Source organism: Zonotrichia leucophrys, chromosome 1, assembly GCF_028769735.1.
Source record: "Zonotrichia leucophrys gambelii isolate GWCS_2022_RI chromosome 1, RI_Zleu_2.0, whole genome shotgun sequence".
NCBI lineage: Eukaryota > Metazoa > Chordata > Aves > Passeriformes > Passerellidae > Zonotrichia > Zonotrichia leucophrys.
In genome coordinates, this window is record NC_088169.1 from 43,070,494 (window position 1) to 44,223,926 (window position 1,153,433).

Below are 1,153,433 nucleotides of genomic sequence, written 5' to 3' on the forward strand. Positions count from 1 at the left end.
TCAGTCCTGAAGTGAGAAAGAATAAAGCATCAATGTAATATTCCTCCCTTTTAAGGGCCCCAGATGCTGCCCACCCAACATACCCCCTCTTCTGCAGTCTGAAATTGCCAGTTTTAAGACCCATATAAAGAGTGGAAGGCTGACTATAAAGTTATAAAAAAAGATAAAAACTATGTCATTTCCTCTTTCCCGTATATTTAGATTACTGAAATGCTGAAATGTATCAGCAGGTTACATAATTCACACTTTTTCCTAAGAGTCACAGAGGTAAAGGTTCACAGTATAAATCTTTATTTTCTAAATTAATTTTTTATTTGTTATGGTGTACATATAACCAGGAGAGAGCAGAGAAAAACAAATTGCTATTACCTGTAATTTTGTGATGCTTTTCTGAAAACAATCTTATTGCATTAAGTGTATCAATTCAATTTTGCATGTAGATAATACAAAGTTGGTTTACAGTTATATCCATGGAATTCAATAGCATTGCAAATGTCTAAAAGAAGGAGCTGGCCCGTGAACTAATTTCCACTCTGGTATTGTTCTGAAACTAAAAACAACATATTTTTTATAGCTTGCTAAAGATATACATGACAAGCAACCTTTATGTTCTAGGATGATGTTGCTTTTTACCTTTGTGAAAGCCTGGCATTCTTTTTTTTTTCATTTTTTGCTTTTTTTTTAGTTGATAAACTGTGTTTGTTGGTTTTTTGCAATGCAGAGGGTGAAATACATGGGTTTCATGAACACCTCTGTCTGCCAAAAAGCAGGGATGTAAACAGACATGAAAAATATTTTTAACAGCCATCACAAAGGTGTTAGCTATACTTATAAATAAGGTGAACTGAAAGTAAACAGGAAAGCACATTCTATACAATTCCAATCCCCTAAAGACAGATACAAAAAAGAGAAATGACTCATGGTGAGGCACACTGATGTATGTGTTGAGCAGTACGTTTTTGCCCATGAGCAAAAGAGATCTGTTATACACTTTCAAGTGTGGCATGAGTAAAATCAGACTTTACTATGATTTTTTTAATGGCCCTATCCTGCTTTAGAAACTGAATTATGAATCTTCACACATAACACAGTTATGAAAACAACTTTGTAGTATTTTTAAATGTTATTTAACTGGGGTTTTTTGTTCCTAATGGGTCCACCTGCTATAAATATGTGGCTAAAATTCCAGGAGCACTATGGCCACACCATCCATTGTACCAGCAGCATTGTCTTTGAAGATGCAAGGTGAAATAGATCAAGGAGATCCTTTGAGTCAGAAATACCCTGGCCAGTTTCACTGCGTGATCCTGTAAACTCTTGTACCAGCTCAAATGGGAAAGAGAGTGACATTGAGAGGAGCAGGAAAATCAGAAAATGCTACAGAGAAAGACCTCCGTGTGACTTACATTCAGGAGACTTAACAATTGATTTGGACTGCCTGACAAACCTGGGGAGACTTGGCTGTGACACCTAAATTAGGCATGCACAGCAGGTGATCCAGGCACAGCCCTGTGCGCTGTGAGGGGTGATGAGATGGCATCGACCGAGTCCTCCCAGCCACAGAAGCTCAGCATGAGCTTCCTCCTCAATGTGAACTGGAAAAGAGCCTCATGGGCTACCTGCTTACTGAATGTCTGCAGCATTTCACATTAAAAAGTAGTAAAATAAATTGAAGACAAAGTTTTTAACTGCCTGAAATGCAAATATTTTCTCCCAAAATTTGTTCATGTATGACCAGGAAGAAAGAATTAAGAATTAAAACTTAATTAATTTTGCTGAGAATTTCAAGAAGAAAATCTGGATTTTTCTAGAGTCAATAGCTTTTTTAGTGTAACATAGTTAAAAATAACTTTTATTTTAATTCCTATTATAATCAGTTGTGACCCAGAGCACATAGAAAAGCACACCATTTTCTAAATAAGATTAATGCTTACACAATTATTTCAGAGAAGAACTGAATATAAAAGAAAATAAATAGAGATGGCTTCAAATACATATTTTAATTCGTTATCCTGAGAAGATGATATGGAAATAATAAGGTTAATCTGAAATCTTCAATAGCTTAATATAAACCCTGTTATAATCTCAACAATATCATTATTTTAATAATATAAATATAAATATACAGGTACAGAGTAGTAAAGAAGTTATAAGCCTATCTATCTACAGAAAGAAATAAAAAGTAACCTTTTACATAGCTGTAATTATGCATCATCTTTTATTATTCATGAAAAGAACCATGATATTTGCTTTCTAAGGAAACAGGTGCTTCTTTTTCTCTTTCACCAGCTACACACAGGAAAGTTTTCACCTTGAAATGTTTATTTAAAGTGCTAGGACATTAGTTATGAGAATAAGTAGTCCAGTCAGTACCTTTTCCCCAGGAGATACAAGTACATTTAAAAACAGAGGTACATCTTCAGAAAATAGAAATGGGAAGACAAGAATTATAGAATCATTTAGCCTGGAAGAAAACCTTGAGATCCTGGAGTTAACCCAGCACTGCCAAGTCTATCACTAAACCATGTCCCTAAGTGTCACATCTACATGTCTTTTAAATATCTCTGGGGATAGTGATCCCACCACATCACTGGGCAGTCCATTCCAATGCGTAGCAACCCTTTCTATGAAGAAATTCCTCCTGATACACAATCTAAACCTCTCTTGGCACAGCTTGAGGCTCTGTCCCCTCATTCTGTCGCTGGTTTCCTGGGAGGAGAGGCTGACCCCCGCCTTTGTACAACCTCTTCTCTGGTATTTGTAGTGTGATAAGGTCTCCTCTGAGACTCCTTTCCTCGAGGCTAAACAACCCCAGCTCCCTCAGACACTCCAGACCTGCCACCAGCTCCCTTGCACTTTTCCAAGCACACTATGGCACCTCAGTCTTTTCGATTGACCTTGGGCTTCCTGGAAATCCAGTAACAGACAATGATCTGAGGGCTGTACCCGGGGAGGCAGCAGGCTTCCCTAAAAAATGGGTGTGCTACATGTAGGACCTCTCTTAATCTTAGGGTAGAAGAGGAATGTCTTAATTTTATCAAACAAAAATATTATGGATTTCTGAGTTGTTGTATTTCTTTAGAATTATTTCTTTCCTGGAATTTTATTGTAAGTAACTTTGTAATTTTATTGTAAGACTGTTCACCAAGAAATTATTTCTTATGAGGCTCTCTTGTTTTATGGTTGCTATTTAAATAAAAAATGTACCAAGGCCAGGTACACAACTCTAATATTGCAATTTTACTGTGATCAGTCTTTGAGTGAGTGTCTGTCTTAGAAATAGCACTTTGAGTAAAGTATTCCGGTTTTAGACCATAACAGTTGCAATACATGAAAAGATTATTCAAAAGAAGGCAAAATAAAGCCAAAAGCTTATCTGTTCTGGGAAATAGAGAGAAAAATCCAACTGTTAAAAATGTCCCAATACAAACAAATGAAAGGAAACAGAGGAAACAAGAGTTACATGTCATTTCTGAGGTCATCTGAGGAGCTCAGAGGCAGCCCTGTGCAGCCTGTGTGACCTCATGCTGGGAAAAGCTTCTGCATGCCCAGGCAATTGACCCAGATTGGCTCACATAAATACTTGTGATCAGTCCATCATTTTATGTGGATGGAACTGGTTTTATACTCCATCACCACAATCTCCAGCTTAACAGTTTTTTTTTACTATTTCTCATCTTGACTTCTGTAAAGCATTATTCATGTTTCTGTACAGTGCTATTCCTCTTTCCATTGTTTTAACATGACACAGCAGCATCAGACCTTTTTGGTCTTTTTTTTTCCCCCTGCCTTCCAAATGTGGAGTTATACAAAATTCTGCAGGTTTCCACATTTTCATGCAATGGTACCTCCATTGCAAGATGGCCTTGGAACAGATTGTCAAAGAGCCCTGGCTCCCTTCTCCTTGCTCTGACTTGTTTTGATGATTATACAATAGTTCTTTAAGAAACTGAAATATTTCTTCATAGCATGGTAGATTTAATGAAAAAATCTTGGTGCAGCCTGGCAGATGTATGACTCTGAGCAATGATGTGGAGTGTGCAGTGATGCCTAGAGATGGATGGAACAGGAGGGTGAATGAGGTCTCGTGGCAGAGTAGTGAGTGAGAAATCTCCAGACCTGACACTATTGTTCATATTGCTACTAGTTTGTTCATTTGTGTCTGGGAAGGAGAAACCTAATTTTCCACTCCAAAAGGAATCTTTGAAGATATTCTGTGTAGGTACAGGGTTGAAGGTAATGGGAATAGGCCAAGAAAACCAAAAGAAAGGAGTATTACAGACTAGTAATTCACATATACCTGAGGAGGTCTTAGGAATTATGACTATCAGTATTTGAAAATAAGGCTTGTGTTTCCTAGATTCTATATAAAAAACTACTATTCCTGGACTATCTGTCTTTGTAAGGTCTTGAACAACACACAAAACTTAGGAATGGAAACAAAGTGCTTCAGGACATAAATAAAATTCTGAGTAATGAGTAATTGTGGATTTCTTTTCTGCATTTCTGTTTCTCCTTTTCAAAGCCTTATTCCATTTTCACTGAAGTGACTGATACTGGCCACTGTACAAAAAAAAGTTGCTGAACTGGATTGATTACTAGTGTGAATTGACATTACAAAGGAAAAGAATGAATTCTCATTTTCTTTCCCTGAATTACCAATGTCATAATTTCAAGTAAACAAGACAAGTGATTTGAAAGATTGATTTGCAAAATCTGCAAAGGAAAAAAGAGGTCAACAAAATGTACACATGGGCACACATGCCTAATAATTATATTTATTTGGGAATAGAATTTTTCCTAGAAGTGTTCACTTACTTTTCTAACTTTTATATCAGTTTACCTCTTTGTACTGCATGTTATACTGTGTGTGTTAATGACTAACATATACATTTGGGAATAAAAATATTTATGTATGTTTCTTTATATTAGTCTCATATAAGAGTAATATTTTTTGTCTAGAAAGAGTTCTAGTTATCATATGAATACATACAATATGAACAGGTGGGTTTTTTTCCCCTTGCAAAATATTCTACAGGAGAAATAACTATGAAATATTTTTAAATATTTCCTAGTTAAAATTAAACAAGAATTAGTCATGGCAGAACAATCAAAATTTATAACAGAAATACATAATGTACCATTAGTACTGCAGCACACTTTTGCTTGCCTCTTCTTATGAAGCATAAGAACTTGAGCTGGGATTGTTGTGATTCAGGTTTACATTCATGTGTCACCACTCCAACCAGGTTTCTTAGCTACCAGTAATATTGTGGAGGTTAGGTGTATGATTCTTGGGCCCACATGTGAATGTCTGAGTTAAGGATGTCTCACCTAGCTGCCAGCTGCCACTCCCCAGGGCTCCCGGTTAAAGAAGCCTCTGGAGCATCTCAAAAGTCCTGCATCATATATGCCGGTCCCCTGAGGATGTCCTCAGATACTCCAAGAAATCTTAGGTGGTATCAGTCATTTATTTTTGGGCAACTGAGTTGCTTTTTCAGGTGTCTGTCATTGTATGAGCTGAAAAATGCACTGGGCTTCACTGACAGCGTTGACAAAGGGCTGTGGTCACTTGCCCAGAGAAAGACCTGAGGCCATTCAGGACAGTAGTGGACACCAGGTGAGGTTTTTTGGGCAGCACAACAGACACTCATTGGTATTTTAGCAATTGAATCCAAGGACTACAGTTACAGCTTGAAAAGCACATATGTAAATATCTGTATGTTGACATACATGTTAAGATACCTTAACCTAACACTGAATCTTAACCTTGCTGTTACCCCTAGGTAAAATCTGCTATCATATACATATATAGTATCTAACATATAGATTTTTCTGAACTATGAAAAAAATTCTGAATTCAGAGGGACCCGGACAGACGGAAGAATTGGCTTGATAGGAATCTCAGAAAGTTCAAGAGCAAGAAATGCCAAATCATCCTCCTGGGGAGGAATAAACCCATACACCTGTACAGGTTGGTGCCTGCTGGTTGAAAAGCAGTTTTGCAGAGTAGGTACCTTTTGGTCCTAAGGAATACCAAGCTGAAAAAGAGCTCACACTGTGCCCTTGCAGCAAAGACAACCAACAACCTTCTGGGCTGAATCAGGAAAATATCAGCAGGTCAAAGAAGGTGATTGATCCTTCCCCTCTGTTCTCCACTAATGGGACACATCTACAGTTTTAAGTTCAGGTCTGATCTCTCAGGGACCATGACAAGAGAGACATGGACACAGTGGATGGATTCTTGCAAAGGGCATGAAGATTTTTTAGGTATGGGAACAAAAATTGAGCAAGAAGTGGCTGAGATAGCTGGGTCTCTTTGGCCTGGAGAAGATGCAGAGAGGGACCTTTTGAAAATGTATAAATACCTGAGAAAGGGAGAAAAGAAGATGGAGCCAAACTCTTGTCCTTGGTGCCATGACAGGTCTCAGTGGGAAAAATGGGCAAGGGGCACAAACTGAAATACAGCAGCTAAAAAATATCTGCTAGGAGTGTTGAAGCACTGGTACAGTTAGCACAGGGAATCAGTAAAGTCTCCCTCCTTGGAGACATTCCAATGTCAACTGAACTTGGTCTTAGGAAACTTGCAAGAAGTGAGTCTAGTATGAGCACAGGGTTGGTCTAGATGATCTCCAGAGACCGTTTCAAACTTGGCAATACTCTTTTTTTACAAATTGCTTTTAAGAGAAAGATTATCACAGACAACTTATTTTCAACATAAAATATTAAAAAAGAAAACATGACTTTTTATGACTGTACAGGTGTTAAAAAAAACCACAGATAAAATAATACACAAACTCTTTGTTAATATTCAGGGCTAAGATCACTGGCTGATCTTATACAAGATATCATAAATATTGCTATATTCACCAGATCCCTTATTCCAGGCTTGTGAGTAGGGATAAAGAGATGACAATGAGATACATATATCAAGCCAGAAATAAGCAGTTACCAAAGAGTGAGAAGCAGTATTACCAAACTAATCAGCATAAATGTCACATAATAGGCCATTGCTGTACATCCTGCTCCAGTTGTGTCTAAAGTGCTGCCATCGTTGGTTTGATGGATTTGCTTTACGTCACTGAGGTTCGTCTTGTCTGGCATCCCTGCTGAGACAAATAAGAAAATTCAGTATGATGCATGCCTTCTCACTACTGGCAACATATTATAGCAAAAAAAATTTAAATATCCTCAGCGCACAGACTGTCTCAGTTTGGTTTCTAATTCTCATGTTACTGCCAAATTCAAATGCTTTATAATTGCATCTAGAAATAAGCACTATACTATAGGGCTATTCATCGCTGAAAGCATTTCTGAGCTCTGCCAACTCTGAACAAAGTTGTTCTTGTAGAAATACATCTCAACAAACATTTACAGACTGAAGTGAACAGTTTTGCAAGTCCCAGTAGTACCTGAAAGTCCACTGCTCACATCTTTCTTGGATTTGAAGAAAAAGGAAATAATTTAATGTGAAATTTCTTGTGTCTGGGTCTCAATATTATTGCAAAATAAAGTATAACTCATGGAAGTTATGCAGAAAAATATAGTTGTTGCTATATAAAACCTCCATTTTGGCACAATTTAAATAGACTTTACAATCATGTAAAGAAAAAGTTCTAAAGCTAATTTAACTGTGAAATTTCTGGTCTGGTCACAATATTTGCAAATAATTTAACTCTTTTTGAATTTATGCAGTAAAATATGTTATGTCTTATAAAAACCTCATATTTTGGCACTGTTAAAATGACTTTACAATCTGAAAGAAAGTTCTAATTAGCTAATTTAACAGGACCCTTTACTGATTTCCATAATATTGTACTTTTATTTGTTTTTTTTTACCAGAAATATTTCATCCACCTCAAACGTAAACTTCAAAAAGGATGTAATAGTTATATTTCCTTGCTGATAAACATGAACAGAAGGTCTTAGAGACACACTGAAATTTGGTAGCATTGTCAGCTGCTTGTATCTGCTATGCATGCTTATAGACTAACCGCCTTATCCCATATAATAACTTGTGGCATGCCACTATCAATCAAAATTAACAAGTCTAAATTCAGTGTTATTACATACAACAAATATTGACATTGTAATTACACAGAGACTGAAAAAGGCTTCAAATAAAGCAAAGTCAATATTTATGTAATTAGGTCAATACATATATAATTCAGAGGGAAACTACTGCTGAACAGCGCATTAGAGATCTCTCTATGAGTGTATATGATTCAGTTGAGTTTCCTCATATCATGTTTAGTGCCATTCCTCTGACATTAGAAGATGATAACTTGGAATCTTTTTTTTATTACTCAAAGTAACTATAACAAAGTATAAATATTTTAGTCATGGCGTTATCTTTGTTAAGCTGGTTTAGCAGAAGCTGCAGAGGACAGTCATTCTTAAAAAGAACATTTTTGTTTTTGTATTTGCGTTAGAAGTATTCTTTTCTCTAAAAGCAGCTTGAAAGCTGCTTTTTGTGAACTTCTGCTCTATGTACTCATATATCCTTCCTGCAGCCTTGAAAAAAAGCATTAAGGGAAGACTCAGCTGAAGTCAAATATGCTGTCTGAAAAAAACCTGCTGGATGCTTTCTGAAAAAAACTGCTAGAATGAATTAATATTCTTTGCTGCTGTACTAAGCAGTGTACCCTGATATTTTGTGTGGATTTATCAATTCCATTCTCTTGTTGGAATTTGTGAAAATTAGCTGTATCAGTACAAAGCAAGTGGACACACAAGAAGGAAGAGTGACAGAACAGATGTACAGAAGGAAGGAATACAACTTTTCCTCATCATGTACTTTCAGTAACCGGTGTAGAAAAACATCAGTCAACCAATGCTTCACTGAAAGTATTTTGGGTGAATAATCACTATCAAGGTATATCATGGGGTTTTCTTTGGGGAAGGTTTTTAAGCAGAAAAAATGAAAAGAGTTTTCATAATTTTTCAGAGTTTTACTGAGGTCTTCTCATATTTAAAAAGACCAATTTCAGTAAGTGAAAAATTCAACTCTCACCTATGCAGCAAAGCAGTTCAGCAAGTGCTATAGGTGGAACAAAGTAGATTTTTCCAAGATTAACAGATACACTATAAGAGTAATGAAAGATTGGGCCTTATGCAGGACATAAATTATAAAAGCTAAATCATATAAAGATGAAAAATATTCTTCGATCTTGCAGTTGAAGAAATAACCAGCTTCCACTGAATATGTTTTGAATCTGAAGACAATGTGACTAGATAATAATGAATGACAGTCAGGTGTAATTTCTAGTGAAAATTTAATTTACAGTATTTCAAAAATAGAGTTTTCTTTTGATGGGAATTTATTTTTTTCTTTCCAGCCTCAAATGAAAACTGCAGACTTTGGAAGTTCCCATGAAAGCAGTGTTATAAAAAAAAGTTCAAACCTATCTATATGTTTTCCTTTGATCCATCAATATGCCATAAATCATTATGTATAATCCCTGATCTTAAATAAATGCGCTGTTAGAACAGTAGTGTAATCATGCAGCAAACCTGTCACCTATTCAGCCCCATAAGTCTATGCCTCACTTTGACTTTATTGAAATAAGATGTCCAAAAAAAGTATAGATATTATCAGGTGAAAAAAATCACTGAAAAGAAAAACACTCCTTTAAAATAGCATATTTGAACAGAGCTGTGCTATGTTGCTGGGTTTTTTTTAGCTCTAATAAGTAAAACTATAGATTTAATTCCTAAACCTAGGCTATCTTTTTAATTTAAATTAATAGGTTTTGTTGTCCATTATGAATCAGGATTTAAACATATATGCCACCTTTCAAATATCATAATTTGTAAAAGTGATCCTTCCCTGTAAATGAATTTAATTTTCATGGTTCACAGCATACTTGCAATGAGAGATATCCAATCATTTTTAGCAGAACAGACCAGAAATTAAGCAAACTTGTTTGGTTTTAGTCTCCTCACATTTCTGAAGCTGGAATTATGTTACAGAAAAGGCATTTAAGTTTCTCAAGTATCTCAAATTATCTCTGATAAAGGCCTAGTTTAGTAATAAAATCATACTAGAACTAATATTTTCACTGGAAACATGGTGAAATTCAGAAGTCTCATCTGAGATTCAGGGGGATTTTTTTTTTCTGATGAATTTATAATTTTGGGAATCAAAATCCAAATACCATGTTTGCACAAGCCTACATAAAACAAAGCCAACAAGTATCACAGTTGTGTCCCCAGCATCAGCTCTGAAACTGTGTAAATAGCTGCAATTGAAAAGATTGTCCTGCTCTGGTTTAGAGAAAATCAGCAAAAGAATTTCCACAAACATTGTGATTAATATTACAGCATCAGAACACAAGTTCAATGTTTGGCAGAGAAAAAATTTCATCTGTTTGCTGTGTTGTTTAAACAGTTCAGTTTGTGTCAGAAATGTTAAATAAATGTGAGCACCACCCCAAATGCAGCATAAAGTGACATTATGCTGATGCTGAAGTGATGAGCTTTAGAAGATTGTAAGATTTGGAAAGAGCAAATAATTCCACTTAGTTATTGGTATCTGTAGAGTCTGCATTTACACATTGGTTAATTTGGTTAAACAGCTACCTACAAGCATTTTAGGTATAGGAAAGAGAGGTATCCCATTTGGCACACAGCCTGATTTTTATAAAACACTTTAAGGATGTCTTGGACATCTTAGAGCATCTCCAGTGACTTTTGACCCTTCTAGGCAGACAACTGAATCAAAGTTAGTTACAGCAGCTTGCATTACAGTGAACATAGAGAAATAAGGAAATGCAGAAGAAGATGGTGGAATACTCAGATGTACATATTTGGTCTGAATTTGAAGAGACAAACCCTACACTTAGTTACATCACAGGGTCAACACTGAGTGATCAGGGAGTGTTTCCCAATATATCCCCTACCATCAACCTTTATATCTTTGATGGAAAACTAAACTAAATATTGAATCAGGTAGCTGTGGCAAATAGATTACATTTTAGAATGCAATTTAAGTAGGGAAATAAATAATAAATAATAAATAATAAATAATAAATAATAAATAATAAATAATAAATAATAAATAAATTTTTAAAAGGTGAAATATTGATCAAGTTCGTATTCTTTCACCTGTAATAGTATACTTTCACTTTTATGCCTAAACCTTTGTTTTTAATCAATTTTATTTTTAGCACCTGGTGTTGAAGGGCAGGATCAAGGGCTTCATATTGCCATGAAAGTAGCCAATATCTGATGTGTGCAAACATTTATGAGAAGCCAGTACTTCATGAAAGTGTTTCCCGTTAAAGCACAGAAAGTGTCACTGCAGCTACATTTACATAGTTAAGTATGTGTCCCAGAAGGAGATCCTTCAGGCAAGGTAATGTTGAGTGGCTCATGCCTGCTGTGCTCAGGGACAGCAATACCTAGAAGAAACTGCTAAACAAACCTCCTCTAGAAGGTACAATGCCTTGGATGTCTTTTAAGCCACACACAGTGATCTCCCAGGCTCAGGGATCCAGTTATCATTTTGTTTGTTTGTTTTAGTTCAAAGTGTCCGAAATAAATATGAGGGCTCTGCTGCAACCCACCAGGTGGTGTTTTTATAACATGAAACTGAAAGATTACAAACTCTGGGATATGATATCCAGGCAAGGGAAAGTGTTTGAAAATAAAAAGCCTGCTGTTGAGGGACTCTGCAGCACAGAGAAACCCAAGCCTTCAGCTGTCTGGTTTGTGTTGCCTTTTGGAAGCAGTCCTTGGAATGAATTACCCACAGAACTTGGAGTTTACTTTGGAGTGACCAAGATAATTTTCCTTAATGCTCAGCCATGGAGTGTGATGCCTTATGAAGGCTGACCTGGAACAGAGACTAGACAGAGCTAAAGAATAAAGTAGGTATTTATTAGGAGGCCTCAATGGATCCACCTTGGGCAGCACAAGAGTACAGCCAGGGCTACAGCCCAGGTGAACCCATAAATGGTCACAAGATGGATGACTGGTCACGGGGGTCTCACACTTTTATAAGTTCTGGTCCATTAGCACAATGGAGTTAATTGTCTAATTACAGCTCCAGCCCATGAAGTCCCATCCCTCTTGTCCTTCTCTCTTCATTCTGCCGTTTTTTATGCTCTTGGGCTGAGATTTGGATCATTTGTCCTTGGTCCCCAGCTAGAGAAGGAATTGTTTTGTCTGCCTACTCCATGAAGAGAGCTTACTATCTCCTAAAATGAAGCTCAGAACTACACACTAAAGTACAGAATGTGAAAAACATAAAAGCTAAATCCTGAGACATCAAGTGAACAAACATCCATGCAATGTGGGTAAACAGAGGTGAAACCAGGAGACAGCTCACAAGCCAAGCTACTTGACAATGTAGACATAGACAATGAAATCACTTAAATTTGGAGTCATGCTTAGTATCATAGGAAGGTTTTATAATGTGATATAAAACCTAGCAGCAAATTTTCAATGTCTTTGTAGGTCTCACCTCTGCAATTGGCCAGTCATTTATTTCAGTGAAAAGCAGTCATTGTTGAGTTTTGATTGCTGCTCCTAAGTAGCCCATGCAACCTGTATCAACATCCCAAGGAGAACTCTGAGTACCAAAAAGCTAAACCTGAGCTGTATGCACAAAGTGATGTGGAACAGAGAGATCATGTTCACTTAGAAACGGACTAAACTGCATAAATACTCAAGAAATTTTCTGTAATATTTATTTGGAGGAAATAATTTTATCTAAAATCCTCCTTTTGTAACTTTGTAAATCCTAACAATCATTGTAATAATATGCAAACCAACATAAATAGCAATTTTAACTGTAGAGGGAATATCAAGATGGAAGTAATCTCACATACAAACAAAGGAATAGTATTACTGTTATTGTTAGAAACCAATTAAGAAACCTGCCTAATGGTATTAGCTAAGAAAATTCTGCATAGTTAACAATATATTAGGAAATGAATCCAACATATCATGTTTAACTGTGCATATTTCATGAAACCTGTATACGCAAGAAATAGAGTGTAACCAATGATCTTACCATGAGTCTGGCAAATAATTTTAACTAAAAGAGCAGCAGACGCTAAGTCTCTAGTCCAGTATTTGAAAGTTTTCTTTCAAAGTTGACAGTGGCATTTGTTTCACATTATACATTAATGAACTCAGTATTTCCATTGAGAAAACAAAGCTTTTATGAGTTAATGTAGCACAAACAAATGGTGTCATAGACCAAAACATTTCCATTTGTTTCACATTCTTAAGAGTAAAAAGCGATAAAATCATTTGTTGAAATAGCTAAAATGTACTTTTTTAACTTGTAGGTCAGTTTTAGCATAAATAACATATATGTTAAAACTATATTGCTAAAATAGCAAGTCTTAGGTGCCTAAAAGACTTGGGTTTATTTTCCAGACAGAGACCAAAAATAACTATGTCTGAAGTAGAAGGACCCACAGTAACCTTCATTAGATCCATTCCTATTGGTTTCTTGGGCCATAGTTTCTAAATCCATGTTCATTACAAGACATGTTCATTATAACTTCAAGGCTCTAGGGTGCTGGAATCAGCATTGCCAATAATGTCTGTTTTAAATGAAGAAATCCATCTTTTCAATCCTTTTCACTATTGAAGGAGTTATAACCTTTATCATCAACCTATGCAAAGGCTTTGTAATCAATACAAAATTAAAATAAGGCCAGAGTTCCATAAATCAGTCTGTGTAAAAGTAAGCAACTTCTTCATTCTCTGAATTTTCTTCTTATTAGTACTAGTTTCCTTCCTATGAGTCAGATATCCAGATGTCCTATATAAATTACTGTCCTTTGAAACAGTTTACCCATTATTCTTTGATTTCTTTTTTCATTTTTTTCTGCAGGAGATTTGTATTCAACAACTCTTGATTATATAAAACTCACCATCTAGAAGAAGGAGATGAATTTGAACTGAAACTCCTGAAATTAAGGTGTGAACTAGGTTTGAGGAAGAATGTTACCAGTTAGTGTCATTAAAAAAATGAAATATTTTTCAATTTAGTTTTTTTAATCATTCAGATTCCCCTGATTTATGGCCCAATTTCACTGCAGCAGTTCATTATTCTACTGTTTGTCTTGTTGCTATTTCTAAAATTAAAGTAGCAAAAAAAAAAAAAATCACTATTTTCTGGAAAATAAATCTGAACTAAACCAATTTCCATTATCAAGATGTTCAAGTAACTTGGTAGCTTTTTTCCGATCAGTCTACCTAGACTTCCAGTCATTCCAGTCACTCCACTCTCTGTTACAAAAAACATCATCTGTAGATTAACTCGATCCCCAAAACACTGATACATTAAGTAGTTCTTAGGTTTTTCCTGAAAAGCAGATTTAATAGTTTTCTAGAACTTAAGTTTTCTTAGAAAACTTCCTAAGTTTTCTAGAACTTAGAACTATTTAAGGGAGAAGTTTGTACAGTTGTTTCCTTATCATGCCTGCAGATGGGAGATACTAAACTCAGCTGTTGCCATGCAGTGGCACATTTAACATCCCCCTTGTGAACCTGTTCCCAAAGGTGAGTGGTCAGATCTGTGATTTTTCTTGATGAGTTGGTTTACTGCCTCTTGAGCTCACTTTTAGAACCACCCCACAGTGGGATCTAGTATGTGTTGGGAAGAGGAGGAAGAACCATGCTGTTATAATTTGGAAAAGAACTTAAGCTCTCAGCTAATCATAACATTGTCGCGCACCCAGAAGCAGACTAAGAAAATGTAAAATCTGCTGTTGATGTCTGACTCATCCCACATCAAAGACTGGATTACTGACTTAAAAAGGAAGTGTGGAGCAGTAAAGAAAGTAGATGTCCTTGTCTCCATTCCTTCACTGTAAACAAAAGCACAGCTTGTCTCCTTACAAATAAAAATGCAACACAGAGATTCTCTTCCATGCTTTCTCTTCCTCTCTAGGTTTACTTTCCATTCCACAAGTTTTATCTCAGCTACTATGTTGAAAATATGTCAAAATCATAGAATTGAAAATAATAAATTTTCCAGTATCATCTTAGAAATGCACTTCCTAATCAGATTAGGAAGTTTTAAAAACCATAGCTTTTCACAGAAATTTTTCCTCTCTGGTTTTCATTTCTGAGACAGTTCTTTCTGGCAGAGCATTTCAATTTCTTTCAGGCAAGATGAATATCGGTGATAAATTCTATGGTGCTTACTGATGAATATTGATCTGCATCCCTCAGTGTGTTTAGTGTTATGAAATGCCATAGGAAGTCTTGTGTCTCAGTGCATTCCACGAGTAGAAGATCTTTGATCTGAAGTCACTAAACATAAATAGTTAAACATCAAAATATGTGTCTTCTTTAAGTTAGAGATAACCACTGGGCAATTCAGAGAACCAACTTGATATCTGCAGCAGTTTAACCTCTCCCTAGGAAAGCTGCCCTTGCAGAATTCCCATAAATATGTAGGTTCACACAAATATACAGCTCCAATTCAGCAACAAATGAGTAGTGCTGCTTCTGTTTTGCTCCCAAGCATCCATCCCTGAGCAGAAAATGACTGCTGATCACCCTGGGCTCCCACGACTTAGCAAGGCTGACCAATGACTTGATTGGCTGCGGTTAACTCACTAGAAAAAAGTACTTACCAACAAAAGCAAGATATCAGTCTCCAGGCTAGCAGCAATGCAAGTAATGTAACACTCCTAAACATAACATGTCAGAAAGAGGAAAAGAAATACTGAGGGAAAAAGATTTGTTTCCCAGATTGGTAGTGTGGACATTTGGGAAGCCAAATAAAAAGAAAATCTATATGACTTCAAGAGTTTATTCTTGAAAATATGTCACTTTTGCCTGATTCTTTCTTCTAACTGAGTGCCCATCTATATTACCTCACTTAATTAGCCTAAATATAAACAACGAAACAGAACTGCTATTTCTGGTTAATTTGATCATTTTGACATCTTTTCTAAGCAGGATTTTAGTCACAACACAGCTCTTCAAAGAGAGCAGGAACACAGATGGATGAGAAACAGCTGAACTTTCACAGTTTAAGTTTTTAGCCTGAAGATATTGATCCAAGAGAGAAAGAATTGAGTAAATAATGGATGAGGGCTGAAAAGTGAAGAGAAGAGAGAAAGGTGACCTCTATTTAAAGCTGTTCTGTGTGGACTGTAAGTTAAGGACACTATAGGTTTGCACTTAAGTTGGGCTGCCATTTTCAGTGAAAAGGTACGTCAAAGTGCAAAAAACACTTTTTCCACGCATGGGTGAGTCATGGGAACAGAGGTGAAACCCTGCATCAACAGACCAAGACCACCTCCTCCACCTCCTCCACCTCCTGTTTCCTCTGAAGATTTAGCATGCAGCAAAAGAAGGGGAGATGGCAACAGTGACCTCGCCAGACATACTCACCTTTTTCTTCCTTTAGACGAAGAGAAGGAAGATTGGATTCGGATCCCACAGTCAGTGCAGCAGAGAAAGTTTTGCCAGAAGCCTCAACCCAAAAGTCTACAAATGTATGCCAGATTACCTGAGAACAATAAGTGGCATCCCAGAGTTTGTTTCCCAGAGGTTTTTTTAAGTTGATGTCCCTACCTTAGTAGAAGTGTCATTTCTTGGGAATTAGTAGAGAGGAGAATCATTCCAGTGGAGTAAAGCCTGGGTATGAGGCACTTTAAAGCACAATAGCTCTTTGTGCCCTGAAACTGCTTTTGGTTTTAAATAGTCTTCTTCCAAATAATGGCAGCTGAATAACGAAATGGCTGCTTTACAGACCACCACAGGTTTGCTTTTCAGTCTGAACCAAGGATTTGTAATTTCATGGAGAGATTAAAGGTCACGGCATAAGTTTGGGTGAATGTTCAAAACAGAGAAAAGACACCCTGGTTCAAATTATACCTATTTCTAGCAGTACAGACAGTTCTGAAGAAAGGTATCTTATCAGGGCAATTGGATTTTTCTCTGTTAAGGGGGTCCAAATAGCCCCTCTGAAGAAAATTAGCATATGTATAAGGTGAAGAATTGGAATGCCTGGCTCCTAAAGCAAAAAAAATATAAGCTCAGTCTACAGTGAAAAAAGCTTGCATCTTAAAAAAAGTGGATTAATTACCTAGATCTTCTCTTACCACTCAAGTGTTAAAATAATCCCATGTTTACTTTAAAGCATTTGATTTTGGGAAGTTAGGTTTAGGCAAGTTGGGTGATTTTGTTGGTTTTTTTTTAATTATATCAATTATATACATATGTATAAAAGCTTTTGGCAAATCTGGCCACAACTTAAGGTAAAGAAGCAATGGAAACATTAAAAAAAATAGGTTACTGAAGTACTATCATCAGCATCTACAACCAGTGTAAGACCAAGACTGAACTTACACAAACTAGATATTTGGCATAAAAACATGGAAATAATTACATGAGTAAAGAGGCAGATTTGGAACAGAATGAATGAACGTATATAAAAGCTAATGTGAGTTAAACAACAAAGGAAATTCTCCAAAAATAGTTCAGCAGAATAAGCAGATGAGTTAAACTGCTGAAAATGCCGACTGTAGGTTTTTAATAAGTCAATAAAACTACAAGTCTGGGAATGTCATGTAAGCTTAAGTGGTAATCATGACATTTCCTCCCTTGTGGTGTGCTCTCTTCCTAAGAGCCCCCTCTTTTTCCTTCAGCCTCACGGATGAGTTATATCATGTCATGCTTCTCCTCCACACAGGAGGAGTTCCAGGACGTGTTCAGCACACTCCAGTCATGCTCCAGCGGTTTCCACAGTCAGCAGGGAATTAGGGAGCAGCAGAGACTCTCAATGTTTACAGCAGGGAGAAAAGTATCAAATTGCAACACCCTCCCAGACATCAGATCAAGATGATGTCTCCTCACTTTGCCAGGCAAAATACCAATAAACAGCTCTGATTGTGGGAGCAGAGCTGCAGAAAGGAGAAAGATGGGATTAATTCTTCTAGGCTTTACTACTCTGTCTATTTGGGCTCTGAGGGTGACCCTAGCACAAGCCATGATGGTGCTTGTGGGGTGCAGTCCTTAGCACCTGAGGAGTCTTGAGTTGGTGACTGAGCAAGTTCTGAGCACTGCTCAGTCATACCAAGGCAAATTGAGGTGTTGATTGAGACCAAGGTCCATCAAGGAATACCAGTCAGAGGCTAGAGTAGGAAATTGGGCCAGAATCGGGTCTGGAGAAGAGTTTTCATTCAACATTGGCTTGGGGCCATTCAGGGGGCAGGAATAGGAATGATTGTATCTGCAGGACAGCTCAGGGAAGGTCTAAGTGCACAGGACAGAGCTGCCACGGGGCTCTTGGGCCAAGAAAGCAAGGCTGGGACCACAGGTGAGGCCAATCAGAACCATCAAGGGTGGGCATAGGGACCATGGTTAAACCTCAGTAGCAGCTGTCTGAAATTAATTCTTAATTAGTGTGATTTCCTCAGCACCCTCATCTTCCAAGTAATACCCGGAGACCTCGTCCACTTCCCATAGGGTCACTGGATGCTGCAAAAGGTTCTTGTTCCATTTGTGCCTCTGGATAGGGCACAGACAACACAGTTTGGATGAGCAGAAGTCTCCCTCCATTCCTCACGGTGCAGGCAGCCATCTCAGCCCTCTCCCTCTGCATTCTGGGTTTGAGAAGAGAGGCAGGTAGTTATAAAGCCAGACCCAGGGAATTCCTGCTGGCACTGGGAGTGCGTGCCAGTAGCTGGTAGGGCACTCTCTGAGGAGGAACTTACACAGTCTTACACTGACCTGATGATTCCACCAAATGGGCAAAAGAACACAATCCTATTGGAAAACGACGGTCCATTTGGGCAAAACTACTGTAATTCCTCACATTTATTCATAACAAAAGTTGATTTCAGTAGCCTGTTTAGTCAAATGCATGCTGATATTGTCACTGAACTGTGCACCTGCCACTCGATTCAGTCATCCCTTGCTGAAGTCTTTGCATTCCTCAAACTTCACCTTAAACAATTCAGTCTAGATCTGACTAGTTGTATGACACACCTTTCATTGAGATTAAAGACAGATTAATGTGTTGTAAATAATATAACGCCTCTTGCTTGATTACTCCCAGTATTTCCATGGGAACCTATTCCATAGTTCAAACCTTAAATTTCCTATTAAAAAGTAAAGGATTGTGATTAGATAATGCAAGCTTGTACAGGTAATGTTTTACCACACTAGTATCAAGCATAAAGTTATTGCAAACAAAATAAAACAAAGAAAAAAATTCTCAATTTTTAAAAAACATAATCAGGAATTACATCCCTTTTACAATTTTTGGTTGATGGAAAAATATCAACAATAACAATATTATTATATCTTTAAAGATTAGGTACTAAATGACTTTAAAAAGATTTTTCCTGGGAAAAACCCTGTCTGAAAGATTGGCTAATTTAGGGAAATTGTGTAAGCTTTCTGCATTCTCAGGGATGTTTTTTGCTTCCCATGACACATTGAATATTACAAATTTAGTAATAATGTAGTCAGTTTTCCAGAGGAAAAAAAAAAGGTGTGGCGTTCATAATGCTTAAAAATATTGAATGGTGTACACAGAGTGAACAAAATTGCTAAATGTTACTGAAAGCAGAGAAATATCTTGCTTTTTAAACCTTTTATTGTCACAGTGATCAGCTTACCAAATGCAAACTACTTTTAGTGGCTTTCTCTACATATGGAAGGTGGAAGCATAAATAAAGGAGATTTTCTCCACACAGGTGATCTGATTTATAAATCGACAGTGAATAACAAATATATTTAACACCATATATCAATAAAAATACAAAGGAAGTATGATTAGACATTGTTATAAAATTGTAATTTAAAGACTGATTTAATTCTAAATGTAAAAAAGCGCATTCTTTTACTACTATATTTAGTGAATTGCAACCTTGGTGTTCTTTTAAAACCCATCAGTAGAAAAGATTTTTTAATTTAATCAGGAATATAGAAACTTCAGGAATAAAGAATTAGAGATGCATTCTATTTTGACTGTTAAGTTATTTAAAATTGCATTTTGTTTTACGCTTAAACTGCATGACCCAAAATAGCATGTTAGAGACAGTGAGTCGGTCTTATTCTGATTTTTGTCTGACTTAAAAATGAGTTGTAAATGGGAAAATGGAGACACACAGACATAAATAATTATTCCTTCCCAAGCATATTTTCAGATGACACATCTGGGCTGTGTATGGATATCTTGATATATTAAAATTCAATGGCCTGCACTATGCACAAAATCAGACTAAATGATCAAAATGGAATCCTTTTAGCTGTAGACTTAATAAGCTATGTGCAGATTGAAATCCTCTTGAACTGGAATTAATACTTATTAGCTAGACTTCCACATTATCTCTTCAACTGAAAACTCTCTAATTATAGGGAATCAGATAAAAATGCTCACAAACAGGGTAGCCTTAACTGGTGAACTTGACTTGACCAGACTCATGGAGGTAGTTTTTAGTTCTTGGAATATTTGAAAATTGTTTTCTTTTTTTGAATTGAAAGTAATACCAACATTTTCAATATGTATTTCTACCATAAATTTCTTACATTTACATATTTTGCCATATTATGTTGAACTTTTATAATTTGTAAATGACAATCATCTTTCAAAGGTATATTTCTTATCACAAGAGACTCTTTGTCAGGAGCACTTTTGCATCAAAATGAATTCACCGCTTCTAAAGAGATAAATTTCTGAAAATAGGTCTTTACTAGCTGAATGCTGACAGACACTTACCTGAAGCACTACACTCAGCACAGTCCAAGTCCCCAAGCACCACCTAGGCACTAGAAATTCTGTACCTTGTCTCTTCCCCATGTTTTGTATTCAGATGACATTTTTCAAAGTCTTCCTGTATGCAAATACTTTCCCTGGAAAGATATTTTACCTCTGGGAGTGCAGGTGATTTTTTGCTGTTCTTTATTAGGGATAAGAACCTGAGAAACAGATGATTAAATATGAGAGGCCTTCCTCCATGGCTACTGTGCCAGTGCTTTAGACCTTTCTGTCTATTGTTAAAGGAGAATCTTAAAATAGTTCATGGTCTTAATGTTCAGTAACAATACTAAAATTACAGCTAGGCTGCGCTCAGCATTTTTGCCCTGTGGAGTGATTATGAAGGAAGAAAACACAGCTACCCAAATCTGCATCTCCTAAACCACATTTTCAACTTGTATAACAGAAGGTATGTAATTTATTATTACTTTTTAGGTATCCTTTCCAGTATGCCGTGGTCCCAGCGTAACCATGATTTATAACATATCCCAGATTTTCTGAAACATTTGGCTTACATTGAAGTGCAACTTGAGGTGGTCATTTGGCTTAAGGAGACTATTTATGCTAATATGTAATTAATTATTTTAGCATTTCCAGGCATATTTCCAGACATTTTGAAGGAGAGAGAAACCTTCTTTATTATAAAAAAAGAAGAAGAAAAAGGAAAAAAGACTATAAAATCAAGGTTTATATTAATGTTAAAGATGTTACATGTTGAGAAGGTGCAAGGTTAGCATGATAACAGTTTGATCATGTTCTCATTAATTGGTTTAATTAATGGCTACCCCCTACAACCCTCTCCCCATAGAGAAGCAGTACAGCTGTTTAGGCACATACTGCCCAAACATGTTTGCATGACCATCAGGAGACTGAAAACCCAGAAATCCTGGCCCAGTGGTCCCTCTGCATCCACAGAAAGACAAACAAAGCAAAGCAGGTCCCACAAAGTCTGCTATAAGATGGATTATATCCACTTTTGAGTCTACCAGTCATGGCAAGGCTGGATTTACAAGGTCAATGATACACTAGCTATGTCCAAGCATTAAGTGTGAAAATGCTGAAATTTTAGCAAAGCTTGCTTAGTGAAAACAACCCCAAACTTGTTTTTTTCAGGAGAGTTTAAAAAAAAATCTCTATATAATTTACTTTGTAGTTCCTTGCCAAATTTATTGTTTTTTTGCATAACCACTATAGCTGATATAGAAGAATTATTTACAGATGGATTTTTTATTTACTTATTTGGAGACTGAGTGTTTGCATTTTGTTTCATATTGAAATCTAAACAAGAGAATTTCTTGAGTCTACTATATCTGTTAAATGTAAAGAAAAGCTAGAAAGTTTCTTTAAGAAAGTTTTATTTATATGCACCATTTATGTTATTATTTATGAATGGACAATATTGAAAAAATGTGTATTAAAAAGAACCATTTCCCTGGATATCTTCTGCTCTTGAAATATTTCCAGTGTCATTAGAAAGCTGACTTCTCTCCAAGACTGGAATTCTTTTGTGATCTTTTAAAAACTGCGAAGTGTAGTAAAAGTCAGTAATGTTTGGAGATTTTCAGAAGCTACTTAATTATTCAGAGAACAATTGTTTCAAAAATATTTAGATTATATCAAGTCTGCACTAATAATATCTAGCTCGAGTCAGTACTTTGTCTATCTCTTACTAATGCTATCCAAACCACTAAAGCATCCCAAAGGGAGAAGAGCTGGAAGAATTCAAAACTGTCATGAAGCAATTATTGCTGGGCAGACTGCTTCATATCCATGTGTTCAGCACATCTATTTCAATTTGTTTCTGGCAAGAAGGAATATAAAATTAAGGATTCACACAGAGGAAGAAACAGGAATAATATTCAATGAATTCAAAGTAGGCAATAAACCAATTTATCCAACAGTACAACTACAGATACTTTCAACTGAATGTAATTATTTCAGAGCTTCTGGAGGAAAATTCTCGGGGCAAGAGGGATTTCTAATATTTAATACAGGTAATTGTTTAAATCTATGTGTACCTTGACTTCTGGGAGTACACATGTACATTAGGAAAATTATATATCTGTCTGATAAATTTATATATTTGGGTAAAGCTTTTTTACATTTGTTTCTATTTTGAATGAAGATGGATATAAAACCCCACTTCAACTAGAATCAAATATAGATTATCAGCTTTAAAAAATGCTATATTTTTGTTTGGTTTGAGGTTGGGTTTTTGGCTGGTTGGTTAGTTGGTTGTTTTGTTTATGGGGGTTTTCTGTTTGTTTTTTTCTTGAGGAAGACTGACTTTAAAATACTTATAGATGAAAACTGATAAGGTAAAAAAAAAAACAAAACTGTGTTCTTGCTGCTGAGCTGCTCTGTACAGATGCAATCAGAGAGGGTGCTGGGGGCTGGCTACCCAGTCAGAGCATGAATAGCCCCAGCCAAGCCTCCTGTCCGTGCCAGGTTTGTAGTGGGGACAGGAGTCCATCCACACTACAGAAATTGTACAGATAAGGGGAGACAGATGAACAATCATAATGTTCAGAGCTTCAGGACTTCAAAATTATCCTGAATGATGGTTCAATTTTGCCTGAGCATTGAAAGCACCTTTACAGGTAGTCTGAACAGTAAAGTTGCCTTGGAGCCTTGACTACAGGCCACTCTTTTCAAAGCAATTGCTGAATAAAATACAGGCATTGCAGGCTAAGGTGGACAGATTTCCAAAAGAAGGCACTGTAACAGAGCAAAAATAACAAATTTAAGATTTTCAGCTGGAAGATGTGTTCATCTACAAAAAAGCCCAGCACTATGTGCATAATTTCTAGACTCCAACATCCAAAGATCTCTCCCATGACACATGTAATTCCTGCATTTCCAGCACAGCACAGCCAACCCAATACCCTTGAATGCATTGAAAAAGTTTGGTACAGGCTAACTATATTTTAAGTACTGTTCAAACAATTTATCAATACTAATCTCTGAATTCCACTGCCCAGTAATGTTCCTGATTAATGTTGATTTGGCTGGTTGTCCAAGAATCTAGATGAGAAAACAGCTTCTTGAAGCATTTCTTCACAGTGCATGAGAGAGTTTTTAATTATCTCTCAGACTTATAGAGACATTTGGGAAAGATCATGATGGCCAGTAAATGTAATCATAAGAAATGAAGTGTCAGCATATGCAGAAGTAAAGCAAAGTCCCTCGATGAAAAGGAAATCCTCTTTCAATTAAACACATTTGTGTGAGCATATCTGGGGCCGAATAAAGTGAAATAATAGCTCAGAAAAAAAGGGAAATGATTGACAACTGAAATAGGTTTAGGTCAAAAATATTATTGATGAATAGAATCTTCAGAAATTATTTTAGATTTTTGCACCCAGTATGGCTGTTCTCATATCCTGATGCCAAAGGGTAGGATGTACTTTTCTGTCAGACCTCTCCAGCAACAGGAGCTTTCAGCTCTTGAAACTACTGAACAAGGATACTAGACTTAGTGCTTTTAAGGAATCCTCTTGGTGATTCATCCATTTGAGCCTGAACATGATACATGCTTTACATTTAGACATCTACTCCAGCTCTACTGTTTCCCTGCAATTCACTGCTAGGTGGTTTTGTGGTTGTTTTGGGTTTTTTTCTTTTTTTTTTTCCCCTGGTGCATGTGCTTGTACACTCTCTGCCATATCATGAGTGAGTACTAATTTTTCCAAGCAGCCTGTTGTGGTTAGAAAGAATAATGGTGGAGTTTGTGGGACATAGATTCTGAATGGAGCTCAGAACAGAACCAAACAGATTATGGATTTCCACACTACTTTTGCAACAGAGGCCTTGATGCACACACCAGTGAGCTACAGTGGGAGGCCTTTCTCGTAGTATTGTAGAAAATTCCTGGCATGTAGAATGACACTTCATGGGAGAAACTAGGGTAAGGGATGAATTCCCTTAGGGAATAAACAAGTTCCTAAGGCCTTTCTGTGTGTCTCAACTGTGGAACCACTTGTCTGGCAGCATAGCAAAAGCACTCATCTCCTGAATGTAGACCCTTAGGTAATTCAGTTGTCTGCCTACATTTAGTAAGGGCTGTTTTGGGCCCTGCCAGGTATCCTGCTTTCCTACTTACTGTCAGTCGAGAGGAATGGTGACTTGCTGTGACATCTGTGCTCTACCTATTGGCCTCCAATCTTGAATACTCTTGTATACCTTGGAAGATATTATGTACCTATCATAGAAGAATCCCACTGTTGTTGTCTTCCACTGTGGTATCAATCAAAATTGGTTTGGGTTGTCATCTTGACACGGCATGGTCCATCTCTGCTTACCAATATTTAGAGGTGTCATAGATATTCCTGTCCTTTGTTTATAATTAGGCTTGCTCTTTGCCTGTGGACAAATCAATTTCTTTGAATAACAACTTGAAATTGAAAGAAAGCCATGTCTCATCCAGATGAATGTCCAAATAAACATTTATCAGAAGCAAAACGTTTATAAATTTCTTCCAAGTCTATCAGATCCAGTATCTGTCAGGGAGAATGTGCAGTTCTGGTGATGGTCTGACAGCTGCTGTAGTTGGCTTTCATAAATGGGAGTATAATTGATGTTGATGAAGCCTTTGAAAAGTCACGAAAGAAAATAATATGCTGGTTGTCTGAAAGTACTAAGGTGGGTTCCTATTTTTCTTCATTTTTCAGATTGTTTCATAATTTGAAGATAGATACTTGCATTTATATGGGAGTGTGTACAAAAAACCTGACTATCTAATGTTTCATGCATAACAAAACCATTCTCTTTCATATCTTTTAAGCTCATATTTTTCTCATTCTTGGATTGCGATATATGTATATAATTTTTCCATGTCTATATTTTGTGATCAGTTGCTATAAATCACACACCACACAGTTACAGTTATTCACTGACATTACTTAGAGACTCGGGTTTTGTTGCCACTTCCTAAGTGGTGTCTGATGATGATAGAGTGAAAAATGACATTATGATGTACATTTGTTACTGACATCTGGGTTTTATCCCAATACCATTACCTGTTAAATATTTTTTTTCTATACAGCTATATTGTGTGCAGTTAACACAAAAGTACATGAAGACATGATTTTAGGCAGAAAAATCAGGGACTGATCATTCCATCTGTAACTGAAATTAATCCTTTCCAAAAAGTCTGAAAAAGAATGATATATTTGAAAAAAGTAATTTCATTTTAGTGTTAATCAAAATAAACTGATAATTAACAGAATTAGCACTGACTGTTTCTACCAGAAAAAATTCCAAGAACTGTAAAGACCTGCATTTTGGTCATAATGACCTTCAATCAAAGTGACTTTCAGTTGCAGAGAACTGGATAATGGATGCTAGTGCATCAGTCCAGCTCTACAATTCCTACAGCACATTAATGCTGCATTCATCTCCTTCTGCAGGTTGTACCTTTCAGAACATAAAAAGAACATTTCTTTTGCAGGTCTTTTCAATCTCCTTGTTTTCATGAGAACGTGTCTAGTTTTAAACCATCCTATTTCATGAAGTTCAGAACATATGTTGTAACGACAAGACTGTGCTCTTTAATCTACACTTCATTACACATTCTTTGATAGCTTTATTACTCTTTTGAATTTTATACCTGCACAAGGAACATCTGTTTCTCCTTCTCTTTTTTTTTAAAGTACATTGTGATACATCTATTACAGTAACCGATTTACTTCCTGCTTTCTTCCTCTATATTGCATGTAAAAATGTGCATCAAAAGCAGTGGCTAGTAGGACTATTAGGAGCAAAGTGAGCATCTTGTTTAATTTCTGCTCCAATTGCTTTTGCATACAGGTCAGACCTGTGTTTATAGTATTTTCTTCAATATTTCCTCTAAATTTAATCTCTGCAGGGGGTGAAATTTATTTCATTTTCCACTGTCTTGCTCACTATTTTACTATTTTATTTTATTTTTTAGAATCATGCTGATTTTAAGGGTATATGACATTTCAAGTTCAACGGAATGCCCTTATTGAGATATTAAAATTCACATATTTATTAAAACTGAGTAAAAGTTTATTTCTTGAATACTTATCAAATAAGATTGTGTATCCTGAATTATAATTCCAGGATAGAAATGCATATCGTGAAAGGAGCTTAATATTTTCTGCCCTCAGATACTCACTGGTGTTGGCACTGGTGTCATCTGTAATAAAGGCTTTCTGGACTCGTCATTAAAGGTGGCAAGACTCCTGCTTGCCAGAATTTTGTTATTTATACTCAAAAACTCAGAGTATTTACTGTAGAATGAAATAAAATTCAACTATTTATTTATAAATATTCAGAAAAAAACATTTGAATATGCGTGAAAGAGACACCTGTAAAAATACATGTTGATTCCCAAACATTTGCACCTTTTTACATTTACATCTTCTCTCATGGGATCATTAGTCATCTTTGGTTATGAAAGTGTTTCACTAGCTAGAGAAATGGACATTTAGTGACTTGCAATTATATTTTTTTAAATTTCCCCACTGCAAATCTGTAACTATGCCCAGTTACATAGTTTTGAGTACACTTATGTAGTAGAAAAGTAATTTTCTTCCTTAATATTTCTGAAGAAAGCACTTCTTTGGTTCTCCTTGTTATGATTAAACTCCTCCTGCATCATTACAGTCAGTTAACTGACATTGCTTCCTGTTTAACATGGGCACAAGTTCAAAACTTTCCTCTGTATTTTTTTCAAAATTGCTGCTCTTTGAGCACTGTCAAAGAAAATAAGGGTGGCCTTCCATCTGTGAAAGAGTGGCATCAGACAGCCTAAATTTGTGACAGAAACAAAATCTGGTTCAAATGCAACAAATATCTTGTGGAGAAGGGAATTCACTGGTTGAATTTGCTTATATCAAGACTATGAGACTAGGGAAGGGGAAGGAAGAGCTTAGAACAAGAAGAAAATATAGGGAAGACTGGAAACTTTGTCTGGAAAGGGCATTCAGTTCGAAAGAAGAAAGTGACAAAGGGGATGGTGAGACTGACAGGAAAATCAGATTTGTGAATGAAGAAAGTAGCTGAGCTGAGCAAACAATGATAGAGTGGAATCTGATGAAAAATAGATCAGATGGTGAGGCAAATTGACCTTGACTTGAAGCTAGAAAGGAAGAGGTGAAAGAATGAGAACAAGATGGAAACTAAAAAGTAGTACTTTAAAAAATAGTTAATTTCTTTAAAACTGCAAAAAACATTTGAAAAGAGAGATCAGTTACCCTTGAGTTAAATAACCTACAGTAGGAAGGAGACTTCTATTTTGGAACTGGAGACACAGTGGAATTGTATAACAGCTGCTTTAGAGAATTTGTTTATTCATTCTCATTCTGTCTTTTAGTTGAAGCAGCAGAGTTTTGGCAGACCCACTTCAAGACTCACTTCAAGACTCACTGATTGTCATTGTAACTATGTGTATGAAAAATGAGGGGAAAAAGTAAAAGGATTTTTTTTGTTCTGGAGTGCTTTCTTCAACTTACTTTTAAGACAAAAAAAAAAAAAAAAGAAAAAGAAAAAAGCAAAATGCATAAACCCAAAAATGTTAGAGCATTAATATCTCACTGAAAAGTCAACTAGTTTAAAAAATTAAAAGTAATAATCAAAGTCAATTCTATTGAATTGATTTGTACTGTTCATTACGTTTTTATTTATAATAAAGCACTGTGAAGGAGTGTTTTAGGTGACTGAAAGTAGAAGATTTGTAATTCTGAATTGTCAGAATGATCTTTGACTAATGGTGTCTCCAAACTCATTTCCAGTCACACGCTGTAAGGTATTATGAAGCAGAGACAGGTAAGCAAATAGTCACTTTGGGTCTAGTCACCCTGTCTTGGAGGGAAAGAGGGCTTAAATTTTTCTGTCCAGTTGGCTTTAGTGCTATTTAAGAGTCCCATGCACATTTAGTTTACAAGTATAGACAAATTCTTACTATCTAACCCAAGAGATTTTTAAGTTCTAATTCACATGCTGCTTTTTTCTCTCTGCACAAATTCAGTTACAATTGTCCATTGCAAGGATAAGTAATATTACCAATCCTAAGTAAGTAATCACTTGTATATACAACTCACCACAAAGGTGTTTCTAGAGTTTTCAATGCTAATAAATAATTCAAATTTATTTTTAATGATGAAACATGCTCAGAAATTAAGGAAAACTGTATTTACATTAGTACTGATCTGAGCAGTTTGTCAGATATGCATGCCAAGTATGAAAAATACTAAAGACTTAGATGTCAGATCAGATTTGAAATTTGGAAGTTCCTTTATAGCCCTAAAAATAAATCTCCTCCTCTGTTATGTGCCTTCTGTAACAGTTCCTTATGTGCCATTGTAAGGTGATAATTAATGACACTGATCTACCTGAAAAAAATGCACCCAGTTTGAATGCTTGTAATAGTGACAGAAAGCATGGATTAGACACTGTCTGCCAACAGCAGAAATTGGACAAGAGCCTTTTTCTAAACTCAGTGAGGAGGAATAATTGCTCATTGCTATCCAACTGAGTCTGTTACTTTAGGAGAAAAGAAATCTAAGAATAGGTTTATAAAATACGCAGTAACTCTCCCCTGCAGACACAACAGACTTGAGGCAACTAAACGTCTTTAAAAATCTGGCTAAACACTCAAGATGGACAAAAAAGTAAGTAGGGCAATCTGTCTACTACCAGAATATTATTTTGTTTAAAAAATTCAAGATTTATATTTTTTTCTTTACTGTGTTATGAAAAAATATAAAGGTTTTGGGTTCAAGGCCAGTTGTATGGGCCAAGGGCTGGGCCCTGCCTGAGTCACAACAACCCAATGCAATGCTGCAGGTTTTGGACAGAGAGACTGGGAAGCAGCCCAGCAGAAAAGGACCTGGGGGTGTTGGTTGACAGCCACCAAACAAGAGCCAGTGTGTGCCCAAGTGGCCAAGACGGCCAGTGGCATCCTGGCTTGGATGAGAAATAGTGTGGCCAAGAGGACCAGGGCAGTGATTCTTCCCCTGTACTGTGGCAATGGTGTGGCCACACCTCAAGTTCTGTGTCCAGTTTTGGATTCCCACTTCAAGAAGGACATTGAGAAGCTGGAGTGTGTCCAGAGAAGGACAACAGAACTGGTGACAGGTCTGGAGGGTAAGTCCTATAATAAGCACCTGAGGGAGTTGGGGTTGCTTAACATGAAGAAAGAGTCTCAGGAGAGACCCTATCACTCTCCAACTGCCTGAAAAGAGGTGGTAGCCAGACAAGGGTCATCCTCTTGTCCCAACTCATGACAGAACAAGGAGACATAAATGTTAAACTGGGTCAGGGGAGGTTCAGGTTGAGCATCAGAAGGAATTTCTTCACATTAAGGGTTGCTAAGCATTGGAATCAACTGCCCAGGGTGGGGTGGAATCGCCATCCCTGGAGCTGTCCAAGGATTAGTTGGCCATGGCACTTAATGCTGTGATGTCATTGACAAGGTGGTGATCAGGCAAAGGCTGGATTTGATGACTATAGAGGTCTTTTACAAATTAAATGATTCTGTGATTAGCTAAAAGGAAGTTATACTGAGAGGGATATCAGTCTCCCCTCCTCAGTTATAAGTGCTAGGACTAGAAAAAACAGCCTCCAGTTGTACCAGGTGGTTGAGATTGGATACAATAAAATATTTCTTCACAAAAAGAGTTGTCAAGCATTGGAAGAGGTTGCCCAGGGAAGTGGTTGAGTCAGCATCCCTGGGGGTATCCAATGGACGTGTAGAGGTGTTGCCCTGAGACATGGTTTAGTGGTGAACTGGGCGCTGCTGGGTTAACTGGACTCAATGAATTTAGTAGTCTTCTCCAACATAAATGATTCTATGATTCTTTGATTCTATGCTTTTGTTGTTGTTGTTTTTACCACAAAAATGCAGCAAGGCCATAAATGCCAGAACAAATATAAATAGGTAGATTATTTGAAAGGAGGTAAAGCCAAGTTCAATTATCTGCCCTAAGTACAACAGAGACTTGAATATTAGCATCCATCAGCCTCCACAGAGCCCTAATCTGTCAGATTTTGTTCCAATTTCTGTTCTTCTTCTAAACCATTATGAAAACTCCACTGGTACAGTTTCTATCATATTTCCAACTATAGCATTTACCATGGAAAATATCTTTATCACAACCAAGGCAATGTGGAAAATCTTAAAACACTCTTTTCAGAAAGCAATAGGGATGCTAAATTCAGATTTCCAAAAAAAATTATCTGAGGTGTCACCTTCCATAAATAAATCACCTAGTTTCTGATATTGATTACAGCCTGAGAGGTGCTTAATTTCTATAGTTAATTTAAATTAAAATAAAATGAAATGTTTGAACTATGTATTTCAGAATTTGAAAAATATGTTTCATGTCCATTTTAATTGGCTTATGGGTTTTACATTGCTCTTCAAAAGTAGTGGTATGAATCCTGCCTTAACACAGAAAAAAGTAAGTTCTCATATGTGAACTATCATTTCCCCTGTCACACTGAGTGATATTTTTCCAGAAAGAGAGGTAATAATTTTTCATCTTCCTAACTGGTCAGCCTTCCCTGTAAACAAATAATAGGCTGAAATATCAGCACATTTGGGAGAAACTAGATTATGATTTCATTTCTCTCAGGAACAGAGTGGAAAAACAGTCAACATGAGCAATTCTGTTGCAGTTTAACCTCACAGACAAACCGATTCCTATGGCCACAACACCTTAACATTCACGAAGAAATTACAGGGACTAGTTCTCATAGTCTTGCTATTTCTAAGCAGGTTCATAATTGGAAAAAATCCCAGTAAAAATTGATAAAATTTTAAAGAAAGCAGATATTAAATCTAAGTAATGGAATCAAAAACATTTTAATGCAGAGATTTAAAAAAACTACAACAACTACAAACTACAGAGGAGCAGTAGATAGGTGTGATGATATCCCCAAGACAAGACCCTTAACACAAAACTGAGAAGCAGGAAGGCATCTTTCATTACCAGCCACCAAGGTGAGATAATCAACATAGCATTCTTTTCCATGGCTTTAGAATGATGGAATCATACTTTGTCACATCTCTAATGCTACAGGAATGAGAAAAAGACAAAAATTATCCCAGGCGGAGAATTGGAAAAAAACAATGCTGCACAAATTTCCTTTTTCCTTACTTTAGTCCAACTTCATGGAACAGTAATAAGTGCTCAAAAATTTACTGTGATTTGATGTATTACTCTCAGTAATACAACTTCATCTCTTGTGAGAATGAAAAGTACACAGAACTTTCATGGAAGGAAACATGTTCACTTATAATGAAGGTTTCCCTAAGTTTGTGTTCATCAGAAGATGAAATAAAAGGCTATAAGATAAATAGGAGACTGGAAGAACTCCTAATTTAATCTTTTTACCTACATTGTGGCTTAAATACTTAGTATTTTGGAAAAGTACATTATTTTTTAAATCAGTCTTTTCTGTTCTTTTCTTTTCTGAAAGTCTAAAATACTTTTCAATCTGCCCCAGTCATATCCTTGAAGGGGGGAACTTCTACTATTTATCAAATATTTCAAGGTGTTGCTGCCAACTTTCTTTGCTCTTTTACTGAGGGTACTCTTCAAAAGTATGGCTAATCACAATTCTGTGACATTGATGACAAAAATATTCAAAATAGAACTGAAAGCAGGTTTTCATATACAGGGTTTTTTATATTTTGAAGCTGCACAGTGTCTACGATTTTCTGTTTTATAAATCTTGTTCCTAGGCATATGAAAATTACATTTACTCTCAATTTTACTCATCCAGAAAAATCAGATTTGCATGTGGAAATTTAAAGCAAAATATTTCCAGCTAAAGTGAACTACATTTTTCCAGGTAAATTCAGACATTTATATGAAAGAAAAGTGCTTATATTGATTTCAGTGCTAAAACAAGAGGTATATTAGGTGACAAATCTATTCAGCATTGGTCAAGAGAATATCTCATTTGAGACTAAAAGATTTATTCATTTCACTTTGTTGTACAATATTTTCTGGAATGTTTTAATTCAAATGCCAAGCAAGATCCATCTCTAAGGCTGTCTGCCTCTTCATGGGAGAGAGTACTTCTTGTGAAGGGCCCTTAGTATTCTTCAAATTTTTATTCAGCAGAGGAAGGTGAATGAAAAAAATACACAGATTTAATAAGAAGGATCCTCTTTGTCTCTCTTGGAAATTTTTTATACCTATCTAGCTACTTATCTATATGCACATAAATAGGTATGTATATATGTACATATGTGCATGTATATATGTACATATGTGCATGTATATGTAGCTATGTATGTGTATCTATGTATATTTCTATATACATATATATTTATATACATGGCATTTAATCTTTATGTTTAATTTTTTTTTTTTCACAAAGTTACACAATTTTATGAGGTATTATTCATTTGGAAAATACTTTATTCTTTTAATTTTTGATTTTTTTTTTTTTTAATCTAGGTACAAGAACATGAATGAAATGTCTCTGTGCTCATTGCAACATTTCAGATACTTAGAAAATATGTGCTCTGGCAGCCAAGATGGAAAGCAACCATCCTGGGGTGCATCAAACACAGCATGACCAGATGGCCAAAAGAAGTGATCATCCCTCTGTATTCAATATTGATGTGGTCTCACCTGGAGCGCCAGTGCGGGGCCCCACTCTTTAAAAAGAATGTGAAGGTCCTTGAAAGTGTCCAGAGGAAGTCAGCAAAACTGGTGAAAGGGCTGGAAAGAATGCCCTGTGAGAACTAGCTGAGAAGTTTGTGCTTGTACAGTTTGGACAGAAGGAGGCTGAGGAGTGACCTCATTGCTGTCTGCAGCTTCCTGAGGAGGGGAAGTGGAGGAAGAATTGATGATGACCCATGTAGGTCCCTTCCAACTGAAATGGTTTATTCTAAAAATATTTTTTTTGAGTTTGAGGTATGGGAATCCAAAGGACAGCATGAATTCCTACTAAATCTGTACAGAACTTGGCAGGAGTAATTTGCTGAATATTTAACCTTTCTTTTTCCTCTTCATAACAAGTTTTATGGTTTTAAAGTGCAAATTTTGCTTTGAGTTTTGTAACTACCTGAAAACAAATCTTCATGAGCATGATAAATGCTTTGCCTGAGTTAATTTCACTAAGTTTTGCTCTCCAGAATATATTTTTCCCCCAGGAAAATCAATCTCTTGTTTTCAAGATATATGCTTCTTTAATAGGAAGAACAAAACATTTTGCTTAATTTGAACTTCACCCAAAGATGCATGGTTTCCAAAATTTTGTTTAACCTATGCCCAATTTTGTAGTCAAAACTTAATTTTAATTGATTTTTAGTTTGATTTAAAATATGCTTCTATCTTGAACACTTGTGAATGTAATGAAGTTTTTATTGAAAAAAAATACAACAATAGACCAGAATTAGACAAAGAAAGCATGTTGGTTGAGAAGACTAGCAATTTGGGCATCATTTCAGAAAAGCACTTAAATGTGTGTTTAAAAGGAAAGTAGCTTCATTCGAGGCAGACAGTAGACAGTGCATGAGACAATGTAGAAGACTGTCTCAAAAAGTAAGAGATCCCAAGACACTTAGAGTTTGGCAAGACAAGAAAGCCTCAAAAATCAAGCAGCGGGAAATTGACCAAGACTGAATAAGCAGTGTTTGGACAACTAAGTTGTATGGAAAGTTTTAATTCAGCTTGCAAGATGTGCTTCAAAGTTTATTAAAAAAAAGTATCTGGGATGTACTAGATGTGGTTATCCTAGTGTAGCCCTACTAGCTGGCGAGATCACTAGACAATAAGGCAATCTAAAAAATTATTATCTATTGAATAGAAAACAAAGGTTCAATCTTCCTGCCGAAAAAAAGGTTTTAGATGCAAAACATAGTAAGAAGAAACAGAAACAAAACCAAAACCTAGCAAACAAACAAAACAACCACAAGAAAGGAAGTATGTCCTCTCACAAAACACACAAGCCATTGGATGCTGTGGACTTTCATGAATTATTTAAGTTCAAGAAGAAGTTGAATTATTCAAGTTCAAGAAGAGGTAAAACTACTCCAGTAAAGTCCAGCTGGAACAATTTTAAAGAAGCCTCAGTTTATTTGCTTTAACTTCAAAATTTAGTGTTGTTTCAGGCACCCTAGAAACTTGCAGGTATATGTTAAACCTGAAGACACCTTCCTTTTTTTTTGACCAGAGCTGGTGAGATAAACTTGGGTGCTTCAAGCAACACCAGGCATTCATGCTTATGCATCGGATGTTTACTTGAGCATGAACTGAATCTCCCTTGAGGTTCTATTGACTGTCTGGACTAGACAGTTCATTAACTATATTTCAGTGCATTACCTATAATTAAAGCTTAGACATGTAGCTCACAGCTAAGCAGTTGCATGGAGACATCCAAATGAAAGTGTATTAATGTTTTGCTAACTACTGGAAGCAACTGCCTCTGAATCAAGAAAGCCCTGAGTTGCAGACTGACAAGAACAGGGGAAATATTCCAGGAAATGATCAATGGCTTTTTAGTCTTGTTGTTTTTGTAAATCCTTTTCTTTAAGCAGCTACTATTAGTCAATGGGGACAGATGACAAGTAAAGTAGATGAGGTTGAGGGACCCTGAGCTGTCTCAGAACAGCAATATAAATGCCCTTGCGTTGTTCTCTGGGAACACAGTACATTGTGCACTGTTAGGAGTTAAGGGCAAGTCAGCTTAGCAAAAAAAAAAAAAAAAAAAAAAAGGATTATCAAGAAATCTAATGAAATCCAGGTGAGATAGTAGAGAAAAAAAGTTTTTCATGTCTGCTGTATGAAACAATCTTTTGCTCTGGAGGTTTGCTAAAATAAAGATCTTGCTGCTTCAAGTAGTACCTTGAATTGTGTAATCTGCTTTATATGAAGGCACTAACACATGCCAAATATCAGGGTACTACTAAGTCTAAATAGCTGAAACAGATGATTTTCTCCATTCTGTGGCATCAGTTACCCCTATACTGAAAACTTTTGCGTCTTTATCTCACTTCCCTTGCCTGATCTAGCAATCTTCCTTACTCTCTCACATTTCTTTGCATGACCACCCCAACTCTGTAGCAGCAATTTACAGAGACCAAAAGTGTGGTTCTGATCACTGACACAGCAATCTGTCCTCAGTAATGGCCAGCACACTCCACATTCAATCCACATTTCCAGAGGGAACCTAGGAGTCATTTGGATGAGACAATACAATGCAGGCTGTTTGCAATGCAAGGGATGATTAACACCTTTTTATTCTAGGAGTGAAAAGAAGGAGGGGTTTGCTCATCTGACTATACAATTCCTTAATATTTATCTTCTAATCATACCCGTCGAGTTTAATTTACTAATACAGATGTAACCGAGTGGGGTTATTTTGTTGTTTTTGTTTTTTTGTTTGGTTTTGGGGTTTTTTTTACCCCAGAAATTGTTTACAGCACTCCTGCAAAGCTCCAAGCCACCAGAATACTATCCTTTTTTACAGTTTTGTTATCCTCTTCTCTCTTACCTTTGTGCTTTCCTTGTGCTTATTTTCACATTTATATTTTAACTACCATTTTTGTCTGACCCCACCATGAGTTTCAGATGGTTAGTGTTCACATAAAACCTCACCATGTTTTCTGTGAAGCAGGTAGTTATGGCATTGATCCTACAGATTCTGTTACTGTAATCCTCCCCCTGTACAAACCTAGCCAGTTTTTAGGAGCAGCTGCATCACAGTGGAGTACAAAAACAAAATATTTCCTGTAAATAATGCATGGATTTTTAGAAAAGTGTGCACCAAGAAAAATTATAGCCTTATCTGCAAAAGTATAAAAACACCAAAAACTTTGGGGAAGCAACATGTTTTTATTCTTCTCTCATAAATTCCTTAATCCACTGATGTCCACTGGAATGAAGATGAAATAAATTCATGCAGTTATGTATTACAATGTCAAAATGTACACTGGGTTCTATGCACTAATATGTATGTTACAGCTATAAATCAGATAATTAATGTGTTAAACACACTGCCATTGTCTGTGAATGTTTACATTTTTGCAATCACCATTGCCCTATTTGATAGTAGCAAAGAAACCTTTACATGTTCAACAAGATTTAAAATGCATATCAAATGAGTTAAAGTCTTAAAAACCTGACAAATGGAAATAATTTCTGAATTTGCTACTAATAACACTCTCATAAGTCATAAGTTGTTCTCTCAAAAAACATAAATTTGTGACTGCGAGTTATAAGACAACTGTATTTAAATCCACACTAAGTAACCTAATGTATGTTCATTTGATTTTTTAACAAAGTTTCTTTCAAAAGTTCTCAAAAACATGCAATAATTTCTATGGCTTTCTGTACCCTAAAGGAGAGATGTTAACAGGATCAATCCTTTTTTCCTCTGCTTTTGCCAATAGTTATTTAAATTATGGTTAGATTTAAATTCAGCAACATCTGCAAGTCCATTATTAAAGTAAACCAAGCAAAGTAAAAATTGAAAGCAGACAAAACTGAAATTCTGAAAAAATGCAAGTGACTTGCAAGTTGAATTTCATTTACACTGCTGTAACAATTATTTTCCATGAGAAATTATGTGGCTGGATTAGTGAAGTACATTTTAAATCCGCAGGGAACATGTGTCACTTTAACAGAATCAAACATTTTCAGTGAGGCTTACTATTTCTTTGTGAAAATCATATTATGGAAAAGTAGATTTCAAAAAAAGTGTAGAAAAATAACAAAATGGTATTTGCTCTAGACAATATCAAGTCCCAAATAAAATAACAGGAATTTTAAAGGTAAGAAACATTGATCTGAATTTTTTTTATATTATTGGCAGAGCTGACGTGTAGGCAGTATACAATCTTTTTCTATCTACAAAGTCAACAGATGAACCGGACCTAAAATGAGCTGGAGATGATTTTTAAAGGAAATAGAAAGCTGTAATTTGTACCAAGGTTTAGAAGTTTTTCTTTTTTTTTACTGCAAAATATAAATAGGCAAAATAGAGAGAGTTACAGACGAAATTACATTAATTAATTTGTCATATAATAGTTAAAATAGAGATCTGGATGTTAATCAAAGAAAAAAGACTTTGGAGATTAAAGTAATCAGTGAAAACCGGTGGTATGTTTGCATGTGTCAAATTTACAGAGTGTGATAAACCTATTGTTTTTTGATGAGCAAAAGAAATATTTAAATATTATAAATATCCTAAATTTTAAAAGAATTTAAATAAATAAATAAATTTTTAAACTTTTTAACAGAGGAGAAACTTTATTTGTGAATATACAGCAAATTAATTTTTCTATGTGCTGTACTGGTGTCCCATGCAGTATGGGAAATAAGGACATTTTAGAAACAACAACAGTCTGAACCTTCAAAAAAACTGTCGAGAAATATATGGACACAATGGATAAAATATTTAGAAGAGATTAAAATTTAATTTCCCTTTGAAAGCTGCAGGAAATTAATACACCTAAAAAAAATTACACATAGAAAACATTGTATAATTATCATCTCATCATTAGAGGGGATGCATAGAGGGGACATCTTTCCTACAATTCCCATGTATGTGTCAATACTTCCTGCAGAATCCACAGAGGTACAGACATGCCACTAGAAGGAATTCTGGGCTGTACTGTTTCTGCCTCTGCACAAACTTCTTTTGGGGATATTGCTGAAGTAGCTATTGCTCAAGAGACCAAATGGATATTGATCTGCTGGTGGGAGGTGGTGAATGATTGCCCTTGCATCACTTGCTGTTTTTTGAGGTCCTCCTGACTCCCCTATTCATTTTAACTCCCTTATTAAACTCACAAGTTATTCTCAGTTTTACCCATCTGATTCTTTCCTCTATCCCACTGCAAGATGAGTAGGTGAGCAATTGTGTGAGGGCTTTAGTTTCCAGCCAAAGTCAACCCATAACAACTGGTTTTCATACCCTGCAGTGATAAAGTTGTACAACCTCACTAGCAATGTAGATTAAGGCTGCCTTTTTAGAAAGTTTTGGGATTTTTCCTGATGTTTAGTTTAATTCTTCCTGTTGTAACTTAAAGCCCATCAGTTCTTGCCCTATCCACAGTGAGCATAAATGCAACTTTATTATTACCTGTTGTAAAGATTTTTTGAAGAAATATCTGGAGGTTGTTATGAATGAAGTATGAGTAGAAATATGTGTTTGAAAAAGAAAGTGCACATCACAGAGTTGTAAGAGTGGTCTGTATTGATAATAGATGTCTCATCAGTGAGGAACCTGCATACAAGCTCCAGGAGGATGCCAACAAGATTACAGCACATCATGTATATCAGTCCTTTTCCTTCTAGCCCACCAGAAAATCTTGGTGTATCAACAAAGAAAAAATATACAATGGGCAGCAAAGTGGCCTAAGAATTAAGGAAGCTGAGTTAAGCAAGGTTCTGAGAAAAATGACCATCCAGCCGTTGGCTCCTACAGTGCATGAAAGGTCTGTCAAAAAAATGGTTTGTTGCCACCAGATAGAGAAAAACAAGGACAGGACAAGGACTTGTAGCCTCTTCTCTTTTGCACACAAGCAATCTTGAACAGACCACCTAGGGACTGACTGCATGTTGAATAAATGAAATTTAAGAAAGTAAAAGAGTGAGAAATAAATCTATTGATATACCTTGGGGGATGGGGTGGGGAGGAGGGAGGCAGGGGGTGGAAGGCACCTTTGTTTTCTAGAAGGCCTCTGAATTTGGTTACACTAATTTCATTACAGTTCCTCAGTGGGCAACCACAACGCGTGGAAAGTCTGTTATTACAGCAATTTCTAGGCTTTCCTTCTCTGACTCTGTGACCCAAATATTTGAAATTTTTGCCTTAGGTCCTGTTTTCTAGAGCTTGTTGGTTCCCAGTCTTCCCAAGTCCATCTGGCTCCTGTCCATTCCTAAAATTGCATCTCACTGGGTTCAGAATAGTGAAAATCCAGGTTGATAAAAAAGTGTCTGGATGACTGGACTAAAGGGGCACACCTTACCTGGAGGCTGGTAAGGCAGAGGCTCTGAGCAGAAGTTCAACTACAGCTTCCTTCCAATCTGAATTATTCTGTTTCTTTGGATCACTGCTCAAAGTAAATAATTGGAAGGGAAGTAAGGAAAGTGAAAGCTATTTTGTAAAAGTTTTTGAGGCTTTGTGGATTGTATGTCCCAACAGAGAAGCTATTTCTTCACAATACCACATTAAATGTTGGCAAGAGTTCATTTTGTATTCCATAAAAATCCTCAGGTCCTTTTCTGCAAAACACATTGTTTCCTGGTCTGCATTTGTATCACAAGTTTTCCCTGCCACCATGCAATCCTTTCCTCCAGCTGACTTGTATTTTACTTAAGCATATTACTAAAAGAGATTTTTTTTTTAATCTTATCTTCCAAAGTATTTTCACACCTAGAGCTTCATAGCATCTGAAAATTTAATAAAGGTATTATTTCTTCCACTATCACAAGTGAAAAATATTGCAGAGCTTAAGGCAGACTTTTGTAATACCACAACAAACATTTTTTCACTCTGACAAAGAGTCATAATTAATTTTTTCCTGAAATAGTTTTCCACTAATTTCATATCTATATTACAGTTGTTTATTCTGGACAATATTTCCATTGTTTGTTTATAAAACTATCATGTGATAACTTCTAAAATCCTTCTAAAACAAAGAGGTAGAGCAACACCACTCTCCCTCTATCCACAGAATGCATTAAAATGTAATAGATGTTTAATTGGAGAGTTCCAGTTTCTGTCCATATCTATATTGTTACCAATTACAGAGTGGCAGAGTTCAGTATTTCTGAAAATTCATGCTTTCTCAAGGTATTTAATTGAAGCCTAAATTTCACTATTATTAGCTATGGTAATGATCATTAGAAATTACTGCCTGTTTTTTCAAATTAAAAACAATTTAGTGGTAGAAACTTCTGACACCACTTTAATTCACTTTAACCATCTGAAATTAAACAAAGGCAAATGCAATGTCATACAACTGATAAGCTGTGCTTTTCTTAGAGTGAAAAATTTTTGGTATGCAGTGTGCTGAGACTAAAGACAACCAATAATTTCTACTGACACTGTGTTGATATCAGCACACAGAGACAAACTCCACTTATATTAAAGACACATGAAGAAAAGTAAAAATAAGGAAGATAGACTTCTCATAAAATCATTTAACTGCAGAATCTTTGACTAAAGGTCTGAAACTTCCTTGTAGTACACTAAATCTCAAATTATTTTCTCATAGAGTGCAATGTCATATGTTATTGGTGATGAGGCCCTATGTGTCATTTTCCCCAGCTACATTAATATTTCTGAAGATTCAAAGACATCATATGTCACAGCACTCTATGACCATTAGCTGCAATGCTTGTTAGTACTCAGAAGCAACTGGAAGAAAGAGCAGGGAGGAGAGTGCTTTAGGCTTTTGCTTAACTGTCTTTCCACCACTGGGAGTAGTGGCAGAGGAAGGAGAGCTGCTTTGCAATTCATTTTGCTTAAAAAATCCAAAAAAAGCATAATCTTTAAGGAGCACACAAAAGATGCTGTAAAGTTAGGTGGTGACTCTGAGCAGGGCCACAGGTAGTGAGTAGAACTACATCACAACTGGTGCAGCTATGCTTCTGAGAGACTGCTGGGGCTTTTTTTTTACTCCCTGCTCAAACTTTGGCACAGGAAAGGAACAAGGAAGCTATTTGCTGCTGGATTTAAATGAGGGGCAGAAAGAATGGAGCCTGATTAGTGCCTAGTGATTATTCCCTTGATTCCCTGGCCTTTTCCATCTCTCTTCCATAGGGATGGAAGGACATATGAATATATCCTGGCACTACATTCCCAGTTGCAGATGCTACAATGAGCTGACCCTCAGCAGTGCCAGTGGTGCATTTTCCCCTATCTCCAACCCTGCTCAAGTCACCTGCATCTTACCAGAGCTGCATCCTATTCTATTCTGATAATGTTTCAAATACTGTACAGGCAGGAAAAGGATATTGGCAGGTGAGGTAAAACTCCTTACCTACTGCCTAAGTATATCCAAATGAGAATTTAATGCTTTCAAAAAGCTTTCTGAGGAAACCTGCCACAAGAAGACAGGATGAAAATGTTGCAGTTTGCAACTGGCGATAACCTATCTTATCTGATAACACAGGATTTCCCATGCTTTTAATGGAGGCTAGGCTTGCCTCTACAGTAACGAAAAATGTGACATGCTGCACACTAAATGTAACCAACATTTTAGAAAGATATTGAGAGCTATGCTGGCAAAAATACCAAAATGAATGGTGCTTTTTTTTTTTGAAACTTGAAAAAAACATGTGAGAATATCAGTTTAATTTTTATTCTTGTTTTCAATCTGTTTCTATTTAAGATTTGGCAAATGCAGAAATATAGTTGTTATTTTGGTTAAAGAACAGAGATACTTCTCTGTCTAAGTAAAACTGTTCCCACAAGAAAGGAAAAATGCTCCTTTCACTTAATTTTCAATGAATGGCTTCCTGATGCTTTGCAAGGAATAGTTCAATGCCTGCCCCAGGAAGCCCAGTCTCACAGTGGAAGAAACATGAATCTGAACAAAGTGAGTAATAGGGGCAAAGGTACCTGAAAGAATGTATTTTTCTGTTGCTCATGGGATGCATTTTGCAGCTCAACATTCACACATCATAGGGGGCTGACTCCTATAGGCATTCATTTAATGATGTGGGGGTGTTTTTTAATCTTCTCACTGGTAGAGACAAATATATACTCAATAAAAAATGGAGAATTACTATAAAAAACCTGGTTTTGATTCAAGTAAAAAAAAAAGAATAAGAAAATAAAAATGAGCTAGAGATATAGATCTACTTTGTACTGTTCAGTTTCCCTATTAACAAGAAAATGGAGAATCCTCTCATTTAATCCTTGTTAGAATTTCACTGATCAGCTGCAACAGCTGCAAGCATTTGATAGTATAACTTGGAAATAATCATTGAGAATCACTTCAATTTTTTCTGAAAAGCTTTTTGAGAAGGTGAGGAGTTTTCCCTAGTGGTTTCTTCTCCCATCCAAGTCCTTGCTCTATTTCTGACACTTCAGAAACCGGAAACTCTCTGAAATCTGTGTAAAGATCTGAAACCAGATCCAGCCACTCAGTGGTTGGGTACTTCTGTGCATTCCTTCCACAGAAGCCTCACTCACCTCTAAGGATCATTGCCTTTTGCCTTCGTGCTCTGTAGTTCAGAGAAAACAAGTTCCACAGCAGAAAAACAATGAAGCTGTGCCACTATATAGCACCACATGGTGGTTTTGGCAGCAGTTTTTAAAACCAGACTTAAATTTTCAAAGCCAGATGGTGCAGTACAGTTGCGTCCGGATCATATTTCAAGACAGAGCATTAAACAGTCCACCCAATAATTCAATATCAATACCAAAATAGCTAATTGAGTCACACAAGGCACAGGCAGTGCAACTGAACCAAAAGTAATGTTTTTTTTTAAACTTCAATACTAACTGCATCCAGTCCTGGGCTCCCCAGTAGAAGAAAGCCATGGAGGCATTTGAATGATTTCCTAGGAGGGGCACACAAAGGAGCCAGAGAGCTGGAATACGTCTTCTGTGCAGACAGGCTGAGAGAGTTGGGGTTGCTCAGCCTCAGCTAGAGAAGCCTCCACAGAGACCTTAGAGCAGCCTTCCAATAGCTAAAAGAAACTAACAAGAAAGCAGGAAAGGGATTTTTTGTAAGGGTGTGAAGTGGTAGGACAAGAGGACATAGGTTTAAGCTTAAAGAGGGTAGTTTTAAATTACACATAAGGATGAGATTTTTTTAGGATGAGGATGGTAAAAAGCTGCAACAGTTTGCCCAGAGAAGTTCTGTGTGCTCTATTGTAGGAGTCCTAGTAAAATCTACGTATTGTATAAGTGGCCTTGCCCCAGTCCTAGTTGTTCTAAATGGGCTGCAGCTGTGCTGTCCTTAATCGGGTGGCAGCTGTGGCTAATGAAGATAACTGGGATAAAAGGGGGGTTATCTGGGCTGGCTGGTCAGAGAGAGCTTAGAAGCAGTGCTGATGAAGAGGCAGGAACAATGCTGCTGTGAAGAGCTGTGTGTGAGAAAACCACCCAGAAGGTATGGGACTCTAGAAATATGAAATACAACAGTGGTCCATCTCTGGAAGCATTCAAGGCCATGGTGGATGAGGCTTTGCATAACCTTATCTACTGAAAGATGTCCCTCTCCATGGCAAGGAAGGATTGGATTAGGTGATCTTCAGGCATTTATTTCAATTTTAACTACTTGATTCTATGATTCTATAAATAGGATGTTGTAGACGTGCTCCAAGAATGCAGTATGAAATAAGCGTTGTACCTCCAGAAGCTCCCAGTCTCTGAAGTTGTACTATTTTCACCCATATAAGTTTAAGCTTGCAGGAAATAAACTGTTTAGAAACAACATATCATAAGGAAGAAGAATAAAGTGAAGAGTTTGCAGATGATGATCAATGGGGAAAGATTGGAAAAAAATAATAGATTCTGTAATTGAACTTGTTAGCTTTGTCTACACACATCAACACTAAAGAATGCTACATAGCAAAGTAAACTTAAAGTGCAAGGACACTATTTTAATGGCAATGAGATGTCTTGATATCCAGATAGCATGGTAAAACTTCCTCTCTCAGAAAAAGGTGGGAATAACAGAACAATGGATATGATGTGTTCCATTTAAAAAGCACATTAATCTCCTTGTAGGTAGATGTGGCAGAAAGATGCCAGATGGATTGTCTCAAGTGTTGCCAGCAGTGAGGATGCTGCACAATTGAGGTGGGACTCCTGCTCCCAACTACACAGAAAAACCTCTCCAGAACAGTTCAGAGCTGCTGTTAGCTGAATTTACCTGAATCAAGTTTAATTTTCTGAGACTTGATCCATCATTGTTGCATTGCTATTTCCCCTACTCTACTAGAATTTTCTCAGCTTTTTTTCTTTTTTTACATGTGTCTCAAAATCACAGAAAATTTTTGAGATTACAGGTTAGCTCTGCAGGTTAGCACTGTCTAAGGAATTGATACTTCCTTCCATAAAATAAGGAATAAAACCTTCCAAAGATAGATTTTAGACTGACTTATAAGAAGAAATGTTTGCCCCTTTGAAATTATTTGTCACTTCTGTATTGATTTCTTTGGATTTATGTCCCAGAATATCCCTTCCTCACTAGCAGAACCTTTCAAAGAACTGTTTGGTCAGATTGTATAAAATTATTAATTTGATCTAGGACCATTAATGAAGGATATTGTAAAAGTGAGACCATAGATATATTTTAGAAGCTGTGACTTTCCTTCAGAGACATAGTGGTTTTGCTCCAGGAAATTGTTCACAGTGTAATGAGCTTTTCCCAAAGCTTCCAGGGAAGACTGCTTACATGCTTTTAAATAACAAATGAACTTTTGGAAAACTTGACACTTTGTATTTATCATTTAACAGTCAAATGGCATCTGAAACACCCAAGAAAGGGTTTTAACCTGTCTAGACAAATGTTTTATAAATTATAGATGTTCTGCTCAATCAAGATGAGCTATCTCTTTTTTTAAAGCTTTCATCTTTTACTTTTGTGTCTAATCTGATGAAAACTGTTTATTTTAAACTAAACCTTGAAGTGATTACTCAACATTCAGATCAATTACTTTTAGTTTTAAAATCAGTAAAAAGCTTTTTTTAGCATCATAAGAAAAAAATTCGTTTCTCTTTCTCCAACACAAAGCCAAATAAGCTTTTTTCTGCTCTTCTTGGGAACAAAGTCTGTGGCAGCAGTCCAGGTGTAGAGTTCAAATAAGTGGCCAAATAAGCAGTGAAGGGTGGCTGAAAGGAATCACACAGATTTTGAGAAGTGTTTGGCCAAGCTGGGAAGCTGATGTGAAGAGTAAGGATGTTCCTGGCAGTGACCGTAGGCACTGAGTCTTTGAGAACACCAAGCCATCCTTGGGACCTCTGTCCAGAGCCCAGGGGTTACCAGGGCTCAGTCTTGATCCCTGATTCTTGGGAGTCCAAGACACCCATGGAGACCGTTGTGTACTGCCCTTGGAAGCATCAACAGCAAAAGCAAAGGACTACCCCAATGGGAAATGGAGAACAGATTTTTAGGTGCAGTTCTACAGCATCTGATGTCTGAAACTTCCAGTAAAAGTGAAAATAATCTTGCTTGGGTGCAAGATTCCTGCTACTGACACTGCGTGTATCTTGGATTCAGCTGAATGAATACATTTAGCAGAAAATCAACTCTTCCAAAAGATTGCTTCCTATGCTCATATTTGAAATAGAGGATGGCAAACAGTGGACTCAGAACTTAAAAAAAAAATTAACAGGTTTAGTGGTGATTCATGTATTTGATTACAGAACACTTTTATGTATTCTGCTTGTTTTCCTGAGGATAATTCTCTAAAGGCAGAAGATTTAGACTAATGATCCATATAGAGTGTTCTCTTCATCAGTCTTTTGCTGGGAGTAAAGGTGAGGGAGTGTGGGTGATACCGGGAGGGGGAAAATATTGCCTGCTTTAATGCAAACAGCAAAATTTCTGAAAGCACAAAAAACAAATACCAATCCAATCAATACTAGGAAAATGAACCAAGAAATCATGCCCAAAGTCAGTGGAGGGAGTTAACTCTTCACAATCTCAAGGTGAATCCACTCAGAGTATCCTTAATTACACATTGTATCCTAGAGCTGGTAATTCAAAACAAATATATGATGAAGTAGGCATGTTATATTTCAAGTAATGTTTTTTGACTAATTGATTTACACAGTGTAGTATTCAAATTGTACTGATAAATCAAATATTTCTATAAGTATACCACTCATGTAGAAAGATGAATCCTGTGTATAATTTCCTGAGTGTGAGACTTGAAGAGCTGTCCTTGCTATTTACATTTCCTAACCACTAAGAACAGGGCTAAAAGGTTAGAGCTGAAAATACCTTGCCAGTCATTTCTAGCATCGTGAAGGTTCCCTTCATCTTCTTCCTGACTGAAGTTACAAAGGAGATCTTTCTGTTGCTGTATTGCTTCTGGTCTTCTCTCAGTGCAGAGTGTGTGTTCTCTCCAAATTGGTAACTTCTGCTGACTTTGTAATTAAGTGAAGTAAACATACTAAAGATTTCCTTGGATGCTCAGCCACATTCTGCAGCATTTTGATATTTACTTTTCTTTCTCACTTTTTAATGTCATTTCCACCATTTTAACACTTGCTCTGGCATTGAAGTTCTCACTGGATAAAATCACTCTTTTGATGCTTTCATCTTACCCCCTGGCCTCTCTCTTACTCGCAAGCACTTGCCAAAACCTTGTTTGACTGCATGGACTGAACTGCTTCCCTGTCTGCTTTTGAGATTCCCAAAAGTGATGTGAAAGTGCTCTCAGAACACACCTCCAGTTCCATGTACTTGACTGCTTTGATCTGATTCATTTCACCTATTTGTGGCACATAACATGAATCCCAAGGCAGGAATGTAGTCACCCATGGCTTCATTTATAGTTAATGGGAAGTGGCAAAGACTTCAACAGTGCAAATTAGGATGTCATAAAAGAGGTTTTTAGGCAACAGTGCCTTTTCTTTCTTCACTGCCTATCTAAGAACCTAATGCCACTACAGGCCTAAGTGAAATCCCTGTATGTAGTGGTTTGAATGCACTAGTTACTTCTTGATTTGTATTTTCTTCTGATTTATCTTCACACAATGAAGACAGACCTTTACGTCCCCAGCCCTAAGGTATATATTCATGGGGGATGATCATGCATGATTGTTAGGAGTTTACTTTCCACATGTCATCACATTACTTTTTCCTACTTACATGACTATTAGAACTTGTATCCTTATTTGTCTTACCATTAAAAATTAAAAAACCCACAAATAAAATAATGGGATTTTTATTTTGCTACAAAATGGGTAAAAAAATCCAAAACCATACACCATGGATTTATGTTTTATTTTTGTACCACAAATGTCTTTTAACAGAAGCTGGCTTAACCTAAACTATAACATTTTCAGGTACATTAATGCCAGATATTAAAGTCACAATAATTTATACACTATTATCTTGGAGAATTTACCTGAATATATATTTCCTGAAGCAATCTCACCATATTGCAATATTTTGACCATTCACTCAGATGCTTGTGTCTGAAATATATTTAATAATGTATAACGCTATTGTTTTTCAAAATTACAAGGCTGGACAAATGAAAAAGAAAAATAAGCTGCCTCGTTAATATGCCCAGTAAGACTTATTTTATGTAATCTACAAAAACCTAGGAAAAAATGTATATGTGTTCACACAGAGATACTCTTTGGTTCATTTCTTTTCTTTCAATTCCATTTATGAATTTATATTTTATTTTGCTAAAAGCCAGATAGCTACCTCAAACTGCCAGGCTAAAGGCAGAGTGTTGTCCAACATCTGACTGACAGTGAATGCTGGAGCCCATCCTCTTTTATCCAAAGCATTGATTTGTATTCAGGAAGTATATGAATCATCTTAGGCTGCTAGACTTAGGAACATAGCTCTTCTCTTCTAAATAGATGTGTTTAGCAATTTTCAAGCAGCCTAGAAATATCTTCCCAGTGAAAAATATTTGTCAAGGATAAGTTCAAATCCCCAGCCAGGATGTCATTAATGCTGTTCAGTGAGAGTGGCAGAGGCTCACAAAGAAATGAGGAGTCCAGCAAAATGTGCAGCCTCTTCAGTTCCTTTTGAATGAGGTGCAAGTTACTCAGCAGATCACTAGAAATATGCAGCGCATAACAGATGAAGCCCAAATGAAAGCATTTTCAGTGATCTGGTAACTCATTTTACTTGTGCTGAGATTGCTAGTTTCTTGGTGCCCTGCAAATGAGGTTCCAAAAAAGCAGACAACACTCCCAGGATAATTAGTAATCAGAACCACAAAGCTTTTTAGAAAATGTATAAAATGAGTACTTGTGATCCTTTTGCCAGTCTATTAATTCTCCAATTTAAAAATTAAAAAAAAAGGGAAAAAGATAAAAAAGGAAGGGGGATGCCTCATTAGAGCTTAAAAGAAGTGAAGAAAAAAACCCTTGCAGAACAAATAAATAAACAAAAAGCACCTTGCCTTGAAAATCAAAGACAAAACATTAAAGAACTTTTGTAAAATAACTTTAATGTTCATGAAATATGTTTAAAGTGGAAATTGCTTTGGGAAGTTGGGAAATGTTCACATAGCGCTGGATGTCACACAGAAGACGCAAGCACAACACGGTTGAAAAACGCTAAATGAGTCAAATGCAGAATTAAAATGAGCACAGTCTTAAGAGAGTGTGGAAAAAAAGGCCTAAAAAAGGTCCTGAAAATGATATATACATAATAACTACAAATATTTTTCCATTTTCAGTGTTTAGTTGCTAGATCCTTTGACCTTTCTCAAAACAAAAAATGAAGCATTTAAATCTCATATTACTCATATTTAACTTCTGTAATAGACAGATGATGTTTGTATGTCCAGATTCACTAGGATTCAGTGAAATTACTAGACCACACTGATTGAGGGTAACTTCTGTCTTCTGGATACTTTTCCTCAAGGGTAGCATCTGGCATAATAATAGATATTACCCCTACAATCTTTCTTGCATTTATGTTTATACTATGCCAGCTGAAACACTGCTATTAGGAAATATTATTATTCCAAGGAAGGTTTTCAGATCCTCCATGTTATATGCTCTTTAGCCAGCAGAAAGCAACAGCTCTGGCATAATTTCTTTCAGCGCTTGAGGCCAAAGGGTGCCTTAGCCTCCCCCAGTGAACACCTGCCCTGCCTGTCCCTAGCTGGCTGGATCAGCTCTGTGGTGGAGCTTTGGCCCATGACATTGGCAATTCATCAGGAATGACTAAGAGGAGGGAAAATTCAAGTTGCTGCTGACAGCAGCCTGGGTGCAGCTGTGTGATGAAAAGCTGTACGGGATGTGATGCACCATTGCACTTAGATATGATCTAGGTGTCATCCAGACACAGGCAAAGCAAGGATGAGTCTAACTAGGACTATGGCTGGATGAAGAGCCTCCAAGCTTCTGTAACAATAATAAGAATCCCCATGCTTCACACCAGGAAATCCAGGCTGAATTGATACATGCTGTTTTTAGAATAACAATCTCTCTCATGCGTACAGTACACAGTGCATTGTGAGAACAAGATCTGAAATGTATTTGTAGATGAATACACTGTGCCACCTGGAGTTTTAATAAACCAAACCAAATTATTTTCTCTCCGTCTCATATAACTTTATTCAGGAATAAAGTATTCAGAATTTGAGCAAGAGTTTACTTCCATGAATCAGGAATTAATGAATAGATTTGCAATTGCTCTGAGAAAGGCTCATTGGCTCATCATAAATCACTACTAACTGTGTAATTTGTCAGTATATTTTGGATACTGGAAAAAGGAGGGGAATAAAGACCTAGAGATAGGTGCAAGCGAACTACCCAAGTGGGTCTTTCAGAATATTTTCAAATGCCAGTATTGTGGGTAAGACTCATGAGAACTACCACTGCAGAGAAATCCATGACAATTGTCATTTGGGGATTTTTCACTCCTTCTCGTCCCTCTCACTTGTGCCTGCCCTAACAGCTACTCTGGCTGTTGTACAGCCTTATTGCATCTTTAGAATTCTGTCTGGATCAAGTAGATTTAAATAGATATGCCCAAGGTTGAGGCATTTCTATGTTGCTTCCAGCGCAATTGCCTTTCTTTAGAGAACACTTACTCCTTTTTTTACTGACTTTTTATCTGGAGAAACCACTAACTGACACAAGAAGAATTCAGCGGTGAAAGCATGTCTATAGGTTTTTATTTTATATAGAAAGAGCAAATGTCTACAGCTACAAAGTACTTGTACTTCAACAACAGAGAATGTAGCAAGTACAAAAAGGTGAGAATATAAATCACATTCCTTTCCTTATAACAAACAGAATATGTCCACTTTTGTCACCTGAAGAAAGATTCCTACTTTAGCAATATGAACAGCTCTTGAAATTGATAAAGGCTTTTCAAGATAAGAAAGTTTCCAGCTGAAACTGGAAGAAATTCATCTATTCAGAAAATAATATGGCTTTCAGCTTTGCCTGTCTAGTAAACAAAGAAAAAAAAGAAAAAAAGCACTACACAACTTCTGAGGATCTACAAGCATAAGGCAATATATTCTTGCTAAAGCTATAAGAAAAAAAAAAAATCTCACTTGAACTGTCAGTCTACATAATCTCTTCTTTTTTCTTCTTGTGAAAGCCAAATTACTGCTAGTGTCAGTAGACTCAGAAGAAACTTTAAAAACCCCCACTGGCTTGATTTTCATTTTTTTCCTATTAGAATAGTAGGTTAATTTATGCACAATTTTACTTACATGCACAAACAATTTGAAGAAGGGAACAAAATTTACCCCTGAATTGCTGTGTGTGAACAAGAGTTTTCAACAAGACCCCCTGCTTCCATTATGACCCAGTATTAAATGAGACCAGTTAGGCAGCTTTGCACGTTGCCAGATGGAGTCTCGTGTTTACTGATATGAATATACTGCATCCACTATCCAAAGCCTGGTCTCGGTTTTAATTTTTATTCAACATTATGTTAGTCCTTGGCCATGAGTCTGACTCATCTTTCTTGGTCTGTGGTTCTGAACTAATTGGTGTAGCAAGGCAAAAATATGGGGTAATTGTTTATCTCCTATGCCAAGTACAGAGGCCTGGAGTTTGGGATCTGAGTACCATTTCTTCTTACAAGGCAACCACAGTCGATTATCTTAACAGAATGCCTTTCAAGAGTGTCTAGAGAGATGACTTAGTAAAGTTTTCAAAAGAAATTAATTTTCAGTAAATGTAATTTTTCTAGGGTGTTTTGGAATTTCTTTTTTTTTTTTTTAAATTTGAATTGCAACTTAAATGAAGATCATTAACAGAAGAGTAGGCTGCAAGCAAGAAGAGTTAGACATAGGCTAGGAGAAATATCCCAAGGCTCCTACTGCTGCCTTTGTATATGATTATCTGGGAAATGTAAGAACAATATCTTCAGGTATTTAAAATTACCAAAGTGTACCTGGAAGCCTTGAAAGGATATGAAACATCACAGGTCATCAAAAGGTGCGCAAGGCTTCAAGATCACTCCATAGAGCAATGAAGAAGAGGTGCTGCTTTATTCCCAGCTGTACTGAAGTCTTGGTCTCTGATCATATTTTGGACAAATGCTCAGTAATATTACATAGCAGAGAAACTCTGGCTTACATGAACCTCAAAGAAAAAGTGTCATCTACAGGATATGAAGAGAATCCAGTGAGTAGCAAGGATACCAAGCTATCCTCCACAGGACACACACATCTGAAGCAAACCCTGAGGCAGCTAGCACATGCTGCTCCAATCCTAAAAAGATGAACAAGAAGCAAAGGAAGTCACAGCAAAAGTACCAGTCCTGAAATCTTACATCACTCCAATACAGTGTCAGGCAGCTTGAAGTGTTTAGAAAGCAGTGTACAAGTAATCCTGAAACAAAAAGCCTGTAGGCCTTAGCAATTATTTCAGCAATCTCCTGCACATGCTGGGGACGTTTTCACCAACTGAGGGCGTTGCACTCTGGGCTCACCTCTTCTAGGCACTGCATCACAAGGCAGACTGAGCAGAAGTCCTTGGAAAACACCAGGATGAAGCCATTGCTGAGGTCATGTGAGTTGATCCAGCTCTGGGACTGAAGACCTACAGTCTGAGGGACAGAGGCCAGGGAAGTCAGCAGTGGTGGCAAGTACACCGTGTGTGCCATTATTCTTCCAAGCATTAAACTGCTAACTCTGCAGAAAAAGCAGAACTCTGACAACAAGTTACAATGAATTCCCACCTTTGATATGTGGCCGGTAATCCAGCAAAGTGCCTCGAAAGCAGAAGTTCAAGGCTGGTCAAATGGCTGGGACCAAATGCCACAAGAGATGAGGGATGATGGATATGTATAGGATTGGACTTTGCTAAAAAGTTGCTGAGGATGAATCTCATTAGATTTAAGAGGAGACAGCTGCATTCCAGGTAGAAACCAGGCTGCTGCTAACAGGTAGCTGTGAAGGAGGTGACTTGGCATCTGCCAAGATGACATGCACACACGTTTGTTTCATTTTCATGTCCCTTTGAAAGGGACAAGGTGAGGAAGAAGGGATACCACATTGTGCCTACTTCAAGCACCTTCCAGTGGTCCAGAGCACACAGCATTTAGGAGCCCTACAGTCTGGGCTCCACCTTCTTATGGTTTATCCTCTCATTCTTTACTCCCTCATGTCCAGATCCTGCTGTGTCACCCAGAGCCAGTGGGAAGTGAGGGATCTCATTTGTGCTCACCTGGCACCACATGTGCAGCTCAAGGCTGCTCTCTCTGCTGAGATATGGCCCGTCAGCTTGGTGAATTTTTGCTGCTATTTTCTAACAGTACTCTGCAAAATAGCCTCTGTGTTTTCAAGAAAATATGTGCAATTTTAAAATTTTCACCTGTAGACAAAAATAGGTGGAGCAATCAATTTAATGGTTAGACATCATGGGTAGAATACCACTTTTCATCACTGTTATGCAAACTTCTATTTCCTCCTGTCACAAAGCAGCAATAATATTTTTTTTCATACAACGGACTTAAATTAACTTTTTCAGCTGAAAAGAAAGTATTGTTTTTGTCAGGTACATTTAACACAAAATAATGGTTTTGACAACTGGTTAAGCAAGACATCGTGGTTTTTTATTTTAAACACCATTTATTACTTGTAGACTTAGGTGGTTTCAAAAAGGAAATCAGAAATGCCATTTAAGTTCTCCTTGCCTGCTGCTATTCACTTCATGTTATTTTCTCTGGTGTAAGACTGACAAACCATTAAGCAATGAGTGGAAGGGCTTGTTTTATCACTTTAGAACTAAAAACAAGTTCATAGATGTGAAAATATGGGAAATCTCACCCATATTTTATTAAAGAACATGTTAATATGTCTTCTTCAGGGATTTTCTCAGTGTGAAAGTACGCAAATTCCATTACTTATAAAAGCACAAAGGGAATTTGATGCACACTGATAAAAAAAATAAAGCCTTTCAGAAAATAACAGGCAACTCACTGGGGCATAACTGACCTATTCCTTTCTCACTTATTAAATGAATCTGAGGACCGTTTCGGGATCGTATTGATCGTGTTTTCAAAATGACAGGTGACCTCCAAATCAGTTCATAGGCCAGTGTCTTTTAGTGAAGCACAGAGCTGCTTGTCAATGGTGCCCTCACAATTGAAATAGACATTGATGGACAAGACCTTCAGCTGGCTGTTTAGAGCATGCAGATTCCCCCGATTAGACTGGCCTTTTTGGTTGGGTTTTTGTTGTCATTTCTGTTGCTTGGAGTATTTAATGAGCTATTATTGATTACATGTTTAGCTTTACAGTGTTAAAGAATGTGTGCGATACAGTTGTTCAGAATTTGTATTCACCACCTATGTAATACAAAGGGTTTGCTGCAGCTTTATAAAAAGAATTATGCTTTTAGCTATAAATATGTGGTCTAGTAAAAATACTGAGTGTACAAGCTTGATGCTTATTTCTGTTTTGAAAAAGGGTATGTGAAATTTCTGTAAATTAAGCAGGCTGTTCTTCTAAAATGTAATGAGTATTTACTACTTATGATACAACTCAGTGAGATTAGTTTACAGATGTCAGTATACTTGTAGTACCTCAAAATTTGTGGCAGCTTTTTGGTGTTAGAAAGGTGAAAACAAATTATGATTTATCTTTTATTTAATATCTAAAATATTGTTACATATGCATGCATGCCTTATTTTAAATGCAACAACCATGTAAAAGAAATGTCTTTAGAAAAGGTGGCTGTTACATGTATTTTCTCAGAGCCTGATTTTGCTCTTGCAGTATCCATAGTTTACATAATACTTCATTATAAGGTGTTGTTTAAAAACATGAAGCTTTGGTCACAATTGTGACAATATGAGAGAAGGAAGAAAAAAAAAATTATGAATAATCATTCCTTCCTCCCTGACTTCCTCTGCAAAGTTTTCCTGGTTTTGATTTTCCTTTAAGAGAAGAGTGAATGTTATAAATTTGTAATTGAATCTAAGTTCCACCACATTAGCAATTCCTCCAGCTCACAAGACAATAATTTTATAAAGTTCTTTCATTAAAAGCATTTACCTCAAAAGTATTCGCAATTTCCTCTCCGACTTTTTCCTCTTTGAATTAGATTACTCTCCTCCGTGTTTCATCCTCCAAAAATGCTAATTAAAATGCTCCTGGACCAAAAGCAGACTACTCTGTGAGGTCATAGCATCACTTTCTATCTTGACAATTTCAGTGTAGCAATAATTCTCCATTTGACTGTGCCTTATGTAAGTTGCACATACCCTGGTTTTCACATTGTAAATAAATTTGAAATCTTTCAATAACTTTTCCTCCATTTTAAAGTTCAACTCTCATGATTTCTGAGTTAAATTATTCAAACTATTTGACATGAATCCCATTTATCCTTTCCCAAATACCATATTCTAAAAGTTTAAGTGAAGCCATGGATGGCATATATTACCTCCCAAAAAGGTAAGATTTAATCCCAAATCTCTAAAGGTGACATTAAGAGTATCATATTCTGCCCAAGTGTAGTGCAGGCAGAATTCAGACACATTTGTCTTGGTTAGGATGGACACAAGCCTCTCTCTCTGCAATTTGAGCTGAAGAACCATGGCCCAGCTCAGAAGTCATAGTTGCATTTATTCTGCCCCTGAGAAAATGCTTCCTGTCTCTCAGAAAAGAATATACACTCTGTTGCTGTCAGTATGTGTGGAGCACAAACCATACCCAGCTGAAGTTCAACCTGCTTGGAAAAATTTATGTTGCCTGAATAAATTCAGAGCTGCAGGATGCAATTTGAATGACTTATTTTTCAAGCATCACCATTAAATATCAGTTGTTAGAAGTATGCCAAGGCCAGTTGGTTCAGGTGAGCACCCTAGACACAAAATTGTGTTCTGCCCCACCTTCTCTCAGCTTGGGAGAATTTGTATTCATGGTCACTGAGAGTGCATTAAACTGCCTGTGCAGAGCCCAAATGCTTGCCTTTTCTTATTCCAGACAGGCATCATTTCAGTCTGGGAGGAGTGGGCAACCATAAATAAGAAGCCAGATTCTGTCACCTGATGATTAAGACATGCTATTTACAGGAGGACAACACCAGGTCCTGGCCTTTGTACCAGGTACTTTTATGCTTTTTCCTTTGCCATTAGCAGGCAAGAGAGATTTTGAGCAAGAATGGGAAACATGACATTCCTTATCCATATTCTACCAGAAAATATAACCATTTCTGGGTGATCTAAATGAATTATTTTTTTAAGTGAGAGAAAATCACAAGAGTATCAGAAAACATATGTTACTGTAAAGTCAATGATTCAACACCTCAGTAATATTTGCAATACATTGTTGCATCATTAGCAATCTGTATAAACCTTGCTAATCTTGTAATGAAAGCCTAGAAACAGATTTTGGAAGTTCGAGTGGCTCTGAAATCCAAATTGCCCACAAACTCAGCAGTATTGAAAAGGGAAAATATACAAGAAATCAGGCATCTCAAAATCTTTCAAGCAGTACTCAGAGTGTTGGAAAATAATTCTGTGTCATCAGAGTGTCAAAATGCTGGCCCAGCAAAAGTCGTCAGACAAATATCTTTAAAAGCCTGTGTTTTTTTAATTTTTCTAGTCATGAAAAATTGATATTTCAGAATTCTAAGAAAAGTGAATCCATTAATTGTCAGGTTTCCTTCTATTGTTTTCAGGACATGGAATAGTTGGAAAATAAATTGGGAAATTACTGGGAAAATATGTTTCAATTAAAAGAAAAATATAAACAAAACCAGCTTTTCATGACTATTTATTTTCACAATCTTTGCTATACAGGTTTTGAACTTATTCTTACACTTTTTTCTTGAGCAAAGAGTTTAATGCAAATTCTTGACAGTGGTTGAGAAATTTATGCTATGTTCTGTTCCATTCTAAGGCAGTGACCAAAGAGTAAAGGCACTTAATTTTTACATGTAAAGGGAAAGTCACAATGGAATTTTGTAAGTAAATTAATTTTAATGGCTACTCTATTACTACGTATTCCCACACCAGTTTTACATCTCTGATATTATGTACCTTGGAGTTTTGACTGTTTGGGGGGGAGAGGTTGTGTTTTAAATTAAATTCATGCAGTTATTCTCATGAGTGCAAAGTGTTAATCAAAGCTGCTGTTTCTAGTGACATAATGACTTCATTCTAACTAATATTTCCAAGTCAAGGGATGCTATCTATTGAAATGGTAAAATGCTCTGTAAAAGTACATATTCAGAAAAATTCCTATTAAAGTACAGAGGCTATGCAAACATATCTAAGATATATTTATGAGATCACAGTGAAATTAGGGGAAGAGACAAAGAGATTTCCTAGTTGCTTTTGTTGTGTGCCTGTGAATAAAATTTTAAAGGGCTTACTAGCCAGGAGTGCTATAAATAAAGCAGGACTTGGGGAAAAAGGCAATCCACAGCAAGAGCAAGTTTTGTGGTAGACGAATGTGGCTTCACAAGCTGACAGGACAAAGGATTGAATCATCTAAGGTGAAAATAATAACTATTCACACTTTAATTTTAGAAGAAAACCTATATAAATATACCATTCCTTAGGCTACAGTGCAGCATCTATGGAAAAACAATGCAAAGCTAAGGAGGCTGATCAAAATTTGTAGCTTCTGAGCTAGCATGCTCATACTCTTCACATAATAAAGTAACAGCATTGTTGCATGTGGTAGGGTTGTCCTCCTGGGTTGTCCTTCTCATTGTAGCACTCATATTTACTAATCTGAAGCATACTTGTAGTGAAAATGTATTTCATAAATAAATCAGGTAATTTCCCACAACTAAACCTTTGGGATGAAATCCTAAACCTATTTATTCGACAGGAAAATCTCAATTAATTATAAAGCAGGTAGCATTTTACCCTTTACCTTTCAAAGCTCTCATGTTATGAAAGCATAATGAGAAGCTGGTTTACTAGTGCCATTAGCAGTACAAGCCTCTATCAGAGGCTATTGCTATGCTAATACCAAGCTTCGTGTGGCTTCACTCTTGAGGTTTCCTCCCATTTCAATGAAGTAAAATAGTCTACCTATAATAATATAACATATTCTAATTAGGATGGTGGAAAATGAAACATGCTTCTGTTTTTTCAGGGATCCAAGTGCCTTTGAATTGCTCTATAAATATAGTGGGTGCATTGTTCAAATGGAGTCTGACTGTACTGAATGGTGCACAAAGCCTTTACATTCCACTTCCTGTCCTCAAAGCTTTGAGCTAACACTGACTGAGTACAATAGGTATGCTCATAAATTTTTTTTAAGTGAAGGAATGGCTTTTTGGTCAAGGACTATTGGAAGGAAAATTGTCATGGTAGTGTGAGCCTAAGGGTCAAAAGGAGGGTGTAAAAAGAAGGTGGAGAAGTTCACTGTAGAAGAGGAAAGAAAAAAATCCAGACAAGGCAGATTTTTAGATAGACCAAAAAATGAGTGAAAAAAATAAGCGTGAGAGTACTTTCAGCACATAGGAGAAAAAAAATACTGTTTAGACCTTCAACATTCCTGTTCATAACAAATCCTGTTAACAGATCTGAGTGCGTTAATGCAATTTTCTCACTTCTTCTACACTTCTAGCTAATAATGTGTGTTTGTTTACTTTGGTTATTTTTATTTGGTAAATGTTATGGCTCTCATCAGGAAAATCTTCCATCACAACTTTATTGCAGCTTCATATCGACAACCTCAAACATTCAAAAATAGACAATGTGGCACAAAAATCATAGCATTTTCTTTAAATAGTCAAGAAGTCACATTAATAAATATGAGGTCTCTGTGTAGGCTGCCATCTCATTTCTGAGTTGTTAAATTACACTTGCTTTATCATCAGTCTGTGTATTTGAAAAATTACAAAAAAATTCTTGCACTGATGTGCCAGCAACTGTGGTTTGATCAAAATTATTTAATTTTATTCACATATTAAAATTGTGAGTGTGGATAATATAGATTACTGAAAGAGTTAATCTTTCTCCTGGGTATTTCTTTAAGATATTGAAGATTTTTAAAGATCAAGAAATTCTAAAGACTTCAGCTAACAGGTGGATAATAATATTTGAAAGGACCAAAGTCAACATGTACTGCTAAAAGTGTCTCGTCCTGAAGTTTCTGTGTACCTATAAATAATTACATTCAGGTTATTACTGAATATTATATACTGAGATAAATTATTCTAGAATGGAATGCTACAACAACATCTATTATGTTTCACTTTTAAACTACCTCTTCCAGGATACAAAAGAATTGGAACAAGCTGTGCTAAGCGATTCAGTGATTTCCCCAACATCCCAGTGTGCTTTGTTTACAGCAAGGCATTGCAACTGTCAAAGATTTTGCTTTACTTTTTTTTTTTTTCTTGTAGAAAACCACTACAAATATTCAGCATTAAGACAAGATCAGAAGGCATCCTGCAGCCCAGATTTTAAATTTTTTTCATCCATTTATATTTCATGGAGTTCAATAAAATTGGTTACCAATTGTGAAATGTAAGTCCTGAATCTTCCTCTTGTGATGGAAATTGCACAGTTATGTGATGCATGGCATTTATCTACTAAGCATCTGCCCATCTATTTACTTATTTGTTTGTTAAAATAGCCATACACATGATTCAGGCAACTAGTTATGCAGCCTATGCTAGTTAAAATGTAGTACTTAATGGAAATCTACCTGGAATCTCAGGGTGGTGCATGCTGCAGCAGCCTGGCAGAATTCTGAAGGCCATGAACAACATTCACCAGACAGTGGTTTCCTGAGTGCAGCTGAAATGTTTGAGCGTGTTCTGTAAATCCGTAAGGGGCTGGCATTTGCCATTTCACAGCTTTCTCCTTTCTGCTGGGGAAAGTGCCAGAGACAGATTAAACAATCACAGGCAAGCTTGTTTATACTTGCTAGAAAAACATGTTCTGTAAAAAGGACTGGTTCATTTTGCATGTTACTTAGCACAGTCTGACTTTTTTTTCCACTCAAAATCAAAAATAAATTTTTAATTTCATTGACTGTGCAAGCAATCAAAATGGGGATTTTAGTTATGACTAGAACACAAATACCAGTTATTAACTATGTTCAAATTCTTGGAAGAAAGGCCAACAAAAGAGGAGTTCTCATCTCTTTTTTTGCACTCATCTCTTTTATGTTTTTCCTCCATTGGCTGAAAGTACCAAAAGTTTCTGGTAGTACTGTGGCAGCACATCTTGAACTTTATAAGCATTTTAAGAGTCTTTTGAATTTAAATATTTACTTTTATAATTTTTACATAGCTTCTTGTATCTTTTAATTTATATTTAATTAATGATAATAAGCATATCTCTAATTCTGAACAATATCACAAGTATTCACCCACTGTGAGACTTTCATTTTGATAGTACCTACACTGGAACATTCCTCTATAATATACTTCTATTTTCAGCCATTCTTTGAAATACTAGATGGTTATTTAATTTAGCGGCACAGAAGGCAAGTACTGTAAACACCACAATCTATTTATGGAAAGTAAAAATAATTCATGGAGCTTCTAATCCAAGAAAGCAAGCTATGAGTGACCAAATCGAACTGCAGACTTATCAACCACAGGTCAGGTTGTGTTAAAAATTTACTGTAAAAAAAAAGGGAAATTAAATAAAAAGATGGTTTAAATATTAGTTACTGGTCTCCTCAAACAATTTTTCTGCCAGGAAATTTGTCTGGGGAAGTTGAGCACTTTCCCAGTTAAGCGGTATGGGCATAATTCCTATCTTTTGAAATAAATCATCTATAGAAGTGTCTTTGCAGAAAAAAATCTTTACTGTGATTAAAATGTAATTGCTCACTGGGAACTTGTTGCATAATTCAGTATCTATCTCTATAATAGGAACAAACTGTATGGCTTGAGCAGGCTTTTAGATGCAGATTGAGCTCTTTTCTATCTCCAAGATGAAAAGAAGCCCTGGACTTCTCTGATAACTGCATTTGATTTTAGAATGAAAGAAGACAGACAAATTGGGAAAGTAAAATTTGAAGATCAAAGCCCCATCACAGAAACTTTTACAAGCCTGAGAAACAGAATACAATGGTTAGGGTGCTTTTATTCAAAGGTGTATCAAAAGTGGATGCTTGATTTTAGAGACTGTTTTTCTTTATTCTTGGACTAGCACAGAGTGGATGCAACCTAGAAGTCAGGAAAACTAGATTAGAGGAGAAAAATAGCTTCATTCTGGAAAACCTTTTGCTTACCCATTCCTGAGGTCACTGAAGTAAACTTCAAAGAAAGATATTCATACCCCTTATACTTTAATATAAGTAATAAAGTCCTGCCTTTATAATTTATCTGCCAAGGATTATGAAGAGGCAAAATCCAGCAGTGCTCAAAGTAATTTCATTAAAAATAAAAAACCCCCACAACCCTAGCATTTCAATTGGCTTGGTCTCAGTCCAACATCTCTATTTTCTATTACAAGGTAAAAAAAGTAAAGGGGAAAGGTAAGGGATCTCCAATCAACCTTTTTCATTTAGTTGATCCATGTCATGATTAAATCAGTGTTTAGATCACCTTAACCACTCACTTTTCCTGATATTATTTCCTTGTTAGGTAGTTCTAGTGAACATAAAATAATTTTTTTTTCATATAAAAATCAAATTTAGAAATAAAATTTCAGAGAAAGAAATAGTCAAGGTCCTCAGCATATACACACATCATATAAGTATCAGCCTCCTGGATCTAGTACCCTTGTAAAATTCCCAGAAATTTACCCTTGTTAACTTCTCAGAAATACTCTCAGACCACTGATATATAGACTAAACCCCATAACTTTGCATCTACAAAGATGATGTCGTCACCTTGGCACTATGCACGATCAGTCAGAGTGGGCTCTCAAAAAGCTAACTCACCAGGTGTAGTGTCTCTCCCAGAGCTCTGGGAATTCCTGACAGCATAACTCACCTCCGTCATATTTCAGTATTCTGGGAAAGCAGAGATACATGAGAGAACTGGGAGTGTTTGCAGTTGCTGATTTATTTGGCGACAGGACGTGCTATAAATTATGAAGCAGGTGGTGTTTCCTACAGGCTGATGGTTTGATAGCCAGGTATGTTGCATTGTCTTAGTCCAGATGGCAAAACACATATGTCTGAGAGCAGGACATAGCCTGCTAGGCTTTGAGCAACTGGATATAATGCATTCTTATGACTCTGAGGTCCCTCAGAGAGCAATCCAGCAGCCCTCCCCACCTAATTAATTGTGGCCATGAAGAACCTGGCTGTAGCTCCAAGAACATCCAAATATTTTCTGCACTTGTCAAATCTGCCCTTTTTACCTTCAGTATCAGCTGCTTGACTTCTTCATCTGGGAGCTGATAACTGTAAGGACTGGATTATTTTGATGGTGTTGGATTTTTGTTGTTTTTATTTTGTGAAAAACAGACAAGAGTGTCTGTGGTGGGTGAGGAATGCTAGCACTGGAATCCACAGTATTTCACAATACAAATTATGTTAGTTGTTACATTGATCCAGTGTCCAATGGTGCTGTCTCTGCTGCCATGATGTGTGTGTTCATGTTTCTGAATATAAACTTATGCATGTACAGTGACTCTTTCTGAAGATGAAGAATATATGCTGCACTTAATGCCTTTTGAACAGGAAAGATTTGAATTTCAGCTTCCAAAGGGAAGTCACTGAGACTGTGAAATAGGCCTGGAAGAAAGCAGGCAGGGAAATCAGTTCCCTTTACCTCCTTGATCATAGATGGGGATGTTTAGCTACAGAATATATAGCCTCAGCATAGGAAACATGATTCAAGCAAGCCAGAGGGAAAGGAAACATATGAAAAATGTGGAACCATAGTGATAGGCGTCTCCCAGAGGATTTATTTTTTCTGCTACATGCTTTCACAGCAATTGATGGCTAGTTGTTCAGGCCACCTACTGTCAATTTTTTACAGCTCTGAAAAACATTCTGATGTAATTATTCAGTGAATTTCCAAATGTCAGTGTTGTAAAGGAAATGCTGGGGCTAGGAGAGGTTCAGAGAAAAAAATCATAGCTAGTTTCTGGCTTAATAAACAATTTACTCAGTCAAACAGCACATGTTTTGCACAATGCAATGTGTGTGGCTAATGATACAAGAAATGAGAGGTGGTTTTTTTTCTAAAACAAAACTTTCATTACTTTTTGGCTAAATCTCAGTTTAAAGTGTACTCTTTACCCAAATATCTCCTCTTTTCTTAGTTTTGCTCCTTTCCATGTAATGGTTTGAGTCGCAGCTGCTTCACTGGAAAAACATCTTCCATTTCAATGCAAAGGAGTAAATCTGTTTAAAAAAGCTTCAGTGTTAGCTTAAACTAATCTATTTCACTTTGCACAAAAATGGACTGGAAATTAACATGATCAGTTATGGCGTCTCAGCTGCAAGGCTGGTAACAAGCAGCTGTGAAGGATAATTTCATAAACTATTTCATCCAGAAGCCTAAGAGCATTTCTATTTGTGCGCTTGAGAAAATTGAAAAGTCCTCTGAAGTCATAGAGCATAGGCTAAGTTACAGGGAATATGAGTCTGTTTATGTCTGCTTATAATTAATAAGCAAATCACCACAGACATGTTGTGAATGTGGATTGAACCTTGCAGATGGCTCTGGATATTTGGATATTTAGGGGGGTGCTAAATTGCACCTGGACTCAAAGCAAGTCAAGAAAGAAGAGTGTTACTGGCAGATTTTTTTTTCCTTTTTGGCGAAAATGCAAAAGCACTGTCAACAGAACAAAAACTGTCAGCATAGGCAGAGTGATAGTGTGAAGCAAGAAAAGCAAAACTCAGCGAGTGATTTTCTATCAGCTGTGGAAATCACCATTTGACTGTTGTTTGCCAACCTTGTGGTAAAATGAAGACCGAAAAGGGCATGTCTCAGGTATCGTGGGATAATTGATGTCTAACCACAAATGTCTGATGCTTTGAGATGCCTCAAGATATCTCCACTGACTTTTCAGCTGCTCCTTTCAAAGGGTGCAGAATCCCTGTGACTCATGAATTTTTTTCCCGGCTTGTGCCTTAGAAACACTGTAACATCTCAAGGGGTAGGTGACATACACATTTAGTCAAATGAATTTAGATATGGAACAGAATTCCACTCTATGTAAGGGAATACTAGAATGAAACTAGGGAAGAAATGCCAAGTAAAGTCTTCTGGATTTCTCATTCAAGTAAGGATTTCACTTTGGTAAACATATTATTGGGTGCCAACTCAGTCCTCACCAAAATTACTTGAAACAGATTTTGTATTGCCTTTTCTGTGGAAACAGTTCAGGAATCCACAGTCTATTACTGTGAGCAAATACTGCAAAACATGCAAAGCTAAAATAAGTCTATGAATTTCCAGCTGTGTGACAAAACACTTGTTTTTTGCTTAATACATGCACAGAACAAGATTTTCTAAAAGCTTGGTGTATGCAGTTTTAAACAAATGCTAAAAAATTAAACTTCAAAACAAATAGAAGGTCTGACAATTACAGATAAAAGAAGAAGCAGTGACATGCACATTGTCTCCTTTTAACAGGCTACATTGTTTATCTTAAGGTGATAAGTCTACTTTTAACATGAAAAGTAGAGCTTACTGAGGGGGTGACTAAAAGTTATGTTAGAATCAGAACAAAATGAGTTAGTAGGAAATGTAAGTAATCATATAGCCAAACTTCCCTCCATATGCTACACTCAGATATCCTTAAATCATTTTCCTGGGAGACTTGCCTAACGATGGAGGCTATACAACCTTCCCAGCCACCTATTCCAGTGTTTGTACAATTCAAAGATGTGTTTAATTGTTTTTCCTAAAATATATTCTTTTCTGTATTATTTGCAATTTATATGAAAACAGAATATTCCATTCCTCTTAGCTTGTTCCCTCTTCAATGAAATAATGAATTTTTCCCAGTACTGAGTTTATCAAGCACAGGTTACCATTCACTTTGAAGAGAAGTACACTGATTCTCTCTACTGAAATGCAGTCTTTTGTTGACTGCATTCTCTCTACTGAAATGCAGTCTTCTGATTAAACACGTTCCACCACTTCAGGTTATGAGATAAATAGTACAAGTCCAAAGAAATTAGTAGCAATATTCTCTTAGATGAATGATTAACAACACCTATTAATCATGTTCAGGAATTATTTTGTTAGTGAGTAAATCATAGCTTCAAAGAGTCTTGTATTCAGTACTTGCATCAGTGGATCTCTACCTTAAATGCCCTCTGCCATCCATCAAATTTGATGAGAAAATTTTGAAAAGAAATACCTATACTTAGATGATACCTGTATTATTTAAGAAAACATTAGGCTTGAAACTGTATGATTTAATACATATATTTTAAACCAGTTGAGACATAGTGGATTGAAGCCTTGAGTGCCTCATAATTATCAACTACTGTTGTCCAACATTTTACCTTGAGAACTGAAGGTTTAGATGTATTGAAATATTGCTGTAACAGCAGGACACTGCATAGAAAAAACAGCATTATCCCAGAATATAGGGTATTATAAAAATCCCAATGAAAACTATGTTTGAAGAGGGATAAGTCAACAAAGTTTTCCAGAAGGAGATCTTGCCTAAAGAATCATAGAAACAAATATTAGCATCATACATTTTAAATTTCAGGGTATCCTAGAAACGATAATAAAATCCCAAACAAAACAAAACAGAAAACCAAACCAAACAGAAAACCTCTAATTATATCAGTCACAGCAGATAAAAATTTGAAAAAAAACCCCATTAAATAAATAGTCTTTTTTCCAATAGAATATACTGAAATAAGATGCCTCTTTCTCCTAGTATGTGTCAATCATCGTACTCATTAATTATCTGAAAGACAAGGTAAATAGTGAGAATAAAATTTACTGATAATTTTAAATTATTCAGGATTATAAAAGTAAAAAAGTACTGTAAAGATATGCAATAGGGTGTCAAAATATTGACTGACTATGTAATAAAGTGGCAAATGAAATTCAGTGTTGATTAGTGCAAATTAGCACTTGTAGAAAAACAAACCAAACTATATACAATGACTGATTCTAACCAGCTACTGCCACAGAGGGCTGGGAGATGTGATTTACTAAAGATGGTAACATGAACATTTCGATTTCATGTTCATTGTTTAAAAAAATGGAAATTTTAAGAAATATTGGTAAAAACAGATGAAATCACCCTTATAAAATAACATGCTGAATCTTGACTATATGGACTTCTGATTCTGGCTTGTGAAAGGAGTACAGTAGAACTCAGAGACAGAGAAAATAAACAAGTTTATTGAAGCTTTATATCCAATAACTTCTGTGCTAAGAGGAATTAAATATACTAAACTCATTGAAAGAGGGAGCTAGGAATAATGTGAAATGAAATCACCTACATGAGAAATTTAGTTGGAAGTTCTTATTCAGAGGAGGAAGTGGGATCAACATGATTTTTGACATGATAGTGGACTTTTAAAAATACATATAAACCTTACTAAACCATTTCACCTGTCACTACAAAGAAGCTGTAAAGTAATTATAAAACTCATGAAAGAAAAATATATTATTGACAATGAAATAGTAAGAAACAACATTGGACTGCTTCAGATCATCAAAAGTGCAGGCTGTTTTGTGCAGACAAGCATGTCTGTACATTCTGGTCCTCCACAGTTGGCAAAACTTTGCATGGGGAACCTTTTTGAGAGATAGTTATTGGAGTAGATGGGCAAGGCTATGAACTGAGTGGTAGTCCTGTAGAAACTCTTGTATTCTCACATTTGCATTCAGAAAACAATTCAGTGATGGCCATGGTAGGATTGCACCAAATAACAGAACATCCAACAGAATATTCTTTCTTTGAGAAAGGAGTTTCAGGTGAGGGAAACTATTCTGATGATAGACTACTTTTGGTTCATTTATTTTGTCACAACTCTGGGTAGATCTAGCTCTCTGGAAGGCCTGGGAGGAGTGAAAGGCAGCTCTGTTCAGCGCAAATCTCAGCCTCCCTGTTTTATGCCTTTCCTTGCTGGATCACCATCCCTCTTTGATTTTAGGGCACAATTGATTTTAAGCTGCCTCCACATCCCAGTACCCAGTTCTGAAGGCATATCTAGCATATCTAGCACATCTGAGGCCAGCTATAGAGCATTAGGACATCCTCCAACATCCATGCCAGTGCTGAGACTCGGAGTGTTGCACAGCCTCATACTGCAGGCCACATGTAATGGGAGCAGAGCCCTCAATTAAAGGCTTTACTAGCACTCTTTATGAACACAGAGAAATACCAAAGTATTTTGTTTGCAGAAAGTTCTCCTTTTCTGAAAGACACCAGAATGCACGTTGGAGATTGGATGGATTTACTTCTTTGGTGGATGACAGGGTTTGCAGAAAGCAGACAATTAGAGCCTGCCCACTGGAAGCCTCCCAAATTATAGCAGCAATGGTTTTGCAGAAAACACAACAGAAAACAGGCTGCAAACATAGAGAGAAGCTTCTTGTATTTTCAGTGCTGGTTATTTCAACAAAAAGCTGGGTTTTTTTCAGAAAGAAGGAGTCCTCTCACATTGTTAACCAGAAGGTGGTACATAGAGGGGCACTGCAGTCCAGCAATGGGGAGAAAAATATCATCTTTCTTGCTTGGATCTTCCTTTATGCTTGAATTAAACTGGAAAAACACCTTAATTCCAAATTGCTTTCACTGTACTTATTACAGGCAGAAACCAGAACAGGAAGCTTTGTTTTTGCTTCTGTTTTAAATCTACCAATTAATTGCTCTGTTTCACTGACTCAATTCTGTTATGTTTATTATACAAACACTGTTTTACTTCAACATTAATAATGTTCCATTTCCCTACTTTTCCATTTTAGGGGTTTTTTTTCTACATATGTTTGATTGTATAAATATATACACGGATATGTAAAATGAAACATACGCAAATGAAACTCCACATAGTGAATCCATACTTGTATTTTATAAATGTTCTATTTTGGAATACTTCTTCAACAGAGCTGCTGTAGAGAATTGGCCTTGTATTGGATGAACTGAATTTAGAAGATAAATTCTATTACTTGTCTATTTCACAGATGAAAATTCCTAGGAAAGTACTTAAAAATCCCCCTTTTTAGGCAGAAACAACTTATAAAATATGCCCCTTTGGGACAAACAGTTCCTTAAGAACAATATCATATAAACTTAGAGTAATTTTGCACTGAGGCTTGATGTAACATTTTCATGTGATATTTCAATTTGGACCAGTCTGTTTATAGTCTTACTGGCAAATGTAGAGACAGACACCCTGGAGTGGAAATATAAAATCAGACTGTTGCTCTGTGAGCCAGTTTTCATTGAAATATAAGCTGTACATGCAACATACTCATCGACATGGTAGCAGGCTGGTGTAGTGCCCAGGTAATATTGGATTGAGTGTATTCACCAGGCAGGGTACAGCAACAGGCAGGTACAGCCAGCACACATTTTAGGTGCTTCTTGCTAAGTCTACCTTGTAACACCGAGCCTAACAAAGTCAACCAGGTCTGTGTTAGCTCAGCTGCTCTTACACTGCACTCTGCTATGCACTGTAAGCATGGATGATGGTTTTTTCCCAACAAACTAGAATTATGTGTTTTTAAAATAAAGGGCAATGTACTTTCACATTCCTGGGGTTTTTACACTATCTTGCATTTATGTTTATGTTCCAGCTTTATATCCTAGCATAAAACCTGTTTGTGTTATGAAACTTTTTTACACACCAAATTTCTTTTTTATACATCATTGTTGATGCTACTCTGATAGGAAAAGGTTTATTTTTTAAGCTCTTTTAAATGTTACAATGTGAAACTGGTTCAGGTATTCTATTCTTAATATGCTCTTAGTTCAGCTATGCATGCAATATTTCTGTAATTGAATCTCCTGTACCGATCGGGCAGTAGCAAACCACAAATACTATGTAAAGTGTAAGACAAGAATAATATCTCAAACAAATTGTCTGGAGAAATGTGAAAAAAAAAGAGGACTGAAATATTAAGAGGAAAATCAATATATCTTCAACACCAAAAGCCAATTATTTGAAGATGGTGGTAGTTTATGTGGGTAATCCTTTATCTCTACTGTTCTCTAATGCTACAACAGTTTTCATGACACAAAACAATTAAACCCAGGAAGGAGCATAAACTCTTATTCTTTTTGCCTCATATTTCACAAGTACTGTCACTCAGAACACAATCATATATATCCCTCTTCTAGGGATAACAAATCTATGCCCAAATATAAAGACCCCAATATTTGCTATCTCCTTAGTTCTCAAGGTTATATAATCATGATCATCTCACTTTTCAATACAATAAATACCTGACTTGCATGTGGCACAAAGTATCTTACAACAGAAGGATGTTTTAATGGGAATTTTTTCATGCTAAAGTTTCTGAGAGCCTAATCCATGGTTATTGTATACTATATTGTCAGGTTAAGAGTTCCTGTATGTTCCCTCTATTGTCTATTTAGTTTTTTAGTTTGTCTATGTCATTAGGAACTAAAGCTACTGCTGTAGCTTAATTTGAGTACAAGCCCCTGTGCTGATACAGTCTTTGGAAGTCAAACTTTGTCTCAGGAGAAATTTTACAGCTGAGTTGCTTGCAAAGCTCTACTTTACTTCTGATGAAGAAGCGTGGTACATGCATAGCAAAACTTGGAATGACTGAAAGAAAAAAGGATAATCTTGTAACGCTGATAATTTAATTAATAAAATGAAAACTCCCAGACCATAAACTACTGTTGCCACAAAATGGCAAGATATTCTAGTTATTTGGAAGCTCCTGAACAATCAGATAATTACTAATTCAAATCTAGCAAAAAGAAAAAGCGTAGCACACTCTTCATGTATATTCCCATCAGAAAGGAACTAAAATTCAGACAATGAGCTTAGTGCTGTTTTTTTAGCATTATTTTGAATACTCCTAAGGAGTAGATAGTTACATATATGACTTGTCAAATTCTCTATAAAAGCTTTTCAAAACTTAAAGAAAAAAGAGCCATCCCTTTTTCTCAGAATAAAGATAGCTGGAAAGTAGAATTTTTAGATAAAAATACCTCAAAAGACTGGCAGATTTCTTGACCAAGATGTAAATCTATACAGCTGTTTCATCTTTAAATACTTGGCAGCATGCAGTGGTGCTCTATACTTCTTATACACCAATAAAAGCACTGGAGTGTGAATAAAAACACCAATAAACTTTGTACTTAATCCTTTCTCAGAGTGGACTGTACCTACTTTTACAGCTCAACTAGTGAATTCCATATATTCATCTTTGGTATTTTCAATGCTATTGATTTACAAGGAACATCAATTTCTTGAGAAAAACTCTCTGTGACTATCTAACTCTAGCTGACTGTGAACTATTAAAATGTGCTTATCAGAGTTTTATGGGGAATAGCTCTGGAGGTTAACTTCATGTAATGCTCTGATAAGTCCTGAAATTTGGCTTTTCTTTCAACCAAGAATTAAGTAAGCTGGGATTAAAAAACAGGATTTACGCAGTTCTACGCCCAAGTCTGATTCATCATTGACCTTACATATAAATGAGCAGCAGAGGGTGAGTAAACAGTATATACACCACTCTCTTTGCTTGCTTGTGCAGCAAACATTTCAAATGGCAGTGTCTTAGTGCAAGGTATTATTGCTTGTTTGCTGAAAGAAAAGAAGATTCTATAAAAGAAGGTGAAAGGAAAAGGCAATTGGCTCATGATGCAGTATTTTCCCTTAGTCCACAGGAGAGATGCTAAAGGGCATCAGCCTTCCCAGTGCTCAAGGCATTCCAGCAGAGATCATGGCACACAGACCTGGAAGAACCTGTGCTTATAAACCGTATTCCTTCAATCACAGTGAGGTGGCTGACTGTTTTATGTACCATAAACTGTGACACAATTTCCTGCCTTTTCTTCCCAGTGTGATAAAAGGTTTTTCATAATGCACCACATAGAGTTGGTGCAGTCTCTACCACTGTGTTCTGTATTTTGCATCCTGGAATGGTCTCTGGGAAATGGAAGCAAAGCAAACAAACAAACAAAACCACTCTTTATCTTCTGCTTTTCTTCCTTTAATAGAACATAAATGCCACCTTTTATTCAAGCAAAACAAAACAGCACTGTCACTAAAGGATGCTGTCTGTCGTAAAGCTCATGGTGTTTTGAGCTGAGCAAAAGGACAATTAAACCTAATAAAGTAGTAAAGGAAACCATGGGGAAATTTAACATAAAAGTAAAAGGCAATTCAGAATCCTGAATATCAGATTTGTAATGTAGTTCTCTCTCTTCAGGGGAACAAAGTTAGTTATATAAAAAATTCTCACAATATTCTTAAGTTCCTCTCTGTTAAGATACATGAATTTCAAGTATTTCACTCAGTACAGAAATATTTGAGGCTATCAGAAGTCTCTAAAACTGTGCTTAGCTTTGGCAGCATAATTTCAGAGTTATCATCTATTAATGGACACAAAAATAGTCAACAAAAATTTATTATTGATTCCATGATCAGTGCAGCCTCCTCTAACAAAAACCCACAACTTCAGCAAAGATGGTCCTTGCTTGAAATCCCTACATGAATCTGTTCTCAGGAGTGCCAGGTACTGTATTTGTCATGAAGAATAAAATAGCAACATACAGTGTTCTTGTTGAAATAACCTGTGGATGTGATAATAGAAATATACAAGTAAGGTGAAGTTGCAGACAGAGTTACAGTAAATCAATTAAGCTTTAAAAAGTAAAGAAAAACGTCTAAATTTGCAAGATGTGGCTCAGATAGCAACTACTTAGTGGCAGATTGCACCTCAAAGCTCCAAGTTCATGGAGATAAATAAGCAAAAAGAAAGTGCTGTACCAACAGATTCAATTGCTTTGACTAACCAAAAATGCCTAGAGCTGTTTGGGCCAGCCTGGGCAATACTCTTAGACCTTGTCTGCAACACACCAGAAGGACATAGGCCAACCTTGTATCTTATCTGCCACCCATGTGTGGTGTCCAATATGCCTTAAGTTATGTCAAATAACACCAGATTCCTCTGTGTGGTCAATTGACACCTTCATTGTTCAGAATACAATTTAATACGTGCAGTTTCAGTTTGCATTTCTTAGTCTCTATACAATACCATAGAAATCTTGAATTTACTGCTTCTTGACTGGTTCTAAATTCTTCACCCCAGCCTCTCTTCCTTCCAACTGGTACTACATTAAATATTAAATAATAAAGGAACAGAAGCATGAAAAATGAACAAACCACTCAAGAAAAAACATTAATTACATAGGTCAGACCAAAGTTCATGTAGCATGTTACATGAACCAAAGTTTGTTATCATTCATCTGATAATGGTTTATAGATGAAGTTTAGGAAAAAAATTGAAAGTGTGATAGTTTTTTTCAGGCCATTTTCCCAGCTTTAAACAATCTGCACTACAGGGACTTCCTGAAGCATAAGTGATGTCTTTGTGTTGATACATTTGTCTTCCACAGCTATCAGAGGTCAACCAATCATTTATTCCAAGTGAGTGTCTTGATTGTTTGCAAGGAGTTTATTGACGAGAAAGTAAAAGTTGCTGTTGTGGTTGAGAAAGAAGTATTTGGCCAGTGCATGTGATTTAATCAGTTTCTGAATAGTTCCTTTAAAGAAAAAAATGAATGTATTTTCCTGTTTCTGATCATAATGAGCTCATACAATGTGACTTGGAACAGGCAATTTCAAATGTCAAGATGCAAGGGTAGCAGAATGTGCTTTATATTGGTTTCACAATCAAAAGCAGGATGAGTTGCATTGTATCAAAAGGAACACCAATGTCAGCAAGAAGAATGACCATATTTTTTCAAGTGTGGCCCAGCAGAGAGAAAACTCCAAAAAATAATTTGAAGGTGTTATAAAAAGTAGTTGAAAGACAAATTTGTAGTGAGATGTCTTTTATTCATTGTGTCAGAGCAAAGTTGCCTGTTTATTAAGGAAAGATATGTCAAAGGAGGATGTAAATCCAGGACCAATTCTGCCTCACAGAATACATAAATATCTTGAAACTCATACGGAGTGATAACATGTGATAAACTCTTTGTTTTACATATGATCTACAGAATCCTCTAGTAAAATCTCTCCTTTTATTTCATATATTATGTGGTTTACTAATTACACACATTTTTGACATTGAGAATCTTAAATCCTTAAGAAAACATATTATAAAAAGATCATGACTTCCATGTACGTCAGTGAATAAATTTGTTAGTTCTTTTTAATTGAATCCCCTTGTTCATGCATAAAATCTCACTTTTCCTCTTCTTTCCCCAGGAAGAAGCCTAATGCGTAGCTTTTACCAATGTAGCTGTTGTTAAAGCTGAAAGGAAGAATAAGAGGAAGAAAGTACACTGTGCCTTTCCATAATCATTGTTTCTTCCATATGGCTTACAGCCCTATCTCAGGCACATACACATTGAATGGACCTCTGGATGGTCTAAGATTAAACTGTTATAGGAAAAAAATAAGTAACAAGGGGCAGGTTAAAGCTAAGTGGGCTCCAGGCAGGGACATAGAGAGCCTGGCTGCACATGCAATCTAAATAAGCTGGCAGAATAAACCTTCTATGGAGAGAACTGGTGGCACCTTCCCCTCCTCTTGCAGCCAGCCACATAAACTTCCCATCACTCCTGCGGATGCTGCGCTCATAAGCAAAGGAGCTCTTGAAATGTTTCAGGCTTTTTACTGACAGAAATTTCTTAGAATATTTATCCAGAGAATATACACTGGGTTTTAAATGCTCTCCTGGAAAAGAGCACAAAAACATCTTGGGGTTCACTCCAGACCTTGCCAGCTTGCTTCCACTGATGAGTAAGACAGGACAAGTCCTTGAAAGCCTCACCAAAGAACAATGATTACATTTCAGGACTTCTGTGCTTGAAATATTTGTCTTAGAAAGAAAATGAACATGTTTTTACTGTTGGATTTTAGTTTCTAAAAATTTGTGTCCTAGCATGCTTTAGAGAACACAGAATGGTGTCTGAGCATCTAGATGCCCTTCAGAGTTATAGCTTAAGACAAATAAGAGACTATTCTTGTGGTCTGGGTTTTTATTTTTTCTTTAAAAATTTGGTTGTTTCAATGTCTGAATTATATCTTTACTTATATCTTCATTTTGAATATTTTCACCTTTTGACTTATTTTCTTCTCCTAGATTCCTACTCTTCTTTTTATTCTCTCTGTGCTCTTTTTCTACTCTTATGGATGCTCAAAAGGAATACTAATTGAAACTGGTAAAGAAAAACAGAAAAAGTATACTCTTGTTTCAAAAATAATTATCTTAATGTTTTATTTTTGGTAACTTTTATTCCTGGATTACAATGCACCTAATTTTTGTAGCAAGCTACAGTCACTGTTCCATTTATTTTCCATCTCATATGGTGTGGATTTTTGTTATGCCAGAATGTCTTTGGAAATAGATAAAGTTCTTAAGACTTTATCTTTCAAAACCCTGAAAGTATACAGGCATAATCTGAATTTATGACCACTGCATGAAATATTATCCTGTAGACTATAGTGGTTCAGGATCATCTTCCCCTTCTTTTATGAGAACAGCAATTTCTGGGAGATGGGACAGAGAGTAAAGGGAAATGTTGAGCCAACACTCTCTGAAACAGAGTGGATGTTGGATCTGTGAATGAAATGATGGTGCCATGGAAAAGAATGGCAAAACTCTCTCTGATTTCAGCAGAGTGGAATTTTGCCACCATTTTAATGAGACAAGTAAATAGAACTACGTGAAACATATCTTTTTTTTAACAAATGCAGGCTTCAGACTCAGTTTTACATATCAATATTTAACCTATCTTTGTTTTATCATCTTAGAATATGTTTCACTGATGTCAGTACTAAAAAGGAGCCTAAAATATTGTGTGGAGCATAAGATGTGAAAGAAAAGTAATATTTGAATTTGAAAAAACCCTAATTTTTAACAAAGTTCTATTCCCACCTTTTTTTCTTATATCTCTGATGATGATGACATCAAAGTGTTTATTTTGTGACAGCTTTCTAAGTGGCCATATACAGGCAAGAATGACAGTGAGTTTAAGGAATACTCTCCCATGCCACTTGATTTTCATATTACAGCAGCAAAGGGATGCTACCAACTCACACAAGACATTTTTCCTTTGTTCATTTTTTTAACAAACTTGCACAGTGTTGTCAGCCTTTGTGCTATTGTTATAAATTTTTTTAGTAGCTAATGTTTTACATAAGTATTTACCTCTTGAAAGTGATGATTGTGTAAATAATTTCAGATTTTATTAAAAAGCATGTCTTATGGTGTTATCTTGACAGCTCTGAAGACCTAAGTAGCCCCCACCTTACAAGGAAGCATTAGAGCGTTTTGCTACCTTTCAAACATGGTTTTTAGGTATTTGGGATCAGAAATGATGAACCTTTGGGCAGTCTTCCCCTATATCATAAACCTTCCCTGGTTGCAGTTAGACTCTGACTTAATTCTTCATTCCTGTATGCCTTTTGTTCTCAGCTTTTTTTTTTTTATTTATTTTTCTTCTTTTTCCTCCCTACAATATTTTCCTTCAGTATGAGTCCAAACATTTGATGAGGTGTCAGTATCTACTTCCACAGAATTATTCATCTTCCATTCATACTGGTGTTGGTAAGATGTGGATCATGTCACATGAGATGACCCTTCAGAGAGAATGGAAACATCCAAACTCCTCATCTCTCTCTGTCTTATCAGCATTTTGGTACTCCAGCCACATTGCTCAAAGGAGATATTTTTTCTAATTTTCAGGATGTCCTGTACTTCAAACATGATTAGAACTTCCCTAACCAATAAGTTAATAATCTTTTTTCTGTTCTTTTAAATTAATGATCACAGACTTTATTCCCTACAGAAACACAGTTAAAATAGCAAATATAGATTAATAGGTAAGCCGTTAAAATTTAGGGTTTAAAAAAGTTAATAATGTCATCTAAAAATTTTAAAAAATCTGTTGTACTATATGTTCAGTTGTCTGTGTGTATAAATCAACAAAAAGGAAAAAGCAATTCAGTAGGAGGGAATTTGCAATACACGGTATTACACCAGAATCATCTTACTGTAGATTTTATTGGCAATAAAAAGGAAATAAAACTCAATAAAAAGGAAAATCTGTTAAAAAAATAAAACCTTATGGGTTTTTTCTGTGTGCTATCTTATGCACAGCATAAGAATTTTCATTTCTAGACAATTAGAATGAGTAAAGAAAACTTCATTTTCTTATGGGTCAACAGTTTTTTTGCCATTATGTTGTTCTGGTTTTATATAATATCTCCTAGCCATTTTACGAGGTGGACTATTAGACTATTATGTAGAAAGGGCTTCTGTTTTGTAAATACACTTATGCAACCAAAGGAGCAAACTCTCATTCCTATTATAACTGCATGCATACATACATACATGCATACATACATACATAAATACATATATACATACATGTATACATGTATGCATATATATATATATACACACACAAATGAGTATAAACACTGATGGTTTTTTTTTTTTTTTTTCAATGGCATTTCAAGGCATTGTTCTGAGAAGACTGTTTTCTTTACCCTTGACTTGTGTTAAATATTCCACTCAGGTTATGGAAGATGGTTGTCTGATTGCTTGCCCTATTTTTCTTTGCCAGAACAGATAGACTATGCTTATCTATTAAAAGCACTCCCGAGCTACATTAAGCTTGGATACCTGTGGAGCTTGTCAGCACAGGTTCTCACACAGGTCACTGGTTGCTGGGGCAGCCTCAAGAACAGAATAACAAGCACTATTTGATATGGGAAACACACATCTGTGTCTTTTTCTTATCAGCATACTGATGAGAAATCCTTTGGATAATGAAATAGAAAAGCTCTCTAGGTAATTTTGGTGCTTTTTTCTTTCATTTTTCTAACTCTTGTTGTCTCTGGTGCAACTATTTTTAATTCTTGAATCACAGAAAGATTTAACACCTTTTTAGTGGTTGGGATACCTATGCATCACTTGCAGTTCTTGGAGAGATATCTCGGTTCAGAAAAGAGCTCACAAACTCAGATAAGTAGTTGACCACCTGAAAAAACAGGAGTGGAAATAAGATCCATCAGAGATGATCTGGCATAAAATGATACTATGACTATGATTTTAGGGACTGTATTCAGTTTTGCATAGATGTCCACCAGCTTGGGACATCTAAGGAAGCTGTTTATATATATATATTTATTTAATCCTGAGTTGGGCGCCGTAGGAGACCTACAGTTTTCTAGAGATGGAAACCAGTTGGGACAACTGTCAACACATGAAACTGCACAAGACACTTATATTTATGAAAATAACTTACACTCCAGTATGGTTTGATTTTTCTTATTGTGTTGTTATTTAACGTCTTAACCCTGGGCTCAATTCAGGTGCCCACACAGAGGTGATAGTTAAAGATGTGATTCACAGCAATAGCCTGCCCAGCTTTAGATGATCCTCTCATAGGTAGGTTCTCATGCAGATCCTGTGTCAGAGCTGATAAACCTGTGTCACCTTCCTTGGAGCACCTTAGGTTTTACCAGATACTCACGTATGGACAGCTGCTTCAAATCTTGGTGTGCTCCTATCAGATTCCTTTTTAACTAATGCTTTCATTACTCTTTTGTACAAAAAAAATCTACCAGGACAGCCAGAACTGCTGTATTATCATGTAAAGACCAATGTACATGATGTTTCTATTTTCAGGATATATGGAATACCATAATGTTTTCATTTCATATATGCCTGCTGTTTTAAAATTTTGACTTTTTAAAGAAAAAAAAAGCTATAAATTCACCCATTAATGTATTTTCTGGCACTTTCCTTTTAACATAGACACTTTCCTTTTAACATAGACTTCCACACTGTTCAAATTTCAGAACGTACCAGAATTTACTGTAGATAAATATTTATCTGTATAGTTGTAAACCGTAGTAGATGTGCTATCAGTTTATGCTGCAAAACCCTGGTCTTACATAATTGCCTAAAACAAATCCACTAACTTGCCAAAATACATCATGCAATGCCTGGTTATTGTCTAAATGACATTCCTTCCTTTCATGTGTCTGTTTGATTCATTAAAAAATCTTAAGGAAACATTGCACAAACTAGATTTCCATTAATCAGAGAAAAGTAGAAGCAAGCAAAATTTCATTATCATAATTTTGTATTTTTTATTTATTTTGTATAACTTTTTTTTTATTTTAAAGAACTATCCACTTTCACTCTTTTCATCTCTCCCTTGCAAACTGAGCATTGCTGAAACTCCAGCATGACTTCTAAATTTTGAGCATAAATATATACACTGTATGGTTATACCATATAATTGTTTTGGAATTAAGTTTTTTCTGTCTTGTTTTAGTCACTAAATTAGAGCTAGACAGCTTTTGACCTTAGATCTATCTTCATGCAAGATTCCTTGTGAGATGAAGAGGTGACTGACATTACCTAGCTTTCAGACTGCAGTTTTCAAGATGCAGCTGTGCTTCGGAATCTGGATAGGTTCTGTCTGTCCCACTAATTAGGATAGGGACCAGACATGAGTCCTTAAGCTTGGAGTCAAGCACAACAGGCTTGACACATCTACACTACTAACTTCTACCTAAACTACTTAGACCCACTGTCTTCTACAACATTTTTTTCTGAGATCTAGGTCAGAAACTAAATCTAGGTCCAAACTAAATATAGAGGTAGCTATCAGTTAAGAAGCAAGTTCAATTGAGCATCCAATCATCCAGTACTCAATTTCACTCCCTGGGTCTCTTTTGCCTAGCAGGGTAAGTGAATGCATCCATGAGGAAACTGAAAGAACCATACATTTGTGTCAATGCTTTAAGTGAAAAAAAAACAAAACAAAACCCCCCAAAAAGTTCTTTACATATAGTTCCCCTATTCAGGAATAGATGATTTTTGAACTTTTTGTGGAAGTGATGACTTCGGGAATGTCTTGGTTTCTTTCCTAATCCCAACTTGTGTGAAGATAATTTTTAAAATTTCAGCTTCACAAGAGTACCTCGCTATTTTGTATTAAGCAAATATCATGTGCAGGACATGGTATTTGGAAATGCTAAGGAAGAACTCTATCACGCTAACATTTACAATCAACTTTTTAATAAACTAATTTAGAATTGACAAATAGCTAGTAAGTAGTAGGAAAAAAGCTTCAGGGTGAGAGTAATGTGTAGAATGACACAGAGAGAACACAAGTGCTAGTGGGACAGTTCTACCTTCTTCTGGACTAAAGATTCTTCCTGTACTGCATAAAGTTGTTGCTATATCCTCCTTCTTCTCTACAGTTTTTCCTCCTAGCTGGCGGACTCATAGGTCAGCAGGAGTTTGGTCACTTTCCAAACAGTCTGTGAGGCAGCTTCTGTGGAGCAGGGTTTACTGTGGCGAATTAAGGACATCTGATGCTTTTCTTATACATTAATACTATACATCAACTAATATAAGTTAAAAAAAATTAAAATATGCTTAAGAAAGCAAGTTTCATAATCTTACTTCCGATAGGAAATTTCAAATTTCAGGTCATCAGGTCACTATAGGCTTTTCAAGTCATGGGATCTTTAAATTCCACTTTTCACACAGTAATTGGATTTTGGCAACAGTATCTTACTGTGTCTTTTCTTTTTCTCTTTTGTGCTGTAGTTGTTTTTTTAACTTTTCCTTCCATACCCACACCTAAATGATCAGTCCAGAAAGTAGGATTTGTGAGACCCAAGCTTATTCGGATAGGCAAAGGAGTGTATATGAATATACACTCCTTTATATATATATATAAAATGTGGAAGCTTATAGGGTAGTTACATGACAATAATGTTTTTTCCAAAAAGCATCTTCATTAATTGACACATTTAACTCTGGGTAAATATAGCTACTCTGAGAATGTACAGATATAAGAATCAGCACCCCAATTCACCATTCTCCCCCAAGACATGCATCTTCAGCAAAGTAGAGGCAAAACCCTACCAAACCAAGGCAGAGGGAACAATTGCTCTAGGAATACCCCCAGAAGCAAGTTACTCTAGTAATGGGCATATGGCAAACAGGCTCTGTACCTTAGCAATTGAAGAAACACAATTGAAGAAACTGTTGGGATAGTGGAGAGACATACATTAAGAAATTTCTAACATTATTTTTGAGAGCCTTAATTCTATGTGAGTGGATTTGATCTGAAACGTTATGCAAATATGTATATGACCCTATTAATAAAGTTAATATCTTTAGTAATAAGTTTGGGGGTTTTTTTCTCCTGAAGTATATGTTCTTGATTCTTTGGGACTTGTATTTTATAAAGATCAGGTCAGTTTCTGCTATTCTGTTATCAGAAAAGTGTTCACCTTCTATGATACTATTCAAAAGTGCTTCACACTCAGCTAGAACAGTCTACATATTGAATTGGAGGTGATGAATAATTCATATAATCTGATTTACCTTTTTTTCCTTGACATTAGATGATAATTTAGCATAGGGTGCAATCAATGATTTCTAAGATACTGACATTCAAGGTTGTGCTTGGTAACACCTAGAAAATGTACAAAAAACTTGCTTTCACAATTAATTTAACACAGTATCTGCTCTTTGTCACTATTATGATATACAAAATTGTATTGCATGTGTTTATGGCTTCCCTAGACATTTAGAATGCCCTCACTAATGCTGGCATGGAAATATAAGATGAAAGATTTCTTAATATCCCATCATCAGGTTTTGACAACCTTGATATTTCTACATTGGCTTTGGGAAGAATTCCAGACCTGTAATTCACTTTATGTCTGTGTACACTGGTTTTTCCTTTTCACATAATGATTTTTGATATTGTGTAATTCACAATCTAAAACCAAGACCCAAGACTGAACTGAGGAGATCTATTATGAAATACTAATATTAATGTTATTAAGGATGATTGATCTTTGCCACCGCTTAAAAATGTGTGAAGATTTCAATCTTTTCTCTAGATTCTGCCTTGGATTTTATACCCAACTTTGGGAAAGCAGCTTGAGGTCAATCTTTCCGTATTGGATCTGTAGGTATGTGTCTATTGTGCTTATTTCTCTTGAGTTTATAAAATGCTTATAATTCCTTGCACCTCAGAAGGCAAGAGACCTTGAATGTTTAACATTTGTGGATGTTAGACTGAACTGGGTAATCAGAAAGTATGATGGCTTGTGATGGTATCCCTTCTTTCCCTGGAAAGGCAGAAAAGCCTGAGGCAGGGACAAAACCTGATGCAAGTTTGTGTAGGCTGCTGTGAGATCACATTCCCATCTGCAGGTTGGCTGTCCCTGCTGCCAGGGCACACTAAGTGCATTTCTGTGAGTAGCTTGGGTGGTAACTCCTTTGTATGGCCCAGTGCTTTTATGACACCAAATATATGCCAGCCAGGCTGTGTGGCCACTTTTACCAAATATGAAATGACAAATTTTTTCCTTTTCTTTTTGTTGTTGCTATTTTGTTTTATTTTTGGGGTTTTGGTGTTGCTGTTGGGGTGAGGGGGAGAGTGTTTTGGTTTTGTTTTTCTGAATACTTAGCACAGACTTTGCAGCAGATACTTGGAAATAACAGATTAAAGTTCCTGCAGAATACTTATCGTCAGCAAGTTCCGACAACCTTGAGATTCAATGACAGCTTTACTCCCACAGTTTTAAACCCCTTGCAGTTATCTGATTTCCATGTTGCTGTTAATGAATCCCACTGGCAGAGCTAAGAATTGTGCCCTAAAATACACTTCATTATCATTCCCTGAAGCTTTCTGCTATGGGAGGTGGCAGTGGACAGTAAATTTGAAGTACAATGCCTGTTGTGTTGCATAGGTCAGAAAACCACATTGGTTTAGGGAGTGTCACTAATGCTCATTTTTATCTTTCTGAAGACTCATTTATCTTCCAGGAGTCAACAAGTTTCTGAGCTACAATCAACCCATTAGTGATTGTCATCAGAATGCTGCTGAGCTAGCACAGGTTGGATAACTTTTTGTTTTACAAAATATGATGAATGAAATGTACTTCATGACAGTAAGTCTAATGATTTAGAGCTGGAACTGCTCTGGAGGTTCCCAAAATAATGTCTTTGTAAATTGACCTACACTATTATAAACCATGAAATCCCAAAATTTATTTTGTGAAAAATCCTGCAGTCTTTATTCTACTCTTAAGCAAAATAGTGAAATATTACACTTCTTACTTCTCGGATAAGAACAAGTAAGAAGCTAATTAGAATAAAATAATTTGGCCCAAGATCAAATTAGAATAAAATAATCTAGACCAAGAATCTTGGGTTAATTAGAATAAAATAATTTATATTAGAACAGATTCCAAGAAGACAACAGTTTAAAAATATTGTTGCAGTTTAGATAATAAATGAAGTTATGTTATCTTAGGAATCATAGCTTCTAGCACTAAGGTTGATATAGAACCAGCTTCATTCAACACTTTCTTTTCTGAAGAAAATCTAAACATAAATGTCGACATAAAAAGAGGTTAGGTCAGATTTTACATTATTCATTAATGTTTTCTTTTCCTTAATTTTGAGAATGCCTTTATCCTATATTACCATTTGGAGTAATAATATATTTTAAATGTTGCATGATTTTTTAAAAATCAAACAAACATGAGGCTGGGTGGGAAAATTAACATTGAAAGACGCATATTTTGATTTTTTTTGGGGGGGGTGAAGATATTTGTATCCTATTATAAGAGGAAAATTATTTTTGCACTATAAACCTCTGTTTTGAGAAATATTGCTTGTGGTTAGACCTAAGACAGTAATTTTCAGTACTCAAAGTACTTATCTCCTTAATTTCCTATATTTATAAAGCTCATAACATGCCTAATTTATGACTTTATTTGCTTTAGCCTTCTCGCTCTTTTCTGAGTAGAGATACAGGTATTTTGAGTGATTTACAACTTATTTGGATTATTTCTCTCTATTGGCTGCAGAATGAAATATTATTACATCAAGTGAAAAGCTTAGTGCTTATATGCACTTTGCAGCTACATTAATACAGAGAACTACTTGTGGTGTAGTCAAATACATCTTTAGGTTGGTGTAGCTACAAACAAATACAATTTAGATGTTTCAAAAGACTGGACATCTGGATGAGAACTAGAATAATTTAGTTTATCTAGACTAACAAACCCTCCATGAGATATATTTGCTGTTTATAGATGTTTTGGAATTCAAACAAAGCAAAAACTTCAGAAAATATTTACTTTAGTTGAAGAACACAAGGAAAACTGGACTGTGCATAAAATATATTCAAAGAGAAAATCAGAAAAAATTAAAATAATTTAATTTTTAATTAAAATTAAATTAATTTAATTAAAAATTAAAACAGAAAGAATTAAAAAAATATTTTTAACCACTAGAGTACTGTGATTGTCTTACAACTTTTCCATAAACCTTCTATTTTCTTTCAGATGAGAAATACAGACTTATTCACAAAGTATATAATTAGGCCCCTCCTAAATTGCAGGTCAGAAATTCAGTCAGAGATAAACTTTTAAATCAGTGAGGTTTTGATCACATCATCCTATTTACTTCAATAGGATTTGCAGTGTCAACCCAAAAGACACTGCAGACAGTAGTAAGAGATGGGCTGCACAGAGAATTTCTCCTTTCTAACCTGCCTGCTTCCTGTATTTCAGCTGAAAGTTAAACAGAGTCACTAAAGTACCTCGGTGGGTATAATGAAGAATATATCACATGCTGGTGAGCATCATATATTCCAGAGCCTAATGGAAGGTATAAGAGAGGTGAAAATGTATTATAGATAAGGAAGTCTGATCAAAATAGAAGCTATGGGTTCATTTTTGTGAGGCATTCTCTGTGCCTACTGCAGAGAATATTTTGAGTTATTCTCTGCATTTAAAATTACAAAATGCTTTTACTGTTTTTTTCCCCATTCACCAGAGGTCTCAAAAAGCATTCTGTGTACCTACTCAGGAGGCTATTCTTGCTGTCCTGGCAACTTCTCAGTATAGCAGTTCTTTTTCCCAGTGGATGGGATAAAAAAGATGTAGGCACAAATGCAGCAAGACTTCTTGAAGGCATGTCTCATAACAGTATAGATTGACAGTGAGAATGGCAAATGACTGAAAAGAATTCCCTAGTTGATTAGAAGCCTTCCTAAGCAACCTGCTCTATCTGAATACAGCTCGTGAATGAAGTCTGCCTAAAATTAATTCTGATGTAACAACAGGAGAAGTGAATTGTAGAAATCTCAGGCTTTTCTCTAAGGAGAATGTGTCACCTGCACCATGACATTTAAGCTAAATATAGAGGCTGTCACTTTAAATGTCTCAGTTGATCTCAGCTACTGATATAAAGCATAGAAGACAGAGCAGGTCTTTAAGATACTTAGGAGTCAAAAGGTAAAAGGTTTTATGGGCAAAATACCAGACCTTGAACTGTGCTTAGAAAAAAAAATCAGAAGACATGGAAAATGTTACCGGACTGGTGCAGTAGTTCTCTGCACATAAAACACTACCAGTAGCAGAGCAGGCATGTTCTTTCATAAATGCACTTTCTGAGTGGTTTGCAGATGCAGATTTCACTTCAGTTGTATACATCTGTAAGTGGTCCACTGGTGACTCTGACAGCATTTGTAAACAGAAAATCTGCAACACATACTTGCATCAAGACTGTAAGTATTCTGATAGAATGTGATGCAAAGATAGGAGGTACTTCAAGTCATAAGGCAAACTGAGAAGAATTATTATTTCATATTCTTTTGTCATTAGATATATGACTTCTCTTTTTTTCTGGGACAGGACCAAGGTATTTTTATTACATCTATATAAATCTCATGTCTGTTTCACTTGTATTACTGCAGACATGTTATCATGCTGTAATAAGGAACCAGATGCATAAAAAACTCTGATGTCCAAATATTTAGATAACAGTGTATTCGTTCACCCCTCTAAAAATCCATGACAAATTTCACACAAAAAAAACCCAAAACACTTCAAATCCCATAGAACTATTTATTTAAGAAACCAAAGAGAACAAAAATATATAACTTGTACTTCAGAACCATTTATGTCTTAAATATCCTTATAATTACTGCTGATTAGCTGTAGAAATACCATGTTTAATTGTTTCAAATATCCACTTAACTGCTTAGTGTATATTTATCTGTTACAATTACTTTTTTCTAGAAACACATTTTGACAAAATGCTTAAATCTTAGAAAAAGCCCCTAAATAAAACTAGCTCTTATTTTGGTGATCAAATGCTGGTATCAGCTAGTGCACTACAAAGAAGGATCTTAGAGTTTTGGGATATCCTTCAAGTGCTTACCTTAAAAATTAAACTTTTTCTTCTAGAATTCCTTAGCATGATAAATAGTGCTCATTTTCCCACATATCACATTCTTCGTTAGTATGCGCTTAAAAAACCTGCTTGTGAGTGAACATCCTAATTTTTCAGGTGAGAAAATTAAAGCACAGAAAAAACCCATCAAATGTCCCATTTCATTGGCAGAAAAAGTAAAATAAAAATTCTCACATATATCTAGAATTCTGTTTTCTTAGCCCAAATCAAAACCAATATTTTTCTTATTTGCAAGTACCTCAGCGACTAATAAATGATAACCAAAATGAATAAGCAGATTTTTTTCAAACTTCAGTACACTGAAGTAGCAATTTTAAAAGAAATTAATGTGTAAGAATTATTTTAATTTTTTTTAAATTTCCTAATCTCTTAATGATTGTGTTCATGTTGTTGATTATCTCTGCTCATTTTACTGAAGTGACAAGAGGTCAGTGTAATGTTGCTTTCCTCAAAAAATAATGTTGTCTCCATAGAGTAATTCATGTTAATTCATGGTCATATGGCCTTTCAATCCATTAATTAAATTAATGAGACTTCACTCCTTTCACCGATGCACCCTTAATTAAAAAACCTGAGAATGAGAAACACAAAAAAGTAACATATGGCATTATCAGTGTTGTGCCCAAGAGAGCGATTTTATAACAGCTCAAGATAATTTATTGTTAATAAAACCTAGTCACTCTCTCAAAATGCATATGATAATGTGGAAAATCTGTGAATATTCCGACTTATAGAATCTATTCACTTTTCTCTGCATCAGTCTTGGTGACTAATGCTTCATATTTCCAGTAGTAGCAAGGTGGAATATTCAACTGCGAATCTGAATTTGATTGTATCAGAGCATATTTGATGAGAAGTTGTAACTGCTCTTCTGCTGATGAGATTTTTGGGTAGCTAAAACTCTGTGTCAGAGGAGTTTAGCATGTTTTCTTGACAGACCTGCCTGGAGTCTATTGAACAAAATATTTGCTCAGCATATGATTTACTTTGTTTTTTACTGGATCATTTTCCAAGGCTGTTGATGGAGCCTAGATGAAACAGTAAATCTTAGAAACTGAAGGAAAGAGCTAAAACTAAAAAAAATAGACAATTTTCATTGCCATGCAAACAATAAGGAAGTCAATGTGTTTGGAATAAAAAAAAATAGTGCGTGGAGACTCCAATAAAGTGAAATTACTCACTTCTCCTAAGTTAATGGCTTAATACACCCCAGTTTTTGTAGTCTTAAGAGGAATTAATTAGGGTTCTGCACAAGCTCTACTTTCTGATATGCACGTCACCATCCCGAATAACTCCTGCTGGGAATCTACCAGGCAGCTGGCATTGAAGCCCTGCCTGAGGGACCCTTCAAGGTGCCTTGAGCACAGCAGCAGGGAAAAGTCAGAAGGGGAGCAGCCCTGAAGTACTCAGATAACCAAAGGAATAGGGATGGAAAATGAACGGAGAGAAATGGCAAGCCTTTTGCTTACAAACATCTAAATTATCTGAGTTTGCCAGTGGTTCCCTGCATGCAACTGCAACTAAAGAAATATTCAAATTTTATTCACAAGAAAAACTTAATTCTTGTCATCTCAAAGATGTATAGTAGAGCTATAAGTCCTTCCTTTCAAGGACAGCACAATCAATCATTTCTCAGCTGCCCTCATTCACACAGAATCCTCTGACTCCCTCTTGGTAGGAGTTCCCAGGTTTCCCCTTTAGGAACTAAATTAATGCTCTGCAGATGGATTTTAGTGGCTCAATTCCAAGCTCTTTGTGTTCATTGGCAGTCCACTGTATCAGGATATATCCAGAATAACTTAATTCAACTCCATGACTAGTTTCCACTGAATGCTTTAAACACTCAATGTTGTATTACATTTCTACTAATAAGAAATGGGCACAAGCTGCTCACATAATATAAATATGTTAATGCACAGGACTGGGAAGACTTATTTTAATTAAACAAATCTCTAAATGAAAGCAAATGATACCAGCTATAATAATTAATAATCAATGCAATGGTCTCTGTAGTCTAGGATGTTTGTTAAGGATTTTTTCCATACTGTTTTATTTTTAAAATTTTCTTTATTAGTAACATAAAAATTATACTTAATGGCTGTTTTAGAACTAAATGATTCTTCCTAGTTTCAATTCCTCCACCAGTTTTGTAGTCGTGGGAAATACCTAAATCTTGCTTACTATTTTTCACCTTTTCTAATAAAAGTTAATGAAAATGATGAAAAAGCATGGTTATTTTTTCACAACTATATGGGATTTTTCTCCACATCATGTTTACATTTGCTCTTTAAAGTTTAATGTATCCTGCATGATGAGGCTTCCTAGAAACAGTATGTGTCAGTAATTAATCCTAGGTGTTTTAATAGAAGCAAACCATTATTTAATTAATTAGATTATTCCAAAATGATCTTCCTTCCCAACACCTTGTTTATCATTCTGGCCTTTCACAGTGTGTTCTTTTGCCGCCAGATATTGGCTTTCTTCTAGTTTAGTTCTCTGAAATAACCACAACTAAGGGCAAAAGAGTGTCAGAGACTGCAAAGCAGGGTCAGAAGTGCAAGAGCAAGTACAGGAGGGAAGAACCAATTGAAGCAGCACCTCTTTAAATCATCTTAAACTTTTATAGAACTATGCTTGCAGTTGTTACAAATAACTGTGTTATATGTATTTTATATGCATTTTTAATTGCTATCTGGAGAAGCTAGACACATAAAGCCATTTTAATTCTTTGCTCTGCATTTTTTTCTTTCAAATCCTTAACCAAGTTCCCCTTGAAATACCATTTCTCTTTTTTTCAGCAATCCCTGATTCCATTAGAAATAGTCACAATTATGGATTTTCCTTCACAGAAATTTACTACTACATATCCAACCCCTGGCTAATTTGCACAACATTTAAAACAGGTCTCCTCATCTCTTGTGTGGTAAATTCTTTGAAAAATATTAAGAAAGCAAGAGGGAGAAGGAGAACATTAATTGCATTTGGTCTCCACTACTTTGGATACAAAAAGAGAGTCATATTATGCCTGTATTACTCCCGAATTTTATCTTACCACTTTCCTGACAAAAGGATTTTAGTTGCACACAACATTTTAACATGGATTTTTTTTTTTGCCATCCCTATTCAAACATCTGTTTTGCAATAATATTATTACTTAATGAAAAACAAAATTAGTGAGAGCCCATGATCAAAGGTCTGGTGACACCATCTGCTTTGGACACCTAGTACAGTTGGTTTTGGAAGGAAGTCATGCTGCACTGGGAAAACCCAGAATAATCTTTCTGACAAATATACAAGTATCACGCTCTGCAATATGTGGGTAAGACAGCAGCCATTTCCAGCAAACATCTTGAGCAAATCAACTGGACAGTACCAGATTTACCTCCTGCTTTAACATGGAAGCAAGCCATGGTACTGAGCCACCTCCATTTCCTCTCTCTTTAAACATATGCACACACAGAGCCAGCAGCTCTCTGTCACCCCAACTTCCGCTAGCATAACTTATTTGCTAAATAAAATGGAAGATTCCACACAAATTCTGGTATCTTGAAACTCTTTCTTGACTTATTTGGTTTCATGCAGTATGCATAGAGGAAAGAAAAAGAGAAAGAGATTTTAATGCTTCACTGGCAAAGAGCCAAAATACAGGGAGCCATAATGAAAATAAAAACGAGAGTATTAAACACCAAAGTGGTCTCTTTTCTAGTGGTAGCAGTCACAGCTATGAGAAATGCTTGTTGTCTGTATAAGTAAGTAAAAGCATTTCAAACCAGTTTTCAGCATCTCCCTCAATGCACCCAGATGCTCTCCACAATACCTGCATTCCTCTGGCCTGACTAGTTCAGGTCACTAAGATGTTTTATCAGGTATTAAAGACCCATAATCAATGTGTCCCAGGAGGATAAGAAACAAAGTATAGCCACGTTTAGAGCTGATCTACAAGTGGCAAAACCTGTGCTCCAGGTGTTTCTTCTCTTAAGCAGGCTCAAGTACCCTACTCTTTGGTAGGAGGAAGATTCAAATGAGACTATTTTTAAACCTTTCACTTCAGATGAAAGACTGTACAAAAGTAAATGCCATATGCACAAATTCAGGGATATAATAAATAAGTGCAGATTTGCCTCTACATCCAAGTTGAAGAAAAAAATCTGTTTTCTATGTTCCACAAGTTTTGTTTTATTTGTTAAAGAATAATAAATTCACAAACAATATTTGCAGCACAGAACAGTATGTGAAGAATAAAAATATATTGTAAAGACAAATCAAAAGTTTAATGATGTCGATAAATCCTTTTTCCACTCTGTGTTTTCTGAGATTTTGAGCAAGACCCCACGAAAGGATTAATATTTTGAGATTTTTTAATCTCAGATGTTCCAAGCATTCATATCAAAATATGCTGCTGTATAGATAGATAAATTGACAATTTTTGGTGTTTAAATATATAAAGATAAGATTTTATGTCTTTTTTTCCCTTGTGCTGATCTTAAATTGAGTCATTTATGTAGTCATTCACTTACCTTTTATAAGGAACTCTTTGGTTTTCCGACAGTTTAGGTGTTAATTTTGCATTTAAAAGGTAATTATGATACCACAAATCCCTGATGCATTATTTTCCCTTACCTGAAGATCATAAAAAGGGGACAGTGGGGGACTGCAGAACTTAATTTTTTTTAATTAAAAACTTAGCGGGTCACCTTCTAATAGATTTACCTATGCAAAGGGATTTATATATATTCAGTAAAGACATAAAAGTATAGATGGCAATTAAGAACTGTCCTATGGGATATCAGCATATTCAGCCCTCTTTCCCCATCTGTATAAAGCTAAGTGTTTCCTATCAGATGTCAAACACCCTAAGAACCACAGCCAATAGGTATTGAAGCAAAAAGCAGTATTTAATGATGCACAGCTTCATGCAGGATTGACCCCCACATAAGATGAATAGTCTTAGATTTTTAAGTATAATTGGGATCATACAAAGAAAGAAAAGATGTAGATAATTTTATTGCTCTTCTACATGTGGGCAAAAGCCAGAACTGTCGGTAACCCCATGAAAATTCAGCCCTGGAACATTCCCATCCAGGAAGTTGATTAAAAGGAGAGAACTGATAACAAAATATATCTGATCTACGTAGTCCAGGATAAGCATTCAGCAAATGAAGATGCTCAAAACCACAAATAAATTTTCTTTCTCAAAATACAGATGGATAACTGTAAAGTACTAAATATGATGTCTAGGATAGGGCATGGGAATCCCACATCTTGTTAGGACTGTTGGCCGCCTTTCAAATTAGTGTAAAGGGGGCAAAATCTTCCTCAGAACAAGGCAGAATTAAAATCCTCTTTTATTTTATATTTAGTTTTTTGAAGCAGTACTTTGATTTGCCCTTTGCAGGTGTTTTGCATAATATATCAGAGAGGGAGGGACAAGCAGTGACTTTTCGAACAATGCTTGTTTCAAAAAACGTAAATGAAGATATCCAGTAAAGGAGTACTCCTAGGCTGAGAATTAGTCTGACCTTTGTGAAAATTGCAATGGTCAAGCCTTTGTGCCTGTAATTACAGGAACAGTTGAAGAATTAGCCCTTCTGACAAAAGTCATAATTTCTTTAACCACCAGTCTTCAAAATCAACAGTGCTCTTTAGAAATAAGAAGAAGAAAAAAAAAGTAATTATTGAAATACAGGCTTATTATTAAAATGCTAATGAACTCAAAGTGGTGACAATTACAGGTAATAAAAGTGATTTTGCAATATTATTTATCTCAATTCCCTAGTTTTAGAAGTTGTATTCATTATTCATTTAGGAACATTTAAATACTAGATTTGAATAATATTCATAACACTATGTTTGATGTGTTGGTTGACTCACTGTCTTTCTTTAAAGTGCCTTACACTTACATGACAAGTTTCTATGAGAATTTTTTCCTCTTTTCGCCAGAGCCAGGATTCTTTTATTCAGAAAGGCACCTGAAGTAATTCTGAACAGTAAATAGTTGTACAGGGAGTTAATAAAGAACTGTGAAGTGCAGCACAGATATAATAAAAGATTATATCACAATAGATAAAAGGCACAGTGGTGCTTTTCTCACAGGAATTTTGAAAAGGACTTGAGTTCAATTACAGTGTTAGGTACTTTAATCCTCATTCTCTGTTTGCTATAAATAAATCAGAACCATATTTATCAAGTCAAATGATGAATAGCATTCATTATTTTATACTACATTAACCCCCAAAGTTCTTCAGGGTAACAATGATTCACCTCAATAAGTCATGCCCAACTGAGGCCACTTCTAAGAGCTTCAGAGTATCATAAAAAGGCATCCATGTGCTTGTACATGGAATATTCTCTGTTTACTCCCATACACAGAGAATAAAGGACCCTTTCTTTGTTCCATATTTCTTTTTTAAAAAATTAATCTTTCTACATTGAATACAATGGATTTTTTTTATTCATATCTTTTCAGATTCACCCTAATTACTTTCAGTACTTAGCTAAGGGAATGAATTTTGGGGTCTAAAGTTGTCTTAGAGTGCTCTTATGGTTGCTGAGAGAGGTACCAACCTCTACAATGTCACTTTGAGCATCCTCCAGCATTTTCCTGTGGAGATACAGATATAGTAATGTCAGCGTCTAGTACGTAAAATAAAGTGAAGAGTTCTGGGAGTTCTCCACAGCACAAGGGAGACATGAAGTTCCTGGAGCAGGTCCAGCAGAGGGATAATATGTTGGCCCAGGGTCTGGAGAATGTCTCTTGCAAGGAAAGGCTGAAGGAGCTGGGCTGGTTTAGCTTTGCAAAGAGGGAACTCAGAGACTCTTTCTCTAAATACCTAAAGTAGAAATGTGAAGAGAATGGACCCAGGCTCTCTCGGTGGTACTGAGCAATACAAGAGGCAACAGGCAGAAACTGATGCATCTGAAGAAAAGGAAGAATTTCTTTACTTTGTGAGTGACCATGAACTGAAACAGACTCTGCAGAGAGGTTGTGGAGTCTTCCTCACTGGAATTACTCAAGTACTGTTTGTTTGCAAGCCTGTGTCACATGGATGACTCTGCTTGAGCAGGGAAGTTGGACCATTTGACCCAATGTGGTCACTTCCAACCTGATCCATTCTGTGTTTCTGTGATTCTGTGAGTCCATTTGACAATGCTTCACACGCAAATTTGTTTTGATTCTTCAAATGCACTTGGCCTTCCCTCCAGTCTCTTATGACTTGAAGCAGTGGATTCCACAGGTTCTTATTGCCCACAACAATGTCATGCTACCTGTGAGGGAAAAGAGGGCTTAACCCTTTTTTTAGACCAGTGAGAAAAGAACACTTCTCCAGGATTACTGAACATCAACAACCTGGCCTAAGCAGTAGCTTCAACTTTGATCAGTGGCCCAGTGTTTAAATGTTTTGAATAACAGACTGCTGAGCATATGCAATCAGTGCAGTGCATCCAGAACACGGAAAGCATACTGTGTGTGTTCTGGCCATCTGTGCAGCTCACAGGCAATTGCTCAAGTGAGTCCCAATGTGTCAGGATAACTGTGTGTGCCTCGTACACAACACAGTCCCAGGTTTCCTGAAAGAAGCATCCTAAAAGCAGAAACAGAAGAGATGCATGTCATAGAGCACCCGTGTTACAGTCCCCTTGCCTCAGTTGGATTGCTCCTTACCAGTTATTGATTTACCACAATCAGAAAGAGGCATACATCAAAGAATGCCATATGACCCAAAAAGTACCTTTGTGTAATACGTATATCTATCCAGTTTTTTTACTTCTCCTAAGTTAAATACTCAAAAATACTCAAATATTTTCTTCCTCAGAATCCTTTGTATCTTTCTAAATATTTTTATAGATTTTTTCTGAAAACTCACACTCCAAAGAGCTGCTGGAAGGTGAATTGTCATGAAATGAGATCTTGTTTTTCAGGACAGGCTACTGTCTCATTCTCAGCAGAGCCATTTGGCTGCAGACTCTGACTACTGGATTTACCCTTTTGGTGGTGTGGTTGTAAAAAGCCTGAGAATAGGAAGACAATACATCCCTAATGTATCTTGAGGGTTGCGTTAGTTTCTGGATCAATTCAGAATGAAGCCTTTGGGTGTGGTTGGAGTTGATTTGTGTTACAATTCTTCTTCTCCCCTCAGAGAGATTCCCTGCTAGATTCATTTCCAGATTAGGGCTGTAAATGTGATGCATACTTAAGGCTACCACAAGGCATGGGAGAGATGGGTAAATATTCTCTTGAGACCAAAATGTGGATACACATTGCAGGCACTGCAATCAGTGGTAAGGTGTTGGAAACATATATTCAAATGACAAAAAAATTATTGACAGATACCTGAAAACAAGCTTTTTAAAATAGTATGTCATACATGAAAGATTACTTATTTCTCAGGTCACAACTCTTCCCTCCTCTCTGACTGAAATATTTTTTTTCAGCTATCACCTTTTCTGGTCAGCATAATTTTATAAAATAAGGTAGCTTTACCCACAAATACTGCATAAGAAATTAAAGTAGCTTGCAAATTAAAATGACTCTAAAATTCCATGTTGCTTGCTTACTAGGACCTTACTGTCTTCAAGCTGCTTGTTCTCACCCTAGAGCATTGTTTCCAGTATTGTAGAAATGGAAATTAACACGTGTGGGACTCATGTGTCCATGCTGTTCATTTCTTTCTATTTTTAAAAAGAAAAAGAAAAAAGGAGACTACCTACCTGTGCCTTTAGTGTTTTGCTACTGCTCCTCACTGTCCATGAGTCTTCAGAAATAGAACCATAAAACCAAAGAATAGCCCTCTCTCTGAAGAGACCTTGGAAGACCATCTGGTCCAACATTCAATGGAAAAAGGAACTTAGTTGGGTTATTTAGCATCCTCTCTCGTCAAGTCATGAAAATCTCCTGTGATGAGGACTTCATCCCTAGGGAAGTTGTTCCAATGATCGATTGCTGTCACTGTAAAAAATGTCCATAATATATCTCTTAATGCATCTTGTACCCATGCTCCTTGTCTACTCCATATGGGTTCTTGTAAAGACAGAGCCTCTGTCATCTTTGTAACTGCCTTTTATGTACTTGAAACTGTGATAAGACCTTCCTGGATCTTTTCTTCTCTAGGCTGAAAAGACAACTGGTGTCACATTTAGTGACCATAGCAGAACATGCAGCCACGAGGCTCTTGATTGCCACTGACTTGCAGAGAGTAGGACACCATTTGTCCTTCACGGCTTTGAAAATCTCTTCTACCTTTTAAACAGAAATATTAATATCTTGGGCAGCACAGTATCTCAGCTGACTGACCTGCACATGTTCAACTTTACCTTTACAGGCAATTTTTCCTTGCTAATTACTCATTTTACTTCTTTTCTGAAGAAAATTTTCAAATAAAAATAACATGGCAGCATTTTCTACCATTTATTTAATTGCCTGCACTACTTTATTCTTCTAATAGGTCTACTTTCTCCTCAGTAATTCTTTCTCCACTGATGTATTTGTGCAAGACTGTCTCTTTCCCATTGACCTTTATGGTTAGCCTCAACATACTTTGATTTTTTGCTGCCTTTATCTTATCCTCGATACCAATAATACGCATATTATTACCCTTACATCCAGATAGCATTATTACCATTACAAGTCAATGAATACTTTCACCTTAGATAATAGTTTTTGCTGGGGAGTAAATTCAAAGTTAAGTGTGTTAAGAATGCATAAATTATTTTCCTTGAAGCCTCAGCAGGTACTGAGTCACAACCCATTAATCTTTTCATATACTTCTCAGCACGAGCAATTACTATCCCAATATAATGATATATAAAATAAGTCTAGTGATGTGAAATATTAAAATTTAAAACAAGCAGATAATCAGAATTTTAAAGACTATTCGGAGAATGTTAAGTATTGTTAGATAGAACTGAGATCAGTTCAATGCATATACACAGAATCTAACCATTAATAGTAGAGAATGCATTTTCAACTGTGAATACTATCCTATGAGATCTAAATTAAAAATGCAAATGCAATTCATGCTTGTGATAAACTAGATATATAATGATATAACTTCCTCTACAGAAACAAGGATATGTCTGCATAAACCTGGAATAATGCACTGTTTTGTTGTTCCTTTTACTAGCAATGGATGTACATATGTATACAGCCACTGTACAGTGGCAGAAAACAGAACAATGGAAAAATCTATCCAGAAAGATGATTTGATGTTACAAAGCATAATGAATAACTTGTAAAAGCTCATGACAGCCATTGCTGCACTTTTCATGAAATCAAAGTCTGGTGTGGGTCAACAGACCCTATTCTATAAGATAATTTGGGTTAGCTACTGTTGATGAAATAAATTTATATACTGTGAAGTATCTATGAATTTACAAACCTCAGTGAACACTTTCTTTAATTATATCTATAAAAAATCAACCTCTGTCACTATATCAAATTGGAACATAAATCTGTCTACAGTTGGTGTGCAGCAGCAGAACCATTGGAAAACACACTCTGGAATTAAAGGTTGCCAGTTACCCTTATGCTGTTGAAATATATTAAACTTTTGAAAAGCAGGAAATTGGATCTTGTCTTCTCTAATTTTGTCTCTTAATTGAACTCACAGTAAATAGATATTGCATCAACATGAGCAAGGAGTTCCAATTGCTTGGAGGCTGACTTGTAACAATTCAAAGATCACAGTTATTTCAACAACTGCAAGAAGCTCAGTAGTTACAGCACTCAGTTTTCAAAGACAACCAGAGATCCTTAATAAAAAAGCTCCATCCCTTTTCGATGAGAAAATGAGTCAATCACTTAAATTTATTTCTTAATGTTCAATAGTTTTTCAATTATAGTAGAGAAGGCTATAACAAATAAAACGAGAACTAAACACTAGTAAGGGAAAACAATGCTTTTGGTTAAGATAAATTTCTACTTGAGGCCTTTCATCTTCTTTGTAAGCTCTTGCTGTGCAGGAAAATAGAAGTGAGTTCCAGTTCAATTATGTCTGGATTGTCATTAAACTCATATTAAAAGATTCAATATAGCATCATAAGGCTTTAGATCAAGCTTACATTAAAGAGTGAAAAACTGCTTTTTTTCTCTCACATAATTTGCTGAAGTTATCTCTCTCCTATGATTCAGGGATGAATATATGTAGCCTTTGGAATATACATTTGTCCTCCCACGTGTCACTCCTGAATGACCCAGCTTCTCTTTAAGCTTTATGAAAGCCATGCTAGAGGAGCTTTATTTATTGGAGCAGTATGAAAACTGAACTTACATTTGAATATAGATGAACTCCCCTAAAAGAGTGTGCAAGGAAAATAAGTTCATCTTATCTATTGTGGGTTTAGGAAAAGAGAATCAGAGTCAAACATACCATTGATATTACTTATCCTACTCTTGCAACTTCAAATAACTGAGACCACATTAAGCCTTTCCACAGAACAGGGAGGAAAAGAATCTCATTAATTTCACAGGAATGCACTTAGACGGCATCTAAAAATCAAATTTAACTTAGGTGTAGAGAAAAGGACAAGGCAATCCAGGTCATCTTGAGAAGGATCCATAAGATAGGTTAAATACCTTGGATGCTTTGGAATTGCTCTTTCTGTTAGCTGTAGAAGCTTAGGCAATCTAGGCATCCAAAGTTAGGTGAAATGAATCATACAAAAATCAACAGTCTCTGGAAAATTGTCAAATTTGGCTCTTGAAAGCAAAATGTTCTTACAGAAAAAAAAATAGCAAGACATTGTATTAAAAGTGTATGGTTTGCTAAGTTTCCTTTTCCTAACAATGAAATTATTGTTTTAACAGTCTGTGAACATATGACTTTAATCAAATGGCATAATAAGTTAGCATAGATGAGTAACTCACAAAGCATACTCAGCAAGTGCCATTTTGCTACATGAATCACTTGCAACTTTTTAAAGATTTACATTATCAGAAATAATTACACACAAAAAATTAGAATATGATTCCTTCTATCATTTGTGGGAGTTTCAGCAAGTTTCTGAACTTCTGAACAACCTGTTTTGTAAAGGTTAGGTAGGTCTCATGGAATATTTCTGTTCTCTGATGAGATGAATCATGATGAGATCTGATGTGTTAAAATATCTGAATACAAATTGGAAATGCAATTCTTGCTTGATTTATATGAAAGAGGTAATTGACAGAAACATATCTAAAAGCGTTTGTTTAAATAGACATAAAATTCAAAGCACTCCTGCTATTTTCCCTTACATGCCTCACAAAAAAGTAGCAAAAATAGAAAAAAGCTCTGGTCTAGAATGGATATAATATCATAGGAAGACACACAGCTTGACCTATAAGTGCTGCAGAGTAAATAGTGTCTGACCACTGTTCTTATTGTCCCTTTTTGCCTCCACACTTTTAAAATACTTGACTGTCCACAGCTGGTTACTGACCAGCTAGTGTTTGCAGCATCCCTCTGGGAAACAAGGGCCCAGCTTCCTCTTCCCAAATCAGTGCTGCCACCACATCAGTTTGGCATCAGGAGAGGTTTGTGACTTCTGTCTCCATCAGAGAAGCCGAAGCCTGATCACCACCCCCATAGATGGGTGGCTGCAGGTGCGCTGAGGAGCCTGGGTCAGCCCCACGTCAGATGAGCTCCTGTTCTTACTCTGCTGTTGTTAGACCCATGGTGGCCACACAAAAGGGAACCACTTTTTGGAGGTGCCTTTTTCTCTGTGGTAATCATTTGACAAGAGCAGGTTTTTATCACTGTGTTCTGCTAGATCCTCCCATTACGGAGATTATGGTTCTTAACAAATCACTCCAGCAATCTGATTGCATAATCATAATTACAGATTATGATTATGATGACAGCTTCAGTGCTGAATTTTTTATTTCAGATCTACAATGGAATACCTTCCTTAGAAGTCGCATCATAAGAGTCTTCAATTTTAAAAAAAAGAAAGAAATAGTCATATACCAGCAAGACACAGAGAAGGGAGGTACAATACCAAGAATTTGGATGCTCCTCAGCAAAACTGTCTCTGCCTGGTATTATCTTTCCCTTACTTACAGAATGTCAGCCCTTCTTACTTGTAGCAGTCAATCAAAATGAAATTCAATAGAATATTTTTTGTACAGTAGAAGTGAGACTTTGAGTCATGTACTTTTATTTTCTTATAGCTTTTTCTTTGGCCAAAAAATCTGAATTCATTTTAAAGTGGAATTTAATTTTGAGATGAAAAAACCCAAAGATTTTGTGCTAATGTAAAATTGTGCATACTGAATTAAGTAGGACTGTAATGAATTAATTCTATATACCACATGGTTAAATTTTATAAGTTTATTAAGCACAGAATCTAACTGAAAATAGTAAATGTATTTTAAGAATTTTTTTATTCTCATTTAGCACGTGCCTATTCATCAATGTTTTAGCTATATTTTCAAGATTTGTTGCAAGATTTCTTCCATCTTCAAGCAAAACTAAAATCAATATTAGGAGTTACCTAATGACTGTATATATAGCATAAGCATCATGAAATAATATAAGGAGTGAATAAAAAAATCATTTAACAGGTACATACAAAAACCTTTTCTGCATTAAATCAGGCATTTCAGAAATATTTCAGATGTTTTAAATAACTACCAACAAAAATATCTTTAGTGTTTTGTCACTTTAAATTCTCTTATGAGCTGTAATTCACAGCAAGGGTACTCAAATAAAGGTTGTGATATCACACTGAGCACTTGGTAGAATTTGAATTGGCCTTTGAAAAAAATGAAATAAAACTTATGGTTAACAAAGATGCTTGTTTCAACATTTCTATGTTTTTACCTGTCATTCAACTGGTAGTCAAGCTGAAATAATCTGATTTTCTGAGGGAGCCTTACTTTTAAGGAAATGAGCACCAAGACGCAAAAACTTAACTTTGCCTTATACATAGTGACTTCTGTTAAGACAGAACATATTAGACTTCAATTTATGCTAACCAGGAAAGCCCTTTGCCCAGCAAAAAGGGAAACCTGGGGTTAGGCAGTGTTTTTTGTGATTTTTTTCAGATAATTTTTCTAGATCTTTCTCTAAGTCACTTCACAGTTTTCTCATGCAAAATATACATGATATCCATACGCAGGAATCTTTATGCAAATTCTGAAAATGCACAGCTGGAACAGGTATTATAGTCCTAACCAATGCTCTCTTCATGCATGTTGACAATGCTGGGTGGAGCAGAGATCATTGCTGAACTTCTAGAAAGCAGGCAAAGGCACAGGTAGAAAGAACATTAACAGGCCTGTTTGCTGCTGTCCAAAACATTTGTGACAGCAGCAGAGAAACCTGCCTCTGTGCTCAGACCAGTGCCTGAACAAGGAAGGAAGACAGCATGATGCTCCACCAGAATCAGACAGTCCTGAGGAAAAGAGAGGCAAAAATCCATGCAGAAAGCCCAGGCACCTCAATAAACACACTGAGCAAAATGGCTGTGATTAGTTGAGGTCATGAGGAAAGGCAGGAAAATGGTTAAGAAAGTGGAAATCTGTCAATCGTACTCACTTGGCTGGTTACAACAGTACTCAAACTTTCTGTTCATCACCTTACTCAGGATCCCTTGGACTTCCTCAAGACTACAAGCTGTCCTCCCAAACACTTTCTCAGGTACTGGCACAGCATCCCTAGCAATGCAGCCATGCTTCCCAATCTCCTCAGGTGCAGGATCAAGTCACAGGTGCTCTTTTGTTCCTGTGTTGGCTTGCCTTTTAGTCTATTCACATAGATCTTCCTCCAAATCTGAATGACATAAAAAAATTAGTATTTTTTCTTCAACCAGGTCTCCATAGCAGCAATAATAGAATTTTCAATCAGCTGGTGCTGCTCTGGATGCTGGTGGCCCTCATCTAAAACATGTAAATAAATTTATCCTGGGATTAATCCTGGGCAGGAAACCCACAGAAAAGGGAGAACAGAGGTGAGGCGCTGAAGAATCAAGAAAGAACAAGGGTTGTGGGCAAAATATTTAACCAGAAATATCTCCTGCTAACTTCAGAATGAGGATTCACAGCTCATGTGAACTTTTTTCTTTGATGAAATCTCAAAGCACTTTGTCAAAAAGGAGAGAAAATGCAGAGAGTTTAATTACTGTCTCCCAACACAATAGGTAGAAAAGTTAGGTCTTCTGAATTGCTTTTCACTGGTCAGAGTGGATTGCAGTAACAATGCAAAGAAAAGATATGTATATTAATCGGTGCTTTAAAGGAATTTATTCCCAGGAGATAATTTCACTACCTTTAAACTGAGGTAATAATAACTGCTGCTCAGTTCTGACATATGTAACAGCACTACACTTAAGAGAGATTCATTTGGCTGGTATTATCAGATTAAATGGCGTGTGGTCATTGGTAAACAGATGTAAAATTTCCAGCCTTTCAGCTGTAAAATGAAAATGGAGAAATAAAAGTGAAGTGAACAGGATATTTAACTCCTGTGCCCTTATTTCTGAAGTGATGTAAATGCAAGATATATTTAAAATTTTCAAATCAGGACATTCCATTAACTGGAAAAAACAATGACTGTGAGGAATCCATTATATACTAATATAAAAGTTAGTACCAGACAGCACTTACAGTACAGAAGAAAGAAAAAAAAAAAAACACTTAACATATGTTCTCAGTGTAAGCCATGTGACTAAAGGGAAAAAAAAAAAAGTGGGGACATATGGTAACTGCCTTCTGAATATGGTAAAAGTAAGTTGAAATAACTCAGGACTGAGATGGTGAGAAGTCCCATGAGGAACCAAGAGTTTTAATTCCTTGTTTCACCTCTTTCTTCTTGCCGCTGCTTTTAGCTCAAATGCACCATACATGCGAACTCTATCAGAGTTTCTTTAGTGGAGGTATAATTTAGTATAATGACTCTAAAGGATGTTTTATACTGTCAAAATAAGTCCAAAGAGGGAAATGCTGAAAACCTGAGGCTTCCATTGGAGGGAAGCTGCAATTTATAAATATCTTAGTTGAAAAAGTATCATGTTAGCTCAATAAACAAATTGCCCCAGAAATGCTCTGACTTTGTGGCATCTTCTTTTCCCCAACAGAAATACCCTCAGCAAAGAAGAAACAACTACATCCAGCATGTGGACTTCAGATGCTGGAATTTATATATGGACAATATTAGCTTGTTTTCATGACAGAAGATGAAAGCAGAACAAGCCATTGTACGTGGTGTTGTGAGAACAATTGAATGCAAGTGGCAGTGGGAGGCCTCTTTGAGGGCTCAGTGGGGTTTCACCAGCTGTACCTGCTTTCTAGTATTGCAAGAAACTCATGTGTGTGTGTTCCAGCACATGCAGAGGCATCCAAAGCATACCCTCTTACATATGGACCAACACACTAGGAAGAGCAGTTAGCCTTTGCCCTGGACGGAACTTTTATTTCCTCTTCTTCACTCCTTGGATGAACAGACATATTTTTAGATCATAATGCCAACTGCTTCCATTGAGGAAAGAAAATTATTAAATGAAAAACCAGTCAGCCTATCCATACTTAGCATTTTTTCTGTGTTAAGAAATATAGAAGCACTCTACCTTGTCAAGCAGAAGCAGTGAAGACAATATGGAAATAATGCATTCTTCATTATTCCCTCAGAAAGGTTTTGTGAGTAAAGTGAAAATAAGCTGTAAGAAAAGGAATACAGGTTTGTCTAAAAAAGTGCATGAGACCACAATGATGCCTTCTATGGAAAGTGTTGTACTTTTCTAACTGCTCTGGTCAGCAAAAAAACCAAACCCTCCTATTATTTGCCATTTATATGGTAGTAGATAAAATGTCAAAGTCATCTGAAGAGTCCATGTCCCAAAGCTCTTCCAAATCAAAATAACTTGTGACCTCATGAAACAAATACTAGAGAAAATGGGTTCTGCACTGTTGGCTTACACTTTAGGCAGTTACTTTTGAGTCTATGGACTGCACAGACTGTAATAGATATGGCATACATAGCTTATTCAGAAAAAAATTCAGCTTTTACTAGTCTCCATTAATGCGATATAAATAGAATCTGTAGTGAAAAAGCTGAGTGCTCACCCCCACATTTAAAAACACAATGTATTAGTGAAGCTACAAAATACTTTTTTTCAGTGTTTATGTTGATATTTTTAGAAAACGAGATTGACTATATAGTTTGCTGCAAAATTTCCTTATAACCAGATGCTCTTTTGAGACCAGAATCCTGCTGACTGGCACAAGAAGCATCTGGCCAGCTGTCAGCATTGATTTGGCTCAGTAGAAACTGGCAGCAATAATAGAGTGGAGGAAGGCAGCAATTACACTAGACAGTAACCCCTCCAATTCCAATAGTTGGGAGCATAACCAAATACCCTTGACATCTGGTAAAAAAAAGAGCAGATATAATGTTCGGTTTCTGCATTAGTGAAAAAAGATTTCATAGAGTTCCGCCAGCACTGCCTTGTCAGCACCCTAAAAAATTACTGCAGGAGTTACAAGTGGAAACCTGAGAAAAAGGATATTGAGAGAGAAAGAAAAACAACCTGTGCTTCCTCCCTAATCCTTTTTACTATCTCCTTCATGCATAAGCCTTCACATGTTTCATTCTGTGACTATTAATGACTCATATTTGCAATGTCTTTGAAAACATTTTTTGTAGCATTTTGGACTTTGCTTAAAGTACTTGAATCCTCACAGGACAGAAACCCCATCCTTTAAGGAGAAATAGGCTGGAAGGATTCTTTCTTCTGCCTTCAGTTAGAGCTGGCACCAGCTGCAGTCAGCTGGCACGCGGTGACTGCATGGCAGCAGGTATGTGTCATTTGTTTGTTGTCAGCTCACACTGACATTAACCAGACTGCAAGGTGAGAAGATGCAAGGGGAAAGAGGAAAGAAGAATAAATCCACAAAACCTGTCCCCCATCTTATTGAGTTTCTTCTGTTCATACTTGAAGGCCATTCTATTTTCTGGTATTGCGAACACTTGTATAAATATATGGTTATTTCATCTGTAAAACTGAAAGATGTCGAGAGGATTTTAAATAACAGAGCTCCTGAAGACAGCAGGAATGTAAAATACCACCATATTGTCTTTCAGAAATCTAGGCCCACCACACAAGCTAAAGTGAACTATTTCATACTTAACCAGGTTTCACTTTGTTGCAGAGCCAATAGCAGCATAATAACCTCACTGAGAGCAGGTACTAAAGTGCAAGAGACTGCAAACTTCTTCTTGTCTTACAGGAAGGGAGTACTACTCCTTCAGTGGAAATAGTACTTTTTTTTTTCTGAGAAATATAACGTGGATGTTGCTAAATTCCTTATAGAGCAAGCAAAATTTTAAAACTCACAGAAAACTTAGGTAAATATGAAACTTAGGTAAAGAACAAGATTTTCATCTCTAAAGAGCAAATTTACATATTTTAAAAGATAGATAGCTTACAAACCATAGATATTTTATGGTAGAACTATTCCCCTACTGCTGTGTATGTGAATTGTTTTACTTTAACAAATGTATCTCTGTTATGCAAACAGGCACACATCCCATCCATCTCCACTGAATCCATAAGTAGCACACTAGTATTTTTCTTGGCTGCTAATTTAATATTGCTTTTCACTAGAATAGCCTGAATGGTTCTAAACACTCTTTCTTTACACATAAGTAGCACACTAGTATTTTTCTTGGCTGCTAATTTAATATTGCTTTTCACTAGAATAGCCTGACTGGTTCCAAACACTCTTTCTTTACACATATAGATGCCTCATTCTTTGACAGTCATGCTGGAATAACTGCTTAAAAAGTCATCAAGAAAGGCAGTGAACCAGCCTGCATCCCTGAGGTCTTGTTAATGGAGACGGTGTGCTTTTCTAGTTCTACTGCCATTGTCATGAAGACTTGGTGTTTTCCATGGCTAAGCATGAAAGGGGTTAGATACTACTCAAAACCTCATTACTGTTATTTATTGGTACTAAAAAGTCAAAGAAAAATTACACCTGTCTTGTTTAATGTCATCTCTTACTATGCTTGTTTACTTTAGCTGCTAAAATGCTCATGGCAGGAAGCTATCATTGCATTTCTTTCCAGGGCAGAGCGCACTAAAAGTTTGGATTGACTCTGCTATGTATAATAACTCATGTGGAAACCACAAAGGCTTCTCCAGACTGATAAAAATTAGTGTTATCTTGAATTAATGGGATCTCTGAGCGTTCGCAAAAAAATTTTACGTGCTCAGATTACAAAAGACTGAATTTTCAGTTACCCTTTCACAGAATTAAAAAAGATTAAGGTTGGAAGGGACTAATGGAGGCCATCTGGACCAATCCTTTTCTCAAGCTGAGCTGCTAAGAGATTGTTGCCCAGGACCTGCTCAGGAGGCTTTCGAAGATCTCCAAAAATGGAGAATGCACAACCTATGTAGGCAAGCTGTGCAAGTGATTGATCAATCACCCTCATCATCAAAATTATTTCCTGGTGTTCAGAGGGAATCTCCTGAGTTTCTCTTTCTGCCCACTGACTCTGGTCCTGTCACTGGGCACCACTGAAGAAAGCCTGTCTCTGTTCTTTTCACACCCTCCCTTCAGGCTTTTGTACACATTGATGGCATTTCCACTGAGGGTTCTCTTCTCCAGGATGAGCAGTCTAGCTGTCTCTGACTTTCCTCACAAATGAGACACTTCTGACCTTTAATCACCTTTGTAGCCCTTCAGTGCAGACTCTCCAGTATGTCCATGGCTTGTGTTACATACAGCCTGTATGAAAAGTTCAGCAGGTATTTAGTATGCAGTCATATTTAAAAGCTGAATATTATTACAAAGATGTTATATATGAACTTTTAAAATCTGAATAAATTGCTTGGAGATTAACAGACAGAAAAACAAATGTCAACCAAAATACATAGCACCTAGATGTTCTGTAATCTGATTTTGGTCTCAGGTTTTAGAGAGAAAAAATGGTGTAGAAGAGGACAGAATACTATGTCTGATTTTTTTCTGGAATGGATTCTGTTAAGGCAAGAATAAAAGTGTCCATTCACACCCTCTTAATGGATTTAAACCATTGGATCAATAGTAAGGGATAAACTAAACCACTTAAGAAGGTATTGCATTAATAAAATCCTTTGCACCTGTCTCTGTAAAAGAGGATAAACAGAGCAGAGTTTCAGTGGGTGATTAAGAGAGCATCAGGTTGCAGAGAAAGGCTTAAAGGGGACAAATTAGCCTTTGCTGTACATGGAGATAAGGCACAGGGCTGCAAGACTGAGCTACACATTACAAGCTTTTACAGGCAGATTAAAAGGTTTCAGGTTTTTTAAAGATGCCAGGGGGATACCACATGACAAAATATCTTGAGGCTGTTTATATAACTAATAAAAAAGATGGTAAACTACTGTGCTGCAGCTACCCTTAGGGCTGCTCGTTGATCTTATTTATTGCAGCCAGAATTATACTTGATTCATAGCTGTTCTTGTATTCATTCTGTAGAAAGCCTTCTGGGACATGTGGGGAAAATGTGAGGATTCAGTATGTTTTTATTGCATTTTAATATTAAAACGTACTAGTTGTAATACTTTTATGAGCTTGTTAGTTTATAAATACAGTCTAGCCACAGAATCCCCTGTGTTCATGCTCTTCACATTCTTCTTCATTCTCAGATGGCAGCTGTCTTCACAGTTTCACTGAGCTGTGGACCAAGAAAGATATTTTATCACCTAGTCTCACTTCTTAGAGGTGAATATACACAGAATTTTACCCCTATGTTGTCTCAACTGACTGTATGGGGTTATAACAAGCAAGTGCTGAAAGAGATCTGTCTCACTATGTGTATCACAAAAGTTTATTAGGTAAGGTACAGACTAACAGATCTTGGTAAATATATAAAGGTGGTTCAAAAAGAGAATGAGAAAATGGCAGTAAATGGACAATTATCACTGTGGGACAAGAACAGCAATGATATGCCATAAGACTTTGTGTTGGGCCCCATATCATACAAAACATCCACAAATTTCCTGGAAAAGAGGTGAAAAGTAAAGTGAAAATATTGGTATTACTAAGACATTTGATATAGTGAAGACTGGGGTCAACTATGAAGGATCCAAGAAAGCATTTTAGGGGATTAGGGAAGAAAATAGCTAGCAAAATGCAGCCAGTGTAGGTAAATATAAGGTGATGTTTGTGGCAAAGAATCACTTTCCCTTTTTAATTTTGAGTAAATTTTTATCAGTCAAAGAAATGATCCTGAAGTTAGACCAGAGAAAATCATTAAGATATTAGGTGAATCTCAGTAGCGATAACTACTGAGTTTTTAGAAATGAAGCATAGAATTAAAAAATGGACAATGTTATTATAAAGCTGCATAAAGCATTTTGCCTACTGTCTGTACTCTAAGTACCCAGAAAACAAAATGATAGAGAGGAACTGGATAAGGTTAAAAGAAGGACAACAAAGAATATGAGAAGTATGTGACAGTGTCTTTACAAGGAATAAATAAGTAGTCAGGGACTCTTCTGCTTGAAGAAGAAATGACTGAGGGGGAAATGATAGAGCATGTAGAAAACTGATCTGTTGTTCACTGCCCCTTGACAGCAAAGGCAGTAGTAGGCATCAAATGAAGCTGTCAGCTGTCAGGTTCAAAACATGGTTACAGATAGACTGTGTATCACCTTGACACAAAGTATTGTGGATGATAAAAATGTAAATGGGCTTGTAGGAAGACTAGAAAAATTCATGTCAGAAAAATCCATACAAACCTTTTCTGCCTCAGGAAATCTTGTAGGCTTGAAGAAGTATTACCATATGCTGTTGGGTTTTTTTCTCTGGGCATTTACTTTTAGTACATGTCAGAAAAAACTCTTGTGCCAACTTAATCTTTGGTTAATCTTTTTTGATGTCCTAGTTTCAATTGCACTGTGATGCTAAAATCTCCAAAACCTAACAAGACAGCTATGAACAAAGAATTAAGACAATAGAGGCATTTATTGAAAACAAAATAATAAAACTCATTTTCTTCTCCCTTTTGAATTGTCTTGAGGGTACTGTTTCACCTAGAGTTGTCTTCAAATCACCTTATACCTATAGGATTGCTTTAGGGATAAAAATTTGTAGTCTAATACAGGTAATCACTCTTACTCAGCCAAATTTTCAGTCAAATGTATTTTAGGCATTTGAGAAATTAATGATAACCTCATATTTATGGGGCAAAGAAATCAAACATCTTCTGACTTCAACTCTAGGTGACATGAAAGAGTACAATCATAGGGAAATCACTCAGTGGTAAGCAGGGCATGAGATTCAACCTGCCCTACTATTAAGAGTCAGATGTTTACACCTGAGCTATATGTGTCTAAATTACCACCACATTCAACAGACTCAAGGAATACCTCCATGAGGTGTAAGGGAATGATTCAATGAGTGGGCTATTCAGATACATAGGCCAAAGGATATCATGCCATTTTAAGTACCCAGAGGCATTTTCTCAGACATGACAGACATTATGCTAGACCTACAACAGAGCTGTATTCTTCTGGACTCACAGCTGGAGGCTTGGCAGCACGTGGGAAAGCATCTCAAATGTTTAAGCAACTTAAACACATCCTGTGTGTTTCCCTGATGATGATGTGGTCAGTCTCTACACTTATCAGCAGTATCAGCTGTATTTTCATTCATTTATAGAGTAGCATAATAGATGAATGGAATAGTTCCAATTTGACAGGAAGTTACAACAACCCTTTAGTTCAACTACCTGAGCATTTCAAGGTTGACCAAGAATGCTGAGAAGGGCATCTCCTAATCAGTGGGGCATTGCCCAGGATTGTCTAGGATGCTTTTTCCAGGGTTTACCATTCCCACACATTCTATCATCTCATCCTAGGGAGGAGAGATCAGCTCCTCCCTCTCCACTGTGCCTCCCCAAGAAGGTAGGGGGAAGTATTGGCCCCTCAGCCTCCCTTCTCCAAACTAGACAAGCCCAAAGTCCTCAGCCACTCCTCACAGGACATGACTTCCAGTCCTTTCAGCAGAACTGCTGCCCTCTTCTCTACACATTGAAGGAGTTCAATATCCTTCTTAAATTGTGGGGCTCAGCACTCACACAGCACTCTGGGTGAGGCTGTACCAGTGCTGCATACAGAAGGCCTCAAGCCTCTGTTCTCCCAAATTTTACTTTTGCCCAGCCTTACTCTGTCCTAGGTACAGAATCCAGCATATGGATTTGTTAGATTTCATGCTGATGCTCCAATGTATGCAGATCACCCTTGCAAGACCTTTTGTCCCTCAAGGATGCCAACAGGAGCTCCCAGTTTGGTGTTGTCAGAAAACTTCCTAATGGCATATTCCATTGTCCTGCATCCAGATTGCTGATTGAAGAGGACTGGCCCCAGAACTGAGCTCTGAGGAATGCCACTGGCAGCTGGTCACCAGCCAGATGTAGCCCCTCTCACTACAGCCCTTTGGATTCTGCCCTTCAGCCAGTCCTCCACACATCAGTTACAGTACTAGTAACAGGTGTACATTTGCACATGGATAGAAAAATAGACAAACCCATAAAAACTATAATTCTAAACATCAAAAATGCACCTTTGTTTGACACAAAATCCCAATGTGATAACATAAAATGTATTTTCATATTTCAAAATTTATTGTAGATACTTTAAATATTCTTAGAAGCAATGTAATGAAGCAGTGTAATGAAAACATTTTCTGAAAATGAAGTAAGGATCATTGTGGTACTTGCTGTTAGGATACAATAAACCTTAACATGCTCAAAATGAAATAAAGAGATATAAAAGCCATCTCATAATTCAGTAAGGCATTTATAATGAAATATGCATCTTTTAAATAAAGAGAATGCATTAGCAGTAGTTAATATGTGAAAATTATTCCTTTCTAACCTGTTAACCTGTTGTAAGTTATGCATGCTTATAATGTACTAATTTTTCCTGAGTCATTGACAGACAAGCCTTTAATACACTTTGATATATCTGTTTCTGATTTAAGCCTTTCATCTTCTGCAGTTAAATCAAGACTTCGTCTTGTGTAACATTTTAAAATGGCAAAATTGTTTGAAATTGATACTCCTTGTTTTAAAAATATTAAATATGAAGCTTAGAACACATTTTTAAATTATTTGTAGCAGGAAGATAGTGCAGTTGTACTTTGAAAAGAAATTTTTGTCATCAGTTTCATAGTAAGAGTCCAATTTTCCATTTCTGAAGGATACATATCATGTTGTTAAATTTTGAGATTCTGATGTCAAGATGCTCTGGCATACTTCCTTCTGATTCCTTATGAAAACACATAATGTTTGCAATGTTCTTTATTTGAACATACAGTCTTCACTTGCCAAAGTAATAAAACCACATTTATAAAGCTGCCTTGAGAACATTGGAAAACTATATAGAAATCTGGAATATGTCACCTTTTATTAGGTGACTTTGCTGAATACACCCACAAGTTCGTGTCTCTTTTTATGAGACATCGTAATTTATGGCTTTTACACTTTGCTATAGATATTGCGTATTAGCAGGCCTGGAAAAGCCTTTTGTGGATTAAGGTGGATGCAGAATTTCAGGAACTGGATTTCAGGACTATATTTCTGTGATAGGATTGCCTGGCGTGGTGGAGAGACAGATCTTTGTTCTGCCCAAGCCCTTGAAGGGTTGAGATGCTCTTTGTGAGGCCTCTCTTAGAAGGATCTGTAGAGACATTTGTCTGCCAGGGCAGCTTTTGCCACTGCTTGACAAGAATGTGTCAGAATTAAGAGTGAGGAACTTGTAGGAGTACAGAGAGGGGCACATGCTATACAATATGTTACTATGTTTGTTGTATGCAAGATGTAACATTACTGAGTGAGTTGGGTTTTCATGTTATTTTTCATCTTATGCTTTTTGTCTAGAGCCTGCTTTATGTGTGTCTCTGGTACAGTGAGTTAAAAGGTGCAACAAGGCAAAGAGAAAAAGAAAGGCTTCATTGCTTTACATATAATTTGAGACTAAAAATCACAGATTTACTTATACAAAAGAGGTATTGCAAAAATTTATTATGTATTCTTTTTCATAGTGCTGATTTTTTCAGCCCTATTACTTATTAAACTATCCTAGACCTGATATATTACTGGTTTTATATATTTAAGTAATTTTTAATAGCGGGAGTTGCTTATACAAAGAGCACCCTTTGTGTTCTTCACTGCTGGTTTCCTTTTATAAATTGCACCTCTGATTTTGCTCATCATATATTAAGTTGAAATTATGTCTTCCTGATTTCATTCTTCCTGCCTCAAAGGCCACTGAAGAAAATGTAGGAATTTCATAGCTTTCCTGTTGCTGAAAAGTGCACAGGGACTAGTATTAGTATTTATCTTCTGTAATATATGGAATAATCAGGGAAGTAGCTTTCCTCTCAGCCTTCCCACAGTAGAAGACTTAAAATTAAATGACAGCAAGGGGATACCAAAACAATTTTGTTACCAGTTTCACCAGTACAATATTTGCATAAGAACTTAGAATTAATTTTCACTATGACAGGGATTTGGGAAAATAACTCCACAGATTTTTATCTCTTTTGACATCTTGGACTGGCTAGGTATCACTAAGTTATGAATAATGGGGTTTTTACCAACATTGCTCTTTCTAATGGAAAGATACAATAAATGCCAAAAATGCACATTTCTCTTATCTAAGTCAGTAGGTACTTGAATCCTAAAGAAGGAAGGGAATTAGTGTTATTTTGTGTGGTCATAATTATGGCATCATTTCATGCTGAACTGCCTTAACATCAGCAGTGCTTTAACAACATTACAGTTCTTTTATGGTATCTGTATGGTGAAAGGTGGTAAAAAGGATCAGATACTTCTTTTATTTCAAGTGATTCTGCTTTAGGGGTTGGAAAAATTTGAGAAGTACAGATTAACTGAACTGCCCTATAAGGCAGATGAACAAGAATTTTTTGAAGGATGTGAAGGGTGTTCATCTCTAACAATTTTATATATCATAATGAGAATAAAAGATTAAAAGAAGAAGCAAAGAAAACAGGGAAGGGTGGGATTAACCTTATCCACTCTCAAAATACATATTATGAGTCATTGACATCTACATACAGATTAATTGTTTTCATTCTACTATATTCTTTCAAAAAAAGACTCCTGGTTTCAGTTCAGTTATGCTAAGATAATAAAGTCACCTGGCAGGGAAGATAACGTGAGTCCCATCCAATCAATCTCATTAAAAATTTTAGTGGTCAGTGCATCTAGTTTGAGAAGAACAAAAATGAATATGGATAACAAGTACATAAAGCTGTAAATAAACAATCTAAATTACTCTCAGAAGCATTCTCTACATGTTTTGCCCCAGCATGTGTAGGAGTGTGCAAACATGAACCAAACCTGATGAGGAGCAATTAAATAATTAAGTTATATAGACAGTCACTGGACAGTGTTTGAGCCTGTTCACAGGCCCTGATACAGATATGTCTAAAGATCCCTCCAGACTAGAACTTGTCTCCAGAGTGTGTCCAAGTACAGTGACAAAAAAAGAGATTTTGAAGTTAACTGTAACTAACTGCACCTAATACTGATGTGGAGTAACCTGTACCCTGTTTTCAAGTTGTGAGTGGCTCCCTTAAGACCATACAAAAATTCTTTCAGAACATTCCATTACTTGAGTTTGTGTTGTGAAGGATGAGAATTTAACAGATTTCTATAAATTTCTATTACAGACAAATACCTCTTGATAATTTGGGGTACAGATCAGTGTGATCATAAACCAGCATAGGGGAAAACACAATTGCAACTTATAGGCCCAGTCAGGTCCTGTCTGCCCTGTCCCACAGGGTCTTATAAGGGATAACAAGCTGGGGAAATGTCATCTTTTTGCTTGACTCAGTAAAGCACACTGAATGGCTCTGTGCAACCTGGCTCAATATGTGCTAGAGATAAAAATAAGGGGGTTCATTTCATGATACATGTATATCAATCACTCCTTTTTGTCAAGATGGGTCTCATTGAAGAGGTTTTACCTTTTAGAAATGGACTCAGGCTAAATCTAGCTATTTGAATAAGAAGTTCTTAACCCATTCTTTTGGATGCCTCTGATACAAAGATATTCCATTCCATTTCATTGACCTTATTTTGCAATTAGCTTTCCTTACATATGCACTCTCATTAAAAAGAAACCAGATACGCATTTGGAAAATGCTAATAAGTAAATGATATTTCTATTTGCTCCATTCTGAAAAGTAGATAAGGAAGAAATAGAGCTAGAGATAATTACCAAATTTCAATATTTATAGAAACCAGGCACTTGTGTAGATAATAAGACAATTCTCAATGTGCTTTGATTATGATGAAGTGCCAGTTTTCTGTAAATATTGAAATAAGGTAATTATCACTTGAACTATTTATTATTTATCTGGTTTCAAATCACAATGAATACAGTCAAACTGCCATTTTTTCACAGGAATGTGAAGCTAAAAATAAGTATTGTGTTAACCTTTTATATACTTTCTTTTTTGAAGTAGTTTGAAAAGTGTTTTAAAAGATGTGATGACAGAGAATCTCTACATACATCAGGAAGGACAAATTTTTAAAGTTAGTTTTTAAGTTAAGACAGAAGGCTTCTTAAAAATGAACTATACAATGAGTATTAAATCTCTGATCTCACAAACACTTACAAAGATAAACCTATTTACCCTATATGTGGACAAATCTACTAAATAAAAGCAAAGGACATGTCCTGAATGGTTGAGTTCTGTACTTTATATGCCTGCAATTACATTAGTCAATCTGAAAAGCATTAAGACTCTTTTAAAACAAACTGCCTTTGTTGTTCTGCTAATTTTATGTGAAGGCTGTTTCAGAACCTACATTTTTGGAAAGACAAATTTTAATTTATCCTTAAAATAATCCAGAGTACTCGATAAATATTTATTCTCATGCAAGTATTACTAAACACATATGTAGACATTTGCAAGAATAAATCTTGGCTTGTACTGCACAAGGACTATATATTAACTTTGTTTTTTATACAGCTTTAATTACAAAAATAAATAAAGTGTAGTTTTCATAGATAAAAATACACTACAGCACTTTCTAAATGTATCTATTTTCAGAATTTTTTATAATGTATTGAGTGACACAGAACCACATGCAGATAATAATTTGGAAACATAGTAACAAGAGAAGTATTGAAATGCAAATTAACACACCAAACCAAAATTTCACTTATGATAAAATGATGCCTACAAAATATTAACCTTTATGTTATTTTAGTGTCTGACCATGCTGCACTGAGAATTATATTCTAGTAAGACAATACAGAGTACATTTATTTGGGTCCAGATCCAAAAATGTATTTTGCCCAAAGATTGGAGAAAATTAAATATTACCTCCTTCAAGAAAGGGCAGAAGGAGGACTCAAGGAACTCAGACTGGTAAGCCTCACCTTGTTCCCAGGGAAGATGATGTAGTAGATAATTCTGGAAACCATTTCCAGGCACATTAACAAAAGGAAAATCATCAAGAGTGGTCATTGTGGATTCTTCAAGTTTAAGTCATGCTTGACCAACTTGACAAACTTCTATGATGAAGTGATTGGCCTGGTAGATGAGGGGAAAGTGGTGGATACTACTTGGACTTCAGTTAGATCATTGACACTGTCCACCACGAGATGTGCATAAAGAGGCTGTTTATGTACTGGCTGGACAAGGAGACACTGAGACAGACTGAAAAGTGACCTCGTGGCTGGGTCTGAACACTGGTGATTGGCAGTACAAAGTCCATTTAGAGTGGTGTTCACCAGGGGACAATACTGGGTGCAGTCCTGTGTGACATCCTTAGTGATGCAGAAGATGGGTAAGAGTGAATGCTCAGCAAGTTTGCTAATGACATCAGACTAGTTGGAGGTGCCAGTTTATCAGAGACACACACTGCCAGCCAGAGGGACTTAGACAGGATGGAGAAATTGGAACAGGAACCTCATAGAGTTCAGCAAGGGAAAGCACTAAGTCCTGCACCTGGGGAGGAACAACTGGCACATGCTGGAACAACCAGAAAGCAGCTTGGCAGAAAAGGACCTCGGTGTCCTTCTGCCATTAGGCTAAACATGAACTAGGAATGCGTCCTTGTGGCAAAGAAGGCCAACGGTATGGTGGGCTGCCTTAGCATGAGTGATAAGGAAGCAGGTTAAGGAAGGTGATCCTGCCCTTATACTCAGCACTGTGCAGCCACACCTGAAGTCCTGTTTGCAGTTCTGGGGTTCCCAGTACAAGCCATGGACAAAACAAGGCAGTCCAGCAAAGGGCCATGAAGATGATGCCAAAGAGGCTGGAATATTCCTCTGTGAATAAAGGCTGAGAGATCTGAGACTGTATAGACTAGAGAATAGAAGGCCTGTAGCTGGATCTGATTAATTTTTTCAGTGGTGCCAGTGACAGGAGCAGAGGCAATGAAATCAGAAAATGTTTTTGGGTTGTGAGGGTGACTAATACCCGTCATAGACTTCCCAGAGAGGTTGTGAAGGTATTCAGAATCTGTCTGTACAGGGTCCTGGGCAAGCATCTTTAAATAGCCCTGCTTGAGCAGGTGGGTTGGTCCAAAAGATCTCCAGAGGTCCATTCCAACCTCAACCATTCTGTGATTATGTTTCTGTAATTTTTAAGCAAGTAAGGGAACCAGTATTATGTCATATCAGACAAAATAACAAAAAGTTTCCATCCATTGAAAATCAAATGTGTCTTTTTAAAAAAATATGATCATGATCTCTTAAGATATGCTTGTTCAAACTTAAACTTACAGCAGAAAGAAGGAATATCTGAAGGCTAGATGCCCAGGAATGCTCTCTCAGAAAGGCAATTAGCTGTCATGGGGTCTGGAGTCCTCAGAGTGCTGCCTGTGCAGGGATTGTGCATCATCAGACTGTGTGAACTCTTCTGCACTCAACAATGCTTCATTTTTCTCAACAATATGCTATCCCTCCTCAGCTTCTGAAGAGCAGCAGTGTGGGATTCTCATCTTACTATCAGTGGGTCCCTTGAAAGCACAGTCAGATTGGTTGTGGCTACATGAGGGTTGGACATCAAACAGCCTTGATCTAGCATTTAAAGCAAAGGTGTCAGTCTAATATGCATAAAGATAACTTGAAATATTTTTCCTGTTTGTTTTCCATGAAAACCACAAGACTTTATAAGAGAATCTTTCAGAAATAGAGCAAGACTAATTTGCCAGATAAAACCTTTCAAGTCAATAAGATATTTCATTGAAGAACACTTAAAAGTAAATATAATATGCCTACAAGCTCAGTGCCATAAGATCAATTCCCTTTGAAGAAAAACTGTGCTTTTGTTAAAATTAGGAAACTGGTAGACTCTATAGCTGATTCTTATGAGATTCTTTTGACACATGCTTTTTTAGTTTCTGGCTAAATAGGGCAAGTGTTTTGATGTCACAGGTGGGATTCATGCATCTAAACACAGGCAGATAACCCCAGGGTACTCAAAAGCAGCCCAAAGCTTGTTTTATGACGGGGACACTACTCACTCTTAAAAAAATGAATGAGTTTAAACAATGTACTGGAGAAAGAAATAAAATTCTGTGGTTATTATATGCAAGTGGTGGAAGCTTCCTTGAAAAAAAAAAAAAAAGAAGACCAAACAAAACAAGAATTAGAGTAAAAGAATACTCTGATACTCTGATTATTATTATCACATCTTCAGCAGTTAAAAACCTGAGAGTTTAAGTGATTTATCCTAACCATTGCAATAACATCTTAAAAACAATTAACAGATTTTTAATATATACTGTATATATATTGAAAAAATTATTAGGTAAGCAATCTGTGGGATGATGTGAAAAATTACATCTACAAAACAGCCTACACTTTTTTTTATCTCCTGTCTTATACAACAATTTTTCTAAGGCTATGTGGACTCAATAGCTTTTCCGTTTCTGCCTTGTAAATGCATGTGCCATGGCTCATAGGCACATGTTGGTGTGCATGTTGTTATGTACAGCTATTTAAATTTTCATGGGGGAAAAAAGACGTATAAATGTGTATATGTTCAGGGGGAGGTAGCATAACAGTGCTGCAAGGATGTGCACTTCAATTCCAGAAAAAAAGAATGCAGAAGAGGGGTGACTCAACACTGATGAAGATGTGAGCATAATCATGGGACAGACAGGTGTATATTAGCATTAGCTCTGCAATGCTACAAAAAGGAAGCAATTCTTACTCTTGTTTAAATGGTTAAAGTCCTGGTTCCACATGGGCTGCCTACAGCTGGTGTTTGTGTCAGACCTTACCAACTTCAGACAAGGATCATAGCTGTTCACTGCATGTTTCTAACACTACAGCTTACCACAGAATGTATATTATTAAAGCACACATAGAGCATACCATACATCAGCCAGAATCAGAATCATTATTTTTACAGCATGTTGCTTTTAAGTACAGTAAGGCAAACAGGACAGGTATGAGTAATGACATTAAAGCAGATAGGTAGTGTTCTGTTCATATGCTTCATGGCTAAGAAATTTTGATTAAATGCCTCTGCAATTATTTCAAGGCTTAGAGATGTCTATCTGATTTTCTTTTTTTTTTTTCCTATCTGCTTTTCTTTTCAGGTGTCTATCTGCTTAGAAAATGCAAAGCTTAAGAATCCGTAGAATAGTACTACACTGTGACTTGGGAGTTTCCATAACACTGAGGAGAAAGGATATTTTTTTAACAAAGTATCCCCAAGTTACAGATTATTTAGATGGATCCAAGCTGCTGAATTTACATTACTTCCATTTGCCAGATGTATACTTGACCTTTTGTGTTTGTTCATGTGCATATGTTACATCCAAAATATTAATTTTTCTAAGCATGCACATGAGGCAAGCGTAATAGGCAATATTTCTCTGGGTTCACTCATAGGCACCAGAGAAACTTTCTGGCTCAGTTCCCTCCTTTCTACATTAACAAATCTAGACACGATCATACATATTGGCCTAAGAAGTAAAAAGGCCTCTCTCTTTTCCCTGTTTGTAGGTGAGGAAGTGAGCAGGATAAGGCAGATTCAATGTGCACCATCTGATGGAGCTAACTGAGCAAGCAGTCTTGCTACAGACAGACTTCAGAAGATATGTGCATATGATCTGCAAATTAAATTGCTTTAAAATAGTGGTTGTGTCTCTATAGCAGCATCAACTTGAAAATTAAAGCAGAAATAGCTATTGATAAGCAAATCTTACATCAAAATTTTCTGCCTCTAATTTATTGCAACAGAAATGTTGTAGGTATTGTATCCTATATTTTTTAATATAAAATAAATTTTACTTATTGATTTTTCAAGGTTATGTTATAATTGTACGGGTTCTTTTTTGTAAGAATAAGTGTGTGGTAAGGAATCAGAAATTTTCTCATTGCTTTCTTCACTGAAGACACAGGAATTTTAATTACTTGTGCCTTGGCTTTGTATTTTTTCTGCATAATAATTCAGTGAATCAACGGACCTATGTATCTTTACTGAGAATTAAAAATTTCAGTCCCATTGAATCAGATGATTTCTTCCTTGCAACCTTCTCTTTAGCCTATGCACACTGTGACAGTTAGAGGCCTCACTAGCAATTTATCTATTCAGACCATGCTGTCTAAAAAGGGAGTAATACCTCCAAAAGGGAGTATAATTATTTCTGAAAAAGCCACACATATAGTCCAGAACACTTACAAAAATCTTTGAGCTGACTTTTAAAAATAGTTAGTAAAAGCAGAAAGGTAATTTGTGGATTCTTAGAGGTAATTATATGTACTCAAATACCTACTGAACAACAAAAATGCAGCTGTCGAGAAAGCTGAAGGAGGTAATAGTAATAATAACAAACTGAGTAAATTAAGGAAGGTACAGAAGAATGGCGTGGTAAAGAATTCAGAGAGCAAAACCATTTTTGCTGTTCCTCTTACATTCCTTCTAGGGAACCTTCATGCTTTCATTATCTGCCTGAAATGACTGCACACAAATGCAGGCTGCATGGGGAATAAACAAGAAGAACTACAAATCTGTGTGAGGCAGAATTGCAGAGACATGGGAGAGCTCAGGTGGCTGGGGGGCCATATACTTTCATCCATACTGCCATGGATGGCCATATACTTTCTAAAAAGAGCTTGTCATGAGGTGAAGTGGTAGAGCTGCTCTTTGTATCAGAGAACAACTGGAATGCTCTACCCAGGCACAGATGAAGGAGATAACAGCTTATAGGTAAGAATTAAAGGACGTCCTAAGAAATAAGGGTGACAACTTTTGTGGGTTTTCACTGCAGTCCAGCTGATCAGGAGGAGGAGGTTGATGAGGCTTTCTGTGGACAGCTGGAATTTGCTTTGTGTTCATGGGCCCTGGTTCTCCTGGGGGACATGAACCCCTCTCATATTTGTTGGAGGGACAACAAGGCTTGACACTCAGGAAATTCCTGCAGATTACTGAAGAAAACTTTTTGGTGCAAGTGGTAAAGGCACCAGTGAGGAGAGGTGTGTTGCTGGGTCTTATACCAACAAGCCAGGAGGGACTGGTTGAAGAGTGGTGATTGAGACAGTCCTGGCTATTGTGACCATGAGGTGGTGGAACTCAGGATCCTGCTTGGAGGAAGCCAAGCAATAGCTGGGACTAGATACCGACATTTACAGAGAGCTGGCTTGGTCTCTTCAAAGACCTACCCAGAGGGATCCCTTGTGCTAGGGCTCTAGAAGAGAAAGAGATCCAAGAGAGCTGGTTATTATTTAGGCACCATTTCCTCCAAGATCAGGACCAGTGTATCCCAATGATCAAGGAATGAAGCAAAGGGGGCAGGAGACCTTCATGGATGAATAGGGAACTTCTAGTCAATCTCAAACAGAAGAAAGAAATTTATGGGATGTGGGAAACAGGAGAGACCATGTGTGAGGAATATTGAGCACTGTCAGAATATGCAGGGATATGATGAGGAAGACCAAGGCCCACTTGGAATAGAGTCTGGCAGAGGACATCAAGGACAGGAAGAAGGACTTCTACAAGAACATCAGCAGCAAAAGGAAGATTGAGGAAAATGCCGGGCTGCTGCTGAATCATGCGGACGTCCTGGTAAGGGAGGATACAAGAAGGCAGAATTACTGAGTACCTTCTTTGCCGCAGTCTTAACTGCTGAGCTCAGTCCTCATGAATCCCAGATCTCAGAGGTAAGAGAAGAAGACTGGAGAAAGGAAGAATGCCCCCTGGTTGTAGGGTTTGTGTTATGGGTTGGCTAGGCAGACTAAACATCCATATATCCATGGGCCCTGATAGGATGCACCCATGGCTGCTGAAGGAGCTGGCAGATGTTTCTCTGCAGCTCACCAAATCTTTGAAAAATCATGGAGAATGGGAGAAGTACCCAATGAATAGAGGAAGGCCAATGTCATCTCCAAGAAGGGCAAGGAGGATACTGAGCAGTCGTTGTCACCCCCATCCCTGAAAAAGTGATTGAGCAGATCATTCTGAAGGTCATGACCAAGGATGAGGAAAAGAAGGTCATTGGAGTAGCCAGCATGCATTCAGGAAGGGGAAATCATGCTGACCAATCTCATAGCTTTTTATGGTAACATGGCAGGATGGGTCAACAAAGACAGAGCAGTGGATGTTGTCTGCCTTGATTTCAGCAAGGCTTATGACATTGTCTCCCACAACATCCTCATAAGTAAGCTCAGGAAGTTTGGGTTAGATGGACAGAGAGATGGACTGAGAACTGGCTAAATGGCAGAGCTCAGAGGGCTGTGATCAGTGGAGTAGGATTTTGTTGGAGTCTTGTAGTCACCTGCATTCCCCAGGGATAAATACTGGGCAAGGGTAGGATCCTGCACCTGGGGAGGGATAACCCCAAGTGCCAGTACAGGTTGGGGGTTGTCCTCCTAGAGAGCAGCTTTGCGGGGAAGGACCTGGGAGTCCTGGTGGATGACAAGTGAGCAATTAATTGGCAGTGTGGTCTTCTGGCCAGGAAGGCCAGAGGTATCCTGGGATACATTGGGAAGAGTGTGGTAGGCAGATCCAGGGAGATGATCCTGGCCCTCTACCCAGCCCTAGTGAGGCCGCATCTGGAGTGCTGTGTCCAGTTCTGGTGATCCTCAATACAAGAGAGAAAAAGAACTACTGGAGAGGGTCCATTGGAGACCACAAAGATGATGAGAGGTCTGGAGCCTCTCTTATGAGGAGAGACTGAAGGAGCTGGGCCTGTTTAGTCTATAGAAGAGAAAACTGAGAGAGGATCTCATCAATGCACATAAATATCTCAAATGGGTGTGCCAAGAGGATGGTGCCAGACTCTTTTCAGTGGCAACCAGCAACAGGATGAGGGACAATGGCCATGAACTAAAACAAAAGTCTAATTTCAAATGAGGAAAAAATTCTTTAGTTTGAGGGTGGAAGAACACTGGAATAGGCTGCCAAGCCTCTGTGGGTCACCGAGTCTTCCTCTCTGGAGATATTCAGAACCTCCCTGGATGCATTCCTGTGTCTCCTGCTCTGGGTGACCCTGCCTTGGCAGAGGTTTTGGACTGGATGATCTCCAGAGCTCTCTTCCAATCCTAACAATTATGTGATTCTGTGTTAATATATTAAAATGAAAAACAATAGAGTTCTGTGTGACTCGACAGCTTTAATTTTATTACAAGGTTAAAGGCAGCCAAAATCTCATTTGAAAATTTACATATGTGGCCAGGAGGTTGTAACCAAAACATTTCTCTTGGTTAACTCATGTATGTGAAGAAAGATCAATGGAGATGTATGGCTGATTTTCTGAGCTGGTGCTTGCTATGGTCTGTTTGACATCTCCTATAAAATTCTAATTGTAAATCAAATTAATCCAATAGTGAGTTCAGTTGCCTAAGAATAGGTTTTAAGTGAAATTTTAGAGATTCTAGGGTGTCCATATGGCTTCCATCTGTGTCCCTGGAGGAATATAAAAGAAAGTTCATAGTCACCACAGGGGAAAACTAAAATGGCAACTGACTATTTTCAAGCTTATTAAGACCTATTTAATATTTATGAAAAAGAAACCAAATACCAGGAGCTTCTTAGATACACATAGACATCTCTCATCCTATATTGTGTGGAGCATATTCTCTTTCTACATCCCTTACTTTGATTTACATAAATTTCTGGAAGTGTCATGCCCAAACTCTAGACCATGTCTAATAACTTGGGCATCTCCTAAACAGAATAGTCCTAGGCATCATAGCTGTATTGATAATATAGGTAAGTGGTTTGAAACATGGTATAAATAATAAACAGCTTCCTTGAAATTTAGCCTGCTAGTTCTAACAGTTGAACTAGCCAAAAGTGTAAATATAGTCCTGCTTCCCTCAAGGTAAAATAGGGTATATTATAAAATCTACTTATTCCCATGTGATTTGTATGAAAAAATTAAATTAAGTTTGTCAATGTCATAATGTTTTTTACATTTATAATTTGCATACATCTTGAGGACATTTCAGAGAGGTGAAAAAATATACGCAAATACCATTTCTAACAGTCAATAAGGAAAGACAGACAATTCTAGAGACTCAGAATAGAAAACTATTGTAGAAGTTATTAACTCTTTCTTCATTCATCTAAAGGGGAGCCTGAAGGATCAACTCCTTGAGACTAGCCCTGGCCCCTTTAGTCATGTCTGTACTCATATATAAAAGAGGAAGGAGGAACATCAAGCAGGGACTCTGAAAAAGTTCCTGGCTTAGTCCTGGTCCTTCTGATCATGCTTTGGGCAACACTTCAGGCACAGTTCAAGGGATTCTATTTGGCAGACATTAGCATCTATGGGCAGTTTTGGTCAAAGCTGGTATCCTGGCACCATTGCCAGTCTTCCAACACCATTATAGCATTCTTTGCAACTTCAGCTGTTCCAATGTCTCATGCCATGTCCAGAACACCCCTCACATGTCTACTCTGCCCTCAGTTTCATGTTGTGAAAAAATCTCACTGTGGCAAGCTACAGGAGAGTATTCATATTCCCTTATTAAAAACAGTACACACAAATGATAATTGTAATTTTTCGAGTCAGAGGCAGTCCAGGGCTAGATGCTATGAATGGAGATCACAAAAAATGTGATTTTCTTCCATCTTCAAGGAAAAAACTCATGTGCTGTATCCATCATGCTCAAATGCTGTTAATCCCCTCGTTTACCTTCCAGGCTACTCTATTCTTGATAAAGCAGACCATTTATATCACTCTTGTTCTCCTTGTTTATAATGTGCAAATTATAAGCACTTGTGCTACCCTGATTTCAGACCTTGTGAAGGTGTTTGCAAGGCTGTGTCCAAAATTACTGCTATCATTTCTTCCCAAAAAGCTCATTTGAAGCTGTACCTTCTACAGATGGTTTGATTTGGTCCCTGAACTATTTCAACAAAGCACATGTCTATTCATAATATCTCAGGTTTCTATTTGGAGAATAAATGTATACAGGTATCTATTAAAAATTAGTAACAGAAATACTGTATCTTATCATCAAAATTGTTTTTAAAATATAGACGTGCACTTCTTCCCCTTTTGCCTTCATAATATCTCTCTTCCTATTAATATATTTATTTCTTTAGGAAACATAACTTTTCTTGAAGTTTCATACATTTACTTCCAAAATATATCTATGTGGGGACAACACTGTCAACCTTTGTAATTGGATTTTTATGAAAGAATAAACATACTACACTGAAAGAGGCAAGACATAGATTGTACTCTGAAATTCTTCCAATACTCACCTTATTCCTTTAGTTTCCTCTGAAGTCTTCTCTTCAGAACATGAGCATATCAATATAAGTAATCCTGTTAAACTGAGTAGAGGGCATGCATGGCAATCACATCGTCTCACTTCGATTTGAGATTTCTTAATCTGAATTAAATCTGAAACTTAATTGAAAAGAATGTTCCCACTTTAATACTCTTCTAATATCAAATGCTACTTTTGTCTTTGATTTTTTTCCCACAAAAACCTTTCAATAAACAACAAAAAAAAGGGTTTTGGTTTGTTTGTTTGTTTCTTTTTAAGTGAAATGGATGGTGTTTGTTAAATTTTAAAGATGGAATTTTACTTACTTTATGCATACACTGTCAGATTTGACTGACAAAACATTATTTGAAAGAAGGTCGTAATATAATGAAATTATTACTGTTGGAGATTCAAATGGAGATGGGATGAAGAAGTATGCCAAACACTTTTATTTTGTTGATCAAAAATCAGATAAATATATATTTCTTTGGAATTTTTGTGCACTTTGAAGCACTGGAGTTGTTGCTATGTTCTTTTATTGTCACACTTTTGCAGTTTTACAAAACTTTACTAGAGATTCGACTGCTCCTTTGTTTTGCAAGACTTTTGGATAAGAGAATGGTTCTGCAGGGTAAGTAACAGCAGGAACTGGTTTTTTAGTATTTGTGAAGTTCCACTTCCTTGCCAGAACAGATTGAACTTCAAAGCCTGACTAAAACCACCATACACAGTTTATTTGTTTGCAAGATATAAAAAATAAAAGCCAGAGCTCGGGTTGCTACAGTGGTATTTCAAATAAATGATAGTGACAGCCAAGTATTTGTCAAAGGCTGAATATGCTTTTTATCAGCCAAACAATTTCTCAGTTCCTGAAGTTAGTAATTGATCGCTAACTTAACTGCTTTATTGATGCTCAAACTGTCACATTGTATCCAGAGCTCAAGAAAAAAAAGAATTCATATTTGTGGATCTATTCCCTCTTTTAATTTTTTTTTAATACTCAGTGTTTTTAATGGTTGCCTAATCATAAATTCTAGTCAGGTTCCTTTAATTGGTTTTTGACCTACATTCTATTATGGGCCTGATTAACAATTCCCTAATCAAAGTTGCAAAACATTCTTCTTTGTGTTCAATAATTTAGATATCCATGTGGGAGTTCTATTGTTGCTCTTAGTCTCACTGTGAATTTAGTTCATTCTGTGCATGTAGTCTTGATATTCACTTGAGCAAAAATAATTTCAAACTCAAAAACCCCTTAATACATCCAAGAATTCAGAGAGTCTCTAAACTGTACTTTTTCATTGTTAAAGACACCTACAAATTGAATCACTGTGTATTTTGCTAATTAGCAAAATGGCATATTTGTTCTACCAGAAGCTCCCAGGACCAAGTCTTAGGATGATTACTTTTAACCATGTGGCCAGAGTGCTTTTGGAGCTATCAAGATGTTAACAGGCAAGTTTAGGAAGGTTGTTCCCCTTCATGAACAAGGCAGAGAAGATGACATAAAATGCCTCCCTTTAGCACTGTCCTTCTCTAGTGCCAGGAAAACAGGAGCTAGATGTGGAAATATTTCCTGGCCACAAAATACTGTAGCATTGTGATTAAAGGTCTATAAGGCCAAATGTCTGCCCAAAACCCATTGACCTGTAAATTACATCATTCCTGTAGCCTCCAACAAACAAGAGAGTGATGTGAACATCTTCAAGACCAAACAGTCTTTTCCCAGAGGAACAAATGTCCTTTCAGAGAGGTAGAGATTAAAGTACAGGTGAGGACAAAGGAAGAGGTCTGAAAAGCAGCTCACTGGTCTTAACAGGCCTCAGTGACTTCTGCCCTATTTTGTACTTCTTGGTCATCCTAGTCTTCCTATATCAGGCATCCTACCATGGCAAGATTCCCCTTCTTACCCTCCAGCCTTTTTCCTTTGTCCTTTATCCACACAGAAAATTGCTGTCTTGTTTCACAAGTGTTTTATACTTAGGGAACTATTTCAAAACACATCTCAGTTGAGTTGCAGCTTATTCCCCGTTCAAATTAAACACAGACAAGAATTATATATCTGATCACCATCCTCTTGGTGATTCATTCAAACAGTTGGACAAAGACTTTCACAACTTAGTTGGAAAAAAAAAACCCAAAACCCATTGTGGCCACTTAGATTGTCCCTGAGTATAGTGAAAAATAGATTTTGGCTAAACATTTTATCAAAATATGCACAAGGCTAAACCCAGTGTATTTCAACTTGTTTGCTGATGACCTTAGTTAGCCACCTGGTGAATTAAAGTAATACTGAAATCTTGGAATTACCTAATGAGCATTCTAATACTAAAGATGAGGGAACAAGCTCCCTTGTTGATAAACCTGTGGCATATTCTTCACAGCCAGGGAATTTTATGTATCAGAGTAGACTTTTTAAGGAATAGAAAATCTACCTTACATGCACATTTAGTCTGATGCATGATGCTTTGCCAGGCAGTTTTTCCTCAGGGAACTGTGTTGAAATCCATTATAAATATTCAGTTTCTGACATGTCTGCAGATAAATTAATACAATCCAGTAGATAATTCCTTTTTTGCAAAAATCAGACAAAGTAGGTCCATCACCAAGAAGACACAGAAGTGTTTTTAAAATATATGCCTCCTTAATGGCACATGACCAACAGCAAAATGCAACTGAATCTCTTGTAAACAGATACTAGGAAAGAACATGAAAGTTGAAGAGATTTTGTGTGCTTAATTGCTTTATAGTCCTAATTTTCTGCAAAGTTTAAAAGTGTAATGAGTGTCTTCTCTTTGTGTACTTTTGTGCGCAAACATACATATCTACTATTATGAAAGTGCATTTGCTCCTTAATGCCATTTCTCTGCACTGTGAGAGAAGCAAAATTTGTAATATTATTAACAAAACTAAAACTCACATCTTGCTTGACTTCAAGGGTTATAATGCTATTTACAGATTCAACAGGGATATAAAATAAATACAATATGAAATTAAGCGTCAATCCTAAACTCAGCAGAAAGATATAAAATAATAAAATAATTTAATAAAATTTAGACCCTATCAGGTAGGCATTATCAACACAAAGCCTATCAGGAAGTTGTTTGAATGTTTATACTAAAGTCCCCAAATTGCATGCAAATGATAGAAACTGTTAGAGAATACAAGTGAAAAACCCAGCATGATATGTACTTTTATTTCAAGGTTATAAAATCTACCCATTTATGTACCATAATCACTGTGTCTAAAATAAATTAGATGCCATAAAATTTAAACTAAAGCACACATTATGGTTTCTGAAGCTAATGAAGGATCTGGGAAACTTCAGAGACCACACACAAAAATTGCCAAGAAATCACTGGGGGTCTTAAACTACAGGAGGAAGTGAACAGTAATTGCTTAAAATCTTTATCTAAATGTTTAGCTAAGATAAATGATCAAGACTACATGCTCAGAGGACATTTCTGCCTGTTGAGTTTAAAGGGAGTTTTAGATACCAACAGAGCAGGGCATGATCACTTCAGAATAGCAACAGTAATGATACATTCTATGAAATTACATACTGAAAAAACATTTCAATTTTATTTGTCAAGTTCCAGTTTTGCATATGAATGCTATTGAACTCTTCACAATGTAACCTTTCATGGAAGAAGGTTTCAATATTTTCAAACCCTAGAAACGCAAAAAAGGAACAAAAACCATTTACCAACAAGAAAGATGAGCATCTGAACTACACAGTGGAATGTGACTTTATGGAGTTAAATGTTAGATATTTTGGGAAAAAAACCGAAACACCTCCCCAAACCAAAACACCAGAAAAAGATACTTATTTCCTTACTTATGATTGTGCTAAAATAATGATTCTCCCATTTTTCTTATGCATTATTTTATGAGGAACTAAATTATAAAACATTCAGAGTTTGAAAAGATTTGTTGCTCTTTGAATGAATACAGAGAATATATATCTTCATCTGTATTACAATATATTCTTTATTCATCCTAAATTTCCAGTAAATATTGTAACAAAGTGATGGTAAATTTGTAAAGATGCAATGAGTTTTCATCTATTTCTGATTCTGTTTTGGAAGTATATTACTGTTTTTATAGATGGAGATATGACAGAAGAAAAAGATATAAGGTAGGTATAATATAGCACAGATCATCCTATCTTGAGCCACGATTGCCACTTCCAGCATTACCTTTGTGAGGGCAGATGGTATCGGTATTGATCATTGTTGAAATTATACATATATTTCATTGGGTTCTCCAAGAGCTCAATATCTAATATTATTCCTCTGTTTTACCTGAAAAATGATGGACTTAGTGGGTAATGGCATCCTTGGTAGTATTTATGTCAGAAATGGTACAAACTCATTTAAAGTTCAGACATGCTTCCAAACCTGGCCAGTTAGAGACATCATCCCCAGAGCTTCTGAAAAATGACAGCTGAGAATTCACCCCTTGTAAGTTAGCCAGTGCTGCCTGATATCCCTGTTTGAGACTGTAAGAGACAATCCAACTGCCATGTTACATCTGCTTCCAGCGTGTGGGCCATTTAACAATGGAAGTATGTCTAGATCACAAAATCATAGAATGATTTGGGCTGGAAGAGGGGCCTTAAGGACCATTTAGTTTCATCTCTCCTGTCACAGGCAGGCAAATCTTCCACTAGTTCAGGTTAATCAAGGGCAACCTGATCCCAAACACTTTCAGTGACAGGGCATTCACCTGTTCCAGGGTCCCACCAACCTTATCGTAAAATAGTCTTATGTTTGTCCATTCTAAACACGCTCTCATTCACTTTAAAACCATTGCCCATTCTCCTATCACTATGTTCCATGACACAGAGTCCTTCCCCCTCTTACCCATGGGCCTCAACTGGAAGGTTGCCATCAGGTCTCCTCAGCACTTTCTCTTCTCTAGGCTGAACAAACCTAATTCCCTCAGTCAGTCTTCATAGGGCAGATGTTCCAACCCCTGATGACCTTTCTTATCACCCTCTGGGCTCAGTTGAACAGGTCTTTGTCTTATCCTGAGGGCCCTGGGGCTGGATGCAGTGCTCCAGGTGGATGGTCACAAGAGCAGAGTAGAAGGGGAGAATCCCCTTCCTTGACCTGATGGCTGCTTTTCTTTTCATGCAGCCCAGGATTTGCTTTTTGGGATGTGAGCACACATTTCTGGCTTATACTTAGTTTTTAATGCCAAACCCTTCTCTTCAGGGTTGCTGTCAATTCTGGCATCACTCAACCTTTTTTCATGTTTGTGAATCTCTAAGGCAGGAGCAGGACTTTGCACTTGACTTTACTGAACCCCATGAGGTTTAAAAATGCCCACCTCTCAAGTCTGCCCAGGTCCGCCTCAATGGCATTTATTTTATGTATGATGTCTACTGTTGTGATAAAACTTTAATCTTTACTCTCTTTTAAAATTTTATTTTAGAGAGATAGAGTATTCTTTACATTTCCCTTCTGCTCCTCTTCAGGCATTCAGAACCTGCTTGGTAAATTCACTCTTTAAAAAGGATAATGTTGAAGTCTATTCTAAATGAGAAAAATCTAGGTTTATGAATTTGGGAAAGAGAAGTTCATTTAGTATTTATATTAAAACTAGGTGACTGGTATCTGAAAATCAGTGTGTGAAGAGTAACAACATGAAAATGTATTAGAACTAGTGCTTGGGGAAGCAAAAATGCTTTGTTGCTGTTTTGTTTTTAGAATCAATAACTGGCCTTTCACAAAAACTGAGGGAACAAAGTATTTACTGCTCAGTCCAGCTATTTCACTTCTGCCCTGGTACTGCAATTCCCATTGATTTAGCAAGAAAAGCTGTCAAATTTCATATAAGGACAGAAATGAAGAACAAAAATCTTCTAGCTTTCAGGAAGATTAAATCATAACTCTGCTTGGACTGGTTTTTAGTTCCACCTATTTGACACTAATGGCTATGATTTCTGAACTCCCAATAGTCCAGATGGGGTACCTCATACTGCTGGAATGAAATTGAAGATTAAGTCTATTTGCAGAAATTTTTACTTCTTGGGATTGGCAAGCACTACATTTTTCACAAATCACACACAGACCATATTGGGTTTTTTTTTCCTTTGCTTCAAATATTTTTCCATAAAATTTGCATCTCTTGAACTCTTAAAAGAAGACATCAGCATCATGGGTTTAAGTGAGATTAAAAAAAAGAGAGACCATCAAAATTCTGAACTAACCATCTAAAGGTCTGTTTATAGTTTGATGAAATCAATACTGGATTTATTACAATGGCACAATGAGAACATTTCCCACTGAAGTGTCACAGTTTACATCATAAACTGAGATCAGAGAGAGCAAATGGGAAAAGAATTATGAGAAATTTACCTTTTTTACCTTAATACCTTAACTAAGGTTTTATTTTTTCTTTTTTTGCAGATTGAACAGCTGTGAAAAAGCCATTTAAATTAAAAGAATTTGGATTCCCTGCATAAAGAAATTCATTTCCTTGTGATTAAAAGAAAATGTATTATATAACTGTTGCTCAGAATTACCAACACTAGTTCTGTGAGCAATTTTATGTATCAAATCTAGTATTTATGAGTGTATATCAGCACACTCTTCTTAATTTTGACAATTAAGTCACTTAAAGATATGCTTTCTTATATTGTTTCATAAAATGTTATCTTTTTTTATCTCAGTGTATACAAACTTTTTGACAATAAGGTATGAGTCCTCCATGCTAGATGCCCTATACAGGTAAGTGGGAAAATGTCCAAAGCAATGTCTTGCCTAATTAAAGTTTCTTGTAAGAAGTAATTTTGAAGTCTTGTGGGACTAGTGAAGAAGTATGGGTTATAAAGCTTAATTTTTTTAGACATTAAAAGAAAAGTTGTTCAATTTCAAATTTTATTGACATTTGATCATAAAGTACTTTAATAGCTGTACTGTTATATAAGTGGGAACATGTCTCACTGCAATATGCAGTACTATCTTCAGTAATATATTCCAAAACAGAAAGACCTCTGAATGTCAGAAAACTTCACAACCAGTGACTTTTTAATGGACAGATACAATTTACAGCAAATTTTTCCACTTATTGAGAGAACTGTCTATGTATTTTGGGCAGAAGCATGGAAACACAACTCACAGAAAGACATACATATATTTGCTTCAGAAAATGAAAAGGTCTTCAAAATTTTTTATACAGAAACAATCTCTCTTCTCCCCTTCCACCAAGGTAGGTTTCATAAATTTAGTCTAGTTAGCCTAACTGGTAGAATAAAGCAGTGTACCAACTCTTTTATATAGTAGAAGGAAGTAAAATGCAACAATCCATCTGTTCCAAACAACAGAATATTTGCTTTGTTAGTTCAATTAGATAGATAGCCATACTATAAAAGTTGATCATCACATGCAAACATGTCCTGGAGTGTCCAGAACAAGTAGACAACAGTGACAGCAAACTGGGAAAAGAATGCAATTTGATCTCATTTTGATCATCAATGAGATATTTTCTACCCAATCCTACAAATGAGGACACTCAAGAATACTCAGAGAAGCCAGAGGAAGAGATTCCAGCTGGGACACAGAAAAAGGAGATCATGAGAAACTCTGATGGGAATGCCTGATCCTGAAGCATGATTTGGGACCATGACTCCAGCACTCCAGACCTTGTGGCCCAGCCCCAGAAAGGCACATCCCATGGCTTTGATTGCTGCACTAACCTGCACAACTTCACAGCTGCATTGTCTCTCCCATGGAGCATAGGCATTGCGTAATTCATAAAGTTGCATATATCTCTGATTAAACTATTTTGGCATCCACAGCCATTTAGTATTCACTTTGTGATTTGGTCTTAAACCACAAGAATTAGGTTTCCGTTGCTCCTGGTGTTTTTTTCACATAGATGAGAAAATCAGGTGGGAGTTTTAATAAATAATGGTTCCAGAGAGCTGCTGCCCTTAAGACCTTCTTCAGAGGTTGAAGATGCAAGTCTGAGTAGGATCACAGTACGCAGAGCCACTCACTAGAGCACTTTGAATGGTTACAGCTCCTGCACCTCTTCCATGCTACAAGCAGTAGACAATACACAACCTTAACCTTGCAGAAGGCATCTTAGCATCCTTCTCAGGACTAGGTACTTCTCTATCATCCAGCACTTCTCCTGGGTCTCTTGCAGGCTTCAAATATAACAATAATATTTCTGTGTACTTCTCCAAGTGTTGCGCTGCTCTAGGAGCAGTGTGATGAAGCTTACCAAGATAGGTTTTACTGCATGAAACAGAGGACATGAAGGAAACACTGGAGACAAGGCATGAGGACATACCATGTATTTTGCAGGCCTAGAGGTATTTTTTGAAGGCCAGAGGACATCAGTCAGTGCTGTCTCAATCCTTCTTACTGTAAAAGATTCTCAGGAACAAAATATCCTCAAACTCTTTTGGTGCTTTGAATCAGTAAGAAAATTAGCAGTTCTACAGCAAAGCTTTTTCTAGGGACCTAGTTATGCAACACATCCAATTTTGCCAGAGCAGTCTGGAATTTAACAGTCATAATGGCAGTTTAGGTTAACCATAAATCCTAGAGATTGTGTCTGCAGGCATAGCACATAATTTCACTCTGCTAAAAAGCATGGACATCCCATTTCCACAGAACCATGTCCTAAACACATCTAACAGTATTAAAATCTGGTATGCCTGGTGTGCTCAGGCTATATCTTGCAGCAATCCTGCATGACTTCAAGGTTAATATGTTAAATAATCCTTTTTTTATTTGAGAGCAGTGTTAGGCATTCAAGGCCACACTAAACTGTCACTATCCATGCTGTTTTGTGGTGCTGTTTTTATATCTTCTTCAGATAAAAGAGATAAGTCATGTCCTACCTTATTGACAAATCCCTGTTTCCTTTTACAGTGGGCTAATTTTTTTTAAAGAAGTCCTCTAAAAGTTGAGGCAAATATATCCGTACAAAAAAAAAGAAAAAAAGCCAAACCAAAGAAAACAGGAAAACCCTATATTTTATATTAGCAGTTTGGTTATATTGAAAAAGATTTCTCCAACAGACATGACATTTAAAAATATTATTTAAATTTTATAAATATCCACAGGAAAGTAATTTGAATATGCCAGAATTATCCCTACTGCATTTGGCAGCACACTGAAGGAGCCAAAGTTACTAGAACTATCTATAATCAGATTTCTAGAGGAAACTTTTATTAAATAGATTGTAAAATAAAAGAAGGGATGAGTTTGGAATTATATTCCATAGATATATATTTTGCATCTACTCATGACCATATAATCGTTCAGTAGAAAATAAAACACTCACATTTGCCTTAGGTGTAATTTCACTGACATATGTAGCATTATGTCAAGGAATTTTGATTGATAGCTACAAAATATCAATGCTGGAGCACAATTATTTGGGATGCTGTAAGTTTTTCTACTTAACCATCCAACAAGATAAAAAATAAATTACCTTTATGAAAATACATAAAACACAGAAGGCTTCTATTTCATGGTCAGATCTGCCCTTAATTGCAAAATTATCTTAAAACAAAAGTCTCAGTTCTTTGAAAGCTAAAAATGAGTACTGTATGTATTTGTGAAAAACAGGTTTGTCTTTCTGAATTTCTTAAACAAGATACAAAACTTGTGTAAAATAGAAAACTTCAGCCTGAAGAAACTGCCTTCTCTGAGGACAGAGCTAAAGATCTTTTAACCACAATATTTTGACCTCATTAAACAGGTTGAAAAGCCATTAAAATTTATCTTTTTAAATTTGCAAGGGGTGCACTCACTATCAGTGAAGGTGACTTGATTTCTTATTTTTCCATCTGCCTCACATTTCTTACCTTCTACATAGTCAACAAAAAAAGGAAATTCAGAACAGGGACACTGTACAGTGGCCCAGTAAAAATGCAAACGAAAGCTTATGCCTACTGTGCAAAGACAGTGTCCTGACCTTTGAAGTGTTATGAGAAGTGGCTGTGTGAACTTGAGCTTGATACCAGGTGTCTGTTGCTATGATGTCGAGTTCAAGCATGGATAATAGCAAGTGCCTTGAAAATGTATTGGAAAACAGAGGACCTAGACCTGCAAACAATCCCCAGATGTCAATTAATTACTGGTCACTGGGGACCTACAACACTGACGATGGGGAAAAGACTCCTTTCAGCATACTAAAGAAAAGAAGCAGGTAAGCAGAAGAAAAATAGCTGAGCAACAGGATAAGGCACCTGCCTGTGAGAGTAACACCCTCAGTGCACATAGCAGTCTTGTCAGCAGTAGCTAAAAGCACACTGAAACTGCCAAGAAGCACAAACATTGTGTAAAATGACAGAATTAGAGTTGGAGTATAGAGGAAGAAGCATTTGTGACAAGAATTGTTTCAACAGAATTGGTGAGATCACTGGAGTAGTGAGAGACCTCCATCCTTTTGCTGCCTGCTCCTGATAGTATAGGGATAAAATATATAAATTCTAAAATCATAGGCTATTCAGGAGAGTTGGAAAGACAGATTGGGGCTGGTAGGCCCTGGGAAAATGTTAGGCTTTACTGGATCATGCAAAACTGCATCTGTATAATCATTTAATGACTATGATAAATTATATGATTGCTATATGATAAATGCTATGACTGATAAATGTGATGATTGTTTGGTAATTGGATATAATTATTGTTTAACTGTAACAAGAATCATGAGAAACTATGTTTGGGTGTTTTGATGGAAATTACAAAGATCCATGCTTGGATGAAATCAATGTATACAATAGAACGCTGTAAGTTTAAAAATTAATATGTGGTTATATAATGATACGGGTATAAAAACGTGTTCATCCTGAAACCATGTGGGAGTCAGATTTGGGTGTGTACCCCTGACACCCAGAGCTCTTCAATAAAAGCACCTGGATATAATCATTCTGTGATTATGTGTTTCTGAGTGCTAACACTCCAAGAGCAGCAGCTCTCATGCTCTCTGCCTGTTGCAGGAGCCCTTCGTTCTTTTGACCTGCTGTTGTCCAGGATTGTGTGTGGGAGGTTGTGCGTGTGTTTGCATGTGTGGGTGTGTCTGTCTTGCAATTTCTATGTATTTTTACCCTGTCACTCTCTAACTTGCTGGTTAAGCCTTCTTACAGATAAATGGTTCTGTTGTTTCCTCAGCTGCCCTTTACCTTAATCTGTTCTCTTCATGTAGCCTCATATAATATTGTTTAACAGTGCCTATACTATTTTACAACCCAGAATATATATTTTCTTGAATCCAAGAACTGGTCAAAATATTCTACATGCTGTGTGTGGGAACATGTTAGGAATGCGTGACTGCATGTATCTCAGATATTTTGGTATTTTCTAGCCAGTGGCCTTCTTAATGTGTGTAACTACTATCCTCATCCTTGCCCCTGATTCATTAATCTGAAAAAAGTCTTGATACACTTATTTGTCTTAAATCCATTTTCACTGTTTTTAATACATCAAACTTAAAGGAATTTGGTGGTTATGTGGCTATTTCAGCATTTCACTTTCAAGGGTAAGACAGTCTTAAAACACAAATAAGAAAATCAAAATGAGAGCTAAGTGATACAGCTAAAGGGAACAGGTGGGATTCACCTTTACCTAAGGAAAATGTGATTAAAAATACAGTGACAGGTTTCATATCACAGGAAATTAAAATAGAAGGAATGAGATTTTAAGAGATGCAACATCCCTGGTTTTTCAAGAGCTTTATTGCTACCTTCTAGCCAAAAATTATTTTTGCTTTTCCTATGTTTTTCCTCATTCCTGTTTCGGAGAAGGTGAAATATTTTACTGCAATTGAATAGGGTAAAGAATCCCAGTGGTGAAATATATTACATAGTGACACAGTCTCCAAAGGAAAGTAGTAGAAGCTTTATTGCTCAGTTCACTTAAGTCTAGATGAGACAAAGCCCTGGAAAATATTCTTTAGGGAACAATCTGGCAACTACATGAAACAGCAAAGCAAATAGCTGTTTTCAGCTCTAATTTCTACCATTAACATCCATGTTATAGTATGACTTGAAGGTTATTCAGAGATTAATGTGTTAAAGAGTTGCTAGATGAGATTAATAATGTAAAATCTGCATTTCACAACATTTTGCTCGTTACTATAGGTTCCAGGGCTAGTAATTTAACCACACTTAAAATAAAGCATAAATAGCATAATAACAAGGACTGAGCTGTAGCCAAAAATAGCCATCTGATTTTAAGTGATTGTTTTTCACATGGCAACTAGAAAATCTCACCTCTGATCTGGCTTTTCTTTATAATGATAGATGCTGCCTAGGAGTAACAATTCAAACAGCATGTCAGTGAATACACCTACTGGTGTCCAATGGGCTGAAATGGACAACCAAGACAGATATAAAATGCTTTTTAACAAAACATGCTGATTTATCAAGATAATTCTTTACTGATATAACTATAATGCTAGTCTGTATTCACTGCAGGGGTGGTGATAAAATGGTCTGGGAAGACCTCTCTCAGAAAATATATAGATCTCATCCAGCAGGAACAGTGTTTACAATTTACCTAACAATGGGAACTTTAACATTCTTAAATGTAAAGTTTTACCTTCCTTTTTTTCCCCCCTGTGATTTATACTTATATTTGAGACTGGGAATGAAGTTACTAAAATAATTAATCAGTACTTATAAACAATGCTATTTAAATGCTAAATAAATGGAAATGTGTGAGAGAACAAAATATTGGAAGTTTGCTAGCTTTAATATCCTGATAAATAGAAACATGTCAGATACTACCCCAGTACTCTCTCACTCCCACTCCTCAATGGGACAGCAGGAGAAAATATTATGTAAGATAAATAAATGAATATCACTTACCAATGACCAAAATAGATTTTCATGGACAAAGAGTCCATGAAAATTATCAGAAGGCTGCAACAATTCTGCTTTGAAGGAAGACTGAGAGAGTTGGGTTTGTTTAGGCTGGAGAAGAGAAGGCTCCATGGTGACCTTATAGCAATCTTCCAGCACTTAAAACAGGGTTTATAAGAAAGACAAAGGGCCTGTAGTGACAGGACAAAGCTCAGGGATTTTATATTAAAAGAGAGTAAACTTAGATTAGACACAAGGAAGACATTTTTGCAATTAGAGTGGTGGAACATTGGAACGGGTGGGTGCCCTAACAATGGATGTGTTCACAATCAGGTTGGAAGAGGATTTGACTAACCTGAACTGGTAGCAATTATCCTTGTCTATGGATGCTGGGTCAGACTACATGATCTTTAAAGGTCCTTTCCAACCCTAACTATTCTATGATCTAGGCACACCTGCTTTATGCCCACTCTCTGGAAAAAGATGGAGCACAGCAATATGAGATGCCTTATTACAGTCTCAAACAGACTTTTTGCATGGGACTGGCTATATTACCAAAGGTGAATTCTCAGCTTATTTTTGAAAATAATGTAATTTATTAGCAATTAGAATAGATTTGGATAGTGAGAAGTAAAGGAAAATTTTAAAATACTTTCCCACCATCTATTTCCCAGATCCAACTGCACTTGTTCAGTCCCAACTCCCATACCTACCCCTGCTTCATGTGGCACAGTGTGGTATTTTCGGGGTTCCCAGGATGAAGGAGGAATTGATGAATCTGACTCCATGTTCTTAGAAGGCTAATTTATTATTTATGTACTTATATTTGGTATAACATTCTATTAAAGAATGTTATACCAAACTATACTAAAGAATAGAGAAAGGATGCAGATAGAAGGTTGCAAAGAATGATAATTAAAACTTGTGACTGCTTCCAGAGTCCTGACATAGCTGGATGGTCAAAACAATTCACATTAAACCAATCAAACAACCACCGGTTGGATAAACAATCCCCAGACCACATTCCAAAGCAGCAAAACAGGGAGAAGCAATCAGATAATTATTGTTTTCATTTTTCTCTGAGGCTTCTCAGCTTCCCAGGAGAAGAAATCCTGTCAAAGGGATTTTTCCAGAAAATACGATATTGACAGCACAGAGAGATGAGGAATGGGGTATCATGATCAGTCAGCAGCACCTCTATGCACATCCCTCTTTCTCACACCATTTCTCCACTTATAAGGGGTATTTCCATGGCTTCAGGAAATGTCCATGTGTTCTGGCATAGGGCTGTACACCAGCCACACTGTGGATATCTGCTCCAGCACAGTTCTCCATGGGTTGAAGTAGGACACCCTTCTTCATTGTGTTCTGCCCCACTGTCTGTGGGGGAATCTCTTCTCTGGTGCCTGGAGCACCCTCTCCTCACCTCCTTCTCTGACCTTGATATTTTCACTGTTGTTTCTCCCTTTTCTTACCCCCATCACACTACTCTTTGTCTGACATTTTTTTCCCTTTCTTAAATGTGTTTATGGAGGCGCCACACACTTGGCTGATGGGCTCAGCTGTGTTCTGCAGTGGGTGTTTTGTGGAGCCAGCTGGACACAACTGTGTCTGGCACAGGGTAGCCCCTGGTCTCACAGAGATTACTCTGTAGCCCACTTGCTGCCAAAGCCTTGCCACCCACACCCAATGCAAAGCAGGGTACCCAGTCCAAACTTCTGACCTAGCATCTGCTTTAAAGCTCTCTTTAAACCAGTTTTATTGTCTTTAAGATTACCCTCTATTGGTCAGAGAAGTCACCTTGTGAAGTCCCTTACTTTAAAGGGATACCAGAGTGTTTCAAGGTCTATTGACTTCTGAGAGCTCTGTTTCTCAGAATACACATTCCTGATCCTGCCTGATGTACGGACAGACAGAGTTGCAAGGAATGCAAACACTGACATTTGTGGTGTTGCCAGCACTATTTGTTCAAATACTGGAAAGGCACATGTATGCACATTTTCCTGAAAAGGAAGGACTGAAAGACACCTACAGATAGAACTTTACCCCATATTTCTCAATGGCATAATGTACCAGGATCAAAGAACATTCCGGAACTCTTTATGATAAGTCCTCATCTTGAGATACCAGAAGGTGTCTCTATTCAATATTCCTACTAGGGATTTTGTGTCCTATTGGTTATTGGTATGAAGGAAAACCTGTATGAATAGAATTCAGCCAAAAGCTTGTAATATTCCTCATCAAGTGATAGTGAAAAGAAAGTTAATGCAAGTTTTATGTCTCTTTCCTGTCTAAATATTTTTTCTCTATTCATATATCCAAAGTTCTGTTGAATTCAGAAAATAACTGCAAATATGTTATCTCCCAAGACATTTACTGACCTAATGCCACAAAAAAAAAAAGAAAAAAAAAAAAAAGGTGGCTTTTAGCTCTCAAGAACAATGTAGGAAAGGAAGTAAAATTCATCATGCAAAAATTCCTAAGTTGATATCTGCATACATTATGATATCATTCTAAATCATATCTGCTATCATTTTGCTTCACCTTTCAGAGAATGAGATTGTATATTTGTTTTGGTGCTTGAAATATTAAGACAACCATTCATCTTTTTGGCACCATGAAAGATGAATGTTTAATGAAAAAAGTTAGGAAAATAGATGTTTCTTGGGAACATCTAGTTCTGCTATAGTAATTTGAACATGTACAGTCAAGTTTCTTTTCTACCTGTTAAGATTTATGTTGAAACTGATCTTTCTACAAGATAATGAAAGGATGAACTAAACCAATGAGTTATTATTTTAGGAAAGAAAATATCCTCTATCACTTTAGCAATACAATTATAAAATGAAATGCTCAGTTAGACTGCTTTCTCATTCTGTTCACTTCAGCTTTGCATGACCATGAGTTTTGTGTGACAAACTTTTAACTGGGTCTGATAGAATTTTTCATTTAGTTTTTGGGCTAGAGAGTCCAGACATTTTTGAATACATAATTTTTTCTTTGATACTGAGGGAAACTGCATAAAGGCAAGCCAAACCCAGAAAATATGGGTGTGGTTTTGTTTTGTTGTTGTTGCTGTTATTTTGCGAAAGCTATAAATCTAAATTTGTGCAAGCAAACTGGATAAAAATTGTTATTACCTTTAACATTATTCCTTCAGAAACACTTTGTTATAAATTTCTAGTACTAAATGGTAACTCATAGGACAGGAATCATGTCTGTTGCCTATTTTGTTGCTAAGTATTTCACAGTCCTTGGAATATTTGCGAATATACATTTAAATCTTTTTAGGAGTGATAGGAACTCTATGCTACAAATTCCTCTAATACTAGAGCTATGAATTCATTACCTAATGAAACATGCTTCTGCTTGTGTTTTACAGCTTGACCTGATTTAGCTCTTCTATGGAGTCAGATGTTACTTGTGAAAGACATTAGGCCTTTCCTTCCTGAACTCATGTATGCAGAGATATTACAGACAAATAAACAAAACTAATAATAAAAAGCTTTTAAACATGAGATCAGTCACTGCTAAAAGAGAGCTCATTTAAATTTAAAAAAGGACAGAATTAAATCAGAAATTAATGAGAAAAAATTCCTAAAGTAGGTGGAACAAAAGGAGAGGTGTGCAAGAAAAACATGTGGAAATCACACATTGGATATTTCCCAATTAAGTAATTTCTCAAATTCTGAGCAACCCAAAATTACCAAGTGAAATGTATGTACCACCATGCTTATAGTACCATAAGTGCAGGAAGAGTAAAGTACAGCACCACTAATAGCAGGCCATAACTTCCATGTGTGGAAAACATAAGACAGGATGTGCACAGGGCTTGCCTTGTTCTTTCCTCTTCCAGAAAACTACAGCATGTGCCTTTTACAGCTGGAACATCTATTTGAAATGTGATGTCTGATGGCCACAGACAAACCATTTCTCCGTGAACTTGTTGAAATAATTTTTGACTTTTTAGAAAATCTTGTGCTGAGTGGAAAAATTATTACAGTTGTTTATTTTAAACCTGCTACCTGAGAATTTTTTTAGATCCTTCCACATTCTCATATTGTATGATATAGTCCTTATTCACCTCTGTAATTTATAACTCTCTTATAAATCACCCAAGGTCATGTAGTGGTTTCTAAAGGATATATAGAAGAGAAACACAGTACAATAGTTGCAAAAGGGAGGCTTAAAATTCAATCAAATGAAGAAGGGAGGCTTGAAACTCAATTAAATGAAGAAGCTTCACTATATGTCTTTTTTAGACTCCCTATTTAAAGAGTTGCAGCAAGCAACACCTTGCCAACATTCTTTTCTATTTTGTAATTTTGCAACTGTAGAAATGTCCCTTTAAGAAAGAAACTTAATCACCAACCAACCAAAAAACCCAACCAAGCCAAAATCAAACAGCTGATTATCATGCAATCTCTACAAGTACTTGTAAATTCTTACACTTTCTATTTAGTGTCACTATGTGAATTTTCAGCTCCTGAGGCCATTTGCCGTCTCATACTCTCTTCAGTGTTAAACAATGCAGTTTGTGCTTAGAAATCATTCTGTATTTTCCTGATTTATTTGTTCTAGAATCTTTCCCTCATCCTCCAATATTTTCTCTTCCTCCTCTGTTGTCAGCTTAATAAGGGTAAATTGCTATCCACCTGCATTTGTCTTCACTGCAGTCACTCTCAAATTTTCATCATCACTCCCATGCATCTCAGACACATTCAGAGATCTGTGATTTTCCTCTTGGAACCTTTTCTTTATTTCCAATCAATTTCTTAATTTCTAGTCCCTGGAATTTCCATGTCCTCTGACATCATAATTTTGTATGATACTATCTCTCCTTTGTCAAGTACTTTGTTTATTTTCTTTAAGTAGAGAGTAATAATACACTCAGATATTTTGAAAACATAATTCCTATTTTATTCTCAAGCTTCAGCTAGAGAGGGTGTAAATATTATCCTGCAGTTCATCCTTTTAAAAGGCGTGTCAAGTGTCTTAACAAAAAGAAATGAACAAAGGTATCTTATTTCTTACGGCAGGTTTCAGTGTCACCCTTCAATTTCTAATACTAACTGAGTCACTTAATTTTATATATTCAATTTCTCATCATTTTATGTTGTGAGATGGAGCCAAAGTGTTATTATTCCCTTGTTACAAAAGTTAATTTAAAGTATGGAAGGAAAACATATAGTTGGAAAATCCAATAATAAATACTAAAATAGAAATTTAGGTTTAGTGGTGTGCCATACTTTGGGGCTTGCTTTGGAAGAATCTTTGAGAGATGCCACTACAACAGCCATAAAAAGCTTCTTAAAGTGATTTTTCTTTTCAAGCACGTCTCAATTCTTTGGAAGTGTAGGTAGACCATATTGCAAAGGCACTTTCTCACTTCTTTACAGCTCTGCACAGGGTGACAAATATTTTGTTTGATTGGTTTGGTTTTGTTTCTCGTCTCTAAAGAAAACTAGAATAAAGAGTTCTTGTTTTGCATATTAATAGCTCCTTGAAATACTTATATGACACACAGTAACAGTGCAAAAGTATTCCTTTCCCATCCCTCCCCCTTCTTAGCTACCTACTTAGTCTAAGGTCACAATTTTGAAAACAAGAATTGAATAATTTCTTCAGTTATCACCTATGGAGAAGCATAAAAATTGAAATTTATAACACCTGTGTGGCAAACTGCATCCATATTTCTCTGTGAAGAAGATAATGAAAGAATAGATGCTTTATGTGAATGGTAGAGAGAAAAATGCATTAGAAACATCACCTTGGAATTTTCCTTAAATGGAGACTTATTGAGAAAATAGGAATTTCTAATTAATCTACTTCTACTCTTTATATGTGTGGCCATAAGAAGAACATCTGGAGCCTTGTGGTTAAAGAATGCCATGCTTTTTAGCTATGCTTTGAAGTTGGAGATATTTAACTTACTTTTGGCTGGCAGAAAAATAGTTTGTGTAGGGCAGCTATCTTTCCCTGTCTTTAATGTACAGGCAAACACAGCAGAAGGAAGGACAAGAGTAATTACGTAGTCCAGAATAAAAAATCTTTCATGCAGCACAACAGAAAGGGAAGATAAAATTGTAAGTCATCTAAGAATACATTTTTAGTACTTCACCAACAGACATAAGTATTTTTGACAATTAGATCTTCTCTGCAATTATCCATATATAAAATTCATTAATTCCTGAAAGCAGGCAAGCTATCCTATATCAGCTTTCTATAAGGAATTTTTGCCAGACATTTTTCCAGACATTTATTGCTCTCTACCCCCACCCCAGTATTAATAAGACAGTACTTAGCAGAGAAGTTGTCTATGGTGGAAGAGGATAATTCTTCAAAGGATTGTCAGCAGAAACAAGATATTTGGAGCTTTCCATCAGCCAGGGACCAAATTAAGTCAAGCTGTGTATTGTAATGTGTGTATTGTACATCATTTATGGTAGGGATAGAAAAGAGTGTGTGGTTGTTTAACACGTCTTCCTCAAGAAGATTGGTGTGAACAAGGACTAAGAAGCATTCTAAAGGTCCTTGAAAACAAGCAAAAATCTCATTAGATGCCTCAGAGGAACTGTTTATAACACTCTTTAGCATAGAGATTGTATGTTTTTATTGATCAGTAAAGTAAAGAGTGAAAAAACAAGCCTAAAGACTCGAAATTAGAACTAAAAAAAAAAAAATACATTAAATCAGAAGGCAGATAAAACAAGCCTGTTATGAAAGTTTAGACAAAATAATCCTTAACATTTCCCAGCTGAAGCCCACCATAGCATGATGTGCTAAGTATATAGTAACCCTATGTTCCATTGAAAAAATCCCAAATTCTTAGGTATCTAGATGCAAAATAGTTACCTAGACACAAATTATTCATTAGAATAATTTATTATAAAAATAATAAATTTATTTTAAAAATAATATTTCTTATACTTTAAGGTCTCATTGTGACTTGATTAATATTGCAAAGAAAGCTGCATTCAATGTACAAGCTGAAAGCTTTTACCACTGTAATGAAAAAGACATTGTAAGCAAATTTACATTTTCCTATTTAATTTTTGCTATGACAATCACCTCTAAAATATGAGCCAGATAAGTGAGACTAAGCATGTAAAGAAGCCCCTCCTTGAATAGGAGCGTTACAAAAAGTAACAAAAAGTATGGCAAAAGTGTTACAAAAATTTTAAATCTATATTTTTGCTGAGTTGATTCAATATCCACAAGACACTATCAATTTACCAAGCTGTTTTAATGCCAAATAATTCCAAACTTATCATAGCACTTTTTGTCACGGGAACTGCTACTTATCTTTCAGTTTGACATAATTTAATAAAATTATATTTTCTTCTAAATGGTCTGAAATAGATAACTTAATAGAAATAAGCCATTGCCAATTAAATAGGTAATGCTAGACCAAAACATCAGGTATTTCTTGATAATGAGGACACCCAAGAGTTCTTCAGGTCATTTGTGGCACAAAGTAATTTTCTTATTGAACAAGCAGGGAATCTGTTTCACTCAAATTGATTGACACTGCTCAAAGGGAAGATATTGACTTTTATTAGCCTCTTTTTAGCTTTTTCTTTCACTCTCAAAGTCTTCAAATAAATTGTTTCAATTGACACACACACAAAGAAATAAAACTGCTCTGCCTTGTGATAGAGCCTGGGCTACAAAGAACATCATTCACTGTAGTCTTAGTTGGAAACTCCAACAGAGGACTAATTCAGATTGAATTATTCTTTTCAAAGTGCCCTGAAAATTAAAAAAAATACAAATGAGTAATATAGAAAGAAACAGAGAGAAAAGATGCAGTGGCCAAATGGAGCCCTTATTGGATATCTACAGAGTTTTCAATTTCTATTTTCCATTTCTATTTTCTTCCTAACACGGAAACAAAACAAAACACAACAAATTACTTTTTATTTTTCCCCCTAAAGCATGTAGTTTAGTGGAAATGTGTATAAAGGCTAAAGAAGTAAAGAGATGACTTTCAAATAGCTGCCTTTCCTAATCTGCAGCTGGCTCATATTTCTGTTATTTTTATGGCACAGTGTGCCTGTGATTGGCAACGACAGCCTGCTTTCTGACCATTTAGAATTACTTCCTTAAAAATGAAAAGTCTACAAAACAAGGTTAAAATTTAATCCTTTTTTTGGTGTTAATTAAGGATACCAAGTAGTTCAAGAACAACAGATGTGTAAGGACCATATTTTTATACTTACTGATAATGAAAGCCACCTTCAGTGATTTTTTCACTGATACCATTTACCAAGGGCAATGCTACTCAGTATGGAAGAGTGTTAAAAGTTGCTCAAATAAGTTTGTAAATGTTGCATAAAAAAAGTTTTTTTTCTAAGATATACACAATTATGAAGGATATTTGGAACAACACCTTTTCTTGGTTTGTTTCAAGTACATCTGTTTTTTTCCCATGCAGACTAAACTCCATGTCCTATGGTTTCATAGCAGTGAAACAAAACCCAGGTTTGGTTATCTTTTGTTAACTAAAGCAAGCCAAAAAGATCAGAAAGTGACAGGATGATACCTTGGGTAGATATGTGAGAAGAACAGTATGCTGATGTATTTTTTGCTGGCTTTTTGTATCAGTTTGACTGCTTTCCCTGTTGCTATAAGTGTCTAAAAAAAATCTGAGAATATGAATGGAGGCAGAAGAGGTGGCCCAGTGTAGCGAAGAGTCCTGGGCAGAGAGATTACATTCAGCTCTTGTTTCATAGCATCTCCAAAAATAAAAAGGTCCCAAATGAAATCTAAAAATATGCATTTCCAAACACAGTAAGTTTTTAGTCTAAGACTTGGGAAAAATCCCTTTTTTCCTCTCTCTTTTTTCTTGGCTGAAGAAATGGAAGACATAACACTGGAAATATGTATATTCTGTAACACGAGAAACAATACCTGCTGATATTCCTATGCTGTCCTTTCACAGATATCCTTTTGAAGAAGAATACTTTATTTCCTATAGTTGTGACTACTTTCTAATATTTAAATAAAGGTCAATTCCCCAAACATGCATCTTATATAAAATAATGGACATTACATGTGACACTTCACAGAAATCCTGTCTGAATTCTGCTATACTAGACTATGGAACATATGGTTCCATAGTCTAACAAGAGATTGAGGCATATATTAATAAGAACTCAAGAAATGAAACATTTTTGATGGATGGAAGTGTTCTTCCTTCTATCAAAATATTTCATGAAGTTGTCACAAGTCTGTTCTAACTCAATGTAAAAATGTCATGTGCTGCTTTGTTTCCTTTTCTGTACTTTTGCATTGAAAATCTCCCTTAATCAATTCTGAATATAGCAACTTCAGTTTTTCATGCCAATTTATGTATAGACTTTAAAGCTGTACAACAGGGTTTAAAATGTTTGCCAGATGCTGTCATAAATGATAAATTACCATTACTTCTACTTTCTAAATATTTTTTTCAGCATTGGGAAAAGTTAGGAATTTTTTTTTTTCATTAGATGTTAGAGTCTCCTTCTGGATAAATTCAGCCTGTCATAATCAGAGCAACATAAGGCTCCAAAAATATTGTTGTATGACTTCTTTTGAAACATAATAAATACTGTAAAAAGAGTATTTTTGAACTTTAAAAGAGATAAAAGTGTTTATGTCAGAATGAGTGACCAGTATCTCTCAGAGTGATCATAGGAGCCAGCAAAATGGCAGCAAAGGAAACTGTGCAGGCAGAACTTTGAAATTTCAATTAAGAGCATATGTATAGATAGACTAGGATTTCTCTTAAACAAATAAAATAGTTCCCACTAGAGGTTAGTTTTATTATGTATTTTTGTAAACATTTGCCTTGTTTCTTCTTTTCTTAGGTTACAGCTGTACTAGCCTCATCTTTCATCTTTCATGCAACTCCTCCTCTGAAATGTTGAAGGTCAGAATTGAGTTCACCTACTGTACTTGTGTAATTTTTCCTTTGTCCTGACTCTTCCCATGAGCTTTAAATCCAGTTCAGGACAAAACTCAATTTCACCAAAAATTTACCCCAGTGTTGATCATCATAAAGAAATATATATTTAAAAAATTAGTTAACTGACCAAGTCCAGGTACACAAAAAAGGATAAAAAATTAAAACAAAGAAATACAAATTTTTTGTGTTCCTGTACTGCAAAGAATAGTTTTGAATCAGGTTCTAGCCTATGAAATAACAAATTCAACAGACTTTTTTGGGTTTTGGGTTGTTGTTTCTTTTTTTTGTTTTTCCTTTTTTTTGGTTAAGATGATCTGCCCTTATCATTCCATAATTAGAAAAATCAATACTTCAATGAAAAGGAAGTCACAGCTATCATTTTAAAGCCAGCACTGTTCCTTGGTGACAGCCACAAAACTACAACAGAAGAAAGATTTTTTTCATTCAAACTTTTATTTTCTTCTTTTACAGTATTATTTTAAGACCATTTTAATTCAAAACTTTAAAACAAAACCCCCAAACTATGAGTTTCAAAATAAGAAGATAATATTATCAGAAAAATATGCTTAGTTTTACAGACTGTAAAGCTGTGTCTGTTCAAGAGATAATAGAGTTTCTTGTGGATGTATAGAGCAGTTGACACAACTGACCTCTTCCAGAGCTGTCACAGCTTGCAATGTAAATATGCATGAGATTCACATTTTTAAGCTGATAAAAGGCAAATTCAACATATTTGAAAAGTAAGGCTCAAAGGTAAGTGCTGAATCAATGAAAAGGCAAAGATCATCACAAAGCACAATGAGAACAGAAGAGGCCTAGAATTTGTTCAAGGACAAACTTTTAGGTAAAATGAAGGACATTACAGTGGCTGTGGCTAATTATCAAAAGCCATAAAGAGCACATGCTGCCTTCTAATTTTTTATATTCACAAAATATTCTTTCAGTTGCTCAAAGCCATACTAGCAGAGAGTCTGAAAACATGAACAAGTTATCCCAACACTGACAGCCCAACAAGAAAAGTACTGCAATCAGAGGAATAAACAGTATTAACCTAATTACTGCTGGTTCCTGCTGAATTTTATGCATTGTGACATTGCCTATTCTAAGTGCCATCTGAGTAGAATCTCAGTGGCATAACAGATGGAAGGGGCAGTACAAATGTGAGATTTGTATTACTGTGCTTTTTTCTTATACAGGAACTGCAATAAGGGAAGTAAATTCAGGAATGTTGTTATAAACATTAGCAGCATCAGTAAACAAAGAACATTCACAGTCCTAAAAACACTTGAGAGAGATAGAGAGATGAAGAATGAGGACAGCAAGAGACTTACAAAAACACAACAGCCCAAGAAAAAATAAAAATATTTTTCTGTGTCTTTGTATTTGTTTTCCTTTATTTGTGAAACAAAGCAGAGAAGAGGTAATGGAAGAAAGGGAAACTCCAAAATATGATCAGTTGGTAGAGAAAATGCAAGAAATAACAAAGAATGAGGAAAGGGATACAGTGGAAAAGGGACACCCTTAAGATGTTAAGAAATGCAATAGCTATAGATTTTGATTTTTGCTATGGAAAAATCAATGGTACAAAATTAATCATCATTAAAACAAATATAGATAACATAGCAATAAAGAACCATGATATTGAATCAGAGCAAAAATCATTCTTTGGTTAGTTGCAGATATGTAGATTAAAAAAATATATGACAGAGGGCAAGAATAAATTGAAATAACCCTAGCTGAATAACAAGTGTTCAGTAAAAGTTTCATGCAACAAACTATATGCCTGCTATCATTGTTGTGCAAGGTGCTTCTCTTTTGTGATGGCAAACAATTGGGGGAAATTGAGCAGAAAAAGGGGTCAATGCAAATCTTTTCCCCTAGCTTTCTTTTCTTCTATAATTTAATTCTAAATCATGAAGCACAACCAAAAACTGGCTGTGGGAGAACAATCAGAAGTGATGTGCAAGGTTTGCACTGGCACAGGTGGCCAATATATGAAAAGAAATCAATGGGATTGGGATCAATTGGTACATTGTACCCAGGAGCCTTTGGCCTATTTTTAATGAACCAGTTCTTCAGTCCTCTTGCTTAATGAAATATAAATTTTCCCATGTTACTTTTGACGTACATGATTACATAATTTTGCTGAATCTGTGACTATAGGATGATGTTTCGTGAATTTATGCCATAGTGAACAAAAATCAAAGCTGGCTTTTACAGAACCCACAAAATTAAAACTATTTCTATCCATATGATTTATGACGATTTTCCATGCTAAAATCTGTAAATTTTTTTCACTCATTTTTCATTTAGCAATTTAACCTTTTAGAAAGCTGCTTTCTAGTCTCAAAATACATGTCTTCTATTGTAAAGATAACATGCTCATGATATTTGCAGAACCAAAAAGATATGGTACATTTTAAGAAAATCCAGAAAAATCCCCATACCAGTGACAGAGCTCTAACACCTATGGCTTTGTAAGAGCATTTTCATAAGAGGAGTTGTAGCCTGAAGAGAAAACTGAAGACATAATAACTGCCCTAATTTATGTAAAATCTTCTGTTCTCCACGTCCATAGTAGAAAAGCCAAAAAGTATGAGACTTGAAATAAATCAGGAAAACTTTAGGCCAGACTTTGGGAAAGATTTTCTATCAGAAGGACTCCTAAGAACTAAACAGGTTACTGAACTAAATTGTAGAGACTCAAGATTGGCAACCCTTAAGACCAGATCTGACAAAATCTGTCAAGAATGACCTTCCTGGAGCTGATAAAGATTAACTCAATAAAGTGGAAGGATATCCCTGCAACTGCTGTAATTCCAGTTGTAGCTCATTATTTCACGTGGGAATAGATCTCACATGCCTATTAAGAAACAGGGAAAAATGGTGTTAAGAAAGGCTTGAAAGACATTAATGCTTAAATACTTTAATTCACCTTTCACAAAAGAGAATTAATCTATTTACATGGGGATAGGCTATTTATCTAGTGTGCATTTAAAAAATCCCAGTCTCTTTGAAAGGAAACTGCTATTTGTAAACAGGCTGATCCTCTAGCAAAATTTATGGAATGACAGTGATAATTGCAATATAAGAAAAATAACAAGAAAATTCAGTTACACTTGCAGACTACCAGTATGTCAGGTCTGTTCCTGTGCACATAAGCAGCACATTCAATCTGTTCCTGGAGTGGTCCAGAATGTCACATCTATTGTGAGCAATGAGACAAGGAACTGATGCGAGACAAAGTGGCTGACTGAGCTGCTATCTGGTTTCAAAGAATACATTCAACAAATTATCACAGAACCTCTTCAGGTGGGAATTTCAGACAGCCCTACCATCATATCCTTACTCTAGGAAGCTTTTTCTGGACCTGCACCAATTGATAGGCACTGTCTGTATGGATAGATGTATTGATAAACGCCCTGGGGACAATTACAGGAACTCTCTCAGACAGATCCTTCTGCTTGTCCCTAAGAGATTTCTATTGAGTCAGTAGAATCTTTTCTGGTAGGTATGGAATTGTTCTTTTCACAGAATCACAGAATGGGTGTGGCTGGAAGGAACCACAGTGGGGGTCCAACATCCATGCTAAAGCAGGCTCATCCTGGAGCACAGGGCACAGATCTGCGCTCATGTGGGTTTTGAATATCTCTGGTGAGGGACACTCCACAGCCTCCCTGGGCAGACTCTCCCAGGGCCTCACCACCCTTGCACTAAAGAATTTATTCCTGATATTTAAGCTGCCCTCTTTGGAGCTTTCTGGTGTGCAAATTCTACTTTACCTATTAAAGTGTCTTTGCCTCAATCCATGAGCCCCTCACTCTTAACCTTCAGATTCTCTCCTGCATTCCACAGTGGGGCAGTGAGCCCTGCTAAGCCTGTGCAGGGCTTAGCTGACTATGGGGTTAACCCACAAACAGTTTAATAATAAAAAAACAAGAATTAAAAGTAAAAAAAGGTTCACTTTTATGACAGGCATATGGATGGGTGTATTTCTGTATATATAACAACAAATCCTATTTTGACCAAAAGAATGTTGGAAAAATTCTTGAGTTCCTAGACTAACACCATATCTTCGTATTCATTCACTTAGCATATTTACACATACATCTGAACTTTTTATTTGATTTTTTAAATAGTGAAAACATGGCTTTTGCACTTCTAAAAAAATTAAATTATTTTAAAGTATTTCAAATATTTCAGTGACATATTTCACTAGGTTTCTTGTAATGTAGCTCTTGCAACTGTTCTGTTTTAAACTTTTTAATTTTTTTTTATTTAATTGTGTTAGGCTGTAGCAAATCACGGCCTTGTTCTTACATAAAATATTCATGTGCTTAACTTTGAGCACAAGTAACCTCATAAAAACCAATGACTTAAGCAGGTGTTTAAAATTAATCATGACAATAAATCTTCGGAGACTAGAGTCCTTTAAATTATATGTACTAAAAGTTGTGTAGTAACTTTCAAGGAATGAAAAGAATTTTCATCAAAAAAAAAAGTCATTCACATCAAATTACCACTTATGTATATATTACTGAGTAATAACTTTGGACATTACTTTTTCCCTTAAAAATTGAAATCCTAGGCCAAACAAAACTGAGTTTGTAATTTCTAGAAAGAAGAGCCCTAATTAAGAAGCATATGTGGTGTGGGGAGGAAAGCAAAAGGAAATTGTACTCAGAAGTCATAAATAACTTTAAAATAATTTCTGAGCACTATATTATTCAGAAGAATTGTAGGGCTATATTCAATATTGTGTTATGATCATGAAGTGCAACTTATGCAAAATTTAATACTAAAAATGTGATCCAGATACCTTCAACTACATTTTGGTTGAGTTTTTGCAGGTGCTTCAATATTTACTGTGTCAGATTACTTACACTGATTGCACAAAAGAGTCGCAAGATAAAATTCATAAATGGATTAAAAGAAACAGCCACAACACTGGACTTTTTCTTGTTGCTGGTATGCCCACAAGGCCTGTCTCCAGTAAAATATCTACTCCCTTCCCTTCCCTTCCCTTCCCTTCCCTTCCCTTCCCTTCCCTTCCCTTCCCTTCCCTTCCCTTCCCTTCCCTTCCCTTCCCTTCCCTTCCCTTCCCGGAACCTTCCCGGAACCTTCCCGGAACCTTCCCGGAACCTTCCCGGAACCTTCCCGGAACCTTCCCGGAACCTTCCCTTCCCGGAACCTTCCCTTCCCGGAACCTTCCTGGAACCTTTCCCTTCCCTCCCTTCCCTTCCCTTCCCTTCCCTTCCCTTCCCTTCCCTTCCCTTCCCTTCCCTTCCCTTCCCCTTCCCTTCCCGGAACCTTCCCTTCCCGACCTTCCCTTCCCTTCCCTTCCCTTCCCTTCCCTTCCCTTCCCTTCCCTTCCCTTCCCTTCCTTCCTTCCCTTCCCTTCCCTTCCCTTCCCTTCCCTTCCCTTCCTCCCTTCCCTTCCCTTCCCTTCCCTTCCTTCCCTTCCCTTCCCTTCCCTTCCCTTCCCTTCCCTTCCCGGAACCTTCCCTTCCCGGAACCTTCCCTTCCCGGAACCTTCCCTTCCCTTCCCTTCCCTTCCCTTCCCTTCCCTTCCCTTCCCGGAACCTTCCCGGAACCTTCCCGGAACCTTCCCGGAACCTTCCCTTCCCTTCCCGGAACCTTCCCTTCCCGGAACCTTCCCTTTCCCTTTCCCTTTCCCTTTCCTGTCCTTGTCCTTGCTGGTTCAGACTTTTGTGTTCTTACTGGCTGTGCAATATGGCAACATGGCCCAGCTTCAACCTGACGTGTGCATCCATGCCAGTTTGTGTTCTGGTTGGAGAAGTCGGATTTGCAGATTTGGGGCAAAGAAGGTAAGGGCCCTGACCTTTTGATCCTTCCTCTGTGTCCACACAGCGAATGTAGAGACCCATCTGTCAGCACCTGAAAGGATTATCCGCAGCACGTCAGCGTGAGCCAAGCTGAGTTAACATGACAGCAGCCCAAACTGGTGGAACACAAGTTATTTTCAGTCTGCCAATGCCTTGCAGCTGCACTCTTGCCAGTGATAGCCACAACAGTGACTTATTAAGGACAGTCTGATGGATCTACATGCACGCGTAGGCTTTACATGGTGTATATACCTATTTCTGGACTGGATCTATCTTATATCCAGTCTCTCCATAGTGTGAGTGAAGACCATGGGTCATAGCTCTGCCTCTCCGGGCCAACATGTCATGAGGCACCTGAGTTACCTAGTTCCAATGAATCTTGCTGGGCAAGGATTTTGAGAAAAATACCTGGTTTCATGGATCTCATTCCAGCTTCCTAAATACTGTATGTTAGTACAGTATTTCATTATAAATAAATTCCCGGGCTTCATCTTCTCATTACTTAATCAAAAGTATTTTTCCTGATCAGACATAATTAGGAATTTTCATTGAGGCCACATGTATAAGACCAAGCTTTTGCTTCTTCATACATTGAAAGTTTTTCTAAATAAACAGCCTTAGAGAAAACAAAATCGAAAATCTGTCTGTCAAAATTAGAGAAGTGAACAAGTAATGCATTCTTAATGGACTGCCAATCCTGGAAAGACAATTTTTGTTCTTTGAACTTGGACCACAAAAGCTATTATAGCAATGACTATAGTACCTTTCAGATTTTTTTTTTTTTTTGATATTGTGGGTGGCAAGTCTTTCCCCTCCCCTTCCAGCTCTTCCTTTTATGGCAAAAGTCATAGCAACATTGGCCTTAATCTCCCAAATAAATCAACAGGTCAGACTTTGCTATTAAGTAGTGTGGTGTTAATTCCTACACTCAGGATATAAACAGGTATGTTTGAAAAAGAACATTAGGAAAGCAATTTCAAATTCACAGAGTGCTATTTGTTCTTTTCCATTGTCAATGCAATCCTGATAAGTTGGAGATGTTTGCTATTGCCCTGCTAATCTGTTTTTATGAAGAGCTGTCCGTCCCCTAATCTTTCCCAATTTAGTGAAGACATTCTGCTTCTTCACTGCAAGAATTTCATTATATACAGAACTTTTAGGTCAAAACAAAATTCTTGGTACTTTCCTTCTACGTTTTCAGTGATTTCTGGTCATTATCATACCTACATGGTTATACTCAAGTCTAACACTGATTGATTGGGGCATTAGACTTTACTTGGCTAATTCATTTTCCATATAATTAATATCCAGTTTCCTTATTATATAAATATATCCCCTTACAGAGGCCATGCAAAACACCTTCCATAATGTGATGAAAATGAGAGAAATTTCTTGATATGCAAGTTCTCTGTGGCAGAACCCAGAGCTAAGATTAAGTCTGTCAAGTACTTTGAGTTCCCATCTCCATGATAAAAAATACTCAGGTATTCTTGGCTGTATTAGACATATTTATTTCTGAAATCTTACAAGAAGTTCATCTGGCATACTTATCCAAAGTTATTTTTCTATCTGGTCTGCCTAGGTGTGGTTACAGATCCAAAATTTCAGGATTGCATAGACAGAAACTTGTAGTGACCAGACATCACCCAAGACTAAAATAAAAAGATATTGAGTCTCTGATCTAGGGTAGCTAGGAAAGAATATAACCAAGAATTACTTCAGAGGATTGTTACAAAATCCATGGAAGTAAATATGTTAATAAGATGCAGGAATGAAAATATTTTGGGCTTAGCAAATAGATTTTTTGCTGAAAGCTGTCTCCAGCTGTCTCCAAGAAAATATCCAGTTAGCTCTGTTTGGCACATAACTCATCATGAAGCTCCATGCCTCCTAGTAATGGGATACAAAACAGATAAGTCTATATAAAAGTACATAATGCATGATATATGCATCAGACACATTTACTCTTTTATTACAATTTCATATAGGCTTTAATGTGAGAGAACCTGTCCCAGACATGGAACTCTCAGTCAGAGGAATAAACACACACATAAAGGTGAATATAGATAAATAATATGTTCAGTCATGAACAAAAATAACAAATAAATCAGAATTCTGAAACAAGCCTTGCATTTTCAGAAAAGGTAATGATGTTCCAATTGGTAAAAAGTATTTAAATGCTTAGCCCTGCTTGCTCATCATTAATCTATTCATACATGATCTTAGCCACAAAACAAGCCCTTTCTTATGCTGTTCATGATTCTAAAAGCAGCTGCTTATTTTCAGTATGAGATTTAAAGGCACAAAAAGGATCTCTGAAGTAAGAACATGTTCTAATGAAGTACTTTTAGGCATAGAAAATAAGCTGAAAATTAATTAAAAATATTATTTGCCTAAAAATCATTCTACTCAAATACCACTCTGGATGATCAGCTGAGAGAAAAATGGACTGATGTTTCTGACCCATCAGCTAATTATGGGCACAAGGTGAACAAAACTGGCACAGTGTGTAGGCTGCAATTGGCAGCCTACAAACAGAGCATATTCTGTTGACATTAAAAGCGATGTAGAGCACAAGAACAGTGTTCAAAATCACTCTGTGAAAGGCACAACATGAACCACAGAATTCCTGAGGGTTTCTGGAAGGGCACAGTGGGCACGGTCCTTGTCTTTTCCTGCAGGGTAGTATCTTGATCCAAGATTTAAATGATCATAGAATCATAGAATGGCTTGTGTTGGAAGGGACAGTAAATGCCATCTAGTTCATAGATCCACAGTGTTAGGCTGGAACAGACCCTTGAGATCATCGAGGTTCTCTCTTGAGATCATTGATATCATCAGTTGCCTCTCTGGGCAATCTGTTCCAGTACCTCTCCACCCTCACAGTAAGGAATGTCTTCCTAGTAAAGAATGTCTTACAATGATGATGTTGTTTAATTTCTAATCAATCAGGGCAGCAGTGAAGATGTATTTCCTGGAGGCCCCTAAACTTGACTTTCTGGGGATGGTGGAGGAAACAAGAACTCTGTAAGAAGCTGAAGAAAGCCAAATTAAAAACATATTAACTGAATTGTGAAATACCTACCTCAAAGTTTCCCTGCTGAAAAAAAGGTGTAAATGGTAGTGGGTCCTATAGCTTCAGAGACTAATCTTTCTGCCAATTGTTTAAAAGTAGCATACAAGAAACAGATCCATACTTTAAAAAAGTAAAAAAGGACAAAAAACCAGACTGTGATTAAAGCTAAAGTCTTAAATATTAATATTTGGTTTTGATGATATTACTAGCTCTCTGTCGGAAATACCTGTCACAGACTTCATTAAAGTAAACTAATTCAGTGACCTCCTTATTCAGTTTTAGAAGGGAAGACAAGTCTACTTAATAATGTATTCATTTTTTAAATTACCATCTGCAGTCAGTTATACCAGTTTATTGCTTGTGCATAGTGCTCTCTCGGAAATGTTTCAAGCAGAAATGTCATTCATTTATATGATTATTATTAGACTCTTCCTCTGTGCCTCTTTCAGGAAGGAAGTACAGGGAGTTTGCTCCCCATCTGTTTAGCAAAATGCAAAACACAGGTGAAATCTGCCAGCATTCAAGGGATTTTCAGTTGCTTGAGCCCCAGGACATAGACTGATAGACAGATCCAGAGCTGAAAGATATAAATTCTGGCATTCCCTATTAGTCCCCTTATACACCTATGAGGGCTTATAAAATATTTCTTTTAACTATGATATCAGCAAACTTGAACCAGCAGATCTCAACCAGCAAATCTCCTGATTAGCTATTTAAAATACGTAATGATAGAAAGCATAAAGGCATAGATTCCAAAATTAGTATAGACCACAACAATATTTTAAATTCATAACAACTATACACTTATAAGAATTTGTGATAGACCTTTATGTGTATAGAGTAGATAATCTCTAAACTGAGTCAATATAAGAAAGAAAAGCAGAAAATTCAGTTCAGATTTCAGATAAAATTCAGACTCATTCCTACTTTATACATGTAAGTTCAGCCAAGCATAATAAATCCTTCACAAACTGTAAGAGCATGTATAAGCTTACTTTAGTGGGAAGAATATTATTTCTACTTGTCATGAAAATAGAGGAACATCATAGATTTGTTTTCTTCTGGAAGCCTTTGTATATGCATTGCAACCAGCCCTCTGGGTGCTTAACGACAGGATGGACCTCTTAGACAAAGTTACAACGTCTGCAATGGCCAAAAATTTTTTAAAACAGTACGTATTTATTCCATTAAATAAATATCTCACATCAATTAAAATCTGTTCCACTTCTGTTAGCTAACTAGAAAATTGCCTAAATTAATTATAATAGATAGTTTTCTAGTCTCTCAGAATTAAGTTGCAAGCATTGCTCACAGCCTGAAAAATGTTTTTATTAAATTGTCATTTCCAAGATATTATGCAACCATCAGTCAACTGTTGTGTTGAGCCATAATACATAAAGTATCTAACAAAAACTTTTTTTCTGACTGTAACTTCTTTCTTTCAACTACAGAAATCACTTTTTCCCTCTAGAGTGATCTCCATGAATGACATTTGAGTCTTCACTGTTTGCTTATGTAAAGAGAAATAGTAACAGAATATGTTATTCCTCATTCAGTTCTTATGTCAAATAACTGTGATTTCTATGACTCCTCCAATATAGACATTATGAAGTCCACACTTTAATGTTCAAGCTGCAGGGTAACTTAGGAACTCTTAATACAACAATAAATGGAGTGTCAGTAGGTAGTACAAGTATAATGTTTAAACTGTCTATTTCTTATTCAAATGGTTATGAGGTGAACTGGTTCCACCATGACAGCAATGTAGCTTCCTTGTCAGGACATCCAAAGACCAAACTATTCTGTCCATGTGCACGTTATTCCCTGAAGTAGCTCTCATGTATCTCTAGAAACAGAAGCTTTGAAGCTTGGCTCTTAACCTGGCCACTAACCATGAAGCTAAAACTGTTATCAGGTAGGAAGATCAAGTTTAACTCTTCTCTCATTTTGATGCTCAGAATACAGAAGAATTTCATAACATCATAAATTTCCTGTGAATATTTATATGCCCCTTCTACACGCAGGGAAAAATTGATCCAATGAAGAATTTTTGGTCACCTGGAAAAATTCACAACTAGAGAAATGGAGCACAAATTTTAGGAAACCAGGGAAATAAATTGAGCGTATAAGTTTTCTGCTCAAATTTTATTAGGTTTATTAGTCAGACTAGTGTTACATATAGGTAAAACCTTATAAAATAAGGGCCTTGTTACCCTTGTAAAAGCCTGTTTCTTAAGCTAAGTAGAAGAGAACGATGGGAGAGTGACTCAGCTGGAATAGGGCAGGGTAGAGAGACATGAGACATGTGAGACAAGTGAGACAAGTGAGACACGTGAGACACGTGCTGCGTGACTGCTGTGTGTCCTCATCGTGGTGTGTGGTGGCTGGGCTTGTTGTGCCTTAAAACCATGTAAACTGGTAATGGTTAACTGCTTGAAAACGCCTGGGGTTTTTTTTGCAATAAAGGGGCTCTCCTTTGCACTGCCTGGCAGCTCTGTGTCACTCTGCACGATCACAGGCAAATGTGCAAAGATGAAATAGCAGTCTCACTATTCAAAGGGGTGTGCTGGGTAAGGATGTATCACACATGATCAAAGTCGTGAACAGATCTGTTGATTACAAACATCTGTAATTAGACATTTAGATTACAGTGCCTTCTGTTTTCTGTCTTTACTTTTCCTACCAACTGACACCTGTTCCCTGGTAGTATCTTTTTGCCAGCTGCACCCAGAGAAGTCTTACATTTGTTTTTCCAACTCTTTGTAAATAATGGAATATGTGATTGTAGAACCTTATTTTCCAGAGAAAAATTGCCTGCAAGACTTCTGAGAAAATTCATGATCAGGTTAAATACAGTACTCAGAATGTGTTTTATCTTCTGGAAAGATCTGCTTCTAGCCCCACTGCTAAATTCATGTACACTGAAGTACAGTTACAGCTAGAACTATACAAGCAGAGTTAAATAATTATTAAAAGAATCAGTATATTAATGGGAGATCAGAATAATTTAGAGCAAAGAAAGTGGCACAGTCAGTGTCTTCCAAATTACACTATGCAAATGCATGCATTCCTTAAGACAATCTACAGAATTGTCTTTAAACTTTTTCCTTATTGTGTGTTTCAAGAGAAGATCACAGAGTCTACAATGTGCCTAAAAGATTACTTTCTGCTTCCCTTCTCCAGAATATTTCTGAAATCTTTGTACACTTCTCCAGATTCTGATGTATCAACTACTACTTTTATATGCAGTTCTATGGAACAGCTGGTCTATACAACTTTTTGCTTCTGTTTTGATATTAGATTACGAGCACATCTGCAAAGCCTGTCTATAAACACCATGGTGTTAGAACAAAAGAAGATCTAGTCAAAATATATTAGTTCCTTTCTCTTAATTGTTCTTATCAAAAAGTACTGAAAGTGATTGATTGAATAAAGGTTTTTACTTTCATACAACTTTCAAGAATTTACAGGAAGCAAGTTCTCCAATAGCAACAGACTAGCAGTAGAAATTTAGCATGCAGAAGTTGTGAAAGCAGACTGTCAGGATTTTTATCCACAGATCTCTAATACGTTAATATATACTTTTTCTGCAGTTCCTTGGCTCTCTTCTACCTCCTCTCACTCACAACATCAGCCTCCTAACTCTTACCTTGACTTATAATTGCACACTGCCCTCTTTGTCTTCCAGTCTGTTTGCTGTCCAACAGTATGTGTTGGCATTTTGGGGCTTTTGAATAGGATTTGTGAAAATATTTGCAGATATTCCTGCATTAGTGTTGCATAACCAACTATGTGAAGAACTATTTGCATTTACAGGCAGAAAAATTATTTAACTTGTAACCTTTCCAGCTCGCCTATTCTACATATTAATTAAGACCATTAATCATTTCTCCCACCTCCCCTCTTTTTGTAAAGGTCACATTTGGTTTCAAATTGAAAAAGACCCTTTCTTAAATTTATATATGTGTGCATATATATAAAAATATATATATATTTGCATATATAAAATTTATCAAAATCTGAAAGTAACATGCTTTATGTCATAAACTTCACTAGCACAGACCAAGCAGTACTTATTTACCTTTCCCCTGTTACTCAGACCATAAACCTTTTGCAACCGATTTCACAGTCTGTGCGACCCTATTCACAGAGTAAAGAATGACTGGAAATTCAATAACACAAATTTTACAAATCAGATGAAGGATTAGGTACATATACAGATACCATTTCAAAAGTTTTGACAGCCTGAAGGATCACTAAAATATATGCATTATGCTTATATTAAGAATTTCTTTTCCACTAGGATGAAAAAGAATCCAGCTCATGTGTATATTTCCATACACAGTATTAATACCTTCTCTTACCTGTTATGTTTTATACTTTTTTTCTTTAAATCGCCTTAGCTTGCGTTAAATCTTCTTAACTGAAGTGTCTAATTCACAGTCTTAATTACCAAGGTTTTCCTCCCTAGTCAGTCACCCCTTAAGGGAATAATTTAATAGACCTAAAATCTCTGGAGTGGTTTATCACTTCCAATTAGCTATTGAGGCAGCTGAAAGAAGAAACCTTCCTAAATTACATGTGCTGTACAAGGAGTAGCACCAGTTCATGCCTTCACATTAAAAGGAAAACATGAATCTGTTCTGCTTGAAAGAGCTTTGTGGTACAATATTCACCTTAAGGTTTCCTTGCCAGATGGAGGTAGCAAGTTTTCTGTCGTCAATAATCTTTCTTTTTACTCTTACTATACTAACTGCTAAAACATTCCTCAGGAGAGTCAGAACAATTCAGGGCACTAAATCTAGACTTCTTCTGGTGTTTTTTTTTCTTTGCCCATTGACTGGAGCCTAAATTTGCACATCTTGTGACTGAGCATGAGCACAGGCATTCAACTTCTGACACTTAAATTTGAGAGTCTCAATATAGTCACTCAGTATATTCCCTGTCTTAAAAGAACATCAGCCTTACACATTGACGTTTGGGATGAGATCTGCCAGATTTCTAGATGTCAGAGGATGTCTGATATCTAGGTTTCTACTGGAAGCAAGTCAAGCAAGTTCCAAAGAAGTTCTCGTGAAAGGACATGGTGCAGAGATGGAGAAGGAATTTCATGCAATTCAGAGACACTGACATGTTAACTCACTGCAAGTATGACAGTCAGTTTTGCTATAGAGGTTTATTGTATTGTCATAGCATATCCTAAGCTGGAAGAGACAAACAAGAATCATTAAAGTCCAACTCTGGTCCCTGCACAGGACAGCCCCAAGAATCATACCATTGTGCCTGAGATCACTGTCCAAATATTTCTTGGACTCTGTCAGGCTGGTGCTGTGACCACTTCTCTAGGAAGCCTGTTCTAGTGCCCAACCACCCTCTTGGTGAAGAACTTTTTCTTGATATCCCACCTAAACCACCCCAGACACAACTCCAGGCCATTCCCTCAGTCTTGTCACTGGTCACTGCAGAGAAGAGATCAGTGTCTGCCCCTGCCCTTCCCTCATGAGGGAGTAGCAGGCTGCAATGGGGTCTCACCTCAGTTTCCTCTTTTCCAGGCTGAACAGACCAAGTGAGCAGCTCCTCACACAGCTTCCCCTCTAGACACCTCACCATCTTTGCTGCCCTTCTTTGGGTGCTCTCTAATAGCTTTATATCTTATATAAATTGTGGTTCCCAAAACTGCACTTGGGACACTACGCGAGAGCACAGCAGCATGGAGTATAGCAGGACAATCACGTCCCTTGACCAGTTTGTGATGCTTTTGCAGAGACTGAGTGCCAAAGATGCTGTAGATCTAACATATTTCCCTTCCCATTGTTGGAAGGACAGAGGTGAATGCTTGTTTGCACAACAAGGTATCCTTGTCTGTCTTAGACACATTGCTGAAATCTAGTTAATCATTAATGTGTTTTAGAAATTTTCACACTGAAAACCTGCCTAGCATTTGACATATTTTTAAACTTAGTAGTGTTGTTTCTGAAGAGTAAGATATGTTTTCAAAATTTTTTTATGCTTGTAAATTTCTTTTAAATTTAAAATAATAAATTGGAAATTGGGGTCTTACACAGTAATTTTTTCTGGGTTCTGTGCTGGGCTCAGTAAGATAGATAATGTGAGGTAAGAACATGTTTTATGGTTCTGGTCAATTCTAAATAGAACTGGAAGCAAGAATTTGCACTAGAAATTTTAGAAGCATGAAAGTTGTCATGAAGGTTTTAGGTCAACTGTAAAATTTCAAAAGATTGAATTTTCAAATGTGCTCAGCACCGTCAATGATGCAAAATCTCCAATGTCCCCCACCCCATAATTTACTTTGGGTATGATGTGCATGGAAGTCAAAGGAAAACCTTCCAGTCCCAATGAAAGGAATAAATGGGAAAAAAGGAGAGCTTCTATCTTGGAAAACACATCCAAAGAAGCTATTGTGTTTAAAGTCAGATATATGGGGGCTTTTGCAATTTTATGTTACACATGGTAAAGATAGAAGCTAGTTTTTTATATTGCTGGTAAGGGAAAATATTAAAAATTAAGTCAGTGTTAAGAACGTGGTTTTTAATGACAGAGCTGGCCATTATCACGTTTTTATCCTTGAGAAATGGTGCTAACCAGAGTCAATTACTACCCAGTATCTTGTGCTGACAGATAGCCATTCTGCTCTGGAGGGCACTTGCAGAGAGCAGAATTATTTTTAGTTGTAGATACTTGGGAGCTTCAAGTCATTCACTATGGATCATGCGACATTAAACACCTGCGGCAAGCTGCCACCTCTGACAAACTCTTTACTGTGACCCATGGGTACATGCACAATTAATATCAGACTGTACATCATTAAATTTTACTGTCTGACTGAGTTCTGCCCTACAGGCACAGAAAGAAGAAACAACAATGATCCCGCTTACCTGCCCAGAAACTGCTAACTTGCTTTTGATATGTCTTCCCCCATGACTCATAAAAAGACTGTTAATTACATTGGTGATATGTCATCATACTTTTATCCTAATAGGGATTTCAGTAAAAAAATTACAGCTATTTATATCAAATATTACTTCTTCCATCACTGACTTAAATTTATGTAATTTAATTAACTTATGCCTTAGTGATATTTTGAAAATGAAGTAGCTCTGAAGTAGCCATTGAATGGGATTCAATTGATATTCTACCAGAGTATACTGCACCAAAAATCTCATTCTCTCAATAAAATGACACTCTCAATATCAAAAAGGAGGAAAATTGGACCTTTCTACTTAGTATGGAAAAAACCATGCTGTTCAGATGTCCCAGCAAAGTAATTGTGCTGAAGAGGAAAGACTGATGAAAAACTAAAGTTTACTTAAGGGTAGGTGTCTTCCAGAGCAGGAGCTCTCATTGACAGTGGAAATGCTGCATATTTTGCATATTCAGTCTCTCTCAGAATTGATGGGTGCTACTATTAATTTTCATTATTTTGGGCCCATGTTCAACACAGCTGGTTTCCTTTTCATTCATCTACAGACAGCAGCCAAAATAATATTTTCAGTTTTCATATTTCTTTACAACTTGGACTTTACTTGTCTAAATGCAGACCTAGCTGTCTAGGCAGCATCTGCACTTTTTCTACTAGCTAGTGATCTAAACTTCCTTTATATTCACCTAGTCATACAGAGCTTTTCTCTGAATTTAAAAGTAACTGCATGAGTCTAGATAATGACTGCAAGATCAAACATTATGAAAATTAATGGACTAAAAGTTAACTTTTAAAATTTTATTTTGTTAGATAAAGTCATTCCTTATTTACATAAAAACATTTTCTGTTGTTTTAAACTGACATTTTTCAGAGAGCCTTTCAAATAAAATAGTGAAGTTTTTTTATAGCAGGGGAAGAAAATTACATTATCTTTTGCAAAGGCAATTAAATATTTCCCACATTAAAATATTTTTTAATAGTTTCAGAACATAATATGGGATCCTGAATAGACAGACACATAGACAAGCAAAGAAAATTATTTTTTTCCTCCAGTGAACATAAATATTTCAGGGAAGGAAAGTATTATTATCATTATAGTGAAAATTTGTGATTTGAATACAGTATGTAGTCTTTTCACTTTAAAAAAAAAGCCCTTAGCCAATACAGATTTCTCTGTTAATAATAATATTCAATATAAGTCTACTAATTCATGGAGAAATGGAACGTGTACATTACATGCAAATTAAAGCTCCCTTTTCTAGTCTCTTATCAGTAAACATCTCTAGAGTCCCATCTAAGTGATGTAAATTCCACTTAACTTAGTCTAGGATTTTAAATTATTCTTTTATTGTTTGCTTGGAAACAATACATATCCGTGCAGCATCAGCCATTTTGGGTGTTACTAGAATATATCAATTCTACTTGACCAACATCAATATGAAATATAAAATAGATAATTAATTTCCTTACAGACAGCATACAGTGTGGGCTAATGCAGCCAAAGCCTTCTGCTGCCATGATTCAGTCAGGCTGTTGCTCCTTCTCTACATTGAGAGGACGATATTGCATGGTCAAAAGAAAGCAATTGGGCTCCAATTTAAAAAAAAAATAAAGGGGTTTGTATTAGGCACTTTCTTGAATCAGGTCTCACAGTTTGTAACAGAAGCAGGGTGGTAAAAATGGTAGTTATGGTTATTATAACAACTGCAAGTACTGCTGTTTGTACCTCCAATGAGAATTTTTATGTGGCCTTTTCCATCAAAAAACTATGTAGAAAAAGTTGACACAAGGGAAATCTGTTTTTTGTCCCTTCCACACCAGGGAGAGAAAACATGGCTCCCTTTAAACTTTTTCACAGGAATCAAATGTATTTTTGTAAACACTAATGGTTGGATTTTCAGAACGTACAGAATACAGTCTATGAGTGTTTCTTAGAACCAGGCCTGGACTGGAGATGAGCTTTGTGTGGGCCAAGTGTGGGCCATATGCACTAGACAGAATATCACCTGGTATGAACAGTCCTCGATGCTCCTCTGCTTCTTGGCACCAACTTTATTCCCTGTTGAGGTCATTTCAGTCCATTTGATGAGCAGGAGAGGACAGCTTCCCTTTAGATCAGGAAGCAGAGTTAACGAAGTCTGTTGCAAAGGTATCGGAGCCAGCTTGGCCACGGGAGGAAATAAAACATTAAGTCATTTCTGATATGACCCAGTTTATGGGTAATTGGTAGTTACCCTCTAAACTACCTGGCACTCAAAAGATAACATATTCTAAATTTCTGGCAGCCATTAGAATGCTAATGTTTAAGGTTGGCATAAATTAGACTTACATGAGCCAATCTATTGCTCACTACTCTTACATACTTCAGCTGAATCGCTCATGTTTTTGTTACTGTGGATTGCCTCTTTTTCCTTTATTGCTGTGCTCAGATACAGATGCATTTTGTTTTAATTAAGTCATTACTGCTATCTTGCAGATCTGCTTAGCACTTTCAATGTTCAGCTGTTATCTACATCTGTAATCCTCATCTCTATAATTAATGTTATTTTTATGATATTTTAATGTGAAATCACTTTGAGAGAGACAGCCTTTCACTGCTAATATAAGCTTTAAAGAGATAAAGCTCCAAAGGCTGGAAGTGGCTGGGATCTTCAAGGCTTATTAATGACAGCAACACACTTACAGCTATGCTTACATATTCAAATATTTTCATATTTTTCAAACTGAGTATCATTGCTGTACAAATTTGTCCACATGGTTCAATGGACAAATTTGTCCACATTCAAATTTCCAAAAGCTCTCAAAAAACAGATAACCTTTTGGAATAATGTGGCTTAGAGTGGCACATGAGGGACAATGTTGAAGATTCAATAATTTCAAACGACCCTTGTTTTCTTGGTTCTTTTAACAAAAACCAAAAATGAAACAATAGAAAATAGAGGAGGGAAACAAATATGACACAGGATCTGAAAAAAAAATTGATTTTGAAGAGGAACTTTTGCCTCTATGACCAAAACTACCCTTCATTGTATAACCACCAAATAATTTATTCAGTTATTTCTGATTCACACTTACCTTTCAACTACGCAGCTGAAATTCACTGAAAAAGAAAATATGTACAAAATGGCACGAAATGGGATGCAAACTGTGCATATGTTCACTGTCACAAGTACAAATGAAGCAAAAACGTGGTTACCTTCTATAGTTAGTTTTTTTGACTCCTTCATGTTTCTTCACAAAAGTAATTTTCACTTTCATTTGCTTAGCCCCATATGCCTAAGGATCTTTTCCACTCCCTCTGAGCTGCTAAAGATTTTTTCTTAACATATTTCCTGGCTCAGATACCTTTTGATTCTATTAACTATAAACCAGATTGAGCATTAAAACTGGTATATAACATCAGAAGTCATTATGTATGTTGTGTGGAAATGTAATTTCAAGTGATTTTATACTGCAGGTGTTCTAGAAACTTTAATCAGATTTTCCCTTTGCATTTCTAATATCAAACTGTCTATTAATAAATAAAAGAAGACAAAAATACAGCAACTTAAGTTCACACAGAGAAACTCTTTGCAACCAGTCTATTATTTTTGAAACAATAGAAAGACACCTCATATTACCCCAGACTGCTTTTTCTTTCCTGCTGGCAGCTGTTTCAGTTTACATTAAATTGCATCCCCTGGTAAGAAAAAGCTCTTGAAGAGAGAAAAGTAGAGTATTTTTTTCTGAGATTAAAGGAGGTGTTTTCTAGGCTACTGCACAACTGACATTAATATACATTTATTTTAAAATGTTATACTTCTGTACAATTTTGCCATCATTCTTTATATGTAAATTTCACTTTGAATACTAAATATTAAGAATAAATAGACAACAGTTTATTAATATATCAGTGAAGGTGAAACTGTTTCAAGTTAAAACAGAAATGAAAGCTTTAAAAAATATGACTGCTGTCTTCCAAAAATTATCAATTGATAGAATTTACAATTTATTTCGAAATCAAATTTTAAATTTACTAGAAAATTATTCACTGAAAAAACATAGAAAACATTTTGAGTTCTATCTCAAGAAAAGTTTTCAACAGCTTATCTAAACAGCATTTTTTGATTTTTTTTTAATGACTGTATAAAGAAGGTTAACTGTCTCCTCAATGGAGCACCTTTGCTCCACTTAATTTCTCTATTAAGCTTTCAAAGGAACAGCTAAGGAATACAATAGCCTTTGCAATTGTTCTCTGTGAAATAAAAAAAAAAAAAAACATATTGTCATTTGTTACTCAAATAGGTTGTAAAAAAATATGTTCCTTCAGCAAACAAAGAAACCAAAATAACCTGCACTCCTTCATAAGAAATCAAACTGGAGTTGAAATTTTACTGAAATGCACTATTGAAAGGAACTATTTTTACTATCACAAAAGCAATTTCCCAGCATGAGTGTATTTCATTGTATTAATCAGTAATAATCATGTAACTGCTTTCTACTATTACTTAATGGTTTTCATTCTGAGTATTTATAGCAAAAAGTAGTGGGTGTTTTGAAAGTTAGGTGTCTCAGTGTGCCTGACAAACATTCAGATGGATAGACCTATTTTAGTCTATCTGAACAGGAAGCCAGGTCACTCAGTAAAGAATGGTCAATAAAAATGGTGAAATAGGTTTTCTCCCAAGGACTGATAGCTGGATAATTTGAGAAAACGATGGAGAAGGATCATGAAATACCTCTGGATCGATGGCTATTAATTTAAGAGCAGCACATTTCCTGGAATGAAACAGTTGATGTTGTTGTGTGGAACAATTACCATTTTCAATTAACTGACATTTCACATAGCTTTGAGACTAGAGGAAGACAATAACCCTCAGCACCTAATCTCAGCTCTGCTGTTAGGTGAGCCTTTTGTCAATAGTTCTGTGCTTTTATTTCAAAGGCAAACCCAATACACTGTGAGATGTTACTTTCTTTGTCCTCAAACAGTAAGAACTGCAGACGCAGTTCAGGCACAGTTCAGATGCAATGAGTATTGAGACAACTGCTGTACTAATGTATACCTATATGTGTACATAGCTTTTAATATAGATAAACAAATGTGTATGGGTTTGTTTATATTTATGGTTTTAAATAGCTGTATATGTGCACTTCTTTTACCATTTCATCAGTGTGAGCTTTTGTGGTTGTTATGGTCTGTCACAAAAAAAAGATGGTAAAAGAAATATCAGTGATACAGCAAGCTATCTCCATTGAATGAAATTAACTAGTCTGCTCATCAACACTATATTTTATATCCTGCTACATAAATCACCATTTAATTTCCTAGACTAAATTCTTACCACAGCTTGGGAGATTCAGATAAGCCTCTATAATGACAGTCTCTTTAAACTGACTTTAGATCCCCATAGAGTCAAAAATTCAAGGGGAGAAAAGAGCAAAGAGAAGAGCAACCAAGAGGAGCCAGATGCAGACTATGTGTCTATAGCTGCAGCTGTTGCAATTTTGCCCTAACCAAAATCACAAGTATGAATCAATACATCTTTTCTGGGACTAAAGTCAGTTTTCAGTTATCATTGGTTCCTTCTGAGACCCAAATTGTGGCTTTTTGTGTCACTGATACAAGACAGGTAAATGAAGGGTGCAACAACCCCCAAAGCCAGGTAAAGAAGGGAGGTGGAACACATGAATGAGAAATGCAGCAGAGAGGGACTACAACAGCCAGTGTTTACATCAGTTTAGGCTGATGTGGAAACACAGGATTAGTAACATATTATTTAAATAATACATCTAGGAAAAAAAACCCCACAGCATCGCGCTAAATTCTTTGTGCTTTCAATTATTTCTGCTTTCTGTCAACTGACTGTTTAGAATGAAAAGGATAAACAGTCCAAGGATCAAGCTGAGAACACAGAGTGGTTCTTTTTAGTTTCAGCCCTTTGAGAATCACTATATACTTCTATGTTTTTAAACTCAAAAAAAGTTAAAATACATCAGACATTTATTTGTAGTCACAAAAGGGGAAAAATCAAACCCACAACCAAATAATCATGTTACAAAATTATAAAAATCATAAACTGATTTGAAATATAATTAACTAGATTGTAACACTACAAAAGTGTGTGGTCTCATCCTTTTAGCTTCTGAATGGAGTCCTGAGGAATGGAGGTATCCACTGATACAAGGTTTTATGACCAAGAGAAAAGCAATTAGTTCTATGATGTAACAGAACAACTTATATGTCCTTTTAATATACTGGGCTGACCTATAACTTGTAAAGACATTGGCCCTTGGCCAGTGTAGAAACTGCAATTGGTAAAAAATTACATCAGAAAATGATTAAAATAAAAATATTAAAGAATAAAAAGGAATATAAATAAACATACTTCCCTAACAGATAGAAATGTTTTCAGTTTTGACATCCTTCATTGAGTAAAATTAAATCCTAATCATGGATGTTAGTTTCTTCTCAAAAAAAAAAAAAAGAAAGAAAGAAAAAAAACCCAAACCCTGAAAGTATTTTAATTTATTTGTATATGTAATAAATTTTATAAGTAAGGGTTGATACAGAATTGCCAGAAAGTATTGCAAGTATTTCTTTAGACTGCATCTAGTACTTGAAAGAAATTTTCCGAATATTAAATTGATTTTCATCTAAGGCCACTAAGCAGCATTATCCCAACCTTTAAACATGTGGACATTGATTTGAAAAAAATATTTATTGAGCAGTAATAATAAAAATTTTTCTTTTCTACACTGTATAAATTCTTATTTCATAATTCTTTATTTTTTTCATCAGTGTATGTCCAATAGCATTCTGAGTGACGGTACTAACACCTGTCACAAATGTCTTGTCCACAGTTGTGTTCTCTCATCCTCTCTTTAAGGAGAACACACATGCTGCTTTGTTTTGATTGTTTCCAGTTTTGTTTCTCTTCCAAATCAGCAAGACAAATTCGCTATTACATTGGAGAAGTTAAGCTGAGCTGCAAGGGACTTTCATTTACAGGAAGGAGTATCAGAATTTGTGATGATGTGTAGCTCCACCGGGATTTAGTACCAGAATGCCTGGAAATTTTATACCCAGAAGAAATGATTTTCTTTTTTGAAAGGTTTTTGAGTGTAAGAATTGTGCAAACATCAGCCTTGGTTTTCAGCCTGGAATTCTTAGATACCATTGGCTTGGTCCATTGAACAAATCTTGAATATCATTCAATACTTGCAACAGAAAATTGTTTCAATAAGTAAAAGATGTGCTAGACATCCTGAAATCCATGTAGGGTACACAAATCTTCATGATAAAGTCCTTGGCAGATATTTCTTACTGCAGTTATTGAAAAAGAATAATGATCTTAAGGTTATTGGCTTCCCTCACAATGGGTGTAGTGCTGTTCCTGAGAATTTGGTACAATTCATAGGCTTTCATAGCAAAATCAAGATGTCAATTGCCTGAGAATTGGGAGACCTCTCTTCAGAGTTCAAGACAGCATCTATACTGGGGTTTAATAAATATTGAGCGCTAAGCTGAATGACAATTTGTTCCTGCAAGTTAATCTTCAACCCAATATCTCCAAATCCTGTGTTTCATTTCTTCTCTGAATTTGAGAAAGAAAAATAAAGTCTGAAGCAAACTGCTAGAGGACCCTTTGCTTTCAAATGTTAAGCCAAATATCTCCTTGATGCCACTCTGTTTTCTTAGTAATTGCTGGCTTTCTGACCCTCCAGATTTGTTGTTATCCAGCCAGCCAATACAAAAGAAATAGAGGAATTTTCTTTGAGAACTCTTTGAGTTGTGTAGAAATTCTAATAGATAAAGTTACTTGAAAGTTATTTTTTAAGTAACCTTTACTGCAATTACTTGGTAAAATGTCGAAGAAGCATCACTGATAGATTTTTCAGATTCTTGAATTGGAAATGCTGTTATGTAATTGCAGTAAAATTATTCCTAATTAAAAGTAAATTAATATCACAAGTAAATAAAGATATTATCCACCACATTTAAAACACATCAGAATGTTACAAACATATATGAAAAGCACTTTGTTTCACCTTTATCCATCTGACTTTCTGCCAATATTCATGGCTTTGAGGCATTCTTTCTGCACTAACACTTTTTGAATTAACTATAGATTAGATTTTCTTGCTGAATTGTGGTAACCAATCTCACTTTTGAAATCCTCCAAGGGTCCAGACAAATTTAATCTTTCTACCTGAAACTTTTATTTCCTCCTTATTCAAGAGACAGTTTTCTTATTCTTCTTAATTAAAGTAAGCATCATTTTACTCGCTTAGGGATATCTCTTTGTTAGATTAGATAACATCTCCTGTAATTTAGTGACTAATTAATGTTTCCTCAATGAGTTACAAAAAAAATCTCATTTTTCCTTCTCCTTTGCCAATGAATACTAAGTTTCACAAAACAGGTTGAAAAAAGGCCCTGATTTCATGTGCATAAGATCTAGGTACATGTCTTATTGACGACAAAAATGGAAGTGCTGTTCCTTCTTTCTGAACCCAGATCCTTAGTTTTTGTCTAGTTTTTGTCCCTCTCTCTCTCCCATTCAGCTCCCTTCCTTCTTTTCCTTTTCCTTTTCCTTTTCCTTTTCCTTTTCCTTTTCCTTTTCCTTTTCCTTTTCCTTTTCCTTTTCCTTTTCCTTTTCCTTTTCCTTTTCCTTTTCCACTTCAGCCACCATATCTGACTTGTTTTGAACTCCTCTGTGCATTTTCTTAGCTCTCTAAATCAATTGAAAACAAAAGTGGAGAATCAAAACTGGAAATGTTTTTTTCAGCTGAATTATTATTTTTGGACAATCCCTGGCAGTGTCTGCACATACTTGGCATGGAGGAAAAGATGAAACCGCAAAAGCAGAAGAGAAAGTGGAAGGACACAGGTAGAAGGAAAGAGAGAGGAGGAACAAGAGCCTCAGCTGCTGATTGACCCATGGGAGCACAGCTTTATTTTTCCTGTTTCAGAAGTGACTTTCGCACTGAATACTGTTTTTTGTACCATCTGGACATTAATTATATACATCATATAAACATCTAAGTAGCATAAGCATTTGCAACACAGATGTCTCTTGCTTGAGATCACCCACCACCAATTTGGGGTGTTTGTTCTTCATTGTCAGTCTTCTAGGTTTTCTATAACTCTGGATATGGTTCGTCTAGCTTTAATTTATGTGTCCACACTGTGGGCACCTATGTAACAGTGAGCTTATTTCAGCCAGGTAATCATAGGTATCTAGTAGTTTGAAGTGATATACTTTGTCTGAGATATTCACAGGCAGCACAAAAGATGTAAGATCTACGGAAGTCATGCCCATACACCAAGACACTAAAAGTGGTACTAGTGACATACAAAAAGATAGTTAAATCTCACCTCCTACCCCATGATTTGAACACTTTCTTGAAGAGCATAAATTTAATCTTCATTTTAGAAATTTCAAGTCTTTAGGCCCATGTAAGTCTTCTATTCCTCATAAATAGGAGGGAATTAAATGGCGAAGATGAGAATCATGGCTCAATTGCCACGATTCTGTAATATGCTTTTTTTTTCAACTAGCTGGGAAAAATTTTAGCTCAGGACATTTATTTCTGAACATAAATATACCTACAATATATATCATATGTAACCATCTTGTGCCAAAACTAAACTAAAAAGTAGTCCCACTGCACTCATTCAAGTTTTTATCTGACATACACACATTGGTGTGTTTATACGCAGCATGAGTAGTTATATGCTTGAAGCTATCCATGTGTGAATTATCTTGCAAAATTGAGATCACAATAAGCACTACTGTTTCAGAAACTGTTTTGTTGAAATCTAAATTAGGATAAGGAATCTACTAGATTGAATATCTCTAAAAAGCAACATTTTATATAAATTTCATGTTCAGTAATGGGGTCAGAGTTCTTCATGATATACTAAAATTTATCTCCTCTTACCATTGAATGCAAGTGCAAATTCCATATGAGACAAAAATAGTCACCTATTCAAATTCTTGATATGAATTTCAATTTCATAGGTGCTTTAATTACATTAAGTAAGCTTAGAAGCCAAAGTATTTTCAAAGTTTCATATATTTTTAAAAGTCATGAATCAGTTCCTTAGCAAGCCAGACACCTACTGCTGACATCATTTGTCAGGAGGATCTGATGTTCTTTGTAAATCATCATTTCTGTGGAGATGCACAATGATCTTTCTTCCTGTTATGATATTTCAATTCTTCCTTGTTTCTCTAACTAAAAATTATAATTGTTTGGATGAATGTTACTTTGAAATATTTCCTCTTTATTGAGACTCACACTCAAAGTTTTTATGAAATTCCTGGTTAAAGACTATATATAATCACCATAATATTATGCCACAAAGGTCCTGATCCTTTCAGGAATTCCTCGGGGAGTTAACATAGTCACAAATGTTCTGTTATTTAATTGCCTTTTCTCAAATTTATTTTTACAGGAACAGATGTTATTTTTTCAAAGTATACACTTAGGGCTAAATCTTCCATTGGGGCCAAATCAACCAAAAGGTTACTACACAGTGTGAAAGAAAACATTTCCAAGGCACTAAATAACAGTATAGTTAATCTCAACATCAACAGAACTGAATTTTGTATACACAAATGGTTCCAATAAAAATGTGGATACATTTTTATTATCAGAAGCAGTTGCATTTAGCTGCATGAACTTCTCTAAGATGATGGATTTGTACTGTTGGAACAGAGCCATATCTAATGTTACAAATGCACTCCAGGTGTTAGAAGTAAAATTCTGCTCAGGAATTTACCCAGAACTACTAGAAACAAGAGGAGATGGATCATATCCTGTATTGCTTGGACAGATGTTTAGGTCTGGCTGTTTTGGAAGCTTGTGATTTTCATTTGTGTCACCACAAAGGCTATATCCTCAAGGGTACACAAGGAATTGCCAGTCAACATCTTGGAAAAATTAATTTATCAGGTCAGAGCTCCATACTGAGAATTAAGCAAAAAATGGGTGAATCTAATATCTAGCCCCCTTTATAGAAGATATCAGCTACTATAAAGAGCCTTCTCACTGCATTATTATTTGGAAAAAAATTTGCAATCATGAAATAAAAACAAGGGGAGTTCAATCTATTATTTTAATACACTTGAGAGTTGGGGAAATGGACTCTTTCTTCACTTTTGTAGGACAGTATTGGGCATTTTGGAAAACAAAATGCGCTACTTGCAGAACACGATTATGAAAGTCAAGACTTATTTTAGTATTCTGCAAGTAGGTTGGAGGTGGCAAAATATACAGGCAAGTAAATATTAATTGATCATCAGTTGCTCATATTGTCTTACAGGACAAACAGCCTCAAACCTACACTGCAGCTCCAGTTCATAAGGGTTATTAAAATACAATAGGCAGAGAAAATTCCTACAACTCAGCTTATTGTGCAAGCATACACATATAAAGCACACCATTATAGAAACAGACTGGCATGGCAACTGCAATTTATTTCAAGTCTTGGTACCCTTACAAGCAACTGAACTGAAAAGAAACCATCCAAAAGAACCTTATATATAAAAAGTCGGTGTCCTATCATCAAACTCCCAAGGAACTGCCAGAGGAAGCTGACATCCTCATTCATATTTTCTGAGGACAAAACACCCTACTTGATATGATAATAAAATTTATAGTTAAAGCTGTGCTTTATGTGAGCCTCCTGTTTTCACTTGTATGTAATAGTCTCATATTTTTTTCTTCAATGACTGAGACTTTTCATATCACTTTCCTTATATTGGAAATATAGCCAGTCAAGGACATCAATACGTAAAATCAAGATCTCATATTTTTGGCAGTCAGTCACCTAGAATCCTGCAGTAGTCAGTAAGCTCCTGCTGCATTGTATTGAGAGAGTAAGTCACAGCTAATATAAGCCTTAGTGAGAATTGAGTCCAAAGCTGTATCCAAAACAATTCTCACAAGAAAAACCCTCTATTTACTATTTCACTGAATTTCCTAAGAAACCTGGAATTATGTTATGAGCTGTCCCAGTTTAAAAATCTCCCTATTTTTTTCCCGTCTAAATGGATTCCATTAAGATGTAGCAAAGGGAGAGGAATATTGCCTAACTTGTACCTTGATTTTAGGGGCCTAAGACTGTTGAAGACAATTATTTATTCCTTGCACACTCAGTCTAATGGATTCCCTTTAATCCTTCCAGAAGTGGGATTTATTTCCCTGACTTAGATTTCTAATGTTAGATGAACTGGACTTATTTTGGGAATTACTTACCTACCACCATCTTTATATATATATACATATATATTATCAGTTGATGAACTATGCCTTAGATCAGTATATTTCCTCCTACTGACAGCAAAGACAACTTCAGGTAACTGACTTTGATGCAGATACCTGCTCTATAAATTTGGTCAATGAATATCACCTTAGATGTTATTCTTCCTCTGCCTCTTCAGAGTGCCTAATACACATCAGCAACAGTTTCCTGCAGCTGTGGACATTTTTTTTTTTTCAAAGGGAAAGGTAGAAGAGGTGTTTTACCCCGTCATAATTAGCAGTATAAATTGCCATATCTGGAATAACAGCCAGATGAGCTCCCTAATAGCAATATGGAATCTCTTTGGCTACCATAATGTTTCATTTTGTATTATATCCTAGAGTCGATAGATGGGGAGTGCACCAGGATTTGTTGGAGGTCAGGGCATAGTGGTAGGAATCAGGAGACCCAAATATCTACATACAGAAGGCCATGCTGAAGCAGAAAGCTTTCCTTTTATTTTTCCAACTTTATAAAAAAAGAAAAGCAGGAACTGCAACATTTTCTGGAACCTGATCCTGTCAATCTGCATTAGGCATCCTCAGCATAAGAAACGTGTAAGGCATTTGAACAGAAAACCTGATGATTCAGACCCTAAACCTATTTCTTGATGTATTCCTGTTCTATGTGAAAGGCTGATGTTTAAATATCGCAATATCTGAGATATCTGTGAACTTTCAAGATATCCACTTAAGGCTTAATTGCTGAGGATGTATGGGCCATTCTTTGACTTTCTTGAGGTGAAGATTGGAGGTTACTTAAGGTCACCCCAAGGTCTAATAAGCTACCCAGGATGTCTCAGATGCAATAAGATACCCCAACTGAGGCTACTTCATTAAATTGTAGACTTCCATTGATTTTGACACCTGTTGTACAAACATACACCTAAATCTGGGCATCTTAATCTGACATTTGGAAGCATAGAAAGGAATGGTGTTATTTTCAAATTCAGATAACATCCATACAAGCTTGCACTGAGTTGAATCCTAGATTCTTGTATCTCAAAGCTTTATGTATAATACAGATTCTGTATTGAGTAACATTTAGTGGTCTTTCTATTTAATTTGGTCTTTTTATTTAATTAGTCTTAGTACCACGCATGATGTGTAAAATCATTAAGGAAACAGTGCAAAAGAAGCTGGACAGTCACAGACTGTAATTCTAGGTGGAGAACTTCTCTTAAAATATATGGCCTCAGCACATTCTTAATCATGGCAACAAAGTATATCATCATATGGGCTTTCTATCAAATCAGTTAGGTTTCAATTTATCATACATATCCTAACTCAGCTTTTGTACTCACCTCTGAGAGAAGTTAATCCATCACGACCTATGCAAACACATTCCCTATCTTTTTCTCAGGGTTAACCCTGCTAAAATCTGGTGAGAACTGGGCTGTGACAATACATTGCCCAGTCCTTATTTTCATGGGAATTGACAAATTTTTATTTTCACTTTCTTCCTTTGTGAGGAATGGGCCTTAATGGTTTCTGAGAAGAAATAACTTTCCTGCTTTATGGTTTAACTCTTGTTCCCCTAGCAGAAAGAACAATATTAAAACTAAAAACAGAGTTAAACCACTTCAGTACAATGTTTAATGTGTTAGGCATGCCACTAACTCATTTTCTACTAAAATTAATTAGAATTTGGCAATGTGTGTTAGATTAGGAAAATGAAGAACACTTTTCACATCTCACTTTCAAACTCTGCTGTTATTCCTCTCCTTTATATTCTGCTTTAGTGCACCAAATCCTGGTTGTAGACTCAAGTACTTCCTCAAACCTTCCTTTGACAGTAATAAAACCTAACTGCATTTACCAGAGAGGATTTAAATATCAGGACTAGAGCCAAACCTGCAGAATTCTTATTTGTTATCCCAGATGTGTAGCTTCTCAGAGAGCTGATTCTTTATCTCCTTTTGTCCACAAGCATTTACACTTTTTTATCAGTAATAATTTGTAGAGTTTGAATACAATGAGAAGGAATGCTTGTATTTTATTTGATATAATTTTATTTCTCTACCTTCTTGAAAATTCCAGACAAATAAATAAATAAACAAATAAATGTCATAACAGAATAAATAATCCTTCTACAAAATTATGAACCAGCAGGAAATTTTTGACACATTAGTAGGTCTCTACACAAACATATGAGACTTCTATAGTTTCAACAATGTTAACAAGCACTTGCAAACACTCTATCCATCTTTCATGGAATTGCATTGCTTTAGCACTTGTCTTTCCCAGAAGTGTTTGCTACTATTTAACTGAGTATTTGATTTAGAAATCACAGCTGTTCTTGTAAATAGACAAATCTGCATCTAAGTAATAAATGTGAAATTGAGTAAATATCCACAATATGCTCTCCACCACTCCAGTCAATATCATAAGCATCTCTAATTTAAACATATTCAAGTGTTTCTTTAGTCATCTTTGTGATACAAAGCCTAAAATCAATTTCATCCATCAATGGGACAATGAAGAATTTCATTGAACAATTTCACAGTTGATGATTTTTTTGAATTTATTTTTTAGAATGAGTGTGAGTAAAATCTGTCTCTAGATTCAATACTTTCTGCAGGAACTTTCCCTGACACAGATAACTACATACCCACACTTTTCTCAATCAGTAAGTTACCAACATTTGCAAGGTCCATTGTACTCCATTTCTTTGTATTGCTCAGCTGTATGACCAGTTTTCTGGATGGAGCAATGTGAAGGTTTTTTGTTAGATCTATATGTGAAGTGGTTTACTCCCAAAATTCAAGAGTAGTAGAAAAAGGAAGGCAATTATTTGATCACAATGGTATACATTCTGGTTTCTTCATCCAGTTCTGAAGACTGGTGTCAAACAGAAGCTAGGTCCATGCAGTAATGCTCTGTATATGTGTACGTATGTAAAACCCTTGAGCTGTTCTCAGAAAATTTTTAATTCCAATCCCAGTGCCAATAAAAAATGTTGAAAGGGATTTGAAAAGGTATTGGTTTTGTGTTTCGTAAATGTAGGAAATGGAGAAAGGAGGAAGAGCCTCTCTGACAGAAAAGCTGAGGCATGCACAAATGCCTTCTACATGAAGGTTCATACTTTAGATGCATCTCAGTTAACCTCTGATGCACACTGGCACATAACCCTGGAGCCTTGTTCCCCTGCTCATGGGAGCTCTTTGGGATGCATAAGAAGATTTCATCTGTGTGGATGATAGTGTGAAGAAAGTATACAGCCCTGACAGAGGCAGATGATGAACCCAGGCCTGCAGCCTGAGGCCCTCTTGGCTGCTGAATCACATCCAGAGACACACTATAAATACTGCAGCCAACAATGGCAGTCAATCAACCACAAGATGCAGAATTGTAGGAAATAGGCTTCTGATCCTCACAGACAAGAAAATTGCCTGTATTTTCATTGTGGGAAATTTGGTATTTTTGCTTTTACAGAAACATGGGGTAATTTCTCTCAGGGTCATTCAGGCCTTTGCCATGTGAAAGGGACAACTTCACTTGAAATGCATAGCAAGGATCATTATGTTAGAAGTATGTCTTTGCTAATATATGGTTCAGTTGGACACTTTTTGCATAAAATATTTTCCCCTTCTAAAATGCTCAGTCCTTTACCTCTGTCCTTTACCTTAGTCCTTTACCTCACTGCCTTTTGTGGCAAAAAGCTTAAACAAGTATTCCCTGCAGTTTTATGTATAAAATATGCATAATGTGAAGAAACATTTTAATTCTGTTAAGGATCTTTTGCTTTTGGCTCTTTAAAGAGATACCAAGTTTCTATTCCTGTGCTAAAATAGTAAGATCAGTTAAGAAACTTGATTGTCAACATCACTGTTATACAAAACAAAGGCAGCTCTTTTTTCTGTAGTAGATAGAACAAAGGATCATAATAACTATAATCTGTGATAGCAATATAAAAACCAAATTAGGTCTGTCTATGCTGTCTATAGTCTTTAGACCACACACAAAACATTTTGAATTTTTTGCTTCCTGGTTTCATGTAGATATTTATTTTGATTAGAGCTGAATCATTTTCTAACAAACTGACATTCTATTTATTACTTTATATGACCACCATCAAAGCATTATTTTCATGTTTCCCAAACATTAGTCCATTTATTGTTACAAAATCCAATGGTGACAGAAAAATATTGTCTCCATTTCTACAGTTGTGGCCAAAGACCACACAGTTAAGGATACATCAGACCCTGGAACTGAACCAAAAACTCAAAGTCGCAGCCCAGCACCTTCCTGGTATGACTAACCTTATAAATTTCCTCACAGACTTTCCTTATGCTTGTCATTTCAAGCAACACTCTACAACATGAAGTGATAATTACGTAACCGTATTTACAGTCCATCAAGAGTTACCACAAGTTGAAACAGGGAGCAGTATTTTGTTTGGTATAAAGGAAACCCATGTCAGATGTTTTCATCTTCCTTAGAATTTGAGTAAAAATGCTTTCAGCATTGAGGTGCTATATTAATCCAATATAGCTGGCTATCTGGAGTGTGTGTATCATAATTTGACGTCTAATACGAAGAGAAGAGGGCATTTTCTTATGCATGGATGGGCCATTTGATATAGCCACAGTTACTCTTACTTCTCAAAGCTTTTTATACCTATCCTCTTGTGATTGCACTTTATCCAAAGATCTATGTTGTGAGACCATTAAGACAAGGTCTTTATCAGGAAAAGAAGTTAAGGAACCAATACAGCCTTTTGTTATTTTCTTTCCTACTTACAGTTTATATGGTTTTTACTGAAAGACTTAAATTTTTATCTATTAGGAATTTCCTAAAAATTAAATGTTAATAATATATATACTCATATATATATATATATATATATATATATATATATAAAATTATATATTAAAACTTATGCATTATTATATATCTAGTATATCTAGTCTGAATAAGTTGATAATGTCAAATTTTACAGTCAATGGAGAAGAATCTTCAGTTGATTATTCATTTGATCTCCCTTGGAATGAAATTTACTCTTGAAATAACTGTGTCTTTCTGTTGAGAAAATAAAAATACTTTTGAAGACTATAGTTTTGATACTTTAGGAGGCCTAAATAGTGGCAGATTAACTCTATCCATATCTGTAAAAATAGATATGTCTGATCCGTAAGAAATACCCTCATGTTTTTCCCCTTCACTGCTATTTTGCAGAATAATATGTATCTTGGTACTGAACAGAAATACCTTTTTTTGAACTGCACTACTAGGTTGCAGAAAAACACTTTATTTTAGAGAAAAAGCAAATACACTTTTTAGCTATTTAAAATTTTTATACAGTGTGTAAGATGCTTTAATTAATTCTTCTGTTTATAAGTCAAGAGTATGCCTTTCATTCAGTCCAAAAGATCATAGCACATCACAAGTTAGCTTTAACAAAGATTGTCCTCCAAATTTCATGTATCATATAATGTAGATAATGCCATAGTTATCTATTCCAACAAAACTAAAAAACAGAAACCCCTCAAAGAATGTCCTTTAGAGAGGCCATTACAGAGAAACACCAAGTTTAAATTTCATTATATTTATGTGAGAATAAGAAATATTTTGTAATTAATTACTTGAGCTCTTCTGTCAGGCAATACTGAAAGGCAGCTCACATTATGGGGACACTTCACTGTATTCAGATGCAAGTCATTCAAGGAGATATGATTTATACCTCAAAATTGGACTGGAACACCCTCAAACTTCACAGTAATTCTTGATAAAAAATGATTTTTAGAATATTATCAACAGGACTGGAGTTGTATTTGTAGTTTAGATAGTATATCTAAAATTATCAGAGCACTACCAAGGTTATTTAAATAAATGCATTTTATTTTCAAAGCAACAGACCAGTAAGAAACCCACACTTGGCAACTGTGCTTTCAGGAACATCAGGAATCAGGAGATGCAATTAAATTGTTTTAACAAACCGCAGTAACCTGCCCACAGCCTGAGGTAGGAGAGCATGTATGTTGAAATTCAAACTGGAAATTCAATCCTGTCTGGCATTTTTGGGGCATTGCCACAGGAATGACCAAATGTCTATGCCAATCCCTTGAGTAGTTTATTTTCATTGGTCTAGAGTACCCAGCACATTGAACCCCCAAAACAGAGAAACAGATGTGAAACATAAACAGGAGTTATCCATCAGCAGTCAGTACCACCTTTTTTTACCTTATTCTAGGCCTGTGCAGATACCAAAATGCTCCAGTGGGAGAAACAGGAGGTAAAAATATAAAGAAGATATTTTTCCTCTCTTGAAGGCAAATCTGAGCATAATTGTGACCATAAGAAACATGTCCAGTGTTCACAGGCATTATAAGAAGCTGTGGCACTTATTTTACCTTAACACCTTATATTGTAAAACTGATTTGGTTTTTGTCTACTACATGTGGCTACAGTATTGCCTTTCAGCCAATTTAAAAAAAAAACTCATTTGGGGGAAAAAGTTTGACCAAAATTTTGAATGGTCATCTAGGTGTTGAACACTTTCTTTACCAAGGTATTGCTCTTATACATATACTGTCAGTCATACATCTAGTGTTATGTTACATTAGTATTTAGATATACTTAGTTTACTTTTTGATCAACTTTCAGGATGCTGTTTTATAGAAAATGTGTGTTGTATTTTTAGGCTTTATGCATATTTTAAAAACTTATGCCAGATTTAAACACTTGGTGTCTGGGTTATTTATTATTAATAAAAAATAATATATATATATAACTATAAAGTGTAATTAATGTTGTTAATCACTTTGACTTCTTTTCTTTAACTCACCAGTTCTTAGAAGCCAGTAAATAAACTAGCTGCTTCTCAAATACACTTAAAAATCATATGGTGTGTGATAAAAGCCAGCTGTTTCCAGCTATCACCATATATACTATATGTGCCACGAATACACATCTTTAAACTAATTTTACAAATGGTATTTGTACTTGTGTTATGCTTTCTGAATATCATTGCCAAGTAAATTATGAAATGAGTTTGTTAAGTTTTGATCAACAGATTCCTAGCCTCTTGGATAAAGATTTATGAGTAAGTTTACCACTCATGTATTTTTTTTTCAAATTATATTAATGTTGCCTATAAAAGAACCCTGAAACAAAACCAACTAAATAAAAAGATTCCCAACTTAATTTACTGCAAATATTTTGAAATCTATGCTTTCAGCCCTAAATTTTGCATCTTCTAAGAGTTACTTTTCAGTTATCTAAATACTATCAAGCAATATACAGCATCTGCCTCGGTGTACCTGCAGCCTTAATTTTTTATGAAGAAGATGGTAATTCACCAGCTCTCTTAAGCCATTTATGTTAAGCAGCTTTATAGATCTGTTACATTTGGGAGCCACATAACTCTAAGGCAATTCAGCCTTATGTTAAAGTGTTTTATCTCTTTGCACTATCTGTCATAAGGTAGAACTCCATAAAGGAAGGTGACTGTGCAATTCCCAGGGATTTCAAGGGCACTTAGGGTTCTAAATAACTTAAGGCATTTGTGTCTTACTTGGTAAGGCATTTTGGGTTGTACTTTAGCACTCTGCTGAGTCAACACCTAATGTCTTCTCAATTTTTGCCACTTAATCTTCAAAAGAAACAATGAGTAAGGTAATTTCAGCTTTAAGCAAGCTTTTTGTCAAACAAGGATAACACAGAAGGAGACTGGCTCCTGCACCTTAAGTGTCGAAATTTAGGTAGGATAAAGTTTCATTAAGCAGTAGGGATCTGCTGAGTTTGTATCTTTAAGTAACCCCTTCATCAATAGAAATAGGCAATTTTGGTATGACAGAAGCAAGTAAACTACCCTGTACTTTTAAAATTTTTTTCATAAAGCTATCATTTTAAGTAAGGAAGCAAAGAAGCAGCAAAAAACACCATAATGAAAATTTTGAGTTAGCTAGTTAGTTAATTATTTTAGTTATTTTTTTCCGGAATAATTTGTCTTCAAGCAGGTTAATATTAGTGGATATTTGATTTGAATGCTTTTCTGCTAAATGATATTTTATTCAACACATTCATTTATCCTCCCCAATTTCATCAGCCTAAAGAGTAATAAATACCAGATTATTTTTCCTCTGCATAGCACACATGTAATTATTTTTCATCCACAGTTTGCTAACAGTATAGGTTTTTAATGCAGACTCCAAAGAACAGCTTTGGCAGTTTATATAGGAAAATCAGTATACATAGCTCATGCCAGTAATCCTAGTTATTTTAAAATTAGCCTTTCATTTAAAAGCTTAATTCCTGTAAACAACATGTATTAAGAACATTTTAGAATAATCTATGTTAATTTAAATGGTGGCAAGGCAAGGACTGCAGACACACTAAAATGCTATAAAATAAATATTAAGGGTTACTGTCTTCTGAGAATAAGAAATCAGAGAAGCTTTTATAAAAGATTAAAATGGTCATTATTTGGTTCAAAACCTAACATTATACTCAGCAAAGGTTTTATCTTCCAGTATCTGAACTGTGATGAAGTCATTGTGGTACTCAACATCAATATTTATTATGCTACAGATCTAATGAAATATATAAAAATTAATTGAAAGGGATAATTTTTCTATATGTTTATCATGATCATAGACTTTTAAAGGATCTCACAGGTTGCTGAATACAGTTCTTTTGTGTTACAGGTACACCCATCAAATATCTGCCAGACACTACATGGAAATTGGAATTAGAATTAGATTTCCAGTTGTTTCTGCTTCTACTGCAAGGATATATTTGAATTTTGCTTACAAATCCCTGAAAAACCATAAAAGCCTCCTAAAATTCCAGACTAAATTTATTCTTGAAAAGCGACAAATGCTTGTTCTCATTCAACATCACCCTCCAGCTTAACATCTTCCTCTCCTCCCAGTGCTTATTCCCCCAATGTCTCTGTAATGTAACTGCATTTCTTCTCCTAACTTCAATTTTGGTAGATTTGGTAAATTAAATTCATTTACTCTCCTTTCATAAAATAAAGCTGTCTTCATTCTCCTGATTTTGTTAAAAGCCATTTCTGCATCTCTTCCTTCAAAAATAAATTTTTTAAAATAAGAATGAGCAGGAGTACACACAGGACTCACTCGAGATGATATGAGTACAATGCCTTGTAATACAGTATTTAATAGAAATACAAAATTTTAATACAATTCTTTCCTCTAATAACCTTCAGATTGCACTTTGCTATTCATAATACTAATCTTCATACCAAATATTTCTCTGATTTTTTCATTTCCAGCTGAAAAAGTCTTCGTTTAGAGCAAAGTATCTTCCTTGTAGATATGTCTCAGTCCTGTGTTCAACATCATCAAGTTTCATGACTTTGTCACTGTGCCAGTCCTCAAGGAAAGTAATATTCCTATTGTCTTAGATATAAATGGTGCTTCCAACTTAGGCAGAAATTTCCTCAGAGTTTTCTCATACATTGTATTCAAATTCTTACTGTAAAAATTATGTAAGCTTAGTTTCAAGGGTAATCTTAAGAAACCCCACTGTTAATGCCATTTTTAATGTTTCAGCTCTGTATTTCTCCTGATGGACCAGTTGCTATCACTTTTATTTTCAATTCTTTACCAATTTCATAATATTTTAATTAATCCCCATTTTTCTACCTTGAGATATGAACTCTCATGTGGCATCAATACATCACATTGCTGAAATCCAGATGATAAAGTTTGCTGCATTTTCATATTTTAGAGTCTCAGATGAGATAGATATAGATAAATTAGCTATATATGAGATACCGAAAGGAATATGTATAAAATTAGATTGTTCTGGCATTTTTTATATTTGTAAATCAATGCAGTATTTTACTCTTTTATTTCTAATGTACTCTAAATCTTATGGATGATAGCCTAGTGAGGTTGCCTGGATTGTTTTTCCTGGCTTTTTTTCCATTCTTCAGACATAGGATAATACTCCAGATTTTAAAATTATTCTATTCAAACTTCTTTTGGTTTGAAATGTCACTTCTGTCAGAATAGTCAGTTTTCTGGAGAAAACTGAATTTAGTGCATTGCACTTCTTTAGTTTTATTTCTGTTTTAGCACTGGCATTTTTCATTTCTATACATTTATTCATCTTAACTTTATTGCCTTTGTTTCCATATCTAACATCAACTCCTTGGTGGAGAACTGGGAAATATTTCATGTTGGAATACATGGGCGCTGATTTCCAGATTACACAGCATATATCAGATGCAAGCCACACAAGTCATAAGATAAGGGAAATCTCATAAATGAGAAGTAGAGGATCCTGAAGCACATAGGGTACTGACCAAAGGAAGACCATGACAGAAGGAAGAAAGCAGCAGGAAAGAATGAATAAAGAAATACACATTTAGGAAAAATGAAAATTGGCTGATAGGAAGACCAACATAGACATTTGTTTGGCTTGCACAAGGAGGAGAGATTTTCAGACATTAAAAATAATCTTGCAAAAATCTATTTATAGATTTGATCTTGGGTACAGCACATAGCCTTATATTAATGAGTACTCACTTTAGATAAGACACTTTAAAAGCAAGGAGCTGAAATAGCATCAAACAAATTACTCTGAAAGAAAAGACAATGTCCCTGTTGTTAGCAACTGTCAAAAATAAGACACGTAAATCACTTTCAGATTTTACTTTCTTTAATTGCGTACAATGTTTGACTCGTTGCATTCCCTGAACAATAGTTTGAGAAATTATTTGTGTTTTAAAAATTTACCCTAAGGTGGCTTTATTTCAGAAATTGAATTGTTATCATACACTGCAGGTGTTTTGTTTGCTTGCTAGTTTTTTCTTTGCCTGATAATATTATTGTGCTTCAAGCATTAGCAAGGATATTTTGTACAGTATGTGCTTCCTTGTAGTTTACCAGTTATATGTCCTTTGGTCCAATTATCAAATCACAGCCATTTAGCTTTTTCTAGATTTTCAGAAAGGATGTTTGTACCTGAGCTAGTTCCCTACAGAGAATGCAAATTGCATTCTTGAGCTGCATTTTTCTGACACATAGCAGGTACCTTGTTCAGGATAAAACAGATTTTTGTTAAAAAAATACCTTCCATTGCCCATACAGCTAACAGGAGTAATTTGGTGCCATATTTTCACCTCCTGTGTTTAAGTATATATGTGCAAAGTTTTCATGTGAACTATCTCTAATCTTTTTTTAGGGTAATTGGATATTTATTCAGGAATACAGTCTCAGTGGTGTTGAGATGAAAAAAAACCAAGGTGTTCTCTTTAGAATAAACCAAATAACTTCTACTTTTGCTCATACCTTAGGATGCATTGCATAGATATTTATCATCTGGAGAAGAAACTAGCCCTAAATGTCTGTTGGTCATGTATATCCAATGAGGTGCCTTCACACAAAATTGCACAATTTTTTGTTTGGTATAATAGTATTGTTCAGTCATTTTCATATCAAATAATTGCAGCAAGAACATGATGGAAGAAAAAAAATGAAACATTATCAGCAGGGTAAACTGTGTGGAGTGCCCACAACAAACCCTTAGTGTCAGTGTCAAGTCTGAATTTAAAGGTTTGGTTTTTATTTTTATGTCCTGGATAAACCAATAGGAACTGTATACCTGTTTTGGCAGAACTAAAGCCTACGGAATCATGGAATCACAAAATGGTTGATGTTGGAAGGGGCCTCTGGAGGTCATCTGGTCCAGCTGCACTTCATGAACAAGTAATGGAAAAGGAAGAAGTCTTTGTAAGTTAAATAAACTTTTCTCTTTTTTTAAGACATGAAAAATAGGACCTCCTACTCGAAGCATTATCTCTTGCCCAACTTCTCCCTCAGCACTTAAGCAGGACACTATTTTAGCAATAGTGCTAAATAGAGCGAAAAATCAGCTGTTGATTTTTGTGGCAGTAGGAAAACGTGCTCTGGCAGCAGAAACCTGGGAGGGTGGTGGGATTCTGGGTTGCAGAGCTGATCTCCAACTGCTCAGACATCTAAAGCAGACAATCTTTATTTTAGTACTTTTCCTTCTACATTGCCATGGCCAGGCTCTGGGCACTGAGCACAAAAATCCCACATGCAAATCCAGGCTCAGAGTCTGGAATTACTTTCTATTGTTTTAGGTTTCTGCAGTTTAAAACAAATATGTTCTGTTCTTTCAATATCATTTTTAGAGTATAATCACCTCGTGCATTTGGCTCCCATTATCAATAATAAAAAGTAATTCAACAGCACTTGAATTTTATGTCTGATCGTCAGAGGGATCTACTAATTTGAGATTTATTAATTTGGAATCATTTATTCAAGAGCTCTCTTCCCACCTAGGATTCTCACTTCTGCTCTCCTCACTATGGATTTCCCATCTAAATCCCTATTTTTGTACATTTTAGCCTAATGTAATGTATTAGCTTTAAATCTTTGATTTTGTCTGGGGTCCAGAAAAAGACACTTTCAAGCGCTGGGTGCTTGGACATGAATCAGACTATCTTAGCATAAAGTTATGTGCATGTTTTTTAAAGACAAATAGAAGGTTACGGTCCATTGTACAAGTAAATAATACTGAAACCTTGGATGAACAACAGCCAAAGCAACATCAGAAGAGCAGAACTGAAGACCCCTGACTTGAAGATGTTTTGGGGTGTGAGGTGGTTGGTGGCTTGGGTGGTTACTTTGTTTTATTTTTGCAGAAGAGGAAGCATTCAGGTATGACAAAGTCATAAGAGTCAAACACAAATTCACTTCAAAAGCCGTGGAATTGTAATCCATATAGGGATTAAATAGGGATTGCCTTTGTACCTGTTTGGATCAGAAATTCTGAGATGTAAATGAATAGGAAAATAGATAGATGTTACACTGTATGATGCATGAGAGAAACTGAGTGTCTTGGAAGAAGATTAATGAAATATGTATTTAAGATTTAAAGTATATTATCCATTTAAAGAAAATTTATTTTCTATTCTTTAGATCTAATTATATTAATTATTATGAGATAGAGTATTTTTAAATAATCATGGAGCCTAACATGTTTACACTGAAAAAATTTCATTGTTATAGAAAAAAAAATAACTACAAAGTTTCTAGGATTATGACATAACATTTTGCCAGTTTCTTGGGAAGTGAGAAAAAAGGAGAAAACAATGAAATACTTTGTGGTATCAGAAGAGATATTCTAAAAGAGAAGTAAAATACACTTTGGATAAGTCTGAGGACTTCAAACAAATTGGCCCCTTTAAATCCCTAGCATAAAAGCAACTCCTGAATGTTCCTGTTTGGTGGTCTTTTAGGCCACAGCACATTTTAAGAATATATACATTGGGTTTTTTTCCAGAAGCACTAAGTTGTCAAAAGAACATGTATGAAGAACAGCTGAGTGTGCACAGTACCTAAATGACAGGAGGACAGCTCTGAAGCCTTTCAGACATCTGCAGAAGACTCTACTTGGAATAATAATAAAAGCACTTTACCAGCCTGTATAAAAATGTAAATAATATACAGATAAGGAAGCTTATAACAGCTAAAGTTCTGCAAGTCTCACATGGGCTATCAGGATGTTTCCCTATCAAGGAAAGCTATTGCTCCCCTCGGCTTTGTGTTTGGCTAATAGAAGTTTTTCCCTGTTAGGAAAAGAAAATTGTCTTCAATTTATTTTAGTAAATACAATTCCCTTGACCTCTAGTGTTTCAGGAGGGAGCAATTGTATCGATTTCAGAAACTGAATTAATGACAACAATTTATATGCATAACTATCCTTTAGTGCATTTCAGCACAACATTGCCATTTTTGTTCGATGTGTTTGCAGTGTCCCCTGTCCTTTGTGTTAAGCTTCAGCACAGAATACATGCAGCAAGGAATTGGCTGAAAAAATATTTCATGTTGCTTGGATAATATTTGCAGTCAAGTAGTTGGTTTATTTGGGAGCTCATTCTCAAGATGTTGATTACACAATAAAAACATGCATTGTTTCATCTGGAAATATATACCAAGCATGTATTCATATATTGATATAGATATTCTATAGATATACATTCTATATGTATTTTAAATATATATATGCAAAATATTTCTATATTTCTTTATGTAAACCAAACTCATATATATACAGAACAATATAAATCAAATTAACATCTTTCTGCATTTACAAGCATGTTTCTATAGTAAAAGACAGTCATGTGATAGGGATCGACAATGAGTGTTTCTTTCCACATCTGTATATTTTATGACTAAAAGAATATGAGGAAATTATTGACATAGCCAGGAGGTATTATGGAGAAAAACACAAGCTTGCACATTCTTTGAGTCATCCCATGTTTAAAGCTGAATAAAAAAATATTTCATTTTAGCTGACACAAACAATTGCTTTAATATTCAAATAATTGAGATTTTGGATTCCTTCCTTTTCATGTTTTTCTCTGACTGAAACAATCTTTAGCATTTTATGTAATGCACAGTTAGAAGTCAGCATAAATTACAGTATGTGGTAATGCAAATGGTCACATATTTTGTGAATGAGACAGGATTCTCCTCCAAATTTCAGTCTTTCTCATTCTCTCGTTTTGCTGGTTCATTGGGTACTAACTTGAATGTTCTAATGCTCTTCACCTGTTTTATAAACCTAATAATCTCATATATTTGTAAGTCTATGCCCATCAAAATCCCATCAGTATGTTCCTACTCTTTCCAAAACCTAAGGCCTTCTTATCAGTGTTTGTCTATTTTCCAAAAAGTTTGCAATATAATAGATGAGGTTTTTCTTCCCACAGACATTGCTAGCATCCTCTCTGAGTTCCTTAATCTGTGCCTTTTGACTTAGAAGTGTTGCTCAGGTGTTCAAATCCCTGAAGAAGATGTTATTTGCACCAGTGATTACTTTTCAAAAGAGACTCAATATTGGTCCCTAAAATCATATTACAATTTAGAGCTTTTTGGAGGGAAAGGAGTCAAAAAATCTCTCAGAACCATTAAGAATTCAGTGTTAAGCTAAGATGAAACTGTATTACAATGGTCATGAACAGATAGCCTTTCATACAACAGGCAGCTTTGGAAGAAGCGCAAATACTTTGAAATGCTCTCAAAACATTCACATATTTCAGCCTGGCACTGCATTCCACAGAATAAGGATTATATTTCCTTAGGTATCATATCCAGATTAATTCTTCCTAAATCTAGATAATTCTTTCTAAATCTAGATTTATGACTAAGTTGACTGTTTGAAGAGATAATTTAGCTGAACTATGGTTACTGAGGGATAGGCACTCTTTATTAAAATAAACAGCTTCCCAAAGGATTCAGAAGTACAAGGAATGGACAGATATGTATAGATTGTTTCCCAATAGTGCCTCAAGACAAAATGAGTCAGTACTCTAGGGATCACCATGCACAAACACTGGGTTTAAAATTCAGATTAATTTTTAACATAGTCTCCAAAAATTACTTTTGTGCTAAAGACAGTCAATTTAAAATAATGTGCAAATGTCAGCTACAATACTGTGAAGAAACCAAGTGCAACAGGAATTAGAATGTTGTATAAAAATACAAGATATTCCGAGTCTAAAATGAAGCATTTAAATAGATATTTAATCAGGGCAGTTAACCAGTAATGACACCAATTAATCAAGAAGTGGAAGCACATTCACCTTGCAACCCTTCCCCCACACCAAACCCATTACATTTTGAAAGAGATTGATTGTGTTTATTAAAAAAGTCAACAGTGTAATTTAATTATTATAAGACAATGTCAAACAGCTTGTGAATTCTGTGAGCACCAGAACTATGGCCCTTTCTCAGACAAAAGTCTTGTATAGTTTGTAGACATTTTAGTGTATAAGAAGTGCAGGATTGGGCACTGCATGAAAAGTAGGAGCTACATATTGGGGTAGAAAGTGATAGAAAAACAACAGCTTTCCTCCCACAAGGAAAATAGAAAATTTCTGAACTTAAATTGTCTTTTTCAAGTATTCTAAAAAACAGGTCTTACAAAACTTAAACTTCTGTACTTGCCCAGACAGTTCTCATCCTGAGACTCATTTTTATCCAGATAATCAAAAGAGGCTTTACAACAAAGAACAAATTTTCTGAGACAAATATGTTACGAGACTGAGAAAGCTAGAATTTAAAAAGAAAAAGTTTACTAATGCATCAGTTGAGAAAATAGACATACCTATAAAAATGCAGTAGCACCCAGTGCCTCTGACAGAAAACATGAAGCTATGTTAGTGGTAAGCATAATTTTTAAATTCCAGTTTACCACTCCAGTTGGCTGACATTTAATAATCCTTCTTCTCCTCTATACAAGTTAATTAAATCAGGATTACATATTTATTTGCTCATGTATTTCTTTGTCACGAAAACACTGTGATGACTGCTTAGCTCCTTCTGCACTTTTTAAAGTTTTTTTACAGCCACACACAGTGTACTCCTGCAACGCCAGAAAGAATAAGACTCATGCAGGACTCTGATAGATAGAAGTATTCAGGACCAAATAAGAAAGAGAAAATACGGTCAGATAACATGAACTTGGCATATTGCTATGAGAAAAAAAATCAGAGCTCAAAACCAGGACTGAATTATCCTCTTCTCTCTTTAGAAACTTTTTAATGCTTTATAGCTTGTAGCATTGCAGTTACAGAGACACCTGATTAGAAATGCATTTAGAAAGAGGAAGAAGGTAAGCAATCAATATTTACAGCAGAAGTGAAGACCTGCATGCTTTGTGAGAGGATCATTGGCTTGAATCTAAACTGTATTTAGCACCTCAAAAAAATCCCAGTAATTTCCTCCTTGGTCTGTATGGCTAAGCAATTACTGAGGAAGAAAGCCAGAAATGGATCTCAGAAAGGGCTGGTTGACTCCTGGGGTGCATCACACAGGGCATTGCCAGCCAGGCCAGGGAGAGGTTGTCCCACTCTGTACTGGTGTGGCTTCACTTTAAGTTCTGCGTGCAGTTCTGTGCGACACAAGGCAAGAAGGACAGCAAAGTATGTCCAGAGGAGGACAAACAACATGTGAGAGGTCTCCAGGGCAAAAGTTATGAGGACCAGCTGTTTTCATCATCTTGCAGAAGAAAAGGCTGAAGGATGAACTTTTTGCAGCCTATGATTTGCTGTTAGGAGGGCAGCAGAGCAGGAGGTGCTGAGCTCCTCTCTGGTGATCAGGGATAGCACACAGGGAAGCGGAATGAAGCTACATCAGGGAAAGTTCAAATTGGAGATTAGGAAAAGGTTTTTCACTGAGAGGGGGATTGGTGTCTTGAACAGGCTTCTCAGGGTAGTGGTCATGGCACCAAATCTGTCAAAGTTCAAGGAATATCTGGATGATGCCCTTAGTCATATGACTTAATTTTAGGTAGTCCTGCCAGAAGAAGGGAGTTGGATGCAATGGTCCTCATGGGACCCTTCCACCTTGAGATGTTCTATGATTCTCTGGCTTGATTTTGGATTCTAATTTTCCTCGGGAACAAAAGTTATTTCCTATCCCACATAGCTGGACAGGTGCTATTGCACACCACAAAACAAATGGATAATTTGTTTTGATAATAATTGATAATCATTTTTGTTCATTGATAATTAAGGATGCAGAAGGAGCCCTTTCAATACAGTGTGACATAGAGTAAGCTCTAAAAGAAAAAAATTGAGGAGAGACTGAGCAGGCTGAAAGGCTCTTTCAACCCTTTAAACAACTGGACTGCGGCTAAATTTAAGATCATTTGAAGTCTAATAGCTCTTGGCAAGAGGTTTGACATATTCTTCAGCAATTACTGTAATTTAATTGTAGTTATCTTATAGTATTAAAGTGTACTAGGCAATTTCCTGTAATAAGCTTGATTAAGATACCTCTCAAACATCTACCATCAGCTGTAAGTCTGCTTTAGAAGGTGAATCATGCCCCTTAGACCCTGTTTCTTTTTATTGCCTGTAAAGAGTGTCCAGATGGTCAGCTCAGAGGTAAAAGACTGCTTTGTACAGAGATATACTTGGCCCGTTGAAGATTCTTCTTTGTGTCTACAGTACTTGTTTGTAAAAGAATGGATCTCAGATTTCGAACTAATACTTTGCCTTTTTTCTATGTAAGAAAAATCAGTATTTCTATGTAAGAAAAATCAGAAATTACACTTCATTGTTTTCCTTAAGTAGGAACTTCTCCATTTACAAACATACCACTTAAAGCCTCAGAATCATAAGGTAAAAAAGTAGTTTTAAATCCCAAAGAAGGAAGCACAAAGTTGGGATGTGAGTCACACTTCAAGGGATGCTGACTCCACTAGTTTACTGGTATGTCTCTTCCAATGGTGTAGAACATTTCCTGTAAATAAATTTTTCTAATATTTAATATAAACATTCCCTGGTGAACCTGATGTCATTTTCTCTCATCCTTTCCCTTATTACTTGGGAACAGAGATTGATACCCACCTCACTACAACCTTTTACAGCAGACCTGTGAACTTTCCCCTCAGGCTTCTTTCCTCTAGGCTAAAAATTACCAGCTCTTTCATTGCTGCTCATAAGACTTGTCCTGTAGCCCTTTCATCAGATTTACTGCTCTTCTTTGGATTCTCTCTGGCATCTCAATATCTTATAGTGATGGGCACAAAACAAAACACAGTACCTGAGATGTGGAAAGTCAGTTTCTAACTTCTTTAATTATCAGCTGAACCACAGCAAAGTTCCAGTCTTGACAATACCAAGGATAATATTTCTCCTTACAAAAGCATTTATACAGAAATAAAACCAAGTTTCTATGTTCTTCTTACAAATCCCTTTCTCTGCCTATCAAACTAGAGTCTCTATAGTAAGCAGAATTTCTTTGTTGAGATCATCCTTGAATCTTGTATTGATGCTTTTTTTAGCTTTCTGAGTTGCAAATCATTAGACAACCTCATTTAGAAATGTCCAGGCTCTTTGTTGTTAAGGTCCTATGATCTTTAAGGTGCTCTTTTTTCATTGATTTAGAGTGAATGAAAAAGATGTATATTGAACCCTTGAAAAACATTTCCTGTATTAAACCAGCAGTGAGCACAGGAAAAAGATTGTTTTAAAGATTCTCTCAGGTTTTAATATCCTTGAGATGGAGGTGAAACTTGACTTTGTCAAAGGTCAGTTTCCTGTCCATCAACTCATGAAGTTAAACGGATATTCCTGAAATTCTATTTCTTGTGTTTCTCATGCTGTTACCCATTCTATCAGTTTTCTAAGTGTTGTGGGGTTTTTTTCACATTTTCTTTCTGGAGGGATGATCCTTTGACAAAAGTTTTGATATCCTTAATAAGTGTAGTGGCGATAAAGGCATAAGGCAAAGGCTGGCTTTGGTCGCTGGACCATTTGTACTTTACATTCATAATGACAAAGGCTGAACCACTGAAAAACTAGAAACACAAACTCTTGCTATAAGAGATATGCAGCATATTAGGAAAGATGACAGGAAATTATTGATAGGCACTTATAACCAGCAATTCAATAACTGATGTGGTTCATAAGTACCTATGACAAGTGGCATTGATCTAGTTAGCAATGCTAGTTGCTTTCTTTGTATGTTTAACAGATACGGAACAGTTTTTCTCTGATAATATTTCAGTCTTCTCTGGAAATAAAATGATAATATTTTATAACCCTGAAATCCTTGGGGCTCATCTGCTCCAGGATTATTCTGTTCCAGCATGAAACTGACATAAAATCATAAAAGAAAGAAAGAAAGAAACAAACAAAACATTTCAACAACAAACTAATCCTTTTTTTCTCTTTCAGGTATTAAAAGTAGCCCATCAGATCTTCGGATATTGGTGCAAATTTGGTCTACCAAGGCTTTGACAGCCTACGACTATGTGTTATTTGTGCAAACTGTAAGAGCTAGACTGAGACCTCTTTAAAGTTTACTACAAAATTATGAAAAATTATCTTTTACAAGTGACCTACTTTATTATCTAAAATTAATTTACTTCTTGCATAGCTATATTAGCAAGATTTTTATCTATTACTTGAGTTTTTAAACTGGTTTTTTATAGCATGTTTGCTTCATGGATAAAAACATGGATTACAAAAGAGCTGAGACAAGATATTTGAAAAGAAGCACAAAGAAATTAACTTTAAGGCAAGCAAGACATGTTTTTCCTCTGGGAAATGCTTTGTTTTACTATAGATCAGCCACATATTTCATTGAAGTGTATTTACTGATGGCATGTGAGGAAGACACACCATAGCTTTAATTGTCTAGCTGCCTTTATGAATCTTATATAGACATTTGCAATGGGAATATGTGGAGAAGTTCCATAACTACACTCATTCACTGGGTTTGCACAAGATCCTTAAGGACATTTCATGATTTTTACTCCACTCCATAAATATTGTCAGAACTTTATTTTGTTTCATGTTCATTCCTACTAAGCGCTGCTAGTTTCAAAAAGCTGCCTATAAAAATCTTAAGACCTAATTCCTGAGTAATATCACCAGTTATTTAGTACTGTGTGGTCATTTTTCAAATGTCAACCATGAGTATAATTTTTGTTATTAATAAATATATTAAATACGCTCTTCTTGAAACCTTTTATTAATACTATGAACAGCATATAATATCTATATCCAGATCCATAACAACCTCTTCGTCTAGATAAGCTAATTGTTTGCTTCCTATGTTTTTTGTTTTCTTCAAAACTTAATCCCTAAACTTTTTACAAGTCTTTAGTGGAGACTTGTCAACTTTTTTTTTTATATCCAAGAGCACTCTAATGGGTATTGGGAACCATGGGTTCATTTTACAAAAGGCATTTCAGCTGTTTCTCAATGTATCACGTTAGTCTGTCTGCTAGTTAACCCACTCCTCTAAACAGCCCCTACATCTTTCTTAACAAACTCATCAGGCCTTATTTTTCCCCTCAGGATTTCTTTTGAAGCACCCTTTAAAAATTGGCATTTGCCCCTTTTGTGGCAGTGCCTTGGCAACTTCCAGGATCATTTCAAGTAAAAGTGTCCATGCCTATTTTCCAATTAAATGTTTAAAAATGTTAGGTGATTAGCATGTGGTCCTGGTAATTTGCTGCAGTTCATTTGTCAGCCTGTTGTGCAGTGTCTTCCAGTGACATCTACCAATTTTAAACAAAATTGCTGTTGTTTTTCACATCTCATTAAGGACCCCCTCCAAGTTTCTCTGTGTGGATCAAGGAATAAAAACACCAACGTTTCATTTATGCTATGGCCATGGATTGAGTGTTCCCTCAGACTTGTATATTGATCTAAAAAAAACCCAGATGTATTTAGAATGGCCAGAAGTTATCTGCAAGTGAATTTTGTAATTCTTTGGTTTAGAAAAGACAAAAAATATATGTCGGATATTGGCATACTGTGATAACATAAATATTTCTATAAGGCATGTTTTGGTTTCACCATGAAAGTTAAAAATGGGCCGTTTTACACTAAAAGAGAAACTGTATCTGATACCTCACATTGGCAGTTAACATTGCAGTCCAGTACACACAAAGCAGCATTTTGTGATTCAAACCCTTTCGATGGAGAAGAAGAAAATGTGTATCTCTACATCTTACATCCATCCCTAAAGAACCTACCAACCAGAAATCGTTTGTCAAAAATGCATTAAAAGCACATTCCAGGAGATGAAAATTCAGCAGAGTATGCAAAGAAAATAAGATATCAGAGCAAGCCCTCTCCCTTTTTGACCCATCTTTCAGTCCCATCTCATGTAAACAAAACTTGATGTAGGTTAAAACATTGAAAATCCCATTCTGAGTAAACTTCACTTGGGTAAATAGGAGTCTTGCCTTGAATACTGCTGTTATTTTTCCCTTGTGTAGTGTACTCTCTCAGCATGTAAATATATATTGTTTGGGATTTTTTTAAAGTGATATGGATGTATTTATTTCAGCTAAAAAATGTTCTGGTGTTATTTGAATACTCAGGCTCTTCAAGGTAGTAGTAATATGAACTGTCTTTCTTACACTTATTATTGTAAAAATGGCTTTTCTAGTCATTCTTCCCCTTTCACAATGTGAGCAAAGCTGAGACTAGATTCTAGCAACAGATGTTTGAGCTCCTTTATAGTGCCAGGTAACATAAAATCTCTGTGCACAAATATGTCAAACATTGTATTTTCAATAATATAATAGGAAAAAAAGAACAAAGAGTCTCCAGTGAACTTGTGTATGCATAAGCCAATTTTCAGAAGTGCTAGTCCTAAGAATTGCTGTTTGACAGACCTACTTACCTGAATGAAGTAAATATTTATTTATCAAAGATAAATTGTAAATGTATGATTCCTGACAATAGATGTGCTACAGTTCAAAAACAATTTCCCACAGGATCTTTTTCACTGTGTTCAGACTAATAAGCTTCCTCACAGAAATGTTTCTTTCTACCTGTGGCAGTAGAAAAGAAGATGGTAAAAACAGAGCTTGCACTGTATTTGGAAAGTACTATTTGTGAGTGCATTGCAAGACCATATGTAGTTTACCTGTATATGACAAAGATACATGAGCTTTGAAATACATTACTGAAGTCAATTAATTTAAGGCAAATCTAATTAAAATTTGATTGGTTATGGCAAGCAAGTGGAAAGTAATTTTTTTATCTCCATGATTTTTCCTCAGAGACTGCAGCAATTCTACTCTAGATCATTGTAACTTTGAACACCACTGCTGTTTGATGAGATCAAACAGAATGACACAGGATAAACCAGAACACTATGAGATGCAATGTGGCTCAATAAATCAGCAAAATGTTTAAAATAATTTTCAAATTATTTTAAAAGTGAATGGGAAAACTATCAACCAGTGTTTCAAGTGGGCTTTTTTACAGCATTGACATATTATTCAAGGAAATAAACTTTTTCTTTTTTTGCGTATAGAACAAATAATTAAATGCTAAATATTTTTTCTAACATTCCATAGAAATATTGAATTCGTTTTTACCTTAGCAGATGAGTGTTTTTTAAGGAATTACCTGAATTTAAAGCAGAAACCTATTCTGGTAATAGTTTAAACCAATTGAGACAATATTTGAGGTTCATCTTGCCAAATCTTAGACAATTAACTAATTGGCCTACCTTTCTTTAGTGACTGTAGAGAGACCTGGACCTTCTGCATTCCTGGAATGTCAAGGATAAAGACCTGTCTATCTCAGTGTGACATTGGGTCTGGCAGATTGGACAGGAGAGCTCCTGAGGTTTTTCTAAACTGAACAATTCCATGATTCTGATTAAAGAAAGGCAATCCAAACCACATTATGTAAGGTTCCTTTTTACACAATGGTATTTATTATGTTTCTGTTTAGGTTTTTCACCCCGAAGATGGTCTTGTTGCACCACAGCCACATGAGCATCAGTATGAAAAGTAGATGCTTTAAAACTGGGGTGAAACAGCTTTTAAGCCATCACATACTGGGAGAATATTGAAAATTATTATAAACAGAGGCTTTGAGTGCTTTTTTCTCATCTACATACTGCACAGTTGTAATTGCCCTTTGGAAAAGTTTTGTTCCTTGGATTCTGAAAACAAGGTAAATATCCTAGAGATTGTTTATGAATTAATCAGAAACACCTAAAAATATGCAATTCAATGCTTAGTGATATGATAATCTGGTTTTAAAAAATGTGCAGCTATTTTGATGCTACCTACAAACATGTATCACTCTGGTTCTCAGAAGACACATTAAAATCTTATAATGTCTGTTTAAATGAATGCCTGTGTACAAAACAGTGTGGTGCACCATGTGACAAATTTTTTCCCTGCTAGGCAATAATTCATTGTGTCTATTTGTTTTAAACAACTACCTCTGAAGGAAATGAGTGATAAACAATTTATGTGAAGGGGACCTGATAGCTATCATGGTCCTCTGGAAAATATGCTTTAATCACAGGTTTGTTTAACAGTTGCAGTTTATAAGTTCATAAAATGAAAGTAAAGTATTCTAGACCAAAATAAAACACTGTTATACAAACCCATTATTCTTAAAATCTTCCACTGTGATTCATATCATATTCATACTCACATTTAGTTAACTTCCAAATATTACAATGTGATACCAGATTTTAACTGGTTTAGACCCACACAATTTTTTTTTATTTTTCAAAAGGTTTTTAACATGTAAAATAACATCATGTTTTTTCTTAAACATATTACTCATTATTTGTAATAATTCAGCCATTGTGTTAGTTTCCAGTACACAGGCTGGTTATGTCAGGAACTTACATCATGTACTTTATATTAATAAAAATTATGACATTACCATATTAAGCATTAAGTTTAAAGTTTGTGTCCCCTGTCTACGGCCTCCTTTCTGCTTTAGCAAAACAGAAACACTGAAATAAAGCTACACTATGTCAGAGACACTCTAAAGAAGTTTGAAGCAGAGGAGACAATCTCCCACAAAGCTGCATGAAGCATGATGGATTGGAGGTTCACTATAGTTAATGATAAAGGAATATTCAGAAAATTCCAAAATTTATATTTCTTGGCATCTGAAAATTCTCCAACTTTATCCCCAAAACTACAGCATAAGTTTAGGAGAAAAAGCTTTCTTTCCCCAGCTAAGCAGAGAAATACACATTCGAACTGTGACAAAGACAAACATAACAAATCTCTGGGTTTTCCCATTTCCCCCAAAATCTATCTCACACACAGCTGCTTTCCCAATTGTCACAGTGAGACTCTCAGATTGCTTCTCACTCAATCCTCCCTTGACAGAGCAGACACTTAAAATTTGTCTTCTTGCCATAAGACTGAGGAAAAAAAATCATCCTTTTTTTTTTTGAATGGGTGATGGAGAGAAGTTATTTATGAAGAAAAGAATTAAAATATCTCAAAAATAAAGAAACTTAAAGTTATAGCTTATGCTTAACCACTTTGATATCAGTCATGTCACAAACCACGAATGCCATCAGTGCCATAAATCACTATGACACACTTATCTGTACTTGATTTTTATGGCTGATTGCATTGATAATAGTTTGGATGATTAGCTGAAATGCTGGATGCTGGTACAAACAGAACTGTTCACTAGAAGTCCATTGAGCAGATTGTGGTTTCTACTTCTAAATAACTTGGTTTCTGAAACTCCTGTTCTCCACTTCCTCCAGATTTTTAAACAAACAAACAAATAAATCCTGCCTCTGAATTTTATACTGTCATACACAGGACTATCAAGAGGACGAGACAGAGCAGGGGATGACTATAGTGAAAATTTTACAGGTGTTACAGAAATGAGAGTCTATCATGCTAGTTCATTTAAGCTCCATTTATGCTCAAAGTACTTACCAAGAAACTAAAAGTGAACAAGCCCTGCAGGGCCTATTCAAAAGCATTCGCAATAAACCAGCCCCCACTGTGTCACTTAAAAGTTACAAGTTCTAATTTCATGTGGGAGTTATCTGGAAAGTTTGTCTCTACTATGATTATATCAGCCTGATTTTATTCCCCTTGTCACACAAAGTCTCAATTTTTTTTTTCATGCATAATTGGCACACATCGTGGCTCTGTCTCTAATCTGCGCAATTATCTACCTACACCGATTTTCAATTAAAGGATCACAGTGCACATGGTGATAGCATATTCTTGAAAGGCCACAGCCTCTACATGCAAGCTCAGAGTTTTGCTATCAGAAAAAGGCTATGCACTGGTTTTTACCTGACATTTTGCCTTTGGTGTAGCTCAGCAGGTACAAGAAATATGAAAAGCAATCCTCAGTCTCTTTCACTGACAAATATTTAACAGAACAGCAGGGGCTGAGAGTGTTGGTGGCCTTGGCTGTGAATTGAAATGTCAGTAGTAGCACCATAATGCAGTGTCTATCTGTTCACACACTTCAGAGAATGAAATCCGAGTGCTATCCTTATAGCAAGACACTTTAACATTTACCAGTGCACACACATGGACACAGCCAAGAAACAAATGGCACAAAAATGTTTGAATTATTGCAAGAGGTTTTGTGGTATATTCTGAGCTACATTTTCAAAGGTCAAAAAGCTCTGAGTACTGAATATGGAATTACAGACCATACAGTAAAACAAGTTAGCCAATTAAAGTGTTTTTAATAATACATATTTGTCCTTCCATAGATGAAGTCTTTTTTATAGAAATTCAGGTTTTGTATTTTGGAGGGAAAAGATAATGAATGCTGCTTAATTTTTCTTTTGGAAAAAACGCTGCTAAATCTTTAGCAAAAAGAAGGCATTCCAAACAAGCAGACATTGGTTTAGTGCCATCTTCTCTGTCTGCACATTTTTCTCTATGACATCCAGCTCAAGAGCTAATTTCTTTTGATGTTACTTGACTAAAAAGAAGTAAAGAAAGACAAAAGACAAGAAAACAGTGTCTTTCCTGCAATCAAGCCCATCAAAGTTCAGTTCCATGAACAGATTCAGTATGAATCCTCAGGGAAGATTGTCTGGAACCCCATCTATTTAGTCATTTAGATAATAACAGAGAAAGAAGCATTGTCTTCTGTGCTCTTGCCTCTGTTTTAACAACTCATTTACATGGTAATTTGCTTGCCTAATCCACTCTTGTGTACATGAAATTATTAACTTCCTAGGTTTTGATTTTCACTAAAGAAAACCCTTTTGTAATTTCAGTTTCCTGTATATTCTCCTCACAGTCATGTGCTTTGCAGCTTACATCTGTTTCTGTTGCCCAGTGTATCATAGTTTTTCACTTTTCATCTGAGCTTTAATGTTTTATTTGCTTCACATCACCCATAAAGATCTCTTCCTCCTTCTTCCTGAGTAATTTGAGTAAAAATCATATGCCTTTAAAAAAAATATATATATAATTTTTCATTTTATCTTCTTGGGGCTATTACTTAATGAATTACATACTCATACCTTAACTAGGTCTGAATACTTTTAGACCTCAGAAAGATAAAGGGACTCTGGGTTATAACTATAATATTACTCATGTACAGATTGGACTACTTGGTGAATAAAAATTCTAGGTTCCTACTGTCTCATCTCTATTGGGTTTACTTGTTATGCAAATATGAGTTAGTTCTGCCATGACCACACATACACACTTCTTTATTCAGCTGTGTTGTGGCGATCTTTTAATAATTTTGATTATTTTCTCTGCCTACTCCCTCACATTCTCTCACTAAATTTCCTGGTTTTATATTCTCCTACCTCTACATTTAGCATGGACTTTCTCTAGGAAAAAGAGAAGCAGTCCAGTAAATTTTACTTTCCCATTACAACCCCTTCACCTATTACCAATGTCAATGCTTCTCATCTGCCTTTTTAAAGAGATTTTATTTTGTTCATCTGAATTAAAGTAAAAGATTTCAATGCACTGTTAAACAAAGGGCAGATACTTTGAATAGTCTTCCATTATGAGTCTTAGCAGTAAATTCTAATGTATTAATTTAATATCACTCTGTGGCCCAGAGAACAGTCATAGATTATGTAGATAAAATATGCATAGTTATCATGTCATCCTTTGCAGGTTTTTTCTCTCAATTTATTATGCTGTATATATTGTCATATATCAGCACACAATGAAAAAGAATGCTATGAATTTCTCCTTGTAGAGGCCTTAGCTAAGTAGTTTTGAAACCTCATAGTTAATTCTAGACATTCTCTCCTTAAAACTAATATTAAATAATGAAAAGCAATCTAAAACCAGTTCTTGGTCTTAGATGAATGGTGAGTATGTACAAGGTTAGATTCAATTCTGTGCATTCAACATCTAAGTGCCTGGAGGTTGACTATACACTAATTATCTGTGCATCTATCACAGTCAAAGGGCATCTGGGGATCTATTCAATTTCCTTAATAGAGGCACACTGTGTAATTTGCCATGCTTGACTGTCACCACAGCTTCTTTTTCATATATGAGGTCTGGCACCGTACCGCAGCATCCAGGCTCATTGGCTCTAAGGGCCCCGAAGACTCCATGTTCAGGTGACCTACTTTAGGGATGAAGGAGTAGCTCTCTGAACTGTGCTGTGCACACCTGTCCATATTTTCTTAGGTTCCACCAAAAAAAAAAAAGCCCCATCATTATAGGAAGAGGGGGAATGGATAAGGAAAGCAGGATGTGATAGACAAACTCCTCTAGAAGTCATTCTTCTCTAGAAAAGTAGCAGGGTCCAGGTAAGATACTTTAGTGCACCTGGAATGGCAGGTTCAGGAAACTAAATCCCACCTTATATTGCTGATCTTCACCTCACCTGCTGATAGCAGGGTGGGGTGGGTTGACCCTGGCCAGCAGATTGTTCAGTCCTCTTGTCCTGAGCAGGATGGGGAAGAGAATTAGAAGAGCAAAAGCAAGAAAAACTAATAGATTGGCATAAGAATAGTTTAAAAGGAAGGAAGGAAGAGAAAGAAGGAAGGAAGGAAGGAAGGAAGGAAGGAAGGAAGGAAGGAAGGAAGGAAGGAAGGAAGGAAGAGAAGGAAGGAAGGAAGGAAGGAAGGAAGGAAGGAAGGAAGGAAGGAAGGAAGGCGAAGGAAGGAAGTGGGAAGGAAGGAAGGGAAGGAAGGAAGGAAGGAAGTGGCGGAAGGAAGGAAGTGCGGAAGGAAGGAAGGAAGGGGAAGGAAGGAAGGAGGAAGGAAGGAAGGAAGGAAGGAAGGAAGGAAGGAAGGAAGGAAGGAAGGAAGGAAGGAAGGAATGGAAGGAAGGAAGGAAGAAGGAAGGAAGGAAGGAAGGGGAAGGAAGGAAGGAAGGAAGAAGGAAGGGAAGGAAGTCGGAAGAAGGAAGGAAGGAAGGAAGGAGGAAGGAAGGAAGGAAGGAAGGAAGGAAGGAAGGAAGGAAGGAAGGAAAGGAAGGAAGGAAGGAAGGAAGGAAGGAAGGAAGGAAGGAAGGAAGGAAGGAAGGAAGGAAGGAAGGAAGGAAGGAAGGAAGGAAGGAAGGAAGTGCGGAAGGAAGGAAGGAAGGAAGTGGCAGGAAGGAAGTGCGGAAGGAATGGGGAAGGAAGTGGCGGAAGGAAGTGGCGGAAGGAAGGAAGGAAGGAAGGAAGTGGCGGAAGGAAGGAAAGGAAGGAAGTGGCGGAAGGAAGGAAGGAAGGAAGGAAGGAAGGAAGGAAGGAAGTGGCGGAAGGAAGGAAGGAAGGAAGGAAGGAAGGAAGGAAGGAAGGAAGGAAGGAAGGAAGGAAGGAAGGAAGGAAGGAAGGAAGGAAGGAAGGAAGGAAGGAAGGAAGGAAGGAAGGAAGGAAGGAAGGAAGGAAGGAAGGAAGGAAGGAAGGAAGGAAGGAAGGAAGGAAGGAAGGAAGGAAGGAAGGAAGGAAGGATGCATTATAGCTAGATTGACAAATGGTACCCAAGTATTCTGTTCTCCTGACAAAAAAGAAAAAAAGAAAAAAAGAAAAAACAAACAAGAGAAAAACCAAACCAAAAATAAAAAAAAAAAAGAAAAGAAAAAAGCCATTGGAATTAAAAATAAGAAAACCACAATATTTTTTTATTCCTTTTGGTTCTAATTCTCTGAGTACTATATTCAGAAAGAAGCACTGTAAAAAAAAAGACCTGTCACTAAAGAAAACCATCATAAGAATGAAAAATGTTAAGGAAACAACCAATTTATCTAGCAACATCTGTACTCTTGTCTCATGGTGCTCTTTTTGGCTCTGGACATGGGATTTTCATGATAATACTCCAAGTTATCTTGCTTTTTTGGTCTGGTTAAAGATGAATGACAAAAGCTTTTAGAGCAAATCTAGGCTGCTCCTTGTCATGGGGGGATGGGAGGAAAAAAATCAACACACACTTTGCAGAGTTTGAGATATTCTAGAGGATTTAAAAACTGAGTAAGAATAATGGGGGAAGGAAAAGTCATTATTTATGTAACTGAGTGATAGGTGAACACATTTACAGTTGTCTTTATCTTTAGAAAACCTCGTATGTTTCTTATATTTGATAGGACTTACTTCAGATAAATGTAGCTGTCAGAAAACTAAGTGATTATGCTACCATTTTCCTTAGGTTCCTGGTAAATACAGTGGGAAGAGTAGATGCTTCCAACTGAAGGAGATTATCCTTAACTCAGCAGGATCCCAGTACAAACAAGTCTGTCTGTAATATACGCTTGCCTATGTAATTCACACAATTACTGCTGTCAGAGCACAGCTCACATTTCTGTCCCTTACCTGTGCCATTTACATTTGATTCCTCAGTAAACACTGCCTCAAAACCCAGGAATTATTTTAAAATAAATAATCTTTATTCTTTGTTTTTACATGTCATGGCTTTGTACTTTAATTTCCTGGTGAAGGTTGCAGTGTGGTTCCAGGTCACCACCTATCTCACATCTTAGTTTTGGGACCAAGCTCTTGGATGAGCATCTATAGCAAATGTGATGAATGATTATTGACAAAACCATCCGGGTTAGAGAACATGACTTTTTTTCAAAATGTCACTTTTAAATATGATAAAAATATATTCAACATAACAATGTAACTATTTTAATAGTGTTTTTAAAATGTCTTTATATATTTCAAATTTCTCACTTCCACACAGAGAACTGTGGAGATACAAATATTCCTATATAAAGTTAAAAGTACAAAAATCTTGCAATTCACATGAGAAGTTGTCCCAAAAATGATGTGCACAAGAAAAAAAATACTCAAAGGTATACAAATGCAATAATGAAGAGGCCAGGATCATAAAGCTTGCTATTTTTTACATGCCTCAAGAAAATGGCTGACTATAAATTTTTAGAAGTGAGTATAAAACTGTTGTGAAAAGCTGAGAAGTTTGAAATCGAAAGGAATCAGACAGTATTGTTATAAGTATCTGATATAACAGAAATTGGAACTAAATATAATATTTTTTTTTTAAGTTTCTGCCTCTTAGAAAGGACTTTGTAATCAGTTCTTGAATGAAGGATGACTTCATCTTTTCACCTGATGATGCTGGAAAATCTATGTTTAAATTATGACTAGAACTCTAAAATTAACATTTATTGATAAGTATGAATTTTTTAAATTTATTAATAGGTATTAATTTTTTTAATATTTACATCTCTTTGCAGAGTATAGTCTGGAGGTTCATTTTGACTTCCATCTGACATGTGGTGGCCAAAGTAAACTTTCCATCTGCATGTAACAACAAGGTTGCAAACAGATTTTAGATATAATGACTCTTATCTGGGCTTATTTTACCTTTACCAGAATTGACCCCAAACATATTTAGCTGCTGAAATAATAACCTAATTTAAACTCATCAGAGGGCTTTTAAAATTTTATGAAAAGATAGACACACCTTCAGAGTGTGATTCATCCAATCTGAAGATAAATATCTAAAATAATTGGGAGGAATATTCACCCTCTGAAAGGGTCTATTTTGTCCCTATGACTGCAAAGCAAACCTACATGACTGTGAAGGGAATGAGACAGTGAAAGCAACTCTACTGACTGACATCCAAGAATAAGAGTACAACATAACTCAAGGAAGAACACACTGAAATAACTGAGCAGCACAGGATGGCATTTATGTCCAAATATAAATATCTGCTCTAAAATGAACATCTAGGTTTGCTCTGTAGACAAAGCCACTGGGAGTTTCCATGGCTTACTTCTACAGAGGTGTTTCATGATGTGAAAGTGTTTCATCTTGTGAAAGTGCTAAAACCAATGACTGTTTCCAAGTAATTTTGAAATATGGATATACAAAATCATGCTGCTATGGGCTTAACACCTAGGGGATTGCTCTGTCTTCCAGAGTGCACAGGTGATATTTAACCATGACCAGTGACAGGACTGGAGGAAACAGCATGGAGCTGAATCAAGGGAGGTTTAGGCTGGATATTAGAACAAGATTCTTCACCCAGAGGGTGGCTGGGCACTGGAAGAGGCTCCCCAGGGCACTGGTCACAGCATCAACCTGACAGAGGTAAAGAAGTGTTTGAACAGTGCTTTTGGACACATGGTGTGACTCTTGGGGATGTTCTATGCAGGGCTAAGAGTTGGACTTGATGGTCCTCGTGGGTCCCTTCAAACTCATGTTATTCTGTTTCTATGATTCAAAGTATCAACAGGAAAATGTTCTTGGGATAGATTGGTTCTCTTCATTAGTCAGTAACTACCCACGCTTTTCTCCTTTGTCTCTGAGAAAATGTAAGCAGCACCAGTGGTGCAGTACTCCAACAAACTTCCTTCAATTTGGACTGATGCTACATTTTAGTTACTAAAGGAAAATTAAATTTATTATTATAATTTAAATACACAAACCCATGCACTCAGTGTAAAGTCCCAGTTTAACAGTATTTTGAACTGTGACCTGAACATTAAGAGGTGCTCCATGTGAATACCCTGTGTACAAGATAATTTAGGACAATGATTGTCATTAAAGCACCTTTCATCACCACTCAGTCTCCAAGAAATTTTAACTAATTTCTTTTTGGTTCTTCAGAGTACAGCTAAGAAAACCAAAACCAAAGTACCCCAAAATAAAAGATTGTCCAGTAAGGTAACATAAGCAAGACTGATTCCTTATTTAAATCACATTAGCTAATCTAATTTCTTCAGATAGCCAGCTGAATGTAATGCAAAAAGAAATTCCAAAATTGTATATTTTTATATAAAGTATATTTTTTTATTCATGAGAAATAGTTCTAGTTAATGAAAGATTTGTTAACTCTTTATAATTCCAGTCACTAGAACAAAACATCAAGAGTAAACACTGCAGCAATTAAATATTAATCTACTTAGGGCTTATGTATGAAAAAAAATTGTTAAAGGAAAATTTGAGCTCTAAGAGAAAGGAATAACTACGATGAGTATGTGCAGCCCTTGAGCAGTTGCGACATTAATTGTTCATAACTAAAGAAGCCATGTTGTGTCAATAACACATAAAACATCAACAGTACTTCTAAGGAAATGCCTGTAAATTAAGCTTTATGGATTAATGTATATCCATGATACTTCACTGTCAGAGAAGTATCCAGCTTATCACACAGCAGATCCACCAGAGAAACAACAGAGAAAAATACTTATATTTGAAAAAAAAAAAAGGAACAAAACCTTTCATAACTTAGTTTGAGAAGGTATGTCTTAAGCAAATCTCACAGCAGCAGTACAACAGAAAGTTCTCATTTTCCTATGAGTTTCATGTGATCTTTTGAGCTGCATCACCAATTATCAATTTCCTACCCCCTGTGGCTCCTGGGTGAAGAGGCTGACACATTGATCAAAATGTTACTAAAGCATCAGTTGGCAAGAGATGTCTGGATGCTATTTAAACACTTTGCCCTTTCATCAGATTCAGAGGGAGGTGGAAAAAGAAAGGAGTTACCTACCAGACCATAACATTTCTGAAATAAACAAATGTATTCTTATTCAATCCTTCATATATAAGCCAAAAAGTAGAGCTTGCAAAGATAAAATCTATTAATTACTTGTAATGTAGAATCTTACAGGAGTTATACAAGAGAGCAAATAATTTAAACAGTGTTTTATACTATTTTGTACTTCAAAAAGTTAAGAACTGCTAGGCAGTTTTAAAGATATGAATTGCACGTGATTAAACAGCAGGGAAAATGTAATGCGACTTTTTCCATTGCTGTGACTTACAGTGTTAGAAGCCAAGCAGAAAATATGACACAGCCTTCTGATAATGTCAGACTCTGCAGCTTTACAGGGTTCAAATGGAGTCCTCTCATTTCTAGCAGCCTCCAAGACAATTAGAGCTGGCTATTGCCCAAATTCTTTCAGCTTTAGCTTAGATTGGTACATACACGTGGTACAATGGTTTTTGTTAGAATATTTTTGGTGTATTTCTGTAACAAACAAATTGTTAAAAGATAGCGTTTGTTCTTTGTACTTATAACACCATGAACTGCCAGAGTAGTATGCCAACAACCCCCATTTACAGCTGGGCAGATCTGACTTATGGGATCATACCTCCCATGACACTTTTCCACATGGATTGCATCTCGTTGTTGGAGGACAGAAAATAACATCAATTTCCTGTCCTGTTTTGATAGGGAACTTCCAAAGAGATTAGGAGGACTTTCAGTATCCACTGGGAATGAAGCAGTAACTACTCCCAGTTGTTTGTTAATACAATACAAATGCAACAACCACTACATTGTGGGGAAAAAAAAGGCTTAAAAACACAGGCTTTAGAGAATTCATTGTCTGGTTTAGAAAAACTGCTCTTAACAGCAATAAGTTCCAACAAATATTTAACTTTCAGGTAATAAAGCATGTCCTTGGTATGCATTTTCTCATTTAACAATATAGTTTTTAAAGCTACTGTAGATCACAGATTACCAAAGGACAGAATTTTGAAGCTGTTTCTGGTTTTGAAAATGTTATGTAAAATACACATGGAATCAAAATGCAGTTGTTATAAAATAATAGTGCTATTCTTTGGGGTTACAGTGTTTTCCTGAGAGATATAGAAATAATTTTGTGTGTCTTGATTTTATTATCTCACCTGCTTCTTCTTAATTTCATTCTATTTCTTTCCTCTTTTTTATTATGTATTAGAAAAAAAGTAATACTCTTTGTATTATGTGCCCAGAACATTAACAGATGCATTCAGAACTCTTTTTACAGCACCTTAAGGATTAGAGAGTATTTTATTCCTATTTTAAAAACAATTCTTTCAATATCTGGCAGATATTCTGTTGATCAGATTCCAACAAGATGAATAAAAATATTCCCTCTGTTGCAATGACTTACAAGTTTTATCTCCTAACTCAATAAACTCAGAATATATCCTATATGTTACTGAACATCAGTGAGTTGTATGCTATGAAATGTTTTCTCCCAGCTAGTTTTATATTATCCAGTTTAGAGACATGAAATGTTCAATTTTACCAACCTGTTGATTTTTACTTTATTTAAGGTAAACAGTGTACTTGAGAAGTATAATATTGGAAAATTTGGAGACCTACTTTTAAAGGCTAACAGTAACCTATAAGATTTATAAGTAAAATGGGAAAGAGGGCTGATATACTAAAAATGTTTTTCTAGCTGTCTATCTATCTATCTACCTATCCATGTTTGTGTTTATGTAAGTCCATATTGAGATCACTTTATGGTGATTTCTAAACCTAATCAGAGATACTATTTTAATTTAAAATTTAACCTCCCTTAAAAATCTGCTTAGGAAGTGATATTTTGTGATTACCCAATATGCTAAAATAGTTCACAAAATGATGGATTTTTCACATAGGGATGTTTTAATAATTGAATTGTTTCACTAGACATCTGCATAGGGTGATTAACTTGTTCAGCACTACCTTTGAAACACTTGTTTATATTCCTGAGAATAGTAGCACTTAAAAAAAAAGAATCTGGCAGTTATATAAGAGCCTGGAAATCTGGATGCCTCAACTTCAATTTCCAGCTATCACATCTCTAAGGCTGATTGCTGAGTTCTTGTCCATTGTGCAACAGAAAAAAAAAGTTCAATAAACTAATTTCAAATTTTAGAGAAATTATGTTAGTAAGAATTACAGGTTGGTACGGCCCACCTTAATATATGGGGAGGTAATCAAACAAGTAATCCTGGAAACCAATCTGATAACCTTCTAAGATGAAGTTATTGGCGGTTAAATGGGCACAAATTAAAACACAGAATGCTCTCTCTGAACATCAGGAAACTTTTTCACCATGGAGGTGATCAAGCACTGGCACATGTTTCCAGGGAGGTTGCGGAATCTTCATCCCTAGAGATATTCAAAAACTGTTTGGACATGGTCCTGGACAGTTGATTCCAGGTGTCTCTGCTTCTGCAGTGGGGTCAGTCCAAATTACCTCCATAGGTCCCCTCCAGCTTCAACTATTCTGTGACAAAATAGTTTAGTCTAACAGTGGAAAAAACCAAATCTGTTTATATTAATTTACTTCTCTCTACCCAGCTAATCTCCTTGTTACAGCCAGCCTTGTTTCAGTCCATCAAGATTTCTGTAAAAACAAGTGTGTCTAGAACACAGCGTTTGTGCCACAAAGTCCATTTGTAAGTCTTCCTTTCATTGAGGTCTGTCCACTTATACAATTAGATTTTGTCAGAAATTGGTCAGTTTTCCTAAACCTCACAGTTAAGGGTTAGCAGAAGAGTTCTGAGATCCAAAATATCTGACTAGTTTTTCCTTCTCACTATTTCACTGTGAGATGATATTCCAGATACCTGAAAGATAGATTACTATTAGCTTTGGGTTTTTTTCAATGACCTTTTATTTGACTTCAAGCCAGGATGGAACTGAACTGAAGGAGGAACTAGTGCTTTCCAACAGCTAATTACATAATAACAATAAAAACAATAATAATAATTACAATAACAACAACAACAATAATAATAATTACAATAATTGATGAGGATGATGATGATGATGATGATGATGACGATGATGATGATGATGATGAAGACGATGGTAAAAACTAGACTGGAGCTAGACTTCATTAAAAACCCTCATATATTTACAGTGCTGGTCCTGGAAAACAAGTGTTTTTCTCCACAAATCCCACCAAGCCACACTACTTGCTCCAATAAAAAGTAGCACTTCAAAAGGGTCAAAAGAGTGGTTGCTGTCAGGTGCAAAAGAATGTTTAGATGGCTCATGACTCTCAATCATGTGTGAATAAAAGGGCAAACTCTTCACTCATTTTGTAAGAGCTCCTAAAGAAGCACTTTTTATACTATAGTTCTAGAAATGAAGTTTAAAATACATTTTACCACTGCTGACCCAGACTGGATTTCATGAAGAGCCCTACAGATGGCAGAGGCATGTTCTCCCATCACTGGCCTCTTGGATCACCCAAGGAGTCTACTTCTTCCAAACCACAATATTCCAAAGATCTCCTAATCCAATTTTAGATATTCTGTAAATAAATAATCTTTTTTTCTATAGGAAACAGATGAGCAGATTATCATGCATCTGCTTATTTTCGTACGTGAAATTCTTAACTGTACCTAGTACTTGACCGCACACTTGAATTCATCTGTGAAAATATAGTGATGCTATTTACCCAAGAGAACCATTTACTCTTAACCATTTACTCTTTTAAGTCTCCTTAAAATAAACATTACAGGAAGATCCCTGGTGTTTTCTCACTGAGAAATGTACCTAATTTATAACATATGTAGTTTCTATATGATAAGGTACTGCATTCAAGATGGATCAAAACTGAAATGATAATGAATTATTTTGCACCTGAAGATTCAACAACTGCTCAAATGTAAAAAAGTAACTCCATGATTTGTAGATAAACTGTTTACTTCTTTGTTTTATTTAGGGGTGTTCAAGTTTACTATTTGACATTAATGTCATCTGTCAATCTATTCTATGACTATCAATGTAGAAATATACTGTTAATTTTCTGCTTTGTTCTAGAAAGAGGAGTTCCCTTCAAACTTGCAGTCTGGGGTTACTATGAATTCTGCTTAACTATTTCAGTTTAGAGTTAAAAATATATTGAGTATTTTTTTTTTCAAACATTTTGTCTCCTCCTATTTCATCGCTTTGATTCTGCAGATGGAATAGGACAATCTTGGTTGTGTGTATAGACCAGGGGATGGAGGCTGGAAAGCAGTGCTATGGAAAGGGGGTGGAGGTCCTGGTTGATGGCAAGACAAATGTGAGTCAGCAGTGCCCTGGCAGCCAGGAGGGACAGCCCTGCCCTGGGGGGCATCAGGGACAGCACTGAGAGCCGGGCAAGGGAGGGGATTGTCCTGCTCTGCTCCGCACTGAGGGCAGTTTTGGGCACCACAATATAAAACAAAGACATTAAGCTATAAAAAGTGTCCAAAGGAGGGCAATGAGGACAGTGAAGGGTCTCGAGGGGAAGCCAAATGAGGAGTGGCTGAGGTCACTTGGACTGTTCAGCCTGGAGGACACTGAGGAAAGACCTCACTGTGATCTTCAACATCTTCACAAGGGGAAGTGGAGGGGCAGGTAGTGATCAATTAATTCTCATGACCAAATAGATAAATAAATAAATAAATAAATAATCACTCTGAAGTTCATGTTCCAATGTACTGCCCTATTTCAGAAATTAGGTTTATGGATTTCAAAATACAGACTATATATAACCATTTAACAACCCTGCCCTCCCCCCCCCACACCCAATTCTTTCTAGTGGGTAATTAAATTGCACATAATATTCTTTTCATTTGACAGCAGATGCCTCTCTAGGAACAGTGTAACAAGTACTTGGTATCTATTCAGCCTCCTACACCTTGCTGTTATCTCATTCCTATTTTCCTCCACAGTCACAAGAAATAGAAGAGCAATGCATTCCAATTTTTGGAAAAAGAAGCATGATCTCAGCACTCTGTTAAATCCTCATCATTGTAAGAAGCTTGCTCATTCCACTGAAAGACAATGCACAACTTTGCAATTTTTCTTTTGTGTGCAAGGTGGGGAATGTGGCACACAGCAAATGCTTTTGCTAAATCTCAACAGAAGGTTCCAGAACTAGCTCCAACAAATTTACAAAAGAATACTACATAAAAAAATCACTCTGAATCTGCTTTTTTTCTTGTAGTTGTACTCCCTTGAACAAGGACTATTGGCAAAGACAGTTTCATTTTTGTGTGAAACTAGCTGTAAAGGTTCACCCACATCTTGCTGTGCAGTGTTATCATCTCAGTGATCCTTTTCCCAGTCTTTTTGAGTAGCCCTGCATACCTGAGATAAATGCCATTTTTCATGAAGCTTAATAGTGCAGGTTACAAAATATATTTATTTTTATTCTCCTTCCACAGGCACTGAAAAGTAATCCATGTATGTCAATATTTTATATTATATCAAAGAGTGCCCAAAATATCTGACTGCAGAGAATGGTACGGTTTGATCAACTCCTGTTAACAAAAAATTCCCCAAACCCACCCCCAGGAACCCTGAAAAAAGGCTTTGGACTGGATTTAGCAGCGGTAATGTGCTTCATGCTGATAGGAAGGAAGCCCAGTTGGGAAGGATTTGTCAGGGGCTGGCAGAAGTCCTGTTTCCAGTTCCAGAGAGAGGTTAATGGGAGCAGTGAGCTGCACTCTCCTAAAGACTGAGCTGTACTTAGCCTCACGATTGGTCTTAGGAATGTAGGAGTTTCAATGGTTGAACTTGATTATCCTGGAGGTCTTTTACAACATTGGCCATTGTATGGTGGCATGACCTGTGAGAAGTCAGCAGGACACTCAGGAGCAGAGGGCATCAAGCACTGTCAGCCAATGAAATGGTTGTTATTAGTGGGCAAATGCAATGTGCACGATGGCTGCCTAGCAGAGTTTTCAGTGTTGCTTCTACTGGGGGTGCCTGTAACAGGGACACCAAAGAACCAGGGGATCTGCTACAGGACCAAAGATGAAAGAGATAAAGAGACCTGAAGTCTCCCACTCTTTCTTGTCATGTTTAGGATTATTAACAGGAGATTGCTGCAAAGCTTTCCATCACCTTTGTGGCTACATTCAGCCAGTGCTGTCCATTAGGTATTTCCACAATAAAAGAAGATAAATTATTTTTTTCCCTGTACAGTTTCACAATCTCAAAATAAATATTTTCTATTAAATTCAAAATCTCCATTTTAAAAAACAACATATGGATTTCATGGGTCCTTTTTAGCCCAAAATTTTTCTAAATATTCATTGAGGCATAAGTCAAAAGACCCTGCAGTTACCACCAATAAGAAAGAATGACAGAGCAAAGAGAATTCTTCAGAACGATACTTTCTGCATGTTTACATGTTTCCCTAGGCATTATATTTTGGCTGTTAGGACAAGCTGTAGAAGTAAAGTAAGAAGTGTAATTTTGCAAGCTATCTCTAATTTTAAAGCTTAGAAAATTACTTATTACCTGTCTCTTTGCACTATTTTTAACTTGTTAACTCTTTCTTGCTGTTTTTGATAATATATCACATGTATTTATCCCTTCTGGAGCTCATTTTAAGATTGTACTACATTGTTGAGCCTAGTAATATGCAGAAGTGTACTGGATATTAATGAGTTATCATTCATTCAGACAGAGCTTATGTTATTGCAATATCTAAATTGTTCTATTTTTGCACTATGCTCTTTTTATTTCCATTAAAATTCTATTAATATATGATTATCCAAAAATGTTAAACTGAGATCGTGGCCATAAACTAACAACTCTGAATGATTTTAGAGGTTTATAAACTAATATCTTCTTTAACATTTAAATTATATAAAATGCACAAAAGAATAGTGGTGAAAACATGAGGTCTTTTAGAGCATAGCTAGAAGTCCTAATTCCAAGCTGCAGAAATGTGTTGTCTCATGAAGCTTTCTCCAGAATGTTGTGATCTGAACTTCCTGTATGCAAAGAAGTTTGGCCTCAGCAGGAAATAAAGAGGCAACTCCCATCACTCCACCCTATCCTAAAGCAGGAGTTTCCAACTGATTTAGGCTCTTGAAAAACTGATGTATCCACAGCTACTACACAACATTTTGGCAATGTAAGGACCAAAAGACTGCCTTTTCAATGAAAAAGAGAAGAGTCAGGGAACATAGCTATCTGAATATAGGAGTGAGTTTCAGAGACTTCCAATTGAAAATTCAGAGCACAAATCCCAGTGAGCCTCCTTTTCAAGAAAACTCCTCTCTACTGCCTCTTGTGTATCCTCTGTATCATGAGGGCTCTGATGACAGTCCTTGGAACTCCATTTTCCCAGTTACAAGGCAGTATGTTGAATGTAAGATTGAAATTTCATTTAACATTTTTCACAATCAGCATCTTACATGGACTGTGATGTTATAAAAGGAAGAGAATCAGAAGGAGCAGAAAAGGAACTAATGGTCTTGTGAAACAGCTCTAGACATGTGAGGTCTGATTCTCTCAGATATTGAAATGGGGTATATGGGACTTCAATGAAGCAGAGAATTAAGACACATGAAAAAAAAATTGTGAACACTGCTCAGTTTTAGAAACTATTTTGAGGCTCTTCCAACCAATAAATATCAAAATTATTTTGAAGACATAATGATTTCTGACCCAAGAGTCATACTGTGTGTTTCACTGATTACTTGATATTATAATTAGTTATTATAACCAGTTATAATAACAGGTTAGACCTCTTAGACTACTTAACATCTATCTGGCTTGAAGTTTTCTATTATCACACACAGGAAAAAAGTTGGAAGCAGAAGACAAACTGTGGTGATTAGGCCAGTCTTGGCCAGAAAAGAGCATCAATCAGCAGTTTGTTTCATGCATGTGGATATCTTTATCCCATCTCCTCCCATATTCATTGTCCTCAGTCTAGCTAAACCTCCCCTTTACTTTGCCTTTGGCCTTTCCCATAAGCATTCCACTGTAAAGTTTTCTTCAGTCTAACAAACTCCTTCCCATATGCCAGGGCAGGTTTTTATGAAACTGCTTTTCACCAGTTAAAAAGTAATGGCTGGACATCCTCAAGGCTTTGGTTGGCTCCTTCCAAGGCCTATCAGTCAGTGATCTCAGAGCTCTGGACTTTCCCAGTGACTCTGTTTCATCCTGATACTTAGTTTGTGCATCTGGCTGCTTAATTTATTACTTCACATGGTTCTTTATAACGTGAGTTAAAAAATTCACAAGCTGCCTTGCAAACCAGGTGTCCTTACATTGCCCTTACATTCCCTCACACTCTGAGCATGCACGTCTCTCCATCCAGCTGCACAGACTTGATTGTAACTCAAATCACTTAACATGGAACAGGGTTCAAAGAGAATTCCAATTTAAATAAAACAGAGCCAAGAGAGTTAGTGAAATAAGCAACACTTTTCACAGGCCCAATATCCATACAACATGAGAAACCAACCACAGAAGGGTTCCCAGGAGTGAGTACCAATTAATTTCTTAATATCTAAAAGACTTACACTTTTGGAAAGAAAAGCATTGACTTTTTTTGACCATTTGGCCAGCAAATCTATGTAACAGGTCACCAATGAACTTTTCCATTTGATCAATAAAGAATTATTATTTTATTTACCTATCTTTTTTTATTGCACATTCATTTTTAGTATGTATCACTTTCATGTAGAACTTTAACAGCAGTGGAAAAAATACTTTTTTTTTCCATTTAGGAAAAGAAAAAAAGAAAATATCTTTTAAAGAAATAACACCTTTCATGAAAGGTACTCATTCTATGAGAGTCTGAAGTTTAAATATCTATTTTACAATGTAAGAAGATAATTAACCATAAAGGCACTGCAAAAGACAAAAATAGGGTATTAAAACCTTAAGACAAAGGTTTATATAATATGTGTTAAACTTTCAAAACATAATCTGTCTTTAAACATGTTGATCCTGTGGAATGTGCTCTTTGGTTTCAGCAGCAGTGGTCAGGATTTTCCACTAAAGTTGTTGATTCTGTCTGCAATCCAGGTGTAATCAAGTTCATTTACTCTCTGAAGCCTTGCCTTGGAGAAATACTTTTCTGATGAAGAGTGCAGCTAATTACATTAGAATTAAAGTGCAATATTTCTACCTACTAAAGAATTGTAACTCAAACTGAAGTGAGAAAAATTTCCAGATTAAGTAAAATAAACCTGGTGTGGTTCTGTGGGCTGGGCAGAAGAATATTGATGGGCAGCTTGGATCACTTTTTATACATGATAATTCATCTTAGAAAGGGTAATCCTTAACATCCCATTTTTTTTAACTAGACATGTTCTGAACATATGATAGTCATTATTTTAAGGCCAAACAAGCACTATAGATTTATATGTGTTTCTGAGACTTCAAAAACATGGAAAAACAATCACAAAGTTTAATAGCTGCATTCGGGACACTGATAATTGCTATGACATCTATAAAGATGTGGCAAGAAGGGTACATGAAAAGAGAAACTCATTTGTTTACAATGAAAATTCTGCAGAACCATTAATGGTTATATTGCAGTTTCATCTGAGGAAATGAGGCCTTTGATTTATTTAGTATGTATTTGGTGTTAACTCACATGGGAACTGCATCTCGTGCAAAGGAAATTGCAATGTAAGAAGTTTGGACATACTGCACTTAATGTGCTATTTCATTATTTGGAACATAAAGTAAAAGTCAATTAGACACTAAAAAAGGAGGAAGGACTTTGAGAAGAAATATTTATCAGCCATTTAGATGGCAAGCTGAAAATACTTAGAGTTCAGACTGAATGGGAATTTATGTTCAAAAATATTTTAACATCATATATTGAGGAAACCCTATACTTCAACTTCTATATGTTTCCTTTATAGGAACTTTTATAGGAAAGAAAATAAAACTGTTTATAAATGTATCACTACTTCAGGTTTTAATATTTTATTTTGATTCCCTTTAAACTGGTTTATTTGTACAAACATTATTTAGCTCAGTATGCTCTGTTTATCTCATATAAACACATCTTTTTTTTTCTTTGTGTTTGATATTTTCTGTCTTTAAGCTAACAAATGAGAAATGTTCTTTTCTTCCTTGTTCTTTCACAACTGTTTCGTATGCAGTTTCTATTTCATCAATGTCCAAAATCTGAGGATTTTTGGTAGAATTTCTGGGGCAGCATTACGAACTTATTTTTGCTCTTTCAGGAAAGATAAAGTTATCTGGAAGTAGAAGCAAACAGGTTATGAATGTCATAAGTTGCTAAATTAAGCGTTCTGATGAGGAAAGAAAACTATAATAAGGTTGAACAGGTTAAAACAATGGTTAAAAATACTGTCTCAATATAAGAAGAGAATGAAGACACTTAAGCTCTTACAATTTTCAAAGTTAGAACAAGTATTGAAGAAAAACCCCATGAAGTGTAGTAATATATGAGAAGATACAATATATAGGAATGAAAAATAATACATCAATTAGCTATATGGTGTTTCAGCAATTGGTTATATTGTGTGAAGTATTAAAACCCAGATAGATGGAATTGATTGATCAAAAGGCAAAATTGAACCACTACCAAATTTTCACTGCTAAATTAAAGATTGCCATTTGTCTTCCCTCTATTACTTTTGCAGTCTAAAAGCACACAGAGGGAGTCAGAATCTAGGTTTAAAACACTCAAAATAAGACATCATAATCAAATATTTTTCAATATCTTCTTCATGTGCTGAAAAACTATGAAGTTTGGTGAGCAAAGCTTAAAGGAAAAAGTCTGCCTAACTAAATTGCTGCAAACCATTTATTATTACTGCAGTAACTAAGAAAAAGAAACACCAGTGGTAAAAGTATTAAGAAGTTATTAAATCATGTCCCTTCACACTTAATAAGCTCTAAGTATAATGTGAAAATCGAGGTTTTATGAAACATTTCCAACTTCTACTCTTGATAGTAGTGCACTGCTATTTGTTACAGAAAATTAGACAGTGGTCAGTGTAAGAAGCATTGCAATAATGAACAGGCTGGGAATATCTGGGAACCTTACTTCTAGTTGGAAAATGCCATGTTTCTTAGTCCTGGGAGCAAAGTCTAGTTAAAACTACTGAAGACAGAATAGGAATGGCAAAAGAGTGAGGCTAGAACACTCTCCTGAGTGTTGGAAGAGGCAGCTTTTGGACTTTTGATATCACATCTCCAGCACATGCCAAGCAAGCAAGAGTGCTTCCAGTGCCCTTTGTCTCACCTACCCTTTTGAGGCAATTTTAAAATAAAATATTACTCTGCTGCTCTGAAAAGGCTCAAATGCTTACACTCAGGCAAGAAATAAGGGTTATATGTTATCTGCTGAATCAGGTCCCTGGAGAGATGCTGCAAACACTCCTGTCACTGTCCTCACCATTTCTAATAAACTCATTTCTACAGCTCACTGCTCTGTGTTGGATATTGTTAATATTATTCTAACAACTTCCAAAGGCACAGGCAACTCTGCAGCTGCTGCACCCTTCTCGTTTGCATGTGGGAGTGAAAGCAATCTTCCGCTGTTTGACCTTGGTGCAGAGCAGGCACATACCACTGAAAAACAGAGATGTGAGGCCCAGATACAGAGTGAATGACTCTTTCTAAGGCAATTGTTGATGGCTATTTCCCCGAAGTTCCTGTGGTGGTGATAAAGTATTACTAAACTGTGGGAAGGACTTGCTTGGTTAAAACATAGGTATTTTAAATTACCTACTAAAGAATATTCTTAAAGACTAACTGCTCAATAGCATAAGAAATTAAATAAAGCTCTTAACAGTCTTAAACCAAGGTACTCTAAAATGCTTTGGAAGTTATGGGGGGAAAAAAGATTTTACCTTACAGAATTCTACAGCAAGAGAACAAGTTTTATTTGAAAACTTTGTTTTCTCTTGCAACACACTTTTCAATAATCTTCTCATCCACTAGGCAGTATCAGTTGCCCATTAACAAGCATTTTATGGTAAACAGCTGTACATGAAAACTGAGCTGGATTTGAAACCAGAGAAGTGGGATAACTGCATTCAGTCTGCAGAAAATAGAAATTAATATTGCCATGTTTTCCGTGGAAAGATGTTAAGACAACATAAAATTTTTTGCCTAAATCCAGTAAATGAACACAACTGGCTCAACTCATCTCAGCAAGGACAAATCAGATATTTCACCTTTCTCAAACCATTTTACATATGCTTGCATATGTCCTGGAACACTGGATCATGATTAATTATGATTAGTTCAAAACAAGAAATTTAAACAATAATGGTCATTTTTTTATAGAAGCTTGTAGGAAATTTTATTTAAAGGCTGCCAGCCAAAGGCAACACTGTTGTTATATTCAAGCTTGAAGTTTGTTTCTACCTTTTTGGATTAATTTAATTTGGATTAATTGTGATATGGATTCATAAAGGTACTTGAAAAATTAAATTACAAAACATATCACAAAAGCCTGCTGTCATAGTCCTTTTCCTTCTTCTATCATTTAGATTACATCAGACCTAGGGAGAGTCAAACTGTGGTGAACCTTGCCTTTTGAAACCTTGAATGCATTTGACTTGCAATCAGTCTGAAGGCCTAATAAACATTTTACTCCTGAAACTGTTCCAAAAGGTTAAGAATTTGTAATTACATTTGTCTGGAAGTATTATTATATTGCCAACTGAATAATGTTGACCCAAGTTAGATTTCAGACCCCTTTTACTTTGGGAAAATCTAGAGATACTAAATATAATTGTTAAAGAATATAATTAAATAAGCACATCATTAGATCTCTCCATAGACTTATTTAATTGAATTGAAAAATTCCACATTGAAAAAATATGTAAAAGTATCAGTCACTACAGAAAATTTTAAAAACTTGCCTCACTATATTGCTGAAAGCTTTATTAATTTTACCAGTTTAAACTTCTAAGCCAAGAACACACAAAATTTTGTTATAAATTCTCAAACGTGCTCAATGTTTATATAATGATTCCTCTTCAAAGATGAAAGAATGAATGGAGAATAAATAAATTGTGACCTTCCTGAAAAACAACTTTACCTTTAAAGATGGATCATGTAGGGTGATGCTTCACTGCATCCAATATATTAATAGTTATTAAGCTGACAGAAAGTCAATTTCACCATAGCTTGTTCTTTACCAGAAAGCAACAGTAAAATGAAAAAAAAATAAAAGGAGGACATTCAATCCATGCTTCCTGTAAATGTCATTGTACATTTTAATAGAAAAAAACCTCTTCATAGACATTAATGAATAAGCTGTACATAAAATTTATAAAACCCAAACCCTATATATATTCCTATCATGTACTGCTCAGGCATTGACTGATTTTGTAGTGCAGTGATCCTTTGAAGTCATGCAGGACAAGTGTCTCCAATAGCCAACAGTTCCTGATAGGAGTAGGATTTCTGCCACTCCTAAAGCAGTCCTGGCAGAACATGAAATCATATAGTCATCACTACTATACAGCTATTTAGAAATAAATTATTATAAAGGACAGCTAATATAATTTTCTATGGCAGTTAGTTATTGCATACTAATAAGGATATATGAATAAATAACGTTTGACAGAAAACAAAAGCTTAAGCCTTAAAGACAGCAAAAAATTCCAAATTAATATGCTAAAAAGATACACCATAAATGTAAAAAATGAGGCATTTTGGATTCTGGAAATGAAAAATACCAGACAGATTTACACAAGGATTGATTTATCTTATTTTTACTGTACTTATTGTGAGTAAATACCAAATATATTTTCTGCCGCTCAGTTATTTTAACTGACTGAACGTATGCAGTGCAACAAGAAACTGTTACATGACGTGGTCACGCAATTATCTAGTGTATTTTATTAAACTGCAGTTGCACATTAAGAAGCCACTACAATTAAAAAAGTGATAGCAGGAATCAGGCACTGAAATTCTGATCCCCCTTCAACTCTGCCTAAAATGATAATCTGAAATGAATCCTCTGTGCCTGATAGTGAAATACCAGTGTTTTCACAACTCAGCCATCTCTGAGTTGTCTGCTTCTAATGAGATGAGTAACACAAGCTGTTCACAGAGATTGTAAGAGCTGAGCTTTTCCATATGGAAACTTTAATGTGCAATCTAAATGCACCTTGGTGAACATTGGTGTTGCAGGGGGTCCAGAAATGCCTTACAGAGAAGGGATAGAGAACTATTTCTCAATTCAGTATGATTAAGCGCTCCATAAATCTTTTTTTTGTTCACAGAGCACAGGCATTTCTAGAGTTGGAGCCAAAGTGATAAACACTGTCCTAAATGTTATTTCATAAGTGTTACTTGAAAATTTACTCTTTCAAGACTGCTTTTTTGTGCAGACTTTAAACTGCTTATATTGGAGAAATATCCTTATTTGGCAACTTGCATTAAACACAGATTTATAATTTTTTTAGTCTAAAAATACAGTGCAATGGAGTGACTTGCAAACAGAATAAGACAGAACATAATAAAGAAGATAAATAACAAGAAGTTCACTGAGACTAATGGCACTTAAAACCCTGCAAAGACTATGGAAACTGAAAAATCCTCTGGTCTTTATATGACAAAAGGGCCAAGCAATTATTTTAAACAATCAAACAAACAGCTTGTTTTCTGTCAAGAGTTATTTATTTCATATACCCTTGTAAATATGCAGCAACCTTCTGTAGAGGACCATACTTCAGAATTATTTGTCTCAAACATTTTGAGCATTGCTACAGGAGAGGTGATCCAAAGTGAAGGGTCCCATGGAGGTGGGGCAGAGCTGCTCTGATCCAGCTTCCTTCTGTGCTTTGATACTGGTGCTCATTCCCATCATCCCAAGTAATTTCCTGGAGAAGGGCTGGCTGTGCAAGATACAAGATAACACCTGAAAAGTCAAATTTATGTAAGATGCCTGCACCAGGTTAACTATAAAAAGACAGATTAGAAAGATGTTTCCTTGCTGTTTAGTGTCTCAGGCATCTCTTTTTTCCTCTCTTCTCTGCTCTTTTCCCTTTTTCATCTCATTGTTTGCCCCAGCACTGGATCATCCAGGTCCGGATCATCCAGGAAGCAGCACCAATGTAGGATCTAAGGACTGGTGCTATTGTTTGGTTTTTTCCTTGCTTTGCCCAAGTAAAGCACAACCATCATATTCCATTCCATATTCCATGCCAAACTCTGCTGTGGGAGTGGGGAGTACACTGCTTGTGTGAGGGTGTGTTGTGGCTTGGGAGCCTGACCTGTGAGGAGCTTCTGGTGGGAGCTGAAAATTTATTGAAGTGTACTGGGCAAAACAAAGGGCTTGCTGCTATCTGTCACCTGTGGAAGTCTACTGCATGAATTTACGGGCTTGTTAGCCAGCACCTTCTCAGTCTAAATAGAGGGCTGGTTGCCAAAGTTTTGGTGACTGTAAAATAAAATAAGGTTTCCCAGACACATTTCTCTGTTCAGCCTCATGAGAATTTACAAGGAACACCACAGCCCCTACCTGTGGGTCATGACACTCACCGGTAGGACAAACGATAGTAGCTGCTTTTTATAAGAGCTTAATTGTTGATATAATTTTATAGCACTGTATTAGGTACAAGGTGTGCAATAAGATGAAAGCCTGTAAAGAGACTAGGAAAAAGACCTGTTCTAATAGAGTTTTCAGGAAAATGCCACAAAAGTGAAGTTAATCTAGGAATTTCAGTAAGAGATACAATCATCTTACTTAAGGGAACACTTTGGTATGGGGTCTATAATGAATCAAAAAGTTTTTAAAGCATTGCTAGCATGTAGATTTGAATTCAAACTTGTTTGATGAGAACCCTGGAAAAAGACAATAAATTATTTTCACATTGAAATGAGTGTAGCTAATATTTCCCCTACAAAAGCACAACATATTTGAGATAGCAATTAAATACTGTGTATCTGATCTGGTTCTCCATTGCGCTTGAGCAGCACAGGTAGAAACCTGTAGAGCACATACAGCCCTCAGGATTTCTCTGTGATTTCACCTAATTTCTGCTACACAATGAACTTATGATGCTGAAAATTTTTCTTTAAAGGATAATTTAACTACAGCCTCAAATTTTCATTCTATAGTGAGAGTTAATTAAAAATCTATTATTGCTGATTTATTAGAAATATGAGTACTACCAGCTTTCTTCTTCCTTTCATTTGATCTGTCTAAACAGGTAGATTACACGTCAAGAAGACACCTGGGTGCTATAGGTACGCAAACCTTTCCCTACAGGGAATTGTTTCGTTAAGTTTCCCAGCAATCATTCTTATGATTGAAGACATTTAACATTTTTTGATTACATAACCTTGGCACAAAGACCAGAACCATATTCATGAGGACTGCTGGTGACATTCTCATCACTATGGAGAAGAACTGGAACTTCTCACAGGAATAACTGGATCTTTCTGACATATGAATAACAGTAATTGGATGAAAATCATCAATGGTATAGACTGACTGAAATAATTAGGGACTGAAGAGAAACAAAAAGAACTGTTTCTTGGGTTGGTTAACTACAATAACTACGAACCATCAAATAAGGCAATGGTGGAGAGCAGCATTGGGCTGGTTGCATCACACAAAGTATTTTTACCATATTTCTGCAGGCTTTCTGTAAAACCGCATTTTGAAACATACAAATTATTACCTCAGATTGGGCTTGATACAAAGATAAATTTAAAAAAAGCTGGTACTACCAGTCTACCTGTATAGGTAGTGAATAGATTTTCACTACAAAACCAATGCATTGCGAATGGAATATAAGGTAGCCTTTGACTGCCCCTAGTGTCCCAGCTGATTCCCTACTCATCAGGAAGCCTGTTTTCCTGAACATTTTAAGGGTGTTGTTGGGAAAAATGTATTTTTATACATACAGTTAATTCAGATCAGCAAAGACTTTCGGGTAGGTAGAAAATATAGGCTTTTAAAAATAGAGATCAATTAAATAAAATACATGCTATTCTGCACAATAATGGTATTTTCTATTTTTTTGCTCATGGAATAAAATATTATTACCAAGAAGAATATTACCTGTGGTAGGGAAAGTAATATTATTAAGCTGACTTTCATAAAAGTGAATACTAATTATAGCTGCTAATCCAATGAGACACATTTCAGAGGTGTGCATAATCACTACAAATTTCACCTTTCTGTGAATATATAATGAAGCATCAGAGACTTATTTCTAAGCATATCAACTTCTGTCAAGAGATTTTCATTACATCAAACATTGATTAAGCTAAACTTAGGTCTACCATGCAAGAGATGGCTTTGAAGTGCTGGTAGGCATCATTTAAAATGTATCTTTGCAGAGACCTCTATTACAGTGTGTGAAAAAGAAAGAAGGGAATATTGTCAACTTGCATAATGTACTTGAAAATTAAAAAGTAGAAACTTTTGTAATTTTTGTTAATTTGAAATCTGGAGACTGTGGGGAAGCAAGGATAAGCGATGGAGGTAATTATAATTAGTGCCTTTGATGGTTGTTGTTCTAAATCATAGAAAGCTTCTGTTAACAAACTGTGATAAACTTGTCATGCTATTAGGATCCATGTGGGATCTTGTGTGGGAACAAGAGCTAACACATGTACATACCCTGTATATACCGAAGAACATATACACAATGTACATATACATACTCTGATACAGGGTAATTCTTCCCTGTAAAGAGAAATTCTTCAGTAGTTTATGCAAGTTTTATATTACAGACTTAGACAAATGCTATCCTGGTAATCTGGTCTCATCTGTGCCACAGTGTGTGCATTTCTGTCACAGCAAGTTCTGTTTATTCATTTGCTGAATAAAATACATAAACAAGTGTATTCCAACATGCTGCAGTGCATCTTTATCTGGTCCTGCCAAAATGAACTGCAGCACATTCTCAGAACTGCGCTATGCTATATTTGAAATATTATCTTTCTGTTTTACATAGGCTGGTTTTGAGTGGGACAGAGCTAATTTTCTCCATAGTAACTGATATGGGGCTGCTTTTGATTTGTGTTGCAAACAGTGTTGATAACTCAGGGATGTTTCAGCTGTTGCTGAGCAGTGCTTGCACAGGCAGGGCCTTTTCTGCTCCTCACCCTAACTCCATCAGTGAGCCATCTGTGGCTGTGTGGGGACACTAGGAGGGGACAGAGCTGGGGCATCTTATCCCAGCTTATGAAAGGAATATCTGACACCATATAGTGCCATGTTTAGCATATAATGATGGGGTAAAAAGAAAAAAGGAAGTGATAGTTTTGAGTGATATTGTTTTTTTTCTAATTCACGTGTGATGAAGCTAGGCTTTCCTGGGGACGGCTGAATGCCTGCCTGCCCACTGTGAGTAGAGACTGAAATATTCAGTCTACAGTAAATTCTACTGTTGTGGTCAGTATAAGTACCCAAAGAATACAAAAATGGTACTCAATATTTCATTAATGCCCAGAGAGCCTTCTGTCTCCACAAGCAATAAATCTTTTGAAAGAAAACAGAATAATTCTTCAGTCTGTAGGAGGATCCTGTGTAAGTTAAGCTCATTACTCACAGCACTGAGACACCATCTTCTTTCACTATTTCTAATAGCAGTTTAGAACACTATATCTTCCAGGAGCCATTGCTCCAAATTTTATTAAAAGCCTTTTTAACACAGTACTGTGCTTTGAGGAGTCTGATAGTTCTCAGTACAGTCAAGGGAAAACTGAGGTGTTCAAAATAAAGCCTATAAAGCAGTTACTATCAGGGTGTGGCCTCATGTATTATTATTCACATTGAATTAGATTACAATTTTCTAGCCCTTTACTGTCACTATCCCTCTGAACCATCACATCACCCCTTCATAAAACTCCATGCACAAGTTTTCAAGTACTTGGTCCTGTTTGGGCTCCTGTTGTAGTCCAGCCCCTGATGCTCTTATAGTCCTGATCAGCTGTCAGGGAGAAATGCAAAGGTAACTCTGAGGGATACAAACAGTGTAACTGAGAAGTTGCATACTCCAGGTAAACTCTAAGGCCAGTAGTGTTAAGGAGGGTCATTTTGCAGCTTCCAAGGAAGATTCATGGGATGAAATACACATCCAAGCTCACTCCAAAGGCTCCTTCCTCAGACAATGGAGAGAAGTGTTTTCAACTAGGAAATTATGCACTTCAGCTCCAAGGACTCAGTCAAATTGCCTAAACAAGTCTGCTGAAATTTGAGCTAGGATATCCCACATGGTCTTCCACTGATGTGCCAGAAGGGAAAAATTCTGTCACAGAACCTATAATATTGGGGTTGGAGGTCTTTTGGAAGCATCAGGAGAGCAGTTTCAAACATCTGCCAAACGCTAAGTTTTGGATTCCTTAAAGCATCTTAGATGCCTTTAAAGCCCTCAAATTAGCCCTAGATGTCTACACGAGAATAAGATATGCCGTAGCAATGCTTATTCCTTTCCTTAGCAAAGATGTTCAAGGGTAATGAGATCAGATACAGATGACTGGAGTCAAGTGAGATGAATACCACTCTCAGTGGTAATTAGGTACTGCTTTGAAAAACATCAACCACAAAATATATAGGAGTGCTTCTATTACTCCTCTCCTACCTGCCTGCAGCTATGCTGTAGCAACCAAAACTGCAGAACTTCCAGGTTATATACTGGGGAAATCATGGGGTCTCTGAATACTCTGGCTTGGGGGTAATTTGCCTCTGATATGGTGCATTTCATAATAGTCATCCTGTAAGTGGCATAAATACCACCCATACTTCTTTCTTAGGGAAAGGTTCTATTAAACAAACTGTATTTGCAGACATGCAAGAATGGTGTAGACATTTACTAGCAATAGCAAGGTTATAAAAAAATCCAGTCAGAACTTCCCTTTTTCTTTTTCACTCTATCCTTACCTTTTAAAATTAAACCTTATATCAGTAATAAATACAATGCTCTTCACTGCTGCTTTGAATAAGTATTGTAGTTTATTGCAACTGCACTGATCTAACAAGATTGTCTGGCCAGCTGTCAACAAACAACATAGACAGGAGAAAGAAAGGAAATTGAAATAAGGTCAAACAGACACAGTTGAAAACTGCTAATTAGATGTTTATAGATAATGCTGTAATTTTTGGTTTTCCACTATTTTTAAGACCATATTAAAACATGTAAAAGGCATTTGGTCTAAGGACACATTAAAGGGTGACCTGGAGTGGTACAATTATCAGGTCTGTTTGCGCACCTCTGTGAGACAGGAAAATCTGCAGGAACTGAAGTGTGCCAACTAAACACTGTAATGGAGTTCCACGACCTGTATTATGTTTTGGGGATGCAGTTTCAGTTTATGAAGTCTGAATGGAAGACCAGATTACTGGGAGAGGTCATGTCTGCTCCATGAAGTGGTGCCAGAGCTGAAAGAGCGTTGTTCAAAGTAGCTTTACATAAGAAAGGCTCCTGTTTGGCAGGATAGTTTCCAGCACTCTAGAACTGCTGCACATGTTCTGCAAAGGCAAAATCAAGAGACTTTCAAAAGAAATTTACAAACAATCTTCATTTCATTGGATTTTTAGAACTGGCATATCTATATAAAGTACTGTATCTCTAAATTCTTTTTTTAATTATGTTGCTAATGTGGGGAGATTGCAGTTGTGGCCTTACATGCTAGTATTTGCTCATGAAAGTTTTGCTGAAGAATTGCTTGCTTATTTCTGTCTTCAGTCCTGCCAATCACAGTCTGGAATAAACATGTACATATTTTTTATTGAAATCTAAAAACTTAGCGTAAAATGAAAATTAATCACAAAATTTCCTTCAGTATATCAATAATACACTGTTTTACTAGGATTCAAAGTACAATTAAACTGCTGAAGAAGCTACTGAACAGTAAAACACATTTTTTTTCTTTAACTGAGAGCCAATACCTTAGAGGATAATATCCCTGTTAACAAAAAAAAAAAAAAAAAAGGGAGATAATTAAAATCTTTATAAAGCATCTGTCATCCAGCTATACTCATTAGGGATTGAAAAACCACACAGATTATAAAACACAAAAAAAAGAGTAAATCTGAATTTCTCTCCAAAATAAAACAGAAATATTAAAGAAAAATAGATAATGGTCAAACCTTTGCATAAAAGCACAGATATATTAAACCAAAAAACCCCAAACCCCAAGCCTATAACTTTGAGTACGGTTCTGATGTGTAAACAAAACAATCACCATGTAACATTTCCTGAGAAAAAACCAGAATGATGAGCTACAGTGTGGATCACAGATTATTGCACTTTAATTTCTAAATGAGCTTAGACATCTGTGAAATTAAAACCCCAGGGCGGACAATTTATGTGACACTATGTTCAGAAAGGAACAAAGCTTTGAGATGCAAATTCCATCTTTCCATTGCGTCAGATCAGGTAACCTTGCAAACAACCTTCACACAGACCAGTCTTCTCCACTCTGACTGATGTCTCCCATATGTATCTATTTCTCCTCTCCGTTTTCCAATCAAGTTGACAGCAATTCCCAGTTCGTTTTCTAAGGAGACTGATAAAAGCCAGGCTGGACCTGTACCTGTTATTAACCTCTCTTGTACCATTATTACTTATTTTTCTCCTTTGAGATAAGCAGTTACATTGCACTTGCTGATCTTTGCATGTGATGTGTTATTGCATAAAAACGGTACTGCAAATGTCAGCCTGTTACTGGGTCATTAAAGTCAGGTCATGATATTTGAAAATTTGATGTTCTTAACCTTTTCGGGAATTAACCAACATATATTACAGGATTATTTATCTTTGTTTGTTGTTTTTGTCATGGTTGTTGTTGCTTACATCAATTATTCATGAACACAAGGGCATATATTATGCTATAAAAAGCCATGAAGTCTAATTGATTTATTCATATTATTGAAACGATGATTTAATCATTAATAGTGTTTACATATTTATTTTCACTGGCCAGTTTGGGTCTCCTTCATCATTGTGAAGAAATAATTTTGAGCTTTGTATATGGACAGTTACTTGAATGTCTTCTATACATATACCCAATAGCATGAGGTTGGATAAGATGGAAAATGGCCCCAAGCTGCAGCAGGGGAGGTTTACTTAAACAGGAGGAAAAATTTCTACAGCAAAATGTTGGATCATTTCTGGCTGCCCAGAGAAGTGGTGGAGTCACCTTCCCTCGAGGTATTTAAAAAATGGGTAGATGTGGGCCCTTGTGGGCATGGTTTGGTGGTAGACTTGGCAATGTTGGGTTAATGATTGAATTTGATCTTGAATCTATTTTCCAGCTTAAATGATTCTTTAAATCTATTATTCTGTGATATCTTATTTTTCTAAGTGAAAATAAGGCTTTTTGGCCTATCATTAGCATTTCTGAATCTTCTTCACTTACGTACACCTTCATGTTTGTTAAAAAAGCAAGACTAAATGACAGATATTTCTCATTTTCAATTGTAAACTAAAATATTTGATAAAATATGTGTTTGAAAATGGGACAATATTTTGTCCTGATATTTTGCAGATATGAATGAACTGCAAATCTCAGGTAATGTTTGAAATACATCATATGATAGGCATTCTAAGATGCCAGAAATTATGACACTTTCTTATATAACTGCAGCTCCCAAAACCAAAAATCTATGAAGTTCATTAGTTTTTGCAGGCCCATTATTATTTTGTGCCAACAGCTGAGGAAAAAATACCAAAAAAGATAGTGTTCAAATACTTGCCATGTTTGTTTTGAATTGGAACCCAAATTCTTCAGAGAAGCCTTTCAGAGCAGCAGGTATGAACCCAGACTCCATCTTCTACTCACATAGTTTAATTTCTAAATAAATCAATTCAAGATTTTTTTTCTTGACTTCTCTGCATACCACATGGTTTCTCCAGACTTTTGTCTTCCTTTCGGGTATTACATTAAAATTATTCTTCCATAAAGAGCATACAAAGAATATTTTTTGCTAAGTGTATACCTAAAAGTTTACTATAAAAATTTTACTATATATAAATATATTTTAATTCATTTATTCAATATACTTGATGAAAAGATGTCATGTAGAAAGTCTTCTATGAGAACCTTCTTTGATTGCTAGTATAATTTGAGTAAAGTTGCTAAACAGCTCTGTGTAGGTATCTTTTGCTAGATTTAATACATGCATTTATAAAGCAATAATGCTAACAGCATACTGGCCATCTGTCATAGACATGTTTTATGGAAAATCCTTCCCTTAGGATTTTTCCTCCTGAGAAGCTGAGAGGCCTCAGGAACAAAATGTAAACATTGATGATCTGCTGCTGTGGAATGCAACAGATGGATCTGTGATTGGTTTCATAGAGTTGTTTCTAATTAATGGCCAATCACAGTCAGCTGGCTTGGACTCTCTGTCAGAGACAGAAGCTTTTGTTATCATTCCTTCTTTTTCTATTCTTAGCTAGCCTTCTGATGAAATCCTTTCTTCTATTCCTTTTAGTATAGTTTTAATGTAATATATATAATAAAATAATAAATCAAGCCTTCTGAAACATGGAGTCAGATCCTCATCTCTTCCCTCATCCAAAAACCCCTGTGAACACTGTCACATCCATCTACTGTCCAGCTTTAAGAAATGAATTGCCATTCTTCAAAACCAAGAAAATATCTTTTTTTTCCTGATATCTTGTTCGTAGATAAATACTCTTGAAAATTTAAGACAACTACCAAAGGAACAAATCACTTTTTACAGTGACAATAATTAAATTCATTTAAATCAGGCGGTTTACAATACAATACTAGAGAAGATGATTTGTGTGTCTTTTTCACACTCCTGAGAACCACCACTGAAACAGGGCCATTTTATAAAACATCATTAAAACAATCAGTAGTTTTAAAACTCAAAATATGAACTGTAAGAATGCATCCTGTCATTAAAGCAATCACTCTTGTTTAGGAGAAAAACAGCACAAAACTGTCAAAACTTGTAAGCAAAATAAGCTGCTAAAAAAAATAAAATCACAGATTAATGATTCTAGCAGTCATGAAGATGTAAGCTCCACAAGTGATTTATTACCTTTCCTGGGAGGTGAATGGGCAAAGTGTGATAAACTAATTGCAAGTATGGGTATTTGTATGGAAAGCTTTTGCTTTATGTCAGCTCAATATGCTATTGCCTCAGTTGCTGATATGACACAACAAACCAGCAACAGTGAGAGATGCATCCAAAAGCCATTCACAGAGGGAAATATACTATTCTTCCTGGTAGTCCTGGGGTGGAGAAGCTGACTCCAAAATGCTAGCAGTATGGCTCTTCAGACAAAGCAGAATATGTCTTCACTCTTTCTTCTGGGTCATTTTCTACAGTAAACTTCTTTTGTCATTTGCTATTGTGTGATTACTACCAATTCAATCCAAAATCAGTGGAATGCTCATTACAGATATTTTTTTTTTCCTTAAGAAACCCTCATTCTTTCATGTTTTTCTCAGACCTATGGACCAAGGCTATATATCTCATGGGTGGCTTGATCCCATCTATCAACAAAATCTTTTAAAACTTTGAATTTCTTTTTAAGACAGTGTGTATCTTCACCATATTAGGACACGGCTGCCTAATCTACCTTTACTTTTGAAATAAACATTTCTCAGGAGTTTTGACCATTTCTTCAGGGAAATATTCCCCAGACACACTTGAGAGATAAATTGTCTAAATGAACTTTTTAATAACTTTTTACACAGTATCTAATTGTGGACTAGCCTAGCAGGCAGCCTCAGCAGGTGCATTTCTATCAAAATAATTTCACTGCATTTTCTATATAATTGAATTGACTGAGTTCTGCTGCATCATGATGTTTTCTCTCATTATAATGACAGCTGTGATATATTACAAGTTAGTTCTTGAGGAGGAGAAAAAAGTGAGAAGAAAAAAATATACATTTCAACCATAATTTTTCAAACAAAGCATCCAAGGGAGAAAAAAAAATCAAGCAACAAATCATTTCCCCAAGATAGGAAGCAAATAATCTTGAAAGGCAAATATTTTTGTTCCAGATGTACCTAGACTTTTTTGGAACATTTAGCATATTTAGAGTAAAAAATAAATTCCTTTAACATTAGTATGTGCCCTCAAAATATTATTCCTTGTGGTAGAAGAAAAAAAAAATTACTACCCTAGAGAAACTCATGGTGTTCTTTGGTTTCCTAGCAATGAAATTAGACCTGAAGTTCTTCCTGGTGGTGTAAATAGGGCTTTCTTTCACTTTTTTCACCAGGAACACACATTCCAAAACATTTGATAAATATAAGCATAAAATATATTGATCATCTGAGTGCCATACAGTAACTGTAATTTGCAGCCTTTAAGAAAGTGCCCTAAGAATAACTAACTCTTTAAAAAGCGGAGCTTATTTACTGAAAGAAAAAAAAAAGAGTAAAATTATTCTGTATGTACATCTGTTTTCAAAAAAGTACAAGGAGTAATTTGCTGTCTTTGAGAATGGTGATCTCAGACTTAAAAGTAGCTTTTATACTCCACTGTATTGAAGGAGCGTGCTCAACTGTCTAATAGTCAGAAATAATATTCCTCAAACAGGACTTATTTTACTACCATAACTGTGACTTCTAAGTCTATTACTTTCTCTTTGTGTTTGTAAGCATATGTGGCACAACACATAATGAATTAATAACATTATTGGGCTATTGAGTAACTAATTACTTTCTCATTAATAGTTCTCAAAGATTTCACCCATTTCATCTGAACTGAGAAATTGTTGTTGTTACAAGCAGCTTTTTCATGCTTATTGGAAGAAATATTTATATTATCACTTTATACCCCCTCAAAACATGTTGCCTTTGTCAAGACCTTTTAGATTAATTGAACTGCTACTTTTCACTACTCAGTGCAGTACTTTTGAAAACAGAAAAAATGATGGAATGAGATGCCAAAGGGAAAAATTCAGTTGTGGCAGAAAGGCAGGCCCAAGGAAGAAAAATGTAAATTAGTTGTGTTCATCTTAGGCAATGCCTTCCACTCCTCATAGCTGAGTGTATGTGCTTCTTTCATAGTCCTTCATCTGAATGACACGCAGACCATATGCACTTCTCAGCGGTCAACAGCCTATTTCCAGCTCTAAAGTGCTCCTCTTTGCCTCTAGTGCCAGCTAAAGGTTCAGGCATGAGATGGTGGAATGCAAGAGGAAGCTCTCAGGAAATAGAAAATGCATTCTTGTAGGGAGACTGTTGCCCCAAGGGGCAACAGTGGTTTGTTCACTGCACAGACTGAACTTTTTTCAGGAAAGCTGAAAGCAGGAATGGACTTCAACATTTGGCCTATAATACTGCCTTTAGTGGCAAAGCCCATTCCAGTCTGGAGAGTGGACTAAGCCCTTGATCTCCATTGATTCAGATAAAAGTTTATAAACCTGCCATGTACCTAGACAAAAAACCTTCTGAGAAGTCAGGAGTATCCAAAACCTCCATTTGGGTTGGCATATATTGCAGAAGTCCTGTGAGAGGCCTATGTACTTCTGACCCGCAGAAGGAGAAAAAAACTGAATCAGAACACATTAAACACCATAATTACAACTGGACCATGACATAAGTGTCTGTAGGCGAGTTAGGTCAGGGGATCCCCAGAATTCAGTTCAGCTGCTCAGACGCAGACATTATATGTGGGCACTACCTGATTAGCTTGGGACAAATGAATAAAGAACGTACGTTTGGTTACTTTATTGCAAATGCCTACAATCTGGAGCTTTACTTGGGGCACAGCTCAATCAATCACTTGACCAATCACTGATCTTTCTTTCATAGCACATGAATTCTGGCTAATCTCTCTTAGAATTTGTTTAAAAGAAAATCGGAATACCTTAGAAAAGAGGAAGGGAGGTACAATAAAGGAAGTATATTAAGAACAGCATTTTCAAAAAATTTAGGAATTAATTCTTCAAGAAATTATCCATTTATTTCCAAGCATTTATGAAATGTTTTCACAGATTTGGACAAGGACATTGTATAGAAAGCAGGGCAAATTTTACAGTCATCATTGTTCATTTTTTACAGACATAAATAAGTTACAAAAGCTGCCTATCAGTGTTTTCTCTAGCAGAATTTTAGTGCACATATGAAGCAGAAAAATGCATTTAAGTGATAACACAAATCTGATTTAATAAAGTTTTGGCGCAAACTTAATATGATACCTAACATTGACTAAAGTCACCTAAAATATAGACTATCTCTATTATTTACTATTGGACAGTTTATTGATGTAGCAGCTAATTAGCTATGAGAATCTATAGTTTTTCTGCTATGCACTAGTATTGCTGAATTTTGTAAAAGAAACTATTTTTCTTTCATTTTTGTCCTTGTCAATAGCACTCTTGCTTCTCTAATTCTATCTAAGGCCACAAGGGAATTTTTATAATCTCAGTGAATGATCAGAAAAAATTTGTGTTAATTCATATCAATTTCTTAGCACTTCATGTTGAATAATCTCATTTAAAAAGAAATATTTATTTAAAGGTAGGGAATTTTTATTTCTAGTATCTGAGCACCTAATTTTGACTCTTCCATAATAAAGATATTGTCATAAATTATCTGCTTGTACCAAATCACCTTGGAGGATATTATCTCAAAACCTGCTTTGTCATTTACCACTTTTCCCCAAAGAATTTACATAGTATTCCAGATAGGTCTTTACCTACATTTCATGCATTTTCCAGTTTCATATATTATCAGGACTTCCAGACATGAAAAATCACTGTAAAATAGCAATTCCTTTGTACATGAAAAGCTGATTTCACTTAAAATTGTTTTACCTGTCCTGAAAACAACGATAGATCTAAGGAAGTGAAGGATTAAGGGAATTGGTATGGTTTTAGGGGACCTACTTATCATGACCTTAAATTGGACAGGGGCTTAAACTACATGTAAAATTACAGGGACTAGGGTCAAAGATGGCCTCTCTCAGACAAGTATATGGTTCATCTGATCTACAACAAAAGTGTCTAACACATGCTTTTATGCACTGCATTCAGGAGCTTTTGGATGAACAAGACTGTATTGGGTTTGCATGGCCAGGTTTTGGTAGGGGAGGGACTCCAGGGGTGGTTTCTGTGAGAAGCTCCAGCAGCTTCCCCCATGTCTGACAGAGCCAATGGCAGCCGGCTCCAGGACAGCTCTGCAGGCCAAGGCTGGGCCAGTCAGAAATGACAGTAAAGTCTCTGTGATAACATTGTTAAGAAGGGGAAAAAAGTCATTGTGGGGTGAGAACACGTGAGAGGAGCAGCCCTGCAGACACCAAGGTCAGTGCAGATGAGGAGCAGGAGGTGCTGCAGGTGCCAGAGCTGAGATTCCCCTGCAGCCCCTGGTGCAGCCAGCCCATGGTGAGGAAGCTGAGACCCTGCAGCCCATGGAGGTCCCTGGGGACACAGAGACCCACCCCCAGCCCATGGAGGGCCCTGGGGACACAGAGATAAGATCCAGCCCCAGCCCATGGAGGTCCCTGGGGACACAGAGATCCACCCCCAGCCCATGGAGGTCCCTGGGGATACAGAGATCCACCCCAGCCCATGGGGGATGCCCACACCAGGGCAGGGGGTGCCTGGCAGGAGGCTGTGGCCCCGTGGGAGGCCTGTGCTGGGGCCTGCGCTGGGGCCTGTGCTGGGGCAGGGCCCTGCAGATCTGTGCAGAGAGGAGCCCACCCTGGAGCAGGTTTGCTGGCAGGACTTGGGAGCCTGTGAAGGACCCACATGGAACAGGCTGTGTCTGAAGGACTGCACCCATGGAAGAGGGACCCATGCTGCAGCAGTTTTGGGAGGACTCATGGGATGAACTCACATTGCAGCAATTTACAGAGAGCTGTTGCTCATGGCAGGGACCCCACGGTGAAGCAGGGGAAGGACTCCTCTCCCTGAGCTGCAGGAGAAGCCTCAGGTCATGAACCAGAACCCCCATTGCCTCTCTTTCTCTGCCACTGGGGAAGGAGGTTGAGCTAGGAAGAAGAAAGGGGGAGAGTGTTTTTAACGTATATTTTACTACTCATTTTCATGCTCTGATTTTGTTAGTAATAAATTTAATTAATATCTCTAAGTTTAGCCCGGTTTGCCCATGATAGTATTTGGTGAGTGAGCTCTCTCTGTCCTTATGTCAGCTGATGAACTCTTCATTATGTTTTATCTGCCCTGTCCAGCTGCTTAGGGGAGTGATAGAGTGGCTCTGGTGAGTGCCTGGCCTCCAGCCAGGGTCAACAGACTAAAAAGTCATCATGGGAACAGAAACAAAACCCCAGCTTTTCCATCACCCCAGGAAGAGTTATATTATCCAGCAGAACTACCAGGACTTCTGTTCCTTGATTTCAGTTCTGCCCCTTGCACCTCACATTGCTGGCTGTGCAGTGGCACAGCTTTACCAGAAGGACATCATGCCTGTGTGCTCTGTCTGTGCTTGAGAACTCTCAGACTCTCATGAGGATACAAGTTTAAAGCCCCTGGGGACAGGAATGAAAAGCTCCAGATATTCCAGTCCTGAAGCTCTACTTCACCACTCAGATAACAACTTTTTGTTGAGAAAATTTTGGCATGTCAGCATACACTATAGTGTCTCCTAAAATGCAAACTATGTCATAAAAAGTGAGATGCTGATGAAACTCCCTGAGAAGAGATAGGAACAAGCTGATCTATGTGACCCTATCAATGTATCTTAAAAGCTGATGTGCCATTTCTTTTCACATTTTGCCACAGACCAGATGTGCTTTGATATGCAACATGTTTGAACAGCTAATTAATATTTAAAAGTGTCATTCTGGCATAATCTGTATAAACGTACATTTGGAATTCACAACATCCTGTCAAATACAATTTTTAAAAAATTGTATTCAGTAAAATGGTTATGAATGCCTATATGGGTTGCAAATATTTCTGACTTTATTGAAGAAAATGCAGGGTTTTTTTCTGTCATTTTTGCTATTTCTTCCTTCAGAAAATGAGATTCACCTTCAAGTATATAAACGCAGGAAAAAAATATTTCCAATTAACAGCCTTTTGAAAAAAATCCATTACATCTATTTTCTTAAAAGTAGTAGGTTTCTCCTTCAAAGTCAGAAGTCATTAACAAAAACTTCCTAGAATAATTTCATTTCAATTTAAGTACAAATTTTAAGATTAAACCATCTCTCATTGGAGAAAAGGGATGCAGTAATTTTATAGTTTTGTAGAAAAGAGAAACAAAATTATATCTTCACTTCCAAAAGTACAACTAGTTTGCATATATATTTAATATTTATATAATCATATTTAGAGTTAACTATAGCTAAATAAAGAATTTACACATTTAAAATCCCAGTGGTACTATTTCCTTAAGAAGAGTTTCTGAGCTTTTCTGCAACACTGGGTGGGGTACAGCTACAGTCAAAGAAGACCAATCACAACATTTCCTTTTTAGCCAAATAGTTAACACTAAATATAAGCCACTTGTGGCCTTGTAACTTTTCTCAAACAGCTATATTCACCATTTCGCAAAACATAATAAATGTGTCTATGAGTATAAATGTAATCACAAATAGCTTTCCTAGCAGAAATTGAGTACATTTTTAATCTAAATGTACCAATAAGTAATAACAGTAAATTAAAAAATCAGTAAGATAATGCACCTACTAACTTTTCAATAAGTCAGGACAGTTTGTGGAACTTAATAAGTTATCTTAAAAAAAAATCATGCTTTGCTAGAGTATTTAATTCAGTGGTGATAATACAGAGCACATTTTACAAAAATACTACACAGCAAGCAGTGGTGCTTTGCATGATAACAATGAAGGGTACAAGTAATCTGCCCCACATCATATATATAGATATTTTAAATCTTTTTTCCCAAGAACTGGTTTAAAACTTTGTCTTTTTCACAAGATGTTAAATATGTCAGATGAATAATTCTCTAAAATACTTATTTATGCTTATAGGTTACAAAATAATGTATTTTATTTAAAATATAGGTGTTCTGTATTGCAGACTATAGGGTAGATAAAAAATTATAATCAATTTTCTCAGATACTGAGTCTTAGATAGTCAAAGCTTTCCATTTTAATATTGTTGGAGTTAGCTTTGCAATCAGATATTGCCTAAGATCTTGAAATGAAACATGTCCCTTCCTCAGCATGACTTCATACTTTCCAAAGCTCTACTTTAAGAAGGTCTACTGGTTTATAGTTCTGTGAAGCCACTGAAAGCTATGCTGTTGTGTGCCCTTTTCCAAGTGTATTTTAAAATCAATTTTTCCTACACAAAATATAATGCATCTAATCAAGTTTGGGTGACTTCTATATTTAATAAAGAAGTAGTTATTTATGGCACACAATGGTTAACAGCAACATGTTGATTCATTAGAAATCAAGTTATATTATCTATATGATAAACTATCAACAGCAGATATTTAATTATTGATATAGCCACAGTTTAAAAGATTTTTTTAGGATGCAGTAATTACTACATACCAGTTTTTAATTTAAATTTTTTTTTGTCTTTTAAAACTCACAGATTACTTTTGTAAAAAGCTTCATATCCCAGGCTACCAAGGGCTTGTTCATATGAGCTTCATGTTCTGAATTTGAATATTTTATGTGTTTTTCAGTGAAAAGGAAAGGAAGGGAAGAAAGAGCTGACATAGCTCAGTCTATGGGGCTTTTTCATACAATACATCAGTTGGAAAACTTCCAACAAAAAAAATGAGGACATTTTTCTCCAGGGAGAGAGGAAAAAAATAGCTATATTTTTGATATATACATGCATGGACACATGTAGCCTGAATTATAAATATATAGTTTTATAGATATGTGAGTGAAGTAAACAGCACCAGGTAAAAAAATTCTTTTCAGTGCCATAACTCTATTTTTGTACTGGCTCTAGGAGCTCCAGGTATGATTAGACTCTAAACTATAAATAAATAAATATATAAAGTGCAATCACATCCTTTGAAGGAAAAAAGCATGATAAAGGAAGAGACATTGACATTCAGGAGACCTTTTTCTCTCTGAATCTGTTGTTACAGCAATGTAAATTACAGCATTAGCTCATGAACTGTTTCAAAAGCAGACTTTCAAAGGTGATCACTTGAGTTTATTAAGGACATTTCCACTGTTCTCAAAATATGTCATTGAAACAACTTTGTGTTTTCTGTAGCAAACAATTATGTATTGTTGGATTGCTGTGTTGAAAAGTTTAAACCTTTCATCTTTGATGCTCTTGCATTTCAGAGAAACATGAACTCTATTTATTGTATGAAGTTTCTAAAGCCTTTCCCTGTGGAAGACAGACTGTACATAAACATAAGATACTGCATCACAAAACTGGAGAAATCTTCCTTTATTCATATTCTGTTCATATTTCTGTTCATACTGACTCTTAATGAAGTAAATGGGAATGTTGCCGCTGACTTTGTTAGATCTGGAATTTGACTCCTCAAATTTGTTTCCTCTTACCTTCAAGAATCCCAAAGCATTCTTATCCCTTTTTCTCAGACTCCTCCTTTACTTATAGATCCTTCCCTCACTAATTCCCTCTCAGGTAGAAAGAAGACAATGTATCTGCAAACTCATTTTTTGTTTCCATTAAGGTCTAGACCACAAAGCACTTGGTAGTGTCTCTGCTTGTCTGTAACACATATAACTCTCAGGTTCCTTCCCTAAGTGACTTACAGCCCTCAGCTAGCATTTGAGTTAAAGCCTTTTTCCTTGATTTTATGTCTAAATTGGTCCTTTTGCTCTCTCAATTATGATTAAAAGCTTCCTTAAGTGAAAGAGCATTCTAATTTTTTTTAATGTCATCACTTTCAAAATGCTTAATCTGAGCAACTGTGGCCATATTACATTATCTCTGTGATATATCACATATCTCTGTGATAGTTCTCTGTACAGCACATGGACAGGAACATAGATTCCTGGAGTCCAGTTCATTCTTTAATAGATGGGTTATATGAGTTAAGGAGTCTGTACCAGACTAGGTAAGGTAAAGGTGAGGAATTGTAGAATACACCAAAGAGTGGAGTGGGGATGTGGTTTGCTTCAGAGTAAGCTACAGACCTGCAAGTAACTGCTACAGGAGCTCTAATGTAACAGGACTGAACAGTCTTCACTATGGTTGTGTAAACATGGAGAGGATTCTAAAAACACCTGGAATGTGTCACACTAACATGACAGCATTACTCTACACTTTACCAAGAGATGTGCAATAGGTAGGCACGGGGCAAAGCCCAGCTCTCTTTTGCATCCTCATTTATCCAATATCACTGGAGCTACATGAAGTATGAAGTCATGATTCATATGAAATTTTAGTTAAGTTGTTGGCCTCTAAGTTCATATTAAAAAAGAAAGATTAAGATCCAGGAAATGTTAGAACTGACAATTTGCTATATATATCTGGTAACTTGGAAAAGCCTGTGAGTGATAGGGGCTGCACTGAAATTTGTGTTCCCACTGGACTCCTGCTGAATGCCTGGCTTTGGTAGCTGGATACTGTGAAGCTGAATTGACAATTAATTTGATGAACTTCAGCTCCAAAGAACACAAATCACTTCAGCCTCTTCCAGTATAAAAGAGATTACTTCTGTTGTAAAGCAAAGAAGAAATATCTTTTTAATTTCTTGCAGTCAACGGATTCTATCTTTGCCTTTTGGTTTTGGAGCAAGTACTCCAAATAAACTCCCATACAAGTTGCTGTAATGAAATCCCCGTTAAAAGAAGTTATAGACAAACTGACATAGATAAAATGCATTTTTAAAGAAGATCATGGATAAAATATATGCTTGATATTGCTCCTTCTATTATGCCCTTTACTACATTTTGCAATATCAATAACCTAATAATAACTCTCTTCAGTGCACTATTCAATTACTACAATAGGAAAACTTGAATTTGTTTTTAAAATATTATAAACCAGACCTGTGACTATTATAAATAAATTAATTAGAATAATCCTTAAAATAGTTATGTTTTTAAAACAAAGCTAATTTTTGGAGAATAGATTGTTTTTAAATTCTACCCATTACCAATTTATTTTAACCCCTTTTTTCACTGCCACTTTTCCTTTCTAATAATTCTGTATTTTTTCCATATTTTTATCCTAAATACATAAACCTTTAAATACAGATTGCAATCCTGAAATTAAACTAGCCTACCTTATTCATCTGGCCTGCTCCTATGGGTCTAAATATCCACTGGCATCTGGTAACAAGGCTGCCTGCAGCACTGGAACAGGAAATGCTATGAAATCATAGTAGTGAAGATATCATTTAATGGGGCCATATGTACAATCCACTATGCAAGTTTGCTTGTTCTTTAAACAAAATCATCGCCGTGTCACAGGTGGACGGAAATATGCACCAAGATTTTTGAAGCATTTAGTCTCAGCAGCCTCTTCTTTTCCAGCTTTTGCTTATTTATGGTCTATTTTCCAGTGTTCAAATCCTAATACATCTCACTAATTTAACTGTTATGTGCAAAAAGATTTTGTGCTATGGAAAATAAATTATTAGTTCAACTTGCATATCATATCTGTTTTATTAATAGGTGAGTGGTTATTAGAAGATACATACTGATCATTTATTCAGGAACATATAAATGTATATGAATCATGAAGAGAGGAAGGGAAATTGTTCCCATTTCCACATTTTTAATAGAAATAATATTTTATCAGATTTTATAAATCAAAGCTGCTCCGTGTTTTATTTCCTCTCAAGTGTTCATATTTTCCTTGAATTAAGTTTTTATTTATATATGAACTTCATAGTAAGTTTTGCTATCTTACAAAAATAAAGGTTGCCATATGCTTTCATAAACAGAACATTTATTTGCTGTTATTAGCTTGCTGCATCAACACAGAGCAGATTGGTTTTGAAAGATGCAGTTTCAGACTGCCAAAGAAGATCCAGAAAAGAATGCACCATATTAAAACTAAAGTCCATTTCATGAGGATCTCTTCTTTGAATGAGGTTTGATTATATAGGGCCTACTGCAATGTCAAGACTGCAATCTAAAAAAGGCTGGGGCTCCATCCTGCTTTTTTCATATTTTTTTCAAATTTCAGTATAACTGGAAAAACATGAAATCATTATAGTAATAAGCATATTGGAAATTATAGTAACAAACATACTGACCTACCTTCTCTTTACTTGTTTCTTTTTCTGTTGTTCTACACCTTTATTTGCAATGTTTTAAATAGTGCTTTCTTTATACTCTAGAAGTTATATAAAGTTGTTCAACACAGCATCAAAATAGATACAAGGACATGCATTTGAAATGGATATTTCTAACAACTAGATTAGATTTTCAATGATCTGACTGACATTAATCTCTTCAGAATGCAACAATTCATAAAAAAACCCCAGCTTCAATTCTGTCTGGATTCATAAATATTCTAATCTCATTCTCACAGGTAAATAGTGATAAACTGTTAATGTAATTTAGCATTCTGAACTGATAATTTCAATTTATTTTCCATTATACAGGGCAATATTTTCTTCATTATTTTTGTTTCTTTGTACAGTGTCATTTTGGTTAATAACAGCAAGGTAATTCAAACTTGAATGAGGAAGGTAAGATACATCTTATTATCATTTCTCATAATACCTTATTTTTGACATAAATTTCTATGTTGCTTAAAAATCATTGAAATGCTATTCTTTTTTTTTTTTAAGTAGTCATAAAATTAGAGTGCAGGAATTAGAATGCTGAAAGCTCAGGGGTAATTATATTTGTTATGCTGGCTGCATTGGTACAAAAGTTCCATGAAAAGTCACAAGCAGTTAGTTTTAAAGATTCTCAATGCATGTGAAATAAATGGAAGGAAGAGAATTTGACAGACTATTCAGTAAAACATTCTCACAGAAAAGGGATCTTCACATCACATCATTATCATGGCAAATAAACTATACACCACACACTGAAAATTTTAGAGATGCTATTTAATGAAAAGATAAGAATTAGTGTACCAAATCTTCTTTAATTAAGATAAATTAATTTAGAAATCAATTATGAAAAATAATGTAATAAACTTGAAATGTAGTGGAAAATAGATTCTTCTAACCAGAGATTTTATAAATTAGCATTTTCTGAGCATTTAACAGAAGAGGGTTTAGGGAGTTTAGAAATGTATATGTAATAAACAAAATGCTGATCTTAGTTTAAGAAAACACTATTTTTTGACTACTGAAATTAAGCATTAGGCATTAGACCATGTTCAAAGTTAGTGAATAATTCAGAATTTCTGTATGGAAAAATATCTATTTTTACTGAGCCTCTAGAAGTAACATCAAGATCATTTAAGTATATAATAAATTAGTGCTAATAACAAACAACACATTATTGGCACATTTTGACTTTACAAAGTTAGGAAATCAGAATTCACTAGCTATGCACCAGGTGCCCCCAGTGGTAATTTAAGTAACTGCCCCTTACTCTTGTCTGCTGAGCTGGGTGCAGTGCCCTGCGTTCACCTGGAATAGCTGTGTGATTGCACAGAAGAAAAAATTATATGAATGGCTGTAATTTCAGAGAAGTCAGTTTCCCAGCCTTTATTTCTACACAGCTGCACAAGTGCCCATGCCAGAGCAGAAGTGATGCAGGGGCAGGAAGAGGTAACTGGGATGGAACAGAGATTCACAGGAGGAAAGAGACACCAAAGAAAGTCAATAATGTGTTACAGCTGGAATCACATGAAGGCCTCATAAACACTTCAATAAATTAGGGTTGCTAATTTAGATATCTGAGGGAAATACATAAAGACATGTAGTGACAGCATTCTTGCCCTTTCTTTCCCAAAGCATATATTTAATGTTGGTAAATAAGGTGAAAGTCAAGAAAAAATAGAGAATTCTCACCATTTGTACAAAATAAGAATTTTACTTTTAAGAAGCACTCAAAAGAAATTAAAGGAATGTTTTCAGGTATATTTACTAGCAGGACTTAAACAAAAATTTCTTTTTTTTTAAATACCATTTTTAGCAGTGATGCTTTTTCTCCTCTCGTTTTCAGCCTAACAGTGAACCTTATTTTCCCATTTCTCTCTAGAAAGCAGCAAATAAGAACACAATAACATTTTTAACAGTTTACTGCAATGTTTCTTGGGACATTAACCATGAACCTTGTACTATCCTCATAGTTCTAGTGTGAAAGTTTTCTGTGTTTTGCATGGAAATTCTCTATTACTGAGATGTCATTTTCTCCATGATGTTTTGAGCTTCTTCTAAAATGCAAACCATTAAATTGCCAACATTTTTCCCTAGTCCCTGTACTAATAGAAAAAGGTGCCTGTATGGCAAACACTGCCAAATACTGCCAAATACATAATTTAGGGATTCAATCTGTATTTCCAATCAAACAATAGTAGCTATGCCTATTAAACTAGAAACTCAAAGGGAGAGTAGCAAGGTATAGAAGGAGCAATTGCTCTTTCCAAATGCCATAAGTCACAGTTAGTTTGTATCCAGATTTTGGGAAGGTAGAGATCATTTAAATCTCAGGTCGGAAAAAAAGAAACGTAGGACAAATTGAAACCTTTTTCTGACCATCTTTCTTTGGTTTCTAGGATAGTCCTTTGGCTCAGATACTTAGATGGCTGATGGAATATTGCTGTTATATATGGGAAAGCAATGCAGTCTATAGGGCAAGAAGACTCGTAAATTACACACAGGAAATGTTTACTGTTTTCCTGAAGGAGCAAATGTTAAGAAATTGCCCTGAAATTCAACATTATAAAAGCTTGTGGTACAGGGCAGTAAGTTCCTACCTTATGAGCATTTCCACAGGATCTTAGTACATTCAAGCTCATTCAAGCACATAGGACAAAAATTAAGGCCCACCTCTATTTTTTCCTAACTTCCATGTATTTGACTTTGAAAATCTCAATTAAATTATTTTAATTTGTTTCTGAATACAATACAGTACAAAGGATATAACTGGATCAGGAAGGAGGTAATAACTACAATGAAACATGTTTGCTTCTGGGCACTCTTTTCATGTAAAAATGGAAATAGTTTAATTTAATTTTCTTCTCATTATGGCATGAGGGACAGCTCACCCTATTGCTGAATGAATCCCACTATTAATGAACAATTCAATTTATGAGGTAATCATGCAAGCATTAATTTTTTTTTACAAATCTTATATTTCTAATATACAAATAATGATTATTTATTTATCTTACTTAGCTCCTCCCAATAACACTTAGAAGTTTTACTTATCTCCCCTTTACTTCAAACAAAACAAGATTTTCTTATGTATCCTCAGCAGAGGGAGCCAGAAAATTCCCAATCCATGTGAAATCTGAAATTGAATAAACAACAGCAGTGACTGGCCTAGTCCTCTGACATGAAGTGTAATATTCACATGACTTCTGAGAGATGCTGGTCCAGCATTAAGTGAAATTAATTCTTCATTGGACTCACATGTTCAGCACAATGACCTCAGTTTGCTCTTTTAAGGTGAGTCCAAGACTGGCACTCACAGACACTCCAGACAAAACAAATTCTCCACTAGTATTAGGATGGACTCCATTTTACCACAGATATTTGAAGAAGGAATTTTCTGTCCTCACCAAGCAAGACAGTGCCAATGTCTGGCCACGTATTGGCTTCTACAAATCTGAAACTGCTACGCTGGAAACACAGGAGGTCAGAAGTCAGTAGGTTTTATATCAGCCACATGTAACGTAATTCAAAATGTACAAAATAGATCTAATTAATTTACATCTACCTACAATTCTGTCTTTCTTACACCCTTAGGTCATTCATTATTTCTTGAAACAAAAGTACACTCCAGAGGTAAGTTTTGATTGAACTAAGTCTGGATGACAGCAGTGAAGCAGGTTATTTTCTGGGCCCAAGATAAGTAATCCAGAAACACTTTTTTTTCCTTTTAATTTAATCCAGTTTGATCAACAGACAAATGGGCTAGTTTTATGTCTCCCTGTGTTTGGGGGTAGGTTGCAAGATCCAACTGAATTCTGGATTTCCTGGGAGAGAAAGTAGGACTAGGAAATAATCAATCTATGGCCAATGCCAGTTACTCCTTTAAAATATGGGCCACAAGTAATTAATATTTTAAACCATGTATAATTAAATAAATTTCCTCAAAAGAAGACACATTATTTAATTTAAAATTGATTTGATTTAATTAAGTGAAAAGCTATTTTGAAGGCCCTATGGCTGAAAAATGATGAAATGGAAAAATACAGTTCATAATAATGAAAAAGAAAGGTAAAGCCAGCATTTCTGTGCTTTAGCACTCTTTCAGAATAAAAGCACAGGACCACTTTTAACTAGTTCTGCAGCTAAAAGGTCTTGCCAAGCTTTCTTAATTTTGCGGAATGAGAAGGCCAGATTCCAAGCTCCAGTCTGGTAATTTGTCACAGGTAGCTACGCTGTTTTCCATGGTTATTTTTAACCTTCTAACTTGCTGTCCTTCCAATCTTTCTTTTCATTCTGCTGCTTTGTCTTCCACTAATGACTTCAGTTGTTATTTGTGTGAGGAAATAATGTAGTATTTGATTCATGGCTAATAAGGCTTTGAGAAGAAAGCCTCTGAAAGGAGAGATTATGTTTTGATGGACTAGATATTCAAGTAAAATTAAAATGAAATAGCTGTTGAAAATGCAAATACCTATTGCTTCCAAGCAAGTTTTCTATTTTAGAAAACTCATAATCTGTGCTCTGTGTTTAAGATAGACAGAGATATTAAGTTCACCTGAGAAAATATCTTACTATATATCGGAGTAGTGCAGAACAGGAATGCTTATATAGGTGAAGTGCAATTCTGCCCTCATCTTCCCTTACAGGGGAATACCTCATATTTATCTGTCTCTACAGGGACAGATAAATATGAGGCATCATCCACCAGGTGTTCTTGAAAGAAATCACTGAAGCAATTTAAAATTAATTACACACTATATTCAGGAAAACTATGAGCAAGGACTCAAGCCTGAAAGAAGAAAGTAGATTGTCTGGGTTTTGGAACCAAAATGTCAGCAGAATTAAATAAGCATTTAACATATTTGTTTCTTCCAGAAAGTCCCCTGGTGAAATAGGATCATGACTTGAGGATATCTTCTTCTCTGTACATTATAGATAAATATACTGATGTTCTAAAGCTATAAATTCTAGAAAGCAGAATTTTGTCAATGAGGTTTATTCGGCTTTGAAAAGGAATATAATCAACAGATCCTCTAAAGCATTCTGAATGAGTATCTTCATTTCAGAAGTAGTGTGGATAAAAAATAAGAAATGCCTGTGAAACATCTAAAAAATGGGAGACTATCTTGCCTACCTTGTCAAATGAAATAAGATCAGCATTTAATGAGTAGTAAAAGTGAGAAATGCAAATATAATTATCTTATCTTGTCTCCTGTTCTGGTCTCCTGCTTCAAATCCAACAAGTATTCCCCTAGAAAAGAAATTGTAAATATTTCTACTCAAGTTGCACCATGCTTTGTGTGGAGAATTACCATAGCACTTACACACATATTAACAGTACACCAGGAAAATTATGCTACTGTGTTGAAATTTACTGCTTAGGGACTCAATAGGTTTTTTAATAGGTTTAGTATTTCAAATAGGTCAGATCTGGATGGGTTGACAGTCACAGAATTTGCTGGTAATCAGCACACAAACTGCTTCAAATTGTGGAAATTCTTCACAGACATGTTTAATGGAACAAGACGTGGGAAAAAAATTCCCTTACTTTTTCTCGATTTTGGAAATGACTGATGTAATTCTTTTTCTTTCAGATTTCCACAGACAGAAGAAGAAAGCTTAATCAGAGAAGTATAATGTTTGACCAGTCAATAAGCAGGGAAGAGCAGTGATTTATAAGAGAAATTACTGCATCACTTTGATTACCTATGATTTGAAAAAGTGAAAACTATGAATATTTGTAAATAATCAAAGTGAATAACCTGTCTTCCTCCTCTTCCCACAACACATTTTGAATTGAGAGTACACATTAGAATTAAAATTATTTTAGAAAGTTAAAAATAGCAATCGTAACTTGTTTGTATAGGACATTTTGACTAGCACCTTCCTTTACAAATCCCTAAATATATTTCCATGGGATTATGGTGGATTAAATGACTGTTCAGGGTAAAACTGGCAGAATTAGGTCCTAGGAGATTTCCTGTGCTATGCTATGATCCCAGAAGAGAAGGAGTAGGAATTACACTACTAAAATTATTAAAGCCAAATGGGATTTATTATTTAATATACCATTTGAGAAACTTTTCTGCATTAACAGGAGGACAGACAGGATGACATGGAACTACATATTTTACTTGAGTCTCATTTGTCACTATCAACTTGGTCTTTGACAAAGGTATTGCTACTTTAGTTTATTTTTAAATCTGAGAAAAAATAATTATTTATATTCCCTGAATATATTAAAATTATCAGCTCATGAAATAAACCTTTTTACAGAAGGGTTGGGTTTTTTTCATTGCGCGTTTTTATTTGGAGCTTTTGGTTCTTTTTGGTTTTAGGATGGAGAGAGAGACAGGAGAATACAAAATTGTGGCCTATGGGATGGGAAAAATAGGACCTGAGAAATTATATTGTGATTTATTTCATGAAAAGAAAATATAACTTCTCACTTTACACTGAAAATGAGACATTTGAGAAAATGCAAAACTGAATTTGCTTAATACAATGCATCAATTGAGAAATAGCAAATGCAATACTTGATACCCCATCCACTGTAAATACTATCCTTTTATCTTATCTGCTTCAGCTGTACATTTTCTTACCAAAATGTTGCAGTATTCAAAAACTATTCAAAATGTTTTCTGTGAGATTTTTTTAGGAGAACAACTGAAGAGTAGTAGGTGTGCATCAAAAGGACTCAGGAGATCTTTGAAACTATAAATAATCTACAAAACTCTGTCATTCTGAGTTCATTCATATAATTAAAAGACACAGAAAGACACATCTTGCAACTTTAGATATCTGCCAACGGCAAGAATCTAAAGGTCCTAAAGTTCTAAATTGCATTTTAACATACTAATATGTCAGTAATAAAATTAAAATCCTGGCAAGGGGAAGGATGAATAAAGGCAAAAGATATCTTTGGAGAAATTATGTAAATTTGTGGAGAAACATCAATTTTAAATCTTGTGAGAAGAGTGGCTAAGAAGATTTGATTATATCTTATACTTCATTTCTATGTTTCTGTGTATACTTATGTACACAGAAACATACTTTTACTATAAAGTTACTATACTTTTCTCCATTTCTATGTTTCTGTGTTACTTTGATAATTATTGGCTCTATACTGAAATACATTGAGAGAAACAGTAAGGATTTCTTTGTATCACTCCTGTGATTGATCATATGTGTCAAAACAAGCTCAAATCCTCTCACAGCAAGAATGTCTCCCAGGCCCAATGATTTCAGGAATAAATATAGGGAAAACATAAAGGAGATTAGTTCTGATTTTACTTTCAAGACTGATTAACAGGGTATCTGTATCCAAATGAACCAATCATGGTTCATTTCTCTCATTTTCTTTCCTTCCCCAACTCAAACACCTTACTGACCACACAGTTCCTTCCAGAACTGTTCTGACACTGTTCTCATTTTACTTTCCTCTCTAATTTTATTTTAATTTGCCTTTAGAATAACTATTTTGGATCAGGACAAATCAATTAATATAATAATGTGCCTTAAGGTATTCAAGTTACCATCTCTAAGTTTTTCTCCCATGTCCCATAAAGGCAAGAACCACAGACATACATGTTGTGGTATTCTTACCAAGCAAGCAGATGTAAAGAATTCAAAGAATTTTCACTATATAGAATAACTATTTACTTATGGTCATGCCATACAAGAAGGTTAACAATTAGAATAAATAATTATCAGGAAAAAATAAAAGGAAGGTCATAGTTTAAACAAAGGTATTGCTGCAGTTTATGAGACCATTTAGTTCATATTTTTGGCTCACAGTCCTCTATCTGCCACCTCTAAAAATACCTTAGGAAGTCCTTTAAAGTATTTTCATTGTGAATGAAATAACTATTCAATTGTTCATGCTGTTGTAGTTAACACTGCATCAGCAGTTTTATTGTAGCCCTTGCTTTCACAGGTTCATAACTCTACAGTAAAGATCTTCTTCAGTCTGAAGCTCAGCATAGAAAGAGAGAAGCCATAGAAAAAGTAATTCATCTATCAAGAATCAGTGTCAAATTTTGAAAGAAAAGGAATTTAGATAAGTATGGTTGTCTAAAAATGATTTTACACTTTGGAAACAAATAATAAACATAAAGATTCAGTGTGTCTTTTTATGGTTGTTCTCATTTTGAATGAAAATAGATTCATCATGGGAGACTGATTTTATTTCAAAATTGTCAGAAGTATTTCAAGTTATCTATAGTCTTCTAAGTATGTCCACAACTTTGTGTCAGCAAATCTGCAGTGACTTTTAGTGTTTAAAAACATGTCCATGTCCAAAGGGTACTTTTCCAAGGTTAACCATTAGAGCTTTAAATCATATCAACCATTAAAAAAAGGGTATTATTATTATTATTATTATTATTATTATTATTATTATTATTATTATAAAGGGAGAGATACAGATGTAATGCTTTACAGAAGGAATAGTGGTTTTTCAGAATTAATACTATTGCTTTGTCTTTTTGATCCTCACAGAGCTGCTAAAGCTTCATCCTATATGGCAGAAAAGCTGTACTGTATACCATAACACAGATGAGACCTCAAGATAAACAAAGTAAATAATTACCTTAAAAGGAGTTAAATATAGGCTGAAATGCACAGTGAGTCCAAGGAGTGGATGTGGAGTCAGTAGAAGACTTCCATTGTCCAGAATGGAAGATAAAGGATCTGATCCTAATTTGTACTCTCCTAAAGTCTCTGTTAAGGGACCTCTTCTGTTGAAAAGAGCACAATTTGCCAAAGCAAAATGCCCAGTAACTCTCTGTTGTGAACACTTGCAACAGGGATTTTCTTTCAAAGTGATGCACCTCTGTCCTCCTGTTAATATGAAAGTTCAGTGGGTCTGTGGCTTTTATTTAAACATTTGCTACCACAGACCTGTGCCTGCTGCAGGACTTCCTATCAATTCCAAGGTGTTTTTCCCACAGCTGCAAGTCCCATATTCTCTATTAGGACACTGATTTCCATTGGGATGTCATATCACTACCACAGTCATTGTGTTCTCAACGAGATTTACATTGCACTGTCCCCAAAGAAATATGGGGCTTCACAATTAAAAACTGGCTTTTTCAGTTTATTTATTTATTGTATAAGAGCAAAGAATATTGCAAGCACCTCACAAATATTGAAAAGGGGGCATTGTTTAGAGCAATTCTTTTTTTTAAGGCTATTTAATAGGTTTGGATTTGAATTACTGCATTAAACTCACTGTAAAATAATCACCAAAAAGAAAGGTCATGAGACTCACTTTCGCTATGAATAAAGCCAAAAAAAAAAAAAGGTTGCAAAATACAAAGTTAAAAAGGACACCAACAGGATAAAAGTCATATTTTTTTAGTGGATGTCATTTCCTTAGCTACTAATAGCATTAGATTTATAAGACTGAGAGAGGAAAAGGTAATTTAATTTTCAGCATTTTTGTTGTATATTGTCAAAGGTCATTCTCTTCACAGCACAGTATCTACCTGCATCTGATAGTATGTAAATCAATTCACAAACAATTCCAGAAAAAGAAAATAACATTAAAAAATAATCTAATGACACAATTTATAAGGGATAGGAGAGATGCAGCTTTGTAAAGTATTGAGCCTTGGAGTGATACAAAGCAACCATACTGAGTACAGGGCACATGTCCATAAGGAACCAGCAGGGCTTTGTGTTTGGTATTAACCAAATAAGGGAAATTGCCAAATTTTTCATCTCAGCAGAGTTTCTGCAGCAAAAGAACTACTCCAGCAAAAGAACTCTTCCATTTTCTCAGCAGCTGGAGGTCTTCAGACAGTTTAGAAATCCTAGATTAATGATCACTACTTCACCCTAAATTATCTTCTCTGATTACAACAAATGCATTTGGGGCTGAAAGAAATCTTATTGCTGTCTGACTACTTATCATTATTAGTGTTACAGTTTGTAGATGATAGTAACTAAATGCAAATAAAATAGTTCACTTGCTGTTTAGTGCTTAAATAGTAACCCTGAAAAGAGCCAACAAAATCTATTATAGCACCCCTCTGATCTGCACTGTGCCTCAGATCATTGTTCAGAAGTGTCAGGGCACTCTCACGTTTAATATTCCCTTCTCTACTGAAGAGGTACAGCAGTCAATACAAGTAGTAGGAAAGATGACAGCACAACAAAACATTTATGAGAGCTCTTGGCATCAGGTGCACTTGGCTACAAAGTGGAAAGAATGAACATAGAGAGACCAATGCTGCTGGAGGGCAGCAACGGCACATAAGCAAGGCACAAGCAAATTAAAGTGGTTCACAACATCACTGCAAAGCATAGCTGGATCAAGACAGAATGAGAGACACCAGAACAGTACTAACCCTAAAAGAGAATAAGATAATGCACTGCACTAAAGAGACAACAAACTAAAAGTCTGGTGCTCCATATTGTTTCTTCAAGTTTCTACAGAGCTCTACTGCTTCTAGGAGTAATGGTATCAGCTATAGGCTGCTACTGGAAAGAATGGATATTTCAATCCACTTGAAAAGACACTTAGAATAATAGAATATCCTGAGCTGGAAAGAACTCAAAAGGGTCATTGAAGTCCAGCTTCTGGCCCAGAACAGAACAGCCCCAAGAATCACACCACGTGCTTGACAGCATTGTCCAAATGCTTCTTGAGCTCTGTCAGGCTGCTGCTGTGGCCACTGCCCTGGGGAGCCTGTTCCAGTGCCCAAACACCTTCTGGGTGGAGAACATTTCCTGATATCCAACCTAAACCTCTCCTGACACAACTTCAGGCCATTCCCTCAGTCCTGCCACTGGTCACCAGAGAGAAGACACTAGTGCCTACATCAGCATCTCACTTTAAAACAGAATACTTGAGCAAAGTGCCAAGTCTTCGACTTAGAAAAATACTTGGTTTATGAAAGAGTGAGTAGTACCCATTAAGAAAGAGACAATGTAGCAAATCTTTGCAAATGCAATAAAAATAAAGCTTCTGTCCAAAAGATTCATTCTGATTCTAAACAGGGTCCAATTGCTGGTTACAGAGCAAAGGCTAAAGATATCTGACAAAAATTTAATTTATAGGAAGGTTTTTAGTCTCCTGATCTCATAGCATTGCCTGACATTTTGCTCTTAAATAGGTATTTTAATAGGAAAGAAATTTTAAAAACGAAAAATTACATATTGCTGCTTTGCAAAACTTAATGCAAACATTTTTGGGACACTAAATTCATCATGTCTGTGTAAGTAGAAAAAGGATTTCACCAGAGGCTAAGGTTAGAATTCAACAAATACTTAGTTAAAAAATACATGACAGTAAATTAAATACTGTGGAAAAATAAACACATTTTAGGACTTTATTTCTTTCATAGTTAATTAATTCATATTATTTACAGAAGACGTGTTTCTTTCCATAGCCTCTATTGAGCATCCTGACTCTTAAGATGAGACAGCTGTTTTCTTTGAGGAACTGTTTTAGACAGTTAAAAGTCTGCAGATAATTGACTGGTCAAATCTGTAGGAGTCCCTTAGAGACTGTAAAACATTCTTCTACATTTGTAATATTAATACCTAATTTATCCTTGAAAAGCAGCAGAAACCATTTCCTGCTTAAGTTAGAAACCTCTTTTGTATTTAATTATGTGAGTACTTTAAGTTCTGAGCAAGGAGTGGCATTGTTCAGGATAATCAAATGGAACATAGGGGATTAGATTCATTTGGTTCTGGTAATAATTGTTCTTACTGGAACAGACAGAAAACATACATGTTTATACTGCGAGACTAGAAATGAAAAATTATACCAAAAGTATGAAGAAAATTACATGGAGCCATTATTATACAACATTAAACAGTCTTGAGATATTAATAATTTTCCATCTGTTTACTTATGTTTTTAGAATTTTCCTCATGAATGTACTTGAGATTTAGCTCTCCAGTGTTGCTAAGAAAATATACATAAACACTGAGTTCTCAAAGGACTTCTAAGATGTTACTAATGAAAACTTGGCCAATATCCCCACTATCAGAGTTTTATAAAGTAAATACAAACATAGTTATTTTTTAAAAAAGGAAGACTGAAATCTTATATGCATAAGTATGTAATGCGCAGCATGCAAGTTATTATAGTCAATATTTTTTAAATATGCAAATTTCCTTTGGAAAAGCATAGGTTGTTATTATCTGTCATTACTGAACCAGTAGACTGCTTTAGAAGAAGTTAGCTTCCACCAGCATCAACTTCTTTGACAAAAAAACTGTGCCAAACCAACCAAAAACAATAAGCAAAAAGCAGTCATATGTTCTCTTACGTATTGCTAGCCTCATCACATATTTGGAAGTTCAAATCTCCCAATTCTTTTTTAAAAATGCATTTCTATTTGTTTTTCAGTTGAACTCAGCCCTTTTGCAAGTTAAGGTTTTCTAAATGCCTTTGGTTCATCAGAAATTCAAATATATTATTTCCAGTGTATTCTATTTTTTTACTATACAGTATTTAATAATTCACATAGAAGTTTTAAGAAAGAAATTTGATTCCTTTTTTGAAAATTAAATAATATGTGGGCACATAATTATTTCTGAGGATGTAGTCTATAAGAATCCTAGTTTCCATTAAGAAAACCAAAGATTTGGGCATTTAGAAATCAAGATGACTTTGTCTAAAATGCTGAAGATATTTTTTGAAAACCAGGTTTATACATGTAGCCAGATTTTAACAGAAATATATTTAGACATCCTTCAATTTTCTGAGTGATCTAGAGTCTCTCTCTTGTCATCATAAAAAATATAGCTATCTATGGGGGAAAATTAATCCAGGTTTTATTAATGCCATAGTTTTTGATCAAGAAAACTTTATTTGTAATTATCCAATTTTCCTGATAGAATATAAAGTGAATCTAGAATACTCTAGATTTAGGAAATAACCTTTAAATTGAGACAAATCCCATTTTATATCACTTATATTCATTGTTTGAATGAGAAAAGAATTTTTAAAAAATCTGTATTTCTCCCATATTTTGTTTTATACTTGAACTGAAAGTTAGTTATACATAAGCTGGCTAATAATAAAATTTGGACTCTGCATCTCACTTATATATCTGAGAAAAGGATTAATAAAAATGCTGATGGGTGTAAAAAAATCAATTTTGTTTGAACATGAAAACGTAGGACCCATTTATAGTATGATGCCTTGCAATTTTGGACATTATTTTTAGAACACAGGGAAAAGATCTTTCTCTATATTTTAGGAATTCATGAGGGCGTAATAGCTTACAGTGGCTACACAGAGTTAAATTCTAGAGTGATATAACACATGGCTTATTTATTTAGTAAGCTAAATAAAAACTGCAAGAAAATTATCTTTTCCCTATAGCCAAATAGACTAACATTCGGTATGATCTTAAGTCACTCTTTAATAAGAACTCATAGTTCATTATTAAAACAAATTTTAAAAAGCAATAATATGTTGTGGCCATGTAAAACATGTCAGAATTTTTCTTGTGGGACAAATCACATTCAAGTTACATTGAAGAATAAAAAAAATAATAAAGGAAATGTCATTGGAATGGGTTTTAGATATTCTGTGGCATTTACAACTGGTGTGTACAGGTGTAATTATCTGACAGGGTACATGTGGTGGGCTGACCTCAGTAGCAGCCAAACCCCTCCCAAGACTCTCACTCACTCTCCCACAGGACAGAGAGGAAATTGAAGGAAAGCAAGGAGGCTCAGGGTTCAAGGCAATTACAATATATCAAACTTGTTTCTTTAAAGATGTCTTTACAAGTCTGTATGACTATCTAGTCAGAAAACTGAGGTTTTCTCATTTCAACTTCTAGGCAACCCACTCATCAGCAGAAATGACAGCAATTAAAAACTGGGAAAGCACCACCAAGACTATTAAACCACAGTGACAAATACTGAACTACTCAAGAGTCAGAAAACTGTTCTAGGAAGGACTTTTTTTATTTAATTCAGAAATATTTCTTTCACATGAAATGTAGATTCTCAAATATATTTACATTATTTTGGTTTCTTTGCAAGTTAATAGCACTTAAAACCCTGTGTAAATATAATAAAAAATGTAACCAGGTTGTTGAAAGACAAGGATTTAGAAAAGAATCCTGACAGAGATTAACCAGCAAATAGAAAATTCTCTGTAATAGAATCTGAGACAATTATAGCACCAATGATTGAATAACCCATTCATTTTCCCTTTTAAAGGATCAAAAGAAAGAAAGAAAAGAATTTTACAAGCTGAAAATTTTTAGATATTAAATGTAGCACATTAAATTAAGATCTTCCCGCTCAGCCTGCAAAATGCTTTATAGCAAATGCTCCATCTCATTCATATTTAAATTATATGAGTTCATAGGAACCTTAGAAAAAGTCAGAATTAATTTAGTCTTTTTAATGTTTGCAAAATGCAGGTCTATCAAGGTCCTCAAGTCTACTAAATTTTCATATCAGCATGGATCCAAGTGACAAGAAAACTATCTACAGGAAACTTTGCAACTGAAAATACAACATTCCCTCACTGACTTCAAGTTGACGTATATTTCTGAGTATGCTATTACACAGTTTTCCTTTTGGATTAGCACCTGTAGCTAATAGACATTATGCTAAACTCATGGCAAAATGGAAACAAATACAAAAAAATACCATTTCCTAAATAAACTTACATAATTTTTATCTTAATCTGTCTTTAGATTTTAAAATAAATCATTGAGTTATTATCTCTTGAACAAAAAGAAAAGTATTGTTTGTCATACTGAATTTCTATAATGTAATTCCCAGCACCTTAAAACAGAAGAAAAAAACTACTAATAAAAGAAAAAAAAATCTCCCATTTATGGCTTTTTGTTTCTGAAAGACAAAGCCAAAATATATTTAAATTTATATTTATTTGTAGATTTTAATGCATTTATTTGTATCTTTTATAACAAGATAATTTAATGATTATTTAATTTTTTATTTTTATTCTGATGCAGTTCTTGTGTTCAATTAAAAATTGCGAAAATTAATAAAGATTAAATATGTACTACTCCTCAAGTATTGTATAATAGGTCTATAAAGTTTGGTTACAATTTTGAAAATTAAAGTTGTTTCTTTTCAAATAATACATTTCATATCCATATAAATATAAATACATCCTTTCAGAATATCCACGCTAATATGGATAAATGTTTCATTCTAAAAAATTGATTTTCATACTTCTTGATACATGTTCTTAACATATGTGCTTTTCTCTCTCAAATTTGATACTTTAGAGAGAAGCATATTAGTGGCACTGAGTTAGTTACACTTAGTGGCACTGTTACACTGATATTTAATTCAGGAGTTCAAAAACTTCATTTGTTTGAAGATTTCCTCTGGGATATGTATGGGTTAAAAAAGTTCTGTAAGGATAGGGCTGTGTTGGAATAAATAAAAACTCAGTTACTTACATTTTGGAGATTTCTGTTTCTCTCAAACTTATCTGTCTGATACTCTTTAGTTTGGTGATGGACAAGATGATTTTACCATGAAAAATATATGCATTCAATCAGACAATTTTTAAATATTCAAGGTATTAATCATAAATTCTGGTATAGGGAAAAAGGCTTATTTACACTCAATATTTATTACCACATACATTTTGTGGAGAGTCTTCCTATATTTTCATGATACAGCATATAGGCAGGTACAACAATGCTCTATGTTAACTTTTCAGAAATTACAGAAGTAAAATACGGTTACTGAAGTTCACCATATGTGCCTTTAAGATTTTTAAAAATAGATAACATTTATCTAATCACATTTGAAGACAAGGTGGTTTTTAGCAGTGATTCTATTCCTCTAGATGTTAGTTTTGATTAATTACTAAAGGCTTACTTCCTTCCTATGATTCTCCAAACAGACACACTTTAGCAAAATAAAAATGTCAGAATGCCAAAAGCACAACAGTCACCACAAATCCAAGATAAACCAAATGGGAACAGATTCAGAATAAGTCTTTCAATTTGGCTTAAGAATAAGGGCTATTTTTTTAAGAGTAATATAATTTTTTAAGAGTAATCTGGAATCTACAGAAAAGGAAGATACAGGAGTAAAAACTTGGAAAACAGACAGCTATTCATTAAGGATAAGGCAAAGAAAACAGACGATGGAAAATTTTGAAGCATTTGGTGATTTATAGAAGTTTAAAGTAGGAAATATGATTTAATACTAATGGAGTACAGGGTTTCCACTGTTTTACTGTAATTGAAATAAACCAAAGGAGTAACAAAGAAATAAGTACATTATTTAATTTCTATTTTGGATGTATTAATGAGTACATGCAAATTAGTCTCTGAAGAACCAATATCGATACTGGAATTACAGGTGGGATGGTGAGATCCATAAAGTGATTTACTAGGAGAAAAAGCCTGTATTCTGACTGGAATGTTTTTCACAACATTGAAGTACTTGTACAAGTGAGTTGTTGCACATTCTGTGTTACATAAATGGACAGCAAAAGCCCAAACAAATAAAACAGCAAATAAAACAGGAAAGGCTTAAAGGCCAGAAAATGAAAAGTTATTGTTTTCTCTAGAAAAAGCAAGTATTCCTCCTAAAAGGTCAGAGTTTCACTTCCTTGGAACCATTCCTTATTGGTAGTAGATCCACCTGGAAGATTTCTTCTTAACTTATAAAAGATGATATGCCAGAGGAAAGATGTTTCTGAAATTAGTCTAAGTTCAAAACAGTTTATACTGTCTTGTACCTGGGAAGGACTTACAGCCTACTCTAAAAAAATACCTGCTAAGACTCAGATGTAAAGTGATAATATGTCAAGCTCCAAACTCAATTATGGCTTATAAATGTCACTAAAAGAAAAGATGTATGCTGATTTAGTTTAAAAAAAATCCACCGCTTAGCAATTTGACATCTTCTGTTTCTACATTTTCCTTTGTAAACATTTTATTTCAATTATTCACCAAGGAAAGATCAGCTCTTAATTTTGTAGGGAATGAATGTTAACACTTTGGAAGGGAAGATCTGAAAATCTCTATAGATCTTATCAGAAAAGATAAAAGTAAATGTAAAATACATTATTCAAGACTGTGTCTTTAATGATGTATGTTGGACAAAGTCATACCACACTGCATTTGAGGGATTTGGTTGCATTTGTTCTTAGATAGGAAACTCACTGGCAGGAACAGTCATTTCCCTGAAATAACTTAGTGTGGCCATAGTACTTCCTCATATCCATTTTTCCTATTCTCATTTCCAATGACTTCATGTGAATGTAGCTTTTTCTCTAACCACTTTTCTGCTATGCAGGAGTTCAAAGTATATCGGTATCTTTTCTTTTGATGTTAAACTGTTAAAATGAACTTTACAGAGTAATGTGAAGAGGTAATGGATAGCAAGCTTAGTATCCCTCAAACTTTTTTTATTTTAAGCCCTGCACACATACATTGTGGATAAATATAATTTTCTTTTCAACCGAGAAAACTTCACTAAGCGCAATACCATTGAAAAGTTCTCTGTAATGATAACACAGAGAAAAGTTACAAACCTTGCATTCATTTCTATCACTCTTCAAGATTTCAAATTTAAAAAAAAAATAAAATAAAAATTTGCATATATATACACAGTAAAGAGCTGTGGAAAATAACCTAAGATCCAAATATTCACTTAGAGAGTAAATAGACAAATTTTTTTGCAGATGTGTGGTCTAACCCTGGCCAGCACACACAGCCCCACTCAGATCCTAGCTCACCCCTCCCCAGTGGGAGAACAGAGTGATTAGAAGGGTAAAAGTGAGAAAACTTGTGGATTAATATAAAGACAGTTTAATAGAAAGAGTGAAAGCCATGCACAATGCAAAGCAAAACAAGGAACTCTTTCATCACTTCCCATGGGCAGGCAGGTGTTCAGCCATCTCCAGGAAAGCAGGATTCCAATTTCATGCAGCAGTGTGAGGACAAACACCATCACTTTGAAAGTCCCTCCACCTCCTGCTTCTTTCCCCCTCCACAGCTTTCATTGCTCAGCATGGCACCAGAAGGGTGTGGGATATTTGGTCACCTGGTCACAGCTGCTCCAGCTGTGGCTCCTCAGCCCCCAGGGAGGTTGGACACTGTGAAAAGCAGGAACGGCCTTGACACTTGATAGCTAATACATTGCTGTGTTATTAATCTAGGTTTGGTCACAAATCCAAAACACAGCACCTTATAAAGGACTATGAAGAAAATTGATTCTATCCCAGTCCAAAACAGCACAACAGATAACTTGTTTAATTCTGTGCAGGGGAGAGCTGTTAGAAGAAAATATGCAGTTCTAGCCTGGCCCCTCAGTAGCATCAGTCTTACTGACATCCTTAGCCAAGCTGGATAAAGGGCATCAGAAGCACAGCTTTTCACACTTCAGATGTGAGACACAATTCTTTGACCTTGGTTAGCAGAGAATTAAAAATTCTGGTGTACACACATAGTTTATCCATGGGGAGAGAAAGGAAAAACAAACATGATCTGACAGACTATGCCATGTTACTTAAGATTATTGTTGGCCCTCTGATGACAACCATGATACAGGAACCTGAGTAGAAGCTGAAAGCACAATAAGCTTTCCTTTCAATCAGCTAGTAAAAGAGAATTATCTATTATTGATTTTTTTCATCATTTTTCTCTTATGTAATTACATCAGACAACAGATGGCCTTAGTTGTTTCACATAATTTTAAAATACAGAAAAGGCCACTCTTGTTTTCAGTCTTTGACTGCCTTCTCTTAAAAAATACATTCCTGTTCAGTGTGGATCTAATTAATGTAAAAAAGGCATTGTCTTACTTTTATTATAAGGCATCATGCTGTGTGTTTAACTAAGCTGTACAAAGCAAAAAGAATGTACCTTGTTAGCCAATGTATGCTATTGCATATAAGCTGCAAAACCGCTACTATAAATAGGACATTATTTCAAGGTAAAGAACAAAATAATTCCAATACAGTTGATTCAATTAAATCTTTAGTAGCTTATTGATTTTTCTTTTTTTTTACTGGTCTTCATAATTAAAGAATAAGAGTCTGGTAGTTGAAATTCATTTTGTGGAGGAATCAATATTTGATATTAAATGTGTTAAAAAAGTAATTTGATTGCTTTTTGCAAGGGAAAGGGTACTCAGACCAAACAAGCCAACAATTTTCATTCTACATATTGTATGGCTCACCTAAATACTCTGCATAAAAGAGAAATAGAAGATCTGATTGTTTTTACAAACCAGTCTCCAACCTCTGAATACTTTTTCATTCTTCATTGCCTCAGAAAAGTATGAAAACAGGAGCAGAAATCCATTAGCTCTTTCTTCAGTTCTTAACCTAACTGGCAGAAAACTAGTTTTTTTATTTATACAGGCTAAGAGGAGCAACAGAGCAGATATCTGTGCTCTATATTCACTGAATTGAACAATATGATCAATATAACAGCTTTTTAGATCAATATTTACTGAAGCTGGAGATGGCTTAGGCATGGGGGCTCTTGCCCACATATGAATGCATGGCAATACCACAGTATGTCATACCCCCTTCCTCCTTTCTTGTCCTTGCCTTTACTGATTGTAAAGGTAAGCTTGAGAATAGGAATAGATAAAGTAAGGGCCATGACCAGGGCTGTATTTCTCTCTGCTCCCAAAGTCTTTGAAAGGATAAAGCCAGATGAAGTTATGTCAGCTGTCTCAAATGATCAGTTTCTGGATATTTGCTGCCCTTGTAAAAGGCAGAGCTTCATGAGTCATGGGGTCACAGGAAGATGGCCTTTAATATATTTTTAGCATTGCTTATTGTTGTGAAAGAAATTTGAAAATTTTAAATTATTATGACAATAAAAGTAGAATAAAAGGAAACAAAATGCATTAAAATACTCAAGAGGAAATACAAACCTATTTAAAATCCAATTTTTAAGGTGTCAATTTTTGCAATGTATATTCAGTGAAACCTTGTTAAAGCAGCTTGAGGGATTACATGACGGCACAGAGATTATGCCCAGTCCAAAGGAGAGTTGGTAGTGGGCTTCAGATACATGGGTGAAATGGAAATTTTCTGTGCCAGGAACAGCCGGAGAAGATAGGAAAGCAAGCAATAAGGTGAGGAAAATACCGCTTATATACTTCAGAAAAAAGAACCAAAGGAAAGAGCAACTTCAAGACACATGTTCTGAATTATGGACAAAACAAACAAAACTGCTATTTGCTTCTTACTGTATGCAGGAAAATAATGAGATGTACTTCCATAAATTAAAAACAAAAGAGATTTTGTCAGTGTCAGTTCCTATTTCTTGTTAAAGTGTACACAAACCTGAAGAAAGACTCACTAAATACTTAGATCAGAGAAGAAATGAATTGCAGATAATATAAGGAAAATTAACATGTTAATCACTGAAAATTTCCTGTGATCAAAGATTCATAATTCATGCAAGAAGGGATAATTAGAAAAAATATTTTTCTTTAATCTTTTAATATGAGAACAGCCATTCTCAAGATTGACTATTACATAACCTAATTAGTAGTATGCTAAATATAATATTCATTCAAATAATTGATATTTACAATTTTAAATATTGACTTAATTACTGGATTAAAAAACTATATACTGTCTAAGAATACATTTACAGGATTTCTTTCAATGCAAAAAAAAAATCTAAAGGAAGAGGCATTCTTGGTAAATATTGAATTTTTTAAAACAAACAGCCAAAAAAAAAAAAAAGAGAAAGATCATAGCCTGAAAAAGCAACATCCTTCAACACATGATGCCATGAGATATTGCCTCACACAACCTTCATAAAATATGCTATATGACCATACTTCAGTCCTGTATGTAAGCTACTAGTTCAGCTTATTACCAAAATCAGCTCCCAAACACACTACAAAATTTAACTAAAAGTACATTCATGTTCTCTTACTTTCTGTTTTGTATTTCCGTTATATTTTAATAAAATATTAGTATATGTTGAATTTTCACCACCGGGGTTTGGTAGCAGGGGGCCTACAGGGGTGGTTACTGTAAGAAGCTGCCAGAAGCTTCCCCCACTGTCTGACAGGGATAAGGTGAGCTGGTTCCAAAGCAGCGCCTATCAGTGACAGGGCTAGCACCTCTGGGATAATGTAATGTAAAAAGGGTGAGAAAACCCCACTGCAATAGCAGCCAGAGACAAGAGAGAGAATATCTGAGCAGAACAGCCCTGCAGACACCAAGGTCAGGGCAGAAGGGTGGGCAGGAGGTGCTCTGTGTGCTGGAGCAGAGGTTCCCATGCTGCACCCCACAGTGCAGACCCTGTGAGCCAGGCTGTGCCCCTGCAGCCTCTGGAGTCCACGGTGGAACAGCAGATATCCACTGGCAGCACATGGAATACCCCATGGAAGAGATGGGTACCTAAAGGAGGTGATGGTCCTGCCAGGACCTGTGGCCCCATGGAGAAAGGAGCCCCTGTTGGAGAAGGTTTAGTGGCAGGACTTGTGATTCTCTGGGGGATCCATGCTGGAGCAGTCTGTTCCTGAAGGAATATGCCCCATGGAAGAGACCCATGCATGGAAGGGAGCAGGGGAAGTCTGTGAGGCGTGGCAGAGACATGAGGAATCTCCATTCCTGGCCCCCCTGCATGCTTGGGAGCGGTACAGAAAATAAGGAATGAAGCTGAGCCCAGGCAGAAGGGATGAGTGGGGGGGGTGGTGTTTTAAAGGTTGGGTTCATTTCTTATGACCCTATTCTGATTTCACTGGTATTAAATTTTAATAGTATCTCCAAGTCAAGTCCATTTTGCCCCTGATGGTAATCAGTGAGCGACCTATTCCTGTCCTTATCTCAACCTACAAGACTTTCCCTTTATTTTCTCTCTCCTATTCTGATGAGGAGAGAAATAATAGAATGACTTTGGTGGGCACATGGCATCCAGGCACAGTCAATTCATTACATAGTGAAATTTAGATTATTTCATAAAAAGGAATATTCAGAAGTGGTCCATCAAAATCTATAATTTTAATTACTTTAAACATTTTGTAATAATATTTACCAGTGATATTTTCCAAAAAAGAGATGTGGGCACAGCTGTAACTAAATGCTTCATCAAAAATTATTTTGGATCCATCATACTTTTCTAAAGATAAAGATGAATTCAATGCATCAAAACAGGAATAAGCAGTTTGTTGCTGCAACACTGATGTGCACACTGACATAATATTCACTGCCTATATCACTGGCCTACCTATGAGTCATCAAAATAATTCTCTATTGCATACTAAACACCTCAGCCACACTGTGCTTTGTCTCTCACCTTATATTTGGTGCCTCTGAATAATGCATGTGAACATCAGTAAACATGAAACCCAGGGACTGTGGTAGAGATTGAGTTAGTTTTTGCTAAAATCAAAATTAGGTTTTATGTGGGTTCTATTTAATTCTAAATATACCTTTATTCACAGTTATTTTTAGCTGCATTTAGGGTAGAATAAATTCTATTTCCCAGATAAAATTGTTGTAATTGCTGGTGAAAATACCATACATTTGTAACAGATGGGATACACATTTTATGTACTTTACCTTCTTTGCCAAAAATGTACTCTGTTGATGCATTTAACATGCACTTTCACCTTTTAATTACACAGCTATAAGTTGAAAATATAAGTACTCACCTTTAGGGTGTATTTTAGTATTTACAAAAGAAAAAGATGCAAAGATGAGTTGCTATGGAGAAGTAATGAAGAAAGTTTTACAGTGATGCCAAATAAAACAAATGTCTCAAAGTGTAATTACTATATAACATTTTATTGGTGGATCCAGTAAGAACACTTATGTTCAGTGACTGACTATTTGCTATTATTACACCAATTTCATAGGCTGTATTCGAATCATATGATTGTTTCAGCAAAAACTTTTCATAGCTTTTTAATCAAAAATAGCAATAAGCAGGTATGTGAGTTGTTTTTCCTCAGAGTAATCGACTCTTCAATAATCTGTCACTTGACTAAATATCCTTTCCCATTCTTCCCTACATACTTCTTCAGGAATTTGAAAGAAAGGACAGAATGATCAGCCAGTGTTTCATGAAGACAGGTGAGAAAGCATAAACTTCAGTGTAAAACACATCCCCAATTTCCCCACCACCTGGTGGAGCTCAATGTGCCTTTCAAAGCCACAGCACAGAGACCAGGCTTTCTTAAGTATGGAAACTTAAGAATTCTGATAACAAATTCTGTTGTTTCATTAAAGAGATGATTACTAACAGAGGATCTACTGAGCGCACTGAACAGGCTGAATAGATGTGCTGGATGTGAAAACAAACCACTTTTGACCAGTAGACAAAAGGAAGGCATTAAACATGGGTGTTTGGGACTTTAGAAAAGCTTTTGATACTATCACAGCATTTTAATGAATAAAATGTCCAGCATACAGCTAGACATGCATGCAACATGATGGGTGAACAACTTGCTGAAGGGTCAGGTTCAAAGACTTATAGTAAATGAGGTAACACCTCTCTCGTGGATAGTCACTAGAATTGAAAAATCCTAAATTCTGGATGAGAGACCTGCTTGATCTCAAGACATGAGGTCTTTAAATATTAACTGAAAAAAGAGAATATTGATAATACATGGCATAAAATTTGCATTGTGCAGTGCTTGTGAGTAATTTTTCCACCTTTTGTGGCAGAAAAGCCTGCATAATTTAAATTCCACAGCAGCATTCTGATTGTCCATTTGATGACACTCACATTTGACAGGGAATTGCAGTGTCCCATTGGAAAACTTAAGTGCACACACACTTTGCTTGCTTTCTTATGTAGGCACCCTGAGGACAAACAATTAATTAATAGAGAGCTTGTTCAAAGGAAGTGCTTTTAAAGTGCTTCTTCCTATTGTAATTCTTTATAGATTATCAATTTGAACCTTTTTTGAGCATCATACTATTGCACAGTAACCTTCCTTCCTCTTCGCCTCTGTCACCAGCAAGTAGCACAGCTTTCAAAAGGTAAAATGTTTAAATTGTTCCTAAAAGATAAATAAATCAAAATAAAATAAAGCATCCTTTTAGGTAGACCTTTTGGGGAAATATTTTCTGGCTGCCCTGTTTCTTTATCACCTAGGGGAAAACCTAGTTTCTAAAGCTAGTGATGGACTGCCCACTATGAGAATTTTTAAAGTATAAAAAAAAAGGAAAAAAAGAGACCCATGACACTGAAGTAGATAGATGATCGCAAACCTCTCTGCGATTAACTGGATACAGAAGAAAATGAAAGAGTAACCTAAGAACACTATTTTTTCAAAGTGATTTATATGTTATATTAAACAGCAGGAAAATCCTTTCTAGAAAATTCCTTTGGAGAAAGAACATGTACTCCCTATTAGTGTTTGGTACACTGCTGCAACACATAAATATTCAAGGCAGCAAATACAGGACTAGGATTGCAGTTTATGAAATTATGCCATAAAATAACTATTTCCTTTAATTTCCAATATGTAGTTGGTTTTATTTTTTTTTTTTTTTAATAAACAAATATTGCAGAATCTCATTCTCTCACCAGATTAAGATGCTGCACTTTTTGGATACTCACAGTAATACCTTCTCAGGTGCAATCAATCAGATGCTGTATCTGATAATATTCATGTTCTTCTTCCCTGTCATCAGTCTTTACTGTTTGTAAGCGAGTGCTACAGTGGCATCTTCTGGCATACAGAAGAATTAATTGTCTTCTTGCTGAGAAAGAGCACTGCTATTTAAAAAGGTAAGTTAAGAAACAAGACTGAAGAACTGAAATAAAAAGCACCTGCTGTTCTTCAATTATTCTGTTTAGAGCAATTGAAACAGTAATGAATGGCGAGAAATTAAAATCCACTTTCTTGCTAAGTGGCCGTTTGGACACAGAGTTTATGTGTGAGTCAACTGCTCCTAAGGCTATTAGTATCCTACATAATGACTTATAATTATGTCAGTTGACATAAAATGACAAATGGTAGTTAATTAGAAAAAAGGAAGGAGCAATAAAAAAGGAAGAAAAAAAGCAATAGATAGCACTAACTAGAAGAGAAATAAAATCTGATGGTGCTCTTTTTGAATCCATAGCTAAACACTTTCTTTTACATTTTATGACTTACATTTCTTAGAAATTGCTACACAGTAAAATAAATTAATGTTTATGGATTTGGGGATGATGAGAGTTGTTAATGAACTGAATATTACATTTGAAACTTTACTAGAAAACTACTTTATAACTTCATAAAAATGTTACTGAGCTCACAGCTTTTAATCAGAATCTCTTTAATTATATATTATATTTTCCTTTTCTGTGATATATTCTATGTCATATACATCACATGTCTTGCTAAGTGCATTCAAATAAGAAGTGAATCTTGAGAAGCAGAAGCAGCAACTTCCTCAGTCTACTCATAAGAGCCTGAAGGTCACACAGATTCTTAACACAGGTCGTGAGAAGTTACATTTTTTCTACTCTCTGTTGAATTTTTCCCTTCTTTGTCGAAGTTGTTAACACCAGTATCAGGTTATCAATCACAGGGCCACTTTTCACAATGGAAAGCTACTGGAATTTTGGTAGTTAGTGACAGATTCAGGATTAGGTCCTTTGAGACAATAAAAATACTTGGTACAGGAGCACGAGCCACTGAAGTCCTGAGTGTGTATAAGCAGATCTACAAGCAAATACTCAGAAACTTCAAAAAATAACAGATCTTGCCCTCGACAGGCCAAACCACTGCGTGTGTGTGCAGCTCTCAGCTGAGCCCACAGGACTGGCCAGAGAGCTCACGGCTCATGACCACGGCCAGTGATTAACCTCAGCCAGTCCCCTTGGCCCTACTTCCAAAGGTGATTCCCTCTTGGTAAATACAGGGCGCCCCTGTGTTACCTGACACACCAGTGCCCAGTGTGCAGTTGCACTATGTGTGTGTGTAGGGGGATAGAATATAAGAAAATAAAGGTAGTATAGAAAGTAATCTTACCCCCTAAAGAGTTGCAGCTGGGTTAACTACTAAAGATTAGGAGCAGGCCTGATTCTAACAGGCCATAGCTGTAGCTGATAATAAGAAGAGTGCTATAAAAGAGTGTATTGGTTGGTGGATGGGAACTGGAGTTAGTTGGCTACTGTGAGAAGAAGGAAGAGTCAGTGCCTAGAGGAGCTGCCTATAAGCAACAGCAAGGAAGTACAAAACTCTAGCAATATGGAACCTTTGCAATATAATGACAACATGTGCATGCCCCAGTGCTGGCAGTGGGGGCTGTAGGGGTGGCATCTATGAGGAGAGACTGGCATGCCTCATGCCTGACACGGGCATTTGCAGTGGGATTCAGCAGATCCATCCAGGGCACGGCTTAGTGCCACCAGTCAGGATTGTGGTGCCCCAGGGAAAATGTATTTTTAAAAGGGCAAAATTCTGCTTATTCCTAAAAAGGAGGAGAGAAACTGAGAGAAACAACCTTCTGAACACCAAGGTGAGAGAAGAAGGAGAGGGAAGAGGTGCTCCAGGCACCACAGCAGAGACTCCCCTGCAGCACCTGGAGAGGAGCTGGTTCCCACACTGCAGCCTCAGGAGAGCTTTGTGTTGAAGCAGGTGGATGTGACCTGAAGGAAGCTGAAGCTTTTGGAGAAGACCCATGCTGGCACAGTGTTGTCATATCATTGCAAAGCTCCCATGCCTTCTCAGTGATGTCTCATGGGCAGTGCCTTGCAGCACTAACTCCTCCACAGCCCAGCCAAAAAACTCCATATTGCTTCTCAACCAGCTAACCCACTCTTTTTTAACACTCATCCTCACTGGACACAGCTGTGGCCTGTTAAGAGCAGGCCTGTTCTTAATCTTTGGTAATTAGTACAGCTTCAATTCCTCAGGGGTGAGATTACCTTCTGTACTATCTTTATTTTCTTACATTCTATCCCCCCATAGCACAGGGAAGAAAATGTGAGGAGAAAAGGCAGCAGAAAGGAGCTGTTATGAACAGGCTGCAATCAATCCCTTTTCCTTGTCACCCCTGCAACACCCAGTGTCAGAAGGAGGCAAAGGAGCTGGGAATTAAGCAGTAACATAGATTGAGAAGAAGTGGGTGATGGGGGTGAAGCTGTTTGGTTTTTACCATCTGACTCTATTTTAATTGGCAAGAAATTAACTTTCTTCAAGTTGAGTCTTTTTATTTTTGGGATGTTAATTGGTAAGTGATCTTTCTGATTTTATCTTGACACAAGAAAACTTTTGTCTTATCACACTATTTTTTTATCATTTGTTGAGGACAGGGAGTTAGAGAACAGCTGAGTAGCTATCTGGCAATCAACCAAATCAACCCTGCACATCTATATTAATATATAGCAGAAGCACATTCAGTTTGCATCAAAGTTTTGTTCTGTATTAAAGAGCATCATTTGTGGTTCAGCTGTAGTGGCTAGAAGAGTTACAGCTCCAGGGGATGGGCAAGGTTGGCAGCACAGACCACATTCACAGATAAATTGATTTGCAAATGATAATCTATACTCTTAGTTTGCCTGTATTTGAAGTGTGTCTGGGTGTCTTATGTGTCCAAGTCTTGGAACTACCAGAGATAAGCAAATTGTAACCTGGAAACAAACTTATTAAAGTTCCTTATTATCATTCAGTTAATTTAAATAAATGAGTAGGCATTTCCAGTTGTTGAAAACAAAATCCTTGATGTGCACTTTTAATTAGCAAACCCTTAACAAACAATAAATGTTTTAATAAATCTCAAGGTCTTCTGCAAGTCATTACATATGATCAATATTTCTGTCTATAGCTAGTTTTTGATGAAAATTTTCATTAGGAAATACCTAATAGTTCCTTCCTTTTTCTTTTTGGCCAATGACTGTGTTTATATATGTAAGGCAACAACACAATATGTAATAAATCATTATTTTGTAGCTATTTAGTTCATATGTAGCTACTTCCTTTTAGAACAACTTCCACATTCTGGTTTTGCTCCCTGACATTTCAGAAATAGGTTTTTTTTAACAGCTAGCTGTCTCCACTCTAGCAACTGACATATTTTGCAAATGTCACTGTTACAATCCATAAGATTCTCTTAAGAATATTATACTTTCTACATCACTATCAGCTGTGCAAGTGCCATAAACTGTGTTTCTCACATCCCAAAGCTGATCACAGGATTTACTCTTTAGCCTCAGAGATGCAGACTTACATTTATGAGCATTTCTACTTTAGACTGTGAACACTGGGGAAAAAAATGAAAAATGGTGGAAGAGACATGGTAAAGGTAGTGTACAAGGACATTTCTGCATTTCTCTCTTACATCCTCCTCTATTCAGACTTGTTCTCATTCAGACGTCTCAATCAAACACTTTGCTCAAAAAAATCCTCTTTGGTATTTTCTTATTCTTAGACATTTTATTTCATCTTATCCCTCTTCTCAAGGCTACATTTTTGCTTCTGCAGGCTAGGTCTCAGAGACATTTTAGCCTTGAATTAAAATGGCATTGATTGAACTATGTCCATAGGGCATTAGTGATAATAAAATAAAAACAAGGGGTTAATGTCCTTTCTAGAAATCTGACCTATCTTTCCGTATGGTCTCTCCATGTTTATAACAAGCCCAAATCTTATGCCTGTATGAGAGACGTAGCAGCTACTCAGGAGGCCCTGAACTCAGTTTGTGCTGTAAAAGCATTTACCTGGGGATGACTGCAGGCAGCATGAACTTGAGAAAGGAATAGAAATGGGAGAAAACAACCATGTTTCAGAGATGTAATGGGCTTGACATAAAAAATGCTAGTGACTGCATGGCTCCACAAAGGATGCTTTGATGAAGTCTGTGGCTATTGAGCTGTGGTGTAACCTTCTCTTTCAGCCTATCACAATGAAGCAGGAGATTTTTCCCTTCCTTAAGCACATCTACTGGCCTTGAGAAGTGTCTGCTTAATGGGGCTCTAGATAGGGAAAATAACTAAAGTTAAGCATGTCTAACCTCACTGCTACTCGCCAATATCTGGGAAAGTTGTTCTTGTTAGCCAACCTGTGAAAACCCAACAACTGGAATTTATGTCCAGTTTAAATTATCTAAATGTAGGTATCTAGAGCAATCAATCTGAGCTAGCTCCTGCCATAGGGACTGGAAAGAGAGTTCATACAATCAAAATAAACCAGTGTCAACATACAGAAATGGACTCCTGAAATGATCTGCTGAAATGACAGCCTGTCTGAGCAAGAGTCCCACCTCTCCAATTAGGTATCTGCTATAGTGTTTTGCCTTGCAAAATCTTTTCCACACAGCCTTGCAAAAACCTTTTCCATACATTTAATTCTGGAAACTTAATATCAGCACTAGTGCCTATTATCAGACTACTTGTAGAAATGAGACATCACAATCCTGAACCAGATTGGAATTATACCTCACTGCTTCCCTTCAAAATAACAAAAGAAAAAGAAAAGTCCACTTGCTGTCTTCCAGATATATTATTTTACAGAATACAGGTCATAACTGAGTATTTTGAGTAATTTCACTCTTTTTTAGGGAACTTCTGATGATTTTTATAAGTGTGTGTATATGTGTGTATATATACATATATATGTATGTACATGTTCACACAAGTTTTGCAGATTTTAAGATCTAGATCGTTCTTAGGCTTGTATCTCCCTTACGTTGTTTCTTGGGGAAAAAAAAAGATAGTGCTAAGTTTCTGTAGCAAACAAAAATTAATTGATTCTTTTTTATTTAAAAGTTAGCAAATTGTTTGAGCATGAATTACTGAGAAGTAGATTAGTCAAGGCATTGGAGTTATAATCATTAATAGTGGAAGACACAAATATGAAACTAATCTAATTTAAGTCTCTGCACAGGTTGCAAAGGGAACTCTCAGGAGATCACACACACTTTGATTTTCTAAAAGAATATAATAAAGCCTGGAGATGCATGACAGGCTGAAGAGATACCTTTGACTATAAATCACCTTTGAGTAAATCCAAGTGTGAGATTTATCATGGTTACAGTCTGTTTAAGAAATAGAAAGATAACAGTCTGAAATGATTCACAACTTTGAAAAAGGACAGATTCTTTCATAAGTAGATTTTAAAAGTGTTTTACAATTCCTTTTTGATTCAGTGAAGTAATTTCTTATTCATGTAATGGCTATGAAAGTTTTGTGTTGTTGTATTTTTACATTTATTTTTGTGTTCAAAATCTAAAAGGAGAAACAGGTAAAAAAGATACCAAGACAGTTTGTTAACAAAACACAGCATGGTATTTGCAGACATTCCCAATTGTTTTTTCACCACTAGCCACTTTCTACATCACAGATGATGGAGAATAGGAATGATTTCTTCTCCCAGCAAACTAGAGCTTTGAGACAACATGAATTCTGTTTTACAGATCTTATTAGTTGTATTTGCAAGTACTCCTCTATTTTTTATTGCAAGAAGTCATTAGTGATACTGACAATAAGATTGTGAAGTACATTTAAAGATATTTAACCCTTATCTAAAAGTAAAAATCAATATTGAATCAGAACCAGAGTGAATGCAAAAGAACCTAACTTTGGGAAGGCATTTTCCAACTTGAGGTATCTGTACTAAAGGTACTAAAGCTTGTCCCTTTATAGACAGTTGAGAGAAATAAGGATTGTAGGGCACAATTCTCATCTTAACAGACATGCTTAATGTAGGCCTAATGAACTGTGTCCTCATGTGCTTACTCATTTTCAGTGATACGTGTTAATTCCTTTACAGTGACTATAAAATAAGTCTAAATATTTTAGCTTATGACAAAAAATCCTGTCTCTGTATCTATCATTATTAAAGTAGGATTGCATACTAAGGAAAAAAATGAAATACACTGTAGGCTATAGCTGCCTCCAATATTCATGTTTAGATTTTGGATGGTTACAAGCAGCATTTTTACTGTAAACTTGAAGTAGTTAATCTGATCATTTAAAGGAATTGTTACTAGAATATGATAATGGTTTAAAACTTACAGAGGCTAGCTTTATATATTCTCTTAAATAAATAAAACCAGTTAATTTCTACAAAAAGAAAAAAATAAAGAACAACTCATTTTGAGGCTTTTGGTCAGTAGAGTAGAAGCAAACCAGCAGAGTAAAAGATTCATCCATGGTTGGATAATAAAAGCTATCACAGGTAGAATGGGAAATGGAACATCAAGAGTGAGATGCTGCTCTTCCCCTCCTTCTGCCAAAAAAAAAAATTAAAAGATAGACAGATTTAAAAAGAACACTTCAAAATTATGAAGGATTTCTTATAGAAAGATCTCCTAGGCACAATAAAATCAGTCATAAGGGTAACTGGAGATGAAAGTAACTATTCAGAAGGTCTGTTCTTTAAAAATGCATTGACTTTTGAGGGCTTATTTGAAGTAAAAACTCTCATGTCTTTGAGGATTAGACATCACTACTTAGAGAAAGGGATTGATTTAAAATACAATTAATTAGAAGGAATGTATTTTTGCTGTAAAAGACCTGCTCATTTTTGTTTTGTGTAAAGGAAAACATTATAAATTCTCATCCACTGAATTAATGGAAGTATTTGATTAAACAGTAAATGTGGTTAGAATACAGGGATCAAGAGTTATAAAAATGTTTTCTCTTAATTTCCTTAATACATTATGAATGAAACACATTTCAAAGAACACATTAAAAAATAAATATTTTAATATGATTAATATTTATTTATTTATTTATTTATAATCAATGGCTAATTAGAAATTATTAAAATATAATAGTGAAATTGATTCAATTAAATATTACATGCATTAAAAGGCTCCAAATTTCTACCAAGTTCAGAAGTAGCGATATTATTAGAAAGTAATGCCTTTAAAAATACAATTAGAACTTTTTAATTCCATCTGAACTTATTACGTGGTCTCTCTGGAAAATACAAACTCATATGAAGTCAGTGAAATGATGCCTAATCTGAATAAAGTCAATCAGAGAACTAATTTCAAACCTAGCAAATTAGCCTTATTATTTTCCTATTAACCATACTTTGCATAAACTAGCAGTGTATTTTGACTTGATTTTGCATATATCAGATGCACATGCAAAAATAAATAGTCCATAACCTAATATAGAATAGATAAGGAATTTTATTGTCTAGTATGAAAAAAAAAAAGATGGTACACTTATTTTTTTAAGAGTTGTTCCCTTGATGAAATTTTCCAAGTTCTTCTCTGTTAACAGGATGAATCATAAAACTTTAGACGTTTTTTTAGAAAAACAAAACAAACCTAAATTCAGATCAGACATTGGTGCAGTGGTTATTCTGATCTGGTCTCTCTGCCAGCTGAATGCTTTTAACTATAGCTGCAGAGACTTTGCCTGATTATTATCTCCTGCTCTGTCCAAATGGCTAAAGAGTCTTTGCACCAGAGAGAGACACTTACAGTAGGTAAAGGTAGGAAACAATGTACTTGGGATAGCATGCTGCTTTTTGAAGGATTAGCCTTAACTGGTTTGCCACTGGCTCATTTGAGGGGATTAGATTAATAAATAACACAAACTCTATGGTATCACATAAACCATTTGCATTTATAGTCACATTTTATTCTGTGTTTGTGGAATGTTTATGGTTAACCATTTCTTGCTTAGCTAGAAGGAGTGGCATTTAGTGATTGTTCTTGATGCACTTTAAAGAATTCAATGTCGGCTTTTTTTACCCTTAAGAATCAATCAAGAAAAGGTCTGTTCATATTCCCCATCTCAAAACTTTGTTTCTAGCTGGCGGTTTGTGTTTGAGATATGTCTGAAAGATCCTTGTAGAGGAGGGATAGGAAATGAGGGAACTCACAAAACAATCCACCCCATTTCGAAAGAGGGAATACAACCTTGCCTTATGTAGGGCAAAAACGTCCACATAGAAGGTGTTTTTACTCTCCAGCTTTCTTAACAGTACCATTCAGAATTAAATCTTGTAGTCCACAGTAGGAAACTTGACATTCACTGTCAGGTCAATTTAAGCAAGGACTGTATCTGTACTTGGCTTTCTTTACCTCTGTAATTACTTCTGTGCTCTTTGGCATAAAATTTAGGTGAAATAAGGAAATGGTGTATTAATTCTTCAATCAAGTTACTTACAAAGTGTGTAACTTGTTGATTGAAAGCTTTGAAGTGTTTGCATATCTGGAAGACTGATCACAAGAATTTGGGGTTTTTTCCCCTCTCTCTATCGAAGGAAATAGCCTGAAGGATGTCCATGATGGTGAAAAGTTCAAAGAAAATGCATAAATCCACAGAGAGGAGTTAATTGAAGCCTTAGTGTTCTCCAGGCTGATAAATTACTCTTTTATTAATCCATTACCACATAAAGTGTCTATCTCCACAAAGATATCAACTTTATTCTGATGTATAGCATACCAGGTCAGATGAGACACAACCTGCATGATACCTTGACCACACAATACCATATTCTGTATTTCTCTGATATTTCCAAAAAGGAGCTCTTGAAGTGTTATAATCTTTATATGTAAATACAGTATTTTATATATTTTTTTTTGTTCTTCTTTTTTTCCTCTCTTCACAGGAGAATCCAGAGCAGAGAAGGACATGCTGGAGTATGTCTTCTGTCCTCAAGTTTGGGAGGCATAAAGCAGCAGGCAGGAAGTGGATTTTGGAAGTTTTTAAAAACTAGTAATAAATAATAAACCAGAATTTGTTGAGCAGGCAGGTGCTGTACAGTAGCACTTTTGTAAGAGTGGCACTGGCTACTTGGATTCTACTGCTTTGGAAATAAAAAAGCATTTAGGACATTCTTAATCCTGATAAGTAGCTATGACACCTATTATCTTATTAGTTTTCATCAGGAAATATTATAGAATGGATGAGAAAGCAATACACATTAGCACTTTGCCAGAAGTTTGTTTCTTTACTGGTAACTGCGAGTGAAAATATTTATACATTTGTACATTATAAATATTTATACATTTGTTAAATGAAATAATACATGTAGTAAAAGACTCCAGATTTCTGGTAACTTCAGAATTATTGGTATTATTATAAGGAAACTCCCAGCAAAATATAACCCCATGTTATTAATGCAGGTTGTTCGTAATAATTGCACTGCTGTGATGTGCTGTTTTAGACCAGTGAGTGTGCTCATTAAACACTTCATGATAACTTAAAACCTTTGAAGAGCAATTGTGCTGCTTTGTGTGTGACAGCTGCTGTCATAAAAATCTTCATGCCAATGTAAAATATTAATACAAGGCAAAAAAATACACTGCTGCAAAATATGAATTTTTATATTATTTGACTTAATTTCTGTCTCTGTGTAAATTCCCTCAGCAAATTTTACATAACCCTTCCCCTTATTTGTTTTTGAATTAACAGCCCATCCTGACAGTACAGTTTCAATCCATTACTCGGGTTAAATGAATCACTCAAAAAGTAGAAACGTTGATTCATGAGAAAACGCGCTGAGAGAGAGATGATACTCTTTAAAATAGAAAACAATCAAAAATTGAAATATTGTCTTTTTTCAACTGCATAATATCATTATGCAGGTCACACCTTTTTGCAAAATATTGCATAAGAAAGTTGTAATGTAACTTTTCTCAGTTTTTCAAGGGCATTTTAAGTGGAATCCTTTTGGTTTTTCTCTCACTGCTTGTGTTGGTTCTGGCTGAGCTGGAGTTCATTTTCCCATAGCAGCCCCCACAGTGCTGTGCAGTTTGGTGGCACTTGGCACCTGTAAACTCACCACAGTGCTTCATGTTTTTATACATATGACAACTTTATCTGTCCAAACTTCACTGCCTGGTGAAGGTCTATGCTTAAAAACCCAATAGCGGTTTGGGGAATTTCTTTTTTTTTTCATAGAAATCTTTGGAACTCGTTCATCCTTTGTCTCTGTTTATGCTTCAATAATTTATATCATCACGTATTTTTGTGCCAACACTTGATCATGCACACGGAAAAATCTCTGAACTTCATATGTGTTGACAATATGTATTCTTGCTTAGTATTTACTAATTCTGGAAATGCAAATTTTTCTCAGGAATCTACTGACTGCAATAAATCTTTCTCTTCAAAAGATTTTCGGCTCCACAAAAGACAAGAGCTATGAGAGAAAAGAGCTCAGATTATGATAGTCTTTATGTGAAAAGGAAGGGTGAGATCCCCCAGCCTCTCAATTAACAATAGCCTATGAGAATGTTATTGTTAAAATTTATTATTGCAATATTTAGACCAAATGTGGCATTCACAGCAAGAATTTTTTTTTTCTTATTCATTTTAAATAGAATTGAGATGTTCTGAACTGAGTGAACTATGAACAGTGAAGTCATGTAGCCCTTCCAAAGACACCTGAATAACACCTCACATTAACATTTAGGAATTAGGAAGAATACTCTTGAGTGTAAATAAAACCTGAAATCCTACTCAGACATAAGGGATGTCTTACTTTACTGAAGTAACAGAATGTAGATGAGAGTTAAAAAGAATTTAACAGATGGCAAACATCATAATGGAGATTTTATTGCCAGCTTTAAGTAGTTTTGGTCCTAGAATATGCCACCAGAATCAGATTTAACAATGAGAAAAGCAACTATAGTGAAGTGGGTGAAGGAGCAAAAAGAGGAGAAAGGACATTTGAGACTTGAGAATGCAGTATAATGTCAGGCAAGAGACATAGACTGGTTTATTTATATAGAGATCACAACATAAAGCCTTTTCCAAGGCATTTTACCTCTCCAGCATGATTTGAACAAAAAAATAATAATCCACAGGTTAAGAAGCCTGAGAAATAAAACATTTAGGAGACTTCTTTCTTCAAAGAGGATGAATATCAGGTGAGATTAAAAATAAAAAAAAAGGTGGGAGACAAGGTTTGCCCATATATATCTTAAGCACAAAGATATCCTCGATATTTCTGCATATTTGAGCCCTGAGATCAGGGAGATCACTCGGAGAGCTCTGGCTGCAGGATAGAAACATGTGTGTTGCATGTTAAAATGAGCAAAGAAAGACAGACAAGTGGTAGAGCACTTTCCAGTGAATCAGTGGTCTTGCTACAAGTATTATGAGAATTTTGATAGATGGTATTGAGAACCTCAGTGGAGTGATATTGGGATTGGCCCCTCCTCACAGAGCTATTTGAAAACAGATTCAAATCAATATGTAGGTGATAAGTATTTGTTGTTATTACTGCTGTGTTCCGCAGGGGGTTTCAAAGAGGTAATTCATTGTGGCGCATGAAATAGTCCTGTGGGAGCTCCCAGGTTAGAGGAGAATAAAACTAGCAAATGAAGTGTCAAGACTTTATACTACTGTTTATTTTATACATTTAAAGTACACGATCCTTTCTAGTACCATTTCTTCAAATAGCTGCACGATTTACCATATTTTAAAACTACTTTTGAAAGAGCAAACCAGTCAGCACAATTGTAGCACTTTGAAGCATTAAATATAATATAATGATTGGAGTGTTTGAAATCTAGATTTTGAAAAACTAGATTTTTTTTAAAAAACTATATTTTTTCAAAATATAACACATTTTAAACATTTTTGTAATGCAAGGCTATCACTTCTATATTACAAATACCAGATCTCTTCACTGGCCTTCTAAAGCCCAAAGGCTGTCAGCACACATTTGTCAGTCTTCAGCAACAAATGAAATAAATTCTTACATCTCTAACACTGAATGTGCAAACAGGTAATCTTCCACTTCACAAGCTACACGTACACATAAAATTGGTAAAAGTTTGTTTGGCAAAAGTATATCCCTTCCCTTCCTCTCTGTTCCTTCTGGGTTTGAGTATCAGGCACACATCCAAAAGGCAATGACATAGCATCCAAAAAGAAGGTGGATGTGTCTTTATTTTTATCCACAGCAATGTAATAAAAGGGGCTGATTCTGTATCATGCTTTAATAGCTTATTAAGATCATTGATTTGTTGCACACAGGATTATCTCCGTGGTGAAAATGTCTGCAGAAGCTGCCAAAAAAGAGCCTGGACTATGGCTAGGACTTCTAGACTCAACTATGGACAAAAAATACATAGCAATCCCCCTTTCTTTCCTGGCTGGTTATGAGAGAAAGCAAAGTTGTGCAGAAGTAAAAGAATGCAGAAAGTTTTTTGATAAAGAAAAATAATTCTAACTTTATGACCTGTAGAGAAGCTAGTGCTGAATATCAAATTTATTGTGGTCAACTTGTACACTTGCCTGAAATTCAGACACATTTTCAAGTAGCTGTAAGCAATATCATCATAGTGAATCTATCTCTTCAATTTAAAAAAAAAGGAGTTTAAAATCTTACTTAGCTTTTAATTGATACCAGTCACCCAAATCTAAGAAAATTACACAAAATTATATATATTGCATAAGTATATGTAAGATATAGATATTAAAAATTTAAGCCTCAATTCTTATTATGTTTATTTCTTTTCAACTCTAGTTCCTCACATAAAATCTTAAATCCTAAGATGATAATTTTGTTTTCTTACTAAAATATATTGGTTTCCACTTTAAATCTAACTTTAAATTCCCAAAGTCTTACTCATATATCAGTGATTCAGTAGAAGAATTTTTCAAACACCTGTTTCATTTATCTTAAACATACACTTTAACATATACTTAAAGACACAAGTGATTTCTGAAAAAAAAAGAAAATTATCTATATTGTAATAAAATTCTACAAAATTGAATGTTTTAACTGTTCTGTTGGACAGCCCAAATCTGATGCCTCAGAACAAAGTAGGACTCCTTCTGGTACACATTAAAGACAACTTTTAAGTTGAATTCCAAAAAGGGAATGCATGCCAGCTTAAATCCATGAAATCACAACATGGGAGGCTGTGATTTCGCGGGAGGTACTAGTAGCTCAAGATTTATGCACAAGTCAAAATATCAAAAATTATGGGTTCATATTTTTGTTCTATAATATCTTAGAAAATGTTCAAATGAAACAGGATTCATGTAAATTTCACTATGCCTAGCACACAGATTATAATTCTGGCAATTTAGAAGATGTAGGATAAAGAGGATATGAAGGCTAATTATAATTTTGACATCTTGAAAAGATTGCACTAAATATATCAATATTAAGAAAATTCTAATGCAGTAGAAGAGAGTGTAATGAAATATACTGTTCTTGAAATTCTTTTGTCATTTAATACTTTCTTAATAGCTCTAGTCACATTCTAAGACTATTTTACAGTACTTCAATACCACAGTGTGTCATTATCAAATAGATATAAGATATATGCAGTATTACAAAGAACATCTGCTTTTAAATATTTGAACTCCTAACTTCTTTCTCTAAAGTTAAACCTCCAAGGGCACTCTAAGGAAGGAAGTGTCCAAACTTTTTTAGATATTGCTCAAAATCCCATCTAGACTTTTAGTAGGACTTGAAAACGTATAGATTAAGTGTCAGTGCAAGAAGATCTTAGGCTGGTTTCAAACTGAATTGTTAAGGCATAACCCAGAATGTTCTGTCACATTTTTCCAGCAGTTCAAAAAGAAATGGGAAACTACATGATCTCTACAGCCACATTTTTAATTGCCTCTTTACTGTCAAGTCAAAAAGAACCTGGGGTTCACATTTAAGCCTGAAAACATGCAACACCCTCAAATTCAGTGAATACAGATAACACAAAATGCAGGAAAAATAATTCAAAATGGAGAAATGGAGTTTAGATGAAAATATTTATCTATTGCCACCATCTCTGCCTATATTTCTACACTCGAAGAGAAATAAGAAGAGAAATCAGATGAGCTGAAAAATGTCATGATTCAGAGAAGTAGTAACTTACTTTGCTTGTGGTTGGAGTTCTACACCTATCAAGTGCATAGCCACAGGATTTTTAATGAAAATTATTACAAATGTGTTTCAGAGAATAAACAAAACAAAAATACAATGCAACCAAATAAGACCCCAAACTACACAAAAACAAGACTGTAAGAAAAGTGGAAAGATGTATGAGAAATAACAGTGGCATTATTGTTGAGTGTTTTAGGACGTTGATTCCAATTGTTTTCCATGAAATGCAGCTACCTGCCCTCAACCTCCTGGTTTGCCACAGTTCTATCAAAAATTAGTACAGTTTCTCTTTTTAACTGCCAAATCTCTTATGTTAATGTAATAACCCAGAGGGACATGCCACTTTATACCTACTATTTGACTAAAATACTGTGTTAAGTCTATATTGTGCCAAGTGTATTTTAACATGTGTTATGATAAAACTGATACTCATTGATACTGTGCTCACAGAAATCCTATAATTGTAGGCCTATTCCTGTAAATCTTGGAGCACTACACAGGCAACTTTTCACATATTTTATGAGATGATTCAGTGACATGTATTAGTGGAAAACATACCAATTCACTCTTCAAATGCATAAAGGAAACAGAATCATGGACTTACGGTCTGTTATTTTCAGGACTCTCTTGAATTCTCCACTTCCAGATCCTCCACAACCATCTTCATCATCACAATCACCACTGATTTGTTCATCTACACCTCCACCACTGCCTGTTTGTTGGAGATCCCATTTGTCATATTTTGGAAATGATTTGCCCTGCAACAGCTGAAGACAAGATATAGTGTGCAAGTTAGCAGTACATGCGGAGAGCTTCAGAGAGTACCCAAAATTTCACGTAAGTCCCTAGTAATTACCTGATTTGAAAAGGAAATTTCAGGATCAACAGAATGAGAATTCTGAATTTTTAAAATTTTTTTTTCTTTAACACTGACTTACAGATAGATTTAAAAGAATGGCATTTGGAGATGTATTGTTTAGTTTTAATTAAAAACCCACAAATTGTCTTTATCACTATATAAGAAAATCACCAATTTCTTGCCCAGAGGCCAAGTGGAGTGGTTAAGTACATAGAATCATAGAAAAGTATGGGTTGGAAGAGACCTTTAAAGGCCATCTGGTGCAAATTCCCCTGCAATGAGCAAGGACATCTTTAACTAGATCAGGTTGTTCAGAGCCCCAACCCAACCTGATTTTAAATATTTCCAGGGCTGGGTCATCTACTACTTTCCTGGGAAACTTGTTCCAGCATCTCACCACCCTCACTACAAAAAACTTCTTCATTATATGTGGTCTAAATCAAACCCCCTTCAGCTTAAAACTATTGCCCTTATTTCTACCACAACAGACCCCACTAAAATGTTTGTTGCCCCTTTCTTATAGGCCCACTTGGAGCAGACAGCAACTGTGCTACTTAACAGCTGGATCTGGATCTTTTAAAGACCTATGCGGTGTCTACAGACACTTAAGATACATTTATTGTTTTATGTGAATTTTTCACATTTGAAATATCTGAAATAGTGTGAGAGCTGTGTTGCAGTTCTATATTGGTGAATCCAAAACACCCTTTTCTGCTCTGAGTGTGTCAAACAGAAATGTAGTAGAACCTGAAAAAAAATATTGTTGGGATGATATCAAATGCTTGACCAAGGGACAGCAGACCAAACTAGTACATTCAGAGGCAGGGCTAGCTTGGAGATAACTGTTTCCAAAGGACATCCAGGTATTACTTGGGTTGAACTGATAAAAGTGAGGTAAAATAAAACAAAGGGGTAGCTGGTACTGGCCTAAGCAGTGTAGATTATTCAGTTCCAGTAAATAAGATTGTTCTCTCACTCCTTTTCATTTCTCACTATAGAGATTGCAATGATATCTGCATTTTTTAGAAGAAAACAATAGAGATCTGTTTAAACATTTCTCCACTCTGTTGAGCAGTGCTGAGCAGTTATCTGAATAATGTTAATGTCTCTCATTTATCAAATGTACAAGTGCTGTCATACAGTATTTAAATACGAGGTGGTACAACTGTCATATACACACAAACAAAGTGCTCTCTTCCCCATTCAGATTCATTTCAGTTTATCTGTCAGATAAATATGAACACCATCACCTATAAAAACCCAGGTTCTTACAAATGTTAATAATTTTTATAACCTCATCTCATCCAAAATGCCAGTTTGTACAGGTTTGTACATTACTCATGCTTCAGTCTAGGAAGACTTCTTTACACTGGCCAAAACCTCACTGTCTCAGATTCTTTAATTTAATAATCAGATAGTACTTTCTCTTTAGGAAGATATTAATTAGTTAGAAACAGACTCAGTTGTTTTATAGCTTCAAAAATGTGTTTGCTTTGTTGTTTAACAAGATACTGCATTCATATTTTCAACCTATATACTGAGTTTATTTTCAGCTTATGGAGTCACTTTCCAGACATGGATCTCTTAAGTGCTGTACAGTGCCCAACAAAAAATATTTTAATCACTACTGCAACGAGATCATTCAGATAAATCTCAATGCTTCCATAAAATCCACTTGCTCCTCTGTGTAAGAACAGGAGAATGCCACTCACCTCTGAATTAGCAGAGCCAATTTATGCAGCACTTTTAATTCAAAAGTTTTATTAGACATTTATATGCTACCTGAAAGACAAACTACTTAGCTAAGAGGAAAAAAAGCTCCTTGGTACTGCTGCTCTGCTCCCTGCTCATTGTGTAAGCCATGCCATACTTCTACAAAATAGTATTTATTGAAACAAAACACAGACTGTTTAATGAACTACACTCAGTTAAAGAGCAGACTTCTTTTTCACCTCAATTCATATTGTGACATATTCCCAGGGCCAGTTGTATGATAAGGTACTCTATTCCTGAGATCTGTGGCATAAACATGGGCAGGAACTGCCAGCACAACAGACAGTTTTTCAAACAAAATGTGTTGGCAAATTTTCTACAATATGCCATATACATATATACCATATATACAATATATATCTAGTGTTTGTATATTCATATATATATATATACACACACACACACACATATATATATATATATACACACCTATCTGTGTGTGTTTATATATATATATATATATGTAAACACACATTTTTTTCAGCCAGAGAACATGCATCCTCCTCTATATCTCTGTCTCAGTCTTACAAATATATTGGCTTAGTAAGGTTTTAGATTTTGTTGCGTCTTTAAATTTCAGCATACTTAGTTATTTCTCTTTCCTGTCTTTTTCTTCCTTTTTTTTCTTATTATTATGCATTATTGACTTATGACTAGAAAACTAAAAATACAGATGATCCCACTTAATTGCTTTAAAGGTAGGTCCAACATTGAAAAAGTACACAAACTTTTTTCAAACTTTTCACTATGCTTGAAATAGTAGAAATTAAATAATGATTAAGCTCATTTGTTATTTGGACTTTGTTATTCTCAATTCAGTCTCCTTAAATGTACAAGAAGAAATTTTGTTTCCATATAAGTTCACAAGTCTCAGTGCTGGTCCTCTACTAAGCAAGACTTGGATCTAGTATAAATTCTTTATTAAACAGAAATCCATGTAGTGCTTCAAAGCTAAATTGATTCACATTATAAATAAAGATAAAAGTTGTTTAGAAGAATTGTTCTCTTCTGCTGCACTTTTTATAAAGCTATTCTTTGAGAGGAAAATAAGTACATCTTCTAACTGGAAAATTCTGTTGTATATACTTACTAGGTCTTCCAGCTGAATGACAAGGTTATTAGCTGTATACTATCTGCCCCTCCAAAAAGTACAATTACTGTTTTCCTGTTGTGTTGTAGTGTAATAGTTTCTTTTCTTCTTTTGTCTGAAACTTATACCATTCTATCAAATTTTTGTCTCAAAAACCCTGAAACCACAAACCCCATGAGCTGAATCACACATTATTGTCTTTCAATTTCAATTAAAGAGGCAGCAAATATTCTTGGCAACTGTGTTTATTTGAATGAGTGGCAAGGGTTAATTCACCTCTGTTCTGAGACTGCAGTAGATACACCAATATTCTAGATTTGCAGGTTCTTAATGTTGATGGAAGCTTATTGAACTAAGACTTTGGTATCAAAAGCATTTCCTCTGCTGGTGGCATTTTATTTTCCCAGAAAATTTGTGCACCACTACTATGGTATATGCGCATGGGGGAATGATTTGGGTATAAATCAACTGAAAGGTACTTGGGAGTCTTCAGCTTCACAGCTTTCCTGCACAGCTTTGGGAAGTTTGGCCTCCCCCTTAGATCTTTTAGTGCTCAGTTGCCAAAATACCTCTCAGGACCAGTACTGATGGCTTAGTGAAATGCTTTCTTTGAACCCAAAAGCAATTCTGAACAAGGTTATAATACCAAAGAGTACCATTAATAAAATTTGTGACATTTCACATTTTAGAAAGGAAATATTTGCATTACAGAAGTTACACTGTTGTATTAAAGTACTTGCAGGGTTCTGTAAATATATGACTCTGCTCTGTAACATTTCAGTAAGAAAATGAACTGCTTGCAGAAGCTACAGAGGCATCTTATGAGAGTTGTTGAAGTTCCAACAAATCTCAGAGTATAAGCATAATTAGGAAAATTATCACTAAGGATGTATGATTATTGTACAATCCTATAGGGCCTTGTAATATTTCAAGATTATTTGAGACTTTTATTGATGATCTGGAAAGCAAAATGAAAAACCAAGTGGTAATGATAAATCTTTTATTGCCACGGGAACTGGAGAACTACTAAATAACAAAAAGAAGTGACAAACTAAGAAAATCTCATCTGGCAAGTGAGGCAATTGAGTGAATTTTAAAACACATACTACAATAAAATACAGACAAAAGTAAATTTGCAAGTCTAAATATTGTATTACATGCATATTAAAGACAAAATACTCTGTTTCGTAAATTAATTGTGGGTGTCCTGTGTAGCCAGCGGAATATGAATTACTCAGAGCAGTGTTCTAGCCAAAGATTTTAATGGGATATCTTTGGGGACAGAAATAGGAATACTTAGTCAGATTAGGGGTGTTATATTACTCCTAAATCCCATTCTCATTGTCTCTGTTCAGAAAGGATGGCCCAGAAGTGAATTCCATTACGGTGATTAAAATGGAATCAAAAATCCTTTTGTTTTCACCACAGACCTCATCCTTTAGTACACTCAGAAAACCCTTGATCTCAAGATTTAACCAGCTCTATAAGCCTTGTAAGTGCCTATATGGCAAATATAGATTTAACAGATTTGGCAGGCCAAAGCAGATGAAAATGGCAAATAAATATATTTTTTAATTTAAATATTCAAAGTGAATAAAAAAAAATCTATGCTACAGGAATCATACATTTAAAAACATTCAGGTCTATATAAAACATTTGGTCTATATAAATAAAATTTTATATAAACATTTGGTCAATATAAAAAAAATTCAGTAATTAACAGTAATAATCAACAGTTGGCGTAAGGGGGATATTTTAGTTTGGTTTGGTTTATTTAGACTTTTGGGGGGTTTTTGTTGTTTTTTTTTTTTTTTTGGTTGGTTGGTTGGTTGTTTTTTTCCCTGGTTCACATAGACTTTGGTCTTAAAACATGAATTAATTCAGAAGTTCAAGGACATGGTATGTGTGAGGTTAAAGTAAAAAACTGAAATAGTCCCTTCTACCTCTCAAAAATGTAGAAAATCATATAAGTAAATCCAAAATGGCAAGAGTGTACTCTGTTTTGTATTTTTCTGCTTAACAGGAAGTTACAAGTGATTTAATCCCTGTTGTTTATCTCGGCAGGAACACCAGACAGCCATTCACTCACTCCTCCTCAGTGGGATGAGGGAGAAAATCAGGAAAATGGTAAAACTTATGGGTTCGGATAAAAAAAGTGTAGTAGGACATAAAAGGAATGGCAAATAATAATAGTGAGGGTGATGAAAGAATGTACAAAACAAGCGATGCACAGTGGAATTTCTCACCACCCACTGACTGATGACCTGACCAGTGGATCACCAGCTAGCTCTCCCCAGTTTACATTTTTTGTGTAATTTTGTATGGTAAGGGATAACTCTTGGATCATTTGGGCCCATCTTCTTGCACACCTCCAGCCCTGCTCGCTGGCAGGGCAGGAAGAGAAGACAAAAAGTCCTTGACCGAGTAAGCACTGCTCAACAGCAATTAAAATGTTGCTGTATTATTAACATTATTCTTGCCCTAAATCCAAAACGCAGCATAATACCAGCTGCTAGGGAGAAAATTAACTCTATCCCTTCTGAAACAAGGACAATGTCTAATAAATTATGAACACTGAAAGGCAATAAAATTTATGTTTACATGATTGAAAATTATGTGTTTCAAAAATCTAGTATCCTATTCACTTATTCTACATCATAGACCTTAATGGGAAATATGGATTGTCTATACATTATATTGTATCGTATTTCAATGAAAATATGTTGCTGCTCTCTTGCAGTTCAGTGTGAACTAAGCTCAGTCACAGTATTTCCTCTCTTTCATTTATGTGCACATCATAAGTACTTTTGGAGGGTATCTTAAAGGAGCTCAGGAGTGAATCCAATTTAGCTAATCAAGTCAAATCCAGAAGAATTATTTCTAGAAGTCTTACTTCCTTGAACTCTTTCAAATGAGAGGAAAAAACTGCTATTTTTTTACCTCTGCTTATCATTACATATCTGAATACTTAGAAATCAGAATTTCCTTTGGTGATCTCTAAAAAAATTTATTCATACACCTGTAATCCAGAATGTCCTGCAGGGTTTCATTTCCTTAACAAAACTATGCATTCCAAATTAGAAATCCAGCTTATATTGGAGACTGGTATTTAGATCATTAGTATGAAAGTTCATAGTCCCTTATGAATAGTGAGTGCCCTGTGGGGATTTTTTTTAATTGAACAAAAATTATTAAAAAAATTATGTAGTTGTGTATTTCACACAAAAATATGTATTTTTGTGTTAAGTACATGAGTACATCACCTCCTTTCTTTTTTTTGATGATATTTTTGAAAAGAGGATGAGATTTCTAATCAGCTATAACCTTTATACCTTTGAGATGATACCAAGTACAAGCAATGTATACATTGCTATATCAAACCCACTGTTTGCTGCCTAGATCCAGAGCTTCAACTCTGTGGTTCAAGCCTGAAAACTCATTCTTCTCCATAAAATCACCAGTAGCCTGAATTTCTGATGGAAGTAACACAATACTTCTCTCAAGCCTAAGCTAACTCAGCTGAGCAAAGAAAGAAATAGACATTCATTCTGCTTACTGAACTGCAAAATTTAGAAATGTGGCTGAGCACCAGCACTGCACAACACAGCTTTAACCTACTCTTTGTGCTTTCTTGACATACCTTTACTACCTCAGGATCAAATCAGTTGCTGCCTGAATAGCAAAAATAAGAATCATCCCAGCTTATTATTACATGACTACTTCAAAATCCTTCTCAGTAGTTATCTATGTAGCATTCAAAACCACTTAGTAAGAGAACAAAATTTTCAAAGAAAGCTAATTGCTAAATCAGGTAGCAATGACTAGCAATTTTCACTGAAGGTACAATTCCTCACAGTGGGACTATGGGTTCAAGCACAAGCACACACTGTACATTTTGTTCCATCCCTAGCATGCTTCCTGACCATCACAAAGTTGAATTGACCTAAGTAGCACTCTCCACAAAAATGCTTGACCCCAATTTGAGCCTTAGCATAGTCTACAGACTGTTCTGAGTAGGCAGCCTGGATATGGTTATTCTGCAGGTTTTTTGGGATGTCTACAGTGCCAAATAAAGGAGAATCAGGCAAGAAGGTACAGTGATAGACACTGAATTCTCAGTCTTTCTAACTTACATCTGTTCACCAACCAGGCCACCCTAAGGTAAAGCAGGCTTATTAAGAGACTCTTTGTAATCACTGGAATGTGGAGCAGTGTGCTCTCACCATTTTTCCTCAGTAATATAGATACAGCTCCTAAATGGAATTGTCCATTCACAAATACCCTCCTTCTAATTTTTTATGTATAGAAATCTTGCTTTGTATCTGGGATTGCATTTTACATTAAACCCACCAACTCAGGTTCTCAGTTGAGTTCTGTCACTAGCAATTACTTTTCTTTCCAGTTGTTACTGGTTAGAGTGAGTACAAGAGCAAAAGCTTGGCTCGTATTCCTTGGTGCAATCCCTCCCACCACAGTTATGCACACTATCAACTTGATTTGTTTAAAAATATTTACGTATTTCCATCCATAAAAATGCATGTCTTGCTAACATTTCACTGCAGATTTAAATCAGCCTCAGAAAAATAATTAAATGAGTTAGACATTTCTGAGATAACAAATGAGAGCAGAACTAAACCCAAGAACAATAGCATGTACTCTTATTTCTGTCTAGTAGTTGAAATATCAGAAAAAAAGTCACATTTTATATGATTAATGTTTAGAGACTAATATTTTTTGCCTGTTTCACTCATCCATGCATATGCTTGTTTGGTTTTTTTGTCACTATTCTTTTCTGTTCATCTGTTTCCTCTTAGTTATTTGAAGGTTATTGGTTATAACCCCCTCCAAGTAGATAATAAAAATAATTTTTCATATAATTTTAAAATAATTTTATCCTTTATCTTATCCTTATCTGAATTTTTGGACCTTTTTTCCTTGGCAAGGGACGATATACAGAGACATATATGACAGATATTAGACAGTTTTCTTTGGTCCTAATAGTAGACTGAAATTATGTCTTTCCAGAACAGAATATGTGAATCACTAGACAGCTTAATATCAAGTGCTTTAATGAATGATTAATGAGGTATAACCAAAAAAAAGAAAAAGGATTGATTTAAATAACATGGCATACTGTGATCAGATAAAACTCATTTGAACAAACAGAGCCAGAATTTTTGGTGGGGTCAGGCTTCAGAATCATACACCTCAGTGCAGATGTCAAAAAATTGACATGTTTTTAGGTAAGTGAAGTGTCTCAAGTCCTCAGTAGTTAGAAGTTTGATTCAGTTTTGTGAAGATCATTGTTTAGTGCTTTTTGATATGACCTAGAGTATCTGGGGCAGAGAGAGAGAAGTGGTAGAGAATTTGGAGAAGACCTCAAGCAACTGCTGGAAGTCAAGGAACACCGAGCAGCTGGAATGATTCCAGGCATCTGAGCACATGCAATTGAACCATAATCCTAGCTAAAGCTGGGAGTTATTCAGCTAAGCAAAGGCTGGAGTCCAAACTGATATGTAGAAAAGAAATAACAAAAAAAGTTTACCAAGAGGATTCTCAATTCTTTTAGCCAGGCAGTGCAATTTTTGTTTGTTTGGTAATGACACAACTCATAGCACAACAATGCACAACTGGATAAAAGCCATCTATCTAAATGCTATAGATATAAAATTCACTGTTTTTCTGTATGTTCCCTCTCTCTATAAACAGCAAAAATAATCAAATTATTTGTGAGGAAAAATGCTGATTACAACTTAAGAATTAAATTTTCGCAAAGAAAGTTTCAAACCAAACATTTTCAGTGATACCAGCTAGAACTTGGGAAAACATATGCAGAATTAACCAGAATTATAGCCAGTTTCAATAATTACAGCCAGAATTAACGCCAGTTTCATGACTATCATTACGCAGGATGCAGTTTTTCAAATAAAATAGGAAACCAACACATACCAGTGAAGCTGTGCAACGGAAGAGGGAAATCCAGGGCACCAGGAATATTTCTCTGTCTGCTCTGAAGTAACCCTGACCCCCAGGAGAGCCCTGACTTGGACCTTCATTCATAGAGAAAGTTTCCTAGACTTCAAGATAGACTAGAATCCACAAAAGTATGAAATAAATTATAGAGAGTAGTGTAAGTTTGTCACTTGGTAAAAAATTTAAGTTTTAAGATTTTTAATATGTTGTAAATAGAAACAAAATAGAAAACACGAAGGGTCATCCTAAGTTTCCTCTTCATGCTTCTTCTTCCTTCTTCTTCAACTTGAGCGGCATTTTGTAATTAAGCAGAAAAATCCACATTACAAGCTTTGAAACCAGTTATTCAGTTAAAAAAGAAAATAATCTGTGTCAATTCTTAATTAAAAAGTTTAGTCTTTAAAAACCTTGCAATAAAAGATTAACCATTTTGTGCCTTCTAATGAAAAACTACCAAACTCACAATAGTAAAACTATTTTACTAATAAAAAAAAAATAAACACTTAAATCCAAACATAAATTACTATCTCAAATACCTTCAGTCTAAACCCAAAAAAACCCAACAACTAATACCCCCACACAAGAAAATTTACCAGCCTGCAAGATTCATATATGCAGACATGGACATGAGTACACAATCATTAACTCATTATCATGCACTGATTTCTACTGATAGTTACATCAATCTGTCATTAATCTGGCTGTTACTTAGAAATAAAAATCATGGCATTAGCAAAATGTAAGTGCTCGATTTTATTTTTTAAGAATAAAGTTTATTCCATGGTTCAACATGTTTTTATTAAATTGCTACTGAAAAATAAGCTATAAATGGGTTCTACAGCAAATTATCTATACTACATCAATTTTCCACCTGTGTATTTCCAGTCTGTGGCTATTTGGAGCTTATGTCTACAAAACTAAGACATAAGCTTTGTTTTACTCCTTTGGCACAGCTTTTTTTACTTAACAGTTAATAATCTGTAAACCCTAGTTTCTTCTCATTATCAGTGGAAACAGAAGTCTGATGTTAGAGCTGAAGTAAATTAAATATCATGATAGATAATGAAAATCACAGACAGGCTATTTTAGGTTTTGATTTCTTCTTATACTTCACAGATCTGCAAGTGAAAAGGCATAATATTAAGCCATTTAGAAGGAGGACCTTCTGGAACACTTTTCACTTTATAAGAATATGCTACTTGACATTTCTTCTGGAGGGCCATTCAGAAGACATTATAGGAAAAGCTGCATTGAAATAATCTGTGATGCCATCATGAGCAAAATTGTGACTATACTGTTAGAGGTACATTTCTTTTGCTACCCTATTGTGAGTGAAAAACTTGGTGATTTATCCAGTGAACTGATTCCAGAGAATGGAATTCAGGAGACAGCCAGTGGAGGCGACCCACCAGCAGTGCTGACTGACACACTGCTTTCCCTTATCCAGCAGCAGCATGATAAAGCAACTTTTCTCTTCTGCTTGGTGACATTTCTAGCCCTCACATCAGCGGACTCGAGTGAGTGAGGAAAAGCAACATCTGCTGTGTAAAATTCATGAAGATTAAGCTGACAGCAAAGCCAATATTGTGTGACTTCATAAAACTAGTATGCTTCTAGCAACAATTGAAAGGAAATTAAATACAAAAATAAAATAGAAGGAAGCCTTTACTTTTGCATTAGGCATTGCTCTGTAGATAATGCAAGTGAAAAATGGCCCCATATACTCAAAAAATTGAAACATTAAAAATAGATTTCCCTCTTCAGCAGCTGCATATGTACTTTTTCCTTAAATCAGAGGATTCTAAATTGATCTAGAATATGATGTGACAGTAGACACCTATAAAATTTAATGCAGAACTCAGTATGAAACAAAATCCTTCAGTATTCATTTTTCTCATAATGGACCATAGCAATGTTTTCTGTAGAACAGCTTTTGTGGGGAGGGATTCTCTGTGCAAATATATTGTCATGTCCCATCTCTCCTTCCCCCTCCCCTGCAATACAAAAGATATTATGCAAAACCTTAATATAACTAATATAACTTATAGCCAGGAATCTCCTTATATTAGTGAGACCAAGTATCAGTCACAAAAGCATATCTCCAGTCCTTATCTGTGACTTTGTTTGGCCCCATCCTAGAATAAGAGATTGCCACAAAACATACCACAGAAAAAACATGGATCCAGAATCTTCTGCATTATTTACCAAGTTTTTCTTAAGGTACAATACATACTCTTTTAATTTTCAGAATATATCCTTCAGAGAGAATGCCAGTATAAACTCTATTACATAATTTATGCCACACTTAAGTCTTACACTGAAAGCTCTCCAGTCACTGAGATTGTGTGCCAGCACTCTCCAGAAGACAAGTGAATTCTTAATGAGGTTAAAACAAGGCCTTCCTGCCACAGAATTTGCTCCTTGTCCCCATTCTCAAGTTGTCATTTTTTTTCATGATTTCTGTATAACTATACTTCTCTGGTTATATTCATGTAGTAAGGCTGCTTTGCATAAATTGAGACTTATAGTATATGAAGGACTGTGTTTTTAAATCTTCTTTGCCTCCAAACTATTCTTAAAATAGTTCCCATTGCCTAGTCTTGTCAAAATGCATCATGCCTGTTTTTCAAAATCTTCAAGAGAATTAAGGCATCCTTGAAATATGAAAGTGGCTGAGGAGCAGACATGTACATTACTTGAGAACAGGTTTCTTGGTGCATAAAGAAGTGAACTATTTACAATCAGAGTCTTCTCAGAAAGATTTGCTAGAACAATTCTTTAGATCCCATTGGGTCTTTGAATGTGTGATAAGATTACAACTTTTCTCAGAAAAGCTAGCTTCAAGTTCAAGTAGCTGCCTATGCTATTTCTCTGCAGCATTACTTATTCAGATGCAATCAAGTACCATGGAGAATATTATAAAATAGAAGAAGGCTTTTTTGAAATTCCTGAGAAAGCCTGGCTCATACATTTTGCAGCTGTAATATGTGCGCAAAAGTCTAATTATAGTAATCCTAATCTATGCAGACTATGTTATTAAACGTGACATATATTTTAATTGTTGACAGATGGCTTTGAACCATGTATAAATATTTATAAAGTCACACATATTCCTATAGCTAGCACACACAAAATTTCCAGGTATATTAGTCTGTCTTTTCTGAGTCCTTTTATATGCACATGCAAACTCAGGATTTCCATTTTAATAACTATTTTATTGTTTAGGTTATCTGAAGACATAAAAGGACCATTTTCTTTTTAAAGTGAAATGAATATTGCATAGATTACAGACAGTTTTGATTACTGTGGAAATCAGAGTACTTTTTCATCAGTACATTGTATTGTGTTAGCACATGTGCTCACAGTTATTAAATATTGCCATTGTGCTGTTTATTCATAGTCACCCATCTTCTCTCATCTCTACTGAGAAGATTTCAATAGAAACTCTAAAATCTCCACGAACAGTGCATAAAAACAGGCTCAATCCAGCAAGACTATTCATTAACACACAAATCTAATGCATGTTCCTCTTATTTATAACTCAGATATCCTCATGTAGCTGGTTATTAAGAAAACACCCCAAACAAGTAGAAAATGGGTAACATTTACAAGAACAACCATCTAGGAAATACATTATCTGAGCTCTTAAGAGATGTCTAAGGGTAGGCTTAAACTAATGAATAAGGTGAAGGCTGAGGGATCCCACAAGTCAGAGAAACTGCTTACACATCTTTTCAGCTGTTAGGGGGGACTCACTCCATGTAGCTTTAGAAATCTAAACTTAGGCATCTGTCTCTACAGAAAGACAGGCAAGTCCAGTGGGTAATTCATCTCAGCCTAAAGTTATCTGTAAGATGTTTATTGAAGTCAAAAGTCGGATTCTTTGCTGATACATGGTTTTGCAAAAAATCCCAACCCACCAACCAACCGGCCTGCCAAACAACCGCAACCAAATCAACAACAGAAAAAACTTGTGCAACTTTACTTTTTATTTTCCCCTCACTGTATGACATTTGTATTCAACTTAAACACCTCCAGGCTATTTATGTGGCACTAGTTACCTTTCAGAGTCACTAGAGCTTTTAGAGTCAATGGAAAGAAACAGGAACATTCAAAAGCCTGACCTCACCCTAAAACAAATCATGCAGGGATGTATGGACATATGCATTACTGATTTTGGAAGAGCATAATATGGTGCTACATATTCCAAAGAAGGTTAAATTTTTTTCTGCGTGGATTCTTTCACTAAAAGCTCATTGTGGCACAAACTGTCGTCTTGCAGAAAATGGAGGGAGGAGGCAGCCATTTAAAACAACAAAGTGAAAATTAGAAACCTTAGAAATTAACTTTAAAAACTGCAGCCATGAAGTGATAGGATACTAAGTCCTGTCAAGAGGGTGTGATAATTTCTTCCTTGAAAGTCTGGTGAAGGGATGAATCAGCAAGGAAGAAAAGAAAATAAATGTCAGCCATTTAATGTCAGTCTTCCTACTGTTTCAAAGGTATAGAGAAACTATTTTAAAATTTTTGAGAGTAAATTAAAAAGCTATTTGTTAAATTCATTTTCCTTACACTTAATACAAATTGTTATGACAAGTTTTTATGCATTTTTAGCACAGTGACAGTAAGCTTTCAGTTCTTTTCTTTTTATCAAAAATATTTCACACAAAGTGTGCCAACAATCCAACATCAGAAATAGATGAATCAGCAATCTAAAGAAATACAAAAATATATTGAATTCCTTTGAGATGAGCCATATTTATTGTATTTTATTTTCTCTCATACAGAGCATCTAATTGGGGAAATACTGCAAACTCCTATTCAATGCAGTTATACATTTTTCATTTTATTAGAAGTATGAATTTCTACCACTAAAAATTTTCATACAAAAAAAAAATCATTGTTGAAGCCAAGCATAAATATGATATACTCTTTGCAAGGCACTTTGGGTGTTCTTCAATTTCTTATAATCCAATTACATATCTGCGTGTCCTAACTTCTCTGGAGATAATATATGACAGATGGAGTCTGATTTTTTTTTTCAAATGCTAGTAAAACTTATATATTGTACTTAACCTGACACAGATTTCATTATTGCAATGTGTTCATTTCTGCATAGTTTTCTAATGTAAATTCATGTAGAAACAGGAATCACTAAGAGATCAAGTATTAATGTCAAAAAATATAGAATGCCTTTGACAAAATATAAGACACAATATATAAAAATGTTAAGTCTGAGGTTTATTTTCAAGAGTTCAGTGTTCCCATTTCTCTTTATATCTTTCAAAAATTGAATGTGTAATAATTTACAATCCTAGAAGTTGTTCAGGTCAAGACTTTTACATACAATCAACTGGATATGCACAGTATAAATCTTAGTAAAATACAGTTGTGTTTCTAATAATAGAGCTTCAATCCACCACATATAATGAAATTTGATTTTTTTTCTTTTACTGTAGTGTTCTTTGTCAGGCAGGGCCGGGCTATGCTGCTCCATAAATTGCGAAGAAAGCAGAGCAGTTCTAATGAGAGCTGGTGCACTACAGTGCAATACTGGGGGCTGCCAACTCTCATGCTCCAGCCTGGAAAAAAATTACCCCATTAATCACAGAATCATAGAATAGTTTGGGCTGGGAGGGACCTCACAGATCAGTTAGTTCCAGTCCTCCTGCCATGGGCAGTGACACCTTTCACCAGAACAAGTTGCTCAGAACCCTACCTGACCTGGACGTGAACACTTCCAGGGATGGGATGTCCACCCCAAGAGGCAAATGCCCCCAAGAGGCAAAGATTATTTGTACAAACACAGCCTTAGGGAAGAAGATGCAGCTCAGAAATCAAGCATTTACGTGCCTCACCCCATGCTAAAATTCTGTCAACAGAAGAACAGATATCACTTAGTATATTTCATACAATTACTTATTTATTAGGGTTTTCATGCACAAACTTAGAGACTCAGGCTGAATCCCACAATGAATCCCATCCATATTTTCTCCTATTACCCTAAATTTTATACTATAATCTAGTTCCATTAAAAAAGACATGTTCTCAAGATATTCTTACAAAAATGTATCAGTGAAGAAATAATTCTTAATATTTCATGGACCCAAAAAAGTTATATTAACTGAAGAATAAAGTTCTTCCTCCTCAAAGATCCTGTATTTTGATGTAGAGACACCATCGCTGGAATAAGCTGAACTAGGATTTCTCAACTTGTACTTCAATCATCAAACTATTATTTGGGGGGAAAGAAAGACAAAAGCAACAGCTTTTTCTCTTAGATCATTGTTTAAAGACTGTACTGTTTAGAATAAGTGATTAAATTATCATCTCTGCCAATGTGAAGGAGCAAACCCCTTCCAATGGCTGGAGGGGAACCAAAATAAGCCAGATAGAGATGAGCCCCCCTCCCAGCCATCCCATAAAATCTTAACCAATGGGCTGGGGTTTATCTGTCTTCCAGACTCTGTGGGGAAAGATCTCCATGGATCACTTCTTATCCTGAAGGAGTTATTTCCTAAGAAATGTGAGACACTTCTAGGATGCAGGGGAAGAGCCTATTGAGATTGTATAAAGCTTAATATGAGATGCTTAGAGGCAGAAACAGAGATGGGGAAACACAGAGATCAAGGGGTTCTGAGGAGGAGCAAACATGGCAAAATAAAGGGGCAAAGAGATTAAAAGGGCCTGTTAATTTTAAACAGGATCTCATCTGTACATTTAACTATCTATGCTTTATATATGACATGCACAGCCTGCTCTGTTCTCCATTTGTCTCCCTCTCTAAGTGTTATTGAGGGTGAGATACTGGACAGGTCAGAGGGTCAATGAGTTGGTTAGTAGAAGGGCCAGGAGGCCATTTGCACATCCATGTCAGTGTGGGAGGCCACCAGAGACCAGAGGATCCCAGACTGATATTGAATGCCTAGGGGTAGTTATCAAAAGGATCTCTAGTCTGTGTGCCTGCAGGTATGGATGGGCAAAGGGCATCTGCCCCAGCAGCAGTCAGACTGTAAGCAGGAGAGCATGCTCAAGTGCCAGCAACAGGGGACATCAGATTTGAGTTCGTGGACAAGATAGTTGTCCAAAGGCTAGTTATTGAAGGAATATTGTGTACGTGTGTATGCATATATACACTACATATATATATATAATGCACAAAAAATATATATAATGCATAATATATATATATATACACAATACATATATATATGAATATATGCCGGGTTTTTTCTGCGTCTGTTTGAAGGGCCTAGAAAGGCCCGAAGTGGCCTTGGGGCAGCCCGCGTATCGAAGGACGAGAAGAGGCTTCAGTTCTTCTTTCGGTTTTTATGTTTATTAATTGTTTATCTAAAAGATGTTCTTTCAGCCCGACAGAGATCTGCTCAGCAGTCAGCCATGAGCACACTGTCCTGCCCTCCGGACAGCTGCGTATCTTTATACCCATTGTTACGTGTACAATATTTATCATTTTTCCCCAATACCATTTATTCTTATTGCTGGGTGCACTTTCAGTAATAACCAATCTAAAAGTGCCACCATCACCAAAGAAGATGGAGGAGAAGAAGAAGAAGAAGAAGGACAGGACACACCCCAATTCCTCCATCTTACTTCTCTAAACCCCCCTGTACATAAATCCTAAACCCTGTGTCTCACCCTCTAATTAACTAATCCCTTCACCATTCACTCCGGTGAAGCCCTCATCCTTGTCGTCTCCTGTGTAGGGTCAAAGTCCAGCCACCAGACACTTCTGGCAACATTCCAGGACTCCCGAGCCCCCCAAGGTGGTCTCGGTGGCTCAGCACCTCAGGACTGAGATCCTGAAATCCGACAAATATATATACACATTACATATATAAATAAATAAATATATATAGATCTGTACTTTTCATTAACAGGTTTTTGTCCTGACCAGTCAGACAAGTGAAGAGAGTGAGGTAGTTGGTGCATTTTGTGTCTACATGAGCACCATGTTTTCTATCTATGTTGACATGTTGCATATAGCCCTGTTGTGTGTTTATACACATTTCCTTATTGGTACCGACTGAACCTGGGAACACGATGTTGCAGCAGGTTTGACAAGCCCTAACATTAGGCATTCACATTAATGAGGTTTTTTTTAAGGACACCACACTCGTGGTCCATGTGTGTTCAGCAATCTTTGAGAATGATTGCAAAAATGGGCTTTCCAGGACTGCTGCACAGAGAGACATCTTATTTTTGTGTCTGCAGTTGCAGAACTTTGTGGTTGTCACAAAGCTCTTCTGGGTAAGACAACTTAACACATGCAGAAAGCTTCCTATTGAAAATTTTAATTTAGATTCTCACCTTCTTGGTTTTGGGTTTTTAGATTTTTGGTTTTTCTTTTTATTTTCAGGGTTAGAGGGGGTCCATCTACCCTTTAAGGAAGGTGAACAGAATCCTGAAGAATGGCATTGATCACAGCAAGTACCCCTATCTGGTTAGTAGGTTGTGCAAGTTCCACATTCTATAAGAGCCCTCTGTATACTGGTGAATAAAAGATAACAGTACAAAGATAATATAATTTTAAAAATTCCCTGTAAGCCACATGACATTCCTCCTGGCATGAACTTCATTCCACAGAGCATTTACTTTCAATGCTTGATGTTGATATCCAAATTCAGACATATTTTTCTCTTTTTTTTTTTTTCCCCACAAATAAGAAAAGGCTCCAGGCCAGAACCTCAAGACACTGTGCATGTATAAAAGAGCATTTATGAAAATTTCATGCAAATTATAAACAATTGCATCGTATATCAAAGGCTGTATATTGGCCAGCCTCTGATATTCTTCAGTATACTTCTATTGTTTTAAAACAGTTTTGATATAAACCATCACTCCTGTTCTACTATAGCATTAATGAAAGCTAGAATTCCAATAGCTTCTTCTTATTCCTTTAGAACACTCTCTCACTGTTGTGTTCCTACTTCACAAGCCAAATCTCAACTATGCACTACTTGGTACATATCACTAAATCAACACAAATTAGGGTTACTATCTGGCCAAATTAGATATAGAATTAATAATTCACTTGATGTATAATTTTGAGAAGACCCATTGCCTAACTAATTAAAATGTAAGTGTTGGCAGAGTAGATTACATATACTACAAAATCCCAGAGACACATTTGTGTTCCTGCCTAAATTTCAGCCCTACTTATCTGAAATTAACCTTTTCATAGGTCTTTTTAACCTGAAAAATCATAAATTGAATTGTTTGTTAAGGTAAATTTCCTAATTTCCTTCCCTTAACTTGCAAAACCAGGAACAATTTGAAAGAAAGTAGTATTTGCATTGCCATATTTTACTGAATTTAAACAAAAAGCCTTTACTCTCCAATTTATACTCACATAACACTGTGAGGATACACCCTGTAAAATACACAAAAAAAACCCCATTCAAATACTCAGCTCTAAGAGGATAATCATATGTGGCAAAAAATACAGGTTGCAGTAGCTCACCACATCTTGAGATAAAACATATTCTCAATAATAAAACCCATCTGCTTTCACTCTCTTGCTACTTCTGTTATCTCATTGAGTCACTGTCTCTTTTACCAGATCACTTTTCTCTGATTTACAGCTTGCAAGCAGCATTAAGTCAGGACTTTTGAAATGAGGGCCAGCTATTACAGCAGATAAATATATTCTATCAAGAGAATTCAGAGCAATATACGATCCAAGAGAACATAATTTCACCTATGTAATTTAGACACCGAGGCCTAATTTTCAATTATTCAATTATTCTGTTGAGTTATTACAGTTTTAAGTGTTTTGTGATAATCAGCAAAAACTAATTAGACGTCTAATTAGATGTAAAATTATAAGACATTCATTTTCAAACACTTTATTACATTGTAAATGCTGATATTAGCAGATTACACAGCATTTTGTTTGGTTGCTTCATTAAATGATTTCTAGAGAATGCTGTAAAAGCAGTAACATTTGCCCACCAATACCTTCAGAGTCCATAGTAGATGCAGACTACTGCAGGAAAGACACAAATTATGTACATTTACTGTCAAGCATACTAGATAGATAAACAACCACTGCTTACATTCACAAAGTTGCAGAGTGATGTCAGAACTGCTTTTTGTCAGTAGGAACTACAAAATATTTCTGGACATGAATGAAGTCACAGAAATGGTCCAGCATATTAGCTCAGAATTGTAAACCATCATCTCCACGAAACAAAATCAAATACAAAAACACCCCCAAAACCAAAACCAAAAAACCCTCAAATCTGAAGAGAACACTAAGGTAACAAAAAAAAAAAAAAAAAAAAAATTCTAACAGCAGCCAAATACATCAGTGGAATAATTCTTTCAATGGAGACAGTACTTTTTCAAGGCCAAATGCTCCAATATCTGCAAGACTATACATATTAATTTTATTCTGCTATTTCCATACAGTTATCTAGCTTTAAAGTACCACCAATTTGCTTTGTTAATATCTCTGTAGCAAATTACTACCCTGCTATTCAGATTTTTCTTCCTGTAACATGAAGATTATAAAAATTAAGCCAAATATATTGGTATGACACACTACTGGAACAAAACACATACAGAACCTTTTCTTAACCCTTGCAAACAATCTGTTGAGATACTGTTTATTCCAGGAATCTGATTTAATAGCAGAAAAAGCTATTGAGAAGCAAAACAGAATAAAAAACAGCTGGCTGCATTCCTGCCAGGCACTTTCACAGTTCATAAACCCCCAAAACACAAATGAAATACATTAACATCAAGCAATTCTTAGATTTCGACAAAAATCTTTAACTTCACAGCTGAAAAATATAGCACAATCTCATTTTTCCTGAAACTGACTCACACTCTATTGAAAGTCTCCCTGCAAAACAATCAGCATGCTGAGAGATTCAGCAACAACAACAACAACAAAAAAGTAAGTACAGGACTAATTTGCTTCTTCCATGAAATCACAGGAAAATATTAAAGATTACAGCTTAATCCAGAGCTACTGTATTTTCTCTGCTTTGAAGGCAGGCCATGTAAAGGAATGATTACATTTTTATATGAGACAGAATAAGAAAGTATAGACAATGACAGAATGCATAGAATGCTATGGAAAGTTAATATTTCAACACTGATACAAAGCACTTGTATTATTTCCCTTTCTAACTTTAAAAGAAAACTCACCACATATTGACAAAGCTGCACTGTAACTGTACCAATGGTATATTAAGTAGTCTACACACTGAGGACTCATTTTAATGTTGCACAAATAATAAGCAGAACACTTTCAAAGACATCCCTGGAAACTGAAAAATGCATTTTGCTAAAACAAATAAAACCTGAAATTTTTGTATGGCCTAGAAAAAATGTTTGGAATAGGTGTTGTCTTCATGCTTAATTCATTTTTGAGTCTAGGAATTTTTTCTCAAGTCAGGGTTTTGCTAAGTTTTACTTTTGTAATTAACTTGCATTCTGAAGACCACACAAAGGTGTCCATACCATTTAATAAACAAGTTGTGGCCATTGCTCAGTTCTCAGCCATAATCATCCCTACTTTCCTAAAAATGTTGCAGAATCATCTACAATATCCTCTAGCCTGTATCAGCTGGCAAGAGCCACAACTCACAAAGAAGAAAATAATATTTAAATTGTAGTTTGTCTAAAGTGGACACTTAGTTGTCTCCATGCAACCTCCTAGTGTGGATACAGCCATCCAGTCTATCAGTTGAATACTTTGTGTATCAACATGAATCCTTTATTATAAAAGCAATATTCACAAACAGATGACAGAGGTGTTCAGCAGCTATCACATAGCTGTTGAAACCCAGAATTAGACTGCCCAGTGTACAACCTCAAATTCATAGAAAAGGGAGCAGGTTAAATTTGAGCAGCAGCTCTACTCTGAATGTTGATACTCTTAATTGCAATAATTAGCCTCATTGAGTTTCCATTCCTAAAAAAAAATTAAAAGCAAAGAGCTTAATAGAAATCTTTTTTAAATGAATCAGAAGACTTTATCTGGTTACTGAGGCTCGTGAATCATTCCAAAAGCATGAAATAGGTGCAGTCTGAGAAAGTGAAAGTTTTAAGTAGAAGAGCATAATTGTTTTAAATCTATCCTCTGTAAAAACACATGAATGATTTCCTATGCAGAACTCAGACTGGAAGTAATTGGCAGAAATCAAAATCAATAATACAAGAATCAAGAAAGATATATATCACATTAAAAATGTGTAACAACCTCCTCAGACAAAATTTGAAAATTGAGTTATGTGAAACTTTTCATGCCAAACACAAAGAAATACCAGAGAGTTCACTTTCAAATAAGTGTTTTCTCTTTTGAATTCGTTGTTTGGCTCTAGGTAGGCCATATAGGCCATAGCACTACTCAGCTTGGAATTCATGATTCATATCGTTCTCAGTTAAATATTTCCCAGACAGCCATTATTGCCTACCAGCATAAAGAAGAAGAAATCAGCACAGTAGAATGAATTTTTTTATTATTTTTATCAGTGAAGCTAATGTCAGGACCTTTAAACCATCTGCTATGTTTAAGGAAAAGTATGGACAACTGGCGATTTTGCTACTGAAAAAAATTTAGAGGAGAAACATATGTTCCAATGGCAATTTTCCCCCAAGTGCAGAAGGAAAGAGGCAAACAACACGTAAGCTCCACAGTTACTGTTCCAGAGTCTTGCATATTCTGAATTGCATTCCAAGATATTCAGGGGTTTTTTTCTACATCTGCTGGTGGTCAAGGGAGCACAGGGGACTGAGTAAGCAACCAAATTGTCTTAGGATGTATGCACAGTTCAAAGTGAACACACAAGCATTCATATGCTGATGACTTAACCAGCTATCTGATCACTCAGACACATTCTGGATAAACATCCTGGAAACTAACCTGGCAAAAAAAAAAAAGTCTGGTTTTGTGTAGATGCAAATTATAAACTTCCGTCTCTGCGACTTGTACTATTTCATGGTTCATCTACACTTAAGGAATATCCACTTAGAAGAATTGTATAAGGCCCAAAGCATTAAAAGTGGGCACAGGGTGTTTTTCAAGGCTGACAGAATTTTTTTCTTGCCCCATTTGGAACTGACCCATTCTGAAGCACTCAGTATCATATAAGCAACTGTGATAGCTTGCCTTGCCAGCATCTCTGCTGCAATTATTTCCCTTCCTCCCCTATGTTACTTTGAATAAAAAGACAGACCACTTTTTGCACCTGATCTTGTGCTGAAGCCTGTCTTTTCACAGGACACATGAAAAAGAAAACAGAGAAAGAATCTCCCAACTGATTAAAAAATTATCTGAGAGATATGCCTATGACCTTGGCAATGCTTATTAGCTGAGGACAAAGAACCAAACCTTTCTGTAACCTTCATATGGCTTTAAGCAAGCTCTGACTCTAAGGTATAGCAATTCTTTCATGGGAGTTTTTTAACTTCTGTGTCCAGAATAGCATGAGGAAGCTGTGCCAGCTAATTAGATATGTGGGGTTTATGCATTAAAAAGCAAATACTTGGGGCATCTTTTCTGGTTGTGGCATGTGACTATGTGGTGGTGCCTGGTGGTGTAAAGCCCACCTGAGTTACTGCTGAAGGTCTGCAGAGACCCAAGGAGCTCAATGTAGCTGAATCACAGAACTACCTAAACAAAGCTCTCCCTAGAGCGAAGCAATCCTGAATGATGTATTGGAGAAAGATTGGGTTTTACATACGTAACAAATACATTCATGAAAATAGCATTTACACATACATTTGCTGTGTTTTACGGTCCTCACAGAAAGCACTGATTATAAATCAGGGCAATGCAGTACACAAGTCATTTAGAGGCCATCCATGTGAAAGGAAGACATCATGAATACCTTGTGTAGAGAACACAGCTGCTACTTCTTATTTAGCAAAACTGACCTGATATGACTGCACACCCTGTTAGGGTTTGCATAGGACATCAGAATTCCCTTATAGTTTCTTGTACTCAGCAGGCATCATATGCAGTGCCTAAGGAAAAACATTCTTTAGAAAGGATTTTTGAAGGAAAATGTAATCAGAATTCTCGTTGCAAAAATTCTTGTGAAAACTGCTAAGGAATATGGTACTTTCAAAATTAAATCTCTCAGTGCAATGAAAATTAATGGGGGTGATATACTCTTGCCTGAAATACAAGGCTAGAGACATATTTGTAGAAGTGACAGGTGGGAGGTTCTAATGGGCAACATGTCCATATCAAAAGGGAGAGACAGAAATGTCTTCTATGAATTTTAGTACTACTATTGTGAGTGCAGGCAGAGTACAATAGAAATAGAGCATAGATTTTTACCAGGATCACATTCTCCCTAAACAGTATCTCCTAGTGCTACTGTAAGGAGCAAGAGTACTGAACTCAATGGACCACAAATCTAAATGGAAAGGACTTTCTGGTGCTCTTAATCATTTGACACTGAAGGAATAGCCATTTGGGAGGAGTCAACATAACAGAATACCCTTTGTGTAAAATAACTAGTATTAGTTTTTGGTAAAGGAAAAAAATAATAAAAAACTTTAGACAATAGATGAACAGCTCTGAACTAGGCTAGAATAAGTATGATGCGTATTTTAATAAATTTTTGTATTTTGCATTTGTCAGTAAATGAGGAAGCGAAGGGAGTCGACCCATCCTAATTGATCAGCATCGAACTCCGATTTATTGATTCAACTTAAACACTTTTATAGTGGTGTTAATCAAGCTCATACATATTACATAACCCGGCCTCATCATTGGCCACAGATTACACACGAACCCCTACTTTGTTGCCGAAACCTGTGGTTTTCTTGTTGAGACTAATACTTGTTTTTCTCATCCTGTTATTGACTTATTTATCATTCTCAATGTTTTCCACCATGCCTTTCTTTCTCACCACTTCCTCAAGGACGTGGTGTTTACTGTTGTTACGAAAAAGTCTGAGAACTTGCTGCTTACAGCTGCCTTTTACTTTTTAACCAGCTGTATGTGTTCATGGCCTTTTTTCCTTAAAGCCATGTCTGAGCAAAATTCTCCAACAAGTAAATATAGCCTATTTCTGACTAACATCACATTCTGGTTTTTAGCCTGGGGATACAAAGAGTCTTGCTATACTATGTTCCTCCAAATTCATACAGCATCTGATGACATAGATATCATTGAGTATAAGCATGTTAGTTAGCTTCAGACACATGAATTATAAGCTCATGGGGACTCAAATGCAAGGCAAATATTTGCACAGAAGTGGCTCAGTAGGAACATTTGTATTTGAAATAGCGTTTGAGCATTTGGATTAAGAACCAAAGCTGAGTGGGAGGGATGAAAACAGATTATACCAGACACAGATGTCTTTCAGTAATATGCCTTGAGATGCATAACCACAAAATTTATGAATTTACACTGCAGACTTTACCTAGTGAGAAAACTGAAAGAAAAGACCAGGTCCTGGGAATTACTTCATTTGAATATTTCACAATTGTCTTCATATTAATTTGTCCTTCAGCTTTTAAACTGAAGTTTTAAAAAAATAATGAATCTGATTGTGCAACAGTCACACATGCATTAATTAGGAGAAATGTTTTCAAGAAAACATTATTCATTTATCTCTTTAGACACCTACATTACACAAAAAGTCAGAATTAAATACTCTAAGAAACTGGGTAAGGGTTAAGCTGCTTACAATCTTTAAACAGAGTTAGATCCACTGGTGTTACTCTAACAAATTTCTGTTTAGTCATACTAAAAAAAAGTCATTTTTTTTTTCCATATGCAAGTCAACATTTACGTAATGCAAAAATGAAGGAAAAAATAATTTCTGCATTCCCCTGAATTGGGACGTTCATGACAGAACATGCACTCCTTTCTGCAAACTTCTGGATTTTTCAGCTATTTGGCTGCATGTCCAAGCATACTACAGATGATTCAGAAGTATATAAACTAAGATTTATTATTTCTAAATATAATGCAGTCCTTCCACCAGACTAAAATCTAGCAAAATTGGTCAAAATATTAAAATCCTGATTTTTGGCATTCTCTGTTTTGCTGTTGGTTGTTATCTTGACATACATATATTAGATACAGTAACTAAAAAACAAAACCCCATTTGGGTATAAAACCTTTGCAGCCATATATAAACTTTGGTAATACCTTTAAGGGATGACTAAAAATTTCTATACAGGATAACCTCTGATATTGGTTATCCTATTAAAAATGCAGACAGAGTATGCTGCTAGCATTCAGGCTGAAGGATGGTTTTAAGCTCAAGTCAACCTTCCAAACAGGTCCACTCCTGCCTGGGTGGTGGTGGTTCCTGACATGCAAGAAAGGAAATACAGTTATGCTTTTGTTAAAATATGTCTGGCATTGATAAATGAAAATATTTAAACTCGCAAATATCTTGTCAGTGACATGAGAATGGTAGTTGTCAGAGGGACTAGAAATATGACTGATGGACAGAGAGAAAAAGAGAGTGAAAGAAAGAAGGAAAGAAGGAATGAAGGAAAGAAAGAGAAAAAAGAAAAGAAAGAGAGTAAAAAGCCCCACCTGCCTTTTCCCAAAACAACATGAATGTTAATCCAGATTCCACAACCAAACTTCCATTGCTTTTAATGACATAATGGGATCTTCAGTCATAGAAAGACAGCCACATTTCTGTGTAGCACCAAGAACCCATTTACACTGAGGAAAGAAATAGCCACCTAAAACTAAAAGTTTTTGTGCATAATAGCTTTTTATGAAAAAGACATATGACCCAATTTCATTTTGACAGAAACCATGCAGTGAAATGGCCATCTGAGGTAAAATGCTCCCATTAAAATTCATTTGTGCTGTGAGCTTTAATTCTTAATAGAACTTGGGCCATACAGAATTTAGGTACAAATGCAGTTATTAAATCATGCAGAACTTAGCACAAAAGTTCTACTTTCACTTTGAGTCCTTCACTTGAAGGAAGAAATTGCCTACCATGACATTTGCTGTAGTTACAACATGACTGAAAGGCAAAACCCTTCCAGGCAGGAAAGGGAACAAGTCCAGAAGAAAACAGTAAGTCAGTAGAGTTTTTCAAAGGTTTTGATTTTAAGCAGGCTGACTACAGGCCCTAATACAGCAAAACACTTTCTACATGCTTACCTTCTTGAATATTTCCATCAAAGTCAATGAGATAATTCAAGTACTTGCAGGATGAAACAAGCATTTGAGCCATTTATACCACTGAAAAATCAGCTTGAGCAAAGAATAGCCTAAACATTATGAACCTTATTCTTGATAACTGCAAATTCCTGTTATCCTCTGAGTTTGTTTTAACTCCATAGACTTACAGCCATTGATAGTGTAAGGGCATATAAATTGTTTAAATGCAACTTCTTGGGAAAGGTGCAACCATTTAATCATTATTTTATCTCTAACAAAGTGGAAAGATAATTTAGAAAGTTATAAATAAAGCCTTGTTTACACAGTTATTTGTAATAATATTCCATTCATTTATAACATCTAAAGTAAATAATTTATTAAAATTGAGCTAATAGATTCTGTAAATTTTATAATATAGTAAGATCAAGAAAAACAGTTAACCTATTCACAAATAGTCATCTTACAGTTTTTCTCAAAGACCCAAAACCATTAAAGATATGAAGCATGCTAAACTACAAAAATCAAATAAAAGGGATTTGAAAATTACATTATTTAAGCATTGAAATAAATTGTGTGCAAAACCACCCCAGAGAATACAATCTATACTGAATTTATTTCTTTCTTATTTTGTGCTTAAATATATGACCTGGCCTCTACTGACATTTTTAAATGCTACTTTTAGAGTCATGTCATGCTTTAAATAATTCCAGTTTGAAATAATTGATTCATGAGCAGTTTATCTGATTTACTTCCCTACCAGATGGTACAGAAATGTTCTGTATCATGAGCTGTGCTACTGGATCTGGCTAAAAGACTGGATTACTTTATGCATTGTACCTGTAGTGCCTTTTAGTAATGAGAGCCCTGTAAATTAGCTCAATAAATGAATTTGACATTTATCTTTCAACAATCACTGATTTTCAGACTACAGGAAAAGAAAAATGGTTCTGGATTTGTGTTAGCAGCTATGGTATAAGTTCCCTCCTAGGTATCATGAACATATACCTTGAACAGTCTCATTTAGTGTGATCAAATACATAAATGCAAGCAAAACCCTCACTAATAGTTCCCCCTATGGGATATGTAAACCCTGAAAAGTGAAAAAGATTATGATGTAATTAAAAAATATTAAAAGGGATCAGTCTCAAATTCTGTATTTCAGTATTCAAATTGAAAGAAAAAATATTCTGGCATAAATTTTTGGACCCTTACAAAGTGCCATATAAAATTTTCTCTATCGAAATCTACTTCCATTTAACACAGTAATGCTTTAAAACATTAACTACATCCAAAACTGTAAACATGTAAACTTCATCAGTTTAAGCATAGAGTTAAATTCTTTCTCTTTCATTGCCTGATGCTACATAAAAATTTATGATATCAATATAGGAAACACAGAATCAGGAACTTTGAGAAAACACACCACTTTATCCATTCAAATCATTAAAGAACCACACATGATTGAACATTTTGCTGGCATCAAGGTAGACACACTAGAATTATGTCATTCAAGCAGGAAAAGGATGCTGCAGCCACAGAAGTGGCTTCCTGGAATGTTGAAGAAAAACTTTGGAAAGTTGATTTATTAAAAAATCCCTGTTGGCATCTGCCAAAAGAGAATGGCAGCAGCTTTTAAATCCAAACTGTCTCACACAGATAGTGAAAGAAAAAAAACTGACAAAGTGTTTATGCCCAGAGCTGCTGCTACAGTGAGGAGAGTATTCTGTCCTTCAGAAATATAACACTATGTAAAGCGGTAAATGAGCTGATAGAAGGTATGCAAAAAAAAATTTCATATGAAAATTGAGTTCCATAATCATGACAAATATTATCTAAGTCAGGTGTGGTTTGCATTATGAGCTAACTGCTGTGGGCTTGGGTTTGTGAGTTTGGAGTTTTTTGAATTTTTAATCTGAAAAAAAAGCAGCAACTGCAAAGAAAAGCATTTTTGTTGGCTCCTCACCTACAATTTGAGAGCAGTGGGTAAGTAAAAAGCTGAGACAAGGGACGAACATAAAAGATGCTAATATGTCAACCCATCACCTGATCCTTCCCAAAAAGGGAACCAAATAACAAACAGAAGCTGGAGGCAAACAAATCAACAGATGGAATTTATTCAGAGAGGAATTACCTTGTGAAAACCATATCAGGCATGAAGAATTGATACTTTACCTTTGAGGTTTGGAAGTAACAGTCACTCTGTCTCAAATCCAGCAGGAGCATTTCCACTAAGGGCATTTATACCCAATGGTGCAGCAGCTAGAGGGCAATGTAGGAAATGGAGAGACACGGACACACCATCTTGTAATACCGGTGACCAGACAATGAAGAAGTGACACATGGGAAGTGGGGCTTGATCCATCTTGTCAGGTTCCCTGCTTGGCCATTTGCTAAGGAGCAGCCCTGGCTGGCTCCAGGGACCAGTGGTGGTACCATTCTCGACAGATTGCTGAGGAGCTTCTCAGGGGGATGGAGGAAAGCTGAAGGACTGTCACTCATCCCTTCACTACTGATGGAAAGCACACACTTCTGACATCAAAGAACAGAGAAGTAAAACTCTGTGAAATGCAAGTGTTAAGCATTGGAGAACGCTCTGAGGCATGTCCTCTTGAAACTGCTGGAGCAACAAGAATGAGCAGTGATAGAAAGCACTGACAAAGTTATGATTACTGAATGACAGCTGCTCAAGAAGGCATTCCAACTAGGTGTGTCAGATGCTTGTTTATATGCAAAGAGGGTAGACTTTCTTCATGTCATGTATATGTTTCTCTTTAAGAAATGTCTTCATGTGCTCTCTCAGCAGTTGAATATTTTAGTTCTTTATTTTTTAATCACTTAGAGAATTTTGACCTATGCTTCATCAGGTAAGCAAGCTGAAGGGAACAAAACTGTTTTATTTATGTTATCTTCTCAACACAGTCTGCAGACTTTTAGGGTATATTAAGACTATGTAATGTGGGAACACTTCTGATTTCCTGAACTCAAGCATTAACACCAGCCATACTGCCTCTCTACCCTTGGAGATGAAAAGGGATGATACGTGATGTTGACATCATGCTACAGATGAAGGAAAACCTTTCTACAGCATATAAACACAGTCATTGCTTTAGTTTTATTCTGCTTTTAGACACAGGATTCTGAATCAATGCAGATGATGCTGCTGCTGTTTGTGCACAGTGATACACTCAGACTTGGTTTCAGTGGAGCACACTTGTGCTTACAGCTTTCCACATGCCATTGAACATGTATTTACTTTAACAACATGCATACTTCTTCCAGATATCCTGCTTGAAACTGCATATATAGTCAATTTCAGTAAAGAATAGTTTCCATATTTCATTGGCAGATTCAAAATTTAATCTTCTTGATATGTGGATTTAATTTAGGGATCTGCCAAGCAACCATATATCTGGATTTTATTTCAATATATTAAATCTTATTTTAAGCCTCAAATAATCCCTATGATTAAAAAACTGAACTTCTGACAATATGTCTCTGATTCTACTTGTTCCTTGGGGTTCTTCAATGCTGTGAAGTATAGGTTAATAGAGAGGTTCATATAATTGTGTTGATCACCATTTAAACAATCACTAAGTCTAATTCCTAAGAAATCTAAAATGATCCATTATGCAGTTGCATAACTTTTCCTGTATCAAACAAAGTAGCTTTTTCTTTCTGAATTATTATTATTTTACTACCAGTACCTCCAAAGACATGAAGGAGCAGATCTGGTCTGTTAATTCACTTTAACTATAAAATTGTCTTGTGCAACAGATAGCACTCCTGTGAATTTTAATTCATTTAGTCTGGTGTACTACCAGAAGAGTAACACCACTATACAGATACTTTGAGCAATCAATCAGCAGTGCTCCAAGGGAGGAGAAGCTGAGCTTTGGAACATTTCACCGGCAGAAACACAGCTTCTGAGCTTCTGAAAGAAAAAAGGATTCTTGCTGCTTCCCTCGAACAAAACTTAAATATAAAAACAAAATATAGAATAAAAAATGAAAATCAAACACTTAAAAATAAAAATAAAATATAGAATAAAAAATGAAAATCAAACACTATTCCAGCTGGAGGAAGAGGAGGAGAAAAAGCCAGCAGATTATTCAGTAAGGTTCTCTCACCTATTTTTGCTCTGAACAATGTAATCAATCTCTGCATTACCATATTCACTTTACATTTTCCCATTTGACTGATTTTCAGATGGAATCACTGTCACATAAGAGCACTAGACAGAATTACTGTGTCTTTTCTGCCAGCTACTGCATTACATTTATAGTTCAATATCTGGTGTTCATTTTCTTTTTTCCTTTTCACATCCTTGTTTTACCTTTTCTCTGACCAGCATCATCCCTATTCCTAATTACACTCAAGACTTTGCACATACTTGAGGATGAATTTTCATTATTTATCAGTAGTTTATCTCCTAAGAGCTCATAATGTACAGAATAGCCTCACAGTACACTGTATATGGGAATATGCATGTAGGAGTAATAACACTCTTTGAAGTGTTTCCTTCATGCTGTGTTCCAAATCTAACTCCCTATGACATGTTTGCTGCATAAGTCTGTATTCAGGACATGAGATAGATAGGGCTATTATTATCACAGTTTTTGAGAAATTCCTCTTATTTCAAGAATAAAAGTTGAAACAGTTGGGCTCAGAATGCCATTTGTAAAGTAACCAGCAGTTTTTACAATCTTTTGACTTATTCTGCTTTGTTAGCAAAACTGAAAAATGCAAGGATTAAATATCAGCATGTCAAAAATTTCAGATGCCAAACCGTGAAGCAATCAGAAAAGCTATAAAAACAAGCCTTGCTAGATTAAATAATTCTAATGCATGTTTCCAAGTTTTTCTGTAAATTATGAGCCTACAGTAAACACTACAGTCCTCCCATATTACACTGCTGCTCACAGCTCATGGTACCAGGAAATTCAGAGCATATGGGTCCCAGAGCAGTTCCTTTTCCCACACATAAGGAAACCAGAGCCTTCATGCCCTGCATTCTCTAACTGCACTATGACCCTAAACAAGCCTACATTTTACAGTGCCCAAAGTGGAGTTAACCACCATGTCACCACCTTTTCCTACCACTCCTTCAGACTGATACCCTATCCATCCATTTAACTTCCTGCCACATCCTTGTTACTGATAGCTGTAATCATGTCTGGGAATGTATGTAATCCCACAGCCAGAAGTCAGCACCTCCAGACAGTCAGTTATTACTCTGAGATTGCTGAGTGTCAGAGATTTAGGTTTAAGAACTCCACAGAGGCAATGGTTAATCACCGATATCTCTATTATCTAAGGGATATAGCCTGCAACTAAGGTGAGCTTCTCCTCACAGGCGGTGGAATCATATGGATCTGTTTCCCATAAGAACATTTCAAGGTTTATGTGCACTAGGACGTCTGTAGGGTGACTGAAGCATGAGCTTTTATAAAACATTTATAGATCAGTGGTGCCTTATGTTTTTGTCATTTCCTAGAATTTCATAATCTAATCAGGATACTTTTCCTGAGAATCAGGACCTGTCCAATCCAGAATATTGAAAAGAGTAGTTTGCAAGTGTTTTATCAGGGAACTGTATTTGCAAGTATCAATTCTTTCCCCAAGGACTGGAGCACTTGAATTTTTTTGTCCTGGAAGACAAAAACCCAGAGATTGTGTTGTTTCATTGCCTGCTAAAAAACTCCTAAAATTTTTTCAAAGAATTAGTAAATTCTAGAAAAATTTCTTAGAGGGACTGGCATCTACCATTTCTAAGTATATCTTTGGGAATCAATGACTAACAGATATTTCAAAAAAGATGGGAAAGTCTAGTTGCATTTGATTAACTACTCAGCTGTGGAATCAGCAACCTAACATCACAGATGTTAGGGGAAGGAAGCACAAGTGTCCAGAGATTATGTGTGCACTATACACTAGTAACATGCCTGTGATGGTAGTGACTATATTATTCAATATAATTTCATCTGGAGTAAATAAATAATCACAATCTCCAGCCAATCTAATGAGCTAGTGTAGTTTATTCCTTCCATACCTCTAATTTTGAATTTGGAATTACAAATGTTTAGTTCCATTGATTGCTTTAATTTTGCCATTAAATTTAGTGTTTAGTAACTGTGAAATGGTGAAGTGAAAGTAAGACTGTTATTTGAGAATGGGCAGACCTGGTTTGACAAATCCAGATGGATTATAAGGTTTTCTCAAAGAATTTTGTTATTCAAAAAACTGCTGGAATCTAGCAGGAAGAGAAAAAACTTATGCTAAGAAGCCACAATTCAAGTAATATGTTTTAATTTTTTAAAATGAGTAATACAGGTTGGTACTGAAATAAAATTTTGTCTTGAATGAAATACAAAACCACTCCGACTAGAAAAAGTTCACAGAGCTTTACTAGGCATTGATGCCACCTACTGGAAACCAATAGAGGCAGAAAATCCAGGTCTGAGCAGTGCTCAAATGCCCAAAGGAAAATCAGTGAATTGCTGTCACATATAATCACTAAAGACATAAGCTTGGTGTCAAACATGGACAAGCTCACTGAAAAAATCAAAATCATGATACTGTGTACCTACACAGTAACGAGAGTGCTTGCAATTGTGTGTACCAAAACAAAATCTGTCCATTGTGAACATTAAACTCTAAGCAAAAACCCAGAAGTTCTGGGTTTTTGAATTCTGAAGTTTTAAGAGGGTTTTTTTGTACAAGGGACAGTCATACAAAATATGTGACAATATGAGATATTTCCCTGTTGCTTTAAGGTAAAGACAATTTCTTTGTTGAGAGTTGAAATAGACCTTCCAATTACATTTGAATGCATAACCATATCTTTCTGTTATAACTTGAAAAATCATGCATCTGCCAACTGTAAAATGAAGTCACCATATTATATAACCAAAATAAGGAGGGTCTCTAGACCATCCCTGATCAGAAATTAGATCAAAATACAAATTACTTTAAATATTATTTGCTGATTTGAAAGGGAGCTAGTATAGCCACCTAATAATAAATGTTCTAAAGGAAAAAGTTTAACACTTCCACTCAGGCAATTAAAACCTTCTGTTCTTTTTCCTCTCACAAACACAGAGCATTCTAGGCATATTTATTTTGTGTCAGTTCAAATTTTCTGACAAACTGAGACATTCCAGGCATCCTCACACTATATATTACATTGTGATCCTAATATTATAGCCCAGGAATCAGTGCCATGCACAACCCACCTACAAGTATGAGAACAATTTTTAATAACAAAGAAAAGTGTAAAAGTACAAATTGTAATGGGAAAAAAAAGGATCACAGGGTCGTGGAATCTTAGAATATGCTAATTTGGAAGGGATCCATGAGGATCATCAAGGCCAATCCCGGCCCTGCACAGGACACTCTGAGTCACACCATGTGCCTGAGAGCATTGTCCAAACATTTCTTGAACTCTGTCAGGCTGGTGCTGAGACCACTTTCCTGGGGAGCCTGCTCCAGAGCCCAACCACCTTCTAGGGGAAGAACCTTTTCCTGATATCCAATCTAAACCTCCTCTGACTCAGACTGATGCTATTTCCCTGAATCCTTTCACTGGTCACGTGAGTGAAGAAGTCGGTACCTGTCCGTCCTCTTCCCTCACGAGGAGGTTGGGAGACTGCAGCAAGGTCTCCCTTTAGTCTCCTTCAGGCTGAAAAGAACAAGTGACCTCAGCCATTCCTCATAAGGCTTTCCCTCAATGCCTTCACCATCCTCATGGCCGTACCTTGGACACGCTTAATGCCATTTTATACTGTAGCATCCAAAACTGCCCCCAGCACTCGAGATGAGGCTGCCCCAGTGCAAAGCAGAACAGGACAATCCCCTCCCTTGCCCGGCTGCTGATGCTGTCCGTGATGCCCCCCAGGACACGTTTGTCCCTCCTGGCTGCCAGGACACTGCTGACAAACATTTGTCTTGACATCAACCACGACACCCAGGTCCATTTCCACAGTGCTGCTCCCCAGCTTCTCTTTCCCTGGTCTGTGCACACAACCAGGGTTGCCCCAGCCCAGGTGCAGAACCCAGCACTTCCCTGTGTTAAAGTTCGTGTGATTGGTGATTGCTCAGTTGTCTCTCAGTTCTCTGGAGGGACCTCAGTTGAGGTCCCTCAAGGCAGTCGAGAGCTCCTCCTAGTTTAGTGTTACTGGCAAACTTACCTAGAACCTCTTCAAGTCCCACATGGAAGTCATTTATGAAGACATTGAAGAGAACTGGGCTGAGGATGGAGCCCTGTGGAACCCCACCAGTGACCAGATGGCAGCCTGATGTTACTCCACTCCCTAGGATCCTTTGTGCCCAGTCTGTGAACCAGTTCCTCACCCATTGTGTAACACCCTTATTCAACCGAGTGCTGGATATTTTGACCACAAGGATACTGTGAGAGACAGTATCAAAAGCTTTGCTGAAATCCAAAATTATTAGATCTACTGGATTTCCTAAATCAGGTTACCTTGTTGTATGAGGAAATTATGTTAGACAAACATGACTCTCCCCAGGTGAAGCCATGTTCATCTTGGATATTCTCAAAAGAAATAAATTTGAAGTCATCGCTGTTTCTAAAATAATGTTTTCTGGTTTTGTGTATTGCACTCTTTTCAACAAAAATAAAACTTAAAAGGTCACGTTGGTCCTTAGTTTCTCAACTGCTCTAACTTACAGATATACAAATGCAATACTCTAGACAGAAATAGAAATGGCAGAAACAAGAAAGGGCTTAGTGTAAACTTGCTATATTAACTCAACAGAAATAAAGAATCATAAAGACAAAATGTAGTAAAACATGACAAGAAATCCTGCATCAGATGCAAAATCAATTAAGAGTTAAAATTGTTTTAATATTGCTCTAGAACTCAAAATTAAATAGAAGAATACATTCACTCTATGCCAATTCCTTTACAACGTACATTCCAACCTCATACAGAGAATTCTTGTCAGACAAGACTTTGTTAATTTGATGTATTATATATTTCAAGAAATAAAAACTTATCCCAAAGAGAACTCTTGTTCCCTTAGTCTCATAAAATTTCAGCATTTTTGCAGTGCCATTGGCAAAGGTAGCAGTAAAATGCAGGGAAAGATTTTAAAATTGATAGTATCCTGCTAAGCTATAAGCACATTTAGTGGTTATGGCACAGGAAAAAACCTTATGAAAGGCTGCACAAGACAGATATATGCTGAACCAATGCGTAAAAATGAGTAAATCTGGTCCTAAAACTATGCAGGATATCCTTTACAATTACTGACTGATCTCATATATGCAGTGACTGCATTCTTTTCAGCATAAGAGATCCCATATCCAATTTCCATAATCTCAGCATAGTTATGGCAACTTTGAAAGGGCTTTAAAGCAAGTGCAGAGCTAAAGTTCTTTTCTCTCCAATGCTGCTTATTCCACATCAATTCTCAGTGATCTCAGAAAGAATTTTAGAAATGAGTACAGTGAAGCCTAGCCCCATGTCTCCTGATATTTTTTCAAGTAGTACAGATGAGTAGAATAGGTTTGTCAAAGTACAGAATGTAACTGAATGTAGAGAACTTTGAGGCAGTAAGATTCCTGCAGCTGGGAAATCCAAGCAGACAAATAGATCTGCAAAAGGAAAAGGGACAGGAAAATCTAAACAAATAAAAATAGGCAACTTCTGGAGGAGAAGAAAAGTTGACCATTCCTTGCCTTCAAGCAGCAGCCACTATGCTTAAACAGAGCTCCCCTCCAGAAGTGCTTTCATATCCTTGAATTTTATAAACCATATGTAAGACTTAATGACAAAATCATAAAAATGTCTTAGCTTCTGGGACAAAATCACTACTTAAATTATAAAAAAATGAAGTTATTCAGATTTCACTGTGGAACTTCAAAATTAAACCCTATGATAGTTAATGAGCTGGTAATCCCAGTGTTTAGGTAGAATGTGGACTGAGGTTCCAGATTTCTCTGAGATGAGCAGAGAACAAACAGGAAGGTGAACAGGGGAATCCCATGAAAGGATTTGTTTTTATTGCAGTGCAAAATGAGAAATATTGATGTTACAAATTAACCTTGTTTTTCACTGAAGTGTATATTACATTGATGATAACTTTCACTTTCATCTTGGACATTTTATTATTCAATATTTCAGCCCCAGTAGGTCTATATTTGCCATAGGACCAGAGTATTTTGACTTACTTTTCCTTTTCAGTCCCCAACAACATCCACAGAGGCTTCTGTCACACAACCCTGCTTTGGTGTTACTTGTATATTGTTTTCATTGAGCTATGCAGTTCTGACAGCATGCAATTCTTAAGTCTAGCCTGCTGTCACTCTTTAATGCTTCTCTTCTGAAGAACTAGACATCTGTTCAGTTATATTTAGAGCATAATTCAACAAAATATTTAACTGCATGTTTAAATCTATTGCTATGAGTTATGTACATAGATAACTTAAAAGATATGGGGTTTAAAGTGTTTCTCAGGTTTTATACAGACAGTATTCTTCACCTTGTATGGGAAAATCTTTTTATTTTAAATATGTATTTATCAGATCTTGTCCTTTCAGTTAGCACTGTTGAAAAGAAAGTGTGAAGAGGCAATACTAGCTGACGTACTGTCAAATCACAACCAAAACCTGGATTTTTTAATCTCTAAGAAGTTAATACACAAATGTTGGAGCTTTTTCAGAAATGGCTTGGAAGGCAGCTGTGGGGGACAGGTTCTCACGGCCTGTTTCTGTAAACAGTAGAAGTTCTCAGGTTTTTTTTAATTACAAGTAAAAGTGACAAACATGAAGACCTTGAGAACCTTGCATACCAGAGTTCTCAGGCAGCTTTCTCATAACAAGTAGATATTCTATCTTTGGCTGTTTTGGGAAAGCAAAAATAATTTTGAGAACCCAAATCTTGATATTGGAAACATAAGGAGGAGTTGGTGTTATCTCTGACCTATTGTGAGCTCAGATTTTGCAATATGCATGAAGTGAATTAACACTGTTATAAAAAGTGCCTAGTTGTTTAATAAATGGGAGTCGATGCTGAACAATGAAAGTTGGGTCTTCTCCCTCCATCTTCAATACACAAACACTGAATCATTATTGGCCATAGAAAGATAGGAATTAATTAAGTCTTGATAACTATTAATTGTATGTTATTCACATCTATAGGCACCATGATTCATCTTTCATTTTGATACATGCAACAAGTAAGGAAAGAAGTTGTGTCTGATCTCATAATCTTAGCAGTTTCAACAGGTTCCTCTAAAAAACAATTGGAAGCATTTGTGAATTTATAGAAAACAAAATTCTTCTCAGTGGGTTCATCTGATTTTAATAGGAATGGATCTCTGGAAAAGACATACAGAGCCAAATTCAGCAAAGCTCTCTATGCCTCCAGCAGAATCAATGCCAGCTTGGGTAACAGGGCTGTCTACACTGCTCACAGTAATAAGAGGTGTCTTTGATCCTAAACATGGTCAGAAGATGCAGCTCATAGAAAAAATGTGCAGAGAAAAACAGGGGTGTGAAATACCACCTTTTTTTCCAGAGTTTAAGGATTCCATCACCAGGAATCAGAGCCATTCTTTTGGATAAGTAACCAAAGAACCGACCCACTCTTAGGCTGTGACTGATACCACTTCCTATGGGTATGGCACTCCTCAGTCTCCTGTTGGAACTGCTTTTACTGCTCAGCAAAGAATTTAATGAACAAGGTGAGTAAAAGGAGTAAAAGGCCAGATGAAAAGGCCACTTTGGTAGCCCAGTAATTATGGCTGAGAAGATACTTGGCTCTGTGTACCTGCTACAAAGGCTGTGTTTAAAATGAGGTTTAATCATTCCTGAAATGAAATGCCAAGTTGAGTTTATGTCATGGTCCTAATGAAATGCCTGTGTGTTGGATTTGACACCTATAATTACAGCCCAATTCATGAATGTAGAAGTGAAGTTCACCTTTATTTTTTTCACTGCTTTCAACCTGGTCTAGTGGGACATGTCCCTGCCCATGGCAGTGAGGTTGAACTAGATGATCTTTAATGTCCCTTATTATAACTATCTTATAAATTAAATGTTACTGAATTATCCCACTAATCATAAAGCGATAGTGAAACCTGGTTTGTCACAGACATCTGTCCACCTTCCCCTATGTTTCCTCTGCCTATTTTCATTGATATGAAACATGATCTCACCTCCATCCTATCCTTAAACAACTCCACAGCAATTCTTCAGCTCTCCTCCAGCAGTTCCCAATTCAACAGTAATGACAGACTCTCCTGACATCCCTATCGCCTGCTTGCCATAATTTAGCAGACTTTCATCACAAAATCCTCCCTAAAATCCCCTCAGTTTCCCCTAGCAGCACATTCCTCCAGTAATACTAGCTCCCTTTCTCCATTTTTGGTACATGGATAAATTAAGTCAATATCACTGCAATGTCTTGCTGCTGAGTGACATCTATTCCTTCATTAAATGTGGGTGAAGAAGGGTAAAAGGCACAGAAGTTATCAGGAGCATTGGTAAACACACCACCACTGCACAGGTTTTAGCTTCTTAGGAGGCTGAAAAGACGTTCACATCTGATTAACAAATCTATCTTACTGGAGGTAACATTTGGATAGTCATATTTCACTAGGCAAAACCTATTTTGCGTTGCAAAGGTAACTGGAATCATGGTACAAATTGATTTATTTAAAATATTTTGCTGCAGTGCTGCTGGGAAAGCGTTTGTCATGTTAATTAAATTAGGTCAATGATGGGCAAGTATCTGTACAGTAGTAAGAAATATCTTCTTTTTCTTAATTCCAGCAACAATCTGTTGTATGGAACAATATTTATGCATCTTATATACATGAATGGATGTTGGTAATGCATACTCAGTTTCCACAGTGTATGGAATGCACACTACAGGCAATTCAGTTTTAAAAGCAAAAAAAAAATTAACAGATTGGCTCCTTCTTGAATCCAAAGTGGTACTCAGACATGTTAGTCAAGTCAGTAACGATGCCTGCTGTTCAAGTTCATCTTGCTATGAGGTTTTGTGGAATTTTAAACCACATCTTTCTCTCATTTGAATAGCCTATTTCTTTACCTGGAAATAAATTACTTTTGGAGGTATTTTAGGAGAGAAAAAATTTTCCAAGCATTTCTCATACATAAAATATATCAAGTCCATGTGAAATGCCTCAAACAGAACACTCAGCTTGTAGCAGAGGCTTTCAATTTTACCTTTTATTCTCTGTAATAGTTACAAGCCATTTCCCCCTTCTTTTCAGTATTTGAATGGCATATTTCATTCACACATCCATTGCTTTCTGCCCAGCATGGTAATTCAGCTAAAGGAAAAAGCTTAGTATTTGAAAATGTCAGCTGCCCAAAAGATATTTAGAAGTCTGTGAATGTTAACCTTTCTAACATTTGCTTAAAGCCATCTGAAATTAATTTTCCTCTCTGCCTTCCCGTATCTGAATAAGGAAAAAGAACTACTCTAAGATGCCTATTTAAGCAGAAACTGATACAAGGTGTATGATCTCTGGGGAAAACAGGCCTCCTAATATATGTAAATAACTCCCATTCACATTACCATAACTGCAGAGGAACAGATTTTCTCCCAAGATTTTTATTCAGTAAATTAAATTCATGTTCACCTCTCTCAGTTCCTCTTACTTATTCTCATAAAAATTTCTTTTTCTGATGATCTGTGCACACCTTTCTCATCAGCTCACTGTACATAAAATTAAATGAATAGAGATTTACAAGTAGCTTTAAGTAATCTTAGTACCAAGGATATTTGTTTTTAACCATTGATTATCAATTCACCAAGTCAAGATTACTGGCAAACACATAAATCCTGAAGAAAGCTTTGAAAATATTATCAATTCAAATAAGACTTCACTGTGTAACCACAAAACACAACAGAACTACAGAGTAAAATGCCTCAATTTGTTGGATCATCATTAATGTGAATGTGACACTGTCTATTATATGTTTGATTGCATCCTCTCAACACAAAGTAAAATGAAACTGCAGATCTGATTAAAAACAACACACCATGTAATCATTTCAAAGCAGTACAACAGCTAAAATTGTTTGTAAAGAAAAAATAATAATCTTAAAATGATTTATGCTTGAAGCAAGTAACTTTTTGCTACTGATACAGTTCGTTCTCTATATCAAAACAAGGTTTTTAAAAGTATATTCCCAAAAATAAATAGTATATACTCAACATTAAAAGGTCCCATTTGGATAAAACAATATGAGTTTATAGAGGCAAATCTAAATTTTTCACTTTTTTTTTTCTTCCCTCTGTGTTCTTGAGAAAAGGAAAAGTTACACTCTTTCCTGCTGATGTGTAATCAGAGCTCCTGCAGAAAAACCACTCTGGGCCACGTAAATGGAAAGTGACCATGGCAACCCGAACAAATATTAGACAACGTGAGGACACAACCAAGACTTATATAAAGTCCTAATTTTTACTTTTGAAATGCTTAGCTTCTCCTTTTTCTTTTAAAATCACATCTGAGCTCCATCTAGAGTCCACATCGTTCATTATTCACACACAGTGTTATCTTCCCTAAAGATGCTAGAGTTGATGTCCAGCATCTCACATTCAGTGTCTGTCATGGTTTGAGCTTGGCACAGAGCCAGTGCCCCCATGAAAATGCCTCACCCTGGTGTCTGCTGTGAGATGTGACCAGGAATAAGCAAAACAGGCTCCAACTTAAACATAAATAACACTTTATTACCTAAAACTACAGGAAAAAAAAAATAGGAAAGACTATAAGGAAAAGAAAAAAAAATTGAAAACCTTACAAAAACCACTTTTCCTCCTCCCCACTCCCTGACTTTCCCAATCCAATACATTCTCTCAAAAAACACCAACTGCCCAGCCCAGCACGACACTTTAGTATACTCAAACTGCAGTTCATGAAGAGGAAAGGAGTCCTTCTTGTTCCATAGGCTTCTCCTGGAAACACACTGAAATCCCGGATGCTTCCTTGTCACTTCGGCACCGCCCGGGGGAAAAAAGTCCTTCTGCCGCTTGTGACATGTTCCTTCCATGCCCAGTGCTCTCACCACCGAGACATGGATCAGAGCTGCTTTTAGGGTGGTCTTTCAAGGATGCCTTGTCTCACTCCAAAAAGGCACAGTCTCTGCTTTTGGGACAACTGTCCCCCCCATATTTTTCCAACCCCCTGGGGCCGGGGGGTCCTCACAAATGAACCCTCCTGGTTTTGAGGCACTGCCTCCCCCTAAATGCAGTCTGTGTCACAGGAACAACTGAGTCCATGGCTACAAGAAAAAGTCCAGCCAAAAGGCCACTCCAAATCATCTCTCCCCATCCAATCATCTCCACAATCTCCGGGCCAAGTCATCTCATCTCTCATCTCCCTTCTTATTCAGCTTCGAGGAGGATTAGCATTTTTGTAAGGCCCCAATCATGAAAGGAAAGGGTTAAAAGTTTCAGTCTCTGTCTATCTTAGAACGATGATACTCCCACACCTGCTGCCGCTGCGGCCGGGCAGTCTCCCTCCTTCTCCTCCCGGCTGGCTGCTCTCCTGGGGGGGGGGGGGGCTGGCTGCCCGAGGGCTCGATGTCTCTTGGGGCTCCTCCACCCTTCCATCCTTGGAGCCCCCCCCGAAGCCCCCTCTGTCCAGGCCCCAGGCCTTACCGCATGGCTGGCCCCTCCCCCGCCCAGCAGCAGCGGGCCGGGCGGGGGAGAGAGATCTGAACTCCTCGCCCGACGAGGTCCAAAGAGGAAGTGCCAGGGCAGTGCCTTGCTTTTAACCCCTGTGTATTCTCGGAGGTGTGTCCAAACCCCACTGGCTACACCAGGTGTCAGTATGAAACCCAAAACCTTCATTGGTTTGACCACAGCTTCCCAGAATTCCCACTTCTTCCTGGTCAAACCATGACAGTGTCCTAGCACACATCCATCTCCTTGACCCATGGCAGATATATCCCAAGCCTACCCCAAGGGACAGAGAGCTTCTCCTTTGCACAGCAGAGCACTGCCCTCCCTGTCAGGAATTCCCTTTGCCCTTGACAGGAGATGTGGCACAAGAGACATCTGTACCTACATGTGGGATCTTATCCTGTGCTATTGAGAAGAACATCAATTTCAAGGCTTAAAATTAGGAGTAGCAGCATTAAAGGTCCTTCCCTAGGATTCAATACATATTCTTCAGCATTTCAAGAACACCTGACTAGCAAGAAAATGCTGCCCACTGTTGCAAACTGTCACATATAAGTTCCTAATTTAATATGAACCTGGTGGTAATCAAAGTCTAAAAAAATTGTTCTTCATTACTCCAGACTTCTGTGGTTTGCATCAACCACTTCCACAGCATCAGACAGCTTTGTCCAAGCTGAACTCCTCAACTCTCATTAGGGTACTTATGCGTACAATCTACAGCCAGATTCAAGATATCTGGTTTCCTTAGCATTTAGGTCTTCCAAAAGAGATTTGCCTGCTTCCATCTGCCTCAAAAACATCAATCCCTATGTTACTAGACTGCCACTGTGCACTGTGAATGTTACCCTCCTGCTATTTTGAGCCATATATCCTTGTCTGGATTCTTGCAATTTTCAGCCACTACTGAACCCTGTGAGGGTAAAGATAGATATATACCTTCAGGCAAATGACTCGATACTGAAGGACTACTAGGGACAGTTTAGAAACCTGCATCCCTGAAACCATGAGGGTTATCATGGTTTATTGCACCTCGCTTTATTTCTGAGAGAAGTCTGGAAAACTGCACCATGTACATGAGTTCCAATACCTCGTTCAATTCAATAAAGACTGGGGCAACTGCTGCCATCTCCCTGGTACTCAGGAAAGGGAACAAATTAATGTCCTATGAAATATATTAATGTTGAGCCCTACGGGCTCACACCTTCCCAGAAGACTGCCCAGCCATGCAGAGCTGTGTAACTGTAGGGAGTGAAAGAGATGAGCCACACTATTCTCCAGAGAAGAAAAGACAGCACAGCACACAGTATCCAAATGCAAACTGATTTGCAATAAACCATTCTAAAAGGATAGTGTATCTTAAAATGAAGGCACTAATTCATCTTGACTTGCAGGATCAGCCAGTCTGAGTGGGAGAAAGGGAAGTTTCCGGGAAGTTTCCGGGAAGGGAAGGGAAGGGAAGGGAAGTTTCCGGGAAGGGAAGGGAAGGGAAGGGAAGGGAAGGGAAGGGAAGGGAAGGGAAGGGAAGGGAAGGGAAGGGAAGGGAAGGGAAGGGAAGGGAAGGGAAGGGAAGGGAAGGGAAGGGAAGGGAAGGGAAGGGAAGGGAAGGGAAGGGAAGGGAAGGGAAGGGAAGGGAAGGGAAGGGAAGGGAAGGGAAGGGGAAAGAAGGCACAGTCTGCCTACCTGCCGCAGATATGATACATCAGCCTGACTGCCAAAATGAGGTGATAGTATCTGCCTGTCCCTCTTCCCTCTGGATGTCCTGTGAAACTTCATTTATATCCAATTGTTTACAAGCTTTGGTAGGGCTTTGGCAATGATTTTACAGTCAAAGGCCTGAAAAAAGTTGATATAGCATATCTACTTAGATATAGCAGATAGCAATTTTCAGAGGGTATTTTCCCCTACACCCCTAAATTTCTATAGATTTTACTTGCAATACCTTGTCCCTTGGACAGTGGCCACCAGTGCTGAGCTTTCCAGATGCTAGGACATAGTCAAGAAGCCTGGGGAAGCATTAGAAAATGTAGAAACCCTGTACAAACCAATGCCTTGGTCCTTCCTGGGCCTCAGTACTTGCTCCCTGACAAGGCACTGTTGAGTAAAATTCTCCCCTGTGCCCACAATGTAGAAATTAAATAAATAGTCCAGACCAAAGCAAGGGAAGAAAACTAAATTAATTTTATGGTGAATGACTTGAGTCCTACATCAAAAAGTAAAGGAGAAAATGATCCAATTTAGGTAATTGTCCTCTAACCTTTGGCCACTTAACCTGAAAATCTACAGAGGAGGTTGGTGGATAAGCCTTAACTTCAGCTAAGTTTGGCCTCATGAAATTCCTGAGATGCAGGAGTTATCAGGAAAAAAAAAAAAAAAGCATAATCTTATGCAGCTTTACCTTTCCTTTACTGCCATGTGTTTTGTTCTCTTTGAATATTGCTAGCTCTTCTGAGTACATTGCTAGCTTTTTTTTTTTTTTTTTTTTTTTAAGTGGAGTTTCAAATGATGCTGTCAAGGATAAATATTGGAATGCTGTTTCTGGTTATTTGCAAAGCAAATGGTGTTTAATCATTGCCAGAGATGATTTGACACGAAATTTTCAAAACCGAATTATTTTTTACACTAAAACCTGACCAGTTTTAATCTCAAATATGCAAAAGCCCATGATTGAGATTGTGATTATGTTCACAGAGCCTACATATTGCAGTCTACTCTGCTTTATGTAATTAGAATTTATCACCCATTTCTCTGAGAAATGACATCCTCAAATAAGAAGTTTCTCTTCACCAAGATTGTCTGCATAAGCTGTATGTATGAATTCAGTAAAAGTCTTAAACAGACACAGTATGTAAAAATTCATCCTGTCAAAATGACTGAAGCTGTCTATAGCCAGGAGATGTTAAATCACTTCCTTTATTCTTTACAAAGTTGACAAAACATTTACACTGAAACTTAAAAACCATTAAGAGATGTATTTTTTGCTTGTTTGCATCTAGTGTCTGTAAATATATGTAGTCAAAAGTCATATAGAAAGAAAATATTTCAATATAATACAGGTCCAAAATCATCAGTCACCTCTGCTTGAATAAAGACATTGGTCTTTTTATGAAGATAGCCCTTTAAGGGATTTTTATTTGCTCTTTATAGATAGTTGTACTAATTATGTAATTATGATTACTGAACTTTTAAAACTTAGTTTAGATGGGACAGTTTTGTTCTCTATTGAGTAGAGAACAAAAGAGAGAGAGAACTTCAAGTTTTATGGCTGTTTTTATACAGCACTGGATGAAGTCTATAGGTTCAATTGTATATGTGACACCAAGTTTATTTTTAATTTTATAACTAGTATCAGTTTTTCTTTTTCCTCCAAGACTCAAAATAGGAAAGGTGCAAGGCATATCTGAGCTCTTGGCTTGCTCCAATGAAAGAAGGAATATCTAAAAAGCTGTGGTGCCACACCGACTCTTACTGAATTTGCAGGGAACCCCGATGAGGGGAGAGAGAATGATGCATCTGACTCCATCTTATCAGAAGGCTAATTAATTACTTTATTATACTATATTATTCTATACTATATTACATTATATTACATTACATCTAAACTGAATCTCAACTCTGCACACAACTGCACTCCACTGCACAGAATCTTGTGACTGTCTGCCAACAGTCCCAGAACACACACACCCTCTTGGCCCTGACAGGCCAAGGAAACAAAACATCCTTACTTTGGATAAACAGTCTCCATATTGCATTCTATTTTTGCACAAACACGGGCGCAGCAAATGATAAAAATTGTGGTTTCTTTCTCTGAGTTTCAGAGAATGTGAATCCCAGAAATATTCCTGGGAAGAATTGTGCCTTGCTTTTCTCTGTGAAGAGAAATGTGGGGCTACAGACCCTTCCTTTCTGCTTTCAGCTATGTATTCTACCTTTTTGCAGCTCACTGTGTCCCAACCCAAATTGATTTTTCTATTCAGTAAAATGCAAGAGGAAAGAAAGTGATATTAATAGAGGCCCTGTAAATCTTTGTGCTGATACCCATATCACAAGCACTTCAATCATTATCATCTTGCACTGCTACTAAAACTTGCCATCTTGCCTCTGACGTGTCTGTGACTTTCCCAGTTTTTTTTCACACAGAGCTTTTGCAGCCAGGCAGGGAGCTGAATCTGAAAATTAACTGCTGCTAAAAGAAATCCTCCAAATGCATCAGGTTTGGCTTGTGTTGGCTGCCTGATCCTGTTCACCACGTGGTCATGTTAACATGCCTGCGGGTGAAAACATCCAGCTGTGCAGGACAGGGAAGAGGAAAAACTGTCTCTTCCAGAAGCCATTTCAGTTGATAACAAGTTAAAATGTGACAGCCCAACAAAAGGTGGGATAAGAGGTGCACTAGTCATAAATTTTTAAATAGTGATTAGTTAGGCTACATATCCAAGAGGTGTAGGAAAATGTGGTTAGGCTTCAGCACCTCGTTGCAAGCCTAAGGAAGAGCCAAATATAAGTTTCAAGTGTGAAAATCTGTTCAGTCCATTGAAAATTATACAGTATTTAATCATTCTGAAATCACTGTGACACTAATAAGCTCAAATGCAATTTCGACTTATTTTGATGATTAAATAACAGAGATTCTTATGGGTATTGGGAAACCTCTAAGGTCTACTAAAAAGATATCTGAAAGGATGATGGAAGCCAAACAAGCTTTTATCAGTTGACTGCCTTTGCTTTGAACACTGGACTGATAACAGCATCAAAATGTTTAGAATACTACCATCCTTCCTGCACTTTAATGATAAAAATAGATAACTTTAGGAAATTTTTGTTGTTGTAAAATATAACCCAAAAGCTCTGAAATCCCTCACTAAATTAATTTGTTCCAGAAATTCTCTCAAAGATTTTTTCATCCCAGGTACCAGCAAAAAACGTGATTTTGCATCCTTCCAAGTGTACCCACTTTATGGTGAAATGTCTATCACCAGGCCTTTCAAACACTTCACACCAGCTCCCATCTGAATTCAGCACATTCTGCTGGACAGACCAGCCCAACGAGACAAGTCCTTAGTTAAGAAACATCTGAATAAGAACTGTGTACTTGTGAAACAAATTTAAATGGAAATGTGATAACTGAATAACAGATTTAATGTGATGGGGTGTGTGTGATTTGAAGATAAAGTCAGTTTACAGTGAAAATGCTTTAAAAGCTGCTGAATAAAAGAACCTGGAAGAGTGTGCAGAGCTCTTTGAAATCTATTTGCGTGGACAAACTGAAGTGGTGCACAATATTTTGTTAAAATTGTTAAAATTTATGAGGTTTTGTTAAAATTAATAAAATTAACTAGTAAAAGTTTTCACCAGAACTTGCAGTATGACATAAAGCTGCATGATTTCTGTTATTTAGTGACCAAAAAGGAAGAGAAGCATCAGAAGATGTAAGAAGTGTGTTTCCTGAACTAACAGAGACTTTCAGTCAATTATAAGAAGCCCAGTCCACTGCCAGATGTTAGGGATTATGGGTTTTTTTGTTTGTTTTGAATGATTTAATAGTGCTACTCTCATCAGAGTTTTCAGGAAGAAAACATTTGCTTCTAATATGGTGTAATGGTCCCATGTAGAGTGGAATGAATGGTCTGTGAGATCTAACTCAGACTTCTGTAGCATGGTTGTAGACTGAGGGCATCAGCACTCTGTGATCCACATGACACCTTCCCAGACTATATTTTCATACAGAAATAGCAATCACAGTTGTATAGTCAAAGACTGAGCCAAAAGCATGCAGTTTCTGTTGCTGCCAAAAAGATTCAATTTTTGTAATTTTAGCTATCAACGGGAATGGAATAGAGCTCACATATGAAAGACCTGTAATGCTTTAAATTAGTACATATAGAAGAGATTTACTTGCAAATCATCATGGTTTAGGAATGATTCTCCACAATTCAGTGCCCCTGCTAGGACTCTAATACCACAGGAATGTTTTCTTTCCTTCACCTGTTTTACACTCCCCCTTCCCACTGCAGTGGGAAGGAGTTGAGAACTGGGGACACAAAAGGCAAAGATCACGGGCTGAGATAAGATCAATTTACTGGAAACCAGAAAGATAAGAAAGCAAGTAGTAGCAGGAAAAATACTGATGACAGAAAGTCAAAAAATCCCCAAACCAAACCAACCAACCAACCAAAACTAAACTAAACTGTGCACATGGGAAAAACTTCCTGGTAATAGACAATACCTCCATGGAAGACAGTTCCTTTTCCCTGCCCCTCTCAATGATGTAGGTGGAATAGAATAACCTCTGCGTCCTAACCATGCTCCCTCAGGCTACTGAAAAAATTGACCCTGTCCTGGGACAGGGCAAAACATCTGTTCTGACTTTCAGGTTTTGTATCATATAATTGAGACACAGAAATTTGTCAAAAGAAATTAAAACTAACTTCTCACAAGTGATTACTTCCTAACACTTCTCACTTTTTAATTCACCTTTTAGCACCACAAAGTCTTAGTGTAAAAGTTTATGAAAACATCGAACCACATATTTTGCATTATCAGCTCTGGAGCAGTGAAAATGAGATCATAAGAGAGTGATGTTAAATTATTTAAGTTGTAACCCCGTTTCAATCTATGTTAGCATGCAAAAATTATTTTTACCATAGACTTTTTCATAATAAAAAAATTGTTCATATTTCAGTGTGAATAGGCACAGTAATTAAAATATTATAACAGAATCATTGGGGAATCACAGCCTTTCTATTGAAGTAATTGCAGGTATTCATATCAGCTAAGTTTTATTTGGAAAACACTTTAATTTGATTGTGATATATGAAAGTGCATTACAGAAGTTAACTGATACATTTACTCATAATTAATGTTTTTAGTTAAAACCTGATAATTTAATAGGCAGATTCTCTTGACTTCATTGAGTCTGCACAAAAGGAAATAAAGGGATTTAATTGGCATTTACTGGTGGGATTGCACACCTCCACTTAACAATAGGAAAATTAGGCTAAATTGCTAAATAGTATATAGCATTTATTTGATTACTAATTAGGAATGAATTTTTTATTATTATTACTTTAGATAAATTCTATTTTTGTGCAGCCAAACCTCAGACTTTTATTACAACTTCTTTTTCAACAAGTACGAAAAAAAGGGAAAACCTAGCAATTGAGGATGTGACTGTTCAGGATGAAAGCAGTTACTTATAGCATAATTTGAACTGACCTCCCATAGTCCATAGCCTCAAATCAGTTCTACAATATCAGCCTATAAATATGAAAAATGTAAAATTCCTTAATCACAAAGAAGCTAAATGCAGCATGACATTATAGAGCAGCAATTGGTGTGCTGGGGGCCAGAGAGAAATGTCACAGCTAAGCTTCTGAATTCTTACTCTTGTCTCCTTACTAACTATTTTGTAACTTCACTACAGTTATGCACTTTACTCTTGCAGGCTTCTTAGTGGTTTAAAGTTCAGTTTAGATTACCACATGCTGGTACTTGTAATTGCCACAGGCTGCACATCTGTTTTAAGAGGGAAAATAGTCCGAGTCCATCATGTAGAAGGCAGTGGAGGTAAAAGCCAGCCTGAAGGATATTTCATAGGCCAAATAAGCCTCACATTCCAGGTGTAAGTTAGAAGAAAACTTTCAGTTATTTCTATTGTAGAATTCTGCTGCCTGGTGCCTTGATTAAATTCTCTATTTGGAAAATCAAAGCAACAAAAAAAAAATCCATGAAAAATCTTAGTTTGCTTGTTAGGTTACAAAACATTTTTTTGCTTTCTTTAAATGACAGCTAGCAACAAATAAACCCTAACAAAGCATTTCCCTTAAAAACATTTTGTGCAGTGAAGCAGCCATCTGCAACAACACCTTAGCTAAAGACAGCTGGGACCCAGTCTCAGCAGTTTTAATTAATCAATTAGCAAATATTGTATAAAATATATTAAAGAGATATATCAAAATTAAAAGGATTGCATTTATTTGGAGGCAAAAGCTTCATATTTATCCTTAGCTCTTAGAGAGATTTTTCCAAGTTAGTGCACTAAAGAGACTATCAAAATCTTAAAATGTTAAAATATACAAAAATATTGTGTCCCATTCACTTGCAGGAGCTTTTTGCACAAATGAAGTCTGCTTATAAGGAAGCGATAAACATTGCATATGGGAGATTTCAGAATGAGTACAAGAAGAGATCACCAAGTATCTCTGGCAAATTTTCAAATACAGAAGTCTCTCTAGAATAAATAAGCTTTCAAAATATTTAATTCTGTGAACTCTGAGGAAATAACTAGTCCTCACAAAGGGCACGTGCTTTCTGACTAGAGAAAAAGAAATAAAAGGAAAAGTACTGATGTAATGCACAAAAGAGCAGCTCAAAATATCGACAGGCATTAACTGGTTTTGCCATTTTACTCCAAAATTAATAATTTTGATAAGCTTATAAAAACTAGATATTACATGGATTACATGGATATTACATAGTGGGAGTTTCATTTTCAGTGAAAGTCAGTGGTGTTTTTTCAGACATTTAGATTACATTATGGAAAATCTTCCCTTAGTGTACATATGTATCTCCTGCTACACCTATTCTTTTCTGCAATTACAGAAGAATGGTTTTGGCCATCACTTTGTTCAACATGCTGCAACTTTGGATGGCCACCAAAATTGTGCTTATATCCATTGTTTCAAAGAAAAATTAAACCTTGATTTTATGAGTAAATGGTAGAATTATAGTTGTATTTAAGATTTTCATGTTTTCAATTTACTAAAATCACCTGAAATGAAACTGAGACAGAGAAATATGCAGTCTTAATAAAAAAAAATAAATATTTTCAGGATTTGAGCTCAGTATTTTCTGCAAATGAACTAAGGCATGCTGCTGTGAACAGATCTGAAATCACCATTATCAGTTTCTGAAGGTAAACAAGGAAAGGAAGTATTCCCTTCTACCCTGCTCCAAGACCAGAGAGAACAAAGAGTCTTTTGTTTGTTTGTTTGTTTTTAATAACATTTATGCAATGTGCAAGGTCCCTTTCCTGCTCTCAAAATTGGCAATTGTATTCCTTTTGGTGTAGATTTTTTTATGAGTTGTTGTAGGCTCTGTAAACTCGAAGACAGAATGATAGCTCTACATATCTATCTCACTGAAATGTCAATGAATCATACCAAATCTTCTAACAATGATGGTTTTGACCTCAGGCTATTCAAGTTTTCTGCAGAGACCTCTTCTACACAGCATGTTTCTTCTAGAGGCCTTGACATATAAGTAGAATTTACAGCAGAAGACTTTTTTTCCTCTTAAACACTTTTTCTAAAAAGACAAAAATGTATTAAGTAAAAAGATATACTGAAGATTTGTGCATAACTGACTGTTGTGCTTCTTTTTATTTAAATTCCAGCCTAGTAAAAAAAGACCCTAAACAACAAATAACAATTTTTACAAAATAAAAAAATAAAACAAATGAGCAAACAACTCCCACACATTCACATTTATAATTACATCTGTGCCCCTTTCAAGCAGTGGCATTAAAAAGGCTTATTCTACAAAATCGCATTGTGTATTGGTATAATTACTATTTTTAAGAATGATAACTTACAGTCAGTGTAGTAAGTTTGGTGATATTTTCAGGTTCCTTTCATCATGAACTCAACTACAAGTATAATGCAGAAGCTTCAAGCTACCACTTAGCACTCTGTTATTGCAATAAATACCAAAGGTACAATGAGATAAAAAATATAAGTCAGATTTTAAATTCAAATGTTTTTCCAAAGGTAGACTTTACATATCAGAACTGGAATTCTCTTATGTTACAGACATAAAAATGAAAGCCATACTCTGCAAAAGTCCTGCCTCAAAGAGCATAAAAAATGTGCAAGAAAAAAAAATTTGGAAAAAATCTCTACTGTCCACATTTCAGAAATCCTGAATTTAGATTTAATGAGATTCTCAGTAACCAGCTAAACATTTACTAGACCAGGACATAATGGAGTACTCCTATCAGTAAGTACAGTAAAAGATCAATCATCTTTTTCTATAGGACTGATCCATAGAGAGCCTGAAGCATTGGTGTACTGAATTCCATGACTTCTTCCTCATCAGGCATTAGACTCTTAGGACACTGTAGAGGCTGGAAATCACCAAAAACTTTCTGTGCCTTAGAAATCAGCCACAAAGAAATGTTGAAGATCTAGCTAAAGTGACATCTTTTTGAAAGGTCTAGGTACTAAAGACATGCCAGTTGCAAAGACTCCTATCAGAATAGCCTGAATATGTGTTTAGACTGATCTAAGTTATATTTAGGGTCTTCAGGCCTTTGTCAATGTGAATTTCAGCATTGGCAATTCATGTTTCCTGAATTCCAAATAAGTAATTCAACCATTAAACCGTAACTTTTATAATAAAGCCTTAGCTCTGCAGATAATAGGTGCACTGATGTTGAGCCTTTGATGCTCATGATTTCTTAAATAGTTGTATAATTTTTTTTTTCTATCTAGATAAGCACATCTTGTTAAGCAATTGCCTCCCTAGAAGACAAGTACTAGTTTAGGTTTTTTCAGGTAAATCCATCAAGGAAAAAAGGCCATCCTTGTGTCTTGTATCACTGTATTAATCAAATTGGGTGAGGGAAGGCAGAAAACAAAAGAACAAAAATACAAACGTAATATAAATGGTTATGTTGTTATTTTTAGAATGGCCATTAATACTTCTTTTATAAGAATATTTTCCTCCCCCCAGATGTTCATTTCAAAATGAACCAGTCAGAAGCAAGCATCAGGTCTGTAGGATAACTAAGTGAATTCAACAGGATAAATAAGCCAGCTATAGAAAATTTGCAGTAGAGCACAGAGCAGGCACAGAAACCCACAATATCCCAAAATCAAGCACACAATGGAGGTGGCAATACCAGGTGATGGCTTGTATTTTGTAAAAAAATTACCATAAAATTATCGTTTTAACAACTGCATTGGGCTGAACATGTCTTCATTACCAATCTTTCACTAGCGGCTGTACATTTTCTTGCTGTACAGGGAAAAATTAAAAGAATTTTTTCAATTTGTGTAAAAATACTACTTCATTAAATAAAGCAATGTTTAGGGATTACTCAAATTACTCTGTGTACTGTTTACCTCACTAGTTTATCTCTTCCTCTCAAAATATGCTCAAAAAATAACTATAGCTGAACAAACAAACAAACAAGCAGACATCCCCTCCCCCAGTTTATTATTCCATAGAATTTCTCTTAAATGAAATTGCTGGGAATAAATTTCCTGTGCACTTGGAAGAGAAATCAAAATCAGTATGAAGAAATTATTTAACTGTGCTGCTTTTAATTAGATAGTGGCAAATTTCATTAGCAATTTTGAACTATTATTCAACTATGAAAGGAAAAAAAAAACAAACAACAAACAGAAAACCAGAAGTAATTAATATTCAAAAGTAGAGCAAGTGTGTATTGCCAAGACATCCAAAATTCAGCTGATTCTCTCTTTGTACCTGGAAGATAAACTGAATTTTTCTTATTCAGGTACAAGGATGTCTAGGCTTTTTAAAATTCAATGTTTACTTCTAAAAAAAAATAATTTTTCTTCAAACTTTTTTTAAATTATGGTTACATTATGGAACTGTTCTTTGGCTGAACATGTATAGGGAAAGAGGGCCATTTAGTTTATTTAGTGCTATTATTGACGGTTAAAAATTGTCTTTGTATTTGCAAGTAAATTTTCTTTTCAACAAAGCATACAAAACTCATAAAAATAATTGTTAGCAAACAGTCAGAAGGACAATTCATTTTTTAAAATTTAATATAGGATTAGACATATGTGGAATCTTTAAAATTGGAAATACATCAAATTTTTCTTTAAAAACACAAAGAATATTAATATAGCCTGAAAAATGTATTGAAAATTGGAGTAGATTAATTTGATTAACATAGGAAGGATATACAACTTTTAAAACATTGTGTGTTTAAATATATTATGCTAAAAAATGACAAAACATCAAGTATTAAAATATTCAGTAGTCACATATTTCTTCAGCTCTTCATCAATTAGTCAAGGCCAAACCACTTACCATGCAGAATTCCAGATACATTGAAGATGGTGACTGAGCAGGTGAATTAAATGCCTAAAGTGTTGAAAAATACCAAGCAAAAAAAATAAAAGCAAGCTGCTCCTAAGTCAGTTGAGATCTATATTAGCTTGTAACACATAGAAAAGTGATGGTAGAATAATTATGAATTACTGTTTCTTGAACTCAAGAAGACAAAGAGAATGATGGAATTATTAGGAAATTACTAGGAAAAAATGTTGCTGAAGAATCACAGAATCATAGAATTGTGGTTAAAAGGAAGCAGTGGAGTTCAACTGGTCCATCTCTCTGCTCAAGCAGGTGACCTAGAATAGGTTTGCCAGGACCATGTTGAGACAAATCTTTAATATCTCTAAGGATGGGAACTCTCACCTCCTGGGTAACCTGTGCCAGAGCTCGATCATCCTCACAGTACAAAAGCATCTCCTGATTCTAGGAGGGAAGCTCCTATGTCCCCCAGATGGCAGGGATTAAAACTAGAGACAGCTGAGAAGTTACATTCACATCATAACAGAATTTATAATTATATGGATATTTTAGGGTAAAATACAGTTGTTGTTCCCTGGATGGAATGCAGTCGGCATGTTCCATTATGTTACTCCACACAACCATAAGCACCTGCTAAGGGAAATGGAATGGAGGGCAGAGCACAGTAGAAACACTCTGGCCAAGGATCTGTTGAAATCCTGTCAGGGATGGGAACTCAAAGGAACTTTGCAGGAGAGAAACCTCATAGGACCTGTCAGCCAGGGAAGATAAGAAATGTCTTGCTGCTGAATCAAAAACTGTGGAGAAATCGTTCTTCTCAGGTAAACCTAGTACATTTTAGCCTAGTTCTAATATTTATGCACACCTGCATCCTAAAGTTACCAACCTCCAAGGTGTGACCACCCTTCACTGGGAATGCCATCTATTGATTTTGACTTTATCTTTAAAAGCAAAGCAAGATAATTTTACGCCAATCAGTAACAAAAGTATGCATGACTAGTGTAAGTCAAGCTCCACCTAAAAACAAAGAAATAAAATAAAAGTAAGTCAAAAATGTGGAAAAAGTTATGTGGGACTCCATCATAACTGCTGACATCAGTCAATGGGCTGAACCTGTCCTCTCCCCCATAGGGATGCTCACTAGGTAAGAACCGTATTCTGTGCATGCTGAGTACTTTTGTTGGGGATTACAGCTTGTCTGTGTATTGCCTTCAATGTGTCTTTGCAGTCAGAGGCTTTCATCAACAATCCTCAAACCTTCACCTGTCAGACTTTTATACTAAAGAGTGTTATTCTGTAAATTTACAGTGTGAGTCCTTCAAGGGCACTGGCAGTCACCATCAGTGATATACTTGAATTAAGTGGGAAGATGTGCTGAGGGGTCATGAAGTGATGTGTGAGGGGGTGTGTGCCCCAAAATCAAACTGCTCTCTGATCCAGAAGGACTGTTCAGTGAAGGACCTCTGACAGACTGGTTGGACACAAGGCTCTTGGCTTTTCTGAAGAGCTGACAGACAATATTAAATTGAATATTGAATATTAAAGGTAGAGACGTTGAGTATTAATTAAGGCATTGACTATTAAGGGTAGAGGAAATCTCCCCACACTAAGGGTTGAGGAGATCTCCCCTTTTTTAACATGAGAACCCCGAGTTCCTTCCACAGCTATCTGCTGCTTATATGGCCTTCCCCCAGCACACACTAATGTGTGGGGCTATTCTCTGCCAGGTAAAGGACTATGTCTTTCCCCTTGTGAGGGCTCTGTCAGCCCATTTCTGCAGACAGTTTGGTCCTCCAGAATGGCAGCACAAACACGGTTTAAAACTTGCAATCATCATGTAGCTGGATAGAAAGAATCATCTTCAAGACAGAAAGCAAATATGCCATTGGCAAAAACAGTATTCACTGCAGTCTAAAGAGCAAAAAAATTTTTCTGTTTAGTTATGTGGATTACACTACTCAGATAAAAACAAAGTGAGTTTTGGCCTTATCAGCTCTTACACTTTGTGTTTGATTTTATATGATGGTTTTCTAGTGCTAATAACTTTGGCATGTTAATCCTTCAGACAAAAACTCTGCAGATTGCAACCAATTTTGCCAATGTAAACGATAAAAAATGCCCAATATCAATCACAGATTATCACAATAAGTCTTACAAATCATCAGGTATTTTAAAATTTAAGTCATGAATACTTAGCTGCCTTCTAATTTTCAATTTTTCTGCCAAATAATTTTGCAGGTTCTTCATTGATAAAGAAAATGCTATGTTGTGTACAACATTAGACCTTCTCCTGGCCTTTCTTTAGGCTTCATTGCTTTGCACAGCTGGGGATGTTCTCATTTTCCATTGTATAAATGACAGCTTGGTGTGTAAGGACAGAAAAGAGGAAGTTGGCAATGAAAGAACATCATGTGTCTGGATCATTTCTCATAAGATGGAAAAATGGAAAATTAAAAGAACCATACTCTTCTTTTTAGCATTTTTACCTCATTTTTTTTTTGTCCAAAAAACCTGCATGGTTCCTAAAAGATGTATTTCACTCTATAGGTTATCTGCTTTTTTCCTGTGAAGTGAGGTTAAAAAAAAAAAGGATGATTAGATATTTACGATCTGCTGTGATTTGATCACCAAAGTCATTTGAGGCCCTGATAACTTCTAGGGACAGACTGCCCTGAGGGAAAAGGGAGTGAGAGCATCTGTGGCCTTTGTTTCACCTGATACAATGCATTTGTCCTCAGTCCTGCAGTGTGCTTACAGCCACTCAGCTGCACAAATTCCTTTCTTCACACTACTGTCCCAGAGACCTGCTTCCCCTCCATAAATCTCAACTCAAACCGTGATTCCTTTCTATAACTATTCCTCTCCTTCATAGTTTGCTCATTAACTTTGAAATAATTTAGCAAAACTTAAGTCTTACAAGCATGTGGACAGGGCCTGCCATCTATTTCTGTCACATATGTAGCTAATGAGAGGAATGAGAGGCTAAAAGTACACATAGAGAATCCAACATTGTTAATCTGAGGTGGCTTCAAGGAAATGACAAATGGAGCTGGTTTTGGGTTTTTTTTCAAAAATAACTATTTTGCAAAGCATCTTTGTCAAGAACTAAAAAGGCAAGATAACTCAGGTTTAAGATTGACACCTTAATTGCAAACAGCAGCCTAAAAAATGCCATAAAGAAAAGTGATGTCTGCAAATATGGGATTTAACATGTCAATTTGTTTGGATGGAGATTTGTCAAGATTAGAGGTAAAAATTACACATAATTTCTCCTTGGAAATATGTAGTAGGCAACCTAGTTGAAATCATGTCTTCTTCCTATCTCCCGTTATCAGTGAGTTGTGCACATTCCAGATAACATCTCATGATGCTGATTCTGTGATTCCGTACTTCCCAATGCATTTCTAGTACATATTACACGGTACAGGACATAATTTTTGACAATAACTTCTTCCCTGTTAAACAGTATTTCAAGATGTCCACAGCAGCATTCACAACTGATTATTCGTTGTTTGTGTTTGGGACTTTTTCTTTTAGAAGTAAGATATAGCAGTGGGTGAATTTGTGCTACTTTCTTATAAATTTATTGAGGGCATACATAATTTGTCTGAAAGTCTCATTCCATTCCTTGAAACACACAGAATGTGCTTCGGAGATGTATCAAATGCTAATAGCTACCATCAACCTCAGCCACCAAGGACAATTATAATGTGTAAAATCCAGGAAGTTGTCACAGACATTGTCAATGAGGGAAGAACACAATAATGAAAAGTGCTCACACAGAGGGCAGAGGGAGAGTTTGTGCTACAGGTGGTTACATTAAGCTCTGAACTGTGCTGTATAACAGAACACAAAAGAAGCAGCAAAAGGCTCTACATGAGATTCTTTAATCCATTAGACTTGAGGTGAAGAAAGGACTCAAGCACCCCTTACTCAAGAATGGTTAGTAAACACACTGATAAATCTCCATCAGACACACAGATGTCAAGCAAAACTGGTAGGGAAACCAAATTACTCGGTTATTTAGCTCTGCAGCAATCTAACAAAACAAGCCACAAGGAGTATTTTCCTTCTCTTTAAACCAAATCAGAATTTGATATTATAATAATTTGTTATTATAATCTGAAGATTATGATATTTGAAAAACAAAAAAAAAAAAAAAATTATGTCTAAGGAAGATTAGGGGACAGTAAGACTCTACACTGTAAGGCATCCATTGAACAATGTGCAGTGACCAATCAGGAGAACAAAAGTTTACTCTTAGCCTTTGGTTCCTGGTATTTTGCCTCAATGTACTTCAGATACCATGTCATCTCTGAGAATCTGGGAAACAGGCAGTTCAAGCCACATTTATGACTGCTTTTTTAAAAGAAAATGTCACCATTGTGCCTTAGCACCTAAATCCAGTATTGGGCATGTGTAACATAATAAATAACCTTTTCCACCAGGGAGACTAATCTCCTAAAATATGCCAAGATCCTTTTGAGGACCCTTTTAAAGTCAAACCAAACTAATTTTTTAAAATTCAAACCAGATTTTTTTTTTAAATTTTCTATATCTGATTTCAGTATTTCAAGTCTTGTCCAGTCTCATTATCTGGACGGTCCCCTATGGCACCTAATTTATGTTTTTGAAAAGTATTAGTGCAATATTAAAAATTTACCCTCTTCTTTCAGTACAAAATTCTACTGAAATTGCTTGTACTATAATTACCTTTTTTCCTCCCACATCATGTGTTTCCATCCTTATCACAGTCACTACTTGTTTCTGAAGTCTATCTTTAAACCCACTAACATTTTTTGACCCAGGATTTACATTAATTTCTTCTTTTTCTTCTTTTATATATTTATACACACAATTCTACACTTACATACAAACAGAGCATTTGAACTCAAACTTCAGAATGGTGCATAGAATAATCCACCAGAGGACAAAACAAAATAATAAGACACTGTCTATCCCATTTTGGCTAAGGTGATTGCCAGTGCTACATGGCAATCACACATTTTCATATACTTGAAACAAACATAAGTTTGCTCATGCTAAAAGTTTTATTTTTATTTCTTATTGCCTCAATCCGATTACTTTTTAGATGAATAAGCTGTCTGACCTTAAAGAAAATGTAATTTCTTGTCACATAATGCAGTTTTCTTAAATTAGAACAAATATATCTTTTCTTGATCAATTTTCATTTCATAGCTTTGACTTGTGCTTCAGCATCTGAAGATATAAGAGGCCAATCTGTGAAAGTGCTGCACTTCCATGCTGAAAATGCATTTCATGTTTTTCTGTTGATTAAAAAAGCATATGACAAATACAAAATAAAAAAAATTGTCCACAACCTTTCAATACTCAAAGGAGAAAGATGTAACTGTTTTAATCAACAGAAAAAGTGCCTTTCTGGATGATTCAATGAATGAAATAAACAGAGAAAATTTATTTTCACTGGAGGCAAGGGTGAGGAATGACACCTTGGCTACACACTTGCATATATATCCACCTGACCAACATGCATCCATTTCAGATGCTGGCAGCCTTTCTCTTGGTTTATTTGCTTTGTTTTTGCAGGTGAAGGAAACCATGGGGGAGATGTTTAATTGAACTCTGGTGTGAAGAACACACACAGCTAAAGCAGAATGGTTCCAGCTTTCACTTACAAATTACACAAAATCCTCAGGGATCTTTAACTGGTAGACATTTGGAGGAAATTAAAAGCTAATGTGTGCAGTTCTACTTTTTACATGCACAGACATCAAATGTATAAAGACACTGGCTTCTCTTCTGTTGCAGCAAATTCATAATAAATACTCAAGGTATAAGGTTAAATCTCATGAAGTAAGGTAAGAGTTCAGTACCAAATCATGCACTTGCAATATAACATGAGCCTAGACATTTTCAGCCTTAAACTGTTTAAATAAATGCCGAACATTTTTTTTTTTGATGTGCAAAAATCTGGCTCTAGTGTGGAATTAGAGAAGGTCCTTGTTGAATACTACAATGTGAATTATGCCCAGGAGAATACAGTAAATTATGTTCTGGGATGGCATTAAAGCTCTTATACATAAGCTTTCAACACCTCTATCCAGAGAAGAAAAATGCTTTAAATATTTCCCATTTAGGACTTCAGCAACTCAGGAGAAAGAGTATGTTCAAGTTATGGCACAGGTTGAGTGCTGGTCACAGGGGACTCATGAAAGCTCATGGTCATATTCTTCTTTTCTGTAGGTTATGAAAAATGTGTGCATGTGTATAAAGGACGAATTGGGATAATATTATGTTTGTTTTGCCCTAGTTTCAGAAAGATGCCATCCTTAGGAGAGAGCAGTGTGTAAACAGTCAACTTAAGAAGTAATTATTTGCAAACATGATCTGAGAAAATATTGGATCATCCCACAAATGGACTTTTAGAAATCAGTCAGCAGCTAATATATGAAGAGTTGATGAATTATATCAAATGTATGCTTTAAAAATACAAGGAGAAACAATGGAATTTAAAAGGCAAAGGTTGATTTTGTGGGTTTAGAGGATTCCAAAGAACAAAAAAATCCAGCTGTTTCCTTAGAAACCTAAATATTGGCTTCTAGATGAACACCTTGCTGAGTTGTTCCTTAAGAATAAAGGGAATCAGAAAATGGGATCTGTGAGACATAAATGTTATCTATACCTGAAAAAGGCTCATTTTGTAGTTAGCGAAGAGAAATAGCTATTGTAAAGACAACTAGGATTACTAATGTTTAAGTTTCTAATACTAACTGAGATGAATTGTACCTCAAGTATATGTAAGATACAACAGCAATATAGAATACAGAGAGGCTGTATTTGAGCCTAGTAGAAAACATGGACAGAGATGGGATTTATTTGGAGCTGAAAATATAAATGCTACACAAAATTTATTACAATTTAAACTAGCAAGTCTTCAACAGATTCTCATACAGCTGGCTTTAAGTCAGTATACACAGATCTTTGGTTTCACCTACAGAGCTGATTCAACAGATCCCATTCAAAATATCTATATTTCCTACTTATATTTCTTACCTATTTATCCTGTATTTGTACACCTGACATCACCAACCTGAAATTTCCAGAAGCAATATGGATAAAGGTTAAGTGTTTTGAAGTTGAAGTTCTTTTTTAATCAAATCTTTTGTAAGTGTTTAAAAAAAATAGCATAGAAACTAATAGCAGCAGGCTTGTCAGAATATTGAAACAGTCTGATAAAGTAGTACTTCTGGAGGAAAAAGTTCCAATAAATGGAAATGTAAAAGAGCATTATCTGAAAAAAAAAAACCCTCAAACACAAAAAATCCCAAACAAAACCCCAAACAAACGCCTACAATTGTAATAATGAATGTAACTCTCTTTCACTTGCAATGTGTTACCATATTGGTATACAAAACACGGAACTTTGGATAGCTTTTTTTTTTCTTCTGATTTACAGAAGTATGATTTCACTCTAATAAAGCAAAAAGGGATTCAGTTTCTAATACTTTTTGTGTACTTTGTCTGTAATGGTGTAGAGAGAATGTAATTGAGTCTTTTTATGTTTAGAATTCTATGTTTAGAATTCTTAAGACTGAAATGAAGAAGAGCAATTCATCTTAGAAAAAAAAATTAGAAACTTCAAAAAGATGGATTAGTTTTACTTTTAAAAAACCTTACTGTGATTAATACTGAAAATATTATAAAAAATTTTAATTTTAACTTGTACAATCTGTATTTCTTGAATTATTTTTTCATGAGATTTTGATCAAGTGACCAAATATGTTGCCCAGATAAGCTTATAAAATTGTTTTTACCTCAGCAATCCCTATAGCATAGAACACACAGAAAAATTCTTACTGTGTTTAAAGCATATTTTTGTCAGCCTCAATGGTAACTTATCAAAGTATGCAAATACCTAATGGGGATGAGTGAAAAAGATGTTGTCAGATGTTTCTTGGTACCACCCTGTGACAGATGAGGGGCAATAAGCACAAAGTGAAATTCAGTAACTTCCATCTCAGCGTAAGAAAAAAACATTTAATAGTGACAGTGATCAAAGGCTGGAGGAGGTTGCCCAGAAAGGTTGGGAGCATCCATCCTTGCAGATATTTTAAATCCAACTGAACAAAGTTCTGGGCAACCTGTTCTAGTTGGCTCTGCTTTGAACAGGCATGTCAGCTTTGATGATTCCAGTGACTCCTTCCAATCTCATTTACTCGTCATTCTTTGAATCAAAAGGCAATAAAGCAGCTACAGTGTTAATCCAGGTATTTATTTGAAACAAACAACTCCAAAGCAACAGATTATGATCAAGACACGTTCTACTGCTGAAAAAGAGTTTCCTAACACAGATGATCATACTAAACACTGTCTCACTGGAGCACTTTTCATTGAATCAGAGCAGAAATAAATAACAGTTCAAATTTTTCATTTCTGTGCCTATGCATTGGAAGAATGAGGACTGTACTGACTGTTGTACAAAGAGAGAGGGAGAGAATTACAACACTTCTGACTGGCCAAAAATTGTCTTTGCCTTAGTGATGGCACATCTTTTATTCCAGCCTCCCACCCCTGCTGTTGCCAGGCTCAGTTTCTTGCAGTGCACAGAAACAGAATCCTCAAGACAGTCGTTGTTCTTTTTGTTCTTCTTTACTTATAAAACATTCAATTTCTGGAAGGAAATGTTTTGTTTTTTGGGGTAGGTTCAGAATTTAGGATTGAAACTCTCTAGGAAAGCATTTCTTAGTTCTAGTACTAGATACGCTAGCAAAATGAAATGAAAAGCTTTTTTTTTTTTTTTACATAGGTGACATGGAAAAAGGCATGCAAAAATCAAAGCACACCAATTGAGAAAGCAAACTGAAAAGCACACCTTTTTCTTTACCTTGTATTGATATAAAGGACCATTTTCCTTAGCAACTGCAATACTGAGGGGCAATGCTTTTCACTGTATTTCAAGTCAATAATTCTGATAATGGTTTCAACAAACCAAATTAGTAGCAAGACTGAATGCATTTTAACGGGATTTTTTTAAAGAATACTCTTGATGTTGTCTGCAAATTACATCTCCCACTGCATCTGGCTAAGCTCCAACCCTCTCCCACCAGGTAGTTTTAAAATACTAGATCACTTTAATAAAATTAGAAGATCCACATTGCTTTAATATCTAGCCCTAGTACACAGTGGGAATACCATCTATACTGGTCTATATTATATACCATTCTATAATGGTGTATATATATAATGGTATATATATATATCTATAATGCTCTTTATGTAATTAGCTCTTCCACAATTATGAACTTGGAAAAAAGTATCCATTTGAAGAACATCAGTGGGATTCCAAAAATCCAAAGGAAAACAGAAAGCTTGGTAACTTTCTTTGATACCAAAGTGACTTCTTATTCACAGGCAGGTATTTCTTTTCTTTAAAGTTCCTGAACGTCCCTCCCTCAGCAATATACAAAATATTTAATACTTTAATTACTTTAATTCTTGAATAGTTATTCTCATACAATCATGCTGAATTATGGGACCTGATATGCCATGAACTTCCAGAGGGCTGGAAACTATCCAATGGCTACTTAGCAGAACACAGACAAGATTTATGAAAAACTATAACTCAGAGTACGTTTATTCTTGTGAAATGTCAGTGAGTTAACTGGTTTATATAGAAAAGTGAAACTCTTTTTTTCAGTCATAGCATATATCAGTTATAGTTACAGCCATGTACTGACATCCATCATCATTCATTTTCTGGTGAGGCATATATGCATTTACTTTTGTTTAGGGATCTTACTTCCCACACTGCTTTTCAGTTACTGTAGATAAGTCTAAAAAAATAAACGCTGAGGCATCATGAATTTCTGGTTGTTTACATACAGTCTAATAACTTAAGATACCAACTTGTTGCAAATGGAGCTGTACAGGTACAAAGAGTATTCTCAAGACCCTCCCATTTCAGGATTTTCTCTTTCATGAAGTACTCAAAAAAGAAAACAATCTAGGACTCAAGACATAGAGAAGCTTTGTGAATTATTTTTTAACTGCTAGCTCTGAAAAGAATACCCATTTCTCTGAACAAAAGAATTAATATTTATGACTGTAGAAGCATAGTCACTTTCTTGGGTTTGCATGCCAGAGTATGCAAAGATAGGTAATTCTCTTCAAATGCATAAGATTAAAATGCAGATAGGCTAAATGTACCTTTTCATCTTTGCAGGATGCAATGTGTTTTGTAAACCAGAGGATTAAATAATAGCTTTGCCTGCATCTCCCCACAGGAGACCTCCACAGAGGCTGAATTGTCTTTTACAAGAAAGAAAGGATCATTTCACTTTCTTGACTTGAAAGACAGGATAAGTATTGTCTCCAGGGCAGACTTAAAACCCATAAATATGGTTCCCTAGGCTCTGAGAAAGACTAGACTGAAACCACAGCATTGTCAGTGTACATATTCTGCTCTAGGTAGTTTGAGGCATTTTAGTCTCTGTGCTGCAAATAATAGATCTTATTCTGAGGCACTTAGGTAGTCACAGGATATATATTTTGTTTAAGGTTCCATGACATAAAATTTAGGAGATGAAGCATCAGCTCAGAATTCCCCTTCCAAACCACAAGTAAATGAATCTTTGCTTTCAAAATCCTTGGTTTGATATGGTCTGTTTCATCTGAATCAAGCTCAGTGTTTTCTATGTTCAGGAAATATCCCAGTCACAAAGTCATTGAGCTCTTTCCTTTTGGTTTGGTGTTTTCTTCCTCATCAGGAAGGCAGATGTTGATTTTCACGTTGGCTAGGTAAATGATTAAACTTCTGGGTAGCAAATCTTTCTCTACTTTTCTGACCCAATGCATGTGTTTGGGGTAGATACACATACATTTGCTGACATAATTTCTCATCATTCCTTGCCCCCAAAATACCTATTGAAACAAGCTCCTCCAAAAATAAATCTAAATAAATTTATGGGCAAAATAAATATATATATCTAAATAAATTTATAGCCTGAAAAACGTCACCCTGGATCTATCTGTGGCTTTTTATTTTATGTATAAACTTTGCATGCTGGAGTTACTTTATGTGCTGTTAGCTGTCAGTACAAGGAAGAAAGTTTTTGCCAACTCTGATTTGGGGACCTAGATACTACTGCTTACAGGACTTTGCACAGTGCTTTGCTAACACCTTTATCATCTAACTCAGAGGTCTTGGGAAAAAACTGCAGAGATTTTGCTGTTCACTTCAGGAAAAAGAAAAGATGCTCCTCTCAGTCTTAAGAACTGGCCCTGACAAAAGCAGATGAACTATGGCTGAGGAGGGGATAAGGGGAAACACAGTGAGCAGATTCTGCTTGTGGTACAGACTGAGCAGAAAGCTTTATGTATAGAGTGGTGCTGCACAGTAGTTGTGCTGCTATGACTGGGGCTAAAAGTTGGAATTTATGGATAAATTTGAAGTAACTTGTGGATTCAGCAAAATATACTGACATAGAAAAAAAATCCTGCGCCAGTTTGTTCTGTGTGCGTGTATATATATGTATACATATATAAATATAAATATATATATGTATTTAATATATATTATATATACAATTATTTTATTAAATATATATTAAATATATATTAAATATACATATATGTATATTTATATATAATATATAATTTTATATATATTTGTATGTATATTATATACATAAATATATTTACTATATATATTTAATGTATATATATAAAAATATATATCTATAACATTTTAATTGTTTTGACTTAAAATACTGTTTTACACTTATCTAAACTACACTGGAAAGTGTGTAAAGAATAAAATGCATACTTCAAGGAAATACTATTTTTCAGCATCCTGGCTAAACTATCCTCCTGCTATTATAAATGCATGTCTCATACTGGGGAGCCCAGAACCAGACACAGGACTCCAGGGGTGGCCTCACTTGTGAGCAGAGGGAAAGAGTCACGTGCCTCAACCTGCTGGTAACACTCCTACTAACATGGCCCAGGACACCACTGGATGCCAGGACACCATCTTTGCAACCAGAACACACTTCTGGCTTATGGACAATTTGATGTCCAGTAGAACCCACAGGTCCTTTTCTACCAGGCTTTCTATATTCTTTCTGTATAATGTGCTGGTCCATGTAGTTGATGGCTTTTTTCTTGGTGTTGTTAGATTAAATTATTGTACAAAATCTACCTAAAAAGGCATAAAGCAGTCATGTTGTTGAGTCCAGTGGTTTGGGTTCAACTATCTAAATTAAGTGTCCTGTACTATTTAAGAAGTCCCAGGGTGTCTAAGACACATGAACTGAGATTAAAGTTACGACACAGGAAGAAAATGAAACTTGCAACCTATTGTAGGATGAGATGGAAGCTAGGAGAAAAATCTCAATTGACACTGGATGCTTTATGCTACATTAACCAGATGAATCCCAATGAAAGACATCACTGTGGAGAACCTAAGACTTCATTTACAAGAAAACACATTACAAACTATTTCCTCTCTGTTTTATACCCACTGCTATTTCTGGCCTTTCTCTTTTCCTCCCTCTGCTAATGTGCTTCACATTGTCTAAAATGCAGCTGGTAATATAAAAAAAAATATTTAAAGTTTCTTACTTGTCCTGTCCATTACCCATTTTGCTTGCTAACCTGCTCTGTTCTCCACTATTTATGGCATAACTGTGATTTCAACCAGAAACAATAAAAATCTAATTCTTGCACAATATAATGTTCTCTGGTTATTGTACTAATAATATAATAAATATGCCTGGTATATTACTTGTTTAAAATAATGCAGCTAACCAAATTGCAGGAATACATTGCCCAAACACTCAAATAAAGCAGTAATGGCTGTCTGCTATTTCTAACTTCTAGAACTTCTGCTGATTTCTCAAATCCTCATGCTAGACTTCACTTTATTTCACATTATGCACAAAGGATTAAAATTACTACACCCTGATCCTTTTTTTTTGCTTTTTCCTAATCAGAAATATTGAACAATCAATTAAATTACATCATAACTTTAATATCTATGATTCATTTATTTTAAGTCCATTACCATGGACTTAAAATTTTCTTACATATAAAAATATATGCTTGTGTTCTTGTATAAGGAATGACTTCATCGTGTTACATGACAGTTAAATCCCAAAAAATCCCTTTAGTATTTTCAGAAGTTTTACATAATTTTTTTAACTGTATTTTTCAGAAAAATGTGCAAATCAAAAACAGAAAGCAAGACTATGGTATGTGTTATCACAACTGAGTAGAAACCTTCTGTGTACATTTGTCCTTCGTTTTCTTATGGACTCAAGTACTATCTGGAATAAGTAATTTTATCAACTCTCATGAAAACTGTGTGCAGACTGTTAATTGGGAATATGCACATTTGTCTATCTCGGAAAGATAATTTATCATTGTTTATGAGATCATGATTAATTTTTCTTTATTGTTTACTTTATTGATTGCCTACACTTTCCACAGCCATAACAATTTAAAATTTAATACCTAATAGTAATAATGTCTGATTTTATCTTACCTGTTTCTACAGCTGAAAAGTACAAAAATGTGGAATAGCAATAGCTGACTAGACTGGGGAAGATGAGTTGCTACTGTGCTCTTTAAACACCTACTTTCAATACTGATCCTAAATCCAACTACTCTGTAGGCCCTTTGGCAATATCAATTACCCATGCATTCCAGTACTCTGCCTTTGTGGACGTCTGGTAGGAGACTTCAAACTATCAATAGAAACAAATATTTGTTCTCAAGGATTTCTGGTGGGAAAACATGACCAGAGAAATGAACACTTTTACACAGGTTGCAATCTGTTCAGTCTCAATGACAAGGAACCACCAACAACCTACATCACCAATGGAAACATGAAGAAGCTGACAGTCATGTGGTATACATTGTCAGCTGGGAAATATAAGAAATTGCTAAAGGAAAACAAAGATATTCATGAGAGTTATAAGGCAAATATTAAAGCTAATAAGTAGTACATGAGACTGGAAACAAAATATTCTAACACAGATATGTGACTTGAATTTGACACAGATGGCCAATTCATCAATCAGTCATAATACAGCATGTCAAAACAGTATAAGAACATTTCGGTATTTGGAGCAAAGCCAGGTGAAACATCTCACTGTGAGTGAAAAGAAAACCCTTCCTATCACATCAGTAAACAAAGTTTTTTTCAAATGACACCTGATAAATATTTTAAATGTAGTTTAGATCCTATTTTTAAAATAATAACTTTTGGGGTTTGAATTTCACTATGTTGCAAACTGAAAGTCTGTAGCAGACAAGTCAGAACATATAAATACAAGATAACCTAAATAACTTGCAGGGAAGAAGATTGAAATTATGAATCAAGGAGCAGTCTGGATGACTGGTGTTGATACTTCAATAAATGGCAGAAGTAGGCTACAGTGCAAGGCCTGGGGAATTTGCACCAGCTAATGTTCTCCTCAACATTTTGAAACTGGCTGACCAAGGTAAGTATAGGTCAGTTAGTTCTACATGAATTTCATTTTAAAAAAATCAAAAAAAAAAATGTACATCCCATCAAAAAAAACCAACCAAAACCAAACAAACCCAAGAAAAATGTATATGTGATGTGATCTAGAAATACTTAACAGATGGCAGCGAAATCATTGCAAACTTAGCACAGCTTACATCTATATATCTATATATCTATATATCTATATATCTATGTATCTATATATCTATATATCTATATATCTACATATCTATATATCTATATAAATGTCTTCTCAGGCAAGAATGATACACATGTGTATTCTAATACCCACTCTTGTTTATGAGTGCATGTATGATCATTTATAAGAGTGCATTTATTGATATACATAACTATCACTCAAGGCAAAGAAAATTACTCATAAAATTAAATTTCCCTGGAATACAGCACTCCAGTTTCAGAGGTATTTATTAACCAACCTACCTTCTATTTCAGTCTCTCATGGCATAATATTAAAAAGCTTACATTAAATCATTCTTTTGTCATCTTAAAATATCTGAATCATCTATTCAAACAAAGCAGTAAAATATTAAAATTTCTTATGCTGGTATCTCATTGAGGAAACTGGTTTAGCTGTCTATTGAAAGTCAGGAAAAAATTGCTATATGACTGTAATATGGAGCTTTTTTTTCTTTCTTAGGAGAGAAAGGTGTTTTGGGCCTCTGCTTCCTTCTTTTTCCCATTTTCTTTCATTAAAAAAATAAAGAGCAAACAAGACCAATCTATATTTTCACCATTTGCTGCTAGAAAAACAAAACTTTAAGAGCTTTATAGAAGCTAGAGATTATTTACTTGCTAGAGAGTAAATACTGCAGTGGTTTTGGGAATTCCTTGCCCGGGACTAAGTGAAGTAGGAACAGGATATAAAGGTTATGCATTCAAGTGAAAACCCTCTTGATTATTACAAAGCACCAAGATAACCTAGAGTTCGGCTAGAACTACGGGGAGTGTAGACAAAAAAGTGTGCAGAAATCATCACAAAATGAGGAGAAGAAGTATCAGCTCTAGAGAAATAAATATATGCTGACTATCCAGCAGTGGTTCTCTGCAGCAAAGACTGTGCAGGAGGAAGACTCTAATTTCCTTCTCCTTAGGATTCCTCTAAATCCTAAATTAGATCTATATCCTCTTTCAGATAAATGTTGAGCTTGCTTTTTCTCACCTTCACTATATGCCTTCCTGTTGTTTCATTCAATTTCTCTTTCATTTAGAACAAGTTTGACCAAAAAACCTTCAGGGGAAAAAGTGCAGTCTAAGTCCTTTCAGGTCTAAGATCAACTAAGTGATCTTTGCTTTCTCTCAGAGTAAGTTTTTGGTTCAGTTAATTTTTTTTTTAAAGTGAAAATTTAAAACTGTAAAGCATTGTTTCATATCTAGAATCTGTGAATTACCTGAGGACAAATGTACTAATATGGCATATATTTGCAAAAATCTGTTATCATGGACATTGCAGAAGGTTCTTCTTATTCCTGAAGATCTCATGTAGAATACTGTAATTTGTTTCACAATGAACAACTGGTGAAGCATCTTGCGTAATGGATCAGATTGCCTCCAAAGGAAATTGAAACTTTTTTTTAATAGAATTAAGAAACTGACCTGTGAAGGTCCTTTAAGATAATACACTTACTTATAGCAGCAGGACAGATAATCTTTTCAATTTTCCTTTTACCACCAACAGCTATTTATAAAAGCAGAAAGGCTTGTTCATATTGTGTACATGCAGTTGGTTTTCTTTTTTTTTTCCCTTATTTTTAGAAAAAATATAGACACAATCTTTCATAAAATAATTGGCAAAACAATATATCATGAAACAATATATCACATGGTACATATTTCACAACTTCATATTACTCTTAAATAGAAATAAACTAATTTTTCATTAGTTTGTATTCTGTGCAATTAATATTATATTCTGTGGGTAAAGAGATTTAATTATCTAGTTAACTTTGAGATTTAACATGTATTCCAGAATTACTTCAGTGTTCAAACATTTTGTTCATATTTGCAATTTAAAGCAGCATTCCCAGTGCTATCTGACAAGATATTTGTTTTACAAACAAAAAACCCGAAATAATTATTTATTGCAACAGCTGAGCAAAAAAAAGGAAAGGAGACAACTTCCATGTGAAATCCATACCTCTGGTTACCATTTTACATGGTGTCATTGACAGTGTGGAGTTTTTATTAATTAGCATCATTACAAAAGTGAAATTTGAAATCACATTTGAAGGACTGATCTGTTCAGTGTTGTGTTCATCAGTAATCCAGGTCAAAGTAGAGACCCAAAGTCTCTTCTTAAGAATACCAAATTTTGAAGAAACAGACAGGTAGTTCATTGAAGTGTTCTTCAATCAGATTTATAAAGAGGATAATTAAAATATTAGTGACTGCATCAATGTATTCTAATTTTTCTCCTCATAGTCTTATACACAGAGCTATTTGGGAGATTTCCTTTGCAGGCATTATTGTAAAAAGGTGATTTACAAAGAGTTTTGGCAATGTCAGTTCAGCCTTTGCATATTGTGAATGTTATCAAAACCAAAATAAAATTATACCATTTGATGCAGATTTCTATATCAAAAACATTGTAATTTTATGAAATCCGCATAGTAGTTTCTCAAAAGCTATATCAATAAAAAAAGGCAGTGAAATTATACATTCAGGAAAAGTCATATTGCAGTATTTTGTCACCATCAAACCATCAGACAAGAATTCAAACCTGCAAGTCTTGCTGAAAATATTTTTTTTTTCCTTTTTAAAAGCACAGAAACTTTAGCCTATACATATAATAAAAAATTAAAGGCGTTTAAATAAATGTACACTATTTCATTCTTCACACATAAAAAAGCCCAAAACATTATTTTCTTCCCCTCCCCCCTTTTGTTTGCATATTTGTTTGTTTGGGGGTTTTTTGTTTTGTTTTGTTCTTTTGCAGAGGTGTGGGGGAAAGCTCAGTAGAGTAATGATGGGGAGAAAAAACATCATAGATCCATAAATATGAGAAAATTAGTAAATGATCCATACTTATGGATAAGTTCTTTATTGCATTGGGTGTGGACAAAGACTAGGATGTGGTCATGCAACCACAAATATAAATTCTCAGAGGAAGTCTCATTACCTTTACGCAAATTGTCAAGATCACTGTGTGCTACAAAGACACACAAATCTTCATTGGCAGCTTAGGAACAGTTTCCAGTATTGTATACTGGAAAAGGGAATACGAACTTTCAATAGACAGAATGTGAAAGAATTTGCAAAACCTCTCTACTTTTTAAGGCAACTTTTAACTATTTTTAAAAAGAATGTAAACAAATGTTCAAAAATTAATACGGGCATTGATAAAAATGAAAAATCATCCCAATTAAGCTCTGCAATATTTATGTTAAGTAATGTAATATTTTATTCACTGCACATTGTTCTCAACCGCTTTATCCACTTATTATTCCCTTTTTACTTTTCAATAAGTATATTATTTTTAATAATGCAAACTTAACCTCAGTTGTTTCTCTGTAGGGCAAACAGTTACACCTTTCAACTAGGCACTACTTAATCATGGCATTGCCATTTGATTTTAGGCTCACTTGACTGAGGACTCTCAGATACACAGGGGCATACAGTGAGTGTTGTTGAGACTATCTCAGTTTAGGGAAATCAAGATTGATAATTCAAAAGTACCAGCCTCTTCATATAGGTTCTCTATTTTTTACCAAATTCTTAATAACCTCCAGAAAGTCCATAAATCTGATGGATCTGAAACCATTCAAGTCCACAGGCAAACTTAACTAACATTATTGAGCTCAAATCAAAATCTGAATAAGAACAGTAAGACCTTTTCCCAAAGTCTTGCTTCTAAATTCAGCAATGTGAATTTTTTTTTAATTAATTAAACTATTATACAAGCATATAACTATGACAATAAAATTATTTTTCTTTGAAATATCTTACAGGAAAATAAAGAGGGTTTTTTGATAACATCTCTTTAACCAATGCTTTCACCTCACTGAGTTTCAACATGCTGCACTTTGTTAACAGGCAGCTAGATCTTTTCCCTGCTATAGAAAATCAATAGAAAATGTATCATCGATTTCAGGTAGAAGTGAGAAATAGCAGGGAGTCAAGTCATAAAAGGGCAAAAAGGAGATTTAAACACATTTGTTTTATTGATTACTTTTGCCTATATCTTCAAACCCATAAATAACTTGATTATAAAAGAAGGGGCCTTAATTTTTTCCTTGTGTTGGACAGAAAAACAGAGTGCATGGAAAAAACTGCACAAGGCAGTTAAAGAAAGGAAAGTGAGGTGAAATGCTGACAGAACTCTCAGGTGCAGTTGAGAAATTACTCTCAGTAACTTAGTGAAACAACTCAGGAGAAGATATATTTTCTTTATCAGCATTGCTTAACATAGAGTTCTTCTGCATGAAGAATTACTGATAATATCATAGTATTTCAATTGATTAAGTAATCTAATATTAAGGAACATAACCAACTTCTCTACACCTACTTGGATCAGTAGAAATAAATGGCTGAAGAGACACATTTTTTCCAGACTAGAGTGCGCACACCTAATTTCAAGGCTTTGCCATAAAACATAGGATTCTGTGTCACAAAATGAGCTGCTAAGCTTAGCAGACAAGAAACTGCTCTTGTTTTGCTTAGAAAGGTAAGACACGGCATCAAATATATACTTAATGGCAAAAGTTGGGGTTGAAAACCTTATAATTCATAAGCACTTGGTGTCGTGGTGCCCAATCACCTAAGCACAGCCACGGTTGTACAGCTGTGCCTGCTTGTGTCTGAGCTGAGTCTATCCTGAACAAATGACACTTGGAACTGTGAGAATGCAGGAGAGATTTTAAATCCACAATGTGCTATAGGAATATCCAGTCTTTCCCTGTTCTCCACAAGTGACACATAGCAAAACCTGAAAGACAAAAGACCAGAACTTCCAGAATATATGCAGAGGAAGATACTCTAAATAATCCCCCTCTGCACTGTTCTCCTCAATAACCAGGACAACAGGCAGTATTGCTTTGCTTGTTTGCTACATTCTCATCTGCTGCACCCCATGTAACCTTGCTTCTATTGTGCTATGACGTAGAGAAAGATATGGTAGGGACCAGAAAAGCCAAAGTGACTTATTCCACTTGGCATGGCTGAGGGAATAAATAGATATAAGATAGGTTTATGCTCCCATAGATTCTGAGGCTACCTGAAGGCAGCTCACTGCAGTGCTAACTTGAGCAGTGACAAGCCTTCAGATTTACAGCACCCAATGATGATTCTCCAAACACTGTTGTAGCTGCTAGAAATTCCCTAAACACAGCCAGATATTGCCTACATACCTTCCTTTTCTGAGAAGATCAGAGGGACAAGCTGATATGAAACAGCATCACAAAATCACTAACCTGGCCTCAAGCCCAAACACACCTATTATCATTTGGCAGTGCTTCCAGTCATTGTGTCTCTGTGTTATTTCACATGAATTTTGCATAAAAGAAAATTTTCATCAGTCTGTTTTTATGCAATACATTTCTAGCCCCCTACCTGAACAGCTCTAAGAGTGCCAGCACAGAATACACTCACTGTCACATGTCAGAGGAAAGAATGAAGCCTGCTGTTGTGCACACATGATGCTCACAGAGGCACCTATGGTGCATGATGAGCATAATTTTGTGACATAGGCTGAACAATGAGGCAATTACAGCAGCCATCCTGCATTTCACAATCACCACTTCAGAAAACATTTTGTATACACAGTCATGCTGTTTGGGAAAGAACTTACTCTCAGAAGAGATAAGAGCTGATTGATTGAATCCTCTGCTGAGACTATTTTAACCAAGCATGCTTTATTACAGCTTACTGCTCTTCAGTTCGTGTTTATGAACATGCAATGCTGAACACGCCTTGATAGACAATGATGATGTCTCTGCCTGACATGACTGCTATGATACTGTGATTTTATGAGCACATAAATATTACTCCATTAAATCTTTTGGATCACATTCAATTCTGAAGCCACTCAAACGGTTTCACTAAGCAAAGAGACAAAATAGAGAGTTTTGCAGTGAGATGTTAGTACAAAATTAAGTAAAAAACCTTGAAAATAGGTTGTTTTCTAGTGCTGAAATCAATCTACTTGTAAAATGTAACTTGATTTTAAACTTAATTCTCAAATTCACTTTCAGTTAATTGTATTTAAATCCACTTAATATTCTGTAATAAATGTTATACTTGTAATGGATAGGCTCAGCACATTAAAACAATAATTTTTTTATTAGTGAGATGAGGCCAATTTAAAAGAAAATTAATCTGTGGATGGAATGAGGATTGAATTTCAATAGTCTAATATCTCAGACAAAATACACTCTTACCAAGGGCACCTCTATCAGTATGCAGCATATTATTCTACAGTACAAAGCTGAAAAAGTACACTGACTTGGAGAGTCTTGTATTCCATTACTATGGTCCCCAAACACTTGCTTTGGCTTTCTGTTGAATAATAACTGTCTACATTAATTGATATTTTAACAGAAAAAAAAAAAAAAAACCAGAAGACAAACTGAAATCTCAAACCTGAGGAGTTCATTTTGGAAAAAAGTTTTTTAATTTCAAAAAGTTCCAGCAAAAAATGACAGTCATCTCTGGGCCTCCACATAATTTATGTCCACACTTTCAAGTAAAGATTGTGGTTTTTATTATATTTACATCAAAATGAACCTGAAGTTGCAATTTTGTAAGTAAAGACATTTTTAGCCTAGTTTTATGCAGGAATCAATACTTGTTTCTTGGTTGTTTTTTTTTTCTGGCAGATTTCCAGACTCTCAGGAAAAATGCTAAAAATAATTCAATTCATCATTCTTGATAATTCATGAATTCTCTCAGTAACAAGAGATTGCAAAGTTAAATAAATATTCCACATAAGAATCTGAATTTTTACTACCTTGCTCTTCTCTGGAGCTAGTAGTCAGGTGTTCCACCTGTTCTTAGAGTTGATACTATAAATAAAATTGTATATTATAAACCTTACTTAAATGTTAAAATAGCACAATTAAACAGAATTCAGGTTGCCATACTTATTTAATTCCGTTTCTTACTGCTATTATAATCATCTATTAAAAATTAAAATGAGAGTTCATGAAATGGTCCAGTAGACATCTCCTTAATACAGGATTTCTGTTCAATGCTTTCAACACCAAAGAACAATATTTCTCCTACTGAAACTATGGCCTCTCACTCATCAGTCCTGTCTTTGAACAAAGTCATATTCACCGAGTCTCCCAAAAACCACTGTTTTCTTACTGATTAATTCTAATCCACATTTGGTTAAGCATTTTATTTTCAAAAGAAAATATTACTTTCATTCAGAACAAATTGGCAGCACAGGATGATTGCTTGTCATGAAAGAGACTACATGGGCCATTTTTATCCTAAATCCACAATTTAAGTGAAGAACTCCTCCAAAACATTGGAAAATGTTGAGACATCTTTTTTCATCTTATGGCTTCAAATGCACATTTTTTCTAAGAATGCTTAAGCCCAATGATCAGGTTTCAGTATTAGGGGTAGAAGGGAAGGTCCCTGTACACTTTATGTGTGAATCTCATCCTCCACACATTCACATACAAGTACAAATATGTATTAAGTTAGAAAAAGCATGATTCTTGTTTCTTACTGACTAACACACTCCAGGAAGGAGCTGTACAGCAGTCATTTCCGAGTCTGCCATTTAAATTAGTTAAAACTAACCAAGACTTTCTTGTTTCAAATGCTAATTTATTCAATGGTAAAGACTATATTATTGCTTGTTATATGTAAAATGCTAACTAATTACACCCTAGTCATTCTCTTTTCCATTCTTCTCTTTTAAACTTACTCAAATGTAAAGCCACCGCATAGATCACATAATGCAATTTATCTACTCACCATAAATACAAATTTTATATCATGCATCTTAATTCCCATACAAATACAAAGGAGAGGAAATTAGGTCTCATTTTGAGTTCTCTCCTCTTATATTTAGCCATTCTCTCTTCTTATATTTAGCCAGTAATAGAGCTTGGTTAATAAAACATGACTACTATTAGGGCACTGGACAACTACAAATTATCCCAAAATGATTTAATTCAAGCTTTGTAGAGTCACATAATCACAGTTCTCCAAGTAGCATCCAAATGTTGTTTTGACATGCTTCCTTAGTAGTACTTACTTGGTCATTTAAATAGGGGATTTTATAAATGCTTCCATTACAGCCAATACATGAGTATTAGGAAGTGGATCAAATTACAATGTTCTACCTGTTCATCACTAGGGTTTCTGCCACTTTTCTGACTTTCTTTTTTCTTTGTTTTTAAGCCTTTAAAATGCCAACAAGCGACACATTACTTTCTATGGCAGAACAACTACTCTATGTTAGAGAGAATAAATTACTTGGATAGCAAAAATATAGCTAGAACATGTTTCTCCAGAATTCACTTTAAACCAGATCTTTTATGGTAGGTTTTCACCAGTTCTTTTCCTTATTTGATGTGTTTATGCTGTGTTTAATTAGTAACTGTGTTAGTAATAGCTTGTTAGTGCTGATATGTTATAGATCACTTTTATTACTGAAAAACATTGCTGGAAAAAATCAATTAAAAATAATCACAAGCTTTAGTTACATATCAAACACATTTTTATAAAAGGCAAAGTCCTATTTTCACCACTGTTTCTCACATACAATTCATGTGGGTATTTTGAGGTCTCTTTCTGAATTGTGGTAATTTTGCAATAGGAAAAAAGGCAGTGTTATTTCTGCAAAGTCATAGATCATGTCTGCATGAAAAAGAAAAGGTGAGCAGTAGTTGCTGGGCTCTCTCCTGCAGATGTGGTAGAGGCACCAATATTCTAACCAGATCCCATGACTTGGGATATTAAAATTGCCGTAAAAATTTAAGCCCTTACTCAGATTGCATGGAGAGCTTGTGGTATCTCTGTCCTTGCAAGCACTCAAGACTCTACTAGATGTTTACTCTGAGCTCTCAGGTCTAATGAAACCTGCTGTGAGAAGGCAGCTGAATGAACTGACCCCTGGAGAACCCTGCCAACCCAAGTTATGATTATGTTTTTCAATGTCTTTATGAATACATGCCATGAAAAGAGCATGGGAGTGAAAGATGAAGGATTGTTCATGCTATAAAGTTACTCAGAGTAATAAAGTCAAGGCTCAGCTGTGACGACCTGTGGAAGAACCTTGTGAGTGGATTGCCAATAAAACAACTCATGGAACTTAATACAAACAAATATAAATTGTTTCATAATGTGGAAGAAAAAGAATTCTAACTATATCTAGGACAAAAGGACTTGATATGATCATTACCAGTTAAGGACCTTGGGCTCATGACAGCTATTTCCACCAAAACACCAAACCAATAAATAGAATACCTCAGAAATACATACAAATTGTTAGGAATTACTAAGAATCTATAAAAAAGAAAAACCACAAAGAGTATTAGAGAACATTGTTCACTCCATCACAAATCACACTCAGATTTAGACCTGTGTGCAGTTTGGCTCACTCTGATCTGAAAAAAAGAGAACCACCAAAACAATCAAAGATATTTGATGAGAAGTAAGCAAAGAATTTTTTTACTATGAGCAATTCATTAAGAAGGCATTTTCAATAAAGAAAATATGTTGGGGGAAAGGATACTATAGAGATTCAAAAAGTGACTGGCTTAGATATAGTAGATTGAAACAGACTATTCATCTTTTCAAAAGGAAGAAACAAGAACATGAACTAAGGTCAACTGAAGCTAGTTTCATAACAAACAAAAGGGGTACCTTGTGGAATGAGGCACAGAATTGTAAAAATAATTGATGTATAGTGCTGTGAATGCTACATGGATTTAGCAGGAAAACATGACCAGTTAATGGAATCTAATGGTTATTGAATATGTAAAAATGACCCTGCCCCTGAATGTATTAAGGAAATGCTCTTCTTCAGGCATTTGTTTTAGATAATACTCGAGATGGGGACATGGGATTTCATAGATCTATTGTGACCTGGGATAGCCATATTAAGTTTTGTGGGACAGTTCATCTGCGTGTCATAAAGAACCATAGAACAGTTTGAATTGGAAAGAACCTCAAAGATCATCTTGTTCCAGCTCCCTTTCCATGGGCAAGGACACCTTACACCAGACCAGGTTGCTCAGGGCCTCATTCAGCTTCATCTTGAAAACCTCCAGAGATGGGGCTCCACAGGTTCTTTGAGAAACCTGTTTCAGTGCCTCACCAACTTTACAGTAAAGAATTTCTTCCTAAGGTACAACTTAAACCTACCCTCTTTAAATTGATCCCAACTTGTAAAAAGGACCATCTCCAGGTCCTTCTCCAGATACCTTCTCTTTCCAGTACCCTTTAGGTACTGGAAAGCCTAAACCTCCTCTAAGGTGTGCTTGACACATATGCCACAAGTGAGCCTATCACCTAATATACAAAAAATGAAAGCACACCAGTCAAAAGCAATTACTGTGTTTATTTTTCTTCTATATTGCTACATAGCGAATAAGAAGGGAAAATTTCAGATATGTGTTTCATGCTGGATCACCAAGGAACGTTTATGACATCACTGTAATTTAAAATAAAGCACTGTGGTACTCTGGTTTGATTTACTTTTAAAAATCCTACTTATTTTACAACTAAAAATTCCCCATGCTTTTAACATGGAAGGGAATAATTTTCCTGTAATACATGCAAGGATAAATAAGAGCTGACAGATGGCATAATATACAATAAAAGTTTCTATTAGGTTCATAATACATATTATACAAACATATTCCTTATGCTCATATATTCCCAATGGCCTTGGTCTAGGTCCTAGTGAAACCAACAAGACCATTTCCATTAAATTTGCTGTATAGCATAAGAAAATTAACAGTTTTCCAGTCATTTCATATTTTTAATAAAAAATGAACAAAAATTTATTGCTTGTCTGGAGTATTGAGATGCATTGATTTTAATAATTTATGATTCCTCTGCATTTATGTACTGCAGCCTGAAACCACACGATTAAGCTAACTATATACATAGTTAAGACAGCAAGAATATATAAAAGGAATGTATTAATATCAAAAGAAAATGGTGTTTTCCTTTTAGTTTGACTCTTTGGGCATGCATTCACTCTATAATGCCCAGAGGAAACTCAAAGCTGTGGTTCTATAAAAAAACAAAGAAATTAGGTAAAGTCAACCATGACAAAAATAATAAAAAAGACGTAAAAAAGTGTATAGTTTTAGTTTTTGATAAATGCTCTAGCTCTAAGAATATAAATTGCCTAGAGAATTTAACCTATTAGTACTACATATTCTATTCTTTTGGGGTTCTGTAGTAGCTAGTTAACTGTAAACAAAATTCGATTAAGCAATGAACACTTGGAAGATTTTATGCATGACAAAAAGAGACATGAAAGTGTCTTTTCTCTTTCTATGTCAAAAGTAACCCTGGCCCCATGAGGACTTATTCGGGCTATAGCCCTAAAAAGCAATAAAAAATGTTTCTATATATAGATTAGTAACAAAGGGAGGGCTAAGCATAATCCCCAGCCTTTGTTGAATGTGGGGTAAACAGTAACAAAGGAGGAAAAAGCTGAGGTACCTAATGCCCTTTTTTGCCTCAGTCTTTAATACAAAGACCAACTGCCCTCTGGATACCAAGCCCTCTGACCTGGAAGACAGGGATGACAGCAGGATGAAGACTCCCGTAATCCAAGATAAAATTATCAGTGACCTGCTACACCATTTAGGCACACACAATTCTAAGGGTCTGAATAGGATTATAGAAATATAGAATCATTAATGTTTGAAGAGATTAAGTCCAACCATTGAACCCTTCATAAACTCAGACAGTGTGGGTTTACTAAAGGTGACTTCTATGGCAAGATGACCCACTCAGTGGATGAGGAAAAGGCTGTGGATATTGTCCTCCTGTACTTTGGTAAAACATGTGACACCATTTCCCACACAATTTTCCTGAAGAAACTGGAGTGATGGTGAATAGAGTTACAATCAGTTGGCAGACAGTCACACGTGGTGTTCTCCAGGGCTCAGTACTGAGGACAGCCCTGTTAATTAGCTTTACCAACAGTCTGGACAAGGGGATTGGAAGCACCCTCAGTAAGTTTGCAGATGCCACGAAGTTGATCTGCTAGAGGACAGGAAGGCTCTGTAGAAGATTCTAGACAGGCTGGATCTATGGGCCAAGGACAATGGTATGAAGTCCAACAAGGCTCTGTAGAAGATTCTAGACAGGCTGGATCTATGGGCCAAGGACAATGGTATGAAGTCCAACAAGAGGAAGTGCTGGGTCCTGCAGCTGGGTGACAACAACCTCATGCAGTGCTACAGGCTGGCAGAAGGGCGGTGGAAAAGCTGCCTGGTGGAAGAGGACATGGGGATATTGGTCAACAGCCACTGAACAAGAAACTGCGAGTGCCCAGGCGGCCAAGGAGGCCAATGGCATCCTGGCCTGTATCAGCAGGACCAGGGCAGTAATCATCCTCCAGTACTCAGCAGTGGTGAGGCTGTGGCTGAGGAAACTGGAGTAGTTTAGCCTTGAGAAATTAAGGTTCAGGTGGGACCTCATCACCTTCTACAACAATCACCTTCTACTACAACAGGAGACTGTACTGGGGTAGGGGGTCAGTCCCTTCTCTCAGGTAACAAGAAATAGAAGAAGAAATCACCTCAAGTTGGGTCAGGGGAAGTTTAGGTTTGATATTAAATTAATTTCTTCATGGAAAAGGAGGTCAATCACTGGAACAGCCTGCTCAGGGAAGTGGTTGAGTCTCTGCCTTTGGATGTTTTTAAAAGACATGCAGGTGTGACACTTAGGGACATGGTTTAGTGGTGGATTGGCAGTGTGGGTTAACATTTGGAGTCAATGATCTGAAAGGTCTTTTCTAACCTGAACAAATCTATGATTCTATAACTGGCAACTGTGACAGAAAAAGAAAGATTTCTTTAGGATTTTTTTTTCAAGAAAATGGCTTCCTTTTGAAAAATGAACACAGAAACAAAAAAGTAGCTTATCCCAGGGGGGAAAGAAACAATTTTATTGTTGCAAACACCTTTACAGTTTGGTTATATTATAATCATTCAGTTGATATGCTGAATAAATGAGAAACTACAAAGAGCTGTCTTCACAAAGTCTTTGAATGGGTGACAGACACCATAAATACAGATTTTTCCCTTTTATTTACATCTTTCCTTAGTTTTTTCTTCAAAAAGCAGGAGAACCATTAGGAAAATGAAATGGTTTGATCTGAGAAGTCTAACAACATGAAACTTCTAACTCTAGAACACGGCTATTGTTTTTGTTGTATTGTGCAGTTAGCTGTGGATATGAAAAACCTTAATAAAAAACTATTCCCTTGTAGTCAAACAGAATGAACTCCCAAGGGCATCTCTTATGTGTCATCCACATTGTGCTTTTTGATCTGATCAAATTTAATCTTTCATGCTTGCTGAATACACAGGTGGTGTCTTATAATGTTGCCTGCTCCTTGGATTTTCCATAGCCGTTTCTAAAATTTGTTTTCATGTTCTCAGTGCCCCCTGGGGCAAACACAGCTACACCTACTTTAAATTATTTTTGAAAGTTAAAGTATTTTTATCAGTATCTAACTCTTTTTATGTTTTTTTCAACTTTTTTTTCCCACACATTTTTCAAACCACCATTTTAGTGCATTTTATAGACTAACAAGAAGAACTTGGGAGGCCAGTGGTTTTGAATGGCACTCAATTCTAGCCCACTTATCTGAGCATTAAGTGCAAGCTCATAGAAGAGAAACTGAGTGTATGACAAAACCGTGATGACAGAGAGAAGGGAATGTTAGAAAGGTGTGATTTGTCAAAAGTGGTGGTTGAGAGTACATTTTTCCTTTTTTTTCACTGCTACACAAAATAGGTGAGTGATTACAAATACAACAGCTATGAAGTAATGGAGGGAGGAATACTAGTTAGTTTTACAAATATTACTTGAAAGTACCAAAGGCAAAACGGGAAAAGTAAAAGTTTACGTATTATGGTAACTATAGACAAAGGAATACAGACTTTGAAATTGCAGGAAGAGAATTACCAAAAAAATTTTAAAGGTTCTGCCAACATTTTGAAAAGTGCTGTGATGGGCTTTCAGAGGGTGGAGGGTGAGGGTGCATAGGGAAGAGTGGTTTATATTTTACATTAAGTATAACAAAAAATTATAAAATATTTTGGGAAGAAAATAGCACCAAACAAATTCAGACAGCTCTTTCTGATTCCCATTGCTTAGGCTTTTAGATTAACTTTTCAGACCATGCCTTTTTAGTTATTGCACTTTGTTTAGAAAACCCCAACTCAAGAACAACAGACCTCAAAATATCTCTTAAAAATTGAGAAATCAAAAGGATTTAACAATAGGATAATGATGGTTCTTGGATAATGAGCCAACACTGGAAAGGAAGGAAAGGAAGCTGCAGTAAAACAAAGATAGAGCATATCTCTTTGGATGAGTTATTTCACAATGCATTTCTACAGTTTTAACAAACAATAGTTTAGCATCTAAATGCATAGCTTTGAAGTTAAAAAAAGAAAAGATTTAACCAGGCTTTTAAGAATCATCCAGTTGAGCATGGAAGAAATGCACCATAGTGTGACTGAAGCATACAATGCAAAAAGCCATTCAGTCATAACTTCCTGATCTCACAGTATGAGGAGTTAATCTTCATATTAGTGCACTGGTGAGCCACCCTTACTAATAAAAATTATTTTCTCTTCAAATGTGTCTAACTTCTTTCGCTCATCATTTCTCTTCAGAAATTTCAGATTAAAGCTCAATTTCCAGATTTTCCTTCTGAAAATTATTATAAACCAGGAAAATATTTCCCAAACCATTCTCCATATTTCTTCGCTTTAAAGAGGAGGCTAAAGATGTAGAAATAGCAGGTTCTGCCTGAGAGTTATCTTTTCTAAATATAATAGCTTTCTCTGTATCTTCTGTATGTTTCCACACTCCTTTAAATTATTAACTTCAGGTTTGCACTGTGGTATTGGTCTCCTCAAGGACAGATTTGAATGAAAAATAGTGTTTCCTGTCTCTACTGTACACACTTTTATTTAACCTTTCAAGGATGGCAATAAACATGCCTGCACATATTGTAATCTCAGACTGCTGAACTTTTTCCAGGAGTACTGCTTGCAAAAGCACAGCCACTGCTTCGGTGGGTATGGCCTACCTACAAAACATAATTATATGCATGTCTATTTTTTTTATTTTTTTGCAACATAAAAGTCAGACACTGATCTGAATTTTTAGTTTCTTTAATAGTACTGAAACCAATTCATGTCAGTGCATGGTTTAGGAGTTTACTATATCAATGAATAAACCAACCTTAGCTAGCGAAAACACTGCAATTCATTTTCACTCACAGATTATTTGCAGCAGTAATATATAAGGACATAGGTTTTAAGGCTAATGGCCTAATAATTCACCTTTTTGCAGCTTCTTAGCATTAATTTAATTCAGTGCTCTTTGGGAGTGGTAGTTGGATATACTATTCCTTAGGCCACTACATCATTTTAAAAACAAAGAAACAAAGAAAAACCCTGACAAAAAGAAAAAACTTAGCTGCAAATTAAAACCCCCCCCAAAAAAATCTTGGTGTTTCCTAGGGAAAGTAAAAGGAAGGAGGAGATAGAAGCAAATATTTAATCCACATCTTCCAACTTCTTGGCACAGAATCATTCACATTCCCAGGTCACAAATGAGATTTTTTTTCAAGGTGCTTAATTTAAACAAAAATATTTTGTATGCCAGAAGCCCTGCTTGTGCTACAGGATGGAGCAAAAGATGGAAACTGACATGAGAAACCAATGTGTTCCATGACTAAAGCAATATTCTTTCTCACTCCATTTTCTACATGAGAAAATTCACTTATGCAAACACTCATACCACAGGCACGTATTTATCTCTAAGATAGGAATCTAAACTATCATCACAGTCAGTGAAGATCCACTAAATACAGTCAATAGAGTCTACAGAGCTATTTGTGTCACTCTGAAACCAGACACTGACATTTGATCTGCTGGTTCTTAGACGCTATCGGCGTGCTGACAAGAGGCTCAATTCACTTGACCGCAGGTATTGATTTAGTGTCGCCTGAGACAGCAAAGTCTATCCTGCAGGGCCTCCAGCTGCTGCTCCTGTGACACCTGCGGGTCCCATGCCATGTTTGCCAGCCACATGAAATAGGTTAAGACGTTTCAGAGAAGTCTTTGAGCCACTGAACAGAGCTCCACCCTTTCAATGCGTGAACGGCGAAGGAGGTGAATTCCTCGGCTGTCGGGACTTAAACAATACATTTAAAATGTCTCAGCTCACTGTCAGAGAAAGTTCCTGGAAGATAAACCACCACAATGGGCACAGATGTAAAAAAGAGAGGCATTAATTTCAGGCCTACACAAAGGTGAAAGGTTTGGAATTAGCACACCAGACAAAACACCACTGTGCAAACGGTGGGAGAAAAGCACAGGCGGCAACAAAAAGAAGTTGCCAGGCCTGATGAAGCAGATCCAGGTAACTTATCCAGACAAAAATTCCAGCCATGGCAAACTGTGAGAAAAGGAAGCAACTGCTTACACACACGCCATCCCAAGTTATGGGAAGGGCACATATACCTTGTGGATATCCAAGATTGGACTGTAAAAGAGCAGTACCTGACTTGGGCACCCACACCACTGAGCAGACCAGGGTAAAGAAAGGCCAGCAGGAAGCTGCAGGAACCCCTGTGGTGGTGATATCTTTGCTTCATATCTCCCTCTTACACATTCTCTTTCTCTTCTTCCCCATTCTCTTCCTATCTGTCTCTACCTCATATTTATTTTATATATTTTTATTTTATTTATTTTATGTTTTATGTATAAAATCCATATATATATAAATCCATACTAATGGCTTAATTTGCATCTTAATTTGGGCAGAGGCATCCTTTAATACTTGGACCCTAACATTATTTCAGTGTATCGCATTATTTTGATGTCAAAAGTGGGATCAGAACAATGGCAATACCCAGACCTCTCCTCACACTTCTCCCCATTATCTAGAGCCAAATAACTGGGGACACAATAAAGCTCTTTCATTATTAAGTACCATCAACAAATCAGGGTTTGGGAGGCAAGGAAAAAAATATTTATTCAGATTAAATTCACAAAAATTGTACATAGTATAAACTATTTAACTAACACTATTTGATAGAGCCTTAGATATCAAGGTCAGTGATACTATTCACACTATTCACACTTAGTTTGAGCATTCGTTTAGCATATTAATAGTGTAATTGTGGTGCAGAAATATCAAATACAGGTGATTAAGTAGTTACAGCCATACACAAGACCAACATAAAGTCAATGCAAAAATTATGCATTTTTATTCCATCAAGTAAATCAGTTATTTCCACTAGTTTCACACTAAATATTTGCAGTGTGATTTGGAACAGACAGCAGTGGGATTTTAGCTATTTATATTTTGGAATTACATTGCACACACTTCATAAGGCAGCCATTAATCTTCTACAGCTGGGAATCTTCAGTAAGTTAAGAACTATGTGATGGGTATAAATTAATATGATGGCAAATTTTTATTTAGAGGATTTAAAAAAGACAATTTTGAATTGTAAATTTTATAACTTTCAATGTCTAAGCTTTGGGTGTACTTTGAGTATTGATTTAAAAACAGAAAAACAGGATTCAATTAGTTTTCCCAACCTTTTTGCAAAACTAGTTTTTCCCAAACAATTTTGCTTTCCCAAACACCCATTAAAACCTCCTCATTATTAGATTTAGCAATATCTAATATTTAAAAAGTTATAATAAGCACTTAGATTATTAGAACTTAATTTCAGAAGCCTTAATAATTTTTTTCAGATTAATGTAATTTGTCTTTCACTTATTTATGACAATGAAACTAAATTAAGTAGCCAACTTATTTTCTATGTTTGAGTCTTTTATTTGCTGGCTCTGTGTGGGATCTCAGCACCTCAGGACTGAGGTGCCGAGTCACCGAGACCACCCTTGGGGGGCTCGGGAGTCCTGGAATGTTGCCAGAAGTGTCTGGTGGCTGGACTTTGATCCTACACAGGAGACGACACCTGTATGAGGATAGGAGGACTTCACCGGGGTGAATGGTGAAGGGATTAGTTAATTAGAGGGTGAGACACAGGGTTTAAGATTTCTGTACAGGGGGGTTTAGAGAAGTAAGATGGAGGAATTGGGGCGTGTCCTGTCCTTCTTCTTCTTCTTCTTCTCCTCCATCTTCTGTGGTGATGGTGGCACTTTGGGATTGGTCATTACTAAAAGTGCACCGGGCAATAAGAATAAAAGGTATTGGGGAAAAATGATAAATATTGTACACGTAGCTTTGGGTATAAAGAATAGGATGACTTGTCGGTAGGGCAGACCTCTGTCGGGCCGAAAGAAAATCTTTTAGATAAACAATTAATAAACATAGAGACCGAAAGAAGAACTGAAGCCTCTTCTCATTCTTTGATTCGCGGGCTGCCCCAAGGCCACCCCGGGCCTTTCCAGGCCCTCCAAACACCCGAAAACCGGACAGCTCTGTGTCTCACTTTAGGCTGAAAAATGGAATTAGAATGAATAATCAAAGTATTTGGACTTGTGGGTCCAAAATGATACTTTTTTGCAAGGGCTATATTTATCTATAAATTAAAAAAAAAATAAAACTTAATATTTTCTTTCTAATTATTTTCTATTGTGATCATATGAAACCAGGAGCAGATTTTACAAAGGATTCAGAAATTCATTTTTTTTAAATCTTAAATAGATGTTTTTCTGCTCATACTAAGAAAGTTGCTATGATACTGTAGTATTAATTCTAAAAGGCTTCTGGATGTTTATTCAGGCAAGATTGTGCCTGAGAATTACCAAGATAAAAGAATTATGAATATGTTAAGAATATGTTAGAGAAAACAGAAGTTTAATATAAAAACCTTATTTGCCAGCTATACAGACACATAAATGAATAATCATTTATTTTATTTATGTCATTATTTTGTGCACTGTGCACTGTTACAATGGAATTTACTGGAAAAGCATCCAAGGTTTTTAGACACCTTAAGGTATGTGCAAAACTTCATCAATTATTCTTTTGCCGACTAAAATTGATCATACGGTTTGTGATCTCTTAATCACTTTCTGCAGTACACATATATGAACCAGTGTCACAACATTTTGCATCTTCAAAAAAAAACATGCTTTAATTTCTTATTAGCCTTTATGAAAAAAAGAGGAGTTATTCTGTAAGCACCAAGGTTCCCCCTTTTGCTTCCCTACTACAAATTTATTTTTTGTTTTGGAGGGGTGGGTGTTGGCTGTTTGGGAGGTGGGGGATTACAGTGTGAAACTGTCATTAAGCTCTGCTAACTGAGCAGAACTTGTACTTGGAATGATCCTGTCTCTTGTGAAATTCCCTTTAAAATATCAGCCGAATTACTGAATTTTCAGTTCAGTGAACTGCTTATCTTAGCATTTGGACTAACGCCTACTTACTCGGCTCTACAAATTAAATGCATTACTTTCCCTTATCACAATACAAGTGGCTTCTGAATCGCCCTCTTGCATATTGACATCAGAGCTGTATCTGTAACATTCTTAGGCATTAGTTTCCATCTTCTTCACTCATCACTGCATTCCTTGATGGTTCACTCTGCAACAAAATGTTTACCATACTCTTAATGTTGGGTGGGTCTTTTTTTTGTTTTCTTTTCTTTTTTGGGTTTTTTTTGGGGTTTTTTTTGTGTTTTTTTTTTAATCTTAGCATGTATATCTATTTTGATTTAGCTGTCTACAGCTAGTAAGTCCCCATTAGTACCAGGTTGCATGAGAGATAAGATCTTCCAACTCGGGATTTTTTTTTCCTAATGGTCATCATTTGGCCAGTCAACTTAAAACTTATGGTTAGATCCAGATCATATATTTTGAACATGTATGTTGACAAGATATCTTGGTCTGTTTCCTCAGGGTAAGCTCCAAAACTAAAAACTTGCTTCATGAAACACAAAATTGTCATTTTATCAGTTTTGATTATCATCAGTATAACTTCAAACATTCTATGTTCTCTTTCTCAAAAGTTGTGGGGTTTGGCCAAGTCCCTCAGTTCGCAACTCTAAAGATAACAAATTGCTTCAAACAGTAAATCTTACCTATGTATTTGGTCTGACTTAATTTTTCATCCTAAAATGAACTTCCTTGTTGACCTTCACCTCTAGGATTGCTCTCCTGTTCTCCCAGTGATTTCTCAGTTCTCTAAGTCTCTGATACAGAATAGATATACCAGAAAATACCCTGGTTTCCTGGTGACATTGGTGAAGCAATGAGTGTCCTGAAGTGACTACAATTTCATAACTGATGCTCCAACAAAGATTTAATCTCTGACTGTAAGTTACCTACTACAAAGCTCCCAGCCAAGTTTTGATTGGACTGATTGGAATAATTTCTCCCCCAGGCTTCATCTATTCTTGTGCATCAGATTACCATTCCTAAATTACTGGCAATTAAAGATTGTGTGCTGGTTGCTCAGACATTCAAATTCCCAACCTGGCACATTAGTCTCCTATGCCACTGGTTTTACTTTAAATAAAAATTGCAGTCCACCAGCTGGGAGTAGCTGGAATGTACTTGTTTCTAACAACCTTGGTTTCATTTGGAGAGTGATTGCTTCCAAAAGCATGCAGAGACAGGACAAGGGGAAATGGTTTTAAACTGAAAGACTTTAGAATAGATATTAGGTAAAATAGCTATTAGGTAGATACTAGAATAGATATTAGGTAGAATATCTACTGTGAGAGGGATTGAGGCACTGAAACAGGCTCCCCAGAAACTTGTGAGTGCCCTATCCCTGAAATGTTTAAGGCCAGGTTGGATGGGCTCTAGCAACCTAGTGTAGTGGAAAGTGTCCTTGGCCTCAGCAGGGGACATGGAGATAAATTATCTTTAAGATCCAAATCAAACCATTCTATGATTCCAGGACTCTATGATTTGGACAACTTCTGAAGGAAAACACAGAAGAAGAGATGGAGGTAATGGGCTTTTTTAATTGCATAAAGAATGAGTTTGTCTAGAGTTATTTGCCACTTTCTAGAAAAAATATATAGACCTTGCTTTAATTACTTTTGTGAGGCTTTCAGCTAACTTAGTCTTATTTTACGTTTTCTGGGACATATTTGATTTTTCCATCCTCCATTTTCTTTTTTAATTTCATTTTTCTTTAGCAAGGTACAAGCATATGCATTGTCTCCATGGAAACTAAATCTTAGGATTGCCATCAGTACTGTCTTTTTTGGCTACTTGGTTACCCAAACACTGGGGCTGTGTGGGGTCAAACAGTCCCTATGCAAACAAGTTCATTTACAAAGGAAAAAATAAATCTCTTTCAGGCTGCACTTGGTCCACCATTTTTCTTCTCCAGCTTTCTCTGTCTTGCAGTCTTGTTGAGTCTTGTGGGTTTTTTTCTTCTTTTCTTCTGTCCTTTTTTTTTTTCTTGTGCCTTGCAAATAAATGCTCAAAGACAATTTCCTCCCCTAAGTGCCTGCCTATGTGTTTATTCTGGGAAGTGATACCAACCTGGGGTTGAGGGCAAGGCTTCCACTGTTTCAGTTAACTAGTTCTATAGAAGGTTTTACAGCTTCTATCAAATCAGGAAATAATTATTATCAAATAGTCTATGAAATCAGAAAAAAATATGGGCCAGATTCAGTGACACTGAATCTGGCCCATAATATTTTCACTAGTCATGGAATCATACTGATTTCTAAGCCAGTTTGCATGATGACATTGCAAATGTTAAACAAAGTAAGTTTTCTTTTATCTGCCAAGAAATTAATATCTTTCTCCTGACACATCTACTACAAGAAAAGCTCCTGAGTTTATGCCAGAGTAATAAAATCTTCAGTGAATGGAAACTTAAAAATAATCCTATTCTAGTAGAGCTAAACAACTTTCTTTGCAGTAATGTACTTAAAATATCAGACAAGAAAAATGTGAGAAGTCTCTACAGCTTTTCTCTAGACACAGCTAGATGATCACTCTGACAGATTCCATTCTTTTGGTGCTTGGTTTTCTGTTACTGAAGTTTGTAATATCTTATTAAAATTCTCTTAGAGTGTAGAGATGTTTCAAGGAGCTTATTTCTTTCCACTAATATCTAGCTTCCTGATTATCAGTTCATTTGTGCTTTCCAAGGAATCATTTACTTTTTTGAGACAGCGTAATTTTTGTGCAAGCCTGACCGTTATCTCATTTGCTTGCAAAGTGACAATTAATTCCTGATATATAGCCTCTAGTGTACAGCCCGTGTCAGCTGCACTATGAAACACTCACTCACTCATCTTGAAATCTGTAGGAAAACATACCAAAACTTGCATAAGGTTCAGGGGGGGATTGTTTGGTTTAGGTTTTTTCCTATAGAAATGAAATTAATGTTGACACGTACACATATTATCTGCTCTAAGGCCGCTTTTATTAATTGGATTTAAAACTATACTACTCTGCATTGGATCCTCTAGTTATTTAATTTTCTTTTGAAATTTTCCAAAAGACTGACATTTTAGACATAAAGTCCCTCTGTGCACTTCTTTTAGATGCTTGCTATAAAAAACTAGCTAGTGTCTAGTGAGAACATGTATTGAAGTCACAAAATTACTTTCAAGTAAAAAATTAGACTGAGAATCTTTAAAAATGTGTAGGAAACTTTCTCCAACCACTTAATCACTGATTAACCAAACTATTTGGAATGGACATTTCCATGAGAGGTTAACAGGGCTCTTGTCTTGACATGTGTGAAAACCTTGTTCAGAGAAATCTGGGATCTAAGAGAAAGTCAGCTAACACATTAGATGTCTTTAAATGGTGGTCTGACTGATAAACTTTTATGGACTGAAGTGATGTGAAGGGTAAAAAATAATTTTTAACTGAGGAATGATAGTGAGGCAGCAGATGGGAGAGAGCTTGAAGAAACTGTAGCATAGTATGTAGGGTAAAAATATGTGAAGAGAAGTGGAACACAGGTTTCAATTAAATTTACACATTTGGATCACTGGGGATAGTCCAGATTTGAAAAGACAAAGGAAAGGACATAACAGCATTCTGCAAGCTGGAACAGAACTTTCCAATCCTCATACCTGCCTTAGCTTTTCTTCTAATGTTTACACAAGATTTAATTTATTTTGCCTCTTAAGTTAGAGCAAAGCACCCGGCTAAGTATATATATATTCTTTAAAATATTTTTTCATTAAGGTAAATAAAGTCTTCATAGCACTAGTATAAGGGGTTCCATTCCATTCCTGCTGAAGTAGCAGTAAATTTCAAAGTGTTTTTAATTAATGCTGTCTACATTAATGAATGTTTAACCAATGTAATATATCTATCCCCTTATCTGCAATAATGAACTCCAGCAGCAAAAAGACAAGAAAGAAAAACTATACAGTGTTAAAAGATAAGACAAAAATAACCCCAGAGCTAACATATATTATTTACCAGTCACAGGCTGCAATCTAAAGCTTAGATGAAGAAAAAGAAAATTTTGATTTGGTATTTCTGAGCTTAGTAGGGCTACCACAACACCCTCACTAGATTGCAACTGCAAATATTTACTTGATTCTTTGTCCAATATTTTTTCTTTAAATCTCCTAACTATCTCCATTTTCTACAAAGTTACACTCTCATGGAAAGTACTTGGAACTATACTTGAAGTTCACAAATCTAAAAATGTCAGAACATGAAAATACCCAGGTCTATCAAACATTTGGCAGAGCAAGTTTATCTATAAGATCTATCAGGCAAGTGCATGAGGACATTGTATGAGGACAACCTTCAAAAAGGGCAAGAAGGGGCCTGGTAACTATGTGCCAGTCAGCCTCATCTCTATCTACATGGATAAAGGAGGAACAGGAAGAGTCAGCATGCATTCACTACAGATAAATCGTGCTTGACCAACTTAATTGTCTTCTAGGATGATAAAACTGTCTGGATGGATGTGGGAAGAGTAGTGAGTATTGTCTATCTTGACTTTAGCAAGGTTTTCAACACTTTCTCTCACAATATCCTCACTGATGAACTGAGGAAGTGTGGACAGAATGGGAAGTAGACAATGAGGTGGAGTGAGGTGGACTGGCTGAATGGCAGACCACCCTGAATGGCAGACCACCCTCACACCAGAGGGTCATAATCAGTGGCACAGGATCTAGTTGGAGGCCAGTCAAAAATGGCGTCCCTCAAGGTCCCTCAAGGGTCCAGTATTGCTTAACTTATCAATCAATCACTTGGAGGGACAGAGGCCTCTTCAGCAAGTTCACTGAGGACACAAACCTGTGAGGAGTAGCTGATACCCCAGAGGGCTGTGCAGCCCTTCAGAAGGACCCAACAGTCAGCAGAGATGGGCAGAGGAGAACCATCTGAAATTCAACAAAGACTACAAATGTAGAGTCCTACACCTGGGAAAGAATAACCCCATGCACCAGCACAGGCTGGGGGCTGACCTGCTGGACAGCAGTTCTGCGGAGAAGGACCTGGACGTCCTGGTGAACAACAAGCTGTCCACAAGCCAGCAGTGTGACTTTGTGGCCAAGAAGGACAACGATGTCCTGGGGTCCATTAGGAAAAGCTTTGCCACTAGATCAAGGGACTACTAAACCCTAGTGAGGCCACATATGAAGTACCATGTCCAGTTCTGGTTTCCTTGGTAGAAAAGAAACCTGGAGATCCTGGAAGAGGTCCAATGGATGGCAATGGAGACGGTTGCAATGGGCAATGGACTGGAGCATCTCTTTTACAAGAAAGGGCTGAGAGAGTTGGGCCTGTTTAGCCTCGAGAAGAGAAGTCCGAGAGGAACCTCATCAATATCTATAAGTATCTGAAGGGAGGGTGTCAGGATGGTATTTCCAGGCTCTGCTTGGTGGTGCTGAGCAATATGACAAGAGGCAATGGGTGGAAACTGATGCACAGGAAGTTCCACCTGAATATGAGGAAAAACTTCTTTACTGTGTGGGTGACCATACATTGGAACAGACTGACCAGAGAGATTGTGTTCAGACTGTTCTTGAATGTCTTCAGTGGGGGAGACTCCAAAATCCTGTGACATGTGCTCTAGGATGACCCTGCTTGAGCAGTGAGGTTGGACCAGATGACCCACTGTGGTGCCTTCCAACCTTACCCATTCTGTGATTCTGTGCCATAAAAAAAATTAAATATATACAGACATAGTTGCTATCATGAAATGACATATATATGTATATGTATATATGAATAATCTGCATGTAAGTAGGAAATTTCTTATTCTCTAGATACATGCACACAGAGTAACGCTATTCCTTTCTTGCTTTTCTTGCCTCTCTTTTCAGCCCTCCTTTGTTTGTTTCTTTTCTTTATTTTTTTATTTCTGGGGCATGTATTGTCTTCCCTTTTTTTCCAATGTTTTATCTTCTTGCTTGTCTTCTCCATTAAATTTTTACTAGTATATATCTCATATTTCAGTTTTTTCCCCCTAGAGCAGTGTTGCATTTTGCCACAATTTTCATCTGCCTTTCAGTGAATATTTTCTGCTTCTACTCATCTTTACTCTTTTCCAGAACCTTTGCTTTTTTTTTTTTTTTTCTCCTCCATTCAGCTATTTAGTTATTACTATTCAGATATCCATTTGTAATCTTTATCTTTAGGTCACACTCTAACTGTGTAGCTGTAAACTGCATGCAGCACACACACATAAGTATCATATTATAGTTTTAGGATGCGTTTCTATGCAAAGCTTAAGTTATATTTTAATTCATTTAAATATGACAGCAATAGATGTGAGTAGGCAGAAAAAAAGGTCGTCTTCAGCATATTTGGGAGATGTAGTGAGTGGGATCTATTACTTTAATAAATGATGTATTTCATTCAGTTTTCAGCTTGTTTTGAAAAGCCCCATTGCCATTCTGTTCATACTCTGCCCAATGTAGCACTTCCTGTTGATCTTAAAGACAGTCAATAAGAGCTACTGCAGGATTACACAGACCTTCTCTGTCTTTTGTTTTCTGCATAGATATCAATTTGTTAAACAATCTGAATCTTTGATGACTTACAAAACAGTTCAGCTAATGGTCCATGCTTTAATGCATCTTATCAGCAGCAAACATCTGCCTAAAACTGGCTGTGCTTTCATGACTGTCAGGCTCTAGGGGAAATGTGAAGATAGATGTCATTTTGCTGATCAGGTTTAAAACAAGGACTGAAAGATAAAAGATTCCTGGTTCTAAGCAGCAACTCCATGTAAATAATTTATAGTCCAAAAATAATATGCTATTCAACACTTAGAGGAAGGAATCTTCTTCTGTGTCTCTGTTATAATAATTCCTTTAGAATTCTTCCAATTAATATTCAAAGATTACCAACTTCCTATCTATAAATGAGTTGCTTATTAATAATACATAAGCTGTTCTCCTTTCTTTTGATGAGGCAGAGCACAACATGCTGCAAAGGGCATTGACAGGAAAATACATGCTTTGGAACTGTTGTGAAGCTATTTACCATTCATGAAGTAACTTACTAATAATAGTTGCCTGCTTATGAAAACTCAAATGTCAAGATTTTAACAGGGCACTGAGATCAAAAAGGATTAGTAATGAATGACCTAGAACTGAATTCTTTCTTATAAAACCACATAGAGCAAAGTGTTCAATCTGATTTGCACATACATGTGCAACACATGCAACAATTTCTGTTTGCTGGAAAATTCAGCGGAGAAATATGACAAGCAAAAAAACTGTTTGTAAATACCTTATTTACTGGCTATAGATATCAATAAATGACAACATAAATAAAGGGATCTTTACATCAGTGTGCCTTTGAGGAAACAGAGAAACTATTCATAAAATCAAAAAATCAAATATGCAGAGTTGGAAGGGACCCATCAGGATTGTTGAGTCCAACTCCTGGCACTGCACAGGACACCCCAAGAGTCACACCATGTGCCTGAAAATGTTGCCCAAGCAATGCCTTAACTCACTGGACAAAAGCTAAGTAAAGGTTGCCTTCCACACCCAACATCAATTTATCTAAAGCATGTACAAATCAAACACAATAACTGTAGAGCAGTGATGTACTGAATGAAACTTCATAACTACATGCCGATCATTTTGACATGTTCAGCTGTTTAATATCATGCCTGACTGCTCCTTTATGGCTTATGATTTTCTTTTGTTAAATATGACAAGTCTAAATAAATCTGAACCCAAGTGAATTAAAACACTGATTTATTTACTTTGGCTAAAATCCCATATGAACAAACTGAATTCATGGTTTTGCTATTGCTAATTCAATGATAGAAATTTACAACCATCTAAGAATTCATCTAATTGCTGCATATTCTGTAATTCCACTGCAGAAGCATGTGTATAGATCCTTTAAGATAAAAGACCATCAGACACTATTCCTCACAGGAGGGACCAACACCATTATCCAAGACAAATTTTTTCTTTTTTTTTTTTTTTTTTTTTTAATAAGTAGAGAAGCCAAGACTTTGCTGGCTCTTAAAATAAATTTGAAAATGGTTTATACATGGTAAATGTGGCATTGTATTGATCAAATAAACTAGTATGTTATAAACACTAGAATAATGTTTCCTAAAGGACAAAAATGGATTGCACACAAATGAGCAGTCTGCTCAGGCAGCATCACTAAGCCATACCAAGATCTAGTTAGTATTGTAAAAACTAAAGTTAATCAGCACAGCATTGGGATGGGAAGGAAAATATACGTGACAGCATTTTGTCTACTTTATAAAATAAATCTCAGTGATTAGTTTATTTTTCTTAGGAGATAACTGGTTTATTTTTCTTAGGACAATCTCTTCTATGGTCCTGCCTTTAAAAAGAACTAGAGTTGAAACAAATTTAATACAGTACATCTCTATTTTTCTTTAGATTAAAAGTTTTCCAGAGCAATAGGCTGGCACACAAATAGGAAAGAAACACTGTTCTCAAACGCGGTCCTGATTTTGCACAATTTTTCTTACATCTGTGACATACATGTTTATCTCTTTATGATTTCATCATATCACTTTCTATATTTCCCTGACGTGTTGGAAAATGCTGACTGAAAAAATGTAGCTGTCAAAATAAACAAGCAACTGTGAAAGACAAAAGAACTAGAGGTACAAGAAAATTAGGAGGTAGAATTTGTGTGAAAAAAAAATGAGAAAAAGCCTTCTTTCTTGAGAGGCAATTACTATTAAGTTTTCAAAGCTACATCAATTATTGTGCTAAGACAGTACACAAAAAAAAGAAAAAAAACCCCACCAAACTGCTGCCCCATCCCCAAAATAGATGCAAAAAGGAAAAAAAAATTATAAATAATTCATGTTTCAATTTACCACAAAAGAACTAAGTTTCAATTTATATGGAAAATCAGTTTCTTGTTTTTCTTCTAAGAATTTGTCATGGCAAAGAAAAGGATAGCAATAATGTCACTGAAGTCTCTATTTCCTGTTAATTTGTGCCTCTTAGAAACCAAAAGGCCAATTGGAATCTGATAAGAGCAAATTGCAATGAAATTGATAGGAAGTCTTCTAGGAAGATCGGAAGGATCTTATTGTTTGAATTTGAAAGATAGTTTTCCAAAATAAGCATGACTAACTGCACTAAATTCTATGCTTTCTATTTAAAAACACAACTTAAAAGATCTTAAAAATGTGAGTCAAGTATTGCCTGAGTTTCTGCTGCCTTGAATATGAATGTGAGTGTGAACATAGAAACATACAGTTTCCATTCAGTGGAATAAATTTCACTGAAATACCTTCTTGATACGGAAGAAAAGCTGCCATCCTCACTGGAGTAATACCAGTAGGGACATACAGTTGCAAATCTAGAAGTTTAATTTCTGAACGCCTGTAGCAGAAGCAGCAGCCATGACCAAATTCTGTATAGCAGAAGAACCATGTTGATGCGTGCTAAGGAGGAAGCAGAGGATGACAGGACTAATAAATCCATTCCTGAAGAGTTTAAATTCAGTTTCTGCAAGAGTTTTCTCCTTTGGTCACAAGATTTACCTCTCTTGCCCTGCAAGCAAATCTATCAGAATAAGACTGCTTACTCATAGTTGCCCTTCCCCACCCTCTTGCAATAAATGAAGATAGTAGTTTTTTTTTAATTCAATATAATCCTATGATACTGATATTTTAATGGATAATATAATATAATATAATATAATATAATATAATATAATATAATATAATATAATATAATATAATATTTCCGAATATAATATAATATTTCTGAATATAATATAATATTTCTGAATATAATATAAGCAAGATGTTGGATATATTTATTTGAAAACAAAAAACGTGGGTTTAGCATGCTGGAAGGAACTTCACTGTCAAAGATCTCAGCTTGTTTGAAAGGTGTTATCTGATTCATAAGATGGTTCAGATACACATAAAGCTCTGCATATAAAACCAAGAAGCCTCTAAGTCTGTACAACTGCACAAAATGATTTCTGAAGTTTTGGCCAGGTTATTTTATCACAGTAGGGTGGTCAGACATAATTTACCTCTGGTAAGACAATTGCAAGATTTTCCCAGGGAATGAGGCAAAGATGAGCCTGTAGTTCCTTGGGCTGACCTTCAGGCTTCTCTTTCTTTCCAGTCATCATGTACTTTCCCAGATTTCCATGATGTTCCAAAGATGACAGAGAGCAGCCTTGCAAGGACATCAGCCAACTTTCTCAATTCTCTTGTTGCTGTCCCGAAGTCTGTACACTGCTTCTGTCCTTCCTTACTTCATTCAGGGTACTGAACTCCCTGATTTTATAGTGATTGCAGCCAAAGTTACTGCCAACTGACATATCCCTAGGAAGTTCCTGTTCCTGAATATCTGTTCTGTCTGAGAGCCTTCATGTAAAGAAACAATACAAACACTTTCACAAAATTAAGAGCAATTCAGCTGTCGAAGTCAATGAAATTGGAAAATGTGGACAGAGCTGAAAATTAAAAAAAAAAAGCACAAAAAATATACAGGGTAAAACACTAAGATTTTACCAACTGTAGCAGTTTTTGATAAATCTCTAGGTTAAGTAAATGGGAACTCTTATTTTGGTAATATATTGCATCTTAAAAATAAATTCAGTTTTCATTGATTTTGAAAGTAACACTTGCAAGTATGAAGGTAATAGCTTTTTGATTGATTCAGTCAGAATGATTTAGGCTTTGTGAATAAAGGGGAAATTAATCAGTAAGGGTTGATTTAGGGCCTCTTTCATAATATGGATTTCCATTTTTGTGTGTCATTGTTCTGTTGTTAAAAACCTGATGGACTGTTTGCACCGTGGTGAATGATTAAATGTCTGTAACTAGGAGTGACTGAGAAGTGAGGCTATCTTTAAAGAATTAAAGCCTTCCTGAAATTAAATTCAACAATCAAATCTAATGTAAGAAAGTCTGCAGGAACCTATAAAGTAAACAAGCAGAAATGAAAACATTTTCCATTTCAGACAGAGCAGCTCAGAAAGGAGAACTATTGCAGAAATTAACTTTCAGCAAGTGAAAAAATTGGTTAGGAGGCAATAAAGAAATTAATTGAGGCATTTGTGACAGGCACTCAGCATGTTAAACACTTCCACTGTACACAGAACTAGTTTGACAAGAATCACCACATAAAGTTGTTCCCTACTGGACTTTGAGTTTCCTTTTTTTTCCCCATGTAGATAAATGCTACCTCAGCAAGGGCCAAAACAATATTAGACTTGCTAAGGAAAGCTGTGATTGAAATGGAGGTTACTGGATAGTGAGCTGAACAAGTAGTTTTTTGGCCTTTTCTCTATTAAAAATAATTATTCAGGAAATGTTGGATTACAGGAGTAGATACCAGTTTTGTGCCAAAATTTCTGTAAACTAATCTACTTTCATGCCATTGGACTAGAACTATTACAAGACAGAACCACAAATAAAATTCCAAACAATGCTCGTTTCTTTTCCCTCACAGACAAGACTAAAGAGGTCCCCGTTATCTGCTACCTTCAAGCAGAGGACATTCCCACCATAGTTATTTTTCTCTAGCCACAAAACCAGACAAGGTTATAGGATATTTCAGTGATTATGCATAAAGATGCTTTCTGTATGCGCATTTGTAAGTGTATATACTTATATAACTTGCTAAAAGGAAGAAAGAAATTTATAAAACCTATGTAGAAACAGACATTAAGTAGATTATTTTTAATGCTTGCATATATCATCATGTATTTCTCCTCATAATTATCTATAACTCAACTAGTTTAAATGAAAAATAAAGTAGCAATCATGGAATAGGTTTGTATCATAAGACCTTGTTAATAATAGCATATATTTTAATGACTCATGAACTTACAGCTTACAAACTGATATTTCATCTGTTTCCTGAAACTGACTTAACTGATTATGAGCTAGTCCCTTTTAGAAATGTTCTTTTTAAAGACAACATAGTTTAAAAAAAACTAGTAAAATATTACTTCAAAAGCTTGAGTAGTGATACTATGCTATCAGAGCACTTGAACAGAAAACTGATCCTGGCAAACAACCGACATATACTCAGAAAACATGTACATGCATACTTTCATAAGTCCAGAAACAGCATTAAGTTAGATGCATGAATATAATTATTCAGTTGTTTGAGATGAGTGCAACAAGTGTATTCTTTCCTTTTCCAGATTGCTGTATGGTTACTAGCAGTTTTCTCTACTACATTCTGTTAATAAGGCCATGATTAGGCATGGGAGGAAGCCAGCTGTTTATGTTGATTGCTGTGCTCCACGTAGATATATAGATAATGGTACAGTCTAGTGAAACAAAATCAATATGCAGTCAGATTCATAAGCAAGCACAAACAATGGCATGAGACTTTTCTAGACAACTCTTCCCTGCTTCCGGGGTTTCAAAGAGGAAAAAGTCATAAATACCAAGCACCTCACTGTATTACCATAAGAAGACTACAGAATAAGGCAAAGAGAACCCTGTGCAGTTCTTCACATCCTGGAAGTACATGTTCCTGCAGACAATCACACATGCAAAAATGAAAATTGTTCTGTTTTCCCTTGAACATGGCAGATAAATGCCAAATTTACCATCATTTCTATCAGGCACCATGGGTGGCCTGTTTAGAGCAGTTTTGATTTAAAACAACAGAATCATTTCCAGATGCTTATAAAAGAAAAGGAAGAGATATAAGAGTAAAGAGTTTACTTTTTAAAAGCTTCATTATATCTGAGTTTTACAAGGCAGCACTAAAGACACTACTGTTACAAAACAGTGTGACTAATGGTAGAAAATTATTTTTTTTCTAAATGCACTGGAATACAGAGGTATCACCAACAATAAAATTATTGCAACTTCTTTCCCAAAAACCCCAAGAACTCCATGAAGATTATAGTTTGCTTTATTCTACACTGCCAGTGTATTTTATATACTGACTTTTTCCAGTCAGCTAAACTGGCTGGAAAACGTGTAGACCGCATTACAGATGGAAATACAAAAGTTATAGCGTGCAGGTGGGTAAGTCAGAGGAATCAATTAAGGGTCCAACAAAGCTCTTGCAGGGAGCAGATCTCTACTATTTTGGCAAACTATTAGGAGGCATCAGCTGAGGAAAAAGTCTTTGAAAGTCTAAGTGATCATCCAAACTTTAAATCGAAGTGTACGGCAGGCAGGCTGGCAAATGCTGTTTAGACAGGCATTCCTTTTCTCACCTCTCAATATTCTCTCACTTCTGTTTCCCATGACTTTCTGCTGTGCAGTACTCCAAAGGAAGTAGGCTTATTGGGAATATCATGGCCTTATCCTTGCAGACTACTCTGCAAGCTGCTACTGATGCTGATATCTGGCTAGTTTGGATACCTCCTCAGTATTCACCACCACTTCATTTCCCATTAATAACTTACTTAAAATGAGACACACATTCTGAGTGCTTTCTGAAATATTATCAAAAAACCATAAAAAACAGTGCTAAAAATAATAGAAAATGGCACAACTAAAATAAATAGGAATAAAGGAATAAAATCTTTTGCTGAAATAGATGTACATTTTATGAAAATTTGGGAGCATGAAGTACTGAATTAATGATTTTTCAGAATGAATACTTTCAAAGGTCTTTTGATAATAGCTGCACTGTCTTACTTATTTTCTACTGTTCGTTTTATTCTACTTTTTTCTTGCTAATACAGAAACAGATTGCTTGCTGTGGTCACTGTAATAAAGGATTTTTTAAGATGGCAATTTAATTTCATTTGGATATTTCTAGGCAAGAACTGTGCTATAAACACTTACTAATGCATTTTTTTGCTACTTCATGTCAGATAACATATTGCAGAGACAACTGTTATACTAAACACTCTGGAGGACACTTTTCAGTATTTTCTATTACTAGTCCACTGGAAATTGGATATTTTTATTTTCTTCTACTTGGGAGAGACAGGAATGCGATGGACTGGAGAGCTGGAATTGCAATTTTTACAAGCAGTTTTGGAGTTTAAAAGTTGAAGATTGGTCTAAATATCTTTCTCTTTGAAGGCACAGTATCTATATTCACTATTCCCCAAGTATTTATATACACATTTTGAATGAGTTACATTTTGTGTTCAAGTATGCGTTATTTATTGTTATTTATCTATCCAAGTGCACAGACTCATTTCCAATAATACAGTGCAATTAAACATGTTGCCAAGACAGGCCTGCATGAAATCCATTAATTCACAGCAAAACACTGCTTCAAAGAGTCATTAAAAAAAAAAAAAAACCACAAAAAAAACCAACAGAAAAAAAACCCAAAAAAACCCACTCACACAAAAAAATTCTGCACTCGGGGAGGAATAACTCCAGGCACAAGCACAGGCTGGGGACCACACAATTGGGAAGCAGGTTGGCAGAAAAGGACCTGAGGGTACTGGTGGACACCAAGCTGAGCATGAGCCAGTGATGTACCTCTGTGGCAAAGACCACCAGTAGTCTTCCTCACTTTACAAGTGTTGCTCGCAGGTCAGGGCAGGTGATCCTGGAGAGAATCCAGGGAAGGGTCACAAAGATAATTGACTGGACTATATTTTGTGTAAGAAGACACCGTGACAGCTGAGGCCATTCAGCCTAAAGAAGGCTCAGGGAATCTCATGAATGTGCATGAATACCTGAAGGGTATAAAGAAGAGGTCTCTCATCCAAGAGCCAGGGTCTCTTGGATGGTGCCCAGCGGCAGCCCATGGGCACCCACTGAAACACATGAGGTTCCCTCTCAACATCAGGAAGCACTTTGTCCCTGTAAGGGTGACCATACACTGGCATGAGCTGCCTGAAGTGGTTTTGGAGTCTCCATCTCAGAGGTATTCCAGAACTGTTTTGACATGGTCCTTGGCAGTTCACTCTGGGTGACCCTGCTGGAGCAGAGGGGTTGGGCTGTATGATCACCAGAGGTCCCGTCCATCCTCAGCACATCCATGAATCTGTGATAATTTGTCTTCAGGCTCCAATGCTCTCAGCCAGAGCTGTTCTTGGATTGTGTGTATTGCTGTGCAGCTGCAACACTGCTTGCAGGATGGCTGTGGTATGTGGGAGCCCATTTTTAGCTGTTGGTTTGTAGTCTTCATTTCTCATGATTCTTCTGGAGTCTGATCAAATACTGTCTCACTAGCACCTATATGCCCACCTTAAACATATGATGGGAGAGAAAAAATAAAGGCTTCTCTTTTTTCTAATCAACACTGTCATCACTTCATTTACCTTATGTTAAGGGAGTAACTCTTTTCCAAATTTTAATACTATCCATATTGAAATCCCCAACAGAAATTCAAACTGCAGAAAGACAGAACTCACAACACAAGGAGATTTAATATTCTGAAGAGCACCTCAGAATAAAAAACAAACCAAGGGAAGGAGAAAGGTGTGTTAGTGTAAAGCATTTTGCAGTACACACCATACACATTTAAGCTAATTTTACACCATATACATTTCAGCTAATTTATGGCACCTAAAGAACCAAGCTTAAATTAAAATTTATGGCAAAAGAAAGCAAAACTTAACAGACAATAAAAAAAAATCACAAACAATTAGGAACGCATCCCTTCCTGTCTTCCAGATCTTGTTAAGAAAATATCCCTTTATTGTTTCTTCCTAACACATACATTATGCTGTCTCACTGAATACCCTTTAAATCAAACTCCCATTAAAATTAGAAATTCAAGAGAAATGCTAAATTTTTTCTTATCAGTAGAAAATTAATTGTGATAAACAGGAGGTATTGTGCCTTTTCAAAAAAAATAGGTTCATAGTCAAAATTTTAAAGATAAAACCAATAATTATATTAACTTTATTATCGAATAATGACATGTATTAAAATGAAATAAAAATATTATTTCTTAAGAAAAAAATAGGATAAAGGAGGTGTGATTATATAGATGCATCTGAGTAATTCTTATTCCAACAGAGGTAACAATATGTGCAAGCTAGTCAGCACTTAACAAAAAAAAAAAAAAAGTTTTCTCTTTTTTTTTAAATTTTAGATTTAGACTCTTGAGAAGAGCCTGCAAAACCAGTCATTTTATGTTAACACTATGTTTTCCAAACCATTTTCTTGGTACTTTTCAGTGGTAAAGGGATTTCTGAATGAAGTTTCAGCATTTTTAAACAAAAAATTAATCAGCAGTTTGAAAAAAACCATGAAAATGCAAACACTAAAAAATATTTTTGGCAAGCATTAACACTTATAATTGCAGAAAATTGTGTAAATCTATGTCTAAGGAAAAAAATGGCACTAAATCAAAACAAGGAATACTACTAAGTATTTTTTTCACTATAGTATTCATAATAATAATAGAATTAATCCAAAAGTGTAGTAACTCATAATTCAAAACAAGTCTTTCAGAATTTTCATTTAAATATTTTTCTGTAAAATTAATTTCATTAGTAGCATTATACAAGCTTTAAAAAAAAAAGAAAATTAAATCCAGATTTCCATTAATCATAGTACATAGAAAAATAAAACAATATCTGAATACCACATGTCATATGCCAATAATCAAAGTAGGTACTGTAGTCAACCCTTTTCATTATTATTAAACTTTCTAAAATAGGGGAGAGAAAGTCCTTTGATCAAGTCTTATATGGATGAAAAAGACACAAGTAATGAGTATTAAAAATCTTTTTCAAAGCCTGTTTCTACTTTTTTTTAATCTCAAAACTGCTTAAAAAAACAATTAAGTGTTGGAAAGTATCTTAGGACCTCAAGAGTTTGTTTTTTTCCTAAGAGAGTATTTCTACAATTAAAAAAAAAAGATATTTTTAGAAGTCTTTTAGTCTTTTTTGCCACATACAGCTAGGAAATAAAAATATTGGTTTACCTGGACATGGCATAAAAGCAAGATTCTTTTTTTCATTTTGTTTTGCAAAGACTCATATCTTTTAAAGAGTTTTACAAAAAACATGGCTGAGATTTCACCATTTCTACAGTCTAAAATGTTCACGACCATCAGGATAGCAAAAGCAAAGAAATGTTCTCAAAACACTTCCATTAAATATTTTTTGATTGCAGTTATATCGTATGGAAAGTTCAATGTAGAGAGAAGTTCCTTATGCTTCATTTATGTCTTTTGAAATTATGTAATTGTGAAATTAGATGTAGAAATATCAATAGAGCAGAAAATGGTTAAAATGAATCTACAACTATTAAAGAGTCAGCAGATATTCAATGTTAATCAATTTTTTAATATATTTTAGTGAAGTGTGTGGAGTTTGGGAACACTCTGAGCCTTTTAGTTCTACTGTGTTTACTAACAGTAGGATTATTGATCCTGTCAAGGCAATAAACTGAAATAAAATCACTTCATCAGCTGAAGCACTGATGATCAGTGCATCTCAGAAGCATTCAATAGAAGGTAGGAGATGCTACTATAGTAATTTTTAAAGTAGTGTTATTTTTTCTCTAAGTCCCAGCAGTATCCTCTTTTTTTCATTAAAAGCTCAACAAAATGACACAATCCTCATTTTCTAAAAAATACCCAACATTTTTTTACTTTGCTAATACTGACAAAGCAGGTAAGAGATTTTTAATCTCTTATTTTCTAGAATCAGGCTATCATACCCAGCTTTAGAACAGAACTGTTTAATATTTATAGATGGTTTCAAAATATTTAGGTATTTAAGTGAAGCAGAAAGAACTGAAAATACAAATTCTCACTACCATCTTTTCTTGTGACAATATGAAACACTAAAATTAAATAGAGAGCCTGAAAATAAATTAGAAAATGTTGAATATAATACCATAGTGCAACTGGATTAATGAAATAAACAGTTCATATATTTATCCAAAGGTTCATCAGTCACACTGAAATATACTACTATATTAATACCATTATTCAAGCTTTTATAGAATAAGGCTTAAAAATAAAAATCTACAGAACTAGCATATAGAATTTGTAGAAAAAAAAATCAAATTTCATTTTTCTTAAGTTTGTTATTCAAGAAGAAATATAAACTTGAAATAGCTTTTTAAAAACAAAAACTATAAAACCCAGGTACATTCTACCCTTCCCTGAGTGCATGTGTCACCATATTTAAATACTTTATAGAAAATAATTGGGAAGAAGATGAATATGTGAGAAGAATCTGTTTCTGGACCTGCAGCTGTGAAAAAATAATAAGCCTTCTCTGAATCCAAATTACTGGGAAATGGAGGTGTCTCAAATTCATCTTGTGGTCAGTTGCCAGACTTGGATGTGCTCATTTGCTTCCAGCTGATGTGATTCAGCCTCATAGAATTTCTGGATTGTAACAAGAAGCTGTCCAGCAAAAACTCTCATTTCATATTTTGGTATATAATTCTATTTCAATTGTTTTAGTTCTCCATAATTTCTATATTTTCTGAATTTTCTTCAGATTGCCAAATCTTGTAATTTCCAAATTTGTAAAATACCCCCTTTTTAAGCCAAAATTATTTAATACTGGCTGCAATGCTGACCTACTATTCCTAGTAATCTTTTTGCAGTCTAATAACTGCTCTTTAAACAGAGATGGTTGTAGGGGGATAGAATATAAGTAAATAAAGGTAGTATAGAAAGTAATCTTACCCCCTAAAGAGTTGCAGCTGGGTTAATTATTAAAGATCAGGAGCAGGCCTGACTTTAACAGGCCACAGCTGTAGCCAATAAGAAGAGTGTTATAAAAAAGGGGATTGGGTGATTGAGGGGACTGGCATCAGTTGGCTGCTGTGAGGACAAGGGAGAGTCAGTGCCTGGAGGAGATGCCTACGAGAAACATCAAGGAGGTGTGAAACTCCAGCAGTATAGAACCTTTGCAATATAATGACAATAGAATCTTTGCACTATAATGACAACAGATAGTGACACTTTTTCTTTTCCTAATTTTTTTCTTTTCAACTTAACTTCTTCACTATGAACTCCACAATCCTTATTGTTCAAACTTAATTGATATAATATTTCAGCAACCGTCTTACTGAATTACTGAAACTTTTCTGTGGTACTCCTTCAAGCAAAGATTCTAGAACATGGTGTTTGAATGGTATATTGAGAAGATCTTATATTGCTGAGAAGATATTCTATTGCTCTGTCACAGGCTCTCTGTAAACACAGGTTGTCTCTTAGCACATTTCCTGCTTTCTCCTTTCTTCCTCATTTTCTCCTGAATTGATTCATGGTTGTGTGGTCCATCTTTTGGTATTTAGAAGCACAAATCGAGACTTAAAATGTTTTACTTCAAGTCCATCAACTAAATTTTATTTCCAAAGCCTCATTCCCACTCATCACCCTTTAGATTTCATAATAATATAATAAGCATCTTTGTTGCTTAAACAGATGAACAGAAGCTCAGTTCTCTCAAAGAGGCTTTTTACTTTTCTTGCTGAAGATTTTTGTTACTATTTATTCCACTCTTGCCCATTAATTCAAATCAGCATGGCTTCTGGAAATTCAGTGTAAGTCCTGCACTTTCTAATACCTTTCCATGGAGTTCCTTATTTTCACTAGGACTTTATTTTTTTGCTTAGTGGTTTTGAATTGGAGCCTCACTTTGTTATATTATTTTTCCTCTGGTTTTTTTGATAGTTACACTTGAATTTCTGCAACTCAAATACATGTTGTACTCCAAATCATTACCTCTGCAGAGTTATTCTTACATCCCTAATTTTATACTGCAAACAGATCAGAGCTGGGTAAAAGTAATCCTCCAAACCTCCCCCAGACCAGCTATAGAAAACTCTGACAACAAGAATAAGAATCCTGAAGACTGGCATTTCTGCTAAAATTTTGTGTCATGGAAATATATCCTGAATTTATTATGGTCATTCAAATTACTCCCAAGAAATTAGCTTATTGGGGGGTTTAATGGCATTTACATGTCTGGGGAGTTTCGAAAAGGTTTTAGAAACATACAGGATTTTTGTGGTGCAGAAAAGCAGTCAATCTGTTCTTGACAAACAGCTGCCTTAGGTCCACATGAACAAATGCAAACAGAATTCAGTGTTGCCCACAAGGAAGCAAATTCCATATCCTTGGCCAAATATATCTAATAGAGGTACCTCACTTTGGACTGTGGTTATACTAAAATGCCAAAATAGAAAAAATGAGACATTCTAGAGTATGATTCACAATACCTCAAGCCTGAAGTGCCTCCAGAGGTGTCTTTTTCCCTTTCCTGCAGGGAGCGCAAACAATTTAGAGTATTTAAGATTTAAATTACTCAAGATTTGAGCCCAGGCTACAACTTTGCTTTCAATATCAAAGTAGTGATAGATATTCATGTTACTCTGTATTTTTCTAAAAATACAAACCATATCAATATAGTATATTCCTATCCTGAAGGAACTTGCATATTTCACAGCCTGAATAATGAAACTGTCATATAACTTACAAAGCAATAAAGGCAAGACTCAAAAATAATCATTGTAGTGCTTGAAATTATTAGTATTTTAAATGTATTGGCAAACAAAAAAAGAGAGAGAGTGAGAAGAAGAGGAAAAGAGAAATTGAGCAGCATCAAAAATAAAATTATTTTATAAAATTAAGTCTTCAACTAAGTCGCCCATTCCTGCAAAATGCAGAAGTACAGTGGAAAAGAGCACAATCTCAGGGTGCACAGATGACATTTCTCTTTCATCATAATACCAAAATGTCTTATTCGAAATTGGCTTGAAATAAACAAATGAGGCTATAGTTCTCCATATTATGCAATTTTTTAAAATTAAAAGTCTTCAATTAAGTCTTTTAAAGCTGAATATGGAATCAAAAGAATGAGGGGAATTTTTTTTAATAGAAACTATTATACAAATATCAAATAAAACTAAAATAGAATTTAAATATTCATAGCTGCTTCTTTGTTCCTATATTTCAATTATTAACACTTTATATTAGTTTTTGTTTCTGTGAAATCATTTTTTCTAGGGGTTTTTCCTTCATGCTGAAAAAACAGTTTTAGGAAAAATTAGAAATTTAATTGAATAGGAAACATAAGAAGGAATGAAAAGTATTTGATGTTAGAACAATTTTTTTCATATAGAAGTTTCATTTTAAACCAATATTTTTTCCCTTTAAGAACTTCCAAATAAATGCTTCCTCAAAATTCCCCCAAATTGTCTATTTTATTATTTGTTATGTTTTCATAAACTGTTGTTTCTTGATAAAACTTCTGTCACACAAAAGTTTCTAACTGAAGAAATTTCCTCCTAGATAGGAAGATACACATCTTTTTACTGATATGCATGAAAACAATTTTCTTAAAACTGATGTTTTATAAGGTGACATCTTCACATATAAGCCTCCAAGATATATCAAGCTGACTATTTTATGAGATTTAATTTTACTTACACCAAAATCACAAGTGTCTGTTTGCAACACCTGCAGAGCTTAACTATGGTTATCCAGCAGAAAAATACACTTAAATCTGATCAATCCAGTGGTATATTTTAAAAAGTATCTTAATGGATATGTCCCCACTTCACCAGCTAAATCCTAACTTTACGCTCTGCTCTTAGCACATTCCTCATACAAAACTTCCTTAAAAGTACTCGGAGAAAATCAAACAAGTGGTTTCTTGAAGGACCTGCACAGAATGACAGTAAAAGCAATAACAAATGCACTCTTATTAAATGTAGTAACTAAAGAAATCACAGTACCTCACCTTGCTATGGTGAACCCTGTGAGTTGTGTGGAGAAGGAAAGTAATAATTTTGGATATGAAAAAATATTAACGCTACATGTACGTCTATACAAAACCAACCAAAAAAACTCTGGAGACAACATTTAAGCTGCTGGGAGGAAAATTGAAGCCCAAGCCCTGCATATTAGTATTTACTGACATACTTTGAGAATCCCACATGCCTCCAAAAACAGAAGTAGAGGAACAATATTAATCTAAAATTGAAGAAAAATTGCAAGGAAAAAAATCTGATTAATTAATAACAGTAGACAGTAGAAATTAAGAGAGCTGTTACAGGAGGAACTAATTGCAGCTGAACTGTAAAGGAACCAGATGGCTGGCACTTCAAACAAGGCGTCAAATAGGTTGTAAAAGAGTTCTTAAACAGAAGAATGGGGGAAAATTGACAGCTATGATAAAATATGTACCAGGTGCATATGTTTAGGTATGTAACATTGAACTGTAGCATGGAGGTACAGAGGTTTAGAGGACAACTTTAATGAATGAAATGATAGAGGAGAACAATAGTCAAATAGAAGGTGGAAAAAACCAGATTAAATGAATTAAATTATTACAATAAATAAAAACATTTCCCAAAGTGCTTTCATGCAACTATTGAATACCATGCTCCATGATTATGATGCTACCTGACTCTTCAAAATCTGTATAAGACTTACTTGGAAAGCAGATTGTTGCATCTCTATATACGACAAGGGTGTAAAATCAGGTGACCAAGAAATAAAGGAAATAATGATGGATAGTTTTATAAACAGTAGCCTTACTGTGATGGAGGTCTGGTAGAGAAGTTTGCACACTTTTCACGAAAAATTAATGTTGCTATATTTATTGACACATTATGCTGCAGGTTTTTGTCTGCCCAGATCTGTGTACTTCGATAAATTGAGCATAGGCTTGAGTAAATAGTTCTGTTACAAGGCAGAGCTAGGGCAAGGCAGCTGCATTAAGAAGGAAATTACAGTTCAAGGTAACAGAATTGGAATTTTGCAGCCTCTTTCGATCTTATCACTGTGTTTTTATCATAGTCATTCATTATTTGCACTTTGAAATACCTTCCTGTCTTTCATCACAATAAAGACAAAAGTTTTCACAGAGGCTATAATACACTTCTCTCCTCCTTTCCTTCATGAATAGTTAGTACCTAACAGTAAGACTTTAACTCAGATATTTAAACTATTTTTTTCAGTTATAGTCCTGACTGAATAGGAAACAATTTTCTTGCTTTTGAGCTGTGTTGTCATTGTCCCAGACCTACGTACCAGCAGGAAACATAGAAGGTCAGATACCTGTTAAAAGAAATGTTGAATATGACATGGAAGTATTTTATGGAATGAGATGAAACCCATGTGATTATTTAAAAGAGGAAGATGAACTGGGGAAGGTGAGGAAGCAGAAATAAGAAGCTGACAAGGGGAAACTGAACCTGGAAAAATAATACTTAAGGATTATAGAAGAAGGATATATGCAAATATACATCCCATTAACAGGCAGAAAACAAAGGAAAACACTTTTATCTAAAATTAGCTTACAGTACTTCTATCAGCTTAAGCCTTTAGTCCTCTTAAATTTTCTTTTCATCATTTGCTCAGCCTGTACTATGGGCCAGTGTACCCATGAGGACATTTATGCAGTAATCACATGTCAAGTAAACTAGATGAGGATAGTGATTACTTTTAATGACTAATTAACTTTGCTCAACTGAAGTGTCAAGCAAGTTACAAGAAGAGAAGTTTCTAGTCAAAACATGATCATACATGAAAAGCTGGGCTCTGTATATTTGTTTAGGAATTTACAGACACGGAATTGGTTTAGGGTTCTCTTTAGAGATGCAATGAATTGTTCATTGCTTGGGGGTTTTGTATCCTACAGTTGTATATACAGTGCAGTGAGGCAGGCCACAGATCAAGCTGAATGACTCACTAAGAAAAAAAATAAAAGTACAGGAAAGAGAGGAAACAGCAGTGTCCCACCGATGTCCCTGTTCCAGAGCAGCACTTTACTACAATTATCACTGGCTTCAGAGTAGGAATGAGAAAAATGTGTCTCCATTTTCTCTCCAAAGTATGACCTACAAGGATGGAGCTTTGCAAACAAGTCAGGGTGGGTATTTGGCAGCAGAATGTTTAGATCTTCTTCAAAGCATTCCTCAGTCTGCTCTTAAGGATGAACCTTATCAGACACAGAAGGGTGTTGAAAAGGCCAAAACACAGCATTAAGGAACTGGTAAGTACGCTGGTTTTAAGCCAACAAATAAGTTAATATTACTTTCAAGATGTAAAATTTTGAAAAGTCATTTAAAGAAATGAACACATTAAAGAATTTAAATTAGGCTGCACAATCTGTTTGATAAAGTATATTAAGATTGGTTTGCCTTTTTTAAGGACTAAATTTGAAAAATATTTTTCAAAGTAATAGCTAACCTGTCTTGAAAAGAAACATATAAATCTCTATTCAACCAGGTTACTATCAAAGCTATTATTTTTTCTATATTGACAAGTTTTATTCTGTGAATGTCTTATTATATGCTTGTTTTAGAAGGAATTTAGAATTAGCATATTTATCAGGCTTCTTTTGGGTTTTGTTTTTTAAATGTATCAGTCAGTTAAATACAGAGCAGTGTAATATTTCAGTACTGGAGAGAAGCTAAGAAACCTACCCACAAACCTAGTGCATAATCACAGTCTGTCAGGATGTATTTGTATTCTTCTGTATTCTCTTTTGAAACAAAAACTGCTTTAAAAATGCACAGCACAGCTTGTTTCAGACACTTCCTTTTACTCCATAGTCCTCAACAGCTTTGCTGAGACTTCATGCAAATTAAATACTTCACCTTTGGTACTGATTTTTCAACTGTTCGCTGACTTAGTCTCTCAAGACAAAACCAGGGTTGTGCTGAGCAAAATTTGTGACCATAAACTATATGATACAGTTTCAAATACAGTTTGTGTTATCCACATGGATTTCAGACCCACAGTGTTCAAAAGCAGTTGAATGCTCCATACTGTGCTGCTGCTTTCCACAATTCCAAAACTTCCAAAGATAAGATGAGTTCTTTAGGCAACACACAGCCCTCATAGATAACATGAGATTTCTGTTTATAAGATTTCAGAGCAACAGATTGCTTTCCAGACGGATTTTTCTTGTGCCTACAGAACACATTGCTTATTTTGCAAACTGGCAAGGAGAACAAATTATGATGATGCCTGCAGCAAATGACTTGCTCTGTATTGCTCTCCACAGGTCACTGCCTCCAAGGATTTCCCAGGACTGAGACCAAAAGGAAATAGCCTGTCTCAAATAGGAAACATTCAACATGCTCAAAAAGGATGTATTACTTTTCAGGCCAGAAAGTCTGTAACCAGCAACATTTTTCCCTTAACAGTTAACCACTGAAATGCTTTTGAAATGCTTTTTTGTAAGGTGTTTTGTGTTGTTGTAGTACCTGTTTCATTTTAGATTCACAATTATGTATAATGACTGTTGCACATATTCTAAGAAATGGTCTTAGGATCACTGGTGGTAAACAATCCACTTTCCTTTGTGCTTTCTGTTTTATAATTGCTGACAGCATCTTTTCATGTCCATAGTGTTTTTGACAGATCTTCTCATGTGTATTACCTGGTGTTATAACATATGAGTGCACACAGTATAGTCACAGAGTCAATAGAATCATAGAATAGTTCCGCTTGGGAGGGACATTTAAAGGTCTTCTAGGCCAACCCTCAACCCCCCAGCAGCACTCTCCTCAGCTGTGACACTTGGACTGACACAAGGCAATGCATTCCCATCAGTATTTTTGGAACTGCTGCTGTATTTGAACATTCTCTGCTCCTGTACACAACCCACAGCTGGCAAACCAAGGTGGGACACAGTGCTGAGCCAGCACAAATGGACACCCAGCACATCCTGCTTAGTGCCTTGATAGGGCAGCCTGGAGGAACCCCTCACATGGGAATCTCCATGGTGCCAAGGAGACCTCTGCAAGACCATGGAAATGGCACTCACACCTCAGTGCCACCTGCTGTCCCACTCTTCTTTTTCCTTTTTAATGTATTTGCTTGAATACAAAGTATCTTCTTAATGTTACAGAGATGTTGACAGATTACACCTGTCATTAATTAGTACTAACAGGAACAGTAAGTGGCTTCTCAAATTTTTGTTGATACTTTCCATCCTGATTTGATATTATTCTACGAGGTTGCTAAGCTTCTGCTCTTAAGAGGCTGTCAATTAAGGTAAATCAATTTGGGAAGGCTTTGTGATGTGTGTCAGATTTCATAAGTTAAAGCTACTACTTGATTTTCACTTCTGACTAGAGAGCTGATGTCCTGCTAAACTTAAATCTTTTAAAGCCCTATTTGATACTGCTCTATATTTCTCTTCCCTTTTTACCAAACATGTTGTAAGCATGTCAGTTTGAGAATATTCCTCTATCTATTATCAATGAAATAAGAATATTGATTTAAGAAGTACATATTAGAACAGTGTACGGGGTGTGGTGGTCTCTATGAGGAGCAGGTGGAGCTACTTCAGGCTCCTCCAAAATCTCAAACCTCTCCTTCCCTTTATATTGTAGTTAAAAATGAGAAGGTAGAACAATGGTCCTGTTTTGCTAAAAAACCTAACACAAGCAATTTTTACCAGTTATAACAGCAAACAATTTAGGTGCAAAATAGACTTTTGTAGATAGGATCTGCACCATAATCAATACTTCAGTTAGTGTCACTATCCACCTAAGTAGCTAGAAAAGGCTGTTTTATTTTCTCAGCCACTGTTCTCTTCAAAAAATGAATTAGAATTTACAGTATCTCCCTGCTGTATCAACAAATGTTTTCTCACTGTGCAAGGCTTTATAAGAAATGCAAGGAGAAAAATAACATAAAATCAAATGTTAAGGTTTTTTTTTTTTTTTAATTAGCCCATTATTAAGAGCTTTATACAAATTTGAACAACAAACAATTTCAGAAAGCCCTTTGCAATGTAGACTCTTTTCATTTCAGCATAAATCCTATTTAAAAAAGATACTTCACAAAAATAATCATTTGTTCTAAATGAACAGGACTTTGATTAGCCCTTAATAACTCTGGTAATCTAGTTAGTGAAAAACAAAGTAAGCTAGGGAAACTATTACTGGTGTTTTAATTAAATTACTGATCAGAAGGAATATGTGGCTGGCGACAGTTTTTCTCAATTTACCTCCTAAGCATCCCAGCAGTGGGACATGCATCAGCTAAACTGCATACCCTCCTAATTACCTTTTTCTGCCTTCTGCCTATAAACAATACATAGGTTTGAGTTTACACATAATTTTCCAAGACATACAGTCATCTCAGAATGTTCATGTAACTTTTAGTGTTGACTTACAAATACAGAAAGGCCACCTTTGTGAGCAACAAAAAGGGTTTATACCTTCACTATCATCACAAAACTGTGAAGAAAACCTTTTCACTCCCAAGAGATGAAAAAGCATCAGCAATCCTGCACTCCTTTGTGTGCTTTTGAGGCTGGAAGTTGAAGTACATTTAAAAGGGAGGAGTATGAATCTCAGAAAATAATTTCCCACCTAATCTCTAACTACTTAATGTTTTTACAGGAATTCTGCCAATATTTTACATGCAGTGGCAATAGTCAAGCACTTAACATATTGTTGGCACCAGCCAGCAGTCAGAGGCAGCTCTCAATAGAAAGGATAAAAGACTGGAACAGCTCACACAATGAAATATGAAATAGATTTCTCTGTCAAGTAGGAATATCCCGGTATCCCTACATCACTAGTACTCTACTATCATGCCTTGCCAAAACAAGAATATGTTCAAGAGTTTGCTTTCAAAAAGACAGTAGCATTGTATTTCTTCCAGAAATAAATAATTTATAAAAAGAAGCAGTGCCAACAAATCACTGGGGAAAAAAATTAACACAATCAACTACTGAGCTATTCTTTACCTGCAGATTTGTTCTAACTTTGGATGAAACCAAAAAGTGTAAAAAAAAAAAAAAACCAAAATCTAAGGCAAAATTAACATTTAGATATGCATTTGTAATATGAAATAAAGAACAAACTCGTGAGGAAGTCTTTCCTAGTGCAACAAAAGATAAATAGGCAGTTTAGGAGCAAACACAGCTGAAAGTAATTCTAATACCAGTGAATGCTGAATGGTTGCTGCAGAAAGTGCACTGAAATTTGGCTTCCCACTTACCTGTTATTGAAAGGTACAAACTGCAGGTTACACTATATCAACAAAAAGCATTTAAGAAGATAGAGGGAAAGAAAAGTTTAGAAAGTGAGTCTCCAAGAAGGTGCCACCGAAGACTGGGTCAAACTACATATGTGTCTAATGCTGTACTCTTGAGAATTCCTTCATTCCATGAGAAAGAATTGCATTTCAGTCATTAAAAAAGTAATCAAAATGTCTAATTTGTGACATGTATAGAGTTGTTGGCATTAGTTTAAGAGGCCGGGGGGTTTAACTATTAGGTGGTTTTCCTAACACTACAGTAAGTAGGTACAATTGCAAGTGCCACACCTTGTGGATGAATAATTTCAAAACATGGTTCTTTTTAGGATGAGGATTCAGGTAATATATTCCATCCCAATTTCCAATTCATACATGAACAGCTCTTACAAAAACACATATTAACTTGACTGTGCTGTGGTACATTGATAAAAGCTTTAAAAAATGCAGATGGAAAATTTAGTTGTTAGCATGCCAAATCAGTGTCAAAACAAAGTCTCATCTCACTATTTTTGCAGCCTTTTTGAGACAGGTAAATGGGCAAATGGCAGCATGGTGAAACAGAGCGTTCACCATGCAATAATAATGACAAGTAGTAAAGGAAAAATTAGACTGTCACCAGCATTTAATGTCATATGAAGTAATGGCATTTACTCCTTTAAGGAATGTAAGCATCAATTCCATTAGGGACAGTTTTCAGCCCTTTGTCGAGAAGGTAAATATTATTTTATGCATATCAGCTAGCACTCTAGTGGTATAGCAGTGCAAGATGGGATCTTCTCCAAATAAGTTCAGACATGCCTTTTACTGCACTGAGAAATTGGAAATCATTTATCCTGAGAGACGCATTTAACTTTCCAGTGTAGTCACTAATGGTAGGTGCCTCTGGAGATCTCCAGAGGGAGATTTGGTCTGCCTAATTTAGACAGGCAGACATAGGAGTATCTTCTGCCATGGCAAGATTTCCTAAAACGAGGAAGACTTTATTTAACCTGTAAATAAAAGCTCCAAGTAATATCTATTACTTTCAAAAGCAGTATTCTTTTGAGATTCTCTTCTGAAAGAAGAAACACACTGGAAAGACCAAGGTCCAATTGCCTGCACTCACAGCTCCAAAATATCATATTTACTTCATAACTTCAGTATTTGTACTTGCAGGAATGATGAATTAAGCATGGTTTAAACTTATTGGGGAAGAAAGGAAAATAATTCCCATTACTATTTACACCATATGAAACTGACTTTGCTTATCTTGATTACCTATTAGAGTGATAGTTGCAGACTGCAGTACATAAAAATGATATGCACTGAACCCATAATTTGCCTGCCAAGAAGATAAATGAATGAGAAGGATCCATCATTTAAAACTCTCGAAAGTACCAGTCTGTACAAGTAAGGAGTTTTACAGAAGAAGGTGACTTTTTCAAGTCATATTCAGCACTGACTGGTTCATATCAGTTCCTGTAATTTCACTTTGTTGCTGTGAATACGAACCTGTGGAGTCCAGGGCACAGATTACAGGCATTGGGGTCCAACAGAATCAAAAACTTCTATTGATTTTTTGGTAAATCCAGTATTTACAGAAAAAGGAGGATTACTTTCTGAGCCTCTCACAAAGGAGAACTGCCCAGAAACCACAGCCTGCTGAAAAGAGATACTGTCACTTATGCAGCCAGGGGTTGATTTCAGGGGTTTAAAGTTTTTAACAGGAGACAACCTGGAAAATACAGTCTAAACATTGAATATTTACATGTTTTAAAGCAAATTCATTGCTTGGGATTTTTATGCTTTTGTATAACCAACAGGAAAAAACTAGAGGAGATGCTAAGAAATCTGTCTGTTTCTGTATGCAGGGCAGACTGGTCTGGATTTCTTTTCCTAAGTTAACATTAAGTGTGAGCGGAAAAGGATCTCAAAAATATCTGCACTTTTGCTATTTTCACCTTAAAAATGAATTAAAATATACAGTTTGTAAATTTCAGTAATTACTCGTTTTGAAAAACTTCACCAATATGTTTTACTCCCACTAAATTAGCTATTTAAAATTTTGAAGTTCAGAAATACAGCTTGGATAGTGTGTTATGTTTAAGTATGACTCTGTCTCTGAGGCATCACCACAATCCATTAAACTCCCCTTATTTTCTGCCCCATTGTAAGCTTAGTATGTGATTCATCTTTTTTCATACCATGCAGGACAAAAAGGTGATCTTTTGTATTTCAGTCTCTACCTTACACTCCTCATCTTCTTTTCCCAAGCAGTAAATGGTGAAGAAGAAAGCTTTTTTGCAGCTTCTTCAGCTGGGGAAAAGCACTTATATGTCAGGTCTCTAAGGATTTTGATGCTCTCTTTATCCCTTGACCCTATTTTCATACTCAGAGCTACAAGGAACGAAACTATCCCACAGAAAGAAAATATACTTGGAGGTTGGTAAGCATTTCAGTATGTAAATTGTATGTCCTTTTCCCCAAGATCCACTCAAGTCTTTAGGGACAAGGGCAAGTAAGCTCTCAAAATGAAATACTTTATAATGGAAATTTTCTATTCCAGTCTTTTAGGTACTCACTCAAGGAGAAAACAACACAACTTCAAGTCTCTAGAGGAAACCAACACAATAAACTATACAGAGCAGTTTCATTATAAGAGGAGGAAAGCACTCCTGATAGATGGAACTTACCAAGTAATATTTACAAAGTTTATCTTTGTATAGTATTTTGTAGTTATTAATTAAACCATGGCATCCCTTGTAGTGAAAATTGCATTGATTTTTCCCACCATTGTAGATGGCATTTTAATAAAGAAGAGAGACAAAAGCATGATGCTGAAGCTGGAGGGATAAAAAAGATATTTCTTTTAAGAAGGAAAGAATAATGATTGCCTTTGAACTTCAAATCTAATTCCACTTCTCCCAGAAAACAACACTACTGATGGAAAAGAAATTTTTCTGGTTTTTTTTCCTTTTTTCTATTTCAGCATTCTTTGTTTCGTTGTCAGAGCAGAGTTATTGTTCACAATTAGAGATATAAGAACCAAGAGGTTTCACTGTGAAGCTATCGGTAATATTTCAACTCCAGAAACCATGTGGAAAACTGTACTTAAAACCTGTCAAGAAGATGTAAAAACAGAATTAAAGCAAGTCCTTAGATGGATATAAATGCACTAGGCAAGGAGAAGACATTTAATATCTCTAATTCTCTTGCTTGGGGAATGGGGTAGAGAAGGGAATTTGAGACAATAACAGTGAGAAGCTTCATGGCCTCCCTAAGTAGCCTCTCCTTTTACCAGTGCAGTGAAGAGGATACTGGGTTAAATGGGTCACTGACAAAAAATGCCTGTAGAACCTTTCTGGTCAGTGAGCCTTCAGATCAGAGTGAAAACTTGTATTTTTAAACTGAAACACAGAGCTTTTTTTTTGCTGTTGTTGTTGTCAAAGTAACTGTTGTCTTGCTGTCTTCAACAGAATTATGCTTTTGTCCTCTAGTTCTGACTATCTGTGCATATAAATGTGGCATGTAACCAGAAACACCTGTAATCCCGTAAACCTATTGCAATAATATAACTGTACAGAGCCACATTGGAATTGACTTCCTTGTAAGCCTTAAATTTAGTAAGTCACAGATATGCATACCAGGTAAATAACACCAACTTTCATTTAGCAGGCATGTGATTTTCATTCAAACTTCCTAGTTTTTTTATCTGCCATCTCAACAAAGTTAAGAAAGAACCAAATTTAACAAAGAGGGAAGAGGGAAATTATGTCTTGTTTGTTATGTAAACATGTGCACCCAGTTAATATCCCTGAATCATCCTGTTGGTGCTTCTGTATGCTCACTGCAACGCCGAGCTGTGGTGCTCGCAGGTACAGATGGCCCAGCAACCAGGGCCTCACTTCCTACACTTATCTGCCATATGCAAGCCTTTTAACTAAATCATTTTTAATAAGTGAAGTGAGACACAGAGCAACTAGTGTTTTGCTGTGGATGTGCACTCAGCAGAAACTTGAATTAACCTTTATGGTGCAGTAAAAACACTTTCATTACTAGAGTGGTAGTTAGAACTATACTGTATCCATAGGAAAAAGCTCCTTACCTGAACAACATGTTTCAGCTTGTCAATAATTTGACTTATTACACGATCTGTTCCCTTCACCTTTACTTCTGGATTTGCAGACTGAGCTTTGATTCCACTGCCAACCACACGGTGCGTATAGCTAGTTTGATACGGAAAAACACATAAAAATGGTTTAGTAACTTAGTCTACTCTCAGAGAGTCATCTTCTAGTTTGTATTGTCTCTCATGGCACCAGCACACCTCTTTAAGGAGATGCATTAATTTTGTGCGCATTTTTTTCACAAAAAAGAAATACAACAAAATATAATTACTGCATTCCACAAAGTTCTGTTATTTATTACCATTTTAAGTTTACTGCAAACTTTAATAAGGAAAATTATCTACATTTTTTAGCATGAAGCATTCAGCCCTGTGCATGTCTTTTTGTGTGTATGCAAAAAGACTGTGTTCCATTTTGATTTTGCTAAATTCAACAACATGATGATTGCCTTAATGTGTGACATTTCAAGGTCTTAAAACAAACTCTAGATTCCATACACACTGTATGTTCAGAAATAAACCTGCAGATTTTTAGTGGTTTTGTGAGTGCATGCACAGACTGAATATTTATTGAAAGATAACAACCATATTGTGCATTAATTATTTAGCATTGCATAAATTATATAAGTAAGAGATGGCCAAAATGTACTTGGTATGTAGATATATAAAAAGACATCACAACTAGATATAAGCTGATTCAAAAAAGAACTGCTTCAGTAAGTAGAACATTGTTTATAATACATCAAAATTCAAAATACAGTAAATAAACTAACCACTGAGCAGGATTCTGTAGCTTATTAAGAAGCAATTCTTCATTCAACTTACCATATTATATGTAATACTCAAGTTATGCAAGAAAAACTGAATATCTAGCTTCTCATCACAGATACTGTACATTATGCAAATACTCTCCATATGCTATATTTTTTCAGTGTACTCTATAAGAGGATAGCTCTATAGCTCTCTGTCTCAAAAGTATTTTGCCAGCTGTTATGCTGTAAGGAAAAGAAAGGAAATAACCTTATCAGAGTAAGGAAATATCTAATTCCTGCCTCTTAGATCTGCATATAAGTGCAGAAAACACTGCATATTTAAATTTTGCAGAATTTGTTTTATGAAAAACATTACAAGTCCTCTTAGCTCTGCAGAAAAGCTTGCATGTATGCTAAACAATGAATGCAGTTCAGTAAAAAAAGGTTGCTACATGACAAAAATATTTTGTCCTCGATCTTTTTACTTAAATTTCACCCTAAATGAGATTGAGGATGTTCCTGAAGAAGTGTAGACACTGAATAAATAAATGGCTCATATTCTTGAAGGGGTGTTACTCTGATTTGCAGCAGAGAGCTTTTTGTGCTGCCTTGTAGCAATGGAGCCATTTGCCAGCTTGAAGTGATGGGGAAAAACTTTGTATGTAGGGGTACAAAATCCACAGTCTGCCTGCTTGTCTTGGGCCATTGTTTAGTGCAGCAATTTGGGCAGGGTCAGCAAACTTTCTGATAATTCTAAGTGTGAAAAAAATTAAAGTTAAACATGAAAACCTTAAAAAAAATTCTTTGACAGTCATTTGTATAAAACAAAATATATAAATAAATAAGGAATTATTTATATATTCCTGAACAATGCTGCAGTGACCAGAAAAAACAACTGGTTTAACTCAACATACTAGTTTAATGGAACACCAAAATTTCTCTTCACACCATAACACTATAAAAAATCTTCAAGGTTATGTCTATTCCTTTAATCCAGTGGTCTTGTTCTGTTTCACAGCATGCAAAATCTGTGTTCTCACTTTCTGTCACTCAGAATTTTCCAATTAACACCTTTTTTTCAAATGCTGCAAACCCAACTATTGCACATTTTCCTGTGAATCGCATAACAGTGAAAAAGAATACCCTTTCTCTTTTCTTAATTCAATGATAATCATTTCTCTAACCATGCAAGAAGAAATAAATCATGCAGAAGCTGAAAGTTCCCTAGACTACAATTTTATTAGTATTCACTCATCTGAGAATTAGTTGGCTATGAATCATTCAAGACTGACTATCATTTATTTTTCAGCTATTTCTACAATGAAATCAGAAGTTTTGCACAGCTGGTACTTGCTGTAGGACTGACTCTTTCACATGAAAGAAAGTAGCTGGGGTAATGCTGTCTTGAGAGTGGACCTGATATCAGGAGTTTCAATCATGTTCTCTGACCCCTTCAGAGTCAACTTTCTCTAAATTCCTCTTCACCTTTTTTCAGTTGAGAGTGGGGAAGGGTAAGAAGCTGAAGCAGAAGTGACATGCATTGAAACAGTGACAACTACCACACTAGTGCTTGATAACAGCAACATCTTTAGGTCTATTAAACAAATATTTGGATCAATAGCTACTGGTAGTAACGACCTTGGTATTACTTTTTCTTATTTCCCTGAGCTGTTTAGCATATTTCCACCTTCTTTCCCACTACTGATCCTTCTCTCACCAACAGCTGGCATGATCCTTTCCAGGGTTTACAGAATGAATTTGTTATTTCCCCTGCTTTCTGCTGCCTGGCTTCCTTATCCTTCATTTTCCAACAGAACAGTACACCTTTCCACCTAGAGCCTTCCCAAATACCACCCCCAGACTCTTCAAACCTTGCTCTGTGAAAACTGACACATTTCATCCCATTCTCCTGACATTTTTGTCTGTTACAGGCTCTAGAAGATCCCAATTAGCATACAAGTTTATGTCAATACAGAAAATACCAATCCTTATATACCAACACTTTGAACCCAGTATTGGTATAATCACTACACATTCCAAAGTTTTCTGGTTCATCAAATTTACCAGATTTTACCACATTCCCACCTCGATTTTTAAAGGAGTTGATATTTTTCTACTTTAAAAAATCCTTATACTTTTGAAGTGATGAGTTGTTACTCAAGCTTTAAAATTATTTTACTCCTTTGAGAGTTTTTAATTTTACATTCCAAGACTTCAGTCTTGAAATTGATCCTCCAGGTTCTGGATGTGAGTTCTCCCCCAGGATCATACCAGAAGTAACCATCACATATGGAAAATGAAGAGCTGGATTTCAAAAATTAAGATTCATTTAAATGGAATTCGATTTGGAAGAATATTTTGCCCAAAATATATTTGGTTTGCTTGGCAAAAGCAAAGCCCAGGGGTGGCTGCCGGAGTGGCTTCTGGGACAGGATGCCAGAAGCTTTCCCCAGAGCGGAGCCAATGCCAGCCAGCTCCAAGACAAACCCACTGCTAGCCAAGACCAAGCACGTCAGTGATGGTGTAGCACTCCTGTGACAACAGATTTAAAATGGAGAAAAAACTGCTGAGCAAGAGGAGGTGGATGAGATGAACTGAGAACATGAGAGAAACAGCCCAGCACACCCACATGGAGAGAAGTCTATGCTGGAGTAGGTTTGCTGGGAGGTGGCCCTTGGAAGAACCCAAACTGGAGGAGCCTGTTCCTGATGTAGTGTGCCCTGTGGAAAAGACCCACGCTGGAGCAGCTTGTGAAGAACTGCAGCCTGTAAAAAGGATCCAAGTTAGAGAAGTTCATGGACAACTGACTCCCATGGGATGGACTCCATGTTGGAGCAGGGGAAGAGTGTGAGGAGGAAGGAGTGGTAGAAGAGTGTGTAATGAATGCCCAAATGTGAGTACACTCAATGTATTGAAGTAAATTAATGTACAAGTTTGTATTTTTCTTGTTATTTGGAATCCTAACCCGTATTAAATTTGTCTTCACTGCAAGGTGATCCAGCTTTGACCAACTGACATTAAAAACTCTCATTTAACTTTGAGTTTGTTGTAATTATATGCTCTGACAAGTCATAAGGCAGATTGAAAACCTTTTTTCTTTCTTTGGATGTATAATAAGGCATTGACAAAACCTTATTAAATATTGCTGTATTGATTCTTATCATAAAAGTAAGATTATGAATGTCAACATGGTTATGTTTAATCTACTCTTTGTCTGCTTGAAATGGTATCTTTTGCCGACAAAAAATCATAAATTACTCATAAGTTGTTTCATACTCCATGTAATTGTGTTTAATTAACAAATGTCTAAAAATCTAACATCTTCAAGTATTCTAATGTAAATTAAATGATCTGTCGAAGGTAAATGGGCTATTGGGAATCTGAGCACGGTACACAAAACTTCATCCCTGTAGATTCACATTTACATGCAAAATTTGTTTCCCTTTATTTGGGGGAAATAGGAAAATCTCAGACTCTTGGTTTGAGAGACTTCATTCATTTTAAAGTTTTAATATGGCATTAATCATTTTCTATAACTCCTAATGTACAAGTAATGGGAAAAATATTTTAAGGATCCCCACAGAGGTAGTCTGACTTAAGCAAGTGTTGCTCAGATTTGAATCCTGGGGAAAAAATATGACAAATTTCTTGCTAGAGAAATAATAGACCCGCCATCTGTGCTCATTTCTGTACAAGCACGGTAATGTATCACATCACTTTAATAGGCAGACTTAGTCCCCAAGTACTATTCATTTTCATCAGCATTAGGAAAAAACCCCAAGAACTAATATATTTGTATTCTATAAACATGTTTTAAAATGATGAATAACAAGGTGCCCATTTTCTGAGCTCAATATATGAATATTCATATAAATACCTATAAATTACCTATTACTCTCTATTGTATTTATGAATACAATTGGTGGAGTTTACTATTGATTCTCTCAAGACAAAAGAGAAAATCATGCTTTATTTGCTATCACTGATTTCTTGGTACATGTAGTTGGAAAAGCTATTAGAAGTAATAAATACATAAATTCTTGTTTGATTCAGCCATTTTGGATGTGGTGCTTCAGGAAGATCTGTACATGTATGTCCCTCCAGCACAAAATAATCTGTATAACACATCTTCGGATGACAACTAATACATCATGTTTATGGTCAACCACTGATTATGATTTTCCTTTTTGAGCTACTTTTATGTACTTTGACCATGTTTCAAGTGGGAGATTAAAGTAATGAAAAGTGTACTATGACAGAAAAGTTATTGTGCAGAACATCCCGACGTGCACTGGCAGTCAAGCCTCTCCCAAGAGACCTGGTGATATTCCACACTTCAGCAAGTTTAGCTGGTCACTCCATCCTGATGTGTCTCTTTCAACTGCTACCATCACCACCTGTCACAGCTTTCTTCTGGCCACCAGTGGTGTTCCTCAGGAATCACTACCGGGGTTCGTCCTGTTGAACACCTTTATCAATGGTTTGGAGAAGTGGCTCAAATACAGCCTCAGTCAGTTCACAGATGACACCAAATTAGGGAGTGTTGATCTGCTGGAGGGTGGGAAGGCTCTGCCGAGAGATCTGGAAAGATTCAAACAATGGTCTGAGGACAATGGCATGATGTTCAGCCAGACCAAGTGCTGAGTCCTGCACTGGGTTCACAGCAACCTCTTGCAGCACCATAGGCTCGAGGAAATGTGCCTTGAGAGCTGATCATCAGAAAGGAATTTGGGGGCGCTGGCTGATGCACAGCTGAACATGAGCCAGCACGTGCCCAGGTGGCCCAGCACTGATTGTCCCTCTGGCATGGGTGAGGCCTCACCTCAAATCCTACGTTCAGTTTTGGGCAGTCATGTCAAAAACGACATTGAGGCATTGCAACATATCCTGAAAAAGGAAACAAAGCTTATGAAGGGTCTGGAAAACATGTCCTATAAAGAGGTCCTGTGGAAATTGGACCTGTCTGGAAATTGTTTAGCCTGGAGGAGACTTGGAGGGAACCTCATTGCTCTCTGCAACTACCTGAAAGGAGGCTGCAGTGAGAGTTTCTTCTGCCATGTCTCAAGTGAAAGAGGAAATGGCCTTAAGATCTGACAAGAGAAGTTCAGATTAGATATAAAAAAATCCCAGATCACTTAAAGAGTGGTTGGGCATTGGAATAAGTTGCCCAGAGAGGTGGTAGAGTCATCACCTCTGGAAGTGTTTGAGAGGAGTCTGGGGGATATGGTTTATGGTGATAATGCTGCTATTTTGACGGTGGGACTAGATGATCTTGAAGGCTTCTTCCAACCTTGATTATGATTCTGTGTGAATCTTGTGCTTTTCAGTGCTTGGGACAATTGCCACTATCAAGAGCTACTCAGGAATCTCTGCAATAAGTTGTCAAGTTACCCTTGGTAACTTGGTAACAACTGGGTAACTTGACAACTTAATGCACAGATTCCTGAGTAGCTCTTGATAGTGGCAATTGTCCCAAGCAGAGAATCTCTTAATGCAGAGATTCCTGAGTAGCTCTCAAAGTGCCAAGGGGGATGACATTGAGATGACTGTTGTGGTTGGGACAGGGTTACACAGGGCTACATTGCCTTAGCCCTGAAATGCTGTGTGTGTCAGATAGTCACACAGCTGTAGGACGTTCAGCGGGGCCAGAGCTGCCGCCTGACAGAGACACTGCCTGACAAAACTTGTTTTGTTAATCACTTTGTGGCAATAGAATTCTCATTGTCATTTGTGATATTTCATCTCAAATGAAATCTTACTGCATTAGAGTAATCTTCATGACAGTAAACAGAACACAACCACAAATTTCTCATCTGGTAACAATGGTGAAGTCTCTCTCCATCCACCTAATTTTCTGCATCTGAAACCAATTTGGTGTAAATGATGCAATGCTGGCTCTCATCTGCTTGAAGTAAGCAGTGAAATGCTAGAGAACTCTTTAAAGTAAGTGTTTGCTTCTACTGGGTTCTTTGAGAAGATCCAGATGATGAGAATATATGCTCAAGAGACCAAACAACTTTTAAAATAGTATATTTATTTACCTTCCCTGTTTTCATATCCTTTAACTGCCATTAATACAGTAACCAAGCTGCAATTTCTGCAGAATGTTCTCTCCTTTGTGAAATGGATTTTCTTTTTTTGTATCCACTAGTTTTTAAAAGTAAGCCTTCATGTACTGGCCTTGTTAAGGGATTTGTTTTGTTCAGCTTCTCACATTAATTGAATTCTAAATTACTTCAGAACTTAGCTTGTTGGCACTTACAAGTTTCGAGCAAGCACCTGTATTTATATAGTCTCACTGTGTTTAAGAATGGTAAAATACCACAGTGTGCCCACTACATTTTGTTTTATTTCAGACATGGGATATGATTTTTAATAACTCAGCTTGCTTGCTTTATGATTGCTGATAATTACTGGTTTACACCTGCTATTGTTAGCATCTGCATCACGGCTGGGCATTTCAAAATTCTGGTAATGTTATTTGAGAAATTAACAATTACCTGAATACAAGTGAAAAATAAACATATGCTACAACAAATGAGTAAGAGTGTTCAGTGGTGTAAATTTTAATTACCAAATATGAACAAATCAAAGAATCTCTGCAATAATAAAAACTACTTGGAACTTAGATATGCTGGCTATTTTTTAGTGTTACGTAGTTTTTAAAGAGTAGATATTGCAAAATTAGCTTCAGAAAGTTTGTAAAAAATATCTCAACACCTAGCTATCAGAAACAGTACTTGTAGTTATTCTAGGACAGATCCCATTTCCCCTAGATATTTTCAATACATTTTAATTGATAAAAATTTCAGTAAAATAAAATATAAAATAAAATGTATTTGAATTTTTCAATGTTTTCAGACCTGCAATTTAGTATATGTTTTTAAAAAAACAGATTGCATATACACTTGTTAAACATGAAGAGTGGAAAAAAAACAGAGTAAAGTTGTACCACTGTTTGTGCTTCAGAAAAAAAAATTTGCTCCTATAATTATTTAGGCTAAAACATATCTTTAAAAAGACAGGTATATAATTTTTTATCATTGACTAGACCTGCCTTGTTAAAGGAAAACAAAAAATAGCAGATTAGTCTTAAGATTTCTCTACATTTGAAGACTAAGTAACATGTTTTTGAAATAGTGTTTTTAAAAAAGATATTCCATTTTAACATAGCTATTTGAAACTAGGTTCACATGAATAAAACAACACTGAAGTATATATTAAAATATTATAGAGTCTTTTAGAGTATTTATTTCAATGAATTTCCAAGTGTGGCACAGTCCTGTTTTTTTTTATTTTGTACAGTACAAGATCTTTTATCATCAATAATTTCCATTATGTTCTAATCCTACAAAACATTTTTATGCTCTTCTAAAGCTCATAAGCCCCAACATTCCATCACGGCCTTTGTTTGAACACTAAAATTTTTGAAAGGATTCTGTATGTGGTTGGAAGCCAGTTGGCCAAAGTTTCAATGTTGGCTCTGTCTCCCAAAAATTAGCTCTTAACAGGCCTTGAGAAGTGCTAATGATGTCCTGAAGGCTTCCTTGGGCAGACAAGTTTCCCTCTAGAGATTTCTGAAAGCATCAGCTGGTCTCCAGTTGCTATGCATGGAACATGTATTTAGAAGGATTGTTTTACTGTGCATCTGAAATTTTCTACAGGATGTCTGTAAGTCAGACACTCTCCTTTTTTGCAAATAATGTAACTTCTATTAAGAGCTACGTTTTCTTCAGAAGAAAAAAATTCTGTAACCTACATACTGAAAATTCATTTCTTAAAGCTTTCTTCTAGCACAGCAAATTTTATACTGTTTCAAAAATTACACAACTTTTGAAGAATTTTCACTCGAAAGATGCCATTGAAATTTGTCTTCTTGTCAATTAATGGTAATCACAGTAATAGTTATCTATCTGCATCTATCCCTGCAGTATGTTGCTCTTTTCTGGACAGAGACACTAGTCTTATATGTGATGCAAAATGAATGCTCCAAAAAGCATGACAAAACATGTCTGCAATGCACCTCAAAAAATAAATGTGTTCTAGTAATTGCAAGGTCTGTCAAAGAGAAAAGAAGAGCTTTGAGACCGATATTTCATTTAAACTAGGTGCTTTGGGTAAGTCACATGTTTAAATTGAGAAAATAAATTCTTATTACATTAGAAAATAACTAAACAGCAGACATATGCAAGTGCACTAAATCTATATAAATGAGGACAACAGTATCTCCTTCTTCTTGTAGCATTCTGGAAATCCACTAACAACCATCATAATTCTATTGTCCCTTCATTTAATGGAGCAAGGAAATGAGAGATATTAATTACCATAAACAAGCACATAAATGTTTACAGCAAATAGCTGGCAAAACAAAAGGAATTACCTTGGAAAAACAATTCAAGCAACTTGGAAATACAAAGCTGTCAAGCCTAATTAGTGTAAAATTGAGAAGCCTGCTTCCCCTATAGGATACTGAAATATTTCTTCTTGGAAATGACAAAAGGGTCATACAACTGTGGCATTATGCAGAACATCAAACCCTGAAGACAGAAGCATGACATGCCATATTTTGTCCAACATAATGCTTCAGTGCAGAAACCAAGGGTCCTCTAGGGACCTGGAATGCACCTGATAATTTTGGGACTGATACCTGACACAGCCAACGTTTATCTCTCAACCTCATAAGAAGTACACCACTACAAATGATGTCAAAAGTGCACTTTTACAATCTGTTCTTTGTTATTGAATGGTTTGGGGGTTTTTCTGAGGTAATTTATGGAAAATTAGCACAAAATGAGAGTAAAGCTCTGGTGAAGGACTATCAAGCAGATAATTAACTTGAATATGATTATTGATAAAAGAAAAAAGGTTATTCAGCAAATAAAGGCCATATGGAGGAATCAACCTAAGTCACTGTGCAATGCTGAGTGAAGTGCTAGTTCAGGAAATTCACTGACATGAGACATTCAACAGATTTTTTCTTGTTTATCCTAAAGAATTAAATCCCATATGAAAAAGCTGCTTTATACTGTCCTTCTCTGTTGTCCAAGTACACCCAGAGTTAGCAAAATATTGGTGAATTATTAATAAATCAGTGTAAGCGGCCAATCCATCTCTGTGGCTTTGGGCTCCTTTTGCCTTCCTAATTTATCTAAATGTGGATTAATGATAATGATGCATACTAGGACTCGATGACTCGCACACAACAGATGACACTTTTTATCTTAAATGTTTTTTGAAACCTATGCGGCTAATAGTAATTGGGAGCGGGGATGGGGGACAGGAAGGGATTTGTTATTTGTTGCTTGCTGTTTTGATTTTGTTGGTTTGGGGTTTTTTTTTCTCCCAGATAAAACACTTCAGTGTAATCTGTTCCCATTTTCAATACTATCAAGTCTTGGAGAATGTAACATTTTCCTGAGGAGATTCCTGAGGATGTAATTGCCTCTTCATTCAAACAATTTTACACTTACTCAAGCACACTTACATCATATACATCTGTGTGGAAGGAAAATCAGTCCTCTGGATGACTCCACATTTTGGATTGGAGAAAACTTTTCTCAGCAACTAGAAGTTTGTTCTGGAGTCAACCTGTAAATTTTTTTCATTTCACAGCTTTATTATTCACAGCACTTTTGCTGGAAGCATTTGCATTCCCTGATTTGCAAACTACCCGCATTGCCTGTTCTCAGAGCACTGTGAACAGCTCCTATGAAGAACAAATATAGAGTTATGTATCAGAAGTTCTACAGCAGGCTGCATTTTATTAAATAATAGAAACAAGCATTACACTATAATGCCATTTATGTGATAGTGTTACTTAATCTTCATGGGAAATTAAGCTTTTTGTACAATGCCATATTTTAGCAATTACAGTAAAGTAACTTTTCATTTTGCACTGGTGCTTAACTAACCTTATACGAAAGACAAGTACAGTTGCCTTAACCTTTGGTGCTTTTCACCCTCCATGAAATACCCATGAGAGCCATGATGGGTATTTTTTTAAAGTATTTCAGGACAGGTCATGAGGAATATAGACTTCAAATAAAGTTGTACTCAAAGATAGTGGCATATGCATGAAGAACTTCAGTTTCAGAAGCCATTAGTAGCAGAGTAATCAGCTGAACTTCTGTTCCAAGTAACAAACTTCTGGAGAAGGCTGAAGGATATTCTGGGAAGTCACTATGCACTTATCTGGACTGGCCTATTAAGACTTGTGTCCTTCATTTCCAATTCTGTTAGACAAAATTATATCAGTACCACAAAAGCATGTTTTAGATGCACATTTTTAATATCTAGCAGAATAGGAATAATTTAAACACTATACACAAAGAATATCATGACACAGGGGACAGGAGCAAGGATAAAAACATGTTCAAAGATCTTTCAGTGCTGGCCACAACATTTCAGCCCAATAGTTCTTGCATTCATGTGTCATATGGAGCCATCTTTTATTGTTTATTTTAAAAGATGAACTCACTCTTTATCTTTTGTGGGCACAATCAATAAATAAATGAGCTAAGAAAGTTGATATAGATAATGTTTAAGTGTTTAAAGACAGGGATTGTATTGGAGGTTTAAGAGCTTTAATAAACTTGGGGGTTTCCCTTTCTTCCCAACCATCCCTTCTTGTGTCTTTTTACAAATTATACCTATCACATTCAGTTATTTCTTTCTTTTAGATAGAGATGAGTAGATGTAAAAACATTTATTTTCTCTTCAGTAGGAAAAGGTTCATAGGACCCTGGTGGTAAAAATATTTTAACTAAATTTTATGAAGATCATATTTCCAGGTCTTTGGTTCAGTTTTGTTGTCATATGAATCACAGTAATTGTTCTGTGTTTGGCCCCATTGTGAAAAAAAAATGCAATAAAAATGCAGCAGTGACTCCTATTCAATCAAATCTGAACAAAATACAGCCTTTAGACAAATGCCACAAATTTTCACCCTGAGAATGCTCCCCATAAGAACAAGAAATATTATGAAATAATTAGCAACTGTACTCCACCTACTTATTTTAGCTATTGAAAAATTAGGCATCTATTGCCTAAGCATCTACTTGCCACAGAGTATGGAAAAGGAAAGAAAAAAGAAGGCCCTCCTTCTTTTGGGAAATAAAGCAATAGTGTAGGATGAAATGATGACTTGTCCTCTCCACTGGATATGCCTCCTAGACAACCAGTCTAGACACAATACTGAACTTTTAAACAACTAAACTCAAATTAGATTGCCTTACCCTTGGGGTACTGCTTTCTGAAGTGGTAAGCTTCCTGAAGCAAGCCTATTATTCTCTCTGTTTTTCAGTTTTCCATTCTAAAGTGATTAGAATTCTTGCTAACTTGCATCATGGAAAGCTCTGTGAAAAGACAAGAGCTAAACATTATGATATGTCCAGCTATTTCAGTAATGGGAATTTTATACCTAAGCACCAATAAAATGTCAAAGAACTTGGCTTTTTTTTCTGGAACACACAGTTCAGTGCATTCTAGAAAACAGGACAGATAATGACAAGATTTATCTTCCCTTTTGTTTCTAAAGAAGCCCAAAGTATTTAATTTACTGAAATATTCAGCAGAACCAGACAAATTGAAGGAAAAAACTTATAAAAAACGAATATAGATTGTAATGAAATGCTCAAAGCAAGGAAAAGAAGGGTTCCACTTTCTTCCTTTGGGATCAAAAGGAGAATAATTTTATCATCTATTATAAGTTTGGAACTCTATGCGACTGCTTAGTATGCAGTCTGATGAGGGAATCAATCTAGATAAGGCTATTCTCATGGATTTGATTTTTAACTTCACTTGTGATATTGCCTTGGTTACAGAAATTAATGTCAAGTAGGCAACAAGGGGTTCAAGGATAATGTAAGTCAATCAGGCTATCTTCTGTATAGGAAACACTGTCAAAGGAAGACAAGAAAGGGCAGTCAAAGTGTTGCCAAGAAACATTCTTCAGGAAAACAGTACCCTACAGCAAATATTTCTTGTCTGAAAATACTAAATGGAACTTGTGTTGCAAAAATATGTACAGTTTCTCTGTATATTTATGTATTTGTATGCATGTATACGTACAAGCATCTCACTTCTGCTATGATCTACATACTAAGCCAAACTCAAGTACCCCTGTCCTGTATCATGAAATGGTCAGAATGCTTATGAAAATGGCTGGATTTTAAAAGCATTGTAACAGTGAGGAATTTCACTGAGAGATAAAAACATGCTTCAGTATCATGGGACTTGGGAAAGTAGGGTTTCACTTGTGTCGACATATTCCTGATTTAACAGTGAACACGCTACTGGAAACCAGGTCTTCCACACTACAACTGTGTTACAGTGACATTTTAGTCATAAGTTTTAGGTTGTTGGCTGATGGCAGGAAATTCCGTATGCAAAATCTCTGGAGGGAGAAAGGGCAGCTTTAAAATAGGAGTCATGATAACTAGCACAGTGACAGAAATTAATATGTTTCTTGAGCCAAATATAATTTTTTGTTTATCAATGCACAAAAATTTCAAGTGACATTAAAAATATTTCTCTTCAGTGGGTTGTTTTTTATTAATTCTATCAATTCTGTGGAGTTTAATTCAGTGTCAACTGATAGGATTAAACATAATGATTCAAGTGATTGATGTGCTTCAGATTTATTTCATGCTGTGACACAAGAAAGAGCTGGTAACAGGAAATTCTCCTCTCTGTTGACAGAGTGTTAGTCACATCAGAAGGCCATTCACCTACAGACTAATTTGACCAGAGAGAAAAAGGACTGTGGTTTGTTGTAAATAGTTGGGGAGGAAATGAAGGAAGATAAAAGTTCCCATACCTTTACATAAAAGTGCATAGCCTTTCTCTTACAGTTCCTGGATAAAATGATGAAATGTGCACTGCAGCACGAACTAAGACATCTAATTCCTAGCAAGCCATCCTGATCACTGGACTAGAGGCCTGGTCATTACTGAAATTTTTTTTTCAACTCATGAATCTCAAATTATTCCACATAACCTAAAGAAATACAAGTTGGACAGACTAAGAACTGTGTTTGTGATGCCTGCAATGGCCTATACCCCAGTGGATTTCTAGATGAGCAGCAGCCCTGAACCCTCAGTCATACCCTGGTAGTATGTTTCTAACTGCTGAATTAAAGGAAGCAGAAAACTTTGCCATTTTTTTGTTTTGTTTTGTTTTGGTGTCTTGGTTTGGTTTGGGGCTTGGTATTTTCTGATGCATCCTAATTCATTACATATGCTCTGAGAACACTTAACAGATTGATTATTGAATATAAAACAGCCAAATCCTTCAAACTGTGAAGCCCACAGAGGTTGGTGCTTGAGCTGGAATTCAGCTCTTCCACACTCTTATCCCTGGAATAGGCATTTAATAGCCAGAGAAGAAAAAAAACTTGGCAAGCAGTTTAAAGAGGAAGCGCCATATAAAGTCAAGCAATAAATATATGGAGCAACATGAATAGCCATGCAAACTTCTCATGTGAAGGGGGTTGTGCTTTTTTTTTATTTTAAATCAGTGCCACTCATAATTATCTCCCCTCTCTGAGAGCTAAAAATATTGTATAAGTAGCCCTTAGTATCAACATTTGAAGTCCATTCTTCAGACTGCAGGGTTTCCTCCCCAGATTTTATATTTTCCTTAGGAGACTGTAGCCTGTCAGTAAAATAACTATTGAAACAAAAGTACTTTGACCACCAAAATATTCATTTACAAATGAAATTTTTTTGTTCTTTCTCCTTAAGCACCCTCTCTATAGCATAAGGCCTGATTGGACTAATTGCACAAAAGATGCTTCACTATGAAGGAGCTGAAACCTTAAAATACAAATTATTAGTTTATCACAAGTCCTGTGAAGTGCTGGAATAGGTTTGGGAAAAGTTGTGAACTTGCCATTTGGGATTTGATACTGGTAATCCCATACTGTTGTGAGTCTGCTGAAAACACTAACACAGCATGGAAACAGCAATTTCACCTAACTGCTGAGCTCTACACACAATAACACAAAATTCCAATATGCTCAATATTATGAATAATATAGTAATATAGTCTATTACTTCAACTTTTTTGGCCTCTTCCTACTTAATTTTGAGTAAGCATTAGGATGTATTTTTCATTAGAATACATCTTTTCAACCAATATAGATAGAACAAAGTGAGAGTCAAGTCCAGAAAAAAAAATTTGGGTCAAAGTATTCAGAACGCATCCCAGAAATACTCATTATTCAGGTCACTGATCTTATTACTTTGTTTTCAGAATAGGACTGAGTCACCAAATAACACTGAATATTTTTTTTCAACTGGCAGCATTCACAGAGAGCAATATTAATGCAACCTATATTCTCCGACTTACAATATTATGCTCTTCATTCAAAGGAATTTTCAGTTTAAGGTCCTGAACTTTTAATGAGTTTATTCAAAGAGGTCTCTGTCCGGGCAGGCACTGAAAATATGGACCTCAACTGTATACTGGATTATTTTTTTAATATCACTGTTTTGGACACTTTAGAAAAATATTGGAAAAAAAAGGTGCCACGTTTTTGTTGGTTTTGTTTGGTTGGTTGGTTTGGTTTTTTGGTTTTTTTTTTTTTTATTTACTGGAGTGCTTTTAAAATATGGCAGCAATATTATAAGCCAGAAGACATAACAAGAACTTCCTAAACAGCCTCCAGTATTATCAAATGAATGTGTTGCTCACCACAACAGGCATGTGCATATCCTTCCCTGGGACCCCAACTTTCTTTTGTCTTAGATGAATTTTGGCAAGTGTCATTCAAGCATATGAATTCAGAACCCTTGTTCAGAGTAAGAAACAGTTCCAGAGTCCTTCAGACATTCTGCTATAGATCTACCAGCTCAACTGTTTATAAAAGCTTTATCAACCCTTAATGGAGGCAAGTAGGGTGGTTGTTATCAGTGACTTTGAACATCCTAATTCCCTTTAGGAAAGTTTGACAACTAAACATACCTTTTAAAATTATTATTTTGAAGAAAGAGATTGAAAAGTCAGAACAAAGCACAGAAATGAACTCATATTTTTCAGTTCTCAAGTTGTGACAATTATGAAGTTAGGTTTTTTTCCTCTGAAGGAACTTAGTTGTGTAATTTTCAAACTCACATGAGTTGACAGATATATGAGTATCAACAGAAGCTTATTTGTTCCCAGAGAAAAAGAGATATTAATTACATCAATTATTTACCAAATATTCAGGTAAAAATTAGCTCTTCAATAAAATTTAGATTTATGGCCAATTCTCAGGCATGGTTAAATTAAATTTTTTAAAGGATACAATATACTCAAACCCTAGGAAAATAATTTGTTAAAAATTATCTCTATTTTTAAATGTTTCTCATCTGTAATATTTAATAGATTTTATATAACTATTTTTATATGATTTCTAAATATCTTTGAACTAAATTCTGTACTAAATTTCAGGAATACACAATATATTGATATGAGAGGATATGATATGATTTATAATTAACTGTAGATTAGGAGGGGGTTGCCAGTTTGCTCCTAAGAATAATATCAGCTTAATGAACTAAACTTTTTTTTTTTTTTTAGTTTGTGCCTCATTCTGATTAACTATTAATCACAGACAGTGATCAATAGTACCAGGAGACATATTTCACTAAATCACCCAAATCAGTTAACCCAGGAGCCTTTAATTATATTTTCTCTCTCCTGTCCAGCTGAGGAAGGGAGTGATAGAGAAGCTTTGGTGGGCATTGGGAGTACAGCCAGGAACAGCCCACCACAGATCTGTGCAAAATAAAATCAAGAAGACATAGAAGAGTTTTGAGATGCTCTAAGTTTTTAAAGTTTCACTTCCAGATTTATCTTGCAAACAGCATGGACCATAAACTTGGCAGCACACTGGGCAAGGGGTTGATTTTCTAAACAGCTGAACTCTTTCTGAAAAGCTTTTAGCTGATTTCACTTAAGTATTTCCTTTTTCTTTCCAAGACTAGGCTTTCATAGACACTGGCTATGTCCAGAAGGACCCTTTCTCTGCCTCAGCTATGCATGTGTTGCTTGAGATGCTGTCAGGTACCACAGCTGGCCAACAGCTGCTGCTTCAGACCTGTGCAATCCCCCAGGGTGTGTCTACCTGCTCCAAACAGGTCATTCTACTTACTCTGGGTATTGCAAAAAAGCACATTACAAGCGTTGTATATTATAAAACAAAATTCAGTATTATAAATCCCTGGATTGCATCGGGAAAACCTAACATGCTTAGCCATAGTTGTAAACTGACACTAATATTAATATATGCAGTGGTTTCTAACATCTATCTATATTGAAAGAGACAGGTTTTTTTTACTTTTTCTTTAAATCATGACTGCATTGAAATTACAATTTGACATAAATCAGATATAAATCTAGCCCTTGGACTTCTTGCTTTGTTTTTGTTTGGGTTTGAGCTTTTATGGTTTGTTTTTTTTTTTAATGTATTTGTTTCATATGAAAACTCCAATTCTGTGAATTTTTCTCAAGACCTGTGGGTTTTGAGACATTCTTTTACCCAAGCTCCAAACTGGATAGATGCCAGCCAATCCTGACCTGAGGGATGTGAGCTCCAGCTCCTTTAGTAACCCCAATGAGAGTACAGCAGGGTGCTAACAAAGATGCAGAGCTTTCAGGCTGGAGCAGGCTGGCCTTCAGCCAGCTCCAAGCACATGGAAATTTGAGTGTGGGTTTGTGTGCAAATGGCCAGGAAGATTTGCTGTGACTTGCAGCACTCCAGACTCCCAGCACCTCATGGAATGATCACGCTTTGCACAGCCAGGTGTTGAACGGCAAAATCTCTGAAAGCATCTGTGGCTAATTTTTGAATAAATGTGTTATGTATCAAGAGACCTTTGCTGGCACGATAAAACTGCCAACTACACAGAAATGGAAGAAGGAAAAAATAAGTCCCAGTGAGATCTAGGAAACTAGAAAGATCTACTTGATATCAGGGTTATACATGCAGGGGGGTTTTTTACCCAGAGAGAATTAAATGGGCCTGAGCTACAAAGATAAAAATGGTTATTCTATTTCACATGTGGGCACTTTGGAAGCCACTAATGTTAAAATAATAATGTATTTGTACCAGACAATATCTTCAAATAAATTTGAAAAGCCACATGTGTAACTAATAGGAATGCAATTCCATAATTTCATACTTACATGATTTAAAAATGTTTGGAAAATGAAAATTTTGCAGGACATAAAATATGAAAAGGTATTTATGAGAAGTTATATTTATACCATCATGGCAACTCATTTTGTCAAGCCACATCACTTGAGAAAACAAGATTTTATATATAAGCATAAATAACAGAATTTGAGAAGATTTTGTCTGTTGTGGTTTTGTCTGTTTTACTGTTTTTTATAGAAGATAATAACTTCAAACAAAATAATGTTTACTCATGACTTCTTACTTCTACAATGTGAAATGTGTGATATTTTACAGTAATTTTAGTGACTGATAAAAAGATGTATGCAGAAAAAGTTCATAGTTCTATTTAACCTAATCAGAATCAGTTAAGGACTTCATCAATATTAATTTTATTGATGCTGCCATTTCCAATACATACAAAGAGGTCGTTTTCCTGTTGTTATGCTGTTAAATACATTTGGATGGAGGGAATGAACAGAACAAGAATTTTTTGTTCTTACATATGCAGGAATTAAAAATTTTGAAATGCACATTCTGCACATACCACATTTTTAAATGTGGTATGAAAGAACAGAATAAAAAACCAACAATCTATTTCTGCTTGTTATAATACTTATGGATTTTATATTAACAACATCCAGTTGACTAGCGCTCCTTATGTTTGGAGAAAAATTGAGTTCACACCAATCAGCTTCTTCATACTTAGTAGGCAACCAAAAAGTACCTGCAGATTTTGACTGTTGCTTAAGTGAATAATCCAGGAAAAGTACCAAATAAAATATTCATCTATTTCAATGCAGAGAGAGATGAAAATTCCCTATGCTGCTCACACATTTTTTACAGTGCAGCATAATGCGCAATGCATCTTGTGATGTAATTCCATGATATTTCTGTCATCTACCATCCACACAAATTGTTCAGCACCCATACACACAGTGAACATGTTCATACCTGGAGAATGCATATGTATATATTCATGAAAATGCATTGTATGTCTAACAAACTAAAAACACAGCCATCGATCAAATCCCCAAAGTGGGATTTTACACACCATTTCTTGGGATAACCTGCTATAATGTACTGTTAGCAGAACAAAGCATGTAATAAAGTGGTCAGAGTGACTGTAATGTAGAGGAAAAGAAAGACTTTTGATCTGCTTTAAAAAAATGGCTTTGGCAGCTATCAGACAGCTCTCCAGTGGCAGGATATTGTCTGGGGGTACATGGATTGGCCTGGGTTAATTCTGCCTAAGTAATTGTTTAAAAGTGCCAAGACTGTTTGCTCAGTTGTTGAGTCCCTGTATAGTCAGAGGAGAGACAGGAGCAACTTAAAAGGGAGAATCATCCCAAGTAAGTCTGATTCAGCTTTTGAAGAGCCTGGCTCTCTCCACTGGTGACAACCAACACACGGCCACCACAACAGACAGAAGACTGAGAGGAGGAGGGCAAGGAAGATGAGCTCAGGGAAGGAGGTAAGGAGTCAGTGTAGAGAAAACTGAGCCCATCTAAACATGGCAGGGACAGGAGGGTGACCTTTCTGGCAGATACCCATTGTACCAGTGTGTCTGCAGGCTGTAAACAGCATTCCCCATGATAATTAGGAGACAGCAATGCTTTCTGAGCTAGCCAGACCACCATACAATGGATCAAGCCAGCAAAAATTATAAAAGCTGCACAGCTAACGAAAGGAAATTATGGCTTTTACCCACATGCTCCTTCACAGCAACTGGGTTGCAGCAACTGGTGCCATGACATGTTGGTGAGGAGACAGGGACCAGTAATGGGAATCATGTTTGGTTTTGGTTCAGCTGTATATTTCAATCCCTCTGCTATGTTTTGTTGTGATTTCTTTTCTATGTCAAAATCCCATGTAATGCCAGCTACCTTCACACAAGTAAATTTGATGTTCAACATTAGGCTCTCCTTGTGTGAAATATTTTAAAAAAACTCAGTCAAACAGTACAGAACTCTGACACCACTGAACATAGGAGGCCGTAGGACACAGACTCCTTGTTTAGGAGACAGGATAGTCTTAATTGTGATGTGATGAATAAGGGACAAATGAGATGTTCAGGATTCAGGTCACTGGATTTCAAGAAGCATGGTACCTAATAGGATTTCAGGGACTACACATAGCTGACTTTAATCAATACAGAACAGTAATTTACAAAAGAATACAACATAATTCCATTTTGAGCAGCATTTTTCCAAATGGATGTCTCCCTATATACTGGGTACACTGGCATTGTTGGGGAACTTTGGATGTTTTGGATGTTCTGTGGGTGATTATCTGTCAGAAAGCCAAAAAAACCCACAAAAAAGTAAGGAAAAAGTCTATTTCACAACTAGGCCTTATCCTTTACCCAGTAATAGACATTTTCCAGGTATTTCTGTGAGCAAATGATGGCCAATCCTCTAGAATATGTAATTGTAGTAATCACATTAAAGAAAATGCAAGGGTTCTGATATCTGTTATGTTTTATCTGTTATGATAAAAAAGGGAGACAGTACTATCAATACAGGAGTTGCACTTCAGCAATCACTTCTGGCTGTCAAAATAACTTATTCTAATAGGAAGATTCAACAGAGAAGAGAAAGTGCAACCATATATTATGCAAGGAAAAAATTCATCACAGTATCATGTAATTTACAGACCAGTGAATTGATCAGCCCAGGTTCCTGAATTTTTAATTTTGTCTGCTGTCAGTACAATCACTGTAGCTCATGCCAACACCATATGTTACCTCACATAAATGCCACTCCACTTCTGGGCACTTCCAGATAATGAAGATCTAGGAGAACTCTACTCGCTTGGCTGAGTCACTTGTGAGGTTTAAAGAAACTTGGCTCTGCGTATTCATGTTTCTAAAGTACGCACTTGGTGCATGAGCTGGTATAAGCATTAGGTAGAGATATATAAACATATATAAAAAACAGACATATAAACAAAATATTCTTGCTGAAATAAACCTTTGGGGGAAAAATGTTCAAGAACAGAGAAGTACATGTGAAAACTTTTCTAGGTAGATTTGTGTCTCCAAATTAAAATATTCATAAAAGTCATTTGAAATGAGAATCATGCAAGTAAAATACTAGTGAGAGTATGGAAGATAATTTTATATTTTACATTTTAATTTTAGAATGAAATCTAACAGATAAACTTTAAGAGCAATGGAAGCAAAGCTAATATGTATAAGAGCTCAAAAGTCAAAGACAGACATGAAAATGAGAACAGCTATAATTTGAATTGGAAAATGGTATTAAAGGAATTGAAAAAACATGGCATAATTGAGGAAAATTTTAAATATCTCTTATTCAAAATCTAGAGAAAATCACCTATACCTGTGGCATTACTTCAAGTCTACAGTTACAGACAATTTAAAAACTTATGTATACATGCTGCCTCACACATTTTGTAGCAAGTAGTTTTCAGACCTAAAATCACTGCCACAATTTGTTTCAGTCCATCACTTAAAGCATCTTAAATAATTCAATGCAAACTGAGTCTTTGTTCTCCTTTGTACAGCATAAAGCAAAAATACAGCAAGACTGAATTTGCTTGAAGAACTTACACTAAGCTATAGCAGTAAATGGGCATAGCACTGCTTTATTCCCAAACTAGAAACAGGAATTTTTTGCAATGCTGAGCAATGGAACAATTACTTAAGAGAATTAATAAACAGAGCAAATGGCAGTTACCACCTCCCTTAAAAATAAAACTGGCTACCATTAGAAAGTTAGGTGTGGATCTCATCCAGAAAGTGTTTGATAGGTGTGTTGAGAACATGTCTTCATATAGGGCTTGTAGGGGATTTAGTGAGAAGAAAACCTAATTTAATGATCAGTGTTTGGATTTGACATGAGATAATCACGTAGCTGCTCCGCTTGAAATTGCCTAAGATAATTCTGCCTACACAGAAGCAGAACTTTTGGTTCCCTGTTAGATGCTTTGATGACTGTTGGTGTTGAGGCAGGCATTTTGATGATCACAGCTTCACATGTGCACATAAATTCTGTGGACCAGAGCCAAATTTATTAACCAACTTGTGATGCAGAAAATCTCTGGCAGAGGCATGCAATGACTTGATTCCTGGAAGCAAAGGCAGTTCATGATTACAGACCTGATCTGGAATTAAGGGAAATGGCTAGTTTAATTCCCTGCTCTGTCACAAACTTTCTGTGACCTTCACCAAGTCCTGCTGGATACATCTATTTATATGTGTATCTATCTCCAGACTTTTTCTAAATGAATCAATGTGAACCTCTGAAGCAGCACAGTTGCATACATACAGATCAGTGAGGCAGGGCACTCTGGAATCTAAGTTGCTCAATTTCTCTTCCAGTAATTCCTTATCAGCCAGATTTCAGGACTGAAAATATCTAAGATAATTAAGTTCTAGCAGCTATGAGATTTTTCTTAAAAAAAAAAAAAAAAAAAAAAAAGCGCCATTCCATTACCTTCTTTTCGATTTCTTTCCTGCTCAGCATGAATCAAATATTTATTTAAAGACACTGCCATCACTCTGATACAGACACAATCCAGATGGTATTTCTGGTTATATTTTACTCCTTACAGAGCTGTTACTTCAATATTGAATGTTTGGCAAATGAAGAAGGAAACTTCACTGAATCATGTGTACAGAACACTAAGTTAGTAATTACACAGATAGCCATGGTCCCCCTATCTTTGGCATTACTGATGAGACATGAGCTATGAAGTTGAAATTTGCTATTCAAGAAACAAAACAGGATAACTAGAATTTTGGTTTTGTCACTTCTTTGGTTCAAAGTAAGGAAAACATTCTATTAAATTCCAAAGAATTTAACCCAAAAAGGGTTGGACAGGTTGAATGTGATGTTACATACTTACAAAAGTCAGAAACTATGGTGAAAGTGTCCTTACCAAAGGTTTCAAAATCAAAAGTATGGTTACTGTTTGATTTCTACTCCTATTGCAGCACTTGCTTTTGTTTCAGGCTCAGTAAGAGTTGGGTGACAAAGAAACTGCATGAATAAACCTGTCATTCTTTTAAGCTGTCTTTTCAGAAAAAAAAAAAACCTTGATAGTGAAATTGGAAGACTTAAAGAAGGCCATTCATGTTACCCAGGAGAATACAAATCAATAAAGTTCATGGCTCAGAGGTTCTCATTGATTGGAACATACTGGTAGCACAGTAATTTCAAAAACCAATGCAGGGCTTGCCAACCACACCACATTTTGTGATTGTAGACAATAAAACTCTATGACCTAGAAACAGCTCTCTACGGTACAGGCCTCTGAATGACTTAATGTGCTTGACTCCAACATGGATCAGCTAAATACTGACCACTTGAAATGTATTTCAGAAGATTATAATACTCATGCAACATAAAATATTAGATATAAAGAAATCCATAAAGTAATGTCAGCTGAAGAGCACAGACATTTTAAAGCATAAAAGAAAACTAATAATTCAAGTAAAATTCTGTCTTATGAAAACATGTTTAAATGCCATGTAATGCCCTTTAAAAATGTACCAAAGTAAACTCTTCTATTCATTCATTAGATGTTGAAGGTATTATTGGCTGTCACAGTCAATTCATGCATGCTGCTATGCCAGTAATTAACTTCAAGTGAGCAAGGGGAAAAAAAACCCCACTCCTCTTGCTCAGAGACATATCTCAGTTCAATTCTCAAGCAAAAATAGCCTTCTCTATCAGTTGTTGCTGTGAAAAAAATGCAGATTATGTCTGAGCTGTATAGTAGACTATTCTGACTCATGGGACACACTGTGAATGCTATATTCACAGTTCCAAACCATGGAAACAAACATGAAACAAATTTCTACACAGTGCATTAACTCCTGCAGAGCCAAGCAGCTACACGTGAATATTTAACTGAAGTATAAACACATAATATAGATATATATAATTATAGTAATATAACAATCTCAGTAAAGAAGCAACCCTAGGTCTGATGCAGGTTATTTGTTTGATAAAGTCTGTATGGTGATCAGTCACTCACCCCTCTATGACGGAGTCAGAAAATGTGATCAAGAAGAGCAGCAACCCCATGATTTTTATTTTTTTTCTTTTATATGTGTTTTGGTTTCAAACAAAGGAAGAGGTTTTGAATGGATTGAATGCTTCCCTGAACAGTTTGTCCTTAATAATTTTTGATTTTCACAGTAAAATCTGCATATTCCTTCCTGTTCCTCCATCACTTGTGCCAAGCCTACACTGCTCTGCTCTGCAGCTTATGAAGGATGGCTCCTTGCTTACCTGAGTCTAGAGAGAAGACTTTGTAAGAACCTTCAGTGTCTGGGAACAGACTTTACAGGGACTACTTCTTCTTTCTTCTTTGTATTTTTTCCAGACTGCTCTAGATAGTTCATGCTCCACCTCTGTCTCTAAAGTCATATATCAGGTGACAGAAATTGCTAGTGTCCAAGCATGGATCTACTGCTGTGTGAATCTGATCCATTTCTCACCTGCTGCCTCCACATTCCTTGTTAGAAGTATTGGCTGCCAAGAAAGGCAGATATTCCCATGCCTTTCTATCTTACTTTGATTATTTTTTTCTTTAATGCTTTCAGATAAATACTTAATGATAGAAAAACTCACATTTTATGTGTTTGTGTATTTCTGCTTTCTAGTCTCTCTTTTTAAAATTTATTATTTTTGTAATAAATAAATTACATTTACATGTTATCTAAAGGACCATTAAATCCTATCCTCAGTGGTGTGCCAGAAAATCACTTGGCTTCAGGCCATGTGAACAAATATTCTGCCAGCCTTTTCCAGTTAGCTAAGCTGACTGCTTGCTATAGAATTTTTCTTTCAAACACCTGATATGCTGTCATGGTTTGAGCCTGGCACAGAGCCAGTGCCCCCCATGAAAATGCCCTCACCCTGGTGTCTGCTGTGAGATGTGACCAGGAATAAGCAAAACAGGCTTTAGCTTAAATATAAAGAACACTTTATTACCTAAACTACAGGAAAATAGGGAAAAACTATAAGGAAAAGGAAAAAAATTGAAAACCTTACAAAAACCACTTTCCTCCTCCCACTACCTGACTTTCCCAATCCGATACATTCTCCCAAATCACCAACTGCCCAGCCTTGGCCCCACACTTTAGTATACTCAAACTGCAGTTCATGAAGAGGAAAGGAGTCCTTCTTGTTCCATAGGCTTCCCCTGGAAACACACTGAAACCTCGTGTGCTTCCCTGTCACTTCGGCACCACCCGGAAAAAAGTCCTTTTGCCGCTTGTGACATCTTCCTTCCATGCCCAGTGCTCTCACCACTGCGCATGGACCAGAGCTGCTTTTAGGGTTGTCTTTCAAGGATGCCTTGTCTCACTCCAAAAAGGCACAGTCTCTGCTTTGGGACATCTGTCCCCCCCATATTTTTCCAACCCCCTGGGGCCGGGGGGTCCTCACGATGAACCCTCCTGGTTCTGAGCCACTGCTTCCCCCTAAGTGCAGTCTGTGTCACAGGAACAACTGAGTCCATGGCCACAAGAAAAGTCCAGCCAAAAGGCCACTCCAAATCATCTCTCCCCATTCAATCATCTCCACGTTCTTCGGGCCAGGTCCTTGTCTCATCTCATCTCTTATCTCCCTTCTTATTCAGCTTCGAGGAGGATTAGCATTTTTGCAAGGCCCCAATCATGAAAGAAAGGGGTTAAAACTTTCAGTCTGCGGCACTCCCACACACGCTGCCCACACGCTGCCGCTCCGGCCGGGCACTCTTCCCCCCCCCCCCTTCTCCTCCTGGGCCAGCTGCTATCACATTCGGTGTCGCCGGCTCTCTCTCTCTCTCCCTCCTGGGGGGGGCGATGGCTGCCCGAGGGCTGACTCTCTGGGATCTTTCCACCCTTCCATCCTCGAGGCCTCCTCACCTCCCATCTCTGTCCAGGCCCAGGGCCTACCACGTGGCTGCTCCTCCCCCGCCCAGCTGCAGTGACTGGACAGGGGAGGGTGATCTGACCTCTTCGCCTCGACGTCCCAAGAGAGCCTGCCAAGGGCAGTGCCCTGCTTTTTAACCCCTGTGTATTCTCGGAGGTGTGTCCAAACCCCACTGGCTACACCAGGTGTCAGTATGAAACTCAGAACATCCATTGGTTTGACCACAGCATCCCAGAATTCCCACTCCTTCCTGGTCAAACCACCACATATGCTTTCTCCAACATATGTGGGGTCCTGTCCTTTTTCCTTACAGAGTTCAAACAGTCTTCCCACCTATCTTCTTCACACCTTTTTTCTCCTCCTCCTCCTAGCAGTCTCCCCCTTAACACCTCACACACTCCACAAGTGGAAGGCTGTATGACACAACCAAATCTGCAAGCACAGCTGAATTTCCCTTAGGAGTACTCAAGGACCAGCAGAGTTTGAGGAGCTCATACATCTTCATTGTTCTGGAGTGCCCCAGAGGCTGTTCTGAGTGGTGTGGTTTTGGGTAGACATCTGGGTGAAATTTAAATTGGGTAAGAATTAATACAGAATGGACACTGTCTTTCATATAGAGATAAAGGCAAAAGCAAGAGAAAACCCTATACAATATCAAATACCTATTACCTATGATTATCATAATAAGAATTGTTAAAATCCCCAAGTAGGAACAGATTTTTGGCACTAGAGATTTTTGCAGTATCTTGGGCACTGCAGATAAGCTGAGTGCATGGTCTGAGCAGTAAAATTCTGCCATCAACTTCAAACACAAAATCCTTAGAGATTATAGCAATGCTGAGACTAAGCTCACGTAAAGCCTGGATGACCTTGACGCTAAGCCAGTTCTTTTTAAAGCAGGTTCTTGTGTGAGGATGACAAACCCAAGCTGAAGCGAACATCACTAGAGACACTTGGACACATCTTCACAGCTCTCCCAGGCAGCAGTGTCCCCAAAAGCAAATGCTGACAACACCTCTCTTCATTGTATTTCAGCATACTCCATCAAGGTAGAAAGGTCTTACTACAATCTCCACCTTCTACTGCATTATAGGCTTAAATACAAATGAAGTACAACAGAGGTTAGGTTAGAAAAAGTATCTTCATATGCAAAATAATTTTTTTTTACTCTGCAAATCACTTATTTTTGCTATTAAGCCAAAAGAATTGCATATCCTACAAGCAATGAAAACTCATTTTCCAGACTTAATATGCTAAAAAAGTAAATAGAGATTCCTTGTGTCCCAAAATTAATAATAAGTTGTTGAGATTTCTTTGCCCCAGAAAATTATGACTTCTAATTACAGTACGGTGTCATTTGCATATATCCCAATCTTACCAAGCTAAGAACAGTCTGAACTGTTACAAAAAGGCATGGCTAAGAACAGGCACCCATGAGGATCATTATAAAAATATGGTTTTGGATCACCTGTCAATTCAAAACATTTCTACATATGGTCATGGCTTAATGCTTCCCAATGCTCTTGCCATGCTCATGCTCTCCTTTCAAGTCCCCTCTGCAATTAGTAGTATGTTGGAGCCAGAGAGCAGGGTGTAAATCACCCCCAAACTGGTGTTTTTATGATCCCTCCTGCTGTTGTTCCTCCTCTTCCAGCTGCTTCTCCTTCTGTTATTTTGCCACTTTACAGAATAAGGGCAATAATCTGAATTTTGCAGACTCATCAGTTGACAAACATTTTTGAAAAAGAGTGCCAGACTTTAAGAATTCTAGTTTCCACAATGCTTGTTTGGTAATTTCCATAATAATTTCCAATCTGGTAGCCAGTTTAGTGCTGAACACTGTATGGAGACTAATTTGGCATTAGTTTTTGCCACTCTAAAGTCATACAAGTTGCCAGTGAGAGTGTGGCAACATTATCTGTAGTTAAACTTCAAACAGGAAACATGGCAGAAAGAACTTTTAGGAATGGTACAGAAATTCAAAAGACTTTATTTTAAAATCTTGACCTTTTTCAGTCCAATTACCATGGTTTCATCCAGTATAATTCAAAAGCTGGTGTTATCCTCCTCACTACGCAAAAGCCACAGCTACTGAACAATCCTCTAGACCCACATTCAAGTTTGGGAGTCTCATTTGGGGAAGAAAAGTTGTCCCAGTGTGTCATCTTTTCCTCATAAAGAAACAGCTCCAACAGAACAGTCATCAAGTATTCCTGGCTATTATTTCAACTAATAGAGCTATTTAAGGAGGAGATAATTGGGCACATCATGGATTCATCTGCTTTTCATTTCCCATGCTTGGAAGATTAACAAAATTAATCCAACTGGCAATAAAATTTTTAAGAACTGAAAGAAATATTTGGGATATTGCCAAAACTAAAGACAGTATCTATATCTAAAAATGCCTTATTTGCAAATAAACCCTAGAGCATTTCTTTACCCTAATGACACTTACCACATGATTTCCCTTTAGATATTCAAAGGGAAAGCTATGCAGGTATTTGACTTTTGTCTCATCTTTTATTCTGCATTTAGTGATCCAGCAGAAATCTGAAGGGCCATCTGTTTCACAGACAAGACCACCATGAATTGTACCAGGTCAGTAATGCAATTTGAAAAATTTTTTCTGGATTTACCTACATTGAAAGAAATTATCTTAAAATAAATTATTTTAAATTAAAAATAACAAAATTCTGTTTAAAAGGAAAAACAATGAAAGAAAAAGGAACAGGATAGGCCTCTCATAAAATTTTGTGTATTTTCTGTTAAGATAAGAGGACTTAAAAACACTTTCTAAAAGTGTGGATATTTTGACCCTAGTTAATAGTAATTTACTTAATGAAACTCCTTAATTTTTAAATAAATTATAACAGGATATCTCTCTCAGTGGGAATGTATTTCATTTCTTACTTTCATTGCCTTTACATTTCTTTCAATATATTCAAGAGAATCTTTTTTATCTTTCAACACAAAAGTTTGTTATCACATCCAATTAGTCAAAACTAAATTGAATTCTCTGTACACTGGTCATATCTTTTTGATGTCTGGGTATTGAAAAAAAGGAACACAATATCATTGCGTTTTATAAAGAAGGACACAGACTCCTAGCTTCATATTCATATTCTCTTCACATGTATTTTAGAAAATCACAGTAGATTTTTGCTTCTAACATGTCAGTTTGCAAGGTGATACATAATTAGCCAGGCAGGAAAAGAAACTGAAACGAGAATATTTATCTCGTGCAGGGTCAAGTTGTATTTTGAATTGTTCCTTAGCAAGGATTTGGAGTTTGCAATCTTCTCTTTAGCAGACTTATGATTTCCCTCAGTTCCATTCATTTGAAATGCCTGCAGAGACCTTTTTCAGTCTTTGCAGAACAATTGAAACTTTCCATCTTTCATCAGAAGTCTTTCATGGTGCAATGACTACAACGAGGTGCAGAATTGAAAAGGCTTCTTCTGTCCTTTGACCTATTCATTTCATGAGATATCACGAGCAGCCTTTGGAACTCCTTCTGAATTTCTGGCCACATGGGAAAGAAATATGGTCACAGAGCACAAGAGTTGCTTCCCGCCTAGATGATCCATTTTTAACCCACTCCCTCAGGTTTTCTTTACATTCCTATTGTTGTTGCATGATCTCCTGAACTTGTATTTTCTTCATTATATTCTTAAGCCCACATTTTGGTACTGACCTTTGCTTTGCAGCTCTTGCATTTTTCTGTGGATAAAAAATACACATTTTTTCCAAGAAATTTCAGGCATAGTTGTATCATCATATCATCATATTTTTTATATGGATGAAAACACCTCCTGTCTAAAATATAACCCTTGCAAAGAACAGTCAAAACCGAATAAATGTGTATATAGGTATCTAAATTAAATGTTATATCAAACAGAACCCACTCACAAGCCTCGTTATTTAGGGCCATCTGGAAGATAATAAGCACACTACTGTGTACTAAAAAAATGGAAAATAGATTACAGGAAACCTCAAACCAAGTAATCTAATACATATCTATATATTTTTTTAATCAACTCAACAAAGGATTCTATACTATGCTTACATGAAAATCTCTAATTTTCCAATTGATTAATTAACTTGCCCATAAGTATAAATATTTCACAGCCTTGAGTAATAACACCTCGTGCACAGCTCATGCTGTTTACCTTGATATGCCACAGTTCAACATCTCCCATTTCTTCTCCCACTTGCTTATCCTTCTCCATAAAGTCCCATCTGTATCTGGTGGCCACCTCTGTTAAGTTTTTTGATGAAATGTAAATATACTGTTCATTAGCTCAGGGTCAAATGCTAAGGCTCTCTTAGGCTCATCGGCTCATCATTAGTAATGTTCTGTAGGTCTAGTGCTGCTTGGCTCCCCACTGAGAGAAAGAAACCTGGCCCTGTCCTGCAGGTTCCACCAGGCTCTGTTACACACAACCAGGAGAAGGAATCTCCCAACCCAAGCCCTCGGGATTACTTTTTGAAGGCTGTCAGAGGCACTTCACTTTCTGGGAAAATAAACAAGGTAAGCACAGGTTTCTAATTTAGGCAGCATGAAACACACTGCTTAAGCATCACATCTGTGTTTCAGATGCAGAATGCAAAGGCTCCTGGGCAACATTAATAAATCAAATTCCATAACATGTAAACTAAACTCTAATGTATACTTTGCATTTTACACTTTAATTCCAAACTCCACTCTGCTAAATAGAACACATTTCTCTTTGCTTACTATATTTACTGTTGCAGAGCCCCATCTTCACATCTCCTGTTGCACAGCATGGTTATACATGATTTGCATTCAACTTATGACAAGATTAATTGAATTCTATACCTAATCTGTGATTAAAAAAAAAAAAAAAAACACGTATTTTTCAACCCTATGTTAAGAATCCATTTTTATTATCAAAAGTGTAGAAACAATCCTGTCAGAGAATATCTTAATTAATCTGGTTTTTTGAGAAGTTTCATCCACATTTTGCTTCAGACTACCTTAATGGATAATTCTATATTCATAACCACATTCCATAAACATAGCATTCCTCCAACATTGAAAAATTGAAATATTTTTCAATTCTGCTACTGGCAGATGAGCTCCTTGTTGTTCATTTCTTTTCTTTGTAAAGTAGTCAGGGTACAAATAAAGTGTGTGCATTCTACTTAAAAGAAGCTTGATGTCTACACCTGCTTTAAATACCTGCAGTTATTTAACTCACAGCTGTTGTTGCCTTTGTCTTCAAACGTTTGAAAATATTCCCATGAGACCAAAAACTGAAATAAAAAGTGCTCATCAAAACTGACAGAAGGCCTTATTCTGAGAACCAGAAAGAAGACAAAATATGGAACGAACTTTTAATTAAAAGAATAAAATAATCTTATTTGGAATCTGACAGGAAATATTTGTTGAATAAACCTTCAGCTTTTATTTTAGTTGCATAGACAGATTGATAAATAGATAGACAATTATCTAGCAAATGCTCAAAATACCATTAATTTTATTGGCACATTGAAAAAAAATATTGGCATTCCTGAGTATTTCTAACTACTTAACAAGACAGGCAATTCTGAAAAACAACAGCCTATTAAAATATGTGTTTTAAATAATGGGAGAATTAACACTGAGTACTTTATTTTCTCTCAGTAATAGTAATTAGCACATTTTTATCAGCTGGGCAGTGAACGTTCTTGAAAAAATTATATTAATATTTCCCATGTTATGATGACAGTGTGGTGAAGACCAAGACAACCAAATGGATATCAGTCATGGTTTTTCTCTGAAGGAGAAAAACTTCTACTTGATCAGCTCTTTCAGATCTATATCTTCAAAAAAAGTCAATTTTTTCAGGTGTGTAATTTGGTTTAACAGAATACATAATTTTTGTCCACAAACACAAATTTTGAATGATGTTTTTTACTTGTTCATCTGAGAAACTAATGATTTGTAAAATGTGGTACAGAGCACTGTGAATATCCAATTTTAAATCTTCTGAGTCACATAAAATGGAAGAGTTGACAAAACTATAGTCTCCTAGGAAGGCCATTTAAAATTCTTACCAGTACAGCACATTCTCATTTATTTAAAACTCCAATAAGAATTTTATGGAAGATTTCAGTCTGTTCTAAATTAACATATTTACTCCATTAGGATATGTGGACTGCAACTATTAACATGAATTCTGTGACTCAAGAGACACACTCCTTCTCTTTAACTGGTGTAACAAATAAATACGCTTTTTAGCAAATTTTGTCCTGCACTGGAAGGGCCTCACAATGTAGTTCTTCTTTCACTGATCTATAAATCCTTATCATTGAAAAAAGAAACAAAACTTTGTGTTCCCTTTTACCTTTGGGAAAAGCCATGCTTCAAATTACTTCAATCTTCACAAGAACAAAAAGATGCCTTCTCTCACATTACAAGAAAAACAAACAAACAAACAAGCAAACAAACAAATAAAAATAACTCCTGGCAAATTTCATTAACCCCTCGATAGGCTACAAATTAAGTCCCAACGCCATTGTTGCATATTAAAATGCAGCACTGTACTACTCAGTTTGGCCTTCTTGGTTCCCAAATAATGCTTTCACTGTGCTATACAGCATATAGGGAGGCTCCTAAAAGAAAAAGACTGTCTTAAAATACTCTTTCTGCAACAATATTGAAAATACCCATTCTATAATTAAAATTCATAAATTAAGAGGGAAAAGAAAAGGGAAAAGACTTCGATATCAGTGCAAGACAGTATTTAAAGGTCATATTTTAAATATCTCAAGTATGTAAAAGTAAAACAACCACTGTACAATTACAGGTTTTGTACTTTTAGGTCTTCATGTAAAAATTAAACAAAACAAAAAAAAAAAAAAGCAAAGTTTTTCCTTTCTTATGACAAGATCCCACAGTGAGCCTGTTTCTCGTTTATACTGAAGGCCATCTACATGTAACTGGCAGGGTTAAGGGGGGTTTCAATAAGTGTAAATGTAATTTATGTTCAACCAAAAATGAAGAGTTGATCTCTCCCTGTTCTGCAGTTCCACTCTAATGCATAATTTACATATAACTGAATCATTAATGTCAGCTAAAATAATTAATTTTTGAAACCCTACATAAACTTAGTACCAAGCTTCATTTTTAAAGATGTTGCTAGGTGGCCTTTAATTTATATGATGAACAGTAACCTTTTCCACTGGTAAATGTGCAGTTTGATCTGCCAATTAAATTAAAAAGCTGTTCATGCCAGGAAAGATGTTCAAAGCATGAGCATATTTCTGGTAAGAATACCATAAAGCTTCTTTTCTGTTCAAAATATAACAAGATAACTTTTCATCAGTTCCTAGCATTAACACAGATTTTACTACACTTGATGCTGTCCTTCAGCAAATATCATACAAGAAAAAAAGCCAACAACTTGGTAATAGATCATACTAACCACATCTAATCCTCTCCACTGCACCTCAGAAACTTCTCTGGATTCTTGCTACTTCATTCTGTTTTATTAAATCAGTTGAGCTCTACATCTGAAGACTGAGAGACAAAATTAATTTATTTTTGGAAGATGATGCTGAGTGTTAAGAATAATCACACGAAATTATATGACAAACTACAAACATAAATAAATAAACAAATGCAAATTGTGAGGACAGTTTTGGTTGCTGATAGACCTGAAGTTTGGTCTCCTTTCTAATCACAGAACCCATCTATGTATTTGTAGATATTCCTCATTCCCTAGCAACCTGATCATTGAACAAAGACAGCAAAAAATAGAACATAAAGTTTTGCAGAAACAAAGTTAGAAGGCGCACAAAACCAGGAGTGGCACACAGCCCTAACTTTTAGCTTGGAAAGTGAACAGGGATGCCTGAAGAAGCTGCTTGAAGACCTTTGAAAAATTATACAGTAGTAGACTCAGTAGCTTCTCAATAGAAAATTTACTATTTAATCCACTTAGATATTTTTATATTTGACTGCAGCTTTCCATTGGCTCTATTTTCAAAACTGTGGAAAAGCATAAAAGAGCTGAAACATGTGCCATAAGATTGATCCAGATCTTTTTTGTCACTTCTGTCCCAAATGTTTTTTTTAATGGCAACTTAAGCAGAGAGAAAATCCATTATATAGTATGGAGATTGCTGTGCAAACATGAACATGTGAAATTTTTCCTTTTTACTAAATCATTGTGACACCATCTGCTCAGCATTATTTCCATACCGCTTGACCTATTTCCATATATCAAAGCAAAACCCGTCAGAAAACAGAAAAAAAAATGTCATTTGATAGTAAGAGATGAAAAAATAGGACTTGTCCTGCTGTTGCTATGACAAAACTTTAACCCATCCCAAAGCCTTATTGAGACAACTGCTTAAACACCAAATCTATTTTCTGTATTCCAAGACAGTCTATTCACTGCTAATGACAAAGACTCAAATAGTCACACTACTGACTTTTCAGATCCACTCACAGTTTTTATGAGCCATACATACTCACGTCAGCAATACAGCAAAATGCTGGAGACAGAGCTAAAGAAAACTGCCAAAATACATTGAAGTCAACATGAATGCAGATTTTGAAGCATGAGCAATGAAGACACCAACAACATTTATGTCATTTCCCCTTGACATCCTCTCAACCAGGATGAGAGTGGACAGCAGCAGAACTGCTGCAGTTCTAAGCAGCAAATGAGATGCATGTACCCTAAATCCTAATTCAAATACCCCCTGGTTTCACTCTGAGACTCATCTCAATCTAACAGTCGAGCCTTCTTAGAGCCCCACAGGTATTACAGGAGGATGTGCCCACCCTACAGTGCATTCAGGGCCCTGGCTACTCAGATCACTCAAGCAATTGACTGCAGTGTTGTGCTTACCTGGGTAACATCCCCAGGCTTCCTTTTTGATGGAGTTGGTGCATTGGTTTCTCTCACAGGATTTAATCTGGATATCTGGATGCAGCACAGATACTGCCATCAGTAAGATATTGGTTTGGTCACAGAAAAAGACCAACCATAGACATATTTACAGAGCTTGTTTTTTGTTTTTTTTTTTTTCAAGGAACTTGCCAATTATGTTTTATTTAAGTATTTTGGCATTCTGCTGTAATCAGCATATTCTGTTTTCCAATAAAATTGAATATCAGCACTAATGAATACAGGCATCATTTGAGATGTGATGGAGTAAGTGGACCTGACATAAAGGTGGAAGACTGATAAAGAGTGACCAAGCCAAAGGATGGTCTAAGAAAATGATCTATGCAGGATGAGTGACTGGAGTAAAATTAGACAAGCCAGTTCAGTGAGCCCAGTTAGAGCAGCTATGTTCATAATCTTACTGGGTCACTAGCAATCTGGAAGTACATTTGAAAGAATTTGGCAGCGCTTGGGGCATTTTGTGTGATGCTGTAAACCCAAACTGTCAGTTTACACCAAATGGGAACCAAGTCCAGTTACAGCAAATTCTCTTTACTTGGCTGTGCAAATTCTTTCTGCTTGGCTGTGCTGGTCTGGGCTGAGGTAGTTTTCTTCACCATGGCTGTGTTTTGTGCCGGGCTGTGTTTTGGACTTGTGCAGAACACAGTGCTGTAGAGAGGTTTTCATTATTGCTGAGCAGTGCTTACACAGAGACAACATCTTTTTGTACTGCCATGCTGGCAAGGAAGTTGGGCGTGCATGAGAAGCTGGGAGGAGGCACAGCCAGGACAGGTGACACCAACTGACCAGAGGAACATTCCAGACCATGTGACATCACATTCAGTATGTAAAGCAGGGGGAAGGAGAAGGAAGCAGGGGACATTTGAGGTGATGGTGTTTGTCTTCCCAAGTCACCATTAAGTAGGGCCCTGCTCTCCTGGAATGGCTGAACACCCCCCTGCCCATGGGAAGCAGTGAACTGATTCCTTGTTTTTGCTTTGCTTGTGTGAGTGGCTTTTTCTTTCCCCATGAAACTCTCTTTACATCAACTCATGAGTTCTCCAGCTTTTACTCTTCCTATCCTCTCCTCAATCCTGCTGGTGAGGGAGTGAGCAAGTGGCTGTGTGGGGCATGGATGCTGGTTGGGGTTAAACCAAAGCATTAACTAATCCAGCTTGTGTTGAGTGTATTCCATACTCCTTATTAGCAAGCAAAATAAAATCTATTACCTTGACTACTTCCTGTGAAAACAGCCCTCTATCTGAGGATACCGAGATGAAGTATGTGATTTGAATAAAGCTGTTAAAGAGAAAGCTGAGAAAGTGCTCCATGGAAAATGTGGATATATTGATAAAACCCCTATGAGCTTTGCAGGATGGCAGGTGTGACTGAAGGCCTTCTTTCTCTGGAACAGTGACATTCTTAAAATCCTGAGTGTATTGAAAAAAATCAAGCCCTTGGACAACAGTATTTTGTAGTGCAAGCAGGTTAAGACTGTGACAAAATGTAAAAGCAGAATGGAAAATAATAGACCCACATTTTGCAATTTTTTTTCCTAATATTCTGAAACTTGTGACTGGAATACTCTGATGTTTTCCATTATGCTAGAGTGTGCAGAGACATAATATGGGGATTTTTTTTTAAGATCACAGCAACCTCTGTCCCGAAACTACTTATTACAAATTTATATAAAATAGCTGGTGTTCTGTATAAGCCACTGGGCATTTGTTGATACTACACCCAGCAGGTGTATTTAAGTACTCAAGAGAAAGTCGTGTAGTATTTGTTTTTGAAAATTCTAAAGCATCTTCAAGGTACAATGGAAAAACCCACAAAAATAAAGTCTGCACTGCCTCAGCTCATTGAGCAAATGCTGATTATTTAGAATTAATTTATCTTCTACTGTAAAATTATAGTAATTTATATTAACTGCCAGGTGAGGGAAAAGAAAGAGCAGAATAAAGTTGCCCTGGCTATTCAGACATTTCAGGGTGGTAAAAACTACATGAAAATATAATAGGAATTATTAGAAATAGGAAAACCTGGCACTGAACAGTGTTGTTCCTGCATAGAAAAAGGAATGGACACAACCTAGGTCACTTAGAACAGGTGAACCTAGGAAAGGTTGTGGCTTTACTACTTGAGGAAACTATTTTAAAAATCACACCCAAAACAGCAAAAAATGTCACCTTAACCTATTAAGAATGACTGAAGCCACATAAACTAAGGTCATGTTTAGAACTAAGTGATGTTACAACACTGAGTATTTTTTATTGAAAAGTGATAATGAAGTCCATGTCTGCAAAGGAAATTAATTTAAAATTAAAAAGCTGAGGAAAAAAAGCTGAAGGCACAGGAGACAGCAAAAACCCAAAACTATCAGCATTTCTTATCACTGAAATGTGCATCAGTAATACTGCATTTTTGCGTAATTTGATATGCCAAGACATATTCCTGGAAATAACTGGAATGAGGAAATGAAAAAAAATAGCTTTTCAAAAGAGTGAAGAGATTACACAGCCAAACTATTTGCAGCACAAAGCTTACCAAACATGCAGGAGTGATTGTGTGATTTTCCTTTTGATAGCAGAGCACAGCTGAGGTTCAGCAGACGTCTTCTAGATTTATGTAATTATATCTGGCTAGCTGGGGTTTAAGTTGCCTAAAGAGAAGAGTTTAACACAAGTACAGATATCTACTCTTAGAATTCATCCTAAATATGGCAATGGGTTTACTGAATGTCTTTAAAAGATTTGGTGAAATACATCCTCTTTATGCAGCATACAGGGATCCCAGTCATCCTGGCTATCACAGAACCACAGAAAGATCTGGGTTGGAAGGGACCTTAAAGATCCCCTAGTTCCAACACCCCTGCCATGGGCAGGGTCACCTTCCACCACACCAGGTTGCTCAAAGCCCCATCCAATCTGGCCTTGAACACTTCCATGACAATATTGTGGACCCTGCTCTGAAAGTATCACAGGATTGCTTAAGACTCTCCAAATAATGTAATTAATATAGAAAGACTGATTATTTATTCCAGCATTTTGCAGTTTCTGGTCTCTGCTGAACAAAAACTAGTCAGTCCATTGCATAGTTCCCATAATGTGAGACTTTTTTAAGATAAGCTGCACATTTGTGTACACTTTTCAAGTCACAATTTTATAGGTCCTGTGTTCAAAGCCCTTAGGAGGTTAAGTGTCATGTTTCAGCCTAGTATAAAGCTTGAAAATCTTTTTTTTGTTGCACTGCAGGTCAAAAGTGCAGATCCTGACAGGTCACTAGTTCCCACTTGATGGTAAAATATACACTGTGCTGCAGAGGAGATTTCTCAGCTGCTGCTGGAAAAGATTGATGCCTGGAACCTGCTTAGGGGCAGGCAATATAGGCTCTACCTCAGCATAATCTCTACTATTAAAAGCTTCATTTAAAAATATTCTTCTCTAATATCTTGCTTATTGTAAAAAATATTTACTTATGGGAGGGTAGAAAGAGCACAAACAGCTTTTCTTCTCTCCTTAGATTCTGTAAACATATTTACATATATCCTAGTTTAGAACATCAAGTCTACCTTCTGCTTTTGTACATCAGAGCCCAGGAAGAATTTTCTATTATAAACCAACAGGAGAAAAATCAATAAATGTTGATCTTGAGTGTCTACTAGACAATGGTTATGAAAAATGCTGACTCCAACAATATGGAGGGAGTCCATGCTTATCTGTAACAAAAGAAAGAATGCACTGCTTTTCCTGTTACCTTGTATTCTATTTCAGAAGATTGCTATCCTAGATGTTAAAGCACTTGCTCAACTGTCCAGGTTGATTACTTGGTAATAGAAGACAGGAAAGAAAGATTTATCGTTGTAATTAATTATTTTTGCCTTGCATATAGTACACTGATGCCATCTACAGACATGTGTAAGAGCATTCCTAAATGCATCCAATTCAATCTATGAAGGTTATCTCCTGGATATTAATTAATATGTTTATTTCACGAAGACTGGAATACTAATAGTTTAACCACTAGAGATGAGTTGCTCCGTGACTAAGATCAAATAAAATGCTCTCACCATTTGGCAGAAATTGAATTAGGCTCTGAAACTGTTTTTCTTATAATACCACCATCTCACCACACACATACACACCCCCTCCACACACACCACCCCTTCCTCTGTAAACCAAATGTTTTCCTCAAATTTTGCTGCACAAGACAAACTGTTCCCTTGTGCCCAGTTGATATATTTTGTTTGATTTGGACAGATTTACCAAAGTCTTATAACAGGTAAACTGTTCTGCTACAGTTTTTCCCAAGAAATTACAGCAAAATACTAGAGGTGTAATTCTTACAGTCAGGCACAGCCCTGCATTGCTTTTACATTCACAGATCATCCAAACCTTGGGGAGTTTGTCTTCTACTCATTTTTCTTGATTTGGGATTAAACAAGTGCAGTCCAATCTGATTTGGATTTTGGTTTGTGGCCTTTTTTTTCCCTTTTCTCTTTGCTTTCATTACATCCCCTAGGGAATCCCACTATCTCACCTGTCACTACAATTTTGTTGAAGACATACTTTGTAGAGCAAAAAGTGCAACTCTCTATTTCTGCAAATATCATCCTCAATCCAGACATTGTCACTAGTTCATTTCCAAAGCTATGTTTTATTTGCATTTCTAGTGGACTTGGCATTGAAAATGTACTGCCTCCTGTACAGGGTCTGATGAGAGAAGGAAGTTCTAACTGAAATTATCAGAAATCTGAAAGCATGAATGTAACTGTGGTGTTCTCCCTGCTCTGATATTGTATGTTCTTAAATAAATTCATGTAAATAAACTTCACAGTCTTTATCATATACCATGACATGCTTTCAAAGATTTTGAAGTTCATTATAATCACAGCCTTTTTTTTTTTTTTTTAATGGGTAGAAAGAGGAGAAATGAAAGCAGCTCTGAGAACAGGCAGCAAAGGGTACGTGGAAGGCAAAGTGCCCGACCCTCCTGGGGTCATCACCTGGCATGGTGGCTCTGGGGGGTAAGGGGAGGACAAAGTGTACAATCTACTTCAGCAAAGACTCTGAAATGGCCTGGCATAATATTCTTATAACCAAGCTGATGAGATATATTTTGGGTAAATGGTCTGTAAAATAGTTGTAAAATTGGCTGGATCACTAATTTTAGTGAGTTGGGATCAGTAGAACAACGTTTAATTGAAAACCACTTCAGTGGAGTCAGAGTTGGGGCTGGTACTGTTTAATGGCTTTATTAATGACCTTTACAAAAGAAAGAAACACACTTTCATCAAGTTGGTGGGTGATGTCAAAATGCGGAAGAGCAATCAACAGGCTGGAATTGGGCTGCAATTCAGAGGCACCCCTGACTTGGTGAAATGCCTTGAAGTTCAAGGCAGGGAAAGGCAAAGTCCCACTCCTACACCTCTAGCTAGGCAACAGGATCTACAGGATGTCTGGTTTCTTGGTACCTACTGTGAGCAGACAGGAATTACTATGAGAATCTGTGGTAGGAAAGCACACATTAGGCAGGATTCCTGATTTCTACATCAAATGCTAGTACCAGGAGGTTAAAAACTAGAAGAATAAAAAGTTTAAAACCCTAATCACTTGGACTATCCTGATTTCATTAAATGCTTTGTCTCATTCTGGGTTGGATACAGCTAGTTCCTTCTCAAAGCAGAAATCCACATCTGCATACTTCGATAAGATGTCAGCTTTGTAGCTTACAAAGAAAGGAAAATTCTAGATAAAGACTCTAATTTTTAGACATTCTGCATTGCAGACATATGAAAATATGTATAAAAAACATCACTGCTTACTTAAATTTCTGTTTTGAATTAAGAGAATAGTAAGAACAATCAAGAACTAAGCCAGCACTTTGACTAGAAGATTTCTACTGAAATTTCAGGAACATCTAAAGCCAGGTTGAACAACAGGAAACTGAACTCAGTATCAGATTAATGAATAGAACAAGAAAGGTAAGGGCCAGCTGTATACATCTATTTCACAGTGTGCATTGAGCACCCATGTGTGAGCAACTGAAATGTTTAAGATTAATGACTCAAACAATCAGCCATTTGAAAAAGCAGCAGGTGCTTTGCAGAGGGCAGGTTTTCACCTCTCAACCAAAGGGAAGAAGAGATTTAGGGCTGGTGGTAGCAAAACCTCAGATGTGCCCAAGAACAGCCCAGGTGCAGAGAGGCTGCCCTCCTGCCACCACAGGACAATCGCGGCAAACCAAGCTGCATTCTGCAGCAACCTGGGTTTTCAGCCAGGTAAGGAAAAAGGATGGTAAGAAGAAGACCCTCTGGAGCTGGAGGAATATATATATATATATATACATATATATACATATATATATATATATGAACAGCCATCATTCAGGTTTGTTTCACCCTAATCCATCCCAAGGGATCTATCAACAGGAACCTCAGTTACCTTCTCTTGGGGATAGGTCATAACACCATGGCACACTACGTCCAGTGAAGCAGAATTACAAAGGTGAAAACAAAGAGGTTGAGGTTCAAGCATGAGAGTCAGACTGGAATTTAGTGCTTGGATGGAGGGTGGAGGATTTTATAATTGGACAAGAGAACTGATACACCAGAGACACATACAGACCATGTGCATTCCTTTAAACTCTAGTTTAAATTCCAGGAATAAGTTGGCAGGGGTAGCACAGCTCAACAGTTTCGGAAAAACTGTTTCATTTCTTATTGTTTTTATTCTCCATTTGTTGAGTGCAATAATATTGTCTTTCTGTTACTGAAACTCTGGGAAGCAAATCAGTAAATGGATAAATGACCACCTAACAATACTTGACTGACTGCACAAGCCACAAACACTTGTAAGTTCTCAAGTGCAGTTTGGTATTTGTCTGAATTGCAAATGTTTTCAAGGTAAGGCAAAAGCGCACCTTTTCCATCCTGTTTCTACCTTGATCATTCCCAAAGAATATCCAGGAACATGCCATAGGATAGCAAACATGGCATTTTCCAGCAAAGTGCAGATGTGGAGAGTTACTTTGCTTTTATAGATATAGCTCAGAAACTGAAGAGACACGTTGAAAACCTCAGAAAAGGAGCTCAATAGGTTAAACATGCAACATCAGTTTGTTATCATGCAATTGTATTCCCTGTATCACTAATAAAAAGACAAAAAAGATTTTGAGTTCTCTAATACTGACACCACAGATGCTATTACCACATGGTGTTGCCACATCTTAGTTTAGAACCTCATTCAGAATGCATCTGTTTAGGTATATTCAATTTAGGATACACTGTAATCATTTGCTTTAATGAAAAAATGAGCAAAGCCCTAAACTCTCCAGCAATGACAATGTGAGTCTGGGAGCTGGAAAAGTGAAGGAAAGATTATTACTTTGAAATGGTGAGTGTCCAACACGCAGAGAGCCTGAACATTTCAATTCATTCTGTGGTGTATGTGATTTATCTGTATTATATTAAATTGACATTTGTGTGCTGGGAACATTTCCTGACACCAAGATAAACAGGTGTGAAGCAGCCCTTGCCTGTTCTAGTGAGATCTCCCAGCCTTCAAAACAGGGTGATTGCAGCATATTGCTTATTGGGAACAGTGCCTAGAACCTTCAAACTCCCAAATTATGCCTGGGAATTGCTTGGGGAAGTGCCAGTTGATATAAATCAAAACTCTTCCAGGGACTGTTCTAATAACCTAACAGGACAGATTATATTTTTCCAATGCCCTGATACATTCCTGAGCATTAGTTACATTATACACACATATGAAAAATAAACATGTACATATACACATATAAAAACATATTCAAATGATTGCTCATGTGACCAGAAGTTCTGACTGGCTAGGCTAGAACTCCTTATTTCACAGAAATCCTAGTGAAAAAATTCAAAAAATTGTTTTGCTTAACCCACCCTCTCCTTCAGACCCCACTGGAAACTGCCAACAGGAAAGCAGGACGTTTGGGAATGGATACCAGCTCAGCCCATTCTAATGGGGAACTTCTATTTATAGAAGTGTCATTTCTGGGTGGGGAACTAACTGGTACAGCACATACAATAATTTAAACTTCTTTGTTTCTGAATTTTAAATAACAAATGAGAAATCACTGTGAATAAATAAAAAAGAGAAATATCAGCAGTCAAAGGACATGTTGAGTTCTATAAGAATATTTAGACATAAATCATCCAGACTCTAGCCAGAGTATATAATTTTATTTTAGATATATAAATTCACTAATGTCTTGCAACTCATTTTGCAGACTGTTCTCCCCAGTTTAAGCAGCACTGCTATGATGAGCAATGGGCATAAAAAGAAATCCTGTATATGTAGAAGAAATGGCTGCCAAGGCAGCATCACACATGTGAACTCCTTTCCTTTGAAATTATCCATTTATTTCTGGATCTAGCACACTCCATAATATTTCATAAAAGCTACATAGTCCATCAACTCTACACTGGGTGGAATTTCTATGGGGGAAAAAAAGGGATGCAGTAGGAATTTTTTTAAGTTGGTCCACTGCTAATGAGTACCATCTGGCTGGAAGGGAAGCAAAAAGCTGCTGGCTTGATCAAGTTTGGTTTGTACCTGCTTTTTCTTGTGTTTTGAAAAGGCCAGACAAATTCTGGACTGCCAATTTTTGGGAGAGGACTTAAATAAAAGATAACAATCTTTAAAAAATACAGAAAAACAAAAGTGAACTTACTAGTAGTATCCTCAATAAGAGTAATTTCCCTGAGTTACCACTCCATATGCCATATGAAAGGCAACTATTACCAATATCATTTCTTGCAACATACAGATGAAGGCACTAGGGCTGCATACATCATTCTCTCAGCTTTGCAAGAATGGACAGAGCCCTGCTCAAAACAGTGGTTGTACTCCCCCTGAATGACAAAATACTCTGAAGCAAGTCATGTTTAACAGCAATATGTGGGGGGTAACCTCCATGTGATGCTTTTTAACAAATAACTATCTAATATAATGCTACCACTTAGTGTAACCACAGACATGTCTACAGCTCATCTGTCTGTACTCAGATGACAGAAATCCTGACAGGATTGTACAGGCTGTAGTGGAGCTTTTTTTGCAGCCAGAAGCCTGACTATTCCTGTCAGTCCAATGCGTCATGGACTCCACACCACCCAGTTTTAAATCAGGTCAGTATGTGTGCAAATGTATATATTGGACAGTGAGCTGCAGCCATGTCACAGAATCACAGAAAGGTTGGATTTAGAAGGGGAGGCTGGAGATCACCTAGTTCAATCCCCCTGCTAGAGCAGGGTCACCTAGAGCAGGTAGCACAGGGTAACATCTTGACAGATTTTGATTATCTGCAGGGAAGGGAACTCCAGAACTTCAATGGGCAGCTGGAAATTTTTCATCATGTTGAAAGCAAAGAAGTTTTTCATCATGTTCAGATGAAACTGTGTTTCAGTTAATGCTTGCTGTCCCTTTTCCTGTTGCTGGGCACCATTGAAGAGAGTCTGGTCCCACAGTCTTGCCCAAACTTAACATAAATTTAAGATTGTCAAAATTCCCTCTCTCGCCTGTTCTCCAGTTAAAACAGCCCTTGTATGTAATAAAAGCATAGATGTCTGTAGCTATATTGGTGTTTCTAATCCAGCCATTTCAAGAAGGCATAAAATATGCATCTGACTCAATGCAACACACAGGGGCCGTTGCCATTATTAGGTGGCAGTAGTCCTTCCCTTTTTTCCTTCCTTTCACCTTTGGTTCCAACCTGCTGAGGAAGACTGCTAAATCCAGGGGGCTTTGGGGTGGGTTTTTCTCTTGGCTAACTCCATGCCAGCAGTAGGCTGAGTCCCTGCGCTACCAGAAGCCCCTGTAACCTATCAGACAGTGAAAAAATATACCTAAAAATAAGGATGTTGATACTTTTGCTCTATTCTGGAGTTTCACTCCCCATAATTTGGAGTCTCTGGGCTGGCAGTATGAGGTACCGCAGTTGCATCACAAGACTACAGTGGCAGAAATCTTGGCAGCCAGACAAAAGGTAATGACAATTTCAAAGGTACAAGGCTCTTCTTGGAGCTGCAGAAAGTGACAGAGCTGTCAGTGAAATCATAACAGAAGCACCTAAGTAAAAAAGAAAAACACCACAAATAACAGCAACAAAACAGAAGGCCTTTTTTTCTGGAGATAACTGAAAGTGAAGGTTAAAAATATTATATATGTAATTTAAGAGAAAAAGTCTTTCCCAATACTCAGGAGGTTGTTTCCATTAAAGGAGCTAGCAGAGGAGGGAAAGTGATTTTTTTTTTTTTCCTAAGGACAGAAGAAATACCTCTAACATTAAACATTTAATAATCTGTCAAGACCAAAGAGTAAACATACAAACACAGATGGCATTCTGTGTTCCTGCAGTGTAAATGCCTCTTGAACTGCAAATATTTAGCTGTTCCATAGTCTGGTCTTTAAAAAGAGAGCATATTTTCAGCCTGCAGACCCAAAGGGAAATAGATGCCATGCTTGGATATGTACTGTGTTTTACATTTAAAATTTCTTCATACTGCTCAGCAAAAAATTATATGAATTTCCATGTACATGTGGATTGCTTTGTCATGACCATTTTTAAATTATTGAGAGTTTAAAATTTTTAGTATATTAACCTAACAATCAAGAAAAATATGCTTAAGAAACAGAAGCTGTATTTTATATGTTTTGTATAGAAAAAGCTATACTCAAACATAAGTCAAGCTTTCTGATATTAATATCGTGCACCAAAAAAGAAAATGACAAATCACAAAGATTATAAATCCAATGCTCTCAATTCTACATATGTATGTACATTTTACACAAATATTTACAAAGTTGCAGATACAGGAAAGAATCCAAAGGAGGAAAAAATAATTCCTGCATGGCATTTGCTCTAAAATGCTGCTCCAAGAATGAATCTTTTAGTAACTTCACCTGTAATGATACGGGCAAAGCAAGGGTTAGAGGAGAAGCAGCCAGAGGATCACTCCAAAGCCCTTTAGGAAATCTCCCCTTCTGATATGTGGCTTAAACAAGAAGCAGAAACCTTCCTGCAGCATCTCTGCAGCACCTGCCAGTGCAGCAAGAGCTCCCCCCTTTGTTTTCACAAATTTTAACCACTTTGCTCACTTCTGATACTTGAAAAAGAAGATAGGGGGGAAAAAAGGAAAAAAAGTAGCTATGAGCCCCTATGAGTGAGGAAAAAAAACCAAGCAAATTAAAAAATTTAAAAAGGCAAAAAAACCTCCACCCAAAAATACAAACCCCAACTCCAAATTCTTTATTTCAACAGAAAATATATAACCTGAGTACTTTGGATCTTTACAAAATCGCCCACTTCAAGCCAAAGTGGACTTGCCTGGAGAGCAGGCTATTGAGAAGCAGTCACACTGGGGTGAAGGCCCTTCTCAAGGCAAATACTTCCTAAAGCCTGTCTGATAAGTCAGAATCATTTATTCATGCCCAGATCAAACCCCGGAATCTTCTGAAAACAAACACCTGGCATCTCTTTAAAGACAGGAATTTCTCCAAGCTTTTACCACTTCAGACAAAAATCTGGACACTGAGCTAGGGCCTCTTAGGCTGACTGGCTTCTTTATCGAAAATTTATTGAAGTTGCTTATTTTATTGAAAGTTTATTGAAAGTTGTTTAAAGTTCTTCAGTACACCTTGTGAAAACCAGTGATGCACACACACTGAAAAGCAGTAAAGATAAAAAGAAAGGGCAAACAAACCTGGAAGACCATTTAAGACATTATCTATGAAGATTTACTAAAATCCCTTAAAAAACATGACCAAATGTTTGAGTAACTGCACTTTCAGTAACTATAGCACTTAAGGCACAGACTCTTAACTTTCTTGCTCTGCACACAGACTAATGGTAATAAGGAACATTGCTTATGGTACTCCATTACTGGTTGCTTATGGTAACATGCCTTAATTTCAAACTATAGCTGCATGAACCAGGAGGAAAGTTGAAATGTATCTTATTTTTCCAGAGAATGTTTTATCTCAGTCTTGAAACAAGTAGAAGGTCTTTCTATTAGCATATTATTCTTAAGGGAAAAAAAATCAGAATAAAATTAAAATGCATTTGCACACACTGCAGATTAACTAATGCTTTTTCTCAATTATATGTTTCCTGCTTTGGTGGACCTGGTAGGGTGCTTCAAAGTTTCTGACTCATTTAGCTGTAGCTCCACGGTGTGGCCAATGTGAGAAAATACTGAGGGAGAGAGAACTGTCTGTGAGAATATACTGAAGGGCAGAGAGAATTTTCCAGTTGCTATGTGCCTTCATTCTCAGTTAGGTATCAACAGCTTTGTCCATAGCCTCCTCTCCCAGTACAAAAGACGACAGGATGCTAATGGGTTTGATTTAACTTTTTTCCCAACATTATTTTCAGGAAGCTTAACACCTTTGTTATATCCTGGAAAATGATGGCTTCCATATAAAATGTCATAATGGAAAAAAAGTAAATACTATTTATATAGTATTGACCAAGACAAAAGATACATCTGCCTAACAGAACAGCTTTTCATTTTTTAAGCAAATTCATGCTCTGATAAGACACAAACACACTTTAGCCATTATTTCTTTTTCTGCTGGAACAATCTACTAAGTGACATAAATACATTACTTTGAATTACATGTTATTGATCATTAAATTCACTTACAATTATTTTCTTATGCTGAATTATTTCTTTGAGACTCTTAAAGGTAAAACAATTCAGGTTATTTCTTGTAGTGTCTTTGCATGTGCACAAGATCGTTTAATTTAAAGCTGGACCACAGATCTAACATTCCCTAAGGGTGAGTGGAGACAATACAGATCTGTTGTTCATTCAATACAAGTACTTATTGAAATGAACTTTTAGAATAAATGCATTAAAAGTTCATTCAGTGTTAACTGCAGAAGTGACAACTATTCTGAGGGTTTAAGAATACAATCAATTCTGCACTGCCATTGCCAAAGTGATTCATTCTAGCAAGGAAGATTTTAAACTGGGAAATTACAATACAGTTAAGGTTGCCAGTTTGCATTATTCTATTCCTAGCTAAACCTTTCAGGCATTCATAAATTGACCATAAAGATTTGCTCTGCCCTGGGGCTACTGTGATACATATATTAGGCTGACAATCTGCTCCTTATTCAGCTTGCTGTGTCTAGATAAGAAATATCACACGTTATCCTGAGTCTGCTTGCACAGTCTGACAAGGGTGTATGAAGTTAAGAATCCAATGACAAATTTTATCCTGTCTTTTCTCATATCAATTGACAATGAGCTGCAGAATTTTGCTCACCCAGTTTTGATTATCCTCATGATAACTAACAGAGTAATGATAATTTATCAGAATACTTTAAAAGCATGATTTAATTTATATTCATTATACCCCCATAAGGCAGCTAGGTAAGTGATGTTACCCTTATGAGGGGAATCAGAGAAAGGCAAAGTGACTTGCAAAAGGCTGTACAATGATTTCGTGCAGAACCATAAGACCAAGACTTTTCTAACCATATATCCTCTCTTCTGGATTCCAGCTCCTGCCAGATTTATTGGTCAGCCTGGTCTAATGGGAGATGTCCCTGCCCATGGCACTGAGGGTTGGATCCAGATTATCTTTAATCTCCCTTCCCATCTACACCATTCTATGATTCTGTGATTTTATAATAAAAGTTTTTGATACTAAGATTGCATTTTTACAACATATACATATAAGTGCACTGATGTTGTGAATATACCTTTTTATTCACATTTAGTTCTGTGATTAAAATTAATTAAAGACTGGTCCTGACTTAGAGTTTGAAATATCTCTTTGAAAGTCATGCTGGCAACATCAAACACACTCCTTCCACTCATCAAGCATCTGAAGTAACTGTATATGAGAGAGATAGTGAGAAATAACACTGTTTTTTTAAGTGAGTCTGATAGTTCTGGGAAAGCTTTGGGTATTTTGGGTTTAGCTGTTATTACCAAACCCAAAAGCTGTTAGCAGGAGCATTGTAACAAATTGTCATCTCTCCTTCTGCTCTTTCAATGATTACTTTGTATTGAATACCCAGAAAAGCATCCAATATCTTAAAAATATTAACTCATTACATGTGTCCAAACTTTTTATTTTCATTTTAAAAAATACCTGAGAAAATTTTAGTCTTCACTAGTATGGGCTATATGAAAATAGACATTTCAATTCACTTTATCTCATGCCACAAAGGCTTCCTTGGAGTTAAGCCTTCTTAAGAAGTGTTTATCCTCTGCACTGCAGCACGGTCCTTGCTATCTGTGGTCTGACTCCCTCACCACCCTGACCTAAAGGGTGTAGTAGTCTCTCACACCTGCCTCACTTCAATGAATTTGCTTGAACACTTTAGTTATAAAAAGGTTTTTAAGAAATCTAGGATTGTTAAAAGAAAGAATTAACTATTTTTTCTGAAGGAGAAGAATGTCAGAGAAAGAGAAATAGTTTTTTAAAGAAACGTATTGGACATTTCTTTAGAAGAAGAAAGTCCTGAAAATTATACACCAGTTTTTGTTTTTTTGGGTTTTTATGCAATGCTTGCCAATATGATAGTAGCCAAGAGAACACACAAGTTTCCTGAGTTTCAAATCATTGTTATTATCTGTGTATTTATTTATCTACAATCAGCTGCTGAAGTCATTGAAAAGAGTGTCTTTAAGTTCCACTGATCATTTCAGCCATATCCTTCTTAATATGCTCTCTGCTTGCATGTTTTTGAGAGCATCTTTAGTGCAAAGAGCATATAATTTCCTTTTATCTTCCACTGTCACTTCTAGCCTTCAAAGGCTGTGAATATACCCAATATTATAGTCTGAATAATGAAACATTTGTTTTCATCTAGAAGCATAAAATAATATAGTTCAGGCTCTGTCTCTGTGCTTTAGAGACAAAGGAAAAAAATCCAAGTAACTTTAACTGTATTATAGTAACATACAGTGTAGCATGTAAATATATTATTCTAGGATGAAAACAGTTTCAGAGAAAGCAATCACCTTTAAAGCATTTGGAAACTGTGCCCAAGAATCACAGCAATTAAAATAGAGAACAGAAAAGAAAAGAAGGGGGAAAAATAAATCCACATGGCTGAGTATTCTCATTAAACTCAAAGTCTGTCAATGAGTATTTATCTTTATTCTTCTGCCTGGAAGGAAAGCCGAAGTAAGACTGAGCAAAAACACCAATTTCTGTCAATGAGGCTTAGTAATCAACTCTGTCACCAGAAGTCCTCTTACTGCCAGCTGTCATTCAGATGACAGGTTATTTCAATATATCAGCAGAGGGCCAGCTGGCAGGGGGATAGAAATGACAGCCTTGCTTGAGTAGTGAAAAATATTTTCAGCAGAATTAGCAAGGCTGAGATGCCTGTATATGCCTGAGGATACAATAAGGCCAAAGGAGGGATGCATTTGAGCAAATAGACAGATTTATTCTCTGCCTTCCAGTGAATGTAGGGAAGTGGTTTTTTTCCAAATAGCATAAAGTATGTCACTCAGAGGTAAATTAATGTTTGATCTGTTTGACAGGTTACCTTTTCTCCTCTATGTATATTTCCTGGTGTTATTCTCCTGTCTTCTACATTTAACTCTTAGAAGTTTCAGCTCAACTCTGTTTTATTGCATGACATACAGTGGTTTCTTTGGACTTCCTGTCATCTTTGTGATCTTCCTTTTCCTCCCTTCTTTTAAACATCTTTAGGGGTCTTACTAAAGACTCTACATTACTTCTTCATTACTTCAGATTCCTCTGAGTCTCTGTAATTTCTTCCCTGCTGTGCATTCATTCAACTTCCAACCCCCTCTCAGAGGTTTAACTTCAGTTGACTTTAAAATTATCTGCTTAGGGACAAAACTTGTATTTCCAAAACTTCACCACCAAAACTGGAAGATCCTGTTTGTAGTGCTGCAGTGCAATTATAAGAAACTTGCACTGACTTTACTGGGAGCTGAAGGTACCAGAAGTTGTTGACATTTTATCTCCGATTATGAGTATAGACAGATGAAAACTTGACTTTTTTCTGCTACTCATTTAGTGCATTTATTTTATTTATCTTCAGGTTTCAAAGTCTATTTTCAGTATTTCTTTTCAATCCTGTCTTTTTCCATCAAATTGTTCAAAAACTACTGAATTTTCCATTTTCATAGACAGAATGTGGATTTATAGTGAGGGATTGGAAATTCATATGACTTGGAATTAGCTGGTATTCTATATCCTACTTTCTGTTTTCAATTGCAATATATTAAATAACTATTTTCAACTTTAAAAAATATTTTTTTAGAGAGGGAGAGACCTTATATAAGGTCAAATCATACAGTAATTTCTAACGCTCAGAATTACATTATCTACAGAAGAAAGTATGCCTAAATTAATGTTTCTTATCACACTCTTGCATGATTCTGTCTTTTTCCTATTAAGTAGATATCATCCTATCAACACAGGTTGGACCATGAGGAAATAATGTGAATTTTTGAGCAAAACTCATTTGAGTATCAATAACCATTTTGGCCCCCCAACAATATTTTAATATGTCATTTATAAATTTTTAGCCTGCCCTAAGGCACATTTTGCTACTCCATTTATCAGTGCCTTTTGTAGGTACAGAAAGTACCAGAACAGCTGCCCACAACATTCCAAAGCAGTTTAACATTTTTTCTAAAAATACCATGAAGTGTTCTAATGGTATGTTCTAATCTATGTCTTATGGAATGTTTTAATCTATTTCGGTATAGATTTTCAATTTTAAGATGAGATTTCAATAACAAGAGGACTTTTAAAACACGACATTACCTTTCTATTTACAGACTGTTCTACACACGTGCTTTAATGTACTTTTTTTTCTTTTTGCATAGGTTTGTTTTCCTTTCTATCAGGATAGAGAAATCACTGCAAGAAAACAGGAAATTGCTCCATTTTCAGGCATTCCTATAATGAAATTTCCACAAATCTCACTGATGATACCTACCTTCTTTTACTGGGATGCTGACACTGAACACTCAGTGAAGAGATTTCCTTGCCATACTTCTAATGCCACGCTGCCAGATTTTAGAGGATAACAGCACAATGCAACTTTTCTAAGAAAACTAGTGAGCTCCTTCCCTGGGTAAAGGGAGGGCCTAGAAATCCCAGTGGTCACTGAAAGGCCAGCTGTGTCACATCTTTATCCACAAAATATTCTTTGAGAATGGCCTGACTCTACATTCTTTAACAACCTCAAGCCAGCTTGCATCCCTAAGAGCGATGCTGCTATTTTAAAAAGTGCAACTAAGCAAATTGCAGACACAACACTCCCCTGTTTCTCATGACAGAAGAAGAGATGAAAGTGCTACTTATGTGGCCTAGCAGCATTCAATATTGTTTAGTATTTGGATATCAGAGTGACAGGTGCTGTATCAATATACAGAATTGCTTGAAGACATATAAAAAAGAAAACCTGATCAATGGTAAACCAGTCTTTAAAATGCATGACTGCACTGTGTTACTAATAAAGGTGCCTTGGAGATAATGCTAGCGAAAGCAGAGATGGGTTCTGAGTACCCTCTCCTAATTCTCCTGTGAATTGAGTGCATTATAAGCAGAAAGGAAAAAGGGTGATTCTTCTGAGATTGCACACTGGAGAATTCCATAGTGTAGCTTCCAGCACATTCATTAGCATGCTCTTTCAGATACAAAAGAAACATTAGAGGATATGGTAGAAAAATGATCATAAATGAGCCACAAGTCATGAAATTAATTTTTTAACCTCTAGAATGAATCAATCCCTTTTTCCTTTCTATGATATTTTTCTTGACATCATCAAAGGCTGCTTCAAATCAGAACAAACCCAGCTTAAGATGTAATGTATTATTCAGGGCTGGAGTCAGACACAGCTTCACTGGGACAGCTGCACATCATGTGTTCACCATCCCCATTTTCCACATCTCCTACACCTGCAGTATCTTACAAAAATTAATATTCACATGGTGGTACCCTGAAGGTTACAGGGAAAAAATAATACATGAAAAAAAAGAAAAAAACAAGACAAAATTAATACTCTTATAATAAAACTCAAGAATTAATGCTTAGGAAAATACTCCCAGAAAATACAAACTTACAAGAATTTAATATGCTGTGGAAAGAATTAGGTGTTCTACACCTTTTGGAAAAAAACCATCTCTGCAAATCCAGAAAACAATTATATTAACCTAAGATATCTTAAAGGTATCTTAAGATTACTGTATGGATAAGATATCTTAAATTACTGTATGGAATGTGTTTTTACTGTATTTAGGTCAAATAGTCAGAACCAATAACAATGTTCTTAAAATCTTCTGACAATATATATTTTTTAAAGCTGATCGGTCATTTTCAATGATTCATGGAGGTCTAGGGCATAAGCTGATGCTACCAAACAGAGCAGATGGGCACACTACAGGTTGAGCTGAATGTCAAAAGGCTGCTTCTGAAAGATGCAAACTGATAAGAAAATTAATAGGACTTAAATCAGTAAGGAAAGAAACACCTTCATTTTTCAAGGTAATGCACAATTCTGCTTACACAGACCTGGCTAACAAAAAAGATTTCATGTATCAAATGAGTGCTTAAATATACACCAGGCCATTTCTTCCTATTTTTTTAGGAATCTTTGAACAAGAAGAAAGAAAACAATCATTATGAAATATTATCTCATACAAATATTTTAGGAAAAGGGTAAATATTTGGTTGGCTGCATACTGTAGTTATCACTGACTGTTTAGTTATGAAAATTGCTCAACAGCCTCTGCATTTCCTGCATTTCTTTTTTTCTCTGATACTCCCTGGGAAACAGTGATAGAAAGCTTATGTATACTTAACTCCATTAGATGTTGACAAGTTGAATTAATTACTCTGAGTTTTCTGTAGTTTTAAAAATATGGATGTGACCCTTGTTTCAGATGCAGCAGGCTAGTTACAACCATGAAAGGATGCCACATTTAAGAAAATTAAACTGATTTAAAAAATTGTTGCTACTATGCAATGCTGTCCAACACAGATGCTGACTTTCTGGCCCTTATTCAAATTAATTTCCTTTCCTTTTCTTCCCTCATTCTATACAGTTAGTTCATTTGTCCTTTTAATAATTTGTCTCATGGTATCTCTCATCTTTTGTCCCCATAACTTAGCAATAGTGAAAAATCTTCGTATGTACAATTTTTCCTGCCTGCTACAATATGAAAATAGTCTCCAGTTCTGCTCCTCCTCTAAATCCCACTCTGTAATTTTGCCATACAACCTGCGCTCTGCTCAAACTCAAACAGTGCCTTTTCGTCAGCACACTTCCATCCAATGCCTGGAGCTAAGCTTGACCACAGCTGATTCACAACCAGATCATCAGACACTCACTGGGCTGCTTTAACTGGCTTGGGCTTTAACCAGGGCATGGCATCCTGTTGGACACATCACCCTACCCCAAGGAATTTGGGAGCCTATCAGTGAGGGTGGACCAGGTAGATAGATAAGTAGACAGACAAATAGAGATAGATAGATAGATAGATAGATAGATAGATAGATAGATAGATAGATAGATATAGATAGATAGATAGATAGATAGATAGATAGATAGATAGATAGATAGATAGATAGATAGATAGATGGATGATATAAAACCATTCTGGTTCTTCTTGGTCCATCTGATTTGTACTATTTGTTTTCTAAATTAACAGGGAAATAGAGGCTCGTAACTTAGCACAGTTATGGAGAGTTAATTAACATAATTCGAACATCATGTGAACATCATTTAGGCAAACTTAGGTGATGCCAAATTCAGCTGCACTCCCTCTAAAAAACTTCAGTGAGGTGAGCCTGAATTATTATAGATTGATACAAAGATAGCTCTTGTGACTGCCGCACAACATCAGAAGGTGCACTGGGGTTTTATGACATTGCCAGGGAGGAAGAAAACAGCTGATAAGGGAATCTGGGAGGCATTTTTATTAACCTTTTTGCTCAATTGATGGGTTTCAACCACAGTTCATAGAAAAAATTTATGGGACCCAGTATAGGTCACCACTCTGCATGTTTCACAGTTACAAGCTTAATCATAAATAATATGTAAATAATTTACGTACAAGTATAAATGCCTAAGTAGCGACTTTTATGCACAAATAATTAAACTTATACCCTTTGCTATTTCAGCTCTACATAGGCAACTTTTTCACAAGATTTACAGACATTCCCAATATTCATATCCACCTGAATAAAAGAACATTGTAGAGATTGAAATTTGCAGGTATTTTATTTTTTTATTTTCTGCACTTTATTATTTGATAGTATAATTAGCATTTCGGGAAAATGTTCAGGAAATATTGGTATGTACTGAAATTTGTTTTTATCTAGGTAAGGGAATAGATTCAATTGGCAAGATAAATGGGAGGAAGATAAGGAAAATGAGTTTAAGAACTGAATCTTATCACTCAATATTTGCTTGTCTGGCTTTTGTAATTAGTGATTGATAATACCTTCTAGAATGAAGAAAAACCTGCAGCTTTTAAAATTTAAATAATAATAGCAAAATACAAAAAGTAACGTAGTGCTCTATACCCCAAAAAGATCTTAAATTAATAAAAAATATGGACTAAACAAAGGATTATGAAAATTTTAAAACATGAAGATTTCAGACAAACAAATGTTTTAATAGGAATACTTTGAGCACATTTTAATATTGCAGACAGGTTTTTTTGTGTTTAAACTTTTGCCCAGAGTTTGACAAATCACCATCTTCAATATTAATATGTGATTTGGGCATAATTTTCCATTGCTAGCAATTTTTCAGGTAACACTTTGCTACTCTGTAAAATTCCCTCCCTGAAACTACATAGAAAACACTTAGAACCCCTTCTAAATTTTAACTGAATCTTCATAGAAGTTGCTGGACTTAGTATTTCTTTCCCAAGCAGGTTGACATTTAAATTCCATAATTTTTGTTTTTATTTTATCTGCCTTCAAAGATCCTTCATCTTTTAATATTTTTTGCCAACAGTAATTTGAAAACTCAAATTAATCATATGTATGTCACCTACTTACTAGTAAAGGTGCTGAGAAAAACTCAGACTCAGAAAAACAAGTTACTTCTTTTCTGTGACAGCAAGAGCAAAAAGGACAAGATTTTAACAGAAAGAAAGAGACACTGAGCTTCCTAAGAAAAATAATTCTAACTTGTGGATTTATCACTTTAATCACTTACAAATCTCCTTCACAGCTTACAAAATGTGGAGGTTATGCTTTAAAAAAATGGAATCTTGATTTTAATTATGACAAGTCTATCAACACAATAAAAAAGAAATTATTCCTCTTGTGAACCAAACGCGTATTGTAACTGAACAGCTTTTGATAATTTAATGGTATTGGAGTCCTGAAATGCACATTTAATCTAAAAAAAAGAAGAATCTTTAAAGTGCTCTAAAACTGCTTTGATAGATAGCCAAATAGGTATATTTTAGATAAACTCAACCAGCTCATGCCACAAAAATATGATCTGATAATGGAAATGTAAACATTACTTTATTGTACCCAGTTTGCCTTCATCATGTGTCTGATATTTGTACCAGAGATTGTCAGGGGTGGTCAATACAAGTACAGTAGGAGTCAGAAATTAAGTGACAGAGCTCTGTATCATTACACTTTGTACTATTTACATTTTCCCCAAGATTATGTTTATGTACTTAAACAGAAATTCTTTTCCCTACCAAGTGTACTTGACCGCATAATCACAGTGAGCGACCAAACATTGCAGCCATGAAAACAGGACCTTCAAATGCAACGGCAGAACAAACGCTGCTCTGTGTGACTTAATATTCAGCTACACTGCTGCCAGGGGATGGCACCTCCAACAGTGCAGGGTGGACATGCCAGCTCAGCCAGGAACCTTCTGCAATGCACTCCTTTCAGCAGGTAAGATATGCCCTGGAAGAGTTTCTTTAGCTTAGCAGAGCCACAGGGTAAGGGAAGATGGTTGCTTCCATACAGACACACTGTTCAAAACCGGGAATGGACATGAGGTACACAAGTGCAAATTAAAAGTCAGGTGGCACAAGAACAGGACACAGACTCAACATTCTGCAAGCTGTGTAGCAATGTCTGAAGCTCACCTCCCAGGTATGACACCTTAAAGACTTCAAAGTAGCTTTAAAATACTTTCTATTATTCTCAAAAGCCTTTCTTAATGTGGGAGAAAGAAAGAGAGAGTAGACTCTGGCCAGTTCACAGATCTGCTTGGACAATAGTCATGGGAGATGATTCTGGGGAAAAAACAGGTCCAAAAAAGATGATTTATCTTATCCAAGCTCAAGAACAGTCCACCTTCTTGTGCAGGAAATCAAGTAAAGGAGACAGGAGGCTTACATGGATGGACAAGAAGCATCTGACTACCCTCCACACAAGAGAAAGTCTGTAGGAGGTGGAAGTAGGGTCAAGGCACCAAGGATAAATATAGAGATGGAGTATGAGGATGGAGGCAAATCAAAACCACCTGGAGTAAAATCTGGAGAGTCACAAAGGATAAGAAGGGAAGTTTTTACAGGAGAATCACAAGAAAAATAAAGCCTAAGGAAAATGTGGGACAGAATAGAGCCCTGAGAAAGCAGCCCAGGTGACCCTGCTCTGAGCAGAGAGCTAGACAATGTTCTCCAGAGGGCCCTGCAACCATCCTATGACTGTGTGACAACCCCAGCATACTCATCTGCTATAGAGCTGTAAAATCCCTGAGCCATGGCTGACTTCAAGGGACTTTGCATCCTGTTCATCAGGTTTCATTGACAGTGGAGGATTCCTGCTCGCTTTTACTTATCCAAAGGAAATGTGAAACATTAATTACAATGTTTACCCTAAATCAGATAAAGACTTTCCTGTCCTGTGCAAAAATACTAAATACAGCAATTTGCACCTTTACCATTGTGCATATCAGAGAACTTAGAGAAGACTTCTGCCTTTGTAGAGAGAGAATGCCCTTACCTATTAATACCATTATGGAGACACTTAATTTAATGTGGAGTAAATGGAGTGTTGCCAGAATAAATTAGATGGACCTGAGATATGTGACGCCTCCACAAATCACCAATTATTTTCTCAGACATAACTATCATGATTTATCTCTGACCAGTGTTACTTCTTTCTGTATCTTCCCCATGGTAATCCTGCTGTGTCTTCTGTTTTTATAACAGTGGTCAGTATTACAGTGCCAATAACAAAATGACACAAAAGAACTAACAACTAAACAGACCCCAAGCTCTGTGAGTGTGCCACAGCCCAACACTGCTTTATGAACACTGTGTCCAACAGCTCTCAGCAGGAACTTGCACTTTCCATGCCCTGCTTACCCTGGCTGGCCACACCATTCTGGCTGACCCTTCCTTTGTCTTGGTAAGAGTTGAAAACCCACAACTGTGTGGCATCCTGTGATGTATACTTTCCTCTTTCCCAACAGCACACCTCTCTTGGAATACATTCTGACTGTGTTGCAGCACAGCTTCTTCACCTTTCCTGCTACCTAACCAGTTCACCCAGTAAGCCCACAATATTTATTTCTGTCTATCTACAATTGCTAATTGGAGCTTTCCCTATTAATTTTTTATTCAGATATTTCCTATGCTATGTCAAAGTAATTTAAAAAGTTAAATGTTATTCTCCACTGCATGAACCATTAGAGATCCTACACAAATACCCAAAACCCAGAAATCTCCAGTGCTGCATCATTCATTCTATTTCAGAGTGCTATTGGTCTTCCACAGCTTAACCTGCTCTTTCTGCCAGCAGGTAATAGTTTGAATTACAGATTCAAATGAGAATAAAAAATTTGTACAAAACCTATGCTAATTTTATATTAATAATAGAAAAAACTATTACAGAAAGTTATTATTTTATAGAAAAGATTTTCTATTCTGACAGAAGCTCCAGCCATACAGCCTGATTGAGTGCCTGACCTTCTTTCTTTCCCTTGAATAGGCCTTTTTATAGCTTGTTTCTGGATAGCTACACTGAAGAAGGGAAGCAAAACCTGCAATTAATCACCTTCTTCTCTAGAGATCAGAAATGGGTCAAGTGTAACTGTCCAGTATCTGAACAAGCAGTGTTAAATAAAAAGAATTAATGTCTTTATGTTTCTGCATGTTGATGTGAAAATATATTTGAATTTTTTTAAAAAAAATCAGCCATATCTCTGAATATAGCAGCATAGTTCTTTCTGTTTATCATAAGAGCCTTTATTAAAAAAAAAAAAAAACAACTTGTCATCCCTTGGCAAAAAGCACATGTGAAATATTTGAGTGACTATGCCACTTTAAAAGTCTCAGTCAGTCTTTGCAACAGCTTCAGCATAAATACATTTTTATCTAAACACAAACATGAGAAGAAATACTACAGTTATTGATTGCAAAAGTAATGCTGTCTGGTTACTATTTAACAAATAACTCTGCCAAACAGAGAGCATATTCCTCAAAAACTTTATTATCTAACAACCCAGCTTTGCAAGTACTTTTGTGTGTGTGTGTGTGGTTACACACATAAGTAGTTCCTTTGATTTCAGCAATACTTCTCTGACTGCATTTACCTTCCAAAAAGCCTTTTTCTTGTCTGAGTTAAGCAGATGACAAAGTCAAGGCAAAGGAAGCCTGCAAGAAAGATGAATCAGAGGGATTTGGGCAAGGCTTCCTATGTTATCATGGGGGAAAGGTGGCTGCTTCTCCAAAAGAGCTGCTCAGAGAAGAAGCTTAACTCAGGGCCTCCCAATCACCCTTTTGCAGTCTGTCCAGCTCTGGCTGCTGTTTAGGAGATTAGCCTATGAAAAAGCCCCAAGTCAGATGCCTAAAGCCCAGGTTAAAAACATGCTCCATTATTCCCAGAGTTTGCAGACCAGGAACTGAAGCACATAATCCACCACGTTGTGGCAGCAATAAAATGTATTTTCTTAGGCTTTAAATCCACTTCCCTGACTAGAGTAGAAATGTAAAGACGCAAACACGAAAGCTTCATCCCCAAGATATTTCAGACAGAAAAAGGTTCAGCTTTCTTTTTCTCCCTGGGTCAGGCATAGAGAGATTCCAATTTGAGAAACATTTCCTTTCAGCAAGAAAAATATTTCATAATCTGTATTTGTGGTGATAGTGGTAGTGTTGCATTCAAGCCCTCAAAACACTTTCTATAGCTAACAAGTACTGAAAATCAAACTATGATATAAGAAGTTACAATATTAGCCAATTTTAATTACTACGTTGTAGATCTGACAAATTTGCTACTTGGTCTTTAATATGCTAAATTGACACATACACGGACGGATATATGGGATTGACTTGTCTATCTAATTAAATTTTTGTTGGTAAGTATCATGTTAGGTTTCATTTACATACTATGTCCCATACTGCTAATACAATCTTTTTAGTCTTCTTGGAGAACTTATTCATGCTTTGAATTTACAGAATTTTCCTTTTTCCTATCCCACCCGTGTCAGCACACACACACACAAAGAATATAAGTGCATAAGTCAGGATCATTACATTTTGTCATGGTTTGAGCCTGGCACAGAGCCAGTGCCCCCCCATGAAAATGCCTCACCCTGGTGTCTGCTGTGAGATGTGACCAGGAATAAGCAAAACAGGCTCTAACTTAAACATAAAGACCACTTTATTACTTAAACTACAGGAAAATAGGGAGAGACTATAAGGAAAAAAAAAAAAGAATTGAAAACCTTACAAAAAAACCATTTTCCTCCTCCCCCACCACCTGACTTTCCCAATCCAATACATTCTCCCAAAACAACTGCCCAGCCCGGCACGACACTTTAGTATACTCAAACATCAGTTCATGAAGAGGAAAGGAGTCCTTCTCGTTCCATAGGCTTCTCCTGGAAACACACTGAAACCTCGTGTGCTTCTCTGTCACTTCGGCACCGCCCGGAAGGAAAAAAGTCCTTCTGCCGCTTGTAACATCGTCCTTCCATGCCCAGTGCTCTCACCACTGACGGCATGGACCAGAGCTGCTTTTAGGGTTGTCTTTCAAGGATGCCTTGTCTCACTCCAAAAAGGCACAGTCTCTGCTTTTGGGACCTCTGTCCCCCCCATATTTTTCCAACCCCCTGGGGCCGGGGGGTCCTCACGAAGAACCTTCCTGGTTTTGAGGCACTGCCTCCCCCTAAATGCAGTCTGTGTCACAGGAACAACTGAGTCCATAGCCACGAGAAAAGTCCAGCCAAAAGGCCACTCCAAATCATCTCTCCCCATCCAATCATCTCCACATTCTCCGGGCCAGGTCCTTATCTTATCTCATCTCTTATCTCCCTTCTTATTCAGCTTCGAGGAGGATTAGCATTTTTGCAAGGCCCCAATCATGCAAGAAAGGGTTAAAAGTTTTCAGTCTCTGTCTGTCCTGGGACGAGATGATACTCCCACACGTGCTGCTGCTGCGGCCGGCCGCTCTCCCTCCCCCCTTCTCCTCCTGGCTGGCTGCCATCACATTCGGTGCCGCCGGCTCTCTCTCTCTCTCCTGGGGGGGGGGGGGGGGGGGGCTGGCTGCCCGATGTCTCGATGTCTCTTGGGGCTCCCCCACCCTTCCATCCTTGAAAGCCCCCCCAACCCCCACCTCCGTCCAGGCCCCAGGCCTACCGCATGGCGGCCCCTCCCCCGCCCAGCAGCAGCGGGCCGGGCGGGGGAAGAGATCTGACCTCTTCGCCCGACGATGTCCAAAAGAGGAAGTGCCAGGGCAGTGCCTTGCTTTTAACCCCTGTGTATTCTCGGAGGTGTGTCCAAACCCCACTGGCTACACCAGGTGTCAGTATGAAACCCAAAACCTTCATTGGTTTGACCACAGCTTCCCAGAATTCCCACTCCTTCCTGGTCAAACCATGACACTTTCTAAAAGAAACTATACTTGTCATTATGCAAAAAAAAAAGTAGTTGCCAATTTTATCCTTATTTCTCATGGCTTAAACAATTGTTGTAAACAATTATGTATTTACAATTTTTAAGCATTGTGTCATTTTAGCCAATTGCTTATTTGTTTTGCTGAGGAAAATGTTATAAAATAGCAACTTCCCTAACATACAAAACATGTTTGCCCTCAAGATTTCCAAATTTCCAAGAGAATTAAAAACACCTTTTGGAAAATTGTTCATGTCTTTGAAGACTGACACTTTGAAGGCTTTTCTCCTGTTTTCAAAATATCTTCAAATACTGTCATCTCCCCTTATAAGCATAGGCAGGCTTTACAGTCTTTAAATTTACATTTATTTTATCAGGATGCTTATACTGCACAGGTAAAAGAGCAAAAATATTAAGGAGGAACTATTTCATCTGGATTTAAAGTGTTACCTTATAAATAGTGGGTTTCAGTAATCAGTTTTTAATCGAAAGAAACAAACAATAATGAGGAGCTGTATTTTAAATTCCTTCACTAAGCAGCATATTATATATACTTGAAATCTGGACACATCTGTCACTTTACCCAGTCATCCATCACTTGATGCTGAAACTAAAGTGTCCCTGACTGTGTACAATTTATTCAGTGTTCCAAGATTTCAGGCAATAGGATAAAACCATCCTGCAGCGTGAGGTTTTTTCCTGCTCTGAAGTAAACACTAGGGAGTTTAATCCACTGTCAGAGACATTTGCCCTTTCAAAGAGCAATGCAATCTCTAAGACTGCAGAAATGCAAAGCAGCTGTTCCAAAACAAGATGAAGTAAGTCTATTAGTTCACTGAATGACTGCTGCACTCAGAGTTTTCAGTAGCGGAAGAAAATAAAATCTAACCTACCAAGAGCATTTGGCCACCCTTCTGTGAATCCCCTGTATTTCTTCCTTTTCTCTGTTTATCACAGAGAACAGTGTCACATTGCTCATTTGATTTGTCCCCTTTGGTTTATTTATAAGTGTCGGACCAGACAACCTTTTGACACTGCTTAATGGAATGGGAGCACTAGCAAATACACTGTCCTCAGACCTTCTCTTTCAAGTTCCTGTTTCCTCCAAGAGTCAAAAACTTCTGTGTAATTCTGCTGAGATGATCCCTTTGTTCTAGACAATCACATTGGCAGGATTCTGAAATACATCTGCTCCTTAAATATAATAGAAAAATAATGTCGAAACCCTGTAAATCAGTAAGCACCTGTAAGATCTTGAAAATTATATGATTTCATGCCAATAACAACTTTGGCTGTAAAAACTGTAATTTTTTAGCCAGTGCAGCTATTAAAATTGCTGTTATAGCTCCAGGTATTTCAAAAGAAATGCCCAACGTGCTAAGGTTTTTCCCTTCATGTTAAAAGGATCCATTCTGCTGCAGGCATCTTTACACCCATAATACTGAATCCACACTGAGTGAGTAACTGTACCCAGGGAGCAGAACAAGGAAACCTTAATAACAGGCTCAGCAAGAGATCTCAGTCATTCTGATACCCTTTTGTGCAAGACAGGCTGAGAATGCATAAAGAGCAAAAGCTACAAGTAATTTGTAGCATTTCACAGTTACATTAACACCTCTAATTGTAACTGACAGGGCAATTAAGGCTGAAAAACATCCCAATACACTGCTTTGTACATGATGATTGTCCCACTGAAACAACAGAGCATGTACTCTGTTTGGAGGAGAAGTGTTTCACTTCATTTTCCTCCATTGAAGTAGATGCCCCAGTTCATCATGCCTCATTAGAGATTTGTGTTGCTATAAACATGATTATTTCAAACAATCACAAGCCTTTATATCAAGCACATAATTTAACAATTCCCTCCTCAATACAAGTGTCAACAAGGTTCTTTTTAAAAAAAGAATGTTAATTGTTACATAAACCATTAAAATAACGAGTCTTAGAATAATGAACAGGCAATATAGGCTGAATACAAATATATGACCCTCCTTTTTTTTTAATGAAATCCAAACTATTCACTTCATGTGCCTGGGTTTACCAGGTTTTGTACACTTCTTTTCCTATCAGTCTCCCTTCCTCCCACACATCTCACCCTGTGGTGAGCCATAACAAGCCAAGTTGTGTCCAGTATTAGCAAGTAGCTAAATTACGTAACCACCAATTTACAGATGTATTTTTTTTTTTTCCGTCAGAACTTGATGCTTAGGGCCCAATATCTATACTACAGATATCTGTAGGAGAGAGAATACTTGATTAGATCTATTTTAATCCCAAGAGACTGAATGCCCATTAGTAGTCAGGCTGTGTTAGATGTGATCTTCAGGCACACCTTAGTGTTTAGCTTCATCTAAAAGGAATCCTGTTTATTTGGCCCAAGACTGTTTCACAACATGAACTGAAGTAACTAGAGATGACTGAGAGATTTATGTCAAAAGCACACTCTTGATCCAAATTAAACTGCTGCTGTAGATGCCTCTGTGTCTGATTCTTCAAGTTAAAAGGCAGGAAAAAGTCCATAATTTAGGAGAAATTAATCCATCTCCAGTTTCTGCACATATATTCAGGATTTAAAGTGGGTGAGATTTTTTTTCTTGTCTGAGAACTCTCCCCAGTCTTAGCTGTTGATTATTTATTTTTCTATTAATCATTTGTTATATACATCTGTATATCAAACATTAATAATATCTGGCCACAATTTACACACCTTTGATTGCATAGGATACAATCTTAAAGGATATATAAGAATAAAAATAGTCTGAAGGCTGAATAATGATGTAACCAGTTCTGCAAATTAAATAAAATAGAATAATAAAATGATTGATCTCAGAAAAATACTCAAATCTATACCCAAGTGTGACAGAGATCACTTTAAGGGTGAGCAGTGAATTTCAGAGTGTGCTTTTATTATCTTGCCCAACATATATGCTCAAGACAGAGCATTGAAGGGAAGAAAAAAAGGGCATAACACAAACTAAAATGGTAATTGCAAATGCCACAGCTATATATGGGCCTTTATGGACCTAAAAAGAAAAGCAAATCCATTAAGATGACACCAAGATATTAAGAGAGGTGGAGAACTTGACTTATAAAGAGAGGATGAATGAATTTTGTTTATTCAGCCTGGAAAAGACCAGGTTGAGAGGGGATCTCCCCACACAATTTATAAAAATACCTAAATTATAGGTACAGAGAAGGAGGGCATAATCTTTCCACAAGGATGCACAGCGATGGAACAAGAGCTAACATGCACAAGTTGCTTATGGGAAATGCCATCTAGACATATGGAAAGAAAAAGCAACGAAACATTGGGTGCTATAAAAATTAGTGAAATATTGGCCATTGAAAATGCTACTTAGCTTGCCAGTATCCTGAATATACTAATCTATGGCCTTGACTTGTTACAGATCTTTTACCAGCAATTTCAGAGGTCCTTTCCTAATGCAAGCTTTTCTGTGCTTCTGAGACCAGACAAACAAAAGAAATGCTACACACAAGGTGAAAAAATATCCTTCTTCTTCCCATTGGAATCGTGAACTGCAGCAGTTTATGCATATTTTTACCTTGAAAATTATAAATAATAGCATGTTTTTGGGGTTTTTTTATTCATACTGCAGACAATAAGAAAAATAAAAAATACAGAGGCAGAGGTTTTAAATCCTTTCAAGTTTCCGCCTTATCTGCTACAACCTGGTTTCATGAGTAAAAGACTGAAAAAAGGAGAATGCTGATGTTAAGAGGGCTTTAAAGAAACAGAATATCTCACAAGAAGTTTAAACACCCTCCATGAGCATTTGTGGGCAAAATTAGCCCTAACCTCCTCTCCTTCCTACTCTTGAAAAAGTCTTTGGGGCAAGAAACTGAAAATTTGAGATACCAGGTAGCAGACTAGACAAGGAGGGTTCTTTTCAGCTGAAAATATGAGGCTCAGTTGAAGACATTGAGTTCCTGTTGCTCTTTATCTTTCTAAAGAAAGGAAGCACTCTTTGAGACTGTTTGCTTGGTAACTTGTTTTTTGTCACAGCAATGGCCTACTACAGACTTCCAAAGACAAAGGATTTACCAGATATCTTTCTCCATTTGTAACTGGTCTCCTCTGGACACTGCTGGGGTTGTGGATCAGGGCAAAGTGATGGCTGTTGAGGGATTGCTGCTGACATAGAAGCTACTGGTCACTGTCTTCCATCCATCCATTATCTCTTCCTCAGAGTCCTCTCCTTTTTTTCTGTACTCCAACCTTCTCTTCTGTCCTCCTGCTAAATACTCAGAGTATTTCCTTATGATACACTACTTAAATACCAGTGGCTGCCAAAACTTGCCTATATTAGCTTTGTACAGCAATTGCAAACACTTGGATCAAATAAGTACAGAATGAGTCAGAAAATTCAGTAATATGAAGTGAAAAAACAGGTTTGGAGTTTGGGTGGTTTGTTTTTCTTTCCTCAAAGTTGTGAGCTGCTTGTTTAAACATAGCTAAGGCTAAAAGATGTTTGTGTTAAAAGAGATTTTAACAACACATGGCATAACTTAAAGGAAGTTGAAAATAAGATAATTTTTTTTCCTAAAATATAAGGCACTGTCGCAAATCGCAGCTCTGATCCAGTGCCACGTTAATCAGTTTTTACACTAATGTAAATGGAGCTGCATCTTTGTTCCATGTTATGTGGCATTAGCACACCGGCCAAACTCAGCAAATATGCACAGAGCAGGGGCAAACACCAGAGCTAGTGAAAACAACAAAAGTAATCAATGTGTCCCCAAAAAGACCACCCCCAAGTCTTTGCTGGCAGAATAAAGGGCCACTGTGCAGGGGGTAAGAAGTGGCCACAGCAGCAAAGGTCAATAAGTGTTTGGACAGCACTCTCAGGCACACGGTGTGATTCTTGGAGTGTCCTGCATTGGACCAGGAGTTGGACTCGATGATCCTTGTGGGTCCCTTCCAACTCAGGACAAACTATGATTCTATGATAAAGCTCCTCACTTTTGGAATTATGACCAGGAGAAGTTACACTCTTCTCCACTGGGTGGCAACGCAGGATACAGCATCAGACAGAACAGCTCTCTCCGCAGGAGCACCAAAACAAGGGAGTTTTCTCCTGTTGCTGTTTCACTTTGCAATACTGTGACATGTGGGGGGCGGTGGGGAAAGGCAGCTTTGAAAACGGGTAATTGATTATGGGCTAATCAGACTTGATGTACGTATTAATATAGCTACCTCCAATTTTTTGTTTCTTTTTGATCATAATAATGTAATGAAATGTACACTAAAGTTACCATTAAATGTGCTGGAAACTAACGCTGACTTCTCATAAGTGGTTTTGCACATGCATCATGGCTACAGTTCTACAATTTTTTTATAATGAATTTTTTTAAAGTCATTTGAAGTAGCAGCAAGGTAATTTAAGACACAAATAAGATTAAAAAAAAAAAAAACCACAAAGACTATGACTCTGATTTCTTTAAAATACAGAATGTATTTTTTCTGAAAAAATTCCCTAGAACATAATTACAGTATGCATCCGTACCTCTTAATTGCCAAAAGACAGGTGAAGGTGATGGAACATTACTCTCACATCCACACAAGTTTAAATGCATAAGCTCAGAATTATTTCAAACCCACATATAAATGAGAAAGAAATAACTTAATTCACTGCCTACTTATCAGGAGATGTTTTTCTAGGACACGAGTTTTTCTGTACCTAGGGAAAGATTTTGTTCTCTTTCTATGAAATGATAATCTATTTTATTCAAGGTCTATTTAATACTTTTGGAAAAAGGGGAAAAAAGGCAGTGTAAATCCCAAACAGTTAAAATGTTTTGTGGATTGATGCAATTATTAGAGAAAACTGCTCCTCTGAACTGTATCATCTTTTTACATATGGCTTCTCTTCATGTATTCCAGTACAATTTGTGTACACAGCTGAGACAAGAGTTTTTCTTGTCGTGAGCATCTGCCTGACCCATGGTGTGTGCTGCACCTACCACTGTGAACCTGTCCAATGGCACTGCTGAAGCATCTGTCACACAGGCGCTCTCTACAGAGGAATTCAGAGCCTAGAGGAACCTGAAAGATGGCAGGGAACAGCAAATCAATGAGCTCTAGCTGGAGTCCAAGAAAATTGGGGATTTTTTTTTACCTTCTGACAACATCTAAAGGTGGTGCACAGTGGTGCACTTGTAACTACAGCTCCGTGAGGCACAGGGTAGAAGCTACCCATTTCTGTACTTTCCTTTTGGTAGCTGTGAAATATGCTCTGAATTGTGGTGGTTTTAACTGGAGTAGAGCCATTTTTCTTCACAGTGGCTGGTATGGGGCCATGTTATGGATTTGTGCTACACAGGGTTGATAATATAGAGATGTGTTTGTTATTGTTGAGCAGGGCTCACACAGACTCAAGGCCTTTTCTGCTTTTCGTACTGCCATGATGGCAAGGAAGCTGGGGATGTATGGGAAGTTGGGAGGAGACACAGCCAGGACAGGGGACCCAAACTAACCAGAGGGATATTCCAGACCATAGGACATCATGCTCAGTATATAGAGTGGGGGGAAGAAGGAGAAAGGGGGACGTTTTTGGAGAGATGAAGTTTTGTTTTCCCAGGTCATGTTACATGTGATGGGGCCCTGTTCTCCTAGAGATGGCTGAACACCTGCCTGCCCATGGAAAGCAATGAATTAATTCCTCATTTTGCTTTGCTTGTGTGTATGACTTTTGCTTTCTCTACTAAACTGTCTTTATCTCTGCCCCTGAGTTTTCTAGCTTTTACCCTTCTGATTCTGTCCCCAATCCTGCTATTGGGGCAATGAGCAAGCAGCTGTGTGGAACTCAGCAACTGGCTGGGGTTAAACCGTGACAATCTTCCCTCAGGGTGCAAATGTTTTACCATCAGACTTACATGTTCTTGAGGAAAAGATTGACATTATCTAAGATACACAACCACTCTGTGTTGCACACTCCCAGGTGATTACAGGGGTTAGAAACAGCCAGTCCACTAGCACTAAGTAGGATGTGTCTCACTCCACTGACTGCACTGACTCAAGAAGCCCGAATCAGATGACTATGTTTGCATAGCTATAGATGTGAGTTGAATCTCACCCCAAAAAATGAAGTTGTACATTCAAAATGTTGTACACTTCCTTGTACACTCAAATATGGCATTGTCATCATATGAATACAAAAGAATTAACTATATTGACTGAAACATAAGCTGAAATTATTTTCATTTTAAATTCTTCACAGGTGTCAAGGATAATAAACAACTTCTGGCTGTTTGATTCAACTCTTTTTCACTATAAATATATTCCTTTACTAAGCAATTAAAATTACAGAGGGGGAAGACAGTCTAGCTATAAGCTCTTGAACTGACTGGTAAAAAATTCTTGTTTGAAAAACTAATTCTCTCTATATTAAAATATTTATTTGCAATTAAATTATTACTGTGAATCTCTGTGAATACAGTCTGTGCTGTCAAAAGGCTGAATGGCACTCTTTCTAATCTCAGATGTTGTTGGGTTTGATCATAGTAAAAACCTTCCTGTACTAGAAATATATGTCGTACAGGCTAGTAATATTTATCTAAATATTCCTGTTCAAAAAACCCCTACAATGGTTTATGCCACCTCTCTCCAACAGCTAGCTCGTATCTAGCACCTCAGCACCATTCAGTGTTGTTCTTCAACCATTCAGAAATTGCAATGTGTTAACTGACAATGCTTAATACTTGTCACTGCAAGAAAAAACATCCTTATATCAAAAACACTGTTAGAATTATTTATTAGTTTTTATTTATTTTAAACATCTTCTGTTTAAGGATTTCAGAAGGCACTGCTTATATACTTTTCTTCCTTAAGTAGAAAAGAGCAAGTTGTTTTAATGTTTGTACTGAATAATATTAGCTGTCTGCCCTGCTATCTTTGTACATTCCAGAAATACTTAACTAAACAATGAAAAAATTCATTTTTATTATATGTAACATAGGCTTGTTACTTCGTCTGTAACTGTTGTACTAATGTGTGATTCAGATGTTTTAAAGACATCAGGGTATGACAGTGATGCATATTAAATAACGATTGCTCATAACCTATTTTATACAGGAACAGAAGAATGTCTCAAATATTGTCATTGTCATTGTATTTGCAAAAACAACATGAATGTACAGATTTTTAGTGCACTTAATAAGAAGTGCTTTAAGAACTGTTAATAAAAGTTTATAATAACTGTTTATAAGAACTGAACCTTGCCCAGAGAGATTGCGGAGTCTCCCTCTCTGGAGATATTCAAGAACGGTCTGGACACAATCCTGTGCCATGTGCTCTGGGAGGACCCTACTTGAACAGGGAGGCTGGACCAGATGTACCCTTGTGGTCCCATCCAACCTGACCCATTTTGTTATTCTGTGATTCTGTGGCTGAAGACTTAAAACCTGGAGTTCTAGATAGCATAATATCACCCACAGTGAAAACAGGCTAAGGAAACAGGGAAAATTAATCTTCTTTTCATAAACACTCTGATTCTCTCCAAATCTGTTCCCAACTTCATCTTACATTTAAACTGAAACTTTGAGAAACTATGTGAAATACAAGGTTTGGTGCCTTATTCAAGAATATGTTCCATCCTTGACCTACAGCACTGAGAAAGAATCAAACTGATGCTTTGTCTTGTGTTAAGTATTTTATACAGCTTAGCTCAGTGAGCTTAATACATCACTTTGACCTGAAGATCAGTATTAGCAAAAATAAATCAACAGTGTTATATGATATTACATGCAGTATATGGATAAATATGAGTACCTAGCTTTCAAGTGAAATATCTCAAACACTTAGACATAGTTGCCCTTGGATTAGTCTACTACCTGTATTATTTAGTCTTTAGGTTATTTTGGTTTTTTGTCTCAGCATAGATACTCTGTATCAGCTTGAGTTACTAGAAATTTTAACCTTTTATAACATAAATTCTACAGTACTTTTAGACTGATGCCCTTTACAAAGGGGAGAAAAAGTCCTTCTAGGAAGTTCTATCCAACTATCTGGATGACTAAACTAATTGTACCCTACAAGGCTCCATTTGTCTCTTCACTGAAAAAGAGGCCAAGAGGCCCATTCAGACTTGCATTTCTTCACAGAAATACCTGAGTATGTAAGATCAAGAATAACACGGGTTTCAACATGGCAAGCTCCTATTAACACAAGACATAAATGTGTTTAACACGTTAAGAGATTCACTCCTCAGACTAAGGAAGAGAAGCTACATCTTATTACACAGCAGTACACTAGAATGAAACCTGTCCATCCAAGGGATTTTCTCAAATATGCATAAAGATTCTCAACAGTTTGAAGGAAGGTCTTGCTGGTAGCAGAGATATCTTGTTTATTCTGAAAGAAAGACAACTCGTGATATTGGACTGGCTTTTATGCTTCTTATTTCCTTTCTCTCTCTCTCATACGTATGAAGCATGGTTTTAGGAAGAATCTGCATAGTCTTCCGTTGCATGAATGCAACAAATCAATTCAGCTGCTTTGATCTATTATAATAACTTCTGATATCTTAGGCGCTACCTGTACATGGAAACCTTTCAGATTTGGATGTGACTATTCACATTAGTGCTTGACTGGATCATTTACTAAGGCTGCAGCATGGCATACACGGGTGTACCTATGTCCTTTTCACTGGGTTTCGCTTCAGTCTTTTTTCAGAGAGAGTTGTCACAGAAGCACTCATAGCAGGTAGGCATTAACTGGGTTGTCTCATTACATTTCTGTGTGGAACACTACACTTTAAAAATTAAAATTTCTACCAAATTAAAGTAGCTTCAGTTTGGGTTATTCAACGAACTGAGAAAAAAAATGAGCTAACCTCACTGATTACTAAATTCATAGTCTTCATTAATGCAGCTTAATTTTCCTGAGAGCCCACTTGTGGAGTAGTGCTAAAAAACTTTGACCCTAGAAATGCAGTGTTACAATGGAAATAGGACAAAATAGTAATTTTAATGAATATAAGACAATTTGTGCTTCCAATCATAATTCTAAAGGAATACTAGTAAGTATAAGCTGAGCTGCTAAAGAAGATAAGAACCCATAACTTTTATTAAGAAGGAAAAATGATATTTTGAAGTACATGCTCATAGACTAACAGTTCTAAATGGGAGATTAGTTTTACTTCATTAGAGAGGATCTAATGATTTTTTTGACTACAAAAGCAGCAAGAAATATTTGATAAAACTGGAAAGAATAATATTTATTTCTAGAAAAAATAATAAATGAACCAATTTTTGAATGAATTAATAAAACTATATGAATACCAATCTTTTGTCATCTGTAATATATAAATGACAGTAAAAACACCAATCTGTACAAATAAAAATCTACAGAATATTCATCAAAATAGGACTACATATTGCATTTTTTTCTTATATAAAGAAAAACTTCCTGCAAAGTTTCACAATTAGGCTCATAAGAAAAATTTGTGGTTTTTACATAAGTCTCCCAACCAATTTCCAGACCTTTAAAGGCACCCTGCTTGAGTATCTATGTCATCTGTAAAAACGTAAAAAGCAAAAACTTCAGCACAATCTAAGTTTCAAAACCACACTTTCACAGTCAGTGCAGGATGCTTAATGAAAATCTGACCTATAGCTGCCAAGAGAAAAAGTCTTCAGCACAGGTTACATGACAATACCAAAGTTGAAATGAACACCTGTAAATGCTGCAGTGCTGAACATTATTACATTGAAGTCTCCTCTCTGGACTGGTAAAGTTAGAGAGTTTACAGAAAACTGCTGTGGGCATTACACTGAAAGAAGACCCCATAGACAATATTTCACAATCCAAAATATTGTTTAAATAACTCATTGAGGGTGGTGTATCAAATTGCCATGGCTAGAGGTAATAAATAACTTGGGTTTAGAAATATAAAACGTTTCAGAGTATCAGTGTGTGAAATTGTAAAATATCACTAAACTTACTATTTGAAAGAGAACCTGTATATCTAAGTTGAATTCAGTAAGAGCATATTTCTTTTATAAGAACTTCGACGAGGCACAAACTTTCTGTCTAGTATAATCTACTATGACTGATAGTTATTTATTCTATGCAAGATTTATTTTTGAACTACGCATCAAAGTCTCCTGCATGAGTTTTCCTTGGTTTCAATATGAACCCTAATACAAAAAGGAAACAATAGATTTTTATTTGTATTGCCTCCATTCTTTCATGTTATAAATTGTAGTAAAGTAGTCCTGAATTCACCTGGAAAACCTTTAAGAGTCATCAGATCACTAATATTAAATTGTGCTTCTTATTCTTCTATGATTGTGTAAAATGAAAAGCCAAAACCTTCCAAAATGAAGGCATGATGATGCAATAATTCAAACTTGGAATATTCTTTGTTACTGTTCTTTCTCATGTCTACCTTTGAATAGCCTTCTCTGACTTTATAAATGCTACAGTTTATTTAGCACGGTGCTAATCATGTTTTTAACTTTAAAAGTCAATAAAATTTGTAAATTATTACCAACCTAATAGAAATTAATTCACCCACTGTCAGAACACTTCTATTAGAGGCTCTGCTGTGCACGACAAACAAGTCCAATGACTCTAGGCAAACACTACAGAAAATGATATATTTGCTCGAGCAAACAAAAGGAAAAGTAAAACATTTATTTTGAGGTTATCAAATGCAATACATACTTTGCTGATTTTATGGAGTTAAATCCATTCCATCCTGAAGCGACGTGAGATTTATCTAAGCATATACCAAGAACAGATATTACCAATATTAAACCAGGAATTACTTTTATTGTTATAACTCACAGCAAAATAGGGAACAAACCCTAAATTTATTATAAACAAAGAGATCTTATGCCAGTTCATGTCTTTTCTATGTTGACACAGAAATATGTATCATCAGCCCCTCTTAAACTGACCCAGTGCATTGGCATTTGAGAACTTCTGGTTCTCCTGAGGAAAGATTGTGGTGTGAAGATTTTTGAGTTCATGGGAAGACTGAATGCTCACAGTTATGGGCCAGGCATTTGCAAATTTGCATGTTTTGAGGAAGTACAAGCTTACAGTTGTTTTTTCTCTATGATCTGTCACTGGTCCTTGTTGGCAGCTGCCTATTGGGCAATGCAGTAAGAGCCCTAACAGGCTGTTCCTATATTTTAAGGAGATCAGGCACATCAGGTGTCAACTGGTGCCTTAGATGGCAGTTTACATATTTCCTTGTTTTAAAAAGTGATAATTAGCTCAAATAGAAGGAAACTGAAATAAATTTATTAATTTCCCTTATATAATCATTTATCTTCTTTTGTTGGGTAAGAACAGGAACAGAATTGTAGTAGTTTCAGAATATTCAAGAACCAAAAGAGAAAATTTCCTCAGCCTAAGAGCTGTGCTAAAGCTAAGCATTTATTTGATGAGAGCTGCTTATTATAATCACTTTTTAACGATTTGCTCAGTAATTAAAATCAATCATGCTGTTTAATTTCTCTTAATTTGGATACTTCAGATATGCGCTTTATATGAAACTCTTCCTTCAAAACTTGATTAGCTGTTTTTAATAATCTCCATTACTCCTGAATCCTTCAACACACAAAATATTACTATTTTTTTCATTCACATCTATTTTTATTTCAGTTAAATTGCTGGTCCAGAGATGTACAGTATATATTATGCTCTCCTCTGTGTATTTTTAATTTATCTCTCTTCACATTCTAGCCAGACTCTTTGGACAACCAAAGCTGTATAAATGTCAGTTAAACCTCTTTATGTTTGTGAAGTGGAACAATCTCAGTCTATTTACATAGCTCCTGTTGCTTTAGTTTAATGCTAAGATGCCACTGAAAATCCAAACTCATGCTTTGGTAGTGCATAACTTATTACTTTCAATTCCTCTTTTTCCATTGAGCTTAATGAATCTTATAACACTAAATTCCAGGTACATCTTCAAAACACTTGGCTGTGGCTTTGGAAGTGAAGTTTGAATTTCAATTTCATGCTAGACCACTGCAGTCACACAATTGGGTAAGACGGGAGGGGCTGAAGAGCCCTCTGAGATGTCTTGTGCCTCATATCACGCTGCAGTGACACAGATCTCATGAGAGTGGTCTTGCTCCTGCAAGTCCTGGCCACTTCTCATGCTGCCAGGCATGAGTTCAGGAATGTGGGAATTCTGGTCTGAGGTCTTCATGAAAGCACGAGCCTGTACTGCGTGAAATGCTAGACACAGAACAATTTCTAGAATTGCAGAATCAAGGGCCATACTTCCATGGCATTGTGATTTAAAAAAAAAAAAAAAAAAAGAAAAAAAAAGAAAGCTTAAACAAAAAATGGGACAGCTGAAGTGTATGAAATGTAAACTGTTAAGTAAGCTTTCATTTCAATAATACTGTTTTTCATTTTCTGACCTTTTCCCATCCAGGCTTGATAATCTCTTGGATAGCATTAGAGAAGGCAAAGGTTACAAGGTTTAACTGATACCCCATATTGTCAGTGCTAAAACCTTTGAAATGCTTCCTTTAGAAAGATGCACAAAAAAGGAAAATGAAAAACTGCAAAGATTTTTTTTCCCTCATTCATCCGTCTTCAGGGCTTTTTGCTACTTGGAGCTTGAAACACAGATACAGCAAGCAGGCTAAGCAATCTCCTCAGGTCCTCACAGACCAGCAATTCATAGCTCATTATATTGTTTTCTTGTGTCAAGTCCAAATTTCAGTCATCAGCAGCTAGCTATGGCACATGTTTTTGAAACAGAAGGCAAAAACAGATGGAAAAGAATGAAGAATCTCAAAACAGATAAAATCTATTTGTTTTTAACTAATGTGAACAATGTAGACTTTTCCCCATCAGTGCCAGAAACACTGGTGAGATGCCCTGATGAGTTCATCAGTATTATTCTATTAGTGAGAAGGCAGGATGAGGAGAGAAAAAAAAGAGTAGAGAGAGTGAGAGTGAGTGTACAGGTTCTTCAGTATTTAGAGAGAAAAACAATGATGCCTGCTCAGTCATTATCACTTCTAAAATGTCACAGTATCCTGGCATCAGGACAATAGAAGTTGAGCAACACAGGATTTAGATAATCCTGGTTTCAGAATCATAGGGCTAGAGGAGATTTTAAGAAGTTATCCAATTTATCTCCACATCACTAAGAAAAATCAGCTTTTGTTGCATCATTTCTCAGTGCCTACCTTGCCTGTGCTTAGAAATACTTCTTTATGTAGATGCTGGACAACAAAGCTACTTATTTTTGTCCTTGTCAGTAGAAAGCTCTTGCTAATGTGTAAGCAGAATATATTTTAAATGCTTGCTATGCATCCCAACCATTATAAATGCAGATACTAGGCACTTCTTCCTAGATCATCACTTCTGTAATAACAATACTAACAGTAAAAAAAGCGCCTTGTCTTGATCAAAGTGCAGGAAAGCTTTCCCCCCTTCAGTTACAAAAGAAAAAACATAAACAAATACAATTGAACAAACGGCATTTGGACTGAATAAGAAGGCAAAATGAAGCAGTGGAAGATCTGAGTCTAGGACAGATCTGAGTGCCTTCATGAAGATACTGAAACAGGAGATTGTGCATCACAATGTATTCAGTGTACGATCAGAGGTCTTGAGTAGGAACTAATCTGCAGGTCTCAGCTCCATTTGATAATCCAGAGCAACTCAGGGTTTCCTGCTCTTCTGGTTTTAACAATCATTCTGTACTTCTACTATCTACATCTCAGCTCTTTCAGGAAACTGACACTGACATGCACTGACCAAAAATATAAAGATATATGCATTAATATATATAATAAGACAAAATATTTTAGTTAAGGAAATTTTTATGTTAAAATAATAACAACCAAGTGTTACTCCTTAGTTTTAAGATACAGTGCTTTTGTCATCCATTATATCTTTTGGGTGGATCCAATATTAAAAACATTGTATGCACATATATATATAAAAGCATATATATATAAGCATATATGTAGCCTACATATATATATATATATTAGCATAACTGTTAAATTACATATAATCATATAACATAATAATAGATACAGTATAATAGTATCATATGATAAAATAAAAAAGGGTTTGAAAATATCTAATGTATTATTAGTAGGTATATAAGCAGCCACAAGTAATGATAGAAGAACTTTGTTCTTAGGAAATCCTGTAATTACAAGATCATTCATATATATTGTTACTGAAATATTTGATAGGAATACTTTAAGTGAACCAGGGAATGGTCAGAAAAACAAAAGCAAGGAGGTAAAGTAGGGATTAAATCTCAAATACAGTTACCTAAAGAAGGAACACAGCCTCTTCAGAAGATTGTTGAAGTCCCTGGACAAAGGCTGCCAGTGAGACTGTCAAGGGAGTCAACCACTCACTGGACTTTGGTGCTGCCAAAGCACAGGACTGCCCGAGAAGGTAAAGGAAAGTGGGCCTGTAGCTGTTTGATAAAAGGATGGCCACTAAGGTTCCTCATGTATCAATTAATAAATGACAACTCCCACCTAACTTTTTAGAGATACCTAAAGGTGTTTATTTCCTACTGCTCTCTCTATTTGCTAGCTCATGCTTTACTAACTCTCCTCACAGCCTTCTTTTATATGACTTTTGATACTACCTACTAATCCACACAATATTAACATAATCATTTTTATTACAAATAACTGCAACAAACTTTTCAGTATTTTGGTCTCTGCCATCAGGAAGGGAAGCATTTCCTGCTAAGAGAAATACTTGTTTTGGTGATCAAAGCAATAAACAAAAACACAGAGATCAGCTTTCTGAAAATCCTTCGGCCATCCAAAAATGCTAGTGTTTTATAAGCTGTGTAATATACTGATCCCAGAGACACACATTCAGAACTGTAGCAGTTTATTATCTCTTCTTTGCCGCTGCTGCTGAATGATGTCTCCCAAGCTGCTGCATATATGAAAAATACGTTTCACTTTTAAAATGTTTTATCTTCACATTTAACTTTTAGTTCTCTCATGGGGAACAATATATATTAAGAGATTACTTCATACTTCAGGGCCAGAGAAGGTTTTAAGTTTGAGTCTCTGACCACACACTGCATTAAAAGGAGCATTTTATAAAGACCAAGCTCAAACAAAAATCCATACTCTTTTTGTACAACCGTATTTTGTAAATGCCAATCCAGCTTCTTTTCCAGTGTTTAGGTGCTGCAAATTTGAGGGGAATATGTCTGAAGAACATTGGAATTCTTTTTTTTCTTTTTCCTAAACAGAGATGCTGGGAGATTTTATTTACCGTGTACAGGCGAAGCCTGAGAGAAGGGAACCCACGCTTATTTAATTTTCAAACTGATTTTGACACAGACACAGGGAAACACCACACCTGACTGGAATAGAAGCTGTTTTAGCAAAACTTGACTTGCAATAGACAGAAAACAGACAGAAGTGAGCTGGAAAGCTACCTTCCTACGAGATCTTCTCCATTCCAGCAGGGGAGCCCGTCGGCGGCTGCCAGCTCGTTGGCGCACAGCTGATCGGCCAGGCCGCCGTAAAAGGCTCTGTACGGCCGCAGGTGCCTGATGAACTCCCTGCACACGGGGACACCAGAAACCATTGTCACTGCCAGCCAACAGCATTGAGCTGCCCTGCTGCTGTGCATCTCTAAAACATAAGGAATGTCTTCATTCCATCACTCTCCACTGGTTCTGGTGGTATTTTAAATCGATCTGTCAATAGATGAGTTTGATTCTTTTACATACACTTCATTAGTTTACAAAGTTGATATTCCCACTGGTCAAATTAAAAATCCTACTTTACATATGCTCTGGAACAGGAACTATTTCTTTCAACCTGAAATTTTCTTGCATTGTAGTGATACCGTTTGCAATGCTACAGTTGGACAAATAGATGAAAAAATGTTCCAAAAAAACCGCATGGAAAATAAAAAATTAGGTGCAGATGAGTAAGTCTCCTGTTTTCCAAAAGTGCTGACAAAAAGTCCCCTATTTATATTTACAAATACTACAAAATTTCAAAGTTATGCAGCAACTCAAGATTCAGGTAAAATGGGTTTAAGATGTTGGAGTTCAGTATTTAGTAAAGATTTAAATAGCCATCTGAAGAATTGTATCAGTTCTACCATGTGCTGTGATGGCAGATTATAAATTATGTATTGTAATTTTAAATAATTTTAAAGATGCCCAGAGGTAGTGATAAGGTTTTGTACTTAATTCAAAACAAATGAATTACTTTTTAGTTGGCGTGTTCTTAACAGAATTGTGGTATTTAATGTAAATTGTTTGTTTATGAATTGAAAATCTCTTCCTGGAAGACCCTTTCCTACTGGGAAAAATTAAAATACTTATTCATTCTGAAATAGAACATGACACATTACTGAGTTATCTATGACCTGCAGGCACACAGAAAAGCCCCACCAAATGCTGTACTCATTGCTCTGTAACCCAGCAAGCTCCACTTTATGCTAACTCCCTTTATAGTGTCTGGAGCTGTGAAAAAATGCCACAAATAGTACATACATTTCCCTATATTTAGTTATCACAGGACCATATGCTATAGGGAATTTAATTATTCAGTATTATTTACTTCAAATTAAAACAGATAAAACATCAGTGATTTATACAGTCCATCATCTAAAAAGCCATATATTCTTTCATGTAATAGGGCAAATATTTTACACAAACTACAGTGGTTTTGATTTACTATGTTTATTAAATGTGATGTGAGTGCCATACTAATTCTAAAACTGCAGTTCTGAAAAATCCCATGTAGGGTCAATTTTGACTATGCAACATATAATTGCCGATGTGCATTAGGCTTTAAATATGATTCATCCAAACTCTCCCAGCCATGAATAATCATATCTTTTATTTCTCCACACCCAAAATTGAATCCAGTGTGCACAGTGGCTTTGTATTTTCCCTCCAAATGCCATTGAGTGGATTGATTTTGATTTTGTCTATGCTTTATGTTTACATTCTGGCTGAAAAATTGTGTTTAGAGAGTCCTCTCAAAGTGAACAGTTGGAATTTCTTCTGAAGAAGAAATAAAAATAAATAAATGTAGCTGTCATAATATCTTGCCACAAACTGCATTCTAACAGAAAGGTCATTTGGTTTATTAGTAAATATGTCCTGAGGCAAAGATAAATTTAATAGAGAAGTAATAACTGATTTCAGCCCCTGTTAATGTCTGACCAAAGTAGTTAGAAGGGCAAATGGTATGAATGTCAATTTTCACATGATCATCCTCTAGACCAGATAGCATGTAATTATAGGCAGCTGACCACAAATGTGCAATTACAGTCAGTGGAAGCTGAAGATCCTTTTTATCTGTTTATTCAGAAATATTCTTCTTTTATCTTTTTTTTTTTTTCCTTTTTTTTTTTTTTTTTAACAATTTCATCCTCTGTACTAGAAGCTGTTTACAGTTCTGGAGAAAAAAGCATTACATACTTCCAAGTTGGTATGTTGCTTCAGAAGGGTTCACTTAGATTTTTTAAATTCATCTAACAATTTTTTGGCATCAAAAGAAAGGAGAAATTTCTTTTTCTTCTTGTACCAAACAGTACCAGAAAGTACCAGCTTTTTCCAATAGGTAAAAATAATTCAGGAGAAGTTCAGGTAGCAGCAGCCCAACATGTACTTTAAAATATAAACTTTCATCTGGACATGCATTTGGAAAACAGAAGTACCAGAGGAGGTAAATAAGGTGGAGTTAGAGAAGAGCACTTCCTTCAGAGCAGGCTGCAAGCACTTGCTGAAGTCACTTCCATGTGAGTTCTTGCAGTTGCTATGGGAATATAAAGTGAAATGTAAAGTGACTGCACCTAATAAGGAAGGACATGATCCAGGAGGGAGCAACTGCAGATGATAGCAGATAGGAAGTTGTTAAAGTGGAATCTGGAATCTGCATCAGAGAATCGCAAAATTTCTTTGCCTTCCCCTTTTTCGTGCAGTTTGCATGCCATGAAGAAGTGTCTCTAGAATCTCAGACAGGTGAGAGGGAAGTTTCTGGGAAGGGAAGTTTCCGGAAAGTTTCCGGGAAGGGAAGGGAAGGGAAGGGAAGGGAAGGGAAGGGAAGGGAAGGGAAGGGAAGGGAAGGGAAGGGAAGGGAAGGGAAGGGAAGGGAAGGGAAGGGAAGGGAAGGGAAGGGAAGGGAAGGGAAGGGAAGGGAAGGGAAGGGAAGGGAAAACAGTGTTGCTTTATGTTGCCCACTGCCTTTCATGTCCCTGAAGGTCTCTCAGATGATCTCCCTGAGGTCAATACTGTGTTCTGCTTTGAAACATGGAACAGTCCAGTCCTGGTTTAAGTGAGATTTTAGAATATGGTCTTCTGTTTGCAGAGTGTTAGCAATCAGAAAACATCAAGAACTTGCATGCAACTGAGAAACATGCATCCATGTAATGGGTATTCACTGAAAAACATCTGTGCTGGCTAAAGCAAACTTCTGGTTTGCATATCTTTCTGTGACCACAATGTTTGTAAAACTCTCTATTTATATTTTGCATTGTTTTGGGATTTTTTTCATTATTTAGTAACTGAAGGTCCTTACACTGAGAACAATGGTTTTCCTTTGAAGCTCAGAGGCACCTTTTCTTCTCCAGACATCAGGAGTGAGCAATTATTCCCTGCAATTCTCTCACTTCTGTTTCCTTATGCACTATAAAGTGAAATGAGAAGGAAAAGAGGACAAAGAAAACTTCTCTGTGTTTTAGCAAACACTATGACAGAAATGAATGTACTTTATTTGCATAATGGAGCCTTTAATCTTAACTGCAACATTCCTAATGCCTTAGAGTGCTATTATGGTCATGAAAAACCTGATTGACTTGTCTAAATATAGACTGGCCTTTGAGATTCCTTCAACTACCTCAGATATCTGCAGAAAGCTGGAAGCCACCACAGAATCACAGAATCTGCTGATTTGGAAGGGACTCACATGGATCTTTGAGTTCAACTCTTAGCCTTGCATAGGACCACCCTCAAGAGTCCTACCATGTGCCTGAGAGTATGTTCCAAATACTTCCTCAACTCTGTCAGGCTTGAGCTCTATGATACAACTTATGGGAAACATGCATCCCTCTGGGCAGGAGAGGATCAGCTGGGATACCCCAGGGTTATCTCTGAGTGGCACTGGATGCTTACAGATATGTGGGCAGCTAAAATTTCTTCTGCTTCCCACTGACTGTAATGGCAGCTCAAACACCTAACTCATGCAGTTACACAAAGTTCACCCTGCAATGCTGAGCCAGGTTTCAATGAGATCTCCAAGCCTCGGCAGTCACTTCAATTCACTACATCCCAGCACAAGAGTCAGAGAAAATAAAATCAGCAGGTATTGCTTGAACAAGGCTTTCAAGATTAAGTCCCGAATGCTTAGTTGTCTGTTTTTTTACAGCAGAAAGATATATAAGAAAAGTCATTCAATTTTTGTCTTATCAGCTTGTACAAATAGTTTGCTGTAAAAACCTACAGTAATTTTTTGTCAGATTTAATAATGCCTGCTGATATGTAAAGTTAAATGCAGTTTTAAAAATTACACATAGAGCCAATATGCACATTCTATCAACGTTATCCACCCTCCTCAATATATTTAAACCACACCAGATGACTCAGGTCATATGTCCATCACTTCTGAAAACAAAATCTAGTCATGAAATTAGCCTTTCCAAAATGTAATAGAGTAGGCTGTGTTGCTAAAATGTTTCATTCTTTGGAGGCTTTATTCTCTAGTAATGCAGGCCATTGCATTGAGCATAATCTATTCTGGTGTAAAATTAATGGCTTACTTTATTCTTTCTTTCTGGCTGTAAAACTAATGTCTTACTTTCTTCTGTTGGTGAGTGTTTGTTCACTGTCTCTGGAGAACATCTTCAACACTTGATTATCTTTGTTCTGATCAAAGGAGCAACCTGGAGACTGTTTAGGCTTCCTCACAGGAGGACCACATATCTTATTGACCTAAAAGGAAAAAAAGCCACAAGAAGAAGTAAAGAACACATGTAAGCAACAATTGTTACATATCTCTCAATTCAGTTTCACTACATTTTAACAAGAAAGAAAGACTAAGCTACAAAAAGCATAATTAATTATCATACTGTGTAACACTGTATCCATAATGAATGCAGCAAACACATAATTAGTCATTTCATAGTAGAAAAAATAGTAAAAGCATTCCTTTTTAAGGGATACCAAGTGTGTAAGAAAGTCACTATGTATTTTATTGATTGTGGTGCTTTTTCCCATAAGGAAGTGTATTTTTATGTAGACTGTACCAGAATCCTCTGAGAATGATGTGTTGTGAACAACAGCACATTTCCATTTTTTCTGTAATGCATCCCAACCACACTTTTAACATACATTGAACTTTGTGCCTTCTTTCAGGGCTGATGAATTATTATGGCATGTTCAGCCCAGCTACACAAAGATATAGTGAACAGTTGGGACGCTGGAAACTTGCATTACAACACTGAAAGATGTTAAGGCAGTGACCCAAGATGTAAGTTTAGTGATATTGGACCACAGATGCTGAAAACGTCAAGGAATTTTATGTCCGGCTTTCTGATCAAGACGTCAACAGATAAAAATTCACACGAAGTCTCATTTTCTTCTTTGTAAAACATGATACTGGGCATTTTGTATGACATAGGACATCACATCCATAGCTCCTTACTCTTCCTAGTCATTGAATAAAATATTAGGCATATACATATATTTATTAAATAAGAAATAGTTATGCTTGTAATCACATCTGGTAAGATATATTAAGCAGGCTGAACAGCATGCATTTGTGTAAGCTGGCACAGGTGAAAAACTGATACTGTATGTGACACAAAAACTTGGTAGTCATTAGGTAGTCAACTTTTAGAGAGAAAAGGGAGAGAGGAGATCAATGTCGCTGTCCGGTTTTCGGCTGTTTGAAGGGCCTGGAAAGGCCCGGAGTGGCCTTGGGGCAGCCCGCGTATCAAAGGACGAGAAGAGGCTTCAGTTCTTCTTTCGGTCTTTATGTTTATTAAATGTTTATCTAAAAGATTTTCTTTCGGCCCGACAGAGGTCTGCTCAGCAGCCAGCCATGAGCACACTCTGTAGCCCTCCGGACAGTCACCTATCTTTATACCCATTGTTACGTGTACAATATTTATCATTTTTCCCCAATACCATTTATTCTTATTGCCCGGTGCACTTTTAGTAATGACCAATCCCAAAGTGCCACCATCACCAAAGAAGATGGAGGAGAAGAAGAAGAAGAAGAAGGACAGGACACGCCCCAATTCCTCCATCTTATTTCTCTAAACCCCCCTGTACATAAATCCTAAACCCTGTGTCTCACCCTCTAATTAACTAATCCCTTCACCATTCACCCCGGTGAAGTCCTCCTATCCTCATACAGGTGTCGTCTCCCGTGTAGGATCAAAGTCCAGCCACCAGACACTTCTGGCAACATTCCAGGACTCCCGAGCCCCCCAAGGGTGGTCTCGGTGGCTCGGCACCTCAGGACTGAGATCCTGAGATCCCACATGTCGCCTCTAAGGCAGATATCCAGTCTTGAAGCAGAAACATATTCAAAATGCTGCCATGTGAAGGAAGGAGTGTGTATGCTACCCAACAAGGATTATTGTTTCCTATTTTATATTCCCACATGTAAGAACAGAGACAGCAAATAAATCTCATTTTCAGGTTATCATCATGCACTAAAGAGAAAAATGCGTGTCTTACAGACCATCTTTCCAACTAAGAACTCCTGTAGAGCTAGTTAAGAAATACATTTAAAATTTAAAATAAAATAGACACATTTAATTTTAATGAGTTTGTTGGCATGCATGTTGTATGTGGTGATAATGAAAAATTCACTGAAAGCGCTTGCTTAGGTCAGTGAAAAGAAGAAAGAATCAGCATTATTACTACATAAGAAATAGTGTTCAGCTTATGATTTGAAAATGAAGGTAAAGTTGAAAGTGAGGGTTCCTTTCAGGGTGTAATTCACAAGTCACAACGCAGACAGCCAAGTTATAGTTTAGATGCCCTTCAAATGACATGCCTGAATTCACCTGCAAGACAATTATCTCTGGACATATGACTAATGTGCTTTAAGGGATTACACTCTGAACGTTACTTGAGGCATTCATCTCAATGTTTCTTCTTAGAGGCAGTGTCTCTCTGGACAGCATCTTACTACATTCCTTCTTGTCTTCAAATTCAGTTTCAAACCTACTTCACTCTATTTCTCCCAGTACTTCTTCCTCAGAATACACTAAAGCTTATTCCAGCAGCTTAACTGGACTCCCCATTTTCCCCCCTTGCAAGTCTCTACACCTTTTCTATGCTTCGTGCATCCTTCTGCAAGTTTGCTCCTTCAGTGCCAGCCTCTGCAGCAGCTTATCACATCAGCCCCTCCATGACAATATAATGGAGATATACCAGAGCCACAAAATTTTTCCATCATTTTATTTTTCTCACTTTTATCATATTCTTTTATGCTCACTGATGTGGCACAGGGAGCATTATGCTTACAATCAGCTCCTATGACAAAGCAACTGATTGTTTGAGTTGCCTCAGTTACAGCTTCCTACTGGAACACTCTTCAGCTACTCTGTCTTACCAAAAATAAAAATAAGGTTTAACAGAGAGTGAGAGTCAGATCCAGATGTTTGGGAAGGAGTCATATCCAGATGTTTTGTCTCCTGACAGGCCTGGGTCAAGTGTGTAGGGTGCTATGGGTCTCAGGTGCCTTGCACATCTGAACAAGGCACCTTTGTGTCCAGGCACTCGCAGAGCCTGACTGCAGGGTGAGAGCCTGTGGGGAGAGGAGAAACAGGGTGCAGGTGACCTGCTGGCCAATGCAGCCCCTGAGCAGATGAGCAACAGCCCTTCAGGTCAAGGAAAGAAAAAACAAAAAAAACAAAAAAAGGAAGACAAAAATAGATAAATTAGCTCCACCTATAGTAAACTGAAAAAACCTCATATACATTCACCTTCACTAGGAAAACAGGAGCTCTCTGTGTTTCTTGAATTTACAGTAAAGTCGCATTATATTTTGCTCTGGCTAAAATGAACAAAAAAAAAATCATTTTTACAGTCATAGTGCCTTGGAATATGGATGATACTTGTTTAACACGTGCTTTACATAGACAGTTGTTTCAAAATACTGTCTTGCAGCCTTTCTCTGTTCTCTTTGAGTCAATGTCTCAAGAAATGCATTTGCAACAGCAGGAAATTTGCATTCACTGATACATGTAAATACAAACCTTAGTTTCAAATACAAAATCTTTCTTAAAAAGTAATCTTGGGTAAACATTATATATAAAAATAACATTAAAAACCAGTAATTATCTGAAATGCCTTCTTAAGATCTGATTCTTCCCCAGTGTTGAAAAATTCCGATAATTGTAATAAAAAGCATTTGCACAACACCACATACACCTCTGCCATTCTCACAAAGATATGCATGACAGTAATCAGACTGCTGAGAACTCAGTTCTGTTAATGAGGGCAGCAGCACAAAATTCACTCTTTAGCAGTCACTTCTTATTCAGGCACAGTTTCTGAAGGATGAGCTACTTCAGCATTTACAATGGTGATGTCAGCATCCCTGTAACCTTTCTCATATCTGGGATATTTAAACCTCTGGGACCACTGGCTTTGTGTGGTGTTGGTTCTTCTTTCTGTGTTTGGTTACACCATGCTCATACTGCTCACTCAGCCGAACCCAGGCTGGGGTTTTTTAATTGTTCAGTAGTATCTATCACTTTTATGTCATTAACTTAATGTGCATAACAAATTTACTTTTGCCTCCCTCACTAGCCTAGTCTTCATCATCACCTTGTTTCTGCAGTGAACTTGTGCATATGAAAATGTCATGTACTCTTGCCTTGCCTTCAGGTGCCTGTTCTGTCTGTGAGCCAAATAATTAATAACTCACCCAGTACAGGGCTGATGACAGTCTAAAAACCTGATAAATACAATTCCCATAATAATTTCTGCTTTATATTTATTTTTAATGCTTTCTTTATATGTACAGGAAGAAGTATGTGTGATAAGCATAACACCAGCTCATCATATTTCTTGTGCTTTCCGAAGGACTTCAACTATATTCATTAGCTACACTGTTTCCTAATTTTTAGTCTTTGGACTGCAAAATTAACATTCCAATTGAGAAATCATTCAGTGCTATTATTGCCAATCTTGAGAGACTGGAATCATAACTTTGAGAGAAGAGCAATGCTCTCACTACCCTACTGAACTAAAAAATTACCATTTTGCAGCAATATCTGATCAGAATCTATTCTTACAATCTTCCAGTGTCACTGAAATGGGATTTCCTCCGAATGTTTCCACAAACTGAGCATTTTTCTTGGCTTCAAAAACAAGAGAGTGTGAAAAATGATCCTCAAAGGAGATGAAAATAGAAAAGTGAAACTGAAAAATCATCAGAAAAATAATTCAGTGAGATACCTCTCACTGAATTTCAGGGAGACTTAAAGATTTCCACAAAATTTTAAAGCAGGCAAGCCTCAGCAACTTTCTAGGATTTTTTCTCTCCTTTTTTTTTTTTTTCCTTTTTTGAAATGTTCTTAAATACCACACAATATTTAAGGGCATAAAAAGAAACCTCTGAAAATTATAAAACTCCTGATTTTCACAGTTCAGACAAACCTATTGTCATTATAGTCAGCATGCTATTATTACACACAATTTGTATGCCACAGTATGATGACTGAGTTAATTAAAAGCTCTTGTAATAACCATGCAGTTAAATTGCAATTAGTGCCACACATGAACTTTATGGCAGTTTGATTTTCCTTGGTGTGATTCCTTAGAATGCCTACTTATGATTACTCACAGTTTGGAAAACTGGAGCATTATTAACCTTTGTATTTAAACAGGACTGCACAATAATGGGAGCATCATAGCAATAATGGTCAGGCACTGTTCTTTAAGTTCAGACACTCAATATGTGAAATGTGTCACATTCTTTATTTCAGTTTTGGTTTGTGCCTTTTGCTCTTTTTTCCCACTACACAAATGGTTCTTTCTGATCTCAGCATTTCTACCGAAATTATTTTACATCAAATGACTGAAGCAAACAATGCACAGTCCTGTGATGCACTTCAAACTAGATTTACCAAGTTTCAGTAGACTCAAGTTTTAAATGCCTGCATGGACTATGGCTACACTGAAGCCCTGAAGGTTTGTGAGACTGGATCAATCTAGTAAACACCTAACACATACTCCATTTACAGGAAATCCCAGAGATATATACATACATGTATCAAAAACTTACAGAGCTTGCTAAGTTTACAAAAAAAAAACAAAAAAAACCAAAACCAAAACCATTAAAGAGTTAAAGGAATTCATTAAATAAAGGAAAGGGCAGTTTTCAGACCCCTGAATCTGACAGCCAGCCAGATCTGAGTAAAAGACCAAGAGGTTTTGTACCCAGAGAGGTGTCCTCTCCCCTGTTCCTCAATGCACAGCACAGTCTAAGTGACTAGCTATGCCATAATCTGATTTTATTTAATGCATGCTTTAGCTAGTGATTAGTCTGGTGGTTTTCAATGCTAACTGTCAGATCAGAAACTTGCCATATTCCTTACAGTTAAATCCCCTCAAACACTCGTGAGCAAATGGACAGCTGAAATCTAACAACCCCAAAATAAAATTTTATTTTCTGTTCTACAAATACAAAACGAATACTTTCTTCTAGAAATAGATTCTTGATGAGTTGCCAGCATTTCCAGCACCAGATTACTAATCAAAAAAACCAAAGATTTTGATCTTTGGAAAATAATGCATTAAACTGTTATAGTTTCCCTGGTTTGTTTCATTTTCAACTAAACCACAAGAGGGAGCATCAGTATTTCAGTGTTCTCAAGCACTTCAGCAGCCCTCTGTTAGTTTGGGGGGTTTTAGGGTTGTTTGCTTTTTTTTTTTTTTTTTTGGCTTGTAACAGTTGCTCATTTAAGCTCAAACTTCTGCTTCAAAGAAAAATGCATTTTGATATATGAGAAGGTGCACGTGGCACGAGAGATTAAAAAATTCCCAATTGAGACAAAATCCAAGGTTTTGAAAACAAGAGAGCAAGCATGAGGTACTAAAGATTTGCTTTTCCTTCAGAACAGGATAAATGTTAATATGCAACCATTAATGTCAGGAGAGACTGGTGGAGTACCACGTTTGCAACCCAGGAAAACCATGAAGAAACTCTGTATTATTTTCTTTTCTTTCTTTCCAAATTTTGTCTTCTTATTCGGTGACTACTTGACTCTAACAATATGTCTCAGACATAGGAAAATAAGCAAGTTCTGGAGTTACATTGGGAAATTACAAAATTCATACCTACGCTTAAGCATTTTACAGAATTTGCAGAAGTCCATGACAAGTGAGGAGGAAAACATTGTGAACAAAAGCCTAGAGAATTAGACACTTAGAATAATACCTGCTAGAATTACTAAACAATTTAGAATCCCCTGTAAGACAACTCTCAAATAGACTTGCCAGCTAATGATATTTTCCAAGAAATTTTACTCGAAATTGAAATTTCAGGTGATGCACAATAATGTGCAGCTATAATTTTTCAAGAAAGACAGATTTGGAAGTGGTTTCAAGCTCAAAAAGGACAAATCCAATTCAAAGAAAACTTGTGAAATATAAGAGTTTGTCTCACACCCAAGCAGGTGGTATTGAGGAAAAATAAATGTAAACTGCAGATGTACAGAATGCACACCCACCAGCAAGGCAGTTGTAGCCTCCTCAGGGAAAAAAAATGAAAGGATTACATGTTGGAAATAAAAGGAAAGTAATTTTCTGTGATATATAAATTGAAGTACAACTTGGAGATACTGAACTAATAATTCCACTTGGTCTGGCACTATGCAGCACCACTGCCATGGGGAAATGCCCCATCCCTGGAAGTATTCAAGTCCAGGCTGGATGGGACCTTGAACATCTGGTCTGGTGGAAAGAGTCCCTGTCCATGGCAGGGGGGTGGAACTAGATGATCTTTAAAGTTCCTAGCAATGCAAACCATTCTGCGAGTCTACAAAATCTTCAGTCAAGACCAAGGAAAGAGACAAAGATGCAAAGACTTTGCTAACCAGATTTTTATAACCAGATTTTTTTCATATGGTTTTGTATAAGACTGCCGTTCAAGCTGTTGGATTCTAGGAGTCACAGTTCCCAACTTTCACATGACTGAGATGCATATCCTCCTCCTACTACTACATTTATCAAAATCAGTAATCCTGTCCAAGTACTTGAGAGCTCTGTTCTCATATCTTATCAATGTTTAATTATCTCTGCTTTCCTTCATAATTTTGCATGTTGGGGATTGCAAAATGAAATCTAAGAGCCCATTAAATATGATCCACTTAATATAGTTTTAATTTGTGTCTTCTGGTCTTTAATCACTAAAATTGTAAATGGTTTTAATTCTGTTGCTCCATTCATGAGGGACTAACACTCAGCAAGTCTGGCAGTAAAAATAGTTTCTCCTCCTGAATGGAGCTGGAAGGGAAGGAAATGATTTTTTCTTTTTTTTACTTTAAATGACTTAATGTCAGGGGAAATCCAAATGTTCTCAGCCAAGTTACCCTGTAGCCAGAACACAGCACTGCCAGTTCAAACTCTTCAAAGGCAGTTCAACAAAAACTGCTTCTTCTAAGAGGCTGCCAGCTCTCCCGATCCAAGTCTGCTTCAGTGGATGCCAAGGTGTTCCATTTATGCTCAGTGAAAATACTCTGTGGTTCTCCTCCCAAAAGCAATTACATAAAACCAGAAGCAGCCTTTTCCAAAGATCAGCCTGCCTGCGTGTAGTTTGACTGATTTATTTGTGCTTTCTTGTGGTTCAAATATACTTTATTTCTCCATATTTCTGTGTGCCCAGCAAATACAGCTCTCACATAGAGGGCTAACATTGTGCTGTCTTGTGGGACACAGGCAGAATTGTTCTTTAAATCTAGGTCTAAAATTATCCACAGTCACCTGTGTAAACCAAAAGAAATTCAGTAGAAGTGCGATTGTCAATGAAAGCAGAATTGGGGGTCTATAACCTTTATCAGGCACATAACTTACTTAAAACAAAAACTACATTTCAATTTAAAACACATAAAGAATCAGTGAAAGCAAAGCAAGCTGGCTGCATCAGCATATCTGCACAACATGTTTACACTTTATTGCAGGCTGCTATTTACATTCCAAAATTGTGAAGAGCAGAGCAGTTTTGTTAGCAAAATTACATAACAAAAGTATGTAAGCTAATAAAAATCGTGTTCACTTAAATTAGCAGTCATAATACATTATTTCATTTAGCATTAGACATTTTCAATAACTCTTTCTATAACTGGAGGGTCACCTTTTCATGATAACAAGAGTCAAAAAACATCAGAAAAAAAAAGGAGGAAAAAACCCCTATCTAGTTACTATTTCAGAGAATCTACACATTTCTTCTCCATTCCAAATTGCAGCTTACAAGATCAATGCTTCTGCTTGCTATATCTGTACATTAAGTGTTTCAATGCCTCCTCACTCTCTTCTTTGTACCTGGGAAAAAGAGTTCTCCTTGAAGATCTTTTGTAATGTACAAGACAATCACTTATTCACACATGTTGATATCATTTCAGGGATCAAAATAATCCAGAAAGCTCATTTGCTTCAAAATCCTTGGATTTGCCCTAAAAAAGGTTTTTCCCTTACAAAAAATTGGTAGCAATTTAAAGGCCAGCTGAGATACCAGAAGTCTGGCCAGCTCGGCACATCTCTATGAAGTTCCTCTGTTTCACAAAGAAAAACAAAGAGCAGAGAAAAAACACATACACAGCTTACAGAAAGGATTGTTAGTCCTCTTCTTTACACTTGTTCATGCCTTCTACTCAGCTTGGAGGAGTGAAAAATCTCCTTCCTTCTCTTTTTGCAAATATGAAGAATCAGACTGCAGTACTTTCAGTCTCTGAATCTTTCTCACCTTCAGTCCAAGTGCCCAGTAGCACATTGAGGCAAACCTGCCATTGTGCCAAAGCACAGTTAGATATCTATCACATCACCTAAACCCAGACCATGATGGCAGCCCAGACTGCTTACTCTGCATTTTTCAGACCTCTGAGTGCCCTCTGACCAGTCAATGGAAAGTGAAAAGCCATTTCAGATCTGTGCAATTTGCCCAAATTTTGCCTAATCTTCTGTTACTAAAACAATAAAAGGGGAAGGTATATTAAAGATCCTATGCTTTCCTGACATACCAAATCTAAATCTTAAAAAAAAAATGCAGCAAAATTGAACACTTTAGCAAGTTTCAAGTAATTTCAAATTGTGAAGCGGGTTCATCAAAAACACATTAAATCTGAATGCATAATGCATGCCATGATATGCTCCTACATTATTTACTTGGCAGTCTAGATTGAACAAATCTCATGTAAACCTGCACTATTCAGCATTGCTTGCCAAAGCCATGCATGTGTGTTGATAAATGCAGTGGGTTGGACTTTTTCAAGAGCCTAAGGCCCACCCAGCTGCTCTCCCACTCCCCCTCCTCTAAAGAACAAGGGGAGAGAAATAAGAAGAAAAAGCTTGTGGGTTGAGATTAAGACAAGGAGATCACTCACCAATTAATGTCATGGCCAAAACAGCCTCAGTTTGGGGAAGACTAATTAATATACTGCAAATTAAAATATACTACAATGGTAGAAAATAAAGTTCAGACTAAAATCACCCTCTTCCTATCTTCTCTCTCCTTCATCTCAAGGTAAATCTCATTCCTTCATTTCCAGCTCTTCTGCTACCCCTCAGTCCCCCAGGCAGTGCAGGGGGCTCGGAGACTGGGGATTGCTGCCAGTGCAACTGCAGCCCATACAAGTAACTTCACCGTGGGAGAGAAGGGGGAGGAATCTGTGCAATTCAGCAAATGAATTTTAAAAAAGCACTTTTCACAAAAGTGTGAGACATGAACTTGACACTGGATTTGAACATCTTCTCACTGAAGGTGAGAAATATGTTCCCTGTCATTTCCATTAAAAATTAGAAAAAAAGAAGAGGCATAGAAAAGGATGTACCTTGAAAGTGGGACCAAAAACTGAGATACCACATATTTAAATTCTGAGAAGCTAAGGAACATAGCAACTGATTTTGTTTAGACAGTTGTGGTTTTGTGGTTTCATGGTTTCATGTTCTGCTATTATGTTTTAAAATTTCTTGATGAAAACAAGTGCTTCCAGTGTTTGCCACACATCTCCCAGTGTATCACAAACCTTAAAATAAAAGACAACAAGTGTATGTCCAGCAATGTGTAAATATTTTGTCTTTCCAATTTGCATTTGAGTACAATGTCTGGATATATCAAAGGAGCAGATAACCCAAACACCCATTTTTCCACAATGTGCACTTAACTATGCATGTATTATTGTCTCTGCCAATATTCTGTGCATGATTTCAAGGCCTGTTACTACACATCAGAAAAAAAGTAGAACAATTGCACTGTAAAAGGATACCAATTCTGAGGATTATCCAGCAACATTAGGCATAGAACTGCCATTTCAACACACAAAATGCTCTGAGTTGTGATTGCCACGATTTTTATGTTAGATGTTGTAGCAGGTATCTTCTTATTATTGATAAACACTGATTTCAGTGACAAAAAAACCAGCATATGGACTTGTAGTAATATATAGTGTGTGGTATAAATGCCAGAAATAACAGTAATACTCCAGACCTCAGTAAATGCAAGCTGCTTATAGAATATAATATATATAGAATATATGGATATAAATAAATATAAATATATATATATATATATATATATATATATATATATATACATATAAATATATAGAATGGATGGATCAAAAAAAAAAGATGGGAAGGGCTGTCCAATTGCTAAGTATGTTCAGGTAGGAATAAAGTCTACTGTTTAATGATAACAACTTTTCATTAGGTAGAAACAAGCCAAAAACACTTTATTTGGTGATTTTCACTTTGTTTTCAAAGTTCTCCATTCTCTTTTCTGATGAACAAAACCCAGCTTAGCTTCAGAAGAAAACTTTTTGATATATGCAAGGAGCTTTTCCATGATGAAACAATGGAGAAGTGAAATACACCACTAGAAGAGTCTGAATTTGATGGAGGTCACAAGTGCAATACTTCACGTTACATTTAAGAAATGACATATATATAAAAATATGTCATACTGTATCATACAAGCAGTACAGTTTTTCACAACTATGGCTGGATGCATATCTGAATGGAGAGAAAGGGAAGGTGATGGTCTTAATTCTGTGTTAGCCGAAGCAGGAATCTTCTTTTCAAACACAATTGTATTAGACTTTAAATCCAACTACTTTTCAGCAGTTTTCACAAATCAGTTTCTATTGATCTTGTGAAGTAATTTAAAGTCATCAATGTATCAAGTAATTTAAATTCAGCAAAGTTATGATGGCACAGTCATGTGCCAAAAGCATCAGGCAGAATTCCACAATTTTATTCCAAAATCTGATTTGCTGAAAATTATAAGGGTTTGGGTTTTTTTGGTCTTTTTTTTTAAGTATGAAAGAAATTTATGGCAAGTGGCTCACTTGGGAGTTGTCTTTTACAAATTGGTAATGGGAACACACACTCACTGAAAGTTAAAGGAGTACCAGGCTAAGTCCATATTAGGTTGATTTCATGACAGGAACAATATAATTAATTTTCCCACAATATCAAATTTAGGTAGTATCTGTCCAAGCTCTAAATCAAAGCTCATTTTTCCTCCATAGCTTAGCACCAATACCTCCGCTTCTCTTGAGAACCAAAGTACTACAGTTGAATGGTAGCTTGGCTACCATTTCCTTTGAGAACCTTCAGGCTATCACTCCAATAGTCTCAAATTTTATCATCCTGTTGTGGGGAATTCTATCCACACTTAGGGACTGTATAAAGAGCAATTAATTCTTTTACTTTGACCAAAGATCTGTGAAATAAATAAACAGTGCATACAGACTTGTGAGGATTCAGTTTTAGCAACATGCTTGCATGGCAGTGTTGACCAGCTGCAAGATGAAGCCAGTGCACTATAGGAACACCATGAACAGGACATTTTCCTGCCCTGTCCATGACCCTTCATGCTGGTCCTATCCCACCCCAGCTACCGAGTGAAAGATGGCTGGCTCCTCAGTAAGAATATTCCCCTGATGCACCCACCTTCGAAACCATTTCACAGAATCAGATTTATTTAGGAGGGATTTTTTGAGGTCGTATAGTCTAACAACCCTGGTCAGATACAGCTGGTTGTCCAGGTTCATATCTAGCTGGGTTACGAATATTTCCTAAGATTGAAACTCCAAAACCTCTCTGGACAACCATTCCATTGCGATTTCATGGGTTATGATGGCTGCCCATTGCCTACTGTCCAGCCAGTGAGCAAGGCTGAAAATAGTTTGGCTTTTTCCTCTTCAGTGGCTTATACCATGTATTTATACACATTGATAAGACTCTTCCTGAGCCTCTGTCTCCAGGTTCAGCAGTCCCATATACGGAATACCTCTATATATATATATATATATCAGCCTTTCCATGTATGGAAGATGCTTCAGTCTCATATTCATCTTTGTGGCTGGCCTCACTTCAGTCACTCCGTAACTTTCTCATACTGGGCAGCCCAGAACGGGACAGAGCACTTCAGATGGGGCCTCAGCAGTGCTGAGAAGGGATGGATCACCTCCCTCAAACTGCTGGCAGTACTTTTCCTAATAAAATCCAGGAGGCTGTCAGCCTTCTTTACTGTACAGGCGCATTTCTCATGTTCAGTTTGGCGTCCTCCAGGAGCCTCATGCCTTTCTTCCAAAGCTGCTTCCCAGTCAGTCAGCCTCCAGCAGCTGTTGATGCATGGGGTTACTCCTCCCCAGGTACAAGACTTTTCCCTTTGTTGAACTTCATCAGATTCCCCTCAGGTCAATTCTTTAATCTGTTCCTCTGAATGGCACAACCATTTGGTGTATCAGCTGCTCCTCCCAGCTTTGTTCTGTCTGCAAACTTGCCGAGGGTAAACTGTTCCATCACCCCATCCATTAATGAAGACATTAAAGAGTATCTGCCCCAGTATAAACCCCTGGGGGTCAGAGCACTAATGACTTGCCTCCAGCTGGGATACTGGTGGCAATCCTTTGGGGCCAGCCACCCATCCATTTTTCAGTCTTCCTCACTGTGCATTTTGACAGTTTATACTTAAGGATGTTGTAGGAGACAGTCTCAAAGGCTTTGGTAAATTTGTAGACATCATCCAATGTCCTATCCATATCCTGTCAATCTGGCTGTCCTATTAAGGATGACAAGTAGGTTAACCATTACTCCCAATCAACTTTTTCTCCATTTGTTTCGAATATAGTTTCTAGGATTAGTTACTCCATCACCTTTCTTGGGATGGAGGTAAGGCTGACTAACCTGTATTTCTCTGTCTCATCCCTTTTACTCTCTTTAAAGATATCACTTTATTATAGCAATTCTGGCTGTTTATAGCTAGTCAATTCCAGCAAAAATAACTAGGAAGAAAAATAGGGCTCGAAATAAAGTCTATTAAATTCTTCTTTCTGCTAGCATTCTATGTCCCAAGAAAGACCTTGCTTTCTTTCCAATATTCGACAGCTGATTAAAAAAAAAACAAGACAAAAGTCTCTCTTAATAGAATATAATTATGCCTATTTTTTAGAAGACACATAACTTAGATATTCTTCCAGGATTAGACTGAGAAGAACAGACTTGAGAGCTTCCACAATATTTAGATATATTGATATTTTTGTTGTCTACAACTGTTTGAAAATTTCTTATAACATAATGAAGACACAGCATTTTTGAAAATCCCATTCTGAATTTATGTAGGCTTATATTACATAGAAAAAATACATACAAGAATTTTACCAAACGGTTAGCACAGATTCCTCACTTTCAAAATAAGGAAATGCCAGAGTTTTTGTGATCTTTTTTTTGTGTTTCTGATTCCCACATTTTTATATGCATATGTATCTTTTAGTATCATGGTCACATACTTCATTTTCCTTCAGATCCCAAAATCATCAGTGCTCAGAATAGCCAATGAACAACTAATCAATATTCTTTTTCATCTCTTTTTATTCAATATTAAACTCAGACACCATTGATCTTTTGGGAATCAAGAACAAAACTCATATGCAAATTTTGCAGTGAAGATTCAACTATAAAGCCCTGTGAATTTTAGCTTTCTCTTTTCTCCTTTTCCTTTCCCCTTTTCCTTCATCTTTTGCCTGACCTCAGACCCACTTCTCCTTCTCTCAGGTTCTCTGTTTGTTCCACTGCAATGAACCTCTCCCTTGTGGGTCACCCAATGTGTGGCAGCACAAGTCTTCAAACAGCAAAACCAAACTCTAGCTAAGAGCACAGACACTCCCTCAGCCAGCGTGGCTTTCAGCTGCCACGGCAGCAGGCACGGAGACAAAAGGGTGGGAACAGAGAGCTGAGGATGGGGCCAGAGCAGGACTTGGGCAATCCAGGGTGACACTGGATTAAACTGCTGTTGAATCACACTGTAAGTGACACTGGAGTGTGTCTTCTATGGCCCGGGGTGGTGACATTAATCCATACATAAAGGGAGTGGGAAAATGCTCCTGCACTGGGGATAGCAGGCTCCATCCACACCAAAACTTTGTAGATCTTGCTGAAATACCTCTTTGTCCTTCTGTCTTAACATTGACAGTGGTTTCAATAACAGAATGGGGGTGACATGAAACGATTTATTATAACTTGTAAAAAAACTTCAATGGATTTTCTGTTAGCTTGGTTTTTGGTTTGTTGTGGTATTTTGGTTTGGGGTTTTTGACATGTGTGTAAGGCTTAGATGTGCTATAAAGTTCTTGTGCATTCATCAGGCTGTACAGTGCCCTCCACGGGATTTCTTTGGCTGTGCTCAAGTTCAGAGACCAGCATGTGGCAACTCAGGCTGAGCACAAAAGAAGCTCAGGATGAGTCTGCAAGGTGCTCTGTAACAATCAGCACTTTTAGCTGTAATCCAGAGTGTAAGAACCACATAACCTCTTCTTCAGATTATTGTAATAATGCAACTGTTCTTGTTTTGTATGGTGCAGCTCTCTTAAACCCCTATTACACTGTATCTGCACGAGCATTCACACAGATGTTCGCTAAAAAATTTCTGTTCCAGCTAAAAAGCATAGGGTACACTATGCACTGAGCAATATATGGACATATATAGACTTCAGGAACAGAAGTGGTATTAAATATATGACAATATGTAGGTGTGAAAATACAGAAACACATGAATAGTTGCACAGCCCACACATCTCCACTAGATTCTGCAGAATAGCATCAAATAATGCACAGGTATGGAGATGATGAACAGATGCTGCACTTATTTGTCAGTCAGCAGAGCTGTGGGAGGAAGAATTAAAGGCAATTTTGAAACAGTAATAAGAAAGTGAAAGATAAATTCCAGATGGACACAGAGTTGGAACTGCTCTGCTGACCCAAGCAGAAAATGGAACAAGCTGTAAATTACTAGAAAAAAAAAGAGTTTTGTAAAAGGAAGCCATGCTATATAGGCATTAGTGTTCTTTCCACACCACACAGAGCTTAAAGCATGAATATACATCAGATTTAAATACTCCTGCAAAGAGTTAGAAAAAATCCTTTACATATGGTTACTTACACAAACAGCAATGAATGAATAAAAAGATTGCACAGCTACATGTATCATTAAGCAGGATACTCTACAGATTCTCACATTAACACTTGCATAATTATATATGATACTTCCAAACATTACATTTTTTTTTCTCTGTTCACTTCTTTAAAACTCACAAAAAGAATGAAATTCTCTTTTAAAACTGCAGACTGCTGCGTGCCTAAGCAAACCATTATTTGCTTGCTCATAATCATCTTTTCCCTGTCTGTTAGAGTCACTGATGCATTAATTGCTTATCAAAACCTGAAACAGTTCATGAGTCACTCTGAAGATAAAATAAATATTAATGAGCCCATTTCAATTAAATTCCCATCCTCTGCCTCTTAAAGCTGAAATACTGTATTTATTACATGCCAGAGTTAAGTCTTGATACCTAATAAATGGGAAAATATGAAGTATGCTGACTAGATAACCATGTTTCAAGGGATCACATTGCATTATAGTCTTATTTGACCAAATTATTGATCAAAGAAAGAAAGGACTGGTCAATTATAACAGAAATTAGGTGAAAGAGACGTCTAGGTCTGGTGCAGTTGGAGTCAAAAATGAAGTATGTGGGTTTTGAAGCTGGGAAATGCTTCTATATCGGATGATTTTAACGTAGCCTTAGTAAACACATGATCTTCAAACAAACAGATTGGCAACAAATATCATTACAAATGAAACTTTAGAAATTCTTTACATAGAACTTTTAGAAATTTCTTACATTGAATGAAGGATGGGGAGAAGGAAGCCATGCAGTTTTCAGGAACATCAAATTAAAGCACTATATTTTGGATCAATATGGAATTTTCATTAAGCAAAAACACTAAGTGGAGGGCTCTTCACCCATTTAAAATTCAGTGAAATATATACTATTTTGCACTGTAAAAACTGTCATTTTGAAAACATGAATGCGCTGAGAGATTTTTAAGTCCGGGCCAATGATAACTTACTGTTGAAACTCCAAGTCTAAAACTTTTCAAATTAAATGACACAGGATGAAGTAGGAAACACAAGTCCTTCCCTTGAACATTTACTTGCTTGTTCTAGCTTGTTCCTGGAAATGGTAGGCAAGAAAAATCCCAGAGAAATCAAAGGAACAACAGGTTATTTCCCTAAAAGGTAACTGTAGGTCTGAAATAACTTGAGAATTAGAGAGACATCAGTGAACCATTTTGACTCAAAATGTTAGTGAAAAACCCTTTTACAAAAAAAATGACAGCTTTTCTCAAGAAGCTGAGCAGCAGGATAGTATGGCTCATGAAGCTGGCTGCTATAAAGCTGATATAGTGGGAAATCTGAAGAAATGAACCCTGCTATTCACAGATTACAGCAGGATAAAGAACCCATTTTATCAGACTCTGGGTTTTAGTAAGAAATGAAGAAACCTCTATTTCTGATATTAGGCTAAGCTGTTTATTGTCAGAGGTCATGTCAGCTGCTGAGCAGAATACACAGCCTTAACTTCGGCTAATCAGTTTTGAGGCATCCTAGAAGTGCTCCTGCTCCTCAACTGATGTCACAGCACAGGGACACCCAGAAACCCTCTTTAGGGTGTACTAGAAAACTAAAGGCATCTCCCCACACCGATCCAGTGTGAATACAGAATATGCCACTGTCAGTGAAGTCTGCATGTAATAATACAAGAAAAAATATGGATTAAATATAATACAGGAAAAATTTGGATTTTGGTAGTTACCCTCATAAATTAGCATATATACTAGCTTTTTTCCCCTAAAGTGGAGTTAAATAGTGTCCACTTTCCATAACAGTATCCTAAAATTCTTAACACATTCACAGCTAACAGAGCTCTCACACATTTTTTTTTCTCTTAATTGTAAGATAGGACTTATTTTATGTTCCAAATGAACTTCCTCTGAAATATTCTGATTTCCAAGATTATGGAAATAATATATGCAAAGTCATAGGTTCTTTAAGGCAAGCCAGAGGTATCTAAAATAAGGATTGTTTACATTTATCATAATGTGCACATAAGATAATAATCAAACAACTTTCTTATGTTAATGAAAAGTATCTTTTGTGCTCCCAGAAACTGCTTAGTCAAATAAAGCTGAACTCAGTGACAAATGTGTACCTCACCATAAAAATGGCCAGACAAATAACAGCCATCAGTGATGCCTTTCCTACTTTTGTGTTTGCCCTGAGTCTTACCTGCTCAGATACCTCTGGCCCGTTGATCCGAGCCTGTACCAGCGCATTGTGAACGAGGGAATGGAAGTTCAGCAGCACGTGCTCGATGCTGTGTGCTCCACTCAGGGCTCCTGAGAGCTCCTCCAGGGCCTGGATGTAGCCCTGCCAGTGGAGATCAACTTCTGCTAGGTGGGCCAGGCAGCCCCGGAGGATGTTGAGGCAGTAGCCCAGGCAGGGCTTGCTCAGTGTCAGCCCCTGGCACTGGGGGCAGTACTGCATCCTCAGCAAAGCCCTGCTGCACTCTCTGGAGAAGGGCAGGTGGTCTGTCGTGTTGATCACTTCAACCCCCAGGTTCAGAGCCTGCAATAAAGTCCGGCTGGGTAAGAGGGATCGTCCCATCTGCCCTATGGCCTTTCTGGGAATGCTGCCAAAGGGCCTGATGTCCCTTCTCGCCGCTCGGAGGCACTCCGCGTACTCCAGGGAAACGTCAGTCGGACCAGGGTTAATCACATGGTTGTACACTACTGGAAACAGGGTGTCAAAGAATCTATTCACAAACTCCTCTGTGCTGGTGTCTGTGCCAAATAGGAAGAGCCCAACATCTGTGAAAAACTCCTGCACGTGCACAGCAGCCTCAGCAGCCATGTTTCTATACGCATTGCAGAAAAGTGTGCTGGTGTAATTCTCAGCCAGTCTGATGAGCATTTCAAAGGTTTCTGCAATCAATCAATAAATCATTCATTATTTTTAAGGTTAAAAAAAAAGAAATTAGAGTAAGAACATACAACAATTATATTAGGATAATTTACATATATCACAAAATAATTTTTCCATTAGAATTTTTGAGGAGACGAACTTTGCACAAACTACAACAACTGTCAATTCTATATAGGGAAGCACCTTACATGTAATGTTACAACACAATTAATAATCCATATTTTCTTTGCAGGTTGCATTAAACACAACCTAACAAAAATACATAACAGGAAATAATTGTAAGCTGAGTTATTAAGTTACAAAATACAGAAAAGTCCTATTGTATCTGTCTATGCATATAAACACATGAGCTCTCATCTCATGACTCAATCTGCAATGAGAGCTGAATGCCATTCCTCTTACCATCCTAAATGGATGGGCAAAATTAACATTAAACAATATAAACAACTGTTCAATTCTATTAAAACTTAGTAACTCTTAAAGATCAGTTTTTATTTTGTGTCTTCCAGAGCAAGCAGATGTTCCAAACACACATAAGAACATGATTTTAAGCAGTGTTTTTTTGTCTGGCAATTGGTATGGTCAAGAACTGCTTTCCTCAGGAACTGATGGATAATCCCTTGCTGAGCCTCAAAAACTGGATAATGAATAAAGCCTGAATGGACAAACTTGCATTTCACACTTTAGGTGGTAATCCTTAAATACACTGAGTAGTGTTTAATAAAGCAGTTTAAGTATAGTGGAAAAATATCCTCTTCTGACTTGATCTATGATTTGCAGGTAAGGAAAAACATCAGCTTTCAAAACGGAAAAAGAATGTTTGCATTGAGGAATTCCCTAGATCTGCCTGAGAAGGTTGCACTTTAGGGAAGGCAACGAAGCAATATATGGATCAAAAAGAAATTTGGCTTAGAGTTGAGAACAGAAACACAGAAAGACATATTACAAATATTAACCCATTTTATACACTGAATGGCTACAACTCAGTAACATCTATTTCAAGTTTTACAAGTTTTAATGTATTTTTTCCCATTTGTTTTTAAATAAGACAGTAAAAATAAAGTAAGGAAAAGCATGAAGTACAGTTAATACTGTCTAAACAGTGATGTTAAATACAGGCAGAATCAAATAGTCTGAAACCATGTCAAGCGATTTCAGAAGCAATCTGAAGTCTGCTGGTCAGTCACTGACTGAAAAGTATAGTAGAAAAACCAGAATAAATGTAAAAAAGACAAGACTGGCTACCACATATTTTACAAATACCTATGCATAAGAGCCTTATATTATGATAAAATGTTTGTTCCATTCAGGTCAGTGAAAGGATTCTTGCTGACTGCAGAGAGTTTCAAATTGCGTGCCTTGTGAAAAGATCACATATACTTCGTATTTAGTCTGTCTTTTCTCCAATAAAAGAGAGATACATGCTTCTAAATCACAATCATTCCTCCGCTATCTGTAAGTCTTAGTTTCGTATTTCATGCCACTCTTAAATTGAATTTGCTGTTCTCTTTTCTATTCTTCTAGCATTCACACATGTAAGAAAAAAGTGTTGACAGCTCACAGTAAGGAGTCAGAAAGTGCATCTCACTTGTGTGGCTTTTTGGGGTTTTTTTATTGCTATGTCACATACATATGTGAACTTCCCCTTAGGTGAATTTCACTACAATCATTCATAGATGCCAAATTCATAATGTCAAAGAGATAATGCCAAAAATCAAAGAGATTCATTTGTTTCAAAAGTCATACTCCTAAAGTCAGTACCCTTCATGAAGCTAGGTTCCCACCAATGGAGACCTATTCAACACAGAAAAGCCTCTTGGGTTTATCCTGTGAGAGAACACGCAGAAGTGCCAGCTGAGCACCTCTGCAGCTCCCAACACCTCCACCAGCCCTCACACCTCATCCCTGAGCTATGGGAGACCTATTTCCTGCTGGAGCAGGCAATGAGGCACAACAAATCAGACAGGGCAGATTAAACTGATCAAGATGCCCACTTTAAGGCACCTGAACCAAGGATGAGATCTCCACCAGCTGTACAGGCAGTTTGGACACCCAGATCCCATGAAGGCAGGAGTACATGGGAAACTAAATTACAGCCCTACATTACTAAATATCTAACTGTAATATATCTCATTTTTACTGGGGGAAATAAGGAATGCAAAGAACAAGCAGGCCTACTAGAGAAATTTTATTTAGTCGCCTAAGAGTGTTTGATAGCATTTTTAATGGTAGATGCCATTTTTATTTGCCTGTCTAAAAGGTCATTTGTGTTCTGCAGGTCTTGTGTCATATCTGTAGGCTCTTTATTATAAACATCCTGCATTTAAAATGATACTAGATGGCTGTGCTGAGACCACTGAACTAAATGCTAGGTAACTAGTTATCACAGACTTGACAACCCTTTATATAAAATCCTGGAGCAGCCCAGAAGAGCAAAGACCAAAAAAATGAAATAAAATTGATTCTTGGTTTAGATGGCTTAAAATAATAAAATGTGAAGAAAATTAAATCTTTTTTTATTATTACTTTCCTAGATGGAAACCATAAAATCTGTGATCTAAATGTCTGTTACAATCCATGGTTGCAGTATGCTATTATCAAGTGCACAAATATTAGTTGAAAGAATGAATCATGCTGCATGTGGACAATCAATAGATTTTACAATGTGGTCTAAACAATAACAAATCTTCAATACTGAACTATATTTCTGGTGCCTCAGCGACCCCCAGATGAATGAGTACAATAAGCAACTACATAATTTACTGACTATTTCTGCCTTTCTGAATAGAATGTGATGATACTGGCCACTTGTGTTTACAATTCTGCATCATGCTTTTAATCGTCATTTCATGATTTCTTACAGAATTTGTTAAGTTTTTTTTCTACTGACACATTTTCTACTTTATAAACATGGCTATTTCAGAGATTTGTTTTGCTCTTAGCAAATTTGCTAACAGAGACCAAATCACACCTATGTTTACTTTCAATATTGAACAGCTCCTGTGAATACCTTACGATGGCAATCTATGTCATTAACAGCACATTCTGAAACTTCAGTGACAAGTCAAGTTATACTGGTTCAGTACTGCAAACTGTAGCAGTGTGTTTATCTTTTAAATCTATGGGCTGAGACTAATATAATCAGCATTAATTACTCAGCAACATAGAAGTAGTGATGAGTTTTCAATCAGTATAAATGTAATACATATAAAATACATTTTAAGTATACCTAAGATGAGCTAGACAAGCTCTTTCTATTGTTATCAAATGATTTTTAATCTTCAGGGTCAGAGTCTCTTATCTCCATAATTTATGAGATCATCATATTAACTGCTATACAATATCCTATAGATACTTTGTGCAACCCTACTATTAATAATGTCTAGTTTTTACACAGATTACGTCAATTTTGTTTTTCTTTGGTGACAATTAAAACAATTTTTTGTACATTCCTAAATCAAATTTCAGGGCTGTCAATATTTTAACCATTTCTTTTTTTTAAGAACAGTAGTATTTCTCTTCCTGATTTTACCAAGAAAAAAACATGAAGCTAAGAAATTTGTAAATGAGAACTTGTTTATGTGCAGCATTTTTTCAGCTGATACTTCATACCAGAACATATATACATTATTTTTTTGATAACAGTGTGTTTTAAAAAGTGATTACAAAGTGATGCAAAAATATCAGGTAATTGCTTTAAAGGGTTTGCTCTCTTCCTTTAGCCTTTCAGTTCCTTGGAGCCATGGGTAGTTCTAAATTACAAAGAAGTTCCAAGGTATCAATTAGTCCAGTGGATAAATGGGTTTAAAATAAAAATCAGAAGAATACACATGACTTGTTTACTAGAACAAAGAGAACAAGTCCAGCTTTTTATTCCTGCACATTAATCAGATTTAATGGAAATATTGCACTGAATGAAATAGAATTTGGATTAGATTTTAAATCAGCCCTGCAATTCTCACCTGTAATAGTTTTGGCAAAGGGTCTTTATACTATAGATACCTTAGAAAATTAATTTGAAATACATTTCTATTTGCTATTGTAAAACAAATACACTTTTTAAATTTTACCCTTTCTTTACACAGATGTTCTATAAGTCTGCTAAATGAGACAATGCATGGTTCTAGATGCTGAGCACTACCTTTTGAAGAACATATGGTATGTAATGCAGACATAGTCTAATAAATTAAAAATCCAGCATTAGTAGTGGTCCAACAAGTTGTGAAGTCTTATAATTTGGTAATAATTCACCAGCCTAAATTACATATTATAAATTAATTCATATTTAGGGTAACAGATAGAACTCAATAAATTACAACCAGACAGGTTAAAATCCATCCTTGATTTATGACATTGTATTTAGCAAGACTGCCTTTCACAGTCCAGAGGAGATCCAAAATTGATGAGCCTGGACTATCTGAAGGGTCAGCCCATAATACACAGGAATCGATAACTAAATCCAAGCAAACCTGGAAAACCTACACATGTTATAAACTTATTATGATTTGAAAAATTCTATGGGAAAGTATTGCCAGCTGCCATTGATGTTTGGTGATCTTGTAGGTTTTTCTTCTGTTTATGGGTAGCACAAACAAACCAGAAGCATCATACTCCCTCTTCTAAAGATTTATAGTACAATCAAATGTACCTTGCATGCATTGTCCTTCCAGAGTCACAACGAATGTCTCAGGTACAAGTTACAGCCAGGTAAGCAAAAGGCATTCAAAAGTTATGAAAAAAATTAGTGGAGAAGAAATTAATCCACACAACATTACATTAATTCTATCTTTTTTTTAAATACATCAAACAGAGAACTATGGGTAGGTGGGAAATTCAGTGTAGTTAATCCTACTTAGCAAGTCACAGACATAATGCAAAATCCCTGAATCATTTAGAATATCAGAAAACTGAGCTGGAATGATCGAGTCTTCAAGACATATAAATGAATTATAAAGAATGAACTCATTAGGGCATTACCTGTGAAGGTAATATGGGAGAGAGATCAATAGGGTAAGTGATAGTCACACAGATTTGGGACTCACTGAAACTGCTCCTCATTGATACATATTTCAAATTAACCAACTTCACAGACTGCAGACTCACCAATGAAGTCAGTAAGAAAACAGGTATAACAGATGAAACCTGTAGCATAACCAACTTTGTGTTGCCAAAGAATAGCAATGTGCCTCGGGCTTTTATAGCTCAAAGTACTCATAACAGACTTCAGAGTTTGCCTTGTCTGGTCTTGAATTTAATTTAGCTGTCTTTGACAAAAACACAAACATTCAACAAACTTGAATTAGAATTGGTTGACCATTGCCTAAGTTGCTCTGTGTTCAGTGGCATATTATTGATATACTCAAGGAGTTTCCTACATATCCTGTGATTTGGAGTTTGGTTTAGTCATACTGTATTCTCTTTAGTTGGGGCTTGTGTTGGGGTTTTTTTCTTAGCATCAGGACACAAGGAAGTTGGAATAGGACAGCTTTAGTTGGAATATTAATAGGAATTAGCAATCATACATAACCATACATAATTCAGGCTATAAGCATTATTTACACTGAAAAGAACTGTTGCACTTTGAAATGAAATAGCAAATTGTCTCAAATCCATATGTAAGGTGTGTTCTTCTTTTTTCCCCTCAAAGAAATTGTGAGAACTCATAAGAAACTCATTCCCAAGGAAAACAATACATAGAATGTAGAGAAATGTCCAAAGCCAGGTAAGATGAATTTCACTCATTTTCGTGCTTCATCTTTTCACTAGTCTGAATTGGTAAGTGTACTTCTCATTCTTGTTTTATAATCAACTCAGTATCATCACACAGTGTTAATTTTTCCTGACTAAACCTGACACAAGCTATTTTGCTATGCAGAATTTGCTTTCTAAATGAATAAATTTAGGTGTGTTTTCCTTTCCTTCTCTATCTTCTCAGGTATGCATTTGAGAAACAGCCCTACAATGGAAAAGGCCAAGTTCTAGCGATTTGACATGATGATCCAAATCTTGTAATTTGCTTGGTGGTTTTTGGTAGGTTTTTGTTTGTTTGTTTGTTTTCATTGAGGGTTTTGTTTGGTTTTGTTTTGGGGCGGGTTTGATGGTTTCATTTTTGTTTTGATTTTTTGTTGTTGTTTTGGTTTTCAATAAAATGTTGGAATAAATTTATTTTTTATCCAGTTCTTTGGAGTTACATTAATTTTTTATGACTTAATGGAAATCATCACAATTGATTCAGAAGATTATTTCTGAACTTTTCAGTGAAACTTGCTGCTATGGATTTTAAAATATCTAGTCTCTGAATTTGTTATTTAAGATACTCCTAAGTCATAAGTGGAATGAAAAGTATTTAATCTTATCTTGACAGATCATAGTTTAATACTGAATGTCTCTCATATGAATGAAAGAATGAATGAATAATGCAAGGTTATCATTTTATCTAGTTATAAGCAATGATTCCACTTTTCTCTCAAAACTGTTCTTTCCTTTACTTTTCAGTCTGGTGTTATCCTTTTAATAGTGATGACTATGGAACCATTCATGTTGTCATTTTGGAAGCAACATGAGCAGATTGTTTTCTATGGTGCCAGGAGAGAAATAACTAGCAATTAACAGAGCTCGACCAAACCATTTTCTTTTCCTGTTGAATTCTGCTTGTGTTCTCTTGGATTTTGCATTGCACTCAAGGCAATACTTTCCCAGAGGAAATATTTCCAAATTCTGAATAGATTGCTTACTGCTGTGGAACAAAATACGCTCAGAGTTGCAAGCAGGGCATTCCAGGGAATCAGAGCTTTAAAACTGGTATCTCATAAGAACGTTGTTTGAAAATATTTTGACGTAAACTGACGTGCGTGGTTTGCAAAAGGACATTAAATTGATACTGATTTCAGATAACCATTTTTACACATTTGCCATAATAAATAAGGACAGTAAGTCATCTCAGATATATGAAAACAGTATTATTCAGAATTTATACCAGGATGATGTTGAGAGACGAGGGCCAGAAAATTAACAGATTAGAAGGATAAATTCATTTCACATAATTTTCAAACTATATCTATATGAGTTAAGAAGCACTTCTAAGGCATGATTCATCTTTCTGACTACCTTAAACTGAGATGAAGTGCTCACTGGAAGTGCTTGTTCCTCTCACTTTTACTATAAAGGGATGTGACACTGAAACCCTAAGATTTTTGTAGGGAACTGGCATAAAGGGAAGTGTCCTTAAACATAATTCAGTACTGCAGTTTATACAAATAAAGAGCTTAGATGATCAAGCTTCTATCAAGTGGTCTTAATGGTAGATAAATTACAAACTTCTTATGTATTTATGCAAATCTTTTTTTCCTCTTCACACCTGTAATCTGCTTTTCTTAGAATGAAATATATGGTTGGTTCCAGGGAGCTGCTGGAGCATTATGTCTACACATGTTACCTTTATAGGAATTAATTATTTGGGAATCACAGAGAAATTGCACTTGAAAAGAAAGAACAACCTCATGAAGATTTCCATAAAGCTAGACTGACATGAGATGAAGCTTTTGTCTTTCTGTTTAAAAGTTTAAAACCTGACTTTCTATTTATTTTTTCAATTTTCCCAGTTTTATGGTGACAATACTCACTCATCTTCAGTAAGCTGGGGGGGTATACAAATTAAAGTGAAATGTCAATCAGGTTCTAGCACATGCAACACTATGGATCAACATTTCTTGCACATCAAACAAGTAAATATATTCATTTTGTATCACTGATTATTTAATCTCATAGTTTTTTTCTAAGTGTTGATTGAGATTTGGTGAATTCCTGCATCTGACAGTCAGAGGAATTCAACACCAAAAATTATCAGACCAGTAAGTCAAAGGAATTTAAGGAGACTGTTTACTTGACATATGACTACATGTAATAGGTTTCAAAGATCCTCACGAGAGCTTGGTAAGGGATTAAATGGATTTATTATCTTTCAATTCACTTTGCTTAACTTCAAATTTACTGAAGAGAAAAAAAATATGAAAAAAAGATCCTTAAGTCTTCATTTCTTAAACAAACATCCATGTTTTTCATGGAAGATGCAAGAACAATGAATTTTATGACTGCATCTATACTGCACTGAAATTAGTTCTGTATTCCTTTGTAAATATTGGATATCAAGAAGAAAAACTGTATGTCCCTATGTATAGCTCTGGTATATTGGTGATTAGTGACCTCATCAGTGTTCATGATTAGTGATATGTGCAAAATTCTGCTTAACACAGGTGATACAAAAGGCATGTTGGTCTATGCCATGTATTTCAGTACCTATTTTGGGCACATGATATAAAAAACAATGAAGTATGCACTTCCAAGTTTCAGACAGGTAAGTAAATGCAGCATTTTTCATTTGACAAGGCTCAAATGAAGTGGATAACCAGGCAGCCAAATGTTCTCTTTCACAGAAGCAGAAAACAGCCCCTGTGAAAAATGTAAAACTCCAGTTCTCTAAACCACCTAGGAAAGCACATACAGTTGATCTAAGTTAAGTGAAATTCAGAAGATACTTGTACTCTAGGGAAATCCCAGGAAAGAGTAATTGCTTCTAGAATGACAAATGTTTGAAATATTCTGTGCAGCTGCTTTTGATGATAACATCTTAAAATCAAGCATTGGTACAGATTGGAACAGTTCACTCTACTTCAATTCATCCTTCCTTATCCAGTATGAATCCTGATTTTAATACAAATGATTTCCACACCAACTAATGACTCATTCTTTAGAAAATAAGGATAAAATAATACATGTTAAATGGTCCAGAGTTGCTAGTAGCTTTGGCACTTAGAATGAAAGAACAGAGGAATTGTTGAGGTCCCACTGAGACCCCTTCTGTCCCCTGCAGGCCATGAATCTCCAAGCCTTCCCTCTGCTGAGGTGCAGAACAAAGGATCTCCCATCTGATTTCTCAGTCCAGCTCTCTGACCTCATGGCAACAGGGAAGAAGTCAAACCCAAGATTTCTTCATTTAGTGTGGATTTCTTCCAATAGTCTACACACATTTTCAAGAAGCAGACTACTCTGAAAATTTTTATATCCTGTTTTTAAATACTAATACACTTATACATTTTTAATGAGATTATTATCCCACCTATTATTTTCTGGTTTTGTTTTGCATAATGCCTTTTTATGACTATTAATATACAGTCAGAGCTCACTCAATGGACCAGAGAAAAATTGATGCTAGATTTAAATGCATATCAATTTCCTACTGTGTAATTGCATAAATATGGGTTGAGTATGGGCTGAATATAATTAAATTATTCTCTTAAAATTTGTATCTTAATGCTCTTTAGACTTCACCAAGTTCCTTTCAAATACACAAAAGATAATTTGCCTTTTTAAATGATGCTAGTTTCATTTCAGAAAGATTATGAGTATAGTCAGTGCATTATCTACTGTCACAGTCTAGCTTTACCTGCTTTCACCCCAACACTGTTTGCAGATGCTCTGCTAAGCCCTGTCCTGCAAGCACTGCTGCCTCACATTCTCAAGGCATGGAATGCTTTCCAGGAAGGAGCTGGAGATATTAGCTGATGGAAATACATGTCTTCCAAACTACAAGCCCACAGTAATTCCTACCCCATCATGTGATTTGCCCCATTGAGCAGTGTGACAAACGTTATGCATTTCTGGCATCACTGAAAAGTGGATCATTACCTCCTCACTCCCTTTACAGTTATGTATCCTAGATTACATAGGACTGGAAGATCTATCTAAAGAATGAAACCATGTAGAAACACAAGGCTAGAAGGCACTTAAGATGTGTTCTAATCCATTCATTACACCCAGAGCAGGTTCAACTTAATTTATGACCTTATATTTTAACATCTTAATCTAAACTATCCTTAAGATACACACATTAACAGAGAAGCCACAACCTACAAGAAAATCATACCAGTATTTCACCATACTCTCATTTGCTTTTACCAATGAGAACTAATTATTTTCTTCCTCCTCTTAGTTACTTCAGATTAGATTCTCTGAAAATGACAGTAGACATCTCTAAAGACCAAATACATCTCCAAAGCAGATTTGTCCACATCTCAGCTACCAGTAGAGAGGATGATGGCATGATTCATCTGACCTAGTTTAGATGTCCACATGGAAATGAGATGAATCATACTGCTTTTCTCCTCTATTTATACAGAGAAAGGAGGGTGATTAGATCAGAGAAACTGGGAGATGAATCTTACTCCTGAAAAATGTTAAAAATCTTTCCTCTTCATTTTATTAAAAGGATTAATCTTCTTTCAGTCATAAGAGGGGCACATTCCATCCCTATGTATTTGAACTTAATTCTAAATATTAGCAAAAAGGAAGTCCAAATTGCCCAGACTATGTGTTTAAGTGGACATGCTGGATGTTTAGGAGTTCCAAATTCAGCTCTGCCTGACTAGCTGCTATAAAAATGTGCTGCTAAACTACTTCAGAATTGCATGGTTTCTCTAAGTCATGTTTACGGTGGGAAACACTAAGCTTTATACATCATTACAACAGAACAACTGCTGAGCCAGTCCTTCTTCAGTCTTCAACTCAGTCTTATTCCTGCCTCAGAGCAGAATTCACATACACCCTGTTTTGAATTCTAGCTCTATTTTCCACCCTATGAAAGAGCTCTTGCTGCCTTCCCTCACTGACAGCACACTGATTACTTCACCATTCAACACAGGGATGAAAATTGTGTCTGTACCTGCCTAAGAACCACATCTGAAATGCCTTTTTCTAGTCTGACTGTGAACACTTGCTAACCAATCAAATAAACATTTACAAAATCTTTAGCGTCTGTTTAGTGGTAATTTAATCAAGATCATTCCCAAATTACTTTTGAGAATGCCACGATGAAGATCATAAAGAAACTTAAGAAAGCCAGTTGACTTAACACCTGTGCTTTTCACGTACCCACAATTTGGATCAATTTCCCTACAGGGAAATTAGATAAGCTTAACCCAACTTGTTACCAGTAAATACAGCTTCATTGTTATTGTTTGGTATGTTCTTGTTTTTAGCTTCTAAATAATTCATCTTTTTATTCCCAATAATTGAAATTAGGCTAAGAAGTTTAAAATGCTCTAGTTTCCTCCTTTTCTGTTTAACAAAAAATAAAACATTCACCCTTTTCAGTCTTTTGCTACATCTAGAAATCCAAAGTAAAGAATGTCAACATACGCACTTCAGAATGTGCATGTTGACAAATGAAACCAATCAATGAAAACCATGTGGAAAACAATTCTGAAGTGAACATGCTTACATCTTACAAGTGCTGCTCCCTAGCTGTACACAGGGGTCCTTTACCTGATAAGAGACTGATCAACATGGGTGATAGATGGGCTTGAACAAAGCTAACTATTTCTAGGGGAACCTGATAGGACATGTGGGAAAATTTTGCCCTTTCCTCCTTTTTTCAATGGATCTGCATCAGAATCTGATTTATGCCCCTAGAGTGATAAACTGTGATATCATCTATTAAAACACATTTCACCTCTGTAATATAAAGTAAAAGGTTCATTATAGAGCTTTCAATTTTATATTGTCCAGTTCATATGTATCTTTAAAGGCATGCATGTCAATACTGATGAAAGCAGTTGATATTCACTAAATATTGACAATCCCAAACTCAAAATCCTCAAGATAGCAGATAAAGATCACATCTGTTTATCACACCTGTCACATAAGTATACAGGGTAGTGATTCATCTCAGCTACCACCTCAGCTAAATGCCATATTCTCTTTTTCTCAACAGTAGAAACTTATGGGATGTTTAAGGTATGATTCATCTGACACATTTCAGATGTTTATGGGAAAATGAATCACGCAAAAATATTTATGTGGGCATGAATCATGCCAAAAAAGTGCCTCTCTCCATTTTATATTGAGGGAGCTGATGGTGACAAGCTCATCAATCCACTCTATTATACCACTCATCATTAGTTTTGCTATTTCACATGTACATCTTGGTTATCTCAGTTACAAATTTACTTATAACTTCCATATTGTTGTCTTGGAAGAGCTGTATTTGAATTCCTGCTGTAGAAAATTAGATCAAATTCTGTTTGCTCCAGAGGTTTACTTGTCCAGAGATTATTTTCTTGCAAGTAGATAAAATGTTTTTTATTATGTATTCATCTAACTTCCACTGCATGAATGCAATCTATATCATAGAATAAATTTCTGCTAAAAGTAATGAACTCTTAAAAAAAAATACAACCTGTACAAACAATGAAAAATATGCCTCTGCAAACCGGATGTAATGTTCCATTTCTTTTTGATGTCACTTAGTTTAATGTTGATTTAGTAGTCTGTCCTGGGGTGACGTTATGATGCTTGTATATCCCCATTCATCTGTTCTGTGCCTTTAAGACCGGCACTGAAGAGTGGAAGTTTTGTTTGGGTTTCTCTTATCAGGGACACAGAGGAAAAGCGGTACACAGAGCTGTTTTTTTCACTTCTGGCTTCAGCTTGCTGCTTTTGCTTGCTCTCTTTTTCTGCTCTTGCTTCTGCTCTGCTTTCTGCCTCTGCTTATTAGCTAGTTCTAGCTAAACAATCCACATTGCTTCCTGGACTGTTTCTCCTCTCCTGTTCCTGTGACCATCTCGAACCTGCTCCGGACTGGGACCCGGGAACACCGAAGGTTCGGCTGCAGCGGCTGGCCCAGCGCCGGAGGGACTGAGAACAGAGCAACCACCCCCCGAAAGAGACTTTCTGATTTTGCCATCTTTCTCAGAGCGGTGTCATCGGGTATTGTTCATTTTGTGTGCTGGGGGGTGCGGGGCCAGTCAAATAAACAGGTTCTTTCCACCTCTCTCCGAGGAATTTTTTCCCGAACCGGTTGGGGGGAGGGGCCTTCCTTTGCAGATTCTTTAACAAATTTGCCCTAAACCAGTACAAATTTTTGGCGCCCAAACCAGTACATAGTCACATGACATAAATGTGTATGCATCTCCTTTTATTTATGCACATTTACCACTAGACATACAATTAATAGCTTACTCCCAGATTTGTTTCAGATCACTCCTACTAGTTCTTTCCAAGAATGCTTGTGTGGTTCTGTAGACAGGCTTACTACAGGGACCACTCTGAAAAAACAGTATAGCTGAAACTGTAAGCTTCAGCACTCTCCACACTCTTTCCCTATTGCTCCTTAAAGCTCCCCACTTCCTTTATCCTTCTGACACCCCACGGCATACAGCAAAGTACCTTGAGTTTATTTTGGTAGGCGCAGAGCAGCCTTCCTATTATTGCAGACTAAAAAAATGCATTTAAAAAAATATCATATAAAATCAAGAGTGCACACACAGCCAAGCAGTAAATGAAAAGAATGTTCCATCCTGCTCTAGAAAGGAGTCCCAAGTGGTGTGGACATGAGCCACACTGTATTATTTGGCCTGCAGTCTGATATTTCTAGAGACCTGTGCAGTTAGCAGTGCCGATGGAGCAAACGTTCAGTGCTGGGCAATCTTCCTCCTGTAATGTTGAGGGCCATGCTGTAGTATTTTCTTCCTTTTCTGTGCCTTTCATTTAACTTCTGAATATTGTATATAGTTTCAGAACTCCTCACAGGGCTCCCTCACCCTCTACACCAATAGAGATCAAACACATAAAAGAGGTACAGGAGAGAAAAGCAATACAAGTCATGTATTGTCTACTGAAAACTGGAAGTAGTATCCCTATTCTCCATTCAATTTACCAAATGTCTTCTAATTCCTTGCCAAATCCAGTTTGACAAGAAGATCAAATGTTAAACTATTTTCTCAGTTGGCTACTAGCAGTGACAAAACCACAGCTCTTTTCCACACTGGAGTCTATGAAGAATGGGATGGGAGTAGGAAAACCAAGAGCACCAATCTGCTGTGACCATCCAAGAAGAGAAAATTTTTGTTTCAGTTCCAACAGTATGTTTCTTTTAAAAGAAAGCCATGGAAATTAGTTCCACTTTAATCCTGAGGGATGAGTGATAATCCCAGCTCTTGAACACAGACTGTTACTCTGAACACAGGATATACAAAAGATGTAAAACCTTTCTCTACAACCATGAAAATCATCTGTCTAAAGCAGTAAAAAACTCCCTTCTCAAATCCCATGCATGCAGGAATGATTATACTTCCAAATCAGCAAATAATAAACTGTGAAAACAAGAGGAAGGTGAACGGCAGAGAACCACTCAGTCTCTTGAGACTCTTATAAGTGCCCCACTATTCTCTTCTGTGACCAGAAGTTCATATGGGGAGTTTGTACATATTTAACATTACAGGTATGTTCTGAGAAGTAATTTCCTTCCTCTCTTTATTAGTGGGTCTTAGAGAGATGACATTTACAGCAGGGACACAGGATCATCCTGTTCTTTCTTGAGACTCTTTTGAATTGCTCTCAGTGGTTCAAGAAGACTCCTCAAACCAGTATGGCTGCTGATGGAGGACTCTCCTTCTTGGAGACAAGAAACTGCCCTCAGAAACTGGTCATTTGACTCAAAGAAAACAGCAAGGAAGGCATCCTTTTCTCTTCTAGCTGGCAGATAATGCAAATCAATATACTTTAATATATCTTAATGCTACCCTAAAATAAAGATGTAACTAATCACATGGTAGGAGGCTCAAAACCAGAGGACATGTGCAAGGAACAGCACTTCAGAAGTGTGCTTCAGAAGCTTCAACGAGCATTACCTATGTGAAGCAGAGTACAAGAACATTTTTAAAACACCTATTTCTTAGATTCTCTGACATTTTTAAACAACTATTTCTTAGATTCTCTGACTTATTCCTATCATGAGGATTTTTCATTTTTTTTTTCACCTGACATTTTGCTGCATGGTTGGTTCCAAGTGCATAAATTAATTGGCTTTCTGTACATGAGCCATAATCATGGGTCATTTAGGAAGCATGGAAAAAAGAAGTAGCATTGTAAGAGTCATTGTGGATCAACTGAAAATATGGGGCTTAGGAAACTTCCATCTACATGAGAAAAGATGACACGCACACATATTTTTTTTGGAAAAACACACCATACCATAAACCATTCCACTGAGCAGACAGAGGTCTGTGAACACTCATATTACAGTCATATGTCTTTATAGATAGCACATACAAAAAAAAAGATTCAGAGGAATAATGAAAAAAGGGCAAAAAAAATCAATAGTTTTTTTTCTATTTCAAGGAGAATGTTCCCTGCTTCTTGGGCTTTACTGGTTTTAGCTTTTCTAAATCCACAATAAATGATAACACAACTTTAAAATTGCAAAGTTCTGGCTTTATTCTGTCTTTTATCTGTTAATACAGTTTATGCATCATTTATAACTTCTTGTTACTATCTCAACAAATCAATAATTTTCAATAATAAATAAGTAAACAAGTACTGCTGTATGGCTTAGTTAATATGGGCAGGTAACACAACAATGCATCTGTATTCTCTCTAAACAGTGTACTAGGATGGGGGAAAAATAAAGTGAATAATATTTTATATGAACAATAACATTGTAATTTGTAGTATCAAAATAATGAGACAATTAATGCCCAAACATTATTTTTTCAAAATTTAAAGCAGGATTAATTTCATCTTACTAAGCCATACAGAAGTCAAACACTTCACCTACCCCATCTATTTGGATAATCAGTGGATAATCAGACAGGCACCTCCTCATATTTCAGCCCTGAGGCAAATATAAGGTTACTGATTAATTAAAAAGATGCTTTAACTGCGCAAGCCAGAGTTCCCACTGACACAATTCATTCTGATTATGACAACCATCCACCTTAGGATGGGATAAGTTGAACTCTGGAATTCCCTTCCTTTATGAACTAGCCTGAGCCTATATGAGGCAGCTGAATAGACCCTCTTTTAGCTACTTTATAGTGACTAAAATTAGAGAAGATTAATCCCACTCTTAGGAGTCTGCAAATTCAATTCGGTTCAGTTCTAGGGGGATTTAGTACTGAGTTTGCCTAGTTCATAGGTCTTCAGTTGCCACAAAGATAATTTCTATTAATTAAAATACTGAGGGAGGGGAGAGGAGACAAAAAAGGGAGCAATATTTTACAGAGTTCTTTACTCTTTAGGAACCTTTGTTGAATACCTTTATATCTACCAGCAATATATTCGTTTTTAACGTCACTAAATATGTGTTGCTTGATACACAGGTCTGTTACCATCCACTTAAGAATTTAATAACACCCATTTTCCATTCTTACAGTAGGGATGCAACACACTGCTATTTCAATACATTTTTTCCTAAAGAATAATCTACCATACTGACATGAATTTTTAAAATTTATTCCATAGAAATAGATATACTCCCATAGAATAGTTCCCATAGAACAGCAATACTGCAGTGAAATACTTTGCTGACTTTAAGTCAGCAATACTTTGCTGACTTTAAGATACTTTTACTAGCAAACTACTATTTCCACTGAAGTCTCACTTGAAACAACTCTCCAAAAATCCACCTAAAATAAAGTATTCTAAATATCTGGATCTCCATAGACATTAAGATCCCAGATTTTTTTTTTCTGGCTCTGGCTGCAAGACCACCTAATTTCCTGAATTTCTGATAAAATCCAGGTATGCAGCGATTCCAATTTCCAGAAAGAAAAGTCAATTTTCCTAAGAAGGTCTACAATCAAAACATCTAGGAGAGCAAGATGTGAAAGTAGGAATCCAGTGATTATTAAATAATAACACTTCAATTTTTAAGAATGCTTGTATACGAAGTTGAGCCAGCTCTACAGAGGGATTTCTAAGCAGCATCCAAGCAGGCTGGAGGTAAATAAAAACCTTTTTGTACACTGATGTTCTCTGATCTTTCTCACTTAGCTAGGATCTGAAGAGAAGTCTGAGTTTTACCAGGACTTGGGCCAGCAGAGACTTCTCCCTTCAGTGGAAGATGGAGAAAACAGCTCACCCTATTCTTCAGAGTATATCCTTTTCCAATATGCACACCTATCTAACCTTAGGAAGATTATTTATTATTTAAAAGCCTAAGTCCTAAAAAAATTCTGAGAGTTACTTTAGACCATCAGTTAAAAATAACACAGAACATAATATATTGTTAATATGTACATGGCACAAGGTTGTGGCATCCATCTGTGTCCCAAAGTGGCTTCCAGTACAGCACGGGACAGAATAAACAGCCTAGTTCCGCTAATGCTCTACACATAATAGTTTTCACACCAGAAGAGAAATAACCCAGTAACAGTTTCTAAGTTCCTCTGAGAAAAACAATGTGTGGGATCACCTATTTCTCTTTTATGACATAATCAGTTGCTGATGTTTGATATCAAAGGCCAGAAGGGAGACTGAGTCTAGAATCTCATACTGGTTATAGTGATAAGAAGTCATTGTTTATTGATGTTACTGGCCCTTGATCTTTTTTGTTGTGTTGTACTACATCTGATCCTTGACTGTGAAACATACAGGAAATTCATTCATGTTGTGCATTTCTGGAACTCAGTGATTATTTCTTCACAGGAAGGAAAAACCTGAGCTAGTCTGAGAGATCCTGGATCAAATGCTGACAAAAAAAACCAGACTGCATTTTCAAATAATGTGTTAAGTACACTTATCTGAAGGAAATCAATTATTTGGCTGAACAGTGAGAACAGTTTTGTTCTATTATTTAGAAAGCAGGAAAGAATTCTACTTTGGAGAAGAGAGTGTGAAAAGTTTTCAAAGCTACTTGAGTTGCAGCTTATATTTTCATGCTGAATGCATTAAAATTATTAAATAAACGTATCTAATTCCTTCAGGTAGAAAGCAAGTGCAGCTGGATTTTTTATACTCTGTTCAGTGTTATTAGTACACAAAATAAGACTATCAGTTCCTTGGAACCCTCCAAGAAAAGCCAGGGCTATTACAGTATTTTGTGCTGAGATCAATCTAGCACACACTGTGAGAACCAGAATCCAAGAGATTTTGGCATGGGGACCTCTAATTTTTGCATGCCACCACCACAGTTAATTTTAAAAGTGAAACATGAGAAATTGAAGTGCTCCTACATATTTATGGAAGTACACTTTTTGAGCACCTTTGGGAATTTAGAAACTGCAGGACCTGTAGAGTTAGGTACCAGCTAAATGGCATGTTTTCAGATTACAGTTTTGAAGGTAGACAGTGAAGTTTTCTACAGCTTCTGGTATTTGCTATCAAAGCTAAGTCTGTCAATGAGTCATCTAAGAATATTACTGTTCAATAAAATTTGACTACTTCTTGTAATTACATGAAAGGCAGCTGTTAGCTGGACACACAAAGCCTATTCACTCACTTGTATCAAGAATGTCTGTCAGTTTACAGGTTGATACAGAATATTATGCTTCATCAGTCTGTCACACATCACACTGCAATTTGTGTGTCAGATCTTAATATAGGAGCCCATTGAAGTTGGTGCTTAACTACCTGTTTGGTGTTTAATTGCTTCTTTAGACTTAGTTTCTTGATCTAATCTTTTAAAGATGATTTGCAGACTTAGAAGATTTGCTTTCACTGAGTGTCAAGTGCTAAAATCTGAACAAAAAATTCTAGTTTTCTTACTGTGTGATAATAAATAATACAATGTACAAATCACTTGTCAGTCATAGTTACAGCACTAGTGAGCAATTAAATAGTGCTTTGAAATGGTGTATTTAATTGAGTGAACAGGTTAGACTGCTTATGCTATTTAAAGCTATCCAATCTAAGACCAGATCTACTAGATTTTTTGGACAGGTGTTAACAGCATAGTATTTTGTAAAAAAACTTGCCCAGCTTCTACATCATGCAAAAATGGTTCAGTTTCCAAGGAAAAGTCTACTTCAGAGTCGTGTGTGTTTCAGTAACAGAAATACTGGCAGACTCCATATAAAACTAATGGGTAATATCATCATAAATGCACATTTGATAGGGTATTGTACAGAATCTGTTTCATAGTACTACAATATTGTTAAGCTATAGTGGGACACTGTGTTCTAAGATAATAGATGGAAATTTATGTTATGTTATTTAGGACTGAGAGCTGAAGATATGGAAATAGAAGTAAAATAGTTAGTATTTCCCACAATACTGTAGGGTAGTTTGCATCACTGAATAGTGCTGAGAATCATGAAGACTCAAATTCCAGCATCCCCGAAATTTTGAGATGCTGACTATCTGTGAAGATCTGGGGAAGCCCTGTAATTCTGTGTGTTAGAAGACATCTCTTAGACCAACAAGTACAAGCATTAACCCAGAACTGCAGTGCCCACCACTAAACCATCCCATTCTTTTGCAATGTTAGGATAATATACTTGTATAGAAGGAGGCTGAAATGATTGTTTATTACTTGATCAGCATGTTTTATACATCAAGAGACATAAATATTCTATCTACACTTATGACTAAATGAAGACAGGAAATTTGTCTGTAACATCATTAATATTACATCTTTGTTTATATATAAAATGTATGACTTGCTATATGTGACTATCCTGTTTCCTATTACTGATTGCGTCTTCTATTATCTTCTATAACAATGAGGAAAGAAAGGTGGGAGCTATTGCACCACTGACAAACCAGAAAGACTAAATAGATCAAGATAATTCTTACAGACATCTAAGAAACACTGCCTGAAAAATAAAAACAGAGACAATTACAATCTCCAACAAATAAAATATATTTTGGGAAAGTAATATAGTGAAATGCAGACTATTCATCAATCTCTCTGGGTAGACTGATAATAATTTGTTACACAGAACAGAAAGCAAGAAGACATAGACCTTACAAAAGAAGACAGATGGACCCACACACCGAGAAAAGTGAGGGCACAAAATGTGAAACAACTAGCAAGAAAGGTGCAAGGTAAACAAAGAAAAAGATCAGTAAGATCATTAACTGCAAGGGGAAGACAAAGGAAAGCTGGTCCATTACTCAACAGGGAAAAGCCATCAAGTCATGGCACTAAGAAAACTTTACTGTTTAATGCATTTACTGCTTCAGTCTTTATTAATAGAGTTAGATGTAATCAGCCAGATAATGTAAATAACACAAACATCAATGCATTTAAGATAGAAGAAAGGAAGCAGGTTAGGGAACACACCCATTAGTTAGTTGGCTTTAAATCATTCCAAAATTATGAAATTCAGGGAGTACAGAGAATTTGCTGAAGCAATTTCAGAGGTTCTTCAAAACCTCAAGGATGATGAATGGGATTCTGTAAGACTGTGAAAAAAAAACAAACAAGCCACCTATCTATCCCTGAAAAATGGAAAGTAGAGAAAGCTGGAAAACTGTATGTATGAGTCAGAGTAATACTCATTTCTAGAAAAAAATACTGGAATATGTCAGCAAACTAAAAACTACAAGTGTCAGTAGAAGGGATGATGAGTAAGAGTGAAACAATTTTTTAAAGCAAATTCTTATGGGACGCAAAGGGGCAAAACAAGATTTTACTTGTTTAATACAAAAAAGCAAGCTTTAGTGAAGCTTCTGATACATAATGATCTCTTAAATTCGCATAAGCTGACTTAAAGTAGTCCAAATTAAGTTACTCTTAATGAACAAAACCAGTTGGCCAGGTATTTCCAGAGAGTTGAAAATGGTTCCCTGCTAAGCAATATAGTGAGAGAGGTGAAAATGGTTCCCTAATAAACAAGAATATACATATCTGTGATTCATTGGAATCTACTGTTGGCTGAATCAGTATTTTCCTTAGTAAGCACTTTTGGCATAGTTTTAATAAACGTGAAGTTATGAAATACAAAGGTATTGCCAAGCTGAAGCTAACAGTAAGCATTTTTGCTCACAGAACTAAAATTCAAAATGACCAGAACATATTGGATACATGTTCTGCAAAAACAGAATTAATTTCCCCAAAGAGAAGTGAAAAATACTTCACTCAGGCAGAAGCAGTCAATGGCACAAGTCTAGACTCTAGAATAACTGCCTACAAGAAATAAAACATCTGGGGGCTTTCATGCATATGAAGTTCAACAGGAGTCTTCTATGCCGTGCAGGAAAGGAAGAGACTGGACTAGTGCATTAAAAAAAAGAGAACATACCCTGTAAACATGTAAATAATCTTTCTGCTGTAGCTGGCTTTAAGATGCATTACCCTGCAACATTAAATTTGATTATGGAACTAGAATCCCCAAAATATCTGGATTGTGTAGAAGAAATACAGCAGACTACAACAAAAAAAAATCATCTGAGATGATGATTTAAATATTACATGTAATGAAACCGACAAGTAATAAAAGTTAAATCCAGCCTAAAACAGGAAAGGCATGATAGAAGGTAACTGCAGAGAGGAACAGAAAAAATATTCTTCATGTCTATTGTGGGTAGTGCAAGTAGTAATAGGCTTCAGCTTTGGAAAGGGAGATTAATTCAGGCATGACGAAGAGCTTACTAGACATGATGGCTATGATCCAGAACAGATTGCCTTATGAGAGTGCAGAGTAAACCTCAGTGAGATTTTAAAATATAAGTTAAACAAAAGCTATTTAGTTTTGTCCTTTGTGGTTTGCAACCTAAAACATTTTGAGAGATTCTGTCTTGACATTTCCCAGACTTCATTGTTTTCTGAATTCTTGAGCTGCTTATGATACTTGGTACCATCGTGACAAATGAGGAGAGAAGTTTGGTGCTCCTCAAGATCATGTTAAGATGTGAAAGGAGATGCTGTGAGGAAATGCTGACTGCTGGTCACAAAGGTAAGAGATGAAAAGTTGAAGTTGTCAGGTGACCGAGCAAACAGCCCAGCAAATACAGAACCAAAGCTCTACCTGAGCTCAGCTGTCTGATAGCCAGGATGCCTGATAAACGAACATTTCATCATGGATAATCATATGACAGGGAGGACTTTGGAAGATAGATCGATCAATACTAAAGAGAGGAAAAAAAAGTCACAAGATCCAAAGGCCAAAAACCCAAGAGAATATGGCAGGTCTGTAGAAAATGAGACAAGAAACACTCAACAGTTACTGGGTTTTTATGATGAAAGGTTTTTTCCTACCAGTATATGCCAGAGGAATGTGTGAACTGCCGCTGGATCAGAATTTTCCAGTGAAAACTGCACCACCTACCAAAATACTAAAAAGCAGTTTTCTGTAATGGAATGAAATATCACCAAATCACAAGGGACTGTGTCAGAATTTTAAAGAAAGAAAAAAAAAGGATTAAATACTTGCTCAGGTGACAATGAAGTGATAACATGTTTAAGTACAGGAGTATCAGTTGAGTGAGAGTAACATTCGAGTAAGGAAATGAGAAAGATCTTTTGACTGTTAATGTTTGATCCTCTTTCTTACTCATTTCATTTTCACATGAAGATAATTATGAGGGTGATTACTGGGCCATGTTTCACCCAGATGTTTTGCTCCCTCTCCTTAGTGGTTCTGTATTGCTTACCTATCCCAGAATTTCAGCTGGAGAAACCAAATCTAGAGATGATTTTTGCCCATGTTTGCACCAATGGAGGAGTACAGCAGCTGTGAGCAACAGAGCAGGGCACAGCCGTGGATGCTGGCAGCACAGGGGTCAGGAGGAGCAGAGAGCCCTGCTGAGATCCTGGGGGGAGCAGTCAGCACAGGCAGGACATGCACTCGGAGGAACGGGGAAGCCCGTTAAGTGAGTTCACAAGAAATAAGGTCTCGGGACAGAACATACTGTAGGACTCGCTGTGGATAAGGTTTGGGAGACTGTAGGAGCTGGAGCCTCAGAGGAGATGGAATTTGGGGTGGTCTGAGAGAGGGAATTATAAAGAGTTCTGGGCTTTAGAACTTTAGGCTTTAGAGCTAGCACAAGAGGCAGACTTACATAAGAATGAACCTCTGCATTGAGAAGTCTTCAAGGTTCTAGTGCAGCTGTGGCAATAGTTCAATTTTGGGCACAAGAGTTATGATTTGGCACGTGAAAGGCTTTGAGTCAGGACAATAATGAATTTTAAAAACTTCTTTCTCCCTCTAAAAATCTATAACCTGATCTTGAGTGATCAACACACAGAGCTTATCCTCAAGTTGGGATAAAACTGCTGTAAATGTTTTTACCTCCTTTCCACATTATTTTTTTTTTTTTACCTTTTTGTGGTTTTTAATAGGCAATATGATAGCCACACAGAATTCTATATGTCACTCCCAGAAGGATGCCTCAATTTCAAAAGCTTAATAAATGAATTCCTGCAAGACCGTAGGAGTACAGCACAACTTTTACATATCACCCAGAAAAGCCAGCGATGGTAAGTACATTTTGCATCAGAAGCTGCTCTGTTTTGCATTCCAACAGCAGCAGCCAGTGCTCCATCACACATTTGTTACTACAGCATTGGATTGAAAGTTCCCTCATTAACTAATAACATAATGTTGTTTGTCTCACTGTCATTTGGAACCACTGCTCTGCCGTGCTTAGTGGAATCAGTTGTGTATACAAACAGTTCATTGAAGGGTGGCAACTCCTTTGTGAGGTTAAGAGTTCTACACCTGTCCCTCACTTGTCAGAAAACACCAAAGCAATTATCAGAATTGTTCATGAAAGCTGCTGCAATATTTAGTTAAATCACTTTACCAGACATATTATATTTATTACTTACAATGCATTTAAAAATTCCCAACAAGATAATATATTCTCTCATCTACAATTATTGCTCTGTATCAGCCATTTTAAAGGAAATATTTGAATTCACAAAATTGCATTTCTGGAACTTTTCCTCAACAGGCAAGTCATTAAGCACCATGAAATTCAAACAGAATTTTCAGTATCATATTTGGGGGAAGGAACTTTCATATTGAAAAATACTTTAAATAAGTATTCTCCTTTCCTCATATCTCTGTCTCACGCAGTTATGTTCTTGATGCAAAGAGATAACAAGTACACTAACAAGAAATACAACCCAATAAACTATTAAGAACATCACTACCTTACTTTTTAAATGCTTCAAATACATCGATTTGCTTCAGAAGTAATGTTCAAAGCATGACAAAATTAGCTCTAAAACAAATCAATTACTGAAAAAACAGAATATGCATTCACATAAATTTTTTTCAAATTCATGTAATTTGACTGGCAGACAAAACATGCTTGAACATAAAGCCATACACTGCTAAAAGCATTTACTGTTGCCAAGGATGCCCGTAACAAACTATTCACACTACATCAGTGACTTCAAAGTGCTCCTTAGGACTTCTAAGATGGGGAGTGGGAAGATGACTGGGATGGTTGCTTAGGAACACAGTTTATTGAGAGATCTGGCAATGTTAGATTAACAGTTGAACTAGGTATCTTAAGAGGTCTCCTCCAGCTCTAACAATTCCAAGATTCTATGATCAAGGTCAAATTATCATGAACTGGAAAAGAATAATCTCAAAACCTGCAAAATTCCTGAAGAAATTACTCATGCTCCTAGGAAAAATGATTTGAGTAAGGTTTGTATATGCTAGCTACTCAGATCAAAAATACATGTGAAGAGGGCTCTGGAGACAGAGCCCATACAAATTGCAGGAATTCTGCTGACTAAAAGGACTTTGGAGTAGACAATAAAACTTCTTTTATGTTCTCTATCTATCTGTATACACTGAATATTCAGCATGCACACATTAATAGAGGAATACTGTCAGAAGACCAAATTTGCTTCCAGGGATATATTTCAAAATAATTTTTAAAGTGCAAAGAGCACAAAATTGTATGCATTAAATTAGTTTTTATGGTCATCAAAAGAAAAAAAAAACATTATACATATGTATGTGTGTATGTAAGTATATGTATAATAGGATTTAATCCACTGGCATGTCCTTGAGCAACATTATTACTTTACAACTGTATGTATGATTCTTTTACCTCTAAATTCTCCTATCACAGCTGCTTTATCAATGTCATGCTTATTCATTTTCTTGCATGGCTGGCTGCAGAACTCAGAGCAGCCTGATAGAGAACAACTGTGAGAAAATACACATTCACTTCCTTCTTTGCTGCCCAGAGCAAATGAAAGGAATTTTGTCAGATGAAAATTAATTTAGAATCTGGGCATATATGATTATTTTGAGGAAATATTTTACTATATGTGTCTTTTGAATTATGAGAAACTTCTGTGGTTCTTGAGCTTTTTTAGCAAGATGGATTTTTTTTACATACTTGGAAAGAAAGCAGATGACTAATGTAATAGAAAAAGAAAATATAATAGATGAAAATTTCTACTTAATTTAATGTAATATTGTTATTTTACTCCCTTTCATTCCTCTCAAAGAAACAGCTTTAAAGCAGAACTTTTACAACATCTGAACATATTGCTGTATGCACACTCAGTGGAAAACAAGTTTATAACACTTATACACTGAACAAATAAACCATCACTCTGAAGGGCATATGAAGGCTTATGATGTCTTTGTATATATGCTGGTTATATCACATCTTTCATTTATATGCTATAAATCCTGTCCTTGTGTGAAATTTGTAATGTAGTTTTCTTAATGGGACAACATAAAAGCTTGCAGTTCTTTTCCTGAGAATAACTTCCCTTTATCTCCAATTAACAGATGGATTTAACATTCCTTGGGCATTGAGAGGGCAGGTGTGTCTAGAAAGTGATGCTCTGTTTGGCTTTCTAGATTATTTTGGATTGAAATCTTTCTGTATTTCTCTCTTCTGTCTCAACCCACCATTCTCTCTTTTAAATAAAAGTGGTGTTTTGTTTTGTTTTTCTCTTGCTACTTAGAGGATCATGAATCAGTGCTTCATTCCCAAAAACATTGCTTCATACAACAGAGATGGATAAGCAACATGCCCTGCTTCTTCTGAAGTGGGCAGCCTGCGGAATGCAGGCTCAGGTCAGAAATGCTGAGATGATCAGGTATAAAATTCAGTTGGTTGATTTTGCATCTCTTCAGCATCTATATTATTGTACATTATTTACACTTTAGGTATCTGTTCAGCTCATGTTCTACTATCTTTACAATCTGTGTGAACTAAATATTTTAAGTGTCCAGCAACTACATGGATATGATAAAAAATGTGTGACCATTCTGAGCACATTTCACAACAATGTGAAAAACCAGAGTCACTTTTTAATCTCATCTTTTCATCAAAGTTTACCAGTTATGGTACAATTAATCTAAGGAAAGATGGACATCTTTAGTGTAGGTGTGTATTTCAGATACAAATTATAGATTTTGTTTTTACAGAGGCATCCAATACTGTTCCAGTGGAGTAAATCTGGACTACGGCTCATTTTTTCCATTGACTATAAAAGGAATGGGAATACTTATAATATAAACATAAAAGATACAATGGATAAACTCTAGATTAAGTTTCTGAACATGATTTTTTCTATTGCCTACTGTAAGGCAAATTTTCTTGTTAGCACTGGGACACCGGCACTTTAGTGCCTCCAGATGTTGGAAGCCTTATAAAATACTTAGTGATGAAATCTGCTACTGTACACAAAGTCTAAAACCTTGCCTGAAGTTTCTTTAACTACAGCATGTCTCATTTTCCAGGGGTTGTTACGTGCAGAATAAAATTATTTTAGAGGAATTACAAGTTGAATATAATAAAATAATATAACCCAACATACTGATACATTTAAATCTGGGTAAAATATGTAGAAGGTTAAAAAACAGTTTATGACAGTAAAATAAATTAATTCATTCCAAATGTTACACTAGAGTAGGTTATATATTTCTGCCAGATGTTTCTTTTTACACAAATTTTATTGTGCCGCAAAGGGCAATTTGTTTTAATATTTTTTGTGAATAATATTTACTTTGGAAAGCAGTACTTCTCTAGCTCCGCATTCTAATGAGAACAATTTCCTTTGATTCATTGGTGTTACCATTCATACGTTGACTCAGTCAAAACACAAATTAGCTGCACACATGCTGCAAGAGTGCGAAAGCAAGAAAATGCTGATCAGGGTCCCAATCCTGAAAACTCCTGTTTAACACCATTAACTTAGTGGATTTCTTTGCATTAACTGATTGCATGATTAGGAGCTTTAAAGAGGCAAAATTACTAAATAATTTGGTCCACTGGGCAGCTATTTTTTTAAATAAAAATTTAAGCACCTTCATTGTTTAGGTTGTGTCATCATTAGCTGGTTGTTTTTCCAGGCTATACTATTGTTTCAGCTCTTTTTCTCCAATTCATTCAATATATATTTGTCTCTTACATCTGCTACATATTACTTAGCCAATGCTTCAGACTTAGAATCTGAATTCTGCTATAGACAAAATTCAAATAAATATATACAAGTGCTCTAGTATTTTCACCTATATCGCACTCTTTCAAGCTGCTACCAAAACTATAATCTAAATTATGTGCTGAAAAGTTGAAAGTAAAAAAAAAGGATTTTGATTAAGAAAATGAAATTATTTAAATTTGGCTTTAGCTTGCAGGGTTTTTACATCTTCTAGTTACTTTGGGCAACACAGATTTTCTCATGAAAAAATTAAGTCAGTATTAGGTCTAGAAAGACACAGATGTTTAAGCAAGTAAAAGGAAGACTAGTTTATCGTTCAGTGCAAAAATGGGTCCCTTGAATTTCTATGTGTTTTATGAAGTATCTATCTGAAACAGGGATCACAGGAAATTTATACAGCACATGTATCATGCATAAACTTAGAATTGTCAATTTCTTCAATTAGCAAGACAAATAATTTATTTTTTTCCTGCAGAGCAATCTCTATAGGTAAAGTTCAGTAATAAAATTACATATTGAAAATACATAACCTTTCATTGAATACTGTAACTTGTCATGTCAATTTTAACAACTTAATTTCTAAAGATTTGCCTTCTGACATTGATTCTAAAATTAGTGTCCTCTGGCCCCACATCTGAATCATAAAAAAATGTGGCAGAGAACAGATTTTAGTGAACTGTGTATAAGCAGGAATTGAAATGATAGGGAATAGATTCTTCAATTTTTCATTTTAAATTACAACAACAAATTACAACAAGCAACAAATAAAACGAGTCTGCTGACTTAATGATGGTTTTTGTACACAGTAGCTCTGAGTAACATGCAGTAAGTAAGCTGTAATAAGTTAATGAAGCTTAACAGTTTTATAATAAACTCAATAACATTATTATAAATTAGAGTTTTGGTTTCACATGGAAATTGAGAATAGCCATTAATCTGAAACTTTTATTAGTTTCTCTGGGTTATTTTAGAATAAAAAAATCACTCACATAGCTCTGAAACAATCAGCTTACTTACTACATTAAAAAAAGGAGATCTATTTACCATAAATTATATTTTTTCATTTGTTAACAGGAATATTATTAAGTTCATTAAAAATGTTTGTTTTTATGGACCACTGGGGAAAAAAATCATAGAATCAAAATTTCAGTTGGAAAGGGGCCTTAGGATCTTTGAGTCCAACCATTCACATAGCACTGTCATGTCCCTGAATATCACATCTACAAGTCTTCTAAACACTAACACGGATGGTGATTCTACCTCTTCCCGGGGCAGTGTCTTCCACTGTTTAACAGCCCTTTCCATGCAGAAATTTTTTCCTGATATCCAATTTAAACCTCCTCTCATGCAATTTGAAGCCCTTTTCTCTCCTTCTATAATTTCTTGCTTGGAAGAAGAGGCCAATGCCCATCTGGCTACAGCCTCCTTTCAGATTGTTGTAGAGAGTAATAAAGTCTTCCAGCTGACTACTTCTCTTCAGGCTGAACAACTCAACCTCCTTCAGCTGCTCTTCACAGGCCTTGTGCTCCAGACCCTTCACCACTTCCACTGCCTTTCTCTGGACTTGCTCCATGTCTGATGACAGGGATGACTTTATAATGCTGAATTGTATCCCCATTTGTCTGTTCAGCCCAGAAATAAGTTTTTCACATTTAAAAATAGATCTGAAAGTGAAGAGAGGGAGAAGGAGAAGTGGTGGAATGTCTGAGGTGGCTGTATTCAAAAACATAAAGGTAGGAGCTTCATCTTTCCTTCTCACAGACTGTTTTCTGCAGCACAGACAGTGGGAAAGAGCTCTCCTAATTTTTTTAGTTAGCTGAGGCAGAAAACTTCTCTGGACTGCAGCTTTTCTTGGAACTGATTGGCCCAGCTCTGGACTGAAAATCCAGAAAAACATAGGAGCTCATATGTGTGGCCCATCGGGGCCTGGGACGTGGCATTTTCCAGCTCAGGAGGGACTGATAAGAGAGTGAGAGAGCTGATCTACAGCCCACAAAAAGGACTTTCTGAATTTTCCATCTCTTCAGAACAACTAGAGGTTTTATTGTTTAATAATATTCATTTCTTAAGCTTGTGAAATAAACAGTTATTCATTTCACAAGTTGTTCACTCTGCTTGTTAAATACACAGCTTTTTTCCACTTTTCTCCAAGGAAATATTTTCATGAACCAGTAGGAGGAGGGGCTGCTTGAATCTGCTTTTTAGAGGGACCCCTTTGGAAGTTTCCTCCCTAAACCAGGACACTCCAGCACCTCAAAGTCTTTCCTACAGTGAGGGGCCCAGAACTGAACACAGGATTGGAGCTGTGGCCTCACCAGGGCTGACTACAAGGAGACAACCCATACCCTGGTCCTGCTGACCACGCTATTGCAGATACAGGCCAGGATGCCATTGGATTTCTTGGCCACCTGGGCACTCACTGGCTCAAGTTCAGCCACTGTCAAACAGCACCTGCAGGTCCTTTTCTTCAGGACAGCTTTTCAGGCACTCTGCCCCCAGCCTGTGGAGCTGCCTGGGGTTATGACCAATGTGCAGGATCTGACAATTAACATCATTGCACCTCAAGCCATTGGTGTCAGCCCACTGACCCATCCTATCCCCATCCCTTCACAGAGCCTTCCCAAGCAGATCAACACTCCTGTCAAACCTGGTGTCATCTACAAACTGACCGAGGGTGCACTTGATCCCCGCATTCACATTGCTAATAAAGATATGAAACAGGGCTGGCCCCAATACTGACCTGTGGGGAATCCCACTCATGAATGTCCAGCTGTGTCTATCTCCACTCACCAACACTCTCTAGGCCCACCTACCCATGAAGATTTTCATTCAGCGAAAACTGCACCCATCCAAGCCAAGAGCAGCCATGTTTAAAAGCAGTATGGACATCAATTGATACATTCCTTCTCACGTTACTTCTCTGTGCATTTTTAATAACTCATTATCTCACTGCAGAAGTGAAGAAAATATTTTAAATACATTAAACACAATAGCTATTAATTTTCATTTCCAATGCTGCATGTCTATTTTGATTTTTAAATTACTGTGAATACACATTGCTCAAGGTAATGACCCTAAGCCCATTAATAAAATTCAGAAGGAACTATACATGCAGCAAACTGATAGTAATCAAGAAAGGTAATAAGACCCAAGTGCCAGAAGGGTTTTCAGCCATTTGATACATATGTATAACTGTACCTAACAAATACATCATGTTGCACTTTGAAGTGAGGTTAAGCTGGTAATATTGATGGCTTTATCAACAAGGGCACTGCTGTTGGTTTTCAGGAGTACTTCCCAAAGAATGGAAAGAAGAGAACACTCAGAATATGTTAAAGATGAAACAACTACAGACTGGAAAATAGGTATGATTTCTACTTTTGCCTTTGCAATTCAAAGATGAAACAGAAAGAAAATCCCTGTGAGTCATGCTGTAGGACTGATCCATAACTGACTGGCTAGTGATTGTATCTAGTGATTTCCCCACTGTGTGATACTTGGCTGCCTTACCGAGAAAACCAGCAGTGTAGTCTTGTAAAACTTGGCACTGTAAGCCAAGTTTTACAAGGTATAAGCCAAATTCAGACATATACTTGAATTTCCTGGATATTTATAATTCCTAGAAATACTCCTCGATACCTGTGAAACCTGTAAGAGATGTCCTTCGGCATTATTTGCTAGAAAACTGGTGTCCATTTCAATAATATTTTTCAATATTAATGAAAAAACTACAGAAATAAATGTAGATTCGAACTTTTTAAAGCACCTAACCATCTGACATAACTGTACAGATGTTAATGTTGAAAAAGAGGCACAATTCCAATAAAACTACTCACTCTTGGCTGTGTTTGAGGTTTTATTGTTAAGTTTTTTTACAGCTTTATTTTCCTTTTCTTTCCAAATTAACCTCTCTCAGATCCATTGAATTGTTTATAACTTAGCATACTCTAACTTAAATATTATCAAATATGTAAAATAAAAGTTATTTAAAATAAACCCATTTGTCTTACCCTGTGCTCTTCCTAGTAGATGAATGGGTTATTTATTACTTATTATTCTATCTCATTCCAACTGTGCAGACTGAGAAATAAGTGAAGAGCAGAAAAAAACCCACAAAGACGTAGAAAAAGACAAACACTTACAGAAAAAGACATGCAGAACATGCAGAAAAAGACAAACACTGCAAATATACAGCGCTAATCTATATGCAGATGTATTATAAGTATATATACATACATGGATATAAACCTAGCTTGTATCAAGATTTCCTTTGAGTGAATATAGGGTGAGTGATGCTTTCTGGTTACCTTTTACATTGTAGACTGTTAAGGCTCAGCAATATTCTGAATTGGATAGAAGGGATACAGACATCTACATGTATCAGATCTACTCCCCTATTCTTTCTTTTTTAATCACTGACACTAATAATATTCGGATAATCTGATTAAATAATTAAAATATCATTTTACTTAGGAAAAAAAAAAAACCAACCCTGTGCACTAAACTAACTGCTCCTACACTTTAACTTACTATTTGTTTCAAAGAATATTCTTCTCATCATTAAAATTTCATTTAGACTGACAGAATTAACAATGATCATTTCCCTCCCATCCCCTTCAGTAAGACTTGAAGATCAGTTCCACCTTAACTTTCTCTCCTAATCCTCCAGTCCCTATGCATTTTTTTCTTAATTTTCATCTTTTTTAGAATAAATTACAATTGTAATAAACCATATTTAAATTCACTGGATCTATATATGTTTTTTACAGTTTGCAAATTTCTGTCTAACTTGGTTTAAGTACAGCTGCTATTTACTGAGGCCCAGGCCATAATGCAGGCTGTAAGAGCGAAAAGCAGAGTGAGGAGTTTGCCTGACCAACCAAAGCCAGGCATGGAGCAGCCAGCCTTGCAGAGGCAGAGGTGCCTCATCAGCTGCCACTCCTCACTGCACAGCTGGAACAGTGTGCACTGGCAGATAAACATGGGCATGATTTGAGCAGAAAAGGCAAGTCACCGTCAGGTGCGGATCGCAGCCTCCCAGACCTGTTTTTCACCCAGACTGCCTAGCTGTGTCTCTCCTGAGACTTGGAACAGATCCTGATGTGCCAACCTGATCATGCTTGCTCATTTCTTTCCTTTTGCTTTCTTTTTTTTTTCCCCCCTGAGATTGATTTTGTTTTTTTAAATCACTTAAGCACTTGGCTACGTAAGAGTCATTAATCATTAATTTAATCTACCTTATTTATTAATAAGCTTACTTTCTCTCTAGCCCTCCACTCTCCCTTGATATTCTTGCAAAACAATATTGATTGTAACTGCACGAAGTGCCACTAACCTGTTCTTATGTTTTCCTATCCTTACCTTTTCCTTTCACTATAAATGACCTTAAATCCATTCAAATGTACCCCAAGAAATGCCTTGTAAGTAAGTAAACACCACTTGGTTTCTTTCTTGCACAGTCTCATGTTTAAAGGGTGAAAGACTGCACATGCAATAATTGCTTTACTGCTGGTTATCTACCTGATGGTCACTCAGAAAGGTACTTGCAGCAATAGCTGCAGCCTGGGTGGCTGGGAGCTGCAAGTGCAGATGGTTGAAAAGGCCTGTGAGAAGAGACTGGAACTACAAAAGCAGTAAGACAGGCTGAAATGTGACACTGAAACACAGAGTTTTGTTCACTTGTGATCAACTTCCAGTTAATGCAGTTTCTTTTTTGATCCAATTATGGATCCATTCTTCAAGCAAGCTATAAATAAATGAGCAGAATCTTCTAACAAAAAAAAACCAACACAGAATCACAGTGATTTTTGAAAACCTACCACTACAGTAACATATGTAAGTGATGAAAAGCAACATGAAATTAATGCAGATTTCGACTCTGCAGGTTTAAATGTACGCTGATTACAGGAATTGAGATGTAGATTACACAACAGTTCTTCTTTGAAGTATAGTCTTTAATCTGGAAAACTTTGGGCACCACACACAGCTCTTCACATGAGATACAAAAATTTTTTGTTTTCTCCCATTTTTAAGAGATACTTGCAGCAGCTTGCAAGACAATAAAATCATTTTCTCTTTGGAAAAAACCTGCAACACTGAACTGGAAGGGCAGTAAGGGGAAATTGGTTCTCACTTTGCCCGGATAATTGCATACATCTAATGCAAAAAGTTTTTGTATACTGTCATGAAAACTTTGAACAGAACAGCAAAAAAATTAACAAGAGATTTCATGTACAGAAAAAGGCATACACGTTTCACATTCAGCTTCAGAAATAAAGGATTTACTGAAACATAATCCCACCAGAAATACCTATTCTATTTCCTATGAACGTGACTATCACAGCATCACTGCAGAAAATACAATTGATTGTATTTCTCACCTTCTAATTGATAGATAAAGCCCAACCAATTTTAAAAACTTAAGGAATGACGCTGGTATGGCATGAAAATTTGGCCTTAAACTTAGACTAGGAAGTTGACTTAGAGAATCCAGCATTTCACAGTTAACCTCTTCTAAGCAGTGTCACTTAACAAAAAAGATAGCCAAGTAACATCTATTCTAAATCCACATTAATATGTCAGAACCAGATAATGTCATTACCAAGTCTCAATGATCCCACAATATCCACAAGTGTACCATGAGACACAGGGTTTTTTTTTTTCAAAAGTAAAAAAAAAAAAAAGTAAAAAAAAAATCAGTATTTTCATCCACCTAAAGTTACAACTATAAAATTAATAATGAAAAGAGACAGGCAAGTATTGTCTTTGTTCATAGAGCTTATGTATCATGTAAAAAAAACTTAGATGATTGCTGGCATCAGTGCTAACTCTAGTCTGTGTTTTAAATTAAGTAGGAATAGCTCCTACTGAGACTGACTGCCTATGCCAGTGCAGAAATATTCTTTAACAGGAAAAAAATATTGTCAAAAAAACCCGGTTGACTGATCTGGGCTTTTTTTTTCTGCTGCACTTAGCTAATATGCTTAACTCTAGGGCTGATTTTATTTATCATTACAACAAAATATTAATTTGAACCAGCTGAGAGATTTGATATTGATTCATACAAGAATTATCTATACATTTCTTTGGTGTTCTAGTATAGAGATGTGAATTACCTGACCCTTTGTTCTTTTAAAAACTAGCTTTTCCTGAATTAAATTATCTTATAATTCTTACACAGATTATTTCACATGTTGAGCATAATTCTTACACAGACTTTGGAATGTTAATACACTTTGTTTCTGCTAGGAATTTAACCTGTAAGAGGTGAGAAGTACCTAAATATATACCATTAGTCATGGATACTTCTAGGTGTGCAGAATTACTGTGCTAAATCTGTTCTACTGGGACAGATTAGCCCCAGAGTCAGTAATGCCCTGGAGCTGCAGTGCCCTTGCAAAGGCATGTAAAGATGTGAGGACTCACTGCATCCTGTGTCTTCTTGCTAGCGTTTCAAAGCTGTATTTTATCTTTTACAGTGCAAGCATTAAGGACATCTTTTGGATCATCATTTCTGATATCACATTTATCTTTTATTTCCTGTGATTTGTTTAAAATTTTCTTCAAATCCATGAGATAAATTTAGTGGTAAGGTACAACATAATGTCCTACATGAGAAAAAGATCACCAAAGTAACATTTCTAACCAATAAACAAGCTACTGTCTAAGGAACTATAAAACCAGTACAATGCAGCTGCAGGGCAGCAATACAGGACTGACACTGAAAGGATGTATTAAAGATGACTATTAGACAGGGTTCAAATAGCTGTGAAGATGATACAAACCAGGTAAAACAGACACAGAAATAATAGCATGAGAGTGAGAGATTTTCTGTGGGTGTATGAAACCAAAGACAGAATTAAGAATGTAAACAAGAGATGAGATAGGTAGGTAGAAATCTTACATTACTATTACATATGTAAAGAAAATAAGCCATACTCTTACGCTTTTCCTTCATGATGCATCATTCTTTCTGGATAAGCAGATCAAATAAAACCCTCTCAAAATAAAGTGTTTCTAATGGTCTGAATCACTCAAAGTTTGACTCAGGCTGATTTACTCCCATAACTCCAAGCTAATGCTCTTTCCAGACACGTTACAGCAGAGGGTTTGTCCATACTGCAGGCTGTGCCTGTGCCAGACTGATGGGACCAAGCACCACATCTGAATTCAAGGAACTCACACATGCATGGCAGCTGCAGCCACTACAGATTGGTCCATGACACAGCACAGGTCTCTGGGCATCACACAACAAACCAAAACTATGACTGATAAATGGCTGATGACAAGTTAACAGCAAAACAGGGATATTTTGTCACACAAATATTCAAAATGTCACCAATTATTCCAGTCCTCCTCCTTATTATTATAATGATAATCTTTAAAGTTTTTATAAACTTTAAAGGTTAATTCTCTGAAAGAGCTAACAGCCAACTGCTTTAATGGCCACAGTACACTCCCCTTGTTTGTCAAATGCACACAGCCTACAACAGCCTAAATCAGTCAGTTACTTTACAATCTAGTTATTATACCCCATTTAAGAATGTTTTGTTATGTAGAGTTTTGTATTAACTATAAATATTCTGAATTTCTACAGCTTTGCAGTTTCAGGAGGTAAACATCTGTTGTCTTGCAAGTGACAGGACTGGGCACCCATACAGATTCCCCTGGAGGGAAACAATGCTGCATTAGGATGTAAAAAACTTGATAATAAACTAACTCTTTACAAGTTATATTCTCAATATTTTCCAAGTAAGACTTTTTTCTAAAAGACACAGTCAAAAATCATTACCGGAAATTCTCACGGTTAACCACAATGATGTGAATTTCACTACTACCTCTGGGTATTAGACAAAACTCTTTGCTTATTCAAGGAATTCCATACTCAGTAGAAAATCTGAAGAACAAAAGAGCTAAAAAAACCAGCCCAATGCAGTTCAAAAGGTGCAAAGAAATGCTTAGGGATTCTACAATATTACAAGAATGTCTTTGCTGATCTCCATGAAGCATGACAGGTATAATCCAACTGCGACAGGAAAGATTAGTAAAAATCCTACCACAAAGGCATGCAAAACACCAAACTATGCTGCTATTAAAGCACTGCTTTTTGATATGCATGCAACAAAATTTCAAAATAAGTAAGTGACTCAATATCGCTGAGGAGAACTTCTACAGCATCTCGTATTATATTGCATCATTCATTAAGAACATGAGGAGTGGAATGGAATAACAATAATACCCTATATGTAATGAAATATAACTATTGGACTCCAGACTGAAATTCAGAAAAAGACTAACTTTGTTCTTTCATCTGCCACTGATCGCCTGTGGGAGTTAAAGGAAATAAATGCACTACTTGTTCTTTGCTTCTCTTTCTCATTTACTTACACTGTGAACTTTTAAAGATTGAGACTTTCCTTGTTATGTCTCTGCACAGCACTGGTAGCATGGGAGACTTGGATAAATATGTACTTCAATGTGATGCAGTAGCAATTTTAGCCATAATGAGCTCTTACATTTATCTCCCACCACTGCTTACTCTTACAGCTTTAGACACTCTTTTACATGCTCCCTTGCTTGTCCTGACAGTTTTCTGGATAGCCGTACTTTGATATTCACATATCCTAGGTCAGAGATGTCCTGAGACAAGAACACAGCCAGCTGTTTCCCTCTTATACTCCTAAGGAACCTAAGGTCAACATCTTCCTCTTGCCTAAAGGTCTGAAAGAACCCTCATTATTGAGTCTTCATTGCAGCTACCTACAACTCCTGCAAACTGCTGCTAGTTAGACATAATTTTGCTTTAATGACAGTTTTTAACACCATTTTCCTAGCAAGTAAGACAATTCTAATCTAGATGTTCAATTTGATATAGTTTAAACACAAATACTCCATCTCAGGTGGAGGTTCTTTTCAGGGTACATGCAACAACTGCCTACTCCTTTTGAGAGTTTCTGGCCAAAGAAGCCGTAAAGACATGAACAACACACAGTAAGGGCAGTCATGTTAAGAACAAAGTGTGTCAGTGGCATAACTGACAAGGATATGAGGAGTGTGGGACTATTTTTCCAGTTGGGAGGATAAGGCAAGGGAGACAAAATAAAGAGAGACATAAATCCAGGCCAGTTAGCATTAGCAAACAAGAACCAGAAACAAACCAGCTCAGTCACACTAATTGAAAGGCTTTCAAAGAACTGTACTTTTTCAAGAGATGAGGATGCAAACCTGGGGGTCCTGCTCTGTGGAAGGGTTTGGTGGAACTGCGTCAAGCAGTGGGTAATGAGCAGGAGGAGGAGAAGCAGGAGGAAACACAGGAGTATACAGAAAGGGCTATAAACAAGACATTTGCATTGCTAATCAGCATTGGACAGAGGCAGTGGGGGTATTTATCCTACAACTGCTGTGAACGGTGTACATATAAAAATAAGCCTGAGGTACTGGGGTGAGTGAGGGGCTCGGAGGTGGTGGCTGGAATGGGTCTTGGGTCACAGCCCATGTGCCTGGTGTTGGCTGATGGGGTAGTGTGTTTGTGAAGGGGCCTCAGGTCCCCGCAGAGGTCTCAGACAGGCAGAGAGTCCGTGCTGGTATTTAATGTGGGCTATCTGTGGGATGAGAGTGTGAGTGCTGTGTGTTTGCAGCAAGCACCCAACTGCACCAGCAGCCTGTGGGGCAGGTGAGTGGGGCTGGGATCCAGGCAGAGGTGCCAGTTGTGAAAAGGTACCCCAGGGTACCTCACAAATGTCCATGTGCCTGTGAACCTGTAGAGTGTTGTGTGTGTGCTCTGCTGACGATGTCCTGAGGCAGCCTGGGTGATCAGCCGTGTCTGTGTCCTTGGTGTGTCCCCTCACCCCTGTGTGTCCCTGAGACACAGACTCGGCTTCACCAGTGCCTGAACCTGCAAACCTAACAACCCTTAGCAGACCTAACACACATCACACTGCTTCAGACAATCCATCAACAGTCCCTCTGTCATTGGAGACAAAGGCAGAAACACAACAGTCCTTGCTCCAACAGAGAGCAAGGAAAAGGAAGACTGAGTTATAATTTGTTGCAAGGACAGTAAGCTGAAAGGGAGAAAATTAAAACTCTCATTTACTTTCTATACACAGATTCGTGTAAAATGCCCAAGTGCACAACAGACAGAAACCAATGTCTGCTTCTGGCCTCACAACTTCTTTTCTGAATGCTTGAGAAAAAAGCATTTTTCAGGTTATCAACAAACTAACTTTTTCCACTCAGACTGGAATGAAATCTAGCTACCAGCAATCTGTCTTTAGAATGTTCTTGCTCATTTTTTTTTTTTGCAATAGTTTAAATATTGAATTTTGCCATTCTCATTTGCAGTTTATACTTATTGTGTATTAATTATTTCTCATGAAAATGATAAAAATAATTTAGCAAAAAAAACCCATGTTAAGTTCAAAGTTACAACAACAAAGTGGGTTTTTACCTGCTTATGATTTGCTGGGAAAAGAAGGGGAAATAGACATTTATTTTTTGCATAAATTAAATAAATCAAATCATCTATACATGCATGTCCTAGGTTATAATATTAAGATATATTCTATTCCCATCCTCAAGAGCTACTGAAACCAGGAGGAGCGTTGTTTCTTCCTTACCTCCTGTTAATGGGCCCATCAATGCCTTTCCACATGACTCAGAGATATCTCCCTCCAGGAGCCATTTCTGTTTAATGGACCCACCACACGACTCACAGAATGATAACAGCCCATAGTGAGATGCTTCACCCAGGGAGGAGGAGCTAAGCATCCCTACCTGGATATAATCTGGGATTGGGGATAGAACAGAGAGTCTTTCCACTGGATCTACAGAGAAAAGGTTGTCTTTTCCACTGGCTCATCAAAGGAAGACTACACCCTTTCTACAGGATTACTGCTCCAACAGAACCACATCTGCCACTCCAGGAGGACTGCTGCCACCAATCCAACTGGACTGCTACCAACACCCTGACCAACAGGGTGTCAGGCTGTATTCTGACTTTATCAGTGGTTTTTCTTTTGTATTATTGCATGTATTTTGGTTTGCTTTTCCTAATAAACTGTATTTCTGACTTGGAGTCTCTCACTGGTTTTGCTCTCAAATCAGAACAATGCAAAAAAAGGTTTCTAATTCAGGTAAATATATATGAGGCTCAGCATCTGAACTTCCAGATACTACAAAAATGTCAAGAGTAAAACCATGTAAAATAGAGTCTAACAATGTATTTTTAGGACATCACCATCTGTTTCACCTTGTGTAAGGGATGTGAAAGCATATATTATGTACAGTTTATTGCCATAAGCCAATTAAGGTAGGTAAACTCATCTTAGACTTAAAAATTCAAATATGAAAATGTATAATAAATGTTTTTCTTCACAATCTTTAATGACGCTTTTCTCAGTTCCCTCAAAGAGACAATGCTTTAGAAAAAAAAAATGGGTGTTTCTTCATTTCAGCCTCAGGAAAGAAATCACTGAAGCTGTACCACTATCACTGAAGGTCCTGTATGTATTTCAGATCACTGTGAAAAAACCATGTTTTGTTTGATAATGCAGTAACTTTTAATTTGGTTCGCTCTGCTTAAGATGGTGACTTGAATAAGGTCAAACAAAACAACAGAGGAAAAAGAGAATTGAATGAGATACACCATCCTAGAACAGCCCAGGCTGGAAGGGCTCTTATGATCAAGTGGTCCTACTGAGCCTTTTGTGGGAAAGGGAGCCTAGATCAGATTATCAAGCAACCCATCCAATTGAATCATGAAACCCTCCAATGATGGGTACTCATCTCTAAAAAGTGCATTTACTCACTGTAAAAACTTTGTTTCTTATGCTGAGATGAAAGCACTCCAAATGCCACTTGGAGCCATTTCCTCATGTTGCCTCCACGTGGCTTTTTATGGAGAGCCTCTGTCCTCCCTGTAGCTTCCTTTTTAAGTACTGCTATGCTGGACTTCAGCTAGGGTTAAAAACCCACCCATTTGATTGACAATAGATAAAAAAATCAGTCCTCTTACTTTGTCTTGAAAAGTTTCACTCAAAAATGATTGAGAGATGTGAGATAAAGAGACTCCAACCATCCTTGTAGTCCTTATGGAGAACTGAACACTGCCAACATTACTGGCTGCATCTGGAAACCTCCAGTAACTATGTTCAGGTGTATTAGCTTTACTACCTGTCATGCCTCCATCAACTCTTACACAAGCTTGCTAAGTTCACTGACTTGACAGGACTGGCATTTCAACACAACTGAGCATTTAAGTACAGCCTTGTGTATACTGCCACTTTGGAATGGATTTAGGGAGATGGTTAAACGCTTGGCATGCCGTGCCATAATCTCTGCAATCCCGAAGCACTGTGCAATTTCTGTGCTTCAACCTCTTCTAAACACTTCCAAAGTCATATAAGATAACATGTACTCCCTCATTTTCTGTAGTTGCTTAGCTGTTGTAACTGACATATAATAAGACATATATACAGTGATGTAATTTTTTGAAGAGTTTTACCTAAGTGTGAGACTGCAGAGCCCTCCCTACCAGGAAATGCTCCAAATTTGCAGCTCTCAATGACACCACTTTCCTTTTACAATTTAGATATCCACAAGACTGAGTCTAAAGAGATCCCAACATACAGTCATAAACCCACAGTATAATTTTTGATCTCTTTCAAGTTTGGTCATTTGATTCTTTTTTGTTACTACTAATTAATACAAAGCAATGCCAAAAAAAAGTCACACAAATGCTCCCAAATGTAATTAATCTCCATTCACTTCAAGAAATCATAAATTAAACTTAATATTTCACCTCTTGCCAAAATTACTGCTGTCCCATTAAATAGAAATCTTAATGAAAAACATAATCCAGATGTTCCAGGATGGAACTGGGTTTGCATCTTTGCTCTTTGAATGCATGTACCCTGAAAATAATATCATTCCTATGAACATCTCCCTTTCCAAACAAAAGAGTGCATTCACACTAAAAACAGTATTTTACTTACCTATACAACCTAAACTCCCATGTAAAATAGCCATATGGAAACAAAAAAGAAAAACATATTTTAAGTACTTATCTCCAGTATAATCCAGATCAGGGATGAAAGACCTTTCCTAAGATGTAAAGAAAATAAATTGAAACAGCTTACAGTCTTGACCACAATTAACTTCTCTGTTTCTCCAGCTGGAATTGAAAGAATTCATATGTCTTTGCCTTAAGCTGGAAAAAAACCGCAGTAATGGAGTGAGTAGAATCACAGTATGGTTGAGGTTGGAAGGGACCTCTCGAGTTCAGCAGGCTTGATTTCCTCTGCTCAAGCAGAGCCAGCCAGAGTCAGTTGTCCAAGATCAAGTCCAGATGACTTTCATATCCTCCAAAGATGGAGACTCCACCACCTCTCTGGGCAGCCTCTGTCAATGTTTGGTCACCCAACACAACAAATTGTTTCCTAATTTTCAGAGGGAATCTTTTGTGCTTCAGTATGTGCCCATTGCCTCTGTTCCTGTCACTGGACAACTGGAAAGAGCCTAACCTCCTCTCCTTTGCACCCTCCCTTTGGGCATTTACAGATGTTAGTAAGATCCCCCTGGGCCTTCTATTTCCAGATTGAACGGCCTCAGCTCTCTCAGCCTTTCCTCATATGAAAGATGCTCCAGTCTCTTACTTGTCCTTGTGGCACTTTGCTGCAGTCTCTCTGATATATCCGTGTCTCTCTTGTACTGAAGAGCCCCTGCTGGACACAGTACACCAGGTTTGGCCTCATCTATGCTGAGAGGAGCAGCCAAAATAGGATACTGGTCTTATTAGTAAGGAATTAGGAGAAGTTGGAATTGAATACTGTTGTCATCTTATTGTGAAAGCTTCCATACTTTTTCAGTGATTTCTCATGGTCAGCTCCTTGCAACACAAATAACGAACTCCAACTCTCTTCACAGCACAGCCAACAAACGCCATCTCTCTTCTCAACCAGCTTACCCTTTTGTAGCACTCGTCTTCTTATTGGACACAGATGTGGCCTATTAAGGGCAGGCCTGTTCCTAATCTTTGGTGATTAGTACAGCTGCAACTCCTCAGGTGTGAGACTACATTCTGCACTATCTTTATTTTCTTACATTCTATCCCTCCACAGAATATCTCAGCATATTCCACGTCCTTTGCACCATGACCACTGCTCATTCAGCAGCAGGTACAGGTTTTCCCCAGTTAGCATTTGAATGTTTATATACTCATAGTCTCCTTTATTGTTGCCTTTGTCATTCTTTCGTAGTTTTCAACTTCAAGGGGGTTTTGACTTCACTAACTTCAGCCCTCTAAGACTGGACAGCAATTCTGTGCTCCTCATGGGTCATGTGTCCATGATTTCATATTCTGGATATTTCTTTCTTGAATCTCACATTTGCCAGCAAATACTTTTAGCCTCTTTTTCCTATCTTCATGACTGCTGGGGTGGACACCTTTTAAACTTTATTCTTGAACATCAACCAGCTTTCTTGGCCCCTCTACCCTCAGGGACCTCATCCCAGAGGACTCTCAGGGTAAGGATCTCTGAAGATGTCAAAGTGTCCTCTCCCGAAGTCCAGACTTGTGATCTTGCCTTTTGCCCTGCTCTCTTTTCTCAGGATCTTGAATTCCACTATCTCATCATGGTCACTGCAGCCAAGGTTACTTTGTCACCCCATCCCCAAGCAGCCCTTCTTTGTTCTTCAGTATGAGGTCTAGTTAGGCACTTCTCCATCACTTGTGTCAGGAACTGGTCATCAGTCCTCCTGAGGAACCTTCTCGATTTCCTATGTCCTGCTGCACTGTCCCTACAGCAGATACTGGGATGGATGAAATTCCCCATAAGGAGTGAGGTTGCTTCAGGCTGTCTGCAAAACTCATCTGTGGAGTTTCCCTAGGATAGGCACTTCTTCATTTACAAACTAAATTTGTGCTAACAAGTGATTACCAGCCAAAATCCAAAAGTGCCTAATGAATTTGTCAAGACACAGAACGCTGGGAGGGAGACAGACTGAATTGTTGACTAGGATTTGAGAGCACTGCAGGTGCCCAAGACCCAAATAAATAATGTTCAGGTGGCCTGGAATTATTGTGAATCTTGAGGAATGCTGTATTTTAGATTTTTAATAGTAAACATTCTTAAAAAATTAAATCTGGTATTGCAGATCTTTCTGTACTGTACCAGATTAATTGTGTATTTAAAGTAACTTCAAGCATTTATAGCAAGGCAAGCTCTCTGCCCCACTAGTACATTGCATTTTAAAGTCACTATTTTATTACATTTTTATCATAATCAGGGTTTTTTCAGTTTTTAAAACAAATGTTAATACTAATTTTCTGTAAAATGTAAATAATTACGCATTTTTCGCTTGTTGAATAAGAAGGAAAATTAAAAAGAAAAATTATTCTTTTTAGAGAAATTAATGATCATGAAAATACTATAGAATGTGCATCAGTAAAACCACTACTCTGTAATAACTGAGAACTTTTATTTTGTTCTGCTGTCATTAAGTTAGCAGGAAAGAGAATTAAATAAGGTACAATAGTTTCCTTTTAAAGAACTGTTGATGTAAGAAGAGATATATGAATGCAGTAGAAAAGTGCTTGACTTCTTTAACTTTTGACTTATATGTTCTTATTAAACCAATTATTCCTGCACCATCTAAATCCTTCTGAAATAATTTCCCACTGGCTGAAGCAAAAGCCACTGCAGGGAGCAAAATCAGCCAATTTTTTAAAAGCTGCCTTCATTGAAAGCCCACACAACATGCTAGCGAATTCAAACAGATGTTTTCAGCTTTTAAGATTAAGGAAACTTTGTATTAATGTCTTCCAGTGGCCTATTCACAAAAACTGATGCCCTTTAGCTGCACTGGGGCCTGAGGTCAGCAAGAATGTGATATAAAAATATTATGGTTATTCATCACCAACAAGTAAATCTATGAGCTTGTAGCAAACTCTGTGAATAGGATTTGTATTGCAGTCTAATCCATTATTTTTTACAAAGCAGTAAATTGAAAGGCTTTTGTCTTCACAGACTTCTGAAGTGTACTTTCTGTAACATAAAAAAATAAATACTGTGTAATCATATGTTGCATACTGAACAATAAAAAGTGAGTAGTGTCATTGAACAATATATGGATCTGACCAAATATAACAAGCATTATCATCAAAATGTTTTAGAAGTGTATATGTGAAAGCTTGCAAGGAACTGAAGTTCTTTAGAGATCCTTGTAATTGAGACATGACTTTTACACTTAGCTTTAGACAATGAACTGCAGATCAGTCTGAGCAACAGAAAAGGAAAATTATAGCTTATTCTCACTACAAGACATTTTTACATCAGTTTGCTTGGTAATTTTTTTTTTTTTGTTTCTAGATGCATTTTCAATATTTGAAAAATAAAAGAAATGTGAAGGGAAAAAAAGGCAGGAAAAAGAGTGTGAGGGATGTTGTTTTCTATGGTACAGTTGTCTGTGGAAACTAAAAAGTTGTTACTTACTAAAAGGATGGCCATGAATACTAACTATTGCGCACAGTAGCCAAGTAGCCAGTCCTGAAACAGATCACTTACTTTTTAAATGAATTTACTTATTTGACTTTATGATAGAAAATGAATATGGGAACTAGTTTATGTAAATCCCCTTTATGTTTTTACAGGGTTACCATAAATAATTCAGAACATAATATGTTCCCCTACTTTCTGAGTCTGCCTAACTTTGTGAGTGCCAATTCATGCAGCATCCTCTTTGCTCTGGAAGGTCTTTTGCCATTTAATTACAAACCAGTGCATTTGCTTATTTCTGAGAGTTGTACACTTTTCTCCTTCCTAGAATGGCATTTCAATACTTCTTTAGACAGACAGGCATCCAAATGCCACCTAAAAGCCCTAAGGAAGCCCCAGAAACTTGCATTATCTGCAGTAGGTACCTGCAGGGTAACAGGTATTACCTAAATTTTCTATACTAATTTTGATACCAGAAATAGGTGCCAACTCCTTGGCAAACCAAAGGAAAATTAATCTTTCTGAAACTGGAAAAGACAGACTGTTTTTTTCAGATGAAGAAATAATCTAATGTATGCAGATTTAACTGTTTCTTAAGAAGCAAACAGAATATCTTGCACACATCTGAATTAACTCCTATTCACTCATAACAATCTCAAAAAAATCAGGGAAATATCTTAGAAATTTTGATTTTTATCAAAGTTTAGCAAAACAGCCTGTTTATAATGAAGATTAAAAACTCCATGACAAAGTAATGCTATCCCAAGGTAATCACTTAAACTAATAAAAAAGGTCACGATATAAACAAATACTACTACTACTATACTATTATTATTTTTAATTAAACAAATTTTGAATTCATGCTTGAAATTATCATATTCATAATTTCTCCTAAGCCAAAAAAGATATCAACATACAAATCAATGTACATATTATCTTGAGCTTCAAGGAAATTTTAAAGATACAGCTTAATTTAAAATCAGAGATCAAGAAAGGCTTTACAACCCAACTGAAGATTAAACATTTGTACAGCTACTGAAAGTTCTGAAGATCAAAATAATGAAGCACATTTAAACTAATTTCAGCTGTATGTTTCTACCAAATGAGGATTACATCTCTGTCTTTCAAATCTGTAACATTTTGCTACTTTGAGTTGAAGCCTTTCTTGTTTTCCTTATTTTTTTCAGCAATTACAATGTATAAAGCAATGAGGAGCAAAAAACAAAAAAAGATTCCTAGGGTTTTTTTCCTTCATTTTAATCATCTGCTATACGCAGAGCTTTTGTTTTATTTGAATTTCCTAAACTCCCCTCTCAAAAATTAGAAACCATCTGGAACAAAGAAGAAAAAGCTCAGGGGAAGGAAATGAGAGCACTAATATATGTGCAATATTCAGTGCTCCTAACTCTCTTTGGATTTTTTTGAAAGTGGATCAAAGACCTTCCCAGATATTTTGTACAAAAAATTCTTCTATCATCAAAGTACTATAACATGTCACTATTTTCCTCTAGATGAAAAATCTCATTGGTTTCAAAGTTGGTTTTGGTGCTCAAGAATGAATTGGTAAGTGTAACATGAAATAGCACAAATTCCCTTAATTACTTGATTTTAATTAATTTGAAAAGTTTTTTCTTCTACATGCTAAATCCTTTTATTTTTCCTTTCATACTGCACTGAAAAACCTTAAATTATGACACAAATAAGACAACCAACACGAATTAAAAAATAACTTTGTTGAATAATTCTTGCCAAGTGAGAGGCAGTCTCAGCATTATCATCCACATATATACTCTTCTCAATGCAAGCTGTTTTTCTAGACAACTTCATGAGCCAAGTCCTAAGCCAAAGTTTTACTGTCATTACTGCTTTTAAAAAGTTGCCAGGTGAAGACAGAGTCCTTAAGCTTTCTTAAGATACTGAGCATGCAGCAGAGGTCTCATTTAACATCAAGAAGTACAAGAACAGATACATACAGTAAATCTTTTCCCTGAGCTTACAGTTGAGAGCAATTAGCTTTGTCAGTTACTGACAAGAATTGATTTACTGTGATCTCAACAATAATTATGTTCATGGGAGTCACTGATCTGATAAATTACTATTTACCTCCTTATGTGAAGCCTAAATAACATGACCACAGTTTTCTGAATAGCACTGACTTATCATAACAATGTCATGCATTTGTTTGAAAGTATAAAAATAAGACCCTTTACTAGTGTCCTTATCTACTACTATATTTGAAGATCTGTTAGTGATGGACTTCGGTAAACATGAACAGAAGAGCCACACAGTGACATGAGAGGTGATAATTTTTCATTCTTCAAGTTATCTGCTGAAAAGGTAACCATATGCTATTGCTACAGTCTTTATTAAGATGATAAAATGAGGTTGCAGCTTCCTGAACTGTGATTTTTTGATTGCTTTCATGATTTCTTAACCTTTCAACTCTAATCCTCATTGACTCCAAAGAGTAAGATTTAAATTCTGGCAGGGCAAATCTGCTTGAAGGAAGATGCTCAAGAGCAAGCAATATGTTACACTGTAATTGATGCTTCAAAACTTTACAATTTACAAAAATGACCTCAGCTCCAAAATGACAATCTTTACCTAAAAAACAGAGCATGACCTATTGAAAACTGTGGTTTCTTTGACCTCATATCATAAAAATCTAGACATTACAAACAACTTCCATAAGATGCAAATATAAGTACTAGTTAGTGTACATTCAATTTTTTTTTAAATCTAGATATACAGTCATGCATCACTGAAAGGTTAGGGCTGAAAGGGACCTTAAAGATCATCTAGTTCCGTACTCCCAGCCATATGCAGGGATGCCATTCACTAGATCAAGTCATTCAGGGCCACATCCAGCCTGGCCCTGAACACTTTCAGAGGTGGAGAATCCACAACTTCCCTGGGCAACCTGATCCAGTGCTACATCACCCTCTGAGTAAAGATTTTTTCCCTAAATCTAATTTAAAACTGCTTTCTTTTAATTTAAAACCATTGCCCCTTGTCCTGTCCATTGCATTCAACATTCAAGTCTGAATTAAGAAAAATCATGAGCAGAATACCACTTAAGTGCACAATGGTCAAATTTCACTTCCACTGTATACTTCTATTGTGTTGTTCAGATTTTCCTTCTTCACACCCTAACACAGAATCTTTCCTAAGTCCTTAAAAGAGGTGATAATTTACATCACATACAATAACAGATCTTGAAATGTATTTAAATGCCAACCTTTGCCTTTATTTTATTTCAGAATAATGCTTTCCTGGGAAATCAAAATGTTCGTAAGTAAGAGTAAAATCACAATTAGTTCCAAGAAGTGTGACTTTGTATTGAAATCACTGCAACAACTTTGTGAAAGATAGGTCTTCTTGCCAAGATTGCCACTTTAGAATGAGATAACAAGATATTTCAGTTCACAGAAGTAAACAAGATGAGAACTTAAAGCTTGTGAATTAATAATTAAGACAAGAACAAGCACCTGAAGTGAAAATGAAGCAAATACCCTGCTTGGATCACTAAAATTAACCAGATTCTCTAAGATCCTGTGCTGTGACTAACTGCATTTAATGGAACAAAAGAGAAAATCTTTGCTGATACAATTTGCAGATAACATAAAATTGGAGAGAATACAAATAATGGTGCAGTAAAACCAATGATACAGCTAAATCTGGATCTTTTGGTAATATGCAGACATTTGCACAGAGATGAAATATAGCTGCCAAATGCAGAGTTCAAAGGAATATAAGACAGGTAATGCAATATCTTTAAATAATCTGATACTGAGGGACCTAGAAATACAGGCATACAGGGAGCTGAGTTCAAATTGCTTTTATGACAGTGCATTTATAACTCAGTTCTTGGGATCATACTGTGTCAGAATTGATGCACCCATACATAAACCCAGTGCAACTAGTATTAAAATCCTGTGCCGTCTTTTTGAGGAGAATGCAGAAAAGTTAGAAACAATTCAGAAAACAACAACAACATCAAATCAGCTCTATCATCTACACTTTACAGCAAGAGATTTAACAAGTTCAGCCCAAATGAAAAAGTCAGGTCAATAAATGACATGATAATGAGTAATACATTACCATAGGGTTTTCCATATTTTTACAGCTTTAGCTGCACATGAATAGTGACTGCTATGCCTCCTGAAATCCTCAGATACCAGGGTCAAGGACATTTGCACTAAGTTGTCACGGTAACTCATTACAGACTAAGCACACTCATTAGCAGTGCAGTGACAACAGTTTATTCTTCATGCACATACACACGCCAAATGAATGCCAAACCCATGAAAATGGTGGTAAAAGTATAGAATCTTCAAAAGGCAAAAGCATGGCTAGGAAATATCTTACCCCAACCTGCATGGGGGTAAGAGATGTCTGACAGTAAGTGGCTGAAAACAAGACAGAGTGAATGAAAGCTCAACCTAGGGTACATAGTAAGAGAAATAAGATACACCTGTTCTGGGACAAGAGGACACTGATTACTGATGAAATGTACTTTAAAAATACCACAAATCCTTTAGTATAAAAGGATTTACTTAAAAATACTACAAATCCTTTATAATTAGAATATTTTCATTCAAGACTGGAAATCTCCTTTTAAGATATGGTTAAGTCAAAAAAACCCATGCCAACATGAAAATTCCTAGGTGAAATTTGATGCCGAGCATATTGAAGTTATTAACATTAGATTACCACTGGCTTTTAAAAGCTCCCTGTATAGAGTCTTTAGATTACTAGATCCTTTAGCAATATCAAAATGCTTCCAAAACCTTTTACATCTATCTGAATGCTTGTACACTGTTCAAAGAAATTCTATCACAATGCTCTCAAAAACAGATAGATGACTGCCTGTATTTCATATTTTTTATGCTTCTTTTATGCTTTAATTTGGCATAAGATTGCAATCAAAATTCAGAATTCCCTAAAAATTATATGAATGAAGCCACCACATGAACTGAAACTATGTTTCTTCCAGGTCAAGACTCAGTGGTGGGTAACCTAAAACGTCATCTATTCCAGCCAGTCCCTGGGGCCGGGTCACCCTGCACTGGCACCCACATTTTCTTCCCAGACCCGACACAAGTGCAGCAGCACCAGCACCAGCAGAGTCTGCTGGGTGGCAGGAGGAGGCAGCAGGCAGTGGCGCTGACCCCACACACACCAGCATCATCTGTGTCACTTGAGCTCCTCTGTAACTCAGGGAGGGTTTGCTGCCATCCTTTCCCTTTGTTCCCCACAGGGCACAGTCACCTGCACAGGTCCCCGCCTGGGAGGAGGGTCTGATGCCATTTTCCCTGCCTCCCCACAGACAGCTGTCCTTGGTGGATGTCATCTTGCAAAGGGTATTTCTGCCATTCTGCGTGTCTCTCTGTCCTTGGGCAGATTGTGAAATTTGGGAATTTTGTATCTAGGCATTATTTACTGTTATTTTCTCCTACTGCAGTTTCACTTGTTAGCAAGTTATTATTTGTTCGCTTATATCTACTCGTATTTATTTCTCCTTATTAGGGGAAAGGGATTGGTTAAAACAGAGGGAAAACTCAGTTTTGAGTTCTGCCCTTTAAATTGGTTTAAACAAAGACAGAGAGAAATTATTCTTTGCAAGAAGACCACAGGACAGGGAAAAACAAATGCCACCAAAACAAACAGAAAAATATCCAAACAACCAAACAAAAAACACCACAACAAGCAAAGTGTGACTAAATAACTTCTGAAGTAATCTCTTAGAAGTTGCATTTAATATTGATAACTCATGAGAGATTTTATGTGTATATAAGAATAAACATGTTTTGATGATATATATACAAATAGGTAACCTCAAACATCAATTCCAGAAATTTAACTAATACAAGGAATAACATATATCCTTTACTGGCTTCATCCAAATTTTGATACTAATCACAAAGCTGACAAGTAAATTGGAGGTTCAAGGCTAAGAAGTGAAACATATAATTCAGGTACCTGACAGTCTCTCCTGACAAGTTCCATGTTTTCTCTGCAGTGTTTAAGAGTGGCAGAAACCCCTGCTTCAACCATTGTCAAAGATATACAGAAATGAGACAACAGATCAGTTGGGTAGAGATTACTCTGTGCAGGTGACAGTAAAACATCAGTTTCAATATCTCAAGTACAAAGAAAACAAGCAAGACATTTTAACCATCACTCTTTCTGCATGTAGTATTGACAATAATTTAAGAACTAGGTCACAGCATCTGATTAAACTGATTTTATTCATACTTTTTTCCTTCAAATCTCATTTTAAGTTAAAAAAATGCAACATTATTTTCTTTTTTTAATCATTGGCAAAACTTTGTCTGCTTTATGAGCAGACTTGGGTTCCTTTGACAGCATGAATGTATCTCATTTCAACAATCTTTATGAAAACCTCCTTGCCACTTTTGTAAACTGTGATAATTAAGATCAATTTATGAGTATAAATATAGCTTTATGAACTTCATCCTGTTTGGTTACCTTTATTCTAGTTGGCTAGACTACATTTGCTGAGTATATTCAGTATCACTTGTGAATGATACTGAAATATCAACAAGTGAGTTCTGATAAAGTATTGGTATGCTACAATTATGCAATATTTATATACCAACAACAATTACACAGGACAATTATAAAGCTAATAAACAGAAAAACTACATTATCAAAACCTTGCAGGCTATAAAAGTACCAAATTGTTCTTAAGAAGACCTGAAGTATATGTTCTTGCTATTATGTACCTGGAGAATCTATTAACAGTCCCTTACGCGACTGCAAATACCTTCAGTTCCATCCTTTTCTTTATTTTCATTCAGAGGTCACATCCTTTAGCTACAAATAAAATGTGTAACTTTATCCTACTTGAGTCATGTCCAGTGCTACAGCTAACTTCAATGGAGAAGAGAATATTCACAAAAGAAAACATTACAGATCCTATATATGCTAAAGTTCAGAAAACTACTTGCTTTCTTTTTATACACACTGTAGAGGTGTGTATAAAAGGATTTCTCATGATTCTCCTTCCTCATTCTAAAACCGAAGGACTTCTCATGATTCTTTTTCCTCATTCTCAGTGCCATGCAAGTTTTTTATTCCTCCATCTCTTTGGCACAATCTGCAGGGTAAATTTACCATTACACAGATCCTAGCCTCTTAAGAGCCGCTAGAATCACCTAAGTCATCATTCTGTACTGACAAATAATTAGATCATTATAAACAGTTTAATATTTAAATATATGTTAACTGAATAAACAGAATATACCAGGCTTCCAAGAACTTACCAGAAAAAACAAGCTGATTATTCCCCTACTTTTCTCGGCCATAACTGGTTCTTCACTTCTCAAGCAGATATAAAGTAGTGCCATTGCTAATGAACTACTTTTTCATTAGGATTAAACTTAAAACTTAATCACTTTTATGGTAGGATTCCACTGAAACTACTGAAACTCGGAGCTATGGTTTATCATATACTATTTCCCTAATCTTTCCTGAACAATGTCAGGCTCACCTTTGGATTGAGGATTGCTTTAAAAGCCTTTATGAAATACAAAGCGTGACTCCCATACTTCAGCAGTGATTCCTTCAAACAATAACGAACTGCTCTGCAAGCAGTTTGCTATTAAATGGCTTTGTGAAACCTTCACATTTGCTCAGCACATTCTTTTACAAAGTCTAGGAGACTTATTCAATTGACCAACATGTTGCTTGGTAGCAGCTTGATAATTTGACTCTTAGTGGGAAGATTAAAATTAGAGCATTTCATCATTGTACTCAATTTCTACCACAGTGAGTCAAGAAAGCAAAGGCAAAAAAGGTCTTTTACCTAATCTTAAATTCGCATTAACACAATTCCTAATCAGATGCAGCTTCTGATAAAAATCCCACATAAAAGCTCTTTGCTTTAGATATCACAGGCAAAAAGAAAGCTCACTTCAGCACAATATTAAAACACAGCTTCAAATCTTTTTTGTTTAAAAAAAAAACACAAAAAAACCCCAAAAACCGACAATTCCCAAATGCCAACATTAGTAGATAAACTTTCCAAGAATTCTAATTATTATGCGCTTAAAATAGCACTTATTAAAAGCACACTATGAACAGATTGATCAAAGAGGGAAAAAAATAATTTTGAGAACTTCAAGACTACAGATATCTGTGACACTTAAGTTTCACCTGCACTAATGAATTAAACATGGCTGTGTATTTTGTCACGGAAGACAATTTGTGTGGAATCCACATCCACTCTGAACCACCATGCTGGCCTCTGGCAGTAGGTGTTCTTGAACCATAACTGCTCCAGAAGTCTACACAGGAAGTTTTTGATATTGTGCTGGGTGACTAACAAGCAATAATGTTCTGACATAATTGGCAATCATAGGAATGGTCAATTCCAGAACACAGGCATTTGCCTGGATACTCTACTAGTGATTAATTAGTAAAAACACAGCTTTTATTTTCATAGACTTACTTCTTACAGGTCAATAGTGACAAACCATACAGTGCTGATGAATGCAGAGAAAATGCTTCAGCATCTTTAACTTAGACCAGAAAATATCTGAAAGTTAGGTCCTGACTTTGGAAAGGTGATTCACAGGAATGGCACTAAGTGACTTAACCCCACACAAATGGGGCTAGGTGTAAACCTCTGAAGTGTACAATGATCTATTAAATATTGATTTAATCTTTTAGTAAGGCTGGCTAGATAAGCTCTGCTGCTGTTCAACCTGCAAGTTATCTTCTGTAAATGCTGGAAAATGCTGAACACAAAATCATTTAGGAGTTCCAATCTTCTGTGGAACTTCTGTGCCTTAGCATGTCTATTTGCCACAACTATTGCCAGCTTAACTCTCCATTACCAAAAATCAGATTCTGAAATTTTGAATTAAAGTTATTAAGTCCTAAAATGTCACTAGTGGTGGCTGTAGTAGTGTACAAAACCTCTGTCTTTTGCAGGGAAGAAGCACTGCAGCATTAGTTCCCTGTGTTCTAGAAAGTAAGAAATTTAGATATTCAAATTCTTAGATTTAATTTTCAAGGAAAATCACAGTTCTTAATATATAAAGACATAAAAATTTGTCAGCTGTGGTGACTGATCACTTTTTATTTTGAAGACAGTGCATTATAGTTTCTAATTCTCATTTCAGAGAAATACACAGCTCAAAACGTAGGGATAACCTTAAATAAAATAACAAAAATATATCAAAGGAAAACAGGTCTTTACTGACCACTAAGAGTAAAAAGCACATGTGTACTCTTACCCAAGAAAATTATTCATAGTACTTACACAGGATATAGTCAGTAGGATGAAACAGAATTCCTTTAGTGAATAATAGATAGGGAAGTAAGGACAAATATATCAAAGCATGAGATTAGCAATCCAAATGGATTCTAACGTGCCATTTTAGCTTTTTTTTCCATTAATAAGCACTGACCTGGGACATAAAAAAAAAATCATGCTTTGACAGATTTTTTTACCAGAGAGAATTTTGTTAGTTCCCAATAATTTCTGGCTTAACAGTTATGAGCATCTGCAACACCACAAATCAGCATATAAATGCAAGAGAATATATCATTCACCACAACAATCCTTTGAATGTTTTTAAGTGTACAAAGTACACTTAAAGTACACTCAAAGTACACCTGTTAAAAATATATTAATATAGAAGGTTCTTTGTAAACATGCCACACAATGCTTGCAAATCAAAAAAATCTTTTTAACATGATCTATCACTGCCGTTCTGGTTTTAAAACCTTCAGCAAAACACACAAAGTGTAAATTTTGGTAAGTGTACACAGGATTGACTTCCATGTGATTTCATGAAGTGATTTCTTGGTGAATACAGCAAATTTAAAGAAAAGAAATTTAATTCTAAATTTCTAAAATTCACAATTAAATTTCCTTCAAAATTACACAAATTTTCATCCTTCAAAAACTACATAAATTTTAAATCATAAATATCTACCTTATTACCTACTGTTTTAAACATAGTTCAATCTTAAATTACACTGAACTTTCCCAATTAGCATATAGCAAACATAATCATACTTGAACAGAAAGAAAATGAAATTTGCTTTTCAGCATAACTCTCACAAGTGTGAAACTTACAGAAAAATATTAATAGTTCCTCCCAGAGTAACATAAATGGCAACTTGATTTCAGTTAATTTTGTAATAGAATAGCATGGCTGGTTCCTTTCTTTTTCTGAAGGGGCTGTGGACAATCTAGTATACTAAAAAAGTGAACATTTCTGTCTTTCTTTCCTTTTTTGTGCATTTGGGGATAAAATGTTTTTCCATCCTAGGACACTCATACAAAGACGTTGGTGGAGAGCCCCTTGACTTTATGATCTGGAAAGTGCTTTTTTTACAGAAGAGGGAAAAAACCCAAACCTTTGTTTTAATGCTCCCCTCTCTGGTGGTGTAGATTATTATTCTGTTCACCCTCTCTGGTGAAGAGAACAATCAGACTCTGCTGCTTTGCAAAGGGAAGAATTTTATGAGCTTTAAAGGATATTGCTTAGACCACCAAGATGTGCAACGTCAATATCTGCCACGTGATCCTTCCCATAAAGCTCTGCTGACAAAACTGAGCTGTCACCTTACAATATATAATCCTTTCCAAGTAACAAACTAATGGGGTTCTTCGCTTATTATGCTCTGTTTTGCAATAAAAATATATAACAAAAGTGCAGACAACATGTTCTTACATGAACTTTTCATACAATTATATAAAACTTTACAACAATTCAAGAACATATATTCTTCTATTTATTGGAAAAAAACCCACAACTAAAAAAAAATTAAAACTAACAAAAAGAAATAAACCAAAATCCAAGCATCTAGGGAAGAAATAACAAATTTAGAAGTATGGTGCTATATGCTACTCAACGTAGTAGCACAGCATTAAGCATTTCTATGAAAATATCCAGGATTCTCTTTACACTTTGATGTGAAGTGTTTGTTCCTTGAAAGTGCTCTGCATTGCACTGATAAATCCCTAAACTGTTTGATGCAAGGCTGGCTGCATGAGCTGTCCTTAATGGATTCCCTCAGGGCATCTATAACCTATGCTCCCATATTAAAATAACAGATTTACTTCTTTTCAAACCAGAAGGTTGAAATCTATAAACAAAATAGTATTTACAGAAGCATAGGACATTTTAAATTTCAATGTTTTCTCCATCTTTTATATTAACAGACTTTCAGTTGTCCATTTCTCAGAAAAATCATGGTACTTGAGTCAGCACAAAGGTATGGAAAACTGTTTCTCACATAGTATTTTATGCAGCTCTAGAATACATACTAGTACTTGATCACATTTTCATTGAGTAGTAATAGCAGCCAGCTTTACGGAATAGGGGTATCCTGTAAGTCACTGAAAACTACTGCAGTGGATTTCCAACAGAAGACTAAGTGTAAACAGAGATATCAACAACAGTTTGCAGTTCTTGATTGATTTCCTTGTGTACTTCCCTTCAAACTCTTCTTGATTAAAAGGAAAACAAGGTTCTCCTTTATTCTGATTCAACACCTGAAAATCCTCATATTTTTTATCAAATTTCATATTACTTACAGCTACAATCTGCCACCTTCACACCATCCTCATTTCTCTGCAATGTTTTCTGGAAAGCTACACTACTTCCCCCTCATCTTAAAAGCTATTTGGTCACACTGTCATGAGTTTCAGAAATCCTCAGTCTAGATTCATTCTCACAGCAACTAGAAAATATTGCAATAAATGCAACTTTTCACACTTCATTGAGCACATTTTTATTAACATGCAACACCAGTTCTATCTTCTGTTATATATAGGAACATGCATAGTATCATTTCTAATACCTATTAATCTATTAAAAAGATAGGAAAAACTTTGATGAATTTTGATGTAACAAGTTCCAGTTGCCACTCTTCTGTCAGCTTATCTTCAAGTACTGCTATCTTTGTGTAAACCGGACTATCATCTCAAGAAAAAATATTTTTAAAAATACAGGAATTTGAAAATGGTTTAATTAGTCCTCTGTGGAAACAACTGGCATGAATCCCCAAGCAATAATATTTTGAGCTAACACACACATGGTTTAATCATTATGGGTTGAACAGAACCGAAAACAGAAATCTGCTGGGAAGATCTATCTTAAAGATCTATCTTAAAGGGAAGATCTCAGTTAAAGAGTTGGGATTTGTGTGTACAATAGCAAGAAAACTTTATCAACTGCCAACACTGTGCAAAGTCAACGAAATACATACAGACAGGATATATGTGTACTCAATTCTAAGTAAGACCTTCTTGCACATACATCCTGTACATATATATCCTGTGTAACATTCGATTATTCTTCCCTCCTGAATGGTTTTAATATTTATTAGCTAATCTCTGAAATTTCTGTTAACTGAGAAATTAACTGAATCTCCATGGCCAGCCAAACCACAGCCATTTTGAATACATGTATTATTTCAGAAGAAAGAAAAAGACACCAAATGCCAGGGAAACATTTTTTTTAGTTGTTAACTAGTGTTCATTAACCTTTGTAAAGGTTATGAGTACTTCAAGAATTCTCTCCAGTCATGCAAAGGAAAACACATACATATGCAATTTAAGGTATTATCCTTACAAAACTTTTTTGTGTGTGTGTGTTAATAGGACTCCTGGGGTACAAGCATTTAGGTTACTATAAATAATCTAAAAATTTAGAATAAATTTTAAAAACCCACACAGAGGCATTAAAAAAATCCCAAACAACTGTGTTACCAGAGATACCAATTAGCTTATGATCCAAATTGTTTCTAAATCATCTTGCATATGACAAACAAATACAGAATATCAAAAACTCCAGAAGGAAATGACCATGAGAATGTTTAAAAGGCAAGCATGACTCTGTTTATACAACATTCTCCTTAGAGATTTAAGCTGTCAGAAGATAAAGGGATCTAGCAAGACTGCAATGAAAATAAAAGATCATATTTTCCCAAAGGAATTAGAATAGCTTTGTAAATTAATAAATAGAAGACATTAATATGCTCCTATAAAAGAAAGGCTTCTTAATTGACTATGATGTATGAATAAATGTCTTTTATTCACACTGTTAAAAGGAAGATGAGCAATAGTTAAGGGCAAAGGCTACACTTTCAGTAAAACAGAGTGCAAATTAATAGGAATTAGATGAATATATCAGATGCAGATAGAATACATTCTTTGGAGAAAAACTTGTAATAGGGATCTAAAGAAGAATGGTTTTGGCATTACCATGCAAGACCAATAGATACATAATTGTTCACAGAGACATCTTTCAGTCATTGAATACATCAGAATTCAGCGTACTAAATTTGCAGAAGTAAATTATCAATAAATTGACTGCAAACATTAAGATGTGTGAGAAATAATGATTAAACACAGGATGCTTCCCTGATCCAATCCTCCATGACATAAAAGTTTGACTTACATATGGCCAGGCCAAGGGGTTTAGTCTACTGTCCTGCCCTATCTGTTTTGACCTGACAGGTGCTCTTTGCCACCATCCACCACACAGCCTGAAGAGCATCTTATCCATTCTGTCATTCCTGTGCTCGCCCTTTTGCCACTCTTGGGTCTCCTTGCCTCCAACCAATCTCCTCTCACACAACCCATCTCTAGCTTTTCCCCTTTGGTGCCTGTTTTGCCACATTCATACTCAAATTTAGAACATGTGATACCATTCCCAAGTAGCTGTAACTGGTATGTACTGCCAGCCTGGCAAGACTCTGCACCTCCAACCATCTCCTCCAATGCTCCCCTCCCACTGCCTGCAGCATTCAGCCATTTCACCCATAACACCAGCTTAACTACCTCGAAATCCAGCCATTTCTTATTTGCAGTTTCTCTCATGCACTGTCATTTGTCACAAACACCTATTTCTCATGTCATTTTGAGAAGTCTCTAACATCCTGTTTGATTATTCCAACCTCAGAAGAGGGAACAGTCATGTTCCCATAGCCCCAAGGGGCCCATTCTACTTCCCTCCCTGGACTGAGCAAGTAAGGCCACTGTGTTTAACCTCACAAGTTACCTGACTAGAATTGGGAGGAATCTGAGTGGAAGGACACTAAGTGATCCAAGCCTGCAGTGATCTGAGCTTGCTTTGCCTACAGACTTGAGCCCACATACATACCACACAACTGAGCTTCTATCTACATGTTGTTCAACTGCCTGTGCAGCCTCTCAGTGGGCAGCCTCTCCCTGCACTCCATATTTTGAAATTATTGGCTTCCAGCTTGATTTCTCCCTCACCTGTGTACTCCTCACACGAGAAGTAAAAACCCAACAGTGTTTCTTTACTTTCCGGCTAATACCTTTGCTGAAAATTCCAGGAATATGGAAACCAAAATTTCTTTCATACACCAGAGGTGCCAGAATGTGTTGTTACATATTTTCAGCCTAAGAAGTCTTGAAGATTCCCTGTGTTCTTCTCCTCACCTGATGCGGGACACAGAGGCCTTCCTCTTTCCTCACATACACTAAGAAAAAAAGAATTGGGCCCCATTTTTCTGCCAATCCTTTTTCCAAGATGTTGGAAATGATGGGAAAAATCCCAGGAAATTCTCCTCAATCTCTTGACACTGGAAGAAGATGTCTGGATTGCAAGTGAGCTTTGTTTCTCATGTCAGGAAGGGACGATGGGAAATACTGCCCTGATTAGCTGTGAAAGGATTATCATCCTATCGTTCCATCTTGTATTCATCCTGACTGCACAAGCTTACCACCAAGTCTTTCCCAAACCCCTAGATTCTCTGTGTTTTCAGGGGGCTTAATGCTTCTTAGTTACAGAAAAAAAAAAATTTATTGGACTTATGATAACTTTATTTGCTTTAACTTTGCTGGGCTCAGTTTTCAACTTTCCATCTTTAACGTTTATTAGTGTCAGCTCTACTTTGTATACAATTTTCAGGATCAGAGTAGAGTAACATTATCTGTACACTAGAAGTATTGCTCCTTACAAGTTCTCCAAAAGCTCCACTGAGCAGCAGGCGAAAGCTTTAAGTCTTTAGGACAGTAACACCATTAGATGACACTGTGGAGGAAGAAGTGCCCATCACCCCTAACCACACTCAGCTTGGGAAGAAAAGCTGCAAATATCACAGGCAGGTTCAGGAAAAATCCCAATACAAATATGTATTATTAATAATGCAGGAGAAGTATAGAGAATATTTAACCCCTGTATACAGTGCTATGGTGATTTGTATACATAACTGATATAATTTCCATCACTAACACTATTTCACAATTAGGTAAAATGTTTTACAGTAAAGTACTTAGTGGGTTGATCAGCTTCGTGAAACAATTATTGAGAACAATATAATTGCATTCATGTGGAGAAAATGCTAGATATTGAAGAGCTCTTTAACAGGAAAGATGTTCACTTGCAGTGTGATTACCTACTGAATCAAATGATCAAAGAAAAAAATGGCTCCATATCTCCCTCCTTACAGTTTCAAAACAAAATTAGATACCTCTCTGGAAAATAGTTTTAACTACATTTTACTTATTGAACTCAATAGAGATGTAATAACAATGTTTGACTAGATGATCTACTGATACATATTAGGGAGATATTTTGTCTGAGTATGGACACAGCTTCAACTGTCAAAAGTAAGGAATTACATTAAAAGATCTTTGGAAGAAAAATAACAGTTTTCACATGCAGCTAGTGAAAGTGAAAGCAATTCTCCTGAACTTATCCCTGCTAATCAAAAGTACAAACCAGCCAGACATCACAGAGTTATACATTAATACTGCAGTGGAGCAAGACACCAAGCTGACACAGGAAATAGTATCATGTGTCTTAAAACATATGGATTTCTGTAAAAACAGTAGTGGGCTCAAGAGGAATACCTCAGTCTTTCAGGCTTGACCTCATTTAGCACAGCCACCCTTTCCAATTCACAGTCCAGAATCTGTACATTAAAACTACAACTGAATTAACAGCCACAGATGTTACAACAGAAAATGGAAATTTGCTTCCTTGAGCTTATTACATTTAATCCATCACAACATATTTTTCAATGTGCTTTTTTCTTATGTTCATTCATTTGCTAGATATGTATATTAATGCACGAAAATTGAAAAACAACAAGAAGAGATTCTGTGTATTTTTTACTATTATAGGAATAATTTGTGATTTGAAGGACAGTTTTTAAATCAATTTCTGCGGCGTGAGTGAATTTGCACACTACACAGACAAAAAAGGTTAGTATTCTGGATTCAAACTTTTTTAATGTGCATTACTAAAAGCCAGCTAACTGACTAGGGGAAAAAAAACTTTAACAGATGTAAACAACAGAATTCATCTGTTTAGGTGTGATGGTAAGTAACTGGAAAAGTAAAGCATGCAGTAACTGCAAGAGACAAGATTGTTCTGACCCAACACAAAAACATTTAAGGGAATCCTTAAAAATACATCAGCTACAAAATGCAGTAAGATGAAAGAAATGTGTTGTGCACTCTATCTGTCATACTCATTGCCAAACTGTATGGGCAATTCTACGAAAATTATATTCATGGCAAGATACCTTTTCCTCTTCAGCTGATACCTCAAGTACAGGCCTCTGTAGAGAACCAGAAAGCTCTTAAACATGACAGACATGACAAATGTACTAGTTTCATTCAATCTTCCACTTTCCATGTACTCTGGGAGCTCTTCCTAAAACTCACTATGTTCAGGTATTAAAAAACTCAGAGATGACCTCATAATAAATTGGGGTTAAGTGCCTAAATGGAAACCAAAGCCACTTCAGACTCTGTACCAATAAGAGAGACATCCTGGAGATCAGGTCAGCTTTGGGTGGCCTGTATCACCTTTGAAGCACAGGTTCAGCCCACCAAGCAGCTGGTGAACCATACGCCATCAGCACCTAATTTTCATTTCCTTTTTCAAGTGTCTGAAGGTGTGCCACAGTCAGTTGCAGCACCTTTCCACAGCATGTAACAGAACATAATGTGTTGTGACAATAATGTCTGAGGTCCATGCAGGATAAATACAGCCAAATGTACCACAGCCTCATCCAAATGGCATTTAGGGGTCTGCCTCTGTGATGAACATTTTAGCAAGCACAACATGGCACAAGTCAAACATTATCTGAGAAAACACTAATGATTGGGCAACACTAATGAACAATAGTTTTAATCTTCTTTCCAGGCAATTTGCTATTTATCACTACAGTTGCAGCTCAAACTAAAGTTAGGAATTATGAATATTAGCCCAAGATCTTACTATTGTCACTCTGAGTGAGCATAACTACGTGCTGAAGGCATGGTCATGGTGTGATGTCCCACCTCTGTAACCATATGTGAGCAAATGTGAGCTCCCCCTCTCTCATCTAAGTCTACTCCTACACTTGCTAGATGAATTAGGCTTCCTTCTGTTCCAAAGCTTGATTTCCCATTTGTGGAAATCTTGGGCACCAGGAATATTTCTCTGTTCTGGGGTGACCAGACCCCCAGGGGAGCACTGACTTCGACCCTCATTTGTTTCCTAGACTTCAAGATAGACTAGAATCCACAAAAGTGTGAAACAGATTTTAGAGAGTAGCGTAGGTATATCACTTGGTAAGAAATTTAGGTTTTGGGATTTTTAGTATGTTGTGGATGGAAGCAAGATGGAGGGCACGGGGTGTTGTCCTGGGTTTCTTCTTGATGCTTGTTCTCCCTTCTTCTTCATGGGTTTGGATGGCATTTTGTTTGGGCAGAAAAATCTGCTTTGCGGGCTCTTTGGGATCAGTTGTTGGGTTAAAATGGAAAATAATCTAGGTTTCATTTCTTAATTGAATGGTTTAGTCTTAAAAGACCTTGTAACAAGAGATTTTTAGCCATTTTGTGCCTTCTAATGAAAAGCTGCCAAACTCACAGTAAAGAGACTGTTTTACTGATAAGAAATAATAAACACTCGAGTCCGAACAAGAATTAGTCTCAAGTGCCTTCAATCCAGACCCAGAAAAACCGATTACTGGTACCCCACACCATTTTACTCCTTTGCTACACTTTGTTTGCAAACTGCTGAGAGCTGGTGCATCTGCAAGCAGCAGAGCCTTGGTTAGGACAAGACCCCCAGAATGACCTGCCACATCTGGATCAAAAGGAATGCCTGTGACCCCAGTTTGTACAAACATTTGCCTCTTTTTTTTCCTTCACTTCTAAAATCTCTACACCACATTTTTGTAATACTTGCTCCCAAGAATAAAAAGACATATTTCACACTCCTCATTGATAAGAAACACAATCTCTGGAAAACAATTACAATAAAATCTAGCAGAGTCAGAGTGCAACATGACTAAGGAGCACTATGAATCTGCTGAGACATAGTAATCCCACTTGATTAAGAACAATATATTTATGCTTATTTAATGATAAAATGAAAACACAACACTTTCAGATCATAATGCAAAAATTGAATATACTTAACATGAATCAATTCCAAGCTTATTCTGTCCAAAAGTCTTCAGAAAATGTCTAGAGTATATGTGAAGCAAGAGTTGGATGGGAAAGACTTGAAAAAAATGTAAAAAAGATAAAGAATTGATGGTATTTGAGCTAATTTTCTAAATAAATATTACTTATAGATTAATTCCCTGTTCTGAGATTTTTCTGGTCAGATACAAGAGTAAGGAAATATTTTCCTTCTTCTTTTGATTAATTTCTGTCTTCTGAATTATTAATTATCACCTTAAATATGAATATTCTCAAGAAACTGCATCTCTAGATGTGGCTGAGACAGATGTCAAATTTCAAAACTGTATTTTTTTCAGATGGATGCAACTTTACAGGATAGAATATTTTAAATTAAATATTATTTATATCTTCCATTGCTGTAACTTCAATGCACATTGACATTTATTCCCAGATTAAGTTCTGCTGAATTTCAGAGCTCAATTCAGAAATTCTACAGTAACTTACAGATCTAATTTGTGTAGTTGTCCTATTTTATACTAGAATTGTTTCTGTCAATTCTCTCGAGAGAAGTTTGTGTATGAATTAAATACTACTATATTTTAGCCTGCACTGTAGAGAACTCACGCAACAAATTTCCAAAAGAATCTGTATGAAGTAGAATACAGTTCTGATGCATTTACTTAATTAGAAATAATCTGCAGGAATTATACTATACTACAGACAAACTATGTCAACCTTCTAATTAAATAATGCATTTGCTAAAATGCATTACCATAAAAAGCACTGCATAACTAATAATAATGCATTAGTTATACAAAGCACTGAAAGTTACAAGACTGCCCTACTGCTTCCCTTTCCTGAACTTAAAATAGCCCATTTGATTTACAGTAAAACAGATGAGGTTAATAACTACATTGGGATGAACGTGAGTACCTACTCTAATAAGAAAGAAAGACTACAAAAACAGAACTTAAGGCAGACATGTAATCATAGCTGCATTTTAATTATAAGCACTGGAGGTAGCTCAAAAGCACCATGACTTAGGCTACGGTTTCACAAGTCTCTGGCTGCAGTACCAGACAGACACACAACTGTTTGTGCAGCTGCTCCATGAAGCAGATCAGGGAAAGGATCCAACTTAAACACAGTACAGCAGGAAAAATTATCCAGTGTTAGTTTCCCACTGTACTTCACTGAGAAACCACAAAAGTGGTTGGGATACTACAACGAGCAGAGGACAGCACATACTGTCAAACAGTCAGCAAGGAAGGAACATGAATAACTTAAAGTTTATATTGAGGCTAAAGATAAATAAAGAGACAAATAAGAAAGAGCTTTAGAAATACCCATGATGAAAACTGGCATTTAACTGAGAAACTGCCAGACAAAGGCATCCCATTCCATTTGAACAGAATACTATTCCTCAGCATAAAGGTTTCTGATACAAATCAACGAAAATGATGTGATCTCCAATACACAGCTGGTTCACAAGCCTTGGAATAAATTTTATCCTTCCAGAATCACAGATACTTAAAAGATTAGGAGGTGTGCAAGCATATAACATGAAAATAAAAGCCATGCTTTAAAAACTCATACTGACTTTAATTCAGAAACCTACATTAAATAAGGAAATTGGGATTACAGGGCACCCCACAAATCCAACTGAGAGAAGCAGATTCTTAACTGAATCCACTGAAGCTCTATTTGCACAAGAAGCTTGAACATGGATGCTAGAAAACTAAACACTTAAAGACAATGAATGTGCTTTTTAATACTCAAATTCATAATGGCAACCCAATTCCTACTGTAGGAAATCAATGTGACTTGATACCTCATTTAACATTGTCTAACTTTGGGGAGCAACTGAGGCAGGAGATGAAGAAGCAGGCTAATTTTCCTCTGCAAGCACCTTTCTCCCACTGTTGGCTACAAAAGAACTCAGGAAAGCTAGGCTCCTAACTCAGCTGCTCAAATAACGTGGAAGGAAGATGGGTTTTGGTATATTTGTGGATTTAATTGAGCTGCTCAAATGCACTCCACTTAAGTACAGAGAGCAAGGAGCCTCATGGCTCTAGGCTTTTTCTCTTGCTAATAGAAAAAGACACCTCCAGGAGTCATGACTGGTGCACCTTGCTGTCCTTCCTCTCCACAGCCTACACTGAAGGCTGAACTTTCAGCAGAATTACTAAAACCTGTAATCGCTAAGTATGAGTGAACAGCAGGAAGAAATAGGTACCTCTCAATGGCAAATTCAGATGCTGTGTCTTGGCAAATTCTTTCAGCAGATCCTCAACAGATGAATTAATTATCTCAGTGACTTCACCACTCAGCTGTCTTGAGTAACTCAATGCCAAATCACCATGCTAGGAAACTGCTCTCCCTGAGTTGTACTTTGCACTTGCCACCTCTCAGATGAAAAATATAAATCCTGGACTTCAAGGTCTTCACATATTCAATGTATGAATGGGAGGGTAGGAAAACCACCTACCCTTTCTTTAAGAATCTGTAAAAAAAGAAAAAAAGGATATAACCTGAACACATTAGTGTATGTTGCAAAACCTCCTGCCTTTACTGTACCAGAAAAGACAACATAAATTGAAAATTGATGAATTACTGTGCTTGTAGGTTCTGAGCTACAGTACAGAAAACTCTTTAGTTATAAAATGTCTTTTTAAACTACTTTCCTTCAAACTGATACTGCAGTCATTAAACACCAAGAATTTTAACTTTCAAAGCAAATGTAACCACAATGGTTTTCTTTATTCTTCTTGAAAGAGAAGTATTAGAGTGACTGTATTTATAAACCATTACATGCAATACTTCATGGTTATTCTTAAGAGAGCTTTAAGTGAAAAATTTATAAAGAACAGAACATTGGTTTTCACTTTCATGTATTTATAAGTGTGAAGTAAAGGGTCAAAGGCAAGAGTAGAATTTCTCACAATACTTTCCTTGTGAGTAACAGCTGAGAAGTCTGGAAAGCAAACTAATTGCTTAACTTCTACATTATCAACAAAGCTGTCTTTTGACAGTGCAGTTAAAATCTCTGTCATCTGTTATGTTTGATCAAGTTAGTTTTGACTGAAGTACTCACGCTGTCTAATAAGAGAGCTCCTTATTTTTTAAAGGGTTTCAGAGACACCTAAGAAAATGCTGTTTCTTTTTGACTTCTAAGCCTTTCTGGGAATGGATGTAAAAACCATAAGTACCACCATCAGAAGAATCTAAATGATGAAACAGATGGTGTCTAGTTAGAAAAAAAGTACATTGAAACAATGAATGTTATCAGGCTATTTTGAATTTGTGCTACCTTAACACTAAACATTGAAAGAACCACCAAATCTATTAGGTTGGAGAAGACCTCTGAAATCACTGAGTTCAGCTTCTGATTGAACACAACCTTGTCAACTAGAACATACCTCCAGTCATTTCTTGAACTTCTCCAAGAATGATGAACTCACTATATCCCTGGCCAGTCCATTCCACCATTTAACAATCCTCTCAGTTAAAAAACTTCTCCTGATAAATTCCTATTGATGTCCAACTGAATCCCCCCAGGTACAGCTTGAAGCCACTTCCTCTTGTCCAGTTGCTAGTTGCCCAGGAGAAAAGACTGGCCCCCACCTTGCTACAGTCTCCTCCCAAGCAGTTGTAGAGAGCAGTAAAGTCACTCCTGAGCCTTCTCTTCTCCAGGCTAAATATCCCCACTCACTCAGCAAAGCCCCAACTTCCACAGAAAACAGGGAACATGTGATTCTATCTCTACACATGGTGTATCAAACAGAATGAATGGTTCAAGTCTTGATCCACATCAAAGCATTGTCCAACATTACCCCAACAGGGTTTCAACCTGGCTTCTAGATATTTTAAAGAGCAACAATATCTGAAATAGAAAAATTTCAAAAAATATATGACTAGACATTAGCCCATCTGTGTAATTCTACCGCTGACATCAGTTCTCTCTTTGGGAGAATCAAGATCTTCTCTGGTCATTATTGGAACTGCTGGAAGCTTTACATGGCAAAACAACAGTATAACTTCAGTACAGACCCTAAGAGGATGAAACTGTATCATGCAGCTGGTTCTTCCTTGGAAAGCCAGATTTCTGCATGCATCCCAGTAAACTATATATATATATATATATATATATATATATTAAACTTCTCATGTCTCCTGAGTAAAAAAGAGCTTATTCTCCCAGTCTCATTGCATTCAGCTAATTTCTAAACAGCAGTTTTAAAAATGCTGTTGTCCAGAAGTTCAACAGCTGTCAACACTAATATCAATAAAATCTGCTTAAAAGCAACTTGAACAACCATAAATATACAGAGCAACAGAAGGAGCCCCAGAGTATCTGTGATAGGAAGATGTGGCACAACATTCACAGGAAACATGTGCTCCTCCAGAAGAACCCCTGAGGCCAGGTAAGATGTTTCAGATCATCACTGAATAGAGTATTAATGTTCATGCTTAGGAAACCAAATAAAAAGAAAACTTAATTTTACAGGAACAGAACAGTTTGGTTTTTTTTTTTTTTTTAGTATTACTGATTTTAATCTCAAATGAAAGTGCTAACTAAAAATAATCAAACTAAAAATAGATAAAGAAAGTAAAGTTATGAGCATAAGAAGGAACATCAGATAAATCAGATAGGAAATGTACATGGATGAATAAGAGAATGATAAAATTTGATATAAAGAAGGAAAAGTACATTAAAAAACAACCAGGATCCTTCCTACTCTATGAGTTAGCTATGAATTGTTACCTATGACTAAAGATGTTTTTGTATCTCCACATTTATCTGCTGAGGAACTTGGTGTATCTATCAAAAGCATCATCAGGGATTCAAACATGAGAAGGACTACCACCTGTGTTTCCTTGGCAAAAAAATGGGCTTTATTTTGCAAGATTAATTTTCTCAAATTGGTCTAAAGATCATACAGGCAGACTGCAATCTCTTCTAAAGAAAAAAGGGAAAAAAAAAAACCAAAATAACTTATCCATAGACACAAAGGAGAATTACTAAAACAAATGGTCTGTACACATGCTGCAGCATTCTCCTGACATTAGATATGCTAGAATTTCCTAGCACAATATTTGGGAATTAAGTTTAAGATTCTTCCCTGATGAACACATTTCTCCCACCAGCTTCACAAGCCTTTCAATCACTTTTTAGCTCATTGTTCAAGCTCCTCTGTATTTTAGGCCCTGGCTTTGTCGTTAGCCCAGCCAGCTGTCTGTGGCCTCCCCAGGCAAGGAAGAATATATCTGTGTTGTACATAGACAGGAAAAAAATCAGCAAAAGAATAGATCTGGATGTCCATGTTGTTAAAATATCTAACACATAAAGCATTGACAGTTTTCTTTAAGATGTATTAAAACCCAAAAAAAAGTGGATTAACTCTTTGCACACATCACTGAGAGGAAAAGCAACTAGCGTATTGAAGTATACGTACATAAATATTGATCTAAAACACCAAACAACAACCCAAAAATTATTCCAAATCTCAAATTATTTTCTTTACATCTGGAAAGAGACAGATGGGGCTTCTCCTTGGGATTAAGAAGCCATGTGGAAGCAAGTATCTCTCACCAGTCCTAGTCAGCTAGCTGGCCTCTGTCCTGGGATATAAAATTCTCAGGGTGGGAAGGAGAGCTGAAAAAATAAAGATAGATAGATAGATAGATAGATAGATAGATAGATAGATAGATAGATAGATAGATATGGAGACAGAGCAAGGATGTCTTGTCAAGCTTCAGTGCTTGAAGCATTCTAGGTTTTGAATCCACCAGCTGTTTAAAATAAAACACATAAATATATAAGAGAACAGAGTCCAAGTACCCCCTACTGTCCATTTCTAGGTAGATGCTTTTTCCCTCCCTGAATAGAAAGGTAGGGAAACAAACACCAAGTTATGCAGAAAAAGTAGCACAATTAAAGGTTTAGGAAAGATTCTGGCTACTGCGCTCTCACAAAGTAAATACTTGGAAGCAGTTGCTACATCTAATTTTTGAAAACTCATCAAAGTGACAAGAGAAAAACATAAATCACAAAAAAATGCTTTCACTTAATCCATTTCTCAGACATCCTCCAAGTCATAATTTACTAGGGTAGTAACAACAAGTAGATTAGAACAGGCTTTGATGTTCAAAGGGCAACTAGATACTGGTGTTGGAATAAATCTGGGAGAAGAAACAGAAAAGACCCTTTAAAAGAAAATTTCCTCAAGTAGAACTCATTGCAGACAGCATGGAGTACAAGCATTTTCTCTTTAGATTAATTTTCTTACATCTAAAGTAGGCTATGTACTAGCATACTGTTCTTATAACTCTGATGACCTCACTTCATAGATAAGACTAGGATTTGTAGATACGGAAAATAACTTCTTATGAGTTCAAAAAACATAGCTGAAAGTTTATCCACTCAACACATATCTCCATTATCTCCATTACAAACTTCTGCTTAACTTATTTTATATAACAAAATCCAGTAAAAGTTAGAATTTTAATGATGATTTATACAAGTCCTATTTTATTCCTACCATTCGTTTACTTCCTTCAGCTAGGAATGTTCTCAATCCTATATACTTACTATAGCAACAGAGTCATGAATCAAAAGAGATATTTGAAAGCACACCCAAATAAGAGCTCAAAATAATATTCACTAGAGAATCACAGTAAAAATAACCCGGTTTCACTTAATAAGGCACATTAAGTTTAGCCTGCTAAAGAATGGAGGCACAATATTACTTACATAAGGTAAAGACTCTTTTATCAATTAATAATAAATCATGGAAGCTTGCTTCTAATGTCATTCTTTCCCTGCATAGTTCTACAGATTCAATCTGATAAAGGGAAGACGACTTGGGGAAGGAACAGGCAGAAACTGTTTGTTCATGGTAAAATAGCAGTGATGTAAGATGTCAAGATGCTCAAAGTACCTCAGTTTTGTAAAAAATAAAGTAGCTGTCATGCACAACCTTTCTCCCTCTGTGACCAAGTAACAAAAGCTTGGACAAAATCTTCAAAGTCCCATTTTGTTGTAAAACTCGATAGCTTGATGTCCCATAAATGGATCTCAGGTTTTACTAGTTTCTTAAAAGCCTGAGACAAATTCCGTTAGAGAGTATTAATCACAGAGAAGAGTGTGAAACAAAAAGAAGAAATTCTGGCTATTATCTGTTTTTTAAAAAAGCCTTAATGAATAACTATGCAAAAACTGACTGCACAGAGCAATAATGTTAGTGGTGTACAAGTCTGTGATGCTGAAAGAAATAAGTGACTTCAGCACCTAAATAGGTAACGTGACTTGATACTCCTAACCCAAACCATCCAGAAAGTATTCATTCAGGATACAAAAACGCATAAATCCTAAGTTCCTAAAAAATTTATAAAGCCTGCGAAGAGTATCCAAATCAACCATAAACACTTGATGTGATATTTAGACTTCTGTCTAAATAAGAAAACAAAAAATTAACTTTGTGATTCACATACAGTGCTAAATCCCACTTAGGTGCAAAGCTCCTTGGCGAGACTGAATAGCTCAGCGGTCTCCTCTTAAAATTCTGCATGTGGAAGAAATATGGAGGGAAGTGTGTGGAGCAGTCTGCATTCAGTTTTCTGATTAAATTGACACTATACATCTTTCAGAGAATCGCTCCAGTGCCAGACTGTACTATGATGAATGCTTTCCTACATTCACACTTACCATTTTTAAGACTGGAACAGGATTGTAGATCTGACAGCTGTAACACACCTTGGGCCTGCAAAATAATCCTTTACAAAATAGGGCAGTGGCTGGCATTTGATTGCAGTGAAGAAGTTGAGATGGGGTTGATATTCTATCACCCCCAAACAGCCTGTTCCAGTGCTAATCCCCTTGACTATTAAAATGTATGGCTTATTTCCTACCTGAGTCCATCTGGTCCATGTATATTAACCAACTGGGGAAGCACTGCTCTAGGTACTGCTTATGCCTAGATATTGGAAATGAACCTCAACCAGCTGAGTACCTCCTCATTGCTAGAGACCACCCTGCCTAGAAGCTGCATTCACCACTGTGGATTTACCTGGAAGCTCACCGAGTTCATATGCTGAGTATTTACTCTGTCAATGTGGACCCAAGGAACAGCAAAAGAATGCTACTAACTCTGCATATCTCATATATTAAATAGGTAGAGTCAGCTTCTGAAGGTTAAGTGGTAAAGGAAAAAAAGAAAATAGGAAAATAGAGTTGTAGAACAAACCAGCACGTTTCCCCAGAATTTGTCCATGCTCTAAAGCTTTGAGTCAAGAGTAACCAATACCACCTTCTCCTATATTATTATGGGAACAGAAATAGAGTTAGAAGGTTTTTCTGAGAAACAACTTAAACTTTGACTTAAACTCTACCTGCTCTCTTCAGAATATTTTTCTTGCTTCATTTTCCTAGAACATTAAATAGAGCATTCTTGGTCGTCAGAATTTTCATTTTTAAGTTTTCAAGAAAGTGCTGCAATGCTGGTCTCATACTGTATGAGGTTTTACATTTTCAGGTGTGACAAGTTAAAAGCTATCACTTGTTCTGAATTCTCAGCATGAACAGTGAGAAGAATGCCAAGGCTGGACTTCTTTCAGTGTCACAGAAGTTACTTCCATGTAAATGAGCCAAGTTAGGGCACTGCTCCTTCTACTGCAGCTGCAGCTTCTAGCTGTACTGTTTTCACTGAAATTTAAAGCTACATAATGCAGAGGAGTTACAGTCTCCTAAATAAAACCCAAACTTTTTTTCTTTAGGTTACATGAGGAGAGTAGTGTCCTCATTTGAGAAGCAGAAAAGAGACTTTCTGGATTCTCTGCAAAAAGCAATTGATGAATTCTTAATATTGCCTTTGATTTTCACCTTCCTTTCTGATACTTACCATCATTTTAGCTTGTGATCTTCTCAAGAAAGCACTGTTGTCTTTAGTTATGCACTAGGCAGGTAAGGGAACTGTAAAGCTCTAAAGAAATTAAGAAATTAAAAACACAAACCTACTTTTCCCTTTTCTTTCTGCTTAATGTCCTAATTTTATACTGCTCTTATTATTTCTCTAAAGATTGGCTTTTAGGGGTTTATTAATCTCAGATTTTTTTACTTGGTTTCTTTAATCCACTACTGTGATAAGTGCACAGACATAAGCTAATGCTCAGTTTTTTCTGAAGATCTTTAATTGACATAGATATTTTAAATTATTTTTGTCACTAGGATAAATACTCTTGATTGGTTTTATAAGAGGTGTTGATTTTTAAGAAATTATGCAAAAAGGTTGCACCTTTGTTCATCTTACCAAATCCTTTTGACAGTAAGTTTCTGTTCCGGTTGCATTAGGAACCATAGCAACTGCAGGGAGGGAAGCTGAGTATCAAAGAACTATTTCAGTTAGTAAAGCAAGTCTGTAGTTAGAAGAGAGACCAAACCTACGATCATGATTTTTTTTTCAACCTGTTACCTGGTCTGTTCTGCATCTTAACTCAAAAACTGGGATCTTCCTCAAAAGCAGCAATTTTTTAAATCTTCTTTCCCTAGGCTCTAGTGACTCTTCTGTAGCAGTGACATTGTCTAGGGCTACAATATAACTTAGCCCCTTGCTTTCAGAATATACATACATACAGTTCATGTAAGTAAAAAAGAGTAATCATTGGAGTTACTTGACTCCATTTCAAACAGACATATTTGATCTCATTTCCTTTGAACATGATGGGACTAAATTCCCCTACCTCACATGCAGACACTGCATTGTCGACTTCTACATTCTGCATCTTTTGTCCAGTATAGAGTAATTTGCTTTTCTCAAGGTTTTGCAGGGTATCTTCTGTGGGACCAGCACCTTGCTGTAGTGTTTGGCCAGGAGGACAGAAAGGATACCCTAAGACAGCTAAAACAGCACTAGAGAGATGCCTGTGTGCAGCTGAATCAAGCCCTGAATCTCATCCCAATGACCTACTGTTAACACCTTTGCCTCTGGGAGGGTCACACTGAACTATGCCATTAAACCTTTTTGTTCTTAGGCAGTTACCTTTTCTTCTCTTCATGGTGCCCTCCTAACTTCTCACTATTTCATCTTCCATGTTCTGGGCTAGTTTGCACCACAGTAACAGCACTGAAAGAGGAAGCAAAATCAAATTTCTTTAAACCAAAGGGGTCATTAATCTGCCTCACAGTAAGGACTAAGCGCAGTGAGTGGAGAAAGAGCTATCTTGAAATCCTAAATTATTGTAAGTACTCAAAAAACATTGTCTTTGAAAGAAAACAGCAGGTTTATGATCCCCAGGTGTAAAAACAAGGGGGGAAAAGCCAGCTTAAAAAACCATTAAATATAAAATGGAATTATTAAATGAAGACCTACATCTTTCCCATGGGAGCAATCACTACAAAATTTCCTTAAATATTAGCTTCTACCTAATAACACAATAAAGAAAAAGACTTTGCATAAAACAAATTACAGATTTTAATCCTCTACTCTGAAGGAAATCCTTAAATTAGATGGCTATCTCAATTTACCTTCAAAACAACAAGAGTAAGTTATGAAGAATCAAGTCTCTCGTGGGACTGATGAAAATTGAATTTGCAGTTTCCTGTACTATGCTGACAATCATTTACAATAAAACCGGAATGAGAAAGGGAAATTGTCTGTGGGACCACTGAGCCAGGTAATAGCTTCAGTATAACATGGTCACACAGCCAAAATCAAATTAAAATGGACACAGAATTTTAATATGGTTGAACTAAGTCTGACTTTGCTTATAGGATTCTGGCTTGCAGCTTTTAGGTAACAGATCCAGAGTGAAAAAAATTACTAATTGGTGATAATCAGGCATTCTATGTTACCAGCAATTTGTTCAAAATAACATGATATTAAAATTGTGTTAGGGAAAACAAAGAAAATTCTCTTGTAAACTATTTTAGTTTATTTTGTTATGACATAACACAAACACAAAGGAAAGCCATTTTATAACTTCAAATTTCTAGTCCTTCTCTGTACATCTCTAAATCTTGTAAATTATAACTACATTATCCCATCTTAAATAACTCAAAAGACCTCATAGGCACAACATAAAGAAAAAGGAATACTTCAAATATTTAATTATTTTCAGATGCCTAACAATAAATAAATATAGTTATATATCCATAATGTGTTTTACACAAGTATGGAACAAAGATTGGTATACTTCAGGTTAAAAATAACATATATACTTGATTTCAAAGAAATCTTCTCAGCAAGTCTGGCCCTGCAGAACATCTTTGCCTAAGTTCATTTCCACAAGCAGCCAGCCCATGGCTATCACAGTGGTAGCAGTGGAGGGAAATGTCCACTGGAATTTAAATACATATCTCTTTGTTCTTAAGAGAAGTTAGTTAATTGTCTCCCAATCAGCAAATAATTCCTTTTTTTAAAAAAAAAGTCTGTTGACCTTACAGGATTCACTGAAAAAGGCAATAAAATAGATGAGATCTGGACAATGGAAGTATATCCACCCCTCATCTCCTACATATCTTGAAAAACACTTGTTCTAAAGTGATTCAGGCCTTAGAATGCAGACTATATTTATAAATTACACAAATAATTTAAAATACTCACTGGAGCAGTGAGTGGCACACTTGCCACTTGCCTTGCTTTGTGGCACACAAGTACCCTAATCACCAAACTACTACAGGGCTAATTTTTCACTTTGCTTCTATCACAGTGAATATTAAGTAGATACAAAGACAGCTGGAATAGAAAAGAGTTACACACTGCAAAATAAATAACCCAGAAAATAGCCAACTCTCCTCAGTAAATTCTGCTGCATTTTCAGACACTACTGAAAACCCCTAGATAAATGGCTACTGTGCGAGTACTGAATGGCTATGAAGCTGATCTACAGCAGATCTGTAGCATGCTCTATTTTGACCTGCAATGAATATACATTTCAAATGCACTGAAATAGTGAATACAAAATGTTTTCGTCCAGAACTCGAGGATCAGCAGATTTCTATCATGGCACTCCTCCAGTCTGCACAGACCTAAGTTCAGGCCTTTAATACAAGATGAAATTTGTGGCTTTATTAAAAATGGGCATTACTTGTATCAATAACCCTTTTAAGAATCAAAGTACAGCTACTTACACCTGCTCATGATGTGTTTTATATTAGTAAGTTTGTTTCATTACCACTGTAAAAATCACTGTCACCTACTTTGTTACACGACACACATAAATTTCTGCTTAATTCAAGAAGAACAGAAAGAAAAGTAGATATTCACTTCTTATTTTGCATGTAAGCAAATTGCCACAAGATAAGCAAAAGAATGAAGAACAGATTTTACACTATGCTTACAGAATCTTCTTGCACATTTCTACCTCTCTAGCAGGAGGGAAGCAGTAAGCCAACTTTCATTTACATCAGGACAACAGCAATCACCTCCAAGCAGCTGATAGGCTGCAAACTCAAGTGTGAGCTTACTGCTCAATAACCTGCTTTTGTTCCCAAACTTTACTCACAGCCTGCACTGTCAGATAGGGTGGCTGTAAGGTTTCAGAGGGTAGGGAACTTCTGAGGGCTCTTCCTTTGATGTGCAGAATAGGCTCACTGGGGCGCAGCTTCAGACACACCTCAGCGTAGGTATCTAAAAGGTGAAATTTAGCCAAGTGTCCAAACTGTCATTACAGTCAATGGTGACACTGGACTCAGTGGTGACACTCAGCTCAACTGTCTAACTTTAGGTTTCCAGTGATATTTGGCAAGTCCTGGGGTCTTCAGTGACAACCTTTAGTTTTTGTCTCCACAGAAGCAAAATTCTCCTACCAGGTTTATGTGTACAGTACAGTCCTTTTAATTCTCTCTCTACTATACTTCATCTACTTCAAGTACTGGCATAACTTTTTTACAGGATAAGTTCGTGCCTGGTTTTCTGAATTTTGTAATAATGTATTTTAATGCTTGATTAATTCCAATTTGATGCAATTCTACCCTTCCTCACTTTTCCTTTTTGCTGTTTTGACACAATCGTTTTCTAATTTAAAAAATCACTTAAAATACAATCAGATTTATCCACTCTAGATGTAAACATACCTATCTTTAAAATTCCCTGTCACACCAGATAACATTAGGTTTACGTCTGTTGGGAAACCAAACTGGTTTTACCTCTCACAAAGCCTTTGAAATGCAGTACATGACTCCACTTCTAAGCAGAAGTGGAGTCCATCTTGGTTCACCAAGATGGAAATTGTAAACTAAAAAAGGTTAAAAATAAGACTGTCTGTACTGCAAAAAATGCACAATTCTTTGCATTTCCCATGTAAAATATGTAGTTCATAATAGCATATCTGCTGAAGTGACAGTGTACAGATCTATTAGTTCTATACACAATAGTTACACTGTAGAACTAATAACGAAAAAAATCCATCATGTATCAAGTTATGAACAAATTTGTGTTCTTTTAATACTGACATATAATATTCTAAATTTAAACCCATTCTGCAAGAGTCTTTATGACTGAAGCAATCCATCACATTATGTTATAGTAAGGAACTGTGTAATCTTCTTGGAGAGAGATTAATGAACAAACCCTTTTTGGTAGAGCATAACATCCACAGATTAATCTTAAAACTAGTTAAAACGTTTAAATCACTTAGCTTTTCTTTGTAAATCACATTTTAAACCTGTCCTAAGGCCAAGAAAAGTCTGTTGAGCAGTCCAGTCTAACCCCTGGCCTGCAAGCAGAATTAATCATATTTACAACATAATTCTTAGCAACTGTTTTCTTGTCCAGCTTGTTTCTAAGATGTAGAATTCCCAAAATTGTTAACCATTGGAAAATATTTGCTAATATTGAGCCTGTATTTGCTGCAGTACGACACCCCTGAGGCTTTATCTACTATGAAGGAGTACAGATAAGCACTTTCTTATGTGTAGTTTTTTCTATGTAGGTTTCAGAGCATATTTTTTCTCTCCTCTTTCCAACTGATCCATGTCTTTCTAGTACACTACCCAAAACTGAACAATGTTCTCCAGTTTACCTACGCAAAACAGAAGATTCAATTCACAGATCTCTGCTGTCTCTGTTGAAGAATCTTAAAATAGTTGCCTGCCTGACAACAGCGTGAAACTGCTGACTTTTGTCTTTCATTATTGATGATCTATCATTATTCACAGAACCTCTCCTACAGAACAAATTCATTGCAAGAAATCTCCCATACTATTATGTCTTCCACTGTTCCTCCCCAGCTAAATGGAGCACGTTGCATTTGTTCCTACCGAACAACAATTTTTTTGCACTTTGTCTCCATTGCATCAGGACTATTTTGAGTTCTGTCTTTCAACAAGACTTGACTTAGTAACTTTTTGGGTATTTACTTTTTCTTAACAGAGAATAAAAACACTAAGTGCAAACTTCCATGCAAACTTTATTTGAAAATCTTTGAAATCTAAAAGGCTGCAGGCAATTCTACCTTTGAAATAATATTAAACATTCATTCAAAACCATCAATTTTATACTACCTTCTCTGCTGGAGTTCAGTCTTTCAAACTCCTGCCTTTTGTCAGCTATTAGCTTCCCAAAGTTCTCGGAATAAGCAGAAAGCAGGCATCCATGAAAATACAAATTTTCTATGGCCACTGCTCCCAAGGGAATGATGCTTTAAATCTGTACTTCACTTCCTTTTTCAAATGCATAAGAACTACATAAAGCATAAAATAAATCTAAATTAGCATATGTGTGTACTGATCACGGTGTTACAGAAACATAAACCAAAATAGTAGTTTGCTGGGTACTAAACAAAAATATGAAATAAAATCTTAGTACTCACCGAGTATGAGACTGAACAGTGCACTGACATCAGCTTAATTGTAACTCAGACACTACTGTAACTAGAAGAAATAATTGATGGTAAATGAACAGGCTGAGACTAGAATACAGGAGCACAAGCGCACACTTGAAAAGAACAATTTAAGAAAAGATTGATGTGGTGAAAACTGTTACAGAAGCCCATTAAATCCCTGTGCATTTATAGATACATACTTATACTCCAGGAGTGCCTACAGGCACAGCCCACATATAGGCGAGAAGATAAGAATGAGATAGAGTAGAACCAAACTTCTTTGGAATGATAAAAGACTTACTTGCAATACAGAAATAAAACTCAGGATTAATAATGAAATTTTAGGTATTAATCTAAATCTCTACATTTCTGCACTTATAGCAGTCCTTTAGTGCTCTGTTTTATGTATTACAGACATACTGGGTCCAAATCTAAGTTATATTAGCATAATGTTTATCCTGTTTCTTTATTATAAAGGACTCAAAATACCATATGAATAGATGGTTCCTGAAGAATAAAGGCTGTATAACAGCTTTGTTCCTTAGACCAATCCGGGGGTACAATGATTCTTCTCTGCTATTAAAATTCCCTACTTTTTCAGTCCAGAGGGAAGCATGATCATAGCTGTGGGGAAGGGCTGCAGAGCAATCGAGAAAGAGGAACGTAACTCTGGTGAACCACAGGTATTTTTGAGACTCTCATCCCTCAATATAACAGAGTGACAAATGGAATCTCTCAACCTGTCCACATTTTTGTCTTTTAATAAAATCCCTAAACTTCATTTAATTAAAAGAAGTGGGATTCACCAGTATTAAGATTTAGGCTTATTTATATCACACTTAAAATATAAAGGATTATGGAAATGTGAAAGAAGAAAATGTTAGAACATCAAAGCAGTTTGTATTGCAAATGATCTGACAGGCAACATATCATTTGAAACCATAAGAGATATAGAAGCTCTAGCTGGAAGTCTTCTGATCTTCAAATCATTCTTCAGAAAATTTCACAAGTGGAAAGCAATTGAATTAGTGCCAGGGCACGTTTAGTTTCACAAAGATGAACAGAAATTCCATTATTTCTTATAGATTACCAGAAAAGCAGCTCAGAAGATTTCAACCCATTTTCCAGTTCACACAATTTACTTTAGCTACTGACTAAAACTTTTTCCTATTTAAATGTAATAATTGTACTGTGATCTCAAACAATATGATGCAACAATTTTACTTCATTTAATTATGCTCTAAGATAAAGTGGAAATTGATCTACGGTGTATCAATAATTTCATAGAAAAGCATGAAACTGCATCAAGAAAGCCTGATTCAATAGACTTCAGGACTTACATGGCAAAGGCATTAAATTTTTCCTACACAGTAGGAAGAGTCAGGTAATGCTCTATTGAAGAGTGCAGTTTATTACCTACTGCATACAGAGACACATTTGCCAAGTCCTCTGTTTCAGTGACAGGCAGCCTCATTCAGAAATGATTGATGCTTCCATATTTATGAAAACTATGCCACACTACTAGAGGTGCCAAATATAGTAGCACAAAGAAAAGTCCATTTGCTTTAAGACTCCACAACTAAATTCTTATCTCTAAACTTCCCTTTCAACCAGACAAGCTGTTATCTTGTTCTATGTCATACATGGCCACTTTTAAAAGGGTTATGAGCTCTCTTGTGGAAAAATAGTGAAGCGACACAAGATCTGCTATTCTGTTGCACAGCACTCCCTCCTACTGTAGTTCACCAGATTCTTAAATGCCTATTCAATTCCTCTCCAAATTTCAGAAATTGTAGGGATTTCTTTTTTTCTCTACACAAAAGCCAGCACTGCAACGTGACTACACTGTAACCCTGGTGGCACTTGTTAATCTTTTGAGTACAGGTATAGACAAAGGTCAGTGTGAACTTTGAGTAGCATCTAAGAACTGTACAAAATGAGTGTGTACATATTGAGATATGTCTATGTCATGCAAATGTAAGGTTTAAAAAGGATTTGGGTTTATGGTTACCAGAATGGAGATGTTATAGCAATCCCTGTACAGCAGCAACAATCTATTCCTCAAATATTAAGATAAGAAATACTAAAAATCAGAAATGTGCAATAATGTTATCCTATCAAAAGTATTGTCTTGAAACAAAATTATCATACAGCTTAAGTTCTCTAATCACCTTTCTCAAGGGAAAAATGATATATTGCTCTCCATAATGTATCTCCCACTTACTGGATTAATATCTTATTTAACTTCATTGCCACCCATCCTTCTGTTCCCTTACCATTCCTCAAAGTTATTAAAAAATAAATAGAAGATGCACGACGAAAAAGAAAACACACATTCTGAAACACCCCGAAACATAAGGAAAAAACTATCAGTACTCAGTAGTACCCAGTACACAAGTGGTGCAATTTGCACCACGTAGCTTGACATGTCCTAAGAGGCATGGAATTTTTGAATCGTTTGAAAATTGCCAATAGTTACTGTCAGGCGGCAGCACTTATCACAATACAGAACCACAGAATTTTCACAAACATTAGAAGGTGACAAAGATATGTCGATATATACGGATTAATTTACTCTTACATAAAGACACATGCACACATGTGACAAGTTAATAGACAGATAGACAGACAGTGCCTCATTTCACCAAGACAGTCACCATAAAGTCCCTGGTAGTTAGACACCCTGGAGATTCAGGATCTCTAGACTGTATTTAATGCTGAATAGAAACACACCTCTGAGGACCTCCAGAGTCAGACAGTTCACTTATTTTAACTGCTTACTACTCTCTACTGAATATATAAGAAATTGAGAAAAAATTAGCTATTTGTTCTGTTGGGATCTGTCCACCCCTTTAAAGCCAACCTCAACATACTTTGAGAAGAGGCAGGTGACAGCAGTGACAAAATCCATGACATCTGCTCCATTCTCTACACACCCCAACAATCCCCTTCAAGCTTTCTGTGGGACTCCTGAGATGTCTGTCCAATTGCCAAAGTAGCAGAAGAGATAATTACATTCCTATCTGCCCAGCCCAGCCTTGTCTAAATGTAAAAGGCATGCCTAAACATTTGGTGGTGAGATAGGCTATACTCATACTGTAATTCAGATTGAAAGGACCTTAAAGAAGTGTCCAGCCCAAAGTCCTCCTCAAAGCAGGGTCAAAACTGAATTCAAATCAGATAGAACGTCTTACTATGTACCTAGAATTCCAAGCTGAAAAAACAACAGCAGCATCTTACTATTGTTTCTGAATCAGAAATCATTTAGCTTCAATTTTAGTTAGCAATGGTTGAAATTCTTCAAACATTAGCAGTATATTCAATAGCATGCTTTTTCACAAAGGATTACTTCAAAGTTAAAGTTTTAAATCCAAATAATACTAGAATCCATGCAACATTCTCTGTTATACTTCTTTACATAAAAAGAAAGACAAAACTACTATAGACTAAAGCATGTACTTCAAAAATATGTGAAGTGTATAAGATATATAAAATAGATTTCACTTTTAAGTATATGCTTTGAAAAGTATTTTTTAAATGCAAATGATGGACTAAAGACAGCAGACCAAATTTAAAATATTATAATATGTACCAAACTCTAGGCTAACTCTTACGGTAGCAAGAAAAAGATAATACACAGAATTTGAAAGGAAGAACGAAGGCAGAAAAGATATGGAAAGATTTCTCTGTACATTATATCAATGATTCCCTGACTGTTACACCTTTTGACAGCTGTGTTAGGCAGCTAAATGGCAAAAGTCCCAAAAGGTGGAGAGCAACTCGCAACTCCAGCTTGTTTTTAGCATTAGACAGCCAAAAAAAAAAAAAAAAAAAAAAGAAAAAAAAAAAAAAAAGAGGAGGCTTTAGGACTCCAAAGTCAGCTTTGCATTTTCGGACCCCCTTCTGCTAATTATTTCAGCATCAGAGGTTAAAAACAAAAGAATTGCCAGAAGGACAACTTCCCGAGCCTGTATGAAGTTACCATGTTATCATTTCCAATGAAGCGCCATAAAGGTTAGTAAGTACATACTAACAGATGAATGACAAGACTTTAGGGCTTTGTCCTCAATACATATAAACTCTGTATCTCCTTCCATCAAATACAACCTCATATCTCTATTTTCACATCTTCTCAGCTCCTTAACCAATTTCTGCATTAACTTCTGGCTAATTAAATCAAAAAGAAACTAACAGCATACGAAGCAAAAAGGAAACCCCACCACCAGTCCAAATAACTATTACTTATCAGGTAACCTCTTGTCATTCATTAAAATAACTATGGTTCAACATGCAATTATTTTTTCAATCATATTTAGAAACTCAAGATTCTGAAAAACTAGATCTGAAAAATGAATCTCAAAATCAAACTACCAAAGAATGTCTACTAGAAAAAGACAAAGAATATAGTGGGTGGAAACAGTGGTATCAAAAAAAAAGCTCTCTTTTGTAGCACTCCAGACATTAATAAACTTGGGCATTTTAGTATGCCCCAAGTTAAGTTAAAAAGAATGTGAAGTTACAGGTTTACAATTAAATTCAAAGCATCTTACAAGAATGTTTTCTTACTTTTTATCAAATATAATTTTTAAAAGCCACAAATTCCAAAAGCAATGCAGTTTCTAATCACATGCATGATTTAGTACTACTTATTTGAAAGCACAGAAGCATAGGGAGAAGCTAAAAATTAACAGATAACTTTTATTACGTCATAAATAATCAAAGATGAAAATCAATAAAAGTATGAACAAGTTTGGAAACAAAAAGCAGAAAGTTTTACCTTGAAAAGCAGCTGCGTTATGAGATATTAAAAATTTTAATGTAGCACTTGATGCTTGAAGCACTTGCTGTATATCTTGCTTTGCGGCAATCTGATACCTTTCTTCCATTTTTTTTGTACAGCATGTTGAATTTTTAGAAGTACAAACCTGGAGATCAACACCTAAGGAAAAGGCAGTTCCACTGATTAATATAAAACAAAAGTATGCAAAACACAAATACCAAAGAGATTTTTTTTTTTTTTTACATGGGTATTGACACACAGAAGAAATATTCAAAGCTTTAAACCATTTGGTCTTGTTCAACAGAAGGGAATACTGATTAAAATTCTGTGGGAAGAGTACACTCATTACAGTTAATTAAAGTCACATAATATAATTTCCCTGACAATGTAATCTTGTTCCAGCTGTGAATATTGCTAACTAATGCTGGTCAAGTATATTGAATATGCATTGTACATCACGATACAGGTGGCAGATGTCCCACTCCCGGAAACACTCAAGAACTGCTTAGATGGGGCTCTGGGCAACCTGATCTAGTTGAAGATGTCTCTGCTCATTGCAGACTAGATGACCTTTAGAGGTCCCTTCCAACACAAACAATTCTGTGATTCTATGATCCTCTAGAATACTGAAATGCTGGAGCAGCTCATGGCTGCCACTCCTGTCCTTCTGTAAATCTTGGACTAGAAAAAGCTAACTACTTCCAAACATTACAAACACTCCAGTGGAGAGCCGATTCCTGACAGATGCACAATGAACATGCTTATATTAACTTCTATATGGAGCCGTCCTAACTTCCAGTCTAATCTCCCTAACTGTGTCTTTCTCTAATGCCAAACATTCCCATGAATCCCTGACACCAACTCCCTACTTCCCTAACAGGCTGGGAGACACTTCTACAAAGGAGGATTTTTTTTTTAATTTTGGGCACACTGAAATCCCAGAGGGAAAACTCAACACTTTTATAACTTTACAACTGGAGCATAATCAAGCATAAAAAGCATTATTCACCTTCCTTGTTATCATATGGTATTCAAAATCTTTTTCTAATACTGTATCTAAGCAATGCTTTCTAATACAAAGAACAAATACATCATGACAGAACAAATATGAGAATTTAAATTATATTAATAAAAAACTTTACAGTTCAATGCAAATTTTGTTCTCAAATACATTGTTATTGCACTGACAGATATGACAAGATTTTGTGGAAACATAGTGAGAAAATTATTTTCATCTGCATGACCTTTAAATTTCTCCATTTTCATTATTAACAAATAATATACAGGGTAACTGCTCACATGCAGTTCCCTGTGTACACAGGCACAGACATTAATAATATTTGTCTAACATTAAAATGAAATAACTTAAAATTAGGTTTATTACCCAAACCCTTCTTAGTATTTTAAACAATTGTTAGGCACTGCTTAGCTTTCAAACCTTTGACACTTGTAAAGCAGAAGTATAGATATCTAGATATACTTGTAAAGCAGAAGATATAGGTATCACTGCTACAGAAATTAATTTGAAACTTTATCTAGGCTGTATGGACTTGAGTATAGCTTCAAGAAGACACACTTTCAGCCAAATCCTAAAATAATAATGTATATTTGTATATGGTTTCAGATGAAAGGTCAGTATTATTTTATTGCCTTGATTTTATCAAAAGTATTTTTAAAGCAGCATCTTTTGAACATGGATCTCATTCCCAATCCTAAGTGAATTTTGTTTTATAGTTTTAAGACTGTTAATCATGTACATATGAAGTACATTTTATTGATCTACTTTTGTTCTAGCTCATTAAACACAGCTGCTTTCACTGGCCATGCAAAAGTAACCAAATACAACATACAAAGAACCCAACTGACTAAAAATTGAATTGTTGCTCAAAACCACAGAGCGGTTTACCAGTTGTTTTTTAAGAGATCTACAGAACAAGGAACAGCTTAGAGATAATGTTTCAGAAGATACATAAGCCAGACCATGAAACAGGTCCTTCCATTTCAGTACAAGCAGTAGTAAAAAACCCACACAATTATTTTCTGAGTTTTCACATCTAAAAAACTTCCATCTTCCACAAAAACTGTTTTATCAATAACCAATTTTGAAATAAAGGGAGAAAACACTTTCTACTCCAAAAGGGCATATTGGCTCTTTTCAGTACCAAATTCTGTTGACTCTACACTGTGATCCACTTTGAAACAGGATCACAAGACAACTGGAAGTGAAATACCTTAGCCTGTAATAAAAATATATTGAAGTAAACAGTTATGGTACAAGAAAGCTTTTAGAACTGAAAATAATCGGAGTCTAGGAAAGACAGTTTGGGAAGAAAAACTTAATTGTTCTGAGCTGCAGGTTTATCTGTCTGGAACTGATTTCAAGCTTTTAATCATGGTCTCAGCTGTACAAATCTGTATTTTCAGTACCTTGCGATAAACAAATGCTGACAGGATGAGGCCATCAACTGCCAGGAAGAACAAATGCCAGATCTGTGGTAAATTTCTGCCTGTCTATTTAGACTTCCAAGAGATCACATCCAGGGTCTGAAAAATCCCAAAACATTAGAATTGTCATGACAAACAGTCTTTCAAAAGCCAGCACTGAAATGCCATATGGCTTGGATGCAATTGTCAAATCAGTGGTTTATTTCAAAATGGATCTGGAGCCTGTATCAGACCTAAGTCCTTCTCATGCTTATCCTTTAATATTTATTAACTTATTTTTGTTACAAGCACCACTCCAGATTTAGCACTACTTGCTATCACTACGATTGTTGTAAAGTACTTCATCTTGGCTCAGTAAAAGAGATGGGGATCAGCCTCAAGCACCCGGCCCTGACTATCACTGTTGAACCATCATCTCACTTTTTTCTGTGGCTCTCTTCAGCAGGAGTCAGTATTTCTCTCACCTGCACTTCAAGAGATGGTGAATTCTATACACTGCTTTCAAAGGGCACTCCAGACAACACTGTAGTACAAGTTTGGCTCCTTCCTTATACACTCCAAGCTCATCTTCCTGCCTACTAAGCATCACTCCAGTAAGGTGAAACCATCCCTTTATACACCCACGCTACAGTTCACAGAACAAAACATGTCATCCTGTCCAAAAGCCCTCCTATTTTCAGACTGCTTGAATGCCACAGCGAGTTGGCATTACAAAAGTCCATTCCTTCTACAGGACACCAGCCAGCCTTAAACAGTGTAGACATAACCCTGGTCTGCTCCACTCGGTGTGAGAGCCAGGAGGCACTCCTTGAGCTGCACCACCTTTCAGGCCAATCCAGCCAGGTCAATACTACCGAGCACTGGTGACTTCATGGAGAAGCTGAAAGATAGGACACTGAGACAGGGGAACTGCTACAGAGCTGAGTCCACTTTTTTGCTGATTTTAATCTCAAAATATTGTCAAATTTCTTTTCACAGTGATCATTTTGTGGATCCAGAGGTGAAATGTTCACACACACACAAAATTATGTTGTTGGCAACAGTCCTTACAAAAACAGATGTGATATAATGAACATCAGTAACTGATTTGACAGAGCAATTCACTTTCTGTCTCTGACTAAATCATAATCCAGAGCTCTAAATGTCTGTTAAACAAATACAGTAATTAGAAGTGTCTCTGCCTCCATACAACAAAAGCCAAAAAATTTAATTTGACTTGAGGTAGAACCAAAATCCAAATTACTGGAATGTAAATTATACTAGAAACCCAAATTAAAATTCAAATATGATCTTGGAATTGCATTAAAGTAACCTGCTGGATTTTAAACTGACTTCTATTGTTACTTTAAGGGGAATTAGCAAGAATATTTTAACTTGAATTAACAACAGTACCACAGAACAACTTTTTCTGACATTATCTCATCTTTCCAGCATGGTTTTTCTCATTTATTCAACTTCATATTCATAATGGTTCTCTACCAAAAAGCCTTTGCAGTAAAATTTTAAATAATCACAGTCTTCACTCTCTTTTATGTTTCTTGTTCTCATAATTGCACACATGATCTCCCAGTGTTTGCTGAAAAGAAGCCTAGATTGATCCCTGAAAAAAATAAACCAACTCAAAACCAAAAAAGCAAACAAACAGAAACCGACCAAAATCAAACTGCTGAGAAAAAATATCTCCAGCACTTTTTCCTCCCCACTTCATTAGGAATTGTTTGATTCTACAGTGACAGTAAATGTAATATTTTTCAATAAGCCACAAAATTCAGCTTTTTGGTGCAAAGAGAAGCCTGATTTTTTTTTCCCTGACATGCCTACAGGAGGCTTTCAGTTAGGAAGGCAAGAGTGGAATGTTCACCAGCCATCCTACTCTGCTGTTGCTAAAATCGGACCATAGAATGGTCTGGGTTGGAAGGCCCTTACAGAATATCTAGTTTCAACCCTCCACCATGGGCAGGGACATATTTCATTAGACAAGGTTTTTCAAAGCCCTATCATGCCTGGCCTTGACCACTTCCAGGGATTGGGGATACACAACTTCTCTGTTCTAGGTATTCTGAGAGAAAGAAACCAAAAAATAAATATTATTTGCAACCAAGATAACAAGAAGAGCTCAGAGCTCTTTTAATCTGTCTGGGAAAAAAAGAGCTGCTGAAATTAGCTAAAAGCTCTAGATTTACTAGCATATAGGGAAAAAGAGTGGAAATCTTCAAGAAATCTTGAGTTACAATACCAGAAAGGATATACAATATCTTGAACATAGGAAATACAAATATGCTAAAAAGTATTTTGCAGACAATTTCTTTTTTTTTTAATAATCCAAGTCATATTGGATTACAATATGACATATTGTAATCCAATATCCATACATATCACAAAAACAAAATAAAAAACTCCAGACCTAACCTTTGAGTACTTTTTATATTGATTTAATTCTTCATACAGCAAAAAAGTGTCTTTCAGGATTTTTAATTACTGAGGTTATTCTGTACAGTCCCTTCAAAAATGTCCTTGTAGCACAGAACCAGACAGGAAAAAACCAAAGTATTTTTGCAACTAACACTTGAAATTAGCATGAAGGCAATTAATGTTCCAATATAGCATGTGATGGGGCTGAGCATAAGTTTGTATTACAGTTCCCAAAACACATGTACAAAAGACCAAGAACAGTTAGTCAAATGTCTTGATTGCAAGGGGTAGCAATAAGTATCTTGAGAGTGGTAAAAAATATATATATATCTTGATTATTAGTTGCCATTTTCAACACTATATCCTGTCCTATGTGGATGATAACATGAACTCAAATTTGTAGTTTCCATATCCTTCAAGATCACTTTTATGTACATATACATGTCATTTCTGCATAGGATGACAGAGGTATTTTTTTTCTCCCTTAAGGATACCCAACCTCTACACAGCTGCAAAACTAATTATATAAAATAATGTATAGGTTTTTGAGTTAACATATACTCAAAATACAATGACAATTCAAAACACATGACAATCTCCAGGACTAGAATTTACATTATTTACTGATATAAGGCTGCTGGTTTTATTCCTACTGAGAAGAGAAAAGAATGGGAATGGTACAGCCTTTTTTTATACATGCAACGAAAACAAGGCAAATATAAACCCTGTAATTTTATTGACTTCTATTGCATACAAAACCATATGTCAACCAGCATTCCTGCTGTTCTTCAGCTGGTGATCATGCCCTACCCCAAAGACTCAGCTTAAGACATTTAAATGAAAGTGTTCTTAAGTTATGTCTACGGCACCACTAAAATAAAGACAGAGAGGCAATGCAGTAGAGGCATTTGTGCAGCTCACTCTGAAGACAACACCAACACTTGATAATGGCGTAGCTCCAAGATGCCACAAGCTGCACTGGCTGTCCATGGTGGCTGTGCCCACAAGGAGCACCTGAGACGCCAAAGGTATCCCACCCACTGCACACTGCACTTCTAGAAAGATGTAAGCTTCCACTACCAGAAAGATGTAAGTTTCCCAGAGTTACTGCATCTGTCAGCACCACTGGGAACATTATGGAAACCCTAAGATAATTAAAATGCTGCTAGATGCCCACATTTCAGCACTAAAATTAAACCTTGCAAAGGCAGCTTGGACACCTATTTTCGTAAGGGGACACCTACAAGAAATGTGTGTGTTGTATGGGCACATGTGTGCATCTTACACACAAACACATTTCTTAGTGTCATCAGAAAAGGTTTTAAAGTATTTTTACATCTTGCTTCAAAAGAAGGCTTAATATAGAAGATCAGGAGCAAAAACTGACATTTCACATTACGCTTTGAGCCTACTAATACCTTTAATCACACCTAAACCTTCTAAAATACTCATTTAATCCCCATTTTCTTGTCATTGCACTTCTGGACAGACTTTCCTGTTTGCAATTATTTGTTTCATGATAGCTGAACAGAGTTCTTAGAACAAGAACTCTGGCACCCACAGCAATGTAATTCCTTCAAAGAGTGAAAGGCTGCTGACCATACAGCTGTACCACACCTCCTGCTGCTCACTGTTTGCAAGGGCAGCAGCAGAGAAAGGAATTCTTTTAGATTCGTACAATTCAAACATGGTTTTTACTATGAACAGGAAATGCAGAAAAGTCAAACTCAAAAGAAGAAAGGGAGTGGTGGTATAAAAAATATGATAGAGGAAAGGAGGAAATCAGAGAAGCAGACCAGAAGAAACCTATATAAAGCACTATAGATCTTTTCTCTTGAGTCAACATTATTTCCTCCCTACCCCTGGTACACAAACAAAGTATAGTAATCAAAATAAACAATAACAGAGAAAGCATAAAATTTACACTAGGCTATGGAATGAGAAGAACATAGATAAAGTGATACCATATCATTCATACTGAGATTATTCACATAAATAGCACAGAAAAACTAAATCGCCGACAGGAGTGTAACTCAGATTTCACTTTCCAGACATCTCCATTCGAACAGTACTTGTCTCATCAGGCTTTCCAACTGAAGTGTTTATTTTCTTTTTATCAAAGACAATTATAAAATCTTTAGGTTAGGACAATGCAAGAAGACATGCATGTTGATAAATGTACTGTTAATAAATATAGTACTCCAATTTATAAACTACACAATGCAATATTGACTGTGTCAAGCATTATCTGTCACATTTAAAGCTAGAGTTATTAGAAGTTCTATTTTGGAGGGATTCCTTTAAAATAAACTTAGTATGCCTTATCTCAACTTGCAGAGTTAATAAAAACCACACAAATTATCTTAAAAAACCCAATGAGGTTAGTTATTGATATTTTAAAGTGAGGGGGACATTAACTCAGCCTTTGTTGCATTCTCTGTCTAAAAAGCACTGATTCACATTTACTAGTTAACCTGTCAGCCAAACATGAACACACCTTAAAGATGTGCAAAAAAAAGTTGGTTTTACATCCTATACCGCTGATCACTAAAATACTTGCATTTTAATCCTCTGAGTTCAACTGAGGTTTTCACAAACCTGGAACCAAAACCTCAAACGTAAAACCATACACCCTGTGTACGTGCTTTGCAATGTCATTCAGCATCTACTTTAAAAAAAAAATTAACTGCTGATACAAACGCTAGATATACTCAAATTGCCATGAAGACTCTACTTTCCCGGGAATTTTATTCCATTACGTTCCAGTGACAGGCAGATATCCGTACGGAAAACGCGCAGCCCGAGTACCGGCCGCGGTGTCAGCCACTGTCACTGCACAGCAGAGCGGCTCCGGCAGCCCCAGCGCGGTTCGGCGGCTGTCCGCAGCCCCCAGGGCTCGCACCGCCGGACGGTGCCTGCCCACGGCCGCCTGCAAGCAGGATGACCCCAGCTGAAGCCGGCTCGCTCTGCTCTGCGCGGTACGGAGGGGAAGTGGGTGGGCACAGGGGGGTTTTAGGCAGGTGTCGGGGTACCCCACTGCCCACAGCCCGGGAAGAGCGTTTTCTCTCTTTAAGGGGCCAGCCGCGATGTCGCTGTGAATCGGGGGACCCGATGTGCCCGCGGTGCCCAGCCCGGCCACCAGCACCACCCACCCATCGCAGCCAGCGGCACCGGATTCAAACGCGGCGGCCGCGCCGTTCCCGGTGCCTCCTGCCCCATCCAGCTCTGTCTTACCTGCCCGCGGGAACTCTGGGACGCCGCCGAGCGGGCCGAGCCGCCGCAGCTGGAAAACTTTCCGGACCGCCTCGCAGCTCGGCGGCGGCTCCGCACCCTGCGAGGCGGCGGCCAGGAGCAGGACGGCGACGGTCAGGACGCCGAGGCAGAGGCTCTTGGCCCCCATGGCCCGCGACCGCCGCCAGCTGCTGCAGGGACGCGGCCGAGGCGCCCCGAGAGCCGCCGCGGGGGAGGCGCCGCCCGCCGCCCCGCCGGGACCCTCCCCCGGCCCGGCCCGGCCTCCGCCCGAGGAGGGGCCCCACGCCCAGGGCGGCAGCGGGAGGGCGCTGCCCGGCGCCCGTGTCGGGGCCGGGGCCGGGAGGAGACATCCCCGCCCTACCACGGACACCCGGGGTGTGGGGAGTGCGGGCTGCGGAGGGGAAAACGAAAGGCAAAGGAAGCGCTGGCATGGTAGGAGAGCAATTTCCACACAAAAACACGAAAAAAAAAAAACTTACAGCGCTTTGGGGAACTCCTAGCAACAAGTTTAACACTGTCAGTAAGGTACGCCGTTCAGTTTGGCTTGAAATGCCAAGCTTTTGTTTTTCTGACAAAAGTTTCCAAGCATTCGGCAGTCTTCAGGGCATCTTCGGAAGTTTCAGTTTCCTGAGGCAAACGTGACACGGGACCAATTTACAAACTCCTGTCCTGTCTACAAGCTGTTAGAGCAGCCAAAGAAGCATCTGGGAGGCATCAGGTTATCTTTAAGAACAGCTTCCTTAATGCCAAAATCAAGAATTTTCTCCACGCACAAATTTTAAATGTCACATCTTACCCCTGACAGCCAGAAATTTTTCTTAAGTGTGCTTCGAAGCTGCAAGTGGTCATTCTGCACTGTAAAACATAAGGCTTTCAATTTAAAAGAAATCTTTAATCCGTGTCAGCAATTTCAACACAAGACTGCAAAGCCAGTTCTAAGTGTGGATTATTCCACACTTTCATTTAAATACAGTTAACAAACCGAAACATAAGTTATTAAAATTTGCACAAGAGATCTACCACTACTGAGCAAAGCAATAAAACAATGTCATTATCCAGTCTACTGAATGGCAGCTCATAAGAAGGGGACAGGACTAGTATTTCTCAATCATCCGTACTCCTGGGCTTGGCAACTTCCTTCTGTCAGCAAGCTCCAATGCAGATTATATGAAATGTCCTTTAACAGAATTTGTTGTGCTTTTCTTATACATTGATGTATAAAGAGTGTACACAGATGACAGGTTACAATCTTCTTGATAAAGCACACTACAGCAAAAGCCACCTTAGGCCCCCATGAAAAAAGGGGGGAGGGAGGGAAGAAAACAGTGAGTCCTAGTGCAAATAAAAATATTTGGTTTAGATTAAAGTAAATAAATAAAAAATAAATTGCAACGTCTTGTATGGAAGCTAGTATTAGGCAGTGAACCCCTTGTCATTCAGTTAAATAGTCTTTTTCAAGATACTGAAAAATACCACTGGGGAAAACAACCTGAACATGAGAGCCAGAGAACATAGGATCTTATTCAGCAATTTGAAGATGGTAGAGCAAATTCTGGAAATGTTGAAATGCCATCCTCAACATCTAATGCAAGATGTGCAGCACACACAGTAAACTTATGAAAATAAAGTACTAGTATTCAGGGAAAAATTCTTGCAAGTTAAGAAAAACATGAAAGTATTCCTACTTACAGATTTCTCCTTTACCCCACAACCACATGGAAGTTTGCCTACAGCAACAGATGATGTTGGGAAATCTCTAGAACTCCTTTGCTTCAAATGGAACCAGTCCTTTCTCATGTCCTCCACTAATAGCAATTCAGAGAAACCTATATCCTCCAACTCTACAGTTTAAGGGAAAAGGAAAGTGTTTGGTAAGAAATTGAATGTACATGTTTTAACTAGATCTTACCATATGAGAAAGATTCTAGTTTTGTCCAAAAGGTGAGGTGGGTTTTTGTTTGTTGACGGATTTTGAGAGTTGGCTCTTCGATTTTTATTTTCTGTTAATAGCTTTAGCATAGGGAGTGTGAAGGAAATAATTAATTTTTGCTCCATTAAAAGATTGAATTTAATTTCAAGTTTTATGCTTCAAAGCTTCCCTGATTTTAGTCTTAAAATGTGTATTTTAGCTAACAAGTTTCAAGAATTAATGATTCTGGGATATACTAGACTGAATTTTATTTGCTAGTGCTGTTTAGCTAGTAATGAGCAGGCTCCTGTCTCTTGCCATGGGGCTCACTTTTGTGACTGTATTTTGAATCTACTGCATTTTAGTGGGCACATTTTGCCTTTGCTTACTGTATTTTGCTTTATGACCTTACTGTATTTTGCCTGGGAATTCTTTGATTAACAGCCACTCAGATGTAGCTCCAAGGGATGGCAGGTGGCCAGAGTGTGGTGGCTGCTGTTCCTGTCCTGCTGTACTGTACAGGCTGGAACTTCAGTCTGAACTTGAGTTGAATGGTCTGTGACCTGTGAGTGAATCCACAATGGAGAAGAGATCCACCCCATGGAGAAGGTGGATGCCTGAAGGAGGATGTGGCCCTGTGAGATGCCTGTGATGGAGCAGGTTTGCAGAAAAAAGGAATTCCTCTCTTTTTAACATGAGAATATATACACATATATATGAAATTTAAGAGAGAACATTAGCATTGTGTAGAGACTTGTGTTTTGTTGGCCAAAGCCTGAACATACACACCTGATAGCTCCTCATGGATATCTAGCTGTTAGCACAAGATGACTTAAAAGAATACCCCTTCTACAAATTCTCTTTTTGTCTCATTTCCTTAATCACAAACAATACCATTCTATTACCTGAAACACTGGCACAAGGCCAGAGGAGGATCTTCAATTTATCTTTCTAAATCACAGGAAGCTAAAATGAAGCTTTCTATTATTTTTGAAACACAGCTAAGTTTCCTCCTCATCTACACAAATGACATTCTCCTTTGGACTGTCATCTTGTAACAACTGAAAACACTTTATATGGCTGTGCCACCTTTCCTGTTTTCATCTCTTCTGAGAGCTACTACAAAAATAACCCTTTCCAACTTGTTGCTTAGACCATGTTTGCTTTTCTCATATTCCTTATTGTGTCAAACACAAACTGCTTGGCTTCAGTTACATTTCCTTTTAAGTGGTCCCCTCTCAGGATGCAAAGGGGAGTTTCTACTTCCCAAGGACTACAGCACCTGTCTCCATTTTCTGAAATGATATATTTTCATGCTATTTATTCTTATGTATCTGAAAGTAGTTCAAACATCTATTAAGCTGCCTCATAGTAAAATGATTTGAAGAGTGATTTAGAAGAATAAGTGTTTTGACTATTATTTCTATACACATCATAGTAAAGGAAGGAAATCAATCTTTATTGATTAAGGAGACAGACTAGTGTCTGTGTTGACTGCAATGTTCACATAATCTCCCAGTGTCAAATTCTATTTCTGATTTAATATATGCTCTCTGGATACCATCCTTTTGATTTTTATATAGCTTTGAACAGAGGGGGGATCCTAGGACTGAAACAGAACTTCTTGAAGTTACAGCAACAGCATGGGGAGAAATAACAACAAAACAAAAAACACACAACAAATCACCAACTTTTTTCTTCAGTTAAACAGAGGTATTATAATGATTCTATAGATAGTAAGGAAAAGGAAAAAAAAAACATAACCAAAAAGATAAACAAAAACAAAAAACCCCACCCCAAACAATAACCTTATTTTAGGTTGGGATACTAAAGGTGGTGAACTAGAACTAAAAGCTACACAGCATTTGTATTCATAACAACGCCACACTTACCAATGATACCATAAACTTAGTGAGGTCTGTAAAACTTCACACACAACTCTTAAGTTTAATTAATCTAATGATTCATTAAAAGTAGAGCTGAAAGAGTTTATACTAGTCTTGCAAAATTGTAATGTGATTTTGAGATAAATTCTCAAAAATGTTGGTTGGGGTTGGGATATTTTGATTTTTTTAAAGAAGGGAAAAATATTAATTTTAACTGAAAATCTTTTTGAACCCTGAATGAGAAAACTGTATTATTGTTTCATGCTTGCAATGACAAAGAGCTGTCAGCTGAGGGACGCATGAGAGAGAACACTGGGGAAACAGATGCAGACCACAGAGGAGTATATTACAAACACAGTAAAGTTTGGAAGGGACTTTTAAAAGCCCTCTAGTCCAATTCCCCTGTGACGAGCAGGGACATCTTCAACAATGACAGACCACCAGCATCGCTCCTCCCGGCCCCAAGCACGGAGCAGATGCTGTTCTTCCATTAACTTCAGCTGAGGCTTCCCCCGCGCATTGCGGTGCCAGCATCCCTTCTGTCCCAGCTCCCGGCCTCTCCCCACTCTGTACACGCCCTTCATCTTCCCGGTGAGGTCAGCCAGCCGCTGGCACCCAGGAGAAGCCGCTGGCAGGCAGAGCCGAGGAAGGGCTGTGCCTGCTGCTGCCGCTGCCCCGCTCCCGCAGGCGCACCCTTGGCTCGGGACACGGGGTGGGGGAAAGGTCTTCTCCCGGCCATCCACTTCCACAGCCCCGGCCCGAGCTCTGCAGGACCGGCTTCCCACTTCCATTGACAAGGAAAAGGGTGCAGAAGTTCAGACCTGGGATCCTGCCTACACAGGCACAGCTTCCGTTCTTCACAGTAATTCCAAATTCCAGTACTCACTTCAGAGTACTGTACCCAGAAGGTAATTGCACATCTATTTTCATAACGGTCTTATTCATTTAATAATTTATACTTCAAACATAGCTCAGCAGTCAGCCATTTACTCTCAAAAGTACTTCTTCTTACGGCTAGGTACACTGTTTCCATGGAGACTTCCTTAGATATTCTGGGGTGAACACTCTTAATCTCTTATTTTCTTTTCATTTAAAAAATCAGGACAGACCTAGGCACTCCTGAAAGGCAGTAAAGGTTTAAGTTTCCATTAGTAACAACTCCCATGCATCTATTTTTAGATTACTAGGAGCTACACACTGCCAGTGTTGAACAGGTGACCTACCTCACCATTAGGTCCCCCCGAATTGACACACTAAGGTAAAGAATTCGAAGGAAGTCTCAAATTTAGACCAAAACACAGTAACTCTGTTACACCTGATGTAACTAAGTATCAAAGAAAATTAATGCAGTCACCTTCATTTTCTTTAATACCATTCACACATTCAAGATTCAAGTGACTAGCTGTCTCTGTCCGCTTGACACAGATCCAAACTTTCCCACCTCCCAAGTGAACATGCAAGACACTAATGTATTTTTTTAAAGTGGCAAGGCTATGCAATCAATCTCTGATATTAGCTTAACATGCACTGTAGCAGTTGTAGCAGCTGTCTGGGGAAAACCAGAACACCAGTCTACCAAGTGGGATATGCTTGTTACACATGACCAAGAATTTAATCTAAAAATGCTAGCACTGATTTTTTCCTGCATTATAAATACACAAAATACAGCCACAGCTTTCTATTCCAAGGCTGTTAAACGTCCTACCAAACCACATCATGAGCTCTTTTTATGGATCAGTCTATATTTATCAGGACACAACTTCCATCAGCACAAAAACTTTATTAACTTGATAATGAAATTCACAATGCAAAGTCAATTGTAATCATGTCAATTACAGCAATTACATAATGATGTTAATGGCTATATGCCTAACGCATATAGTTATTTGTTAATAGGTACTTCTCTGCTCTGATAGGTATGAGATATCCAAAATGGCTCAGTTGCAGCAAAAATCTTCAAGTGGAAATAATGTGAATACCAAAGCCATCCACCACACAAAGTTTCATGAACACTGTTATCCCTGAACTACTTGTGAAGCATACTTCAAGTTCATTTCTCATTTTGTATGAAACAGCAAAATGCAACCAGTACCTGGAAAAAGTAAGGCCAAGGTCCTCATCAAAGAAAAAATAAAAAATAGTGTGCTTAAGGAGATACCTAGCATAAATTTTCCTACAACATCTTACTGCCACACAGAAGACAATTTTTTTTCTTAAAGACATAAATCCTTTCACAAGCTGAAACCAAACTGATTCCCACTAATGAGCTGACTAGCCCTGGATGAGGGGCTCAGATTGGTGTGTTTTCCCCATTTTCTCAACAGCATTAACATATACATTTCATGGGAGCTATATATTACATGTGAGTAACTTTGGAGTCCACTGTAGGAAAAAGAATTAATCGGTGCAGCATGGAAATACTTTGAGATGTTAGTCTGCTGTTGTCCACTGGCTGTTCTGGAGTACTGTGTAGATAATACAAGTATGTAAGTTCAATCTTTGTATTACCTGGTTTCAATTAAATTTATCAACAATAAACATTAATAGAAATATTATTAAAAACATTAAAAAGTGATCACAGAACATACTTGAAAAGAATGTTATAGGCTTAGAAGAAAAGCTAAGGGAGTTCTCCAGTAAATATTGTATCTCTAACAATATTCCAGCCTTGACTTCAAGTGCAGCTCTTAGATGACTTGAATATGAAGAATTTTGAATAGAAAAAAATTTAATTTAAAAAGAAAAGTAGAAGTGAGGGTAGGTATTGAACTGATACCTTTTTTTTCTTCACCTTGCTAGTATATGTTATTTGATGAAATATTGCTAGGATAGTATAATGCTATATGGCAATCAAAATGGACATAAAAATTCTGATCAGCAGGGCTAATTTTTGTTCATCTCCTCCAGAAACAGAAGGAAATAAAAATGAAGGGTCTTAAGTTTGCACATTATAAAAAGTCCTCAAATCCTTTCCCCCATTTTTTCAGCCCCAAAAAGAATTTCTTTAGCACTTAACATTCAACTGTACAGAAAGAAAATGCTACATCCAGACTACACTTGCATGCAACTTCAGGTCACTATATGATTTCATTCACTGTGTCTTCTCAAACTGCTCTTTCCCTCACAGTGGTTTGGAGAGCCATGCTGTACCTGGAAGGCTGCATTCCCTCTGATTGTCCTGCAGTGCTGTTTCTACCATCAACTACAGAATTTTCAAGAACTAAACATGGTAATAACAATCCAGATGAAAAACAAGGCAGAATAACACAATACCTACACTAGTTCAGGATGGCATAATACAGATATTTAATCAAAACCAGACAGACTGTAGTTTTCCATCAGTGGTGAACAAAAAAAAAATCTACATTTTCCTTTTCTCTAGAACATGGAAAGCCTGTAATGTTCCATCTCTCCAGTCATATTTTTGTGGGTCAAAAAGCTGGAAGAAGTCATCACCAGACGTTTCTAGTCTCATGTCGACACATTTATCTAAGACTTTCTCCAGACTTCAAGGACTAATATTTTTCACAACCTTTTTCAAGTTTTGTGTTTATTAAATGTTCCTGCAATGACTGAAAGTAGCACTTGCTCTTCTGTTAAAAGCTGTCATCTTGTTTTGTCAAGTACCAGTGCCCAACAAATCCTTTATTTCCACAAACAAAAGTACTTTGCCTTTTAGGTACATAAGCACTTGAGCAAGTCTCAGTTGTCTACGTGCTCATCTCTGCCTCTTTTCCAGAAATTGATTGCTTATTCTCTCCTTCCTTTTTCTTGGTCAGGATAGCTGTAATTTGTTCTGCCTGTGTAATCCAGCAATATGGAGCAGGCATGCTGGCAGCAATGCCATTTTTAATAATATTGCTACTGATTATGAACTGGCACTTTGTAAAGGAGCCCCTTTATAATTTATCTCAAGCTACACAGCAACAGTGGAGTTTATGCTTATCTAAGAGCTAAAAAGGGGATATTTACCTAGTGGCATAAAATACAAGTTGCAAGTGTTTAGCTATTTACTAAATTCCTGATTCCAATTTTCCTTTTACACTTCTAACTAGTTTGGTACAGCTACAACTGAACTAACTCATTTCAGCAGTATATTGTGATAGCTGCAAAGCATTGGAGCCACCAACTGTTCAAACATGGCAACAGCTACTTAACTTCTATTCCAGAATAGTAAATACAGAACACATCATGCTAAGTTTTGGGACCACTGAGTTTCCTTCACTACTTATGACATAAAATCATATTTATCCCATTAGAATTATGAAAAAACTTTACATTTCATAAAAAGCTATTTCACATCTCAAATTATTGTATTGCCATCTCTAAAGATATGACATTTATCTAATACCCTAGAAGCTCTTCCAGTTCTCCTTTCAGTTAGACACTCAAATGAAAGTCACATATAACTAAGCAGCAGGTGCATCTCCTCGCACACTAGATCATAAGAAGTTCAAGTAAGCCTTTCATAATGAATTTTACATTTTACATTTGTTACTGCAAACCATTATATGCAGAATTTAAAACACTTGAAGATAATAATTATATTAATGAGCAAAATGAATGCAGTTACCTCAGAGCACACTCTTAAAACAACCACATGTTCTGCTAAAAGAACACCTTGTTGTTTTTCATCTTGAACTTTTATCTTCAAATACATATATGTTTTAATTCCCTCTATTTAATTTCCTCACAGTGCCTACTTTAACCATAAATTTCTGTAATTGAGCTCTACCAACTCAGTTAAGGCAGCCAAGTGTCTCAGTTGTCCCAAGCTCTGATATTCTGTGGAGTTGAACACAGTATTTGCAAGTTTGCTGATGACACCAAACTGGGACTCTCTAGAAAGTGCTCTTGACTCTGGAGAAATCTTGCAGAAGTACCTAGATAGACTGGAGCATTGGATAATCATCAATGATGTGAAATTTAACAATTCCACATACCAAATTCTGCATCCAGGACAAACAGAGAGGAGTGGCTGGAGAGCAGCCCTGTAGAAAGGGGTCTGGTGCTGCTGTTGGCAGCAGGATCAATGGGAGTCAGCCGTGTGTCCTGGCATCCAAGAGGTGAAACCACACCCTGGGGTGCATCAAACACAGCATCACCAGCCTGTCAAGAGAGGGGAGTATGCCTCTGTATTCAGCACTGGTGTGGCCTCACCTCAACTGCTGTATGCAGCGCTGGGTCCACAACTTAAGAAGGATATTGAGATCCTTGTATGTGTCCAGAGGAGGTCAACCAAGCTGATGGAAGGACTGAAAGGGATGTTCCGTGAGGAGTGACTGAGGATTTTGATGTTTAGTTTGGAAAGAAGGAGACTGAGGAACAACCACATTGTTCGCTACAGCTTCCTGAGGAGAAGTGAAGAGAGAGGAGCTGATCTCTTCTGCGATCAGTTATAGGACATGTGGGAACAGTTCAGAGCTGCACCAGGGAATCACTTCTTTACTGAGAAGGTGGTGAAACTCTGAATCAGGCTTCAGGAAGAGGTGGTCAATGCTTTGAGCCTGACAATATTTAAGAGGCACTGGAACAATGCCCTGAGGAACATGCTTTAATTTTTTGAAGTGGTCAAGGCAGTTGGATTAGATGATTGTTGTAGGTCCTTTACAACTGAACTATTCTATTTTTACCTGAATTCAATCAGCACAAGGATAAGGAACACCTGAAAATGAGTACAACAAAGTTTGAGAATTTTAACCATTAGGCAACAGTATACAGTGTGAATTTCAGTTTGCAAGGCATCTTGGAACAAGATGAGTTTATATTACATCACCGCAGTCTCCAGGTAGAAGACAGAACAAGAAAGATACATAAGTCAACTACACAGTTCAACTAGGAGAAACCCAGAACTCTGATCAGTTTTACTTTATCTTAAAGTAATGTTGCACTCATTACTATAAAATAATAGCTCAAGCAGTTAAGAAAATATATACACTGAGGCAGACTCGACAGCAACTATCTTACTAAATCAACTACAAGAAGCTGATTATTATAGGGAAACAAGAAGCAGCTATGAAGAACAATTCCTGAAGTTTGAAGAAAGTAAAAAAAGCTCCTGGTTTGTCTATAACCCATTTCTTAGGCCCTCAAGGACAAAGAGGAATTGTCATTTGGAAGCAAAGTTACTTTTTTTGACCTTGTATGCTTAGGGAAAGTCTAGCTTTAAAAGCAAGTTAGAAGAAATTAGAGAAATTGCAAATACCTATAGTTTTACTAAAAGGTTCCCCAAAATGTTCCCTGAAATCCACAGTACTTATTAAAATTCTGACTAAAATACAGCATGTTTAAACTAACATTGTAGTATTTCTAAACAATTATATAAAAAGTTAATTATCCACATATAAACTTTGTAAGAAAACTTTTAAACAAAGCTTAGGAAGAATGATAAAAAAGCCGCACTTCAGACAGGCAGATCTTAAAGGAGCCTGAGAACTCTTAGCAAAAGACAAACATAACCCTGATACTAGAACTGACCAATCAGATGAATCAAGATTATAAATGTCTATATCCTTACCACATATGTGCAATTTCCCACCTATCAATCAGGAGCACACCAGAAATCCAGACACCAGGGAAGTTTGATTTTGTTGGGGCCATAAAAAGCCAATCGATGAGGATGTTCTGAGTGAGCAAAATAGAGATAAATCTCTAGTTAGTGGAAAGACCAGCAGAGCAGAGAGCTGCAGCTCTGACAGGGTGTTCAAATACTGATTAATGCACCTCTTCTACAAGTTACAGCTACCACATGAAAGAACAGCACCTGCCCTGCCTTGCCAGTCAAACACATGGTGGTGTTGCTGCCCTATGGAAATGGCACTCGTCTCTTGAGCACACTGCACACCAGCTCAAGTTGTGGCATCATGTATTTTATCAAGTGCTGGTAAGGAAACTTCCCACTCTGACCATTCAGGGGCTCCCTACCAGTCACACTCCCCAGGGCCAGACTTCCACTGCTGGGACTGAAGCCCCTTCCCAGCAGAGAGCTCCAGTGACCTGATGGGAGCCCAGCTCGGCTCCCTGCTCACCCCACTCACACAGTCAGACCAAGCTTCCCACAGCAAGGTCTTGGATGCCTCATTAGGGGAATCTATTTATTCCCAGCGCAGTTCCACAGACACAGCCCAAGAAGGTGCCTCTGAGGAAGAACCCCTCACTAAGGAATTCCTGGGCTTTTATCCACTCAGTCTCCCATGCTCCTGCCCCATCTGTGTGTCCATCCACCTCACTGGGTCACCAGTCCTCATCTCCTTTGTTATCCAAACAATTCCCAGCTCCTGCTGTGTCTCTCAGTGTCCATTCACCTGGCTGGCAGCACCCATCTTCATGTCCTTTGTTATCCCAAAGGCTGGCAGCTCCTGGCTTCTTGTCCTGGGAGCTCAACTCCCATCTCAATGTGCAGCTTTCAAGCCCAGCTACCTGCACCAGGTGTACTCCTCAGCAATGCCACCTTCACATCAAAACCAGACATCCATAAAGAAGACATTCAAAGCAACTTGGGAGTGCAAGACCTAAAAAAGATTTCACGTTCGTGCAAGGGATCTATTTTCTCCCACCACCAAGGACCACTTAATCCCAAAGAATGCTTCTGAGCAGCCATACAGACAGGCAAGACATACACCTGCGTATTTTTATAAAAACTTAATCTAGATTTTGTTTTGTGCTTTATTAGAACTCCCTAGAAGATTAACAGTAAACTAATTTTACCCATTTGTTGTTTTGATTCTTTGGCCAAGGCTCCCTTTAGGCTAAAGAGGGACGGCTCAGTTTATCGCTAGCAAAACTCTGAAATACCTAGTTCATGTTTTATGAATATAGATAATCCCTTCATTTTTTCTGGAATTCTAGACTGTTCTTTATGTCTGTAATAACATGCTTACATTCCTGTTGGCTCCCCACACTTCTTATAAAATAATATAAGGCAGAACGTAACCTAATTTAAATGTCCTAGAAATCAGATTTCTGTAAGTAGGTGATCCCTAACATCCTATAGCTTTCCTATTCCCAAAGGAGAACAGGCCTACAAATCTGTACACTTTAGACCGAGCTCTTAATTTAGTACCAGAGAGGCACTTAGCAAGTGAACTGTACTTGCACAGATGGAGCAAATAATTTTCAAGCTTAACTCCACATGGTTGCAGACACCAGAATGTGGCTCCCAGCTGTCAATACTGAACACCTCAGCATGTACACAAAGTATTTTCCCAGGTAACCACTTGTATGTCAGAATATGAAGTATGTCTGTCATGGCCAATAATGCTGCTTAATTTTGGATGGGAACTTTCTCAGTAGGTGAAGGATAGAGCTCAAATTCCAGGTTAAGTCCAGACATGCTATTTTGCCAACTGGTACATGAAAGTAACCAGTGCAAGAAGGCTTACTTTCTTATATACTAGGGAATATTGTCAGGAAACAACTCAATGATTTGGGGAGGAAAAGAAAGTAGTGTTAATACAAGAGTACCTGCATCTTCAGACAGAATCCAGGACAGTCTTTGAATACTCCATCACAAAATACTGCAGGATTCACCAAAGCTCTGATTCCTTTTTTAACCATTTTTCATTCTCACAGCGAAAATTTATTAAGATAGAAGTTTTTAATTTTTACATAAAAAAGAAAAACAATTTGAAAACCACCAATTTGAAGCAGCGACCTATGTTCTATGCTCTGTAATCAAGAAACTCACGTTACAATGAAGAGGACTTCACTTACCCTACTAATGAAATAGTTCAAAACTCTTAACACTCCTGCATTTTGTCTTATAAATGAAGAAAAAAACCTTATCCCAAAAACTCCTAAGCCTCCCTATGTGAAATACATCACCAGAATGGAATGGACTACCTCAAAAAAGTCAAAATACTCTGAGGCACACTCAAGAGCTGTGTTAGAACTAAGACAAGAAATGAAACTAGTCTACCAGTCCAGCAGAATTCTGCAGGCTTTTTACCTCTCGAAAACAAACCAGACCCCCTCCCCTCCAAGAAAAAAAAAAAAAAAAACAACAAAAACCCAAAACATCAAACCAAACCCACTAGACAAAAAGCAGGAAAATTCCACTCTTAGAATGAAACTTAGTTTGCAATAAATACCACTACTGCAGTATTATGAACCCAAGAATGGCAAAACACTATTTATCACTCCAAGCACAGTTTACCTAGACTTTCTAGGCTTTCTTGGAGAGTTCATGGTTCTAAGTCTCCCCAACAAACAGGGTTCTTTTCCAGCAATTATTTTTCTGCCTTTCCTCCCCTACTCTACCCTTATGTTTTAACCTCCATCCACCCCAAGCTCCCATTTAGAAACACAAAAATATGGTATGTTTTCCTTTCCAAATTTCAAGTGCAGTACATATTTGAATTCATATGTAACTGCATCTTTCTACTGAAGAAAAATGTGTGTTTAATTACTGGCTGAATTTAATAAACAAACCTTCAAAAGGAACAAGAATAGTAGATACCAACAAGTGAACACCTGTTGTCAAAGTGATCTATACAATCTTTGGATGTGAGTTGCTAGGAAATAAAGGTAAAAAGAATCATCCTTATTCAGAGTACAGCTTCAAACAGGAGCTGACTCAGACCTGGCCAGACAAAGAACATGCTCATTTCTGTTTGCACTGATCTCCATGGATAACCCATATTACAGACTGCTGGTGCCATCTCCCCGAGCAAAACCTCCTTTCACTGTACTGCCAGAGCAGCCTCTCAAATGCTGCCTGCTAGGCTTTATTCATAACTCACCCATTTGGATTTCAGCTGGGATCAGTGAATTTCTTGAAAACACGTGAGTGGGGAGAACTGGAAAGAACGATTTCCCCAGGCACTCAGTAACTAAAGGACAAGACTGAGCACAATTATTCTTTTTAACATCTCTAGTTCTGTTTTCCCCTGAAGTCTGAGGCATTTCAAACTTCTTGGCTGACCACTGAAAATACTCCAAGAACTTCTGGTAGGATCACTAATCAAGCAACCACAAAATACTCCACACTCATTATCAGACTTACATAAGCAAGCATCTTTGGGGCTTTCCAACACCTCATCAGTTCTTACAGCATACTCACCTGCACACATACCCAGTCCAATACATTTAGAAGCATCACATATCTGTTAATGCAAGATCAGAACTACAGCTCTACCAGAAGATGCTGGCAAAAACAAAGAGTACCATTTGATTACATACAGATTTAAAACCAGCTGTGGGACCTTCAGATTGGAACTAAATTTTGAACTGAGCAGTTCAGAGGCTACAACTTGCTCATGTAAGTGAACCATCCTGCACAGTACTATACTGCAAAATTTCCATGTGATGGCTCAAAGGGAGCACTTCTTAATACAAAATCCTCCACAAACCTTGAGAACATAAGCATAATATAATTTCAAAGATATATTTGTGACTTACATACAGTGCATTATTTTGATAGACACAAAGATGTAATGATTTGCCTTTATGCTTCATGTGATAACACTGATGCGCAAAACTACATCCCAGAACAGTAGTATGTCACTCATTAAATTACATTCTATCCAAAATGATTTAATATAGCACTACCATGCACGTTCACCCCACATGGAGTAATTCCAATCATAAAATCTAGGTATAAACTACTGTTCAACCAGCTTTTCAAAACCTTTTCCTAGGGAAGAATTAAGATTTTACCTAACATGTCCTGACACTCTTTTCTGTAGTTAAGAAAGTTGTCCCTAAGACATTACTGTTTCATTATGAAACCTTTTATCAAATTAGAAAAAAAAATACCAGCTACCTAGTGGTGCCAAGGTCTCAAGTTTCTCTGTGGAAAAGGATACACATAAAACAATTTCTTCAAGACAATTTTTGGTCTTTGCAAAACTACTAGGAAAGCTAAAAAAAGAAAACAAACTTGAACTCAGCGTTTTATAAGGTTTAACACAAGTATCTTTTACTTCCAACTACTACAGTAATATTCAGGAACTAGTGTTATTTCCCACATAAAACACGGGCCTTTGCCAAAGTAGTACAGTGAGAAAATAAAATGATACACATATATCAAAACAACTAACTAGTGACTCAATACTTCCTAAGTGCTTATATTTTACATCTCTGCAGAGAGGACAGTTAAAAAATTACAGAAGTAACTAGAAAAATACCAGTCCTCTGCAACAGTAGAAGCAGCTTTCTCTCTGCATCAAGTACAATAAACAGGAACTAGTTAATTTGTTCTGCAGCAGGAAAAATGACTGCCATAAATACACTTAAAAGATGAGGGTATCTGGAATCTTTTAAAGATTCTATAACATGTCACCCAAGGGATTTCTTATTGTTTTGCATCTTATCCATTGTTAAATTCCTGATCATTTCTGTCCCAACTGCTGACATGTCCCACAGCAGGACAGTTGCTCTAACATTCTTGTCGGTCACAGCAGCAAACAAAACAGAGATGAAGTAACCCAAGTCATGCTACCCTTCTTCTGCCTTAACTGAGCTTTCTACTCTTTACCATCCATTCACTTTTTTCATCTTCCTTTACTTGCATCCTTGATCACCTTCCACTTCCCAGGGAGGATTAAACTATAGGCCTACATTTTTCCATTAAAAATGGGGCATGACCAGCTACCACTTACCTGTAGGTCAGATTCCTCCAACACACTTCTAAATCACTAGATGTATTTTGCACTGACTACAATATGGATTATTTGTATAATAATCTTAAACATTCACCACAGACTGTTTTTTTTTTCCCTACCAAACAGTGCCCCATTAATTCAAGCCATAGATTGATAGCCAGGCATTAATTAGCTGGGTCAGCTCACAGTAACCAAAACCAGTCTGAATCCCAGATATGACCAAAACACCGATCATCCAAGTAACCATTTCTTCACTTCGAAGTCTCAGCCTGTTATTTACAGAATTTGTGTCAAAATTGTTCTATGCAAAGCACGTTGGCCACATGTAAAAACCATTTTTTCCTTTGATTAACTAGGGAGATTGCCTCCCTCAGCTAAAGTGGATGTCTGAACCTGGTACAAATTTAATGCTCGAAGGAATTGGTCCTTCAAGTGCTAATCTCCTTGAGTCATGAAATGCCACTGAAGGCTACCCAAGTCACAACTACTTGCATTTACAGCTTTGCCTGTAGTTTGTGTGAATGTGAAGAACCTGACCCACTCTCACAGAGCCTGATATTATTTAATAATAAATTTTTTTGATCAAGCATTTTATGTTTGAGCATAAGTCATTTAAGGCATCCTAGTCATGTCATCCTAGTAAGCTAAGTGCAGAAATGAAGAACCCCAACATTCCACCCCATCCCAATAAAAACACCCAAAACCCCAACACTTGAGCCCAAAATTCACAGAATTGCTCACCCATTTAAAAGGGGAACTAGGCAAAATTAAGTTTTGTTTAACAGTAAGAATGAAACACTACAATAGCTTTAGTAGTTTTGTCTTCTTTACAGCAGTGAAAAATCCAGAATAAGAGTTATAAAACTAAATTCTCAAGTCTCTACCTACTAGTCAGTTCTCCTCCCACCAAGAACCCAACTGGCTGTAGATTAAACAGTCCTGTATTACTCTATTGGGATGAATGTATGCAACATTTTTTGTTTGTCCTGTTCCAAACGGCATTCAGAGTTTCATGTGTAGCATGCAACAATGGCAGGGTGGGAACACGTGCATCATCTCAGATTCCAGGCAATTCCCATACACATTAACAGGTACCTGCTTCAACACTTCCCTTGCTGTATCATGAGACAGATGCTACACAGATACAAGAGACACATGCACAGCAGATACTAATCAGAACAGATGTAGTAAATGAAGAATTCTAACAGCACACATTTATTTCCCTCCAGTATCTTTTCCTTTAGACGTCACCAAAAAATAGGAACAGGAAAGGAAATTTGCCAGAAACTGGCTCTTCAGAGAACTGGAGACTTAACAGCAAGGTTTCTATGAAGTCAGAACATGATGGAGTCCACTCCTTTCTATTCTGGATCTGTGTTTCACATACTGAATGCTATATTAGCCTGTTCAGTATGAAGCTACCAGGACCAAAGAGAGAAAAACCTTCAGAGTGTGAATTCTATGATTAAGGGATGATAGGGAAAAGTGGTATAGAAACGAATTCCAATAATCCCAGATTTAAAGAAAGCTGAGTCTTCACCAGGACTTCATACACAAGACCACTTATGAACTACACAAATATGAGTGATGTACTGTAGAACATAGAGCATTGCAATAATTTTCTATGGTAGAAAGTCAGCTATACCAGAGAAATCCAACTCTGAGCCACCACAGCAGGGGAGACTCCTTTTAAGTCCTGTTCATTTAATGTCTTAGAAACAAGCCCAAAACGTCTGTGCCTGACAGTCATCTCACTAGTCAATTTTGATATTCAAATGTCAGCATAAGAAAGTCAATTCTAAAGAACTGAGCTGTTTTCAGTATCACCCAGTGACAAATTAGTGGAAAAATGAAACATTTCCCAGCATGCTTTCAGATACTGAGTACACAAAATTTTCTATGGTTAACAGAAAAGGTTTTACTTATAAGGCTAACTGTGCTACACCAGGACTACAGAAAGTGTTAATACTGCTTGGAATTTTTTACTTTTTGTTTTGGAAGACAGTGTAAGCTATGCTTTTCCTGCATATATATTTTGAAAAAATAACTTCACTTAAAACAATTCCTAAAAATCCATGCAGGCTTATCTTCATTAGACCAATCTCCCGGAAGTTTTTGTGGTTCAGACTAATTCACAGCTCATTGTAAAAATGAATACTAGTATCAAAGCCAGTAGAAATATGCTTCTCACACATGTAACATTTTTAACAGAAGAGCTGAATATATCTGCAGAAAATGCCTCTTGATATTTCTGCAGGATTTTAGAACTGGCACTTGTTTCTAACCACTAACCACTCCTCTCTAGTCACATCTTCTACATGAATATTGAAGACAAGGACCAACTTAATTCAGTAAAACCAGCTGAACTTAGCAGCATTATTTTTCTTCCTACAGTCTACTGTCAACTACTTCAGTCTCAGCTACACTGAAACCAATGTACAGGGCTGATGGTTATTTATGAGGAAACATTCAAATGACAGGAAAGCCCGGTTTACACAGAACTTAATGTAAGACAGGACTAGATTTACTTACTACATTTCACTGAGAACACCAAGTTGAAGTGTAAAAGTATAAACCGAGTATTAAGGTGTTTTCCAAAACGAGCACATGACTAACATGAAACTTTCAGGTTCAAAAACCAATAAGCCAAAGCTGTATTGAAGGCATGCCAAGTAAGACTAGTATTAGAAAGGCAGTGCCATAATTGCTTCTTGACTAAAGCAGAGCTTACTACATCATGAAGATGCTGTTTAAGTTACAAAATCACTTTTCATACCTGCACCATGTCAAAAGATTTTTCTGGAGTCCAGGCATTAAAAGAATTTATGATGGGAACACAAAAAAAAATGTCACAAAGTTTTAATTTTCACTTTCACATAAAGGCAGTAAAACCAGGTACACTGCAACATACTCAACGGACAAGGCTCCACTGGCATAAAACTTCCCTGGGCAAGCACTTGATATTAAAAAGCTTCATTGTCCAACTAATAAACATCTTTGGGCATTTCAAAACTCGATACTTACATGGCAGTATAAACATGATCACGTATTAAAACATTTTCTGCATTTTGAGAATACTGCTTTTGCACTTTAAGGAGTTAAACCTTAAATCACCAGCAGATTACTGCAGAAACTGAGCATCCCGAAATCAGGACAAGACACACACCTCATCTGCTGACTCCACAGACACTAGCTTCCTCTAATCAGCAAGACTAAGAAGAGAATTTCAAGCTTGGGAATAGAGTATTTGGGGCAAGAAACCTATCTGAGCAATACTTCCTAAACAGAGATAGACACCACAAGCAGTGGAAACTAGGCAGCATGCACAAGTCCAACATGACTTGGTTACTTCAGAAAGAAGTTCAAGAATGTCATAGGCATCTATGTATTTTTAACTTCTTGCTAGAGGACAGAGTAATATGGCAAGAGAGCACTGCAATACCCAGTGTTCAACTCTCTTTAAGAACGACCCATTTAGCTTCATATTCCATTTGAATCTGAAGTAAGAAGAGCAAGGGCAGCATTGACCCATATTTTCCCACCACAAAGGAACTCTATTCTACTTTAAAGTATTATATAGGGTCTGGCAGCTTAAAGCAGCAAAGTGAGTAATTTGAATTTATAGCATTAGTCCTCTGTAAGCCTGTTTAAGAACTAAACCCATCAACACGAGTGTAGTTTACTACTATGCAGCTCATTTAACAATGCAAGATATGCTGAATGCTCCACTTCCAGATTTTAGTGACCCCTCCTTATAGAGCCGGTTATATCTTTCTTTTAACAACCAATCTCAGCTTCTTTGAAGCAGATATTTTTTGGATCCGTTTTCCTCTAGGTAAGTTCTTCAAGAAGCTCAAGAGATGCTTTATTTCATTGCTATGTGTCACATCCTAAGTGATTCCCTAAGAAAGTTACAAGCTGACCACTGTTACACCCATCAATGTAGACACTCCACGATAAATGGACACATATTAAGATTCCATACGTGATGAATGATAAAGGCTCTAGCTGTAACCTCATTTGTCGCTCTTTAATTTGACACATTCTGGGTGGAAGAACTAAGGCTAAAAATGCACCCCATTACCATTTAGAAAATGCAGAGTTTCAATATAGTAAGAAGCATTACAAAAGGAAGCTGCTGAATCCTTCATGTAATTTGCATTCGCAAAGCAAGCTTATCCTGAAAAAGTCTGAACTTTCATGCAGATTGATACTCAAGATCCATTTCTTCCCAACAAATTCATGAAGAAACTGCAAACATGCATCCACCTCAGTTTAATAGAAAAGTAATGATAAAGGCTTTGAAAAAAAAATAAAAAACAAACACTCAAAAATTTCAATGAATACATACTGTCAGAAACAAATCCAATACATACAAACAAGAAGCCAAATACAAAAAAACCCAAGTTTGGTTACACAGAGAATTACATGACATTAAAAAAAATCATACAAATTTAAAATTTCATGGACAGTGAAGGAGAAATTCCTTAAAGCTACAAGGGTGTTTCAGCCTCTATCCCCACCAACCTCAACAGGCCGGGACAAGTGCAATACCACAGACACACACAGCATTGCAACTGATCCCAACCTGTGTAGAAAGGGGTATAATTTTTCCACACTCACTGACTGACTTGTCACTGCCACAGTCAGTTTTGCATGGATTTGCACAGCAGAGTATCATACAGCTGGATGCAAACCTGCAAAACTAACCAGAGAACAGTGTTCAATAAACAACAAATAAATTTTAAGACATACTTATTGTGTAGTTCTACAGCTAGCAGTACTTTAAGTGCTTATAATGCAGTAGATTAGTGAACACTACCTGCACTATAAGCACTTTAGTGCTACAAGAGCTGTCATTCACTAGACTGCTGTTAAAATAAGGAAGGCCACAAAATATCCCATAACCAGCAGAAAGCATTCAAAGTCCTTGATGTAGATTATAACAGGCCACCATCAGCTTTGCATAGATTTGCACAACCACTCTCTTCTTGTAGTGCAACTATGCAAAACTAACAGAAGTCTGCAAAGCAGAAAACTACTGGAACATCTACAGTCTCAACCTGAGTGACTGGATGAAGACATAACTTCTTATGCCAGAAGGAGCACTTAGGGCAGTAGATGCTAATCTACTTCACTATCTGCACTAGATGCACCTTAGTACAAAAAGCACTTGACACCACCACACTGTACCTTTCCATTCTCTGAAGTCCTGCAAGATCTCCTGAGGCAGTTGTCAACATAATGCTACAAGTGCCTTCACTGCAGTAGGTTCTGTATATCACTACCTGCACTGTAAGCACTTTGACATTACTCTGACGCAAACAGCGTTTTTTTAGTAATTCAAGATATGTTGTCTACCTTGTACCTGCTGAAAGAAAAGAACAAAGTGAGTATTTAATCAGGGTTCAAATTACAAGCTTTGGAACAAATATTCACATTTCTGGGCTAAAGATTTCCTTCGGAGTAAACTGAAGCAACCATCAGCCCCAATCCAGGACACTCCTATGCAATACTAAGCAGTAACAAAAACAATTCTGATTCACAGTAGAAGATCCAATTGTGAAAATTAAATAAATGCTTCTCCCACACTATTTTCAGAATTCCACAACAGCTTGAAGAGTTAAAAATACCTGACTTCTCAAAGCAAACCTGAATTTGGTGAAGAGCTCCCACCAATTCTTCAATTAAAAGTTTACAACCAAATTCCAGAAAACCAGGAATTTAAAAATTAGATTCAACATATCCTACCGCTGGCTTTGCAACGTCCAGAACCCACCTTATGATGTAGCAGGTATCTTTCTAAGTTTTCGAATTACTCATTTTGCTGTCCAGTTAAGAATATTTGCTGCTACTGCCACAGACACCCTGTCTCAAATTACAAATTCTACTATGGCATTTAGGTTAGCCTATCTAGCAACAAAAAGCAAGTTCTAATGATACCTGTAAAATATACTACCACAACCAAATTACACTTCATTACAGACCTAAGGTTCAGTAATGCAGGACAGAACCATATTCGAAATTCGAAAAAGTATTTAATTCCTTTTTTAACAGGAATATAGACTTGAAGGAATACATAAATATAATGTCTCCCTTATGTGATACTTACAGCCAATTTAACAATACTTTAAAACTACAATAAAACTAGTTTCTGTTAGACTAACTGAAAAAAAAAGGAGCTCAGTTAAAAAAAAAAAAATCTAAGATATCAAATCTAAACATTTCTTTAACTTCCTCACTGTCAAACTGCTTTAGTCAAACAAACGTTTGCTTGGGAAACTTACATTAGTCTTCTCTAAATGAGTGAATTTGTGGACTGCTACACATGCATCCAATCCCAAGGAACTATTTGGAATTTAGTGGTCCTAACTGTAGTCTAAGCCTGAGCCTCAAAAGAACTGCTTCTGCCCCCATACTTAAAAAGAAATTATTAAAAAATAAAAACTTACCATCATCCATTGAAACTAACTTCCTCTGCAAACACACTACTGCAACATCCACAGAAAGCTTCATTCATCCAGCTGCACGCGGGGATACTGCGAAAAAAACCCACCGAGTTACTTGCATTTAGTTTCTGAGGAATGAACAAAGTCACCGAGGAACTTCCCAAACCCAGCGCTCCCCATCCCCACTCCACCCCTCCCGGGAGGGCGCGAAACGCTCCGTACCCCCTCGGGCGGCCATGAACAGCGCCGTGCGACACACCGCACGCGGGCTCACACCTTCCTCGCGGTACGCGGATGCCCTGTGCGCCAAGGCGGGATCGCTCCGGTGCTGCCGGGTGTGAGCCGTGGGCCCGGGCCGGGCCCGCTCCCCGCACCGCGCAGCACGTGCTCGCCGAGAACACAGAGCCGGCCGCCAGGGGGCGCCGCCGCCGGCAGCGCGGAGGTCACAGCCCGGCTACGGCGTGACGCCCCCCCCGCGCGCCCGCCCGGGCCCCGCCGAGCCCCGCAGCCCGGGCGGACGCGAAAGGGTCGGGCCCGCCCGCGCCCGGGGGCCGCCCGGGCCGGGAAGGGGCCGCGGCGGGGGGAGGGGAAGCGACTCCCCGGGCCGCTGCTGCCCACACGCGGCTCCGGGCCTAACAGGGAACAATCGGCCTCAGCACGCAGCCGCCGCCATGTCCCCCGCCTCCTCCCCCTTCCCAGCAACATGGCGCCGCCGAGGGCCCGCAGCTGCCGCCGCCGCGCCGATTTCGTAATGAAGCTCGCGGCTCCTGAGCGGCGGCGCGGGGCGCGCCCGCTGTCCCCCGTCCGCCTGCCCGGGAGAAGCGGGAGGTCCCGCACCTCGGCGGAGAACTGTGTGTCGGGGGGGAGGGGGGAAGAGACGGGCCCGCCGCCCCCGCCCCTCCTGCGAACAAAAGCCCATGCGGAGGGGCCCGGGACGCGCTCGGAGCCCGCAGCGCTGCCCCCTCCCCGGGGCCCCGCGCCCCCTCCCCCGGGGGGCGACGGAGCACAAAAGCGCCTCCGCCGGGAACTCCCCGAGAGCCCCCCCCGACCCGCACCCTCCCCCCCGTTCCTCCCCGCCCGCCGCCTTCTTTTACCGCCGCTGCCGTTCCCGAGCTGGGCGTGGGCGGCGAGCGGAGCCCCCGCGCCGCCGCCGCGGCCTCTGCCCCACGTGCGGCTTTGTTCTGGCGCCGCCAGCTCCCCCCCGCAGCCGCGCCGGGCACGGCGCAAACTTTCCCGGACGGGCCTTCCCCCCGCGGGCCGCGGGGGCAGAACCCCCGCCCGCGCCCACCCCCGGCCGCCGCTGCCATTGTGCCGCGCACGCCGCCCTGCCCTGCCCGTCCCGGGGGCTCGGCCGCTCCCCGCGCCACCCTGGCCCAGCGAGGCGCCCCGGGCCCGGAGCGCGGCAGGAGGAGGGGGGGCGGGCGGGAAGGGGGCGGCGGGACTCACTGCAGCGGCGAGCGGCGCGCACGCTTTTTCAAATCTCCCTCATTCCAGCCCCTCCCGCCCCGTGTGCGAGCTCGGGAGGCGCCGCGCCATGCGCCCTTCTCCTGGCTCCCCCCGCCGCCCACCCACACCCCCTCCTACCGCCCCGGCCACTCGCAGCGGCCCCACCAGCCACCGTCGCCGCCGCCTCCGAGCTGCCCGCCCGCCCCCCGCCGCCGCGCTGCCTTCCCGGGCTCGCCCCCCGCGCCGGGCGGCCGCCGCCGCCGCCTCACAACAGGTTTCCTGTCACCGACACGCGCGCGGCAGCGACACTCACCAGCCAGCGGCCGCCGCCACCATCTTCCCTCCTCCTCCTTCTCTCGCGGCCCCGGCGCGGCGTGGCCGGCCCGGTCGAGGGGAGCCGCTCCGCTCTGCTCCCCGGCGGGGCGGATGAGGGAGGGGGAGGAGAGGCCGGGGGGGGGTGGGGGGAGGGAAGTGGCGCGAAGGCAGGTCCCGGCGGCAGCAGCGGCCGGGCTCGGGGACCATGTGGGTGAATGAAGGGCGGCGGCTCCCGCCTCAACGTAAATATCCACAAGCCCCGCTCCGCCCTCATTAGAATAGAAAACAAAGTGCTTCCGAGCGCCGCGCCGCCCAATCGCCGGCCGCGGCCCCCGCCCCCGCCCGCCGCCGCCTGCTGCGATTCATCCACGCACCAGGCATGCACCGAGCCCGCCGCCCGCCCGGCCTGCCCCGCGCTGCTCGGGCACCGCCGCCGCAAACTTTGTCTCCGCGGTTCCGCTGGGGCCGGGCCGTGGCGGGGGAGCGGGGTGCCCGCCCCACTGCACCGCACCGCGCAGAGCTCCCGGCGGGGGATGGCGGTGCCGCGCGCATCCTGCCTGCGCAGGCGGTGGGGAAGGGGAGGGAAGGAGGGAGGGAGGAAGGCACGGGGTGGGAGATGCACATGGTGGCCCCGCGGTCACGGGAGGGCCGGGGGAGGCCCGGCCGTGGGGGGCGGGCAGGGCAGGGCTGGGCCCGCCCGCCGCCGCCGCCCGGCGAAGTTGCGCGCGGTTGGGAGCTCCGCACCCGTCCCGCCCCGGCCGCGTCCCCGGCCCCACGCGGAGCTGCGGGAGCAAGGGGGTGGTGCCGCATGTGGCTGCACTTGTCCGGAGGAAACTCCTGCGCTTGGATCTGGCGGAAAGGCAGGATAGGAAAGTCGAGCCGGGAGGGTGCGAGTGGGAGAGGTGTGGGGAGGCGAGCAGCATCAGCAGCGTGCCCAGCCGGCGGTCTCGGATGGGGGTCCTGCTCAGACGGAGCCAGGTGCGAATCCCGGAGGCTGCGCTGGGCTCGGGCCGGTGTCTCCCGCCGCCTTGGGCAGGCGCTCTGCGGGCGAGCCCCGGGAGCTGAGTCCCGCTCGGAGCCACCATCGGCTGCGGCTGCCCCCAGGGCCCGCGGAGACCGGGGCCGGCAGAGGTGCCAGGACCTGTGGGGACGGATGGGTGTTCATTGTCGTAAAGCTGCCTAGGTGAAGGGACAGAGTGATTAAGTGAAGTGTGTGACTAGGTTTTCCTATAGCCCTCGCTTTGGTTTTTTGTTGGTTTTTTTTTTCTTGAGTCCTCACCTCAGTTTTCTGGACTGTGATAGGAAATGATAGTTGGAGATCAACATACGTTTCCATCACATAGATGCTTATTTTACAGACTAGATTAATCCTGTATTTTGAAAGGTGAAAGTGCCTTTAGTTGCTGATATTATATTGCATTATTTTGCACATCAGTGTTATTTTTTAGATCAGCATTTACAGATTTACAATTCTTTGCGTCATTATAAACAGAAAAATCACTGTGCCTTCTGAATAAAACACCAGAAAATCCATAGCCGGAATTTGTCATTTCTAACGCACCTCGAGGGTTTGTTTCCTGTCATATTATGTTGTCCAGTGATTTCTGCAGACAGTAGTATATTTGTTTTTTTAAATTATTCTAGTAACCTTTCTCACATGGCAGAAAAAGTTTACCTCGTCAGTCTGTCTAATTTTGTAGCTTTTCAGAATAGGACACCAGTAGTTCCTATGCTCATAAATACATTTCAATAAAGCTATAACAGTATCTTTTAGGCGACTTTGCTGTGTTTGAACCATAGGAGTGTAATAAACCAGAGTTGCGTTTGGTGTTTTGTTTTAGTATTCATATGTGATGTCAAATGTCACAGAAGTAGATTGTAAGTTTTTTTCTCATCCACACCTTGTAGTTCTGGTTTGATTTTGTTTCTCATAAATATATATTTACTTATGCACACAAAAAATATTTTACAAATCTGTGTTTGATAAATGGCCTTTTCAGTACCATAGCTGATTTTAAAAAAATACAGCAATGGAAAATTTTATTGGTTTTATATTTTATTTTAGTAAAACTGAAGTTGATCTTGCACCCAGGGCTCTTTTCTTGCACCTTTAGCCCTGTTTACCTTCCCACACCCCCAAAACCATTTCTGTAATTTTAAATTCTTTTTTCCTTTTTTTTTGTCTGTAATTCTCTAACTTGTGGCAAAAAGGCCAAAAAAAGTTAGTAAGATGCAAATAGAAAAATCTTTTTGCTGCTTTGGATGGACTCCATGCTTTGCCAAAGTTAGTGGCAATAGTCCCAGTGATTGAACAGGTAAAGTTTCAACCCTTTTCTTACATCCAGAGATTCCAAATGGCTTTTGCAAAGCTGGGCAGGTATTCTCAGAATCTAGAGTAAATGAAGTGATAGGGAAAGTAACATCACAGCACACCAAACTTTCCACTGGCTGAAAGGAGCCAACAAAAGCATAAGTGAGGAAGAAGACTAGACTGATTCTTTTTTTTTTCCAGTGACTTTATTCAGAGAGGATACTGCATTCAGGACCTAAGTGTCCTGTGTTCTCTCCACAGCTGGATGAAGATGATGAAGAAAAATGTATTATTTCATTGACTCAAAAGGTTGGGCTTCAGAATCCAGTCTGTCTGCTACTGAAGCCAGTGGAATGGCCTTCATAAAGCCATTGTGTGGTCATCCACAAGCACACATGTTGCTGTCTTGTGTTTATGTTTCATAGCTCTAGTGGTTTCTCCTACAGATAACTTCAGTTAAATGTAACTTCGGAGTAGAATCTACTAAATTGAGAACAGCTTTCCTAAAGAGGAAAAAGTGACACAATTCTAAATGCCCTTAAAGGAATAAAAAAAAAACCAGTAAATACTCTTCTGTATCTTGAAAAAAACATTCAGAAATTAAGGCCCTGAGGTTACTGTCCTTTAACATGTATGAACATGACAAACTTCTTTTTGTCCTTTATAAAGCACTGTCCATCTTATTTTTCTTTGCTACAGCAGGTGAGAGTATCACATCATAATATTTACCTTCACAATAGGGTGGCTTGGCAATTACTATTCCTATGTAACAGATAATGAATCTGATATAATAAGGTACAGAAATTAGCATATTCAAAGGCAAGAGTGGCTCCTTAAAGACCAGTTAGTTCTGTTTAAACTGATAAAAAGAATAAGGAATAAATCAGTATCCTTTATACATCACTCAGAATCACAGGTAATGTGAATGTTGTGCAGTACACACTACTAAGAAATCTTAGCAATTTGCTACTTTATCAAGCTGCCTCTAAAAAGAAAAGATAAAAATACCTGAAGAAAAAATAAGACTTTCATAAGTTGTTAAAAAAACAGCATTAACTAGTGAGATGTACAGTAGTGATGTCAGCTCCCTGTCCTTACACTCTTCATTTGAGTGAGACTTATTAAAAAGAATTTGCAACATTCTTTTTGGAACTTTTAGGGTCTTTTATTTCTGAAAAAAAAGTGCTCTGGTTTGGTATTTTACTCCCAACTTTAAAAAATTCCCTTAAAAAGAAGTGTTATTATTTCAAAGTACTGCAAACTGTTTATCTGTAACAGTGATGACAGATTTCGTAGATTTCAGTCAAAAAGGAGAAAACAGGACAAACAATTCCCCAATATGTTTTTGTATTTACTTAGCACTGCTAATGCATGAACCAGGTAAATAACTCGTCTAAAGTAAAACATTTTGGAATTATTTTTTCAGAGCTAATTCTTGCTATTCAAAAACAGTTTCAAAAACACAACATAAAAGTGCCCGAACAACAAATATAATGGTGCAAAGACGCTGTTTTTTAGGATTAGATTATCCTTTTAAGTCCTACCATTTTTTAATAATCAAACCTTTAAAATTCCTGCTCATTTTATCATACTCAAATACACATGAATCATAATTTCAAATATTTATATTTAGAAGGAGGCATGTACTCTGTAGGGAGGTGAGTTATAACAAGATACAGGAGTCCTCAGTCACAGGCAGTTAAACATCTCTATCTGATTATTATTCTTGGGAGCATAGTACTGCTATCATTCAGCCATTAATTTTATTTCCCAGTGTTTATAATGTTATCCTATCTGGAGATCAGTGTTTGCGCAGACTCTAGCTATTCATTTCATTTGTAAAAATGTTCCCCTTTATATGTTAGTTTCATTTGAGGTATGGAAGTTTCTAATCTGTGGGTATTTTTCACCATCTGCAGAGAGTTGAAAATTTAAGAGCTGAAGCAGCATGGAAAGAAGAAATGTTTATAAGTGGAGAGTGTTGCATTTGCAGCAGTGTTTCCCTTACCTCTGTCCTCTGCAGTTCAAGTTTTGTGCTCTCTGGGGCTGGAGTGGCTGGGTACAGGCAGGAGGACCCTTAAATCTCTCTCTCTTTTAAGCTGGCCAAAAGCCTCTGCTGCTGTGTTTTTTTACACAGACAAGTTTTGCTGCAAGATCTGCCTTAGGTTTGTAGAGAATGCTAATAAGAAACTGGAACTATTCCCCAGTTAGGATGTTGTGCTACTATGAAATAGTTTGGCGAGATGTTTCTGTTACTGTGATCCAGACTCAGCTACAGGAAGCAAACCTTGCTGGGGAGAGAAAGACTGAAGATTCGCTGCCTCATCTTCAGGTATTCTGTCCTCTGTCTCACAAGCTTACTTTCTTGGCTGTTGAAACTCTCTCTCTTGTTTACTGTTTCAACCTGTTCACTGCCTTCCCTTTTCTCAATTCCTAAGAGAGAAGTATCTTACCTGTGTTCTACACAGGCTATAGGAAGGTATCGTGAAAAACGCTGAACAGCTGAAGAATAGAAGCCACAGGATTTACTTCAGACCAAACTGGATCTAAAAATATTGTGGGGGGAGAGGGAGGGGAAAAGCACAGGTGTGAGCATGGTAAGAAGGGATTTGGAAAGTAGGAAAAAGATGCTCAAGAGCAGACTCTGAAAAGAGGGGAGAGAATAGGTTGAGAGCGATTTGGACAGGATCTCTCCAGGATGAAGTTGTTCTCTGACACGGTTTTTATAAATGTTCGATAAGTTACTCTATCCTTCAGCCTTTCTCGGTACTGATAGATGTAATTCTTGTCTTCTGTTCCCTTGGCATCCAGCAAAAAGCAGATACTTCTTGTTTTGCTTGCAAACATTCAGAATTACTAAGAACATGGTTTCAAGCCTCACAGTGGCTTTATTGAGGCTAAATAAATGAACATGCCAGGAGAGATAAAGCAAAGTGGCTGTTGTACCCTTCCCCAGAATTCCCTCTCCACATCAATGGGGCATTTTTAAACTGTTGTGTAGGAGTGAATCCTGGCACGTTAATGCAAATAATTATGTGATATACCTTCACAGGTGTGTAAGAGCAGTTAGTGAGATGCATGTGGTAATAGAGACATGGCTGTCTTTTAGGGATGTACCCGGGCTAGCTAACCCAAATGCTTAATACAGCCACCTATCTCCTAGATTAACTAGAGAATGGAGATTAGCAATGAAGGAGTGGAAAATGATGGCTATGGTAGATGGAAGGACTGGGGCAAAATAGGTATTGCAGGGATTTGGGAATATGGTGATCAATAGACTAAGGGAGAAAGAGAATTAGTATGGAAGAGGGAATTATTGAGTAATAAAGAGAAAATGATGAATGGTGAAAAAACTGGGAATTTGAGAGACTTTATGTTCACGTGAGAGTGTGAGCTAAATACCAAGGCACAGTGAGACCTTTTGAATGTTACAGCAACACCTGTAGATATTATAGATGTTCTTCAGAATAATATCTGTAAACTCTTGATATTTGTACTTTAGAAATTTATACCTCTGTGTGTCCATAGAATCTGAAGTATTGATGATAAATTGTACTTTGATTCTGAAATAAGTCAGTGTGTAAAGGACTTGCTCAGAACCAGGATCAAAGTAATACCTCAGAGGATCTGATGCTAATGTTTTTTGAAGCATTTGGGAGCTTTTTTGACCAAACATGACCCTGTTGTCTAGTCAAAGTTCTGAATATTTAGGATGCATATTGGACTGAGATACTTGAGAAGTGTTTATGGACAATGTATAGTAATAAACATTATACTTCCATTTACTGTCAGCATATCTGTTGACAATGAGCATTACACATCAGACATCCTTTGACAGCCCCACGTTGGAGTGTATCTGGGTCTGGGTACACCCGGTGTGTGCTCATGCCAAGGGAGAATGAAGCTCTCCAGCCTCTGTGAGCTGCCTGCTCTCCATCGTAAAGGCCCCTGCCTTTATTTAGTGCTTCAGCAAGCATTCAGGCCTTTTCCTCTCCAGGACCATCCTCAGCTCTTACACAGCTTTGTGGAGCAACCATCCCTTCTTCTAAGGTGAGAAACTGGGAAAAAAAATACAGATGAAAAAGATACACATACTCTTCTCATTTTTAATAATTTTACGACATTAGTCAAGGCAGGAACAAACTTCAGGTATTTATTTTCCTTCCTTTTAATGTAGCTTTAGCTCAAACCACTTACTTTATCACAGGAAAATATAGTAGTTTCATTTTTCCCCAGCATTATCTGGGCAGGTAGGCTAGCTGTGTGCAGACTTTTGGAAAGCATTCTTTCATGTTAGTGAGAAAAATCACTGAATTCAAGTATATGGCTGTTCATATGTATGTAGTGAAGAACACAGTGACTCTACCCTTCATTGTGAGACTGTGCTGAAAGTGCTGTACAAAAATAAACGTATGTGTCAATGCATGTATCCACCAATAAAAACGGTAATTATGTCATAAGCATTCAGCCTGCCCTAGTCTACTGTAGAATATTTGGCCAAGATTTTATCTTTCTCCATAGCTTTGTGTCAGTGAGACTAGTGGTTCTTGGTGACATCCATGTGCACATTGATTAAAATCCTTTGTCAGGTCAGCAACCTGTGAGAATTTTCAACAGTTGCAAGCTAGGTTGAACACACTGGTTCCAGAAAAGTGATAGGACATTTCTTAAGAAGAATTCCCAAATTGCTTACCTCCCATTTTAGATGTCTGCAAGCAATGAACAAAAAATATTTCCATTATTCTAATGGTGATTTTCACTAGATGTTGCTAGCAAGAAGATGTCTGTATCAGTTGGTGCACCTGACTGATGGAGAGAGCTCTGTTGCTTGGAAGGTATTTCTGACTAGCCCATAGCACACAGTAAGGATAGAGTAGACAGCATTTAGCTGAATTTTGTGATTATTCATTGCGTTTTTTTCTCCTACTCAAAGTAGTACAGAGGCTACTGAGAGGTTTAGAAGTGAGATAATATAATAGATGCTGTCACTGCACTGGCAGCAAAACCCACTATTCCCTGTGTCTCCAATTCTCCAATTCATATTCCATCACTAGGAAAGAAACTTTAATTTCTTCCAGAAATGGAGACTTGGACAAGAGTGATGTGGTCAGTAGCAGAGTAGTAACAGAGTGGGGAAAAAGAAGAAAAAGTGGTTCTGTGTCAGAACTTGTGATTAATTACTTTGACCACCATCTGTGACACATACTTTAGACATGCAGTCTTCTCGTGCAGATAGGTACATACATACCAGATGCAAATAAAGATGTATTTTCAACTACATTTAGATAAATTTCATCACCTTTTTGTTAGCTTCTTAAATCTTTTTCCAGTTTGTATCTCAGCTGTGTTTTTCCAGTACTATCTGCAACTACTTTGAAGCTAATCTAGATTCTTTCATGAACAGAGATTTATCTTAACTGAATATAGTGTGTTCAAGAGCTAGGCTAAAATGTAGCATGGAACTTAAAATATTGAAATACAGCAAAACAAATGCCACATATGGTGAGCTTTCATATACTACGAGTCACTTTTCATGCCCTTGATATACAGTGTCCATTGGCAGAGTAAATCTTAAAAAAAATTAATACTGGTTTTTAAAATCTCACATTTTTATCTGAAGATAGCAAAATATGGAAAAAATTATAAATACAAATGTAATGAGTGAATGAAAATATAGATATAAAAATGTAACGAACAAATGCTGTTCTGGAAGATCTGACAAATACTATTTGAAAATTAAAAATATGGGAATCACAACTTTCATATTCAGAGGACAGATAACTTTTTATTAAGTTACAATAGGAATTAATTTTAAAAATAACTTTATTTAAATGTACAAACTGTTTTGCATTAAGAGACTCCTTCAAATGCTCTAGGAAGTAATGTCTTTTTAATATAAACTTAACTTTTACTTTTAAATGTTATGCATATCAGTAGGATATGCATAACATTTAAATGAGAGAGCCCCTATTTTCTTCTAATGAAATAAATTCAGTTAAGAACTTTTTCTTGTTACAATAGAATTGAAGTTGATCAAATGTGTTTACAGTGTGAAGTATGCTTGTAGAAATTGACTCAGCTTATTCAGTGGATCTGCTCCTTGCATTTAATCCATGTCATATCTAGTCTGCTGATTTAAAAAATCTGTTTGATTAGTCCTTATTCATTAAACCTAAGGGGAAAAAAAGAGTGCCCATGAAAGACTGTCGTATACTTTTATCAGTTCTGTTTCCATCATCAATAGAGCTGTTAAATGTTAATTTGTAAAAGGTCCTTATTTCTTCAGGGACATAAACAAACAGCATAGCTTCATACTATTTCCATGTTCAGAGGCCACTGCATTAGGATTTTAAAAAAACCCCAAAAACCGAATCCATTTGGGTTAGCATTTGCTATCTTCATCTTTTTATTTAAGATAAATTAATGACATATAATTTAAATGACACATTTTTTTAAATGAAAGAAAGCATGTGAATGAAGTTACATAGTGCATAAATTTTAGTTCACTTATGCTACACAAGAGTTTGAGTATGAAGTTAGATAGTTGTAATATGTTGCACAAGAACATATTACAACTCTTAATCTCAACTGTCAAGTTAAAAATTGAAGCCAGTTGTGTTGAATTATCAGTGTTGTACAGGTGTGTGTGTGTAAAAATAAATATTTAATAGTTCTTAAAATAAAAAAATCTGTTGCAGTTTCAGCTAGCTGATTGGTCATTTTTACAGTGAAAAAAACCTGGCAATAATGCTAAGTTCAATCAATGGAATATGGCCTCATATTTATTAAAATGAAAAAAAAACCCTAGACATTGAACAGTGAAGAAATCAAATTTTTTGCCATCGAATGATACACTAAAAATTAAAAATATGCTAAATAATTTTGTTGGTATGCCAAATAATTTGTAACACTTTTACCTAATATAATGATTGGAATGAAACAAATACACGACAAATGAAGAGGTAAAATAAGAATTTTATTAGGAAAACAAATAAAAATATCCCATTCTTCCGTAAGAATTCATTGTAATCATTAAGAGACATAACAGTTACGACTGTTAGATGTATGTTTTAAAATGTTTTGCAGAATTACACGTTAATAAAGCTTAGTCATGTTCCTTTTGGAGCAATGGTAAAAGAGCTATTTTTGACCTCAGCTTCACCATTTCCCTACATGAACAAACAATATTATAATCTCTATTTTTAGCTCTGATGAAATGCTGATTGTCCAAAAAAAAAATCTTAGCCTACTTCTTTCTTTTTAAGGAAAAAAAAAAAAAGAAAATTAATCAAAATTATCAAATCTTGTTCCACCTTGTAAGATACAAATTGTTTTAATGAAAATATTTTTAAGAAAAGCCTCAGATGCATACTTTCTCTACTTATCTTCAAAATGTTTTCTCATTTTGTTTTATTTCATCATTTTTTTTTCCATCTGCATCACTCTCTAGGTTCTTCGTTCAAGAAGACTTCTCAGGCTATAATTATCCCAAGTATAGTGAACATGTTTCTGGTACTCAAAGGAAGCTCCTTTAGGTATCACAGCACCACGCTGCAGCAGAGTGCCCTGTGCATGCACTTGCAAAGCACTTTTTTTGTTTCCTCTAAAGCTGCTGAGCACCACTAACTTGCAAGATGCTAAATGCCCTGATTGCTCCTGCTGGGGTTTTAATACATTCATTGCCTCCCTATGTGCTCAAATAAGAACAAATCAGAAATATGAGTGCAACATTTTGGCCATGGCATTGGACTTCGTTATTATTAATTTCAGAAATGTACTCCAAATATTTATTGTATAGCTGTATTTGCACACTGATATTAACAGCATGATCTATTGTGTCTTTCAGTCTCTAAAACTGAAAATGATGTTCTGCTGTAATGTCAAAACAAAACAAAAAAACATACAAATTTATTTTCATTATGCACATATGCATATGTTATTGGTCAGCTGACATTCGTGACAAGAAATCTGCAGTGATTCTTGTGTTAGACTGATGAATATTTCCTTAGATATTATCATTTTATTATCATTATTATCATATTTCCTTAGATAGTATAATTTTTCTCTGATGAATGCAGCACAGGAAACAACCCATACTTTTATTTTTACAAAACAATTTCAGCTTTGGTCAGTTACACCAGTCAATGTCCTTCCAGTAATCTTATCTGATCAGCAGACAAGCAATATTAATAGCTTAAAAGTAACCTGAACTTAAACTCTTCCATTTTATATTGGAGGAATTGGATATTTTGGGGGTTGTGATGTACCTATGCCATTGTGGCACCTACAAAAAGGTTTACTTTTTATCACAACGGGGAAGAAGTATTCCAGGAGCTCTAAAATGAGAACATCAGGCTCAAACTCTTGTGAATAAGAAAGAAAAGCAACATGAAATAATGAGCTTGTACAATATGTAAAAATTATTAATTTTTTTCTAAAATTTGTAATCTAAACCTTTTTAAGATAGTGCTTTACAAAAAGAGGAAAAAAAAGTTGCACTACTCTGCTCTGCTCTGTCTTTTTCCGCAGCCCAGTATCTAAGCAAAATATTTAACATAATATTGATTCTTCTCAATAGCTTTTTCTGGCCAGTAAACATGAGACAGATTTATCAGTAATATAATTTTAGTAGATTTTGACACCTTATGGTAGCTAGCAACTTGATCCAACAAATGCAAGACTGAAGATAAAAACAAATTCATTGCAGAATAGAAGAGGGTGTAGTCAAACTGATACTGACAAAATAAAGTGATTTACAACCCAAGACCTTATGCTCTATCAAACTGAGGAATCAACTTTCATAGAAAACAGAAGAGAATAAGAAAGTTGTAGATGTAATCATAATAATAAGGAGAAATAAAACAGTGGGTGAAATGTGATGATATTTATTCATACTTTAAAAAAATACAAAGGTGTTCAGTTAGTTAATCTTTAATGTCGTTGTCTTTATTCTGATTTTGAAGATTATGGATAATGTAAGACGTGAATTCCCCTGTTTCTTTCCATATGTTCCTATAGCAAAAATAGTTTCCCCTCTTCATATGGATTTCTCCAAATAAGGAATGAAGAAGCTGCAAATTAACTCCTCATTACTACAGTACAAATGTATACTTCCAATATGCTGATTTGAGGGGAGAGAAATGAGGAGACAGCTCTTTGGAAAACTCTGTTGAAATCTGTCCTCCAGAAATTTCCCACTTAATTACAGATATTTTTTTAAACAGCATTTAATTATTTGTGTTCATACATATGAAAGCAGCGAAGAAAACAACAACAAAAACCCTCAAACACCAAAAACTCATCACAAAACTTAATTAACTGGACTTTGCAGTGAGTTTCATTATGTTTGTAAGTTCTTGATTCTGGTAAGAAGGTAGTACAACAATGACATAGGATGATCCTGTCGAAAATCCCCCACTACAGGACAACATGATTTAAACAGCTGAGGTGACCAGATACAAAACCAAGATTAGAATGTCAAGCCAGAATTGAGCAACAGAGCTGTAAAGATATCCTCAACAGAGAGCTAAATATCCTTATTGCCATGTCCTGTTGTTCAGACCTGTCAAGAAGTTCTCTTTGGGAAAGGTGGATTCCACCTTCTCTTTCTGTTTTTGTGATTTCTTCAGTGCCACTTGTACTTTACAGTAAATACAACATCTGTTACAAGATGAAATAACATCTGTTGTCAACTAACACAGGCAAATAGACTGAGCCAGATGCATCAAATGATCCAGAATGACAGCATTTATGGTCTCTAACACAAATAGATATAATAAAAATTAAAAACAAACATAGACTTTTGCATACACTAGGATATTAATCTCTACAGCTTGCTCTGAGAAAAAAAACCAAACCACCATGCTGGATCTTTGTCAAATGACCATGCTGTAGCTTTACGGAAAACAAATCCCAAAGTATAGTATAGTTAGGAAATTTTGTATGTGAGTGTGCACATATGTGCCTATATGTGAAGACATAAGGAATCATATTATGATAGTCTTCTATTTAATATCATTATAGCCTAGAAAGTGCTAATGTTTTTTTCTTTTCACATATATAAATTTTTGTAATGAAGTTAATATTCAAATAGTGAAATGTATTTTTGTCTTGTTAATTCAAATGTTTTGACTTTCAGACACAGCCTTTTTTTTTCACATTCTGGCTTGCTACTCTGCTTGACTTCAAAGCTAGCATCTGTTTCCCCATTGTTTTACAAGAAGTGTTCTGCAGAACAAATAAGTGATACAATTAATTGTAAGCTTAGAGGTTACAAACAAGTTCCTGACTTTAAAAGTCACTAAACAGAGTTATCTGTTATAGTACTTTTATTTTTGTCATCTTTCATTACACTAGCAATATGTATCCATTATCTCCACTATTTAGCCCTTCTTGTTGATGCTACTACTTTTGCTGGTGTCTTGATCTTGTTTATTGAAATCCTTAAATATTTTATTGTAAACAAATCTGTACCTCTCAAGGTTTTCAATGCTAAATTTTCAAATATAACTATTTTAATTTCCCACATGTAAAATTTGCTTCTTCTTCTTTCCCACAATAATCTTTAATTTATCTACTTCCTTGAAATGTATGAAAGTTGTTGTATGAGCTTAGGGCTTTTCTCCAAATTCACTGTATTCTCAGTTAATTATTTTGAAAATTAACTGTTCACCCATTATAAATTGTTGCTAAGTAGAGTTGAATTTCAGTCTTGTATAGTGTGCTCTCTCATGATGTGAGATGACATCTCCATGTCTTACCAAATGCAGACGATTTTTGTGAGGTTTTTTTTAGGTGCCTCTTCAATCACACAATAGTTGAACTTTCTTTAAAAAAAAAAAAATATCTCCCTGGATGCAGAGTAAAACTTGAAGCCATGGATGCTGTAAAAGTGAATGTAAGTAAGAAAATTAAATTTTCATATTACTTTGAATCAGTGTTTTGGTTTAGTTCAATGAGGATGTATTTTGAATCTGTGTGTTGATTTTTTTAAAAAATTTGGGGTGTTGGTACAATTTTGAGTTTTGACTCTTGTTTCATCTCTGTGTGTTTTTATCTTTTATTTGCTATTGATATTTCTTATAAATGATTATTTAATAGATATCCAATGCATATCCAATTTGGTAATAGTTCAAAACTTTTAAATCCAGAAAATGGAAAAAATAGGAGAAGGCTGCTGCTTATGATAAGGCAAACTGCCATTAAGGACCGAATTTCCCAGACATGCTGGACACCCAGCTTGAATACTCTGTTTTTATACATACATACATACGTAGCTAGAAATGGATAGAGAATAAAAAACCATCTCAAGTATTGTATACCTTTAGATACTGGGAGCTACATATAAATCCTTGCAGTGCTGACCTATGCTGTAAAATTAGTTCTAGCAATATAGGTATCCTGACTGGCACCCAAACACTGTTTCTGTGCAAAGATATCCAGTGAAAATCAAAGGCAAACAGCAAAATTCACATATTCATCTAGGAAAAGCTGACAAACTGAAGGCATAACTTAGATGCCTAAATACTGATATGATATGAAAATGTGTGCAGTTCTCTAAGTTGCTGCTGGATGACTCCAGGAATGTATAGAAATTGGCTCATTTTTGTATGGATGAAATAGAGCACACAGTTTATGCATCAATATTAACAACACTTGAACATCAGCAAGCACAAATAAGAAGGAAATTTTGTTTTTATGTCACGCCTGTAACTGCTTCTGTTTCTTTATTTATGGAGGGGCATGTGCTATTAACTGGCATTAATCAGAAAACAATACTACCACTGGCAAAGAAGATCTAGCAAATGCTTTGCTATACCCTGAGAATATGGAGTTTATTTATTCATAGTTATAAATACAGAATGTAAAGGCCGCATAAAAGTGAAATGAAGTGAAAGAATCTGTGTAGATGACAGGGGGAAAATGCTCTCAAAGCAAAAGTGTTTCTATGTTTCTTAAAATATAATAGAAATCTGACTATTTTGTTCTAGATTTTCTCGTTTGCAAACAATAGCTCAACTAGAAACTAAATAGGTGATTGTGTGTCTGGTCTGTTTTTATTGTTGCTTGACACTATTTGATTGTGATGTAATGAATTTTCTTTGATTTGAAATATAAGTTTAGATATGCTAGCAAGGGTCTACATTTACCTTATATAATGGAATCATTATTAAGGTACTTAGTAAAAAATGATGGCAAACCAAATTCTAGTCCATATTTATTCATATTGTCGAATAGCACTTACACAGCATGTTTTGTCTTGTCTTGACATTTGTTCAACAGAAACAGAAAGGAAAAGTCATCTCTACCTGTGGATGGGTAAGTGGAAGAATGAAATAAATTAGGCCTTAAAGTTTTAGAGTGTGTGAGACTGCAAAGCCTCAGTACACCGGAGCTTAACCTCTCCAGGTTACAGCAAGTCTGCAATTCTGGAGGACTCTTAACAATGACCACTTTGCTGCAGTGTCCCTTTAGTGTAGAAGATAGTTTAACTCATTCATAGGACTCTAGGTCAAACTGATCAACATCAAAGGAGCCTGGCTTAGTGTATTCAAAATTGTTTCACATATTTAATAGTTAGACAGGAAGACATTAAGTTTTGCCCCATAAAGTTACTTTTTGGATGTGGATCTTGAATACTCAATGACTTCTATTCTGCCCATTTTTTATGCTATCGCACAAACTGGGAAGCAGAGTGTGTACAGAATGGTTCCTTTGGTTATTTCTTTTATTGTAAATTTCACTATTTTGGTCCTGATGTTTTTCCACCCTATGTAGAGCTTATCTTGAGTTTTCCCTAAAATCCATTGGGTTTATCTCTACCTTCTAATATTCTTATGAATTTAATTTATGTAAACATGCTGAGTATGTTGGTTTTTTTTTAATTTGGACTCTCTACTCATGTTCATATGACAAACTGGATAAAAAAGAGAACAAACAAAAACCTAAAGCAAAACAAGAATTCTATTACATGTTTCCTGAACCAAAAAATAGCCAAAGAGTTAATATGAATTCCAACTGATTTCCTAATCAGACACTAGCTGAGAATAATTTCAGTGTTTAGTTAGTGAGGGGTGGTCAGCCAATATAAGTCAAGACCTTTTTTGGCCATAGATGAAGTCAAATTAAACAATGTTGCTAGTAAATACAAATAGTTGCTTAGTACATACACATATGTAAACTGTAGGACTCTTGTACATCTTGACTTGATGTAGGCATCTGGTCTTCCTTTTTTACACTGTAGAAAACAGTTCCTACTACTATGGACTTTTTACATACTGAAGTCCATAATAAATTCCTAAAAATGCCTTTTCCTTTCTTCTACATACAAATGAAGTCTACCCTGACTAGTTGAAACTTAGGTATTGCAGATACCTAAAACTACCTGAATTGTATTTACTATGTGCTAGCAAATGTTTCATTTCCTTTTCCACTCAAAATAGCATGCCTTCATATATCTGCAGATCAGCCACCAAGATCTAATCCAAAGAAGTCTTGCAACCCACAAATACCTTTGATCACATTTTGTTACCCCAAAGTTAACATTGCATGTGACATTCACAATAACTGATGGATCATCAAGCTCCTTCCAGACACCTGTTGCACAACAGTCTTCTATGCTTTTGCATATACACACTATTCTTGATCTAAACTCTGTCTAAACATGATCCAACTTCCAAGTTCCTTAGTGTCCACATTCCCATCTCATTCAATCTTTCTTCAGGTTTCATGTCTCTAGAGTTTGGAACAACAGGATTATTAGTTTGAAAGAAAAGGGTTGCTACTGCTATGTCGGTGTATTTATTGTCTGCAAATAAAAGAATTTTGAAGAGTTCAAACTGAAGTGAGAAAATGGTGTAACTTTAAAAGTTCAAAAAAGAATACTGAATTGTGTCAAAGTATACCGGCACAGTTTCAGTCTGGCGCTACTCAGAAAGGATGTTTCTCTAGAAAGATGATAAAGAGGTTCAAGGTATGTTTCTAGAAACAGAGCAGAGGCAGAAAAAATGACATTTTGGTGCCTTACCATTGTTCATTTTATGATCAGTTGTGGAGAACTTTCATGTGAGCAAGGAAGCCAACTTAAACATGGAAATATGCAGCTTTGTATCTTGAATGATCATGACAATGTGATTGGACTTAACTTCAGAGTAATTGTTCTGAAACACATGGTTTGGAACCTGACTTTCATAAAAGGAAGATATTTTCTTTATAATTATCATGGACTGTATTATGAAATATTTTACTTGTTACCAACCTGCAATCTTAATATCAGATGAGGGTAGCTGTGCTACCAACAAGTTTGACCTTTCACTCATAGTTCTACTTCCTTTGAGTTCTTGCTTTCAGCTATGCTCTTGTGGCAACGGAAAGCAAAATGTGTTTTAAGATTATTTTGAAACCAAAGAGAACTGCAGCACCTTAATGGAGAGAACAGCAATATTTATATGGAGCAACAGTATTTATGTCAATATTTAAGAGTATACATCTATGTCTTTAACAAACAAAAAATTATGAGAAAAGTGGGATTTACACTCTCAGTATTATCTCAAGCTCCTTGAATAATGCAACAGCCTCTTGTTGGCATAGCAGTTGTTCTATCATTGCTCCCACTTTAGCCAGTTTCTGGAAATGATGAAATATTCTTTCTTAACTCTGTAAGATATACATGAATTCTGAAATTATTCAATAAAACAAACTTCCTTTGTATCTTCATTGTAGCCTGAAATCCTTTCCTGCTACTATTTTTTCCAAGGTTTGTAGAAGTTGTCTTGAACAGCTAGCCTTTCCTCCACTGGATCTTGAAGGAGAACATCCTCTTAACATTGCAGATGCATTAGAATTAATCTGGTTCCCTTTATGGGCAATGATGCATGGTCTTTCAAAAGAATGACTCCTGTCTGCTAAAGACAACTGGCATGCACCATCCTTACATTTCTATTTTTCTACAGTAAGAAGCCTAGATGAAAAATATAGGCCAGCTATGATTTAGACTGCTACAGTCAGATCTCTTAATTTGATCCTCCTGTTGGTTATCCTTCCCAACCCCCTTTCTCTACAGAAATATTTTGATTAGATAGAAGGCAAACCAAATTTCATGTCTTTGTGTTGTATATTTGGAGAAAGACAACAAATATTTTTTTGTTCCAAAGTTTCTACCATTGGTATGACTGTGCCACTGGGGACTAGTTTGACCTTGTGAAGAACATCTAGCTGAGGTTTGGCCACTGGATAATCACTCCAGTGATTGATTAATGAATCCGAAGCACAACAACAGAAGCGGATGGATGTCTTAACAATATTGCCAAAAGTCAGGCATGCCAATGAGATAGGAGACATTCAGGAAAGAAAGAAATGAAGAATAGAAGGCAAAGAGATTGAGGAGAATCACAGAAAAAAACCATAAAATGCTGCTTCTAGAATATCTCTAATGTGATTATGAAATGAATAGGCAAGACATAGATTTTTCACGGGATGTGCTTAAGAGACTATGCAGTTAGAAGAGGGAAACCTCAGTAACACAAACATCTGTGGTTTTGTTTCTGCATAATCATGGACTAAAATATGCAAGCAATATTTTGGAAAGGAAGAACTAGCAAAGGAGCCACAAACCGACAAACCATTAGCAACACAGACTTCATTCTGTCTTTAATCAAAGCTCTGAAACAAGAGCAGATGCAATATAATAATGCTTATAAGAGCCCCTATTTATTATATAGGATAAAACCCTGAGGTTTTACCCTATATCTGATGCTTACACATAAGTGACTAGTCTAGTGCAACTGGATACCCACTTTTCTGGATGAGTTGAGTTTAAACAGAAGTGAAGAGAAAAGAGATTTTATTTTCTCAGTAAGTAAAAAACATTAGAGTTGAATACAAAGACAGTGGATTCAATGTACCATATGACAGGCCAAATTTGCCATGCCACCTGATTAGTCAACCTGATTATAGTCTCCAGGCAGCTTGCACATGTGACTTAAAATAGCATCTCTAATGTCTTTGTAGTAACAGACCATGTCAGGAAGAAATTCAGTTGGTTGTTTGTGTGCAAAGGACGGTTTTGCAGCCCATAATTGATAACATCCTAAATTTAGGGAGGTGATCCACCTCCCCTAAAGATCGCAGGCATCATGATGTACTCATCATGACACAATCAAATGAAAGGCAGCAATAATGTTACAGTTCAGATGAGTCAATTAGAAATGCCATCTTGCTAGAGGGCACCTTTCGCCAGTCTGCATTGCTCAGAAAGCAGTTCAATTAGATGGATAATGCACTCCAAACAGAAAATTTCCCAGCTGTCCAGTTTAAAGACGAAGTTTTAAATTGGTGTGCATCTTATTTTAAATTTGATTATAACATGGATTTCTGCCAAAAGGAATAAAAGGCTGTCTTACAGAAATATTTCAGTGATATATATTATTTTCTTCAAGACTTAAAGGACAGCACAGAAGGAACCATGAAATTGAAGGTAGGAGAATTTAAAATTAATTGGTTTAGACAAAAGTTTTATGGGAAGGAGAAGAAACAAAAAAATTCTTTTCCTTTCTGTTTATGTTAGGGTATTGCTGCTTCCAGCTGCTTACAACAGTTTTGGCCTTTGGTCTTATGAAATGGTGTAAATGACACTAGCTGAAGTTGAAAGGTCTCAAAGAGAGTCAGTAACCTCACAGCATGATAAGCTAGGAGAAAAGCACATTTCAGAGCTTTTGTGTATTTTTTGATACATTAAACAACTATACTTATGAAGCTTTCATTTTGCTGCAACTCTTGGGAAAAACATACTGCTATTTGAGTCTGTTATCACTCTGTCGGGCTCTCACTTGTATCAGTTTGCAGAGAGTCAGCCTAAGAGAATATGTGCAGAAAACCTTCAGAATGACCAGTCCTCTGACTCTAAGGATGGAGGTGGATTATGATAATTTTTGGAAAAAAATATTACATTATGTCTGATATCTTTCTGTATGCTTAACATGCTTTATTATTCCAATATTTTTTCTTATTAAATTACTTCCTAATAAACCTAGTTTATAAAAATATTGATAAAAGTAAGCTAGCATGATGTGCAATGATAAATTAACATCAGGCCAACTGTGCATGCATTCTCATAAAAGCCTAAGGCATATGGAAAGACCACCTATTTTTTAACAAATATCTCAAATTCTTGTCCCAAAAGTAGGGACAACACATGACATTGTCTTTGCTTTTATTGATCATTAGTAAATCATCTTCAGATGATCTCCTAGGGAAGACTCCTGTGGCAGCACTGGCCATGTGAATGGTATGTATACTCTACTAACTTAATTTCAGTGACTTTCTGCTTGATCAGTTACTTCTGTCAGAGAGCTGGGAGTACCAAAGATATGCAAGCTCTTGGAGTTATCATAAAAATTGGTACTTGGGAAGAGAAGACCCTATTAATACACACAAAAGAAAATCTTCAGCATGAATTCAGCCCATCATAAAGGCCAGGGACTGCAGAGGGAAAAGAGCTGTAAAAACAAATCAAACCAAATAAGCAGCTTTGGTAGGGCAATTCACTGCCTGCTACAAACTTGTCAGTACAAGAATTCAGTTTATCTGACTTGGATATCTTGTTCCCACCTACAACTTAGGTAAGAGTTACCTCACCAATAGTGGCCATCTGAGAGTTATTTACCCAGGCTAGTTGTACTGGCTATATCTGTAGTGTTGAGTGAAACATGGCTAAGGACTAGCCCTGACTAATAGCACTGTTCTCCCTCCAGGAAACTTAGGTACTTTTTTGAGATCTGGTTCTACACACACACGAAACCTAGGTGTAAGGTATCTGATAAAGACCTACAGAGTTCAGCTTCAGATTTTCATTGATTCTGGGGCTCACTTAACAATTTTAATGTCTATAGTAGCATCCAAATCTTATATGGTGGCTCTGGCTAGGAGAACATAAGTTGTAGATTTGAGGCACTTCCAAACAACAAAGAATTAAGAATTTTAAGTATTTATCCAGGGTTTGAACTCATTCCCTGATGATTTTTTTAATTTCACAAAAGGGTATCCATGGTCAGTGGAGCTGACAGACACCTCCAGGGGATAAGATGAATTGTGCTAGAAAAGACCTTTGCTGTTGATGACAGTTGAAATGTACGCAAAAAGGTGAGACTAGACAATCTGATTTTAAACAGTTTAAATCAGGTATGATTAATCCCATCCTGGAAGCTACTGAACTGTTCTGACAATACCTGAGTTCCTTATAGAGTCAATGATGAAGACAAGGTTTTTTTGAAGATACCATAAGGAAATCCAATTAGCTTAACTTTGCTTGTTAAACTGAATGAGACAAAATCACCCTCTTGAGAAACAAAGCCTAACTATTAAATATCAAGGAAACTTAACCACTTGCTTAAAAATAACTTCAACAAACTCAAGGCATTTAGGTGTCTAATAAAGATGAGCAGATTTCTTTTCTCAGATTTCTTTAGTCTTGTGTTTGTTGAAGAACCTTAACAACATCAGAGTTGTTAAATTTTAGTATTTAGTATTAAAACTAATGTTCATACTGTAATTTTTATAATCTGTTACCACAATAGGAGAAGATTACAAAAAAATTACAAAAGATATGCAGGAAAAGGAAAAACATGTCCAATTCTAACATGTCCATGTCCAATTTTTCACCTATACTGTTAATATAATTTGTATCATTAAGAACTTGTCTAAATTGAAGAACTTAGGAACATTTTCCAGCTAGTGGATCCAGGTGTATGATCCAGCTGCATTACTGTTGGATGACAGCAATTACAGCTATTTGGATGAGTAGAGAAGAAACTGTAGTGTATTCAGTAAGACCCTTGCTTGTCACACCATCATCATAATTTATGCTGTGAAGATTTAAACAGAAGTTTAGGAACGGCAATTTTTGTGGGGCGTATGTGTGTATATATGCACATACATAAAGGCATACATATATAAAAATATTTCTTTAAGAATATCCATAAAACATTACATGAGTTTTGCAAACAATTTGTTAATTAGATGATCATTTAAGGTAGAAGAAACATGCAAATAGATAATAGACTAGGAATCAAATAAGCTACCTGAAAGAACAATGAGGTCTGTTTGATGGATTTGCTCTGAACAGCAGATATGTTAGACCAAGAATAACAGCAGAAGACAAAGAAAAAAAAAAGAGAGGATACATTTGTACCAGACAGAAATAAAATTGCTCAAGGCTGCAGCACTGTGGATGCTTGGGAGAAATGGTAGTGTTTTCCTGTCCCTGGGAAATCTTGGAACTGATTCCAAAAGGCAGTACTCAGGGATGGGCCGTAGCTGAATTGTTTCCTCGGTCTCTATGGCCAATATATACACGAGGAAATCCTTAAGCAGACTTTAAGGAGTTATTTAAAGGCATACTCTAAATACCCCTCTGACTTTTTTGTGCCTTTTCTAACTTTCTAATTCTTTTTTCCAATTATTTCACTGAGCAGTTTATCCTACTTTGCTAGGACAATCTTGTGTCCTCCTCTAGACTTTTCTGCAAACCTTAGCAGAATAACAAACAGGTCATAGGCCCATTAAACCAGTGGCACTCCCATTAAAGCAACGATCTTTTATTTGTTATCATCTGGCTGCCAATCATCTAGGGCAAACCCTGAGACTACAGTTATATGAATAAATGAAAGCGATTAGAGCTGGTCTACTCATCCTGATGGCAGCAGCAAACACACCCACAAAGATAAAATATTTTCTCATTCCCACACAAGATGGCCTCTTGCTTACTGCCCAGCAGAGAGAAGTCTCTGTCCAGGGGTATTTCCTAGACAGCATCTAACCATTGTCTGGCAGAGCCTCTTGAAGGACCAAAAGCAGAGAAGCTTGTGTGCTAGCAAATCACTTGTACAGGAGACCATTTGCTGGTGGTGCTTGAGTATATATGCCCTCCTCCTGTTTATTAGTTCTACAGGTGTAACAGCAGGGTCCAGGCATGACTGAGGGGATAGCATTTTTTAAAATCCTGGTTCCTTAATTATCTTAGAATATTAAAGAATTTTTATCTGTCATATAATAGAAGTTGTCCATACTAGGACGTAGGAACTAGAGCTAAAAAGAAAGAAAAAATATCAATACCATTCACTTCCCCCTGTATATTTTAGGCTTCCTTCCAAGCCTGTTTTTTTCCTCCGTCTCCTTCCTCCAAAAGCTTAGTAGAAGAAAATAGAGGGAAACAGCAACCTTTAATACAGAGTCACTATTTCCAATATAAAACCAAAACCAACCTCCAAAAAAAGAAGTGCAATTATGTAGAAAGTCCTATTTAAAACATATTAAAAAAGTCCTTCTCTGTTAAGTAGGGGTATAAAGGAAAAACCTTACATAATAAATACACTGCATTATAGAAAGCTGTGTTCTTAACTCATTTAGAATAATTAATCACTTTGGTTAATAGCATACAACATATCACTAACATTAGCTATTGTATGTCACAGAGTACCTAGGATATTTGTAAGTATTCACAAGTGGCTGCACTCATCAATTTCTGTACTTTAGGAAATAGTACTGAAACACACAGAAAAACAGACATGCTGGAAAGTGGACCTATGTTTTTAACACCATTTTTTCAGTATTGCAATTTTCCAGTTTTGTCTGGAAACCAAGAATCAAGAGGTTAAGCTCATCATGGATTTCTAAAGAATGTGGTTCAGAGGAGCTGCGACTGTCAGTGCTCTTGGAAGGCTGAGAGTCTAACTCACAAAACATGATTTTATCCTTCTTAACATTTATACAAGAATTCAATAGATTTTTCAATCTATAATATCTGGGATCGTTGTTTTACGCTTTTTAAAGGAATAGCTAACAAATAACCAAAATTCAGTTTTAGTTGGCAAAGTTTTGTCTGTAATGTACTGACAAATATTTTCTCTAATGAGTTCAAGCATCCTTCACAGATAAATATGATATTAGGCTGTCAAGTCCTCTGCCAAAACTATTTACTAATGCCACTGCACAAATTTCAAGGAGTCTGGAGTGGAGTAAAACTGAACCATGTAGTTTTTGGTTTCTTGAGAACCTTTTGTTTAAGACAGAAAGAAATTTTAGGGTAAGTGAAGTAAGTGAGTGCAAAGTCAGCCAAATTAAATTACTTTTCCAAACAGACATAGCAGCAGTTTCTGCACATACTTTGTCAGTTCTATCATTTTACTTTATAAAAATAGGAAAGCTAGTAAGTTAAAGAATAGTTTTTGGAAGTTCCTCTTAACAATATTTTGATAAAGATGTCACTTGAAGATGACAGTACTACTGAAAATTTTAGAGCTGCAATGGTGGGAAATTAAAGGTTCATCCTGGAGGAGAGACATATATTTATCTATGAAACTATTAATTATGTAATAATAATTGTTTCAAATAGACATCTCATGCATCACTCTACATCTGCTATAACTAACTCTACAATAGATTCCAGTCAATGATCACCCAATATTGCAGGATTTTCCACCAGGGAAAATATTAACAGAATGGATGTATTGTAAAACAAAGACTGAAACATCTTCTCATTCTGATTAGGGGACAGCTGAAAATGATTAGCAAGTCGCCTAAAAATGTGAAGGACCAGAGAAAATCCTTCAAAAGGTGAAGGCTTCTCTGTGCCTGAAAGCCTGAGCTTGAGATTTTGTTGAAATAATTCTGATATAAAATGGATAAAACAGAAGTGCAGATCAAGACAATGCATTTAGAACCTCAGATATAGAAGTAGTTGTGAGGAGAAAGCAGACAGGGGAATAATGTGAGAATAGAATAGAGAATAGTTCAATTGGAAGGGACTTATAAAGATCATTTAGTCCAATTCCCCCTGCGAGTTCCCCTCATCCATCAGGGATGAATGTTTAATTTGTAAAGTTAGATTTACTTTGTTGAAGATTTCCCTCTTCCCTCCATACTGCTGTAAAAACATGGAAGTAGGAATTTTAACAATCTGTTTAAAATTAGTTGCATTAGAAAGTCAGATTACATTAACCACTGCTTTTTTCTGTTATTAAGGCAATGAGTGCTTTACTAGGGGGTTTGAGGTTTTTAGATTTTGGTGATGTAGATGCTGTAATACAACTTCACATTTACACAAAATAAAATCTTCTGTTACATTTTAAATTTTCAGTCTTTTTTTTTTTTTTAATTTTTTAGGCTTCTACAAGGAATTGAATTTTCCTGATACATATAAGTTGATTATGACTGTTCACATCAGCTCTTATAAATATACATAACTAGTTTTTATTATAACTAGTAATACTTTATTATATTAATAGTTTTTACAAGTCTGAGATAGTTTTGCTCACATTTTTTAGCTTTGCTGACAATGTAAAGTTATGAGGTAAAGTTCTGTAAACTGGTATATGTCAGTGATACAGATGATATAGCTCTTAAAATTACAGACTGTGAGTGCTGTACTGGGTTTTTATGTATGTTTTTGAGGTAGTGATGACATCTTACATGCAGAAGAGCACCAGGTAAATGCAACTTTGAAACATGCTTTTGGTTATCTATATCCTTCCCAAACTCAATATTTAGTACAACACACTCTCAAATGCTTGTTCATAAAGCACAGTTTCAGCTACATACATGGATCTTTCTGTTCAGCAATTTTTGTACAAATTTTGGTTTTTGTGTATATATTTGTTCTTTTGGAGTAATGAAAATTTCAATTTGAGACACCCATAGAAACAAATTAAGAGTATTTGTAAATATTTCAAAACAACTATTGAAAATCAGGGAAAGAAAAACCTGAACAAGACAAGTAGAAAAAGAAGGGCTAATATTCAGTAATCCAGGGTACTATAGATGAAACTGATTCTGGTATATTTTCATGGTTACGCAGGCTCAGAGAAATCAAATTATGTTGAAACAGTTACATGTCAAAATATATAATCCAAAAAATCTAGTATTTTAGGAATGCAAGCAGAATCTACTCTGCTGATTATATTTAAATAGAAGGCAAAGCTCTAAAGGACCTTTGTGTGGCAAAGGCTAGGATGTGTCCCAGTCCTTTCTCTCAGAGTTGGTGGAAAGAAGCAGGTGATTATTTGGTGTAATTTAACAAAAATTACTAAAGAAACCCTAAACTGGTCAGATGAGTTGTATCCCAAGGGTTTTCTCCAAGAAGAGCCTCTGATGACTGGTACAGGTGCAATTGTTTACATGACTGATGTTTCCAATCTGCTGTGAGGAATTTTACCTTAAAAATCTCTGTGGGATGAAGGTTCATTGCTTTTGTATACCTGAAAGTTTTAAGTGTAAAAAAACTGACACCTATAGGAAGGATTCAAATGAAACATGAATTTGTTAATGCAGATATTAATGTAACCTATTCATGGAAAGAATAGCTTGTCTTCCAGTTTTAATTTTAAAAAGCAATGTGAGCTGGTACTATTTCCAGCTGTTTTCAAAGGAATGCATTGGAATATTCATATTCTCATATTCAGCTGGGGTGAATTGAGATTATTGACTCCATGTTATTTATACAGTTACCAATGAAATTTTAAATTTAGCTGAAATAATTTGTCCAAATATGTCTTTTTCTAAAATTTTATTCTTAATTACTGTTTTATCCACATAATGAATAAGGACTGTTTGGTTAATTTTTATAAACACCATTTTCATGCCTTCAAAGTCAACATAGTCTTTAAAATTATTTCTACCATTTAAAAATTATTTATATTCTTTTTATATTCTGAAGAGATCTAGCATTATATTTGTATTAAAGATAATTTCTTTCATTTTCTTTATGAGTATTGTTTATATATTATTATTTATATTGTCTTTTAGTAAAGCAATATGATTTACTAAGGTATTTGTTTAACTAGGTTCTTAAGCTGGAAACATAAGACCTTTGGCACATTCTGAAATATGAAGAACAAACCTTTGATTATGATGAAGCTGTTCAAAGCTTAATCTATGATTGGATGATACCATTATTAAGTAACCAACGAAGCACTGGTAAAAATAAAACCCCGCTGTTTATGGCTTTTCCTCAAAAACACACCCTCATAGAAAAAAAAAGTAGAATTCAACATTAAAAATAGAAATTATTGCCATTTGGTGTAACTGGGGAAGTGCTCTGTCCAAATGTCATTAAAAGCACCAGTCTAAGACTAATTCCAGAAGTGCCCAAATCCATTATAATTCCATTATAAAAATTATGCGCAGACTTTATAATTCATGTTTCTTTACCATTTTGAAAAGCTGAAAAAAAACCCCCAATCCATATCAACCATTAAATATTATTTAAATTTAGATTTCAAAAAATATATCTGCCTCTGTATGAAATGGCATACCTCCACAGTTTACTTCTGAGCCCTCACCTCCTTCTTGTTCACAATATATAAGCATTAATGCATTTATGGTCTTTTTTTCTGGACAAAAAATAACCCAAACAAACAAGCCCAGTTTCTTTTGCAACAAAGCCAACAGCTTTGGGGACAGTTCACTCTACTGGCAGCTCTCATATTTTTTAGGTGTAAGACTATATAGCTCTTAGCAGAAACCTTTGTAGTCTACTTGTGCATGCATGCAAATGCATACCCACACTAGATGCTTCATAAATCTGTACAGTGCACAAACAGTGCTAGTTATTCTGTCTATTATCACGGTTTATTATCACAACACTAAAAAACTTGAGAACATTCAGCTTTTTTTATGTTGGAAAACATAAAATTTGGCCTTTATCTTGTAAAAGATTTGATTACATTTCCCTACACTCCCTGTCTCATGTTTAGCTTTGTGGTGCCAAACAACAGGACAAGGGGAAACAGGCAGAGACTGATGCGCAGAAGTTCCACCCGAATATGAGGAAGAACTTCTCTATTATGCAGAAAACTGAGTGCCAGAAGAGGCTGCTCAGAGATGTTGTGGAGTCTCCTTCCCCAGAGACACTCGGAAGATGTCTGAATGCAATCCTGAGTAAAATTCTCTAGGGGACTCTGCTTGAGCGGGGAGGTTGAACTCAATGACCTCCAGTGGTCCTTTCCAACCTCAACCATTCTGTGAGTACGTGAAGACCTTCACACATTTTTTTGTGCTTCAGTACAGGCTGTAGAACAATATTAAGGTCATAAGGGTGAAGAGAAATGTCATTCAGACATACCTCTTTCTTTCTATTACCCCTTTGCCTTCAGAGAGGACTGAGAATGCTCATGGGAAAGGAATTCCCTGAGGCCATTCTTCACCTCTTAGAAGGGTGTTAGTACTTGTTTCTTGCTTAGTTGTCTTACACTTTGAAAAGGCGGCTTGTGCAGATAGCATTTGCTTCCTAAGGAAAACCTGACTTTGATGGTTTTCTGTGGATGAAGTTAAACACCAGAGCCACAGCACTTCAGGCAGAAGCCAGCTGAGGGCTCAGAGCACAGATATGATGCAGAATGCAATGGTAATATTATTTAGTATGACATCCAGTGTAAGATGAGTTCATTTTTAATTCCAGTCATCCCAACTGACACAGAGACATTAACCCTAAAAAAATTTCAGCAGGCATTTTGTTGAAGAAACAATTATTGTGAACTATGTTAGGTCACTTATGTAAATGAGATGTTTGAAGAATGAGAAAAAAAGATACAGACAGGAAGATTTAATTATAAGGTTTTGTTTTTTGGGTTTTTTTTATTAATACATTGACATATATGTTTAGTCCATGACTCCTGAACCATAATGAGACAACTTTTCTGATCAAATCCCATACTTCTGGATCCTACAAAACAGCATCTTTTTTCTTGGCTAAAAAACAGGAAACCTGGGATGGTCTTTTAATGTATTGAAATGTACTGATTACTTATAAATCAGTGAAATGATTAAAAAACCCAATTTAAACCGTGTTTGCAAAAACGTAAGGAGATTTCAGCTGCTTAGTTTTTCCTTCCATGTTAAATACTGCAGTTAGGTATTTATCATTGTAGGTGCCACCAGTAATGCTTCAAATTTCTACTTTTGCCTAAAGCTACAGTTTCTGAGGAAAATAAAGGTGAGTTTTGCTTCAAAAAAAATGAAAAGCATGAAAACCCACATGTTTGGGCTACAATGAAATTTGTTAGATTAAATTTTTGTTAAGACTCATGTTTGCTTCTAGAGGAGGCCACTTGAATATAGTCAAGTGTATTATCACAAATTAATTAATTTTGTTTATATGGTATCTTGATAAATTCGACTCTTTAGTCAGGAGTTAATAGATACAGTTCTCATTGGTAATGCTGCTCCTTTGAGCTACTGAGGGAAAAATAATCACTGTTCTTTAGATTCAGATTTATCATTTGATTACTCCTAGTATCTATCCAAAGATCCACATACAACGAGGAGGCATAACATAACACCTGTTTCACAGATTTATTATCTTCCAGCAGCAGCACCTGATGTCCGAGGCAAAGTTTTTGTCTGTTTAATACTAAAATATAACGTGCTTTCAAACTACCCACATCTAGTGAGCCAAGAGATTCAAAATGGGTCAACTAATTTATTTTGTAAGTAGCTGCAGGACAGGGGTGTCTATAAGCTGAAAATTCCTGTATTAAGGTATCATACCAAGTGGTTTAAACCAGGACATAAGATTTGTCTCAAAGGAATTTTCTTCCATAGTAGAAACAAATGAATTCTTATGTCATTCACCTAACTACAAAGGGATTTATAGATGCTGAGACATACAGAAATAATATGCAAAAATAATAAACCACATGTATTACTGTACTCTTTGTACAACACAAACACAAGACTTTATTGGTAAGTTACACCACATTTTTGTCCTTTTCTGTATATTCTTAATTTGTGTAGAGAAAGAGAGCTGTCAAAGTTGACAAGCATACAAATCATGGAGTTGCTAAATAATGGTTGGAAGGTTTCTGGAGGTGGTAAGAGTCCAATCTCCTGCCTGAAGGAGGAGTGCTACCCCACCCCAGGTCAGGGGTGGTATCTGAAGCGCTCCAAGGACAGTCCTGACAACTCCTGCTCTTGAGCAACCCTCCTGACTGAGCCTCCCAAGACTGCACATGCAGCACTCCTGCTACATCATCTGGCACTACTGTCACCTTCAGAGTGGCCCTTCAAGTAGTTAGAAGCAATCACTAAGCCCTTCAGTGCAGCAGCGTGTACTGAACACACTACAACACTTCAGGACCACCAAAATTCAGTTCCCCACCCCATCTTTCTTGTAGGGCTTGTTTTAGGCACCGACTGTCTTAAACACCACTATCGGACCAGCTTCTCCTGTAAGTGCGGGGCCCCAGCACTCCCTGTCATCTGCCAGCTCCCAGTGTCCAGAAGAGGGACACTGTGATCTTCCTCAGTCTCTTGGCCACCCTTTTTGTACGCGATGGGGCAGTGCCAGGATGCTCTGCACCCGCGCCACGGCCTCTGCTGGTGCTGCCTTGGTGCCAGGCGAGTTTGATGCCATAGCGGGTGCAGACCTTGCTCCTTCCTCGCAGCAAGTCACTGCCAGCCCCACCACTCCTGGGAGCTTTCTGGCCGTGACCTAAGCGGGACAAGGTGTTTCCGCAGCCGCAGTAGCGGCCGGGACACCTCTGAGTGCCGGTAAGGGGCTCTTTGTTCCCGGCACAGCAGCGCGGTGTCGGGCCGGGCGGGCAGCGGGCACAGGAACAGGCACAGGCAGGCACTGAGCTCGCTCTCGGCCTCCCCCGGCTGCCACTCGCCAGGAACGGGGCCGGGAATCCCCGCCGAGCTCCCGCTGACCACAACTCCCCTCGGGTCTCCTCCTCCCGGGACACTCCCGCCCCTCGGCCCTGACGGGAGCCGCCGGCACCTCCGAGCTCCTCCCGCTGCCGCCGCCGCCGCGCCGAGCGCCCGGGTGCCCCCCAGCGGCTGCGGGACGGGCCCGCGCAGCCCCGGCAGCAGCGTGGGGAGAGCCGGGACGGCCGGGCAGCTCCTCCCCGGGGCGGTGAGGGACCCCCGGCGGGACAGACTTGCCCTGCCCCGGGGCGGTGAGGGACCCCCGACGGACAGACCTGCTGTGCCCTGCCCTGCCCCGGGGCGCGGAGGAGCGGCTCCCCGTCCCGCTGAGGGACAGGCTGCGAGGGCGCCCGGCTTTCCGCAGGAGAGCGAGCGCCAAGGAAGTCGGGGGAATCAGATGAAATCAAAGGAATTAAACCGGGAGGGAATTTTGCCTGAAAATTGTGAGTGTCAATAATCCCAGGCTCACACCGCTGACAGCAGATTGGTAACCCACAGCGGGTATATATCTGAGTTGGTTGGCACTCCCGATACCCCCAGCTCTGCTCATTCCGTTTGTGTCAGGAAGAGGGTTCCCCGGTACTTAAAGGAAGGGAGTGATCCATTGTGTGCTGCCTCTTTAAGATGCTATATGTAAAGTTTGGTTGCTAGGTCCCCCTCACCCCTTTTTTTATTTTTTTAATGGATACCAGATGTCGGGAGAAAAAAGCAATTTATGTTCCGACAAGCCTACGGAGTGGATGTACATTTCTAGCTGTTAGCAAAACACTTGCTAATTACAAAGCTTCCTTCTCTTTATAGCACGGATAACTTGCAGAGAGTCCTTTTTGCTAAACTGTGACTGAACGTTATGGTACCAGTACTATTTTTTTTTCTTTTTCTTTTTTTTTTTCTTTTTTTTTCCCCAAAGGAACAGTGCAGTCAATGTTGAAAATTCTACTAAATTGACTAAACACCTTAACTGAGAATGGGAAGAGCTGGTTTTGCTTTTTGTTTTCCTTATTTGAAAGCTAGAGAAAGTAACATCCGAGTCGTGAACAGATGGCATCAATCAGTCAGCACAAATCCTGCCTAACGTCAGTGTTACAGTATAGTACTCTACTCAAATGAACATTAATTTTGGAAACCAAAATGATTTTTAAGGAAGTGTGTTGGAGTAATCTTGTCCTTGTCATATATTTCTTCAGTTATTGCAATTTTTTCTTTTTGGAGTGGCTGGATAAGAAAGTAATTGTTAACTCATTTATAATTCTTAGATAAATTGGAGGTCTTTTTATTTTATTCCAGAAACTCAAGTTTTAAGTAAAACTTCTGATAACTGTCTGATAAGAATATTTGACGGACCGCTTCTGTTCTTGCTATTATTCACTAGGCAGACTGGTCTGTCTTTACCTCTGGGCTAATAGTGTTTTTTCAGTCCTGTTTAGTTTATTTTGCCTTTTCAGTAGTGTATCAATCAGTCTTTCTCCTATTTTTTTCCCCTTGCCAGCCCACCCTCTGCCCACATGCATGGGAAAGGGGAAAATTGCCTCACGTATTCTTCTTCTTCCAGCCGGCGAGTAGGAGGTGTTTTATGATATCTTATTCCTCTGTAATAGGGAAGTCACAGATTTGCCCTACTACATACAGTTATTTAAAACTCTTTTTAATCCAGAAATCTATGTATGCAATTTAGGGGAAAAGGTAGTTTTAAAGAAAGTAACCCAGATTTATAACTTTGGTTGGAATCTAGTTTGTGTGTACTTAGTGATTAGGGTTATAGTTCCCCTTTTTTTGATAAGCCCTTGAGAACAACTAGAGTAAAAGCTCTTCATGATTTGTTTAATTCCTATGCAATCTGCTGGTGTGGTGGGAAAGCAATCATAGATCTTTCTCAAGCTTCAGGTTGGGGAAGGAAAAGCTTTCACTGTCTGTGGGGGCACAGCTTCACTTATCACCCTTTTGCTGTGGGAAGCGATACTCCATCACCACCTGGGAACTCAGGGAAGCCAAATCTCACCCTCTCACCCCAACCCCTGGAGCTGTGTAACTACCACAATCTGTTCTGTGCTCCCTGATCCCCCTGGCTCACATTTCTCATGCCACCTACAATTGCTGCCGCTTACCCTGTTTTTGTTACCAGTCACAACCTACTTGCTCCATTCAGTTACGGAGAGCAGACCCCCGGGATTCTGCTTTCCCACAGAGACAGGAGAAGAAAGCTGCCCCTTCTCTGGCTTTCTCTTCTGAGTTCGTGGTACTGTTTCTTGTGGGGTGACCTAGCAGCCTTGCTAGGTAGCTTCCAGGAAAACAGAGTTACTGTTTGAAATCCCCTCTGAAGGATCATGTACTGGCCAGCATCTCAGGCCCCTCATTTCCCAGGTAAGTCTTCTTCTGGGACTTACCCAAGAGAGTAAGCCTTCACCTGTGCTCCTGCTTTTCCCACACTGCACCCTGGGAAAAGGACTTTGCCTCCTGAACAAAGAGAAGTGCTGTGAAGCCTGGGGGTCAGGACCTATTTCAGTCACACTTTCCTCCCAGCATCACCTGCTGATCTTTGGGAAACTCACTGTGAGGTGACTCCATCCTTCTGGAGAGACATTGAGGCTTACAGTAAGCAGAGAGAATGAAGACACCAAATTACTCTTTGTAGGATCACAGAGATGCCTTAGGAGGAAGCTGTAGAGTTTTCTTCATTGATTGACTGGTAAAGAGCTAGGATTAATGTTTTTAACTCTGATGAATGTTTCATGTAACAGCAGGTAGAAGAAAAACATTAAGGAAAAATGGCTTGTGAGGAAAAGAGAAAGATGTCTCAGTCATCCCAGCTTCTGATATACCACATATATTTTGTTATAGTGGGTGATAAATTTCAACCAAAGCCTCTTCAAGAACCAGTTGTGTTAGTTTTTTCTACCAGTTATATTCAGAATACAGGCTTCTAATTCATGTGCTAAGAATCAGGTTGCTAGGTTTAGCTGACTGTCCTTCTTATCCTGCAAAAGTGAAAATTCAGAGCCTAGTCTGGGCAGTTTGAACATGATCCAGAGGCAGCTGCCTGCCAGAGAACAACCTGTACAGATCCTCTCATGGCTCAATGTTCTAAGTCAGTCAGCTTTTCCCATATCAGCTATAGGAACCACCTGTTATGCAGCTAACAAAATATCAGCTGCACAGGTAGTACACAGAACAGCCTCATCTCATGAACTGGAAGTTCATATTCATGAGATTTGAATTTCAGAATATTATAGTAATTCTTGCAACAAAAAATTATTCCTTCTCACACTGTCCTTGTTAATATGGACCCAGGCTAATATAAAATGAGAAGAGGGATTGTGATTGCAAGGGGCTCATCTGCTTTAGAGGAAGGTAGCATTTGAAGAAGACAGCTAAGTTTTAAAAGGGTTGTATTTTTCCCCTTGGATGAATAATCTGGAAGGGAAGCAAAATCATAGCTGTTGAAGGAATGATAAAAAAATGATTTTGAATGCTCAGCTGTAACCAAACAGGAGGTGGTGTGTTTTTTACTTTAGACTCCAAATGTTACTGCATTTCTAAATCCCACGTTCCTGATCACTTAGGAAACACATAGTAATGCTTTTTCCCTAAAAAGTACTACTCATCTCCTTTTGAAATTATTTTCAGCCAGTCATGAAGCTTGAGTATTTTATTCCAAAGCATTCTACAGCAAATTACTTCTACTTAACTTGAGATTAGTAAAAAGCTCTATGTATGATGATATTCAACGAAATTATTAAAGCAAAAAAAAAACCCCAAAAACAACCAAGACCAAACCCAAGAACTAAACCAAACCAACCAACCAACCAACACCCCCCTCGCCCTCCACAAAAAAGGCAATGAAAAATATAACTCAAATATTTTCCTACAGTGATTAAAATTTAAATGTTAATTATGTTCTCATTTGTATAATATATGTGTGTATTTGTGCATGGATGTGTGCTTGCAGATGGATGCTTTAGCTGTGAAAAATTAGACATGTATTTCCAACTGTGCAGGAAAAGAAAAAAAATCTGATTTTTCAGTTGTTGACCATTTTAGTCATCTGTATTACAAACTGAAGAGTGTGGAATTATCAAGATTATGGTAGAACAGAACAGTCTAGAAGGAAATGTAACCATCTTGCTTCAAAAAAACTATGTAGCAAGCGAAAGATTACAAATGCCTGTTTTGTTTGCTTTTAAACTAACATTTTTTATCTTCCAGAAAAGTTGTCAGTAAATACAGTGGAAATGAGAGCAATCTCCTATGGATATTAGCAACCTCCCCAGTTTCCATGGATCTTCTAGGAAGGTGGAAAAAAAACCTCAGGAGAAGGAATCTTTTACCTGTTGTGGTTAAAAACTTTGAGGAAAGATGTTTTAAATACTTTGAGAAGGATTAAATATTTTATCATTACCTTATTTTTTCATCAGTCACTTCAAATTCAACTTGTCAAATCCAAGAGAGATGCCTGGAACTTCAAGAATCTAAATATGATGTAGGTAGAACAGATATATTCTTACCTTCTTTCCTAAGAAGAAACAGTCACTTTGCCAACAATCTTCAAGTAGCAAAGTAATTCAAAACCAGCATTCACAATTTTGACAGAATTTTAAGGCAAGAGTCACAGCTTAGCTCTTTATTGAAAGCAAAAAGTGCAATGGAAGAAAAAATACACAGCTGCAGCAACAATAACAGGAAACCAGAAGAAAAAGGGGGTGGGTTCTGCCTCTTGATCTGAACAGGCTCAAGTTAAAAGTAAGTGGTAATGCCTCAGTAAGTAGTTTCATAACGGGTGTCCTACACACAGAGACACACACACCAGGTGTATAACAGTGAGAATCTGGCATCTTTATCTCTTTGGTTATTTTTGGAATTTAATTGTTAATTTTTCAGGCAGACTTAGAGTGATTTGAGAGACTGAGTAAAAGGACTTTTGAGTTTGACTCAGGAAGGAAGAATGCCCAGGAACCATGTGCACTAGTGTTTCACTTTGGAAACAGCTCCCCTTCTGCTTCTTCTCTCCTAGATTTTCATTAAACTTAGAATTTGTAAAAGTTTGTGTTACTGTTCTTAGGAATGAAAAAAATGTTAGATAGGTAGATTATTTTACAAAGTGGAAATATTCTGTTACAAAATGAGATATTTGTAATTTCTCTGAACCTTTCCAATTCCATTTGGAAGTGTAACTGCTGCAATAGCAATCTTATAGGATGGCAGCTGCCTCCAAACTCTAGCACTTCATAAGTTTAAAAGTTGACTTTGGTTTTGCTCATTTCTCTTAAACAAAAAACAAAAAAACAAAAAAACAAAAAAAAAGTGGGTTTTGAAGAAGATGCAGGAAATGTATCAAACAAGAAAGACCTTTATCCTTCACTCTATTAAAGGTATGTGCAAAAGGTCTTTAGACTGCATATTCTTGTTAAACTCTACATGTTATGCAGTATGTACAAACGTATAAAATATTAATACTCATAAAACCCCAGAATTTTGATTATCTGGAATCTACCTGAAAAAAAACTAAACCCTAGATACCAGAACACTGCTTTATTTCCTCCCATAAATTTGTATAAATTACAGAGACACACAGAACTGCAATAATGAAGGACTGTGTCTCTCCACACCTGCAGTTTGCAAACAAGGAGCTCATTCTGGCATGTTCTGACTTCAGCCTTGGCCAAAAAGGAGTAAGGACAGAAGGACAGAAAGGACAGAAGCTACTGAAATGTGCTCACTGACACTTGCCCCGCAAAGGGAATCTGGGCAATTGATAACAATCTGTGCTGGCTTTTGTTTCTATAAAATTTACAGGATAGTATTTTTCAGTGGTTTTGGCTAACTTAACACTAAAAGAAATAATAATTATTTATTATTTAACTTATTTTTTATTTAATAATAATAATTTATTATTTAATTATTTGATTTTTCCTTGGAAATATGGCTAGATACTCAGACTCTAGCAATGGCCAAAGAAGATATGATTAGATTCAACTGTTAAAACTGGCAATTTAAATTGTCTTTAAGGGGTAAAGGTCTTCCATTAAGTGTTCAAGCTTAATTAAAAAATTTAACTGGTATTTCTGACATGATCTCCTTTAATCGGATATTTTTAATATGTGACAATTAAAGAGAGATAATTTAGTACTATGTTTTCTTTCACTCAATATGATCTCAGTCACCTGCAGTTCTCATGGTGCACAGAAATGCCAATTATCGTGGAAGTAGCAGTAAGAATGAGCTCAGTTCTTGCATTGAAACCACCTTTTCTTGTTCATTTGAATAAGGTGAATGAAATAATACAGTATTAAATAAAATAAAAATAAATGGCAGTTTTTAATATATTTGTCTGTCTAGAAGATTCTGCTCTTTCACCCTTCTGTGTTGAATATGAAATTCAGAGGATTTTTTTCTGAAAAGATCTATACTCATGCTTGTAATGACAACAGGTGGCAACATAGTAAAATGTAGCTGCAAAATGGGCATCAGCGTTATCTCCAGTGAGTAACACAGCTTTGGGGTTTGGGTTTGTTTTAAACATGATTGTAGTATCAGAGGAAGTGGCAGGATCTCTCCTGTTTGCCTTCACTAGAGCAGATACTTCTGCAATGTCTTCAATTGAGCTAAAACAAGGTTTCAGATTAAACTGATGCATTTTTTTTCCAAATTCAAAGGAGAAGGAAATTGGTTTTCTACTAGGAAAAATGACTACTATGGTCAATTGATTCCAGTAAGCTGGAAGCAGACAGTCCCTAATTGCTGATGTGTGGTGATGGCAGCAGTGCAGGTAGAATTTTATAGCAAATATAGTACCAGAGGAAGAGTGCCAGTGCAAATGGAAGGTGGCACACACAGTACAGAAATTATACAGAAAAGAAGCCAAGGAACAAAATATAAGTTGCCATGAAGCACTTTAAGGAAGATTGTGCAGGGACAGCTGCAAGGGGAAAATTGCTTGTAGTGAAATATTGGCCTATGAGGGAATAATCCATCATGAGTCATTTGGGACTCTTGGAAAGAAAGTTTTTCTTAGAAAAATATTTTATGTTCTTGGCTTTCACTTCTTTTACTGGCATCCTCTGTTATAGCTAGTTATTCATTGTCAAATGACTAATTACTGTAATAGTTGGTGTTAACTTAAAAACAAAACAAATTTTCTCCATCCTATTTTAGATTTGTTAGGAAGAAATGAGAAATATACGGAATATAATGAGTTTGCTTTTAAAAAATACATATAAAACTGATGAGGAAGTAAGAAGTGCCTTTGGAGGCTTTGTAAAGGGATGCAGGTTCAGAGATGAGGCTTGAACTTGCACTTATTCTCAATGAGCTTCTGTCACAGGCTGCATGCACCTGTATGCATCTTTGCTTTCAGGCATGTACACTTTGTCTACATTCTAGTTTTTCAAGCCTTGTGCTTATCCTCATCTTTTCCATATATGTGATTGCTTGCCTATAACAGGACCCCGATTTTCAGAATTCATTCTTTATGTGTTTTATTTAGATCCTGTTGCAACATCTCAGTTTCAGGACTGAACAGCCACATCACTACAGCCAAAAGTAACTTCTGAAAGCCTTGGGTTTGACTGTCAGAATATGCTTTGTAAGCAATGATTATTTAAACTTGCAAAAGTGGTGCTTTTAATGGCGGTAGTTTGGTTTTTTATGAAAAAACAGTAGTATTAAATTAATGGATATTACCAAGACTAGCCAATCCTGATAATAGATTCACCCAGTATTGGAGTGTAAACCAGTTATTTTCTTATGTTTCTGTTCAACTGTACAAATTACAGCAATCAAAACAAATTCCATCTTGTTTTTAACAAATCCCAGTGTATTGATGATAGACACAGTAGGAACTGACTGTGTATGGCCCTAATTTCTAAACAGCGTGACAAAATTCTGTAAAAAAAAAATCTAGCAATTCCAGTATTTTCAAATCTCCTATCAGGGTGTGTTTAAACTGGCTCCCTGCAATGCCAAAGCATATGTAGGCAAGATAACAAACTATAATCAAGCATTTATAAAAGTTCACTTTCTTGTCTTATAGTTTAGGTAGGTGCTGTGGTCATTTGTGTCCATAGAATTGTAACAGAAGCTATGTCTAATACACCTAAATATATACAAAATTTGATAATTAAAGCAATTGATTTCAGAGAAATTATGCCTTTTATTAGTTTTGTAGACTCCTGGCTTTTAAAATACACATTAATGTATACTGCTATATTAAAATACATATTAATCACCAGACAGTAAGTCTCTGCATATTGTCTAAAAAAAAAGTTTTCCAGTTTCATTTGTCATTTTATGATATTTTCTTGCAGTATATTATTTACTAACTATACTATTAGCTTCAAGGTTTTTTTTCAGTGAAACTCCCACTAAATGTCATGTTTGATATATTTTTAGATAACTGAACATGAGATTTGATTTACCCGACTCTCAATTAAAAGTGAAAACAGAATAAAATTATAGTATTAATATTAATTGTTTTTATTTTGCTAACACTAATGTATAATACAAACAGACACTGACAGAATTACTTAAGTCTCTGTTATAGGTACTATTGTCATATTATTACTAAGTTGCTACTGATTATCTTACAAAAATAGCAGCTTTAAGAAAAGCAAACAAAACACAACTGGAATAATTTGATTTCCAGAGGCCATCCAAACCATGAATGCAGCACTCTTGCCAACAAAGGCAAGTTTTACTTTTCCTTCATTTTGAAAATGTCTAAGTGTTTTAATTAAAAATTTATTCACTCAGCCTCCTGCTAAAATAACCAGACCCACACTTTGTGGCCTGATTTTTAATTTTCAAGTCAGTTTCCAATGCAAGGAAGCAATCTATGGGAAGACATCAGTTCTGTTTTTCAGGAGAAAAGTGACCTTCATTGAAGCTCCTTGCTGTGAATGCATGATTTCCTTTATTTCCTGACAAAATATAGTTATATGCTTGTCTTGCTTTGCTTCAGAGAAAAAGGAATTTAGTAAATTTAGAGTATATAAGTACAGAGTATGTCTCAGAAAGAAACCAGAAATGAAAATTAGTGAATTCTGTACTTCATTTCCTCTGAGGGATATACAAAGACAATAATAAAATAGTGGAGGATGGAGTACCCCCACTGTCTGCACTGGTTGTCAATATATATTTTTTTCTCATCTTGAAGTGTCTGAATACCAGCAATATGTATTCATATCATAGAATCACAGAATGGCTGAGGTTGGACAGAACCTCTGCATGCCAGCTGCTCCAACCTGTTTGTTCAAACAGTGCCACCTATGGCAGTTTTATCAGGTGTGTGTCCAGATGAGCTTCTTAAAATATTTCTCAGGATGGAGATTTCACAACCTCTCTGAGCAATCTGTGCCGGTCCTTGGTCATCCTCACAGTGAAAAAGTGTTTCCTGATGTTCTGAGGGAAACTCCTGTGTTCCTGTTTGCACACGTTGCCTCTGGTCCAGTCACTGGAATGACTGAGAAGAGTCTGGCTCTGTTTTCTTTGCACCCTTCCTTCAGGTATTTGTACACACTTCTGAGTTACCCCTGACACTTCTCCACACCAAACAGTCCCATCTCTCTCAGCTTAGTAATAATAAGGAAGATTCTCCAGCCCATCATCAGCTTTGTGGCTGTTTGTTGGACTCCCTCCAGCAGGTCCATGTGTCCCCTCTAGTGAGGAGCCCAGAACTGGATGCAGTACCCAGGTGTGTCCTCACCAGCGCTGAGTGCAGGGGAAGAACCACCTCCCTTGACCTGCTGGTAACATTACCCTTGGTGCTGATAACCCTGCATGCTGATAACCCTCTGCCCCAGTGGCACATCTCTGCCTCATGTCCAGTTTGGTGTCCAGCAGGACACTCAGGTTGCTTCCATCTGTGTGGCCCCCAGCCAGTCCTTAATACCTAGGGTTGTTCCTTCTCAGGTGTAGGACTTTGTACTTCCCCTTGTGGAACCTCTAGTGCCAGTGTCTGCATTTTTCTTTTTCTTCTAGAGAAGGAATTCACATTCTTGCTTCTTTGAGGTACTTAATATTTTTGCCACCTTTTGGAAAAACTAAGGTCACTGCTTTGCATGTACAGATCAGTCTGTATTTAACTGAACTTTAGGAGTCTGAGATAAGGACTACCTGCCATGGAGTTTGCTGTAGGAGAATTTAGTTGCACTAATTGACCTCATTCTGGGTTACAGGGTTTTCAACTCCCTTTTTTATTTCCCTCACTTGTGTATGTGAATGTATTTCTTTTTTACTATTTTGATATTTGAAACATAGCTAGAAACCTTCAATAAAAAGGAAATGTTTGTGTAACAAAGTATTTTTTATCATTAGTTCATATTTAAAATATCCATAGAGTAGTTTCATATTTAAGATAAGAATGACAGTTGAGAACAGAGGTCTTGATTCAGCAAAGTATTTAGTGCCTAATTCTGTTTTGAGACCTTGACAGAAATTATTTCAACATCAAAGCTCCTTCAGTAACATATACAGTATATTTTTATTATATATTACATGAAAGAACTCAGACCTAATACCCTCAGTTATTTGTATTAGACTCATATATCCCATTTATTTCTAGGTACAATCAACTGTGTAGCTACAGAGCTACCCTGCAGTGCATCTCAATTATTTCTATTCATCTAATCAGTAAATTTAGTATTTTTGGTGCCACTATCTGGAAAGAGTGCTACTTAGCCTTAATTAGAAATTCAGTTAGAGGTAAGGGATGCACAAAGTGAATTATTTAGAAACTGTTTTATTTGTTGCGACAGAATGAAATTTCCAATAATATTTGTTTGGCTTATATACATATATACACACACACATATACATTTATTTGTGTGTGTGTGTGTGGGATTGGATCACATACAGCCTTCAACAACTGCATACTTCTGTCTTATTGCATATTTTGTGCTTATGTGTTTCTATCCAGCTGACTGTGAATGTGACACATCAGTTTGCCTAAAAAACACAGTGTGTGTTTTCCACACTAAAATGTTGGAATTATAAATAGCACCTAAACCCTCGTATTTATTTTGTAGCAACATACATTTTTTCCTCTAGATGGCAATATATTGCAAGAAATATCGTCACTCTGTTTGCAGTACTTGTAAAGATTAAATTTGGCAGTTTCCAGAAGGTATTTAAAGTGAAATTGTTTTCACTTGAATTTTTTTGAGAGTTGTTAAGTGTAACATAATATATAACTAAGAAAATCCTATAAAATTGGAAGAAGTAAATGAGTTAAACAAAAATTAGTTATGCTACATTCAATGTGTAAATACTTGCCTATAACCAATGGTCACATGGGCTTTTACATCAAGATAACCTGTAAAAGATTTTCCCAAATATATTAGTATGTTTCACATAAATTACTGTAGGAAATGTGACTTTTACTTTTCCATATCAAGACTTTAAAATTCCATATTGGCATTTTCCGTTTTGATTACAAATTAAAATACAGTATAGCAAAAATAATTTTCCAAAACAATGAGAAATACTAACATGGAAAATTATGTGTAATGTATTACAGGTAGAGATGCTGTTGTAGAAGTGATGACTAAAGAATATAGGAAGACCTAATCAGTCAGGATAGGTAGTATGTATCATACACCAGCTGATATAAGCAGTGTGTCAAAATAGACATTTTTCCAGGCACTTCAGTCAAAAACTTGTATTTTCCCCTGTTCATACGTTTTAAACCTGGCTTAATCTTTTTCTGTTCTAGTGTACCATAATAAAAAGATAGACTGTATTTTCTTGAAAACGTTAAGTAGAAACTCAGGGGTTTCATGCACATCTGGAGCTCATATATTTTTATATACCCTTTCAGAAAATACTGTGTGCACCTACTGAAAAATATATGAATTGAGACACTATTTCAACCATATAACACACTTGAGATACCCTTGTTTCTACACATAAGCTTGACTTTTTTCTCTATAAAAATAAATGCTGATACTTTATTGGAAGACTTTAACCTTCTTTCATTTCAGCAGAATCTGACAGATCAGTAAATCAGCCCAGAAGGTTTATTCATAGTATCTTCTCCTGAAACTTCCAGTGTGGATTCCTTAGGAATTACTCAAAAGAAATATTTTCCCCCTAACTTTAGTTAAATGAAGAGATGATCTGGTGATATGATTCCGAGTATGCTGATGATAAACTCTGCTTCTGGGAAGCACAACCAGCTGGGAAGTGTGGCTGTGTGAAAAAATGGGAGGGGGCAGTGAAAGGGGGCAGAAATGGCAGTTTTATGGCAATGTGTCTACAAATGTTTGTAAGTTAGTCACACAGTTTGCCTCAGGATAACTCTGTGGGTTTAGGGATAGATTTCTTAGCACTGTATATTTACCCTCTTAAAAAGGAAGTGTTGAACTGGTATTTTTGGCCTTCTGGATATGATTAGGAGAAATTCAGGGGTACCTGATGCTAATAAATATGGAAAGGGAAGGCACAGATCAAGACATCTGGGCTTTGGTGAACACTGATAGTGGAAAAGCTGTGGGCATTTCCTTTGAGACGGCAAAAGAATGAAGATGAGCTCTCTGTTGACTACAGATTTTGAGATGACTCAAGCAAGGAAGACAGTAGAAAAAATTCTACCCAAATTCACTGTAACAAACAGATACAAGCTGCAGATATGGGAGAGTTAAGAGTGGAGTAAGGAGTGTGCTAGCTGGTTTCTTTGAGATAAAAACCTGAAGACTGAAAGACTAGTGGAGGGACTGAGCTGTAAAGCATAAGTACCCTAGGAAGGTAAATACAAATACTCGTGAAACAAAGAAATTAGTGCAGGAAGAATAGAAAAAGACAGAGCTCCAGGATGCCTCTTGGAATGCAAAATTCCCAGTCTGAACGGTGGCAGTTTTAGAAATTGCCACCAAAATTCAGAATATCACACTACTCTGGTGTACTCAGACTTCTGAAGTCTGCTTGTAATGTCCAGCCACAAAGTACTTCAAATGCAGGCGACACTGGATCTGAGCTATGTGGTGAAATCCTGGATGTGTTATGGAAAGAGACAGAGTGTGGCATTGTTGCAGTGCTGCATCTTCTGCAGAAGGTATTGGTGTTTGGTCAGCAGTCTGAATATGCTCCATGCAATACTTTATGAAACTCCTTAAATGTTTACTGTAGTGCATTAGGAATACCATATATATACCTTTAGGAGTCAGTCAACAAGATCTTGTTCCTGCTGGTAGGAAATAAACATCACCATGCTCCTTAATAAAACCTTGCCCTTGGCACTGAGGAAAGGATTATTATTATTTCATACCCCTAATATTTTTAAATATATTTCTGTAACCATATGGAAGAAAAAGTATTTGCCTAGTGGTAGAGACTGGCAGCCAGTTTCCTCTCATAATATTACTAAAACTCCCTGTGGAAAGAAATAAAGATGTTAAAACTTTCAGAATAATGTTCTTTTGCACATTTAAAAGGAAGATTAATCAGTCAAACATTCTGACAGTGTATTTCTATTTTAAAGAAAAAAAAAAAACAAACCCATTGGGTCAGACAGCAATCTCTTCCTCTGTTTTGCTATTTGGACTTCCATCTACTGATGTTGATTAATAATCAACTCTTAATTTTCTAGAGTAATTATATATGATGGATCATTAGGATTGTCTAGAAGGAGTAAGGGAAAATGTCCTAACTTCTAATATTTTTTAATACAGATTTTGCCAAGGGATTCTGTTTCCAGTAGTAAGAGCCAGATAATAGGTTACAAATTATTGTGACTTAAGACAGAGACAGTAAATAAAATGTATCAGAATAGTTCAGTTTCTTTTCAGTGAGTTGCTATCAGTTGCTGCTTTTGTTGCTTGCTGAAGGGAAGAAAAATCTGATTATGCTGAGTCCCCTATTTTAATAGTCAGAATACTTGAATGTGTTTCTGTAAGTTTTTTGTAATTATCTGGGCCTGGGTTTCTTCAACTGTTAAATGGTTTTAATTTTCACAGAGGTTTAAAGAGACACAATTAACTGATATTTAGGAAATACTTTGAAATCCACAGATGGAATTTAAAAATGTTAGTTCTTCATGAAGCATGTTCCAGAGATCTGTGTATGTTACTTGGATAATACTCTGCCAAATATCTAGGTATCAATCAATCTGTAAAAGTGAAAACAAATTTGGAATTGCTAAAACTCAGTACGTCATGGAAACTAATTAAGTCAGGAGAAAAATGAATGTTTTGCTCTTGGTATGGAACAGACCTGACATGATTATTTTGAAGCAAACTTCATCTTCCATATGTCAAGGATGAGTTTTTCTTTACAGACTGACCATAATGGGACAAGATCTGGACATGTAATTATAAAAAAGGATTTTAAATCAGATTCACAAAGGAGTAGGCAAAGACACATTTTGTCTCTAACAGTGATAAACACAGACTGACGTAGCTAACTTGGAGGGAAGTGCCCAGTTAAGAGTGCAGTTTTTCAAATTTGTGTGAATATCCACTTGAGAGAAGTGTAAATCTCTCAGGACATGAGTAATTGTAGGTTACAGCCTGCTTTACTCTGTGAATAAGGAACTTGCACTCCTGCTATGTTTGACTATAGTCCTAACATGATTCCTCTGTTGTTAAATTTATATAATGAAAGATATCACCTATTAAATGAGAAGTGAGCAGTTCTAGTAGCAAGTCCAGCTATTCTTTCTGCTTTAAATAAGTAGAAAAAAAGAAAAACTAAATACAGCAACAAAAACAACAACAAAAACCCCAAGAAAACGCAGGCTTTCTGGTTATTGAGATCTACTTAATTTTTATAGCGTCGCCCTGTTCATGACACGGTAAATCAGTGAAACACTAAAAGAACCAGGCACAGTATAAGCAATGGATGAATGTGCCAAAGTTCTCTTTGTGTTTTATACATAATGGCATAACAGTAGACAGCTCAAAAGCATGCAGATGAACCCCCAGTTTGTCAGGAGTTCAGGGAACAAAGAAGCAGCCTGCAGCTAGCTTTCTCCACCTATGCCTGGCACAAATACAGTAACTAAATGCTGTATTTTATTGCTGAATAGAAAGAAACAAACAGTGAAATTTTAACATCAAGCAAGAGCTAAAGCTGGCAGAAGAAGAAAAACAATAGCACTCAAAGAAAATAACAACAGCAAGGAGGGAGTAATATGGTCCAAAAATGAATAAAAGACTAGGGACCACATCCAAACCCAGAATAGGTTGTAAAACATGGTCAGAGATAAAATATTCCCAGTGGAAGTGGCACTATATCTCATATTATGGTCAAGTAGAGAATTCTGCAAATCATCCTTTATACTGCCACCAAATACCATTTTGTGTCTGTACTGTTATGCATTTTTTGACATTGCCAATTTCTTTCTGTGCTTCTTAGGGGTTACTATTTTAATTATTGAAATTCCTTTTTTGTTGCTGGTGGGCTGTTATCAAGAAATATGTGTAGCATATGCATAGTATTGGCCTTATCAGTAAGAACACAAATTTTGACAAAATTTTAACAAATTTGGAATATGTTAATATGCACTGAATGAGGCATATAAGTGAAGTCTTTACTCTTCATTTAAATGTCTAGTTTTAATTTTAAGGGCCTTTTGGAATCCCTTATAATTACCTCCCAATAGGAAAACAAAAGAGTCCACAGCTCAAACCTACCTGCATGTCGGTACCCCAAATGGACATAGATGTGAGGTTATCTGACAGAAATGTAAATAAAGCAGGTGTAGAGATTGTGAATCTTGTTCTAGTGAAGTGCTGCATGTGGAGATACAGATCAACATAATGCCTAATGCAAAATCCAACTGCCCCCTGAGTGCTGAGATGGTTCTTCTCCTTCTGTGCCCATCCCAGTGGTTCCCCTCTGCATCCACTCTAGCACTTTCCAGACATGCTGAACAGGTTGTTTGATTAATGAACAGAAAATTAACATGATAAAGCAAAGCTTAGTTTTCGGTCTTTCAGAGGCTGAAATCAATCAAAAGGGCATTTCCAGGAAGAGCCAGAGACATAGCAGGAGAGGAATGTGACCTGCACAGCTGGGTATGCAGGCAGACAATGAGGAGAAGGGCTTGGTGTCCACAGCCACCTCCTGTAGCAACAGCTGGCCCATACCTGTCACTGAGCTACACCTTCAGAAAGAGAGAAATCCCTAGGAGCAAAAAGGAAGTGACAAAGCATGGCATAACCTCTGTGATAATGTATCTGTCATTCAGTAAAAGCTGAAGAAAGTGAGCATTTATGTGAAATGCTAATAGTTACAACTCTAACTCTGGGGAGGATTACTGTGTGCACCCCTCAAAGAAAAAAAAATAAAATTAAAGCAAATAAGTGACTCATCAGTTTCTTTTCTGAAAGGAAACAGTTTATGTTTTGTTAATTGCTTATGGCTTTTTAGTTCACAGAAGGCATAGCAAAATTGTCACTGATGGGAGTGGTTTTAACAAAATAGAAGCAAGTTGTGCTGAACCAAAGTGAATTAGTGATTACGGAAAAAATCCTGGAGAAATACAAAATGGGAAAAAACCCTATGTATTAAAATGAAGGCCAAATAAAATTAAAGACAATCTGATACTGCCTTCCTCTCAAAAACAAACAAACAAACAACAAACCAAAAAATCAACCAAAAAACAAACAAACAAACAAACAAACAATCCAAAAAAACCCAAACCCAACAAAATCCAGAACCAGGACATGTGTTTTGTGCTGTGTCCAAGAAATTTCTGTGGGTGTTCAGAAAAGCCAGTGTGCTTGTTTGCCTTTTCCAGGTGGAGCAGATTGTGTAAATTCAAGGTGGTGTGCCAGGGAGCACCATGCCAAAATGCCACCCAACAGCTCAGGGTAGCCTTTGGTGGGAAACTTTCACTGTATAGTTTTGTGGCAGAGAAGAGTGACAGAAATACATAGAGGTGATCCCTAAGGCAGGAACAGATGAATTGTCGTGAATTGCCAAACTCAAGACAGTGACCAAGAGATTTTCCTAGAGATGAAGACCTATAATGGAGTATGTTTTTTTGCAACCAAAAAAAACCCTCTGAAATTTGCTAGATGGAGAGCAAGACTGGAAAGATGTCAACATTTTCTACATGTATCTTATCTGTCCTATTGGATGGATTCTGCTTTTTCATGAAATACGCTGTTCTACTTGGTTTTACAGTAAGATCAGAGATGTATTTTCTTTAGGAATAAATTCCTTGAAAATTCTGGCTCACTGTAAGGATTTTCTCTAGTTGTCTACAGAAGGAAAACTAAAAAGATTCCAAAATAAAATAGGCAGACAGAATAGGTGGCCAGTTTCCTAACTTATTTAGAAAAGGTCTCCTCCAAAGAAAACTTTGATCAAATTGCTGACAATGATGAATTGTAGGAAAGTCTGATAGACTTGAAAAATCACAGTCATCAATCTCCAGGAAGGAAGATCTTGCTTTTATATTTGAATCACATAAAGAATTTGCATAGGATTTAAGTATTTTTGCAACTGTTATCTGCTTTCTGTAAACTGAGACTTTGCTGGAACAGGTTCAATTTGCAGTGAATCTATTTTAAATATTTAGATAGAATTGTAATTGCACTTGAAATTGTTTGAAAATAAGATTAGATCCCTCTGAGTTCTGAAATTTGTGAAGATGCAAACCTTAGAGGTGCAGCCCTGTGCACTTCTAAAATGATTTTGGCTTTTGAGTGAATAGAGAAATCATCCTAAATCCAATTTATGGAACAGGGCATATAGCAGTAATGGGAACATAATATTTGAGAGATGATAAGTGATGACATCATCATTTAAAAAATGAAGACAGATTGGTGTGTAAGAGATATAATGTAGATGTTGTTGTGACTAAAATATTAAGAGCATGTGTCTATGTTTTGGGTTCCAGCCTCCCAGGAGTTATACTTGTGCACTCCTTTTGTGATGCAACAAAACAAAATAGAGTGTTTGTGTTGTCTTTGGTGAGTATATGACACATATTCTGTTCTCTAAATATCTTGTTTGGTCACAATATTTCTTGGTTCCCTACAGAAGGAGGTTTTTATGATTCAGCCTGTAAGAAACATTAAATGTCACCATGATATTTATCTGTGTATATTTTTTAATCACATAATTTTATTGCTTTCCTGGATCTAGATTTTTCTTCCTCATATAAAAACTGCCTTCTATTTGTGAGCAATCTCTTTGACTACAGTGGAACCAGTTATAATCAACATTACTATTCAGAGTGAGTAAGGGTATTCAGAATGAGTAAGGGTCTTGCAATCCTTTCCTTAATATGTATATATTTTCCACAATTTATTTATTTTTAAAATCTTTTTTCCCTACCTTGGAAGAAAGTATCAGAAAAACAATTTTTTCAATTGTTTGCAATGAATTCTTTATGATATAGCTAAGGAGAGGGGAAATTTTTAAATATTGTTGGTTCTTCATAGGCCTAGTACACACAGAATTTTATTGTGGATTATGTTTTTTTAAAAGCAGTTCTTTATTGTAACATATTTGGTTGATACTTATTAAACCCCAAAATTCATGAAAGTGTTAATGTTTTCTAAGCAACTACCCAGGGAAAATGCAGTATCCATTACTGTTTAAGCTTCTGCATTGGCAGAAGGGTGACAGATAAACTGGAATGTGTCAGTACTTTAATTCAGTTACATTGAAATGTAAAGACTCCAAAAGAATCTTTGTTAGGTTTTCAAAAAGCTAGCACTTGGATTCCTACCCAGCTGCAATGGCACAGTGCAGTACTGTCTGTTAGTGGTGCCAGTTTCACACCATTGCGCTAAAAGGTTACTGAATATCCCTCACATCATTTGGGCTGCAGAATGAGCTCCTCACTCAAATGAACATGTCTTCTCTTCTTGCTGTGAAGACAGTACACTGAGAGCATTTGCTAATTCATTCTCATTCTGTTGTGTCTAATTTTAACTTTCATCCCTTTCTTTTTTGTACTTAAATCTTTTTTTATTTTCCATCCTTTTATTACCTGAAACATATTAATGTTCAATGAGATAATATTTATAGATGTTATCTTCCAATTGCACACTCCACACACCAAATTTTAACTTGATAGATTTCTGCTTTGGTCATTGAAAAGATAATTGTATATTATGGTTTTATAAAAGAAGTCTCTTGGCTTTATGCAAGAGAATCAGACTGGGAGAGATTTAATTTGAGTTCTAGGGAGTTAGTTATAATAGCTAGGATGGTAGCTCAAATATGTGCATGGATTTAGCTGGGTTGGGTCTTAGCCAAATTTTTCTTCCCCAAAAGCCTACCTTCTGTGCTAAGCAGAATTGCACTTGTACCTGAGCAGGTGCAGTTCACAGTCAAGTGTGTAAAACAGAACACACCTAATTTTCAGTTCAAGTTCTGAGTTACATATGCTGGGGATACTCAATTCACCCATATTGCTTCCCCTCGGAGGTGAGTATAGCTAAAAACGTCATCTACTGTCTATACCTCCTTGTTCCAAATGGCACTGTGCCAGCAAAGAGCTATTTTGAGTTGCAATTGGATCTCACTGATTTCAGTGAAACCTCATTTGTCATAAAACTGGGAAATTTAGTTGGAAATCAAACTCCATATATCCTATCACTGAAAAATTCAAATACTTGTCCTGCGGTACAAAGCAGTGAAAGGTGTGGAAAAGCAAACTCTAGAGTTCATTGGGTGGTATAATAAAGTTCTTCAGATCCATGAAGAGCAATTGCATAACTTTTAATGTAAAGCAGTCTCAGTATTTCAGTCTACTTCAGATAGAAGGAAAATACAACTCTGTAGCAGGATTTTAAAGTCAAATCAGGTGCAGTAGTGTAACCTTATCTGGAATATGAACAAAAGAGTGGTTGCCAAGAATTAATGAATGATCTACTTCTGCCCACAGATGGCTGACAATAATGATAAGATAGTTTTCACCTGTTTGGTACCTTGTTTCAGTATTACCATTGTAAATTGGAGTGTGTTAATGGTTTAAAAAACAAAATTGAACCAACTGTTACAGAAAAAAAAAACTATCTTAAAGATAAATCTTAATCCTGTTCTCTGGAACATTTTTATGGGAAGCCTGGAGGATGCATAACCTACAGTGTGAATGAGTCCTGGATAGTACGTTTTTGGGAACATGTAGGTTTCAGCTGTCAGGCAAGAAAGGATGTATATGCTTCTTTCTGTTAGGATATATTACGATGTTATTGTCAATGTCCTTGTCTTACATATATAATTTTAAAAACAAAAATACCTAAACAAACAGTGTTGTTGATAAAACTGTAAATACTCAAAATTATGAAGCTATGAGGCGTGCTCTTATTCTGGCTTCTGGGGAATGGGGCTATGCCATGTATTTTCTCCTGTATTTATTGAATACTGTGAACACTGGGATTCTGATCTTCTGTTGTTACTCACATAAGCAATTGTATTTATTTAAATAAGAACAATAAATATTTATTACCTTTGTATTTTGAGTTTCATTATACAAATTCCCAGTTCATATTTCTATTCACAGTCTTAACATAAGAACACAGAAAGTCAATGAGTTTTATATTTTTCCATATATTAACTTATATATCTAGAATAAAATGAGAGTTTGTGTTTTGAACACATTTTCTCTGACCTATGTAATTTTAGTTCTTAATTTTGCTTATAGATGATCTGCTAAGAGTTTAAGTGGAACAGTTGCTCATTAGTGTGTGACAAGGGTGAACAGGTTGATTGAAAAAAGTAATAAAAGAAGGCAACTAAATCAATATGTTTTCAGTGCTTGTCTGTAGTTTTGACAAATTACTATCCAAAAAAAGGCATAAATTAAGTTGGATTAAATTCTGATTTTCTTGGAAAGGTTGCCTCTATCTCAAAAAAGCATTGATGGAATGTGTTGAAACAAAATTCTTGTCAGTTTCAGTGTTCTTTAGGGGAGTTCCTATAGTAAGTATGTAAAAAATTGTACAATTTATTTTTTCATAACACTTGCTCTATCCCCAAAGTGACACAAGTGGGAAATCCCATCTGTGAATATCATCTGCTGCATGTTAAATTACTTTACTTAAATTGGGTTTGGTTACATCAATCATCCTCAAGCTTAATGCAATTCCTGAGGAGGTGGTTAACCTTAATATCAGTTACTGGCAAGAGTTTAAATTACTATTTTTAACAGGGTATGGGGGCATCCTATTTTACAGGAACATATTAAGTTTCCTCTAGTTAAACTAAATACTAAAATATAGGTTCAAACCCACAGGTTTGTGAAGAAACAAGTTCAGTTCAGGCACAGTCGAGTGGTAAGACAATATTCTTTGCATTTAGAACAAGACAGATACTTGAAAATATTACTGTAATAGTAATATTTTGAGTATTTAAAAATGCATTTAATAACTTTAATTTGCCAAACTAAAGTATGAGAACAGACAACTCACTACCCACCGAAAGGATATAATTGCTTTTAAGCAAGGAGCAGGTTAATGGTGCACCTTTCAAGGTTTGAACCAACAATGACCAGAGGCAGCTGCTAATCAGTTGATAGGAACCTCCTTGAATCCTCTGAAGTTGAATCAGCTCCTTCTGGACAAAACTGGACTTCATGACAGACCCTAATTTCTAAAATTGGATCAAGCTGACCAGCTGAAATGTATTAATTTATTAGCTGCTATTAAATCAGAAATTTGAACCTTCTCATACCACTGAGGCTCCAAAGAGCTGGAAGTGACACAGCACTGTGTCTGTACTATGTTTCAGGTAGCCTCATATTTTTATTATTTTTTTTTAGATTGTAATCTGATTTTAACCATTAAGGTAATAGAGAAATTAGCATAAATCAATCCTTTTACTTCCTGATGATCTTTTTCTGACTTGTTGAAAGGATCATATGATAGAATAATTTGTTTACTTTTCTAATAAGCATCCTAAAAAAAGAATCCATTTAACCAGTAAAGTCTGAATTTATAATGCCAGAATATGAGTAGACAGTAATGGTGCCAAATAATAAAAGGCAAAGCAGTCAAGCACAAAGTGAATGACCAAAGTTATTTAAAATACAACAAACACAAAAAAGAAAAACTGTTTTGGGTATTGTTCTGAAAAAAGAATGACTGGAAGATACAGAAGATCATATTGAATATATACACAAATTTTTGCCTATTATTTTCAGATGGAGAGAAATAAAATAGGAAATAACAATTCATTCCAGTTGACTAGACTTCATTTCCAAAGCACTCTCAACATATATTAAATGTAATACACTAGAAAAAACACTGTAGTGAAATTTATGGAAAAAACTGCATACAATTTGATTAAAGAAAAAGAAAAAGTAAACATTTACATCAAGCTACATATTGTTCTGGAAGGAAGTTAGTGTTGAGGCTCACCCAGAGGTATGTCAGAGATGTAATCTGACACATGCTAAGAGGGTTCTCTCTGCAGAGGCCTTTGAAAGAAAATGTGTTTCCTCTCATTCTCTCAAGATTATACAATATTTAGAAACAGTCAGTAGTTCCAACTGTAGTACTTCCAGTTGGTCCCTGATGTAGGTTATTCATGAATCATTTAAAATTTCCAATGCTACATTAGTTAGAACTCCGAAGCAAATTTTCAGGATAAAAAAATAGCTGATTTAGGCTTAGAATGAATGTAAGCAGAATTGTACATAAGAAAGAGAAAATACTCAGTATTAGTCTTTTACATCATGACAGCTGAATTTATTAGGCTGTGGAATGGTCTCTCAGGGAAAGCAGTGAAAATTCAAATATTTGATATTTTTAAAATAAGTTTGGCAAATGTGTGGTGGGTGTACAAGAGCAAACAATTACTTTGGCAAGCAGAAAGACTATAGCTGTCGCTCAAACTATCTCGTAATCTTCAAGGATTCAGTTTCTGTTTAACACTGGCCCCAGCATGTAGCTTTTCCTCAACCAAGCAACTGCTCAGTAATGTAATTTTGAGACCTTACCAATGAATATTTTAATTTTGCAGTTTTGAAGTAGCATGGATAAAATGGACCAAACCAAATGGAGTGGTGCTTTTTGCACATGCAAAAAAAAAAAAAAGCTTGAGGAATCTGAAAACCCTGTTTCATTCATTCTCTCTGGGTCATAGAAGACATTTTCTTTGTTGACCAAATCAACAGATTTCCTTCTCCTGAATATGTGATTTGGGAAATCATTTATAAAATATAGAGATGATTTCTAGAGGTCCCTTCCAACCCCAAAAATTCAGTGATTCTCAAACATGCTTTTCCAAAGATTGACTTTTGGCATCCTCACAGTCAGGACCTAGGAACTTTTTTGGCTTTATGACATAGTGGGAAAGCAGTGGGATTCATCACTGGCACAGTCTTCTCTGTGACCTTTCCTGAACAGACTGTGTGTCAAATTAATTTGGCAATAGAGGTAAGTGGAATAGTTGGTTAAAATAGTTTGTTCCAGGGGTGATTGAGGCTGTCACTATTTCTCTTCAGTGAGGCTTCCTTACAGAGAGAACAGAGCCATCAGTTTCTTTTGCCTGACACCAAGTCCCAGTTTTTGCCACACGCTACCATAGAAAAGTATCGACAGTTTTCCTGTAAGGAGCTGAATTTTCAGGTCTTGTCAGTCAGCCAAGGCTTCTGCAATTATTTGACGCACTCTTTTTAGTTGTAGATTCCCAGCTAACTCCCCATTTATAAAGCACCCCATATCTCAGTTGCATCTTCAACAATTTTACACCTGTTTTTCCTTTACTCATCTCCAGATCTCCTCTCTTACACTTCAGATGGGACTGAACCTTCCTCACAGAAGCTTTAGCGGCAGGCAACCAGTGTGGTGACACAGGATGCAACTTTTCATGGAAGATCTAAGCAGTACTGGTTAGCCTCTGCAAGCTCTGTCACAGTTCCTAATCCTGAGACAGAGGATCTGTCTCTGACAGAGGCTTTGTCTCTGCGAAGGGAGAACATAGCTGATAGTGTCTGTCTTACTGCCTTCAACTGAGACTGACACCATTAACAAAAATTAACAATTTTAATGTCTTATCTGTATGTTGGCATATTACAGGCAGCCTTAAAGAGTCATAACAGACAAATCCAACAGTCAGTTGTACTGAGAAAAGATGTGACATGTCTGTAGAGGCAAGATCTTTGCATAGAATAGCCTGTATAGTTGGAAAAAGAACACACAATCCCTTCTTAACTCTGTTGTAGGAGCAACAGACTTCAAAGTTAAATATGAGTTGACAATGCCTGCTCAGTTTAATTTGTTTTGATTTCTTTTTATATTTGTGCCAAATTACTGGATAGCAGTAACAGAAAAAGAAAAAAGAAATAAAAAATTTACCTTTTTATAAGCTCATTTGAGTAATCTTTTCTTTGCTTCCTTCCTGTACTTGTTCCTGCTTCAGCTGAATTATTTACTCTTGCCAGGCTTTAACATTCTGTATCTTTAACCTGGCTAAGCCCTCCCTGCAGCACTTGTTGGTTTTAGGTTTTTTGTTTTGGTTTGGTTTTTTTCTGCAAAGTTAGAGGTTTTTTTGCCAATTTAATGAGGTGAATCAGTTTGTATTGTGATCAAATTATCACCAGCGCTTGTTTTAAGTAAGTTGTAGGAGTGTGGGCTAGTGCAGATGGGAATGAAGAGCAGAAGTCTCCTTTGAGAAAGGAAAAGCTTTCAGACCCTGCTGTACTTCAGAAGCCTGCCCTGAAGCCCTAAGGGCAACTTGATGTTTGCTCTCAGAGACAATGGAAATGTTTCTGAAGCTTATGGACATAACTTTTCCCATATATCCAGGATAGAGAGGTAAATACATTGGTTTGTGGAATGTGTAACTGAAAAATAGGAGCCAGCATCCAAAACACAGAGCACCTTTGGAAGTAAAATGTTGTTGTCAGAAGGAATTTCCTTAAGACAGAAATTCAGATAAAGCACTGTGACAATATCTGCTGGAGCTAAATGCATGACAAACTAAAATAATGACCTGCCTGTGGAAGGCATAGAGAAAGACCCAGAGGGAGAACAGAGCATGGTTCACCAACAACACCAAGGTTCTGGGTTCAATCCCCATGCACATTTACATAAGGGTTGAACTCAGTGATCCTTGTGGATGCATTCCAACTCAGAATATTCTGTGAATCTGTGAATATAAGCCCTTATCTTGCAACACACTGCTTTAGCCACAAGAGTCTAGAATGCTAGGAAAAATGAGATTTGGAGTTCTAAGCCACAGTGGTTGTTTTAATTTGTTGACATTTAGAGGAAAGAAAGACACAAAAATATTTTATTTACCTAATAGAAAAAAAAAACAAGCCAAAAAACTCTCAAAAAACTTTAGATTAATCTGATTGCTTGGATAAAATAAAGGGTGAATTTTCTTTATGGATAAAACTATAGACAAAAATATTGGTAACCTGTGCTTGTCTTCCTTAAACAACTTAAAAAAAAAAAAAAGCTTTGATGTTTTAGAATTTGTTTATTTGATTCCTCTCTTCATATGATTAGCACATTTCATGTCGAGAAAAGCAGATAAAGGGACATAAAAACCTGGTTTTTTGGGGTTGTTTTTTTTTTTTTTTTCCCTCTTAACTCTTCCAATTGATGGGTGGTAAAGCAGTTCAGTGTGCTCCTTTGGGTACATATCTCCTGATCAGCTGCAAAGATAAACGGTATTGGAGGAGTATAAACTTGTAGCTGTATAAACTTAGTGAGAAAAATGAATCCCACTAAAATATTCTAGTCAACACTTTGACCTTGAATTCATTTTTGCTTTAAATGGTAAAAGAAAAAAATGGTTTTGAAACAGAGATATGTACTTATTTCCAAAATTCTAAATTCTTTTTAGGATTTCAGGGCTTGTCTTTCTACTCATTCCCTGTTTCTCATGGTTCTTTATCTTGGAGAAGAAGCTATATTTGTGGAAAAAAGCAACCAGAGTCAAACTGAAGGTTTTAAATGTTCTTTCCATGCTTTTACCTTCCTTTCTTCTGGAAAATTGATTAAAAAATTTCTTTTGAATCCTACTTGTACCTTCCACTTCTCTTTCTTATCCTGTCTTTCATGTCTCTTTAAGCATTAAACTTTTCCTTTTAATTTTCAGTGAGGAAAAAGGAAGAGAGTAAATAAGCATTTTGATTCTTTTCTCTAATTTATTTTTTTTAAATGAAAGGGAACATGGAAGGGAAAAAAAAACCCTTTTGAAGCATTATTATTTTGAAATTATAAAAAATCAAAATAATTAAAAATCCTAACCTTTTTCAAATTAATTTTGCATAAAAATTTACCCATTTTATTTTTTAATCTAAAATCAATAAATTACCATTTTCCTCTTAGCTTTTTTATATGTTTAGTGGAAGTCTGGTATTTCAGGATGTCTTATTATTGCATACACACAGCAAAGTGTAATCTGAATGGTATTCAAACCTTAGATAGACCAGGAGCAAAGTATTAGTAAGTGAAGTGACAGTAGGAAATAGCCTATAATTATTTTACAGTGGATAAATTTGGTTGAAATGAAAATGTGGAAGTTACCTGTTGAAGATGTATATAGTTATCTATGCATAAGGTTCTTTAAAAATTAAAAAAAAAATATAGCTAGAGAATTATCTGGTTTTACTTAAATTCCGAGAAATTAGTATGTTAGGCCACTAGATACTCATACCAGAATGCATACCATTAATTTTGATTTATTATGCTAATTAAAGTGAACTAAATAATCACATGGAACTGGTTTTTTTATAAGAAAATGAGCATTCCCAAAGTATTGATATACAATTGATCCTGGGAAATTCACAATTTCCTGTTCGACAAAAATGCCATGAGAGGTGAGAAATTATTCTTAATGTAGTAAAAGACTCAGAAATATTTGCCTCTATTTTTCTTTCAGTATTATTGCAATTTAGTTTTAGTCAAATATTAGTGAGTGCTGGAGGGTGATACTCAAATTCTGGTGCATTCTGTTGCCACTCCAACTTGCGCTGCTCTGCTCCCTGCCCCGTCCTGTTCCAACAACGAGCTTGTTTTTTTCTCCACAGAGCAGCTTCCTGCTTTTCATGAAAGCATTTCTTTCAGCTACCACCTTAATATTGCCTTTTCTGAAATTTGTATGGAGTGTGGAGCTCCTTTGAACAACAGAGAGAAGACTGGGAGAAGAACAGAGATAGCTGCCATCTGCCACTTTAGCTAAACTGAAGCAAATTGAAAAGGCTCTTCAGCACAAGTTCTTCTTTCTAGGGAACAAAACCCCTTCAGTTAAAAATGCACTCTTTTTTCTGACATTGTATCTTTCTTTTACTGATTGAACAGGGATATTTTGAAAATCAGGGTACTGTGAGTGACACCAAATTTAGTTGGAACTGGGAGAAAACGATGCAATCCAAAGCCCATTGACAGAATTTAGAGTTTTGGAGTGTATGCAAGCAAACCCAAACACTCCATATTTTCATGTTGAATGCTACAATAAGGAACATGAAAAGCAATCCTGTAAAAGAGGATTATGCTGTTAGGGTTAATGCAGTGAGAGAGAGAGCTAAGAAACTGCAAATTCTAGCATTAGCCTACATGAGCAGTCCTTATTGTCTTTATCATCCTTTGAGAAGTAGGAACTCAGAACATGTTTATGTCTGTTGGAGAACACAATGTGTTTGGGACTTAGATCAGTCACTAGCTGTGGTCATCGTGCAAGACTTTTGTCTCTGTGACTCACAAAAGACTGAAATCACTGAAGGCAAGGCTCAGCCTTATTTCATATGCTTCTGGAAGATTTATGGTTTTTCTGTCATTATTCTTTTCAAATCTGTACTTCATAACTGAAGAGAATTAAACTAAGGGCAAATTTTGGCCAAATTTGTAGTTTTGGCATAATAAAGTCATGAGATGCAAAGAAATAATAATGATTGCCAGGAAAATGCCCGAGAAGCATGCTGTTTATGCTGTATGCAGAATCCATTTAGAGTCCATATAAGCATCTGGATAAACTTTTGCATGCAACAAATAACTAGCAGTAGCTGTGACAGTTATGAAGATGAATGGGAGAATTTTAAAATTGGAAGTCCATTACTTACTTTGTGAAATTTACCTATTTAGATGATGAAATGTTTAATGGAATATAGAATCTTTTAGGTAATACCTGAACACATTTCCTTTCTGAACATTTTTTCTTATTTTGTGATATATTTAACAATGCTATTTGGAGGAAAAAGGACAGTATCTGGCAAGTTAGAAGGTGCTCCTGTGACAAAAGGACTTTCCTTCCTTTGATCTCTGGGAAAATCAGAGAAGTCTGGCATTGATAGATGTCTAAACAGACATGAGCAGAGTGACCTGAAGTGATTGTAGCCAGGGGGCTGAATATCCCCCTTAGTCTTCCATTTTTCAGGCCACATACAGGCTACTGCATACAGTTCCTCTCCCAAAGCAAGAAAGACATCATCAGGCTGGGGCAAACCTAAAGGATGGTCACCATGCTGGTTGGAAGTGGATTGTTTACAGAGGAGAGACTGTATCTCAGAATATAACTGAAGTACAAATGTCTGTAATAATGAACAACCATTTAAGTAGCACAACATAAGTTTTTAGGTAATCCAAAGTGATAAAACTCCTCGATCCATTAAAAATGGTTACAGAAAATATTTAGTCAATATTTAGCTGGTAATAGAATCTGCTGAAGAGGTTGCAGGGTTGTTGTTCACTTGAGTCAATCAGATTCAGGATGTCCCTCACACCAAAGTTATCCACCCAGACTGGATACACACATGGGATCATACAGACCAAATGCTGTATAGACTGCACAAACATATGTGTCTGAAAAGCCCTTTCATTTGGGTGAACAGCAGCTGTTTTGCATTGCATTAATAGTAAAATCGAGCTATTTAGAGTCTAGGAACCTACTGAGTGTTTGCTATTGCTCAAAGAAAGCAATTACTTTATAATAACAACATGTCTTACAATATAAGATCTAGGAATGTATTTTTCTGGTACTAAAAATACCATTCTGATTCTAAAAGAAATGAAATGGCAGTCTTGGAAGAACTCATACACAAAATTTCTATATAAAATACTAGAATTGTTCTTATTAATTTACATTTTATTAGTTTTCATTCAGAAATTAAGAGATAGGTTGTACATTTCACACATAGGTCAGGAACCCATTTTAGCCGTTAAAATGAGTTGCCTAAGTTAAGCATTTCAGCCTGAAAGGTTAAAGTGGCAAAAAACCCAGAAAGGCTTTTCTTTTCTGTTCCTTCAATAATTTCTAGTTAAATCCTGAACAGCTATAGATTATTGCAAGATTGTGTCACTTTGCATGTAATTAAGAAGATATTTATGAATTGTGATAAAAACATTCCATGTAGGGCTAACACACATCCTGAAAGTGTCATAGGTAGTTCCTCTTAATAATTTATTACGGCTACTAACAGTGTGGCACATTGACCTGTGGTTTGCATTGAACACCAACTGCCATCTGCACTGATGTATTATCTGCCAACATCATTGCCTCCAGATACCAAAACACATTTAGCAGAGAGTGGCAAGGCATTTCCTGTTTGTGATATTCCAGGTTAAGGAAACTTGTGAAATGATTAGGAGAAATAGCAGGCAGTTAGGTGGAACTGAATTCTTCTAGGGCTGTGAATTTCAATGAGAATAAAGAAAACAGAAGAGCTGAAAAATATTTCCATTTCTCTTAAACAAATTGTAGATGTCTTGGTCTTGGAAAACTAAATGTCAGAGTAAACTGAGAGTTTCACAGTTGTGGTATTTCAGATTTAGCAGAAAAAATAAGCCTTTTCTTATTACAGTTTACTAAGACTTCAAGAAGGATTTTAGATTTTATTTCATTACTTTATTTAGGCACTCTCTAATTGTTTACTTGTTCTTCAGTAAGTAATGATTAGTTAACATGAAAGCAATGAAACCAGTGCTCTGTGAAGCAAAAGATACCTCTGACCAAGCTGGAGACACCAAATAAACCTTTGTTTATCCTGAGTCCAAAACCAGAAGTAGTAGAAACATGGACCAGAGATAACCAATTTTATTTCCTTATTTTTTCCATAAATGACATGACACATATAGCAATTTGTGTGGTTAAGTTTTACCATCCTAAGTTATGCTCAGATTTTAGCAGGCATAAGGGATGTGTCCGAATTAATGCAATCGGAATCAGGAGTTGGTGCTGAGGTTTGTCTCTGCACTGACATAATTTGATAGATTTTGATTTGCGTGTGTGCAACAGTGCTTGGCATGGGCTGAGCTAGAATGTGTCCTGTGAGAGCTCCTAGATGGAGACAGAGTTGAATGCTTTATAAAATCATGTCCAAGGAATTGTGATGTTGCAGATGGCATTAGTTCAGGGTATGGTACCGGATGTGCAGTGCACAGAGGCTTCTCCTCATGACTGCTAAATCCACATTGGAAAAGCTGAACTTCCAGTGCATGGCAAGGCAACCTGTGCACTACACAAAACAAACATGCAAGCAAGCAAAATTTCCTGGGAGCATCAGGGTCTAACTCTACAACCTACTTGCAGTGGAAGCGTGGATCCAGTTTGGGTTTGCCATGTATTGGTGGAGCTACTGCACATCATCTGCAATTTATCAGAATATTTATTCTAAATATTTTTGGTTTTAAGTGGGAGAAATACAGGAGTTTAAAGAGGCAGACTTGAAGTAATAAAAAAGAAAAACCCAAATATTTTGTGAGCTGACACTGAAGAGAAGTACTTGCATACTTTGCTGTGGTAAACCACTTTTAAGTCCAGTTTTTACTTTCCTTTTAAGTTAAATGAGGAGGTGGTGAAGACAAAGTGCAATAGAAAATGATATTTTAGGCTATTTGCATTGTAAACCTAAAGTAAAAATAAACTGAGAATACAAATTAAGGTTTCCATAGCAATAGTAATTTGCCAGTATTATGTATCTGAAGCATTTGCAACTGTTGACTGAACTACTGTGTACTTCGCTAAACAATTTGTGCATTTATGAGTTAATGACTCTATGGAAACCTTTAGCTCTTATGTTTATGGACTACAATGGAATAAATCAGCTCATTTCCATTTTGGTATTGTTTTTCATCAGTTTTCAATAGCTGAAAACTTCCTATTCATTAAAGAATTAGAGCTTCAGATTTTTTACTATAGTTTACTCTTAGTTTTTGACATGTTTGTTTGCCAGTAAGATCTGGGTAAACTCCCCTTCCTGTCCTTGGAGACCTTTATCTCTTTCCTCCCTGCCCCCATGCCTAATTGTTGTAACTAGAACTAGTTAAAAAAATCCCAATAATTGGTTTTCTGTTGTCCTTAATAAATTAAAGCTAAGTACACTTAATTGGTCTTGTGGAGCATGTTCTCTCCATTGGCACCACAATGATAATTCGATTGCTTTTGAACTATATATATACTTGTATGTTTCTATATTTAGGTATATTTACATATTCATAAGCCTTTTGACCCTTTTATTCTTGAAGACGTTAACAAGACTCAGCCTTAATTAGCTGGGTATCTAACTAGCTTAGCTAGTCCCTCCAACTAAACTGAGTAAACACAAACAAAGACTGGTGCCTTAATTTCATAACTGAACCCTCAAAACCAAATAATTTTACAACCTGGAAACATTGAAGGATGTGGTGAGAGGCATGTCAATCACAGCCAGAAGATCATTGTTACCACCGGATCTGATTACTGCTGGCCGTTGTCTCCAGGAGAACAGGGTGGTTCAGTTCAAATAAATTACAGACAACACCTCATTGAATCAGAAGCAAAACTCTTACTAACTCTGAATAGATATTTAGGCATTGAATAAAAATTTAATGCAGTAGTTGAGATGAAAATGAGACTCAGGGCTTTTTAACTTGCTGCTGAGCATAGCATGGCTGCAACTATTCTTTGATTTTTAATGCTGTAGGAAGTGAGGCATGGACAATTACCTGGACTCACAGTAGGGACTTCCCAGAGACATTTTCAAAGAAGCTACATGGAAATTAAAGAATCATTATTCTCTTTTCCTGTTTTATGAAGAGTTTAGTTTACTACTGTAGTGCTCCAAACCACTGCTGGTGTACAAATATGCAGACCTTGATTACTCTGGAGTAAATAAATACATTAGATCAGCTACAGGCTAGTCATCTACATATATATGTTCTGTAGACAAGCAAAAGTAAATTATATTTCAAAGTCCTGAAAGGTAGAAGAATAGCATAAATCTGATTTATTAAAAAAACATGGTGAAAGGTGTTTAGGAGGGGTGTTTGTTTGTTTGTTTGCTTGTTTGTTTTTCATAAATAAGTTAGTTAACACAATGATATGGGGACTGTGAGTGGTATCCAATACTGCATTCCTGCTGCATCCGGTGTTGTATGTTCAGAATTAGACAATAGTGAATAAACAAGAATTTTCTACAGATATATTAGATAAAAAGAAATAACGACTTCCTCCTATTAAAAAAACAAAAAACTGTGTGTTGACATTCTTTGAACAAGCACTTTTATTTTTTGGTCAGTTGAAATATTTTTCTCTAAATCTCAGAATTTATAAAAAAAATTTCATTTCAAAATACCTTAAAAATCTCATTATTAGTTTGCCAAAGGAAAAAAAACCTCCAAAACCTATCAAGTAAAATTTAGAGATTCTTTTAAATTATTTCCCTTCTGTTGACAAGTTTTGAATGGGACCTTGAGCAATTAATTCACAACAAAGGAAGAGAACAGTTTCTTGTAACTAGTCTCAAGAGTGGACCCTTCACAATTAACTAGCTAGCAGCTTTTAAGAACTGTGTGGTTTATTAAGTGTTCATAAAATTAATCAAGACTGCACAAGCTTTTCCTGCACTGCTCATTTCTTTAAGTAGTCAGTAACTCATGCATCTTGTATATTTAGCTAATAGGAAAGGAAGAGGCAGCATATTTAGTTTATCTACATAAAATTAACTAATACAGCTTGGATAATGGGCATTCTACATGAATATAGCATCCAACAGTTACAGTAGCTAAATTAATGGTTGCTTTTCAACAGCACATGAAAATACTATAAATTACAAGGGTCAGGTCATGAAAAGTAGCTGAATTTATAAAAAACAAGCTCAATGAGTGCATTGTAAAAACACAGAGAAATTAGCATATGATGCTGGATTGTTTTGACTACTTTGTGTAATCTGTGTACATCCTCTCATTTATAGAGAGACACATATCATATATATATATATAAACCTACACAATATATATATATAAACCTAAACATGTCATCAGAAGAAGCCTGATGACAGCAACTTAAAAACCTCATTTACATAGGCTACTTTACTGTATGTAAAAGTAATTTCCCTTACTTTACTAGAATCCATGATTTTGAAGTTAAAGTAGAGAATTAGCCCTAATTCCCAATACCATATGGGATTAGAAGGTATTCATTCTCTCATTTTACAGAATGAAAAAGGAGCTTTCTTTGTCTATACATGTAATGGTGTATGCAAGGATAGAGGAAATAATTGACATGGCAAGTGACATACTGGGATAATCTTAATAACAATTTTATCCACAGGGCAATTCCACTTTCCAGATAAGGGAAGGATTTAATTTTTCATCATTGACATTTGGATTAAATGATGGTATGTTTATACACCAAAATTTTCTGTACTGATGCAAAAATCTTTAGTGACTTGAATGCTATGTTTATTATAGATTCAATATTGACTGCTAGACATTCTCCTAAATATCTATTTATATCTTTTAATCTGACTAGCTTTGTCTCATTTTTTGTGAACTTGCTTGTCCTCCAACAACAGTGCCAGGCTGTGAAAGAGAGGAAAAATATATTGTAAGTAATGATATGGAGTAAAAAAATTAAATGAGAACTTTCAGATTGAAACAGTCAAAAAGATGTGAATTTCAGAGAAACTCCATCGGGAAAATGGTATTTGAAAAACAGGCTGATACCTTAATGTGAAGGGCTTCCTTGACCCTCATAGTAATATATTAGCTATTCTAGGTTCTCAGAATTTAATGACAAAGTTTCTCTGAAGGACAGAAGTTGTGCTCCTCTTCTGTCAGATATCCTAAAAGAGTAGTGTGAGAGATAAGATACAAACATCAGCTGTGGTCATAGAATTAAAAAACTAAAGGTATTTATTGCTATGAATTTGTCTTCCAGTAAAGAAATGCTCTTATCACTTAATATAGCAAAGCCATTTTTGGTGATCGCATCACTGACAGGACGGAGAACTTTCCTTTAGAAAACTTCTGAAGCCATGGATGTCTCTGGAAATTCAGTATTACCTGTAGGTAAATTATGAAAGTGAGAATGGAAAATCAGTACAGGATCACACGTGAGATACATGCATTGCAGCAAAATTCAAGGGCTTAAAAACTTGCTGATTATCATCTCTTTCTTCATTACTTCCTAATTATCTGCTTTTTATTTCACTGAAAGACTGCTGTTTCTAAACACAAAGAAATTCTGATCCATGTCTTCTAATCCATTTACCACAGTTCTCAGCTGAGGACTGAGGACAGGAGGAACTAAAGTCTGAAATAAGGTCAGGAAAGTGGCTTTCATGGATATGCCAAAGAGGAGATCTGCACATGTAGAGGTGAATGTAAAAAAATTAAATATGTCTGCTACTCTCTCATTCCTAACTTAGATATTCTTAACAGAATAGTTCAGACTAATTTTTATATTCATTTTTAAAAATTGATTTCCAAAGAATTACTTGTTGTAAATATTTTTCTGGTCATCTCCCTTACCCCCCACCACTACAGTTTTAGCATTTAGAAGGGAGATTTTTTTTTGGTAGATAATTATATTTGAGTTAAGAGACCTACAAGATTGCCTGAAGACTCAATATCAAAATAGAGGGCTAAGCCTAGAACATTGGCAAGGAAATAGTTTAACTCTGTAACCAATACTGAGTATTGCTAAAACAATAGAAAAATGTAATAGGCCTTGAAAAGTAAATGATTGCATGCTATAGTCAACTATGCAAGTAATAATTTTGATGCTCTAGTTATTATTATTATTATTATTTTTGTTTGTTTGTTTGTTTGTTTGAACTCTGATAGCAGTAATTTACCTTTTCCCCCTTGATGATCCACGTCTCAATCCATTCCAATCTACATCTCAGGAGACCATTTCATGGAGAGTCATCCTTCCTCAGGAGGCAGAAACATGTAAAGGCATTACAAAGACAGCTCCAGCTGAGTGGTTTAAGAGAAGCATCCTGAAGTCACCTCATGTGCCCAGAGTCAAAGGCCAGTGAGTGCTGTGCCAGTACATGGACTTGTGGGTAGGATGGAGACAAAACCATCACAGCAGCACATGAAAAAAAATCTAAGGAAAACAAGAACAGGATAGGTGAGGTGTCCCCCAGATAGTGTTCAGTTTAGGCAACAAACACATCTCCTTAGAAAGTGACTAATTCTGCGTAAAAGATGAAGACACTAAGTGAGAGCTAAATAATGTAGCAAAATTCTTCTGACCTGAAATCATGATGTTAAATGATGTTGCTGCCAGGCTCATGCAGAGAACAACTTTTTAATTTCTGTTTCATTCAAGCAAGTGTAGGTGAAGGTGTAGGTAAGCACCTTTTTAAATTCATGCCTGAAGTGTTAGGACACTTCTGTCCAGTCATGAGTCAGCATTGAACATTGGCTGGCCCATGTAACTGAATATGCTTTTTAGCATAAATGGAGATGATTACTACTGTATTTGGATTGAAATGAACAAAGCATTGCACGTGCTCTCACACATCCACAGCCATGAGTAATCAAGTGTATTAGTGCAGGTCTGAAAACAGCTCCCCAAAAACAGTGAGGGAAGCAGTGGGAGCTCCTTTTAGGCTCAGATCTGACCAAAAACCGGACTTGGGTTTATGAATAAAGAGGTAGTCTCCTCTTGTTTATTCTCTTTGAATAAATTTGCAATCTTCCCTTAAAAATAAGCAGCGTTATAGTAAAGAGAAAGCTGAAATAACTTGGTTTGGTTTGGTTTGGTTTGGTTTGGTTTGCTGTTGCTGTTGGGAACAGTCTGACACTGGCTGTTTCCCAGCAGCAGCAACAGCTCATCTGGGAAGTTATCTTTGTAAATAGCTTTGCATATCTTGACATTATCTACTTACATTTGGTTTAAGATGGAAAGGATCACTTTTCAAGAATATGACTTGAAAATAGTTTATATTAAAAAATACACACTTAATAATGGCACTTTGAACCAAAGCATGTTCTTGCATGTTATGAAAAGTGTCCAATTCCTCTGAATAAACAATCTTTTCTCTATGTGCCTCTTTTTCTTCCACTCATTTACAGATCCCAAATCACTCTTCTTTATAGAGAGATGCATTGTTCTTTGGGGGGGAATAATTCTGTCAGCCCAGCTTGTGTGATGGTTTTACAAAGATTTACATGGAAAGATGTCACACAGTAAGAGACTACCACCTCTGCTGAGCCATGCAAGGGCTTGGGAGGAGGGATTGCTGATTCCTATGTGCCTGCAGAAAATGAGAAGATCAGAGATACAAATGTGTACTAGAAAAAGGGACACGTACAAACATGTTAAATAAGTGTATTACCCTAAAAGTTCTGGTAAAAACGTGTTGTCTTGAAGGCATAGCTACTTGTAGGTGATGTAATAGTTTGTCTCCTCTGCTTGTATGTCTAGAGGCACATAGATATCATGCTAAACTGTTCTCCCTGGGATAAAATAAAAATGTCAAGTAAAACTTTCATACTGTTACCCATACAGGCGTTTGATCTACTCCTAGTCATGCAGCTTAGCTGAAGAAAGTGTAGCACAAGGTGTATGAAAATTTTTAGGTAATGCCCTGTATAACTAAGAGGAGAGCCCCCATGTGGATAGACCTCCTTGGCTGAGGCTGTAGGACAAAGCTTTTCTGCCTAAACAGACTCCTCTTCTACTGATAATGCCAAAAATTTCTGCTGTCAGTGGAGTTTAACATTTTTAAAATAGGGAACAGCAAACACCCATTCCATAAATCTTAGTACTTTTCCAAACTGAGAAATAAGCTATTTCTTAGGTAATTTTGCTTTTTTTTGGCAGCATTCAGTGTAAATTAAAATGTTTAACATCACAGAAAAAAAATTGAGAAAAGATGGCAGAAATCACGTCAAGCAGAGAAACTGAGATCTACTTTACACATCACTAGTGCTTCTCTGTTTAAATTGTGCTTGCTATTAGCTTCCACAGTGCTAAGTGCTTTAGGTAATGTACTTTTCAAGGAAATTAAGAAAAACATCAAAAAATATCCAGAGAGTGTGTAGGTAGCTTCCATTAGCAGTAATGGCAGTTTGGGCACAGTTGCAACTTACAAAATCCTCAGTTTAAAACCTGTTTATCAGATACTTGTTGCAGGCTGGGAGTGGGAGCACAGGAGCACTGAATTAACACAGCACCTTTCCAGACACACAGTCTTTGCAGGAAGCAAATTTATTAATACTTTTTTTTTCTTTTTAAGTTCAGAATCTGTTTTCTTTTCAAGAATTTTTATCCTGAATAAACTTTTAAAATTCATATAGGAATAGGAAAAAAAAAAGCTTTTCTATTTGTTTTTTCCCAGCTAAGGGAGTAGCCCCAGTTTTTATTATTTCAGCATCATTTAAGGCCAGTCTGTTACACACAAGATTGAAGGCCCTTAATGAAGTGCTGAAAGTATATTTAGTTATTTAAGGGTAAGACTGACTATGTTGTGTGAGATGTAGTACAGACTGTGTCTTCAGCGCAGGATTTGTGAGGTGGACACATGCCAGAAATCCACCAGATGTAATAAATTGTCTTGGGAAGTTCCTCTGTCAAATAATTGACAGTAACCTGAGGCTGAGTATTCATGAATTTGTTCAGCTTAAGTGGATGTCTTAAAAAATCGTTTACATCTGGGTATTTGAACAATATTTTATGTAACACTGAAACTTCCCTCTGAGCCTGGAAGGATGACATTGCAAACCAGAGGCTCTTGAGGCTGCCACCTACCGGGACAGAGGGAAAACACACGGAGTCCAACCGGGCAATGCAGGGCATCACTGCTGCAATGCAGGATTTCTGCCATTTAGAGAGAGTTTAGGTGCATTTCCAACCCCCCTCCCCCGCCACTACATTTAGGAAAATATTCTGGATGAACACTGGTGAAAAAAATCTATTTTTCAGACCAAGACTCTAGGTTATTTTAGAATTATTTGCAAACACAATTTTTTAAAGTATTTGCAAATGCAGTGCAAGATCACATTTTCTAGAATTGTTGTGTGTGCATGAAGGCACCTGTGTTCAGCACATCCAAAATCATCCTTGGCCGCCCCTCAACTACAATTCAGGCACTACCTGCACAGAGCCTCAGATGTGGGATTTCAGCGTTAGGCTGAGACAGTAGTAGGGATATTAGATTTGATACATAACTGAGCAGCACTCAAAACTGAGTGGTTTAGGGAGATCCTAACTTTCCATTTATCATGTGGATAATAAATATGACTAATGCTTTTGGATAGATTTGATTATTTTCATGTGATAAAAAAAAATCCAAGAATTGGAGTAGAGAAAACATCAAAGATTTGGGTAAAGAAAAAAACCATGAGATAAAGTGATTCTAGGATTCAGCTTAAATAGAATTGGGGGAAAAAAAGTTTAACTTAAACTTTTTAGCAATTAAGAAGGTCCTAATTTTCAGAATAACTGAAAATAATTCCTTGGGTAGATGTTGAAACAGCTGCTTGGAATTTGTATGTCTTTCATACTATTTTTTATATTCTTCTGACTTGTCAGAGTTTTTCTAATTCACAATTTTTAACAAAGCATAAATATGCTTTAATATATTTATATGTATATATATATATAAACAAAGCATAAATAATTTGCATATTATTTTTAAAATAAATATTATACCCTTAATATTTATTTAGAGTACAACTAAAAAGCCCCAGAGATGCATTTTTGGTGTGCAGAGATTTATCAGTGTACAAATACTTTTTCATGAAAACATCATTTTCATAATGCATCACACAGAAGATAATGGACCAAATAGTTACCTTAAAGTCAGAGCTGATGCTGGCAGAGTGACACAAAGTCTTTATTATCCTGCAGGTATCTATGCTGTGAATTTCTCCTGAAACTCAACATCACAGTGATAGAATTTGGTCTATATTCTTATTATCCCTGCATCAGGACTTTACAGAGATCAAAAGGGATACACAGTTTGACTTCTGTCACTTTGCTTCCACTGGGCTTCTTAATTGCAGTAGCTGTTACTTGTCTCCACTGTTGTGAAGGTCATAGAACAATTTCCATGATATCCTGGTGTTCTCACAACTTTCTGACACATCTCCCTTTGGAGCTGAAGTGTTCTGTGCTTGGTCTCTGTACCAAGAGCAAAGTCCCTGTGGTTGGTTTAAAGTCCTGAGAGAATTAAAAGAAACACGTGTTCTTTTTAAGTTGTCTTTTTTCAATTGCAGACCAGGGAAGTTACACTATTAAGAGCTGCTGAAACAATGGTTCAGGCTTCTATGGAGTAAATGACATGAGGCTGTGAAGTTTTTATGGATTTGGCCATGTCTGCCCTAAGCTGGCACTTTGTGTTAGCAGTGGTAGGATAACTGAATTGTATTTTGTTCCTAAGTCTTCACTTCATAAAACTCCTAGTTAAAACAAACAATATATTTTTTCACTGGGGCCTAAAATATTAATTTTATCCATCTACTGATTCATTTTCATGTTTTATTTAAGAGGAATTTAAAATCATAATTTAATGTGTGGAAGGCTGGTATAATAATTTAATTGTTAAATTGAAGAGTTGTAGTTGATTGTGTTAAACATACTGTCTTGTTGTTCAAAATTGTAAATAACTGAATAAAGCTGAGAAAAGCAAGACTTTTTTTTTCTTTTTCCAACCACATGCCAAATAATCCACCCAAGTTGCTTCTAATCATGTAAACTCATAGCCCATATTTTTTGATCAGCCATTACTTGTATTTGTTCCTAGCTATAAAGATTTTAGACAGGGTAACATGGATAAGAGAGGATATTAAAGAGGAATTTTCTTAGAATTTAGCTCAGATCTCCTGTGAGGAGAGTTCTAAATTCTAAATTCTGATCTCCTCCTTACAGTCAGACTGTAACTGACTGGCTTGTTCTTGAGAGTTTCCTTTTTTCCTTTCCCTTTTCCTTCCTTTTCCTTTTCCTTTTCCTTTTCCTTTTCCTTTTCCTTTTCCTTTTCCTTTTCCTTTTCCTTTTCCTTTTCCCTCTTTTCCATTTGGGACAATTATGCAAAAGCAACAGAATAATGATGGAAGTTAGAGAAGACATTTCATTTTACAACAAATACAATTTTATTAATTAGCATAACAGCCAAAAAGTAAAGTATATGTGGGAAAACTTCCAGGATCCAAGATATTTTCAATAGCGTTAGTAGTCAGTTCAGAACACTGAAATGTGAGTTCCTAAGGGTGTTTTTGTGTATGCAAAATCTTAAATAATTTATTCTTTAATAATTTCATTTCAGTATAAAAGCTGAGGGGTTTTCCCTAAATTTATTCTCATTAAACAGCAAATGGTGAAGAAAATGCTTACACTTAGAATTTTTCTAAGTTATTTTTCTTAAAAATCTCAAATACCTATTGACCTTGCAGTTCAACAGGAAATCTGGAGAAATGTTCATGTAAATACATTTGGGTTGGTATCAGAAGCACAGTTGGTCTTTGGGTTCTTTGGAACTCAGGAGCTGGTGATTTTAGGAAATTTTATAAGGGCATAGTCCTGTATGATGCATCCTGGTCTCTCACAAGTGTTCTTTTAAAAAACTCCACAGCATTCATCTCATGAAATGCAATGAATAATGTTGTTGGGTTAAAAAAAAAAAAAGACATGAGCCATTGTTAACCAGACAACTTAGGAGAGGATAATGAAATATTTTCATTTATGACTTTCATATATTAGATCAACTCCTCAACTGACATAGACAAGGACTTTATTACTGATCTCAGAGGAATTGCATGCCTGGATCCCTTTGCTTACGGAGATACACTGCTGTACAACAGTATATCAAAAGAACATGGCTTGTTTTGGTGGCTGAGCTCTCAGGTGCATTCTCACTGTAACAGAAAATCGTTTCCACAAATAATCAAAAGATGGATGCTTAAGATTTTTTTTTGTTTCAGATGTCATATTCTACTCAGATGTATGTAAAGCAGTATATCTTAATCCAGTTCATTTAAAAATAGGCAATAAGATTTTTGAAATTCAAGGAGTATCATTTTAAGGAAGGCTGCCTTATGTATTAGGCTGTGGGATTTTATAAATTAAATGTATCACAGGTGACTTGGGGGGCCACTGTGTTCACAAGCCCATGACTTCTCTTTCTGAGCTTCACTGGACATTACAAAAAATTAACTTAGGAAAATAAATTGCCTAAAGCCAATCCATATGCTACTCAAATTAAAAAATAAGGTGCCAGAAAATCTGGCTTTGCTGACCCCTGAAAAATTCTGAAACAGATAATGGAGATATATGCACTGAATCTCTTTTATCTACAAGGATATGTAGTTGTATAGGCTGGTTTCACAGTGATGATTGTGATTATTTTGTTTTGTATTGAATTCAGAAAAAGAAACCAACAAAAAATGAGAGTTCCCATGACCTAAATACTATATGCCATAAAAAGGGATGATTATTATACATAGTTCATAGAATATTAACTGTCTATACAATCCAGTGTCATTTTATTATTCATCTTAGAATCAATTAAGGAACTGTTAATAGCAGATTAAAGTTGTCACTTATATGCTTGTCTGTCACCCCACAGACAAGCGTTGTTTGCATTCAGCTAACAAAAGGAAGGTAAAATAATTTGTAATCACAGTTGCAAATACAAAAAGTGTTCATCCCTTTGCAATCTGTGTGCAAAAGAAGAAAAATATCAAACCCATAGTCTGTAGTAATGGACTTTCAAGGACAGAATGTTTCTATAAAGGAAGCTAATTGGGCAGTATTCATTCTTGCTCATCACTGTTTAACAGCATTTCAGAGCCCTGCACAGACAATGGTGAAGGCCATTGATTTTTCATGATACTTCAGGATGCCAAGTGCTAAATAAAAATTATAAAAGGCATAGTACAATCCCAAAGTGCATGTAGAGCTACATTCATTGCTTTGGATTTGCTGAGTCACAGAAACTGATTCCAGTTGAATTCTCAAGATGATAACTTATGATAATAAAAGGACTCCCTAAATAATTTCAATCCTTGCATTAATTCTGGAATTTTTTTTTTTTAATTCTATGAGAAGTGCTTCTAGCATGTGTAGCTCTTCCAAAAATATGTATTAAATAAATGGCTCAGACCACAGCTGTTCTGAGTTCTGTCTTTATCTCTATCACAGACAGAGTGGCTTTCATTTTCTCCTGAGCCCGTGGTATCTGGGGAGTGTGGATACCACGTACAGCCCGTGGTTTAATATGTGTATTTTAGAAAGATAGAGTGAGATTCATCTGGCTTGCTGTGTTTTAGAACTCCATTTCTCAGCTAATTATTCAGCATGAGCTTCTGGGATGCTATTTAACGGATAAATTTATGATAAGGCAGATAAAATGTGCCTGTAAGTCCCACTTTTCTCCTGTGGACTCTGAAGGGAGCCTTAGGTGACTAGTGAGAGATCTCAGTCTGAATGCGTGACACTAGTTGATATAATTAGACATTTACTCTGTGATTCAACTCATGGTAGGCATAGCTGAAGAGTGAAACCCCCAAGATCCTAGTAGTACAGTGTAAAAATAGCTTTGTAGAAAATTTCAAGTAGTTTTAAAGTCATTCTGGGAGGAATGATTACTCAGGGATCATTCCATGGGGCCAAAACTGTTTGCCTTTTTCTTCCTCTTCTCCCCTTTAATTCTCTCCTCACTGGAAGACATCAAAGAAGCATAGACAGCATATATCTGGTTTTAATCACAAGAAATGACACTAACTTAAGTTCTCACTTAGAAAAAGTTCATTTTTTTTTCAGTAGGAGAAGTAAAGGACCATTAATTATATCCTTTTTTGTTTCACCAAACTATGCCAGCCTGGTCTTTGGGGCTTCTTTCCTTTTCTCTTAAGCCCACATGATCTCCTCTATGTCTATTTGAAATTTTGTTTTATGAACCACCCCTTTCTTTAACAGGTCCATCAGAATTATGCACAGTTCCTCAAATTCTCAGCAGTACAACAGAACTAACAAACTTCAGTTTGTTAGCTGGAAAGGATTATATTTGCTTTGGCTGTACTATGGTGGCAACTCAGGATGGGGGAAACAAAACTGGTTTTGATCCTCCTTCATTTTAAGGCTGCTAAATTTTCAGTTCAGAGTATCAGTTTTCTTGTATGGGTCTCTGAATATAATCTACCATTTTTCACTTCTATGCTTCCCATTTCACTAATCCAGCCTTTAATACTGGTTCCAGTATTAAACATCCCCATTACACCATGTTCAAACTCCATCCACAGTTCCCAGCTTTTAGTGTGATGCTCATACAACCAAAATTTTATGTAAAACCAGTTTCAAGAATGATATGGAATAATGTATTTTTCCCGTTTTCAATCTGGATGGTGAAACTTCCATTTCTACATAATTTGTTGCCCCCTTCACATTTAGGAAGTAATTTATTAAACTCAACTAATTTAAAGATTCATCTACTAATCTCAGTATCCTTGTGTAAATAACAAGCTTCTCAATGTGGCATAACATCAAATGTTTTGCTAGATTTTATAGAGGAGACATCTTTTTCACCACTTTCATCCAGTCCTCTGTTTGAGCCTGCAACAATTTTCTCATTTGGCAGCTGATTCTCATCACTGTGAACAAAATGGTACAGTTAAGCACAGATATAGCCATTTCACTCTCCCCTTTTCTGTGAACTGCTCCTAATGCTAGTTTTATTTTGATAGTTGTCAAGAAGGAAGGAATAAAACATCATATCTGAATGAAAACTTAGTTATTAAACGCACTGAACTATTTTACCCTTGTTATTTTGAAGGAACTGCTCAGCACAGTGATAATGATTCACAGTATTGTGACTAGGTATAAAAATATCTAAAATAGTTAGGCTTATAGCTAAGTAAAAACATGGTGTAATTCTATAGACCAATTCCATTTATTTTACAGAAGTGTATGAAAACAAGGCTTTTAGAAAACAGAGTCCCTTTCCATTTCAGGGTTATGACTTAGGGAAGATAACTTTATGGTAAGTGGAAATATCTATGTTGTTTACTAATACCACTGTTGGAGTAAAGATTGAATTTCTAGGGAATTTATCACAGAAATATAGGGGGCAGACCAATAATATTCTTAGCGATGAGTAGGCTTTGGAATAAACAAATCATAACCTCTTTAGAATGATAATGAATAGATTCTGCTTAGGCTTTCATATTCATTCAGAATTGCAATTTTTTTAATTATCTCTCAGCCAGCTTGCACCCAAGAAGTTTAGCACTTCCATCCCTCTTCAGTTTCCCAAACTATCTGCCTGCCATCCCGTGCACTGATACAAAACACTTGCAGGCAGTGCAAGACTGATTGTAAGGAGAAATGCTCTTAATCTATGGCACAGTCTCTCACTGATGGAAAAAAAATCCAGCAGGGATTCTGTTGGAGGAAGGCATTTCAAGTTTTAGGATCCAGTCCTCTTAAAGCTAACATTTACCCATAAAATCAATGGAGAAAAGCAGATGTCATTGAAAGACTCCTGAGAGAGATTTGTTCAGTATTCTAACTTGGAGTATAGACACAAATGAAGTTATCCTGGGAGAAAAGGAATATGTTTCATGAATTGTTAAGACTGATTTCTTACCCTGAAAATGCTTGAACACTCATGCTTTAGATTTATTCTAAAATTAAACTGTATCCTTGCAATTATTTTATAGCTTTTGAGATAGGTCTGGTCTTCATCCGCTGAAGTCAGTGGCACTTCTCTACAATTTTATTTATTTTCAGAGTATAAGAAAAAAATCCTTTGTCGTATAAACTGATGCTGGAAAAAATATTTGAGAAAATGAAACATCTACAAAACGTTTGAATAAAACCTCTTATCCTTGTTAAACAACAAATTGTTGACTTTTTTGTTTGTTTATTTGGTTTTTTTGGTTTTTTTTTTGTGTTTTGTTTTGTTTTGTTTCGTTTTTCCTCTACATATTTCTTTATGGGAGAAAACCCCACAAATATTTCTAGTGCACTACTTGGCACAAAATCTAAATTCATCACACGAAACTAGAATATAATGTTAAATGACAGTTTCGGAGCTATCCTCTTACACACTTCACTGGATGCTTGCTCTGGAGTAATTGAGGCAAGGAAGGAGCTAAATGGGTCTAAAGTAGGTCAGGGGTTTCAGTTTTTCCGACGGGCACGAGATGGCAGCATTGATCAAGGCACGGCTGCACTCGCTAAGGGCGAGACAGCCCCCGAGAATCAACCGTGTGAAACGCTCGGTTTTATTTTCCCGTTTCCAACAAGAATTCACATTAAATATTTATTGCAAACGCATGCAAGTTCCAGGGCTTATGACTTCATGAGATCTGTTTGTGTGAGTGGTACGGGAAAGGGCAAATAGTGCTTTTGAAGTGGAGATTAATTAAAAGCCTGTGAGAATAGAGAGAGAGAAGTGAGGAAAGTGTTGATATAGAACTGATACAGGTGGAAGGGATGAAGGATGCACACGTTTCAAAATGAGGAGTAAAGGTTAGAGAGGTCAAAGGGAATGACAGAAAAAGCAGTGGAGATTAGTGGAAAAGCATGGGGGATCATAAGATTTTGAGTAAAGGATCTGAGCATCAAACCAACAGATTTCACTTCTTACGTATCAGAATTACTGATCATTTAACTGACTCACCTTCAGTGCCCTAATACTATTTTAAAAGACATTTTGAATTCAAGCTTTGGATTTTCTCTGCAAGTGACAAGGATGAAATCATAAGCTATGCAGTCGTTGCCCAGTGCCTGGGTTTTCAAAATGAGTCATTACAGTTTATTTGCTTGACTCATGAGATGGTGATGGCAAAACGACTCACCCACCTGAGTCACTCCCAAGTCTTAGCAACACTTGCTTCAGGACAGCTTTTTACCTTGAAATCCATCTGCCTGCATACCTGTCACACAACTGCTGGTCAGACTAATTCCCAACTGGATATTAAAGCTGCCTGCCAAACCATCACCTCTGTGCAGCTGGTGCCTGATAAACTGGTCAAAATTCTGCGAACTCCTGTCTGCAAACTAGGGTGACCTCTGTCTTTGTGACCATAACCCCCTTGTTCAGTGGAGAGCAAAGAAGAAATGCCCTATTCAACCTAACAAGTCTCTGCAGCTTGTTTTTTCTGCTCAGTAGAAAAAGCAAGTGATGGTGATGAATCAAAATTTTATGACAGTGATGAAATTACCATGAAGTTTGTGCACAACATAGTCACAAAGCCATAGACCAAAAAGAGATTTTGGTTACTTCTGGTCAAAGTGGGAGTTATTTTTAGGTGGTTTTAGTGTGTTGATCCTGGGTGGATGCCAGGCACCCACTAATGCTGCTCTCTCACTCTCCTCTGCAGCTGGACAGGGGAAAGAAAATGTAATGACACCTTCATGAGTTGACATAAGGGCAGACAGAGATCACTCACTGATTACTATCATGGACAAAACAGGCTCAAATTAGAGACATGACTTGAATTTCTTACTAATAAAATCAGAGCAGGAAGATAATGAGAAGTAAAATGAGCCCTAAAAATCACCTTCCCCCCCTCCCTTCTTCCCAGGCCTACCTCCTCCCCCAGCAGTGCAGAGAGGCAGGGAACGGGAGTTATGGTCAGATCATCACACTTGTTTTTCCCATTGCTCAGAGTTCTTCCCCTGCTCCAGTATGAGGTCTCTCCCACAGGAGATGGTTCTCCATTAACTTCTCCAGCATGAATTCATCCCACAAGCAAGAGCTCTCTGCAAACTGCTCCAATGTGGGTCACTCTTCCATTCGGTGCAGCCCTTCAAGTACAGGCTGCTCCAATCATGGATTCCCCATGGTCCTACCAGGAACCTGATCCAGTGGGGCGTCCTCTCTCCATGGGCCTGCAAGCCCCTGCCAGGACCCTGCTCCACCACAGGTTTCTCCCAGGTTCACAGCCTCCTCTCAGGCACTCACTTGCTTCAGTGTGGATCTCATCCATGGGCTACAGGGGAATCTCTGCATCCCTGTGGATTTCCATGGGCTGCAGAGTCCCAGCTGCCTCACCATGGGCTGCACCAGGGGCTGCAGGGGAATCTCAGCTCTGGCACCTGCAGCACCTCCTGCCCCTCATCTGCACTGACCTTGGTGTCTGCAGAGTTCTTCCTCTTGCACATTCTCACTCCATTCTTCTTTGGCCACCATTACATCCACACAATAACTCTTTTTCTCTTCTCAGCTATGTTATCACAATTTCTGATTGGCCCAGCCTTGGCCAGCATCATGTCCATCTTTGGAGCTGTCAGGGATTGGCTGTGCTGGACACTGAGGAAGCTTCTGGCAGCTTCTTACATAAACCATCCCTGTAGCCCTGCTGATACCAAAGCTTGGCCATACAAACCTCATACAATGGGATTGGAAATGGCATGGTCCTGGGCTGTGGCTGCTCTTCCTGTTCCCCAGGAGCTGTGCTGGCAGCCTGCACGGGCCAGCTCTGATGTTCCTTGGGTCTGTGGCCTTGAATCCAGCTCCTGAGGAAGTGTGGGAGAAATAAGGGAGAGGTGGGGATGCTCCTGCTTCCTACCCTTAGCAACCACTCAGGCCTGAGCTATCATGTCTCTGACTGAGCTATCATGGCCTCATTCCTGCTGATCCTGACCCTGTCTTGCTGACCTGGCTTGGCCTCAACCTGTCTTCATCCCCATTCTATCTCCAGCCCCAGGGATGTGCCCAGTGCCAGGGGCTGGGGCTGCCCCAGTGCCCTAAATTGTGCTGCTCTTGGCAGGGGGCTGCAATGATCCTGGGCTGGCTGACCCACTGCCTGGTGGGGAGCCCTCAGCCTGAGGAAAACCTGGATAAGCAACAGTACTGGGGAAAGCAATTTTGAAATCATGCTTGAACACAAAACTGAGCTGTCCATGCTGTGTGCCACTAAACACTCAATTCACACTCTGAAGTGCATTAGCAGCAACACTGCACATGAACCGTGGGGAGGAATTCATTGTCACACTCTGGCCAGAGCAGGAGAGGCCTCACACAGAGTACTCGTTCCACTTTCAGCACCAGGTGTTAAAGAAGACATAAATGGTTTAGACAGAATTCACAGGACAAAAATAAAGCATACCAAAAGATTTGGAAAGCATGAAGCAGGCAGGGGGAAAGCCTGCTCTGCACTGTTTGATCTTGAAGATAGTTAAGATGGAATTTTTAGGAAATGATCAGTTATACAGAGAAAAAGTTATGACAGTAGTTTAATTTGAAGAATAAAACAGCTTCATTTTTAGTATGAGAAATTTTATTCTAAGTTTGAGAATGGTACAACACTGTGAGACTGTGGTATGTGCTTCACTGAATTTTTGCACAGTAACTATAGAGAATGATCTGCCTCCATAATTTCTGATCTCTTGAAATATCTTCCAGACCCTCATTTCTATGGCATGGCAGATATGAACCACTTCTGAGGTATTTTATTTTGTATTAATATTTATTTAATTTTTTTGCTTATTTCTCTAACATTAGTGGCAGTTCCCCATTGTAAGGAGAGCAGAGTACTCGAGGTCCTTTAGTGGAAATGTTAAGATGGAATTTTGCACTAGAATGTATGCACAGCTCAAGCCCTCAAGAGCAAGGTCATCCTTAATTACACTTCATTAAGTGCTGTTAAAGTTCCTTGAGATATTGCAACACAGGTATCAGTAGCATCAAGTACACATCATTACAAGATATTTCCTGCATTACCTGAACTGCACAGGTTATAGCTTGGAATTCTAATAATTAGAATCTCAGTGTTATCTTGCAGCGTCTGAAAAAGTATCTATTTGGTGAGCAGGCTAAAGACAGGTAGCTTCTTTTGTGGCTGAAGGTTGTGTTTATAGCTAAATAAAAAATGGCGTGTAGCTTTATTACAGCAATCATCTTTGGTTTGTTTTTTGTTTGTTTGTTTGTTTTGGGTTTTTGTTTGTTTGTTTGGTTGGTTGGGGTTTTTTTTGTGACTACAGTTGATTTTTTCTTTTCCCCTGCAGAAAAAAAATACTGTATGGGTTGAGAGCGTGCTGTCATCCCTACAGATTTTTACAGAATATTGTGACAGGAATACTGGATTTTACAAAATGGTTTAAAGCTCCATAGAAAGCTTCTTGTTCTATTTATTCTAAGCCATCTTAGTGCAAGAGAGACATAGTCCTTGTGTAGAATTCTTGCTGTATATAAAGGTTATTTTTCAACATTAAATTCCATGAATTTCACTGAAAATATTGCTGCATAGCCAAAATCAACTTGAAGCAAAATCATGAAGTAAGAACACACCAATATGTACTTTATTATTAAAGGAAGATAGAATAAGAAGCCAGAGATCAAAAGGACTAGAGAAATAAGACTTCTTCAGTTCTTGTGGTTCAGCTTTTACATTTAGCTAAGAATGGCACAAAACTGTAATTCAGAGGTTTCTCCCTGTTTTTCTGCTTTGTCAGTACCACCTTTATTTTTCATTCTGACATTTTTTTTCTTGATTTCTAGGTTAAAAATATTTTAATATATGGTATCAAAAGATATGTTTATTTTTATTATTTCCGTACTGAGATTGTTGCAGTTTGCTTTTAAAACAAATATCTGTGTGATTGTTACATGTTGCAATCAACTCTAAATGTTATACATTAAAATAAGAACAGTGTCAAACCCAATAAAAATAACATAAAAATGTCATTTCTCTAAATTATGACAATGCAGGATTCTACCAATAAATATTTTGTTAATGTTCCTAATCCTGCTTAGATATTTACTCTGCCTCAACATGGGAATGCTGCTAAATTGTTCTAGCTACTAATCTCAAATAAACCATTAGATGGCAATGTTCACATGGCAGTACCTTTGCAGCACTGCTGGAAACTTTAAGGCATTGTGTATTTCTATACATTCATTTATTTTTATTCTAAGCATTAGTATTTTATCACTTTTCTACTTTTTTTTTCTTTCTTTCTTTTTTCTTTTTAATACAAGGCTAAAAGAAACCAGACATGAAAAAAACCCCTGAGTTTCTCTTCCTGTAATGTCATACACTGCAGGACTGCTTCAGAGCTGCAGCTTAGTCTTTATTATTATAGTTTCCCCAATAAAACTTCATTTAAGTAATCAGGGCAAGGCCAGGCAGAGCATCAAGTAGTCAGATTTATGCACACCTTAGCAGTGTAATGAGGCATGAGGAAAAAGACCATCACCACTTCATCTGTTTTTTTATAATGCAAACGAAATAGCCATTTAAAGAAATTCAAAGCTGGAGTTTTAATGTTTAAATCTCAATGTGTTGAGCCTTAATATCCTTTGATTTTAAAAATATTTTTAAAATACAATAAAAAAATCTGGTAAACTAATTCCTGTGTATCTCTGAAGTTCTTTGATTGCACTTAATTTTCTTCTAAAATGCTAATATTATTATTAATCTGTCAGGTCATTATTTTAAATTTTAATCTCAAAAAGTTCTGTATTAGACTTGTATGTTGCTTCTTTCTGCCTTACAATGCCATAAAGTCCAAAGACATTACAGTAGTGATAGCAGGATTCATGCTGTCCTCTCTACCTGGTCATTACAGTGGAACTTCTGGAGAGCTCAGTGATCATGTTAAGCTACTTGGCTCTGTTTTGTCTAAGGCTCAGCCTGTGAGGTTCAAAGAAGGGACCACATCATCCACTGATGCAGAACAAACTAGTATTTTGGCAGTAAGCATAAGAGTATTCTTTGTGGTAATCAGAAGGGAATTGTATGAAAAGATCATATTTTGGAAACGTTCAGAAGGCAAATCCCCTAGAGCCGGGAAAAGGTAGTACATTTCAAAACGGAAGTTGCTAGGAGAGCTGTCCATTATTTATGCCAAAGATTCCAGTAAAGCTTTCTCTGTTAAATACATTAATAGGTGTACAGGATAAAGCAGAAATGAATACTTTCAGAATAGAATGAAGCCAATGCTGTTTTAAGAAGGACGGTCACTTCAGCATGCATGTCTAACTGTGGTGTCCCTATTGTGCATGTCTGTGCTAATAAACTTAAAATTCTTAAAAAATTAGTAGAGTGAAAATAGACTGTGATGAAGGGACTGGAGCACCTCACAAATGAAGACAGGCAGAGAGAGTTGGGCCTGTATACCCTGAAGAAGAGAAAGCACAGGGGAATCTCATCAGTCTGTCTAAACACCTTCAGACAGGGTGTGTAGAGAACAGACAGAGCCAGGGTCTGCTCAGTGGTACCCACTGACAGGATCAGAGGCAATGGGCACAAACTGAAACACAGAAGGTACCCTCTGAACATTAGGAAGTGGTTTTTTGGTTTTGTTTTGGTTTTTTCTGGTTTGGTGTTTTGTTTTGTTTTGGTTTTTTTTGGTTTTTTTTTTAGTTTTGTTTTTTTGCTTTGAGGGTAACTGAGCAAGACCACAAGTTCCACAGTGAGGTTGCCAAGCCTCTGTCCTTGGAGACATGAAAAAATCATCTGGACATGGTCCTGGATAGCAGGCCCTATGTGGCCCTGCTTGAGCAGGGGGTTTGACAAGCTAAGCACCAGATGCCCCTTCCAACCTCATTCTGTGATTCTTTGAAGACTTCTAAGTTCTGTTTAAGTGTCGCATTTTAAATGGCTATTTTAGAATCAGTCAAATTTACAAATTAGTTTTACTTTTAAAATAATCACTTTTATGTCTATATTCTAAAAATTATAATTCAATGCACATATTTTTATTCAATTTGTTTATTCTAGGAAGAGGAAGACAGCCTATTTCATTGTTTGCATCATATGCCTCTATTTAACCTCTGACTATGAAAAAGGTAGAATAATGCATGGTGAAAGAAAGAACTTAGTATCAAGGTCCTTCCTTTCTGTTATTGACTCTCCTATTTTATAGTTTTAAATTCTTCCTTTCTTTTAGGCAGGCTAAGGGTTCTCCTGCACATGTTATCTGTCTTTGCTATTAAAAAGACCCTGCTCTTTGGACTTTGCTTTTTCCTAAATTTTCTTTTCCTTAAGAAAAGCACTATCTTGGTTAGGGGAATGCCATAGGCGTTTTGCTAGTGAAAATTAAGTACTTCACTTTTTTTTCCCCCTCAGGGTATTTCACTGGTCAGAATAAAAATCTTCTGCACTAAATACAATAAAAGGAACCTTCTAAAGCAAGAAATAAAAAAAGAACTAGCTTCAACCTTTGATTTTCTAAATTAACTAAATAATTTCATCAGGAAAATTATTTAGTAGTTAAAATCTAATAAATGGTGGTGCTGGAGACATACCATGTGGGCTTGAGTCTGGGTAGGATCCTTAAGGTACTCTTCCCTAAGGACTGTTCAAATTATTCAGAAAGAGGAAAACCTATCTGTTCAGAAATTTAAAGAAATTCAGGGTTTATCCATGCTATCAAGCCACTTTAAAGAGAGAAAACATATGTTTTTGAAGCAGCTCTTCAGCTGTTATGAATACTTATTTTTTTTACCCTGTAGCTGTGACAGTTTGCATTGATGGAGCCTTTGCACCATCTTTCAAATGCTGTCTATAAAGATTTCCCATTGTCATCATTATCACTTTGACATGGAGACATCAAATGTGGACAGAAATGATCACCACATACGAAATGGGTAAGGTCTGGTAGTCTGCCTTAGATAGATATGAAACATTCAGGTTTTCCAGAAAACGAATGCCACAAAATAGATTTTTTTCACTTGTTTGCTGGTTTGGGTTTTGTTGTTTGTTTTGTTATAGTACACCTCTGTCTTAAAGCTATGCCACAAAAGGTCTTTGTGACCCTCTTTGTGTATGTTTATACCGTGTTGACCAACAGTGGCTTTTTTGTTCACCTGAGTTTGAAATGCCTGTGAGACTATGCCACTAGAAAGTAGCTTTGAAAGAGACAGCCTAAACCCCTCTAAATTCTTAACAGATGCTTTTCCTTGCTGCATCTTGCACTAGCACTGGAACCAGGATTTCAAAAAAATGTCTCAGACAGGAAGTAAGATGGATGTGGATTGTGCTCTGGACCTTGTTTTCACTTCACCCTGGTACAAAACGAGATGGTGGAATCAAGAGGGGCTGGAACTAAAACATGGTCAAAATCACTGTTTTCCACACAGAGCCACACAACCTCATGCTGGCAACTAAACCCCATGCACCTCTTTGCTGACTCCCCCTGGCCCAATGGGGTGGAGGGCAGAACAGAAAGGGTAAAAATGAGAAAACTCACGGTTTGAAATGAAGGCGTTTCACTAGGTAAAGCAGAAGCTGTGCGCCCAGGCAAAGCAAAGCTCCTTCCCCTCAGTTTATTGGCTGAGCCATGCGCTGTGCTCCCTTTGCTCAGTGGTGGGCAGCTGTCACAGCTGTGTCCCCTCACAAATCCTTGTGCCCTCCAGCCTGCTGGAGTGGGCTGAAGGGCAGAAAAGGCAAGGAAACTGTGCAAGCATTGCTTAGAAATAACAAAAACCTCCTTGAGTTATCAACACTGTGTTCAGCATGAAACCAAAACACAGGCCCATACCAGCTACTGTGAAGAAAATTAACTCTATCCCAGCCAAACCCAACACACTTCTTTACTCTAACAAGCAAAACTCACGTGAGGTTTTTAACATAGTTTCCACAGCTGCTTTTTCAGGAAACTCTGGGAAAAAACCCCTAAACCCTTGGCTGTCCTTCACCATAATTTTAGCAAATATATTAAGAAAAAAAAAAGTATACATAACATATATATTTTACATTTCCTTGTTTTGTAAATCAGACTTTTATTTAAAAATTGATTATTTTAGTGAATCCATGATAGCTCTAAATGAAGGACCTATTCAACATGACTTTCCATTTTTATATAGAGTTCTTTTAATATGAGGGCACAACATCATATTCTTTATGTTTTCTCGAATGAGGAAAGCAGATACTGTATCTTAGGAGCGTCACAACTGGTCTTTCAAAGCTGTTAGTATGCTCATGGCAAAAAAGACAAGGAGAGAAAGGATTGCTGAGAAAATTTGGTTTGGGTGAAATCTGTTTCTCTATTTTTTAATTATTTTTGAGCATTTCAATTAGTTTTTTAAATATTTTTTTGCAATTTGTGTGATTTGATTCCCAAAGAGCAAATGGACATTTAAAAATGTTTTGAGGAAAGGGAAATATAAATCTTGAATTAAAAATATTTCTTCAGAAATAAATAACTTCTCTGTGGTTGGAGGGACTGGAACATTTTATTTCAGAAAGAAAGAGGTAAAATCTAACTTGAGAAACGATTTTTCTCGACTTATCTACAAAGCAGACATCAAGACCTGATCTAGTTCATGCTAGGTCACCTTGGTGATCAATGGAGAGAAAAATGTCACCTCTAAAAGTCAGCATGTCTCTCACATATCTGTCTAAAATCACATGTATCACCTCCTGAAAATGCTTACTTCTCTCATTTGGTAAAAGGGGCACATGTAATGAACGGACACACAGAAGTTTTACTTTCAAATTCAAATGTACAAATAGGTTGCTTATACTTTGCTAATTGGGTTTTTCTGTTCTAAGATCAAGTTCTCTTTCAAGATGCCTTTACTTCAGGTCAGAAGCAATGTCATTTTTAAGGGTTTGGCAGCTGTAAAAATGCAGCAAACAAATTTTTATGGTGCAACTGTTAATTTCTCTCTATATTGCTGTTGTTCACTTTTGACTCAGATTAAAGCCTCTCACTCTTGAGGTTCCTACAGTGTGAACCTCTCAAATTGATTTGGGAACAGGATTTGCAATCGTGACAGCCTTTGAAAATTTTCCATTTGTGGAACCAAAGACAAAAAGGCTGTGACATTGCTGACTTCCTTGGGTGCCCCATCCCCTGCTTGTTCCTGCATGCTAGAGAAGTTCCAGGGCCAAAAGAGTCCCAGATATGCTACTTATCCCCTGGCACTGCCTCCACACCAGCTATACATTTCCATTTGTATTTCTGCCTTATTTTCCGTATATAATTCTTCTCAGTTAGAGATGTGAATTATTATCTTAATATTTTCTAAGGGAGAATTCTAAAAGAAAAACGCATTATTAATGAGTTTAGATAGAATATATTTACATTTTTTAATTCTTATTTTTATTAATGCTGCCTCTTCTGAATTACATTAATGTTAGTATCAATCTCTTTGCTTAACATTTATGAGTGCAAAACCTACTGTACTGGTTCCTAATTTCCAGGCACAAAGCAAACCATCTCTTTTTTCAGTTAAAACAGTTTCAAATCTATTTTAAGATAACCTTCCCTTCCCTCTGTACATTTTTTCCCCTGTGACAAATACAGACTTTTTTTGAAATTCACTGTAAGTAGTAAAACTCTTCAAGTTTTTCAGCAAATCAACAGTAATTCTGAAACAGGGTTTGTAAATCACTGTCATTAGATAATTAATGCTAGTAGGGTTTACAATTTTTCACTTTGTTAGTTGGCTGTAGGGCTACCCTTGCTGAAATACAAGGTTAAAGGTAGTGTAGGGCTTGTCACATCAGGAGTGTTTACTGTGTGTTGTTACAAAGATAACAGAAAACTCCAGCTAATGGTAATTAATCTAAATTAAGAAACTAAAATGAGTTCAAACACCATCACATAGATATATTCATGGGTCATTAAGATTTCCTAACATGTCAGTGTGTATTCTGTTTTATAAAATTTATGCATACTCTGAAAGTAATGAATTTACGCACTATCCAGACAACTTTGATTAAATTTTGATAATTCTACCTCTTCGTTAAGTACTGTCCTAATGTATCCTCAAGGATAATAAAATGAAACTACATTTTGATACAGAAAAGAGATCAAGATCCCTATTTTCACTCCACTAAGAAAACCTAAACCCAAACCTGTTGGTCCTGAAAAGCAAAAAATTCTTGGAAACCAGGCTAGTTTTCCCTGGGAAGGTGGGCAGGACCAGGGCCCCTAGCAGGAGAACAAAAGACGCAATAATCAAACCCAGCAAAGTCCATTTTGCCGCCCGTCCCGCAGGAGAGGCCCGGCTCCCTGCGGCTGCCTTTGCGCTTTCAAAGCTGACCCTGCAGCAGGGGTTTGACCTCTCCAGAGCTGCTCTGATCACCAGACACCCCGAATGCAGCCTTGTGTTCGCTGAAATAGCCCAAGTGGGGATGCTCAGCACCAGGAAATGAGCACACCCACAATGTCACTGAGCTAAATGAGGCTCCTCCGGCTTCAGTTAACCCTCGGAGGGACTGCAGAGCTCGTGTGGGAAGCAGCCCACACACTCAGGCACAGCCTTGCCTTTTATTACTGGTGATAGCAGACTTACAGCAGTGCTTGTTGTAGTGTGTTCCGTTAGCTTGTTTAATTGCTCCCCCATTTTCTGTATTGCTCCCCCATTTTCTGTAATGGTTCTGGCCTCCCAGTTTTTCCCACCTTAGCTTTGTCAGTTATTATGTTCCCATGGCAACTCCCGCCATGGTATTTTCTGTCATTTGGTTACCTTGGTTACTCCCACCACAGTTTATGTCAATCCTCTCTGTTATATGATTTCCCCTCCCCTGTGTTTCCTTATATGTGAATTTGTTCTCCTCCCTGGGCCCAGTCAATCACTCCCCACCCCTCCTAGTTTGCCAGAATCTTCTGTGCTTAGGGAGACTTGATTGGCTGTGGCTCCGGGGCCCCTCCTTTACATTGTTTCTATTGGGTTTTCTCTCATGCCCGTTATCCGAAGTTCACTCCCCTACCTTCCCCTATTGGTCCTTTGTAAAGCCCTCCCTGAGATCCCTCCTCCCCTTTATAGCTCTGTTGCACCCTTTGCTCGAGGTCGCTCACTGGCAGACACTTTAGATTCAACACCTGGGTGTCTGTCACTCCCTGGTTGCTACAGTAAATCTGACAAGTCCCCAGTGAGTGTCTGGTCTCTTTACTCTCGTCGGCCAGCAGCGATTCCGTCCGCTGTGAGCACAGCCCGAAGCCTTCTGACGCCGAGGGGTGCTCACACATTTGCAGCTGGGTGTTGGCCGCCCTCCTGCCAGCCGGACACCTGACTTTAAGGCCACACCTCGCTGCAAGTGCTGACCATGGATGCTGTGCTTGGCACTCTCCACCCAGGCACACAAAAGATAGCCTGTAGTCTGAAATTTCCGGTTGTAGATGATTGGGAAAATCCAAAGGAAATTATGAGCAGAAGATTTTCCTTGCAAGAGTATAGGAATATTAGAATGAACATCCAAGGAGGTGATACAATGAAGGCAGATTATTAAGACTGGAACTAAGTAGATGAAAATTAGTCATCTACCACTAAGGAAAGATCAAAGCTGTGTCCAGTCATTACTTGTGGACTGAAAATCCATGAAACCAATTTCTGGTTATTCAAAATGTTTAAAGTCCATTGAAATATTCAGATAAATGGAATTAAGGGTAGACTATCACAAGAATAATGAGCAAGCAAAAGCTTGCTGCAAGGAGCCAACCTAGATTTAAATAATTGGCCATGTATGGACTGTCTTTGCCACTGCTTCTCTCTGGAAAAGCAAATGCATTCCCAGACTATATACACTCTAGTTTTGAAGAATTTCTCTGAAATTATGCTATTTTATGTGTGTTGAAAGTGTACAGTCCATCTTGCTAATCTGCATAATTTACTCCTCTGTAGATTCTGTTTTGCATTAAGGTCACTGAAAAAACTCCTGTCAATCTAAATGAAATCTGCATGTAATTCATAACCTTCTTAAAAATAATGGGATTTATCTATTCCTGTGAATCTGAGAGGTTTCCAGCTTGTCTAAGTAAAATCTTAGAGTGAAGTAAAAAATCCAGGGAAAGTAAAATGTTATTAACATGTTTTATTACCGTGTTCTATGCCACTGTCTTAATTACATACACAAAATTAGGAGAGATAATTAATATAAAGTAATGTGAGATGTGATGCTAGTTTGTCCTGAGAGAGGACACATTATTTAGTGACTATTTTCTAGTTCTATTCAGGGAAGATCTCAAGGAATCTGAAAAAGATCATATCAGGAAATAACTCATATTGCTATCATCTTGTTGTGGATGATTTTAAAAGTACTCACTGTGAAAATGTGTCCTACTGAAATGGTCAGTGAAAATAAAGTTTTCAGCTGCCTTAAACCCAATGCAACCATGCACTTTAGGACTTTCAAGCAACCAAAGAATTCAAATTTGCCTTTTAACATCAGCTGGATCTCCTTTAAGTCCAGCAGGAAATAGAAAAAGTTATCCAAGGCTAAAATTGGTGAAAGAGGAAAGTTCAGCAGGACAGGTGGAGGTGATGATCTCTGGTGACATTCATGTGTGTTTCCTAAGGTATCCTTCCCTGGATGGTTTCTTCTGTCCCCTGCAATGTATTATATTCAGTGCCTCATTTTTTGACAGCAGTTTCCTGGATCACAGGTGACATTTCAGCAGTGGGCTATTTCTTTGTTGGGAGAAAATGATTGGCATGCTGCAGCATAATTTAGCTCAACTGGTGTAATTCTGCTAAGTGCATAGCTCCTCTTACTAGGTTTTCAACAGAAGTATTAAGGTGAGACAAGTGGATTAAAGATTATTGATTCAATCTTTGGAGTGGAAAGTTCTCTGAAGTGGTGACTGCATCTTGTTTTAAATTTGAACTGTTCCTGACACAACAGACTTGTTCTTTCATAACTCCTTAGAGAGATTTTAGACAGTTCAACATTACGAATTAATATTAGGTTATCAGAAGCATAATTATTAGAAAGTTAAAAAGATTATAAAAATATTGACTTTGCTTTATTTCTCTGTTTTTTGGTTTTTTTTTCTTGATGGTTTAACTGATACTGTACAAATCCTTGTTCAAGTGTGAGCATCCTTGGACACTTGAGAGCTGCAAATTCCTAGTATAAATTAGGTCAGAGTTTACCTTGCTAGCCAGGATAAAAACCTTTTTTTTTTTTTTTCTCCAAAGGTATTGAAAATTATTCTTCATATGAAAAGTTTATGTCATTCAGCTGGTGCTTCTGGGCATCAAAAAGTCTTATCATCAAGCCCTAAACCTTCTGTGCTACTGTTTATTCACTCTTCCTTTGGCAATAGACTTGTCAAACTTGGCTCAATACCATAATGGAGAGGTTACATATCTATAACTCTCTAGATTTCCATGTCCACCCATTAGGAAATAATTGACCAGATTTTCCTTTGAAGTTGTGAAAGCCAGTAGGAGGTATTGTAATGATTACCTAAACAGAGGTGCTTCAGAGCTCTGCATTGTTAGCTTCCTGTCTGTGGGGTTGTCTCTACAGCATCAAGGCAGAACTTATTGCAGTATTTTTAAATAATTGGTGTCCCTGATATTGAAGCATATCAGTAGAATATTATTAAAAAAATACAATTATAATTCTGTAGAAAACCCTGCCTGAAAGCCTCACTACGATAATTTTCTGTCCAGATTAAGAATTAATGTATTTTCTTTTTTTCTTTAAAGTTTGCACATATAAATCTAACCTCTATCCAAAGGTAAAAAGGTATTGAAAGTTATCTCAGAATAAATATATAATAAAGAATTTCACTTTTAACTCTCAAATAGACATTAAAAATGCCAGTTTTCCTTCAACTTTTGGAAATAAATGAGAAATGTTTTTTCAGAGGATTAATATTTAAAATAGAATATTATCTATAGTTAAAGATAGGTTCAAAAAACCAAATGAATGGTCACTAAAAGAAGCCAGAATTAATCTTGTAAGAAATCCTACACAGACAAATCCCAAAGAGTTTGCTTCTAGAAGGCTTGCTGCTGAATCACTGCTTTGTTGAACACAGAAGCTAATAACTGTAAGAGATACCTAAAAAAAGAGCTGCATAGAAAGCTTTTCTGTATATGAGAGACGTTTTCTTCAAGCGTACTAAAGAATAAGTTCTTAAAGTTCTAAGATTTTTTAGAAATAGACAAATAAGATATTTATTCAGTTCATGTAATGACCTACAGGAAAGCTTAGTGTATGAATACTCCCTAGTCCCCCTGAATCCTGCCTCTAAGTTTCAAATATTTTCCTGTACATTTTGTAGATGAGTTGAATCTGGGGCATATCTCTGCAAACCAAATCATTTTGCTCCTCTGTTAGGGTTAAATAGAATGCCAGATATCATTGCCCTCCTCCATCTTCTCACATAATGCCATATCTGCCTACTAATGATAATTATCATCTTTAAGATACCTCTTTCCTGAATCCTGTGAGCTGATTAAAAGTGATTCAGATTAGTTAATTCTAAATGGATGAACCATTTATTCACCCAAACAAGTACAGCCAGTGAGATGGGGCTATACTCACAAAGTACACATCTCAGAGATGTTTACCCTAATACTAAAACACAAATAAGGAACTTTTACCCTTTTCATCCCTTAAGGTTTCTTCGGCCTCCAGGTTTTTCTGTCTGATACGATTTATTTCTGTCTTATTTCTTTTTGTACAACTCCTTTCAGTCAAATCACGTTTTTTAAAGTAGATAATCGGAGTCAATTTTTAAGTAACACAGCTCATTTTCTGTGATGTTGTCAAATATATAAAAGTGATCAAAGAGATAAACTTTGGCATCTTGTTACTTTTAACATTATTTTTATAAAAATATATTGAGATACCATGTATTTTGAAAGAGTATCTTTATGATGTTTGAAATATACAGTGATACACTGAAAACATAAAGATTGGGACTATGTAGAAAGAACAAAAGAAGTCTAAATCAAAGAATATCACAGCAATATTATGAGTACCAGTGTGGAGGCAAAAAGACCTGTGGATCCTTGTAGCATTATGAGACTGTCTGTGAATTGATTTGGGGTTTTTTGGATGTGTTTTTTAATTTTCCATAGAAGACAGTATATCATCTCTTCTACAATTATCCTAGAGGATTCCTGCAAGAAAATCTTGGCCTGTCATTGCTTTTTCTGTTTCAGGTTATGAAGGGATGACTCAGGCGTATCTCATTCCATAAAGAATCTACCTTCTCCTGCATTTCAGATTTTAAACATATGGGAGAAGCAGAGAACCTTAACAGTCAAACGATTGTCTTCAAGGATGCATCCCAGCAAATAATTTCCTTTGTCCTTTGACCAGATCTTCCTATGTGCTCATGCTGGTAAATATGATGCTTGACTCCATCTTCTAATTTTTTGCTGGAGTTTTATTTTTTCCATAAGGGCTCCTCTGTAACTAAGGAGAATTTAGTCATTACTGAGGGAGAATAGATATCGCACTTTCTCTTTTGCTGTGAGCATCTTTTAGGGCCATTTTGGGTGATAAGCTTATTGAATGAGTGGTGCAGATAGTGAAAAAATCAATAAGTTTACAGTCCAAGGAAAAAAAAAATAGAACAAAGGACTGAGAATAGAGGAAAATAGAACTTATACTTTGTTTTCTTTATTACATCATGGGGCAGATTTTGATTTACAACAGCCAAGTTCAAAAGCCTTTCTATTTGAAATGAGACTTGCAGCTTTGTCACTCAAATTAGAACATCTGCTGCCTTCATTTTACTGGTGCTTTATTTCTTAGTGCAAGGTTTGTATTCTGAATCTTTCTGGCAAAGGGGGAAAGGATTATGGACGAGTGGATGGATCCTTTACATTAAACTGGTTGTGCAGCTGGTGATGGTAATTGTAAAAGTCAGGGATTTCCACGTCCTTATCTGATCCCATGAGATTTAAAATATTGTTTTCTCTCCATCCTGTTGAGCAGGAGTGAGAGGGGCTTGGTCAGAATGTGTGAGACCGTGTCAGTTAACTCACCACACTGAGCACTAGTGAAATTCATCACAGTCCATTTAAGCATAAGAAAAAGTTTTCACTGTGAGGGCCATGAAACCCTGGAGCAGGTTGTTCATAGAATCTGTGGAGACTCCATCCTTGGAGGTATTAAAAACTCAACTGGACATAATCCTGGACAGCCTGCTCTAGCCACCTGCTTTGAGCAGGAGGATTTAATTAGATGACCTCCAGAGGTCCTGTCCAGCCTCAACCATAGAGTGATTCTGAGGTAGAAGTGAAGATTAGTCTACTCACGTGAACCCTGGGAAGTCTAAATGATCTAGGCTGACAAGCATGAGGAGTAGAATAATGACTTCACAGGAACTGGACACTTTTAAATTTAAAAAAAAAAAAAAATTACCCTTTCTTAAGTACTAAGAATTAAATAAATTGACTATCTTGAGCTTACCTGAATGACCTTATTTAAAAGCTTTTGACATTTTATAAATTTAATCTATTTTGTACTAGTCACAGTTTAATAAATCAGAAAGACAGATGAAATGAGAAAATAAAAAACAGATTAATTACTGAAGTCAGTCATAATTTTAGCAAAAGATGGAATATGCTTTTCATCTTCAATTTAATTCAGACTTGACAATGAAAATTATAAAAGCTCAGTTTAAAATCATAGAGGGTGTGAATAAAATGGTTTATACTTCTTCTGGGGAAAGCCTCTGGGGAAAACCCTGATTATCTCTGTTTTCAAAGTGAATGCTCACACTGCAGAATAATTCAGGAATGTCTCAATCTGCTATTTCCCTCAATCAGGGATCATGCAAATAGGTCTTCCAAAAATCCAACCCATCACTGAATGCCTCTGGAGCCATAAGTGGCCATTCACGAGTGGAAAAGGCTCAAAAATCTTTCTGAATTATACTGGGAACTGTAATAATTCTCATTTGCTTGGATAGATATGCCTTTTGTTTTGTGCCTTCCCTCTTCATAATGACTAATCCTTCAAGGTTTGAAACATTACTCATGACATAACAGCGTGAGCTGGCAGTTTATACATTTTCATCAATAATGATTGTCAGCCCACAATTGAATGAAAAATCTGACTCTAAATGGTTCAAGTGTTAGCAAAAGCTAACACTAAGAGCAGACACTTTCCATCTTAATGACTGACATAACTACAAACACGGTAATATAATCTTTGGAATGGTACCATGATTTTACATCACGTTTTAATGATTTGAGGATACATAACCTTTTTCATTCCACAAAAGTATTCTACAATGACTGTTGACAAAATGCATTAACGAAAGTTTTCTTTACTCTTGAGGTCTTCATATTAAGTTGAATCAGTTGAATTAGAGCCTGAAAGTATCAGAATCAAAATGATAGGCTGGAATATTCAGTTGTTCACTACATTCTGATGTTTTTCTCTGTGAGGCTCTTCTACATTTGGCCTCAGAAAACACATTTTGCTTCCATGTCTTATATGTGTCTCAAAACTGTTTCCATGAGATTCTGCTCTATGATCTTCCCAGGCAGAGATGGGATGCTAACCAGTTTGCATTTACTTGTACCTTCCTTTCTCACCTTTTTAGGAAGAGGGATGATGTTTCCCTTGTTGGACACTTACTTGGTCTTCAATATTTTCTAATAATGATGATTATTCAAATAATCTTAAAAAAAAAATCAAACCCATGAAAATATTGGGGAAATGCTTATGGAACTCAGTTAGTATTGTTTGGTTTTGTTTTTTTTCTTTTCGTAAAAAACAGATAGAGGATGCGCAAAAGCACCAATATACTTTTTTAGAGCAGCATATTTTTTTGCTCCATCTTTAAAATTATGTCCCTTTCTGAATTCATAAAGAGAAATATTTTTCTCTTTTTTTTTTTTCTTTAACAAACACCAATTTTTATAAGACACTGATTATGTTAATGGTACACAAAATTATTGATCCTGCTCTAATAGGCATTACCAGTTGAGGTGAAACATTTATGCATGTGATTTCAGTGAAGTGCAGTTCTATACAGAAGTTTGACATACCTCACATAGCTGATGACCATCCAAATTTAGTATCTGTATTGAGTGCTCCCAAGAAACTTTCTTTATTCCATTTTTCTCCTGTACATCTGTTAAGGTGAAAAGCTCCTAGGCTATGGTTAAATACCATATAAAAAGTCCTTCTGTGCAATTGTCAACAACTTATGTGGGTACTCAAATTGTAAGGTACAGCAGTGGTAAATAAAATATAGAATAAAACTTGTCCTCTTAATTCCAACTCTGTGTTGTATTTTTTAATTTTGTGGAATAAGCATGACAAACACAATTAGTAATGAACTTTCCTCTCTTCAGAATGCAGCACTAGTCTCCCACTGGATCTGGAGAATTCCTTTTAAATAATGAGCAATTTCTTGCTGCAGACCAAGATGTGACCTTTTATTTATATGACAGATGAGCTTATAAATGAAATTTAGTTTGGGGTGACATGACATTGACAAGCTTGCAAGGATCTGAACTGGACAAAGTGTCATTAGATAGAATACTTTTTATATTTAAACATGAAAGTCTCAGAAAGGTTGAACTCTGAGGAAACCCAGACCACCTTAATATTTTTCAGTGTTTTTCTTATACTGATATAAGCCCTCTAATTATGGACTTTGGCATCATATTGAGCTTTTATTTCCTCCCTCCATTTTACAGTCCTGTTTGAAATGAGTACAAGTTTTGTTGAGGTAACAATACAATGAAGCACAATCTGTTAAATTGAAAGCTTTTTAAAAGCTGCATAGGAAAATTTCTTTTAACTTAATTTCCCTATTCAGAATGGAAATGTGTTAGAAATAAATGAACTAACAAGGAGCTAATTCTACTTGTGCTGATTGCTTTTCAGTTAGTTCCATAGTGTGAAGTTTCCCATTTCAAGATCCTGCTGTCTTGTACCAATATAAATGAATAATTATAAAAGATACAATTGAAATCAGACATAGAAAGGTCTTGGAGTACCAAAGAAAGGTCCTGGAATATCGGTTGATTGCCATGTAACTCTTCAGCTGAGAAATAACAGTGCTTTTTAATGTGAAGTGGAAAAAAAATAGGAGAAACTTTTATATAAATAAACATATATGTACCTAACAAAATGAATATATATATCTCAATATGGGTGTATCTATATACATTAGAAATTACAGTATGTCAGAGCTTAGTTATAGGTCACTAACAGAGGTTCATGATGCAGCTGGATTTCTCTCAGTGCAACATCTTTTTTTTTTTTGCATTACCAAAAAATAGTTCTTTAAGCTCTCCGTCAAAGATCCAGCATGCATTTACTTATTTGTTCTTAACTGTGATTTTATTATTGTCATGTTTTTAGAGGAGCTTTTTTTCTAGTAATACTGGCCAAGAGAGTGAGATGAAATAATATTTCTTTATGCTACATGTGAAACTGATTTAGTGATTTTCTTCCATTTCTGCAAGAGCCTGGTAATTGCAGTTTTTAGGTCACTGGAATAAATACTGCAGGTTAAACCTGCTGACATCAAAAATTCTTTCTGATGGTAACAAATACCTGAGTAAATATTTAGCCTTTATATTCCCTTAGTTAATGAAGATATTACAAAAGTATATAAAATAATGAAAAAAAGTGCTTTCTTCAGAGGTCACTCTTCACTATAATCCTTTTTGTATTTAAAAACTCTAGGAAGTCTGTGACCTCTTGTCACTTTTCCTGAAGAAAGTATATTACATATAACAAAGACTAAGTTTTATGATAGGTACAGATAAAATGAGATCTATTTTGTGGTCCTAGACAAGATTTAAGACCTTAGACGTTGTGGTGGGTTGACCTTGGCTGCGTGCCAGGTGCCCAAGCTGCTCTATCATTCCCCTTCCCAGCTGGACCAGGGAGAGAAAATAAGGTGGAAAAAGGCTCATAGGTTCAGATGAGGCAAGTTTACAAAAGCAAATGTGAAAGTTTACACCCTCACAAGCAGAGAAAAAAAAGTTTCTTCTCTACTTTCTATCAGCAAGTGATGTTCAGCGCCTTCCTAGGAAGCAGGGCTTCAACACCTGTAGCAGTTTCTCTGGAAGGCAAGCATTGTAAACAATGAATGACAGCATCTCCTCCTCCTCCTTTTCCTTAGATTTTATATCTGAGATTCCAAGATTTTACTTATATGGCTCACTTATTTGCAGCACATCTCACATTCATGAATGACCTCTTTGATAGCCTACATGTTCAGGTCTACCCCCCGAGTCACAAGCCCATCTGTATGCTGCATCTCTTCCCAGATGTCCTGATATTCCATGGGCCCATGGGGATACAAACAGCTCACCCTTCCACTCCCAATCCAAGTCCACCTGAGCTATCTCAATTTTGGCAGCCTTATCTACCTGTATTGATGTTTTTCAGTGACACAACTTTTGGGCATGTGACCATCAGAGTTTGGGCATATGAGTGTACCTTCAGAGTCACATTTTCTGCCTGTGCAGTGATGTCCTGCCATCATGCAGCAGCCCAGAGGGGTTCATCCCTGCATTGCCAATTGCTCTTCCATTGCTGCAGCCACCCCCACAGGGCATTAGCCACCATCCAGGTGTCAGTGTAGAGATGAAGTGCAGGCCACTTTGCCCATTCAGCAATCTCTGGGCTAGTTGGATGGCTTTCCCTTTAGCAGATTGACTTGACTTGCTTTTTGCTCCAGCAGCCCCAACAACTCATTGTGTGGAACTCCACACAGCAGCTTTTCATCTCAGGATCCATCAGTAAATAGAGCATAGCTTTTTTCAATTTCTGATAACTCGTTATTTGGTGGGGCTTCTTGGGCACAAGTCGCCTTCTCATGCAATATTCCAAAATCTCTTCCTTCTGGCTAGTCCATAATCTTTTCCTGGGGAATTGGGTTTTCCTATTTGGGCTCATTGTGTATTTAAAGCTACCCAGTGTAGCACTGGTTGTGATGTGTCAAGGGGATGTTTCCTTTGAACATCCAGTATAGCACAGCAATCACAGCCCAAGAGGGGACAGGCTTCTCCCCAACAACATCTGAGATGTCTTGAACCTTCTCATAGGATGCCAACATCTCTTTTTCAATTGGAGTGTAGAGGGTTTCTGATCCTTAATAACCCTGGCTACAAAACTGTAATGGGCACCCTCGGGTTTCTCTTGATATAATTTGTCAGAGGTTAAAATAAACAAAAAATTTCTGGCCTTTGAGTTCTGTGCTCAAAACAGTCAGTATTCTTGATCATTACTGAATTTCTTCATAGATCTCTACACTGTCTCTCAAGCTACAACCATGGTATCTGAACTACAGAAAAATGTACTGGCTTACTTTTCAACTCTATTGGTTCCTAACCTTTCATGAGCACTTAATTCCTCACGTGGTAAGAAACAACCACACTGTAGAAGCCTGTGGACCATGAAGGGTAATTGGATAAGATCTTTGAAAGATTTACAAGCCTGCCAAGGGTTGTGCCAGCTTAAAACTGTTTGATTCAGTGTGAAAAGATCTGAACAATTCTCACCTAAAGGTTTAAAGAGAGACCTTTTCTGTGAGAGTGTAATTTAGAGCCTGTAATAAAAGTGTATTGAAAAACACCAGAAGGAAGAAAACAGCCATAAATTTTAGAGCTTAATATTACATTATAGGACACTTTTCAGTGACATATCCTCTTGTCTTGCAACAAACCTCCTTTGCCTCAAACTGTTTTAATTGTTCCTTCTAAGGATTACGATGGTAGCTCATCCATGAAAGGATGATAAGAAAGCCATTTGTTTAATACACCAGAGAAAGTGGACTTGTTTTCTCTCTCTGTGTAGGGAAACATTTACGAGGTAAGACCAGGTCTTTGGACAGTATTACAACTAAGAAATAAGGGGAAGACTCACAAAGAAAATTAGACAATTTATGTGCAAAAGCTAGGTTCTCTAACATCTTATTTAATATCTAGACTACCTTGAGTACCCAGCAGTATTGAATATGCACTGAATGGTAAAATTCCCTGTGCTTATCCATTTCTATTCCTGTGCAACTCACTATGGGTCAGTTCAGTGCCCAAAACACTGTAGAATACAGAAAGAGGATTATTTCTCCACTCTCTGCACCTGCAAGGTGCAGCTGAGCCCATGGCTGAGTAAAATGTGAAGTAAGGCGACTTCTGGTCTAGAGCACAAGTCCTTTGAGGAGCAGCTGAGGGAGTTGGGGTTGCTTAACCTATAGAAAAGGAGGTTCAGAAGAAATCTTATGGTTCTCTACAACCACCTGCTGAGACGGGGGTCAGTCTCTTCTGCCAAGTAACAAGTAACAGGATGAGGAAATGGCCTCAAGTTGTGACAGTGGAAATTTAGATTGGATATTAGGAGAATCTTCTACACTTAAAGGGTTGTTGAGCATTGGAACAGGCTGCCTAGGTAGGTAGTAGAGTCACAATCATTGGAGGTATCTAAAAGATATATAGATGTGTTACTTAGGCAAGGGGTTTAGTGGTGGACTTAAAAGTGATCAATTAATGGTTGGGCTCAATGGTCTTAGAGGCCTTTTCTGACCTCAGTTGTTCAGTGGTTCTGTTTTATGACTCAAAGCTTCCTGGTGGTACAGCAGTAACAAATCATGCAAAAGTTTCACTCAAAACTCTTAGGTGGCACATAAGCATTAAGCTCTGCAAAGAGGCATTTTACTTATCTTTGATTACAAAAACTTTATACACAAAATAACTTTAAAACTTTTGCAACGAGCTGTACTGAACACAATGAGAAATACAATATAAACTGTCTCTGGAATTTCTTGGAAATATGCTTGTGCAAACTGTGATAAGCATATGTCTGTATAGTAAAATCTCTGCATTTCTACCAGTTCTTTGTATACAATTTGAATAGTATAAAAACCAAATCACTCATAATTGTCATTGGTTTAAATAAAGGGGACTAATTCTCTCTTTCCTTTGAGATATGTGATTGAGTCAGTCCTGGACTCAAAGTGGATGTACAGGGCCAGTGTCTCCCCCGAGAGCCATGTGCACTGCTTTGCAGTGCCCAGACACACGGTACCATTGCTTTCAATGAAGTCCTTCAACTTTTCTTCCACAGTTTTTTATTGACCTTCAGATAAGGTTTCCTCTCTTCCCCCATAATTTCTGACTGCAGGCCTTTCAGGTTTGTTATTCATGTGTTCTAACTTTATGGTGTGTGCCCATGGGCAGAGACTTTTGGAGGCACGTGACATGAGTACAGGAAAGAGTAATAACTTCATTCAGACTCACAATTACTGAATTTTAAACTAAGACTTGCTCTAAGGCTTCTGTTTGAATTGCAGTGGTTTGACTAACATGCCTCTAGGACAGCCAAGAACAGCCTCTATGTGGATACCAGAGGGGGGTGTATCCAGACATAATCACAGCAAGGACCTGCAGCACCAGCTGAGGAGGTATTCTTGTGAGATAAAGATCAAAGGGCAGCTATGAGATAAAGGGAAAAATCTCTGGGGCACTTCCAAGTCGTAAAAAAAGCATCAGAGACTCCACCACAAATAACAGCTAGAGAAGCACAGGAAGAGAGCCAGTGGATCTGCTTGAAGAGGATAGACTGAAATTCTGTATTTGCAAATGTAGTTTGTGATAAGGGCATAGGAATTTAATAGAGTACCTAATTTGCTGTTGGCTGAGATTTTTTTTTTCCTTGGTGAGTTGATTTTTTGGGAGTGTGTGTTTGATTTTGTTTCCCCTGATGAAACTGACAAAAACAGCTTTCACTCTGGCCAAATGTATGCTGATGTATACTTTAATTCCATTAAAAGCAATACAGTTCCAGAAGGGCCAAAATATAGGAAAGCAGGTTGGAATCTAACCACAGGGCTAAAAATTAGTTAATTTTTTTTTTCCCAAAATACATATAGCTTCTATCTATGTATCTACCTGTAAATTCCTAGGCATAATTTTCTAAACTAGCTGTAGTTTGGTAAGTATGAAGGAAATTAGGATTAGCTCCATAACAGTCCAGGTCACCTCCCTGTTTTCACATTCTGACAAAATTTAGACAAAATGGCACATGGTAACGATGACAGCTGAGCATAATTTTTTTGAAATTTCATTTTCTGTGGATAAGCCTTCAGAGTGAAACATTACCACAGACAAATTAGAGAAACACTGTCATGAAAATAAATTAGAGTTTGACATTTTGCAGGTACTCTGTGACATGATGATTGCTGCTTTAGGAATATTTCAAAGTGCAATTAAATTGCATCTCTTACCAACAGACCATAAATCATTATGTGTAGTTCAGTGGGATATCTTCAGACCATACATTTTAGAGGATTTATTGTAGTTTATCATATTGTGTACCTTTAGGGAGTCTTAATCTTTAAATAATCACAGTAATAGTTGGTAGGAGACCTGCATTAGATGCGCTCAATAAATCAGGCTATTGACACTCTAAATCAAAGAAATTATGTTGTACTGTTTTCACAATATTTAGGTATATTTGCGGTGACAAAAATACAGTCTATACAATATTATGCAAGATAGTATTTATTTATCATCTTTGCTTTCTTAACCATCTTTTTATCACCTTTGCTTTCTTAGACATTTCTCTACGGCTAAGTAAACTATCTATTAGAACATCAAAGCATTTTATGCTCCATGAATCACAAAAATAGATTAATGCCATGCAAGCATGCATCAGCTTTTCCAAATGGAAGATTTTCTTAATAAACTCTAGTTACCCTTATGATCCCTTTGCACTATTATGATCTGCTCTATCCCATTTTAAACAATATAGAGAAAATCTATCTTTGAATACAAACCTCAACTAATCATTATCTTTTCAAAATTATGTTGAGTGTTACCACTCGACTTAATTATCTATGCAGATTTGTAGACAGTGGAAAACCCCATTGGGAATATAGTGAGGAGAAGGGCTAAGGCTGCTCTAAGAACAAACTGGCAGATGGAAAAGTGAAGACAAAAGAGTGACTGGCTGACAGCCAATTTCACTGCTGTTTTACTGTTGTCCATAGCAGAGACCAGGGTAGGAGTGATGCCTTCCATGTTCAACAGCTGTGGTAGGCTGACCTTGGCTAAGGGCTACACTCCCACCAAGACACTTCCCTACTCTCTTCAGTGGGGCAGTGGGAGAAAATAGGACAAGAATGCTCATGGGCCAAGATAAAGACAGGGAGAACATTTGCCAGGGCAAAAAAAAAAAAAAAATTACTGCTAATTAGAATAGATTCGGGGAGTAAGGAAAAAAGACAGACCTTAAACCAACAATTTTTCTTCACCTTGTCTTCCCAAGCTCAACTTCATCCCAAATTTCTCCATCTCTTCCAGAGAAGATTGAGGTGGGAGGTTGGAAAATAGGGGTTGTGGTTTTCGTCCTCCCTCAACACACTTTCCCTCTATTCCTGTTTTGGGTCTCCTCATGAAGGGTATCTTCCTTCAGAGATATCCATCCACCTGCTCCAGAAGGAGATCCTCAACTGGCTGCAGAGAAATACCTGCTCCAGGAAGGGTCTTTCACAGGCTGCAGGGGAGTTTCTGCTCCTGGGCATGCAGCACCTCCTTCTTCTGTGTCTTTGCCCTTTCTTAAATATGTCATCCCAAAGGCACCACAGGCTTGGCTGACGAGCTCAGCAGTGTCATGTGGTGGGTCCATTCTGCAGTCAGCTGCTCCGGCATGGGTCAGTCCCTGCTCTCATTTCACAGAGGCCAACCCTGCAGTCTCCCACTGCCAAAACTTTGACATCAAGACATAAAATATCTACATATGCAATCTCTGTTCCCCTTGCTTGTACAAAAACCTGGCAAATACCTTAAAATCTTGCAGAAGAGGTAAAAATCAGATGATACTGGCTATAATATTTGTAAATAAAAAGTGTCTTTGAGTTTTGTTATAGGGATGATCTAGGATTTCTATGAGATTTTCTTCTCTTCTGTGTTTCTGTTTGAACTGCAACTGTAAACAATCCAATGCAGTCCCCTGTTGAGCAGAAAATAACTGAAGGAGAACAGAGAAGGCAGGAAGCACTGAAAGATTCAGAGGATTAACTTAATTTAGGACCATTGTGCAGCGAGCCGCTGGCTAAGCAAAAAAAAAAAAAAAGTCAACATTTTACTTATTTTCAGAATTGTTTAAATAGGCAAAAACCCCATACATGGATAAATAGAACAAGTTAAGCGAGGTTTTCGTGCCATGCCCTTGGAACCAGTCAGCTTGCATCCGCCACAGATGTACCTGTGGTTGCACGATACATGGCCTGGCCCTTACCTGGTTTTCTGTTCTTCCATACCTCCAGCACACTGATCTAATTTCTCATCTTCCTTCTGCAGCAACATATGACCAAACAGGCATTTGGCACAGGATAATAATTTGAACAATAATCTACAAGCTGAGATGGGGAAAATCAGTCATTGCCCAGGATGACCTGGAATATGTTTGTGTTTTGGGGAAAAAATAGCAAAGACATTTAAAACTTGATTGTTTGATGTTTCTGGGTAGTCATTTCTTTGGTTCAGCTGTCATAAATTGCCCAAGAATACCAGATGATGATATATATATAGATGAGCTATCAATCTCAAAGTCCTCTAAAAACATCCTCTAAAGAGAGTTGGGATTTATGCCAGATAAAATACTGACTTGTTTAGATGAAGCTGAGGGAAGCACCTTAGGAAATTATAAAAATAAAAGGATTTAAATGCTTTGCTATCACTTTTATCATCCTTCCTAGACTTCTTTTAGGACTTCCACACTTAAAATTTTAGCCTTGTTGTCACTAGCTTATTTTTTTTCCTTTATTTTTTGGTCTTAACTATTGTTCCTGATGTTGCAATGTTATTGGATTCTCTAGTTCTGTCAAAGAAAATAGTATATTCACAAAATCGTATGTGTGTCATTTCAGAACTAAACCCTGATGACTACTCATCTTAAAACAGAGAAGCTCTGTATTTTTCCATTTCCCAAAGACTGATCTTTTTCTTGTTCATTTTCAGCAAGCTCTACTAACTGAAAAATGTGCTTATTAAATACTCTCTCTCGGGTTATGACTTTCTTAGTAATTATTAATGCTACACCAAAGCACAGAACAGGAATTATAGTCATGACTAGGGAATGGTTTTAAAATGTACATCTGTCTTCCTGTATATTTCAAAATGTGGAGATTGCATTATAGTCTCCTTCTTCAGAACAGCCTCTAACTATAGCACATTGAAGTAGAAGTTTCTTTTCCAATTTTCCTACTTTCAACTGTAATTCAACTAATGATTTTCAGACACTTCTAGATATTTGCACCTCTTTTTTTCATGTATTTGCCCCATTACTTTCCCTTATGGCCTGCAGAATTCTTTCATCTTAACAAAAATAAGTCTGCAGTTGTGAGATTGTACTACCTCTGCAGAAGTATGGATTGCTCCCAATATTTATGTGCTTTGCCTCTCACTCATTTTTTCACAATTATGTGAGATTTGCATTTGGGGGTTCTACACATTCAACCAGACATTTTTTTCTTACATGTGGCTCCTGGTTATATGCCCTTCTTCTAGTTAAATTGTTATAATTTCCTGTTAAATAATTATAACTTCTAGAATCTGTGATTCTGTGATTATAACTTCCTGTGATTACTGATCTAATTCAGCCAGATTTCTAATAATGATTTTTCTTACATTTGCATTTGATGAGGGAAGATGTATTACAATTATTCTCTCTATTAGGTAATGTTCACTAAAGCATTCTCTAGATAGAAAAAGAAATAGGTAAAAGTAGATGATGATGACATGGCCTTTTAGGACATCCTTGTTATTCTGCAGTCTGTACAGTGTACAGTGTACAGAGTACAGAGGTACAGTGTGGTACAGTGTACAGAGGCCAGATGTAAGGCAAATGAGAGTTCAGTAACAGTGCAGGGTTTTCCTGAGATGATTACAAAAACCGACACCAATGAGGCTGGAATCATACCTAAAGAGGATGGGTTTATAAAGTTACAGCTAATACAGACTTCAGGACTGGAGCTGACCTACCTCTTCTCTGAAAAAGGAGAAGAGCTGCAGATCTGCTGAGAGCTCAGGCAGCACTGCCTCAGCAAAGGGATGTGTGTGAATAAGTGATCTCCAGCCGCAGCGGATGTATCTGTGGATATACTTGTGACATTGTCAAGTGACTGTTCCCTGGCCTTCTGCTCCCTAGGGTCTGTAAAGCAAAAGCTCTTTAAGATACACTAAGGAGTTTTTGCTCTTTTGGATTTCTGGTGAACATGCCTGGAAATATCTTGTGCTTGTACAGGATTTGACTCATGACATCTGAGAGTATTCTTCTTTACCCAAGGAAAGAAAGTCGTGATCAAAACAATTCTGACCTCTGCGCCATACATGATGTCTCAAATGTATCCTGATAAGAAGAATTCAAGAAATAATAAATTCCAAGGCCAGCTGGCCTGACCTCTTGCACAGAGCAGGTCATAAGATTTTATTCTGCAACTCTTTCAAAAACCATAAAATTCCATTGGTGCTGAACTCTTATGTGAAGGTTTAAATCTTTTGAAGTCACTGTCACAATTATGCATTTCCAGTTGAAGTTAACACTACTGACAGGGAAGGAGAGGATGTGAACTCAGACCCCACTCCAACCTCAGCCCTACCACATCCAGTCGTCTAACTTCACTGTAGCACAACATGAAGAGTAGCAAAGCAAAAGACTGTTAATATGATAGCATCTGATTTTGCTTTTTGTTTTTCTTTTTTTCTACATAGCACTGATGGTATGTAATTTAAAAATTTTTGATTGCTGTCCTGAGCAGGTCAGTTGCTTTGATGGAACTACCATTCTCAAATGCTTTATTTTATGAAATTGAAATTTCTTTCTCTTTCTTTTTTGCATATCAATCCCATTTCCTCATCCTGTACTAAAAAAATATATATAAATGGATTCTGAAACAGTATAAAGACATGAATACATAGAGTGCTTGCTTTTCTTAAATATAAAAAAAGTCCAGATTTGTTTAATGGGCAGCTCACTTCTCAGTACAGGCCCAAAGCAAGCAGGAATAAAATATGAATGTATTAAACCATGTAGGAGAAAGGCATGACTGAGAAGTAAACTAAATTGGAGGTAAAGAAACTTCGAATCTTTTCAGAAAAACCTTATTTTCTGAAGGTTTTCCTTATCCACTTTCAAGACCTTACAGTTAAAACTGTAGAAAGTATCAATCAAGTTTTGAACTACTTTTCTCAACACAAGTTCTCCTTCATTGAACACATTTGGTAAATTCCTTTTTCACTAGTGGAACACAGAGGCATACAGGAACTGTTTTTTAATTGAATCTGTTTAATTAAGATTTTAATCCTAAGGTTATATAGCAATAATACAGGTCATTCATCAGCTACTATTGCAAACTTGATTATATTCTTAACTGTCTCAGTCAACATAATTTCAGGAAATGGGAAAGGAGTCACAAGCCAATTAAAAAATGCACATTGTTCTTATTATATTGCTGAATGAAAAAATCTGCTGTCCTGAAGGTCAAATTTCCCTTCATGACCATTTTCCATAGAAGTTTTCATTTCTTGTTGTCTTCTGTTTGGTTATCTCTGAATGCAAGAGGTTGTGTACTTGTAGTTACACTTCCACAACTGCAAACAAACACCCAATTCTATTGAAGTACAAAATTAATAGATAAATGGAATGTTTTATGACTTTGTTACTGTTGACAGTTTGTGAGTATTTTAGATCTGCCTCAGTTTTATCACAACATTCTGCCCTATTAATACAGCTAAGTAGGTCACAGTGCACGTGCATGCAGATGCATACATATCCTTTTTAATCTCCCTTCAGAATTCTTTTAACTTGTTAACATGAAAATGAAGGCTATAATCAGAACTTTTTTATATTTCCTGTGAGGAAGAAAAACAGTGCAAAACTGATAAAATTGACATGCATCTCTTAATGTAAAAGAAGAAAACATATGTAGCAGGACAAGTAAGCAAAACTATATTTGTGGTTACACTGCTCTAAAATTGGTTTAATTCTGTGCGTTTGAGAGAACACAGCTTCTTTATATTTCTTCACTGAAGAATATTTTAAAGAAAAATATTTTTCCTTTATAGTTTCCTTACTGCAGACATTTACTACTCATATATTATCTTGCATAATAGAATTATTAGTTGCAGCTCTCTACTTTCAGAGTGTGGCACCATAAAGAATAACTAAATGGAGCAGAAAGTCTAAACCTCCTCAATAGACAAAATCAGCTTTAATACCCAATTCTCTTTCTGGTGCAATTCATGATGCAAGTCACAACTGCAAACGCTTCACAGGAACAGGAAAAAAAGGTGAGGGTACTCTCATGTCTCCTCTCCTGGATTCTATGAGTAAGTTCTCTCTTTTTGTCCTACTGTTGCAGCTACTTTGTTTTTTCTTCTAGTCCCACAATATATATTTGTCTTCAGAACATATCAAATCTGCAGTTAGAAGTAAGATTTTTCTTCTTGCTCTTACCATATTTCTCCTTGCCATCTCTTTGAATATTTGACTCTTTTAAGCTATGCAGAGGCATGTACATATTTTATTAGGTCTAAATATATGCTCTTCTGAAAACTGAAGACAGAAGCCTGAATTTGATAAAGACACAGATGCTTTATTTTTAGAAATTTCAGCCTACCTTGTAACAACACTAAGGAAAGCCATAAAGGAGCTCAGATCAAGAAGCAGTATAGTGACATTGCTGCAACAGTTTGTGCAGGGTGTAGCTTAAATCCAAATGGGGAAAAACATACCCATAATATTTCCTGTACTTGGTGTAGTTAGGCATGGAAATGTGTTGAATTGCTGCAAGCAGGTTTTCTGCCTTTGGAAGGGTCAGAGATACCTATATGTGTAAGCATGCATGGGGAAATTCAGATTCTGATGATGATTTTAGTAGGGGCCATTATATTGAGAAGCAGGATATATAAGTTAATCAACAGTAAATATTAAAGAGAAGAACATTTTCCTCAGGCTTTTCCACAATGAAGCAGCAAAATGGGATTTAAGATGTCAATGTCTGAAGTTCAGAAAATTGCTTTGCAGCCTTTATTTTGACTGATTTGAAGTAGGTTCTTGAATTCAAACTCCAGCTTTCTAAAACTACTCTCTGTTTGCTGGGCAGCATATTCCTTGTGTAGCTTCTTGGACAAATTTATTATATTTCATACAAAATATGTGGTATCTGGGGATATGATTTAAAATCTTCTATGCTTCAGCTGATCTTTGTCAACTCAAGGGCAGGCTACAAAGACTGCAGAATCCATTTTTTGTTTCCTTTTTTCTTCTTCTTGTATGACTTTCCCCTCCCACTATTTTCAGAAAGGAATTTCTGCCTTAAAATGTGGCTGAGGGTGTTTTACATCTCCTCAGGTGTAGCTGAGAATTAAACCTCTGAATGCTATCATAGACCCAGCTGCATTTGGGAGGAAGCACAGTTCAATATAAAGGGTCAGCTGTCCCTGACCAGTCATTATGGAGTTAAAAATTGACCTTACAAATTGTGTAATGCTGATTTCCTCCAGGTCAGTGAGGGCCAGCCCTCTTTGCTGCAGATTCATCTTTAAGGGGGTGAATTGGGATGGTACAAAACATGTGCAGGGAATAAATGCAGAGGCATTTTCTGTGCTGAAGTGCTCAGTTCCTGAGCTCCTGGTCCCTGTGTGCCAAGCAGCGCAGATGTCCCCGCAGTGCCTCTCTCTGTGCCTCCAGCTGCTGGGGGCAGAGCAGGTAGGGGCTGCTTTTTGACTCCCTGTAGGACACAGCTGTGAAATACTCTTGGTGGCCCCGAGCAGGATGTGCCCTGGGGATTTGTGGGCACGTCTGGAGGCAGAGGCTCAGCTGCCAGCCTACCTGCTCGCAGAGGCTGTTTGCATAAGTGATGCAGGAGCCCTGAGGATGCCTGGCAGCTGAGGCAGGCTCCTGAGGACCTGCTTCGCAGACCTAGGCAACTCCTGACACATAAATGGCACTTAGGTGGTTTTATGAGCCCCAGCAAACATTTCAGTTTATGAGGTCTGAGGCTAGTAAGGTTTTCAAAGAATCTTAAATGGGATTTAAGCCATCCAAGAGGTGCCAAAATATTTTGAATATAAGCTACCTTGGATTCTTTTTAAAATGTCACCTTAGTGTGAAATTGTTATTAGCAATGAAGAAATAATTTTATGACCCTATTGTAAATCACACGTATTTGTTTGTTCTCTGTAAGAGCAAAAAAATCTGAGGAAAAAAATGTTTTTCTGCTTCACACAACTCTGAGGCTGAAGTGGGTGCAAGGTATCCATTTGAGTCTAATTACCCAACTAGGCTGAGCACAGCCAGTCCAACAAAAACCCAGCTGTAGTTTTTAATTGCCTTAAATGAGCTCCTAAATAACTATGTGGAGTTAAACCACAGCACAGAGAACACAATACAAGTGCATAGAAACCCTGAACACCCAGGGCTCTAGAGTGCTCAATTAAACTTTCCTTGATTATTCAATAGAACAGAAGTGTGCAAATTAAAGGCTTTCATGCTACAGCAGGCTACGACCTCATTCTCAAGTTTCAATATTGCAATGTAACTTAATTAAGATTTTCCCCACACAAAGCATAACCCTAGAGGTAACTTTTGTTCCAAATACCTCATATAGGTATTTCTCCTGCTGTTAAGTGAATGGCTCCTGGTGAAGCAAAATAAATATTATTCTGGCATAGACTCACTTTTTTGTATACACTGAGAGCAGAGAAAGGAACAGTATGAAATCATTAAAACATTTAAATCACCATGCTGAAATACAGTTGCTGAAAGGCCTCGTTCTCATTGCATTCAGACTGTAAAGTGCCTTAAAATAGTTTGTGAAGAACCCACAGTAATTTCTGATTCTGTGGAGATACTCAGTTTGAATAGGCACAAATTGTGTGGAAACCTGCAAGTGCAAAATTTTTGCCCCGTTTAGGTCAGTGGTACAAAACTGGTAAAATCAATATGCAGTAGAAAGAGCAGATTCATCTCAGTATGTTTGTTTGTTCATGTGGTGTCATGAAATGTTGGGGGTTTTAATAACTGAGAAGTACCTGGAGTCACTGCACGAAAGGCCTTTCAAATTCAATGAAGCATTAATTAAATGCACAGAATGCCAAACACACGGGAAATGGTTGTGAGAATATGCTGGGTTTGTCCTTTATACTTAGTTTAGAACCACTAAAATGTATTAATCACTCTCTTTAAATTGGACTATTAAAATGGAAATCTTAGACAACAGAATAATTTAATCTCAGTACCAAGTTACACTTCACAACAAAAATCTTTCTATACAGTAGGAACAATTTGTGCCCTTCTAAATGTTTAAATTAAGTGCCAAATTACATTGCTAATACTGATGTAAACAGTATACTGTTGTTTTGCTTTGAAAAGCTTTTTTCTTCAAATAATTATTAGTAAATTCAATTACTGAAAGCAAAAAGACATCTTAATTTTATTCTGTGGTTTGTTTGACCACATTCATCTAAGCAGACTGAGAAAGCCATGTCATTTTATAGTTTTACTTCAGTTATTAGACAAGTTTATCTGTTGCTTTATATTATTCACACCTTTCTTTCACATTTCCGGATCTTCCATTATCTTATCATTGTCTTTTATCTTCCTTTCAAAAGGTGACATTAGAAGCTGGTTTGATGCCATTTTTTGACTCCACATCAGTCAGTTCTGTTTTTTTCAGAATGAAACTTTCAATCCCATTTCAGGAAATTAAAAAACAAGAGTTCAACATTGACACAAGAATAATTTCCTTTGTCCCAATATTTTCTTCAAGGTAGTATATAAGCCTGAATCACCCCTGAGGCATCTAAAAGCTATGCTTTGTTATCTCTGAATTTTAGGCACATAAGAACTGTATTGGATCTCAGTAACAACACTGAAGACACAAATCCCTGTTCAGCAGAGACCCAATAAGACCCAATATGGATATTTTACTTCTGAACATGTATGCTTAGTATATCTTCTAGAAAGATTAGTATTTCCCCCCTCAAATTAATTAATCTACAATAAATTTCAATTGTATAAAATAAATAAAAGACAAATTCAATTATAGTTTTCTGATAAGTCTCTTAAATTTGTGAACAACATTGTGAACAATGTGAAAATGATGTACTTTTGGCCAGCTCATAGCAAACTCAATAAATGGTTGTTGTGGTCTCACCAGGAGCGCTTCTTTGGAACAACCAATGGACTCAACAGCTGATGCCTGTACTTCCTCACTTGGGTGTTAGGTCATGTTATCAGAGAGAGCACAGGCCTCTTCTCAGCAGTCTGTGTAATCCTGCCAGTCAGTTCACATGACATTTTTGAAAGCCAACTAGGCAGCAACAGGAAGGCAGAGGAGAATTACATTAGGAAAACGGGAGAAAAAAAGAAGAAAATTTTGCATCAGGTAGTGATAAGTTTGAGGTAAATATTTTATTTCATCATTATATTTCAGGTATTTTTGAAAGTGGGTTTTGACATGTCTCTGTGATCTATAATACATATCTACCGCATAACTTCTGGATATAGACATAAATCTACAGAAGTGGGAAACCTTTCTCTTCAGCTTGCTGTCTGATTCTTTAATGGTAGGGTATTCAATCAAGAATATAAACATGCCTCTTCACTCAAGTTCTGTGTGAAATGACATTTGCAAAAATAAAAAGCTAAATCCAAAAAATCTAACTTTATGTCTGTTGTACATTTATATGTGTATAATGCCAGCATTGGTCATTAGAAAATCTCTCTAAAATTACCCTGTTAAAAACGTGAATAATCCTTATGAATTTAGTGTTATGAAATGCTAGAGTGCAAATACAATTCTTCTAAATATTTCACCAATAGGAAAATAAATAATGTAAAATACCTGGTCATTAAAATGTCTGCTGGAAAGAGAGACTAATAGTAAGTGAGATATTTTATCATTAGGACTTGCTAGGATCAGGTATGATGAGGTAGGAAAGCACTTTCATCAAGTCAACAGATAATTCTCCAGAAGAATTTTTTGTTCGTTTCCTCCACTGTCTGATGTTTTTTTAGAAGTTGTAGTTGAGAAGCATTATTTAATGTTCAGTAAGTCTAGCAAATATCTATGCAATAGCCTCCTAACTGATGTTTAAAACCATTGCACAATTATTTTTATTGTGCAATTTTATAGTATTATGAAACTGCTAATGAAACTATTATCTCTAGCTTCCAATTTTTTTACTAGTTAGCAGTAGTGCAGTATTTTCAGAGAAGCAAATGAAAATCCAGCATTCTTTGTTAAAATAGAACTAATATGGAAGTACTATTAAGGAACATCTGTTCTCTTACCATTTTCAGCTGCCCCAGTTACAATGATCATCCTTTTTAATTGCTAAACACCTGTCTTTTATTATATTTGATAGCAATTCTAAATTTCATTTAATTTACAGTCTCTTATCTGATTTTGAAAATGTTTTACTTCTATAATGCCCATTTACATGGTTTATTACCTTAATTCTTCTATTTAATCTTGAGAACCCTAAAAATGATTATGGGATTAATTGTGCAGGAAAGTGATATTTCTCCCTTTTAGGATAAACCAGATACCTGCTCTCCAGTCTGTCTGGGGGAAAGGATACAGAAAAGGATACGGAAAAGGGAAAGGGAAAAGGGAAAGGGAAAGGGAAAGGGAAGGGGAAGGGGAAAGGGAAGGGGAAGGGGAAGGGGAAGGGGAAGGGGAAGGGGAAGGGGAAGGGGAAGGGGAAGGGAAAGGAAAGGAAAGGAAAGGAAAGGAAAGGAAAGGAAAGGAAAGGAAAGGAAAGGGAAAGGAAGGAAAAGGAAAGGAAAGGAAAGGAAAGGAAAGGAAAGGAAAGGAAAGGAAAGGAAAGGAAAGGAAAGGAAAGGAAAGGAAAGGAAAGGAAAGGAAAGGAAAGGAAAGGAAAGGAAAGGAAAGGAAAGGAAAGGAAAGGAAAGGAAAGGAAAGGAAAGGAAAGGAAAGGTCCTTAAAATTAATAGTTTCTAGTGCCATTAGCTTGAAGATAGAGTCCTGCTTCTCAAGGTAGTGCCACTGACTACTTACTGTCATTGTTGAACACATTAAATGTGTGAGCATTGCAAATACCAGCAAGAAATAAAATTGAGCTAGGGTAAGCCCTTCTTTTAATAAAGAGCAACAGAGAAATAGTATATGTGACACCTTGTTCTCACTTGCTCTGAGCATCTTCTTCCCACTTTCTGTCACATACTAACCCATGAAGTCAGCTTTGGCTTCAGTATCAAAACCCATGACACCGGACACAAATTCCTGGTATTCCAAATGAAGTTATTTAACCAGACTGATTCTCTACTGTAAATAATTGCTCTTTGGTATGTGTGAAAAAAAAAAGGCTGATAAGTCACTTCCTCAAAACAACCAATATTTAGATTTTCCTCACTCATACATGGGATCAGGATCATGGGAAGTGTCATACTAAGTGGCATAGTAATTATTGGAATCATAGAATAGTTTGAGTTGGAAGAGGATGTTTTAAATGCCATCTAGTCCACCCACTAGTGTACTTGAAGAAACCATGCTGTCTGTCTGTCTGGAAACACCTCCCTGTTCTCCTTTTGCCTTAGCACAGCTTCTAGGAGGATCTGCTCCATGATCGTCCCAGACACAGAGGTGAGGCAGACAGGTCAGTAGTTCCCAAGGCACTGTTTTCTACCCTTAAAGATGGGTACAAGTCTGGCCCATCCTAGATACCCGACACAGGAAATCTTTCAGTCAGCAGGTACAGTGTGTCTAGGGGAAAAAGTTCTTCTTTTAATCTCATTATTATTATATGCTCTGAAGAATGAAAATTAATTTTTATTTTTTAACTCCTATTTGTTTTAGTTTTTATAAATGGAGTTTGGTACTGTAGCAAGATTGTCTCTACAGGGTATGAATGTACATCCACATATTTATGTATGGGAGAATTCTACAGAAACAGAAGTAGCAGGGCTTTTTATTTTGTATCAGTAGCCATGCAATTATTAAATAAGAAGATTTGCAAATAAAAACTTCTCAAACTAAATACTAATATCTCTATTCAAGTGAGAGACTATTGGATCTTCCGTTATCATTTTCATGACTTGAAATTCAAGGCATACAGTGAGAAAGGCTCATGGGCTACAATTGCAAACCTGCTGCTTTTAGTGCTGTGAGCCTTCCATGTTCTTATTGATATCTCTGACATTCATGCATGTAAACAACCTGCACAACACGATTATGCATTTCTATAGTTGTTTGTGTTTTTAGATCTCTAAGTGTTTTATTAAAAGATGGCAGAATTTTCATATTATGCATGCTAAAGGCAAGCTAAAGGAATGCCAGCATTTCTGCTCTCTCACCTAAGAAAAATGGAAAAACTGGCAGAAGAGTTGCCTCTCAAAGCTGAATCATTTGCAGTTCTCATTGCAATTAAGAGCCTTCCAGTGTCAGCTCTAGGTATAAGCATAGAAAACACTGGCTGAGAGCAGTAGATGTGGGAATGGCCTGGGTGAGCCTGTGTCAAACCACTTGGACACACATCTGTGCCACCCCACAATGGATACTCTAGAGCTGCACATGCAGTTATAAGCCATGAAAGCCACAGATCACACAGGGCCCTGCCCCTGGACATGGAGCACACAAAGCTGCTCAGGTGTAGCCACAGAGTTACAGTGAAATCAGGAGTACATCTGCAAAGTTCAGTATTGTGATTTTCTTCATTGCTGCAATTATTTTTGTTCAGTTACAGGCTTAATTAATCAAGCCCAAATCCAAAAGCTGAGCTTCATTAATTGAAAGTTCAGCCTCAGTGTTTCAAATAAAAAGCTTGACATCAACTCTAATGATCTTCAGAAGTGTTTAATTCCTTCCAGAAGTACATCTTTCCTCTTTTCCTGTCTTTCTGTCTCAGATGTTAATGGCAATTTCAATATTAATAACAAGGAAATCAGAAGTCTTTAGTGTGATGGTTATCTAAGCCAGTTTGAGATTTTATCAGAGCTAACATTGGCAAATCTTAGTTCTAATAGCCTGTGGGTGCCTCTGAAAATAGTTTGATTTGTTTGTTTCTCTCTCTTTTTGTCTTACACTGTTATCTAACTGCCAGTGGTCTGAATGAGAGTTCTCCACAGATAAGTATTGCTAGAGCCAGATAACTTATTATCTTTAGCACTCTGCTTCTCTAAAACAGTGACAAATTCAGATGTTCAGATGTTTTCACTTTTTTAGATATTGCATGCTGATTACTGTGTGGTTCAACACATTAGTTTGCCAAGTGCTTACTCATTTGAACATACTAATGAACTTGTAAAGAATACTAAATTGGTCTGTTTCGATGAACAAGCTGCTGAATAAGCCTCCAACATACTGAGTACTATGTCAGTCATCTGCCTTGTGGGATGTTTTGTTCTCAGCCAATTAATTGACCATCTTTAGAAATGCCTAAATATATAAGTAGTTATATTTAGTTATCTTTAAATTTTCAGTAAATAATATTAGATTTTTTGATAATTTCTATCAATCTAGTTCCATTTAATTAAGAACTTTATATGTGATACTTTCCAGGAAGAAGAGGAGGGGAAGGGTGAGAGGGGGAATTAGGAGGAGAGATGAGTAGGAGGTGGGAAATGGAATAACAAAAAATTCCTCTTGATACATTTTCTCACTCCTACTTCTGCCTAATAGAGTTTAGCTTTGAAAAAGTATACTTTGAAAAAATGCACAATGTTAACTGTGATTAATGCTCACCAGTAGGTCTACCTAACTTTTCTGGGACTGAAAAAATTAAGAAATCTAGTGAAAAATTGATGTTGTTGATAAGTGTACCTGTGACTCAGAAGTGTGCTCTAACAGGTTGACTTAAGATAATTGAGAAATTAATTTTACCCTCTGCTGTGTTCTAAGTAAAAAAGCTTCCAAAAGCTTGCTACCTGCTGTCTTTTAATATGGTAATTATGTCTGGGCAGGTTTTTTTCTGCTGTTAATCTATGCCTTGAAAAGCCTGATGGCTGTGTGTAAATATTAAATTTTCAAACTGGGAGTCTGATAATTTAACCATTTCACCTGGGGAAAGACTGTGAAAGGTAGTACTTATTTCATCAGATAAGGATATTGTGTCTGTTTTCCATAACCAGATAGTAGCTAACTAAAGGCAACTGCTTCCCCATCTTAGATTTGACCCTGAACTTCTCCGGCTTCCACGTGATTTTCTATTCCTCAAGGTTGTGGCACAAATGTTTTCAGAAGAAACAGGAGGATGAACGCTGGTGGCAATAAACTGTCTCTCTTATGTTATGAAGAAACAGTATAATTTTTTCTGGGAAATATTTAAATGTATCTTGGTGTAGGGTCTTTATTTTAGCCTGATAGCACAAAACTGTGACAAACTCACTGCTAACTTCCCACTGATTGGAAGCTCAAGGCATGCAGAACATAGCATGGGAGCTTCATGCTGGATAGATATCTAGCCATCAAGTTCATAGAGACAGTTACTGTGAAGAATTTAGTTTTCTTTGTTTTCCAGCCAAACCCTGTAAGCTGTGGGCAATAAAAACAGTGGCGTGTATAATATTGTCAGAGTTTCAAGTATCCTTGGACTTTATATATGTTATAACCTTCATGCAGCTTAAAATCATTGTCATGATTTTGATTTTATCAAATTGTATTAGGTTTGTGTGGCCATGGGTTTGGTAGTGGGAGGGCCACAGGGGTGGCTCCTGTAAGAAGCTGCCAGAAACTTCCTCAGTGTCCAGCAGAGTCCCTGGTGGGAACCACCAGTCCCTGGTGGCTCCAAAGATGGACATGCCTCTGGCTGAGGCTGGGCCAATTAGAAATGGCAGTAATGCCTCTGTGATATCAAAACAGAAAGTGAGGGGACAGTTCTATGTGCAGCCAGAGAAGCGCAGGGTGAGAACATGTGAGAAGAACAATTCTGCAGACACCAAGGTCAGTGCAGATGAGGAGCAGGAGGTGCTCCAGGCACCAGGGCTGAGATTCCCCTGCAGTCTGTGGTGCAGCCAGCCCATGGTGAGGCAGCTGGATCCCTGCAGCCCATGGAGGTCCACAGGGATGCAGAGATCCAGCTGCAGCCTGTGGAGGTGCCTGTGCTGAGGCTGGTGGAAACCTGGAGGAGGCTGTGACCCCATGGAAGAGCTGTGAAGAGAGAGGTCCCTGATCCCAGGCTGGAGCAGCCTGTCCTTGGAGGACTACACGCACTGCCGCAGAAGAGTGACCCACACAGCAGCAATTTTGGGAGGACTGTTGCCCATGGGATGGACCCATATTCTGCATGTTGCCCAGAGCTGCTGCTAGTGAGATGGAGCCACATCAGAGAAGTTCATGGAGAGGGGTCTCCTGTGGGAAGGAGTTTATGGTGCAGCCAGGGGTACGACTTCTCTCTCTGAGCAGTGGGAGAAGCCTCGGGTGATAAACTGACCATAGGCTCCATGCCCTGTCTCCCTGTGCCTCTGGAGTAGGAGGTAAAGCTGGGAAGGAGGAAGGGGTGGGGGTGAGGTGTTTTAGAAGGGCTTATTTTACCTCTCATTATTCTGTTCTCATTTTTAAAGTAAGAAATTCCCTTTGTATCTCTAAGCTGAAGCTGTTTTGCCCATGTTGGTATTTGATGAGCAATCTCTCTCTGTCCATATCCCAACACATTAACCCTTTTTTAAATTTTCTCCCCTCTGTCCAGCTGCAGAGGGGAGTCAGTGAGTGGCTTTTGTGAGTGCCTGGCATCAACTCATGACACAAATTTCTAGTGTTTAAAACTGCAAGAAAAAGTATTACTGCCTTAAGATCAGTAGAAAATGGAATTTGGACTCCGTTGCAACTGTTCTCCTTATCTAAATGAGGTGTACCTATGAATGTCATATAGCAAACCATAAAACAGCTTTTGATCCAGAAATGGAAGTGGAGATCCTGCAATTCTGCACATGTTGCCTCTCTGGGAGCTTCCCAGGCTCTGCTCTACTGGCAGGACTGTGAATGGTGTAATCAGATATGCAGCGACTTCTCTTCATCAAGGACAATCAGTGGATTTTTCCTCAGGTTGTGAACCAAAGTAAAAACTAGCCTTTACTGGGTGCATCTGTGTTGACTTCAGCCCTGTAATTTCAGTATTCTTTGATCCCTTTTTAAACATTCCTTTAAATGTTAAGAAATATACAATGAGGCTATGCATTGTATTGCAAGAGCAAGTAGTGGTCCCAGTTGACAATAGCTCATTTGTATATTACAAGAAAGAGTGGGGAAAAACTGAACTAAAACCCACTTTTTGCCTAGATCCTTTATATCTTGAGATCCAATAAAGTCACCTAGAAAATCGTAGAAAACTGTTTCTCTGATTAAAAAAAAGAAACAAAAATATATTCAGTACTTACCTACTCTTAAGAAGAGATTAGTAGTCCTGTTTACACAAGGATAATGTGCTGAAACAAATAAATGAAATGGAGTGGGTAGTCTTTCATTTAAATGCCACCGACATTTTCTTAAAGCTCCAAATAGTCTTTCTTCTCATCTTTAGAATGCCTTATAAAGAGTATAACTAAGTTCAGAAATTTCAAATTGAATTGCCCTATAGGGATAATGATAACTTTCAAATCTCACAGAGTGGCCCTCTCCAAAAATCAGCTCTTTACATTACTGTGCCATTTTTATTTTATTGTGCCAACTCCTTTCTGACTTTTTCTTTGGAGACTCTGTAAAATGGTTATATTAGAAATGAATAAAATCAAACCCCAGAAACACAATTCCAAAGCCCTGAAAGCACTTGAATAATATGAAAAATGAATTATGAAGTAAAGATACAGTAAAGATAGTTATTGTTGGATGGAGTGTAATTCAGTGGAAGAGAAATAAAATTATATTTAAATGACGATTTACAAAAAGTTTCCTTTTATTTTACATGTGAGCTATAGTTCAGGATAAGAAATTATAGAGTTTTATAAGGTAAAAAAAATTAATGAATAATTAAATATATTATAAATTTGTTTTGAATAATAGTTGAATGCTCTCTTTCTTGAGTTGCTTTAAAGACTTGTTATTTTATTTTTTTCTTTCAGGAATGCATAGTATAGGTCCACAGAGACTTCTTTGATCCTCTATTTGGGAAATGGTTGCCACATGGAATTTTGTTATTTCTTTGTTGTTCAAGTTGTATTTTTGCAGCAATGTTTATTTGAAGAAATTCAAGTAGTAGCCAGGGGAGGTTGATTACATGACATAAAGTGCCTTCTTTGCTCTTACCTGCTTAAGATTAAAATCTTTGCTTCACACAATCTCCTTAAATATTTATTTATTTATTTATTTTCATATATTCCTGTCTTTTCACTGTAAAAGTAAGTTATGTGGGACAAAAGTCTTGTCTTGCACAGCCTCAGGGGCATTAAACTAGAGCGAATAGAAAAAAAGAGTGCTTTTTCACCATTGTCTTGTTGCTTATAAAGTAATTTACATGAGACTAAAGGAGGCAGAAAATGCTACTCTTTTGTTATGAGTAATACAGAGAAATAAATAGGTGCAGCTGCAGTTGCTATTAATGGTAGGGAATTGTGCTTCTCCATAACCACTATTATATTGTGTAAACAGAGCTTGTATGTGAGTTGGTCAGTCATGTTATCTGAGTTAATCTGCTCTTGATTTATAGTTTGCAAGTAGTGCAGAATCAGCCTTAAGGCCTCAGCACAACATAGGATCATAAATTTGAAAGTGTGAGAAGTTTAACTACTTAATGAACAGAAGGTTTTTTTTTTTCTTGTAGGTAAGTATAATTTATTCAATGAAGTTGGTCACAAGAGAAAAATCAATATTTTTTAAAATAAATGCATGTATTATTGTACCTTAATTTTTGAAATTAAAGTATTTTGAAATGAATAATTAGTTTCTTTACTTTGTTTTTGTTAAAAATTAAGAGAAAAAACAAGTGATAGTCTGTTGACTTCTATACGTACACATTTGAGCTGTAATTTGTCCATGACTCCCTTGAAGAAGTCCTAGAGATCTTGTGGTAGTTCTCTGACAACATAAACTCAATGCTCTATAGGTCAAAATGCAGTGCAATGTTAGGAAATGATAGATCTATTAAGAAAGGAAATTATTTTGCTATGGTGTGTCCACTGCATATAATGTATATATGTTGTTTTTTTATAGATACATATTTAAAACAATATATAATCATCCACATCTTGATTAAGGCATGCCGTAAAATCCACACTATTTAGGTATTACAAAGAAGGCCCACAATATAATTAGGGAAGATAAGAAACATAAGGCAGTGTGGGCCAAGATATGGAAGAGTTTCAAAGAGAAGGAGCTTTGTAGATAAACTCTCGTTAGTGAAAAGAAATTCAAGGTGTCACCCAATGAAACAACTACACAGTAGATTTTTAAATGGTGGAAAGTTTTTGTTTGTTTGTTGTTTTTGTTTGTTTTCTTTTTCCTCAACAGACACAGAACATTAAGTTGTAGGGCTCATCTGTGACAAGGCGTTCTGGAAATCAAAAGAGTGCATGAGTCCAAATAATAGTACTGAACAAAATCTTCTATCAAGCACTGTGTTCTGGAGCCAACATCTGAACCTGGAAATCTTGAACCAGAGGATTTCTACAAGGTGCCTGTGGAACCTTTTCATACACATGTCCTCTTAACATCTGCTACTGGCTAATGTGAAGATGGTAGAATAGGAGGATGCGATGACTGCTTCTCTACTGCTAAATGAAACATGGCAAGGGACCTTCCTCTGGTCTTAAGGCCAAGTATTACATCTTGGCTGAAACCAAACTTCACTTGGCTATGGATCTCTTCTGGGCTTCATGCCATGCTTTTTTGTTCTTAGAAAATAGTTATAATGTTGTGGGAGTTTTCTTTTCTTGGGATTTTTTCTTCCTGAGAAGCTGAGAGGCTTCAGGAACAAAATGTAAACAATGGTTATCTGCTGCTGTGGAATGCAACAGGTGGATCTGTGTTTGGTTCATCTACTTGTTTGTAATTAATGGCCAATCACAGCAGAGCTGACTCGGACAGAGAGTCTGAGGAATCTGCCTTTGTTATCATTCTTGTCTTTCTATTCTTAGCTTAGCTAGCCTTCTGAGATGAAACTTTTCCTTCTATTCTTTTTAGTATAGTTTTAATGTAATGTATATCACAAAATAATAAATCAAGCCTTCTGAACATAGAGTCAACATTCTTGTCTCTTCCTTCAACATAAGATCCCTGTGACCACCGTGACAATGAAGGAAGTTCACTGGGTTGGTAAATTCATACTAAAATTCTGAGAATATCTTTTACAAGGTCTGGGATGTGTCACAAGGACCAGCAGGGACAGTTCAAGCTCTGCAAGCCCTGTTGAGATACAGTGTGTGAAGAGAGCCAAGGCTGATGCAGTCTAATTCACATATTAGGAATGGCAGACGGCGTGCGGTACATCCTGAACTCTGCCTAGGCACTGCCCCGGGGAATGCTGCTTGGCACAGCTTAACCTGACCTCTGTAGCTGAGAGTTAAACAGTTCAGGTGATGGAAGCACCACTTCTCAAGCTTCTTGCCTTGGGTGTTTTTGTTTAGCAGTACTTCAGATGCACTGAGTGATGCCTTGCCTTCCCAGTGAGGTTATAACACAGCTTCTGTTCCAGTTTCTGGGAAAGGTAACTTGAAAATGTGATGTGTTTACTTTTTATCCAAAGGGAAATCCTGGCATAAATTTTTATGGTGGGGTCAAACACGGTTGACTATTATATTATTCATAGAGACATGTTTATTCTTTGAAGCTGTTTCAAGTTAGGGTAAGCTCACCACAAAATTCTTTATCCCTAGATTTTTAAATTCCTGTAGGAATTTCCCCCAGCACCTTATTTGTTTCTTCTCTAGAATATATTGCTTTTATAAGTCTGCTGTCCCAAAAAAACCCTTGAAAAATGATTTAATATGCATTCTCCATTTTTTTGTGTCTTAGATATGTATCATATACAGGCTGGACTACCATACAGTTTGCCTAAAATATCATATGAAACCAGAAATTTTATGTAACTTGTCAGTGACTTTCACTATGGTCTGTATTTCTATTCTGATGCATTTTCAACAGTTATTTTATTCAGTGGAAGAGAGATTTCAGTCAACAGATACTGTTAATTTTTATGTAGAACAAGGATAAAGAACTGAGAAGTTTAGCAGAGTATGTAAGTGCAACTCTGGACAAAATGAATTATCTGATCTAGCAGAAAAAAACCTGGAATATATTTGAGGCAGTTAAAAACAAGGCCACAGTAAAGTAAGACTTCGGAGCTTTCCCAAAAATTAGTTGGAAAATAATTATTTGTATTTGATTGAGAACCTTAAAACACATTCTGGATGCTGGATGCAGCTGCAGGGACACCAGAGATGGGAATGAGTACATGAAGAAATGGACACTCTCCTCTCTAAAGCCAGCTGAGGCTCCTTGGCTTATGAAGAATACAGCCCTTTTCAAGCAAGATGTGCTGCTTGTGACAGTAGCAAGTCCTGTGCCTTAAAAGTCTTGAGAGTCAGAAGTTGCCCAGGAGCCAGAGAATTTCCACCCTGGCATTACAAGAAAGGTGGACTGCAAAAGAAGCACAAGTTCCAGACTACAGAAACAACTCTGGGGGGCAAACCAGAATGCTGACCCCAATTTTCACTTGTGCCAGGCACCAACAGTGAACACACAAAAGATGAAGGAATCACTGGAACCTGCAGAAAGAAGAAAAACTAGAAAGAGACTTATTTACAAGGTTGAGAAATGATGGATGTATACATTGAAATAAAACCCAACTCAGCAGCTGAAAAACAAACAAATAAACTCCTGATGTTAAAATTTAATCCAGGAGACTTCATATTTCATTTTGTTTTGAAAAGCTTAGCTCCAAGTGCAAGTGTTAGAGAGAAGAGCAGTACACAAAACAGTATCTCTGGCTTCTCAACAATGTGTACTCTCTGTGGCAGCTCCTTTGAAATCCCTCAGTTCGCCCCATGAAACGACAGGCGCATTGTTCTTGGAGCACATTCGTTGTCTGCAGGCTCCATCTCAGCTGTTCTTTGAATTCAGCAAGGCACTGAAGTGCTACTCCAGGCCTTTGCCTGGTGATTCAGGACTACAGCAGGTGTAATTAAGCTCAGGCATGCTGGTAGGAAACCCAGGACTGCTCACACAGTACATGTGCACTGTAAATGAAGCTCCTGTTGTTATAAAAGAGTCTGTTTTCAGTATCCTGCCATTCCTATTGCAGCACAGGGCCGTTCTGCAGCAGGGAATCCTTTTAGGTAACAGCAATGAGAACTGACTGTGATGGGTCGCTTGACATGTGTTTCTGCAGGACCTGGGTAAAGGAGTTCAAACAGGAAGATTACAGGATTTTGAAGCCGTGAATACCTGACTTAACTCTTTGATGCTTGCAGTGAGGATTTTCTGGTACTTAAACAGCACCAAAATAATTAATGTTAACAGTGCAATTGTTGTTATTACAAAAAAAAAATTGCAGAGATTATATATGAACTCCTGGACTGCATAAACTTGCTATGTCAGTGTGCATGGTGCATTGTCTGAAGAACTTGCTTAGTACTGAGCTTTTGTCTGAGGAAAGCCCTAGTGGCATTTGTCTGTAGATGTGTGTTTGAATTGCAACTGCCCTAATTTAAATAAGCAACTGTTTCTGGTAAAGCTAAATCTGTCTTATATGCATACAGATATGACTGTGCAGTACACTAAAACTAAAATGTCCTTACATGCCTCTTTAAGAACATAGACTGTTGCAAATTTAATTTTCCTCATGAAGAGTCAATGGATGGATTTCACAATCCTCAAAGCAAAACTCCAACTCCAGAATTTTTAGAAGAGCTATAAAATTCCACTTATACTGTGGATGCAACACCCACGAAACTGATCTTAGGGAGAGCAGAATATTTGCCTTCTTCAAAATCAGTTCTATAAGAACATATAATAACCTTGGTATATTCAATTGCCTAATGGCCTCTTATTCATCTAGGTTCCAGTTCACCAGGATACTGAAGCAGATACATTGCTTCAAATGCTCAAATAGTCCCCATGAAATGAAAGAAAGTTTATTTCCCCCCTGAAATTAACTACCTGTGAAAATTCCCTAATGAGTAGAATCTTAGAATATGAGCTGCTTTTGCAGAGGCTTTGTATATAATTAACCTCTTTTATGCCACTGTGCAGCTTTAGAGTAATATTGAAATGCAGCATTAGAATCATGCAGCTTGAGAAGATAATTTGATTGCTATATGGGATGTGCCCAAATCAGCAATAACTCTGACAGGTCCTCTTTTCTCAGAGCTGGACCAAAACTCATCTATCTTCTGCATACTCAAAGTCATGAACATAGTAGCATTAAAAGTGAAATATTGTATGCAAAGAGGCATGTTTTCTGTGTAGTTAAAAATACTTTTAATGACTTTATGACTAGAGATTATATAGAATGCAACAATGTTAGGGTTTCTCTTAGATGAGGGTTGTTTTCCATTGTATTATTATTAAAAACAGTCCTACAGAACAGGCCACTGCTATTTGAGCAGTTTATTAGGCAGGAATAAACCATCTGAAATAAAATAAACTTCTAAAGGCAATAGAAAATAAAAAGGAAGCAGTCAGCAAATGACACAAGACACTGCTTGCTATTCTATTCCCTTCAGAGAATCTGGAGAGAAAATGGGAATGTCTGGATGTCTCAGGCAATTTTAACCAACAAACCAATGAAACTATTACCTCAACATTAACATCAAATATGCTTTCTCATCCTTAAAAAGCCCCTTAAAAATAGAATACAACTCTTATATTTTGCAATCATAGGAACCGATATCATTCTTCCACTCACTCTAACATTGCTGTGATCGAGTTTGAGTTCAAAATGACCACCAGAATCCCCAAATCACAAACTTTTTTCATTTGTTATCACCCCATCACTTTTGTGATTAAGGTAGTTTGCTGAAATAGTGGCTGAAATGTTCTGAGTCTCACAATAGCAGGTAAATGGCAACCTTAATGTGCTGGTTGAAGAGGGGTAATGACAGTACAAATTGTGACCAGATTTGTAATCTTTCTGTACAGCTGTATCAGGAAATCAGCCAGTTTGGAGCAAAATTCCAGTCAGAGGCTCTTTGATGAAGCATGAAGACAGCTTTAGAGTGTACCTCAGTTTTGGAGATCGTACTGATTTATTAGTTTTTTTATTTCTTTAGGGTTTGTGATGAATTTGCTCATTGAATTTAGAATATTTTAACTAAAATTAAGACTAGCACTATGGGCAAAAATCTCCCCAAAGCCAGCTTTTCCAATGGGTAGAGCAGTGAGCCATTAGAGCACTGTTTAATTTTCCACTGCTTCAGCTTCTGCTCTTTGCTGTGTGGAGACAACGGGCCCTCGGGAGCAGACAGCGTGGGTGCGGTTCATTTCTCAAATCCAGACTTCCACATGTGCTCTGATCACTCCGGGCTCCTTTCTAGGGTGCAGCTCATCTTATCCTAATTTGCAGGTCTGAAATAAATGGCAAGGACTCTGCTCTAGAATTGCCTATTTGTCTCCCTGGATCCTGCAGGGAGCAGCTCATGCCGTTGGCATCGCAGGTTAGGTGAGACAAACCCTGTCCTTTGTGTTGGTACAGCAGAGCATAACATACACAAGGGACAGTCCTCAGTGCAGGAGGAGGCTGCACTGCTGCAGTGCTGTTTATTAGATATTACTTCCTTTGAGATAGCTAGACATTGCTGTAGGCTGCATGTGTTTTACCCCCTTGCTGATTTGCTCTCTGTGTAAGCATTTGCACAGTAAAATAAAATAAAACAACAGCAACAGCAGCAACAACAACAGTAATGATGATGATGATGATGATGATGATAATAATAATAATAATAGTAATCATCATCATAATCTTTTTTGTGTTGTGTTTTGCACCTTTACTCAGAGGCCACAGTCCTTGTGGGTGTTATGTCATTGACTTATAATCAGTAATGACAAATTTTAGGCTTATAGAAATACTCACTCTGAGGCAGAAGTGTTTACACAGCATTACTTGCCAAGGGACATCATCCTTCTGCTCATTTTTTGTATACTACTAGTTAAGTTCCATGCTGTAATCCTTCTCTTTAGAGTAGAAACATCCAGGTTTTAATGCATGTAAGGGATTGTGCAGGACTAGCTTTTTCTCTTTAATACACCATTACAAAGTGGGCTCTTTCATGGGGCAGATTTACAGATCTCCTGTGGAATCCATTGCCTCTAGTCTACATTTTCATTGAAAGACATGAGATTGTACACTTATCAAAGCCGTACACAGAGAAGACAAAACTATTAGAAGGAAGGAACTAATTACTGCTCAAAACTGATTTTAATAACTTTTTCAGTGCTGTCCCTAAAAAATAAAAATGCAAATTTCCTGTTCTCTATTTGACTGTCCCTTACTCGTCCTGCCCCCTCTGCTGGCTGGTAGGTGCAGGATCACTTTTCACACGGCCTTGGTCCCCCGTAGGTAGCACCCGAAGACTGTATTTTATGGATGAGAGCACAATGAAATACATAGGAATTCAGGAGCACCTCTTCTACAACTATGCAAAATAGTATTTTTCCTGTGCTATGAATTTTATAGGTAATTTTCTCAGTTAAAAGCCAGGCAGACCTTTTGTAACACAGGTAGCAAACCACAGATGACAAGTCTAGAAGTTTTTTAAGTATTCCTTTCTCCTTGAGAGTCTTCATGTTCTAAAATATGGGTGTATAAGCAGCTGGATACTTCCCCATGGGGCCATCCTCAACAGAAAAGGGAATGTTCTTGCAGTCTAGGAATAATTGCAGTAGATGTGTGCCATCCCTACAGTCTCTGGGAAAGAGAAGATCCCAAAGGAGACAGGGTCACTGACTTGATAGTTATTATTTCTCTCCACAGGAGTGGCACAAAGTAACTTTATTTATTAAGTTAGTTAGTAGTAAACCGTGATTCATATTTGTGTTTTATTTGGGATAATCAATTTAATCTGACATCAGATAAAATACTCATGGGGATTCCTGAGAAAGTAGCTATGTAGCTTGTTTTAACAATAGATATTGAAAATAAAATGAAGAATCCAGCTTTTGACCTTTTTTTTTTCTTTTCTTATAGTCTCATAGTGCAACATAAGGTGAATGATTCTTCTATACTGCCCTTGTAACTAGAAGCAATAAGTTTCACTGACCAGGATTAGAGAAAAGAAAGTGGAGGGAATTAGTCCATTCTTTGTGATTGCAACAATGGACATTTTTATCTTCAAAGGATCTCTGGCTTTGCTGCATTCTCCAGTGGTAACCCTGAGACCTGATAATTTGTTAGCAAAGACTCCTTTAGTCCTGTCTTTTTGACACCAGGACACTCAGCAGGTTGATCCTTTTCTCATGGTTTCCTCAGTTGTAGGTTAATTTAACTGACATATTTAAACCACAGAGCAGTCTGGGACTGATTCTTCAGAAATATATAAGTTTTAAATATAATTTATCCATAGCATATTTTTGTCTTGCACTACTGACTTGTTTTATGTTCAATTTTGAAGAAAGGCTCCAAAGACAGAGGTGTCTAGAAGGTCACCAGCTATCCTAAAAGTCATCTGCTATAATGTGCAGCAAAATTACTGGGGCCAAATTGAGCCCTTTATTGAAAAAGAATAGGTCTCTGTGGCAAAATTAGTAGTAAGGTTTATACATGCACACAGCATACAAATTTGAATTCTGTGTCAGAAACAGAGACAGCAAACTTTGGATCAATATTTGGAAGATAGAAAACAGAAGCAACTTTCCACTGCTTTTAATGGGGAATAATCCACTTGTTCCTGCTTCTTTGTGCTTAATTTCAATTATTAAGAAACTTAGCAGTGGGCTGAGCAAGCTACTGCAAGCTCCCTTATTTATCTGAGGGGGATACTGCAACTGCATAAGAGGAAAGTGTTTGTGTGCTCATTGTGTGAAAAAATAAAACAAAAGGTAGGTGATATCCAGACCAAGATGTGCTATCACAGTCCTTCATAGTGGTAAATGAAGAAAGCAGTCACTTATCTATCCTTGCAATCTTAACTATGTTTTTATGGAATTATTGTTTGAGGAAAAAAGGAGGGGTGCAGTGTTCTCAGTTACTTAAAATAAGAGAAAATTTAAATTGAGAAATGTTTTTTCAGTTTCTGTGTGTATGAAGAGATGAAAAAGCTTGGGCATATGTAGCTTCTCCCATCTGCATGCTTCACTTGAAATATGAACAGAGCAAGGCACTCCCCTGCCATGACCCTGGGCATTTTGACTGCATTCAGCTGTGATTTTCAGAGCAATAATCTCCACAAGTATTGAAGTTCCCATGCCACTTGGTGTCACACAGTGTCTAAGGAAGGGCTCTTCTAAAATGCAAAGAGCAGATAGAAATGAACTCCTAATAAGGAAAAAATAAGAAAAATAAAGGTAATTTCTTAGATGATACACCTTCTGGTACAGTAGTTTCCTATTGAAATTAGTGCCTAGTAACTGAAACACACAGGTGGTTAATAGTGTGGCATTAAGATGATTGATGCTATCTCCAATTCAAATCCCCTTCTGCAGAGGGAGGGGGGCAGGGTAAGAGAAAGAAATTCCTCTTAATGCAAAGCTTGGATAGCATCATTATATGCAGTTATACAGGTCGCTGCCTTCTGCATTTTTATAGTAGCAAATCTCTATAAACCATGCTGCACTTGCTCTGCTGTTCAGAAATATACAGTAAATCCCCTAGAGACCATACTGAATTTCTAGGACAGGTATGTCTGTTGCAAAATGTGACTGGATTTTGAATATGCTCAAAATCTTCTAATGTGCTTTTATTAACACTAGGCCTTCTTGAACTTGTCTGTATATCCTAGGTGTTAAATGAGGCATTGTATTTGCATAAACTAGTCCATGCATTTCCCTGAATTACCCCAGCTGGAATCCTCATTATTCGGATAATGTAGCTTCCTGTCATGTTTGGGAGGGATTCTTGTCAAACAGAATAAATTCTGTCACTCTGCTGATATTTGGTCTTTCAACAAATGATAGGTCTTTTTCCATTAGTACGTTCTCTTCCTTTTTTTTTCCTTCATATATTTTTTCCCCAGCAGAACTGGATGCAGTGGTACCCAAGAGGGCTTGAGTTTTACAGTGAGTACAAGAAAAAGCAGCAAGGGGGACAGAAATGAGTTGACTGGCCTGAGACTACATTTTGAACCCAGGTGATGTATGATGTATACCATCCTCTACTCACCTATTCCCCAGTCTCCATGAAAGAGAAGATGGTTATCTGAGCTAGGAATAAACAGCAGCATCTCCCTGATCCGAGTGGAAAACAGCCACATTGAAGGATGAAATGCCCATCTGAAAACAGTCTTGTTGCCAGCAGTGTTAGCAAAAACAAAATCCCCGGTGTCTTTTTCCTTCCCAGGAAAACAGAAGTAAATAATGAAAGTAACTTTGCCCATTCTGGTATTTAGAGAAAGAGACCAGTGTGAGAGATGGACTTGGAGGGTGAGAACTGAAAGTTAACCAAGAACAGAAGAGAAAATGAGCAGACTAAATTTTGCTTGATGTAATCCCGCCAAGTGGGACATTGTATGTTCACAGCTTAAAAGAACTTCTGAGCGATATTTAAAAATATGAAATAAATAATTTAAAAAAGGAACATGAACTTAAATGCTTATATAAAAATATATTTATTCTATATATATATTCCTAAAATGCTTGACATACTTCAAATGAAACACATTCTGTAAAAGTTCCACTTTCTCAATAGCATTGTTCTTTGGAAGGCAGAAGTCTCATTCATGACACATCTTTGTACAGAAAGAATGATATTAAAATTGTAGGTATCGTGGGCATAAGAAATGCTGAATAAATTTAGGTGGATGCCTTGAAAATGAGAAATATTATCTTCCCAGGTAGAAATAGATTAGAAGGATAATTTGTGATTAAAATAAAAGAATTCTGACATCTGTAATGTGGCTTAAGGTTTATTCTGCTAGCAGATGGCTTTCTTCAGGCATTAGTCTATTGAAGGGTAGCACTCAAATTTCTGTTAAGAGGTAGGATGAAGACTGCTGACTTTGAGTGAAGTAATGCCTCTGTGAAGGCTTGTCACGGTCTTATTCCAAGCTGACTTGATTTTATTTTAAAAATCTTCACATGGGATTCAAAAAAATGGTCTTTGAAGCCTAAGGAAGCCATCTTGATTTTCCTTAAAACTGATGGTTAGTATTCATAAGGAGGAGCTGATTAAGTGTTGGATTTGATTACCCTAGTGGGCCCCTTCCAGCTCAGAACAGTCTGTGAATCTGTGAAGAACTGAAGAATCTTTGCTGCTCAGGATCTGGGTCTGTTGATGGGGGTGCAATAAGGAATGTGCTCAAATCTGCCCAGGTAAACACTAAATATTTGCCTGTGCTTTAAAGAGAGCTCTACTAACATCACTTTGACACCAACACCATCTCTTTTCCCAAGTGATGTTATTACTGTCCTGACTAGGTAAAAAAACCTGATGACTGTGCACCACTGCAGTCAGCTCATGCAAATTTGGTCTCTGCTGCTAAATAGGGCAGTCAGAAAAAGCTCCATGGCCTCAAAGCCTATAGGCATGTGTATATACAGTAGGACTAATGCAACACAGGTCTATGGAGAAAGTTAAAAAGAGTGTAGATGATAGGGAAATCAGTGCTTGAATGAAGACATATCTATAGCGGTTACCCAAAAAAAAAAAATCCCACCACAACTTTTTTTGAGGTTTTTTTGAGGTTTTTTTTGAGTTGTAAAAAAGAGTTATTTTTGTACCATTTCTGCATATACTGAGATTTTGAAGCTGGATTATATTTATATATTAAGAGAAGTATGCAAGCCCTGAAGAAAGTCCAACATTCATACCTTCGTTATGATGCTTACAGTTGTTACTCATAGGCAATCACCCAGTGGTGTTAAACATTGTGAAATTACAGGCTCATTTTCTTCATGCTGTTTGAATCCCCATTTTTAATATTACAGCAAATTAAAAATGTGTTTTTCCAAACTATAGATTTATATCTTTTTAGAGTGTACCTATGATTTCATCCCTTTTTTATTAGAAATTTTTTTAAATTTTTGGTCCTAACTTTTAATTTATTTATTTGCCTTTTTTTAAATCGTAAAACAATCTAATCTTTCTATTTTGGTTCAGGCAGGAAAGCTGCAGTATTTTATTTTTGCAGTAGGTGGCAGATGTAGACTACATATTTATTTGTAATTTTGTAAAAATCTAAACTAGAGGATGGTTCTATTTTCTAAAAATCTGTATTGATGATTAGGAGCACCTGCATGTTAAAAATATTATTCCTTCCTAATAAATTTTGTTCTAAGTACCAATGAACTCTCACAATCCCTTATATATTAATAATAATAATAAGTAAATCACAGGTTAGAAAGAGAATGGATTGGAATGAAATTATTTCTGCTGCATTAACCTTGAAGTCAAACTTGTTCATTTCTCATGTTTTCATTTTCCTGGAGTTAAGAGTGATCAAAAAAGTTTCTGTAAAAGAACAGTTGTTTTCATATATATAACAAATGCTGTGCTGGATCTCATAATACATTGTCTGGAGCTGTTTCAATTTCTTCCAGTGGCTTTATGCAACAATATAGAGCCTCTCTTGATTAGAATAGATTCGCAGTCGTAGAATTTTAAGGGCCAAATTAAAGTATTACACAGGTATTTTCAGTGGCAGCTGCTGAAGGCGTGCCAGACACTGTACGTGCCTGGTGGAGGCACGGATGACCTCAGAGAGGCACATAATACTTAAGTAATCTGGAAGACCAAGGGAAAATCAATCAGTCTGAAAAGCAATATGGGTTAGGGCTAATATGAATAATAGAAAAGAAGCATGGATATAGGTTTTCAAAATCTGTTTCAAAAGAACATTTTCCTGGTGGAATGATTAATGTTTGCTTGCTGCTCCAGCTTTTAATTTATTCCAGCTTTGTCAGACTCTTGCAGTGTGGGTTGTTCTATTATTTTTTATATGTGCTCTTACACTGCACTTATCGTCATAATACCTGAGTGTCTTAGGGTAGGTGCATTGAATAATTAACATCCACTGCATATTTGTGCTGTCAGCTTCTCCCAAGGAGCCAAGTGTGTGTGAGAGGGGTTTTTTTCAGGCAATTAAAGCAATGCACAGGCGCACAGTGATATGTGTTAGAGAGGGCACATTCTGAGAAATATGGGTTGTAATTAGAGAGATCTGATGATTCTTTAGTTCCTGTAGTAAGGCTTTTAGTGGTTTTGTTAGCTGTATTTTCTGCACATTTGGGTGTTTTGCAAAAGGATGAAGCACCATTGTCTCATGAGAGCATATTTGTATAAATTTTGCTGGTATGCATGAGTGTAGAAATGGTGGATGCTTATTTAATAGGTTTGCAATGAAATCAGTAGAATTACAGTGGGAATTGGAAGGAACTCCTATTCTGTTCTCTGTACAATTTATAACTCATTAATTGTTGCAGTCTTACTGTGCCAGTACTCTTTAAAGAATTATTTAAAGTTCTTCTGTAGGAAGTAAGTATATTGTCTTGATATGGATCCCATTTTCTCTCTTTTTTTTTCTTTCGTTGTTCCCTCTGTCCTTTCTAATCTGATGGTTGCATTGACAGATTAACCAACGGTGATACATGTTTCCATGATTACTATTTCGGGCAATCAAGCTATTTACTGGAACCTGTGCATGATAAATTCTCCCATAAGTAACCACCTGACCAATTTCTGTAACAATTGCCATTGTGGATGGGATAGATGAGAGCTCTTGCCATGGAGAATGAAATCTGGCAAAGTGTGATGTCAGATTCCATCCAAACCTCTTCTGGATTTTACTCTAACTACATTAAAAATAAAGAACAGATTATTTCTCCCTTGACAGATTCCACTCTTCACCATACCTTCCTCCGACTGATGTTACAGATCATTCCATTTGATCTGATGCTTGGTCAAATGGATCAATTTGATAGTAGTGGAATGTATATGTTAATAGTAGTGGAATGTACTTGAATCCAATTACCAATGTTTTGCAATACCAAGTAAGTAGAGAGGAACAGCAAATTCTGTGATCATTTGTTTGCCTTATTCCCATTAGATTGCCAGTCAGAGTCTGGAATCTCAGTCTAATTTTGTTTTTTTAGCTAATGAACAAAGACGCAAACCTCTTGTTCACCCCTCATAAGAAAAATAGAACAACTGAAAGAGATTTTTTGTTTTCTGTTCTTATTACAGATAATTGTTTGTATTATCACAGAATCTAAGAATCATAGCCCCAGTACTTCTGTTATGTACAGTATGGTAAAAACAGAACAAAAATTCTCAGAATCATCAGTATATACAGCAGTATCAGTATATACATTGTTCATCAGTACATACAACAAGGAACAGGAAGTGAATCTGTATGAGGAAAAATAAGATTTCCATTTTGAATTAGGCAATCCTGGTTTTTTATTCATCCCCAGAGTGGAAAAAAAGCCCCAAAACACCAAAAAACCACACAGTGGAAAAGATGTCTGCAATATTGCTAACCTTCCTTCACGAGACACTTGGCTGAGATGCTGTCTCTCACCTCTGTTTATTGATTGCTTTGCTGACTTTTTACTGGATGTTGGAGTCTTGACAGGTTAAACATTGCCATGAACAATAATGAAGTAGCTAGATCCTTTCTTGTAAACCATAAAATGGCCTTAAGAAGAAATTAAAATAATAAATAATAATTGTTGTCTAGATTTCCACCTCAGCATGATTTATGAGACTTTTAGGAAGCTGACCTTAGATTTGTCACAAGAAAGGGTAGAAGAAACACCTTATTTCTTTTTGAATTATGAATTCTATCTTTCAATAAAACCTCAGACATAACCCAGTTTGTTACTAAGCTAACAGGATGCATTCCTCAGCCATTAGTAATTTACTGTAATGATGAATCAAAATATGGGCCAAAAGCTGTAATGACATTTAAAAAAATGTCAGGTGATTTTGGTTGCCTCACAGACATAAAATTTCTGACAGTCAACCATATCAAATACAAATGCATTAATCTTGTCCCCAAAGACAAAGAATTTGATCTGGTCCTTGCACCCTATTATTTTTATTTAAATACATATTAATATTCTCATGCTGTATTCAAATTTTGAACTATTATTTCAAATCTGGATTCTTCTTTTTTGCTTTAGATTACTCTGCAATGGTTGCTCATTTTTTTTAAATTTGCCTGACCCCTTTATGCCCTATATTTAACTGTCTAAATTTGTATTGTTGTCTTAAATTGTTACTGCTTGGAATAACTTGAGACTGTCAAAATAAATTGGAATTATACAATTTATTTCAAATTAAACACAGGTTCCTGTAGATCTAGTCCATCTGCTTTGATGCTTTGATTAGCAGAGTCAGGCTAATTAAATTCTGCTCACTGTATTTAAATTCTTGAATGTATTTTGTTCATGGCCATCCTTCCAGCAGGAAGATAATTATCTGGTGAATCTGAAAACATCCTGAGCTATTATTCTGAATTTGGTCTTGGAAAGGGCTTCAAATGTTTACATAGGTTTTTGGTTTTGTTTTACTTTGTTTTGGGATTTATTTTCTAAGGCATATTATGTGCTGCTGTTCTGCTAGGTAAGACAATTACACTGAGTAGATGGCTACTGATTATAGTCAATTCAGCAGACTGTTTGTGTCTAAATTGCAGCTAGAAATGATCCTTGATTTACTTTTAAGGGCAGGGTGAGCCCAAATTGCTCGACTCCTTGCTTCCTCTGCCGTTCACAGTGGACTGTCAGCTTGCTCTTACATGTGCAAATGTCAAATTAATTCAGTAGTAGATATGACCTAAAAGACACATGTAATCCAGGACCTCACCATGAGCCTGAATGATTGTGCTTGTGCATTTGCAGAAAAACATATTACTTTTAAAAATCATAATGAAAACCAAAATATGCTCATCCAAAAGTTGTTTAAAACAATGAAAGACAGTTATATCAGCAAAAATGAAAAATGAAGATTGGCTTTATAGGCAACTCTTTCCAATGCTGAGGGAACAATTGAGAAGTTGGGATAGGACAGGGAAGAGTTTCAGAATTGCCAAGAGAAAGTTGATGTTCTGAAAATTGAGTAGTGGATGCAGAGACTGGTCAGCTTCTCACATTTTTCAGATTGTCATAGGAAATGTAAGCTACTGCAAGGATGAGATGGGGATATTTTTTCCTGTCCTGATGAAAACTGTTCCAGAGACAAATAAAATGTGAGCAATGAACCGCTGAGAGGGAATGCTAGAAAGGATGTGTTCTTAAAGTCAGACCTTTCTTCTGGAAAAGATGAGACAGAGCTCCAGCCCTCGTATTGCTCTGGGATCAATCTGTATATTTTGAGTTAAAGCGTTAACAGTGAGAAAGGAAAAAGGAATGAAAAATCTGGGCTAGAAAGGGGCTATGCCTCTTTTGTCACCTGTTGCCATTGACTGGCCTTTCTGGTTTTTTTCACTCTCTTCAGACATCAGGTCTTGATAATCAAAATCACACTTAAGATTCACAAAAGATTTAGGGATAGTGTTTAAAAAACCTTTTGGATTTTCTGTATATAAATTTTTAATTCTAAATACCTATTTATTTAAAAGGAAGCATACTAAGGCTTTAGTTCAATAAACTATGTCCACTAAGAGCCAATTTTGACCTACCTAAATAAGAGAAATAATAAGAACTATAATAAGAAGAAATACATTAGAAAAGTCAGAGAAGGGAAAGAAGGGAAGCTAATTTTTTTGAATCCTGCTCTTAGCTGGTGCATTGACACCAAACTCATCATCACTAGCATAGAATCATAGAATCATGTATCATGGACTGGTTTGGGTTGAAGGGGACCTTGAAGATCATCTTGTTCCAAAGATCATGCTGTGGGCAGGGACACCTTCCACCTGACCAGGTTGCCAGTGTTCCATTCAACCTGGCTTCAAACCATTTCAAGAGTGGAACATTCACAACTTGTCTCTCTCTAGGAACTGAAAGTCTTTCTGGGCTTCTGGCAGATATATAAAGCTAGAATTTCCATAAAGTTATTCTAAATTATGGGCTTTACTCAAGGAAGAAGGAGCACTTACATGAAATCTCAGTATATAAGCTGCCTCCACTTGCTTTTGGCGCAAGATGAAATTGGTTGTAAAATACAAGTCAGAAGAGATACAAGTAGAAGCCTGCAGAGCATTCAGATTTGGAATTCTGTAATGGTGTTTTATAAGGGTCTTTAGGTGACAGCTTATTTCCCTCAGTTTCCATGTAAATTATGATATTAGTGTTAAGGAGACTCTTAAACTCTTGATATTTAATTTTAAGCAGCTGTTGAAGACTTCAGCACACACAAATCTTCTTAGGTATCAAGTCCAACTACTTGAAGTTTTAAAGGAGGTTTATTTTAGGTTTCAGCAAAAATATTTATTAAGCTCCTATAAGAGTTGCATCAAGAGATACCTTTTACAGTTACAATTAATTGCTATTAATATTACTATTATTAGTTATAACTATCCTTGTTAGAATCATAATCATAAATTATAAGAATGTTTTGTAATGCTTTACTGAATTCAGATATGTATAGAGATCCCACTGGCATAAATTCTTTGCTGTTATTGTTGTTATCAATGTTTAGGATCATGATATGTTGAAAAATATTTCAAGAATATTTGGAGTCCCCAGCTGAGCTCACAGCCTCGTTTTGCAAGGCTTTACAAAAACACACAGCAACAGATTATGCCTCTCTTTCAGTATAAACAGATGCAAACCATAAGAAGCTGTTGGCTTATTGTGATTTGATTAGGAGAGGTATACTTTTAGGTAGTACAAGATTAATTCTTATTTTAGTTGACTAATGCCACAATTTCAAAAAATGCAAATCACTCTGGCCTTAGTAGAGCTTTAGTTCTGTCTTTTTGGTGTTGTTCCAGAATATAGAGGACAATTTTTAATGTGGTTTCTAATTTACCCACTTGAAAATACATTAATTCAGTAATTTGACTTTAGTTTGACTAGCTATAAAAATTCATTCGTGCAATATCTAACAGTTTTCAGCAGTTAAGCCTTCAATCAGATGATAGAAAAAACCCCAAGAAATACTGTCAAAAAACCCCACCTTGAAAAGTTCTTATCATATACTCAAGTGACGCAATATGAATTCATTGGAACTGAGTAAACCTATGGAGGATCTAACTTAGTGTGTTATTTGGCAAACTAGTGAATTTTGTTGGATCTTTTGTGTTCTCAAAGAACATTGAAAAAGTGATTTAACCTTGAATACTAATATCTTTATGGTAGCATATTCAGAAGCACAGTAGGAAACAGTAGTAATTTAGGATTTTAGCTATAATTCATGCCTAATGGAAACAAGATCCCTCATCACAGATTGATCATAGATGATAAGTTGTTTTTCTGACTCCTCATAATTTAAGAGAGGAAATGGAACCACATCCTCCAAAATATAAATCAAGAAGTATTTCCTTTCTCAGTTCCACAGAAAGTCCTCTCAGAAGGTTTAAAGAAACTTCAAGTTTGATGTGTTTATTTGCTCCTTTTGCAATGTCTGTCTCTGTTTTTTTCCCTTTTCATGTCTACCATGCCCTTGAAAACAAACAATTGCAGGTTTTAGTGATTACTTTTACATCAGGTTAGAAATAATCTATTATTCTCAAGATTGAGTTTAAGTTTTCTGGACTCTGGTAAAATATTGCTTTAATTTCACTTCCTTATTCAGCATGGTCTGTTAAAGTTGCAGGTTGAGAGACACCTCATGTTTCAAAAGCAAAATGCTGCAGTCTGTATCGGGTGGGTAAGACTTGTACAGTGGCCTCCTGCAGGATACAGATCTGAACTCGGCACTGAAAATGTTTCATTTGCATAGACATTCACCATATTGATTGCAACAGAAAAGACAGCAGGTAATAAAGGTGATAAAAGTCAGTGCTGCTGAAATGAGATCTTGTTTGCAGCCTGCATGAATGCTCAGTTGGAGCTTCTGTGATAGGGCTGGTCTCTGAAAACATTTGTCTCATAAGCATTTTTAGAAAATCTGTGTGAAGTGATATAGAAAACCAAAGGAAGTCACAGCTTTATGTTCATGACAGTCAGTACAGTAATTTGAAAATGCTTCCAGTAAAATAGGAATGAATGTACTTCCCTTGATCTGACATTTTCAAAACATTTTCTGGCTACTGTTCTTCACAGATATGCTGTGGCATGCCACATGCATTTTTGGCGTGTATTGCAGTAGCAACTACTTTACATTTCCTGCAGGTTTGCAGTATTCAGGTAGGTATAATGGCTTTCCATATTCCTTGCTTTCTTTTATTACCTTATCTGGCAGTTGAAAAGGACATCTGGTGTCTGCACATATGGCAGACTTCAAATCTCAGATTCACAGAAGAAATCTTGAAGGATATGGACAAAATATTTTTCTTTAATGGACGATAACCCTTGTCTCTAAGATTGTTAATGGCAGGAAACTTGGGTTTTTCTGTTGTAACAATTCATAGTGACAATGAATCCCACAGACAAATGTGTTTGGCTTCCTCTGTCCTCTGTTAAACGTCTGAAAGTCAGACGCTGAAATATGATCTAGTCAGCCGAGACTCCCTTGTCAGCCAAGTAGGAAAGTTATGCACTTCCTAAGGGTGATTCATTCCTAAGGAGTGTTTAAGATATGTCCCTTGAATTGTCTAGGACTGTGTCTTTCTCCTAGCAAAGGAGACTCTGGCTTCAGGTGTGAATGCAACGTTTTCAAGTCTGAAGTTAATTATGCTTAAACCTATCCTTGAGATCTTCAAGATTTTGATACCTAAAGACAACAGAAGCTTCAGATGGTACAAGGAATCATGTGAACAGTCCACGTCAAATATAGTACAGTTTAAAAAGCTGATAAAGGTGGTTTTATGCTTTTAAAAATTTTTTTTTATTGGAATGAGAGAGGGAATTCTCACAGAGAGATCACTAATGCTCTTTTATACCTGGCAACTGCAATTGGGTGTCTGCAAGAGGCAGTGACTCAAGTGCTTTTTATCTAGTGGAAATGTGAAAAAAGTATTTTGTGGTAGGTGTGTGTGTGTGTCTGTGCATCCCTACATATACCACACTTGAAATTTAAGAGAATACTATTATACAAAACAAGAACAATATAAATGACTCAAGTTATCATGATAGTACTAGCTCAAGGAGGATATTTAAAGGTTATCTTTTGAAACACCCCAAAATTACTCTGATCGAGGTTAAAGGGCATTGCTACTTTATCTTTTTTCTTCCTTTTCATTCTCAGCCTGTGCTGCCACAGGCCTGCTTCTGTGAACTTTGGGCCCTTGACAACACTGAGCTCTACAGCACATGCATGGAAATATGGGGGGACTCAGCAGCGCTGTAACTGAACTTCTTTTTTCAGCACTAAACATCTATCTTTCAATTTCATAATGCAAAGGAGGGTCAAAGCAAACAATTACAGAATAAATCTCACAAATCACCTCAAGCATGAAATCACAGGAGAAAAGGAGTACCAGGACCAACCAGCTCCCTGCTTTTCACACTCAGCCCATGTCACAGCACACCCAGCTCCGTGGCTTTGGGGGTGGCCAGGGGAATCCCAGCCATGGTCTGTGCTCCCTGTGCCACCTGCACTTCCCCTTGTGGCGTGTCACGGTGCTGGCACTGGAGCTAGCATGTGTCACCTGCCCTTAGCCCCAGAGGAAAATGAAACCAAGCAAGTTTTTACAGGACACTTTCAACATTGAATGGGGATGGGTCCCATTACTCTCAAGACAAGAGATACAACTGAGATAAAAGAAAATCTTTGGTTGGCACCAGCTTTTCTGACTGCTGCACCTGGTGCCAACAGATTGGTTTGAGCGCAGCTTTATCCCACAAATCAGTGGAAGATGTATTATCTGCAAGAAAAGGTAAACAGAAGATTTGCAAGTTTAAAGGGCCAGGGGAAGCACAGATCTATCAGCTGGAATGTGCAGGAACTGATCTAGGGCCAGCTCTTGGGAGAGTGGTAAAATTCACTGTAGACTGGGTGATGATAAAATTAACAAGTACGTGAGTAGACAGTTCTGAATTCAGAAATTAAAACTGAGTTTTCAAAATTCAGTCCAGTGTCAAAGCCGTCAGACTTATTTTTCCTTTCGAATTAAACATCTGAAAGCACATTTTATTGCTACCTATGAAAAAGTTGGTAACTTTTCCATACTTTTCCACTATAAAAAAGCTGTGAACACAGTTGATATTTCGTGCTTATTTTCTCAAGATGTTTTATCCTCAAATATATGTCTGGGCTTTATGGTAAAGTAAGATATTAAATAACACAGGATCAAAGTCTTCAGTATTTGTTCTGCATCAGGGGAGAATGCTATACTGACATAAAAAGTAAACTTTATTTTTATACATCTGTCTATCTTATTGTCCTGCTTATAACACAGACTGTTGAAATGGAAATAACACCAAGTCTCCAAGCCTTATGATCAAAAACAAAACTAAAGAAAAGGTAACTTTTTTTTTAATCAAGTCCTAATAGCCTCCAAAGAGATATTACGGGTTTTTTTGTAAGTGTGTTATGGGTTTCTCTTTTTTCTTCTATTTAGTTTGGGTTTTAGAAACTCTGAGCTGAGGACATTTGAAAATCCTCAGTTCTGTTTATATGTTTCTTCTTAAATCACTGTAGAAAACCCTTGGCTTTAGGTGTCACAATAATGAATAAATTAATTATGGATTGCTATAAAGTATGAGTGCTATTACAACTGTTTAGAATGTGATAAAAATCTTTGTTCACCTTTTCAAACAGAAAATACAGCATGTATTATAACTTCAATAGCAAGTGAGAATATTTAATGTTGAGCTTCCTTGAGATTACTGCAGTGTTATCTTTTTTTGACATTAAGCACCATTTCAAGTCCAAAAATACTTTTCTTCAGAAGTAATATGTTAGTATTTATGCTACCATTAGCATGTTTAAATGAAGGTCATTTAGATTTATTATTAGTAAATGAAAATACTGCTAAATTCACATTAATATTAGTCTTAGAACCTTATATATTTAAAGTATTCTGTAACATAATTATATAAAGGAAATTCAGTTTTAATATGTCAGATAGTTTTATCATCTTACAGGCAGCCCTCCAAAGTTAATAATGTCAAGAAACATGAAGTGTTTTTGGCTATAAGATTAGACTTTTTATTTGGGAAAGGGCTTTAATTTTCATTTCAAAAGTAGATTTCATGCCCCATGAAATTTAAATGGTGACATTTAGAAAAAGTTCACTTTATTAAATATAGTGAAAAATTATAGTGTACATGCTTCTTGCTCAATCCATCAAGACTACCTCTGGAAAGACCGGGAATCTTTTTGCAGGTAAGAAAAAAGTGAATTCACTAAATAATCAGTTTCACCAATTGTTCATCCTCAGGAGGGATGTAGCTAGTCAGAATTATTTACTTCCTTAATTGTATTGACTGGAGTTTGGAAACAAAACTTCAAAATGTATTCAAAGCTTTTCTTTTTATTTAATGACACTTATTTATTTAATGACACTTACTGAAAAAGTTTAACTTCCACAGAGAAATTCCACACAGAAATTAGATGTGACTAAGCAATGCTGGGATCCCACATCACCTTCCAAGAAGTGGGACTTGTCTTACATGAGATAGATTTGTACTTATTCTTCTTTTCAAGAAAGTTAATGGAGAAGAGTCACTTTGAAAATATGCAAGTGAAGCCTTCTAGACCAATGCTCAGAATCTGTATAGGCATGTCTTGATGCTTATAATTTCATAAGAAACTGAGGTGAACACTAAAAAGACTGAAGCAAAAGGGTTTTTGTTATGTGCACTGCTATAAGCCATCTCTGCAGGAGTGGAGAGCTGCCCCAGCAAAATTATGGCCAATCCTCTGTGCAGACAGAGACCAGCAGAGACAAGATGCAGGAAATCAGCTCAGTGGGTGTGCTAATTTTGTCTTCACAGATGTCTTTTGGAGTTGGGCTGAAAACAGTGTTGATAACATTGGGATGGTTTTGTTGCTGCTGAGCAGTGCTTACACAGTGTCCTTTCTCTTTCTCTTACATCCCACCAAGGAGTTGGGGGAGACGCAGCTGGGACATGTAACTGCATCTGACTGAAGGGATGTCCCAAACCTTATGGCATCATGTTCATCATATAAATCCTGGGGAAGAAGGAAGGAGGAAACATTCAGAGTGGTGGCATTTGTCTTCTCAAGTAACTGTCACATGTAATGGAGCCCAGCTCTCCTGGAGATGGCTGAACACCTGCCTGCCATGGGAAATCGTGAATGAATTTCCTGTTTTACTTTGCTTGCATGCATGAGTTTTGCTTGCCCTATTAAACTGTCTTTATCTCAGCCTACCAGCTTTTTCCCTTTTCTGATTTGCTCCCCAGTCCTGTTGGTGGAGGCGTGAGCGAGCAGCTCTGTGGTGCTTGGTTGCCAGCTGGGGTTAAACCACAACAGCAGGCTATCTTCAAGTACCATTGATAAAAAGAAAATTTGTTGTAGGGAGGGAACAGGCCAATTTACTGCCCTTCAAGTGCCCTGGCTGTTCTTCAAAAAGAGGTGGGTAGTAAAAAGCAGCCATCCCTTACATTCCCCGGTTGCTCTGTTAACAATACATTTTTGTTAGGCATGTAGTAGCAATGCAGCTGTGACCTGAGATTCATTAGTTCTGTAGTTGGATAAATATATATGAATCCTACTGCTTCAGTTAGTATCAGCCAGAAGCTGACCATTAATTTAATCAATCAACGACTGAGACTCATGGACTGGTTACAATTAGTGTTAACTAAATGGTGAATAACAGCATGTGTAAGCCCTGGCAGATGTTGTGATTCTCACTGGGCTTTGCTTTTTTTAAGAGGAACTGCTTTTGCCTCAAAGAACCGTTTGATATAAATGAGGGGAAAAAAAAGAGAAATGTGAAAGAATAGATATCTCCATATCAAAGCAAAAGTTCAAGACCCAGATCCAGTAAAGAACATATTCAGCTGCACCCTCCCCAAACCTTTGGTAGAAGTGTTATAAAAAGAGATTTCTGTAGAATCATAGAATGATCTGGGTTGGAAGGAATGTTAAAAACCATACAGTTCCAGCTTCCCTGCCATGGGCAGGGACACCTTCCACCAGACCAGGTTCATCAGGTTTCCCGCGCTTCCAAGAATGAGGTATTTACAACTTCTCTGGGAAATCTCCTCCAGTGCCTCACAGTAAGGAATTTCTCCCTAATAGTCAATCTAAACCTAGATGAGAGAAGAAAACGGTGACAATGAAGATAAAATAATGATTTCACTGAAGAAAATACAGAAACAGGAATGTAGTGCAAGGTCTGGGTGTAGAAACTGCAGATCAAATGGGGGGAATTTGCTATGTTGGCTTGTCTTGCTATTTAAGGAAGAAGCTTTGGCACTATTTAAGAATTTACAATTAATTTATTCTCTGTAAACCATCCTTTTATTTTGAGAGAATCAGTTCAATAGAACATGGCTGCTTACCAAGCTCCCAAAGAAGGAAGGAATGTCCTGACAGCATTTTGCAGTTTTCCTCAGTTTGTAAAGACAGTTGTTTTATCAAGTGTAAGAAATAAATCAGGAGTCTGAAAATAGGGATAAAATTTACAGTCATAAAACTTTCACCACGGAATAAAATTATATAAAATTAAAGTGACTTTTAATTTCTAAATATGGAGAACCAGAAAAGTTGCCAGTCTAATGTATGAAGTGGTGAGTAAGTGGGTAGTAGGAATACTTTACTGGTAGGAATAAATCATTTCTGTGCATTGATTACCTGTTTCACCTCAGAAGTCAATATTTAAGGACCGAAATTTTCCATACAATTACTAATTAAACAAGGTTGCTGAAGAAGAAGGCAATCTTACACACTTGTCTAGACACAAATTGTAGTCAATGAGCCCCATAGGTTAAGACGTTCAGTAATCCAGTGTGCTTAAAAGGTTTTATTAAGAATAATCCTGATAGTATTGATTCATTGATGACAAGATAAGATTTAGAAGTGCTAAAACTATTTGCCAGTCTCTTCAGTTTATTCAAAAGGAAGTCTAGCTTCTAATCCTCTGGATTTAATCTTATATTGTATCATTCTCATGTTACAGAATAAATGTTTTGAGAGGATCTATTTCTCTGGATATGAAATGCCATAATATCTATTGCATTACGTAGTGGCCACAACAGGAACTGCCCTGCACATTTGATTTCCACATCTCAATCAAACCAGAGATGAGGAGTGGTCCAGAAGCCGGTGGTGCTGTGCAGTGAAGATGATCCAGCTTTCCAGGGGTCTGTCCGTCCATCACTGTTTTTCATTGTCTCTGACTCTGGGAACTGAGTGAAGGTGTTGGACACTTTTTTTGTGTAAAGCACTTCCTCTTTTTTATACTTTTGCTGTCAATATTGTTGCTCTGTGCATGATTCCACTGCATTACAGTAATTGGTTATTTCAACCTGTAGTCTCTGCCTCTGTCCCTCTCTCACCAGGGGTGTGAGGGGAAGGAGAATGGTTTGTTTGAAATTTAATTTCTAACTGAAGAAGCACTCCAGTACTTTATATACAGAGGCAAAGGGATTAAATATCTCTCCATTAGTGTTATTAACAGTATCCTTATTAATCTCTTTGAGTATTTGTTGTATTCTTGCTCCTGAAAAATACATTTTATTTCTGTTAAGAATCAACATTTTAGTTGTACATTGTTTCCATGGTATGACCTAAAATTTTCACAGATGTTTCTATCATCCTCAAAACTGCTCCCTGTGGACTTACTATGGCCTTCTCATCTATATCAGAAGATGAGGAATTTCAAGTCTTTCAGCTTGTTCTCTCTAAAATAAGAATTTTATCAAGTATTCTGTGTACCAAATATTTGTACAGAACAACACAGATAGTTTCTACCTGTGTGCTCTACACACTCATTTTTATAAAAAGAGGAAAAAGAGATTCATCACAACAGATGCAAGAAATTTGGCCCCTATCCCACAAATATCCTTAACTGAGTTTGCTGTTCAAGAAGGCTGCTTTGCCGTCAAAAAAAAAAGGTTTTTTTAGCAGTATGTGTTTTCTCTCTCATTTTATTATGTTTTCACTCTTGATAGAAAACAATCACTTTTCTTATCACTTTGGGAAATGAATTCTTTTTAAGCACAGATTAATACAATATTGATAAAAGCCATTGTTATGTATATATGTCTGTAGTGAACAAAAGTAATTTTGTTCCTCTAGACTTTTGAAATCTGCAGCATTATTGGCTGTCTAAATCTCATTGATTTGCCTCATGTAAGCATATGGAGCTTTTTGTAAGTAATGAAATGCTAGGGTTCAGTTTGGTGCATCTTTCATTAAATCTGCAGTGATGAAATCTCTTTAATAATGTGTATGACATTGTTTTCCCCTCCCCCAAGTTTCATCTGGGATGGAGATGTAATTGAACTGCTTTTCTTTCATATTTTATGTGGACAGGTAGTAAAATCTATGATATTTTTAAGAAATTGTGAAATTCAACTTTTTTGTCAAGTTAGAACCTTGCTTTTATAAATATGTATGTTTATTGTCGGGAAATATAAAACAGATCAGAAAAAATACTTGTTCAAACATTGAGTTAGTAGCCAGAACTAAACAAAAAGCAGATCAAAAAGACAAAGAAAATAATTGTCAAAAAAACACAGACTCAGTCCTCAATCCCAAAAATACTTGATTTCATGGATACTTTTATAGAAAAGAATAATCCATCTGACGATCATGGGATGATTGTTGCAAACAAAATTGAAACGTTGCTTACAATGAAATGAACAAGTGTGGCTACACATAAAAAGAAATCTCTAAGCTCTTATTGTTTTAAAAATGGGTAATAATTAATCTTTTTTTTTTGTTATTGGGCACTTGGAATATAAACAGCATTATGTTAAAACATTCAAGTTTTATTTATAAAGCAAGATTCTGAGTCTTCGTCAATATTTAGTACATTAATCATGTGATATAGAGAACTGGAACTGAAAAGAATGGAGGCAACTGTCCTTTGCACTGCGTGGAGAAGTATATATGAGTTCAAAGAAAATGTTTTGTTGGGTAAAATATTTGAGCTTAAATTATAGCTATATCGATGATATGGATGAATCACAGATAAAATTTTAAAAGCCTTCTTCCATGAAAAAATAAATTAATAAATAAAACTGTCTCTTTAAATATTAATAAGGTCAACTTATGAAGCCTGACACTGTCTTTACAGTGTAGCACACTTTACTTCTTCAGATAAGGACACTATGCTTGAAGATTACTTTAGTGCTGTCCAATGTCAGAACTTCATAAAGTTCATAAAAGAAAGCCTGTCTCTACACTTTCTTTCCTTCTATCACATAAGACAGAGTTTTATATTTCAGCTGCACATTGACACTTGAATTTTTCAAAGCCACTAATTCTATACCATGGCATAACTTATTACCCAGCTCTGATGGGTGCAGTGTGTGGATCCAGTTCTTCAGCTTCCTCTACTTTGAATCAACTTATTGATTCCAGTATCTTCAAATATAAATCCTCTGGTCTCCTTTTCTGCATGTTACAAATTCATTGATGTGATACAGATAGGAAAATAATGGATTTGTAAACTGTTGTACATTGAAATGAAGGAAAAGCACGGGGTTTATTCCAAGGAAAAACAGCTGTTGAGGAACTGTGATTTTAAGAGGAGAGGATGGCACTGTGATAGAGCACAGCTGAACCATTCAAGAGGTTGTTTACAGGCGTCCTTCAGTTAGATGCAGTATTATAAGGCAAATGGTTTGCCCCCAACAGAGTATGCGTGTGTTACTAGATAAAGAATGGTCAGGGGCAGGAGCCATGACTGCCTTCACTGCTTAAATGCCAGCTTGCTCCCTGGATTTGGGCTGGGCTGGCTCTCTCCAAAGCAATACTTGCCTACAGGGATCTAAATCGAAGCAAGGTAGGTACAAATCAGACGGTGTCACTTGGCTTAGGATCATCCCTTGCTCTTTTAGTACTTATCACTGTAGAGAGTCAGTATGTCCTCACATGCATGAAATGCTCTTATAATTCTGATGATGCTGGAGAATTTCCAGTTGAAAACTTGTATGACTTTCTTTCCAAGCATTGACAGGATGATAAAGGACAGTCCAGTAGGCATTAGTAAGTGGAGGATATAAACAAGGACATACCCAAGTCTGTCTTTTATAAATGGTGTTGAGTGTGTGGGGAGTGGGTATGTAATCAGTGACCCTCCCTGTTCCTTATTTTGTGTGCTTGAGGCCTGAGATCAGATTAATCAGGGAATTAGTGTAATCTAGGTACCAATAGTCTGTATCTGCTCTAAGATATCCTGTTCCTGTTACCCACAAAATAGCAAATATTTTTTTAAAGGGGACTCTTAGAAATGTGATTTATCAGAAGGTAGAAGCATGAATTTTGTATGTCTCTATGGATTATAATCTTGTTTTATATCTTTGTAGCAGTCAACATATAGCCAGCATAGATGTTTTTTCAAAAATGAGTCTAAATACTTTGAAACATTTCATAATTCAGAAGTCTTTTCTGTAACTTTATATTGGTGGTACATAATAGCCTTAATTAAGGGTTAGAGTAATTTCAACTGTTTTCAGAGCTTTTCCACCCCTGGAACCTAATTTTTTCCTATACACACTTTTCTCTTAACCACCTGAACAATTATTGTAACAGCCTGAATTCTTATATTACCCTCTCTGCTCCCCACTGTTACTTTGCCTTTCCAGTAAGCTCTCTTCAGAGATAAATACAAATATGAATAGCACTTATAATTCAGCCTCTTCTAAAAGAACATTTCATTAATTTCTCAGTATTTGTATCTACTTATGACATTTATGTACTCTGCTGTTGTTCACTTTTCTCTTGTTTGCTTTATTACTTCTCTGACGTGCAGGTTTTGGAGATTTCTTCTATCTCTTGTGATGGAAGGCCACTTGGTATGCATTCCCTTTCCTTGTCCTTGGTTTTTTTTCCTTTAATCCTGCTCTTTTTTTCCACATATAAGCCACTTATCTGAAAAGACTGAATGCATTTTTCCTGACTTATCTAAAAAGACTGAATGCATTTTTCCTGAACATAATACAATATATCTTTCTTCTACTCTGAAGAAACACTGAAATGAAGCAATTTGATTAAAAAAGGAAAGAAAGAAAACCAGTCTGTGTATAGTACAAAAAGCACCATTAAAATAGCTTTAAAAAAACAAAATCACAAATCTATGTTTTTAACCTGAAACAATTTTATTGGAATCAAAATAAAAAAACCCATTTCTAAAGCATTTTAAGCTCTGCAGCTTTTATTGTTTTATTTTAGAGATACTGTAGGAGTGACACAGAAATTGTTAGCATTTACACATTTCCCAGGTTTTGTTTTGCTAAAAAAATATTTTAAATTATTTATAATTTCCAGTTTAGGCAAAATTTTATTGGAAAGATAGAAGAGGAACCCTCTGGAGGAACAACCTCTCTTATAAATGTTTTAAAAAATATCACACTAGCTATATTATTTGAATTACAGTTTTGAACTCTTGTCCTTTTCCACGCTAGCATTAGTTTAAATGTCTTTTGCTGCAGTTTTCTTAGAATGTACCACAGCTGAACAACACATTTTGGAAGCTTTCTGGGACACCCCACTGGTATTGACTGGACCGGATGGATGAGAGTTCAAATCCCCATAAAGCTTAAAATTGATTTTTGGAAGAATCCAGTCACTTTAAGAAAGCATTCCAATACAGAGGCCACTTGTAATAGGCAGTTCATGTGCTGACCAGAAACCCCACTCAAAAGCTAAAAATTCTGTCTCAACAATTGTTTGTCAAAAAAGAGGAAGACAGGTTACAGTCCAGCTCTACTGGAGAAATTTATTCCGAAATATTGTTGCTTTTGAAATCTAGATGTCCCAGTTTCTCGTCATCCAGTTTCATCTAGAGCTTTGTTTTTCACTGATTTTTCTTTTCTCTAAGACAAGTTTGTTTCTTTTTAATATAGTCAAGCCCCATAAACCCGTAGTCAAAAACCATGTATATCACAGAATCACAGAATAGTTGAAGTTGGAAGGGACCTCAGGCATTAATTACTTTCAACCCTCCTGCTTAAGCAGGACCACCAATCCATGAAGTTGGGTTTTAACTTTTTGATTAAATGTGTGGGAATAAGGAACATGAATGGACCTGAGTCAAATACAGGTCAAATCACTGCCTTCTGGATCCTGGGCTTAGCTCTTTATTTTGTGCTTCATTACATTGCATTTAGGTGTCCTTTGGATCAGGAAAGGAATTCTACTAAAATTAAACCCTGGAGGTCAGTGGAGCAAAACAGTGGCAGATTGGGAGAAGCAAGAAACAACAAAAGCATAGTCCTAGATAAAGGGAAAGTTTTCACATTCTAGTTACTGAGTAGCAGAGCAGCTTTGAAATTCACAAATTCACTGGTTTTTTGGGGAGGGAGGGTGGAGATTATTCATGCAGTGTTAAGAAGTCACTTCTGTCAATAGATAGGAAAGATGGATAGAAGAAATGAGACCAGATCAGGATTCAACATCTTCATGAGTAGTCTAGGATGGGGAAGAATGAAGAATGTGAGGTGTAGGGATGTTTTGAAAGAATGTATGTATAGCTTCTGTGAGAAAAAACCAGTTTATGTCAGTACTTATTCAATGGAAGTGACTTTTTTGACTTTTGGGACCCCTGATATATTTCTAAGAACTTAGCTATTGGTAAGGGTAGTAGGAGTGCTGGAAAGTGGAATAGCTTCATGTTCTTTGAGGCAGAAATAGTAGAAAAAGTGAAAGACCAAATAGAATTATAGAATCTTTAAGTTTGGACAAGATCTCCAGGATCATCAAGTCAAAGCTTTGTTCAAACACCCCTCCCTATCAACTAAACCATAGCGCTAAATACTGGTCCGGAATTTATATTAAAAAGTCAAATCTTGGAATTTATTAAAAATTTTCAAGAAATTTTCCTGAGGGGATGGTGGCCCCACCAACTCCCTGGGCAGCCAGTTCCAATGCTGAACCACACTTCCAGACAAAAACCTGAACCTGCCCTGACGCAGCTTGAGGCTATTTCCCCTTTTGTCCTGTCACTTGTTGCTTGGGAGAAGAGGTCAACTCCCACCTTGCTACAACCTCTGCTCAGGTAGTTGTAGAGAGTGATGAAGTTTCCCCACACCCTCCTTCCCTGCAGGCTAAACAACTCCAGATGTATGGCTGCTCCTCAGATGCCTTTCTCTTCAGGAACATCTTGTTCCAAAATGATGAAAGTCTGATTTAATGCAAGTGATCTCAAGCAATAGAACAGATGATCTGCATATGCAGTACCAGTTGCCCTCGTTGTCTATTCCTCTGGTTAAACTGAGCAATTCCTGTCCTTTGGCAAAGCAGCTTGACTAATTGTAATTAATTTTTGCTGTAAGCTAGTGCTTTAAATGCCAACAGTAGTTGTGCTTAATGAACTAAGTGAAAACGAAAATGAAATGGATAGTTCCTTGTCAGAGGAGGAAAAAAATTATGAAGAACAGTATAGAGGAGCTGTATATAAATATATATAAAACAACTGTTATAACTTATTAAAGAGCATAAGAGTAATGTAAAGAATAAATCAAAAGAAGTGTGTTGTTGCTCAGCTGAATAGGAAGCTGTCCTAGTTAATAGGGCCAAAATGTTACTGTAATAAGTTCTTCTCCTTTATGTTAAAAAAGTTGAGATAAAGCAGAGAGATGTTCGAAGAAGAAATTCTAAGAAGTTTAAGGCAAGAAGTTAATAATGAGATGTCTTCTGGGAGTGCTAAATGAAAAGGAAAAAGTGTTGAATACTACTTTAAGCTAGGCTGCTGCACAGACTTTATTTTTCAAATTTCAAGGACAGTTACTGTGGAAGGAAAGCATTTGGTAATAAAGATCTGATTAGTGATAAAAAATGCTTTTAGAATCCCCAGAAACTGTACACTAAGATTTAAAACACAAAGATGCACTAGTAAGGGGGCAAAAAGCTGGCAATGATACTGTACATGAATACATCAATTTTCCAAAATATTTAACAGGACAACTAAAATCAAAGGTACTTTCTGCTATGTTTGTCAGCTTAGTATGTATGAATCAATATATGTTAGAACTGTATTTGAAGAGCTTAGTTTGAACTCATTGTGCCAGTCCTAAACAGCTTTAGAAACTCAGGTGGACTATTGTCTTTTACAACATTGCACATTAGAACCTGGAAAAAATATATATTCAGCTCTGTTTATTTGGTTTGTAGTGGAGGGCACTTCCAGTTAATCCCCACAGTTACCCTAAATACAGATGGAAAAACTCCCTAAAAACTTTTGCACCTTACTTTTGTTTCACTGCTGCAAGGACGTTTAAATTTACCACAGGCGTAGAGGGTAGGATTGGATCTGTGAGCCAGACCAAACTTATCACACCCAGAGCATAGAAAAAGGAGTGCAAAGTTGAGGGTGCCATCAAGAAAGGGAAGGGAACACAAGGGAACTCAACAAATACCTTAGGCCTGTGGGACTTCTTTTTATTGAAACAACTATGGACTTCGACACTGTGAGAGAAGGCACTGATGCTTGCAGGAGCTGCCTCTGTGTGTACAATCTGTCCTTCTGGCTATGTCTGGTGAATAGTAGTGAGTCTCTGGCTTAGCTTGAAAACTTTACTAGATCAGTAAGAATTGTATTTGCTTTGGCATAAGAGAACTATTTTTCTTCCTAGTTGAAATAGGACAGCTCTCATCAGTTTTTTGTTATGATTTCAACTGAACCTTTGCTGACTATGTCTGTGTTAAGAAAAACCAAAACAAAACATAAGCGGAAAGAAAGAGCACCACCACAAAAAGATATCCCCATGGGACAGCCTTCTGCACCAACCTGTGATTGTTTTGGCTACTGAATTCTAAGTGTCATCACTGTTACAGTTTTGGCTGGGCCAAAATGTTCACTCCAATTTTGTCTAAATACAAACTGATGAGAGAAGACACCAAGAAACACTCCCAAAAGGCATTATGGACAGCACTGCTCCATATTTGGGTCTCTCTGCTCTGTTTACTTCCCCAGCCCTGTCCCAGCTGACTTTGAATCCTCATACTCCCCCATATATTTTTTATGATACACTGCAGATCTTCAGTGTATGTGTCATATCATCTCAGAGTCAGCTGTAGATTTTTCTTCAGAGATTTTGAACTGGTAAAAATAGATAGAAATAACAACCAAGTCTCCTTGCCAGAGATGTACTACATAAGGCCTGAAAAAGATATGTAGCCAAGTGCTACGCTGTGAGGAGGTGGCTCTGCTGTGTCACTTTGCCTTGGGGACAGAGAATGAGTATTTCTTCAGCTTATTTTGCTAATACCCATGTGCCAATGCCTGCTAGTCTGCTGGGCATCTAAAAGAACTTTTGTTGTGTGACAGCTCTCTGAAGCAGAAAAAAAATTCAGCAAGATCTCAGCTCTTGTTGGAAAACAGAGGCATCTTTTGTCATCCCTTTCTGATTCTCTTTCTGGCACCTATAAGACATCACTGCAATTTCTAGCATGGTGAAGGGTAATTTTTCCTGCCAAACACCTTACCTTGCTTTCTGATATCATAATTTAATATCAAACATAAATAATTGATGGCTTTGTTTTAAAAGCATTTATCTTAACAGAGCAGATGTGCATTCTGAAACATCCAGTAAACATCCAGTAAACTGTCCTCACAGAGGGCTCCACCTTTTCTGGAGCCTCTAAGGCCTCTCTTTCTCTTGCCACACTCCTACCTGCTTAGCAAGAAGGACCTTGTGAATTCTTTATTTCTAAACACTTCACAGACTTCATCAACAAATCTTGGGAGAGAGGGCAGAAATCTGATGCAGTATTCCACAGAGGTGCATAGCTCACACTCTCAGTGAAAATAACAGTCTTGTACTTTAGAGTTATCTTCAGTTTACACAAAAGGAATGTCTTAGTTTACCCCCAGCTGGCAACTAAGCTTGACACACTCATTCACTGCCTGTGGTGGGATAGGGAAGAGAATCAGAAGAGAAAAAGAAAAAAAAATCGTGATTTGAGATATAGACAATTCAATAGGTAGAAAAAAGCCACACACACAAGCAAAGCAAACTAAGGAATTTGTTCACTACTTCCCAGGTGTTTAGGCAGCCCCAGGAAAGCAGGGATCTGTCATACACAATGGGTGCTTTGGAAGACAAATTCCATTATTCCTTCTTCATCTGCTTTTCAATGCTGAACATGATGTCTTGGGATATCCCTTGGATCAGTTGGTGTCAGTTTTCCCTTCTGTGCAGTGCTGTCCATCAGCTATCCCACTAAGCTTGAATGCCTGATGCTGTGGCAAACTCCTAGAAAATGGGAGACTAAAACAGCAGTCCTTTGAAGTGGTAAACCATTTTAAACACTGTGTACAGCAGAATGGATTCAGCGGAATCCAGACGGAGCTTCTCAGAGAAACCTCGAAGTACACTCAGTTTGTGTTGAACAGCAACTCTTATAAAAGAGTTCTATAGGACTGGATGAGCCAGGACAGATTTAATACAAAATTAGACATTTGAAGCTTTAGCTAGGAGTTTGAGGGTTTAAGTTACACCATGATCACTTTTTGAATTCTAGCTAAGGGTCTAAACCTAACAAAAAAAATTAAGTTCCAAAATTAATTTATAAGCATGAACAACAACATAACAGGCTAAAAGGATATTCAAAGATGGAGGCAGAGGCAGCCTGTATTGTCTTTCACACTGAAAAATGCAAAGAGTAGGAAAATTATCTAGATAATATTTGTGGAGCATTTGGCTTAGGCTAAAATTCAGTGATGCATGCTGAACTCCCATGACTGCAGTTTTATTTATGGGTTAAGAAGAATGAACTTGTATTCATATTTCTAGAGCCCCATGCTGTCACAACCATATTTCCAAAGTCTCATACCTTCTCAGTGATATTTCTTGGGGGCAGTACTTCACAGCACAGACTCCTTCCCCCACACAACTCCTTGCAAGCTCTCCCTAACTGGCCAAGCCCACCCTCTTTTATCACATTATCTTCACTAGCTACAGCTGCAGCCCATCAAAACAACCGGGGCTTATCAGGGCAAGGCCTACATACAGATATTCAAATACAATACAGATATTTTACTAGGACTCCTACTATATGAACTAGACTGGCAATGCATTTCTATGGAAAAATCAGGAGCTATTCAGGACAGAGCAGGGAGCTTAAATTTGTGTATACTGCTAGAAGTTGTGGAGCCATCACTATGAAATTAGCATTCACCAGTAGCAAAGTTGTTCAGGGCAATTAATTAACATGGAAACAAAAGTGTATGTGATGAAGAAATACTGGCCAAGATTTTCTGAGCTAAATATCAAATCACAGTGGAAAATTTAAATGCCAAAGTGCTTTCTGTCTTTATTTTATGCCCTTGCTCATGTCCATATGTGCTCCACCCTTAAACAGCATTTTGCTTCTTTGGTAGAAGTAGTGCTGATTGGAGAGATTAAGCAAATTCTAGTAAGTTATTACCTATAAAAAGGACTATATGATTTTCTTTTGAGAATTCATTGTTTGAGTTACCCAAATCTTGAACAGTAAATAGCATGTCTAGAAGAATGATATTTCTGCAGTGTAATAGGAAATACACCAGAGGACAAAAGTTAATTAAATTAAATATTGTTTAAGGTAATTTGTTCATGTAAAGCTCACATTGGTTGTAAGTAATAACTAGTTTAGCAAGATCATAATTTTAAACTTCATTTCCTTGTTCCTAGATTTTGAATGGTATATTTATCTTGTCTAATTATAAGACCATCACAATTTATTTAGAGAATAATAATTGGAAACAAACCCACTATCACCAGCCCACATTACTTAGAGCTTTTAACTTGTAAAATGCCAAGACTTTGTTATTCTTATAAGAAACTGCATCTAATTTTGTAGGTACTTCCCCTGGTTTCAAAAATGAATGAGGGAAAATAGATTTAACGGGTTTATGAAAATTTGAGTCCTGGGTGCCAGCGTGCAATGAATTTTATAAATACCAAAGGCATAATGAATTTTCTTCAGTCTCAGAAGATTATGGAAAAATTGCCACAGTTTTCAGAGACAGCTGGATTGTGTCCCAAAATAAGGCAGAACTGTGCAAATACTTTTTTTTTTTTCCTTTATGTCTTGTGTCAGTGTGAAATCCATTGGACTTACAGTGATTTCCATTTACTACAGCTCCTTTGCTTGGAGATCTCTTTGGCTGAGGTTTGTAAAGTGTAACATTGTGTAGAAACCAATGACAAAAACTGAAAAATAATTGCATAATGCTACATTGTTCTCTTGAGATTATCTCCCCAACACTTTAATAAAGAGATCCAAAGTTTTGATTATTTGATAGTATTTGATTATTAGATGGCGTTTGAAAAATTGCTGAAAAATTAAATGATATTGCAAATCTTCACACAGTTTCATAGGATGAACTCCATTTGGAAAAATACTAGTAAACAGAATTTTGGTCCAATGCTACAAGGCAGGAAAAAAAAAGCCCTTTGACAATTTTTAAAGCTATCAAGAAAAAAAAACCCACTCAAATTTATTTTGGTGTTTAAAACCAAATTAGAATTTAAAAAAAAAAGGAGAGAGAGAAAATTTTGAATACAGTCAACAAGATTTTTAATCCTCTGAAGAATTCCTCTCCTCCCTTGATTTTAAAGTATGCTGGGAACAGAAATAATTAAACAGATTTTGCCTTCATTATGGGAAATCTACAACTTCTTTGGGCAACCTGTTCCAGTGCCTCATCACCCTCAAGTAAAGAAATTTTTTCCTAAGATTTAACCTAAATCTAACCACCCTCAGGTTAAAGACATTCTCTCTTGTCTTATTACATGTCCTTGTAAATACCCATATTCCTTGTAGTGTCCCTTCAGGAACTAAAGACCTTTAGGTCTCATTCTGATTGCCAAAAAATATACATTTTTTCTCCCTAATGAACGTGTGGATACAGTTTTAGAATTGCATTGTGAATGTTCTCACAGCAATAGCCCCCAGAATGTGTATCCACAATCTGTGTGACACACGGTGTTTATCAGTGCACCCTGCGGGCAGAGCTGCAGGGGATGTGTGGGATGACAGCAGAGGTTCTGTGCGTTCTCTTACCAGAACATGTCAGCTGGAGTGAGTTGCAGGCTCACAGACCCCTCGCTGATTATTTTGCAGTTTGTTTGTTTCAATTTTCTAGATAATCTTTTGGGTAGCTAGAAGACTGATGCTCCTTGAATTTGATGAATATCTAAACAAGAATATTGCAACTACTATTTCACCATGCATGCATTTCCCTCCATATATTCTATACAGAGAAACAGAAGATGTTTCTTAACCCACTCTCTACCCTTTTTTTTTGGTGTTTTTTTTTTTTTTTTAAACTTGAAGAATCAATTTATGGCTAATAAGGAATGCAAAAAAAAATAAATCAAACCACACTGTAAATAAAACTTAATTACTTGAGAGGTACTAACTGCTCCCAGTCAGTGGCAGATCACCATAATCAATCAGCTGCCTTGTTCAGGATGAGTATGCTCCCATCTGAAAGAGATGGATCTGCTGGCAGGCACTTTTAATAATGTTTTAGGAGGGTGAGAGGGCATATTAAGGTGAAATATAGTAAAGCTGGATGAAATCTCCTGTTTCAGTAGTGCAAAGAAATTGTAGGTGTGCATGAGTAGTAATTCATTAAATATTCTTGTTCAGGCTCTATAGGTGTTATCTCGTTAAATTATTTTGTTGGCTTAAAAACATGTTGTAAAGTGGCAGCAAACTCTGTATGCTGGTGAAAAACCTTAGGAACATTTTTCCAGATGATGAAGGAAGCAGATGAAGTTGTTTCCCTCCAGTCTCACCTTTAACTTCACTGAGTGAATGGATTTAAAAAATTTACATAAATTTGCAAAACCAGGGCATGTGTGTAAGCCTCTATGTGTGCTCATTGGACAATTTTACCTGTCTGAACCTTTATCTTAGCAGACACTCTGAATTTGAGCTGGAGACTTCTAGAGTCAGTAATATTGGTTTCTGTAATACAAAACATACCATGTCTCTGAACTCAGATCTGTAGCCACAGCCTATGAAAAGCTAGGTAGATAGAAACAAATCAAAATTCTTTACCTACAATCTCAATAAAACCCCCCAAAAACCCAAAACAAACTACCTAAAAATGTGCTTGAGTGAAGACTCCAAGTGTGGGGTTCAGCTACAACCTTTAAATACCTGACTGTGTTTGTCTCAGACTTGAGCTGAAATGAATGCCAGACAACTTTCTGACCAAGACTTAAAAACCTAAAATTTGCACCTATGTTTGTGTCCCTAATCTGACACTGATATCTATGACATGACTTTTTCATCTAGATTTTACCATTTATCAGTGTTATAGCTGTTTTGTAGCAGTATGTTTTCCATGTATTTTTCATTTAAAAAGCATCCACTAATAATCTGCTTTAAGTAAAATTAAAAATCATCAATATGTTTTTCTTTTTTCCATGTTTTTTTCTGATTATTATAGAACATTAATGATAATTTTTTAAAGCTTTAAATTTTTATATCCTGTAGACTGATAATTTATTTCATCTATTCTATATTAATATTTTCACCTATTCTAAATGATTATTACTGTGCCTTACAAGAAGCTGGAACTTGTCACAAAAAACGCTCTTCAGATTTCAAAGAAGAGAAATTCAGAGATTAATTTCTGAAAGATACAAAAGACTTGTTTTTAAAACTGTTCTGAAACTAGCATCACTGTTATCTAGACATTAGAAAGTGCTTGCTTAGTACAAGTACTATATCTGCCTTGAAATCTTAATTTCTTTTTCTTCAAACCTTTTAGAAATGTCCCAGTTGATTGGATGATCTTCATTAGTGAAAAGAAATTACCTAAGACAGAGAAGTTTAATGGGGTTTTGCTGTCTCTAAGGGCTTTTCAAGTCCCTGTATTTGAAAAAGGTTTGCTGTAACATGAAGCAGTATTCTAAGATTACCTCCCACAGAGAGCTGAATAACCTATTTCACTGTGCATGATGATTTATCAGCATCACTTTAGTCAATTGGGTAAGTTTTCCTCCATTTGTACAGAGAGCATTTCATACTTCAAAAGTATAGAATCATAAGTCATTGTCTATTTGTTCCAGTAGGCACACCAAAATAATTTATTTAAATAAAGACCCTGTGGAATTTTATGAATGTACATACCTGTGCAATAACACATTAAGTAATGATAATGCAAAAAAAAAAAAAAATCGTGTAGCTTCTAAAAAACATCTTGTAGTAAAATTTTTGTGTTTCCTTGAATTTGGGCTTTTTCGTGTTCATATTGTGACACATCTATACATAAATGTTCCTACAGGGAACTTCAAAGCTATACCTATTACTAAGCTGAAGACTTATAGCCTCAGCTCTCTCAGTGGCATAAATTCATTTGCAGAGGGAGCATTTCCAGTTACATGAGATATTCAAGAAGTTTCTCCTGCAAGCCTACACAAAACCTAATGAATATTATAGGATGTAATGTAAGTGGATAGGAAAAATATTTTTGTGGATGCAGACAAATGGCAGACCACAATATATGTAACTGCAGTGGTGATAATTCTGAAAGCATTGAAACTTAGTGGAGGCAGAAGGGTCATGAAGAAGCATCAAAGAGAATGTGCTGAATCTGAAAACACTGTCAGCTATCTTTATTGTGGTGCATAGGAAGGAACCTGTTAGCATGATTTAATTCACAACCAGCCTAAGCAATTTGGTGTTAAGCCAGGTGTTGGCTGTTTGCTGCTGACAAGGAAATTTCATTCTGAATGAAAAGATAAACCCCAAACTTAAGGGAAATGTTGAGGGTGTTCGCAGAATTCAAAAGATTTACTATGCTCAGTGATTTTTTCAACACTATCACTCACATTTCTGTGGTTGTAAAGCCAACACAGTTATGTAAAAATATAATTTGGTAAAAAGGTTTATTGCTACAAGAGAAAAAAAACCTGTAAAAAAGAATGACAGTATTATAGGTCAGGCAACTTGTCCACTCTAATATAATATACTCTAATAAATTGCCTAAACTGACAGCTTAAAACTAAAGAAAGACATTCCCACAAATACTGATTTTCTTTAATGAAACATTAAAAAAGTTGGTTAATTTTCACTTAGTTTACAAACTCCCTGGGAGATCTTGAAGTTTAGGCATATTCCTCAGTGTTCAGAAAGGCATTTAAAAACCTGTGTTTAAGATCAGGCACTGGCAAATATCTGTTTGAGAGGATTGTGCTACACTGCCTCTGCACAAAGTGATCCATGGTAATTAAGAGAAGAAAGAGCAACATTCAATGATTGCTGTGTCACTGTGCCCTGGAAAGATTGTTTGCAACCTGTTTTCTAAGATTTTTTATTTTCTACATTAAGGAATGGAAGGTATAATGTTTTTGCTGCTTTTAGTCTGAATTTACTCTTTGCATCAGGCAAACTTGAGGAGAAATTAAGCAATATTTTGTTTTACACTTGATGCATCAAGAGTTCAGAATTAAGTTCATAGCTACCTGGGTCTTATTAGCTCCTTAAAACTGCTGCTTCATCTGTATTATAAAATAGAAAAATAATTGCTTTATGTACAGTTTTGCTGAAAATGATCTGGATTTGAAAATTCATATAGTATGGTATACAGAGATTAAAAATTCCTTTCTACAGCTAAGCCTGAAAATAAGCTCCGGCAGCTTTCTTGAAAGATTATTCCCTGCCACTTTTTATCTTTCAGAAGTGACATTATCACTCCACTGTAAATGTCAGTTAGGCTTTAGTAAGTAGGTCTAGCTCCCAATCTGATCACAGATAAAAATTGTTGTTAATAGTCCTGATAATTGACTGGACTACACCAAATTTCTAACATAATGTGAATACTGTGTGCTATCAAGGTGTGGAAGAGAAGACTGCTTATCATATTAGCAGACTTTGTATACTTAAATTTATAAATGGATTGTATAAAATAGTTACAAGATATAAAAGACTTTAGTTTAAATGTCTTAGATGCTGGTCAAGACCAGAGACAGTTGCCAAGCTGCTCTTGTGAGAGTGAGTTTCAGACCAACAACTCCAGTCTGCCTTTTGAGAGATCCTCATATCTCTAAAATGTCATCACTGAAAGAACTATCACCTGCAAAGAAATAAATGTGCTGAAAGAAATATATTTTAAATCCTGTAAAAGCTGGGCAAAGAACTAATGTATCAATTTTTTCTCTATTAGCTCTTGAAAGAGAAGCCAGGTCAGAGCAAGATCTCTAAGCTCCACTCAGATTTCAAGAATCATTTCCAGAGATCATATTCATGATATCAGGGTAAAATTATCCACACTTTTATAGGAAAAGAAAAAAAAAGTAATGATATGTTTAGATCTGGAAAAAATTTGAATTTATTTGTTTCTGTGCTAGTACCTTGTATCTATGCCACACCCCACTCACTCATCTCACTCACAGTTGTTAATCTGTGCTGACTAAAAATGCTGCTAAAAATGAGACACTCTGCTGTCCAGCTGAATGATTTCTATGTAAGCTTTCACTCATTATATATTTGGGGTTCAAGCTGATGAGAAATCTCATATGACTAGATATGAAAGGATCCCATTCTGTTCTGTAATGTGTTTTCTCATGCCATTATTAGCAACTGGAGTGCAAACAATAGTCAGGAAAAATACTTATTGACCTGCTGATCAATGCTAGTGCCATAAAAGGATTTACAGGCAGGTAGAAGTGAGAGTTAAATTATTTCAGTGAAACGGTTTTTTTAGTTGCAGTCCTTAACCTCAGGACAGAGACTTAGAGGAGTAAGTTTAAGCAGATCAAGGAAGGTTTTGTCAAAAAGGTAATAGGCTCTGAACTCCTCCACTCAGCTAAACTTCATGCTGTTTCTGAGAAGAATTTTTCTGGGGTATAAAATTCTATCACTTGGCAACCTGATAAAGTCACGAGACTATATTTAAGTTGCTGAAAGACATAGAAGGAAGGTAAGGAAAAACACTGATAGTATGAAATCTACATAGCACACCCAAGGTCTGGAAGACTAGGTTGTTGCTTTATTTAATTTTCCTTTTTACAAAAACATGAGATTTCATAATTAACATTGATTTTAGGGAAAAATAGAGGGTTTTTTGACGATTTCACTGAAATTATTAGCTCTTGAAAGAGAATATAGTTAATATAGGAAAGAATATAGTTAATATAGGAAAGGGCAGATTCTGATGGAGTCTAATAGCCACATATTAAGACCCCACACACTCTACCTGGAAAAACTGGAGCTCATTTAAAATAATTATTTGAAATAATTTTTAACTCATTGAGTAAGTCCTAAAGAAATCACAATAGCTGTATTTTTCAAAGGCTCATTCCTGCAAACATATATAATCTTTCATATTTATGAACCTGTGCATTTTTAACAGATCAACAGAAGAGGAATCTATAAGGCAAAATGCAGTTCCCTTCCCCTGCTGTCCCTGAGAAGAGACCGTTCTCTTGCTGTGACACAAGAACAGAAATACACCGTGCTTCTGCCAAAATGACATGTTCTTTTTTTCCTCAAATAGACATCACTTATAATAAGTTCTTCAAGTTCTGCTCTCTGAGTCTTTGAGAGGTCAGAATGACTTCAAGTAACATAAAGGAGCAATAGTGAATAAAAAGAAGGCTACTCATACAGTCTTAATATCCATTTAAGGTGTACCAGAACCAGTAGAAAAAATGCATTATAAATTAAGAGACACAGTAAGAACCCAACCAGAAAAAGTGACAGAAAATGTTCAATTTTAAAATTTACACTAATATTTTACAAAAGAAAACTCACAGTGTTGTAGCTAGAAATAAGCTACAATAATGACAGCTTCTATAATAGTTCATATTGAAATAAATAATTCTAAAGTTCAATTTTATAAAGTGAGGTTTCTCAGTTTTCTTTTTTTATCTAGCTAGCAACTAACTCACTACTGCCATGATAAGGCTGGGCACAAAAAGAGTTATAATTTTTAATGGTGCCTTTTTTTGGATTATGACAAACACTTTTCCATGTACACACTGAAAGGTAAAAGGAATTTTAAAGTGCAACTCAAAGAATCATAAAATATCCTGAATTAGAAGGGAAATGCAAGGATGATGGAAGTCTAACACTTGGCCCTGCAAAGAATCATCCCCAAGTCACACCATGTGCCTGAGAGCATTGTCCAAAAACTTCTTGAACTTAGACAGGTTGGTGCTGTGACCGCTGCCCTGGGGAGCCTGTTCCAATGCCCAACCACCCTCTGGGTGGGGAACCTTTTTCTAATATACAGATTAAACCTCCCCTGATACAATTTCAGGCCATTCTCTTGGATCCTGTCACTGGTCACCGGTGTCTGTCCCTCCTTTTCTCCTCATGAGGAAGTTGTAGACATCAATGAGGTCTCAGATTCCTCTTCTCCAGGCTGAACAGACCAAGTGACCTCAGCCTCTTGTCATACAACTTTCCCTCAAGGCCCTTCAACATTTTTTGGTCCTCCTTTGCATGTTGCCTAATAGCTTACAGCCTTTTTCATATTGTGGTGGCCTGAACTGCACAAAATGCTGGAGGTGAGGCCACCCCAGTGCAGAGCAGAGCGGGACAATCCCTTCCCTTGCCTGGCTGGCCATGCTGTGCCTGATGCCCCAGAGGACAGGCCTGGCCCTCCTGGCTGCCAGGACACTGCTGACTCATATTTGACTTGTCAACACCCAGGAACTCAAGGTTGCTCTTTCTGGCACTGTTCCCCAGAGCCTTGTTAATCAGTCTGTGCATACATACAATCTTGCTCTGACAGTGCTCTGTCCCAGGTGCAGTATGTGGAAATTTCCTTTCTTAAACTTTATAATGTTGATGATTGCCCAGTCATCTAATTTGATCTCTCTGCAGGGCTTCTTTGCCTTCGAGAGAGATCACAACTCTTCAGATTTTAGTGCCATCAGTAAACTTACTTGGTGTTTCTCCAAGTCCTGCATCCCAGTCATTTATGAAGATGTTGAAGATGAGGAACACCACTAATGACAAGTCACCAGTCTGTGTCACCCCATGCACTGTGACCCCTTCAGTCCGACTTGTGAGCCAGTTTCTCACCCAGCGCATGATGTGTTTATGCAGCTTTTGCTGGACATATTGTCCAGAAGGATCCTGTGAGAGCAACAAAAGTTTTACTGAAATCCAAAAAGATTACATCAAATGGTTTCTCTTGATCAGCTAGGTGGGTTGCTTTGTTGTGAAAGGAAATTAAACTCAATCAACAAGCAGGATTTTCCCGTCATGAAGATGCTCTGATGACTGCGTTGTTGTTCAGGTGTTTTTGAATAACTCTCAGAATAATCATCTCCATAATTTTACCTGCCACAGAAGTGAAACTGACAGTGCTGTAGTTTCCAATGTCATCCTTCTTGCCATTCTTGAAAACTGGGACAATGCTAGCCAGCTTCTAGTAAACTGGAATCTCTTCAGATTCCCAAGACTGTTCAGAAATCACAGAGATGCATAAAAATGACATCAGCCAGCTCTTTGGGTATACTCTTGCATGAATCCTATCAGGACCCTTAACTTCTAGGAATCCAGCTTGAGGAGCAGTTCCTGCACAACTTCAGGCTCCATTGGGAGTTTATCACTCTGGTCCTTCAGCTCAGGGCACTGAGACCCCTTCAGTCCTTCATAAGTGTTGAAGAACAAAATGAAGAATGCATTGCACTTCTCTGCCTTTTCTGTCCTGTTTGTGAGGTGGCCATTGTCATAAAGTGACAAACCAATGTTATTTCTGGACTGTCTTTTCCTAATGACATATGTAAAAAAATATATTTTTATTGTCCCCTTTCTGCTGAGGAATTCAAGCTGTTTGAAATTAATGAGCGAAGAATAAAAAATGGCTTTTTCTCAGACAGTCAGCACTTGTATATGTCACACAAATTGTTAAGCCATATGCTAGCACTTAAGTGTTGAATCTAGAATTAAATGAATCCCTTCATATGTGTTCCAGAAATTGCTTCTGAATCTTTTCAAATTAATTTAAACCATAAATTATCTTTAGATCTACAAAATGGGTGTTTCAGTAGTATTTGCAATTCACTGCTTCTTGCTTAACTCTGCTTTGCCTATGGGTACCTGAACAAAAATTATCTTTGGGCTGTAACAGAATAACTTGTTCAGCACCTCAAGGGTGTGTTAAGAATTTGGATAATGTTTTAATATAAAACTACTAATACTGTGGGTCTGTCATTGAGTAAGATACTGATTTATATAAAAGAGCTTCCTGGTAGATTTGTCTGGAATATGCTTTTTGGTGTCTCTGAATGTTCTTAGTGATTTTAATGCTTTTGAAAAATAAATGTGTAGAAATCTTGGTTATATTAATCTTAAAATTCTATCATCTGAGTCCAGTCATGTCTAAATTTACTCCAGCAAATCTCTTTGGCTTTTCATTGATCAGTAGATATGTGAATCTCTTATGCTGATACCAGGATCATATAACTGTTTTCTAGATTTTTTCCATGTCACTCCGTCCTGGGGCCATCAGCCCCTGCCCCAGTGATGCTGGAGCAGGGCTGGCCTCCAGTTCAGCCCTGCCATCCTTTACTCTGGGCACCATTGAGCTGTGCCCACCTGCAGGCATTGGTTTCCTTCAGGTCTCATCTTGTGTCAGCTGCCATCAGGCAGGTGATTTGAAAAGCTTCAAATATTTTGTACAGTGTTAGATTCCCATATTTAGGAAATGGAAATAATCCCCACAACAATACAATCGTGAGTCTAGAAGGATATTTGGATAACTAAAAAACCCAGATAAGTGTAGTCTATCATAGTGTATAATAAATCTGCCCAAATTTTACCTATTGTACTTATGAGATTTTCACTGAGTGTGAGAGAAACATATTAAGCTAAATTAAAGTGAGTTGAAATCCATGCTTGAACTGAAGAAAGGATTCAATTACTAAACAGTTCTATCTGGCAATGGCATTAAGGCACACAGGCTGTTTGGAACAACAAAACATTGTGGAGTAGTATTGGGGATCTACTTGGGGCAGATCGAATCAACACTGGATCAGATTTCTGCAAGCTGCCTTTTCTGAAACAATGAGTGAGATGAATTTACTCCTGAATATGCCCTGCTTGGATACAGAAGAGTCATTTGAGTGCCTCATAACAGAGCAATGGACTAATCCAGTTTGGAAATGCTGTGTGGATCTGATCAGCATTCCAGCTTGATCATATTTTATTTATCAGAATAATCAGACCCTTGGATTACCCAAAACTGAAGTTCTCAGCCTAAACTTTTTAAAGCTGAGAAGAATATGGGAAAGAGCAGTAAAATGGTATTACTTCATTCAGTCACCAAGAAAATTTACATACTTGCAGAACTTCTTCAAAACTGCATAACACAGTCTACAGGACTGATTAATAAATTTATTTAAACTGACACATGCCTCATTCCTCCCAATAACATATTTAGCTTCAAAAAGTACATCAAGCCAACAGGATTCTTTGCTATGTACATGTCTAAATCTCTGATTTGCTTTCCTTTTTAAATAGAGAGGACAGCCTGGAATCTGAACACATAACAAGCCTCTGGGGCTGCCACTCTGAATGGACTAGTACCAGCAAAATTTGCAAGGAAAGCTTACAACATGGCCACCTACTTTAGCAAATTTCAACCCAATATTATCTGACTGCAAAGATATTAAGTTCACATACGTTTTAAAAGGAAAAGAAATTATTTGCTAGATAGCAGAGTGACAAAAAGGGCAAACTCTTGTGAGCATACAGGTGTCATTTTTAATAAGGTTGATGAACCGCATTTTGGAAATTATTTTATATACTTGTACCTACAATTCATAATAATTCAGTGTCTTTAGGAAAGGTTGCAAGATAATGAAGGAAATATCTAAGTAAAATACTAATATCTTGCTTAGCTACAAGAACTGATCCTCATAGGAATTAAAAAAACTTATGTTGAAAACTGAACAGGGTATGTTGTTTAACAAAATTATATTAAATGTCCATTTGGCTTTTAAAAAATTTATATGTAAAGTCCATGGGGTACACAGTGCAGACAATTTACTCTGGCAAGTGAAGCCCCAAGTGTTTGAATGTGATAAGAGAGTTCCTGTAATAGAGCCCTTCTGCCAAATGTTGCACTTGCTGTTTGGAAACCATGGGAATGGCTGTTACTGCATTATTTATCCAGCAACTACTATAGCTTATGGCTGAAACCATTCAGGTTAATGACTTCAATGAGCTAGTTTTATTTCATTAATTCTTCTACATTGAAAATACCTAAATGAAATAAAGTAGTTGTTAAAAGGCCTCAGCTGTTCTATGATTCATATAACACGAAACATATAATATTCTTGAGATGCTATTTTAGTATTGGAAAATAAAACTGCTACATTATTGTGATGTAAGTAACTGAATTCTTTTACCATCTGGCTCAGAAGCATGGAAGACTGAGCTGGGAACCATAATCATGACACTTAGTGCTGCTTATAAGGGAACAGTAAAAAGAAAAATAGCTTTTGAAGGCAAAATACTTAAAATACTATGATCTGTCTTCCAGAATTTACTCTTTCAGGGTCCTTCCCATACTATATTCCTCCAGTATGTCCCAGCTTTCTGGCACCTTAGGTCACAGCATGTAATATGAATTTTTTTTATGTTCAGAGTGTTAGACAGAAAGACAACAATGTGATTTCCTTTTTGAATGAAGGAAGAGCCTGTAAAGAAGAAAGATCTTGCAGAGTTGTTACTAAAATTTAATTCTAATATATGAGATCTTCATATTCCCTGCATTTTCTGAAATCTCTGATTGCATTCCGTAGGCTCCTACAAAGAGGTCACTTTCAGAGATTTTTGGATGAACTCAAGAAGCGTAGTTTCCACATATGAAAAATTTTCATTGTTTACTAGGCCAGTGGCCCTATTGTGAAATTTAATGCTGACTAGAGTGTAAAAGTTATAAATTAAGTCCACTTACCTTGGATTTGTTTTTTCCTCTTCTGCATGAGACCATGATGTAGAAAAGCCAGGTGAAATGCACCTCTGGTTTTTGAAAAGTGAAGGCAATGAGACGTTCATCATTCACTGTTCATCTTTGTGATGTTCATGACTACCAACTTCAACATCATCTCTCTCTTTCTCTCTCTCTTTCTTTCTCTCTTTCTCTCTCTCTTTCTCTCTTTCTCTCTTTCTCTCATTCCCTCTTTCTCTCTTTCTGTCTTGTGTTCTGCTTTTTACTCTTCCAGTCTGTAGATTCTTAGTTCCAAGTTCCTTCAGATCCTTGTTGATGATGCTTTTTCTCCTCTCTGAAGATTGATTTAATTACATCCATTTTGAAACAGCAGGACAAGAGCTGTACAAAGTTTAATAGATCCACATGTAATATTAATTTGCAGTAGCATTTTTTTCCTTTGCTATCTGTATTTTTTTCCTAACAAATTTTAAAATTCAACTGAATTTTTCATTACTACTGAAATGAATCAGAGAATCAAAGGTACTTTTAGGATCTTTCCCCTGAATAGCATAGTCATTTCAGAGACCATCACTGTACAAGGATTTTTAAAATTCTTTTTGTGTATAGCTGTAGTTACAAAAAATTATCTACCCTGAATGTCAATGCTAATGGTTGAATTTAATCAAGCTGTTACATGAAACCAAATATTCAAATGTTTTGAACTGAAACAAATTTCTTAGAGTCTCTTTTTTCCACAGGAGTGAAAAAGAAAACTAGTCACTTATTTCTGTATATACTGTGTGTAGTACCTAAATCATAAAACAAACAAACAAAAAAGGATGAAATGGTAACATATACTGCAAAACAAAAAGAGCCTGAGAGAGCTGCAAAAGCATTTTTACTCTGGAAGTGATTGATTTATTTTTCATTATTCACTTAATTACATTGAAAAAATAAAATGCTGTCTTAAAATTGATTTATAATCAAGTATAAGATGACTTATATTTTCTGTAGCAAGTCACAGGGAATTATAGTCTTTAGAAACACATAAATGGCAATCAATGTCAGCTAAGCTTTTTTCCTCCTCTTCTAGTTTTGCCTAATTAAACCTGGGTGACAGGACAAAGAAATTTCCCCAAAGGCTTTCTAATGTCACTTTTCTATCAGCATAATTTCATTGTACTGTGCAGCTCATCTTCAGAAAGTAAACAAGGCCGAAGTAGGCAGTAACCTCAAATCTATCCAAGCCACCAACACATACAAGTGAAGGCAGAAAAAAGGAAATTAAAAATCTTAGCTGGTATAAATCTGTGAATCATATACATATACAGAGTTATCTGTACTGACATCAGTGTACCACGATGATTGACACACTGCTGAGGAATACCCCTGGTGCAAGCAGTTGGGCTTGCAGCATGCAGATTGAGATGCATTTTGAAATGTGGCTTGAGCTCGCAGTGGGAGCCCCAAAAAAAGAGGCTGGGAGCTGCCAACTTTTGGGATAACAAAGGGCAGGAAGATGGGCGCTGCCTGCCAGGTGAATGGACACTGAGAGGCACAGCAGGAGCCAAAGACTCGGGAAGATGAACGAGAGTTGTGTGTGCTTGGACTTGGAGGGGATAAAAGACCACCAGGGGGTCCCCCTTTGTTCAAGGTTCCTCCTTGGAGCTACCAGCTTGGGCATTGTCTGTGGTATTGTGCCAGGAATAAATGGAATGAGACACCTGAGACAACATGGAAACCTGGTCTGTGTGAGTGGGGTGAGCAGGGAGCCAAGCTGGGCTCCATCAGGTCACTGATGGGAAGGGGCTTCAGTCCCAGCAGTGGAAGTCTGGCCCTGGGGAGCGTGACTGGTGGGGAGCCCCTGAATGGTCAGAGTGGGAAATTTCCTTCTCAGCAGCTGAAAAGCTGAGTTTCTTTTCCATAATGTTTCTTAGCTTGTACATCAGATAGTTATTATGAAGTGCTATTTTAAACTATTTAATTTAATACTAGTATTTCTACAACCAAGTATTTCTACAATCCACAGTATATATACAATCAGCTGTTCTAATTAGCTGTTATATAATTAGTCTTAAAAATAGTAAAGAAATTCCCTCTATACACTGTTGCTCAGGTAAATTTGAAGAACTGGACAATAGGGTTTTGTCCTCCTGGTCTTTAAATCTCAGTCTATCCTAGACTGACTTTAATTTGTCATCCTAATGTAAATAATGGATAATTTCATCTAGTCACTGGAGCTACAGGACCACTGTAGAATTCTAAATAATAATTAATGGTATATCTGGAGTCATCACTTTGGCTTAAGGATGACATCCAATATGCATTGATGAATTGATTAACCAAAAGGCATAGCATGAGGTATAAATTTCAGTGACATATGTGTAAATCCTGTGCTGTCTAGAAAGTAATGGTCTGTCTGAGGGAGAGGAAAATTTCCAATAATGTCTTAGTGCTGAATCAAGAATTGGATTGGTTACTTTAAGTGGTTTTTGTTTGTTTGTTTGTTTGTTTGATTTTTTAGAAAGACTGCTCAGAAACCGATCCTGGCCAGCTTGGCTGTACATCCACATTTGTCAGAATGCTTATTGTGCTTGTCTTCAAAAGGAATCTGACCTTCTTAGGAGTGTTTTAGAGGGAAATGGATAAATTGCTAGTGAATGCAGACAAAAGCAAATTGCCTCTATGTGTTAAATATTAAAAATATCTGCTCTCTGGGTCCATATGAGGACTTGCATGAGATTTAACTGTCTGACTATCTCTACATATTTTCCTAATCCAAAACTGCTGATGCTTTCATACCAAGCCTGTAAACTGCTGGCTGACCATGTAAACATTTACTGGTGCAAAACAGAGAGATTTTTGATATGAGAATCTTAGTGTGCCAAAAACATTTTACATCTAGTGCAGAATAATAGGTCTGCTTCTACTGTAAAATCTACAGCCTGCTCCTTTGCATGCCTTGTCTGCCAACTCAGATCTGCCCTGTATTCCCAGATGCAAATAAAACAGGCTTTTGATGAGACAGTGAAAAGAGCCAAGTAGAGACTCAAGCAATAGGAATGACTACAGAAGTATCCAACACAGTCTTTTTCACATTCAGATTTGTGCTTTGTTCTGGACTAGTGGTCTGTTTGGGACAAAATGTGCCTCAGCTAAAAAATACTTGGATTTACAATTCCAGAATCTGGACTCCAGTTTCCTGGTTGGAGTGTGGTTGGTTGAACCTACCTTATCCAATAGAGCACCCTGTTACATCATTACGTTATTAGATTTTTTCATAAATCTATTCAGATTAATATTGACAGGATTATTTTACTTTTCATTAAGTAATTGGAGTGTGATTTCCAGGTTTCAAGTCCTTGTTTTTATGGTAGATTAAGTATTTTCTCAAAGATCACTACATATGTATATTTCTGTGATAAATAAATAAACAAACATATAAATAAATGAATGAAGGGGAAATAATAAGACATGGAATTAAAATCTTCTATACTCCTGAAGAGTTTGTAAGAAATTAGCCACACTTTCGAAGAAGGAATTGATATATCAATTTCAGTTTTGTTCTAAGGGATATGAATTCTGAGAACAGATGGAGCATACTGCAAGGTGTACTCTTAAGCCCAAGAGTTCTCTGTTCTGATTAACTAAAAGTTATTCGGTCACTCCAGTCAACCCTTATATTCAAAAGAGAGAAATTGTCATCCTTGGGAGTGAAAAAAAGCTGAGATAGGACAGGTGAATTATTCTTTGAACATATCTACCTCTTCCCAGTGATTAGAAAGGGTGAATAGCTTGAGTATAAGGCAGGTAAGTTCCATTCCTTCTGCAAGCAGGGTCTTTTTCCTTTCTTAACCAATTAACTTTTTTTTAAAATTCTGGATGTATCAGAACAAATTATACTGCACTAGACTGCTAAATATCTAAAAATAAGGCATGTAGTAATATAGATATTGAAATTATTTAAACAAAAAAAGGGGTAACTTAGAACCAAAGTAAATAGATGGAAAATTTTTGCAGAGAGATGGAAAACCTTCTGGAAAAGCATTTTTTTGCTCGTTTGTTTTATTTTTAGTTTTTAAAAATTTTTTTTTTTGTTTTGCTTTGTTTTATTTTGTTTGTTTAGGCTGGTCATGAGGACCACTAAGGACTTGAAGAACTAGAAAAGGGAATTATAGAGCTTAGTTTGGTTTCATGCAATTAACACCACTACCCTCAAATCAGGCTATATTTGTTCTAAAATAAAATGTAGAAAACAATATAACTTTGGAATGCTGTGGATTTTTTTTCTGATGCTGAGATACTTCAGTTAACACCTTGATAGGACCGTACATAGTAGAGAATGAGAAAGAAAGCACATGCACAAAAAATTTAATCTGTAGTCATCTATGTCTTCCTCTAATTTCTAAGATTTATAACTAAATTATAAAATTGTACCTGGTTTATAGCTCTTTTTATATGGAAAATATGCTCTGTTAAAAAGAAGTTTATAATGACTGTTTATATTTGAAGTGATAAAGACTTGCTTGGCTCTCAGTATGGCAACTGATTGGTTATTCCTGCCTTTGTTATTTTTGGTGGAAAGAAGGGTAGAGGAGATGAGAAAATTAGCTAATCTGTTTAAAACCAGTTTTACTACTAGCAGGAAATGCACAAGCAAAGGTGATCTGTGTGGAAGAGGGCATAAAACATGAAGTAGATAAGACAAAAGCTATTCTTTTCTTCCCAGGTGCAGAAATTCAGTTCATAGTGCAACATTTCCCTTTCCCCTCTTTACAGTTTTACCGCTGTGACTGGAGGTAAAAGCCAAGAATTGGGTTTTGCTTTTGTTTTTGGTGGTTTTTTTGGGGGGGGGGGGCGGTTTGCTTTGTTTTGTTTCGTTTGTAGTTTTTTTGAACAGTCAGTGTGGTGCTGTGTTTTGGATTTCTGACTAAAAGAGTTGCAAACACATAGGTGCTGATCACTGCAGAACAGGTAGGTTCCTACCCCTCTCCCAGCCCACTGGGTTTTTGGGGAGAAGACAGCCAGCAGCTGTGTGGGTGCTTCACAGCTGGCAGTGGTCAACCTATCACACAGTGGAGTGGTTTCTAGGTTTGCTTAATGAAGCTTCAACTGATCAAGAGGCTGAAATATAAGTAATTTGTATTTGCAAGAAGAATAAAATAACTAACTGAGGGATGACTTGGATAGACTTGAAGTGAAAGGCCAACATTATTGCACAACAGAAGAAAGATTCATTTTGGGAATACATATCTAGGAATTAGCAGGAAACCAATGTATTTCTTTGTTTCCTAATGTATGACAGCCAGACCAATGCTTGAAGGGATTACAGTATCCTCCTGTGGATGGAATATAAATTTATATTGTAAGAAGTTGAGAATGGATTAGTGGGCTCATTCAAATCAGATATTACATTCACAACAGTAGAATAGGAAAAAATGTGAATAGGAAACAAATTACTTTGGCAGGAAGAAGCTGTGAATCAGCTGAGGTGATGTAAAATGAAATAAATTTGAGCTAAAGACTTCTGTAATAGGTAAGAACTGCTATCTAATGCAGCAGAACAGAATTTTCAGCAGATAAATGTGCTGGACTGTTATGGGATAGTTTTTAACAGATGTACAAAGAGTTCTGTGGAAAAGGTAAGTTTCAAGAAGGATATAAGTGAAAACTAAAGAACAACAAGAAATTATAAGGGATATGACACAAGCCAAACAGTTTATATAACAGATTTTAACAATAAAAGCCAAACAGTTTATATAACAGATTTCAACAATCAGAATCAATTGAATACCATAACAGTATGAAGGATATAATCAAAATAATATTCCATATAATTCCTTAAGTATTTGATGTTTCCTGCTGAGCCATAGCACCTGTAATAGATTAGTGGCAAGGTCAAATGTTAAAATTAAAGTTAGCTTAAGTTCATGAAGATGATGCCTTTTAAAAGATGCCTATAATTCTTTTTATAGGATGATATGGAGGAAAATATATTTCAGAACCTTGCCTAAAGTTAAATTAAAATGAAGTCAAGAGCTGTAGGCTTAGCATGAAATATTATATAGTTTAGAATGCTAATTTAATTTTAATTGCTATTGCTAAACAAAAGGTTAATTATAGAGCAGGTGAATAATGTTGTGGAAAAGGACACCAAAGCTCCGTAAACAGATCCATACTTAAATATTTCAAACAGGTAGATGAAATGTCAGAGTTGTGCAGAAATTAAGGCACGTATTAAAGTGATGTTATTTGTGTTGTGCCTGTTAGCAATAAAAATCCACGCCACACCAGAATTCATCTTTTATCAGCAGAAGTAATATATAGCAGACATCTTTTTTATCTGAGCCATTCTGGCCAGCTTCATGGGCAATGTTCTATGCTCCTTGCCTTCTAAATGCAATTGCATGGTCTTTTCTTTCCTCTGAGTTCCCTCATCAATCCTGTGTAATAACATCTGCCAATGCACTCTTCCATTTCAGCCATTCTCATATGGAGTCAGTGACACAATAAACAGACTTCACTTCTTGACTTCTGAGTACCTGGCCGTATGAATAAAAGAATTACTTCACTGCTTCAGACAAAATGCTTAGGCTCTTTAGATATCAAGCACAGAGAAGCAACAGATGCTTAGGGAATTTCTTAAGGTATTTAATGGGAAATGCTAATTTCATCACAGTTTTTGCACTCTAATTTAGAATATCACCTTAATGAATGGAATATGGAAAAGGAATGAGCTGCTACTGCTTTATTTTCATTGTCCATGAAAATTCATAATGTTGGGTTTTTTCTATATCCAGTGAGCCAAAATCTGCTCTCAAGTATGTATGTATTCGTGACTTTTTTTACAGCAATGGAAATTGTTCATCTTTATATTCAAGTTGATTTTGTCACATTGATTTTTCTTGACATTTTGTCTAAGCCTACAGTGAAAAAAAAGCAATAAATATAAACTTAAATGTGAGAAAACTTGTGGATGTATTGACAGGATGAAGTTTAGAACTACTCAAAGTAATTTTCCATGTTAGCAATTATTTTTGAGAGAGAGTGGTCTTTGAATGCTATTTGACTCTCTGCTTTCATTTTTAGGGAGATGGAAGCCATGGAAACCTGCTTTTAAGATGGCTGGGAAAGAAGTTGTCGCAGAGCAAGCTAAAACATTCTAGCAATAACTTTGTTATTACATGAATGTCTTCCAAGATGATTATAGAAAAACACATTTCCTTTTGAGAGTATGAGTAAGTTCAAATCAAGAAGACCGGATTATTTTCTGGTTGTTATCTTTGTTTTGGTTTTTTTTTGTGGTTTTTGGGGTATTTTTCAGGGTTCTTTTTAGGGTTTTTTTTGGAGGGGGGGGATTGTGTGTTTTTTGTTTTTTTTTTTTTAATAATAAATTACCCTAAAATATACACTTAAAATATAATGTATAATATCTGTGAATTTTTTAATGAAAGCAGTTCCATAATCAAGACTTGATTGTGCTGCATTTTTATTTTCCTTCAGAGATTTTACAGCAATGAGATGCTTTATTCTTTCTGTAAAGGTTGAGTACACAGAGAGAAGGACTAGGTCAAGTTATATGAGAGGGTTTAATTTTTTTTGTGAGATTTCCCATTGTTTCTTTCTATTACTTTCACTTAGAATCATGGAATCAAGATTGGAAGAGACCTTTAAGATCAACCCATCAACCCCTGACTCACTAAATGATATAACCCAATGCCAGATCCAGATTCCAGATCTTTTGAACTCCTCCAGGGATAGTGACTCCACCAGCTCCCAGGTAACCTATTCCAATGCCTGGCCACCACAACAGTAAAGATATTTTTTCAAATATCAATTCTGAATATCCCCTGTCTCAGTTTAAGGCCATTTCCTCCAGTCCTCTCACTGCAGGCATGGTAGAAGAGACCAGCATCCTCCCGGCTATAACCTCCTGTCAGGTAGCTGTAGAAAGCAATGGGATCTCCCCTGATTACAAGGGATTACAAGAAAAAATATTTCTTCTTGTAATTTGAATAGTTGGGGGAAAATTAAATTTTTTTGCAACAATGTTATCTCACTTCATCCTTGTTCTTACAGGATTACATATTCTGAAGCCTCACAAGGAGTTGAGGCTTTCTAGTTATATACTTAAATCCCTCACCACTCATTATCTTGTATTGATTTTGACAGTCTTATTTTAGCCTGTTAATCTTCTCACCAATCCACTGTATGTATTAAATACTGCCAAAGTCCAAATTTTGTAACATAGGTTTTAATTTTAAAAATAATTCTTTGCCAGTATTGAAAAGTTTTGTTAGTATTGTAAGATATATAAGCACCTGGGAAAGAGCATAACACTGTTACTCCGAAGTGGTATACAATGGGCCTTTGTTGCAAATGGAATTTACACTACTTTCTTAAAACCAGTCTGCTTAATCTGATGGAAATCATACTATGGAGGATCTCTATTTTGACTGAGACTGTTTTTTCTACATTTAATTCTAATGGAATGAAAATTATATTTTTCATTTCACAAGTGTCTGCTAGGACAGTTGTTACAAATATTTAGGGCAAGACTATCTACAATAGGACCTATTGACTCTACTGTATTTATGCTGGTCTTATGCCTGATCACAGAACCATCAAAGTTGGAAGAGACCTTCAAGATCCTCTGGTGCAACCCAGCACCACCATGGTCATCCCTAAGTGATACTCCCAGTGCCACACCACACACTTGAGCTTTTGGAGTTGGTGACTCCACCACCTCCCTAGGCAACTTATTCTGATACCTAACCACACTTTCAGTGAATTATTATTTTTCCAATGTCTAATCAGAACCTCTCCTGATGCACCTTAATGCCATTCCCTCTGATGTCGTCTTGTTCAGCCTGGTTAAGAGCAGCCCACAGCTTCCTCATGAGCGAGGGTGGAGGGGCAGGTACTGATCTCTTCTCATTGTTGTGACCCATGACAGGACCTGAGGGAATGGCTGAAATTGTGTCAGGGGAGGTTTAGGTTGGATTTTAAAAGAAATTCTTCACTTAGCGGTTGGTTAGGTACTGGAACAGGCTCCCCAGGGAAGTGGATATAGCACCAGCCTGTCTGAGTTCAAGAACCATTTGGACAATGCTCTCGGGCACAGGGTGTTACTCTTGGGGTGTCCCTTGCAGGGCCAGAAGCTGGACTTGATGGCCCTTGTGGGTCCCTTCCAACTCAGGAAGGGATTTCAGGATCCTATAATTTTTTTAAAGGATTCTATGATTCAATGATTTTTCTCATTTGTGCCTTAAGTTTTTCAAGTTTTCTCCATTGGTCTCAATTTAAAGTTTTCCAAATAATTAAGACACATTTATGATTATTTACAACATCCCTCTGAGGTACATAAAGATCACATAGAAATAATGTGGTGTATTACTGAAATTCAACCTACAGCAATGTGATACCTGCAGCTGAGTAAATAATGTATGCAAAATAATTTTTAACAATGCCAGGAAGGAAATGAAAAGCAGTTTTAATTAATAGAACACCAAGAAAAAGGTCTTAGGCATATAGCTTACAATTTAGTGAATTAGAATTCAATTAGCATAGTGACATTGCTATAAAAAAAACAAAATTACAGATCTGTGACAGTCACCTGGCATTATATTCATTGACTGAACTTAATTTAACTGCCCAAAACTTAGGTCAACCCTGCCAGGTGTTATTAGTAGGGTTCCTATGCACTTTTGTAAGATATTTTTCTGTTAATGGATGCAATAATGTTTGTGATGCTATTTTGCTCATCCTTGCTTATCTGCATCCCAAAAAGACTTTGTATTGCCTTAGATCAGGCACTCTATTTACCAATGTTTTGTGGATGTCCTGGAGACCTTAGATGTCTGAAATTAGTCTGGGCACCTATGCTTATGCAGATGGAACAGGCATGAGGGATTTCAAAGAGACTTCAGAGTGCAGATGCCCAGAGTGGGATTTGGCTCCAAATTAAGAAGATTATACACAAGCATTTATATTCAAATTACATGTCTAAGGCCTTGTAGTCATTGGAAGTCAATGACTTAATTAACTTACCCAAACATAGGCATCCAACAGTCTATGATGGGCCTCAGGAGATTCTCCTGACTGTTCCCTTACCTTACATTCAGAACATCCATGCTTCTATTGGTGCTATTTTGCATCTGCCAGCAATATCTCTGCATCTTTTGTTCCTCAGACTGTATGAACTGGCACTAAATGCCCACATGAAAGGAAGTAAATAAAGTCCCTAATCAACATAGGGACTGAAATCTGAAGATGCATTTAACTGACTATATAGGATGTGTTTAATGTCTAAAATCTGGAGTTTAAGTGCATTTACAAAGTCCAAAGGAATTAAATTTACTAATATCAAGAACTTTGCTATTGCATCTTACCTGGAAGAGTGTGTATCCTCCCTCCTGCTCATTAGTCATGGCAAGTACTTTTTGACTTCTGTGAAAGTCAGTGTTGCTTGATTCAATGTAGTAATAACAGAAGGCAATGCTTGATTGGCTTCTTTGCCATTTAGTGTTTATATAATTGGATTTCCTAAGGGAAGAAGGAACTTGAATATGACTTGAGGTAATTCTGATTTCACTACCAGGAAGTGACTGGTTTAGTGTAAGCCACCCTGCAGGGCTAACACAGTCTGGCAGAGATTTGTCATATCTGTGTATGCAGTGTTTGGTCCTGGGGCTTCTTTTAACCCTTCTAGCCTTAGGACACAATTCTTAATGTGTTGATGCTTTTTATCTGTTAAAAGTGCTTGAAATTATATGAGAGTATCTTTTGGCTTATCAGAATTAAGTTGATATACTATGAAATTGAAGGCATGCAATGAATTTGCAGAAGTGTGGCACAAGGGATATGTGTGGACCTTTCAGGATACCACATTCTGCAGAATGCTGGGATGTGAAAGGATACAGATGCTGTAGTTTTGTGCAATGTTCCTCCTCTTGAGATTCAACTCTGGAGTATATTGTCTTTTGTGCTATGCTTTGTTTTCACCCTAGAAAGAACTATTTACTTCACCTAGAAAGAGAGGTTGGTGGTAAGTTAATCCTTGACATGGAAAATTGTGGAAGGAGGATGCAAGGATTTAGAACTTTAAATTTCCAAGAAAGATTAAAAAAGCTTTTATGACAAGCTTAATTATTGTTAAGTATAGTTCATTTTAGGTTATGAGAATCATGATTCTAATAATGTATTTCTATAAAAATGATTGAAAAGTGAATTTCTATGCAAGGACAATATATTTTTTCCTTTATAAGTAAATACCTTTAAAAGTAAATATCAGTATCATTTGGTTTTTGCCACCATAAATTCTATTATCAGTGCAATTTTCATGTGAAAGTTGTTGTGTTGATCAAATGTTAGCCATTCTAAATTCATCCATTTAAATGATGGACCTAAGTTAACATTCTAGTTGAGCTCTCTGTTTTTCCTACACAGTGTATTGGATTTTCATGGTAAGGTTTTGGTAAAAGAGTGGCTTCTGTGAGAAAACACCAGAAGTTTTTCCTGGGTCTGATAATGGTGTTCATACAGAACAAAAGGTCAACAAGGGTAGAAAGCCTACTGATAACAATAAAAGTCTTTAAAATTGGAAAAGACAGAGAGAACACAGAGAAAAGATGTGAGAACATAGAGATGCCAAAGAACAGAATTATGTCCTGATTAAAACAGATCATGACATAGAGATCCATCAATTTTAATGCAATACAGCAAAAGTACTTTGGTGTATCAGGGGAAAAAAACCATTATGGATATGTAAAGGCTAGTTTAATTTTAAAATTATTTTCCTTTGCATTTACTAATCATTTCCAGTCAGGAAATGATAATTCTGGAAAATATGGGGTGTTTTTCTTTTGTTGGTTGCTCTCATCCTCTAAAATTATTGGTGAATTTGTAGCTCCAAAGGAATGGAAAAAAAATTAGGATCTTGAAATGTATTCCTGGATAATTAAAAAAAATGGGAAGAGAAGTGATATGAATTGTATATAAAATATACATAAATGTATATAAAATGTATCTGCCTATACACACCAGAAAATGAGAGATCTTGTATGCAATAGAGGGTAGTTCAGAATGACTTAGAAAAATAGAGAGAATGAGACCAGCAGTCCCAAGTCAAAAAATGGCAAAAGAGAGCACTGAAATCAGCTGTATGTATGTGCTGATTAAGACATTAGAGAAGATGCCTTAGAAATACTGTCATATAATCAACCTGGAAAGCAGGAGATAAGAACTAATACTTATGTGCACTAAGCTTTTTTATTGATTTCAGACTTGAATAACCTCTAAGGCCACAACTGTTTTGGAAAGATGATAAGAGCAGAATCAATCAGAAAGTGAATCTTATATTTTTTACTGAAGAGTGTGGTTGATTTGATTGTTGCTTCTCTCATTCTTTACATGAGAACAAAGAATAGAAAACTATCAAATAAACTCCTGTGACAAGTTAAAGACATGGGGTGTAGCCCAACACTCTCTTTGCCAAAGTGATCTTTCAAACATGATTTATTACATATAATATTTGAACTGTTTTTATACATCAAGAATGTACTACTTCCTGCCATATGCTTAGATGAATACTTATATTTCCACTGTAGGATATCCTAGTTCCCTGTGACTCCTCTAGTGGCTTCAGTCAGAGGTTCAGAGAGAAGCTGAAAGCATTATGCTTACCTAATCCAATCTTCTAAAGAGGAGATTCAATGTAGAAAGTTGACTGCAATTCCTAATATCCAGTCTAAGAATGGTGATCATATTTGCAAAACAGAAAGTTCTATCTTGGGTTGTGAACATTATCAATTAATCCTTCAAAAAGATCTCTTGTTCAGGTGCTCTAAATAACAGAAATGTGCAAATAGATATTGGAGAAAAAGCATTAGGAAGGTGTCATAAGAGCTGCCTCTAGTTTTGGTGAATGTATTCTGGCTGCACATGTGAAGATGACTGAAAATACTTCTAGATTCTAAAAAGAAGCATAAGAAGTTCTAGACACTAGGCAGACTGTAAAACAATCTGCTTAATTTATCCAAATGAGGATAAAGTGGATAAATGGAAAAGTAATTTTATGTCAAAGACTGTGAAGTAGCTGAAGCCAATGAGCGAATCTAATGGTGTTACATACTTGCTTTAATCAGCAAGTTCAATATATATTTATTAACTAGCTGAGGAAAGTACTGTAACTAAAATGGTCATAACTTTCTTCATTGACTGACCTGAGGAGTCGGCACCAGAGTGTCTAACGCATTCATGGCTGATAAAATAGTACAGAAAATATTTCTTATTTCAAACTGATAAAGGAAGATCACAATCCAGTTTTTAACGAGTGCATTCTATGACTTTTTCTGGTACATCTGTATCCAAGCTCCTAAGATAGTGATCTCAATTTCATAATACTGCAATGTAATTAGAATCTCTAGTGTCTTTGCAAAGTAGTCAGTTTACCTAGAGGCCTTAAATAACTTTATAAAGTTTAAAGGCAAGCATCCAATTTGGAGTCATGGTGAGAAATTATGATGAATTTCGAGCATTATATTCTTTCAGCCTATTGAACTTCTATCTCTTGAATAAAGATGAATAAAATGAATCAATGAAATGAAATTAATAAAAATCTAGTAACTTCTTTGTTTATAGAGCTACTGCTTCACAGAAGCCAAACATATTCAGACAGTGAGTATTAATTACACCACAGCACTTCTAGGAATGCACAGGAAGATGAGGAAGTGTGACTGTGCATATCTGAAGAGTAAGTTTTGGTGTGCATTAACTTTCTGTTGGCCTGAGGAAACAAGTGAGTCACTCACATGAATGGATCTGAGGTTTGGCTTAGAGTAACTGATTAGGGATATAGATGAAAAGCATACATTTGTAGCATGCAGTAGATACAGAAAGGATATTTAAGCATAAGTTTTTGTTATTCATATGAAAACATAATTATTTTATGCATATTTTTTTGATCCTGAACCCAAACAAAATTTGACAGTTACTGTCAGTGTTCATGTAATTTTGCTACAGTAGTATATCTGTTAGCAAAAAGCATATTTTTGTAAAGTTTTGACATGATGACTTTCTAGGAATTTTCCCTTTTTAAATACAAGCATAAAGACTTTGCACGTACTTAATTCTGGTTTGCAGGTTTATGAATCCTCCAATTAAAATCTGTAATCTAAAATACAGATTTCCTCCTGTCAAAGTAATTATCAGTCTATCAGGTGCCTTGTATGCTGGTTTATTCCAGGAGTATTGGGAGCAGTGGGGTGTCCCTGTGGGGTGTCAGGACAGGAATCAGGGCCTGTCTCACTCCCCAGTGAGGAGCAAAGCAGCCAGGGCACACTGGGGCAGTCTCAGCTCTGAGTTTTGGTCCCCTCCTTGGGGACATGATCAGTTTAAGGCTGAGCTGGGACACTGTCTATGGGTGGCCAGGCAGAGCAGGACTTTGGGCAGTTGGAAACTGGCCCTGCTGTGGTGTCACTGGGATGGGGGCTTCCACATGGAGAGCAATGTGTAAAAGTCCTAATGTTTCCACCTGCTTGCTAGTCTGTGAGGAGGACTCCTGTAAAAAGGAGATCCTTGGTGTCTGTTATCATTTTCATGTACTTAAGGCTCCTCAGAATGTCTTAATGTAATAAATTGGTTCATAAATATATGAGAATTTAATATTAAATTGGTGTGTCTGGTCTTTTAGCACCACTGTGCCAAGACTCCAAATAATGATAGCATGTGCATTGTGCAGATGCAGTGATGGGCACGCATAAGTTCTGTAATGACTGCTCATTGCACATTAACTCTGTCACTGGTTCCAAATTGTGACTTACAACATAAGACATGTCCAAACATTGATTATTTCAGAAAAGGCTTTTTTTTTTTTTATTTTCTCCTGTTCAGTTTTTCCTGCTGGGTTTAAGAAAGTCTGTTCTCTTAAAACGGTTCTTAGAAACTGCCTTTTTACTCCTTGAGATATATTTAAATTTTTCCAAAGACATCAGAGAAGGTGATGGAGGTTTAATTCTTAATGCAAACAGGAAAAGTATTATTTATATATGGAAATCCGCATGTTTTTGTGATGAATGCTGTTCTAAATCACCATGCATTTGAGAAAATCTCTCAATTTCTTAGAGGGACAAAGAAAATCCTCTTTAAACATATTAATCAATGCTTTGCAATAAAAAGTAAAAGAAATTCTTTTTGGTAATATCTCAACATGCTTTTAAAACTTTTTTTGTCTTTTTACTGAAGATTTCAGAAGGGGTATTTAAAAGAAAAATAGACTACAGTCAATTTATTTTTACTTTGTTTCTTTATTATCATGACAATATTTTCCCCCTTCTCTTTTTGGATCTAGTAGTATTGAAGTGATTGTTTTTGCAACAGATCTGAGGGCTAAATATCTGTTGCATTTAAATCAGACTATAAATCTTTTTCTAGAGCAGAAAAATAAATGACAGCCTAGGGTTTACAACAGCTGCTGTGGATGAATAAACCATGAACTTTATATTATCAGGTGAATATCTGTATGAAGGCTTTAGGCACATCACAAAGCTGTAGGATGTTGAAAAATAATTTTGTTTTTATTAACCGTGACATCCTACTGAATAAATTAAAAGTAACCTTTTATGGATGATATGAGAGATTTTGTTGTCCTTTAAAATGTATCATGAATTTTTCTCAGGTTAAAAAAGTTAGTTGCTACCTATTTATCACACATTTCAGCTTAGTATGCATCTCTTGTCCCATTAAAAATGAGAACTTAAATCCTCATTAGAGAATACTGGTGAATAGTGTTTCTGGGGTTTTATGGTTTTGTTTTGGCTTTCTGAAAGTGCAGACACCTGTTTGTAAGTTCATTTTTCATAATTGTAATGCACAGATGATGGGGAGGCTTGTGCACAAAGATAAAAGGGTTTGTTCAGTTGCTGAGAGCACAGCAGAGACAATGAGGATGCAGTTTCCATGTTTATTGACAAATGTGAGAATCGTAGTAAAGATGTGAAATGCTTTCAAGAGGCACCTAAGTAAAAGTAATGTAAAGATTGAATATTTTCCACAGATGAACTCCAGTATTAATCAAATAGAGCAATGAAATTTGATTGGAGATGCACAAGCTTAAAATTAAGGAATATATTTAAATCCACAGGAGAAACCAAAAGGAAAATGAAACCTTAATTTAGATCATAAGTTCACACCATTGACAGACCTTTGTTTGGACCAGCTCTCCCCTCCCCTCACCATAATCTAAATATTCCTAATAGTATCCAGCTAAGGCCTGAAGTCATTGTAAGCATCGAATCTTTTTGTTTAATATTTTACTTGGACTAGAAATAAAAATTGTATGAGCAGCATCATAGACACATCTATTTGAGTTCCTAAAACAACAAATTTATTCTGTACAACAGCTCTATGGATAGAATATGTGATTAGCCATGAACATTCTTTCAGTTTTCTTAGAAAGAAGGGGTAGGAGTGTTGCTCTAACAAGGACATCTGTCAACTACTTGTGGAATCCACAAATGGATGATTATTGGATTTTTCTGTACTCCACTAGATTATGTGCAGCTGTCCACAGCCTTGTGCGTTGATGTGTAACTTGTGAGGCACAGGTGAGGGGCTATGAATATTTCTATAAATGTTCATGCAGGTCTTGCCTTGGGGGATTTTCTCATAGGTACAAGGGTCTGGCTCACACTGAGCCATTGATGAAGTGTCAGGTGTTCATGTGTGAAGTCACTTCCTCTCTGTACCTTTTGTTTCACCTATTTATTCTTTTTATAAATGAGATTTTTAGCTTAAGCCACCAAAGGCAGCTTAAACCACCATCACTTAAGCCCAGGTTGAGTTCTTGGGCTTTCTCCACGTGTAAGACCGACCAGCAGTTGACATCCTGCTTCCTATCACCTCCTTGGCCTCCTACCTCAAACATGCCACATTAACTGTGAAATTGATGATGGTTTTATAAAATTTATCTATTGCCGTTGCATTTCTGAATAATTTGCATTTAAATTAACCCAGTCAACTCAACACGATAGCAAATCTTAGAGTAAGATAATAAAAAGAGACCTATAATAGTAAAAGAAATAAGGTTTTAGAAAAGCCTTTCAAACACTGTGCTGGAAGGGCAAAAACTGGGAAAGTTAACAGCTTAAAAAATTAAGTAGGTTATATTATGGAATTGGCCATATGGCATCCCGTCTGCAGGAAAATAACTGAATTGGGAATTCTCTAAATTTCTTTTGATTCTACACTCTGTTGCTCGATGTAGTTTTATAAAGACTTGTCAAGGCTTCAGATTTTTATAGAAATTCCCATGTCCTACTCATGCAGACTCATGCACAAATATTCTGGATCCACAGTTCTTTTTCTCTAATATATAACTTATTAACATTTATGCAATCCCTGTGGTAGTGTTTGCTTCCCAGATTGCTTATCCTGCAGAGAAATATGTAGGTTTTATGCTTCACACTTTATTCAGCCTTGGCACTTCCTTGGATCTCGAGGGTTTTCCTTGAGCAGAGCGATAGTTTCTCTAATTCATAGTTCAGTGTGAAATATAATAGATCTCAAAACTGCTACTACTCCTCTTTTCTGTGGAAGACAAACCTTCTTCACTACACTCTGTCCCACTATCTCTTTTTTGAAGAGTCCTCATTTTATCTGATGCCCCACTTTTATTGTGTAATATCTACTTCCAAAATTTTTTCTTAATTGGCAAAAAAATCTCTCAACTAATAAAAGACATGTACATTTTTATATTCAAGAATTTGTTTTCCTTTTCTGTGTACTTTTTCAGATGTGAAGAAAATGCTATGTAGGGAGAAAAGGCGAAGAGTTCACTTTGAAAATAGTATATGTAAGGAAGATAAAAATTCTTCTTGGATACAGATAGTAGAATAGCTAATATTTTGGAAAGAATTACTAAATTATTTTTTATTTTTAGCTTTTTCTGTCAAAATCTCCAATCCTGCTCATATTTGCTGCAGTCTTATTGAAAATACCTTAGCCAGAATAATTTGGGGTTGAAACCAGGAAAACCGATGCAGGTTGTAAAACATTTATCTTCCTAGGTATGGACTCAAGTTTTTCAGCAATTTTCCCTACAGTGTAGAAGAGGAGCAACAGATTGTAATCCATGGGAGGGTGCCAGTGACACCAATTATTATGTTCATAATTATCCTTTCCCTGTCAAGGATTGTCCAAAGTAGATACTGAAGGATTAGTGCAGACTCAGGCTTCTTAACAAACCTTGTAGAAAAGTAAACAAAAAGTTAAGCAAGAAGATGAATATTACCAGTCATAGTTAATCCCCTTGGTCCTAAATCCCTGCTGAACTTGCTTATCAGCTTAAATGCAAATGACTTGTGGAAATACAGGCCCTGAACACAGTGATTCTGCTCCTATATATACTGACTGGAGGTATTCCTTGCTGTAAACTTTGCTACTTAGTAAAACTATCCTAGAAAAATATTTCAAATATTGAGAAATAATACAGGGGTAATTTTATTTGCTAGGCAGGCAATGGTTTGTGGAAGAGCATTCTGTCTAGAACAGGAATAACCATTCTTCTACTATTTTATTAGTAACAGGCATTTTACTTTTGCTCTACTTTTTTAATGTATCAATAAAATTTGTGAAAAATACAGTCTTGTATCAAATCATACAGAATTTGATAGTAAATAACCCAAAATGTATCAGGCTTTATCCCATTTTTTTGCAGTGTTTTCATTACGAGGAAATACAACATAAATGGATTTACTAAGAATGTGCTTTGGCTAAACTGTGGTGTGAAAAAGCCCATATCTTTCTATAGATTCATGCCAATTAGTGGATTGAAATCAAGAAAGCTGACTCAGAAAATATTTTTTAAAATGGTCAGCAATATTTGAACTGAAAATGTACAAGCATAGCTCCTTAGAGAATGAGGCATCAAATATCACTTCTGTGAAGTAAAAATGAGAAACTATCATCCTTTCATGTTCAATCCCCTGTTTTGAGTTCAATCCAGCACTTTTTAACTTCAAGTTTAATGAAAATTAGAGCATAATGTAATTATCACAAAGGGATATATTCAGGAAATTTCATTATTTCTTCTGCAATAAAATTTTAAATCCCCCCTAGATTCTGAAAGCAGTGATACCTCAAATTCATCATTATAAACTGGAAACAGGATCACAGGTTTAGCTAGAGGGCAGAAGGACATGGCTTTCATAGAACACCCCATAACACACATCAGTGCATTTGCATTTGTATCAGCACTTTGTTAAAGTAGAAAGGCAATAAACCATTGCTGCAGAGGCATTAATCTGCAATTCAGATGCTCTTTTCATTGTAGTGTATACTTGACTATCTTTATTACAAATCAGCAGTCATATGTGCTAATATATGCCATGCTAATCATGACATAAATTGTACTTTGTTTTCACCTGCTCAGTAAATATATTGCGTGCTTTAAGTGTATTGTGAATTTCAGTTCTTCAGTAAATGTGTTGTGAATACATTCATAGAAATCAGCATCTGTTTGCAAACAAACTCCTAAGAGAACAAAGAGACAAAATGATTTAATAGCTTATTTTCAGGAATAATAACACTGGTGCAGTTAAGATCTTTCTGCTTACTGTCTTTCATTATAACTGATTTTGAATAGAAATTTATCATGGATTATGTCACAAATCTCTTTGCTTTTAAGATGAATATAAATGATATTTTATAATGTATAATGTGGTGCTCAAAATTTAAATTTATTCTAGTTAAATGATCTAGGAAATGCTCTTTGATTATGGGGCCAAATGGCATAGTAAGCCCATATCCATTCAACTCACATACATACATCTTGCACACATCTTCTTTTTCCCTCCCCAAATAAGGAAGAGAATTTAAATGTTTATTAGGATTAGATCTAAGAGATAACTCCAAACCTGCCCTTAATCTAGAATATGCTAGTCTTCATAGGTTTAAAGTATGACATGGCCTGTGCTAATAATCAAGAGTGTGGACAATTATGTATCACTGCTAAGGTCCATGTGTGTGTGTCCTTTTTATTTTACAGGTGTACCTTTAGCCTTCCTAACCTTTAAAAAATCCCTCCTCCCAGAAAAGGGAGAAAGAAAAAGATTACTCCTAAATAGAAGTTGCTTTGCCCACCACAATAAAAAATACACGGAACAAATACTGTAGCCTAATCAATTTATAGGTGATAGGAAGCAATGTTAATCAATTCATGAAGCATTTTAGTTATAGATTTTCCACAAAAAGTCTCAATATGTGGTCCTTCTAGGTTACTGCACAAGTTACCATCAGCACGTGTCCTGCTGATGTCACATAATAGAGTGTAACAGCATTGGAGGCAGCAGATTTCTAAAACACTGCCTTCTATGAGAGAGAAAGGAGGAAACAATGATACAGGGGTTTAAGTAGTATTCCCAACATTTTTATTACATTCCTTTTAAAGAGAAAAGTGTGTTTGAAATATCTGCTTTGCTGACATTGGGAGTGTTTTCCTTCCCTGACAGGTGTAAATCCTAGGACATGAGTCCTTGTTACCAAGTGGTGTCGAGGTGTGCTCCCTAAAGCTCTCATCCCACCATAGTCCCAATGCTTCAGTTTGTAGGAAGTGCTCTGAATAACTCTTCTGACTATTTCCAGACATTTAACTAAGGATCCTGATACTCAGATGTAATGATATTTGCATTTACCAAAACTGTGCAGGAACCAAACCTTTTAGTTTGTCTTTTCCTTATAATGTCTAAATTCAGTATTTTCAGTACTCCTGTTAAATAAATTAAAAAGAAATAATTATAGAAAAGAAAACATTGGGAGGCAATGAACCTTAATCTTGCTTTTGATAAGGGTTCAAAACTGCATTGACTTCAATGAGAATTTCACGAAGAAAGTTATTATAGATTTGGATCTCCAGGACTTCTACACAGAGAAAAGTTATTGCATTCTTCCTGGGTTCTTCAAAGTTCCTAAAATTTGGAATCACAGAATGTAGATATTTTTCTCAGAAGACCTTGTAACACTCCTGCTTTATTTTTCCAACACTATTAACTCGTGTACTTTTTTCTAATCTCGCTACAAAAACCCAAACCACTTTATATTCAATAGTATAACACCATTTAGTTTGCAGTAGCATAACTGAGAAAATAATTTAAAATAAATAGGCCATGGACAATGTAGCTTCTGATATCTGACTTTCATTTAGATTCACAGAAGCATGAAAAATAATGTCTGCCTGTCAATCATGAAAAAAATCATAACACTCCCTCCCTCCCCAGCTCATGCTAGATAGATAGGTAATGAGTGATATCTACATGACTTTGTGTCTATCAAACACAACTAGTAAGGTCAGAAATTGGGAAGAACGCAAGTCAAATGCATGTGCTCTCAGGCTATCTTGTGCCATACAGTTACTGAATTGTTCTACCCTGCACTTCAACAACTGAAAATTACTTCCTTTTAATGATGCTGAAATAGCACTTGTCACCCTGATGTGTCTCACCCTGTATATTAGGCTTTCTATCCTTTCTTTGGTGATAACTAGAGTGGCAACATTCACCCTTTCACATCAAAAGACTTGAAAAGGGAGAAGAGAGGAAAGAGGCACTAATTCACTGCAGCAAAGCTAGTCCCAGTAGCTGAGTGATAAAGTGTTTTGACAGAACAGTTCAAAAGTCATGTTGCAGTAATTTTTCATTCCATGTTTTATGCTCTGCAACCTATCAACAAAAACCTACAAATCTTTAAGCCTATATAAGATAAACTGCCTTCAAGATGCATACTTCATCACTGAAAGCAAATATACTTTGAACTGTTAATACAGTTTTAGATAAGGTAATACAAGCCTTCAGGAGTTGTGTGGACCAATTAAAAACTAAGTGTAAAGAAAAATGTTAAGACAAGGATTATTGCTGGAATTTTGACATTATAATACCAGGACAGCATCCATGCCTTCTTATCCAGACCTTCAAGATCTTTTGTTTCATGTTTAGGAACAAAACCAAGTTGAACCCCACAGCAAAAACCTAATTTTAACATAAAAGCAAAAACATAAGAAAAAAAGGACCAAATAAAAACCACTTTTTCAAGATCTTCAAATGAAAATGAGGAGTCAGATAAGAGGCTATCTACTTAAAAAATGTTTTTTTGAATGATATTTTAAATATCGAAGGTATCCAAGGAATCCACATGCAGCTGAGGGATATGGCATGGAGCTATAGAAGGCTTCAGACTCTTCCAGAGAAGCAGGTTGCTAGGCAGCCAAATGTGTGGAGAAGAATTTTGGACAATGATATCAAAAAACCCTTCTGACGAGATGACTGGGCCACTCCAGTGGCAGGGCACAGTGTCATGGGGGAAGCTGCAAACCTCCTGCCTGAGGAGCAGCCTGGTGAAACAGCCTGTTGGACATCCCCGCCAACAAGGGATGGAGCAGTTGCACTGCTCCTGAGGACATGACTGGCACAGAAGGAGGGACCTGGGTTAGATCTTTGGACCAGCTGGTGTCCCAAGAAACTGTAATTCTACTAAAAGTAATTCTAGCAAAAAAACCCCATAGAAATGAGCTATGTGGCATTCTATGTTCTCATTCTATGTTCTCTCTCAGTTCCTTGCATGGAAATGTTGATTAGGGGCTATCTGATAATTAATATCAGATATATAATAATTAGAAAGCTATGGGAGTGCTTTTGTAGTTTGACAAGTTGGCAGCATTTGTGACCGTACTGCTCCGTGTAGTTACAGAGTAACACAAAGAGGAAATAATATTGCAAGGTTCTTGACAGAAAAATTTCTCAGTGTTAACCCTGTCTCTAAGGGTTTGCCTAATCCCTCTAATAAAATTGATGATAGTTGCACTTTTTGTGAAGCAATTGTGCTGCAGGAATTGAATTTCAGCTACTGGTTAGTTTCACACAGATCACTGAACAGCAGAAGGCCATTTTAAAACAAATGATTCTATATTCCAGGACCAGTTCCATGAGATAACCGAGGTCTTGCATTAGAATGAAGAGAAAAACACTAGGGAGTGGAAAGAAATGTCTGAAAGGAAATAAAGGATGTAGCTTGGGCACCCAGTAGTATTGGACAATGATATTCCTGGTGTGGTTGTAAAACTTGCAACTGTGCTGGAGAAGTACTGAGTGATCACTTCCAATTAACTGTGAATCTATGTGTGCAAATGAAAAATAATGTCTTAATCTTTGGACCAAAATACTTGCAACAAATGTGCTCTAAGTTTTAGAGCAGTAACTAGGGCAGAATTTGATCCAGAAACAAGTGCATAAATAAATAAACAAAGACCCATCCCTTCCACCTAAGTATACATTTTAAATTATTTGTATTCTTTTGAGGAGTGAGTTAAAGATTATTTTATATCCCACTCCTGTAGAACAATTGGAGTCAACTGCATTCAGCTCCTGGTTCAGCCTCTGTCCCTGTTCCTCATGCCATAGTTTTTGGGACCTGTATAAGAGCAATTACCTAAACTGGTAATTCACAGGCACATGGATTTCTCCTATGCTTATTGTGTGGCTGTTACGAGTGAAGTGACAAAGCCAAAGATCTATGTGGAACAGCCTCATCTTTGGGTTATCCATTTTGAGCAATATTTCATGAATGAGTTTTCTTCCCTGATTCATTCTAATGCCATTATTAGATCACAGCTTTGTCCTTGCAGAACTGATATGCTCATATCCAGAAGACACAATGGCTGTGCTGTCCTTTTAAGGAGATCTATTCTCATCCTGCTCTCATCTAACACTTGCAAGGGATAATTCTGTGGAGAGGCTCTGTGTCAGTGATTAAGGGCACTATGGGTCTAACACTGAGGGAGATTAATTTCAGAAATGAAAACAGTAAATATCTTTTATTCCACATTTGAGGGCACATTTGAGTTGTGTCAATTCTGATTATCAGTTCCCAATGGAATATAGTTATTTTAGTATCCTGTCCAAAAAAATTCTATTTTAAAGCACTGTGGTGGTGCATCCCCACCACCCCTAACACAGACTGCTCTACAGTGTCAGAAATTCTTGTTAGCCGGGGCCTTGATAAATGACTTGCAGGTGATGCTCTTCCCCTTGAGATTATCAGAAGCAGTCTGTACCAGGAACTTCTGCTGCCTAACCAAGGAAGGGGATGAGACAGAATCAGTCATCCCCTGCTAGCCTTGGAACATTGCTTTACTGAGTCATAGCCAGAGTGGAACAGTATTATTATTGCTAGACTTTTGAAAAATTCCAGCAATTACCATCTTGGATTACAGCCAGGATGGAAACTGACAGATGACTGAAGCCAATTGTCTTGTGACCCTATAAACAGTGATCCTGAGTGAAGGCCTTTGAGCTCTCCTGGATTGCAGCAGGCTGCGACCAGCATCTCCTGTACATGGAACATCTTTCAGAGGTCACATTTAAGAAATAGGTAAAAGAGCAGACCCCACACAAAGTAAACTAGAAAGTAATTGATGTAAAATTCACAGGAACAATAGCTGCACATTTTTGAAAATAGTAATTGTCATCATCATCTCTGACATTAAACATTTCAAAGGTAACATCTGTAACAAATTAGCAGTATTAGGATTTGAAAGGCTGCTTAATAATATGTTGTGCCACAACACCTTTTCTAACTGGTGGAAAATGTATTTTTTTGAAATGTACTTTTAGGTGTAGAATGTAAAGCTGTACTAATATTAAGTCATGGCTCCTTTAATTTCTTAGAAACTTTATCTAGTTTGATTGCTACATGTGAAATTGTTAAATTGCTAAAATCTAAATAAATCACCCTGATTTTGTTTGAAATTCTTTTACAGAATTTTTAGATGGAGCAATTTCACACTTTTTAAGATGGATGCATTTGTTTTGTTCTTTTTTTTTCTAATCTGACATTTCCTTAATGACAATAAAACACACAAGAACAAAAATGAAAGAGAAAGATGTCAAGCAAAGCCTTATTAAGGTAAATCTCCAGTTTGAAAAGGACAGCAACTACTTCTGAGCATGTTGTCACCTGGCAGCTAAAATTCGTAACAATATTTACCACACAAAACAGATATGCAGACAAGTTATTGACATTTAGATTATTTTCACATAGGAGTTTTCCACAAAGAATTTTCAGTGTGTTGCAATTAATAGCTAAAACAGTAGCCAAAACCATAGAGGAACAGGCAAAATTAAATATTAGGAGAAATAATTCTAAAATGACACTAATTTTAAACAACTAATTGGGCAAAATTTTGAAGTTTAGTTTTACTTCTTTTAATAATGTGAAAACTAAGGATTTTAAAAAACAACTCTGATATTTCTGATTCTCCTCTGTCCGTGTATAGTTCTCCCAATTACTCTTCAGTTGCTTAAATACAGCAGTACTTAAGCACTTAAGTGCAGCACCAATTTTTCCTGCTGTAATTACTCCAAGATTCTATTTAAAATCTAATTGGAGTTAAACCTGTATATCTTCTGCTGTAAGCACAGAATAAGAAGATTTATATTGCTCTGGCTTGAAGAAGTCTTGGAATCCAATTTTACATGAGTAGTGAAAGTAATCATTGCTCATGATCACTAACTCAAGTTTAGCATCTAACTAAAATGTTAGATATGTTCCCAAAGAGTGGTGATTCGATCTACTTTAAAAAATCCCACTTGAATCTCTGTAAAGTCCAAGGAAGGAAGAAGGTACATCCAAAAGCAGAGAATAATTGTTCCTTAGTCATCCAATCTGCATTGACTGCTGGGAACATGGATATGTCAGAGTGGTCTGTAGGCATGTAGGGAATGAGCCCTGTTCTGCAGAGGATCACCAAAGAGAGTGATGTAATAAAAGAGCATAAGGGCAGGACTGCCCACCTTGTGCATAATGATCTAGCTCTTTGAAGCTTTCCTCCTGGAAACTGAAAAGTTCTGTTCTGGGCTGCTTTTTTATCTGACACTGAATCAAAGCCTCTCTGTAACCATGCGTAATGGAGTGGGAAAAAAAAAAGGAAAAAAAAAGACAGAACTAGTACACAGATAAATCATGACTCCTGAAAATGTTTTTCTTTAATTCACTGTTCATCTAATGTAAATTGCATTCAGGAAAGTGCTGTTGGTGCTTCCAGGTCACCATTCTGCTGTCTCTTCACACTCAAATTTAGCGGGGGGAAATTAGTTTTTCCCACATTGCAGATTTTTGCCATGAGACGTTTTTTCCAAAACACAGTCCAGAAAATAGGTGCCTGCCCAGATTTTCAGAGCTGCTCTCTTCAAGAGGCAGGGGCCCATCTCTTCAGAACAAGTAGGTCTGATCGTTCCTGGGTGATGTAATTAACTTTTAGCTAAAAAGGGCTGGAAAAGCAGGCAGACTGAAAGACTGAATAGCTGCTTGACACTCAGTGAGCTTTAGGCAGACGTGCCCTGACTGAACTTTCCTCTATCTATGCAGAATCACATATATACATCAGGGAACAGGAGAGTTTTTAGAAATGGGAGGATTTGAGGACTGGAACATATTTTGTGAGATAGGAGAAAAGCTGCTTTATCTGCCACTTCCCTGCTCCATAATAGTAGATGAATAATTCTTATCAGTTCTACACTAATATTAGTAATGGAGATATAAAGGCTTTGTAAGGCTTCTTCCATTTGCTTTGAAAGTGGAAAAAGAAATTCACCAGAATTTCATTCTGTCCTCTAATTCTGCCTTCATAAGTCATGTGGTATAATAGTACTTATCATGATGAACTCATTTGATTAAAGGCAGATATATATAACAGATACCTCATTTCTGTTTTTAATTAAATGAAATTAATTAAACATTAATTACGATTTCACTATAGTATAGCTACTTTCTGAAAATATCTTAATAAAAAGCAACATAGAAGTAATTTGCAGCACACAGAATATTGGGGTACTGAAACTATGGCTTTGTTTATAAAAGATTTGCACAGGCTGAGCTTTATTGTTTGTGAGCTGTTCCAATGACTTCCCTGCCGTTCTTAATGCTGTGTAAAACCTTGTGAAAATCTTTGCACTATTAAGACATTCCTCATTATAGATAGAATAAAGGTTAAAGAAAAAGATACAAAATATTAAAGTTCATTTCTGTAACAGATTCAAATATGTAAAGTGCAGTCTTGTCTGCATATACCAGAGGGAAGTTTTCCTGGTTTAGCCAAACATTTGTATGACCTAACAATTAAAGAACTTCGGCATTTTATTTCCAGTTCTGACACTAGTTGCCCTTAAAGCATTATACAAATTTCTTAACCTCTCTGAGCACCTTTCTGGTTTTTGAAAATGGGAATATAACCAGAAGTTATATTTAACATTTAACAACGGAGTTCAGATTTTTAAAGAGAAACTGCAATAGAAACAAGAAGACTTACCATTTCCTCATCTTTCCTTTATTGCAATAAGCAAACAGAAGATTAAGTTTGTTAACTTCTCATTTTAATTGTATGTACTGCATCATTGACATATAATCTTTCCTCATTTTCAATTCTTGAAATCCAACTCAAGCGTTCTGAAGGTCTGAAAAAATTAAATTCTAAATATTTGATTATTAAAAGTCAAAATAATTAGAAACATTGTTAGAAACTGTTGATTCACACATTAAAAAGAAGTTTGCATCAGTAAATACAGTTCAGAAAAGCATGAAAGAACATGATATAAATTTAATATGATTACAGACTGCAATTCAATGGGGAAATCAGTTTAGCCTAATTTGCATTTTGAAATGAAAATTAACTTCATAGATTTTTTCTCCTATTAGTTGTGAGAGAAGAAAAGTGTCCACATCTGTACTACATTTGTAAACGTTTAAATCAGCTAACAAGAAACATTGTTGTACCAAGTAAAGCAATCTGGTAATTTGTGACATATTTAAATATGCATTTCTGTAAAAGCTCAAAACTGCAAGCATGTTTAATGAAATTTAAATGACATTTATTTTGCATATCCAGATATGTTATTAATAAACTGAGTAATTTAGAACTAATTTACATAGTGAGTGAATATAATTAAAATCAAACCTTCATTAAAGAATCACAGGAAATCTTTAATTTCTAATGTATTTTAAGGACAGAAACAAGATTAATTAAAGAGTACTGCCAACAATGGCCAATAATACATCTGAATCAGGTGAAATTCATACTGCACATGCCAAACTATGTTAAACCAAATGAAATAATTTAAAAATATTCTGATAACTCATTACTATAATTTTTGCTTTTCAGAAAAGTTTTAATTTTGTCATCGAGATACATTACACAATAATATTGAAAGTATCAAATAGTAAGGATATAGAATTGCTCAATTTCTGATATTTCATATTTTTTTTAAATTGTTGATATTGGGAAGCATAGGAGCACTTTTTCTTCCCAGGATTTTTTTGTACCTATTACATTACAAATAAATCAATCAATATAGAAGACTTTAACTTATTGTTAAATTTAAGGTGTTTGGACTTAAAGAAATTACTGCATTTAACATGACTCATGGTAAGGCTATGAATGTTTACAACAAAGTTATAAGCTGTAATACAGGCTCCCATGTGTGTAAAATTACAATCCTGTTGTCATTGTTATGCAGGAAGAAAAATTCATTTGGTAAATACATTTGTTCTTTCAAACTATTCTTCAGATGAATGAGATGATGGTTCCTCAGGTCAGTGAAATTCTACTGACTTAGCAAAAAACCATGAAAATCTCTTTTCCAGCAATAGGGATGATTTCTTCAAATTGCACACTAGCATGGTCTTCAAGGTTTCTTCTATACATGCAGTAGAATTAATTAAATTATTGGTACAATGCTGATATAGTATTCCTACTACCTAACTATTTTTTGTTTTGTCTTGTGATCTCCTGGTGTCTCCATAGAGGTGCACAGGAAAATTCTGTGCTTTGTACATTTAGCATGCACACAGTCACAGCCAGGAACTCCAGCTTGAGCTTTATCTGGAAATAACTGTAGTGAATGGGAAAGGGCAATGCAGACCTGGAGTTGGGATGGATGGACTATTGGGCTGGCAGACCACAAGTGTAACCACAGCACAAAGTGAGGCAAATCATTGCTCTATGAAGCAGTGTTCAAAATTATACTCAAAAATTATCAAAAAAGGGATTGTAAAAGACACCGTGATCGCTAAGAAATAAAAAATTGTTCAGACCTTTCTGACTTCAAATCATTCTGTTCCAGTATTAGATAGAATTGGATAGTATTATTGACTCTTCATAAAGAGTTTGGATAATAAATTTCTGCCTCCAGAGGTATTTCAGACCTCAATGTGTGTAAAAAAGGCAGAAAGAACAGAAAACCACTTGCCATGATGTGATTTTATCTTTTGGTTTAATTTGCTTCCTTTTCAGTCTTGATGTCAAGTTCTCTACTGAAATCAAAATTAACACATTCCAGATTTATTTCCTATAGTAAAACTCCTTGGTGAAGGACAAATTATTACTGAGAAAGTCTAAAAGAAAAAGAGAGATTCCCAACAGTGTCTTTGTGTTTAATGGTTTGTCAACATTTCTATTATAAACCCAGATGTTTCTCTCAGTCTCTTGGCTTTCTACTAGAAACTGAGGATATCAGCTGAGATGTAGTTTAATTATATAGAACAAAAAGCATAACAATCTCTAAAATAATTCTGACATTAAAGAATGGAAGATAATAAAATAATAAAATTCCAATAATCAAATATTTACTAAGAAAAATGTTATTAAGTTTCCCCACAAAAAACATTGCCACTGGAGAAAATACATACATTTGTTCTAATCTCACAGTTACTTGTCAAGGATTCAGAGAAAGTCCAGTAATTTACCATATCTATTGTGCACTGATTTTTATTTATTGTATGTTAAAATTGGTATGGCAGGCTTTATTGTGTGGCCAGTTTGATATATAAACCTGCTTTTCACTACTAAAATCAGGTACTTGAATAATTTTTTGTAAGACTGGGAATTCAGTGATAACTGCATTAAACACTGTTACTGTCAAAACAATGTATGAGTGTCCTGTGAATCCTGTCATCATTAATGAAAGCCAACACTGCTAAAAAGCATACTTATCATGTCCCAAGGTATGACTTATATAAAGCACTTATGTGTGGAAAGTGTAGAATATATTATAAATTTATTATTATGACAAATAATTATTCACACAAAATTGAAAATATTATCGTTCTTATTTCCATTGTTTATAGATACCACAGGAGAAGGAACTGAAGGTCCTTGCTTCCTCAGGGTCCCCTCATATCTGTAAACAAAATTATAAAGAGAAGATTTTTATTTTCTTCATTTCAATCTCAATGATTCTTGCTTTGGGCTTACATGCTTATCTTCATACCAAATAAGTAGGCTAGGGGGAAAAAAAAGCCTCAAATTGGCATATGAGTGTGAAATAACAATACAAAAAAGAATACAAACATTGTGGTCATATCCCCACCTATATAGAAATGGAGAAGCAGGAATTTCTCTGTGGGATTCTGTGGAGTAGGAATGGCCTCTGCAGCCCATGGAGAGGAGCACACTGCAGCCTCTGGATGGCTCCAGACTGGAGCAGGGGGATTTATCCTGAAGGAACAGTGGTTTGTGGAGAGCCCACACTGGAGCAGGGAAAAGGCATGCTGAGGAAGAAAGGTAGATAAAAACTTTAAAAATTACCACAACTCCCCCATTCCCAAGCCCCCTTTTTCTTTTCAGATTACTGTGTATGAATCCTTAAAATATCCACTTTTGTTCTACTACTATTGTCTGTCTCACACAATATTTTCTAATTTTTCTGGTGTTTTGACTATGATTTAGTTACTATGACACCAATATTAAATAATTCTTTCAAGGAACTGTAATTTGCTCTATTTCAGAATAAATTCAACCCCACATTTTCTTCAAAACACTGTAAGTGAGAATATGTAACTAAGAAAAGACTGAGGTTTACTCACTTATGTGTGTGTATTGAGTTCTGGATGACATTTTTCCTAGATATTTATTTTCAATTTTCTAAATAAGGATAATGATAAGGATTTTCAAAGTCACTAATGATTTTTAGCATCTAAATCAATTGAAACCAAGGAAATTCTTGCCACCTACTGTGTAAGAATATTGGTAGTTATTGTGGGTTTTGTGAAAACATAATTCATGTTGCTGTAAACAGTGACAAGTATAACCTACACACCAGATTTTAATATTTCCTTCTCTATGAGAATATAGATTGTAACACATATAAGTTTTTTACTGTTCAGAAAAAGCTGTTAGCAGTGCTAAGCCATTTATTTTCTATGACATCTTTTACATTTCTAATGTAAATCTTTTCCCCCCCTTGAAACAGCACTCAACAATATTTATTTTAAGCTATTCCAAGAATGGAGTAAGGTTTTCCTTTGTTTCTACTATGTGATGCTACAATTTTTTATCTCTATTGTATCTATTTTTACTTTGTAATGTGTTAGTTTTTATTTTCCTATCAGTGGGGGTAATACCTTATGTAGTTACAGGCACATTCACTTTTGAAATTCAAGTGTTATAAGCTGTTTAATAATTTCAGGACTTAGCCATAAAGAGGACTGATTATTCTTCCTGCAGAGGTGCTCAAAGTTAAAAAAAAAATCTCAACACAGAGATTCACTTCCATGCCTACTATCTCCTGACAGTAGTGCTAATTTAAAATGGGAAGGCTCTGTCAACATTGCCCTTGAAAACATTTGTAATGTTCTTCATCTTCAGGCTGTTAACAATGTTCTTTCATGGCTCATTTTACTCAATTTAACATCTTCTCCAGATACCATTGACCCTGACATTATTTTACATCATCTTAAGCACCTTGTAAGTCTCACTGGCACTGTTTTAGCCTGGCTGATAACTTTATCTAACTTGACCATAAGAGTGTAAATTAATTATTATAAGTATTTTTTCTCTGAACTTATTTTCAATTGATTCGGGTATCTAGACTATGCACTATAATTTTTGTTACCCATATATTTCTTCTTCCTCATATTTTAGTTATGGTTAATACAATGCTAGATGATGCTTGTTATCTGAACTTACAGTTGATTCTTCTTAAGTTTTGTTGTTTTACTACACTGTCTTTGAAAATGGAAAATTACATAACAAACTCAGTTTAATCAGCTGTTTATACATGACCAGGAATCTCTATTTAGCAAATTTAAGTCAGGCTTGCTTCTTTTCCTGTTGCCTTTAATCAGAAGTTTACAATAATCTAAAGGCAGACAATGTATCGTACTGGGGATGCATTATTTGATGCTATCTGCAAGTTATTTCCCAAGAAAAGCATCTTCCTGGAATGAAATGGTTCAGTGCACTGAGTTCTTGATCCATGTGTGTTCCCATCCGGTGATGTTTTCTGTCCCCCAGAAGTCAGATCTCATGCTGTGTAATCTAGTGCATGGTCATGTACTTAGTCCTCCTGTTGCATCAGTTGCTCATATCCTTTCTCAGTAAATCATTCTGTGGATGCATCACCTGCCAACAACTTCCACTCTACTGGAGGAACCAACTCCAAAGTTTAACACAGAGGCAACTTCTGTCAAAGACAAGCAAGTTCATTATGATGTCTGGCCACAGAATTTTTCTCTGCTTTTGTCTTCTAGGTCAAAGAATTCTCTAATGCCAGATTTCTTTTTCATACAAAGTCATATGTAGAGAATAAACATTTTCCTCGTAGCCTTTTTCTGTGTAGACTGTGATAGACTGATCCTGACTTAAGTCAGATAGTCTGACTCTGGCTTAAAAACTCATAGACAGCAGGGGGAACGTTTTTGACAGGGCTACAAGCTCCTCAAAAATGCCTCTGAGATGCTTGAATGTAAAGGTCATTCCCATTAGCCTTCACTTATATGATTGACTCATTTTCCTCCTGAAATTTGGGTTATGTGTGTTTACGTTAAGTCACAGCTGCCTGAATTACACTCTTGAAACTTAGATAACTCTTTTACTTATCTTGGCTACATGCTAGTGCACATGAGTGCAGAGCAGAAGCTAAAACATCTTCAGATACAATATTTATGTACTGTAAGGAGTGTGGATGTCCCTCTGTCTCAGGAGCACTGCAAAAAAAAAAAACCCAAGGATACAGATATTTTCACATAATTTCTTTTTATTCATGCCTTCTAACAGGCTAGTTTAGGGAGGTCGCTGCTTTCAGTTCTTAAGGATCGACATATAAATAGAAACATAAAATGTTCCTAATATATAGGAACATAGGAACATAGGACTTTTTACTTTTTATTTTTTTAATGAAGCACAGGGAATGCTTAGATACACTTTTGTTTCCTGGTTTTAGGGAAATTGTCTAAGTTTAGAGATCTGTGTCAGCTTTCACACCTTATTCTTTTGTCTCTACTGCTAAATCCTTTTCTACAGGCATTCTAGTTCATTCCTGAATCTTTTCTAAAATGAAAAGGAGTAGGGAAAAAAGGGTTCTAAGCTAGAGGCTGAGGAAAGGCTAGGACAAAAGATGTGACAGATCAACAGAAAAAGTGAGTGGAGAGAAAGAATAGAAAAAATAAATTGGTATAGGAACACATAGAATAAAAAACTAAAAAAGAAAAAGTTAAAATGGCCACAGCTGAGTATTTATAAAAATAAAACCAAGGACAGTTAAAAAGTAATTAGAAAGATTAGGGGAAACCAAAGTGAAAAAACCCAGACCTCTGAGAACCAAGAAAAGAGGATTATGTGCAGTAAGTAAGAAACTGCTAATAAAAAGTATTTAGACAAAATAAAAATAAGGCATGAAATTAATAATAGCTGTTAATTACATTATCACCTTATCAGGACTGCTTGCATTAGTGGAAATATTGGAATTATATGGGATTAGCTTCTCTCAGATTCATCCACTAAGGTCTTTTTAGAATATTTGTGCTTGTGTCAGATGCCAGTTTCAGGATCACTCTGCATAGAATTATTTGGCAGCTCAACTTCTTCTTTTGTTACATTTTTTCCCTAACTCCTACTCTGGAAACTTCTTCCTTCTTTTGACTGTTCTATCTGCCTATTTTTCTTGCTCTGGGAGCATTTCCCACATTAATGGTAATGTGGGAAACATGGAAAGAAGCACTCAGGTATGGAAAAGGCCTGTTTTATAAAGGAGCCTGTCACGGGCAGAGTGGGAACTTTGGACAAAATTTAATAATAAACTACCACTGAGTCATGAGAGGCCAAGGATACCCCCTTGCTTTCCAAAACTCTTCTCAGAGGGAAAAGTCTAGGGGAGGCTGGATCTTGTCTTAGCCTCAGACTATCAATGGTTTAAGTTTTGCAACTTTGTCCCACAGGTTCTAATGATGGCACATCATATATAAAAAGTAAGTTATTTATTAAGACAAATGAACAGACAAAAGATTATGGATGAAAAATCTGGAAAATAATTGTTTACTACACAGTATAAGATGAAAAGAACTACTATTATGTTAGAGTATTGCATAAAATAGTGCACTATATCAAGGTACCTGTATTAAAGCTAGCAAAAGAAAAGGTATTCATTAGGAATCAATTGTAACTTGCCACTGAAATGACAATAATGTACACAGGTTCCTTCACTTAATTCCTTGGGAAGTAACTGTGAATTCCCACTCATGGGAGAAAATTCACACACTTCCAGGAAAATATGTACAAGCCTTCAGCTTTGTGGAAGTTTGGTGTGACTTTTACAGTTGTAAAGTGAGTAGCTGTCTGTCAGAAATCCAGCTTACCTTGTCAAATCTCATTCAAGAATAAGATGTTTGTTGGCAGTTGGGAAATGCCACACCAGTGTTAACCCCATGGTGCCAAAAAATCTCACTGGGAGACAGCTTGTCTTGTTAGAGTTATCTGAGCAGTTAAAAAACAATAGGTAAGCTCTTAGGGGAGTTAGATGTCCTGCTATGAGCTGCAGTATATGTGCATATATTATGTCTTAGAAGTTTATTACTTCCACAGGCAGCTGAGGTTTAAAGGCACTGACAGCACTCTGCTGTGCTCCTGCAATAAGCATGGCAGATGCCCCAGCAGTTTCAAAGTTGCACAGCTTATTAGCTCTGGTTCAGTGTCAGCTGCTCCTGGCCTAGGTCTCCAGAGCACCAAGTCTTGATCAAGCTCACTAGGTCAGTCACTGTGCCAGGCAAGAGCTGTCTCTGTGTATTTTTCCAGTGTCCCAGGTAATGAGCCCTTCTGACTCTGGAGCTTAGGAGAAACAGTTGAGTTGCTGTGCAAGAGGCTGTCTGAGCCCTGCAAAGCTGGGACTGAGGCAAAACTAATAACCCTTGTGAAAGTGAAGCTGACTAAGTATGTATTGGGATGTCTCTACATCTGATTCCACAGTACTTTTGGGTCTGGGAATGTAATAAAACTGTCTTTTATATGGTTATGGATGGTTTTATTCTCTGCTCCTGGCTTATTGTATCATGCTTATTGTACAGCAGACTTGCAACAGGAGTAGCTGGCTGGTAAAGGATAAGGCTGCCTGTTAGGTCCCACTATGGCTACAAAAAACCTAGCTGTGTTGCTAAATGGTCCTTTCCTCTTCTCCTTTAGCCAGGGGTCTCTTTCTTTGGGCACTAATATTTCAGTGGCCTCAAGATAGCTGAATCACTACCTTTTTTTCCCTTTTCTTTTTTTTCTTTTTTTTTTTTTGGTGGTCTGTGTTTCACTTGGGTCAGTTCCTGGATTGTATAACTGTCTAAGTGCTGATGGTGGTGTAAAACAGGTTAATATAAAAGTACAGAAGCACATACCTAGAGCTGATTGCCCAGGACGCTGTCAAGACAGCTTTTGAATATCTCCAAGGATGGAGAATCCAGAACCTCTCTGGGCCATCTGCTCCACTGCCTGATCATCCTCTCAGTGAAAATGTGTGAAACATCAGTGTTTTTTGGTGTTTATATGTAAACTCCTGGTTTTGAGTTTGTTCCCATTGCCTCTGGACCTGTTACTGGGCACCACTGCAAAGAGCCTGCCCCTATCCTCTGGTATTTGTACACATTGATGGCATTCCTCCTGATCCTTCTCTTCTCCACACTGAAGCATCCCAGCAATCATCCTTTGCTCATTGAGGAGGTATTTTCTGTTCCTTGGTGAGCTTCAATGGACTATCTCTGGTAGTTCCATACTCTTCTTACACTGGGAAGCCCAAAACAGAACAATGTACTTAATGTTTGGTCTCAGCAGTGCTGAGTCAAGACAGGGCTGGCATCTTTTTTATTTTTGTGTCTTCATAACATCATATAGTATACACCCAACAAGAAATTTCTGTTTGTTACGTATCAGCTGGTATTACTATCACCCCATTGCATGAGCTTCCTTCCTAAATGATCTTCTAAAAGTAAGTTTGCAATTTGGGAACAGAATACCCAAATTTTAAACTTGCATTTTTCTCCTAGCAATTTCTTCAATGGTAAAAGTGCAAACTGGGTTACAGCAAAGTGGTCCTAACCTACTCAAAAAGGAATGTTTTCCTTTTTTTTTACAGATCAGTTTTCAAAGTCAGCTATGATCAGAGAACATATATTAACAAGAAAGGCCAGAGGAAAACATTTTAAAAAGAGAGAGAAAAAGGTTTCTCCCTCAAGGATTGATTGTAAATGTGAAGATTTTTGACAGTTCCAGGACAATTTTTTTGCCTTGTCTTTGATAGGCGATGTCTCTGGTCAGAGATCCAGCTGGATAGAAATCTATCTCAGTGGGTGATTAAAGTTTCCTCTTTTTTTCCTAGTGGCATTAAACAATGCAGAAAACAACTGACAAAGAATCAAACAAAGAATCAAAGCCTCATACCAAGACTGTATAAGTTACATAGTTAAACTTGAAAAAAATCTTTGGGAATTCTCCTAGCAGACCAAACAAATGGGCAAGAAAATATTCTCTTTTCTTTTGAAAAGGTGACATACAGGACAAACACAATAAAGTCAACTAAAGAAAAAGTCATAGAATTTTTTAGAATTAGTCTATGGAAATAACTCAACAGAAAGTTTTTTTTGTTTGCTTTTGTTTATTTGCACCTTTTGTCCCTCAAGAGCTAGATCAATTTACTGTTACAGAACAACTACATGAGACTCACAAACATAAATAATTCTGGCTTTACTTGCTTAACTGCTAGAAACTAGAAATGCTAGGAATGCTCAAAAGCAAAAGAAAAATGCTGAGGCACAGACTACTGTGTTTTTTTTTCTAACATAATTATTACAAATGAATAAGAAAAATAAAGGCAGGTTTTTGAATAATCTAAATCTGTTTCATTTTATGTCATTTAAATTGAAGACTGGTATGTCTGTTTAAGGGGAAATTATTTACATTATTTACTTCACTGAGTGATAATACAGCTGGAAATGAAAAATCTTAACTTAAAATGTCATTTTGTTTTCTTTTGTTTTCCCACCCAATTTCATTCAATGATTTGATAAAAACGCTAACTGCAGCTGTAGACTTTGTTTTCTTTAATGAATTCAGATAAATTTGGCTAAAACCTCATAACTGACCATCCAAAACAGAAAGTTGATGCCATCAAGACAAATGAATTGGTTCTTCATTTTCTATACCTCAAAGCCAAAATCCAAAATCTAAATGCTGTTGCCTATATACCTTATTCAGTCCATAAGGAGAATTTCTTGTCCAAATTACATGCTATATATTAGATGCAGTAGAGGTAGTCAAGAAAAAAAAGCTAAGTATGGAGGTTTCCTTGAAATCTTACCCCCCTGAAAGATTAGACACTTAAATTATTTGGGACAATTTACCTTGAATCTTTTTATGACTGTGGACATTTAATAACCACTCTTTTAGAGAAAGGAACCATTTGCTCTCCACTTTGAAAAAAAAAACAGTGCACACATCAATTCCTTCTATTCTCCAGTATCAATGTGAGCATGAAGGGCAAGGTCTGGTTAAATTGCTTCTTTCTCCTGAGTATGGGAAAAAAGGAGGATTCAAGATTATGCTTGTACCCTCTCTGTTCAAGCTGAAAAGATCATCAAGACTGAGGACTGCCTATACTTCTGTAGATGAACATTCAAAGTCAAAGGTACTATGAAGTGAAAAGAGAAGAAAAATTTGTTCCTAACTTAGTAGATGAAGAATTCACATGAGAAAGAGGTCTTAAATTTGCTCCATCGAGGATTCTTTCTCAAATTATTTTTTTTTTTAATTTAGTATCTGTATAATAAGAAATGCAATTTGTGTCTCTCACTGAGATAAAACCAAAAATACTTAAAATGAAAACCCCATGTAATGTTACATTTCATGATACCTTTGAATTTCTTTCTCATGTTTTGATTCTTATGGGAAAATACAGGTGACCTGGTAGGTCAAGGAAAACCATATAATTTACACTTGTAGGGCAATAAACAGCATCCTATAATACAATAAAAACTAAATCTAAGAGACAGGAGCCCAAATACATTCACTTTTAGACAAAAATTTACTTTACACCTGGAAATGTTAAAGAGAATTAAAGAATGGTAAACAGTGTAAGTTCAAGTAAGTGGACTGTGTACCAGTTTTTACTCTACCAGGAGACTCAGAGGTGCCCTTATCACTCTCTACAACCTCCTGAAAGGAGTTTGTAGCCAGCTGGGGTTGGTCTCTTTCAACTGGCAGAAACTGACAGAACCAGAGGACACAGTCTCAAGCTGTGTCAGGGGAAATATAGGCTGGATATTAGGAAGAAGTTTTTCACAGAAGTAGCGATAAAATGTTGGAATGGCCTGCCTGGGGAGGTGGTGGAGTCACCATAACTGGATGTGTTCAAAAAAGTCTGGATATGGCACTTGGTGCCATGGTTTAGTTAAGGTGTTTATGGCATGGGTTGGACTTGATGATCCTGAAGGTCTCTTCTAACCTAGTCATTCTGTGATTCCGCTATTAAGACAAAGAATAACTGTGGTGAACACCTGATTTCGGGTGTTCTAGTATGGCCCAGACACTATCCTTGATCACTTAAGTTGCATTAACAAGAAAAGTTTATCTCATGTTTATTCATATGTAAATTTAGATGTGGAGGTCCTCATATTGAGTTAGAAAGCTCAGCTATTACTAGCATATTTGTATGAATTACTTTTTTATTAACCTTAGTTGTGAAGCACAGATCGTACTGATTGGCAGAAAACATACTCCTTAAGCTTTCATTATCATAAATGCTGAGCTAAATTTTGTGTAAAAACTGACCATTTAAAAGAACATTGAATTATGTACAAATATAAATCTGTTTTTTTTCACAAAACCACTCCTGCAGTTTGTTATTTTTTGAACAAAATACAAATAATAGAAAGACAACACTACAGATTCTACTTTGGTTTTGATATTCTGTATAGAAAAATCTATCATGACATTTGAATTCTCCAAGAATGATTCATTCATGCACTGGTAACTGAAGTGAACATTTTTGCCTTGGTGGTGAAATGAAGCCTTCTTATTATTTCATAGTTTATGAATAATGAAAATTTGCAATGATATTAATGATGATGAAAACAGTTACATCAATGTCTAAAGAATTCATTGAGACAAAAAAGGCATAACCTGCCTAATTATTTCTCACTAATAATTTTGTGACTTGAAGTTTGAATAGACTACTATTATTCCTTCTGCATAAGTACTACCATCAGTAAGGAATATTAAAAACATTTCCATTTTAACAAGTTGAACTGACATAAGTAGGCTTAACAGTAATAACATACATATTCATTGCCTTTACTAACACTTTCAATGGTAAGCTAGGAAAGAATATAAGTTGTTTTTCCTTGTCTTTTCACACTTGAGTTTTATTTGTCATTGTTTTTCTAATCTTATTATAAGCAACCTTGCATTGCTTGCAGCTTAATGATTTAACTTCTTTTATCAATCCATGTAGATGTGTGCTGATTTCCCATATCAGTTAATGGCTGCCAGAACATAAGACATAGACCATTCTTAATTTTCTCTTTAAATAACAGAATATATGACCTTAATTATCATATAATCTTGCACTTCACAGTAAGAAAATGGAGAGAGTTTTTTCAAAAGAGACTATTCTATCGGAATATTATGTGGACATGAATTGGAAAAAGAAATCAAATCACCTCCTGACAACCAGTCTTTATCTTGAAGGCAGTGTAAAATGTTGTCACAGAATGGTAACAAGAAATAATGATTGTTTTCAAAATTCCTACAACACAGCTGTACAAACCACTCAGAGTTCAGCCATCTGTGGAACTAGTCCTTGGAAACCCCTATTACTTTCAACAGAGGTGATATAATTTCTGATTTGAGCTGCAGTTACAACCATATACATTTAAAGTCAAATTAAGTACTTCTCTGTTTAAAAAAAATAAATAAAAGGAAGTGTCATCTATCTATGATGTAGAATTTTGATGTTACAAAATTTTTGACCTACATTAACTTCTCAACAAAAAAATACTTGAACTTTAAGCATGAGAAAGGCAAAGCTCATATCCCATGCATTATTTATGCACATTTTTGACTTGTAATATTTGGGTAGTCCTACTGAATTCACCAATATTATTCAAGCTCTCTTATTGCTTTTTGTTTCTTTTTTTTTTCTATTTTTTTCTGTTAAGTATAGCAACAATAAACCATGATGCTGGTACGATGAAAAAACAAAGTATTAGCAATATTACTGGGGAAGGTAGTAGATTTTTAGAGAAATATTGTAACCTAAAGAAGATGTACAGACTGATCCTGTACATCATACAATTTTTCAATTTGTAGAAGTCAGAGGTTTCTTGCTTTCCTGAGCAAGATATTCCAATTTGCCCACTGTCTCCATCTACTTGCTCTTCTCTTACATTAATTTGTCTTCTTGTCCTTACTTGAACTCAAACATACTTTTAGAATTCACAGCATCCTGCAACTGTGAATTCTACATGAATTACACACTGCATGCAGTGTCTGTAGGAATCAGTGTTAGCTCCTTCTGTCTACTTGGGAATCTCATCCCATGTACATTCCTTAACTGGAGGCAGAATTTGGTGGGCATTGCTGAAATTTAGCGAGCTGGACCTTTGGAAAGTTACCTATGTCTGGATAAACAGGAAGAGAAAGAAGTGTACTTGTATCCTTTTTAAATATAATTGGGATTGTAAACACCCTAAATTGTAAAGTTCACAAAACACAGTAAAGATCTATTTTTTATTTAAGATGTGGTGCATATACTTTTCTATTGCAATACCAATATTCAAATTCTGATAAACTTTTGCAGATAAAAGAATTTCTTGTTCAAAAGTTTCTCAATTACCTACTGATGGAAGTACTTTGACTTTTGTTTGAAAAACTTAAGGCAATAAAAGAACCAGACTTCTAAAAAATACTGAACATGTGTCTTCTAGAAAAAAACAAAGGCCTATTGAATATAGATCAAATTCATCTTTGGATGAAGTTCATCTTGACTGGGAAAGCATTTGTCACTGTTTCCCACAACATCCTCAAATATAAGGAGACAAATTGAGTTACATAAGTACACAGTGAGGTGCATTGAAAACTGAGTAGATAACCTGATCCACTTAGTTTTGATCAGACTCATAAAGTCCAGCTGGAGGCAAGTAAGTTGTTGTATAGCTTAGGGGTTGATACTGAGGACAATACTTCAATATTTTCATTAAAGACCTGGATACTGAGACAGAACAAACCCTCAAAAAGTCCTCACAGATATTGCAAAACTGAGAGGAACAGCTGATGGATGGTTGTGTTGCCATCCAGAGGGGCTTAGACAGGCTGGAGAAATGGGCTGAGAGGAATCTTGTGAAGCTCAGCAAAATGAAAAGCAAAGTTCTCTTCCTGGGTTGAATAACTGCAGACACCAGGATTCTCTGAGGGCCAAGTCTGGAAAGCACTTCTCAGCCCTACAGAGAACCTTAGGGTTCTGGTGGACAGCAGAAATCCTTTCCCGTAACAAAGAGGACCAAAATGTGCTACCATCAGTCCAGGAGAGGCAATCCTTTTTTACTAAGCACTGGTGAGACTGCATCTGGAGTACTGTGTTGAGTTCTGAGCTGCTGAGTATGAGAAAGACGTAGACTTACTGACATTAGTCCAGCAAAAAACCTTTGTGGTAAGGAGCTGGAACATCTTTTGTATGAGAAAAGCCTGAAAGCGGGTGCTGTTCAGCCTCTCAGAAAACACACTCAATCTGATTGCCTGAACTGGGGAGCTGGACTGGATAATTCCAAGAGGCCCCTCACCAAATACACGATTCTGTGATTCCATTATTCCTGAACCCCATGATGTTTCTGTTGATCAAGTCCTCTACTTTCTGAGGTCCCTCTGAATTGACTCTTTACCATGAATTTTGTCAGGCACTCCACCCCAGTTTAGTGTCCTTAAAAGCTTTCCTGCTGTTGCTCTGCTATTGTTGTTCAGTTCACTGATAAAGATGTTGAAAAACAGGCCTCACTATTGACCCCTGCATACTCTGCTTGTCAGTGGCTGGCATCTGGACATTGTACTATTGCTCATATTCTTTGCACACAGGGATCCAACAGGTTTTCTGCATACTTAAATATCCATAAATTCATTCAACCATTGCAGATGTCTTCAGCTTCTGTTTTAGTTCTGTTATTTCTGTTATTTAGGACAGAACACAGTGTATAAAGGTCAAATGTCTCGGCCAGTAAGCACTGCTTTCCTTATGGAGAAAAGGAAAGAGCAGAGTAAAAATATTATCACTGCTTAATTAGTGGCTTTTTTAAAAAAAACCCAGTCAATTTACTTACTGATAAAAGGAAGTAACATAAGATTTATTATATTTACTTGGTTATAAGCATTCTCAATGATTGACATGTTAACAGCTTGTATATATACTTTTCTTCAAAATTTAGTACAATTAAGATTGTAAAATTAGTTGAGGAAAAGAAACAGTGGTATTCTCTATGTAATGTTTCCCTGAAAGAGATTGTAAAAGTTTCGTTTAGCTAAGTATGTGATACAGAGAATAATCTGGTTTAGATGGCCTACCAGAGTGCATAATTATTTAGGTAATGCAGAATTCTGTGACTATTACTAAATTCTGTAACTGGGAATTGCATTAGCATTTTGTCATGCCATTAAAGGCTTAAAAGTGGAGAACAAAAAAAAATTACCAGTGAGAAAGGTTAATGAGACTTACACAGGTAATGTGTAACTTAAAAAGTAGTATTTGGGACATTATATTCCTTGTGGAAACTAGGAATTGTCATATGAGATCATTCTTAATTTAGAGTCATAAAAAGGGCATACAAAGTACTATATAACCACAAAAGACAGATTCTAGATGTGTGATGCCTCAGAGAGAGTTACATGCTGGCTACAGAACCATTAAAACTCCTGAAAAAATGTTTTATTAGATTTTATGTCTTGGCTCAGCATTGGCAATGTGTAAATCCAAATATCTGTCCAGGCTAAATGAAAAAAAAGGAAACAACACCATCTCCAAAAACAACACTATCAGTTATATTTTGTAATGGCACTACAGTCATCAGAATTCCTAGGTAACTTATAATTGGAAGGACAGGGAATGAGGGTCAAACCCAGTGGTCATGGTTCTGTTTCAGTTTTAAATCGATGTAATTTATAAATAATATGAGGAGACAACATGCCTCCACAGTGAAAGGAAGCTCAGAAATATAATCTGTCAATATTCTCGTTGACAAGATCTGTCTTTCTGATCCTAGCAACCATTCAGTCACATGGTAAATGCAGTCAGCCTGATGCAAGCCCTTTACATTATAAAGGTTTAAAGTAAGATATACTGCTAATAGAATTTAGGTATGTTTTTGCTTTTCATCATTTTCCATAGGTTTTTATAAGTGTTTAGACACATCAAGATACAGCAAGTCATCTAATTGGATTTCTGTGGCATGACTTACCTGCACAACAGTTTCTAAATTCTGAGTCTAGAGGGCTTCTATTTACTTAAATATTTTGAAGTCTGACCCAGTTTTGGAAGCATGCTGCAAAGAAATGAAAAATGAGTGTCATGAAGAGGGTGGGTAAAAGGTAATTTGTCTTTTCTAGACAAGAACTAGAAAAGCATTGAAGGGTAGTGCCTGTCCATAGCCTGTGGAACACTGCCAAAGGGAATGGCAGATTCAAGCTTTCAAGATTCAAGATATTTGGACAAATATTCAAGGACTGATCAAATGTTGGGCACTATAAAGAAGATTTAACAGATCTAAGACAATCCTCAATACATGAATGGTGTTTGGGAGCTGAAAACTGTCTTAGACTGCCAGAGTAGTGGGAACTGCATTATATGTTTATCTAGATATTGCTCTTCATAGGAGTCCTCAAGGGGTCACTTATGGAGAAAAATTACTGGGCTGATCCAGCGTGGGCATACATGTACAAATGCAATTTTAGTCCTGAGGACATGAGTTACAGGAAAAATAAAAAAGGAACAAAGATATTCATATCATGCATAAAAAAGTCTGAAGTTTAAGGAGCACAAATTAATTATCTCTTGTCAGCAGACAAGGAGAAAATCTGCCCCTCGTGCCACTGGGTGTGGGGGCGCTTACTGCACTCCCCCAAAGGGTGTCCAGGAGGAAGTGGCAGGGAGGGACAAGAAATGTAACTGCAGAGACCCAAACAGGACAGTGGTCATGAGACAATACCCTCTGCATTTGCCCCACTCATTTCAGGGGGCCCTGGCCTCCCTGAGGAAGGCTGAAATATTCAGCATAAAATGCTCCCAAGAAGCACTGGACTGGGAAGTGCAATACTAGGGGGAAAAATGGTAGAACCCAAGGATTTTCTCTTTAAAAGATGTAAGAAGATGATTAATGAGCCTTTCTGTAATAATTAGATTATGGGCACTCTTAGACTGTTAAAATATTAATTGGACTAGTGAAAAGGTCCTGGCTCACAGGAGAGGTGTTTTGCTGATGCCTTAATGAGGTTCTGAGAGTTGCAAGAGCAGAAGATCCACCACAGGGCTGCTGTCACCAAGTCCATGGCTGGGCACAGCCAAGGTGCTTACAGGGGCTGCAGCCTCACCCTGGCACAGCTCCTGGCATTAATAATGAAGAAAAATCTCTTAGAGGCAATCTTGAAGTCCTCAATTCTCACAGTGTATTGACTTCAGTTTATGTCTTGATCTGGAGGCCAGTCTTCTGTTTTCATCTAGCCTTACACTTCCAAGCCTTTGCAAATGAGTTTTAAGATGACTACAGGAGCAATTTGGGTGCCTTGGTGATAACACGATACAACAGGTAATCTGCCTGTTTTATGTGTGTTCCTTTTGCAGGTCTGTGTGGCTATAGCAGCCAAGCTTCTCATCAGAATGTTTATATAATATAAAAGAATCAAAATATTTGCATGATTGCCTTAGGACCCAAGTATTGGGGTATTTGTTTCTTTTACTAGTGCCCCAGGAATTGTTGAAAATATCCCAAATTTTCAAGTTTTGTAGAGGGGATAGTTAATGCTGTAAGTGGAACTTTGGTGAGAAGAGATCTGTGCTTTACAAAAGGTGTCTGTCACCTGTGGCTTGCTTTACTTGTGTCTGTATAGAATTAGTTATAACAAAAGCATAGAGAAAAGACAATTGGAGATCACCCGTTTTAGCTAAGAGCAGAGTGGCTGATTCTTCTTGTGCCCCTATTCCCTCATGAGAAAATCACATTGCTGAGGAATCTAGAGCAGCTGTATCTTTCACTAGCACTGCTAAGTCATTGATCTCTCACTGCCACCAGGCTTTTATAATTTTTCTACTAAACGAGATAGGATGATAGCTGCTCCTTTATGTATAAGCTACTTCCTCATCTTGTAAAGTCACTAATTCCCTTTCCTTATTGCTTATGAATTCATCTTGAGGGCCTGACAGTCTTTTTCAAATCTTTTTCCTCTCTCTTTCCCTTCATTCTTTTCCACAGATCTTAGGTTCTGCCTGAGGTTGTCTGAGTGCTCATGGGTTATCTGCTTCTCTACAGTAAACTCTCTTCAGTTTAATTAAAATAAAAAAACAAACCAAACCAAACCAAACCAAAACCCTCCAAAACCAAACTCAAATCCAAAAATTTGAGCAGTTTTGTCAGACAGTCTGCTTTATCATACCTGTTGTCAGATACTTATGTTTTTATTATTTTTTTAGTTAATAACTAAACTAATTTTTTTTTGTGAAAAAAAATAAAATAAAATTCAGTGACCATGTCTATTATGACACCAGAAAATTTTCTTGCACAATTTTTTCTACAAAAGTCAGAAAATAATATTTGGAATTTTCACAAGCAATATTTTAGCTTACAGGCTCAACACAGTTTAAAAATCCATGTAGAAATGACTGTATTTTTCATCAAAAAATTCTGAAAGTAGAATGATAGGTTTCATTTTCAGTTAAAAAATCAATGAGACATTTTAGACCATGAATTATCTGAGAGATAGCACTCTCAATTTTAGAGACCGAAGAGAACCATATATTTCTATTTAATCCATGAGTAAAACCAAGATATGCTAACTTATGCCAAAAATCTATATATTGATTTTATGAGCAGTTAGGATTGTGTACTATCCATCATAGTTGTTTATACAAAATGTAATTATTTCCAAGGTATTTTATTAGAACTTCTGAATGGTAGTTTTATTTGATGAGAATCAGGACACAAGGGGGCTCACTTGCTCTACTTTTCTGGATTTTCTTGTAATACTGATATTGTACAAAACATGGTTTTCCTTGATATTATCCAGGACACTTCTTATAAACCTATAAATGTGATTGAAGGGTAGGTTATTCTACTTTGAGGAAGAGAAATGTAAGCCTATAATTTTTTTCTTTTGTTCAAAATATATAATTTTTCCTTAATTCAGCCTCCCACAAAACAAGTATAAAAATGAAACCCTGTTCCATAATACATATTAATTAAATATATGTGAAGACATTAATTTCAATGGTGGATGAGATTAGTCCAATCTTTGCAAATATGTTGTCTTATATGTGTGGACCTTCTTTGACCTACAACGAAGCATTCCACTTTTGGAAAATGTTAATTGCCTTTGCCAAAGAAAACAGAGTGGTTTAAAAAAAGCATTTCATTGTTATCTGAGCAGGATTCCTCTCTGACTTTAGAGGAATAAACCCATTACTTTTGTAGGACAGAGTTGCTTTGCCAGAGAAAAAGAAGCTTTCCACTTCCTGAATTCCATCTGATTGCCTGTGTACACACTGAAGGTGAAGGCTTCTTCACAAAGGAGCGGATGAGGGGTTTTGTTGCACAGATCTGTTAAAGCATGCATTACCTTTGTCTCTTTGACCTCCTGTGTGGATAAGAACTGTTCTTCAATGCCTTCTTATAGTTCAGATTATCCTGTGTTTGCATTTCAGGCAGAATATATCTCTTATTTTCAGTAATATTGTTTTGTATTATATCACCAAGAAAAAGACAGAACAAATTTCCTCCCTAAATATTTCAACTTAATTTCTTCCTTGGAGGAAGAAAATTTATCAACAAAAAATAGCTACTTTTCCCTTTTATGCTCTTGAAGCATTAGCTGATTAATATTTTCCCAAATAAATTCTGACATTTTCAATGATGCTAAGAAAAAACAGAAAGCACACTAATAATGAAGTGATTCTGAAACATATGCAATGAAAAAATTGGGTCCATTCTAGATATAGAAGTAAGAGCAAAAAAAAAATCATAGTTCTGCAAAATGAAAAAAAAGATGAAACAAATGTCAAAAAAATATTTGAAAGTCTCTCCAAAGAGAAACAAGAGTTAATTTGTCCTGGTTTTACAGAGATGTTAGGGAATTTATTAATTTGAGTTTGATAATGGATATATAAGATGTTTCTAAAATGTTGCCTCACCTTAAGAGATGAAATTCTCTTTGAGAGAGACCAACTTCAAATAACTTACCTGTTGAGGTGCTGTTTGGTTTGAGGCATTTATTTTTGCAAAAGCTCTTAGAAGTTTTAGGTCCCTCTGGGGCCTTAAAGCTTGTGCTGAGCTGGATAAAATATTTGAAAGCTAGGAAAGAAACATAATCTAATAACAGTAGTTACTAGGCAAAGCCATGCTTCAGCAAAGGAAAACAAGTTCTAGACAGATTGTGACTTGTTCACAAAAATGAAGGTAGTCCATTGCTTTACCCCTTTCAGCCCCACCATCCCACCCAAATGAGATTAGTTCTATCAGTAGAAAGTAGGCATGCTATGAATAATAGCTTTGTGATTTATATTTATCAATCCATGGTATTCTAGATAAAAAGGCCCATCACAGCATTTTTGCCTCAGATATTTTCATTAGGGTTATAAGACCTTTTGCCAGAAAAAGGGATTCAGATTTGTACACAAAATCATCTCTTTTTCTGCATCACGTGGATTTTGACAGGTCCATTAGCAAAAATTTACAGTTTGAAATATTATTTTGGATTGAGGACAAAATACTGACTCTCTTACTCATGTTAGTTACCTCAGTATGGGCATCGAGAACTTTCTTTTTAAAGGTTCCAGATTATAGAAAAACAACCAGTCTGTGCTAAAATGGAGTAGCTGAAACCATACTACCCTGTGTTTAAAACACAGTCTATGATTTCTAACTGTAGTTTCTTTGGTTACGCAAATACTATTCATGTCCTGTCAAAAAACCCCCAACATTTAGCTGATTGCATTCATACATTTAAGCACATCAAATCCTGATGAGAAAAAAGGCAATAGAATAACAGATTCAATCCAAGTACCTGGAAGAGTTGAAATAGGTAATGATGATATGAGTTCTAACTGAGCCCAACCAACCTCCCCATCACATGTGGAAATAGGTTGTTACGTTATTTACTGATACATAAAAATACCTTAAGCCTTCTGTAGACAACCAGAAAGTATTCTATAGATTTTGTTTTTTAGCAGAAATAAGATATGCGTGCTGGCAGAAAAGGGATAAAATTGAGGTGTTCATGCTTTCACTTTTCCTGACTACTCACTTATCAAATAATTTGATACAGAAATGCAAGTGCAGATTATTGTCCTAATAATTCAACAATTCCAGTAAGGATTGATTTTAGACATTCAGTTACACTGCTTTTGCCCCCACAGTGTTAGGCTCCAGTAAAATGCACTGATTGGATTAATCCATCTGCCAGCTGCAGCTGACAAGGTTAGAGGTGGCAATAAGAATCCATCACATTTGCTTGCTTTCGGTACCATTTGTTTACAGCGCAGGGATTTGGTGAGCTGAAGGAGTCCCTGCACTGCAGTTGAGCAGCCGAGCATATCTGTGCTCAGATTTCCTCCTTAGATGGCCAACTCACAGTTCAAATGCCTTGGCTTCTCCTGTGCACAATCAGTCATGAGCTGTTCAAGCACCAGTGGCTCATCAGAACACCAGGCTCCTGGAACAAAAGCAACTGTCCACTCAAGCCTTTTTGCCTGAAGCTTACCTTCCTTTCCTCATTACATGGTTCCTTTTTTATTGTTTAGCTTCAGCAGCCTCTCTGGTTACTCTAAGTTAGAAGTCACTGCTGCAAAGTTAGTGAGAGAAGTCTGGTAGTTTCAAAACAATGGAGCAGCAGGGTAGCTTCACTGATCTGTTGTCTTTCTTTATTGCAGAGCTTAAAACAGAGTTTATTCTTTTTAAAAAATTAATTTTAAAAAATATTTGTCATAGTTTTTAAGAACTGTCAGCCAGATTTAAGGAAAAGTTACTCATAAGAGGACATGAACACTTGCTGACTGAGGTTTTCACTAGACTCCTTGAGAGTTACAAGCTTTATCTTGACCAGTGCTAGCAGGTATCTCTCTGTGAATTTGCTTTTTTTTAAAAAAACTGTCCCTGGATTCTTTTCTATCACTGTTTTTTCTTGTATACCAGTCTATTTTAAATCACTAAAACCACATGAAAAAACATTTCCAACAATTTATCATATTCCACTTTTGCAGTATGCAATTCCTCAAAGTGTAGTACATTAAGGCATGCAATGCTAATGAAAAACAGTGACGACCTGTTTCTAGTTTGGATTTCTACAGAAAACCTTGTTTATGGTAATGCAAATTAAAATAAACTTGTAAATAGGTATACTCTTTCAGTAAGTGAATGACAGAACCAAATTGATACAGCTCTGTTGAAATTCAAGGGCTTACTTTATTTATGTGACCCAAGACTCTAACCTTAACAAAAATTTCAAACCATATCTTTTTAATTCCTCTTACCAACTAAGAATGATATCAGAAGACAAATAGAGTGAAGTCCAGTAGAAAAATTTCTGAGTTAGTGAAGAGCTGGCATGTATTAAAGACATTGTACAAGAATGTCTGGATCACCTCCTACCTGAAGGCTTCATATTAATCACATTGTGAATATGAAATTGTGCTGCACTCTTGTAAGCTTTCCTTGTAAATTGAACTTACAGATTTTAGCTCGTTGTTTTTTAAATGTAGCTATAGTATTTACAGGACTAAGTTGCCACAAAGATTAAGTATTTTGGAATCATCAAAATTTCTTTTTACACACCCTATAAAGATGTGCCTCAAGTGTGTACGGCTTGAACTTTAACGTTATTTTTGCACACTTCCATATAATGAAGAGTGTCATGGCTGTATAAAAACTATCTAATGAAATCTTCTTTGTTGAAAAATAATTTTAGAGCATCTAAAAAAAATCATGCTCCTATGCCAGATGGTGAAATCTATGTCATATAATTCTCTATTTAACTGTGTGCTATATTGCAGCTTTGAATAGCCTGGCATGCGGGAGGCTGGTTGAAGCCCATCATCCATAAATACAAAACCAGTTATTTTGGGGAAGTGTTATGGGAAAAACTATTGAATGTTTCTCAAAACATAAAGGTTAAAACTGTCAGTTATATGCAACAGGTTGACAGTGTCATTAGAATTCTATAGTGATGTCTTAGAGATATTTTGGCAGTATATCAAAGAGTAAAGAAATAGTGATTGAATATGCAGATTTTTGGAAACTGTCTACAGCCTAAACGGCTATACTGAAAACAAACTTCCATGTGCCTGCCAGCATTTAAAAAAAGAAGTATTGTGAAGAATTGATTTGCAGTCATTGATGAAACTGTCTGAAGTAATTACTGTGTTGCAGCATTACGGAGCCAAAATTGCAGCATTACAGAGCAAACTTGTGCAGTTTATGGATTCCAGACTCTGTAGTTGCAGTGGACATCAAATTGAGCATTAAAGCAATGTACAGTTTACAGATCTTGGATTACATGATCTTCAAAATGGTGTAGACTTATCAACTGATATTAAGGATTCCATACCCTCAAAGGGAATTAATATTTTCAAAAACAATCAAACAGATCAACTTCTAGAATTTTTCTTGAGGTACTTGTAGTATGCTCTAGTAATTTATCAATGTGGAAGGATAAAAACAGTTTGCAATTCTGAATGGAGATATAAAAACAAAATATAACTTTATTCATTATTATAATGTTTGTACCTCCACATTAAATTTTGGATATATTTCTGCCTACTATTTTTAAAGGAGGTGGATCAATACTTTAATATAGATCCATGGAATACTGTAGTATGTGCTTGCAGTATTCAATTTCTTTAATCAGACAATCCTTTTTATCCATCAGACTGGAAGGACACTGCCTAAACTTGCAGCTCAACACTATTTGAAATGTTCTCTGACAAGCTGTGGTTCGAGCAGGCATTATAATTTAACACCATGAAAGTCAACTCTTCTTGTGGTTATATGAGTAAGTTATTAAGTGTGCTGTGATACTATTTCTAGAAAGTTTTCTGCTTACCTGAAAGCTTCCAAGTGAAAAAATTATTTAAGGGAGTAGAAGAAAGGTGAAGAATGAAGAAGAAGAATGGTTCAAGCCATTTTTTCATCTTTATTTTTTTCTTGAGAACTGAATGTTCATGCTGGACTGAGTTCCCTGGAGAAGTGGGTTACCTAATCTATACAGTATTTGATTCTCTCATTTCAGAAGAAAAAAATTCAATATAGGAAGGTAACCTCAGTTAGAAACAGAACATTTGTCACATCCTTTATAGTATTATAAAAAGAGTCATAGTAAAGGCTTACTTTTGATTTGAAATAGCATGTATAGCCAAATGACTACAGAAATAATGGAAGAAATTAGGTAAAATCAATGTTATATTGAAACTACACCACCTGTAATAAAATTTATAAATTAACTTCATTGTTTTCTTTTCTTCATCCAAAAGACTGAAACATACATTTTTCACATCATTTAAAAATAATATTTATCAATAAATTTTTTATTTTCATTCTTTTAATTTCCTTTTTATTTCTCTTTCCTTTGTAAATGATCTGGAGGCTGGAATCACATCTATATTAAGGAAGTTTGTTGGTGATACTGAATTAGGAGGAGCTATGGATTCCCTCAAGGATAAAGAGGCCTTCGAAGGACATCTGGATAAACTAGGGAGTTGAGCAATTATATAATCCAGTAGGTGGCACCTCTACCCATAGCAGGGTGGTTGGAATTAGAAAAGTTCCCTTCCAGCACAAACCATTCTATGATTCTGTGATACTATGATTCTATTATTCTGTGACCATCTGAAATTCAACAAGAGAAAATGCCAGAATCTGCACTTTGGGCAGCGTAATCCTGGCTGTACATCCACACTGGGGAATGAGAGGCTGGAGAGAAGCCCACTGCAAGGAGCAGATCCCCTTCAACCTGTGATAGTCTTTGATTCATAGGTCTAGTTTGCTTTTCTTGTTAAAGAATACATATTTACTTAGAGAAATTATTTCCTGTGCTGAGCTGCAAAGGTGACTGTATTAAGCTTAGCAACAGGTTTTTAATTTCTGGCTGCTTCTCCCTGACATCCTCCCTCCCTCCTTTCCCTGCCCTTCCATTTTTGATAATGGCTTTAGAATACCTGGCTAGATGTAGCTAAATAACTGCAGCATTAAGGCAGAGAATTCAGTGTTTGAGCTAGAAAATTCAGATTCTTTCTACATTCTGTTCAGTGCTGTGCAATCTGATATTTTCTTGTTGTGACACATAGGTGAAAATTATTTGAGCCCCAAAAATTATTTTGATCAGTGATATTAGCTTAGCCAACTCATACAAGGAGTTTTATCCCATAAAATTGAAATTATTCAGTGATTTATCTTCATTCTTTTGTTACTGAAACTTTTTTATTATTTGAATAGATATTGAGAATTGGTCTTTCCAGAAGTGGTAAACAGTATGTTGTTTACATGTGCAGTGACTCAAAGTAGTCAGCAACTGATGATTCATTGCCATATGCTACAATTTCCACAATTGCTGGCGATTATTAGAGGAGAATTTTGATCCAATCTCAAAGGACAGATTAGGAGTTTGTGAGTATTCTGAAGGCAAGAGACCCCAGGCAGGATTCATCTTATTTGGCTTTCAACATCTACTGATGGGATGTCTGCCCTTAGTGCTCTTTCTGTTCAAATGAGAGAAATATGTTTATCTGTTGCAAAATTCATCTGATCAAATTTTGCTAATCCCCCTAAAATGAGATAAATTGTACAGCATAAGTTGTAATTGCTCCCCATGTTCTATAAAGGGGAATCTAGACAGATGATCTGAGATACACAGTCTGCACTAAAATGTAAATAGAAACCCTCCTACCCCTCCCACTACAAAGCTGACAAGTTTGCCCTTTCACTTCATAAACACTGAGAGAGTCTCCCCTCCAATTCAGGCTTCCCTTGTCCTCCATTCCTTCATTAACTTCCTCTAGATGGTTCAAAGAAACAACTTTAAAACTGCCTCATACATGGAGATACTAACATTTCAGTGATGAACACACCTTCTAGATCAGTTTTTACTCCTTGGCCCATGTCTGATGGAGATGCCTCTGCACTTGTTGGTGCCAAAGTTCTGCTAGAAACTAATAAATATTTTTGAAGTATTTCTGTGAGGGTGGAATGTGGTTGATCTGTCTAACAGTATGTGAGGTAATAGGATTTTGGTCCACAGAAACTCTGCCCTTTACATTCATGTGCTGATATGGTGGAAGTCTCTAGCACACGACCTTTTTTTCTCTTACCAGGAAACTGTACTGAGCCTGTCTGGGAAGGAGTTAACTTTTCTTGTAGCAGCACTTACACTGCTGTGCTTTGTGTTAGTAACCAGAACAATGCTGGTAACAATCCAGTGTTTTGGTGACTGCTGAGCAGCATTGCACATAACAACATCAGGGCTGCCTCTTCCAACTTGCCCTCCAATGGCCTGTAGGCTGAGGGTGAGCAAGGCTGAGAGGGAACACAGCTGGAACAGCTGACCCAAGCTGACCAGAGAGGTGCTCCTTACCAGACAACATCGTGCCCAGCATGAAACATTAAGAGAAAGAAGGATTGGGTGGGCATTTTTCAGTAAGTCATTTGTCATCAAGGTATTTGCCCTCTGGAGCAACTGCTCTGCATATTGAGGCCCTGCTTCTCAAGAAGTGACTGGGGAAACACAGAATTAGTCTCTTTCTCCTTTGCTTCTCAGCACTGCTTTTGCTTTTCTTTGTCAAGCTGCCTTTGTCTCGAGGATTTTTCTCTCCTTTGTCATGCTGAGGAGGGGGAGTGAAGAGCAGCTTGGAGGTCACTTGGAATCCCATGAAGATCAAGCCACTGCAGGACCCAAAAATTGTTACTCAGTTTACAAAGAGAAGAAGGGGATGATTTTGCTAGGAAAAAATATTAGCTGCAAATTATTTATTCAACTTTAATTTTCAGATGAAACAGGAATGAATCATTTCAGCTGTCACAAATTTTAAGCTCTCTTTAAGCTGTGGACACTTAATAGTTTGTTCTTTTTAAATGTGTATTTTTACTTAATAAATGTGCCTTATATATATATCATAAATGACTGGCTTCTTTTTATTTGAAACTATGCCCAGATTATTTCTTTCTAGTGAAAAAGTGAAAGATTATCTTTCATATGTTAAAATAAACTGAAATTGATGACCCTGAGACATATAAATGGAAGCAGAACAGAAAACCTAGTTCTGAAAGTTGCTTCATAAATAATTCATGGCTTTTCTAGAAATAGTCCATGAGCTTTTTACGAGATTTTGTAAGCCCTAAAGTTTTTATTATCACAAGTTCTATACTGCTTCAGTTGTAAGCTACTTTTGCAAATATATAAAAAATACAGTTGGAAGGGCAGTAAAACCAGGCATCTTTGCCCCACAGTGCACATTTTCTTATTTAAAGCTGTAGTGTCTGGCATTTGTAATTAGCTGAAACATTCAACATAGTACCTGATATACTTGTTAACTAAGTAACTAGGAAAAAACCGAACCAAACCAAACAAAACCTAACCAAAAATAAGAAAAAATAGGTAGTCTGTATTTGGAGAAAGGTTTAGAGCTGATAGATTTAAATTCAATTTTTTTCAGGTTCTTTTTCCTTATGTAACTTATCTAAAGCCACAGCATTACTTTGGGGAATGATTACCTGCTTTGTGTTTCACCTCTTTGACATTGATTGCAATGATTCAAAGCTTATTTTTTGTTTCACAGTTATGACTGAGAAGATAAATAGTTTCTGACATATATGACATATGACACAGTGCTCATGATGATTTAAAATGGAATTCTTGCAAAAAATCTTCCTACAAGAATTCATTGTCTCTCAGTAATTTTAGTAGAGAAATTTTGTTAGAGTATTTTCAGAAATCAAACCTATAGGAGGGGAAGGGAAAAATCGCGACATTGAGGGATTTTCTTTTTCTAATTTTGGTTGTTGTTTTTAAAGAAAGCTTTTCTTCCCTCTTTATTTCCCAGTTCTGGTTTACAGCAGGAAAGCGTGAAAAATCTAACAGAATTATTAGTGCTTTTGGAAGCAGAAGTAATAATATAAAACATGATCCGCACTTGATGCATGAAGAACTGGGAATTACACTTAATCAGGGTCTCAGATTTAAACTCAGCAACACTGAGGCACATGTGCAAGTCACATGAGAATTCAGGAACAATACTTTAATGTCTTTCCAAATGTGGGAAACAAACTTGGGTAGTCAAATTTTGCATGTTGTTCAAACCTACAGAAGATGTCCCATGTTTTCAGATTGAAAGTTATAAAATATATATTTTTTTATTGTTTTGCCAGAGAGTAAGCCAAACTTCCCACTCAAAGAGAGTAATATGAAATTGCGTAGTCAATGAACAAGGAAAAAAAAAGGAAAAAAAGAAAGAAAAAATAGTTCTATAAAAAAATAGGTTTTAATTGTATATTTTCCTTATATATGGTTGTGTCCTAGATCTCCAAGTCAGTCTCCACTGATTTAGGTAGTGGCAGCCTTGTTTTTGCAGTTTCCTTTTACAGTCTCCCTTTACTTCTATTTCAATAAAAATTTTTATCTTTCCTTTGCCCAATCTATTCTGCTTTGGCAATTTTTCACTTCAGAGCACTTAGATAATATTTTTTTTTTTGACTTATACATACAGACAATTGAGGCATGCGCACAGTCTACCATTATCAGAGTAATGTCTAACATTTTTAATAGAGAAACTCTTCATTTACTGTGAGAATTTTTGATTTCCATCTTGGACCTCAGTTCACTCATATCTTTTAAACATATTCTTAAATTCATCTTTATTAACTGAAATGCAAAAAGCAAATTCTAAGCTGCTGCTGGTTTCACAAGGGATATGCCCCAAACAAAAGGTAAAACTAATGCCTAAACTTCTGAATTAGGATATTAACAGAATCAAATGAGCACAGAATTGTTAGGGTTGGAAGGTACTTCTGGAGCTGACTCACCCAAACCCCCTCTGCCAAGGCAGGGTCTCCCAGAGCAGAGGACTTAGGAATGGGTTCAAGTGAGCTTTGAACATCCAGAGGGGAAGACTCTATTACCTCCCTGGGCAGCCTGTTCCGATGTTTTGCCATCCTCAATGTAAAGAAGTTCTTCCTCGTGTTGAGGTGAAACTTCCTCAGTTTTACTTCATGACCATTCTGTCATCATCCTGTCTCTGGGTACCACTGAAAAGAGTCTGGCACCATCCTCTTGGCACACACCTTTGAGATATTTATGTGCATTGATAACATCCCCTCTCAGTCTTCTCTTCTTTAGAATAAACCAGCCCAGCTCCCTCAGTCTCTCCTCATAAGAGATGTTTCAGACCTCTCATCATCTTTGCAGTCTCCAATGGACCCTCTTCAGTACCTTCTTGTCTCTCTCGTACTGGGGATCCCAGAAATGGACAGAGCACTCCAGATGTGGCCTCACTAAGGCTGAGCTGAGTATAGGGGCAGGATCATCTCCCTGGACTCGCCAGCCACGCTCTTCTCAATTTACCCCAGGCTCTCCTGGCCACAAGGCCATACTGCTGACTAGTTGCCAACTTGTCATTCACCAAGACTCCCAGGATTTTCTGTATAGAGCTGTTATCTAGTAGGTCATCCTCAGGCCCCAGCTCCTTCAGCATCCTTGGGTGCAAACCCATCAGGGGGCATGGATTTATGGATTTTTAGTCTGCCCAGCTAACCTGTAACACAGCCCCCTATAGCCAGGGGGAAATCTTCCTTTCTCCAACCATCTTCTCTTACCTGTGGGATCTGGGACTCCTGAGGGCTGAGCTCAGCGCTAAGGACTCAGGCAAAGATGACATTCAATACTTCTGCCTTCTCTGTGTCCTCTTTCTCTGTCCTGGACACCCACATGCTTCAGCAGCATATTTTCCCTAATCTTTTAGTGATGATGTACTTATAGAAACATTTCTTGTTGTCCTTGATGTTCTTTGCCAGAGTCAATTCCAAGTGGGCCTTGACCTTCTCCATTGCTTTTTTGCATACCTTGATGATGCTCCTATAGTACTCCACTGTGGCCTGTCTCTTTTTCCACATCTCATAAATTTCTTCTGTCTGATATTTGCTAGAGGTCCATGCTCATCCCACCCCTTTTGCCTGATTTCATCATCATGGGATATACGGGTCTTGAACTTGGAGGAAGTGGTGCTTAAATATTGACCAGTTCTCTTGGACTTCCTTCTCTTCTAGAGCCCTGTCCTGTGGGATTCCTTTGAGCAGGAATCCTCTTCATTCAATGCTGAATGGGACACAAACAAGGATGATAGTTCATCTTTGTATGCAGGTGACTGTGAGGTGAGTTATGAATGTGTTTTTTTGTTCATCCGGGATATTCTTTCTTACAATGCCACTTTTGCACTAAAACTGGTAGTTACTGCTTCTGACCACAAATTTCCATTTTTTCCACATATGCCAAACAAATATGTCCAGAACTGTTGTCTAACTTGCAGGCCTTATAGCTGCTTGCTAAATTGTGGCAATAAAGAACAGGAATAAGTGTGTTTTTCATCTTCCATTCTCCACCCAGAATCATGGCTGCAGACAAATAATAGGCAGTATAAAAGAAAAGTTCTTTCCACATGATCATATGATGACTTCATTTAGAAATATGGAGTTTTCTTCAGTTTTGAGAAACACCAAAATTCTGTGCAAAATTACTTAAAGAAAAAACATCTTAGCATGTTTCCTGGGCACATAACACAATCTTTGTTTTATTTTGTTTTGCGTAGAACAAGAGTTGACATGTTCAATAGATGATGAAAACAAGAGAAATGGAAGCAGACAAGAATGGGAACCAGTATGTAAGCCATTCAGGCTAATAGACAGACTAGCTTAAAAAAATGCAGTTACAAAGAGTCAAAATCACAGTGAAATCTGTAAATGAGAAAGAAATACAGAGATCAAACTAATATTAAAGCAATATGAGCCTTCAAGCCTCCAAACATGGAGAGCATATTGTGTTTCAGTTGGAGATACTGGAAAGCGAATAAGGGGAAAAGATGAAAAACTTGTCATGGGATGAGTAGAATAAAGCAGACTGAAACACTGTGTAGTTTTAATTCCCTCCACCTGGAAAGTCTAAGCTCAGCATAGGCCAAACATCATCAAATCCTTACTCTCAGTAAGTGTTTGCAGAGAGACCTTGGCAAATTAGAGGACAGGGCAATCACCACCCATATGAAGTTCACCAAGGGAAAGTTCCAGATTCTGCACCTGGGATGGGGCAGCCCTGCATGTACAGACTGGGGAATGAGAGGCTGGAAAGGAGTGCTGCTGAAAGGGACCTGGGAGTCCTGGTCAGTGGAAAGTTGAACATGAGTCAGCAGTGTCCTGGAATCCAGGAGGGCTGTCCGGAGGGGCATCAGGGACAGCATCACAGCTGGGCGAGGGAGGGGATTGTCCTGCTCTGCTCTGCACTGGGGCGGCCTCACCTCGAGTGCTGGGGGTAGGTTTGGGCATCACAACATAAGAAAGACATTATGCTATTAGACAGTATCCAAAGGAGGGCAGCAATCATGGTGAAGGGCCTTGAAGAAAAGCTGTATGACAAGAGGCTGAGGTCACTTGATCTGTTCAACCTGGAAAAGAGGAGAGAGGAGACCTCATTTCAGTTACAACTTCCTCCTGAGGGGATGAAGAGGTAAAGCACTGATCTCTTCTCTGTGGTGATCAGTGACAGGACTTGTGGGAAAGACCTGAAGTTGCATTAGGGGATGTTTAAATCATGCGGGGGGGGCGTACGTGGCCCAAAGGTCAAAGTCCGGCTAGCCGAGGGCGAAGGCCGACGCCCCTCTGCAATTCCTGGCCATCACCCCTCGGCGTCTGAGGGCCTCGGGCTGCGCTGGCTGCGGACTGGCTCACACCGCTGGTATTGGCGAGGAAAGGAGCTGACCACTTCACCGGGGGTTAACGTCGGTTTATTGATGGTATCGGGAATCCAACATGGGGAAACCAGCCGGGAAAGTGGCGCCGAATAGGGGGTGAAACAGGATTATAAAGGAGCGGGGGTGTGTACACGTGGAACCCATCGGGAAAGGTGAGGGGATGAAGTTCACAGAACTGACATTCCAGGGAAACCAATAAATAAAAGGTAAGGGAGGGGTCCCGGGACCACAGCCAACCACCACCTCCAGGGAAACAAAGGTTCTGGAAAACCGGGAGGAGTGGGGGGTGATTGACTGGGCCCAGGGAGGAGAAAGGATTTACTAAAAAGGGAAAAAGGGGGAGGAGAAATTATATAACTTGGGTGACAGACACAGACTGAGGGCAGGGGTAACCATAGTAACATAACTGACATCAGGGCTGTGGCGGGAAAACTGGGGAGGACAGAACCATTTTACACATAATAGGGGGGAACAATACATAAACTGGGGGAATAACACAAGAAACTTAACAACACACTACAACAAAATCAGATATTAGAAGAAAGTTCTTCACCCAGAGAATGGTTGGGCACTGGAACAGGCTCCCAAGGGAAGTGGTCACAGCACCAAGCCTGACAGAGCTTAAAAAGAATATGAACAATGCTCTCAGGCTCATGGTATGATTCTTGGGCATGTTGCTGTGCAAGGCCAGGATTTGGACTTTGATGATTCTCCAGGGTCCCTTCCAATTCAGGATATTCTGTGATTCTGTGACTCAGAACTATATGGTCTAATTTCATACTCCTCGGTGTGAAGAACTGTCAGGAGATTACTTTGTAGGCTGTCTGCCTTTCCCTCTTGATAATTCCTCTGGCTAAACTTCTATGCTTTCTCATAATATTCAATATCAGAACAGTTGACTCAGAACATCTGTAGAGACATCTCACTGCTCTCCCATGAGAAGCATGGAACCATTAAAGTCTCCTTTACCATATATGTGCATAAAAATGATGACGCATTTGCAGATAAAAAAACCCCAGGGCTTCTGTTCATTATTATAATCAAAGTGATTGCTTGTGCTTCCCTTTTGGTTTGGCATATTCACTATTCCCTTTTCCACTTCTGAGCAAAAACTTTAGTAATTGCTTTCTGGTCATAGATGCATTGGAAGGAAATTCTTATCAAGGAAATTTCTTATAAATTTCCAATTACTGAGCTAGAGAGACTGACTGATGTTTATCCACAAATGGCAACTCCAGAAGTCTTCTTCTGTACTATCTCATTAGTGATGTGTATCATATAAAATCAGTGCTCTTTCTCCTTGCTTTAAAATAAGTATGACATTTAATCATGTGGGTATGGCATTTACTTAACAGTTTAGTACATCGCTAATTTAGGTATTTCCAGAATATTTACTCCATTAGCTGGCATTACTTGTTATTAAATATTATTTCTTTGTACCTGATCTTCTGGAATTAATTCTGTTTGAAGAGTGAAATTTTTTTCAAATTCATTCTGTTGTACTTTCTGTTCTTTTGCTCTTTACCTTTTCTTATCAATATTTAGCCACCAGAAAGTTTATTCTTACTCTGTTTTCTTCCTTGACAACAGTGAAAATGTATTTACTGCTCTGGAACCTAGGGAAACCACCCTCTGATGAAGATTTTTCATGGGTGGCTGTTGTGGAGATAGAAGTCAGTTCTCAAAATTTTTCACATAATAAATACTGTATTTTTACTTTGAAAGAATTTTTAGGATTAATAAAATGCCCTCTACTAAGTTTTGTCAATGCCTTAAAAGGCCTTACTGTATCTTTGTTTATGTGAGCGGCTTTTAATACTTCTGAAAAAGTCAATATTATGGGGAGCCCTCCAAAAATAGTATTATTATAATAGAATAATATTACACAGAAAGAGAAGAGTGAGTCAGAAGAGCAGGTAGCAGTAATAATAGTCTGGGTCCAAAAAAAAAAAGTATATATATATATATTCTGGAAAGCTAAATTGACGTATTTTGCAGTCATTTAGAGAGAAATGAAGAAGAAGAAGAGGAACAGGAAGAAGACAAGGAAGAAGACAAGGACGCTGTGTCAATATATCTTGGTATATTTCAGGTGACTTACAGTGTAGCCTGAAAAAAAAAAAAGATGAAGGGTCTTTTTAACATATGATGGTTATCTGCTGGAAAATGTGTTCAAATTTTTTTGTAGAGAAACTAAGGTTCAGAAGGAATCTGCAAGGACCTGTCTCTTTCCTTTTTGTGGAGCAGTGTCTCCGTGGGACAACTACTGAAGAACTAAAAAACAACCCCAAATCTGGTGGTAAGATCTTTATTTCTACAAGCTAGAGAAGGAGTAGACAAGTGCATGTAGGAAAGCAAGAACAAGTGAAAGCATAGAAGGCAAAGAAATCATGTTTATCCAAATGCTTTTAACAAAGCAGGAGTCTCCAAAGGTTAATATAAAATTCTGATTTTTAATAGAATGCATTGCAGCACTTTCCAGGAGACTTCAGCTTTGATTATAGAAAAAGCTTAAATGTAACCCAGAGAAATCTGAAGAGACATAAAAAGACAACCGAGGCCAATTTAGTTTGGAAAATAAAAAGTAATATCAAGCTGCAGACTCTTAAAATTTTAAACAATATGCTAGTGGGGAAGATTAGTACAGAAATAAAAATTAAAAATAGAAAAAGCTAGCTCCAAATCACAAAAGAATAATGAATGCATCATTGCAAGATATTATATGCCAAGTACTTATGGGCTTTTCAAATGTATTTGCAATAAACTGCATATGTGATATTTTTCCTATTTTAAATGTCAAAAAATGGATAGACAAAGAAAAGACGAAGAACTGACAAATCTGTCAACTAAATATATTACAGAGGAAGAAAGTAGCAAATCTCTCTTTTAAGAAGTATGTTCTTCTCTCATGCTGTGGGTCTCCAATTAAGATGATATTTCTTGGAGCTGCCAAAGAAAATATTTGAACATTCCTTTGTGTGCACACTGGCATTCAGGTCCTGGGGCAACCAAGGATCAGGAGTATGCAGAAGATGACCTGGAATTCATTGCTTTCTCCCCTTTCTCTAGTCTCAGCTGGTAGCTCTTGGAGAAACATTTTAAGATCACCCTGATTCACTGCTGACAAATGCAGTTCAGTTTTAAAAAGTGAAATAGAACACGCTCATGCAAGTTTCTGGATGATAATTAAAGAAACATTAAAAATGTCAATGAAAAAGCAATACAGTTAAAGAAATGTGAAAGATCAGAAATAAAAGCAACATATTTTTCTGGAACAGAAGACATTGGGACATAATTGTTAATTATGTGACATAATTAATTCTAAACCACTGATATTGAGTATGAAAATAGGAATAAAATATTTGGAATGAAGAAACATGAAAAATAATCTTCAAGGTTTGTACAAGTGAACATTTGTATCAGAAAAATGACATAATGCTTTTTCATCTTCTATAAAGGCATGGAATCACAGAATCAAAAAATGACTGAGGCTGGAAGGGATCTCTGGAGGTCAACCCCTTTCTCAAGCAAACCCAGCTATCTCAGCCTTTCTTCACACAAGAGATGTTCTAGCCCCCTAGTCATCCTTGTGGCTCTTGTAACAAAGAACTGAATTTCTAACAGAACTGAAATTATTTCCTCCAACTGAATTTTTCTATTTGCCACCTCATACCAGAATGATACTGACAATTTAGACAGAGTTCAGAACATAAGAAAATAATCACTATCAGCGGAGTAGAAACAATGACTTCTGAGGGATTAACTTTGAGAAAAGAGTAAGTTTTCTTAGCATCTACAAATATTCAGAAGAAAAAATTCAATTAATAAAGTGGAATTATTTAGGGTAATAAATGAAGGTTAATATGGAATAACGGAGTGAAAAAAAGGGCAGAAAAAATTGGAATGAAGAGTACAAAATTTCCTGATAGAAAGAAATCAATCTCTGGGCTAACTTTCTAAGGCAGTCCCAGAAATGGATTTGTTCAGGTCTATTATTACTACTCTGAACAAAATGTATCAGATCTTTCAGGCATCAGTGGTACAATAGCAGTGCAATGCATTAGGTGATTTAGTGAGTCCTTTATCTTTCTCTCTAATTGTCATTTTATTACCTCACTCTCTGTTTACAGTAACATGTTTTCCAAAATAAAATACTCTTCAGTATTACATATGGATAAAGACAGAAGAGAATGATAAAATAGTAATCTATGTATTCAGATCTATGCATTCTATTATAACTTAAAAATAAAACTACTACTAGTTACCAGAAGTGGCCAATGCATTGCCATAAAATCACGGGATTTTTGCTGTAAAGAAGTATAGTATTAAAAAACCACCCAAAATTATTTAATCTTTAATAACATTCATTGTATCTAGTTTCCTACAAATTCCTGATATTTATTCTCTAGAAATATACTAATTTCTTCAGGCTTCTCCATTTGCAGCAGTCTATTGCCAATGTCCATAATTGTTCTCCTGTCGGTTTTAATCTTGTCTCCTCCTGGCCTGTTCCTCTGGTGTGCCTTTGTGACATCTGGTCCAGCTGACCAATGATCTTACACGTCTGGCAGAAGCTCTTCAGAGGGTTCTGAGAAGCATCTCAGGTGTCCAGAGAATCCAGAAGTGCTCAAGGCTGGGTTGGATGGGCCCTGAGCCACCTGATCTAGTGGGTGGCATCCCTGCCCATCACAGAGGGGCTGGAATTGATTTTTAATGACTCTTCCAAGCCAAACCACTCTATGATCCTATCATCATATTCCTTGGGTTCCTATCTTTCCTTCATGTCCCATACAATAATTAACCACCCTCATACCCAGGGCTTCACCTCCCAGTATCCCACACCCTAACTAGAGATTTCTTGAATAGACAAAAAGCACTGTAGAAAATATAGATATTTTGCAGATTTGCAAGCGTTGGATGGCTGGGACAAAGGGGTTTCTCTTGTTTGCTTGCATGCTGTCTGTGAAAGGCAGCAGAGATTATCACATGGAAACATATGCTGCTTAAGAGCCATGTTTCCTCATTACATTTTTCCTTTGGAAAATACAGTGGGTTTAGTGAGTTATCTCTGGTACTATCTGTAGAATATGAATTATTTCCATTAGGACATTCCTTCCTTCCTTCCTTCCTTCCTTCCTTCCTTCCTTCCTTCCTTCCTTCCTTCCTTCCTTCCTTCCTTCCTTCCTTCCTTCCTTCCTTCCTTCCTTCCTTCCTTCCTTCCTTCCTTCCTTCCTTCCTTCCTTCCTTCCTCTTCCTTCCTTTCCTTCCTTCCTTCCTTCCTTCCTTCCTTCCTTCCTTCCTTCCTTCTCTTCCTTCCTTCCTTCCTTCCTTCCTTCTCCCTTCCTTCCTTCCTCTTCCTTCCTTCCTTCCTTCCTTCCTTCCTTCCTTCCTTCCTGTATGACAACTTTATATAGATTAATAGGAGGTAATAAACCCTTCATTGTATTTTGGTAATTATTTAAAAGCTGCTTTGCTCAATTCCAGGCTATGGAGGTACCGCTTACAAAACCAATGCCAAAATGAAAGCAAAGGATTTGTAGGAACTTGAATCCATTTAAAGGAATATACAGCTATAGGGTTTTTGGTGCTATCTTTGTTACTGGGAATTACACTTTTAACTGATAAAACTTCATATCAGAGAGAAGGTTCTGAAGAAAGTGTAGTGAAAAGACACATTTTCTGTTACAGTAGTTAATACTGACTAAGTAAAAAGATAAAGTGGATCTCTGTCAAGCACCTTGAGCTAGAAGTGATTAAAGAACATGAGCGCCCTCTCCCCAGTTTACAGTGGTGAAGGCGGCATAGTGTTGAGTCATTTTCTGAGTGAAAAATGAGGGTGCTATATAGAAACAGAATTTAATTTTTTGTGAGATAGACTAAAGTACTTCATCAAAAGGAGAAGTAGAAAACTGCGAGAAGAAAACTGATTGCTTTCCCGCTCTAGAAAATCACCAGTGGTAGTGAAAATATTATGGGAATCCCATCTCACAGTCTTAAGAGTTTACTAATTCGTAAAGTTGCTGTGATGAGGGTGGCTTGATGGCTATCTAACAGTCACTGAAACTTTTAAAATTGGGATTTTGAAGCCCAGACACAGTTACTAGATCAAGAGTTCAGACAGGTCTCTGACGAAACTGATGCACGTTACTTGATTGATTCCCTATTTAAGTGAGCCTTTGTGTTGAAAAATCTCCTTATCCTTTTGTATGGTGAAACCACGTTCAGAATTATTAACCATGTTCAAATTAAAACATCTGTAGCCCTTCATAAGTATTTCTCATGTTTAATCATAAATGGTTTTCTAGAAGAAAAGAGAAGGTTTTTTTCCAACAAGCCAGACCAGAAACAAGTAAAAGGAAGTTGAAATTATACATATTAAAGATAGAATATATTGTGTTTTATCTGGTGTTTTTTAATGTAATTGTGTTCAAAACTGGGCTGGGCACCCTGAGGAAAGGAAAAGAAAGAAATTTCTTTAGCTGATATTTTAGCTGATAGACTCTAAGAGGCCAAATACATTTTACATCATTTGTGAAATCTTGATACCAGCCTGAATTAAGAAAAGGGCTTATCTGAAGACTTGTAAAGTCCTTTCTCATGAGGAAATAAATTATGCTTTTTTGTACTCATATATGTTGTAAGTATCTGTTTTAAATAAAGAAAATAAATTTCCACCTATCAGTGTTTGGTGAATAATTACTCGTTTTTCAGGAGTGATATGTGTAAATAACCATTATGGTCACATCTGTTGTTGAAGTTTTGAGGTTTTTTCAGACTAATCTCCTCCACTGATTATCAAAAATTGTAAGGATTTTTGGTAGATCTTACCTTAATTTTATAGATGCATAATAGTAAAATTTAATATCCATATATTTAGATTAAAATTTGATACTTTTTATCTACATTTTTTTAGAAGTTCAGAGCACTGGACTACTTGCTATGCTATTCAGGAGTGGCAAATACCTGATGAAGATTTTTTCTTTTTGTCTTAAAAACCAAAAGAAAAGAATACCCTAAACAAACCCAAGTCCATTCTCTTAGTTTCTGCTGTTCTCTTGTCTACAATTTGAGCAACACATGAATGAAATGCTCTTCAAGATATTATTTAACCCAGCCCAGGCATTAATTCTGGATCACTACAGTCACTGTCAGAGACATTTGACTTATCTGGGCCTTAAAAATGTCTTGTAAAGAAGATTGAGCTTGGCTCCACCAGTAGTACTTCAGTACCCTTTCCATCATGCAGTTTTTTCCTGTAGTTTTCCATAAGCCTTCATTACTATCTGTCACCAGAACACAGGTGTTGTCAGCCTGTGCTCAGAAAAAGTATGGCTGTACTTCTCAAGCTCTAATATCTCTTTGAAAACAGTATGAGCATGGGAATGAGGTTTTCAGCCAGAATAATAGAGTTCATATCCAGATAGCCTCATGAGGGATTCACCTGTCTAAGCATATCTGTCTAGTATCATTATTTATGCCCTAATAGTTCTGAGGCACCTGAAGACATTTGAAAGATAAAATACAGAACTTGGGGAAGACCTGTGGCTTTCTTGGTGGCAGCTGGAGACAGACAGGATGCAATAAGGTACAGAAAATATGTAAGAAATCAATTTTTCAAGAACTGAGTCTTGCCTACAATATCTAAAGCATATCTCCTCTGAGGCTGGGAATGCAGTTTAATGGAGCTTAGAGATGTGTCTATCATGAGGCTGGACTACATTGGGTGCACTGGGGATCTCCACTAATTATAGAGCACATTTGGATGCTTAGGTCACCCTTTTGAACCACTATTGAATTCTGTGCATTTAATGTACTGAATTGAACTGGAAAACCAATATTCAGAACTCTGCCCTGTCTATGAAAAATCGTGAACATGGATGTAGGATTTCTGAGACAAAGGGCATAAATATTACCAATAGAAATCACAACTATTCCAATCAGAAACCAGCAAAGTCCTTGTTTTTTATGCCCTGTCTGACATAAGAGATGTGAATTTAAATGATTGCTACAAATCACCTGGAATAAAAATATTGCAGATGAAATTAATATCCTTAAGACCCAGTCTGTAGGTTCTACTGAACAGCTGGTGCTAAAAACCAAAATTGAATTAAGGAAAATAACAGGTTCTTTTGTCCTGACTATGAAAACTGCTACATGACTGTTCATAATAATATTCCAAAAATTCTTTCTACCTCGCCTAAGCAAATGTAATTGTCATTTCCAGGTAGAAGTGATACCTAATGTAATAAGCTGGTGCTTATTTTGTATCTTCTACAGTAGGGGAGTCCTGTTCTTTCAGGAGAAAAAAAAATCCAGAGGAAAAAAGAAGAAAATAAAAATCCCAGCAAAAATTCTGCTGAAGTCCTTTAGAAAATGCCTAGAAAGAATAATAAAGAAAATCCTCAGCATTTTTGTGAAGAATTTGCAGTTTAATAGATTCAGTCACCCTTAAGTTACATGGAAGTCTAGAGCTGCTCCAGTATAGAACTGCTCTAAATAAAACATAGCAATTTAAGATGTAATTGATGCAGTACTGTTTGTACTTGACTGATGAGAGAATGACAGGTTTGATAAAAATTATAGGACACATGCTTTTTTAGTGAAAGACATCTTACTGAACAAAAAAGGCATTATGGTTAAGAGTCCTAAACAGAGCAATTATTAAGCCTAGTAAAAGCAGTCTTGCTCCACTACATAAGATGAAAACTAATAATCCAACCTACCCCACTTTATCCAAGGTGTGAAATATTAGTGTAGGCTTAACTCCAAACATACACAATCATCACCTGCCCTGAATAAATCGCTAGAGGTGTAAGGAAACTGAGGTCTGTGTGTCACTCACTTATAAATCAGTGAAAAATCTATACTTACTGTAAGTTAAAGAGATGAAAAAAAGATATCAGGAAGTTTTTAAACTAGAAGTTCTTACTGTAATAATTCTCAATAAGTTTGACATTATATGTATGATTATATATGAAATTCTCTCTGATATCTTATATAGGTTAATCTTGGATACCTTCAAGATATACTTTTTATATTTAAAAGCATCTCAAGGCTAGTTAACTTCACAGAATTCAGTTCAATAATTTTAGAAAAAAATCATAATGTTTTAAAATGTTTAAAAGTATTGTTTTTTATGAATTTTCCAAAATTATTACTTGACTGAATATTAAGAATTTTAAAGTTACATTTATAAGCATTTGAAAAGAAAAATGATAAGAAAAATCAGTTTTACATAATGACAATGGTCAGTACTCATGTATTCTTACTGATGTGGTAAATTTATCCTTCATAAGGTTCCTATAACACTTTGGGGTTTTTTTAATTGTTTACCAGCTTTCTCTTTATGAATTCACTCAACTAGCTGCAATTCTAGTATGGGACTTAGGGTAGTTTCTGTTAAGTTTCTAATCTTTGGCACCAAGAAAATTAAAAAATTCTAATTATCAGATCTAAAAGACTGTTTCTTTGGACCTGTTTCTGGTCCAAACAGGACCAGAAGTAGACAGGCTAGGGATTTTTGGGGACCATGCATCATCCCAACATTTCCTATCATGTGGAATGAGTGTCTGTCATTCCTCAGGAAAGAACTATCACTGGAAAGGGATGACAGCACTTCTCAGTCATTTCCACTGTGGGTCAGTAGATGTGCCTCTGCTATATGTCTATTACTCCAAGTTCATCTGGCATGCAAATCAGGCATATGTATAAATATGCAAAGCAGTTTAATAATGTAAAAGTGTTAGATTGCCTCTTAATGTTTGCTGACTTGCATTTTTAATGGATAAAACTTATATCAGTTTTGACATGTCAGCCACCTATTTTCTTCTTGCATTTAGCCATATGGAAGTCTTACAAGGAGCAGCTGAGGCCAGTTGGATCCTTCACCTCCATCTTGGTGAAGAGGAGACTGAGGAGAGACCTCATTGCAGCCTACAAACTCTTTGTGAGGGGACAAGGAGGGGCAGGCACTGAGCTCTTCCCTCTGGTGACCAGTGACAGACAAAGGGAATAGCCTCAAGGTGTGTCAGCGGGATGTTTAGGTTGGATATTAGGAAAAGGTTCTTCCCCCAGAGGGTGTTTGGGCTCTGGAACAGCTCCCCAGGGCAGTGCTCACAGCACTAGCCTGACAGAGCTCAAGGAGCATTCGATCAGTGCTCTCAGGCACATGGTGTGACTCTTGGGGAGTTGGACTCGATAATCCTTGTGGGTCTCTTCCAAATCAGAATATTCTGTGACTCTATGATTTATGATTGTATTTTACTTTGAAATTATGCATGAATTCATATGAAGTATCTGCATAATATAGTGCTAGGTACTAGCAAAGGGGGAGGGATTTAAAACTTCCCAAAGATTACAGCAAATAGCAATAGAAAATACTTGTTGAAGCAGCAAAAATTTTTAGACTGGTGAAAGTGTTTTAAGTTACAAGTGTCTCAGACATGATTTTTAAAATTCAGTGATGCAACTAATTTCTGACAGTACCTTAAATAAATCTATGTAGTATCCAAATTTTAGCAATTTAAATTAAAGGTTTTTCTACTTTTATTTTTAATTTCATTGGGATCACGCATGTCTTTGAGAACATGAGAAAACTTTGAAAATGTATTTCCCAGTTTTATAAGAAGTCATTTTGGACTTGGTGTGCTGATAGAAATCCAGACTGCTTGTGACCTAGATGAATTACAAAAAAAGTAAGTCAGGTAGCTCCAGTTTATGTGTCAGTGAAAATAAGGTGAAAAGAATCTGTGGGGAGAGGCAAATATGCACAAAAATCCTTCTAGCTAGAGCTACATTAAGCATAGAAGGATGTGAAGAAAGAACTAGAACCAGAGATGGGGTAGAGAAGGAAAGGATGCTCCTTCCTTTTTGCCCCTAATACTAGGTTAAATGGTGAGTGTTATGCTGCTCCTCTCTGTGACTGGAACACTTTTATATGGTACTAATTAATTTAGCAAGTGTTTCAGCTTGACCTTTAAAGTCATGGAGGTCTGGAGAAAATGATAAGACAAAAGCTGCCCACTAAAATGTGAGCAGGAGGATAGCAGTATGAAAAGGGCAGAGATTCTTCTTAAAGGAAAGAAGATCCTTTCACTTATTTCCAGTCTAAACTTACTTCTTACAGACTTGCACAGAAGAGATTGTCTTGGCAATTGGCTTCATCAAGAGGCTTTATTAGGTTCCTGCAGATTAGGGAACTATTTAATTCCAAAGCTGTTCACAATTCCTATCTTCTCTGTGAGATAACACGTTTGTCCAGTCTTCCTTATTTGAACATATACTCCAGGGAAATATCTTTTTCTCTATAACATCACTGTAGTTTTAAATGTTTATATATTCATAGATATTCATCATGCAAGCAATTTAGATTCATATTTTGTATTTCCCCTTTTGGGAATATTAAAAGTTTATTATGCTTCATGGATCACAGTCATAATGATGCTCGATAAAAAGTACTGGAAAAGAAATCTGAAGATTTATTTTTAAGTAAAGTTTTGAGACCTGAAGAAAAGCTTAATGTGAACCATGATGTAAGGACTGCAGATAAATTTTTACAAGAGAAGTAGCAGACATGAATCTATCCCTTTGAAGCATAAAAGCATATAAATATTAAGCTCTCAAAATATAATTTTGATGAAAAAACTTTTAACACTGATATATATATCTATCTTTATTTGGAACATAACTGCTGTATTCTTCCAGTTACAATTTGTTTTCTAACTTGTACTTTAAAATTATTTTGAGTCTTGAATTTTGAACTAAGTCTTTCAAGGAAACAAATTAATGCCTTTACCTTTGCAATTTTCAACATCTCTGTGACATCTGATTTATCCATTTGGTCTATTTATTGATGAAAAACATACACAATTTCTTACCCACAATATCTGAAACTGGAAGACCTTTTTTAATGATGAGATTTTCTTCTGGGAAATTATTAAGGTGAGAAAAGTGACCTAATTTCTTAAACAGATTTTGAAGGACTATCAGGGAGGCAAATGAATGAAACCATCATCTTAAAAAATGCAAGGAGAAATTCAATCTCTTATTAAAAAACAATTTTAATCCTCATTTTTGTGTTGTTGTTTTGTTAGGGTTTTTTTCATTTTTCTTATTGCAATGATTTCTACTCTCTAGACTCTTAAAATCAGAATATCTGATACAAAGACTTATGTTTTTTCTGCATTGTTAAAAGCATTTGATGGTTTCAGCAACATCTATGGTTACACAATCACAAGCAAGTGACCTGTCACCCAGCAATATATTTTTCAGCATTTAATCCTGGAATCTTAAAAATCATTAACTTAAGCTCTAAGTTATCAACTCTCAACTAGGTTGAAACTCCATCTTTTGTGACCACTATTCAGAACAGAGTCTTTTCAAACATTTAACACATCTCAACAGGAATTGTTGAACATTTAGATGCAATACTCTCTCTGTGTGCTTAGCAGCAGGTATTTATCAACCTGTACCCATTGATTATTTCTTTAAATAATGTTTTTCATTTAATTAATACCTATATTAAATCCTTTGTGGGAAAGTTCAGTGTTGGGAATCAGGCAGTTTTCTGACACTAATTAACACATAATTCAGGCGGGATACCTTTACACCATAGTATCAACATTCACAATAACCTGCAAATGACTTTGTTCATGTTGCATCTGTTATGTGGTTGGAACTTTCTCATATCAAATGCCAGTGAATAGAAAATACTATTTTATTCTGAGGACTGATAGCTAAGCAAAACTATCACAATCCAAATTTGTTCTATGGAACCTAAGGATTAATTTAGAAATAATATTATTGATCTGATAATTGGATTCATTTCGTAATTAGATATAATCCTTTTTCTAAAAAAGGTTTTGTAATCCTTCTGGCAAGAAGTAACAGACAGCAACAGAAGCTGAAATTATATTTAAGGACTTCTTAAAGTCCTTAGCAGACCTGGGATAATTGTATTAAGTTTTTGGGAAAGTTTTATCTAAGTTTTCCATGCGCAGGCATGAAAGTTTAAAAAATAATGCTTTTATTCAAGGGATATTAAAAAAATCTAATAAGGGTACAAAGAAATAAGAACACTAATAATAATTAATTCTTACTATATAATCATAATGGTTTTATAGTCTTTCCTCTAGCAATTGACAATCTAGTTGACTTGCCCTTCCTTCAATAGCCTTCATTTACATTTTAATGTTTTGAAAATCTTTTACTAGGACTTGCTTTTGCCACATCTGCGTCTACCAGAAGGCACTTCTTCCACTAGCAACTATCACTACCCACCTCTCACAGGGCTCCTTTGTCTTCTAGCCATGGCTCTGTCAACACTGCACTCTTCTAGACTCTCTGAAAAACTCCAAAATATGTGGCAACATTTTTATGTAGTTAAGAATAAAAGTTATTATTATATTTTATTGGAGAGAATATATGCAAAATTGGAAAATAATTTGGAAAATAAATGCCATCTCCCATTACACAGAAAGTGTGCTCACAGCTTTTTCCATTTCCCCCTAGTTTAAAGGACCCTTACAGAAAAGCTACTGAATTCTATGACTCTTGAAAATTTGTATGCCAGTAAAATAAGCTGTTTCTATAGGTTGAACCTACCTTACCACACTTAGGCAGAGTTAAGTGGCTTAGATTTCTGTTCACTGCTAACATACTCTTATGCTATAGATTAATTTTTAATAGGAATATCTTTCAAACGTAGTGACACAACACTACCAAATCCAAGCATGTCTAAGGCCTTTCCATTTTTTTTATTTCCACAGCAGCATCTATCACTTAAGTTACTCCCTTTTCAGGGTTGTTCTCTTCTCTGGATGTCTGGGATGGGATGGTTTTCTTGCCATGTTGAAGGATGGGATGGTTTTGCTTACAGCCCAAACCTGAGACGCAGTTTACATGTATTTGGTTCTTCTGGTCATTTGAAATAATACAAACTGTAAATTGAAACCCTTTGTGTTAATGCATTCTCTTTGCGAGGTGTAAAGAAGGGCTGACAGAAATGAAAGAAGCATTAATATTCCATGTGTGCAGTAAGAAATATTTCACTCAGAGAGAGAAGTACCTCTATCATGCCTTAACCCCTCAATCAGCATTCACTCAGGACAACAAATTACTGAATATGAGATAATCCGACTGTAGATATATAGTTGAAAGTCTATAAACTTAAGAAAAGTCTCAGAGACTTTTTCTCAGTGAGAAAAATCAGTAACCTCCATTTAAATGGATATAATATTGATCTAAAAGAAGATGGTTTTTGTTCACTTGAAACAAAGTGGACTTGAGTCCATTTTGTTCATTTGGTAGCATTTGGAAGCCATGTTATTACCTCTTTGCCAAGTTGAAAAAAGGGTCTTTATAATGACTGTCCATCAGCCTGACCCTTCCCGGTAGTATCCTTAAAGATTATGACAACTTGAAATATGTAGGCCTTTTAAACCCCACTTCTACAAACTGCTTTAAAAAAATTATGTGACATTACAGTGGACACGGCAATTTATAAAAGGAAAAAGTTGGATTTCTGCAAAACATTCACTTGTCTTTCTTATGTGTATATTTTAAGAGATTTAATACTTTTCTCATAATAAAATATATAAGCCTGACTTGCCTTTTTTTATGATTTTCTGCATGTTTAGTTTGCTGAACTCAGCTCAGTACTTGTGTAAAGATGGAGTAACCAAACAAAGGTTTGTGGTCGTTTTAATTTCTGATTCGCCAAGTTGCTTTCCATCCTTCAGCCAAATTTAGATGGTTTGTCAGCTGAATCTGCATTTTCACTTGCAGTGGCAGATGTAATGAGAGCTATTACTGCCTCTCACATGAGACAGACATCAGCTCTCAATCCCCCAGCATACTTATTGTACACTGAATACAAAGTAAAGCAAATTAAAAGGACATTGCTAAGGCTCTTGGCTTGAACATTTCTATCTAGAAGGTCAGCTCTTGCCTGATATGCAGCATCAAACATATGGCCCAGACATTTCCCTGCAGATTTCCTTGACACTGTTAGAAATATATGGTGGATAGCTTCTTTTACACAAAGCCAGGACATCTGTTAAACTGCTCTATGTTTGTGTACTCCTAACCCAACAAATCAGGAGGGACCATTATGATTAGGTTATTGGACAACCCAAAATTAATTCGTAATAAATTAATTTGAACTGCAGCATTTGAATAAAAACAATCCTTTCATCCCCACTCTTTTTTTTTTTCTTTTTGGGACTCCTATGCTACATGGAGGTGGTTTTACTTATCATGTTCAATTATATGTAGGAAGAAGCAGTCTGGAAAGAAGCATGACAGACAAAAGCATTATATATATTTTTTTCTGTTCTTTTAGTAGGCATTGCAGAGTTCTTCCAACATTACCAGTTCTTATTTTGTTTTAAAGTATTTTGGTTTTAAATCTAAATGAAGGAAATATTCTCCTTTAAAAGAAAAATGACACAATGAGCTAATATATTAAGGGAAATCTCAAATAAATTTTCATCAAAAATATCAGTTCAGATGAAATTAGTATAGTATGATACTATAATGATACTACAGAGGAGTTTTACTATAGGAAAAAATATTGTGAGTAAAATAACATGCTCTGTACATAACATGTCTATCTCTACACTTGCTCAGGGTTAAATACTAGACAACAAATTAAAACAAACAACTGGAAATATTTAATACACGTTTCTGTAGCAGTGTCACAATTATCTTGCTAACCTCTGAGAATTTTGGCCATGGTCCCTCTCAGATTCTTTTACATACATTAGCAGTATCTTCTCCTTCTGTGGATTTAGCTTTTCTGCCCAGTCTGTGAAAGTAGAACACCCTCAGATTGACAGCTCCCTGAGACAGCTTTCTAGAAGTTGCAGAACACCTTACAGGGCAAAAAAATTGCAAAATGTACACTTATTTTCACCATTTTAAAGGAGGGTGATGGATAGGAATGTAAAAAAGTGAATGCCGTTTGTGAAAGTCATTAATTTTTCCTGTTTAAAGGTTTTTCCAGGAGTAACGAGTTTCACAGGCACCTTTTAAAATGTAGAATGGATACAGTAGAGAGTACAACAGAAAAATTAAAACCTTTAACCCTATATGCCTGTTCTACTTATGTTCATAGAATGATGCAATTTTTTCTTTTCTAAAATATTCCTGAGGAAAGATTTATTCTTATCCCTGCCAACCTCTCAGTCTATTGCATTTCAATAATTTTCAGCACCATGAATCCAGGCTGAAATCCTTAAGTATATTGCTTCTATCTACAATTTAAAAAATGTTTACTTACAGTGATAGGGCATTTATTACAGTCATCTAAAATGGAGCACAATATTAGGCTTACCCCTTAAGTCTGAAAAATTTAAATGGTTTAACAACTTGTCTTGGCAAAAGATCCCACAAACATGTCCTTTGTTTAGAATTTAAATTCCCTAGTGTCTTTTATTAATCAATATCCAACATTATTTAATTGTTTTAAAAGGGAATTAGATATGAGGGCAAAATTAATTTTGAAAAGAACGGCATCAAAATATGACATCCCATCACAAGACTGGTGAATAGGTGTGAAGTAGTTTTCAGTATGAAAAAAATAATCCAGTAGCAACAACTTTTTAGGTGCCTTTGAAGTCTGCTGACTTATTTAAAACAGCATTCTATGTATTACTGGCTTCTATTATTACTTAATCTACATTATTCTAAATCAAGTATTTTGGCTTCTAGCAGTCATCACTTAAATCCTGATAACAGCACTGTCAAAACTGTGAGACTGAAGATTCAAACACTTTTAAAAAAATTATGGTCTTTTACTTTGCTAACGGTTTCACCTTAATTCAGGAACAATTGAAAAGAGAATACTTGTGGAATACAATCATTAATAAGATAGACTTATATTGAAAAACATTAATAAGATAGACTTATCTTAGAAACAAAGAGAAGATATCAATAATTTTACATTTTGAATAAAAGGATGTTTTATTCACAAAAGAGCAGGAAATTACTGAAGACCTGGTGAAAGAAAAAAAATCTAAGCTTCTTGACCTAGTTCACCTAGACTTTGTACTGTGTTCCAACATCTTTGTTTCTTCAATCGAGATTCTAGCTCTAACTTGCCACCAGAAAAAAATCCTATTTTCAACTCTCTCTATAAAATGAAAACTGCTGATGATATAAAGCCAAGTGAAAGAAATACTTCTGTGTCTTCCCTTAGGGTGTGGGAGATATGTACTGAAATACCATGACACTATGTGTGTCTCAGAGACAGCAGAATCTCACAGTTATGATGATATTGCTAAAAAAAAGGGGGATTGGTCCTTAGCCCAAGCCTGAGAGACAACAAGTTTGTTTCCACCCACACTGGTGAGGAGTGGGCTTTTCTGTGGCACATTTATTTTGAGGAGAGCTCTTTAGGACAGCACAAAATGATCCTGACAGTGAGCTGACAGTTAAATACTATGTGTGGGGGATTCAGCGTCGGCATCCTAACATGCCATGTCTGTGGTTAATTTTGGGCATGACCTAGAAAAGAAAAATAGAGTTATAATAGGATTGCTACTGGACTGTGCTTAGTATGAAAACATAACTTAGTCTGAAGCAGACTCAGGACCAGTATTTATACACTGGGAGTGTTATTAGCTGCCATCTGATATGAAAGTCTGGACTATTAGGTTTTAGGGGAAAAAAATTCTCTCTTTACAGGTGGATTCTAATTAAGTTCTTCAGAAAGCTCATTTATTTATGCCATTTCTGGGAATAAACATTGAACAAATCCCTAAGGAAGTGACTGCTGAGTGCACCCAGAATTCAGCTTTAATATCTCGTGCCAAATTTCCTCTTCAAGTAATCTGTAAAATTAATGTGTCTTTTATCAGATAATATATTCTCTTGCATTTGGAATTGTAGTTTGACAGAAACATCCTTAAACAGAAACAAAAAAATATTAGAACTTACAGTTAAAAATTATTATAAATTCTTTAACATTTTGCTGACATTGTATTCCTACTAAACATATCATAATCTTAAAACAGCCTAATCCACGTAACATCTTAATTAACACATTATGTGGATTCACAGAATATTGCTAAAATAAAAGTAAGGTAGGTAGTACAGCAAAGGACAGGTTGATGAGAATGATAGGATTATGTTTGATTTTCTACAAATTTAACTTCATTTGTTGGGATAAATAGCAGTATGGCAAACAACATAATTTACTGTTGAAGTCTCTCTTGATATTTTGAAATAATTATGAAAGGAATCATCGTAAGTATACTGAACCATTCAGAGGATTTAATATTAATATTGTTTCCATTAAGAATTTGAAACTATTTTCCAGGTGTTCCATGCTTTAAAAAAGAATAGATTTTCTATGTAAAATGATACCAAATTTCATATTCTTTAGAATCTGAAGTAGCTAAAATTGCTTATTTGCTCCTGGTACGTCATAAAGAAGAGAAACTCAGATGGAAGTTCTGGAGAAAATGATAAAATAAATTTCAGGAAAAACTTGCTGAAAATATGAGAAAAGTATTCTCCAGGTTAATTATGTTTAATTCCTTTTGTATTGAAATGAAAGTGACATGTTTAGAAATGCCATGCTTTATTGTATGGGAAATCTTGTATGTATACCTCATTTACCTTGAGGTAAATAGTTCACAATGACAGGAACTGTATTTCCGACAAGAACAGTAGAATTAAATAGGTAAACTGTTTGACATTCTACCCCTTTTGTCTTGCAATATTCCAAATATTTTCTCAAAGCACTTTGCAAGACTGAAAAAGACTGAGAAAATGAAGAATAGGCTGTATGTGAAATGATTCTGTGCCACAAAACAGATGCTATGATATGCTTGGTTTTCTCTCATATACATGGGTTGCTTTAAGTGTCCTTCCAAACTAGTTACATTTTCTGATATCTGCCTCTAAAACAGTGCTTGTAAGTCCCATAAGCACTTGTTCCTCAACAGGCATCCTCAACATTAGTTTTTTCATTAAAAAACATCTGAGGCATTGACAGCAATTAACTCAGACCTATGTGAGTCTGCAGTTCTGGCATTTTTCTGTCAGGACTTAATTGGTGATTGTTAAAAGTCATCTTGTGGCATCACCTCCTTTGTGCCACATCTATCTCAGAGATAAATTCATTTGAAGACATCCATTTAAATACTTGGGAAGAAAATATCATGCTCTAAATCCTATCAACTAAACTAATAACAGTAGTAGGTTAGCATGTGGAATTTTTTCCCATATGGGTTCATATGGATTTATGCAAATGAGAATACATATATAATGCTATAAGTAGTCTTAGATGCAATTGTGCGACACATGAAAGGAAATGGATGCATGAAATTTCTCCATGAAATTTCTTCAAGACTGAAACATTCCCTATCTCATACTTATTTTTCTTATTTCTTAAAAAATAAAATGGAAATTGATGACATTGTTGAATAGAATTTTTCTGAAACTTTAAATTTTGTGTAATCTTGATATTTTGAGTGCTCGTTAAATTTTTGGTGTAAAAATAAAGTTAAAATATGAATCCTGAAATTTGGGTAAAAAGAACCACTGACTCAAGTCCTTTATGATGCTCATCAAAATAATTGACAAGCATACTGATGTGGCAGTCCATATCTTTGAAACAACACAATTGAGGGTAGAAGAATGATAACTGAGCTTGAGTAGACTGCTACGTAAAACAAAGGTTTTAGCTGTCCTCTAACTCTGAGCCCAAGTGTGAACGTCTTCATGATACTTGGCTGTGGGTTTCTTCCAGGGCACAGGTAAGTATAATTGAGTGAGCATGTTAGTCCTGAGCATCTGCAGGAAGGGAAAGCTGAGCCATAGACCAGTTCCTCCTGGAACAGTGTTAGAGGGCTACACGGGATGGGGTATAAATTGATACAGCCTTGCCCATACAAGAGAGTAGTAGTGGTTTTGAGAGTGATAGTTGTAAAGGACCAAAATGATCCAGGGACTGTGCTATTCATGCAGAATATACCTATACTAGTCAAAAAAAAACAGATTGAAAGTGGTCCTGTGTCCTTAAAAATAAGTTGCAGGGCACATTTTGTGTCCATCTCTGTCAAACAGGGTGGCCATATCCAAATTATCTACTGAGAATAATCCCAATTACATGCAGAGTTTGTCTCACCTGAGCATTTGTTCAAGACCACAAGTTAGGACAGGCTAAAACAGGATCAAGGACAATGGTAATAATTGAACAGTATGAAAATTTCATTCTGGTGCCAAAAGCAATCTGTTCCCATTTAGTTTGCAAATACATCCATAGAAACAAGGGCAAACCTCAGTGGCTGGATGATTAATTTTTTCCAAGTTGAACTGAATCTTCTATGACCATCCACATTTACTACAATAGAGCCCAAAACCCTTCCACACAATTTCAGTCCTGTACTGTCAGGTGATCTATAATAAAGCCAGACTGATTCTATCAGTATGGGCTTTAAACTGGCTGGCATAACAGGGAGATTAGATGGACCCACTTTAGTTAACTATACACAAATACAAAACCAGTTTTACTGTTCTAAGAGTTTTGTTAGTGTATTTCAAAAACCAAAATCAAATATGAGAGTTTTCAGAGGCAATTTAAACTCTCCATCTTTGACCTGGCCCACAGCAGGGTTAGATGTACTCAATCATCGTGTCTGGAAGTCATCTAACAGGACGTGGAAAGCAAAATCTGAGCCAGGTATTTTAAATTTTTTGTACACAATATAAATTAATAGACACTGTGGGCTCACATCCCTGTTAGAATGATGTGTATTTGCTTGTTTGTCTGTACCTGTTTGGTCAGATGAATTTCAAGTTTCCAAAAAATGGGTGCAATAAATGATTCTGGTGTGGCAGAGTGCCTACCCTAACTTTCTAAATTGTCTTTGTAGACCACCTTTGAGTATAAAAGATCAGATAGTCATAGACACCTGCAGTAATGATATTTTTGTTACTATTTTATAAAGAAGCTATTGGGAATGATATCTGAATCTCTAGCAAAAGCTAATTGTTTTATTGAATTCATTGCATCTGTAGGTTGGGTATCCCTGATACTGTGAAACCAGGTAAAAATTATAGTAAACCTCATAATTGTTGAAAGGATTCATTAATTAACCAGTTGCATACTTCTTATGAATACTGTTCTTATATCATTCTAAATTAGTTTCAGGAATTTCAGGAAGGGTTTTCTTGAATAAAGGTGCCAGGCCAGGCATCTTGCCATCTTACAGATTTTATGCTGTTGTAATACCTTCTGAAGTATTTTCATGGGCTACATTTTAGTATGTAGTCATTAGGTAAATGAAAAATAAGCAAAACAAACCTGTTTTACAGAAAATTTTCTTGATTTTGTCTCCATTCTCCATATTTTGTTCCGAGTTATTTCAGATTCAGGGTACTTGGAAATACATCTACATTTCTATTCAATTTAATTTTCCAACAGAAGACTGCAGGATTGCAAATAACAGGCTGTCAGTTTCTTCATTATCACATGCGTATCCCTTCCTTCTCTGCAGTTATTTTACTTGTGGGTCATTTTATCTGAATTTGAGTGAGAGCAAAAGGGCTAACTCCTCCTGCCAAGAAACAAATTAGCTTTTTAAGTTGTTTAATAACTGCATCCAGTTCCAAATGCCACCAAACAGCTATTAGACAGCAAGCCCCTTGAACAAAAACTCAATGGTGCATAACACAGTTGATTAGATGTACTCTTTTCTGAAAGGGCCATTATTCTTGGTAGGCATATTTCATTACTGTTAATCTGAGTTTAAATCTATGCACCCATAACCTAATAACTCCATCTGAATTGTCTAATGTTATCTAGCTAATCTTTGGGTGTCTTTTAATATTTGTGGGAGAGATTTTTGGGACTGAACAAAGCATCTAATGTTCTCTGATGCTGTTTCTTCAAACTGAGATCAATTGTACCTAAGAAGAAAAAGATTTTGCTGTTTTACTGCTTACTTTATTTTTCTCTTCAGTTGAAACAAAGCAGTATTCTCAGCAGTTTCCAAGCAAACACATCATTTCCAATTACTGCTTGGTACTGGTTTCTGTGCCTGGGTTACTAAATGCCTTTCTTTCTAGTCAATTTTCTCTATTTGCTGAGAGTAAAATAGGTGTATTACCATGAGGATGAGTATGATTTGTCTATATGTATCAATAAGTAATATCAATAAAATATGCTTTCAAAACCAATATTAGAGTAGGTGATACATTGCACTGCTGAAAATAATAAGGTTCCTAAATTGTGAAGGAGGATTTGCTAGTTTTACTGGAATCTTGATTTAGATGTGTTTCCTGATTTAATAGAGAGCAAATTTAGAAAGATATCTGCAGGTGATTTTATTCAACCAACCAATAGTAGTCCTTCTATTTTATACCTCCTGAAGACACTCTTATTAGCAATTAAAAATTTAAACATCATTATAAAGTAATCACATAAAGATTGCTTTAAAAAGTAATTTGACATTAATGTGAAATTTACTTCATTGTGCTCAAATTTAAACTTTGATAAATGAATTTAGAACCTTATCAATATGCATCTTCTGTGTAATAATTACCTTGGGAAATAATGTCCTAAGAGATAAGAAAGGTAAACTTCGGCATTATAAGGTTATCTGGTAGCTCTTATTATAGTGTAGAATTTGCATAGTATATGATTTTCAGGAGACCTGCATACACATGTCAAGATTGATGTGGCTAGTTCCATAGTAAAAACTTTCCTTCTTTGCATTACTTTCAGCCTCAAAAAAAAAATCAAATTCAGAATGTCAGGTGAGTGCTTGTTTTGAATGTGACTATTGTGTTTTTTTACTACTCTGGAAACCTCTGATGGGTCATTGGCCAAAGAGGCCAGCATGCATTGAGCAATGAAATCTGAATATTCATGAAGACGGGAAAATATCACTAATAAAGAAATGCAATTTAAAGTGGCATCTTAGCCACACATTTTCATTGTATTGAAATCAATGATGATGATGATGAATTTGACAACAAGGTTGAGTGCCTGTGGGTGAAGATCGGGGGAAGGACAGCAGGGTGGAGGTCTTGGTAGATGTCTGTTACAGACGTCCTCGCCAGGATGAACAGGCAGATGATAAGTTCTACAGGTGCCCAGCAGAATTGTCACTATCACCAGCTCTTGTACTCATGGGGATTTCAGTATTCCAGATGCCCAATGGAACTACAGCACAGCAGAGAGCTGTGTAGGAGGTGCCTGGAGTGTGTGCAAAAGAATTTCCTGATGTAACTGGTAAGTGAGCCTGCCAGGGGATGTGCCTGACTAGACCTGTTTAACACCAGACAAGAGCTCAACAGTGGTCAGAGAGTGATCACTGGGGCTGCAATAAACATTAGGTTTACTCACTTGAGCTTGCAGTCTCTTGCTTGATTGAACAAGGGAAATAATCCATAATTTTATGAAAAAAAATCCCAAAAACCTGTATATTACAAAGAAAATATGAATCCACAGTCTCTGGTTTATAGTTCATTAGACCAACAGGGCTGCAAAAGGAACATTAGCTCTTTTGGAAGCTTAATGAGAAACAGGAAGAAGATCAAGTACATCTATTAAAATATATTAATATCAAAGCTGTGCACTCTTGTCATTCAAAGGATGATGTTTTTTGGGAATAATGACCATAACAGAGCTATCTTTTTGTACTTCGAAATGCATTTTGTTAAACATACTGACTTGGACAATTTTACTGACATTTGCATCGAATGTTGCTTCCATTGCAATAATTTTATATGTGGTATATAAAAAAGAATATTAGAAAAACAGGTACGTAGTTAATAATAGTTAATAACAATAAGTCCATAATAAGTCCATATGTGTTTTTCTATGCTTTAAACCCAGTTCTATAAGAATGGAAAGTCTGAGACCCAGATGGCTAGCCAGGTCCCTGAGAGGAGGAGGTTTAAAATTGAATCAGAGTAAGCTGACCTTCCAGAAAACCTCTAAAATATGTAAGAAGGCTAGAACCTAGCACTTTGAGCATTGACAACAGTCTTTGACATGTATCTTAGGAAATATTTTGCAGTAAGGGATATGCAAATATTAATAGTTTCTGCTAAGGGATGGATGGAGAAAAAACCAGGGAATTGCTGGTAGTCACTCTTTAGTGAATTGAAGTGTTTTAAGCCTCTGAAGGATGATCCTTCTGTACTCTAAGCTAGAATAGTTTTCTAGGAACACAGCAAAACTTTGTCAAGACTCTGATTCCTGATTAAGTATTTATGTGAAGTGCTTTTACCTTATGTGTTTTTCCTAGAATAATGTTATTTGACAGACACCAAGGACCCCAAGTTGTCATGTCAATTGTTTCCTATGTGAGAGTACTCAAAGATAATATATATCCAATTTTCAGAGCTCTCCTTAGTGTACAGAATGAAGTTCAGAAGAAGACTTAAAAAGTGCAGCAAGGCAGCAAAATGACAATATAATATTCCTCAGGGATTTACACATTTTATGTTACTAAACAAAAACCAAACAAATACAATAGAAAAAATTAACTGCAAAATATGACGTGTACAATTATTCTAAGCACATACACAGCCTTTTCTGTATACTTTCAAGTTCTATGAAACTAGGACTTCTCATAATAGGTTGCATTTAATATCTCAACCCGTGCAAGATTATGATGCAATGGTTAGGCTACTTGTGTGAATCTCCACACAAGATGAGGGGCACATTTCAGTCTTATCAGAGCCTTAAGAGAGTGTTTCAATGACTAACTTATTTTTCATTTTCTTATAAACTGGATTCTTACCAACTCTACAAATACATATTTTTTTGTCTCCCAATGTATTTAAAAGTATTTATTCTGAGGACATGGGTAGATGAGGGCTTTTATCATCTTGCCTCTGTCTATTGCACAAAATTTAAGTAGATCACGTGGAGCTCTATCTTCTCTTATCTGAGTACCCAGTACACTTCACTTACTATTACATAACAATTCTGTTACTACCAAGAACACTGGAAAGACATGAGGAAATTATTTTTGTTGAAGTCCTTGCAGACACTAAAATAAACAAACAAACAAACAAATAAATAAATTTTAGAAAGCTCAAGAGAATGAGAAGGGAATCACAAACACAGCAAGCTGGTCAAGATCACATCTTAGGACAATGGCAAAATGTTGCCTAGGACAGGGATTTGCAGAATCTTATACTGACTGTGAAATAAATGGATGAAACAAGATGATTTGTCCTCATCATACTGCATATAGCATCAGAAGATGCTGAAGGACTCACTGCTTCTAAACACTGATTCTACACCCATTGATACCCTTCTGTTTGGATTTTTTTTTTCTCTTACTTTTCTTTTATAAGAACCATTGCTGTCTCTTGTAGAACATCAGTTACTAAATAGTCTTAGAAAAAACTGATTTTTATTCAATCCATATAATGTATTAGTTGATTTTCTCACACTGCTTGTCAATAAGTTCTAATTTGAAATGCTAAGAGGAGAATGCAATATGAAAAGGTTTTCACTGAAAGGAGAAAACTTCCAAATTACTGTAGTATAACCAAAACCCTAGCCTTGGGTGTTACCACAGGGTCAAACAGGACACACAGACCGGGCTCTCTCAGTCTCTGTAGTTTTCAACTAACAGTGTCCAAACATGTAGGTTTTGCTCTTGTCAGTACTATGTAGGCATTGGGGTTTATCTCACATAAAGAGAATGAGTGGCCTGCTCCATAGAGTTTAGGAAATAAAGGACAGAAGCCTAGAAATAGAAAAAAAATTATAGGTTTGTAACTGCTAAAAGAAAAAGGAACAAAATTTCAAATTCAAAATAATTCAATGAATTTAGAATTATTTTTAGCTGCATAGATTTTTGGCAGAAGAAAATGAGCCAACCAGCCAAGCCCTCGTTGCATCAGCTAAAAAGAATACAAGCTGTCCTCCAACACACACTAGTCCTGAGACAGTGACAGGTCCCAGCACTCTGGTGTGACTATGAGGTGCCTTGAAGGCCAGCAGCTGACCCTGGGAGATAAAAAATGGACTTGTGGCTTTGGCCTGGAGGTTAGAAAGCAGGTGTAGGTGTCACCATTGACACCAATAGTAACCATTTATACTTAAGGCAGGTAAAAAGAGTCAAAAATTATGGTAGAGGGTGTTTAAAATCTTTTGTAGTAGTCAGACTTCTTCATGTCCTTAAGCTTGCAAATATTGAGTAGGTCAAGTGACACTGTACTGCTACACTGCTAATTGGAGTGTACCAAATTAATAATATGTACACAAATAATATGCATGCTTTAGAATGGCATAAATAAATTTCCAGACCACTACTGACTTACTCATAAGATTTAAACATTTAAAGTATCTACTACAGGACAAAAACCTCATAAAAACTGTCATGACTGCTCTCAAAAATAGAAACAAGGTAAATTACTGTAATAAGAAAAATAGAGACCAAAACAAGAGTTAGGAAGTAAAAGTTAAGTATAACTTTTGAAGCAAAAGTTATACTTTCTTTTGAAGCAAAAGTTATACTTACTTTTGAAGCAAAAATCCCAGAAAGAATTGAAAATGTTAGAACAATGATTTCAATACTTCTGAGACAACGTCAGAATTGAGATGATAAAGACAACTTTTTTAAAGCATGCTTAACATTTCTATTCCTCTCTCTCAGATATTAAGTCTTAAGTATTTTTCCCAACAGTTTTTATTTGGGATTCTATATTAAAATTTATATTATCTTGTCAATTTTCTAAACTTTTCTGAAAAAAATGGCATGCTATTGTGCTAACTGATTCTGTAGGGTGTCTATCAGTATATGCTATTTAGGCATCTTTATAAATTTCTGCTTTTCTAAGTCCTTAGTGCATTCAGAAAGCAGATTCATAAAAGCATTCTATTAAAATGGTGTTACCAATTTCAGTCTCATATCAGTATACTCCAGTGGTATTCAGTACTTTGAATGCTGCTGGAGAATAAACAAGGCATTTTTTCTGGCAGTTTAAAATTATTTTGCTAACTTCAGAACCATCAGACTGATTTTTTATTGTACTATTTCTATATGTATATCATGAAATGACTTTGCAACTGTCTTTTATATAGCATTGAGAAGAATAAAAAAGTAATGATATTTATGAGTTAATGTTTACTGTTATTCTTCTTGCTCTGTAGCAATTGCTCTCCTGTTAGGAACAGAAGATAAAATATAAACATAAGTTATGCACAAGTAATAAAATTTACATATTTCACTGCACTTTGAAATACTGGAATAGTTTCTACATTGGGAAAATAATGCTCTTTGTAAAATCCTACTGGTAAAGTGCAAAACTGCAAAGAGCTGCCAGTGCTGATGGCATTGACCTTGTCCCCATTCACACTTAGATATTCTCCTTATATTTGCCATTAAGGACAAATATTTGTCACACAATATTCAAAGTACCTCTTTTAATGTGAATTATTACCACATGATGTACCTATGTATAGCTTTACTCTGGTCTTTGGTAGAAGTGTGAAAGAGATCCTGAGCACCATTTCTCATTAAAGGCATCAAATTTTCACTTTCTGAAGCAGAAAATTTTTTTGTGTGTGCGTGTGACCATAGATTCCAACAGGATCACTTCTATTTACAACTCATTCTCCAACTTCAGGGGTGTTATTGCAGGTATTATAGGTAATACCAACATAATCCTTGAATGAATGGTATTCATCTCAACCTGTTGGTGCATATTGAGCCATATCTGCTTAGTTCCATACCATGCTGAGTAAAAAGACCTTAATGCATCATTTATCTCACAGGATGGATACAATTAATTCCTATTAAGAAAAGTTTTTGTGATTTTCAAAAAAATAATAAAATTTTACCACTGTTACAACAATAATCAAAATTCTTGAAATGTAATACAAGATGCATTCTTAAAACTATGCAGTTCCAAAAGAGAAAAAAGTGTTTGCATCTTGACTTGAATAAATTATAGGATTGAATGGAACAAAAGAAAAGATCAGTTAATTTATATTTCAGTTTACTTATATTTGGCATTGATGACCTAGGATTAAAGTTCTAGATGAGTTTTTAATCAGGCATTTAGACAAACCTGCAAATACATTGGGACTTGTGTGTATCAAGTGCGGTTTTCTTTTTCTTTCTAATGGAAATGAAAGTGGAGAAAGGATATTTTTATATGATATCAGAGAAAATATAGTTATTCTAAATAATGCAAAAAATCTTGTCTGAAATCCTGTGATTTGCCAGGTTATATGGCTATTTGAAAAATTTACTCTTTACATATGTATATTTGTGATTGAATTCAGATATATTTTCATCTATGCAAACAAATCAGTTTGAGTACATCTTTTATCAGAGATTTTCTATTTTTATTCTTCAAACACATTAACTATGACTCATATATTAAAAAAAAAAAAAAAGAAAAAAGTGATGAACAACTGATAAGGTGTTAAAAAGGCTTGATAGGCTCAGGTTGTCAACTGGGCCAAAGACAACAATTCTTTCTAAAGGTTGCTGTGCCAGTCTGGGCACAATCCTTAGCAATGAGCTCTAGGATGACTCTGCTTGAGCTGCAAGGATGGAGCAGATGAGCAAATGGCCAGGGCCACTGTGGTCCTTTCCAACCTGATCCATTCTGTGATTTTGTGATTTAGATAAAAGGGAAAGCAGAACGTGCAATTGACAAAGGACAAAACTGATATTATTTTAATCTATGTAGAAATTGAGGTAGGCTTTGCTATCTGTAATGTTTTAAAGGTAAAAGATTTAACACACAAATATATTGTGTTTACTGAGATAAAACAAGGAAGATGGAGACAGAAATTGCAGATGTTAAAAAAAAAACAAACCACAAAACCTCATATACAACCAGGCATTGTTTAGCACATTTGAACAGAATATTACTAAACTAAAGTAAATATTCCTAAATGCTTTAATTTCTATTCAGTTGTTCAGCTCTATCCTTGAAATTGTCTGTTCAAAGCACTAAATTCAGATTCCATACTCAAAATACTTAGGTAAAACTTTGCACTGCTAGGAGTCTGAAAACAAATAAACAATGCTGATTTCATCTATGCAAAGGATATTGATTTGGTCCCAACTAATCACTAAAATTTTGTTTTCAAAGGTGAAAGAGATATCCAGACAAAAAATTAGAAAATTTACAGAAGATAGGACTAAATTGTATAATGTTTACCCATAAGACCGTATTGTAGAGAAATTAATACCTAGCCCAGTGAAGATTACCATCTGGAGTTCAAACTCCTAAGTTACCATTCTTGGAAAAATAACTTTTTCTTTTGTTTTCCTTTGCACATATAGATTGTGGGAGAATGGAATGTAAGACAAAGATAGTGCAGAAGGCAACCTCACCCCTGAGGAGTTGCAGCTGTGCTAATCACCAAAGATTAGGAACAGGCCTGCCCTTAACAGGCCTCAGGTGTGTCCAAAGGATGAGTGCTATAAAAGATTGTGTTAGCTGGCTAAGAACTGAGCTGGAATTTTTTGGTTGTGTTGTGAAGAAAGCATCAGTGCTGTGAGGAGCTGCCCATGGGAGCTTGCCAGGAAGGTATGGAACTTTTGCAATAAGATGACAACAATAGATGGCCTCATATACACAGATCCTATAATGCAAGACTCCAAGATGCTGAAAGTTAATACAAGTTCATTATGTCACTATTAAGTGAGAAGAGATAAAATATTTCCATTATAAAGATAAACCCCAATAAAATAAACTTACTTATTCTCAGGTCTTTTCACATAGTCTCCAATTTAATTTCAATGGAATATGAACTTATCTTCTTAATTATCTCAGAAGGGAAATTAGAATTTTTACTAACAGTCAATGGAGCTAGGAGGAGTCACAGCACTCTGTTAAGTTGTCAGTGGTATTGTTTATGGAATAATAACCTTGGGATTGTTTCTCTGAATTTTTCATCACTAAATAGTGAAGCAATTTGTAACTTGGTGTATTTTATACAGTAACAAATCTCTTCTTAAGAAATATTTGCCTTTGTGTCATGCATATCTATTAATATTGTATTTATCTTTTTTCTGTTTTGTCTAAATCACTTCTAAAGAAAACAATCTATGCAAATACTTCACACTGTCAAAGAGAGGGGATGTTACCATTCAACCCCAGTAGGCAACTCAGCCCCACAGAGCTGCTCACTCACTCTCCCCTGGTGGGATAGAGAGAAAATTGGAAGGGTAAAAGTAAGTAAACTTATGGGTTGAGCTAAAGACATTAGGTAAAACAAAAACCACATGCACAAAGCAAAGCAAGGAATTCATTCACCATTCCCACAGGCAGACAAGTGTTCTCCCAGACAGCTGGGCCTCCATCATGAATAGCAGTTACTTGGAATGACAAATGTCATCATCCAAAATGTTCCATCCTTTCTCTTCTTCCCCTTAGGATTTACGGCTTACTACAATTTCTGTTGCTTTCAAATATATTAAATATGAACAGGGTGAAATACTCATTCATTGCTGTCAGATTTAACTTTGAGAATTTTATATTTATTTCTAGAAGTAGCCAATGTATCCAGACTTTTATTTTTAAGGCATTCCTTTGTAATTTGCTTATGTCAAGGAATGCACCAGAGATAGAACCTGGGAAAAAAATCAACTATCACTTTTGAAATCTAGACTAATTTGAGTCACTTAGGCCTTCTCTCTATATCAAAATGTTTTCATTTTTTGGGTTGTTTTTGTTTGTTTTTCTGCACTGTTGAAATAACAGCATATGTGGTTACCGAGATACACCACAAAAATATTTTACAAGTCATACTGAAAATATGTATTGTGTTTCAGAACATACTGCAAAAGAATAGTAAAACTGATTTTTAGAATTGTGTAGGAAACAAAAAGTTAATTAATGGACATTTTTCTATAATTTGTTTTATTAAGGTAATCTTTTTTGGTTGGTCTGAAGCAGATCTGACTCACCATTCTACTTATCACATTCACTTAAATTCATTAATATAGATGGCTTAAATAATATTGGTTATAATATTATGATGCTTGTCTTGCTATTTTTTTAAATGACTACTGTAAACCAAAACAATTTTTGATGAAAGTTAAATGTCATACTGCCATTCCCTTATCAGGCCTCCAATGAATAGGAAGAAACACAGTAGGTTAAGATTAGGTGACGGGAAGAAATTCTTTACTGCGAGGTGTGTGAGACATCGGAACAGGTTGGCGGGTGTTCCATCCATGGAAGTGTTTAAGGGCAGATTCGTTGGACTTTTGAGCAACCTGGGCTAGAAGAAGGTGTCCCTGCTCATGGCAGGGGAGTTGGAACTAGGTGATCTTTAAGGGCCCTTCCAAACCAAACCATTCTACATTTCTGTTCTATGAAGTAAAATGTATATGGTGCTATATAACAAAAGTCTTACGGTCACATGAACTCTGCGTATTATCCCTTGAACTATACAGCTGTACGAGCCAAAAATTTACAAATAATTTATTGTTAATATAATAATTTTTGCTGCCCTTTAAGTTTTTTTTTCCCCAGGAAAATCCAAGCATTCATGAAAACAAAATGCCAATTCCAAGGTTGTAACAACTCTATTAGGTTTCTTGGACATAATATAATTATGCAACCATATTATAAATCTGACACGAAGCTTCAAGGGATTGCTGTCTGTTTCCACCCTGTAGGTAAAAATATGCAAAACAAGGTGTTTTTCTGAAAAGCTGTAGTTGCTCACTTTGAGAAAACAAGACTACTTTCAAATTGCTTCTTAGACTTTTTACATTTGAAACATCTTCTCCCCTTTTTTTAAAGATGAAGTAAAATGCTACTTGAAGCTTTATTTATTTTTTATATGAATGAGTGCTTTCCTAAACAAGACAAAACCCTATGTTGTACTTCTTTAACGTCATAGGATGAAAGCTTTTTAAATAGCTCTATTTTCAGGTCTTGTTAAATAAAAAATGTTAAAATTGAGAAGCAAAATCACAAACAGATTTTAAAAAGAACATCAATGTTTACTTCCATTTATCCTTTTTTTCACATGAGCACTGAAAACAGATTTCTATGTAATAATTTTTAAAATGCATGTTCTTGTAGTCACTAAGATGCACCAAACTGCAAATTGGGACGCCAAATTCAAACTCTAATTCACTTTCTATTTGACACAGCATATACTGATAATAAGTTCACCTTTTTGACAATGTTTGCATTAATACTAGTACCATTTTTATTCAAGAAAACATTTTTTTTCTATGTGTGTGGAAGAGCTAAATATTCTTATTGGAATCAGACTAATGCCCAAGATTATGCTATAAATTTAAATAATAGTTGAAACAAGATGCTGTCTCAAATTTATTAAAATTATTTTTACTTTTGTAACCAAAAACTTTTAATGATGCTACATAGATATATTGCAGTATTGCTTGCTGCCCAATTATCTTATTTTGCAGAATAAATGCTACCTTGTACAATATTAGCAGATTTCTGGGGGGAAAAATAATCTCTACTAAAGTCGTGCCTGCTTTTATATTATCTTTGTCCTTGGAAATGCTTCTCCTGATTAGTTGCTATACCAGCTGTTAACTGCTGGTAACAGATTTTGAGAAGCAATTGCTTAAGAAGGGAACTAATAGTTAATTAACTTATGTGCTTGTTAAGTATCTGAATGTTCTTTTATATTGACGTTTATTAGCACCAACCTTTAATCTTAGACTAAAAAATAAGGTAATTACATTTGTGCAGCAGAGGACCTGATGAGTATTCTGGAACCATGAGAAATTTTTAGGATATTGAAAGGTCAATAAAGAAAATCTTAACCAAAACTACTTTTTAGTAGGTCATTTCATAAAACAAAGAAAAGATAATAACAAAGGCTGCTTTAAAAAAATTTAGTATTTAAATATTAGTTGCCTAACTGTTGGAATAGGTTTCTCACAAGAACATAAGTATGAGAAGTGGCATACTGGCAAGTAGTTTCCATTTTGTTTGGAAATCCAAAAGCAAAGTAAGAAGGAAAGGATGTATCTTAAACCCTGTCCTTTTTGGATTAAGTATTTTGCACACTGAAAATTTAGCATCTTCCACTTGTAACCTTCCACAGCTAAATAATAGACTTTTAAAGAAAATTTGGCAGTAGTCACTCTTTTTGTTATAAACAAAATCTTCCAATATATGAAATAGAACAACCCATGTATAGGTATTTAAGAATTTGCTGCAAATCAAGTTAACATTTTAGTGATCATAAAACCAGTTATACTAGTCCAGGCACAATAATGCTAGCAGCCATAACTTGTATTAATAAGATCTTCATAAAGATCTTGAGAATGTTACACAGAATGAGCTACTATATCTTATTCTCTCTGCCATTAGGCTGACCCTTGAAAAGACACCCTCAATCTTAATTAAGGTCAGTGCAGACTGTCTTCCTCAGGAAAAGAGATGGGTTAACACAGCAGATCATCAAGTGTCCAAAGGAGGAGTTCTGTACCGGTTCTGGGGACCTATTCCACTGCAGTCATACATCTGTGTGGATGATATGTCATAGCTTTATTAAAACAACCTGACTGTTTTCAACTGCTGGCTAAACTTTGCAAGGAACAGCCTTCCTCACTCTCCTCTGGCACAGCATGGCTTTTCTTAGGCAGAAACGGCTGGGCTTTTATAATATCAAGATACAGTTTTAAATGGTTTGCGCAACAGGAATAGATTAGGCCTCTTTTAGTCCAAGACTAGTTAGGCAAGTACTGGAACACTGCACTGCCCAATGACTGTACCATTTGGGTCTTGACATATTTTCACATCTGGAGCCATGTGATGGACATATGGAGCCAGTTACTCTGGGTTAGGCTGAGGAATGAGTGTGAGGAATTCCATCCGCACTGCAGGAAGTTTTTCTGCTTGGTCTGAAGCAGCTCTGGACTGTGTTGGAGAAGACAAGATGGGATACAGAAAAAGCGAGAGAACAAGGGCTGTAATTAATGCTTACGACTTTCCTCTGGGCCATCTGGAGTTTGCATTCAGCTTCGAGGGCTGATTAAGTATTTGAAATGTAAAGCACATAAATAGAAACCCTGGTTTTAAGTCTCCTCACAGAGAGGAGAAATAAACCAAGAACATTTCTTGTACTGGATGAATGTCCTAAGTACTAAATCCTTATTTAAAGTACATTGGTAACTCTTCTGGCCTCCTTCTTCAGGAAAATAGTAAAATTTTTTTTGGGGGGGAGGGGGTTATTGTACTTATCCAATAAATGTATTCGGTGAGCACCCTCTTGCTTGTGCTCCTTCCAAACCTCTGACCATCAAAGTGAAAAAAGTTAAAAATGGGAATAAAGAGCTTTGGGGAATCTTGTGGAAGACAGGCTTGGTCTGGAAAGCCGTAAATGATAACTGTCAATTTCAGAGTGCCTTTCAACATAGAAATAAGCAGAATTTTGATTACCTGAAGAATCTGAGCTTCCCAAGGGTGCATGTTCTTAATAAGTCTTGAGAGTCAGAGTACAGACTCAGTTATCTATACTTCACCTAAATAAGTCTCTTGAAATTTTTTAAATTAAACATTGAAATGTTAAGCCTAGGTATGGTTAAATATTTTTGAATGGCTATGTTGCTGTTTCTGAGGTCTCAAATAGGAAAACAATTACTTTTTTTAAAAAAGCTGTTTTATCCTTGTTCCTTGGAACTTAAGACTACTGTGGATGCCATTAAGGTTATAGTATTCTACAGAGTTGTATAGACAAAAAATGATTACTATTAAATAAAAAATAAAATTGACTAGTATAAATATACCTAGTGATTAATACCAAAATTTCTGCACCATTTCAGGGCTGTATGCACTGATATGCTTTTTCATTTAAGGGATATGGTGATAATGCAGGCCCTTTCAGAGCCTTGCAGTTTGTGGGCTTAAGTAATACGTTGTCTCTGATACTCAGGACCCAAATTTATCACAATAGTAAACCTTGATGGTTGCTAAAGAAGTCTGCAGTATATATTTTCTTTTTTTTACCTTTCTTTTCCTTAGAGCATTCATTTATTAAGAAACAAAATCTCAACTTCTATTTTCATGGGTAAATTAACTGTTTTCTAAATTAATGAGGCTCAGTTGTAGGAAGCATTAAAATGTCTGTTCTGTAAAAAACTCAAAATATAATAAAGCATTTTTTTTCTAGCCAGTTTATTATTTTATGTAGTACTCTCACGCACTTCATTCCATCATCCTAGAATTTACATGGGAAAAGTCAGAGAAAAGTTTGTTCTTGTTGATGCTCTTAAGACCTCTCATTCTGCACATTTTTATAATATACCCTTTGGTCAGACTACCTTTTGTATCCCTTTGAAACATCTGGGGTTCTTCTGTATCCTTTTCAGAGCTTAGGAGAGAAGAAATTCACAGTGCTGTAGTATATCTATGTATATATGTGTAATGAATATATATTCCTCCATTCCTTTCTAGTAACTCTTTACACTTCAGCTGGGAGTTTGTTTTTTACTTCTGCCAAGCACTGAGCTGGTAATTTTAGGAAACTCTGTCTTGATTCTGAGTACTAATGGTCATTACCAACCCCGTATTTTAACCTATGAAGGTGGAATATTTTCTCTCTGTGTGCTACATTTTGCAATAATTTATAGTTAACTTCATCTTCTATATTATTGCCCTGTAATATATTATAACATCCTTCATAATCTGCTCTGTCCTTAGTACCTTGATCAACTCTATATAAGTAGTCAACTTTTAATTTTTTATTCATCTTTCCAAATATTTTATATATACAGAAATATATATCATATGTATACACACACATGTGGGCACACACATATATAAATTCATATATATGTACACACCTATTTATATATGTGTGCATTTATATGTGTATATTAGAAAAGCATAGAAGACAATGAACCTTTTACTCATATGCTCCTTTTTCATTTTTCAGCCAACAGTGCTATAAAGGAGTGGTGGCTCTTGCCCCATTTGACCATGGTCCTCATTCTCAGCTGGTGTTAAAGGCACTCACTCAGGGAGTGCAATCTATGACTGCATAATGCCAGGTGAGGCCCTTCTCTTGGGTGATACCCAAGCAGAGATGTTGCAAATAATTCAGTTTCCAAAAATCTCTGCCAAGATCTGATTGTGCCATCCAACACCAGAGTCACACCACAGCCTGGTTCAGCATGCCTCAGAATATTAGGTAGTATGGATTTATCCTTCAATAACTCAAACTACTTTTACAGTGACTTTGAATGCTGCAATTTGCTACTCACTGTTCCCCTCATAAAAAATTGATCTATAGAATCACAGAATAATTAAAGTTGGAAAAGTCCTTCAAGGTCATTGAGTCTGATCTTTGACCAAACACCAACATGTCAACTGAACTTTATCCCCAATGGCCATGTTCAGCTGTTTCTTGAATGCTTCCTAGGATCATGACTCTGCCACTTTCCTCAGCAGCCCATTCCAGTGCTTAACCACTGAATCAGTGAAGAAATTCTTCCTGATGTCCAACCTGAAACTCCTTGTGTACAGCTTGAGGCTGTGGCCTCTTGTTCCATTGGTGATTTATTGGGACAAGAGGCTGCCCCCCACCTTGCTACAACATCCCTTCAGGAGATTGTAGAAGTTGATGACAGCTGCCCTGAGCCTCTTATTCACCAGACTAAACACTCTCAGCTCTCTCAGCTCCTCCTCATCAGATTTACTCTTGCAGACCATTCACCAGCCCTTCTCTGGAATTACTGCAGCACCTCAATATCTTTATTGAAGTGAGGGACCTGGAACTGGACATGGGACTCAAGGAGTGACCTCACCAGTGTCGAGTACAGTCCCAAATCAGGCATTCTTCTGTTTTTCTAGTTTCACTTAAAAGAATAAACCATTTCTGTGATACAAAGCGAAGTTAAGTGGAGGAAATCAGGAAATTAGCTTCAAAAGAATCTTTCTGGAACTAATATTCATAGATGTTTGCACAGCAGGCAGCGCTGAGTTCAGTGCCCAACAGCTGCACTGGCTGCCAACACAAAACAAAGACAGATTATATATCGTTGTATGATTCTTGGTAAAAATATTCTCCTGGGAAGAGTAACAGCTTGATTCTACCCCGTGTCAATTTTTGCCATCTTCCAAAAAAACCTTCTTGGCAGTTAAAAGACTAGCCTTGTACATACCAAATATTCTTCTGCCGTTTTTTCTTTGGTGAGTAGTCATAAAAATATAAGAATAATAGAATTAAAATGAGAGCAGGAAAGCAGACACACTGCTCTATAGTGCCTAGCAACTTAGGCTCAGCCAGTGAGGAAGGTTTTGGGTCCTTCTTTCAGGTGTTTGCTTTTTAGTCTAAGACTATGCCTCTGGAGGTCGCAGGGAAAAGATGTAAAAGCATTTGGTCAATATATAATTTCAGTGTGCAGTTTATGTGACTTCATGTGTGGGATAAATACCTTGGAAGCTGGATGAATGCCATTAGGTGTGTCATATACTCAGATGACTTTTTGCAAGCTGAACATGAGGTCATCCTCATAGATTGAAGATATAATTACCTCTAATCTCTATCTGAATTGATTTAATGTTTGAGAATACATACAGAGGTGTTCTCTTGCTAGAAAAAAGAACCAAATCGTATAAGATGAAATAAAAGTAAAGAAGATGGAAAGTGGTTTGTGCACCTCTCAGAAATGTTTACCCTCTCACTCTGAAGTAATCCATCACTGCAGTCACAACAAAGAGGTTTTCTCATTAGCTTGAGCTGTTTTTCTTCTACTCTAAAGATCCACTACCACTGAATATAGGAAGTTGAAGCACAACTTCTAGAATATTCCACTTTTCTTTCTATTGTGTTTGTCTTTTTCTTCTTGTAAGGTCTCAACTAATTTATGATTCAGGATGTAGTTTAACACCATAAATATAACACAAGTTAAATCATCTGCCAAAAGAAACATAGCAGCAAATAACTGCCAGCCTATGAGCAGTATGGATGTTTTTATTTCACTATTTATTATACTAATTTATAGAAGTGGGCAGAAGAGTTAAAAATGCTCCTAATATGAGTAAATTCTATTTTATTTCACTTTACATCTTATTTTCAAGTCTGACAGCAAGATGAATCTGCATTTAATATTCACTGCTAGTGCACAGATGATATTTATTATTATTTAGGATTCAAGGATATCTGAATTTCTTTGTGGTATAAAGTTTCCAATATTATTTTTCAAGCTCTCTTTTTGCCCATGTAATGGAATTGCTGTGCTCAGTAACTGGGAGACTGATTTTGACAGTATATTAGTTTTAATTTGAAGTAAAATTACAGACACTGCTGAGAAGGTCATATTTCAAAAATAATTATATAAAATCTCTCCTATAGGAAAGGTCTTATGGTTTGATGATTTCCTTCCTTCTGCTTAACTGATTGGTAACTCCTTACCATCATTATTAATATCTGAGCATTGCAGAGTAGCAGGATAAAATACTCAAGGCTATTGGAATCAACTATTTTCCATTACTTTCCTTCTGATCTAAAATGTATACTTAATGAATGTCAGTTCTTCAGCTTTGAAAGGTTAAAAGAAACAAAAAAAGGTACAGGACAATGCCATAAGCTTTGTGACCTGACATAATGTGCCTTAAGATAGAAATTAGACACTACTCCCTCTCTTTGCCAGAATACTGTTTAGTGGAAGAACAATAGAAATCTAGATGTAAAATATTTCCCCTTGAATTTTAGCTTTATGTTTCACACTATTTTCAATTTCCACACCAAACCATGACATGCACATGGATCATATTACAAAGATGTACAACTTAGGTGTTGAGGTTTTATTTAGCAGAAAACAATATATGTATTTAAATTTACTAATTTCAGATTCAGAAGTGGAAAGTGAGACCTCTTTCTAGTCATTCAGACTATTTTGATGAAATATCCAGACTCAAGTAATGTGAGATATCTCTACTTTTCTTTCACTAAGTTGACAATAGCAAACTGTAAAGAGACATACATCATAAAATGTTGAACATCTTTTACTCAGGCCAAATACTGAAGAAGTTGATAGATGGAATGGTATTTTAAAAATACAGAAAAATACGTATGGTAAATAATGTATGATGGTGTAACTGTGGAAAAGTAAAGAACATTTAAGACTTTAAAATTCAGAAAAGGCCTTACATTTTTAATAGAGGTTTCTAGTGCAAAGTAAAATACTCAACTAGTTTCACAGGCATTAACCTTTCTTAATATAGACAAAGTGTGAGTATATTTTCATAAATGTTCAGGAATGTAAAGTTGCCTTTTTAGCCTTTAGCAATGTAAGTTAATACAATTTGTGTGAAAGCCTGTATATTCTTATCTCTTTAGGTCTTGCCTTTTTCTTTTGGAAAGATCATAAAGACACCAAGGGTTATTTTGTAAAGGAAGAGGACAGAATTATTTATTTTTATTTCTGGAGCACTGAGAAAAATAGTGATCAGTCAGGAGAACTTGAGGTTGTCTACTGATAGATGCGGAACTGCTTCCAGTTTCCCAGTGGGATAACAGAAAGAATAACTGATTAGATAGGTAACTGTAGCCTTTTTACAAAGATCAGAGAAATCAATAAGATATATTTATTTATCTTTCTGTGATTTATATAAGATTCTATATTTCTTGCCCCCTATGTTCAATTTCCTTTACCAGCCTGGAACAGGAGGGGTTTCTAGCATTTACAATATCAACTCCTGTTCTTGACCTTTTTGAAAACATAGTTTATATATTTTCTCTTCTTCTCAAATGTTTAAAGATCTTTGCTCCTCAGGGCTTACACAGAAGGTGCAACACTGAAAGCTTTTTGTAAGGAGCCTGCAAGATCCTCAGGGCAAACAGTTTTTCTTGATTCTGTCTGCAAAGCAGAAAGCACACTTTCCACAGCATAAAAATAAATCTTACTCCCCATCATCCCTGGTAGGCAGTTTGACAAATTTTATATTAAGTAATTGCTTTTGGCTTGCTTCTTCAAGGTTCCAAGCATCTTTCTGTTCATGATGGACCTTGGGGGAGGGAGTGAAGTTTCTCAGACTCTTGCAGCATCAGCCAGCACCTTTAAATATTGAATGCTCTCCAATAACATTGTTTTTGTTGAAAAAAATCCTTTTTTACATCAAAAATATTTGTGGAATTTATTAATTTTAATCTGCATTAAAAACCTTTTGGTTTTTACATGACAATTCGGTCTAGATTAGAGAAGCATTATCCTGTTATATTGCATTTTGTCTTTTCTGTTCTGGACATAAAAAAGATTATTGAATCCATAGTGTAGTGTCCTGAATGCATGCACTACAGACTAGTCCTTCTGAATACATTAAGGCCTAATTAGAAATGAAATTTTTAGAGAATGTCCAAATATTGCTGTTAACATAGCTGAATTTTAAATAAAGGCTAATATGGCTTTTGCATGACATTCACATTTCAGCTCAGAAAATGCTTTGACATTGCACGTGGCATAGTGAAATAATTATCAGTATATGTATTAAGTTTTAAATCAAAATATCATGAGTCAATACAAAGAATAGCATTTTACTCATAGGATCTATATCAGAAGATTTATACCCTGTGGATGTTACAGTAAATAGAAATACTTTAATTTTATTTATCTTAAAAAAAATACAGAAAAAGATTTCAAATACAGATTAGGGATGTAGAGAATAAATAAATATTTTAATGCAAAGGTTCTTAAAGATTTCAAAACAGGTGAATTTTATACAGAGATTTAATAAAGAATACTTTCCTCAAGTCTGTAATGGTGTTCCAGTAAGAACTAAGATTTATCAGTAGATCCGGTGAGTAGTCTAAACATTTAAGCAATTACCTGATTTCTCTTGATTTTGCAAGTAACTTTCAGTAATTGTAAAGCATCTTTGCTTTGATGATAAGACTAAAATAGTTTTTCAATGCCTAAATTTAAATTTTCTGTGATTTTAGATGAGTCAACATCCCCCACCCTCCCAATGACCGTTGCAGCCTTTTTTGACATTTTAGGATGCTTCTGCAGAAAACTTTTGAGGGAGCGAAGTGGATACCTAGACAAATATTTTCTGTCTTTGGAATCCATTGAGTAGAGATCCTCCTTTTAGGTCTCTGAAATTCTTCACAGAAATATTCAGAAATAAAGCAGTTGGTAGTGTTGAAGCTTTTTTCTAACAGTCTTGATAGTGTTGAAATCTACACATTTTCATTCCCTGTGTATTCTTCTCATCAACACAGAAAATGAAAAGAGACCTCAGTCCTTTAGTTAGAAGCAGACCACAGTGATTCTGAGAATTTAAAAGAGTTGTTTGTTCAGCTAAGGAAAACTATGACAGTGTAGAGAGCATCCAAAGGATCTTGATGGGAAGGTTGGACTTCCAAGATTTGGTGCTTCTTCTCTGACCCGTTTGCTGATATGCTAATTAAATAAATAAATAACAGTCTCCAAATTTACAAACTACCTGCACAATTAATTCACTATCTCTATTAATTAGGCATAAGTTCTTTGCTGGGTTACAAGATATTACCCAATTCTAACTGATAGAATTTATAGACCTACCTCCAAACGTAGAAATAGTATCAGAAATAAAATTATGTTCCCTTTAATTTTTCCTTGTCTATTGAATCAGACAGAAGAAGCACAATTGTCATCTACTTGGATTTCTCAAAAGCCTTTCAGTATCTAAAGGGGGCATATAAGAAAGATGGAGAAAAACATTTTACAAACTCCTCATTACAGGACAAGAGGTAGTAGATTATAATGAATGAAAGTAGATTTTGGCTGCATTTTAGGAAGAAATTCTTTACTGTGAGAGTGATGAAGCACTGGAACAGATTGCTCAGAGAAGCTTTACATGCCACATCCCTGGAAGTGTTAAAGACCAGTTTAGATGGGTCTTTGAGCAGCCTGATCTCATGAAAGGTTCCCCTTTCCATAATAGGCAATTTAGTCTAAGTGGTCTTTAAGGTCCCTTTGAACCTCTTCTATCATTCTATGATTCTAAGTTTTATCTAAGGTAACATCACAAATATTCTTTCCCATTGACTTGTTCATATGTAGACTGCATGACGATATCTGTGGTCTCTTTTGCAATCAACATATTGTTCTCTGATACATCTTAATATACATTTGTGGAAGTCAGAGGACATCAAGTAGAAAAGGGCAACATTTAAGGCAAGGCCAGGATTAATTATGATATAAATGGATTAGATGCATGTTTTGGAGTCAACTGAGAGTGAAAAGAAGTAAGAAAAGTGATTGATGTTACTTCCCACTGCGTATTCAGATGAGTTTGAAGACCATGTCACTATTAATTTACTCCTAAATATATCACAGCTTCTAGGCTTGTCACAGTAGGAAATTTTAAAGGCTTGTTTTGCATAAGCAATCACTTTTATTCCTTTTCAAGTACAATTATATTTTTTTCTTACTCTCTTGGAGTAAGAGAGTATGAAGTCTTAGGCAGGATCAAAGAAGTCCTGAAGTGTAATGTTTTATAGTGTGATTCAGTACCCTGTATAGTGGTACTAGAATGCAGATTATTAATTTGATGTGTTCTTTTGTAATGTCCTTAGTCCTGATGAGATGCTTGGGCATCAGTTACTCTTGAAATTTCAGTCACAGGAGGAAAGGGGAAAGGTGTTTCCCTTTCAGGTACATTTCAAGGTTCAAATACTTACACAGCAAATATGTTTTAGGGTCACAATTTGAGGCCAATAAAGGGCGGACAGATTTTCTACGGCAGTTTCTGTTGTTCTTGACTACTTAGCAAACAGATGTCCCAAGGCTTTAGATGTTGTTTTGGAATTTCCTACAAGAATAGACAGTATTTATTTTTCATAATAAGCATCTGGTTCTTCATCAAGAAACCCTCCAGAAACACTTTGCACTCAAAGAAATAATTAGCATTTACAGTTTGGGGAAATTTATATGCATACATAATTTTGATTCAGTTCTTTGGAATGGCATGATAAGAGTAATTAGAAGAGAGAACTAGCAAGTGAAAGAGCAATAAAATAATCCTAAAAGATTTATATTTGGATAAAAGTAATCAATTTATACGATATTTGTCTTTCATATTTTATATATCAAAGTGCAACTCTCATTCATTTTAGGACTGCAGTGGATAAATGAACCACTAGAATGCTACCGCAAGTATCAGTTTCTGTCTACTTAGCCAACTTTTTTCCTAAGTTTTAAAATTACTCTTGGTTTTAAATAACACACCAGGAAATTAAAAAAAATCTATTAAAGAGTTCTATTTCCTATCTAATATATATATATGTATATATTTTAAAGCAATCTATTTATACAAAATATCCACTAGGCAAAGAGCATAATTGCTGAGTGTAAACTGTTAAATAATGATCCATGAGACTGGATCATCAAAATGGGACTCTGTAGCTGAAAAACATTACTAAAATTGAACTTTAGAGACATCATTATAAAATACAAGACCTCCAGAGGGAGAGATGGAAGAAATTAATATGGCACTGCAAGACAGAAGTACCTTATTCCAACTGTAAATGTTGCAACCAATTTTAATAAAGTATTTACATTTTGTAAATTTTCTATTGTGCATTAGGTAGTTTCTCTTTTAACTAAATAGGCAAGGTTCAAATTTAATTAACTCAAGTATTTGCACCTTGCTTCTCAATCCAACACTGTAGGAATCCAACATTGATAAACTGCTGACTATGAAGAAAAGCAAATCACTGGCTCCTCTGATACCATCCTAGAAAATATCTGCTGAATTTAAAGGTGATTTAAGACACAGGAGACGTGGTTAGAGCAAAAGGCCGCTTGGACTTTACACAGCTGTTTTGATTTCAAGGAAGTTAAATGGGAAAAAGCCCCAAACAACCTCCCCATCATATCCTGAAGCACAGATCTATGTACAGAGATACCTGCACACGCAGACATGCATGCCAAGGTACACGCAGACATATGTGCTCAGCTTGCTGTAATTCCTTTAGCAGTTCCAATGAATTATGTAATGGGGAAGTGGAAGTATGCCCCTGAGTTCCTGTTGACTCCTGAGCTGTTTTGCTAGAAAGCAGTGCTGGGCTCTGTGCAAAGAGATATCCCTGGCACTTACAGAGTCGTGATCCACTGATTGATAGTATCTACCTTGCAGGACTCCTGCTGATCTCTTGATGATGGGAATGCTGCCGCCTTACATAGCACAAGCTGTCAATCTGTGCAAAATGGGAACTTAGAGAAACTATTAGATAGGAGCAGGTGCCTTGTTACATGTAGACAATCATCTGTTCCCAGAAAAGGAAAGCCTTCCTAATCTTGCTGAGTTCTCTCAGATTCAATGAAGCAGACTGCCTTTCTCTTTGTGAGGCAAAAGCTTGGTGCTGTCAGAAAGTGAAATAAAGTAAAAATACAGAAATCGTTACTGAGAATAAAAATCTTTGTTCGCAAATGCAGTGTAGTGACATTTCACTTTGCTTCATCTCCTATTCTGAAGCCTTTTAGATTTTTCCTGGCTTCCATATCTAATTTTAGTTCTTTTTGCACTTTTTTTGATGTATTCTAATCCTCTGTAGACTCCATCCAGCAAAAACCTGCTATGGCCTTAGAGTCTTTTATTTGCTGCTACTAGTAAATCATTCCTTGAGCAATAAGCAAGCATTCGAAGCAAACTATGTCTTCCCTGAAACTTAAAAGTAGAAGTGTATTCCAGAAACTCTGGAGGGGTGTTATGGCCAACAGAAAAAAACAAAAATAATTAGAAATCACAAGACTTCTCTCTTCACAGACAGCAAGAAAAAAACAAAAAGAAATATAAATAAAAGAAAGAAACCTGCATTTATCCAGAACAGTTTCGAAAAACCTAAAGAAGAAAACAATGGTGTTCAGCCTCTTTGATAAGTTAAAGGGGTTATGCCAACATATGTAAATAGGATACTCTTAAATCTGATGAACGAAACCTGGCAGGTATTCCACAGGCTTTGCCTGAGGAATTAATCCAGAGAAGGGAACAGTATTTCTTTCTAAACTAAAGAGAACAACTTCATCTGAGAAGCCTTAAATTAGATGTCATTTAGGCACCATAATTGGTGGGTTTTTTTCCACCAATTATGAGTTTTCATATTGGAAATAAACAAGGGTGTATTTGAAAGAAGAATTCTTTTCTGTAAGGACACTGTATTTGTTACTAGTGAAATGAAAAGTTAGAACATTGGGTAAAATATGTCAGTAGTTCAAACCAATACGGCAAACAGCCAGACTGCTTTTCAGCCCTGCTCCATTTAAGATATTTCTTATTTTAAGTTTTATGGATTAAGCGTATCTGCCGGAGACGTGTTAACTAATTTGGTTACTAAAAAGCTTAAGAATGTGGAACTAATATGAAATGAGTAAAACATTATCATTTATTCATAGTGCTTTCAACTGTATCTCATTCTCCATTGTTCATCTCTAAAATGTCAATCTAGATTAAAAATATTTGAGATAAAAACATTGAGTTTGATTCCTAAATCTGTTGCTGTGGTACACAAAATACCCAGTGCAATTTTTGTTGTTTTTTTTTTTTTTTTTTTTCAGGGTAACTAATTCACCACAGCTTTTAAGGAAAATGATTGTGACAGATGATAGCTTCAACTTTATTGTGCTTGCCTTTTCAGTCTTTTGGGATTTTTGCAAATGGGTTTTCAGTAGATGCACTGGATGTCCCTGGATTGAAGGGCCGCTAAGACAAATTTCTTCTCTTTCTCTCAGAAAACTCTAAGGCAAACATAATCACCTGAGCCTTCCTTCAATTTGTCTTTGTGTGAGATCCAGTATAAAATGATCCCCACATGTGGAAACGTAATTAGAAGGGTCATCCAACACAGACTGCATTAGAGAAGCTTAGCATTGCCTGGGAACTTGAGGGAGGAAGGAAAGATATGGCAAAATCTGAGTCACTCTTGGCTGCTTGGCATTCAGGTTTTTCTCAGATGTTGGGGCAGTCTGTGCATCCAATACCAACAATGATCTAGTAAGAGTTCAGGACTGTCCCTAACCTTAGAACTCCTTTGGCAGGTGCTTTCAACAGAAGGTGCAGTCGTGGCCATCAGTCACAACTTCAAAGAATTGTTTTTGCCAGACTGCATTAGTATTTAACAGGATTTAGGCTAAACCAGCCAACTTCCTTTCAGGACTGTCTATGCCAAACACAGAGTTACTGAAGAATCAGTTCTATTTGGTTTTGATGTGGAAACACAGAGCTGAACATTGTTGGAGTACTGATGATAATGGCACTCACCTCACACCTCTGTTTTACAGGCTGGTGCAGACAAGACCAAATTCTGTCTGTGCTAATCTGAAGAACAGAGGGCAAATTAATCAATGTATTCAACTCTGGTTTCATAACAAAAGGTGTGAATGAGCTCACCCTACTTTAATTTCATAAAACTGTCAAATCTGTAACTTTTATTTGAATAAATAATGATTAAATTATAAGTATTATTTTTGCACCAAATAGTAATAGTGATGTCACTCCTGGTTATTGCATGAACATATTTGCTAATCTGAATTCCTCTTTTTTCCATAGTCAAATCTAAAACATTTGCTTAACCTATGGTACTGGAATGAATGTGCAAACACATAGTAAAGAACTTCCCATTTTATAAATAAATAAATAAATAAGTAAAATATTAAATGAAAAAAATTGTGAGGTTGCAGAGCAAGAGAAGATTGGAAATATTATTACTGTCAAAGATCAGTTTTTGAGCATTTAAATTTAAAGTTGAAATAATTCAAAATGTATCACATTTTAGAAAAACTTGATAATTAATCATGGATGACAAAAATTAAATGACAGTGCCTCATAAGAGTCAGCCTTGGGTGATATTCAAGTCTATTTACTCAAATCAAGTTACTTTAACAAATTTTATTTCCTACCCTTCAAATATATTTGCCAAGTTCTGTCATCAAATACATGGACTGTCATGATGTATGGATCTGATTCACTCAAAAAATAGAAACATTCAAATTCTGGTCTTAATACAAGGTCTGGGTGCTACTTACTGTATTTTACTAGCCATGAAAGACAGATTAAGTTATGTGAGTAGGGTAGTCTAGGGAGTCTCAAGTCTCTGACTGTGCTTTTGAGTGAAAGTGATATAAGGACAGCAATGCATTAGCACTTTCATTTATATATTACCATTTATATATTATGTCATGTTTGCTAAATTTCTCTTTTGTGTGTACCAAAAAGCATTTCCACATTCTGTTCATTTAGATGTACTGTCTAGTATAACGTTTTTAATTACTGAGTTGTTTTTCAGTATGTATTTACCTTTCATTGTACAAGATCACACCTAATCAACAAACTTCTATGTATTTCTAACTTCTCTATTTAACACAAATTATTTAAAAAACAGTGCTTGTCATGTAAAACAACAACAAAAAAGCTTTCCCTTCTGCCTCCAAAAGACTATGCTTATTCAAATACTGTGTTTCATTAAAAAGTCAGCAGCTTACTTTACTGGCTTTAGCCTGTGTTTCAGAAGCATTTTTATCCAGCCATAACTAATGTGTATTCATACCTGCGATGCTAAGGGTTGAAGTGCTGTCAGCTTTTGTTGGGGCTGCCCTCCTTTATCCACTAAATTACCTCAGGGGAAGGTAGGACTTCTGAGGCAACCTAAATTCCAAGCAAACTTCTGTCAGAAGACTTTTTTGGGAAAGGCTCCCTGACCAAGCACTGGGCATAAGACATACTGGGCTTGTCATGCTTTGTCCAGGCATAGAGCAAATGTTGTGCATCCTGACAACTGCAGGCAGGGCTGTCAACACTGCTCTACCCAGGATATAAAGGTAATATTTATGAATTTATTTTGCTTCACCTCCAGACACCGGTTACTGGATGAAATGTCTGTTGGTTTGCTTCTGCAAACTGCACCTGTAGTTACTGGACATAATCCTCCTCTTCTTTCCTTCTTTCATCTTCCATCCTTCTGGTGGGATAGGCAGAGAAACAAATTGTTAGAATCTTTAAAGTTTGCTCTTTTAGAAGATTTATTTTACCTGAAAATGCTTACTTTTGAAGATGTCATTTCACCTTGGTTTTACAGTAGGATTGATAAAACAGTAAAATCCCTTTGAAGTGAAAATAGGCAAAATTAAAGCTTCTTCTGTTTAACCCACTTTTTAGAAAACATTTCAAGAGACAAAATGGCTTAAAAGCAGACATTTTGTCAGGAGCCATGAGCTTCAGGAAAGCTGAACACCAGCTCTCTAGCACATTTCTAATTAAATATGCAATTAAAAAGCTTTCAGTGGCCCCTAAGGCTTCCCAACCTATTTAATAGAAAACGTCTCATCTTACTTTAACAAGCAAGATAAAACTTTCTAAAAAATTGTCCAGTGTTAAATAAAGTGCTTTGCCTGCTTTGTTTCCTCTCTGTGCTTCAAAAATTTATTTTATGATGCATCAAGTGGCTCAGCATTTTAAAAGCAAAACAGTAAAAATAATGAACATTAAATAAGTTTGTTGGAAAATTAAAGTGATGTTGAGTATATTTTAGGCATTTTCTGGCAGCTGAAGTAATATTCAGGTTATATTTATTTAGTAATTACTTAGAAATTATAAAATGTAAAGATTTGCATTTCAGTAAAAGAAGTCAGATGAAATGTTTTCAGATAAAGTATTTGTATTTCAGTCGGACTATCAAAGTTGTTCCACTGAATGGTGCAGAGGGTGGAAGTTTGATCATAGTAGCATAAATTATAGGATGCTTTTCTTTTTTACTCAGTCCTCCGATTTTTATTTTGGTTTTTCTGTTATTACTTTAGGGAGACTTTCGTATTGGCATTGAAGCACAGATGAAAGATACACACAAAAATGGCATGTGGACACCTATGATGAGTGAGGGTATTCAGAACAGGAGAGAGGAATGGACATGGTCCTCGTCTCAATGTGTAGGTCAAAGTTGGAAAGTGTACACTGGAAAGCAAACCCAGCAGAAATAAGCCTATGGAAAGTGTCCAGGGATATACTGAAAGCCCTTTGTGCTTTCAAAGATGCAGTTAAAATTAATCCATGCTGTAAGAATTCTTATCTAATATTTCTGGTTTTGAATTGTGGTGATTGGAACATTTCTTACACCAGCATTAATCATAATAATCAAGGAATTTAAGTTTTCTGCCAAGTTATACATTTCTTGTGTTAATTTTCTCTCTTTACTGGTAATGCTTTTGCACATGCAAATCATTCTTTTTTTCTTAAAAACAGCAGACACCACCTCAACCCTCCACATGCTCGTGGGACATGCAGTGGTGAAACAACCTCTATGTAGCTCCTAGTTCCTCAGCTCATATGAAAAAAAAAATCTCTGTAAGTCCTAGAATGCATGTTTTGTGCTATAGTCCGTTTTCTGTCACAAAAAGTTCTCTGGAATATTACATTCTTTCTTTTTGACATAATAGAATTATAATTAATAAAGAAGTAAGAGCCTTACTGACATTTATTTAGCACAGTAACTACCTGAAGGTGTCCTTCCCTTAAAAAGTGCAGTCACTTTTGGAATGTGAAAATCTTGCCAACTGCATAGAAAACTTTCTACAGTGTTTCCAAACTGAACAGAGGAGATTACGAAGGAAAATATATTTTTTTCCATTTATATATCCTCACATATGTATTTTTCAAACCTTCTTTTTTAACATTTTATCTTTTCTAGGTTCATTTTTGTGACAAGTGATTCATGTCTTCATGTGGTTACTTAATTTCAATATCTCAATGTAATGCAGACATATGTGATAAAGTAATAATTTATTAATACTAAACAGCAGAAAAAGAAATATCTGTTAGAGATAAACACACATTTTTAATCAGTGATGGCTCTGAAAACAGATCTGCATAAACACGTTCAAATAAATCCAACTGAATAATTTTATGTTGTCCCCAATGACACTCTAATTACATGATTTTTAAGATCCCACATTCTTCTGAAAATATAAAAACATGCAGCACATTGTAACCCTGATCCTGAGGGCCGTATCCAAAATAATCTATTCTCCAAGAAGAATAAATAAATAAATTTATTTTTAAGTAAATTCTTCTCCAAGATAAATTCTTCTATTTTGTAGCTGCTTTTCTAAGAAAAAACAAATTTTGTGTGTCTTTGGCTTTGTAAACATAAAAACCTCCCTGTAATCTAGTGGTGGGCCAGTTTCTGTGGTGAGTGTTTTGCAGTGGTTAGAGATTTAGATTCTATTTCCCCCATTTTCAACTTGCTTGTAATGGACTTCAGGAGCAAAACAAACGAGAAAAAAGATCCATTCTATGTTCTCACATATCAGTGTATATATAATACATATTTAAGTTGTGATGATGACAGGTTTTGTCTCAATAAATGAGTATTACACTGTCAGGAACACATGGAATTCACTTTTTTTCCTTTCTTCACAGGTCTACTCCAGCTTTTTTTATCCAGGGAAAATAAATAACTTGGAGTTAAATTAATTTTTTCAGTTATGCAAGTCTTGGAAGTCACTGACTAAACTAGTAAGTAAACTCTTGGGATTGCAGTTCTGTATTGAATATTCATGTTATTGAGTACAAGATCTATGTTTTAGCAGTATTTTCTAGTATTCCCAGAAACATTCTTTTAGCCTAACTATTGACTAAAACAGAAATGTGAAGAGCTGAATTCAGCTAGAGCAATTTGCTTACAGAGCTGAACTCCTAAAAATGTAAGGGAAAAGGATATGAAGGGGCACTATCTTATCATGCATCTTCAAGACTTACTGCCATGGAATTTTTGCTGTTGGATTTGGAAAGGCACATAGGGGTAAAGTTAATTTTAAATAAATAATAGAATTACAGTCGAAACCTGCAATTCAGTGACTCACCCAAGGCCAATGTATTGCTATTGGAGGAAAATTAATACTCCTAGAGTAAGTTTAATTTTACCTATGTTATTCTAGAGAAAGATGAAAATATGTAGGATACTTCAAGGGAATAAATAAATAAATATTCTAGGAAGGGAATAAAGACACATGAATGAATAAGAAATAAATGTGATCTTCTTGAGACAATGTAACTAAAGAGAGATTTCTCATGCAACATCAATAGGATTGTGTTAACCAAATGGAAATAATAAAAATAGAATACGGAATAAAAGTTGAAATGGAGTCAATATATCCAAAAATGTGACTACAGCATTTATATATTTTATGCCTTTGAGGATGGTTGTAATTTTCTTTTGTGTAGATGGTGATGTAAAGAAATTCTAAAGAGCTGTTGTAGGTATAAGGAGATTGATAATATCAGACAAGTTGTAGTAGAAGAAATGGCACAGATAGAAAATATTGCTGGAATAATCTGCAAGTTACCAGACCTGCGTGAAGAAAAGTTATTAACCTTATTTCTATTGAGGCCTGCGGCTCAATATCCAAAACATACGAGTCACCAACAGTGTTTAAAACTAGCTAGTATTTATGCCAGAAAGATATATCAGGTGCTATAGAATCAATGTTATTGAGATGTTTCAGGATAAATTAGTTTGATACCAGAAAAAGAAACTTGATGCAATATGATAAAATTACATCTAGCAGAATATTTTCTGAATTGAACTAAGCTATTTGGTAGGCAACCCTGGAAGAGCTCCATTCCAAATAGAAAAAAAGATATAACCTTCCCTCCCCCAATCCCTCAATACTATTTATTTCTCAGGGGTCACAAACAAATACTTTTTAAAGTGGAGAAATACACAGGAATGCTTCCCTACATCTTCAGAAGACTATTGGTTTTCCATTACCTTAGTCTTTGTCTTCAAAGTTTCTAGATTTATAATGAAAAATGGTGAGCTACCTCAAAGCATGCAAAATAATGAGCCCTGTATGAATCCAAAAACACATAAAAGAAGGATTTTTAGTACAGAATAATTTGCACTATGTGAAGATATATTCCTGTTAAATTTAATAACTTATTTTAAAAAAACCTCAGAAAACACATAATTTTTCTTGTCTAGCTGAGGAACAAAGTAGCGTTACATCTATTCCTAGAAAAGGTCAAACAGCTTAAGCCATTTACTCATCATAATAGCTATGGTAGTATTATGAATAAAAGCTTTAAATACCTTTTCTTACATATCTCAGTTTTCAAGGGGATTCACAGAGATTTAGTAGTGTGTCTCCTATTAGAATATATCATATACCTAAATGAACATACTCTACACTGAAAATTGAGATATTCAGAGCCAATTCAGAGATCATATATTCAGGCAAGTAACTTATATTTACATTTTCATTACATTCAGTGGAACTACTGAATTCTGCAATTTCAGGAACAACCTATTAAATGTAGCACAGGAGAACAAACACCTTCCAATCCTAATTCTAAACAGGAGAACATTTAAATATAATTATATTAATAATTTCCTACAGTATTGTGGATTTATAGCTTTTGAATTGAGCATAGCAATTTTCAGTTATCAGAAAATTAATTAGATTAATTTTCGAGTGTAGATACCTGACTATTTCTACCTTCTTGAAGTTTTTCTTGCATAATCAACTGGCAATTAGTGGCTGTTAAACATTTCTACAAAACTAGAGATCAACGATTTTCACCTATGCAAGTTTATTTAATTAATCACAGAATCAGAGAGATTAGGAGAGGACCTTAAAGATCACCTAGATCCAATCTCCCTGCCACTGAAAGGAACACATTCCACTGGAAGAGGATGCTCAAAGCCCCATTCATCCTGGCCTGGAACACTTGCAGGGATGGGGCATCCACAGCTTCTCTGGGCAAGCTGTTACAGTGCCTCACCACCCCTATCCTATTGAGATCTTATGAAAAGTTTCCATCCAGTTCTCTCCAGGATCTCTTCAGGCACTGGAAGGATACCAGGTGGTATCTCACAAGAGTGGAGTAGATGGGGAGAACCACTGCCCTTGACCTGCAGGTCACGCTTCCTTTGATGCCACCCAGGAGATTATTGTCTTCCTGGGCTGAAAATGCACATTGAAGGCTCTTGCCAAGTTTTTCACTCACCAAGACTTCCAAGTCCTTCTCCTCAGGGCTGCTCTCAATCTATTCTCCTCCCAGCTTGTGCTCGTTCTTGGCACCCTGCCCCTGGCTAATATCAGCAGCATGGGCAGGATGCTGCCCCTATTATCCAGGAAGGTCGTGCCCGCCTCAAAGCACAGTGCCATCAGTGGAGCCAGGGGCTGGTGCGACTCTTACTCACCTTCATGTGCCATTTGTGTCACCGAGTGTTGCTGCCAGATGACCCAGACTCAGCATGCCAGGTGGCCCAGCAGAGCCATGGCATCACTTGTGACCCTCTGTCTGCTCTTGGGGCCTGAGCCAGCCACTGTGTGAGCACACTGTGCCTTGCCTTTCTCACAGCTTCACTGAGTCATAGAATACACAGAGCTGGAAGGGAGCCACCAGGATAATCAAGTCCAACTCCTGGCCTTGCACAGGACAGCCCAAGAATCACACCATGATACAATAAATCTTTCAATAAAGGTGTCAATAAAGTTATACTTTACAATGTTACACACCATTACTATTTAGATCACAGTCAGTCTTACATCAATCAAATTTTTAAAGTATAGACATTGAAAGAAAAATTTTCATTACTAGAAAAATATTGAATATGGTACTGATTGAAATGCATGGAAGTCAACATCTTTTAAAATATCAAATCACAGAGGTCCTAAAAATAAGTACACTAGGTAATCTATACTTCACAAATTTATTTTTTAATGTTTTATAAAATTTTAAGTATATAAAGATATTCAATGTCCAGTTCTTTTTATAATCTCTAATTCTGTAGTCCCCTTACCGTTAATTTCAAAAACATTACTGTCACATGCAAAAAGGCATGCATGTTAATATTCTGATTTTGTAGCAATATGCTTTTTCATTTTAATGTAAGAATTACTGGTAAAATGGCTTCTTGTTTTTTTTTTTTTTTTTCCCAAAGCCATGACCCAATTACTGCAGAAAAACTGAAAAACATGGAGTAAGTCTTGATGGATATTACACCAAGTATATATGATCAGGAACTGTATAAAACAATGATGTCTTTAGCAAAGGAAAATCGCAAAATGCAGATCCTGTGGAACATATTTCTGTTGCAAACTGTGATGTGAAGATGCAATGAAGTAGAGTTTAATGGATGGCACTAGTATTGAATGTGATAGGTAATTCTGGAAAAACATGATTTGGGCAAATTCCAAGACTGCTCATTCATTCAATCACTCTCAGATGTCAATGTCATTAGACCATCCCTTGAAATGATAGCATGCACATAAGGAAAACAGTAGCTTCTCTGTAATAAAAACTTCTTTCTTTGAAGAAATTTGGCCTTATATTATTAAAAAAACCCCTCAAATTAAACCACTACAAGCCAAACTAAACCCTCATAAAACAAAGTAACCCCCCCTTACTCAGGTTTCCTGTGAAATGAGAGCTTAGGATTAGTATGTTGGTGGCCAGGAAGGTGTTGTCATCTGCATACATATGAGCATCAGTTTCCTGAAACAACCTGTATATAAAAGTATCATGGTATTTCTCAATGCACGAAGTCTTTGGTTACATTTATTTTAGTTTCTGTAATTAATAAATGGCTTTTGTAAAGACTAATGGGAAATGTTTCAGCTTTTCCCATGGTACAAATGCTGACCACATTCTGTATTAGAAAATGTGATAAACAGATTTTATGCACAAAAGCCTCTCCAAAGTATAGGCAGAATTTTCTCTGAGGTAAACATCAGTGTATTAAACTCATTTATCAAGCAGCACTATGCCTGAAACAGGATGCAAGTAGTGTTTTTAAACACAATGCACACCAATACAGCGTAATAAGCAGCAATAAAAAAGATTCTTTCCTATGTTTTTTTTTAATCCCCTGATTTTATGAGTTGCAGTGTACAAATCATGCAAATAATAATGAGAAAACCTGGGGTTTGAGTTTGTTGGTCTTTTTTTTTTCATACAAAAAGAGTTTTTTTCTCTCTCTTTTTCTCTCAAAGTTTAAGTTTAAAATGGGAAGCAATTGCTCTGAAAGCATAGCTGTTATTTTTGATTTTTGTGCTCTTATGCTCACATACTGAAACCTAGCAATGACTTTTCAAAAACTAACTTCAAGCCTATTTCTGCTTTTGTGAAATCTTAGTTTTATCAAAATCTTTCTATCTCAAATTTCATCTTCTCTTACTGCTTCCAGAATCCCTAATGTTTTGTTACAAATGTAATAGAAAACATCACTACAGATTTATTTGAGAAGATGAGTTGTGAATGTGCAGATGCAGAAGGTAATATGGTCTCTCCTAAATATAAAACCCATCAATATCACTAAGATTTCCATGCGTGAATGAAATATGCAGCATTTTGGTGATCAGAATGAGAAGAAATGATTAAAAATAAATTCTTTATGTAGTTGGAATATTTGCTTCAGCACAAAAATATTTCAAAACCATCACTGAAGTAAAATATATTTGGATTAGATTATTTCACTAAGTCATCTTAATAGTACTGTTCCCTGCAAATTGCCCTGACAATGTCAGTCATACTATTTTTGGACAAGTATGTTATTATCTGAGGCAGCACAATCTAAATTTTTACCAATTATATATTATTCATCTGCATTTAAACCATTGTTTCAAAATTTTAGCTTTGTTCAGAAATTGTAAATCAAAAGTATTATAAAATAATGTCATCTAGAAGCGATTTGTATTTTTTCTTTCTTAAAAAGTTTAATGAGTATGTTTAGGGAATGTCCTCTGCAGGCAAATATGCTGAAAAGAAAGGATGCTTCACTGACACTTCCATATATTTATTACACAATATGATGCTCATCAGCAAAAAATCTGCAATTAGTATATTCTCAACAGAAACAAGGGAGTGTTAAATTTATGGTGACCTAAGGGACGCTAATTAATTTGAAAACTTATGCTAATCCCTCTGGGTCAAACACAGAAATAAATACATCATTGCATTTCTTTGGCAATAGCATTTATTATCTAATTTTCACAGCTCTACTTTAAAGCCAGATTGCTATTTTTAATGAGTCCAAAGTGGTAATGCAGAGGAAGACAAAGTTTAATAAACACATGAAGCATCATACTACATATAGACTACATCCAGAATGAATAGAGAAAAGGATCTATTTGTTCTGATTAACAACTTCAAGATCAGGCCTAATAGCAGCAAGAGAAAAATATTTATGGTTTTGGGTATATTTTAAAAAGTTTCTGGGTCCCAAACAATAGTTCCTATTTATATAAGAGACCTAGCTCTGCTTTATATTTACATTTAGACAGCTATAACAACTGATAATAGGTTTTGCTGTTATCTCAGCCATGCAAAAGTAGAAAAGCATTACAAGACCATCTGTTTGTAACTGTGGTGATAAATTTATAAATAATACAATATTAATGAACTTGATAAATCAGCTTAGTTTTGTGAAATACAATTTTTTTTTAATGAACATGTTTACATTGCCCAGATGCAGAAAATTTAATGGATTGCGTAAAGGTAAGCAGAGATTTTGAAACTTTAAGATTAATGATTTTTTACTTAGAGCTAAATTCTGCTTATCTCTTAATTAGCACCTGGCTCAGAAAAATCAAGCATGCTTCTTGCTACATCCTCATAGAGTATCATTTTACCACTGCAAATTCTGAAGTAGCTATGGCAATATTGATATCACTAAAGCCTTTCCATCATAATATTGAAGAGATTCAACTGCCTCTGTGAAATGAAGAGTGAAATAACTATACCTGAAATCTCTCTTCGTGTCCTATTTTAATGATGTGAAAGGAACCAAGGAGAGTTTCTGTCCTGCCACCGTCCTGTCCTTGCCCCTGACTTTTTAGAGCAAGCTGAATTTCTCTTCCAGCCTGGCTCTGTATTTTTCAACTTAATACATCAATGTCCCACCTAACTCTTTAGGTGGTAAAATACATTTAACTTCATCTCTGCTTTGAAGGCTAGGCTGAAGCTCTAAATAGCACACTATCAAAAACCTAAATAAAAACATGAGTTCTCTGAACCGACTTACATCTCCAGTGTCACCAGGGTGAGGCAACATAAATGTACTCGAGCAGGTGACAGCTGTCTACTGCAAGTACCCTGTACCCTGCTGTTTCAGACTTCAGAGGAAAATGCTTGCAATCATCCACTTTTGCTGTGGAAGTTCCCAGCCTTACTAAATCCTTGGCTCATGTATTGCAAGTTGTCAAGCAGTAAGAAAACACAAGTCCTCCGTAGTGCTTTAAATAATTTACTGGTATTGAGTAGCTGAAAATTAGTCTAGCCCACAGATGCAGTGTGAGTTAGCACTTTAACTGATTGCTAAAAAAGTTGATGATACTGAATAATAGAACAGCCTGTAGTTATCCAGAAAGCATATATTGTAGCAAGTTGTCATGCAGTTGTACCCACAAAGCAAAACTGCATTCTGTATCTGGTTCACAGGTACAGATTAAAACTCAATCAGCATCAGCACCTTGAAACAAAATTGGCCTCCTGTCACTTCAGATGACAAAGTTGCTTCCCCTAGTGCAGACTAGTCAGCATGCTCACCTTGTGCTGGGCTTTTCCTCCCCTGCTTTGGTGCCCTCCATGATGGCAGCACACCTTCAGCTGGGCTGTGTGTGCTGCAGTGTCATGGGCTCTTTCCCTTTGGGGAGCTGGCCCACCTGCCCTGAGGTCCTCTGTAGGCTTGCAGCTTCCTTACCAGGAAGGGCCTGGTGCATCAGGTGCATTCTAACGGGAGGCATGTGCCCCAAGCCCCCTGGAGAGGAGCCCGGGGATGCTTTGGGATCTCCCAGCTGGAATACATCATGCTGAGCTGAAGCCTGTGACCTCAGAGACTGCCTGAGCTTTTCCTCACCTGACAGCAGCATGTCTTGTGCTGTGCTGTTGCACCATGCCATTTACAGTTGGATGTTCCTGTGCACTTCAGTGCCAACTCTAATTGCATGGTGTGGTATCACCTTTCCTGTTTGACTGCTGCCTTCTTGCACTTCATGTGTTAGCAAAGACCTTTACTGTTCCTAGAAGAAGGTAGGAAAGACATCAAAGATAAAGGGAGGAGAGAGACAGGGAGGGAGGATGACTCAGACTTATGAAAGTTTTTGAAAAATTCTGCAAAAAGGATTCTATGGTAAAACCTATTATAAATATGTACTGTGATACTGAAAAAATCACTGACATTTCTCCCTTTGCTTTAATGTAGTACAGGAGCATTTGTCAAGATGAAGTACATAAAATTTATTTTCAGAAATGTCTCATCTTGACAACTGTAATCTGAAATGAGTGAGAGCCAGGAGGGATCTGAATATGTTCATTCAAGTCCCCTTAAAGAGAAGTGTTTTTAATGAGAATGCTCAATTTCCAAGCAGAGTGTATAGATGCTAATTTATTCAATAAAAGAAAATGTTACTGTTCTTCCATTTATATTTTCTGTAAGGTTAATTATCTCTGAGAAAACTCATTTTTAACCCTAGCTGACATAATAGGGAAAATCCTTAATATTAAATTCCAGTGGTTGCTGAGATCAGGAAAGGTCTGTTCATTGTTGACAAAACACCATAATTTGATGCAGATACTTAAGCACCCCAAAAGTTTATTACCATTAAAGGTTGGTACTTCAAGGGTTGAAGGGCAACTGGGCAAAAGGTTTGGTAATATTAATTTTGGAATTAGAGTATGTAGTGTACATAACCCAGCAAGGGATAGAAATACTAACTCCAAAAGCGAGAGTTGCTGAAGTCTTTTATCCTTCTGGGGTGCCTCAGGTGGACTCATTTTTAGTATTTTGTGGAATGCAACTACTATCTTTGCATGGGACTTTGGTCCGATGTTTAAAAATACCAGCTGGGAATTGGGGATTCCATAGGTGTCTTTGTGCTGTCCCTGTGGCGCAGTATAGGCTGTGCTAGGGGACACACACTCCTGAGCTGCAGTCCTCAAAAACACATCAGTATCTCTGCACAGTGTGTAACTCTCACTACATCAACTGGGACTTGGATATTAAGCCCTTTTGCCCAGCCCTTAAATGCTTTTAAATATCTAGCCCTCAGGTACAAAGGTGAGCACTATAAAAATTAAAGTGTAAACTTCCTTCTAGTACACATTTGTGTAGTACATGGCACATATTGCAAGAGGAGGGTAAGGGAATACTGAGTAAAATTTTCTTCCTTCTCTTTGTGCACAGAACAAAGCAAACATCCTGCGAGAAAAACAACAGTATAAGTCAATGTTACTCGGAATGCTTTGTCACAGTAATTTAAGATTTTTGCCTGAGAATAGAACTGAGCTCAATGAAACAATTCTGTGAATTGTGCTCTTCCTGATGGTTTGATTTGGTTTACTTTTGCTTAAAGGATATGCACATACATAAATATTTGCACCAAATAATGACTTTCTCATCTAAGAGCAGCACATATTGAATAAGTAGCTTCATAATTTGCTGTAGACATAATAGAACCTTATAAACTACTATGTGGTACTTCATGTGACTGTATGTGTATATCCTTAATTTCCACCCTTCTTCCTTCTACTTCTTTGTCTCAAAAATTAAAAAAAAAATTCAAATAGTCAGCTCTTCTGAGCTGCAGGAAAGTGTCTAGTGCATTCCCTCAGCTTTGGAGCCTTTTGGTATTATGGAAGAATGGCAGTGTAAGTACATAAGGAATAAAAAAAAGAGAGTTAGTTAAAAAGTGCTTATTTCTGTAAAGTTTGAACCAGCAGGAGTCTCTCTTGTTCTGTTCTTCAAGAAAGCACATGCAATGTCTCAAAAGGAAGGGTTTTCCAGCTGATAAAGAACAGTAAATTGTAATGCATTTTTTACTGCAGAAGTAATTACAACCATTGTAATACTGCTTACACGTATATGTTTTCCTATTCAGCACAAAAACTCAGAGCTGCAAAATAATGAATGTGGTTTTGTTTTTCCTTTTTAATCTCAGCATATTAGGGAAGTCATCTTGATGCAGGCTGCATTAGTCATAATCATACCTGCTGTTACAAGGAGAGTGTATGGAATAACAAAGCACCGAAAAATATTTAGGCTCTTTGATCAAAGATGTATAATGTATGTAAGAGAAGGCATTGGGATAATATTCTTTTAATAATAAAGTGATATTAGCAAACTTCCAAAATGTTGTATCTAGGTAAGAAATAACTTTGGCTGTTTACAGTTAATCTGAAAAGGAAGAATAAAATAAAAGAGACACAAGTTAAGAAAATGGATTTTTATCTTATAAAAAGAAAACCCAGGGAAAAAGGAAATATTGTGCTTAGTAACTGAAGTGCAGGATGTGTAATTTTTTACATCATGCATAGGTTAAAAAGGAATTGAATAATTGATGTTAACATTTTTTTTAAAGGTGTTTTTAGGTGCTTATGAGCTTGGATACATTTTCAGAAGGGTTATTAACTTACATCAACTTTCCCTAACATTTGCAAGTGTGAAAGTGAACTCTTATGCAGTTATTTACAAGGGAAAGTCACTGTAGTATTTTCTAAGATGACATTTTTGTTTCCTGAGAAGTCTTGTGAGAAATACAGCTTTTGGGAAGAAAAAGCGTATAATGTAAATTAAAAACTTAATCAGTATTCAGAAAGCATATCAAACACGTTTAAGGCCATACAGGTAACAATAACAATGAGAGAATTTTCCTGAATGTGTATAACCAGTAATGATTCTCCAAAAAGAATATAAGTGACAGAAGCGAGGGCCCACACATTTTAAAAAAATAAGTTTTTGAAGGAAGTGAGGGACAGGAGTTTGACAAGAACAAAGAACTAGGAGTATGATGGTAGGAGACAGCATTATAGCTAATGCCATGTCAGTGCTGCATAGGAAGAGGATGTTGAGGGTGGAAATGCGGCCATCACTGAGTAGAGGGAAGTGGCATATGCTCGCCATGGTTTTAAGGCCAGCTCTCCAGAAGCCTCTAGTCTTTATGAATCATGCATCTGATACACAGAAACCTTTGTTTAAAATAATAAATTAGTGTTTGAAACACAAAAGCCAGACTGCAAGAAAGAGAGAGAGGGACAATTTAAAGGGACATTTAATGGCAGTAGAACAGTTGATGGCTTTAAACTGAAAGAGGACAATATCTAGATTAAACATGAAAAATAAATCCTTTACTGTGAGGCAGATGAGGCACTGGAATAGGCACAGGAAGTGTTCAGGGCCAGGTTGGATGGATCTTTCAGCAACCTTTTTAAATTGCAGGGGAGTTGGAACTAGATGATCTTTAAGGCGGTGTCTTCTAACCCAAGCCATTCTGTGATTCTATGACTTTCCTTCTGCAATAAAACTGAATACCTGAGGTGACTCATCTGGGGAATCCAAATGTCAGGGGCACTGTTTCCTCCTTGTTCCTACCCACATCCACCATATCTGAATCATAGTCAACACCCAGCCTTTTCCTCACAGGTGTCTTTCCCCAGACATGACACAGTTGTACAAGAAGTCACAGCCAAAAAATGCTCTCGGCTGTGTCAGACAAAAATTCAAAGCAGTGTCAAGTGCACAAACAGAAAAATCCAGAGTATGTGGGCAGACCTGACTAACATACTTCACTGAAGTCCTGCTATGCCAGCCTTGATTCCTTGAATAGTTAACAACAAAACAGAGAAGAATCATAATTCCCACAAAATGTCATGCATTAGGGAAAGAGCAGCTATTCATTTCAATGCTGTAATGAGAAGGAAAGTCAAGAGCAGTCAAGTTCACAAATTCCCATTTTCTGAATGTTCACCTCTGCTTTGAATATCACCTCAATATTTTCAGGGTTAAAACTTTTTGTGTGGACAGGAACATTGCACATTACATTGCAAAACCTACTCTTCACCTAAATGCTTAAATGAGCTAGAGAAATACCTCATGGAAAAATTCTCTGCTTAATTTTATTCAGCCCTTCACATTTTGTGTAAGCTGCGAGGACATCAGATAAGACCAGAAGTAACTTCCCAGATGCATTTCTTTGCAATGTTTGATATATCATTGCAAAGGACACTCTGTTTTTCATTAACCTTTCTGTCTATGAACATGTCTTATTCAGTAGAGACTAAAGCTCCTTGTGTTTAAATCACTTCTTTAGTAAGGGAAGATGAATTTCAGGGAGTGGTAGAAGGTATTTTATCTCACGTAAAGCATAGGATTAGTTTTGGTTTGGTTTGGTTTTTAAAAAGCTATGAAAATGCTATGTTGCAAAAATACTAGACTCTTATTCAAATATTTGGTGTTTATTCAAACCAGGCCCAACCCGAAGATTTCACGTGCCCACCCAGTATTAACTTGAAGTTTCCAGAACAGTACATCTCATGTATGATATGTCTTCCAGGCTCATTTAGAGTTCATACTTGTAGGCTTGTACTGAAGAGAGCTATCATGGTCTCTGACAGTCTAGCTTAATAAACTCGCTAAGCTCATACATGCTTTAAAGCACTATATCAGCTTAAAAATGGACAAAAGGCAGTATAAACTCAATTTGATCCCAGTGGTAGCAAACATTGTAGATCTAGCATGAGGGACAATTTTTTCTGCCTTCATGCAGTTTTCAAGGGTGCACAAGAACTGAAATGCCTGTCTTATTTGCTTTTGCCCTTTGGGTAATCACTATCATTTTAGTAAGCTTCTGACTGTACTCCAGGATATTGGTAATGAAAGCCAATATCAGATGCATACAGTATAAGACAACCTTATTGCAGTGCTGCCACCACACATCATTACTATCAATTTGACCTTGTCAGCACACTGTGCAATATGTTCTTTGCTTTAGGTTTTATTACTGCTATTCTTACTGTCTGCAGGAGTTACGTGATCTAATTGATCTCTACAGCACACTCACCCACACAAGGAGAATAAGTGTTCTGTCTCCAGGCATATTATTGTAGTGATTTCTTGCATTTATCCACAGCTCATAAGTGAGCAGACCTGTTATGTGCATTATTATGCACTGCAAGGTATTTTGCCTTTTAGATAAGATCTTGCACTGCCTGTCATTCACTCTCCTTTAACATGAGTAAAGAGCTTATTAGGAATGCATACTTTATCCTCTGAGATTAGCAGCTGTCAACACATTTATGCCACCATTTATTCTAAAAATGTTGCGAAAATGCCATTCAACAAACATATAGATTTTGCATGCTTATCTTCAGTGTATTAAAATTGTATTCAGGTCACTAAGTCAAATTGAAGAGCTCCTGAAACCAGAAATACATTACGTTTTTCAGTTACAATAGCAGTGTAATGAACAACTAAATGCATTCTAGAAGGAAGAATTATAGAATTGTAATAAATAGTTTCTAAAAATTATTTTAGGTTATGAAATTGCAAGGAAGAAGTAAACTGGCTGTTACAGCGTTTGGAAAACTTTTCAAGGGTGTCATGGTTTGAGCCTGGCACAGAGCCAGTGCCCCCATGAAAATGCTTCACCCTGGTGTCTGCTGTGAGATGTGACCAGGAATAAGCAAAACAGGCTCCAACTTAAACATAAATAACACTTTATTACCTAAAACTACAGGAAAAAATAGGAAAGACTATAAGGAAAAGAAAGAAAAAAAAAAATTGAAAACCTTACAAAAACCACTTTTCCTCCTCCCCACTCCCTGACTTTCCCAATCCAATACATTCTCTCAAAAATACCAACTGCCCAGCCCGGCACGACACTTTAGTATACTCAAACTGCAGTTCATGAAGAGGAAAAGGAGTCCTTCTTGTTCCATAGGCTTCTGGAAAACACACTGAAATCCCGGATGCTTCCTTGTCACTTCGGCACCGCCCGGAAAGTCCATTTGCCGCTTGTGACATGTTCCTTCCATGCTCAGTGCTCTCACCACCGAGACATGGCCAGAGCTGCTTTTAGGGTGGTCTTTCAAGGATGCCTTGTCTCACTCCAAAAAGGCACAGTCTCTGCTTTTGGGACAACTGTCCCCCCCATATATTTCCAACCCCCTGGGGCCGGGGGGTCCTCACAAATGAACCCTCCTGGTTTTGAGGCACTGCCTCCCCCTAAATGCAGTCTGTGTCACAGGAACAACTGAGTCCATGGCTACAAGAAAAAGTCCAGCCATAAGGCCACTCCAAATCATCTCTCCCCATCCAATCATCTCCACAATCTCCGGGCCAAAGTCCTTATCTCTCATCTCCCTTCTTATTCAGCTTCGAGGAGGATTAGCATTTTTGTAAGGCCCCAATCATGCAAGAAAGGGTTAAAAGTTTTCAGTCTCTGTCTGTCGGTCGGCTCCCACGCACGCTGCCCACACGCTGCCGCTGCGGCCGGGCAGTCTTCCTCCCCCTTCTCGCTGGCTGCTCTCCTGGGGGGGGAGAGGGGGGCTGGCTGCCCGAGAGCTGACTCTCTGGGACCTTCCACCCTTCCATCCTCGAAGCCCCCCGAAGCCCCCTCAACCCCATTTCTGTCCAGGCCCCGGGCCTACCACGTGGCTGGCCCCTCCCCCGCCCAGCAGCAGCAGGCCGGGCGAGGGAGAGAGGTCTGAACTCCTCGGCCGACGAGGTCCAAAGAGGAAGTGTCAGGGCAGTGCCCTGCTTTTAACCCCTGTGTATTCTCGGAGGTGTGTCCAAACCCCACTGGCTACACCAGGTGTCAGTATGAAACCCAAAACCTTCATTGGTTTGACCACAGCTTCCCAGAATTCTCACTCCTTCCGGGTCAACCCATGACAAAGGGTCAGAGAAGGACGACATTTTGCTGGAAAGAAAAACCAGCATTTGTTAATCACCTGAGTGGTGAGAATGGAGAAAGCTGATGAAAGGGAGAGGCAACAAAAGGGCAAAGAGAGATTTAGAAATGAAAATAATGAAGTGGCATGGGAAGAATTAGGACAAGAAACAGCAACAGTTATGATTGCTTTGGAATAAAGAGTCAATTTCAAGTAATTTCTTTCAATCTTGCAAAAGCTGGGAAGTTTATCTGATATGATCATCTTGGTTCCCCTGACAGTCTGCAGAGAAGGTTATTCCAAAAGCTGACTCCTGTCTTCCCTCAGAGATATAGATTGCTAAGCAGTGTGAATTATAGATGCTTTGTTCTTTCTCTCTTTCAGCAATGATTCTGATGAGAGTTTAAACTGACTATCAACATTTTGCATGGCTTCAGTCAGGGGGGATGCATTTCCCTAACCATATCAAGATGGTTTTACACCTACAACAGTGCAAGCTGGCAAGCAGAAGCAGCTGGGCTGATGCAACTAAATATGATAAAGGTAAGGCTAAACAAGGTTAAACCTAGCATGAAGTTGGCAAAAACGAATGGAAGAATGATTCCCCAGTGTCATTATCAGAAGAGATGATAAAAAACCCCAAAACAATCCCCTCCAACAAAAGAGTCTTCAGTGGATTTGTTACAGAAGCGTAGGTAAATAATTTGATAATTTTGGTAGTCCTTAAACAGCCTTATACTGCACAGAGGAAGACATAAGAGTGCATTTATTTAATCTTATTTTCTTCCAGAAAACATGATGTTTCCAGATGAAACAGCTTCATTCCTTTGAGATCATGTGCTTTACATTCAAATCTTTAGTGAAACATTTTGGTAGATTTCCCCTCACTATTAGAGGCAGCAAGTTAGTGGTGGCAGAACATGGAAAGGAACAAGATGAACATTAGAGCAACAATATAGTTCAGCACAGGAAGAAGCCCATATATAAGTATTTCTTAAGTCTGTTTTTATCTAGAGTATATATTTTCTAAATATACGTGAGTTTAGATTAAATCAGAATTATTTGCACAGACATTAAAATTACTAGCAACTCAATCTTTTCTAGCCTTAAGCTGAAATACCTCACAAACATAATGTTACCTATCAGAAGATCATGCCAGTAATACAAATCTTATGGACAGAGAACAGAAAAAAACCCACAAAAGGATAAAACCCATTAAAAAAGGAAACAAAGAAAGGAATATAACTAAATCGAGTAAAACATTTTATACATACTTTCAGAAAACTTCCATTTTAACTATTTTTTCGAGTGCGTCTATATCTTTAATAGTTACATTATCCCTGTCACTACAATACACATTAATTTTTATATTAATTATTTAGAAAACCATGGAAACGAAACTTTTCCTCTATTTTTATTGAATAAAATTCTGCATTTTAGGATTTATTCAGTGCTGCAGCATGATTTATTAATTTATAGATTATTATTGTAATAATGCTACTGTAGTGCTACTTATATAAAAAGCTAATTCAGATCCAAAAAATCAATTTAGGATGGACAAAATTAATTCTGTTGTAGATATACTCTGTATGTTCTGTGCTATATTTAGGTAATTGATACTTTTCTAATGTCATTTCATTAGTAGCACTGAGAAACTGCATAATGAAGCACACATTTGTGTCTTTAGGACAATAAAAACTGTCTCTAGTTGAAAAGAAATGTGTTCTGTGATGGAAATTCCCTTAATCTTTCAGGGCAGAGTTACAGTGTTTGACTAAATGACTGATACGTATACTAATCATCACAGGTCAAAGCAGGCAAAATTAAGCAAGAGTCTTAAGACAGCCCCAATTATTTCCAAGATAAAAGAAACTACAGAAAAAACAAAAAAGAAGAAAGATGTGAACTTGTTTTACACTAAAAGAAACTAAATTAGCTATTGGTATGTCACAAGCAATAACATTACACTTACGAAAAAAAACCCAAACAACTGAAATCAAACCAAAAAATAATAAGTACAAAAAGAAAAGGAAGCTGATGGAAAGTGGGAAAAGCAGATTATGAATATTTGTTTCAATTGCACATTTTTTTCTCTCAAACACTTCCACATCCCTTTGTTGCTAAGAATATTATTCCTACAAATAATGTGTGTTTGTTGGAATGTTTGGGCTCTTTTAATATGTGTTAGCAAGGTTTGCTATTGCATTTGTAAGTGCAATAGCTTACATTTCTAGACAAAAGTTATTAAAAATAAAAGCACAGACATCTTTTATATGTCTGTGTCCACATTAATGGGCTTACTAAGAGCAGTAATGAGGTTTCAAAGTGAATCCTCTGGCTATCCCTGAGCATTGGTTCAGTTTGAAAGGGATATGCATTAAAAAGTATTTGATTATTTTTAAAGTTCACCAGTACAGGAGCTCTGGTCTCAGATCAGCCTCAGATGCACTTACAGTGCTGGGGCAGATTTAAGAGTTTGAACCAACGATTTCTCCTTTTGAACACCTTTACATTAGGAGGCTGGAAGGGACATTTACCCAGAGAAACTCAGTAAAACTAACCTAGTGGATGTAAAAGCCATATTTTATATTAAATATTTCACATATTGCCAATATAGGCACTTTTGAAATGGTATTTTGATATAGAAAATTTGCCCTGTGGTATGAAACTGCTTTCTATTGTGGACAGAGCATTTTTCATGCACTTTTGATTGTTTACTTTTAACCTAAATGAGACAGCAGATAGAAGTGGAAACAATTAAATATAACAGGTCATCAGAAAACAAAAACACATAACACTGACTGCAAGCACTTAGCATGCACAGCTTGAGAAGAATTCCAAAGTTTAATTACCCATACTATGTTTTTTCAACCTACACTAGAATAGTTTCAAAAATAATTCACCAACATGTATGGAGAAATCAGAATAATTTTGCAGTTCTTTATTAAATGAGAAAAAAAGAAGATAAATACTTGATTTAATTGCAATTGATAATATAGGCAAGAACTGGTTATATAATAAGTTCTATTGATGACTTGCAGGATGGAATTCCATGTTCCTTTTCTATTAAATTACAAAGGAAAGAGTTTAGCTGATGTCACCACTTTGCACCTAATTACTTTGGAGAGACAACCTAACAAACGTGCCTTTCTTATTAGGATTTATGGATTTTGTGTGCCCAAAGAACTAAAAGAGAAATTGTCAGTAGAATTCTCTTCCATCATGGTTAAAATGTACTTCCAGTTCTTCTGAGTTCCATTTAAATCTCTTTCTCTTTGCAAACAGCCACATCTCTTTCATTCAGCACTTACCTTTTCTTAGCCAAGACTTTTCAGTGCAGACATTAATCTCCTTGGCTTTCAGTGCTGAAGTGTTCCTAATGTTATAATCAGCTTTTTATTTAGGAGCAACAGAAGGCAGTTCCCAATAGCATAGACAAAGATGATTTATTTTAGCAAGCCAGCAAGATTTGAGGTTTTGTTGCAAGAACAAAAGGCACAAAAGACCTCAGCGCATCTGAACTGTACACATCTGATCAGTCTGTTTGCTCCTCAAAATTTACACTCTGGTCTAGACAAAATCCCAGAAGTAATCTTTGCAAAGAGGAAGTGAGTATAAATAGTGATTGCTAAACATGGAAGGCCAGAAGTTGGAGGTTTCTAACAATCCTGTTTAGAGAGATACTGGCTGGAACTCCTTTGCCAGAAAAGCTTTATGTAGCTTGGATAGGGAGAGTGCAGAGGGTGTTCTTTCATTGTGAGAAGCCTGTATGTTCCACAGCAGGCACAGAGACAGTGTTTTACAAGTGCTAGGAACCACTGTGACATCTAGGAATTATAAATAAGTTCATCATCATACACTCAATTCTAACTTGAATATAAGTACACTGAAACAATGTCCGCAAGAAGAGTATGTAAGCATTTTTGTTGCATTGTCAGGGCATAACACTGTGAGCCAGACAATTCAGCTATTTGCATAAGAGAATTATGTGACCACCAAAAGTGAAAAGAGAAGTTGCATATAAGAGGCATGAAAGTAAGACAAAGTTGCAGAGGACAATATAATCACAGGGGTCTGCAAATCCACAGGACTTCCAACCAAGTATGCCATGAGAACTGGAAAGGTATCCTTCACCCTCAAAGCAGCATCAGGAAGAGATGATTTCCCTCCTGAGGATGGGAGAGTGAACTGTAGCAGCAAATAGCATGAAACAGCAAGCACAAGTGAGAAAAACTGCAGAAGAAAGAAGATGAAACAATGCACATCTGACTTATCCTGCCAACAGCTCTCAAGGCTGATCTTGTTGTCACCAAGGACACCACAAACTGCAGCCAGCAGTGGCATCAGTGATGTGGAGTTGCACACACACAAAGGTAATTCAGAATTTGAGTGTTGAAGACAAATTGTAAACATTGTGTTGAGGCTTTGTTGAAAACAATCTAATAAACTTTAAAACAATATTGATTGTTAATGTGCAATAACTAAGCACTGCCATGAAGTGTGCTGTTAATGAAAGAATTTAGTAGACATTGTTTTTGAAGTCAAAAGGCAATTGGCTTGTCTGTTTTCTAAGAACTCTTGTCCCAGTAAACAGGCTTTTTCTTTGTTTTTCACTCTGTGTATGTATACACACACATATTTTCAGTTGTAAGGCAACATAGAACTGCTCTTGTTTTCTCAGCTTTAGACTCAATTGTAAAGAGACAGACATCTTCATAACAGAAGAGGCAAACCAAATCTGAATTTTTAAACTCTTTTAATTTGCAGGCAGGTGTTCACTTATATAATAATATCTAAAATCTTTACCTTTGCTATTCCTTTACTTTCATTTCCACTCTGTTTCCTGTGGATACAATATAAATTAGTCATCTCTGGCAAAATGCCGAAATAAAGAGTTTGGCTCTAGAGTTGCTGAGCTTTTCAGCTTCCTTATATGAAAAGTCATAAAGTCAGTGAAACTGCTCAAGCAAGCACAGTAAGTTCTTGCTTTCTTATAGTTTAAATGGACATCAATGAAAGTTTTCTCTGTTCTGAGAATTCTGACTCTAAAAAAAACCAAACAAGTCAAGGACTTGTTAAAATTATTTATGATATACAAATTAAAATACCTTAGCTATTCATAGTCTTTGTACTTTCCTGGTTGAATAATGAGTTTTAATGTCACCAGTCAGGCAGTGACTCAGAAGATATAACTTTTATCTCAAAATATTAGTCTTAGTTTGTTGATTAAAGAGCTGATTCTGGGTCTTTCATTCCTAATTTGCTGCCCACACATTCAGTATTTCTCTTAAGCCTCACTGTGTATTTCTTCTCTTTAAAAAACACCCTAAAAATGGACCTGTTCTTAAACACAAGAGAAGCATTATCCTCTCCAAGCAACACACTGAAAACTGTAATAGACACTATGAAAGTCTGGATCCTTATGGCATAAAAACGTAATCTCACATAAGAAAAAGACAATTATATCTAGTAATGAAACAACTTGATCAAGATACACAAATCTTTATTCTTTGTCTAGTAATTTTATTTGTGCTCTAATCTGTAGTTAACTGTTTATATGGTAGCCACTAAGAGCCTTAACTTTTGGATTCTTCTTTGGTCCCTTGTTTTTTTCCTCCACCTTGCTTTCTCCCATAACTCAGCAATTTGTTACTTCTGTTATATACCATCCACTTGACCTTGTTTTTCTTGAAGCAGTTCTGAAACACAAAGCCAGAAGGAAAGTTGTTTTAAAGATATATCATAATTTTCTTTCTTTTTTTTTTTCTTTTTTATGAAAAGGCCACTCTGACTAAGCTTAGCTTTCTGCTTCAGAAATCTCGGGAAAAACAGGAAAAGATAGCAAAAGAAACAGTTTACAGAATTGGACCATGCCATCCTATTGCAAAGGATAGCAGAAGGTGATGAGGTCCAAGAGCAGATCAAGAATAAATGATTGAGGCTATCTAAGTTGAATTAATGAAGATCTACAGTTAGACTGGTACCAATCACCTAAATCCTTGTGCTTAACATTCTGAATCCTTGGTACAAGGATTACAAGAGTACCAAATACATGGGTGTATGGAAAATACTTTTCAGACATATATCAAATCAACAACTGGATCTTCACTGATCATCCTTCACTCAGATTATGCTCTTATCAAGTTATATGTATTATTATTCTATGTATTTCACACTTTTAACAACCTATAAAAACACAAAAACTGGATATCAATTAAGAAATAACTTTTCTAATGACAGATTAAAAAAGAAATATACCAAGCTTTCATTATTTTTTCCTTCTGAACAGGCTTTTAAAAATCAAACTGTCAGTGAAGATGTTCTGACATTTTTAACCAGTTTTAGTCTCAAAAGCTACATATGGAAGCCTTAGGAGCACATAATGTGTATCAACTGCAGCTGTAACAACTTACCTGAAATTAACTGAAGTTTAAAAAATAAGCCAAAGAATTGAAAATCACAGGCACAAATTTTTAATATCTTGACATGTAATCCAGTTCCTTGAGATACCCTGTCAGACATTTGCTTTTGAGCTAGAGATACCAGATTGTCTTAGCATGTGGAGGAAAAGCATACCTCTAGAATGGGTTTATTTTATTTTCATCCCAAAATAAATGTCCAGGATGACACTTCTGCACAGAAGCCTTTTTCTTCTCAGAAGATGAAATAGAAAACCTAGAGAGATTTTCACAGTTTAAAGTATTTCCTTAATCTCCCTAAGCTTTATGCGCATAGTCAGATGAGAAGAGTAATCTCATGTGTCTCTGATTTTCAAAGTCTTTGAGTTGCAGTAGAAAACCTGGGGGAGTTCAATCAACTGATTGCTATATAAATATAAAGATAGTGAAATACTGCATAAAAAATGTTAAAATGAACATGACTTTGAAATGTAATCCTTTGTTTCACTGCATTGCTCCCTCACAAATCAAAGCATTCATACTCTATCGTCTTTTATTCCATAAACTGGTGACTTACAAGTAAGAAAAGAGGTTAAAGAACAGAAGCTTGAATCAAGATAGTTTAAAAACCAAAAACAACACTCTCATCCCTATAGAAGACCAAAATAAATGAAAACTGTTTTCTAGAAACTAAAGAAATGCATCCATAAGAGGAATTTAATACATGTCAGGGACTAGTAGTAAATTACTGTAGAAATTGAAGATAACACAGGTACATATTGCACATTCTTTTTTTTAAAGAATGGAGAAGATAGTAGCAGTGGGGTAAAAAAATGAAAGTCTAGTGAAGTAATACCATGGAATAAAGCAGAATTCTTAAGGGACCAGAATTGTGGCAAGAAAAAAAAGGCACAAAGGACCTCAGCACATCTGAACTGTACACATCTGATCAGCCAACTGCCTGCTTTCTCATCTTCAAAGGGGTAATAAAGAATTCTCTAAACATTTTACCATCCTTTATCTCTGGTATTATTCAATTTAGCTGGAAAATAATACTTTAGAATGTATTATATAATGTAACTGAGAAAGAAAGGTCACAACAATGTTACTATATGAAAGAGTTATTCTATATTTCTTTTAAAATATGGATGCCAATTAAAAGCTTGCATAAAAGTTTTTTTTTTTAAATAAAGAATAAATTTTAATGGCTTGGTGTTTACCTACCTAAGATATATTGCAAATTCAAAATCTTAAGCACATACTCATTGTCCATTATTGATTTATTTATTTTTAATATTTTCAAAGATATAGTGATATTAAAGTGTCATTATGCTGAAAATTTAAATATGTTTTAATGATACCTTTTCCCTGTATTTTGCTGGAGAACTTACATAAGGATATGAATTTGTATTATTTATGTTACATAGTCTCAGACTCGCAGAGGTGATTTCTTCATTTTTTTATTTCAAGCAGAAGCTTCCATTGTGAGATGATCCCTGGAGAGAAAAAAAATTACATGTTATAACAATGACAGTTACTGCTAATAATGATCCCAGGTCAATTTTTCTTCTCTGCACAAATATGTACTTGAAGAAAAGTTATATGTCCCTGCTTGATGTAGAATGTGGATTTAGGTGTTGGATTCTGACTCAGAAATTGTTCAGAAAATTTTCTTTGGATGTTCACATTTTAATTTCCTCTTTCTCTCCCCCTCCTACACCCTCTTCCCCTGATGACAGGTTTTGGGAGAATTTTGAAGTACTTTGATTTTGACTATGTTGAAATTATTGTAAACTGAATCAATTTAGAGACTGAATTCAACATAATGTAGTTACCAAGTATTTTTCACCAAGTATTTTTCCTACTGCTGATGAAATGTTTAATATCCCTACTATGAGGTGAAAAATCCTTCAATCTAATGAAATAGAAGCAGGGGAAATGAATGATGCATAGTAGAGATATCAAGCATGCAATTGATTTCATAAATGCTTAATCCCCTGACTCCAGCCCCCCTAAAAAGCAAATGGTTATATGTGTATTTTCTGCATTTCACTGGCAATCAACACAAAATGCTTCATATTCCTCACAAGAAAAAATTCTTTTTGAGTATTGTACAGAGAGGTTCTACACAGTATGAAAGTACATTATTCTCTCAAGCTGAGCATGGCAAGAACAATTCTATTAAGCAGTTTAAAACAGATAATGAATAATAATGTTGAAGTCTGTGGGAATCCTAATCTGAAGAGGTCTATGAGGGGATATTTGGATATGCTGTTCCTGCTTGGAGAAGAAAATACAGTTTGTGGATTGTTAACTTACATTTTAAAAGCCATTGATTTAGCATAGTGGACCACAGAATATTTCTTGAGTAATTTTAAGGCAGAGCAGGAATAGTAAAGTCACAGCAATAGCTTGACAAAGGGATCTGGAGTTTATTTAAATAAATCAGAATCTGCAATGCACTTTGTCATACTATTAAGCAGAGATCACAAATGTCGTTAGGAAAAGAGAAAATATTATACCTGAACAAAGCAATCACAGAAGCATAAATACTGGGGAACAAAAGAGAGACTGTGATTTCCTCTGAGTCAAAATAAGACTTTCTTATTGCAGTCACCTAAAGGGACAGAGATATTTAGTGCTCCTTATATCATGATTGTGAAAGTAATATTAGCATTCGGTGCCTCTTGGAGAAGAAATATACCCATATACATATTTAAACATAGGTTATCTATTTGCAGCATCTGATTGATTGTGAAATTAAATTATGACATTAAAAAGGATTTTAGAACATATTAATGGATAGGTATAGAGAGAAAGACCTCAAAAAGTAGATAGATAAAGCACTGACTTGCCATTATAGGTGGAAAATCAAAAAGGCTGATTTTCAAAACTCATTCAACTGTTGATTGATATTCAAGGTGATGGTGAGTTTCCCAAGTCTCTATCTATCGGACAGTCGAAGTCTTGTCTATGGGAACTAACAGAGGAGTTGATTTTAAACCAAACTCATCTGTAACACATTATATATACAAATATACAAAATATATAACACAAAATTGAAGGAGATGCTAATTTTACACCTTGTTGGCTGGAGATATGCAGTCACCTGGCATATGGATAATCTAGATTTTTTTTGTCTATTGAGCAAGTAAAAGTTGTAATAAGATCTTAAGTTTTAATTTAGTTTTTCCTGATTATCTTAAAGAATATCCCTTTTTTGAAGTTTATCTGTCTTTAAACGTCTAATTTTTCTAATTGGCAAAGGAGCAATCCATGTCTTTTTGTGTCTGTTGGTTTCTATCATTATATGAAGCAACCTTGGTTGACTATTTTTTTTATCAATTGTTCCAGGGAATCTTAATCCACATATGTTCAAACCACCACCATCCCCTCCTCCTCCCACCCCCTAAACAAACAAACAAGGAAACAACAAAAAGATAATACTATTCACATACCAAATAAATACAAAAAACACAAAACCCCCAAAAAACCAAACAAAAAAACAAACCAAACCAAACCAAAAAACCCAAAGCAAAAACAAAAACAAACAAACAAACAAACAAAACTCCTTAGAAAACAAAACCCAAGCTTTCCTTTAAGGAAAGACTCAGAACTGTGATGCATCTTGAACATAGAATTGCATTTACCAGTCTTGACCTTCCTGACAACATTTTGTATTTTCATTGACTCTCAGGTTTTAAACTAATTTACATTGGCATCAATTATTTTGATAAAATTGGAGAGCACTACTATTGCCATTTGAGGATTTAATTAAACAGCCTTGGGCACTACATTATAAAATGAGTCATAGAGTCATGTCACTAATGTTCAAACTGTGTTTAAACTTCTCATTGTGGCTGTTTATAATAATCTCCATCTCATTGTTCTCATTAGTTGCAAGAAAAGCTGTAACACGTCCACCAAAGAGATAGGGGTTTTGGCTCTTTTAAACTCTTCAATTTTTCAAGGACTAAAATATATTTCAAAGGAAGTAAGAAAATGTGAAATTACACCCTATTGTCTATTTAGAATTCTGTACTCTTTTCAGAACAGTAGGAATTTTGTTTGGGAAAAGCTCTGAGACAATTGAAATGACTCACCTCAAAGTAAAGCTAATATATATTGACTTTAAAGATGGAAAAATGTTGTGGAGAAAATAATGAGCTTCTCTTTGACAGATAAATGATCTTCCAAATGCTTCCCAAGACAGCCCTCAGTTTGAGACTTGCAGTGCTTTGTGATTCCTTATCCTGCTGTTACCCAGCGATCCTTCTCTGAAGGGTCTGTTCACTGTATTTGGAAAATATGGTGCTTTTTCTCAACCATGGATGATTATGTCAATGCCAAGACCTAAATATTAATTGAAAAGATATTATGTTTCTGAACAATATTTTTGATTTAGGGGTAGTGACTGCCTTGCACTGCCTTATTCTCAGCTACCAAAGGAAATCAGAGTGTTGAGGATTATTTTAACAGTATTTTTTTCCTAACATGTTATAGCCTAGTACATCATAATAGGCAGGAAAATTTTACAAGTGGACTTCAGTAAAAGCTGTGTCTTAATCCTCTGTGATGAAATACCAAGTGTCCCTAAACAAGAAGAGAATCCTTCCCATTGCAGAGGGAATCACAGCAATGTTACTCAAGGCTCCCTTCCTGCTGTGTGAATCTTCTTGAAGTTTATTGTGGTTTTTTTCCCCTCTGGTGCTGAATAAAAATTAACATGAAACAATGGTACTAGCAGCTGTGTCTTTGCTGAAAGGGTGGGGTCCATTTACAGTTTGATCAATAATAGCGCTGGTGGAAATCCTAGGGAAGTCGGAGCATTCAGCTCAAGCACATGCCTGTGGTCGTGGGTGTCCTTAACTGTGGGGACAGCTCAGGTTTGTGCTGGACAGCAGGCTGCCAGCACACAGATAAATTACAGGGTTCAGGAAAGGCTGGAAATTTTCTCCTATATGCAATCCAGGTGAGGTCACCTTGAGTTAGGAGAAGGAGCCTTAGGCACAAAATCTGAACCCTGACATTTCTCACAGAATAAAGCTTGTTCTGTTTTATTTACAGGGATTCTATTCCCTACAGCTGAGAAGAAAGAAATATTTCCTTCCCAGACTCAGTCACAAACCCCCATATTTTATTTAGTGACCAGACTATCCAATCAATACAGAAATGTTTAAACCATATTATTATTGTAGCAGACATATAACCATTTGTCTGATTGCAAATAGCTTCCATGCTTATCATGCATGCCCAATAAGAACAACACTTTACAATACTTTCTTGCATGGATCAATCCTTTGATTACATTCCAGATAAAGCTTTTAATTTTTTAAAAAGAAAATTATTCCCCATGTGGTCTATTGGTATGTGGCGCACAAACTTTAAGACTTGCAATCTCAGCGGTATTAAATCCCACAGAGATAAACACAGCAGCCTGCTTTAGTCAAGGAAAAAAATGTACACTGATTTTTTTTTTCCTTTTTTTTTCAGCATAAGTTATAACTCTACCTGACTGACAATTCCAGTTAGAAAAGAGTTCTTGTAAGAATTTCATTCTGTGTGTGAAAGGTCAGAATCAGAGGTTAAGTGTTCTACAGCCAGGCTCTAGGCTTGTTTTTACAGAAACCCAGAGGAGTAAAACCATTTTCAAGTGAAGCAATAATGGATAGAGATAAACAAAACAAAAAAGCTCTGGAGGGAAAACAAAACCAACCCAATCTTCTGTGTTCTAAGAGGAAGAGCAGAAAATAAAACCATCAGAATAAGAAAATTTTTACTCCAAAAGATTTAAATATAAGAGCCTGTATCTAACAGTATGAATAATTTATATTTAAAAAGCCAACAAAACTACTAACTCTCCCTGCAATCTATTATTGGAATATATTACAATTATCTGCAAAAGAAACTATAAAAATGAGAACTTAAAAATTAAAAAAACATTAGGGCATAGAGAAGCAAAGTGAAATTAGGTATACAACCTAACTTTGCCCCAAGATGATATTATGCATTAACAATATGATTCTACTTTTTATTTGTGTTCTTGAATGAACCTGAGGAGTCACTTTACTTGTGAGAACACTACTTATCACTCACTTCTCCTTTATGTGGGCAACAATGACTAAAATACAGACAAAAATGATAAAATTTGGACCCTTGTGGAGAGAGTTTACTATCAACAGCTAGTTGTCGTGTATTTTTAATTGTAGATGAAACAATACAATTATTTCTCTTTCACTTGGTCTCTTTTTTATATATTAAAAAATCGATCCCAATGCTTGCTGTTTCACATTCACATGTTTCAGTTCACTACTACAGTCAGCCATATGAGGAAACAAGGCTGGATTTTGCTGCTGTGAGAACTTGAGGTGGTTTTTGACTGTGACAGGACCTATCAAAGGATATCTTTGCATAAAAGCTGGAAACCTGCACACTTTAAAAATAACTTCTTGGTTTATAATGAGAGAGAGAAAAGCCAGAAGAATAACAGGAATTTTTCTACATATCAGCAGGTTTGCTCACTTCTGCAGTTCCAGTCTATCTGCCCCCCTAAGGATGACAGTAGCACTTGTCAGAACTAAATTACTGAGTGTTAACACTATTCAAGCAGCAGCCAGTCAAAGAAGAGCCTGCCCACTGCCTATTCCAGCATTTACCTTTTCATGTGCCTTGAGACAAGGTCTCTTTACTCTGCATTATGGCATTGTGAGATGTGTATTTTCTCACCCTCACAAATGCAAAAGGCATTATAATGGCTACTCTGAGTATCACATCCAAGTGGGCATGTCGAGAAAAAAGCAGGCTATAAACAATGTAGTTTATTTCTGTTTTTAATAGAAGAACAAATTCTTCTATTGAATATAGGAAATACTTGACAGCTATTAACCTGTACAGTATTTAACATTAGTCTTGCAAATGGAATATAATGTAAAAGTATTTGCTGAAATATTAAAAAATCTAATTATTCATAATTAAAAAACAAGTTCAATTTCTGATAAAAATTTCTCCTTATTATTACAGGTTATGTCTAATTGCCACAATTTAATAAAACCTTATTGCCCTCTCTATATCATATAATTATATTTTTGACACAGGCATTTCTCCTGTATTCATTTTCTTTTTTTCTCCTTTTTTCAATAAATATCTGAAATATTTATTTTATATATAATTTTGCTTATATAAATTGAATATATCTGTACATCTGTGAAATGAAGCATTGTGTACATGATATTTTATTCTGAGACCTAATGTTGAACTATTAAACTTCAAACCAGTTAGGTTTAGCTGTTTCAGCCCAGAATGAAGATATAAGTACCTGGCAACATTTTAAAAGGTGGCAAAACTAATAAATTACTAAAATGGACTGCATAGATGGACTCTCTATGTACTCCATTTTCTCAAAAATTTTTATTCATCTCATGTGGTTTTCCTTGGAAACATGGCTCAAACCATAGTAAAGGTATTTTTCTACATAAACAGTCACATATATTTGGAATTTCTTCTCTCGGTCAGGGTTTTTATCTTCAAAGACAATAAAATTAAATCTACCACAAGTATTCCATATAGATAGTTTTCTTTCTGAAAAGTTAGTTCATCTCTGAATCAGAAACCCCTCAAAACTGCGAATTTAATACCCATGGAAACAGTACAGATTGCCATTAAACTAGACCACAATTCAGCCTTTAATATCCTCTCTGGGACATACTGCATTTTCTTCCTTGGAGAACATAATTTAATCATGCATTTTGTATTTTCATTGTTAAAAAAATAATTCAATAAGAGGAGACATATAAATATGTCTCCTAATTCCAGCCACCCAGTGACAGTGTTAAGAATTAAGAAAATACAGAAAATGTAAAACACTACCAGGAATCTTAAGTACCTGATGGCACTGAAATAGAATTCTGCCTGTGTTCTGTTTCTTTAATGGAAAATACTGGAAAAACTTTGTTTTCCCAGTTTGTCACTTTGATCTCTCTTTTCCTCCTATTTATATAACTTCATAACAAGGTTTCCAAAAAAGCATCTTCAAATTTCAAAGCAAACCCCTCACCCCATCAATGACTTTATCTTCCCTCTCCTTACTTAAGCCAGTCTTTGCTCCAGCATGATCCTTGAAGATTTGGGCTACCTATTTATGCCAGTCTTCAGGATGATCCACATGAACCTCTCTCCCTAACCATGGAATACAACAGTGCAGCTATGATGCAGAGCAAGATATCTAGAATTCTATTTATGGCTACTGGGATACATTTCCTTTTTTTACCATCAACATGCTTCTAAGTGACATTGGATCTTTCTTCTGAATAAAAGGATCATGCTGTTTCTGGCATTCTGTAGCATGAACCTTTAGATATATGCCTTGAGCAAGAACACAAAAATTTAAAAAAACCCACATTGCCATTTATAACATTATAAAGACGTTATAGAAGTCAGAGGAAGGTTCTGCTGTAAAATAAGTTGATCCACTTTAATGATCAAAATGATAAGTGCCTCTCTTTGATCTGGATGTACTATCAGAAATCCTGTAGTTATCTCTGGTACAGTTTCAAATAAATAGAATACAAATAATTTCAGGAGAAAGGGAGAGGACAAATGTGAATATGCACCTTTGATATTGTTCATATATTACACAAGTAAATATATATCAAATCAGTTACAGATACAGAAAACGTGTGACAACATTATGATTTTATTTTTAACTTGGTCTGTCAAGGCTCTGAGTAGTCTTCACGATCCTGAAATACTTTCAAAAAAGATTACAAAATATAAATATACATAGAGAAAGACAGTCTGTCAAAATGTTTATTTCAGAAGGAAATTCTAAAAAAACCCTTTAATGACAAAAGAAACGCTTTTAGACTGAAATGTTGGTGTTTTGTTATAAAATGAATTCTTTCTTCTTTTGAGGTAAGATAAACTAACCCACTTTATTAAATGGAGTGAGAAAGACAATCAAGAGAAACAGAATCCCTTTCATTTTGCAAATGGAAGTACAGAGGCCTCTCTATTTATTATAAATGGAGCTTGATGAATCAGTATACTTAGTAGTTCTGAAATTATATGCTAAACTTGATTGAAATGGATCATAACTTTTGTGACTTATGAAGAAAGCTCCTTTCTGCAGTTTCCATCAAGATACAAAACCAAAAAACTTAATTGGTAAAATTATGGTGATGTGAAAAAAGAGAAATGTGAACAAGACTGTTTTTTTCTGTTTTCTGTGGTGTTTTCATTTGTCCTATTTGTTTCTATGGTTTTTTTTAACTACTGTTTTAAATACATATAATTGTGGTCCTAAAAAGTTTTTACATAAACCAGAGAACTCTCAAAACTAAATGCATTTTACTGCACAGCCAGGTCTATCATCCCCTTATATTTTCATGGTCATAAGAAGTGACAAAACTAAGGAAATAACTTGCAAGCATATTTTTTTTATAGATAGTTAATCATACCTAAAACTTAAGAGTAAGCAAAAAGTCACAAGAGTAAATTACTTTGAAATATTTTGGAACTAGAAGAATGGGCAGTGAATCTTAGTCTGACCTTTTTCAATTATTTGTCCTATAGGAAACAGCACTGACATGTATGTTGAGTTATACCTTGATGAATTAAAGATACTTTCTAAGATTTCTGAAAAAATGTGAATCTTAATAATTAATAAAATAAAATTAGCTATATGAACTTTCACAATGAGAAAATTGTAGTTCAGACTGTTTTTATACACAAGTTAAGCATGTTTTTTACTTGAAATGTTCTTATTTTAGGGTAAATTATCTGCTGTTTTTAAGTAATGCTGCAGTGCAGCCTTCTGAGAAGAGTTCAGGTAAGAGACTTGTAAAAACCCCTTCATAACAGATTCTGCAAAATGGACTGTTGTGCCCATGGCAGAAAGGCATTTTGTCTTCATTTTCTATCGATTCACAAACTTAATTATTGGTTCAAACAATTTAAAAGGTATCAAAATAGAATCTAATTTTTGTTTCATTCCATACTTACTACTATTATTGTGTGATAGTGCTAAGCAATCTCAGTTCTCACCACCCCTGACAGGAGGCAAGATACTTTGGTGTTAGAGAAGGTGTTCACAGTTGTAGGACCTGGAGAAATGGGGTACATTTTTAAATTACATATGGTGCCATAAGGAGCACTACACTGGAGTTTTATAATAAAGCTGTAGTGGCTAGAGAAGAAAGGCAGCAATGAAATATTAATATTGATCTATTTTAGAACAGGTCTAGAAGACCCATGTGGCATCCACTGAAAATCCAGGTCACTGGGTTGAATATCACCTGTGTGAAGCTGGATATCCACTCCTGTGCATAATTGGAGTTATTTAGGTTCCTTTTCTCCATCAGTCAATTACCTAAGTAAATTCTCATCAGTTTGACTTCAAGTGTAAACAGAAAATGAAAATATCACTTGTGAAAAACAAAAAATCATTACAATAGATACATAGAGTTAAGATTTTTGCTTTTAGCCTAGTTGAGAAATCGTTTTTCTCAGAAAGGATAAGCTCGAAAAATTGAGGCAGAAAGCGAAAAGTATTATTAATGCTTTATATAACATATTCTGAGTGTCTTGAGTTTGATAAGTAGAGCAAAGTCTGCACTTATCCATAATGTAATGGAATCATACTGGTATTCTAGAATAATTGGTGTGTTGGGAGTTGCTGTAAAGCTACATTTATTCAGGGATAAAAAGAACTACCCTTCTTAGCGATAAGGAATATTAATTGGCCTGGCAAGGTTTGAAGAGCAAAGAGGATAACAGCACAGAACACAGAGGCAATAAATAATCCTTCCATGAAGCTTTCATCATAAAAACAAATCAACCAACACTTAGAGATGCTATTGAGCATTATGAATGGGGGAAATGTGGGCTCACAGTTGTCACTTAATTGTTGATGAGTCAGTATCTTCAAAGTTACTCCAATATCATTACATATTTTTTATGGTGAGTGACTAAGGATGACTTCTGTCTCCATTTTATCATGTGCTTGAACTTAGCAAGCTACTGAGCTGCATGTACAAATACATGAATTTCTGTGTGTAATCATTGTTGTAATGCTCAAATCAAGCCAGAATAATACAATAATCTTGTCTTTTTAGCTTGCATTACTGCTTATACCTTGTACAGCAATGGGCAAAATAACCTCTAACATGCAAGTATATGTATTAGGTACTTTTACAGGACAATGCTGTATCATCATGCACAGCTACTAAATGACTATATAGGTCTCCCAATTAAAGATATTGAGAATTAGAAAAAAACCTTTGCATATTTAATTTATATAGCTTGTCACATATAATGTAAGTTAATGCTAAACTGTGCATACAATTAATTTGTTCTGATTATTCTACATGGACCACAGCCATTCATGATCCAGACACAATATCCACCTCTGAAAGACCCTAACATGTCCTTTGCAAGAAACCAGAAGGGTATGAGAGGAAAGGATCGAGTTTTAAAGTGCAGAATGGATCATCTGAATTTTTAGTTTACCAGCAACTCTCATGCAGACTTACAAAGCCACTCATCCATGTAGTGCTCAAAGGCACTGGTATATACTGACACATCCTGTCCTGTGAAAAAGAAAATATTTTTTTTCAAAACAATACAACAAAGCCAAGGGAGAAGTGGGAGGGGAATGTTCATGAGTTTCTGTGAACAAGGGATATTACTCACCTTGCTAGTAATAATTTTGTCCCTTGTTTCAGTATGGCATTTCAGTTAATTTTTGATGCATCCGAGAGAGTAAAATAGTAGAATACAAATCATAAAAGATCAGAGGGAAGCTGGGAGAAATAGCACAGAAATAATTCTCAGCCACCAGCTGTGGAGGCGAACTATAAATGATGCAGGGTAACAGAGAAAAGCATGTTCCCCTTCTTTCAGTGTCAATGAAGTCAAAACTGAAACAACCTACCTGGTGTTTGTATTTTTCTTCTAATCAGCATAGGACCCTGTAGCAGCTGTGCAAAAATACCAGATGATGCACATGTGCTTTTTCTTCTCCCTAATTATTTTTTTTTTACTAGCCTCTGTTTTTCCATTGATTGTTTTCAGGAAATCTGAGATCCTCAGACCACTTACCTGTGCACTCATATCTATCTCCATCATCATCTTCTGCCCTGTATTCTCCTCCTGAATGTATATTTCTCTGTTTTCTTCTCTTTGCCTACTGCTTTAATTCTAGAGCTCTGTTATTCCATTGTATCGCCTACATTGTATTATTCATTAAAGTCGGCAGATGTTTCCAGAACTGCAAGCATGGTTATTTTCTGAAGTGAAATTCAAGTCCTTTCAATTAAAAGCAGTTTATTTCAAATTAATTTTTCCTAAATATTTTTACCAAGTTCTCTCAGTTATATATATGGCATTAAATGTATCTTCCTTGATTTGTGAGTCTTTATGTGCTATTTTAATGATGCAATGAAGATGGTTTGGTTTTGCTGGTTTCTGAGGCTTTTCCCCTATTTTTTTTTAATATGAATGTAGGGCTTTCAAGACTTTCCTTTTAAAACTTTTATGATTTTCCAAATATATGTAAAGTTCACAGTGATAATTAATGTATCTGAATGCCTTCATAATATACCTGAAATACTGAAGAGTACTGATTAGATGCCATTTTTACATTTCTTAACTGCAAGTAAACTCAATAACTAACTAATCGCATTTCTTCTGGAGCTATATGAAACCTTTCATATTTAAAAAAATAGTATTTTAAAAGGCTCTGTTTTTTTTTTTTCTAGTTGTAATAACATGGTGTACACAAATGTGTTGAAAATACTGGATAGAACAGTCATTAAATATATAAAGATTATTTCAAGTTTAATATCATTATTATGACATCAATTACTCCTAAAATAGCCAAAGGAGGGAATGATTTCACATAAAAACCTGATTGTGAACATTAATTAAAGCAGTCCTAACTCAGAAATACAACAGAAATGTTTAATATGACTTGTACATGCAGGACAAATGACATAAAGAAAATATATGATAATTGCCATAGAGAAGAAAAAATGTTAATTACTTTTTTAAAGGACTTGTATAATGAGTTTTGTATTGTGTACTTGCCTTCTCCAATAAAAGAAAAAGACCATAAGAAACTTTCTATTAGGCACCTAACAGACTTAGTAATAAACACATCAGCAAATATATTTTAAAAAAAAATTTACATGTGTTCAACTAAGACTCTTTTTGAATGAGAGGCAGATTTCCTGTATTTCAAAGAATAAAAAAGGGGCAGAAAAAAATCAAGAAATGGGATTTACTCATGATTGCTAAATGTTGAACCTTTACTACAGTAAATATTTAGCTGAATGTTTACATTCAAGCATATGAGGTGTCTGAAAGAATTATTGTGTTTGACATTAAAACATGTGGAATTAGGGCTTGAGTCTTCAAAAATGAGTATATGATTTTGACCAGTGATAAAAAAAATCCATACTAAATAATGTGCAAAATATTTCCTAGAGGCTAAACCTTTGTAAATGTTAACTGAAGTGGTATTGGAAATAAAATCCAAATATTGGGATGCCTTTTATACAGAATCCATACACTGTTTTCCAAAAAGCATATGCCCTGCAAGTTAGTTAAATATCAAAGGGTTGAGTTCAGAATCCCAGGACTCTGAATAAGACAGAAAAAATGTCACTTTTTTCCCAGTGTTCCAAGTTATCTTCCATTTGTCAAAAGTACACACACCTTTTATATTATGTGGAGCTTTTTTTGCTTAGTAGAAGCAGCTTGTCACAGTTGCTGGACTTCTGTTTTGATATGCTATGTTAGGACATAGAGGAATTGCTACTACTTTTTTATATGCAGAGGTACTAACAAAAATGTGTCTTGCATGCCTGACTTTTTTTCACCCGTCAATGATTTCATCGGACAGCAGACATTTGCTCTTCTCTATACTATATGTGGTATAAGAGATTGTAATGTCTTCAGTTACAGATATTTTTCTGTCCCAAATCTAGAACTGAACCCTACTACGTTGGGAATTTCATGCAAACTATCATTAAAATGTCAGGGTCCCTGTGGAGATCATAGATTAGATTCAGCTTTTGAAATCAGACAGAGAAACAATAAAAATATCCTCGTGGCGTTGGCAGATATAGCACAGAACAAAAGGAAGTCTGCAATATTGGCCTACCAGTAACGTGTCAAAGGCATGTTAACAGTTAGAGACATGATCCTTCTGTTTGGGGAGGTATTTTAGGAGGCATGGGTGCAGTCCTTCTCTCCCAGGAACAAAAATTCTTGTCCTTTTTTTTTTGCCATGCCTTTCATTCCAATGCTATAAGATTCATGGTAGAAAAGGTGCTGAGTCTTTATGATTACACATAGATGATTCATGTTTATGCACTATCTTTTAAATTGCTGCTTAAAATCTACATTCTTAGAGTGGCCAAAGTTTTCTTGCTTCTAACAATGGATGGAGCTGTGGTGGAGGGAAACTGGATCACTCACAGAACTGTAGAATCAATGACAGAACACTCTAGATAAGGCAAACAGATTGAAATTCAAAGGGTTTATAAAAAAAATATCTTGGACTATGCAGGAAAGGGTGTCATTCCTGCCCTGAGAAACTACAAAAATATACAGACTAGCATTCAAAGGCTTCAGCAACCTGGATTCTGACCTGCACCAAGCACTGCCCAAAGGAAAAAAACAATCTAGTCACCACAGTGAACTAACTGCTTCCCAAGGACATGTACTTGCAGAATTACTCCAAGTGATGTCTGCAAATAGCATACTTATTTTGATCAGATGATCAAACCCTACTGGAAGAATCCCATTATTCAATTTTTTTCCAGTAAGATATGCATTACCTATTAAATCAAACACTGTGTAATACTTCTTTGCAGAAATTCAGTTCTCATGATAACTTTTCAAAGTTTCAAAATATTTCATCACTAATGTGATAAATTTAATTAAATATTTCTAGAACTGACATATTCTTTAATTTCAGAATAAATATGCAGGGCCAAATTGTGGAAGATTTACACATGCTGAGAAGCAACTAACTCAAATAATTAGTTATTTTTCTTCTATTGATGTTATCTTCAAAACAAAATATTATTGAGTATGATTAAGGTATTGAGCTCTGCTGGAAGTAACTACCAGCTTGTACTCTTATTTTCTGCTAGTTTTAATACATCAAAGCATTCTATAATTTTTTCCAGTATCAACTGAAATCTTACTGACACAGAATGGTGGATGACTGAAATTATTCATTTGTACAACTTTACTTATTTCCTTATTGTCTCAGACTTCATATTAGTTTGTCAGAAGAAAATAGCATCGTTCAGACTGTACTTATTTAAAGAAAAATCCTATACTACCTAATAACCACCCACAAAAAGAGAGCAACATGAGAGTTCTTTAAAGTCTAGATTAGAACTATGTGTAATTCTGGTGATAGAAAAAGTCCTTTATGTAAAGAAACCATGATGTTCAGACAAGAATAAAAAAATATTCTATTTTTGATAGTATAAATTGTTCCATGGGATATAATTTTTTTCTTTTTCTAGCGATTTCTTTATTATTTTGAAAATATAATATCTAAAAAAGGTTCGGAACTGTTTTCTGTACATGGCAAAGATACACCATTTGTTAATTTGTTTTACAGTGAAACTCTAATATTTGAAGTCTGTGCAATCAATCTAGTTTCAAGAGAATTATAACCCTGTAAAAAAACAACATATAAATGAAAGGCATAATTTCTATTTGTTTTCAAATGCTGTCTCTTTCAGCTGTTAAGTATGATATCTATCTGAATATATTTTCCCTATTATTTTATCCCTTAATGGGAGAAATTAAAATTGAAAAATTAGCAATATGCTTCAGACTAAATTTGCAAAGAGTATCTCCCTTTCTCAAAATAATTTCTATTTATTCAGTTCAAATCCCATAATGACAGAATCTCTAAGGTTGAAAAAGACCTTTAAGATCATTGAGCCCTGGAGTGGCTACAGTGGCCTGCACTGCTTTTCAGCTATTTCCCTTTTGATCTTTTAGGATTCCCCTTTGTGTTGTATTTTTAAATAGATTTAATAAAATTATATCTTGTTCTTGGTCTGCAATATATATGCAATTTTACTCTACAATGTGGTGAATTTTATGCCAGAGTCTTGTCTGTTGTTCTCTCGTGGCAAAAAATAGTTCAGATCCTGGGCTGCAATGCTTAAACCTATCATGAGTGCGTTTCTTACAACTGTGGGAGGTCCAGTGTCAACCTTGTCTGTTTCCCATCATCCTGGGCCCGTGTTCTTTCCTCCACACTGTGTATGCCCAGTTCCTGGAGTTTCTGCTATGAGTCCAGGGCTGTATTTCTCTCCACAACATCAATACCTCAGCCATAAGGAGCTTGCTATAAAAAGAGAACATGCTTACTGCTACTATTTGTACAAAAACTGGAAGCCTTGCATATTGAAATAAGCAAAGGTAGATTAGCTTAGACACAGCCATGAGAAAGAAAAAATCGTATCATACAATTTAGGAAAAGAAAGAAATTAGGAAAAATATTTTCACAGCTAAAGTAACAGTAAAGCTGCAAACGTTCATAACAGGTTCAGACAAGACAAGTGTGACAAGCCCCTGTTCTGAAGCAGGACCTGCAAACTCAGGGGGCCGTTCCTAGCAATGACAATTCAGGATTACTGGGCTAGAAGCCTACAGTACCTTTCAGTTTGCCTCTGCTAAGCAGACAATACATCTAGTGTCCCTCTATGGGCTTGTGATTAGGGACCTTTCCAGCTTCCATTTCCTGCACTGCCAAATTATTATAAATATTTTCATTTTTAAAGTAACTGAAATATATCCTGGAACTCAGCAGTTCTTTATCCTATGTGCAGTTGTATAGAGTGCAGTGAGTTATTCTAGCAACACAGAATAAAAATATTTCTGTTTAGCTGCAGGGAACTGAGAGTCTTCTTACCTCTGTCATCACAGACACCCTTTTTAATTTGTTTTCAGTGATGACAGGTGGTTCATATCCCTTCCCCAGAGGTGAAAGGAATTACTTCATTCACATCCTCTAAGAGATCTTTAAGCAGCCAGCCACTGGAGATATTTAGAGAATGTTACTTTTTTTTTTTTTTTACTACTACTACTCTTGATCAAGAGTGTTGGAGTATCTGATTATGCACAAAAATTATAAATATACAAAAATATGATTGCTGCCATGCTACTTTGGATATATATGAGTACCTGAACTTTTAAAGTACTTACACAATGGCTGCAGTTTTTTTGACTTAAAACAGGGATCTGCAAAGTAGCAGTTAAACAAATATCCTCAAGATTTTTCTGTTAAAATACTTGAGCCATACCTGTGGCTGAATATGTAATTACTCATTATGAAAGAAGATATACATCCTGCATTCTGAAAAGCACAAAAGAAACTTTTAATTTTAAGTAATGTGTTCTTTATTCATAGAACTAAACAAGGAAAATTATTAGAAGCTGTGATTGCACAGCAGGAGGTGTAGGATAGTTGGCAGTAGTAATAAGTATTAAATATTCATATAAATCCACATTTTCTCATACCTGAGATGCTATGGATAGACAGTTTCTTCCAGAAGACATCATATTTTGCCTATGAGAGTAGAATAGAAACAGCTTTTATTTTTAAATATTTTTTCCTTGTCATTCTTTCTTTTTTTTTTTTTTTTTTCCAAGGTAAAAGATTCCTGACCCACAGGTAAATAATTGGATTTAGATTTCTTAATGTCAGAAAGAATCTTCACCTGGCAAAAACGAAGATCAAAAAGATTTAGATTCAATTAAACTGAAATAAACTTCCCATGACATTTAAGCTATCCTTGGATAGCTGTCCTGCATTACTGCTCCAAACAAGAATCATTCCATTTCACACTGGTATTTTCAAGGAGAACTGATATGGCACGTTACTTTAACTAGGGTAGTATCTGCATATTTATTTCACAGTTAGAGGTGTGAGTCACCTTCAAAAACAGTGCTTTGAGGCAAACAATAGTGCTTTGGAATTCTATGTATTCCATAACATACCAGCTTATATGTAATTATAGGCCTTTTGCTCAGAGTGACTACTGGATTTGACTAGCTGTGATCAAATTATGAAAAATGCATGTAATAGAGGAGCTATTAGATGATGAAGAAAGCTAAATATTTAGCTCCATAAATAAAACCTCTTTCTTCTTTAATAAGAAGACTCACAGTAAAGCAATTATGTAGACGAAAAGAAAATGTCAGCAAAAATAAAAACACAGGTATTCAACCAAGAGATGCAGTATATTTGAGAATGAAAAATAAAAATCCCTTGTTATGGAGGGAGGCCTATTACAGAAACAAAACAGGGATATTAAACTCTGAGGAGTACCAAGGTACAATTTATTCAGGCATAAATTGTAATAACATTTTATGTAACTTATAAACAAAGTAATGGAAATTTATTGGAAATTTACAAAAAATGTTACCCCTGTTGCTATTCTCACCTGATAAACGGGATTATTGATTTTGACTTTGTTATAAACATGCTCACAAACTATTTTAAAAAGTCTGAATAAACCTAGCCCCACAATATTTTCAGTTTCTGTTTTTTAGCTATATCTGTTCTCTCAAGCACAAACAGAATGTATGTTATGTTTAGAACTGAACCATACAGGTGTAGTTGTATGCTAATAGTTTAGATGCACTGAGTGATTATGATGTAATTTATGTTTATTTATCTTGTACCCCTTTGCTTGGGGCTTCTAAGTTTATTAACTTAAAAACATGAAGAGATAGGTTTAGTATCTGTCTAATTAAAAGCAAATAAAATTGAGAAAGAAAGAAAGAAAGAAAGAAAGAAAGAAAGAAAGAAAGAAAGAAAGAAAGAAAGAAAGAAAGAAAGAAAGAAAGAAAGGACTTAATAGAGGGGAAAACCCCACATATATCATGTTTTCTTATTAACGTTTTTAGTTTACTGTTTACAAAAAAACCTTTAATTTTCTTGAGCTGTCCACTTCTAAGTTATGTATTGATGATTTACTGTAAAAACTGCATAAAAGTGAGCCCTCAGAGATGACTGAAGGTAGGAATATATTAAATTTATCAGCCAGGTCTAGAGCACTGCCTCAGTAGGAGACCCAGGGAGATTTTCATCAGGAAAAAGCAAGAAACCAGCTAAGGCTGGCATCCTCTGCAGATCAGAGGCAGTGCATTGAAGGTAATGTGATTGTCCTGATTTGTCTGGAACAGAATTCATACTCTTAGTAGCTGCTGCAATGCTGAGGGTTTTTGATTTAGAATGAGAACAATATTGATAACACAGTTTTGGCTGTTTCCAAGCCAAAACTGCCTTTAGCCTAGGACTTTACAGTGTCTCGTGCTCTGCTAGAGAGGCATAGCAGAAAAAGCTAAAATAGAGGAAAATAATCAGGACAGGTGACAAGAACTGGAGAAGGAGATATTCCATATCATAGATCATCATGCCCAGTAAATAGCCTGGGGGAGTTTCATGGAAGGGGGAAATTCAGGGTTTTTGTCTTCCCAAGGAACTGTGATGCATGACAAAGCCCAGCTTTCCTGGAGATGGCTGAACACCTTCCTGCCTGTGGGAGGTGGTGAATAAACCAATTGTTTTGCTCCACTTGACTGCATGGATTTTGCTTTTAAATATTAAACTGTCTTTTATTTCAGCATGCAAGTTCTCCCTTATTTGCACTTTGAATTCTCTCCCCCATCCTACTAGAAGGGAGGGATTGTGTAGCTATGTGGTGTTCATTTGCCAGCTGGACTTAAACCACAACAGATATGAAATGAAAATCTGTAATTATAGATAAATTGAGCTGATAAAGTTCTTGAAAATGGGAGACCTTAATAAAATGAAAAACTTAGATTTTCCAGAATAGAATGTTTGCTGGTCTAAAGAGTATAATAATTAAATTTCTTGGTTTAAGTATATGGTTTTCTAAGTAGATAAAAAAGTGCACTGCAAAAAACTTTGTTAGTAGTATCTTAAATCTGGGAAACTGAGAACTAAAGCTTATTCCAAGCTATGTCTTCACTGGTAAATAAACAAGCCAGGAATATTTTTGCTGGTTTTAGGATAAAACAGCATACATACCTCCCCTTCCAGGTTCCTTCCCATGTCCCAGACATCCCCACCATGTGATTCCCCTTAAGGTTACCCCTTAACAACAGTCCCTTGCAAATAATGTTCCTTGAACTACACTCTGTGTTGTCTTATTGTTAAAAATATCATTTGGAAAGCAATAAAAAAAAGAAGATAAATTCCTAGATTCACTGAAGATACAGGTTTGCCACCGATGCGTTAGTACTTCAGTTTGAACTTCTGTGATTTCCTGGCAGTAGAAGTTAAGGAGTTTATTTTCTCAATAAAATATAGAAGCTGTTTCCAACAAAGCCCTTGGTGTCTGCTATCTGTATTATTAGCACATCAAATACTGTCTCTACAGCTGTAAGCACGAAACACAAGACAAAATTTATGTGGAGACCAAAGAGAGAGAGAATCAGCTTTATGGTTTAAGGTTTTATGTTGCAATATATGAAGTAAGCAATTACCTACGAGAAACATGACACTGCTAGTGTAATTCATTTGAAGAAAACTGTGCCTTTCAGAAAAAAATGTGAGAAGGTATCAGCTCGAAGAGCTGACACACAGATGAAGAATCTGATCCCTTTATAACCAGAATTGTTTAGTGTAGGAGACTGTATTGCCTTTTCTTGAAGTGACAGTCTAAGCACTGATTCTCCTAAAATGAATGTTTTAGTTTAACAAGACAGCTATTTTAAGTAAGGGTAGGTAATTAAAAAGCAAATTCTAAATGCATAATTTAACCCCAGAAATAGTTGCAAATATCAATTATCAAACCAATTTTTGATGCCTGTTCATAAAAAAAAGAGTTGAAGACAGTAATGAACTATATTTCCTCGCAATAATCTCAGGAAATAAGCCATTAGCTATGTAACCTCATTTGTCTACCTACGAGCTGAATTATTTCTTAGTTGAAAAGGGACAGGACTACCATAATCCTTTAATGATATCACCAGATTCTGTTACATTGTATCCAGTGTGACATCACACGGTAAACAGTATAGCTTCAGCCAACAATGTTTTTTGTGGTGCCTGGCAGCTTATAAATCCAATAACATTCTGTCCTTGATGATGTAGGTATCATCCCTTTGCAATATGGTCTTTTCAACAAGATACTCAGTACCACAGAGATGCACCATTTTCTATAAATCAGCTTTGATTAGGTGATGAAGGCAGAGTTCAGATAATGTATCTTGTCTGCTGAAGATTGCAGATTCTCTTTTAATAAAATTTTGCTGATAAGAATAAAACAGCCTCTTACTCCGGATGGAGTAATTAGAAATTAGGCTGTTTGGAACAGGAGCTTAGTTTTGCCTAAAAGAAAAAGGCTTCTCAGAACAAGATGTGTAGATTAAAGTCTTTAGTTATATGGCCACTTTATAGACCCATAAAATGAGAATCACCTTGGAAAAAAAAATCAAATTCCTTTTAATTAATATTGGGGGGAAATGGTTTTCAAGTAGTTGAAGAAAGCTAAGTATATTTGCCATGTTTGTCCTTGGGTAATCAGAAAAGTCTGTGTTCTACATTTGACTGATTGGGGACATTTATGCAAAAGATAAAGCAGGAATACCTTTCTGAAATCACCATTAAGAAGGCACTTAGCCCAATTTCCACTGTTGTAAGTGAATAGGGATAACCAACACATTTTATTCCGCGTTTCCTTTCTTGTAAGAGTATATTTTTTTTCCTCCTACCCAGACTTTTCTTTTGCATAGCATTCCCTGCCTCTGCACTGAGATTCTTTTTCTGCACTAGTTTCTTACATTGGCTCATAGAATTAAACAGTGTCTTTTATAAGAAGCAACAGTGGTCTTGAATTTGGAGGCCAGGCTTTAGAAAACCTTTAGGGCAGGATCTTAAAAATAAATTTAGAAAAAATGTTCTGATGAAAGTAATTTAGGCATGCTGGGAACTTGACTCTATCAATTATGCCTAAGCATTTTTAATAACATTTCACACTGCTTGTGATTGCACACATAAGATGAAAGATGAGCTGGCTGTCGAGAGCAGACAAGTAAACTGGAAATGTAAATCATTCAGGTAATTAAAATGCTGACTTACAGAAGCACTCTGCACTACGATAGAGGTTCTTCTGCCATGACACTTAACATTTGTGAAAAGGTCAGTTTTCTACTTTCTAAAGCACTTAAAGTGCTTTTATTTTGATAATGACTGTACATGTCAGCCATAATAATCTTGGTCGTCCATGCTTTTCTGTCCCTAATTGGTACAGAAAACACTTGGGGATTTATTCACCTCCTTGAGCAGTGTCTAGTGCCATTGCTACATGGATATAAGAGACACTTGAACTGGACTGGGAGGTAAAGCATCAGACAAGGAAAACCTGTACTTTCTGGACTAGCAGCTGAATGCTATGAAAAATTTGGTAGAGCACTCAAGTAGCACTAGACATCTGAATGATGCTGATAAAGTCCCTCATTAAACCAATAGCTACACAGTTCCGAAATAATTCAAAATATTAATTATTCACATTGGTTGTCTCTTGTCCATCTTCTTTTAACCCCATCTGAGGAGCTAACCTCAATTTTTAAATTAAAATTTATATATTTTTTCCTCAAACAATTTTCTTTATGTGGATGAAAATAGTGTTTGAAACCTGCTTATAATTGAGGTTGTAGTTCTTTCTTACATTATCTAGCCTCAAATAAAAAAAGAAATATCTTTGTTTCTGCTGTCTAGTCATTCAAAATGAGCATTAAGTTCTTCAACACTGTCTCACTAAGTGACAATTTAGAAAGCCTATTTCATGTTTTCTTTATCTGTATCACTGAAGTTTGGAGCCAAGTTTGACAAAAAACCTTTAGGTATCAAAAGCTCATTGCACCTTTTCTGAAAGATCTGGTTAATATTTTCTCCACAGATGTACATTCTTAGTTCTATGAAGGTTCTCTAGCTTTTTATTTATTTCTTTACTCCTCATATGCCATTTCCTTATCCTGCACTATTTACCTTTGAGATCTCAGATTCAGCTTTTGTCTTATGTAGAATTCAGTCTCGAAGACATGATGGGAGGTATATTTGTAATTGTATTTAAATTATTGTCCCTCTTTCTTATGAGTTCCCCCAAAATTAATATGTTTCATCTCAAATTAAATTCCTTTTTATTTATTTTTCATCCATTAAAATTACTGTCTATTGTAGTATTTTATGCCAACATGAGAATCCATTCCTTCAACTCCTATCACTTCTGGAGAAAACTTTGCTTTCTTTTCCCAAGGAAATAAGTTCTCATTTCATTCTTTTGTTTTTACTACTACGTGTTTTTAGTCTACTTTAAAGAGAGAAGATGACTACTGAGCCTCTGCCTTTCTGTCGATTCACAGTCCACAATTTTTCCTGTGAATATCTACATCAGGACTGTACTTCTGGGAGGGATTTTGTTGATCTCAAACATTCATAATCAAGCTATTCAAGATATGGATATTCAAGGAAATATTCTTTCTTGCACAGCCATAAATAAAATTCCTTTCCTATTTGCTGGATTTTCTATTTGTTGGCTAACACATTAGGATGATAAGATGTCTTCCTAGGGGGACTCCCTAGTCATTCACACAAGTGTGAGGCTGATATCCCTCACCAGCCACAGTGTCCTGCAAGGAGGAAGGGCATGGCTTAAGCACATCAACTCCATCATTTACTCATACATATATTTTATTGATTTTTAAGTTAACTTGGGACTTATTTTTGGTATCATTTTAGATAACCAAATGCACTGACATAATAATTTCTTTCCACTTAGGAAGTGGTATAAATGCAGCACTTTGAATTGGTAAGTGCAGGAAAATGCACTAGATATCACATCTTTACCCCTGAATGCTCTATGCCACTTATGAGGAGCTTTTCTTGAGTGCTCTTTCAATTTTTCTTGCTGTTCTCAATTACAGTCAAGTTGAAGATTGTGGCCAGTAAATCTGACTTACTATAGGAATAGGTATAAGAACTAAAAGCTAATTTCGGCACACTTGGAAAACATATTTATTGTGAAAAAATTTCCTTCTTTTTCACATTCTCTGTCTTCTGTACCTTCCAATACTCTTAATGAACAAGCTCTGTTACCTCTTTTTAACTGTGTTTTCTGTCTTTCATTTTCAAGTGCATTAAGTAATTTTGCCTAACATTACTGTTGATTGGAATGCTCTAGGCAATAGAGAGTTTAAAAAGACACATTTATATTAACTGCAAAGGAGAGGAAAACTAACAACCCACATTATCATGTTTGTTTTCCTTCTAAGTGAACTGATGTAATGAAGGCTAAATGTCTTTGTCTTCACTAGTTTTATTCTTCTTTCTTCAGTAAGGCGATCAAAAAATAGATCAAGAAAGTTATCAGCAAATTCTGTATTTTAACTCCACTTCTAAAATTTCATATCAGTATTTTAATAGTTAAAAATCTATATACTCTAGTAAATAAACATACTCAACTTGCAGGTAGCTAGAGTTAAAAAAATTAGATTAATAGAGTGACAATTCACCCCATTCATGCTATAACTATGAAACAGGGATGGCTCTTCCATCACTGGCACATGCTTATTCTTGTAATTACAGGGGTTTGGAAGACATTTATACCATTCCACAAAATATTCTTTTCAAAGGTTCCTATTTCATATGGTCTAGTTGACATTTAGGATTTACTATGGTATTCAGTGGTCTAATCAGACATACTCCTTTTTCTTCTGTCCACAGCTGCCTTAGAATGAAATTAAGGGAGTGTTTGACTGCATAATTTCTGTGTGATTTTTCTTTTCTCCTTAAATTAAAAAAAAAAAAGGAAAAAGAAAAGAAAAAGGAGAAACATTTATAAGTAAGGCACTTGCTGAGAACTCATTCGTTCATTCTATTGTATATCTTCATATTTAATATCCCTGAACTTGGATTTTTCATAGGTTTGGGGGTTTATTTTTCCTTTTGTTTTCTGATATGGGAAAATAAAAAGAAAGACAGGATTAAATCTCTGTATTTTTATTCTGACTTGAATTAAGAAGCTGACTGGTTTTAAATTCCTAGCTTTTATTTTCCTAAACAGTTTAAAAGCTCAAAGGAAAACACTTGTTTTACCCATTTTGGCAGTCTCCGTTTCAATAAATTGTGCCTAAACTAGGAGGTGAATTTTTTAAAATGTGGGTTTCATCTGTGCAGGCTATGAATCTGCTCAGGTCCTGTTTGCCATTGCAGGAGGGCATGATCATTCCTCAAGCATGAGGAACCTGCCAAAATATCTTTCCTAGGCCAACTGTGACAACCAGTGGAAGGTGTCCCTGGCCATGGCAGGGAGGGTTGGAACTGCATTATGTTTAAGGTCTCTTGCAACTCAAACCATTCTATGAATCTGTGATCTCAAATAGCACAAACCCAACTTTAGATAAGTAACTGAGCTGTTGATTTCTATGTGTAATTGGATCTTCAACTCCAAATTCGGACACCTACCTGTCTACAGACACATTCCTGATCTTGATATTATTTCTAACCTATGACTCTACATTAAAAAACCATATTTTTTTAATATGTAATTACCTCTTTGCTGGAGGTAATTACATGTCTGTCACTCAATGGAAACAAATGGAATAATATCTGCAAGGTGATACTGCAAAAATTGAGTAATTGCTATCTTGAAAGAAACAGAAAATGTGGTTCAACCCCTCTTAAAGCCCGTTTGACAATTAAGCTCCTTACAGCCTCTTGCTTGTTATTCCCGCCATGGAATTGGATGGAGATTCTGGAGACTAAAAGTGAGAAAATGCATAGGCAGAGATAATATATGCAAAAAAAAGAAAGGAAAACAAGGAATTAATTCACCACTTCCCTTTGGCAGGTGGGTATTCAGCCATTGCCAGGAAGGCAGGGCTCTGTTATGCACAATGGTTTCTTGAGGAGACAAACTCCAAATGTCCTCCCTTCTTCCTTAGTCTCCCAGTTTTAGATGATGAGCATGACATATCTGATACAGAACATCCCTTTGCTCACTTGGCTGTTCTGGCTGCATTTTCTCCTAGTCTCCCACTCACCCCCAAGCTCCTTGTAGAAGTACAGAAAAGCAACAGACCTTGGCCCTGCTCAGCAATAACAGACACCTCTATATTATCAACATTTTTCCCAAGCCAAATACAAATCACAGCCCCATACTAGCCATCGAGAAGAAAATTACTCCACCCAAACCCAGAATATCAGAGTTTGAGCAACTTGAATTAAATGGTTGTAGCCTTTGAAGAGCATTGATTTTTTAAAGCAAAAAGATAAACTCCATGTTGAAATGTGATCCTGCCACCACAGATTTCCTCAGTAACAGTAAAAAATTTCAGTCAAAAGCAGATCATTATGCATAGCTTAACAGGCTTTAGGGCTTTTGTCTCTTTTGACAGCACAGCATAACATTAAATTCATCAGGAGTCCACCAAAGCCAAGCACTTATACTGCTGATGCCTTAAATGCCCTCATTTCATAGCACTGGTCACTTCATATCTGTAGTGTTCTTCCTAAAAATTCTGATGAAAAATATTACACTACATATACCTCTTTCATGATGCTGAAATCCATATACTTTAAGAGATACTTTAGCAACCCTTGACTTTTATGCACGTTATCAGATTAGCAGTTAATGCCTTATACTAAGTCAAATGGTGAACAGAACATTTTATTTTTAAGAGGAATAAAGTCATTTTGCAAAAGAAAATAGACATTTCTAGCAATCTTTAAACATTAGACTTTACATGTACTTGCTCTAGTCAATTCTGCTAGAGAAAGGAAAATAAAGATCACCTACTACTGAGCAATTCACTTACTAGTTTATGTGAAATATGTGTTTATGAATTGCCATGTCTTCAGATCCCTCTTTGGTAAATACAAGATTTAATAAACTTGATGAAGTGTGAAGAGGTTTGGGTGTGTTTCCAGTTTTATGGCAGACTTTAAGGCAGACAATTATATTTAAGGCAGACTTCTTCAGGGAGTGGTCCAGTTTCTCATATATATTTGCTTCATGTCTTTAGAGTGATATGTCAGCAATACATTTGCAGGCCCTTGCATTCTTTTTTCTTTGCTCTTGTTGTTTACCTGATATAAAGATCACTGCAGACATAGCTGGGCATTGAATTCCAAACTGTAGGGATGTGTGTTAGGATTAAACCTTAATATTATTAAAAAATACTGAGACTGTGGACATGCACTTATCTGGATTTTTTACTGAAAATAGCACACTATATTAGGTGTAGTCATAGTCTCTTATTACCAGTCTGCAGTGATTAGTGTCCAGAGTGGTTGTAACGTTTTGCATGAGAAGACCAGACTGGTTCCGCTGTTTTCTGTTCCCAGTTCCTACTGTTTAAAAATGGGAAAACAGGTGGCCAGCAGAAGGATAGGCAAGGGCCAAGTATGCAGTCTTGCATGCAAGAGGGACTGAAAAAGTAAAATATGACAGCAGCTGATAATGAGAAAGGAGGAGGATAAACCAAGTAACAAGAGAGAATAAAGGATGGAAGGACCATTGAAGACACAACTGAAGGGGTGCAGAGGGGAAAAGCTGGGGCAAGCAGTGGTGAAAAGGAGGAGAATCTAATGACAACATCATGTCATACATGTTGATGTAAGAACATGTCCATACTCACAACTGGAAAGGAAAATGGGAAGTTCTAGAGCAAGCATAGGAAATACATTTTTTACTCTATAACTGAATTTAAGCCTATGAGAAAGGAAGATGCAATAAAAGGGAAAACATTCCCCAGCTTCTCTAAACTGAAATAGTTTTGCTGAAGAAAAAGGAACCATATTAGTCCAGGTTCAGAGAGGAGTTACAATTTTAAATGATAAAGCTGAGGATTTGGAATTACAAACAGTGTGTTTTCAGAGATATATTAGTGCTAAAAGCCATGCATAGTCATAACCATAATGAGTACCTGCAGGTAATTTAAATGAAAAAATTGCATTAAAATACAAAACTTAATGATTTCTTAATGTAAAAATGTCAAAGAGAAAAATTCAAAAAGAGGAAGCACATGATAATGATTATATAAATTATCCTAGTTAGCAGTTAGTTTTGGAATGAAGTAATATTCTCTGTGATATATAGTGTTGCAACGCAGTTTGTTCAATCAAGTTACTTTCTAATTTTCAAATTTTGAAATGTAATATGTAATTATGTTCTACCTAATATCTTCTATTTAGCAGTTGCTTTAACTAAGGCCAGATGGACTGCAATTAGATTTCAAATGGGAACATTTAGCACTTTCAAAATTAAACTGGTTATTCTAATTCTTCATGAAAGTGATAAAAATAGAGATGGGGGATGAACCACACAAAAGTCTGAGACAAACCATAGAACACTTAAAAAAGAAAAGGAGGTCTTTTCACCACTGCTCTCTGAAGAGCTGGAATCTTAAGAAAAAAAAAAAAAAAGAGGCTCTCTATTGTGGTAGAAGAAAAATAAACAGAAGAAATATAAATAACACAATATCTTTTTTCCCCCTCTAATAGGAAACATCTGTACTGCTTGTGAATTATTGTAACATTCAATAGATGAAAATACAGGTGCCAGAATGAATCAGGCCCTGCTTGTGCAGTGCTTAAGATGCCTACACTCTCTGAAGATGAGGTGACCTAGCAGTCCTTTAACATCTTTGATTTCCTTGGTAGTGCATCTCTGCTAATGAAACTAATTTAGGAAAAAAAATTGATATGTGAAAAAAATGGAGAAGAAAAGAAGCATTCACCTATATATCTCTCACATTTGCCTCTGTAAATACAGTTGAGTCTGACTGTTATCTACTTTTAGTTCTTAATCTAGCAATGGCTTTTTTTTTTTTAATTACCTTGTTCTTTTTTCATTTTGTCTTTCCAGTCTCCTATTAATGTTGGCTCATTGTGGTAGATCTAGATGGGTGTTTAAAAACTAGAAGTCATTATGTCATCCTTTTGAAGTGAGAATGCATGTAGAAAAGGATGGAATGTTCATAAAAAGAAAAAGACAAATGGCTTTTCAGTTAGAAAGGTCATGTAAGAACTGTACCTCTCATTGCTCTTTTGCCTGGTTTATTTATACACATTGTAGTAAAACCCCCACTGGATGTAAACTTTAAAATTTAGTTTTTAAAAGTCAAAGTATAATTTATCCAAATTGTTGAAGGTGACAGAAGTTCACGCACCTCTTTTGGATACTAGTAGCATTCCTGATTCTTCAATCTGAGGAAGGCAGAGAAAGTCAAATATTCCACCACCTGAATGAGCATGTCAGCAATTGTCAATAATCTGTACGTATGCCTACCCATCTCTATGTGGATATTAAAATTACATTTCCAATTGGTTAATTGTAGGTAGTTTTTTGTCTAATAAAAAGAACATTATGTTTCATATTTTAAAGCAGATAAACACTGCTCATGTCTGAATATTGGACTTCATTCTACAGAAGAATTATAGCTGGTTAATTTGGAAGTAAGAAGTATTTGGGATCATGGAGTGGGGGTTCTCATTGTTGAAACAAACCTTGTCAATGTATTTCAACTTAGTGTTTTACTTGGAAGTTTCTTTAGCTTCATATTTAGCAAAAATTCTTAAAGACATAACAAATTTACATTACTTCTAGACAGATTTAGTCATTGTATGAGTGTTTCTTTTCTTCTTGGCTTTTTACATTTTTTAACAGTAACACAGTATTCTTCAGATAATTGTCTTCCTTCTAAGACTTCCTGATAAAAAACTCTTACACTTGAACCAATTATACAGATTTTGTTTTGCTTAACCTTCAAAAGGCAATGCTTCATATTTAATCTATGATGGGGCTTCATATTTAATCTATGATTAAATACGATTAAATATCAATTAAGGTGACGGTAAGGCCTAAGTAAGGCAATTAGATTCTAGGTTTTAATTGCTTTACTACTACTCCATACTCACATAACAATGAAAATTTAATTATTTTCAACACTCACTTCACAACATCCCTGTTCCATGACATATCTTGAGCTCATTACCCATATAATTATTTTTTCATAACCTATATATTTTAAAACTAGTGAAGATGCTTGAATAAGTAAGACTTTCCTAAATCAGGCTCTGGATTTTTCAGCCAGCTGTAGTGGTATTTAAACATGCTTGAAAAATTACCGACCGACCAACCAACCAACCAACCAACCTCCCTCCAAAAAAAACCCAAAAAGTAAAATTCAATTGAAAAAAAAAAAAACCCAGCAAAAAACCCTAAACAGAATTATGAATAAAAGTGACCCAGATAAGAAACTTATTTATGAATTTATAACTAAATAATGGCCAATAGAGTGATTCATATTTTAACTCTCATAAAAAAAACATCAATTTTCTTTAAAGAGGATTTATTGTGACTTCCTTTTTTTTTGCGATTATGTAGCCTCATTTGGGTGAGAACAATAATTTCCTAACAGAGTCTAAAAAATGCAGTGCAAGATATTAATGTGTAGCTTGTTCTCAATGTTAGCTCAGAGTCATTTCTTTGATATACGATCCTGAGGTTTGGAATTTCCACCCTGCAGAGCTACCTGCATTCATTTGCTTTAAAGTCAACCTACAAGAACCAGAAAAACTTGATTATCTAACTCTAAGAAGTTTGTGTTTAGGGAAATATTAATATTTTCCTTTATGTGTTGCCTAGCCTAACAGAAATTTTTTAAGATACTTGATTTTATGTTTACAAGTGATCAAAAAAACTGTTTCTCATAGGAATAATTCTAGGCTCTGAAAGGGGCATTGAGCACCCCTCTTCATGAAGCTGATCCACTCCACAGCTGCAAATGTAAAAACCCACAGAGATAATGTGGTCCATATAAACAGTGACCCACTCATTCCAGAGTACTATTTTTAATCTCAACAAGAAATGTGAGCTCATTACAGGTGGCATGCATGTGTGAACACCAGGTTTATGAGGCCTCCTTGAGACAGGGCAAAGAGCATCAATGCAAGGAGTGGGGTGGTTGAAAAGGAAAGCTTAAAAGCCAAATCACTGATCACAGACTGGCTGGAGTCAGAAAACACCTGTGGAGATGGTTTCTGCCACCCTCTACCCAAATAAGAGTACCTTCACCTACAGAAAGTTTCCCAGGACAGTGTTCAGTCAGGTTTTAGACATCTTCACAGATAAAGACACCACAACTTCCCTAAGAAACCTTTTCCAGCGTTCACCCACCCTTACAGTAAACAAATGTTTACTTATGTTCAGACAAAATGTCATGCATTCCAATTTATGCAGATTGTCTCAGGGCACCACTGAGAAGACTCTATCTTTCTGTTATACATTTTCCTGAGCCTCTCTTCAAGCTGAAGAGTCACAGCCCTTTCCATCTCTTCTCAAATGAAAGATGCCCCAGTCCTTGATTCCCTTTGTGGCCTTCACTGACTCACTCCCTATTCATGCCTTACATACTGAATTTTGACCTAGATCAGTCATGACTTTCCTATTGCAAAGGGGTACAGCCTGCTCAGGTAAGTGAAATCCAGAGTGTGCCTACTCAGTTCTGTCTGTTTAGGTTGACCTGATACATATGGAAAGAAGAAAAGAAGAAAAGATGACCCAAGTTGTCAGACAACTGCTAACAGCTTTATATTTGTTTATTTTGAAGCTGTACTTATGAACTAACTAAAAAAAGCTAATTAGGCTTAAATAGATGGATACTCTGGATCCTTCACAGAGGTCTAAAATGCACCAGGGGGGATGAAGCCATAATTTTTCACTAGTATGAACTCTGTGCACATAAAAACACAGGAATCACTAACCAGCTGTTGTACTCGTATTGCTTATAAATAAATTTGAGACTGAGGGAAATTGAGTACAGCAGGTCTTTTCTCATGGCTTCAGCATTCAAATTCTCCTATTTGAGATTGATTTCCCAGTTTACATTGGACCATCACAGAACAATAGCTAGGAATCAGTTTGCTGCATGGATGTGTCCAGGAATTTATCAGCATTATTAAATTACAATTGCTGCGATGTTTTAATTACATTTACTGAAAATAAAATAAAGCAAGATACATTATAACAAAGGAACAAGGTTTTCAAATTGCATGCAGATGGCAATTTTTGTTTTTCTCCAGGTGATGCTTTTGAATAATTTTTCAATACTTGTGACATTCATATTTTTAATTTATTATTCTGTTTTTGTTTAAGACAAAAAACTAAAGGGAAATAAAAATTCCCTTCAGCTATTCAAATACCACAATCCAGGTGCTTTTGAGCTTAATGTATTACTATTAGAAAAACTCTGGAGTAGTTAAGGGAATAGTACTTTGTAATAAGTAGAAGAGAAAGTGCATTGTTATGAGGAAACTGTGAAGGAGCAAAAAAATACAAGGATGCATACTAATAGAGTTTTGTTTTTACCTTCAATTTATACTGCATAATTGAGGACACCTACTCTTCAAGAAATCATCATTATTATTACTGTCACATAGGGACTAATGATCAACCTTCTAAAAGGCAAAAGTGGAAAGTTAAATATCTTTAAGTTGTTTTTTTTTTTTACTTTTTCTGCTGTGGGATTTTAAACTCTTGAGTTTTTTCATACTAGCTGAAAGACTTTTGACCTTCACGAATTAATGAATTATAGATAAAAATGAAATCCAAGGAAAGTAGTAAAGATTGTATTGGCTGGAGAGACTATGAGAGTTGTACTTCCAGAGGCATTCCCAGTTGAATATATAATATTTGAAAGTTCACTTGCATAAGTAACTATTATGAGTGAGAAAAATTTATGTTCAGGTGATATTTGTGTAGACAGTTGTACATTATAAAAAAATATATTTTGACTATGCATTTAATATTTTGATGTAAGGACTCTATACAATCCGTATAAGATCTGGATTATTTCCTACAACAGTTTTTTGTTCTAACAGCTTCATGTAGAGCCTGTAAAAAAATAAAATAACTCCTTTCAGATGGAAAAAATCCAAACAACAGAACACATACATCCCAAAAAACATGACCTAAACCAAAAAAACCTGAATGAATGACTGAACAAAAACCTGTATCCATTAATTTCTTATTACTCGTGCCTTAAGCATTTCAGAAAGTATTAACATAGAAGATTAACACTTGACTAAACAAAGCAGGGTCATTTATTTATTGCTCAGTTCTGATAATTTTTATTAGTTTATGATAAAGCTTAATCTCACAGAGAGATTATCCTAATTTTCATTCTATTTTTTTTAACATCACTAATAATTTTAAACATTTTTTTTTTATTCATGCAGCATTTTAATTGCAGATTACTTCAAATTCTTGCCAAGGATTTTCTTTCAGCTGTCAATAAATCTATTAAAGAAAAAATACTTATACTTTTGGTATGTGGCACCATATAAAAGTTAGAAATATAAAAATTAGATTAGCTTGTAGAATACAATTGGGATGATCAGCCTATATAAGTTTTCCACTTGGTAGAAGAGCACATTTCTCTGCCACTAATTCCAATTTTCTTAATACTGGGTTGTTTACTGAAACTTGCAGAATGTGCTTGGGAAACTTTAAGGTCAAAGGATGCAAGTAGGTGATTTCATTTTGAGAAAGGGTCTTGCAGGATGGAGCTCTAAGCAAGAAAACAAACACGTCTTCAAGACATTTCACTTGGAGCACTTATAATTGACACTTAACCTTAGCCCAGCTGCCCACAACAACTGCAGTCACTTGAAAGGTAACACATTTTATCAAGACAGGAAAAAACTCTGAAGGCAGCCACCTTTCCCAGTGGGAAGACAAGGCTGTCCCCAAAACTCTGAAGAGAGGTTGTGTGTACATTAGCAAATGGTGCAGCACCACTAGAGGGAACCTAAAGAGTGAAATACTTGGTGTGAGGACCAGCAGCCCAAGTCATACCATTTTTAGGCATTGTGGTGCATGCTGATTATAGAGTGCTCCCATGGCTAGTTCTGCACAGGGGTTGCAATACACCAAGTGCTCTCCCAAACTGCATTTTCCTGCATCGTTTTTTCTGAGAATTATCTAGTTTTGGCATTCAAAGGTTGGTAAACTGAGAAAGCATAACAGAAATTCACTTTCCAGCCTCCCTGAAGTTTTTAAAATGAGGATGGAATGAATCCAGGTCACTATGGAAAATTAAGAATGTGTGTACACATTGTATTGTAATTCATTTACTGGTCAATGTATCTATCTCAACATCATATTGACTATATATCCTTTTTATTTTCAGTATGAGCAATTTTGTTTTATTATGGGAATTTAACAGACTAACTCAAGAAACAACTTTAATACTGCTGTCACATTACACATCAGACTTGATAAACTTTCTATTCTCAATTCTCAGAATTCTTCTGTTCTCTGATCAGCTGAAGGGAATGTTACTTAAATGGCTAGTTATAAAAAGAGAAAACTTTTCCACAGTAAAGGTATATTTATCCATTTTATTCTTTTTCTTAGTGTGTGTCAAGTAAATGAATAACAATTTATTGCCAGCACTTTTCTTTTGAACATATTAGGCAATGTGGAAAATAATTTGTTATTTGCAATTCCTTTGCAATACTTCAGTTACTTAAGACTGTAATATTACATTAAGATACAGCACTCAGAGAAGATTTTCTGCATATCATTATTATGCATCAAGCTGCAAATCTCACTATTAAGTTACCTTTGTAAAAACTATTTATGTACCCAGGAGAAATGGGCTGAAATTCATGTGGCACAGTAAATTTATCTACAGAGCAGGGGTCTTCATCCCAGCTAGTCATCCCATCACCTCCAGTTCCTTTGTGGGATGCTTTCAGAAAATGAATCTTTTCTATATGTTATTGATATAAAGACTAAGTTCTCCTTTTTTAAAAGTATTTCTAGCTCTTTTTTCACATTAAATTTGTAACTTAGCTAGAAATTTACAGAAAAAATAGCCAAATGAAGATGAATATCAACTATAAATTTAGAAAATCAGATCCTTATACTATCCTAGAATCTGAAAGAAGTCTGTCTATATTAAGCATTTTATAGGATTTAGAAAAATGTTACAGGTAATGTTATAGGTATATTTTCATGTACATATTGATTATATTGATCAAAGACAAGTAAACAATATGCATAAGTATATACACATCTATGTGTATGTGTGTTCAGTGAGGACTTGAGACAAAGAATGAATACTATGGAGAAATTCTTTCAGAAAATACAAAACATGCTTAACAAAAAGGTTTGTAATATTTGTAACACATCCATCTATAACTTGGGAAGGAAGGCAAATATTAGGACTGAATGAAAGAAGTTTGATCACTGTTTCTGAGAAATACACAGTAATTTGTTTTCTTTAGTATTCGTTGTTCAGAATATTCCTAACGCAGAATGCATAGCAATCAAAAATATTTGTTGCCGCTTTGTTAAATCCTTTCCAAGACCATACCTTAAAATAACGATTTTTCGTGTGTGTGCACTTGTGTTCATGATAGTTTCAGTGTCATATAAATACCAGATTCTTCTATGAGTGATAGGAGTTTTTTGTAAAAAAGCTCACATAGTTTCTCTGAATTTTCAATATTTTTCAGTTCTTTGCAGTAATTCTCCTATCTCCCCTTAGCACTGACAGGTTCCAGGAAGAGTAGAACATATAAGTTTAGTTTTTTAAAGACATGGCTTAACCTCAGGCAGCAGGCAAGCCCCACACAGCCACTTGCTCACTCCCCTGCAAAGGGCTCAGAGAGCGAATCAGAAGGGTAAAAGCAAGAGAACTTGTGGGTTGAGATAAAACCAGCTTAACAGGGAGGGCAGGAGCCACACATGTCAGCAAAGCAACACCAAGGAATTAATTCCCTGGTTCTCATGGGCAGGCAGGTGTTCAGCCATCTCCAGGAGAGCATCACCCCATCATGGGTAACCGTGACGTGGGAAGCCAAACAGCATCAGTCCAAATGTCGCCTCACCCTGTTTTTCTTTCTTCCCCCAGCTTTATATACTGGGCATGATATCATATGGACATATGTTAGTTTGGGTCAGCTGCTCTGAGTTTGTCTCCTCCCAGTTTTCCCAACATCCTTGTCAGCATGGCAGTACAAAAAGCAGAGAAGTCCTTGGCTCTGTGCAAGCCCTGCCCAGCAATGGCAAAGACATCTCTGTATGATCAACACTGCTCCCAGCACAAATCCAAAACATAGCCCCATATAAGCCACTGTGAAGAAAATTACCTCAGCCAAAACCACAGGAAAATATTTTTTATCCTTCTAAGTTGAAGTCTAGATGGCTAAAAAGTTGTGAAAATTCAAATGAGATCTTCTTAAAAGGTGTGTGAATGGATGCGTGTATATACATCCATATTTAATATGAATATATAGAGAAATGTATATTCTATGTGCTTGTACATTTTAATTGAAAATCTCTCTATAAAATCTTTCTGTTAGGAATTTGATGCATATATTGATCTTTTTGTCTGTTAAAAACCAGAGTAGAATAATGGTACAGAAGATGCAGATGGATAACACAAAGATGAAAACTGTCACACTATTTTTACAATCACTAAATTCTCTTTAAAATGTGACTCAGGGCTTTATCTCCTGATTTGCAATTAGGCAAAGTGAAGGAGTGGGCAATGAAGACATCAGGGTAAGTTCTCACCATCTGTGCTTTATGCAAGTGTATTCATTGTCATCTTGCTGTTATCTTCCCCAGATAATTTCCTGCAGTTAAGTTTTCATAACTTTTTTTCCAAGGTGTCACATTCCAAGGTTTTTTCCCTTAAAAGAGTCTCTTGGCAAAGACAAAGTGTAACTAGGTGGATATTTGAGGTGAGAACTGTAGATGATTCAAAATTGGGCAGTTAAATACAATAAAGACACCAGCTTCTAACAAACCTACTCTACCCAACAGTTCCTTCTTCAACTTCCTAAAACCAGAAAAGAGCTATTTACCAAAAGTTAGGAAATACTATGGTTGAATTTAATAAATATTGATAAAAATATAGTTTTTACAAATATTGCAAAAAAATTGAAAATGGAAAAAAATGCTGACAAAACAGATGTTTCCATTACTATGAAAATTTTTGCTGAAACCTCCTAAATCCTCTGAGAGAGTGAAAAAGAAAAGCTGGAAAGAGATTGTAAAAAGGGGTGAAAATGATCCATATGTTATAGTAAAAGAAACAGCATGTGCTTTATTTCTTCTGTCCTTTTTTTTATGTCCAACTGCATTTTTCCCCCATTAGAAAAAAAAATTCTTCAACATCAGGGTACTAGTGAAAACATTCAGAATCATGTTTTTGAATATCATGAAGCCACATTAATACACCACATCATATCTGTTAGAGACATTGATAATATTCAGTAGCTTGCACTATTCCAGATAATCATAATTGCATTAAAAATGGTTTAGTAATTACAAGTGTATATGGGTTCCTCTTTCAAAACAGGGGATGCAAGTATATCAAAGCTTAGTTTTATACTTGAAAAAGATGTGTTTATGTGCAATCTTACATGAATATTTCCGGAACATAAGAATGCTTTTATGTCAGAAGCAAAATTTTGCTGTAAAAATCTCATTTATTCTCACCACACATATAAATATAAACAGCAGTCAGATTGCAAAACTATTAATTTTATGTATCACTGATGCTCTACTGTAAATATTTGAAGGTCATTAACATTTTTATTCTTTTGGTTTGGATACATTTGCATTTATTAACACATTTAAACAATTGCAATATCAAAGATAACTCTTTTTTACAGGGCAATTTCAATCTCAGCTAAGCATGAAACAAAGTTACAGAATCTGTAATTCTTGTCCTTTTTTTCTTCTGTAATTCTTTCCTTCTATCTCTAATTCTTTTCCTTCCCTCAAAAAAAGTTGTATCAAACAAAGTAACTCTTAAAAGAAAATTAGCATTGTCAGCAGTAGCAATTGACTTTGTATTAGCTTTAATATTTTAAAGTTTTCAAACAAAGAAACCTTGTTTTTCCCACAGGTCTCTCCATTTAAGCAGTGATAAACAATCTAGATGAGTGTGCATAATTTCTTCAGGGACTTATCAGTAATAAGAAGACCAAATCTTCCACAAAAGAATAAGGTAAATTACAATGGAGTAAAATAAGTGCTAAAACCCAAATGAAGTGCCAAAGCAAATAAATACATAAATAAATAAATAAATTGCAGAGCACAATCCTATCTTAATTGGATACACATCTGAGACAGGTCCTGAAAAAGAGATCTTTTGCAATTTTACTCTCCAGCCACTAAATTATACAAAAGATGAATGCAGATTTATTATTGAGAATCATTTTAGCAACAGTTTCTGTAGTGTAATTGATATATAAATAATACTGAAATTCTGAAAGATTATTAAATTAGATAACCCTTAAGGGATTGCATGACAGACTAGTGGAAGGCTACTTCAAGGTGATAAGAATGATAACATTGGGGAAGAATTTAATGAGGGATTTTAAATTTCCTTGGAGATGTTAGTAAATGGAGTAGTCTTTTAAATAATTTAAAACAGTAAAACAATAAGAAAAAATGGAGTTTAGTATTGTTAAGGAGATTTATTTTATCTGTACTAGTTGACTAGGACATTTTTTTCCTGTAGACTAAAAATATTTGCCATTTTGCCTCAAAATAGGCTTTTGAAATAAACATGATATTAAAGTGAACTGGATCACTTGGCTTTCTCAGATTCACTGTCAGCCAGCTCATGATTTGTCCCCAAAAAAATGCTTACACGATTTGGAAGGTAATAATGTTAAAAAGCTATTTTTTGTGTAGACAGATACCTTTGCCCCAGATTTAAAAACAGTATTGTGGTTGATATAACCATGTGAACAAATCATGTTAAGAAAATAAGTTATATGAGAATATATTGTGTTAGAACCTCATCAGCTGTACAGCCAAGTTAATGTCAACTGGCAGGTTTATGTTACTCTAAAATAAAATATTGATTCCTTTATGCTTTTGATTGATAGGTCAAATAGCTGTGATACTCAGTTGGATCTGTTACAAAGAAAGAGTATCCCACTGCAGATATGAAGGCTGAGGGCAGTCTTGGCAGCAGTGTAACCATGAGATTAGGGAGATTAAAATCCTGGGAGAAGTGAGAAAAATCAATAGCATAGCCACAGCCCTGGATTTCAGGACAGTAAAATTCAGCTTGCTTTTGGAATTTCCATTGGAAAACTGAATTGGAGAGAAAGTTGAGCAAATTCAGCAGACAGTCAGCATGGATGAACAGTGAACTCCCCACTGAGCCACAGCCACAGAAAAAAACCCCAAACCAATCCTTAATATAAACCTGAGGCAGGAAGGGTTTGATTATGTGCAGTACAGGATGAAATGCCATAAAATGGAGCAATTGTGAGATTTATAAATGCATCTGTTTGGACCCTTCTGAATGCTTTTGTTCCTACTGGCAAAATACTTTTAAAGTCTATAGAAAAAAATTCTTACATTCCAGAACAGGCAGATAATGATGAACATTGTAAGAGGTACAATTTGGTTTTAATCTAAAAAGAATGAGATATATAAAACACAGTTTAGTCAGAATTTCACATGCAAAGATGAGTTGAGCTCAATAATACCTTTGGATGTTCCCAGGTGATTGAGTGGTTCTGAATAGCTGTGTAAAAAAATCTTCATCTCAAAATTAATTTTGCATTAAAATTGGGCATTATGCAAATCAGTATTTCTTTGCTTCTAGGCACAAGTTGTAAGTTTTGCTTCTCCTTGACTTAAAGAGGTAAACTATTAACTGAGGACTCTGAGCAGCATGAGCAGAAATAACTTTTATTATTTCAGTGTGTAGAGACTTTAGGTGTTGTTTTGGTCATATATCTTCCGTTTAAAACAGGAAAACGTAAATATGTAATAAAAATATTATCATAAATAGATGAACATAATTTGTGCAAACATACATTCTGGGATACACTGGGAAGGTGGGTAGTCTGGGACCAAGACTAAAAAGTAGCTTTCTGCTATTGTTTAATGAAAAAATTATGAAAAATCACAGCAAAATAGTTTTTATCTTAAAAAAATTACCTAGAATATGCTAAATTGCAGTTCTGAATTTTGTTTCTAATCTAGTTTTAAATGATAATTCTCATCAAGTCAATTTAGAGATAGAATAAATCTTAGACAACTTCAGAAAGGAAAAATTATTTTATGTATATTAATAAAAATACAAAAATATCAGTCAAGATTTTTTTGTTAAAGTTAGCTCATACAGACAATGTATGAGCTTGTTCAAAACTTAAAATGGATTATTCCTCTTGTAATGCAAAGTTGATAAAATCAATCCAAAGGTTATTAGCATACACTTAGGATGATCAGTACAAAAGTAAGTGAAGAATAGTGTTTCTACTGTCATTACTTTTGGAAATTATTCTTCTAAGGATTTTTTCAGATATAAATTTCATTTGGATGTATTGTTCTTGAAGTCCACTAATAAATCTGTCCTCTGGGGTTTCTGGTTCTGTTTTAATTCCATTATAGTTTTGCTCTGTATACAGACTGACAAATTTCACAATTTAATTATGTCAAAAGAATGAAGAAAGTCCTTCACATCCTTAATTTTTTATTTTTATTTATACACCCATTAAATAAAATTGCCTCTTTCCTTAAGTGATATTAATTGATTTGACAGATAATATTTTATCTGTGTAGTTGAAACATTTTCCTCCATTGCTTTTTGCATTCACTGGCATGGGATTTCATTTTCACTGTGCACTGTGTCAATATAGTGGGATTTTCATTTAAAGTTCTCTCTATTAATATATCTTGAATAATTCAACATTACCAGCAAGCTTTGTGGTCTTGTTATTATTTACAAATATACTGAGCCACACTGTTCTCAAATAGCAACATTTGCAAATTTCCTTGAGAGTGAAAACTTCTCTTTTGTTTAAACCTTCTATTTCCTATCAAGTACTATGTTATCATCATTTTACACAGCCTCCTGTTTGCCTTATTGTGTTTTTCTTTAAAAACCTTTGGAGATGAGGACCATTGTCAGATTTTTGAAATTTGAATACATTATGACTAGATGACATAGACAGATATGCTATTTGATTTCTTTAAAAAAATCCCATAGGTTTTTGAGGTAAGAATTTCTGACACATAATATTTGTAGTCCTCTCCCCTTTGTATGCTGCATAAAGTTATGTGTGTATAAATTTGATCTTTAATCAAATGCAGGTTGACCTGCTGTAGTTTCTCCTTCACTGATTAAGTCCTTTTTTTCAAATATGTGCTATAAAATGCACTAATTTTCACTTTATGCCGAGGCTGGTTTAAACAGGTAGGTTGTGGACATTCATATTTGAGTCCCTTCAGTGCCTTTCTTGAGTAAATGGCACTTGGCCAAGTTGTTAATTCTATTTATTTATTCTAAAATAGTTGCTACCTAGATTTGATTTGGAATTATCCATCTGGTTCATCCATATAAATAATGCCTTCAGTATGAGAATATTCCACAGTTGACAATATTGTAAAAAACATAATGTAATCCGTTTGGTTTTGATTTACCTTCCTATGGTATTCCTATTACATCCATCTAGTGGCTGCACCCACTCATTGGAAGATTTCTTGATTTTGAAGCACTTAAGAGGTTTTTTGTGTTTTTTTCTCACACTTTTGGCAGACTTTTGCTCAAATATTTCTTGGAACGTCTTACTATGATTCCATATTTAACTTTTTAGATATGTGAGCTGACATAGGCAGGTTGCAGGAACAAACCTTGAAATCACACATTAAATGCAATGAGAAAATTTATTTTCATTTTCTCTCCAGCTGGGGGATCCCCAAAACTCTACCAAGGCAGAGGCACACGAGTGAAATCAAAGTCACAGCAGAGCTCAGTCCATGCTAGAGGATCACCACCTCTGCTGTTTTCAGCTCTGTTTCAGGGATTTTCGCAGGTGTAATTTACCACTGTGTTTTGGTCTTTCCCATAGTAGGACAGGAGTCTCAACCATATTCAATAGTGTGTCTCTAAGTCTGTCATAAGACTATGCTATCTAAACACGGATATAAAAGTGGGTTAATTTACATTATTAGATATAAGGAAGAAGTTTTTTCGATGACCTTGGTAAAAGACTGGTGCCTCAGAGAGGTGGCAGATGCTCCATGCCTGGAAACATTCAAGGTCAGGATGGACCGAGCTCTGAACAACCTGATCTAGATATTGCTGGGAGTTGGATTAGATCATCTTTAGACGTCTTTTCCAAACCAAATTATTCTGTGTTCTACTTATCAATCACACAAAGCTAAGCAACAATAAGAGCCCATATAGTAATGTCTTTTTCAATAGCTGCAGATCTCTTGAATATGTCTCCTTCTCAACACCTTTCCCTTATTTTCAGCCTCTAGAGCTCATGTCCCTGTCCAATTTTTCATTTGGCTAAAACTTTCACTTCTTACTTAGAACAGCTCTCTTTTCTTTCCTGTTGAAACATAATGGCTTTTAAATGGTTTTTGATAGGTACCATATATCTACCCTGTACTTCTAATATTTAATCTTCACAGCACCTTCATTTTCTCTGCAAGATAGCATTAATCTTTCAGATATTCCTTTTAATTTTCTTCTTAAGTTTAATGTACATATTTGTTTTAAAATGAAAGTTACTAATAATTTTTGTTGGCCTGGATTTTTTTGTTGTTTTTGTTTGCTTAAAGATATCAAACTTTAGTGCATTAACCTCATAGTCTGTATTAAGTATAGAATTCCACCCACAGAAGGACTAAATCAAGTGTAATTTCTCCTCTGTTGTTTCAGTAAATGCATTCCAATTTTTTTCTAATAAGATTTATATGTTCTACATCTTGAAAATAATGATGTCAAAAATAAAATTCTCAGTCTAATTCAATATGAGCTTAAAAAAAGTCAACAAATCAAAGGACAGTTTAACTGAACAGGGAATACAGTTTTTAAAAAAGGCAAATTCTGCTATGTGAAGATTAAGATCTGTTCCCTGAATCTATGAAAAATGCAGCTAACCTTAGCAATAAATAAATAATGAATTAAGGAGAAAGAAGCATGTCAATTCTTAACAATAAAGTGCTTGGATTCCAGAAAAACACTGAAAGTCATATCCAGTGCCTTCAGAGGGATGGATTACTGGTTTTTTGTCCGGTTTATCTCGGCTGTTTGAGGGGCCTGGAAGGCCCGTGGTGGCCTTGGGGCAGCCCGCGTGTCGAAGGACGAGAAGAGGCTTCAGTTCTTCTTTCTGGTTTTATGTTTATTAATTGTTTATCTAAAAGATGTTCTTTCAGCCACCAGAGATCTGCACAGCAGTCAGCCATGGGCACACTGTCTCTGCCCTCCCGGGCAGCCACGTATCTTTATACCCTTTGTTACGTATACAATATTTATCATTTTTCCCCAATACCATCTATTCTTATAACTCGGTGTACTCTTAGTAATAACCAATAGAAAGGTGCCACCGTGGCCAAAGAAGATGGAGGAGAAGAGGAAGAAGAAGAAGGACAGGACACACCCCAATTCCTCCATCTTACTCCTCTAAACCCCCCTGTACATAAATCCTAAACCTTGTGTCTCACCCTTAATTAACTAATCTTTTCACCCTTCACCCTGTGAAGCCCTCATCCTTGTCGTCTCCTGTGCAGGGTTAAAGTCCTGCCACCAGACACTTCTGGCAACATTCCAGGACTCCCGAGACCCCCAAGCTGGTCTCGGAGGCTCAGCATCTCAGGACTGAAATCTTGAGATCCGACAGTTTTTGACTATCTGTCGAATATGGCTAGAGTGACTGCGGAACACTGGAGAGCCCAAATGAGATATCAAGCATGAACATGAAAATATAAGAATATATGAATGTATAACAGTTTCCTCCTTCATTTTCCCATACTTGTTCCATCCCTATGCATTGTCATTCTTTCCTTTCCTTTGTTCCATGCCCATACCTCTCGCAATACGTTTGAAATAATTCCTTAAAACATCCCACAGTAAATTTTACACAGTCCCAAAAATTCTCTCTGCTCCATGCCAGAACTCTCTTGACCCTGCCTGCCACTATAAAATGTATAGCAATTTAGATCATAAACCGTCGTACTTTACAGGGCATCCTGGAAATTTAGGTTTTTTTCTGCTGAATCAATTAGTGGGTTTTGCAGTGGGGACAGCTGGTTCAGGACAATTCAGGGCTGTCTTGATTTTTTTTATTTCCTAGTAGGAGGCTTCAAGTTCCCATAAGAGATTTCATCAAGTTATTTTAAGATGAGTCTGCCCATAGTCCCTTGCTGTGACAAATATATCTTGTCTCTCACTAGCACTCCTTACACTCCTAAGAGGGATCTGTGACAGTGGTCACAAGGGTTGCAGGATGAAGAGAGAGATGAGAATGTTGACCTCACATTCAGAAGGCTTGATTTATTATTTTATGATATATATTACACTACGACTATACAAAAAAGAATAGAGAGAAAAGTTCTCAGAAGGCTAGCTAAGCTAAAAATAGAAAAGGAATGAATAACAAAGGAGCTCTCTCTGATTCTGTCCCAGAGAGAGCTCAGTCCTTGATTGGCCATTAACTATACACATCCAACATGAGCCAATCACAGGTGCACCTGTTGCATTCCACAGCAGCAGATAACCATTGTTTACATACTTTTTCTGGGGCCTCAGCTTCCCAGAAGGGAAAATCCTAAAGAAAGGATTTTTATGAAAAGATGTCTGTGACAGGGATCCTTGCTCATAAATTCTGAAGTAATAACTGCACCACCAGCTGTACCAATAGCTGTTAATTTACAGGATGGATCCAGTCCTGCTGGGAATTTCCCCCTCCACCTGTCTCCTGATGCCAGTAGTGAAAATCTTCCAAGAGCTTCCATCCTTGGAGTATCATTCTTCCACCTGCTCAGCCATAGCCTCTTGCTGTTCTTGCTGTCCTGCAGTGAGCTGTTCAAGTCCTTGGGAGTCTGTGAAGCCTCAGTCAAGCCCCTGTTGCTCCACAGGCTGTTCAATTCCTCCCAGAGCTCCTCCACCTTGCACACACCTTGACAGCTTTGCCCCAGCCACTTGGAAGCCCAGGGAAGAAGGCAGGCAATGCAACAGAAATGTGTGAGGGGAGCCCACAATGAAACAAAACACAGAAAGTATTCACATAGTATATTTTGTCTCCAACTTTCTTTGTTATTCATCTATTTAATTTCCCTTACACTTCCATATATATATTACATGGAATTTCCTTTCTGGCAGGGTACAGTCAGAAAGTATCTCTTGCCAAATGTTCCACTTTCCTTAAATGATCATTTTGCTATAATTTATGAAGACTTTTATTTCAAAATGTACAGTGCTGCAGAGAAAACAGATGTAATATGTACATAAAACTTGCATATTTATATTGAAAAATATTGCCAAATTGACTATTTAAAATATTTATTCCAACTTGGTCATAAATCAACAAATGCATTTAAATGGACTCGTATTAAAAAAAAAGGATCAATTAAATTCTTTTTTTTTTTTATGTTTCTGTTTAGAACTAATTGAGTAATACTGAGCTCTTTTCTGTAACTGAAATTTTGATAGGCTAATTCTCCAGAATGCATCACTGAGCACAGAGTGGAGGAGTCTTTGTCACTGGGTTACACCCTGGAACCATGAGTTATGTTTTCATTTTGTTTCTTTCCAGTGGGATGACATGTCAACATATTTGTATCATATCACTGAATCTCAGCAACATCTTTTTGGTATCTGAGATAATTTACTGTTCAGAAAAGCAAGTTAAACTCCAGTCAATAGTAAAAGAAGTGAGTACTTGAAATAAAACTGCCTAGACCCTCCAGGTATTGAATTGTCCACATAGTAATTTAACAAAGACATGCATTCTCTTGTGGAAACTGTGTCAGTAGAGCATACAATAATTCAAGCATCAATTTTATTTTTGTTTTGTGTTCTGAGTAGAGGAAACTATCACAGGGTGGGGAACCATATCACCAAGTACATTTTTTATTAAAAAAACCCCACCAAAATCCAAAAACCCCACACAATATTTTGTTTTATTTATTTGCCTTTAGGGTTTTTTCCTCAAGGTTTATTACTGAGTACTTCTGGACAAGAGAAATATGAAAATAATAAATTGACTTTGAAATGGTATTTTACTCCTTTACTATCAGAACTGTTATATTTTAATTTATTGATGGGAAACATTATAATAATGATTAGATATACAGAATGCAAATCTAATACATTTTGTAGTCAAATGGCAGATATCCTGGAGGCAAAATGCTTATCATGCATACACTGTAAAATATGTGTTTGCTTCAGTCTTTTGGGACTCCTCAGTAGACAACCTAGCTGAAAAATGTAATAGGAATTTCATTTCATAGCTGTCACTGGGGAGTAAAAAATATGGCTGACTGAATAATATTTACATGGAGTTTTGTTTTTGTATGCTACAAGTCTTTGAACTTATCAAGTAAAAGCTTAATCAAGGACTTTAAAAATGTTTGTTAAGATATATCCAGATGCTATTGCATTTGAAAAGACAGTTGCAAAGAGACTCTCAAGTATATTACATTCAAGACTTCTTGCTGGGATTAAAAATGAAGCATCTTCAAAAAAATGTAGATGATCATAGTGAAAAATTAATTTACAAGACTTCTAAGCTCTTTGACTAGTCATATATCAGGACTGCTTTGAAATGTTTGGTATTTTTAATTACATGTGTCAGATGCTTTGCATTTCAGAAATAAACATTCTAACTTATAATGGGATAAGGTTTTATACCTACATTGCAGACAATTTTGATTTTTTTTTAAAGTGTGCAGGGGAATTCAGCAGGAGTGGAGGCTCATAGTGTTGTCAATAAACAAATCTGTATTAAAAAAACCTGCATCAAAGCTAGGAGAATATGTTAAGATTGAGAAGGACTGGAATATCACATAGGAAGCAGTAATTGATCTGGAAGATACTGAAGTATGGCAACATGCAAGGACACACTGACAAGGACAAATATTAAATGAATTTCAGCTATAAGATGGCAACTTATCTGGTGCCAAATAAAGAAGAGAATATGTAGGCTACATTATTAATCGCAATAGAAATCACATGTGAAAAGAAATGTGACTGTCAAGAAATTCAGCTGAAGTATATCCAACAGAAAAAAGTGAAATTGTGGTTTCTCAACCACAGTGAGACTGTTTCCATAAAATACTGGGATGCAGTATTTTTATAAGTGCAGTAAAAACTATCTGAATTTAAGCAGTTACAAAGATGGAGAATGAGAAGAAAGAAGATTTTTATAAATCAAAGAAAACTACAGAAGTTATCAATTTCTATCTTAATAGATAACAGCAATTTTTAGATAAGAAAGATATACAATTATAAAAAAGAAAGTGAAAACTTGTAAAAGTATCATGACACAAAACATTTACGCAGCTCTCTGCTAGAAGGAAGTATTTTCAAAAGGTTCTGGACAGCACTTCTATTTTTATAATGTTTAGCTTTTGTACACACACTTTCCTGTGAGTTCTCTGCTTGTTTTTTCTACCTCTGTCGGGGTCAGGATTGAAGACACGTGAGATGATAGTTCACGTTCAGAATCCAATATTCATTGTTTCCTATCAGTGCTACAGCCTCACAGCTGTGAGTTGTGCAGCCTTTCATTAGCAAGGCACAACATGGCTAGCGCTTGTTACAAGGTCTTTTAAAGCTAAACTATCCAATTAAGAAATGACATCTAGATTATTTTCCCTTTTAACCCAATAACTGATCCCTTGAAGCCTGCAATGTGGACTTTTCTGTCCAATTACAAAACACCACACAGACCCATGAAGAAGAGGGCAGAAGAAGGCAAAGAAGAACAACCTCTCTGCCCTAAAACCTCCATCTTGTTTCATATTTATTTCTATATTCTAAAACTCCAAACTCTAATTTTTCCACCCTGTGATATTTCACACTTCTAACCAACTACACACCTTTAACCCCAGTGCTATCAATCAATTTTGGAAGCCTTCTCCACAGCCTCAGGTCAAATGCAGAGTTCTCTTGAGAGTCTGTGCCTTTAAGCACATAAAGTTTAAAATTCTCAGCGTCCAGGGTTCCAACGCTTTCCCTTAATTTATCCAAACTATATTCTTTGCTTTAATAGTTGACAGGATAAAGTCTTAATTAAATATCTAGCTGATATTTCTAATATAACCCTAATATATAATTTGCAACAAACTTGTGTGTCAAGTGAGCTTTTGAGCTCTACTTCTGCTGTTTCAGTGACTATTGGGCTTTGACAGAGCAAAGTACAAGACATTATTCTTTTGACTAATGTCTTGTATTTAGTGTATTCCAAGACCACAAAGAACACACTTGCAAAGGGGATAGCAACTTTTTCTGCAGGCTGAGACTATTGACACCAAGTCTAATTATTCTTTTTTTAAGGTTGCACCTAGAAATCATTTATCTGTACCAGATAACTTGCTCTGACTGCTGCCACCTGTATATATCAATGGTTTCCATGGATGGTCTTCTTAAGGTAGCCTTATCTATACCTTATCTGTAAAACAACTTGCCATCTCATGTTCCCCTTGTGAAAGGACAACAGCGTGAGGAAAAAAATCACAGTGTTGCCCTTCCCTCCTTCTTTTAGCTATCCAGCTACTGCCTTACCATCTTATTAAAAAGTCATTGTCGGTCTGTTTAGAGGGGTAATAAGGTACCAATTATCCCATCATACCACACCTACATACACACACATTCACAAACTACACATACAGTATTGTGAGAGCACATGCACAGAGGGAAACAAAACCTCCAAGCTTCAGATCCTAGGCCAATCACCAACTAGAGAAAAAACAAGGAAATATTTCTCTCTGTACAGCAAATCAGAAGTTTGTTTCAGAAACTTTTGAGTAAGAATTCTATGAACTTAGAGTCAGGGTTAGGACAGTGGACCCAGATGCCCTGATCCAGTATGACAATACCTGAATTTTAATGCTGCCCAGCTCAAGGAAAACCATAAAATACAATCTGAGGTAGAATCCTGTAAAGCAACTGCCCTTGAAGTAGGAGGACAGCAACATGGCAAGCAATCTGTTACAAGCCTTTATAGCTATCAAACAGAGATATTTGATTGTCATTTAATGAATAAAAGAGTGTCTTTCCTTAACTTTTTTAATTAGCAGATTTCTCTGAAGCTTCTTACAGTGAGACAAATTCAAAAGAATTCATAACATTTCACAGTGATTTAACTTTTTCCTCTATCTTAAACTTGTTCCTCTTTAAGTTTTAGAACAGCTTGAGATTGGCAGGTTTTTTTAATTATTGTTTATATCTCTTTAGTTATACGTGTGAAATCACCAAAAACACAGGTTGTTTTTCCTCTGGTTTGTGTAGGATGATAGTTACAGCTAAAGTGTGTGCTGGTACTACACTTTAGGAATTATTTGTTTTCAACAATGTCTTAGTCTGAGTAGAGGTAACTTTATAAATCACATAAGCACTTTTTCTTCATCATGCTTTGGCACCCACATTCTGCTCTGCCCTGAAACTAGTATGATAAAAATTACAAATATGGTATTGGTTACTCAAATACTTACCATAGCTTACAGATCTGAAACGCAAGAAAATTCATTTTTTGTAATCCATAGAGACACTGAATGATACTTGATGCACTTGATGCAGTGCAAGGTGGGCAAGATACTTGAAAATAATCACTTAATGGAAAATACTCATCACTAATCCTCTGGAAAGTTCCAGTTATTCACCTTTTGTAGATTGTGGTTATTATCCAAATACACATGGGATAAAGAACTACAAATTGTAAAACCAGCTTTTCAGGCTGTACATTTACTGGATAGTGCCTTCCCACAGAAGTGCTCCCATTAAATTCTGTGACACTGTAGCTTAGTATTACAACAAATAATGAAACAGTTTTTTATTTGAAACTTAGCTTGAAAGGACACCCTTTGTCAAAGAAGACAATTTCCAGAATGGTTTAGTGAATGCTAAGATTAAGAAAGGTTTAAACAGCATCCTGTACTTTACATCTTTGAATGAAACCCAATAAGCTATATGTAAAATATAACCTATGCCACGTTTGTAATAATATTTTCATGTATCCATTAATTGTATATTGACCACTTTTCTCAAGTTTTCAATACCTAAGTAAGTGAGAGTTATTCTTATCTACATTTTTACACGTGTCATATATAGGCAAATAGAAGAAAAAAACCACAATTTTTTCAGGCTGTACTTTCCTGATAAATTGCATTTTTTTCATAAAAGGTACAATATTTTGCTGAGATATACTGCTCTCAATAACAAAATAAAATGAAAACAAGTAGGAAAACCTTCAAAATACTTCTCTAAACAAACTCTACAATCTTAATTAATTTTAATTTTTCCACCAAAAGTGATGTGGGAATGACAGATTAGACAAATAATGTCCACAGAGTTCTCATGCTGCACTGGAAAGTTTCATTAACTGAATAGAAGACTGTGTGGATATTATACCATTATTGTACCATAATTATAGCTTGAGTATATTCTGATTTTTTTAAAAATTTATCTCAATAAAAACTTATCCTTCTGATGTAGTGGCAAGTAGGTTAAATTTGTATTCATACAGTAAATGTTGACAGACAAGATTTCTTGGTTTTGCTGCGATTCTAACAAATGTAACCATTTATTTTTCAGTATTATTTCACTTGATAAGAAAGAAAATAATAGAGTGGTGCTGAAAAAAATGACAAGAGAATGGGCTTATCCCATTATTAGGTTTTTCCTGTCATATGTAAATATATGACAAAGGTTTGTTAAAAATGCTTTAGGGGAATAGAATGTATTTTGCTGACTTTCCCTAGGCTGCACAGCTCAGTTTAGGAGGTTTTTAAATGGAGAATTTTATCCAGAAAATTGGTGGGTGCCAATTCCTGAGTACCTAAAATTGTAAAACTGATCTGAGCAGATTTTTACCATTATGCCAACCAATATCCATACTGTGATTCAGATGTTCAGCCTTTGGCTTTACAGTGTCTGAGATGGGTTTCACTTTCAACGGACAGAAGGTAATGAGCATTTCATCCTATTCTACAAAACTGCTCAGAACAGGGCAGATCCATTGTTCCTTGGTAATGTCTGTTTCTGTAACCCAGAATGGCTAAGTGAGAAGTAGGAATTCACATTACAGACACCTTAAATCAGACTTGCCTTAGTGAGCCTGGCAGACACTAAGCAATGCCAATCCTACCCATTCTACCTCTCTGAGTGATCAACATGCAGGCTGTAAGGGTGTCCTACTGCTAACCCAGCCTTTAAAATGGCCTCTTTTGTCAGAAGCCTTATTTCCAAAGAGGATAGATATACAAAAGGGAGAAAGATGAATCCATGCCTTCAGTCAGAAATCATTAAATGCCTAACCCAATATATTATTGAGGGGTTTTTTATTATTATTGTTGTATTTGTATTTTTATTGTATTCTATATTTATGTATTTGCATTTTTAATTTACTAACCATAACAAAGATAGTGAATTATCACAGGTTCCAGGACAAGTAAAACTGAAGCTAAGGCATACTAAAATATTAGTGTTGAGCAGCACATGAATCTCCTCTGAGCCTTGTGCTCTTCTGCAAACACAGTGTTCTTGTGTTCACAGACTGAAATAATAGAGAGGATTTTTACTCTGTCCAGCAGAGTGGAATTCCTTTTAATGTGAAATTGCAGATGTGCTTTGCATGCCATTATGAATGGTTTGGAGTGCTTCAGGATAGGTTTAAAGAATACTCAAAAGCCAGCATGCTGTGTTATTGACAGTGTATTTGATGGAGCCTTCTGGATAAGGATTTTGGCTCCACTACCTCTTAAACTACATCTAAATAATGGCTTTTAAGAGTTTGGAGCAGACAGAAATAGAGTCAGACAGCTTGCAAAGATGTAACTTAGGTGATCAGAATCCAGCGGAACTTCCCTGGTTTTCTTTTATTTAGTCCTGTGGATCCATTAAAATAAAATCTATTAACCTCAAACTGTGTTCCCATTTTATTGTTTGGATTTAATTGCAGCTGATCTTCAGTGTCTGTTCTTCACTGGTTCCTGAGACAGAGTATGGCAGCTATTTTTTTTTAACTCACCTGCTTTCAGTTTAGTTATGATGAGCCTTGGTAGGGCTTGGAGAAAACGTGGTTTAGTATATACTTTTGTGATTCCATTGATTTAAATGTCTCCAAATTTTAACTGAAGGAAGATATGAAGATGTTAGCTCTTGATGATATGTGTGACCTATAATTCAACAGGACACATATCATGTGCATCTTTCACTACAAATATTGTAGGATATTATATAAACTGAATTCCAGGGCTCCCTTGCCATGTTCACATCAAGGATGGATCACAAAGCACCTCTGACTTAGTACTTCACTAAATTATGTATTATTTGGAGAGAAAATGTCTTGCAGGGGATGACAGCCTGAAGGACAATGAAGATCTCCACAGGAGCAACTAAAGACAAAAAATACTCTGAAGAATTCCCTTATCTGTATCTAATTCTACCTCTACAACCTTGTATCTGGGGTCTTTAAAAGTTTATAATTTCAATTCTTCTTCAAGTATGTTGCTAAGGAAATGTGATAACTTACAAAAAGAATCTTAAGTGATCTTTACAGTTTCTCCAGGTATCTCTCAAAGGTAAATAAAAGCAGATGCAGCAATTTTATTTCAATTACTTGATTTTATTTTCATTCTTTGTAAAAAAAACCAAAAAAAACAAACAAACAAACAAAAACAACTAAACCAAACAAAACATAATTTTGGATGTCAGCTTAGTCTCTTGAGGCTCTTTCTGTGCTTACTACCAATGGCAGATCATTAAGTTCTTCCCATGCTCCCACCTGCAAAGAAATTAGGTTTTCAAATAGAAGAATGTGAGATACAATAAGTATAATATGGCTATCATTGATTTGAGCCTTAAATAGGTAAACAAACAAACTCTTTAAAATGATCAACCTTTCCAACTCCCTCTTTTTAAGATAGCTCTATCTCATTGGGCTTCTACACATATGCCAAACTACCTACATTGGTTACCAAAGATATTTTTATCTTTATCTTTACTTGACATGCACTCTCCAGTGGTTGTGAGACATTGAATTTAATCAAATACCTAATAAAACCTTGGTCTTTCAATTGACTTCTAGTCTATGCCTTTCATCATTACAAAGGGATTATGCATTCTATGGGTTTAAGTTTGTTTTTTGCTTGTTTGGTTGTTTTTTTGTTCATATATTTTAACTAGAACAGAAACTCTTTGTATTTCTAGCTAAGTTTCCTTGTGCAGCAAGCCTAAACAAATTTCAGTGAAATATAACAATTGTGGTTTTGTTAAAAATACTAGAGTGCAAGTGAAGTAGCTAATCAAATTTTCAAATATGTATGCTATGTTCAGCTTTAAATGAGGGTCTATATTTTGTGATATTATATTAGTAATGAAGTCATAAATTTGATTACAGTATCTTATGGATCAAGCTAAACTGAACCATGAAATTTCACTGATATTCACAGGGAAAACATAACCAAACAGAAAAACCTGTTAGCACTCACTCTAGGTATTGGCTATGTCAGACTATACTTGAAACCATGAATAATGGAATCACAGTTAAGAGATATGTGCTTCAACTGTGATTGTGCAGGTGGAATTTAAAATTCTTTCCATCATTAAAATGACTGGTTGGATTTTCAATATTATTAAGTGTTTTTTTCTGCAAACCTCCAGGATGGTAAAACTGGACTAATTAAAGTAGTCCTACACTAAGAGAGGAGTTGACTGTGATATTTATTAAATGCAGATTTTATCAATATTCAAGAGCAGTCTTTATAAATATTGAGAAATAATATGGTCTTAAGAAGGAGAGAGAAAGAGAGAGTGAGAGACATGAAAACGAAAAATTCTGTTTCTCACAGACTACCTAGAGGAGTAATCACAGTGAATCACCAGGGGGTGAGGGAGAGAGGGGTCAGGGAGGAGAAAATTTTTTAAAAAGGTAAATAATTTGATCAAATAATCAATATAATGTATTGTTTTGCAGATATTTTAAAATGCCCAGATATAAATGATGGAATTTTAATAAATTCTTAATCAGTTTCTTTTAAGGTAAATTGCCAGGGAAAAGTAACTTTTTTCTAATACTGATAGAAACGACAGTCAGTGACAGTAAAATTTCCATCATATTATACAATTTGTAATGCACATCTTAGTCCTTAGCTAATTATCAGTTAAAAATTATTAATTTAAAGAGTGTAAACATTATACATCAAAAACTAAAAAGTGAGGAAATTCCTTGAAGCTGAGAAAATATCCTATGAAAAAATATTACTTTTAACAAAAACATCATATTTTGGTTCATTGAAGGGATTGTGTTAAAATATAGAGCACGTGGATGGAATATCTGATTTTTATAGATGTTGGGGCAAAGTTTTATGGAACTGAGGTCATGCAACAAACACATCATCATTGTCTAATATAAGCACTGACTTTTCCAGGAAACACCTAACACAAAGAGAAACTTGTTTCCTATGGGTTCATCTCCCAGTTAGATGCTTTGTTTAAGTGATATGATAAACTGTCAAAATAAATACTTTAAATAAAGATATGAGTTAAGTGACAACAATATAGAAATAAATATTTCTTGACTTTGTAAGTAATTTACAAATAAGAACTTTGAGTTCATAGCTGTTAGAATTGACAGAGTTTGGGTTAGTTACAAAAGTACATGACTCTGTTGTTGCTATTCTTTAGCTAGACAAGTGAAGCAAAACACCTGAAGAGAACTTTTGATAAATATTTGAGGTGAAATACAGTCCTTTGTATGTGTACTAGTGTTTGTTCTATTTGAACATCTAAATGTCCACAGAAGGAAAGCAGAATAAGGTTTTGAACCTGCCCAGCAAATCATGTTTGATTTGGATCTATGTATGAATGAGTCTTTGAAGATTCTATTTCTATCCCCCAATTAGCTGAATATAGTAAAACCAATAAGGAATTCACAATTTAATTTATCATTATAAAATTTCAGATACCAGCAAAGCTGACGTTAGCAATAGCTGTGAACTATGGAACATTTTAAAAGATAAGTCCATGGAATAGACAGAAGGTCATTTTATTCTAAATGACAGTAGAAATTTAGATGAGACATGAAGGTATCGTCCCAAAGAACAGTGGTACTTTTGTCATAACTGCTTTTAGAAATAGCTCTAGAAAGTATCCTTTATTTAATAGTGCTGCACTATTCATCTTCCCTGCAGTGACTGAGTGATGACCCTTGCAAATGTAGTAATTAAACTTTTGAGTTGCAAAGAGGGCCTCTGACAGTCTCAAAAGGAAAATTACAAATTAGAACTCTGATAGACCAGCCCTCTGAAAAAAGGAATCTATTTCCCCAAGGCATTTTAACTCCAATTAAATCTTGACAGATAGAGTCAGGTGTGGTAAAAAAGCCCCTCCAAACAAGTTCAACATGTATAATGGATTTTAGGCTGGGATATATCTGCATTTTCTATCACTAATTGTCCAAGGTGTAATACAGATGAAATCACATCTGTACCCATTCATCCTTCAGCTTTCTGTAGAGATGTTCTCATCTGACTGTTACATACCCATGCAAGACTTACACCTAAGCTGTGTTTTAAATGCCAGAATTAAAACTTCTGCCCTGGGATACAAAAGAATATTTTGAGGCACAGCTTGGTTCCCCATAAGCCTATCTTACCTCACTTTCTTACTTACCATTTATTAGCTATTGTTGTCATAATCTTTTAAAGCACAATTCTTTAAAAAACCAGTTAAATTCAATTTTACTTAAGGGCTTCATCTCAACTGTCTTATTAAACTAGGTAACAGTAATACACAATCAAAGAATAATTAGGTAGTAATGCTTGATGAGGTGAAATTATAATTAATTAATTTAGAATTAAATATTGACCTTGAGTGACAATAAACTACACTAGAACTAATAGTTAATTGAAGGTAAAATTTAATGTATTATACTACAGATTTTCAAAACACTGTGGGCTTTAGGGTGGTGACTTTCCTCCTTTACTCGATAACATGGGCTTGATTCACCATCTTTTACCTTTAAGAGCTGGACAAATGTTTTCTCACAGATTCAGATGTACCAGTAAAAAAGTTATTGTTCATCTGTCAACTAGTTTGTTTTGAAATGGTGTGGAAATGTTCATATGGTCTTACTTCTAAACTGTGAAACCCTACAGATAAATGACAGCATTGAGTAACATACAGTGGCTTCAAAAGCTTTTCTTTCTAGATCTAAGTCAGAACAACGATGTTTTACATAGTCTTATCTTGGGGACTTTCATGTTCTTACCAAGGTCAACACATATTGACTCTCATGAGCCACAGGAAAACATTCACATAAATAAAATTCTAGGAATAAAAAAATGTGACATAGCCCAAAATTTGTCGCATGCTTGTTATGATGATACATATATGTTATGATGATTTTCTCCAATCTGTGTATGTAAAGTGTGTGAAACAAGTTCACCAGGTGGAAGGAGGTGATTTTCCACCTCTGTTCTTGTTACACCTCACTTGGAGTGCTGCATCCGGCTCTAGGGACTGTAACTTAGGAAAGATGCTGGAGTGTATCCAGAGAAGGGACATGGAGATCATCACACAGCTGAGCCACCTCTCCTATGAATTGAGATTGAGAGGGGTGAGGTTGTTCAGCATGGCAAAGACTCCAGGCAGACCTTCCGTCAGGCTGCCAATGCCTGAAGGGAGCCTACAAGAAAGCTGGAGAGGGACTTTTTACAGGGCATGTAATAGTAGTGATACGACAAGTAGGAATGGCTTTAAACAGAAAGCAGTAGGTTTAGATTACATTTTAAGAAGATCTTTACTGAGAGGTGAGGCACTAAGACAGGTTGCCCAGAGAAGCTGTGGATGCTTCATCCCTGGAAGTGTTCAAGGCCAGGTGGGTTGGGTCTTGGAGCAGCCTGATTTAGTGGAAGGTGTCCCTACCCATGGCATGGGAGAGGGGGTTGGAAGTAGATGATCTTTAAGGTCACTTCCAACCCAAACCATTCTATCATTCTGTGATTAATGATTCTGTTTGAGGCATTAAAATGATGCTCTAGGAGTATATTCACTTACTTATGGCAGAGTGCTGTTTACTGAGGAGTTTTAAATTTCATTTTGTGTCCAATATTTTTCATCTTTTTTGCATTAATGCCTTAGGTTAAAGTAAGTCAGGTTCAGTGACTGATTGGTGCTGTGAATTTCTGTGAAAATAAACACCAGAAAAAGAGCCATTTTTATTTTTCCTCTCAACAATTTTTTTTTAAAATTGCATCCTCAAGTGACATTTAAAGCTTCCTCTCATTTTAAATAACATTAATCTAGATACTACAGAAAAGCAGCCATATGGATATTTGCATTGAGAATCTGTAGAGCATTTGTAAGGCAAGTATATTTTTATTAATTATTAAGGAGCTTTTTGGTTTCATGGATCAGCTGATAGCCTCCACAGTTCACCTTGTTCCGCAAGTAGTTCCATAATTTCTTGTAAACTCAATAATCCATTGGGGTTCTTTTTGAAGAACAGAACACCGTTCAGGTCCCCTGTTGTACAACAACACACATCCATGGGATTTAGTAAAATTGCCCTGCTTTAGACCAGCTGAAGATCTGGCACACAAATCATGCACAAGTGTTATCCCAGTACACTGGGAAATCAGTAGGGCTGTTTAGAAAGTAAAGATCATCTGGAAATTCTGGTGCTGTTCCAATAAAGCTTAACCATAATAATTATTATTGATGGTATATTGCTTCTCTCTTTCCAACAATGAATAAGGATGGCAGAAGAATGTATTAGAATGGATGTTTTGGGATTAACTTTATGCATAAAATACCTTCCCCCAATGCTGATGAAGGTTTTTTGCTAGTGCTTTGCTAAGATTAAGAGCTGATGGAAGGAGCTAAAAATAGCCATGTCCAAGACACACTGAGAGGCCAGCCTGACAAAACAAACCTCATTTGTTTGTGTCCCAGCCCCACACTTACTGTGATAAGCCTTTATATTACCAGCAGGATGGATCCTGGATCCTGAGCACAGATCCTATTTCCTCTTGCATTAACAATGCAACTAGAAAGGTGTCTTGGTAAACAGTCACCTTCACTTTGATGTATAAAATTTCATTTATTTTTTAAAAAAAGAAAATGTCTTAGACTGCAAGGGGAGTCAATAGGAATGAGCCTTGAAGCAACATTTCAACATTATATCCTGTGCTTAAAGGCTTAAATATTTCAAATAAAGCATCTCCTACTATTCAGATCACAAGACACCATCTCCTTCTTTATATTGTCTTTGCCCTGTTCCAGTTTTTATTCTGACCTTCTCATATAAACAGGACAGGGAAATGTATTAGTGAGTCCAAAACACTGTTTTCCAGTCTGTGTTGAAATGTAAGATGTAAATGTTGATTCAGAAGGAGCTCTGGAGCTTAGTAAAGGGTTGGAGTTTTTTGCCAGGATGAAATAGATTGTGTCTAGAAAAAAAAATTTACACTTAATTCTGTTTTGAAAAAAACCCCTAGCCCTACATTTTCTTAATGGATAAATTTCTGGTCAGCACCTAGTTGTTGAAATGCTTGTTATTTAGTAATTAAAACAACAGCATAATGAATTTAGTTAATTTTACTTAGGAAAAAAGTTTATATAAAATTTTCAAGGTCTAAATTCAAGACTTCTTTTTTTAGCTGTACCATTTGATGAAAGTATATGAACTCTAGTTAATTTTTCATGTACTGATTTTTCAAAAGGAGTTTTAGCACTGTTCTAAACATCAGCTTTTCAAAATTTACAAATATACATATATATGAATATACATATATACACATTTTTGGCTGTTTTGAGGAAAATAATCTGTTAGTTCTCCTTAGGTGCCATGACTAGGTGCATTTGAAACAAAGCAATTTTATTGTCAATACTCTGGGGCATATTCACTTTTGTCTCAGTTCTGCAGAGATCTGCATGAAGTGCTAAGCATTTACAACATTGACTGCCTTCCCTGACTTTCACTCAGAGCTAGGATTTACTCCCATGCTCAAGGACTCTTAGAGGACTATGTAAAATCCAAATGGATGGCTGAGTTATGTTATATTCATTAGCATCAGCTGTAAAGCAAAGTGTTCAGGTAATCATGTCAAAAATACTAACTCCCTGTCATCAGTTGTACATGCAAAGCAAGAGAGAATTTTTACTATCACCTCTTTCTCATGGATTGAAGTTCCTTCTAATTACAAACTCTGCATTAATCTATATTAATATATTCACAACAGGTTACTGCAAAGTGTTTATATATATGTGTATAGATATAGATATATATATATTTAACACAAATATGGAAACATATCCCATGTGCAAAAATAGACAGTGAGATGAAAAGTGTAGAAGCTGCACTTCTACACAAATGACTCTGATCACTTAATGACTCATAATGGCTCACTGAAAATCAAAGGCATAAAATAATGAAATGCAGCTCATTGACAGTCATCCACGTGAGACAGCCTGTAAAATAATCCAATGATACAGCAATGATGTTATGTTGCAAGATTTTAAAAACTTTTGATTGAATCAGAGTGAAGTTTGGACATATGACAGAAAATCCAACATGCAGGGGCCTCTTTCACTATGAGCTCTATCTCAATTAACAGCTGAAAATGAGCTTGCAGGTTCTTCTGGAAAGGGTTTGTGGTTTGGTGCCTACTGCGCAATTGCCCAAATCGGAGAACTTGCATGTTATCTGTTAAAGATCAGTACACAATTCCATCTCCAGTTTCAGGCTAAACCTTACAGCAAATTTCCCATACAGCGATTGAACCTCAGAGCCCTGAGTGAATGGAAACTGTTCTACAAAAGGATGGTCTCATGTCTTCTTTGTGTTGTCTCATTTTGCCTACAAACAAGCTGCTTAATTTGTAGTCCTGTCTAACTTTGAGCAAGTGATAAAAGGAGGAGAATGTGCTCTCATGATACACACTCAGATAAAATATTTTCCTTTCTTAGCTCAGTAGTAGTACTACTGAAACAAACAACAGCCTCTTTGGGACTTGTATTTTTAGGGAACTACTTCTGAATATTCTTCTAAATAAAATGCAAGCAGTATAATTTTGAGAAAGCAATTCCAGTTCAAATACCCTTCTATACAAAGTTGTTTATCTAGATAACATCAACTCAGCATTTAGGATTTTTAAGTAACTCCACCCTCCTTCAGTTTCCTCAGTGTTTACTTAGCACTCATAGGCAACTCCCAGTACTCAAAAATGTATAAACAGAAATGGAAAGGGACACAAAAAGAAACATGCCTTCAAAAGCATTCTTTCTTGGAGCTTCCATTGCATCCCAACATTCTTCCAGCATCCCAGATTTTTAGCCTCATGTGGATATCAAGGACATCTTATACCTCTTTTTATGCATGTATCTTTTTTATTGTATCTGGACTTTCATCTGCAACAATCAAATACCTGGGTTTTGAAGATATTTGGAACTGGGGTTCACTTCTAAAACATTCCTAACATTTTTCAGACAACATCTGTCTTATAGAAAAATAAGATTTTAAGACTGGATGTAGAACAGCTGTACTAAAATGACATCCACATAAAGATTAAGACATAATAAATGCTGGTGATTCTGTAGAAATATATTCTTCTTGCAAGAACTGTGAAAGCTTCATTTTTAAACACAAGTATACCACTACTCAGAGCAAGGGATGTCATTTGTTAGCAGGATGTTCTGTCCTCTTGTACTGTACCTGAGTGAATAATAATGCAGAGGGTATAAGTCTGAATGCAATTAGATTATTAAAATCTCCTTTCCACTGAACAAAAATTTCATTGGCTGTCTAGTGAATTGGCCTGTAAAGCACATAATGATAGTTAGAGATTAAAAATCACCTGTGCAAGCTCTTCTCAAGTGTTCTCATAATCATATAAATATGAAGCATGAAGTAGAATGAAACATATAGCAGTTCTCATTGATAAAGATTTTAATAAGAACTTTGTGGAGGCAGCTGAAATTTTATCCATAGCAAACAATGTAATTTGAGAGGCAAAAAACCAAGTCAGAAAAAAGTGTATCTACACCACAAAATTATATATTCCAGTCCTGTAATAAGAAAACCAAAGAAAATATTTCCTTTTTTGAAATTTTATTTTTAATAGGAAAATTTTTATATTATGCTGTATTTTATTTGCAGCACTTCTAATTCTCTGTTACTCTTTACCATGTTTCTACTGTACTGTTATTTGAAGAAATTGCAGGCAATATTTTATGAAATAAAATACATTCCATTGTATGGAATAGAACAGCGAATATGAACATATTTCCACATGCACCCAGAGCACTTTATCTGCCCACTAAAAGGCTCAATATGATTGCAGAACAATATCCACAGTATAATTACTTCTCTCCTTTGCATGCTGTACTTTAGTTTATAGATTGATATTTGTTTTCTAATTTCATAGAATGTAAATAAATTAGGAAAAAAGAAGGAACATAACTAACAAATCAAACCAAGAATTTTTTCCATGGAATGTACTGGTTTATCTGAAGCAAGTCATGTGCTTTTCTGAAATTATACAATAAATTTATGATTTATACTTTTGCAATGGGCACTAATATGGCTGCACAAATCCTTCTGTATATATCCCTGTATGCTCCTGATTTTCTCAGGACAATGTGTGGATGGATTTCCAGTCCTGCCTAACACAAGTCTGCTTCTTTTACCAGAGAAAGCTCTTATACTTTCCATACCACTTTCACAGCATGAGAAATTACCATCTGATTGCCGTATCAAATGATTGCTGTATCAAGGCAGTCACTACATAATAAATGCCCTGCTAACTCTAGGGTAACAGTGCTCATTTGAAACATTTCATCATGTCTCTCTCCCATATGGAAAACAACTTATACATTCCTCTATCTTAACATGGTTTTCTTTGCCTGCTCCAGTTTGATAGGGGCAGGACAATCACAAACTGAAAACTTCCATTGAGAGTATTCATACAGTGGCATAAGGGAGATGAAATGTTGATGGGTCATTACATTTGTCATTTTTCAGTTGCCCATGAAAATACAGCTGTCATAAACAGAGGATTGCTTCAAAATCTCTTGACCAAATGCAAGCAGATTTTCACAGGTCAATGAATATCCCTGTCAAATTTCAGATTTCTATCATTTACCACACAGGTCTTCCACAGGTGCTACAACATATAAAAAGTATGATGCAAACATCGCATTTGACTGCCAGTAATGCTTTTATTTACATTCTACAGATTTAAAAAATGTTGAACCATTTTTATTCAATAATTCAAAAGATATCAGTTGTGCCTGCTTATATGACAAATTCAACATTAGCCACTCGGAAAAAGACTTCCAGCTTGTCAGATCATACTCTAACCATTTAAACACAAAGCTATTTGCACTGTTTAATGTGGATAGTATTCTAGACTCTATATATTGTATATTAATATTTCTGCCTTGTTCAAATAGGAGCAGTCTGTTTATGTGGCACAGAGCAGTCAGGCATCAGTGAGTGCACCCTATACCAGCTGTAAGAAGCAGCTAATTACCTGTATCAGCACCACAGCTGTGTCTCCTTGCTAAGGACGAGAAATTATGTACTCCCTTTATACAGGAGTTCATTCAGTACTATGTCATGCACAATTATATTCCTCTATGATTACCAAAATGCTGAGATGGGGGAAGGGGGAAATAACAAAACCACTTAATGAAAAACAAAACAAAACAAAGCAAAACAAAAACAAAAACAACGAACCAAACCAACAAAAACGATAGAACACAAAACAATTATTTCCTTGAAATTATCTAGGTAAGTATGAATCTTTGATGTCTGTGGTAGAAAAAAAATAAAAATAAATATAAGGGCAAGCCATGCAAGTATTTGTCACTATAGAAAATACACTAACCACTAAGTAATGGGGTTTTTTCAGAAAAGCATCTTAAAACAAATACATCTTGTATATATTCAAGACCATCCCCCTTTGCCAAAACTTACTTGGTTTTTTTTTTAAATTTTTCACTCTTTAGTGCAGCATTAGGATTCCTTTATTCTTTACTCTTCCTGTCTCATATTGTACCTATTAAAAAAAGGATTAAGGTCAGAAATACCCAGTGACCAGGAAGTCCTTCACCTTTCATAACACTCAGCCTTTAAAGTTTTATTCTAATTGAAACTTCCTCTCTTATATAAACAAGTAGAATTTCATTTTAGCAGTTTTTTGATGTTTTCCAGTTCTTCGCTCCCATGCTCTCTGAGGGCTTCCTGAAACACATGTGCATTAATAGTGATGAAGGACCTGATGCAGCAAGAGCAGGAAATTCCTGAGACATATCCTGATCTCTGACACGGAGCACGAAAGAATAAGAACTTGCACTGACCTTGCTGGCACTATGTGAGAATTACACAAAACCACACTAAAGGTTAAAATGTTATGCAAAGCAACCACAGTCTAGATAAATAAGAAAAGATAAACGGTGATGGCAGCCTAACTATCCTTGGAAGAAACACCCATAGACATTTTGCTTGATTACATTTTCACATTTAAATAAGATTAATATTGGATACATAGCATAGATCCAAGGTTGAACATGTTTTACTTCTGTCTGGTTTCTTTCCTAAATAGTAAGCACAGCAAAGAAGTATTTGTTTGCAAAAACATTTCAGTTATGCTGAAGACATTAGATATGAATATTGGCAGCAAAACAATGTCAAATTCATGTAGAAATAGGAAATGTTATTTCAGTCCATGATCATTGAGGACAATATACTAGGTACCTCTCATCTTCTTTTAAAACCAATATTGTTCTTTATGTTTTATTTGGTTTGTAACTACAATCAAATGGAGACTAGAGAGCTGAAATAAATACATGACTTTGGTCTACTGGGTAGTTCTCTACCTTTGAATGACTACATCCACCCAGTGACTAGTTCTCTATTATCTCCAATGGAGATTTAAGCATCTGGCTCAGCAAGACACCTAGATCACAGACATCTCAGTGTGTTTGGAGTTGCCTCACAGCTCTGAATCGCACTTCCAAAAATCTTCATGTGCAGCTGTCTGAGCACCTCTGGCCAAGAAGCAGTGATATTTTCTGTGACATATTTTTAGGTTCATAAAGCTGATTGCTTAATCTTTATAGAGACTAATAATACTAAAGCTTCAGTATCCAGTGATATTGAAGCTGATGGATAAGACACAAAATAAAGATTAGTGGTGTGCATATGACTTTCAGCATCAGGCTTGAATTGCAAATTTCAATAGATATGAGCCGTGGCAGAAATTTCTCATTACCCTAAATACATCTTTTCCGATATCTTAGCTTGCCTTCAGAAAGCCCATTGATTTTTCTTCCTGGAATACAATAGACTACAATCTTTAATTTATTCAAACATTTTCCATATAAACCTAAAGAGATCACAGTACTGGAAGCTATGATAAAAACAGAATAAGAACATGCAAGTATAAGGATAAAAATAAAATAAGTTTTCCCATTGTAATATTTTGAATGTTGTTGTACTATTAAGTGTAATATTTATGGAAAAGGTAGAGCAACACCTGGTCGAGATAGACTGTCTTCAGTTTTGTTATGCTAAACATAAGAAACAGTACAAACAGATTTTGAATATACTGTAACCAAATCTTTTTTAGTGCATCTTTTTATCTTGGGTAAACTACCATCAATGGCATCTTAAGGATGTTTCCAAGGAGATACTATCACCTTCTGTAATGCCCTGGACACTTCATGCATGGGGCTAAACTGAGGTTCTTTTGCTCTGGGTAGAAACATGGGAGGAATACCAACCAGATAATCTCAAGAGGTAAAAATCACACAAAAGTTTACTGGCAAACTGTAAAAAAATCAAGGAATTTTTTCCTGAAACTTAGTCAAATTCATGATTCTTTCTATTTTCTCATTGTGAAGTTAATGTCAAGTTGAAGGTTACTCGATGGGTAACAGTTTCTGCTTCACTTTATCATGAAGCAGAAGGCAAGACTGGCCTGTGGAAAGCCCAATGAATACTCTACAAATTTTGAATATGCTTACATCAATGTTAGAAACAAAAGTTATGATAATCTTTTGTCAATTGTTTTATGATGAAATTAAACCCTTTCTATTAGGAAAAAAAAGAACCTTACAGTCCAAAAGTCCCATTACTACTGCTGTATATATTTATGTTGTGTAAATGATAATCATTATTATGTGCAAACTATTATTGTCAGTTGTGAACTCTACAGAATATTTGAAATACATGCAATATAAGTGCAGGCATCCCAGATCTACAAGATTCATCTCTGCTACTGAAGAGAACTCCAGGGAGCAGCTTCTTGCTTTGAAGTTTACTGCTGCAGGATGGCATATGCCTGTATTTTTTGGGAGAGACCAGCCCTCAAAAGCAGAGGGATGCACCACCTAGAACTTGGCTAGGTCCACTTTTTCCTCCATATAGTGTCATTTTAGCCCTAGGGTCTAATTACTGTTTTTCTTACATGTGCATAATGGGACTTTGACTCAGTAAAAAGTTTCTCAAGCAATGTGAGGACCTTAATTTAGTTAAAATAAATAGTGTCTTTGCAGCATTAAATTCAAAGTCCATGTAGTGTGTCCCATGGTATGACATGAGAGTGTTAATGAGGATGTTACAGGTTGCACAATTTACTAAGTATGGCATTACATGCAGCATGTCAGTATCAAAAAAGTCAGTATCATGTAGTCTTTGAAATTTGCTTTTGGAAGTAAACTATATAGTTCACACTCAGGTGTAAACTATACAGCAGAATTACATCCAAGTTTGTCTTAGAGGGAACCAGAAATTTCTCTGAGGAGAGAGCTTGTGAGTAAATTAAAAATTAAGCCATATGGATAATCAAGAGACGAAGACTCAGGGGACTTAATTTTCCTCAGTCTGCACTACAGTGATGCCTCTCTTTAAGCTGAAAGGTTTATAACACAACTCTTATCAGCACTTACAGTTGGATAGAGTTGGAGTAATAGAGTTTAAGGAAAATGTGACCAAATTGAAAAAAGGAAGTTAACTGTTTCAATATACATCCTAATTTTCCAACCATCTAAGATGATAATAAACTAAGTGTCATAATACTGGATTTGAATTAAAAAAATAAAAAACAAAAAAACAAAACAACTTGACAGAATAATGAGTATTAAATTACAGTGGTTACACATTACTGTTCTAATAACATGCTTCAGGAAGAAGTCCCTGTTTCACTTCTGGAAGACCCACAGAGACCCAGCTATTAATATCTAGCATTTGACATTGTCCATGACACTCTGCTTAGCATATAATCTTGGTAACACTAAGGTGTTTGTACCTATTTGTTCAGAGATCTATCCATCAGGTGCTTAGTGTGAATCACCCTTGTTTGCTCCTGCTCGTGGCATGACTATGGAAGGTTTCACCAAGTGAAAAGGGCGAGTTTAATTTTGTGTAATGATTAAAGAGGCAAAGAAATCCCCCCCAGTGGGAAGCTGTCCTTCTGTGTCCTGTTAGATGGATAGGAATAATGACACAGTTTTTACTTCATCCCTTCTCCCTAGACTCAGTCTGAAGTAGTTCAAAATACTTTACAAGAGATGTTCTGCTCTCTTAGTCCTCTGCGGCATTCTTTTAGCTGAAACAGTTTGCAATACTAAAAGAATTAAAATACTAATTGCAATACTAAGAATTTAAATACTAAAAGAATTGTTCTTTTAAGGCTACATTCCTCATAATGTGGCCAACTTAATTGTATTATTTTGATTGTCTCACATATACAAATTTTATGTTTCTAGGTCAAGATACCAAGGTGCCAGCAAACAACCACGGCCTGGAAGAGGATGACTTGGCATGATCAGTGGACACTAGAGAGGTTTTGTAGGGAAATTACCTGTGAACCATACTCATACAGGTTTTATAGGGAGAGGCCTGGTTTTGTCTCCTCCTAAAAGAACTGCATTTCAGAAGACACCTTAGAAACTCAGAGCAGATCAATTGAGGACAATAAGCTCAAGTACCCTGACACTATTTCCAGTAAATTGGCGCAAATTGGAATTATTTCTAAATTATACCTTGCCTACATAGCTGATAAATTTACATAACTTGAAGTTTTTTAATGCATCTTCAGTAAATACCTGTCAAGAATGGTTTTATTAGAGTTGATCCTGACAGAAAATGGTTGACCTTCTGTAATCCTATCCTGCCCTGTTTTTATGATCCTATGATTAAATGTATAAATAACCTCAGGAGCAAGAAGCTTAAATTTAGATCACAGCAGGTTTTTTTTTTTTTCCCAAATAACTTCAAAAATAAGGTAGCAGACCACTTTCAAAGGTCACTTAACATTCCAGTAAATGTAGCCTTGTACAAAATCAAACTCCAGGTGCATGACTAAATGTTTCTGTGAAAAACTCAGGTTTGTCAAGTACTTCAACATTTGCAGGAGGCAGAACATTAACACTGCTTTGGACATTGATTCTGAAATTCTGCTTAATTTACACTTCAAACATAAAAGCTTTTTAACGACTTTGCCCCAGATGTAAAGCAATTGAAGGCTTATGGGGAATATCCAGAGGCAGAACTTGAGGTACTCTAGACTAATTTGTTTTAAGGATTATGAGATGTGTTAATCAAGCTAAAAATATACCCTAACTGCATTAAACATATCTCTTTTACCAGAGGAAATCTTGTACAAATTTTTTCGCGGTAATGTAGTGGACTAACAATTAAATAGAGTTAAGTTACTAAATTAAATAGATGCCTGAATGTTCAGACTGTTACAAATTGGTTTCAACTTGAAATATGAGGCTGTAATATGGAACTTTAAAGTCACAAGCACTTTCAGGTTTAAGTTTGACTATCTTTAAGAGCTAATTTACCTATTTTCCAGTACATCTAGTGCTATTACTTAGCAATGTCTCACATCTGTAAATCTGGAAAACAACCTAAGGTGCAGATATTGTACTTGAACTTAAAAATATTTTGTGATATGTGAACAAATTCTTATGATATAAAAATTATGAGAAATATTCATGCTAGGAAAGGCTTAAAAATTTTATGAATTCAATCACAGGGTTAGTTTGTGAACTTTCTTCTTCTAAATTGAAGAAGTAAGAAAGCATGGTCTGAAATCTCTATTTGTTGCATATAGATATTAGCTGAAAAATCTCAATTTAAATCCCTAAAACTGCTTCATCATCTCTGTTTCTCTTATTTATTTCAGACAAATGACATGACTGTTGGAGGAATTTAAAACACTAGATTTTTGGAAGACTTCTTTCATCTTATGGTTTATTTTTTTACAAACTGCTTCTTTTTCATTTTAACAACACCTTTGCAGAGTCTTCAGCTATGTTTGAGACATTTTTTATTCCAGCTACTAAATAATTTGCTCATCATTCATGGGCTGGTAAAGCATATCTTTCAAAGACAGCGTGAATTCATTTGCAAATATTCCTGCAAGGAGAATAATATTCCAGCAGGGCTGGAAAGAAAGGGCTGGCATTCATGCATACTGGGATATGAATTTCCTCCCACTTCAGAAGCCCATCTCCAGTGCTGCATGTTGCTTAGCTTCTCTTAATTTTAGGGACCTTGAAGCATTAGTCATCAATGTTCTTTCAGCTATTTCATGCTTCAATTATTATTTTTTTTTTCAGCAGTGTTTATTTCAACAAAAGAGTTACAAAAACCACTAGGCTAAACAGACTTACAATGAAAACTGCAATGACTAACGTATCGTCAGAATAAATGGCAGCTTTTGACTTTCAATTTCTTATGTATCTTCACTATCAAGGCTGAGCTGCTAATTAAGAAACAATCACACAACACTGTCAAGTGTTCAAGGGAATAAGAACTTCCTTGGCTCAAATTCGTTTAGGCAGATATGCTTATTCCTGAATTTTGCAATTTCTCTGTTCAGGTTGCACAAATCCATTACAGATTTTAATAGAGAATATAATTAATTGGACATGAAAGGTTGTTTTAGGCCCTTTTCCTAAATATCTTATTAACATTTTATTCCAATTTTCCCTATATTTGTACAGAAACCAGACATTGCGGGATTAAAATGAAAATGAGAAGGTTTTGAAAGGATCATTTAATTCTTTCAAGCCAGGAAAGATTTTTTTATCATCCTGGGGGTTTTTGTTTATTTGTTTTGATGATTCAGTTCTATAGGAGATGAGATCATTCTGTATTTTCATGTCTAGTTGTAGTATCCAAGTTCTTTAGGGAAAATACAAGTCCACATAGACTAAGACACTAAAGAATGAGGTAATGAGGTAATGGAGGTATGAATGGAGGTAAAAGTAGGTATGAAACTCTATTTTTGTCCATAAAATGCACACACAGTACAATGAGAACCACAAAACACTGTAGGATTCTGTGGTTTTGACACAAAATTGATCATGCAAACACAATAGATTTCAGTTAGTAAAAAATCAGGAAGTTAAAAAAAATATTCCCCACATGTGTTTGAGCTATGGAATCTTTAACATTTCTGAAGAAAAAGCAAAAGGAGTGAATATGCCAAGTAAAAATACTGAGTGAAAAATATTAAGAGTTTCTTGTCCAGCTTATTTTATTTCCAGAAGTCAATTCACATCTTCACTGAAATTTGATGTGCTAAAAAGAGGTTTTATGAGACACATATGAAACAGAATTGAATATGAAAGTAGAATGTATATGAATATAGAAAGCAGAATAAACTCAAGACTTCTAAGGAACATAGACAACATAGAGTTGCAGTGTTTCATTTTGTTATTGGGTTTGGAACATCAAACAAATTTATCATCAAAATAGTATTTAGGCTGTAGAGGTGGGAGAAGGAGAAAGACTGAGATACTGAAAGGGGTTTGGGGAATATAACTGCGGAGATGAGTCTTCAGTTTACAAGAGTTTTTTCCCTGCAAGAGTCCACCCTGACCTACAGTTTTCCATCTTCCTTCAGGTTGCTGCCTGGTGTGTTCTATATATTCTCTTTTTTTCCAGTTCTTTTCATCTTATTTCATTTCTATACTACAAATACCTGAGCATGAGGGAGGAGATAATAATTATTTCAAGAAAGAAGAAGTATTTGGATTGTTGTCCCAGTAAGGGTGAAAAAAGGCAAATAGTTGAATTTATATTTGTTTGTTGAACTAGTTACCATGAAAAATTCAGGTTTTTTTCCAAATTCAATAAAGAAGGGTTAAGCCATTTTCATAGGGTTCTTTTCTAGCAAAAGTGAAAGAAAAATTTCCTTGAATTTTTACCATAATCAGTAAGATCAAAACAGAGTTTTTCTGCAATTTCCAGGATCAAAGAATTCACTTAATCTGATGTTCAGAATAAAAATATGTGTTTAAGGCAAATGCCTTAGTCATAGATGATACACAAGAAACAGAAGTTAGTTGTAACTGACATTTGAAGTGAGGGTCATTTTGAGGTCTGCAGTTTATTTAAAGATTTTGCTCTTTTTGAAGTAAAAAGAATAAATAAGATTTAATCTATTCTAAGCAAAATCATACTTTTTCTTATGACATAAAAATAAACTGATTATGATATCATGCCTTTAATGATATATTATTTTCAACATCTTTATAATTTCAATTTTATTATTATAATAACAAAACAACATACAAAAATGACTACTTGCTACTCTCTACACACGGATTCATGAATATAGACATGGTTATGGTAGAGAAGATACCATATCCCTCTTTATTTCTTTGCTCTAAAGAATCAAAGATTGGGCATTAGGTTAAGGTACCCTCAGACTTCAATGCCATTATTGGGCTCCTCAAAACTCATTTCAGTTTCCATTTAAAGCTGAGTCAGCTTGCAACAGAAAAGTTACACATCTGGGGAATCCCAGCCAGTTATGAATGCTGACAGGGTCAGTCTCAGCATTTTTCTAGCAGGTAAGTCAAATAAAGGTCTTTGGAATTTACCTTTCTTTTTTTTTTTTTTACTTTTTTATTGTTCTTTCATTTTCTTTCTTTCTTTCTTTCTTTCTTTCTTTCTTGTTCTTTTTCTTCCTTTCTTCCTTCCTTTCTTTCTTCCTTTCTTTCTTCCTTTCTTTCTTCCTTTCTTCCTTCCTTTCTTCCTTTCTTCCTTTCTCTTTCATCCAACTGTAAATAAAGTATTCTCAGACTTATATGAAACTGCTCCTTTTTTATCACAAACTTTATCAAAATTATTTTTTATCTCTGAAGTTAGTTCTCAAGAGTCTAGCTTCATAGAAAAAGTGTTATTTTTAGTTAAACATTTATAGACATAGAAAACGCCAAGAAAATTCAGTTAAAATCAATGTTTTACCTGCTATTATAGGGAAGCCAATAATCTCTATCTGAAATTAGTTTGGAATGAATAGAAAGTTACTGCATACTGAACCTTAACACTATTGTCCGCATCAAGATTTTTTTTCAGTGAGATTTAAATTTTAATTAGTTTTGTTTAGACTGTAGATTTAATTTTAGATTTTTTTAATTAAAAAGTACACCAGTTGGAGTTTTGTTGAAATTCTACTAGTGATAAATACAAACCCTGGGATTCAGCTGTGATGCAGTTCTATGCATTTTGCATAAAACTAGTCATTGTATCAAAAGTGTCTCTGAACCTGAAGTTTTACAGTCAACTGAAAATCTGTAGTCTCTGTGACAACACAATGCGAGAAGAAAAGATTTAAAGAGCATGTTTAACAAATGAGTGTGAGGTTTGCATGAGATATGGAAGAAGACAGCTACTGTATAGTAGGGCACTGCTGGCATGTAAGACATTAAAAAAGCGGGAGATATATCTTTCAGCAGTATACAACACCACTGGTTAGAATGGGAGAAAATAATGTCATGTTTTCTTAGCAGAATTTGGTAGGCTTGCTCAGAAAAAGAAAAGGAAGAAACAGTGACTGTACATTTTTAGCAAATCAAGGTAAAACAAATACTAAGGTCAGTATTGAAGTCTGGCCCATAATCCATGATTTCCAACAATTAAAATGCTGGGCTAAATTTGCTGATAAAGAACAATCACAAGGCTAATAAATTTGTCTTTTTACTTGTTAATGAGAATTTTATGCTATATTTTCACATCTTACAACAATCTCTGGATAGGAACAGATATATTAGCATTTATGATGGTAGATAATACAAATAAATCTAGATGTTGGAGATTCTTTAGCAGTTTTCAACTGCTGAAAAGAGATGACAATGGGGAAAAAAATACAAAAGAAAATAAAAGTCTCCAAAACACAGCAAATAAGCTTGAGCCCATTCCTAAAGCACTGGAAACATTTAATACTATTAATGTTCCTGGGATCTCATTTTTATGATGCTGTATGAACTGTATGGATAGTGTGTTGAGAGGAGTGTTCACCAGCTAGGTGGCAAACATTAAATAACTGTTTCATGTTTAGATATTTTTTAGAAATTATTAAAAATAAAATACCCCTTATTGAGAGGTACATACTTTATCAGTACTACACTGCTTGTTTGCTGACCCCAAGAAAATGCAGTCACCCTGAAAAAACAGGATGTCAATAGGCAAAATTCCCTATTGCTCAAAATACCCTTTCTCTGTTCTTTTCTGATATGTATTCTAAAAGCTATAGTAAAAGCTTTGAGTTCAGTACATTTATTTAACAGATGTTCCTAACGAGTCTCAGGGACTATTAGTTTCTATCACAGACAGTTAAACTCATTTTTCTTTTGATACTGGAAGGCCAGGAATCTACTGTAGAACTATCTAGAGGTGAAACACAAATGCTTTTTTGTCTCTAGAATGGAGTCCTTAAATTTACTATCAGATCAAGTAATTTAGATATTTATAATGATTCTTCTAGCAACTTGAAGAATTTCAATACACTTTGTTTTGGTCCTACTTACGTTAAGAACAATTGATGTATTTCCATTGTGTAGAAAAGTGTTGGTTGGTTTAGAGTTGCATAAAGGCTCAGTTGTCTGAGCTTTAACCTGTGAATATTATTGTCTGCCTTGCTCCTTTTGACATCTCTGGCTTTTATAGCTAAGTAATAGAGGAAAATACTGCTGCAATGCAAAACCATCAAATTAAATTGTATTTAATGCTCATAGTCAAATGTTGTGCAAGAAACAGCACAGTGAGTGTGGAAATGTAGGCACCATATATGAGGCTTTATTTGTCTTTTGGCCATGTCTCCTATTTACTGCTCCACAGCAGCTCAATCTCACTAGAACAGAACACCTGCAGCACTTTTAGTTTCTGCCCAGGTCAGATGGCTGGGTCAAGTGCTGAAGCACTGAAAACATGTCTGAATCATGCTGGGCTGAGGGGTGCCTAAATCTACCCAAGCTGTTTGGTAGGATATTATATAAAAAGAGAGCATCTCTACCTCTCACTTCTTAAATGAAAGGGACTTAAACTCTTGTCTTTTCCTTGGTTTGCTTTTGGCATCTCAGTGAAGTCTGTAAATGCAGAGTGATTTTAGAGCATTGCTTGTCAGCTGTGTCCCTCAGGACAATAAGATCTTGTCAGCCTAGTTTCTAATTCCAGTGGGCCTTGTTTCAAGAGTAAATAATCTGACTACTGTGATAGGGGAAGTTAAATCTACTGCTACAAAAGCTCTGGAGAAAAAATTCAGATCAGAAAGGGAAGAACTTACTGAATTTATGTAGACAGTTACCAGGTGTCTTCAATCACAAAAGCTGGATCGAAGCAGTTAGATATAGCCAAGTTTTTTGTTTCAGTCTGACCTAAATTAAAGACACTGTGGGGCTTCATTTTGGTCCCTTGTGCAGCAAATATAAATTAACAGTGTAAAACATCATCAATAATCCATTAAAACTGGACTATTATAATATTTGAGCATCATACTTATTTTATTTAATGCATCTTTCAGTCCTACTGGGACATTTCTGAAGCTACAGTCAGGGCTTTTATGTGTAACAACATATTAAGAGCTTAGCCCATGACACCTTCATGATATTTTTAATGATAAATTTAACAGAAAGCTGAGTGATGCCTCAAAAGTCAAAGACAGTTACAGCAACTAAACAATTAAAACTTAATGCATAATTATCACAAACAGTTGTCACTGAACTTAACTCCATGGAACGGCTTTGATCTATGTCACCTGAAGCTCTACGCTTTGAATGCTGTTTTTAGCTGCAGTTTTAAAGTTGCATAACTGCATAAATACTCATAGTCACTTGAGTTATCGTTCAGTTCTTTAAAGGTGCCCTGTAATTAAATAATTGCCACTTTAAAGGTTTTTAAATGGCTATTTTTGAAATTATTTATTTTTAGCTTTGGCAGCAGAGTTCATTAGCATAATATGAGCACTTCTCAAGTTTTAATTAATTCATCATTATGACATGTCTATAAGATAGTGTCCTTGCTTGACATACCACAAAGATGAGGCCACATTTTCAGTGTTTGCTTATTGTGACAAATACAAAAAAAGCAGAAAAGCAAGCAAAATTTATACAATCAATAATCTGTAACAAATGGAAATTAAAATCCTAAAAATATCTCAGTATATTGACATTAATAATTTCTACATTTAAAATATGTTAAGTAATTTGTTGATGTGAGGGTTTTTCTTTTGTTTGCTTGTGGTTTTTTTTGTGGTTTTTTTTTGTTTGTTTTTTTTTGTTTTTTTTTGTTTTTTTTTTTTTTTTTTGTTTTTTTATTTTTTTTTTATTTTTATTATGCCTTATGCTGACCAGTGTTTTCTTTTTGCACACACAGGGTAACGTTTTATTGCATTTAAGAGACTTCTTTTACTATTTTATTAAGACTATAACACACATTACTTAAATTAAAGGTATAAAAATGCTTTAAGGCAAACCATATTATTTCTTATTGCATCCTGCATATTACATTATGGGTTTGACTTTGCTAAGGACAAGTAATTTTGAAAACTGTTATAAGTCACTGCTATGCAATTTTACAATCTTTCTTATCACATTATGCAGTTATGTTTTTACTGTGGAACAGTTTTCCATAAAAATGAAGTTAACCCCTCAAAAAAAAATAGCTAGATGGTTGTTTTTTTTGTATGCTAATTTTGATTTATAGCCAAGAGGACTGTTAATTTTCATTAATTCCAATTACAACTGAAAAGTTAACACATTTTATATAGTGTTAATCATTAATTCAAGTTACACACTAAATGCTGACTTATCAAATCAAATGCCAAAGACAAAACTGGACATGATCATGAAAATAATATTAATTTTTCAAGACATAAGGGTTTAAAAATGTGGGGTGTAAAGAATCCTGCAGTTTGGATTCTTCTATCTGGTCAAAGCAAGAGAAGTGTGGCTGTCAGCACTACAATAACCGATAAGTAAAAGCAGAATAATATCTCTCAGCTACCACTCACCAGCAGCAAAACTCACAAACAAGTTACTACATGGCTATTTTTTGCTCATCTCCTTCTAGAGCCTGTTACTGAACTTGCACTAGAACAGCAGTCCTAAATTTTCTTTAAGTGTCTTAGATGTAACAAAAAAAACCTGAAATGGCCTAAGGCTTTTGTCAGGCAACAATTAGATCATATACTGTTAAAATACTGGTATTTTAGAGACAGAACAGTATTTTTTCTGTGTTCTAAGCTGTTTGTGTGTGTGTGTATATATATATATATATATATATGTATGTATGTATGTATGTATGTATGTATGTATGTGAAAAATCATGGAATACAATATGTCTAGAGCCATTTTCCTCAAAATGCAGTTATTAGTAGAAATTGAGTAATCCTTCTTTTTTATAATTACCCAATGAGATATAGGTCTTCCTAACCTAGGAGCTTGCCAAGCTAAAATGACAGAATCATGGCTCACTAAGGTTGGAAAAGATCTCCAAGATCATCCAGTGCAGCCTTTGATGGATCATCATATTTGTCGACTACAGCACAGCATTAAGTGCCACACCAAGCCATCTCTCCAACATCTCCAGGGATGGTCACTCCACCACCTCTCTGTGACGTTTGTTCCAAAGTCTGAAAAACATTTCAGCAAAGAAATTCCTTCCGATATTCCAGCAGGACCTTCCCTGGTGCAGCTTGAGGCTATGTACTCTTGTCCTGTTGCTGGTTGCCTGGCAAAAGAGGCCAAACACCACCTGGTACAATCTGTTTTCAAGTGGTTGTAGAGAGTGACAAGGTCCCCCTTGAGCATCCTCTTCCCTCTTTGCTAAACAGTGTCCCAGCTTTTAATGAAGAAAAGAAAACTTGTTATCCAAATGCCTTCTCTGCTTACAGTTGGTTTTTTTTTTTTTTTAATGTGTTAGATGCTGTTTTAAGCCCCTTGTTTCTGAGCTGGATCTTGAATAAAATTCTTCTGCTTCTTGACAGATAATCTATTATCGAAAAAAACCAAAAAAAGGATATCACTTTGAGTTAGACTTCTGAGACATAGAAGTACAGGCCTTAGCCATCCAAGGTATCTCACAGAGGAGGTTAAATGAAGAGGTTTTAATAATCTTTGGCCAATATTCTGCTGAAGCTAAACAGTGAATAATAAATCCTGTCCTGGGTAGCTACAGTCTAATTCTAGAGAAAAATACCAAATCTAATAGTCATCCTCATTTTGTTTGTTAACATAAAGGATATCCATTCAGAACATGACATGACTTAGCATCACACAGCATAAAAACATATACACCTCTAAGATGGGACTCTATCCTTCTTGTCTATAATTGGTTGTCTGCAATATTCCTGTTATTAGTGATCAGGTTTAGCTTGCACTTTTGAAAGACTTACAGAAGGTACTATCACTTTGAACAAAATTTCCTTTATATTTCAGCAGTGTATTACTAGATCTGATGCATCCGATCAGGGAGAAATATACTGCTTTTCTGCTTTTTTTGTTGGATTGTTTTGCTTTTCATGCTCATTATTGTGCCCTATATCGTTTAACACATTTATGCCTTGTCTTTATATGTAGGTGTTATTTATTTTTGTTTGTTGCTTATTTTGCCCCATAGGTGGCAAAATACCTAAAAATTCAGTTTGTAGATCCTTGTAGATCCTTGATAACATTTGATTAGTCAGCATAAAATGTTTAAAGTAATGAGATTGACATTTTGTTATTTTATGTTTCTAAATTTTTTTAAGTTTTGAGGTTTTGCCATCAGACAGAATAACAGATGCATAGGTAAATAGATAGTGCTCTAAAGCAATAGGCATTTAATACTCATTGCTGTTCTACTTCTTTACTTATAGCATGAGTCTTTCTTTATTAAACAGGTAGATGTAAAGCAGTTTCGGCTCATGGGCAACAGATAAACAAACAAACAAACAAGAATAATGACCTAAAGATGCCTATTTTTGGTTTTATGTTCCAGAGGGATATTATTATCTAAAAGCTTTGCTTTGCACACTGATATCCAGTGTAAAGAACATGTATAAATAATGAACAGTCATTATTAGATAAGGCATTATACTTCATTCATCTCACCACGTTGTCAGTTTTGAGTCTAGATTGTTCATATTGTCTGTACAGCTGTTAAATCTGCATGAGTCCTGTCCTGTTCATCTTTATTTTCCTGTTTATTTTTTTGAAATCAAAAAATAGATCAATCAGTCAAGTCAATCTCAAACTTTCAGTCAGCATTTCATTATGCAATTAGCAGAGTTCAGCTTCAAGCTCCCAAGTCCCAGGGCCTTCCCAAAGACATCATGCATGTCTTCTATGAAGCTATCATAACTTTGAATAGCCAATCTTTTTTAAATTTTTTTTCAAAAAAAAAGAACAAAACAACACAAGAAATAAAGATTAATTCTTAAAACTCAAATTGCAAATCACAATATCTTTAATGGGAGAGACATTCCATATTTATTTGTTGCAGCAATATTTGCTCAGCAAGAGTATGTCTAATGACTACTTGAGGTAGTATTCAAAACAGGTAAAAAATAATAAAAAGAAAATTGCAGAGGACCACAATTTTAGAATTTATACTCTTTCATAGTGAGACATGAAGCAGTTCATACTGAGATAAGCAGATTTTATGTATAATCTCAGATTTTTCCAATCAGATAAGGAGGCTTTTCTCAGAAAGCATATTGAAAAAAACCAATCATATATATATATTTAAATTGATTGCAGAGACCTGGAATAAGTTAATAAAATTTTCCACAATAAGCATGTAAAATACAAATATGAAACCTTAGGATAATCTGAGGTTTTTGTTTCCTAACCACTTAAAATGTAGTGGACACTTTACCTTCATTCTTTCTCTTTGAGTTTGATTTGGGTTTTGAGTTCTAACCAGTTCTCTTTCATGAATATTTTTGGAAATAGGTGAAATTATCAGCTGCAAATAATAGAGAGAACCACCCAAAAAATCCTCCAGTTTTGTGACAGATATTTATCCCTTCATCAATACTGCTAAAAAAAAAAAAAAGAAATATAATAATAATTAATTCCCCTCAACAAACAAAAATCAAAAAACCCAAGTACATTAAACTAAATATATATCAAGGCAAAAAGTGTTCTAGGGTCAGTGAAAGAGATACAACTGTTTCTATTGGACTTCTGGTTTAAGTGTCATAAATGTAATGTCTGAGGTTTCAGAACTCTTAATAGGCTTCATATATTGATGACATTTGAACTGAGTTGATTGATCAGTTTCAGTTGTTGATTGAATTGCTCAGTGCTTATTTCTGTGCATAAAACCACTAACTTTCCGCTCAAGTTAGTTGACTGTGTTTCTTCTCATCGCAGTTATGAAGAAAAGCAAAAATAATTCTTCTTTAGCCTGGAATCATCTATCTATTATGTCTTTTTATGTGTCACAATTCACAGGTTTCTGTTTCTGTAAGTAAAGCAGTAAAAGATAACTGATTTCAGTGTGTACACTGTAAACTGACCTGCCAGTTTCACAAGCAAACAACTTATTAAATGCTACCAATCAGGTCAAAACCTAAAGAAGAATTAGTTTTTTGTACCTTTGCTTCCAGAATTACCCTTTGCCTCATCACATTTTCTTTTCATATTTTATTTTTTCAGATGAAATAGCAGGTATTTCTGAAAGTTAAAGCTTTGCATATCTTCTCAGGTAAACTAATGTTAACTCTACTGCTTTGATACCATTTTTCTTGATTTAGAGTAGCAACTGCAAAGAGAATCAGGTCTTACCCTTTTATACTGCTTTAATGTCAAAGACATTTTCTTTCTGTCCCTCATGTTATATTTTTACACTTTCTCATGCTGCTGTCTTTTTCAGGATCTTATTCCACAAACTGCCTCTCACAGCATGTTGCTGAGCTGGACAAAGATATTTTCATCATCATGTCTACACCTAATGTCCTAAAGTCATAGGAGATTGAAAGGAAAGTTGTGAAATAATTGCTGTGACCTATTTACTGCAACCTCCTACTCACTGCTGTACTCCTGCAGCAGTGTTGTCTGTAGGGTGAAAAAACAAAAAAGAAATGGACTCATTACAGTGAGAAGACTAAAACCCACAAAAAACATTCATTCACTGAAATATGGGAATTAGTAATATTATAACATGTGAAGCAGTGAAGCCTCCGCCTTCAGAAATAGACATTTATGTTTTAATTACAGCTGTTAACTTTCTGCCATCTCTTTAGATAAATTCCCCTTTTCTTTATATTGCTCCTTTTTTTAACATGCATGTCCCAATGGGGATATTGTGAAGCTCATAATCCTGTACAGCAGCTCTTTTGTTGGTTAAACAAGACCACTCACAAATGTGATAAATGTTATAAATGGGTAATGAAAGAGTGCCAATGGGCATATATTTTCAAGATTAATTGTTTTCAATATTGTTATATTTTACATAATTTTGAATGCAACATATGACAGTGCTTTCATGGCCACTCCCTTTTAACTAGACCTGGCTGCTGTTGTCACTTAAAAATTTGTGCCTCTAATTACTTATTTTCATATAAACAAAGAGTAAATGAGTGAATATCCTTAGTATAAGAGCTTATAATCAAGAAAGGAAGAAGCAAAATCAAAATACCTCTTATTTTCCAGGACACAGTGTAATTCAGTTATTCTTTATTCCATAGGAATGCATGCCTTCAGTTACCCCTGTCTGGAAAGCTAAGAAAGGGACATAGGGTTTATAGAGAAGTTAGAAATGAGCAGGGGTGCTGTGAGTGGAAATCGATATAAATACAGCATGGAACAAGGCACACAATGGTACTTTGGCAGAGGTCATCTGGAGACTGGCAAATCAGACAAGCAACAGGATGAGCAGTTTCTCTAGCATTTATTTCTAACAAGAGTGATGAAATTGTTTTCTGAGCAGGGAAAAAGGTGCAGCTTGACTTCCTATAACTTGCTGAACTATACTTCAATGACAGAACAAATTCAGATCCCCTGACGTATGTCCTGTATCTGTATTTTCCCTTGAAGTACTTCCCATACTTCCCTACATTTTTTCTCTCCAACCTTGCACATGCTTCCCAGGATCACTGATTCACTCATTAATTACCTGTTACATAAGAAGGGGTGCATCTTGATCCATTTGTTATTTTTTGGCTGCTAACAGGCCAAACAGAGAAGAAAATTGATGAGCTTAAGCCTTCCTCAGACTGCAAATACACAGGCCAGACATTCCTTTCCAGCCACCTGGCTGATGAAACACAAAATAAATAGTCTGAGCATTTCACTCTTCTCAAATGTTACAGAATAAAAAAATATTGTGAAACAGATGATAAACAGATGGGCAGAGAGATAAGGTATCAAAGCTTCATTTAATTAAGGATTTTTTTTTAAAGTCTTTATTTTACTCAATGTTAAGGAAGCCAGTAAATACAAGAAGTCTCATTTTTGTGCCTTGTGTAATGTCATTACAAGTGATACACAATTATTAACATTTTAAATAAACCAGTTACCTGAACTAATTTTATACAAGATCAACTAAAACCTCATAATTGCCTACATATGAATATATATCCTCTGGCTACTCTTGTTGCGTGAAGAAAGCATGGCTTTAAATGTGGATGTCTCTATATTTATTTAAAACTAAGTCCTCCAAAATTTGCAGAAATATGAAACATTATATATATGTTAGTCATCTAGAAACATCATTGGACATCGCTTGCACCACCTTTCCATAAAAAGAAAGTCGTTCTTCCAAGCAGAGCTATTGATTGATGTCAGTTAATAGATCATTATGTAATACTGTAAACAAAACAGCAAAGAAAATTCTTGGATTAAAAATGTAAGACTGTGAGGTAGGTGTAGAGATAAGATCCTTTATGTACACATATTCATAGGGAAATTACTAGCCTAATACTGATAACATTTCTGGAGCATCTCTGCTTAACAATTCACTACTTTTTTTTTTAAATGCATCAAATGGTCCAATACAAATTTGATACATAAAATCAACTAAACAAAAAGACTTTTATTGTGCGTGCTTAAAATGTCACTAATCACAAAAGACACAAGTGAGTCGGATTGTGGAGAAACAATAAAAATGTCCACAGAGAGTAAAATAGTAATCATCACATTAAACAAAATTTGGCCATCACTTCTTTGCGAGAAGATAATTTGTTTGCACACATAGTTTGTTAATGTAAGACAAGAATATACTCAAGCAAGTATTAATGTGAAAGGAGATTACAGTCAAAGGGGATTATAGTCATGCAATCACCTGTGGGCATTTATGTGATTATGCACAAATTTTTTTGTTAGTGCTAGAGGATTCTTAAAGGAAAGCTACATATAAGGATGCACTTATAGATCCGTTTCTCTAGGGTTGCCCCAAAAATTGGAAGCAAGAGAGCACTGAAGAAAATTTTTCATTAAATGAAAAATACAGCTGAGCCATAATAGTTCCTTGTTTTATGATACTTCAGTCTTATATCCAATATTAGCAAGAAATTTCCCTTAAGCAGCTGTCTTGTTATGTGCTGTAGTTGTTCCCTTCTGTGAATGAGGCAGAATGGCAGAACAGAATAGAAGCAGAGGCACAGAAATGTCAGAAAAGCCTAATTACATGGTATATATACAATTTTATGCAAGGTTTTTGCATGGAGAACATTAGTGCTAAAATGTGTTTCAAAATTTTTTGATTTATTTTAATGATCAACATAGATGTTCTGTCTGGGTTCATACTAATGGTTCTTCAATTTAAAAGATGCAAACAAGCAAACAAAACCTTCAAAAGTTATGGCTGAAACTATCTCCTCACAGCTCAGACATTACTTACACAGTTCACTGCTTTATTGTTCTCATCAACTATGGTATATGTCTGTAATATTTTCAGTTAATTTCTTTGCTGGATATTGAAGTAGAAAAGTGCAACAGTAAACGTTGCATATTGTAAAAAAGCAGAGGCTATAAAGGCACCAGCTATAAAACATGACATTAAGCGTCTTTTACATTGCTGTGTGCTCAGCAAAAGTCAGTCTGTAGCAAATGTTTCTAGAGCTACAGCATGAAAAATTTGGCTCATTGAGTTTAAGACCAAAAAAAATGGAACAAGTCTCTCAATGACAACTGGATGGAAACTGCTAGATGGTTCTCATTGGTTGTGAAGAGATCAAATAGAGTGCATCCAAATCAAGAGCAGTACACTGACTTGAAAAATTGAAGTGCTACTACCATTTAAAAGGACAAAATTCTGAACAAGGTTTCATTAGATAAGAGGCAGCTTGATCTGTGCTTATTTGGATAAAAAGTAATTTTAGTGGCTGTGAATGTTTATTGGACTCTGCTGATTTAAATATACTGACAGTAAAGAAACATTTGCTGAATGTAGCTGAGATGCAGACTTACAATGCAGTGGATGCTCAAGACCTTAAAGAAATGAAAGGTAAGCAGCTGAGAGAATCTGAATAATCTACACAACTTAATGGTGTTGGTCATAACTACAGTAAAGCTGAAAATTTATGAACAATCTATTAATCAATTAAACATATTCTTCAAAGTGGTAAAATATGATGCAACTGTGTTACAACCTCCCTTACTGCCACGTTATACCACCACTGATAGTCACAAACCCATTCTGCAGCTGTGGGTCAGGCAAGAGGCAAAAGTAATCTGGGATGTGGTATCAGTTTTATGCAATTAAGGTTCTTCTCATCAAACTGTTTCTGAATGTATTTGTTTAAATGAAAACCAGAGGTTCTACCCTTGTTGAAGGCAAGTTCCTATGTGTACACTTGTAACGACACAAGGATAACTACACAGTGCAAAATGGGCAGTGCTGGCCAAGGTACAGTTATCAGATATCAGATAGCAAGTCCATTATATGCAAAAACACTGCCATCTTAAAGGCTTGTGTGCACAATTCTGAACTTAACTCCAGTATTATTGCCTGTGGAATCACAGACTTGTAAGGCAAAAGTTTTGTGTGAATACCCAAACTAAGAGCAGGATGGACAGAGTGGGATCGAGTGTACCACCAGGTAACAGAAGTTGAATGGTGCTGTTGACAACCTGAGAGACATGATGATGTCTTCCAGAGGGACTTGGACAATCTCAAGAATTTTACCCATGGCAACCTTATGAAATTCAATGGGGCCAAGCACACCTGAGGTGGGCTAACTCCTGTTCTCAATATGGGATGGGGGTTGAACACATCTAGAGAAAAGCTGAGCAGAAGGACCTGGGAGAACCAACCAATGAAATACTGTGCATGGCCCAATGGTGTGTGCCTGCAGCCTGGATAAACAATTGTATCCTGGGCTGAGTCAAAAGCAGCATGGCCAGAAGGTTCAGAGAGATGATTCTCCCCCTACTCTGATCCTCTGAGACCCCACCTGGAATTCTCCATCCAGATCTGGTTCTTCCAGCACAAGAAGAAGATGGGCCTATTCAAGTGCATCCAGAAGTAGACTGTGAGGATGATCAGAGGGCTGGAACACCTCTCTTATGAAGACAGGCTGAGAGGGTGGTTCAGACTGAAGAAGAGAAGACTACAGAGAACTTCAAGCAGCATCACAGTATCTAACGGGGATCTAAAAGAAAGCCACAGAGGGACCTTTAACAGGAGTAATGGATTTAAACTAGAAAACTGCATTCAGACTAGAAATAAGAAACTTTTTGCACTGAGGGTGGTAAGATACTGGAATAGATTGCCCAGAGAGGTGGGAGATATCCCATCCCTGGAAACCTTTCAAGCAACCTAGATTGGAAAATATTCTTGCTCATTGCAGAGGGGTTGGACTAGGTGGCCTTTAAATGTCCCCTCCAACCAAAACTATGGTTTCCATGATTCCATGAGACAGTCCCTCATAGGAAAATGCCATTTTTATGGTGAATGGTAACGAATGTGTACATATATATTTATGCACATCTATAAACTACTATGTTCCCTCTAGGTCAAAGAAATGAGACAGATTATCTTCAATTTTCTATCCTACAGCAAGTTTCTATGAAAAATAAGACTAATTACTTCTGGAAGATCTTATCTACATCTATTTGTCCATTTAGACTAGAAGGCTGATATTCAGATGACCTAGAGTAGAAAATATGAATGCCATCCTTCATTTTTAGAGCACCCCAGGTGCACTTTCTCCTTTCACAGGTGCCCAGTGCCATTTGTGATGCTCTAAGACTTCATCTCAAGATCCCACATAATACCATCCAGCCCTGAGCAGGTACTATAGGCTCCCACATAGTACACAGTGATTATTCCTGATCAGCTGGAATGCTCCTTTAAGGCTCAGAGAGATGCATGTAGGAAAAAACACAGAAGTTCTACATTCCAAATATTTAATTCCCAGTTTTCACTCCTATGCCATATAACAGCAAGGTCCCTAGCTCTGTGTCTGCATGTTTTCATCGTTTTCATTGATTTCACAGGGATTTGTTTGTAAGGATATGAGACCAGAGCTTGTGACTTCTTTTTTAATATTTTCTTTTCTTTTTTATTTTCTTTTCTGTAAGAATTGAGGGTGTTGAATCTATAGCTATAGCTTAAATTTTTGTTTAGCTTGTTTTATTTTTTTAAAAGTAAAGCCTTTTTTCCTATTCTTTATTGCCTACATCTTCTGATGCTAAAATAGTCTGATGGGTGCAGAGGGCAGAGCCTCCACAATGCCAGTGGAATCTATGGCAAAAAGTCAGATTCATGGGGCTGAAATTCCTGATACACACTTTGTATTTCATGCAGCAAACAGGTATGACAGAAACAGAGGAGAAGGCTGCACAGTGATGCAAAAAGCAGGCTTCAGAAATATGCAGGAGAGGTGTATTGAGAATTTTAAATTATTCATCAGTGTCAGCACACTTGACTGCCCCACTAAAATGCACAGGCATGTATGATGAAAAGAAACATCAAAACTGAACAGGAACGAGCAAATAACAAATCTAAGAAGCAAGTTTTCATACAATTTTGCAGGTAATTCAGGCGCAAATTCCTGAAGCAGAAAAATTACTGCTGAATGAAATTTAAAAAAAAGAGTAAGGGACATGCAATTGTTAAGAAATAACACCTTCCTGAGCACTAACAGTGAAATAACATTAGATGCTATCTCAGAAGTGATCACTAGATACCTGACTGAGTGCAAGATGGGGACATTCAGAGTAGATATGTGTTTTCCCTTTCATTACTGAGCTTCTTGGTTTTTTCAGTGATTTCTTCAATTTTCTAAAGAAAATCATGCCTGTGTAACAGTGAGTTCATGGGAACTAGAAAATAACGAGAATATTTCATCAAAATTTTTAATGAACTAGAAATAATCTTGCTTCCATAGATTTCAGTTGAAATGAAAAAAATTCTTCAAAGTTGTGGTAACCTGAAACAGATACTATGCTTAGTTGGACTAGAAGATAGCAAAATCCACGAACTTCTATCCTTTCCCACACAAAACTTCTTTTTGCAAAATAAGTGGGCATACCTTTCCATTTTCCCCACCTTTCCTGCTAAATCACATGAGATCATTCTTGGAGGCAAGCTTTGAGCAACTCATTTAATTAGTACAACATACGTTTCTTTGGGTCTTCTTCAGAAGTTCCATTTAAACTAAATGGCCCCGACATACTGATTAATGAGCGACACTAGGTAGATACAAAGGAATTAATTTTTCATTTGAGATCTTCCAATAAGGTGTCTAAATGAAAAGAAAGTATTTTATCTTGTACAAAGCCATGATGATCCGGTACAACACTTAGGCCATGGAAGACTCTTCCCAAACTCAAGGCAACAAAGTACCATAATAGATTGAGTTGGAAGTGACCTTTAAAAGGCATCTAGTTCTCCCCCCACCCTGCAATGAGCAGAGCCATTTGTACCTAGAATAGGTTGCTCAGAGCCCTGTCCAACCTGACCTTGAATGCTTCCAGGGATGGGGCATCTACCACTTCTGTGGAAAACCTAATCCAATGTTTCATCACTCTCATAATAATAAAAAAAAAAAATATTCCACATATCTAGTTTGAAGACAGTGCTAATGCAGTTAGAGATTCCAAGAAGTTTTAAGAGCATGTGGTAAATAAACTATGAACTGTAGTCAGTGGCAAATGTTATCATTCAGATCACAAAAGTGGCATCAGGACTGACCTGGTCAAAAAACATGACAAGCAAGGAGCACTGAATTTATTTTAATATGGTCTGCTATAATTTTGTAAGCTGCAGCATGCTCTGCGGAGTGTGATGCGATGGCTGACTGTGCTGGGTATGCTCAAAATGTGTAGAAGAATTCAGTGTTGTATAACATGAAGGATTCTATAAGAAGTGACTGATGATTTAGGAATGTGAGGAAAAGCACACAAAACAAGCAAACAAAAAATAATTTCTTGGTCTGACACAAACCAAAGAACAGCACTAAAGGTTGAGAACTGGAGTAAAAGCTGGACTTCCCAAAGCATTTGCATAACATCTGATTAAACCTCACTTAACCATGGATTTACTTTTTTGTCGTAGATGTGGGACTGATCTGCTCTATCCCATATAGTTTGCAAGTCTCACCTTGGGTATTACAGGGCGCTTCATTTGTGTCTTGAAATTATATGGCAAGCTTCAATACCTTCTTGTCCTGCTGCACAAATTCCTTTTCCCATCACCTTTAAAGATCCACTGGTGAATAAGCTCAAAGTACTCCCTCAGCCAGCCAGCCTGTGGGTCACTGGCCATACTCTTCATTTGGTGTGCAGTCATGCTGTTCCTGCACAGAAGGTATGCTCAGCTGGTGCTGGCTGGAATTGCTTGAAGCAGTTGGAAGAGACTGTGAGAAAAAAAGCAGATAAAAAAGGCAGAAGCAGATGGAAGTTTCTGCTACTAAGCTATAGTAGTATTTCCAGGTGAGGAAAGCCAATACATTGGACTTTGATGGCTGTCAGTATTCTCCTGCCTGCACAGCAGAAGGATGAACAGCTCTAGTGAGAATCAGTCTCCATCCTGAAGTGCTGGCAGGGATGGATACTTCTCATGTATACCTTACCATAACTCAAATGTCACATAACACTTCTCATCCAGCCAACCTATTGTAAATTCACTTTTACTTACACAGCTGAGAAACTTTGAGCTGGGTCCTCCATAGCGGTTCATTCATATGTAGCAGTAAGCTTTGTATTAGTGACATGATCTGACCTAGCTTTTAAATTTCCTGTTACTTTATTTATATCTTATAAAGTATCAGTGGGCTCAGAACTGACCACTATAACTGAAAAGAAAGACCTTGAATTTACTGTGGATACTTTTGCGAAAATATTAGTTCCTTGCATAATGAAAATCAAAAATAAACTGGACATTGGGAATTGCTGGTAAAAACATCATTATGCCATTTTATATATAAAAAATACATAATCTGTTCACTCTTCTCTTTTTTTTTTTTGTCACATTACTTCAAAAGATACAGAAACTAAGAAGGATGAAAAGAAGACATGAAAATGCCAGCATTTTTCCTGTGAATTTATGGATACACAGCCTGTCAGCAACAACAATGGGAAAGCAGTTGTCATGGGGGCACTGTGTACCTGCACAGCATCTGTGCAGGAAGTAATTGGATTGCATCCAATGATAGCTTGCTAAAATACAAAAGGTGGTTAAATATACTTCTGGTGAGTGTATTTGTAAATGCTAATGATATCTTTTAGTTCCTGTATATATTGTTTGGGACCACAGCTAATCTCCTATTTAAATTCTTGGCATAACATCACAAAACCTGATATGTGGGTTTGTGGTACAAGATGTATAGACTGGCTGTACAGACCATTCTTACTGTTTTGCCCTGAAGTAGGTATTCGCCTTTATTCACACCCTAGATTCCTCATTTTATGTACAAAGTCATATACATCTAAAATGTGGATGTATAATCTCGGCATGACCCAACTCCTTCCATTAAAAACAACGAGAGCTCTGCATCTGTAAATCATAAGGGAAATTATTTTAAAATTTTATTTTTATTCTGTCTTGCTTATTTAATATTTTCCCAAAATGAACATTTCAAAGAATTACCTTGTATGCTTCTTGTCTTATATTTTCCCAGGAAAAAACTGCCATCAGTATGAAATTTTAATTTTTTTTCCTTATGAACAAACAGCAAAAGGTTACTTAACAAGCCACTAATTAATCTAAAGTGCTATTATAATTAGGGGCAATTCAGCCAATACAATTGTTGATTCTGAGGGCTGTTTTCCAATCGAGATGTAAATGTCTCTTGCCTGAACAGCTGGATTGCTCTCAAGTCTTTACTGCCAGTACTGAGAGGGAGCTTGGTCCTCTTGCCTAAGTGTAGATTTCTAATGTTATTTCAGGTGTTTCAGGCTGTCTGAGATATCTACAGAAGGCAAACAGGTATGATCCAGGGAGATCCTCATCCAAAAAACTAGCACTACAGGCCAGAAACTTTTCCCTCAGGCAACTTTCATAGGGTAACTGATTCTTCCCTTAGCTCTCCCCTGAACTACAACAAGAACTTAGACACCTTTGTGGACAAGAATCTTATGCCTTAATCAAAGACTTTTAAGTGAAGCTTGGGAGGCTGTAACATATTTTATATGACCTCCACCTGGTGCTCAGGCTGGCTGTGGGTCAGCTGTAGGTTCTGTGTCAGGTCTGCCAACCACATGCAGATACTGTGGGCTTCTTGCTGTGCCTCGTATTGCACGAGATGCCTCGTTGAACTACTGGATTAGTTAGTTTAGGAAATTAATAGTCCATATAAAAAAGTATTTAGCGCTGCACCTGCTTTTCACTGGGATATCACTGATGCTTTGAATGAAAGATTACAAAGCATCTCTAAAAAATGCACAAGCATAAAGAGATCCTTTTGCTTCTACTCTGGTCTCAATTTTTTCTCTTGTAGTAATTGTTTCATAAGCAGATGACTGAGATTAATATATCTACTAAATTATAAAGTAAATTGAGACAAGAATTTTTTTTTGCTGTTTCCTATTTTCTTCCAGTAATTAAGTCTTTCCTGTATGCGTCGTATCCTACTTATGCTGACTTTCATTTAGAGCTGATGCTGGTCTGCTGAATACAGCTTTATTTAAATCCAACTGTTCTTGAAATTTTTCTTGCTTTTATACAGGAGAACAAATTTAAGTAAATGGAAAATCTGCTGAAACACCCGGAACCCCCACCACCACCCACATATGACAGAAGTATATTTCAGAAAGCCATAGTTTAGATGTTTAGTCAAGCTGCATAAATATTTTTGTATTTCTTGCTGCCCATATGAAACAGAAAAGAATTGCCTTTTCAGCCTTCTATTTTTTTTTTTTTCTGGGGGCATAATTCTTGCTTCTCTTAACTAAAACTTCCTGGGTATGCAATATAGAGTGATTAGCAACTTAAAAGTTCATATTTATTCTCACATTTTTAGAGCACCCAGAAGCAGGTAGTGAGGGGGCTTGCCTGCTTTCTTGTGGTAAAACATTTCATAGTCCATTTATTCCACTGAGGAGGATGTTACATAATAGCACCACTACCAAGGGCAATGGGATAATGAAGCAGCTACACTCTATGAATATGTTTTTGGATTTCTCAATGAACCATTTAAATTGAAGGTAAATATTCCAGAATGTGCTTTTCACTTATTTATTTTAAGGTAAATTATTTATTTAGGCTACTAAAATAGGGATTGTATTTATTAAGCTTGGCCAGCAGGGCTCTCTCTTGCATTATATTTGAATTCAATCAGGCCATTTTAATTTTGTGTGCATAGTGTCCTCTTCTAGGCAATTTTAACCCTGAAATGATAAAGCACTAGTCTTATTTATGGAACCTATTAGCAAGGAATTAGAACGCCTTTGGATTCCAAGTTACAATTGAAAGATACTTCCAAGACTTTTTGCTTTTTAATTAATTTGATTCTTTTAGTGATGGTGTGTATGTGCAGTTAATGCCCAACAGTTTTAACTGTAATGTATCTTAGGTAATTTAAATACCAATAGTTGTAAAATTGGAGTACTTGCCACTGAAACATCAAAATCTTAATGTATATTTTCAAGATCTCAGGGAAATCCTGACGGTTGTCCAGATCCCACGTCAGATAGACAGATACTATGAAGCCAGCTTGAATCTGTATTGGGACAGGACAGGTACAGAACATTCCTTCATGTCTTATGGTTCTTATGGAAAGAAAACGAAATCAGAGTTCCTCATTTTGAACAGTCAGGATTCAGGATTATACTCATAAAAAAATCAGAACTACTTTCCCTTTATACCAAACCAACTAGGCCCATGAACCAATCGAGGGCCTTCCTCTCACAGGAATCAGGATTCCCACAGAACAGGATTCCCTGTACATATATGCTGCCTTAGTAAGTAACTGTTTTTTTTTTTTTTTAACACTGCCAAAGATATTCCTGTCTATTTCTCTGAGGTAATTTTATAATGATTTTTGAAAGTAGAAATCTTAATAAACCATTATAATTTTAAAGGCACATAAAGAAAAAGTTCCAATGTGAACAGGAAGATCTAGTAACCTAGTGGAAGATAGTTATCCCATTTATCTCAAATGCCTATCCAGGACTTTTAAAAGTGCCTATCTCTCCTCATCAGATACAGCTATACCTGGCTTAGACTAATGACCTATATATTTACACAATTAAAAAAAAAGTGTGAAATGCTTCCAACTTTCACTTCCTACAGAATTTTCCTTTTTATGTCCTGAAACTATGTAGAGACTTTAGAACCCAAATCCTTGTCATTTTCAGAAACATCTCTGTGATGCAACTGCAAACACCTATGGGAGATAAAGGAAAGGTTGTAGAGAAGACTACAGAGTCCCAAGAGTACCTAACTCGCCTCAGGACAAGCACGCTGCTTGGCAGCTGCTAAAACTGACATAAATTCTTTTGCAGGACTGGTGTCATTTTAATAGTTGCTGTGATAGAAGTGGGGTTTTTTTTGCAGGTCAGCTTGCCCTACTTGTTATTCCTATGTTGCTAATTTGAAGAACTATTTCCTTTGAGTTTTACAATGATGCAGACATCCAGCATTTATATAATGTAATAACTGTCCTTAGGTTTTCTTAAAAATTATTTACTTTAAGAGGTATCTGTTGTCATTTTATGAGGTATGTGTATCTCTGTGAGCACACAACCTTTCACTGTTGTGTTTATACCAACATCACAGAAAGCTTTCAAGTCAGAACTTTAGAGGACAGACTTTCAGGTATAGTTGCCTATTCATGTTCTAGACTACAATTTTATTCAAAAATTTAGAAAATCTTTGTACAGATTCCAAATCCTGAACCGCCAAGAAATGTTTTTGAATGTAGATGCATAAGAAAGAATTTAAGCAAATAGTTTTCAAAGTTTGAGATTGCAGACTTACATATAGCTAAAAATGTTAACTGTATATAATAGCAACCAATGATCCAAGATTCAGCTCATCTAATTTAGATCAGTCATAAGTTGGATTAGAGAGCGACTCATAACACAGAATAAGATCAATATCTTCTTGGTTTCTAGCTTTTTCCATTGACTGAATACAGAATCAAGATGACTGCCTCTGAGGCTACTCAAGATAAAATAAATTAATTCTTTCCTGCTTGACTCTACTGTAATATTTAAATATGGAAAGGATGCAACAAATTTTTTTTAAATACTGGATATAATAGAAAAAGACAGGATAAATTAAGATTGAACCAAGGTTTAAATTTATTCTGAATCACTGGGCAGTCTGGAGATTCTTAATTCTTTGCCTTTGCTTTTAATTTCCTGTTAAGGATTCTATCTGTGACCCAGATCCAGAAATGATAAAATACTAATAAAAAGGCTTTTATTGTAGATTTTCTAGCCATGAATGGGACAAGACCAGAAATTCTAGTCTTTTGTTATTATTATTAATAAAGCAAAAGGAATAACAATATATTATTCTCAGGGTTTTTCTAATGGAAAGAAAATAGAGTTCCAAAAATCATGGACCTTTACTCAACCAATCCAAAATTGACTGCTTCCTACTTCATGGCCTTTTGCCATGGACTACTGAACATAAGCCTAATGACATTGACCAAAATGAGATTCCATGTAAATCACAAAACTTTATAGCACATCAGGCATCTCTAGCAGAAATAAGAGTTGAGAGCAGACATTTTATTTAATTTTTGCCACTTTCCACATCAGTGCTGCACAGTGCCAGGATTCATTTATGATTCTTTTGTTCATATCCTTGTTCCTTCACTTCTACCAAGGTCAACACGCTGTACTAGAGACAGTAACAACAAAACCCCACAGAAATCTGACAGTAAATTTTATTTAAAAGTCAATCTTTATTATAACATAACAAGACCATTTCTAAAGGCTACTCTGTAAAAGTATGATTAGTATTTGAGGGAAAAACACGGATAGTTAAAGATATATGTAATGAAATTGTAGAAGAAGCATAAAAATATGTAAACTGTCCTTCTATTTTTAGTTATTAACATCAGTTATTCCTAGCATTTCATTACTGCAATTTTTTCTAGTAGAATCTTATACAAAATCGGTATAGGTTATTTGAGCAAATCCATATTCATTCAGCAACAGTTTGCACTTGCAAGAAAATTGCAGGGTTGCTGGAAACAACAGGAGAGGAATTAGGATAACTGTAAGGCAAAGAACATCATTGTCAATTTATTACCCTTTTGCTCTTTCTGTGTTAGGAAAAAAAATAGTGTAGGGGAGTCTGGCATAGGTTCATAAGTTTAATATGGAAATTCAGGACTACCTGAACTTCTGCCAGAAATGTGTACAGAGTCATGAGTGATATTCATGTTAGAAATATTTTTGTAGAAATTAGGTAAATGAGCAATTAGCATGATTAACCATTCCACTTTAGCTTGACATCTGCTCACACCTTTAAAAATACACTTTCTACCACCAGGGATCCATGCATTGATAGATTGGGGTTTTTTTAAGTGCTTGTTCTTTTTTATTGCTTTAAGCAAGAGGTATGCAATTAGTGAAAACATTAAAAATAAAGAAACAATAATCAAACAAGCAAAATAGAAAATAAACAGCACCAGTAAACACTGTGTAGTTGTTTACTGATAAATTATATATAGATGGTATTGGAAATGTAAAAATTGTGACTGAATTAATAATTTTTTCTGCTGAGCAGTAAGGTCACTACTGTAGATCAATGACTCTCTGGTTTATAACTTCTCGGATTGTTTTAATTTCACACATGTGTTCTTCCAAGCCTATTTCTGTGGTAAATAGTTTTAGTTCTACCAAGATTTTACAAAGTATGTTTTAGAGATAAAATTTATTTCAACTCTGACCATGGTCTGTCTCTGCTTTGTGACTAGCACTTCAAAGTTCAAAGCTGATATCAACTTGAGAGAAATCATCCTTCTCTCAGAGTGAAAATGATCTCCAGTTTTCAGCTAATTGTCTTTTATCACTGTGGGCAGGCAGGTGTTTAGCTACTCCAGAAAAGAAGGGATGCATAACATGCAACAGTTGCCTGGGAAGACAAACTCCATCTCTCCAAAGATTTTCCCTTTTCTTCTCCTTTCCTTTTCTTCTTCTTCCCTAGCTATATGTGCTGAGCACGATGCCATGCAGTGTGAAATACCCCTTTGGTCTGTTGGGGGTCAGCTGTCCCAGCTGTGTTGCCTCCCAGTTTCTTGTGCACCCCCATCCTCCTCACTGGTGAGGCGGTATGAGACACAGAAAATGCCTTGTCTCTGTGTAAGTGCTGCTCAGCACTAACAAAAACATCTTTTTGCATTATTAATACTGTTCTCAGCACAAATCCATAACATAGCCTCATGCTAGCTGCTGTGAAAAAACTTAAATCTACCTACCACAGCCAAAACCAGCACAACCAGTAAAAAACAAAACTAAACTAAAGCAGCTCTAGTAACTAGATACTCAGGAAAATTGGTTTTATGAGGAATTAATACAATTTGTAGGAAGATAACTATGAGTATAGGGTTACAGAAGTCTAGATGTGAAGAAGAGAGGTGACAGGAGAAAACAAACAAACAAAACACACCAAGACCTATGCAAAATAAACAAAGAAACACCCCTCTCCTCCAGAAATCACAGCAATGGTCTATACAAAAGACATAAAAAAAACTAGATAGAACTGAGAAATGAGATTATCAATAAAAGGTTAATTAAGAGAATATTGATTTATTGTGCCATCAACTCTTCAAAGGTGTTTGAAGGACATTTATTTATTATTTTTCAAATAAAACATAAAAATTTTATCTAAAACCAGCTCTCTGTAAGATAACAATTCTTAGAGCTTCTTTTATGAAAAGCTACAACCAACAAATTCTTTGAAAAACAGTTGTAGGTTGACCTTGCCCGGCTTCCACATCGCCACCCAACAGCTTTCTCACCCTCTCTCCACAACAGGACAGAGAGAGAAAATAAATGGTAAATCCTAAGGGTCAAGATAGAGACAGTGAGGTCACTTATCAATTACTGTAATAGGCAAAACAGTTGAGTTGGGGAAAAAACTTCAATTTATTGCCAAATAGAATAGAGTTGGATAGTGAGAAACAAAGAAAATAATTTTAATACTTTTCCCAAACCCACCCCTTTTTCCTCCAGCTCAGTTCAAATCTTTCACCCCTGACTTCTCTACCTACCCTTAGTCTGAGCAGCACAGGGGTGATGAGAAACAATGTTGTGGTCAGTTCACAAGATTTCAACTTTACCTCTCCTTCCTCCTAATGCTTTTTCCCTGCCCAAGCAGATGTATTCTCCTTGATCCTCAATTCCTCCAGGAAGTATCCCCCCACTTTTGTGGGAGCCTCCATGGTCTGCAGTTGGGCATCCATGCTGATGTGGTCCTCTCCATGTCGCACCTCCTTCCCTTACTTCACCTCTCACCCTGGTGTCTGAAGAGCTGTTTCTTTTCAGATTGTTTGTTCGTTTATTTTTGTTTGTTTGAGTTTAAATTTTCCACTCACTTCTCCCTCCTGGGGAAGCATTTTCTCAAATACATTTTCCCAAAGGCACCACCATCTTAGCAGAGGGGTTCAGCTGTGTCTAGGATGGTTTTGTTGGAACCCACTGGAATTGTCTGTCAAGAATGGGACTTGGACACTTGAAGCTGGGTGAGGTAAATATTATCCTTTACCAGTTTTCTCTAGACAGTATTTCTACTCTGTGTTCTTCTGGCTTTCTCTAGGTAAAACATGAATCATGGCCACTCCAACGCTGCCAAACTGCTTAAAGGAAAGAGTAATATAACCAAAAACTTTCAAAAAATATTGATCAGCAGTATGAAATTAGTGGGTTTTTTCTAAAATATGGCTCTGCCTTTGGGATGCAAAAAACAGCCAAGAAGTGTTCAAATTTACTGGTGTTGTTTTCCCTGTTCCCTTGAGAGCTGGATTGAGAGTGGTACTCATGAAGAAACAAAAACCTATAATTGCATCATTTTTAAAGTCCATTATATCATACAAAAAATTTCCTGCCTTATAAAGGAACTTGTTTCCTTTCAAAGACTGCAACTGATTATTAATCTCATCTAAAGTATCTTTTTAACTGAACCTGAAATGAACAGAAATTTTCATTTTAACCAAGGGGAAGTAAGGTGATTTTGATTTTTTGGTTTTGTTTGTTTCTTTGGTCTTTTTGGTGGTTTTTTTTTGTTTTTTGTTTTTTTTTTTTTTTAATGTGAATTAAGGAACACCATAACCTTTATTAAAAATAACATGGGATTCTGTGAGCAAGGTATAACCACGGGGAAATATGGAATGCACTGTTTCTTTTCTGTTTCTGTGAAGGATGCAGTGCTTTGAATGAAATTGTTCACATTTGTGAGCAGCAAAGTAGTGAAAGAATTACCTGTATGATAAATGCACTTCATTTCTCTCATCTGTCTGCAAGTGGAACTTGTGGAAGACAGAATGACAAAATGATTGAAAATAAGGTCTGGGCCAATTTTCCGTTGAATCTTGATCAAATGTGACTTTTCCTTATATCTAAATTCACTGTTCATTTTGTGTGAGTTCTTCTGCCAAGCCTAATCCATGAGTCAACATTTTCAAAATGCAAAGTATATTTCAGTGATACTGAAAACTCTCAAACAGATCCATGAACAAGACTTCAATGAAAAATTTTACACCCTTTCATAGAAGCTAGAGAATTTATTGGAGTTGATGACAGTTCTGAAAAAATTACTCTAGAAAAAATCCCAAATTTCCAAATTCCAAATTGAGATCACTGTATTTTTTTATAGATTTTGTCATTGTAGGAAAATACCATTCTCTATTATATAAGTAAGATGATCAAATATATATAGAAATTTCTCCTTTAGATTTTAGACTCTTCCTCAATTTGGTTTTGAAAAGTAAGAAATATCTCAGTTCTTAAAGAATGCTGATTCTGTATCAATTTCCTAGATTAGTTCATGACAGCATTTGGGGTTTTTTGTTTTTGTTTTCACTTTTGTTTGGGGGGGGGACACTCTTCCCCTACATATCTGTATATTTCCATGGATACTTCATTCCTTGAATGTTGTATCCATTGTTCTCTCTTTATGTCTATTATATTTGGGTTTTTTTTTTTATTATTTGCTTTTCTTTTTCATCTAATGCTTTAGTATTTATCCATTTGTAATGGACTTTTCTCAAAACACATCTCATTGATTCATTGAGGAATAGCATGTTTTGCTGCCACTATTCCATCCTTTCCAGAGGGAGGGAACTGGTTCTGCTGCAGTGTGCTTCAGTAAGTCTTCCACAATCTATGAGATCACAAGAAATATTTATCTACTTGCCATTTCTTTAAGAAAATATAATAATTCCAAAAGAATTCAGATCCTGCTTACATGTACAATAAAGTAAATGAAAAAGAAAAAAATAAAGAAAGAAAAGAAAAATATGTGGACATGTTTCCAGTACTGGTTCTTATGGGAAGCTCAAGAAGCATTTCTCTGCTGTGGTTTTATTATTTAAAAGCTTTTCTTTCTTAGCAGTATGTTAAAAGCCTTAATATCATCACGGTGTAATGTAATGATAATTTGATGTGATTGAACAATACTAATAGAACACAAGAGTTAATAATGTGATGTGATGGACAGTCATAGTTGTTCACATGTTATGTTGATAGGCCGGTCAAAATAGCAAGTGTTTCAAAAGACATCATATCAGAAAACATAGACTGCATAGCTTCTCCTGAAACCCTAAGACGTGATTATAATAATCAGCTTACTGCTTTGCACTTGCTGGAAGCTGTTTGCTATTTCTATGGGTTCAAACTAGTGCTGTTATGTCATCTCAAAGAATTTCAGATAAGATTGCATCACAAAGAGAACTCTTACTTGTAGAGGTTTTATACATTTATGCATCAACATAATGTGCAAAAAGGTATCTTCCAAAAACATATATTGCTTCAGAAATATAATGAAAGAATTTTCATGAGAAGAAAATATTTTTGAACTTCTCAGTGCATAGCAAATCACACAAATCCTTTTTTTTTCCCCATAACATGTCAATGTCTTTGATGTCAATGTTTGAATACTGTTTTATTTACTAAACTTGAAGAATTATTTCATCATTTCAGGAAAGATTCCCCAAAATCAGCTAACAGAAGAGTTTGTAGGAATTTATATAAATCTTATTAAAGACAAAGTATAAGTGATTTTTCAAAAAACCATATAAAATTGGAAGAAATAAACACAGTTTTATACATTCTTTATATAAATAATGTTGTCCTTTATATCTTCTGTTACAGGATTGAAAGCAAAATCAAATCACTATGCTACAGATTTACATCTACTGTGTCTGGGTCTTCTTCCAATGCCTGAATATACTAGGCTATGCTTATGCTTATAAATTACAATTATGTTTACAAATTTTCAACCTCTAATGATAATCTTCTGCCATTATTACTTTTCTAAGACCTCTCAATTTCTTACATTTTGTTTCAGTCCATATTACAGTATGCTGGAGAGCAATGCCTTGGAAAGGGACTTGGGGGTGGGGGCAGTTTTGGGTGCCAAAATATATATATAGAACTATTAGTGTTCAAAGGAGCAGAACAAAGATGGTGAAGGGCCTTGAAGGGAAGCCAAATGAGGAGTGGCTGACATCACTTGGTTTGTTCAGCCTGCAAAAGAGGAGGCTGAGGTGTGACCTCATTGCAGTTCAGTTTCCTTCTGAGGGGAAGAAGAGGGGCAGGCACTGATCTCTTCTCTGTGGTGACCAGTACAGGAGTTGTGGGAATGGTTTAGGTTTGATATTAAGAAAATTTTTTTCACTCATAGGGTGTTTGGCCTCTGGAACAGGCTCCCCAGGGAAGTGGTCACAGCACCAGTCTGGCAGAGCTCAAGAAGAATTTGAACAATGCTCTCAGGCACATGGTGTGATTCTTGGGGATGTCACTATGCAGGGCCAGGAGTTGGATTTTGATTATGTTTATGGGTCCCTTCTAATTCAGAACCCTTTCTGATTTTCTGAAATTCAATGATAAAAAGAAACATGAAAAATAAAACTAATACGTGGAACCTGATAGTTTGCAGATATAAACCCCATATGAATTAAATTCTATTTTTCTTAAAGGAAAAATTAGAAATATTACCACCACTTTTCTAGAATGAGTAAAAAATCAATGGCAAAAAATATTCCTTTTTTAAATTTTTTGCTTTATTGTCTTAGGATAAAGGAATTAATGCTGCTGGAGCACATTTTTTTACCTTTTATTCACATTTTAACACATATTGCTTGTGTCATATGCTGACTTGTGAGAAAAGCCTGTAATCTTTACAGCAACCTTTTTTAGCACTATAACTAAAGCTAGATTTATAGGAAAGTGTTCCAATTGTGCAGATTTTAAGCTCCTGAAAAGTTCTATATTACACTTCAAATTTTACAGTATTGGTGAAAATAGATAAACTTGCACTGTGTAGATCTAATAAGAAATTGAGGTGTTCTGGTTTTGCCTCATTCTTACCGTAGACAAAAAAATACCTTTGAAAAAAATATGTTTTAACTTTTAGGCTCTAAAATAGGGAAAAGTCATAGAAGCTGCTTTTAGAAATTTGGAAATACTCCTACTTTCTCTTCTAATATTTATAAAATTGTTATCAGAAGATTTAGTGGTGACATTCTATACTTTACAAGTAAGTTTTCTATCTCTTCAAAACCTTCCCCTTCCCTTCCTTACCTTTTTCCAGTAGTCATTCCAGTTGGCTGAACGTCTATTCCAATATTTCTTCTATTTGATCTCTTACACTTGGTACCCAAGAAATGAACATAAAAGTTCCGAATCTGGTTAAAATTATGGCACACACTTCTGATGCATTAATTTATTTTTAGAGTTGCAAAAGTTGCAGAAATTTAATTGTCTTATCTTGCTATGGCTTCCATTGTTCAAATCATGAAGGTATTCTGCAACGTCTAAAGAGCACCTTTTACTTTACAGAAGTTCCTATTTATAATATTTCTTATCAGTTTACTTAAGCCTTAATATATTCAGAAGTAGGGTGTAAAATACTATTCTTACACACCTGACTTTCTTTAATCTATATAAAATGAATTCACTATTATGGTCTGAGGAATTTATGCCATGTAAAACTCACAACATAAAAAGAATGCTTAGATATTGTTCATAATATCTAAAGTACTGTATTCTGGATATGGCTTTGGTGAAGTAAAGGCCTACAATTTACTGCTTTTCATGTTAATAAATAAGAAAAGAAAAAAACTAGGAAAAGGAGTAGAAATAAAATGCATGGTGCTAGAGAGTTTTTTCCAAAGTGTTTTTATTTTTTTTTTAATATTTAGTGAACGTCAGATTAGTTCATGTGTTTATATCTAAATCTTTAATTTTTCGGCTTAGACTCCCATATCTACTTTTTATGTCCTATCTCTGAAACACTTTCAAGAAAGAAATAAAAAAGATAGAAATAGAAATGGAAACTGTTAAATGTGGGAAATGACAGGAACTGATCTCATAAACCTAAAGTGCTGAGGGCTGTAATGTTAAAAGCTGTCAGTCATCATACCCATATGATGGAGCCTTTTCCAGAAAACTGAAAGAGATTGATTTTTTAAGGTTTGCCAAGTGTGATCACTAGCTAGATCAAACTAGACTACCTGGCCAGCTGGTGAGGTGGCCAGCTGGAAGTGGCCTAGGAGATGGAGAGATGTTTCCAAGACCAGGACCACAGGAGGAGCTGGCCATCTATGGGACCAAAGCCAGCTGCTGGGGGGACCATGGAGTCTGTGCGTGTTTGCATCTACGGGGAGGCAGATGGGGAAGATAAGGATCTGTGACCACCTGCTGCATAGACCAGGAGTTCAAGGACAACTCCTGAGGAGTCTGTGGTGTGTCAGTGTGAGGGGGTGTGCGTTTGTAGGTTCCCAGTTCATAAGTGTGTTAGCAAACGGGATCAGGAGTGGTGTTGCAGTTAATGTTTATTTCATTAAATTACTGTTAAACAGTTCATTCTGTTATCTCCCCATGTTTTCCCAAGTTGGTTTTTCCCTAAATTGTACCCTCCCTTAAAGCTGTCCCTCAAGCTACTGCCCTCCCATTGTTCTTGTCCCTTCCCCACCTGTCAAGACAACCCTGCCCCTCTTTCCCTGACTGTCAAGGTGACCCTGCCCCTTTTTCCTGAATGTTCCCTGCCACTCTCCCCTTGGGCCAATCCCTGACTGAAACACCCACTTGGAAATCCCCTAATCCAAGGCACCCCATTGGCCCATATGACCTTTCCCTCTCCTCCCCCTATTGTGATTGGTCCCACTGTGTGATGTAATCACCTTGCTACACCCTTGAAATCCTCCTATTGGTTGATTTTCTGTATCCATCCCTGGTTTGTAGCTATATTTAACCCCTTGCACGGAGATGCTTGGGGCTCTTCTGCCTTTTTGTTTCTCCTGGGTGCTGCTGTGGCTGTAACAGTGTGTACTACAGAGTTTGCAGCTCTTTGGGTTCAGCTGTGGGCAAACCTGAGTGCCCAGCTCTTCCCCACTCCTGTCATGGCTACAGGAGTGTACAGGGCTAGCCCAGGTTCCAGTGGGCTTCACCAGAGTCGCACCATGGTCTCAGGTTCTCTCCTATGTCCAGGTGATAGCTAAAGAGGCTGTGTCCAATTTGTGGAGGTAATCCATGTTATATGTATGGATAAATCTTGCACTAATGGATGTGTGATAGAAGCCTGGCACAGGATGATGAGGCTATTGACACTGTGTTCGTGTGAATTCTTTGCATGATCTGTGTGGCTGAAGGTGTTTATATGTGCATATGTATTGTAGATGGGAGGTTTTGTGCCTCCTGGGAATACAAGCTCAAGTTCATTTTTCTTGGTCCAGGGAACATGGAGCTGTGTCAGTCTTGGCTCAGGCCGCTGGATTTGACTCTCCTGCAAGAGATGCTCCAAGGTAAAATGCGTCTTTTCCCTGATGTCGCTTTAAAGTTCAGCACAGCTCTCTGAACAACACCGTGTCCTGATATAATTTTAAGTTACTTTTTCCTCTGGTCTATCTGTTGTCCATGTTGGGAGTATGGTTTCAGCTCAACTGGCTTGATAACTAGCCTAGGAAAAACTTAGGGATGTTGTATAACCTTGCTCAAGAAACTTGGTCCAAAAGTCAAATTATTGAAACACAATCAATGATACAGCTATGTGCATGCAGAGATAGCTTAACAAACAAACAGAAACAGGCAAGAAAACCAGCAATGTGTGTATTTTAGAATTGTGTCACAAATAAAATTATATGTAATGAAAAAAAAAAAAAAAGAAATTCAATGAGAAGTATGGCAACCAAAAGGAAAGCTATATTATGTATAGGGAGTGAGAAGTATTCATGCAAGGTCGGTTGGAAACCAGATTGGAAACTATGAAAGAAGATGGCAAAGGAAGACTATTTACAGAAATGTGTCAAAGCCAGTATCTCCAATACCTATGTGAAAAAATCCAAAATGAAGCAGTGACATGCTTATATGTGTAGGGTTTTTTAAATTGGAAGCATTTAAATAAATTGAATCCGATTTTTGTTAGGTAGGGATAAGTAGGTGATGGAAGCTGGATTGGAGGGAACATTAAGGGAAAAGAAACCTAACAAAATAAATCTTAGAGGGCTCCAGACAAAGAGTATTTGGTAAAAGCTTGCAGAACTGTTGCACTGAAAAAGAAGAATAATGATTTTGTCAGAAAGTATTTTGAAGTAGAATAAGGTGTCAACTTGTCACTGAATTTTGTCCATTGCAACCACATACACCCAAGCACTCAGATTTTTTTCTGAAGTGTGTGTAAAGAATCCACTGTAAAAACTGATAAACTACAGCTCACCAAGTACTTTGCAGTTTCTGAAACTGAGGAAATGTATATATATGTATGTATATATATATAGATATATACTTGAAGAAAGACTAACACAGCTGTGAAGTTCTAGGAAAAGAGAGCAAGAAACATCAAGTGTGCTGCAAGTATTCTACTTTCATCAGTATGCAATTTGATGATCCCCATGCCAAAGGGGAAAAAATAATAATCCCTAGCAGTTTGTCAAAAATTAATGTGTTGAGAATTTCTTCCTGTGCCAAACTCACGTAAACACTGAGTACTTGAGCAAGACATCAATAAGGAAAATTCCAGATCTGAACAACAGTGAAAAAACTTATACATTCTGCTGTGCATGCTATCTTTTTCTGTGATCACCATCTAATGTTTGATATGAAAGTGAAAAAACCTTAAACATTGTGTATGAAGGCCAGAGAAAAAATCTTCCCCATCTGCTGTAAGTGATAAGCAGAAGCATGAAATATGCATTTAGCATTATAAAATATTTGAAAAATAGATGTACAGCTGAATCTAGTGCTAGAGCTATTTTAAATGGGAGTGCAAATGGGACTACAACTTTTAAAAAAGCTTTTATGGACAGATGCTGCATTTTTTGAATGCTTGAAAATAATTTTTTATTTTGTTATTTAAAGTGTGCAAGGCACTAGAAATTTTCTCTAGTTCCCTTGCAAAACCATTTTCTATTTCATTATGAAAAGTATTTTATATAACTCATTTCAAAATTTATCACATAATTTATATAAATTTTTGCATAGTTAAGGTATTTTTCTCTGTCTTCAGTGCCAATACTATAACTTTTTTTTTTTAAGTCTTCAAGACAAACATTATACACCTAATTTATTTAGGACTTATGCCCATGTGTCAATTCTTCACACACCTTCTGAAGTCTTTCTAACTATTGATTGTTTTTGTGGTGAAGAGGTACCTATAAAAAAAAGAAACATACCAGCTACAAGGGGTTGGTCTCCAGGCAGGTGTATATGATGCATTTATACGTTCCTGCTCTATGGCATTGGTTTCTGTTACGATTATGAGAGAATTTTTATCTCCATGGCAAAAGGATATTCTGCTTAATGTCCCCTTTAGCTGTGTTTTATTGTCATAGCTTAGCAATTCCCCAGAGTCATTGCATTTTGGTGAATGAGAGATAACATGAAGGTTTCTACAGAATGTGTGACTGAGGAGAAAGTGTTACCTCTTGCTCTTAACAGAGGTGATAAAATGGCAACTAAATATTTCAGATATACTGGCTAAGTATGAAAAGTAAACACCTGCAAAATTGTTCTTTAAAGAGCAACTAAGCAGATTATTACAGAGCAAGCATATCCTTTAAGAGAAACCCAGAAGAACAATGGGTACATTTCTACATTCACCTTTGATTTTTTTTTTAATTGTCGATTTTCTACTGGCTTCTCCTAAGTGCAGTTCTAGGTCATTTAGCACTTGTCTCTCCTCCAAAACAAAGGCTTGATCAAAAGTTTGATATTTTGTTTTCTGCTGCTTTTAACCAAGATAGGCTAATTTGATGGATGGTAATATTGAAATACACAACCTGTGAAGAATATCATAGGTAGTTTAGAAATATAATATATTTGTATGAGGGTTTGTCAGCATATCTAGAATGCATTATCAAGATGTTCTGCTTACTTCTAACTGTTAGTTTAAGGTCTTATTAAAAAGTCTCTCTGTGGGAATCTGAGAAGAGTAAATCTGTGTCATCTGTTCTTTAAAGTATGCATGCTGTCATTTTAAGCAGAAAGCTCATTATTTGGGAAGATATGTTATTACCCAAAGCATAATTGCTATCTGGAATTATACATTGGCAATTTACAATTTGCCCACACTTAGCTTCCCAGCCTCACAATTTTTTACTGAAACCTCAGCATCAGAAAACACTAAGTTTCTACCTCCCTTCTTAAAGCTTCTTTATTTTGTTTACCCTACAGAATGATTTATGTGTTCTGGAAGTAATTTACCATATCTACTCTGTGTGTGGATGTCTTGAATAACTCAAAAGTTCTCATATTAAGATTGGACTTGTTGATCTTGGAGGTCTTTTCCAACCTTAATGATTCTATATCACATTAGAGACCTATGCTCATCATAAAATCTTCTTAACAGACCTCAGGCAATCTAGATGATTACTTAGTCCAACTTCCCTCTCAGAGCAGGTCTAGTTACAGAAAAATAACTGTGCCTTGTCCAGTTGTGTTCATAAAGATCTCTAAGGATCAAGACAACTCAACCTCAACCATTTCCTCTTTCAGAATAAATGAATTTGTGATACTGCTGAACTTCCATATATAAGCTAGCCATAGTTACAAAAGACTGTAATTTCTTTGTTTGAGTTGGTTTGGTTTTTGTTTGTTTGGTTTTGTTGTTGTTGTTTGGTTTTGTTGTTTTAGGTTTTTTAAATATAAAGCATGGGACATTTTCAGAAAGCCTTAAACCATCAATGAGACAAGTTATACAAGGAATCCAATATATATTTTTCTACTAAAACACTATCACTGCAAAAATTTTCAAATGAAGACCTAGTAACACATCATCAAAGAGCTATTTGCATTTTGCATTTACCCACTGCAGTTACATAGCTATTGAAAATATTTCTCAAGGCAGATACCCAGATAATAAAACCTCTTGCAAATGCAATTGCATACTTTGTTATAACAGCTTTATACTGTACAAAAGTAAAGCCATCTGCACCAGAATTAGGAAAAATACTACTTCTTGATAACCTGAAATGTTATGGAATTTGCTGAATTATTTAAAGTCACATAAAGTTCTGAGTCTCTGACAAATTTCATAAACCTCGCAAACATAACTTTAGTTCTTATCATCGCTCCATCTCTCCTTCCCCAACCCAGCCATCTGAATACAATTTTATTGAGATCTTTCACTAAATGGAGTAGGGCAAGTCACTACAGTATTTTCTGGGATAAACCATGAATTTTCTGTAGTAGTTACACTTGAACAGCTAAGTTTCCGTTTGCTGGATGATTTTTGTTTTAATTTTCTTTAAAGATTTTACAAAAGAAAATTTTCTAATAATTACAATTTTGTCATTTCAATGATTTTCTCTTCATTCACTAGAAGGCAAATTTCTAAGAGGACCTTTCCTGGGGAAAAAAAAAAAAAAATCTCTAAATGGAAATGTGGCATCGGTGTAGACCATAACGCTGAAGACCTGTTATTATAGTACTTCTATTTCCAGTAACAGACCTCAGGCTTTTCATTAACTCTGCATAGACTTGAGACTAGGATTTGTAAGGCTTGCTTTGTAGGGACATGTCTTGGTCTGCCAGGAACATTTGTTGTAGATTAGTTAACAGCAACAATACCATGGAGAGATGACTGTCAGATGATTCATTTTAGTTGTTGTTTAGCTTTGTTCAGTTTTGCTGTTAAACCATTATCGCCATAACTTTGACTAACTGTACTAACCAGTAGGCATTCAGTGCAGAATGATCTATGACTGTAGAATATAATACATGAGAGCAGTCTTTAAAATGCAGTCACAGGATGAAGCTGGAAAACCCAGGGCTTCCTGAAGGTCATGGATCACCAGTTATTTGCCATCAAAGGAAAGCAACTTAAAGTGATGGGTGAAGAGGTTATGGGGATGAAAAAGAGAAAAAAAAAGATCATGTATGAACAAAGAGCAAGGCATACTGTGTATAAGAAAATGTCTTAAAGTAGTCCACAGTGAATTCTGGGGGAAGCAGGTAGAATTCCTGACCATTAGTACGCTGTGTCCCTTGGCAAAGAATTCGTCATACTGAAAATTTGCTGCAAACCTTCCAACACCCAGCATTTTATGGACTCACATCAGCTCAACAAGGGCAAAATAGCAGAAATAGGGATATGAACTGGAAAGCTTGCTCATACAAGTTTAAATTATTATTGGAAAATAGAGCTGATAGAGTCCTGGAGAGGGTACGTGTTAGTATTGTGACAACTTTATTCCTAATGACATGGTCAGATTCTTAATGTTTTATTTGCACTATCAACAAATTATTGTGTGTACATATTAGCTATGTTTCCTTACCCAGGTAAGCTGCTTGGGGCTTTGGCTTGGTGTCTGGCTTTTGGAACTTAGTTGTGAATTGAATTCAGTCAGGGAAGATCCAGATGTCTTTGTTATGATACACAGAATTGTCCCGTACATTCTAGTACACTTACTCAGATTCTCTGGGACTGGTAAATTGTTGAGCATGTGCAAGGAGGAAATACTAGCATTAAAGTAAAATGAAATGTTAGTTCATGGTTCTTGTGCATATGTTTTATGATATAGTCCTTAATTATATGATCACACTCTCTATTTCAGGATTGCCATAAACAAGGGAGAAGGAGAGAAAGTCACATTCATTCACCTTGTTTATGTAACTTGCTGCTTAGATTCATTAGTCAGAATTTTCATTCGGCCTTCTAAGTATCAAGTAACAGAGTGATGATGATGTCACACTTCATGGATGGAATCTAGATTCAAAGAGCAGATAAAAATTTTATACATACATACCTGCATGTGAGTTAAGTAGTAGGATCCAATTGCCTAAACATTGTTCATCAATGCAACTAAAATAACACACCAACAAGCCTTGTCTTTGTGTATGTTTTAAACTGATGTTCCAGCCCACTTAAGTAGACATGTATTTGAAGGAAGTCTTTGCAAATTCTATTTTTTGACAGAATATATGGGAAATAATTGTGTTTGCATTTTCCTTCTGATTTACATAGAGAATGTTAGAGATGTCATCCTTTGCTGAAGTTGTTTTTCTTTTCATGCATTTTCTGTTAATGTGAATTCTTTTATATTAGTGTCTGTAATAACCAAATTTTTCAATATGTCAATTTATTTTTCAGAGGATTGCCTTTTTGTGCTGCCCTTTTTTTTTGTGGTTTGGATGAGGTTTATGGTAGTTATAGTTTTTGGGGTTTTAGGGGTTTGAAAGAGAGAGAAAAAGGGCAGAACAATTAATTGTCATGGCAAGTGTTAAAAAAATCAATAGAGAAAACTGTAAATAATAGAAATAGTTAGAAATATTTCAGGTTGGATGGGCACCAAAGACAAGACCTAATACTGTATGTCCCACAGGAAATCACTGTGCATATTCCGAGTAAAAGAAGCCACATGTTCTGAATTACGGAAATTTAGATATTTTGAACACCGTATTATGACAGACCTCACACTGAGTACTTACACCAAACTGGAGCAGAGCATATGAGAGAAATTCTGAACACTTCAATTAGACACCTAGTTATCTTTCATTATTAACTCCCAGCATCTTTATTGCAGTTTAAAAAAATAAGAGAAATATGTGCTTCTCTGTCTCATATGTATTGAAGCTTGTCAGTGGTGTCCCTTGAACAGAGCAGTGTCTCATCGGCTCTCTGTTTCTAGACACATCCGCATTGTCTGAGAAATTAGGACAATATTTTCTGTCTTGGGGTGCAGTCTGGCTTAGTTTGTCATGGTAATTTGTTGAGCCAAGGCTATAGCATCACAAAGCATCTAGGAAAAGTAGAATCAGGCAACCCTTAAGTTATTACAACAGTGGGCTATGTTAAAAACCTGTGAGACAGACAAAAAGGAGGGGTTTTTTTGTCATGGAAGTTAAGGACATATAGTCCCAGCTGTTTATTCTCAATCTTTATGTGAATTTCTGACAGGTATCAGCTGGCATTCTATTCAGTGTCTAAAAGAAAAATTCAGTCCTAATCTTTTGTTAAAAGTCTTCTGTCTAAATTTTCGTCTTTAATGTGAACAGAACAGATTCATAGGGCCACTCTGATCTTCCTTCATGTGTAGAAACACCAGTGCCAGCAATAAGAGTTCTCTGCAAGGAAGAAGAGGAGAATAGATAATAAGTGCTCTATTGTGCAGACAGGAGAGGAGAATTTAGTTTTAATGATCCCATTACTTTCTGCTAGACTGCTAAAAATTGCTGCACTGAATAAACCAGTAGATGCTGCTTTTTGTCAAATTACTGGAATGTCTTTCATAAAACTTATTTTTTTTTACAGACACTTTGTAGGGCAATTAGGGCAGCTTAGCAAATTCCTTATTTCCCACTGGACATTGTAATTCACAACAAACTAATTAATATTTTATCTGAAAATGCTACATACTTTCATTGTTGTTTATTTTTAATTAAAATTAAGGTCCTGAAACAGTCAATGACAATTATGAATACATGCAAGGCATTAAATATGACAATTTGAATTTTTAATTATTAATTATCACATTGACATGCTAATTATTTCTGGCAAAAACACAGGATACTTTACTTAAATGCTAATATAACTGCACTACCCATTTTAATTACTGAGCAAAGTTATGTATGGCTTTACAGAATTTTAAACCTTGGAGATAACAATGGTACAGGGGATTTGTCTTTTGAAAGATCAAAATGTTCACCATGAGTAAATCTCACATTTGAGAAGTGGAAGACAGTAATGCACTTACGCTGTAACATTGAAAATGACAGAAGACAAGTTTTAAAAGCTTTTCAGGAAGCAATCCAACTATGTGTTTAAATATTAAAAAATGCACCATTGCATGAAATAGAACAAACACGATGGGCATCTAAATGTATCCCTAGTGGAAACTAATTTTTACAAGAAGATGTATTTTAGAACTCTCTTAACATCAGTTGCAACATGTAGATGTCTCAAAACCATAATTAATTTCCTGGAAAGCCCAAGGTTTTTTTTTTAATTAAGACACCAAATTGAACATCACTTCTTTTTCCCCTTTGCTTTAGCAACACAAGCTAAAGTTTGGTTAACATTTTGGGCTTCAGGATCATGAAAGAAGCAAATTAAAATGTGAAACATTCTGTAATCTGATTGTTCCTGAGTTTAGCTTCTTCCCTCATAGAATGTAAAGAAATAGCTGCTTGGGGGGAAAAAAAATTAGAAGGCTTGGTCTGACACAAATAAAATGAATGCAGGGAAATAGTTATTTTGTGTTCCTCATGAGCATGAGAGTCATTGCACCCTATAAGAGATATATCGTAAATAAGAAAGACAAAAGAAAAAATCTGCAGTTATTTAGTTGTGACTAAATAACATGTATAGTTTATTACATGTTACTGGGACATATGTTTGGCTTTTTTTAATGGATGGCAGCATAAGGTCAATCTAATTTATAACCATTTCTCAGGACCCTTTACACCTTTTCAAGCTGAACTGTGCATGGTACCATTACTTGGGACTGCTAGTAATTGTGATTTAAAACACACTTTTCACAAACAAATTTTGTGATCAGTTCTATCAAAATATATTAGAAATATTTTGTAAATGCTCTCTTGGATTTACCTTATGTCCTGGCAAAGATGCCAAAGAATTTTCAGAGTTGTACCTATTTTGTTTCATATGTTCATGATAATTTATTATTTTTCCCCATGTTGTTTAAAACAGAGATAGAAATTCTCATGTGTTCACATGCACATGAATGCACCCTCAGATTTAGAAACTTTTAAACCATGAAATTATTAAACTAATTATTTTGATGATTAAAATTATTACATTGGCAGTTTCTGTATTCTTTACAGGAAACATTTTCTTGGTGAACTCCATTATTTTATCAGGTTGCAAAACCTTGGACATATAATTGAGAGAAATATCAATAATGTAAAATTTATGCTCTGTGCTTTGTGCAAATTCTGCTGTTGGAGCAGTCAATGGGGAGAAAGTTTTATGGTGTATAAGCTTACTGATAGTGGATTAAATACTGAAATACATTGCAAAAGAGTGTACCTTGATTTATTGGGCATTTCTATTTTCAGAGCAAATCCTATTTCTTGGCTGAGCTCAAACAGAAAAGGATACGAAAATGCATCAACTGCAGATTGTCTTGATAAATGTCCTTAGCACTTCTAACATTCTGCTGTGGCTGAACTGAAAAAGGAGAGGGACCATGATGATAACAATTTCTACAAACTTATACAGTCTTATGGTTATTCCTACCAAGTTCAGCTGTTTGGTTCTCTAGGAAGGAAGAAAGGATGGGGTAGTTGGATATACAGCCAAAGGGAGGAAGGTGGGGAGGGAAACAGGGACAGAAGGGAGGGATGGAGAAAATTAAATTTAGACTGTCTGCTAGATGAAATTTTAGTATTTACTCTAATGATAGATAAGTAAGGTCCAGTTCAAGTACAATTAAGATTGTGGGCAAATCTTTATGTTGAACTGTATTTTGCAGAAAACAAATAATTTTTTTTCGTAGAATCTTTGAGAATTGAAGCTTGTCTCAAGAACTTCAGAAAGGAAGACTACTTCCCATAAGATTTTGGTAAGACACAGGATCAAACCCAGTGTTCCCAGTATTAAAAGAGAAATGGAGCAATAATGCAGAATAACTAAACAAATTTTCCAACCTTAAAAATGGGTAATTATTTCCAATCTTAAAAGGATTTTTGCACATAAGAGGCATTTTCCAGGAATGAAAAATACACTTTTGATTACAAGTTTTCAGAAAATGCTGAATCAATCTTTGTAGATTAAAAAATATTGAAACTCTAGAAGATGCAAGTATGAAAACTAGAATTAGATTTAGGACACATGGTGCTTTTGTCTGAAGTACATAGAGAAGAATAATTTTAATAGTGTGTTTGTCAATGGTTTTTCTAGAGAGCTTTCATTCAATATGCCAATCTTCAGTCAGAAATAAGACATTTTCAAATAAAATCTTGAGTATAATAATACTTTATCTATTTTTGCCCTATATGAAGGAAGTAAATTTTAAGCCATTTCTGTTTAGAGATTCCTCCTGAAACTCTTTTGGTGTAAAACCTAAAATTTCGTAGCTCTTGCTTTCATCACCACAGTCAGACTCAGTAGCTGGTTCAGCAAGTATTCTCCTCCATCACTCTGCAGAGGTCTTCAGATCATAATAAATGCTTGGGATATTTCCAGTTCTTGGCCTGTACCTTTCTTCTTGAACATAAAAAACATGAGGTCAAAAGTACTGGGTTAGATCAACATCTTAGCTCTGATAGCAGCCAAATGTCAATCTCTCATAAAGGGCATAAGGAAAGGGAAAGCACACATTTCCCTCTAATACTCTTTGTCCTTCAAAAAATTGTAATTTGTCTAATTAAGTGCCTGTGTAACCCATAGGCACCAACCTAACTGCCCTTTTTCATAAGCTAGCACAGCATTCTTTTGAATTATGAAAACTTTCGTGAAAAAGTTCCCCAGTCAAACTACGTCTTGTGTGTGTGAAGGAAAAAAAAAGTTTTTTGTCCCTTTTTATGCCTTCTTCTGATATTTTCTGACTCTTGTGTTTAAACACAGAGAACAATTCCTGTGAGCAAACAATTCTTGTCCACCTTGTTCTACGTATTCTACTGCTATGGCTATGAATTGTGTTTTGTGCTAAGTCATCTTCAAAAGAGCAAAAGCATTCATCTCTTGTGGTTTGGTAATATTCAGAATACGTTAAGGCTACAACCTCAAAAGTATGTTCAGTGTTGAAGTCCTGTTTGAACACATAAGGCTTCCTTATGCAAACACAGTATAGAACCATGGAATGTTGTCTGCAGACTCATCACAGGATGGATTATGGTGGTAAAAAATCTTTGTGGCTGACAGACCCTGTGGCAGACAAATCCAAGGAAATCCCACCAATATTGGGAATAAAATTCCATAACTCTTTACTTGATAGCATGTTTTAAGTTGAGAAGGTTATTTTAGGTTTTGCAGACTCTATACCTGCATTGTGTGATGTGCATTTCCAGTGGAAAAAGAGAAAAGAAAGACATAGAATAATTCACGTGCAGTTTTCCTTGGGACATCTATTTAAGAAGAGACTTAACCTAATGACAGTGGTTAAGAACTGATTTAATCTAGTAGCAATGAAATGTCAATGAAATCAACTTAGGAGAATACTAGCATGTTTTATTTTGATTGTAACTAGTGTTGCTTTGTGCTAATCTATGAAATGGTGTATAACTGGGGTAGGAGGGGGGTGGTATTGCAAAATCTGATATTTTAGAAAACAAGCTGTGAAAAAACTATTTCAAAGATTTTTGGTTTTTTTAACTTACGGTGTTGTGCAGGAATGGGGTTCAAACATTTTTTTAAAAATTCAATCTTTTTTTAAACAAGAATTTTCTAGTACATACTACCTTTACTAATACATACTGCCTTTAATTCTGTCGGTTTTTTTGTGTTCACTATTTTGCTAAAAGCAATGCTTTTGGATTGTCAAACTATAACAATAGAATGATTCAAAAATATTATGCCATATGTACTGGGCGGACTCTGCCTGCGGGCTCAGCACCCACCAAAGCTGCTCACTCATCTCTACCAAAGTACAGGAAATAGAAAATGTAACAAAAGGTTAACAAAGGGTTGAGATAAGGACAGGGAGAGATCTCTCACCAAGTGTGATGAGTGGACAAAGCAGACTTAAGGTGGGGATTTTAATTCAATTAATTACTAACAAAATTAGAGCAGGATAATGAGAAGCAAAATAAGTATTAGAAACACCTTCCATTCACTCCTTCCTTCTTCTACCTCCTCTCTCCCAGCAGCATGGAGCACAGGGAATTACAGTCAGTGACACATTGTTCCTTCTGCTCCCCAGAAGAGCCATTCCCCCTGCTCCAGCATGGTGTCCCTTCCACAGGAGACAGTCCTCCACAAACCCATTCAGTGTGAGTCCATCCCACAGCCAGCAGTTCTCCATGAACTGCTCCAGCGTGCATCATTCTTTCCTGAGATGCAGTCCTTCACGAACAGTCTGCTTCAGCCTGGGTCTCCCACAGGGTTACAAGTCCTCCCAGGAAACCTGCGCCAGCAAGGAATCCTCTCTCCACAGATCAGCAGGTCCCTGCCAGGAACCTGCTCCAGCATGGGCTTTCTATGGGCTCACAGCCTTCTTTCAGGAATCCTCCTGCTCCTGCATGGCAATTTTGGGGAGACCCTATTCTCAACTGATAAGGCACACAGTATGAACTTAAGGATTGTTTTGCAATGTAGTGGAAGCTACAGATCTCAAGGGAGAAGTCTGTACTGCAGTGAATTCAGGGATTGGATGATCTGTTAAGTTTTTTCACATTTCTGTATAATCAGTCCTCATTTCTTTACCACTTTTGCATACCTCAAGTGAGTAATCCTTATACAGATTATTTATGTGCACATAAATGGAGTAATACTTTTCTGCCCAATGAAGCCTTTACAGATGAAATTAATCTCAGCTATCTTGTTACCTGTGTAAAGCTAAATTACGGATGTTCTCCTTTAAACTGTAGAATCAAAATGGATACTTGAACTGTACATTCTAAGGTTCCATTATTTGCATGAATTAGGAATTGAGATGAAATTACCCAGATGAAATGCAATAAAATAGACTGTAGATATTAAGTTTGTATGAGAAGAGTTCTCATCCTAGGAGCCACTAATTGGTATGAATGGGTATTGGGTGTGGTATCTGATGTTTAACCTTACGTAAGCTCAGTTTTACTGATCTAAATCCCTGCCTTGGGCTGAACATAACACAGCCTCAACCAACACCCCAAAACCACCATGTCACTTTGTATCTACATCTGCACCTTATAGAATTATGAGATGCTGCACTGTGTCCCCTTGGTTTATGGTAGGCTGTGTTAGATGCAGTAGTTTGGGCCAAACTATTTTCTGCAAATAAACTATGCCTGGAGATGCTGGAGGCTGAAAATGTCCTGCTACTGGTTTCTGGCTTCTCTAACTATTAGAGATCTTGCAACTAAAGAAGACCCTGTTCTTTCCTGAGATATTAGTTACCAATGAGCTGAGTACCCACTCTCTCACCAGTCAAACCCTAGAAGCCTAGAAAAAGTGTAAGTTCTAAAAACTACATTTTGATTCTAATTCCCTGTTTTAAATGGGTATTCAAAGCATGCATATGCTAAGCAGCATATAAATGTTTTCTTTATAGAATTGTTGAGGTTTTTACATTCTCTGAATATTTATCGATTCTGTGCCAGTCTTTCATTCCTCAGCAGCAGATAACTTCAATGAGATTTTTGGAACCCAAAATAATCAAATGCAGTACATTTCCTTGAAAATTCACCATAAAATGTCACATTTTATTTTTGTCAGTATTGCAGAGAGCTTCTCACATGCCTTACTTTTCTGGCATTTAAATATTCTTGAACATAATGTGGAATTCTTCAGAAAATTATCCAGCTATAATTTTCTACAAATTTTATGCATAATATTGTGCTGGATTAAGATTCCTATTCAAATGAATAAGATTCGTGCTTTATAGTTAATTTTGGCAGACATAGAAATACAAATGCTAGGCATTTGAAGATTCAGAAATCAATAAATCATTATATTTGATTGTAGGGGTTTATGTTTTTGACATATTGTGAGTGCCTGCTGAACTGCTGTTCTGATGTATAACTGAAGGTTCCCACCATCGCCTTCAGTAAGGATTAGTGGATTAGTTCATCACTGTATTAAAATTTAAAATGAAACAATCAACATTTATCATGTAATCTATGAAAACAGGTTTTACATAATCATCCAAAATGAGAGAAAATCACTTTTGCATTTTTTTAAAAAAAGATTCTGATCTTAAATTACAAAAGTTGCAAGAAAAAGCATCCCGTTCCCCTCTCCAATTTCAGTGGGAAAAGCAGAAAATAACAAAAAATTGTGTCTTATATAAATTTATAATAATATATATAATGTTAATGAAATGTATAGGAATAAAAACACATATCTGGGAAACGTTCCTTTGTTTTAGCTTAGGGAAGATTGTGTGTAGATGGCAGAAGGAAGAGGAGAAAAGTAAAGATTTCCTAAGAAGTCTTTAAGCAAAAATTGTGAAGCTCTTGTTATGCACTATCAGTTAGAAACAGAAGCAAGGCAAAGCTTGTCTCTTGCATAAATGTTAAGCAAGAATGATCACTGAGCAGTAGGCACCTACTAGGGGAAGCAGACTTCTTGAGAGCTCTCAGCAGACATTTTAAACACTGAAGAAGAAAATGAAAATGAGTGTAGTTTGCTTTTTGTATAAAAATGATCTGCCATATAAGGAATCAAAAAAGGCCTATAATGCATCTGATATCGTGGCCATTAAAAAAAAAAAAAGGTGGGGGTTTTGTGTGTTTTTGGGTTTTTTTCCCCCTAAAATAAAATGCTCTAATATGAACAGGTATCAAATAATGAAATACAGTGAGTTGTGTTTCACTGGGGACCTGAATAGCTGAATGACACATGAATGGCTCCTGAGTAATTGCTTGCAAATCTAAGTAACCTTTATCTTGTGATTTTGTGTAAATGGCAATAAGAATTTCTTTGAAAGGTGATTAAAAAAAATACTAATACTAATGAATTAATTGCCAAATCACAAAAATGTGTCTAGGGTAGCTGGGGGCTGTGAACTAACAACTAGCCACACAGAATCAAATTTAGTAGATATGAAGTCCTATTGGTTCATTAATGATATAACTATTCTGTCAAACCAAACTAGAAGTCATCAGCTCCTTTAAAGAGCTTCCATTCACTTTGTAATGCAAGAAGAATATTTAGCAGCATGCTGACTTTTAAATGTCCAAACATGCAGAAAGGGCTGAAATGTTTTTCATATAAAAAAAGGCAAATTTTATTTGATACATTAATCCCTGAAGACTTGACAGTCTAAGTGATTTACTATAGACATAGAATTCTTAAGCTTTTTACAGAGAGATCACAGTTATGGTCTGGCTGCAATTCTTCCCACTTCCCTGTTTCTCTGATTATACTTCTCAGATGTCAGTCTTTTTGCCTTTATCTCTTCTCAAGTGGAATCATGCAGGTCTCCCACTGTTAGGCTGAACTCTTAACAACAGTGCCCTGTATATCAGCTGTGCTTAAGTGCCAAATCCTGAGGTCTTTACTACCTGAGAGATTTGAGTTCTGTGAACTATGGACAATGATTAAATAAGCCCATGTACTTTTCTCAAAAAGGTAAAAAAAAACTTACATGAAAAGATTTTTAAGTTTTTAAAGTCTATACATTTCTCACCTAGGCCATTCTGTCCTTCATAATGAGTTATATAAAGTTAATTTTCTGATGGCAAACTTCATAAAATAAAACTAAGCACTGTCACCCTCTAAATCAGATCATATTTCCCCCATTTATTAGTAAAAACTACAGGCTTTGCACTACAGAATCTCAGGAAATTTTTGGGCTTAGCTGAAAACCTCAGTTTAGCTGAAAACCTCAGAGAGCTAAGCAGATTGTGACCACTGAGTGCATAAATACAAGTCCCCATGTACCTAAGATTAAGGGACAGGGACCTTTCCTGGCCCTACATTCTCCCCACTGAGAAAACTAAGATGCTGAGGACTCAGTGACAATCACCAGCTCGCTGCTTACAAGAGACTGTCTCTATTAAATTTAACACTCAAAATGACCTAGGAAGGAGAAGCATACACAAGAGAATCTGAGTTGATGCTTAAAAAACTTTCTATATCACAATTTTGACTCTGATAGGAAGGAGTGTTTTGTCCATTAATCAGTATGGTGTCAGTACTGCTGTAACAGGTAAAATGGCAAGTGTAGAATTCTGATGAGACTGATTGGTTTAGATTTTACTTTATCCATCTGTGCCATTTTGTACAATTTCATGACCTATTCTCATTGCATAGCTAACTTCCTAACTCCTTGCTGGACTAAGCCTCACACCTTATAATCACAGTCTAACGTGGCTTTGAAATAAATTGTGACTAGCATCTACAGGCATGAACTCTCCATTTTCAGCCTCATATGTGAGCTACTAGAAAGTTCACAGTCACAAAAGAGAGCAGAGTGGCCTGGGAGTTTGAAGGCTTAAATGCCAGCAACCAGAGGAGAGTAAGGTTTAGATCCAGCTACTGGAAACAATGAGTGACTGAAGCCAGCTACAGGGGAGTATGACTGTATTTCACAACACCATGTAGCCATTAGTGAACTTCAACCTAAGTTAGGTGATGAGAAGTTCAGCACCTGAAAAATAACCACGTTCCAGGCATTGATATTGGATAAACAAAAGTCCACACTAATATTTTTTATTTCTTTGGCAAAGTCAAACCAAGACCTCTAGAATCATTACTATAATTGTAATTCTAGGAAAAAATTTAGTTCTGGGATTCTTATAAGACTCAGTCTCTGGATACAGAAAACAATATACTAAAAATGTACTTTGATCAGATAACAGCTGCTTAAGGATTCAAAGGCCTATTACCTCAGATGTAATAGTTCAAGTTAATAAGCTTCTTTCTCCCTTTTATACACTGTGCACAATAAACACTTTCATTTTAATTAACAGCATTTACTGAATTGGAAACCATGAGCATTGAAAAGAGTATCTTGTACTGTAAGTGACAGTAATTTTATTCCTAGAATCAAGAACAAGATAAACCAGCAGCCTCCTATATGCTCATCACTGATTTTCGAGCTACTTCTACTCTGTAGTTCTGACAACTCAGTCTCACTTCAATAAAATCTTGAACACCAGATTTAGGATATAGAGTTAGGTACATCATGACAGCTCAGTGATTTTAAACCATTTCATGTAGTTTGGTCTGCCTGGGTAGCAATAGGAATTTATCTCTTTCTCCAGAGAAAAGTAGTGGAACTGTAAAACTTCTTTTCCTATTGTATAAATCAGTGATGATTACCTGATGACTTGTTAACAGATAATACAGGAAAACCTAAAATAAGCGTTATGTTTGCTATACTCATAACATTTTCATAATTATCTCCTGTGGACATAAAATAACCACAAAAAAGATATTTTATTGTTCATGTGCCAAGCTAAGGAAGAATCTATTTATAATGTTGAAAAGGACTACTTAAGAAGCCTTATTTAGCATTAGAAGGTGCTAGATAGGTAACAAAATATTGACTCATTAAATTCTTAATGATACAATTAAATAGTTAATAATGTACTCACTCATCAATAGTAATAAAAATAGAAAAAATTACAATAGAAAAAGTAAAGATGGAGAAAAGTAGCAAGGAGCAGTAATACACATATAGAAAATATAAATATATTATTTTTATGTAAATGCTGCTTAATCTAATAAAACATTACCTTAAATTTATGGATTTGGAGGTAATACAAAGTATACTGTACAAAAATTATTGAAGCAAACAGATAAGAACCATTTGTTAGAGTCCAACACATGCAATTCATGTTTATCTCTTTCAAGCATACAAATGCAGCCATTTAATTCCAGCTCTCCAGTCAGTATAGGAGAGTTGAACCTGCAGAGGGTATTTTGCCCCTTCCTAAGGTAATTGAATAACAACCTAGGGTGAAGCAGCCTTTTAAAAACAATTCTTCACTGACTGTGGAAGAAGTCTAGATTATTTTCTTTAGCCTATATGCCTAAATATTTGTAGAGCTTTATTAATAAAGATGAAGTGTGAGTGAATTGTGGACAATAAACCTAAGTAGCTGAAGAGGTAGAGTGCCATACTGTGGTTCACCAAAAATAAATGCTAGGGATCATTAAAATATATGAGCGCATCAAAGTACTTATTCATACTTATTAACAGAAGTAATTTAATCTCTTATTGGGATAATTTTTCTTTTGCTAGAAACTGTTGTATTAGAAACGTACAATTCAGATCTTTTAAATCGTATTAACACCCTTCTGATTACATGAGGCTAAGAGCATAACTTCCTAAAAATATCTGCAACAAGAGCAATGAAAAAATCTCTGGACTTCCTATTTTTTTTCTCTTTCTTGCATTTTTTAAACTTTCTATAGGATGGTTAAATTAAAAAAAATACAAGAATTATTGGCAGAAGTAAATATCATATCTAATAGGGTCTCTTCCCTATATTGAAATTAATATTTTCTAATGAAGAAAATCTTTAGCTGAAGATTCTGGTGTTTTATTCCACAGACACTTCACATAAGTACTTGTCATAAAACAGCAAATTAAAGCTATTTTAAAAAATATTTTCTTCAGTACTTTCAAATGTGCGTGTATTCATGTAAGTAATGCACACAACTTTAAGGAGTTTCACTTTGTTTATGACCCTTTCCACAGCTCTGTTCCTGTCTCCTTCCTCAAGAGCAAAAGATACCAAAACAAAGAAGAGTAATATTTTTGTGATATGGGGCAGCATGGAAGAGAAGAAAATTGGGATGTTATATATTTTGGAAGTTATTTTACATGTATTTCTTGCATTTACTCCTTGAATGCTTGATTATTATATATTTTAAAGCAGTCTCCTGTGGAGGTAATTTCATATTTCCAACCAAAATGTACTTCTATTGCATGTATAATTTCTTGCTTTATTTTATTACTGAGCCATAGTAGTGTATCGGTTACAAATATATACTTATGTATATACATTTATATCTTATACAGAAAGACAAAATTTAAGACATTTTCTTATGTTTCAATTGCATACAAAAAGACTGCATTTTTTGTAGATGTTTCTTGAGAAATTCCTTAATATTTGAGCCTATTTATATTTCACTGAATGCCAAATTTTTCATTTGGTACTTATGTCTTTTAGTCCTCCAAGTTCCTTGGCAAATATTACCTTCATAATTAAATATAATTTCTGAGGAAAAATTACAACAACATCTATAACAAACAAAGTCACAGTGTAACAAGACTTGACCAGAGCTTACTTTTCACCACAAAGAAGTCTGTTTGCATATGTTGGGCTGTGGCACTTAAACCCTTTCCATCCACCACTCTCTAGGTTCTCAGGTGATAACGCAGAATTAATTTATTTTATTCATCTTCCATGCTTGACATGGCCAGTCAGCAAAATATTTTTTTCTGCTTCCTTCAAACTTAAAACTGCCTGAATAATTTGGAATAACCCACAGTTAGATTGAAAACAACTAACATATTCTTTATTAAAAAAACTACTTTTCTGCTAGATCCCTGCATGGCAATTATCTAACCAGGGGGTTAGAATCATAGAATGGCTGAGCAGCCATTATGGTTATAGTTTATTGAGTATTTGTATAATCATGTCTTCCCCTGGTTCTGTTAAGTACATTGCAAATTGTGTTCAGCTGCAAAGGAATTTAGGAATCTCTGACTGGAGAAGAAATTGTGTTACTCCCTTTACAAGAATCTCTTACTGTTAGAGCAGCCACCTGGGAAATCAGAGGCTTGTAATCGTTATCTGCTTCTGTCTCAGAGACAAAGGTGTGAAGGCATTTAACGTGCCTAAATTTTTATGCCTTTCCTAACAATCATGTAGACACACAGAAGACAGAAGTCATAGGTGGGAGGCCTATATTATCTTAATCTGTTATGTCTAGAGCTCTAGTTCCATGGTGAGCTAGAGACAGCAGAGTAGTGCACCAAATGCATCCATTGGACTTCCCAGAGTGATTTAAAGAATTTATTAACTGATCATTAACTGACTCAAGGTGTGAATGAATCGGTAAAGGTCAAGCTGTATATGATTTTCTGTCCAGCTCCCAGAAAGTTTTAAGATAGCATTAAGTTTGCATATCCCAGAGGGAGTCACAACATGATATATTTCACTGGAAACAGGGTATCTCTTACATATTTGATGTCTGCTTTTACATTTCCCAGATCATGGTTTTGGTAAAGCAGTCATTACATCTGTTTTTCACAGTTCAATAGGGACTCTTAGATTGAAGCTTTTTAAAAGGTAGGAAAGGACTCATGAAAGATTTCCAAGGAAAGCTGAATACCATTTGATCACAGGTGCTACTACAAATTGTGATAACAAACCACCAAAATACTTAAGATTGATTATTGGGGCTTATCACTGAATGCCCTTCTCAATTTGTTATGGTAGCTTGTCTTTGAGTTAGCATCATACATGATACTTTACTTTTTTCTTTTTTAATCCCTCATATAACATCTAGTGTCTTCATTATAAAATATTTAGTTAAGGGAGTAATTTCATCATAATGATTTCCATTTATCTCAATGAATCAACTAGCATTTTTTGAGTACCACGTAAAAGAAAAGATCTGCTGAATGTGAGTAACAAACCAGTTATGACAGCTAAAGCATGGCTGCACTCTGCAAATTTAAATAGATGTCACTTTAGCACAGGAACAATTAATCAAAATTTGCAACTTTTTATTATTACCAGTATTAATAAGGGGGATTTCTAGACTTCATGGTTTAATGGAAACTAAAATGTTTGGCTTTTAGTACTCTACAATGTTATCATGAAATAATATGCAAAATAAATTGCTGCTCTATTTAAAAGTTATTAATAATTGACTGACAATAAAAATCTGTGCTGAATATTGTACACAGAAACAAACAAAAGGATGTGTTCCAAGTAATGGGATTGTCTGTGGCTTTAGTACTGTATTTGCACTCTGCTCCTAGCTGTCATTTGTAGCACCATTCACTCCTGAATTTCTGAAAAGATATTTCAAGTAACTGTTCATGAGTTTATTACAAATATGCTCTATTACAGTAAGCTCTTGATTAACACAATACACAATAAACACTCTAGAGAAATATGAGTTTTTCTACTTATAAAAAGTGGTCATTGTGTAACAAAGTTCCACAATGACTGACTGAGGAAATTATTTTACTTAATATTTTAATTATCTTGGAACTAAACCACAAATGTATCTGTGAAATGTGCAGATGGCAAAACAGGGAAACTTTGCATGGGAGTCTCAGAGAAACAAACTCCATAGCTGTGAGCACAGTAACAATAGATATTTAATTCAATGATACAAAAGTCAAAGATTCATAGAATCATATAGTATCTCAAATTGGAAGGGATTAGTGGGAATCATCAAAGCCAACTCCCTGCTCCTTGCAGGAGTACCTAAAGTAAACCCATACTCCCAGATCTGCTTCCACAGGAATTATTTCCAAGCTCTCATTCCCCATTTATATGTACGACAAGGACTACACAATTTTAGGTATAGCATCTAGCACTTGTTCTTACTCAATTTCATAGAGTTGGTGATTGAAGTTCTATATTCTGTCCAGATCTCTCTGAAAGGCTTTTACCCTTGAGTGAGTCCATGGCACCTCCTAATTTTATATTGCTGACAAAACTAATGTGCAATTCCTGCATCCAGAATATTTATAAAAATACTAAAGAGAACAGGGCTTATAAATTAAACATTGCAGCACCCCACTGATGACTGCCACCATCCCAATGTAAGAGCCAAATGCATTAGCCAATTGCTCATCGAATGTATTATGGGTTTGTGTTGGAGAACTTTGCTCAGACATGGCTTGAAGGAAAAAAGGCCATGAAAATATACAGCTGATTGAAAAGTAAAAGGCAGCTGTAAACAGCAAAGTTCTCAGGCTTGTTTTTTAATAACAAGTAAATACCTTGTCCTTGGATAGTGATGGGAAAGCAGAGTGACAAACATGGAGGCCTTGAGAACAGTTAATAACAGGATGAGAAAAACAAGTTTTGGTCTCAATAACAAACCACAGGTATTGAAAACAAAAGGAGGGGTTGGTGTGTAATCTGTAGCCAATAATGAGCTCGGGTTTTGCAATATGAACTTAATTAACACGGTTATAAAAGTGTGCATGCTGGATCAATAAATCAGAGTTCGATGCTGATCAAAGGATGGGTTGTCTCCCTTCGCTTCCACAGATTTGTCTATCTGTATATTGGACATTAGTCCTGAAGAGAGTATAAAAGATGGTATCAAAAGATTTGTTAAAATTAAAAAAAAAATCCACATCTTCTGTTTTGCCTTGTTCTGCTAGTGGAAGGATCTTATTGTAAAAGGAAATTAAGTTGTTTAAGCAGAACCAACTTAATGCTTAACTCTTGTGAATCTGTGCTGGCTATGACCAATGACAGCAGTGTCTCTCAAGTGATTTTCAATAACTCCCAACATAACCTTTCCCAGAATTTTACCAGAGGCTGAAGTGAAATTGACAGGACTGTTAATAATCAAGGTCCTCCTTCTTACTCATCTTCAACACTGTGACAAGGCATACCATGAAGGACTAATCATAACAGGAATCTCTGAGTAAAGTTAGAGTGCAGGTAGAATTAAAAGAGCTAAAAATTCTAGGTTCTGGTGTTCAGTTGTAAGGATGATGTAAAGCAAGTGATAAATATCTTTTTAGGACAGGTCAAGATATGTATGTTCAACAGAGCCAAAAACCTTTCCATCCACTGTACAAGCACAGTGCCTCATTCCCAAGAGTATTGGTATTAAGTCATCTATAACAGGAAGGCATATTCAAATTAATAATCACAGAAACCAGAAGATATTCTTGAGGATAGCACTGTCATTATGAGAGTAATAGAAAATTGGAGGAATGAGCTGAGAAGAACATAGTGAAATTCAACAAGGACTAAAGCAAAGCCCTGCCCTTGGGATGCAAAATCCCCTGACCAGTGATACAAGCTGAGGAATGACAGCTGAGGAGTGGACAAAAGTTGAACATCGGCCAACAGTATACCTAGATAGCAAAGATGACCAGCAGAATCCTGGGGTGCATTTATGGGGACACAATCAGTAGATCAAGGGAAGTGATTATCCCCCTTTACTCAGCACTCCTCATCTAGCTCCTACATCCACTTTGGGGCTCATAATAAAAAAAAAGATATCAAAAGTAGGAAAATTCAGCAAAAGGTTGGCAAGATGGTATGGACATTGGATAATGAGTCTGAGGCTAAAACCAGAGAAGTTCAGACTGGCTATAAGGAGAAAAGCATTATCCCCTTTAGGACAGTGGCCCAGGTTGCCCTGAGAAGTTATGTAGTCTCTGTCTAGACCTGTAGAGGTTTTGAAGACCAGGATGGACAAAGTCTTGAGCACTTTGATCTGACCTCACAAATGATCATGGCTGGGCTCCAAAGTCCTCATGTCCCAGTCTGAATTATCCTTTGATCCTAATATAATCAAAAAAGAAAGTAATTATCCACACATGCAGTCCAATTTTTACAATAGTACATTCTCAAATAGTTTATTCATTTTAGACAAGAATCAGCAAAAAAGTAGGGTTTTTGAAAGGAAGCATTGGATTTTGAGTGTTTTTTTTTTTTAATTTTAATCAGTTAATGAATGAGTTTGCATAATTTTTTGACTGAAATACTAAGACCCAGTATTATTTCCATATACATTTGCGTTCTTCAACAATCAAAGATCTGACTAAATTTTCTGCAGATGTTTGAAAGTATTTTCTATCAGAACAACCATTAATGAATTGAGGTGTGAAACCCACCCAAAAGAACCACTCAGGTAGTTAAGATCTTGACCACATCTACACATCTCTGTTGCAATAGATGAATATTGTGTGCTCTGGGAAAACAATCCAAGCACACATAATTCTTACGTGGGAAACTTACTGAGAACTCAGACAAAGCAAAGAAATTATTTCTTTCTGGCAAAGAAATAAGAAAGACTCTCCAGCTTAATAGCAAAAATCTAACAAAAGTTCCAAACAGCAGTACCAGAACAGCTGCTCTGTTGTAGTGACCTACAAATTAGTCCATCCTGGTTTGAATTTATAACTCTAAATCAGTTATATATATATATATATGTAGAGAAAGAGAGAGCATGTAAATGTGTATAAATATAAATATGCAACAACAAGTAATAAAAAAAAGCTAAGAAATGCAAGTAAGTTGAAGGGTTACTTTCATTTAGAATATTTAGAATAGAGCATCTGAAGCTATTTCTACACAGTATTTACTGCCAGTAAATAAAAACTGATGCTAAATATTGAAGGAACAACATTGTAACAGAAAGGGAATGTGAATCTCAGTTAGTAGAAGCAGGGTAAAGTGAGAAATGCTTTGGTCAACCTTGATTCTCCTCCTGAGTACAGAAGATAATACCTTGCCCTGTGGATGGGCAGGAGGAAAAGGCCAACACTCATTTCTTTCTTCTGCAATTGACTTAAAGCTAGGAAAGGGGAAAGGAGAAATTTATGGTTTGCCTTTTTTTCTTCTTAGTCTTTGAAGTGTTTTTTGAAAGCAAGTACTGTCTGTTATTGTACCTTACCTGTGAGTAAATTGAGGTGACTGAATTATAATCCTAAAATGTGATGGTTTTGACTGACTGCTAGCTTGAAAATCAGAGTGGAACCCTTCCTTGTCAAAAAAGCCTTCCTTGTCAAAAGTATGGTGCCTACTTGTTTGCTTTTCCTTCTCATCTTCACATCCACTTCAGGCATATTCATATTTTTGATAGTATATAGCTCTGGGTTTTGCAAAGATTTTATGTCAGTGAGATGATGAAACAGTTAAACAAATGCATAGCTCCTAAAGAGGTGATCTGAGGTGCATTTCATCTAACTTAATGTGGCTCACAAAAACTAGGAATTGGATTAATATTGCTTGTTCATGCTTGAAGCACAAAAAATTGCTCAAAGGCAGATGGAGGGAAAGCAAAAAAATCTAAAAATAAAAATCCCAGTGGAAATAAGGATTTTCACAGTCCAATTTGGTTTCTTCTAAGATACAAGTCTCAAGACACTGAAGCGAATAACTCACATGAAGGAAATTTAAAGTTCTGTAGTATTAAATTTTCCAGGCAGAAAACTCCAAACAAACAAACAGAAAAATATGGAATCAAGAATTTTATACTTAAAACATTTGTCGTCTTTTACAGCTAATGCAGTATTGAAAGCTTAAAATAGAATGGAGACATAGAAAATGGCCACAAAATACAAATTACCTACAATCCAGTTGGCTATTTTTCAGGTTTTTTTTTCATTTAACATGTCAATGAGAAAACAATATCTGTATTTTTCAGAGCCATGGAACACACATGTTTGTGGCGTTTCTCAGTTTAACAAGCAAATCTCTGTGGACACCTGAAGTGAATAAAATTCTGGAATCTGCAATGTTTTGTCTTCCAGCTGGTGAAAAAATGAACCCATAGCTACTGGTGTCACACAATCAGTAGTGTTTATTCATCTGTCCCCATTAAATCAGGAGATCACAGTAACTATCAGTATACTGAGCAACACATAATTGTGCTTGCTATACATTTTGCTGAAGTTAAATAGCACAAAATAGTACATACTAAGTGTATTAGTATGTACTATTAGTGTGTACTAATACTGCTGAAATTAAATAGCATAAAATACTGTATGAATACCCAATAATAGTGTATAAATAGCATAAAGTCATGTATACTAAAATTATTTATCAGTGAATTTTTAAATGCTTTCCTGAATTAATTTTTCTGGCATTTTTTACTCTTTCCTTGTAGTCTAAGGGAGCAAATAATCTAGTTTAATGTTAGGTGTCCAAAGGTTGAGTATTTAAATCTGGAATTGTCACCTCAGATGGCCTTAACACAAAAGGAGTTCCAAGGGGTAACTTATCTAACCTTGGTTTCCTATTTTAGAGTAAACAAAAATTATCCTATGAAAATGTGTTCAAAGTAATTTTTAAGCAACTAGAACACAAATTTTGAAGCAATAATTTATATCTACATATCTTAAGACTGATTAACCTACTCCTTTTGATACTAGCTGTAAGATGTCAGCAGTTTTTCTGAGGTATGTAAAGTGTGAAGTAAAGTATCTATTCCCAAACCGAAAAAAACCCAAATTTGTATACTAAAATAAAATTGTATATGTGCTCAGAGCTTTGCCTTATTTTGCATTTTTTTTCATATTTATGGTTTGTATATCGTGAGAAAGACATACATGTATATAGTGAGAAAAACATACTTAACCTCACTCATTGTGGGAAACCAAAATCTGCAGATTCTGAAATTTCACCAGATACTTTCAAGGGGGAGTAAGTGCATACCATACTGAGCACAACCAATTTGAGGTGCAGTAGTATAATACTGTCAGTCTAAACAGGTAAATAGCAGATGAGCTAGTGGCTCTGCTTTTTCCTTTTTTAGCATTTTCCCTGTTCCTATGAAAAAGTTCAGGCATGGAGTACTAGAGGAATTTCTCCCTTTTACCTACTCATGAAACAAAGTCAAAGTATTTTGCATAGACAAAAAGATCATATAGGATGAGCATGAATCATGAATAAAGAAAAAAATATTTTAGAAAAATGGAAAAGGCATAAAAAACTAATCTTTGGGACAACTGATTGGACCCAACAATCTTGTTACCTTTTAACTGGGGCAAAATGAGGCAAAGGAAAACAACATAAATCATGGCATTCTAAACTTTGCCTGGAGAGAAGAATATCTTAGGATAACTTTATTTTAACAGCTAAATATCACTATGGAGATTTGTAGTTTGTACATTTCCTATTATTTGTTACCAAGGGGAAATTATTTGGGTCAGATATAACTTACAAGAAAGATCTGCATGTTTAAATCAGAAAGACTAAAATAAATTTGCCTTCTTTGACATCTTATAACTAGACCTACGAGTCAGTAATATCTAGGGGCAGCTCTTCCTTGGGAATACCAATATCTGTTCCCAGCAGAATTTAACATCTTTTGATTCAAGCAATGCAACCCCCAATGTCTTTCTGTGACTTATTTTCCTCTCACACTAAGCATGAACAGCATGTGTGGCATCACCAAGCCCAGCTCCAAAACAAACTAGAATGGGAAATATTTAACTCTTTAGTGGAAGCAGGGAAAATAGGTAGCTGTCTTTGAAGACCTCAGGAGGAAAAGCAAGTACAATTTGGGTATGTAAATTTCTTAACCACAAAGGTCTGTGTGACAACCTCAACAAAGTTTTTAATTCCAACTCAGGCTTCAGGTATTTAAAAAATGGCATGTTTTTAAATTCAGAAGAACTTGCACTGTACATGTCATTACCTTGCTAGCATGAGGGTGAATTAAGAAAATAATGACTCTCACATAATATTTTTTGTTGTGAGTGTAAGTATAGAAGGCAGAAAAAAGAGTAATTCAAATAATATTTGATTTGTAATTTCACAACAATTGCATCATGGATCACATTCTAAAATCAGAGTGAAAAAAAAATAAAACCCAATATTAAATTTTACACTCAGTTTTTGTAATTCCAGATTTTATAAGATTGAAGATAATTTGAAGATAATTTTCTTTAAAGGAGTGCTAAAATTATAAATACTTTAAGCTTTTTTTAATAAGATAAGGAATTATTTTTTTATCAGTGATAAAATATTTTTTGAGTGTATCATGGACTTATTTCTTCACCACCCTAGTTAGTAAGAACGTAACACAGACTTTAAAAATTTCTCTTCCTAAGTTTTCAACACAGTTCCATCTCTGTCATTGGCTGGTTTTGTTCTTTAATACTGTGCACAGGTCTACTGAACTTGTGCCCTATTTATGAAGTCTTTTTCCTCTTTGGATTGTCTGATTTCTAAGAACACATGACCTCGTTCTGAAGCTTTTCTCTGGGTCGGTCATTTTATGTGCACTCATGTGCACTCTTTCTTCTCATTTTTAACTTCTTTTTCATTTTTACAGAGAATGTAACCATAGAGCCTTGCTTTAGTCACGTTTGCTAATGGATATTACATGTAAAGGCAGGCAGATTGCATGCAGGATGATGGCATTAGCCTTATCTCTTTAGGAAAATGGGATGAAAGTAGTTGCTTTCATCCTCTATCGAACATCTCCCAGCAGATAGAAGATTGTTTAAACTCCAGCTTAGATGAATATTTGCATGCATTTGGATTTGCCCCATTTTGGTTTTGCAAGAATCCATGTTTAAAACAAAAAAAAACAAAAAAAAAAAAAAAAAAAAAAAAAGAAAAAAATACCAAACCAAATAAGCAGAAACTGCAGTTAGCTCTCATTTTGGGTTCTGATATATATTCTAGGTATTTCTGCTCCTGTCCCTAAAGTTACTTCATGTGCATATACATATATATATATATATATATAATTTATATCTTCATGTTCTTTAGTCAGACTTCAGAAACATGGTGAACTAAAATGTAGAATCTATCTGAGCATCTATCTTAAGAGATTTCAGCTGAAATTCTCTCAGACCTGAATTCCTTTTATTTGCCTATCTTAGTCTTGAAATGTTACTTATGACAGCATAGATAGAGGAATTGTCTTTTAGGAATTGTATTCCAGTTGAAAAAATATGAAAGACTTTAATTCTATAAGCAATGAATTTGTAAGCCATACCAAACCAATCAGTTCTCTGAAAATTGCTGGCAAAACCTCTTACTGATAATTGCACATGAAAAATTCATGTAGAAAAAAATACTGTAAGAAAAAGCAACAGAAATATTGTGAAAAAAAATGATCAAGACTTTTTTTTCCCTTAAATCTTCCCATATGTTAATAAACCAGGATATTGGAAACTATATGTAGCATGAGAGAAGGCATTTTTTCCCATTACATTTGCATATCCTTATGAACAGCATGACAGATGTCTGTTCAACAATTTTTCTTCCAAATTTCATGTGGGAGAAAGCAAAAAATTTGCTAAGCTTTAAGATGGTTTTGCTTAAGTTGCCCTTTTGTTGTCTTAAAGCAAGATAGGGGTTTGTGACATTGAGGGCAGCACAGCCCACAGGGTATTTTTTCCAGAGAGAGGTTTTAAATCTTGTTTAATAGTTGTTTTTAAAATGACAGCAAAGAGAAGGCAAATACTTACTATTTTCTAAGCCTATGTCTAGTGGTCTTCCAGCATACAGTACTGTAAAGAGCCATGCAGTTTTCTTATTTACTTTAGTGAAGAGGCTGCTGAACAGTGCTTATCTTAGTTTAAATGGTCAGTTGAATATTTGCTTTTCTTCAGTTTAGAAGCACAACAGAGAGATGGAAAGAAGCCCTTTCATTTCCACAGCAGTGAAGCATCCTTTTTTTCCTGAGGCCTGCTGTAGTCCTGTGTGAGCTCATGTGAGGGATGGGCACTGCTTTAGAACATTGCATTCTGTAGTGATGGAGGAATGTGCTGGATCACAGAACAAGTGAAAAACCTTAACAACTCTCAGGGTCCAAATGAGAACTGGGGCTTCTATCTGTCTCTTCTAAATGTAAGACATCAGGCACTTTGCTTTGGAAAAGCACCATAGCCTGTTTTATCTCTACGATCTTGTTTACCAATGCAGCTGATTCCACAATCAAAGATTAAATTAAGCTAGCCATGCTGTCATTGATATATGACTATGCTTTAAATGAGTAAAACATGAAAACAGAAGGGAAGTAATCTGCATGAGCTTTCAAGTATTTCCTTTTTCAGCTGTACTTTTATTTTTATTTGATAAATATATGACTATGTATGTTTATGGACCTTCTTGAGTGATGATTTTTTAAAAGATTTGCGCATTTTGCATTCAAAAATCAGTTACATTTGTACAACTCTGAATGTACCTGAATTATGCTGAATGGATGATGGGATGCTTCCTTTCTGCAGAGGAACCAAGAACTAATGCTCCTAACTGTTGGATATTAGGAGGTGAGAAGTTCTCATTGCAACATGCATGGGTAACTACCAAAATTCTAAACTCCTCCAGCAGTAAAAAACCTATCACTGCATATTTTTTTCCAGAAATGATCCCAAGGCTACTTCATTTGTGTTGTCAATATCTTAAATCAGGGATCTTCTCTGAAGTCATGTATCCCATGACTTTTTCTCTATTGCCTTTTTCTTCTCAAGCAATGCAATAAATAAAAATTTCCTCTTCTCCAGCCACCCTATACATATATATATACATATATATACATATATATACATATATATATATACATATATATATATATACACACATATCTTTGGCTCCTGTGCTGTCTCCATGAAATTCATCTACATTTTAAATATATTTTAGATAAAACCCACAACAAGCAAATAAACACCCCAGTAGATTTTAACTTGATTTGTTATAATATACTATAATTTTTTATTTCTCTCAGAAGGTTTGGAAAATATTGGTAAAACTTGCAATTACTACCATAACACAAAAAAGCAGCATATAAATAATTGAAACTGATATTATTAAGCAGCATTATCAGTATCTGTTTCTTTCTCTTTACTATTTGTTCTACATATAGGAGTAAATTTGATTTTGGTGTTGAGGGTTTATTTCCAACCCCCTGTAACAATATCTCTCTTCACTATGTATTGAGTATTAAGGTTCTGTAACTCCTAATTATATGAAATACCAAAACAACATTAAGAAAAATCAACTGCCTTTTTTGGAATTTGGAGAAAGTGTTCTTTCATTAAGTAAGACTGTAAAATACAAGTTAATCTGCTTACTTAAGGGAATTACTGGCACAGTATTGCATTCTCTCCTGGTTGCCTCTGAGGAAAGTTGCGCATCCAATTTTATTGTTATTTTATTTTGTTCCTGGAATGTGTTCTGGCAGTGCCATTCAGTATGAAAACAGAAGTACCCTATTTATTAATTTCTTCTTCCACTCCTGGACTATTCAGAATGCAAATTATACAAAATGACATCGTGAGTAGCAATTAATAAGAAATTGTCTGGTTGAAGGAAACAAAAACATCTACATGCACATTGTTTTGTTTGCAGTTTTCCTATTTCCGTGGGGAAATGATAACAGCTAAATCACAGCCCATAAGGATCAATTAATCTATGAAGTATGTTCACAGTGTTGCTTTTCACATCCTTTTAAGTGATATGAAAAGTGGTACAAGTGGCCATTTGAAGGCAACATGGGAACAATTTTGCATAAATGATATGTGTTCCTTAAAATATTTGTGTCACACAGTTCTGTCTTGAAAAGACCTTATTCAGTCTCTATGCTTATGAAACAGCCCCTACAGAAGGAAACAAGAAGGTTTACTTTTGCAGGTCTTCACTTTTTAATGACTGATTTATCTTATTTTCAAGAGAAAAAAAAATATGTGCAAAATCTGAAGGCTGAGTTTGTGGTTGAGGTTGTGTGTTTAAGAGATGCAGAAAAACCAAAAGTGCTAAAAATGTTTTGCATTTACCTAGTTAGAGGCAATGTTTTTTTTTCCTCCCCAGAATGTATTAACTTATGCAGATGTGAAACATTAAGACATTGTCATTTAACACAAAAAGGAGTGGTTTATAAAAATGGTTCTCAGAGGTGTTCAATTTTTTTTATTTCAGCAAGACTGCTTATTTCACAGAGCATGAAAATCATACATCCCCTTTTATTATTTCTAGCTTAAAGATTCTATATGGTAAACATCTATGTTTTGAGTTAAATCTCTTAGAACACATTTTTTTGCAAAGAAGGAACACAGTTTTTTCCTGATTCATGATATTCATCAAGTGAAATATGATATTTCAAATAATGGAATACCAAAGAAAAAGAATACTACTGCTGCATTTCTTCATGTTCTCTGGAAACTGCAGCAGTATTATGTCATCATCAAAAGCTTTTAATAACATGTTAAAAATGGTGTCTTTTACTAGTGCTAGTAAGAAAAAATACTAAGAAATGTATTAGGCTGAATAAAAGGTTTTATCTCCTATCTGGTGAGGTTTGGAGGCTTTGGCATGGGATTTTTGTTAGTTGTTGATCATCAAACCATCTGTTTATCCAGACTCTGACTAGTGTATGCAAAGACAGACTTCTAGAATTTTAAACTGCATACTTTTTATTGTGTATGCTGTGAGCTCAAACAAACACTGAGTCTTGAATAAACACTTAAATAAAAAATAATGTTTCATTGTCTTAGTATTTTTCAGTAGACTCTCCAAATGTGTTATCAAGGTGCCTTTATTCAGTTGAAGGTAAAAATTTTGCTTTTCTTATGAATCAGTTGCAAAATATGTGTAGGTCTTAGCCTCAGAATATCTAGAGAGAAATTTGAGATTTTATGGTCTATTTTCAAGGTTTCAGTTTCAATAAAGCCATTTGGAGAATCTAGTTCCTAATAGTTTCTTTGCAATAAAGCACACCTGGGATCATGCACTTTCATTTCAGGTGTTTGTGTGACCATCTGTATAGGCTCTTTATGAACTAGCCTGTTAATTATTAGTATTTTTCCCTATTGAATCATTTTTTTACCCAGTATAAAAGATGCTGCTTATGAGGATTTCCCTCATAAGCAGCTTTTCAGTATTCATGTTTTGTTTCCTTTGCTTAGCCCGTATTGTTGTACCTCTGTTCTGAACAGCCAAATACTCACGTTCTCACAGGATTTATGGATGGTGCCCATCATGGTATCTATGCTATTTGAAACATTTAAGAATATTGAAAAATTCATATGCCTAAAAGACCCTGTAAGGAGAAGAGGCCTTCTGAATAGTTTTATAGACATACTGGGAAAGTGAAATGAATAGTTTCACATGAGAATATATTGGCAAGTAGTCATAATGATTTTCTTTCATGAAGGATTTTGACATTGGACTTCTCCCTAAACTTTCCTCTCTTTAATTTTGTTGCTTTTCTAAATCAAAACTATAAATAGTTGAATGTTCTATGGAAAGTTATATCCATCTCCCCATTTTCATCCAGAAAGCAGTGTCTCTACAACTCATCAGACCACATACTAATGAGAAGCTATGAACACTGCAGGAAGGATTCCAGTGATTCCTGAGGTGGCCTACCAAGTTAACCTTCAAAACTCTCTGGGTTGTTCTTCCCATGAGCAAAATATTTTCTTTTTCAAAAGACTTCCATGGGAACTATGTGTAATCTTTAATGCAAAATAATACTGGAATCAGGTTACCATAAAAATGGGGATGTAAAATTATTTAAATATATATTACATATTTTGAATATAAGCAGACTCTGCAAATGCACTCTTCTGGCACATAATGAAATATAAAGAATTGGACATGACTTAGAAAGAATTCTTTGGTTTCATATCTACATCTATCTGTACATTTAACTAAACACCAACAATGACAGCATTTCCAAAAGAATGAACAACTTATATGGTGTCAAAGGTCTTCATTACCTTATTGAAATGATCAGATGATATGCAGAGGGACACTAATCAGCATTTTTCCTAACCAAAATGGAGGTAGTTCAGGTCTTTCTGAAAAAAACCCATCAAAACATTCTCAGAAAGTTTTAGTTTCTGTGAAGGCATAACATCCTTCTTTCAAAATCAATTTGCAAGCAGTCAGGACATATGTATGACTCACTTGCCAAATTTCACTTTTAAAAATCAAAAACACGTAGTGCTAAGCAGCAAAAGTGTTAAAAATCAGCATCTTTCTTACAGATTTAAAATAGAAGTAACTTACTCAAGCAATTTCAGGAAAGAAAAATGTCTAATGGAATTCCTGCAAGGACATTGACTGAAAAAGAATTATGTATTGAAACACCAGTCTTGGTACTGGAGTTTTGTTCAAACATTGCTATTTTAATTTTTGTTCTTTATCTTTAAAAATGCAGAATATTTTTGTAATGCTATCTTTAACACTGACTAAAATAAATTTTATCAGCTTAACAGAATAAAAGTGTATGGCAATGGAGAAAAAAAAAATGTTCTCTGTAATGATCTTCAGGAAAAACTATTTAATTATTTCAAGGGGAAAACCATGGAGCCTGAAGGTATCTTGTAACAGCTGTACACACATAGTTTCATTTTCTGACTTGGCAGTAAATACTTATTAGTGAGCATAAGGTAACTGATGAGTGATAAATGATAGTTAAAGTACATTTTGCTGTCCCTTGGGTCCAAAATCTTGAGCTGTATGTCCATTCCTTGGATATATATGGCACATCTGTATTCAATGATCCAGAATCTATCTTAATTCTTAGTTGCCTTGAAAGGGAAGACTGTCATATTACAGTCCCATGAAAATTCTTTAAAAAAAAGTAGGTAATATCACTTCCCTAATGTTATTCTACTCAGGTAAGATTTTTGGTTGGTAATGTGGTTTATGTTCACCTATTCATATCCTTCTAGAAGCAGAAAGACTGCTTAAAAGCACTGATTAGAGAATAGCAACTGAGTTAAGGGTAGAAATCAAGAGTTTTCATGGTGAAAATTCTAAGGATGGAGGGAACTGGGATGAAAATTCTACTAGGATTTAGGCTTTTTATTTTGTTTAAAGCTGCCTAGGTAAAATAAAGGGTTGCTGAAGGATGCTGTCTCTGATAGCTCCTATTACACCTGTAAGGAGGTTGCTAATGCCTTATGTTTTATGACAACTGCAAGCAAAATGTGAAGTAATTCTAAAAAAGTTTAAAAAACATCATGTGAATAGTAATACAATATGCAAGGACCTATAACTTGCATAAGAAGTGACATATCTGTTTCAATATGGTTTGCTTTGAATGGCATTCCCTTCATACTTTCAGTACACGACTACTACCTAGACCTGATGATTTACTGCAATGCAACATGATTTACTACAATTGATGGCTTACTACACACACGATTTACTACAATTACTCAACAATATGTCCATTCCACCGGATTTACTGTGCAAACTTCTCTCATAGTAGGAGTTTGTTTGTCTGATAATAGAGATTCTTTTCAAAACTTAATTTGAAAGTCTTCACAGTTCCACTGACGTCTTTCTGGAAACACTTTTTTGTAATGCTTTAAAGGAAGTACGGGAAACTTTTTCTATTTGCACTTTTAAATTTCTAAATTTTTGTTTTCCAGAATATAAAAAAGACCTGGTTGATACATCAAAAACCAGATTGATTCTCAGAATTACACCAAGAATCAATTTAGCAGTGCTCTGGTTCTATTTAATTGTTAGGTAGCCATTCAGCATATTAATATAGGTGGTTTATCTTGGCACTAGAGCAGCTCCCTATTCATTTATTTTACGTAAGTATAGGGATCACAGATATGAAGGATATACTGCATATACTGAAATTACATATATGTTTTAAAAGAATGCATATAGTGATAAGATCTTAATTTACTTCAGCTGCACTAAGTTGGAACTGAAAGCATTTTGTACTAAAAAAATCCTCAAATTTTTCTCACAATTTTCAGGGTTACTACAGTGAAACTACTGACGCATTTTCTACATGTACCAAGTGTTTATTTAGACTTAACTGAATTGACTCGATTCAATGCCATTAGATGCCTGAGTCTCCCATCTGTTCTTCAACTGTGTCCCCGAGACCTCAATAGACTCTTACAGGTTTTGTTTTAAGTCTTTTAGATCTTCATTGAATATCTCAGGCACAGCAAGGTACCTCAGGTATCACTGGGCCTTTAACTGTTATACTGAGTGCTCCTTTTGTTTTTCACTTTCGAAAACAGTCACAAAAGGGATTCCAAATCTTGTTAGAATAAAATTGATCTGAAAAAAATATTGATAATTGTAGATTTTGATTGGAACTTCTGTGAGGTAATATAGGGATTTTGTCTGAGATGATTACATATGAGGTGAAAAGTTGAAGTTCAAAAAAGTATTAGAATATAAGTAGTGTCAGACTTTATGTATTTGCTATTATAAAAGAATACAAAAAATACATAAAAAGTACATTAAAAATACATCACATTCACATTTAAAAACATGCTTCTTTTTTAAACATAGAAGGATTCTGCTGGGGATCTTCAATTTGGTCATTAAGCACATGAATAACCTTAGCAATCTCAGTTTTCAATTTAATGTACTCTTAGTATGGCTTGGCTGAGGCAGAGATAAAAGACTTATTTTTTTAAATATATGATTTATCTATTTAGTTCTGAAAAAAAATCTAAATTTTACCTTTAGAGACAAAAGTTATTCCATATCAGTGATATTTTCCTCTCACCTCTTTCCCTCCCTCTACCTGTAACTAAACCAAATTCTTGAAGCGTTCATGAGTTTGTCTTCCTGTGTAGAATTTTTCTTAGCAGAATAAAAGAATTTCATGTAAGTAGTAAAATATTTTTAATTCCAACATGAACATAAGAAACTAATTCACAATATGCATATTTATGTATTTCTGTTCTTTCCTTATTTCCTAAAAAAATAAGACAGTAAATACTATGATCCATGGTGTAGACAATGCAGATTCTAAACAAGAGATAAATCTACCTTCTGTACCAAAACAAAAGCAGAAAAATTATTATTTCAATTTTAAGTACATAGTATAATCACTCTGTTCAAAATGATTCTACAATTAATTTATTAAGTTCAGCTATTTTCATGTAGCCATTTTTCTTTTTAATGAAGAAACCCTTCAAACTAGATGTATTGCACATAATTTTGGTGGTTCTTAAGGTAACAAAGGGAAAATATAAAAAGCATTAGATCACCTTAAAATCTCTTATCCAGACTAAACATAACCATCTGCTCCAGAACCCAAGTAGAAAGAACTGTTGAGGGGTTTTTTGGCTTTTTGGCCTTTTTTCCATTCAAATAGCCCATCACCAACACCACTACTAATACTGTTTAATTATGCTTTATTATAAATTCACTGCAAGCTAAAGCAGCCTACAGCAGCCTCCTGTTCCAACACTAAAATTGTCTGTATCAGTGGTATTTCCATGTTTCCCTTTCCTTTTTTCTGTATTCTTTTCAATGATCCTCTTTGTACATTAAAAGAAAAAAAAAAAAAAAACAAAAAAACCATGCTGTCTCTTGAGAAGAAGAGAGAAGTTACTGTGATATAGCAGCAACTACGAGTGTGATTGTTTTGGTCACTCATATAGGTTGCAGGTAATCTTGATGCAAGCTGCTTTTTATTAGAACCTTTCCCTAGAAAAAGCTTAGAGAATGATGCTTTTGCTGGTTATTTACACCCTGGGGTTTGCATGCTTATTTATTTGTTAATTTATTTGTTTATTCACTATTCTTTGATTTCTGTCATTGTTGGAAAATTGTTAAAACTAATTGTTGAATACTAAGTGATTGTACTCAAACTAAGTTTCCTATGTTCCTTTTAGAAGAAGAGAGAACAGTTTTATTTAAGATCATCTGGATGCAATTTAAAATTATGAGGCAACTGCCTGAAGATGGCATTTCTAATGAAATCATAAATAAAGCAGGGAAAACAATAATATGCAAACAGAGAAATATGATAGAGTGAAATACCCACCAAACGAATTCTTCCCTGGGAAAGAATTCCGCCATTTCAAGTTTGCAGAACTGTGCATAACATTTTCAGAACTACTTGCATTTAGACTTGCAATAAACATCAAAATACTTCCAAGAACTGAACATGATCTTGTGGCAGCTGGTACATACTGAGAAAAAACTTTTCTCACAATGCTAATACTCCTTATCAAGAGAGATCAGTATACTCACAGATGCTGTGATCCAAATTAAAAAGGAATACCAGGGAAGAAGACTTGGAAGTTGTGATATCCAGCAACTATAGGTAATATATACAACCTTTCTGCCCTCACTGAAGACTCTGTGGTAAGTTCTTTATATGTAAAGTCCCACCAGTATTCATCTCAAATATTTCCACATATATATAATTTTCCCAATAGAAAAATCCTACTATGAAGTCATAATTCTGTAGAAAAAGGCATTACTACAAGAAGAAGAAGAAAAAAACCCCAAAACCATGAAAAACTGTAAAAGAAAGTAAAAGAGCCTAGAAAATTGATTATTGATAATGTCAATTCTCAGTAATTCATATGAACAATACCTAGCAGGACTTGAAATAATCCCTAGGGCTATATTGCCAGTAATTTAACAACTACTTGGAAGTACCTGACTTTATGAAGGGACTATTTTAAAGAAATAGAATGATTTAATATGTAGTAACTTTGCTTCAGTGAAGTATATTGTTATATAGAGTGCTAGTTTCCCCAAATTGAAAACTGTAAGATCATCTCGCTTTGGTATATATTTGAGAATCATCCTTTCATAATGCAGTGCTTCTCTTCATTTCAGTTACTTGAATTCATTTTAAAGAACAGTAATTTTCTAGAATCTCATGCACTGTTTTCCTCAGAACCCAACTCAAATGGAAAGGCCATTACAATATGTCACAAAATGTGAAAATTTTCCTACATTTAATTTACATCTCTTATTTATACGCCTACTGTATTCTGGTAAAACAACTATATAAGACACCAGTTGATATTCACTGAACCTTAGACTGTAACTATTTTGTTAAGATTATCTCTTCTGTGCATTTTCTTTTAAAAGCTGTCATACTTGACTTCTATTGAAAAGTGACCTCTGTCAGACTCAGAGGGAGGCATATTAGGAATGACATCCAGAAATACCCATCTTTTATAAATTTTTCCACTTCCTATTGTAAGATATTATACTTCTAATAGCACAGCTGAAATAAGCTGAAATATATTTCTGACAAAAGCAAGGCAAAAAAAAAGACTTCAACTTAGTATGTACTTCCACCAAGATTCTGCTCTTGAAGATTTGAAATGCTAGAAAAGTCTGCTATTGATACAAAGCCACTAGAAAAAGAGAGAAAAAAAAAAAAGATCAAAAAAGAAAGGACTGAAGTCCGTAAGTTCTGTGCATGTGTGTCATTTTGCCATGCTGATAACACAGTTCCTTGGTACCCTTGGTACAGTGAAACTATTATTTTCAGAAAATCTCAGGGGAAAAAGCCCTTACAAGGAAAAAAAAAGAGTATTTAAATAACTTTTCTCCTCTGGATTTTTCTTTAAACAAAGGATCAATTTACAAGTCAAATAGCAACATAGAAGGAAATACAAACATTTATTTTTACCACTATTTAAATACTACTATTCAAATAGTGGGTGTAAACTATTATTGTACTTGCTCTATATTTTTTTTATTGAAAGTGTTAAACCATTACAAATTTGTCAAAACTTCCAAGTAAGACTTCATCTGATTTGCATAAACAAATATGGAGTACTTTAAGGGTCTGTTTAGTCTACTGAACTTGTCTTCTCTTACAGCTTGAGATTATGACATTTTTTACTATTGCTTACAGCCTACCAGGCTCACATGTAAGCTTAGCTCCAAATAACACCTTTTTTCACACAACCTTCATCTAAAAAATTTAACACAATAAAATAGTAAGTAATGTGCCAAGTAGTTAAAAAAGTGAATAAAATGACATTCTATTCCATGATCAGATTTACTCGTAATTTGTAGCTGCCTCAGTTCCATACTCTTTAGATATCATTCAAGATGAATGACAGAAACATTTTTACATAATTGCCTATGCTAATGGCAAAAATTCTGCAGATTAGGAATTAAATTACACATTGGAATGATGTTTCCCTTATCTGTGCAGTTTGATATATGGGTGGGTATCTAGGAAATTCGGAAGTCTGATGTAACAGGCATCAATGATGAAAAAAAGTGAAAAAAGCCATACTATGTTTTGCTTCATACCATTGAACTGGAAAAATGTGTCAGTAATCATGCTTACTGAAAGAGAATGGGCCAGTTTTTGGTAAAAAAGGCTAAAGTCTGGGTTAATTCAAATTAGTTTGAAAGCTGAACTGTACTTCACAGCTTTCCTTCAGCTATTAATAATATCACAGTAAGGAAATATACACCATTACAGGATGACTTTGGGAATGTTTTTCTCTTTCCATTGAGTTCAATGAGAATCTTGATCAATCATTTTCTAATTGACAAATCATTTAAATTCCTGAATTCATGTGAAGGGATCTGGGGGTTTTTATCTGTAACTTACTTCTACTGTTAAATTTTCTGTGTTTTTAAAGACATTTTCTATTTCAGTGCCGAAAGGTACAATGGGTGACAAGGTAAATTATGCCCAGCTTTTCAAATTTCCTTGCTCCAAAGGCTCTCTGGGATTAAATTCCCCATTTCTATTTATCTGCATAAAGCAGATTATTAGCAACATTAAGGTTCTTTGGAAAAAAAAAAAAAAAAAAGCAGTGTAAATGCTGTGTCTATGATACAAGTGTGATTCCAAATTATTTTCCTGAGATTAGTGAGGAATTATGTGCATATTTAGTGTACAGAGGATGAGAAACACATAATATATGTGTTAAAATGTTTAATTTATGAGACAGAAATGAAAGTATAAGAAAAAGAATGAGCAAAAAATTGCTATTTTTTTTTCCCTTGAACATGCCATCCTCAGTTTCATTCCCTGCCCCTTGTTCTGGTCCTAAAGATAAAATGAAATAGTTGTTTCTGGTTTTCCCACTCTCCAGCGAGAAAAATATAGGTTTCTATATGTTCTTAATCTAGAGATGACTTCCAAGTTTATCTGCTCAATTTATTGCTGACATAAGGCTGAAGATGGTGGTTTGTAAAATGAAACATTATGTGATATCCCCGACAAACCTGTTCGCTTATTTTTCTATTTCTCAGCAGTACTGAGAAAGTACTGGTTATTTTTCTAGCACTTGAAATGTATCCCCCAAAATGTTCATCAACTTGTCTCTCTCTTCCTGAGTTCCTCCAGAGCACACCTGTGACAGTGTTCACAGGGGTCTGAGGATGAGGGAAGAGACGAGGATCTGACTCCATATTTCAGAAGGCTTGATTTATTATTTTATCATATATATCATATTAAAACTATTCTAAAAGAATAGAAGAAAGGATTTCATCAGAAGGCTAGCTAAGAATAGAAAAGAAGGAATGATAACAAAAGCTTCTGTCTCGGACAGAGTCCAAGCCAGCTGACTGTGACTGGCCATTAATTAGAAACAACTCTATGAGGCCAATCACAGATCCACCTGTTGCATTCCACAGCAGCAGATAATCATTGTTTACATTTTGTTCTGAGGCCTCTCAGCTTCTCAGGAGGAAAAAATCCTAAGGAAAGGATTTTTCATAAAACATGTCTGTGACACAGGCCTCATGATCTGCCTTTGCATACCCATTCTGAATGGCATATTCTGTGTTTCTTTTCTAAATAATTACAAAATCCTTAAAGATTACTGAAACTACATTATGTTTGTTAGTGAAAATGAAGTGTCATGCATTATAGAGTTCAACACTCTGCATTCTCATTTGATTTTCCACATAAAGTAGAATATAGATAACATCAAATTGAATCTATTAAAGCTTAGTATGCATAATAATTAAGCTAATGCATATTTCACATCTAGCACCATATAGTCAACAACATTAGCCATCTACTCTGCTTGGACTTTCATTAAATGTTTTTCAGGACATCATTATGTGTCTTTCAGTAATAACTGTACACAGCCATACTCCATCTGGAAATGGGAGACAGCTTCTAGGCTATAACACTTCCAAATGATGTGATGAGATGTTAATTTTATGGTTAAACAGCAGTGAAGAAAGTTCCCAAGGGAATGCTTTTACAAAAAGAGGCATTATTTTCAGCAAGCCTTCCAACTGTAAACATCTCTAACTCATTACTGAGTTATTCTGCTGTTTTCTAAAATGTTCTTCTGGTAAAGACCCTATAATATTAATTTATAGTAGTGAATTCAGGATTTGGGACCAAATAGTGTATATATCTATAATCTGGTGCCTAATAACTAGCTGAATTTTGAGAGAAATTTCATTCTGATCTCTTCTAGTCCTACTTTTTTTACACAAGAGTGTTAGGAGACATGGAAAAATACATTTGAATATAAGATAGACATTCCTTTGCTAGCACTGCTGATTTCTTGGTTTATAGAAAAAAAAAAAAGAAAAAAATGCCTAATATGAATTAAAATACAGCAGAGTATAAAATGGGTCTACTTAATAAAAATCTCAGTGGATATTCTTATTATTAAAGCCTTCAGAAATTAATTATATTAACTATTGTGAATTCAGATAGTTAAAAGCCTCAGGAGACCCATCTACAGGACTCCATTATCACTGAGAGGACTGTGGTAGATAGATTTAAGCAAGAGTGTTTTATACACTAGTATTAGCAGCCGTCAGATATCTTATCTTGCCAGTCAAAGTGTTTCAACAGAAGTTGATCTGTCTCACCTTTTTTGGCTACTTTTGAGTGGTAGAGTCATAGCACCAAATGGTAAGAATTCTCTCCATATGTTCTATAAAAGAAAACAGAAAAGAAAATCCTATATAACTCCTATATACCAGATTTCTTGTTTAAGGGGAGATGACACCAAATAACGAATTTCCTCTAATCCCTGTAGTTATGTTGGTGACATGAGAATGTTGCTCTCTTCAAAGACCTTAATAGCTTTACAGTCTACAGATGTTATTTATGGCAGTTGTATAAACATCTGATGAACTGCATGAGAGCATCCATATGTCATATATATATGTATGTGTAAGAAATCATCTCAATTTCCTGAAATACTAAAATCTCAAGAAGCCTAAAAATTTTTTTAAGAGATACAGCAGCTATAACATTATTTCAGCTTTAAAAATTACTCTGATGAAACAAGCCTGTATATTTCTGTGGAGAGACTCCATATATACATCTCCTATACTTTTTTCTCTTTTTTTAAATTTACTTTAAAATAGACAGATAAACAACATATTTGCTTTGTTCCTAAAACAGTGAATTCTATAAATTCCCCTTTTTTTTATTGTGAACATTTGTTGAAAAAGGTTTTTTTGTACTTACATAAAATTAAAATTCTCATTACTTAATTTTCATAACTGGCTGCAATATCCTAGAGATTACTGACAAGGCAGCAACACTATAATATAACATAAAAGTATCATTCAAGACATCTTTCAGAAAATTTGGAAATATTTGATTTATTCAATAATTTATTAAAAAATTTAATCAATAACAAAGAATTAAAAGAAACAGTCAAAAATTTTGAGAATAAGTATATTATTAAAAATTAGAGTATTACCATAAGTTGTTTGAGGCAAAAATATATATTTAGAACTTTTAAATATACACATAAAAGTAAAAAAAAAAGGAAAATACACTAACTAAACAAGTCATAGCAAATCCTGCACATGAAGCAAAGTAAATTTCCCTGTGCCATCAGCAGCTCTATGTTTGGCCTTCTAAAATGGTGAGAAACCATACAGAACATATGCCAACCATCAATTTCTTGCAAAGCATGAATTCCAATTCCCTTTCCCTGGAGTATGTTTTTAAAGACAACCCACTAGGCAGAGGATGAAAATGGTCACCTGCTCAATACTCTTCATTGCCTTACAGAGTTTATGTGATGAAGAGTGTCTTAGGCATAGAATGCATTGTAAACAAACTTTAAAGTAGTAATAATGGAATGGCACAGTTTAATAATCTTAAATTCATTACATTAAAGACAAAATTTCCAAGAACGCCTGAAGAGCAGGACAATATGAGGTTCTCCAGAGCTTTTTCAATTGAGCAAGATTATTTACATCCCACTTCCTGATCCCATACAAAAGTACACCTACACTCACAAACAGACACATACACATATAAAAGTGCTGACATCTACAAGCACTGGCTATGTAATTGGTATGCTGAAACTGAAATGGTGCCTTATCTGGCCAAATAATTTTAAACTGAAAGTTCCAACATTTGTGTTGAGAGAAACTTCACCTCAGTTCACACAGGATTCTTCAAAAGCAACAGTACTTTGGCTGTAAGTGCAGACTGAAAGGCGTAAGGCTAAAAGTGGGCAAACAAAAGGGAATTACTGGAAGAAATGTAGAAGCCTAAGTAAAGCTTTTAGCAGGTAATGTCTTGCTGGAGAGGAACTCCCTTATAAACCTCTCTGGATAACATCATGTAACTTTTAGAACTAGCAAAAGAAAGGTTTGGTTGTTCATTTACTTGTCCTAAGATAATAAAGGGAAATATGAATGAAAAAAAATTCATTTCATCCTGTTCAGGCAAAGTCATATATGTGTGTGTGCGCGTGTGTGTGCGTGTGTGTGTGTGTGTGTGTGTGTATGTTGGCGTGTTTGGATTAAAGTGCTTTAAATTCTGAAAAAATAGGTATGAAAGTATAATTAGATTTCCCTTCTTCACTTGTGTAGAGCAGATACAACATTTAATTTAAGGTCTATGCTCTGCACTTTTTATACATTAATCATGCCGTCATATTTTATCCAAAGAATAATTTATATATTTTGCTATATGTTTTATGTTCCATTTGATAGTTCCCACATTTTAAAAACAATTATTTAGAGCAATTATTTATTGGGAAGCAGACTTGTAATTATTGACTAAATTAAACCAACTATAAGGTAATTTATAATTATGCTAAAAGAACTCTTATGAATATTAACATACTATTACAAGCATATTTGCATTAAAAAAAACCAAAACAATCTTGTTTAGCTGAGGTAGAGATTATTTTTCTCAGCAGGAGAAAAACTACCATACTGGTATATCCTTTTTCTTGATTTCATTAGGAAATTAACATTTCAAGGACACAGCAGAAGTCTACTTTATTCAAACACAAGACTGAGATTTAAAAATCACAACAGTCAAGAAACATTGTTTTCTCAGTGTAACTGTTTTATTGTATCAATTTAAAACACAATGCTGTTGAAGGTATCTTACTATATATTCACCTCAAGAATATTACTGAGGCAAAGGTCAAATTTATCAGCTTTCTGTGTAAATTTTTTGCTGTCACCTTATTCCTCTGGAAGTGCACGTTTTACCATAAACAAGTTGGCAAGTTTTATATTGTCTCTTGTAAACCAAGATTATGAGATATTTTAGTACAATCTGAGGAACGTAAGGATTAATGTAGAAGCAGACTCCATTTCACACATGAGACTAAACTTCTCCTACAGGTTTGTAACAAGAGTTTCTGTTACATAGCTCTGGTAAATGCTACAGTTAAAATTTGAGAATATATTTATGTGCTACTTCCTTAATTTGGTAATGTTCTTTTACATAATCAAGTATTTATATATAGTACACAATAGGCTGGCTACTACAGCTATGACTGATTTAATCAGAAGGTGCAAAGCATCCAACAAAATAATTTTGAGGGCAACTAAAAAAAAAATAGCTGACATCAGCATAGGATCACTGTGTATTAAATTCTCTATTAAACATTTCAAAGAGCAGTCAACTTTCTAACATATGAGCTATGCACAATGCAGAAACCAAGACAGAAGGTGTACCCACTACTAAGTGATGCCGTGGCAGCTGTAGAATGTAGGAAACCTGAGACTCCTCTGCTAAGAATAAATCTGTCTACAAGGTTGGATGCTGAAAAAAATTTGGGTCCTTCAATCAAAGAAAATTAATCAGAAGGCAAAGACTGTTACAGACATCTCAACCTGGAGTTGCCCTAAGTTCACTGCTGTGCAGTAATGCACAACTAAGTTCCTATATCTATATTCCCCTTTCCATAGCCAGACTACTCCTACTGTTTCCCATGAGTTGTTCCCAAGAGATTCTTTACGTAGAATACTTTAGCAGATAGCACCCTGGGTAACAAACTCTTGTACAGCATTAAATCCAGGGAAATAATGTTCTGATATTTCATTGATCCAAAGAATTTCTCCTTGAGGGCTATCAAACCAGTTGTCTGGCTTCTCTATCAGAGAAGTTTCTATTGCCTTCTTTCAACAGGATAAGGTAAAAACAGCTCATATGCCTGTCTGTCATAAATTATATTTAATTCCTTCCCCAGCAGGATCAACACCTGCTCACAGTGTGAGTCTTTCAGAAAAACACAGTTGTCTTGTTTTAGTGGCAAACAAAGATTATGAGCTTGGATGTGAGTCAATAAAGGAGACTGTAAACGTTTGCATTTTTGGAAGAAAGGAGAAAAGCTGACCTTCTTTTAGAGTGCCATGGTGTGGGTGGTGGAAAATAAAGTTTTATTTCAAAATTATTTTTAGAAAGAAAATTTATCAGAAAAACCTCCATAATTTCAGTTTTTAATACTTTTGTGCTTTTACTTACCTAGAACTTGTAGAGCAAAGCAGACACAAAGTACTTCTATGACAAAAATAATTGAAGTGTGAAGGACTGGAGTTTTTTTAAATTCAAATCCTTCTGTTTACTCTTGCACTCCGTATTTTATACTACTGTAAGGATTCTGTTTGCAAAGACATATTACTTTTGCTTTTGTTTGTCTCCTATAATGTTACTATAAAAAACTAGCTGATATTGTTTCTTCAACAACAATTTTATGTTGCCTAGTTAAAATTGCTGTATATTCTGCTTCTCTCTACAGTCTTTTTTTTTTCTGTAGAAATATAAGAACATCTCATAGCCTCTGTTTCACTAATAAACAATTTTTAAAATAATCTTGACTAAGTTAATATGATGTCATTTACTGGTGTTTGCAGTATTTTACTATAGGAGACATAGCTGAAAGTCCCACCTTATTATTTGGGTGTCTAAATTTGAAAGGTTTGGGGTTCCTTAGTTTAAAAGAAATTCATTCTTCCTTGAAATGCCCTCTTCATTGGCAGGTCTAACTTTAAAGGCCTCTAGATTCTGCATTTAAAAGAGCAAAGTTCCTGAACTTTCACATTTCCATTATGAAAGCATTTAAATTGTAATGTTTGCAGACCAGCATGAAAACTGGCGTACACCAAAGCATAGTCATTACTTACTCACTAAGAATTTTCTTACTTAATTTTTCTCCTAATGCATCTGAACCCTTAAAATGTAGCTAAGCTATTTAAAATGCTTCAGGAGCAGCACCATGTCTGTTTGTCTTTCAGGATTTAATTGAGATTATACCAGGTTATAAGCAGGGTTGACTCACAACACACAGAAAAATCCCCAAAACTATCCATGCAAAATCAAATTTTAGGCTTAAAAAACCAGCTCTAAATCAACTGCTAGTTACATATTCATTCTCTAATGAAAAGCAAAAAACCATGAAAACTCAATGTTATGGAGCAAAACACAGAAAATAATTGTTTGAAATCAACAAGTTTTCCTTGAACTCTTTCACATAGAAAGAAAAATGTTTTCTTATAATTTGACTATGAAAACATGAGTTTTTAAAAATTATTTTCCAGCAAGTTTAACACTTGAAGTTGAAGCTTTTGGAGTGCCTACAGTGAGGTTATATTTCACACTCATGATATGAATTATCTGAGCTGGATTTTTTTCTGCTTACTGTGAAACTGTACAGAATGAGTGCCTGAATCTCTTTCACTGACTACGAATGAGCATAGAATGCTGAAGAAAAATATGTGTATTTACAATGAGATGCCCATAGATTATCTCCACCCAATGTATAAAAAAATTGTTTATTTGCAAAACATGTCTTTTGTAACCTCATCTATTCCCACCTGCTGCTTTTAAAAGACCTAGTCTTTTTTATGCTATTATCATCCAGTTAAAGGGTTTAATGTTTCTCTGAGGAATACAGTTGACTGGTTTCCTACTTTTTTCTTCTCCTTAACCAATCTCCTTAGAGGACTAAAAACATTTTCCTTAAAGCACAGTTACCACTATGATCTATGAAGTAATGGTAACTTCAAACATGGGTGCTCACGATTTTTCCCTTGCAAACTCCATTACAAGTACAATAAACTCTTTTTCTAAGACATTGGTTTTCAAGGGTTTAGCTAAAATACCTACAATTATTGCTGCTAGAATAGTTTCTTAACAAGTCTGAATGATCAGAAAGATATAAAAAAACATTAGAAGGACATCCTTGGCTTGTGTTGGTAAATCCAATGTTAACCACTGACAAATGACAGGGGTGTTTTAACAATGGGCTACAACTATTGTCACCTCTCAGAGACTCACAGTTACAATTGATAACAGGAAATGTTTGTGGCACCATGAGTGAAAACACATATTCATGAGAAAAACATTCTGTTAAGGCAAAGAAGTACCTTTTTCCTGGTAGCAGGTTAGGGAATCAACATAGTACAGGTTAAAGCCATAGCTAACATGGGTACTTAGCAAACAAAGGTTATTGGCAGTTACATTTCTGAACTGCAGGCTGCTACAAAGGATCTTAAAAGCATTTAGTCCCTATGTCCTGAGGGCCAACTTAGTTGTAAAATCACATTTGGGATCAAGATGGAATTTTCATATCTACAAAGACTCCTGGACAGTTTTTTATTCTCTTCTGTGAGGCACAGCTCACTCCCAGGGATCATGTCAGATCATGAACTTTCTGCTTTGGAAAACTTCAGGCCTCGTTTTTGAGTCATCTGTTCTGTGGAGAATACTGGCTTGTGTTTTGACTCATTTGTACTTCAGACATTTAGGTTGCTACAGGCCATTGGAAGCATTCTGCAGCTAGTGTTAAGTAGGGTCAGGTACAAAGGCAATTCTGCAGACTTCTGATAGAAGACCTTTTTGCATTGGTCTGTTACTGAGACAGGCTGGTTTCTGTGCCCATGTCTATACTGAAAAATAGAGAAAAAAGCATCTGCTGCCGACTCACACTCATACAGTTCAGGGCTAGTTGAAAGTTAATTAATTTAGGATAGTAATATTTTTCAGGTACTATTATGAGGTGCAGCTTGTATTTATCCAAAAAAAGTGGACTACCTACATGAAATAGTGTTTGCTAATTAGCCATTGCCTAAACACCCTCAGCATCAATAATGCAAACTGCATATGGGGAGAACACAGTGGTGCAGATGATCGGATATAATCTACTTTTTTGCTTTCCTCAAGATAAGTAGAAAGCAATATACTTAAATAGCTAATTTTCATTCAGGGATATGTTTCTGCTTCTGTTTTTTTAACCAACATCAGTTATCTTTTCTCACCACCTGTCTCAATTTGGAATTGACAAATATTTCTTGGACTGTTTCAACAGCATAGTTATAAGATCATGTCAATCCTGTTACAGCCACTGCTCTTATGTTAATATGCTTATGCTATATTAACATATATTATGCTAATATAACTAATATGTCTTTACTCTGATCATACTATGGACTTTCATCTTTCTTTCTGATTTGAAGAGAGCAAAAAAAGTCAACAAACAAGTCAAACAAGTGGTCAGTAATAGGTAGCTGTTGTTTTACATCAGTTCAGCAAACTAGAAGCCTGAGCCAGCAAGTCTCATTCTGTATTGACACCAAGGAAATAAGAGCTTATCCAGTAATACCATGAAAAGGTGTGGGGCTGAAATTTTTTCCAAAGGCATTATAGATTCTTTACCAGTAATTTCCCACAGTCAGATTCTTGACAGCAAGTTGGCAAAGAGCTGTTGTGATGGGTCAGTGACTTGTGGGACTGAGCCTTGATGTCACGTCACTGACTTACAGCTCACAAGGGTCTTAAAAGTCCTTTTGCAGCAGAACCACACAAGAAATTCAAAGCGAGCTTCTCTCCCCTTTTTGTTCAGCATTTTCCTGTTCAGTTCCTCTGATAATTGTCCATAACTTACAAGTGAGCCTAATTTGTTTGTAGCCTTTAATGCAGCCTTTTAAGCATACCGTAACAAATGAGTGATCAGGAAAAAGGAAGGTAGCATGACAACTCCTGTTCACACCAAGTAATTTCAAAGGCTTTATTTTTTCAAAAAGAAAGATGTAAGCCATGGCAGGACTATTAATTACTAGGTCTGTTGCCGAATTTTTTTTTGACTGAAGCCAAGTAACAACATTTTTGTCTTGCCAGGAGTTTTGATGGATGAGTTTCATGTAAACAAATGACTCATTGGTCTCACTTTGTAGAGAGAGAGAATGAGACTGTCAGATTACTTAATAGGTAATGGGAAGACAGAGACCCTTATGGAGCAAATTAACCCCTTTGCCCTCCGGGGTATACATTTAAATGAATCAGACATTGCTAAAAATATGTCTTTGAAACAATATAAAAAGTTAATTGTGATTACTTCAGATGTAGCTGAGATATGGGTGTCAGAGCTTTATATGCTATGTAATATTGATTTGATTGTCCTTTTAGAGTCTTAAGAGAATGGAGAGAATATTGTAATAAATGAAATTTTATGCATTTTGGAAGATTGTCTATTGTCCTTAAGCCTTTAAGCCCATGATGGGATTGAAAAAGGAACCTCTTAAACCGGCATATATGTCTCTAAATTACTGTGACATTTGAAGGTAGAATGTTAGCTGAGCTCATTACATTTTTGACACTGATGTCTTATAAGGACTTCAGTCTGTTGAGAGAGCTACAGCAGTTTCTGTGAGCAAAAAGCAATTAGCTAAAAAACTCAGCCCTGATTTTAACAATACTAACATATTTCGGAGGAGTGTAGCACCACTCAGCTAAGTGACACAGAATTGTAGAGAATTTATATGAAAAAATAACTTAGCAGTTACTAAAAGGGCACAATACATTGAGGTTACTTAAAACAGTATTGGGGGAAGAAAAGAAGAGTGGAATTAGGGAGTTACTTTACATTATTTGAATTGTAAAAAAGAATTTAGTCCAGGCAAATGACATAGAATTAAATAATTTGTGGCAAAACAATCTTTCACGTACTTAAATATGGTATTTAGTAGCAGTTTTGTATTCATGGAACTCTGAGCTAAGACCTTTTTATCATGGCACCCATTTGGCAGGTCTCAAGCATTTACTGAAAATGCCAAGAGAATTAAGTACAAATGCAGAACTGGTCACTGTTGAATAGGATGTTACCATGAAAATGGGCCAGCATTATCTTATGAAAAGAGAAATTACCTACAGTTTTGAGATGACAGTCCTCTGAAGAATTTGGGATTAAAAGAGAATAGTTTTCCAATAGTTTTCCTTCTTTAGGTGAGATGGTCATTTTATTTACATAGATGTCAATCCATGGAAGTGCCACTAAAATAAATTAGGTAATATTATTAATACTGGAAGCTGAATATTTTATTGTTTTTCTCTGGAAATAAACATAATGAATAAAAATTACTTGTGTAAAACATGATACTTTTAGAGTTGAAAAACAAGTAAACACAATAGCAGCATTGCAAGGAAATTAATAGACTGGGGGAAACCAAAGATTCTAAATCACATAGAATTTAATTGCATTCTAAAAAATATTTTCTCCCCTTTGTTCTTTTTTTGCAGGGACTTCTGTTCCAACTGGACAAGAATTTATCCCTCACTTCCTCAGTTATGCTTCTTGCCATGCTTTTTTCTATCATGCATATTTTGTTCTTTTTTGGTCTATTTTCTTAATGAGAACAGGAACATTTTTTTCTCTAAAAAAAAGTGTCTATTCTTCCAATTATTGCACGGTAGGCAAAGACCTAAGAAGATACATCATTAAGCAGAGTACAATAAGAACTGTACATGTAGCATTTATTTGCTTTATCTTAGGGATAATTAGTAGGAGGCATTAATGCCTGTTCAGGAAGTCAATGTAGACTATGGTTTTCAAATTCAGATTTAAACTAAAGGGGGACCTTCAGAGTTGCAATGTATCTGTATCACACAAATTACAAGATTTTTTTTAAGTCACAGCTTTTCAGGGATTCAGGTCTTAAAAGCTTGTGACTACACTGGGCCATAATTCCTTTTTAAGTAAACTACAGGCTTTGTATGAGAATGCAGGTATAAAAACATGACATTCTGAATAAAAAAGAATAGAGATATAAACCACAATATTCATCAATATTTTAAAAGTCATGCATAGTCTGTCAACCTAATTAAAACAGAATTAATTCTGTCAACAGAATTAAAATTTAGACTAAGATATTTAGGCTTTAAAGCTTGCTTTCGGCATTATTGATAATAAAATATAATTTTTGTCATATTTCAGAGCAATTTCTGTTCAGAGGTTTGGAATGCATGAAGATCAAAATACAAAGAGAGATACTCTAGACTGAATATTGCCTCTGTGTATCTATTTAGGAGAACTCACAATACTATCACATGAGATGAAACAATTCACAATCAGCAATACAATACTGCCATGCCTAAAAGCAGTAGTGGACATCCCACCAAACAACAGTGTGTTCCTCTTCTTCCCTATGTTATTTATGAATGTTTATCATTAATTACAATGAAAGCGTAATTGATAATAAGAAATGGTGTTTCCATTTCTTTGCTTTATCTATTGTCTCTGAAAGTTCTTTGGATATGTGGCAATATAGCCCAACTATGTAGGAGGCTCAGGAAATGCAGGATATGCCTTTCAACCCACTCCCTGGATAAATCTCCCTCTCTCTTTCCTGGACTAATCATAAAGGTTCTTCATTCAGTGGAAATTACTGAGTATGTTATTTTATTTTTCATTCAAATATATTTCAGTTTTTCTTCAGATTTTAGCTATGCCTTTCTTGATTTGAGAAATCTTTTAAAAATAATAATTTTACTAGTTGTTAAAATACATTAAACAGATGCTAGTTCAATAAATAGCTTTTGGGGTGTGTTTTATAAAGTCTTAATTCCTGTGGTTTTATTTATTCAAAATTAGAATTTACTCTGCAAGCTGAATCCTAGCATGAGCTATTGTTTTTACAGTATAGTATAGAAAATTTTGTTTAGGTCCTTTCTGTAAGTGCAATAGGCATAGAATATCTTAGGAATTAAAGGAAAAAAACTTCTTCAAAGAGAATATAATAGAAAATTACTGTAATCTAGCCTATTCTCCTTAGTACCCATATGGAAATAGGTCAACTTTCATATACATCCAGTAGGGAATCTAATCACACCCATTTTTATTCAACCAGTTTGATGGAATTAAAAAAACCCATTAATTTCAATTTGTCACAGCCCAAAGGCTTACCCATGCTTTTGGCATATGGGGTTCCTGACATGAGTCCCCAGAATTATGCAATACAGAAAGACATGGAGCCTTTTTCCTGTTAGTTTCTCCACTTGGTTACAGACGGCCTCCCTGCCTCCCATGTTTATATGTCTTTGAGAAGGATCAGTTCAATGATCTCATGAGGCACAGAGGTGAGGCTGATTTACTTTGGCATCTTAAATACATAAAACCTGTAACTTTGGCATCATATAGTATTATTTAGGTAGTCTGGGTGAAGTCTATTCTGTTTAAGACTCAGAGAACATTTTTTTTTATTCTTTCTCTGCCTTGAATATTTAAATACTACATTTATTCCTGGTTTTTTCAAAGTAAAAGTGACATTCTCTTTCATCATTACCTCTTCCTGACTTCTATTTCTCCTTTCTGCAGACTTGTTATTTTCCAGTTCTCCTTCATGTCTTGAGAGAAACACTAAGTTTATGAAAATTCATTCTTATCTCCCTTGGTTAATCTATCTTATATAAAAGTTACCGTCTGTCCCAGCTTCCCATATAATTTCTGTCAGCGGGGCATTGAAGTGTAGTGTCTATTATTCCACTTTCCACACTATTTATAGAAACACATTATGGCACCTTCCCCCACCATCCCTCCCCTCCCATATCTGACATGCATAGTGATATAAACGTCTTTGCTTCATGGCCACGTTTCAGCTTCTCCTTCTGATACCAGAGGCTGCTTTTATCAGCACTTCCTCTTGCAGACTAAGTGATCAGCCAGAAGACTAAAGGATTTTGTATTAAACCAGTGATGTGATAAATGGGTTTGGCCTCAAAAAGACCTATTCATCTCATACACTTACTGGAATTTGAAGATTGGCTCATAAGCTGCAATTCCAGACCAATTTTTTTAAAAGAACATTAGAACAAATGTAAGTATTCTTTTCATGAAAAGTGATATAAAAGTGGCCATGAGGAAAAAATTCTCATTTTGATATGAAAGAATAAAGAATACATGGCAAATGCAACTGTGATCTCTGCTGGCAGTAATTTCCTTTGCTGAGAAACATGGCAGCATCAGGTGATTTGTAACTTGAACCATCAATATGAAGGAAGTACAATCTGAGCCAGTCAACAAAAACTCATCATGACACTAGAACCTTATGAAAATGAAAAAGGATTATATATAAGCATGATTTTTTGTCTCAGTTATATTAATCACTCTTTAAAATCACTATATGATGCATTGAGACTTGATCTTATCTTAGGCAGGTACTACACCCCTGTGGCAGTATGGCAGAATTTTTATGTTTGGGTGGGGGTTACATTTCACCAAAAAAAAGACAGTTTTAGCTACATCTGTGCCTATCACTTATGAGAAGAGAACTGGGTGTAAAAAGAAAGTGAAAACTTTCTCTTAAATCCATTTGGTATTTTGCTCTTCTAGTGTTTAACTCCTGCAGTGCATTTTCTAATCATCCAAATCCAGTTTGTTACATCAGGCTTTACAAGGAAAATATTTTGTTTTGAAGGATTAGGAAGGAAGACAGCAACAGACAATAGGAAGTTGTCCTTTTTTTTTTTTTCAGCATAATTTAAAATCTAATCTTAACAAAATCTAATTTTGAAAAACAACCCTTTCACTTTGCAGAGCTGAAAAATACAGGCAGTGGACTGAAAAATGAGAGCTGGCAGGACGTTCGCTATTAAACCTGCCAGCTAGCAGAAACCTTTAGCCTAGCAATTAAGCTGAAGTATGACAAAAGCATAGATCAGATTGTTTGCACTTAACTCATAGAGGACAAGTTATTATCTACCATTTCAATTCCAGTATAATAAAAATAATTCATCTAATGAGAAATGATAGATGAAACAACACAGTTCTGTTTCCTGTTGAAACCATAATTTTAAAAAACTCTAAGAAATCATTAAAAATAAAATAAATAATGCAGCCAAATTGGATTTTGCAGAGTTTGCTCTCTGAAACCTTAATGGCAACTCAAAGAACTCAAAAACAAATAAGCTTCAGGCTCCATATTAAACTGCATTTTAGGTCCAAGCTGTGACAAAATTAACAAATAAGCAGTCTGAAATGACACCTCCTATAATTTCATATACAAAAAAAAAGAGGATATTTTATTATCACCTGTAAATATATTATATATATAATTAATTATTCTATAATAAATATATATTACTAAAAATCAAGTCTTATCAACTTATTTATGAATATGAACAGTAAAAAGTAAATAATATCAAAATTACACATTTCAGCACAGATTAAGAATCACTCATTTTTTAGCTCTGGGTAATGCTAATCACATTACAGGGTAAAATAACCTGGGAAAATGCAGACTAAGAATAAAATTTGAAGGGATGCCTGAGGAAGGAAGATTGGAATTTTGCTACAGAAGCAATTGCTCTACAGGGTAAGTTTTAATGGGTCAAACATGATATATTAACTGAATTCTGAGGATTTTCACTCCATAAAGAAGATAGAAGAAGACAGACATTGCAAGGCCTTGAGTAAAGAAGAATCTTCCAATGGCAGAAGGGAAGATGCTATTTAGAGGCAAACAAATAAATCTATACATACAAATGTGCTGAGATTTACCACATTTATCTGTATTTAGAATGTGAAATGTTTTATGTCATCTAACAATTGTCTACAAAATTATGAGATCTTGTTACTCTCTATAATGAAGAAAATTAAAATGCTTGCTGTATTGAGAAGAATAGGAAGAGCTATAGAGAAAAAGGAATCAGAGTTCAAAGACTAGAAGAATAAAAGTAGGTGGTGATTCTGAACAGTTCACTTTCTATGATGTTCCATTTAACAATGATAATGAAGTATTTTCTGTATTTCTATATAATTACTATTCATTTAATCAAAGAAAAAAATAAATTTGCATATGGATTGTAGTTAGGCTAAATGAGGGGATTTTCCACCATAGGAGGCAGAGAAAGTCCCTAAAAGAAAAGAGGATTTCTTTAAAGGTCATCTGAAAAAAATGTGATTGTTGCAAGAAAAAATTATGTAAAGTGCATCAGTACACTGAAAAGCAATTGCGTTATATTCAATCATTAAACCAATTAAAAAAAAAATCAAGTTTTCTTAGTACTTAATGATGTAAATCTTTATATAGAATACATTCTGAGGATGTCTTTGCTATTTTCCCAGCCTTGTTGTACCTTGAAACCTGTAGGCATCTCCTGAATGATTTACACACATAGCTGCATTCTTCAATTCTTTTTCCTAAATGAAGAGGCTCCATATTGTATCAGAAATACTTTTTTTGATGCCAAAGTGTGTCACCTCCATGTCTGGATAATAAATAAGGTTTTCAACATAATCTGATAATATTACAATCATCCAAAGTATTACTGCTTCCTTATTGTCTATCAGCAATTTTATTAATGTTTAAACCATTATTTTACTAAAAATCATTGGTAAAAATATTAAATATTAAATAAGGCTGTTGAGAAACCTCTTCCTAAACAAATAAACTTGTGGTCCCATTTCATTATGATCAACTGTATCTTTCTCTTTGAGCAATCCTTGTGTTTTGTTTTACAAATCTCTACTTTCCCCAGCCTTCCTAATGATGTGGCAGTGTACCAAGGTCTTTATTGATGTCTAGAGAGATTAGATCAAGAATATTTTACTACTGTGAAAAAAAATCAATTATCCTGTCTAAGAATATAGTACCTATACTCAACACAATCTATCTTGGTTAAATGTGTGATGCATTTAATGCAGTCTCATCTAGCTGACTTAATTTTTGGTCAAGTATATTGTTCTAACTAGTTATAGCTTTTTTTTTAAATTATTTAATAGTTTTATTAATTGGAGTAAAAATGTATTTTATGTGAAGTCATACAAAACTAAAAAAAAAAAAAACCCTGCAATGATAATTAGGTGGTAAAGAAATATTTCATTACAAATATGTTTGTATATACACTTGTATATACACCTGTAAATTCACCAAGTATTTTCAGGACAGCATAAAATTCAGCTTAAAAAAGTTCTTTCTTTCCTCAGAGAAAATAACTATACTATATAATGGTACCAGAAAACACAGAGCTACTATGACATCAGTTTTACTGTAATGCTTCAAAGGATGCTAATTTTCCTTTTCTTGTATTTCCCAATCTACAATTTATTAGTTTTCTTTGTGCATTGCAAAAATGGTGCAACCTGAATGATGCTGTCCTGGTTTAGGGCAGGACATGCTTAGACAAAAAGGAAAGGTGGCGTTCCACTAGTCCTTTGGAAGTTTTGCTTCTCTAAAAAAAGTCACATCTTTCACTTACTTTAAATTCACACTTAAGAATCCAACGGTATATTCCAAGTACAGTTTTCTAAATAATTATTGTTTTCTTTATTCTGCATATGATTTATAGAAGTTAGAATGAGAATAATTTGCACTTGCATTGCTCTTAATTAACTACTACAGAGGGAGATTTAACTGGGGATTATAAATCAAGTTAGTTTCTTTGTAGCCATTAGCATCCTACATTAAGTCTCAGCTGCAAAACAGAACAAAATTCTTCTCACCAGCTGGGGCAGTTCTGTAATTGGTTCAATGCGCTGTAGGCACTTTTCCCAGGTTTCCAAACAGCATCCAGGGTAAAACAATACCCAGGGCAAAAATAAGACAGATATTAATCTTATACAAAAAATTTAAAATACAATCTCTAGGCCAGAGTATTATATGTATAAGAATATGCTAATTTATTCCAGGAAATAAATTTATTCTGTAAGTAATTTTTAAAGCTTCAATTTGCCAATTATTTCAGCAGTCCCTCTTTGTTTCTCTTTCAATCTTGATTTAACTGTGTAATTGCTGAACTGGAAATTTCCAGTTCATTCTGGCTGACCTGCTGTCACCTAAGTTTACTAGTAATTGAATTATTGTCATAATTAAATTTCATTTCCACTGTACAATGAAGCCCAATCAAAGAATAAGGAATACCACAGAGCACATCCAAATTTCTAATACATTCTAAACATAACTTTTCATCAGTGTAGCATGTAGCTCAGCTTCTGACTAAGGAAGGAAGCTCTCTGATTTGTTACTCTTGCCCTGAAAGATGCCAGCAATATCACACTTCCATATACACTAAATTATGTATATTTATATTTATTGCTAACTGTTTGGCTTTCAAATATCACAAAACCCATTATTTTCAAATACACTACATTGTGCATATTTTTATTTCTTGATAAAATTTTATTTGCTTTTCAAATATGACTAAAATCATTATTAACATCTTTGAAACAGATTAAGAAAACAACATTAATTCTCTAGGAACTTTATCTGTTATTCATGTGATCACAGTTTACTGCACTTCATTCCTAATCCAATCATTTTGAAGAGAATTATTCTGAAGGAATGTGTTGCCCATGTCATTATACAGCTTTTAATAAGTAGGTTAAACATTATTCCAAAAATAAACTATTGAAAAGTAGGTAAAGCATATGCTTCTAGCAGTGAAAAAAATTTTTACCTTTGGGACTACTTGGTGTAAGGGATTTTTAAAACTCTGTACTAGGATATACTTGATTGATAATATTTAGAAAATTTTTATTACATGAGATTTATTTCACAACATCTAACTACTTTATCAGAATAGAAAAATTTTTATATGAACTTTATTCTAGTTTAGTCCTTTTAGAAATAGGCTACAACTGTAGTCAGTTGATTGCTAATGTTAACGATGACATAATTGTAACAGATATTCTTGATTACTCTCTAAAGCTGACTGCAGCTGAATAACTGAAGAAATAGCAATTTCTCCCTCAATAGCTGAAAATGATGAATCTACTTGAACAAAAATAGTCTAAATATTTACGTAAGCATATTTTTCATATAAATCAATATCATATAGAAAATATTATTTAAATATTTATTATTGGAATATATTTACAGTAACAGTCTGTTCATCAAATCCAATTATATTCAGAGAAGTTTTTTTTATTATATATTTATCACTTTGTTTTCATTTTGTTTCCATGTAGTTTTTGGTTTTTTTTAATTCTGGCACTGATTACCTCAGTTTATTTCCCATTTCTAGTTTTATCTTAATATATATTAACATTTTTTATTAACTGATACATACTGCAAGGTCTGGCATCTGAAAATTTGACTAATATTTCAGCAATAAGAATGTGCAAGCTACAATTTTCACCATTCTTTTTAAAATGCTGTAGTTAATTCATTTTCATTAAACAGATGATATCTCTCACAGCTGTAGCAAAAGTTTGCCATAAAGAGCTTTTTTTTTACTAGTTTGTTTCAAAAGCTGCATATAGCCAGAGGGTTATAAGGAAAGCACTTTCAAATTCAGCAAATAAGAATCCAAACTATACTCAGGGGAAAGTAATGTGTTGAAGTTCCCTAGTTACAGATGGTGCATTTACTAAGTAACCCCAATTCTTTTGTCTGGGTTTATCTCGGCTGTTTGAGGGGCCTGGGAGGCCCGGAGGTGGCCCGGAGGTGGCCTTGACGCAGCCCGCGTATCAAAGGACGAGAAGAGGCTTCAGTTCTTCTTTCTGGTTTTATGTTTATTAATTGTTTATCTAAAAGATGTTCTTTCAGCCAGACAGAGATCTGCTCAGCAGTCAGCCATGGGCACACTCCGTCCCCCTCCGGGGCAGGCACCTATCTTTATACCCTTTGCTACGTATACAATATTTATCATTTTTCCCCAATACCATCTATTGTTATAACTCGGTGTACTCTTAGTAATAACCAATAGAAAGGTGCCACCGTGGCCAAAGAAGATGGAGGAGAGGAGGAAGAAGGAGGAGGACAGGACACACCCCAATTCCTCCATCTTACTCCTCTAAACCCCCCTGTACATAAATCTTAAACCTTGTGTCTCACCCTCTAATTAACTAATCTTTCCACCCTTCACCCCGGTGAGGCCCTGTGAAGCCCTCATCCTTGTCGTCTCCTGTGTAGGGTTAAAGTCCAGCTACCAGACACTTCTGGCAGCATTCCAGGAGTCCCGAGACCCCCAAGCTGGTCTCGGAGGCTCAGCATCTTAGGACTGAGATATTGAGATCCGACACTTTTGAACTAAAGACTGTTAGAAATTTAAATCTCAGGTGAAAGAGTTACCCACTAGGATACAAAAATAAAGCGTAGGAAGCCCATTTCCACTTTTACCTAATAAAAATAATAATAGTAAGAACATGGACATGAAAGGTGATCTACAACAATGCAGAGTAGGGAATCCTAGTATCTCAGAGAAATGTGTAGAAAATCTCACAGCAAGCTGCAGCCAGCACTGTATGGATGGGGACACCAATACTGACTCAACCAGCCTTACTACTCCCAGCCTGTGTCATTTCTCTCTTGGTCAAAAGAGTTCTGTTAAGTCAATTTTACCATCAGCAATGGGATACCAATTTCTCAGACCAAAGCTAACTGTACTATGATTTATGTGGGTATTAGGGACAGGGATTTGAGACTGGAGCTGGACATTGCCCTCAACAACGGCTTGGTGCAGCAGGGGATGCCCTTGTGGCCGGCATTGCGCAGGTTTCTGCTAAATCCTAAAATGTGAGTGCATGGGGATTAGACTTGGCAAAATATTTAGGCAATAAATTATGAATAGGATAAGAAATAAAAAATCTCTGGTTCCCTAATAGAAGGCATTGTTGTGGACTTGTTCCTTTCTATGATGGTTTTTCATGGGAAAAAAGGTACAGAAACTGGAGGAAGAGAAGGGTAATCTAGAAAAACACAGAGATAATAGAAGTGTTCCCACTGGGAACCAGAGGTCTTGGGTGGGGATGCATAGTCCTCTTCCTCCCCCAATACTGATGAGGGGGTTTTATTGCTTTCCCAGGTATAAGCAGCTTAATCACAGTAACCAAAGAGAGCAAGGGGAGGAGAAGGCAAGCAGGTCTGTGTCTGAGGCTGTCCAAGGAATGTGGCTGGAGGAGTGCAGCTCCTGCCACGGAGCCTGAGGGGCTGCAGTGGTGTCTCAGCCCCTGCTCATGTACCCTGCTGGCATTACACAATCTGGTTGTTTGCATATTCTGAGTAAGAGGCACAGGAGAAATACCAAGAAGATATTCTCAAGAGGTCAAAACAACATAAAAGGCTTTACTGAAAACTTTAGGAAAATCAGAAACCTTTGGCAAATTCACTTAACATATGACACTTCTCAAAGCATTAATTTAGCAAACTTTAAGCCCATTTGATTTTAGGTTATTCAAAAATTTCATGAAATCATTCATTTTAAAATTTAGCAGTGGTGGCTAAGTGAAAAGGCTACATAAAATCAAGTTTTATGAAGAAAGCCTGTCTGGATTACTGATTTTCTCTTTACAACATAACTGAGACACTCTGTTCACTCTTTAGACCACTGAGGTATACTGAATATTCATTAGACTATGATATATGCAAGGGTATTTAGAATATTTCCGCCCCTGGAGACAGTATCTAGATTAGAAAACTCTAGCATGTTTTAGCAATTCCCCTCAAATTTACATTTTGTACCTATTGAGAGACTCATCTATTAATTCAAGGCAAAACTGTTTAGTGTAGTCACTAGCTTTTCATGTTTCTGCTCCAATGTAAAACAAAAGAGCTGAAATTGATGGAATTTACAACATTGTACACTTTAAACAAGTAATCGTATTTTTTTTTTGCTCTGCACACTGCTAATAAAGGACAATGTTGCTCAACAGAAAAACTAAATTAATTTTGTGTATAGTATATTAATCAACACAGGAAATTCCTTTTATTTAATAAATTCCAAATGTTCAACAAGTCTGCTGTGATGAATTCTAAAATCTATTAGAAAAAAATTTATTGACTAAGTGGTAGGTATATAGATAGTGGATAAAATGGGGAGTTTACTTGAGGTTTTTTTGGATGGGTTAAGAGTAATGTATTTGCTGTCATTGCAAAACAACAATAGCTCCAAAGAGAAACAAATTGTTTTTCCATGTCTGAAATCACCTGATTTGTTTTGTAAATATTTAATTTCAACTACATTTATTAAAAAATAAGAGGTGTTAAATTGAATAAAATACCGTGAATGTGAGGAAAAATAGCAAAATTATTCTGTCATATCTTTTCTACAATCTGTTAATGAACTGGATAAACTCAGAGATGATCTTTTAGTAAGGGAGAAGATGAAAATAAATTATATACTTATTAAATATCTTTTTCCTGCTTTTCAATGAATATATACATGGAAAATAGCAGTGTAAATGAGCCTTGCTTGGTCGTATCTTATGCAAGCTGTTACCACTCTAGAGCTCAGTCCCCAAGGGGACTGGGTGCTAGAAGCCAGCTCACTCTCAGACTAAGGCTGTGGGTTAGCCCCTAGCAAGCAGGGAGATATTCAGCTCTTAGTGATTAGGCAGCTCTTGTGATTTCAGCTTTGCTTGCTAGGTAGCTTTTCCCTTGGCTTAAGGCTCCAGCAGACGGTAGAGAGAGGAGAAGCAGAAGACGCCGGCTGTTCCACGAGTATGGCTTTATTGTAGGGTCTGTGAAGGGTCTCAGCTCTTCTTCTTCCGAGTTAGTAGGGGTACAGTATGCTACTTTTATACCCTTGGCTTGGATCTAATTCTGACTAATGGCAAAGGTGTTAGGTGACCATAAGTGACTAATGGTAGGGTTTAACACAATATTGCCTTACATGGCTATAGCGATAAGGTACAAGGTGGATGTCCCTGGAGACAGGAAACTTCTTTGCCACTGTGTCAGCATTCTATTCTCCAAGGGGCCCTGGCTAAACCTGAGGGGTGTACTACAGCAGTGGTGGTTTGTATTCACTTGTTTCTGATAAGTCAGCCTTGGTGAAAATCTGAGCTTCTACTTAACCACCTGCTCACTCTCGTTCTTCAGCAGGGTTTGGGTAGAAAATAGAATGGAAATGGCAAAGCAAAGGTAGATATCTAGACAATGAGATTGCTACTAATTATTCTCTTGGGAAAAAAAAAATCAATTTGGGCAAAACAAACTTAATTTATTGCCTGTTAATTTTTTAATCACCATTTCAAGTAGAAGTAGGCAAAAAAAATCAGCACTAAATCAGCACCTATCTTCCCCATTTTCTCAGGATCTGCTTCACTCCCTCACTCTCCGAATGCAATAATTTTGAAAAGACTCAGCTACACTGCAGTGTCTAAACATCTTTTGAGAGAAATCTTGAGGGTGAAAGGGTGGAGATGCCCAGTGTTTCACCTTTAGTTAGACCACATATTTCTGAGAAGTGAAAGTTCAGACTTAACTGTGTCTTTGGAATGTCCTATTATTGCTTCTTGACAATTTCTCAAGTGCTTGACACTTGGGGTTTTTTGTGTTGTTGTTTTTTTTGTTGTTGTCTTTGGTTTGGTTTTTGTTTTGTTTGTTTGCTTGGGTTTTTTTGTTTGTTTGTTTTTTGTGGGGTTTTTTTTCTTTTTCTTTTTTTTTCTTTTTGGTTGGTTTGATTATTTTAATTAAAAGAAGCCTAAGCAACATTTCTGGTAACTAGCCTGATAATAATCTACTGAACTCAGATGTCTAAAGCAGGAAAGATATTGCCTCTAAGTTGCTAAAGGCTGCTCAGACAGGAAAGGAGGGCAGTTACATTTAATATTAGTGGAGTGCTTAAATTCTGGCAGTTAGCAAATGAAATGTCTTAGTACATCTAAAAGCCTGTCTCTAATTTTAATTCTACCCTCACTGAAGTGAATTATAAACCTCACAGGGCTCCCTAGTGTGTTCAAACAAACTTATGAATGATTCATTCCATGTGTTTGTGTTTCTCATTTTTCCTACGTCAGTTTTGATTTGTTTCCAAGACTTGTCTTGCTTTGTTTTGATGGTTGATTTTTGGAACAATGCTATTTCCTCTTGCCGGATTTATTTTCTTTTCTGTCTGATTTTATTTATTTATTTCTGCTCTTTTAGCTTCACTAATGTTCAAGGGCTCCACACAATGCTTCATGATGCCTCATAACTTTTGTGATCTCATTTGTGGCTTTTCTAACCGATCAATAAAACATTATTTCTGCCCGACACACTACAAAACCTAACATTTGTTTAAACCTCAAGGAAAGGCTATATCTAATGGGTCTTACAAATGACATTTCAGCTGTTGCAGACTTGTACAATTTAAACTTTTGAAGACTACTTCTTTGCCTTTTATGCTGTATCAAAAACATCCATGCAATCCCACAGTAAAGAATTAAAAATTATCACACATAAAATATGTCAATATCTTATGCTTGGTATTTTCTTGCATGTAAAGAGATTCAGTATTAAGAGGTGGAAAACAGAATTCCTCTGATAGGCCTTAGTGCAACATTTTATTCTTTTCACATATAAAAATGAGAAAATACTTCCTTTTACTATATTTTCAAAATACGATTCCTGCTTTTCCTTTGGAATTTCTTGGGATTTTTAAAATCTCTATACACTATTAAAGTTTTTTGTACCTCTACTAAGATTTCATTGATAACAATAGAATACTTTTTTCAATATGTAATATTTCCTATTTATAAATTTCTTAAGGGCTTAAGCGGGGAAACCAAATGGAAAAGTTTGGAAAGTTTCCTGTTAGCATCAGGGTGCTTGTATTAGAAGTCTCTATGACCAAAACAGAAACTAAGAAGGCTCCCTCCAAAATCCCCACTGTTTAACTTGCTAAACATGGATTTTGAAAGTGGGAGCTATATGACTGCTTTTTTTCACTAAGATTTTAATGTAGCTCATATATCTAAAAATACTGATGTATTTGACTATTCAAATACCCAAATTAGTATTTTAATAAAATTATTTAGATAACTCTAGAAATTAATGTAAAAATTCATTGGATCCTAATTTAAAAAAATATTAAAGGAATATTAAAAGCAGAAAATAAACAAAATATACTTCACTCACTGACCTACAAGGGAAATCTGATCATGAAAACATATGTATGCAAAGAAATTATATTCCTGTTCTTTTATCAATTAATTTATTCACAGCTCAGTGCCCTAAACATAACAATGCAAATTTTTATTGAGCCTCTCAGTGTGTGAAGTAGGTACTTAATGGCCATGCTGAAAGACAAGAAGCATTATTTTAAGATAATCTTATTTATAGTCGCAAATGAACAAACCACATAGATTAAAAATGTCATAAGAAAAAATGCCAAGCTGATAAGTTAATGAAAGGAGAAATGAGGTCACCTGAACTCTTGTTCTATTGAAGTAAATTAATGCATAACAAATATAGAAACTGTCCATGCCATCCTTTTTATGAGCTGGAGGTGAAAGAAGACAGATGCACACTCCTTCTGCTCAGAGCAAGCAAGAAAGATGGGATAATGCTGTCTTTCTCATTGAGAAGTTGTGTGAAAATTGGTCATTTCCTGCCAAACAGATCAGATTAGGTCCTGTGATCACTAAATTTGAGGATATTTTCTCCCCATTTGATTTGCCTACATTTCTTTCTCAATATAGGTTGTTCATAGGCATTCTACATTTTTGTCTACAGAACAATAAATCTTAATACCAAAGTCACTGGGAGTTCTTGGCACAACAGTTTCAAGATTTGACCTTAGAATGAACCTTTAATAAAACAATGTATTTCCTGGTGACCAACATGGGCTAGCTGAGGATCCAGTCCCTCCGGATCACTGCAGAATGTCCAGCATGTAAATGTAAATGTAGCCTGGGAGACTACACATCCATTTTACATCCTAAGATGAGAAATGGAGATCCAGAGAAATGAAAGAAAGATACATGAAAACTTTGGTCTATATGACAGATATTTATGGATGTACAATCTCATTCTACTAGATTAGATCCAATGAAGCACTTTAGGTTTTTTCCTACCATATAATCCCATGCAGATGTTATAGGAGATAAAGAAAAGTCTTCAGTCTTGCTGAAGATCTTTTTATAGAACATTCCTCTATGGAAGTCTGAATAAAAAATATCAAAACCCACTATTTTCTAATGCTGATTAAGAAAATCTTTGCTCATTAATTAAGGTGTGCCCCAGCATGGAATGTGTGAACACTACAGTTTGCAGATTTTGAGGTAAACTTGGTCTAAATCTATTACACGGTTCAAGGAATGGACCTGGACTTTCCTAGGAGCTCTCATGAAACTGAGGCCTTCTTATCAGTAAGGCCGAAAATATATTTAGAAGAGCTTGCTCTTATATGGTGGAATGTAAATAATCCATTCCACTCTAGACTAGACTACTAGTGACTGATTGGTTATGCTCCAAGCTTTTATTGTGGATGACATATATTCATAAAATACACTCAGGCTTTTACTTAGCTTCCACCAGTGCAGGATATTTTATCTCTAAATAAAATTACTGTTATGAGAAATCTACATAATATTGTTGAGGAGAGAATTTTTCACTGGTCCTGATATTATGACAGGGTTTCAATATAGATGTTATATATGCAAAAATTCACATTTAAGTCTTTATGTGGCAGCTGTTCAAAGACTCATGAAGTATTGGATAGAAAAGGGTTAGGTTGGGGACATTTTGGTGTTTTGTTTTGGGCGTGGGAGGCTGTGTATTTGATTGACAAGTGAAATAGGATTGCCTAATATCAGGAACCTCAAAACTGATTAAAATGAAATATAAATTTTTAAATATGTATTTTACCAGTTTAATATGATCCTGTTAATTCTTTAACAGAAAGCACCTTGACCTGGGGATTAAGTGAGAAATGTGACATGGAAATAAAACATAGCACAATCAAGTCCTAAATGTATCCATGTATAATTCTGCATGATTGTAATCCCTCTTCATTAAATGCAACTCTGGTCATTTTATACATTCTCCTTATTAAATGAAATTTAGAATTTATACTGATATAATAGAACTTAAATTATAACTGAAGTTTAGTTCTTTTCATTTGGGGAAACAAGACAGATTAGCATCTTATGAACAACTAGAAGCTGCTGAGGATTTATGTAATGAAAAAACTAATATTGCTTGTAAGATATTTTGCATTAAGATTTGGAGCAGAAAGATAGCCATAAGAAGATTAAAAAAGTAAGGAAAGTACTTTATATCTTTGTTGAATTGTAAACTAATGGTTGTGTACATTTCAAATGTTTAATTTGAATAAAATAAAAAAAAATGCAGGTCTTTTACAACTCTTCTGTCTTTTCGTATAGCTTGCCGATATTTTTCGATGAAGAGTTATTTGGCTGTGAACATTGTGCTTACATCCATAAATCTCCTCCTAAAATTTCTACTTTTACTTACAACAAAATAGGTTCTTGCAGTGTTCAATGAACGGAGCAAGGGAGAGCAAGCGGAGGAACATGAGCAGTTTTGTACATAAGAAGGCTAAGTGAGTGACTCTTAAATTCTCTGGGGTGCCATGTTTACACTATGTTGGGAAAGAAAATGTGAGCACTGAGAAGCTGGCTGCAAATCAGCATGCTGTAGTTCTTGAACTTCGGGTGGATCTGCTGCCTTGGTCTTGAAATCTCACTGGCTCTTACACATGCTCCTACTCACACACTCCCAAATACAGGTTTGGCATGTTTTGCTATTCAGTATAAAGATTTAATGTTCAATTTTATCTCTAATTGTAATTGTATAGCTGGTCAGTAGAATTTTTATTCCCATCTAGGAAACTGTCTAAAGACTATTCTTATATCTGTATTTATGTGTATGAATGTGCATATATGTATATATGTATTATACATAATTATTTTCAAGGTACCTATCACAGTATGGGAGCAGTAACTGCCATCAACTTGCAACACCATTCTTGTGGAATGATGGTGTTGCAAGATACACACTTTTAAAGAAACAATACGTTCATATTAGGTTTTTCTTGGTGTATTCAAGCAGCCATTATTTCTAGACCAAGTTGATGGCAGTTACTGCTCCCATACTGTGATAGGTACTTTGAAAATAATTAGGTATAATACATAAATACATATATGCACATTTAATAAAAGCTAAATTGCAAGGTGAGTTGAAAGCTCCAAAAGAGGGTTATACTCACCATTTTGATCATTGTAAGTTTGCAATTCAGAATTAAGCTGATGTGGTTTGTACAGGTTTAATTAACTACAATGCAAGGGCACTGGAAAGGTTAATTAAGATCTACCTCCTATGACTGTGAGGAAACACTTTATGGTAAGTATTTAAAGAGGTTTAGTTTCAATAAGAGCAAACAAGCTCTTTATATTTAGTAGTTTGATATTTAAAAAAAAAACTTTTCTGATTTACTTGAAAGCCTGATAACCATAAATAATACAGCAACACAGGGGAGATAAAACCATATTATTTGTAGCATTTCAGCTTGATTCTTTATATAAGTTTTAAGATACTTGCCCTATGTCTTTTAGGCATTGGTTGATCCTTTGAGTGATTTTTATAGTGATTAAAGTAGGCTGGTGAAACAGGACCAAAATAGATTCCTTGGCACTTCACCAGCAGGGAACAAAAGTGTATGTCAAATATACAGCTTTTCATGTTTGAAAAAATTCCTTTCAAAGGAAACTTCTTTCACAAATAAAACAATAATTAATCAGCTAATTTTGTTGCTGGCTAGCCTTCTGAATTGGCAGGGAAAATGCCTTTTTGTCTAAAAATTGTTTTCTTAAAATTTACAAAAATAGTAGAAAAGAATTAGTGAAAGATGAATATTTGCATTATTTATTGACATACTACTGACTATACATAACATCTATGCTCTGAGTCACTTGCAAGCACTCATTTGGGAGTAACCAACACAGTATTAAATTGATTTTAAAGTTTTTTGTTTTATGACTAATATCCATTTTGTGGAATGATGGTGTTGCAAGATAAGACGCTGATATATTACTCCAAAGTTTGATTTCTCTTTTGAAAACACTTTAAAATACTGCATCAGAGTGTGAGTCCATTTTTTATATTTAACACTTCTACAGTTTATGGATTCATAGTTAAGTTGTCTAGATGTTCTCCAAAATCAGTACCCCTAAGTTAGCACTTGGTGCAGCGGGATTCATTTGCTTTATTTGAACAGTCTAACTAACAGGATGAGATGACTGTGTCCCAGTATTGCCTAATATTGAGAAGAAAAAAAGGTACCTCTGTATTTGATCTAACAAGTTTCCCACGTTTCCCTTTATCTTGTGCTCTTATTTGTGAGTTTGACATGTTGGATTCAAGTTGAGAAGCTAATATTTTTCTAAAAAACTGTCTGAAAACATATAGGAATTCTCCTTCCACATTTCTATACCAGGAAATCATCGTTAAACAATGAGAGGTGTAAAACCCTGGAACAGATTGCCCAGAGAGGTGGTAGACGCTTCATGTCTAAAAACATTCAAGGTCTGATTGAACAGTGCTCTGAGCAACCTGATATAGTTGAAGATGTCCCTGTTTATTGCAGGGAGTTTGGACTAGATTACCATTAAATGTGCCTTTCAGCTCAAACCCTTCTCTGATCATACAGGAAAATGGCAGCTCTAGATGGTTCAATTTATACAGGTCTATCCGAAGTCTCCTTATCAAGAGTGTAAGAGTAGATAGAGCAATGCAGAAATAAAATGTTTCCAATTAAGTCATATTTTGGTATCATTTAAAAAATATTTTGTCCCTTATTGCTTCCAATTTACCTTAATTCCTTTGATAACATGTTACCTGTCACTCTTTGAGGCTGCTGCCACCCTATGATTCGTCCTTCGTTTTGTGTTTTTACTATGTTTGTTTGTACAGAATCCCTTTCACATTGTCAGGCTGATGAGATTTTTGAGCAGGGTCTTTTCTGCTTCAGGATAAGAATGTAAGAAATCAATGTGAAAGACTGTGTGGGACTGAGGTAAAAAATAACACTATCATAAAGCTGCCTGTTTTTTTCCTAATTATTCACATAGAATGGATTTTGTTTCCTTCTGCCTGTGAAAACAAGTGCAGAGAGACTTCAGCATAATACATACCCTTTCTTTCAAAGCCAAGATAAATCTGTGGTTGAGAATCTCATAAAAATTTCTTGTCTCAGGCTATTCATGAAGTTATGCAGGCTGAATCCAGCCCTATAATTGGAGATGAACCAATGCTATTCATTAAATTTTAGTTTAATCTAGACATTTTCCTATTCCCATATTTTATCTTCCCTACTCTTAGAAATAAAAATATCTATAAAATTTTGAATGTATAGTCTTAAAATTGTCACTTATTGCTAGTGTGCAATAGTGCGCAAACCACTGCTATGCTTCAAAATATACACTGCGTGAAATTTTGGGGTTTTTCTCTATATAATAAAAAGCAGAGTAGATCAGCCTGTTAAGGCAAGTTGAAGAGTTAATGCTAGAAATTCTAGACATGCCAAGCTGGGAGTAATAAAGCAAAGTAAAAATTATTTTCCATTACTTTAAATTCATTAATTTTTTCATAACAGAGAGAAAAATGTATATATTTAAAAAGAAAATCAAAACCTTAAAAAAATCATCTTCTGGATCCTTGCAGAGAACTAGTGTCCACTTTTAACAAATCACAGCAAAATTTTTCTAGGTGAAATGTATTCCTGAAAATGTTTTACCTCGTTTTTATTTACATTTCATATTTGCAAGCCTAAATTTCAAACATAGTTCCAAATACTTGAACATATTTCCAATAGTTCCAATTTGAGTTCAAATATAGTTTGAAAATAGTTCCAAAAACAGTCTTAGATTTGCAAATTAGGCCTTCACTGTAAATCTGTGAATAATATAAATTTGCTTTGATGAGTGAAAAGAGCTGCTGTTGATCCCCATTGTCAAAAAACACCCTGTCAAACAAAAAATTCAGATCGGTAGAAACAGAGGAAGGAACAAGAAAAAGAAAAAGAAAGTGGAATAGTAAGCTCTGGGTGTAGGGGTCCAGATAATGTTCTCCTCAGTCTTTCCAGTGAGGGAGAAGGACTCAGCTGAGTAAGATTGCACACACCTTGTAGCTCAACACCTTGCTGTGCAGGTGATGTCTTAGGGCTTCAGGTTTTCTCTCAAGAATCAGAACTGCTACATCTGAAAAATTGGGAAAAGAGCACTTTTGCTCGCAGGCTTGCTAATTCTACTGAGAAGGACTTTAAATGACCTGAGGAGAAGACAGAGATAACTGCAAGGAAGTAGGTTAAGGAACAAGGTGTTGGGAAAACTCTCAAAATTCCAGCTAACTGAAGCTGAAACTATAGAAAAGACAATTGAAAGAATTTCAGTATGGACATTGACAGGAAAAGGAACTCTACATCAAGACTGAGGCCTATTGCTCCATAGGACAGGAAATCAAGAATACAACATACTGGATGTCTTCTTTGCCTTTCTTTTTTCCATAAAACTTGCTCTCAAGCCTTTTTTGACAAAATTGTGTTTATTGAGAGTGAAACATTGCCCACAGTGAAGGAAGATAAGCTTAGGAAGCACGTATAACTGAATGTTCTTAAGTCCAGAGAGACTTAAGCAACAAGGGGTGCTGCAGAAGGTGGCTGATGATGCTATGAGGCCTCTGTCATCTCTGAAAGTTCTTGGTGATTAGTTACCTGATGACAGAAGGATCTCAAATACCATGCTTAATTTCAGAATAAGAAAAAAAGGAAGATGTTGGGAACTGCAGGCTTATCATGAAGAGAAGCTGAGAGGCCTGGTTTTGTAGAGCCTTAAAGGAAAATGAAAGAGACACTTCATTATTTTCTTCAGTTCCCTAGTGTGAATATATAAAGAAATGGAGCAAAACCCTTTTTCGTGAGAGTACATAGTGATAGGAAGAAAGATGATAGACACAAGTCAGAACTTGGGAAAGCATGATTAAGGGAGAAAAGAAAATCACTGTGAGGGTGGTAATACACTCCAGCAAGTGATTTAAAAGACAGTGAAATCTCAGAGGTGTTCAAGGCTTGACCAAAAAGGTCCTCAAACAACCTGGTCTTGTTCAACCTGCTATGAGCTGGAGTTTGGACCTGATGACCTCTGCAAGTCCCTTCCAACTTAAATTATTCTCAGATTCTATAACAGAATACATTATTCAGTTTTCTCCCTTGTTTGCATGCTCTAACTCTAAAAGATGTTTTAACACCAAAAACCAGAAATTATGAAAGTGAGAATCTAACAGTACCTCTGCAAATTCATGGTCCAAATTCTTTTCATCTTAAGACAAATAAAGAATCTTGCTTTAGTCACAGAAAAGTCTTAAATAGACTAACAGATTTTTTTTGCCAAACTTACTGTGAGGCATCAAAATGAGTGCTTTAAATCTCTATATTCAAGTTTTCTTTCATTTCAAATATGAAGATTCTTTTATAAGGTTTTATGGCAAAAATTTTTGCTGAATGAGAGCATGAAGATACAGATGTTTACTGGGTTAAAGGATTTGTATTTGTAAAAAAATTCACAGCAGATTTTGACATGAGAAAATAAAAACTCTGTGGTTTCAGGACAATGGAATTTCAATTGCTGGATAAAGAATGTTGTGATAATCATATAAAAAGAATATATAGCTTCCCATCTCCTTCTTCTCAAAAAACTTGTAGAATATAAGATATAGAATTACAAACTACCAGTTGTTACCTGATGGTAACTCGGATTAAGTAGTTACAACACATTTTACGTATCCAAATGATTCTGTAATGGTTTCTAGAAATTGACAGTATCCTTGCAGGTTTTTTCTCCCTGTGTTTGTTCCACTTTGGTTTTCTAATTACTCACTGTCTTTACTTCAAAGCACTTGTTAAGCAGGAGCTAAGGTGATAGCAGTTGCCAGTTTTAGGGCAAGTCACTTAGCATAAATATTCAGCATAAACTGCACACTTCAGTTTGATAGTTCTACAAGCAATCTTTGGTCAGAGAAAGACCACTTAACCAGAGTGCTGAACTTCTTGGCATGGTTTTCAGAATATTTCTTTGGCATGGTTCCTGTAACCTGAGGAAATCGGTATAAATATAGTAAATGCAGCTTATGAAATCCTTCAGACAAAGCTAAGGCTAAATCTGCTTTTTTTTTTTGAGACCTGAAAATAAAATTTTAGCATATTAAAGTAGCTAGCTTTTGGTGATATAATTATTATGTTCATAATTGCTACAGCTAAACCTTGATCAATTTAACATGTATTCAGGATGCAAACTAGACCCTGACAGATAGCTATTGTGAGAATTATGATTTTTTTCATTTTAAACTTCAACTGTATATGACAAATATATGAACATATGGGATGATTCCATCAACAGTTCTCCTAGAAATCAGATAACTTTCTTGCTCTCTATTTTCTTTCTGAAGAAATTTTTTGATAAGATTTTAAAAGAATTTCAACATCTTCCAGTATGAAAGATTCTAAAAAAATTCATACTATCATTCCTTGAGATCAGAGCATAGTGTTTGTTATAGCTTTCAGCAAAACCAGTTCATGTTCTGTTTTGAAGAAATGCCAGAGGAGTGTGTAATAATGTTATTCACTCTGTAATTTCCAGACTTTTACCTCCATCTCATGTTCTTCATCCATCAAAAAATTACCTTACTAAAGGTTCTGGAAGTAATACCAGCACAGTGGTTCTTTTTTGCAGGAGTCTTCCTCTTTAGTTCTCTTTTGAAAGTCATGCTGGCCTGTTCTGAAGCTCAAAAGGAACCGCCTTGCCTTTTGTTCCACACACTTCTCTGAGGCTCGCCTTCATCTCTTCAGCAGCCAAGAGCACACCACAAGCAGCTAATCTCTGTGAGAACTCAGTCCTCCTCTCTTTATGAGTTGGTGAGACTGGAATGTACTTTCCTAAGGGCCAGCTTGTGAAGGCTTATAGCCTTCATAAAAGAATTCTTGGCCATGATAAATGAACCTATAGTTAATGAAAAACAAAGATGCATTCTGCTTTCAGTACTCACTCAACATTTCCAGGAAAGAAGTACATCTCTATTTTTTTCCTCTCATTTTTTTTCACTGCTTTAGGATTTCAAGTAGGAAATACAAAATTTTAGACTAATGTCACATTTTAACTGACAAAATATTTAACTGAAATGTTTTTTCTTAAAGATACCCTATTAGGCCTTGTCCAAGAAAAAAAAAAAAAAAAACAAAAAACCCACTATTTTACCTTTTACCTTGCATTTCTTATTAGGAAACCCTCTTTTTCTTTGAATACTATAAAAAGGAGCCGGATTTAATCATCAGTTACAACCTTAGTGCTGCCATGTGAAGCTTTGATTGATTGAAGTTTTCCCTTGCTGTGACAAATGAATTAAATAAGAGTTTTGTCCTTAAAACACAAGATGTACAATCACTCTAAGGGGCAGGTCTTTTACAAAAAGATGCATGTTCATCTTATGTTTTTTGCAACTGTATCCTCACTGTAAAATTTTAAGCTGCTGTATGTGTAAATATTAGAATAAATTAGAGAAAAAATTGGTAAAATAACTGGGAAATATAGTAATAAGATTGGGTATAGAAAAGAAGAGAAAAAAGATGAATAATGCTGTTATACAAAAAATGAACCTTAGACTTGCAGTGACTTGACTACTAAGAGAAAAAAAGAATTAAGATCAGAATTTGGTAATTTTCCTTGCTAAAAAAACCTCGAAAAAACTAAACCAACAAAAAAGCAGGTAAAGAGGAGACTGAGTTATCACGGAATTTGAAATATAAAACAGAAAGAGTGGAAAGACAAGTGAAAATGGAGAGCTATATCACTTTTGAGTAATTGAGCAGATAATTTTTTTTTTTGCCCTGAAGAAATACTGGCCTTAATTGGTTCTCATTGACTACTTGACAAGTGGAAAAAGGAAATACATGAGAATGTGGACATCAAGAATTGTGTGCCCTCTTCTTGATATGTTGTAGAAATAATGGCTTTTACCTTATGTTGAAATGTGTGTGCTGTTGTCCCAGCTCTTGCAAAGGATTTTTGTAGTTAAATGCTGTCTCTATTACAAGATAAATGGCATTATGTCTTCCACATTTATGACTTCAACAACAGGGAGAAATGCAGGATCAATTCCATGGTTTCAAACTGACATTTCAATCTGCAACCTAAATGAAATGAAAGCGATAGCATCTTACAACAGAGAAAACTGTTAGGTTTGTACAGTGTTTAAGGGTGTCCTTTTTTTGTGATATTGTAATAATTCTACATGACTGGTCTTTTTCAAGATGAACTTTGCATGTTGAAAAATTAAATCAATTTGAGCACCACAGAGAAGCTTTCTTTGCATTTGTCCTGTTGCTTATATTTCACAGAATCACACAATCACAAAATATGCTGAGTTGGATGGAAAGGTAGGCACAAGGATCATCAAGTCCAACTCCTGGCTCTGCACACTGGGTACCATAGAGAAGAGCTCCACCGCTTCTCTTCACCTCATGAGGAAGCTGTAGACTGCCATGAGGGCTCCCCTGTCTCCTCCAGGCTGAACAGACCAAGTGGTGTCAGCTGCTCCTCATACTGTTTCCCCTCAGGGCGTTTAACCATCTTTGCTGCACTCCTCTGAACACTCTCTAGATCCTTCTTATGTTGTGTCACTCAAACCTGCAAGCAGCACTTGAGATGAAGACACCCCAGGACAATCCCCTCCCTTGCCTGGCTGTGCCTGACACACCACAAGACAGGGCTGGCCCTCCTGGCTGCCATGGCACTGCTGACTCACATTAAACTCATCAATTACCATTAATTACCCTTTCCACTCATTTCCCAGAGGGTATCTCAACTCCCCAGGGTTGGACCATCCCAGTGCAGATCTGGCACTTCCCTTGGTGAACTTCATATGGTTGGTGATTGCCCAGCCCTGTAATTTGTCAAGGTCTTTCTGCAGGGTCTTCCTGAATTATTTTAAATTTGCTAACTCAAAATGCTCACTTAAATGTATTAGCAGTGGATGTGATGAATTTTTATGGCACTTTAGTGAAGTTCATACTTTCTCATTTTAATCTCTGAAATAAACCTTATCTATGAGATAGTGGCATTTTATCCGTATATGTATGAATGCTGAAAGCATTGCTGTTATTGTTATGGGCAGTAAATGTTCTTACATGATAATTCTGTTTATCCCATGAATCCATAGACTTTTGTATATATTGAACTTTGAAAAACCGTATACAATTAGTTCATTATCTATCTACTGAAAAACTTTTAATGGAAATACATGGAAATCTCACATTCTTTTATCATTTTGTAAAAAAAAAAAATCCCACTATATCTGTACATTAAGGAGACAGCAGAAAAATCTAATACTCCAGGCAGCAAAACCAGCATTCAGTCTCAAACCATAACTCTTTGAGACATGTGTTATCTTATTGCTGAACAGGGAAATGTTTCCTTTGGATTTTGAAAGACTTAATACAATTGAATAACTATAAATAAACTATAATAGGTCTGTTGATGTCTTAATGTTAAAAAGGCCAAGCAGAAGGTTTTGCTGGAAAGACCAGTTGCAAATAGCTAGACCAATTTATCAACCTTACTAGTTGTTCATGACTTACTGGAATCACTAACAGGGGAATGCAAACAGGATTTTAGGAAGAAGCTTTCTGAAAGTGGGGCTCACTGTGGAAAGAACTTTCTATTCTGGATTCGCAGTCTGTGGTTGGATAAACAATGTTGAAGCAAATACAAACAATTGCTTGGATAATGAATATCTAAAACTTTTTCTGGACTCATAGAACTCATCAGTCCTGCCCAATCAGAGACTGAACTATTCAAATTTTAACCATAAGATAGTACTCAAAAGGAAAATGGCACAAAAGTTTGTTTCAATGAAGGAGGAGAAGGAAGACATGTAATATGGTAAAAATGTACATGTAATTTAAAAAAAACCTCTCTATTATGCACCCAAAATTATTTTTTCATGGAAAATAGCATGTCATTTTCTATGGCACTCTAATAAAACCAGAAAAATGTGACTACTGTTATGTGGGACAATGATGATTATAATTACAAAATTAGCATTCCTATATTGTCACTACATAAAAGTTGAGTATCTAAACAGAGTCTACAGACACAGATCAGATTTTAAAAAACCCAGAAAAATCTTTTGCGCAAGCACTGCAATGACAAATTAGATTTCTGACCTTCTCATATTATTTTATATTTATTTTCCTAAATTTCCTGGGAATGAGGAGAGGCAAAAGTTTGTAAATATAATCGGACATTATATTAAAGATAAAAATATGGAAAAGCTCAAGAATGTGCACCTCTTTAATGCTTTCCCACCATTCTTTTATATGTTCTCTTTCTAAAGGGGAGGGACAAGGAATACAATTTCCTAAACTGTACATCATTCTACTGAAAACAGTGACATATAATTTAAAAACATCAAATTTTTGGCAGTAATTTTACTCCTAGCTTGCTTTTTATTCCATGATAACTACAACTTTTTAATTCAGACATGAAACATTACAATAAGTACCCTGCAACATTCTGGGGTTATTTCAGACTTGCCAAAGACTTCTCAAACTCTTTCTGATCTCAGACATCCTGGGCTTATTAAAAGCCATACAATTATGAATATCAGATTGTATTTAAATTATCTGAACTAAGTTTTAATGTTTAATAGTAATTAGTTTTTTTTCATAATGAACAATGTTCATGCGAACAATGTTCATGTGACTTGTTTCACAGAATGCCTCAGTCTTGTATATTACTTCTTAAAAATAATTAAAAGCTTGCATATACTTACATTTATTTTTCAGTCTTTCCACAGGCATAGGAAAAATATACCATCACTGCTGGGTATTTTATGTGTCCCCTAAGTCACTGACTTCCTACTAAACCTTAAAGCAAGTCCATAAACAGCTGAAGACTGAACACAAAGTAAATGCCAAATACTCTTTTCTATGGGTGAATGCTCACCTGGAGGGGTATTGATTATATTATTAATTTCGATGTTTCTGCATGAGATATTACTAAAAGCATTGACTCAGTGACATATCAGACATAATACCACTAGTGGAAACAGAAGAATTAGGTCACATTTCTGCATGTTTCTGACACTGATAAATTTAAGACATCTAAAGGATTATCCATCAGGAAAAATTGTGATACTAATGTCAGGAGAAAGTTATAATCCTCATAATCATTTTGCTCATTTGACATTGTAGAATCTATGGCAAGTTTGTATTCAGAATAAAGAAAACATACAGTTGATGTCATGTATCCTGTGCAACATCATACTGGTTTCTGTTCTCTCTTTTCCTTGAAATTTCCTGATCTGAGTCTTGACATTTGAAGTAATAAATCATGTTGGTTTACCTGTCATGTGTGCTTATATAATTAATATATGTTTTCCAGAAAGAAAGTAGTAGGTTTTCTTTTTTTTTTTTTTTTTCATTTACTAACTTAAAAGAATAAAATGGAAGAGAAGACTGGAGAAGCACCCAGTTCTTGCCTAAAGCAATAGTTGCCTTTTTTACTGACTTCTGTTCATATTAAGCTTCTCTTCTAAAAAGCCTTGATTGTCTATATTTTTCATTGGCTGCTACTCTGAACACTACCCAGTGGCCTTCCAGTTCCCTGGTAAATTAGCCACCACGTCCTGTACTAACTGCCAGCACAGTAAAGCCATCTCTGAACAGAAAAAAATGGTGTATTTTTCAACTACAAATACACAGACTAGACAATTACTTCCTGTCACTATTACACACAAGCCACCCTCTCATAAAAACCCACCAATACGGTAAATTTCTGTTTTCATAAACCCTCCTAAGGATGATAATGAAATTCCATTTTTATGTTCATACTATCAAATATGATATCCCCAAGGAGAAAGGAAATTGAAGGTCTCTGGAGATGGAGGCCAGACATGCCAGACTTCACATTGCTGAAGTTTAGTAGTTTGATTTATTTTAGCTTTTTTTACATGCCTGTAAGGGAATGCAGTGGGTTTTCATGACTCAAAATATTTACTTCACAAGTTCAAACTGCTCCAGTAAAACAGTAAATTCTTTGATAATTTAATCATGTTTAAGTCAAAATGGAACATAGGACCAACTTAATGCAATAAACTTTACAGCATTTGGGAGAGTTAGCTGGGATTTTGAATTTAAAGAACAATTATGAACATACTTTTAGGCAAAATTGTTGGTACTTCCATAATTTTTATGCAGTGCATAACATCAAGATAATTAATTTCACTGGAAATTAAGCAGGAGTTCCAAATATCCCAGTGACCGGGAAGAAACTTCATAAATTTTTCATTAATTTTAAAATATAAAGATACGTATTACCAAGGAAACAAAAACATTGGCTGTGGCTGAGAGTAACAGAACAGTAGAAAAAAGCATGCCATTTCTTTTGATCTGTAAAGTTCAAGAATGACATGTCAGTACCAGGAAAAGCTAAGTGTGAGGCATTGGGATAATTAAAACTGATAAGATGATTGTTGCACCCCACTGCACTCATTGTTTTGTTTGAGAAGATAATAATTCTTTCTCTTTAATTAAAAGTTTACAAAATGAATTGTGAAAGTGCATTTCAAACTAATTCTATTCTATGGAAAACATAACTACAATTTTTCTCTTTTTCCCAGTAATAATAGCTTTCAAAAGAAAGAAAAGAGGAAAAATATTCAGTGTTAGAAACCATTGCACTAGGACCATATTGAAAAACCTAATAGCTTTACAGCCTACGTTATTTCATGCTTCCCAAGCAGTGAGTGGCTAATGAAGGGAAATCCTGATTCACAGTTCATTCAAGACAATGAAAATGTTCCAACAAACTTCATTTTTTTAATATGAAACCTTTTACAGATTTCTGTCTGTATAAATACTGAAAATTAAAATAAAGCTTCTTTTATACTCTTTGCAATTCTCATAAAATTGAGCTCTCATTTGCTGGCTTTCAAAATTAAGTTTGTACTTGGCACTACCCATATTTGAGACCCCAGTGTTCTGTACACAGCTAGATAACTTTTATGTTGTGCTGTCATTGCTGAATTTGGTAACAGGGCATACAGCCCATAAAGTGTGAATAAAAAACTGTGTATATAAGCTTAGCTTTAAGCAATAGTAGACTGGATCTTTTTTTAAAGAAATAAAAGCAAATGCTTTGTACAGAGTAATTTTCATTAAATCCATACTCATTCCTTATTCTAAAAAAAACCCTCTATATAAGCTATATTTCATCTGTTGCTATTTTTAGAGTTTTCTAGTAGATTTCTAGTTCTGGCACAGATTATTGCTGAATACACACTTTCCAGACTTTGTATGGGAGCAGAACATCAAAAGAATCTTAACTATTATATATATTGCAATAACATTTAAAACTGTACAGAAAACATTTGATTATAAGGTAAAAATTGTAATGCTGAATAATTCAATGCCCTAAATCAAATTGCTGTTAACTGCACAAAATTCCTTTTGATTTTCATTGCTGAACCATCTGTAACAAAATATGTATCTCATGAAGTGAAAGGAAAGGGTTAAAATTATCTCACCAACATCTTACACTTTATCTCTTTTATTGCAGTTCTTAATATATTCTTGAAAACTATTTCTAGGGAAGAGTTGAGATAACAGAAGGCTGAGCAGATGGTCTTTTCCAACTTTATAGTTCCGGAAAAAGCAAGGACCCTCATTGCTGCTGACATCTGAAGTTGATGCAGGAAGATGCCTACCATGTCAGACGAAAAATGTAACAGCTAGTCAGACCCATGATCAGGCAGCTTGGCACTTGCTGACAGCAGTTTGTCCATGTGTTGGGATCAGAAGAAAAAATAAACCTAAACCATACAACTGCTAAAAATATGTTCATTTGCTTTCCTTTCTCTGTCATTAATTATTTTCTTTCATAAATGAACAAACATACCAAAATTTACTGAGAAAAAGAGAGAAACATATTACAACCTAAAATTTGACATAAAGCAATTCATATTCATAGATCTGAGTTTGAAATAGAAGTGCTGTACAGAAGGTAGTTCCTTAATACTCCAAGTGAAAGTTCTGTCAATTGCATACCTTAAAACACAACTGTGTGCAAAACCATACCACATTATCAAGAATGTTTTAAATAATGCCATAATATCTAGTATCCAAGAGGCAGTACTGCATTTCTGACTTTCAAAGATGAAGATTTTCTTTTATGTTGAAAGAAGGGATCCCACCATCCTAAGCAACTACAGTTTGACACAATATCATATTAGCACAGGTGAGACAATATTATTTCCTCTTTTTCTCAACAAAATAGAAGAAAGGTTTTACTAGTGCCACTTTCCATGAAAAGTGGAATGTCACCCTATCTACATTCCTACTGACTACTTTCCACTATATTCTCAGAAACTGCTCTGATAGAGATAGCTTCTCTCTCACTCCTGGCACTGGCATAAATTAGATTATCATAAATCAGATTATCGTGGACAAACAGCCAAATGAAGAGGTGCTACCAGAGAGATGACAGCAGCTATTTGCTTTTACATAGATTTTTAACCTGAGTGTTCTGCGCTCTTACCCAGGTAGATTCTTATTAACAAAAATTAACTCATATCTCCTAAATCTACGACAGTGGCTTAATCAATTGACTATTGGTAATGAGAAGAGAATACTTCTTTTGCGGCTCTTCAAGCAAACAAACCTAGAAAGGTCCTAGTGGGAGTGCATGGCAGCTGTTCAGGGATTTGATTCAATTGATTGTAGTATGCTGAGAAGAAAGATGCTTCATTTATTTTTATATTTATTTATTTATTCATCTGTGTCCTCACCCTCCCAAAATGCATGCTTAGTCAAAGGAACTGTGCCTGAAACATCAGCTCTTTTCTCTTGGAAAAGTTCATGTATGTTTGGAAGAACAAACCTCATCTAAGAGCCTCTCCTTCTTTTCTCAGTTTTCTAGACTTAAATTGAGGGATGAAGTCAGAAGCTGATCCTACTCCTTAACAGGAATTTCTTTTTAATTGTAGTTTAAACTAAGAAGTTCTAACAGTACATTGATTTGTCTTCTTCTCATCTTTGCACTATCTCTAAATCTAATGTGCATAAACAAATGTTCATTTCTTCATGGGTGCATAATTGTCCTTTTTTGTTAGTGAAAACCTCAGACATGATGTTTAGACAATTCTCAAAAGTTCTCCAGGAAATGTATTTGAAAAAGGAGCACCACCCATATAAGCACAGAGCTCAGAGAGTCCCTGTTCTCTGTGCTATCATATTGACAATCCCTGTCATAAGTTTACTGAAGGCCAGTGCTTTTCATTGTCAAATTTAAAGATTATTCTTGAATATCACTGCAGAAACTTCTAGAAACTTATTTGTTCCAAATCTAGATTTATTCACTCTTTTTATATATCTGTTTGTCTGAAGTCAAACTAAGGGCTTTATGGTGACTGTATGATTCCTCTCCCTCTGAAAAATGCGCTGTTTTATTAAGTAAAGCAGTTCATTAATTCTTGTGCTCCTTTATCTTGTCTGAACCACAGATAAGTAAAGATTTATTAATTTCCCTTGTGTAAATATTTTATATTGTTAAATTCATGTAAAACATGAGTATATTATTTTTAAAGTCTTAGCATAATAATACAGAAATACTGGTGGAGACTAAACCCATTCATTTGTAGTCTAGTTTCTCTCCTAATTCTTATATTCTATACAAATTATATTAGTATTTACTAATTAAAACTCACAAATTTTTATAATTTCAAGTGAGATTTTACCTTAAGTTTTAACTGAAATAATTGGGTATTTTATAAAGGAGTTCTTAACTAGGAGAAGATAAAAATAGTAATCACTTTTAAGAAATAAAAATACTCTATAAACTATAATTAATTAGTTTTTATAACATTCATGAAGTGCTAGTGTTATGATAATTTAGAATGTTTTTGTACTACATTAAGCCAGGATGAACATTTCTAGAACAAACATTTTCGCCTTTGTGTGTAATGCCACTAGACACACAGATAAAATTTTAGCAAAGATGGACAAATCAGCATGGCCAGAAACTATGTGACATGCTTGTAGACTGAAGAAATCAGTGGCATATGGGAGTAAATCTGATGAAAATATTTCTGGTCATAAGCTTCAGTACTCCAACTCAGTGAGCCAGATTAAAAATATCTGCTAATGGTGCAACTAACTGACATTGATTTACAAGTACATATTTATGGCATAGCTCAGTGCTGTGGTACAGAGATAGATTGGGTTAATTTTTTTTCTATTTTTGCCTACTATGTTAAATGAAGCAAGTTATTTTGAGAAATTTTCATGATGATTATGAAGTTCTAGTGTCAAAATAGTTTTGAGTATCACATCCTGAGTTCTGATCATCTTAGTATTCTAAAACCTTTTCCTAATATTTTTTTCTATTAGATATGTATTGGAAGCATAGATGACATGAAGAACAAAAGAAAAGAAAACCACTTATTTTGTTTGACTCTTTGCTTTTGGGGAGTTATGGCTGTTTTTTTTCATTAGAAAAATGAAATTTGAATTCTTTGCTCAAAAATATTTAATAAACTTGTGCTACTCCATAATTCATTAATCAAATTATGCTACTCCAAGAAAGGCTGAAAAATTGGCTCCCTCAGAAATCAGGGATGTTCCTCACAAAAAGGAGATGTAAGTTCACCATCTTTTCACTTTGACAGATCTGTGTTTTTTCTAAATCTATCCTGAAATGTGCCATTTAATATTCCTCAAAAACAGGACTTGAATTTGATCAAAGGTGGGAGTCAATGTTTTTCCATATTTGTTTCATCTAGATACATCTTGTTGTCTAGACAGCTAGACAATCTTAAAAAAAAAGGTAAAAAGGGTAATTTAACCAGAGGGAAGGTCAGCAATTAGCTAACAGTGGGAAACAAAAGATTACAAGTTAAATAATTTTAAATGCATCCTAGCATATGCTCAGCTGTAGGTATCATTCCTGGTACTTCAAAAGATTTTGCTTTCAAAATTTTAATGTTCTGTTAGACATGAGTGGCTAGGGTTTAACAAATATTGTTTGGAGAGTTTCCTATGTTCTGGATGTCTCGCATCATAAATCATATCCCTCTCTTACCATGATTATAGGTGTTTGTTAAACATAAAATTACATTAGAGTTTATAGCTCTATCAGGAGTTTTATCTCTTTGAAAGTGATTTCACATTCCAGCTTTGCAAATAACTAGTCATTAATATATGAACTGTTGTGCTATTAAACGCTCTTATTTTCTACTCTGAACTGTTTTATTTTGTATTTCTGAGATACTTTTCAATTTAATATTGAGCATGCACATGTTGTTTAAGGTGATTAGTACTGGCACAATATCAGCATTACAATAAAGATTACACTTTAACAGATAAACAAATCCTTCACCAGTAGCGTTGTCCAAGCCATGTGAACTCATTCTCAGTGAACAGTAGCCTTTGCTGGCAGTCGGATATCACATATGGTCCCTGTGACTGTCAAGGCATGTATCTTACTAGAAAAGTTCCTGAAGATATGTGAAACAAATATACCATAAATTTCTGCTATGTCTGACTTTTTCAGGAATAATCAGCCACTCATCATAGTTTAGTGTCATCTGCAAACTTGCTGAGTCATCATCCAGACCCTTAACAAACCTAATTCAGTATTTATGTATATCAATGAGATCTCCCTCCTCCATACCTTCTTATTTCTACGTTAAACAGTACCAAAACCCTCAGCCTTCCCCTAATCATCTCTGTGAAGCTCGGTGTGACCTCACCAGTGCAGAGCAGAAGGTTCACAGACCAGATTGGTGTGCTAGGATTTGTGTCTTGGATTTGAAAGTGAAGTGCTACCAATTAGCCAAGTTTTGTCTGCTGAAATGGTTGCTAATAAACCCAAAACTCACCTCAGTCTCAACCAGCAATTCAAGCACAGCCTACAGTGAAAGTCAGTTACATTTTCTAGTTACCTCCAATTTGACCTTTAAGTCCTCCAAAGCACCATACTCTGGGTGTCCAAGCATTCCCTGATGTGCCATTTGGGAGAAAAAAAGCACTTTTCTTCCTTTGAGAGACTGACCTCGACTCTCCTTAAGACACACAGATTGTACTGAGCGCTGATGTCGATGGATTCAGCACTATAAGAACAGCAGCCAATTTTTCTGTAATAGGGTAGTCATTTGACTTGAATCCAGACCTTTGTCTGTTCATTTGAGTTTATGAATCTTCCATTTCTGATTCCATGGAAACCTGCATTTGATAACTGACATTAAGGATGCTGCAAATCGACTCTTTAAATCAGGAGATCAGAATATTTTATGAGTGCTAACACAAGTAAAATATGAGCGAAAACCATTTGAGATTAATGAAGAGTAGAAAGTAATAGTCGATTTTCAGGCCAAATATTTCTTTTGCTAATAGGAAAACAAAAATGAAAAACACATGCCTTTATATTTGCTGATTCATGATCTATTATTGATTGGTTTAAATAGAACTGGAGTGAGATTATATTTTTTGTAACCACTAAGAGAAATTTGACATCTAATCATTAATGCCATTTTTCCTGTTATATTTTAGAATGAGAATGCATTAAAGTATCATCATCCAAGAAAAACGTAACTGCAGGGATACTGCTATTTTGTAAAACCACATACAGAAAAAAACTGGGATGAAACCTGGAAATGAAATGGGATAGTCTGAGCCAGTTAGAGACCTTGGATAACATATGGCTTTTGACCTGTAATTATGCATTATTTCACTTGTTCAATTTTCTGCAAAGTCTCTGACAGTAATGGCAAATTATGTCAATTATCTAGGTATTATTTTCTCTCCTTTGGAATATAAGGGAGGACAGTTTCTTTTAGAATATTTTATAGATCCCTAAAAAATTAGAGAAGGGGTGGTAATTACTAAATTCTAGAACACCTCATCTCTTTGATGGCACTCATCATTCTCTGAAAAAGGAAGAATTAACTGCGTTTCTGGTTTGCAATAGCTGTTTAACAGATATGATAAGAAAATATGTTGGCTATTAACAATTAAAAACTTGACAAATACTTGAAAAATGAAAACAAAGTTTAATAATATATATTTATACAGGAAGATTGTAATTTAAGTTCCCATTTTAAGTGTTAGGCTCTCAAAATTTTTATATACTGATGGCAAACTAATAGCATGTTACCACCAGAGAAAAATATTGAATTGTAATTTTTAACAACTGAGAATTCTTAGAAATTTAGCTTAGCCACCCAGATATTTGCAAAGTAACTGAATACTAAGATGTGTCTTGAAAATGCAGAAAGTTACCATAAAGAGTTGTTCAAGTATTTATGATGAGAAAAATCTGTCTTCTTCAGCATGACTATAACTATGGCAATTTCTCAGACTAGGAAATAGCAAAAAGACATATTTCAGAATCACCATTCCCTCTCTGCCCTAATTATGTCAGATATTTTCTTGCAATTAATTTAAATATACTATACAAAATATTCAAACAGATTTTTTGTTTTTGTCTCTAATTTCCATGAAGTCAAGAAAAAATGTCAAACAAGTACCAAGTCCCCTTTCATCAACAATTCTTTTGTTTAGTCTTTCAAGTGATGTGTCTTTATCACTGCACTTTTCAGCTCTTCTCCCAGCTGAAAGCAATGCATTGCCTGAAAATCCAATTATGTTCAGAAAAATTATTCTCTTGTCATAGTTGCACTATGGCTATTCCCTTCATAAGTGTTTGGTTCATAGCGAGAACGACCATACATTGAATGTCTTTTACTACAAGATGTTGCTTAAACTTCTCCAAAATAGGAATTTTGGAAAGTTGAAATGCTGCATCCAGCTCTTGAGCCCCCAACACAAGCAAGGCTTTGACCTGTTGTGATGAGTCCAGAAGAGGGCCACAAATTTGATCACAGGTTGGAAACCCCTCTGCTATGAAGAAAGTCATTCAGGCTGGAGAGGAGGAGACACATTCCAGTACCTAAAAGGGACTTAAAAGAAGGCTGGAGAGGGATTTTTACAAGAGTATGTAGAGAAAGAACAAGGGGGAATGGCCCTAAACTGAAAGAGGGTCATTTAGATTCGATATATGGAAGAAATTCATTACGCTGATGGTGGTGAGACACTGGAACAGGTCGTCCAGAGAAGTTGTGGATACCCCATCCCTGGAGGTGTTCCAGACCAGGCTGGATGGGGCTTTGTGCAACTTGGTCTAGTGTAAGTCTCCCCATCCATGCCAGAAGCATTGGAACTGAATGATCTTTAAATTGTTTTCCAATCCAAACCTTCTCTGAATTGATGAGTCTGTGATAATCAATTTGTTCATGAGAAAGCGCAGGACATTCATCATTATAACACTGTTTGGGATTTACCATGGAAAACGCAAAAGGTTACATTTTATATTCTTATCTAATGGTAAAGTAAAGAAACTGAGCAAATTAAAATATGCTGTCATATTCCATATCTAAGCAAAAGAGAATTTAATAAGTACATAAAGTCTATGATTTCCATTCATCTTCAAAAACCAATCAATTCAGCTGTAGCACAGTTCAACGTTTCCAGGAAGTCTGATCACCTTCAAAAGTTAAAACTTGGCAAAGGACAAATTTCACTAACAAAAGATAGTACTTAAGATTTCAATGGCCTTAATTAAAACTGAAAAACAGAAGTGACAAAAATGTTTTGAAGATGATTTATTGTTGCCATTTGATCCAGACTTTGCATTAACGGTTTTGTTGTGATTTACAGTTTCTGCTTTGTAACAATAAACTGTTGCATCCAATGCATGTTAAACATCTGCAGAATTACAAAAATCATCTCACAATATAAAGATATAAGAAAGCAAGTGTTGTAAGTTATAAAACGCAGAGGAAGAACAAAATGTCATAATTTATTTTAAACTTTATTTCTTACATAAGATTAAGTTCCTCTGCTAGATATTACAAACACTGTTTCTTCTTTGACATTCTATGAGATCTGTGTTTCTGAGGTGAAGAGGTATTTTTTCTAGTGACAGGGACACTCTCCACTAGATCTGGTCGTTCAAGGCCTTACCCAACATGGCCTTGTCCAACACTGCCAGTGGTGAGGCATCCACAACCTCCCTGGGCAACCTGTTTGAATATCTCAACACCCTCACAGTAAAGAATTTCTTCCTGTTATTCTAAAAAATGTCCCCTCTTTTAATCACCCACTACTCCTTGCACTGTCACTACAGACATTCCATTCATTATCACAGTCCATAAGATTTTTCTTCTATTTTTCCCTTCATCCTGTTTATGAAGAGGGAGTCATAAAGGTGCTTGGTGGGCATGTGGCACCCAACCAAGTTCAATCCACTGTAGATACTTCATCACATAATACAAAACTTCAAGTGTCAAAGCAGCCGAATTCCTGATTTTCAGACATTGAAAATATTAAGAAATGGAAAAAAAAATATTTTGAGATCAGCTTGATTAACATTCGAATCCATTTCAATCTACCCTAATGCTTTAAAGTTTTCAATATTTTCCTTTCTGAAGGGTTTTGTCTGTTAGACAACTATAAAACAAAAAAAAAATGGCTGCAGTATCACATGTTGTAATCTCATATTCAGCTAAGCAAATTAGATCATCTCTCAAGAAACAAGAAATTAATGTACAAAGGTGTTAACATTACCTATTGTTTTGTAGTGCACAGTGTTTGCCATAGGAAAGTTTTTCTTCTTATATTGATAAAACATAAAAATAAACAAGTGTGAAACAGCAAATTTAACTAAAAAAATAGTTCTTGCCAAGAATACACTTCTTACTATAGCCAAAAATATGTGTTTGTCTACTTTTCCACTGTTATTAAAAAAAAAAAATCTAAAATTTTCAGTGTCCTTGAGGTTGGACATGCAAGTTAAATAGGCCAAATAAAAGACTTGAAATATGATGGTAATTTTCCTATAAATTTTTGCATGTAAATAAGATTGAATTTTGTAAAACTTGAAAAATTTCCTGTACTTATCATGTTTTTGTTTGAATGGTTTTTTTAGTAACACATACTGAGTTTTAGGATTTCTTTGCCTATGCTCCTAGCCTAGAATATTGAAAAATATTCACTCTTGAAACAGGCTGGTAGCTCTGCCTTTGTTTCCCTGTAAGATTTATTTTACATAATTCGTTGAAGGCTAAGCTTTATCAAAACTTTGCTAATTTTCTCTATATGGGTAATAACAAAATGGTACCTGGTTTATTCTCTGAAAAGCCATTAATTAAAAAAAAAACAATATGCCAGTCAAAGCTCCTTATTTCAATGTGATCTTCACATGGATCACTGTTTTCTTTTGGCAACTAATTGCAAATAAGATTGAGTGCCACCAACTAAGTCTTAATGTGATAAAGGTTAATAGGTTGTTTGGGGTTTTTTTGATGTCTAACTATGCTGTATCAGTTTCATGGAATGTATCCGACTCTTCTTTCTCAGTTAAAGGCCTGATTCACAAATAAGAAAATTGGGAAAAAAATTTCTTTTTAATTTACTTCCCACTAGAAATGAGTATGCATGGTTGAAATGTTTTCTTGATTTCAGTCATTTAATCATTTTGTTTACATGCAACACCGACACCACAGTTTGTGTCAGAAAGCCTCTTTCAAAATAATGGTATTTAGAATATTTCCAGAGAAATGTTTAAAATTTTTTATTTGGTTGTATATTTCTTGCTATTTTTTAATGTGATCATATATTCCTTTTCAGGTTGAAAATTTTACAGAATTCAAATAATAAAAAAAAATATTCTTTCAATACTAAATTATATTCAGACAACATGTATTTTGGTTATAAATCATCTTCCTACTATATTCAAAATTTATATAGTTTAAAGTATTTAAAAGGAGGAAAGGACATTTTTTCTTTAGATATCATGATATTTAGATAATTAAAATAACATTGACAGGGACCTTTGCCTTGAACTATAGAAAAGATATTTTAGGAAAAAAATGCCAAAGCCTATTTTCAGTAATTGTAAGTAGACACATACTGACTCTTTGGTCGTATATTTCTCTAGATATTTATTATGTATGCTCTATAAGTAATAAACACATGTGATCAAAACAGCAATATTGATTTTGCTCAAAATATGAAAGACATTAATCCTAAAGCAAATATCAAAGGTTTATCAAGGAAAAAGAAACTGCTTCTAAAAATGACAAGCATCTAGAAATTTGGAAATGAAATTAAAGCTGGTCTTGTCATTAATAACAGCTGACAAGGGAAAATTAAACTATGTACTAAAAAAAATTAAAGAACAAGGTGACTTTAATAGAAAGGAATTGTGGAGAAGGCATGATAATATAACTAAAAAATTTCAAAAACACACAAAAATTTCCTGAAGAGCAGGGAAGAAAGAATGTTTTCATTCCTACTATAAAGAAATATTAAATATAGAGAAATAAAGAATATTTAAGTAAGAGACTTTTATTTAATTTTTTTAAACTAATGATCTCAAAGTGTCAAATGAATTAGCATTTTCATAACTAGAGATCAATAAAACAAATTTTGATTAATATATATGATGTAAGAAAGAATTAGATATTTGTTTCCAAATATACTTTCTGGTGTTCTAACATAGAAATTATTTGTATTCCTAATATCTTTTATTTTGGTAAAGAATACTGTGGCGGTTTTAAACTAGGTTCTAAGGAAAAGGACTCCATCACCGAAGGCAAAAACTACACCTAATACAATATAAGAATCCATTTACTCCTCACAGCTGCCCTCTTGTAACAAATTCAAGGACAAGTTCAGACTGGTACCACAAATAATCATGCAATTGTAATAAATTAGAAATGCCTGAAATATATGCACAATGTTCTGGAGAAGTATGTAGGCAAGAAAAAAAATGAGCAGGTTGCAGCAGTAATTGGATTCACTTTGCCTTAGTATATGCCCCTAGACTTTTCAAAGAAAAGAAATGTGATATCATATCAAGACTAAGAAGCTGAAAGGCAATTTCCTCTTCAAAGAAGCTGTGGAGCATATACATTCATACACAGACAATGATGGCATTGGGGAAGAGAAAAATTAAATTACCTGAAATGAGAATGATAAATGAAATTACAAAATACCTTACCAGCAAATCCTATGAGAATGGATATTGTGAGATGAAAGTCAGGTGGGATAGCAAGGCCTGGCTTGCTTACTCAGACTGGTCCTCATGTGACAGATAAAGGACCTGTCAATACTGTGAAACAAAGGGATTCCAGAGGTTACTACATGTCCAGTGATTAATTTTGGAATCCAGAGATCTGCTCCCTCTTCCCTTTTCTCCTAACAAAAAGCAAATATACTTACAGGGTCTCCCAGCTGATTGCTTTTGGATTTGATGTAAAGTAGCACGGCCACAAAAGGTTTGGAGGGCATTTTGGAGCAATGAGTTGCCACAGAATCACAATGTCAGGTATCTCTCTTCTCTTATGGTGACCCAGATTAACCCTTCGTGGCTTTCGATTACTGGAGTTTATTTAATAAGTACCACTATTAGAGCTTTTACCCTACTTGATTATTTCACATATTCATCTCGCTTTCCAAAAGAGTGTCCAAAATCATAAAGAGGTGCTTTTAGAAGAGCTGGGTGCCACTGAGTAGGATCTAAATTATGCAGTCTTAGACTCAGAAGTACTTTTAGGCTGTATTTTTCAAATACAACTCAAATCAATGAGAAAAAGAATGGAATAATTTTAAATCCAAACTCAATGGCACAGTTCAGCTCCAGGTTGTGGGTATCTAAATACAGGAGCATATAGGTGAGCCTTTAATGAGAGCACTTTGTTCAAATTCACCTTCATAATGTCATTTTTCTCAGTGGAAATTGGGCAGATGCTCCAGAATATCTGAGACAAGAACATCAGACAATGAAAATGACACAGAATATATGAGATGACCCATTGTCATTTTTGCTACTGCTCAAGGCCAGAAGGAGTATCTTACAGAAACTGAAATTACATTAGATACCTATCTCTTTGCAAATAAATAGCACTCTAACAGTAAAATTCAGGTGTCTCCATTTAATATCTGGTATCTTTTGAGATGCCTTGGGCTAGCAAAAAACATGGTACTGGAAACAAAAATATTTCCAGAATATTAGCTGGAGTTTTTACATACTTGGAAGTGTTAAGATCACTTTTATTCACACCTGTGTACACAGGAGCCTTGCCCTGGGTGTGTAATTCACAGGTTCAAGTATCTTTTATTTCTCAAGACATTCAAACATACATCTTTCACTAATGTGTAAGTTATTTTCAGTGATAGCACAGCACACATATGTTGAACCAGTGCAAAATAATTAAAGCCTGTTTGGCCCATTATTACCATAAAAAAGAAGCATTGTTTAATGCCTTAGCAATTAAGTTACCTACCATGACGGTTTTGTCTGGAAAATAGTTAATTTTCTTCATAGTAGCTGCTCTAGGGCTGTGTTTTGGATTTGTACTGGAAATAGGAGATAATGAAGAGACACTGATTATTGCTGAGCAGTGCTTCTACAGAGTTAAGGTCTTTTTGCCTCTTACAGCCCCTCACCAGCGAGTGTGTGGTGCTCAACAGAATTTGGGAGGGCTCACAGCCAGGACAGCTGACCCCAGCTGACCAGAGGGGTGTCCCATACTCTATGGTGTCATGCTGTCTATAAAACAGGATGAAGAGGAAAGGGGGGATGTTCGGAGTGATGGCATTTATCTTGCCAAGTAACCATTATACATCACGAGGCCCTGCTGTCCTAGGGATGCCTGAACACTTGCCTGCCCATGGGAAGTATTGAATAATTTTTTTGTTTTGCTTTGGTTTTGCGTGCAGCTTTTGTTTTGGTGATTAAACTGTCTTTATCTCAACTCAATGGGTTTTCTCACTTTTACCTTTCCGATCCTCTTTCCCATCCCACCTGGGCAGTAAGTGAGCAGCTCTGTAGTGAGAAGTTGCACCACAACCTATAAAGGCTCAGGTTTTTAATCTGGAATGTGATTACACATTCTATGATGTAATTTTGGATCTTTTGAAGGCCCGATGTTCTTAACAGTGTAGCCAGTGTAGCTACTTACAAAATAAGATCCTACTGAATAAAGTACTAATAAAATCCAATCCAAGGTTTCAGTGACCTTCCTGCCAACAACAGCAATCAGGAAATGTGGTAAAAAAGGTTCACTGCAGCTTCATACATTCATGCATTTTTAATTTACCTATTTCAGCTTATTATTACATAAACATAATGCAAACATACTTGAAAATTATCATTGCCTGTGTTGTAAATATACTGGTCTCTTTTTGCCTCCTACAAAATCAAAAAATAATTACATTGGTGCAATCAAAGGCTAAAAATTATCTTTCTGAGTTAAAGTATGAAAATTATACAAGAATGCAGAAAAATCACTTTTATTATTTCATGGTTGTAATCTTAAGTCTTTTGTGTCTGTGATAACATATTTTCAAAGATCAGAACAGAAGTGACATTTTGTACCTAAACTGTTTAACTCCAACTCATCGATAATATCAGACAGCCTTATTTAAGGATAGGGCTTAAATGTTTTCATAAATAGGATTTATGGTGAGATTTTGGTGGAAATTTTCATGCTAGTTCTGAAAAAATTAGTAATGATCACTATTACACAGTGAATATCAAAAGTATTGGTAATGGTGGGAAACTTAAAATGAAATAAAGACACAATAAAAAATATTCTGACATTATGAATTCATATGTTGTGAATTTTAATGGCATGGTCTTAGTTAGCTCATTGGGTTATGCATGGCTACAATATGCCCACTTCTGATGGAGATGCAGTGTAAGTATCAACATCATCTGTTGTGCAAATATCCTGTTTTGTTTACAGCAAACAAAGGACACTAAATATTTTCAAAAATGGTTATTTCAATATATCAGCTGGTTTCTGGGCAAGTATAATAGAATGTTGTTTGCCTTTAGCCACAAATACAAGCCAAATGAAACTAAAAAAAACAAGACAGGAAAAAGGAATTGCCATTTGCACTCAAATAACAATATTGTTTCCTGGCCTCTGCTAGCTGAGGGATCACACTCCTGCTGTTCACAACATGGAACTTTAAAATGAATTTGAGTGAGATAACTTACTGAAGAAATTAACATAATTTGTTGTTGTGAATATCAAAATGAAACCAGCTGCATACAGAAGGAATACAAGTATTGAGCTCTAATCAGCCCAAAAGTATTATCACCTAAATATGCTAATGATAGGAAAAAACTAGTGAATAGTGGAAATAAATAAAGTAGCCTTACAATCTATGGTAGATTTAAATTTGTATCCATCTAAAAGGAAATAGAATTTATTTTATATAAATTATTTCATTTTATATTTATTTTATATTCATTTTCTGCTAACATTATTGTTGTAGTTCTAGCAGTTACAAAAACCAGGGTAATTTGTGTGTTTGGAATTCTGCTATCTGAGGATGCTGGAGATGGAGAAAAGTGCTGTAGGACTGAGCATTTATTTGTTTTGTGAGAATCTTAAACGCTTCAGTTTATTTATCAGCGCAGTGAATCCACAGAGAGACTAAATCTGACAGACAAGTCCCAACAACGATTTGCTCTGTTTTACTTTACCCATGTTTACATGGTAATTTGCAAACAGAAACAAGCGAGCTCATGCAGTGTTACAGACCAGCCTGTCACTAGCCAGGCACTTGTCAGCTCCAACTGGAAAGCCTTGAAGGCAAGATACCCTGGTGCGATGGCTCAGCTTCTGCCTCTGTCTTGTTATTCTGTGCTTGACACTGCTCTTTTTGTGACTAAAGAGTTGTTTGAATTAAAAATAACTTTGGAAAAAAAGCTGAATCCTGAGGAGAAAACAAAAGGCTCCAGGTAAAGAGTTACCTGGATCCTGGTTAAATCACTAATGTTAGCACAGCTGGAAAAACGGGGGTAGCTCTCTAGGGTATGCAAGCAAAAGTAGCTCACTTTGACAAAGATAAATGGAACCAAATCTGTTATTGGATGGCTCAGCCTAACACAAGCAGATGTTTTATATTTAATAGATTAATTTAGAAGCTGAATCACTTTGTTAATTCTAAATGTGATCAGCTAACTTCAGGCATTTTTCATGTTTATGTCTTGAGGTCTTTTATTTTAATTTGACCTCAACACTGCAGAAATATATACGACTTCAGCAGAAGCAGCCAGAATATTAAGCACATTATGGAATCAGAGTCAGGATCTAAGTAATATATATGTGCTTATAATAACCACATGATGCTAAATACCTATTCATTCTTTAACCTGCATCAAGTCATGCTTCTTAAGGTTACCCAAAAATATTTTAAAAACTTGCAATCACTTAAGAAAGTCTGAAACATCTTAAATCTGACACTTTTCTCATTTGCTGTTCTCAGCTAGTTTAGTAATAGTTCCAAATTCAAAACCTGCAAGCTTTCTCAGTAAATGTATTTCAAAGACAGAACTTTGAACAAAAGTCATAGAAATGCATTATATTATTGTAATAAATGTAAAGTTCTGCATGCTTAAAATTGATCTGCATCTTTTATTTTAATTATATAATAGACTCACAGAATTACTTGGATGGAAGGAACCTCTGGAGATCCCTTTCTTAATTTCAGACACTGATGTTCTTTTTGAGGCACAAACTAGTAGAGTTTATCAACAAAGTTTTTTCTTCATGGAGACAAGACAGAACCCTTAAGAAATACTGGGAGTGTCACAGAAACTCTTTGCTCTGTTTTAAAGTGACTTTATATCTTGATTTTATCTTTGTGTTTCTTAAGAAGAAAAATATATGTTAGTGTTAAATTACCCAAATCTTGCTTCTGGACTCAAAACTTTAGACAGACTAAAACATAACTATGGGGTTTAAAAAAAAATTTCTCCTCTCCCGTGTATTTTTTTAAATTACAATTATTTTGATGAACCAATTTTCAGTGCATCTTTTGGGTAGTGATGACAGCCTTTGAACTCAGTTCCTAAAGAGCAGAGATTCAGCAAAATAGAAACCACTGAATGAAAAAACTGTTTATAGAAGTGGGGTGAGTTGACCACAGTCAGCAGCTGAGCAGCCACACAACTTCTTGCTCATCACCAGTAGGGTGGTGGAGAGAATAGAAACAGCAAAAGCAGAAAAGCTTGTGGATCAAGATAAATACAGATCACTAAGTGGGGGAAAGAGGAAAAAACACATGAAAAACAAACAAGTAATGCAAAAAAAAAAAAAAATCAAAACCCAAAAATCACTCAGCACCTCCCACAAGCAAAATGACGCCCAGACAGCCTCTAAGTAATTTCCCCTTTGGAAGACAACAATCTTCCTTTATATACAGTTTTTATTGCTAAATATCACACCTTGTGATATGGACTGTTGTTTTGTCCCATTTATGTCAACTGTCCCATCTGTGTCCTCTACCAGCTTCTTGATTGCCATGTTGTGGTTTAAAACTAGGTGGAAATTAAAGTCCAAGCAGCCCCTTCCCTTCCCCCCTACCTCTTTGGTGATAAAGGGACATGGTAGAGAATAACACCCTATACATTCCCACACGCTTCCAGGCTCCTCTCCCCTCATGGTAATTGTGCTAAAATCATCTCTGTCCTGGCTGAAATGAAAACACAGCCTCATTCTGTTCACTCAGGGAGGGAAATAATTCTTTATCAATGACCAAAACATTGATGTGTTAGCAATATTCCAAAGGTCCAAACCACAGCACCATATGGTCTGCTGTAAAGAAAGTTGACTTCTTCCTGGTCAGAATCAGTAGAAAGAGTAATTAAAAAAATTACACTTCTAAAAAATACCAGTGAAATTTTATGTACGTAAATACATCTTTTATGTACTTGAAAATAGTCTCTCATAGCTTGCACAGAAGTCAAACTGGGAAGAACGAGCCAGTTGGATCAAAGTCCAAAGTAACCAAAAGGTATGGTACAATTGTTCTCTATTTTATTCAGGCTATTTTATCCATTTGAAATATGAGAAAAAATTTAACTGTGTTACTTGTAAGCAATTTGCAAGTTTTGTATATGAAGACTTGCTACTAAATAGTTCTAAGTTTTTCTAATTTTTATACTTACATATTCTTTAGTCATGTCTCCCAACAGATCTTTGCATTCTTTCTTATCAACTACAGTTTATAATTTGGAATGTACTTTGCTTCAGTTTTTCACTACAACAAGCCTGCCAATGTAAAAAAAATTAGGACGAAGGAGATTTTTCTGCAGCTACTGTAAAATCCTATAGCTCCACATATTGTAGTACAGCTATACTACTTATGCTCTCTCCACAAATAAGTGTTTACTATTACTACAGCTGTCTAAGAGAAGACTTTAGAGTACAAGGCAGCTTGTTCAGTTTTTTTTCCTAGCCAATATAGACTCGTGCTTCCAAAGGGTAACTAATCTAATTGTATGGAAAGCTAAATCTTGTAGAACTACCTGTGTCAAATCAGCTTGATAACATCTTATAACCTAAAATTTATGCTGTAGGTGGCTGAAGCTGGATTGGGTAAAGCCCACTGTGACTATCTGTACGTGTAACAGAAGAAGTACATTTTATTCCCTCTCAGAATTTTATTTTATTCCCTCTATTTTCACGTTTTCTGTTCTGATACTACTGTTTTTCAGAGACTTTTGGAAGAAAATAGACCCCAGGATTTAGGGTTACTGTTTGTCAAGAATTTATTTTCTGATCTTTTCCTGATTTTTTATCATCCACAGCATTTTGACATTGGTTTCAGCAAATCTGACACAGTGTGAGGAAACAAACATTATCAGCAACAGAGTACACACAGAACAGAATGACTTCATGTTAGTATTTAACAAAATGTTCCTCTGAAAATATATATAAAGAATATAATAAAAAACAAAACAAAACATAAGGAGGGAAGTGCATGGAAACTTCAAACTATCACATTTATGTATACAGTGAATCCTGTTGGCTTAACAAAACTTCACCTATTAAATTTATAATAGTTGTAAATGCCAATAAAATGTGTATTGCTATACTTGAAAGTGTACTTGAAAATGTATATCACACTTTCCAGAGGTTCAGGGCAAGTATAATTCACTTGTATAAGAATGGGGTCTTGACATTCTCAGCCACTTATGTTAGGAAGGATATAGAGGATTTCTGCACTGCAAGCCATCATTTGTTGAAAAGTTTTGGCCTCTGCATTTTTGTCGAACATGCATGAAATTTAAGAGCTCTAAAACATAAAAGAAGACCTCCTCCAGGCTTTTTGTGAATATACTAAAGCCAGTCAGTTTGCTAGAGAAAACTGTTAACAAAAACAAACAGTAAGACAAATTGACTTCAACTGTGATGAGAGAAAAAAGCTTTCTTCCAGAAAAAAAAAAAAACAAAAACATCATAGTAGAACAATGAGAATGAAGAGAGCCTGAAGAAAAGATTTTGATAGACACCAAAGCTCTGACCTACTCTTTGAATATAGTTTTGCTGATTTTTTATAGAGGGCTTTCTCAGGAGGAAAAGTGCTGACAGCATATGAGAAAGGAAGAAAATATCAATTGTTCAAGCAGCAAGACAAAGCTAGCAGGAGAAAACTTGATCTTACACAGTAGTTTTCCAGGTCAGGCTTACCAAAGTTAAGGCACTTAGGTATGAATTTTAATAATTTTTCTGTAGTATATAAATACAACAGAAGTGACAGGCATAAAGGAGTATGGCCACATGAAAGAGCACTTTAATCACAAACCAAGAAAGTTAATAAGTTTTTGATCACAGACTCTTGATATTTGTGACTGAAAGCAGAATAAAACAGCTACAATACCCCCAAACCAAACCACTGCACCCTTGCTGCTTTTCTGTTTTCTTTAATGATCAGACATGGGGAGAACAAATGGTAAGATATTGATGTGGATGTTATGAAGCTTTACTCTTCACTGCTGATTGTCAGCAAAATATTATGATCACCCACTAAGCAGAGATATATTATGCAGTCCTTTCAACAACAGTGCTATTACAATTTTGTTTGTTGATTTAGTTTACAAAAACATAAGAAACTATGGAAATCTAACAAATATAATTCAGCTGGTAGGTTATTTGTGTCAAGATTCCATGTTTTATTGGCCTCATTCTTTTATTGCAGCTTCAGGTGATATAACAGGAAGGCAGAAACATTTATAGACAGACAAAACTTCAGCTTATTTCCTTTTCAAAATATTTTAATCTTGCATTATTATCACAGCTCATCTGAATAATTTGCTAACAGAAGGGAGAACAGTGAAATAATGTGGAAATTATATGTCATGATTACAGTTCTTTAACTGAACATAAGATAAAGTATTTTCAATTAGGGGCAGGGGAAATTTATTAGTCCCTCATTAATATTGTTTAGGCAGTCAATGTTTAACAGCTGATACTACATAAACTGTTGCTTACTTGTAGAGATATTAACATGTTAACAATCAGTGAAGTGGTTCCCAGTATTTCATGGCTGCTGTTGAGCTGAGCTGTGCAATGGTTTGCTGTCGCTATCAAAGAGACCTTTGAGGAGTGGAGGCTCCTGCTGGGGTGGAATATCAGACACTGCAACTTGCACGTTTGAACACTACACACAATCCATTGCAGAATCAAAAGCAAAACACTCTTCCCTTCCTGTTATCACAGCTGTCCTCCAGTCTCTGGAGACACACCTTGAGTTTTAAAGACAAAAAAGGTTAATCATAAAGAAGGATAAAATAATAACCTTCCAGCATTATCAGTAGGAGAGCTTGGATTTAAAGGCTTATCACTAGTGGTAAGAGGAACTCAGTTTTATCTGAAATTTTCAGTGGTAATGAAATATGTGACTGAGAGCAATACAATTTAAGCACCAAGATTCAAATGCATTTAGGACCATATTAACTGCAGTTTTGAAATTTAAGGCTCTGTGTATCAGCTTCTGATATTTTAATCAATTTGGTGACCTTCATTTATTGGGTCAATTTTGCTGTAGCTGATAGTTATAAGGAAACCGTTCTTTATTTGCCTGTTTTCAGCAAGGAAGAACTAACATATATAGTTTATACAAGATGCTGTAATACTAAAATTAAAATAAATTTATTTCTGATTCTTTCTTGACCTTAAAAATAGAGTGTCCATGTACTGAAAAAGACCAAAAAGTGAATAAAAGTCATCAAAATAAATCTGGCAAACAGTTCTGAATTAAAATATGTAAAAATATTTTGGAAAATAAGTAGAGGGATAAAGAAAGGATGTTGTTTTATTGATAAGTCAAAGGAGAAAATAAAAGGAACTAAAGGCATATAGGATACATTCTACTGTGTTAGACAAGAAATGGGCCTGGTAAATCATTCCAAATTAATTGGCTTACAGAGCTGAGACTGTTACTGATGAAAAAAAATATTATAATCCTGAGTTTTATTAGGTTATGATACTGCTTTTTTAAAATTGCACTTTAAAAAGATTTGCAGATAACAAAACCCAATAAAACTCCTTTCTGTAGAAAGGGAGCTTAAATAGTACATTTGGAAAAATCTTTCCTATTTTTTTTTGTCTTATGAAAATATACCACTTCCTTAAGTTAGAAGTTTTCACAGAAAGAGGGTGTGTGTACCTGCCAGCAGAACTCTGCTATGTTAGATATTTTTTCAAGAGTCTCACACATGATTGCTTCTCAGTTTTAATTTTTTTTCTACAATGGAATCATAACTCACATGAAAAGAAAAATAAAATTTATTTTGTTGTTTTGTTTCTTTCATAATGAAATTACAGGGTATTACTGGGTCCATGTCTTGACTGAATAGCTAAACCAGTTTAATAATTAAAGTCATACCTAGTAAAAAATCTCTAGATAAATTCTCAGTGTTTGAAAACTTTGTGTAGAGTCTGAAGTTGAAAATTTGCTTAAACCAAGCCATAAAATTGTAGTCAATTAATCACATTGTCATGATCTGACAAGCCATTTCACAATCTGAGTCTATAAAAGAGACATTGCAATAGAAAGTGAGATTCAGGTAATTCGTGTTTTTCTCAGTTAATATTCTTGATTTTCTGTGATTACAAAATATACACAATCTCCAGCATATATAAATGCAGCAGCACTTGATTGCTGGTGGTTTTAGTTGTGGCTGAATCTCAAAGGAATTCTTTAAAAGTTCTATTTTTCCACTCTTTGTCATGTGCAAACAAATATCGATCTGTAAAGTTAATTTACATGCAGACTTAGGAATCTAAATACCCCTTGCCTAGATCTTCAGACAGCTGTCTGTATCTTGCTAAAATACCTAAGCTTAGACAAGCTGTGCTATAAGAATATATTAAATTTCTCACATAAGGTCTGTTATGTTCTAGAATTTGAGGGAAGCCACTTGTCCTCTGCATGACACTTTTTCAGACTGCATTTTGGTTGTAGTGATAGTGATCTTTTTGTATAGGAGATAAATATTTAGAATTTTTTTCCTGAGATCAAGACAGTGTGTTTATAGGTTTTAATGATGAATCCCATACATCTCAGGACAACAGAATTTCGTTAAAAAGAATCATTCTGTAAAAATGGATGTACAAACCCAGCCACTGAGCAATCAAGTATCCAAGGGTAACCGAGACCAGACATAAATGAGGAAAGGGGAACCTTTTTATCTCCCGTGCAGCAACTTTTTAATGATGTAAGAATTTTAACAAAAAAAAAGCTTAGTGTATAAATTACTCAAGAAGTTCTGGCTAAGGCAGTCACATGCAAAAGGACAGTTCTGGCTCTTCTTTTGGGTTTGTTATTCTTATAATGGTCTAATAAATAATAGATGCTCAAGATACAATTATTTGCCATTTCCTCTCCCATAAGGACACTCAAGCTTTTCATGCAAGTATTTTCTGTAAGTTTTCCAGGTCCAAATTAGAGTTGTTGATTAAATTAAAAGGAATTTTTGGAACTGAATTAATATGACAAGGTCTACCTTATTTTTTTTCTTTAAAGACAAATAAAGTAGGTATAAAGATTGGTTTAGGTTTTTTTAATTGTCATCAGTCATTGAAGGAAAGAGTGGGAAAGTAGCTTATATGTGAAGACAGGTAACTTCTCACAACTGTACTGCAAGCTTGCTAAATTAATGCACTTAATAAGACACAGGAATTTTTTCACTTTCTGATCATGTCTCTTGGGACCAATTATCCAACTAGAATAAATCAATAGCTTCTATGAAGGAAAATATTTCTGCTGTATTTTTTTCACTAGAGGTGGAAAGTAATTTTATTTCTTCTACACTGGTAGGAAGGTAATGGCTGACAATACACAGCTTGAATATCTCTAAGGTAGGGACTCTGGCAGTTGTTTTGGTGTGGTTTTTTCACTGTGTCTAGGAAACTTTCAGCCTGAATTTTGATCAGGGTTTCTTGCTGGATATCAGACATAATAGAATAAATGTTTTCAGTCTTTGCTAAGCTAATAATCTGAGTGAGAGAGATGAACCAAAAACTGAATTAATGAATGTTGAAGCTGTTTTGGAGTTAAGGAAATAATGGATTATGAGCAGATTCAACAAGTGAGAAGATAGTTTAAGAATTCAGAAAAGAGAAATAATTCAGCTTAGAAAACAGAGAAAAAGACTGTGATGCCAAAGAGATACAGGAATCATCTTTAATACTAAAATAAGAGCTCTGCATTTTGATACATTTGCATGTGGGACTCAAAGCTGGTCTTGTATTTTTTTAAAAGGAAAAAACTGCTAGAGAAAATTTTAATTTTATAAAAAGTCCTTTTATAAAGGCTTTTCATACAAAATATAGTTGAAAAATATTCAGATTATACTTACACATCTAATTTAAAAAAATTATAAAATATTAATTTTAAATTTTGATGCATATAATTGGAATAAATATCTTCCAGTTAACAAAATAACAAAAAAATCTGTAAAAAATAATATTTCTAAGTATTTTGAACATGTGAAATGCTTCACAAACTGATATTTCTAATATCTATGAGCCCAGTTTGTAAGGACAATACTTATAATAGATTGCAAAGTTTCTAGGAGATGGGAGGTGTAAGAGTTTTCTTTAAAAAAATTGCTTACAGAAAAAAGGTTTAACATCTTTCTACTCACATTTATAAAATGTTTTTAAGTAATAGAATCTGGTTTGTGATATTTGGAGACTGAACTGATTATGCAAGGTGAAAGATAAAGGAAAAAGTAAAGGAAATAATATTACTTGAACAAATCACTGGCAAAGAGTTACCAGGAATTTCTGGAGTAGTGAATTTGAGGTGCCGGGAACAATGTTAACACATTCTAAAAACTACTTTTTTATTAAAACATGATTAATTTTTTAATATTAAAATATCCCTGATTCCAGTAGACATGAACTAGAGTTGATATACCAGTGAATTTTTAATTTAGTATGGAAAGATTGAATATTCATTATTAATTAAAAAAGTTAAATGGGAGCTGAATCCAGGTAAATTCAGAGCCTATGTCAGATCACTAATGTTAATTATGCAGACACAATTAAAATAGGTGATATCATTTCATATGACAAAAATAAATACTTAACATTGGTCCATTATGAAAGCTATTTTCATATCCCAAGTGTCTTGCAACACCATTTCATTTAAAATAAAATTATATTTCATACATCTGACCCATCCACCTTTGAAGATCCTTGTTTATTTCATGATGAGGTAGAAATAGCACAGAAATTTTATTAGGTCTCCATTGATAATCAATCTAAGGTGGATTTAAGATGTTTATTAATTGCTACAATGATATTTTAAACTCTGTTTCAAATCTGTTTTAAAAAATAAATTATTTTCCTTTGCTGACAGTACTATCTGTTAACAATAATAATTAAAAAGTGAGTACAAACAGAAGGTGAACACTATTCTAAACATTTGTGGTTTATATCCAACTTTAACCTCATCCTGAATATCAAGTCTAAATTATTAACCACATATGCCAAAGTAGTAATTTCATTTTTCTTTAGTGAATAACTGTAAACATTATTCTTCAAGTGTATTTTAAATATTTTATGAAAGAGAATAAAATTTTAACTGAACAAGTCCTCCTGCCTCAGGGTATGTTTTCTTTCTCTGATTAACGCAAGTAGTTTTCTTCTGTGACGTTTCTAAGAAGTACTTTTGTCCCAACCACCACCAAGAGTGTCACTACAGATTTTTTTGTTCTTTAGACTGTTTGAAAAATATCTTTTTTCCCCCAATTGATCTTTACTCAAATAAAAAAAAGTATTTTTTCTCTATTTGTGTTCAAATTGTTCAACTCATTCCTGGGGAGAAAAAAAAGTATGTAGAAAATGTCTAGAAATATTCAAGGAATACTGAACCAATGAAGGCTGGTATATTAAAATATACAGATGTAAAATCTATTTTAAGAAGTCCTAATCTCTCTATTAATGAAATGAGAAGAGGATCCTGGAGGATCTGGAAGAAAGAAATACATCATATTTCTTGTGGTTTTCTACATTTTGTCAAATCATATCATACTGCCAGAATCAGAATATTGGGGTAGGTTAACTTTGTTTTGAGCTTCTAGTATTTGGATTATATATGTTAAGATATATGTATAGTTTGAGAAACATTTTAGAAGTAATGAAGACAACTAAGAGCAAACAACCTGATGAGTCAAAAAGTTCATTTAGCATAATAACTTGTCCTGACACAATTGTGGCACCAGTAACTACAACTGATATCCTGGAACAGTAAAAACCAGGGAGATATATATGTATATATATATACATATATTTTCATTATACACATATGTATATATTTTCATTATAGTTTCTTGCTTTACTGAAAGCACGAACAGAAATCAATTAATAGCACTCTCCTTGGTTAGTTTTATAATTACTAAATATATCAAGCAAGAAAAAATAATATGCAATTTCTATTAATGTTCCTTTTTTTCAGGGAAACAGCAAAAACCTTTCATGGAAAGCCTGTCCCAGAAAGCAGGAAAACAGACTGCTCCTACCCAGACTAAAAAGGGGTGTGTGTATATGTACAAACTAGGTTTATTTTTTGTTCCACAACTTCAGCCTAAGAGAGTGTGTCTTAAAGAGAAACCAGTATTTGCTCTGTGAAGAATAACTTGTGAGACTGAATAAAATATCTGTTCATATGGGTGAGTGAGTGTTCTGGAGAAGTTTTGGAATGCAAGGAGAAAGGATGCTGAATGGACATAAAATTTCTCTCTTTCACAGTTAAAGTATTGGGCTCAAATTTTGTAAAATTTAAAATACTCTTGAGGCATCCAAATCTCCTCATAAACCTCTTTGTCATATCCCTACAAACAAACCTGAAAGCACACAATATAAGTAATGTGTAAAAACTAGCCCCAAGGCACCATTTATCTGGTGAAATTATTGCCTGAGGAGTAATTTTGTTTTAATATTGCAGTCTTTTGATGCTTTTAATACCTGTGTAACTTCACGTAAATCCATAAATTTCTGAATGACTCTTCTCATAATATGACACAACTTGCTCAGATGAACAAGCTTCCACCTGAAATATCAAAGGCACAGAACCAGAGAATCATACAATATCTTGAGTTAGAAACTTCCACAAGGATCAAGTCTAGCCACTGACCCCACACAGGACCATCAGAAGAATCACACAGTGTGCCTGAGGCTGTTGTCCAAGTGCTGTTTGAACTCTGCGAGTCTGGTGCTGTGACCACTGCCCTGGGGGCCTGTTCCAGCGCCCACCCACCCTCTGGGTGAAGAACATTCTTCTAATATTCAGCTTAAACCCCCCCTGGCACAGCTCCAGGCCATTCTGTCAGGTGCTGTCAGTGGTCACCGCAGAGAAGAGATCAGTGCCTGCCCCTCCTCTTCCCCTCATGAGGAAGCTGTAACCGCAATGGGATCTCCCCCCAGTCTCCTCCAGGCTGAACAGACAGAGTGACCTCAGCTGCTCCTCATATGGCTTCCCCTCTAGGTTCTTCATCATCTTGGAAGCCTTCCTTTGGACCTTCTCTGATAGTCTAATATCTTTCTCATATAGTGGCACCAAAAACTACACACAGGACCCAAGTGGGCCAGGCACAGTGCAGAGCAGGACAACCCCCACCCTTGCCCAGCTGGAAATGCTGTGCCTTATGCACCCCAGGACACAGGTGGCCCTCCTGGCTACCAGAGCTCACTGTGAGCTCTCCAATATGTTGTTAACCCACAGCCCCAGATCCCTTTCCATTACACTCCCCAGTGTGTACATACATCCAGGATTACCCCATCCCAGCTGCAGAACCTGGCACTTGCCCCTGTTGAACTTCATACAACTGGTGAATATCCAGCCCTCTAATTTTTCAAGGTCTCTCTGCAGGGCCTCCCTCCCTTCCAGGGACTAAAGAGCTCCTCCCAATTTTTATCATCTGCAAACCTACTTAGTATCTCTTCCAGTCCTGCATCCATCTCATTTATGAAGATATTTAACAACACAGGGCTGAGGATGGAGGCCTGAAGAGCCCCACTAGTGACAGATCACCAGTCTAAGGTCACCCCATTCACTGAAACTCCTTGTGCCCAACCCATGAGGCACTTGGTCACTCATCACATGATGTGTTTACCCAGCTGTGGGCTGGACATTTTGTCGAGGATTCTGTGAAAGGCCGTATTGAATGTTTTATTGAAATCCATCAAGACTGCATGAACTGATACACCACTGATAAGGAATATTATAGAAAAAAAGCGCCAATTTTTAATGAGTACTGCTTAAGCCTTGTTGAACTGAGAGGAAGGGAAAAAAAAGAAAATAAATTTGAACAGGGAGCAAAATAACTGCACTCTAAAGAAGCATTAGTTGTTCTTGATATTTTGCCTAGCAGAAAATAAGTAGATAAATATAAAGGAAAAGATTTTAGTACCACATTTTAAATAGGCTGTCAGATTTCACAGTGCAGTTACACTTCAACCTGAGTCTACATATAAAGGAGTGAAGAGACACTGTGAAAGCTGCCCATGCTACATTTTTTAGACTGCCAGACTCTTCTAACAGGAAGAATTCAGAAAAATTTTTCGCTTCCACTAGACGTAGAAGGAACTTAGATCACAGAATCATAGATTCATTTAGGCTGGAAAAAACATTCCAGGTTATCAAGTCTAACCAATGGACAGCTTGCTTAAAAGAGGTACCGATTATTTTTAGATAGCTGGCATTAGAGAAGGTCATTCCTATGCCCTATATTGCTCCTTCTTTTCAGAGCAAATGGAAAACAAAAATGTGTCTTCTTTACCTTGGTTATAATGCACCAGCAGATGACATAGATGACATAGAGATTGATAAAAGTAATGTTAACCTCAAATGCCACTAGTCCTGAACATTATCAAGCTATTGCTTCCTTAAGATAAGAATTTTTGCTTGTGTAGATCAAACTTTCTATGCAAGAGAAATTAGAAATGTGAAAGCTGTGCTTTAGGTTATTGTATTTCTCCATTAGCCATATTGATGTAAGTTTTGTCCTGAAGAATCAATGACTTGAAGAACAGCCAGCCAGACTTCAAGTACAGTGCATTTGCTAAATTGGTTTCAGTCTCTGCTCTCTCACCATTTTCTACCCACCACACAATAAACATTTCTATTACACCTATGCATGTAGCCAACTGATTGCTTGTTGAAGACATTAGACGTATATCTGGAGAGATCCTCTGAGGATGCCAGATTGATCATGGTGTTTTTAAGGTATAGTGCCCCAAAAACTAATACCTTAAAAGATAAATGCTAGTATTGTAATGCTAGATACACCAGTAAAATAATTCCCACATGCTCTCTTTAACAGAAGCAAGATTTCTCCTTGTCTTTTATAAAGCTGTTTATTGGGTTTAGGTGTCAAGGTTTTGGGGGTGGGTGAGCTGCAGGGATGGCCTCTGCAAGGAGAGAGCAGAGCTGCCCCAAACTGGACACAGCTGGTTCCAGTCAGCTCTAATGGACAGACCCCAGGACATGGCTGAGCCCAGGAAGCATACTTAAAAAAAGAAAATAATCAGTATACAGTGGTTGTGAGGGAGCAAATTGCAAAACCCTGTGATCACCAATGTCAGAGAAGGAGAAAGGGCTCCATGCTGGAGCAGAGAAAAGTGTGAGATTGAAGGACTATCACAGAAGAAATACTATCAGCTGTCTGCCAGATCCAGTACCCATCACCCTGTGCCATATGGTAGAGGGAAGAAGTGTAGGAAATGCAGCAGGGATATCGAATGAAGAAGGACAGGTGAAAACCAAAATGGATTTTGAGGTTTTGGCACTTTTTTCTTACCATTCTTCTTCATTTTTAAGTGGCAGTAAATTAAATTACTTCTCCTCAAATTGTCTTGTTTGCCTGTGATCACAATTGGTAGGTAAACACTGTTTCTTTATCTTGACAAATGAATTTTTCTATCTCATTTCTCCCACCATCTTACTGAAGAAACCACCTTGATGGGGCAGCTAGCTAAGTGCAACCCATCGCAATCTTAAATATCAAACAGTCCTGGAAGTTATTCCTTTCTCTTAATTATGATTGTCATTGATGCAATACAAATACATTGCTCAGTGAGCTATTAAAGCTGAAGTTCATGAGAGTAAGAGGTGTTCTTAGAATACTGATGCTACAGATGACATATATTTCTGATAAATTAGGAAACACATATTTTAAGTCTTAGTTGAACTGGAGATGTTCAACTAAGAGATCTCCCATATTTTTTTTTTTTAATAAAATATTATTTCAGGAATTCGTCTAATGCCTGTGTGGAAAAATGGCTGGGGATAAAATTAGCATTCCTTAACAGAAGTTACAGTGGTACAGGAATTATAGAGAGAAATGTAGTTGCTACTCCCTGAATGGAACACTGTTGCCATACTCACAGCCTGTTCCCTGATTGTGACGGTGTTCACAGGGGTTCTTGGATTTGGGAAGAGATAAGGATCTGACTCCATGTTTCAGAAGGCTTGATGTATTATTTTATTATATATATTACATTAAAACTATACTAAAAGAATAGAAGAAAATGTTTCATCAGAAGGCTAGCTAAGAATAGAAAGGAATGATAACAAAGGTTTGTGGCTTGGACAGAGAGCCTGAACCAGCTGGGCTGTGGTTGGCCATTAATTACAAGCAATCTCATGAGACCAATCACAGATCCATCTGTTGCATTCCACAGCAGCAGATAATCATTGTTTACATTTTGTTCCTGAGGCCTCTCAGCTTCTCAGGAGGAAAAATCCTAAGGAAATGATTTTTCATAAAAGGATGTCTGCAAAACCTGATGATTATTCATACATGCGATGTGCAACTGTAAGCACCCACCAAGGGTGATGGAACAAATGCTGGAGCAGAGTGGAAATAACTTGGCCGGGCTCTGTTGAAACCCCTGCAAGGAGTGGAAGTCGAAGGTACTTTGCAGAGAATCTGTTAACCAGGGGAGAAAGAAGATTTCCTGCTGCTGAGCTGGAACTTGTGGAATTTCTCTCTTGAGATGAACTTGCTTCACTATACCCTAATTGTAATATTAATGCGCTTTATGCCAAAGTTACCCACCTCCAAGGTATGACCACACCTCACTGGGCATGCCTGCTGTGGTTTTTTTGACTGTATCTTTAAAACTGAAGTGAGAGAATTTCACACCAATCAGTAACAAAGGTATGCATGGCTAGAGTGATTCAAACTCCACCTACACATAACAAAATAGTATAAAAGTAAGTTGAGAATGGGGAAAATTTAAAGGCTCCATTGTATGTGCTGGAATCAGTTTATGGACTGAACTTGTCTTTTCCCCCATAGGGACACCTATTGGGTAAGAACCACAATTTATGCATGCTGAGCACTTTTATTGGGGATTAGAGCTTCTCTGTGTATTGCTTTGAATATATTTTTGAAATCAGATACTATTGCCAACAATCCTCAGTGCATTTGTATCCCAAATACAGGGGAAAGAGCCACTGAGGGCTCTCCCTTATGCTGCTGGTGTGTGTCCATGAATAAATCACTTGAACCATCCCCCAGTCAATTGGGAATTGCCAGTGAAGTGTCCCCATAATAGGACACTGACAGACTGGTCAGGCGTCTCAGCTTTCCTGGGGTGTGGACAAACAAATCAATCATTAAATGGTTGAAGAAATCCCTTCACACTAAGGGTTGAGAAAATCTCCCCCTTCCACATGACTCAATGCCTATTTGGATCAACCTTAGGTTTTAGCATTCATGAAAACCTCTGGGAATGAATGCGAGACCACAATAATATTTTGTATTTGCTATTTCCTGTTTCTGGTTGCTTTCTTTAAAATTATAATTATCACCTTATAAATTTCTATCATTGTTCCTAGGTCTCAAATTTAATAACAGTATCATTTCTTTTCTAGACTGAGGCTTTTTAAAATATTTCTAGCAGAAAAGTATGAAATTTTCATGTGACTATGGAGCAGGAAGGAAGCAAATGCAGAAAAGAAGTTTTGTCATCATATAGAATATTACACTAGAAACTTAAAAGAATTTCTGGCATCTCTGAGAAAGTATTAATTATCTGCTCTAATTTAGAGATCCAGATATGAGCTACCCGTTTGGTCTTTTCATCGCCAGTGGTGAGAAATACGTACCTGCAGCTGGGAACTTTTTTCATCTTACAGTACTTTTTTAAAAAGTTTGATAAATACCTTCTTGAGAGTGTGTGCTTCTCTGCATTGACTATCTAGCTGTAATAGACATTTCCATTTTTTGCATTAAATAAACCTTGGTTGTGATAGTTTTTTCAACATTTGGAGGGCATTTGTTTTAATCTATACTAGACAGTGGGTCCTTAAACTAGTTACTTTAGCTCCTTTCAAATCAAACAGAACATAGATACTCAGCCAAAAAAAAAACACTGAATATGAAAACCACTGAATATGAATATGTTCCTTCCTTCTGGAAGGAACAATTTTCCTCAATTTCTTAAAGGCATGGTGTGGATAAAAAACATTGGTTGCAGTCTCTTCCAGATGAAACTTATCCTCTCTGTTGTGGTAAAGGACAAAATTAGTAATGGCAAGCAGACTAGTTACTCTGCTGCAGCCTTTGAAGAAATGCTTTAGGAGTGCTGCATCTAAACAAATTAAAATTTAAAACAGATTATTTTTGGTAGCGTTGGCTGAGGGGAAAAAACTATTAATATACAATGCATAGTGTTGCAAATTTTTTTATATGCAAGACCAAATTCACTTTTCTGCTCAGCTGCTGTTTATTGAAATATTATGTGGGTCAAGAAAATAATGTATCATTTTAATTCTTTGCTCAGTGTATCAGTGCAGTGGTGCTGTGAATGTTCTAGCAGTCATCTCTAAGTCCACTAGCTGAGAATAACAGAATTTTAATGCTCTGCAGCCAGATTCACATTCCAGAGTATCGTAGACATGACCTCTTTTACAACACCTGAGATTTTTACTGCATCAGAGGGTCACAATGGCAGTGAGCACAGTAATAATTCAACCTTTAATGTTTCATATAGTAGGGGAGAAAGTCTTTATCAGATCCTAGATATTTGCTTTGTTCTTATTTGCATACTTATTTCTAAAGGAAACTTCAATGGAAATCTGCTATTTTTGTATTCATAGAAATGTGTTTAGTCACTTCAGTTTAAGGTTGAAGACCAAAAGATTATACACACCAAGATCCTTTAGAATGGCAGTTTTGTTTACATTTCCAATTAATAAATTAGAGCTATGAAATACCCATGTGCAATGATGCTCTTACTTGTATTCATGTCCTGATGAACAGATGGGAAAATGATCTGTTCCTTTCAGTGTTATTGCTGCTTCAGTTACCATAATAATTTGATTACTATTTCTGGCTCAAAGTACTCATTCAAAAAGAAAATAATTGTATCTTGACGTGGGAGATTAGACTTTGAGGGACAAAACCACACAACACCATGTTTTGCACTTGCTGTATAGAATCTAATGCCATATTTCCCCTCTGTATATATTAACCTATTTTCAATATCAATCTTTGATCAATATCTGGGTAAAATTAATCTTTGATTTCAGTGAAATCAACCATGACAACCTCAATTTCATTTAGAAGCAATCATTTCTTGGGCAGATAAGTAGCCTTAGAAATGCATATGAGCAAAAATCAGTGACTTGTGCTGAGTCAGTTATAAGTAGAGACCTAGCATGCTTTCAATATTCAGACCTATATAGGATTATATAATATAAATTGCACCTGAAAATCTCCCAAACTGGGAAACCAATAATTTGTTCTTCATTTAAGACGTTTGGCTCCTGGTCCAGCTCCACTGCCCTTTCCACTTCAGAATTCTCAACTTAATGATTTCTTAGTTAGTGGATGAATTCCACATATTTTCTAAAAAGGGATTTGAATATGATTTATGTGAAAAACTCATGACAAAAAAGAAGATATTTGTAACAGCTCAAATTAATTCTTTAATTCAGCCGTTTAGAAAAACAAACAAAATAATCTCAGGGAAAATTATTTCCTGTTTTCCAATCTATACAAAATTACATGGAAATGAAAACAAAAATATCTCAGAGAATTAGCTATTGCAAGTACCAAGTTCTGTCTTTATGAAATGCCAGTATTTGATGTAAACTCATTTAATAAAATGTCGACCTAAAAATAGATATTTTTAGAAGCCGATCTTTCCTCAAAGGATTTGTTAATACAATGAGTCTTTGATCCAACATATGAAACATTAAGGTCAAAGTCAAGAGACTTAGGAAGAGGGACATTTGCAGTGATACTTCTCTGGTAAAATTAGTTGAGATGACAGTTTTGTCAAAAAGGAGAAGTGTAATTGTTCAGCCGTTTCTTCTTTTTGATGTTATTGAAGGTCTTTATAGTGTAACTTACAGAGTATGCCCCAAAAACTTTGGATCTATTTAAAACCTTTTAAAGAGTTTTATCTCTTTTGTTTTTAAAATAAATTTCTTTAAATTAAAATGGATTTTATTTATTTTAGAGACAGTCAAATTTAGGGGAGCAGGAAATATTGGAAATCCTTAGAAATGTTGGAAGACAAAAGTGCTCCGATGTATTCCCAAACAATTGATACCTTTTACGGTTAATTGATTCTTTAAAAGGGGGAGATTTAACTGAACTCCATGGCTGCAGTGGTTGCACAGGTATAATCTGCTCCCATCAGAGGAGACGGCTATATTATTTCATTACAGACCTATTGGTTCTTAAACTTCAGTTTTAATGATCATTCTTGAATACAGCTCCTCAATCTTCCACAGGTCCCAGGAAGGACAAGGATGTTTCTACAAGGGAAAGATCAGTCAGAGACACTTCAAAGGAGGGAACCCATAGAAAAAAAAAAAAGGATAAGGAAAAAAGAGTCATATTTCAGTGATATGATAGATCTCTTTAAAAAAACAAAACCAGTTCTGCTTTACACTGGAACAATCCTTTGCTTCATGTTGTAGTCTACAACTCTCTCTCCCATTTGTGTCCCAAATTTTAGAGCTCCCACTGGTAGTTTATAAGATCACCTTCTCCTTTTAGTGTTGTTGTATGTGGAAGTGTCCTAGCAAAGCTGGTGTTGGTCAGTCAGACAATAAAAAACCTACGGGTACATTGACAAAAATTGAGCTTTACAGGACTGCCAAACAAGAGGAATTTTATGTTGGTATTGGTTAATTATTTTCCTTGTTTAGCTATTTCCTTTCAATCCTGAAAAAATAGCAATATTCACAAATTACATAAATCCTTTTCAAAGAAAGTTTCTGGAGAAAAGACCCTCTTTTCCCAGAAATAATTTATGCCAACTAAAAGCATTCTTTACTGTGGGGTATGACAATTTCTTTAAAAATAGTAACAGGATAAATTCTAAAAAGTAAGGGAAAATCACCAGTTCAGTTCTGTGTTGGGTCAGGATGCAGAGTAAAAGAAGCACTTAGTTCAGTAGAGACTTTCCTGTGTAAATCTTGCAGGGAGATTATAATCACTGGCAGGAAGATGCTGAGTGAAAGGCTAGACAGATAGCAGCATCTTGAAGAAATTGATTACCCTGTTACTGGATTACATTCAAATTGTAGGCCCATTGGTTGTAGGCATTTGATTAGTTATGGTATTTTATGCTCTCAATTTTTTTGTAGATTTGTGGTCAAGAAATGCAACGGATACATAGAAACATACCAGAATAAATAAATTAAATTCCTTAGGTATAAAAAAAGTAATTCAATTTCTTTTCGAATTTTTGGGTAACCATTTTTACTACTTTCTGTGGCAATTCCGGATACTGAGATTTTTGGATATACATGAATGAGGGACGAACATGAAGTATGAAAAATAAAAATTATCATTCTGAGACAACAGAATTTCTATCCATCCATGTCTGTAATATCTATATGTGTAGTTACATTTATGTATATGTATGTCTCTTTCTTTCCAAAAAAGAGAAAGTAAAAGAAAAAACCAATAGTTGATGCAACAGAAATTATTCAATTTTTAATAAATCAATTCATTATTATTCTATAGCAGAGGAAGTGCTTACCAATGCATATTTTATGATCCTGCACATTAATTCTATCATTCAGAAATGCTGAGGTTATATTCCAGATAAAATATAACTCTTCCCATTTGGCACCCTAATTAAGGACAGGTTTGAATTCACCTTGCAAAACGCATTAACATTCTGACTTGGAGGTACAGGTCAAATGTAAATTACCTGGCAATTATGGCTGGGAGTCCAGAAAGTGCCAGCTTAGAGTGCCTGGAGACTATTTTTGTTGACCTCATTAGAAATATTTTAAGTGAATACATAAACATGAAGACAAAATATGGAAAATCTTTTTATTTTAAGTTTTCAATTAATAAGTCATGTTGATAATGGCTTCATCAGAAACACTGAAAACTTTTGAAAAAAAGTATTAAGTACTATCTCTCTTTTCTCATCTTAATATTATTAAGATGAGAAAGGAAAGATAACAGATATTTTATATATCATCTCAGTGCTATAATACAATGAATTCCTAAGGTTATACACTGGTCATAAGTAGAAATGTAAAACCTAAAGTGTTTTTCCAAAATTAGCATAAGAATATCTGTACAGATACAAGCTTCTCTAAAGAGCCACAGAATTTTATTTTTATACGTATACATAGGTGTATATACATATGAATATACTTCTATACACACACAGAGTGTGCTTTCTTTTTCCCACTACTAGCAGGGTTTTAAAACGAAGGAGTTCTTTGCTTTGCTTTGTTTTTCTCTTATCTCTTGCTTTGCCTTTTGATGTGCCTCTTGCCCAAAGTTGTGTTATTGTACTGGATTATTGAAATCACAGAAGGTACCAGACCAAGTAAGATGTAGTTTTGCAAATATTTAGTGGTCAAATACTGATCTTTTTGAGTCAAAATAGGTCTAATGCAGAGATCTTTGAACAAAAGTGTAAACCCTGTTGGGTTTCTGAAGTTAAATAAATTAAAAAAAGATTTTCTGAAGTCATCAAAACTAATATGAAACAAGGTTAAATGACCATCCCTTTGACTGTTAGTTGCTGCCTTTTCTGACGGTCCATTTTTTATCTCACAATACCAAATTTTACCTTAGTTAAGAACAGGCTATGGAATTCCAGCAGGGAGGAGTCAGTGAATAAAGAGATAAAATAAAAAACAAAATCAGTGATGGAGATCATAGTAACTATGAATTAAGTAGATAATTGGTCCAATTTAGCATGGTGCTATTACTGCTCAAATATAAAGTTTGATCAGAGATGTCAATAAACACTTTATTTTACCTAAATCTAACTTTCCTAGGAAAGGGAGACTCACACTTATTTTCACATAAAAGTCTTCTTATAAATTCTGAACTACAAGTATTTTCTTGTAATCTGCAATGTCTGTGACAATATTACCACAGTAATGCTACTTATAAATGAAGTTTTGCAAATAATATCTCACAAGTGCAATAGTTTTATTTTGATGAATTGACTCTGAATATTTTCTCAAGGAATAAGGAATATCTCTAGATCAGCTGCCTTGTCCTTATGGGTGATTTTAACTTTCCAGATATCGCCTAGGGATATCATACAGCAGACAAAAACAGGTTCAGAAAATTCCTGAAACACGTCGAAGATAACTTCATGGAGCACAATTAAGGAAGACAACTACTAAAGGGACCCTTCCACATCTGTTGTTTATAAACAAAAGAGGACTTGTGGATGAAGAGGTTATTGGTTCTTGTCTTAGGACAGTACTGTTTAATGTTTTTATAATTTATTTAGGTGCAGGAATCAAAAGTACAAGAAGGAAATTTGCTTATGATTCTAAACTAAGAAGGAGTGACAGATTCCCTCGAGGGCACAGAGGCCTTACAGAGAGATCTGGGTAGCCCTGAGAGCTGTGCATTCCACAGTTGTATGAACTTTAACAAGTTCAAGTACCAGATTCTGCTCATTGGAGAGGAATTGGACTAGATGACCTTCAAACATTCCTTCCAATCCAAACTTTTATATCAGCTATGATTCTCCATCTAGGATAATCCTGGCTATGATTCTCCATCTAGGGGTAATCCTGGTTATTATACAAACTGAGGGATGATGAGCTTGAGAGGAACCTCACAGAAAAATATCTGTGCAATTGGGTGAATGGCAAATTTAATGTGAGCTAATAGTGTGCCCTTGGCAACCAAAAGAGTGAGCTGTGATCTGTGCATGAAGCACAGCATCACCAGCTGGTTAAAAGAGGTGGTTGTGCTGCTCTCCTCTGTGCCTGACATTGAGTACTGTGTGCAGTTTTGGGTGCCTCAAAATAACGACATTGTCTCATGGTGTGTCCAGAGGAGGGCAGCCAAGATGGTGAAAGGTCTCCAGGGCAAGACCTGTAAGTAGCAACTGAAGCTCCTTGGCTTGCTTAGCTTGGTGAAGAGAAGGCTGAAGTGTGACCTCATCACAGTGTAAAACTTCCCCAGGACGGGCAGTGGAGGGGAGAGTTGATCTCCTCTCTGGTGAGCTGTCAGGGTAGTTCAGGCTGGACATGAGGAAAAAGGCTCTTCCCTGGGATGGTGGTGGGGTACTTGAACAGGCTTTCCCAGGAAGTGGTCTATAGTAGAGGTGGCCTTTGAGTCCTAGTAAAATATATGTATTGTATAAGTGGCCGTGACCCAGTCCTAGTTGTTCTAAATGGGCTGCAGCTGTGCTGTCCTTAATTGGGTGGCAGCTGTGGCTGATGAAGACAACTGGGATAAAAAGGGGTGGGTTGGCTGGTTAGGGAGAGCTTTGGAGGGGCTCTGATGAGGATGTGGGAACAGCACTGCTATGAAGAGCTGCTTGTGAGAAAACCACCCAGAAGGTATGGGACTCTAGAAATAAGTTAACAACAAGTGGTGGCCCCAACGTGATAGAGGATAGGACAGCCAAGAGCTGTGGCAGCCTGAGAGCTGGGACTCTGGAAATATAGTAACAACAGTGGTCATGGCAAGAAATGAGCCAGAGTTCAAGGAGCATCTATATGTATTAGTCATATGGTCTACTTTTAGGTAGTCCAGCAAAGAGCGAGGCATTGGACACAATAATCCTGGTATGTCTATTCCAGCTCAAGATGTCATATGATTTTAGTGATGCAAATTGTGAAAAATTACCTACCAAGTTACCTTTAATAAGCTCCTTGGTTAAAATTTTGAAATATTTAAGAAGAAAATAAGTGGCAACAGTGCAGATATTCTAGTAATAGAATATTACTAGATCCTCGATTCATCAGAATTGAGTATTGCAGCACTCTTGGGATGTGGTATTGGCCTCCCAGTTGTACATTTCTGCCATTTAAAGAGCTATGTCTGTAACACAGTAGAGTTTGGCAGAATATTTTTCTACTTACCATGCACATCATACATGCATTTAGGAATGAGTTCATCAGGTTTTTTTCTTTCTTCTCATGAGAATATAACTCACAGATATGAACTGAACAATTGTTTCTTTGAGGTCAGTACTGCAAGAGTATAATGGTTGTGTGAAGTCAGACAGAGAATAGCTCTTACTAAAAAAAGTATTACAAAGTTCCTCAAAGTCTAGGCTGTCCGTAAATAATGAGACTAAAAAGGTTTTATTTACCAGGCTTTAGTCATCCATATGCTTATATTTAGAACTGTTATACAATATCCATCAGTTTCCCAATTGTTCCCACTGTTTGTCATTCACAAACAAATGCACTGTGCCCTTGATTCATTGCTGATTAAATTTAGCTATTTAAAGAAAATTTAGATGTTTTTTAGGGTCACCTGGCCTCTAACTGCTGCTGCAGAAGTGCCTGCCTTTCCCACTGATCACATCATATCTGACAGCCATCTGTTTCAATGTCTTAGATGGCTGATAGAGTCTCAGATGTCTTCAGGCAACTGAATAAAAGTTAAAGTGTGCGATTTTGGCTGTAGACACTGAATTCTGAAGAGTAAATGTAGGCATAATAATACCAGCTAGATATATAAGTTTCAAATGCAGTCAGTGGGGATCTAGAGATCAATGGTTTAGGCAGAATATCTAATGTCATCAGAAATGTACCCCAATACTTCTATCATAGAATAATAGAATACCAGGTTGGAAAGGATCTCATGCACCATCTGGTCCTAGTTTTCCTGGCAAAAACAAGGTCTAGACAAGAGGGCAGTAATCTGTCCAGGCAAATGTTAAAAAATCTTATTCTTGGAGAATTCACCACTTCCCTGGGGACATTAACCCAATGGATGATTGTTCTCATTGCAGAGAAATTGTAAGTTTATGTCCAATCAGAATGGATATGTACCCATTACCCCATGTATTTTCCAGGTTGCTTCCTGAGAAAAAGAGGTCTCCATCTTTTTTGTAGGCACCCTATATATAGTGCTGATATGATGATACAGATTCCCCAAATCTTTTTTTCTCAAGGCTGAACAATTCAGCCTTTGAGCTTTTCCTCATATTTTTTCCCAGTTGTTTGATCATCTTTGTGTCACTTCTGTGGACTGTCAGCCTGTCCTTATCTGTTTTATGGCAGGGACCAAAACTTAGCATGATATTTCACATATGACCTGACAAGCACTGAGTGGAATAATGACCCTGTTTCCTTTCTTTGCCACAGCAGCTGCACACTGTTTGCTTATATTGAGCTTGATGCCCATTGGAACCCCCAGGTCCCTTTCCCCACAGCTGCTCCACAACTGGGTAGCACTCCCAGCCTGTGCTACAATTTTGGATTGCTTTCCTGGGTCTGAGGCCTTGCACTTGTTGAACTTCACAAGGCTCTTGTTATCCCACTTTTCAGGTCTATTCAGGTCTTCCTGCAGGGTGGCTCTCCCCTCCAAAATGCCCACTTTCCCTCTCAATTTGGCATCATCAACAAACTCTATCAGGATATGCTTGATCCCATCCTAAGGTCACTTAGGAAGATATTAGACAGTGTAAGGTTCAATTTTGGTCTCTGGGGGACCCCACATATGGCAGGCTGCCCATTTGAACAGGAGTGGTTTAATGCCACCTCAGGGTACTGCCTGTCAGCCATGTCCCCATTCACCCCACAGACCACTTATATAAACTCAAATACATCAGTTTCTGTAGGAGAAGTTTCTGGAATACAGTATCAAAAGCCTTGGAGAAGATACTGTAGGCAATGTCCACCAGTTGCCCTATACCAACTGAGAGAGTCACTTTGTCATAAAAGGTGGTCAGCTTTTTTAAGAACAATTTCCTGGGTGAGCCCATGCTGGTTTCCCCTGTCGTGTGCTTCGCTTGACGTGTCATAGCTCCCAGGAGGATTTGTTCCATCACTTTCATGGGAACTGAAGTAAGACTGATGAGCCTATAAGTTCCTGAACCCTCCTTTATGCCCTTCTTGTAAACAGGGCTGACCTTAGCCTTGTTGACTGTCTAAGCCAGCAGTCAACCCGCTACATCCACTCTCTGGAAAGTCTCTTGATCTCCACAACTTCTCTCAGAGATCTCCACAAGTTCTCAGATTTTAGGAAAAGAGCCTTGCAGTGACATCAGTCCACCCTTGGGTGGATATTATTAGGGGCCATTGTTTTGTCAAGAACAAATGCCTGTAACATTTCACAAATCATTTCTTCCTTCACTGACAGTGGGTCTTGGTTTTCACCAACAGATCAGCAACTTGGGCACATCTTTTGCGGGTACTTACTTACCTTGTCTCCACAAGAAGGGTCTGGGCACTGGTTACAACATGCTGTCTATATCAAAGTCTCTCTCCTTACCAGTTTCATCTGAGCAGAAGCATTGGACTTGTTTGGGGCTTTCTCTGTAGAAGCACTGGTTTTAACTCTCAGATGAATGCCAGCTGGTATGGAACAACCTAAAGAAGCACCAGCTTTAAAAACGGTGGTCTTGTCAAACAGATTGGTTTAGTTGATGCCTTACTTTGATGATGTATTTATTGATTCAGAATATGTCAGAGGAAAGAATCCAATAAGCTGTTCTTCCTGCACAGTTCTATTTTCTGTTTTCTTCTGTACTATTTCTTCACATTTTAAATATTTTTATTATCCTTCCAGTATCCAGTTCTCCAAGTGTGGCTTGTCAAATATGTCTTGGTAGAATACCATGATTAAGCCTCAATCTAGAAAGATGAAGAAGTTGAATTCTACTAACTAAGCATTCTTACACTGAACACTGATCTTGGCTGGTAATGCTGGATGCAGTGAATCTTCCTTTAAAATGATTGAATTTATTCTGTTGTGCGTTCCCTCACTCCAATATTTTTTCTTACTGTCATTTGAAAACTAAACTTATCACAGCAAATGAAGTATAACACCCACAGCATGATGTCAGGTACATCTCACAGGCTGGAAGGGATCCCAGCAGGCTCTCTACATCAATTTAATCAGCATCATAAATCAAACATACTTTCTGCTGTGTATTATTTACCATATGTGCTTTGTGGTGTTCAAGTATCAGACGTCTTTAGCAGTTAAATATGCCTTTCAGTGCATTTTAAAAGAGACAAACAATTAAGAATTGCATACATAACCTGTTGACTCTTAGCTACTTCCAGTGTAAAAAAAAAAAAAAAATACAGTAAAGTCTACCAGGCTACTTTCATGGATTGATGAAATGAAGATGAAGAATAATTTAACCCTGAATAGATCTGACAAATGTACAAATCCAGGACTGAGTAGGAAAGAAGGTAGCCTCTGAGGCTGTCTGTCTGCAACTTCATATCATATTCTGGGAAAAGTAAACAGGGCAGTTTATGTAGAAAGGATTCAGTGATTCTGAGGGCACCACAAGAGACAGTAGTGCTGTAAATAATTTGCTGGCTGTGTCTCCCTCCCCTTTGAGGGACAGCACTTAACATCTTTAGTTGCAGCCACAGCCTTATGTTTTCATGTCAATGGAGACTGTGTGACCTGCCAGGAATTCTGAAGATCTATCTCACTGTAGAGAGTAATGGCACTGTAACATATCTTGTCCTCAGGAGGAGGAAAATCTGAAATTGAAGTATAGGCAAGAAAACTTATTTTAAATATTTTATTGTCATGCCCATTTTTTTGTCTCTAGCTGTGCCAATTTTCACAAACAATAGCAAATTTTCTATGGAATATGTAATATATTGAATGAGAGATTGCTTCTGTAAGTGTGGGCACTCAGCTGAGAATTAAACCAGTGCTTTTACAGAGAAAGCTCCTGAGATGTCTGATGTTTCCACACAGATGGAACTGATGGAGACTTCAGTACAGATGGCAGGTTGAATGGGAATATCTTGATTAAGACAAGTGAAGTTTTGTCGAGTATAAGTAGCTTGCTACAATAATTATACCTTAAGTAAATAATTCAGAAACTAGAGGGTTACGAATTTACCCAATATGAAAAGCAATTTGTTCTGATCTAAAATGCATGATACTTTTCTAAATTATGTGTTCCTTCTCCTTGCTTCTTTGGATATATAAATCCCGATTTTAAACATTTTTGATGTTCTTAAACCTATCACTTACCTATTGCATTCCTTACCTTTTACATTCCTTTTTAATATTGTGTATGAAGCCATCTAAGAAATGAAACTGATCTACTCACAAACTCCTTGGAACTCTTGAACAAGATTCAGCTTCTGAAGGGCTGAACTAGAACTATTAAATCAGGAGTTCATATCTCTCATATCTCTAGAGTATTGACAATTTCTTGCAGGCATGCTCAGAAAAGCAGAGGCTACAACCTGAAATAGCAGTTACTCATTGATTGTACAGTACCACTACAAAGGTACTGATAGAATTTATGTATCCTGATACATCAAGGGGGGGGAGTACACAGAAGACTAAAGTTTCTTTTCTAGTCGTCCTCTAATTTTGAAGTCGGACATACTGATTTTTTCATTGGAAGAGCAACCAGCATCCTTCTTTTCTTTCTCCATCTTACAAAATATTTGTTGCAAAAGTAGTGAAGTGACCCATTCCAGAGAAGTTGCAATATTTTTATTGATACAAAGCAGCAGTTAAAAAAAGGTGGATAGTAAATGTGGTGGTAATGGTCAGGTACACTAGGTTATTTACTGCATAGAGGACAGTGTCAGACAAAACTGTCTGACCTCAGCGATGACAGTTGAGCCATAAGATTCACAAAAGCACCCCTTATATTCTAAGCTTCTTCTCAGAGGTGAGTATAAGTTCATCTGGATCCATATTTAGTCCCAGACTTATTCAATTCTTTATGCCTGAAGGATAATGTGTGCACAATCAATCCCTTATAATCACTTAGCTAAATTTCAAAGTGTCAGTGTACTTATTCCAAGTTCACTTACTGAGTATCTGACATGATAAGGATCTTCTCAATCTTAAGGAGTAACCTTGGGATGCATAATTTCCCAAGGAAAGGTCCTGCTGTGCAGAAAACCTCAATGGACCCTTGGCTTTTCAGTACGTATGGCATAAGACAATGAGTTTATTGCCATATTTGCATGCTGATTACAAATATTAGGTTGTTCTAAACTTGCTTTGAGCCAGATCTCAACCAGCAATCCAATTAGATGGTTTCATTGCCCAAATTAGCCCATGGATACTGCACTTATATCTGTCTCTCCTGAATTTACTTTGGGCTGGATGCAGCCATCAAGACTAGACACACCTTTTAGGAGACTGCCATTGGGAGTTATCCCTTGAGCAGAGTTATGGGAAATAGAGGTCAGGTTGAGAGGGAAAGAAGGGGACCATGCTGTCCTTCTGAGTGGGTAACCTGCTTCATAATTGTCTACTGCCTAAACCTTCTTTTCAGAGCTCTTGCTTACTATGTGTGAGAACTGTAGGTAGAAGCCCATGAAATTATTTCAATGTCTCTAGTACATCTCTTGTTAGGCCTCCTATGCTTGCAATAGAATACTGAAGTAGAAAAACTTCTATAAATTTTATTAGAATAAAATCCTAATCACCCACTGTATAACTCATAAATGCGGTGCCATATTTTATATCCTAATAAACTTGAATGATGGCATCTCTTCAAAAGAATGTTTTCTCTTATTTAAGCAGACAGTTCAGTTGACTAGCTGAAACCTGGGCAAGCTGAAAGCCTTCTCTTAGAACACAGAGAAACAAAGTGTTCTCCTGAAACTAAAATTTAGATATATAAATTTACTTTAATGTCTAGGATTACAGCCTGTGTCACACCTTCTTCCCACTGCTCTTAGCCTTGGAGTTTCACAAGCAAATTTCTCACTTGCTTTGAAAATTTCACCGATATTTCACATCAAGAACCAAAAAGCATATAAGATCCTTTGTGTGTTATGTTTGGATGGAGATCTTCCTTTACCTACATCTTTGTGTGTTATGTTTGGATGGAGATCTTCCTTTACCTACATCTTCAGAGAATTTTGTGTTGCCTGCATGAACAATTCTGTTCCTAACAAAAGTGACCAAATGAAATATCAAAAATCATGCAGAGTGAATGCATGTGAAAATCAAACCGCCAGTGGTGTTCTCTATTTGTAATGGTTACAGCTTTATCTTTCCGCTGTACTGCACTCTTTTCATCATTCTGCTGAGATTTTATTTATTTATTCCTTTTTTTTTTTTTCATATGCTTCCTTTATATTGCATGGAAAATTTAAGTCCTTAACTGAAGTCTGGGTCATTAGCCTGCCCATTAGGCATTGCACTGCAAAATAATGTCATTGCCCTTACTGTCTTCAAGAATTTAGGACCGAGTGTTTTACCATAAAAATAAAAGGAAGCTTTTGGAATGTACATAGTGAATCTTGAGTCTTTTTTCAACACATGAACAAAGAAAAATTCCTCTAACCTTTTCTAGAGTGATCTCTTATTTGATGGCATTGGTTGTAGGTTTATCACATGATACTGAAAATAAAGGTATCAGTCACAACAGGTTTTATTCATGACAAGAGTTTACTTAGGACATGCATCTTTTAGAAATTGCCAATATCAGATACTTAATCCAAGGAAACAAAAAAATATTCCTATTCATAAATATAATGGCTGAATCTGAAGAACACTTCCCCCTTCTCCCCCCCTTCCCCCACCTCATTTCTAGCATGTCAGCACCAGATAAAAATAGCAGTATTCAGCTAAGGTTCTGAAGCAAGTAGATTATTTGATCTGGCATCACAATCTCTGTGGGCTTTTTGGCTCATATTGTATGTGAGCAGTTCATCCTGAAGAGGTGTTGAAAGGAGAATTCATTTCACAAGCCATGGCATCAATTTCTGTATCCTTGCTGCTCTCTTGCCCTGGGTTTTTTTCCCCCTTCTGCATTTTCAAAGCAAGGAACCCTAATTATTAGGAGAGATAAGGGGCACAGAAAAGCACCATAACCTCGCACAAAACTGAGCCCTTATAAAATCAGATGTCAGGACATTAATTTTATTCTTTTCTATGAGTAGAAATAGCACTCTGTAACAGTGTTATGCCTTTGGAAGTGAAGGGCTTCTTTCTGACAGCACCAGTGTCAGATTTCAGAGAATAAGAAACAAACTTCAGTGTAGACCCCCATTCTCATGGGATGTAAAGAGCATCCAACAATTATGGTTTGTGGAAACAAATCCCATGTTTATTTACAGGTAAAAGTTGTTCAGAGATGCATAACTATTTTATTATGTAGTTCTGCAGTTTATCAGATAATTCTGATCATGAAATATAGCAAATGCTAAACATCTGCCCTAGCAGGGACAGGGCAGGTCTCTACATCTCTTTTGGAGGTTTGGAGTGGTCTTGGCTGATTGGAGGCTGTTGAAACCCATTAAAAACAGTATTCTTCCCCCAGACTCCTGTGACTGTCACTAGCCCTTAGGAGCTGCTGCTGGCTCAGGGTCCCCACCAAGCAGCCCTGGAGACTCAGGGTGGGGACAGCAAGAGCCATTTGTGTCTTGGGGCAGAAGGCTGACAGAAGGGGGAGAAGTCTGCTGGAGCCAGAAGTGTGGCCTTCAGCTGATTATTCATAACCATAGCTTTGTTCAACATCAGTCTTGAGAAAAGTAGAGCATTTGGTTGATGCTTAATTATCTCATGAAAGTTTTTTCTTGTCTGTGAGATGCAATTCATCAGAGAAACAATCTGCCTTCAAGTATTTATGTGCATTTCTGTTGATTTGATTTTGGCATGTTTTTCTGAAGCTGTTCTTTGATCTTAAGTATTTATATCATCTGTTTTCCCCTTCTGATACAAAAATGGAAGTTACTCCCCATAATAGATATAATAAAAATACAGTACCAGGAACTAAATATTATGTAAGCATGAAAACATTTTAATATGGATGAGGCGATATTTTTTGGTGGTTTTTATATTATTCTAGACATATTGTAATTTTTATTTTCATAAGCAGAATTTATAAGGCATGTATAAATCATTGCTAATTGTGGGTTGTCTTTACAGCATTTAATATGCAACTTACAGTAGTTGATCACAAAAGTTTTCATATTATTTTGTAAGCTTTCTCAGACTCTGATTGTTATTTTCAAATAATCCCTCTGTTAATCCCTGCAACACTTCTTTTCCTTAGTTCTGCATATATGAAAATCCATGCCTTTGTATTTTTGTTCTGTACACTAAAAAAAATTTGCATTTTATAAAAGATAACTTTCTGTCTTTTTACCCTTAACTCTTAAATAGAGAAGGAGATCTCAAACCCTTTCCAGGTTTGAAAATATTTCTGACTGTTGTAATAACTTCTGTTTCATTTTGGTGGGTAGAAATCTCAAATCTGGATGGGGAATTTAATATCTTTGTAAGTGGGAAGAGTTAGACACATTAAAATGCAATTCTCAGAACCCAGAATAATATCGTGAGTGAGGTAATCCATTGTTTGTATGTTAAGGTTAATATTTTTTTATTAGGCAAAGTGACACTTTTAGCAAAAATGGACAGAAGTCAATATAAATTGTGAAAAATTTCTCCAGGTTTTTACCCATCCAGGTTCAGATCAATTCTTCCAGGACAGCAAATGTCAAGTAGATTGTCTGTGATGCAAAAGGTCATTAGTACCAGTTTCATGTAGAGGATGTTGAGGGGAAAGAAGACAGAGAGAAGCTATAAAAGTAATTAATCTCCTAAGGAAAGCAGTGAATATGAAGTAAGAAAAAAAGAACAGAGTTAAGATGCATCATGGCCAATGGTGTAAATTGCTTAATTCCTCAATAATCTGGCTCTAGATGACATTGTCATTCATTCTGGGGAGCAGAGTCATAGTCAATTGAGAAATAAAGGTGAGATATCTGCCACAATCCATGGTCCACAATCACATCAATCACTCGGTTTTTCTGTTGTTTCTTGAAGTAAACAGCACAGAATAGAAACTGGTTTATGTACATAAAAACAGGGAATTTGCATTGTCTATTCTAAATCTCAAACCTCACTGTACACTCTTCATTTGGCCCAAATGTTTTCTGGATGCAAAATTTATTTCCATAATTAGAGTATAGAGTAAGTTAGTTGGTAGGTCTATTGGAAACCAAACTAAGATTATGACATTCTTTGCAGATGTAAAAACTGTGGGTTTCCCAATGCAGGTTAAAAAGAAAAATATACTTGCTGAGTAGATTAAGTCTATTTAACATCTAATCTGGATTTATGTAGGAAGCTAAAATCCCTTTAAAATTTAATTTGAATATTATAGCTCTGTATGCATAAACTTAGAATGTATCTTACTTACAAAGATGCATTCAAATTTGTTATAATTAAAACTTAAAAGTGCATGTTGACATACAATTTAGGCAAAGAATTTTAAGAACATGCAAATGGAACAGTTACCACTTTGATGCAACTACTACCAAAGTTCAGAATTCTGTTTACTCCAGTGTCTTTTATTTTTCCTTTGGCTCCAAGATGCTTCTATCCCTTTAACATAGAAAATCACACCTGTTCTTCACATGTCTTTTCACCTATAACCAACTATACTCTTTTCTTCCCCATCGTTTACTCTTTTTTATTAATTAAAAAACAACAAAAAAAAAAAGTCAGACGTTTTTCTTCAGGGATCTGAATAAAGAGGATGAAAATCAAAAGAGAGGAATTATATTAATGTAGTTAATGTAGCCTTTTCAGCCCATCTGGAAAGATTTCTTTATTTTACCTTCCATTTGTGGAAAGAAAAGCATGAACATTAAGGAGCACTTGAAGAGTAAACTGGTGACATTTTAATTGCACTTCTGGAAACAGGTTAAGAGTAGTAAAACGGCCAAGAGCCATAAGAAAGAGTAAAGAATGGTGTCTTGTGAAGCATATGAACCTTTAGGGAGCTACTGTGAGATAATCAATTTTGTCATTCTTTTAGTGTGTTTGGACAGTGGCTCACTAGAAGACAGTGCAGCTGCATTCTTGAGCTCACAGCTGTGAACAAGATGTGAATTACATTATTCCAAAGTGTCTCAGTATGCAATCTGACCTATGACATTTTAGCCTGTTTAGAGTCCTCAAGGTTGCCTGCTTTTACCAGTCAGAGTAATTGTTTGGTTTCGGTTTTTTTTTCTTTTCCCATTAAGTGCTGAGTTTCTACTTGTCACGTCTAGGAGGTTGTTTTTCTTTATAATCATTATATAATTTCCTTTGTTCTTTTTTCTGTTGGCCTGTCAGATTGCAACTGCTTATATAAGAGGAAAAGATAGTCTGTGATGAACCCACTGTGGTGAGGAAGGAGAACAAAGGAGAGGAGAGAGTATTATTTCTTGCTCAATTCAGTGAGTTATTAAATAAGTCCTTTCTTCACATAATATTTTGTAAGTGAAAAACATATTCGTTTCATGACTAAACAGATCAAAGAAAACAAAACAACTGCTGTCATCCTTTCACTGCTTATAAAGACAGGTTTTTTTCCCAGGGTTTCTGGGTGCCTAGAATTGTCTTTTGAGCCTTTTCTCAAAGCTAAAGTATAGTATTGAAAAAACACTAACTAAGCTAAATGTAACTCCATTTTAAAGCTGTTTTTTGGTCTTGAATGCTAACCCAACCTATGACAGTGCTTCTTTAATGACTGTGTTCAAAATTTCCCTTAAGCTTAAGTATAGCAATTAAAATGCATTTATAGCTTCTAATTAAATGCATTGAACACTCTATAGAAACCTTAGGAGTTTCAGACTATTCTGAAATAGTCTGAGTATATTCAACAAGTCATATGTTTAAACATTCTATTGTGAGATCTATAAAAAACTCATTAAAATCTTTTCTGGACAATGGTATCATCTTCTTTTTGATTTAAGAGCTGACTTTCAGAGGTACAGATATTGGAAGTCCTTTAATTAGCTAAATCACCACACATTTTGTAGCCTAGTTATGCTAATAAACATTTCTTCTCTGAACTATGAGTCATGGGGAGCACAGATATCTAGGCGAGGAATAAATGAGCTAACTCAGAAGCTCCTCTAATTATATTGTACAGGTAATTGTGGAAGAACAGGGTTAATTAGCCTGGATACAGAACCTTTCCAATGGAAGCATGTTTTCTTTGTTGACTCAGCCAAGTATCTCTGTTTCATGTTGTGGAACACTTACTACTCCTGCTGCCAAAGACTTCCCCATGGATATGGGAAACAAGAAGTTCAGCTGTGCAGCTCTTGTAAGTGCAAAAATAATTTTAGGTAACTCCCTAAATTATCTTGTAACCATAATATAAAAATGGAATGCAATAATTGAATTTGTAATGCTTTTTGTATGACACACATCTTTTTTGGTGAATTATGTCTGGTTCCTTTAGATCACATTTCCATGTAATTTATTTTTTAAGGAAAATATAATTAAAATTTTCTCCTAAATCTTTACACTTTGGAGGTGAAACTTAGCAATTACAATATCATACATTTTAACAACTCTGTATCTCACTTTTGGTTTGTGATTATCAAACACAATGGTCTTTAAATTACTGAAGCATAGATGGTGTCCTCACTTGAAGATCAGAGATCACCCAGGGCCATAATTCACTTTTTTAGTAACCCTCTTTCTGAACAAGAAAAAAAGAACAACATCCACTCTGTAAAATGCCTCATTTTATTTCAGTTTTCAGGTGGCTAATTGCATTTTATTAGAATGAAGAAAAAAAAAATGAGAGAAAGGTTTTGGTTTTTTCCCCACTCTGTCATCTTCCCCATTGTTCTCATTACTAAAAATTAGCACAGGAAGATGTAAAAAATCACATCCTGAAAGGTAAACCTGTGCCAAAATTAATGAAAAATCGTTAAAAACAAGACTAATTCAAGTCCTTTAAATTTTAACAGGAGTATTTTTTTAAAAATGGACTAAAATTTTTGCAACCAATGAGCTTAAATTTATCTTCTTTTATTAAAAAACCTTATCAGTTACCAAAAGAGTTATTAAGTTCCAGTTTTGATTAGGACACCAACATATGGTTATTAATATTGATCACTGCAAAAATGTGACAGCTAAAATATGTGTTCTATGAGAAACTAATAGAAATATATGCAATTATTTATTATTTAAACAATTATTTATGGTAGGGCCCATTTAATTTTATTTGAATTGTCTTCTTGAATAGAAATATTTTGAAGCTAGGACATTTTCTATGCTTAAAAATTGATATTAGGGAAAAAGATTACATGAAAATTAATGATTTCATCTGACAAGCACATAATAGGCAGTAACATTTAATGAAATTCTAGACGCACTTAAGCTTTCTAGTAAAAATATTTTTTCACATATGTATTTTCTGCATCTCTTTAGGAGCTAAGCAGCAAATGAAACCATAAATACAAAGTTTTTGGGATCCTAACTTGCAATGAAAATTAATATGAACCGAACAAAGTCTTGAATTACAATGACAAGCTTTTTTTTTTTCAAGCTTCTTTCAGGAAGTGCAGGTCACCTTCTTATATCTTTCTGGAAGTGCAAACTATCTCTCCTATGCTTTTTACTTTTGATCTGTTATGAACAGTGGACAGGAGAAGCAGCAACAGTGCTGTCCTGCCCGTGTGCCCTCCAGTGCAATCCTGAAGATTTGCCGCTTTGTCACCCAGTTTTAGAGCTTGTAGCCTGTAGTGCATACTGGGGGAAGAGAAGAATGCCTGCTTCTCATCTAGCTCACTCAGTGAGCTGGGAAGTGCACACTTAGACTAACCCTGTGTAGTGCACTTGACAACAAATTAATTGTTTAAACTCATTATTTGAACAGCAAATACCACTCATCACTTAGATGATAATTTTCTGCCATATTTGATCTTCATATGTTTCAAAATAGAAACAAGGTGCACATTTTTGATTCTATGGCTGTAATCAAAGTTGAAAAAGGGGAAACAACACATAATTTAATTAAAGCAGTGTGCTTTAAAATGCAGAACTGTCATGAATGACTTAGTTAAATTCAGTAAAAGAGACTATTTTAACACATTAATATACTATTAATTTCAAGACATATCACAATTTAGAATATAGTTTTTGATGCTTTGAGGGTTATACTTAATTATAAAGCACAGAAAAATAAAAGACATGCCTCTTTACAGCAACAACAAAAAAATACTGTTCTGTTAAAGACAAAAATAAAACTTCCCAGTATCTAAAGTTTGCAACAGTGTTGCATTGTACAGCTAGTATCTACATAAGCGACCTTATGTTCACGCTTTTAGTATCTTAAAAATTGAGATTATTCCACATGAGTAGCTATATATGAAGATCATATTGAGTTGCACAGTTGGCTTCTCACAGTTTTTCGTGCTGGGGCAATTGGTCGTCGTACAGGATTAAACATTTCGAATTGGAGAATTGGAGTTCAGCTCTGGATCTGCAATGTTGCACGTGATAAATGCCCTGTAAGCCAACTGTCTCACTTGCATTGTGGAATTCTCTGATAGTCACGGTAGGCTGAATATTTCATCATGGATTCAACAGTGTTCTGAATGTTCAAGCTCTTTCACAGCCACACAGCGCTTCACTGAAGCCAGAAGTTTCTCTACAATGTCCTGCTTGTATGAAGAAAATTAAAATGCTGGAGCTCTATTTTTGATGCCATCTTATGCTTTCCTGTTCATGAAATATCTTTACATCCAAAATACAATTTCAAAAACTGTTCACAACCCTTCAATCAGAAAATAAGTACCGAAGGTAGTAAATTATTAATTATAACAGGTACTTTAGGTAAGAAAAATAGATTTTTTTTCCTGTTAAAATTTGATGTCATTCTGTTATGGATGAGAGGACTTGAACTCTTCCAGTGTTGCAGACTGCATCAACTTCACATTAGTGATATTTGGACAACTTTTGGAAATTATTATTATTAAACTTTTGAAAGGATTATGGATGTGACATTTAAATAGACACAAAAGGAGGAGCAATCAGCACTATAAATAAATAAATAAAATTAAATTTAAATATAAATTGCAAGCTAATAAGTCTTGCATGAAATATAAAGACAATCTACTCATTGAGTAACATGAAAAGTGGTGATGTTAGAAGCAACTTGTCTAACTTCAGAGAAGAGGCGAACTCCTTTTCATGTACATATATTTAGTATACTTTCAATAAAATGAAAAGAAAGTCTATTTTATATGAAAACCAAATCTTTGGGGAGTTCACCAAAATGTGCATTTTTTTCTGCACAAAGTTTTTATGAAAAAAATCCCCAAGAGTGAAAGTGGATACATATCATAAAATATATATTAAAAATGTTGTTTTATAAACAGATTTCCAAGGTCTGACTCTGATTGTTGTCAATGAGAACATGCCATGTGTTAGTTTTGGTATCGTTTGGCTCAGCTTCAAGATGCAAACAGTGAGACTGGTCATGGTGTTGGAGCCTCTGTTTAAAATACAGTGAAATTAGATACTTTTTAATTGAGAAGGGAATACAAAACTATATTCTTTCCATAACTGCCTCATTCTTTCTATAACTGCCCCTAAAAGACTTGAACAACATAATAAAATTTCAAAATCAAATGATGACTGAAATACTGACACACAAGAAATTGGTCTACTCTGATGGTGCAGAAGCTGCCCCACAGGCATATCTGTAGTGGTTCTATGCACTCTCCTACTTAGATTTCACTAGAATAATTATGTAAAGAGTCCTGTTTGGTTCAATACCTCTATTCCATTAATCATCTGTTGTGATTGGAGAGACATGGATTGGTAACCTCAGAACATGCTGTGCTACAAGATGTACTTGTTCCTCAGTTTTCTTACTGTCATTACACACACAGTGTAAGCCATACAAAGATAATGAAACAAGATCTAAACTGAGAAGTCAAGGCTCATCACTCCAGTCACAATGATGTGTTGACAGAGTATATGGTTTCCACATGCACAACTAGCATTGTTTTTAACTTGCTCTGCCTTGCAAACCAAGCAAGAAGACTTCTTGCTGCCTGGTAGAAAACCTTATTCACAGGTAGCTTAGCTTTTGTTAAAGTAGTGTTGCACTGCATGGTAAATAAGCCCCCTGCAAGTCACTGTGGAATTACTACATTACCTGAAGCCAGGCTAGAATATATATTATAACTACAGATGATATACAAATGTGTACTCAGTCTTCATAGTTGCCAAATAATCCTCAAAAATTAAAAAATCAGATGCCTCAGAAGAAGTGTTGCAAAGTTACAGAACTAAAAATCTGATGTTCAGATTTCTAGAAACTCTAGTCCAATTGTACTCACTGCTCCCATTGACAACAGTGGTGCAGATATTTTTTCATAAAACAGGGTTTCCTGAGTCACATTAAAATGTATCATGAAACAGCATGTAAAATGTAGTGAATATGGAGAAGCTGATTTTGTACTGTATTTTGAAAGATGTAAATATAAAATGTATTTTAATACCGATGATCTAGCATTACACCCTGCTATAAAAACATAAAATAAATCTATCCAATGACAGAAGTCAACATTAACTTTAATGATACATGTCAGGGTTTCTGAGGAAAATCAGAGGTGTGCTACATGTATAACATTGTCTTCAGGGGCACCCACAAGACCACTCAATTGTCTTCAAACAACTCATATACTTATAAGATCACTCTGCTTGGGACAGCACAGAAACTCTTCTTGCTGTCAGCTTGTAAATTATCATGAAGAGGCAAAAGTACTTCTGAATAAGGTGACAGTCACCTAGGGAATTAGAGCAATGTCATTTAAGTTTTAAGTTATCCTGTATTTCAAATTCTCTTGTTCTAGCTAATCCATAAAACGTCAGATTCAAGACTGGAATCATCACCCTACCTTACATAGAAATCATAATGTATGGAGGAAAGAAATAGGGATACCCAAAAGTAAACATCTGATGACAGATCCTTCAGTTAAGCTGATGATTCAATAAAGAAATTTTACTTCTTACCCAAATCAGAAAATAACAAAACCGTACAGTGTAACTTCCATGACTTCAATCAAGCAAAGTCTATCAGCTGTCTTAAAGAAAAAAAAAATCTAAACTTTTTCATCATTACATGGTTATATGATCATGGTTTAATTTTTTTCTATCTGGTCAGATTAGTATTAATTCATTCTTCCTGAAAAATATATGAGTAGATAAACTGAATATACCCAAATCCTAAGTGAGGTATGACCAACTTGCCTGTGAATCATTCTTTCACGTTAGTCTGTTATAAATTGAAAAATATCACATCAGTTGCTATAGGCCTTTACTTCAATAAAACTTATGCTTTTTCTGTCAGCAAATCTTGTTTAACTGTAGAGCCAGACACTCAAGACACAAATTGAAAACTACCTTAAACAAATCTATTCTGCAGCATAAAATATTTTTGTCACTTTTTTGTTTAGTTGTAATTATGGCTCTCTGCTTGTTGAGATAAATATTTTAGCATTAAAAAAAAAAAAAAAATTAACCATTCTAGATGTTCCTAATCATCTTCTTGCCCTTTATGTGAGTGGAAGTGATTTTCAGGAGAAATTGCTTCATGTTCTTCTTGGGACTGAGGTGTAGCACTCCAGCCAGTAGCTCTTTAAACCTCCAACTTGCCTTACTGAAGGTATGTTTAAGGTTTGCCTTTCTCTTGAAGATGATAAAGAAATAGCTCAGCAAGAAGCACCTGTTATAGAAACAAAAGAGCCAACAGAGTTGAGTTAAATGCTGGAAACAGAGGTTCCTAGAAAAAAAAAATATTGTTGATCAGGCGCACTAAGCAAACAGTGATTAGGAAATGACAAAGAGATTGTTTGGACAACAGATAAAAGCAGCCAACAGGAAAAGAAAATAAAATAAGCATGAATATTTGTGGCAGTGGGGAGAGATGGTGGTAGAAGCAGCCATCACAGGGGGTCTGCACACAGGGAGCTCCACCTGGGATGCATAGGACACAGCCTGGGACAGCTGCTTGCTGTCATACGGGCAGACCTACTAGGATGATACCTTACCTGATGATTCCCTACCATCCCTTCCATGGCAGGAAATCAGAATTATACTTTGAGCTGGCACACCCGCAGTGCCAAGAGGAAGGGTGTGCACACAAGGGAACCTGCACTCCCAGGTGTGGGGCAATGTGACAGTGGTTGCCTGGCTGGTTGCAAGAGGTGGTTAAATACTCACACCAGTGTGCAAAGGTGTACGTATGGATGGGAATTCAGAATTCTTGGTTTATGTTGCACTAATTCTGAACAATGACTGTTAATAGAGCAATAAGCCACATCCGTACTATGAATTGAACAGGTTTTCTCTGCTAGAAAGCTCAGACAGACTGAACATACCTGTATATTCTCTGCACATTCATGTTGACCCAGTGAGATGTCCCCTTGACTTCCCCCCTCAACAGAGTGGAACTTTTTTTCCCCTCAATATTGGGAAGGATTTCCTTGAAGATCAACCAATTCTCCTGGGTCTCTTTGCTTTCTCCCATTCGATGCTGCCATGCAGATCTCTGAACAAACTGAAATTGCTGCCTCTTGCCATGAAAATAAATTTATTGAATTTGAGAATAATGAATTAAAGTAGAAAATAATTTTTATATGAAAATAAGAAGAAGCTTATTGTGCAGCACCCTGTCAAAGTACAGGCTTTGATTAATAACTACATTTGACATCTGGGAACTCAATTAGAACCAGTAAAAGGACAGCCATTTAAATTAAGTACCTCCAAATAAGTATTTAATTTCTGCTTAATAAGGTGATGAGAAATAGAGGTGAAGGAATAAATGCATGCAATTTAATATTTAACTATTCTGTTATTGAGAAATAAATAGGAAGTGAGACAGAAAAAAATGAGACATTAATTTTTTCAATTTATTTTGTCTGTGTCTCAAGGAGAAAAATTTCAATAGACTTGACAGCATCCATAATCAGCTTAAATAAAAAGGAGATAAAATATGTAAAAGAAGATTACTAACCACGAATGTAGGCTATTAAACAATTAATACGATGGAAATAAACATTTTGTGACCCTGAACTCTCCTAAATTGAAAAAGGGAGTCTGGCAGATATGAATAAAAAGAATAATATTCATTATCAGTGCAAATACCTGTAGCAAGAATAGTTCTGTCTTCCTTAATACTTTCAAGGTGTTTACCTAAAAATCCCCATGCCTGGATGAGCTGAGAGATATATGAAAAGAATTTGGTCACCAGTCAGGAGAGCACCTGGTGGCCTGGCTGATGCAACACTGGGATATGATCATCCGTGATATGAAACTAGATGATAGTGACTATTCAAATGGAAAAGAAAAAAAACCAAAAAAAAAAACCAAAAAAAAAAAACACCCCAAAATAAAACAATAAAGTTACCGTTTTTCTTTTATATAAGGTCATTTAGAGTCCGAATTTAAAAAATGGTTTAATTTTCAGGTACACTTGAGGGATATATTTTAACAGGCTGCATTTGGACAAATAACATGCCTCAGCATTCAAGTTGCATGCGATAAGATTGTTTTTGTAAAGATTATTCAGTCTCCTGTAAATTATTTAACAATCAGATTTACTTTTTTCTATTGATTCATTCAAAACTGCAACAGAAAATCAAATCTAAAGAAAAGCAACTCTGGCTCTGTGCCACAGATCTAACACTTTCAGACAATAAAAATTGATAATCCAGATATTGCATTGTATTTTAAGATAGTTGTGTAAATAATCTATATACATTTTTACTTGAAATTTAACAAAATATTTTTGAATGTATCATAAAGGGCTGTAAGGTAGGTGGCAAGATGAGTCTGTCCTTCATATTTCAGAAAGTATGCCTGCAGCAGTCCTCCAGCAATGCATTCTTACTGCCTATATTCCAGAGAATTCATAGTTTTGTAAGTGGGATGGATTATACAAGCTTCCATTGCAAACAAAAAAAAAAACAAACCATCTTTTACTTTTTTCCCAGGAGTATTTTGGTATATGAGAGGTCATAATTCAGCCTGTTTATAATGAACTTCATCAAAAACATAATGTACGAAAAACATGTAGACAAAGTCCTTCAAATGTTTGCATTGCTACATTTCTCAGAGCCAGAAATACTTTGGACTTTAATATCCTGAATTCAAGATCTTAAACATTCTCAATAATTATTATGTTTTTTGTTGCTGAGTTCTAGAAATGTCTAAGTAGCACATGGTTAACTATGTCTAGGCTGGGAAAATTTGTTGCTAATAACAGCGTGTGGGCATTTTTCCATTTTCAACTGCAGATACAGCATTCAGTAGAATTATAGAACATTAAAGTTGGAAAAGACCTCCAAGACCCTCAAATCCAACCTCTGATTTGCCACCATGTCCACTAAACCATATTGTGATGTGCCATATCCACTCATTTTTATAGCACTTCCAGGAATGGCAACTCTGCCACTTCCCTGGGGAACCTGTTCCACTCCTTAGCCTTTCTTTCAGTGAAGAACATTGTCCTAATGCTCAACCTGAACTTACCCTGATGCAGCTTAAGGCTATTTCCCCATTTTGTATCACTCATTGCCTGGGAGAAGAGGCTGCCCCCTCCCCCCATAAAAGTATATTTTAAGTGCAGTCCTCCAAAATCCTCCAGATTTTGTGGCAAAGTATCATTATCATACTTTTTTTTTACAAGATACTTTCAAAAATTTAGCACATATCCTATTCTTCAACCACAAGATATGGACTAATATAATAGAATTGAAAACCAAATATGTTGCTTCCAATTTACAAGTTTAAATAACGATTTTTATGTTTGTTAATCAGAAAGGCCTCCAAAATAAACAGAAAATTAATCGCAAAAAAATGCAAACAACTCATTTTTATTCTTCTTTGATTATTCTTCTCTCTTAAATATTTGCATTAACAAAGTAAGCAAATACAAGAAATTCTTCAAACTCAAACAACTCACTGGATTTAAGTAGAGTTATAGCTATAGCTGTATATGCCACCAGAGAACTTGATTCCATCTGATTATGATGCCAAACATTTCTGCAAGTGTGAACAAAGAATATAGCAGACATTTAAAATTAAACTGCCTGGGGCTTAAAAATACAGTCAGAATTATTTCCTCCATCCCACCATTAGATGTGCTAATTCTAGAAAACTAAATAAGCAAACAGAATCCTCATTTAAACATACGTATTTTTTTAATAGGCATCAGCTGGAGTTTTCTTTTAATTTGTTTTCTTTTTTTATTTTTGTAAAGAGATATTGACATGTTTCTGTGACTGGGAATATTAATTGATCAATGACAGTGTCATTTGTAAGTTTGGGTTAACTTTTTTTGGCTTTTCTTCTCATGATGTCATCCTTAAAAAATCTTAAAACACATCAGTTGATCCCCAGACAAAATAAGTGGCCTTTGATTTCTGTTTTCTCTGTACTGCTTAAATTAGATTAATTGATTTTCAGATGACACAGAAAAGAGGACAGCTACTGTTGTAGCTTTCCTCAAAGATGATATTAAAAATTAATCTTAGTGTGCTTGTTTCTAGAATTACTTGTTAATCTTTAATAAGAATGACCATTGAAAACAATGTGTTTAACTCTTTGATCGATTCCAATGATGATCAAAAATAGAACTTATTTAATACTGTTGCCCATATTAGTTAAACTGTGAGTTTGGTTCATAGATCTTGCTCTCTGTTAACCTTTACAGAACAGAATGCAACTAAATAATTGTCAATAACAGTAGGGGTTAGATGCCTACTTGCCAGGTGAATATCCAGTGCAATTGCAACTGCTGCAGAATGAGTGAACAATTCTAAAACATAAGAGTATAAGAAATAATTATAATTTTGAATAATTCTCATATGCAGGAAGTATGCTCATTATCAACCTTGTATATGTAAGTGAACTGACTGAACAATCAGATACTATAACAGAAACTGCAACATTACTGACCTTACAAATTATTCCCATCAAGTATCTAGCATTTTTATCTCTTGAAGGACAAGCAGATCATGACACTTGGGAAGAGGGTGTGCCCTGTGCACAACAGGACAGCATTATCCTGATGTTGAGAACTGGTCCTGTCTTGGCCATACCTGAGTCTATGTGTCTGTGAGGTGTGGCAACAGGCAAATGAAGAAGATCCATGTACTTGTTGGGAATGTCCCCGATCTTTCCTGCTGCAAAGCCAGAGAGGATCCAAATCAGGCTGCCTTCAGGTGCAAGGAGCAAAAGAATTAAGGTCTTGATAGTACTTCCAGCTTCTGGTCACTTAAGGCAGATCAGTGGGAGGAAATAATCGTTCATCTCCCTGAGGGAAGTAGTGCCTTTGAAAAGTAGAGATGACATATTGGGCTTAAGAGGAGATGGTGCGTACTTCTACTCTTGTTTTTATTTAGCATAAAGTAGATTTTGAGCTCATCAACCTTGGAGGAACTATGCTGCTATTACAAAGATAACAGTTATTTTGAGCAGATTAACAGAAGAATCTGCTATCACATTTTCCTGCACAAGCAGATTTCTTGTTGGGAATTATTAAAAATACAAAAATAAAATAAAAAATTCAAAAGAATATGATGAATATACTAGTTCCTGTATGATAAATTCTTAAGTCCCACGGGACATTTAATCACTATTGAAATCCACCTTATAAAATACCTTTGTAGTAAGCAGTTTTAGATATCCAAAACTTGCTATAGAATGTTTAGTATAGCTCTTAAAAAACCCTTGTAAATAATTTAAAGATCTTAAAGTTTTTTCTTTGTTTGCTTATTTTTATTTTTAGTAAATATTTATTACCATGATTAGGTATTAGAAACTTAGCCATTTAGGTACTGTTAAATTAACATCACCTCAGCAAATTTCAGTTGGTAGACTGTGACTTTTGACAACTTTCTTGAGGACTGCTTCTAATCCTGTTGCTATGGAAACATTTTTGGACTCATAAACAAGCTGTTAGGAACACATACAGTACCAATATTCCAGATGAAATAGCAAAAA

The 1,153,433-nt window shown here is 36.0% G+C and overlaps 1 protein-coding gene across 11 annotated transcripts; it reads right to left on the reverse strand.

Annotated features, from left to right (window-relative positions):
* Positions 1-268: 268 nt before the first annotated feature.
* GPC5 (glypican 5) lies at positions 269-593,591 on the reverse strand. Of its 11 annotated transcripts, none has more exons than XM_064712801.1 (8): positions 593,339-593,588; positions 585,245-585,406; positions 501,882-502,576; positions 483,864-483,997; positions 479,480-479,605; positions 401,440-401,560; positions 281,382-281,544; positions 269-7,109 (listed from the first exon to the last, which is right to left on the reverse strand). In XM_064712801.1, the coding sequence occupies exons 1-8, from the start codon at positions 593,502-593,504 to the stop codon at positions 6,949-6,951; spliced, it is 1,728 nt and encodes a 575-aa protein (XP_064568871.1). In that variant the 5' UTR covers positions 593,505-593,588; the 3' UTR covers positions 269-6,948. The 11 variants fall into 11 exon arrangements, with proteins under 11 accessions (XP_064568871.1, XP_064568879.1, XP_064568920.1 ...); XM_064712809.1 differs by having other exon boundaries at positions 269-7,106; positions 593,339-593,586; XM_064712850.1 differs by having other exon boundaries at positions 585,245-585,392; positions 593,339-593,467.
* Positions 593,592-1,153,433: the final 559,842 nt, after the last annotated feature.

Excerpts from the sequence above, each read along its gene's own strand:
- GPC5 (XM_064712801.1), bottom strand. The coding sequence starts at position 593,504 with ATGGGGGCCAAGAGCCTCTGCCTCGGCGTCCTGACCGTCGCCGTCCTG. Across the intron at positions 401,561-479,479 it reads GGAGAAGATCTCGTAGGAAG|CTATACGCACCGTGTGGTTG; the intron begins GTAGCTTTCCAG and ends GTATCAAACTAG. Across the intron at positions 7,110-281,381 it reads AGTCCTGAAAATAACAGACC|CAGGGATGCCAGACAAGACG; the intron begins GTAAGTCCATGA and ends TATTTGTCTCAG.